At 42.1% G+C, this 1057510-nt stretch overlaps 4 protein-coding genes and 1 pseudogene across 9 annotated transcripts; 2 read left to right on the plus strand and 3 right to left on the minus strand.

The window, feature by feature from the left end:
* Positions 1-81893: 81893 nt before the first annotated feature.
* Positions 81894-973583, plus strand: LOC132378989 (glutamate receptor ionotropic, delta-1-like). Of its 6 annotated transcripts, XM_059946407.1 has the most exons (16): positions 81894-82073; positions 84141-84296; positions 471802-472086; positions 615749-615954; positions 808346-808399; positions 832968-833141; positions 837413-837574; positions 847953-848072; positions 906273-906374; positions 907951-908148; positions 914563-914893; positions 920003-920141; positions 957672-957867; positions 963673-963839; positions 969953-970193; positions 972948-973583. In XM_059946407.1, the coding sequence occupies exons 1-16, from the start codon at positions 81986-81988 to the stop codon at positions 973374-973376; spliced, it is 3048 nt and encodes a 1015-aa protein (XP_059802390.1). In that variant the 5' UTR covers positions 81894-81985; the 3' UTR covers positions 973377-973583. The 6 variants fall into 6 exon arrangements, with proteins under 6 accessions (XP_059802390.1, XP_059802393.1, XP_059802394.1 ...); XM_059946410.1 differs by lacking the exons at positions 81894-82073; positions 84141-84296 and adding an exon at positions 225461-225584; XM_059946411.1 differs by lacking the exons at positions 81894-82073; positions 84141-84296 and adding an exon at positions 226605-226638.
* On the minus strand, positions 205298-206785 carry LOC132379203 (uncharacterized; the record flags this gene model as incomplete). The annotated part of the gene is made up of 2 exons (XM_059946878.1): positions 205298-205585; positions 206162-206785. Coding segments are annotated over 2 exons (912 nt in total), but the record flags the coding sequence as incomplete, so codon positions are not given.
* On the minus strand, positions 208034-209017 carry LOC132379230 (uncharacterized; the record flags this gene model as incomplete). The annotated part of the gene is made up of 1 exon (XM_059946939.1): positions 208034-209017. A coding segment is annotated over one exon (984 nt), but the record flags the coding sequence as incomplete, so codon positions are not given.
* On the minus strand, positions 214137-215000 carry LOC132379231 (uncharacterized; the record flags this gene model as incomplete). Its single annotated transcript, XM_059946941.1, has 1 exon — positions 214137-215000. A coding segment is annotated over one exon (864 nt), but the record flags the coding sequence as incomplete, so codon positions are not given.
* Positions 513273-513373, plus strand: LOC132379283 (U6 spliceosomal RNA; annotated as a pseudogene).
* Positions 973584-1057510: the final 83927 nt, after the last annotated feature.

The following is a 1057510-nucleotide window of genomic DNA, read 5'->3' on the forward strand; positions in this document are numbered from 1 at the left end:
CCACGTCCGCTGGACTAGGTGTGTAAATGTAGGAAGGGACTATGTTGAAAAATAAATGTGCTTGATTTTCTAAAATTGTCTCCTATCTTAGGCCACGAACTTCCCTCGTACTTCGATCTTCCGATTGCTGGTGCAGTTAAGTGCTGCACTAATGCCACAGTATTGTGTCAATCAGGGTTCTGGCATGGTGTCTGTAATGGCGTGTGCATACGGTCTAACGCTCCCTACAGTATGAAGGAGAGTACAAGCGGGCAGCATGATAGCATGGTGGCTAGCACAACACTTCACAGTAGCAGCAACCCTCGTTCAATTCCCGCCGCTGCCTGTAAGGAGTTTGTATGTTCTCCTGTGACTGTAACATGAAAGCAGGTCATGGTTTGCTGAGTCAGGCAGATAACACTGGCTACAGATAAACATATTAATTCTTTCATTTAGAAGCTGTACAAGATTAAACCAAACATTTAAGTCCCCCCAGTTACACAAACTACAAAACTAATAATTCAGCAAACAGATACTTAGCTAAGAGTGCACACGGGCCTTCTAAGTCTGGAACATTCCTTCCCAATGGCTCTTCACAACGGGCCATGACCTCAATGTGAAGTGTGCCCAGGGAACAAAAGGAGAGAGACCAAGTCTCCCACATGTGCTGTTCTTATAGCATTGAGATGCCTGAAACAGGAAGCTGGCACCTTAGCACACAAGGCAACCAATGAAAAAGAGCTGCCACTTACTACAAATGGGCTAATGGACAACCGGCACAACGGAAGCCGCTTTTGACTGACGGGCTCATTTCCCTCCACTACCTGTAAGTAGTTTGTACGTTCTCCCCGTGACCACGTGGGTTTCCTCCAGGCGATCCGGCTTCCTCGCACGGTCCAAAGACGTACAGTAGGGGTTGGTAGGTTAATTAACCATTGTCAATTGTCCTGTGATTGGGCTAGGCTTAAATCGGGGGGTTGGTGGGCAGCATGACTCCGAAGGCCAGAAGGGCCTATTCCTGCTCTATCTCAATAATAATAATAAAATAAATTTAACAGAAACAAGCCCTTCAGCCTTTACTGGTCTGCGTTTACCAATTTGGCTGATTTGCTTCTGTTTGGACAATATCCCTCTAAACATTTCTGATCCAAGTATCTGTACAGGTGACTTTTCAATGGAAAACAAGCCCTTTTACCCAACAACAAAGTGTTAGACGTCTCAGGATGCCTTGCACTCTTGGAGAGCCTAGATGCATATTCCAGTTCAATCCCTGAGAAATTTGAAGATTTCTTTAAAAGGTGCAGGGGGTCCTGCTGTTAAATGGCAGGTTTACCTCCCCAGAGTCAGGCTGTGGAGTGGAGCACTCTGCTGTGTGCCAGGTCTGGTCTGGTCAGTGGTGAATGTGGGTCGATGGTACCATTCTACGTGATTCCACCACGCACAGGTGGCATGCTTGGTCATTGAGTGTGTCCTTGACCACAACGTTGTGTCAAATGTACTTTATAGTGGCATTGATCTGGGATGAAGTGTTGTTTTATGAGGAAAGATTTATTGGATTGGGCATTTACTGTCCTCAGCGGATTTAAAAAGACAGAGATGAAATTGACACATTAAAGTTTCTGGCTTAACGGGGTGGATGCTGAGAGTACATTTCCTCTCATGGGTGATATACAGCTAGGACATAAAGTTTCAGAAAGAGGATTTGTCTATTTGAAACAATGAGATGGAATCTCTCCTCTGTGTCCTGAATCTTTGGAACACAATTCCAAAGATTTGTTCATTCTCCACAGAGCTATGGAGAATGAATCATTTGATTTCCTCAATGCAGAAAAAGACACGCTATTGATTCTTCACAGTGGCTCCTCATGAGAACTATCTTTTCATAAAACAATTTCAAGAGTTACAGAAAACAGATGGAGCCAAGGCCCAAGTACTATGATCCCATTAAGTGCTGGAGAAGGCTTGAAGTCAAATGCCCATTCCTGATCCTATGTATTAATTGAGGGAAATGTTGACAACGATACTGATAGAATTCCATGTTTTGTTTTGATCTCTAACTTTCAGCGTAGAGGTCAGAAGGAGGCTCTGTCCAACAATGCCTCACTCCTTTGTAAGGGAGTGTAATGGCTTCTTTGTAACGTCTCACTGCTAAGGCTAATGTAATGGCTTCTCTGTAATGTTCCCTGCTGAGGTAACGGTTTCTCCGTAGCAGCAATGTTTGGGTTATTGCTGGAGATAACAGCACTGTGGTATGCAGGTTAGCCAACTGGAGATTGTTGCTTTGCTTTGTTGATGTAGTTTTCACAGTCTTTTGTCGAGGAGAGATGATGAGGGAAGACGTGGGTGGAGAGAGCTGGTAGACCACCGGATGGAGTGGACTGGGATCTGAGGGTCCGAAGGTCAGCGACGCTCGGAGGAGACCAATGGTGGAAGAATGACTACTGAGTGAGCTCCAACGTAAACTTTCAGCTTGAAATGGGCCCTTTTAAAAATTTTCATTACTAATCCTATATTCAGATTAAGAGACATAAAGTTCGATCATTTAATTGCATATGGTGTACTGCCTGATATTTTGCATTGTGGGTTTGTAACTGGGGATACGTTACACAGCATCCACACAAACGTAATTTCCCAGTTTGGCAGGGCCGAAGGCTGAATCCCCAGATGAACACAAACTGGGTGAGCCTGAGGGTTACAGGAGTTAAGGCCTAGCATTGGCCTTGAACTTACCATCTTCAGACTTTTGAGTGCTTCCATTTGAGCCAACCTCAACTTGAGCATGACTGAAAGGGGCAGTGATTCATTAAATTAGGTGCATGGACCTTGTGTGATTCAGATCCCTTCAAAGCTATGACCATGGGGACTCATTTAAACCAAATTCTCTGACAAATGACTAATACCAAACAAACCCCTCAATAATAGGAAAGTATCACCTGATTAAATAATAATCACAAAATATTTTGCATAGCAGTGGAAAAATCACTTCTCGATTTCCATCTGAGAAAAGCCTTCAACCAAACACTATCTTTGTTTTTGGTGCTGGTCAAAAACAAAGAATAAACACCACAGAGGTCAGGCCTCTCAGCCCAGCCCATACTTGCCCACTATGAAATATCCAGACATATTAATTCCATATAACAACACTTGGTCTTTAAGCTTTCTATGCTTTGGTGATTTAAGTGCACATCAAGAGACTCCTAATTGTGAGAGTATCTGCCTCCAGCAAACTCCCAGGCAATACATTGCACAATAAAATCACTATCTGGGTGAAAAAAAACGCAATTCTCAGATCTCCTCCAATGTTTTTCCTCACCTTAAAATTATAGTCAGCAACAATTTATTCGGTACCTCACTGAGTATCTTCTGCTGCTGTAGACCAACCACTTCAAGGATTGATGCATTGTGCATTCAGAGGTGCTCTTCTGCACACCACTGTTCTGCACACCACACACGCGTGGTTATTTGAGTTGCTGTCACCAGTCTGAACCAGTCTGGCCATTCTCCTCTGACCTCTCTCATTAACAAGGTGTTTTCACCAATAAAACTACTGCCCACTGGATGATTATTTTGTTTTTCACACCGTTCTCTGTAAACTCTAGAGGTTGCTGTGCGTGAAAATCACAGGCGATCAGCAGTTTCTGAGATACTCAAATCACCCCATCTGGCACCAGCAATCATTCCACGTTTAAAAACACTTAGATCGCATTTCATCCCCATTCTGATATTTGACATGAGTTGTTGCCACATGATTGGCTGATAAGGTAATTGCATTAATAAGCAGGTGTACCTAATAAAGTAGCCTGTGAATGTATGCCCTTTGGGTTTTGACGTATCAGTCACAGAGGAGTAGTTTTTCACTATTTATCTTATCTGTGCTCCTTATACATTTGTATGCCTCTGCCTGTTTCTCCCTCTGTCTCCCCCACTCCAAGGAAAACAAAAAGGCTTATGTAGTCCTTCTTCATCATGGAAATTTTCCATTCCAACCAATATCCTGATGCATCTCCTCTGCAACCTCTTCAGTGCATTCATGCACTTCCCACAGGATGCGCACAATATTCCAGCTGTGGCCTAACCAGAATTTATGAGGTTGCACCATGCCCTTCCATTCTGTGTTACAGCTAATGAAGGTCAGCATCCCATATACCCGTATCTTACTTGCTCCCTCATCTACCTGTGCTGCTATCTTTAGTATTATTATTGGTCATAAAAGGATAATTGTTGTTTTAGTGCTGCTACTTCTGTGAATATTGTGTCAGGTGAATGACTACTCTGGATTGTGGCATTGTTTGTATCAGACTACTAAATCAATCCAGAGGAACAATTTGAATAAATAGTCTTATTTGTTCAACTCACAAACAAGATAAAATCTACAGATGCTGGAAATCCAAGCAACACACACAAAATGCTGGCGGAACTCAGCAGGCCTGGCAGCATCTAGGAAAAGAGTACAGTCGACAATTTGGGCTGAGACCCTTCGGCAGGACTGGAGAAAAAAAGCTGAGGAATAGATTTTAAAGTGGGGGGATGGGAGAGAGAAACACAAGGTGATAGGTGAAACCAGGAGGGGGAGGGATGAAGTAAAGAGCTGGGAAGTTGATTGGTGAAAGGGACAGAAGCCCATGGAAGACAGAAAAGGGAAGAGGTGTACCAGGGGGAGGTGTTGGGTGGGAAACTTCGTGTTGAAGGAATGATACCTTATATTCTGTTTGGGTAGCTCCAACCTGATGGCATGACCATCAATTTCTCAACCTTCTGGGAATGGCCTCCACCCCCCTCCCTTCAACATATCCCATCCCCTTTTCCCTCTCTCACCTTATCTCCTTGCTCGCCCATCGCCTCGCTCTCGTGCTCCTCCTCCCTTTTCTTTCTTCCATAGCCTTCTGTCTCTTTCATCCATCAACTTCCTAACTCTTTAGTTTGTTCCTCCCCCTCCAGATTTCACCTATCGCCTTGTCCTTCTCTCTACCCTCCCCCCCCCCACCTTTTAAATCTACTCCTCAGCTTCTTTCTCCAGCCCTGTTGAAGCATTTCGGCCCGAAGCGTTGACTGTACTCCTTTCTTAATCTTTGTTCAGCCCCCGAGTCATTTATTCAGCACTTCTCACAATGCTCAGTAAAGGCCAGATGCTCCAGCCCTTTAATAAACTGAGCCAAATATGCTAACAGGTTTAACAGAGTTTTTAGTCATTTGAACCAGTAAACCAAGCTGGATTCTGCAGAGTCTCGTAATGTAGAAGGCACAAGACGAAGTGGTGGTGCTACAGTCTGTAGCAAATGAGAGATGGAAAATTGTTTGTAGCAAACTGCAAGGGACATGCAGTAGATCCCAATAAAATTCCACGCCGTGGAACAATTTGGAAATGTCTTGCTTACATCGTATGCAGTCGTGGCTGAGTAATGAGATTCATGTAGGTGCAGCTTTCACTCGGATGCATATAGGTCAAGGGGAGAGTACAGTTATTTCTGTTCTGAAGGGTTTTAGCTGTGATTATTTTTCACTTTTAAGATATGATATTTGATAGGGAGGAGGGAGAATTAAATGGTCTGTGGATTGCCAAAAGGTAGAAAGTCAATAAACACTTCTCATGCTTTGTTCAAGTGCAAATGGATTGAGTCATTTTTAATATTGTTCCATTTTCAAAATAAAGCATCAGTTTTTGGTTTGGATCACTAAAACTCCATTCGAGGCATTGAATTCATCTAACTTCAGACGGCCAGGAGTAATGAAAGCCTGTTGCCAATACCACTGAGATTTCAAAGCTCAATCTATTATAAGATTATGTATCTATCACCACATACTGCCCTGAGATTCATCTTCTTGCAGGCATTCACAGTAGAAAGAAGAAGTACAATAGTATCAATGAAAATCTATGCACAAATACAGAAGGCAAACAGCCAATGTGCAAAAGAAGGCAAACTGTGCAAATATAAAAAATAACTAATAATAATAATAATAAAACAAAGCCATTAAAAAGAATAAAAAGCGATACCCTTTTGCTTTAGAAATGGAGAGCTGCTTAAGGAATAGGGTGATACGGCTGCTGCCTGGGGTTTGCCAGGACATGCCTGGGGTGAGCACTGGGCATGACAGTAAGTGAACCATTAGTGGTGCCAATCTGGACAGGCAGACAGGAAACCCAAAAGAGATACAGCCAGCATTCAAAGTAGCCCACCAACACCACAGACTGTGACTGCTGCAGGTGTTGCTTAGAGGGAGCAGTCCACTTACAAATGGGACCACGCAAGCAGTTAAAAGAAGAAAGACATGCATGAAATGGTCACTAGAAGTGTATATTATTGAGTAATGGAACTGGAGACTGACATGACAGCATTCAGGGCCAAACTTCATTAACAGCTTATAGCACAATAGCCCTTCCTGCAAGCCAATGCACAAAGAATAGCAGATCAACATGGAGTGATAATAAAAAATAACTTAATCCCCATAGAGATGTTAAACCAAATAAAACATGAAGTTGTACAAGAGCTAGAAAGAAACCAACCTAAAGACCACACAGCACTATACAAGAAAATAATGAAGATACCAACGCTCGAAGCATTGATGAAAATAGAATTACTTCAACAACAGCTCCACAACCTGACAGTAATGACAGCACATAGATGTAGAGCCTCACAGAATGTGGATGATGAAGCTGAACTTTCAAAGTTATCCTAACATTTAACAGAATATGTGGGCATACCAACACAAAACAGATCATTAAAATTTGCAAAAAATATTAATACTCTCAACAATATTATATTACCACTATATTGAGGAAAACTTGAAACATCTGAAGAACTACACACAATACCATACTGTACGGCATTAACAGCAGTGCAGTGCAATGGCTCCATAATAGAGGCAATCATTAATAGAAACCCAAAACTGACTAATGAAATAAGAACATCAATGAGGGAAAAGAGATTAAGAAACAAAATTGAAACCTTAAGAGCAGAAATAGCCCACCTAATGGAGTATAAGATGAATAACTGGAGCAAGGAAGTTAAGAGAAAAGCTAAGGAAATATGAGCTCCATGCACACTAACAGAAGCACTGTAGAATTTATGGAGTACATACATTAAAACAAAACATTGGTGCATACAAATCCAGATTAAATAGATACCTGAAATGCACCAGACAAAGGAAACGGAATTATCAGTTCAGGAACAATGAAAAAAGTTTATACAGGACATTGATAGTAAATTTGACTACCAAAATATCACCAACCCTATAAGACCATAAGTTATAGGAGCAGAAGTAGGCTATTCGGCCCATTGAATCTGCTCCGCCATTCAATCATGGGCTGATCTAATTCTTCCAGATCTAAATCCTCTGCTTTTACCCCATATCCTTTGATGCCCTGGCTAATCTAGAACTTACCTATCTCTGCCTTAGATACACCCAATGACTTGGCCTCCACAGCCCTCATGGCAACAAATTCCACAGATTTACCATCCTCTGACTAAAGTAATTTCTCTGCATCTCAGTTGTAAATGGACATCCTTCAATCCTGAAGTCATGCCCTCTTGTCCTAGAATCCCCTACCATGGGATTACTAAGAAACACTGAGATAATGAACCTTTGGTCTAATATTTGGTAAAAAAATAGTGACACTCAATCAAGAAGTAAGTTATACGTACAACACGCTGGAGGAACTCAGCAGGTTGGGCAGCATCCATGGAAACGAGCAGTCAATGTTTCGGGCCAAGACCCTTTGTCAGGACCCTTCTTGTGTTTACAAGAAGCAAGTTAGATTGTGGAGGAAAAAGAATGCACTTAGGAAATTGAAGACATGCAAATACCTGAAGTTGTAATGGATATTAAAAATACCCACGACTGGAGAACTACTTGCAGTGATAATATTCATAATTATTGGTATAAAAATTTACTTGTCTTCAGCCACACCTATTAATATATATAATGCCCTGGTTCACATCTTTACTGTTATGCTGTAGGTATTTCATTTAGCAGCTCTATAAGAGTTGCTGTTCTGCTGTCAGCCTGTTGGGGTTACTGTTGAAGATAAGGGATGAAATGGAATGTGTGTCATCCAATTAGCGGGAGGTGTTTTTGGTGAGGGACAATAAGGTTGGGCTTGGAGGTTTTGGTTCAAGACGAGATGAAGAGAGAAGATGCTGGGGAGAATCAGCTGTAGCATAAGATCCAGTGGGAGACCTGTTTGTTTGAGATGGATTGAGAGCGATGTTCGGAAGGTGGTGTGGGCTTTCACATTGACCGAGGGCCCTGTGTGTGAGTGACAGAGAAGTTCAAAATGAGCTCCAACATTTGACTGCTTAATCTGAATGGGCCCTATTCATTTGTTATTCTTTACTAACCCTTCAGTTAAGATTCATAAATATAATGCCTTTAATCATATGCAGTGTACTGTCTGTTATTTTGTGACATTAATTTGTAACAGAGTAACAAATGATACAACATACACACAAACTGAGGTTTGGGGTGGGATCAAGCCTGCATCAATCTCAAAAGTTTGGCAGGGCCACAGATTGTTTTCCCTAGACTTACACAGCCAAGGAAACCAGGGTGGTTTTATACATATCAACAAGTTTCTTAAAAATCCTGAAAAATTGCCTGAATTTTTGACAGAGGCTAAAACATGCCTCCTGCCTGAAGGGGAAATTACAAATGGCCCATCAAAATATTATCCCATTGCTTGTTTACAAGCAATATATAAAATCATAACAACATGCATCTTGTAACTAATCACCACTCACTCAGATAACCACAATATAATTACAGAAGAGCAGAAGGGATGCCGTAAGGGTATGAAAGGATGTAAAGGACAACTGATAATAGATTCCGTAATTCTAAATCAAGTCTAGAGGAAAGGTAGAAACCTTTCAGCTTGTTGTATTGACTACCAAAAACATTTAATTCTGTCTCACACTCATGGTTAATAGAAGTTCTTATTATATATAAACTACACCCAGTACTTGTGAAGTTCCTTCAAGATCTGATGAAGCATTAGCATGCTATAATCACCCTACCTATGAACAACCAAAAAAGAACAACCACCGTTCTCAAAATAAACTGAAGCATTTACCAGGTCGACTTCTTAAGTCCACTATGGTGTAGTCTAGTTTTAAACCTGCTCTTTAATTTACTGAATTGGATGAAAATAGGGTATCAAATCAGAAACAACCAAATGAATTATACCTTGATGTACCTTCTATATATGGATGATTTGAAATTATATGCTCCTTCATCAGTAAAGCTAAAGCAATTTGTTCAATAGTCCTGTTGAAGGGTCTTGGCTGAAATGTTGACTGTACTTTTTCCCATAGAAGCTGCCTGGCCTGCTGAGTTCCTCCAGCATTTTGCGTGTGCTGTTTTTACAGCATCTGCAAAATTTCTCTTGTTTGTAATTCAATAGTAGAAATATTTAAAAAGTTATAAATATGAAGTTTGGACTAGGTAAATGCAGAACATTAAACATAAAGAAAGGTGCAATAGATCTAATAGAGTATAAAACAGAGCAGCAGGCTACAATACAACCGACGGATGAATATGAAGCATGAAACATCAAGAAGCAAGAAAGTAGATCATACTGTGATAAAAGGAAAACTTCCAACAGAATTTACTTCAAGGCTTAAGAAAGTCTGCCAAACAGGTTCAATTGTAAAAATATAACAGACTATAAACTCTTTCAATATACCTACATTATCATGTTCTTTTGGCAGGATATCTTGTTCTGAAACTGGTATGGGAAATTAACATCAAAAAATAAGAATTGAAATGACAAATTTTAGAAAACATTATGTACACTTGAGTGTAATTAGATTAACTCCAGCTAGCACAGAAGAAGGAAGAGGAATACCAGACAGGAAAAATTTACAGAACAGTCAGATAAAACTTCTCAGGATATACTTTCATCAATGAAAACAGGATTCAATACATCTTGTGAGGACATGTAATTCTGATAAGAAGTACACACCACTAAATTTAAATGAAAGCACAAACCAGAAAAAAAGAAGAAATTATCACTATAGAAGAAAAAGTTAACTGACAGAAGAGCTTGCACCCTCCATGGAAGACATCCCCACCATCTGAGCAGACTAGATTCTGACAAGGAACCGTCGAACACCTGGCTCAGAGTTGGAGGCCTCTTTCCAGAAACAGAGGGGTCCCTTGTGGCAATACAAAATCAGGTGGTTAACATAAAATATTACCTAAGATACACAATAACAGAACAACAATTTTAAGATGATAAATGCAGAAAATGCCAAGAGAAAACTGAATCAATCCAAGACATTACAGGATCCTGTAGCAGTTTAACTCAATCTGATTAATTACACAGGCACAATCAAGTGTCAATCATCACTCACCAAAATCTTGCTTTGAAATACAAACTCACAAATGACACCATATCTGTCTATAAATACAAGCATGTTAGAGTCCGATAAATTATACTACAACTGATCCATTATTACAGATAGGACAATCCATAATAACCAGTCGGATATGATATTATAGAATAAACATGCAAGAATATACTTAATAGGTATAGCTCTTCCAAACACACGTAACGTAGAACTATCAATAAGTTCAAAACACCAGAAATATGCTGAATTAAAAGAGGAAATTGATAGACTTTGGAACATAAACAGGGTATACATTGTCCCAATAGTAATATATACAACTGGTTTCAGTCCAAAGTCACTACGCGATAGCATTAAACAATTTGGCCTATACAGCAATATTTATGTAAAGCCACAATATTAAACACTATTAGAATAGTCCAGAAGTTCCCCTCAATTGAGAAATGAGTGTGCTTGGCTATGCCTGTACCTCAGGATTTTACCAGCTTGAGCTGAGAAAAATAATTAGAATAAAAAAGTAAATAAATAAAATTGAGAACCCGAATTGTTGAATCCTTGAAAGTGAGTCCGTAGGTTGTGGAATTAGTTCAGTGTTGAGGTGAAATGAAGTTGTCCACAATGGATCACGAGCCTGAAGGTCAAAGGAAATAACTGCTCCTGTACCTGGTAGTGAGACCCAAGGCTATGTACCACTTTCCCAATGGCACAGTGAGCAGAGAGCATGGCATGGATGGTGGGCGTCTTTGATTTATGGATGCCGCTTTCTTGTGGCTGTGCTTCTTGCAGATGTGCTCAGTGGTGGCTAAACTTAGCGAATTTGGTCATTCGCTATCACCCTTCACCCTCTCCTCTGCAGCTTTTGGCTCTAACTCCACCTTTCCCTATCCCACTTGACTCCATCTGCCAATCACCTCCTCATCACCTGGATCCACTGATGATTTGCCGGCTCTTGCCTCACCCTTTCCTCCCCTTTATATTTTTAAGTTTAGATGAAGGGTTTTGACCTAACATGTCAACTGTCTAGTTCCCACCTTAATCCTAAATTGGACGCCTGGCCTGATGGATTAATCTAGCAGTTCGTTTTTTTTTTTCGCTCCCGATTCCAGTGTCTGCAGTTTCTTGTGTCTCCATACAGGAAGAGGAAGCGGGCAGTGAGCACATTGCCTCCCGAGTCACTTTCCAGATTATTGACATGGTTGATCCAATACTGCAGTTACTTCCCTGCCCTGATCCCCAATCCTACTCTCACACTATTATTTTTAAAAGTACCATTGTTCTTAAATTCTAAGAGGAGCTCAGAATCTTTTAGTGTGGGCAGTCATTTGGCTCCTAGTTCTGTTTTTATTCATTTCTTTGGGATCTTGGGAATAATACTTTCCATCCACCCCTTGGAATTGCGGCTCCTTGCTGCTGAAACGACCTCCACATTGTGGTTGGGAAGGGTTTTCCAGGATTTACCCCTGGTGAGGATGAAGAACCAGCAGGACATTTCCAACTTGGAGGAACAGATATTCCCATACGTCTCATACATGGCATGCTGGAGGAACTCAGCAGGTCAGGCAGCATCTGTGGATAGTCAGCGTTTTGGGCTGAGATCCTTGGAGTATTGCGTGCAGTTCTGGTCACCTACCTAAAGGAAAGATATCAATATGTTTCAGAGCAAATCTACAAGGATATTGCTCGGACTTGATGATCTGAGTTATAGGTGGTAGGTTGAATTGTTCAGGATTTTATTCCCTGGAGCATAGAAGAATGAGGGAAGATCTGATGGTGGAATACAAGATTGAGGGGTATATATAGGGTATATGAAAGAAGACTTTTCCCAATGAGGTAAGCTGGGAGTAGAACAAAAGGCAGTGGAAGTGAAGGATGCAGGTTCAATTTCAACATTTAAGAGAAGTTTGGATAATTACATGGATGGGAGAGGTATGAAGGGCTATCATCTAAGTGCAGGTCAATGCAAAAGGGCAGAATTATAGTTTGGCATGGACTAAATTGGACAAAGAGTCACTAAGACTTTGACTCCATCTGGACTAGAAAGGAATAGAGCAGAAGTCTGTTCATTTCCCTCCATAGATGCTGCTTGACCTGTTGAGTTCCTCCATCAATCTCCATCAAGATTTCCAGCATCTGCAGACTCTTGGCTCCCATGTGCCTATTGTCCCTGTTTATTCTGGTGTTCTGGGGGGTGTTGGAATAGCCTGGGCAAGGAACTACAAACTAATGGCTCACACTGCAGACACTGCAGCAGTGATGGAAATAATACTTAGGGTGGAAGGGGAAACCAATCATGCAGGATGCTTTGTCCTAGAGAGTGCTGATGACTTTGAGAGTTGCTGCGGCTGTATTTATTCAGTACTCCATCATGCCCCCTCCTTGTAGATGATAGAAAGGCTCTGGGGTGACAGGAGATAAGACAAGTGAGTTTCTGGTCAATGATGACTCAAAGGACTTCCCTGTGCTGGACCCTGAACAAATAAAAACCTCCCCACCTCTTTCTTCTTTCTCAATCACCCTTTTAATATTAGTGTTATATTTGCCTTCAGCTCTCATTTGAAAGCTCTTGTTGAATTTGCCCAATATCTTTTCAGATAGTACCTCGCAGAACAGCTCACATTGTAAAACAAAAATGCCCTCTTCTCTTATAAGGTGACTTGATAGAGGTGTACTAGATGAGAAAAGACATAGATGGAGTGAACAGCCAGGGTGGAAATGGCTAATATGAGGGTAATAATTTTAAGATGATTCAAGGAAAGTATCAGGGAGATGTCAGAGCTATGTTTTTTACACAGAGAGTGGTGGGTGTGGAATGACCTGTCAAAGGCAGTGGTAAAGCCAGATACATTAGGGTCATTTAAGAATCTCTCAGATAGGCACATGGATGATAGAACAATGGAGGGATATGTAGGAGGGAATGGTTAGATGAACATAGAGTAGGTTAACAAGTTGGCACAACATCGTGGGCTGAAGGACTTGTACTGTGGTGTTCTATATAATCAAAGATACCTTTAATCACAAATAGACTATTCAGCCAATTGATTATCCACCATTAAAAACCACCATCACCCAGGAATGCCTCTTCTCATTGCTACTATAAAAGAGGAGGTACAGGAGCCTGACAACACACACTCAGTGTTTCAGGAACAGCTTCTTCCCCTCTGCCATCAGATTTCTAAACAGACAATGAACCTCACTGTTTTTGCTCTCCTTTTCCAGTGCTTATTTTATATATATACTGTGTATTTCTCATTGGAATTTGATTTTTTTTTATGTATTGCAATGTACTGCTGCCCCAAAACAACAATCTCACAACATAAAACCAGTGATATTAAACCCGATTCTGATCTGGATTCTCAGTTCCTGAGGGTTCTTTATTCATTTTGTGTCCATGTTCTTCTCCCTTTTTTCCTGTAAGTTCAATGTCAACCTGATTCTCCTTTGATAGTATTTTTGATGATGTTTCCCCCAACATTACAGGCAATGATTTTTATCATCAGCCCCTGTAATTTTCCTTTCATTTCCACTCTATTGTTTTATTCTTTGTTTTAAATCTATGTCCCAGCTGAGTATAGGAAACAGCTTCTCTTTATTAATCTTGTCTAAACTCATTATGATCTTGTTCACCTTTATCAAGCACCATCCAATTTTTTTCTTATTTGCTTCTTTTATCTTAAATCTGCACTGAACTGATGCTTGACCCTAATGTCAGAGAGAATGGTTTAGTCTCATATAACTAAGGCTATTAGAAACTTTGAACAAGTCCATCAGGTTTTCCCTTAACTGTTTCTGCCTTAATGAGAACAAGCTCAATCTCTTAACTCTTTCCATCTTACTAACGACCAGCAGTCCCAATATTATTCTGGTAAATCTTTCCAAGGTCTAGGCATCCTTCCGAAAATATGGTTCTCTGATTTAGACAGAATTCTCCATTGGGGTTATCTCTTTGGTGGTTGATTTAAAAAAAAACTTAGTTTCTATACTTTTATATTTTAGGCATTATTTATAAACTCAAAGAGCCCTAATACATTTGCAGGAGTCTTACCAACTTGGGTTGTCTCCTTCACAGGCTATGTATTACTTCCAGAACTCACTGCTCCTGCACTATCTCAAAATTGTATGATTCATATTTTATTCTTCCTATTCTCCCTTCCAAAGTATATTGCTCCACAATTCTCTGCATTCAGTTTCATCTATCAGGAGTCTTTCAATTGCACTTTTTCATTTCACGTACATCTTATGTCTTCCTAATGCCATCCCCTTGAGAACAGCATTACGTGTATCTCTCCAGTCTGAAAATATTCATTTTCCCACTACTGTTTGCTCTCTATTCCTTAGTTAATTTCAAATTCTTGCTGCCACTGCCCCTTTAACCCCAAACACTTCAATTTTGATAACTAACGCTTTATGCTGTGCTTCGTCAAATAACATTTTAATATCTCGCTGTGCATCAATTCACATTATTGCTCCATCAAAAACTTAATCAAATTTATTAGATCTTATTTTCCTTTAACAAATCCCTGCTGCTTCTCCTTTATTAACCCTGGTCTTGATAACTTGATAGAGGTGTATTTGACGAGAAGAGGCCCTGATAGAGTGGACAGCCAGCGCCACTTTTGCAGAGTGGCAGTGCCAATACACTGGGGGCGGTGGGGGGGGAGCCAGTGGTAGGTTTTTTACAGAGACTGTAAATACATGGAACACACTAATAGGGGTGGTGGTAGAGTTAAATATGCTCGGGGACATTTAAAAGACTCTTGAATAGGCACATGGATGAAAGAAAAATGGTGTGCTGCGTGGGAGGGGCAGGGATATGTGGGAGTAGGTTAAAAAGTTAACACAACATTATGGGCTAAAGAGACTGCAATTTTCTATGTTCAAGCCAAGTGACATTTCACTTTGTCATAGTGTCAAAGACAAGTACAGCACAGAAGCAGTCCCTTTGGCCCATCTAGTCAGTGTTGAGCCATTTAACTTGCATACTTCCATCAGGGACCATAGCCCTCCATACTGCTACCATTCATGCACTTATCCAAACTTTTCTTAAACACTGAAATCAAGCTTGCATGTTCCACTTGTGCGGGAAGCTCATTCCATACTCTCACCACCCTCTGAGTGGAGGAGTTTCCCCTCGTGTTCCCCTTAAACTTTTCACCTCTCATCCTTAACCCATGACCTCTAGTTGTAGTCCCACCCAACCCCAGCAGAAAAACCCTGCTTGCATCAACCCTGTCTATACCTCTCAAATGCCTCTATCAAATACCTCTATCAAATCTCCCCTCAATCTTCTCTTCTCTGTCCCAGTGTATTGTTTCAAAAGGTCTCCCGTGACCAAAACTATGCTGGCTAACCCCGCTCTCCCTTTATATTCAGGCACACAATGTCCACATTTACCAGGGCACAGCTTACTGAACCTAGCAACTTTTCTATTGAGAAGATTATTACTCTTTTAAATACTGCACTTCAATTGAGTTGAAACCTATAGAATCTTTCTACAATCTCATTTATGGCAGTTTGGAGCATGGTATTATTTTCAAAGTACTCTCCCAGCAACTACTATTTGCTGTTGGAAATCTCTCTTTTGGCACCTGATTAAAGTTCTGACCTGTCCATGAACCCATAAACACAACCTCACTATTTTGCTCTCTTTTCGCATAATTGATTTACTTATTTATCTACCTATTTATTATTGTAGCTCATAGTAATTTTTTAGGTATTGTACTGCACTGCTGTGTAAAGCAGCACATTTCATGACTTATGTCAGTTGTAATAAACCTGTTTCTGATTCTTCTCATCCTCTGAGTATTGTTCTGCTGCTCTCATGCTTGTAAAATGACTTTGTTTCTTTTTCACCTGGAGTAACCTTACAGTCTCAGTGAGATTATTTAGCCCACATTAAAAATGTCCACCGTTCTTCGAGGAACAGAGTCTCAAAGACTTCCCATCATCTGTCCCAAATGGGTGACTCCTTATGTTAAACAGTGAACCTCAACTTTCCCACAAGCAGAAATGTCCTCTCCACATCAATCCTATCAAGGACCCTCAGGATTTTACAGTATTTTTATGTTGTTCATTAACCTTTTATGCCAGGATTCCCCAAAGCATTCCTAAATAAATTCCAAGTCAGTACTTGAAACTTCACATGATTCCAAGGTGAACCAAAGTAACGAACAAGCGATGCAATAACTAATAATTAGAAATGGCTGAAGCACATTGGTACTTCATGGTATGACGATGACCTGAAGGACCTGGTTTCTTTCAGCTGGTGAATGAACGCGCATGTAAAATATTGTCAGACTTCATGAATTACTGTGAAGCACAGTGACTTTTGTTGCACATTAGCTAGGTATTTGCAATGTTCTCTTTCATTTTGGATTTCCAGCCTCCCACACTTCCACTGCATCCCTTTATTCTTTCCCCTCACTAATTCACCTGCAGACCCTCCCCAGGTTATGCATTGGCTTCTGTTCCCTCTGAATTGTTCCTAACCCGGGCAGTTTGCAAGTCAGAAACACGGCCATGAACTGAGGTCTCACAGATCAGAGGATGCCCGATTACCCATAGCAGCTGGTAAATCTATCCTGCTGGTCTCAAAAACAGTTATTTGTACATACAAGCTATATGGACATAGGTCAGGTGTTTGTAAGCTAAGGAGGGTTGGTACTAACTATGTAGAAGGACATCCCTTTAGAACAGTGATTAGGAGAAATTTATTTAAACAGATGGTAGTGAGTCTGTGGAATTCATTGGCATAGGCAGCTGTTGAGGCCATGTCATTGGAAACATTGAAGTGGAGCTTCGTAGGTTCTTGATTAATAATGGTGTCAAAGGTTATGGGAAGAAAGCAGGAGAATGGGGTTGAGAGGGAAAGTAAATCAGTCATGGAGAAGACTCAGTTGGTTGAATGCCCTAATTCTGCTCCTATGTCTTATGGAAACTGGATAACCATGAAACCTGGGTGAACTTGGTCTCCATCCTGACAGAGACCTTCTTACCCCACCTCATCTGAAGCTTAACACTGTTTCACTGCAGATGCTACCTGATGTGCTGAGTATTTAAAGCACTTCCTGATTTTATTTTTCATATTACTTTTGTGACTAAGGAGGCTATTGGGACCACCAAATCTACATCATCTCTCCTAGCCATCCCGTCCATCTTATTTCCCCACCTATTTCCCAGTGGCTTATTCTGTTCCACAATTCCATTAACTCATGGATTCCACTTCTTCTCACCTGCATTTGAAGCAATTTACAATGGGCAATTAACCCCCACAACTTTGAAATGTGGGAGATAACTAGAGCACTTGAGAAAAAACTACGGGCTCACAGGGAGAAAGCGCACACTCCATATAGAGCACCGAAGCTCAGGATCGAACCTGGGTCATTGAAGATGTGAGGCTGCAACACTACCTGCTGCACCACCGCACCATTCATAGTTTCAACGTTCCACTATCCCCAACTTTCTCTTTGCTTGACTTTCACACCCTGGTTTTGCAAGAATTCCAGACCAGATCCAGATCTCAGTACTTGGAATGAGGATTGAATTCAAAATACTGAATCAAACCACTAAACTAAACTGATACTTCAGAATTAAATTAATTCCTGTTTTTTTGACAATTTTAACCAGTTAAGACTTGTAAAGTAATTTCTTCTATGTTAAAATTAATTTACATAACTTCTGCTCAAGTTACAATGCCAATGACTGAGGCTGATTCAGGATTCCTCCTGTTTTAGTGACAATTAGTGATGACACTATTAATTCAAATCTACAAATTAAATTTGCTTTAAATGTTTAAAAATATGCTCTGGCTCATCATAGCATCCATGTAATTGGCTTTGTTAAATACCTACTAGATGAAAAATGTTTTATTCAGACCTCAATGTCTTTGGCTGAAAGCTCAGATTCTTTTAGTTACTTTCTTTTATAAGAGATTTTATCTTTAATTAAACATTGATTTTAAAACTGAAGAACTCCAGTGTGTGTGATTATGGATACTAACCAATCACCATTGGGTGATACTGGCGTGTGTCTTCTTGAATAATATACCTGATTTGCGGAGAAGGCAGGCTGGGATTTCACTGATAAATGTTCATACAAATACACTGCTGAATGGTTTCTCAGTGTCGGCAAATTGATTATTTGAAATTGTAGTGTATTTTTATAAGCTTTCTGATTTCTCTCCAACACCCAACTGAAAATGTTACTGCTTGGGTGATAGAATTAAGTGATAGATTAATAAGCAAATTATTATAAATATTGCACTACAAAACTATATTAATTATGGGAGACACACAAAAAGCTAGTGGAACACAGCAGGCCAGGCAGCATCTATAAAGAGAAGCACCGTCAAAGTTTCTGGCCGAGACCCTTCGTCAGGACTAACCGAAAGGAAAGATAGTAAGAGCTACTTTCAAATCTCTTACTATCTTTGACAGTGCTTCTCCTTATAGATGCTGCCTGGCCTGCTGTGTTCCACCAGCATTTTGTGTGTGTTGTTGTTTGGATTTCCAGAATCTGCAGATTTCCTTGTGTTTGTTAATTATGGGAGCTTGCTTTTTGAGCAAGCTCCCATATACTGATACTTGAAGTGGCTACTGAGTGCATGCGTGTGCTCTTCTGATGCTGTAGTCCATCCACTTCAATATTCGATTGTTGTGTGTACAGAGATGCTCTTCTACACACTACTGTTGTAACGTGTAATTATCTGAGTTACTGTTGCCTTGCTCCAGTCCTCTGATTTTGCTCAAGAATAAGGCATTTTCGCCCACAGATCTACTGCTCATTGGATTTTTTGTTTTGCTTTTTGCACTGTTCTCTGTAAACTTTAGAGACTGTTATGTGTGAAAATCCCAGGTGATTAGCAGTTGCTGAAATACTCAAACCATCCCGTCTGGCACCAACGGTCATTCCACAGTCAAAGTTGCTTAGATCACAGTTCTCCCCCATTCTGATGTTTGGTCTGAACAACAAATGAACCTCTTGACCATGTCTGCGTGCTTTTATGCATTCAGTTGCTGCCACTTTATTGTCTGATTAGATAATTGTCATCATGAGCAGATGTACCTAATAAGATGGCCATTAAGTGTATATTGCATTCTGAAATATATGTTCAACCTCTAATCTTTTTTTTTGGAACTATAGTGATTATGAGTTGAAAGCTTTGTATGTGCTGATGACTTGTGCTATTTGTTATTGAAGTACTAACCAGTAGGTCACAGAACAAGGGGCTATTATTAACAGCCACTGTCTCTGTAATGGCATTCAGACTGCCGAATATGGCTAAGGCCTGTACTACCAGAGCCAATCTCTGGAATTCTTACGGCCTCTAATGATTTGTCCGTCATCTGTCTCACACCACCAGAGTATTTGACAGAATCAGTTTTATGCCCACAAGTCTTGCTGTGGTATGTTCCTCTGAGTTTCCTGTTGGATGCTTTCTTGCTGTGCTGGAACGGAGGGCTCATCTTCCAATTCATTCTGTTCCCTCGGGAGTTTCCCGTTCTGCCTCTGCCCATGGCCATATCAGAGGCTTCCACTCATCATTGCTTCTGACACATTACTGATGACTGCACTGCATAAACACTTACAAAATGTAGGCTCCCTATTCTGTGATGGCCGAGGCACGTCATGTGTACTCTAAACATCTCACTGGTTCTGCGCTTCCCACATCACAACGTGTATTTCCACTGTCACAAATGACAAAAGAAGATAACGGACTCCAGCAAAATTTAGCGACTCCTTAACTTTTAGTAAACAGCACCGATAGTTCATATTTCAACTTATTGCAACAACTTGAAGACACAGAACTTTTCAAGCAGAAAGCGAGGATCAATAAGTGAGAGTAATTAGTGACACGATGGATTGGAGCCTCAAGTAGTCTTGATGTGTAAACATATCCTTAATGATGCAAGGTGTTCATCTGAACATTAGTGCTGCTTCTTCAACGGACAGTGCCAACAGGAGTTTGAACATCCTACAGAGGACAATATAAAGGAGTGGAACAACAGAAAGCAGAACTTTGTAGATATGACTTTATATGCCAAGGTCTCTCTCATTCTATACTTAATGCAAGCCATGCATATTGTTCCCTTCTCACTCCTTCCAATTAGATTAACTTAATTTGACCATTAAAAGATGCGACAATACCAAAGCCAGAGCTACACATCTCCATCATCTGCAAACTGCCAGTGTGTCATGGAGAATAAAGTATTTTGATAACTTGGCTCATTGTCATAGTGGGATTAAAAGTATCACAAATTAGAATTACATTCGTAAACACACACATCTTGCAATTTAATTGAGACCTCTTAACGTGGCCTATTTTTTCCCCCTCTGCCAATGTTTAATTATTTCACAGTTTGCCAATTGTGGCCTGATTCTGTTGTTAATTACTAAGGAGAAGGGGAAATTTCCAAACAACGGAGAGCTGGTTTGGAAATTACAGACAGCTGATAACCTTTTCATTATCTTTTTCTATACTACAAATTTTGAATAGCTGAGTATCACCTAGGGGGAGTGAAAATCTTACACACAATTTGAGTGCAGCAGAAGGATTGAATAAGAGGAGGTGAACATCACAAAGCATCCTGCAAGGTAGTGTTAGTGCACAACAATAATGCAAGGAATAACACAATGGAAACATTACAGTAAAGTAGTCAAGATACATCAAATAGTAATTATGCAAACAAAAGCATAATAAAACATGTACAAATATATACTAATGCTAGCATTGCAGGCTATTAATCTCGTGAAAGGAGACTAATCATTTCACCATGACAAACAATGCTGAGACCCCTACCATCAGCTTCTGAGGTTTCACCATTAATGAGGAACTTTAACTGGACTGGCCATGTCAATACTGTCATGTAATAACAGGTCAAAGAATGGTATTTTCTGGTGAGACCCACTCCGTGACTTACCAGCCATTCCCTGTCTGTAAGATATAAGCTGGCAGTGCAGTGGAATACACTCAGGGCTACTTTCTTATGTTCAGGAGGGGGCTAATAAAGAGGCTACATTGGATTTCTGTATGTTCAAGGTCTTTTGCTACTGGAGCCCTGCCACTTCAAGGTTCAACATGCTACACATTCAGAGATGCTCTTCTGCACACCACTGTTGTAGCACGCGGTGACTTGAGTTAATGTCGCCTTCCGGTCAGCTTGAACCAGTCTGACCATTCCCCTCTGACCTTTCTCATTACAAGGCAATTTCACTACTCACTAGATGTTTTTGTTTGCACCATTCTTTGTAAACTCTAGAGACTTGTGTGTAAACATTCTGGGAGATGAGCTGTTTATGATATACTCAAACCGCCCTGTCTGGCACCAAAAATCATTCCATGGTCAAAGTCACTTAGAATACATTTCTTTCCAATTCTGATGTTTGGTCTGTTCAGTTCTTGGGTCAACAACTGAAGCTCTTGACCATGCCTGCATGCTTTTACGCATTGAGTTGTTGCCACATGATTGGCTGATTAGATATTTGCATTAGTAAGCAGCTGAACAGGTGTACCTAATAAAATGACCACTGAGCGTTCATCTACTTGAAAATGTAAAAAAAACTGCAGATAGAAATCTAGAATAAAAACAGAAATTGCTGGAAATCTTCAGAAGCTGAGACTGCACTTGTGGATAGATAATCAGATCAAATGTTTTAGGTTGAGGCACAAAAAATGCAACAACAACAAAAATATTAAAATAAATTAAAGCTAGGTTAGCAATTGCTAAGGGTAAATAAATAATCATTTCAAGCAGTATTGGAGTTAGATTATACATGGAGCCATACAGCAGAGGAATGTGACCCAACATATCTACATTGTGCATATGCTCTAATCCAATTTAACACATCTGGTCTGTAGCCTTTGCGAGTCTTGGTGACTGAAGTGTTGTCTAGATACTTTGCCTTGATTCTTAGGAAGGTATCAGGAAGGGCCCTGCAAGGTCCAAGTAACTCTAATCCTGTTTTACACTGGCATCAGTGGAGGAACAAGATCACAAAACCATGGTTTAAAAAAGAACAAGAAAAGTCACTAGCTTAAGGTGTGATTTTCAATGCAGGCCAGAAACTCACCTCATATCTCTAATCAGGTAAACAGTTTATGTCATAGACAACAGCTCTTGAGGTTGCATTGCAGTGAAGGTGATGGAAAGCGACATGTTCAGGTTTTTGAAGAGCAACCAGTTGCTCAGGTGGAGGAGGAAAGGGCGTGGGGTTCATCTAGGAAACAGCTGGGTGCTTCAGATGTACTTCTGCTGAGGTTAGTTTACTGAAACATTTCAAGAAGATGGCTGAAGTATTGTATGCACCTTCCAGTCCTAATGAGGATGAATAACCTGCTGTAAGTGTATTCAGAAAAACAATTAATGCCTTTAATATGATTGTCTGTCACAAAGTGAATATGTCATCAGATGTGATTAATGTACCACTTTGGGTAGGATAATAATTCACTTACAATAAGAGACACATGTGAACTATGCAGTCAGCACTATGAGTGGAATGTAAATCAGACAGTATAGCTGCCCTTAACATATCCTTTATTTTTCCTGATCTCTGCAGATTTGCTTACTTTCACCAAGCACCAGATAGAGATAGATTGTAAACCAAATCACGAACTGATGGTTTTTAGTGTAATGGCGATTTTTTTTTTACTTTAAGATGTTTTAACCACTGTATAATTGTGATATGTGCCCTAATTAATTGTGAAAATAAAATTAATCTACTACATACCATGCAAGGTTTTGATCTATTTCTGGCCGGGCTAAATATCACTGCTTTTCACATTCTGGCTTTAGGCAGATGTTAGTTGGGTCCTTTGGCATGGAAGTAAAGTCGGGGCGCTACTGTGGTGCAGTGGTTAGTGTGACAGCTCAGGGCATTCCGCAGTTCGGGATTCAATTCTGGCACCGTTCTGTATGTTCTCCCTGTGGAATGTGTGGGTTTTCCCTGGATGCTCCGGTTTCCTCCCACAGTCCAAACACCTACCGGGCAGGTTAATTGGTCATTGTAAATAGTCCCGTGATTAAGTTAGAGTTAATCAGGTTTGTTGGGGGGCAGCATGGTTCGAAGGGCCAGAAGGGCCTTCTCCACACTGTGTCGCTAAAATAAAATATGTGTTCTCTTTCCAATCACCCATATCAGTGAACTTACTTCACACCAGCAGCTCATTCTTGCCATTGTTCTGCAGGATGACGTCAATCAAGTACAGAAATGGACCACAGCTCAACCTGTTATTGCGTCAAAATTATGTTTGCTCTCTGTTAATGCAATTAAATAAGGCCTGAAAATAAATATAAAAAGTGATGTTTGTGTGCCATTCCAGTCAGCCCTTATAGGACGGTTGTGGAGTCTTTGGAAAAGGTGCAGAGAGTCCAATCAAGAAGCTGCTGGATTGGAGGGAATGAGGTATCAAGAGAGGTTGGACAAACTGGGATGTTTTTTTTTGAACTGCTGAGGCTGAGTGAAGACCTGATCAAGGAAGTTTATAAAATTATTAGATTCAGAGAGAGGGTAGGGAGTCAGAATCTTTTATCGCAGGATAGGAATGTCAAATATTAGAGGACTTGCATTTAAGATGAGAAGGAGAAAGTTTAAAGAGGATGCATGGGCATGTTTTTATAACAAGAGAGTGGCAGGTGCCTTGAATGGGCAGCCAGGGGTAGTGGTAGAAGCAGATGTAATAGTGACATTCGAGAAGTTTTTAGGTAGATACACAAATATGTAGGGAATGGCGGAATATAGATCATGAGCAAACCCCCCCACCCCACCACCATCCAGGCTGTGCTCTCTTCTCACTGCTGCCATTGGGAAGGAAGTACAAGAGCCCTATTTCTCACACCACCAAGTTCAGAAACAGTGATCATTCTACAACCATCAGGCTTCTAAGCCAGCGTGGATAACTTCACTTGCTTCAACTCTGAACTGATTCCACAGCTGATGGAGTCAATTTAAGGACTCAACAACTCATATTTACAGCATTTATTTATTTTCATTTGCACAATTTGCCTTCCTTTGTATAAAAGCTGTTTGTTAGTCTTTTTGTATGTAGTTTTTCATTGATTCTATTGTATTTTGATATTTTCCTGTGAATGATTGCAAGAAAATGAATCTCAAGGTAGTATATGGAAATATATGTACACTTTGATAATAAATTTATCTTGAACTTTGGGAATAGAGCTAGTTTAATTTGACATTGACTTCTGTGGTGCGAATGGCCATTTCTTGTGCTGTACGGTTCTGCGCTCTTTGCTTAATGTTCCATGTGGACCGCAGGATGAGTGGAGCTAAAGATGACGCCAGGGGGTGATTTCTCTCAGCTCCTTGGCTAAACAGTTAATTTTTTCCTATTCTAACGTCTCTATTTCCCTTTTCAGGGTGGCCGGGGTCCTGTTGGGATCTTTGATCTACAGCGGCACTCAAAACTGCAGTCCTGTACACAGCATGTTCCTGTTCTTGGAGCTTGCCCATTGGCCGCATTTTGGTACGTCCAGGTTCAGCCTGAAGTCAGTGCCTCTGGGGCCTTGCGCAGCCCCTGTGGACTCAAGTTCTCTCCGGTGTCCCAAACTGAAGCGCAGTGGGAGCTGGAACATCAAAGACAGCATGAGTGGCTGTTGTTTGGCTCTTCACTCAGTAATCGATCTCTCTCCCTCTTGATGATGAGGGAGAGTTTGCTGCCAGTCCTCGAGTTGGGAAACCTGAAATAAAAAGCAATGCCTCAGTCTAAGTGTTTTATCGAAATGGCGACTGTTGTCTCCCCTCTTGCTGTGGAAGGAGCGATATCTGTCTCTCCCTTGTTAGTGAGAGAGAGAACCAGTCAAAAACGTTGCAGTGAACAGTTAGTTTTTGATGGACTGTAGACCATGGTCCCTCTTTGGGGGCTTTGCTGTTGCTTGCATGATGGGTGTTGGGAATGCTGATGCTTTAAGCTGGAATAAGCTAGGGGGAGGGTTGATGCTGTTTGTGTGTGGGAGGGGGCAAGGGTGCCTTCGAGGTGCTTACGTTTTCTCTGTCATTCAACTTTTGGGATTTTCCTCTGTTTCAAGCATCTCAGGTGAGTGACAATTTTAGGTTGAATATTGTATATGTTTTCTGATATTAAATGCAACTATTGAATTGGAAGTCTGAAATAAAAATAGAAAATTCCGGAAACCCTTAGCACTTCAGGTAGCATCTGTGGAAAGAGAAGCAGACAGCACTTTGAGTTAGCCAACTTTTAGCAAAACAGGAGATACTATTATTGTTAATAAGGCCTAAATAGTTTTCAGTTACAACCATATAGTTAATTTCTCTGACCGTGCAGTATGGTCCTGACGATGATGTAAGTTGGAATAAAGCTATCCCCTTTGATGATGACTCAGATGGTTTGAATACATCAAAGGAATTAAAGCAACTGGGGACACAGGTGATGTGGTCATATTGCTGAAATAGTCTATCCAAATCTTTCAATAATTGCTGAGTTTTCTGTCCAAACTATCTTGTGCGATTTCTAATGGTTCCAAGCACAACCTGAATCTCCTGCAGGGAATGCTGGCAGCTCCATGTGGGACTGTAAGCAGAGTTTTGATACTCCCATATGAACGTGAAACTCTTGAGCATCTGCGGAATTGATCTGTGGGGTTTTGCTGATTCTGATGAACCGCTGGTCCAGCAGGAGTATACAAATTTACACTCATTTCCCTGTATCTGTCTGCAGGGACAAGGAACACTTCATCTGGCTCCAGCAAATACATACAAATTACACAAATTATCTGAGAAACTCACTAGGCCAGCATGCACTCAGTGGCCACTTTATTAGGTACACCTGTACACCTGCTCGTGAATGCAGATATCTAATCAGCCAATCATGTTGCAGCAATTTCATAAATAAAAGCATGCAGACATGGTCAAGAGGTTCAGTTATTGTTCAGACCAAACATCAGAATCTGATGAAGAGGAAATGTGATCCAAGTGACTTTGATCGTGGACTAATTGTTGGTGCCTGATGGGGTGACTTCAGTATCTCAGAAACTGCTGATCTCCTGGGATTTTCATGCACAACAGTCTCCAGAGTTTAATGGTGTGAGAAACAAAATAAAAATCCACTGAGCAGCAATTCTGTGGGTGAAAATGCCAGAGGAGAATGAGGCCAGAGGAGAATGACCAGACTGGTTCAAGCTGACACGAAGACGATAGTAACTCAGACAACCATGTTTCAACAGTGGTGTGCAGAAGACCATCTCTGAACACACAACATGTCGAACGTTGAAGTGGATGGACTACCTGATGCTCAAAGAGTTGAGGCTCAGGGAGTAGTTCCTACTTGGGGTTTTGCCCAGGTTGCATCAAATTTAGCAATGGATGAGATGTCATTTAGGAACAGTTGAGACAGGTGGCTTGTTGAACAAGAGAGGGGAAGAATCAAAACTGAATCTGACTAATTAGGATTAAAATCGAGACACATTTTCTGCATTCAAAGGCTAAATGAAACAGATGTTGCAGATGCTGGAAATCCAGAGCAACACATAAAATGCTGCTGGAACTCAAAAGGTCAGGCAGCTTCTACGGAAGCATATAAACAGTTGACTTCTCCGGCCATGAGAGCCTGATGAAGGTTCTTGGCCAGAAACATCAGCTGTTTATTCCCCTCCGTAGACGCTGCCTGCCCTGTTGAGTTCCTCCAGATTGTGTATGACACATTAGGCTCCTTCTCTCCAAAGGTGCTTAGTCTCCATTGACTCGGAGCTGAGAAGACTTTGGTCTAATAAAGGAATGGGAAGCAAGGAATAGAAATGGGAGAGCAATGCACACCAGCCTGATCTGAGTGAATGGCAAGACAGGCACGAACAGTTAAATGTCAATCCTCTCCCTGTCAAACTAATCACTCAGAATAGAATTTCCTTCCTATTTTTAGCCAAAATGCATCATAAAATAGCACTCACATACTGCAGATCAAGATATCCTGGGTTTTAAGGGGTTGTAAAAACTGGGAACTGTGACATATGAAACACGCGAGTGACAGATTTCTCTTCTTATATCATCTTTGTGTGCTGTCAATGTTCCAAAACATTTCTTTTTGAGAAGTCTATGTACAGAAACATTACATGCAGCATCTTAAAAGAAACAAGACGAATGGCCAGTTCATTTGCTTTGGAGAATCTAATGTGTGGGGTCTCCAGCAGCAGAGACTACTAAGGCAAGGTTAGGCCACCTGGTTCCCTTGCGTTTGCTCTACCATGCCATTATCCCACATAAGTTCCATATATCCCTCAAGATCTCTTAATCTGTTGACCTCTGTTCTGAAAATACTCACTAACCGAGCCCCCATAATTCAAGTTCAGGTTAGTTTATTGTCATATGCTTCAGAGTGTGATGAGATTCCTTGCTCATGTATCGCTGACAGAGTGAACCATCTTGGTGAAGAAACATTTCCTCATCTCTGTCCTGAGCGCCCAGCTACTTCTTTGGAGTCTGTAACCTTTGGTTTTCTACTGGAGAGAAAAAAGCATCCCTGCATCTGCCTTGCCAATACCTGTAAGAACTTAAAAAAATTTTGCATCAAGTTTGTTGTTGGTGCATTGGGGCCTTCACTATATCCGGCGCCCTTAGCCAACACTTGACATAATGGAGGGTGAATGGAATTGAACAGATGGCTTCTGTGATAGTGGGGCTCTCAGGGGAAGGCTGAGGTATCATCCACTCTGGCTGAAGATGGCCAGAAACGCTTGAGCTTTGACTTTGGCAATCACATGCTGCGTTCTGTGATCATTTAGGATGAGGAGGTGCTTGGAGCCTTCTCTTCTGATTAGCTGTTTAATTGTCCATGACTATTCATGACTGGATTTGGCAGGGACTGCTGTGCCTAGACCTCCGACACTGCTTCTGGAATGACTTAGTTCTGTTTATTTCTGTGCTGCATAATCTTCCAGTTGCAACATAATCCTGTTGCAGCACACTTGACTTGCTGGTTGACTTCAGTTAGTTTTGTGTCCACTTATGAAATATTTCCATCCCCATAAAGCTCGGTCGGTATTTCCAGCTCTGTCTCTTGTTGCAGTTTGACTAATGTTGATCCTCCTGGCCTTCCAATTTATGGCGGATAGATACCATCTCAGATACGTGGGTGGCATGGTAGCGCAGTGGTTAGCACAGCGCTTTGCAGTACCAGTGCCCTGGGTTCAATTCCCGCCGCAGTCTGTAAGGAGTTAGTACGTTCTCCCTGTGACTGCGTGGGTTTCCTCTGGGTGGTCTGGTTTCCTCCTATAGTCCAAAAACGTACCAGTTAGTAGGTTAATTGGTCATTATAAATTCTCCAGTGATTAGACTAGGGTTAAATATGTCTCAAAGGGCTAGAAGAGCCAGGAAGGCCTATTCTGCACTGTATCACAATAAGTAAATAAATAAATAGATCAACTTTCTCATCGATGTGTCATTTCTCCATTTCTGTCGCACTTGCCATTGTTCTCAACTTTTGTTCTCACTTTTTTATTTTGCCGGAATCTCTTTGCCTTTTCCAATCACCATCTCTCTAGTCTCTCTTTCAGTCTAAGCTGTACCAATCTCAAGTAGATTCAAACTTTACATTGGATGAGCTACTCTACATCTGCGGTAGAATGGTGAATTTTTTTTCTTAAGCCCATCCTACTGTTGACAGCAGCTTGTCAGAGTCCTCTGTCCGGGGCCAGTCATTCGAGCTGTCCCCATCTGAGCGAAGATCCTTCCTCTCGCAGGGATGGGGTCTTTGGAGCTTCTGGTGGCATTTCTGTAGCTCTGGGCTTTTACAGGATGGATTTTCTGGGCCCATGTCCAACCCTCCTCCTTTTGCAGCCAGGCTTGGGACTGTGGAGTTGGAATGGTAAATGGTGTTTCATTCAAACAGGAGTTTAGCATTCAGTGATATGTTGTCAAACTGAAACAACCTTGGACAACTTGTTTTGTTATTTATTGATCAATTGAATGAATGAGATGGCATGGTAGCAGGCCCTTCTGGGCCAGTGAGCCCACATCACACGCTAATACCAAAGACATATAGATTAGTACGTTAATTGAAGTGATCAATTAACCTGTACGTCTTTGGAATGTGGGAGAAATCCGGAGCATCCAGAGGAAACTCATCCAGTCGTGCGGAGGCCTCGTAGAAACTCCTTAGAGGCAGCAGTGGGATTTGAACCTGGATCAAGTGTTACAGTACTGTGCCACCCTAAGGCTAGTTTTTCAAGGTTTTCTTCAGAATGCTTACAAACTCCTCAGCTGGAGAGATGCTGAAGAACGAATAACCCTTTGCATCATGAATTATTACATCTCATGGAAGTCAAATAGATATTTTGTTTATTCATTAAAGTGATTTAGGCTTTGCAAGTTGAGCCAGCATTTAATTGTCCATCCTAAATTGCCCTTGAGGAGGTGGTGGTGACTTGCCTTCTTGAACCATTCCAGTCCTTCACTCTGCACTGGAGGGTAGAGAATCTAACTGCATTGATGATAAAGAATTGGGAGTAGACCATCACATCAAAAAAAAACCTCAATGGCCTTTAGAATCAATCCCAGGAGTGAAAAGAAATTGATGTTACTGCTGGCTTAAGATGAATAGACATGAAATCCTCAGAATAGCAGTCCGAGTCCCACACTGCCCGGAGTCAGTGTGCAGGGAATATTCCATAAGGATTGCATAGAAGTGGGGCCCAACATCACAGCAAGTGGCCAGCATAATCCCAATAAATCAAACACAGAAGTGTGTGTGTGTGTGTGTGTGTGTGTGTGTGTGCGAGAAAGATCCTGGTCAGGGATCTATTGAAAAGACAGCCGGATAGATACATGGACAGGAAAGTCTGAGAAAGTTATGCACGAAACACTGGCAAATGGGACTCACTTGAATAGGACATGTTGGTCAGCATGGATTGGCTCTGCCAAAGGACCTGTTTCCATGCTGTATGACTATGATATCAGGTTTGAATATTTTTGTCCTGGAATGAAAAGCCTCATATACTGGTTAAAACTGGTTTATACTGGTAAAAACTGCTTTATACTGGTTAAAACTGGTGAAAACTGGTTAAAAGCCGTTAAAACAAAACTGGTTAAAACTGATTTATATTGATTAAAAACTGGTTAAAACTGGTAAAAACTGGTTTGGTTTAAACCGGTTGATACTGGTTAAAACCAGCTACAACCGGTTTATACTGGTTAAAACTGGTTACAACCGGTTTATACTGGTTAAATCCTGTTTAAACCAGTTTAAACTGGTTGATACTGGATAAAACAAAACAAAACTGGTGAAAACGGTTTATACAGGTTAAAACTGGTTACGTTTATACTGGTTAAAACTGGTTTAAACTGGTTGCTACTGGTTAAAACTGGTTACAACCGGTTTATACTGGTTAAAACTGGTTTAAACTGGTTGCTACTGGTTAAAACTGGTTACAACCGGTTTATACTGTTTAAAACCAGTTTAAACTGGTTGATACTGGATAAAACCAGTTAAAACAAAACTGGTTAAAAGGTTTATACAGGTTGGTTACAACAGGTTTATACTGGTTAAAACCGGTTTAAACTGGTTGCTACTGGTTAAAACTGGTTACCTGGTTTATACTGGTTACAACCAGTTTAAATTGGTTGCTACTGGTTAAAACTGGTTACAACCGGTTTATACGTTTAAACTGGTTGATACTGGATAAAACCAGTTAAAACAAAACTGGTTAAAATGGTTTATACAGGTTAAAACTGGTTACAACAGGTTTATACTGGTTAAAACCAGTTTAAACTGGTTGCTACTGGTTAAAACTGGTTACAACTGGTTTATACTGGTTATAACCAGTTTAAACTGGTTGCTACTGGTTAAAACTGGTTACAACCGGTTTATACTGGTTAAAACTGGTTACAACCGGTTTATACTTGTTTAAACTGGTTACAACAGGTTTATACTGGTTAAATCCTGTTTAAACCAGTTTAAACTGGTTGATACTGGAAAAGTGAAAACGGTTTATACAGGTTAAAACTGGTTACAACGTTTATACTGGTTAAAACTGGTTTAAACTGGTTGCTACTGGTTAAAACTGGTTACAACCGGTTTATACTGGTTAAAACTGGTTTAAACTGGTTGCTACTGGTTAAAACTGGTTACAACTGGTTTATACTTGTTTATACTGTTTAAAACCAGTTTAAACTGGTTTATACTGGTTACAACCAGTTTATACTGGTTAAAACTGGTTTAAACCAGTTGAGGTTGGTTATAACTGGTTGAAACTTAAAACTGGTTTTATACTGGTTAAAACTAGTAAAAACTGGTTTCTACTGGTAAAAATTGGTTTTACATGAGGATATCTGCAGATGCTGGAAATTCAAGCAACACACACAAAATGCTGGAGGAACTCAGCAGGCCAGGCAGCTTCTATGTAAAAGAGTACAGTCAGTGTTTTAGGTCGAGAAGGTGAGAACAGAGATATATTAGTATTTCCTAGGTAAGCATGGGTCTGACACTGAAAAAAATACATTGATTCAGTACAGGTAGGTACAGAGGTGGAATGCTAGTAGGCATTCCTTAGTCACTCAATGACACAGGGTTCAGTGCAGGTAGGTACTGGGCTATTACTGAGGTGGAATACTGGTAGGCATTCCTTAGTCACTCTATGACACAGGGGTTCAGTACAGGTGGGCACAGGTCTGACTCTGAAAAACATGAGGTACGATAATGGTACAAAGCTGTTTCTGAATAATATTGGGACACAATACTGGTTGGTACAGGTCAGTCCTGTAAAGCACTGGGGTACATTTGGTCTGTCACTGTGAAACATAGGTACAGTGCTGGTGGGAGCAGGTCTGTCACTGTGAAACACTGGGCTACAGTAGGTGACTGTCACTGGGAGCAAATTAGTGGGCTCAAGCCTGTCAGGTAGATCACTGAGATAGAGTACAGGTTAGTACAGATCAGTCACTATAGAACACTGGGACAGTATATTTGGTGGCACAGGTGGGATGGAGCAGTGAGGGAGATTGAGTGAGGCAGTGAGGGACGCTGAGTGGGATAGTGAAGGATACTTAGTGGAGTAGTGAGGGATTTTGAGTGAGTCAGTGAGTGGGTAGTTATCAGTGGTAATGCTGTCGGGAGGAAAGGTCATGGAGTTCATTGGACTGATTGCAACAATAAAGGGAGAATGATGGAATGTGCATTTTGAAACATGACCAAAAATGTCGTTACCTGTCGATGTACAGTTAGAACGGGCAGTTAAGGAAAATGTGCGTGTTTTTGTGAGTGACTCTCAGAAGAGACTTGGACTGAAATCTGAATCTCTGCAAACATGGTTACCACCCCTGGTCCTCCTTACGCAGATGTTAGGTACGCGTAGCCTTTTGCTGTCGTCTCACCAGGCGGGCACCTCCTTTGCAGGTTCACTAGACATGCTCTTCATGGTGAATATATGCCATTCATTGGGATGAATATAGTTCTGCCACTCATGGTGCTTCCTGAACTGGTAGACTGTCAGAATTTGCCTCGTCTAGAATAAAAGTTCTGCTATATAACATGGTGGAGATGTCTTTGATATGACGACAGAACTTTGTCTCTACAAAGTTGTGTGGTGGTTACTCTTAGATACTCTCTATGGTTACTCTCAGACTAGCAGCAACATCTCCTCCATAGTCACCATCAGCAGCACAGGTGCACCACAAGGCTGTGTGCTTAGCTCTACTCCACCTACTTTATATTTATGACTGTGAGGCCAAGCACAATTCCAATGCCATATTTATGCTTGCTGACAATACCATTGTTGTTGGTGAATCGCAGACGGTGACAGCATGTAGAAGGGAGATAGGAAATCTGGCTGAGTGGTGCCACAACAACAACCTTTCACTCAATGTCAGCAAGACCAAAGAGCTGATTATTGACTATAAGAGGCGGAAACCAGTTCTCATCATCAGAGGATCAGAAGTGGAGAGGGTCAGCGACTTTAAATTCCTCAGTGCTATCATTTCAGAGGATCTGTCCTGGCCCCAGCGCGTAAGTGCCATTACAAAGAAAGCACAGCAGTGCCTCCACTTAGAAGTGTGCAAAGATTCAACATGTCATCTGAAACTCTGACAAACTTATATCGATGCACAGTGGAGAATATATTGACTGTTTGCATTGCATCCCAGCCATGCTCTCTTCTGAATGCTGCCATCGGGAAGGAGGTACAGGAACCTCAAGACCCACATGACCAGGTTCAGGAAGAGTTATTATCCCTCAACAATCAGAGGGGATAAATTCACTCAGCTTCACGCACCTCATCACTAAGCGACCTATGGACTCACTTTCAAAGTCTCTTCATCTCATATTCTCAATATTAATTGCTTATTTATTATGCACTATTATTTGTTTGCTTTTTTTCTTTCTGTATTTGCACAGTTTATTGTGTTTTGCACACTGGTTGTTTGCCCATCTTGTTGTGAGCAGTTTTTCATTGATTCAGTTGTGTTTACTTGTATTTTCTGTAAATTCAAGCAAGAGAATGCATTTCAAGGTTGCATATGGTAATACACATGTACTTTGATAATGAATTTACGTTGAAGTTTGAACCCTTTGCCTTAATGTTTGCCTAAGTTTGCCTTAATGGATGAAATGGATAATCCCTACTGAAAAAAATAGGTGGAAGGGCATGCTGTGATGTGACACTGTGATTCTGCAAAGGGATTATAGTTGTAATAAAGGGATTGCACTGAGTGATTGGGCAAATATCTGACAAATGTAACTTAATATATGGAAGTGTGAACTCATGCAGTTTTGTAAGAGGAATCACAATCTGGATTGTTCTCTAAATAATCTCGGCCATGTTCTGCATTCGAGTCCAGTGATGAAGGACATCCATAGAAAGCGGGCTGTCTTTGGTTTCCAGGATTCGATGTCCTTGTGAGCAGGAGGCATGAAGGCCAGACAGTTGGCAAGCCTGGACATCAGGGTCCCGTCATCAGCCAGTCCGGGGATTGATAGTGACGATCGGAACTGAAAGATCAATCAGAAGTCCAGAAGTCAAAGATTACTGGTTGAAGCCTGGAGACCTGGAGTCTGGAAACCTGTCCTGGAGTTGGCCTATGCCTGTTTGAAAAGGAGCTTGTTTTGCTTGTTCAATTCTGTGTTGCTCTGCTGAGCAATATTGGTGCCAGAATATGCGATAACACTCGCAGACTGCCCCCAACACATCCTTACGTTGTGCTGGTTGCCAACGCAAATGACACATATCACTGCATGTTTTAATGCATCTGAGTCTGAGTTAGAACCTGGAGAGGGACTAAAAAGGAGTGAAGTTCGGAGAGAGCTGAGTTGTTCCAACGCATGAATCACAAAAAGGTTCAACAAGTAGTTAAGAATGCAAACACCATTTTGTGAAGAGTGTAGGAGTATAAGAGGCCGCACCTAGAGTTTTAGACCCTTTACTCAAGAAAGGATATAATATTATTGGGGTTGTTTAAAAATTCACCAGGCTAATTCCTGGGATTTCAGGGTTGTCCAATTAAGAATGGCATGACAGTTTGGATCTGTATTCAGCAATACATACAAAATGCCGGAGGAACTCAGCAGGTCAGACAGCAACTCTGGAGGGAAATAAAGAGTCATTGTTCAGAGCTGTGACACTCACTCCATCCGTGCAACACCAGGATCTCCCGGTGGCCACCCATCTCAATTCCACATCCCATTCCCACACCGACATCTCTGTTCACTGCCATGATGAAACCAGACACTGTCTGGAGGAGCAAAACCTCATGTTTCATCTTGGTAGTCTCCAGCTTGATGGCATGAACATTGACTTCACTAACTTCCAGTTGCTCCACCCCTCTGTTCCCCCTCCTCACTCTGTTTTCACTCATTCTTGTGGCCTTCTCACAATTTCTCTTCCCCTTCCCCATCATGTGGCCTTCCCATCATGTCCCTCTGGTTCCCACCTCTCATCTTTCACCTTCTCCCTCTCCCTCACCTGGTCGCACCTATCACGTGCAGCTTATACTCCTCCCCCTCAACTCACTTTCTCATTCTGGCTTCGGCCCCCTTCCTTTCCAGTCCTGATGAAGGGTCTCTGCCCAAAATATCGACTGTTCATTTCCATCCATAGATGCTGCTTGACCTTTTGAGTTCCTTCAGCATTTTGTGTGTGTTGCTCACTATTTCCAGCATCTGCAGAATAACTTCTGATATTCTGCCACTTGACGTAACAGGTAAAAATATGAGATAGAGTTAGAAGGTGCAACCAAACTTTTACTGTCATGGTCCCTGCTGGCGATCGCCCACCTGGTTATTTTCCTCAGGAATTGGACCTCAATCATCTCGTTTAGTTCCAAGCATTCTCAGGTTCCACTAATTACAACCACCTGCTTTCCATCAGCAAATGCAGGATAAAAACCTCGTGACCACAGCAAGGAGCTGCCAGTTTGGTTGGATGAAACTTGTTCATAGTTCTTAGGACTATCAGTGCCAAGTCTAGCATTGTTCCTGAATTCTCTACTGAGACCAAGACTCCAGGTAAAGACTCCCTTGCTCACTTCCACGCTCGCTATGACCGTAAAACCTCCCGACTCAGCCTCTGCGCCTGTGTTCAGCACTTGTGTTCATTTCACCACCAAATCCTTGCAACATTTACTTGCTTGAGCTGTTTCCACTATTAGTAGATGTTAGCTGTATCTAGGCAAAGGAAAACATTCCTCAACACACCTAGTAAAGGCTTACCACATGCTCTAAGAAAGCCCCCAGTTAATTTCAAATTCTCATGTGGCTCCTCTTGACATTGTACGGAGAAGATTATTAGCCACTTGGCTGGTGGAATGTGACAATGATGATTCATTAATAGAGTCTTTCTAAAAAGCTTCCTTTGAAGTCAGTGGCCTGGGCAGTAGAGTCCAGTGTTAAGGAATCACCTTATTTAATTGGCACTGGCAGATAGTGGCATTTTGATGGATGGAAGTTCATAGAGGGAGTATCCATGTGATGAATGGATGATGAAATGGCCCTCAAAATAATCAAAGAAAGGAAGTTTGCAATGTCCAGACCTGATAATGTTATGCCAGTATTCAGCTCAGTGACAGTAATACAGATCAATCATTGACATTAATTACATTAATATAGTTTCTTCAGACTGTAACTGAACTTCCTCAATGTCAGAAAATGACATCATTATCATTAAATGTATAAACTCTGCCAAATATTCATTATAGAATAATGAATGATCAAAGATCAGGTGAGGACCATGGTGCTAGTTTGGTTTTGATTCTCCCAAACTTAACCTCAGATGTCATTTGCAGTGAGCTATTGAAACAGTCAGTGAAGTAGATACCAACGGAGAGTGTTACACCAGAGGACTGTAAGACATAGGAGTAAAATTAGGCCATTTGGCCCAGCAAGTCTTCTCTGCAATTCCATTAGGGCTGAACTATTATCCCTCTCAATCCCATTCTCTTCCCTCCTCCTTGTAACCTTTGATGCCCTTATTAATTAAAAACCTATCAGTCACTTTAAATATATCCAGTGACTTTGCCTACTCAGCCATCTGTGGCAATGGATTCCACAGATTCACCACCCTCTGCCTAAAGAAATTCCTCCTAAACCTCTTCTCTAAAGGGATGACCCTCTATTCTGAAGCTGTATCATCTGATCCTAGACTCCTTTTCTATAGGTAACATCCCCTCCACGTCCATGTCTAGGCTTTTCAATATTATAGGTTTCTATGAGCTCTCCCCTTCATTCTTCTAAACTCCAGTGAGTACAGGTCTGGAGCCCTCAACCACTCCTCATAATTTAACCCTTTTCATTCCCAGAATCATTTTTGTGAACTTCCTCTGTACCTTTTCCAATGTCAACATACCTTTTTCTGAGATAAGGGGCCCAAAACTGCTCACAATGTAACCAATGACTCATCAAGCCTCTGCATTTCATCCTTGCCTTTATATTCTACTGATGAGGGTTTGTGTATTGCACATAGTTACATGAATGCTCCTTCTTCCAGTTCGTAAGGAAATTAAGAAGAAATATCTTGTTTCACAATGCAGAAATCAAAATACAGTTATCCTTGCTGAGAAATAGGTAATTTATCTTGAATGATCTGAGTAAGTGGCTGCTAAAAAGGATCCTACAATCCTGCATAAATGCTGAGTGTTAAATATCTGGCAAATAATCAGTCTTCAGTAATAGTTCAAATTAATTGAACTATTTCTTGCCTTTAAATCATACGTTTGAAACCTTTTGAATCTTTCCTTTACAGCTGGAGCCTGTTTCCAAAAATGGTCAGGCTGAATTCAATACCTAATATAGAAAATTAAGCATACAGTGAACAAATTAATCATGGAAAGAGACAATAAGAGGGTCTATTAATTATTCTAGTCAGTGGACTATGGATAAAATGGTTTTGTTTTCTCTCTTTGTGATGTTTAAAGTGAAGACTTGTGTCGAAGAGAATGTTAGCCAGCTGGCTTATTGAAGTCAATAGTTAAAGTAAATAGTTGATTCCCATTAACTTTCTGATAGCAACGATGCTTTAATTAACCATTTATCCATTAAGGTTAAAAAGTTATCTTTGCAAAGATATAGGTGTGTAAAATTCAGACAATACCAACAGGTGTGTGAGGACTGTAAAAGAACTACCCTTTAGTGGAAATTAAGCAGGTAGCCTTTCATTGTACACCTCTTGTTTTTCCTTTGGCTTATTCATAGAATTATCATTTATAACACAAATCAGATACTTGTCTGGGCCACACTGAAGAGTTTGCCAGGGTCTGTGAATAACAGATAATAGTTTAGTAGATATTCCTGGTTTATAGCCATTGCTTTTTTCTTGGAATGACATTACTGCTAATAGTAACTCACAAATTTTTTCACTGTGCTCTTCTTGGCACTTTTATTGCACTCCCCAGGGCATCCATTTTAAAATTCAAATTGAAATCTTTGCATGGTCAAAGAGAGATCAGACAAAAAGCAAAGTGGAATGAACAGGGGGCTGTGATACTGGTCTTCCCGTGAACCAGTGATGTCAGTGCCAGGTTTCAGAGACAGCTTTGTTTCCTCTTGTTGTTAAACCTTTGCAATGAGGATTTAGTCACCATCTGGATTTTATAATCTTTCTCACCTGATAATACTGCACTGCAGTTGACTCTGCTGGCTGACTTAGCAGCGCAAATCCCTTGAAAACCAAAATCATTCTGAGAGAGGAACATAAAACTTTACAGATCTGTACAGGCCCTTCAGACCATGATCTGGTACCAGCCTTAAGGACTATCCTGCTTGCTCTACACATCCCATCACATGCACTCAATTCTCTGCCAACCTCAATGGTGCATGGTCAGTCTTAGCCTTAGTGTGGACATGAGACTGCAGCTGCTGGAATCTGGAGCAACACAGAAAGTCTGGAGAAACTCAGCAGGTCAGGCAGCATCTATGGAGGAAATGGAGAGTTTCCGGTCACAATCCTTCAGCTGGACCCAAAACATCAGCTACTCATTTCCTTCCACAGATGCTCCCTGGTCCACTGGGTTCCTGCAGCTCTTTGTGTGCTGCTCACCTTAAGATAAAACTGCCCAAGAGCTGTTGACACAAAGGGTCTCCATTAAGGTTTTGGTCTTTTTTTTGAGGGAATGTCCTTGTGTTGCATTAGCAAAGTCTTGCCGTTTTTTGTGGGAGCATCTTCAAAATGAGTGGGTTGGCTGTGATAACAGGAAGATCTGTCTGAGACAAAAGTGTATTTAGAATGTGTTTTAAATAACTCACTGACTAATTTAATGCCTTAGTCTGGGAGTAAATCGTTTATTATCAGCTTTGCTCTGGTAAAATGTGATGTGGGTTGAATAAATCAGTCAGTGTTATGCCATAACAAAGCGAGGCTCAATGCTATTTTCCCATTAACTATTTAACATGTGGATTCAATGCAGTGTAAATGTATGAAGAGCAAAAAAAAAAGATCCTGGGGGTTCAATGATCCCATGTACAAGGCATTCTCTTACCCCTCTCAAGGCCACTGATTGCAAGGAGCTAAAACTACAGAGGAAAGCAAACTGACAGACTAGCTTCCTCTATCATGCTTTAACTCTCATGTCAGAGCTAGTGGAGAATCAGAAACAAAATCAGGTTTCATATCACTGGCACAAGTTGTGACATTCGTCAATTTTGCGGCAGCTGTACAATGCATAATAATGACAATAAAATTGTGAATTACAGCAAATATACACACACACACAATAGTTAAATTAAGTAGTGCAAACATGGAAATAAAAAAAAAACGTAGTGAGGTAGTGTTCAAAGGTTCAATGTCCATTCAGAAATCAGATGGCAGAGGGGAAGAAGCTGAATCGTTGAGTGTGTGCCTTCAGGTTTCTGTACCTCCTTCCTGATGGTAACAGTGAGAACAAGACATGACCTGGGTGAGGGGGGTCCTTAATGATGAATGCCACCTTTTTGAGGTAGTGCTGATTGGCAGTGCCAGACATTCTAGTTCAATCCTGATCTTGGATGCTGTCTGCGTGGAGTCTGCGTGTTCCTCCTGTGATTACATGGATTCCCTCCAAGTGATCTTGTTTCCTCCCACACCTTAAAGACATGCAGTTTGATAGGTTAATTTGCTTCTGTAAATTGTACCTTGGAGTGCAGGAATGTGTGTGGGGGGGGGAAGGGTGTAGTTAATGAAAATGTGGGGAGAGTAAAAAAATAAGATTAATATAGGGGTTAGTGTCAAATGGTAGTTGATGGTTAGTATTGACTTGATGGGCTGAAGGGCATGTTTCCAAGCTATTGCTCTCAATGACTTTATCAAATTGTATAAGAAGGTCTGTAAAATCAATAGGGCCATAGATAAGATGAACACACTCAGTCCTATTCAGTGAAAGGGAATAAAAAATTAGGTGGGGTAGATTTAAGGTGAGAGGGGAAAGATTTAAAAGAGACCTGGGAGGCAACTTCTTGACACAGAGGGTAATATATGGAATGAGCTACCATTGGGTTAGTTGAGGTAGATAAAATAACAGCACTGAAAAGGTGTGATTAAACTGGAGAGAGTACAAAAAAAAGATTTGCAAAGATGTTTGCAAGGCTCAGGAGACTGAATTATAGGGAGACTGGTTTCTCATTGTTGTCATAATCAGGGGGATTAGTGGGGACAAGCTCCCACTATCTGATAAAATGCTCCCAGCAATGTGCATCTCAAATAGTCTTTGATGACCAAGTCCAGCTCTTGGCCTTTGCATGTGGCTTAGCTATTAAGGCTGGTAGAACCATTTCTACTAACAGGAGAGAAGGGGCAAAGGCAGATAACTGGCGCCATACAACCAGTTGTAATGATACAACTGTACCAACTGTAGTGATACAGTTGTCATGGGGGATTTCAACATGCAGGTAGACTGGGAGAATCAGAATGGTGCTGGACCCTAAGAAAGGGAGTTTGTGGAGTGCCTCTGAGATGGATTCTTAGAACAGCTTGTACTGGAGCCTACCAGGGAGAAGGCAATTCTAGATTTAGTGTTGTGCAATGAACCAGACCTCGAGGTAAAGGAGCTATTAGGGGGTAGTGACCATAATATGATATGTTTTAACCCACAATTTGGGAAGGAGAAGAGAAAATTGGATGTGTCAGTATTACAGTTGAACAAAGGGAACTATGGAGCTATGAGGGAGGAGCTGGCCATTGTTCAATGGAGCTTGTTCAATGGAACAATACCCTAGCAGGGAAGACAGAGGAACAACAATGGCAGGTATTTCTGGGAATAATGCAGAAGGTGCAGGATCGGTTCATTCCAAAGAGGAAGAAAGATCCTAAGGGGAGTACGGGGTGGCCGTGGCTGACGAGGGAAGTAAAGGGCAGTATAAAAATAAAAGAGAAGAAGTATAACATAGCAAAGATGAGCGGGAAACCAGAGGACTGGGAAGCTTTTAAAGAGCAATAGCAGATAACAAAAAAGGCAACACGCCAAGAAAAAATGAGGTACGGAGGTAAACTAGCCAAGAATATAAAGGAGGATAGTAAAAACTTCTTTAGGTATGTGAATAGCAAAAAAATAGATAAGACCAAAATTGGGCCATTGAAGACAGAAACGGGTGAATTTATTATGGGGAACAAGGAAATGGCACATGAATTGAACAGGTACTTTGGATCTGTCTTCACTAGGGAAGACACAAACAATCTCCCAGATGTAATAGTGGCCAAAGGAACTAGGGTAAAGGATGAACTGAAGGAAATTTATATCTATATTAGGCAAGAAACAGTGTTGGATAGACTGTTGAGTCTGAAGGCTGATAAGTCCCCAGGACCTGATGGTCTGCATCCCAGGGTACTTAAAGAGGTGGCTCTAGAAATCGTGGATGCATTGGTAATCATTTTCCAATGTTCTATAGATTCAGGAACAGTTCCTGCTGATTGGAGGATGGCTAATGTTGTCCCACTTTTCAAGAAAGGAGGGAGAGAGAAAACGGAATTATAGACCGGTTAGCCTGATGTCAGTAGTGGGAAAGATACTGGAGTCAATTATAAAAGAGGAAATTACAACACATTTGGATAGCTGTAGAAGGATCAGTCTGAGTCAGCATGGATTTATGAAGGGAAAATCATGCTTGACTAATCTTCTGGAGTTTTTTGAGGATGTAACTATGAAAATGGACAAGGGAGAGCCAGTGATGTAGTGTACCTGGACTTCCAGAAAGCTCTTGATAAAGTCCCACATAGGAGATTAGTGGGCAAAATGAGGGCACATGGTATTGGGGGCAGAGTCCTGACATGGATTGAAAATTGGCTGGCTGACAGGAAACAGAGTAGCGATTAATGGGTCCCTTTCGGAATGGCAGGCTATTACCAGTGGCTATTACCAGCTGGAACCGCAGCTGTTTACGATATACATTAATGATTTAAATGAAGGGATTAAAAGTAACATTAGCAAATTTGCTGATGACACAAAGCTGGGTGGCAGTGTGAAATATCAGGAGAATGTTATGAGAATGCAGGGTGACTTGGACAGGTTGGGTGAGTGGGCAAATGTATGGCAGATGCAGTTTAATGTGGATAAATGTGAGGTTATCCACTTTGGTGGCAAGAACAGGAAGGCAGATTACTATCTAAATGGAGACAAGTTAGGAAAAGGGGAAGTACAACTAGATCTAGGTGTACATCAGTCAATGAAAGCAAGCATGCAGATACAGCAGGCAGTGAAGAAAGCTAATGGCATGCTGACCTTTATAACAAGAGGAATTGAGTATAGGAGTAAAGAGGTCCTTCTGCAGCTGTACAGGGCCCTGGTGAGACCCCCCCTGGAGTATTGTGTGCAGTTTTGGTCTCCAAATTTGAGGAAGGACATTCTTGCTATTGAGGGAGTGCAGCATAGGTTCACAAGGTTAATTCCTGGAATGGCGGGACTGTCATATGTTGAAAGATTGGAGTGACTGGGCTTGTATACACTGGAATTTAGAAAGATGAGAGGGGATCTGATTGAAACATACAAGATTATTAAAGGATTGGACACACTGGAGGCAGGAGGCATGTTCCCGCTGCTGGGTGAGTCCAGAACTAGAGGCCACAGTTTAAGAATAAGGGGTAGGCCATTTAGAACAGAGATGTGGAAAAACTTTTTTCACCCAGAGAGTGGTGGATATGTGGAATGCTCTGCCCCAGAAGGCAGTGGAGGCCAAGTCTCTGGATGCATTCAAGAGAGTTAGATAGAGCTCTTATAGATAGCGGGGTCAAGGGATATGGGGAGAGGGCAGGAACGGGGTACTGATTGTGTATGATCAGCCATGATCACAGTGAATGGCGGTGCTGCCTAGAAGGGCCAAATGGCCTACTCCTGCACCTACTGTCTATTGTCAGTTGCTTTGGACAGATGGAGTTCATCAGCTAGGGTTGGCAGCTCATCTAGGAGAAGGAAAACTGTGATTTCAAACCTCCATTGTTACAACCACTGATGGGGAAGGTTTTGGGAGTAAACCCTGAGGAAAAATCCAGAGCTATACTGTAGTCCCATGTTGAGTTCAGTGCTGACTGGCACTTCCTGCAATGTTGCTGGTGCCAAACTGTATCAGTCTCTGCTGTTATTTTAGATTCATCAGATGTATAGATTGGGGGAGCCTGCTACCTGTGCAACAGCTTGTTCTCCATGTCATACTGCCCTGGCTTGCATAGACAGTTAGGGTGCAACATCCATGGTTGACCCTGATCAATGAAGGCCTACTAGACAGGCTGGACCTCTACTCCTTTTATACAGTGGGTTGTAGATACATGAAACTAGGTGCCATAGGAAGCAGTTAAGGCCGATATATTGGATACATTTAAGAAGTCTGTGGACACACACTTGGATGTTAGGAGATTAGATGGATACGGGCCAAGACAGGAATGGGATTGGCTTGAATACACATAAGTTAATATGGACAAGTATGGGCCAAAGAGCCTTTTTCCAATGTTATACAGCTCAATATTCTATGACTAAAAGGTGTTTGGACAAGTACATGGAGAGGGAAGGTTTAGAGGGATATAGCCAAATGTAAGCAAAAGTAACCAGCTTGGATGGACATCTTTGCATGGATGAGTTGGATCGTAGGACATATTACCATGTTGTGTTTCTCTACTCTATAGAATACCCTGGTGACCTTCACCATTTTAGAACAGTTATCTGGAGCATCTTTCTTCAGGATTGAGATCTGTAAGTTGCCCTTCAGTTGAATTTTGTGGCCTGTTTTTGTGGGTGTGGTGTTCCACTACCCCACCCAGAAGAAATATAAGATGCTGAAGGCTTCCCAGTCTTGAACACACCTGCGTCATTTGAAACGGCAATGTGGGGGCAGTGGACCCCATTATTAGGCACTTCCGTGTTGCAGTTGCTGATGTTCACAGCACCGCCCTTCGATTAAAGTGATTCAGATGATAGTGCTGCGCAGTTAAATGCCAATTCCTGTCACTGTTGTGGCAACTTTATTCATGAATTAGATGAATCACTTGGAAGCTCTATTAATTACAGACTGTACACAAACGATTATTCATGGGTGCTCCTAGCTTCTTTGACGGGAAAGGAAAGATGGGGGAGGGGGGGGGGATTGTGGAAGTTCTCTAGAGCGAAGATGTTAGAACAACTGTACGGATCTTTTAGCATCATTTGGATTCAGGCATAAGAGGGGTAAGGAATTAAACAGCCACATTCCACTGACAGCAAAACCATTCCCCTCAGAATCGAGTATTCCTCTTTGGACACTACTGAGGGGATGACCCTTCAGATCACAGTAGCAGTATCCAGGCTGGTGCACCGTGGCATGTCAGAGGCTCAACAGAGAAGGGTAAAATCAGGAAGTGTGGTAGTTACAGAGGACTAGATAGTCAGGGGGACAGAAAGGAGATTCTGTGGCTGCAAAAGAGACACCAGGATCATGTGTTGCCTCCTGGGTGCTAGGGTCCATGATGTACAGGATCTTCTTGAGGGGGATGAAGGAGCAGCCAGAGGTCATGGTGCATTTTGGCACCAATGACATAGGCAGAAAGGGGGAAAATATCCTACACAGTGAGAGTATGTAGAGAGGAAAGAGATTGAAATGAAGGACCCCCAAGGTTGTAATCTTTGGACTACTCTCTGCGCCATGGGCTGGTGCCGGTGGGAATGGGGTGATAGCACGGAAGAATGAGTGGCTGCGGAGATAGTGCAGGGGACAGGGTTTCAAGTTCTAGGATCATTAGATCCTTTTCTGGGGAAGGGGTGACCTGGTTAATAGGGATGGGTTGCACCTGAACTGGAAGGAAGCCAATGTCCTGGCTGGGAAGTTTGCTGTTGCTACTCGGAAGAGTTTAAGTTAGCTTTGCAGGGGGCTGAGACCCAGAGCCCCAGGTCACTAAGGGAAGAACTTCTTCAAAAGATAGATGTTAGGAAAAGTATTGCAAGGCAAAATCAAAATAACAGGTATGATGGATTGGATAGTTTCAAGATTGTATATTTTAATGTTGGGAGCATTATGGGTAAGGGTGATGAACTTAGAGCATGGATCAGTAAATGGAACTACGATATAGTAGCCATTAATACAACTTGGTTGCGAGAGGGGCTGGATTGGGTGATTAATGTACAGGGGTTTTGAAGCTTTAAAAAAGATAGAGGAAGAGGTAAAGGGGTGGAGTTGCACCTCTAATCAGGGACAATATCACAGCTGCACTCAGGGGAGGGATAATGGTCAGACACTGTCCATTTGGTCAAATTCAGGAATAGGAAGGGTGCCATCACACTGAAGGGATTGTACTACAGATCCCCCAGTAGCCACCGGGACATTGAGAACAGATACGTGATCAGATTTGGGAAATGTGTAGAAATAATAGGGCTGTTGTTGTGGGGGATTTCAACTTCCCAAATATGAACTGGGATCTTCTTAGTGTAACAGGTTTGAATGATGCAGAGTTACGTGTATCCAGGAATTTTCTTAAATCACTATGTGGACGGTCCACTTAGAGGAGGGGCTGTACTTGACCTGGAGTTGGGTAATGAACCTGGCCAGGTGACTGACCTTTCAGTGGATGAACACTTAAAGAACAGTGATCACAACCCTTTAACTTTCAGGATAGCTGTAGATAAGGATAGGTATGGTCCTCGAGGGAAAGCTTTAAATTAGAGTAGGGCAAATTATGAGGGCATTAGACAGGAATTAAGAAGTGTTAATTGGGAGCACCTTTTTTTCTGGCAAGTCCACATCAGGCAATTGCACAGAGCACGGGAAACGCATGTCCTTGTTAGAAGGAAGGATGGGGATGGAAAGATAAGAGAACCTTGGAAGTCCAGAGAGGTGATGAATTTAGTGAAGAAGTAAAAGGGAAAGTATGTAAGATTTTAGAAGATAAGATCAAATGAAGCACATGAGAAGTATAAAGAAGCCAGAAAAGAACTGAAGAAGGGTATTAGGAAAGCATGAGAAGTCTTTGGCAAGTAGGATTAAGGTGAATCCCAAGGCATTCTAGTCATACATCAAGATAACTAGAGAGAAGGTGGGACCACTCAAGGATTAAGGGGAAACATTTGCTGGATACAGAGAATGCAAGTGGGGTACTTACTTAGTATTGCTTCAGTATTTACTAAGGAAAAGGATATGGCGGTCCTGGAGATCAGTGCAGGGTGCATAAATACATTAGTCATTTAGAGGTCAAGGAGGAGGAAGTGTTGGGCATCCAAATGGCTATTAAGGTGGATAAATCCCCAGGTATTAATGGGATTTATTGAAGGAGGCAAGAGACGAGATTGTTGGGCCCTTGACCAGTATCTTTGTGTCGTCACTAGCCACAGGTGAGGTCATGGAGGACTGGCAAGTGGCTAATGTTGTACCTCTACTTAAGAAGGGAACAGGAGAAAATCCTGGGAACTATAGACTGGAGAGTCTCGCATCCATTGTAGGAAAGTTGCTGGAGAAAACTCTTAGGAATAGGATAGATGAGCATTTGGAAGTTCCATGGAATAATTAGGGAGAGCCAGCATGGCTTTGTGGTTGAAGGATTTATTTGAGCTGGAGGTCTGTAATTAGTGGAATTCTGCTGGGATCTGTGCTGGGATCTCTGCTGTTTGTGAAGTATATAGAAACATAGAAAACCTACAGTACAATACAGGCCCTTCAGCCCATGATGCTGTGCCGAACATGTACTTACTTTAGAAATTACCTAGGGTTACCCATAGCTATCTACTTTTCTGTGTACCTATCTGGGAGCCTTTTAAAAGACCCTATTGTATCCACTTCCACCTACATCTGAGGGTCTTCTCCATCAATTTACCAAACACTGAAGTAAGACTCACTGGTCTATACTATCCTACGCTATCTCTAAACCCTTTCTTGAATAAGGGAACAACATCTGCAACCCTCCAATCCTCTAGAACCTCTCTTGTTCCCATTGATGATGCAAAGATCATTGTCAGAGGATCAGCAATCTCCTCCCTGGCCTCCCACAGTAGCCTGGGGTATATCTCATCCAATCCAGGTAACTTAACCAACCTGATGCTTTCCAAAAGCTCCAGCACCTCCTCTTTCTTAACTTTCATATGCTCAAGCTTTTCAGTCCACTGTATCTCATCCCTACAATTGCCAAGATCCTTTTCCATAGTGAATACTTAAGTCCTATTCTCTCACGCCTTATCCTCTTGCTCTTCACATACTTGTAGAATGTCTTGGGATTTTCCTTAATCCTGGTTACCAAGGCCTTCTCATGGCCCCTTTTGGCTCTCCTAATTTCATTCTTAAGCTCCTTCCTGCTAGCTTTATAATTTTCTAGATCTCTATCATTACCCAGTTTTTTGAACCTTTCGTAACCTTTCTTCTTGACTAGATTTTCAACAGCTTTTGTACACCATAGTTCCTGTACCCTACCAACCTTTCCCCATCTCATTGGACTGTACCTAAGCAGAACTCCACGCAAATATCCCCTGAACATTTGTCACATTTCTGCCTTACATTTCTCTGAGAACATCTGTTCCCAAATTATGCTTCCAAATTCCTGCCTGATAGCGTCATATTTTCTCTTACTCCAAATAAATGCTTTCCTAACTTGTCTGTTCCTATCCCTCTCCAATGCTATGGTAAAAGAGATAGAATTGTGATCGCTATCTCCAAAATGCTCTCCCACCGAGAGACCTGACACCTGACACCTGACCAGGTTCATTTCCCAAGTACAGCCTCTCCTCTTGTAGGCTTATCTACATATTGTGTCAAGAAACCTTTCTAAACACACCTAACAAACTCCACCCCCTCCAAACCTCTTGCTCTAGAAAGATGCCAATCAATATTGTAGAAATTAATACCTGCCACCATGACGACCCTATTATTATTACACCTTTCCAGAATCTTTCTCCCTATCTGCTCCTCAATGTCCCTGTTACTATTGGGTAGTGTATAAAAAAACACTCAGTAAAGTTATTGATCCCTTCCTGTTCCTCCTTCCACCCACAGAGACTCAGTAGACAATCTCTCCATGACTTCCTCCTTTTCTACAGCTGTGACACTATCTCTGATCAGCAGTGCCATGCCCCCACCTCTTTTGCCTCCCTACTTGTCCTTTCTGAAACATCTAAAGCCTGTCACTCTAAGTAACCATTCCTGCATTTGAGCCACCCATGTCTCTGTAATGGCTGCAACATCATAGCTCCAAGTACTGATCTATGCTCTGAGCTCATCATCTTTGATCATGATATGAGTGACCTGGATGAAAATGTAGATGGGTGGGTTAGTAGACTTGTGAATGATACCGAGATTGGTGGAATTGTGAATAGTGTAGAAGATTGGCAAAGAGTTCAGCAGGATATAGATCAGTTGCAGATATGGGCTGAGAAATGGCAGATGGAGTTTAACTCAGATATGTGTGTGGGAAATGTAAGGTGACAGTACACTGTTAAGAGCAAGACCTTTAACAGTGTTGCTGAGCAGGGTGGTCTTGGGATCCAAGCTCATACCTCCTTGAAAGTGGCTACATAGGTCGATAAGGTGGTTAAGAAAGTTTATGGAATGCTTGCTTTTACTAGTCAAGGCATTGATTTCAAAGGTCAGGAGGTTATGTTGCAATTTTATAAAACTCTGGTTTGGCCACCTTTGGAGTAATGTGTATGGTTCTGGTCATCCCACTACAGGAAAGATGTAGAGGCTCTGGAGAGGGTGCCGAACAGGTTTCCCTCTGTTGGTTTCAAGAGCATGTGCTATCATGAAAGGATGGATAAACTTGGGTTGTTTTCTCCAATACGCCAGTGGCTGAGAAGAGATCTGATTGAGGTTGACAAAGTTATGAGAGGCATAGATAGAGTAGACAAAGTGTATCTGTTTCTCGAGGTAGAAATGTCTAACAGCAGAGGGCATGCATTGAAGGTGACAGGGGGTGGGTTTAAGGGGAATGTGAGGGGTAAGTTTTTTATTCAGAGATTCATGGATGCCTGGAATGTGCTGCCTGGTATGGGGGTAGGGGCAAATACATTGAAGGTTTTTAATAGACATTTGGATAGACACATGGATGTAAGAAAGATGGAGGGATATGGTGTAGGTAGGAGGGATCAGTGTCTGGGTGTTTTTTATTTGCTTTTTAGCTGGTTCGGTATAACATTGTGGGCTGAATGGCCTGTGCCTGTTCTGAACTGGTCTATATTCTATTTGAGTTGTCTGGAGGAATTTCTTTAGCCAGAGGGTGGCAAATCTGTGGAATTAATTGCCATGGGTGGCTGTGGAGGCTGAGTCATCGGATATCTTTAAAGCAGAGATTGATAGGTTCTTGATTAGTAAAGGTGTCAAATGCTATGGGAAGAAGGCAGGAGAATGGAGTTGATGGGACAATAAACCAGCCATGATAAAATAACGGAGCAGACTCGATGGGCTGAATGGCTTAATTCTGCTGCTTGGTCATATGGTCCCTTCAGACTGAGAGCCTGTGTGATTTAATGCTTCTTATTGGAACGAAGGGCTCATTTAACATGTATACAGCTTATTGCCAATCAAATGTTTTACATATTTGACCTGCCAAGCATTAATTCCGCTTATTTCAATCACATGTTATTTAGTTACATGGATAATTCAAAAGGGAAGGTTTTTTATATTATTTATCATTTACTCTTCCTGGATCAGACCATGAATAAAATGTTTATGTTAAGTAATAAGCAGCCTTATCATTATTCACAGAACAACTGACAACATAGAATATCTTTCCAGGAGTTCATTAAAGTAGGAAGATCCTTAAGCGAGATGAAATCTCTCAATTGTCTCCCACAATCACAAACTTACAGTCCAACTCAAAATGTGCTAGAATATTACATAAGGAGTTCTGGTACTATAGATAGCTTTTGATATGATGAGGTCACCATACAGTTATTTAAAAAAATAGAATCAATGTGATTAAGACTTACAACACAGGATTGCATTTATCCCATCAGACCCGTGTTTACCAATAACTTAAGTTGCTCAAAGCCCCCTTGAGTTCTTGCTCCATGTCATTGTAGGTTATAGCTCTGTAGGGAATTGATGTTGCAAGATTTATGTTATATTTATGCTTAGCTTTCCAATGGCATATTTCAACTATCATGACTTCCTGTTTATTAGACCATAAAGCTGTGGAAAGTTAATATAAGCATTGAGTCAATGCTCCCCAAAGTATTCACTCCAAATTGGCTTAGTATACTAATTGTGCCACTTTCTGTATTCTAATACTGAATACTTCCCACAGATCTGTCTTTTGCTCAGCTCCTAACTAATCTGCAATCACTGATTTATTTCTCTGAGAACTGATCCTTAATATGACGAGACTTTCAGTCAATGTTCAATATCACAGATAAACCCCTTCAGGTTTTCACCTGGCAAAATTGTATTGCTCTTCCTGGTTCTCTGACATTATTTTTGGCTATTTACTTGTATCTTTCTGAATGTGATGGCAGTAAGTTACCCCAGGAGCCTGTTCAAATGGCTAACATTCATATGTGAGTCTAAACAGTGAGTCTTGACATTTGGCTTTAGTTAGATCATTTTCACACTGCTCTTAATTAAAGTACACCAATAACTAAGTCGTGCAGATGTTATCTGTGAAAGGTTGTACTAGCATTGGAACTGATCCAGAGCAGGTTCATGAGATAGATCTTGGGAATGGAAGGGTTAACACATGAGGAGCATCTGATGCCTCTGTTTCTCTGCCCACTGGAGTTTTGAAGTTCGGGGGTGGGGGGGATCTCATTGAAACTTGTTGAATATTGAAAGGCTTAAATAGAGTTAATGTGGAGAGGATGTTTTTTTGTCCGGTGGGGAGTCTAGAACCAGAGGGCACAGCCTCAGAATAAAATGATGTCACTTTAGAACAGAAATGAGGAAGAATTTCTTTAGCTGGAGGGCGGTGGATTTGTGGAATTCATTGTCACAGACAATGCACATTGGTTGCATCATAGATGCTGTGAGAGGATATAACTCCCCCACCCCATTTGGCAGAGCTCTTCAGATCCCAACCAAGCTTTGGGTGAAGAAAAGTTTTTCTTATGTCTCCTTTAATCCCTTTACCTCTTTAATTTATTCCCACCCTATCAATGCTCCCATAATTTTGCTTACTTCAATCAGGATTCTCCCAGCTTCCAGCCTATCTAGGCATAACTGAAATGTTTCATCCATGGCAACTTCCTAGTGAATCTCTTCTGCGCTCTCTCTAGTGCAATCATACCCTTCCTGGGGTCTGGTGACCAGAACTGCACACAGTACTCCAGCTGTGGCCTAATTAAAGATTTATACGTTTGTACCATAACCTTCCCTGTTCTTATATTCCATGTCATGGATAGTGAAGAATATTATCCTGTACGACTCATTCACCAATTTACACACCTGTGCTGACAGCTTCAGGGATGCATGGATTTGAATAGCAAGGTCTCCCAGTTCATCAACACTCTGTAGGACCCTACCGTTCCCTGAATATGCATTTCTCTTGTTGGCCCTCTCAAAATGCATCAACTTGCATTTATCGGGATTAAATTCTATTTGTCCTTGATCTGTCATTTCAGCTCTGATGCAGGGTCTGGACCCAAAGCATCAACAATTCCTTTCCCCCCACAGATGCTGCTCAACTTGCTGAGTTCCTCCAGCAGATTGTGTGTCGTTCCAGATCCCAGGACCTGCGCTCTCCTCTCTGTCGATTTTATTAACTGAAAAATATCATCCTCTAATCCATTAATTTATTACCAAACCCACTTTTGATCCAATTTAATAACTTGCCCTAGTTCCCAGGGCTGTAATCATTCAGTTTTTCATGTAGACTCTTGTTACAGATCCTACTGAATTTTATGTGGGCTTCATTACCTGCACTGTCCTCATCAAGACACTTCATTATCTCTTCAGAAAATACTATTAAATTCATTATACCTCTTGATTAATTCCTGCCTTTCCAAACATAGATTTTATCCCCACAAATTCCTACTATTGATAGTCCCCTTAGCTTATAATTACCTGGCTTAACCTTGCTGGCATTTGCTGTCCTCCATTCATGTGGCATCTCAGCTATGACCAACAAAGATTTTAAAATATCTTACAGTGCCCCAGCAATCTTCTCCTTAACTCTCCTAGCAGCCTTGGGTAATCTCATCAAGCCTGGGCATCTATCCATCTTTAAGCTAACGATGTCTTCTTACTTGTAAGGGAAAAGTCCTAGGACTTCACCAACCCCTCACTAAATTCTCCAAGGTTATATCCCCATTTTTGGTGGGATTTTAGTTTACCCTCTAGCATTTCTGCCAGTGTCAAAGTCCCCCTGATAATATCTACTATAATGCAACGTGCATTTATCTGATTTGAAAACAAACAATAGTTCTTATTTGTAGAATATCCATACTTTAATAACCTCTTTCCCCAAAGCTACTAGTTAAAGAGCCAATTCTCAAACATCCTCAATCAGATCCAGGAATCTCAAATACAACCTTGCATCACTCCCTGCATCACATGCCACAGTAGGTCAGGATCAATATTACACTCATCTTCTCACATCTGCCCCAATCCCTTCTAGCTCTTCCTTCTGCATTAGAAAGGTCACCCAAACTCCAAACTCGGGGAAGCAGACAGTGGACAGACAGCTGTAAGATCAGGGTTCAATTCCTGCCACTGTCTGTAAGGAGCTTGTACATTCTCCCCGTGACTGTATGAGTTTCTTCCTGGTGCTGCGGTTTCCTCCCACCTTCCAAGGCCAGATAAGTTAGGGTTAGTGAGTTGAGACCATGCGCGAGTTGAGGTGAAACATAGTGACACCCGTGGTCTCCTCCCAGCACCTCTTGGACTGTGTTAGACATTGAAACAAACAGCACGTATCACTGTATGTTTCAATGTACCTGTGACAATTGAAGCCAATCTCTTTGAATCCCTTTAAAAGATCTCCCCTGAATTAAACCGTCATAACAATAAACAAAACAATAAAACCAGAATGGCTTTAATTAACCCTTGCCATTCTATGAGTAGATGCATTCTCTCAGAATGTTTTTAGCAACAAGCAAACAGAATGAACATATCACAAGCTTCACAAAGTGCGGGCACTAAAACACTGATACAATTGTCCTTACTTTTATTTCTCTCTCTCTCCACATCCAGCACGCTGCTCCCTGGACAACCTAGCTGTAGCTGTGGAAGATCCCATGTTTCTATCAAAAAGAATATGTCTTCCATAGGAACCTTCGAGGTCCTTCCAACCCTTTGGGAGCACTCTCCCATCAAACTCCCCCATTCCCAACTTTGCACCATCAAGACTGTCAGTAGCAGCACTTTCCAGCAGCTGGGAGAGTGTTGTTTGAATGTTATGTCTTTATAAGACTGAACTGCATCTGTTGTGTTACATGCTTGTAAAGGGAGCTTGCAACACATAGATATAGAACACTGAACTAAAACTAAATTTGTAGTGTCAAATTCAGCGCAACATTACACAAAAAGTGACAAATGTCAGTCAGTGTGTTGAGCAACAGCTGTGGGAGGGAAGGGATGGTCAATATTTCTGCATTGGGACCTGTTAATTTTGTTCTGTGAACCTCACAATTGCAGCTCTTGCTCTTTGTTATTTTCACAAACAACAGTAGGCTGACCAACAACGCTGAAAGACATACGAATCATGGAACAATTTCTCGATTTTTGCCTTTGCTCAGCATGCACCCGGGAAAAACTGATGATGTAAAATAGTCCAACACTTGCTACTAGTTTCCATCTAATAAGGTGAATTCTACTCAAGTAGTGACTGGACACATCTTCACTTCTGTTTGAAGCTGAAATTCTTTGGAATGGGCTAATAAGCTTCCTCATTAAAGCCCAGTTCTTAAATCTGTTATTGATGTCAATTGACTGCCAGCTGTCCTTCATAAATTCCCTCCTCTGTTTGAGAAGGGAAGCTAAATCTGGCAGGAATCCTGTCAGGACTTCCACAGATGGCTTAATTCCTTGGGTGGATGGATTGTTCAGTGCGGATTTTCTTTCTTCAGCACTGAACTTGAATTTCTGAAAATCTTAAAACTTAATAGTTATTTAAAAAGATGTTGAGTATAGTTAAATGGTGCCCAGACAAGCATTTTACAGGAACAAGCTGTGGTATTCTAGCAATGAACTATTGGTAGGTGATTGACTTTTTCAATTGTCTCCAGAGCAACTGAAATAACCTTTTGCACATAAGAAATAGGTGTAAGAATTTGCTCCTCAACTCCACTTACAATATCATTGCTGATCTCAACACCATTTTTCAGCCTTGGCGCAGTAGCACAACGGTTAGCACAATCGCTTTACAGCCCCAGTGATCATCGTTCAGGGTTTGATTCCAGCTGCCATCAGTAAGGAGTTTATACATTCTCCTTACAGACAGCGGCTGCATAAATTTATCCCCTTTAGCAAGTATAGCCTATACTTGCAAGTCATTGTATTCTGGTTAGAAGACTAAAATTGCACACTACACTGCAGGTGGGATCTCATTAAGGCCCTATATACGTGTAGAAAGGTATACTTACTCTTGTATTCAAATCCTCCATCAACAAAAGTCAACATGCCATTCACCTTCCTGTCTGCTCCATCAGTATGTTAGCTTTCATTACAGGCCCCTTTGAATCAATACTTCCCCATCTCTCACCACTTTAAAAGTACTCACTATTTCTGTTTTTCTACTGAAATGCATAACCTCACATTTTTCCATATTGCATTTCATCTTTGCTCACTCATCCATATCCTCTTGAAGCTTCTGCAACCTGATCAGTGAGATTAATACTTGACAGTGAAATAAGTGTTTTACAAACAGCACAGGACCATAAGACATAGGGGCAGAATTAAGCCATTCAGTCTATCAAATCTGCTGGGCCATTCTATCATGGCAGATTTATTATCCCTCTCAATCCCATTCTCCTGCTCTCTCCTCATAATCCCTGTTTTTGTTACCTAATCAAGAACCTGTCAACTTCTGTGTTAAATCTACCCAATGACTTGACTTCCACAGACATCTGTAGCAATGATTTCCACACATTCAGCATCCTCTGGCTAGGAATTCCTCCTCATCTCAGTTCTAAAGGGATGTCCTTGTATTATGAGCCTATCCAGACCTTTCAATATTCAATAGGGGTCAGTGTAACTTTACCATCAATTTATGCTCACAACTTTGATTTTGTCACATCTATCAAACCTCTTATAGCTATTAAAGATCTTAGATATTGCAAAGAGCCATTGTCCTTAAAATGTTTGTGTGGCTCACTTAGTTCTTGTGTGGCTCTGATTAGTTAGCAGTTAGACTTCAAACTTCGTCTCACTTCTTGAGGCCACATAATTTAAGCCAAGAGGGCCATGCGATATTGAGATGAAAGAGATGGCATGCTTCAGAAGTAATTTCTTCCCAAGTGAATGGAGTAATTCTATCATGCAGCATGAAAAAGAAAAATAGAGTTCTGAAGGATACCTCCTTAACTAAAGACTAATTGGTCCTATATTGCATTGCCATTTGTGAGATTTTGATGTGTGCATTATATTTTAAAGTGACCTAAAAATGAACAGGAATTTCTGTCTAGTCATTCAATTTACCAGTTTTATTTTAGCGACACAAAAAGATAATATTATCATTACAGATGTTATTTTTGTTGTTGTTAAGCCACTTTGGCCTGAATCCCTTGTGGCATTTCCTTCTTTGATTGAAAATAGATTTCACTCCTCAGACATACTGTACCAATTAGTTAAAAGATTTGTATCCATGTCGGCAATTCTTTGCTTAATGTAATGGGAGAAATCCAGGCAGTAGCAGCATTCAGTACACTGCTGCCAGATTGATTGTAGTGTATATTTGTTCTGAACAGGCAGGTCAACAACTACTTGGTAACATCAGCTCTTGGCCCAGTATCAAATTAGGAAATCTTCATGTGATGAACAGAAATATCTTATTGTTTTCTTAGTTCCTAAGACTTGATACAACACTGAAGAATGTTTAGCCCATTGTCTACACTGGATCCTTGTAAAACAATTCAGTCATCTCCATTGTCCCAGTTCTTTGATCTTAAGTACTTAAAGGTAAAAGAGACATTTATCTCCTTCTAAGGACCCACCTGATTTACAACGATGTAGGAAGTGAGGATCCACAACATCAGGCCTCAACATCAATGGTTCAATTGGTCTGACTGGTTCCTGCTTCTAGGGTTTATGCCTTCACTTCAGTCACTCCCTGTGCTTGTTGTCCTCTCACCCAACCTCAGACCCCATCTAACCCAATTTTTCTCTAGATCTAATAAAACAATCCAATTAGCTTTCCAGAATGGAGCAGCAAAATGAAGTTCACAGAGGGACAAGCATTTTGGAAAAAACAAAAAGCTGTTCAGGTACACTACAGACATGATTTAATAATGTGATTCAAATTGTTTTTGTAAAGTTATAAAAATTACTAAGGGATGTGAAACTGCTTTTCTTCCCCCCCTCCAGAAACGAATATGCCCACTGACTTCTGAAAATGACCACAAATTAATATAAATAAGTATTAGTTGTTCAGCAGTATTGTGTTTTGTCTTCTGTATATCCATTTTTTGTTGGAATATAGCCAGTCGAATTTGTACCCTTAACACATCAAGTCAATTATTACCAGATATAATGCTTCAGTGTGTAGTTTATCCTCACTTCAGCCCTGAATCTTTTGTAGACTGCTTTAAATCTGTGTCCTTTAATCCTAGACCTCTCCATTAATGGGAATTGCTTCTCACCTAAACCATTCATGATCTTTCATGCCTCTGTTATTTCTTCTTTCAACCTTGTCTGCTCCAAAAAGAAGAACCCTAGCTTTTCTAATCAGTCCTTGAATTGAAATCGTTTATTCCTGGAACCATTTCAGTAAACCTTTTCTGCACCCTCTCCAATGTTTTCATATCTCCTATGAGTCCAGTGACCAGAATCCAACACTAGGCTCTAGTTCCAGACACTCACAACTGCTCTACCATTCATCAAGATAGCAGCTGATTTCCCAACTCAGCATTATTTTCCTGAACTATCTCTTGATTAGTTTAAAGTCCAGAATGGACGATTTAGATCAGGCTTCCCAATCTGGTGCCCATAGACTCCCTTGGTTAATGGTAAGAGTCCATGACATAAAAAAGGTTGGGAACCCCTGCTTTAGATGAATTCAAAGATTATGCATTTACAGTCTTCTGGTGTAGAGAATTCCAAAGGTACACAACCCTTTGAATAAAGGAAGTTCTTCCCCTCTCAGCACTAAATGGCCAATAACCCCCCCCCCCCCCACTCCCTACCACCCTTCCAGCTAGTGTAGTCTTGGGAAAATAAAATTGAAGACCTCAGAGCTACACTGCAATACCAGACTGCTACATATTTTGCTTCACAGAGACATGGCTCGCCCTACGAACATCCCGGAAAAAGCACTTCCGCTTCCACACATGGACTGGACATCTATATCAGGTAAAGAGAAGGGTAGCAATGTTTGCTTTCATGATCGACTCATGGCCCACAGAAGTGGTGGTTTTATATCAGTCCTGCTTCCCCAATCTGGAACATTCAGCAGTTGAGCATTGTACTTGCTGAGGGAGTTTTGCATTGCCATACTGTTTGCATTCCGACCCTGGCAAACATCAGGTTGACACTGGAGGGGTTGAGCACTATAGTCAGCAATCAGGAGACAACATACCTTGATGGTTTCCCAATCATTGTAGGGGAATTCCTCTGGTAACCTACTGCCAACATATCTCATGTGGAATCATAGGAGCCAACATGCTTGACCACTGTTACACCACCATCAAGAATGCTTTTCATGCCATCCCATACCTGCACTTTAGCAAGTCTGACCACCTGGCTCTTCTACTCCCAGCATCCAGGCAGAGACTGAGGACCACAGCAGCAGTGGTGAGGGTCACACAGGTATGGTGAATAGAAGTGGAGAAACTCTTACAGGACTGCTTTGAATCAGTGGCTGGACAATATTCGAGGATTCATCTTAGGATCTGAATGAATGTGCCCCAGTTGTCACCAACTTTGTCAGGACCTGTGTGGATGAGAGTGTGCCCTTGAGAGCATCTCGAACATATCCAAACCAGAAGTCATCAGAGGGCTAGATCTGTGGTATTCAAGACCAGAGATCCAGTACTCCACAAGAAGTCCAGTTATGACCAATGGAAGGCTATCTAGAGAGCGAAAAGCAATTCTGGATGAAGTTAGAGACAGAATTGGTTGCATGCCAGCTGTGCTAGGATTTGCAGTCTATTGTTTCCTATGGGGTGAAACATAACATTATGAATGGCTGTGATGCTTCACTCCCATAAGCTGAATAGACTGTATGTTCACTTTGAAAGGAAGAATAAGATTATACTTGAGCTGATCTCTGCAGCAACTGGCAACCCTGTGATATCTGTCTCAGAAGCTGATGAAAGAATGTCTTTCAAGAGGGTGAACTTCTGCAAAGCATCAGGTCCTAGTGGTGTACCTGACAGGGCACTGTAAACCTGTGCCAACTGATTGGCTGAATGTTCAAGGACATCGTTAATCTCTCAATGCTGTAGAGGGTGGTTCCCCCCCGCTTCAAAAGGGCATTAATCAAACCGATGCCAAAGAAGAGCAGGGCAAACTGCCTTAATGACTGTCACTCAATAGCACTCTCATCTACTGTGATGAATTACTTTGTGAGATTGGCCAAGGTTAGAATTAACTCCTGCCAAAGCAAAAAACTGGTCCCACTTCAATCTGTCTATTGCTGTAATTGATCTACAATGAGTGTGATCTCACTGGCACTCCACTCAGCCTGGACCACCTGGAAAACAGCATTACCTACATCTGACTGTTGTTTATTGATTCACCTCCACGTTCAACACTAACCTTCCCCTCAGTACTAATGAACAAGCTTCAAAACCTGGGCCTCTGTAACTGGACCTCCCTGTGCAACTGGATCATCTGGAGACTACAGTCCGGCAAGATCGGAAATAGTATCTTCTCCTCACTGACAGTCAATACAGGTACACCCCAAGGATGGGTGCTCAGCTCACTACTCTGCTCTCTCTCTACACTCATGACAGTGTGGCTGGGCCAAGTTCAAGTTTAGTTATGATTCAGCCATACATGAATACAGCCAAGTCAAACAACATTCCTCTAAGGCCAAGGTGCAAAACACATTGCCAACAGCACACAGCACACTGCATATTGCACATTTGGCATATATGGTTATGACTCTAGGAAAACATACAAAGAAAGAAAAATATATAGCCCAAGTGTCTGAATAGCAGAACTGTAGATTGATGGTAAATTTTCCTGAAGAAGGGTCTCGGCCTGAAACATCAACTGTTTGATCATTTCCATCAATGCTGCTTGACCTGTTGAGTTCCTTCAACATTTTGTGTGCATTGCTTTGGACTTCCAGCATCTGCAGAATTTCTTGTGTTTATAAGTTGTCCTAGTCCAGATTGTTTCTTTCACCAAGCGAACACCAGAGGGCAGCACCTACAGGAAAGGCTAGCCTCTGACCCAATTTGGATTCCAGCACACTCAGAGAGGCCTCTGTTCTCCCTCACGCATCCTCCGGCATCTCCTCCCCTGGGTGATTGCAACAGATGACCCTGCGGTGAGGGTCACAACCAAGGCATCGCAGCTCCCCCGCTGTTGATCTTGCCAGTGAACCAGACTTGCAGTGTACATTACCGATGTCCAGCAGGGTCTTGCAATCACTATAGAAATGTCTGAGACAATCACTTGCACCAGGGACGATCTCAACACAGTGAGTCCAGGTGATTACATAAGAACAGTGTGCAAAAAGTCCAAATCCATCACTATTGAGCAACCTGCTGATGGGATAGTTCTACAGCACTTGACGTGCTTAGCATCCAGCAGTGACTTGGGATCATAAAAAAATGTGAAGGACAAATAAATACTCCTTTGATTGGACCCAGGGTGGATGCTGCATCTAAACAGGCCACCATCTTGCACTCACAGATTTGTAGTCAAACGTCATCTATAAATTTGCTGATGATACAACTGTTGTTAGTAGAACCTCAGATAGTAATGAGGAGGCGTACAGGAGTGAAATAGATAGGTTGGTTGAGTGGTGTAGCAACACCGACCTTGTACTCAACATCAGTGAGACCAAGGGACTGATTGTGGACTTCAGGAAGGAGAAGTTGAGGGAACACACATCAGTCCTCATTGAGGGTCAGTAGTGGAAAGGGTGAGCAGCTTCAAGTTCTTGGTGTCAACACCTCTGAGGGTCTATCCTGGGCCTAACGTATTGATGCAGTTACAAAGAAGACATGGCAGTGGCTACATTTCATTTGAAGTTTGAGGAGATTTGGTATGTTCCAAAGACTCTAGAAAATTTCTACAGATGTACCCTGGAGTGCATTCTGATTGCTTGCATCTCTGTCTAGTATGGAGGGACCAACGCACAGGATCAGAAAAGGCTGAAGGGGGTTGTAAACTCAGCCAGCTCCATCATGAGCACAAACCCTCCCCACCAGCAAGGACATCTTCAATAGTTAATGCCTCAAGAAGGTAGCATGCATCATTAAGGACCTTCAGGACATGCCCTCTTCTCATAACTACCATCAGGGGGGAAATGGAGCCTGAGGACACTCAGTGCTTTAGGAACAGTATTTTTCTGTCCGTGCTCTGATTTCTGAATGGTCCATGAATCCATGAACAATGCCTCACTTTTGAAATATTTTTGATATTTCTTAATATCACATAGTATATTTTTCATGCATTGCTCTGTGCTGCTCCTGAAAATAACACATTTAACAATATACAGTACTGTGATAAAGACTTGGAGATAATTGTAGGTAGGGTGCATAAGAGTTTTGGACAGTATGTAAATGATAACAGGACAGACTCTGATTCTGGTTCTGAGGTTCCTCAGACAGGAGAAACATATTTTTTGCATTCAGCCAGACAAGGCCTTTAATCATTTTGCAAGTTTCAATGCAATATCCCTTTGCTCTTCTGAACGATCACTGATTTATCAAGAAATATATACTCAGTGGCTACTTTATTAGGTGCTTCCTGTATGCGTATTTTCATAGCCTTCAGCTGCTGTAGCCCATGCACATCAAGTTTTGATATATTGTGCATTCAGAGATGCTTTCCTGCACACTGCTGTTGTAATGTGTGGTTATTTGAGTTGCTATCACCTTCTTGTCCGCTTGAACCAGTCTGGTCATTCTCCTCAGATCTCTCTCATTAACAAGGTGTTTTCACCCACAGAACTGCCGCTCACTAGCTGTTGTTTGTTTCTCACACTGTTCTCTGTAAACACTAAAGGCCGTTGTGTATGAAAATCCCAGGAGATCCGCGATTTTCGAGATACTCATATCTCCCCGTCTGGCATTAACTATCATTTCATGGTCAAAGTCACTTAGATCACCTTTCTTCCATTTTCTGGTGTTTGGTCTGAACAACAGCTGAACTTCTTGACCAAGTTGTCATGCTTCTATTCACTGAGTTGCTGACACATGATTGGCTGATTAGATATTTGCAGGTGTACAGGTGTACCTAATAAAGAGACCAATGAGCGTATGTGTGAGTATGTGTATATATCATTTGTTCCTTATTGCTGTGTCGCATGATGCAGGTGATCAGGTCTTTCCGTGACCATAATCATGGCAAACTTTTCTATAGAACTGATTTGCTATAACCTTCTCCTGGGCAATGTTTTTACAAGATGGGTGACCCCAGCCGTTATCTATGCTCTTCAGAAATTGTTCCCCTAGTATCAGTGGTTGTATAACCAGGACTTGTGATCTGCATCAGCTGCTCATATGACCATCCACCACCTGCTCCCATGGCTTCTCGTGACCCTGACTGGGGGCACTAAGCAGGTGCTACAAGTTGCCCAAGGTTATGTCCAGGGTAGCAGAGGGAAGGAGCACCTTACACCTCCTTTGGTAGAGATGTATGTATACATAACAAATAGTTGAATTGCTTAACCTTGAGGAGTATCATTACTTTCTTATTTTCTTTCTTTTATTTAGAACAGCAAATCTTTAGCATTGTTTTTTGCTGTTATACCTTCTTATCCGCAGTCCACTGGTCCTCTTGAGTCCATGGATTTCAGTTTTCATAACCGGCTTTCTAAATCAGACATAATCAAATACTTCCCAAAATTTTACGTCCATTTTATTACCATTATCAATCCTCACCAAAAAGCCAATCAATATATTCAGCAAGATTTGCCTTTAATGGGTCTATGTTCCTTTAATTATTCAGCATTCTCTCATGAGAACTATTCATTTTCCTGCTGATTGTTTCGAAAAGCTGCCCTCACCTTGCCCTCAGATTCCATGTACTGGTTACCTTTTGATCTCCCGGTCTCACTTCCCTTACTGCTGTCTCATTATTTAAATGCTGACAGATGACTTTTATATTCCCTGATACCTTATCAAAATCTTTTCCCATATTCTCTTGTTACCTTTGGTAGCTTCATTTATTAACTTACTTTTATTTAGAGATGCAACACTGTAGTAGGCACTTCCAGCCCAAAAATACTACACTGTGACCAATTACCCCATACAGTTTTAGATTATTGAAGGAACCTGGAGTACTTGGCGGTCAAGGGGAGAATGTTGAAACTCCTTACAGACAGCAGTGGGATTTTTCTCTACCCTTTGCTCCTCCCTGATCTTCCTGACTGGTTTTCAATCTCCTTCCTCCACTCGGTCCTATTCATATAGCATTTCATTACTGCCCTTTGTTATCCCATTGTTGTCTACTACGGGATGACGTTAAGTGATTATCCATTTCCTCCCATAGATGCTCTCTGGCCTGCTGAGTTCTGCTAGCATTTTGTGTTTTCATTATAATATAGTTTTGATAATTATCAGTTAGGGCCTTTCTCTAAATAAGAAGTTCTCCTTTCAGGGCCTGTTCCTTGCCTGAAGAATGCCTTGACTGATAATCATTCCAATCAATCCACGAGATTTATGGAGATTCATCACCATTTTGTGCTGTGGACTCTTCTGTTCTGATTCATGACCATGACTGTTATGGGCAAATTTTTCCACAAGAAGTGGCTTGCCATTGCCTTCTTCCGGGTAGTGTCTTTACAAGACAGGTGACCTTAGCCATGATCAATACTCTTCAGAGTACTGAGAGATTGTCGCATAACGAGGACTTGTGATTTGCACCAGTTGCTCGTACAACCAGCCACCACCTGTTCCCATGGCTTCACGTGACCCTGATTCCCTTACAGAAGGTAAAGGCAGGATTAAGGGAAAAAGAATAGTCTTGGGATGATAATGTCTGATGGCATCGTATTACTCTCCTCGATGACTCTCCCGAGAGTTTGGGTGAATACTTGTAGCTCTTTAGACTAAAATACATAGGAGCAGAATAAGGCCATTCAGACCATCAAATCTGCTCCCCTTTCCAATATGGCTCATTTATTATCCCTCTCAATCTCATTCTCTTTTACATACTATCAACCTCCACCTTAAATATACCCAATGCCCTCATCTCCAAAGCCATCTGTGGCAATGGATTCCACAGATTCACCGCCCTCTGGCTAAAGTCATTCCTCCAAACATCTCTTCTGAAGGGGCATCCTTGTATTCTGAGGCTTTGCCTTCTGGTCCTAGGCTCCCCCACTGCAGGAAACATACTCCCCATATCCACTCTAAATATTTGATAGGTTTCAATGAGATCCCCACTTTTTGTTCTGAACTACAGAAAGTTCAGGCCCAGAGCTATCAAACGCTCTGCATACATTAACCCATTTCATTCTGGGATCATTCTCATGAACCCTCCTCTGGATTGTCTCCAGTGCCAGCATCTTCTTTATACCGTACACGTTATTTTTTTTGGAGGGGCAGAGGAGCTCACAATGAGGTTATGATGATGCCGGTCAATGCTAGACAAGAGAGTTAAATAGAATGTAAAGCTTAATTGCTTTGTTTCAACCTCAGGACCACACCCATTGTAGAGCTCTGCCAGTCCTTCTGATTGTCTCATACCAGCCATCCACAGGGCTGTCTGGGTGACTAATGTTGGTGATTAGTGGGAAACAGTAAGGTAGTTTGTGCTGGAGAACTACACTGGCTTAAAAAAAAACAGATGGAAACTCTGTAAGTACACTTCATATAGAACCCTTCCAGACCGGAGACTGGGGGCTCTCAGCCCTTTTGGGTGTAGGCATGTCAAACTGCAGACAAAATGTTTAAGAAAAAAAGATTAGCTTTATTTGTCAAATATATATCAAAATACAAAATGTGTTGTTTTGTGTCAAATCAAATCGGAGAGGATTGTGTTGGGCAGTCCGTAGATGTTCGCCACAGTTCTGGCACCAACATAGCATGCCCTCAACCACCTCAACATCTCCGTTCCTTGGGCACCTCCTCTGCGCTCAGTTACCCCCCCCCCCACCCCCCACTTTCCCGTCCATTTTTAAGATCCATTATGATGCAATGATTAAGTTGCAGATGCACCGGTCATGGGTCTCAGCAATGCAATCACTGTTGTGTCTCAAACTACTCTTAACACTTAACATTTGTAAACCACTCAAAAGCTTGCAAAGAGTACATTCTTCTCAGCGATAGAAAGGATGGGAAGAACAACTGAACGCAGCTCAGCATTTAGTGCCTTTGAGATTGGACACTTTTTTGGGTTTGTCTGAAATTGGAAAGGAAGCACTCTTCTCAATAGTCTGGCAGGCATAGTTTCTAAGATTTTTTCTGGGTATTGATGAATGGACCTCATTGGAGGTCAATGTTGGGGAATACTGTCCCTTTTCTGTGGATCTATGCACTGTGTGAGATAACTCAAAATGTATGAACTTTAGTGCAGAGGAATAGCAAAGAAACAGCAATAGACAGAATAGGGAGAATGGCGGGGCTAGGTTAAACATGGACCGAGGACAAAGGATGCAATAATTTGCTTTGTAAATGGTTGTTTGGCCCTATTGAATTGCCAGCAGATTACTGGAGTGGAGGGGCTGATCTTTCATATAGATAATTATGTTAAAATCCTAGTACCAAACAAGCAATTTGCAAATATATTTTTACTACTTAACCTCACCTTTTTTGTATTCTGCTTCTTGGATTACTTTGGCTCATTTTTCTGTTTAATAAATGTGTTCTTCCACTAATTATCCTAAATCTAGTTGCTTGAAGTTCTGTACATTGTTTCAATGGATGGCAACAATGCGATCTCAAAGTCCTAACTACTTTTAACATTTGTAAACCATTCAAGAGCTTGCAAAACTGCTTACTTTAATGAATCTGTCATCCTAGTTATAATAAGTGCCATTAATGTCCTTGGAGAAAATTCTGATGATCAATTATTCTGACTCCATTGAGTATCAATTAGATTGTTGAAAACATACACTATGCTTAGAAATTAATCTTTGGTTTTGCTCTGAGTAGAGCTTTCCTATCTGGCAAGTTAAATTTGAGATTGCTTAATATTAGCTGTTGGCATGGTAAAATGAAGGCTTCCTCAATCACAGTGAGTTTAACCAGACTGCAGACGTAAATATCCCAGAATCATTCTCTAGTCTGAACTGAAATAATATGGAGAGAATAATATACTTTCTTTATTCGCTTTTAACTGTTGTGGCAAGGCCAGCGTTCATTGCCCGCCTCTAATGGCTTTTTGAGGAGAGGTTTGGTTTATCAGTTACTGTCACATGTGCTGAGATACGTACAGTGAAAAGCTTTTGTTTGTGTTGTGACTAGAATCAGTCACAGGCCAGACACTGAAGTTGGTGGATACAGAAGTCTTCATTCAGCAGAACAAGCAGGCTTTGTAGGAGACACCCATGGTAGAGGTATCCCTGACCCAATACTGCACCACCTTTTTATATGCTAAAGGTCAAAGCAAATGGCAGGACAATTCTATAGTGACAATGTACCTGCAATGCTTCCTTTGAATTGCATATAGTTTTCACACACTTAGATCTTCACACCCCCACTCCTGACACCCAATATGAATGTTTGTTACCAATGACTCTGGGCTGCACTCATACAGATGCAGACATCTCAGGTCAATTGGAGTGTTTTTTGGTTTGCAATCAACCCCAGTCTGCTTCTCCAAGATGCCGTTGTTCTGAGCTGTGTTTTAAAACTAATCTACAATTCACATTTGGGTCTGAAAACTGGTTGCTGTTGAAATTAATATTTGCTATGTACCATAAATCCTACTATATACCATATATTCATACACCCTAACAGCACGTCATCCAGACAGATTGTTTTATACATAAATACATTGAGGTAGTAAAAAGGAAAAACAAAATGCAGTGTATGATAATTATAGATACAGGAAAAAGTGCAGTACAAGTAGACAAAGAAATTGCAAAGGCCATTACAATGTAGATTTTGAAATTAGTATGCAAGAAGTCCATTCATGTGTTGGATAACAGCAGGATAGAAGCTATCTTCAAGCCAGGTGGTAAGTTCTTTCAAATAAGTGTTGAGTTATGTTCTTAAGGGGCTATACACCTGGTAAAGGTACCTTGGGTAGTTGATTCCAAGGTTAAGACGATGAAAATGAATCAAAATGGTGCGTGTCTTCAGGGGAAACTTGGGTGTTCCCTTGTAGTTTAAAAAAAAATCAAAATAAACATTATTCTTAATAAAATAATTATTTATAAAAATAAAGAGTGTAATGCCTTTTCATTCTTACATTCACAGCCAATGCTTTAAGTAGTGTGGGAAGTGTGACTCCAGAGAGTAAGATGATTATCTCACTTCATTCCCACGACCATTGCGATGTGACACTCCGTTAAATTCTGTCAATGTCAAAGGCTGTAGTTCTCATCTCTGCTCGCATTTCATCCCTTTTGAGAAAGTCTGAAACAAGACAAAGATGAAATCTGGAGTCGAGCAAACTCTGTAAAATCCAAATGGTGCCATCAGTGAGTAAATTATTGGGCAGGCGGTTTTCCTGATGACACCGTCAGTAACATTTTCCATCACTTTGCTAATGATTGAAGGAAGACTGCAGGGGACAGCAATTAGCAGCACTGGATTTGTCTGTGTACCTGGGAAGTATTCCACATTGTCAGGTACATGCCACTGTTGTAACTATATTGCAACAGTTTGTCTAGTGGCCTATTGACTCTGCTGAAAATTTCACGTGTGTGGTGCAGATGTTGTCTACTCTCATATTCAGCAATTCCTGCCATTGTGATGGTAGGTTCTTCATGAGGGAGATGTAATTGACCAGCTAAAGTGGGTTACAGATGTTTTTGGCTTAGTCTTCTACACTCACCCTCTGGGCCCTATCATCAGCAAATTGGAGAGTCTTTCCAAAGCTGTCTGCGGATTGTAGGACTGCAGTTGTTGAATTATTTCTGTGGGTTCATTTAGTCCTGTTATATGTTACTTCTGCTGTTGAGCAAGCATGTGGCACTGTGTTACAGATTTGTAAATTAGCATCTCAATTTTAGGCATGCCAGTTGCAGCCCTGAGCATGTTCTACCAGGGTGTGCCATCGTCTTCTCCCAATTCCTCTGTCTTCGCTGCATCTGCTCTCAGGATGAAACTTTTTGTTCCAGAGCTAATGAGATGTCGTCCTTCTTCAAAGAAACGGGCTTCCCTTCCTCCACCATCTATGCTGCCCTCACCTGCATCTCTTCCATTTCACACATGTCTGCCCTCACCCCATCCACCCACCACCCTACCAGGGATAGGGTTCCTCTTGTCCTCACCTACCACCCCACCAGCCTCCACATCCAGCAAATATTTCTTTGGAATCTCAACACCGAACACATCTCCCCCTCCCCCTCCCCCCCCCCCCCCCACCATTTTCAGTTTTCTGCAGGGATCGCTCCCTACATGACTTCCTGGTCCATTCATCTCTCCCTCCTGACAGCTTCCCTTGCAAACTGAACAAGTGCCATACCTGCCCCTGCACCTCCTCCCTCACTACCATTCAGGACCCCAAACAGTCCTTCTAGGGGAAATGACACTTTACCTGAGAGTCTGTTGGAGTCATCTACTATGTTTGGTGCTCCTGGTGTGGCCTCCTGTAAATTGGTGAGACCCGATGTAGATTGGGAGACCGCTTCACCAAGCACCTATGCCCCGTCCACTAAAACAAGTAGGTTCTCCCAGCGGTCACCCATTTCAATTCTACTTCCTGTTCCCATTCTGATGTTTCAGTCTATAGTCTCCTCTACTGCCGTGATGAGGCCACACTCAGGTCAGATGGATAACACCTGGACAGCCTCCAACCTGATGGTATGAATATCAATTTCTTGAACTTCTGGTAATTGACCCCCCCCCCCTTCATCATTCTCCATACCCATTCCTCTCTCACACCTTATCTCCTTACCTGCCTATCACCTCCCACTGGTGCTCCTCTCCCTTCCCTTTTTTCCATGGCCTTCTCTCCTCTCCTGTCAGATACCCTTTCTCTAGATCTCTTTCACCAATTGACTGCCCAGCTCTTTACTTCACCACTTCCCTCTCTCCCAGATTGACCAATCACCTACAACCTTGTAGTTCTTCCTAACCTCCACCCCCACACCTTCTTACTCTGATTTTTGATCTCCTTTCTCCAGTCCTGAAGAAAGGTCTCGGCGTGAAACGTCGACTGTTTACTCTTTTCCATAGATGCTGTGTTCCTCCAGCATTTTGTGTGCGGTACTTCCATTTCTAGCATCTGCAGATGTTCTCTTGTATGTTAAACCAAAGTTTGTTCTGTGCATCAGTGGACAGACTGAACAGTTAATGTACAAATGTTGTAACTCATTCTGCCTTCCTGGATACCCATTTTTGAGATACTAATTCATTCCATTTAGTTCCTTGATCCAATGATCCATTTTATTCCAATGAAACCTCTTATTCAGAAATGTAAAACAACAGTAAATGGGAAAATACAGGCAATTAACATAACATCTCATATATGAAACTGTTAGAAGTTATTATCAAAGATGTTGTATCAAAGCAATTAGCATATCTCAAGGAAATCATGCAGAGTCAACATGATTTTGTGAATAGAAAATTGTGTTTGATTTTAAAACAGATCTTGTACACTTAGAATTTTATAAACGATAGATACATAGTGAAAAACTTTTTGCTGTAATGAAGGTGTAGGATATGGGAAAGAAGTTCAGAGGGGATTGGAGAAAGTTTTTTTTTACTTAGAGGGTGGCTAGAATCTGAATGGGTGGAAGGTACTCTCAGAACACAAGAGATATCTAGATTAGCAGTCATATTATGAAGATGATAGACTGGGTGCAGGTTAATGGGATAGGTAAATAAAGATTGACAAGGAGTTAATAGGCCAAGAGGCCCATTCGGTGCTGTGTGACTCTGACACCAATTTATTGAATTCTTTGAATAAGTAACATCTGCAGTGGAACTGGTAGATATACTATATTTACACTTCCCGAAGGTATTTGATAAGATGCCACATCAAGGAATATTGCAGAAAATAAAAACTCATGGTGTAGGAGGCAACATATGAGCATGGATGGAAGGATGCTAAGAAAGTGTAGATGAGTCTTTTTCAGGTTGACAATATACATGAAGTTACATACATAGAGGTGGGTGCTGGTATTGACTGGGATAAAGATACTAAAGACATACTTGCAAAATTTGCTGATAACACAAAGTAAGTTGTAAAGAAGATGAAATGAGGTTATAAAAGGATAAATTGAGTTTAAATGAAAATGCAAATTACTGGCATGTAAGTGAGGAAAAAAAACATTGATTTTGGCAGGAAAAATAAAAAAGTCAAATCTGTGGGTCGCAGAAAGATCTGGATGTCCTAGTTCAAGGACTGAGGCTCAGGAGGAGCATGCAACGAGGAAAGCTAACAGTTTACAAAGGGAATTGAGCAGTTAGACAGATCATTGGTGAAACCCTGCTGTTTATAATATGCTTATTTAAGGAAAGATGTTAACTCATTGGAAGCAGCCCAGATAAATCTGAAAGGGGCATGTTATTTTACGAGGAAATATTGGGCAGGCTGGGCTTGTATTAGTTGGAGTCAGAGTGAGAGGGAGCTTACCTAGAGTGTATAACACCTGAGGGGGATTGTGCAGAGACTGTTTCCTCTTGCGGGAGAAGCCAAACCTATGGGTCAGGTTAAAAGCAAAGGGTCATCCAATTAAGGCAGAGTTTAGGTAGTTTCTTTCTCCCTTCAGAGGATTGTGAGTTTTTGCAACTTTTCATCCCAGCCTAGGGGAAGCTGAGCCTTTTTAATTGTTTGGAGGCAGAAGTTGATACGTATTTGATCAGCAAAGAGGTGAAGGGTAATAAGGGCAGAAGGCAATGCGAAGCTGATATTGCAGAGATCTTACTAAATGGAAGAGCAGGTCACAATGACTGACAGTCTACTCCTTCACCTAAACATAAGAGATTCTATGGTTGTTGGAAATCCAGAGCAACACAGGAGCTCAGCAGCTCTGACAGCGTCAATGGAGGGATATGAATAGTCAACGTTTCAGGTTGAGACCCTTCATCATGCCTGGAAAGGAAGGGGGAGAAAGCCAGAATAAGAAGGTGGGGGAGCGGAAGGCGAAGTGGCTAGCAGATCAGAGGTGAACCAGTTGAGGGAAAGTGAGTTGGCGGGGGAAGGGGGTCAAAGCGAGAAGCTGGGAGGTGACAGGTAGAAAAGGTAAAGGGCAGAAGAAGGAGAGCGGACTATAGAAGAAAGGGATGGAGGAGAGGCACCAGAGAGTGGTGATAGGCAGATGAGGAGAAGACAGGGTAAGAGGGTAGCCAGGATGCAGAGTGGATAAAGAGAGTAGTGAGAGGGGGGAAAAGTTACCGGATGTTAGATAAACTCACTTGCATGCTGGCAGGTTGGAGGCTACCCAAGCAGAATATGCTGTGAGTGGCCTCATCACGGTTGCAGAGGAAGCAATGGATTAACATGTCAGAAGGGGAATGAGAAAAATTAAAATGAATGGCCACTGGGAAATCCCACCTGTTGTGGTGGATGAAGCAAAGGTGCTCGACAAAGCAATTCCCCCAACCTGCGTCGGGTCTCACCGATATACCTGATGGAGACCATACTGAGAGCACCAGGTGCACTAGATGACCCCGGCAGACTTGCAGGTGAAGTGTTGCCTCGCCTGGAAGGACTGTTTGGAGACCTGGGAGGTGGTGAGGGAGGAGGTGAAGGAGCAGGTGTAGCACTTGTCCCACTTGCAGAGTTAAGTGCCAGGAAGAAGATAAGTGGGGAAAGAAAAGTGGACAAGGGAGTCACATGGAGAATTATCCTTGTGGAAAGCAGAGATTGGAAGGCAGAGGGAAGGTGTGTTTAGTGGCAGGATCTAGTTGAAGTTGGTGGAGGTTATGAAAAATGATGTGCTGGATGTGGAGTCTTGTGCAGTGATTGGTAAGAACAAGGAGAACACTATCGCTATTATGGCGGTGGGAAGAAGGGGTCAGAGCAGATGTCCAGGAAATGGAGAAGATATGGGTGAGGGTGGCTTTGTTGGTACTAGATGGAAAACATTGTTCTTTGAAGAAGGACTTCTCAGATGTTTTGGAATGAAAAGTCTCAATAGAAAAGATGCAGTGGAGACAGGGGGACTGAATACCATTTTTACAACTATTCGGGTGGGAGTGGTAGTAGTAGTAGGCCTCCGTTAGGATTGATAGACCACGGATTTGCATTTTGGAAAGTTTCCAGTGCGCAAGCCTGGGCAAGGTTTTTTTTAATGGAAAACCAGCAGTTGCCCAAGCTGCAAGTCTCTCAAGGGAAGGGCATTAGGACCCATACAGCTTGGCACCAGTGTCGTCGCACAGCAATGCGTGGTTAAGTGCCTTGCTCAAGGACACACACACAAGCCTCAGCCAAGGCTCAAACTAGCGACTTTCAGATAACTAGACGAATGCCTTAACCATTTGGCCACACACCAACACTAGGGTGGGAAGAGGTATAGTCACAAAAGGAATTTACAAACGTATATTAAAAGTCTAAGATACCTAACTGATGGGCACAGTTCTGCTGCATTTAATACTTAAATATTGTATATTGAAGTCCAAATTCTTTCTCTACCACCATTTTCAATGACTGAACCCTACCTCTCACTGTTCCAACATTCACACACAGCTGAAGGCCCAGTCTGTGTCAAGAGTGATAATTAAATACTCTGCAATAGATATTCAGGACTAAATAGTGGTCCTGAAAAAAAAAGCAGAGCTGCTTCCAAGGTCAGTACGGTCATCAAAGATATCTTAATGCGTTTAAATAAACTATTACTGCTTAAACATGACAGAAACAACACTGATTGTGGTCAGAAGCACTCACGTAGGAGTAGACTGTATATTGTTAAGTATACTGTTATTTATTTATTGTTCTTATTTTTTTTTCTCTTCTATATTATGTATTGCATTGAACTGCTGCTGCTAAGTTAACAAATTTCTTGTCATGTGCCGGTGATAATAAACCTGATTCTGATTCATGGGACATGAAGATTTTTTGGTGTAAGAGCACTTTTGTGAACCAAAAGCCCAAGAATTTTGATTCTAAACACAGAATAGTGAGGTAATGTTGCTTGCAGCTCTATAAAACTCTGGCTGCTTGGAGTATTGGGTTCAGTTCTGGTCACCTCGTCACAGGAAGGGTGTGGACGCTTTAAAGAGGATTCTGAGGAGATTCATGTTGCTTGGATCTGAGAGCATGTCTATTGAGGATAGGTTCAGAAAGCATGAGCCTTTCTATTGGAGCCAAGGAGGATGAGAGATGCAAGTGTATTAGATGATCCTAGACATCTGTTGGTAGGACCAAGTTACAAGCCAGGAAGTCATCAATGGAGCAGAGACGACGAGCATCGAGGCCCTGATACTGAAAGCCCAGCTTTGATGTGCAGGTTTTGTCATGCGCATGGCAGACTCCAGAATCCCCAGCCAGCTACTGTGTGGCGACCTACCTTTGGGCAAAAGGAATCAAGGCGGGCTTCGCAAGAGGTTGAAAGGTTGTGTGAAATCTAACATGGCATATGCCGGACTTAATCCAAAGCAGCTGGAACAGTGCACATGAGGCAGGACTGGATGGTGTACCATGGTGGGACTTGCCCACGACATCTTTGAGGAGAGGTGTCACACAGACCAGCTGGGCTGCCTGAGAGCGATGGAAAGCAGCAGCAGCAATTCCTCCAGTTGACTCAGGTCAGTTCATCTGCCCTCTCGGCGAGCCAGTTTGCCGTGCAAGACTTGGACTCCACAGCCACCTTCAATCCATAACTGATGAGCTGCACAAGGACAACCACTATCATTGGGCACGATGGACAGCCATCATAAAATGATGAAAGATGTAGATAGAGTGAACAACAGGGACCTTTTCTCAGGGTGGAAACTGCTAATATGAGAGGACATAACTTTAGGGTGATTGAAGGAAAGTATAGGAAAGGGAATGGCCGAGGCTGGGTTTTTACATAAAATGTGATTGTTCTTGGAATAGGTTGAAAGGTTGGCACAACACAGTGGGCCGGAAGGCCTGAGTTCTATGTTTTAAAATATAATTAACATTTGGTCTCAAAGGGTGCAGTCCAAATGCCAATTGCAAAGTAAGTTTCACTTTCTAATGTGCAGGTAACCAAACTAGAATTCTTCAAGTCTGCCAGTGAATTCTCTAACCCAAGAGTTGATGCCAGGAGGAGAGGACACTCCCACCATTCCAGCAAACTTCTGCTGACTAGCATGGTTGGAAACTTCAGCTGGAATATTGGGAATAACTCCCCATTTTAAAAAAAAAAGTATCTAGTGCTTTCCCAGCATATATGACTATAAAACTCTTCTCAATACAGATATTGATTATAATCGATGTTTTGATTGCAGGGTTTGTCATTGAAACTTTGTTATGACTCCCCACTAAGTTCAGAGGGTGAGGTGAGGAACCTGATGTATGGGTAGATAGACAGCTGGAGGGGTCTCTCACCTGATATCTAACAGACAACGCTATCCGCCTTGATATCTCGTAACCTATAAAGAAAGTAAGTACGTCACTGCCAGTCCCTGGATGGAGATACTCTTGCTTCAGGTCTTCGGATTGATAGTCCTGTAATTAAACATTTCTCATTATCCTCACAGTAGTGCAGAATCTGCTTTTATTTTTTTCTGTCTTATCCCTTGCTTTGACCTCCACTATCCTCCCCACCTCCCCAAGCCCTCCCCTGGCCTCTCTCTACTAATGGAGATGAAGCCTGAAAATAGACACTCAGAACTCATCTTTTTCTGTGGTTACCTGGATATCACTTATAAAAAGCCATATATCTTTCAATTAAAGTGCTGTTTCATACACTGCAGAGAAAGGACAAAACTTTATTTTAATTGAACAAAAATCTGGAGAAAATGTTATGAAACTTACTTTTATATAACACTTCACTAGCTGTCTAACAGTATCAGAAAAAATTCTACCTTGAGCAGGTAAATGGTTCTCATAGGGATAGCCAAAAACACAAAAACAATCCTATTTCAAGATGAAGCAATCTATCAAGTAAGAGAGTGGAGGATATGGAAATTATATTTCATTTTTCATCCAACTCATCCTATACCTGCCCTGAGAGTATTTAATGCAACAGTATTGAGAAGGGTCTCAGCCCGCCTGTTCTCTTTTCCACAGTTGTTACCTGGCCTGCTGAGTTCCTCCAGCACTTTCTGTGTGTTGCTTGGATTTCCTGCATCTGCAGATTTTCTCTTGTTTGCGATTGGAATACTTTCATTTGCTAATAATGAAAAGATAAAATATTGGAAATACTCAGCAGGCCAGACAGCACAGGTGGGGACAGAAACAGTTAACGTTCATCAGAACTGGGATGGAAACAAAAGAAGCTTGTTAACCCTCAGGGAGGGTAATGGAGGTGAATGTGTCTGACAGAATAAAACTGAGGTGACCATGAAGTAGAAAGGAAACAAAGGTATCCAGTCAGTAAGTTAGAGAGCAGAAATATAGACGAAGGAATCCAGACCAAAGAATGTAGGAGCTGTAGAATGCAGAGGAGGAAGACGTGCCTGGCAGGTCGGAGGTTAACCATTACCTGACCCATCCTGTACCTACCCTAGAGTGTTGGTGGGACAGAGCAGATGGAACTTTTCTCTTTTAAGGCCAGTTTTGCCCTGAAAGTGTTCGATGGACCAAAGCAGAGGGAGATTTGCTGGGCATTTAATCCATGATATTCCTGACTTTGGAGTAATTAATCAGATTGCAGCGAAAGAGTATTTCCTTTAGATTACTCTCACTTTACAAGCACACTTAATGATGTCACTTGTTTCCCTCGTTCTGGCTGGTAGAAAATTCACAATGAAGACAAGGTGAACGTTTCAAAAAGGGACAACTAGAGAGTTAAGTATGTAGATGGAATTTAATGAAATAATTAGTAATTTATCTCCATACATTACTTCGTTAAGTGAATAATAAAATAATGGGACAAAATCCGATTCAATGACAAAATGGCCCTGATACAGCTTTAATTGGTTTTGCAGAGCTGAGCTGAAGTACTGTGTTTATAAAAAAAAAATGAATATGAATCCTCCCACATGTCTCTGGAATCTGACAATATGCTTGGTACCTCGATGAATAAATATTATTTCCTGATAGCTGGCCCTGGCAAGTTCTGTATCCAACAGCTAGATTAAGATTTTTAACTTACAGAAGAAGTGTGTTGTGCAGTTGAAGAAAACTAATTGCTTTCTGTTGCGGTGCCTCAAGAAATGTGAATGCTATGTATTTATGTAGCCCTCTTCATCACATCGCAAAGCACTTCACAAAAATGATTGTTGGAACCATTGAAAGAAAAATGATGTGATTTTATATATATATATATATATATATACACATACACAGGGACAGAGGCTGGTGTGTCTGCTTCTGCTCAGTTTGCTCAAAGAGAACACAGTCAAGACTTGCCCCCTCTTTATTCAATGAGAGTCAAACTTTCTATATAATAATACATGGCACCTGGAAAAGGCATTTAGAGCAATTTCTGCTTCTCTACTGGAGTATTTACTGAAGTGTTCATCATTTATTTGACAGCTGGAGTTGGGATTGAACCGGTAACTTTTAAGATGAGCAATGAGGTGTTAACAATTCAACATTTTAATTTTTTTACATGCTGCTGTGAGCTAACTGAAGTAACGACTTCTTCTGCTGTCTAACTAGGTCTCAATTGATTATTCCACCGGATGGAAGCTTGATGATATTGCCCTTCAATGAATGTTTTAGGATTTCTCTGCATACACACTCAAGGGCTGTCTTATTAGGTATTTCCTGTATATAATAAAGTGGTCCGTGGTCTTCTGCCGCTGTAGCACATCCACTTCAAGGTTTAATGTGTTGTGGATTCAGAGATGTTCATCTGCGCACCACTGTTACAATGCATGGTTATTTGAGTTACTGTCACCTTCCTGTCGGCTTGAACCAGTCTGGCCACTTTCCTCTGATGTCCTTCCTCAACAAGGCATTTTCACATACAGAACTCTCTGCTCACTGGATGTTTTTTTGTTTTTTTGCACCATTCTCTGAAAACTCTAGAGACTGTTGTGAATGAAAATCCCAGGAGATCAGTAGTTTCTGAGGACATGAACCATTCTGACTGGCATCAACAATCATTCCATGGCCAAAGTCATTTAGATCACATTTCTTCCCCACTCTGATATTTGGTCTGAACAACAACTGAGCTCATTGACCATGTCTGCATGCATTAAGTTGCTGCCACATGATTGGCTGATTAGATATCTGCATTTATGAGCCGGTGTACAGGTATAGCTAATAAAGAGGCCACTGAACGTACCATGTCATTGTAATGTCATATGTCCCCACACATCTGAAACACCATTACTTGAAAATCCAGGACTATATCATAACACAATCACAGTAAGATGTAACTTCAACTAGTTTTACTTAGTGAATGCCTTAAAAGAATATTTATGGCTGTTAATTTTGCTTTCTAGTTGAACATGTGTTACAGAAGAATCACTATGCAACGAATGCAAAGGCAGGATGCCTGAGGCAGGATACTGTTCTTCTTAAGCTGCCGAGGCTTACTTGTGCCAGAAATGTATCTTTAGACAGGTCTGGCTAGATCTGTGGTTATAAACGTCCTTAGGGATCAGTGTTTGGATTTATCTTTTTATTGTATTTTCTTTATAAATCTTTAAAAATCTCTATCCAAAATCCAAGGAAGCCCACAAATATGTTCACATAGATTTACATTGCAGCTGGAGGGTTTAAGAGCAATGCACGTAGTTGTGTTCCTATTTACACTGTTTAACAGTTGACTGAGCTGTCTGGGTGTTTTTGTAGAGCTCTCCTAGGCAAGTATCTGCAGAGCTGTGACTTGAGAGATCAGACATCTTGGGGAATGTGAACTGTGAGATCCATCCACGAGAGCATTGCGATTTATATTAACAGTTACTAACGTGAAAAGTTAATCGTTTTTTTCTCTCTCCACCGATGCTCGCTGACCTGTTGCATGTTTCTGGTATTCTCTGCTTTTATTTCATGTTTCAAACACGTTCAGTCTTTCAAGCAACAAACAACCTGCTGGAGGAAATCAGCAGGCCTATCAGCTACTGTCGGAGGAAAGGAACTGCCAAAATTTCACGCCAAAACCATGCTTCAGGGTTTCATCCTAATTCTGCGTTTCGACCTTCAATGTTGACAATTACTTCCTTCCCACAGCTGTTGCTCGACCTGCTGATTTCTTCCACCTGATCATTCGTTGTTCCAGGTTCCAGCCATCTGCAGTCTCCTATGTTTCTATATGCAGTGTTCACTTTGGGGACTCACAACCTTGTTAGAGTCTAGAGGACTTCACTAAGTAGTTTGTAAACCAGGTGTAGCATTACATTAGCATCAGATCTACATGGAGTTTCACTGTGGTTTTCTCAGAATTATATTCAACTCTTGTTTGCTGCTTGTTTAATAAAGTTTTAAGTGACTTTATTATCAAAGAATGTAAATATCATCATTTGCTACCTTGAGATTCATTTTCCTGCAGTGAACTGATTCTCTTCACTAAACTGATTCAATTGAAATGTCATACAGGGACAACCAGAGCAAAGGGTCCAAAGGCACGAATAAGCTAGGAAGGGATGGAAAATTAAATAAATACTGTACATTAATTCCCTGGCTTCCTTTGTTCCTAGACCAAGTGGAGAAGTGGTTGAAGGTCTGAGGGTGATCTCTGGTTTCTCTCCCAACAGTTGTTCCATCTCTGTGATGACTTGAACAAGTAGCTGAGATAATCACAGCTGGCCAAATTCTCTCCCTTCCAGCAGAGGTTGTTGGATATGTTAGGAGCAGACACTTTCATTTCCATTTCTCTGAAAAGACCCACAATTTTTACAGGGAAGAACATACCTAGAGCACAAAAAGAAAAAGTCTGTTGTATTGTAAGTTGATTAAAGTCGTTATGGTGTTGCTATACTAAGGCAGCGATCAGGGTTTTGCCAGTTGGTCCAAAAACCTAATGTTTGAGGGGGAAACCTGGTGCTGTGAGACTTCAGGCTTCAGTATCTCGTGCCCAGATCAAATCAAGACAAGTTTATTGTTATTTAACTATATCCCTGTATATAACATATATAACCATATAATGTATAAAGAAATTAGACATTTCTTTGAACTATGGTGTAAATCACAATATTACATATAACACATGATTTACATAGCACATGATGACTTATGAAGGTAAGAATAAAAATCTATAGACGAATCACACATAAATAACAAATTAAAGTGTATTAGTATTAAATATTTTAAGGTACGGATCAGATTAACCAGTGACACTTCGAATACAATGTCACAGGGAGTTCAGAAGCCTCATGGCTTGGGGGAAGAAACTGTTTCTCACCTGACTGTTCTTGTTTTTATGGATCGTAGTCTCCTGCTTGATGGTAGAAAGTCAAAGAGGGTGCTGGATGGATAGGTGGAATCGTTAATAATACTAAGGGCCCTGTGTACGCAGTGCTCAGAAGGTCCTGATAAATGCTGATAGCAGCAAGATGGCATGGCTCAGAAAGTGGGGATCTTTGGCTAAATAGGCCAAGTACCTGGCAAAAGGGAACCATTGTCTATGTATCTGCTGGACTGCCAGCATTAAAGACATAAGAAACTGTAGATGCTGAAATCTGGAGAAATAAAAATCAAGCTGCTGGAGGAAACTATTGGATCAAGAAGTACTTGAGGATATTGAGTGAGGGCAAGCACCTGATCGCTCCTTTCTGTCTTCTGAACCTTTGGAGCAATCAAGAGTTTCTGCTCCACTCCATGAGTTCCCTTGATCAAAGTTCAAAAAGTTCAAAGTGACATTTATTATCAGAGTACATATATGCCACCAGGTACAACCCTGAAATTCCTTTTCCTGTGGGCATACTCAATAGATCTATAGAATAGTAACTCTAACCAGGATCAAGAGCATACAAGACTACAGGCAGTGCAAATGCAAATATAAATAAATAAATAGCAATAAACAAGGAGAGCATGAAATAACAAGATAAAGAGCCCTTAAAATGAGATAATTGGTTGTGGGATCATTTCAACAGATGAGTAATTATCCTCTATTGTTCAGGAGCCTGATGGTTGAGGGCTGGTAACTGTTCTTGAACCTGGTGAAGCAAGTCCTGTGGCACTTGTACCTTCTATCTGATGGCAGCAGTGGGATGTTGCTTTCCTGGCCATTCATGTAGATGTGTTCAATGATTGGGAGGGCTTTACCCCTGACGTAGCTGGCCGAATCCACTACTTTTTGTTGGATTTTCCGTTCAAAGGCATTGGTGTTTCCATACAGGGTCGACTTGCAGCCAGTCAATACACTTTGCACCACACATCTATGGAAGTTTCTCAAGGTTTTTGAATTATCCGGTCCACCCTGGTACTGAAGCAGTCTCCTGCAGCCAGTGGCGAAATGAAAGCGCACTCGGCGTTCACACTGTTCGCAAGCATTTTTTTCTGGATTGATTCCTAAACTAATTGAGAGCTGAATGGTTATGAACCACTCAGCCGGACGGTTCATAGCCTCAGTACTGTGTGCTCTCCTCATATAATATCCGTAGCATCAAAAGATAGCGATCTTTTGCCTTTGCCCGCATCGAACCCTCTCCAATGTCCACGCATCCTGTGCAATGTTGAGTCCCATTAGTTTGTGGGGATAAACCTCCCCTTCTCTGATGATCCGCCGCACATGTTTCAATATTTCTCAATCATTTTCAGCCCCTCTCCAACTCGCTCCTTTCTTAAAGCTTTTTCCCCTCGATTTCTTTTAATTGGCCATGGTCCGGACGGACTGCTTCACCCGAAGCTTCTCTGGCACCTTGGAATGGTTCTTTGACTCTGGCCCCGTTTATTTTCCCTTGTTAACTCCTCTTATTCTCCTTTTTCAAGCATAAAAAACGACTGGCTTTTGAGAGCACCGGACTTATTTGCAGTGTGGGCTTTCAATTAACCCACGCGCGACCTCACTCTCTCAGTCTACCCCCAGCACACAGCAGGAATTTGACATTATTAGTACAGAAGTTTCTACGACATTTCCCAATGTTCCGACGGCGGTGAAGTATTCGGGAGACAATGTCTGATTCACAACAGACTTTCAAACCCGCTATCAATCATCAGCCGGACGTCTGGACCTTCTATTTACAAACATTTTTACCGGCATTAAACAAACCCGACTGCCCGGCTTTTTGTCTCAAGATTATGGCTTGCACCTTAAGTTCTACCGGAGACCCTCCTATCCTGGCGCGATGAGTGCCGGGTCCCACACATCTTCCACTGTCAGAAACAAATCTTAAAATCCTGCCATTCTGTTAATTTGTGGTATTCTCTTTCTCTCTCTCTCTCTCTCTCTCTCTCTCTCTCTCTCTCTCTCACACACACACACACACACACACACACACACACACACACACACACACACACACACACACACACACACACACACACACACACACACACACACACACACACACACACACACACACGTACCAGGGAATATACGCTGTCTTCCCCGACGCGCTCTCTGTCTTACACACACACACACACTGGTGGCGGCGGTTACACGGTCACATCCGCCCTTCAATCTATTCCTCAGACATCCCCCCCACCCCCACGTAAATCAAACTTACAGCGCTCCCCCCCCCCCCCCCAGCTGCTGTTTCACATCTTTCCCAGCTCTCCACAGGTTAATTGGGGTCACGGGACAAAAGGCACCCCCCAACCCCCTCCCAAAGTCCCAACGCCCATTCGTCCCGTCACCTTTAACACTTTAAGCCCCAAATCTCCTCCCGCAAACCCTTGAGGTTTTCTCCCGGAGAAACCTTGCAAGGTCCTAGATCGGACCCCCATGGAGAACGGTTGAACCCTCCCAGCATCTCCCTTCGCCCCCTAGTTTCCTCATCTCTCTCTCTCTCTCTCTCCCCCCCTCTCTCTCTCTCTCCCCCCCTCTCTCTCTCTCCCCCCCTCTCTCTCTCTCCCCCCCCTCTCTCTCGCTTTTTCTCTGCTAGTATACGGCGCGCTCCTTTTTAATCTGACTCCATCTCTCCGCGCAGTTCCATGTAGATACACACACGCACACACACACACACACATACACACGCATACTTACAGACATACATAGACACACACACACACACACACACACACACACACACACACACACACACACACACACACACACACACTGCAATCACGTGGCGCAGAGACACCTCCGCAATTTGGATGTTATGTCCGGGAGCTGGTTGCGAGAAGAGCCGGCTCCGCGCACTTTGCGTTTTCTCCTTGCCCCCCTCTCGCCCAGCCCGCGTTCACCCCCCCCCCCCGATTATTAATTGTCGCGGCCGTATATAGTGTGTATGTGTGTGTGCGCGCTTCCCTGCGGTGGGGGTTGTATTAGGATCTGCCCCGAACCGACTGATGCGCCAAGGAAAAAATGGAAGTTCTACCCCTGTGCCTCTTAGCCGCCTTGTCTTGGATTTTTGGCAGCGATTTAGTGCGAGCAGATTCCATCATCCACATCGGTAAGAAGCCGGCGACGACAAGCAGTGCCTGTATTGTGAATGGGTCGGTGAATGTCGAGGGTTAGGGGAGGTGGGGGAATGTTTGAGGAGGGTGGGCGGGAAGGCAACCGAAGTTGGGGCGGCTGCCTTCTCCTCTTCTATCTCCAACCAGACTCGGAGGGAACAGGAAAGGTGTGGGATTCCGTCTGGACCGACACCGGGGTGAGCTGTGAGCCGGAGCTCAGTGTTGGAATGTAGAACCGTGTTCTGCCCATCTCTCTCCCTTCCAACCCAAACCTCCAAACTCCACAGCACCAAAACCCTCGCGACCCAGCACTCAGAACCCAACAAACTTTCTGCCCTGAGCCTCTCTCCGTGCCTTCAGATTCGTGTCTAAATGAACCGCCGCTTTTCCTGACAACCGTCACATAAAAGTTTAAGGAGATCTCCCCTACCCTTATTTTCACTCCGATCTGTTTCCACTACCTTTTCTCATTCCCAGCTTTCCTGTCCCGATCTTCATTCCCTCGTCCCAATTGTTCGAACTCAACCACATTATCGCAACCGCCCTGAATACCTCTGCTCCCGACACAGAACCAGCTCCCTTCCCCTATCCCCGCCACCCTGCGAGGGACTGGGGCCTCTCGCCTCGGTTCATAATTGAAATGAAAGCGTGAACCCACGAAGGGCTCGACCGGAGCTCGGTTCAACGACCTGTAGCCTTGCACTTTACAGTCTCGTTTTGTCGATTTAAGGAATGCCAATTGCAATGGGAAGAATAGGGGGCAAGATAATTCAGCGGCCAGTAATCCGACAAAGAATGGGGCGAAGGGGAATGGGGGGGGGGTCAGGGTGCGCTCCCCAGAGGCGGCAGTGCTGCAGTTGCTCCTCGGTCTCTGCTGTGCATCGGGGTATACGGACACCTGTACACCATAAGGCTTCGGGCTTCGGACGCCAAGATCTGTCCCGCTTATACCATTTTATGCAGCTGTAGCTGGCCATAAAGCGGCCTAAGCGGTTTATTGCGAAGAGAGTACCAATCGAATTGCTATCATTTTGCGTCGTGAGAGTTTCTTAACTGTTTACAGTGATAACCCGTATACACACACACACACACACACACATGGATTCAGATTCGGGAAGGGTATACAGTATTAGTAACATGATGCACTTGTAATTAAAGACACCGAGATTAGATGTGTCCAAACAAACATTGCGGACACAGGGACCTGCCGTTTTGGGATCCAGCCCACCTTTTAATTCCAGTCCACGGAGAGAGAATGAAGACTCTCAAATTACACACAAACACAGAATCCTAACCTTAGCTTCAACCAACTTTTGCTATGATGCTGATATTTTCTCTAGTCAAGAGTTAGAAGTAAGGCGTCGTTGTTTTTACATCTTTCCTATGAACCTACTCTGTATGGGGCCCTGGAATATTGTGGAGGTCTGCGCAGGATTTTGATACTTGTGTTGCAGAACTCTGTTACACAGGTCTGGACTGTACAGGATGTCTATAAACAACCATACACTTTACAGGATACATGGAGTTGTACTATCCGAGTTTGACTATAACCAGTCACTGTGGACAGTAATTATTTTTATTTTAATGAGAAGTTAATCAGTCAGGCAACAAATTTATTCGTTTATTAATTACTTTATCACGCATTACTGACATTTTTCCTAGATGACAATTATTCCTTGGATTACTCCGCTGCATGAAGCTCCTGGGAGCGGGCCTTTAATGTAACCTCATAGACCAGTAAATAATGCCTTTTCAACAATAGTGTACCTATGGGACCAATGCATTCCGAGAGACTTGTTTTTGTGTTTATCAAGCGACACCAGTCTACACATTAACCAGTTGTTGCGTTATTGTTGGTCTTTAATTATTTTTATGCTTTTTGTTTGAAATTTCTGAATGAGGAAATGAATGGGAACTGGCTGTCAGACCTTTTATCACCAGCCCGGGTGGACAGTTCCCTAGTGCTGAAATGATTCTTAGGAACACTAGGAAAGACAGTTCAGGCAAACTTAGGAAATGATTGTAGTCAGACATCTTCTTAGCATGTTCCTTTCCCCTGACAGGTGCAATTTTTGAAGAGAGTGCGGCGAAGGATGACGAGGTTTTTCAGCTGGCCGTCTCCGACCTCAGTCTCAATGACGACATTTTACAAAGCGAGAAAATAACCTATTCCATCAAATTCGTCGAGGCGAACAATCCCTTTCAGACAGTGCAGGAAGGTAGGTGCATTAGAAAATAATGCAATCAAATCCTTCCCAATAACATGCTCGGCCTCTGAAGCAGAACCAAAAACCCAATTCCGAGTTTCTCAAATGTTTACTCCTCTCTCGTTGCATCATCGACGGAAACCAATCTGATAATACCCCCAAACAAACAACCGAGTGGTGCGTGAGGGGATCTCTACACGGCGGCCTCAGCCGGTGGTGGGCGCTGTTCGCTAAGGAATGAAGGAGTATTGTCACAGTTTTCCATTGATTGATGGTGGGGTAGGGATGATGGTGGGACTCGCTTATGACCTTAGCTATTTCCAGTAATGACACAGTCTCCCGATTTGGCTCCAGGGGCTTCCTGCGGGAAAACTCCCCCGGAGATAGCTGCTAACCAGCAAGTACCGAGTGCGAGGTTTCACTCAGTAATCACGGGGTCCAAATGCATCTGACGCTTTCAGTTGCAAATCCGTTCACGGGCGGATGGATTATTGCGCAATTCAGACCCTGTTTGCTTCCGCTGGTTTTGTCGGAGAGAGATTGCTGCATTGCATTCAAACTAATAATCCTGAAGAAAGGATTAAAAAAAAAACACATCTGCACGGGTTTAATGTAACTGTGCAGTATCCAGCTTTGCAGCTTCCTACTCAGAGGCGAGCCGCTGGAAACCCTGAGGGAGCAGCTGACAGAGGTTTCAATATTTGGATCTTCCCTACTCCCCCCTTCCCTGTTTGTGGGGGATAGAATACAGCACGGGCTCAGTACTTACCCGAGGGTACTGAGCCACGGGCATTAAGAGGATCTGCATCCCTGCGCTTAACATATGATGGATCTTAAGCAATGGATTATTGTTACGTAACTCAATACGGGTATTATTCACTGTACAGTTATGTGCTGTGAGGGCAGTTACCTTTGGTACGGGTTAAGTATTGCAGTGTGAGGGAATACTGCAACTTCATTATGCCAAGCACATTTGTTCGTCGTGTTGTTCCGGAAGAGCAGTCCTATCAGACTTTGAGTTAGCAGAACCCACATTGCGGACTTCTGCTACACAGTATTAAAAAAGTGTGGTGTAAAAGTGGTGTGGGGCGTTTGCGAGCTCACATTAGATGGGGACGAATATTTTTCATGTGCTTTATGGTAGTTGCTTTTGAGAGCTAACAGGCAAGAACGGCCATATCATCTGTTCTTCGTTTTGGCGGAAGGAATCCAACCAAGTTTAAATTAAATTACAAGTTACAATTACAATCTTTGAAAAGTTGTTTCACATAATATTTCTGGAAGGAGGTTATTTGGCCCATCTGCCACTTCATTCATAAGAACCTACAACTGTAAAACCTATCTCTAGGCGTTTTGCCTCCAATAATCTTCCCGTAATCCAATGTGCAGAAATGATCCGTGACATCAGATTTTACCGGATTGACCTTTGATCTTATTATGTTATATTATGTTATATTCCAATTGCACCCTTAACACTATTGACAATCAGTTTTGAATTGTCCAACGTTCATATCGGATTGAGTCAGAAATGGCAATAGATCTCTATGACAAGAAAGTATCTCCACAGCAATCATTGGGAAGCCTGCACTTCATAGTCATACTTCTGTTCAAATGTTAATTTCATTGATTTTTCTCCTACCAGTGAGTACATTGACCTCTGCTGTGCCCTTAGTTCCTGAGAATACATTTGCTCTGATCTATACCTTACTATTTTAGTCTTGCACAAACTTCCATTGTACACATATTTACAAGATACTTTAATTTTTAGAAAATTTATATCTTTTTTTGTGACAGATTTATAGTGCCCTCCATGTGTCAAATCAATAATTTGGAACAACAGAGAATATTGATTATGTTGATTTGAAGATAACTTTTATTTATTAACAAACAATAATATGCACAATTGGTGTTTGGTGGAAAATGTCAGATCTAGAATCACTTTATTTAAGACTTAGAGCCAGACTTTCTGTCTTGGCTAAGATGGTTTCTAGCAAAGGTTTCGACTTTCTTGCAGATATGAGAGTATTATATCATGAAACCTTGCTTTCCTACTTGCTGCCCATTATGCCACTGGTGCTTAGGGCAACAATGAATGTCCTCCATCTCTTTCCTTGGTCATCTTCTCTATTGTGCCCCACACGTGGTTGAGGGTTGTCATTTCTGCTTGTATGTTGTGGTGTTATGATCCCAGCCCCCTCCTTTGTGAGAATCGCAAGAGCACCCGTTGAGGGGGGGGGGGGGGGTCAGTAGACCCAGGAAGTGAGAGAGAGAGAGAAACGTGAAAAATTGCACGTCCCACCAGGGATACAGAATAAGATGCCAGCTACTATTGTCTCATGGAGACCACGTGAAAAGCCCTCGGGCAAGGTGGGCTGGTTGAGAGAGAGATTGCATCATCCCAACCTGATTGACACCTGCGACCCCGTGAGGAAGTATAAAGGAGAGTCTCAGGGGGACAGCCCCTTAGACGCACCAAGAAGACACGAGAGTGTCCCGCAGTAGCGGGAAGCCATTCTGAAGGAAGCCACGTGTGTTAGATTCCGGGATTGGAATCTGTGGCTGGAATCACAGGAAACCGCTTTAACTAACATCGGGGAGAGAAAACCAACTCTCCCCTGATTTCACGGAAGATTCATCAAGACTTGGCAAGTTCTTTCTCTTCTCCCCCCAATCTCTCTCTCTCGGTCGCCCCACGCAAAACGCAGCGATTTTCAAAGCGCTGAGGCCCGCAGACTTTCAGAGTGACTTTTATATTTCCAACGGACAATCTATTAACCCCTAGACACCAGCAGAGCTCACTTAATGGTGATGATTAATATATCCGCGCGTTAGATTGAGTGTTGACAATGTGCCCTATCTGAATGTATGTATTAACCCTACTTTTGTGTCCCTTTACGAATAAAACGTTTGAAAATAGTGACAACAGACTTCAACAGGCCTCTCTATCTTTGCTGGTAAGTTATCCAGTTACGGGATACGTAACAGTGATACCAGGTTGTCTTTGGTCTTCCACATTTCCTCCAACTTTCAAGGGTCCAGTGAAATGCTATCTTGATGATGGAATTGCCCTTCTCATCATATGCCCAATCCATCTCCAACATTCCTCATGATGATTGTGGCCTTGCCCTATTGATGATTCTGAATGAGTAGGGCATAGTTGGATATCTTTCTTGACCAGAAAATAAGGGGAAATCTTCTGAGGCTCGTGGTGTGGGATGATGACAGCTTGACAAAGTTGCTCTTAGTCATGCGCCAGCATTCTGACTCACAGAAGAGCGTGGACAGAACACTGTTCTGGTACAGCTTCACCTTGGTGTGGACACTGTATCTGGTTGATCTCCATATGTTCCTCATGGACCTGAAGACATTTCTAGCTTTTAGGGATAATCCACTTACAGATACATAGGATTGTGCTTCCGGAAATCCATGAAAATCAGCACAGTGATAGGGTTTCCCCAGAAGTTCTGAATTCCACCTGCACTCCCCCAGAGCTTATTAATAGTATAATTTGAGCATGTATTTTTTGATACTCATCATTGTAATTTTATAAATAATTTACTTTCGATATTTTAATTTAAGAACTGGAAGAAGTAACTTCTTTACTGGAATGAGTAAAACACAGCTACAGAGGGAGGTGGATGCTTTTCATGAAGGGATGGGGTCCTTGGGCAAATACTGATTAACAAGTTCCTGTGTTTGATGTGATACCTTAAGGGCGACTGTTCTGAAGTATATCTTATTTCCCTGTTGCACATTTATCCAAATAAACTCCTTTCATACATAAGTAATTATTTTCCAACCATTCAGATCACTTACTCACGTTCTGCACATTGTCTCCAATAATAAATTTGCATTGATCTTTTAATTTAGGATTTTGCTGGTGTTAAAATATAGGTTGTTTCTGATCAATAATGTCCTCAAGAAATTTTACTGCTTGGAAATTTTTTGAAGTAGACTGATAATGCCTTTCAGTGTCATTTTTGTATGTGTGGTAGTAAGGAATGATTGGTGCCAGTTTTGTATCCAATTTGACAGCACATCAGCTGAAGTGAAGATACTAATGAGGTTGAACAGTGTTTGTTCCTGCATCATGAGATGAGTGTGAAATGCAAATAGAGCACAGTACTCCTGTCTGCTGCATTTTAACATGGCAACCCTGGTTAGCTGGAAGTTTATGCCCTTGATTCTCTGAGCTCTGAATGTTCACTTTATTACGAGTGGTGGATTGGGCTCATTTGCTGCTCCACAGGGTAGGACAGAAAGTCAGTTAAGTCCTTCCAGATCTACTGCCAAAACTGTACAGTGGCTGGTTTAATGGAATGGTTGCTGTAGATTCTGTCTGTGTGCTTTGTTAGCACTTTGGGCATGCGGATAATTTTATTTTATAAGTGGGTGGAAATTTTTATTCAGTGGTGATTGCAGAAGGTCTCATGTATCTCCAGATAGAATTCATTTAGGTAGTCAAGAAAGCTCAGGTCATTTAGGCATGAACTGGAGATAATTCAAATGCAGGAAGTGCTGTGGTAGTGTCCAGTTAGGATGGAAACAGATGAAAGTATATCTATCTGCAGCTATTTGGTAGGGGCATTGGACAGGATATTTCACTATTAGTAATTCATCTGTTGCCCAGAGGCCACCTGAAAGAAGGCAAATGGATCCTCGATAAGGGTCAATGTCTTTGAAGCTCAAGCAAATTGCAAATTCAGTCCCAGCTAAAGTAGCAAAACTTTTGACCAGGGTTCACTAGTTTGGAATAATTTACCGTTTTTATGTATATGTGTTCACAGCAAAAAAAAAGTCCAAAGTTGAATCATAATCACAAGCTTTCATTGTGATACCCAATGTGAGAAATGAAGCATTGCATGTGCACAGTTAAAGTTGATGTGTGTGTTTAGACTACATGGCATAGGACCAGAATTAGGCCATTCAGACCACCGAGTCTGTCTATTCCATTCCAGTCCAGCACTCCTTCATGGCTAATTTATTATCCTTCTGAATCCCATTCTACTGTCTTCTCCCTGTAACTTTTGATACCCTGACTTATCAAACCTCTACTTTAAATATACCAAATGACTTGGCTTCCACAGCTATCTGTGGCAATGAATTTCACAGGTTTACCACCCTCTGGCTAAAGAAAAACCTCCTCATCTGTTCTAAAGGGATGTCCTTCTAATCTGAGTCTGTGTCTTTTGGTCCTAGATCCCCCCACCATAGGAAACATCCTCTCCACATCCATAGTTTTCCTAGTTCCCATCCTTTCTCTGACAAAAGAGGGAAACTGTTTTGATAGTGGATGACATGATTGGAAAAGCACCGTATTCTCCATATTGACTCTGTTCAAAGGTTCATATCTGAACCTTTGATATTACATTCAAATTTAATGTTAGAGAAATGTATACGATACATCCCGAAATGCTTTTTCTTCGCACCCATCCGTGAAAACTGAGGAGTACCCTAAGAACGAATGACAGTTAAATATTAGAACCCCAAAGTCCCCCCCAGTTCCCCTCCCTCCCACACGTAGGTGGCAGCGAGCAACAATCCTCCCTCCCTCACTGGCAAAAATGAAGCGCACCCGCTACTAGAACTCAAACGTGAGCAAAGCAATAGCAAAGACACAGACTTGCAGTTACCCCAAAGACTACATTGTTCAGCCGGTAATTTGACATGCTGCAGGCTCTCTGTCTCTCCTAATAAGGGAGAAAGAGGTGACTCCATTTTTCAATGAGTGGGGAGACATAACAAACAAGTCACTGGTTTATGATGTTAAAAGTTCTTTACATCACTTTTTTTGAGCTCTGTGCCTGAAGATCGCAAGGATCCCGGGTCCCGACACCCCCAAAAACACACGGGTCTCTTGTGGTGACACCAACCCTTGATCTGCCCATCACTAGTTCCTTGAGGTCCCAGGCTTCTGAATCCGTGCCGAAATCTTAGACCAAACCTTTGGTGTGCCAAATAGCGGCCGATTGTGGAACCCGAGAGCGTAGAACACAAAGAACCGTAGTCAGTGTGTAACACCAGGTCAGGGTCCTCAAAAGAACCCTGAAAGGGAAAAATAGAGATATTAAAGATGGAAATAGAACTGTTTTCGAAGATACAAACAAAGGAGTCGCCGTTGGGTGCCTTAACTACTTAGCTCCGCCTCCTCAGATAAAGGAAGAATATTTTTCAATCTAGGATATAATTACTAGACAAAGAAAGTGAATTGTATTTGTAAATTTGCATATTAAACTTGGAACCTTGTTGTGCTGTTTAACTCAAACCACGAACTGATACGTTGCCAATATTATTTGTTTGCATCCTTAGAGTATAATCTGTTTATGCCCTTGCCTCACCCACAACTTGAACAGTCTTTGTGCACCTCCAAGCTTAATCTCCCTATTAGTCTCACCACTACAGCACCATTTAATGCATTACCCTGCTACCATACCTTATAGATCCATTACTATAGTCCTTCACTGGCTTTTGATCTATCGTCAGACATTCTATCCAGGAATTTATTTTATCCCCATTTCAATCTGAAATGATCTAAGTATTTTAAATGTAAACAAATACATCATCATTATTAAAAGAAAGAGTGGGAAAGAAGATTTGTTATCAGCTCTTAGGAAGTTCTGTGCATGTGTTAATCAGAATGTGGTGACAGGTATTCAGAAAATAATAACCCTCTGCAACCTCATTATAACACAGCCCATCAAATCATGATCTAGGGTACCGTCTGTGTATTATTGTCTTGTCACAAGATGAAAATTAAATAAATGTTAATTTCACTTGTAAAGTGAGTAACCAGCGTAACTCGGGTGTCAAAGTTGTCCCCTGATAACTGAGTTATATTGAGTTTGCATTGTATCATTCGGTAGAGCCGCCACTGATTTAAGAGAATACAGACCTAATGAGGGCAAATGGGATTAATGTAAATGGGCAAAACAGCAGAATGGATGTGGTGGGTCAAAAGGCCTGTTTCTTGGCTGTATTCTATAAAATGTGGCAGATTAGAGGAAATCATTGCTTTTTAACAAGCTTTCACATAGAATTTGTTATTTTATATGTAAGTATTTTGAAAATCTGCGTACTCTACATCTACTGGTTCCCTTCACCTGCCTTTGTGCTTTCATCTTCAAAGGACCTCCTGTACACTGACTCGCACTCTTGACCTCACAGTCTACCTCATTCTGGCCCTTACACCTTATAGTCTGTCTGTACTACACTTCCTCTCTAATTACGACATGTAATTCTGCACTCTGTTATTGTTTTACCCTCGTCCTACCTCAATGTACTGAAGTGATAAAATAATCTCCATGGACGGCATGCAAATCAAAGTTTTTCACTGTACTTTGTTGCATGTGACAGTAATGAACCAATTTACCCATTATATTTGACAAATACAATTTCTCATAGAAGGTTTTCCTAAAATTGGATTGGGAGTAATGGATTAGGGATAGGGAGGATTTATTAAAGGACAGGGTATGGAGAGTAGAATCAGAATTGGACTCAGGTTTAATATCTCTGATATGTGTTGTGAAGTTTGTTGTTTTGCAGAGTAGCTTTCATGACTTTCATACGGATTGGTAGTTAATTGCTCCAATGATCAGCACTGACGCCTGAATTGTTCACAACTTACATGAAATACTCAGCTGAAAAGATAGACCATCCAAGTTTGCCTATAGTACAAAGCGATCTGAACATAAGGTCATAGGGAACTAGGAGCAGTAGAAGGCCACTCAGCCCTTCAAACCTCCTCTAGCACTCAGTATGATGTACCCGGAGTTCAAAATGGAAACAAACTTATTCGTTAGGAAGAATAAGAATAAAGAATATTCTTTGAAATGGTGAATAAGAAATGCTTGTTGGTGTGCTGAAGGATCTTAGTGTGCTTGCTTCTGAAACACTGAGAGCCGGCAAACAGATGGAGCAAGCAATTCAAATGGCAAATGCTGCATTCAGCTTTATTACTGGTAAGAGTGAAGTACTAGGGAAACTTTCTATATCTGTGCTGGGCTTCCATTTGGGCTCTGTACTTAAAGCTTAACTGCATTGGGTAGCTGTAGCATTGCGTTGCTCGATTGGTTTTTGGAAATGGTGTGATCTTATGCGGAAATAGTCACTAAGATTTTTCCTCAATCACTGCGATTATGCAGGCTGAGGAATCATCATATGGTAATAAATAATATACATAAAAAGGGCTTATCTACTGTGGCTGAAGAATTTAGAGGTAGGGTGTGTAGTCTCTGCAAGACCAGATGAGTATGTAGGGTCAAGAAATTTCTTAAGAACTCACTAATCTTTGGAATTCATTTTCCCAAAGGACTTTGGATTCACACTGGTTGATTATGTTCAAGACAAGAATACTGTACATTTTTTAAAAGAATGCTAATCAAGTGTCATGGGAATTGGGCAGAAAAGTGAACAAGACAGATCATTGGATGTAATCTATTAAATGACGGAGTAGATTCATAAGGTTTACCTGTTATGTTTCCATAAATCTTTTTCTGCCCTGTCCTAACTCAGATTTTTTAACCTCTGGAGTTCTACCCTTAATTCACTCACTCTTTCCAACATTGGCAACAAGAATGCAGTTATCATATCTTCCCTTTTCTCAATTTTTCACCAATCCCTTTTCTGGTTTTTTTTCACCCCTGAATGGTTATCCTTTAATCTTCTTACATTCATAGTCTTCTCTCTGGATGGAAGAAACTGCCTGCCACCCTGAACTGTAAACTAAACCTTCCAGAGTAACATCTAGAACTAAGCTTAGCATCCTATTAAGAAGTTCAGCGGCAGTTCCGATACTTTCCCCCATTCCTGTTAACCATTCCTATTCAAACAGTTGATTTTATCTGTAAGATTATGCAGCTTCATGTAGCTGGATAGAGCATGAAATAATTTTGATTGGCTTGGATCTGTACCTAATGATGTATTTCCTTTGAAAAATAAGCCAGATAACAAATCTAACTTATCTGCTGAATTTACTGTTACTTGTGCTCATTGCTGTCTACTCTTCCTGTAATCCACCGTGGGGTGTTTTGTTTTGTGCAGAGAGATGTATAAATGTAAGGTGTTGTTGTCAACTGTGTTCTAACAATAGCTTCTTATGAAGTGCCTTGGATTTCATTGTACCTCTCCTTGTTTGCTGAGTTGTAATGATTACAATATTATTTTCATTGCATAATATTGGTTTGACATAATGGATTCTGTTGAAGTCAGACAATATTTCTGCAGGATTCTTATTGCATTGTGGATGCTGCATTATTTAATGTCACATAAAAGAAACCATTAAGCAGCTGTTGAAAATCACTTGCGTTGGCTGCTTGGACATGCCTATACCAGGCAGGCAATCATTAAGCTTTTACATTCACTGATACTTGTCTCTTGCAAGAAAACTGTAGGCGATAACCTTAATATATCCAGCACAACACAAAGAGAGTGACATTGTCTACCTACAGAGATAATAGAACACCGAATAAATCTTTTTTAAAATTCAGATGTTCTGTGTTTTTGATATTGTGCAGATTGTTGCTATCACATTAATGTGTAAAGCAACTAATCAGGTAGTAAATTGCTGTTTCAGAAATTGATATTTCACCTACATTATTAAAACTGTTTCTTTCTCCAGTATGCAAAGTTAAACGTACCTTACTCTATCTTTGCTACATATCCCATGATACTTTACACATCTGTCAGTCTCCCTCCTGATACTGTTAACTATCCCTGAATCCATGTGCGTGTGGAAGCAAGAAATAATGTTTTCCATTACCATTCATACAGAAACTGCTTCCTAATGTTGCTTCAACATAGCTTGTACTTGGCTTGTCGAGCACCTCCACATCCTCCACCTTTAGCGGGACTTTCCAGTGCCCAAACATTTTAATTCCAATTCCCATTCCCATTCCTTTGTATCAGCCCATGGTTCCCTCTTGTGCTGAGATGGGGCCACCCTCGGGGTAGAGGAGCAACACCTTATATTCTGTCTTGGTACCCTCCAACCTGATGGCATTAATATCGATTTCTCTTTCTGGTAAGGGAATTCCCCGCTCCCCTTCCTTGATTCCCCACTCTGACCTTTTCATTCTTCTCACCTCAAGCAAGAGATGCTGGAAACCCGAGCAACACACACAAAATGCTGGAGGAACTCAGCAGGCCAGGCAGCATCTATGGAAAAAAGTACAGTCAATGCCGTGGGCCGGGACCTTTCGGCAGGACTGGAAGGATGTTGTATTTTTGTCTATAGATGCTGCCTAACTTGCTGAAATCTTCCAGAACTTTGTGTGAGTTACTTCTTCTCACCTGCCCATTACTTCCCCTGGGTCCACTCCTCCTGTTTCTCCTATGGTCAACACCTCTCCTATCAGATTCCTTCTTCTCCAGCCCTTGACCTTTTCCACTCACTTGGCTTCACCTATCACCTTCCAGCTAGTCTCTTTTCCCTCCCCAACTTTTTTATTTTGGCATCTTCCCCTTTCCTTCTCGGTTCTCGGCCTGAAACATCAACCCGTTACTCTTTTTCCATAGATGCTGCCTGGCCTGCAGCGTTTTGTGTGTGTTGCTTTATATTCAATTGCTCTTGATTCCTATATCTGAAGCATATAATTTCCATTTGTAAAACCACTTTGCCACCTTAAATACATTAATTAGATAACTCCTCAACGAATACACAAGCTAAGATTGTCTAATGATTTACCCCCTTCAGCAATGGTAGCAGGTGAATCAGTCCTGCAACCCTTTCATAGCCTCCCTGGTGAACAAAGTTGTCAGAACTGACCATGGAGAACGAAGAGGCTGTAGATGCTGGAAAACTGGAGCAACATACAAAGGATTTGGAGGAACTCAGCAGGTCAGGTAGCATCTATGGAGGGAAGTGGACAGTTCAACATTTCCCTCTATAGTTGCAGCCTGGCTCATTGAGTTCTTCCAGATCCATTGTGAGGAACTGAATAACTTCCCATACAAGTTGTAGGCTTGTGTTCTGATGTCTTCCCCTATTCTGGTCAGACTTGTGGCTGCCACAATGCCCAAGATCAGATAGAGCATGAGAATATCTTGACTGGCTTGGATTGGCATCACCTACTGCATTATCTTAATGAAATAATCCATCAGGCATATCAGACTTCCAAAGGAAACTTAATGATAAAGAAAAAGGTGACGCCTAAAGTAAACAAAAGCTCTATAATTTCTGGAAGACTAGAGCATAAAGTGCTGGAAATGTTCGGCAGGTCAAACGTCAGCTGTGGAGAAACAAGCACAAGAATTAACATTTTACGAAGGACCATGGCCTTTTGTTAGTACTGGAAAATCGGAAATGTTCATGATTTGTCAGTCATGGCCTCAGGAACAATTTCTTGGTCATTTTAATTTTAAAAATGTATTCATTATATTTCTGTATGTACAATAAGTGTAATTGTTACATGTCTTTCTCTTTATACATTGTACCATTAATTCACTATCTCCTCTTACAATGTGCTAATGCAGTTCCCTCCTTAAACAAAGGGAGAAATCAGGATAGGTACATGGATGGTGGGGATATGGTCCTGGTGCAGGTGTTGGGAGTAGGCAGCTTAAATGGTTCTGTGTGGACTAGACGGGCCAAATGGCATGTTCCCAAGCTGGACTTTTCTATGACTCTGACCCTTTTGCTCGGGTGGCTGATATTTTTCTGACAGGTTGGTTTCAGAAGCTAATGTCAGCCAGTTTTCATTTATGTGTCTCCTCAAAGTTGAGGTGCAAAGCTGATAATTTAATTTGAAACAGAGAATTTGATTCTCTTATAAAAACAAAAGCCCACATTGAATGAAATAGGTTGACAAATGATTTATAGAAAATCTCCTTTACTTGTGCTGTATGGCAGTGGGCTCTGCTGCAACACAGATAATAATTGGAGTGGTGTGGTTTTCTGTTTGGCAGGAAAGCCGATATCGTCATGCACCGTATGAAGCTCCAGCCTCTCCTCCTCACATCTTCCCTCTGATTCCAGACAACTGAACACTTTTCTTTGTAGGTCAGCAGTGCTGTGTCTCTCCAGGCATTGTATCCACTACACTGACTCCTCTTCGGTCCCCCCAGCTGCCAGAGTTTGACAAATCGAGGCGGGAAGAGTGAATGTACAAATAGTGAGGATTTACAGCCACAATTGGCTCTCCATCTTCTGCCGTTTAAAAGGGCTCAGGATGACCTTACAATCCAGAGAGCAGTACTGTTTCATCTTAAAAGACAGCTCTGATCCAACAAAACTACAATATTAACCCAGTTAAAAATTTACAGTTCAATAACACTGTAATGGCATTTAAATAAATAATTGACTTGCTTAATAACCCTGAAAAGCTGGTGTAACCAATTATGATAATGAATTAATAATACTACAGCATTGCTGTAAATACAGAACTTTAAGAAACAAAATGCACATTTGTCAATGTTGAATACTGAACTAAATATGGATCCAATGAAGGGATATTTTATAATAGGATAATTCAAATTTTAAACAACCCAAATCCTTGTTGGGTTCTTGAGCACCCCTCTCCATTCTCATCACGGTGCTGGCACTCACTGAACTCGGAAGTTGTTGATGGCATTCTGTTGGTGTGAGAGTCACTCTAAATGGACTAACTACTATCAAAATCACTGCACCCAGATGGCAAGCTTAGGAAGCAAGTGGGTGTGTGTCATTGGAATCCAATGGGCATTAGAATAACAGGTATTCATGTTGACCAGAATATTAACTGGTCACATAAATATTGTAGCTGCAAGTGCAGGGCATAGTCTGGCTACCTTGTGGTGTGACCTATGAGACTGCTCTCCATTTGGAAAGTCAAGAATTTTATAATGCCTGCATAAGTGCCAGCTCAACAGTAGAAACTCAGCACACCAAGGGCAAAGCAGCCCGCCTGTTGCTCGGTCACCCACCATCACACTCCTCACACTGGGACGCTATGGCTCTTCTGTGTTCTATCTACAAGCTGCACTGCAGTATCTCACCAAGGGTTCAATAGCACCTTCACCAACAAGAAGGGCAAAGGTAGCAGACAGAGATGCCACAGACTCTCCGAATCTTAGTAAGTCTTCCAGGTATTGAAAATATATTATCTTTCCTTCATGGTTACTGGAACTCGCTACTCAATAACAATGGAGGAGATTCCAGTGGAAATGAAGGATGTTGCTATGTTCTGGATGTGGAGATCCCTTCCTCTAAGCAGTAGCATGGTGCAGTAACCAGAGAGCCTCTCTATTTGTACACGACCAGGGGCCATTGGGAACAGCCAAGACTGTCTATTGGCATGCTTATCTCTGCTGTTATCAATGGTGGTACCTATTATTGTGGCAAGGGAACACACTAAACCTTGAATGTGCATCTATCGAGACACTATATAACTCCCCCTACCCAACTCTTCAGATCAGTTCAGCTGGACGTTGACCATCTTTTCCATGTAAGCGACGTCCTCTACAGGAGATGTGGCCTATTCATCATCTCCAATATCATGAGGCTGCAGCCAGTGGCAATGACAGTGGAAGATCTGCACTGTAGAATAGAAAGTGGAACAGCTGTGTGTAAGGGCCATCCGAATATCATGCTCCAAATTGACGCGAGCATCAGATTTCTTTCTTTGTAGACATTTCCCCTGTGGTAAATTGGTTTCTGTCAAGTGAGCAGATAGGCAAAGAGCAATCATGCAGAATATATAGACAGAAGAAGGCTTTCTTCCATACTTGCTTGGCAGTTTTTAATACCCTGTGGAATCTCCTTCATCTATTACATCTCACCATTCAGGAGATATTTCACACCTTCTCTCACGTTCCTATTTCCTTTTCAAAGCAGGTATGCTCTTTGTCCCATGCAAGTGATTATTGTCATGTGTTGAGTGCCCCACACACAACAGTTTATCTAAAACCTGACCAAGGTCGTGTGCAGTTTTGATATAATTTCACTACTTTGAGGTACTAACCAGTAGAAATAAATTCCATTTGCATTTTTATTGCTTTGATAACCTTTGATGTTGCTGATAATAATTTGTTTACATATGTCCCAGCATCCTTTTGCCCAGATGTAGAATTGAGTTTATTAGTTCCTATTGTTTCGATTTTCTTGTTTATGTTTACATCTCAGTGCACAAGTTCTCTGACTCTTGAACTGGATGGAGGGCGATCTATATATATATATATATATATATATATATATATATACATACAGGTCTGGAAGGTATCACTGCAGTTCATTCATTTCTTGGTCACCTCAGTCATTTAAATTTGCTCAGATATACTCAGCTTTCCACGGAAATTATCAGTAGTTTTTACCCTTACTCTCTCTTACCCTCCTCCCTCTACCTGTAGTTAAACTATAATTCCCTTGATACTGCCTATAACAATATTGTAAACTGTAAATAGTTCTCTAAATTTGTTTTCTGCAACAAACAGTGGATTTCTTAATTTTTCATTATTATTTTGTTCTCTGTCTTATCTGGCAGTACTTACTGTGAAATCTTCAAACATCAGTCGCTGGCAGCAGGGATTGCTCAAGTCACTCATTAACAGAGAACCCATTGAAATTGTGTTTCTACAGCACACCACCCAATAATAATAAGCTTTTTCATGGATAAACATTTATAGAGAGAGTCTGTTTCCCTTTGGTATGTCCTTGCACTACAGTGGCCAGAACTAGGAGCAATTTTCTCCCAGTACCTTCATGCTCACAATGAGTTATTCAGTCTTGGCATCTTGGTATTCAAGCCATCGCTTCTCTCATATGGGTGTGATTGGGTATCTCAGTGACTGGAAGTTGAGTGCTTTTGACATTGCTTCAGGTAATAGATGGTTTGACTTGAGGTCAATATTTCCGCTGGTGCCAGAATTAGCATTGTTATTCTGGGAGGGTTAGATTACAAATTAAAAATCATCAATGTAAGTACGTAAAAAGGGTTCTTCACAGAAAATTCTGTTTGATCATTAGAAATTCTTCTGAATTCAGAAATACCTGTAGAACAAAGGAATGCTGATATGGTTTGGCCAACTATGACTTCTCCCAGAGGTACCAAACAACCTAAAATTTACATTGTATAAATAAATCTGTTTGAATATGTGAAGACAGTGGTGTAGGTTTGCAAGGCTTCTGTCTATGTTTTGAATTTTGCTTTTGGAAAAGGGCCAACTTAGACTAACTTCCCTTCAGAGGATCCACTGAAAACTTTCTGAGAATTGAATGAACCACAGGCGTCTGTTTTTTTTTCTACTATTGATCAATAGAAGGCTTTGTGTTCCATTTTTCTCCCCTCCGCTCCAGTAAGCAGTGACTAATCTGGCTCATGGAACTATAGGGGTCAGTAAGTCCATCACACATTGACCATGAGAGCACAGAGATGAAGTGCACTTTTATGTTATTCAGCTCCAGACAGTTGGAAATGTCATCCTTGGACTTTGTATTGAAGTGTATAAAGCGCATTGAGAGTTACAGGTAAACTCAGCTGTGATTGCATCATAGAGTCAGGGTTGCTGTTTTAGATCAACTTCCTACACAGTAGAAATTGTGCAGGGTATTTTGTCCAGTAGGAGGTGAAAGGTAATTATGTTCCTATTAGTAACCCTCACAATCATCATCGCCAACAATAAAAACTACTAACCGATCACCAGTCATCAGCAATCCAACCAGTTGCCAAATACCACTTCCTATCACCACACCACCACCCATCATCCAGAAACCAGAACCAATCACCAACCTCCACCATCAGCAAACATACCTAATTCAGAACTTCACTGAAGTTACAATGATTTTGAAGACTGACAGATGGGGTTGAATTCGGTGGATACGTTTACCTGTGATCAGCACCCTCAATTCTCTGACTGGATGCAAAATAGAAAGGCAGAGAAGGCTTAGTGTAGTAAAGCATAATTTTTTGCAACAGAAGTTAATAAAAATTTCGATAAGCACTGAGAATTCCATTAATAAATTCAACCTGGATTTTCCATCTTTATCCCGAACCTTAACTTGGATAGATGTGGCTTTACATTTCTTAAATCAGAACCTTTCAGCTGTGTTGGTTGTTTCTTCTCTCTTTGAGGAAATTTGAAGGCCCTTTTTGTAATATTGGAGTGTAGACTTCAGGCAGCATGTACCCCTGTGTTCTCTGAAGGCATCATTGTCTGTGAAATGGGCAGAACAGGATCGATCTGAACTCAGTCAAGTCCATGTGAAATCCAAATATGGCACATGACTTCAGTCTGATATGGTCTATTGTGCGCCACACAGGGGAGATAACACATAAACCCACCTTAAGTTCAAGTTTAAGTTTATTTTCATTTGACTGTACATATATAGAAACAAACAATATTCCTCTGGACCATAGTGCACCATAATAAATACGTCACACACAGCACAGTAAACAAGATATTACCACAAATAAGTTAATAAAATATTATTCAAAATGCATGTGAAGTGCGCAGCACAGGTAAACAGTATTTAAACAATAAACAGCTTGCTGTCCCAGTGACGAGACCTCGGCGGTGGCAGGGTATTCATTAGTCTGGAAGAAGCTGTTACTCAGTCTGGCTGTCCTAGAGCTGATGATCCTGTACTTCCTTCCTGATGGTAGTGGCTGAAGGAGATTGTGGGGTGGGTGCTTGGGATCCTCAACAATGCTTCAGGTACTTTGTATACAATACTCCCAGTAAATGCCACAGATGGGGGGCAGGGAGCCTTGCAAACTTAATCTCTTCGGAAAGTGTAGATGCTGCTGTGCGTTCTTGAGTAATGAGGAGGTGTTGTGGGTCCAGGTCAGATCATCCATTAGATGTACACCAAGGAACATTGTGCACTTCACTCTCTCCATAGAAGAGCTGTTGAAGAAGAAAGTCTTTGCTACATCAATCTGACCATCCAGATTAAGTGTACAATTCTGTCATTGCACTATTGGTTGGTGCATTACCTTGCACCAATACCCCACCCATAATCACGAGTGCCACAGTGTATGTTGTTATCTTCCCTTTTCTCATAACACAATGATCTCTGTTAACTGAATATTCATTGTAAGCATGTGATAACTACAAATACCTTGGTGGTGCTTAATCTATTATCCAGCAATGAGAAAATTATCAATAAATTATGATGGAGAATGTGTTGGGCCAGGGTAAAGTAAGTATCTGTTATGGTTAAAACTTTAATGTTATCTTGAAACACCAGGAGATCATCTTATCAATCATGATGAGTATCACTCATAGTTGAGGAAAGTCTCCTCCATGGCCTAGGGTGGTAGGTAACTTATAGGTGGCTAAAGAAGTTTTATCGTTATGCCTCTAGTAGGCAGCATGAATGGAGGTAGATGGGAAGGTCAGACAACTGGTATCTAGGCCTTATTTCCTTCCTTCCTTTTCTTCTGTTTCTCCAAACCCAGGATGACACGGTTCTCAATAATAATGGGGAATGCCACAAATAATAATGATTGTGAATCTGTCACTTTTTCCTGTCACTCTATTTCTGGTGTCTAAAACGCACTTCTTAATTTTTCCTTGGGATATCATCAATATTTTCTCTAGGTTCTTGAGTCTTCGCTCTTCCACAAAGTTAGGAGTATTGCAATTGGGTAGGCACACGGTGTTTTCCTAATTCAGCAGTGTATCATTCCTGGTGGTGATATCATCACAGGCGTGTGCGCACTAAGTCTCTCAGGTTGCAAGAAGGACCTTCTGCAGATCGCGCTAGTGGAGGTGTTTGGGTTGACCAGGTGTTTTTTATTGGTGGTTCAGGTTTCACAACCATCAGAAAGTTTATGCAAGTTCAAGGCCAAGTTTATAATTTATTTATCATATGTATGTCGAAACATACGGTGAAATGCTGGTGGTGGCATCCATCGGTCTCGAGAGACCATGGATCTGCACCTGGAGTTTCCAGGGCGCAGGCCTGGGCAGGGTTGTATGGGAGACCGGCAATTGCCCAAGCTGCAGGCCTTCCCCTCTCCACGCCACCGATGTTGTCCAAGGGAAGGGCACTAGTACCCATGCAGCTTGGCACCGGTGACGTCGCAGAGCAACGTGTTGTTAAGTGCCTTGCTCAAGGACACAAACACGCTGCCTCAGCTGAGGCTCAAACCAGTGACCTTCAGGTTACTAGTCTGATGCCTTGCCCACTAGGCCACGCGCCAACACGCATCACGCAACACGGTGAAATGCATCATTTGTATAAACAACCAACCCACTGAGGGTGTGCTGGGGCGGCCTGCAAGTGTTGCCACGCATGCTGGCGCCAACATTACATCATACCCACAATTCTCGGCAGGACAACACAGAACACGACAAGCAACAACAGGTGAACAAGCCCTGATCCTCCCTCCCACCCAGCAACTGAGAGAAAGAAAAGTCCTGGTGTTGTGGATGCTGAAAACTTAATGGTGGGACTTTGAAAAGCAAAGCTCACACATTCAGGATCACCTGTGGGAATGTTTAATAATGCATTCTTTTATGACAGGATAGTTTTTCACAGGGGAAATTTTTCACACAGAGGATGGTGGTTATCTGGGAAGCTGCTAGTGGAGGTGATAGAAGCAGATACAATGTTTAAAAGGCATTAAGACAGGTACTTAGATAGAAAAGGCATTGAGAGATAATGGCCCACTGCCAGCAAATGTGATTAGCATAGGTAGGTCTCTCAGTTGTCATGAACCAGGTGGGCTGAAAGGGCCAGCTTCTGTGCTATATAATTCTGTGTATTTTTTATGCCATTGAACTTCCCAAGCAAGCAGAAAGCTGAATTCAATAAACACTGGGTAAAGCAAAACAGATTGTAATTGCAATTCGTAATGAGTTAGAATGAAAGCCTTTTTTTAACATTTTAAAGTGTGATTTGGCAACCTCCCTTAACTTTGAGTAAAAGGTCAAACAAATCTTCAAGTAAAACAGGACTAGAAAGTGGGGATATTTAAGACACCATTACTAAGTTATGAGTTTTTTCCTTATCCTTATTCAAAGATTCAAAGTACACATTTATTATCAAAGAATATATAAAATATACAACGTTGAGATTTGTCTGCTTAAAGGCAGCCACAAAGCAAGAAACCTGAAAGAACCCAATTAAACAAAAGAAGACCTACACACAGTGTGCAGAGAAAGAGCAAAAAAAACCCCACAAATCATGCAAACAATAGAAGTGAGCACAGCATTGTAAACCAAACTGAGTCCTTAGATCCGAATGCTCGGAGTAGGCCATTGACTCAGTTAATCAAATCTGCAGCGCAAATCAGCGTGAAGCTTGCAGAAATGAAGCACAGCACCTGGGGCAGTTAAAATATTCAATAGTACTTTAATATTATTCAAATTTAGCATCTAAACATGGACTCATGGAAGCAGAAGGTAGGCTGTTTGAGGCAACTTTCTCTGCAGTGCAGAGCTGGAGGACAGAAACCGACATGTAACAGCAACCTGTCGAATGTCAATGTGACTCTCAGGTTCCCGGTATAAAACCATAAGATACAGGAGCAGGATTAGGCCATTTGACCCATTGAGTCATTTCATTGTGGCTGATATAATTTTTCTCTCAATGTGTAAATGTGGAAGTCCCCAAAATTCACCAGGAAATTCTGGCATGACAGTAAATAAATCACAACAATTAGATTAAAGAATTTCATGCACAAGGTCCTTGTGCTTGAATGCTATCTTCAGTAAGTGTAAGATTGTGGAATTTTGTCATGGGAAGTATTATGTTAAAAAAAAAGCCATGTTTGGTATGTTCCCTTTGAGATAACAAGCACCAAAACATGAGCAGCAATTCAAGGTGCAAGAAGATTATGTCAGCTTAGCGATTATGTAGATGCTGGAGGTCTGGAGGAACTCACACAAAATCCTATATGAACTGAGCAAGTCTAGCAGCATCAATGGAGGGAAATAAACAATGTTTTGGGTCAAGACCTTTCATCAGGACTGGAAAGGAAGGGGGAAGAGCCCAGAATGTGAGTTTAATTGCTGTGTGAGGGCAAGGGAAATTAGTAGCTGATATAAATTCTCAAGTGTGGATCAGAGTAGTCTGGCATAAGCGGTGATTTTCAGCTTACTTTGCTACTTGGAATTCAATTTTATAAAGTCCATTGGAGCTTTGAAGCTTTCTGATGAAAAGACAGATAGAAGAGATATAGGTAAGCACAGAAAAAGACAGGTGTTGAGAGAGACATAGATTCAAAGGAAAGAACAGGAATCTGAAAAAAGGCAGAAGATGCTGCTAACAAATGGATTTTTTTTTTAAAAAAGCATGGATGTTGGAAATCTGAAATAAAAGCACAAGCAAATTGGAAGCACTCATCAGGTGAGGCGGCATTAAATACTGTCAAAAGGTCCCAGATTTGAAATGTTAATGTTTCTCTTTCCACGGATGCTACCTGACTTGTGTGGTTACAGCATTTTTCAGTTTTCATTTAAAATGGTACTAATGCAATTTGAAAAAGTCGTGCTAACGTCTGGGTGGAAAACACATTCTTTAAATCAATGCTGAATATGTTAACGCGACAGGAAACAGGCAAGCTATTGTACAATTCACAATTAAAATGTACCCGTTGCCTGGGGTGTCTGTTTTTGGTTTTGTTAATTAAAAAGTAATAGTTCTGTAGATGAAAAAGTAAACACTGTTTGAATTGCAAGAATGTGATTGGATTTAATGTGTGTTGAAAACAGCATTAAAGCCACTCTGCTGAGTCACTAACAGATGAGGCCATGTGTAGGAGAAGAACATTAGCAGCAATTTAATTGTAGAGCAGGAGGACCAGCCTCTTCCATAATTGTGTGTTACATTGTATTTCCCAACTAAATTAACTTGTGCTTTGATGAACTGAGTTTCGAAATGCAGCAATTTGAGAAGCAATCAATAGTCTTTTTATGGTAACAATAGAGATAAGAAGAAGAGATCATGCATTTGTAAATGAGGGGCAGTACATCGTAATTATTTAGTGGCTAAATTGGAACCCCAAGCTTTCTCTGTCAAGTACGGAGTGCCAGTCAATAATATGTTTGTGTGCTTAGACAAAATATCCATATAATTAATGGCACAGTTGTGCTGGGGAATCTTGCTGCTATTGACACAATGGGTAAGGGTCACTTTTGGCTTGGTGCTGAGTTCTCACCCCTCAGTCAGCAAGCTGTGGGTCCAAGATTTCAAGCAGGGACTTGAGAGTAGGTGGGCTGAGTTACTGAGGTAGATTGAAGCTTATTCACTCGGTGAGTGGTCTTTCTGATGGGCCCCTGCGGATGAAGGGGTGAGGGTGGGTGGTTGTCGTTTACCTCCCTCCCCTGATTTAGGGTTACTTTGTCATGACGTTCAGGTTGACACAAGAGACTGCAGATGCATAGACCAGGAGCAAAAATTGAGCTACTGTAAAGAACTCAAACTGGGGTCAGTTGGTAACTGAGGAGAGAAATGGACAGTCACTGTTCTCAACCCCAAAACAACAACTTTCTATTTCTGTTCACTGATGCTGACTGACCCACTGAGTTCTTCCAGTAACTCATATCTTGCTCATGAAGATCATGCTTTGTGCACACAGCTCAGCACCAGCATGGATTTACCACAGCAAAATTTAGACTGCTCCACATCAACTCCCCTTTGATCAGTGCCTGCTTGCACTTTGTCTTCACCTTGTTACTCTTTGGGGTGATTTTCTGTTGTGATTATAATTATCTTCTATTACATAAGTGGTAATTGTGTGAATGTGAATTGTAACCTCAATATTCTACAATGCAGCATTGTTTTGTGGTATCACAGTTGTAACTGAACAAGCACAAAGAATTTGATCGTGGAAAGGATTTCTTTCCTTAGGGTTGAATAAAAAAGAAATAGTTACAAACCTTTGATGACATCAAATGCTTAATTAAGGAAAATGGGACATGCCCTTAATAATTTACTTTCCTTCAATTAACTAAATATTCTTATATTTAAAACAATTTGCCCAGCTGACATTCACTCTCTTTCAATAGTTCATCTTTCTTTTTGAAATGAAAATTGCTGGACAAAATCTAAATCTCAGAAACTACTTAGTGAATAATGAGTGAAGAGTTATTTTCACTGGTCCATGAATCAGACTCAAGGGCAAATCAACTCAAGATTACTACTGAGAAGATACAGCCAGGGTTAGGTGGGTAATTTTTTTTACGCAAGAACATTAGAAAGTGAAATCCATTCCCCTGAATCTTTGTTGATGCCACGTCAACCCAACCCATTTAAAAAGGGACTTAAATGCATAAAAACAATTCAGAAGTTCAAAATTCAAAGTCAATTTATTATCAAAGTACATGTGTGTCAACATACACAATCCAGAGATTCATTTTCTTGTGAGCATTCATAGTAAGTACAAATAAAGACAATCGAATCAATGAAAAACTGCCCCCAGCAAGCCGAACAAACAGCCTATGTGTAAAAGACAACAAATTACACAAATACAAAAAGAAATGAAATAGGTGAAATAATAATAATGAATAAATAAGCTATAAATATGGAGACCATGAGCTGAAGAGTCTTTTAACGTGGGAACATGGACTATGGGAACAGTCAGTGTTGGGATGTATAAAGTTATCCCCTCTGGTTCAAGAGCCTGATGGTTGAGGGGTAAATACTGTTTCTGATCCTGGTTGTATGGGTGTTGACTGTTGTGTACCTGCTTCCCAATGGCAGCAGCAAGTAAAGAGCATGGCCTGGGTGGTGGGAGTCCTTGATGATGAATGCCGCTCTACTGTTACAGTGCTCCTTGTGGTTGTGCTCAATGGTGGGGAGTGCTTTACTCATGATGGATGGGGGCTATGTCCACTACCTTTTGTAGGCTTTTCTGTTCAAGTGCATTGGTGTTCCCATACCAGGCCATGATGCAACCAATCAGTATACTCTCCACTACACATCTATAGAATTTTGTCAGAGTTTTAGATTTCATGCCAAATTTTCCCAAACTTCTATTGAAGTAGAGCTGCTGCCATGCGTTCCTTGCAATTGCAAGAACATTGAGTAAGCCATTAAGACAATAGGCCCACAATGGATTTGATCTAGTGTAGAATCCAAGTTTATTTACCACTATGTTATAAATCAAGTTGCTCGCTGCATCTACTTTAATGTCATTAGTTAGCAAAGAATATTAATAAGACCATAAAAACACAAGATATAGGAGCAGAATTAGGCCATTTGGCCCATCAAGTCTGCTCTGCCATTTCATCATGGCTGATCCAATTTTGTTAATTTCCTCCTATTAAGCTGCCAATATACGAATGAAGCCAACTTGGTTCCTCTTGTGTTGTGTAGATTCATGAAGCCAATGTAGCGCTCACAAATTTCTCCACCGAAGATGCTTGTCAGGATAGGTTTACAGGTAATTTACAGGTACAACGTTTCCACAGCTAACACTGGGTTTGCTGTGCTCCCCATGAATAGGCTTGAGATTCTCCATTTTAATCTGATTGCTTCTTCTCTGTGGATCATTGGTCAGGGGTTTCCACAAGGTCTTGGGGATGTTACACTTTATCAAAGGCAGCGAGAACATCTTTCTACTGTCTGCCTGGTATTCTCTTCCCATGACTGAGCTCAGAGTATAGTTTCTACCACTGAAGTTTGGAGTCAGAGAGTTATTGAGTTATACAGCATGGAAACTAACCCTTCAGCCTGATTCATCCATCTGACCAAGGTGTCTTCCAGAGCTAGCAGCTGGTCCATATCCCTCTGAACCTTTTCTATACATGAACCTCTCTAAGTGTTTTTTAAACAACACACATACCTCTATCTCTTAAATATTGTCGTGTACTGTCTCAACCACTTTTCCGGCAGTTCATTCTGTATACCACTTTCAATCTTTGTGTGAAAACTTGACCCTCATGTCCCCTTTAGATCTTTTCCTTCCCTCCTTAAACCTATGCCCTCTAGTCGCCTATACCAAGACCATCCATCTTATCTGTGTTCCTCAAAACAATATGAACTGCTATAAGGTCACACTTTAGCCTCCTTCACTCCAGGGGAAACATTCCTAGTCTATCTAGTTTCTCCTGATAACTCAAGACCTCCAGACTAGCAAACTCTTGTGAACCATTTCTTCACCCTTCTTCACCTTCTCTAGATTAAATACATCTTTCCTATAGAACGGTCACCAGTGCCGCACACAGTATTCCAGGTGTACCCAGAGAGTGGTGGATATGTGGAATGCTGTGCCCCAGAAGGCAGTGGAGGCCAAGTCTCTGGATGCATTCAAGAGAGAGTTAGATAGAGCTCTTATAGATAGCGGGGTCAAGGGATATGGGGAGAGGGCAGGAACAGGGTACTGATTGTGGATGATCAGCCATGATCACAGTGAATGGCGGTGCTGGCTAGAAGGGCCAAATGGCCTACTCCTGCACCTACTGTCTATTATTATCTATTGTGTAGTCTCACCGGCATCTTATACAAATGTAACCTGATATCCCAACTCTTATATTCAGTACCCTTTTATATGAAGGCAACCACCTTTTACACGACCTTGTTTTCTGTTTCACCACTTTTAGGACACTATGTACTTGTACCTCTAGGTCTCTTTCTTGAACAAAACTCACCAGAGTTGTCTACCTTTCTTTATCTTTCTAAAGTGCATCAATTCACACTTGTTCATGCTATATTCCATCTGCCATTCCTTTGTCTATTTTGCTAGTTGATCTAGATATCACCTTAGACAATCTTCTTCACTATCCACCACACCATCAATGTTGATGCTATCTGCATGGTCACGCATCAGACCAGCAGAATTCCCAACCAGGTAAATGACAACAAACAGGAGGCGCAGAATCGGTCTCCATGGCACACTAATGGGCAAAGTCTCTAATCCGAAAAACAGCCCTCCACCACTGCCCTCTGGCTCTTTCCACCAAGCTTACATGAAAATAACCAGTGAACCTCTGGCTGTCTTCAAGTAAGGGACAAATGCATCCCTTCCTAGATCTGGGAGATGAAGCTGTAGATTTGTGACTGTAGTTCCTCACTGGCCAAATTTTAGAACTTCAGAGATAAATTCCACAGATTTACCACCCTCTGACTAAAGTAATTTCTCCACATCTCAGTTCTAAATGGACTTCCTGTGGAATTTGGTGCCACAAGCAGCTGTGGAGTCCAAGTCACTGGGTGCATTTAAGACAGAGATAGATAGGTTCTTGATTAGCCAGGGTATCAAAGGGTGAAGGCAGGGGAGTGAGGATGACTGGAAGAATTGAATCAACCCATAATTGAATGGTGGAGCAGACTTGATGGGCTGAATGGCATACTTCTGCTCCTATATCTTATGGTCTTATTTCCTTAGGAGTCTGCAGAGATTTGGCATAATATCTAAAACTCTGATATGCTTCTATGGATGTGTAGTGTAGCTTGGTATGGCAACATCAATGCATTTGAACAGAAGATCTTACAAAAGTTGGTGGATTCGGCCCAGTACCTCATGGGTAAAGCTCTCCCAACCATCGAGCACATCTACATGAAAAGGCGTTATAGGAGAACAACACGTAGAAAGTACATGCACCACCAGGTTCAAGAGCGATTACTACCCCTCAACCATCAGTCTCGTGAATAGAAGGGGATAACAACACATGGTTGTATGTTCCCTTAACCATAGATCTCACTTTATGGACTTTTCATCTCATTATCTCATGTACTCATTATTTATTGCTATTTACTTATATTTTCATTCGCACAGTCTGTCTTCTGCACTCTGGTTAATCTTTCATTGATACCGTTATAGATTTGCTGAGTATGCCCACAGGAAAATTAATCTCAGGGTTGTATATGGTGACGTATATGTACTTTGATAATAAAACTTACGTTAAACTTTGAACTTCAAACATGGCCTTTTGATTTCAGGTCCATTGACAGTAGCAGTGAGGCTGGGCCAGATAGCTTTCTGTGCCGAAGTTAGGCCAAATATACACTTGATAATATCTCTGTATCATTCTGTTGATTCTGGGGTACGGGCACCACTTTACCCGAATTTTCCATTATACTTAGATTTGATTACTATTTATTTTTGTGACTTGGGCACATGGGCCCCTAATTTATCTTCTTTGGCCTCTGCTGTTCTTATTTTTTTTTAATTATTGAAATAATACATACTGCATTTTAGTACAAAGTGGATGTCATCACACTCACCAAATGTGAAATCTATTTCAATAGGTTTCAAAGGTACATTTAATGTCAGAGAAATGCGTACAATATACATCCTGAAATGCTTTTTCTTTGCAAACATCCATGAAAACAGAGGAGTGCCCCAAAGAATGAACAACAGTTAAATGTGAGAACCCCAAAGACCCCCAGCTCCCCCTCCCACGCACAAGCAGCAGCAAGTCAACGACACCCCCCTCCAGCAAAAACGCATTGACACCCCCCACTAAGCACTCAAGCGTGTAGCAAAGCAACAATAAAGACACAGACTTGTAGTATCCCAAAGACTACTCGTTCACCCGGTAATTCCACATACCACAGGGTCACTGTCTCCCTAATAAGGGAAAAGGAAGAGTCCCTGTTTCACAGCTTTGCCACAGTTTTACTAGTTCAGTTATTGTATAAATTATTTATTAATGTCTCGGTAATCTTATGTTCTTATCTGCATAGTGTCATTAGCAAGACATGAAATTCTGGATTTCTGTTGTTTTATGTAAATTATTAATGGAATAAATGTTAACACTCCGTGTGGGACATCCGTCTATTGAAATTCAAGCCTTGTAGTTGTTATATTTATTTGAGGTGGTAAGTGTCTTATAGGGAGCTTTATCAAATGACTTCTGGTAGTCTAAATTGGGTAGTAGAGAGGGAAGTGTCTGTGAATCAATTAGGTTTGTCATACGTCACCTGTCCTTTATAAATGCAAGTCATAATCTCTAATCAGCATAAAAATCCCTAAATAAAATGTACAAAACGCGGGAGGAACTCAGCAGGTCAAGCAGCATCTCTGGAAATTAACAGTTAATATTTCAGCCTTCTTCAGGACTGAAATGGAAGGGGGAAGATGCCACAATAAAAAGGTGGGGGAGGGGGAAGGAGGATTACTAAAAAATGATAGGTGAAGCCAGGTGGGTGGGGAAGGTAAAGAGCTGGAGAGAGAAGAATCTGATAGGAGAGGAAGGTGGACCATGGGAGAAAAGGAAGGAGGAGAGGACACAAGGGGAGGTGACAGGCCAGTGAGAAGAGGTAAGAGGCCAGAATGGGGAATAGAAGAACAGGGGAGGGGGAAGGAATTTTTTTTTAACCAAAAGGAGAAATTGATATTCATGCCATCAGGTTGGAGGCTGCCCAGCTGTCGCTCCTTCACCCTGAGAGTGGCCTCATCATGGCACACGAGGAGGCAATGGACTGACCATATTGGAACACGAATAGGAATTGGATTTTAAATGTCTGGTCACCGGGAAATGCCACTTTTGACATTTGGAGCAGAGGTACTCGATGAAGCAGTCCCCCAATTCAGTCCCTAACTCAAACTGCGGCATTTGTCTCCAGTTACAGATTCAGATAACTTTACTACAGCTATACCTATAGTTATAGTTTCCTGATTTCTTTATCTCACCTTTCCTATGTAATGGAGTTATAGTTAACATAACTAAGGCAACAATTCTTGGAAGATTATGTCAGAAGCATCTGCAATTCCTCGCTAGATTCTGTTAACTCCATTGTATGGAAATTAAATCCTGGGGATCTTTCAGTGTTTAGTGCTATTAGTCATTATAATACAGTTTACACTCTTACCTTAAATTTATTGAGTTTCAGTCCTTGATTCATTAATAATGTCCCTAAAAATAAGAACCATAATTCTCTTTCTTCTCTGTGAAGAATGCAAGTGTAGAGAAATTCAATTTGTGGGACACAGAATCAAAAATGCCTGGAAACTGGCTGGTGGCCATAAAGGCTTGTTAGTTGGTTGGTCTGCAGCAGGTCAATACATGATTTATTTGGAGACATGTGTCTGGGGTTTCCAGGTCTAAGGCACTGTAAGTCACTAATTTGGAGCAAGGAAAGCAATTCCTTTATGGTCTGGGGCATGGGCTAACTCCAGTGAGTTGTGGGTGGAGAGAGAGGCATACAGATAGACAATAAATATGGGGGAATCGGTGACAATGGGCTAGTAGAAGAGCCAGGGTGAGAGCTGGACGAGGGTTAGCTGTGGAGTTGTGTGATTGCTAATGTACAGGGTATAGGGGGAGGCATACACACTGTTGATAGAATGAAACAAAGGTATCAATTAAAAACATTTTTCATGATAAGCTTGCATTAATTAATTTTCCATTAAAACATTCACTGAAGAATGGAGGGAGCAGGTCTTCCAGTTATGTTAATAGGAAACATGCCAGCAAGAATAAGAATGGTTCACTCCTGATGCTACTCTAACTATCACCTGTTTTCATTCATATTTCTTTTTTGTTTTGGTTGATTATTGTCCCAATTGTGTAGGTGTGAACCTTCTTCAGAAGGTTGGTGGTTGAGGTAGGTCATCGGTTTGAAGGGTATGGGGTCCAGTCCAGGAAGTGGGAGGAAGAGTCGGAGAAGATCTGCCTGAGTCAGAGTTCCGGCAGCTAACTGCTACCAGTTTAAGCAGCACTCCGCTGAGTAATAATGAAGCACGTCCTACCTGAATGCCCTGTGTATACACATACCCCTCAGAACCAAACAGCTTGATAATATACAACTTCTGGCTGAGATCTCATTGGAACAAAGAAATAACAGAACTCTGCCAGGTATTGAACACGCAGATTGTCAAGAGGACAAACACATGAACACCATCTCAGTAATGTACCTAATTCAGCAAAGTCATGTTGTGCTTGAACATACCCTTGCCCTGTCACCATCTGCCTCACTAACCCCGCAAATCTACCGTGACCTCATCCTCACCCACACTAAGCCCCAAACGCCAATATTCCACTTCACTGGCCCAAACTTCCACCACCTCCACTCTCACCCCAACCTCACCACCACTCTGTTCAGATAGCTAGCATTCATGGCCAGGAATTGTAGATTCAGCTATGACAGATTCACCTCTGGGCACCAGTGAGTGTAATCTAGATGTACACTCAAGTGTTAGATCAGAGAGGATCAAAAAGAAAATCTTGGACTTTAGGATCTATGCAGAGAGAACTTGATTTTCAAATATGATTACCCAAATGATGGTATACCTGAATGAGTTTCTAGACTAATATTTACCGTACAAAAACCAGACCCATGCTGTCTATCAGGCAATATTATGGCTTCCTCCCACCTTCTTTGGTCTGCACAGACCCTCAACTATTATCTTTCTCCCTGGGTACTTACATTTTTTGGTTCTTTGCGGTACCGAGTTCCACATACACATTACTCACTTCATGAAGGGTCTCTAAGGTTTAATTTAATAGGGTCTAACTTGTAATTAGAGCCACCATTCTGGTTTCATGTGCTAATGGATATATACCTCTCCATTGACCTCATCCAAGACTTCCTTCACCTGAGAGACCACCTGGTTCATCACTTATCTTCAACTCTCTAGGACAGAAGTTTGTCCAATTATTTCTTATTATAATTTCTCAGTTGTGTTACAATTCTTGAAATTTTTATTACACTTTCTCCTATACATTTAATTCCTTTTATAATGGGCTCAGAACTATTTTCAGATCCAAGATTTGATACAAATTAAATGTGACTTATCTACTTTACAGTTCTGTCCTTCTAGAAATGAACTTCAGTGATTTGATAAATTATAATTATGGATTTCTTTAATATATACCTACTATTAGTATATTGTGAATCGATGCCTCTGAATTCTGTTGATCTTTCTTCTTGACATAATATGCAATCTTGCAGTTATCTCTGTGGAAGTTCACGTGCCAATTCTACACCCATCCTGAAGATATTCTATCATATTCTTCACTAGTTGTAACGATACATCCCCGTTCCCCACCCCTCCCCCGACTCTGGTGTCCAAGGCAAAGTTTGAATTTCTTTTTGAACTCACAAGTTCAAAATGATTTATACAAATGCTGAACAGCAATGCTCTAGTACATATCCCTGTGGAATGTCACTTCTAACCCTCTTTCTATCTTAGTAACTATGCTCTTCATTTTCTATCTTGTAGCTGGCTTACTGCCAACTTTAAGCCTTGCTGAATCTACAGTTCCTGGCCATGAATGCTAGCTATCTGAACAGAGTGGTGGTGAGGTTGGGGTGAGAGTGGAGGTGGTGGAAGTTTGGGCCAGTGAGGTGGAATATTGGCGTTTGGGGCTTAGTGTGGGTGAGGATGAGCTCACAGTCGATTTGCGGGGTTAGTGAGGCAGGTGGTGACAGGGCAAGGGTATGTTCAAGCACAACATGACTTTGCTGAATTAGGTACATTACTGAGATGGTGTTCATGTGTTTGTCCTCTTGACAACCTGCGTGTTCAATAGCTGGCAGAGTTCTGTTGTTTCTGTGTTCCAATGAGATCTCAGCCAGAAGCTGCGTATTATCAAGCTGTTTAATTTCAGGGGTATATATCAGCTCTGTAATCACTCAGGCACACCGTGAGCAGACAGGACTGCCTTTTGAATGGAGCAGAAATGCTCTAATGATTTCGGAAATTTGATAATAACGCTGGAGCAACTCCCCTGATCCTTGCAGGACTCTGGCTTTTCCAACTACTGACTGATACGTAAAAACACAAGAAGACAAGGAAGTAGCAGCAGGAATGAGCCACCACCCCCCTCAAGCTTGCCCGGGGTTCAATATGATTATGGCTGATCTATGCAGGATTCAGCTACCAGTACTTGTAGCCCTCAGATTCTCAATCAATCAAAAATCTATCTGTCTCTGCCTTAAGGACATCTGATGATCTCGTCCCCAACACACTTGTGAGCAGAGAACTCTCTCTTGTGCAAAACTCATCAAGCTATTGGTGAACCAAATGAAAAGGTCGGTGTTCTTCCTGTCCAGCTGAAGGATCTTGACCCAATGCACCAACCTGCGGAGTTCCTCCAGCTGCTTCTTGTATCTGCATGGATATTGCCTAGCATTATCTGCCTCATAATGAGCCCAGTATTATTTTTATTAAGAAGTATCCAATATGAATGCAAGTGCTTATGTTCTGAAATAATTTGAATTGTCTAGAGCTGTTGTTCCTTATATTCTTTTGTTTTTCGGATTCATGGGGAAATTATCATTGCAATCAGACGGATAGCTACTGTACTCAGTCCCAAATATTCTGTTTATGATAATCTCATTCTTTATTGTATTTAATCTAGTACTTATTAATTCCCCAATGTTAAGACACTTTATAGTATATTGGTTTTAAATGTTTTCAATGGCCTGGTAAAGCAAAGAATGATCCCAACATCTTTTAACAGCCAGATTAATCTTTCTACTGTTGCCGGGAGCCTGCATTCTGCCTGTTGCTGGGTTACTCTTGCTGCCCGTTGCTTAGTTACTATTCTGCTGCTCCCTAAGGATGCAATAGCCCAGAAGGTGATGCTGACTATTTTGATTGTCTTGATAGATCGCTTTAGCCTACAGAGTAGTGTTAATAGACTGATACAAAATATCAATTAACAAAGATTTTTCTTGATATATTTTAACCACATTGCTTCAATTAGTTTGCTGTTGAAACATACACTGAAGAATTGAGTGAGTAGGTCTTCCGAATATATTGACAGAAAACTAGCTGGCTAGAATGTGAAAGTTTCAGAAGGATAATCTGCTACTATATTATCACCTATTTTTATTTAAATCTATTTTTGGGTAGTAGTTTATTATTGATTTTTTATTGTCACATGAACTAATGTACAATGAAAATCTTGTCTTGCGTACTGCGCATACAGATGTTTTGAAGTAAAACAATATCAAAGCAGAAGTGTAGCAACTACAGAGGAAGTGCAGTGCAAGATCATAATGAGGTAGATCGTGAGGTCAAGACTTCTATTATCTGTAACGTGGTGTTACTGACAAGGACACCATGTAATGCTCCACCCTGAGCGCTCTTGAACAGGTATTGGTGAACAACCTTCTCGTGGCGAAGGTTCTCTCTGCTTCCTGAATTTGTGGTTGGAAGACACAGTTCGGACACCATACACTTGACACGAAACATGGAGACCAATTCAGCACATCTGATTAATTCCAACTCAATAGTCTAACTTTACCATCCCCCTGTCCATGTGGTGGAAACTGCTGGATGATTAAGTGAGATATTGGTGGAGTGAATGGTGAGCAGAAATGGGGGGAAGATTTCAAAGCGGAGAATGGAGTGTTCATGAATTTGCGATGGACTAGTAAGGGACGAAGAGATATGGTAAATGTCAGACTCTTGAGAAGCCCAGAGGTACTGAGTGGTCTGAACTGAGGAGGGCAAGAGGCACACACAGGATGCTTTCCATTAATGGCCAAGACACAGAATTGATTAGCAAAGAGACTGGCCATTTTGGAACTCTACAAAACATTAGCTATGGTCCAAGGTAACGCTTTAAGAGAATCATGTCACAATATGAGGCGTTCAAAGAATATTTACCCAAATGGAAGCTTAGCTGTGAGGAAAGATTCACTCAGCTGATATTTTCCATGGACCAGAGGGGAGATTTTGTATTGATATTGCTATTGCTTCATTATTATCACATATACCAAATGTTGGATTAGGGTGTAGAATTGCTATTCTTTTAGTATTTTCCTTGTATTTTAACTTTCCTATGCTTTTTTTTGTATTTTTATATAATCACCGATATATGTAATTGTTCAATAAGTTTTCCAGTAATTGCTGTCTAGCTGATTCTGTATTCTTCCAGAAGCTTCTCCGATTTTCTGCAGCAGGTGTCTCTCACACTTGAATCTGACTATGTTATCGGCTAATTGCTACCACTCGAATTTTGTTCATCTCTAGTTTGAGTATGGAATGACTAAACTCCTTTTACTTTGTCTTTTCTTGTTATTGTAACACAATAAAACAGTTGTAACCACCGAGTGCATTGCTTCATTCATGACTCCTGAAAGACCTCAGATCAATACCACCAAATCCAACAAAGATCATACAGATCAGATCATACACATTGTATTGATCTAGATAGAATATAGTAAAACAGTAACAGTGCAGACTGAAGTGTAAAAGCTGCCAAAAAGTGCAGTGCAGGCAAATGATAAAGTGCTAGGTCATAAGGAGGTAGGTCGTGAGGTCAAGAGTCCATCTTATCATAGAAGAGATCCATTCAAATGTCTGATAATATTGAGGTAGTTGTGGTTCATAGCATTAAGGGACTGCCAGATAAGGTGGTGTGGCCAAGTGGTTAAGGCATCGGTCTAGTGATCTGAAGGTTGCTAGTTCGAGCCTTGGCTGAGGCTGCGTGTGTGTCCTTGAGCAAAGCACTTAACCACACATCGCTCTGCGATGACACCGGTGCCAAGCTGTATGGGTCCTAATGCCCTTCCCTTGGACAACATTGGTGACGTGGAGAGGGGAGACTTGCAGGATGGGCCTTCCATGCAACCCTGCCCAGGCCTCAATCATAATCGAAAATTGATGGACAGCCGAAGAAGAAGAGCCAGATAAGGTGAATAGGAAGAGAACCAAACAGCAGGGAATGGATTTAAGATACACAGTGCATAATAGTTTGGTTTAGGTAGAAGACCTCATCCCATTTAAAGTATATAGCTGCACCCTTGTTGAGCTCGAAGTTACAGAATCTGGGATAAAGATGTAAGATGGGAATAGTTGCAAAGTTCAAAGTACATTTACTATCACAGTATGCACACTATATACAACCTTGAGACTTGTCTCCTTACAGGCAGCCGCAAGACAAAAAACCCAATAGAACTCTTCAAAAAACAGACCATCATATACCCAATTGTGCAGGGAAAAAACCAAACCATGCGAACAATGAGATAAGCAGGTAACATTTAGAATTGAAGGTCATGAAAGTGAGTTCACAGCCATGAAACCTGTCATCACTGCTGCCAATTTGGGAGCCCATTAATTGCAGGCCACAGCCTCAGTTCAATGCAGAGATGGGTAAATCTTGTGGAGCAGTAGGATGACCCAGCCTGCCCCTCGGCTCCAGCCCCGACACCCTGATCCTTTCAATCTGGACTGGCACTTAAATCATCGAAACCTCAGGTCATTCCTCAGTTTTGGACCTGGGCTTTGTTGCCTGAATTTGGCCCATACTTGACCTTTCCAATTCGGCCCAGTGTTTAAATCAACGAAACCCCGGGTTTTTCCTCACTCTTGGGCCTGGGCCTGGTCCTGCCACCTCGACTCTGCCTTACCTCCGCTTGGCTTGCCTCGGTTCTACGGCATCGAATCGCCTCCAAGTCTAATCCAGCAATGGCTAAACATTGGCTTATTTCCTGCTCTGAGGCCTAGACCCTGCTGCCTTAATTCGGCCCGTACACTCCACGCTGCAACCGTCCTGACCTGCACCTTCAAGTGTTCACTTTACACTGCGAAAATGCCAGGCCGTACAGGCACTTCAAAAGCTCGGCTCCAAAAGGAAAGTGATTGTTAGTGAGATGTGTGATTAATACAGTAACTTATAGTTTTGAGTGTTTCCTTTGTTACCAGCAAGTCCATCGCTGTGCTTCACCAGTGCCATCTTAACCAGGAAACCTAGTAGCCATTTTTCAGATAAATCGCCTCAGCTGGGCTCTATCAATGGCAAGCAAAAGACTGTTCATTGCCTCATCCACAGGTTAGATTCTCAGATGGTGCAGTATCCTTATGGTGGAGTAACTGCCTATATTATGCATTCAGGCTCTGTGGTGGGGCCCCTTCACACAGACTTTACACCAACACTGGCCAAATCTGACTCTAAAATAATATAGGTTCTGTCTGGTCTGACTGATGTGCTATTTTTGCAGAGGGTAGGCTGTAGATCAGGATAGGTTTGTGTTTGCATATAAAACTCCAGGCTGCTTTTACGCTCTGGTCATTTATCATCCTATTTTATTGAATATTTTCTATTTATTAATCTTAAGCACGTAGTTTATTAATTATTGTCAATGACAAGCAGCTTGCATATATGCTCGTGTGTGTACCTCTGTATGTGTGCCTGTGTGTGTGTGTGTGCATGCGTCTGTGTGTGTGCGCGCTTGTGTGTGTGTGTGTGTGCATGCGTCTGTGTGTGTGCGCGCTTTTGTGTGCCTGTGTGTGTGCCTGTGTGAGTCTGTGCGTGTGCGTGTGTGTGTGTGCAAGCGTCTGTGTATGTGCGCGCTTGTGTGTGCCTGTGTGTGTGTGTGTGTGCCTGTGTGAGTCTGCGCGTGCCTGTGTGTGTGTGTGTATGTGCGTGCGTGTGCGTGTGTGTGTGTGTGAGTGTGAGAAACAGAGGGTGACTGGAAGGACTGTGTGGAAATATGTAAATATACCGGAGAGTCTATGCAACTGAATACCGGTGAAGATGTGTGTACAAGAGTGTAGCGGTGAGCCTGTGCGGCAGTTTAATTCTGTACTCTGTAGTTTGGCTTACAAGATATTTCTGGGAATTTTTGAAAACACTGGTCATCTGGTAAAGTGAATCTACTGTGCTGACTCTGAGAGAGATAATTGATTGCAAATAGTGAACACATAGGATCTGCAGACTCTCATAGGATGCTTAAAATAAAATTGACATGATGCATCAGTGGTCTGGTGTGTACAATGATTGAAATTTGCCAAGGGACCAAGAGGCAGAGGACAAAGGCGATTGATTGGAGCTGTCAGCTCCCACAATGCTAACAATAATGTTATTGTACAAATGCTTAATAGGAACTAACAACTTTCATCTCTCCATTCTTTTCAAAGAGATATTAACCTCGAGCAGTGAATGGGCCTGAAATTGAGTGCTAAGCCACCAGCTTCTTGATTTAACCAAAGTGCATTTTGTGAATGTGAATCATCATTCATTGTGTACACCCCTCATGGAACATGGCTGGAGATTGTCTTTAAAACCCCCATCCTAACCCTACCCCTCCACTAACCCTGATCCCTTCACTTGCCCATGTATCCACGTTTGCTCCCAATGACCAGAACTGGGCTGTGGAAATGGGGGGATCACACCAAAGTCAGGATGAGGTGAATATTCAGGACTTCATGGTAGCATAGCGGTTCGTGTGACGCTATTACACCTCAAAGTGTCGGAGTTCGAAGTTCAGTTCCAACCCCGTCTGTAAGGAGTTTGTATGTTTTCCCTGTGACTGCATGGGTTTCCTCTGGGTGCTCCAGTTTCTTCGCACAGTGCAAAGACATTGTGGTTGGTAAGTTAGTTGCTCATTGTAAATTCTCCTCTTGTTAGGCTGGACTGGGCAGCTAGTTGGGCCAGAGGCCTTGTTCCATACTGTGGCTCTAAGTAAGTGTTCATAAATAAAGGAATTTAGAGCTGGAGAATGACCTTTGCCCTTGCTCTGTCATTGATGAGGTCTGTGACTCCCCTACCTCAGCATTATTCTTGCCTGGTCCACCCCACATCCTTTCATTCCCTTAATATCCACAAACGCTGTGAACGAACCTCAACCCACCAACATCATCAATTCCATCAGCTTTAATTCCATTAGCTTTAAAACGGATTGTGAATGTGATTTAAAGGGTAATTTACTGCAGTGAGTTACCAGCCACTTACGCTTCCATAAACAGCTTCAGACTAAAGTAAGAAGTAAGATTGTTGCTATATTAATTGCTTATAGTGAGGGATCATTTTGAGTTTAGTGATTTTGCATTTGGAAAACTAAATGGAGAAAATATGCTTAGATTGATTGCTCAGAGTACAAACTGAAGCTACACACTCAGCATTTTAGGAACAGCTTCTTCCCCTCAGCCATCAGATTTCTGAACGGACAATGAACCACCTCACTTTTTTGCTCTCGTTTTGCACTACCTATTTAATTTGTTTTTCTATATATTTCTTATTATACATTATAGTATTTTTGATGTATTTCATTACACTGCTGCCACAAAACAACACATTTCATGGCATTTGATAATGGTATTAAACCTGATTCTGGAATTTGTACATTTTGAGGGGACAGTGAGTGTTGAGGGAGGCTTGTTATGCAAACTTGGTAGAAATGAAACACATGCACTTTTTTGAGAGTTCGAATGAGTAAAAATGTCTCACTCAGAACAATAGGAGCTTCAGACTCCGATGATTCTTTTTAGCAATTGTCTGCCAATGACCACTGGCTTTCAGATTATACCTGAGCCAGTTTTCCTGGCACTCATATCCATGCCAACTATCCTGGCCTTGCTCTCTTCTTGCAACTACCTTCAAGAAGGAGATACAGGAGCCTTAGGTCCTACACCTCCATATTCAGGAGCAGTTATTAACCTTCAACCATCAGGCTCCTGCACCAGCGTGGACATCTTCACTCACCACAACGCTGAACTCAACCTATGGGCTCATTTTCAAGGGCTTTACAACTCATGTCCTCAGTATTATTTATTTATTTATTATTATCACAATTGGGTTTCTGTAATGATGACTAATCAACTGATTGATAAGTGTATAAAGACCAAGCAGTCGGAGGAACAGCACACTGATGATGTCTCCTCATATGGTGAAGAAGCATTTGCAAATGGATTGCCAAGATCGGAGAACAACTCAACCCAACCCAATCAATTATTATTATTATTTTTTTTTGGTATTTGCAGAGTTTGCCTTCTTTTGCACATTGTGTAATTTTTGATTGATTTTGTTGTACCACTGTGAAGTTAGCAGGCAAGTGAATCTCAGGGTAGTATTTGGTGATGTAAACGTACTTTGGTAATAAACTTGTTTGAACTTTGAAGTTTGATTGCGGTTCCATACTTGAGTGCATCAGCATCATCTGAAAGGTGTGGGGACTGGGCTGCTGATGTACACTGCTTTGTGGCTTGTCTTTTACAGGCTATGCTAAAAGGTTGCTATTTAGGGACAATGCCATTACCTACCAGAGTGGGGATGATTGAATAATTTTCCTTACTATCCAGCTAGATGGGATCTCTGCTATAAGTGGATGGGATTTATTGTATAGTACGGGATTTGTGTGTAGGTAGCATCACTCACCGCATTGTCTTTTTTAAAGAAATCCCCCCACATTTGTTGGAATAACTTACAGTAGGTTCTACCTTTTCTACACAGACAGATTGCTGAGTATATTGACTTTGCTTTTCTACACTTCTGTATGTTACATATTGCCTGTTGGTCAATAAAAAACTCTGACATTAAAATAGACTAGGTACAATTTATTTCAAATGTGGAATATGTGCATTTAATCAAAAACACTTAAATTGTTATTCTTGCTACATCAGCCATTGTGCTTAGAACAAGTAACTTATGACTCAGCTTTTTAATACCAACCAGTGAAATTTTCAGTAAAAATTAACTACTTGAAATTAGCAGCCATGTAAAGATTTTCTCTTTGCAGCGGAGAAGATAAGAGGTGTGTAAGAGATACTCAATGAGGACCTGATGCAATTTCCAGTGGGAGACTTTGCTCAATAAAGAGTCTAGAATAAATATCAAAACAGTAACTGAAAATTTCCATGAAATGTTACTTAAACCAGTCGTAAATGACAGTTGTACATGGTCCCACTGTCTATAAGTCGATGCATGTGCACAGTGAATACTAATAAGGAATGTGCTTGAATTAAAAATAACAGCCAATCATTGGATCCTCTGATGAGTGCCCCAGGGTCAGTTTTGATGAAGCAGATTAGAAATATATTAGCTCTTCTGTGAAACATTGGCATTTTACTGATGCACTCAAGCCCAAAAGAAGCTGTCTCAGGAATAATATGCCATTCATCACAGAAATGTATCTATATCCAGCAAGGCCTGAAATGCAGTTTCTGTGAAATAAATGTAGATTTGCATCAACGGTGTGTCTCTAATGGTGTGTGTGTGTGTGTGTGTGTGAGAGAGAGAGAAAGAGGAGAGACTTCTTTCCTTCCTGAGTAGGTGTCTTGTCAACCATTCCTCAAACAGTAGTTTTTAATGCTTGTTGTGATGAGGATGTGGGCAGCTTTGATCAAGTTGGTTATGTCATTGGATGACTAAATCAAAGGCTTGGATTAATGGTTTCAAGGAAATTCAGATTCAATTAATTAAATATATTTGGAATAAAAATCTTTTGTCAGTATCAATAAACAAGACATTGCTGGATTGTTAAACAAATCCAGGTGGTTCTCTATTATGTTCTGGGAAGGAACTGCACTGATCAGTTCTTCACTGCAGAAATCACACTGACACTTAACTGCTCAGTGAAGTGGCCGATTAGTCCATTATCCACAGTACATGTCAGTGTTTTATTTGTGAGCTCAACCCCAGGCTGTACTTCAGGTTTTGTTTGCTGGAAATGCCAAAAGTTACCAGTGCCTGTGAAGTCAGTCTGGAGAATGGGACAGCTCTATGGCCAGATCCAGAGGACTTATATCAAACACAAAGTCCTTTCACCAATCTGGATAAGAAGCAAACATTAAACACACTGCAAGATGTCCCCGCTTTTAGATGGTGCCTGCTCTAACAATTCTGATTTTTCCTTTATTTATTTGTTTTTTGGAATGTCGATGCAACTGTCCTTCCCTAGTTGTCTTTGAGAAGTGAGCCATCTTCCTGAACCGCTGCAGCAGTCCTGGTGAAGGTACTTCTCTGGTGCTTTTGGGTAGGGAGTTCTCTACTCTTGACCTAAGCTTTGTCAGCACACTTGTCCTATTTAGAACCATCCTAGGACCAGTTTTAGTTCTCAACTCATCTGCCTCTCATCATCAGTCCTTTTATCATTTGATCTTACCTGTCTCCTAGTTTATCAAAACCCTTGCTTTTCATTGGTTGCCTCCTTTAACGCATTGGCACTATCAGTTACTTTAGTACTTCCTGAGAATTGTAATGATTTAGTTATAACTGGTCTCCAATGGACAGATTGTATCAACATCAGGTTAAGAGGAGAAAAAATAAACTACTGAAAAGACTCAGCAGGTTAAGCAGCATCGACAGAGACAAAGGGACAGTCAACACTTCAAGATTATCGCTTTTCCTCCACATTGGCTCAATGAGTTCTTTCACAGTTTATTTTTTGCTGGGGGTTCCAGCATCAGCTTGAAATGTTAACTTCCTGCCATCAAACACAATGCCCCTGGAACATTTTCAACACAGCTTGGTTACCCTGTTGCCCAAGGTTAATTGGCTTACTGTATTTGTGCTGGCTTTTTCCAGTTATCTGCACTCCATTTGCTTGTTGCCCAGAACAATGCCAAATCCTCCCTTTTGTACGTTATTAGTGAGGTTGTCTTAGCAAATGGCATAAGCTGTGCATTTCTTATCTTACCATTTGGTTGCATTAAAAAGTAAGTGGAATACCTTGGGAATGGATTATCCTGTCCATATAACAGTGAATTGTAGAAGCAAATGAAAAGCTGAAACATTATACAAAAATATGGAGCAATCAAATAGAGATGATTAAAACTGTGTACAGTTAACATATTATTATAGTGCCACTTGTAAGATCTAGGTTTAACTCTCTTAACTGGAGTTTGTATGTTCTTTCTGTAATTGCATGGGTTTCCTCCTGGTGCTCCAGTTTCCTCCTATATTCTAAAGATGTATAGTTAGGGTTAGTAAGTTGTGGGCATACTATGTTGGCACCTGGATGTGTAGCGACACTTGCACAATCCTTGCTGATTTGATTTGACATAAACAACACACTTCGATATATCTTTCGATGTAACTGTGACAAATAAAACTAATCTTATTTTACAATTTTATAAACATTAATTCCGAGGGGAATCCTGGAAAATTACATATTGAATATATATATTGCAGACATACAAACCAATTGATTCCATACAATTGGTTTATTGATCATTACAGATTTCTATCTGATGCTTCCTGCCCCTCCACTCCGCCTTCCCCCTTTTCCAACTATGATTCCCCTCTCCCTTCTTCTTTTCACAATGATGATTCCTCTCTCCCTGCCCCCTACCCATTTTCAGTCCACAACTGAGACCCTTATTAGAATCAGGTTTATCATCCCTCACATTTGCCATGATTTTCTCTTCCGTGGCAGCAGTACAGTGCAATGTATACAATTAATACAGTACAGTAAGTGGTTAGTTTCAACAGCAGGAAAAGCCATTTTTTACAGGGTTGTGAAATGAGGAGTCCATTACAATTAGTTGTCGAGAAAGAGATTGTATCAATATTAGGATTAAGTGTAGGGAAAAAAATAAACTGCTGAAAAGACTTGGTGGGTCAAGCTGCCTCTATAGAGGCAAAGGGATGGTCAACACTTTAGGATTTTCCCTTTGCTTCCACAGATGTTGCTTAACCGGCTGAGTCCTTCCAGCAGTTAATTTTTCACTCTAGATTTCAGCATCTGCAGTCTCTGTGATTCGTCATAGGGATAAGTGAGATAGGTGACTAAAGGAAAGCGAAGTGCAGGAATGTAGGAGCAGGAAGAGAACATAGGGTTAAGATAGCCATGGATACTGCAGATGAAACATGATCAATGTGGGCTGTCATCATCTTTCAGGAGTGTTTTGAGTACAACTGCTGTAATTACATCACAGTCATTAGCTGACATACTGGGTTGTGTGAATATGCCATCACAATAACCATTTTCTAAACTTGAGCAGAGTGTCGCCTGCTTGTCGTCACTCTCAAACATGCACTGCTCTCCAGATAATTTGGTGTTAATGAAATTGAAAAGTTGAAGCTCATTTAGGAACACTTGTCTGAAGTGGCAGCAAGAAAAAACATCAACTTTTATGATGCATTATATCGGGTATAATGCAATGAAATAGGATTTAAAGTCACATGGAGACTCAAGGTTATAGATGCTGGAATGTGGAGTAACAAGATGCTGGAGGAACTCAATGGTTCAGGCAGCATTTGTGGAGGGAAATGAACAGCCGATGTTTTATCCTTACTGAAGAATCAGCATTTCAGATGAAGGGTGTCTCCCCAAAATGTTGACTATCCATTTTCCTCCTAACCAGCGGAGTTCCTCCAACTTCTTGTTTGAAGTCACACATGAGAGTGTGACTGAATGGACAAATTAAATTTACTTACTGTCTCACTATATGCTTTGCTAATGGACGAAGCCTTGCAGAGTCATTTGATATTAAAACATGGTGTATGACATCAATAGCTTAAGACCGCATACTATTCACACATACAGTATTATGACTGTGCTTGGAGCATCGTCAAGTTGAAGTCAGGTTGTATAGTGATAGAGTACAACAGCACAGAGGCTATTTGGCCCATCTAGTCCATGCTGACCAAATCAGCCTATCCCATCTCCCTGCACCCAGCCCATATACAGTACCTCTAAACCCCTCCCATCCACGTATCAATCCAAACTTCTCTTAAACGCTACAACTGAACCTGCATCTGTCACTTCTGTTGGCAGTTCGTTCCACACTTGCACCACCCGCTGAATGAAGGAGATCCCCCTCAGATTCCCCTTGAATATTTCAGCTTTCATCCTAAGCCTATGACCTCTAGTCCTAGTCTCACCCAACCTGAGGAGAATTAGCCTGCATCCATTCACCCTGTCTGTAATTTTGTGTACAAAAGCCATGAGGTTTAACAAGGGCAGATTCCTGATAGCTGGGTTAAACTGCAGCTGAAATGGATCAAACAATAATGATGGAGTCTGCCTGGAGTAAGTGAGGGAATTGAAGCAGCGGACTTGCAGGCGGCTGACTCAGGTTCTCATCCCTCCTCTCCACCTGCCTAATTTCTGCTGATGTGTAGACAATCCATTCTTGCTTCTACAAGAGTCTCTGCTGTACTGAATCCCAGCCTTTAGTCTGAAGTGAGCAATTTGAACCAAGCCCCAACGTCACTTAGGGAGAACTAGTTAACGACCATAGACAGTGATGGACAGATCCCCAAGCTTCACCGCACTCATTAAAGCTGAACCGTGTCTCAGCAACTGGGAGTGAATGTGCACTGGTTAAGGCTGAGTTTTCTCAAAAATTGAAAATATCAGGCAACTGGTTTGAATCATTTTACCCTGACTCTGTGGCAGGTAGTCCTGGAGGAGCTGTTGAACACGTGTTACGTGATACAGGCACTTGGTGTTATTGGTCCATAAAACTGATGTGGTTTGATGTTCAGACATTTTCCCACTCTTCCCTCAGATTTTACGGCTCTAGTTGATGTCGAGTTTTGCTTGTATGAGTCCTGTCTGTCTTCTTGGACTTCATGGCGGAGACTTGTCTACTATTTTCAGTTCAATTCCTTTCTTTTTCATCTAATATTCCCACTCATGTGGTTTCCATTGTTGTCTTCTCAATAAACATGATGGCAAGCTGACACTCCTCCCAAAGTGAGAAGAGGACTAATCCAAAATAGATTTATCTCCAAGCTACTCTTAATGCTGTTGTGCCATGGACCTTTCTCAGCCATTCCCACTTTTAATAGGGTGGTGTCAGCGATGCACAGCATTGTGGGCGTCCAATGTGACTATTCACTGATGAGGGGCAATGAAGAAATCAAATACTCACACCCAACCTACACTGAAAGCCTCATGACCTAGTATAGCAACTCAAATGCACAGGAATATAAGAAGACACACAGAACATAGGAGTCGACCCAATACATCCCTCCCCACCATCGGTAGTATCTACAGGAGGTAACATCTTTCAACATATATCCTCACCATGCTATTTTCTTGCAGCTACCATTGGGTAGGAGGTTCAGAAGCCTGAAGTCCCACACCACCAAGTTCAAGAACAGCTACTTTCTTTTAACCTTTGGATTCTTGAACCAACCAGCATAACCCTAATCACTGCAGTTTAGCACCACCGGGACCACTTTGACCACTCTGCACTAAAATGGACTTCTTTTTTTTTCTCTAATTGTGTTCCTTCTTGTAAAATGATTTATAATTTATGTTTTTCTTGCAAATGTAGACTGCATAATGCTATGTGCCAGTGGTGCTACAGCAAGTTTTTCATTGCATCTGCGCATACTTGTACTTGTGAATATGACAATAAACTCAACTTTCAAATTTGACTTCAATATTAGGAGGCGATGGAACCTTTCCACACTCACCATTCTCAGAGGTGAAGTCCAGATGTTCTGAAACTCAGATCACAGTCTGGTACAGCATCTCCAATGCACGGGATCGAAACGGACTGCTGGAGGTTGTAGACTCAGGCAGCTCCATCACGCGCACAAGCTTCCCCACCAGGCATATCTTCAAAAGCTGGTGCCTTAGGAAGGTGACATCCACCAGTAAGGACCCTTGCCATCCGGGATATGCCCTCTTCTCATTACCTCCATCAGGGAGGAGGTACAGGAGCTTGAAGACCCACACTCAATGTTTTAAGGACAGCTTCTTCCCCTCTGTCACCAGATCTCTGAAATGTCAGTGAACCCACAAACATTATCTCACTATTCCTCTTTTGCAGCGCTTATTTATTTTATTTTTTATTGCGGCTTGGAGTAATATCTTATGTCTTGCACTGTACTGCTGCCATGAAACAACAAATTTCATAATGTGATAATTATCTGATTCATATTCAGATTCTAATCATAGAGTCATAGAATTAGTCAGCATGGGAACAGAGGATCCACTACATTTGACCCGACCATCAAATTCCCATCTAACTTTAACCCTATCACTAACCACTATGACTTCATTCCCTCTCACATCCCCAGTTTCCCAGTTAACTTACGGCAGCCAATTCACCTACCAACTTGCACGTTTTTGAGATGCAGGAGGAAACCAGGGTACCCGCAGGAAATCCACAGGGTCGTAGGGAGAATGTGTACGGCAGGTCAAGACTGAACCTGAGTCAGAGGAGCTGTGAGGCATCGGCTCCCCTAATTGCACCACAGTGCCATCCTGTTGATTCTGATTGCACAGTACTTCTATTTTTTTTTAAGTTTTTCATTTTTTTCCCGATGTCAAACACACTCAGCCTTTGACATAATGTGGCTGGAAACTCACTGGGTGTCAAAAACACATCCTGGAAACATTTGCCTCTCCCGGGCCTCTCTGTGAGGGGGAGAGGCAGCCTCCGAGTGGTAGACTGTCCTGAGACCACAATGGCTGAAACATTGATTCCAACGGTAGGAAATAGACAGTTCAGCAATGGATGGACGATTGAGTACTCAATGATCATTATCATAAAAATTTCAAATGTTAAAGTAAATTTATTATTAAAATATGTGTATGTCTCCATATTCTACCCGTGAAAGAAATACAATAGAATCAATGAAAAATCACATTCAAACCAAGAATGACAAACAATAAATGTGCGAAAGACAATCTATGCTAATACAAACATAATAATGATGATAATAATAATAATTTTAACATTGTGCTAGGTTACTGCAGAACATTAAACATAAGGAAAGGTGCAATGGAGTTAATAGAATATGGAAAAGAGGAGCAGGATACAATATAACTGATTGATGAATGTGAAACATGTAAGTATTTGGGATATCAGCAAGTAAAGAAAATCGATCATAGTGCGATAAACGTAAAATTTTTAACGCCATTTATTTCATGGCTTAGGAAAATATGCCAAACAGAACACAATAGTAAAACTATAAAAAAGGCATAAACACTTATGTTATGCTCATATTAGCATATTCTTTTGGCATAAGGTCTTGGTCTGAAACTAATCTGGAAAATTTACAAAACAAAATAAGAACTGAAATGACAAATTATAGAAAACATTATGTACTACACTCGAGCGCAATTAGATTAACACTAATCTAGGACGGGGACGAAGAGGAATAACAGACATAAAAAATTTACTCACCAGCCAGATGAAACTTATTATTTTCCTCAAGGAAAACAGAATTTAGCGCTCCATGTGAGCATATGCAATCTGATAAGATGTACACACCACTAAACTTAAATGAATACACAACCCATAAAAATTAAGAATTTATCATATAGAAGAAAAGGTTAACTAATGGAAGAACATGACCCTCCATGAAAGACATCCCCATGATCTGGATGTTGACAAGGAAACATCGAATGCCTAGCTTAGAGTTTGAAGCCTTTTTCTAATGGCGACTCCTTTGCTTGTATCTTCGGAAACAGCTCTATTTCCATCTTCAATATCTCTATTTTTCCTTTTCAGGGTTCTTTTGAAGACCCTGACCTGGAGTTACTCGCTGACTACGGTTCTTTGTGGGAATGGGACCCGCTCTTGGGCTTTCATGGATGTCCATTATTTGGCACGCCAAGGGCGCAGCCTAAGAGCTTCGCTTGCCTTCAGAGGACCACGGTTCCGTGGCTCTGGAGATGGGGAGCTTGGAGCTTGGAGATCGGTGTCCAGGAGATCAGTGTGTCATGAGAGATGGAAGATCTAAGGCTGTGTACCCAGAGACCTGAGATCTTTGGGCACAGAGCTCAGAAAAAGCACCAGTCTTAAACCAGCGAGTTGTTTGTTATGTCTCAGTTGTCACCTCTTTTTCCCTTATTAGGAAGAGAGAGAGCCTGTGGTATGTTGAATACTGGGTGAACGAGTAGTCTCTGGGGTACCGCAAGTCTGTGTCTTTGCTGTTGCTTTGCGGCACATTTGAGCGCTTGTTGGCAGGTAATGATGCTTATTTTTGCCGGTTACATGTGGGAAGAGGGGAGCTAGTAGGGACTTTGGGGTTCTAACATTTATCTGTCATTCATTCTTTGGAGGCACTCCTCTGTTTATCGTGGATGGTTGTGAAGAAAAAGAAAAAGCATCTCAGGATGTATATTGTATACATTTCTCTGACATGTACCTTTGAAACCTTTGAGAAAGAGGGGTTCATAATGGCAATACAGGACCAAGTGGTTAACACAAGCATTACCAAATATACGTAATAAAAGAGCCACAAATTCAAGATGATAAATGCAGAAAGTGCCAAGAGAAACCAGAAACCATCCAGCATGTTACAGGATACTGAAGCAGTTTAACTCAATCTGACTATTTTTGCAGGCACAGTCAAGAGTCAAACATCATTCACAAAATCTTGCTTTAAAATACAAACTCATAAAAGACTCCATACCTGACTATAAATACAAGTCTAATCCAATTTTAGAGAGTTGACTCCTACAAATTATATTACAACTGATCCATTATTACAGATATAGCAATCCATAATAACCATCTGGATATAATATTACAGGATAAACTAGCAAGAACAGCTTATTTAACAGATATAGCCAGTACAAACACATGTAACATCCAGAAATCAGTAAGTGAAAATCACCAGGAATATGCTGAATTAAAAGAGCAAAATTGAAAGACTATGGAACAGGAACAGGGTATACGTTGTCCTAATGGCAATATCTACAAGTGGTATCATCCCAAAGTTGTTACACAACAGCATTAGACAATTAGGCCTACACAGCAATATCTATGTAAATCTTCAGAAAGCCATAATATTAAACACCACTAGAATAATCTGAAAGTTTCTGGCAATTGACAAATGAGCATGTTTGGCTATGCCTGTACCTCAGGTTTGACCAGGAGTGGAGAAAAAATAAAAATACAATAAAAATACTACTGCTACAAATAATAAGTAGGAAATAAATAATACGGAGTCCATGAATTTTAGAGTCTTTGAAAGTGAGTCCATCCGCCGTAGAATCAGTTCAGTGTCGAGGTGAGTGAAGTTATCCACACTGGGCCAGCAACCTGATGGTTGAAGGGTAATAACTGTTCCTGACTGTGCTGGTCTGGGATCTTAAGCTCCTGTACCCTTGACCGATGGTAGTAGCCAGAAGAGAGCATAGCCTGTATATTGGGGTTGGTGTTGATGGATGTTGATTCCTTGTGGTAATGCTCCTTGGAGATGTACTCAATGGTGGGGAGAGCTTTGCCTGTGATGTACTGGGCTGTCCCCATTATTTTTTGTAGGCTGTTTTATGTTCCTAGGTATTGGTGTTTCCATACCCGGCTATAATGCAACCAGTCAGGCTACTCCCCACTGTACATCTATAGATATTTGTCCAAGTTTTAACGACACATCAAATCTGTGCTAACTTCTTTGTGATGACAATTACGTGCTGGTCCCAGAACGGAATATCCGATAAGATAATGCCAAGGAATTTAAAGTTACCTACTCGCTCCACTTCTGATCCCCCAATGAGGACTGGTTTTTGGACCCCCAATTTCTTCCTCCATTAGTCAATAATCATCTCCTTGGTTTTACTGTCGTTGAGTGAGAGGTTGTTGAACAATATATGTAATTTCATTCTCTAACAGGTAAACAGATTTTCAATCTCCCTCCTATATTATTCTCCAGATTCTCCTCTTTATTCTTGCTTTCACTTCCCCATCTGAGATAACAAAACGGAATCTGCCTGCAATAAGCAAATGGCTTATCAATATCTGAAGGAGAATGTTAATATTTCAGCCGTAGAGGCAGAATCAGAACTTTGCTCTGTTGAAGGGACGCATATTGAACAATTGTCCTGGCATTCATTTCTTCAGCTGCCAAAGGCCATAGAAGATTGATTGAAGACAAATTTCCATTTATTGACTTGCTTAGAAATTATTTGTTAATACAAGTCTTTGGGATTAAATGCATGTTGCAAGATTGGCTAAAAGATGGAAACTTGAAACTGCTGATGAATGATGTTTTTTTCAGGCTGGAGGGAAGGATTGGTATTAGAACTATTGAGATATTTATGGGGCATCATTTCACAATTTGCTAATGACATGAAATCAGAAATGTAATGAACTGCGAGCAAGTATTAACTGACTTACGGAGATAAAGACAGTGAAGAAGGAGTTGATAGCTGAGATCGGCTACGAAATTATACAAGACATGATTTCTTTTCCTAATCTTTTTCACATCCAACCTGACCTATCCATTGCCATGAATAGAACAATTTGAGTCATGCCATTTACCTGTTAGGGAATAAAATGATACACAATGATCAGGAACAGTGGAATATACCAACAAAGTCATCCTGGCCTCCGATAAATTTCTGAGCCAGGCTGGCACACCTCAACCCAAATGTCCTTCAGCCCCAATTGAAAGCTGATTCATTCAGTTAAGTTCAAGGGTGTGTGTCTGAGAGCCAGGCTCTCCATGGCAGATGAGATTTCTGAGGCCTCAGTTGATTAGGGTTAACTATGGATGTTGCATTCTAACTGTCCCAATACGCAAGCCAGGGCAGTACGATATGGAGCACAAGCTGTTGCCTGTGTAGCAAGCTTCTCCATTCCACTCAGCTGATAAACCCAAAGGAATGGCAGAGATGTAGAGAATTATAAAGGATGCAGTTTATTCAGAAGGATGAGCAGGAAGCAGTGAGGATGAAGTTTATTTTTCGGCTTTATTGTTGAAGACTACTGTTGTGTTTAGCCAATTGTAGGTGCAGCCAACCCTCTCTCTCCAGGCCCAGTCATGGGTTCTGTTGAAGTCAGATGTAAGGAGAGCCATGTGAGTAGATGGAAGTACAGTTTTTATTTTGTACTTGAGCAGATTTATTTACTTATTACAGTTTAGGCCATTCAGCCCATCAGCAGCTCAGAGGAGCAAGCCCATCAGTCTCATTCCCCATGTCCTTATTTCTTCGTAATCCCCCAACCCACCCTCTATTACACATGCCTGCCAACTTCCCTTCATCTCTATTGGCCATTTACTTTCACTGAGAGGTAATTCAAAGTGGCCAATCAAACTATCAGCACGGATTTGAGATATGGGAGGAAACCTGAGCAAAATGGAAAGTGCAAATGTCACGTAGACAGTATCCAGCATCCAAGGTCAGGATCAAACGCAAGTCTCCGAAGCGACAAGACAGCAGTTAACATTTGCACTGCTATGCCGTCCTAAATGTCAAAGAGAGAGTTAAAGAATATCTGGGAGCCTTGTAATAGAATACAGAAATATGGCCATTAAGCTAAATCTTTATGCATCACTGGCTAGGTCTCAGCTGGCATCAAGCTATAGAAAGTTGTCATCACCTTAAGAGGGGGATGCAGGAAAGATTTACTAGCATGGTGCATGGGACTTCGAATCCATTTAAGTGCAGAGATTGGAGAAACTGTTCTCCTTCCTTGGAGTCAGGAAGGTGAAATAGAATGCTCAATAACATCAGTTTATTAATGGACTTTAAAAAAAAATCTCCCATGGCAGGAACATTGATAACCAGAGTTCAATCAAGCTAATTAGGAAAGAAGGAAGATAAGCCAATGATCTTTTCATCTGATGAGTTGTTATGATCCTGAATGTGCTGCCTTAAAGGACATTGAAAGCAAATTACTTCAAAAGAGAATTGGGTAAATAGCTGAAGAGGGTGGTTTATGGTCTGTGAGGACAGAGCAGCAGGGTATATGAGCATCAGAGGTTTGTTAATAAATCGCAATGTACAGACCCAGAGATGTAAATTCAAGTTGGTTATGGTAGCTGTGGAATTTAAATTCAGATAAATAAATACAATAATAAATCTTGTGATTGTAATGGTGGCTGTGTACTAACTTGATTGTAGCTAAAATCCTTTCTGGAATTTTTAGGGAAGAAAATGTGCTTTCTTTGCCTGATTTAGTCTACATGCTGACTGCATTTAATATTCTCTTGGATTTATTTAAATTGCTCTCTCGGATATAAAGATTGTAGAATATAGGACTGATCAGCACAGGGTTTGACCCTCCGTGTTTGAGCCGACTATGACAGTGATCTAAACTAATGCCGTCTGCTTGTTTATGCGTCTTTCTGAATGCCTCTTTAACGTTGCTGTTGTATTTGCTTCTCCAACTTCCCCGGCAATGCCATCCGGGCACATACTACGTTCAGCTTTTAAAAAACTTGCCTCACACCTCTCCTTTAAACTGGCTGCTCTCACCTTAAACCTATGCCCTCTGGTATTTGACCGTGGGGAAAAGGTGCTGACTGCCTGTTCTTTCTGTACCTCCCATGGCTTTTGCTGCTTCTATCAGGTTGCTGCTCAGTCCCTGATGCTCCAGAGAAAGCAGTCCGAATCTGACCAGCCTCTTGCTGTAGTTAATTGCCTCCAAACCAGGTTACACCCTGGCAAACCTCTTCTGCAGCTTCTCCAAAGCCTCCACATCTTCTTATAATGTACCAATCGTGTGGGGGTGTGTGCTTATTGATAAATACTCTGTGCTGCTCTGATATGGCGGTTTTGTTGAACTTGTGTTCCTCCAGTTTTGAACACCAAGTGATCAAATGCCGCCTGTTCGATTTACCAAGAGGGCTCTCCTCTGTGATCCTGGCTGCAGTTCACATACCACCAGTGGCTGGCTAGTATCAAGTGCTTGATATACTGCATGAAGACATCACCAAACAAGAAAGAGTCCATCCTTACATATTTCATGTCATAATCAAGGATTTCAATAGGCTTGTTTGAAGAAATCAGCATATAACCTGTAGCACCAGAGGTCCAAACGCACTAGACCCTGCTATCTCAGGATAAGGAATGCCCACTGTTTCATGCCTGCACCGCATTTCAGGAAATCTGATCATCTGGCTGTCCTTCTAAAACCTGCGTACAGACAAAGGCTAAAGAGCAAGGCTGCAGAGATTAGGAAAACAAAGAGGTGGTTGCGGGAGGCAGAGGAACAGCTACGGGATTGCTTCATGTCAGTATATGGGGCCATGTTCAAGGAGTCATCTATGGATCTGAATGAATACTTCGCGGTTCTCACAGACTTCATAAAAACAGTCGTAGACAAATGCGTCCCCACAAAATCACTCGGCGTCTTCCCCAACCAGAAGACCTGGATGAACCATGAGATCTGCAATCTGCTGAGGGCCAGGTAAGAGGCATCCAGGTCTGGATACCAAGAAAGTTACATGATGGCCAGGTACAATCTCTAGAAAACCATCCCTCAGGCAAAGTGGCTATTCGGGACTAAACTTGAATTAGTGAAGGATACTGGACTGCTGTGGCAGGGCTCAAATGCTATCACTTCTTACAAAGTGAAATCAAATGACATAGGCGACAAAAGGGCTTCACTTCCAATGCCTCCTATTCTGAATTTGACTGTCAAAAGATGGAGGAACCATCAGATGACCACAGCCCCAACTGACCCTGTGATTACAGTCTCTGAAGCAGACAAAAGAGCATTCTTCAGGAGGGTGAATCCACTGAAAGCAGACAGACAGACATACTTTATTGATCCCGAGGGAAATTGGGTTTCGTTACAGTTGCATTCAGCCCAGATGGGGTACTTGTCTGAATACTAAATACCTGTGCTCATTAACTGGCTGTAGTGTACACTGAGATATTTTAACCTCTTGCTTCAGCAGTCTGAGGTACCCACCTACTTCAAGCAGGCTTCAATAATATCAGGCCCCAGAGAACGTGGTAACCTGTCTCAATAACTATCGTCCAGAAGCGCTTACCTCCATAGTAATGAAATGTTTTGAGAGCTCAGTATTCAGTATTATCATCCCCTCAGAACTAATCAATAAGCTACAAGACCTTGGTCTCAATACCTCCTTGTGGAATTGGGTCCTTGATTTCCTCACTTGTAGGCTGCAGTAGATTTGGATTGTGGAGATCCTCAACAATCTCCATCAATACAGCTGCACCACAAGGCTGTGTGCTTGGCCCCCTGCTCTTCACTGTACACTGTGTGGCTAAGCACAGCTCCAATGCCATATTTAGGGTTGCTAATGACACCACTGTTGTAGGCCATATCAAAGATGGTAAAGAATCAGCATACAGTATAGGAGGGAGATTGAAAATCCAGCTGAGTGGTGCCACAACAACAACTTCTCACTCAATATCACCAAGACCAAGGAGCTGATTATTGATTTAAGGAGAAGGACACCAGAGGTCCTTGAGCCAGAGGTGGAGAGGGTCAGCAACTTTAAGCTTCTTGGAGATATCATTCCAGAGGACCTGTCCTGGGCCCAGCATGTAAGTGCAATTATGAAGAAAGCACGGCAGCGCCTCCACTTCCTTAGGAGTTTGCAAAGTTTTGGCATGTCATCTAAAACTTTGACAAACTTCTATAGATGTGTGGTGGAGAGTATATTGACTGGCTACATCACAGCCTGGTATGGAAACACCAATGCCCTTGAATGTAAAATCCTGCAAAAACTAATGGATATGGCCCAGACTATCATGGGTAAAGCCCTCCTCACAATTGAGCACATCTATACAGAGCGTAGTATCTGGAAGGCAGCATCCATCATCAGGGACACCCATCACCCAGGTCATGCTCTCTTCCCTCGGCTGCCATCAATAAGAAGGTCCAAGAGCCTTAGGACTCACACCATCAGGTTCAGGAGCAGTTATTATCCCTCAACTATCAGGGTCTTGAGCCAGAGGGGGTAACTTTACTCAACTTCATGTCCCATCACTGAATTATTCCCACAATCAATGGACTCACTTTCAAGGGCTCTTAATCTCATTGTCTCAATATTTATTGCTTATTTATTTATTATTATTTTTATTTATTTTTTTCTCCACACAAGCTGGTAAAACCTGAAGTATGGAGCACAGCCAAGCAGACTCGTTTGTCAATTGCTAGGAACTTCCAAACTATTCTAGTGGTGTTTACTATTGTGGCTTTCTGATGATTTACATAGGTATTACCGTGTAGCCCTAATTGTTTAATGCTGCTGTGTAGTGACTTTGGATGATACCAGTTGTAGATATTACCATTAGGACAATGTCTACCCTGATCATGTTCCACAGTCTGTCAATTTCCTCCTTTATTTCAGTATATATCTGGTGATTTTCACTTATTGGTTTTTGTAAGTTATGTGTGTTTGGAATATATATTTTTATTATTATTTCTTCTTTTTCTTTCTTTTTGTATTTACACAGTTTGTTATCTTTTGTAAACCGGTTGTCTGCTCCGCTGGTGTGGTCATTCATTGATTCTAATATGGTTATTGGATTTATGGAGTACGTTAACAAGAAAATGAATCTCAGGGTTGTATATGGTGACATATCTGTATTTTACTAATAAAGTTACTTTGAACTTTGAACTCCATGGTATATTCCAAATGTGGCCTAAGTTTTCTACGGCTGCAATATGATTTGTTGACTTTATACTCAGTGTCCTACATCTTCTAGCACTATTTCAATTTATTTTGCCAATTTCAGGGAGTCATGCATTTGCACCTCAAGATCCCTCTGTATATCAAAGCTCCTGAGGCTATGTATTCTCCTCTTTGGCCTTCCAAAATGCAACACATCACAGTTGTCCAGATTGAACTCTATACGCCATTTCTCTACCCAAATTTCCAATTGATCTATATCCTGATCTATCCTTTTACAATTTTCCTCATGATAATTAACTCCAGTTTCAGTGTTCTTCAAAAACTTACTCAATACAGCACCTACGCTTTCATCCAAATTATTAATGGATATTATATGCAATGGCCTTAGCATTTTAAATCTTGCCATGATCTGACTGCATATCTGTTAGTCTATCTCCTGTTGGCTATAGTATAACCCCATCATAGTTTCAAAGGTTTCAAAGGTACATTTAATGTCAGAAAAATGTATACAATATACATCCTGAAATGCTTTTTCTTTGCAACCATCCATGAAAACAGAGGAGTGCCCCAAAGAATGAATGACAGTTAAATGTTAGAACCCCAAACCCCCCCAGCTCCCCCCTCCCACACACAAGCAGCAGCAAAGCAACGACCCCCCCCCCTCACCAGCAAAAAAGCATTTGCAACCCAACCAAGCACTCGAGCGTGCAGCAAAGCATCAGTAAAGATCAATAGAGTACTTGCAGTACCCCAAAGACTACTCGTTCACCCAGTAATTCGACATACCACAGGCTCTCTCTCTCCCTAATAATGGAAAAAGAGGTGTCCTTGTTTCACAGCGAGAGGGGAGACATAACAAACAACTCGCTGATTTACGATGTTAAATGTCTGTTGCGTCGCTTTTTCTGAGCTCTGTGCCCAAAGACCCCGCGTCTCTGGGCACGCAGCCAGCAGCAGCTCGCTGCTTTCATTCCTCCGTGTACTCCCACGATACACTAGATTCCTGCGGAGTCACTGACCTCGAGTCTGCTCACCTCCACAGCCACGAAATCCTGAAGGTACGTTATTCTTCTGAGCTACGTCTTTGGTAAATTGAATAGCGGCCAGTCATGAGACCCCGAGAGCGGGTCCCATTCCTGCAAAGAACTGGTCAGCATGTAACTCCAGGTCAGGGTCTTCAAAAGAACCCTGGAAGGGAAAAATAGAGATATTAGAGATAGAAATGGAGCTATTCTGAAGATGCAAGCAAAGGAGTTGCTGTTAGTTGCTATCGTCTCCTAAACTCCACCCTAAGTTCCATTGATCTCATAGTGATTGTACCTTTGGTGTGCAGCTGGTTAATATACCCCTACTCCTATTCAATGCCAAAGTCAAAGTTAAGTTTATTGTCACATAGCCAAGTATTTGTATACACAGTTGCACAGAAAACCACTTGCAGAATTATCCCAGGCACCTAGCTGCTGCTACGACTGTTTTCCAATGCAACTGTTCCATAAACATAAATTGATCACAAATTATACACAATCTTTTACAGGAAAGTATACATTAGAACAAAATAAAAACTCGCTATTTTAGCAAAAAGTGATCAAAGTCATCATAGTGTTGCTAAACTGTAATGATTAGGGCTTTTGGTGCTTTGTTGAAGAACTGAGTTGTTGAAGGGAAGTAGCTGTTCTTGAAACTGGTGATGTGGGGCTTTAGGTTTCTGAATCTCCTGCCTGATGGTAGCTGTGTAAAAATGGCCTGGACAGCGGGGATCTCTGATGAATGATGTTGCCTTCTTAAAGCTGCAGCTCATGTACTAGTGATGGGGAAGGATGCGCCTTGATATATCAGGCAAAGTCTGCTGTTCTCTGCATTCGAATTGCTGTACCAGACCAAGATGCAATCAGTCAGGATACTGTCAACAAAGTATCTGTAGAAATACATAAACAGGATATTCTGCAGATGCTGAAAACCCAAAGCAACTCATACAAAATGCTGGACAAAACTCAGCAAGTCAGGCAGCATCTACGTGTAGTTTCTGCCTGACCTGCTGAGTTCCTCCAGCATTTTATGTGTGTTGACCTGTCGAAATTTATTAAGAATATTTGGTGACAAACTGAAACCCCTTAACCTTCTAAGTAAAGACAGTGATTCATTTTTTTATGACAACATCTATGCACTAGGCTCAGGATAGGTTAATTCAAAGCTGCTGACGACCTCCAGCAACAATCCCCCAAAGTAGACTGGAGTATGTTCACCCTTCTTTCTCTTCCTGAAGTTAACAATTACCCATTTAGTTTTGCTGACACTGAGTGAGTGATATGCTACAGGTATTATTTACCAGTTACCACTCAACCAGGTGACCGATCTGGTTCCGGTAAACTGACTCGTTGCCACCTGTGGTTCGTCCAATAGCAGTGGTGTTATTGGCAAATTTGAAGATGGCTTTGGAGCTGGACTTAGCCACACTGCATGTGGGTGCAGAGCGAAGAGCAGCGGGCTCAGTACGTGGCTTTGATGGTCATCAAGGAGATGACTGAGGTCTGCTGATGAGGAAGTTGAGTATCCAGTTGCAACATTGTGCGTATTTGTTAGTGCTTTTGCCCGGCTCATATTTCATTGTCCTAACTGCAGTAACTTCGGGCAGCTTATCAGAGGTGTTGAGTCCATAGCGTATATCATAAAAGCGTAGAGGAGATGAAGAAAGAAACACTCACTTGGTTCATGGGCGAATGCTTTGATACTGAGATGAAGGCACAGCGTACAACAGTGTAGGAGTGTTAATCTATTAATTCATGTGGTGTAAGCATAGAAGGCCTGAAGCATTTGGTGTTGATGTGGTATGGGGACATGTTTAATTCCTTGTCTCTCACTTTGACAAACACACAATACTCTTTTGTCAGGGGGAGTTACGAGGAAATTAAGCAGCTGAAGACAGGGTCAATCCCGATCCTTGATTATATCGCCCTCCTACAGATACATTATGCACTGTACTTTCATAGCTATAATTTTTCCGCCGATTAATGTTAATTAAGATGTAATATTTATGGAAGCAGTAATTTGCTGTTGCATTTTATAAACAGAGCTTGTTGGCTGAGTGCAGTTTGAACTGTGCAGGAATTAGTTGAAGATGATTATTGGGAAGAATTGCATGATCTGTTATATTTGGTCCACCATTTTCACCATTTAGTGCTCAGGCGCTGATTAATTGCTGATGTTGCTCATTTAAGAGCTCATGTCTAGTTTTGGGATATCTTGCACAAAGAGGCTTTGGCAAGAAGAGGCTCAGGAGTGGGGTCTTTTGAGCGAGAGTGGGAGAATTGAACAGAGCTTTTAAGCCACGGCAGGGGAGCTCGGCTTTGTTTCCTGCTCCTCCTGTGCGATGTGGGAACTCAGGGTTCCTGATGACTACGTGGGCAGGGAGTGTGCACAGCTGCAGCTCCTGCCAGACCACATGATGGCCCAGGAGCTGGCATGGATTCACATAGGAGTATCTGTAAGGCTGAGAATGCTGTGGATGACACGTTTACTGAGTTGGTCACATGCCAGCTGAAGGGCCTAGGGAAATATTGGGTACGGTTGATCATCAGGCAGAGTAACAGCAGGTAGGTGGTGCAGGAGGACCCCCGTGGTCATCTCCCTCCAAAACCTCTTCAGATACCTTTGGGGGAGATGGCTCATCAGGAGAAGGCAGTCGTAGCCAGGATCTGCTGCATGGGAGTACAGAGAAAAGAATAGAAAAGCTACTGTGGTAGAGGGTTCAATGGAAAGGGGAGGAGCATTTGTGGTCCCAAGTGGGACTTCCAGTTGGTTTGTTGCCTCACAGGAGCAAATATCAGGGATGAATCGGAGTAGCTGCACAGAAATCTGAAAGGGGAGGGTGAACATTAAGTTGTTTCGCTGCACGTAGGTGCCAATAATACAGGAAAGGAGTGGCAGGAGGTCCTAAAAATCGAACTTAGGGAACTAAGAGATAAATTTAAAAGTATGACCTTAAAGGTAATAATCTCAGGATGCCATATGCTGGTCAGAGTTGGAGTAGCAGCATAGTTTGGATGAATATGTGGCTTGAGCAGTGGTGTAGGAGGGAGGGCTTTGGATTCTTGGGGCACTGGAACGAGTTCTGCAGGAGGAGGGATGGTCTACGCCCTGTCAGGGTCAGGATCAGCGTCCTAGTTTGCTGGTTCTGTTGGGGAGCACTTAAACTACCATAGCAGGGAGGTGGGAATCCAGGCAGAATGACAGAGAGAAGCAATGCAGAGACTAAAGCAAAAAGTAGAAAAGAGAAAAGTCAGACTGGAGTACAAAAATGTGGAATGCAAAGGACATAAAGGTTATTAGATACTAGAAGGATAATGAGTGTAAAGTCACTTTATCTGAACGCCTGCAGTATTCAAAACAAGATCAATAAGGTAGTGGCACAAGTCAGTAGAAAGGGGTATGATTTAGTGGTCATTACAGATACATGATTGCACTGTGGAGATGATTGGGAATTAAATATCCAAGGGTATCAGGTGAGATACATGAAGCACATGAGATTCTGCAGGTGCCAGAAATCCAAAGCAACACACAAAAGTGCTGGAATAACTCAGCAGGTCAGTCAATATCGATGGAAATGAACAAACGGTAGACATTTCGGGCTGAGAACCTTCACCTGTACTGGCTAATACAAAAGGATTGGCAGGAAGGTACAGGACGGGGGTTTGTGCTTTTAATTGAGGATGAGGTCAGGGTGATGGTGAGGGATGATGTAAGATCTCAGGAGCAGAATGTTGAGTCCATCTGGACAGAGAGTAGGAATCATAAAAGGAAAACAAACTCACCGTTGGGAGTTGTTTAATGAGTACCGAAAAATAATGATACAGTAGCACGGGCAATAAACTAAGAAATAGCAGATGCATGTATGATTAGAATTGCAGCTGTCATGGGGGACTTCAACTTGCTCATAGATTGGGCAAAACAAGTTTGTCAAGGCCGTCTTGAGGAGGAGTTTTTAGAATGCATCCACATTAGCTTTCTTGAATAACATGTAAGTAAACCTACAAGGGAAATTGTTATCTTTGATCTGGTCCTATGCAATGCGACAGATAAAATTAGCCACCTCGTGGTTAGGGATCCTCTTGTAAAGAGTGATCACAGTACGATCGAATATCTCATACAAATGGAGGGTGCAATATTTTGAGCTAAAACCAGAGGAATAAGGAAGACTACAACAGGATGAAGGAGGAGCTTGCTAATGTAGATTGGGAACACAGACTACATGGTGGGATATTTGAGGAACAGCTGAAGACTTTGGAAGAGGATATTCATGGTGCCCAACAAAAGTTCATTCCATTTTAAAGCAAGGACACTAAGGGTGGGGGTGCCAGCTTAGGATGACTAAGAAAATAAAAGACGGCATCAAAGCAAAAGATCACGCATACAAAGTCACCAAGTGTAACGGGAAACTGAAAGATTAGGAAAACTTTAAAAAGCAACAAAGACCCATTAACCAAGCAATAAGAGAAGTTAGATTATGAATGTAAACTAGCACAAAGTATAAAAACATATAATAAAATATTTTGTAATAATATAAAGTGGAAAAGTATATTTTGAAAATATAAAATGAATGTAGGTATGTTGGAAGATGAGACCACCACCCATCATCACTCCATACATATCACCCAACATCACTTTATGTACACACACTTAGTCTATGTTTACAACAGTTCCCTGTACATTGTGTTTGATAGGCTTGTTTTTATATTTATATTTATTGCAATTCTTTACTGTTTCTTTTTTGTGTTCTTTTTATTCTGCATTGGATCCAGAGTTACATCATTTTGTTCCCTTTACAATGGTGTACTGAAGAATGGCAAAAATACTTTAAGTTTCTAGAGTAGAATCAGATTTCTTTTTTGAAGGGAAATATCTATGAAACTTGATGCGTTTCATGATATTGTTACTTTCTGCCAGAAAAAACTCTGGATGTGAGTGAATAATTCAAAGTCTCAGGTCATGGACTCTTTGTTAGAACTGGGAAAGTGAGAAGTGTGTTTTAAGTTGCAGGGAGGCGGAGAGGTAGAGAGAGGAAAGGAATATATGTGATTGGGTGTAGATCAAGGTTATCAAAAAAACATCAAGGAAATTGAAATTGTGCAGCTGTATCTGCAGAGAAGAAGGGAAAACAACAGGGGTTCCTGAAATTGTTGAATTGAAAGTTCAAACTCCAAAGTAAATTTATTATCAAAGTGTAGCGGTGTGCTACACGCAGCGCTGAAATAACGACAGATAGTCGGTGAGCTGCAGTTGGAAAAGAGGTTTATTCAAACTTCGCGGCCTCACTTTAAAGCCTTCCTGTTCCCGTCCTCCCCGGGCGGGAATGCTGTAGGGGGTGCGTATTCACAGTCCCGTCCCGTGCGCGGGCTTCTCCCCTTGCTGGTGAAGCAGGCTTGGCGCCCTCTTTGGGACCGGCCTCAATGCCGGCGTGCACCACGTTGTGAGCTGGTTCGAGTGTGCTGGGAAGTGGGTCACCACATAACCCCCACCCACCCCCCCCAGAAACGGCGACCCCCCCCCCCCCCCCAATGTTCTCAGTCTGGGTCGGACTCTGTTTGGGAGGTCTGCCTCTACATCGCGGTGCCTGAATCTCTACTGGCTGCGCCAAGTCCACATGGGCCGGTTTGAGTCGGTGCACTGTGAAAACCTCCTCTTTCCCCCCAATGTCCAGCACGAATGTGGACCCACTGTTTCTGATCACTGTAAACGGCCCCTCGTAGGGCCATTGTAGCGGTGCCCGATGTCCACCCCCTCATACAAAAACAAACTTAGAGTTTTGCAGGTCTTTGGGTATGCAGGTCGGGCTCTGTTCATGCTGTGAAGTGGGTATGGGGGGGCCAGGTTACCGAGCCTCTCGCCTAGTCTGCCCAGGACTGCTGCGGGTTCTTCCTCTTGCCCCCTTGGGGCTGTTATGAACTCTCCTGGGACGACCAGGGGTGCGCTGTACATCAACTCGGCCGACGAGGCGTGCAGATCCTCTTTGGGCACCATACGGTTTCCGAGCAGGACCCAGGGAAGCTCATCCACCCAGTTAGGCCCTTTGAAGTGGGCCGTGAGAGCCGACTTCAGGTGACGGTGGAAACGCTCCACTAGCCCGTTCGACTGTGGGTGGTAGGCAGTTGTGTGGTGCAGCTATGTCCCCAAAAGGCTGGCCATAGCTGACCACAGGCTGGAGGTGAACTGGGCGCCTCTGTCGGAGGTAATGTGGGCCAGTACACTAAAGCGACATACCCAGGTTGCAATCAGTGCTCGGGTGCAAGATTCGGAGGTGGTGTCGGTGAGCGGGACCGCCTCCGGCCATCTGGTGAACCGGTCCACGATAGTGAGGAGGTGCCGTGCTCCGCGCGACACTGGCAGGGGGCCCACGATATCCACATGAATGTGGTCGAAACGCCAGTGGGTGGGGTGGAAATGCTGCGGCAGAGCTTTGGTGTGCCGCTGCACCTTGGCTGTCTGGCAGTGCATGCACGTTTTGGCCCATTTACTGACCTGCTCGTGGAGTCCGTGCCAAACGAACCTGTTAGGAACCATCTGGACGGTTGACCTGATGGAGGGGTGCGCTAAGTTGTGAATGGAATCGAAAACGCGCCGCTGCCAGTCTGCCGAGACAACGGGGCGGGGTTGGCTGGTGGTGACGTCACAGAGTAGGGTCCTCTCACCTGGGCCTATGGGGAGGTTCTGGAGCTACAAACCGGAGACTGTGGTTCTGTAACTAGGAGTCTCCTCATCTGCCTGCTACACCTCTGCCAGCGCTTCATAGTCTACCCCCTGGGAAAGGGCTTGGATGTTAGGTCTGGAGAGAGCGTCCGCCATGACATTGTCCTTTCCCGAGACATGCCGGACATCTGTCGTGTATTTGGAGATGTAGGACAGATGTTACTGCTGGCGGGACGACCAGGGGTTGGGTGCTTTTGTGAACACAAAGGTAAGAGGTTTGTGGTCCGTGAACGCGGTGAAGGGCCTACCTTCTAAGAAGTACCTGAAATGCCGGATTACCAGGTATAGCACCAACAGTTCCTGGTCGAAAGCACCATATTTGAGCTCGAGTGGCCGCAGGTGTTTGCTGAAAAATGCCAGGGGTTGCCAGCGACCCTTGCTGAGTTGTTCCAGCACTCCACCGACTGCTGTGTTAGATGCGTCCACTGTGAGGGCGGTAGGGACGTCCGTTCTGGGATGCACTAGCATTGCGGCGTTTGCCAAGGCTTCTTTGGTTTTAATGAAAGCGGCGGCTGACTCCTCGTCCCAGGTAACGTCCTTGCCCTTAACCAACATCAGGGCGAACAGGGGGCGCATGATCCGGGCAGCTGAAGGGAGGAAGCGGTGGTAGAAATTCACCATACCCACGAATTCCTGAAGGCCTTTGATTGTGTTGGGTCGGGGGAAATGGCGGACCGCGTCTACCTTGGCGGGCAGAGGGGTTGCCATGTCTTTAGTAATCCTGTGGCCCAGGAAGTCAATGGTGTCGAGCCCGAACTGGCATTTGGCCGGGTTGATTGTCAGGCTGTATTCACTCAGTTGGGCGCAGAGTTGACGGAGGTGGGACAGATGCTCCTGACGACTGCTGCTAGCTATGAGGATGTCATCCAAATAGATGAAAGCGAAGCCCAGGTCGCGTCCCACCACGTCCATTAACCGCTGAAACGTCTGTGTGGCATCCTTCAGGCCGAACGGCATGCGGAGGAACTCAAAAAGGCCAAATGGGGTGATGAGTGCCGTTTTGGGGACGAAGTCCGCCTTGGAGAAGATCCATGCGACATGCAGGTTTGCTGCAAAGTCCTGAATGTGCGGCATAGAGTAGCGGTCCGGTGTTGTAGCCTCGTTCAGCCTGCGGTAGTCACCACATGGTTTTCAGCCCCCTGTTGCTTTGGGCACCATGTGCAGGGGGGAGGCCCTTGGGCTGTCGGACCTCCGTATGATCCCCAATTCCTCCATCCTCTTGAACTCCTCCTTCGCCAGTTGGAGCTTGTCCGGGGGAAGCCGCCAAGCGCGGGTGTGGAGGGGTGGTCCTTGTGTGGGGATGAGGTGCTGTACGCCTTGTCTGGGCATGGCTGCTGTGAACTGTGGCTCCAGAACCAATGGGAAATCCGTCAGGACTCTGGTGAAGTCGTTGTCGGACATAATGATGGAGTCTAGGTGTGGGGCCAGCAACTGGGCTTCACCCAAGGAGAACATTTGAAAGGTCCCGGCGTGTACCAGTCTCTTTCTGGGCAGGTTGACCAGTAGGCTGTGAGCTCACAAAAAATCCACCCCCAGGAGCGGTTGGGCTACGGCGGCCAGTGTAAAATCCCACGTGAACCGGCTGGAGCCGAACTGTAGCCGCACCGTACGGGTGCCGTAGGTCCTTATTGCGCTGCCGTTCGTGACTCTCAGGGTGGGACCCGGTTCTCTGATGCGGGTGTCGTAACTCGTCGGAGGTAAGGCGCTGATCTCGGCTCTGGTGTCGACCAAAAAACGGCGTCCCGACTGCTTGTTCCAGACATACAGGAGGCTTTCCCAATGGCCAGCTGCCGTAGCCATCAGTGACGGCTGGCCCTGGCGTTTTCCGGGAACTTGCAGGGCGGGCGACAACAGCGGGCTTCTGCTCCCCACTGCTGGTCGTAGAAGCACCATTGTTCGTTGGTCTCCTCACCCCTGCCTCTGGGGTTAGTGGGCTCTGTGGCCGGGCCTGGTCTGGTTTGCTGCAGGGAGCGTGGCCTGGTGATGTGTGCGACGGACGCCCCATTCTCCTTCTTGGCTTTCCACAGCACGTCTGCCTGAGCCACCACCTTCTGGGGGTCGCTGAAATCCGCATCGGACAGCAGCAGGCGTATGTCCTCGGGCAGCTGCTCCAGGAATGCCGGCTCAAACATGAGGCAGGGCTTGTGACCTCCGGCCAGAGACAGCATCTCGTTCATCAAAGCCGACGGCCTGTCCCCCAAACCATCCAGGTGCAGTAAGCGGGCAGCTCGCTCGCGCCGTGAGAGTCCGAAAGTCCTTATGAGCAGGGCTTTGAATTCTGTGTATTTGCCGTCTTCCAGGGGCGACTGTATGAACTCCTCAACCCGAGCGGCTGTCTCCTAGTCGAGGGAGCTCACCACGTAGTAGTAACGTGTGGCATCTGAGGTTATCTGCCGAATGTGGAATTGGGCTTCTGCTTGCTGGAACCATAGGTGAGGTTGCAGCATCCAGAAGCTTGGCAGTTTTAACGAAACTGCATGAACAGATGCGGCGTCGTTCATCTCCGGTCCAAATATTGTCTGGGCTGTCGGGGTCACCGATTGTAGCGGTGTGCTACACGCAGCACTGAAATAACGACATGTAATCGGTGAGCTGCAGTTGCAAAAGAGGTTTATTCAAACTTCGCAGCCTCGCTTTAAAGCCTTCCTGTTCCCGCCCTCCCCGGGCGGGAATTCTGTAGGGAGCACGTATTCACAGTCCCGTCCCACGCGTGGGCTTCTCCCCTTGCTGGTGAAGCAGGCTTGCCGCCCTCTTTGGGACCGGCCTCAATGCCGGCGCGCACCACTTTGTGAGCCGGTTCGAGTGCGCTGGGAAGTGGGTCACCACAAAAGTACATATATGACACCATATAGTACACTGAGATTCATTTTCTTGAAGGCATTCATAGTGGAACAGAGAAATATAATAGAAGCAATGAAAAACTACACACAAAGACTGACAAAACAACTAAGCAGTAAAAGACAAACTGTAAATACAAAACAAAAATGCCAAAAAATATAAAAATAAGTAGATAAATAAATTGGAGAACTTGAGCTGAAGTGTCCTTGAAAGTGAGTCCTAAAGGCTGCAGCATGCCCAGATGGACGATGGGCATCTCTTTCTGGAGTTTACATTAGGCATGTTGGAGCAATTCCAGTGGCCCAATACTGAGAGGTCAGAATGGGAGTGGATGTAGATTTAAAGTGGCAGGAGGAAGAAGCATCACCATATATATTTGCAAGAAAAGGATTGTAGGCATTTGTTCTCTCAAAGGATGGTGAACCTTTTGAAATCTCTAGTGTAGTGGATTCCGGAATCTAAGTGATTAGAGGTATTTAAGCCCGCTTCTTCTTAAGCTGGGTTGATAGGAGGTTGATCAGTCCCACGGCTTCTGCTTTCACCAGACGACCATACGTCTTCAAGGCAAAGATCCTTCCTCTCCCAGGGATGGGGTCTTTGGAACTTCTGCTCTGTGTTTTTACGGGGTGGGATTGCTGGCCTCGTGGCCAGCCCTTCTCCCTTCATAGCCAGGCTTGGGACTGTCTGTGGTGGAGTTAGGCACTTAAAGAGGAGGTGAATAAATTCTTGAAAATATGGAGAATTAAGGGCAATGCAGAAATGAAGAAGAAGGAGCTGAGATTTGGAGTAGATTAGCCATGATCAAATTGAATGACAAAGCAGTCTTCAGGGCCTGGTAGTCTACCATTTGCTTGTGTTCTTGTAAATGAATGGAGCTTTACTCTAAAACAGTCAACCAATTTGTGCTGGGAGCAGACTACCATTCTCCTTACACCGAAACTTAAAACACTTTTCCAGTTCCGATGAAGGGTCCTTGTCCCAAAACTTTGGCTCTGTTTCTCCCTGCTCAGATGTTGTCTGACCTGCTGTGCATTTCCAACATTATCTACTTAGGTTCAATAGTTCAACATCAACAGTATTTTTATTCCGGTAGGAAAATAATTGTTTGGTAACACTTTGAGTGAAGAGAAGCTTTAGCTGAATTTCTCCATGATCTTCATTCCTTTGACGTCATTGAATGGGAATCACTTTAAACACACACACACACACACACACAGTAGCCAGTTTGTCCCTGTACCTAATAAAGTGGCCGCGTTTGTAGTCATCTGCTGCTGTAGCCCGTCCACTTCAAGGCTTGACATGTGCATTCAGAGATGCTTTTCTGCACATTGCTGTTGTAACATTTGAGTTACTACTGTCTTCCTGTCGGCTTGAATCAGACTTGTCATTCTCCTCTGACACTTCCCATTAGCAAGGCATTTCCAACCAGAGAACTGCCACTCACTGGTTGTTTGGTTTTGCACACCATTCTCTGTAAATTCCAGAGATTGTTGTGCATGAAAATCCTGGCAATCAGCAGTCCCTGAAATACTCAAACCACCAATGATCATTCCATGGACAAAATCATTCCTCCCCATTCTGATGTTTGGTCTGAACAACAACTGAACCCGTTGACCATCTCTGCATGCGTTTATGCATTGAGTTGCTGCCACATGACTGGCTGATTAGATATTTGCAATAACCAGCAGATGTACAGGTGTACAGTACCTAATAAACTGAACACTGAGTGTATATAGTGAAGTATAATTAGTACAGTTTGCTGTAACATGGAATTAAATAGTCATCATAGGTAGCTGACACATCTGTTGTCATGCTGTAATTTACATTTCAATTGCCAGCTTAGTTCAACAGTAGTGCCATCATTACTGGGTCAAAACACCGTAAGTTCAGTCCAGCCCCAGAGCGGGTCTCAGTGCACATTTGCACTGTCCTTTTAATGGAATGTAAGTCAGGACAGGGCTAAGTAAGTAGGTTTGCCTGTTCCTGTTTTCCTCTGGATGTTAACGACTCCTGAAGCTATTAAACAATGAGAACTGGATTGTCCCAGGGTCCAGACTATTGGACAATCTTCCTTAAAGGACTGAAAAATCTCACAGCAGAGGAGGAAGCAAGTCAGCCCATGATATCGAGGCCGGCACTTTGAAAGAGCTGTCAACGCATTTTTTTTGGTATTAATTCTCTTCAGATCAGCAATTTTTGTCTGTTTCGAATGCATAACTAATTTCTTTCTAAAAGTTAGTATAGAATCAGCTTTTGTGGGTCTGAAGATGCTGCTTGCGGGGGTTTTCATTGCATGCTCGGTTGCTGTGGTGATTACATGGCAATAGCCACTGCAGATGAAAGTAATTCATCATTCCACATGTATTCTGAATCTGGTGTAAAAATGTGGGCTTTAATGAATTTACAGTCATCCCACCATGACTCTAGCATGCTTACCTGAGCTCCAGTATTTCTCTGATTTTAACAACTTTCTGCTCACCATATAAATGCCTCCTAATTAATTCCTGAATTTCTTCTCCGTCAGTAGAGTTAATCTTTAGTGATGAGTAGAACATTTTTTAAAAAATTGCATTTAATCAGGTTTTAATTCTTATGCATGCACTTGCCATTTGATTATATTTCTTTGAATATACTAACCAGCTTTGGGCATTAATTATCACTCTTTCTTCATCTCTAGAACCCTTGGACAGTGCTGTAGGAGTACTCTCACCGCCACTCGGCCCCTTAATCTTGCCCTGTTACTAATCTGCCCTAGGCCTCACTTCCTCTTTTGTGCCAGTTCCTCCTCATCCTCAATTCTCTGATCTTTCAGAATATCTTTCTACTTCCTCTTGAAGTGCCTCTACTGATCCAATGTTCTTAACCCTCTCGGGCAAAGCTTTCCAGAGATTCACCAATTAACCACCTTGTTTGAGAAGTTCCTCGGACTCAGATTCACTTATTTATCACATTTCCATCCAAGCATATGGGGAACTGTGCTGCGTGCATTCACAGCCAACACGGCCTAAGGCTGTACTGGGGGCAGCCCGTAAGTGTCACCACACATTCCGGCGCCAACAGCGCTCGGCAGAACAACACAGAACACAACAAGCAACAACAGAAAAACAATCCGGATGCATTTTAGATTAGCCCCTCCCTCAATCTGGTAACTAACCCTAGTGTTCTAAATTCTCCCACCAGTGGAGCCATCTTGTTGCTTCCGTGATGCAACCCAAGGTACTGATATATTTTAATAACCTCCCCTCCCACAACTCCATTCCTCTAAACTCAAGACTAGCTTGTCCTTGCCTTCTCAAGGGATAATTAGAGCAACAATAAATGCTATTCTTTCCAGCATCATGGGATCCTGGATCAGCTGGAGTATAGAACACCAGGGCTCTGAGCTTTGTGTCATGTTAAATGGACTGACTGATGTAAGTCATGTTGTCAGCAGACTGCAATGGATTTGTGACTTCTCTACAACTATTTCTGCGTCTCGCCTTTGATCAATTGTAATCTGCTTCTGATTAGTTCCACTCCCTCACTATTACACTGCCCTCCGTCAGACTGATTAAACTGGCATCATTAGCAGTAACTAAAGCTCTCAAGGGGGAGCCCAGATTTCTAAAGCAGAAGCCAAGCAGCTGACAATGCTGGGCAGATCCTTTAATGGCCATATCTGGCTCATTCGCTGTTCTATTGTGGTGGTGATGAGACTGCACTCTCTCTAAGTGGGTCTTTCAGAAGTAAGGTAATCAGGGCAGAGTATGGGCCCTTTTGCCTTGTTGTGTCAACTGGGCTGTGAAACAGGAGTTGTCCAATGAAATTTGGTTGTGATTGAAAGGAATAGTGCCAAGGTTAATCCTCTCTGAGTATGGGTTGTAGGTTGACACCTGAAAATTGGTATGTTCAGAAGTAAGTTTTTTTGTAGTAAGATAGAAAGTTTAGAGAGTATATAATTTCTCACATGTTTCACTCTGAAAAATGATTCGCTTTCACATTGTCAAATTTCAGCAGTATTGTAGCGGTCAGCGCGACACTAATACAGCGCGGGGTGTTGGAGGGTTAGAGTTCAATCCCAATCCCAGCATCATTTGTAAGGAGCCCGTGGAATGCGAGGGTTTTCTCCAGTTTCCTCCCACCGTCCAAAGATAAACTGGGTAGGCTAATTGCATAATTGTTCATTTCAAATTGTCCTGGGATTAGGTCAGTGTTAAATTGGCATTGTTGGGGGTTTCTGGGGCGATGCTGCCGGAATAAAATAAAAACAAATAAAGTACTAGCATTACTGGGTGAATGAGTAGTCTTTGGGGTACTGCAAGTCTGTGTCTTTTTTGATGCTTTGCTGCGCACTTGAGTGCTTGGTGGGGGGGCCACACTGATGCTTTTTTTCTGCTGGCTGGTGGGGGGTCGTTGCTTTGCTGCTGCTTACACATGGAAGGGGGAGCTGGGGAGGGGCTTTGGGGTTTTAACATTTAACTGTTTCATTCTTTGGGGCACTCCTCTGTTTTCATGGATGGTTGCAAAGAAAAACAAATTTCAGGATGTATATTGTATACATTTCACTGACATTAAATGTACCTTTGAAACCTTTGAAACTAAATAAAAATCTTACTAAGAATTATTTTAGTCATTCATTCAGAGGGTGAAGGGCCACTGAAAAGTTTTTGAATCCAATGTCAGCTCCTAACTGCCCTTTGAACAGGAAGGTTGCTATTTTAGAGTGCATTTACTCTCACTGGTGGGAGGATCTACATAAAATCCTCCAGATTTACTGAGAAGTGAACAACATCTCTGTCCGCTATCAACGCTGAGCTCCTAATTAGTGGGCAGGCCATGCTGTTTGCAGCCCCAAGGTCAACAACTGACTCTATTCTGAACTCATTTATGGGATAACATTACCAAGCAGGCAGATGAAAAGCTTTAAAAATGTACTCAAAAAATCCTCGAAGAAATGCAGAATCCCCTCTCACTCCCGAGCATTTGTGCCTCCATTCAAATGGAGAAGGCACAACCAGTTTGATATTGACATACTTTGGAGACACTCAAAGCCCTGCATAAGTGGTGGTAGGAGAGGACCTCCTCACAAACTATCCACCCACCTACCCAGTCATCTGCTTCCTGCCTTACCTATTGAAGAGCCTGGTTTCCACGCTGAAACTCATAGGTCATCATTGAAGAAAAGGTGGGTCTGGAGTCACATGGGCCTGCTGTAAAGAGGCAGAAATCTTCCTTCCCAAGAATGGAAACATTTCATATCAATATTACTAATATACTTATTACAGATATTATCTACCTACAGAATTTAAACTCAAGTGGAACGTGCATAAATGCTGGAGGAATTCAGCATGTCAGGCAGCATCTATGGAGTGTAATAAACAGCTGCCATTTTGGGCTAGCATCCCAAATTCGGCTGGGATTTGGTTCTGGACTGAAGCCCAGGCTTCCTATTTTACATCCAGTGATGTCACTGTAATTCAACTATAACTCTGAGGAAATGAGGGAAGTGGGCGGGAAAGGATCAAACGTTTTCTAAGGCAGCTCAGATGAATTCATGTTTTTCATGTAGATTTGTGTAGAAGCTGAGCTACATTCATGAGTTAGTGGAGTGCAGCAGGATTGACGTGGTCGACCATGCCAGCTGTCTACATGATAAGCAAGTCAGTACGCAAGCCTGGGCAGTACAATACGCAGAGCAAGATGTTACCCATGTAGCAGGCTCCCTCTCTCCGTTCAGCTGATGAATGGCAGAGACTGATACAGTTTAGAACAGGGACGTTGCGGGAATTGCCTGGCAGCATTGAACTCGATATAGGGCTGCTTTAAAGGCTCCAACTCCAGATCTTTCCTTGGAGTTCACTCCTGAGGGCTTCTCCATGAGTGGATATAGCCTCAAGGCAGTGGAGGTTTAGATCGGAGTTTTCCTTCTCCTACATGAGCTGCCAAACACGGCTGAAGAGCCCCAGTTGCCCAAAGCAACTGGTTTTAAGGCACCGGTAACCCACATTTGCCCTTTTTTTCTGTCAGTAGAAACGGTTCTGCTGGGCTTAGTGGCCAAGCCGCACATGAAAGTCAGGAACTATTTGAGAAGCACGCAATTGGGAGCATTTAATCGTTGGTGGGAGCTTATTCCCACCACACTGTACAACCCCCCACCACTGACTATAACAACCGTAAGGAATCCGTTGCGTAGCTAAAACATGTAAAATGGCCACAAGAAATTTTGGTAAAGAGACAGATAAAGGTCAATTCAATGATTGGGTCTGCAACAACGCTTTGTTAGATCCTACCTTTCCCCCAAAGTATCGTATCAGTCCCAAACTAACCACCTTGCCTCAATCCATTGTCTGAAATCTGTACCAGTTCCAAACTGACCCCACTCTACCCTCCAAAATCTGTACCGGTCCCAAACTGTTCCAATGGTCTAGTGTGTTTTCTGAGCTCTGTACCAGACCCAAACTAATCCCACTGCCGACTCTTATCTTCAGAGCTGTGCATCAGTCCTAAACTCTTACAGTGGCCCACTCTCTCCCTAAGTCCTTTGTGTTACTGTTTCTACACAGCAGCACACCAGCAGAAGAAATAACAAATTTAAATGAAAAAAGAGGAAACTGGTGAACAGAAAACTAAGGATGCAAATTTGTTTCAGTATTTTCCAAAATAATTTGATCACATACTGAGAGTCAGGTGATTTTCCCTTCAAATGCAAGTAGAAGCTATTAATTTAGTAACAGCACCAGTCCCAATACTGTCACTTTCTATCCTTAGTACTGCTAAATATTAAATACCTACCTCCAACTAGTCAAGACTTGCAGGTCATTTGCAATGAATTCTTGTCTGTGAAGTAGGCAGAATTATAGTGTGGAGAAGTCAATTTTTAATAATGTGTTCAGGCCATTTCAGAGAGCATACATTTACACCTCCATGAATTCACCCAGCTTCACCACTTCATCTGCTGTTAAAACTCCCAGTGGTACCTCTAGTCCAATTCCTTGCTGACGGTCCTCCATAAACTTCCGAAGAAATTACTGGGAAAACACAATGACTCAGGCAGCATCTGTGGAGAGAGAAATGGTCACTGTTTTGGGTCCACGGCCCTTGGTCATCTTCATAAACTTGAAGACATTTAAAACTTTCTTCCTATTATTGCAACCAAACACTGTTCCTCCAGTCATCCCAGGTTTGGAGAGCCTACTGGGGCCATGATCTACTTACACTCCGCGGCCTCTTTAATACGTGCCTCCTGTACCTAATAAAGTGGACACCAAGTGTATTTCTGAATGCTCATGGTCTTCTGCTGCTGTAGCCCATCCACTTCAAGGTTTGGCGTGTTGTGTGCTCGGAGATCTCTTCTGTTGTAATTCATGGTCATCAGAGTTGCTGTCACATTCCTGCCAACCTGAACCAGTCTGGCCAATCTCCTCTGACCTCTCTTACTAACACTATGCTTACTGGATAGTTCTTATTTCTCACAACATTTTCTGTGAACTCTGGAGACTGTTGTGAGTGAAAATCCCAGGGGAACAACAGTTTTTGAGATACTTATACCACCCTACTGGCACAAACAATCACAGCCAAAGTTACTTGAGTCAGATTTCTTCTCCAGTCTGTGTTTAGTCTGAACAACACCTGAACCTCTTGACCATGTCTGAATGCTCTTATGCATTGAGTTGCTGCCACATGGTTGTCAGATTTGATATTTGCATTAATAAGCATGTGCACAGGTGTATTGAATGAAGTGGCCACTGAGTGCATCTCTAGTCTCCAGCTTTGGAACACTCATATATCAGTTCCTCTCCAGTCTCGTCCCTTTGCTTGTTGCTCCATTATCAATAGCTGCATCCTGATCTGCGGAAGTCCCAAACTCTATGCGATATGCAGCGCATGCAAGACATACAAGCTTTTCCCATGTCAGGGCACTATCTGTGTTGTAATAATTACTCCTGAGCATTAAAACACTTATACACACCACGGTGAACGCACCTGTAACCTCAGCCTCATTTGAGCACATATCTGTTGTAAGTAAGAGTTTCATCTTGTTGGTTTTTTAGCGAGATGCAGCTGAAACATAGCAGGAGTGCTCATTAGTGTAATAGGCAATCTTTAAGGAAACTATTTACTGCTATGCATGGTCACACATTTCCAGACGACCATTGATCAGTGCCTCAAAATCCTCCCATGGGTGCCATCTCCTGTGGTAAGGCTGCAAGGAACCTGGTTTAAGTGATTAGAGGTTGAAGTGATTGTACGGAGCTTGCACAGATTCTGTTTAACCTTATGAGAGGGGATTTGCATCCTTGCACCCCAGTGAAAGAAAACATCAGAGGACACCTGTTAAAATAACAGCGAGGTTCTAAACACAGAGCGAATGCTGAGTTAACGACTTGCAAACATGAAGAGCAGATTAAGAGTATGGTTGAAGGAACAATGAAACTGTGGTGTAACTAACTTGAGACTTAAAAAATAATTTGGCCTTGTGGTGTGGTGACATAGGTAAGACTAGAATCAATGCGGCATAGGATGAGGTCACCTGGTTCATCAAGTTCATGCCTCATCTATGAATGTGCCCCATTTACCTTCCCTCACTCATCCACCGCAACCTTATGCTTCAGTTCCGTTGGATTTTTCCCAGCACCTTGATCATGAGGATAATGTGTGAGCTGAAATTTGGAGAGTCCCTTCCTTCTTAGTTCCAGGCCTTGTGGAATTCTGGGAAGTGAATAGGTGGGAGATGATGTACCTGACATTTGATGCATGACTTTAATGGTTCAGGAAGGCAGTGCAAGAAAGTTCCCAAAGGAAAATTGCAGATAGTTTGCAAGACGTCAATTTGGCCATGTGTAAAATGCATTTAATTTCAATTATGCTGGGTGGATTATCAACCAAACCTTCACTAACAATTGCACTCATTACAACCAAGCTCTCTTATGTAGTCGCACAAGTCACTTCCACTGACCTCTCTATGGCTGCCTTGGAATGACAGGGTCTCTCTTTGAACTGCAGCAGGTTATGAGGTGCTTGGGCACCAATGGAGTATGTAGATGAATATGAGACCAGTGCCCAGTGGTGCTGAAGGAACGGCGAGATATGACTGATTCATAATAGCATGTAAGTTGTCGAGGAGATTGGAGGCAAAAGGATAACTCTTCAGTCAACATGATTGTGTGTGGCTAAACATAGAAGAAAGAAAATACAATGTTAGCATTCATTTTGTGAGGACACAAATATAAAAGCAAGGATGTAATGCTGAGAATTTATTGTCAGACCACATTGGGTGTGTTGTGAATAGCTTTGGGCCCCAATGTCTAGGAAAGGTTGTGCTGGCATTGGAGAGGGTCCTGGGGAGGTTTGTGAGGAATATTTGATGGCTCTGGGGCTGTACTGACTGGAGTTCAGAAGAAAGAGAGTGGTTCTCTTTGAAACCCATCAAATACTGGAAGGCCTTCATAAAGTGGATGTGGAAAGGATGTTTCAAATAACGGTAGAGCCTTTGACTAGAGGTCATAGCCTCAGAGTAGAATGATGTCCCTTTAGAATAGGGATGAAGAGGGACTTCTTTAGCCAGGGAGTGGTGAGTCTATGAAATTCATTGTCACAGATGGCTGTGGAAGCCAGGCCAGTGAGTATATTTATTGTGGAGAGTGCTGAGTTCTTGATTAGGAAGTGCATCGACGGTTATTGGGTAAAGTCAGGAGAATAGGGTTGAGAGGGAAAATAAATCAGCCATGATCAAATGGCAGAGCAAACTTAAATTACTAAAAGGCCTAATTCTTTTCCTTGTCCATGTTTTATATTGTAATTGCAAAGGAAAGTTAACAAGCTACTTGATTAATGAAAAGCACACTGAGGCAGCTAGTATGACCACTCCCTCAGTGTTGGAGACCAAGGTCCAATCATGACCATGGGTGTTGTATGAATGAATCTTAGATGTTCTCTCTGTGACCATTTGGGTTTGCCCAGCTGCTCTAGTTTCTTCCCACTTCCCAAGGATGTGTGGGTAGGTACGTTATTGGCTTTTGTAAATGTCACCTAGTATCTGATTGGGTGGTAGAACCTAAGAATGTTGGGAGAATTTTAAAACATGGGATTAGGTTAGGAATAGTGTCCATAGCGATCGATGGCCTGAAGGATCAGATTCAATGCTATATCTCTCTATCACCTTATCCAGCATTTGTTTCTCTGTGAGAACGTCTGAAATGAGTCATCTATTATATATCCCACACAGTTGGTTGTGCCCAACTAGCAACATACACTCAATAGAAACTTTATTAGGTATAGGGCTGTACCTAATAAAATGGCCACAGGAGTGGAATCCGGTGTGCTCTTCTGCTGCTGTAGTCCTTCCATTTCAAGGTTTGATCAGTTCAGAGGTGATCTTCTGCACACCACTGTTGTAATGCCTGCCTTTGAACACAAACCAGTCTGGCTGTGGTGCTTTGCCTATCTCATTAACAAGGCATCTTCACCCACAGAAATGCTGCTCACTGGATGGTATTTTTTATTTCTTTTATGCATTGAGTTGCTTCCACATGATTGGCTGATTAGATATTTACATTAGCAAGCAGGTGCACGGATGTACCTAATAAAGTGGCCACGGGGTGCATTCCTATTCGTTGCACTGCCCACGTTTGTTTTGCCTCCTCCTCACGTCACCGATTTAGATCTTTAAAAACAAGAGAAATAGGGAAGGCTTTGAGTGAGCTACAACACATTTAAAAACCATCAGTGTTTTGTGTGAGAGAGCTCTGCTTTTGTCCTATTGCAGATAAGATATTTATGATACACATCTCCTGCTTTCAGGGAGTAGAGGTGATACAGAATGTGTAGAGATTTAGAAAGCACCAACTGATTTCACTCCTGATAAATATAATGGATGAAGCAATCATATTTCAATAGATGGCACAAGCAGCAAATGATCCCTGAGAGGCTGCTTGCAAATTTTATATCAAACAGCAGCAAAATGTAATTCCACTGATGGATATAGTAAAATCAAAACCTGGATTATGAAGGATGGTGGTCTAAAATGAGGCCCGGAGAAAGATCACACAACAGATGCACTATGTAGGCTGGGAGAATACATAATCAAACTAAATGAATGGTATGTGGTAGATGTGAAACTAAATAAGAGATTTCTACCTTATCTCTAGAATATAAACTCCAAATTTAGTCTACTGAAATGTACCTTAGCTTGTTCAAGCCTGTATTTTATTTCTTATTGTTGTGGAAGGTCCCTTCACAGCAGCTTGACTAATCGACCTTCACTCGTTGAAGGGGGTAATTTTAATCTGAGGGAAGCAGTGGCTTTATTCTGCACATGTGGTGTGGATAGGCTCAGTTTCCTCTCTCTTGACAGATCCCAGTGCATCTCTGTAGAGGTCCTGACCTCTGGGGTTGTCTGCGTGGGATCGTACGTTTTCCTTGTGACCGAGCAGGCCTTTTCCCACATCCCAGAGACATCTGGGTTAGTAGGTTAATGAGCCACTCTAAGGAGTCCTAGAGGATGAGTGAGTGGCAGAACCTGAGGGCGGGTTGATTAGAATGTGGATGGCAAAAAAAAACTGGGGTTGTTGTAAATGGATGCTTGATGGTTAGCATGGACTGAAGCGATGGAGGGTCAAAGGGGATTTTCCAAGCTAAATGACTCTATAACTTTCAGAGACCATTGCATCAGGAGTCTGGGGAAATCACATCAGATGTCTAGGGTCTCCCTTGATCTTTTGTTTGCTAGATTCTGTTGATGTTTGTCCAAATGATTTGACCCTCAACTTCTTCTCTTTAAAATCATGCCAGAGAGGCGAGGACAGACCCAAATCAAAGCCTAGTTGGCAGATGCTGTACATTTCTCTGTGAATGGTAGGATTTTATGCTCTGACTGACTTCCTGTTGGTATGGGAAATGATAGAATGTATTTGTGACACTCAACAAGCCCCCATAGGAAGCCGGAGTACTTGTAGTCAGACAGAACCATGTTTTATTAATACACACAGCTGATCTTCCTTCAGTGGTAGCTGTTTCTCTGCATATGCACAAGGTATCAAAAAACCACCATGGCTGTTTTGTCCTGTGGCAGTTCACCCTCATTAAAGTCTATTCCGGGCAGACTTCGTGGACAAAGGTTGCATGCTGAAGCATTTTGCTTTACTGCATCCTGTGTTCTGATAACTGTGAGGTTCATGAAGCACCCATCGGCAGCCACAATCCACATCCACGCCTCTTTTCCTAGTCCCCACGCACCTTCACAAATCCATTCCACGTCAATTCATACATGGGCTTTACCAAGTCCTCTCTCTTGCATGATACTTCGACGAGATGTGGCTTATATTGGCTAGTTGCTTCTTTGGCTTCTTACCAGGTGCGATTGAACATAATTGCCTGATTTAACACATTCTGTTGTACAGTCCAAATAGCATTTGCTTCTCTGTAGTCAATAGCAGTAGGTGTTAATGTAAGGAAGCACATCAGCAATGACCATTTGTAAGTGATAACATAGGGAGTATACCGTATGCTTCAGATAGACAGGATATTGGAGAGACCACAATGTGTACACAAGACTTGTACACAACACACTGGGATCAATTTGGAGAAAGATTACTAAACTGATAGTTGGAATGGCTGGGTCGTCTCATGAGGAAAGTCCGGCAAAATTACACTTGTGTTTGGTTGAGTTTAGAAGAGTGAGAGGGGATGGTTGAAATTTGATGATGGATGTGCAGAGGATGTTTCATCTTGTGGGGGAATCAAGAACCAATGGACACTGTTTCTCAATAAGGGTTTGATCATTTGACACAGAGAGGAATAATTTTTCTCTCTTAGTCAGCCAAGAGTTTCCACAAGGACTGAGGAAACTGAGATTCAACATCATTAAGGCACAGGTGGATAGTTATCAGACATTACCAAGGGATAAGGAGAATTTTGAGTTGAGGTTACAGTCAAGTCGACAGTGATCTTACTGCATGGTAGACTAGGCTAGAGGGCTGAGTGGCCAACTCCAGCTCCCAATTCAAATGCTCATAACCGGAGCTGTTGTTTTCCTCCTGTCCTTTGTGATTATAATTCCTGTCATTGCCTCTTCAAACCTACAAAGCAACTTCTCCCAGCAGGACAGCAGGAAGGATGGCTCAGAATGCATGTTAAATAGCATGAGGCTTGCTGTGGCTGTCACCAGTTTAACAGCACGTGAATGGAACAAAGATGTGCTCGGTGAACGGAGTGATAATTGTCGAGTTAAATGTACATTTTCGGCAGTAGTTGACCTGCACAGATTTGATTTCATTAGATTGAGTATGAGAATTTCTTGCCTTCCCAGCTGCTGTGGGAGTGGGTGAGGGGATGGAGGGAGTGGGGGCGGGGTGCAGGTTAAATAGTAGGTTGATTCAGTTACTGAACCAGCTGCAAGAAATCCTGCAGCCCAAATCAAAAACCAGCCGCAAAAGCTCATTTTGGGTTTTATGCCCATAACACAAAATGTTCAGACTGACAGAGACTGTATTCTCAGATCTGCCAGTATAAACTGTGACTAGTATCCCATGTATTCATTAATTATACAGATTCGTTATTGAATAAGATAAGTAATGATTTTATTGGCATGCGCAGAAGTTTACATAGTCTTTTAAGGAAATGCATAATATAGCACTCCAAATAATATATTGCTACTAATAAAGCATTATAATAACAAACCTGACTACTGGAGAAAATACTTGACTATGAAGAAAATCTGGAAATTTTTTTGTTCACCTGGAGTGTAAGTGCTAAGTTCTTACAGTCTGGCTGAATGTTTTGTCTTTACATTCATCTACCATCAACCACAATGAAGCGTAATGCTTCATGGCAGCAGCTGTAAAATCAGGGTCCAATTCCGGTCACTGTCTGTGAGGAGTTCGCATGTTTGCCCCATGGCAACATGGGTTTCCTCTGGGTGTTTTGGTTTCTTTCCACATTACAAAGACATATGAGTTAGGGTTAGTAAGTTGTGGGCATGCTATGTTGGCTGCCTCCAGCACATCTTGGACTGTGTTGGTCATTTGAATGTATGTTTTGTAGTTTTAATATACAGGTGACGAATAAAACTAATCTCTATCTTTTATCTTAAACTTTCTTTCTCTTTATTAGAGGAGTCAACCTCAGTACAGAGCTCCCCAGCTCACCAGCACCCCACTCATTTGCAGTCTGTGCACATGTACAAGCGTTTGGGAGATTATGGGAGCTAGGGCTTTACTCTCTGGAGAGAAAGAGGATGAGAGGAGACATGATAGAGGTATACAAGATATTAAGAGGAATACATAGAGTGGACAGCCAGCGCCTCTTCCCCAGGGCACCACTGCTCAATACAGGAGGACATGGCTTTAGGGTAAGGAGAGGGAAGTTCAAGTGGGATATTAGAGGAAGGTTTTTCACTCAGAGAGTGGTTGGTGTGTGGAATGCACTGCCTGAGTCAGTGGTGGAGGCAGATACACTAGTGAAATTTAAGAGACTACTAGACAGGTATATGGAGGAATTTAAGGTGGAGGGATACATGGGAGGCAGGGTTTAAGGGTTGGCACAACATTGTGGGCCAAAAGGCCTGTACTGTGCTGTATTGTTCTTTGTTCTTTGTTTGGTGGGGTGGATTTGCCGGCTACTGTGGGACTGTGGGCATCTTATGATAGAGAGATGTATAAGATTATAAGAGGCATAGGCGTAGCTGACAGTAAGTGCCTTTCTCCAGGCTGCCGATGGCTAATGTAAGAGGACATTATTTTAAGGTGGTTGGAGGAAAGTATAGGGGAGAAAATCAGAGGTAGGTTTTTTAACTGAGAGTGGCAAGCACATTGCTGAGGGTGGTGGTAAATACATTAAAGGCACTTAATAGATTCTTAGACAGGGACATAGATGAAAGAAAAATGAAGGATTATGAAGGACAGGATTAGATTGTTCTTGGAGTAGTTTAAGGGGTCAGCACAACTTTGGGGGCTGAAGGGCCTCTACTAGTCTGTAATGTTTTCTCTTCTCTCTGCTGCCAGGTGGGAACTTGGTTAGTGGCTGCACTTCCAATTTGCAAACTCCATGGATTACGATCAGTTCTCAGGAACAGAACCCTGCAGTAACCTGGGGCTCGTTCTTGCCTTTAGAATTTATTACAGACAAAATCAATTGAAATTATTATTAACCTGTTTGAATCCATTTATCTTAATTGCTGTGAAATGGTACCTATAAACTCTTCGACAGCAGGATTGGGAGGAGAGGAGTGAGCTTTCAAGGGGGTGTCAGATATGGAAATGGTGTCTCTGTGAAAAAGGATTGTGCACCCACCTTATCTGAGTTACCATGGTAACAGCTGTTGAAGTTGGAAATGATTTGGGATTTTTTTGGGAATGTGAAGAAACATCCGCTGTAGAAAATAGAATAATCTGTTTGAATCTTCAAGGTAAGATGTTGCTCTGAAGTTCAGAGTTTGAACTAGTTGAAGATTGAGGTTAATTTGTCATTGAAATTTGGTAGATTTTTGTAACTGGACAGTCCTTCTGTAGATGAGAATACAATCAATTTTGTATTAAAAAAAATTGATGGCTCAATTTCAGAATAGCTGGCTTGAAGGACAAGACTATGCTTAAGTGTCTCATTTGGACAGGAACAAGGCTACAAAATTTCATGAAAATGAAGCCCATAAGTTACGTAGTCATTGTTTGATAAAAACGTTTTGGGTGAGAGTTAACCCCCGCTCCCCTGCCACTATGGAACAGTTGAGTGTCCTGGTTGTGACAGAAAAGGTGAAAGAATGAATGATTTACACTGCGGTTGTCTGTGTAATGGAAAGATTAAAGTCGGACAGAATGGTATTGGAAACCACAAAGAGCAAAGCTACTGAAATTACAGAAAATATAAATTTGCATTATTACAGGCAATAAATGAATTCCAGGATTGCCCCAAAATTCTAAGTATTGTAGAAAATGGGCCTGTGCAAGAAGCAGCTTCTTTGGAAGGACACAAGTAGAATGTAGGAATGGATGAAGAATTGAAGACACTGATCGTAATAAGGGGTTTAATCCTGCGATGAATGAATTAGTTGCACAGTCTTTAAATTTTTACCAATTTTCACAAATTAGTAAACTCTTACCAATTTTTATCGAAGTGCCGTAGAAAGCATTTTGTTTGAATGCATAATGGCTTGCTATGGCAAATGCTCTGCACGTGACCGCAAGAAAATGCAGCAAGTTGTGGACACAGCTCAGAATGACGTCTCGCTGTCTCAGTAAAAGAGCCAGCTTAGTGAATAGACTGAACCTTCCCCTGGACGTTCTCTCCTCTCCCCTCTCCCGGCGGCAGACGATACACAAGCCTGGAAGCACATACCATTAGGCTCAAGCAGACTCTTGAGCAGAACTCTTGTACAATAAGATGTACTCTTAGCCTTATGTTCTGCCTTGTTATGATCTTGCACTTTATCGTTTATCTGCGCTGCACTTTCTTTGACATTTTATTCTGCCTTTTTATTGTTTTACCCTATTCTAGCTCAATGATTAAATCTGTATGAACAAGACAAGCTTTTCACTTAGTACATATGACAATCATAATAAACCAATACCAACAATAATAAATTCTGCAGGTACTTAAGCTTTATGCTTAGACTTCTTGTGTTGTGGAAAGACCAGTATTCATTGTCCATCGCTGTTTCCCTTGAGGTATTATTTGAGTCACCTTTACGCACTATTACAGATTGTGTGCACTTCCAAAGGTGTACAGGCAAAGAAGTTGCAGAACTCTGCCTGGAGCAGAAGTAACACTGAAAGATTTTCAAGGCAACTAGTGTGTGACCTGGAGACGGATGGTTGTATTCCCAGGCCCCTGCTTTGTGATAGACATAGCAAATTTGGAAGCAGTTGTCAATGTGGCTTTAGGGATGCTTTGCATGTTGGAGGTGCTCGACACTGTAGCTGCAGATTGCTGGTGATGGAGGAAATGAATATTTGACTTTGTGGGTGGTGTACAGGATGCTTTGCCCTGAGGTTGCCGGAATGTTGTTGGAATTGCTCTCACAAAGGTAAGTGGAAACTATTCTATTAGACTCCATAGAAAGTGAGAAGGATTTGGAGAGTCAGTTGCCATGGGATATCCAGCCTGTTGCCCAGCTATTGTTATTGTGATTCCACACCACTAGTATTAGTGATCCCACTACCATAGTAATTGTAGCTGCCTGAGTATGTGGTAAGTGTTGACCCCCTAGGTGTTGATGTTATGTGACTCAGGGGTGGGAATGAGGTGGACTGTTAAGAAGGGTTAGTCTCTTCTTGAAGATGAGCACTGCCTTACACCTGTATGACAGGAATATCACTTACCCCCACTTTTTGGCCAACTAGAGGGTGGTGTTCTGGCTTTGCAGTTTCGTGATCAAAGGATTCGAGAATTCAACTGATCATCACAATTTTGACCTTATGATGGAAGAGTTGGTGACAATGCAAGTGGACATGAATGGGCCAAGAATCTCAGCCTGAGGAATTCATCCTGTGATGCTCTGGTGTTGAGATGATTTCTTTCCAAAAACCACAACCATCTTCGTTTGTATGAGATCTGTTCTCGGCCACTCTAGAATTTCCCCTTCTGCTTCCCAGGCCTCTTGATGCTTTGTTTGGTCAAATGTTGCCTTGATATGGAGAGTAGTCACTCTCAGCCTGCCTGGAATTTATCACTTTGGACCATGTTTCAACCAAGGCTCTGATGAGGTGTGGAGCAACATGGTCCTGGCAGAGCTTGTTTATGGGTCAGTGAGGAGATTAAAGGTGTGGGTACCAATTGGCAGCATTATTGATGACACCTTCCATCTGATGGTGATGACTGAGAGTGTACTGGGTGGTAATTAACTGGATTGAATTTATCTTGCTTTGTATGGAATGACAAATGTGAGCAATTTCCACATTACTGGGTGCATGCCAAGTGTTGTAATTATACCCAAACATCTTGTTTCCTGAATTCCAGATTATTTGAATAACTGAATGTAAACTGGTGGGGTCTGAATTTGTGTCTCTTTCCTTTAGTCAAGTCCTCTGGATTTCTGTGCCCTGAACTACATTCTGGTGACTTAACCAATACACAGTCATTCCTTTAGTAATTTGACCACTATACCACTGCTACCTATGAGGTACCTACACCAGCTCATCTCCTCTCTCACCTGCACTCAGGGCCCCAAGCAGCCCTTCCAGGTGAGGCAACACTTCACCAGCAAATCTGCTGGGGTCATCTATTGTGTCCGGTGCTCCCAATGCGGCCTCCTCTACATTGGTGATACCCGTCGTAAATTGGGGGAACCACTTTGATGAGCACCTCCACTCCATCCACCAATAGTGGACGTTCTGGTGGCCAAGCATTTTAATTCCCATTCCCATTCCTGTGCTAACATGTCGATCCATGGTCTCCTCTTGTGCCAAGATGAGGCCACCTTCAGGATAGAGGAGCAACACCTTATATTCCATCTGGGTAGCCTCCAGCCTGATGGTATGAATATTGATTTCTCCTTTCAGTAACATTTTCCCCTGCCCCTCCCCTCTTATTCTATTCCCTACTCTGTCCTCTAACCTCTTCTCACCTATCAGTCACCTCCTGTGTCCTCTCCTCCTTCCCTTTCTGCTATGGTCGACTCTCCTCCTATCAGGTTCGTTCCTCCTCCTTTACCTTTACCTTTCCTACCCGCCTGGCTTCATCTATCACCTCCTAGCTATCCTCCTTCCCCTCCCCACAACTTTTTATTCTGGCATCTTCCCACTTCCACTCCAGTCCTGAAGAAGGGTCTTGGCCTGAAATGGCGACTGCTTATTCATTTCCATGGATGCTGCCTGACCTGCTCCAGCATTCTGTGTGTGTTACCTATGAGATAGATGTGTAAGATTATTATTTTAATTTATAAAACAATGACGATTAACATAAGGGTAAAGAATAAAACTAAGGTCCACGCTACTATTTGCAATTGCTCACCCAATGTAATAAGACCAGAATAACATTCAGGTATGAGTGGGATGTGGCATGCGCACCTCAGTATGTCTGATTCCCTACCCTTGACTTCCAATGTCATCACCGTCACAGAGTTCCCCACCATCAGCATCCTGGGGGTGAACGCTGACATGAACTTTGTGGACCATCCTCACATACCACTGCAACAAAAGCAGATGAAAGTGTTAGTGCTCTCAGTGGTACAGGATTCCTCTCACTATCTACAAGGCAGAACTGAGAAGGATGACTAAAGCTCCAAAAACTCCCAGAAAGCTTAAGACCATTTGACCAAAATGGCCCCATCCACCTCCCAAAATATTCATGCATTGTGACTGCAGGGTGCGTCATCAACACATTTCACCAGCATCACTCAACTAGGGTACTCCAACAGCATCTCCTAAACCCACAGCCTCTACCAGCAGATTGGACTAGTGCAGTAGGAACACAACTGCTTACTGGTCCTCCTCCACAGTGTCTTGGAAATACTTTGCCTTTCCTTTATCATTGCTGGAAATAAATCCTAGAACTCTGTCCCAAATGCACAGTTTACGCAGTAGAACATCAGGAATAATAGAATGAAGAAAAGAATGTTTTTAGCCTGTATTTTATCAACCTGGTCATGAAATTTAGTAGCTCCACATACTGTAGTAAGGGGAAAGAGATCACTATGACTCAGTTGTGGAGAACTGGACAGAGATTGGGCATGGTGTGACAGCAAAACAATTGACCAAGAACAGAAGTAAATTTGCTCACGAGAGGTTCAGAGTTATGTGCAAGGATATCAGTATCACTGCCATTAATTCAGTGGCTGAGAGCCCATTTAGTAATTGGCTTTGTGATAGGCTTCATGCTATGATTGATGACATGTTGTGTAAAATTTTGGCTGATCGTCTGAGTACTTATTGCCAACTTCCTAAAAACATTCTCCAGAAATAGTTGGAGGCAAAAGTCTTTACCATGTGGTCTGTGAATGCAAAACCAGATTGCCTTCTGTTCACTTTTACAGTGCTGTTACACTAAAATTAATATTGTTTCCAAATGATTTACATGCAGTTAGACAAGGCTGAGGTACTAGAAATCAAGGAATGTATTAAAGCATCATAATAGACCACATGAGACAGAATCCAATTCAGGAGATTAGGAATATTGTATTGAAAAAGAGAACCTTATAGGAAAAGGGATAATAAATCAGCCATGATGGAATGGCAAAGCAGATTTGATGGGTTGAATGGCCGAGTTCTGCTCCTATGTCTGATAGAAAGACCTGGGTAACAGATTGCAATGGTAAGGTAATACTTGCTAATGTTTAAACTCAAAGATTAAATTGCTAAATTTGTGACTGTGAGTCGATAGATGAAAATGAGTGCACATGACTCAAATGTTCAGTTTTTATGAGGATTAGATGAGGTATTTAAAGGATTTGGTGCAAGATGAGAGATGTAGGAGATCAAGGAAAGGGTCAAAGTCAATAATTTAAACAGAGTGGGGACGTGATTGGAGTATTATGAGGAATGGGCAATGGATAGGGAGGTGTGACGACTTTGCATGCAGGTTTAAATATTGGTTCAAGTTCAAGAGGTCTACTGCACACTGCATCTCAATAAATAAATAAATAATGTTACTCGGTTAAACGGTAGTTTGTCTATTTCCACAAAACTATGACGAATTGGGGCAGATGTTTAAGTGGGCCAAAATGTGTCCCAATTAACCAGAATCCACAGTATTTGAATAGACAGGGACTAATTGCAGCCAGTTAACATGGCTTTGTGTATGATAATTCGTGTCTGATCAATCTTACAGTTTTTTGAGTACATTACCAGGAAAGTTGATGAAGGAAATGCAGTAGAAATTGTCTACATGGACTTTGACAAGGTGTCACATGGGAGGTTAGTCAAGAGGGTTCAGTACATGGCATAAAAGCTGAGGTTATAAATTGAATTAGACATTGGCTTCCCAGGAGAAACTAGAGAGTGGTAGTATATGGTTGCCTCTCTGACTAGACACCTGTAATTAATGATGTGTCCCAGAAATCGGTGCTGGCTCCATTGTAGTTTGTCATCTATATCAACAATCTTGGTGATAATGTGGTAAACTGGATCACCAAATTGGTGGATGACACCAAGAATGGGGGTGTAGTGGACACCAAGGAAAACTACAAAAGCTTGCAGTAAGGTCTGGACCAACTGGAAAAAAATTGGCCGGAAAATGGCAGATGGAATTTCGTGCAAACAAGTGTGAAGTGTCGCACTTTGTGAGGCAAGCCAGGGTAAGACTTAAATATTGAGCAGTAGGACACCTAGGAACATGGTAGAACCAAGGGATCTGGGAATACAGACTCAGAATTCCTTGAAAGTGGCTTCATGGTAGACAGGTTTGTAAAGAAAGGTTTTGGCACATTGACTTTTAAAGTACTGAGTACAGGAGTTGGGATGTTTTGTTGAAGGTGTATAAGATGTTGGTGAGGCCGAATTTGGAATACTGTACTGTGTTCGGTTCTGGTGGGCTACCTGCAGAAAATATGTGAATAAGATTGAAAGAGTGCAGGGAAATTTTTCAGGGATGCTGCCAGGACATGAGAATCTGATTTACAGGGAAAAGTTGAATAGGTTAGGACTTAATTCTCTGGTGTAGAAGAACAAGGGGAGATTTGGTCGAGGGAAAAAAAAATTATGAAGGGTACAGATAGGGTAAATGTAAGCAGGTTTTTTTCTACTGAGGTCGGGTGAGACTAGAACTGGAGGTCATGGGTTAAAGGTGAAAGGTGGAATGTTTAAGGGGAAGTTCTTCACTCTGAGGGTGGTAAGAGTATGGAATGAGCTGCCAGTGGAGGTGGTAGATGCAGGTTTAGTTTAACATTTAGGAGAAATTTAGATAGATACATAGATGGGAGGGTTATGGACGGCCATGGTCTGGATGCAGGGTAATGGGAGTAGGCAGATAAATAGTTCAGCATGGACTAGAGAGGCCGAAGTTTATGTTTCTGTGCTGTAGCATTCTATGACTCAGTGTTGGCCAGGAGCATGATCCATGGATGGCTAGAGGGGATAAAAAGGTAGAAAGTAAGAAAACAAAGATGAGATATTGATGTCTAAGCTACTGTACCTTCTTCCTCATGGTGATTAGAAATCCTTGAGTGGAGATCACAGGGTACGTCACTTGGAATTATGGTTACTAACAAGTCTTGGACTTTGGAATGTATAAAGATGAACTTGAGTAGGGAGCCTGGGGTAAGGAAGTGAACCTGTGTGACAAAAGTATTTGTGTGGCCTTTATCACTGCTAGAAAATCAAGATTCTTTTCAACTCTTGAGAACATGATCATGGAAGTGGAGGTCTGCTGATATAAAGGTTATGTTTGAATATAGATCTGTGCTGGGTTAGGGATGGCTCGTGCAGGCCGGCTCTCCTGTGGGTGCTGCTCTCTCGTGTTCGCTCAGCGTGAGACTAACTGGATTGCCTCCATCTGCGACTGGCCCAGCGCTAGCTGAGGAGCTGCTGTTTGCTTCTCTTACAGAATAACATGCCGTACACTATTGATACTTCAGGGCATACCACTCAAAGACTTGTGCTGTTACGAGTTTGTGACTGTATATGCTATCATAGCTGTGTGCGACTGTATGTACTATATTTTGCACCTTGAGGAATGCTATAATGTTGTTTTTGTTTAGCTGTTTACATGTGTGCGGTTAAATGACAACAAATGAACTTGAACTAGTTTTCAGGAGAAAGTCTTTCTGAAACTTACAAAATCATCAGATAGGTGCATTTGGCAGATTGAAATCTATTAGTAAATGAAATGTCTCTGGTATAACTAATTAGACCATCCTATTTCAAGTCCCACTGCTAAATTGGTTAACTGTGTTAATCCATTTTGAGAAGGTTAAGTGAAATGTGAAGGAATAGAGTAATTGCAAAGCTTGGTTAGATAGTCGAATGGGATGTACTTTCAGACTAATCCAGATTTAAGTATCAATATTCCCAAATTAAGTTCCTCAATTGAGCAGCCAAAAGTTGATTGCCTTTTAAGGGCAAGTAAAACATTTACACAAATTAACTATAGATGAATTTGCACTTCAGTTCTCATCTTTTGCTGACCCATAGAAAATGGAGCTCATTCTCCTTAGTGAAGGTAATCTTTCTGATGGCTGTTCCAGTGCTTTAAAACAGGGAAAATTATCAGAAACACTCAACAGGTCAGGCAGCATCTGCAGAAAGAGTAACATTTAATACTTCAGATCAGGAACACTTCATCAGAACTAGTATGTCATGATTTCCCCTGGATTCTGTCATTTGTGTACATATTAAGGTTGATTTGGAGTGGCTGGTTAATTTTCTTCATGTATATTTTGGGATGTTGGAGGAAACTAGAGTTCTTCAAATACACAAGAAAATGTGATAAGGGGCTCCTACCACTATCAATCTTTGAGATGGTGGCTTTCAGATACCTGTATTCCACTTAATCCCCTAGTCAAAATCTTTTCTTCACCTCTTATCTGTCTATCATACTTTAAATCTGCAGCCCATATTTTTGATCGCTTTGCTAAGGGATTTTTCATTCTTCCTATTCCATCAAGTTTCCCATAACCTTTTGAGTAAGTCTCACCACCTCCTCTGTTCCCAAGAGGGCATTGTTAGCTTCTGGGCAAAGTTTTCCATTTCTAAGGTCAAAGTACTTTGAAGTAAATTTATTATCAAGGTGCCTATATGAAACCTTGAGATTCATTTCCTTGCAGGCACTTACCGACAAATAAATGAATACAATAGAATTTATAAAATCAGCCAATGTTCAAAAGAAGATAATTTGTGCAAACAAACAAACAAACAAACAAATATATAAATAAATAATACAGTGAATATGAGTTGTAGAATGCTTGAAAGTGAGTCCATAGGTTGTGGAATCATTTCAGTGTTGAGGTGAGTGAAGCTATCCATGCTGGTTCAGGGTGGTAGAAGGGTAATAACTGTTCTGAACCTGGTGTGTTGGGACCTAGGGCTCCTGTATCTCCTGCCTGATGGTAGTGGAAGGAAGATGGTATGGCCTGAATGCTGCTGTTTTGGGAGAGTGTTCATTGTAAGTGTACAATGTACTGTGTATGTTAATCAAAATGGCTTCTTTGTTTTGTTAAGAGTAGGAATGCTTCTTTGTATGGTAAGTGCTTTCTCTCGCAGTTGTTTAGCTTTAGACTTGCTGATATCGGGATTGTATTCATTTGTTGACCAATGGGGAATGTTATTTTGTCTTGTGAGGCTGGGAGCTTGGGGGTTTTCGCGGTCTTTTCAGGGAGGTCGGGAAGAAGATGCCGAGGAAGGTGGATGTGCGCTGCACTGCTCGGTCGACCACTGGGGTCTTCCCAGGTGCAAGGACGTGGAGGTCGGAGGAAAGCGACGAGGGGTCGAATGGTTTGATGCTTGAGCTCCAATGATGTACACTAGACTGACTGAACTTTGATAAGTTGGCGCCTTTTACTTTATTTTCTTTTCCTTCATATATATTGTATTGCATAGTACTCTTTTAGTTTTAGTAAAATCTTTAAAGTGTATTCCATAACGGTATTTGTGAGCTTGATATGGTGTGTGCGCGCGCGGCATAAACTTGATTCTCACAGCACCTGCGTGTACGGGAGGTGGGGTTGGTGAGTGGCTGGATCTCCTTTTCCCCTAGACACATACCGGCCTGTTGGGTGAGTGTTATATAAGTGAGCACAGTGGTGGGGACGGCTTTGCCTGTGTCGGACTGGCCTGTGCCCACCACTTCTATAGGCTTTTCCATTCCTGGCCATTGAGTTTCCATACTTTTATACAGTAAATCTCCTCAGTACAGTTACATCCTTTCCATAAAGTGGCAGCTGGTACTTCACATAGAATCAGAATCAGTTTTAATATCATTGGCATATGTTGTGAAATTTGTTGTTTTTGTGTCAGCAGTACATAATAATAAAAATTATTGTATATATAAAGAAAAGCCATGAGGCAGTGTTCATGGTTTCAATGTACATTCAGAAATCAGATGGCAGAGGGGGAAAAGTTCATCCTGAATCGTTGAGTGTGTGCCTTCAGGCTCCTGCGCCTCCTCCCTGTTGGTATCAATGAGAAGAGGGGATGTCCAGGGTGATGATGGTCCTTAATGATGGATGCTGCCTCTTTGAGGCACTGCTCCTTGAAAGTGACCTGGATGCCACAGAGGTTAGAGCCCACGATGGAGCTGACTGAATTCACAACTTTCTGCAGCTTCTTTCAATCCGGCGCAGTAGCGCCCCCCCCCCCCCCCCACTCCCATAACAGATGGTGATGCACCTCATTAGATTGCTCTCCGAGATACATCTGTAGAAACGTGTGACTATCTTTGGTGACATACCAAATCTCCTCAAACTTGTAATAAAATATATACCACTATGTTATAGTGGGATAGAATTCAAATCGTGCCCTAACTAATCTTATCTATATTTCCAGCACAACACTCCCTGACTTTGTATTCTATGTCCTGGTTTAAAAATGAAATCCTGTATGTTCTTATTAGCCTGTCTAGCTGTCTGTAAGGATCTATAAATGTAACACCTGAGACACAGGAAGGAAACAGAGGAACATTTGTGGCAGGGTAGATTGAACTGAAATGCCAGACAAAGCAGGCTTCAGGGACTTTGCTTCCCTCTGACAAGACCAAGTTGTAAAAGACTGATGCAGAATTGAAAAACACTCTCTCCACAAAAGAAACTATTGATCAGGAGAAGGCAGAGTTCAGCTAGTTTCTGCGATCACAATCTGTGCAACGCACAGATTCTTTCAGGATCTTTATCTTTAAAGAATTAAATCCATGGATACACTGAAGGGGCAGGGTATTTGATATGAAGCTGTTGGTTCTGAATCCTTCTGTGTCAAAGCTGTGAGTTCTTCAGTATTTAAAGGAAATTAATAAACATTCAATTTGTGCACAAGGAAAAAAAATGTAAACCAATTCCTCTCTATTACCTTTCCTTAACAAATGCATTGTTAAATTTGTCTTTATCAATGGAGCTATGGACTAGATTCCAAGCTCCCAGTTTCTTACTTCTACTCCTACCTGGCTTCACCTACCACTTTCCAGCTTGTCTTTCTTCCCCTCCTTCTACTTCTTATTCTGGCATCTTCACCCGACCTTCCCGGTTCTGATGAAGGGCTGCGGCATGAAACGTTGACTGCTGGTTCATTTCCCTCAGTGCTGCCTGACCTACTGGTTTATTCAAGCACTTTGTGTGCATTGGTTTGGATTTCCAGCCTCTGAAGAATCCTGGGTTTATTATTATCAATAATCCTATTCTCTCTCCAGATTTTTCTGCAATATTATGTTTCTATTTTATCCTTCTTTCTGGAATATTCCAAGTTGATCTGTTCCTAGTACATTAGTGGGATATGGGCCAAAAGCAGAAAACTAGGACTGTCTCAGAAAGACATGCTCAGAATGGGTGAACTGAGCTGAAGGTCCTGCTCCCAGACTGTACAACTCTACCATTCTATTTCAGTTGATGTCTGTCTTCATTTCAGAGGTGAAGTACCCCTGCCGGCCTCTGTCCGTTTCAATGGAACTCCTATGCATTACAGGTTCAATATGATGTCAATTAATTGACGTTGGTCAAGTACCGTAGAATTTCACAGCTCAATATCATGAAGCACAATGTAGCATTTTGTGAACTTGTTTTGCAACACTCTTCTGTATCAAAGGAGAGTATTTGTTAGCTGTGATGCTGCTTCCTTCAGAAGAAGGGCAACTGTGATCTGTGCAAAAGCAGAAGCCTACCAATAATTAAAACTACGCCCATCGTACAGGAGGAACTGTGATCTGAGCACAGGGCTTGCAAAGCCCACCATAGGTTTCATTATTACTGATTTCTGCTGTGTGACTCTTATTAAGGTAAATGTTTTATGATTTTGTTAAGAGTAGCATCCACTGACAGTGGAATGCTCCCTCCGAGGTTCATGTAGTCAGCTAGAGTGGCAATGTCAAAGTCAAGTTTACTGTTGTTTGCACAAGTACATACTGTACATGTACAGGTGCAATGAAAACCTTACTTGTAGCAGTATCACAGGTATATAACATCAAGTACTCAACTTTCACAAAAAAAGTCTAAACGTAAATTTTACAAAAATTATACAAGAAGCAGAATTAGAACAAAAAAAATACAAAGTCCATTGTAGTGCAAAGTGGTCATAGTGGTCACAGTGTTGTTACATGGAGGCAGTGATTGGCATTGTGCAGATTGGGTCACAAACTGAATGGCTGAAGGGAAGTATTTGCTCTTGAGCCTGGGTGGGTGGGACTTCAGATAGTAGCTGCAAGAGGATGGCGTGACCTTAATGGTGGAAATCTTGAGGCATTGTCTCATGTAGATACTACTGATGATGGGGAGGGTTGTTCCAGTGAAGTATTGAACATAGAACAGTACAACACAGTACAGGCCCTTCGGCCCACAATGTTGTGCCAATCCTTAAACCCTGCCTCCCATATAACCCTCACCTTAAATTCCTCCTAATAGTCCTGTTAGACCTGTGTCTCTTAAATTTCACTAGTGTATCTGCCTCCACAACTGACTCAGGCAGTGCATTCCATGCACCAACCACTCTCTGGATAAAAAAACCTTCCTCTAATATCCCCCTTGAAATTCCCACCCCTTACCTTAAAGCCATGTCCTCTTGTATTGAATTTATTATGTATTGGGTTGAGTGCAAGTATTTTTTTCTGATAGATGTGTGGATATTTGTGAATGAATTCCTTTATTGTGTTGTGATGTGTGGCAGGTCTTCATGGATACCAATGAGAGAGCACTGAGCAGCTGTCCATAATAAAACTCAAATTGGTAGATGGATCTGGTTGCCGAATGGGGATCAGACGTAGCAATGTTCGATGTGCTTTTCACTGCCAACACAACTGGAAGCTATGACCATTCAACAGATCGTTCCCATTCTCTGAATGTGTCTCATCTGCTTCTGCGTCAGTAGTCAGCAACGTGAACTGGAATTCCTCTAGTAAATATTTGTATGGCCAACTCAAAGATTAAGAGAAAGCAAATTGCAAAAAGGAAACATATATGTAAATTCAGCAGTCTAAATTACCTCGACAAACAGAAAGAATTTGAATTGCTCTGCAGGGTATTTGCATGCCAGCTAGTTAATCTGAGAGCAAATGAAACTGAGGCAATAAGTATTAAATTACTAAACATGACAGGAACTATGGCAGATGTTGTTTCTTTTAAGACTTGATTATTTTTGAAGATCAGTTTTATTCGTATCAGTCTCCACCAGCTCACACACTGTAATAATGAAAAACAATATATAGGAAACATCTGTTGCAGAGTAAATTGATCAAATTGGTTTAAAAATGTAAATGTTTTATCATCCCCTTGTAGTTCAATCCATGCAGGCATCTTACTCTTCAATTGACTTTTAAATGTCAATAAAATTAACAAGTGGTTAATTGAAGGTGTTGTCTTTGAAAATGGATTGTAAATTTGGGTCATCCTCTTGCAATCTGTATTACACAGGGTGTGGTGATGCCAGTTTCAACCATCAGTATCATTATAAAGTACTGTACTTTACACTTCCCGTTTTATCCCAAGCAGCCAGGAGACTTCCCCAATGTCTTCCTTTATTGCCAATATCACCCTTCCATCATTCTTTCTTTCTCCCCTTTTCTCCTCCATTTCTCACTCATCACCCTTCTCCCCACTCCGAGACACTCCCTCCTTTCTCTTTTTTCTTTCTTTACTCCTGTCAGTGCCCATTGGATGTGGAAGCACAGAAATCATATTATTGGGCATCCAGAGTTTTTGATCATTGATTCAGGGGCATGAGTTCAAATCCCACCATAGCAGCAGGGGAATTTGTATTCATCCTACATTAAAACTGGAAATTAAATAAAGTTAGCCTTACTTTCATTATTGATGAAAATACTAAATTGTTGTTAAACACCACTGGATTCATGAATGCCCTTCAGGCAAGTATATATATCATCCTTAGGCAGTCTGACACACATGTTATCTCAGTCTCACCAACATGATTGACAGTCAATACAGGGAATTGGGGATGGGCAATAATTGCTGCTATTGCCAGTGGCAACCTGTGAATGAATGCAAATAAGATATTTAATTATCCTTTGTACTGAGGATAAGTTATTTTTACCCAGAGAAAACTGATGCATTTATATGGGATTTATCATTTAAGAATTGCTGTCCTTGGGCTGAGGGCACTTCTGGTGACAGGATGCAAGTTAGACCTGTTTCTAAACTTTCTATTCTGAATACTGATCTCATAGATAGTGGAGTATTAGAGGTATTCTAGGGTTAAATATTTGAATGTTGAGAGAATGGCTGATTGATTTTATAACCTTCAGCCTATTTGAAAATACATTTGGGAATATTGCTGAAACTTGGCATTTTAACCAAATCCCATTGTGCTTGGTGGACCTTATTGGCTTTACTGTGACCGCGAGGGTGAAGTGGAAAACGAAATGGGCGATGAACTAGCCAAATTATCCACAGAATGAACAGAACTATCCACAAATTGTAAACAGAAATGATTAGAAGTAGTTCCTCATGCCTAATGAAAATTCCCCAAAAAAAGATTGAGAATGGATAAGAAACTCTTCGTCAGTCGCTTCACACTGAGTGATAAATGTTCGAAGGCTATTACATGGGATAACACATAGGTTAATGACTGATTTTGTAAAAGACAATTCAACTCCGCCAAACTTAACAGAACTGAAATGTTGGAAATTTTTCTGAAGAACATGGAATGAATGTATGTGCAAATTATTGAAGGGGTTTGATTTGATACATTATTGATAAAGTTAAGGTTTATTTAGTGACATGTGACAGCATGTAAAGGATGAAGGCTAAAGACCAAGCAAAGTTAATTTGTAGAGGCATGTAAGCAGCAGGGACTCCAGAACCTGCTGAATTCAATAAACTTTGTTTTTATTTGTCTTAGACCAGAAACACAAGGCAACCCAAAATAATTTACTATCAGAGTTGGACACTATTTAAATTCTTGGAAATGTTCAGATTGTCAGGCAATTAACAAGGTTCATATCAATGAAAATCAGAATGAAAACTGTAGATCCAAAAATTCCAAAGCAAAAACATTTCAGCTCAAAAATCATTAAATCTGAAACATAAACACAGCTTCTCTATCGGCAGATGCTGCATGTCCTGGCAAGGGTTTCCAGCAATTTGTGTATTTATTGTTATAGTGTTTCAGTCAATGAACCTGCAAGAGGTGACAGTAACCATCAAACGGAAGCATTTACTCTGCTTTTTCTCTCTATAGACACTGATTGACAAGTGGAGTGCTTCCACTGTTTTCTGTTTTCATTTCATGCAGCTTAAAATGGACAAGTAGATGTAAGGTGATACTTAATGCCTGGAAATGCAGGATGACATTATTTTTGTCAGTAATAATTCACAGTGATGAATTGCTGTTTCAGTTTAATTAGTAATGATTCCATGAGGCTGGAGATTCTGTGAATGTCTCCTTTCTGAATGCATTCCACAATGCCAGCACCTCAGTTTGATTACACTTGATAATACTTAGTCGCACAGAGGGATCAGAAATGGAAAGAGTGAGCAGTTTCAAGTTCCTGGCTGCCAACATCTCTGAGGATCTATCTTGGGCCCAACATATCGATGCAGTTACAAAGAAGGCTATATTTCATTAGGAGTTTGAGGAAATTTGGTATGTCAGCAAAAAACACTCAACAATTTCTACGGATGTTCGGTGGGTTCTAACTGGTTGCACCACTGTCTGGTATTGGGGAGGGGGCACTGCACAGGATTGAAATAAGCTGCAGAATATTGTAAACTCACTCAGATCCATCATTGGCACTAGCCTTGCCAGCATCCTGTACATCTTCAAGGAGCAATGTGTCAAAATGTTGGCATCGTTCATTAAGGAACCCCATCACCCAGGACATGCCCTCTTCTCATTGCTGCCATTAGGAAGGAGGTCCAAGAACCTGAAGGCACACACTCGGCAATTCAGGAACAGCTTCTTCCCATTTGCCATCAGATTTCTGAATGGGCATTGAATCCATGAACACTACCTCACTACTTTCTAGCACTACCGATTTAATTAAAAGTATAACATATACTTACTGTAAATCACAGTTTTTATTATTATGTATTGCAAAGCACTGCTGCCGCATAGCAACGAATTTTATGACGTTTGCTGAATTCCTCCAGCATTTTGTGTGTGTTGTTCAAGACTTCCATTACCTGCAGAATCTCTTGCGCGTAGGTTATACGTAGAAGTGCTCCTGGTAAGGATCACCCCTCAGGGAAGAGGACAAGAGGAGACCCAAACAAAATGCTTCTCATTGAGTAGGCTATAATTGCATCAATTCACTTGTACTTGAAATGAGAGGTATCAGCATTATTAGATGGTATCTGTAAAGTAGGTAATTCATTATACATGAAAAACAACTGCAGATGCCAGAAATCTGAAATTTAAAAAAAATGCTGGAAGCTCTCAGAAGGGCAGGCCACATTTGTGGAAAGAAGATCATCGACATCTTGGTTCTGTGGCCCTTCATTAGAACTGGGAAAGAGTGACATGGGTAGTTTTCAGAAGGACAGAAGGTGGGGAGGCATGTGTAGAATGCAAGGATTCTCTATGGCATGGAGGGTGGTGACAGTTTACTGTTGGCAGTTACATGTATATTAAACTTCTTGGTCTGTGCAATGAGTTGTTATTGATAAGGCTAGACTTATGCAAGTTGGTTAAGAAAAGTTGAGCTGTTCTACAAGTCAATTATAGTTTATTGTCAAGTACGGTGAGGTACAGGTACAATGAGAAACTCACAGCGGCATCACAGGCATGTAGATTCAGACAATGCACAAAACATATATTCTATCAGACAGTGAAGGGAATTCAAGACAGGGCAAAACAAGACATTTGTGTAAAAAACACAATCAGAGCCAAGTTCACAGTAATGCATGAGCTAATCAGTGGATCTCCTTTGCTGAGGTAGGGTTAGGTGGTGCAGATCAGTTCAAGAACCTGAAGGTAGTAGGAAAGTAGCTGTTTCTAAACTAGGTGATGTGGGACCTCTGAATTCTGTACCTCCTGGCTGACAGCAACAGCGAAAAGAGAGCATGGGCGAGATGCTATGGATCCTTGATAATACATTCAACCTTCTTGAGCCTGTGCCCCATGTAGGTGATTTAAGTAGTGTGGAGGGTATGCCTCCTGTAGATGCTTTCAGCGGTGCGGAGGGCTGTGTCTATGATGGGTAGGCTGTGTCCAGTGCTGTCTGTAGCCTTATGGTTTCCTGTCCACTGGAAATGCCAAATGAAGCCATGATGACAACAGTCAGAATACTTTCAACAGTGCTTCTGTATATGCCGAAATGAGTATTTGGTGATATGCTGCATCTCCTTAATCTAGTCTTCATTCTGTCATCCAGAGCAATATATATAAGGAGACCTTTGTACCTTTATGTTAATCTTCACCATTCTTGATGCCAAAGGGCAGAGACAACCTACAGCAGGAGGTGTCTATCCTAAATACTGAGGACATAAACTCTATGTGAGACAGTGAGGCCAGACTCTTTAGTGCAACACAGCAACACTGAGGTCATCTGATTTACACAATGAATCTGTAATGGATGATCAGCTGGACCTGAAACACTCAGCTGTTTGAAAACTGACAGCTGTTTTAATTCTGATTATAGAAACCCAGTGCCCTTGAGGCTGCCTCACGCCATCTGTGCAATTATGAACAGTACACTCCTTCACCCTGCCTGCAGTATTATGGATAAATATATCGACAGCTATAAATGCAAATCCTTAATGCAATAATATTTTCCAAGGCACCTCTCCAAAGCCTTATGAGGTTCAATGCCACTGTCCCATTCTAAGAGCTCTAAGGTATAGTGACATAAAGCTGGGTGAAAGGTTTTGAAGGAAGCCCTCAAGGAAGTGACCTCAGTGGTGAAGTTAGGGAGAAAAGATTACATGTTTGAAATCTGGAAAGCTGTATCTGAGGTAGGGTGTGTACACTACAAGTAACCCTCCACAAATTCTACAAACAATTTTTTTGTTATTATTTATTACTAGAGCGTACCAGTACCGGTAACATTGGACTGTCAGCACTTATTCCAGTAACTACAGCTTTCCTCGTCAGAATTCCAGGAAAAGTGTGATCATCCTGGAGATGGGGCAGAGAAAGTTTATGAGGATTTTGTCAGGACTGGAAAATAGTAGCAATGAGGAAAGATTGTGTAAGTTGGGGTTGTGTTCATGCAAGCAAGAGTGTCTTTGAGGAGACTTGATTGATGTGTGTCAAATTTTTTTGGGAATGGAGAGAGTGAACAGGAAAGAATGTTTCCCTTACATAGAGTGGTCAAGGAGAGAGATAGATCTAAAGCGGGGGTCGGCAACCCGCGGCTCCGGAGCCACATGTGGCTCTTTTACGTCTGTGCTGCGGCTCCCTGTTGCTTTGGGAAATAATTGGTTGTGGCGACCCTTTTCCTGGCACATCCGAACCGACTCACAATTAGATAGCCTACGGGGGTTTGCGAGCACAGAGCTTTGGAGCCTCTGCGCCATGGGGGGCAGGTTGAGGGAGGCTTAAAAATGAGGCTGAAGATTTCGAATAAAGTTTTTTCCTTCGACTGCAGTTACCGACTCCGTGTCGTAATTTTAGCGCTGCGTGTAGCACACCGCTACATGGTCAGTATTTAATTAAAATGTATTTTATGTTAGTTTGTTAGTTTTTGAAATGTAAATCTAAATTTGAAGATTATGGCGATCTTGTACAATCTAAATAAGACGTTGTGGCGACCCATTTCCTGACACATCCGAACCGGCTCACAATTAGCCAGCGTCAGGCTAAGGGAGATAGCCTACGGGGGTTTGTGAGTACGTGTCTTTTGCAGCATCCGCGCCCATGGGGGGCGGGTTGAGGGAGGCTTAAAAGCAAGGCTGTTTAGTTTGAATAAAGCTCTCTTTGACTGCAGTTTACTGACTGCGTGTAGCACACCGCTACAACGTGTTTTTATCGCTGGCTGTCCAGAGGGGAGGTGCTGAAACGCTTTGTCGCGTGTCTGGAAGAAGTGAAAACTTTCCTGGGCAGCAAAGGGCTCAACTTTCCTGAGCTGGAACAGCCAGAGTGGCTGGAAAAGCTACACTTCATGGTAGACATGACAGCGCACCTGAACACGCTGAACACAGCTCTTCAATGGGGTAAGGACGTACAGCCCTGCACATGTTGGAGGATGTTTTGGCATTCGAGCGCAAGTTGACGTTGCTTGCCAGAGATTTACAGAAAGGCACATTGTCTCACTTCCCCAATTTGAGAGAGTTCAAACAAGGTCACGACATGATAAATTCGGAGTATTTACATTCTGCAATCATCGTAATGCAAACATCGTTTGGGAAACGCTTCTGTGAGTTCAGAGAGGGAAAAAACACATTATCCTTCCCGGTCACTCCCCTAAGCATCGATCCATCCCTACTGAATACGACTGCATTGTCAGGTGTGAGTCAACTTGAACAAGTATGATAAATATTTTAATTGCCTATTATTTTATGTATATTCATATGTTTTCATTGTTCAGTGAAATAGTCCTTTTATTTTTCAGGTTGACAGCCGGCTGACGTTATTTTTGGTTTGCTGCTGGCGGCAAATTTAAGTTTGACGTTTTTCATAAATACAAGAAGGACTCAAATAGACGTTGAGTATTTTACTTAAAAGTAACCTTCAACCCAACGTCTTTTTTTCGGAGTTCAAAATGTTTTTGTTGCATGCAGAAATGTAATTTCGTTTTCTCTGCAGGAGTTCATCAATTTCATAAATGCAACACATTATAGTTTGTTTATACATAGCATAAAGGCAAAACAAAACGTTGTATGCAGTGTTATTTCATTTTAAATGTCAAACGGGTTTTGTGGCTCCCAGTGTTTTTTTTTCTGTGGGAAATGGGTCCAAGTGGCTCTTTCAGTGGTAAAGGTTGCTGACCCCTGATCTAAACTAATTGGTGGAAAATTTAAAGAAGAATCGAGGAAAATGCTTTCAAACTAGAGGGAAGTAGGAGTGCAAACCTGACAAGCAAGGTAGTAGAGGCTGATTGTTCCGAGGTGTGACTGGAGAAACTTTGATTTGTGAGATACAGACGAAATGCAGGAAGGTGGCATTAGACTGTGTAGCTCAAGCTTTTCAAAGCTAACATCATTTCAGACTTCCAAAGTATATCCCAGATTCAGTAGGTATTTCATTTAATCATATCAAAGGTCATAGTTAAAATATGTCGATGTTATTCCATACTGCTTCTTATTGACATTCATGTGGGTAGGATCTGATCATTGTCAAGGCCATTTAGGGGTCAAGTCTTATGAGTTCCATAATGGTCAGACAGAATTGTAATCTAAATATTGGAGGATTATAAAGTTCCAGTATTATTTTGGGATCTAGAACTAGTTAATATGTTTGCTAATCCTTACTCTTGGTGCTAAGAATATGAAGTGTAAGGACATAGGAAGTTGGATTAGGAGAACTCAATACTTCCATTACAGTTTGGTATTTAAAAAGGTCGTGAATGATCCATTTTTTCAATCATGCCTTCCTCCCATCTAATCCCCAAGCCCTTTGCTTCTCCTCATATCAAAAACCTACTGGTCATCATCTTAGAAACACAATATAGCAAGATTCACAACTCTCCAGGCAGAAGATCCAGAAACATAAAAGAGCTTGCATTGAGACTTATTCCGTTTGATCAGGAGGAAAGAGATCTATTCTTTCCACCTGTCTCACCATTTTATATTTAATTTTAAACTCTGAAATCACCAAAATGAATCAAAAGTCACAACAGAGAGTCACCTTAAATAGTTTTCTTTGTTTAGAGATCAAGGCCTATCTATCCTCTATCCTTGTGGGAGAAATGTTTCGTTCAGAAAATTATTGATCTAGTAAAGCTATGTTGTATTATGACCATGGCATGGATATCCTTTTTTCTCTCCATGTCCTATTGTTAGAAAGTTAAGTAATATCCAAGGCACATGCTGAACCTATCTGTACATTCGGTTATGGCCCAAGTGCCGAAAAAGAAAGAGAGACTGAAGCAGGTCAAGAGTTCCCAGACTTTAATGCAAACAGAGTTAGAAGGAAAGGAGAACAATAAATGCTAGGCCAAACAGGGCTGTTAAATATTACTCTCAAATGGAAAATGAGGACATCACTGCAGCTAAAAGGAATAACTAAACATTCAATGAATACCGCTAGTCTTCAGAGTCAGTTGACTCGACAGTCCAATTTCTCAGGCAAAGCCAAATGCAAGCAGGCAGCGAAATGTTGCCTTGCTTTGCTCAAGTCCTGTCAAGCGCTACGACGAAAAGAATGGAGTTAAATACCATCACAAAGAAATAATAATTAGCTGACACATGCAAATTCACAGGCACAATTGCCATCTCTGCTGCACTGTTGAATCCGTATTGTGACAGAACCACTTCACAATTCTTCCCAAAAGGTGAGTAACTAGGGGTTGAGTGAGAATCAGAGGACGGGAACCATTGTTCAATCAAGGCAGTTGAGAACTTGGCAACTGAGAACATTAGGGCACTGTTGGGTTAGGTGATGGGATTGCTGTGTAATTGAGGCTGTTAAGGGTTGAGAAGTCTGAGCATCAGGCCACTGTTGGGTAAATCACTGGATCATCAAGCCTCAGGATGTCAGTAGGTAAAGTAATTAGAGCTCCTGAAGGGATAACTGATGAGTATTCTAATCGCTGGATCCGAAGTTAATGCCATTTAGGAGTTAGGTTAAATTTGGATCAGGTGCATTTGGATGAGATTGGTTGATGGGGTAATGTGAGGAGGGAACTGATAAGAGAGTAGATATACAACTCTCCTGGGGTGCTAATTGGTGCTGAACTGTGAAAACACAGTAGTCCTGGGAATGACTGTTGCTCCCAGGATAAATTGGACTAATTTCCTAAGCAAAGTTCCCAAAAAGACATTGTATGTGGATTAGCTAATTCTGAAAAATCTTCAAATGTACAAGTTTGTCAAATTTGCAGAGTGATACAAAATGTCATGGAAATGGTCAGTCTTGCATTTCACTCTCCATGGTAATTTTCAAGAATGAGATGCAGAAGTAAGCAATGCTACATGATAGAATTTCTAGGCCTTTGTCTTTCGACTAAACGGATTTGTCAGCAAACATAGATAACTGACACTTGGCAAACACGAGGAAATCTGCAGATGCTGGAAATTCGAGCAACACACACAAAATGCTGGTGGAAAGCAGCAGGCCAGGCAGCATCTATAGGGAGAAGCGCTGTCGACATTTCAGGCCGAGACCCTTCGTCAGGACTAACTGAAAGGAAAGATAGTAAGAGATTTGAAAGTAGGAGGGGGAAGGGAAAATGCGAAATGATAGGAAAAGACCAGAGGAGTGGGGTGAAGCTGAGAGCCAGACAGGCAATTGGCAAAAGAGATACAGAGCTAGAGAAGGGAAAGGATCATGGGACAGGAGGCCTAGGGAGAAAGAAAGGGGGAGGGGAGTGCCAGAGCGTGATGGGTAACAGGCAGAGTGATGGGCAGAGAGAGAAAAAAAAATCTAAATATATCAGGGATGGGGTAAGAAGGGGAGGGGCATTAACGGAAGTTAGAGAAGTCAATGTTCATGCCATCATGTTGGAGGCTACCCAGCCGGTATATAAGGTGTTGTTCCTCCAACCTGAGTGTGGCTTCATTTTGACAGTAGAGGAGGCCATGGATAGACATATCAGGATGGGAATGGGACGTGGAATTAAAATGTGTGGCCACTGGGACATTGTGGCCACTGCTTTCTCTGGCGGACAGAGTGTAGGTGTTCAGTGAAATGGTCTCCCAGTCAGCATCGGGTCTCACCAATATATAAAAGGCCACACCAGGAGCACCGGACGCAGTATATCACACCAGCTGACTCACAGGTGAAGTGTCGCCTCACCTGGAAGGACTGCCTGGCGCCCTGAATGGTGGTGAGAGAGGAAGTGTAAGGGCAGGTGTAGCACTTGTTCTGCTTACAAGGATAAGTGCCAGGAGGGAGATCGGTGGGAAAGGATGGGGGGGGGGGGAATGAATGGACAAGGGAGTCGCGTAGGGAGCGATCCCTGCGGAAAGCAGAAAGAGTGGGAGTGGGATCCCGTTGGAGGTGGCGGAAATTATGGAGAATTATACGTTGGATACCTCACACTTGATCCATTCATCGAGTTATTACTTGGGTGATTATTAACTGAGCCTCCAGTGTCGTTCTTTGTGGCACCTTGCCAGATTGTAAATGATCCTTTCATTCATTCATTCATGCTCTCCAATTTTTTGTCTTTTATTTAATGGCCTGTCTACTCTAACACATTACCACTCTGAGCTTCTATTTTTGCAATGTTTTTGCACTATTCTATTGAATACTTTTTGAAAATACATATTTACTACATTCACTGATGCTCCAATGCTAACTTCAAGCTGAAATTTTCTAAATGTCTTGTAAATAATAGACTCCACCAACTTTCTGACAACTGAATTCAAACTGACTGGCTTGAAGTTCTTTATTTGCTCTTCCTTCAGTCTTCAGTAATAGTGTTAAAACTTGCTGCCTTCCAATTTGAAAGTACTAATTCCAGGCAGTTCTGGAAGATCGCGATTAATGAATTCACAATTTCTGCAGCCAACCCTCTTTCAGAACCCTAGGGTATTGGTCATAAAGTCCAAGGGATGTGTCAGAGTTTTCAGTTCAATATGTTCTCTGGCAATTAATTTCATTAAACATTTGGATGTCACTAGCTCACGTATGTTTGTTGTTTCATCAACAGTGTGAATAGAAAAAAGGTGTTTCATTTAACCTTAGCTAGTTCCGCCTTCCATATTTTAATTTCTTCCATCTCTGCCTCTGAAGGATACTTGAATTTTTTACATTTGAACACATGTGAAAGCTCTTGAAATCTTTAGTTATTTCTTGATAGTTTCACAATTTATTTTCTTCCTTTTCAGTTTTTCATCAATCTTTGTAGGCTAAACTGTCTTAATCCTTATTCCTTTAAGCAAAACTACAAATTTCCTTCTATCTTATACATTCATAACATTTTAGTTAGTATAGCTGCCCTACTCTTGCATTGAGATGTTATGTAATTTACACTCAGTGGCCACTTTTTAGGCACACCTGTACACCTGCTCATTAGTGCAAATATCTAATCAGCCAATCAGGTGGCAGCAAGACAATGCCTAAAAGCATGCAGACAACCCCAAGAGATTCGGTTGTTGTTCAGAACAAACATCTGTTCTGAGTACTTCAGTAACAGCCGATCTCTTGGGACTTCCACGCACAACAGTAGACTTCACAGAGAATGGTGCGAGAAACAATAAACATCCAGTGAGTGGCACATCTGTGGGCAAAGTTGCCTTGCTAATGGGAGAAGTCAGAGGAGAGTAGTTCAAGCTGACGGGAAGGCAGTAGTAACTCAGTAACATTAGGTACCTAATAAAGTGGCCACTGAATTTATATATGTTGAAAATTATTCAATATTCATAAAATATTTGTCATTGATCATCCACTACCTTAACTCTTAATCTGATTTTCTAATCTGCTTTATACAAGCTGTCACCAATTATATTGGGGACATTGATTTCATCTTTAATTGTGTGTCATTCTTGAATCCAATTTAAATTTCATCATAATAGACCATTTTCCTAGAGGCTTCTGTGGTATGACATTAATAATTAATCCCATCCCATTATACAAAAAAAGGCTTAAAATAGTCTTTTGATTCCACGGTGTAGAACTCAAAGATTCCAAACACATTCTAGGAACTAGTCGTCCAAACAACATTTGTATTTATAATTTGCTATGATATTACTTCACTTTATTATTGGAATTTCTTATTGTTGGATCAATATTTTGTTACTATTATTGTCATTTTTAGGGATCCTATAAACAAATCCACATTTTTTTTTGCTTCTTGTTATCTTTTATCTACACTTGTTCTATTTCCCAGTCTTCTAAATCAAGCTCGCTCCCCATAAATGCCTCTTTGATGTCCTCTATTATAAGGACTACACTCTGCCAGCACCAAGTACCACACAGTTCTCCTCTATGTTTGCAAAAGAATGATTAGTTCTCATTCTTGGTCCCCACGAAATTATAGATCTGTATCAAACTATTGACATTCTCCTTTAGTTTTAACTTTTCAACCTGCTTTCCTTGATCTGACCACATTCATGATTCAATCTTAGTGCTCGTCTGACTGGTCTGAAAATCAGAAACATGTTCATCTGTGGCTGCATGGTGCACCAAAGAATCTCTTGGTTATATGCTGGCAGAATTCCAATATAAACAGGGACATAACATAGGCCTGCAACTTTCTTCAGGTGCTGAGTCAGTGCATAGACTGTGCCGGATAAAGGGAACTGGGATGATCTGTGATCTCTGACCTTTTGTTCGAGGGAGGGATATAAAGCAGGGAGAGTAGTGAAAGATATGCGGGGGTGGGGGGGAGGGGGGAAAGAGATGTGTTTGTTGGCTATTTGCTACCAGCAATGGGGATGTTGTGGTGCGTAATTGCTGGATCAGGCGATCTGAATTGGGGATAAAAGCGGGCCTTCAGGATTGCTGTTGAGTCAGGAAGTAAGTGGCATTTTATGGAGGGTAGGATTTCATCTCAATTAGACACTAGTGCTATAGAGATACAAATGTTATTTTTAATATTTCTTAATATTAGCCCTTTCTCCCCATGTATGCCTTGTCGTAACCACAGCAAAGCACACCGATGCTCTTCTATTCTCCTCTTTGTCTTAATATCCAACAGAGGGAGGATTATTGGCTGATCATACCAATCAATCTCAATCTATTACATGCCCAGACCGAGCTGAGGTAAACATTATGATGGAGGGTTTCAGGAAGCATGTTTAAAGTTTCTATTTTTTCTGTATACGCTGCAGTGAACACATGTCATTTCTCAAGTTACCCTCGCAGGCTCCCGCGATGCTAGTTTCTAAGAAAAATCCATATAATTTCTATTTAAATGAATTAACACTTTCACCTTCTGCTGTCTCTCATTAATGCATCAATCTATGCCAGATGCACAGATTGATCACACTCTGAGATATCGTTTCTGTGGATTATTTAAAACCTTTTCCCCTTTCAAGTACAAACCTAGTAATCTAGTTCGACTGCTCTGGACAAGTGGAAAGAGTTTTGTATGATTGATGTTGCCTAGTTCCTTGAGAATCTTAAGGACAGCAACCATTTCATTTCTCAATCTCTTTGGTTTTGATAGGTAATTGTCCACTGTAAATTGTCCACCTAGTAAGCAGGTGGATTTTAGAATCCTGGGGGTGTTGATGTGAATGTGTTGAGAACAGATGATAGGAAAATTAGTGGGAATGTGAGCTGGCATAGATTTGAGAGTGAAATGGCTTCTTTCTTTGTTGTAAGGAGTTATGAAGTAGGGAGATAAGAATATTAGTTGTTCACCAGAATCCTGTTTTCCCAGTCCTCAGTCACTCTAGCTGAGCTCTTTTCAAAGCCTCCATCATCTCCCTGGTATTGTGGAGATTCAAAATTGCGCATTGCAGGTCTATTTGTGGCAATGATTTATAGAGCAAGAAGATTACCTCCCTATTTTGTCTCAGTGCTGACCTTTAACTGAATTCCAGTGACTGATTGACTTCACCCAGTGCCACTGAGTGTTGTTGTAATGGCTTCAATTTGCTGTCAAGCAGCAGTATTAGGTCCCTCATTTTCCACACACAATGGACCAAATCTGCTGGGAAATGCTGACAGTCCCACATGGAACTCCACATGGAATCCGTTGACAGACCCAGGTTTGGTGTGGTATTGGCCATCGATCCCAAAATATTTTCAGTGACTTGGGCAAGTGTTTGGGGCAATGTGTCTGTGCAATGGTAATCTAGGTAATCTCTCTGAACTGTGCAAATATCTAGTTGTTTATGATCTGGCTATTTGTCGTAGATGGTCTGCCACAGTATTGAGGAGCATAATAGGAAACAATCACAATGGGCATTGATTGCCAATAAAGACCTGATTAGGATTATAACCATCTTGTAAGCTGGTGATTGTCTGCGGTCAGGAGTGTTCGCAAACATGTCGTTCAGTAGCCTGGCACAAAGTGAACGACTGGTTTGATGAACCCCACCCCCCAAGTTAAATCATTACTGTCTGTCAGCTAATGATCTGAGCAGCACTGTTCTCTCACTTCAGAGCTTCAACTTCCCATGTCCCTTGGTCATGAAATCAAACTTGGAAACTTTTATTCACTACTTATAACTACAAGGATTTGAGACCAACTTTCAAGTAAGCTTGTAATCAGAGTATGCCTATGCCACTATTTATTACACTGAGATTCATTCTCTTGCAGGCATTTACACTAGAATTAATGAAAGACTACACACAGATACTGACAGCAACCAATGTGCAAAAGATAATCTGTGCAAAATTTAAAAAAAAACTAAATAAGTAAATAATACCAAGAACATGAGCTGTGGAGTCTTGGAAGTGTGTCCATAGGTTTTGTTCAGTGATGTACTCAATATTGAGGTTTGTGAAGTTATCCACGCTGGTTCAGAAGCCTCTTATACCATGTCAGATCTGTATGTCGATGTCCTATAGCAGTTAGGGACCCTGGCCATTTATTATGCAGGCAGGCAGAAGAATACTTCAAAAGGCCTTTCTGTTAATTGCCAGTATGCTTCTTGGCAAATCCGTGGTCCAACGCCTTAAACCCCTTGTAGTGATTCTCACACAGTATTGGACTCCTCTAAAATAGAAACAGGCCCTTTGGCTCACTAAATCATCACTGACTATCAACCACCTTTTTAACACTAACCCTATACTGATCCTATCTTTGATTCTCCCCACATTCTCATCAGCTCTCTCCAGGTCTCCCAACCTAGGGTCCATGGACCCCTTGCTTAATGGTATTGATCCACACCATAAAAAAGCTTGGGAGCTACTGCTCTGGTTTCTGCGACTCACCTGACCAGAGGCCAGTCAACCTGCAAGTCTGCACATTTTTGGAGTATGTAAGAAAACTGGAGCACTCAGGACAAATCCACATGGTCACAAGGAGAACATACGAGCTCCACACAGACAGCACCTGAGGTCAGCATTGAATTCAGGTCTCTCGCACGGTTGAGGGCAACACTTCTCATGAAGTACTCTACCCTTTTGCAGAGAATAATTCTAACCCATGCCCAATCTGTATTTGGTCTTAGACGTAATATCAAAGATATCAGCCTTTTTAAAAAAAAAATTGATTATGGGTTGTAGCTACACTGAAATTTACTTTAATCCACATCTGCAGGAATTGTTTGCAGGATTTGAGTTTGACCTTTCAGAGAGTTCACACTGAGATGAAGAACTGCCTTTACAAATAAACTCAGAAGAAAATCTGGGAAAATTCTTTTAGCTGAGAAATTTTGGGTATGGCACACTAACCATTGCTTTGTGAGTACGGTGATGCTTCATTTAACTGATGGATTTTCTTCAGGTTGAATGAAATGCAGTAGATTAGAAACAGAATAATTTGAATCTCTAATTGTAAACCTCCCAAAGTGTTGCCTCAGTGTAAATCAGCAGTATTAAAAATGTTTGCTTTGACAAATATGATGAATAGGTTTCCATGTCAGACTGGCGTGATGGTGTATTAGAACTCTTCAATATTATGGGTTCATAGGAGCAAAGCTCTGTGTGTGTTGAGACGTTAATGTAATATCTGCTTTGTTAATAAAATTGCGAAGTTAACTCATTTACCCTGTTCTTATTTCATTAAACATTGAATATAGTCAGTACAGTACAGGAGGAGGCTATTCAGCCCATGATGTCTGTGTCAAATTAAACTAATTCTCTTTTGCCCCTACATGTCCCCTATACTATATCTCCATTTCCTGTGCATTCATTAGTCTTTCTAACTACCTCTTAAACTCCACCATTATACATACTTCCACCATTCCCCCTTGCATTAGGATGAAATGCCAGGCACCTATCACTCCCTGTGTAAAAATAAAAATTTCTCCCACATGTTGCCTTTAAACTTTCTGCCTTTCACCTTAAATTCATTGTTCTAGAACAGGGGTTCCCAATCTGGGATCCACAGACCCTTCAGTGAATGATAATGATCCATGGCATTAAAAAAAGGCTGGGAACACCTGCTCTAGAAACCCTGAGGGGAAAAATTCTGACTGTCTACCTATCCTTCCCATAATCTTATAAACTTCTATCAAGTCTTCCTTCAGCTGCTGATGGACACCAGGAAACAATCACTGTGAATTAATAGCCCTTGCCCTGTAATCTAGGCAATATCATGGTAAATGTCATCTGCTCCCTGTCCAACACCCCCCCCCCCCCCAACACATCCTTCCTGTAATCAGGTGACCAGCTTTATACACAAATGCATAGCCTAACCAAAGTTTGAAGAGTTGCAACGTTACTTTCCAGAGACATTCACTCCCTTTATCTCTTCTCTCGTCTTTATCTGATCCCTTCTGAAAGACTGCTGCTGCCCAGAATTTTCACACTTGTCACTCACTGGAAAGAACAGGACCTATTCAAGCTTTATCGTCAAAGTCCTGCTTAGTACAGAGCCCGACGATTATCGCATGGCAGACAGAAATTTACACCACCGCCCAAAATACCGAAAAGACCGGTGTCTGACTGAGTTACCACACGTTGGCTGCCTTCAACCAGCCAAATGTTTAGGACACTTTAACTGGTTTAAATTTAAAGTGGAAAAAGATTAAACTAATAAAAAGGAAATTAAAGTGCTTCATTTTATGATTTCTGCTTTTATGATTTTATGACTTCTCTCAACACAATTGTGAGACATTGTAAGTATATAAATAAATTCAGTTCTTGTGTGTAGGTGAGTGTCAGAATCTGGGGGAATTGAGGGAAATTGTAAATTAAATATCTGATACTTTTGCCTGGTTTCCAGGCACCGTTCCTCTCTAATGAAATGACTTGAATCACTTTTACTGTACGAGGTTAGAGTCAGTGACGGTGAAGCATTCTGATTCCTCAGCGAGGGCACTGGCATAAGTCAAATTCAGGTTTATTGTTGTCATAGACATACATACACAGGATATAAATGCCATGAAAACAGACATTTTGCAGCTGCAGCGTAGTACATTGTAAGACAAGGACAAATGCAAGTTAACATCAATTATACATAACTTCAATGTGTGCAAAAATAAATAAGAAGAAACACGAACGCAAGATTGAGAGAGAGAAAGAATATACAGTTTGAGGTAATGTTAGAGTTTTTCAGGTCAGTTCAAGAACTTGATGGCAATAGGGAAGAAGCTGTTCTTGAACACTGAAGTGGATTTTCTGCCTAGACCCCGCCTGATGGCGGCAATAAGAAGAGGCCGTGAAGCGCGACCTCTGTCCATTGAAGAATCCAGAGGCAGACTGTAATCAGGAAGCAAATGGCATCAGAAAGTTCTGGAATCTGTGTGTTTTGGAGTCCCAAACCTCCTAAAGATACTGGGGCAAAATGGCTACATTCCCTAGTTTCCATCATCCTTCAAGAAAATCCACAGCAGTTAAATCTTCTTCCAACTTAGCATCATGGGGTTATTGGTGTAGATCCTTCAGTGCATTAAACACCTATTTACATTAACTTATACTAATCCATTTTATTTTGCACACATTCCCATCAGCTCCCCCAGATTCCATCACTCACCTACACACCAGGAGCAATTTATGGCAACCAACCAACATATCATCTTTTTAAAAGAGGGGAGAAACTGGAAACTCTTGGGGTCACAGACAGGACATGCAAACTCCACACAGCCAAGAATGGTGGTCAGAATTAAAACTGTTTTGCTGGAAATGTAAGGCGGCAGCTCTAACTGCTGTGCATGCTGCTTTTCATGGCAGGGGAATTTCTGAAGCAATTCCTTTTGCACGTGTATCCCAGATCACAGCTGCCCCTCATCTCCTGGTTCTGTTGTCAGTAATCTTCAACATAGTGTCTCAGATTGCTAACTCATTCCCAGTGCACAAGGTTTCCCTTTCATGCTCTTGCAAAACACTTCATGACATTGGATGAATTCTCAATTTCTTGAATTTGTCATCCCAGTAATCATTCCAAGAGCTTGACAGTCATCTCTAAGTTTGAGGTAACAAACTAGATTCAGCAGAAACCTAAACTAAGTTTCATAAAAGATTTCAGTAATTTTCTTGCTTTTCTTCTCTGCTTCTACTTTAAAAAAATCCTCTCTGCTTTTAATGATTTTTTGAGCTTTGTTACCATCTCATGCTTCTGTTCCTTTTCATTGCAATATTTAGTTTAATTCCCCGTGTTTCTTCTTTCAAAATTCATCACATCATCCATCTCAGAATTAATGTTCAGCTAACGGATATTTGCTCATTTTATGTCTATATCCCTCTGTTTATATAAAGATGACATTTATGAATGCATCACGAAAGGCAAACAATGGAAAACCTCGTTCTCACAGGTTGCAGAAAACTACTTGCTGTTTCTCAAATAATTTTCAAAGTTCGAAGTAAATTTTATTATTGAAATACATACTGTATATGCCACCATACACAACCCTGAGATTCATTTTCTTGTGGGCATACTCAGAAAATCTATAGAATAGTAACTATAACAGGATCAATGAAAGATCAACCAGAGTGCAAACAACAGCAAACTTTGCAAATACAAATAGAAGTAAATAGCAATAAATAGCAAGAACATGAGATAAAATGTCCTTGTCCACGAGCAAATTTGAGGGAATATTACAATGATACGGCAAATTAAGTTGAATGAAGTTATCCCCTTTTATTCAAGAGCCAGATGGTTGAGGGGTAGTAACTGTTCTTAAATCTGCTAGCGTGAGTCCTGAGGCTCTCATGATGGCAGCAGCACGAAGAGAGGATGTCCTGGGTGGTGGGATCTCTGATGATTGATGGTCCTTTCCTACATCAGCATTTCATGTAGCTGTGCTCACTGGTTGGGAAGGCATTATCCGTGATGTTCTGGGCAGAATCCACTACTTTTTGTAGGATTTTCCATTCAAAGGCATTGGTGTTTCCATACCAGTCTGTGACGTGGCCGGTCAATATACTCTCTACTGCACATCTATAGAATTTTGTCAAAGTTTTAGATGTTGGGCCAAACTCTGCAAACTCCTAAGGAAGTAGAGTTGCTGCTGTGCTTTCTTTGTAATTGCACTTACATGCTGGGCCCAGGACAGGTCCTCTGAAATAGCAGCCCCCAGGAATTTAAAGTTGTTAACCCTCTCTGCCTCTGATCCTCTGATGAGGGCTTGCTCATGGACCTTAATTTTCCTTGTTCTGACGTCTACAATCAATTCTTTGGTCTTGCTGACGTTGAGTGAGAAGTTGCTGCTATGGCACCACTCAGCCAGATTTTCAATCTACCTCCTATATGCTGATTAATCACCACCCTTGATTGACCACAAAAGTTGTGAAATTGGCAAGCTTGAATATGGCATTAGAGCTGTGGGTTAGCCACATTGTGACACTATTATAATATTTTAGTTTACCAAATGGCACAATGATTATTACTGTTGCCACACAGAGCCAGATGTCTCATGCTCTCTGTGTGGAGTTTGCATGTTCTCTCTGTGACTTCACATTCTCTGTAAACTCTAGAGACTGTTGTGTTCAAAATCCAAAATGATCAGCAGATCCTGAGATACTCAAACCCCCCCATCTGGCACCAATGATCACTCCACGATCAAAGTCACTTAGATAATATTTCTCCCCCATTCTGATGTTTGTGTCTGAACAACAACTGAATCTTTTCAACCATGACTGGATCCTTTATGCATTGAGTTGAGTTGCTGCCACATGATTGGCTGATCAGATATTAGCATTTATGAGCAGGTGTACAGGTGTACCTAATAAAGTGGCCACAAAGTGTATATGCTTTAGAAAATGTGAAAGGAGGTTAAATTAAACAGCATATTAATGATTTTATGTAGCCATGGGAACTGAATCGTAAGTGGTCATAGATTGTTACCCAGGCTGAGGAGATTGGTAAGAACAATTCTTTATACACAGACATGTATGGAAGGAAAGCTTTGTCACATCACTCTTGACCCTGTATTTATTACATTTCGATTTTTTTAATCTCACTTCTGACTGCATCCAAGTCAGAATCAATGTACATCAGAAACACAGAGATCAGTCCTGAATTCTTAGCACAAAGAGCCACACAGCCCTCCATTTTGATGAGTAACTGTTCTCTGCTTTTTGACCACCAAGTAATTTTATTCTATCCTGCTATTGAGCTGTCTTTTCAAAAGAACATAATCAAGTTTGTCAGACAGTTTGATTTGTCTTTACTAAATCCCTATGTAACACCAATGTACTGTATGTAAAAGGTCCCATTCTCTAAGTGAGAAGTTTAGTCAAGAAAGAAAAAGGAGATATGAGAGGAAATGAATTATGCCTCTGAGCTGTTTGATAGAGAGTCCATTCAGTAACCTATAGATTTCTCTATTGCCAGGATCAAGGATCTTTTTTTAGTGCCTCTGCTTTATATTAGGTTGGGGAGACTGGCAGTAAGTTAAACTTGGCCAAATTTGGCTCCTTCATCCTAGTGATGGAATGTAGGATTTATGGATCCATAATTCCAGTAAAACTGGATTTAGTAGCAAAAACCATCTCTCATACTTTTAAAAAAAACCTTCCATTCTCGTAGCTCAACTCCTCTGATTCTAAGCTGTATACCATTGTGTTAAAAGCAATTTTGGAGAGTTCAGCTTTTCCTTTGCTCTTCGGCACTATTCTGTGGTGATTCAAACAAGCCCATTACATGCCCATGAATCTCATTTGGACAAAGGAGCATAATTGAAACTCAAGAAACTGCAAATGCTGAAAATCTGAAATAAAAGTGAAAATTCAGGACACATTCAAAAACTGATCTGCTGCATTTTGTACCTTAACCATTCCTTTGTCCGTATTCCCTCACTCAGAATGTTGTAACTAGTAGAACTGATGCCCCACAGAATTAGAGAAGTGGGTTCAATCCTGACCTGAGGCGCTGCTTGTGTAGGATTTGTGCGTTCTCTCTGTGACTATTTGGCTTTCCCAAGGTACTCCAGTTTCTACCCACAGTCCAAACAAACGCAGGTTGCTGGTTTAATTAGCCACTGTTAGTGGCTGCAACTGTACAGATGGTGGTAGAACCTGACGGGAGTTGATGAAAAGTGGGAGATTAAAAACGCATTTAATGTAGGTGGATTAGTGTAAGTGGGCTGTTGATGGGCTGAAGGACCTGTTTCACTGCCGTATCTCTCTGTGACTCTAACTGGCCTTTCATCTAGCTCCGTCTGGTACTGGGAGACAGTGCACAGGATCAGAAAAAGCTGAAGAGGATCATAAACTCAATCAGTGCCACAGTGGGCATTAGCTTCCCCAGCATTGAGAACATCTTCAAAAGGAGATGCCTCAAAAAGAGATCCCTTCCTTACTTTTGCTGCACTTAAAAAACTAGTGTGTTTTTCCTTTTCCCAGTTCGATGAAGGGTCTTTGACTGGAAACATTATTGCTGTTTCCCTTTGCACAAATGCTGCCTGACCCACTGAATATTTCCAACATTTCCTCTTTTAATTGCAGCAGGATTGTATCGGTCAGGCGGTAGTTGCCTAGCACTGAGCTGGGGGAAGTTCTGATGAAGGGTCTCAGCCAGAGATGTTGACCGTTTATTTCTCCACACAGATGCTGCCTGACTTGCAAAGTCCCTCCAGCACTTTATGTGTGTTGCTCAAGATTTCTAGCATCTGCAGAATCTCTTGTGTTTGACTTTGATCTGCAGCACTTTCTTTGTATTTACTGTTTGTGAAAGTTGTATAAAAACGAATACCTTAGGTTGGCACAATTTCTGAAGCACAACTGTTGTGAGGCTTGCAATCTGCTCTTAAAGGGACATGCCATGCTTTTCACGCTTAGCGGAATTCTGCCGCAGAATGAATTGGTGATGCAGTGATTTGGATGGCGAGTGTAAGTGGGTTACAGGAGACTGTTTGCAGTGACAGAGTCAAATAACTTATACAGGCTGAGAGAGAGCGGTGATCAATGCCGGCAGATTCTTTGTGAAAGGGGGTCATGGTCATCACCAGATACTCCAGGCAGGAATCCCTAAGTACAGTCTGCAGACACTGAACAACTTCCATTTGGGGAAACCAGGCAAATAATGGTGCCCACTTTGTTTGCACCTGTGGCTGAAGGAAAAGCAGCTGAAGCCACTCAGCGTGGAGGAACAACACCTTATATTCTGTCAAAGTGGCCTCCAAACTTGTGGCATGAAATTCGATTTCTCCATCTGGTAAAAAAAAAATTCCCCTACCCTTCCCCTCTTCCTCCATTTCCTACTCTGGTCTTTTACCTCTTCTCACCTGCCTATCACTTCCCCCTGAGTCCCCTTCTCCTTCCCTTTCTCCAGTGGTCCACTCTCCTCTCCTATCAGCTTCCTTTTTCTCTAGCCCTTTAACTTTCCCACCAATCTGGCTTTCCCCATCACCTTTTAGCTAGCTTCCTTACACTTTCAACACCTTTTTATTGTGGTATCTTTCTTTCCAGTCCTGAAGAAGGGTCTTGGCTCAAAATACCGACTGCTTATTCATTCCCTTAATGTTGCCTGAGCTGCTGAGTTCCTCCACCATTTTGTGCATGTTGCTGAAACTTTCACTGCTTGGACTGTGGAATCAGATGACTTACCCAACCCAACACTGTGAAGCATGGCAAAGGGGTCAGGAGCAATTGCTTGTCTAGAAGTAACCGTGAGCCCCGGAAGCTGAAGGTGGCCCTGACTTCCAAGGACGTGTGAGGTTGTAGTTGAGGTCACAGATCGCAGTGAAGACAATGAATGCTATCTGAGCCCTAACCCTTGACATATAATCTTTTTAGTGGAACCACAGTCTGTAAAACCTGGAGACACAAGAGTGTCTGGGCTGCACAGTAAGGTCACAGTTAGGGCATCACTTTACAGCACCAGCGATTACTGAATAGGGTTCAATTCCCACCCCTGTTTGTAAGCAGCTTGTACGTTCTCCTCACGACTGAGTAGTTATCCTCTGGGTGCTCCAGTTTCCACCCACACTCTGAAGAGGTACAGGTTCTGGTTAGCAAGCTGTGGGCATGCTATATTGAAATAAGAAGCGTGACAATACTTGTGGGCTGCCCAGCACAATCCTCGCTGATTTGATTTGATGTGAAAATGACACATTTCACCGTATGTTTTGATGTACATATAACAAATAAAACTAATCTTTATAAAACATTGTAAAACCAGGTTGTCTGTGAGTAATGCCAGAGCAGAAGTTGTGGTATGTGATGCCCATGCCCATTGCACATGAAATTATTTTAGTGCCTAAGTTAAAGAATCATAGAGCCATATGCCATGGAAACAGTCCCTTCAGCCCACCATGACAATACTATCAATAGCCAATCTACACTAAATCCCATTTTCCACTGCTTACTCCATGGTGACCTACTGTGGTGAACTACATATACCTGTTTGGACACGCCCCCCCCCGCCCCCGCTGACTGCTATACCGGGCGTCTCGCACACGCATATACCAGGCGCCTCGCACATGCATGAGGGATCACTGACGCCTAATGGGCTGACACCTCCAGTTAGGCCGGAACCAGCACAACCACCGTCTCTGGTGCAATCACCACCGGCACCTGTGTAATCACAGCCGGTGCTACGTAGATCGCAGCGACAGATTCGACCACCTGATAGACTTAACCTGTAAATATACTTGTAAGAAACTTCGCCCCATGGGGACTCTCTTTTAAAACAAAGGGGGGGGGGTGAATGTGGTGAACTACATATACCTGTCCGGACACGCCCCCCCCCCCCCCTGCTGACTGCTCCTGTGGCTCCTCCCACTGACCGTGGCTCCTCCCACAGACCCCGGTATAAAGGCGATTGGAGCCTGAGCCCTGCCCTCAGTCTCCAGGATGCAGTGTGGAGGTCAATTGCTGTTTGTTCTTTCTTCCAGCCAATAAAAGCCTTTATCTCGCCTCACATCTCCGAGAGTTATTGATGGTGCATCACCTACCTTATGTGCTTGTCTTGAGTATGAAACCATTTCCAGTTGAATTCAGGGGATCAGACTGGACACCTTTGTTACCAATCCTCAACAAGAAGTGATTTTCCCCACGTTGTTAACGCAGGTGATGGCGTTCTCACCAACACTACAACCAGCATATTAAGAGCAGAGGTTAGAACAGCAAAATAGACCAACCATTTTTATGAGCATTTAGACAATAGTAATAGATTTTAAATGGTTGTCAAGATATAGACAGTGTTATACAGGGAGGACAGTAATGGGGCTTGTAACATTGTGAACCAAGAAAATAAATCTGCAATCTCCCTTTTGAGATAACATTGCAAAGAAGACCAGGTTAGATTGATCTACCTTGACATTTGTCTTTGCAGTTCTCGATACAATTATAACACAATGAATTTCTCTGAAGTGCAGTAATGGTTGATATGTGGGGAAGTATAACAGTAATCCAGTCCACAGTGACATTTGAGAAACATCAATGAAATTTGTGGCCGGTTAAGTTATTGCTGGTGTTGCTTGAGGGAAGGCTGTTGCCTCGGGAAATGAGAGAAGTCTTTTGCGCTTTGAACAGTCCTTTGGGATCCTTCCTAATCTTAGGCATTCTCCTGGTACTGGATGATGAATTGCTTCCTCTCCAGCTGTGGGGATTCTGAGAAGACCATTGAAACCTGTTTTGGAGCCACGGATTCTTTGCAGATGGTAGCTAACCAGATGGTGTGTGTCCGTACCTTCCTCTGTTTATCCACAGCTGCTGTGTGCTCCTGATACGTGGGCCTGAGATTATCTTGCACTTTGAATAGTCATGGGTCAGAGATTTCCAGTCTGTGAGGATGTTGTGGTTTATCAAGGAGGCTTTGCATACATCCCTGAACCTGGCCCACTCATCCCTCCCCACCCACAACACCCTGTCCCTGCACTTTCCCCTGCGATTGTGGGAGGTCTTCGTGTATCTATGGAAGCCACTGCATCAGAACTCTGTTACTTGCTCTCTCAGAGATGTCTGTGTCATCCAAGAGCAGGGAGATGAGACCCCCGAACAGATATCAACAAAGTAGGTTGCAGATGTTCGAATCTGGAGCAACAAACAATCTGCTGGAGGAACTCAGCAGCATCTGTCTGCTGTTGCCCCAAACAGACGTTCTACAAAAATAGAGATATCACCTGGAAACCAGTTGGTCTCTGTCAGGAGCAGAATTAAATCAAACAAGAGCAGAACATGGATATGTGGGAGAATACTGATGAACTCAAGCAGGTATGACACAGGATGTTGTCAGAGCATATGGCACAGGACATGGTGTTGGAAGTGACTTGGTTCTTGGCAGATTTGGCCTTTGCCCACCTGACCCCTTGAGAGCTTCATTAGAAATGGAGAATGCGAAAAGGAGTCAGTCTTTTCCTTCTCAGAGTGAACCACTTGCTTTTCCTCCATAGCCCATTCCTCCAAGTGCCATTCAGATTCCATGAGGAAAGAGCTTATCGTGGATGGAAGGGTTCATGTATGAGGAGCGTTTGATAGCTCTGAACCTGTGCTCACTGGAGTTTAGAAAAATGGGAAGGTATCTTATTGAAACCTATTGGGTACTGAAAGACTTTAATAGAGTGGACATAGAGAGGATGTTTCCTTTTGTGGGGGAGTCTAGGACCAGAGGGCACAGCCTCAGAATAGGAGGACGTCCCTTTAGAACAGAGATGAGCAAGAATTTATTCACCCAGAGGGTTGTGAATCTGTAGAATCCATTGCCAGAAGATCATTCAGAATCTGAATCAGAATCAGGCTTATTATCACCGGCATGTGATGTGAAACTTGTTAACTTAGTAGCAGCAGTTCAATGCAATACATAATCTAGCAGAGAGGGGAAAATAATAATAATAATAATTAAAATAAAACATAATAATAAATAAACAAGTAAATCAATTAGGTATATTGAATAGATTTTTAAAAAATGTGCAAAAACAGAAATACTGTTAGAAATACACGTAGCGTTCAAAGCTTCAATGTCCATTTAGGAATCGGATGGCAGAGGTGAAGAAGCTGTTCCTGAATCGCTGGGTGTGTTCCTTCAGGCTTCTGTACCTCCTACCTGATGGTAACAATGAGAAAAGGGAATGCCCTGGGTGCTGGAGGTCCTTAATAATGGATGCTGTTTCTCTGAGAATTTTTAAAGCAGATGTTGATAGTATCTTGATTATTAAGGGCGATAAAGGTTACAGGGAAAAGGCTGGTGAATGGAGTTGAGAGGGAAAATAAATCAACTATAATGGAATTATGGAGCAGATTTGAGGGGCTAAATGGCCTATTTTTGCTCCAATGTCTTATGGTCTAATATCTATCTTGACCACCTGATAGCTGTGAAGTGAAAGGGAGCAGCTCAGATACAACCAGGGGAGAGCTCGCTGATTCAGAGCAGGAGGCCCATCACTTCATTGAAAAGAATAATCCAATATGACAGTGCCGATTCAGTAATTTTAGTTTACAATTTCAAGTGTCTATTGGGGGTAGCATGCATTGTGTAACTTAACCTCCCTCCCAAGTGTTGATACAATCCATAGAACTGCATAGAAATTTAATCATTGCGAATGTTAAAAGACATTCGATGAATGGAGATGTCAACTCAGTTTATATACTCAGTATAGCGAATGCCATTTATTATGTCACCATCAAAATGCTGGAGGAACTCGGCAGGCCAGGCAGCATCTAAGGAAAAGAATAAGCAGTTGCCGTTTCAGTCCGAGATTCTTCATGAGTCCCGATGAAGGGTCTTGGCAGAAGCGTCGACTGTTTACACTTTTCCATAGATGCTGCCTGGCCTGCTGAGTTCCTCAGGCATTTTGTGAATGTTGCTCGGATTTCCAGCAAATGCGGATTTTCTCTTGTTTATTATGTCACTATCAACAGGTTAATTCCTCTCATGTCATAATAAATAAATTGAATTTAATTTAATTTAATTGACTTATTACGTCCTTCACATACAAGGATTAAAATCTTTATGTTACGTTTCTGTCTGAATGTTCAACGTGCAATTTATAGTAATTTTTAATAAATAGTATGCACATCAGAATAGTCAATATAACATAGAAGTACAATTGTATCAGCGTGAGTTAATCAGTCTGTCCCTGAGCCTGTTGGTCCTGGGCTTTATGCTGTGGTGCTGTTTCCCAGATGGTAGCAGCAGGAACTGTTTGCAGTTGTGGTGACTTGGGTCACCAGTGATTCTTCGGGCCCTTTTTAAATGCCCAGACCGGTGGAAAGTCCACATACACAGATGCACTGGGCTGCCTGCACCACCCTCTGCAAAGTCCATCGATTGAGGGAAATGCAGTTCCCATACCAGGCAGTGATGCAGACAGTCAGGATGCTCTCAGTTGGGCCCCTGCACAAAGTCCTAAGGATTTGGGGACTCATGTCGAACTTTTTCAACTGTCTGAGGTGAAACAGGTGCTGTTGTCCTTTTTTCACCACACAGCCGGTACATTTCAGACCACGTGAGTTCCTAGGTGATGTGTATGCCAAGGAACTTAAAACGGTTCACCCTCTCAACCCCAGATCCATTGATGTCAGTAGGGGTTATCCTGCCTCCATTCCTCCTGCAGTCCAGAACCAGCTCCTTTGTTTTTGAGACATCGAGGGAGAGGTTGGTTTTGTGACATCACTGTGTCAGGGTGATAACTTCTTCTGAGTAAGTTCTGTGGCCTGCACAGTGAAAATCTCGCCCAGTCGAAACCTTGGGAGTCGAAACTTGGAATCCAAAGGTGCACTGCAGCTTTAACTGCAGTCCCACTCACCAGAGAGACGCCTGCACAGACTGCAGTCCCACTCACAAGAGAGACGCCTGCAAAGACTGCAGTCCCACTCACCAGAGAGGAGCCTGCACAGACGGCAGTCCCACTCACCAGAGAGACGCCTGCAGAGACTGCAGTCCCACTCACCAGAGAGGAGCCTGCACAGACCGCAGTCCCACTCACCAGAGAGACGCCTGCAGAGAGTGCAGTCCCACTCACCAGAGAGGAGCCTGCACAGACGGCAGTCCCACTCACCAGAGAGACACCTGCAGAGACTGCAGTCCCACTCACCAGAGAGGAGCCTGCACAGACCGCAGTCCCACTCACCAGAGAGACGCCTGCACAGACTGCAGTCCCACTCACCAGAGAGACGCCTGCACAGACTGCAGTCCCACTCACCAGAGAGGAGCCTGCACAGACCGCAGTCCCACTCACCAGAGAGACGCCTGCACAGACCGCAGTCCCAATCACCAGAGAGACGCCTGCACAGACTGCAGTCCCACTCACCAGAGAGGAGCCTGCACAGACCGCAGTCCCACTCACCAGAGAGACGCCTGCACAGACTGCAGTCCCACTCACCAGAGAGACGCCTGCAGAGAGTGCAGTCCCACTCACGAGAGAGGCGCCTGCACAGACCGCAGTCCCACTCACCAGAGAGACGCCTGCACAGACTGCAGTCCCACTCACCAGAGAGACGCCTGCACAGACCGCAGTCCCACTCACCAGAGAGACGCCTGCACAGACTGCAGTCCCACTCACCAGAGACGCCTGCACAGACTGCAGTCCCACTCACCAGAGAGATGCCTGCACAGACCGCAGTCCCACTCACCAGAGAGACGCCTGCACAGACCGCAGTCCCACTCACCAGAGAGGAGCCTGCACAGACTGCAGTCCCACTCACCAGAGAGGAACCTGCACAGACCGCAGTCCCACTCACCAGAGAGACGCCTGCACAGACCGCAGTCCCACTCACCAGAGAGGAGCCTGCACAGACTGCAGTCCCACTCACCAGAGAGACGCCTGCAGAGACTGCAGTCCCACTCACCAGAGAGGCGCCTGCACTGTCCGCAGTCCCACTCACCAGAGAGACGCCTGCACAGACTGCAGTCCCACTCACCAGAGAGACGCCTGCACAGACTGCAGTCCCACTCACCAGAGAGACGCCTGCACAGACCACAGTCCCACTCACCAGAGAGGCGCCTGCACTGTCCGCAGTCCCACTCACCAGAGAGACGCCTGCACAGACTGCAGTCCCACTCACCAGAGAGACGCCTGCACAGACTGCAGTCCCACTCACCAGAGAGACACCTGCAGAGACTGCAGTCCCACTCACCAGAGAGGAGCCTGCACAGACCGCAGTCCCACTCACCAGAGAGACGCCTGCACAGACCGCAGTCCCAATCACCAGAGAGACGCCTGCACAGACTGCAGTCCCACTCACCAGAGAGGAGCCTGCACAGACCGCAGTCCCACTCACCAGAGAGACGCCTGCACAGACTGCAGTCCCACTCACCAGAGAGACGCCTGCAGAGAGTGCAGTCCCACTCACGAGAGAGGCGCCTGCACAGACCGCAGTCCCACTCACCAGAGAGACGCCTGCACAGACTGCAGTCCCACTCACCAGAGAGACGCCTGCACAGACCGCAGTCCCACTCACCAGAGAGACGCCTGCACAGACTGCAGTCCCACTCACCAGAGAGATGCCTGCACAGACCGCAGTCCCACTCACCAGAGAGACGCCTGCACAGACCGCAGTCCCACTCACCAGAGAGGAGCCTGCACAGACTGCAGTCCCACTCACCAGAGAGGAACCTGCACAGACCGCAGTCCCACTCACCAGAGAGACGCCTGCACAGACCGCAGTCCCACTCACCAGAGAGGAGCCTGCACAGACTGCAGTCCCACTCACCAGAGAGACGCCTGCAGAGACTGCAGTCCCACTCACCAGAGAGGCGCCTGCACTGTCCGCAGTCCCACTCACCAGAGAGACGCCTGCACAGACTGCAGTCCCACTCACCAGAGAGACGCCTGCACAGACCGCAGTCCCACTCACCAGAGAGGAGCCTGCACAGACTGCAGTCCCACTCACCAGAGAGACGCCTGCACAGACCGCAGTCCCACTCACCAGAGAGACGCCTGCACAGACCGCAGTCCCACTCACCAGAGAGGAGCCTGCACAGACCGCAGTCCCACTCACCAGAGAGACGCCTGCACAGACCACAGTCCCACTCACCAGAGAGACGCCTGCACAGACTGCAGTCCCACTCACCAGAGAGACGCCTGCACAGACCGCAGTCCCACTCACCAGAGAGGAGCCTGCACAGACTGCAGTCCCACTCACCAGAGAGGAGCCTGCACAGACTGCAGTCCCACTCATCAGAGAGACGCCTGCACAGACCGCAGTCCCACTCACCAGAGAGACGCCTGCACAGACTGCAGTCCCACTCATCAGAGAGGAGCCTGCACAGACTGCAGTCCCACTCATCAGAGAGACGCCTGCACAGACCGCAGTCCCACTCACCAGAGAGGAACCTGCACAGACCGCAGTCCCACTCACCAGAGAGACGCCTGCACAGACCGCAGTCCCACTCACCAGAGAGACGCCTGCACAGACTGCAGTCCCACTCATCAGAGAGACGCCTGCACAGACCGCAGTCCCACTCACCAGAGAGACGCCTGCACAGACCGCAGTCCCACTCACCAGAGAGATGCCTGCACAGACTGCAGTCCCACTCATCAGAGAGACGCCTGCACAGACTGCAGTCCCACTCACCAGAGAGGAACCTGCACAGACCGCAGTCCCACTCACCAGAGAGACGCCTGCACAGACCGCAGTCCCACTCACCAGAGAGACGCCTGCACAGACTGCAGTCCCACTCACCAGAGAGACGCCTGCACAGACCGCAGTCCCACTCACCAGAGAGGAGCCTGCACAGACTGCAGTCCCACTCATCAGAGAGGCGCCTGCACAGACCGCAGTCCCACTAACCAGAGAGGAACCTGCACAGACCGCAGTCCCACTCACCAGAGAGACGCCTGCACAGACCGCAGTCCCACTCACCAGAGAGACGCCTGCACAGACCGCAGTCCCACTCACCAGAGAGGAGCCTGCACAGACCGCAGTCCCACTCACCAGAGAGACGCCTGCACAGACCGCAGTCCCACTCACCAGAGAGACGCCTGCACAGACTGCAGTCCCACTCACCAGAGAGGAGCCTGCACAGACCGCAGTCCCACTCACCAGAGAGGAGCCTGCACAGACCGCAGTCCCACTCACCAGAGAGACGCCTGCACAGACCGCAGTCCCACTCACCAGAGAGACGCCTGCACAGACTGCAGTCCCACTCACCAGAGAGGAGCCTGCACAGACCGCAGTCCCACTCACCAGAGAGACGCCTGCACAGACCGCAGTCCCACTCACCAGAGAGGAGCCTGCACAGACTGCAGTCCCACTCATCAGAGAGACGCCTGCACAGACCGCAGTCCCACTCACCAGAGAGGAACCTGCACAGACCGCAGTCCCACTCACCAGAGAGACGCCTGCACAGACTGCAGTCCCACTCACCAGAGAGACGCCTGCACAGACTGCAGTCCCACTCATCAGAGAGACGCCTGCACAGACCGCAGTCCCACTCACCAGAGAGGAACCTGCACAGACCGCAGTCCCACTCACCAGAGAGACGCCTGCACAGACCGCAGTCCCACTCACCAGAGAGACGCCTGCACAGACTGCAGTCCCACTCACCAGAGAGACGCCTGCACAGACCGCAGTCCCACTCACCAGAGAGGAGCCTGCACAGACTGCAGTCCCACTCATCAGAGAGGCGCCTGCACAGACCGCAGTCCCACTCACCAGAGAGGAACCTGCACAGACCGCAGTCCCACTCACCAGAGAGACGCCTGCACAGACCGCAGTCCCACTCACCAGAGAGACGCCTGCACAGACCGCAGTCCCACTCACCAGAGAGGAGCCTGCACAGACTGCAGTCCCACTCACCAGAGAGACGCCTGCACAGACCGCAGTCCCACTCACCAGAGAGGAGCCTGCACAGAACGCAGTCCCACTCACCAGAGAGACGCCTGCACAGACCGCAGTCCCACTCACCAGAGAGGAGCCTGCACAGACTGCAGTCCCACTCACCAGAAGGGAACCTGCACAGACTGCAGTCCCACTCACCAGAGAGACGCCTGCACAGACTGCAGTCCCACTCACCAGAGAGATGCCTGCACAGACCGCAGTCCCACTCACCAGAGAGACGACTGCACAGACTGCAGTCCCACTCACCAGAGAGGAGCCTGCACAGACCGCAGTCCCACTCACCAGAGAGACGCCTGCACAGACCGCAGTCCCACTCACCAGAGAGACGCCTGCACAGACTGCAGTCCCACTCACCAGAGAGGAGCCTGCACAGACCGCAGTCCCACTCACCAGAGAGACGCCTGCACAGACTGCAGTCCCACTCACCAGAGAGACGCCTGCAGAGAGTGCAGTCCCACTCACGAGAGAGGCGCCTGCACAGACCGCAGTCCCACTCACGAGAGAGGCGCCTGCACAGACCGCAGTCCCACTCACCAGAGAGACGCCTGCACAGACTGCAGTCCCACTCACCAGAGACACGCCTGCACAGACCGCAGTCCCACTCACCAGAGAGACGCCTGCACAGACTGCAGTCCCACTCACCAGAGACGCCTGCACAGACTGCAGTCCCACTCACCAGAGAGATGCCTGCACAGACCGCAGTCCCACTCACCAGAGAGACGCCTGCACAGACTGCAGTCCCACTCACCAGAGAGGAGCCTGCACAGACTGCAGTCCCACTCACCAGAGAGACGCCTGCACAGACCGCAGTCCCACTCACCAGAGAGGAGCCTGCACAGACCGCAGTCCCACTCACCAGAGAGACGCTTGCACAGACCGCAGTCCCACTCACCAGAGAGACGCCTGCACAGACCGCAGTCCCACTCACCAGAGAGGAGCCTGCACAGACCGCAGTCCCACTCAACAGAGAGTCGCCTGCACAGACCGCAGTCCCACTCACCAGAGAGACGCCTGCACAGACTGCAGTCCCACTCACCAGAGAGGAGCCTGCACAGACTGCAGTCCCACTCACCAGAGAGACGCCTGCACAGACCGCAGTCCCACTCACCAGAGAGGAGCCTGCACAGACTGCAGTCCCACTCACCAGAGAGACGCCTGCACAGACCGCAGTCCCACTCACCAGAGAGGAACCTGCACAGACCGCAGTCCCACTCACCAGAGAGACGCCTGCACAGACCGCAGTCCCACTCACCAGAGAGACGCCTGCACAGACCGCAGTCCCACTCACCAGAGAGGAGCCTGCACAGACTGCAGTCCCACTCACCAGAGAGACGCCTGCACAGACCGCAGTCCCACTCACCAGAGAGACGCCTGCACAGACCGCAGTCCCACTCACCAGAGAGACGCCTGCACAGACCGCAGTCCCACTCACCAGAGAGATGCCTGCACAGACTGCAGTCCCACTCACCAGAGAGACGCCTGCACAGACTGCAGTCCCACTCACCAGAGAGACGCCTGCACAGACCGCAGTCCCACTCACCAGAGAGACGCCTGCACAGACCGCAGTCCCACTCACCAGAGAGATGCCTGCACAGACTGCAGTCCCACTCACCAGAGAGACGCCTGCAAAGACTGCAGTCCCACTCACCAGAGAGACGCCTGCACAGACTGCAGTCCCACTCACCAGAGAGGAGCCTGCACAGACTGCAGTCCCACTCACCAGAGAGGAGCCTGCACAGACTGCAGTCCCACTCACCAGAGAGACGCCTGCACAGACTGCAGTCCCACTCACCAGTGAGGAGCCTGCACAGACTGCAGTCCCACTCACCAGAGAGACGCCTGCACAGACCGCAGTCCCACTCACCAGAGAGACGCCTGCACAGACCGCAGTCCCACTCACCAGAGAGACGCCTGCACAGACCGCAGTCCCACTCACCAGAGAGATGCCTGCACAGACTGCAGTCCCACTCACCAGAGAGACGCCTGCAGAGACTGCAGTCCCACTCACCAGAGAGACGCCTGCACAGACCGCAGTCCCACTCACCAGAGAGACGCCTGCACAGACCGCAGTCCCACTCACCAGAGAGACGCCTGCACAGACTGCAGTCCCACTCACCAGAGAGACGCCTGCAGAGACTGCAGTCCCACTCACCAGAGAGACGCCTGCAGAGACTGCAGTCCCACTCACCAGAGAGACGCCTGCACAGACTGCAGTCCCACTCACCAGAGAGACGCCTGCACAGACTGCAGTCCCACTCACCAGAGAGACGCCTGCACAGACTGCAGTCCCACTCACCAGTGAGGAGCCTGCACAGACTGCAGTCCCACTCACCAGAGAGACGCCTGCACAGACCGCAGTCCCACTCACCAGAGAGGAGCCTGCACAGACTGCAGTCCCACTCACCAGAGAGACGCCTGCACAGACCGCAGTCCCACTCACCAGAGAGGAGCCTGCACAGACTGCAGTCCCACTCACCAGAGAGACGCCTGCAGAGACTGCAGTCCCACTCACCAGAGAGACGCCTGCACAGACCGCAGTCCCACTCACCAGAGAGACGCCTGCACAGACTGCAGTCCCACTCACCAGAGAGACGCCTGCACAGTCTGCAGTCCCACTCACCAGATAGAAGCCTGCACAGACTGCAGTCCCACTCACCAGAGAGACGCCTGCACAGTCCCACTCACCAGATAGAAGCCTGCACAGACCGCAGTCCCACTCACCAGAGAGACGCCTGCACAGTCTGCAGTCCCACTCACCAGAGAGACGCCTGCACAGACCGCAGTCCCACTCACCAGAGAGACGCCTGCACAGACCGCAGTCCCACTCACCAGAGAGACGCCTGCACAGACTGCAGTCCCACTCACCAGAGAGACGCCTGCAGAGACTGCAGTCCCACTCACCAGAGAGGCGCCTGCACTGTCCGCAGTCCCACTCACCAGAGAGACGCCTGCACAGACTGCAGTCCCACTCACCAGAGAGACGCCTGCAGAGACTGCAGTCCCACTCACCAGAGAGACGCCTGCACAGACTGCAGTCCCACTCACCAGAGAGACGCCTGCACAGACTGCAGTCCCACTCACCAGAGAGACGCCTGCACAGACCGCAGTCCCACTCACCAGAGAGACGCCTGCACAGACTGCAGTCCCACTCACCAGAGAGACGCCTGCAGAGACTGCAGTCCCACTCACCAGAGAGGCGCCTGCACTGTCCGCAGTCCCACTCACCAGAGAGACGCCTGCACAGACTGCAGTCCCACTCATCAGAGAGACGCCTGCAGAGACTGCAGTCCCACTCACCAGAGAGACGCCTGCACAGACTGCAGTCCCACTCACCAGAGAGACGCCTGCACAGACCGCAGTCCCACTCACCAGAGAGACGCCTGCACAGACTGCAGTCCCACTCACCAGAGAGACGCCTGCAGAGACTGCAGTCCCACTCACCAGAGAGGCGCCTGCACTGTCCGCAGTCCCACTCACCAGAGAGACGCCTGCACAGACTGCAGTCCCACTCACCAGAGAGACGTCTGCAGAGACTGCAGTCCCACTCACCAGAGAGACGCCTGCACAGACTGCAGTCCCACTCACCAGAGAGACGCCTGCACAGACTGCAGTCCCACTCACCAGAGAGACGCCTGCACAGACTGCAGTCCCACTCACCAGAGAGACGCCTGCAGAGACTGCAGTCCCACTCACCAGAGAGACGCCTGCAGAGACTGCAGTCCCACTCACCAGAGAGACGCCTGCACAGACTGCAGTCCCACTCACCAGAGAGACGCCTGCACTGTCCGCAGTCCCACTCACCAGAGAGACGCCTGCACAGACTGCAGTCCCACTCACCAGAGAGACGCCTGCAGAGACTGCAGTCCCACTCACCAGAGAGACGCCTGCACAGACTGCAGTCCCACTCACCAGAGAGACGCCTGCACAGACCGCAGTCCCACTCACCAGAGAGACGCCTGCACAGACTGCAGTCCCACTCACCAGAGAGACGCCTGCAGAGACTGCAGTCCCACTCACCAGAGAGACGCCTGCAGAGACTGCAGTCCCACTCACCAGAGAGACGCCTGCAGAGACTGCAGTCCCACTCACCAGAGAGACGCCTGCAGAGACTGCAGTCCCACTCACCAGAGAGACGCCTGCACAGACCGCAGTCCCACTCACCAGAGAGACGCCTGCACAGACTGCAGTCCCACTCACCAGAGAGACGCCTACACAGTCTGCAGTCCCACTCACCAGATAGAAGCCTGCACAGACTGCAGTCCCACTCACCAGAGAGACGCCTGCACAGACCGCAGTCCCACTCACCAGAGAGATGCCTGCACAGACTGCAGTCCCACTCACCAGAGAGACGCCTGCACAGACCGCAGTCCCACTCACGAGAGAGACGCCTGCACAGACCGCAGTCCCACTCACCAGAGAGACGCCTGCACAGACTGCAGTCCCACTCACCAGAGAGATGCCTGCACAGACCGCAGTCCCACTCACCAGAGAGACGCCTGCACAGACTGCAGTCCCACTCACCAGAGAGGCGCCTGCACAGACCGCAGTCCCACTCACCAGAGAGACGCCTGCAGAGACTGCAGTCCCACTCACCAGAGAGGCGCCTGCACAGACTGCAGTCCCACTCACCAGAGAGACGCCTGCACTGTCCGCAGTCCCACTCACCAGAGAGACGCCTGCACAGACTGCAGTCCCACTCACCAGAGAGATGCCTGCAGAGACTGCAGTCCCACTCACCAGAGAGACGCCTGCACAGACTGCAGTCCCAATCACCAGAGAGGCGCCTGCACAGACTGCAGTCCCACTCACCAGAGAGACGCCTGCAGAGACTGCAGTCCCACTCACGAGAGAGACGCCTGCACAGACTGCAGTCCCACTCACCAGAGAGGCGCCTGCAGAGACCGCAGACCAATCACCAGAGAGTCGCCTGCACAGACCGCAGTCCCACTCACCAGAGAGACGCCTGCACAGACGGCAGTCCCACTCACCAGAGAGGAGCCTGCACAGACCGCAGTCCCACTCACCAGAGAGACGCCTGCACAGACTGCAGTCCCACTCACCAGAGAGACGCCTGCACAGACTGCAGTCCCACTCACCAGTGAGGAGCCTGCACAGACTGCAGTCCCACTCACCAGAGAGACGCCTGCACAGACCGCAGTCCCACTCACCAGAGAGGAGCCTGCACAGACTGCAGTCCCACTCACCAGAGAGACGCCTGCACAGACCGCAGTCCCACTCACCAGAGAGGAGCCTGCACAGACTGCAGTCCCACTCACCAGAGAGACGCCTGCAGAGACTGCAGTCCCACTCACCAGAGAGACGCCTGCACAGACTGCAGTCCCACTCACCAGAGAGACGCCTGCACAGACTGCAGACCCACTCACCAGAGAGACGCCTGCACAGTCTGCAGTCCCACTCACCAGATAGAAGCCTGCACAGACTGCAGTCCCACTCACCAGAGAGACGCCTGCACAGTCCCACTCACCAGATAGAAGCCTGCACAGACCGCAGTCCCACTCACCAGAGAGACGCCTGCACAGTCTGCAGTCCCACTCACCAGAGAGACGCCTGCACAGACCGCAGTCCCACTCACCAGAGAGACGCCTGCACAGACCGCAGTCCCACTCACCAGAGAGACGCCTGCACAGACTGCAGTCCCACTCACCAGAGAGACGCCTGCAGAGACTGCAGTCCCACTCACCAGAGAGGCGCCTGCACTGTCCGCAGTCCCACTCACCAGAGAGACGCCTGCACAGACTGCAGTCCCACTCACCAGAGAGACACCTGCAGAGACTGCAGTCCCACTCACCAGAGAGACGCCTGCACAGACTGCAGTCCCACTCACCAGAGAGACGCCTGCACAGACTGCAGTCCCACTCACCAGAGAGACGCCTGCACAGACCGCAGTCCCACTCACCAGAGAGACGCCTGCACAGACTGCAGTCCCACTCACCAGAGAGACGCCTGCAGAGACTGCAGTCCCACTCACCAGAGAGGCGCCTGCACTGTCCGCAGTCCCACTCACCAGAGAGACGCCTGCACAGACTGCAGTCCCACTCATCAGAGAGACGCCTGCAGAGACTGCAGTCCCACTCACCAGAGAGACGCCTGCACAGACTGCAGTCCCACTCACCAGAGAGACGCCTGCACAGACCGCAGTCCCACTCACCAGAGAGACGCCTGCACAGACTGCAGTCCCACTCACCAGAGAGACGCCTGCAGAGACTGCAGTCCCACTCACCAGAGAGGCGCCTGCACTGTCCGCAGTCCCACTCAGCAGAGAGACGCCTGCACAGACTGCAGTCCCACTCACCAGAGAGACGTCTGCAGAGACTGCAGTCCCACTCACCAGAGAGACGCCTGCACAGACTGCAGTCCCACTCACCAGAGAGACGCCTGCACAGACTGCAGTCCCACTCACCAGAGAGACGCCTGCACAGACTGCAGTCCCACTCACCAGAGAGACGCCTGCAGAGACTGCAGTCCCACTCACCAGAGAGGCGCCTGCACTGTCCGCAGTCCCACTCACCAGAGAGACGCCTGCACAGACTGCAGTCCCACTCACCAGAGAGACGCCTGCAGAGACTGCAGTCCCACTCACCAGAGAGACGCCTGCACAGACTGCAGTCCCACTCACCAGAGAGACGCCTGCACAGACCGCAGTCCCACTCACCAGAGAGACGCCTGCACAGACTGCAGTCCCACTCACCAGAGAGACGCCTGCAGAGACTGCAGTCCCACTCACCAGAGAGGCGCCTGCACTGTCCGCAGTCCCACTCACCAGAGAGACGCCTGCACAGACTGCAGTCCCACTCACCAGAGAGACGCCTGCAGAGACTGCAGTCCCACTCACCAGAGAGACGCCTGCACAGACTGCAGTCCCACTCACCAGAGAGACGCCTGCACAGACTGCAGTCCCACTCACCAGAGAGACGCCTGCACAGACCGCAGTCCCACTCACCAGAGAGACGCCTGCACAGACTGCTGTCCCACTCAGCAGAGAGGAGCCTGCACAGACCGCAGTCCCAGTCACCAGAGAGGAGCCTGCACAAACTGCTGCCATTCTCAAAGCCTAATAAGAGCTATTTATTAGTCTTGCTGTAACAAGGAAAGCTTCTTGCTGTAAATTGTCAGAATCAGCATTATTTTGCCCTTTTTTTTCACCTGGCTTTTCATTCACAGTAGCCCCAAAGGGAGCCGCAGAGTGAGGCCAATGATGGGAGTGGTACACTCAAGAAGTGATCCATTTCCCACTTATCTTTGCATAATTTTGCACTCCACTTGATTGGTCTGAAAGTCATTTTCTCCTGAGATTTTTCTTTGTCCTGGATCACATTGCTTTCTGCTGATATTATGTGGATCGGATACTGCAGGTGAATCTTGTAGCCATTCTTACCATGAAAAACTGTGATAGTTGCGTGCTGCAGGATGGCATCTTGCAGAGCTGAAGACTTGTGGGATGGCCTTCCGATAATTGGCAGTTTCATCAGAGGCATAAGAATGTGACCGAGGGTCGGGAATGCATGAATACTGGTCCTTCCAGCAATGTAACTAACAGTTCATTTACCTCCCCCTTTTGATCAGATATATTTGAGGAGAATATTAGCCTTGTCATCTTTACTTTGACTCTTGCTGCATTGAAGCGTTTCTGTATTGTGTTACTGGACAAATAATTTCACAGCAATGTACACTTCATAAAGTCTTGTGTGAAGTTAGGTGATCCTGACAGTTCTCAAGCTATTAGATTGTCCCTGAAAATACATCTAAAGATGCTTCTTTCTGAATCGTTATTGCATAACCTAAAAAAATATGCATTGTCTGACACCATTCATCTCCCCTCCTCCCCTGACGCTGACACTTCCCCCAGCTGTGGCGTCTCAGACAAGGGGTGAGCACAAGTCTTGTATGACGCAGCTGTGACAATTAATGTGAAGCTGTTTGGACTGTATTTTGGGTGGCTTTATCCATTCTTGTGTCCAGGATGGACACGTACTGTAGCATCCGTGAAGGCAGCAGCAGAAGGAGATGGGAAGGTGAAGGAGACCCCTTTTCCTACCTGTGGGAACCTTGCCTCCTTTAGATGGGGCATCAAAATGAACAGTACTGTGCAAAAATCTTAGGCACACGTACGTAGTTAGGGTCCCTGAGATTTTTGCACAGTACTGGAGTAATTCTCTGTATCGTGCTGTACTGCTGCCATGAAAAACAAATTTCATGACACTTGAGTCTTGAGAAATCTGATTCAAATAGAGGTCTCTATTGTGGACTGAGAGTGGGGGCAGGGAGAAGGGAATCATGGTTGGGAAGAGGGGAAGGGAGAGGGGAGGGAGTGGGAAGCACCAGAGAGGCATTCTGTAAAGATCAATAAACCGACTGTTTAGAATCAAATTACTCTGACTGACATCTTATGGTCTCAGCGCTGGGTGTATCTGTACCCGCACCAACCCCTGCCCCGGCACTCCTTCTCTGCCACCTGTCCCATACCCCCTCCCCGGGGCACTCTACCCTCACTATTCCCAATATCCTTTGTTCCACCACATTTACAGACTCGCTTTCTGCTCCACGTTGACAACTACAGTACTGTGCAAAAGTCTGAGGCATCTTAGCTATAAATATGTTCCTAAGAGTTTTGCACAGTGCTGTATAGTGGTATAAAAAGTATTCACCACCCCTGGAAGTTTTCATGTTTTATTGTTTTACAACATTGAATCACAATGGATTTAATTTGGCTTTTTTTGACACTATTCAACAAAAAATACACTTCCATCTACAAAGTGATCTAAATTAATTACAAATATAAAACATAAAATAATTAATTGCATAAGTAGTCACCCGCTTCAAGTCAGTGTTTGGTAGATGCATCTTTGGCAGCAATTACAGCTTTAAGTCTGTGTGGATTGGTCTCTATCAGCTTTGCACATCTGATAGAGACACTTCAATTTTTCCCCATTCCTGTAAACAAAATGCTCAAACTCTATCAGATTGCATGGGGATCATGACTGACCAGCCCTTTTGAAGTCCAGCCACAAATTCTCATATCCTCTGAACTCTGACTTGGCCACTCCAGGACATTAACTTTGCTGTTTTTAAGCCATTCCTGTGTAGCTTTGGCTTTTGTTTGGGGTCATTGTCTTGCTGGGAAACAAATCTTCCAAGTCACATGTGCAGAAGCCCAGGGCCTACTGCATTGAAGCAGCCCCAGTGTATGATGCAACCGCCACCATGCTTCGGGGTAGGATGGTATGTGCAGTGTTTCATCTGACGGCCATAAAGCTCAATTTTGGTTTCATCAGACCATAGAACTTTGTTCCAGCTGACTATAGTCTCCAACATGCCTTTTGGCAAACTCCAGCTGAGCTTTCATGTGAGTTTTTTTAATGGTAGCTTTCTCTTTGTCACTTTCCCATAAAGCTGTGACTGGTGAAGCATCCAGGCAACAGTTGTTTGTTCTCAACTGCTGAAGTTGTAACTCCCCCGGAGTTGTCATAGGTCTCTTGGTGGCCTCCCTCAATAATCCCCTTTTTGCATGGTCACTCAGTTTTTGAGGACAGCCCACTCCAGGCAGATTTACAGCTGTGCCATGTTCTTTCCACTTCTTGATGAATGACTTAACTGTACACCAAGAGATATTCAGTGAGTTGGAATTTTTCTTGTATTCACCTCCTGACTTGTGCTTTTCAATAACTTTTTCGCAGAGTTGCTTGGAATGTTCTTTTGTATCCATGGTGTAGGCTTACCAGGATGCTGACTAACCAGCAGTTGGACCTTCCAGATACAGGTGTATTTTTACTACAATGAATTGAAACACCTTGACTGCACCAGGTCTTCGAAATCAGATCTGCATTTAACTAGTTCTGGGACTTCTGAAACCCGTTGGTTGTACCAGTGATGATTTGGTGCATCATATTAAAGGGAGCGGGGTAAATACATATGCAATCAATTATTTTTTGTTTTATATTTAGATCACTTTGGAGAGATATGTTTTCACTTTGATACAAATGAGTCTGTGGATCAGTGTTAAAAAAGCTAAATTAAATCCACTGTGGTTCAATGTTGTAAAACAATAAAACATGAAAACTTCCAAGGTGGGGGATACTTTTCATAAGGACTTATTCATCCTTCAAATTGTTTTAGATATTTACAGATTTCTGCTCCATCGAAAGCTTCCTTGGGGCTGCACCTTAGCACCAGAGACCTGGGTTCAGTTCCCATCACTGTCTGTAAGGAGCTTGTATGTTCTTCCCCTGACCATGTAGGTTTCCTCTGGGTGCTTCAGTTTCCTCCCACATTCCAAAGATATATGGATTAGTAGGTTAATTGGTTATGGGTATAATTTGGCAGCATAGTCTCATTGGACTTGAATGGCTTGATACCATTCTGTAACTCTAAGTGTGTGGCATCTGTTAGTCTCATGAGACCATGGATCTGTGCCCGGAAAGTCTTGGAGTGTTCTCTCCAGGGCGCAGGCCTGGGCAAGGTTGTATGGAAGACCGGTAGTTGGCCATGCTGCAAGTCCCCCACACCCCCCCTCCACGCCACTGATGTTGTCCAAGGGAAGGGCAAGGATTGACACAGCTTGGCACCAGTGTCATCGCAGGAGTTGCCAGAGCGAGGTCGGACTGCCTGAGGGACTCCAGCTCCGGATTTGTCCTCAGGGTTTACTCCCGAAGCCTTTCCCATGAGTGGGTATGGCCACAAGGCAGCGGAAGTTTGAAATCAGAATTTTCCCTCTCTTAGATGGACTGCCTTCGCAGGCTGACGACCTCCATCTACCCGGACTCCATCTAACTCTAAATATATAAAAATATAATAGCCATTGTAGGTTGTATGCTGAGAGAAATATGAAGCTAAAAGTGCTAAGGACTGATACATAATTCCAAAACATCTGCAAAAAACAAAAAAAATGTATTCTTACAATACAAGAGGAAACTAATTTACAAGTTGGCAAGTATATGATACGTCTGTGTATGAAAATGGTGATGGTATTGGGTTTGTTGTCCATGAAGTTAAGAACTCAAAGCCCTGTCCAATGTAAATAGCTATAGATCCCCTCACTGGTTATACTGTAGCTACCTCCTCTTTAAAGGCTGGATCACTTCCCTATGTATCCTCCATGGCTAGTTTAGCTGCCAACACCCACTGTTTGAGTAGTGGGCCCCCTCCCTACCAAAGAGCACATACTTCCAGCTAACAAAGTAGCTTAAGCACAGTTCAGTTATTTTTAGTGATACTCAGTTAAATTTCGATAAAACTCACAGGTGAAGTCTATCTTATAAAAGGTTTTCAAATTCCAAGCAAACAATTACTAAAACACCAAGGATTTCCCAGTCACAGGTACAACTCCTATAAGCTAAAAAGACATACCAACAAGTTGCTGTTGATTGAGTCAGCCATCGCAGAAATCAAAGGCAGAAGAATGGTTTTGAGTCGCCCCATCTTTCTGTCATTCATCTTGACTTTTTCTGACAAGCCTGAGTGCTCGCTTACATTTATACTTTTTTTTGCTATCTGGTGACTTCCCAGCAACATAACTTTGCTGGGAAATCCACACATATGGTCTAAAAACAGAGATCCAAGAACCTGTGGCGACCCATTTCCTAGCGTATCCGAACCGACTCACAATTAGATAGCCTACGGGAGTTTGCGAGCACAGAACTTTGGAGCCTCTGCACCATGGGGGGCCGGTTGACAGAGGCTTAAAAGTGAGGCTGAAGTTTTCGAATAAAGTTTTTTCCTTCGACTGCAGTTACCGACTCCGTGTCGTAATTTTAGCGCTGCGTGTAGCACACCGCTACAATTGGTGACCCCGACGGTCCAAACGATTTTTGGACCAGAAATGACCGACGCCGCCTCTGTTCATGCGGTTTCGTTGAAACTGCCAGGTTTCTGGACACAGCGCCCGGACCTATGGTTCCAGCAAGCCGAAGCCCAATTCCACGTTCGCCAGATCACCTCAGAAGACACCCGCTACTACTACGTGGTGAGCTCCCTCGACCAGGACACAGCGGCCCAGGTCGCGGAGTTCGTACAGTCGCCCCCGGCAGACGGCAAGTACACGGAATTCAAAGCCCTGCTCCTCAGGACTTTCGGACTCTCACGGTGCGAGCGGGCTGCCCGTTTACTGCATCTGGATGGCTTGGGCGACAGACCTCCATCGGCTTTAATGAATGAGATGTTGTCTCTCGCCGACGAACACACACCCTGCCTCATGATTGAGCAGGCATTCCTGGAGCAGCTGCCCGAGGACATCCGCCTGCTGCTGACCGACGCGGAAGGTGGAAGGTGGCAGCCCGGGCGGACTTGCTGTGGAACGCCAAAAAGGTGAGCGGGGCGTCCATCGCACGGATCTCCCAGCCCCGCTCCCAGCAGCGAACCAGTCCAGGCCCGGCCGCAGAGCCCGCCAACCCCCGGCCCAATGAACGCTGGTGCTTCTACCACCAGCGGTGGGGTGCAGAAGCCTGCCACTGTAGCCCACCCTGCAAGTTCCCGGGAAACGCCAGGGCCAGCCGCCGCTGATGGCTACGGCGGCTGGCCATCGGGATAGCCTCCTGTATGTGTGGGATAGAAGGTCGGGACGCCGGTTTTTGGTCGATACTGGGGCTGAGATCAGCGTTTTACCTCCGACGAGTTACGACACCCGCAGCAGGGCACCGGGTCCCCCCTGAGGGCCGTGAATGGCAGCACAGTAAGGACCTATGGCACCTGCCAGGTGCAGCTACTGTTCGGCTCCAGCCAGTTCACGTGGGACTTCACACTGGCCGCCGTAGCCCAACCGCTTCTGGGTGCGGATTTTTTGCAGGCTCACAGCCTGCTGGTCGACCTGCCCAGGAAGAGACTGGTACACGCCGAGACCTTTCAGACGTTCTCGCTGGGTGCAGCCCAGTTGCCGGCCCCTCACCTCGGCTCCATCACGCTGTCCGACAACGACTTCACCAGGGTCCTGGCGGAGTTCCCATCGGTTCTGGCACCGCAGTTCACAGTAGCCATGCCCAGGCACGGCGTACAGCACCACATCCCGACCCAGGGACCACCCCTCCATGCCCGTGCTCGGCGGCTTCCCCCGGACAAGCTCCGACTGGCGAAGGAGGAGTTCCAGAGGATGGAGGAATTGGGGATCATCCGGCGGTCCGACAGCCCATGGGCTTCCCCCCTGCACATGGTGCCCAAAGCGACGGGGGGCTGGAGACCGTGCGGCGACTACCGCAGGCTGAACGAGGCTACCTCACCGGACCGCTACCCTGTGCCGCACATTCAGGACTTTGCGGCAAACCTGCACGGCGCACGGATCTTCTCCAAGGTAGATCTCGTCCGGGGATACCATCAAATCCCGATGCATCCTGACGACGTCCCCAAAACGGCTCTCATCACCCCATTCGGCCTTTTCGAGTTCCTCCGCATGCCGTTCGGCCTGAAGAATGCCGCACAGACGTTCCAGCGGTTAATGGACGCGGTGGGACGGGACCTGGACTTCGCGTTCATCTATTTGGATGACATCCTCATAGCCAGCGGCAGTCGTCAGGAGCATCTGTTCCACCTCCGTCAACTCTGCGCCCGACTGAGTGAGTACGGTCTTACAATCAACCCTGCCAAATGCCAGTTCGGACTTGATACCATTGACTTCCTGGGCCACAGAATTACTAAAGACGGGGCAACCCCTCTGCCCGCTAAGGTAGATGCGGTCCGCCACTTCCCCCGACCCACCACGATCAAAGGCCTTCAGGAATTCGTAGGTATGGTCAATTTCTACCGCCGCTTCCTCCCTTCAGCTGCCCGGATCATGCGCCCCCTGTTCGCCCTGATGTCGGGTCCGAGCAAGGACATTACCTGGGACGAGGAGTCCGCCGCCGCTTTCGTTCAAACGAAGGAAGCTTTGGCTGACGCCGCAATGCTAGTACATCCCAGAATGGACACCCCTACCGCCCTCACAGTGGACGCATCCAACACGGCAGTCGGTGGGGTGCTGGAGCAACTCATCGCAGGTCGCTGGCAACCCCTGGCGTTTTTCAGCGAACACCTGCGACCACCCAAGCTTAAGTACAGTGCTTTCGACCGGGAACTGTTGGCGCTCTACCTGGCAATCCGGCATTTCAGGTACTTCCTAGAAGGTCGGCCCTTCACCGCGTTCACGGACCACAAACCGCTTACCTTTGCGTTTACGAAAGCATCCGACCCCTGGTCATCCCGCCAGCAACGCCACCTGTCCTACATCTCTGAATACACGACGGATGTCCGGCACGTCTCGGGTAAGGACAATGTCGTGGCGGATGCGCTCTCTCGCCCTACCGTTCATGCCCTTTCCCAAGGGGTAGACTTTGAGGCGCTGGCAGAGGCACAGCAGGCGGATGAGGAGATTCCGAGTTACAGGACCGCAGTCTCCGGTCTGCAGCTCCAGGACCTCCCCGTGGGCCCGGGTGAGAGGACCCTACTCTGTGACGTCGCCACCGGCCAGCCCCAACTGTCCGGATGGTTTCCAGCAGGTTCGTTTGGCACGGACTCCGCAAACAGGTCAGTGAATGGGCCAGAACGTGCATGCACTGCCAGACGGCCAAGGTGCAGCGGCACACCAAAGCCCCACCGCAGCAGTTCCATCCCGCCCACCGGCGTTTCGACCACATTCATGTGGATATCGTGGGCCCCCTGCCAGTGTCGCGCGGAGCGCGGCACCTCCTGACTATCGTGGACCGGTTCACAAGATGGCCAGAGGCGGTCCCGCTCACCGACACCACCTCCGAATCTTGCGCCCGAGCCCTGATCGCCACCTGGATATCTCGCTTTGGTGTACCAGCCCACATTACCTCCGACAGAGGCGCCCAGTTCACCTCCAGCCTGTGGTCAGCTATGGCCAGCCTTTTGGGGACTCAGCTGCACCACACAATTGCCTACCACCCACAGTCGAACGGGCTAGTGGAGCGTTTCCACCGTCACCTGAAGTCGGCCCTCATGGCCCGCCTGCGAGGAGCCAACTGGGCGGACGAGCTTCCCTGGGTCCTACTCGGCATCCGCACAGCGCCCAAGGACGACCTGCACGCCTCGTCGGCCGAGTTGGTCATCCCTGGGGAGTTCCTACCAGCCCCAAGGGGGCAAGAGGAAGAACCCGCAGCAGTCCTGGGCAGACTTCGCGAGAAGCTCGGTAACTTGGCCCCCATACCCACTTCACAGCATGGGCGGCACCCGACCTGCGTACCCAAAGACCTACAGAACTGTAAGTTTGTGTTTGTACGAAGGGGCGGGCATTGGCCACCGCTGCAGCGGCCATACGAGGGGCCGTTTATGGTGCTCCGGAACAACAGGTCCACGTTCGTGCTGGACGTTGGGGGGAAGGAGGAGGTTTTCACGGTGGACCGCCTCAAGCCGGCCCATGTGGACCTGGCGCAACCGGCCGAGTTTCCGGCGCCTCGGCGCAGAGGCCGACCTCCCAAGCAGGTTTTGGCCCAGACTGTGGACATTGGGGGGTGTATCGCCGGTTCTGGGGGGGGGGTTATGTGGCGACCCATTTCCTAGCGTATCCGAACCGACTCACAATTAGATAGCCTACGGGGGTTTGCGAGCACAGAGCTTTGGAGCCTCTGCGCCATGGGGGGCCGGTTGACAGAGGCTTAAAAGTGAGGCTGAAGTTTTCGAATAAAGTTTTTTCCTTCGACTGCAGTTACCGACTCCGTGTCGTAATTTTAGCGCTGCGTGTAGCACACCGCTACAAACCCAAAATTAATGTTGTGAGAGCTGATACTCCTGAGTACACAAGTCTCCAACTATTGATAGATCAGCTGTTTGATATGCTAAGAGATAGTATCAATCTGGTTTGCAAGCTTCCTTGAACTAAATAATTTAGCCAGCGTTGTCTCGTTTGATGCAGGCCCAATTAGCATTATCCCATTGTCTTACACTGCATCTTTTCAGCAGTCAGCCCCGTGCTGTAGGCCATCAGTCTGTGCTCTATAGATAGTGCTGTTTGTTTGCAAAGCTGTCCTTTTAACTTCAAACTGATTATTGTTTGCCATTAACATTAAGAACTGAAGACTGGTTCTTGCTTGTGACAAGAAGATGCAGAAGGAATATTGGTTCGAAGTTTAACTTACTCAGAAACAACTCTTTGACCCCCCTGGAAGAGTCAGCTGCTGTGCTAGAAAGCTGAGCTTGGCAAAAAGCCGCTTGGATCCTGGAAAGTGAACATCCATCTCAGAGACACTGGGGCATAGAGAGGTGACATCAGTTAACGTGCTAATGTTAATATATATAGAAAGAACAAACTACCCAACCAAACAGTTCGTCACAAGGGCAGCCCTCTAAATTCAGAGAATTGGACTTGTATGACTTATGCAGTATGTTTCACTGAGCATTAGTTCAAGTCTCAGATCAGATGTAGCCATGACTTAGCTGAAAGAGGTGGAATATCAATGTAGACTGGCTTGTTGTGATTAAATCTCTTTAGTTAATCTCCCTGTATAATCAAGTTTAAACCTCTGCAAAAATTGTCAGCAAGCCTGAATATTTTTATTTTTAAATTTGAGTTATTGTTTGAATTTCATGCTCATTCAAATTAACTGGTATTCTTCAGTGCAACAATTTACATCACAATAAATTGACAGATTTTGTGTAGAATGTTGGTTGCAACTCCCTCATGTTCGCCTCAGGAAACAAATCCAATGTGAAAATCCGTCTTCCATACATCTATTAGCTAACGCCACCATTGCTTTCGAGACAACACATTTAACATCAACAGGGTTGAATTATGAGTCATTTCATGCTTTAAATGGGATTAACTATTCTAATGTGGTTGGAATGTAAACCCATTTTGCACCTGTCTGGGCCTATGCATGAACATGTTTGACTACACAATAACCTGTGCAAATTAGTAGCCGCCAGGGTATTGGGCCTGGATCGTAAGAAGCACAGCGGCTTACATTGGGAGCCTGCTGAGGCTCAAAGTGGCACAGGAAGAGACCTTAATTCACAATGCTCCCTTGGAAAATAACATTCTCAGAAGTGAGTTGCTTCAGCCAGAATATGATTAACAGCCCATTCATCTAAAATGCTGCAAGACATGGTTCCGTGAAGAAGCTGCAATCATTTGACCCGAGGAAGGGATGGTAGCCATAGCAACGTAATAAAGGTAGTTACTCTTCTTCCTTCATTTGTTTTCATGTGTCATGAAAAGAATTGCACATCATTCTATTTGTGCTGCAGTAGAAATAAATTCTCATCTTGTAGAAGTGCCTTCTGTCATCTGGATAATGGTCATGACTGCAGTGTCAGTCAATTACTGGAATAGTATGGAACAAGCTGGTGAGGTGCTATTCTGCTTTACATCTTTAAAAGCACAGTCTGCAGTGCACACCTATCATTGTTCTCTCCATATAGATTGGCTGATATTCTACTTCAGACTATAATTCTCAGAACTGTGCAGGATGGTGCATTGTTCCTCCACACTGAGACATGTTTTGGTTTCCTGTCTATTGAAGACTGACTCAAATTTCCCAGTACTCTCCAGTCCTCTTCAAAATTAATGGGCCATCTGTCAAACATTGAGAGGCTTTCAGAACAGTTCAGATTTTGAAAACCTATTATCCTTTTTAGGAAATTGATTGGTGTGAGATTTTGATAGAATTCTTTGCTACATCCAACTTCAAAGATTGATTTTCATGGTTAGAGAGTTGAGAGGAAGATATAAAAAAGATCATATTTGTCCGCTTTTCAGAAGGTTTCTTGACTAACTCAGGGTCAAGTTCTTGCCATTCTTGGATCACAGCCTTGGGAGTAATGCTCCTCATTTGAAAAGAAAGCTGGAGTTAGTAATATGATCATAAATCTACCAGAAAACTCAGGTTAGTGGGTGGAGGTGTCGATCAGCCTTACCGCTTGGGGAAAGTGACTGATTTTGAATCTGGTCCTCCTGACATGAGTGCTATGCAGCCCTCCTCTCTAACGGGAGCAGCTCAAACAGTCCACAAGTGGGGTTAAGTTTGGTGCAATAACATGGTGAGATATATGTACATTTACTTTGAACTTTGAACGATTTTGCCCTTACTTGGACTGGATCCAAAGTCTTAACTCTCCACTGATGTGGCTTAGTAATCCATTCAGTTATATTAAAAATTGAGGAATGCGGCACCTCGGGGATGGTCGATAAAATTGTTGCCTTGCAGGTGATGCCCACATCTTGTAAAGTGAGTAATCATAATGAGCCACATAAAAACTATTTTAGAAGTCAAGCATTTATGAAATAAATAGTTCTGGTAAATAACCACTAGTTAATGGGAAATGAAAAAAAAATGTGATCCATTTTTCTGTGAATTCAGTAACACTGCAGAGGACTGATATCCAGTATCCAGTGGTGAGATGTACAGTACCTTTGACTCCCTCCTTCAAATACTCCTCAAAAGCAGCAACTAGAGATATAAAGGGAACTGGATCCTTATTATTGGTGTTTTAAATTGCTGAATCAATGGTGTGATGATTTAGAGTATTTCTTCTATAAATAGAAAGTAGTAGAAATCCAAAATTTATTCAAAAGTCGTCCAAATTTAACAAATAACTGTGCCAATGTTATGCAAACCAATGTAAGTGTTGTAGCACAAAATGTCAAACTGCACATGCCTAGGGAGCTGTGATGAACTTGGAAAGTATTTTCTCAAATCTGTTACAAGTGATGGGGAGAAAATTGTCCCCTTTATCAATTGTGAATCTGGTTCTATAAGTGTGCATTGATCCTGACTGACTAGATACCCTCCCATAAGTGATTATTTTTTAGCAGTTTGTACAGTGATTCTACCCCTCGCTCCTCAGAACCTCGACCAACACAACAGGATTGTAATTGGTGATGTAGGCTCTGCACTTTTTCACCGTCACAAATTGATTGGTTACCTGCAGGTGAACATGAGGCTCATGCTTTCATTGCCTGAAGTAACCTATTAGTTAATGCATTAATCAGCTGTAATTCTAACATATTCGGGCCCCAGAAAAGTCTTTATCTCATTCCTAAGGCATGCATTGTTTTTTCAATGAGTCACTTGGCAACTCAGAAGAACAGTGCTGTGAAATGTAAACTCAAAATTTCCCAGATAAGTTATGAGGTGAATCTCAGAGAATTCAAGCATTCCAAATCAGCTTGCATTGCCGCATGTCTGATAGCCAGTCTGTAGAAGTAGCCTGGACTTGGCAATTGGGCATTGCCAGGGGAAACTTGTGTCACATTTTTTTCCATTTTACTCTAATCGGTGGTAATTTACCAGGATGATGTTTTTATAGCGCTCATTTCCCTTGGTCAAAGTAATTTAAAGAGCCTCACAGATAATTGTCAGCAAGCTTCAGTTTGCTCTATAGGAACTGAGTGATGGTGCAGAGGGCTCTTGTAATTGATTGTATTGCCTTTGTCCTGACATTTCCCCACATACCATAAATATCATGGACTGGTCCTGTTGGATGATCTGCTGGAGTTGAGAGGACAGGACAGATGAAGGAGGCAGGATGGGCGTGTCTGGTTAGAGTTTACCACTGTAGATACTATTTTCTTTCTTTTCTGGATGAACAGAAATGCCTTCCTTTCTGAACTGTGGCTTCCCTTCAACCACAGTGCATGGAGCCCTTGACTACTTGGAGGATAGAGTTCAACCCAGGTAAGTGTGAGGTGGTTCATAGTGGTAGGTCAAATATGATGTCAGAATATAGTACTAATGGTAAGACTCTTGGCAGTGTGGAGGATCAGAGGGATCTTGGGGTCCGAGTTCACAGGACGCTTAAAGCAGCTGCACAGGTTGACGCTGTGGTTAAGGAGGCATACAGTGTATTGGCCTTCATCAATCATGGGATTGAGTTTAGGAGCCAAGAGACAATGTTGCAGCTATGTAGGACCCTGGTCAGACCCCACTTGGAGTACTGTGCTCAGTTCTGGTCACAGGAAGGATGTGGAAACCAGAGGAGATTTACAAGGATGTTGCCTGGATTGGGGAGCAAGCCTTATAGGTTGTGTGAACTCGGCCTTTTTAGCTCGGAGCGACGGAGGATGAGAGGTGACCTGACAGAGGTGTACAAGATGACGAGATGCATTGATCGTGTGGATAGTCAGAGGCTTTTTCCCAGGGCTGAAATGGCTAGCATGAGAGGGCATAGTTTTAAGGTGCTTGGAAGTGGGTACAGAGGAGACGTCTTTTTACGCAGAGAATGGTGAATGCATGGAATGGGCTGCCCGTGGCGGAGGTGGAGGCAGAAACGATAGGGTCTTTTAAGAGACTCCTGGATGGGTACATGGAGCTTAGAAAAATAGAGGGCTATGGGTAAGCCTAGGTAGTTCTAATAGAGGGCTATGGGTAAGCCTAGGTAGTTCTAATAGAGGGCTATGGGTAAGCCTAGGTAGTTCTAAGATAAGGACATGTTCGGCACAGTTGTGGGCCAAAGGATCTGTATCGTGCTGTAGGTTTTCTATGTTCCTATGTTTCTATGTTTACAGCTCAGCTGTTATTTACCCCTCAGAACTTACTCCTTCTCCCCTTGGATAGAACAAGAACAAAATTTCCCTTGTCCTCACCTTCAACCCACCAGCCTCCACATTCAATAGCTCCGTTCATAGCGTGACATAGCAGTTTAGGCTAAACTCATCCATGACAACCAAGATCTCTAAAGAAGCTGCTCCCATTTGCTTGTATTTCATCCCTATCCCCTGATCCTTTCCTATCCATGTACCCATCAACAGTGGAATTTTACCCACCTCCACCTCCATCAGGAAGATTGTTCCATTTACCCACCACCTTCTGTGTGAAATGATTGCCTCCCAGGTCTTTTTTATGTCTTTCTCCCCTCAGGCTTAAATCTATGCTCTTTAGTTTCAGACTTCTATGAAAAGACTGTGACTGTTCACTTTATCTCTGCCTCCATGCTCTGATATTCCTCTATAAACTCATCCCAAGGTACCCTTTGCTCAAAGGAAAGAAGTCTCAGCATGTCCAGTCTCCCATAGTCACTGAGATCCTCCTGTCTTAGTCATGTCCTTATGAATCTTTTCTGCCCCATTTCCAGTTAAATGATATCCTTGTGAGAGCTAGTGTCAGTACCTCCAGTTGAACTCTCTCTTTTTGTGTGTTCCCCCTAGCTGTCAGCCTGTGGTTTTGTATTGCCATGTGCTCCTGCTCTGCTCTGGCCCCTGCATCACTGAGTACTCTGTCTCTCATCTGTTTCTCATTATTACCCGTATTGCTGCCATCTGTGTCTCATTGTGCTCCACCTATCATCTGCCTGTCTGTTTATTACTCAGTGTATTTCAGTCCTGTGTTTTCACCTGTTTTTTGATGGATTCTGCCAGTGAATTTTCCTGAGCCTCTCCAGCATTCGTATCTGTACTCCGTCCGTCTGACTATCGACTCTGCCTGTTTCCTGATTCTGGTTTGTGGATTTCTCTGGATGTTTTGATCTCTGTCTGAACTTTGATGCTGACTTTGTTTGCACCTTGAGATTTGTTACTCAATTAATATCACTGTGTGCGCAGTACTGGGTCTGTGACTGGATCCCTGCTCCAGTGTCCTGACAGCTCAGTTCAAGTTTGAGTTCATTGATATAAGCATATATACTATGGGTATAAATGCTGTGAAAATTAAATTTGCAGTAATAACACAATGCATTAAAAGATGAGAACGAGTGATTATTGTAAAGGCTGCTTATCTGCTGCGTCTGCACTGCTGCTGCAAGTATGTATTCATTGTGTACTGTACAGGTACTTGTGTATAGGACAATAAACTCAACTTTACATTTTGACTTAAATTAACAGAAATTATACATTAACTTGTGGGGCAGAGATATGCCCCTACCAAAGGAGGTGCAAGGTGCTCCTTCCCTCTGCTAGGCTTAGCTCCCAAATCAGGGTCATGGAAAGCTGTGAGAACTGGTGGTGGATGGTCGTATGAGCAGTCACAAATCCTGGTTATGCGACCACTGATGCCAAGCAGACAACCTCTTTAGAGTATTGACTGTGGCTGGGGTCACTTCTCTTGTAAAGACCCTGCTCAGGAGAAGGTACTTATGGATAACTCATACTTATGAACCGAGGAAGGAGAATGCTGTCTGCCATTTTAAGTCAGATCGTGATGCCATCCGCCATTGTTGTTGCTGTTGACACTGTGTTGAGTATGTAACTTTATATTTGGCTTAAATTTTTCTTAGCAAGATTCACCTTGACCCGGCCCCCTCTTCCCGTTAGCTGGTGGCGGAGTGAGATCAGCGCCGGGCTCGAGAATGAAGGTTCCCGAGTTCGATCCAGTGACAGACTGCTCCCGTCCCGGGTTGATGTCGATCCACTGACTCCCATACCATCCATGCTGGGTTGATGTCGAGCTTGCAACTCAACCTCGTAAAAAAAAACAGCTGCCACTTCCAGTTTAAATTCCCAATATTGTGGAGGATCAAATACCCAAACCCAGCACAGCCCCCACTTGTCCCATTTAACCTGTCTCAGTGCAGTGGACTTTGGGCGATGGTCCTTAAGACCTGGCAGAGCTCGGGAGCCGGCGATGGTTGGGACCCGCTGCCGACAGTGTTTCTGTTCCATTGATGGGAAGCGATCGCAATTGAAAATAAAGTGGAAATAATAAAGCATTTGGAAAGAGGCCATTGGTCATTGGAAAAGCGTTAGGCTACAGTCGGTCAACAATGGGAACAATTTTAAAGGATAAAGTGAGAATAATGGAGCACGTGAAAGGCCCTGCCTGGATGATAGCTACAATTATTACTGTGAAACGCAGTGATTTAATTATTGGAATACATACATTTCTTAAGTACTTTATATACATAGAAAGGTAAAATATATACTATATACTAAGACAAACGTTTGACTAACTGATGATAAATAATACTAGATGTACTTGTTCCGACTTGTGTACAATTCTGACTTAAAGAGGGACTCGGGAATGGAACTCATTCATGACCCGGGGACTACCTGTAATGGCAAACCACTTCTGAAGAAAAACAGTTGCCAAGAGCAATCATGATCAAAGACCACCTTTGCCCATGTCATTTGACATGGCACATAATGATGATGATGATGATATTATACATATTGGACACCCAGAACTGCACGCTATACATCAAGCAGGGTCTGACCAATGGCTTATCTTTCACAATTTCTGCCAGCTCCAACATGATTCTCCATTAAACATATTTTCCCCTCCTCTTTCATCATTTCAAAGGGATGACTCCGTGGTCTGCTCTTTCATTCCTACCTGCTATTTACTCCCCATGATGTGGCATTTTTCCACGTAAGTATGGGATGTGCAATACCCATCCTGTCAACTATTTCCTTTCTTCCATCCAACAACTTTGGTTCCAAGTGAAGCAATGATTTACTTGCCCCCACTTCCAGTCTAGTGTACTGTGTTTGTTGTTCACAAGGTGGCATTGGAGAAACCAAACACAAGCTGGAGAATCCCTTTGCAGAGCACTGTCACTCCATTTGCAGGAGTGACCGTGAGCTTCTGGGTGCCTGCCTGCGATTTAACTTTGCTCCTTGTGCTTACTCTGGCCAGTGTGTGGCCTCTGGCTCTGTCACAACAAGGCCTGTCGTAAACTCGAGTAGCAACACCACGATTTTTGTCTAGGTGTGTTGCAGCCATCGGCACTCAACACTGAATTCTCCAGCTTTAGTAAACTTGCTTTTTCTTTATTTGCATTGAGACTAGCCATCTGTTCTTGCTAATCCTTACCCTTTTAGTTTTCTTTCATTTGTATGTACGTACTGGCTTGCTCAGCACAACCCAGTAGGGCAGACGATCCAACATCTTGCAGATTTCACAATATCAGTAACACACCGTACAGACAAAGGAGCTCCGCTGTCCATTGAATTACTACATCATAATTTCACCTTATTATTGACATTACCTTTGTTACATCCACTCCCTTTGTTGCACCTCCCACACTTTCACTGGCAGTTGACTTAACTTGCTCTCTCCTAGTTCTGCTAAAGGACCTTCAGCCTGAAATATTAATTGTTTCTCTTTCCTCAGATAATACACGACCTGCTGACCTTTTCCAGCATTGCTATTTCTTTTCTCCTGATCTATTCGAGGAGCAGTGTTTCTTGTGATGGAAGTTAGTGGAGACAGGAGCCTTCTGTGGGCAGATCTGTGGCCATACGCCAACCCCTGGACCATTTTGTTTCATATAATTGTCCAAAGTCACTATATAGCTGAACTTCTTGGTCTCTGGGCAGCCTCATTCCAGGCAGCAAATTTGCTCTGTCCTGCATTTCAGTAGCGATATTGGTACTCCTTACTTGAAGATGAAAGTCTTCAATTATCCTTCAGTCTAAAGAAAATCAAAGTTCAAAGTAAATGTATTATCAAAGTACATGTATGTCACTATATACAACTCTGGGATTCATTTTCATGTGGGCATACTTAATGTCTATAATATAATAATGACCATAATAGAATCAATGTAAGATCACTACAACTTGGGCATTCAACCAATGTGCAAAAGGCAACAAACTGTGCAAATATAAAAAGAAAGAAATAATAAATAAACAATAATCATAAATAAATAGGCAGTAAATATCGAGAACATGGAGAGTCCTTGAAAGTGAGTCCCCAACTTTGGGAACATTTCAAAGACAGGACAGGTGAAGTTAGATGAAGTTATCCCTTTGGTTCAAGAGCCTGATAGTTCCTGAACCTGGTGGTGTGAGCCCTAAGGCTCCTGTACCACCTTCCTGATGGCAACAGCAAGAAGAGTGTATAACCTGGAGTACAACATTGGGAGTGGGTGTATGGACTTCGAAGCTTCACATTAGAATCTTCACAATTTACTCTCATTTATGGTCAGGCATGAGGCAACAAGTCCAGGGTTGATACCATGCCTCAGGAGACTTATCCTTCATACTTCAATAGCTGCATTGCTGGAAGGTTAGGTGTGTTAGATGTGAACCATGAGGGTGGTTCTGAAAGCAGTCTTGGAGGAGACAAGTCCTCACCTTGACATACCTCATGAGGTTTTGGAACTTCTGTTTTCATTACAGAGACACTAGAGGCTACAGATGCTTGAATCTGGACCAACTAATAACCTGCTGGAAGAACTCAGCAATTCATGCAGCATCTGTGGGAGGAAAGAAATCTAATGTTGATGCTTTGAGCTGAGGCATTGTCAACACCTGTCCTACCAGAGATGTTGCTTGCCCCACTGACTTCATCCAGAAGATTGTTTGTCTTTTCTTCATTACTCCTGGTGAATCTTTGTGGAAGAATTACTTGTGCAACACCTCTTTGTTTCTGCCCTCCATGGACCAGTGACACATTGGATCTCCCTCCTCCACTTCTCTGAACCACAAGGTTAGTAAGATTGTGGCCTGCGAAACTGAGACATATCACAACCTCGCAGTTTGCCTTGAAAATACGTCAGTTGGCACCTCTGAAGCAGAATACTGTTGAAGGAAGCTTTGAGCAGTCCAAATAGATGTTTTTATGAAGGTCACAATCTCAAACGGTACTTAATATGCACAAGCAAGAAACAGCACAAATAAATATCACTGAGCTGGATTAGTTGCTTGGAGTTAGGAGCAGTCCATTTACTAGGCTCACATCTCAGCCTCCAGCAGGGTGTCAGAGTTAGTGCTACTAGGCTGGAGAATTGCCCGAGAGATTAACCTGCTGTGATTAGACCTTGGATACGGGTGCCAAGAACATTTTAAAAATGGGCAATTTTTTCATTTCCTGTGATTCACTGAGTTTATTTACAAAAAAGGCATTAGAAATGGAAAAAAAAATTAATGCAACATATTCTGCAGCACTTGTTTTAATTTATTGATTCTGAGTTTAAATAGGCTACATATAGAAATCATTGGGTTCCGCAAATGTTACTTTTCAATCTCACTTGTTTCTTTGTCTGAAATTTTAGTCCAGAATGGTGAGAATTTAGCTAAGTATTGTCTTTGCAAAGAAGTGAAAAGTCAATACTCTATCAAATTTTTCAGGCTATCTTAAAGGGATTTGATTGTTCTCAGACTTGAAGCTTGGAATTTAGCACGGCAAATCTTTAGGAAGAAAAATATATGTTGGTCAAGAATGTAAAAGAAGGGAACATCTTGTTAAAACTCTGTAATGTATTTGTGAAGCCATAAGCACAACATTGCAGTTTTGATCTCCTTTAAAGGAGGGATGTACTTCTCTGAATGCTGTTCGGAGAAGGTTCACCAGGATAATTCTTATGGTGAATAGGGCTGTTGTATGAGGAGTGATTGAGCAGGTTGGACTTAGACTCATTGGAGATAAGAATGATAGGCGATCGTGCTGAACAATTATGAGGGTATTGAGAACCACAATAAAAGATCACTTAATTGAGATGGAGATGATGTAAAAAATGTACTTTACAATGCTGTGAATTTCGGAACTGCTCTACAGCAGGGATCTCTGGAGTCAGAGTTGTCAAATATGTTGAAAGTGGCAATAAAAAATATTTGTGTTGAAGAGGAGAACCCAGGTTTATGAGGGTCAGGCACAAAAGTGGTATTAAGGCCAAGATCAGAACAGCCCGATGGTCTTATTTACTGATGATATGGCCTCCTTCAGCACTTACCCTTAACGTTCGTAGAGGGAGTTAAAAAATAACCAGTGATACTATAAGAAAAAGTATGGAAAGCTTTTCAAAGTCCCCTCAAGATTATTTGGACATTATCACACTGCTGTTATGGAACATTGCTACGTGAAAATCGGATCCCACATTTTGTATATTACATCAGTGTCTGTACTTCACAAGTGTTTTATTGGCTGCAGAGAGTTTTATGATGTCCCAAGGTCATGAAGGTTAGTTTGGCCACACATGGACATTGCTTTCAATTCTGGTTGCTTCACAAAGAATGTGGACACTTTGGAGAAGTTGTAGAAGGGGTTCATCGTGTTGTCTGGTTTTGCAGGTTTTCAACAGCCCCTTTATTTTGTGATGTCCTCAGATTATGGAGCATTCTGTGCAGTATATACGTAAGCTATTATTATTAAAAAAGACACAGTTATAATTAAATACTCCCATGATAGTACGTGATCCTGTTAAAGCTCTATAAAACTGAATGATTTTCCCTTATTGATGATGGAGAAGCAAGCAGCGACTTTTCCCTTAACCTGTCAGACAGCATGGCTATTGACTTCAGCTAGTATTCCATTCATGAGATTGCATTAGACATTTAAAATGGTTGTTAGGACTGTGAATGGTGAAGCACAACAGCCTCATTGTAACCATGTCATCGAATGAAACACTTGTCTCTCTGTTCTTGGCTATTTCATTGAAACTGATCATCACTGGATAAAATTTGTCAATTATTGCCAAACTGAATAGTGCAATAGACAAATTGCTGTCACTATACATTGATCATTGCCTCCTTTCCATTGTCCAATTGATTCCCCTGACTTCTCTACTGCTAGAAACCTCACAAAAGAATTACTGGGTGTGATTCCACAAACAATATCTCTGTCTGTCTCTGTCTTCCTCTCTCTGTCTCTCTTTCCGTCTGTCTCTCTCTTTTTTTCCTTTGTCTCTCTACCTCTCTGTCGCTCTTTGTCTCTTTTTCTGTCTCTCTTTCTCTTAACCCTTTCCCCTCCCTCCTTCCCCCTCTCCCCTTCTCGCTTCTCCTCTCTGCACTCCCCTCTCCACTCCTCTCACACCCTACCCCTCTTCTCCTCCCCCTCTATCCCTTCTCCCTCTCCCTTCTCACTCTCTCTCACTCTCTTGCCTTTCCACCTCTTCCCTCTCTTCACCCCTCCACCTATTTACCTTCCTCCCTCTTCCATCTCTCCCCTTCTGTCTCCCTCTCCCTCCCACTCCTTCTCTCTTCTCCTCTCTCCCTCTCTCTTCCCCCCCCCCCACCCCCATCAGTCAGCAGCCGAGCTGTACCTTGGCAAACCTCTAGGCAATAAATTAACCATCACTTTATAAAGAAGCTTTTCAAATTATTCGAAAAGAATTGCAGCCCTCCTCCAGCTGATAGGGGTCCTGGCACTTAACTATACACCTGTGTCAGCCCCTCCTTCTTAGACAGTCCCTCAAGACTGAGGGTGGCTTGACCTCGCTCTGAGTCAGGGACTGATGAGAGTCAGTGGGGGCCCCACAGAGGGAGCTGACAGTCTGGGCGGACAGAAAATTTTAGTGGTGTCCCCCTTCTGCCACTAAGAGGAGCTTTCCACTGAATGGGCTCAAGGCTCCCAATACTCATCACTTTGAGTAGTCGTAGGCCAGCGATTGCAAAGGGTCAGTGTGACTGCTGCATTTTCTTTCAAGGAAGCTTCAAGCACGTGTTTGAACCCTTACCCGCTGCCCACCTGGTCATCTCATTCTAGATGTCTGCTTCTGGAGACTGGTATTAGAATCCGATTCGGCTTTATTATCACTGACGTATGATTCTGCATGCCGATGTGTTAGTACCATTATCCTCACTAACAGTGATGCGCAAGGACCAGTGCAAACCAGGTCCCAAGTTATGTTGCAAAAAATCCTAACGTTGTTCTGTTCCCTGAGATTAATGGAGTGTCATCCCTCTCCCTTCCAGAAATGTTGCCCAAAGTCTGGGACTCAAGAACTTTGACTGCTGCACTCAAGTAAGATATGATGGGCTCTTGACCTTAAAATCTACCTCATTATGACCTTACACCTTATTGTCTATCAGCAACTGTACTTCCTCTGCAACTGTTACACTTTATTCTGTATTCTGTTATTGTTTTACCTCATACTGTCTCATGCACTGTATGGTGATCTGTTCTGTATGAACGATATACAAGACAGGTTTTTCTCTGTACCCTGGTGGGCGTGTGACAATAACAAACCAATACCAGTACCATTTCTGAGGCCTGTTTTCCTCATAAATGTTCTTAAGGGTTAGAAATGAATTGTCTTTCACTCACTCGACACACCTTCTGTAAGTCCCTGGGAGAAAGTGAACTGTGAGTAACTTGTAGCTGATTCTCTGTGTGTCATTGGTGCCTCTGCTCATTTTTACATAACGTGATATGTGGATAGATCAACAAGAAGCTGAGTTAATTTGCAGCAGGGAAAGGATATCCAGTTGCTTACCATCTTCAAGAGGGTGAGGACTTAACTAAATATTTTCACATCTTCCAAAAATTCTAAAGGGAGGAGCAGCTTGCGTCCATACATCTAGATGAGATGAAAATTAAAAAAAAGTTCTTAGAAGCTGTAAATCTGGTGTTTGTATATATAAAAAAAAAACCCAGAAAATGTGGAAGACTCTCAGCAGGTCAGCCAGAATCTGTAGACAGAGAGACAAAGTTTAAGCTTCTGACATTGAAAGTTAACTCTGCTTTTCATCCTCAGATCCTGACCAACCTGATGAGAAATTTGTATTTAATCTTCTGAATTTTTCAGCCTGTTGTAACTACTCAGAGAGTGGACCATTTTGCTTCGAACCGGTGGTTGTTGTTCACATGAAAATAGATTTAAACCATAGTATTATTAATTCCACATCTCTCGTATGAATTGCAAGATATAATTTCACTAGAACTTCTGTGCTATAACCTCTGGGGAAAATGCATGAAAACATCTCGCGTCTTTGTTTTCAAGTTCAAGTTCAAATTTATTGTCATTCAACCGTACACATGTATACAGCTAAATGAAACAATGTTCCTTTGCAACCAAGGTGCAAAACACCACACATACTATAATTTTCAAACAATAGTATTAACAGATAATACAGAATCGGCAGGTGTACAAGTTGACATAAAGCACATTTACAATATATAGCTAAATATAAAACAGTATATTGCTGCTGGCGCTGTCATAAACAATGTATGCTGGGTGATAGCAGAGTGCTCAGAAGTCTCTTAGCCTGAGGGAAGAAGCTGTTATCTAGCCTAACTGTCCTTGTTCTTACACTGTGGTACCTTCTTCCTGACGGTAGAATGTCAAAGAGATTGCGGAACCGATGGGAAGGGTCATTGACAAAGCTTAGGGCTGTCAAATGCAGCACTTCTGGTATATGTCCTGGATGGGGGGCAGTGGAGGGGGTGAGAGAAAGTATTCCCAATGGTTCTCTCAGCAGTCTTCATAACACGTTGCAGGTTCTTACAATTTTTGCTGTTCTTCGGAGCGCTATGGCTGAAGGGAGAAAGCCAGTGATGGATTTAACCCAATGTCCTGATGATAAATCTGTATCAAGATGATGTTGATTGAGATTAAATGTAGACGATTGAAGAGCAAAGAGAGAGCACATTCTTAATACATAGCATTAGTGGTGCATAGATAGACATATTACAGGGGTTTCAAAGCCGATTACAATTAGTAATTATTACACCATTTAGAAGGGAAATAGACTGTATTTGAAAAGAAAGAATATAGGACAGTGGAAATCGGAAGACAAGTTGAAATGTGCGAAATTTACATTGCTGTAAGGACTACAGTACACGTTAGCAAACATTCTGAATTTTCTGGTTTAATTGTAGTACAGTTCCTGGAGGCTGCACCATGAGCCGTTCCATCATGTGTAATTGACAGAAAATTGAGGCATTCTTCACACTCCAGTTTTATTCTTTGATTTAAGCGTTTTTCATCTCCTCCCCCTGTAAGGACCTTTCATGTCATAAGGTTATTAAGAAAAGCACAGAGAAAGAATTCAAGTGAGACTGACTGAGTACAGACTGAGTTGTCAGATGTCATTTTATCAATCGATTCGCTTTAATCACCCAGAGTGCATTCCTTTCATTGCAGACTGGAAGGTAATGGAATTACTATCGAGTTTATAGAAACTTCCTTGTTCCACCTGTCTGATGCAATAGATGTACATAATTAAAGGAGGAAGTTACACAACAGATTTGTTCTGAATAATAATAGCAAGGACTGACTTCAGTCTTGTGAACAAGCAACTTCTGATGGATCTCTGAATTCTGTGTAAAACATTGCAAGCTGGATGCTGCTTGGGGCTGTATTGGGTAGGTTATCTAGTGGGTACCTTTCCCCCAGTAGCTAAGGACTAACCTTTAGAAAAGGATGTCCTGTTTATTTAATTATTTACTTTATATTTTTGAGATCCAGTCCAGAACAGGCCTTTCTGGCTCTTTGAGCCATGCCACCCAGTAATCCCCCAATTTAATCCTAGACCAATCACAGGACAATTACAATGACTAATTAGCCAACCAACTGGTATGTCTTTGGACTGTGGGAGGGAACTGGAGAAGTGGGAAGAAATCCATGCAGTCTCAGGGAGAATGTACAAGCTCCTTACAGGCAGCGGCGGGAATTGAACCCGAGTGGCTGATACCATAAAGCGTTGTGCTAACCACTTCGCTACCATGCTGCCCCACGTGCTCCTAACTTATTCCAACAAGCCACGTTGGTTTCTACCCTTCATGTCCTGGAAGGACCTTGAACAACTTGGACAAAAGTGCATTGCTCACAGTCTTCTGCTTGGGTAAAGTTGTTTGTAGTACCAGATCTTGGAAAAACCTGACCTGGTAATGAATATTGTACCCAGCTGGTGACTTCCTCATCCATATTTTTATATATATTTTGAGATTGCTGATAGGGCCTCCAAAAACAGAAGCTGCCTGAAGGCCGTGAGGGTAGTCTGAGTTGGGACTCAGGATCTGTCATTTGAGGCCTAATTTCCCATCAAAGATTGCTCCACCTTGCAAGATAGCTGGAGAAGTGGGACCTGGAGGGTTTTGGGAGTGATGTAACCCAGATCACATGTGTGGCTGTAGGACTAGTACCTCCAAAACTCTAATTGCCCCCAGTTTCTAATGAGAACAAACTCCAGTTTTGGACTTCTCAGGGGTAACCAGTTTCATGAACAGCTGAGCTCTACCATTTGATGACATCTGTTCCTCTTTCATAACTCCTCTTCCCGAGGCGCGGTAATGCAGTGGTTAGTGTGACAGTTTGATTTTTCTCCACATGACCAGGCTCCAGTTTCTTCCCCATTACAAAGGTTAGGGTTAGTAAGTTGTTGGCACACTATGCTGCCACCGGAAACACGTGACACTCGCAGGCTGCCCCTGACACATCCTCAAACCTTGTTGGTCATTGACACAAATGACGTGTTTCATTGTATGTTTCAACGTACATGACAAATTAAGCTAATCTTTAACCTTCCTTGCACCTATCCTATTTATTACCCTGCACAGTCTGGTTTGATTGAATGCATAGGCACTCTCAAGCAGGTTTTGTGCTTTTACTTAAGTGGTGGTAGAAGTCCAAGGTGATGAACCAAACATATTGTCTGTGACAAAAATGATATCATCATCTCTGATCCAGGCTGCACCTTTCCAAAAATACCTCCATCCTTCCTGTAATGGAATGACCAGCTCTGCATAAAATAATAATCTCACCTTGTACGTGTGTCCAGATGGGGCTAATTGCAGTTTTGACTTTTGTCCTGGAGTTGTTTTATTTATGGAACTCTGCCAAGGTCCATAGCTTTACCATTTCTTACTTATATTTGTTAAATCACTTCAATAAAAAAGATTTATGAGGAGCTTACTATTGTTAACACACACCGGTCTTCATCCAGTGATCAGAAGGAGAAAGGCTGAGCAGTTTCAAGTTCCTCAGGATCTATCCTGGGCCAAATATATCGAGGCAATTACAAAGAAGGTAGAAGAGCAGCTATATTTCATTAAGAGTTTGAGGAGATTGGTATGTCACCAAAGACACTCGCAAATTTCTGAAGCTGTACTATGGAGAGCATTCTGATTGGTTGCATCGTCATCTGATATGAAGAGAGTTGTAAACTCGGCCAGCTCCAGCATGAGCACTGGTCTCCTCAGCAACCAGAACACCTTCAGAAGGCAATCCCTCTGGAAGGTGGTTCCCATCATTAAGGAACCCTATCACCCAGGACATTCCCCCTTTTCATTTCTACCAACAGAGAAGAGGTACAGGAGCATGAAGACCCACATTTATTGTTTCAGGAACAGCTTCTTCCCTCTGCCATCCCTGTGAACCCTTCCTCTGAATTTTTCCCTTTCTTTTTGCTTTACTTATTTATTACTTTTTATATACTGTGCAAAAAATCTTGGGCACATATAGATAGCTAGGGTGTCTGAGACTTTTGCACAATACTGAATTGTCAACCTAGAGTGGAGAGCAAGTTTGTATGTCTGATGGGAGCAGAGGATGGTGGGAATAGCGAGGGCAGAGTACCACGGGAGGGGTGTGGGACAGTTGCAGAGAAGGAGTGCCAGGAGTGGGGTGTGGCGTGGGTGCCCAGTCCTGAGACACCTGGCAAGGTTATTTGCCTCCAAACAGTTGGTTTATTTATCATTGCAGAATGCCCCTCCGGTGCTTCCTGCTCCTCCCCTCTTGCTGCCCCCTTCCCACTCTCAGTCCACACTAGAGACGCATATCAGAATCGGGTTTATGATCATACACATATGTCATGAAATTTGTTTTTTTTTTCTGTGGCAGCAGTTTAAAGCAATACATACAATCACTACAGTACTGTGCACAAGGCTTGGGCACTCTATCTGTATATATTGAGCCTAGGATGTTTGTATGGTATTGTACTTATTGTTGTAATTTATAGTTTTTGTTATTAAGCATTGCAATGTTTTTTGCTGCTCCAGAACAACAAATTTCACAACACGTGCTGATGATATTAAACCTGATTCTGATTCTGTTTCTGAATCTGATTATTCCATTCTCTTCGCCAGGCACAGATGACAGAATCCAATTCCATTATTTTTATCACATCACTTAGCTGGGTTGATGGTAAATTAACTAGGCATTCACACTGAGCTTTACCACTGCTGTGGATTCTGATTAAAAAATGCTTGAAAAGTTACTGTTTTAACAATGTGTTTTTCCATTAAAGCCCAGTGCAGTAAATGCAGAACCTTGCCTTTCGTGTTCACGGTTGGATGTTTCAACTCCTTCCACCTTGAGGAAATTCCAGTATATTTAGTAACTCAAATCCCTGAAAATGTGCACCTTGACCTTCATGCTCTGCACAGGAATGCTGGCTTTAGTCCACTTACTTGAATTTCAGGGAAAAAAACACATTATGATAAAGAAGGCATTTGGCATGCCTGCATTTTTAGTCAAGGCACTGAGTCCAAAAATCAAAGTTAAGTGACAGGTTTATAAAACTCTGCTTAGGCCACATTTGGAATCTTGCATTCAATTCTGGTTGCCCCATTATGTGTGGTTGCAGAGGCTTTGGAGAAGGTGTGTAAGAGGTTTACCAGGATGCTGCCTGGATTAGAGGGTGTCTGCTAGAAAGAGAAGTTGGATGGACTTGTGTTGTTTGCTCTGGACCAGCACAGGCTGAGGGGAGACCTGATGGAAGTTTGTTAATTTATGACAATCATAGCCAGTATCTTTTTCCCAAGATTAAAATGGCTAATACTAGAGGGCATGAGGGGGGAAAGTTCAACGGACATTTTTTTTTAATGCCCAGGGAATGGTGGGTGCCTGGAAAGGGCTGCCCAGTGTTTGTGGAAGCAGATACCATAGAAGGTGTTTAAGAGGCTCTTAGGTACATGAATAGAAGGCTATGGATCATGTTAAGGCAGAAGGAATTAGCTGTAATTAGTTTAATTAATTTGGCACAACTTGTGGCTGAAGGGCCTCTTCCTGTGTGTTCTGATGATGCTTTTTCTATGATATTTCCATATGTAATGCTAAACCAACACTCTGTGACAGAGCCAATCATCATCTGTAATAGGTAGTGACACTTTGGAGCACTTTATAGCACTTTACTCTTTTTCCAGTTCTCGTTGACATGAAGAGGAGAGTTGTAGACATCACTTTATAAGTAGTTAGATTGTAATAAGAGCTGCTTTTTTGTTGGTATTATTGGAAATGTCCTGAAGTTTCATCTAAAGCATCTGCCACTCATCAGAAGCAATGAATAAGGCAAAGAGCACTAAGAGATTAAATGCAATCTAGTGCCATGTTATTCAGTGTTACACATACAAATTGGATTAGTGTCACGGACAAAGAAATTTATTTGGCACCCTGGTTTCATTACTACATTCACCTCTACAAGGCAGCTTCGCCCACTGTGAATTTAGCCTCAATGTAGAGGACGTTTGTTCCTTCTTGTTAATAGTTTAAAAAAAACATCTTCTGCATACATACCCAAAATTGTAAAAAATCAATTTACCTATTTGGGTGTAACAATTACCAAGAATTATAAACACCTATCCAATGAAAATTTTCTTACCTTACTGAATTTTGTAAAATTTTGTAAAAAACTGGTCACCTTTTTGTTTTCCTTGATTGGCCGAATCAACTCTATTAAAATGAACATTTTACCTAAATTTATCTACCTCTTTCAGGCATTACCAGTTTTTATTCCTGAATTATTTTTTTTGATTCCCTCGATTCTATTATATCTTCTTGTATATGGAAAAACATTCTCGACTAAATAAAGTTCATCTTCAAAAATCTAAGAAGAATGGAGGTTTAGCTTTACCAAATTTTAAGTTTTAGTATTGGGCAGTCAATATACGTAATCTTACGTTTTGGACATATTATATTCACCGTGAAGACTGTCTGAAATGAGTTTCTATAGAAGCTAACTCTGTTAATAAATTTTCTATTATTTCTCTTCTCAGATCCTCACTCCCTTTATCTTTTAGTAAACTAACTGAAAATGTGGTAGTGTGGCGACCCACTTTCTGCGCAGGCGAACCGACTCACAAATAGCCAGCGCGTGGGGGGAGACTTTGGTAATGCACCTCTGACTTCATTTCTGCCTGGAGAGGGCGGGCGCTAGGGATTAAATACCAACACCGTGAAGTTTGAATAAACTAGTCTTGAAATGACTTACCGACTGCATGTCGTCTCCAGCTCTGTATGTAGTACATCGCTAGAGTAGTTAAACATACTTTGAGGATCTGGGTACAATTTAGGAAATTCCTTGGTCTATTGAGATTTTCTTTCTCTAGTCCCATTTATTTTAACTCTTTTTTAAACCTTTGATGACCAATTCAGTTTTTAAAGAATGGGATAGATTGGGTATTAAATGCTTCCAGGATTTGTTTGTTGGAGGAAGTCTTCTTTCATTTGAGCAAATGTCAGCTAAATATAGTTTACCTAAAACTCATTTTTTTCGTTATTTCCAAATTAGAAACTTTCTGCGTTCTCAACTATATACATTTCCTTTAAGTTCCAATAAGGACTTATTAGATGTAATTTTTAATTTGAAACCTTTTTATAATGGTTCAATATCCAGTACTTATGGTATGTTGCTAAGAATGGGAAGTGTTCCTATAGACAAAATTAAAAATCTTTGGGAACAAGATTTACAGACTTCAGTTTCTAAGGAAACTTAGAATGAATTTTTTAAATTGGTGAACACTTCATCGTTATGTGCCCATCATTCCCTTTTACAATTTAAAGTGGGTCACAGGGCTCACATGTCTAAAGGTAAGCTATCTCGTTTTTATTCAGCTATATCTCCTTTCTGTGATATATATAATAGTGGAGAAGCTTCATTAATTCACATGTTTTGGACATGTCTGAGCCTTGAAAGATACTGGAAGGAAGTATTCCAAACTTTCTTGGTACTTTTCAAGGTAAATTTTAGGCCTAACTCTTTGACTGCATTATTTGGTATTGTTGGAGGAAAAGACTTTATTTTGGAGACACCTGATTTGCATATCTTGGCTTTTACTTCTCTTGTATCTAGCATTTTTGAGTTATTTTCAACACCTTTGGTTGTAAAAGTACAGATGGTGGCTAGTAATATATTTTATTATATGATGAGGGTTCCCCCCTTTTTCTTGCTTTTCCTAACAGCTCTGACTTGGGTAGTGCGTTTAGATATTTTTCTGTATAATAACATTATTCTATTTCAATATTATGATTTAATTTTTATGAATACAGGATTTTGTGATTGTGACTGTATTTTAATACAATTAATTTGGTACTATCTCTTTTTTCTTTTGACTTATATATCTTGTACTCTATATTCCTTTATGGAGAAACTAATAAAAATATTGAAAAAGAAAAGCATACATACACAGCAGAAATGTTAATATATTTTTCCTGCATCTTTTCTCTGCATAATGTTTCATGAATCCATTTGGTGGAAGAATTTCCTGAAGATATTGAAGAATTGCAAAGGAGTTACATCATGGAAGGAGGCCATTCGGTCCTTTGAGGCTGTATCAGCTTTATGCAAGTTCTGTCTAGTTAGTCCTTCTCTCCCTCATCTAGCAAAGACATTTCATTTTATCCACACTCCTTTGAACATGACGATGATATCTACTTTCAGTCTTATTCCTGGCAACTTGTTTCAAACACTGATGTCTTAGTATGCTGTTAAATAAAAAATGTCCCTGGATGTTTTTTTTTGCCAGTCACCTTTCTTCATTATGTTCTGATTCTTGATCACCCCACCAAAAGAGCCATTTTTCTCTGTCCAATCTGCCTATTATCTTCCTGGTTTTAAATACCTATGAAATGATGCCCTCTTGCCCTTCTCTTTGGAGAACAGAACTATGTTGTTCTAAAGCTACAGAACTAAAATGAACCTTATAATCAAACCATGGTATTGCAGAAATTATTTTGTAGATTTATGATATTTCTTCTCTACTGTTTTAAAAACCTTTCTTCCGTCCTGAACTTTCCAAAACTGGCCACAGTAATCCAATAGTGGGTGGAAATGTATTTGGTAAAGGTATGTTTTAATGTCTTTGCCCCAGTGGTCTCTTCATTCACAAAACCCAAGATTCTGTATGGATTTTAACTAGTTCTTCCATGCCTTGTCACTTTAAACAAATGATGCACTTGCACCCCCAGATCTCTCTGTTCATGTGCCCCACCCTCATTAGAGTTATGCTTTTTGGTTTTCATTCATTTCATTTATTCTTCTTACCAAAATGTAACTATTGCATTTGTATTTTCAGTATTAATTGTAATCTGCCTACCTCTTTTTCCTTGAAGTCTTTTGCTATCCTGACAACACATTATACCATGTTCGGAGCCATCTGCAGGTCTTGCCTCGTGCCTGTTTACTTTACACTTAGAAAATCAGTGGTCCTACCATCTCTGGGGAACTGGCAGCTACTCATTTTCCTGTTGCTTCATCGATATTCTGCTCAACAAACCTTTTTATTTCATGCTCCAGTCCTGTGACAGACCTATGATATGACGTTTTACCAAAAACCTGTAGGAAGCTTAAACTGGATATGTTACATCAACTAAATTTCTCTCATTGATCCTCTCTGTTAGTTAAGACATTTGTATCAAAATGTTACTTGCCTCAAGCAAATCCAGAGTGGCTTTCTCTAATAATTCATATTTGTAGAAATAACTAATACTTCTGTCACTGATCATTCTGAGATTGCTTCTAAGTCTGTCCCCACCAGGATTTTCTTCCATTCAGAAGGGTGTGTGACTTATTCCTTCCCCTTTTTCTTATATGAGGGTCTTTGTTTTAAATCTTGTAGTGAAACTAAGGGTATATTGTATGTAGTCCAAGTCTGTCAGTTCTTGCAAACTGAATGATTTTAGGTGAAGGGCTCAATTGAGCTGGTGATGGTCTGCAATTTTGAAGAGAACTGTGTTATTTGACAAGTCCCACTCAAATACAGATTTCCTGGACATGTTCAGTCTCTCCTGAAGAGCTGGATTTGCTGAATGACTGAGAGATTCCTGGAATTTTCAAGAGCAGAGCTGGGGAATCCGTTCATTCCTATCATTTACACAGGAATTTCTGATCAGGAGAGTAGGTTGAAACAAGATAAACTTCATCTTTACATTTTTGTTTTGCTTATTTAATATTTAACTGTTTTTGAAAGATTTTTTTTCGTTAATAGTTTCAATGTTTTAAATTATTCAATTATTTCTTTAATTATAGTTTAAGTTAACAATTTTCTGAAAACAGAATACAGAGAGTTAGGAAGGAAGCTGAGAAACAGGACCTTAAGGTAGTAATCTCAGGATTGCTGCCTGTGCCACATGACAGTGAGGATAGGAATAGAACGAGTGGCTGAAGAATTGGAGCAAGGCGAACGATTCGGATTTCTAGATCATTGGGACCACTTCTGGAGCAGGTGTGACCTATGCAAAAGGGAGAGGTTGCATTAGAATCCGAGTGGGTACAATTTCCTTACAGCCAGGTTTGCTAGAGCTGTTGGGAGTAGTTTCAACTAATATGACAGGAGAATGTATTATTGTAGAGTTGAAGACGAGCCAGCAGGTTTACAAGTAGATGATGTAATATGTAATATGAATGTAAGGAAGGACTATCTAACCCTGTTGTTAAACATACACTACGAATTTGGTTTCAATTTCGCAAATTCTTTAATCTGAAAAACTTTGCTCTGGACAGCCCTATTTTATGTAATTTTTTTTTCAAACCTTCATTGACAGATCAAGCTTTTAGTATATGGAAAAGGAAAGGTATAAAATGTTTTCGTGATCTTTTTTTTGAAGGTACTTTGATGTCTTTTGATCAACTATCCAACAAATTTGAATTACCTAAATCTAATTTTTTTAGATACTTACAAATTAGAAATTTCTTACATAAAATTCTTCCATCTTTTCCTAATTCAACTCCATCGGATTTTTCAGATTTGATTTTTACTTTTAATCCTTGTCAGAAGGGATTAGTAGCTTTTATTTATAACATGATTATGAAGATACAGCCAGAAATATCGGATAGAATTAGACAAGAATGGGAAAAAGAACTTCGATGTAATATATCAACAGATAAATGGGAAAAAATTTTACAAATGGTTAATTCCTCCTCTATTTGTGCTAAACATGCTTTAATACAATTTAAAATTGTACATAGAGCTTATATGTCTAAAGATAAACTTGCCCGATTTTATTCGCATATTAATCCTCAATGTGACAGATGTCACTTAGAAGTGGCTTCATTGACTCACATGTTTTGGACATGTCCCACTTTACATAATTATTGGAAGGACATTTTTGATGTCATTTCCTCAGTATGGAATATCGATTTACAACCCCATTTTATTACTGCAATTTTCGGTATACCAAATGAAGATGGCAATCAGCTTTCCCCTTCAATCAGACGAATGATTGCTTTTGTAACATTAATTGCCAGAAGGTCTATATTACAAAACTGGAAAGAAGTAAATCCTCCTACTACATTTCAGTGGTTCTCCCAAACTATTTCTTATCTGAGTTTGGAAAAAATCAGAAGCACTATCTTTGATTCTTCAATTAAATTTGAAGAAACCTGGGGACCATTTATTCGACACTTTCATATGAATTAATTTGGCTTATTTCAGATCCTTTTCTCTACTTATACTTGTTCAGGTATGGAGTTCTGGAGTTTTTCTTGACACCTTTATATATTTATAAAGTGCTATTATTGCCCATGTTAGTTTTAGTTTAGTATTTTTGTTCATTATATATTTTCTCTCATATATAATTTCAATTTTTTTTTCTTTTTTCGACGATTATTTTTGTTTTTCATATATATTTATATAGACTTGATTGATTTATGTACCTTTTGTTGATGGATGTTTTAATAGGATATTATTATCCTATTACTAATGTAATCTCAAGTCTATTGAATCTGTAATCTATTCATTATTTTGTGTTGTTTTTTTTTATATATGAAATTTAATAAAAAGATTGAAAAAGAAAAAGAAAGGAAGGACAAGCCAATGATTGGGTACAACTGTAGCCAGAGCAAATAATTAAGTTGTACCACAGAGGCAAAATTCAAAAGGGCAAAGAATACAGGACTGAAGGTGCTGCATTTAAATGTGCGTAGCATTCAGAATTAAGTGGATGAACTCATGGCATAATTAGAGATTGGTCAGTATGATGCTGTGGGCATTACTGAGTCATGGCTGAAAGAAGGTCATAGTTGAGAGTTTAACATCAAAGGATACACTTTGTATCAAAAGGACAAACAGGAAGGCATAGGCAGTGCTGTGCCTCTATTGGTAAGAGATGGAATTACATCTTTAGAAAGAGGTGACATCGGTGACAATGTTGAATCTTTGTGGGTGATTAAGAAACTGCAAGGGTAAAAACCCATTATGGGAATCATATATAGGCCTCCAAATAGTAGCCAAGATGTGGGGTTCAGATTGCAAAGGGAGCTGGAAAAGGCATCTAATAATAATGTTACAATTGTAATGGGGGACTTCAATATGCAAGGGCATTGGGAAAATCAGGTTGGTGTAGGATCAGAAGAGAGGGAATTTGTTGAATGCCTATGTGTTGGCTTTTTAGAGCAGTTTGTGCTCGAGCCTACTAGAGGAAAGGCTATGTTAGATTGGGTGTTGTGTAATTATTAGTCAGCTTAATGTAAAGGAACCGGTAGTGATCATAATATGATTGAATTCATATTGCAACTTGAATGGAAGAAGCATTTGTCACATGTATCAGTATCGCAATGGAATAAAGGGAATTACAGAGGCATGAGAGAGGAGCTTGCCCAGGTGGATTGGAGGAGGATACTGGCAGGAATGATGGCAGAACCGAGATGGCTGAAGTTTCTGGGAATAGTTCACACGGAGCGGGATAGATATGTCCCACAGAAAAGTAGTTCTCAAATGACAGCTAGGCAACCATGGCTGACAATGGAAGTTAAACCAAGGAAGGGTAGCAAAAGTGAGGTAGGAAATTGGATGATTTGGAAGCCTTTAAAATCTAATAAAAGGCAACTAAAAAGTTATAAGAATGGAAAAAATGAAATATGAGTGCAAACTAACCAGTAATATAAAGCAGGACACTAGAAGTTTCTCAGTTAGGTGAGAGTTGATATTGGGCCACTGGAAAATGATGCTGGTGAGACAGTAATGGTGGACAAAGAAATGGCAGATGAGCCTAGTAAGTACTTCACTTCATTCTTCTCTGTGAAAGACACTAGCAGTGTGCCAGAGGTCCTTGAGCATCAGGGAGCAGGAGTGAGTGCCATTGCTATTACAAAAGAAAAAGTGCTAGGCAAACTCAAAGGTCTTAAGGTGGATAAGCCACCTGGGCCAGATGGACTACATCCCAGAGTCCTGAGAGAGGTTGCAGAAGAGATAACGGATGCATTGGTCATGATCTTTCAAGAATCACTTGATTCTGGCATGGTCCTGGAGGACTAGAAAATTGCGTATGTCACTTCACTCTTTAAGAAGGGAGGAAGACAATTGAGAGGAAGTTATACGCCAGTTAGCTTTTCCTCAGTGGTTGGCAAAGTGTTGGAGTCCATTATTAAGGATGAGGTTTCAGAGTACCTGGAGACTACTGATAAAATAAGTTGAAGTCAGCATGGTTACTGTAAAGAAAAACCTTGCTTGAGAATCTGTTAGAATTCATTGAGGAGGAACCAAGCAGGATGGACAAAGAAGAAGCAGTGGATGTCACTTACTTAGATTTTTAGAAGGCATTTCTTAAGATGCCTCACAAGAGGCTGCTTACCAAGATAAAGTCCTATGGTGTTACAGGAAAGATACTGGCATGGATACAGGAATGGCTGACAGGTAAGAGGCAGTGAGTGGGAATAAAGGGGTCTTTTCTGGTTGGCTGCCAGTGACTAGTGGTGTTTCTCAGCAGTCAGTGTCGGGACCTCTACTTCTCACATTGTTTGTCAGTGATTTAGAATTGATGGCTTTGTGGCAAAGTTTGTGGATGATATGAAGATACTGTAGGTGGAGGGGTAGGTAGTGCTGAGGAAGCAATTTGATTGCAGCAGGACTTAGGCAAATTGGAAGCAAGGGCAAAGAAGTAGCCCAGATGGAATACAGTGTTGAGAAATGTATGATAATGCATTTTTAGTAAAAGGGACAATAGTGCAGACTATTATCTAAATGGGGAAAAAACTCAAACATCAGAGGTGCAGAGGGACTTGAGGGTCCTCAAGCGAGAATCCCAGAATGTTAATTCACCAGTTGAGTTTGTGGTAAAGAAGACAAATGCAATGTTGGCATTCATTTTAAGGGGAATAGAATATAAAAAAACAAGGAGATAATGCTGAAGCTTTATAAGACACTCATCAGGCTGCACTTGGAGTATTGTCAACAGTTTTGGGTCCCTTATCTCAGAAAGGATGTGTTTTCATTGTCGAGAGTCCGGAGGAGGTTCACAAGGATGATTCTGGGAATGAAGGAGTTAACATTTGAGGAGTGTTTGGCAGCTTTGGGGCTGTACTCACTGGAATTTAGAAGAGTGCATGGTGATCTCATTGAAACCTACCAAATGTTGAAAGGATTAGATAAAGTGGAGGTGGGGAAGAAGTTTCCTCTGGTGAAGGTATCCAGGACTTGAGGCCTCAAAATTGAGGGGTGACCTCTTAGAACAGAAGTAAGGAGAATTTTTTTTAGCCAGAGAGTAGCAAATCTGTGGAATGCTCTGCCACAGACTGTGGTGGAGGCCAAATCCATGGGTATATTTAAAGCAGAAGTTGATAGATTCCTGATTGGTCAGGGCATCAAGGGATATGGAGAGAGGGCAGGTGAATGGCATTGAATGGGATCTGGGATCAGCCATGATGAAATGGTGGAGCGGACTTGATTGGCTGAATGTCCTAATTCTCCTATGTCTAGTGGTCTGATGGTCTTACGGTCTAATTATGGTCTTATCGCCTTATTTCCTGAGGAGCATCAAGAAATCTCACCTCTGTCTCTGTCCCAGGATACTGAGGGACTTTTACCGCTGTACCATTGACAGCATACTCACCAAGTGCATCTCTGTGTGGTATGGCAATTGTCCCATATCGGATCACAAAGCACTCCAGCGGGTGGTGAAAACTGTCCAGTGGATTATCGGCACCCAGTTGCCCACCATTGAGAACATCTACCATAAACACTACCTGGGCAGGGTGAAAAGCATTATCAAGGATGTAACTCACACTAACCATGGACTTTTTTACTGTCCTCACATCCAGTAGGTGCTATAGGAGCCTCCCCTCCTGCACCAGCAGACTCAGCTTCCTCCTTGAGGCTGTGACCCTGCTGAACCTCACATCACAACGCTAAGCAGTATTGCACCCATATTGTACTGTCTCAGTACTTCTATATCTGTATGCTGTAGCACTTACTTTTTATTCACAGTTATTTTGTAAATAACACTATCCTTTTGCACTTCTGGTTAGATGCTAACTGCATTTCATTGGCTTTGTATCTGTACTCGGCACAATGACAATAAAGTTGAATCTAATCTAATTTATTTCAGCCATGCTTTTATCTATCAGAAACATTTAAAGTCTGTAAAACTTTTCAGAGGCATTGATAGAAGATCAAGCTCTGTTTTCAGCTTTGCCTGTAGTAGACTCTCCGGGTATTTGGAGGATGAGGTCTCAGCATGATCCAGCTGAGGCGTATTTTTTGCGTAGACCTTGCAACACCCTGTTAGATGTCTCCCAGTGCAGGCAGCATGATTAGTGGCCAAATGAATGGTGGGCATCAATGTGACTTGTACTGTATTCGCCGGAAGTTATTGGCATTCTGATTTGTGTATTAACTTATCCTGAATTGCCAGCATTTCCTTTCCTTTTCCTGATGGACACAATAAATCAGAGCATTGAATATAGGAGTTGGGATGTAATGATAAAATTGTACAAGGCATTGGTAAGGCCGAATTTGGAGTATTGTGTACAGTTCTGGTCACTGAATTATAGGAAAGATGTCAACAAAATAAAGAGTACAGAGAAAATTTACTGGAATGTTACCTGGGTTTTAGCACCTAAGTTACAGGGAAAGGTTGAACAAGTTAGGTCTTTATTCTTTGGAGCGTAGAAGGTTGAGGGGGGACTTGATAGAGGTATTTAAAATTATAAGGGGGATAGATAGAGTTGCCTTGGTTAGGCTTTTTTCATTAAGAGTAGGGGAGATTCATGAGTTGAGAGTTAGAGGGAAAAAGTTTAAGGGTAACACGAGGGGGAATTTCTTTACTCAGAGTGGTAGGTGTGTGGAACGAGCTTCCAGTAGAAGTGGTAGAGGCAGGTTTGGTATTGTCATTTAAAGTAAAATTGGATAGGTATATGGACAGGAAAGGAATGGAGGGTTATGGGCTGAGTGTGGGTCAGTGGGACTAGGTGAGAGTAAGCGTCTGGCATAGACTAGAAGGGCCGAGATGGCTTGTTTCCATGCTGTAATTGTTAAATGGTTGTATCTACTTGTACTTCAGAGTGTCATACAACATATGACAACATTCCACATGGTAGGCTCGTCTGGAAGGTTAGATTATATGGGATCCAGGAAGAGATAGCTAATTGGAGTAGTAACTCAATAGTAGGAAGCAGAGGGAGATGGTTGAAGATTATTTCGTGGACTGGAGGTCCGTGATTAAGTGGTGTCCCACAGTGGTCAATACTGGGACCCTTGTGTCCATTGTTTATGGATGTACATGTACTGTTTAAAAATAAAGATCAGCTTTATATGTTAACACAAAGCACACTGCAGATGCCGGGGTCAAAGCAACACGTACAACACACTGGATGAACTCAGCAGGTCGGGCAGCATCCGTGGAAATGAACAGTCAACGTTTCAGGCTGAGACCCTTCGTCAGGACTGAAGAAGGAGGGGCAGGGGCCCCATAAAGAAGGTGGGGGAGGGTGGGAAGGAGAAGGCTGGTAGGTGCCAGGTGAAAAACCAATCAGAGGAAAGAGCAAGGGGTGGGGGAGGGAAAGCAGGGAGGGGATAGGCAGGAAAGGTGAAGAAGGAATGTAAGGGGAAAGCACTAGGGGTAGCAGAAGAAGGCGGAATCATGAGAGAGGTGATAGGCAGCTGGAAGAGGAGGCAGAGTGAAAGTGGAATGGGGGAGGGAATTACCCAAAGCTGGAGAATTCGATGTTCATACCAAGGGGCTGGAGACTAACATCGAATTCTCCAACTTCTGTAATACCCTCCCCCTCCCTTCCCCATCCTACTTTCACTCTGCCTTCTCTTCCAGCTGCATATCAACTCTCTCATGATTCCGTCTTCTTCTACTACCCACAGTGCTTTCCCCTTACATTCCTTCTTCACCTCTCCTGCCTATCCCCTCCCTGCTTCCCCTCCTCCACCCCTTGATCTTTCCTCTGATTGGTTTTTCACCTGCCACCTACCTGCCTTCTCCTTCTCACCCTCCCCCACCTTCTTTATGGGGCCCCTGCCCCCTCCTTCAGTCCTGACGAAGGGTCTCGGCCTGAAGCTTTATATGTTATGTGCACATCAAAGCATTCAGCAAAGTGCATCATTTGTGTCAATGACCAACATAGTCTGAGGTTGTGCTGGGGGCAGCTAGTCAATATCACTATGCTTCCTAGCATTCCCACAACTTACTAATCTGTACAGCTTTTGAACGTGGAGAAAATAGTATGTTCAGTAAGTTTGTGGATGACACTAAACTGGGTGATAGTGTAGATGGGGAAGGAGGTTATCATAAATTACCGGGGGAATGTTGATTAGCTAGCTAAGTTGGTTAAGGATTGGCAAAAGGCTTTCAGTTCAGTTAAGTGCCAAGTATTGCATTTTGGGAAGTGAGACCAGATAGGACTTGTCCAATCAGTGGTATGGCTTCAGGGAGTGTTGTGGAACAGAGGGGCCAAAGGCTATAAGTACATCGAAGGCAGCATCACTGGTAGACAGAGTGGCGAAGTAGGCATTTTTAACATGGTCAGGGCATTCACTATAGGAATTAGGATGTTATGTTGCGATTGTATGACACACTGGGGGGGCTGTGCTTGGAGTATTGTGTACAGTTTTGTTTGCCCTGTAATAGGAAAGACATAGTCTAGAAAGGATGCAGAGAAGATGTACAAGGCTGTTAACAGGACTCAGGGGCCTGAGTTACAGGGAGATGTTTGGCAGGCCAGGACTTTATTCCTTGAAACATAGGAGATTAGGGGTGACCTTATAGATGTGCATAAAATCATGAAGCTCATAGATAGGGTGAATTTGCAGCTTTCCCTCCTCCAAGGAAGTGGAACTAAAAACTAGAGGGCATAAGTTAAGGTGATTGATGAAACATTTAAAACGGACTTGTGGACAACTTCTTAATGCAGAAGGTGCTGCATTTATAGAATGAACTGCCAGAGAAAGTACATTTAAGAGATATTTGGATATACATGGATAGGAAAGGACTAGAGCAGGGGTTCCTAGCCTTTTTCTTACATGGATCAACACCGTTAAGCAAGGGGACAATGGACCCCAGGTTGGGAACCTCAGGTTTAGAGGGATATGGACAAAACATGGATGTATGGGACAAACTTAGATGACTTGAGCTAAAGGTGCTGCTACCATGCTCTGTTAGTCAACAGGGAAAGAACAGGGAACTATTCCATACTCAAGTCAGGCAAGTTGTGATTGGTTTATTCAACAAGTTTTGTTGTTTCCAATAATAGATCTAAGGTTGATTATTTCAATCAGAAGGTCTGAGCTATAGATTTTTGAAACATCTACTGTATCTTTGTTGAATATAATTACGTTGTCTCAAACGTTCAGTTCTACAGTACCTATAGCCTGAGCCACGTGCTACAATGATTTCTGTGATTGAAATAAAATACTGGCTTTTAGTGTTGGTAAAGAAAGAAATTTAAATCCGTATCTATTACATTCTCAAAATACAATTAAATATTTCTTGAGGAATGGGCATTATTGCGATAGAGACAAATGAGAAAGCTAGTCTATCTATAGCAAAGTCCCAAAATAAGAAATGAATTTCCAGACATTCCATGTTTTCCATGTTTGTTGGGATAGGATGTTGACCAGGAGATCAGGACATCACTTTTACATCTTTCAATGGAGACATATATTGTTTTTTAATCTGTGCAGCAGGCTGTCTCTGAGGTTTAATGGGGATTTCTTAACCCTTTCCTGTTGGAAGTTCAGAGTGAGGCGGTGGGGGACTGTGAGGTGTGTGTTAAGTTTACAATAAATAGTTGATGATAACCTGACATGAATGCCTAGAATTTAATGGAACCCAAGTGTAATTCTCAGATTAGAAAATACTGTGGGGAAAGTAGAATGGATGTAATCATTCAATATCCAAATTTGTCTCCAATTTTGGTGTTAAACCCATGTTGCATGTGTGTCCTAAACTCATGAAATCTGGCTGATAAAACTGAAGATAGCTGAGTCTTTTTTAACAGGAGATGATCGGTCATCTCCAGGGGAAACCCCCTCTCTCCTAGTGCATGGGGAGGTGTAACAATACCCCTCAGTATGGGCACATCACCTCCTCTACATTGGCAGTTGCCTAAAACAGGTGTTCCCAAACTTTTTTCATACCGTGAAGCCTTACCGTTAAACAAGGGGTCCATGGACCTCCAGTTGTGAACCCCTGATATAAAAGCTGATCAGCTCAGGACTTAAATGATCTGTACACACATTCAGCACTGAGCCATAGTGACACTCAGTCAAGTTCACAGTAGTAGTCACTGTTAAGGCTTGCAGCTACTGTATTTTACTGTTGCTTAGTATCACCTGTCTGTCTTAAATGCTTCAAATGGTGAACGTGTCACAATTCGTGCACAGTCCTTGGCATTTCTTGATACATCCAGACTGACATATATTAAAATAATCATTATACTTGATAATAAAATCAATCAAAATCTGCTTTGGATGTCAGATTGACAGATGCAGCAATAAGACTGTGGAATTTTGCCTAAGAAGTATTTGAAAATGTTCTTCCTGACAATATTTCCAATACAGTGAACCCATTGCAGTAGGTATAGCAGTGGGTTATCAAAATAGCAACTGCTTATGGTATAAAACAGCACAAGTACAAGCCCTTTGGCCCATGATGTCATACTAAACTAATTAAAATAGTAATTAATACCTAAACTAGTCCTTTCTGCTCACATGAAGTCCACATCCTTCCATTATCCGTATATCTATGTATCTGTCTAAGAGTCTCCACCTCTATGATATCTGCCTCCATATCTGGGGAACATTCCAAGCACCCTCCATGTAAGAAAAAACACTAGTCCCTTTGAATTTACCCACTCTCACCTTAAGTGCATGTCCTCTAGTATGAGTCATTTTGGTGTCCATTTACTTTCCACATCCTCTGCTTCCTTAGATGTGTTCCTCATTGGTACGAAGTGTTCGATTTTCATTGGCCTCATATTTGCTTGCCATTCTTCAGATTAATAATCCACACGTTAATTTCAGGACCTGTGTAAATGAAATTGCGTTTGCTTCAGGATGATATTACATTTAGAAGCATTCTTTCAGTAGCCTGTTCCTTTCGGACATGCTCATCAGAAGTGAAAAGTTTGAAATTTGAGCGCAGTCAGCATCACCTCAGTCTGCGGATAAGCAGAAGCAAAGATCTCCTGTGGCTCATGTAAATCATTCCACCATTCCTTCGATCTTCTGTGTCAGTGCTCTGGAGGAATGAGAAATATTCCTGGGCTCTGTAACTCTGTAGAACCATGTCTATGTACTTTGACATACATCCAGTGACCACTTCATTAGAGCTGCTTGATAACACAAATATCTAATCAGTCAATCTTGTGGCAGAAATTCAGTACATAAAAGCATGCGGACATGGTCACGAGGTTCACTTGTTCAGACCGAACATCGAAATGGGGAAGAAATGTGATCCAAGTGACTTTGACTGTGGAATGATATTTGGTGCCAGATGGGACAATTTGAATGTTTCAAGGACTGCTGACCTCCTGGGATTCAACTGACTTGAGTTTAAAGGAAATGGTGTGAAAATCAATGAACATCCAGTGCAGAACAGTTCTGTAGCCAAAACTGCCCTGATAATGAGAGAGATCAGAGGGGACTGTCCTGAATGCCCAAGCTGACAGGAAAACAAATAACCACACATTACAACAGTGATGTGCAGAAGAGCACACATTGAACATAAGAAATAGGAACAGGATGAGGCCATTTGGCCCATCAAGCCCGCTCTGCCGTTCAATAGGATCATGGCTGATCTGGCCATGGACTGGTACCTTTTCCCAATAACCCTTAAATCCCCTCCTATGCAAAAATCTATCCAATCTTGTCTGAAGTATATTTACTAACCTTGAAGTGGATGGGTCACAGCAGCAGAAGACACAAACATACACATTAGGTAGAGGAGGTACCTAATAAATTGGCCACCAGATGTATATCAAGTGGCAGAGTTTGTGATGATTTAATGGGTGGAGTGAGTTACAAAGGGGCAGTGCAGTTCTGGATGAGCTGGCATTTAGAGAAAGTGAGGTGGGAGGGGGGGGGGGTTGGGGTAGGCCATCAGAGTGTTAAAGCATTCCAATCTGATAATTTTAAATGCACAACTATGGCTCTGAGCAACAGACTGCCCCTCCGTGTATCCAACCACCATCAGCTCTGTAGAGCAGCCCGCCTCTTCCACTAGGCAGAGCAATGACACAGAGAATTTAATCCCGACATGGGTTGGAGATACTCAGTGAATGGGAAGGCGCAAAGGACTATTGCAGAATAGAATCCAAAATCCCTGAAGGTCCCAGTACAGATAGGTAACGTCCTAGGGAAGGCAAAAGGGATGCTTGTTTCATTAACTGAGGCATGGAATAAGAGCAAAGAAGTTAGAGTACATCTTTCTAAACATAGGTGAGGTCATCTGGAATATTGTGTGTAGTTGTTATCAACATGATATGGAAAGCACAATTGCTCTGTAGATGGTTCCGAGGGGATTCACTAAGATGTTGCCTAGGATGGTATATTACAATTACGAAGACAATAGACAGTAGTTGCAGAAGTAGACCATTCGGCCCTTCGAGCCTGCACTGCCATTCTGAGATCATGGCTGATCATTTACTATCAATACCCAGTTCCTGCCTTGTCCCCATATCCCTTGATTCCCCTATCCATAAGATACCTATCTAGCTCCTTCTTGAAAGCATCCAGAGAATTGGCCTCCACTGCCTTCCGAGGCAGTGCATTCCAGACCCCCACAACTTTCTGGGAGAAGTAGTTTTTCCTTAACTCTGTCCTAAATGACCTACCCCTTATTCTCAAACCATGCCCTCTGGTACTGGACTCTCTCAGCATCTGGAACATATTTCCTGCCTCTATCTTGTCCAATCCCTTATATGTTGCAATCAGATCCCCTCTCAATCTCCTTAATTCCAGCGTGTACAAGCCCAGTCTCTCTAACCTCTCTGCGTAAGACAGTCTGGACGTCCCAGGAATTAACCTTGTGAATCTACGCTGCACTTCCTCTACAACCAGGATGTCCTTCCTTAACCCTGGAGACCAAAACTGTACACAATACTCCAGGTGTGGTCTCACCAGGGCCCTGTACAAATGCAAAAGTGTTTCCTTGCTCTTGTACTCAATTCCCTTTGTAATAAAGGCCAACATTATATTGCTCTGTATAAGGAATCAAAATAAGGAATCATTTTGTCACCCAGAAGACGATTAAAGACAGACTGAATAGGCCGGGTTTGTCTTCCTCGCTGTGGGGAATGCTTAGAGAGGAGCTGACAGAGATGTACAAAGTCATAAGGGACGGAGACTGAGTAGACAGTGGTAAACCTTTCCTCATATCAGAGGTCTCTAAACCAGACAGAATAGCTTAAATGTAAGGAGTAGAGCAGATAGAACATAGCATATAGAACAGTCCAGCACAGGAACAGGCCCCTCAGCCCACAATGTTATGCCAAACCAGCTAAAATGTAAATTTAAAAAACCCTAAAAACAAATCCCTCATATCTGTATAAGGTCCATATCCCTTTATCTTCCTTATATCCATACGCCTATCTAAATGACTCATAAAAGTCTCTAATGTGTTTGCCTCTACCACCATACCAGGCATCCATCACTCTGAGTAAAAATCTTACCCCTGACATTCCCTTTGAACCTACCCCCTCTCACCTTCAATGCATGCCCTCTGGTATTAGACATTACTACCACAGGAAAAGATACTCCCTATATATCGGCCTCTCATAATCTTGTAAACCTCTATCAGATCTCCCCTCAGCCTCTGCCGCTACAAAGAAAACAACCCAAGTTTGTCCAGCCTTTCATGATAGCAATGCCCTCTAAACCAGGCAGCATCCTGGTAAACCTCCTCTTCACCCTCTCCAAAGCCTCAACTCCCTTTCTATAGTAGGGCAACCAGAACTTTAAATAATATTTCAGATATGGCCTAACTAGAGTTTTATAAAGTTGTAAAATAACCTCTTGACTTTTGAACTTAAAGCCTCGACTAATAAAAGCAAGCATTCCATAAGCCGCCTTAAGCATCCTGTTGACCTGTGTTGCCACTTTCAAGGAGCTCTGAACTTGGGCCCCAAGATCTCTCTGCTCAGCAACACTGTTAAGGGCCTTGCCCTTAACAACATACTGTTTCCTTGCATATGCCCCAGCAAGGTGCAAAATCTCACATTTATCTGGGTTAAACTTCATCTGCCATTTCTCTGCCCATATCTGCAAATGATTTATATTGCTCTGTGCAAGGAATCAAGATAAGGATTCATTTTGTCACCCAGAAGACGATTGAAGTTTGTAATGCACTGCCTGAGAAACTGGTGGAGGCAGAGATTCTCACTATATTTAAGAAGTTTGTAGATGAACACTTCAGTTACCAAGGCGTTGAAGTCAATTGATGAAGTGCAGATAAATGGAATTAGTACAGATTGGTACTTGGAGGTCAGTCTGGAGAGGGTGGGCTGAAGGGCCTGTTTCTGTGCTGTATGACTCCATGAGTCTGTGATGTGTGATCTGCGGATCTGAAGGTAGGGTAATCAAACAGAATTAGTTGCCTAAATCCCAGGAGCAGACAGAGTGTGCACAATTCTGTGGGGTTGTGCTTGTGAAGGAGTCAGTACAAAGAGACACTTGAGTCAGCAGCTGTGAAAGGTTCCTTCACACAGACACCTGACCACGAGTGACATCTCTGTGAGACAAGTCTTTACCCTCTGGATGGCATCCAGAGAACACAATTCAATTAGGTGGAAGTGTTTTTTTAAATTAATTAGAAGATAATAGAAAGCTTGTTCCCATTGTGCACTTAAGCATTTTAATTATGAGAACTACAGTGAGAACTGTAACAATGTTATGTACATTATTACAATATTCTTCTTCACATACTTGGCCAAGTCCTACCTTTAATTCTTCCAGACTTTAGGGAAGGGACTAGAAATATTCCTCAGGCAGTGAGTGGGCTGGGATATCACAAAAACATTATTGTGTCTTCAAACTGCTTTTGATTCAGTCAAGGTCAGAGTGTTCTGTGTACTCTAGTCACAGAGTACTACTTGCTTCTGCTGCCAATGTGTCTCTGTTGTCTCTTCACTGCTCTGCCAGGGAGGTCACCCAGGATTTCTGCTGCAGAAGGGCTGAGTTCATAAGCTTAACTCTTCGAGGAGAGCCACAGGTTCTCTTCAAAGGGGCAGGTCACAGGGCTTTGTTAGGCCTGGGGCGTTCCCAGTTGACTTCAGAATCCACTGGACACAGTATACATATGCATGCTGGCAACATCATCAAAAATCTCCTCCCATCAGCTTATGGCCAAGTATTTCCTGTCCTGCACATGGTACTGAAACACTCAGATTCTATTACTCATTTTGGGGGAAACTGGAGTAAGGGCCAAGAGGATGTTTAACAATATTTTTAAAAGTCTGTTTGGACTTTTGGCCCTTGAGTTATTAGCTGACATATCTCAATGTTACCTTCTTGTGCCATTGCTAATTTCCTTGATTACTTTAATCTCTGAAAACGTATCAAGTTTTGTTTTTGAATGGTTTAAGGCAGCGCCTCCACATCCTATTGGGGCGAAGAGTTGAGAATCTACAGAATTCTAAGTGGAAAAAAAAGTAGTCTACCCGTCATTCTGATCTGGCGATCTAGAGGTGGAGGTTTATTTAGAAGGGAAGTAGGATGGGGAATTGGCACTGGCTTTGCCAGGCTATGAAGCTGCATTATCTTGGAGCATTCCCTCACACTCCTGACTCCAACAGCACCTCTGAAAGCTGTGACATCTGTCACCATCAGGTTAGCTGTGATCACACTGCTCAGGAATCTGGCATCTGGCTTGACATTTCATCTTGCCAAGTTGCTAGCAATTGCAGGGTGCCCTGGGGGGGGGGGGGGGGTCAATAATTATGTGTTAGTAATTGTAGAGGGTCCTGGGAGTGTATCAATAATTGTAGAGGCTCCCTCAGTGGTTTCCTTAAATTTCCTTAAGGTTCTCATGGGCAGGTGTAGGGAGGGTAGTAGTGGGGATAAGCTCCCATTGCCTATTAAATACTCCCAATGGCATGCATCTCAAATAGCTTCTGACAACCAAGTCCAGCTCCTGGCCTTCATGTGTGGCTTAGCTACTAAGTTTGGTGGAACTATTTCAAATGCTAGGAAAAGGGGTAAAGGTGGGTTACTGGTGCCTTCAAACCAGTTGCTTGGGTAGATGGGGCTCCTCATCTGTGGTTGGCAGCTCATCTAGGAGAAAGGAAAGCTCTGATCTCAAAGCTCAGCTGCCTTGTGGCTCTACCCACTCATGGGGAAAAGCTTCGGGAGTAAACATGGAGGGAAAAACTGGAACTGAAGTTCCTAAGATAGTTCTACGATGAGTAGTGCAACATTGACCGGGAACTCCTGCAACACCGCTGATGCCAAACTGAATCAGTCTCTGCTGTTCCTTTGGAGTCATCAGCTGTGTGGAGAGGGGGAGCCTGAAGCTTGCTCTACGTATCACATTGCCTTGGCTTGAGTATTGACAATTAAGTCATAACATTATTAATCGACCCCAGCTAATGGAAGGCCTCCCTCAATGGGTCAGCAATAATAAAGGGTTCCTGGGAGTATGCCTGTAATTGTAGAGGGCTTCTTGGTAGTTCGGTAATTGCAGGGCATCCCTCGGTGGGTCAGTAAATGGAGAAGGTCCCTTGCTGGGTTAGTAATTGTACAGGATCCTTCAGTGAGTCAGTGATTGGAAGGGGTTCCAAAGTGTGTCACTAATTGCAGCGCCATCCTCAATGGGCCAGTAATTGTAGAGGGTCCCTCAGTGGGTCTGTATGTGGAGAAGATCCCTCAGTAGGTCAGTAATTGAAGAGGAACCCTGTATTGGTCAGTAAATCTAGAGGGACCTTCATTGGGTCGGTAACTATAGAGGATCCTGTGGAGGGGGGTCACTTGGTGGGTGAATAATAGGAGAGAGTCCCTATGCTGGTCAGTAATAGGAGAGGGTCCCTATGCTGGTCAGTAATAGGAGAGGGTCCCTATGCTGGTCAATAATAGGAGAGGGTCCCTATGCTGGTCAATAATAGGAGAGGGTCCCTATGCTGGTCAATAATATGAGAGGGTCCCTATGCTGGTCAATAATAGGAGAGGGTCCCTATGCTGGTCAGTAATAGGAGAGGGTCCCTATGCTGGTCAATAATAGGAGAGGGTCCCTATGCTGGTCAATAATAGGAGAGGGTCCCTATGCTGGTCAATAATAGGAGAGGGTCCCTATGCTGGTCAATAATAGGAGAGGGTCCCTATGCTGGTCAATAATAGGAGAGGGTCCCTATGCTGGTCAATAATAGGAGAGGGTCCCTATGCTGGTCAATAATAGGAGAGGGTCCCTATGCTGGTCAGTAATAGGAGAGGGTCCCTATGCTGGTCAGTAATAGGAGAGGGTCCCTATGCTGGTCAATAATAGGAGAGGGTCCCTATGCTGGTCAGTAATAGGAGAGGGTCCCTATGCTGGTCAATAATAGGAGAGGGTCCCTATGCTGGTCAATAATAGGAGAGGGTCCCTATGCTGGTCAGTAATAGGAGAGGGTCCCTGTGTTGGTCAGTAATAGGAGAGGGTCCCTGTGTTGGTCAGTAATAGGAGAGGGTCCCTGTGTTGGTCAGTAATAGGAGAGGGTCCCAGCGTTGGTCAGTAATAGGAGAGGGTCCCAGCGTTGGTCAGTAATAGGAGAGGGTCCCAGCGTTGGTCAGTAATAGGAGAGGGTCCCAGCGTTGGTCAGTAATAGGAGGGGGTCCCAGCATTGGTCAGTAATTGTAGAGGGTTCCTCAGTGGGTCAGTAATTGTAGAAGGTCCCTGTGTTGGTCAGTAATAGGAGAGGGTCCCAGCGTTGGTCTGTAATTGTAGAGGGTCCCCGGCTGGGTCAGTAATTATAAAGGGTCCTGAGTGTGTCTGTAGTTGGGCAGCTACCAGTGATGAGTAATCAAGGACCTTTCCCCAAGCCTGTTCTGTGCCTCTGTGATAATTATTGTACTCTGCGAGTCTGTCACAAAGTTTACAAATACTTTAATACCTGTAATCACAGCAATCACTGCTGAGCAGTTTTCACATTCCGTGGTTTGTTCTCACAGCTTTCCCACCTACACACAGCGATTACATCATTGTTCCGAACATTGTTTAGCTGTTTCAAAGTTGCGCCTTGAGATAATTCATTGTGTTTTTTTAATGCGAAGAGTTAAAACTTTGCACAGTTATAATAATACAAAACTAAAATTACAACTGGCAATTTGACAAGCAAAGTTTCCATTTTGATTCAATTGATTATTCAGATTACTCAGTTCACAGGATGCTGGAACAATACTTTTGGCACTGACTAGTGGAGCGGAGTGAAGTCATTAGAGAGACCTGGTGGTCTGCCTAATGTGGTCATTGTAGTCTAAGTGAAGTCATGATAAAGGACTCTTGCTATAGGGGGGGGGGCGGTGGTTGTGGTTCTTACGTTTTAACTGTCATTCATTCTTTGTGGCACTCCTCTGTTTCGTGGACGGCTGTGAAGAAGAAGAATTTCATGTTGTATATTGTATGCATTTCTCTGACATTAAATACACCTATTGAACTGTTCAATTTAACTGTAGAAGTTGGTTGAAGTTCCAGGGGTTACTTGTTCAGCAATATTGCTGAATAAATTAATATTTCACAAAATGATGCAGGGTGAAAACAGGTATATTGGGCTGGAATGTCAAGCCTCTGGGTTGTGCATAGCCAGGAACAGTGGAACAGAGAGAAAGCAAAGCCTTTATTTCATTCCATTGCTGAACCCAAATACTCATAATCTTTCGCTTCATTGAGTAATCATGCACATCCTTTAACCTCAGAGAAATTTTAGCATCTTGTAAATCTGAAGATAGAGTAATATAACACTGAAACAGTCCATCTGATCCAATCCTGTTTGCCAACAATTGACCCATGTCTCTCTAAACCTTTCCGGTCTACTTATCTGTCCAAATGCCTGGTTAAATATTGTTAATGTGCCTGCCTCATACACCTCGCCTGGCACTCACTGTATATACAGACTATTCTCTGCACGAAAAAGTTGTCCCTCACATTCCTTTTATATCTGTCTCCACTCAGCTTAAAGAAAAAGTTCTTGCCTTCTGGTTCTTGATTCTCGAACCTGGGAAAAAGACAGTATACACATTTACTCTGTGATGCCCCTCATGATTCTACAAGCCTAACTGACTAAACCTTTCTCAGTAGCTTAGTGTACTGAGCCCTGGCGACATCCTTGAGAATTTCCTTTGCACGTCCTCCAGCTTATTTCCAGATATTTGCTGAAACACTCAGGTTTCATTATTCATTGTGGAGGAAGCTTGAGCAAGAGACAAAGAGGATACTTAACAACATAAAAATAAAAGTCAGGTCAATTATTTGGTCCTCTTGGGATCATGGTTGAACTATCTCAACATTACATTACATGAGATCCAGGGCTACGAAGACGGTCACGACACCAAGCGTTTCTACGACGCTTTGAAGGCTATGTATGGGCCTCAGTCCTCTGGCTCCTCCCCCCTCCTCATTGCAGATGGGACTTGGCTGCTGACGGAGAAAAAGCAGATTTTGGAGAGATGGGCTGAACACTTCAACCAGGTCCTCAACCGCCCTGCTGAAATCAATGATGAGGCCATTGCTCACCTACCTCAGGTGGAGATCAACCTGGACCTTGACAACCTCCCCACAGAAGAAGAAGTCAGAAAAGCCATCAGCCAACTTTCTTGTAGCAAAGCACCAGGATCCGATGCAATCCCTGCTGAAGTCTACAAAGCAGGAGGCTCATTCATGATGCAGAAGCTGACTGAGCTCTTCCTGTCTAAGTGGAACGAAGGAAAGGTCCCACAACAGTTGAAAGATGCCAGCATAGTCCACATCTACAAGAGGAAAGGCAACCACCAGTCTTGTGACAATCACAGAGGCATCTCCGTCCTGTCCATAGCTGGGAAGATCTTGGCTCGCGTCCTGCTTAATCGCCTTCTCCAACACCTTGAGCAGGGTCTCCCCCAGAAAGCCAGTGTGGCTTCCGTGCTGAGTGTGAAACTGTCGACATGATATTTGCTGCACGCCAACTCCAGGAAAAATGTCAAGAGCAGCACATCGACCTCTTTATGACCTTCGTCGATCTGACCAAGGCATTTGATATGGTCTGCAGAGATGGCTTATGGAAGATAATGGAGAAGTTTGGCTACCCTAGCAGGTTCATCACAATTGTTCGGCAGTTCCACGATGGCATGATGGTGACGAGTCAGAAGCCTTCCCAGTGACGAACGGTGTGAAGCAAGGATGCGTTCTTGCCCCTACACTCTTTAGCATGGTCTTCTCTGTTATGCCGAATGATGCCTTCTGCGATTGTCAGGATGGTATACACGTCAGATACAGGACTGGTGTTGGGCTATTCAACCTCCGGCGTCTACAGGCTGTTACAAAGGTAAAGGAGACCGTCGTCAGAGACCTCTTATTTGCTGATGATTGCGCCCTCAACGCCAGCACAGAGCAGAATATGCAGCGAGAAATGGACTGCCTCTCACGAGCCTGTGACAACTTCGGACTTACAATCAGCACCAGAAAGACCCAAGTTATGTACCAGCCTGCACCCTGAAACCCCTACCAGGAACCACACATCACAGTAAAGGGGCAGAAGCTACTGGCAGTCGACAGCTTTACTTATCTGGGCAGTACTCTATCACGAGCGGTGAACATAGATGCAGAGATCAGCAACAGAATTGCCAAAGCCAGTGCCGCCTTTGGGAGACTCCGTGAGAATGTATGGGAGCGGAGAGGACTCAGCCTTACCACCAAGCTGAAGGTCTATCGAGCAGTGGTTCTCACCACCCTCCTCTATGCCAGTGAGACCTGGACTGTCTACAGCAGACACGCAAAACAGCTCAACCACTTCCACTTGAGCTGCCTCCGCAGACTTCTCCACATACGATGGCAGGACAAAGTCCCAGACACGGAGGTCCCGGAGTGGGCTAGCACCCACAGCGTCTACACCTTCCTACAGAAAGCCCAAGCCAGATGGGCTGGCCATGTCGTCAGGATGTCTGACAGTTGACTACCAAAACAGCTGCTGTATGGAGAGCTGAGCCAGGGCAAGTGCTCAGTTGAAGGGCAGAAGAAACGTTTCAAAGACTGCCTCAAAATGTCCCTCAAAGACCTCAACACCAATCCCAGTAACTGGGAATCGCTTGCTCTAGACTGCCCAACCTGGTGGAGCAGGACCACCAAAGGAGTGTATGCAGCAGAAATCAGACGTATTGCAGAGGCTCAGAGGAAACGCACTGCGTGCAAGGCTCGAACTACCTCCACTTCCACTGCAGCACCTACCCTCATGTGTCCCACACGTGGGCAAGCTTTCAGAGCCCGGATTGGCCTCACCAGTCACCTCCGGACCCACAGTCACAAACCCTCCACCTGACAGAAGTCGTGGTCGTCTTCGACTCCAAAGGACGAACAACAACAACAACATTCATGTCCTATTCCCAAATCCCTTGGTTACTTTAATATAAAAAAAACCTATCTATCTCTGTTTTTGAATTCAAATAATAACAGTGCCCTCACAATTTTGGTGGGCAGAGTTTTTCATTGATTCACCACTTTGAGTGAGAAAACAATCTCCCTAATCGGTCCTTAATAACTTACCCCTTATTCTAATACAGTGATTCTTCATTAACCAGGAGAGGTGCACTTCATACCTATCCTTGAAGAATTTTGTATGTTTTAGTGAGGTAATCTCTCACTCATTTTAAATTTAAATAATAAAAGACCCTGACTACTCAATCTCATTGCAGATCTGCTGTCCCACTCTGGTGACCTTCTCTATGGCACAAGTTTAAAAAGTTATCAGAAAGACCCTAATGGCACCATACATGGTGAGACCATGAAGTTCAGTAGTCTCACGGCCTAAGGGAAGCAGCTGACTCCCATCCCAATAGTCTGTGTCCTATTACTACAGTACCTCCTGCCTGATGGTAGGAGGTCAAAGAAATTGTTCGGAGGGGGGTGGATGGGAGGGATCATTAACAATGCTAAGGGTCCTGCGTACGTAGCACTCCTGACAACTATCTCCATGGGTGGAAGAGAGACCCCAATGATCCTCTCAGCTGTCCTTGCAATCCTTTGTAGGGTCATATGGTCAGATGCCTTGTAACTCCCATACCAGACAGTGATGCATCTGGTAAGGACAGTCTCAATAGTGTTCCTGCAAAAATTGGTTATTAGAATCAAAGGGGAGGGCAAGAGTTAGTGGGGGGCAACCTCACCTGCCTTACTCTCCTCAGGAATTGGAGACCCTGCTGCATTTTCTTGACTAAAGAGATGGTGTTGAGGAGCCAGGTGAGGTAATCCATTATGTGCACTCCCAGAAACTTGATGCGCTCCTAACTCTCTCCAAGGAGGAGCCATTTATGTGCAGTGAGGAGTGATCTGCCTGCACCTTCCTAAAGCCTGCAATCATCTCTTTAGCTTTGTCCACGTTGACACTCATGGCATGTGCTCACACCATTCAACCTGCTGCTCTGCCTCTTCTCTGTGCGCCGTCTCATTGTTGTTGATGATAAGGCCAACCACTGTTCTGTCATCAGCAAACTGGATGATTTGTGCTAAGCTGGATCTAGCAGTGCAATCATGCATCAGCAAAGGGCTGAGCACACAGCCATGGAGGGCACTGGTGCTCAGCATGACAGAGCTGGAGACTGACTGTGCTCTTTCTGTCAAGAAGCCTAAGATCCAGTTACAGAGAGAGTTGTTGAGACCCAACAATGACAGTTTACCCACCATCTTCTGAGGGATGGTTAACTTAAACAACAAGCTTGTACATAGTCAAAAGAGGGTGCCTATCTTGTGTCTGTATCTCTGTTTGAGTAAACTGTCTTCCTGGGGCCCCTTGCAGTTATAGGAGATTGCAGATGCTGGAGTGTGGAGTAACACACAAGATGTTGGATTTGGTCAGCCTCTGTGGAGGGAACTGGACAGTTAACATTTGGTTGAGATCCTTCATTTGGATTGATAGCTGCGAGATTGCCAGTATGAAATGTGGAGCAAGAGCTGGAAGATAATTGGCAGATCTAGGTGAGGAGGGGTAAAATTCATATGGGGGAGGTGAGAGTGGAAGTGGTGATAGAAATTGGGAGGTGACCAGTGGAGGCAACAAAGGCTGAGGTAAATGGAATCTGTAAAATCTTCTAGCCATGAATGCCATCATACCCAATTGCTGAAAGTAAGTGTGCCTTCCATAAATTGTGTATAAGCACACCCAGGGCATCCCTTTGAAAATCAACATTGCCCACTTTCTCACTACTCAATTTTTTCTACTGTACATATGCAGATAAACTCACATTCATGTACTTGTATTTATGTAGCTTCTTGTTTTGAGTTTGTGATGTCTCGCAGTGCTTCACAGCCAGTGAAGTGGTGTTATAGTTGTACTAAATCCTGCAGTAAATTTGCATACAGTAAGATCCCAGAACAGCAATCTGCTAATGAGCTAATAATCATTTTAAACGTTGATTGAGGGATAAGTGTTATTAGACACAACACCAGGAGGAATTCTTATACTGCCCTTCAGAATAATGATATTTTATCTGAAACAGGGATGGTAGGCAGGGTTAAAACCAATGATGTTGGAAACACTCAGCAGTTCAGGCAGCATCTGTGGAAAGGGAAACAAGTTTCAGGCTCTGACCTGAAGCATCAACTCTTGTTTCTCATTCCAAAGATGCTGAATGTCTGCAGTATTTATTTCAATATCTAGAGATTTCATCATCTCAGATAAAAGATCTCAGATCAATGTTTCAGCTAAGACAGCATTTCCTATAGCACAACACTCTTTGGTACAGCCATACAGGTTCAAGCCTTGAATCCACAACTTTGTCACTCAAGGGTGCTGTTAACTGAGCTGGGCATTTTAAGGTTCTCCAAAAGGATTTGCAATATACCCTAAATACAATAAAGGAACATCTGGGATTTCTTCAGTTCCTCTTAGAATCCAAACTTGTTATTTTTCACATCACTGAACTCACTCGCCCTTCCCTTAAGGTTCACCATTGATCCCTTTTACAAAGGAGACAGCCTCCCTCTGATCTTACTAAGCTGCCACGTTGGTCTCCCTGTGAGAAATGAGGTTTTCTTCCTTGTTTCTTTTAATGCAACATGAGCGCCAATCATGCATTTATCAATTGTAATATAGGGTGTGTATGTGTATATATCAAATTCTGCTCTGCTCTTCAGAATAATATAATTGGATCCTTTATCACAAACAGAGATAGTAGATTGGACGAGAAACAGAAAATGTCATTTTGGTGCCTCTCCAGGGCGTAGTAGCTTCAGTGTATCAGGGAAAATTGAAACATTGCTCCCAGCATGTGACACTAGTATCCAGATTGTTGCCAATGTAGGATGCTCATATGTCTCATATACACAAATGAAGATTGTCAACTTGGTGAAAGAGAAACAAGTTAATGTTTCAGGTTCTAGTAAAGGTCACAGACCTGAAACTCAACTCTTGTTTCTCTTCCTGTGGAGGCTGCCTGACTTCCTGAATATCTCCAGTATTTATTTCATTATCTACAGAATCTGTGATTTCCATTCAGGGCAGAGGGATCTTGGGTCAGTGTTCAAAACTTGGTTTTCCAGTGCAGTATATGAATTCACTGCCCGCACGTTCCAATTGGCAGGAGTAAGCCCTGAGATTTGGTGAGAAAGGTGCAAAGGTTTCTACAGAAGTCCAGGGCCTTTCCACCACCAGACATGGACAGGCTGAGTCAGGTGGGGAAGCTCATCAAACAGTGAAAAGGTGGATCACCCAGGGGACTACATGAGTGTCAATGATGCTACGGTTTTTAAAAAATGCTCCTTTGAACTGCATACTGCTAGTAAGCCTTGTGCATTTACTGGGCCAAGTTGCAGCATTATAATATTCAAATATATATTGATAAGAGCCAAGAACGATCTTATGCTCTGTATTTAGTAATTGCTTATATCAGTCACATTGTTTCTTTTCAGTGTTATTAGAACTGGTTACAGAGGCAGAGCTTTTAAATTAATTTTGGTTCCACTGACTATGTCTGATAAAAGCCTTGTAGAGTGCATTGGGAGAAATTTAATAGGCAAAAAGAAGATCAACAATGCAGAAAATTATCTGACTATCCTTGAGGAACAAAATAAATAATTTGCTTGTAATATTAAACCCAGAAAATAACACAAGTGTTTTCTCAAGCAGTGAGTGTATGCCTCTTCTGTTCCCCCCTGGTCTTTCACATTTTGGCCAGAGTTTGGTTCTGTTAAAACATTGCATAGGTATTGACTATTGATTTTTAATATCTAAATCTGCACCTGCATCGTGTTTGATGTGGATTAAGTAAAATTGTGGAGGAACTGGCGGTAAGGCTTGCCTGCACGTTAACAAGCTGAAACAGTAGCTGCCAGTACACTTACACACAGCTGCTTCTACACTGTGGCCTGTTTGGCCCAGATCTGGTGAGAGTCACATCAGAGATGATACAAGAAGCAAAATATTCTAAATGTTTTTGAATATCTCTGACCCTGTAGGGAGCCCAAGGGTGGGATACAACTGGGAAATGAGTGCTGGAGTTTGGCCAATAAGCTTCAAACTTTTAAATCCTTTGACTACTTTCATTAAGAGGTGCCAGTAGTTCTCTTCACTTAGCAAAATCTAAGTTTCAATATTTTAAACACAATGAAGTGGAGGCAGAGATGCTCAATGTGCACAAAGCCAAAAACACAATTGTTACTTCTGCTATCTTTGAGCTGCATACAACGCAAGCTCACATTGTTGAGAAGGCTCTTGATCCAGTAATTACATTTTCAATTGCATCTGCTGTGCAAGAAATTCTTGATAAAGCAGTATCAACCATCAATGTCATTGTATTATTTTAGACTTCACTATGGTTACCTACCTTTTAACGATCAGTAAACATTTGGACACTCATTTAGTTTTGCTTTGGCCACTACTTAGCCTTTGTCCATTAATATTTACCTTGTGTACTCTGATGTTACTGACAATCAGATCTCCCATTGTGCTGTGAGATGGACAAAATGAGGGTAATGTAGCCTCTGTGTGACAGGATGGAAAGGGTCAGTAAGCCAGCAGACACTTCACTTTAATCCCATTCTTTGCTTCTCATTGGCTGAACCCATGAACAAACTTGCCATCATCCATTTTATAAGATCGAACAAGGTTAGCATCCACTCCAATTTGTATAACGGCATCAGAGCAAGATGAGTAACTCTGTACTATTCTGCTGCTAATTTGGAGTTTGCTGCAACCAGCTTAGTGCTTTAAAGTACAGCAAATACCGGCAAATTTTAAAGGCCTAGATAGAGTAGATATGGAGAAAGTCAAAATCAGGTTTAATATCATTGGCATATGTTGTGAAATTTGTTGACTTTATGGCAGCAGTACTATGCAATTCATAATAATGAAAACAACTGAATTACAGTTAGAATAATAATAATAAATACTTCATTGATCCCAAGTGGGAAATTCATTCCTTATAGCAACAATATTTGAAATCACATTTAGCAATGTTTATTTTTATTACTATTAACTGATAATAAAATACAGAATAATAATATACTCAATAATAATTTACCAATGTGCAATAATAATATACAAAATAATAATAGAGACGATTGTACTATGATGTGTGTTCTGTCGGACAGAGATGAACTGTTGTATATGTGTATTGCATTTGCTAGGAGAGGTTTTCCATAACAATCTTGGTGACAGCGGAGCTAAGTGAGTCTGTTTGAAAGGGTGCTCCGCTGCTTATTTAGTAGCTCCTGGAGAGGTTGTGCCAGATTGCCCATTATGGGTAACAGTTTGTTTCGTGACCTCCTCTCCAATACTAACTCAAAGGAGTTCGGGTTGTGTCCAGTGATGGATTCAGCCTTTTTGATGAGTTTGTTTAGTCTTTTTGCATCACTGGCACCGATGCTGCTCCCCCAGTGTAAAGCCGCAAAGAAGACTGCACATGCTACTACAGACTGGTAAAAGATCTTCAACATCCTGCTGCACAGATTGAAGGATCTCGGCTTCCTTAGAAAATAGTCTGTTAATCCTCTTCTTGTAAAGAATATATATGTTATTTTTTTAAAAAATCATTGAATTAAGTATGTAGTGTAACAATAGAAATAAAAAAAATCAGTGAGGTAGTATTCATGGGTTCAATGTCCATTCAGAAAATGGATGGCAGAGGGGAGGAAGAGGTTGCTGAATCATCATAGATGTTTCCCATAGTGAGGGGAGCCTAGGACTTGAGGACATAGCTTCAGAATGGAGGGACACCTGGTTGGAACAGAGATGAGGAGGAACTTCTTTAGACAGAGGGTGGTGAAACTGTGGAATCCATTGCCACAGACATCAGGGAAGGCTAAATTATTGGGTGTACAGTATTTAAAATGGAGGTAGATAGGTTCTTAAGTAGTCAGGATGTCAAAGGGTACAGAGAGAAAGCAGGAGAATAGGGTTGAAAGGGCTGATAAATCAGCCATGGTGGAATGGCAGAGCAGACTAGATGGGCCAAATGGCCTAATTCTGCCTCTATGTCTTATAGTCGTATGGTCTAAGCAGTTCTTGAAATGTTGAATGCATGTCTTCAGGCTCTTGTACCTCTTTGATGGTAGCAATGAGAAGTGGGCATGGTCTGGATGAGGGGGTCCTCAATGATGGATTCCATGGACTCATGGTTTCCTTTAATTAGCTTATATTTTCTCAGTGAATCTTTGATTCAATGAAAGGTTTTATTTAATCAACACAAAAGGCACTGGAGGAATTTATAAAGTCAGGCAGCATTTATGAAAGGAAATGGACAATCAGTATTTGGGATCAAGATCCTCCGTTGGATCCAAATGAAACCAGATGAAGGGTCTCGACCCAAAGCATTGACTGTCCATTTCCATTTTTAGATGCTGCCTGACCTGCTGTATCCCTCCAATGCCTTTTGTGTTGATTGAGATTCCAGCATCTCTTGTGTCTGCATTTTATTTAATTGTGGTTTTGGCTTCGCCAGGTTTTGCTCCCTGCAACAATGGGTAGGAATACAACTAACCTCTTGCAATGAGGCTTCGCCCAAATAAACTGTCTGGGAAAGGTGCCCTCACCAGTCAACAGAATGAGAATGGTGGCCACAAGTGCAATGATATCGGGCAGCGAGCAGCCCGGTGGGGAAGTTTCATTTGTGTAATAATGTTGCAGCTCAGCCTGGTAATGAGCCCTTCAGTACAAATCATTCATGCCAATCAACTTGCCTGCCTGAGCACAGGGAGCAACCCTGGATGGCAACACAGCCAGTTCCCTCTCTGACAAATGGGTTGATGATCAGGAGGAGAGCTGCTCCAAAACTTGTACACCGGCATGGGTAAGTGGGGCATCTGGTCTCCTTCTTTTCCTTTGCCACCACCTCCTTGGCATCAGATACCAAACCAAATAACTTCATTAGGAAATAATCAAAAGGAACCTCCAATTTAACAGCTTTTCATATAACAGAGGTTTATTTGAGAGCATAACACTTTTGTTAATGAAGGGAGACCTATTGCTTGAGACCTGGTAATGATTAGATGCTATTGGCAATTTGCAAATCTATCGGTGCTTGAAGCTGGGTCAAGCTAAAATTCAGTGACTGGATCCTTTTGAAGTCTGGAGGCGTAAGGAGTGTGATGTAAAATAGTTACATGTTTTATCAATATGTAATCTATATTTTCCTAAATCTTCCACAGTGACTGATGTTTTCTCCTCATCTACCATCACTAACTTCCACCAACATCATATTCAAAAAGTTATGCAGCACAGAAACAGGCCCATTGATTGAACTTATCTACGTCAACCAAGTTACCAAACTGAACTTGTCCCATATGCCAGTATTTGACCTATATCCCTCTAAACCTTTCCTATCCATGTAATTTTACCTTTTAAATGTCATAATAATCCATGCCTCTGCCACTTCCTCTGATAGTCCATTCCATATGCTCGCTACCATTTGTGTGGTGAAATTTGCCCCTTGAGTCACTATTGAATCTTTTTCCCCTCAGCCTGTCAGACACACTTTTAGCTTCATCTCACGTCTTAGGATCTCTTCTTCAGTCATGGGTCCCTCATTTGCTTGGATTCACAGAAATTTTGTCATCAAAGTCAGTGTAAGATTTCACCTGCCATTAAATTTTCTATGCTTGATCCCACACTGTTGTTAATACGATTAGAGCTAATTTTTTTTGTCATCCTACATCCTTGATAAAAGTGTTTCCCAGGTTATTATCGCCATTGGCCTATGGCAAATCCTACTCTATGGGCCAATACCACTTACATCCACTGCAGTGAAGTGTTCTGAGATGTTGGTGATGAAACACATCATCTCCTCCCTGAGAAGCGACTTGGATCCACTCCAATTTGTCTATCATCACAACAGGTCCACAACAGCTGCCATTTCATTGGCTCTTCACTCAACATCTGGATAATGAAGATGAATACATCAGGGTGCTTTTTGTCAACTACAGATTGGCATTCAATGTTCTCATCCTCACCACACAAATCAATAAGCTTCAAGACCTTGTCCTCATTATATCCTTGTGCAAATTGGATCCTCAATTTCTTCACTTGCAGATTCCAATCAGTTTTGATTGTTAACTCCTCCACAATCTCCATCAGCACAGGTGCACCACAAGGAGGGAGACTGAAATCATGGTTGAGTGGTGCCACAAAATCAACCTCTCATTCAATGCCAAGAAGCTGATTATTGACTTCAGGAGGAGCAAACTGGAGGTCCACGAGCAGGTTCTCATCAGGGATTACAGGTGGAGAGGGTCAGTAACTTTAAATTCCTTGGTATTATAACCTGAGAGGACCTGTCCTGGGCTAAAGACCTAAGTGCCATTATGAAGAAAGTACGGCAATGCTTCTACTTCCTTAGAAGTTTGTGAAGATTTGGTATGACAAACTTTTGTAGATGTGCAGCAGAGGGTATGTTGACTAGTTATGTCACAGCCTGTTAAGGAAACACCAATGCAATTGAACAGAAAATCCTACAAAAAGTAGTGAATACAGATAAAGCCCTCCCCTCCAATGAGCACAACTATATGGAGTGCATTCAACATCAATGACCCCCACCATCCGGGCAATGCTCTCTTCTCACTGCTGCCATCAAAACGAAGGTACAGGAGCCTCATGATCAACACCACCAGGTTGAGGAACAGTTATTACCCCTCGGCTATCAGGCTCTTGAACCAGTAGGGATAACTTCATTTGACTTCACTTGTCCCAGCACTCAACTGTTCCCACAACCTATAGATTCACTTTCAATGACAGTTCACCACATGTTCTGGATAATATTGTTTATTTAGTTATTATTATTATTATTTTTTCTTTTGCGCATTGATTGTTTCTCTGTCCAGTTGGGTCAGTCTTTCAATGTTTCTATTATGGTTCTTGGATTTACTGACTATGCCCACAAGAAAACGAATCTCAGGGTTTTATATCAATTACTTTGAACTTTGGTAGTTTGTACCAAGCCCTATCTTGCACTGGTCAGCTTGATGATCCTTTTAAAGAGTCAGCCCTCTCTCAGATTCTTGACAGATAGCAAACTGAAGCTAAGAGAATTAAAGGTCTTGCATTTATTTTTTGTTTGGATTTGTATGTAAGCCCAGACACATTGAATTTTAAAGTGGAATCTTAAATCCATTTGAGATGCCAATGATACTCAAGCTTTGATGTCTTACAAGTCACAAGAGTCTTCATTTTATTGCTTGCTGGATCCTTTGTGTGCTATATATATGTATATGTGTATGTATATATATGTATGTGTATATGTACGTGTATGTGTATGTGTGTGTGTGTATATGTATATGTGTATAAAGTGTATGTGTATATATAGTAAGCACAAAAGTTCCTGCAGATGCTGCAAATCCAAAGTAACACACACAAAATTCTGGAGCAACTCAGCAGGCCAGGCAGCATGTGTGGAGGGAAATAAAAAGTTGTGTTTCAGGCTGAGACCCTTCATCAGGACTGGAAAGGAAGGGGGAAGAAACCAAAGTAGGAAGGTGGAGGGAGGGGAAGGAGCACAAGCTGGAAGATGACACGTGATACCATACAGGTAAAGTATTAAGCCAAGAAGGGGGACAACTAGAAATTTGCAATGAGGGAGCAAAGGGCTAAGAGAAAGGACCTGGAATCTGTAGGAGAGAAATTCATGTTATGGCCTGAGGAAGGAGGCAGAGTGTCTGGGAGGTAAGTGAAGGATTGGTAGCCAAATAGTTGAGATTGGATCTGAATATTTGTAATTTGAGAAGGGGAATCGGGAGGTAGAGACTGATAGCTGGCAGAATGGATACACCGCTGCCTCACAGGTCCAGAAACTGGGGTTCAATCCCAGATGAAGTCCAAGTAGAATTTGTACCTTCTCTTGATGACCATGGGACCTCCAGTTTCTTGCCACATTCCAAAAACAAGAGTTTGAGTGGCAACTGTGAATTGTCCCCTGTGTTGGTGAGCAGAAAATTTGGCGGAGTCGATAGGAGCGTGGGGAGAACAAGAAAAGAAGGATTAGTGCAAATGGGTGTTCATTGGTCAGCATGGTCAATGGGCTGAAGGGCCTGTTAGCAGGTTTTCCTGATGCTAAAATGTGAGCTATTCAGGTGATTGGTAAATTGGTTAATTACTCCCGCATATGCTGAGGCACAGTGAGAAACTATTTTTTGCACACCATCGATGAGGATCTTTTCATCACATGAGGTAATGTAAGGGAAAAACTTTAACAAAATGCAAAATAAAGTACATGTATTATAGCTAGAGAGGAAGTGTAGCAGGTAGATGCAAGGCTATGGTGAGGGACTTTGTGAAGTTAAGAGGAGATCTTTTTGTAAAAAGGTACCATTCAATAGTCTTGTAAAAGTGGGATAGAATCTGTCCTGGAGCCTGGTGGCACATGCTTTCAGGTTTTTTTTAAATCTTCTGCCCGACAGGAGGGAGGATAAGACAGAATGTCATGGGTGGGTGGCATCTTTGTGCTGGCTGTTTTATTGAGGCAGTAAGAACTACGGCCAGGATCCATGGGGAACACGCGGATTTTCATGATGTGCTGATATGTGTCCACAACACTCTGCATGTTCCTGCGGTCTCAGGCAGAGCAGTTGCCTTACCAAGCTGTGGATGCACCCGGACAGAATGCTTTTTATGGTGCATTGACAGCGGAGGAGGAAAATGAAAAAGTCTTGCAAGTGAGAGTGGTAGAGGAGATTGGGAATTTGCATGATGGCATCTGCCTGAAGTTGAATAATTGGAATTAATTTGAAAGCTCCATTTGGTTGTTTGCAAGGAGGCAACTCCCCAATGACTGTATGAACAAGCTGACATTATGCAGAAAGAGTACTTTGACAGCACTGCCCAAAGCACATGGAGTAAATCAAAAAGAGATAACAATTCTGTGTATCAGTTGCAGCTTCAGGCAAGAAAGCCACCTGAGAGAAAGCTTTCTCCTATCCTCGATTACCAAAGGGAATTTGTGATTTACTGAGTTTCTAATTAGGGTGCGGGAAACGAGTCCCTCTTTCTGGTTGCTGTATAGTGAGACTTGCATTATAGCAAACACCCCATTCACTGGAGATTTCAAGGATATCAATACCCTGGGGATACCTTTCCATATCATTAGCCACCCAACATTAACTGAGAACACAGATCTTCTGGAGGAAAAACTCACACTTGAAGCCAGGATTGGGCAGTAATAAGAGTAGAATTTAATGGAATTGCTGAATTTCCAATTACTTCAACACCTTTCAATAAGATGGAAGTCAGTGCTTTCAGTCCACTGCCAGATCCGATTGTGATGTTGATAGTTCTTTGTCAGAAGTGACAAATTAAAATGAAATTAGCCTGAGGCATGATTACACCAAACTTTAGGTTAATGAAGGTTCGGTGGCTGTGTTGGTTTAGGCCCTGAGCAATAATCAGTGAAGTCTTACATTGCAACGGAGACTAAATAATATTATACTTATTAGTTTTAGCTATGTTGGCTATTTACTATTCCTCACTTCATAAAAGTGCCTAAATCCAACTCTGATGATAATAATATAAGAACATAAGAATCAGGAGCTGGAGTCAGCCATCTGGCTCATCAAGCCTGCTCTGTCATTTAGTAAGATCATGGCTGATCTGGCCGTGGACTCAGCTTCGCCTACCTGCTTTTTCCCCATAAACCTTATTTCCCCTGCTATTCAAGAACCTACTATAACTTTCTGTGTTGTAAATGTATTAAATGAAGTATCCCTTACTGCTTCCCTGGGCAGAGAATTCTACAGATTTACTACTCTCTTGGAAAAGCAGTTTCTCCTCATCTCCTTCCAAAATCACATCTCCAGAATCTTGAGGCTATGTTGTCTGTTTCTAGTGTCACTCACCAGTGGAAATAACTTTCCTGCCTCTGCCTTGTCTATCCCTTTTATGATTTTACATGCTTGTATAAGATTCACTCTCATTCTTTTAAATTTCAATGAGTATCGTCCTCATGGATTAACCACCTCATCTCCAAAAACAACCTGGTGAGCCATCTCTGCACTGCCCCCAAAGCCAGTATCTCTCTCTTCAAGTAAGGAGACCAGAACTGCAAACAGTGCTCCAGATGTGGCCACGTCAGTACCATGTACAGTTGTGGAATAACCCTGCTGTTAAATTCAATCCTTTTAGCAATGAGTGGCGACACTGTATTTGCCTTCTTGATACCCTGTTGTCCCTGAAATTAACTTTTAGCAATTCATACACAAGCACTCCTATGTCCCTTAGCACATCAGGATGATGGAGTCTTTCCCCATTTAGCCCAATGGACTCCCACCACCCAGGACGTGTCCTTTTCTCAATGCTACCATCAGGAAGGAGGTACAGAAGCCTGAAGGTGTACACTCAGCAACTCAGGAATAATTTCTTCCCCATTGCCATCTGATTTCTGAATGGACAATGAAACCATGAAAAATACTTTTTTAACTTCTATTTTGGCATCACAGTTTTTTACTCTTATTATGTATTGTATTGTACTGCTGCTGCAAAGTTAACAAGTTTCACGATTTATGCCAATGGAGGTTGGTAGGTTCTTGATTAATAAAGGTGTCAAAGGTTGCAGGGAGAAGGCAGGAGAATGGGGTTGAGAGGGATAATAAATCAGCCATGGTGAAATGGCAGAGCACACTCAATGGGCTAAATAGCCTAATTCTGCTCCAATGTCTTATGGATGATATTAAACCTGATTCTGATTCAGATTAAATAATAATCTAATCTATTTTTTCTTTCCAAAGTTGATGACCTCACATTTACCAACATTGTATTCCATCTTCCAGATCCTCATTTACTCACTTAACATAACTCTCTGCAGACTCTCCTCATCCTCTGCACAATTTGTGTTTCTACTTTGTTTAGTGACATCAGCATACTTTGATACGCAACACTTGGTCCCCTTTTCCAAATCATTAATATATATCATGAACAGATGTGGGCCTAGCACAAACCACTCTGGTACTCTGCTCACCACGACTGCCAAACAGAGAAATACGCATTTATTCCAACACTTTGCCTTGATTAACCAATCTATCCATCCTAATATATTACACCCAACTCCATGCGTTCTTAATCTAAATCTACAACATCCACCTTTTCCTTTTAACCACTACCTTCATTATATCCTCAAAGAACTCCATTAAATATGTCAAATAGGACATGCCCTTCATGAATTAATGCTGTGTCTGTCTGATGGAACCACTTCTATCTGTTAATCGCTATTTCTTCCTTAACATAACTTCAGGCATTTTCTCAAGCTTATTGTTACCCACCTTTTACTTGCGTACTTTTCTAAGTGGCGGTGTGAAATTTGTTGTCCTTCAGTCTGCCAGGACCTTCCAGAGAATTTTGGTAAGCAAGCACATCTACTATAATTTTGCCATTTCTTTCGCTACTCTGGGATGCATCCTATCAGGACTCGGAGTCTTGTCTAACATTGTCATACCTGTTACTACCTCTTTAGTGACAGCAATTGCATCGAGGTTCTCACCTTGCATCTCATCTATAGAATCTCTGTGACAGGATAAACACTGTGAAGTCGAAAACAAAATAGTCATTCATGACCTTGACCATTCCCATATTAGCTGATATTAATTTCCACTTTTCATCATCCAGTGAATCTACATTCAGTTTAGTCACCGTTTTCCAGTATGAAAGCTTTTACTGTCTGTTTTTATATTTGGTGCTAGTTTCCTTTCATAATCTGTCTTCCCTTTCTCTAATTGCTTAATGGTTCTTTGTTGCTTTTTAATGTTTTCGCAATCTTCCAGTTTCCCTTTACTCTTGGTGACTTTGTATGCATAGGCTTTTAGTTTGATGCCATCTTTTATTTCCTTAATTATCCAAGTCTGACTTTCCCCATCCTCACTGTCCCTGATTTTAACTGGCATATATTTTTGTTGAGTGCCATGAAAATCACTGAACGCCTTCCAATGTCCCACAACTGACCCATTATATTGCCAGTGTTCCTTATCCAGGCTAGTCAGTTTTTCCCTCATCCTGTTGTATTCTCCCTTGTTTAAGCATAATACGCTCATTTTAGATCAGACTGTTGCACTCTCCATTTGTGTGAGAAATTCAATCATTGTAATAAGCTGTTAGGCCCATTCGGTGCCCCGCAGATAATTGACTTATTATTGTTTACCAACAGTTGCTAGTCGTTTAGAGTTCCTTGTGTTTTTCTTTGACCTGCTCTTTGTAAAGTCATCGACTGGTACTCTCTGTTCAGGCTTGTTAACATTATTTTGATTGGCTCAGGGATTCCATGTTAATTGAGTTATTTCAGCAGACGCCCAGTTATTGCTAATTGCAAGGTTCTAGTTTTGAGAATGTTACTTCCAGTGATGTCACTTGGTGAGCCACCAATATTCTTTTGAAATTATTTGGAATAATTGAGTATGCCCACAAGAAAATGAATCTTGGGGTTGTATATGTGACATATATGTACTTTGATAATCAATTTACTTTATACTTTGTAATTTGAATAAACACTCGTTGCTCTCTCAATATTGGAGTCTGTCACTCCTTTGCACTTGGGTCTCGAAATTGCCAGTGCACTTCGTGACAGTCATACTGAGATCACTCTTTCCAAGAGGATCCCTAATTACAGGACTCTTAATTTTATCTGTCCCATTGCACAGGATCCAATCTAAGGTATCAATAGTCTTCATAAGCTATCTAACGTGCTGTTCACTCTATGAAGTCCTCTTCGAGAATGCCGCAACCAACTTGATTTGCCCAATCTATGTGCAAGTTGAAGTCCCCAAGTTAACAGCCATTCTGTTCTTGCATTCATCAGATATTTCTGTTTCTTTTGCCACTATGATGTTAGCATTTGGTGGCCTATAGAACTCATGAATGATTTTCTTTCCTTTTTCTGTTCCTGATCTTTATCCAGATGGACTCAACTTTCTGCTCCTTAGATATTATACTATCTCAATCACTCTGATCCCTTCCTTACCCCACTTCCCTTACTTTCCTTCCCGTCCTTCCTCATTATCTGATACCCTCGGATATTTAATTCCCAGTCATCTCCACCCTGTAACCACATTTCTGTAACAGCTGCTAAATCATACTACCTTGTACTGATTTGTGCCGCAGGTTCATTGACTTTGTTTTGAATGCTATGGGCAGTCAGATAAAGTGCCTTACACTCAAGCCAAATAGAAACTCTGAAAACCGAGAAGCCTTCTGTTTAAGTTAATCAGCAACTTCCAATGTATTTGTAAAGTGCATGGGTGGCACACATGGGCTGGTAGTAAAGTTGCTGCCTCACAGCAGAGATCTGGGTTCAATCTTGACTTCCAGTGCTGTTCGTATGAAGCTTGCCCATTGCCTTGCGATTGAATGGGTTGTCCTCTGGGCGTTCTGGTTTCCCACAGGTTAATTGACCGCTGTAAATTATCCCTGTGTAGATGATTGGTAGGGTCTAGGATTGTTGGTGAGAATGGGGAGAATGAGTAAAGTGAGCTTGGGCAAAATGAGCATAAAAGGAAGCTGGGTGTTTAGTGTGGACTCAGTGGGCCAAACGGCCTGCACTGTAGCTCTCTGTTGCTGTGTATCACTGATCACATCCTAAATAATCCATTGTTACTTCATCCCAAAACAGCCAAAATGAGAGCTGTCCTGCCTGAAACATCCAAGAGCTCAATGTCCATTTTTAAACTCTGCTTTTGAGGATTTTTGCAGCTTTAAAGGTGCACTGGTTATTAGTTACTTAACTTGAAACAAAGCAGTCCTGCCAGTGATGAGATACAACCTTTACTGCTGCTGAGGGTCAGCTTCTGTGGTTTCACTTGTTGTTACATCCCACATACAGAGGAAATGGACTCAAAGGTCTTTGGATTTCCTTTACCATTCCATGTATCATATTAATCACTGAGCGTAATTTCAAACAAACTGGCAATCACAACTATTTAAGTAACTACTCTCAAAGTATTTTCCATTAAGAACTGACTTAAAATTTTGGGTGTTAATAGGACCTAACCACTAGAAAACTGAGAAAACTGTATTTTACCAAGTATAACACCTATCATGAACTTACTATTTGCAACATAATGTGTGATGTGTTGGTGCCCCTCCAGGATGTTGTATCTCAGCCTCAATATAGCAGGAACACGCCAGCAGTTGGCTGCTGGAACCCAGATCATTGCCAGTGTAGGATGGTCATTCTGTGGGCACTTCAGAGCTACATACTGCCAGCAAACCTTGCTGCAGTCCTTAGGCCAATTTGTCTGGAAAGGGATAACTATTTACAAACAAAATACAGGGTTAAAGGCTAATAGTTGGCTTTTAAAGGCTAAATGTGTTTGCTGGAAGCAAGTGCCCCTGCTGAGATGATGTTGGAAGAGGTGTGTGTGTGTGTGTGTGTGTGTGTGTGTGTGTGTGTGTGTGTGTGTGTGTGTGTGTGTGTAATACTGAAGGTTTAACGTGTTTCTATTAAATCCTCACATTGTAAGGGAGATTGCACTTTGTAAGAATTCTGAGATGTTCTGAAGCTATGAAAGCAATTACAGGATTGTTGGTATCAACTTCTTTCACATGTCGTCAGTTCTGAGTCTCAATCCAATTCAAATGAATTCAAACCATGGAATTTCACTGGGATTCCTCGTGATTTCCATCCCTGTTACCTTGGCTTACCTGAGTGATAGCAGTTTTGGATTTGGACCAGTGCAGGGCAGCTATATTGGAAAGTACAGTAGAATGGTGGTTGCTGCTACACTGGTCCAGAGCCTTGGTTATTGGTCCAAAGACAGGAGCTTCAAGCCCATATGGCAGCCTGGGGATTTAAATTCTGTTGATCAATTAAACTGGGATAAACCAACATCATTAAAGGTGGCCACAAATACATATATCATTCTGTTTCACTAATATCCTGTAAGTAGGGGATGTGCTGCCTTTATCACTGACTATCTGGGCAGGTTGAAGTGCTCAGCTGTTATGATATAAAGAATAGAGCCCATACTACCTTTTAGTGTTCTGATGAACAGCCCATCTGTTTAGGGAGTCGCATGCTATCCTTACATTGTCTAGCCCATATTACTGATTATTTGGCCCTGTATGCATTCCTTTGAACTGCTGGGGTTAATTACCAAAACGTTTCCCTCGGAGTTCCTTCAAGCGTAATGTGAACACTTATGAACGGGACCTTTTCAGAATGGCAGGCAGTGACTAGTGGGGTACTGCAAGGCTCAGTGCTGGGACCCCAGTTGTTTACAATATATATTAATGATTTAGACGAGGGAATTAAATGCAGCATCTCCAAGTTTGCAGATGACACAAAGCTGGGCGGCGGTGTTAGCTGTGAGGAGGATGCTAAGAGGATGCAGAGTGACTTGGATAGGTTAGGTGAGTGGGCAAATTCATGGCAGATGCAATTTAATGTGGATAAATGTGAGGTTATCCACTTTGGTTGCAAGAACAGGAAAACAGATTATTTCTGAACGGTGGCCGATTAGGAAAAGGGGAGATGCAATGAGACCTGGGTGTCATTGTACACCAGTCATTGAAAGTGGGCATGCAGGTACAGCAGGCGGTGAAAAAGGCAAATGGTATGTTGGCATTCATAGCAAGAGGATTCGAGTACAGGAGCAGTGAGGCTCTACTGCAGTTGTACAAGGCCTTGGTGAGACCGCATCTAGAATATTGTGTGCAGTTTTGGTCCCCTAATCTGAGGAAAGACATTCTTGCCATAGAGGGAGTACAGAGAAGGTTCACCAGATTGATTCCTGGGATGGCAGGACTTTCATATGAAGAAAGACTGGATCGACTAGGCTTATACTCACTGGAATTTAGAAGATTGAGGGGGGATATTATTGAAGTGTATAAAATTCTAAAGCGATTGGACAGGCTAGATGCAGGAAGATTGTTTCTGATGTTGGGGAAGTCCAGAATGAGGGGTCACAGTTTAAGGATAAAGGGGAAGCCTTTTAGGACCGAGATGAGGAAAAACTTCTTCACAGAGAGTGGTGAATCTGTGGAATTCTCTGCCACAGGAAACAGTTGAGGCCGGATCATTGGCTATATTTAAGAGGAAGTTAGATATGGCCCTTGTGGCTAAAGGGATCAGGGGGTATGGAGAGAAAGCAGGTACAGGGTTCTGAGTTGGATGATCAGCCATGATCATACTGAATTGCGGTGCAGGCTCGAAGGTCCGAATGGCCTACTCCTGCACCTATCTTTGATGTTTCTATGTTCCTATGAATAGAGATGAGTTGGCTTTGCTATTGATGCCACAATGCCAGTGATTAAAAAAAGAATCACAAGTTTTTCTTGGCTAGGAAGACAGGATGTAGTCTTTATTCTGGTACTTCCATTAGATCCTCTTGTATTAAAAGCTGCTTTTTTTTTGCATTTCAGTTAACTTGTTCTCTGCAAGCTTGTCTGCATCTTCATATGTTACTCCAGGGTATATTACTCCAGGTGCTCATTCAGTCAATGGTAAGATTCTGAGCAGCTGGGTTCCCAGCACCGATCTTTATGGCACTGCATTGGTCACAGCCTCCTCTACCCTGAAAATGGCCCTGTTACTCTCTCTCTTGGCTTTCTCTCCAACGCCCAATTGTCAATGAATGACAGTCTATTACTCCCAACTCTAATACTCTAATGGGGTACATTATTGAAGGCCATCTAATTCAAATATCCAGCAGCTGAAACCATTTGCCCCCTTTTCCTTTATCCTTATCTGTCTCCATCTTTTCTATCACCCAACAGCCACTGTCTCCACCCCTTCCTTACCTGTTTCCATTTATGGTCTACCACCCTCACCTCTTTATGCTGGCAGTCTCCCTTGATACATTCAGCCTTGATGCAGGAACTTGACCCACATTATTAACCATTCCATTGTCTTCATAGATGCTGTTTAACCCAAAGAGTTCTCCCAGCAGTTTACTTTGTTGCTTCACGTTCCAGCAATCATTTCTGTCTCCATGGGCTGCTTTGTTATTATTCATTATGTTGACTACCACTGCCTGAACCTTGAATAGATTTATGAAACATGATTTCCCTTTCATAACCCTACATTGATGTTGCCCAGTCCTTTTCTTATTGTCTATGCACCTTGTTATTGTTGCTTTAATCTTAGATTGTGCAATTGCCCTGCCACTGTTGTTAGGCCAACTCGTCTATAGGTTTTGGTTTTCTCTCTCCCTCCTTTCTTTCTTGATTTATTGAAGACAGTTTTGCTCTCTCCAACATAGTGATGCAGTTATAAAGAAGGCAAGGCAGGGACTATATTTTATTAGGAGTTTGAAGAGATTTGGTTTGTCAACAAATACTCTCAAAAACTTCTATTGATGTACCGTGGAGAGCATTCTGACAGGCTGCATCACTGTCTGGTGGGGGGGGGGGGGTGCTACTTATAGAGGACTGAAAGAAGCTGCAGAGGGTTGTAAATTTAGTTAGCTCCATCCTGGGTACTAGCCTACAAAGTACCCAGGACATCGTCAAGGAGTGGAGATTCAGAAGGGCAGCGTCCATTATTAAGGACCTCCAGCACCCAGGACATGCCCTTTTCTCAGTGTTACCATCAGGTAGGAGATACAGAAGCTTGCAGGCACACACTCAGCGATTCAGGAACAGCTTCTTCCCCTCTGCCATCCAATTCCTAAATGGACATTGAACCCTTGGATACTACTTCACTTTTTTAAATGTATGGCATTACTGTTTTTGCATGATTTTAATCTATTTGATATATGTATACTGCAGTTGATTTGTTTATTTATTATTTTATCTTTTTTTTTCTTCTCTATTATGTATTGCATTGAACTGCTGCAGCTAAGTTTCACATCATATGCTGGTGATAATGTACCTGATTCTGATTCATCTGCATCTTTTGGCTAACAGTCATGCTGTTCATTGGCAACAAAGACAATGCAAGAAGAACTCAATTATTGAGGGAGCTTCTGTGGAGAGAAATCATCAGTTGATATTTTGTGTTGAGATCCCTCATCTGGACTGGGGCATGACCCTTTATTGAGCTATCTTGCTAGCTGTGTAGTGATGGCCCATTTTGGTTTGATCTAATGTATCCACGGGACTTCTTTGAGTCTGACATGTTCAGCCTGTTGTTTGTTCAATGAACATCTTGAATTCCTTTCAAGTCTTCCACATTTGGAGTTCCGTTGGTCTCTAGGAGGTGGAAAAGATTTTCGAGTAGATCAGTATGCTGGGATGTGAACAGAACAACAATTACTTCTTGTGGGTTGGCTACTATCGTGAGCAAGTCCTGATTCCTTTAATAGAATCTTTTTCATTATAGACAATCCCTCCGGATTGGGAACAACTTGCTTCCTTTCTGGTTTTGTAGATTCCGAAGTGGTCAAAGTGGCCCATAGACTTCCACTTACAGGCAGGTGGTGCCTGATAGGGTGGATGTGAGTGTGTTTCTGAGTTGTTACTCTTCTGCTGTCTTCAAGTGCTCCAGATGCATTTTCTTGAAGTTCTAAAGACCATATTAAGAGTCCTGTCTCCATTTTGAGTGTTCCTGGGTGCCAGATTCCCATGAGGTATACTGTAGGTGGTGTTGCATTGTTTCATGGCAGATTTGAGAAGATCCTTGAATCAATTCCTCTGTTCATCTGGTAATCTCTTCCATTCAGTGTTCCATGAGTCTCAGGTGTGTCCTGTGATTAACAACAAGCAAGCAAGATTTATTAGTGAAACTTGCTGCCTATTATGTTGATAGCATTAGCCTTTGTATAACTAGAGTATACTGTTAGTATGAAGTTTTATCTCCAGGTTTAGAGAAGTGGTTATAGTGGAGAGGCTCATGGACTGCTTCCCTTGAAATGACCAATGAAAGCATAGCAGAGTGGAGACTCGAGGAAAGACTGATGTGGACACAAGCTGCTCGCAGCCTGAATGGAAGGAATCCAATATGACTCCTTCATTTACTGAAAGGTGTTTGTAGAATGGAAGTGGGGAGGATGTTTCTTTTAGTAGAGGAGCAAAGGATCTGAGGTTGTCGCTTCAGAAATTAGATGAGGAAGAATTTCTTCAGCCAGAGGGTGGTGAATCTGTGGAATTCATTGCCTCAGAGGGCTTCGGAGGTGGGTGTATTTAAGGCAGAAGTTGATGGATTGTTGATTGGAAAGGTGGTTAAGGGTTACATGGAGAATGCAGGAGAATGAGGTTGAGATGGCAGAGCAGACTCAATGGGCTGAATTGACAAATTCTTATACCTTACGTTCTAATTGTGGGTTAGGGTGCCTTGGAATTCTACTAGAATAAAAATATCCCACACCAAGGTTTGAAAGTGAATGATCTTTGCTACTTAATATCTGATGTTCAATTTACCCCCAGTTCTCATACTTTCCAGATGCACTGACATTTATTGCAGATATAAACTTTCACCAAATATGAAGTCAGCAAATCTTACTGAATAAATCTCAGCTCACACAGGCCGGAAAAGGCTGGCTTCATTTATCAAACTTTCCCTGTCCCGTGGGTAGTTCTTCACAACAAACATTGCTTTTGCAATCCACTCATCATTGACAGCATGCAGGAAGCCCCTGTGCTGTGGGGCACAACCTTCCTTCAGTTGGCCAGTTCTGGTGTATCCACAACTCCATTGTCCAAGAGAGCAGTGAGAAAAAGATGGTAAAGTTTGTACTGGAACCATGCTTCACGAAGGACCTTTACTATCTAGGACATGCTCATCTCTCATTACTACCATCAAAGAGGAGATACGGGAGTCAGTAGATGCCCATTCAACGTTTTGGGAACAACTTCTACTCCTCCACCATCAAATATGTGAACATTCCAAGAACCCATGAACACTACCTCAGTATTTTGCTTTCTTCCTGCACTATTTAGATTATAAGACATAGGAGATTTAGGCCATTCAGCCCATCAAATATGCTTCATCATGGCTGATCTCAGATCCCACTCAACTCCATACACCTGCCTTCTCCCCATATCTTTTGATGCCATGATCGATCAAGAAACTATCAATTTCCCTTTAAATATACTCATGGGCTTGGCCTCCACCGCAGTCTGTGGCAGAGCATCCCACAGATTCACTCATCTCAGTCAAAGAAAAATCCTCCTTACCTCTGTTCTAAGAGGTCACCCCTCAATTTTGAGACTGTGTCCTCTAGTTCTGGACACCCCCACCACAGGAAACACCCTCTCCACATCCACCCTATCTAGTTCTTTCAACATGCAGTAAGTTTCAATGAGGTTCCCCCTGCTTTCTTCTAAATTCCAGTGAATACAGGCCCAAAGTTGCAAATGCTCCTCATATGTTAACCCTTTCATTCCCAGAATAATCTTCATGAACTTCCTCTGGATTCTCTCCAGTGCCAATACATCTTGAGATATAGGGCACAAAACGGTTGACAATACTTCAAGTGCTGCCTGACTAGTGTCTCATAAAAGCTCAGCATGATCTCCTTGCTTTTGTATTCTATTCCCCTTGAAATAAATGCCAACATTGCATTTACCTTCTTTATCCGTAAACTCAACCTGTGGATTAATCTTCAGGGAGTCTTGCACGAGAATTCCTAAGATCCTTTACACCTCTTGTGTTTGAATTTTCTCCCCATTTAGATAACAGCACTATTGTTTCTTTTACCAAAATGCACTATCATATATTTCCTAACACTGTATTCCATTTGCTACTTTTTTGCCCATTCTTCCAATTTGTCTAAGTCCTGCTACAATCACATTGCTTACTCAGCACTACCTACTCATCTTCATATCATCCTCAAACTTTGTCACTAAGCCATCAATTCAATTATCTAAATCAATGACAAACAACATGAGAAGTAACAGTCCCAACACCCCTGAGGAACACCACTAGTCACTGGCAGCCAACCAAAAAGGCCCCTTTTACCCCCATTTGCTATCTCCTGCCTGTCAGCCATTCCTCTATCCATGCCAGTATCTTTCCTGGAATGTCAGAGGATTTTATCTTATTAAGGAGCCTTATGTGTGGCGCCTTATTTATATTTATTTCTACACTTCTTGTGTAACTTATAGTAATTTGTTTTGTATTGCTCTGTACAGCAGCCAGAGAACAATAAATTTCACGATACGCGTCAGTGATAATAAACCTGATTCTGATTTTATTTCTGCTATCAGTAGCAAAGCAGCAATTTATTGGGATTAATATTCAGCATATAATAGATTAGTGGATGTGGACAAGAACATGATTGAATCAGTCCACACATCACCAGAAATGCTGTATTTATGTATGAAACCTTCTCTTTCTCTTCTCTTGGGGCATTCCTTAAATCCTCACAGGTATGAAACATTATAGAAATATAGTCACTAAGTAGACAGGAGCCATTTTTTTTACAACAAAGTACCAAAGCATCAAATATGTATGATGATCAGTTCACCATTTGTATTTTAAGAAATGTTATTTTGTTGATTAATATTGTCGATGCTACAAACTGCATCATCATCTGAAGATAGATGAAATAGCGAGGTCCATATCAAAAGAAAAGGAGGTTTTGTAAGGGTTTTTACTGCAGAGCAATGTGAACCTCCTCCAGTGAAAGGGAAAGATGTCTGGATCAGTTCAGAAACTGAGAAATTACCCACTGCAACCTGAATTTGTAAAAAAACACAAACTGATTTATTTCAGAGCTTTCATTAAAATAGCAGCCGAGAAATGTTTGCATGAAGACAGTCAACATTCCCTCACTGATACAGGCAACATTAATTCCAAGCTCATGTCTCAAGGTGAGTGACCGTAGAGCACCAAGATTATTTCTTTGCTACATCACCTTAATACAAGCATTTGCCTCCCAGGCCAGTTTAATCCAGTAAAAGATAGGATGTACGTGAATCACTTATTGAAGAACAAGCTTGAGAAGGATGTATTTAAGGACACAAAACATTCACAATTGTATATCTAATAGCTGCTTAGGGATTTTATAATAAAATACATCAGAGAAAGATATGGCAGAGGAGGCAGCCATTGAACACTGTGTACCTAATGTAGCTCTTTTTACTGCCAATTAGTGGCACTCTCTGTTCCTTCCTCATAGCTTTGCAATTTTTTCTTCCTTTATAGACATATCTTCATGGATGTTATTAAATCTCTGTCTATTGCCCTTGCAGGCAACATATATTCTAGACATAGCAACATTTGTGAGCAACAGATCCTTCTCTGGTATTTTTCCCAGTTACAGTATTTGAAATTGAAACCCCAATTTCCGGTCTTTTTACCTGTGATAAAAGCAATTCTTCCTGATCCGTTTCTCATAATTTAAATGTTCCATCATACTTTTTCTTTAGCCTCTTACATGTAAGGTTCAAAATGTAATTCATTGTAATTCCTCAGCAACCCCAAGGTCTTGGCATTCTTTCTAAAGTGTATGAAGAGAAAGTTTTCCTCAAGAAAATAAAATTATATGGCAGGTTAAAATCTGCATAATATTGCTATTCATTTGTAAACAAGGATACCTGATACCTGGTGTTGGCACAGTATCTTGGTGGGTGTGTGTGTGTGTGCGTGTGTGTGTGTGTGTGTGAGATATACGCTGGTAATCGGAGTATGTTATTATTGAGGGTGTGCGCCAGTAACGGGGGGGGGGGGGGGGTATTCAGGGACTCTGTTCTTTCTGCTTCTCCTGTAGTTTGATATCTGAGTCAGGAAATCCGCCCATGGTCACCCTATTTATGCAGAATGCTCAAAGACTAGGAAATTTATAGCAAACCCTAGCAATCTGATGATGATGATCTTTAAATAAACTGTGGACTTTCCTTAACTCTCACTTTCTTAATATTCCTCTCCCCACTCCTGTGTAGGTGCATTCATAATCCACGTTTCATTTTTACTTGTGACTGGGAGGCAATGTTTACTCACCAAGTAAATGCTGCCAATTGAATCCGTCAAAGCAGTACCAAGCAGGCAGGATGCAGCTGCATCACCGAGCCTATGCAAAGGTTAAATGTCTTTGTAATAGTTCAGCAGCACCTTGTGTGTCCTTCACGGCACCTTATGCCGTGTACAGCACAGGTGATTAATGATGGAGAGAGAGCCAGGGAAATGTCACAAGCGCACTGTATGCCGTCAGTTCGAAACAGGATCTTTGTGACCATTCTTTAACAATTCTGTGTTAAATACTCAATGAAACATGGCTAAAAGACATCACAAGTTTAAAAAAAAGTAATCTTATTTTATTTTAATCGTCGTGCGATCATTCGAGTTAAGTATTATCCTCTCCTAAGGAGTTGTGTTTTAGGGTAGATTCCCTTAGTGAAGAATGCCTGTGCGTGACTTGGTTTAACATGGGCAGCCATCACAGGGTCCTTAATAGATCAAGGTCAAGTCCTGTGGCACTGAGTACAGGAAGACTGGGGACCCTTCTCAGCTGCACTCTCCCTCCGCCTTCACTGCCTTGTTTTTTTTTCAATTTAATAATGCAGATTGGAAAGCTAAGCTGAGACTTTTAAATCTTAATAATAGGTTAATAAATTGAAAATAGTGCAGAGGTGTAATCAACCATACAGGAATTTAATTAACTCGCAGTCCAGCACAATAACTAGTATTAGTTACTCAGTCCAGGGGATATGTCTTGACCTGAAATGTTGACTTTTGTTTTCTCTCCAAAGATATTGCCTGACCTGCTGAGTTCCTTGGGCATTTTGTTTATTGTAACTAGTAAGTTCACTGTTTCCTAGGCTCTTGATGGAGCACCTATGGTAACCTTTCTTCTCTTACTCTGACCCCCTGCTGACTGATGCTCGAAGGGTTGCCATGTAGTCTTGCTTTGCTCAGTTGATTGCCCTTCCTCTCTGAATTATCAACCACTTCCAATGGTGCTTTGATAACAGTGGATTTAGAAACAGCATCTACTCAGTAATCTTCAACCTTCTGATTTTCTGTGAAATAACTATCTAGGCATCTTCTCTCAGCACTTACTCCCTAGCCTATCTATCCTTCATTGTAAAATAAAAATGCAAATGCAAAGGCTTAAAACAAAAGAGAAAAAAGATTCTATATATTAGAATTGATTTTGTTAATGCTGAAATTATGCAGCAGACACTGGGCGAGTGTAACACAGTTAAGCTGTCCTGACATGTTCATTGAGTTTCTTGTCTTGTTTCTGCTTTAGGATTTATTAGTAAGGAAGGAAGAAAATTTGGGAGAACAGAGCCCGAGCTATCTGCGCATATCATTTAAAATACTGCCTGTAGAAACAAGAAATTTGTCTTTAGTCACTTGCACTAATTGAGTATGAGAGTATTAGCCCCCAGTTGCCCTCAACAGGATGGATTGTGCAGGGATGAGAATAGTCGGCAACTGATAGTCCAACTTTCACTCAGCCCTAAGCAGATGTATTCCTCCCTCGTCTGCTGGCTCGGTACTGGCAATTCAATGACCTGCTTGACTCTGCTGTTTCCAGGGAGAGGAGCTATTGCAAAGCCTGTGACCATTATTACAATGAGTTTTGGAGACAATAAGCTTGCAATTCCATTTACTCTCACCTTATCTGATCTTGTTGCTGGGTATTTTTTCTGCCAATCATGCTTTGGAGTTTTCAACCAACCGAGCTTATATTTATCCTTCATACTTCTGCGCAAAAGGAGCTTGAGGAGATTTGGTGCATCGTCAAAGACACTCGCAAATTTCTACAGATGTCCCAAGGAGAGCATTCTAACTGGCTGCATCTCCCTCTGGAATGGGTGGTGCTACCGCACAGGATCGTAGCGAGCTGCAGAGAGATGTGAAGTTGGTCCACGCCATCATGAGCATTAGTCGTTGCAGTATCCAGGACATCTTCAAGGAGTGATACCTGAAAAAGGTGGCACCCATCATTGGGGATCCCCATCGCTTTGTTCTCATTCCTGCCATCAGGGAGGAGGTACAGGAGCCTGAAGGCACACACTCAGCAATTCAGGATGAGCTTCTTCCCCTCTGCCATCTGATTTCTGAATGGACAATGAACCCACATACACTAACTCACAGTTTTTTCATTTCTATTTTTGCATGACTTATTTAATTTAATGGTTTAATATAAATACTGTATATACTTTCTGTAATTCACACTTTTTGTCTATTATTATGTACTGCATTTTACTACTGGTGTAAAGTCAACAAATTTCACAACACATGCAGGTGATGATAAACCTGATTCTAACGTGCTGGAGTGTGAACTGAAGGTTTATACTCATGCAGGGTGACTGTCTGATCCACCTGAGCACCTGAACTCATTAACAGCAACCTACATTTATATAGCACCTCTAACAGTTGAAGGTTCGTTCGTTGTATTATTAGGTAATGCCTGAATGACCCGCGTATGGAGGCAAGGATTCCCAACCTTTTTTATGCCGTGGACCAATATGATTAAGCAAGGGGTCATGGACCCCAGGTGGGGAACCCTGGGTTTAAGCTAAATAACTCAAAGTTTGGTGAAAACAGAATATGCTGAAAAAGGTCAAATGAAGGCAGCACCTGTGGAGAGAAAGATGAAGAGTTAATGTTTCAGGTTGAAGCCCTTCCATCAGAATAGGAACATTTTAGGCAGAAAAAAAGTGGAGCAGGAATGGAGGGTTAGGGATTGCGCCTAAAAGGAATGGGGCTGTCAATGATGAGCAAGTTGGGGATGATCAAGGGGCCATTGTGTGGGAGGGCTGGAATAGATCACAGGGATTGGAAAGGCTATGAAGTGGTTTATACTCAAGATCAAGGTCAGCTGGTGAGCCAGTGTGCTCTGTGGTGATGGGCGAACAGGATCATGGGAGCTGCAAACTGGGCAGCAGAGCATGAGAAGTTACTGGCAGATTTGTAATTAGAGGTTTGTCAGGACTATAGTAAAGCATTCCCTAAAAGGGACAAAGGTGTGAGTGAAAGTGTCAGCAATAGGTGAACCAAATTATTGGCCCATTAGAGGATAACAACGTATGTTATTTATTCTAGTCCTGATGAAGAGTCTCGGCCCAAAACGTCGACATCGCTTCTCCCTATAGATGCTGCCTAGCCTGCTGTGTTCTACCAGCATTTTGTGTGTGTTGTTGTTTGAATTTCCAGCATCTGCAGATTTCCTTGTGTTTGTGCGTTATTTATTCTGTTTTGCATTTGTAATTTTACACACAAATTTTTTTTAAAAGTTGAAATACATATGCTCTTTAACATAAATCCTCTTTCACTTAGCTTGTCACAGAGTGCATAACAACATGTGGCAAAGGAAGGTCACTTGGCTCCTTGGGTGGCGTCTATTATTGAGATTGAATTTGTATAATGTGTATTGTTGATCAGAAGCCATAACAAGATCAGAGGGAGAACGAAATGTGGGAGCAAAAGATATTTAGGAGCTGGTTGGATTGAGAGATCTTAGAAAATTGAGGCAAACTGGCAATTAAATGACATTTTTATTGGTTAACTAGCCGAGAAAGAAAATATTTATATCTCTCGGTTGATTGGCCCATTAAGGGAATATTACAGGGATCCTATACAGTTATCAAGTATTAGAGATTAGCATTCTGACTTGCTGCTCTAAAATGAAATCAGCAAGGTCTTATATGCATCTGCTTATGATGCTGGTGACAACTCTCGAACCATTGCAAGGAAAGGCTGGGCTTGTGAGTTGGATAGACAGTGCAGAGCAAATTACAATTGTACAGAGGAACTGGAGCTCAGAGCCTCTGACATTTGCTTTGTCATGGCTGATCTTCTGTCTCATTTTCCTGCTCAAATGAGGACCCCAGGATTACAGGAATGAGCAAGAGATTACTCAATTATTTTGGAATAATGAATGTCTGTAACCTATTCATGACATCCTTTGGAAGATTTGTGCTAGGTTGTCCAAGCTCCTCATGGGGCACATCATTGGATAAATTTGGTTGTAAGGCCACTTAGTTGCTGACTTTGGTCCCATTGGATGCCAGTCCAGATGAACTGTGTATCAGGGTAAATCGTGCATTGCTTCCAAGCAAAATGTTTCTATTTTACAGGAATTCAGTTTCTATAACTTACACCATTGCTCTCTAGCTGTTGCTTTTGACATACAGATCAACTTCTCTAGTCCCTGATGACTAGTTCAGTGGTCAAGCATGAAATTACATTCTGGGGCTGCTTATAAAACCACATAGATCCACAATCTGCTGCTTATAACTGGGCAGTTATACAGGTCATCCTGTTCGCTTTGAATATATGTGTGAGATAAGTTTTTCTGAATAACATCATCTTCTCCATTGAACACATTAAATGCCATGGTTCCACAGGCAATTCCTCATACAATAAGCACCGCCCCCAGCTTGAGTCTACATGATGAATATTTGCATTTGTGACATCTTCATCTCGCCATGCATCCAAGTGCATCCATTTTGTAGAAGAAGTCATTAAATACCAGGCAGGAATGGAAAGATCTTTAGCAGGATTTCTCAGAGAGGTTTGAGGTCTCAGATGTTGACCACTGCTGAAAGTTACAGGAACTACCTGGGATGGAAATGTCCTTTTGTCCACACCTTCCCTGAAATGTAGATGGAAAAGTTTGATTCCTTGATACTTTGGTTACTGTGTTAAAGGTACCTGAGGGTATTTGATTGGGTGCTCTGTTGTACTAATGAAATGGTTTCAGCCCAGACACAGTAAGAAAATTCTAGTAAATGTAAGGAACAACTTCCAGGGCACAATCAACAGTACAAGCCTGCATATTTTTGGGATCTCGTAGGAAACCCACACAGAGAATATGCAAACTCATCATAGACAGCACCAGAGGTCCGGATTGAAGCGAGGTCTCTGGAGCTGAGAGATAGCAACTCTTTGTGGAGTTCCCAGATTACAGAGTGAGCGTGTGGCAGCTCTTCATGAATTAGCAACCAATGCCACATGGAGCATCCATCTCTGTTACTCTACTTGCCTCCGTTGCTGAATTCCAGCACAAACTACAGAAGTTACACATTTATCTTCTAATCCTCTGGATAAGGATTACTCTCCTTGTTCAAAAATTTGTATTTCACTTCAGAAGTAATCATTTCAAGCAACCTTGTTACTGGAAGTTTTAAGTTGAATAATCCCAAAGGAATTTGCAAGAAATAGATACATTAGAATTAAAGACGTGTATAATGCGGATTTCAAAGAAAGAGATTAACCTTGTTGCCATTTTATGAATTTTATGATGAGCCATATTTCCCAAGCCATTGGAGCATCCATTAAACTTCCATATTTTATGATGATTTATTCATCCTTAATCTGCAATAAATACCTTTTCTGCAGGTATTTTCTCAGTGGGTTTAGTGATAGACATTATGTGTGGATGCTTGTGTCTGCGTGTGTGTAGGTGCGATTTAAAAAAAAATTTTGCTGTTGCAATGTTGAAGCAGGTTCACGGGTTTGGTAGGTGAGGCAGGAAACACTGACTACAAATAAACATATTAATCATTATTTACAAACAATAAAAAATTTGACCAAATATTTAAATTCCCTCAAGCTGCATAACTAGAGAACTAAATATTCGACACACAGATACTTAGCTAAGAGCGCGCACAGAACATACCTTCCCAATGCCTCTGTGCCCTGTGCACAAAGCAAAAGAGAGCAAACTTCTTGCACGTGTTACTCCTTATACCCGAGTGTTTGAAATCAGACACCAGAATTGTGGTACACAAGGCAACCAATGGGAAGAGCTGCCACAGCTTTAAACTGACCAATCAACAACCGACATGGTAGGAAGTGGCTTTCGACTGGCAAATAAGCCACACTCCCACAATACAGTTGGTTGCAATTGAACTTTGCACTTCAAAAAAGTAACATTAATTTGTAAGCACAGGGGATTCTACAGATGCTGGAAATCCCAAATAACACATACAAAATGATGGAGAAACTCAGCAGGTCAGGCAGCATCCATGGAAAAGAATAAACAGTTTCTTTCCATTGATGCTGCCTGACCTGCTGAGTTCCTCCTGCGTTTTGTATGTGTTACTTTTGACTTGTAAGCGTATGCTGGTGCAGCCACTGTGCCCGAAGTCCGTGTGAGTATTGTTGATCCCCTGTCAAAGAATTCAGTGATTAACTGCAGGAAACCGCAATGGGAAATGACTATAAACTGGTCTTGTGGTACTTCAGTGCAGCACACACATGTCTGCTGTTTCAGGGTGTTCCCTACGGGTAGAGACAGTAGAATTCCAATGCACCACCAAGCTGAAAACGAGTCTCCTGATACCCGTAAATAGTGCTTCTCTGGAGCACAGCACAGCAGTGGGAGGCTGGTACAGTAACTGAGACAGCACTGTCAAGTGGGAACAGGGCAATTGCCCCAGCAAGATTATCATTCGTGGACATTGAATTAAAGCTCAAAGAATTGAAACCAGTTCTTAGGTTAAAGAATGCTCTTAAAACCTTGCAAGGAAAAAAATTGCAATATCCTCATGACTGCCTGGAATCTGTATATCATAATCACTCAAAGTGGGAAAAAAGAGCTTGCAATGGCACTGGGAACCTTGTATCCATGTGCTGGACACACACTGAAGCTCTGCCAAATAAGCACACCCCGCCACTAACTACTTACTCACCCACTTTGTCAGGCACCTCTTGTGGTTATTCTGAGAATGAACAGAATCAAGTCACCCTCAATGCTGAAAGACCGTCAATGAAAGAAAGAGACGGAAGATTATCCATGAGTACAGAATGTTCAGTACATTCATTATAAATGATTGACTAGGTAAACAATTCTGGTCTTTCTTAGCATAAATATTGATTCTTCATTTCCTTCAAGTAAGTGTAATACGAGAAGCCTCTGTGAGAGATTTTTATAAGTCCCATCGGGTTCAATCAGCCTATTAGAGCATCAGATTGCTGGAAATCTTGCTCCGATAGTGAATACAATTGGATATAACACACTGTTATTATGGGTTTGTTTACCTGCATACACAACTGGACAAATGAGGCAACATTGATATTCTAAACTTATCGTAGAATTCAAAGCTTTGCAGTATTTTGAACTGCAGGAAAAAAATTGAAATGCTAAATGTATCTAAATCCAAGAAAATATGACACAGTCGGAGGCTATTCAGTCCATCTTGCCCAAGGGAGGCAAAAATAGGATTATTTGGAATATGTTCACTTCTGCTGCATTGTAGATTCTGGCTCTTCAAGAGCTTGATGTGTTGAGGGAATTTGTCTCCTCTACTATTTCAAACCGGAAACAATTTTTGAGTGCCACTACAGTTTTCCTCAAACTTTCTATCAATTAGTAATTACCTGTTGTCTTGGCATAATCCCTTCAACCCTGTCACCCTCAACATATCTTCTTTAGTCTCCTTTGCAATGCAGGTAGTCAGACCAGCCTCATTAGACTTGCCTCTTAACTACAATTCCTGTTGTGTACTGTCCAGGACGCATGACACTCTAGCTGCATTTATGAATTTCAAGCATGTTATACTCTTTACATTGGCTAGTTAAAGCAAATATCACTTAGCTACCTTATCTGTCTGCCCTGTCACCTTGGGAGCTCTAAGGCCACAATTCAAGATCTCTCTGATCTACACTTCATGTTCTACCAATAACTGTGTAGTCCCTGTCTTGTGCAATACCCCATCGCTCTCTTCACTTACTTCCACTTGCCTCTCTTGGCACAGTTAGTATTTGTACACACCCGGGGAACTCCTGCTAATATTTATATACAACTCAAGCAACCTCTTGCTAATATTTAATGCACATAAGGAAATCTGGGTAATTATGCATACCTGGGGACGTGACCGTTAATATTTATACATAGCTTAGGAGCGGTGTGTTCATATTTACACACACCTGTCATACTCTAGGTAATATTTATATACATCTGGGAAACTCCATTAAAGATACACAGCTGGGGAGCCCCAGTTAATGCACAGCTGCAGAGCCCCAAGTTAATAGTTTTTTTTCACATCTGGGGAATCCTTTGCTAATATTTACAGACTCTTGGGGAACCATGGGTAATGCTTACTGATCCCTGGGAAACCACAGGTTATATTTTCACACACCTCATGAAATCTTGAGTAATACATTTACAATTATGTAATACATCTACAATTATGTACTGTGTTCAGTTCTGGTCACCTAGCGATAGGAAGGATATCATTAAGCAGAAAAGATTCACCAGATGTTACCGGAGGTGGAGGACTTATGTTATAAGAACAGACTGGATAGGCTGGGGTTATTTTCCCCAAAGCATAAGAGGCCAAAAGGTGGCCTTTTTGAGGTATATAAATCATGAAGGGAGAAGATAATGTCAATGGTCATGTATATTTTGTCTCCACAGTAGGAGAGTCTGAAATTGAAGAGCATAGTTCTAAGGTCAGAAGGGAAATATTTAAAAGAAATCTGAGGGGCAATGTTTCATTCAGAGGCTGGTGGATGTACGGAACAAACTGCCAGAGGAAATTGTAGAGATTGATACAATTACAATGTTTAAGAGACATATGGCAGATAAATGAATAGAAATGTTTTTGGGGGATATGGACAAAACACAGGCAAATGTAATGAGCTTTGGGTGGAGTTCTTGGTGAGTATGGATCAGCTGGGCCGAAGGGCCCATTTCTATACTATATAACTCTGTGATTCTAAAACTGAGGAACACCAATTAATAATTATTAATAAAAGTACTCACCTGTCTAGCCACAGCGAGTACATAGTTATATTTATCTGGAGAACCCCAATTATTCTTTTGAAAATCTGGGACAGTTCTGCAATTTGTAAGTGTGATAAATTACTTTAATATTGTTTCTCTTTTGAGGAACTCCTGTTTCTCAACATACCTGAAGACCCTGTCATGTAAATGATTCCTGGCATCTGGTGGATCTTGCAAATCCTTGTGGAACTTCTGTAGATTTGGACACACTTCTGGAGTAACTCCTGTAAACACAGACCCATTCCTGAAACACCCAGACAAATCCAAATACTTGTAGCTGCCAGTAAGGTCAAGGGCGACAGTGGTTCCCATGGAGATGCGAGCTACATCTGGAAATAAATGAGTTACTGTTTCTGGCGATACTTGGCAAAGAATGAATGAAGGCAGACAGCTCGTGATTTACACTGAGCCTGACAAGAGGATTATTTAAACAACAAACTAATTGAAAAACATAATAAAAAACTAATCAGTGAGTATTTATCTGGGAATAGATGGTTTAGGTTCCCAGCTCTTAGCAGTAGTTCTCATTTAATGAAGCATATTTTATTATATGATGAATAAATTCAAATGAGTTCAGGGAGCAGTAATGTGAATTGACGGTTGCCCTCAGGAAGCTGTCTGATCTCTGGGATTTGTTGGAATTTTGGGTTCAGCTGCAGCATTGCCAATGTCTGCTTGACAATCGCTGGCACAGAATCCAATTCCTGTCCTTTGCTTTCAGCTTCTTTGTCGTCCTTGACAGACTCTTTTGAGTTGCTTGGCAGTCGGAGGAGATTTGGCACGGAGTTTGGTCACATGTCATTACCCTTTCAATGCTACGCGAATGGTGATTCTCGTCAACTGGAGTGATTGTGTGGTCTACCAGGTCAAACAGCGAAAACTCCACCAGGCACCACCAGTCACCTGTTACACATGTACATGGATGTCTGCACCCAATAACCACACAATGATGTCACTCCTAGTGCAGTGCTTGTTTAGAACAGGGGCCTCTAGTGTATTACCCAGACAGCAAACTCTTAGCAAGTGATTTTTCCTTTTGTGTTCCTCAGTTTAACCAGTAATGTTCTCATCTTTCTGGAATTTATCTGTCTCGATTTATCCTTAGCCAATGTTGCCACATCCCTCTTTTGTGCTCTCCCTTCCTCCTGGAAACCCCTTGACTAGGGATGTTGAATACCCTCCTACTGCAGCATATCCCTATGATTAGCCCACCAACTTATAAGGCTAGTTTCAGTGGCCATGATGTCCTCTCTCACATGCCTACCTCTACCCTCTGCTCCTCACCTTAATTTCCCAGACTCCTTTCATGCCTGGTAATGTACCCCAGGGTACTGGGGTGGCACAGCACCAAGGTTTGCGTAATGCTGTCACAGTGCCAATGACCCAAGTTCAATTGCACCGCTGTTGATGCATTCTCCCTGCGACCACAGGGATTGTTCTCTGGGTGTTCCTGTTTCCTCCCGTGCTTCAAAGGTGCATGGGTTAGTTTCAAAGATGTACTGTGTTAGCAGGTTAATTGGCCGGATGGGTGTAATTGGGTGGCACAGACTCATTGGACTGAAAGGGCCTTTTACTGTACTGTGTCTCTGAACGGAATGAATATATATGATCCCTGGAAGCCAATAATAGTGCACTGACACCACTATATGGCATACTTGGGAAGAGATCGGCTTACGCACATTGACAAAACAAGCTAAGAAACAGAGAAGAGCTTGAACCAATAAGAACCAGAGTTGTGGTAACCAATGAATCTTTGGATCCGATGGAGGGACGTGGACTCATTGTGTCAGGCAGCACAGGTAAATGCACTTTGGCCCATTGATACTAAGGTTAAGCATCCGTTTGCACTAATCCTGCTTTATTCTACCCACACTGTCATTGGCTCTTCTCAGATTCTGCCATTTGGTAAATTAACATTGACCAAATAACTTACCACCCTGCACAGCTGGGAACTGGAATGCTCTGAAGAAACTCACGTGGTCACAGGGGGACATTGCAAAACTCCACACAGACAACACCAGAGGTCTAGATTGAACCTGAGACACTAGAATGCTGAGGCAGTTGCTGTGCCAGCCACAGCTACCTCCTCTGTGCTACATTCTGTGTCACCCAGTCTCCTGGGATCAATAAATACAATTGTCCTCTGTTTGTAGACCAGTACCTTCACATTTAAGGTGACACCATAATCCAAAGTAAGCCAAGAAAGAAAGGCGTAGCCCTGGATCCTGACCCAAGGTCAGAGAGGATCTCCAAGGAACTGGATATCTACTTGAAATCTTCCAACATAAACCCAGTCTATGGTGGACAATAGCAAGTCAATTTGGACAAGTGGTGATGATGAAACCAAATCAACGTGTTTGTTGCCAGCAAGTCTCAGAAGATGAGAAAAACTGGTACAAACTTTAACCCAGACTAGTGTAACTCCTTTCCAATAGGAGTAGCAAACTAACCCACAAAAATATAACAAGCAGATTGAGCTATGGAAAGTGGTATACTGGCTTTTATTGCAAGAGCTTTCTTCAATATTTCTAAAATAAACTTTATTCATAATAAAAGATGCATACCAAGGAAGAAACAGCACAATATTTTGATCTTCATGGTCAACAAATTCAGTAGAGTTAATAATTTTTTAAACCATTGCGCCATTGCCACCGATGTCACCAAGAATTAGGAAGTTTTTCTGCAATTGTACAGACCTGGGTTGTACCACAGCACAAGTTTGGATCTCTGCCATAGAGACAACAAGAAGAGTTGGTTATGCAGACAGGGGTTCCCAACCTTTTTTTAATGCCATGGAACCTCCCCCCACCGCCCCAGGTTGGGAACCCCTGTTAGAGGGGAAGGTTGGTTTAGATTAATCTGTACTGTAATTCCTTGACTTATGAAAGGAATGTATTCCTGGAAAAGGTTTCATTCATTGATTTTTTCTGATTTGTAATGGCCGAACAAAATGCATTGCGATTAATTTGGTATGATGTTTTCTGATGGGTGGCGAATGATGTTACATTGTTATAATGACAAATAGATTGGCATATTGAGGCTAGAAAACCAGGTGGCATTCTCAGCTATTCCAGATCCATGAAGAGGAGCTTCTTCCCAAATGTAATATAAACTTCTGGATTTCTCTGTTCCATAATCTTTGGAAGCTTGATCATTGTGGTTTTAAGGCAGAGATCAGTAAACTGCAAATCAAAAAGACTGCTGATTCTGGAAATCTAAAATAAAAGCAGAAAATGCTGGAAATACTCAACATCAAGCCACATCCATGGAAATAGAAACAAACTTTGTTTCAGGCTGAAGATTCTTCAGCAGAAATGGGAAGAAGAGAAAAGAAGCTCCTTGTTCTCTTTAATTCTCGCTCTCTCTGCCTCTGAGCCCTCATAACCTTCCTTTATAATCTCCTTTTCTCTCCCTCCCTATGATCCTTTGATCTCTTCCTGTCTCTAGTCTTTCCTTCCTCTTGTCTCCAATCCGTCCCTCCAGTTTGCCCTCTCTCCAGACCATCATACTACACGCACCACAACAGCTTTCCCACTTTGACGATAATATTAGTAAATACCTTTCCCAAACATGATCAGTCTTTAGAGGTTCAGACCGTTGACTGAATTCCACAGTCAACTTGATCTTCTTCCTTGCGTGCTTGTCCCCATTCCTGAAAGTGGTGCTGCTCTGAGTTTCTAGAATTGTTATGACCAATAGATATCAGAAATAGTTTATTATACATGTTGTATGGCCGTACAAAGTTAATATTGTGGTGGTAATATGCAGTCGGCTCTGTAATTATAATGAGAAACTTATTCCCTGTGTGCTGACGTAGCATTAAAGTCTACACTTTTTGTTGTCTTGTGCTTTGTTTCATCTGTGGTAAAATAACAACACATCAGGTAGTGCTGCTGCCTGCCACTCCAGTGACCTGGGATTGTTCCTTAACTGTGTGGAATTTCTCTCTCCCTGTCATCCCAGGGGCTTTCTCTGAGTGTCCTGGTTTCCTCCCAGATCCCAATGTCATGCTGGCTGGGAGATTAATTGGCCCCTGTGAGTGTGCCTCACCCCATGTTCTGGGCAGTTGGAGAATAGGCGTGGAGTAGGTGGGCTGGTGAAAGATATTAGGTTACAGGGGAAAAAGTGGAGCACTAGGATTGCCATGATACCTGGTCTGGATTTGATGGACTGAATGGCCTTTTTTGTTGCCAGAAACTATAAATCTGAGAAATCTCTGTCTTTCTAATGCACATAGCATTTGGATACTTTGCAATTATTATTGCGTGGAGAACAACAGGTCATAGTACATCTTTATCAGAGACCATCACTTACACCACACATGCTGACCCAGTTTCTGCACAGGTGGTCCTTGTGGCTGACACAGAATGGAATTCCCTTGTGTCCTTGGGTGCCATCTTCATGGAAGACACAACCCCACAATAAAGCCATCCGAGCCAATCACTTCCGCTGTTTTCTGGATCACACACTGGCTCTGGTGCCTTCTTGCCTGTGTGCATGACACGGGCTGCAACACGGTGCAGAACAAGGTCTAAAAGCAACTCACTAGTGGGGTAGACCTGCCCTGTCTGATGTTCTAAATATCCAGCAATATCACTGACGATGAAAAACAGCTCCATCTTCTCCACCCTGGGCATGAGCAACTCACACACCTTGTTCCATACTCCCCAGGCTGTTGGTGAAACCTACCTCCTTCAGCTGCCATGGCCTCCATCACTGCTACAATGAGGTTGGAAGAGCAACTCCTCATATTCTGTCCAGGTAGCCTCCATGAATATCAATTTCTCTAACTTCTGGTAATCTGTTCCCCTCCTTTCTTTCCTATTCTCCATTCTCATTACCCTCTTACCCTTCTCTTTCTCCTCACCTGTCCATTATCTCCCTTTAGTTCTCCTCCACCTTCACTTTACTTGGCCCTCTCTCTTCTCCTATTAGATTCTTTCTTCCTCATCCTTTTCCTTTTCCACCTATCACCTCCCAGCTTTTTACATCATTGCCCCTCCTCTGCCCTCCCACCTTCCCCCTCACCAGATATCATTTCCTTCCTCCACCTTCTAATTCTGACTCTGCCCCCTTTCTTTCCATCTTGATGAAGTGCTTTAGCTTGAAATCTCAACTGTTTATTCACCTCCATTGATGCTGCCTGACCTATTGAGTTCCTCCAGCATTGCTTGTTATTCTGGATTTCCAACATCTTCAGAAAATCTTCTGCGAAAGCTGCCATTTTCTTTCTTTTCCTGCCACAGAACTGCTGCAGTACTCAAGCCTCCTCTGTGCTTGCTCTTTTATTCCCTGCTTATTCGAGTACTAGCAGATGCATGTGCCCTTGTTTGCTTTAATTCAACTTTACATGCTGACTGGGCTGTTGAAAGGCTGACCACCATTATCTGGTGAACATAAGCAGACTCCTCCTGGCTCCCTCACTTTGGACCCTTGGCACCCTTGCAGCATGAATCTACACAGCCGGCAGTTCAGGAAATCCAACTTTCGTGGTCTATTTTCTGCTGTTGCTTACTGAAATCCTCACAGCCCCGAGCTTGCATTGTGCCCAGAAGGTGAAAACACTGTCCTTAAAGCACAATGAAAATTATTTCCTTCTGATTATTTTTGTATCCCAGTTGCCAGTTGTAATTTATCCTAAACTGGAGCTTGGATACTGTTGGAGGAATAACTGCAGACACAGGAACTTTGTACTTATTCCAAGGGCAAGTGATTTTCTTTACACATGGTGCTTGCTTCTTATATGCAGCACATGCAATGATCTTCCAGCATACTAAAACTGCATGGCTTATCCTCACAGCTACAAACAAGTATAGTACCCTTCCTGCTGTCGGCATTGGTGATACTGGAGGTTCTTTGGAAGTCAAGAATGAGGTGTAATCTACAGTAGTAATTATTCTTAGCTGTTTTATTAGGTGTTCATAATAAAAAATATTCATGGTAATCAACTCACTCTACTGTGTGTGTGTGTGTGTGTGTGAGAGAGAGAAAGCAAAGGAGAACAAAAAGAGTTACAAAAGAAGTTTCTTATATAAAAAACTAGAGAGTAAAGCACATTCCAGCGATAAGAGGTAACCTATGAGATTGTCAGGTACAGTGGTGTGACACAGGCTGCAGAGAAACTTCTAGAAAAATACAGGATCAGCTTCAGCAAATAGGGGATTATATGAAATTATAAACAGGCATAGGAAATTTAAACTACAAGAAAAATTTAAAAAATTCACCTCAAATCAAGTACCATCCTTGATCACCCACTTCTTCATGGCCTCCAATCCCCTGGTCTTCCAGAGACACCAGCCACCCCCAAAGCACAGCAGTGCTCTGGTGATCACCACGAGACCTTGCCATCAGCTTCCTGAACTGGCCTGCATAATTATAATTCTTCCTCAGTGACAGAACACTACAGACTAACTCTTGTCTTTGTGTCATTTTTTTTTTTGCATTGTCTTGCTTCTGCACAGTCTTTCTTTCACAGTAAGGTATACAATAATCCATTTATAATTTTTCCTCTGTATTACCTGTATTTATGTGCCTCTGATGCTCTGCAAGCAAGTTGTATTGTACCTCACCATCATTATGCACATGCAATAAATCTAACTTAGATTTAACTCATTACTTCCCAATCAATGCGGAAGGTTGTTGCCTTTTTCCAATCTCTCCCAGTACACACAGACACATGTACAAACACACATGTGTATGCAGACTTGCACACAAGTGGTTTGAAAGGGATGGAAAGGCAATCATGCTGGGTATTATGTTTCAAACTGGCACACTTGAGTGAGCTTCGCAAATGGGGAACACGAACAATAGCTTTATTACATTTCCCAGTGTAAGTAAAATTCATTTAGAAGTTCATCCGTTAAAATTAAAATTGATATCAACACCTTGAGTTTTGAAAATAAATTGATAAAACCCTCATGAGACTATATGGCTGTAAAGTTTGGTAGGATACAATTTGAGGTAATTAATTGCCTTATTAATTAATAATAAATTTGTGAACAAACACAATAGGGTCTTGTAATCTGTTGAATCTCATTTTCAAAGAATACAAAACTCACCTTTGACCGCCCCATGTCGTCTGTTGCAAACTTCCAAAAACCAGCAGATGATGGACAGCCTGCTCAAATACAGCCCTATACATAAACCATCAGACTCGATGCAGAAATGTATTGTCTCTGAGAGATTCAGTTGCATACATAATGTTACGTACTTAATGGCATAACTGTCATCCTCACAAGGATGCAAAATAAGAAAATCCAAAACTCTTAAATTGAATATATCTCAGAAGGGCAAGAACTTCTGGATAATTTATCACAGGTGTTAAAAACATTGTCATGAATTGATGAATGCCAAACAACATAAAAAAGAATCATTATTATATTTATGATCAATCTCTGATTGTAATTTTTTATAACTTTCCTGCTTCATTCTATTAAATCTATAAATCTTTGATGGCTCTATCACTAGGTGCTGGGCTCTGTTGAGTTCTTGTCAATTCAGTCAAGATGGAAACACAGATACTCTGGTGCTATGTGATGCAAGTGACACTCAATCTCTTCTCTCCCATACTTATTGTCTGTATTCTCCCTCAGTGGATTCCATCTCTGTGCAGTGGGTCCTATAATGCTCATTGACTCTGTACCCACTCCACTGCCTGTTCTGCAACCTGGGGAGCGTGCAGCAAAGATGTACTTGATGCACATGCAGCATAAACACAACACCATCACCTGTCACTCTCACACCCAACACGAAGTTCAAAGTAAAATGTATCATAAGAGTACATACATGTCACCACATATACCCCTGAGATTGTTTTCCTGTGGGCATACTTAGCAAATCTATAGAACAATGACTGTAAGTAGGATCTGTAAACTGTAGGCATCAGGTACTGTAAACTGTAAACAAGCTGTGCGAATGCAGATAATAAATAATGAGCATGAAGATAAAGAGTCCTTAAGTCAGTGTAGTTAGCCCCTATTGTTTAGATGGTTGAGGGGTAGTAACTATTCTTGAACCTGGTGGGGTGAGTCCTGATGCACCTGTGCAAGCAGTGAGAAACGAGCATGGCCTGGGTGGTGAGGATCTTTGAGGATGGATGCTGCTTTTCTATGGCAATGTTTCATGTAGATGTGCTCAATATTTGAGAAGGTTTTACACATGATGTACTGGGCCAAATTCATTACCTTTAATAGGATTTTCCACTTGAAGGTATTCGTGTTTCCAGACCAGGCCGTAATGCAGCCAGTAAGCACATTTTCCTCCACACAGAAGTTTGCCAAGGTTTTCGGTGACATGCCGAACCTCCGCAGAAGTAGAGGCGCTGTTCTGCTTTCTCACAATTATATTTATATGATGGGTCCAGGACAGGTCCTCTGAGATAATGACACCCAGGAATTTAATGTTCCTGACCTTCTCCGCCTCTAAACCTCCAATGATTACTGACTTATGGATCTCTGGTTTTCCTCTCCTGAAGTCTACTATCATTTCCCTCGTCTTATTGATTTTGAGTGAGTGGCTGTTGTTATTACACCACTCAGCCAAATTTTTAATCTCCCTCCTGTATGCTGATTCATCACCACTTTTGAAACACCCCACAGCAATGGTGTCATCAGCAAACTTGAATATGGTGTTGGAGCTGTCCTTAGCCACACAGACATAGGTGTAAAGTGAGTAGAGCAGGTGGCTAAATACACATCCCTGAGGTCGTGAAGGAGATGTTCTTGCCAATCCAAACTGACTGGGGTCCTCAAGTGAGGAACTCCAGGATCTAGTTACACGAGGGGGATCTCCACATGCCTTGCACAAATTCACAATGGACACAACATACTCATGTACTTATGCGAAGAATTACATAGCCAAACATAACAGCTTTGAACTACATCAGATGATTTCAATTCTACAAGCAAAACTTACCACTTTCAAAGTCCTAAATCAGCTTTGTGGCCCTATCCCGGACTCCCATACGTCTCAAGTGTGTCTCCTGAATCCCATCATGACACTGTTAGATATGCTGCCACTTCCAGCCCCCAGGCCCAATGTTTGCTAAATGACTGAGAATCCAACTTTCCTTTCCGGTGGATAGTTGTCAGAGGAATTTACTACCACCATTAGACTTAATCAAAGACACAGACCCTGGTATTTGGTTTAATTCCTTTATTATGTGACCACAGAAAGCCCACTGAGGGACTCTGCTAAAGGAAGAACAAGCATGGTCTTTTATACCTTAAAATACATGCAGTTCAACAGTTTTCAGTGGTCAAAAGTTCCTGCTTAGACCTTATTGACAACGTTCAGGATGCTTCCATACCTTACACAAAATTAGACTCAGGGTCCTCGCATACATAATCAGTTCCCCATTAATTATAAGAAACTAAACCATTAGTCCAGTAGTCTGAAGGGCTAACGGTTCCTCCTTATACACAACATACATGCTTATCAGTTCTTCATTACAAACAGGACTTACTGCTAATTAATACAAGTAGACAGACAGACCCCCTTTGCTTCTCACCCAGCTATCATCATGATTTTGTTAACCCTTAATTTTCTTTTACAGTGGTTCTATAACCTCAGTGCTCTGCCCCATTTTCCTGAAGTTGCTGTTACCATTCCATATCTGAAGAATCCAAACCTTAAGTTTTGCAAATTTCTATAGAGGGAGAGGGCATCCTGACTAACTGCATCACACCCAGGCACGGAGGCTCCAAATGCACAAGACTGCAATAGGCCGCATGAGGTTGTAGACTCAGCCAGTTGCATCATGGGCAAAAGGCTCCCCACTATTGAGGACATCTTCAAGAGCTTGTTCTCAACAAGGTGGTATCCATCATTAAAGACCCTCTCCATCAGGAACATGCCATCTTCTCATTAATACATTCAGGGAGGAGGTACAGGAGCTTGAAGATCCACACTCAATGTTTCAGAAATAATGTCTTCCCCCCCCCACCCCGCAATCAGATTTCTCAACTGTTTATAAACCCATGAATACTACCTGATTATTTTTGCACTATTTATTTATTTCACAATTTATAGTAATTATGCTTCTTTACATTGAACTGCTATCACAAAAAGTCAAATTCCACATCATATAAGACTGTGATAATAAACCTGATTCTGATTTTGAATCTAATTCCCAACTCCAGCTTCCCCTTCCTTCACAGCCTCCCAGACCATTCAAGTCGTGGCTGGAACTGTTTGGTTGAAAATTTCCATGTCATTAGCAACCCTCATCATGATTATGGCCAGTCTTTATTTATCCCTTCTCTTTCCCAGCCTGCCTGCAGTTGACCAGCTGACCACACCATGACACTCCAGCACACCTGCAGTATTAGCTTTCTATGAATTCATTTACCTGGGTCAAAGACAGAGAATTTCCAAAAATACTTTCCTTTCACTCACGCTCTGGTGTCAATGCAGGACTTATCCTCGACTCACAGTTATACCGCACTATCTATGCCTTTACTTGAATAGGCCTGTAAATTGTCCAAATATTTCTCCAACATAGAAAACCTAAATTTCTTACAATTTTAAAATCTTGACTGCTTCGTTAGACCTCACCGTAAGTATTTAATTCCTCAACTTCTGACACACAGTGGCTTCTGTGCATGTGCTGGGTTTCATTCCCCTGACTAAGTCTCAATCTCGGAGGTCCCAGCCCATCTGGGTTGTGGGAGCACCTTCTTCATAAGGACTGCAGTGCTTCACAAAGGTGGCTCATCACCACTTTGTAAACAACCTCTCCCAAACTGGTGAATGTCACCAGCGAGAAGTGCAAGAGCACAATTTCACATGGTAACACCAGCTGCCAAGCAATGCAACATCCTAGCTTAGAAATATAATACTATCCAGAAGATACACCTTGAACCCTGGGTTGCTTCAAGGCTCAAAACTGTTGGATAAACCTCTGATTTGTAACCTGAAACTTGCCAGCTCACTTCACTCTGGCAAACTCCTTGAGCAAATCACACCCAAGTCCATGATTTTCAAGAAAGCATTCTGCTTTGAATGGAGTAACACACACAAAATGCGGGAGGAACTCAGCAGGTTAGGCAGCATCTATGGAAAGGCACACAGTGTTGACATTTTGGGCTGAGACCTTGCATCACAACTTTTCTTTCCCATAGATGATGTCTGACCTGTTGAGTTCCTTCCTCCAGCACTTTGTGCATGATAATTTCTCGTGTTTCTGTTTTGAAAGGACATGGATAAGAAAGGTACAGCGGGACATGGGCCAAATGTATGAAAGTTAGAGTAGCTCAGGAAAGGCACCTTGGTTAGGATGGATGAGTTGGGCCGAAGGGCCTGTATTCATGCTGCATAACTCCATTTTTCTATAAACCAGTTAGTGTAGAATATGTGGTAGAATTATCCTTTCTTTATAACAAAAAAACTCATCCAAGAATGAGAAAAAGCAAAATTTTCAAGAGGTATTTGTAGCCTAGAAATTTTTAACTGTGGTCCTTTAATCCCTCAGAGTTGTGCAATAGAAAATCAGTTTATTCCAGAGTGGGGCCAGTTGTCCTCCATTAGTTTCAAGAGGATTTTTTGTGTCTATTTCTGTACTTGACTAATTCCACCTTCTTTAGCCTCTGAATGTTATCATTCTGCCATTGATGTCATGTTTGCCCAGGACCTGATGACTTTTATCCCAGGAGTTTGAAGTGTTTATGGCAGGTGTTCCTGACCTTTAATATGCCCTGAATCCCTACCATTAATTGAGGGGTCCATGGACCCCAGTTTGGGAACCCCTGGTTTATGGTTATGTAAATAGTGGATGCATTGGTGTCATTTTCCAGAATTCAGAAGATTCTAGAAATGGTTATATAGTGTAGAAATTTGTAAATATAACCACAATGTTTTAAGAGAAAGAAGGCAGGGGACTATTGACCAGTTAGCCTGACATCAACCCATGAAAAATTATGCAGAAAATGGTAGAAGGGCATTACAAACATAACAATGAGGTTATAGAGAGTGTGCATGGATTTATAAAAGAAAGTCATATTGACAAATCTGGATATTTTGGTTTGTGCCCATAAAATATGAGAGTTGATTGATAAGTTCATGGCCTAAGGTAGAAGGAGTCAATTTTAGAAAACCTAGCACATTTATTTTTCCTACATTTACACACTTACTCCAGCGGTCATGGAGCATATGGATACCTTCTTTGTAGAAGTCGGCGTCTTGGACCTCCAGAAGTTGCCCGGAGCATGGGGTGATTGATAAGTTCGTGGCCTAAAGGTAGCAGGAGATGAGTTATTAACTTCAAACTTTCTGCATTTTCACTCACAGTTGAACTGCACATACATGTAACGAGAACTGTATAACTCACCTCCTTCTACCTTAGGCCACAAACATCAATCACCCCTGCTGTGGACCACCTGGAGGTCCAAGATGCTCTTGTTACATGCACGTGCAGTTCAACTCTTTGAGTGAGAAAGTTTGAAATTAATAACTCATCTCCTTCTACCCTAGGCCGTGAACTTATCAATTACCCCTGCTGTGGACCACTTCTACAAAGAAGGGATCTGTAAACTCCACGACCGCTGGACTAAATGTGTATGTGTAGAAGGGGACTAAGGAAAGTACTTTTAAGAAAAGTAAATGTGCTAGGTTTTCTAAAACTGACTCCTTCTACCTTAGGCCACAAACTTACCAATCACCCCTCATAAACAAGCCATGTGATGTGACAGATACAGATTGTCAGAATGGCTTTGACAAAAAGCTGCATTAATTATTGTAACCACATGTATGCAGTCTTGTGAGTTAGCATACCGGAATGAATTAAGGATCAGTTAACCAATATGAGGAATAAATGGGTCATTCAAACAACACACACAAAATGCTCGTGGAATGCAGCAGGCCAGTCAGCATCTATAGGGAGAAGCGCTGTCGATGTTTCGGGCCGAGACCCTTCGTCAGGATGGGTCATTTTCAGGTTGGAAGGCTGCGGCCAGTGAGGTGTGGTAGGGATTGGCGTTGGTGCCCCAGCTGTTCACGATCCACATTTGGATGAGATCAAGTATAATGCACCCAAGTTTGCAGATGAAACAACACTGTGCATTATTTTCTGCTGTGAAGGAGAGAAGGAGAAACTTCGGGGGAGACGGTCAGGCAAACAGCATGAATAAAGTTAAGGCAGAAGGAACATATCTGGAAAAATATAGGGTTTGATAGAGAACTTTGAGAGAAAATAATTTAAGAAGTATCTTTATGTGATGAGCAACTGAAAGTGGTTGTGTTTAGAGGAATATGGATGCTGTTTTGGTGGGAAATTAACATACTGATTATAATGATGATAATGATTATAATGAGAGACATCAAATTCTTGTGAGATTATGTATGGAAACCTCAGTTTCCATACTCTTAGTGGTCATCCCACTAAGAAAAGATGGACATATGATAGATGGAGTGAAGTAAGGATTGAGGAAATTGATTCCTCGGCCTCTAGCTTTGTCACAAGAGATTGGGTAAGTCCATGCTTTCTGGTGTTTTGAAGACCTCCAGGCAAACTCATTGAAACAGACTAAAATCTTAAGGAATTCTTCACATCAAAAAAAAAATCACATGAAAAAAGATTTCCAGCATCTGCAGAATCTCTTGTGTCTCAGATTCTTAAGGAACTTGACAGATGCCTCCTCAGTTGATATTTCCCCTGCCTGTTGAATCCAGTAGCAGAGATGAAAAACTCACAATAAGGGGTCAGCCTCTTAGGAACAAGCAGAGGAGAAATTTATTCACCCGGGCAGTGGTGAATTTTTGGAATTCATTATTTCAGAGGTTATGCTCAGTTGCAGAGTATGTTTAGCTATTAAGACCAGCACAGATATAGGGATGGTTAAGACGAATGTTGTAAAGGTAAAAGATATAACTAGATTTTACTGAATGGTGAAACCAAAATGAGGGATATAATTCTAGTCCTTATGCTCCTGTTCCAGACATTTGACTTAGTTGTGTGTCATGCCGGTGCTGATGATGTGATGTCTGGCTCATATATGCACAAAAGGAAACAGATCATGCAGTTCTTGGGCGTACTTTCCACTGAGCACGTTCAGAAAAATCATGCTTAATGTATACAACATACACAAAATGCTGGTGGAACGCAGCAGGCCAGGCAGCGTCTATAGGAAGAAGCACTGTCGATGTTTCGGGCCCAGGCCCTTTGTCAGGAAGGGTCTCAGAAGGGTCCTATTGAAGGGTCTCGGCCCGAAACGTCGTCAGTGCTTCTTCCTATAGATGTTGCCTGGCCTGCTGTGTTCCACCAGCATTTTATGTGTGTTGTTTTAATTTCCAACATCTGCAGATTTCCTCGTATTTCCTTAATGTATACTGGTTCTTAAGGTGGGAACCAGTTTTAGAGACTTTGCAGATTTTCCTATTCTTTCTGGTCTTTTCCTAACCCTTTCCCAAATTTCTGCACATGCTACTGTGCTGAACTGTCCACTGATGTCATCCCAGCTTCCCTCATTGTCCCTGGCTCTGATCATGAGCCTCTGAATAAGCCTTCTCACCAAAGGTCTCAGCAGTTCCCAGCCTCTTGACTCCTTAAGGTGAGGCCCTGAAATGACTCCCATTCCCCATGACTCAGCACACAACATCTAAACACCAGCTCCATGAGCCCGTGCTTCCCCTCACTCCAGTTTGTAACCAGGCTGGATTGATTTGATATTTTCCCTGATGTGTCCTGCAGTAGCACAGTCCATGAAGGGAAGCATGTAAACTGGATCCATCATAGCAGGTTACCATGGCATCTGGGAACTGCTGACTTGTGTTGCAATGCCTCAAAAAGCCATTGTATTTGGATTTGCAATGGCCATCTAACTCACTGCTGGGATGCCAAGGAATTTCCATGTCCCTAGTTTCAAATTGGCATTCATCGTGTGATATGGTAAAGCAAACAGATTCACTTAAACATCTAAAGAGGAACTTGGAACTTGAAGCAGGGGCTTGTAGAGATACAGGTGACGGGAGTGGGGTGTGGGTTTTTGTGGACCATCTGGATTGCACAACTCCAATGGGCAGAACGTCCACACATGCTGTTCTGCAGTTTGTTCCTGATGTGTTCAAAGCAAAGGGAATTTTCAGGCTGTGATTTTATCCCAAAAGCACATCTGAAAGAGGTAATCACTATGCCTAGGCTGAGATATCAGACTTGAGCATTGTTCTTTTTCTGTTTGAAGCATTTATTTGATGTGTGCATAACCATGACACCTGATTTCCTCTCTGCTTATGTAAGACATCAAAGCTTGTGTCTTCGAAGAAAAAGGGAAGAAATTGGGGCACAAGAGGTTAATTAGCTTCCAGTTTGATATGGTGAATTCTGCTTTAATTATTTTCTTTGGTATTGTAGAGAGACGGTATAATTAATCTTTTTTTTATTCACTCTACTCTCTCCATGCACTCTTGTTGGTCACCTTCTGCCCTGTTGCAGCAGACAGACAACATCCTCAAAGCAAGGAAGTACACACAAAGGAGTAGAATCCTGTTTCTGCTGTGAGTACACAGAGGCAATGCACACAGGTGATGTTTCGCTTTTGCTAATGGGCCTTTGATGTCCCGGCTATTGAATAAATTGTCACATTCTAATTAGGATCAATCATTAATATGAATAAGTCCTCTTGGCCAATAGGCAGCTTCTTTTGTTATGCAACACGTTGCCTCTTGTCAAGTGAAATTTAAGTATGAATACTTGACAATGCCTCTTAGACAGGGGTGATAAATCATTATGACAGGTAGTACATTCTCCATAAACCATGTATGATATAGAAACAGTGCACATTGAACGCCACATTGCAATGAAATCTGACTTCACGTTCCTGACTGCTATATAACTGTCCAAAGTTCTGAAACAGATCCCGAAGGTTGACGTAGTTAGAATTGCTCTCATTAATAGTAAAGACAGATGTAAGTTTACATCCAAAGTTCAAAGTAAACTTATTATCTAAGTACATATCACTGCCGGAGAAGGAGACTGTGAGTGACCTTCTGCTGTGTGGCTCACTGTGGCAGGCCGGTAGGCCTCTCTGCTTCGCGTAATATCCCCCTCTTTTGATGAATGTCAGTGATATCATAGGTTGGTATCGTGGTTCTGTGTTTATGTTTGGACTACTATTGTGTTTATGGGCTGTGGACATTTTCAGACTTATGGTTTTTATATTCTGTGTTTTTTTATCACCCGTTCCTTTTCTGTTTCGTTGTGCGAGGTGAGGGGGCTTGTGTGTTGATGTCCTGTTAGTGTTCTGTTAGTTTTTTCTGTGCAGGGGTTGGGTTGTTTAATGGCGTCAACATTCTGTTCTGTTTTGTGCAGTGAGGGGTGCGGTGTGGGTTTGATGTTTCTCTCTGAATGACTTTTGTGTTCCTTCTTTGATTCGTGGCTATCTGGAGAATACAAATTTCAGAGTTGCATATGGCTTCATGCTTTAATAATAAATGAACCTTTGCTCCACCGTATACTATTCTGAGATTAATTTTCTTGTGGGCATTCATGGTAAATAGACAGAAACACAATAGAATTAAAGAAAAACATGCACACAGCAGAGACAGTAAACCAACGCACAAAGGACAACAAACTGTACAAGTACAAAAGCAAAATAATTAAAAAGTAATAATAATAAATATATAAACAATACAGATTGAGAATGTGTATCAAGATGTGGTGTCTAAACTGTTGACAGTACATAGGGGTAAACTAATCAGAACTCCCTTAAGCCGCATCACCCCCTCCCCATAATGCAGTCCATTAGATTTATAGACTTGTCTATGATGCCTATGGTGCCAGAAAAAGGCCAGCAAAATCAGGAAGGCTCCCACCCACCCTGCTTAAGGACTGTTTGTTCCACTCCCATCAGGGGAGAGGTTATGCAGCATCCACGTCAAGACCATTAGACTCAGGAACAGTTACTTCCCCCAAGCTGTCAGGCTGATCAACACCTCCACCACCCTACCACCTCACCACTACTACATACCAACACATCAACTGGCATCACTTTTTGTATATCCAATCAGTCTATCTTTATTGTGTTTTATAGAATCATTTCTATACATTTATATGTTTTATGTGTCTTTATGCTTCTTATGATTTTTTGGTGCTGCATTGGAGTATATACAAAGTTACTATCATTTCATTCTCCTTTACACTTACGTACTGAAGAATGACAATAAACATTCTTGAAACTTGAATCTTTACTGAAAATATGTACCTGAATCTGCAAATCTCCTTTCACATCTGAACTCAGAATATGTGTTAAACCATCTCAATTTACATTCATCTTGATCCGGTTAACATTTTTTTTTCTAACTCACAGAATTCTATGTGCTTGTTTTCTTTTGATTTCAGGAACAAGTTCAATGATTTGCACCCTTCCTTATTTCCCTTTGATGGTCTGCATCTTATTTTCCGGTTATCACCAAGCTGGGTCTATGTGTTCACATGGGAGGACATCTCAGAGGTCTGCGTGAGGGACAATAAGCAGGAGACAGCAGAGGCCTGGGATCCCCAAAAGACAAGAAAAGAAGCAGATTAAAATTATTTTAAAGGCAGGGAGTGGTATGGTGATCAGTAGTTCAAAAGTGTACAGGTTGTAAAATCAGTAATGCACCTTAGTAACATTTTAACCTTGGCAGATTGGCCGTCTGATCAAGTGTGCCAAATAAACAATTTGGGCACTTGCATACAAGACAGCAGGTAGTATCCAAGGCTTTTCCATAATTTCCACATGACCCCAGTATGTACACCTTAAACAGCATGTTGGAATTCTTGCTGAAATAAACTGAGTCTCTTTCAATTAAATATCTGGTCTTAGTGGATGTCAGTGACATCATGAAACTTCAATGACATTTTCATTTCTTTAGATTTATCATTGTGCTTCAAAATTTCTAAAATATTGTATATACTCTAGATATTTACCTAGACACTCAATTTTATCCTGATAGGATCATCTATTATTCAACAGAATACTCCTACAATAAATTCCAATGATCACACATTAATTTTTTAGAGGGAGGGTCAAGGTGCAGTGCATGTATCAAATTTCTTGCGGGCTTGCTTCATTGGCAGTGAGGCATTTATTGATCAGCTTGGTTGACCTGTGAATCTTATGTATTTCATGTCTATCAGGGTAAGAACTGTAGCTGAGAACCAGTTATGTGCAGTGTATGTAATATATCAAAACAGAAGAGGCTACATTTTGAAGAGGAATTTACTGTCCAAAAATGAGTTTACAGCTCAATCTTTGTCAAGTAGGATAAAATGTTTACTTTGGAGAGAGATGTTGGTCATTTAGTCTTTGTTTCTGGGCTGTGCTGTTCCCTAGGACAGATGTAACGAGTTCTTGGTATTGTCATTTGAATAAGGTCATAAACATGCCGCCAGAGTGTTTGCCTAAAAAATGACCGTTGATTCAATGTAAATGTTAGATGGTGTGTGGCTGAACAATAAATATTTAGTTCATGCCCATCTCGAGAGTCAAAGCAGTATGTTCAAGTGTTTTCCTTCACTCATTTCGCCAAGTCAGAGCATGTAATAGAAATCTGGAAAATTTGGGTGGGGGTCAAGGTGATGTCAGATACAACGTCTCAGGGGCTCAGGGTAGAAGCCAGGTTGACTGATTATTTGATAGAGGGGTTGGGGCAAGCAGCAGCAGCTGGAGAACAGTGCAGATGTTGTTTGTCAGAGAGGGTAGATATCTTAGATTTTGCAGTTTTCGCTAGTAGGCAATAATTTGGGGATGTGATGGGCAATCAGGGTAATCTTAGGAATCAGATGGTGTACGGTCAGAGTCGAGGTCAGATTGTTAACAAGGTGACTCAAGCACAGTGTGGGCTGCGAAAAGTGATTGGTTGGGTTGGGGAGAGGTGACAATGAGCAATGGAACTGGTCACAGTTGCAGGGTAGAGCTAGGTGTGTGCTGCAAGATATTGGTGGGAGGGATATATTCAGTAACATGGATGAGTAGTTAGGGGGTATTAGCCTCAATGGAGAGCTGGTGATTGACCCTTAACTGGGTATAAACTGCGCAGGCCTAGAAGCACTTGCTGTAAACTGGATGGTGCATGGGATATTATAACTTTGGGAGCTACACCATGAATCACATGAAATCCTAATATTCAAATTTTATTTTATTTTATTGGGATTCAGCACTGAAAAGGCCCTTCCAGTCCTTTAGGTGACACCACCAAGCAACCCTCTGATTTAATCCTAGCCTAATCATGAGACAATTTACAATAATCAATTAACCTACCAACTAGCACATCTTTGAACTGTGGGAGGAAAGTGGACTACCCAACGAAAACCCATGAGTTCACAGGGAGAATGTACAAACTCCTCACAGGCACCTGCGGGAATTGAACACAGGTCGCCTATACTGTAAAGTGTTGTGCTGACCACTTGATATCTTGTTTTTTTTGATTTCTTGAGTGCCTTCAATAAAATACAGCCTTCATTGCTAGGGAGAAATCTGCATTCAATGCAGGTTGACACTTCCATTGCATCCTGGATAATGGACTACCTGGCTGGCAGACTGCAGTTTGTGCAGCTTCAATACTGTGTGTCAGACATGGCTATAAGCAGCACTGGGGCCCCACAGGGGACTGTATTGGCTCCGAGTTAGTATTAGCCTCTATATCTTGGACTTTAGATACAACACTTCATCATGTCATCTGCAGAAATTCTCTGAAGACTCAGCAATAGTTGAGTGTTCAAAGGGAGGACAGGAGAAAGAATCAGGGCCTGGTGGAGGACTTTGTCAAATGGTGCAAGCTGAATCATCTGCAGCTCACCATCAGTAAGACAAAGGAGATGGTGATGGACTTTAGGAAGACTAAGCCTGCACTGCTCCCTGTTACTATTGATGGTGAGGACGTGGATGTGGTGAGGACCTACAGGTACCTGGGGATGCACCTGGATGGCAGAGCAGTAACACAGAGGCTGTGTACAAGAAGGACCAGAGTTACCTCTGCTTCCTGAGGAGACTGAGCCTCTCCTTCACATGTTCTACAAGTCCATTGTTGCTAGTACAATCTACTATGCAGTGGTGTGCTGAGCCAATGGCATCAACATGGGTGATGCCAACAGGCTAAGTAAACTAAGTAGAAAGGCTGGCTCTGTTGTCGAAGTCGAACTGGACACACTGGAGTCTGTGGTAGAACAAAGGGCCTGACAGAAAATCCTGGCAATTCGGAACAATGTTTCTCAATCTCTGCATACCACCTTGGCTGAACAGAGGAGCACTTTTAGTAATAAACTAAGTCAACTATGCTGCTCCAAATAGCGCTATATGAAGTCATTGTTACCTTCGGCAACTAGTCTCTATAATGAGTCAACCTATAGCCGGGGAAGTGATGACCCCCCCCCCACCCCCCGTCAAACTGTTTGAGGTAACCTATTTTTTATTCTTTCATACTTCTCTTCTAATATTTGTCTATTTGGATATTTGTGCACTTGTAATGCTACTGTCATACTGCAATTTCCTTTGGGATCAATAAAGCATCTATCCATCTATCTATCTAGGCTGCCATGTCGGTAGCACTCAAAAATTGTGGTATTGTATTATACAAGTTCTAGCTGTTTGAGTTTATTTTCTAGCATGCCAGTTTGGATTTACCGCAATGCTCTGCCTGACATTTCAGCATTAATCAGATAGGAATGTCTAGATTTTGATTTCCACATATATTTCCACTATTTCTTGTGACATAGGAGATCATTCGGCCCATCAGACCTTTGGCAACTCTCAGAGCAATCCCATTCCCCACTGCTGTGGTAATTTCACATGGTAAGTGCATCGACCATAATGGGATCAATATAAAAATATCTACAATGGGCACAGATGCTTTATAAAAGAAAACAGAAAATGGCAGGAACACTCAGCACATCTGGCTGCATCACTAGTTAAAGAAAGAGGCAAGGCATCACCATGAAGAATTGGATTGGACATATGCTGCTCCTCATTGGAGCTCATGGCAGCAAAGTGTACACTGCTAGGGCAGTGCAATATGAATAGCTACCTTGTCTTGTCACCTCCGCTGTCCGGACTTGAATCAAAAAAAGTCAGTGGATGAAAGGTCTTTGTATAGTCAATGTGCTCAAATATTTTGAGTCCTCATGCTTGGTCATTTTTTTTTTGCTCAGTTTATGACTGACATATAGTTGGAATCAAACTGGGAGACGATGACAGGTTGGAAACGAGATCATCTATGTGGCCTTTTGATCTAGGGCTGAAGCTGGCAAATTTTATCAGAGCTGCGTGGAGTGTTTTACCTGACAGTTACATCAAGCCTGTCATTGGTACGTCTTAGTTAACTGCCTGGCACTCTCTCTCTCCTGAAGTTAAGTTTCCTTCAAGCGCCTCTTGAAGGAGGCATAAGTTACAATGACATGATTTACTATGACATTCAGTAGGGAAATTCAGTATGTTAAATAAAAGAGTGAAAACAAAGTCAATAGGTTAATGCACTTGGCTTTGAAAGCACCTCAAAATATAAAACATTCACCATCTCTGAGGGAAAGTCGTTAGGAGTTCGGGAAATTTTTTAATTGGGCATATTGCAAGGAAAAGAAATGAAAGCTTTTCAGTTTATTGTCAGAAGTGTGTTTTAATTATGATATATTATCTCTTAACCAATGTCAAATTTGTTAAGCATCCAGAAGCTCAGTTTCCCGTACCCTAAAGCTGCTACACTTCCTTTCTGCACACCCCCTCCCCCAACTCGGTTACACCACTCACTTGCTTCACAGTTTCTTTCTCCTGAGTTCTCCTGTGTATTTTCCTGGAAGACATGAATCTAGTGCTTAGCCAAACGAAGATACCATGGCGGAACAACTACTGTTCTCTCTTCTCCAGAAAACCCACCTCAGCCCTCGCTTTTCACTCAATGAAAAACAGTTGGCTGAATGAGGGCCCATTTTTCTTGAGTAGTCACATGATTCTCACTCTGATTGTTCAACTTATTTTGTTCAGCTAGTATGTTTTCATGCTTCACAATTCATTTTGGGGTTAGTCCTTTTATTCCTAACGTCAATTAAGAACAAGTGTGGACCATATGCACCCTCAAACCTGCTCAGCCACTTAACAAATTGATGGTTCCTTTGAAGATAACCTAAAACCTGTATTCCCACATCACAGGACGCAGAACAGTACAGCACTGGGAAAAGGCCCTTTGGCCCACAATGATGTACTGAGCTAATTAAGCTAATGATGCCAATTCCCTTCAGTCTGCACATGGTCCATTTCTCTCTATTATTTGTACATCCATGTGCTTATTTCAGAACCCTCTCCTGGAGAAAGGGCTGAAGTGGGTTTTTGGGATCTAATACCGGTTGCTCTGAGAAAATGGAGCTCAACCATTCTTGGCAGCTCATCGAGGAGAAGGAATGCTCTGATGGGAGGAAAGAAAATATCCAAGGTGCGGTCTTTAATTATGCTGGCTACTTCACCGAAGCATTGAGAAATGCACTGTAGATTGATTCCATGGAGTGGAAGCTGGTTTTTATGATGTGTTGGGTTGAGTCCACAACTCTCTGCAGTTTCTTACAGTCTTGGGCAGAGCAGTTACCATACCAAGCCATGGTGCACCTGCTTAGTATCCACATCATTTGTCTGAAGACCTTTTGGGATCTTTCTGTTTTAATCCAATCCCCTTTCCTTTCTCTAAATTCCACTTACAAAAGACAATGGGCTGCTTTTGCTGGAAAGGACAATGTGATTTTGTATTTGGCAGCAAACATCTGTCAATACACAATCACTTCCAATTCAGAGAGGTAGCTGGATATTCGATGGTTGAGTACGACAGCTTTCTCAAAAGGAATTGAAATTTAAGGTGAACGTTTCATCATCTATAGTTATGAAAAGACAGTTTTAAATTGGAGCTATTCCAGGCAGAGGAGTTTAAAAGCTTCACTCAGTCTTTTGCCAGAACCTGCTTCATTTCAAGAGCAGACTCTGTTAATCAATTTTAAATTTGGGGAGCAGCCATGGCTTCATTGTGCTGTTGGCACATGAAGATGCCACACTGCAGTTTCTCTGTTTCTTCTGATTACACCTCTCGCTCTCTTCACAGCTTACCTCCAGGATTTTCCTGAAGGGCACGAATCAGTCTGTGTCCCTTATGTTTAGCCAACACTGCCTCATACTAATTCCAACATTAACCTTTTGACTGAAATGACCTGCAGATATAACAATGACATGGTGCTTGCTCCATGCTGCCTCAGCACTAAGACTGAACACTCGCAGTTTGTCCTGTTGTCAGGTGCCATTTGTAACAGTGGCTTTAATTACAGGGTTTTGCATTTATTGAGATTCAGTGTTTATTGCTTCATGTGGGGTTTGTTAGGAAGTTCAATCAGTAGCAAAGAGATTAGTAGAGCTTCAGAAGATGTGGGGGTGAATTTCAGCTGAAAATATCCTGCTTCTCTGGCATAATTTGTTGTTAGACTCACAGTTTATGCTGTTTTCCAATGGACTGATGGTTGCACTATCAAAGTTATTGCACAAAAGGCAGAAGGATGGCAAATATGTGCTTCCATAGATTATATTTGTCATTTATTTTACTAAATGGTATGCAATTGCCAAACAAAGGACAGAGGGAGTATGTGTGAGTTGATAAACTAAATGCCCTCTGTAAATTGCCCTGAGTGTGTGTGTGTGTGTGCCAAAATCCAGGGATAGCTGATGAGAATGTGAGAAAAATAACATCCAATGAGTGCAGGATTTGTGTAAATGAGTGCTTGATGGTGGGTGTGAATTTGGTGGGTGGGATGCCTCTTCTGTAAAACTTCTCTGCAATATATTACACACATCAAAAAGTCAAAGCTACACTAATATTGCTGAATACCAGAGCAGAGCAATGTCCAAACGGGACAATTTAGAATCAGCTCTTTACTTCATCCCTCCCTCTCCCTGTTGCACCTATCACCCTGTGTTTCTCTCCTCCCACCTTTCAAATCTACTCCTCAGCTTTTCTCTCCAGTCTTTCCAAAGGGTCTCAGCCCAAAACATCGACGGTACTTTTTTCCAAAGATGCTGCCTGGCCTGTTGAGCTCCTCCAGCATTGTGTGTGTGTTCCTGTTTGTGACTGTTTGATGTACCTGCTTTCAGAGGCACTATCTCATGGCTATTAAAGATCCTGTATCTTTGCTCAGTTTCAGTAAATGACTAAATAGCAGGTTATTTTAACAATTGGTGGGATCTTGTTGTATAAGTTACAAATATGACTAAAGTTTGGAGGTGCTTCACTAACTGAAGCATTTTGCACTAGCTAAAAAGATGTGAAAATGCCTCTTCAAACTTAAAAAAACTTTCATGCTTCCAGTTAATTTACAAAAAGTCATATTCCATATACTTCTGTTGCAACTACTTCTAGATATTGGTAACCCAGGAATGATATTGAGCTGTGTGCGTCTTCATTATTTTCAGGTTTCACTCTTTTCCTGCGCTGACTGTCAATGACCTCTTGCTCACAGCAGAAGACTCCAATGCCTCTGGCATGTTATGGATGGCTCATGCTTGCTGTTCCCTTTGTGTCTCCTTGCACCTTGTTAACTTTAGTATTTAGATACTGTCACACTTGTCCAGGAGATTTATTAGTAGCTATCACACCTATTTCTGTCTTTGTATTTTGCTTTGCTGTTAGGGTAGTTTCCCAAATTCTATTCTTCACAAGAGAAGCCCCAAATCAAGCCATTGATAAAGTAATTTAAACGTTTCAGAATGTTGCAATGATCTAATGCTGAATGTTTCCCGCATTGGCATTTCATGCAAGATACATATTGAAACTTGCATTTTCTGCTGCCAATGCACTTAATAATTACTTTTCGTATTAAGAGAATGTTATGTTAAGATAAAGCCTATTGATCTTGAACAGACACTTGAAATAACTCCAGCATCATCTCATTAATGTTTAATCTCTTGGCTCCTTTCATGGGATAATGGCCTCTTTTCCTTTTTATCATATACATAGAGCAAAGAACAGTACAGCACAGGAACAGAACTTTCAGCCCATGTTGTTGTGCTGAACTAATTAACATAGTATTACCTAAAGCATAGCCTTATTGTTATTAACATGTGTTGTTTGTGGGAATTTGGTGTATGCAGTTAGTGATTGCACTTCCCACCTCTCAACAGCGAATCCTCTTTTTACAGAGCTGCAAAACTCTTGGTTTGTGCTCTGGCTATGAAAACTGCTACAGAGATACAAATCTCCCTCTGTTTTTTCCTTCCTGGATGACAAGCTAAGCCCACTTCTTAGCTCTTCAGCCTTCCAGTTAACATCACCATTCCTTAGGTTCTTAAAATAGAGTGCTTCAGATGCACCCCAAAAGGGAGGTGTGTGTGTGTGTGTGCGCGCGCTGTATGCAAACACTTGCACATGCAGACACACACACAAACTATGTGGACTGGTTGCTGCTACAACATGTGTAACAGCTTTATTATATTCCACTAACTGTGTACATGTTTTTGTCATGTACAGCAGTCAGAACTCATTGAACTTTGACACAGCTGTAGAGTATCTAATATTTCAGTGATATTTGAGTAATATTGTAAATGTATTGTTTGATTAACATTCTCTGATTGTCTAAATAATTAATTTTGGGTTTTATATATATAAACACGTGAATGGTATACGTCATTACGCTACCACATCACATGTGCACATCTCACTGATGTAAAAACAAAATTAAGGTAAGTTCTTCTGGGCTCCCAACTAGTTTCATGTTTTAGAGTTAAAAAACATAACAGTGTTGACGAGAAGTATTAAAGCAAATCTGAAATGGCTACCTATCTGTTGAAATGCAGTGAGACGTTTGTGTTTTAAAAAGAAGCAGAGATCCTATGTTCCCAGGAGGAGAAAATGGTCGAGTTACAAAAAAGGCAGAAAACAGATGAAATTCACAGGTTTATAAACAGTAAGTACTGGGTGATAATAATTAAAACATTTTAAAAAGCGAAATAGCTGGCTGCATTGGAAAGATAGGCACATTTGATTGTGCAAAAGATAATTTGAAATACTGGAGGATCTCAGCAGGTCAGGCAGCATCTATGGAAATTAACAAACATTCAGCATTTTGGGCGAGAGCCTTCTTCAGGACTGGAAGGGAAGGGGGAAGATAGGGGGAGGGGACAGAGAATAGGTAGAAGATGATAGGTGAAGCCAAGTGGGTGGTAAAGGGCTGGAGAGGAAGGAATCTGAGAGCAGTGGAGAGTGGACCATAGGAAAAAGGAAGGAGGAGGGAACAGGGGGAGGTGATAGGCAGGGGAGAAGGGGTAAGAGACCAAGTGGAGAAAAGAAGAAAGGGAGGGGTGGTTATTTTTACTGGTATTTTTTCGCCGGTAGGAGACATTGACATTCATACCATCAGGTTGGAGGCTATCTGGACAGAATATAAGGTGTTTCTCCTGCACCCTGTTAATAACCCTCAGAATGGGAATCAGAGATGGAAGGAGAGTCCAAGAGCTTCTCACCATTTCCATAATTGGCTGCTGTATACAGAATGAATTGAGTAGTTTTTAAAAAAATTTATTGACATACAATATGAAAGTGGATGTGGTAAAACAGGAGGACCAGCATTGTGTTCAAAGTTCAATGTTCAAGGTATATTTATTATCAAAGTATGTATATTATATCTAACCTTTGAGATATGTTTCCTTGCTGGCAGCCACAAAAAAGAGAAACCTAAAAGAACGCATTAAAAAAGAAGACAGTTAAACACCCAGCATGAAAATTAAAAGAACAAATTGTACAAACAACATAAAGTAATCAGATAACATTCAGAACTACAGTTCTTGAAAGTGAGTTCATAGCCACAAAGCCATTCACTGCCGGTCCAGTTGCAGGTCACAGCCTCATTTCAGCGTAGAGGCGAGTAAAGCTCACCGAACAGTGAGCTGAACACCGGCCCATCCCTCACCTCTATTGTTGTGAGGTCGTGACTGGCAGAGACAAATACAACTTGAATGGAGATCCATCACCCATTCGCATGACACATCCCTGCAACAGAGTCAACTGGAAGTGAATTAAGAATGGTACTGGATGATGCCACAACAGTATTCAAGGATGACACAGGAAAACTCAAACATATCAATGGTTAAAAAAAGTGTTAAATGAAAATGCCACACCCAAGTTTTCAAAAGCCCATCTGGTTTATTATACCATTGATGATAAAGTAGCCCATGAGCCAGAGGTCCCGGCAGTCATGAAGAATGCTATAATAGGTTTAAACACAAAATACTCTGCAGATGCTGGGATCAAAGCAACATGCACAATGCACTGGAGGAACTCAGAAAGTTGGACAGCATCCGTGGAAACGAACAGTCAACATTTGGGCCGAGAAAAAGGGTCCTGACGAAGGGTCTCGGCCTGAAACATTGACTGTTCGTTTCCACGGATGCTGCCTGGCCTGCTGAGTTCCTCCAGTGTGTTGTGCGTGTTGCTATAATAGGCTTATTTTTGGAGTAGCATCTACTCCTGCACTCTGGCTGAAAGCCATGGACCAGGTGCTGTAAGGTTGTCTATGCACTCAGTGTTACCTGGCTGACATCATTGTTCCCAGTAAGATCCTCCAAATTCTCAAGACAGTGTTAAAAATATTAGAAGATGTTGGGCTAAGAGCATGACACAACAAATGTGAATTCTTTAAACCAGGCATCACTTACTGTGGTCACATCATTGACACACAAGAATTACACAAGTGTGCTAAGAAAATTCAAGCAGAGGTGGATGCCCCAGGGCCAAAGGATGTGTTACAGTTGCAGTCTTTTTAGCATTCATCAATTAGTATAATAGGTTCCTGCCAAGCCTGGCTACTGTGCTCTACTCTTTGAACTTATTACTACAGATCGGGAAGAAATGGCAATGGACAAAGCAGTGTGAGGTGGCTTTCAAAAAGGTAAAGGAAATGTTGACATCAGACACTGTGCTCACACATTATAATCCCCACCATCCAGTGGAACTTCCTGTGATGCCGGGCCTTATGGTACAGGTGCAATCATGACACATGTTATGAGTGATGGAAGTGAACGCCCCATAGCCTTTGTGTCATGTTCCCTTACCGCTTTGGGGAAAAGTTGTGCACAGGTTAACAGACAGGCCTTGAGTGTAAAGCATTTCAACTGATATTTATATGGGAGAGAGTTTACCCTCATTACTGATCATCAACCACTACTCTCTATTTTCAATCCACAGAAGAGAGTTTCACTTTTTTTTTGACAATGATTCTACCAGACCTACTGAGCTTCCAGCATTTTCTTTTTTTATTTTGAGCTTCAGAACCTTATTTCCAACTTGGGCTGAGTAGTTTAGAACTTATGACTTCCCAATAACAACAATAAAACTGCAACTGTTTTCACACAACTTACACTAACTCCTGAAAAAAATTAACTGACTCTCTGTGCAGCTATGTGTGGCAGGTTTGTGTGATCCCCCCCTCAATTAATCTTGAGCGCTACAAAAGTAGGAGAGGAGGGGGAGTGATGAAGTGAAAACAGTGAGCGGTTTGGTATTATTTATTTACTTAGAGAAACAGCATGAACGGGCCCTTCCAGCTGCACTACCCAGCAACCCACCAATTTAACCATAGCCTAATCACAGGAAATTTACACTAACCTTCCGGCCAGTGCCTCTTTGGAAGGTGGGAGGAAACCAGAGCACTTGGAGGAAACCCATGCGATTCATGGGAAAAACGTCAAAACTCTTTACGGTCAGCACTGTAATTGAACTCCGAATCCAGTAATGCCCCGATCTGTAATAGCATTGCACTAACCACTACCCTACAGTGGCTGGGACAGAGCTTCCACCTGAATGACAAAGCGTCTGAATTTGCCATATCATCCTATAAGAGAAATGACAGCACGTTTCTAAGAGTCATAAAGCACAGAGACAGACCTCTAAGCCCATTAAGTTGATGCTGTCTACTTTACATTAATCCTATCTTGGATCAATGTAAACATTAACATTTTGATCTCCCCACATTTCTCTTCTTCCAAATTCTACCATTTGGAATTCTACATGCAAGGGCAATCACTGTGCCTGGTCAACCTACCAATCTGCACTTTATTTTTGTGGGAGCATATGGAAAGGCCCACACAGTCACAGGGAGAACATGCAAACTTCCTGATGCCAGGATTGAAACCGTGTCTCTGAAGCTGCAAGGCAGAGACTCCATGAGCTGTATCGCTGCGTTGCCCCAGTTTCACTTGTCCCAGGTCCCACAGTCCGGGTGCGTTGTTCTGGGAGTTTAGAATGACCAGGGAGCTTTTCGTATTTGCTGCATATTTCCAGAATCGGGTGGAATATCATTGGAACCAAAGGAGTGAAGAAATGGGAAAGAACAAACCTTTTAGACTTGAAATGAGATTTTATAAAGGTTAAATTGAAAATGATATGGTAGAAAAAGTGGAATAACTAGAGATATTCTCTTCATGTTGATACAAGAGGTTATGGATGCCAAAATAATGAAGCAAGGGTCAGCACCTAGTTTCCAGAAAAGGATTGTATTAGATGAGATAGGGAAATGACTGATCACGGAGATGAGAGCAGATGAGAGAATACAATGTGGCGAATTATGAGTTTATTTATTTATTGATACAGTGGGGAGTCAGCACTTTCAGACCTTCGTGTTGCGCTGCCGCGGCCACCCCACAACACCGATTAACCCTAACCTGATCACAGGATCATTTAACAATGATTAATTAACCTACCCACCACATCTTTGGCTGTGGGAGGAAACGCAAGCATCCTCAGGGGAGGATGTACAGAGACTCGTTTCAGAACAGTACCGGAATTGAACTCCAAACTCTGGAACACTCAGAGCTGTAATCGAGTCACACTAACCGTTATGCTACTGTGCACCATGACGAGCATATTACCAGGACACAGTTGTCATAATACTATTAAAATAGTCTGAGGCTGGACTTGAGAGATAAGGAAACAGTTACTGCACGTCTCTGTTTTCCAGTGTAGAGTGAGCAGGGAAGGCTATTTACTCTACCTAGCCCCAGATAGGATTTTCTGGAAAAACAAAATGGAAAACAACTGTTCTGATGTAAATATATTGGTGTTCTAAATATATTTGGGCGTATTTAAAACAGAACCTAACAGAATATTAGGGTTATTGTGTTTGTACCCTTGAGATTTCAAGGTACTGAATTTCTTTGCAATATTTTATGCAGATTAACACAGACAGCCCACTCCTCAAAACAGAGTTAATTTAAGTTATCTGTTAATTTATATTGAATTATTCAACAAAATCTCCCTGGGCTCTGTTCAATTCACCAGATAATTTGATTTTTTTTAAGTAAAATTGCCTTTTAATTTATAAGAGGAGATTGTATTATCCAAACATGGGGATGAAGCATGCATAGAAACAGTAGGTTTAGCATCAGTTGGAGCAGCTATCTTTGAAATGATCTTGAGTGATCCAGGGAATAAGCACTTGGAGGAGAATAATTTGTTAAGGGAAACAGAGATGTTTATTGGAAAAGTTAATGAGCTGGATTTCAGAAAGATTTTGATAAGGTTCTGAGGTAATGATGTGCATTGCCAGTGTTGAATAGGGAATTGTCAGATAATGGTAAAGTGGTGCTAGAAATGAATGGGATCTTCTGTTGGTTCTCAGTGATGGGTCCTGCTTCTGCAATGTGTTTTCCAGTACATCTAGGGCAAAGTTATCAGAAGCCATATCTATTTTTGACATGATCCCAGTAGCCAGTGCAAATAATAAGGATCCAAGAAACGATACTGAGGAAGATTAAGATTCTTCAGGTAATTGAACCAATAGGGGGCAGTTATAGTTCAGAATGGTTAGCTGTGAAGTTTTTAACAGAACAGCAAAGAAGCAAAAGAAGGAAACACAAAAATACAACTGCAGATGCTGTGGATCAAAGAATACGTACACAGTGCTGGAAGAACCCAGCAGGCCTGGCAGCATCCGTGAGAAAAGAGTAGCCAATGTTTTGGGTCGAAAGGGCCTCGGCCCGAAACGTTGGCTACTCTTTTCTCACGGGTGCTGCCAGGCCTGCTGAGTTCTTCCAGCATTGTGAACGTATTCAAAAGAAGGAAGTTGTTTTCTGGTGAGCTGTTGGCACTCCCAACAACAACTTTTAATGGAGTAAACTCCCATGCATGTATTTATCCAAACTTCTCTTAAATGTTGCAATCAAACCCACATCTACAATTTATGCAGTCTCTTCATTCCACATTTACACCATCATCTGAGTAAAGAAGTTCCCTTTCAGGTTGCCCTTAAGTATTTCACCTTTTTCCCTTTACCTATGATCTCTAGTACTAGTCTCACCCAAGCTCAATCGAAAAAGCCTGCTTCTATTTACCCTATCTATAATCCTCATAATTTTCTATACCTCTATCAAATCTCACTTCATTTTCCTACGCTTCAGAGAATGAGGCCTTAATCTGTTTAACCTTTCCCTATAATTTAGGTCCTCAAGTCAGGGCAACATTCTTGCAAATTTTCTCTGTACTCTTTCAATCTTATTGATATCTTTCCTATAGGTAGGTCATTCGGTGTATTTAAGCCAGAGGTTGAGAGATTCTTAATTAGTTAGGGTGTGAAAGGGAGAAGACAGGTGAATGGGGGTAAGAGGGAAAATGGATCAGCCATGATGAAATGGCAGATAAGACCTGATAGGCCAAACATCCTAATTCTGCTCCTATCTCTTATGTAACTGAACTCCAAGGTCACTCTATTCTGCAATACTCCCCAGAACCCTACCATTTGCTGTGAGACTTTCCAAAATATCACACTTGGCATTTGTGTGATTCAAATGTCATCTGCCATTCCTTGACCCATTTATCCAACTGGTCAAGATTCTACTGTAATTCTTGATAACTACCTTCACTGTGATGCCATCATTTTAGTGTCATCTGCAAAAGAATGTATTTTCTTTTTGGGACAATGTTAGTAATGTTGAAGAGTGATACAGTTTGCTGACTGAAATCTGGAGCATAATGCCAATATAACTAAAGGCACAGGGATTGTCACCGGGAGGAACAAAGGGTAGTCTGGTTATAGGAAGTCACAGAGATCAGAAGTGTAAGGTGATGGGTCAGCACTTTTCATGCGAGGTAACAGTGGTGTTAGAGCCAATGTACATGAACCTTATATATGCAGTACAGTTTCACATAAGCAGAACTTTTAGTAAGTGGACAGTTAGCATGACACCAAACAGTTCAGAGTTCAATTCTGGCACCATTCTCTAAGGAGCCTCTCTAAGTCCTCTCCGTGGAATACCTGTGTTTTCTCTGAGTGCTCCGTTTTCCTCCCACAGTCCAGAGATCAACCAGGTAGGTTAATTAGTCATTGTAAATTGTCCTGTGATTAGGTTAGGGTGAATCGGGGTTTTGGAGCTTCTGGGGTGGCATGACTCAAAGGGCCTGCAGGGACTACTCCGTGCTATCTCACTAAATAAAGTGGAAGGTAAGACATTATATAGGACAATATTGGAATAAATAAGCCAACCAGCAATCTTGAGGATTAGTCATGGTGGTTAGCACAAGTGTGTTACCGAGGTAGATGCAGACTGTGTTTGTAATGGAGAGGGACTGGATGTTAGAATTTGGACCCATGAAAGTTGAGTTGGTCAGGTTGTTCTGAGATCATTAAGTTAATGTGTGTGATTGCCTCCAAGCTGCTGAACAGTATACTGCTATTGACCACAAAAATACCAGGGGTCAAAGAATTAATGGTTGTTGAACCCACTCCCCAGGAGGAACACACAGTTTATTGGTAAGGTTGTTGCATCATTTAGTCTTCATGCTTTTGATATCTGCCCATTCTCAGTTTTGATTTTTTTTGTTCACATTTAATCTAATTTATTCAGGTACCTAGTTACCATGGTATTAACGTGGTGAAAATGGAATGGACAAGAGACAGCTGAGTCTATGCCTGAAGCAGCCAGCCAGCTTTTGCCCCATCATCATTCAAGGTCCACTGCAAGGTCTCAGCCACAACAGGACTGAATTGGTGGTTAAGCATTGGTCTCAGAATTCAGCAGATCTGGGGACTCATGACACTGCAGGTGGTCAGAGCAAAGCACACAAAAAGCTGGAGGAACTCAGTAGATCAGGCAGCATCTATGCAAATTAATAAACAGTTGACATTTTGGGATGAGACCCTTCATCAGGACATCTCTTCTGTTTCTGAGACATGCAGATGCTGGAATCTGGAGAGACTCACTGGGTCGAGCAGCATCTGCAGGAGGAACGGAATAGTCAATACTTCAGGTCAAAATCCTGCATTTGACAATCTGGGACTCAAACATATTAGAAACTAAAATGTTAAACGGGGAGGGACAGTAAGGAAAGAAGCTGTATAAGTAAATACTAAAATGATATTTTGTTCTCAAGTCACTTTCAGTGATAAAAAAAATGAGGACATGGTCCCACCTGTCATATGGAATTCAATAGAAGGGAGTTGTTCTTTGTAACTTTGGGTGACACATGTCTGTCGAAGTTTTAATCGTAAGAAGGCTTTGGAAAGTCCAAGGTTGCTTTGTTTTAGAGGAGGGATAGAAGAGATCTGAATGATATTTAGATTACAAAGCCCAGATAGAGTGCTCCTCCTTCCCTTAACCAAGACCTCAATCACAGGATTACAGCAGAGGAGATGACAGTTTTCCATCTGGGGGTTGTGATGAGGGGATGCTGGTGTAAAACCCACTGCCTGAATAGCTCACAGCCGCTGCTCAGGCTCCGGAATAAGTGTGATGTGCTGTAGAACTCACCCAGGGGTCTGAAAAGTGTATTCGCTGAATTTTTGACTGGAATGGTCTTGGTGTCGGCACAGATCCTGGGCTAGAAATGTGTATCATTCTTAGAATTTCTGTGGCTTCTAACCAATGGATGTGGAGCTTTAAGCCTGTTTACATAAAATGTTTTGCTCAGTTATTCTATCAGCTTCGGCTGAAGGAACTGCCGAACACAAATCCCTTTCCACTCGCACAGATCGGCTTCCCTCCTGGGCAACTTCCTCCATGACTGAAGCGAGCTTATGAATTATCCTGATAGCTCTGGGACTCAAAATTTGTTCATGAAAACATTTACCTTATTTAGTCTTTACAACAATGGGGTGTTAAAAAAGCAATGGGCTAACCAGCAGTAAAATATAAACCAAATATGTGATTCATTATACCAACCTGCTAAGATATAGTACGGCTTCCCACCTAGAAACCCTCTGCAAATGGAATAAGTGAATAAAATGCTAGGGATAAGCTCAGCAGAGGTAATGAGCCAGCCTGTTCAAGATACGTTAGCGGATCCTTTATACCGAGTCAATGGCCTCCCCTTGTTTCCTATTCAGCCCCTGAAGGCCTGCTTTGTTTATTAATGTGCAATAAGCGTGATAAAATAGAGCATTAAAAAAACCATTATGGCAGGATACAGTTGCCTTCACTTATGTGTATCCCAAAAAGGAGAAAAATACTAAGTGATGCTATTGGACTGAAGAGGTCCGTTCTGTGAATTAAAAGGCTAAAGATTCCAGTGGGTTTCCCATGTGGTGAGACTGCACTTGGTTAATGTGTGTGTCGAAGGGTCGTGCCCTGACCTCTGGGTCAAAGTTTCAGTCTGAGCCCTGTCTGCCATGAGTCTGACCGATTAGATTGACAGCACTGCCACTCAGTCCTGGAGATGGCATGCAGCTCGGATTCATGCCAATAGCGACAGCCAGCAAGAAGGGCTGCTAAATTTTCCCGCTATAATTTTATTAGTTATGGTATTTCTGGTTAAATTTAGATATAACAATATAAAAAGTGTTTTGAGGAAGGAAGGATATTAATAATTCACACCAGCTCTTAATATCAGATTGGGGAGACTGTTGGATGCTGCAGAAGTTCAAGCAGTGGCCTCTGAAGGTCAGGAGCCAAGCGGATTTACAGATACAGCCATTTGGTTATAAAGCAAGGAAAAGGGCTCTTCAGTCCATTAGGTACACACAAACCATAAAGCACCTATTTACATTAAATCTACACTAATCCCATTTATACTCAAATCCAACACACACAGATCGCCTGAGGAACTCAACAGGGCAGCTACATCTTTGGAGGGAGATAAGCAGTTGACGTTTTTGAGCCAAGACCCTTCATCAGGACTGGAACGGAAAGAGGCAGAAGGCAGAACAAGAAGGTGGGGAGAGGGGGAGTAGTGAGGCTAGCAGGTGATATCTGAGACCAGGGTGAGTGGGTGGGTGGGATGGTCAAAGGGAATGATGTAAGAAGCTGGGAGGTGATTGGTGGAAGAGGTAAAGGGCTGAAGAAGAAGAAATCTGATAAGAAAGGACAGTGGACAGCAACTGCAAAATCTCTTGTGTGTTCCCTTCAACTCCTCCCATTGACACACTATTGGCAATTTATGGTGGCTAATTAACACACCAATCTGCATATTTTTGGAATGTGGAGGGAAACCACATCACTAAAAATCAGGATTGAACACAGGTCGCTGAATCTCTATGATGCACCATCAATAACTCTCGGAGACGTGAGGCGAGAGGCGAGATAGGCTTTTATTAGCAGGAAGAGAGCAGTCAGCAGCAAGAGACCATCACACAACATCCTGGAGACTGAGGGAGGAGCAGTGCCTCCAATCGCCTTTATACCGGGGTCTGTGGGAGGAGTCACAGGAGCAGTCAGTAGAGGGGCATGTCCAGACAGGTATATGTAGTTCACCACACTCTACTAGCTGTGCCCAGGTACTGACCTGTGTCGTTTTCGTGGATGTGTCTCAGTTTGCAGTGGGCAACAGATGCTTCTCGCTTTCCCATGATCAGCAGACGTTTCTCAGTCTGCAGTGATTAGCAGACGTTTCTCAGTCTGCGGTGATCAACAGATGCTTCCTGGTTTGCAGTGGGCAGGCGTTTCTCACTGTGCAGTGAGCAGATGTTTCTCAGTTTTTAAAGGGCAGCAGATATTTCTTGGTTTGCAGTGAGCGGCAGATGTTCCTTGTGCCTTTTTCAATGGTCTGCAGAGGGAACCAGTGTTGAAATAGCCTTCTAATAATATTGCCCATCATTTTGTAGGTAATTTTTCTTACATCATTTACTCTGCGGGTTGAATTGGTTTTGATAGCTCCTAGCTTCTTATTACTACTCAATTTCAAACCCATAACTCAAAGAATCAACTACTGACTCTTGAAAACCAATTGTAGCTCTTTTGTGATTCAGGAGGACAATTGGAATGGTGAAATTGTTTTCCTTGTCTCAAACATCAGTTATTGATTGCACCTTCATTCTATTATGCTTTTTATCCCACTCTCTAAGTTTTCTGCCTTTTGTCCTCACCTTACTGTAGCTCCCCAATGGACAACTCTTTTAATTTACAACTCGTATATTTTACTGGCCGGCATGCATTTCGGGAAAGAGTAGAGTGTACTTTAGGAGTCAAAAAATGACATACTCTTTTAAGAAAAATTGCAGCTGTGAGGAAAATTGAACAAAGGAAGAGGAAAGGAGTCCTCTGTGATAGCAACATGCTTCTCCGCAATCAAACATTATCCTATTTCCTTAACCTGGAGGAAAACTGAGCCATTATTAGGGGATTGTGGAGAAGTTATAATGTAAAGGAAGCAATTGATTGAAGGCTTCTGTGAACTATTTGAGGTCCTTTATCACTTGTGAATGTCTGTAACTTCATTTCTTACTTGCCTTGGGTGGAGAAGATGGGAAAGGAGAGGAACAGAACATGGTGCTTTACTTGAGGGAAGATACCTGAGTGCACTGGGAACTGTGTGGCAGATTCATTCCTCAACTGTCAGCCAGTGCTCCTTGCAATTTAAAATGATGTGAGCCATTTCTTCAAGATTTCATCGGCTCTTTACCCATGTCACTTCCTTTTTGTGTCTCTGTTATGACTAGGCCTAGGGCAGGGGTCAGCAACCTTTACCACTGAAAGAGCCACTTGGACCCGTTTCCCACAGAAAAGAAAACACTGGGAGCCGCAAAACCCGTTTGACATTTAAAATGAAATAACACTGCATACAACATTTTGTTTTGCCTTTATGCTATGTATAAACAAACTATAATGTGTTGCATTTATGAAATTGATGAACTCCTGCAGAGAAAACGAAATTACATTTCTGCATGCAACAAAAACATTTTGAACTCCGAAAAAAAGACGTTGGGTTGAAGGTTACTTTTAAGTAAAATACTCAACGTCTATTTGAGTCCTTCTTGTATTTATGAAAAATGCCAAACTTAAATTTGCCGCCAGCAGCAAACCAAAAATAACGTCAGCCAGCTGTCAACCTGAAAAATAAAAGGACTATTTCACTGAACAATGAAAACATATGAATATACGTAAAATAATAGGCAATTAAAATATTTATCATACTTGTTCAGGTTGACTCACACCTGACAATGCAGTCGTATTCAGTAGGGATGGATCGATGCTTAGGGGAGTGACCGGGAAGGATAATGTGTTTTTTTCCTCTCTGAACTCACAGAAGCGTTTCCCAAACGATGTTTGCATTGCGATGATTGCAGAATGTAAATACCCCGAATTTATCATGTCGTGACCTTGTTTGAACTCTCTCAAATTGGGGAAGTGAGACAATGTGCCTTTCTGTAAATCTCTGGCAAGCAACGTCAACTTGCGCTCGAATGCCAAAACATCCTCCAACATGTGCAGGGCTGTACGTCCTTACCCCGTTGAAGAGCTGTGTTTAGCGTGTTCAGGTGCGCTGTCATGTCTACCATGAAGTGTAGCTTTTCCAGCCACTCTGGCTGTTCCAGCTCAGGAAAGTTGAGCCCTTTGCTGCCCAGGAAAGTTTTCACTTCTTCCAGACACGCGACAAAGCGTTTCAGCACCTCCCCTCTGGACAGCCAGCGATAAAAACACGTTGTAGCGGTGTGCTACACGCAGTCAGTAAACTGCAGTCAAAGATAGCTTTATTCGAACTAAACAGCCTTGCTTTTAAGCCTCCCTCAACCCGCCCCCCATGGGCGCGGATGCTGCAAAAGACACGTACTCACAAACCCCCGTAGGCTATCTCCCTTAGCCTGAACGCTGGCTAATTGTGGAACTAAGCTGGGTTTTTCCTGGAGTTCCACCATTTTGTTCTTTGTTTCGGGAAGGAGTCAATCCATAAATTGTCTCTGGCAGAAAGGTCCTATTTGTTGCTTGCTTCTAATATATGTCACACCAACTGGCAAGAAGTACCTGACATTGGCTTCCCACCAGGTTTCACCCAGCATCTTTCCCCCAAAACCCCTTTTCCCTGCAAGCTCCAATTAGCCCTCTGTTGCTGCAGTTGCTGCTATAATCTACTGTAATCACAGGGCCTGAATCCAGAATATTTCTTTGCTATCAGTTCGTCAGCACTGTCCTAAAGGAACAAAGTGAACGGCTGCAGAATACTAATTTTTGCAACTCAATGGTTGTCAAAATCTGCAGCTTGACTGGAATAAGTTCAGTTCGAGAGTTTCAGGAAATTTTATGTATGATTTATTCGATTCAGCAAAATGAGAAGAAAAGCAATGCTGTGTGTGTTTGAGCGTTTTATCCCGTCTTCTCCCGCTGCTCATGAGTGGTGGCTGTCTCTTCTGATAGGTGTGAGCATGTAATGCAGCTGAAGCCAGCTTGGCTCCCTTTCCTGCCTTGAAATGGAGTGCACTGTCTGACTGAAGAAAGAGAGAGGACAAAGTGGTTGGCCCCTTCCCCAATCTGTATTCAACTCACCAGGAACATAACAAGTAACAGAATTACATCATTCCTCTGTTCTGGGCTCCACTTCTTCATCCGCCCAGAGAATTCTTTCGGTGGAGTCTTGTAAATTCCTGCACACACTGTCCCTGATGGTGTTCACATCCACACAGTACAAGGTGTGAGGGGCCTGGAGGGTGAGTGGGGATAGGATCAATGTGTTTGCTCAGTCCCAAAATAATACAGCACTCTGCAGTCAAACATAGATTTACCTTGGGGTGGAGCAAAGATGAGGCTATTTCTTGGCCTCAGTCCTTTCCATCAGGAAACCCATACCCTGACGTTTTGGGAAAGTCTTTATTAATTCCAGAAACTCATAACTTCCTGCATATCACCATCCTCAAATAATGCAAAGTCTAAATTTGTCCTCCGTGTGCTGTTTAACTTCACTCATATAAAAATTAGCATTGCCTCACAAAAGACCAATCCTTTTATTTTTTGTCTTTAACCTTTTATTCGCTAGGTTGCTGGCATATAAACAGTTGAAAGTTAGACACCACCAATGATTGACATTCACTGGTACTTCAGCTCCCAGAGAAGATGAATTGAAGACTTCACAGTGACAGCTGAAGTTGTGTTATAAGCCCAGGCTTCTCCAGCCACAGTCTTCATGCAGGACCTACTGTGTCATATTCCAATGGCCCTCCTCTTCAACTTGGTCTTCCCACAGAGGGAGCAGGTGTACTATGCATGTTGGCTGATCTCGATCTCAGAAACAGAATCAGAATCAGGTTTATTATCACCAGCAGGTGTCATGAAATTTAACTTAGCAGCAGCAGTTCAATGCAATACATAATACAGAAAAAACATAAATCAGTAAGTCAATCAATTACAGTATATGTATATTGAATAGATTAAAAATCATGCAAAAATAGAAATAATATATATTAAAAAAGTGGGAAGGGAGTTTCAAGATGGCGACGTAGACATCTGCCTTTTAGGCGCTCTTCATTTTTTAAACTATAATCACCCTTTAATCAAATCTTTTCATACTTAATTACATGGGTTGATATTTACGATTTACTTCTTTTCTAAAATAATACTTGATTTAATCTTTTCAAACTTAAAATGTCTGTATCTAAGAAATCGTCTAAAGACCCTCCATCTCTTGAGGCAATCTCCAGTCTTCTGGACACTAAACTGGATACTAAACTTGCAAGTCTGGAAAATAAGCTTACTGCGAAAATGTCTGAGCTTGAAGAAGTCGTTAGATCGTTTGATACCAAGCTTCAATCGCAGGCAGCAGATATTGAACGGCATGAAGAAAAGTTTGCGGCTCTTGACAAGTTAATTTGTGAAAAAATACGTACTATTGAAACTTTGGAGAAGAAGGTACGGTCGACCGCTAAAATAGTGGAGCAGAATAAGTTTAAAATCACCGATCTTGAAAACCGATCTCGCAGACAGAACTTGCGAATTATTGTATTTCCTGAAAATGTTGAGTCTGGTGACTTAACTGAATATTTCTCTAACTTATTGTGGGAAACTTTTGGCGAGGACGCTTTGCGGGCTAAACCTACTATTGATCGTGCCCACAGAGTTTCGAGATTTTCGATCTTGAGAGACAAGCCACGAGCTGTGATTGTTCGCCTCCATTATCCTTGGGAGAAAGAGCTTTTAATCCGATTAGCTCGTCAGAAAGGTATGATTTCTCACAGAAACAACAAGTTTCGTATTGTTGAAGATTATTCATTTGAAGTGATGAAAGCGAGAATCGCTTTTAAACCAGTGTTGGCAGAGATTCATTCGATTGGACTTAAACAAGCTTTAAGATACCCAGCGAATCTCAGAATTACATTGAGTGACGACAGTCAGCGCTTCTTTAATACTCCGGAAGAAGCGAAAAAATTCGTCGAAGAATATCGGTCTTCTAGTACAAGTTGAACTATGTTATGTTGAAGAATTTTTGGAGAGAAGATGCCATTTCGTTTTGGGCTTTAACTTATGAAGCTGCGGTATAGCTTTTTACTTTGGTCTGTAGACCTGGTTTTTTTTTATTATCATGGTTTACAGATGCTCTTTTAATTTTACTATAATGTCTTTTTTCTTAATTTTTTTCCTCTGAATTGGATATACACGTTAATACTCTGTAATAATGATTTATTTTTTAAGATGTTGTTTCTTCTTCCCATAAGACTTTGCTTTCCGTAAGCATTTATTTGCTTGTACTTGAAAATGGGATGAATGTTTTGGATTTTTGGACCATTTTTTATATATTGTAGTGATTATTGAATCCTTTTTTAATCCTGTTTTGATGACCTTTAATAGATTGGTGAATTTACATTTATATTCGGTAATATGGTTTTTTCAAAATGTCGTTTCTTCTTCCCATAAGTCTCTGTTTTTGAAACATCATTTTCTTGTATTTGAATATGGAATCTTTTTTTAAAGGCATATTACACTATTTTAAACTTTAATGTTTATCCTCTTTTATTAATGATCTTTTGCTTTATTATATTATTTTTTTCATTTTGATTGATATATATTCTTTCTTTTTACAACCCTGTATTTATATCTGGGTGTTATATAGAATCTTTTTTCTTTCTTTTCATGGAGTTGCCATCTTGAAAATGGGGGTAATATTAGTATTAGTTTGTGCGCCTGCCGCTTGGCTTTTTTTCGTGGGGTTGGGGGAGGGGGTAGGGATCTTTTTTCACGCTTTTGCTTTTTATTTTTTTGCTTTTAGTTTATGGGCCGACTTTAAATTATTAATATTGTTGAGGTGTCATGTTCTCCGGTTGCTCCTGAATCATTTTTCCTTCTTCCTGAATTATGGGTTATGTGTCTTTTTAACCTTTTATGATACACACAATTAATATTGGCATGATGGATAAGTCTATTAACTTTATCTCTTGGAATACTAATGATTTAAATCATCCGATTAAACGTAAAAATTTAAAGTATTCCATAGACTAAATGCTAATATTATTTTTGCACAGGAGACCCATATTAGGAGGGAGGATAATCAACGCTTTTTTAGGTTCTGGTAGGGTCAACAATTTCACTCGAATTGTACCGCCAAAATTAGGGGTGTGTCTATTTTTATAGACCCCTCGATTTCGTTTACACATCATGAAATTATTTCTGATCCACAGGGCAGATTTTTGTTGATAACTGGCTCACTTTTTAATCGAAAAGTGGCTCTAGTTAATATTTATGCTCCAAACTTTGACTGCCCTGAATTTTTTAAACGTTTATTTACTTCCCTCCCTAATCTAAATGAATATATGTTGATAATGGGTGGAGATTTCAACTGTTGTCTGAATCCTTTGATGGATAGATCTAAACCTATTCGAATTCTTCCGAATAGATCAGCCTTACTTATTAATTCATTTATGGTTGATTCGGGAATTACTGAAATATGGCGGTTTTTGAACCCTAAAGATAAAGATTTTTTGTTTTTTTCACATGTATATCACAGTTATTCTAGAATTGATTATTTCCTTATTGATCATCGTTTATTAACAGATGTTACTGATTGTAAATATGATCCTATTGCCATTTCGGATCATGCACCTTTGATGTTATCTATCAAGATTTTGGACTCTTTCAATAATACTAGATCTTGGAGACTTAACACTACTTTGCTTCAAGATCCAGAATTTATCACCTTCATAAAACAGCAAATTGACTTGTTTTTTTCAACAAACTATACCGAAGAGATTGACAGAGGAATACTTTGTGACTCTTTTAAGGCTTTTATCTGTGGACAAATTATCTCATATTCCGTCGGTAAAAGAAAACAAAGATATTTAGATATTGCTTTATTAGTGGATAAAATTAAAGAAATTGATAAGATTTATTCCATGACTCCTACCAAAGAACTCTATAAGAAGAGAGTTGAGCTTCAAATGGAACATAGCTTATTATTATCTTCTTCAATTGAGAATCAATTAATTAAGACCAGGGCTCAATTTTATATTCATAGTGATCGAACTGGTAAATTGTTAGCTAACCAATTAAAAGCTATTTTGACTAAGCGACAAATTAAAATTCGTAAACAAGACAGTAATCTGACTACTGATCATAAAGAAATTAATAATACTTTCCAAGATTTTTATAAATCTTTATATCAATCAGAATTTGATGGTGATCTGTCCATGATGGATAATTTTTTTAAAAATTTGAATATTCCTAAACTGACAGATGAAGATCAGAGCTTGTTCGATGCTCCTATTTCTATGGCCGAAATAGGAGAGGCTATCTCATCAATGAACTCAGGGAAAGCTCCTGGCCCTGATGGTTATATTATAGAATTTTTTAAAACTTCTTCTTCTTTGCTTTCCCCTTGGTTATGTGAAATCTTTAATGATGCATTTACTAAGAGGAGATTACCCCAGTCTCTTTATGAAGCTACTATCTCTCTAATTCCTAAAAAAGATAAGGATCCTACTCTATGTGCATCTTATCGCCCTATATCGTTATTAAATGTAGACTCTAAGATTGTTACAAAAATTTTAGCTATTAGATTAGAAAAGTTACTATCACAAATTATTTCAGAAGACCAAACTAGTTTTATTAGGAACCGGTATTCCTTTTTTAATGTTAGAAAATTGATTAATATAATTTATACTTCTTCACCCACAACCTCAGAATGTGTTATTTCATTAGATGCTGAAAAAGCTTTTGATAGAGTTGAATGCCTTGAGAAATTTTAATTTTAGTCCTAATTTCATATCATGGATTAAATTAATATATTATAAACCTGTTGCTTCTGCTCTTACAAATAATTACAGATCCTCTTTTTTTCAATTATCTCGTGGTACGAGACAAGGTTGTCCCTTAAGTCCTTTATTATTTAATATCGCATTAGAACCTCTAGCCATTGCTATTCGTGAATACCCTAATATTTTTGGTATTACCCGTAATGAGAAGTTATACAAGTTATCACTTTATGCTGATGACTTGTTGTTATATATTTCTGATCCTGACAGGTCTATTCCCGCTATTTTATCCTTGTTGGTTCAATTTGGTAGTTTTTCTGGTTATAAACTAAACTTGGATAAGAGTGAATTATTCCCTTTAAATGCGCAAACTTTATTGAATGACAGGATACCATTTAAAGTTGTTACTGATAACTTTATTTATTTAGGTATAAATATTACCAAGAAATATAAAGATTTATTCAGACTGAATTTTTTACCTATGCTGCATCAAATTCAACAACTTACTACAAGATGGTCTCCTTTATCCTTATCATTAGTTGGTCGGATTAATGCTATTAAAATGATGATTTTACTGAAATTTTTATATCTATTTCAAGCCTTACCAATTTTTATTTCTAAATCTTTTTTTGATAACAATGATTCAAAAATTTCCTCATTTGTGTGGCAAAATAAAAACCCCAGGCTAAGTAAAAGGCAGTTACAAAAATCTAAAAAAGATGGTGGTTTAGCTTTACCTAACTTTAGATTTTACTATTGGGCGAATAATATTCGAAACTTAATATATTGGAAATTAGATTTGGATTCACCATTGTGCCCACAGTGGGTAAATTTAGAATGCAATGATGCACAGGGATATTCTCTATTCTCCGTTCTTGGTTCTTCTCTTCCTGCTGATTTAGTTAAATTCAATAAACAGATATCCAACCCTATTGTCAAACACACATTACGAATTTGGTTTCAATTTCGTAAGCTTTTTACTCTGAAAAACTTTGTTCTTGATAGCCCTATCTTACTTAATTTCTTTTTTAAACCTTCTTTGACAGATCAAGCTTTTAGCATATGGAAAAGGAAAGGTATAATATGTTTTCGTGATCTTTTTTTTGAAGGTAGTTTGATGTCTTTCGACCAACTTTCCAACAAATTTAAGTTACCTAAATCTAATTTTTTTAGATATTTACAAATCAGAAATTTTTTACATAAAGTTCTACCATCCTTCCCCAATTCAACTTTGATAGATTTTTCAGATTTGATTTTTACCTTGAATCCTTGTCAGAAGGGATTAGTGGTTTTTATTTATAATATGATTATGAAGATACAACCAGAAATATCAGGTAGAATTAAACAAGAATGGGAAAAAGAACTTCAATATAATATATCAACAGAAAAATGGGAAAATTTTACAAATGGTTAATTCTTCTATATGTGCTAAACATGCTTTAATACAATTTCAGGTTGTACATAGAGCCCATATGCCTAAAGATAAGCTTGCTCGATTCTATTCTCATATTAACCATCAATGTGACAGATGTCATTTAGATATGGCCTCATTGACCCACATGTTTTGGTCATGTCCCACTTTACATAACTATTGGAAGGACATATTTGCTATCATTTCCTCAATTTGGAATATCGATTTACAACCTCATTTTATTACTGCAATTTTTGGTATACCAAATGAGGATGATAATCAGTTTTCCCCTTCAATTAGACGAATGATTGCCTTTGTAACATTAATGGCCAGAAGGTCTATATTACAAAATTGGAAAGAAGTAAATCCTCCTACCACATTTCAGTGGTTCTCTCAAACTATTTCTTATTTGAGCTTAGAAAAAATTAGAAGCACTATTTTTGACTCATCAATTAAATTTGAAGAAACTTGGGGACCGTTCATTCGACACTTTCATATGAATTAATTTGGCCTCTTCCAGACCTTCTCTCTGTTTATTCTTGTTCTGGTATGGAGTTCCGGAGTTTTTGACACTATCATATACATATAAACTGTCATTATTGCTCATGTTAGTTTAGTTTAGGTTTAATTTTTTTTCAATATATATTTTTTTCTTGTATTTTTTAAATTTTTTTCTTTTGATGATTATTCTTACTCTTTTTCATGTATAATTAATATAGGTTTGATCGATTAATGTACTATTTTTTTGCTGATATTTTAATAAGATATTGTTATCTTATTACTAATTCAACTTCAAGTCTAGTGCACTTATAACCTATTCAATATTATGATATGTTTTTTTATATATGAAATTTAATAAAAAGATTGAAAAAGAAAAAGAAAAAAGTGAGGTAGTGTCCATTTACAAATCAGATGGCAGAGGGGAAGAAGCTGTTCCTGGATCGTTGAGTTTGTGCCTTCAGGCTTCTGTATCTCCTACCTAATGGTAACAGTAAGAAAAGAACATGCCCTGGGTGCTGGAGGTCCTTAATAATGGATGCTGCCTTTCTGAGTCACCGCTCCTTGAAGGTGCCCTGGGTACTTTGTAGGCTAAATTTATGACCCTCTGCAGCTTCTTTTGGTCCTGTGCAGAAGCACCCTGCATACCAGACAGCGATGCAGCCTGTCAGAATGCTCTTTTTCACTATTTTACGGAGTGTTGCTCCATACCTGGTGTTTACTCGCCATGCTTCTCCTGAAACCACTTTGCTTTATGAGCCGATATTGGGCTCACTGAGATCGGGGACCGTCTGTGACCAGAATCATGCTCACATACAGGCTTTCCCTGTGGAGCTCGAAGTTAGTCACTCTGAACGTGGTAATCTCAGGATCAGTCAGCCTGTTGGAGCTGATCTCCGCCACATCTCATAGTGTGTTGTTGATTGTCCACTCAGTACTGCTGGGCTTTCTACTGAAGTGTAGACAGGGCAGCAATGGGATTTTTTCTGCATTTCAGGATTCCCCCGAGCACACCGATTCAGACACTGCACTCATTACATGCAACCCTTACACTAGGACACAGTGAGGTGTGTCGCGAGAGAACGGTCTGCGTTGCAGTTTTCCATAATGTGAAGCTGAGCCATCTGTACGTGTGTCATAAAATGTGAGTCAAATAACTGCTCTTATTTATTTAGTTACTTTCACATGAATTGTGTGAGAGTCAATTTTATTCCATATCTCAAATTTCTAGATAGTGATTTGTGAATTTTTTAAGGATACATTTTCATTTCCTGAGTTCCATGACACGGGGTTTCGAAGTTCCAAGTTTAAAGTAAAATTAATTATCAAATCATACATGTATCCACATACAGTTCTGAGATTCTTTTCCCTGTGGACATACTCAGCAAATCTATCGAACAGTGACTGTACAAATACAAATATAAATATAAGTAATATAATTACATTGCAAAACCAGCCTGTAGTATTCTCCTTTTCAGAAGCTCTTCCAGCCTCCCTCCTTCCAAGTGTCAATGACAGTGTTCCTGGTCACCGTAGCTTCCATGCACAAAGAAGATCCATCATGTGTGTAATCTTCTCTGTTATTTCTGGGCCCCACTGATTCCCCTGGGAGCATCCTCTTTCCCCAGTGATCGCTGCAATGATGCTCTTGAAGCATCAGCACTCTACAGTAGCTGGAAGAGAGCTGTTCTAATGTGCTTATGTCTCTAGGGTTATAGTTGTGAGACCAGGTGCCAGCATCTACTAGATGTTATGGCTCAGTGGCGTGGGCAGCATTGGACATTGCAGATGATGTTGATATCTCTGAGCTTCAGCGACCTGGTTCAATTCTGATCTTTGTAGAATTTGCATGTTCTCCTTCAGACCTTGCATTTTCACTCGGGTGCTGTGGTCTCATCCCATACCCCTAATTCTTGCGGGTTCCACTGCAAATCACCCATAGTGTAGGTAGGAGTGTCAGCCTGGAATTAATGGACATTTGAGAGAGAATAGATTTCAGAGAAATGTGTGGGGAATGGGATTGATGGGGGGTGGGTTACTTTGAGAACAAATATTGGTTTGATGAGCAGAATGGTCTATAAAATAAAGAATTGAAAATAGCAAAGCACAGAAATTGAAATAGCGCAAGATAATGCAGGGAAATTCAGCAATCTTGCTCTGCAAATCCCTCATGGAAAATCATAACCTTTATGGGACTGAACATTAGGATGTTACACTACACTGTTAAAAGTAGTCAAGCAATTCCTTCATTAAGAAGCCTTAGAAACAGTACTGTGAGAAGCATCTTTAGTGGTGATTATAGGCCATGAAATAGGACCATTTCACCTTACAACAAAAAATTATTTTACAGATCATTTGTCAATATTAACTATCTGTTGCCTCTTTTTGTTCACCAGCTATTTAATTATTTTCTTGTAGAGGCAGTAGTTAATATCAAGAATGGACACAACAACAGTGATTTTCTTTGAAAAGTTATTTATTGCTTCTAAGAATACTTTAAAGTCCTTGTCTTTCCCTCACTCCCTCCCCCACTTCATTTCCATCCTCCCTTTCACAGAACAAGTTGAAAAACTGGTTAATTAGGACTAATATTTGTTGTTGTTCCTTCCCACGTTGCTCTGTGAAGATTAAAGATGATCTTTTATTTGTAGCATACACGTTAAAGCATCAAAACGTACACAGTAAAATGTGTCATTTGCATCAATGATCAATAAAGCCCAAATATGTGCCAGAGTCAGCCTGCAAGTTTCACCAGAGTTCTGGCACCATTATGACCTGACCACAACCTACTAAGCTTTACTAATCTGTACATCTTTGAAATGTGGGAGAAATCCAGGGAACCCTGGAGAAAAGCCACATGGCCAGTGGTAGAATGTACAAACACCTTATAGACAGCGGCTGGAATTGAACGTTGATTATGTTAACCATGGCTAGGACCAGGACTTCTGATGAAAACTCTTGTTCTTTTAAGCCCATCGCCCCTTCTGGGGCATCGGCCACTTACAGCAGCTTGCCCGAGTCGTCTGTCCTGGGACAGTCTTTCAAGTTGTCCCTAGGTGTATCCCATCTTTGAAGATTCTTCCTCTCCCAGGAAGAGGTTTCTGGAGCTTTTTTCTGCCATTTTTGTTGCTCTGGGCTTTTATGGGATGGGATTACAACCCTCCTCCTTCCATAGCTGGGCTTGGGACCATCCATGGTGGAATCAATGAAGACCCTGCCCAATGAGTTTAGCTGCTCTCAAAATGTAACCTTCTTAGCCTCCACTCTCTATGGATTCCCTGGAGTGCTGATGAAATCACTACTGTGTTGTGATGGTGACTTTGCTTTGCATTGGCAAACCTGAAGTAACTAATTCAATGCATCTTCTCATGAAAGACTTATGTATATTTTGCAGTCAGTCCCCAAAAACTGTAGCTATGTAATGTATCTGAATGTAATGTGGAGAACATTGAGCAGATTTTGGGCAAAATCAATCAAAGGTCCCAAAGACCGCAGTCCGAAGTAAGAGACAGGCAGCCAGATCTCTAGACACTCACATCTTCCTATTCTGCTTCAGAACCAAGGTGGTCAGTAATGGTGATAATTGATGCAAAAACTTCACTGCTAACAGACAGTGAACCTATCTGTGCAAACAAGCTCAGAAAACATCTCTGAGGATCAGTAACTATGGCAACAGCACCTTTGTAATGGAGCTGAGTGTACTCTGTTGTAGATGGGAGCTGCACAATAAGATATACACCTTGAAGACAAGGGGTGGATTTTTTTACCTTCACTTCTAGGTAATGGCTGATGGAGTGGATTAACTGTAGGCTATTAGAACGCATCAAAGGTTATAGAACCCAAGATATTGGGTTTTGCTGGTTAGTGACCCCCAGCAACATGATAAAAGACTCTCTACAAAATGACTAGCAATTTTAAAGCCACTTTGTAGACAGATTGCCTGAAAGGACCTGAACCTTATCACTTGAAGTGTCAGCGACTGAGGCAAGTTGTTCCTTGGTGTTCAACAGATTTCTTTTGTTTTAATGGGTTCTGTTGGGTTTCTCTGTTTTGTGGCTGTCTGTAAGGAGACGGATCTCAAGGTTGTATAAAGAATAAATACTTCGATAATAAATGTACGATGAACCTTGAACTTTTGCAGAGCTAAACTCAAAGATTTTAGAAGAATTTCTTTCCCCGCCATCAGGTTTTCTGAATGGTCCATGAACCCACAAACACATCATTATTCATTTTTGGCACTGTTTATTTATTTAGTTTTATTGTCACATTGATTTTTTAAAATGTTTTGCACTGTGCTGCTGTCACAAAGTTTCATAACATGTGTCAGTGGTAATAGATCTGATTCTGATTCTGATCTGAGATTGAACGAATAGACAATCTCTTTCCCAGAGAAAATCAGCCAAATTTGGAGGGTATTAGTTTAAGGAAAGAGGGGAAAGAAAGACTAAAAGGGAATTGAGATGTGAATTCTACATACGGATGGTGGTGTGTATGTGGAGCAAGCTGCCATAGAATGTTATGCCAGTAACTGCAAAAACAGCATTTAAAATATATTTGGATCAGTATTGTCCATGAATAAGAAATGTTTAGGGCGATATGAGTCAAATATAAGCAAATGGACTAGCTGAGGTGGGAAACTTGGTCAGCATGGGTAAGTTGGGCTGAAAGGCCTGTTTTTTGGGCTGTGTAACTCTACTGCATGACTCTGTAAGAAAGGATCAATGGTTACCATGGATCCTCTCTCCTATAACTCTGCCACATATTCTTATTCCCTGTATGGTATAAATTGTGTTGTCATTGTCATGCTGGAGAGGGCACAGAAGAGATTTGTGAGGATGCTGCCTGGACTGCAAGACCTGAGCTATAGGGAGAGATTGGACACATTGAATCATTATTTCTTGGAATGTAGCAGAATGTGATGTAACCTCATGAGAGTTTATGAAGTCATGAGGGGTATGAATAAGGTGGATGGTCAAACAAAGAAGACATCACGGAGGCTGCAGGATTGCTTCATGTTGATAGACACGGCTATGTTCAAGATCTCATAAGAGAATCTGAATGAACACGCATGGTTGTCACAGATTTTATAAAAGCATTTGTAGATGTGTGTGTCCCCACAAAATCATTCAGTTTTCCCTAACCAGAAGCCTTGGATGAACCATGAAATCTGCAATCTGCTGAGGGTCCGATCAGTAGCATTCAGGTCTGGAGATCAAGTTAAATACAAGAGATCCAGGTACGACCTCCAGAAAACCATCTCACATGAGAAGGTGGACCAAGCTTGAATTACGGAAGATATTTGACAGCTGTGGCAGGGCTTGAGTGCTATCACCTCCTACAAAATGAAACCAAGAGACATATGTGATAACATGGCTTCACTCCCGGATGAACTCGATGCCTTTTATGTGCGCTGTGACCATCAAAACACGGAGGCACCCTCACAAATTCCCACAGCTACTGATGACCCTTTGATTTTGGTTTCTGAGGGTGAGGCCATGGAAAGCATCAGCCCAGATGGACATCTGGCCTTACCTGGCTGAGTACTAAAGACCTTTGCTGATCAACTGGCTGGAGTGTCACCAATATCTTTAACACTCTGAGGTATCCACCTGCTTCGAGTAAGATTCAACTATACTGGTGCCTAAGAAGGATTTGGTAACCTGCCTCAATGACTTCCATCCACAGTGATGGAGTGTCTTGAGAGGTTGACGATGAAACATATCAACTCCTGCCTGTGAAGAAACTTGGATCTACTCCATTTTGCCTACCAGCACACCAGGTCAACAGCAGATGCCATTTCATTGGCTCGTCACTGAATTCTGGAAAGCCCGGATAGCAAAGGTGCTTACATCAGGTTGCTCTTTATCAACTACAGCTCAGCATTCAATACTATCATTCCCTCAAAACTAATCAATAAGCTCCAAGTCCTAGACTTCAATAACTCCTTGTGTAACTCGATCCTCGATTTCCCCACTTGCAGATCCCAGTCAATTAAGACTGGCAACAACATTTCCTCCACAATCTCCATCAAATGGTGCACCACAAGACTGTGAGGCTAAGCACAGCGCAAAAGCCGTATTTGAGTTTGCCAAAAACACCACTGTTGATGGCCATATCAAAGATGGTGATGAATCAGCATATAGAAGGGTGATTGAAATCTGGTAACAACCTCTCACTCATTGTCAACAAGACCAAGGAGATGATTATTGACCTCAGGAGGAGGAAACCAGAGGTCCATGTGTCAGTCTTCCTTTGGGAATGAAAGGTGGAAAGGGTCAGCAACTTTAAATTCCTCAATGTTATCATTTCAAAGGATCTATCCTGGGTCCAGCATGTTAGTACCATTATAAAGAAAGCACAGCAGTCCCTCTACTTTCATAGAAGTTTGCAAGCATTTGGAATGTCATCTAAAAGACTGACAAACTTCTATAGATGTGTAGTGGAGAGTATATTGACATGCCCTAGTATGGAAACACCAGTGCTCTTGTATGGAAAAGCCTATAAAAAGTAGTGGATACAGCCCGTAAATCCCAGGGTAATATCCTGCTCACCCATTGAGTACATGTACACAGAGCACTGTCACAGGAAAGCAGCATCCAACATCAAGGACCTCCACTATCCAGGCCATGCTCACTGCTGCCATCAGGATGAAGGTATAGGAGTCTCATTACCCACACCACCAGATTTAGGAACAATTATTACTTCTCATCTACTCAACTACTTGCTCTTGAATCAATGGGCATAAGATAACTTCCCTCAACTTCACTTGCCTCATCACTGAACTGTTCTCACAACCTATGTACTCAATTTGAAGAACTCTTCATCTCATGTCCTCAATATTTATTGCTGATTGATTGATTGTAGCTTTTTTCTTTCTTTCTTTCTGTATTTACATCGCTTGTTTTTTTGCACATTGATTGTTGTCTGACCCATCGGGTGCAGTTTTCATTGATTCTATTCTGTTTCTTGTGTTTGCCATGAATTCCCAAAAGAAAATGAATCTCAGGGAAGCATATGTGTACAGATATGTATTTTTATAATAAATTTATAAAAAATAAAGTATAAATAAATTTACTTTGAGCTTGTGTTTTCCCCAGGATTGGGGAGTCCAAAGCTAGAAGGCACAGGTATAAGATAAAAGGAGAGAGATTTAGAAGAGTCTTGTGCAATAGTTTCATTACAAAGAGAGTAGAGAGTACCTGGAATGAGCTACCAGAGGAAGTGGTCAAGGCGGTAACAATTCTAATATTCAAGCAGCATTTCGTTAGATACATGGAGGTTATGCACTGAATGTGGGCAACTGGGAAATGCAGGGAGGATGCTATGGTTGGCATAGTACTGTTGAGTTTACATACTGTATTACACTTTGACTCAAAGAGTCTATTACCCTGCCCATTATAATACTTGCCCAATGTAGTCTCTTGCCTAAAAATGAACTTACCCAATTTGACATGTACCTGATATAAATCTTGCATGAAATCACCTGGAGTAGATTATGCCCATCATTGATGCTATCTTTTATGGCATTGGGATGATAGATCCTTGCAGATTCTGTTTATTTTACAAATCATGTCTTTTCTCTCCACATATGAAGACACCTCATCCCCAATACATAATTTTTTTTTGATTTTCACTCTGTTAGTTTGAGAGAAGAATATAGCAGATAGCTTCTGAAAAAAACTGCTAATCTGCTCCAATGGATTACTGCTCCCAGTGTCTGAGGAATGGAAATAGAAAATAATCCTGGCCTTTGAAAAAAAGGAGTGTGGTAGAAGCTAGGATGGTGGAGTTAAATCAGACACACAAGTCTTAAGCAGAATACCATAATGTTCAGATAAGCATCACCAAGTTTATAAGTAGCATCTACATTTTAGAGAAAAAATACCATGTCTCACATCTGATAGAATTCCATCAGGAATGTGATTAACTACTGGTTCAGGATTATTGTGCAAATCATTTACTTGAAAGTTCTATGTTTTCATATGTGAGACTGTTTAAACAAGGTGGGGAATGATGATGCAGGTATGGGGAACAGCTAAGGGAAGTGGCTCTGGGACAGGCAGAGGGGGAAGTGGGAAGGCAGGTATCCAGCTGAATCCTCTGGGGTTCTCTGGCTGTGGGTGCTATGGGTTAGGTGATGTTGCCATTAGGGGAATGGTGGAATGTAATTCCTAACAATTTGCATTAATTGATAAAAAAGGGAAACTCCTTTTTACAACTAACCAGTCACTTTACCTAATTTCTTTTGGGCTGGACCAAAGAAATCGATATGAGTGGGGGGGGGGGGGGTGGGGTGGTTGTGTTTGTTTTTATCCTATTCTTCTGCTAAAATGCATTTCCATTATATACTGAAGATAATCAGCTGGAGGAATGGAACAGGTAAAGCACCATATATATTATAGCAGAAGCTGCTTGACCTGCTGAGTTCCACTGGTGGGCTGTTGTTGCTCCAGATTCCAGCATTGGCGAGCTCTTGTACAGTCAGTGGCCACTGTACTAGTTACCTCCTGTACATAATAAAGTGGCCACTGAGTGTGTGTTTATGGCCTTCTGTTGCTGTAGCCCATCCACTTCAAGGTTCGACATGTTATACTTTCAGAGATGCTCATCTGCACACCACTGTTATAACACGCGGTTATTTGAGTTACTGTCACCTTCCCATCAGCCTGAACCAGTCAAGCCATTCTCCTCTGACCTCTCTCATTATCAAGGCATTTTGACCCACAGGACTGCCGCTCCGCTGGCTGGATGTTTTTCTCTGTAAGTTCTAGAGGCTGTTGTATGAGGGGTGATTGATAAGTTTGTGGCCTAAAGTAGAAGGAGATGAGTTACTAACTTCAAACTTTCTGCATAATCAATCAGAGTTGAACTGCATGTGCATGTAACGAGAGCTGTATAACTCATCTCCTTCTACCTTAAGCCACGAACTTATCAACCACCCATCTGTGGACACTTTCTGGAGGTCCAAGATCCATATGCTCCACGACCGCTGGACTAAGTGTGTAAATGTAGGGGACTATGTTAAAAAAATAAATGTGCTAGGTTTTCTAAAATTGACTCCTTCTACCTTAGGCCAAGAACTTATTAATCACCCCTCGTATGTGAAAATGCCTGGAGATCGGCAGTTTCTGAGGTACTCCAACAGTCATTCCATGGTCAAAGTCGCCTCGTTCACATTTCTTCCCCTTTCTGATATTTGGTCCGAACAACAACTGAACCTCTTGACCATGTCTGCATGCTTTTAGGTATTGAGTTGCTGCCACATGATTGGCTGATTAGACACTTGCATTAATGAGCAGGAGTACAGGTATCCCTAATAAACTTCATGAAGAGCGTAGTTCCACTGTAAGCCAAGTAGAAGACAATTCTTGTGCTAATCAAAAGAACCCAGCAGATGCTGGAAACTGAAAATGAAGGCTAAAATAGGACTAGCATTTCTAGTTCTGATGAAGGGTCTCAGTCCCAAAGTATTGACACCGTTTCTCTTTTTGTAGACTCTGTGTAGCCTACTAAGTACAGTATTTTTTGCTTTAGATCTAATATAATACATTTAATCATTTCTGTGTCCTGAAGAGTTTCACACAGATACTAGATGATTGCTAACAATGGAGTGTTGTAACATCAACCAGCACAGCAGCCAGTTTACATGTAGCCTCATCCCAGATAAATGATAAGCTCATCTTTTGGGGCATTGTTGGATTCTTGAATACAGAATCCAAATAGTGGTTAAGGTGTGGACAGCAGAGTGGTGCAGTTAGTAGAGTCACTGCCTCACTGCTCCAAGGACCTAGGTTCAATCCTGACCTTGGCTACTCTCTGTGTGGAGTTTGCATGTGTTTCCATGAGCCGTCCCACTTTCCTCCCACCTCTCAAGTGTGTGCAAATCAGATTAATTAGCAAGTTCCCCCTAGTGTGCTGGTGAGGGACTGAATTGGAGAGAGTTGAGGAGAATCAAGTGGGAATGGTATAAGTACATACTTGATAGTTCAGCATGGGTACATGGGCCTATTTCTGTACTGTCACTCGCTTTGAATGAATCTTCCTCTTTCTATCAAGCCTGTGCCATTTAGATCAGCACAATTAGTTCCGAGCTTGGGATCTTTCTCTTCAACCCCGTGAATGTCTATCAAGGCATGATCCAATTCCTCCTCAAAGCCATGGCTTAATCTGATTTTACCATGTGTCGTCTGTGAATCCCAGCTCACAACTACTTGTCATGTAAAAACAATTTTTGCTCATTTCTTCTTTACCCTTCAGCTTATGATCTTTTCACCAATTCATTACTTACTTGAATTGCTTTGTTTTGAACACTTCTATCAAATTATTATTAGCCAGAACCTATGAGTCATGGGCTGTTTGCTTTCCACGTAACAGTGATGCAGGATGAGAGATCTGAAAGATTGCTGCTCCAAGTGGGAGTTTTCACTCTGTATTGATATTCCAGTCATAGTGCCAGGCTATGGACTTGCGTTCAATGCTGTTGCTCAAACCAGTCAAAGTTTCAACTCAAAGGTGGCAGCAAGCTTAGCGATTTGGAACTAACTTGGATTAACTCAGACAGGCTGATTCAACCAGGCCAAGAGAATGGGATATTAACAGAGAAAAATGTAACACAGGAAATAACAAAAAACATAAAAGTAAGATCTTTCTTATATAGAAGCTTGAATTAAAATTCAACCTGAGGCCCCAGCGATGTACATGTTGGACTGGGTCTGGATTACAGCAACCACACCCTTGCTCATGCTCACAACTCTGAGACAGGCACGTTGCTAAAGTGGGCAAAAGAAACCAGGGAATAACTTGGAGTGTGGTTCTGAGCATGTGCAGTGAACTTATTCCAAAATACAAAATCCTCAGGAGAGTTGACAGAGTAGACATCGAGATGCTTCTACGTGCGGGACAATCACAACCACAGGATCATAGATATGAACTGGGGAGGGCTGGTCATTTAAAACTTCAGGAGAAAATCCTTCTCTCAGAAGGTAGAGAGTCTCTGGAATTCCTTGCGGCTGAAGGCATTGGAAGCCAGACCATTCAATGTGTTTGAGACAGAGAAAGATGAATTGACAGTTATGAATTCTGACACAAAAGAAGGATTGAGGTTAACAGAGATCGAGCATGATCATGTTGAATGGTGGGGTAGGTCTGAGGGATCGAGTGGCCGACTCCAGCTCCGATTTTCTTGTGTTGTGAAATTCGCAAAAAATCCAAATTATTTAATCCTGCCATAATTAGTATTTCTGGGTGTCAATAGAATATTTCTATTTCTAAAGCTGGTTTGGTTTTTCTAAAGTGTGGTATTTGCACCATAGAGGCTAACAAAACATACAACGTTTACAAAAAATCCATGGTGTTTGAGGCATAATTTTGCAAACTTATTATACTAATGAGCAGCAAGACCTTTAAATCAGTAAGCTTAATGTCAACTGTTCCTCTGTGGTGTGAACAGAATTAATTATAGGCCAGGACCAACGTTCTTCGTCGATCTCTGCTACTTGAGAGAGTTAACTCATTCACTGATGTTCACCCAGTCCCACAGTATGGGCATTAAAAGACCACCTGTACAGAGAGAGACCACCTAGCGGATCCTGCAGAATGGATATCAAAAGAGCACCTCTGCAAAGAATCCAGAGAAGGAGTGAGCCAATCTTTGGAAATTCAGCAATGATGTCTGAGACACAAGAGATCCTGCAGATGCTGGAAATCTTAACAACAAAGTGATGGAAGAACTCAGCAGGTCGGGCAGCTTCTGTGGAAGGAAATGAACAGTAGACTTTTCAGGCCACGGCCCTTCATCAGAACTGAAAAGGAAAAGGGGTCATTCTCTTTCATCACTCTTCGCCCACCCACCTTCTTTCCCCCTCACCTGGATTTAGCTATTTCCTGCCAGCTTCTTCTCCTCCTCCCCCTTCCTCTTCATTCTGGCTCCTGCACATTTCCATTCCAGTCCAGTCCTGAAGTCTTGGCCCAAAACATTGACTGTTCATTTCCCTCCATAGATGCTGCCTGTCCTGAGTTCCTTGAGCATTTTGTTTGATGTTTGTGAGTTGGGATGACTGACCCCTAACAAACACTGCCTTTGTGCAGCTACTCATAGTGATGTTTTTCCCTCATGGCCATTCACTTTTCCTTGATGCCACACTAGGTCATGCGAGGGCAGTTACTCTCAATCCACCTATCAAATGGAGCTCTTTGGTCCATTTGCGAAATAAGAATGTTTAGCCAATCAGTTCTGGCTCCAAGTGGTCCAGACGCAACTTGGCCAGTATTGTGGACAGATTATTATTGAGCAATTGCTGCATTATGATGCTGTGGATGACATGAAGTCGAAGTAAGTGTAAAACCTGGCAGCTGGTTTTCCTTGTGGCTCAGACATTCAGTCCCTTCGTCTGATCTTCAAAATCTAGTTGACATATGTCTATTCTGGTCAGCATTCTGGGAAGTGATTAGAGTGGCACTCAGTTCAGCACTGAGCGAGAACTTTAAAAATTGGTAACGGGTTCATTATCATTACATGTACTGTGATGCAATGATAAACTTTGTCTGCTTGCCACCCTATGCAGGTCATTTCACCACATCGGTACACTGGTTTGTGCAAAGTAAAAGCAATAACAGAATTATGGTTTTATGTTTGCAGAGAAAGTGCAGTAGCAAAGCTACATTTCAAAAAAAAGTTCAGAACAGTTTTACAAATATGCAGTGATGTGATGCTGCTGCAGGCAAGTGTTTCAATGTACCCCTGCCTCCCATACTTGTGCTCATAACAATAAACTCCACATAAGCTCGTCTCTTACGTTTACTATTACTGCACTAATTTCATATTGATGAAATTCATGCCCTGATTTTGAATTTGCACCCAAGTTTGCTTATTTACCATCTATTCATTTCCATGAGAAGGTTCAAATAGACAACCGTGCAAGGTCTGTTTGAGCACTAGTAACGCGAGGAGTGGCTTGCGAGATGGTTTCAGTAACACATGAACCATGCCAGCAAGATCTGGTACTTGGATGTTGTAACTTCTGAGATGTTCTTCTCTGCCACCTTCACCCTGGGGACTGATGGTTTTTCTCTGTGAAAGAAATCAAGCTATGTATGGTCAAGGTAGGAAGCTGCTGTTTCAGGAGGTTGTCTCACTTAATGGTAGAACAGGCATGAGGGGGTGAAAGATCTCCCCCTGCTTTTATTTCTTTTGTGCACGTTCCAACTCTTTCAGTATCCCATGGTCAGTTCTTCTCCAATGTATTTGATGTAATAATCATGCCCTTTTCTGTGCTGTAATATGTGTTTCATCTGGGGCATTGTCTTAATTATTTAATGCTGAATTCAAAGCCTGTACCTACAGCTGTGATTGAGAACTGGATGGAAGAACTGAGTCTGCTTGAAATTCCAAGCAATATCCCAGTGTGAAACTCAGTGAGACATCTAATTCCGCCCTCTTGTTTAAGCTGCCTGGAGATGGAAGTTGTGAAGGCATGGCCCAAAGTGTTGCGGATCCCACTCACACCAATGATGTGTTTCTTGTGTCAGGTACACTCATAGTGACGTCAAGTAGTTTGCAAGAGCTCGTTTTGAATGTTGGGCAAACAATAAACAAGTGCTCAGCAGATCAGGCAGCCTCCCTGTGGGAGGTATCAGGTTGAGACCCCTGGCTTCATTTTGAGTGCTCACTGGAGAAATATGTCCATGTGATTTTGAGGAATGCCTGTCACTGGACACCCTCAGTGCAAATGGCTTGTAACACTGCTGCTTTCCTTTCCTGAAAGAAAAGGGGGCTTCTCTGAGCAGGGCTCAGCCCAGTGCTGGAAACCCAAGGCTGGTGACTTCCCTCAAATGTATCTGCTTACCTGCTTTCCCATTGTTTGGTCAGTCTGTTATGGGAACAACACGATTCAACTGCGAAGAGTACAGAACCGATTCACAGCAATGCTGCCAGGACCAGAGGGTCTGAGTTACAGGGAGCATTTACCCAGGCTATGTCTTTGTTCATTTGAATGTAGGAGAACAAAGGGCAGTCTCATAGAAATGTATGAAGTTTTTCAAGCCATGGATAAGGTTTTGGGTAACAATCTTTTCCCCACTGTGGCAGAGGCAGCAGTTTAGGATGAGAGGGGAAAGTCTTAAAAGGAGCCTGAGGGTCAACATTTTTACACAGAGGGTCATGAGTACAAGCTGCCAGAGGAAATGGTTGAGGCAGGTACAGTAATATCATTTAACAAGCACTTCGTTAGGTAAATGCAGGGGCGAAGCTTAGGGAACATGAGCCAAACACAAGAAATTGGGACCATATTCACGGGCACAAAGATGGTGCTGGCAAATATACAGTGACATTTTCTGGGCAGCTGACAAAACTACTGGTTATTCTACTAAATATGCTCCTTCAGGACGATGAGCGCTGCAATCCGCAGTCTGTCATTGTCTTTTTGAACTGTCTGAACGATCTGGTGTCTTGTGGTCTCCTGAAGGATCCAGCAAACTGGGCTCTCAAGAATGCAGGCATTCAGTAGCCATTGCTGGGGCAGAAAGCTTGAGACCCCCCCCCCACCCCCACCCAGACTGGAGTGACAGGGCCTGAGAAAGAGAAATGAACGGATGTTCAGCCGATCTAAGCACCGAGCCAGATTAAAAAGATTAAGACATGAGGACGGGGATCGAACTGGTGTTCAGCTCACTTCCCTGTGTCAGCCATGGTTCCCCCAACCTAAGCCTGCATTGTTTGCCTGGATTTGACCGGTCTGTCTCTCTTCTCTCTGCTTCCATCGGGAGGGTGGTGCAGGGATCTTAGGCCCGTTGCCAGGTTTGGAAGTAGTTGTTGCCCTGCATCTGTCGGGCTCCAGGATCAGCTTCGCTAGTCTCAGCGCTGAACTTGATCCGAGACAGTGGACTCACTTTCCAGGACTCTGTCATTCATGCTCTGTGTTAACTTTTTTTATTGTTTGCATGATCTGTTCTTTTTTTGACGTTGGATGTTTGTTGGTTTTTGTGGTGTGATGTTTTTCATGGATTCTCTTGAGCTTCTTTGTTTTATGCTGCCTCAAGGTTGTACATAGTATACACACTTTGATGATGTATTTACTTTGAACTTTGAACTATGGTCAGCATAGACTGCTTGGGCCGAAGGGCCTGCATCCGTGGGGTATTGCGCGATTGACTCTATTCCTCAATTTCTTAACCTCTTCCTTCACCACCTTGCTCATCACTCTCACCTGATCCTCTCACTGACTGCCTGAGGGCCCAAACTCGCAGGCATCCAACCGGTTCAGCATCCTCACTCAACAGTACACCAACCACAGTCAGACCCAGGACCCCGACTCACAAACATGGCTCAACAACATTCATCTGAATCAACCACTACCACTCCTAACACCACTGGAAATCCTCAACTCCGCCTCCTCCCACCAACAATCACCCAACGCAACCACCAATGCCTCATCCAGCTAGGGGACATAGCCTCAAGGAATAGATTTAGGATGGAAATGAGGAAAAACTTCTTTTCCAAGAGAATAATGAATCTGTGGAATTTTCTGCCCAGGGAAGTAGTAGAGCCTACCTCATTAAATACTTATATTTAAGACACAGTGAGATAGATTTTTGTGTGGCAGGGGAATTAAAGATTATGGAGAAATGGCAGTTAGGTGGAGTTGAGCCCACAGCCAAGCATCACAATCTCATTGAGTGGTGGAGAAGGCTTGATGGACTAGAGAGCCTTCTGCTTCTCAATTTCTTGTTTCTTATGTTCCTATCCCTTTAGCCTAACTCCTCTGTGCTTGTGGGCTCGGGCTCTCTGTTCCCTGCAGTGGCAGGGCAGGTGAAAGGTGGTCCCTTATCCCATGTAAGGTGGACACAGGAGCGGTTTAGCTTTCAGTCAGTCAGTGTCCGGAATGCTTTCTGTCTATCCGAGCAGCATAGACTCCTGCACTGCTCCAGGTGCAGTTTCTTTTCAGTGGTGCGTGGGCTGCCGTTGTGTATTTACTGCGGGTTTTTGTGATTGTTTGTTACTTTATCAGCCATTGTTGGTATTCAGGGACTGTACGAGCCTGGGTGCATCTGCCTAAATATTTATGGAAGACGGCAGTGGACAGACTGGAGAGGGCGGTAAATGAAATCAGTGATTTACACAGCAAGGCTCCAGCTCTCAGCATGCAGCCCACGCAGAGTTTGGCGTTCAACTGGGAGACAGCCTTTCCTTCTTTCTGTTTGTGAATCTTCTAAAGGCGAGCAGCCTTGTTATTTTAACCCTTCTTCCTCTTCCTTCTGTTCCCTGATCCTCATCGACACTGGCAGATACACCTTGGAGCTGAGTTGTCTCCTTCATGTTGCTGAGCCTCTGTTGATGCTGAGAGAGCTGATTCCTGTGGCTGGAATAACAGGCTTTGTCTCTCTCTGCCTCTGGCTGTGTACTTGAATTGCCTTGTGTGTTATTCATGATGTTGGATAATTAGCCAGAACCATATTATCTGAACAAAATGTCAGTCCTCTCTATCCCCCCTGCAATTCCTCAACTGCACGACCCCCCCCATCACTGCCTCCCTCTTTAGCTACTGATGAGACCCATTCATAGCATGAATATTGTGAAGAATAATTAAACATGTGATGTTGCCATGGTAATGTGCCTTGCAAGGATGTGTGTTTACACTCAGGTGAGAGATAGTCTGCAACATCGGTCTTGGTAATGGTTTTGTTTTGAATTCTTAAATATATATCACCTCCACCCTTTCTCTTGTGCAAAGTGCTTCATGCAGTGCAGATGAATCAGTGCAGAATCTGCCTTTTTTCATATCTCCTATTGGAGAAGATAAATGCATTCTCCATATGCTTAATAGAAAAATCATATTATATGCAGGGTGAAAGTACCCTCCAACCCAACCTCTCTGTTGCTGAAACAAGCTTGATCACCCAGTTAGCATTTCAGTGGCGTGGCATTAAAGGAACAGCCAGCACAAAAGCATTGGCAATGTGAGCAGGCGAGTTGCTGACTCTCATGCTCCTCCTACGCATGGTATAACAGAATGAACAGATAGGCGGCAGATCTCAAGAAAGAGGCTCCTATCCAATGGTGTGCTTTGCTCTGGTGGGGTGGAGATAACGTTTCTACCAAAAGAGGTGTAAGGTGCTCCTTCCCTCTGCAAGTCCTGTGGGTCACCCTTGGGCAAGGTGTAGCCCATGCATAGCCCCCCCCCCCCCCCCCGCCACTGATCAAGGTCTCGTGAAGCCACTGGAGCAATGGCTGGTGCAAGTCTCAAGTCCTGGTTAGGTGACCACTGATGCCAGGCAGACAATCTCTGAAGTGTATTGATAATGGCTGGGGTCACTGTGGTGAACTATGTGCCTGTCTGGACACGCCCCCTGCTGACTGCTCCTATGGCTCCTCCCACAGGCCCCTGTATAAAGGCGATCTGAGGCCTGACACTCGGCCTCAGTCTCCAGGTCATAGTATGATGGACACTCACTCCTGGTTCCTTCTTCCAGTCAATAAAAGCCGATATCTCGCCTTACGTCTCAGTGTGAGTTATTGATGGTGCATCAGTCACCCATCTTGTAAAGGCACTGTCCAGAAGAAGGCAATGGCAAACCATTTGTGCGTAAAATTATGCCAAAAACAAACAGGGTCAAAGACCTTGATCACCGACATCATAAGACATGGCACATAATGATGATGCTTTTCTCTGAAGATCAAGCAATAATAAGATTTCCAAATGAAGAGTCTCAACCCAAAACATCGACTGCCTATTTCCCCACAGATGCTGCCACTGGGTTCCACCAGTTTGTTACAATAGATTCCAGCTTCTGCAGTCTCTTGTGTTTTGGCAATAAGAATTGAAGGGTGTAATGGAAAAGGCTACAAAAATGTGGTGGATACAGCCCAGTCCATCACAGGCAAAACCCTCCCCACTAACGAGCATATTTACATGGAGGGCTGCCACAAGAAAGCAGCATCCATCATCAAAGACTCCCACCATCCCTGCCTTCTTCTCACTACTGTACTCAGGCAGGAGGTACAGAATTCTTAGACACCACACCACCAGGTTCAGAAACATTTATTACCCTACAGACATCAGGCTCCTGAAATGGTGTGGATAACTTCAGTCACTACCACTCTGAACTGATTCTATGATCTAGACTTGCTTTCAAGGACTCTTTACAGCTAATATTTTCAGTAATATTTTTTATTTACAGTTTGTCATCTTTTGCACATTAGTTGTTTGTGTCGCTTTATGTGTAATTTTTTGTGTAAATTCTATTGTATATCTTTTATTCCCTGCAAGAAAAGGAACCTCAGGGTCATAAATGATAACACATAGAATATGTACTTGAGTAATACATTTATTTTGAACTTTGAATTTTTGGGAGATTATGCACACAAAATGCTGGAGGATGTCAGCAGGCCAGGCAGCATCTGTAGGATGCCTCCTACTAGGAAGAAGTTCAAATCGTTGATGTCCAGCAACTGCAGATTTTCTCTTGTTTTTGGGAAGTTAGCTGGCCACTGTAAATTGCCCCTAATGAGCAGGTGAGCAGCAGAATCTGTGGATGAAAATATGGGGAGAATAAAATATGTGACTAAATTCATATTAGAGTATCTTGGCAATTATATTCAGCATGGACTTGGTGCGCCACAAGGCCTGTTATAGTGCTGTATCACTCTTTGATTCTAAAGTCCAGTTGGCTGTCATATGTACAAGTGCAAGTATGCACAGGTGTAATGGAAATTTTACTTGCAGCTGCATCACAAGCATATGGCATCAGATACTCTAGGAAAATATAAAAATAAATTACACATTTTTTACAAGAAAGAACACAATTAAAACAGAAATCCAAGATCCATTTTTGTGTAACGTGATCAAATTGGTCAGAGTGTTCCTTAATTGCAGTTATAAAGGTTGTGCCAGTTAGTAGAAGAACTGGATGGTTGAAAGGAAGTATTGTTCTTGAACCTGGTGGTGTAGGACTTCAGGCTGTTGTGTTTCCTGCCCAATGGTAGTTTTGAGAAGATGGTGAGGCCTGGAAGGTAGAACTAATACTTAAGACAGACTATTTTGGGTTGTTATGATCCCCAGTGGGATAAGGACTTGGCCTTGTTTGATATAGTTTACTAAATTTAAAGAAATATTGGTGAATTTCTATTCTATCAAAAGATAGAATTTTCAGTTCTCTGAATTTGGGAGTTGTCTGTAAAGTGATTATGCACTTGTAATGCTCAATCAGGATTGTGGGTCTGGCAAATGATATTGAAAGCATTCTCTGCGAATAGGTCTATTAATCATTTATTTATAAGCAGTTAAAATTCGAGCAAACAGTCATGTCCCCAACTTACAGATGCTACAAATCTGAATACTCAACAAACATACTTAGCTAAAACTGCATGAAGAGCATACCTTCCCAGTAGTCATATCTTAAACAAAGGACAAGATAGCAAGCCCCTTCCACGAGCTATTTTGTATACCCAGGATATTTGAAACTGGACACCAGGCAGTATCCAATGGGAAAAGCAGCTGCAACTTTGAAATTAACCAATCACAACAGAAGCAATTTTCGACAATCAGAGTAAGGCATGCCCCCACTGGACACCATTCTGTTGTATGTGGTGAACTACATATACCTGTCTGGACACCCCCCCCCCCCCCGCTGACTGCTCCTGTGGCTCCTCTCGCTGACCGTAGCTCCGGTTTAAAGGCGATTGGGGACACCGCACCTGGTCTCAGTCTCCAGGATGCAGTGTGGTGGTCAATTGCTGCTTGTTCTTCCTTCCAGCCAATAAAAGCCTATATCTCGCCTCACGTCTCCAAGAGTTATTGATGGTGCATCATTGTAATACAAGGTCAACTTTAGCTAAAAGTAATGGAGGGGGCCTTTTCTTGTGGTCAGAGTTCAGCAACGTATCACTTAATCAGATATATGATTTTCCAGTGATTCCTTGGATCAGAGTGGAGAAGAATTTTAGGGCTCTCAATGTGGCCAGCTGGACAGGCTACTCCGTCAATCCAGTATACCACCACATAGAGGAGAATCCTAATCAGCTCTATTATCACCGACATACTGTATGTCATGAAATTTGTTACAGTGCAAGGCATAAAATATTGCTATGTTACAATAATAAATAAGATAAATAAATATTGCAAAGAGAAATAGTTAGATAGTGTTTATGGCTTCATGGACCATTCAGATATATGATGGCAGAGGGGAAGTCAATTGCTTGGGTTACTTTTACTAATTGATGTTTGGATGCGAATCCATAGCACTGTGTCTTTGTAGTAACCTGCCTCCTTTATCACCAAGAGCCAGCCCAGATTGATTGAATGAGATAGTAGGAAGCAATTTTAAATAACTCATTGCAGCCTCAACACAACACTATTACAGCTATTGCAGCAACATGGGTTCAGTCCCACCGCTACCTGCGAGGAGTCTGCATGCTCTCCCTGTGATGGCACAGGATTCCTCCCAGTGCCACGGTTTCCTCCCACATCCGAGCTAGTCGGTTCATGGGTCACGGGGCTGTAACTGGGTAGTGCAGGCTTGTTGGGCCAGGAAAGCCTGTTATCATGCTGTATCTCTAAATAAATGAAATAAAATAAAAATAATTGAAACAGACACGCATTTCCACATTCCTTACAGGGTCACATTAATCAAAATGTGACCCAGTCAATCATGGCAGCATTTTAAAAGCAGGGTCTTAAGGAAATGATTCACAAAGCAACCTTAATCAGAGATTAAGATACTTGCGCATGGAGAAGCTTCTCGATATTTCAGCTACCAGCTTGTTCTTTGCCCCTTGCTGGTGACAGTGGGTCATTAATAAATGATGATTTACATAGTCTGCAGCTGTGAATACTGATCCCCAATTCAGCAGCAAAGGGAAAGGCAGACGGACTGTAGGTGAAGTCTACTGTAATTGGCTAGATGTGATCCACTAGTCCTCAGCCCTAATCAACGGGCTACATCCACAGCAACTAAGGAATCTATAATTATTGTTCACTTATCTGGATTTCTTGATTCATGCTTTATATGCTATCTAACCCATGGACAATATTGATGTAAGTTCTAAGCTGTTCTTCAATGCCCTTAAGTAGTCAGGTTATGAAAACCTACAGAGTCCCAAATTGCCAGCATTCTTGAAATTACCTTTTCACCTTCATCTTTCCCTTCTATACTGCTCTTTCTGATCCATACTGCTTTTTCTGGACACATCATTCTGACTTCCTCCGGAGCTATGATCCCTCGCCTTCATCGTCAGCACTTCACTCTTCCAATTCAGAATCTACAACTATACATCCAGCTTGCTTGCTTGTGAATGTGTTTATATGAACATAATGATGTTTCCAGCCCCAGAAGTGCTGTCCAGATGCTCTACATCTTTGAACTTGGTTCTAACTATCCAATTATCATGATCTTGAGGATTTGGCACTGATCCAAGTTGGGTTGTAAGAATAGTTAGTTGGCACTTCCATCAATGATCTCCTTGTACACTTAAGTTATAACACTTCCTATCCATGATGACATTTCTAAAGTTTCTGACTGAGGCTCACAATCTGATTGGGTGCACCAATTATTAACCTTTCTTGACAAGCAGGAAGCAAGATAGTTGAAGTTCTGGGTTGAAAATCTCCATCTAGACTGCAGATGAAGGAACTCAATCTGAAGTGTTGATTGTCAATTTCTCTTCAAAGATGTTGCCTGCCCATCACCTTGCTTGTTGTTGCTCTGGATTTCAGCATCTCCAATCTTTTGAACCTCAAACCCTTTGTTCTCATGTTGAAGCTTCCCACCATTTTATTTTAAATCCTATCCATGTTTGACATGCTAAATTAGTCCATGAAAATGAAGTGGTGGTCATTCTCAGCTGGTTCACCACTTTTCACAGTGCCCTCTACACCACTCCAGCCTTATTCTTCCCTGGCATAACAACACTTTGATGGAACTTCAAACTGACATTGTGACTGGTGTTTGGGGGTGTGCTTAAACCAGACCAACAAATAATGCTGTAGAATATTTAATACCTGAATGGTTTATATTTTTTTGATATGTTGGCCTAATTCAAGAGATGGTGGAACAGGTTAGAACCATAGAACATTACAGCACAGAAACAGGCCTTTTGGCCCTTCTTGGCTGTGCTGAACCATTTCTCTGCCCAGTCCCACTGACCTGCACCTGGACCATATCCCTCCATGCATCTCTCATCCATGTACTTGTCCAAGTTTTTCTTAAATGTTAAAAGTGAGCCCACATTTTCCACTTCATCTGGCAGCTCATTCCACACTCCCACCACCATCTGTGTGAAGAAGCACCCCCCCCCCATGTTCCCTTTAAACTTTTCCCCCTTCACCCTTAACCCATGTCCTCTGGTTTTTTTCTCCCCTGGCCTCAGTGGAAAAAGCCTGCTTGCATTCACTCTATCTATACCCATCATAATTTTATATACCTCGATCAAGTCTCCCCTCATTCTTCTACTCTCCACGGAATAAAGTCCTAACCTTTCTCTGTAACTCAGTTTCTCAAGTTCTGGCAACATCCTTGTAAACCTTCTCTGCACTCTTTCACCCTTATTAATATCCTTCCAGTAATTCGATGACCAAAACTGCACACAATACTCCAAATTCAGTCTCACCAATGCCTTATACAACCTCACCATTACATTCCAACTCTTATACTCAATACTTTGATTTATAAAGACCAATGTACCAAAAGCTCTCTTTTCTACCCTATCTACCTGTGATGCCACTTTTAGGGAATTTTGTATCTGTATTCCCAGATCCCTCTGTTCTACTGCACTCCTCAGTGCCCTACCATTTACCTTGTATGTTCTACCTTGGTTTTTCCTTCCAAAGTGCAATACCTCACACTTGTCTGCATAAACTCCACCTGCCATTTTTCAGCCCATTTTTCCAGCTGGTCCAGATCCCTTTGCAAGCTTTGAAAAACTTCCTCACTGTCCACTACACCTCCAATCTTTGTATCATCAGCAAATTTGTTGATCCAATTTACCACATTATCATCCAGATCATTGCTTTTGATGACAAATAACAATGGACCCAGCACGGATCCCTGTGGCACACCACTAGTCACAGGCCTCCACTCAGAGAAGCGATCCTCCACTACCATTCTCTGGCTTCTCCCATTGAGCCAATGTCTAATTCAATTTGCAACCTCACCATGTATACCTAGCGACGGAATCTTCCTAACTAACCTCCCATGCGGGACCTTATCAAAGGCCTTACTGAAGTCCATGTAGACAACATCCCCCACCTTCTCTTCATCCACTTTCCTTGTAACTTCCTCGAAAAACTCTAAAGATCTGTTAAATGTGACCTACCACTCACAAAGCCGTATTGACTCTCCCCAATAAATCCCTGTCTATCTAAATACTTGTAGATCCTATCTCTTAGTACTCCTTCCAATAATTTACCTACTACCGACGTCAAACTTATCGGCCTATAATTTCCCGGATTACTTTTAGAGCCTTTTTTAAACAACGGAACAGCATGAGCTATCCTCCAACCCTCCGGCACCTCACCCATAGAGACCGACATTTTAAATATATCTGCCAGGGCCCCTGCAATTTCAAAACTAGTCTCGTTCAAGGTCCGAGGGAATACCCTGTCAGGTCCTGGGGATTTATCTACTCTGATTTGCCTCAAGATAGCAAGCACCTCCTCCTCTTCAATCTGTATAGGTTCCATGACCACACTACTTGTTTGCCTTATTTCCATTGACTCCATGCCAGTATCCTTAATAAATACAGATGCAAAAAGCTCATTTAAGATCTCCCCCATTTCTTTTGGTTCTTAATAAAATGTGTGAGCAACCGTAAAGGAGTCACAAGCAATAAGTTGTTTAATTGTGTCTGAGGGCAATTTTTCATTTCTTTCATCACTTTTAAGAACTGTACAACTCATGTTCTCAGTATTAGTTATTTACTTATTTTTATTAGCACATTTACACCATTTGACAGTCTTTATGTGCAGAATCTTCATTGATTCTATTGTTTCTCTTTGTTCTATTGTGAATGTCTAAAAATTTTAATCTCAAGGTAGTATCTGATGACGTATACATACAGTCTTTGATAATACCTTTTCTTTGAACTTTGACCTTTGTAGTTCAAATCATTCTAAGGCGTTTGCCTCTCAATAATGAGTCAGGATTTCTCAAAACACTTCACTGTTTGTGCAGTCTGTTGCTGTCAGGCACTTTTGCGATTTAGGAAACACAGCAGCCAGTCTGCACAGGAATCTGCCACAAACAAGATATTGCAATTAGTACCTCCTCCTCCCCCCCATACCACTTTTCAAATCTATTCCTCAGCTTTTCTTCTCCAGTCCCGCTGAAGGGTTGTGACCTGAAATGTCGACTGTTTACTCTTTCTCCACAGATGCTGCCGGCCCTGCTGAGTTCCTCCAGCATTTTGTTGTGTGTTTCTCAGATTTCCAGCATCTGCAGATTTTCTCTTGTTTGTGTGTTGTAAATAATGTCCACAAAGGACAAATCCTGACAGCATTGAGAACTTCCTCTCTTGAATCAGTGTTTCAAACTTGCTAATTTCTCCTGACCTTATAAACTACCTCGTTATGATCTTGTGCATTACTGTTTACCTGCACTGCCCTTCCTCTGTAGCCTCTGCATTGTTATTGTTTTACCCTGTTACACCTCAATGCACTGTGTAATGATCTGATCAGTTTGAACAATATGGTAGACAATTTTTTTTCACTGCATCTCAGTACATATAACAGTCATAAGCCAATTCCAATTCTTGAAACATTCATCCGATCATTTACAGTCCTGTTATATTGTTGGATCTGAATGAGGTGATATCACTTGCTAAATTGGTCCATAATTAATCTCATTCTAATATGCGGTCTCAGACAGATTGTTACAGTTCCGACAGTCTAGTTTCAAAAACTGCGATAGGTTGCAGCTTACATCAAAAAGTTTAAGTGATTTAGATGTATCCTTTTGACCATTGCTTGACGTAATCCCCTGTGAAGCGTTTACTAGTTTGTTAATAATGAGGTGTGTGTTTGCGCCATGTTCTCATTAATTTCTGCCTTTGAACTCAGCTGCTTGTGTTGCGAGACAGTCTCCGATTAATTCTGCTTATTCTCTTTTGAGCTTGCTACTTCCTGATAACTCTTATTGTAATAATCAGTACATCTCTCACGTCTTCACCACTCAAGGGTCAACTATGCTCCTAGGGAGACATAAAGAAAAGTGCAAGACCAGTTGAGTAAGGAAGCACTGAATTCTCAGAACAAAATTACTCGGGGGAAGAAATGAAGAATAAATAACATGAAAACACCACTCTAATAACAAAATTATGTTAGTGATACCTACACAAAATGCCAGGGGAACTCAGCAGGTCAGGCAGCATCTATAGAAAGGAATAAAGAATTGATTTTTTGGGATGAGACCCTTCATCAGGACTGCCTGACCTGCTGAGTTCCTCCAGCATTTTGTGTGTATTACTCTGGATTTCTTAAGCAGAATCTCTTGTGTTAGTGAAAATTTTACAAGAAGCATTGTTTATAACTTTACATTTGTCCTTTGAATGTGGTCCATCAGTACTTCTGGAAAAGTCAGTATATACTATCCTTCTTCAGAAGACAGTGGTGGTGAGTCGACTTCATGAACCAATGTAGTCCAGTGGTGAAGTCACTCCTAATAGTGCTGTGGGGATGGACTTCTGCAATTTCGATCAGGTGATATTGAAGAGATGGTGATTAGTTTCTTAATCAGGGCAGTGGGCATCCTAGAGAAAAAGCTGCAGGCAGTGGTGTCTTGGGTATCTGTTACCCTCTTAGTCTGCTCGAGGTTCTACCCAACCCATTCTGTAATCACACTGAGTATATTTACTGGGATAGTGCAGAGGCGACTTTACCCAGTATTTAAGCCATGCTGGGTACTCTGAACTGTACTCTCTTCATCAATAGTGACGGGTTCTCTTGGTCAATCACGTCAAATCAAAAGTAAAGCAGAAAATGGTGGAAATAATAAGCAGATTAATCAACATTGGTGGGAAAAGGAACAGAGATAACCCTTCATTAGAAATGGGAAAGTTGAGGTTAACACAAATTACACTAGCAAGGTGACACAGCAGGTAGTGCTGCTGCCTCTCTGCTCCAGTGGCATAGATCAGCCCTGACTTCAGGCACTATCTGTGCCAGTTTGTATGCTTGGTCCTCGGGCACATGAGCTTCAAATAGGCACTCTGTCCCTCACATCCCATAGGTGTGATGGTGAGTGTAATTGTTACTGCAAATTAGTGTCTGGTGTGGACGGGTGCCCAAAAAGTTAAAGGAGAGTTGATGGCCACTTTAATGTATAGATCTATTTCTTTTACAGCAATGACCTCCCTCCCAGCACTACACATTGATCTGTTGTCTGTGCATGTGCTATTGTCTACATTGTTTTCTCTCTCTCTCTCTCTCTCTCTCTCTCTCTCGCTGCAATATGAATACATCAGTTAAGGCCATCTCCCACGTGCTTGCTTTTATTTAATTGATATGTAGTTGTGCAGAGACACAACAAATTGGCGATGAGTACGAACCTGAATTTCAATGAATATCACCAAATGTACCAACAGTTACAGGATGAACCAACAAGAGCTAGACAGCATGAGAAGGCCATCAGAGATACTGGCAAACGTTTGAGTACAGTACATGGTACCAGTGAGAGACACGCTGAATTTAAAGTGAAAGCAACATGGTGATGGCTTGAGTGGGGAAAGTTGACAAATTTGATAGTGCTAATGAAGGTTGGGAGTCATATATCAAGAGAGTTGAACTGTATTGTAATATGAGTAACGTGGACGAGTGAAAGAAAGCTGCTACGCTTCTTAGCTTAATGGGTGACTTACAGTCTCTTAAAAAACTTAGTAACCCCTGCAAAGCCAGCAAGCAAGGCATTTGACAAAACTGTTACAATTTTACTTAATCTCTTGAGCCCTAAACCTCTGGCAATAGCTGAGAGATTTAGATTTTACAAATAGAGCCAGTCAAAAGCTGAAAGCATTTCTGAATACATTGCAGAACTGCATGAACTTTCCCACTACTTTGACTTTAGAGATGGACTCTCTGGTGCATTAAAGGACAGGCTCGTATGTGGAATGCATAATTGAAGCACTCAATAGAGGCTACTGTCCGAAAGAGACCTAACCTAGAACGGGCAATACTGCAGCAAAGGATGCAGGAAAGGTTAGACTGTGAAATAAACAAAATACCCCTGAATGGTGCAAAAAGCCAAAAATGTTATTGATGTGGCAAATCCTCCCATGATGCAAATGACTGTCGGCTCAAAGAAAAGGTCTGCAGAGAGTGTCACAGATTAGGTCACTGAGAAAGAAAGAGTGCAAGGCGAACAGAAAGCACAAGACCGAGTGAAAAGTCTCAAACACAAAACTAAGCAAATGCATAAAACGTAAAACAGAATTGGACAACATAAAGTCTGACAAAGGTGAATTGTCATGCCTAGAATTGCTTAGAATAACTGAAGCAGATCAGAAAACCATCTGGATCATTATAGATGTGCCCAGTGTAAAACTGAAAACGGGGTCAGCTTTGTCTATAATTCCAGAGGCTGACTACATTAGACAGGTTTTAAGATACCATTAGAGAAGACCTCAGTGATGCTAAAGACTTACACAGGTGAAAAAGTGCCTCCCAAGGCAAACTGAAAGTATGGAGGCCAAACAGAATAGTTAGAGCTTTATGTATTGAAAAGTGGAGGGGCAGCACTTTTCAGAAATGAATGGTTGAGAAGAATCCAACTAGACTCTCACTCAATCAAAGCTGTTGGGGTGGCATCAGCAGGCAACTGCAGTTCAAATGGTAGCACTAACCAGAGGCTGCCACAGCTGCTTAATACTAATCAGAAGGGAATACATAGATAAACAGATCAAAGACTTGGCCAAAAACTGTTTCAGATGCCAAAACATTCAAAATGCAACCACACAGGTACCGTTACACCGGTGGGAATGGCTGTCATCACCATAGCAAAGAGTGAATATTGACTTTGCTGGACCATTCATGAACTCCCATGTTTCTGATTGCTGTGTATACTCATTTGAAGTGGCCGGAGGTTATACCAATGGAGTCAACCACTTCAGCAAAAAGCTGTCTCTACTGTGAGGACTATATTCACCAGAAACAGCATACAAGAACAAATTGTGAGTGACAATGAACCACATTACTTGTCTGAAGAATTCCAAATGTTGAATAAAAATATCATCAGACTTTTCAAGTCAGCTCCTTACCACCCAGCAAAGAATGGGTCCAAACTTTCAAGATGTCCATTAAAGCGATAGACAAGGAGGACATTTCTCTACATCACAAGGTGGACAGCTTCCTTTTGGTGTATCAGAAACCTGTTTATTTGACGAGAAGTCAGACACATACACCTTTGTCAGACAAGACACCTGCCAAACCTGATGCCACTCCACAGGTCCAGTGGCACAATCCTGAAAGAAACAGAGGCCACCCAGAAGACTGAACCTTTAGAACAGTGAAGTTAGTTATAGGCTGTTATGGTGAAAGCATGTCTATTTGGAATATGGGTTTCTGAATGGGAAATTGAAAGTTTTGTACCTATACAGTTTAAGTTACATTAATCTAAAGAGGGAGGATATGTAATGTATGGATCTATTTCTTTTCGAGCAAAGACACTGCCCCACTTTTAGCATTACTGAATATACTGATCTGTTGTCTGTGCACATGCGTATTTTTTTCTCTCTCTTGCTCTCACAATGTGAATACACCAGTTAAAGTCATCTCCATCTCCTTCATTTCCCTTAATGTATCAAGATTTACCTCATCGCTGCCTTGCGTAGAGATCCCCCAGACATTCACTTTCTTTGAATGAAGGAAGTTAGCGGATCAAAGAGTTATATGGCACAGAAACAATACCTTTGGCCCACCAACTATCATGCATTCATTTACACCAGCAATTCCAAGCCTTTCTTATGCTATGGGCCCCTGGAAGTCTGTGCATCCCGGGTTCAGAGCCTTTGATTTACACAAACCTACCCTGATCCCATATTATTCAAAGTTCAAAGTAAATTTATTATCTAAGTGCATATGTATCATCATATACTACCCTGAGATTTATTTTCTTGAGCCATACTCAATAATTCACAATAGAACAATGACCATAATACAGTCAATGAAAGACTTCACTAACCTGGGCATTCAATGAGTGTGCAAAAGACAACAAACTGTCCAAATGCAAAAAGAAAGAACTAGTCATAATGAATAAATAAGCAATAAATATTGAGAACATGAGATCAAGAGTTCTTGAAAGTGAGTCCATAGGCTGTGGGAATATTTCAGTGATGGGACAAGTGAAGTTGAGGGAAGTTATCCCCTTTGGTTCAGGAGCTGATGGTTGAGGGGTAGTAACTATTCCGATACCTGGTGGTGTGAGTCCTGAGGCACCTGTAGCTTCTTCTCAGTGAGAAGAGAGCATGATTTGGGTGATGGGGTCTCTGATGGTGGATGCTGCTTTCCTGCAACTATGATTCTCATGGATGTGTTCAATGGTGTGAGGAGCTTTCCTGTGATGGACTGGGCTGTAACCACTACTTTTTGTAGGATTTTCCATTTGAAAGCATTGGTATTTCTATACCAGAGTATGATGCAGCCAGTCAATATACTCTCCACCATACATCTATAAAAGTTTGCCAACGTTTAGATGTCATGCGAAACCTTTGCAAACTCCTAAGAAAGAAGAGCCACTGCCATGCTTTCTTCATAATTGCACTTAAGTGCTGAGCCCAGGACAGGACTTCCAAAATGATAACACCAAGGAATTTAAAATTGCTGACCCTTTCCACCTCTGATCCTCCAATGAGGACTGGCTCATGAATGGCTGGCTTCTTTCTCCTGGTATTCTTCCCACCTTCCCAGATTTCACCACTCTCCTATGTTCCATGGGCAATTTACACCAGCCATTAAACTGACCAACCTTAATGTCTTTGGGAGGAAACTCACCTGGTCACGTACAGTGCAGAGGTTAGCATCAAACCTGAACCTCCCAGACATGAGAGGCAGCAGTTCTACATGCTGAATCACTCTCCTGATCAAATTCTTCTCAGTCCAGCCCTGAATATTCGATCCTTTACTTAGAGACTGTGATCACTGATAGTAGACATCTCCACCAGGGGAATAGTCATTCCCTATATCTACCCCAGTCAACCTAAAGTTATGGTGTGGGCCAGGGTGAGGTTTAATAATCAATCTTCAGTTTTAAAGAGCACGGTAAAGTATAGTTTTCACATTGCCTCCTCATTCACTGAAGGCTCAGGTATATTTAAGCTGAAAATAACAAGTCTATTTTTGGAATCAAGAGACAACGATTATTCACTATGACTGTTCATCCATGAGAGGGTGTGGTATATAAAGTGCTTTCTCCTTTCAGTCAACTGCCATCATCTCTCAGCAGATACAGTGTCCTTCAAGCAAGCAAGGTCCCTGTCAATATCACCCAACTCTTCTCCACTGCCTTTGCTCTCCTTTCTCTCTCCCCTCCTCCTCACCCACCCTTCTCCATCCTTCTTATTCTCTCTCTCCACCCTTCTCCCACTTCCTCTCTCCTTACCCACTCTCTCTATTCTCTCCCTCTTCTTCCTTCTCTTTCCCTTTCTCCCTCTCCCTCATTCTTCTCCTCTCTTTCCTCTCTCCCTTTTTGTCTCTTTCTTCCTTTCCCTTTCCCCGGAAACTCCCTTTTTCCTCTGTTTTGTTTTCTCTCTCTCCCTTCCCCTACCACTCTCTCCCCATCTCTCTTTCCACTTCTCCCTCCCCTTCCCCTTCCCCTTCCAGTATCCCTCAAGTAAACATTCTGCATCTTCTACATTCTGGAAGATCAGGTGTGTGGAGATGATTCTGTCAAGCCACTTGTCCTCTTGATTTGAAATGAAGCGAGCAATCCCTCATCAGCCCTGGGCCCGAGTAACAGGAAGACTGTGAAAGTACCTCCACCCCGTGAATTGCATTAGTTCAAGAGAGTTGCTCACCACTGTCTTTTGTGGACGTTAGCAAAGAATGTTAAATTTATCCTTGCCAGCCACATATTGAACATAACTTGCAAATAAATTTTAAAATGAGGTGCCTCAATGTCGAGCACTAAGTCAGCCGCAGCCTCAATTCGCTGAACAGAATCGGCCATTTTTCTGTTTTATGCATCAGCCATCTTTCTCTGAATGAAACTGCCAGCGTAGATCCAATTATTCCTCCGCTTAAAGAAATGTAACCTTGTGGAAGAGAATTAAAAGCATTCCAATTCACATTCAAAGGACACTTAAGTCTGCATTTGAAGAGCTGCACAGTGATAAAAGGAGACTAATCACATCTGTCTAGGCTGAATTTGAATCATATCCGTTGGGTTTCTAATACATTAACTCATCCAGTCTCCATTCCCCTGAAAGCAAAATTAAATTAATGGGCCATTTAAATATTATTGTGTGTTCTTTAATTGTAACTGTGATAATATTATGGAAACAGTTTAGAACACAAAGGTCCAAAAGTCACATATGCTTTTGCCCCTCAAGTTCTAGCTGTTTGAGTATATAAATGAAAGGAAGTCTTCTTTTGCCAGATCCCAATAGACTGTCATTGTTCAGTGACAAGGATTAAGGTAATGGCACAAGTATCATCCTCTCTCCTCCTTGTCCTCCACTATTCTGTTAGAGGTTCAACAATTCATGTACCTGATTGCTTTTCATACTATATTGCATTTTCTGAATGAATCTGGACCTGCCCAGCTCAGCTGTACATCTGTTAATGGTTAGACAAAAGGCTATCATCCATCTATAGTGTTGGTCAACTGTGTTGGTCACATTGATGCATGTGGCTATGTAACAATCTTAGGTCTTGGGGCCTCCTCTGTGGTGGTTGTAGGAGTTGACTCTGGGACAGCAGGGAATAGATCTGACAGCTCAGGCACCTTCCTTCTTCTTTTCTATTTCTTCTTCAAGATGCTCTTGGCGTCTTTTGGATGGGTCGGCATCCTGAACAGTGCATAGCAAGCTGCTCAATCTGTTCCAGGCCCCAATTCGATGCTTAGTCATCCACAATCTCTTCCATGATGAGTCATTCTCTGAAATTTGATCTTTTAATTGTGCTCTCCAAGAAAGAGAATCCACGTATGTTTCTTGGAGAACACTCTCTTCCAGGGTGCAGGTGCAGGCACTACTCCAAAAATAAGCTTATTATAGCAATAAAGCCCTCTGTGAGTAATTATTGTGAGAAGCACTTTGAACTCTTTTTTCCATCTCCATCTGTATGTAGGCCTCAGTTTAGTTCACTTTGCTAAAGGGCTTCCCTCCAGAAATTTTTGCGAAGATGTCCTTTATCCTGGGCAGAGGGTTCTGGGTAGAAGATGACCTTTAAATCAACACAGATCCTGACAGACCCCATCCTTCTTTGCAATGTGATCATTGGCATTGTCCACTCAACCTTGGAAAGAGTTCCTTTATGCTCCATGTGATCTGTCTAACTAGCTACGTTATCAGGAACCGGATGGGCTTTGTTAATCTTGGGTGTGTCATTTTAGTTTTAAACTATTTTATCCTTGATATGTTTGTGTTTTCCAATGCCATCCTTGAACATTGTTATGGCATCATCCAGTACCTTCCTTAAGTCACTTTTGGTTGACTCTTTTGCAGGTGATGGGACATGCAAATTGTAGCGACACATGCAAAATGTTGGAGGAATTCAGAATGTTCCTCCTGCATGCAACTGGTAGATGGATTTCAAATCACGTTGTAGTCTTCTCAGCCAATCATGACTTCCACAATGCTGACCCCTCCTGTTTTTACCACATACATGTCCAATGTAGCTTGTCAATTGTTGTATTCTACTGTTATGAAAGTCATTCACACAGGAGTTAACTTTTCGCCAGTATAAGTTCTTAGTTGGATATATGCAGGCTTCCATTTAGTATCATTGAATTGCTGTTCAAAATCATTTTGTCAAATGACTGAAACAGTCCAGCCAGTGTCCAATTCCATTTCAAATAATTTGCCATTCGCTTCTGGTGTAAGCCATATTCTTTGTTTCCTGTTAATCTGCACATTGCAAATCTCAAGGCTGCTTAGTCCTTCCATTCTCATTATTGTCAGATTTTTTAAAATCAGCACCATGCAGATTAATGCTCTTTTTATCTTTCTCTCTTCCCTGCGCAGTCCATTTATTTTATGTATGCCCAACATGCCCCTTGTGTGTGTTCTACTTTGTCGCATTTTCTGCAAATTTTGCCTTTAAATGTGCATTGATCTGGTGTAAGTGAACCCCCACCACAAAGGTAACTCAATTTGTTGAGCTAGGCCATCTTCTGTTTAGATTTGCAATTTTATTCGTGCTTACTTTCATTCCTGACTTCAACGCAATTGTGTCTCTGGCTTTCATTTCCATTGATACAGTGGTTTCAAATGTTCTTTTAAAAATGTGTTGTGCTTCAGTTAGGAGCCATTTTTGAATGCTTTCTTGTAGGATTCCACAAATTAAACAATCCTTCAGTATCATTAAGCCCAGTGCTGTATTGACAATGCTCAGACAATCACTTCAATTCAGTCATGTACGCTGAAGTGGACTCCCCTTCCTTTTGATTCCACTTATGAAGCCTGCAGCAATGGTTTTGGTCCTAAATGTTCCTGCATTGCTTTCATGATATCAGCAAAGCTTATTTCAGCTGGTTTCATTGGAGCACTTAAATTTCTAAGCAAACTGTATGTTTTTCCCCAAATGCGCTCAACATAACTCACTCTCTTTTCATTGGCTCTTTCCTTTGCTTCAAAATACTGCTCAATTCACTCAGTATACAATATCCAGTTATATTTTTTCTCCAATTAAACATATCTATCTTTCTGACATATCTTTCTGCTTGCTTTTTAAAATTATTTCTATTATGCCAGTACTCATTGTTTATGAACCAGTGAATTGTGTCTGATTTCTTCCTTTTTTTTAAAAACTCAACCATTCTTTCCCTTCCCAAAAAAAGCATGTGCTGCACTGTTTTTAATTTAAATGTCTTGCTGAGCTTTAACAGGTATGTGGTTGTCTTGGTTTTGTCTACAACTTACTCATTGCCACTGTCGTGTGCTGTTACTCCAAAACCTATTTGAATGAGATAACAGAGCCATGAGATGTGTGTGCCTACTTCACTTTTATTTTAGTGAGGCACACAGCTATGACACAGTCGCATAATGACTTGTTGCCATTCACATACTTTTACATATAATTTGTAATGAACTAAAACAACAAAGAATGTTTAATTAAGCAATATACTGTACAATCTCTTTCCCATACATGCATCTCTCACACACACACAATCTCTCTCTCTCTCTCACATGCACACATATGTAAACATACAATATCTGATTCTTATTCACATGCACACATTTATACATCTTTCTCACATACATTCTCTCTCACACATCTACACTCATATACATACAATGACTATCTCATACACAAATAACTTCTTCCTCTCACACAAATGCACACACACATTTGTTTCTCTCATGCACAGATACCTACATACAGTAATGTCTCTGTGTGCACATATACAGTGCCTGTCTCTCTCACATACACACAACTTCTCTCTTTCTCTCTGTATCTCAGTCTCTGTCTGTCTGTCTCTCTCTCTCCCCGCTCCCCCCTTTCACACAGAAAGAACTTGAAATCTTTTTCACACCATTGAGGATGTTAAGGAACACAGTTGTCTCAGTTTATTTGTTGGCTGCTGGCAAATTAGAGATCTACGTGTAGTACAGGGTACACTTTATTTCAACTGGGAACATGATTTAAGAGTCTTTAACTGTAAAAATATATATTATATTTTCCATATAAATAAAAGTTTCAAAAGGACCTGCATAGAGTAATGATACACAGATATACAGATGGTTGATGCACAGATTAAGGTTGTTGGTACACACAATGAGGAGGTTCACACATGGACTAGGTGTTGATACAGTGAGGTAGCTGCTTTGATGGCAGCTCAGCAGTTAATCTCCTGGATTTTTAAATTGGAGGCCCAGTCTAACAATACAGAGACCTGACACCTATCACCATGGAAGAGGTGGTATTTAAACTGTTTTAATAGCCTAGTCATTAGTAATGATGCCCGCGTAACTGCTGCATTGAAAGTATTTAGCCACTAATTCCCTTCAGGAGAAGAAATGTCCCATTCTTGCCTGTGTGTGACTGCAAGCTACAAATGTCATTGATTCTTTCTGGCCTAACAAGCCATTCAGCTCTATCATTGCCAATTATAAAGAAATTTTAAAAAAGCATGGAGAGTTTCACTGATGCACATTTTAGCACCTTTGCTGTCTTGCCTTTTAAAATTTGTAAATTAAATCAGCTTGAAGCGTTTCATCCACATTGAGTTTAATTAGCTCATTCAATGCATCCTCTTCTCTTTTCAAAAAACTATCCTTTCATTATTTATCTTTACGTACTGTACTGTATCTCCCTAGTAAATAGTAATAAGATGATATAAGGCTTCTGCCATCTCTGCATTACTGTAATAACATCATTAATGGACTCTGGTACGTCCGGCCGATTGTGTCTGTGGCAGCCACTGGTTGTTGGATTTTGTACATCAGCAGTAAATTCCCATAGTCCTGCCCTCTTCCCATCCAATGCTGATGTATATTTTTCAGATGAATGGTAAAAGTGTATTAGTATTTTGATTTTTTTGGTATCACTAATTAATTTTACTTCCCCAATTGCATTTTTTAAATATCTCTTACTTCTGTACTGTGCTGTGCTATTATGGAGTGGGATGATTAACATATACAGCGAGATGATAGTGATGCAGAATAAACTAGTGTGAATAAGACCATAAGATATAAGAGCAGAATTAGGCCATTTGGCCCATCAAGTCTGCTCCACCATTTCATCATGGCTGATCCATTTCTCCTCCAACCCGAATCTCCTGCCATCTCCCCCTATCCCTTTATGTCCTGACCAATCGAGAATCTGTCAACCTCTGTCTTAAATACACCCATTGACTTGGCCTCCGCAGCCGCCTGGGGCAATAAGTTCCACAGATTCACCTTTCTCTGGTGAAAGAAATTCCTCTTCATCTCCACCCTAAAAGGATGCCTCTCCATTCTGAAGCAGTGTCCTCTGATCTTAGACTCCCCCCACCATAGGAAACATCCTCTCCACATCCACTCTATCAAGACTTTTTAACGTTCAATAGGTTTCAATGAGGTCACCCCTCATTCTTCTGAATACCAGTGAGAAGAGGCCCAGAGCCATCAAACACTACTGAAATGAAAAGCCTTTCAATCCTGGATTTTTTTTTCATAAGAATATATGAGGAATGGCAAATAAACGTGAGGTTGAGAAGTTGATGCAGGGGGCAGGGCTTCAGATACTTGGATTATTTGGATCTCTTCTGGGGAAGGATAGGTTTCACCTGTATCTAAGGAAGATCACCTGTATCTAATATTCGTGGGTAGGTTTGTTCAAGCTGTTGGAGAGGGTTTAAGGTAATTTGGCAGGAGGATAGTAACCAGAGTGAAAGGATAGGATGGATGGTGAAAAAGCAAAGACAGTGTGCAGTCAGACTGTCAGGAAGGGCAGGCAGATGATAGGACAAAATTGCAGCCAGCATGGTATCAGTACATTAGTCAAGTCAAGTCAACTTTTCTTGTCATTTCAACCATAATTGCTGGTATAGTGCATAGTAAGAATGAGACAATGTTTTTCAGGACCATGGTTTACATGACACAGTACAAAAACTAGACTGAACTATGTAATAAAAAAAACAGAGTTAGCTATACTAGACTACAGACCTACACTGGACTGCATAAAGTGCACAAAAACAGTACCGGCATTACAATAAATAATAAACAGGACAGTAGGGCAAGGTGTCAGTCCAGGCTTCAGATATTGAGGACTCTGATAGCTTAGGGAAAGAAACTGTTATATAGTCTGGTCGTAAGAGCCCGAATGCTTCGGAGCCTTTTCCCAGACGGCAGGTGGGAGAAGAGTTTGTATGAGGGATGCATGGGTCCTTCATAATGCTGTTTCCTTTGCGGATGCAGCGTGTAGTGTAAGTGTCCGTGATGGCGGGAAGAGAGACCCCGATGATCTTCTCAGTTGACCTCACTATCCACTGCAGGGTCTTGCGATCCGAGATTGTACAATTTCTGAACCAGGCAGTGATGCAGTTGCTCAGGATGCTCTCAATACAACCCCTGTAGAATGTGATGAAGATGGTGGGGGGAGGGGGGGGGGGAGAGATGGACTTTCCTCACCCTTCGCAAAAAGTAGAGACGCTACTGGGCTTTCTTTGCTATGGAGCTGGTGTTGAGGGACCAGGTGAGATTCTCCGTCAGGTGAACTCCAAGAAGTTAGGGATGCAGAATCAAAAAAGGTAACAAATAGAGTATTCGAAGTGTTATATTTCAACTCATAGAGTATAAAAAATAAGGTGGATGATCTTGTCGCATTATTACAGATTGTCAAGTATGATGTTGTGGCCATCACTGAATCATTGCTGAAGGATGGTTATAGTTGGGAGCTAAATGTACAAGGTTACACATTGTATCACAGGGGTAGGAAGGTAGGCAGAGGGGGTAGTGTGGCTCTGCTGGTAAAGAATGGCATCAAAGCATTAGAAAAATGAAACATAGGATTAGAAGATGTTGAATCCTTTTGGGTTGAGTTAAACTGCAAGGGTAAAAGGATGCTAATTGCAATTATATACAGGCCTTCACACAGTAGCAAGGATGTGGACTAAAGATTACAATGGGAAGTAGAAAAGGCGTGTCAAAAGGGCTATGTTATGATAGTCATGGGAGATTTTAACATGCAGGTAGATTGGGAAAATTGGGTTGGTAATAGATCTCACGAGATTGAATTTGTTGAATGCCTATCAGGTGGCTTTTTAAAGCAGGTTGCCGTTGAATTTACTAGGGGATCAGTTATGCTGGATTGGGTGTTAAGTAATGAACTGGGGCCGATTAGGGAGATTAAGGTAAATGAGCCCTAAGGAGGCAGTGATCTCAGTATGATTGAAATGTGACAGGGTGAAAGTGAAGTCTGATGTAGCTGTATTTCAGTAGAGCAAAGGAAGTTACAATAGTATGAGAAAGGAATTGGCCAAAGTAACTTGGAAGGAGATGCTGGCAGGGATGACAGCAGAGCAGCAAGAGCTTGAGTTTTTTGGGAAAAAATGAGGAAGATGCAGAATAGATGTATTCCAAAAACAAACAAATGCTCAAATGGCAAAATGGTACAACCATGTCTGACAAGGGAAATCAAAGCTAAAGAAAAAGCCAAAGAGAGGGCATACTATAAAGCAAAAATTAGTAGGAAGATTGAGGATTGGGAAACTTTTAAAAAGCAACAGAAAGCAACTAAAAGAAATCATTAGGAGAGAAAAGATGAAATATGAAAGCAGGCTGGCAAACAACATCAAGATGGATAGAAAAAGCTTTTTCAAGTATATAACAAATAAAGGAGAGATGAGAGTGGATATAGGGCTGCTAGAAAAGGAGGCTAAAGAAATTATAATGGGGCACAAGGAGATAGCAGATGAATTAAATGAGTATTTTGCACCAGTCTTCATTGTGGAGTCCACCAGCAGAATGCCAAATGTTGGAGGGTGTGAGGGAAGACAAGTGAATGCTGTTATTATTACAAGGGAGAAGGTTCTTAAAAAGCTGAAAGACTTAAAGGTACATTAGTTACCTGGACCAGATGAACTGCACCCTAGGGTTCTGAAAGAGACCATAAAACCATAAAACAAAGGAGCAGAAGTCAGCCATTTGGCCCATCAAGTTTGCTCTGCTATTTTATCATGAGCTGATCCATTCTCTGATTTAGTCCCACTCCCCCGCCTTCTCACCATAACCTTTATGCCCTGGCTACTCAGATACCTATCAATATCTGCCTTAAGTACACCCAATGACTTGACCTACACAGCTGCCTGTGGCAACAAATTCCACAGATTCACCACCCTCTGGCTAAAAAAAAATTTCTTCGCATCTCTGTTCTGAATGGGCGCCCTGCAATCCTTAAGTCATGCCCTCTCGTACAAGGCTCCCCCACCATGGGAAACAAATTTGCCGCATCCACTCTGTCCATGCCTTTCAACATTCGAAGTGTTTCTGCGAGGTCCCCCCTCATTCTTCTAAACTGTAAGGAGTACAGTCCAAGAGAGGTCAAACGTTCCTCATATGTTAACCCTGTCATTCCCAGAATCATTCTAGTGAATCTTCTCTGAACCCTCTCCAACATCAGCACATCCTTTCTTAAATAAGCAGCCCAAAACTGCACACAGTACTCCAAGTGAGGTTTTAACACTGCTTTATAGAGCCTCAACATCACATCCCTGCTCCTATGCTCTATTCCTCTAGAAATGAATGCCAACATTGCATTCGCCTTCTTCACTGACTCATCCTGGAGGTTAACCTTAAGGGTATCCTGCATGAGGACTCCCAAGTCCCATTGCATCTCAGAACTTTGAATTTTCCCCCCATTTAAATAATAGTCTTCCCGTTTATTTCTTCTACCAAAGTGCATAACCATACACTTTTCAACATTATATTTCATTTGCCACTTCTTTGCCCATTCCCCCAATCTGTCCAAATCTCTCTGCAGACTCTCTGTTTCCTCAGCACTACCAGCCTCTCCACCTGTCTTTGTATCATCAGCAAACTTAGCCACAAAGCCATCTATTCCATAATCCAAATCGTTGATATACAATGTAGAAAGAAGCGGCCCCAACACGGACCCCTGTGGAACACCACTGGTAACCGGCAGCCAACCAGAATGGGATCCCTTTATTCCCACTCTCTGTTTCCTGCCAATCACCCAACACTCTATCCACGTATGTAAATTTCCTGTAATTCCATGGGATCTTATCTTGTTTAGCAGTCTTATGTGTGGCACCTTGTCAAAGGCCTTCTGAAAATCCAAATACACAACATCCATTGCATCTCCCTTGTCTAGCCTACTTGTAATTTCCTCAAAAAATAGCAATAGGTTTATCAGGCAGGATTTTCCTTTAAGGAAACCATGCTGAGTTCTGCCTATCTTGTCATTGGCCTCCAGGTACTCAGTAACCTCATCCTTGACAATCAACTCCAACAACTTCTCAACCACCGATGTCAAGCGAGCAGGTCTATAATTTCCTTTTTGCTTTCTTGCCCCCTTCTTAAATAGCAGAGTGACATTTGCAATCTTCCAGTCTTCCGGAACAATGCCAGAATCTATTGACTTTTGAAAGATCATTGCTAATGCTTCCGCAATCTCCACTGCTACTTCCTTCAGAACACGAGGGTGCATTCCATCTGGTCCTGGAGATTTACCTACCCTAAGACTATTCAGCTTCCTGAGTACTTTCGCTGTCGTAATTGTGATTGCGGACACTTTTCTTCCCTGACATCCTTGAGTGTCCGCTATACCGCTGATGTCTTCCTCAGTGAAGACTGATGCAAAATACTCATTCAATTCCTCCACCATCTCCTTATCTCCCACTACAATTTCTCCAGCATCATCTTCTATCAGTCCTATATCTACTCTCAGCTGTCTTTTAATGTTTATTTACTTAAAAAAGCTTTTAGTATCCTTTTTGCAAGCTTATTTGCAAGCTTCCTTTCATAGTTCATCTTTTCCCTCTTAATGACCTTCTTAGTTTCCTTTTGTAAGCTTTTAAAAACTTCCAACCCTCTGTCTTACCACTAACTTTTGCTTCCTTGTATGCCCTCTCCTTTGCTTTTACTTTGGCTTTGACTTCTCTCGTCAGCTACGGTTGCATCCTTTTTCCAACCGAAAATTTCTTCTTTTTTGGAACATATCTGTCTTGCACCTTCCTTACATAAACTCCAGCCGCTGCTGCTCTACCATCCTTCCCACTAGTGTCCCTTTCCAGTCAACTTTGGTCAGTTCCTCTCTCATGCCACTGTAATTTCCTTTACTCCACTGAAATACTGACACATCGGATTTTGGCTTCTCGTTCTCAAATTTCACAGTGAACTCAATCATGTTACGATCACTGTCTCCTAAGGGTTCCTTCACCTCAATCTCTCTAATCACCTCTGGTTCATTACACAATACCCGATCCAGTACAGCCGATCCCCTAGTGGGCTCAACAATAAGCTGCTCTAAAAAGCCATCTCGTAGACATTCTACAAATTCTCTCTCTTGAGATCCAGTGTCGACCTGATTTTCCCAATCCACTCGCATGTTAAAATCCCCCACAATTATCATAACACTGCCCGTCTGGCAAGCCTTTTGTATTTCCTGTTGTAATTTGTACTCCACATCATTGCAGATGTTAGGAGGCCGGTAGATAACTGCCATCAGGGTCTTTTTGCCCCTGGGATTTCTTAGCTCAACGCATAAGATGTAGTGTTAGAAATTCTGGCAGTATTAATAATGATCTTTCAAAAATCATTGGACTCTGGTATATTCCAGAGGGCTGGAAAATTGCAAATGTCACTCCACTCTTTAAGAAAGGAGGAAGGCAGCAGAAAGGAAATTATAGACCAGTTAGCCTGACCTCAGTGATTGGGAAGATGTTGGAGTCATTTGTTAAAGATGAGGTTATGAAGTACTTGGTGACACAGGACAAGATAGGACAAGGTCAGCATGGTTTCCTTCAGGGAAAATCTTGCCTGATGAACCTATTGAAATACTTCGAGGAGATTACAAGTAGGATAGATAAAGGGGATAAAGTGGATGTTGTATATTTGAATTTTGAGAAGGCCTTTCACAAGGTACCACACATGAGGTTGCTTATCAAGAGCCCATGACATTACAACAAATTTACTAGCTTGCATTGGCTGAAGGTAGGAGGCAATGGGTCTAAATAAAACAATCCTTTTCTTGTTGACTGCCAGTGACTAGTGGTGTTCCGCAGAGGTTGGTATTGGGACCACTTTTTTTATGCTGTATATAAATGATTTAGATGATGGAATAGATGGGCTTGTTGCCAAGTTTTCAGATGATATAAAGATTGGAGAAGAGGCAAGTAGTGTTGAGAAAACAGGAAGGCTGTGGAAGGACTTAGACAGATTAGGAGAATGGGCAAGGAAGTGGCAAATGAAATACGATGTTGGAAAATACATGGTCATGTACTTTGGTAGTAAAAATAAATGTGAAGATTATTTTCTAAATTGGGAGAAAATCCAAAAATCTGAGATGCAAAAGGACTTGGGAGTCCTTGTACAGAACATCCTAAATGTTAACTTGCAGGTTGAGTCAGTGGTGCAGAAGGCAAATGCAATGTTAGCATTCATTTCAAGAGATCTATAATATAAGAGCAGAGATGTGATGCTGAGGCTTTATAAGGCACCGGGGAGGCCTCATCTTGAGTATTGTGAACAGTTTGGGGTTTCTAGCTCAGAAAAAAAATGTACTGGCATTGGAGAGGGTTCGAAGAAAGTTCATAAGAACGATTATAAGTTCATAAGCACCAAATTTCATGGTGTTTACCTGGTGGAGAATCTCACCTTGTCCTCCAACACCAGCTCCATAGCAAAGAAAGCCCAGCAGCATCTCTACTTTCTGCGAAGGCTGAGGAAAGTCTATCTCCCAACCCCATCCTCACTACATCCTACAGGGGTTGTATTGAGAGCATCCTGAGCAGCTGCATCGCTGTCTGGTTCAGAATTTGCACCATCTCGGATCGCAAGACCCTGCAGCGGATAGTGAGGTCAGCTGAGAAGATCATCGGGATCTCCCTTCCCGCCATCACGGACATTTACACTACACGCTGCATCTGCAAAGCAAACGACATTATGAAGGACCCCATGCACCCCTCATAAATCTCTTCTCCCTCCTGCTGTCTGGGAAAAAGGCTCCAAAGCATTCGGGCTCTCACGACCAGACTATGTAACAGTTTCTTCCCCCAAGCTATCAGACTCCTCAATACCCAGAGCCTGGACTGACACCTTGCCCTATTGTCCTGTATATTATTTATTGTAATGCCTGCACTGTTTTGTGCACTTTATGCAGTCCTGGGTAGGTCTGTAGTCTGGTGTAGTTGTTGTGTGTTTTTTTTTCTCTTGCGTTGTTTTTTTACATAGTTCAGTCCAGTTTTTGTACTGTCATGTGACACCATGGTCCTGAAAAACATTGTCTCATTTTTATTATGTACTGTACCAGCAGTTATGGTTGAAATGACAATAAAAGTGACTTGACTTGACTTGATTCTGGGAATGAAAGGGTTATCTTATGAGGAATGTTTGAATGTTCTGGGCCTGTATTCATTGGAATTTAGAACGATGAGTGGGGTCTCATTTAAAGCTTTCAAATATTGAAAGGCCTAGACAGAGTAGATGTGGAAAGGATGTTTTCCGTGGATGGGAGTCTAGGACAAGAAGACATGGCCTTAGGATAGAGGGGCATCCATTTGTGAGCTGAGGAGAAATGTCTTTAGTCAGAGGGTGGTGAATTTTTGGAAAAAGGATCAGCCATGATTGAATGGCAGAGCAGACTTGACCGGCCAAATGGTCTAATTCTACTCCTATGTCTTATGATCCAATGAGATATATCTTGTGAGATAACTTTGGCAGTACATATAAGGTGTGAGATATATCCAGTAAGATTATTGATGACTGGTACGTGGTGAGTGTTAAGATGGTTGATATTCCCAGTGAGTTGTAAGCATATGGAATGACATGAGAGGTGTAGGGAATGAGGTGGAATGAATATAGTGTAAGGTACAGTATATCTAGTAAGAGAGGTGGCATTTGGGAGAATGGTAAGGTGATTAACTAATGCTTGAGGTGGTTTCTACATCCACAAAACTGTTAATTACACGTTCAAGCTAATATATTGAGTGGGTTATTGGTGCATTCTTTGAGTTGTTTATGATATGCACTGGGATTGTAGTTATGCCCCAGACAGTAATAGGTGCAAGAAATGAGACTTCTGTTGAACAAATCAACATGCCAGGCATATAGAATGAGTAGATATAACCTGGAGAAAAGCATTATGAAGTTATTTGGTGGGTACATGAAGTGAGCTGGCAGCTACTCAAACAATTTGTGTCAAACTAAAAGTATTTATTGTGGATGTGTGTGTGTGTTCAATCTGTAGAACAGAATGTAGCAATGATATTGTTGTAGGGGAAGATCTTACATTGCTAATGAAAAGGAGAAAGATTCATTGTCTCTTTAGACTCTGTCTAATTCACCCTCCAAAAAAGTCAATGTTATTGGTTAGAGATGACCTAACTTACCCAAACCTTTGCTAATTTGTCCTGAACTTGCTTAACATTTAATTGTCCCAGTTCAGACAGGTCATTGTGCTGAAATATTAACTGTTTCTCCCTCCATTGATGCTGCCTGAATTGCTGAGTATTTCTCTTTTATCTCAGAATGTCACCATCTGTAATATTTTGTACTATGTTTAGACAATGGGATGAGACCTAGTCACTCTATCCCAGTTACTTTGTTCATGAACTTAAATTGTTTCTGTTTGATATGGATCTAGAGTTACCCGATGGAAAGTGCCCTAAATGATAACAAATGGAGTAGAATCAGTGCAGTCACATAAAGCAGAGCCACTAATCCTGTACCATATACTTAAAGCCAAATGCCAGTCCTCTTTGGATCTGCCCTCTCCACACTGGCATCACTTTAACCACCAGATATTCTGTCAAAGTATTTGCACTTCCAGCAAATGTTCAAGATTGATGCCAACGGAATGCAATAGAAAGGAAACAAATCGATTCCAATTAAATGCTGTGTGTATTTCTTCAGTTGCTTTGCTTTCTCTGGTAAATGCCAGAATATGATGAATTAGTTAGCCAACTGGAGAACCGTTACAATTTTTGCATCATAACTCAAGCAATTGCCAGTCACAGGGTAGTTTATAAGTCATCATGTTAACCTTTCTAATTGATTACTGTCATAAACCTATTATTATAAAGGCCATTGGAGGAATGAAATAGCACAGTAAAACTGCAAACCTGACATCCATCTGAAACCTTTTATAAGTATATTGTAAGCACAAGGGTAGCTTAAGAAGGACCAGGCCCACTCAGGGATCAAAATTTCATCTACATGTATACTCAGGGGAGATGAGAATGATCCTAAATGAATACTGCTTATCAGTATTCAACTGGGAGAAGAATAAGCTGGAGAGTTAAGGGAGAGGTTGCTGATACTATGGAGCATGTCTGCAAGAGTAAGGGGAGAGGGGCATGCTAAAAACTACCGGAGCATATGAGGATAAATAAATTCCCAGGACCTGATGAAATCACTGTCAGGATACAAAGGGAAGCTAAGGTGGAGATCTCTGCATCTTCAATGGCCTTGGGAGAGGTACCAGAAGATGGGAGGATAGCTGGTGTTGGCCCTCATTCAAAAAAGGAAATAGGGTAAGCCTGGAAACTACAGGCCAGTGAGCCATACAGTGATGGTGGGGAAGTTATTGGAGAAGGTGCTGAGTGGCAGGATTTATGTCCACTTGCAAAGGCAGGGACAGATCAGGTGAAATCAAAAATTTTTTTTAGATGCAGGGAAGATGATTTTTTACAAATCTGACTGAGTTTATTGGGGAGATAACAGAGTAAATTAATGAAGACAGGGTGGTAGACAAGATTTGCAAAGACTTTGGTGAGACTTTTGACAAGGTCTCACATGGTAGATTGGTCTAGAAGGTTAAGTCACAAGGCATCTGAGGTGTGTTGGTAAACTGGCTACAAAATTGGCTTTTTGAAAGGAGGCAAAGGCTAATGGTGGATGGGTGTTGCTCTGACTAGAAGTCTGTAACGTGGTGTACCAGCAGAGTTAGTACTGGGACTATTGCTGTTTGTAATATGACTTGGATGAGGGTCTAGAGTCATATAGCATAGAAATAGGCCCTTCAGCCCAAATCATCCATGCTGACTGAGCTACCTACCTGAGTTGGTTCAATTTCCAGCATTTGGCCTAAAGCCCTCTGAACCTTTCCTATCTATATATGTGTTTAAATGTCTTTTAAAGTTTGAAATTGAACCTGTCTTTACAACTTCCTTTTATTCCATTTATTCACCGCCATCTATGTGAAAAAGATGTTCCTCCTACGCTCCGTTATTCCAGTTTCTTCTTACAGCTCAAGTCTTGCATTCCTAGTAACATCATTGTATAGTCAAGTAACTTTTTATTGTCCTTTTGACCATAGCTGCTGGTACAGTACACAGTAAAAATAAGACAACGTTTTTCAGGACCATGATGTTACATGAAACAGTACAAAAATTACACTAGACTACAGACCTACCCAGAACTTCATAAAGTGAACAAAACGGTGCAGGCATTACAATAAATAATAAACAAGACAATAGGGCAGTAAGGTGTCAGTCCAGGCTCTGGCTATTGAGGAATCTGGGGGAAGAAACTGTGAATCTTTTCAGCATGCCCTCCAGCTTAACGACATCTTTCCTATCCCTAGATGACCAGACCTGTACACAGTACTCCAAGTGTGATCTCCCTACGTCGTGCACAGTTGTAACAAGACACCTGAGTCTGGTACAGTGTCCTAACTGTTGAAGGCAAGCATGCCAAACCTTTTCCTCACCATCCTGTCTACCCACATCTCCTCTTTTAGGCAACTATGCTCCTGTACCTCTTAGTATCTTTGTTCCACAAGACTCTCTAGAGCCAACCATTCACAGTGTGATACCTGCCCTGGTCTAATGTTCAAAGTGGAGCCCCTTGCACTTATCTGAAATAAATTCCACTGGCTAATCTTAATGGGTGATCTAAGGTTACAATGGAATGTGGATCCCCAGTGGATCTCCTATTGTCAATTTAGATAACTCTCTGCATTGTTCATTTTATCACCAATTTTAGTGTCATGTTTGCATACAACATGTAAACTGATGGAATCACAGATAGTTAGATAGAAGGTTGTCTGAGAGCTTAGGTCAACTGGAAAGCTGGGTGAAGCAGTAGCAGATTGGAACTTAATCCAGACAAGTGTGAGGTAGTGCATTTTGAGAAGTTAAATTCTGCTAGAATGCATAGACCTAAATACCTGTTTCAGTTTCATCTGCAAACTTACTGATCAGGCCTTGTATATTTTGTTTGAGAACATTGGTAAGGGTAAGAAGTAGCAATAGGCCCAGCACTTAGCCTTAGGGAACACAACTAGCCATGGACCTCCAGTTCAAAATAAAAACAACCTTCCTCCCTCACCCTCTTCTTCCTACCATCAAACAAATTCTCTATCCAGATACTCTGTGTGCTGAAAACAAATAGAAACTGCTAATGCTGAAAATCTTAAATAAAACCAGAAAGTGCTGGAGGCACTCAGCAGGCCAGGAAAGAAAAACTGAATTAATATTTCATGATGAAAACCCTTGGTAGGAACTGTGAAAAGGGGAAAACAAGTTCGTTCTATGTTGGAGAGGAGGTGGGGAGAAGGGTGGGTGGACAGAGGGTGATGTCAGGGTTGCCATAGGTTACAGAGAGTGGCAGTTCAACTGGTTAACAAACAAGAGAAAATTTGCAGATGCTGGAAATCTGAGCAACACACACAAAAGCTGGAGAAACTCAGCAGGCCAGGCAGCATCTGGGAAAAGAGTACAGTCGACATTTCGGGCCGAGACCATTTGACAGTCCTGCTGAAGGGCTTTGGCCTGAAACATCGACTGTACTCTTTTCCTGGATGCTGCCTGGCCTGCTGAGTTCCTCCAGTATTATATGTAAGTTGTTCAACTGGTTAATGTAAGTAGTTGTAAAGAGAAAACCAGAAATCAAACAAAGAATGTAAAAATAGTGAAATCGGGGCTGAAGGACATGTCCAGCTGTCAGCCTGTGCCAAAGAAGGGAGAGAACTGTTTCAATACCAGAGAGACAACTGGTAGCAGGGATGGGCATTTCTGATATACAAAAGTGATTGACCCAAAATTGTCTAGTTCATAATATGTTTAGAAGGCTGCAACTTTCCTGACAGGAGATGTGGTGTTGTTCCTTAAGCTTATGTTGGATCTCATTGCCACGCTACAAGAGGCCACAGATGGATAGATCAGAGAGAGATTGGGATAGAGAATTGAAGTGACAAACAATGGACAGCTCTGTGGCACGCTGCAGGCTGACCGCAGACGCTGAACAAAGCAATCACCTAATCAAGTGTTGTTTTCTGCAAAGCGGAGATGTAGACTGTGAACATTGAATGCAGTATGTGAAATTGGAAGGGAAAGGTGATGTTCTCTTTATTCACTAATCACCTGGTGTTGATGCCAAATTGAACAAAGTAGACAAATAAGATGATGAATGTTTGTGCTCCCAGTCTATAAGGGTAGCTGGAAAATGAACTGGATCTTTGAAGAGCCGAGTCAATACAAGAGCTGCTTTCCAATGTGGCAGTCTTCAATAGGGTATAAGAGGATGACAGGCCAATGAAAGGAGAACAGATGGGTTCTCTGCCGAGGAAGTAACTAAAATTCTTGTCTGTTTGAGTTAAGTGGAAGGGTTGGCAGGAGCAGAATGTTTGTACACTGTGTGGGAAATTAGAAATTCTTCTACCACGCAATCAGTTGGGAATAATCTATATTGTGTGAACTGGATTAGCTACAACATTTAGATCAACCAAAGCGGACAGAATCCTATTAATATTCCAGAGAGACTACTTGTAACAGCTAAGCAGGGAGAAATATCAGCTGTTTCTTAAATGTGAGCTACTTTAAAGGGGTGTAACTTTAGCATTAAATCTAGATTTAGGAGATATGATGTCAGAAAGAACTGCATCACTTCCTGCAAGATTTTGGAAAATCTGTAACTCTTTGCTCTAAGAGCTACTGAGGTTGGAAGGGATTGGGGGAGCTGCTGCTAACTGAACACCTGATATTGAGGCAAGGAGAGAAGATAAAGTTAAGGCACCGACAGCCATGGTGGCGACGGAACAAATTGGAAATCGAAAAGCACTGAGGAGGGTTTTATGGCTAGAACCAACGGAGAGGAGGAAAACTGTAATGTGAATTATTTTATATTGACAGCGAGAAGTCCATTTAGCCCTTTGCATCCATGTCAGCTCCTAGGGAGGCCGATTTCCCCAGATTTATGACCTTCCAGGCTCTCATGTTAACTCCTTTTTCACCACTTCCCCACTCTCCTACCTTCCCCTCCACTTAGATTTTCCTATTTCCTGCTAGCTTGTGCTCCACCCCTTCCCCTACTTTTATTCTGGCTTCTGCCCTCTTCCTTTACAGTCTCAGCCCAAAATCTCTGAATGAACTGTTCATTTTCTTCTATAGATGCTGACTGACCTGCTGAGTTCCTCCAGCATTTTGTGTGTTCTCCAGATTTCTAGCATCTGCAGTCTCTATAGTGCTGTGTCTTTGTTCACTACAATCCTGTAAGTTTAATAAGATCTGATTTAATAAATTAATAAGTTTAATAGGAGCAAATTGGGCCATTCGGCCCATTGAGTCTGCTCTGCTATTTCATCATGGATGATCTGTTTCTCTCTCAGCCTCAATCTCCTACCTTCACCCCATATTCCTTCATGCCCTGACTACTAAAGCATCTGTCACCCTCTGCCTTAAATGCACCCAATGATTTGATCCCCCACAGCTGCTTGTGGCAATGAATTCCACTGATTTACTACCCTCTAGCTAAAGAAATTCCTCCTCATCTCCGTTCTATATGGACTTCCCTCTACTCTGAGGCTGTATCCTCTAGTCTTAGATTCCGCCACCTTAGGAAATATTCTTTCCAGATCTACTCGATTGAGGTCCTTCAACATTCAATAGGTTTCAATGAGATCGCCCCTCATTCTTCTGAAGTCCAGTGAGTAGAGGCCCAGTGCTATCAAATGCTCCTCATATGATAAGCCTTTCAATCCTGAAATAATTATCACAAACTTCCTTTGAACCCTTTCCAATGTCAGCTCATCCTTTCTTAGATTAGGGGCCCAAAACTGCTCACATGTCTCCAAATGAGGCTACACCAGTGTTTTATAAAGCCTTAACATTACATCCTTGCTTTCATATTCTAATGCTCTTGAAATGTGTACAAATGTTGCATTTGCCTTCTTCACCATGGATTCAACTTGCAAATGAACCTTTGCATGTTCACATTAACTCCCTCCTTCGATTCATTCTGCTATGAACAATTACCAGCAAACTTTTGTGATCTGGGAGGAAACTAGATCGCCCAGAGGAAATTCTGCAGTCATGGGAAAAGTACACAAGCTTCACACAGACTGTACCAGCTTCTGCACCAATATGTCACCCACAAATATCAGATAAAAGTAATTAAGGGGTAGAATCTATTCATTGAATTCAAAGAGGCTAGCAGCAAAAACAAATTAGTTTTAACAGAGAGCAATACTTCAAACAATTTGACAAAAGAAGAGGCAGGGTGAATGTGATTTTTCTGGAGCAATGTGTTCTAGAAGTAATAGGACAGCTGAGAGTGGATTTAGCAGTGATTAATGAACCAGACAGTTAATGGTAAAGATGCATTTATCTAATAATAAAGATAATATCAAAGTCAATATTAATTTTGGGAAGGAGAAACCTAACAAAGTTATGAAGATTCTAGATTTAATTATGGGATCAGGCAGAGAAAAACTAAAGCAAACTGGTCAGATTTTTATCACGTAAGCTTACAGATGAATAGTGCAAGATGTTCAGAGTGAATTTAGCTTAATACAGTTAAAGATATCCCCTAGGGTATAGAGGTTTATGATAAATAAAACAGTGTGGTCAATCGACGAATTGAGAGATAATATGAAAATAAAGAAAATAGTACTGAAAAGTGCAAGGATTTTTATTATTATCTGTGACTGACAAAGTGAAGATAAAAATGATAACAAGCTACAAGGAAGATGAAATGAAGTTTGTAAAGGAGAGAAAGACTTTAAAAAATACCTGTAATTTCATTCAAAGAAATGAAATAGTCTACTAATGGGAATTTTTCAAACCAGGTTTCTATTACAAATAGAATAGGTTGGTTTGCATAATAAGTTTATACCAGTCATTACAGAAGAGCTGGAAGTGAATCTTGGCAACCCTGGGCAATTTTGTAAACAGAAAAGATTCCTCACCAAAGACTAATATCCCTAGGAAATGACGGATGTTGCTCCAATGATTGATTTTAAAGGAGGTGAGGAAATTGCATGTACCTTCATAATAATCTTCCAAAGCTCTCTCAATTCAATAATTTTCCCTGTAGATTGGAAAGTTACAAGTGCAACAATTACTTAAAGTGACAAAGTGGTAAAGATAAAAAAGGAAATTATAGACATGTTAGTATAGAACCTGTTGTGAGGAAATTACTGGAATCTATAATTAAAGATTGAAGACTAAGAGCAACTTTGATTAAGAGTGTGGATTTGTAAAGTGTTTTTGAAGTCTGAATTATTTAACAAAGTAAGTAACATAGTGGTCACAAGAATAAATGTAGAAGTAATTTATATGGATTTCTAGGAGATATTTAATCAGATAACACTTTTAGAAGCTGTTAGCTAAAATTAAAACTCATGGAAATGAACTATTCAGGAAAATGGTAAGGCAATAAAAGTCAGAATACAGATATACTGTGTTCATATTTGAACTGTAAGGAACTAACTGGTGATGCCTTGAAATGATCTGTATTGGGGTCTCAGCAATTCACTTTATTTTTTTAATCATATACAACATAATAGAGACACGGAGATCCAAGATTACTGGTGCAGCACAGAACAGTAATATTGTAAATACTGTAGACAGGAGCATAATATTTCCAGCAGACAATGATAAATTAAGTCAGAAGACAAATTGTGTTAGATGCATTTTAATAGGAAAATGCGACTTTCCACTGGAACAGGAGATTGATCAGATTTTAAATTAGATGGTGAAAATCTCAGCATTATGGAGGTCCAAAGAGATTTTGGGTCAATGAATATAAATCACTAAAATATTCATTTAGTTATAAAAATAATCAAAAGGGCTAGTAGAAAGTTAGCTTTCAAAACTAGAATGCTAGAACAAAGGGGGAAAGGGAGTTTGCTATACAAAGGAGACACAAGAGACTGCAGAATCTGGAACCTGATCAAACTATCTGCTTGAGGAACTCAGTGGGGTGAGCCCATTCTGTCTAGGGAAAGGAATTGCTGATATTTTGGGTCAAAGCCCTTCATTAGAAATGTTGTACAATGCCTTGGTTGGATCATAACTGGAATATTGCATATATTTCTGGACACCCTATCTTTGAAAGGAGAGATTAATCTCTCACCAGGATATTCCCAGGATGTCAAGGTTTAGATGAGATACTACATCAACCAAGCTTGTAAACACAAGGACATAAAATTAAGGTGCAATTATATTGTTTTGGGATGTTTTGTGAAAACATAAGGCAATTGGGTGTAAGTATTTTCTTCTGATGGAGAGATTTGCCATGAAGTATCAACCATAAAAATTGAATGAAGTTAGAAAACACTTTCTTACACAGAAGGTGGTAGAAATTTGAAATACCCTCTTACAAGAGCTGTGGATGAAAGATCAATCAATCATTTGATTAGTGGGTGTTCTGCTAGTCCAGGACTTAAATCTCTCAGTCTCTCACTGCTGAGGTCAGAGGTTCTCACCTGCCTCAAAAGGGTGACAATCATACCAGTGCCGGGAGAAGAGCTGTGTAAGCTGAATCAATGACCATTGCCCAGTGGCACTCACATCTACTGTGATATACTGCTTTTGGACAGGTTTGTCATGGCTAGAGTCAATTTCTCCCTGAGCAAGGACTGGATCTGCTACAATTTGTCTATCACTACAATAGGTCTACCGCAGATGCAATCTCACTGGCGCTCCACATGGCCTAAGGTCACAAGGACGATAGTAGTACTTATATTAGACTGCTATTTATAGCTCAATGTTCAACACAATCATACCCTCAGTTCTAATGACAAAGCTCCAAAAACTTGGCCTCTTTACCTCCCTCTGCAATTGGATCCTTGACTTCCTCACTGGGAGACCACAGTTTGTGTGAATCGAAAATAACATCTCCTCCTCATTGACTTTCAACACTGGCACACCTCAAGGATGTGTGCTTATCCCACTGCTCTACTTTCTCTGCACCCATGACTGTGTAGCTAGGCACAGCTCAAACACCATCTATAAATTTGCCGATGGCACAACAATAGTTGGCAGAATTTCAGATGGCGATGAGAGGCATACAGGTTAAGATCACTTGGTTAAGTGGTATTACAGCAACATCCTTGCACTTGAGATGAAGGAATTGATTGTGGAATTCAGAAAGGATAAATAGAGGGAACACACACCAGTCCTGATTGAGGGATCAGAGGTGGAAAAGGTGAGCAGTTTCAAGTTCCTGGATGTCAACATCTCTAAAGATCTATCCTGGGCCCAACATATTGATGCAATTACAAAGAAAGCGAGACAGTGGATATATTTCATTAGGAGTTTGAGGAGAATTAATATGTCATTGAAGGCACTCGCAAATTCCTACAGGTGTTCTGTGGAGAGCGTTCTGTCTGGCTGCATCACTGTCTGGTATGGAAGAACTAATGCACAGGATCAAAAAAGCTGCAGAAAGTTGTAAACTCAACCTGTTCCATCATGGCACGAGTCTCCCCGGCATCCTGGACACCTTCAAAAGGCAATGTCTTAAAAAGGTGGTGTCCATTGTTAATGGACCCCCATCACCCAGGACATGCTCTCTTCTCAATGCTACCATCAATGAGGACGTACAGGAGTCTGATGACACACACTTAACATTTCAGGAACAGCTTCTTCCTCTCCACCATCAGATTTCTGAATGGTCCATGAAGCCACAAGCACTTCCTCAGTATTTTCCCTCTCTTTTTGCACAACTTTTTAAATTTATATATATTTATTGTAATTTATAGTTTTTATCACTATATATTGCAATGTACTGCTCCCACAAAACAACAAATATCATGACATATGCCAGTGATACTAAACATGATTCTGATAAATCAATAAGAAGGCAAGAGGTCTGTACACAGACACAGGTCATTGCTGCTCCTATTAAATGGTGAGATAGTCTTGTGGGACAGATTGGCCTCTTCCTGTTAAGGTATTTCTATGAGTGTAAACAAGTTATAAGAGAATGTAATCTGATGTGTAATAAAGACTGTAACAAACAATCCATTTTAGTTCCTATTCCCATTCCAACATGTGAGCCCGTGGCCTCCTCTACTGTCGTGATGAGGCCACGTTCAGGTTGGAAGAGCAACATTTTATATTCCATCTGCTTAGCCTCCAAACTGATGGCATGAACATCGATTTCTCGAACTTACAGTAATGCCCCTCCTCTTCCTTCACCATTCCCCACTCTCATTTCCCTCTCTCACTTTATCTCCTTACCCGCCTATCACTTCCCTCTGACGCTCCTCCCCTCTATTCTTTGATCCACGGTGTTCTGTCCTCTCCTATCAGATTCCCCCCTTCTCCAGCCTTGTATCTCTTTCGCCCATCAACTTCCCAGCTCTTTACTTCACCCCTCCACTCCCCTTGATCTCACTTATCACCTTGTGTTTCTTCCTCCCCTCCCCCCCACCTTCTTACTCTGACTCCTCATTTTGTTTTTCTCCAGTTCTGTTGAAGGGTCTCAGCCTGAAATGTCAGCTGTGCTTTTTTCCGTAGATGCTGCCTGGCCTGCTGAGTTCCTCCAGCATTTTGTGTGTGTTGCTTGGATTTCCAGCATCTGCAGATTTTTTTCTTGTTTGCAGTAAACTATCTACTGGGTCCACAGTGGGAATATATAACTGTCCTCTCCTTGTGCCTCTCACCTCAGCACTGAGTCCAGAGTTAGTCCCACAGGGTAGTGAAATGAGGGTCCTGAAGCATTCCTAATCTGATCCTGGAGTTGATATGCTGTGGTTAGCACATTTACCTGAAAGGAGCCACCAAAACTACATTGAAAGTGATGATGTCTGGCTTAAGAACGTAAGAACATGCTTGAGTCTGCACCATGGTTCAATAAGATCACGTGGATCCAGCCGTGCTCTCCATTCCACTTTTCCATTCTCTCCCTAAACCCTGGTTCATTCCCTTATACTTCAAATGCATGTCAGTTCATGGCAATCCATAATTATTATTTTATTTAAACTGGCATTTGGTTGGAGGGAACACAAATGCAATGTTAGCATTTAGTGCAAGAGGACTTAAATAAATAAGCAAGGATGTAATGCTGAGGCTTTTTCAGGCATTGGTCAGACTGCATTTGGAGGTTGCTGAGCAGTTTGGGCCACTTATCTAGGAAAGAATGTGCAAAGGTCCAGAGGAGATTCATGAGAGTTATCCCAGGAGTGAAAGGGTTAATGTATCAGGAGTATTTGATGGCTCTGGGCCTGTAGTCACTAGAGATTAGAGAAAAGGGGGGAGGGGGATCTCATTGAAACCTATCAAATTTTGAAAAGCTTAGGTAGAGTAGAGTTGATGTTTCCTATGGTGAGTGAGTCTATGATCAGAGGGCACAGCCTCAGAATAGAGGGGCATCCCTTTAGAATAGGAATGAGGAGGAATTTCTTTAGCCAGAGGGTGGTGAATCTATGGAATTCATTGCCGCTGATGGCTGTGAAGGCCAAGTCATTGGGTATATTTAAAGCAGAGGTTGATAGGTTCTTAATTAGTAAGGCTGTGAAAGGTTATGGGGAGAAGGCAGGAGAATGTGGCTGAAAGGGATAATAAATTGGCCATGATGGAAGGATGGAACAGACTTGATGGGCTGAATGGCCTAATTCTGCTCCTATGTTGTATGGTCTATCATTAATGTTTTTGTTAATTTCAAGATTTTTGCAAAGTTGAAATGTTTTTCAATTGGAAGCAGTGGGAAAGGACTTCTCTACACACGGTTATAGGTGCATTAGGGCAATCGTGCAGCTTCTGCTGCATGTGACCATCATCGTTTGTGGCCTGCTCCTGATCACGGCTCAGGGGTACTATTGCTAGTGTGGAGACAGGATTCCTTCAGGAAGCACCAGCTCAAGTGTGATCCAAGAGCAATTACTGCATCTAATGCCAACGCTATTGTTTAACGAAGACAGATATCACACAAATCACTGAATGTTGACATTTTATTTCAATAAAAACCCAAAAATTATTGTAAACTAAGACATAAGATAAAATATCTGAATTGGTGCAATGCCAGCATCAGGTTTATTATCATCATTTAATACAACATGAAATTTGTTGTTTGTGGCAACAGTACAGTGCAAAGACATAAAATTACAATAAATTACCAAATAAAAATTGCAGAAAAAATGTATTATGGGGTAGTTTTCATGAGTTCTGTTCAGAAATCTAATGGTGCAGGTGAAGAAGCTATTCCTGAATCATTGGGTATGGGTCCTCAGGGTCCTGTGTCTCCTTGCCGATGGTAGTAATGAAAAGAGGGCATATTATAGAAGGTGATGTTTCCTATTGAAAGATACCACCTTTCTGATGCACCAGTTCTTGAAGATGTCTTTGATAGTGGTGAGGCTTATGTCTGTGATGATGCAGCCTGAGCTGACAACCCTGTGTTTCTGTGATTTGGAGCCTTTACAGTGGTGCTGGAATCTTTACCAACCCTGTAGAATTTTCTCTATTACTGCATAAATCTGACTTAAAATGTGATCTGATCTTCACGTAGGTCCTAAACCTTAGATAAAGAGAACCCAATTAAATAAATAACACAACAAACATTATACTTGTTCATTTATTTATTGAGAAAAATGAACCAATATTACATGTATTTGTTGGGAGAAGTATGTTAACTGTTCTTTCCGTAACTGGTGTGACACCGCTTGTACAGCAATAATTTCAACCAAGTGTTTCCGGTAATTGTTGATCAGTCCTGCACATCAGCTTGGGGGAATTTTACGTCATTCCTCCATACAAAACTGCTTCAACTCTTGGATGTTGGTGGATTTCCTTGCAGGAACTGCTCTCTTCAGGTCCTTCCACAACAGTTCTGTAGAATTAAGGTCTGGTCTTCGACTCGGCCATTCCAAAACATGAATGTTCTCCTTTTTAAACCATGATGTTGTTGATTTACTCCTATCTTTCGGATCATTGTCTTGTTGCATAATCCAAATTCTATTAAGCCTCAGGTGATGGACTGCCACCCTGACATTCTCCCATGAAATGTCGATACATTGTTCCCGCAATGATTGCAAGCTGTTCAGGCCATGAGGCAGCAAAGCAGCCCCAAATCATGATGTTCCTTTCGTCATGGTTCACAGTTGGGATGAGGTTTTGGCGTTGGTATGCGGTGCTCTTTTTCTTCCAAACAAAGCAACATACATTTCTTCAAAAAAGTTCAAATTTTGTCTCATTTTTCTACAGAACAATGTTCTGTAGAACATCTGGGTGGTCTTTTGCAAACTTGAGACATGCAGCAGCGTTTTTTTCGTGGAGAGCAGTGGTTTCCTGTGTGGTTCCCTGAACACCATTCATGTTCAGTGTTTTTCAGTGGAAACATGAACAGAGACTTCAGCAAGTTCTGGAGATTTTTGTAGGTCTGTTGCTCCCCTTGGGTTGTTTTTCACCTCCTTCAGCATTGCACTTTGTGCTCTTTTGTGTGATCTTTGCAGGATGCCCACTCCTAGGGAGAGTAGTAACAGTGCTGAGTTTCCTCCATTTGAAGACAATTCCTCTTTCTGTGGACTGATGAACATTCAGGTCTTTAGAAATGCTTTTGTAGCCTTTTCTAGACTCATGCATCCCTACAATTCTTTTAAGGTCCTCTGAAAGTTATTTCAATCAAGGCATGTGCACATAAACAGAGCTTTCTTGTGAACAGCCGGCTCCGCCAGGGACCTGACTTTGGGTATCTTTTTTTATAGGGCAGGACTACTGGCATGCGATCCCCAAATTTGCATCTCTGTGTTAGGCCTGGGACACAGCCTTCTAGGCAAACCCAGGAACTTAGAGCTGCTCACCCTTTCCACTGTTAACAGGTGCATGAGGACTTCTACCTGTTCTCCTGACTTCCCCTTCCTGGAGCCCACAATCATTTCATTGGCCTTAATGATATTGAGTGTTTTTCTGACACTACCTAACCAACTATATCCCATCTTGGGGTAAGTTGCCTGAGTTGAACGGAACTAGTCACATTTGCAAACACTTGGCCCGTATTGCTCTATACCTTTCATATCCATGTACTTGTCCGAATGACTGCTAAACATTGTATTTGTACTTGCCTCATCCTCTTTCTCCGGCAGCTCATTTGATGCACCAGCCACCCCCTGTGTGTTAACCTTCCCCCCAGGGTTCCTTTTAAGTCTTTCCCCTCTCACCTTAAACCCATGCCTGTTAGTTATAGACTCACCTACCTTGGGACAATATGTAATAATTAACCTCATGATTTTATAAACCTCTGTAAGGTCATCCTTCACTTCCTTCACTCCAGGCAATATAAGCTCTGGCCCAGGGATTCTCAACTTTTTAATGTCATGGATCCCTGTCATTGACTGAGGTGCCCATGAGCCCCATGTTCGGAACCCCTGTCCGAGCCTATATAGACATTCTTTATAACTCAAACCCTCCTGTCCCAGTAAGATCCTTGTAAATCTTCTTTTTAGCATCCTTTCCAGTTTAGTGACACTCTTTCTATAGCAGGACATGGAAAACTGCATTCAGTACTCATTGCGTGGCCTTATAAAGCTTCTGTAACACAGCAGCAAAATATCCTCCTGCCAGTCCTTCTTTTATGCTATCAACAACTCGTCTGTTTTAAATAAAGATTTAACTTCCTCTAACATATATCAGTGCACTTCTCTTCGATTATTTCCATATGATAGTGACTTCCACAGTCTATTGATTCTCTTGGTGAAGCAGTTTCTCCTGCATCCCTCTTGGATCCATAAATCACTGTTATATTAATTGTTCCTTGCTCTGACCTTCCACATTACCAAAGGCCTATTCTCAAAAGCCTCTATTCGATGACCCAACAATGTATATTATTCTACAGAAGAGTGCTCCAATCTTGTCAGCTGAGCCGCCTCTCACTTTTGAAATCATTCTAGTAAATCTTTTATTATTTGAACTACAGATACACTCAATGCTTATTTTATTAGGTCTACCTGCTCGTTAATGCAAATATCTAATCAGCCCCAATATTATGTCAGCAACTTAGTGCATAACAGCATGCAGGCATAGTCAAGAGGTCCAGTTGCTGCTCAGACCAAATATCTGAAATGGAAAAAATGTGATCCAAGTGACTTGCTCTGTGGAATACTTGAATGATAGAGTGGTTTGTGTATCTCAGAAACTGCTGATCTCCTGGGATTTTCACACACAAGAGCTTATAGGGAATGGTCCAGTGAGCAACAATTCTGTGGACAAAAATGCCTTGTATTGAGAATGATCAGAGGAGAATGGCCAGACTGGTTCAGGCTGACAGGAAGACAAGAGTAACTCAAATGACTTCAACAGTGGTCTGCTGAAGAGCATCTTTGAACACACAACATGTTGAACATTGAGGTGGATGGGCTACAGTAGCAGAAGACCACAATGTCCCAGTGTCCACTTAGTTTGGTATAGGAGATACTGAATAAAGTGGCGACTGAGTGTATGCTGCTTACACATTTTTATGTTTTATGTGTACTTTGGAATCTGGCCATCGCAGACAAGGCCAACACTCACTGCCCTTCTCTGAAAGCTATGAACTGATGGTTAAACATGTCTGGAGCCACCTCCTTCCAGAGTGGACATGGATGGCAGACTTCTTTTCCTTAAGGATAAAGTGAACTGCAAGGCCTTTTACTATCATCCAGTGGCTTTGTAGCTGTCAGGGTCAATGAATTGGTTTGTTTTGTTTCAATTTCTATTTAAATATGATTTGAACATGAACCTGTAAGTTATTAGTCCTGGAATTTAACTGCTGTATAACCATTGTGGCGTAAAACGCTGTTCCGTCTTCTCCAAAGATAGGCTGAGCTGAGTGGTATGTAGATTTAATGTAACTTATATTTTATCCTCCCAGAAATTGCTTGCAGTTTTCAGTGGATTCATTAACCTGGGCCATTAGTTTAAGTGCTTTGTGTGTTTGTATCACTAAATCCCTTTGCCCATCTATGTCTTTTAATTATTATTTTCCAAGGACTATTTGGTCTCCTTATTCTTCCCTAGTTATAAAAACTAATTATACTACTAGATATAACAAGTAACGAGGGAGTCTCTCATAATCAACAAGAAGTGGGGAACAATAATGAGATAATTGCCCAGTTAAGCTGTTTTTGAGCTGTTGTTTAGGGGAGGAATGTGGTTGAGGAGACCTGCAGAATTCACTTCACTTCAGTAGCAGTGCCACATGTTCACTTATAGAGGACATTTATGGCCCAAACCTCATCTTTATCTGTTATCTTATTAATGAAAATGCACAAAATAGTTGAAGTTCACATTGGTTCCATTTCTATCTCCAGATCTGACCTTGAATCTATAATCCAGATTGAAACTGTGCTCTGGCAGTGAATGGTGCTGTGTTATCAGAAATACTATGAACATCAATCACTTTGTACATATGGGGCAGCACAGTAAAGTCACAGTTAGCATAATCGTTTTATAACCATGTAACCATATAACAATTACAGCACGGAAACAGGCCATCTTGGCCCTTCTAGTCCGTGCTGAACGCTTACCCTCACCTAGTCCCACCTACCTGCATCATAACTCAGCCCATAACCCTCCATTCCTTTCCTGTCCATATACCTGTCCAATTATTTTTTTTACAGTGCCACTGATTGCCGATTGCAGTTCAATCCCCACTGCTGTCTGTACATTTTCCCCCACCCCCAGATCAAGTAGGTTTCCTCTGGGTGTTCCGGTGTCCTCCCACATTCCAAAGATGCATGGTTAGGATTGGTCAGTCATGTGCATGCTATGTCAGTGCCGGAAGTGTGGCGATACATGTGGGTTGCCTCAAAGCACGATCGTCACTGATTTGACACAAATGACACATTTCATTGTATGTTGTGATGATTCGATATACATGAGACAGATGAAGCTAATCCAAAAAAAAAAATCCAATAATACGATAGGGCAGAGCAGAAGATGAGAATTTCAGGTTCCTACCTGTAATTGAAAACTTTACAAATTTGAATGATTGTAGTTTTAATTTCTTCCAGGGAATGAGGTAGTGCAGTAATAAGCTAAGTGCAATAGAATACAATGTAATTTTAGTTAAAATTGTTATTGTACTGAACTTTGTGTCTTTCAGTAGATGTCAAATGGTAATGCAGGTAGTTTTCTAATCAACATCAGATGAGGAGGAGGGAGAAGAGAACTGTGTCTAAAGCAGAGCACAATTTGGTGATTGGCAAATGCATGACAAAGTTTAGGTTGGATTGCTACGCAAATGGACATAATTGAATTTCTTATGTGTAGAGCAGAATTGGAGGTCATTTGCAAGCATTATCCCATTTTTCTATAGAACAGGGGGTGGCACGTGAAGAAGAAAGATCTTAACTATACAGCTCAAGCTATTTGCCCTTGTATCCTCCTCTTCCATTGGTACACCTTTGCTCTAGTAACTTCTTACTAACACTATTCCTTGCTGATTGTAAGGGTCTTCCGTGGATGTGGAAGCTCGAGCTATTCTCTACAACAAAGAGTTAGTGGTTTTTAAGCAAATGTCAAACTTTCCAGTGTTGCTGCAGAAGGACTACCTTGTCACTTAAGCTTCAGGTGAAATGTTTACTCCCTGATGTAGCTGCTGCTTTGATTAGATTGAGAAATTCTCTCCAGTGTACTTGCAAGCGTTTATCACTCAACAGTTCCAACAAGAACACTCCTTAAAGAAAGAGTTGAGTTTCAATTCCCTGAGATCAGAGCCTGAAGACAATTGCATAAATTGAAATGACTGTAATTATACTGTTTCTAATTGAGTGTCTGATGCTCTGTCTCGTTAGAATGAGGGCTGGGCTGCTATTGATCAAGTCTAATGAGAACGTAGAATCCTTTTAGGTATTAAAGCAGATATACATAGTGTCAGTGTCCAGCAGGTTATTGCTATGAAATGGATGCTTCTTTGTGTGTACCTTTTGATTAGATTTCAGGGACTGAAACTTGAGTTAGTGAGGTTACCAGTGGATGCTTAGACAGCAAATATATTCACAAAACAGGCATGGCAGAGATTTTTGGACACTGAAATAATCTAGGGACACAGGGATTGCAAGAAACAAGCCAACTCAGTAAGGAAAGCCACTGGAGTGTGGTGCTCTGTAAGTACAATTGTTCTAAAAGGGTGCAGTGATGGATGGCTATGTGAATTCTGGAAGTAGATTTCTCAGGCTACTTCATGAAGTAGTGTAGCATAGAAATGACAAAATTACATGCCAAGCTGGTGTGAAAATAGCATTATTGACATGACCATGAAGGAAAACTGAAGTGCCAGGTCAAACATTTGGGAAATCAGCACAATTGTGTTTTGATCTAGAAGTAGTGATTCTCATGCATGTCAGAACAAGAATCAGAATCAGGTTTCATATCACCTGCATAAGTTGTGAAATATTTTAACTTTGTGGCGGCAGTATAATGCAATGCATGATAAATAAACAAAAAACTGAATTACAGTAGGTGTATTAACTAGTTAAGGTAAGTAGTGCAAACACAGAAATTAAAAAAATGTTGTGAGTTAGTGTTCATGGATTCAATATGCATTTAGAAATTGGATGGGAGATGGGAAGAAGCTGTTCCTGAAGCACTGAGAGTGTGCCTTCAGGCTTCTGTACCTCCTTCCTGACAGTAACAATGAGAATGTGGGGGTCCTTGATGATGGAAGTCACTTTTCGGAGGCATCGCTCCTTGAAGATGTCTTGGATACTGCGGAGGCTAGTACCCATGATAGAGCTGACTAATTTTACAACTCTTTGCAGCTCACTATGATCCTGTGCAGTAGTTGCCCTCCCACCATACCAGGCAGTGATGCAGCCAGTCAGAATGCATGTAGTCTTATTAAAAGCACTATGTGTATGAATTTCTTGTAATACACTGAAATGGAATCAAAATTGGCTATCAGGCAAGAAGCAAAGAATGGGAGTAAATGATTGTTCTCAGAATGGCAAGCTGTAACATCTTGGGTACTGCAGGGATGGGTATTTGAGCCCCAACTATTCATGATCCTCATCAATGAGTTGGTTGAAGGGAGCAGGTGTCATGTTTCCAAGTTTATTGAGGATACTAAAGTTGGTGGGATTATGAATACAGAGAAAGACACAAAGAAGCTTCAAAGGCAGATAAATAATCCACATGAGTGCTTGAGAACTTGGTAGATGGAATTATTTGTGGAAAATGTGTGGTGATCCATTTTGGTGTAAATAACTGAATATCAGAAATAATGAATGGCCGGATAATTTAAATGTTGAGATGGAGTTGTGTACCTGTACAGAAGTTACTAATAGCTAATATTCAGGTGTGACAAACAATTAGGAAGGCAAATTGTTTGTTAGTCATTATTATGAGAGGACTTTTAATGTGGGGTGAAGAAATACTGAATGCATTGATGAGACAGCACCTGGAGCTGTCCCAAAACAGGACTTATTTGTCCTTGAGGGATTACAGTTAAGTTTCATTAGACTTCTTGTAGAGGTGTTGGGTTTTCTGCATAAGGGGCATTAAGGAAACTGGGATTGTACTTCCTAGAGTTTAGAGAATGGCCCTCACAGGACAAATGCAGGGATCATGTTCCTCCTGGTTGAGGAAACTAGAACCAGGGCTGGTGATAGTTTCAGAACAAGAGTTTGTCCATTTAGGACTGGGATGAGGAAGAGATGAACTTCCAGAATTCCCTACCCTGATCCCAAAATAGAAGCAAATAAATTTCTGGACATCAACGGAAATCAAGGGATAGGGGTTTAAAGTTGTAAGATGGTGTTGCGGTAGATTAGTCATGGTCATGATGTATGATTGGCGGGTTGAATGGACTAATCACTCTCTTTCTTCTGTTCTGATGTTCTCAGATCTGTGGATTTAACATGACATCTTTCAGAGGGTCTTGTGAAGTGAACGTACAGAATACTTTTTGAATACTAAATGCATTGCAATGCTCTTGTGATAAATTCAAGGTGATTTCATTGTGCTAATTTGAGGTTATTTATGCAACAACTTTCTTGGCCAGTCACGTTGCATTCCCTCAACACTGTGTCGGAAGTACCTCCAAAAATGCAGCATGTTCCCCAGTACCACATTGTCAATAGCTTTGACCATGCACCATCCCCTTGTTACTGCACTGGAATTACCTCATCCAAAGCTGCACTCAATCTGCTCTGACAGTAATAGATAAAGAAAAGATTACAGGACCAGAAAGCTTCAAGTTGTAGTTCTGAACATGTGCTCCATTGGTGGCTATGTCTCCAGCCAAGCCTTCAGCCAGGCTGTTTGATATAGTTACAATACTGGCATCTACCCGACCATGTGGAAAATTGCAAAGGTATGTTCTGCTCTCAAACAGCAGAACAAATACTATCAGGCAGTTTACTGCCCGAATAGACTGCTCTCAATTGTCAGCAAAATGACTGAAACTGCTATCAATAGTGCTACAATTCAACAGTTAACAGTTCAACAACAGCTACTCAGTTCTTAAACTAAGCTACTCAACCCTAACCCTCTTCACTACCTCAGTATAGACCACTTTGACTCCTTTGCACTACAATGGACTGTTCTAATTGTGTTCTTTACCACATAATTTTATAAAATTAAAGTTATATTTCTCTTGCTAATGTTGTCTTTCTGATGCTGTATATATGCCTGATGCTAGATGCTGCTGCAAGTAAGTTTGCATTGCACCTGTGAATATATGTACTTGGGCATATATCAATAAACATAACTGTGACTTTATCAAACTAGGGATCTATTTGCTGACCAAATGACTCACCATTGATCCCTCGTTTGGGTTTTGTTGAAAAGATCACACATCTCAATGCCATATCACAGCCTGGGTTCAAACATTGACCAAAGATCTGAATTTCTGAGTTGAGCTGGGTGTGGCTGCCCTTGACATCAAGGCAGAGTTTGGTCAAGTAGTATCAAGGTGCCTTGATGTTTGGCATCTCACTCCGAGCATCCATGTCCACCAGCATTCAGTGACCATCATATTCTCACCCAGCCTACTCTGACACTGATGTGATCAAATGCTCTGTATGGATGGTATGCAGAACAATGCTTTTCATTGTGCATATAATAATAATAATCAATTAATTTACCAATTTTACCTCCCCTCAAATTCATAACTTGTACTACCAAGAGAAACAAAGGATGAAATTGCCTATCCTGGCTTGGATGCTTGCTGCCAGTCCATAAGACCATAAGGTGTAGGAGCAAAATTAATCCATTCGGCCTACTTCTCAGCCAGAGCTAAATCCTAGGATTCCCAGCCTTACCATGGAAGTGCCTTTGACAGAGGTACTGCATTGGTTGCAGAAAGCAGCTCACCAGCATCTTCTTAAGGGTAGTTAGGGATGGGCAATAAATGCTGGCTTTGCCAATATTGTCTGGATCTTGGTAAGTAATTTGAGGTGTTTCCTACAAAGCTGCACTCACTCTGAGCATTGCTTAACCTCATTGCTATTTGTTGCTATATTTAACCACAGAGTGTGCAGTCAGTTCTGCAGGGAAGATACATCCAACATGTGGCATTCCCTGAGCATTGCATATATATGTAAGACTCAGTTATGTCAATCAGTAGATACAGATAAACCTTGAATGCAGGCATCCATTGAAATCTATAGTTAGAGGACCACTGTGAAGCTGTGATGGGAGGACTCTGACTGGGTACCCCTTCCTGCATTGCTCTTTATTGGAATTGGCAAAACTGATAAGATTTCACCGGTTGTATGGGGTAAGGACACATGTGAAACAAATGGAAATATCCTCCAAGGGGAGAGTGGGTCCTTCTCTGTCTCAGTAGAGTTGTGGTCAGTGACCTTCAGTAATATTTTGAGGATGATCGTCGTATAGATCTTCAGTGAAGTGGTTTCGGGAATTAATGGAATTGCACAGTTATCTCTGTGCTTTAGGCTTAATTTCACAAACAGATTTCTGATGTGCGATAAAAGCAGCCTCTGAAATCTACTACAAGCAGGTTTCGATTGATAGCCAGAGGGCTTCACATTGAAACTACTGTGAAAGATAGGAATTTCCAAGTCTCTTTGTTGTGTGATGCGAACCCAGTCCCCTCACACCAAGTGTCTTGGTGTTGAATGTGGTGCAGTCAAGATGAAAGCCTTGTTACAAGTTGGGTGTAGGTGAAAATATGATACTTCTCAGAATAACCGGCAAGCCAGCATAGCAGCCTCCAGCTGAGACAGATGTCCAGTACTTACCCACCTTTGAGAGCTCGGCAACAGCTCTTCAGTTAATATAAAGAAATCCCTCCTAACATTCGTTGTGAGTTTGCCACTTGTTGCTTTTATACTGCAGTATATGTACACAAGAACCACAGTATGTTTGTTTCTGATGAAGGGCTACAGACTGAGACATCTGCAGAAATATGTATAAACGTGCATCTGCAGATGCACGCAGACACAGACAGAACACAATGAATGTTGTTTGAAAACAGGAAGCAGCTCAAGAGCTCTAGAAATTACGCACATTGCGCAGAGATGGAAGAAATCAATCTTGAATGTTAAACAGATCAAGTCTGACTCAAGTTACTCTCATCGTCTGGCCGGTATTAAAGTGGACTGCTTCTTTCAAGGGGAATTTAAACATTGTCCTCGGTAACTATTCCACTTGTATGTTGAAACAAAACCTTGTACAAAATATGTAATCCCTGCCACCCAATATCAATTGTCACCAAGTACAGAAGAGGTAATAAAAGCAGAAAGAGCAGGTAACAGATTAGGGAGTAACTGCGGAAAGAGGAACACTGATAATAGCTTGTAGCCCCTTCATCGGAATCAGCATTTGCAGTTTGATTAATATTCATTTGCTGAAGAAAATATTAACCCACCAACACATCAACAATGCAGGGCAATCTCAGCAGGCCAGGCATCTATAGAAATGTGATACACATAAAATTCTGGATGATCTCAGCAGATCAGGCAGCATCCATGGAAAAGTGTAAGCAGTTGGCATTTCAGGCTGAACCCTTCATCAGTTCCAAAACATCAACTATTTAAACTTTTCCATAGATGCTGCCTGGCCTGCTGAGTTCCTCCAGCATTTTGTGTGTTGCCTGGATTTCCAGCATCTGCAGAATTTCTCTTGTTAGTGATTATCCTGCTTACACCTGGTTGAGATATCATACCAGGTTTGAAGTCATGCTTGCTTGTATTGTAACTGTATGTAAGTGTTCATATGTCAAAGTGGCATGCATGTGTACAGAACCATGATTTATATTGTGTTGTGTGTTTGTGTGTCTGCACATTGTAGATGATCTCACATTTACCTGTCTGTCTGGTGCACACTTGCTGCTGTGCCCCAGTGCATCAACACATCCGGAGCTAGTGCAGGTTAAAGTTCATCTCACACGTTGGTAACAGCAAAATCCTATATTTTGCATTGAATTTAAATTCACATTGATTAATGAGTGGATCTCACCAAAAGTCACCATGAAGCTTAAAGTGTTGTAACTAATGACCTTTAGGGACAATCCTACTGTCCTTAGTACACATGTGACTCCAGACCAGCTTAGGGCTCTGCAAGCAGATTATTGTAGAGTGGGATTTTGAGCAAACTAGTCTTGGCACTTCAAAGCTACTGCACTTATTGAGCAGACATGAGGAATACCAAAGGCTTGACCCCACTCTCTGATGATGGCTTGATGCAGGGAACCCCTCTCTGATCCCATTTTGATCATTGTCCAAGCCTATCACAGGATTGACATCTGAATTGCACAAGCTGCCACTACCTCTCTCAGGCATACACTCGGTGATCTGACATTCCTTGAGATGGATACGGATAGACTATAAAACCATGAGATACAGGAGCAGAGTTAGGTCATTTTGACCATTGAATCTACTGTTGCTTTTTCAACACCATGTCCCCACCCTGTCCCCACAACTTTCTATAGTAACACACCCTAGATGCTAGAGGAGCTCAGCAGGTCAGGCAGCATCTAAGGAGAGGGATTAGCAGGGAACGTTTCAGGCCGGGAGCCTTCATCAGGACTAGAAGGGAAGTGGGGAGGCCAGAATAAGAAGATGGGGGAGGAGGGTGAGTACAAGATAGAAAGTGAAGCCAGCTGAGGGGGATGGTGGATGGGTGGGAGAGAGCAAGATGAAGTGAGAAGTTCAGAGGCGATAGGTGGAAAAAGTAAAGGGCTAATGAGGAAGGAGTCTGATGGGAGAGGAGAGTGGTCCTCAGGAGAAAGGGACAGATAAAGACCACCAGAGTGAGGTAATAGATAGGTGAGGAGGAAAGAAAGGGAAAGAGAAGAGCCAGAATGGGAATGGATAAAGAGAGAAGGGGGAGGGAAGAGAAATGGCTCTTCATGCCATCAGATTGGAGGCTAGCCAGATACAATGTGAGGTGTTGCTCCTCCAACCTGAGGGGGGCGTTATCATGTCAGAATGGGAATGGCGAGTGGAATTCAAATGGTTGGCCTCCAGGAAACCCTGCCTGTTGTGGATGGAGCAAAGGTGCTATCAATCAAACTCTGCCATAATTACACCCAATGCCACAGCAGCTTCCACAGCTCTCCATGGCAACAAACTCCATCACAGTTTCTACTCTCTTGCTGAAGAAATTCTCAATTTTACAGCGACTTCCCTTTCTTCTGAGGCTATGCCTTAGACCCTAGACTCTCCTACTAATGGAAGCATCCTCTATCTCCACTCTTTCCTGGTCTTTCAGTATCCGGTAGATTTCAGTAAGATCCCCCCTTTTCTTTATGATCTCCATCGTGTACCAGTCAGGTTGTATTCTTAAAGTCAATGCAGCTCCATCATGTTTTCCTCAGGGAGAGTTGGCCAAATCTGGTCATTGATTTACCAGACATTGTTGTAAGGAAGAGAACAGTTAAATATTCCATATGACCAAAGCACAAGCTCTGAAAACTCAAATCCCCCACCCTCATCCACCCTAAGTCCTCTCCCTCTGATCCATTTGGAGCTTCAGAGTTTGTATAGTAATTAAACATTTTCAATTTAATTATTTCAATAACTTCACTATCACCAGCATCAGGACGAGATTTACCACAGTAGACTCAAGGAAATGATGTATCATATGATTTAAGGGCATGCCAAGTTCTGAAATTACAGGGAGAAAGAAAATAGCATTTCATAAGATTGTTTCAAACTAACTTTTCTGCTGAATTCAAACGAAATTAAGAGCTGGTGAAAATGATGAAATCTTGCAGTGTTTGTTAACTGATACTGAAGAGAAAGCGAGAGGTCATAATTCACTCTGTCTTGGAGATAATTTCAATTTATACTCTGTCTGTGCATGGAATAACAGAACGAATGAAATGCTTTACAGAGTGTGAAGTATTGACATTGTGGGAAAAAATAAGAAACGGAGCAAGATCCCAAGAATAGCATCAGTATAATGATTAGATAAAATGTTTTAATGACAGTTATTGAAGGTTAAGTATTTTTGAGGTGTGTAAGATTTATCAGTCTCTTAGGTTAAACTTATTGTCATTTAACTTTACGCATGTATAGAGCTAAATGAAAAAATGCTTCTCCGGGACTAAGGTGCAAAACACAGTATATATGTCACATACAGCAAGGAAAATAATATTAGCACAATAATATTAACAGATAAATAAGTATTCTATAGATGTAGAAGTTGACATAAAGTGCATATATGACATAGTTAAATATATAACACCATTATTGCCACTGGCACTGTTATACCTGTAAATTATATGTACTGGGTGCTGGCAGGGCATTCAGAAGTCTCATAGCCTGGGGAAAGAGGCTGTTCCCCAGCCTAACTGTCCTGGTTTCTATACTACAGCACCTTCTGCCTGATGGTAGGAGGTCAAAGAGATTGTGGAATGGATGGGAGGGGTTCTTGACAATGCTAAGGGTTCCATGAATGCAGTGCTTCTGTTTTATGTTCTGGATGGGGAGGATGGGGGGGGGGGCAGTGGAGAAAGACACCGATGGTTCTCTCAGCAGTCCTCAGAATCTATTGCAGCCAACTGCCTTGACATTCTCATACCAGATGGTGATACAGCTGGCCAGGGACAACCTCAATGGAGCTCCGGTAGAGTGTGGTTAGAATGAGGTGAGGAGCTTCACTCGCCTCAGTCTCCTCAGGAAGTGCTTTCTTGACTAAAGAGGTGGTGTTGGGGGACCAGGTGAGATCATCTGTGAGAAGCAAGAGAAAATCTGCAGATGCTGGAAATCCAAATAATCTACACAAAATGCTGGAGGAACTCAGCAGGCCAGAGAGCATCTATGGAACAGAATACAGTCAACATTTTGGGCCGAGACTCGTCATCAGGACTGGGGATAAAAAGATGAGGAGGCAGAGTAAGAAGGTGGGGAGGGGGAGGAAGAAACGCAAGGTGAAACATATCTGTGATGTGCACTCCAAGAAAATTGGTGCTCCTGACTATCCACAAAGTTGATGTACAGCAGGAAGTGATCAGTCTGCACCTTCCTGAAGTCCACATCATCTCTTTAGTCTTGTCCATGTTGAGGGTCAAAGAGTTGTGTTTGCACTAGAGTGACGATGGTGGATCTCTTTCCCTTAGCATCACAAACATGGGGAGAGAATAATTAATGGAAGGGTTATAAGGGATTGGCAGGGAAAAATCATTTCATTCAGAGACTGGCAGCCTGAAACTCAGTGTTTGAAATGGTGGTGCAGGAAAAAGTCCTTACACATTTAAATTTTTCTTGGATACATGTTTGTGACTTGAAGATTTATGGACCAGATGCTGGAAGGTGGCAATTGGTTAGATAGTGTTTACTTCAACTGACATAGCCTTGATGGGCCGAATGGCTTCTCCTGTGTGGTACACTTTCTACGATTGACCCCTACGTCCCTGATCTTCTTTAAAACAAGGACGGTGATTCTTTACTTCAAAGAGCATCTGGAGCCTTTATTGAATGATTCATTCAAAAGCTAGCACTTCTCCCAGAGCAGCACTCTGTAGCTAGCAATCTTGTTTAATGAGATAGACCCAAAATTCCTTCTCTGAGGTGGGATGTTATCCACTGATTTTATGCTACAGATGTTAAAGGGGCAGGATGAATGGAAAAGACATATGTTGAAAAAAATTCGCTTGAAGGAACTGCCGTTGAACTGGAGTTCCTGAGTGACTACCATCTATTTTCAGTAACGTATTGGAGTTCGTATTGGGTATATGATGTGATAAAAACCACACAGTTGTTAATTAATGCCATTGGAGATCTTTGGCCGACTGAGTATGCATATTAAAGACAATCTATTCAGTCCTTTTTATTGGGATGCCCATAATTTGCCATTATGCATCCATCTAATTCCTTTGTAAAGTCAAATTTGAGTATTGCCATATGCATATACATGTTGGAATATGTCTGAATGTTGAAAGGACTAGATTGGGTGGAGGTATCCAGAATTCCTATGGTGGGGGTATCCAGAACTAGAGGGCACAGCCTCAAAATTGAGGGGTGACCCTTTAGAACAGAGGTAAGGAGGAATATTGTTAGCCAGAGAGTAGTAAATCTGTGGAATGATCTGCCACGGACTGTGGTGGAGACCAAGTCCATGTGCATACTTAAAGTGGAATTAGATAGTTTCCTGATCGGTCAGGGGATCAAAGGATGTGGTGAGAAGGCAGGTATATGGGGTTGAATGGGATCTGGGATCAGCCATGATGGAAAGGCAGAGCAGACACGATGGGCTGAATGGCCTAATCCTGCTCTTATGTCTTATGGTAACATGTGAGTACCAGTGCAATGAAAAGCTTACTTGCAGCAGCATCACATACATAGCATTCACACGAAAAATGTAAATGATACTACTTTTTTACAAGAAGGAGCACAATTAGAACTAAAAAAGTCTACTTTAGTGCAAATGGTGTTTCTATGCTGAGGTAGTGATTAGGGTTGTGCAGATTGGTTCAAGAACTGAATGGTTGAAGGGAAGTAGCTGTTCCTGAACCTGCTGCCAGGGTACTTGGGGCTTCTGTACCTCCTGCCTGATGACTTTTGTGAAAAGATGGCATGGCCTGGATGGTGGGGATCTTTGATGATGGATGCTGCCTCTTGAGACAGCTCCTTAAGTAGATACTATCAAGGGTTGGGATGGATTTCCCATTATGTATTGGGTTGACTCCATTACGCTAACAAGCCTGGTAAGAATTCTATATGTTTCAATGAAGTTGCCTCCCATTCTACTTCTCAGTCATTGGTTCCACATTACTTTGGCCAGATCCCCTTTCATCTTAATGAAGTTATCCCTCCTCCAGTTAAGAAGTTCAACTTTAGCTTCCTTTTTTTGTTCCCAAAAGCTATCTCCCAAATGTTTGCAGTCCTCCCCTTGATTCCTCCATGTCTAAGAATAAGACCATAAGACAGAATTAGGCCACTTGCCTCATTAAATCTGCTTCATCATTCCATCATGGCTGAGTTATTATCCCTCTCAATCCCATTCTCCTACCTTCTCCTCATAACCTTTGATCAAGAACCTATCAACCACCACCTTAAATATACTCAATGAATTGGCCTCCAAGCATCTGCCGCAATAAATTCTACAGATTCACTATCCTTTGGCTAAAATAAATTTTCCTCATTTCTGTTCTAAAGGGACTTCCTTCTATTAAGAGGCTGTGCCCTCTGGTCCTAGATTCCCTTGCTACAGGAAATATCTTCACATTGTCCACTCTATCCAGGCCTTTCAATATTCAGTGGGTTTCACTGAGAACCCCCTCATTCTTCTAAACACCATTAAGATCCCGCAACATTCTCTTCCTCATTCAGTTAGTGACACAATAACCAAAAACATTTTGGTGAACACGGTTTGAAATCCCATCCTTCTTGTATTTCACTGGGGTGGAAGGGTGGGAGTGGTACTTAAAGGAGTTACATTTTAGAAAGATTAAAGAATTGAGGACTATGAAGATAGTACCATTGAGGAGATGATGCTTGGGAACAGATCAGCCATCATCGTTGAAGGTGGGCGGTCTTCAGGGGTCGAATGACCTATTCTTACTTGCATTTTCTTGTGTTCCTATGCTCCATTGATGTGATCGCAATAACCGCAGGGGTAATTTACTTTGAATTCAATAGAGTAAATATTGTATAAGCTTAAAAAAATGTTTGCTCCTTAATGATGCTGAACCATTAGTACCAGTTGGTGCCCTGTGCAGTGTAGGGCAATGTTAAGCACACAATATCGCAGAGTCCACTGCGGTTCGTGTTCTATTTCATAGGCTGAAAACATTCATGATCTCCCTTCTGCCTTCTCTTTGATGATCTGCAGTAGAAAGTCTTCTGGTTTCTAAATGTAACATTTGCCCAACAGGCTGGTATATGTCTAGGGGAAAAGGAGATCCAGCCACTCACCAACCCCACCTCCCGTACACGCAGGTGCTGTGAGAATCAAGTTTATGCCGCGCGTACACACACCATATCAAACTCACACTGTTATGGAATACACTTTAAAGATTTTACTAAAACTAAAAGAGTACTACGCAATACAGTATATATGAAGGAAAATAAAATAAAGCAAAAGGTGCCAACTTATCAAAGTTCAGTCAGTTTAGTGCACATCGTTGGAGCTCAACCATCGAACCATTCGACCCCTCGTCACTTTCCTCCGACCCCCACGTCCTTGCACCTGGGACCACCCCTGGTGGTCGACCAGGCAGTGCAGCGCACGTCCACCTTCCTCGGCGTCTCCTTCCCGCCTCCCCTGAAAAGACCACAAAATCCCCAAGCTCCTAGCTTCACAAGACAAAATAACATTCCCCATTGGTTAAAAAATGAATACAATCCCCATATCAGCAAGTCCAAAGCTAAACAACTGCGAGAGAAAACACTTATCAAACATAAAAGCATTCCTACTCTAGCAAACCAAAGAAGCCATTTTGATTAACCTACACAGTACATTGTACATAAAGATAAAAAACAAATCATTCCTTTGACGATGAGGATTGAATATTATCAAAGCAAGAATATTATTTTGATGTGAGAAAAAAATGCAGGCTCTCTTAATATTTCAGGCTGAAGTGAGACTTTCTAAACACACTGGTGCTTTATAACTCTCCAGCAGCATTGAGTTGTAGGCTGGAATGAAGTTTAAAAACTTATCATCTTCTTCTCCAGTTGAAGCATAGAAACATAGAAAACCTACATCACAATACAGGCCCTTCGGTCCGCAAAGTTGTGCCGAACATGTCCCTACCTTAGAAATTACTAGGGTTACCCATAGCCCTCTATTTTTCTAAGCTCCATGTACCTATCTAAAAGTTTCTTAAAAGACCCTATCATATCTGCCTCCACCACTGTTGCTGGCAGCCCATTCCACGCACTCACTACTCTCTGTGTTAACAACTTACCCCTGACATCTCCTCTGTACCTACTCCCAAGCACCTTAAACCTTTGCCCTCTTGTGGCAGCCACTTCAGCCCTGGGAAAAAGCCTCTGACTATCCACACGGTCAATGCCTCCCCTCATCTTATACACCGTATTGGAGTAAATTCAGATTTGGATTCAAATTTATTTATCACATGTACATTATAACATACAGTGAGATGTGTCGTTTGTGTTAAAAACCCAAGGATGTGCTGGGGGCAGCTCACAAATTAGTTCTTTACTAATGGAGTCACAAGTAGGCTATTTCTGGAGTGATACACTGGTCCTGTCACGGTATGCAGGCTTTCCTGCATGGACCATTCTATCTCAGCTACCTCTGGTGAAGCAAAACACATTGCCCTCATTGGGCCATTGCAGTTACCTGATGGTCTCAGACAATGCCTAACTATTCTACAGTAAAAATCAGAGCTATGTCCACTTACCCATCCTTCTACCGTATTTGTTGTACGATATAAGTACTGCCTGATTCACATGGTTGGCCCAAAGGCATTGTAACACAAAACTCTGACATTCCAATGACTATATAGCAGTGCACTTCTGTTTCCATTAGATTCACTCCAAATTTCATTCAGCTGTCACGCTTACCATTCTTTGTTTGCGGGGCACTTCGGGGCACACACTCCCCCAAACAACTGCAAGCACTACTGCCGCTGAACAGCATAGCACAAAACACAAGGGAAGTGGAGGTGACTGCTGTTCATAGAGAGATCTTGGTGGAGGGTATATGTGTTAGAATGGTTGTGTCACAGCAGATTCTAACCCCACTACTTGCTAGGATCACTGAGAGGCCCACTAGGTTAGAGGAGTCTGACATTCTGTGCCCCTCACAATGAAAGCATTTGTCCCTCGGGTAACATGTCTATCAGTGTCCCGCAGCTGTCTATCCCACTCTCCAGATTCAGTTAGCTCAGACAACAGCCTCAAGTAGAGCAAAGATCCCCCCATGTGCCTCTTCTGAGCTGAATGCTTTTACTTGATTTTTGGTATCTAACTTGTTAACATTATTTATGGTGCTACAGTTAAGGAGCAGTCCATTCAACAGCACAAACCAAAAGAAAAGTTGAGAAGGAGGCTTCTTACATCATCCCCTCCTATCCGCCCATCTTCTCCATCACCTGGTCACACTTGTCACCTGCCAGCTTGTACTCCCCCTCAACCCCACCTTCATATTCTGGCTTTTATCCCCTTCCTTTCCAGTCCTGATGAGAAGTCTTGGCCTGAAACATTGATGTTTATTTCCCTCTGTAGACACTGCCTGACCTGCTGAGTTCATCCAGCATTTTATGTGTGTTGCTCAACGCTTCCAGCATCTGCAGAATCTCTTATGACTAGAAATTCAGCCTGGCTGTTTTAAAGTTGTGAAGGAGACAATGCCCTGTTGAGTCCATGCCAACACGTGTCACCAAGAGATGATTTAACTCCCAGTTTATGGAGAATGGGTTTTCATACCAGCATTCCATCACTGCCGAGGGCAAATTAAGCCATTGACTTCCAAGACTGTCAATCGTGTAGAGTGGTGGCACTGCTTGATACGTTTTCATCATTCAGTGACTTGAATGCAGTTGCGTCCATAAGCTGGCAGTTCAGGAAAGATTGAGAGTAACTGTCAAGAGACCCTTTTAAAGATTAAGTGATTATCGTTTGGCCATAGATAAGAATGCTTGAGTTAACACACTTTTCGCAGCAAACATGCTGACGTACAAGTGAATCCTCTGCACTTCAGTTAGTTGTCAGAGAGTCATGAGGAGATAGGATTTAGAAACAGGCCCTTCAGCCCACAGGGCATATGCTGACCATAAAGTGCCCATGTACACTAATCCTACAGCCATTCCATTTTATTCTCTGCATGTTACCTTCACTTCATCACAAATTCTACCAATAAAGGTAGAATTGGGATGTGAAAGAAATTGGAGCACCTTGGGAAAACCCGTTTATTCTCAGGGAGAATTTGCAAATTCTACACCGACTGCTCCTGGGTTAGGATGGAGCCCAGGTTCTAGAGTTAGGGGGCTGCAACTCCACGATGTTTTGCTCCGGGGCCGCTACTGCCACCCACAATCCCTCAAAGCATTCTCCTCTGCAGACTCAGCTCCTCAGAGATTTGACACTGCTCATCTGAACAAGTGTGAACAAAGCTTGAGAGCCAGTTGTCCATCTCCTCATTGCCTCGTTGGGTGAGTTATATTCATCCCTGTGTGGTCCTCCACCTCTGAAACTCTAGAAAAAGCTTTAAAGCATCAACAATGAATCTTTGACACAGGGATCGTTAGTGAGTATTGATATCTGATTGGTATGAAGCAAAGGGGAGTAAGGGCATATCTGTGTATTTGCAAATTCTCCAACATTATTTTTGTGTCTTAGGAAACTTGAACCTGTGAGAAGTTTGTTCAGGGAGGTTAAGATAGATCCTTTGTATCAGAAAACTCTCTTGTGGATGTGGTCTTTGTATGTGTGCATCCTTATATCTACCCCTCCCCCAGAGCCTGTGGTGTCCAGCCAACAAATACCATGCACACAGAGGTACCAGTAATTTAATTAATCAGTAGATGATCAGTTCAAATAGGTGTCGGTTTATCAACCATTGAACACTTTGAAGAAGTTCCAGTAAGGTTTGGAGCTGCCCTCTGAAATTTTCTGTTTTTTAGGTGAATATCCCTTAAAATGGTGTTGGAAAGCAGACTTTAGAACTACATTTCTTATTGCTACTACCACAAGGAGTTTCAAGTTCCAAGGAATAAACATCAACAGCAGTCTGTCCTCCTGTGCCATTTACATCCATAGGTATCATGCCAAGAAAGTGCATCAGTGCCTCTACTTCCTCAGAAAGCTAAAGAAATTTGGTATGTCCCGTTGACCCACTCTACTTTTTTATCAATGCACCATAGAAAACATTCTATCTGGGCACATCACGCTTTGTTCTAGCAGCTGCTTTGCATTAGACTGACACAAAACTGTAGAGAGTTGTGGACACAACTCAGCATATCACAAAAACCAGTCTGCCCTTCATGGAAACTGCCTGCATGTCTTGCAGTCAGTAAAGCAGTCACCATAACCAAAGACCAGCTCCAATATTCTCTTTTCTCCCCTTCTCCCATTGGGCAGAGGACACAAATGCCTGAAAGCGTGGACACTAGACTCCTGAAGAGAATGGTCCCAATAGATTGCCAGTGGAGAGGGAAGGAAGAGATGTCTCCAGTAATAGGAAATTACAAGTTCCATACCACTGTTATAAGATTATTGAACAGACCTCTTGTATGATAAGATGGACCCTTTGACCTTACAATTGATCTCATCAGGGGCTTGCACACCATTGTCTACCTGCACTGCACTTTCTCTGCAACTATAGACTATATTCTGTTGTAGACTATAGACTGTTATTACTGATGTGTGGGAATGATTTGCAAAGTGAAGGCTTTCATTGTACCTCAGTACATGTGACAATGATAAACCAATTTACCAACTTACATAGTTGGAGAACTGCAATACACACTGATTAATGTAATTAGATACTCAAGCGGTATGAGGAGACATCAGGCATGGGTTTGGATTCCAACTGGAAGTGGCTGGTCAGATTTCACAGATTGCACAGTTTCACCCAGGAATTGTTGCAACTTAATACTAATGACAGCTTAAAGCAATTATCAATCACATAACATTGACAAAGAATCAGAGCAATGCGATCCAAGTCCTTGGCATAAATGTTTACTCTCTGCTCATCCAGGAAAGGCCATCCCAACTTTACACATCCTCTTCCCAGGCTCTGCAACAAAGGCACATATTCTGGCAGTTCTATAAATGATCAGATGGCTTCCCAACTGTCACATGTTATTAAGGATTCACGCCACCAGAATTCAGTAAAGCAGAGAGTATGGCCAGTAGAGTCCCTAGTTTAACTGTTCACAGGAGCACAATGAATGAAATTGTATTCCAGATTAGAAGCAGTACAAGTGAAATGTTGGATTATGTGAATGAACTATTTCTTTCAATTTCAGTAATATCTTATTATGGAGATATCTCCTCCTTGCCTCCTATTGGCAATCCACTGGGACCATTCTCTTCAAGAGACTGTGAGTCCACACCATGTCCACCAACTATTCGCCCTTTCATGACACATTTCCAAGCAAATAAAAGAAGTGTAAAACCAATCCTATTAGCCTCCCTTTCCCACCATCCAGGCAAAACATGGACTTACTCACACTCAAAAGGACCTGGACCTGTGTAATACACCTATCACCACAATATAGATCTATAGAGGATGGAATCTCCATTTGACCTTGGATTAAAGTTCAAATTAAATTTATTCTCAATGTACATGCATGTCACCATATACAACCCCGAGATTCATTTTCTTGCAGGCATACTCAATAATCTATAATAAAATAACAGCCATAATAGAATCAATAAAAGACCGCACCAACTTGGGCATTCAACCAGCATGCAAAAAACACCAAACAGCGCAAATACAAAAAGAAAGAAATAATATTAATAAATAAACAGGCAATAAATATGGAGAACATGACGTGGAGAGTTATTGAAAGTGAGTCCATAAGTTAATGAGGCAAATGAAGTTGAGTGAAGTTATCCCCTTTGGTTCAAGTGGTAATTGTTCCTGAACCTAGTGACATGAGTCCAAAGGGTCCTGCACCTTTTTCCTGATGGCAAGAGTGAGAAGAGAACATGTCCAGGGTGGTGGTTGGGGTGGGGGGGGGGGGGGGTCACTGATGATGGAAGCTGCTTTCCTGTGACAACACTTCGTGTAGATGTGCTCAATGGTGGGGAGGGCTTTATCCATGATGGACTGGTCTGTATCCACTACTTTTTGTAGAACTTTCCGTTCAAGGGTATTAGTGATACCAGTCTGTGATGCAGCCAGTCAATATATAATTCATCACACATCTACAGAAGTTTGTGAAATCTTTGTGAAGTTTGCCAAATCTTTGCAAACTCCTAAGGAAGTAGAGGCACTGCCACGTTTTCTTCATAATTGCGCTTACATGCTGGGCCCAGGACAGGACCTCTAGAATGATATCACTGAGGAATTTAAAGTTGCTGACCCTCTCCACCTCTGATGAGGACAGACTCATGGACCTCTGGTTTCCTCTTCCTGAGGTCAATAAGCAGCTCCTTGGTCTTGCTGACATTGAGGAAGAGGTTGTTGCTGTGGTACCATTCAGCCAGATTTTCATTCTCCTTCCTATCTGCTGATTTGTCACCGTCTTTGATATGGCCTATGACAGTGGTGTCATTAGCAAACTTGAAAATGACGTGGGAGCTGTGCTTAGCCTCACATTCATAAGTGTAAAGTGAAGAGCAGTGGGTGAAGCACACAGTTTTTTAGCGCACCAGTACTGATGGATATTTTGTTGCCAATCCGAACTGACTGGGGTCTGAGGAAATGGAGGATCCAATTGCACAAAGAGGTATAGGGGCCAAGGTCTTGAAACTTAATGATTAGTTTTGAGGGGTTAATTGGTATTGAATGTTGAGATTTATTCGATAAAGAACATCTTGATGTCTGCATGTTTGCTGTCCAGATATTCCAGGGTTGAGTGAAGAGCCAATAAGATGTATCTACTGTGGACCTGTTCCAGTAGGCTATTTGGATTGGATCCAAGTCACTTCTCAAGCAGGAGTTGGTATGTTTCATCACCAGCTTCTCAAAATGCTTCATCACTGTGGACATAAGCACTACTGGACAATAGTCAATGAGGCAGGTCACCAAATCTTCTCAAGCACCAGTATATGCAAAGTCTGCTTGAATTAGGTGGGTACCCCAGACTGCTCAAAGCAAGACTGGAGTGAAAGTTATGTAAACACTGCCCATACACAACTATTGGTCAGCAAGATCGTACTCTGCATAAAATTATAAAGAAAGTATATTTATCAATTTCAGCTTTATCAGACAGTTATTATGAAAAAGAAAAGAATAGAAAAGAAATGGGTCCATTACAGTTAAACCAGTCCAATATGCACATAACTGTTGGAACTAATACTGGAGTATTTGGGGGTGTATCTCTTACTCATACACTGGACCCACGTTCTGCTTGAAAACACTTGCCGCCTTTTCAAACTCCCCTCAAAGACCACCTGGAGCAAACTGGCTGTCTACCTCAGGAGTATTTCCCTTCCTCCTTGGAGCCACTCATCGGCACAAAGCCCTTCTTTCAATGGGGACTCTCCTTCTAACGGCATTCTGCAGTATCTTCCCTTCTGTCCCACTCCTCAGTTCCCTCAAAAGACCCCAAACCAGGCTATTGTCCTTCAGATAGCTCACTAGAACCTTGTCTCACATCCCACAATCCTGATGGCTGACTCATATTCCTAAGTTAGACAACATGGGTCCTTATCTTAGCCAGAGCCAAAACAGGATGCACTTTCCAGCATGGTACACTGCTTTTACAGAAAACAGCTAGTGCAAACTACTTCACAGCATTGCAGTTTAACCTGATTCTGATTTTGATTCTTTGAACTTTTAACTTCCTCCAGAATAACGTACTGCATTTGATACTGACAATGCGGTCTCCCCAGCAATGGAGAAATTGAATGCATATGTTATGATTGCTTTATGAAGCACCTGTGTTCCATCCATGGAGATGACCTTGAGCTTCAGGTTCATTGCCATGGTAATTCTCCATCTCACACCTGCTTCAACCTACCTACCTGTGGTGTCCCACAATATTACAACAAAGCCCAGAGTAAGAAAGGAACCCAGTCACATCTTCCATTCAGGCAAATTGCAGCCTTCTAGGCTCAGTAAGATCTTGAATACCTTCAGGTCACTCTGCTTTTCTGTTTGTGTCAGAAATGGCCAATTCTGCTGTAGATCATTGATCTGAAACATTGGCTCAGCTTTATTTTCCCGTCAGTTAGCAAGATCCAAGGTGCTGGATATCTCTTAAAACTCTGTGTTTCACAGCTTTTATGTTCCTTTGTCTGTGTCCTGTGCCTCTAACTGTAGCCTATCAACCACACAACCTCAACAGCCTCACCTGGCCTCACCTTATCCTCCTTTGCTGTTTCTGTTCTTCATGTACTAACTCTGCAGCTTTGAACTAATTTGTTTACTCACATATTACCAGTCCTGTTGCAGGGTTCTCAATCTGAAACGTTAAAGCTCTTTCTCCTTCCACAGATGCTGCCTCATCTACAGAGTGTTTCCAGCGTTTTCTCTTTTTCATTTCAGAATTCCAATATACACATTTCTTAAAATTTCCTTTTAGGCTTGCAACCTTTCCCTGAAGTCCATTCCACTGATTTTATCACATTTTCTGTGCTATAAATAGAAATGAATTGCCAAGCAGTGATTAGATACAGTACAATAGTGCAACAGTATTACACCTTGAGGCGGAATTCAATTCTGACGTTGTTTGTAAGAAGTTTACACATACTTCCCATGAACAGTGGCTTTTCTCTGCATGCTCCACTTTTCTCCCACATTCTAAACATGTGCCGGTTAGTAAATTAGTTAGCTATTGTAAATTGTCCTGTAATTCGGATGAATAATTGGGCTGCTGGGTGGTGCAGCTTGTTGGGTTAGAAGAGCCTGCTCCGTGCTGTATCTCAAAATTAAAAAATTAAATTTATAAACACAAGAGGTTTGCACATGCTGGAAATCCATAGAATTGCTCAGAAAATGCCGGAGGAACTCAGCAAGTCAGGCGCAGGTGAAGGGTCACGGCCTGAAACTGATTGTTTATTCCTTTCCATATATGCTGCCTCACCTGCTGAATTCTTCCAGCATTTTTTGTGTATTAATCTAAATGGTATTTCTTTAGTTGGGATATGTACACACTGGGAATCTCTTTGGGACTGTATTCATTTAATGAAGTCAAAAGCACTTTAAATGCAACAAACCTTGGAGAACTAGAATGTGGATCCACTGTGAGATTCAGGCACTTGTCATATCCATTTAGCTAGAAATTATCCCTGAGCTCTCATCCTTTTTTTCCTGTAAGATCTAACTATACAGCCAGATGGAGAGCTTATCCTTTCTGGCAGTTCTGCAGGGCACAGCAGGAAGTCAAATCCACCTTCTAGTGGAGAACACTTAACCTCCATCTGCTTCCAGATCCCTGGGGCAAGAATGGTTAGTAAATGGCTCCATTAGCAACCTGTCATTTTTCTTAAGTGCCACACTGACCTGTAACTTCTTTTTGCCTTAAGATACCAAATGAAAGTAGTATGCTCTACTTTTTCCAAAGTACTCATTAGAGAGGTGAGCTAGCAACACAGGGGATATATTTTAAACCCAAAAATACTTCACCAAAATGCAATCTTCTATGTATTTGCCTTAGTTATTCCTCACAATCTAAGCACCGTGGATTTGAACTCAACACCTTAGAATAATTCAATCCAAATAATAATTGGAGTACAGTGAGCATTTGGTTATTTTAATTCACAAATTGTGCATGAAATTATTTTGGCACTTACACTAAAGCAACCATGTTTATTGCCTGTTGAAACCCTGCCCAGAGGGAAGTTGGACTGGGAGTGATTTGCTCTTCGTAGCTATCTTTCTTCCTTCATCACTGATTTGTCTAAATCCCAAAACCTTCCACACAACCTTCTGGATTTACAATACTTCAGATATGCTGAAGTTTCAGACAAGAAAAGGGCACTGGACTTGATAAAAAGTCTCCTATGTAGATGGAAGATCATGAACCCCTTGCACCTATAATTGCCAAAGGCGATTCTGGCACCTAATATCCAGCAGCTTTGCAGGGGGGCTAGAGTGATGCATTGAAACAATTCAGGTGTAGTTGAATCAAAATCAGAATCAGATTTATTATCACTGATCTATGAGGTGAATTTTGATGTTTCGTTGCAACAATTGAGTGAAAAGACATAAAAATCAATGCATCACAGAAGTAAATAAATAGCAAAAATGTTCAAAAAAATTGCAAAAAATTCATGCATGACGAATTTTTGCAATGTCATGGGCTCAAAGAACCATATAGCCCGAAAGTAGGCTCTTTTGTTCATGGTAGCTATCAAAGTACGAGTCTTATTTTCCTCTACCATGGACAGTTGGGGCCTTGGTAATTCAAGTACTCATCTGGTACTACTCGAATGCTGTGGCTCCACCATCCATTTCCAACCTTTGGGTTAAGAAAGTGTTATCAGTTCCTTCCAAACCTTCTACCATTTATGTTAAACTGAAGCTCTCTGGTTACTACTTGATACCACTGCAGTGCAGGAAAATATGTTGCTACCTCCACAATGAAATCCCCTGATAGATTTCAGTCAGCTCCTCCTCATGCTCTACTGCTTCAAGGAAAACCTTAAGAGCATAAGGCATAGGAGCAGAATTTAAGCTATTCAGCTCATCAGGTCTGTTCTGCCATTAGATCATGGTTGATTTGTTGTCCCTCTCAATCCCATTTTCCTGCCTTCTCCCTGTAACCTGTGATGCCCTAAATAATCAAGAACACATTAGCCTCCACTTCAAGTATACTACATGTCTTGGCCTCCACAAACATTTGTGGCAATGAATTCCACAGATTTGCCACCTCTAGCCAAAGATATTCCTTCTCATTTCTGTTCTAAAGGGATGTCCTTCTATTCTGAAGCTTTGGCCTCAGGTTCTAGACCTTACCTCTATTGGAAAAATCTTCTCCATCTCCTCTCTATCCAGACATTTTACTATTCAGTAGATTTCAATGAGATTCCCCCGCATTCTTATCAACTCCAGCAAGTAGGGGCCCAGAGCCATCAAATGTTCCTCACACATGAATCCTTTCATTCTCAGAATCATTCTCCTAACCCTTCTCTGGGCCCTCTCCAATGTCAGCTCATCCTTTCTTAGATATGTGGCCCTAAACTGCTCACAGTAACAAATTGCTCCCAAAAACAAACCAAGTCTCTCCTCATAACTGAACCGATCCATTCCAGGGCAATATTCTGGTGAATTCCTTTTGAAATTTCTTCAATGAAATTATGTCCTGACTTTAGTGTGGTGACCAGAAATACCCACAGTACTCGAGCACTGGCCTAACCAATGATTCAAAGAGATGTACTGTATCATAATCCTGTTCCTATTATGTACCAATCCCTGGCAAAGAAGACTGCAATCCTATCGGGATTCCTGACCACTTTATCTAGCTAAACTGACTCCTTCAAGGAACCTTGGACTTGTATACCAAAGTCCTTTAGTTCCTATTACTCTCTGGGGACCCTACCATTCAATGTGCAGCTCTTAGCCTTATTAGACCTCGCAACATTTATCACCTCATGATTATTAAGATTAAATTCCATCTGTTTACTCTGTGCATCTCACTAATTCAACAGAAATTGTTCTCTGGCCCAAGACTACACTCTCACTATTAACACCACCACCACCAGTTTTAGTCATCTGTGAATTTAGTAATCAGATTTCCTGTGTTCATATACAAATTGCGATTGTACATAACAAACAATAAAGTTCCAAGTAGCCATGCCTATGTTAATCACAAAAAGAATGAGCCTCCTTTGTCATCCCACGCCTTCGATTACCAGCCCAGTTCTGGATCAAATTTGCTAATATGACCTGGATTGCAAACTCTCTAATCTTATTGCCCCGTGTCCCAGTTGGAACCTTATGAAAGCTCTTACTGAGTCCATGTAGACTACATAAACCACTGTTACCTCCAGAAAACTCAGATTAGTCAGACCGGATCACTCCCTAACAAAGCCATTCTAACTTTCTTTGATCGACCCCTTGCCTTTACAAGCATAGACTAATCCTATCTCTCAGGTATTTTTCCAGTATTTGCCCAAAAACTGGTGTTACACTCATCTGCTATATCCTTGTTGCCCTTCTTGAATGGTTTCTGTCCTGTAGTCATTGGGCACCTCGCCTATGGCCAGGAAGGAAATGCTTAGAAATCTCTGTGAGGCTGCCCACAATCTCTCCCCTCTCCTCCGATTCACCTAGGGTTCATCTCATCAGGCCTGGGAATTTAGCTACCTTTAGACCCTCTAGGAATATAATACCTCCTCCTTTTGAAGTATGGCAATGAAAAGAGTTCTCATGTGTATTGGAATCATCTTTGGTGGGTCCCACAACACCTTCAGAGAATCCTGAAAATAAAACAAAGCCCCTTTAACCTGCTATTGTATTTAGCTTAAATTATTCTGCTTGTTCTACCTCTGTAACCTTAAACTGCATTGCGATGTTTTAACAGCTTGCAATTGATAATGTATCCTACTTCAAGCCTTCTGTCTAGTGGTAATAAAAAGAAAATAGGAAATATATGAAGAAACACTTCAAAATGAGTGGAGAGATATAAAAATGGGAATAGTAACAGTATTTTTTTCTATTTATCGCAATTCAAGCAGTTGCGTTTGAGATGTGTTTCTTGCTTCAAGGGGTCATGTATGAAGCTAATAACAGCTGTTAAGTTTAGTCTCTGTAGGTCTTATTCGAAAGATCCAAGCCAATCTACTTCAAGCATCCACAAAATTTCATTAAGAATACTTTGCTCAAGCTTCAATATATGTTCAGTTCTGCTTGTCAATTCTAAATGGATTTGTTTTTAATTCGTGAAGCACATAAGATGTTTGTCGATGAGAATTGGATTTTTTTTTTGTTTCTGGTTTTTTTTATTGTAATTTGATTGTTGTAATTACTACTTTCACTCAATTTCCCTCCTTGTTCAAGGGATTTTTGTACTGATGCCATGAATTAAAGCAATTTCGCTGCAATCTTCCTATAATTGCAAAAGGTTGTTGGTTCAAGTTCTGGCAGGGTACAATCATTTGTCTGAGATAGAATGCAGGAGATTAAAGAGGAAAGAATTGTATTTATGCTGCACATTAGAATGTCTTTCAGGATGTGTCGCATTCAATGTATTACTTATCTGTTTGGTTTTGAAAGCAGATAAAACTCGCAAAGTAACGAGAAGAACAATTTTTTAAAAAATCTATTTTTAGTTAGAGAGGGCACTTATCCACCTATTAGGGCAGCTCAATTATCTTTTTCGAAGGCACTTCCTTATGTCCACCTGTAGACCCACCTGGTGTAAAGAATGAAACCTCTTTTTGGAGTGTTGCTTAATGAAAGAGTTTAAACTGTGGTATGATACCATACCACAATTGTTGAGCTAGCAACTGGCTTCTGGACTTTCAATCTGGGGACAACTTTAAATCCCACAATGGAAGCTGGAGAAGTTAAATTGAAAGAATTTAATAAGTTTGGAATCTATTTGATAAGATCTAATAGAGACACGAGGCAGCAGATGCTGAAATGTGGAGCAGCATCCAATCTATTGGGGAACTCAGCAGTTCGAGCAGCTTCTGTGGGAGGAAAGGACTTGTCGACATTTATATTTGCATGGTAACAAAAATCTATTTTATGATAAAATAAGAAACATAAGAAAGGAATTTCCTGATGCAGGATTTTGACTTGAAATGGCACAATTCCTTTCCTCTCAGAGATGCTGCTTAACCCACTGTATTCCTGCAGTGGATTGTTCGTTGTTGTAATAGCTATCTACCATGATGGTGAGCATAAAACTATTGCAATGTTGTAAAAACCTATTTTTACTCATTGTCCTTCAAGCATTGAAATTGACTGTTCTAACACAGTTTAGTCTCTTGTAACTCTAGACCAATATGGTTGATTCTCAGTTTGGACAATATTAGGGAAGACTAATTGCCAACATCAGTTACGTTCTGTGGATAATCAGTGTGTAAAAAGTTGTGGAGTGTGGCTTATCCAATTACATGTGTATTTATAGTCAATTGACAGGTGACTTGGAAGAAGGGCAGGTGTGCCATGGTGGTGAATTATTCTTAATCAGTACCTGTAGTGTTCTAAAAAGAGGATGCTGTCCAAGTTGCATGCCATCTTGGACAATGACTCCCATCCACTCCATAATGTACTGGTTAGGCACAGGAGTACATTCAGCCAGAGACTCAGTCCACCGAGATGTAACACTGAGCGTCATAGGAAGTCATTCCTACCTGTGGCCATCAAACTTTACAACTCCTCTCTCGGAGTGCCAGACACCCTGAGCCAATAGGCTGGTCCTGGACTTATTTCCACTTGGCATGATTAACATTATTATTTAATTATTTATGGTTTTATATTGCTATATTTCTTCACTATTCTTGGTTGGTGCGGCTGTAACGAAACCCAATTTCCCTCGGGATCAATAAAGTATGTCTGTCTGTCAGATATAAGGCAGGCGTTTTGCTTCTATCTCCAAAGAGGCACATTGGCTCCTTGCCAGATCCAAGACATTGCCCCTTTCCAACACCCTAATGTCTTCCTTGTCAATGCATCCCCAAATTCTTCCTCCTTTACTTTCCCAATCATTTCTGAACACCATATCCAAAGTCAATAAGTGCCCAATCCTCACTATTTTAAGTTCCATTTTCATTATTGCCATGACATATATTTTCATGTGTCTATTAGTGTTTGCCCCTCTCCAGCTGTATTCATTACACTTTGATTGTTTGCATGCATACATTGTAAACATGGCTTTGGATTCCTACTTATCATCTTAGTATCCCAATATCTAGTAGATGCTACTTCCTTCTCAGAGTCTACCCAACACTCTCACTTTGTCATGCACTTTGAACATCCATATTGCTAATGCCTATCAATCATTTTAATGTGGAATGTCCCCAGGAGTGAGCCTTCACACATTAATCACAGTCAGACTGAGGTGTAAACTGAATTAAAATCAGAATCAAGTTTAATATCACTATCTAATATGACTTGAGATTTGTTGTTTTAAATCAGCAGCACAGTGCAATGACATAAAATTACTATAAATTACAAAATAAATAATTAAATACTGCCCAAAAAAGGATTAATAAGGCATACCAAATCTCCTCCAACTCCTTATGAAGCAGAACCATTAGCATGTCTTCTTCATGATTGCATCAATGTCTTGCTTCCAGGATAAATCCTCTGAGATGTTGACACCCAGGACTTTAACACTGCTCACCTTTCCCACTGCTGTCCCCTCATTGAGGACTGGTGTATGTTCTCCCAAATTCCTCTTCCTTCAGTCCACAATCAGTCCTTTAGTCTTGCCGACCTTGCCATCTGCGACTTCGCCAACAACAATAGCGTCATCTGCAAATTTATAGATGGTTTTTGAGGTAATCCTAGCCACACAGTCATGAGTGTAGAGAGGTTGAGCAGTGCATCCTAAGAACATTGACTGTGCTGTCCTGCATCTGCACTTTGACAAGCTGTATCGTTTCAATAGGTCCCACCTGTCCCAGACTTAGTCTCAACCCTTCTACACTCTGAAGCCCTCCTTCTTGCACCATGCATCTCAGATTCAGATTCTGATTCAGATTCAATGTATTGTCATTTAGAAACCACAAATGCAATGCAGTTAAAAAATGAGACAACGTTCCTCCAGAATTATATCACAAAAGCATATGACAAAACAGACTACACCAGAAAATCCACATAATGTTTGGCAATCCCCAATCCAGAGTCTGGAGTGTCTCCAGACCTCAAGCCTCCTAATAGTATTCTCAAGGATGGAAGTCATTGGGAATCCTCCATAGACAATTACCTTCAACTTCCTACTTATAAGTTTTATCACCAATTTTGTAACCTTGGCTGCAGGACCAGAACGCCTGTCATATTCCCGTGTCAGGATGGTGAGGAGTGATGATGAGGCAGCTGGCTAGGGTAGAGATCACTCTATTCATTGAAATGTTGGAAGCATAGGTCATTTGAATGGTTGAGTTTGGTAACCTGTAGGGGCTAATGAGTGACAGCAGGTATGAGACATGCCAGATATCTGGTGCCAAACCCACATTGCATCAGTAAACTTAGTTGTCTCAGAAGTAACCAATGAAGGAGAGTTCCAGGACAACATAGTCCAAGTTCTTCTTTAGTGATGCACAGAAATGATTACTACTACACATGTGAGGCAGGTGCTTGCATAGATTTTGGGAGTAATGTTATATTTTACTTATAGTGAAGTCAATCTTTAATCCAACAACACTGAAAACCCAATGTAATGCAATTGACTTTTTAGTCCTCCGCATTGCCTCATAGACTGTAGTTTATCTCTGAGTTCGGATGATGTTCATTAACTGTCTGACCTTCCTTTTCTCAGGTTTGATATTATCTGAGTTCTTGATGTGTTCTGGCCATTGAAGTGTCCTCCTAAGTACTTGCTATCTTATGAAGTGTCTGGCTGTACCTTGAGGTGGTGCTGGAAACGTAGATTGAGTATCTGGTAGCAGTGTACTGTTTATTTAAGTACAGAGGTTGCATACCAATACTCAGTGGGCTTTTTGATCTGATAGCAGCAATGTTCTGCTTTATTTACTCGCTACTGAGTGAGTACACGTAATGAAAATGGTCCGGGAGCCTGATTGTTACAGTGGTGCAGCTATGAGAGCTGCAAGCTGACAGCTCCAGCAACCCCGATTCAGTCCTGTCCTTGGATGCTATCTGCTTGGAATTTGAATGCTCTCTCTGTGACCACTCAGGTTCTCCCTGGGTGCTTTGGTTTTCTCCCACATCTCAAAGGTGCTCAGGTTGATAGTTGAACAGTGTTTAAATGACATTGTGTGGGTTAATACACATTCAGCACAGTGTCACAGCCAACTCAGCTTCAGAGACCCCGGGTTCAATCCTGACCTTGAGTGCTGTCTGAAGCAACACACACAAAGCGCTGGAGGAACTCGGCATGCCAGGCAGCATTTATGGAAAAGCGTAAACAGTCGAGGTTTCGGCCCGCGATCTGAGCTCCTCCAGCACTTTCAGTATGTTTCTCTGGACTCCCAGCATCTGCAGATTTTCTTATGTTGACTACCGTCTGTATGGTTCTGCCTGTGAATGCATGTGTACTCCAGTCTCCTTACATATCCTACAAGCATTCAGAGTGCTGGGTTAGTTCACCACTCTAAGTTGTCCCTATGTGTAAGTGAATCTGAGATGAATTGATGGAAGAATAAAAGAGGATTACTGAAAATGTGTGTTTGATGGTCGACACAGAGCCAGTGGGCTGGAGTGTTTTAATACTGCAGAATTGTAGAATAAAGGCCTGGCAAGGGCTCCTATGGCTAACAGTATAAAATTCAGTTTAGTTTTTATTTGGATGAATGGAGGAGGAGATGGGATGCTTTCCATGGTTTTCCCAATACCTTCAATCACTTAAATCACCACTACTCTGAACTGTTTCTATGACCTACAGATTTACTTTCAAGGAATCTTTACAACTTGTTCTCAGTATTTTTTTTACTTGCGCATTCTGTCTTCTTCAGCTGTTTGTCAATCTTTGTTCAAATATTATGTACAGTTTTTCGGAAATTCCATTGTATTTCTTCTCTTATTGTAAGCAACTGCAACAAACGGAATCTCAAGGCAGTATATGGTAACATATACATGCATTGGCATTAAATTTACTTTGAACACTGAGAGTTTCACAGAATACTGTGGGGTGGCAGCAGCTTTACTGTCCCAGCTGTAAGATCAGAGTTTGTTGCTCGCTGCTGTCTGTAAGGAGTTTGCATGTTCTCCCAGTGACAGCACAGGTACTCCAGTCTCTGACCACATTCCAAAGATTAGTGAATCGTGGGCATGGTATGTTGGTGCTGGAAGCATGGTGGCACTTGTGGGCTGCCCAGCACATTCCTTGCTGATTTGATGCAAATACATTTCATTGTGTTTGACATACATGTGACAAATAAGGTTAATCTTTCGTAGTTTTTCTTTAAATCCTGCAGCCACAGTGTGGTAAAGAGCCCAACGTGAGCAATGAGCTGATAGTGCTCCCTTCCCTTGGAACAGTCACTCACTGGGGATCCAATTCTCAGCAGAATTGTGAGATCCAGCATAGTATGGTGCCTTTCCGTGCATAACTGGATAACTGGCAGGCACCACTTCTAACTCTTTCACCTGCAGCTATGTGTTGTGAACGCACACCATTATATGTTATTATATATATATATATATATATACACACACAGAAACAGGCCGTTCAGTCCAATGCCCACATTAATTTGGCACTCGAGATGCCTTCCATCCAAATCTAACAGTACAAATTGCAGCTGCCTTCTCAATCTTACAATTGCAAGGTCTAGTTTCTCACTGTACTTTCTGTTAAGATATGTCTTTCAAGTTCCTCAGAGGATTTGTAGCACTTTGGATAAGAAGAATAACAAGAGTTAGTTCCAAGTGTTCCAGAACCTCACCATTTACAACCATAATACAGACAATTAAACTTAATGCACAGATAATTGCCCCCATCAGCCCCTTTATACTCACCCCATCAGAGGTATTTCATTTGTTCTGACTACCAACTTCCACCTTCTCTCCTGCTGAAAATTAACTCACTTTTCTCTCTTTCCTAGTCCTGAAATGATAACTGTTTCTCTTCCTGTAGATACAGCCTGGACTGCTGAGTGTTTGCTGAGTCTTTATTTTTCATCAGCTAATGCCTTAGGGTTCCATACCCAAAGCAGGGAACGGACAATGGTATGTGTGCGTGTGTGCGTGCGTGCATGTGCATGCGTGTGTGCGTGTGTGTGTGTGTGTGTGTGTATGTGTGTGGAACAACACCATGTGATTGATGTTTAATTTGATCAGGCAGTCATACTTCAACGTCCTATGAGTGGGAGCAAACACAATTTATATGAATCTAACAATACATTGGCTTCCCACCTGTTATCTACACTAATATCTTGAGGCTGAATACAACATTGTCATATAAATCTACGTACCCACAATGAGCTTCACCTTTAGTTTGACAAAAACTTAATGCCTTTCTGAAAGATGCAACAATTTTATGATTGTCTATTGCAAAGGCTCTGATGAGCTTGAGGTATACACATTTGTAAAGCTTCTTATCAGATTGATTGAATCAGTAAGATTAAAGTCGTACAATCCTTGAATCAGGTCTGATTTACAGTTCCCCATTCTCTATGAATTCCCACCAGAAAGATTTTGAATCCAGGAGTACTTGGAGGCTGAAGTGCGGTGTTTTTTTTTCTCTTTACTGATCTCTAACATGTCTTTCTAATAAATCTACTTCTTTCCCTTCTTCTGAAAGACCTTGCCAATTTTATCCATTTCATAGCCATCCCCAGCAATCCTATGGTTTGGAGAGAATGGAGTGAAAATAATCTTCTGACAAGCCCAATTCTCACTCCAAACTCTTACATGGACACGGCTATGTCTTCGAACAGGCACCTCTGGTTAATCTCCTTTCCGTCTTACGAAGCCAGGATGTTGACGTCCATTGTAGTTCTCATACTGTGGATTCAGGTGGAAATAGTTAACTCGGCATCAGCAGCACTGTCTGGTTAGTAACATGTCTGGGGGTTAATTTGAGATCAAAGAACTGCCTGATGAAGCAAATCATCAAAAATTAAACATAAGAGTTTCTGCAGATGCTGGAAATCCAGAGTAGCATACACCAAATGCTGGAGGAGCTCAGTAGGTCAGGCAGCAAATCATGAAAGATACTTTTGTTTAGGACATCTGGGGTTCTGTCAATATTATCCACTGGGTTTATTGCTAGTGGCACAGCAGTGTAGTTCTTGTGTCTGGGTACCTACTTAACATAAGCCAGGTCTGGGTAGCTTTTCTTTGTTTTTTTTCCTTGTATAAAATTCCTGTGACTGGTTCTTTTGTCTCCAAGCAAAGTGGGAAGTCAATGTTGCAGCTGGATAGCCTTTGTCTGCCTTCATGCTCTGTTTCTTTTTCCGAAAGCAAGCACAAATCCAGAGAAAGTGAGGAAGTGCTCTTCCGATTTACGTGCTTATTTCATTTTCAGAGTACAGTATCGCTAGTCCATCCTTGGGATTTTTGTAGTGAACAGGCTTGTTGAGCCTCCCTCTGAAGGTGCTTCCATGGTGCTGTTGGGTCAGGGGTTCTGGGATTCAATGCAGTGAAAAATGAAGGACTGACAATGTATTTCCAAGTCAGAAGGGAAGGTGATTTGTAAAGAAACTTGTACATAGTAGTCCACCGATTCATTGACTGCCTTTGGCTTTTAGGTAGCAGAGTTTGTAGGTTTGGGATGTGCTATCACTGTAGTAGATACAGTGAACTTTGCAGATGGTATACACTATAACTGAGCTGCCAGTCAAGTGGGAAGCTCAGTTCTGAAAGGTGCTGAGTATATTCACTTCTACTAAAAGAGTATACCTGAAGGCTAGTGGAGAGTACTCCTTTATAATCTTCATGAACTGTGTGGATGGTTGAAAGGCTCTGGGTGTGAAGGGGATAAATCACTTGTTGCGGGATGTTCTTGCAATATTTAGGTCAGTGGTAAACCCCTGGAGATTATTGTAGGTGATTCTGTTGTGTGATGTTATTGAGTGCCAGTGGAATGAGGGTAGGCTTTTTCCTGTTGAAGATAAGCATTGCTAAACTCTGGTGTGATGCAAGTGTTATTGGTGTCCTGCCCATGCCTGAATATTGTCCAGGCTTTGCATTATGAGCGGCCACTGGGTGCTTGTGTCTGACAGTAGAATGTACTGAAGTTTGAAGAGGATTAGAGTTGATCACTACAGGAGAACTGCAAGGGATGCTGTGTATGGTAGACTTTACCATCTGAGGACTTACTACTTCTCGCCTTATGAGGGGGTACCTCTGAGAAAACATCTGAGCTGTAGCTAGGGTACTATTCTGAGGGACTCCTGGACCATTATGTTAGACTGAGATGGTTGATCTCTGCAACCATCTTCCTTGATGCTTAGTATGTTTCAAGTTTAATTATCATTCAATCATACATGAATATGGCCAAACAAAACAGTGTTCCTCCAGGACCAAAGTGTGCAATACACTTGACCAACAGCACCCAGCACGCTACACATAGCACTTTGGGCAAATACTGTATATGGTTACAATTTCAGAAAAACAGACAGTCATAAGGAGAACAAAAAATAGCCCAAGTCGCTGAGTTGTCCTGGTCCAGCTTGTTCTTCCACCAAGGGAACACTGAGGGGCAGCACCAGCGGGCAGGGTGTGCAACCCTCAACCCAGTATGAAATCCAGAGTCACACAGCCAGCTCTGGTGTTTCCTTCACCGGCATCCACTACTGGTGACTCCGAGGCATGAGGCCCTTGTCTGCGCAACAACTGAAGCAATGCAGTCGGCCTCTGGTCAATGAACAGGTGAACTGGACATACATTACTCTACATTACCAATGTCCAACAGTGTCTTGTGATCACAATAAAAATGTCCGAGACAAGTACTCGCACCTCTTTTATTGAATTGCACACCATCTTGGCACAATGCGACGCAACAAGTACAGGCGACAACACAACAACGTATGTAGTAAGTCCAGCTCCATCAATATCGAGCAACTCATTGATGAGCTCCAAACAAGAGAAAATCTGCAGATGCTGGAAATCAAAGTAATACACACAAAATGCTGGAGGAACTCAGCAGGCCAGACGGCATCTATAGAAAAGAGTAAACAGCCAACATTTTGGACCGAGACCCTTCATCAGGACTGGGTCTCTTTTATCCAGTCCTGATGAAGGATCTCAGTCCGGAACATCAATTGTTTACTCTTTTCTATGGATGCTGCCTGGCCTGCTGAGATCCTCCTGCATTTTGTGTGTATCTCATTAATGAGCTGATGAGATGGTCCTGCAGTAATTGATATTCTTCATATCCACCAGTGACTTGATATTGTGAAAAAGATTCACAGGACAAAAAATACATCTTTGATTAGTCCTGGAATGGCTGCCACATCTGAGTGCACCACCATTCTACCAGAAGGTGTACCGGGACTCTCCAGCCAGTGGAGAGTTTTCCTCTTGGTTCCCGTTGACTTAGATTTTACCAGGATTTCATGATGCCATTCAAATGACATTGTGATGTCAAAGACACTCCAAGATTGCAGTGAAGATTAAATGCAATCAATCTTGAAGATTGAAGATCTGTGATGATTGAAGATTAAAGATTTCAATCTTTTAGGTAATATCTTTTTTTTTGAGGCATTGTAAGTGTTGTTGCTTCAATGTACCTGTGTTATTTTTGAATAATAAAAATAAAAAGATTTGAAAAATTTGCAGTGAAGAGGAGCACCCAATAGTTCTGACTAAACCTAGCAAGAACAATGGTAAGCAGATTATTGGTGAGAATGTGCCACTTAATACTGGTATTGCTGACCGAGGGCAGTAGAACCATAGAACACTACAGCACAGAAAACAGGCCATTCAGCCCTTCTAGTCTGTGCCAAAATGTTATTCTGCTAGTAATTAGCTTAACCGGAGTTGTGCAAAGTGCATGGGAAATGGAGGGAAATAAACAGTTGATGTTTCAAGCTGAGGCCCTTCATTAGGACTGAAATGGAAGAGAACAGAAATCAGAGTAAGAAGTTGGGTGGAGCAGGAGGAATCAAAGCTGGCAGGTGATTGATTAGACACCCTCACCGAAATGCTGCCTGAGCTCCCCCAGAATTTTGTGTGTTCCTTAAGATTCCCAGCAGCTGCAAAATCCCTTGTGTCTTTGGATGGGAAATTGGATACTGTTGTAGTAGTCTAGGAACAGCATTGTTAAAGTCGTCAAGTCAAGTCAAGTCTCTTTTATTGTCATTTCAACCATAACTGCTGGTACAGTACATAGTAAAAATGAGACAAATTTTCAGGACCATGGTGCTACATGACACAGTACAAAAACTAGACTGAACTACTTAAAAAAAAACGCAGAGAAAGCTACACTAGACTACAGACCTACACAGGACTACGTAAAGTGCACAAAAACAGTTCAGGCATTATAATAAATAATAAACAGGGCAATAGGGCAAGGTGTCAGTCCAGGCTCTGGGTATTGAGGGGTCTGATAACCTGGGGGAAGAAACTGTTACATAGTCTGGTCGTGAAAGCCCGAATGTTTCAGAACCTTTTCCCAGACAGCAGGAGGGAGATGAGATTGTATGAGGGGTGCATGGGGTCCTTCATAATGCTGTTTCCTTTGCGGATGTAGCGTGTAGTATAAATATCCGTGATGGCGGGAAGAGAGACCCTGATGATCTTCTCAGCTGACCTCACTATCCACTGCAGGGTCTTGCAATCCGAGATGGTGCAATTTCCAAATCAGGAAGTGATGCAACTGCTCAGGATGCTCTCAATACAACCCCTGTAGAATGTGATGAGGATGGGGGGTGGGAGATGGACTTCCCTCAGCCTTCACAGAAAGTAGAGACACTGCTGGGCTTTCTTTGCTATGGAGCTGGTGTTGAGGGACCAGGTGAGATTCTCCGCCAGGTGAACACCAAGAAATTTGCTGCTCTTAACGATCTCTACCGAGGAGCCGTCAATGTTCAGCGGGGAGCGGTCGCTCTGTGCCCTCCTGAAGTCAACAACCATCTATTTTGTTTTGTTCACATTAAGAGACAGGTTGTTGGCTCTGCACCAGTCTGTTAGCCGCTGCACCTCCTCTCTGTAAGCTGAGACTCCTCTCTGTAAGAAGGGGCTAGATCTGGTTACTCACCGTCAGACATTCAGCTAGCATGTTGTCTATTCCAACGGCCCTTTAAACCTACTGTTTATTGATGTGACAATGTCCTGGAGTGAAATGTAATTTGTTCAAGATCAGCTTTTGTGTCAGAACCCTCAGAAAGAGACAACATGGATCGTGCAGTTGACTTTTCCTATTGAACTCAGTGACTATTACATCAGCTTTATCCTTGACTGATGCTAAGAGGCGTAGATAGAGTGGACGTCTGCTGGCTTTCTCCAAGGTGGCAATGGCTAGTAGGAGAGGACATAATTTTGAGGTGTTTGAAGGTATGTATAAGAGGGATGTCAGAGGTACAGAATAGATTTTTTACGCATACAGTGTTAAGTGCATGGAATGCACTTCTGGGGATGGTGGCAGAGACAGATACACCAGAGTCATTTAAGAGACTCGGGCTCATGGATGAAAGTAAAATTGAGGTCTACATGTGGGGGAGAGGTTTGATTGATTTTGGAGTAGGTTAAAGGTTCTGGACTATGCTGGACTGTTCTGTGTTCTAATTTCTATGTTCCACGTGCTCGCTTTTCACCATTGCTGATGATAAGGATGTACTTGGGGCTTCCCCCTTCTCTTCATGTTTAATGGCCCACCTTCATTCATGACAAAATGTGACAAGACTGTGTAGCTTTTATCTGAGACACTGTGAGAAGGATTACTCAACTTTGCATTTTGCACCTTGTTACAATCATTTAGGACCATGTGGTCTCAGTTTCACTAGTTTGCACCCCACCTTGATGCCTGGCAATGACTTGGTCTCTTCACTTGCTGATAATGTAGAGAGAGGAATATTGTAGACTGTGAGGTGACATATTGTGGTGAAATAGAATTCTTCTCACAGTGCTTCATATACATACCGCTTTGAGCTGGAATATTTCAAAATCATTCAGGAAGTACAAATGGGACAATTTACTTGTGCAATAAAGGATATGGATATCATTCTTCCTTCATTAAGTCCCAGCTTGAGTGAAACAGGCTTGGTGGAGGGTCAGTGATAGAGGACTCTGATAGCTCAACTGCCGTACTCTGCACCACTTGGAGGTCTCCTGCTGTGATCAGGATTGAACCTCCTCTAACTTCGCTACCTTCCATTATCAAATCCAAAAAGGAAGTGGCACTTCATAATCACCATTCTCTCTTCAATATTACTTCTGAAGTAAGAACATTTGCATCACCTAAGAGGGTTAGTAGATGACTGTCCCTGTCAATGGGTATCCTGTGTTCTGTCATCTGTTCCTGATGAGTTCTGTGCTATGTTAATTAAATATTTAAAGTTACAATGAGGGGCAACAATGTGGAATGTTTTAATCTAAACAACATAAATGACTTTCTCATGAGGAATCGCCATTAGATTTGCGCATTTACATTTTTAAGCAATGGTTTCACTGCACACTTAAGTGACAATAGTTGTTCAACTGAAAGTGATTATGCTTTATTCTTAGTTGATACGTATCTGAGTACTTCTTTCCATGTAGGCTTATAGATCCTACCATCGTGTTGCTGGGCATTTCCAGTAGTTGTTGCCTGTAGTGAGTAGCTGTCTGTTTTTAATGTGGGCAATGGATGAGCATAATGGCTGCTGAGATGAGAGTGTTGTCTGGTCCGAGTGACTGCAGTGTGCTTTGGGACACATATTGCCGGAGTGCCGGGCCCACGTGCTGAATACTGAAGGAGGACTGCAGTTTTAATCTCGCCAGTGCCTCTGAGACGCTCATGGTTCTGGACAAATGATCAGAAGGCAGGTCCACTCTGAGCCACGTTACTCTGCTGCTGCTGTTGACATCTCAAAACCTATGCCAGCTCCTGCAACTGCATCGTACAAAGCAGCTGTCTGCTTCCTAAAGACAATGGTGAGCTCCAGGCAATCGGCTTTCTCTTTGTGGAGAAGCGCCACCTGTTTCCAATGGAGACGGACCTGTTTCCGGTGATTCTCCTGTTCCTGAAGAACTTCTCTGTCATTTACCATGACAGCAATCTTTTCCTAGCCATTGGCTGAACTCTGATGGTACCTCCATATAGACACAAGGCTTTGAGGGTCCTCTGGCCGTGCTTACACAGAATCTAAACTGTAATCCATCGGTTGCCATTGTGATTAAGCACTGACATTAGTCAGAGTAGAGGCTGCAGAAGAACCACCTAAACGAGCAGTTCCCGCTGGTTTTCTGAGCCATCTTGTTAATTTTGCCTGACTGACTTGATAATGCACCATATATTTCACTGTGGGCCTACCAGCCTTGCTCTGGAAGAACTGGACCCCACCCTTCAGTGGTAGCATCAGCATGGTCTTATTGCCTGAATAAAAATGAGAGAAGGATGTTTGCTTCCACCAGCCCCTGCCTGAGCACCTCCATTGTGCTGGATGGTTGCTATGCGCTTCCTCTTGTTAGAACATAGAACATAGAACATAGAAATCTGCAGCACATCACAGGCCCTTCAGCCCACAATGTTGTGCCAACCATGTATCCTACTCTAGAAACTGCCTAGAATTTCCCTAGCGCATAGCCCTCTATTTTCCTAAGCTCCATGTACCTATCTAAGAGGCTCTTAAAAGACCCTATTATATCTGTTTCCATCACCGCTGCCAGCAGTGCATTCCCCACTCCTTCACTCTCCGTGTGGAAAACCTTTCCCTGACATCCCCTCGGTACCTATTTCCAAGCACCTTAAAACTGTGCCCCCTCATGCTAGCCATTTCAGCCCCGGGGGAAAAGCCTCTGGCTATCCACACGATCAATACCCCCTCATCATCTTATACACCTCAATCATGTCACCTCTCATCCTCTGTCACTCCAAGGCCAAGTTCACTCAACCTATTCTCATAAGGTACACCCTCCAATCCAGGCAACATCCTTGTGAATCTCTTCTGCGCTCTCTCTATAGTATCCACATCCTTTCTGTAGTGAGGTGACCAGAACTGGGCACAGTACTCCAAGTGGGGTCTGACCAAGGGCTTAACTAGTTGTATCATTGTTGAATGATAAAGGAAACCTATTATACCAAGGAAGTTCATGCCTCACTTCGCCTATGTCTGGTTTGTTCAGGGGTACGACTGCTGACACTCGGTACGGATTGCAGGCTTGTCAGACCGCGTGTGAGTGTGTGTGTGTGTGTACTAACCCATTTGTTAACGGGGTGAGTGCTATGTTGAGGATTTTCCCAGCACACAGTTGTGTATATCATACAGGAGACTATTTTGCTGTGATGAGGATGAGGGTGCTTAGTGATGTGAAATGATTTAAGAACAACAAACAGTGATTGAAAGTGTTAGCAACTACTCCTTGGGCATATCTTGTGAGTTCATGACACTTCCGTTGTTGTTTCTCAGTTTGGCGCTCTTAGTAGAATCTTCATCACCTGCTCCATGTTACTGTTACCCTCCAATGCTTCCTGGCATAAGTAATTTCTGTTTCAGTTAACATTTCATCCACTATACACTTAGGTCCCAGTTATCAATGCTGGGGCAATGATTCCAAGCCTCTCCAAACACTCTCTTCACCATCTTCTCTGCCATTGGAGTGTGATATTGGGAGTGCCCCTTTAAGATGTGAGACCCACTGTGTAGCTTGTAGATCTGGTGGTAATGACTGTGAGCACTGCTTCCCTTGTTGGAAGTGTTGCCCCATGGAAACACACATTTGGATTGTTTTTGCAATCCTTTTTGCATCATCATGCATCAGTGCAGGCAAACCATAAAACAAAAGTTTTATTATTCACATTAGTAAGGTGACCAATCAAGGCTAATCTTTCAATAAACTCCTTGCAAAACAATGTATTGTTCACAAATGAGGCCATTATTTTGTGGCAGATGATATATAGTGTCGGAAGGTGTATGGCCATGCACTTTGGTAGAAGAAATTAAAGGATTATCTATTTTCTAAATGAAGAGAAAACATAAAAAACTGATGTGCAATGGGATTTAGGAGTCCTTGTGCAGGATTCCCTAAAGGTTAATTTGCTGGTTGAGTCTGTGTTGAGGAAGGCAAATGTGACGTTAGCATTCATTTCAAGAGGACTAGAATGTAAAAGCAAGGATGTATTGTTGAGACTTTATAAAGCACTGACGAGGCCTCACTTCGAGAATTGTGAGCAGCTTTGGGCCCTTTATCTTAGACAGGATGTGCTGAAACTGGAGAGGGTTCAAAGGAGGTTCATGAAAATTATTCCAGGATTGAATGGCTTGCCATTTGAAGAGCGTTTGATGGCTCTGGGCCTGTTATTCACTGGAATTCAGAAGAATAAGGGTTGACCTAATTGAAACCTATTGAATGGTGAAAGGCTTTGATAGAGTGGAGTGAAGAGGTTGATTCCTATGGTCGGAGAGTTTAAGACCAGAGGACGTAACCTCAGAATAGAGAGGTGCTCTTTTAGAATGGAGATTTAGGAGGAATTTCTTTAGCAGTGAACCTGTGGAATTCTTTATCACAGGCAGCTGTGGAAGCCAAATCCTTATGTATATTTAAGGCAGAGGTGGAGAGATTCTTGATTTGTCAAGGCAGGAAGGGATACATGGAAAAGTAGGAGATTGGGGCTGAGAGGAAAAATGGGTCAACCGTAATGAAATGGTGGAGCAAACGATGACCAAATGGCCGAATTCTGCTCTTACATCTTGTGGTCTGATTTTCTCCCCACACACAATACCAATCATCTCTTTGTCTGTTGTTTGATGCTATCTTTTTGTCCTTATATCCTGCTTTATTTTGAGGTAATATTTATGAATTACTTCATCAAAGCCTTTCAAGATTTTGCAAACTAGTGAGGATTGAGTAGTGGAGCCTTTGGAACCTTACCTTATTTTTGCTATCATTCAGTATTGAAACTCTTTGAAGACTGGAATGTGCTGTTGCATTGAAAATGGATGCTGTCAATAAAGATTGATTTTTGCATATCTTTTTAGTGCATATATGTCAGGCACCATTCTGAAGGCAAAGCCAATTTATTTCATAATGCTTCAAAGATCTTTCTTCAAACTATACTGTCCTGTTGGAAATCGAATTAGTGAGATAGAAGATCAATTTCTTTATTTTTAATTGGGGAAAGTGCTGGTGATCAGGTCAATTTAACGGAAGTTATTAAAGGAGCCTGTTTAGGTGACTTGTGGAGAGAAGCTACCTCTGTCTTGACCGTGTGCATAGCAACAATGTAGTTTGTTTACTTTAGCACGATGATCAGATTCATGTCATGCAATTCAGCACTGTGTTCTTTGCTATTATGCAAACTGCTTTCATTACAATCATTTAACAACTGTTCAATGGAAAATCTTAATCCATTTCTGCTTGATGGTACACCTTCAATTAAACTACCCTAGAGCGAGACATGAATGGCAATCCAAGACAAGTTTCTGCAGGTATGTAAACCCTCGCGATGCCAAACAATGAAATAAGAAGCCACAGGCTCCAGAGAGGATCAGATTGCCAGGGTAATAATTTGGCTCTATCATTCTAGCCTGACATTGAGCCCACAAGATTGGCTTTTTGTTAATGTGACAAGGAACCTGGAGCAAGGCTGAGTGAATGCAACTAGTGTTTGGTACAGCCACAATGTGCTCAATAGATGGAATGGGCTTCTTCTGCCATGTCCCATCCTCATCGGGGCAGTGCTGGCATTGTGCTGGGACTGCAAGGTGGAATTGCTTCAATGGAAGTGGGAGGAAGGGAAGCGGTGCTGGAGATTTAGTGTTTTGTTCAAAAGTCTCACAGATGTCTAACTGTTCATTACTTCATGCGGTATGTGTCTAGCTAACAGATAATGATACACACTTGGTGTCTGGCTTCACAGATTTGAAGATAGTCTTGTTCTGTTCTGAATGGAGCTTACAAATCAGGCACTCGTTTGGGACGGCAATTGAGTATGTGTTTCATTTAGTCCTGTATTCATACCACACTAGAGCTGTTATCTCTACTCCGTACTCACTATCAGCTCCTACTCTTTCCCATCAGATTTTGCCACATTGTTACTGGTTTGCCTTCACTATTTTTATTTCATTTTTGCCTTTTTCAACTTTCTTCACAGCACAGTCTTTTAAATTCACCTTTCAGAATCAGAATTAGCTTTATTATCAGCAGTATGTGTTGTGAAATTTGTTAACTTAGCAGAAGCAGTTCAATGCAATAAATAATATAGAAGAGAAAATAATAAAATAATAATAATAAATAGATACATAAATAAATTATAGTATATTGTACATTATAGTACAATATAGTACATTATAGTATATATACTGTATATTGAATAGATTAGGCTCCTGAAATTATGCTGTGCAAATACACAATTCTGCACACTTAAAGTTCAGGGATCTGGCATGTTAAAGGAGATTCTTTTAAATGAATTACAATGATTAGCAGAATATGGTGAGACAAGTATTATTTGGTCTGTGGGCTCTGTTCATGTGCCTGCGCTTGATGCTAATCCACTGTTGCCCAAGCTATGTGTTGTTGGACCTCTGAAAAGCAGTTTAAGTTTAATTAATTAATTAAGCGATAGAGCACAGAGTAGGCCCTTTGAGCCACATTGACTCAGCAACCTCCAACAAACTTGATCAACTCTACCTTAGTCACAGGACAATTTACAATGACCAACTAACCTACCCTTTGGACTGTGGGGTGGGGGGTGGAACTGGAGGACCTAGAGAAAACCTACGCATATGATGGGAAAGACTAACCGAGACTCCTTACAAAATGTTGCCAGAGTTGAACTCCTAACTCTGGAATGCCCCGAGCAAACTGCTATGCTACCATGGTGCGAAGGATGAGAAAAAACGCAGGTGCTATAAACCTGAAATAAAAATAGATCAGATCTAAGGCAGAGTCTTGACTCTGACATTTAACTCTGTTTATCCAACCATAGGTGTCCTGCTAAATGTTTCCAGCATTTTCTGTTTTTATTTAATATTTCTTGTGAGAACAAAAACTGTTAATATTCATATTAATATTTCTTCAGCGATTCTTGAAACATAACTGCAGAATACTAATCCCTACAGACCGTGATTCATTCATTGTACCTTCATTAATTATATTTTCATTGAAAGCTGTAATCTCTTCAATTCATAAATTGCTTCCAAGGTTGTAAGATGAAAGAAGGTATTCTGGCACTCTATAACAAGACTGCAAGAAATAGTATTCATTAACATTAAGACCGATCGATTGTGGCCTGAACTTCTTTTGTCTACCTAATCCCCATTATCGTTGTTTCTTTTATACCAATTTGGGGTAATGATCATCATTATGTGCCATGTCATGTGACATGGGGGATCTTGGTCTTCCATTCCATGACCATAATTATTCCTGGCAAATTTTTCTACAGAATTGGTTTGCTTTTGCCTTCTTCTGGGCAATGTCTTTACAAGACAGATGATCCCATCCATCATCAATACTCTTCAGAGGCTGTCTGTCTGGTGTCAGAAGTTGCATAACCGTGACTGGTGATATGCTCATAAGGTCATCCACCACGTGCTTTCATGGCTTCATGTGACCCTGATTTGGGACTAACCATGTGCTACACCCTGCCCAAGGGAGACTTGCAGGCTAACGGAGGGAAGGAGTGTCTTACACCTCCTTTGGTAGAGACTTATCTCCACTCTGACACCCAATTTTAGATTTTTGATTGATTTCAGTGTGTTTGACTTAGCATGGGTTTGGCTCAGATGGTAGATGATGTCATTTTTGGGATGGTTTCATTTCTGCAAAGGTAGTTTGCAGGTCTTGCATGACTGTGTGTGACTAGTAAAGTGAAACTATCTTCAGTACACCAGCTCAGACTTTGTTCAGTTGATGGAACGTGTGTTTGAAGATCAAGATCTCAGGTCCAGCACAAAACTCATGGCCAATCAAGCAGCAGTGATCCCTGTCTTTGTACATACTTCTAAAACCAGTTCAACCTACAGCAAGCATCTCAAGCGTCAAATCAATAACTCCGTTTGGCAGCCAGTTTGCTTGCTTGACTGACATACTTCTCAAACAGACACTCTATTCCATGTTCTGTCAAAGGAAGGGAATGAATTCAAAGTTTCCTTGAAACGATGTAGTAACCCTACTTATTCTCGAGGACCCCAAGGCCATACATGATGAAAGTACATAAGGAGCATCCGAGATGGACGTGAGATCATGAGTCCATGTACAGGCAGCATACAAAGAGCCTTCACAAATGGCACATGGAGTAGACCTTCTGGCCAACCTGCCAGGCGCCTGCCTTTTGTCTACAAAAGAGTCTGCTGTCCCTATATTGGTTTCCTCAGTCACTTTAGAGTGAGTGGAAATGAGTCATCCTCACTCCTAAGGGATAAGAAAATTCAACAAGTTGTTCAAATGAGCTGTAATTACAAAGAGCACAATGGCATAGCTGGGCCTTATTGTCCTCCTTTTGTGTCATTACCTTTCTCTTCAGTGTGCTGCCAAAGTCCAGAAAACCAAGGTAACACAGGCAGAGATTGATAATGGGCCCTGTAAACCAGATCTTCTTTCTCGTTTCTTAGAGAAACCATCAAATCCTTGCCAATAAGTTTTTGAAACTACCTAACTGGTTATCCATGGAACATATTATATAAACAGAAGGAAATGTTAATTTTCAGATTCATTCAGGGGAAGGTTAATCTGATTTGACCTTTATAGGATGAGACTTCTTTAATCATCTTAACACTCACAGTCATGCCTTCAATTCTGGAAGTCTTTCCTTGAGGTCTTTTCTCTCTGTTTCTCTTTCCTCCTGTTAGACCCTCCTTCCACTTTATGTTTTTGACCGCACTGTTATCTCCATTATATGGCTGAGAGTTGTGTTCTGTTAGCTAACATTCCTGTCTATGGCTTCTTGCATTGTTACAATGAGGACCAATTCCAGCTTGAGCAACAATGTCTGGTCATGTTAAAGCTTTCTAGACTCAGCATTGAATATTGTAACTTTACATAACTCACTCTTTCTTTCTCTCTGTATCAGCCCTGGCCATTCCTGACAGTCTCGCCTCTGTGATTTTGACTCAGTTTCTCCTGTCTCTATTACTGTAGTCTGAGCACACCCCACAGCCCTGCTGGATGCACACAGACAAAGAAGCAAAGTATGCTTCTAGCTGTTGTCTCACTTTGCAACTGATGGCGTTAGAGGTCTCCCCTCTCGTCACAGGAGTGAAATTGCTCTCGCACTCACTAGTGAGAAAGAGAACCTGTCTGAGATGTCATGGCCTCTTTGGGGAGCTTCGCAATTGCTTGCATGATGAGTGGTGGGTGGGGATTAAAGGTGGCTAGTTGGGGGTTGGAGCAAGTGGGGGAGAGGAGGGGGTTTGATGCTTTTGCTGCTGCTTGTGTGTATGAGGGGAGGCTTTGGGGGTTCTAACATTTTCTGTCATTCATTCTTTGAAGTTTTTTCTGTTTTGTGGATGTCCATGAAGAGTAAAAATTTCAGGCTGTCTATTGTATACATTTCTGACGTTAAATCAAACCATTAAACCATTGAAAACTAACTTGTCATCTCCTTTTCCCGCTCTGACAAATGCTTTGCGCATTTTTGATTTTCGCCAATGCAGGACTGGGCTGGATTGAGTCCCATCTAAAGCTAATTCCGTTCCTTTAATTGCTGACAGTTCTCTTCTACACAGCACTAACCAATCTCACTCTCATCTTCATAAGGCCTAGGTCCTGATGTCCTGACTCTGCAATCCCACATTCCTATCATCTAAGGCCATGACATCACTCCACCAGTTATAGAAACATAGCACATTACAGGCTGTTCGGCCACAACAATGTGCCAGCCATGCAACCTATTCTAGTTATATTTTGTCCAGTTGATTAACCCGCTGTCTCAATCCAGCAATTCCCTCAAAGCCTCTTGATGGACTTCCAATCTTCATTCTACAACTCCAGCTCTGTGCCCCTTGTCCTGCCCTCTACCCTTTAAACTCTGCTCATCATCCTTTATAGGTCACACTATCCTTGACCCCTGACCTTGCTCCCAGCCTTTGCATCCCTCTGACTTACGGAAATCCCTACACACCCTCCACTGCTGAAAAGAGAAACACTTTTTAATACTGTTCGAGAATTTTTAGACCAGATTACTTAACATGACTAAGTTACACCGCTGAAAGGTAAAACAAAATTGGCAGGGGCCTTTGGGGGTCCAAACATTTTTACTATCATTCATTCTTTGGGGTACTCTTCTGTGTTCATGGGTGTCCGGGAAGAATAAGAATTTTAGGAAGTATATTGCATATATTTGTTTGATATTAAGTGGAAGTCTTGGCCTATTGTTGCATTTGTATTATTTCCTTCTTTCTTTTTCATTACCTGTTAATTTAGTCATGCACCAAAACTTGTTTTGTCTGAAGAATTTGGTGCAGAGGTCACCAAACGCTAAGGCCTGGTCATTGATTGGTGGAGGAAGGTCCACTTGGTCAGCTTGGGAAGAGCAAGAGGTCTGTGCCAAAGGGATTGCCAGTAAAGGAAGACAGTTCCAGGTTAGCAACAAATTTAAAAGAGCACACAAACAATGAAGCTAAATAAAGGCAGTGAGATTTTTCTATATGTGATGGTTTAGTTGACTGGGCAAACAACCAATCAGAATGGCTAAATTCCAACCTACCACAAGAATGAATCAATCAAGAAGAACCAGTCTGAAGTCAGTAACTATTGAACTGTTACAAATGGTTGATAGGTTCCCAATGAGGATGAACGTATTTGTATTCTGCTCAGTATTTTCAATGACTCAATTAAAAGTGGTTGAAGACTCAGAATTCTAGTGGTTTAGATGCTTACAGTGCACGAATTTCTGCCACTAGAGTTACTGAGTCTGAGAGAAATGCATCATGGACACAGGTTCTTTGTCCTGCTGAGTCCATGTTGACCATCAATCACTCACTTACGCTGGTCCTACATTGATTTTAGGTTCCGTAAGGTTGTCAGAGCCAGGGGTGGTAATGGGAACAAGCTCCCACTGCCTATTAAATGGTCCCAATGGCATGCACCTCAAATAGCCTCTGACAATCAAGTCCAGCTCCTGACCTTCATGTGTGGCTTAGCTACGGAGCCTGTTGGGGCTGTTTCTACTGACAGGAGAAGGGGCAAAGGCAGTTTACTGACACCTTAAAACCAGCTGCTTTGAGACCGATAGGGCTCTGATAGGACTCTGATCTCAAACTTCCGCTGCCTTGTGGCTATACACACTCATAGGGAAGGCTTTGGGAGTAAACCCTGAGGGAAAAATATAGAGTTGGAGTCCCTAAAGCAGTCCTACATCAAGTTCAATGCAGACTGACAACTCCTGTAATGCTGCTGGTGGCAAACTGTTTCAGCCTCTACCGTTCCTTTGGTTTCATCAGATGCGTGGAGTTCCACATGGGCAACAGCTTCTCTCCATACTGTACCTCCCAGGCTTGTGTATCTAGACAGACAGAATACAGCATCCACGGTCGATGGAGGCCCCAGGTCAGGACTTGATCCCATATTTTGTTCTCCTCCCCATTCTCTTCATCTCACCCAAGACTCTGCTACTCATCTACACAATTAGCCTACCAACCCTCATGCCTTTGAGATGTGGGAGAAAACTGGGGCACTCAGAGGAAATCCACACAATATTTAGTTTTCTGGAACATTGCCTGTGTTTCAGAAATTTGCTGACGATGTTTTAGGAAGCATATACTTGTCTTTGAGATTTTCTGCTGAAGTCACATCCCTGCCTCAATTCTGTCTGATGAGTCTTCAGCAGGCAACCCTTTCACCTTAACAGAAATAGAAAATGCCAGAAACACTAAATAGATCAGGCTGCATTTGTAGGGAGAGAAACAGAGATGATGTTTTCAGTTAAGAGCCCTTCGTCAGAACTGGAAAAATTAGAAGACAGCTGTATTTTAAGCTGCAGAGAGAAGGGTGGAGAGGACAGAGGGATTGTCAGTGATAGGGTATAGCCTTCATCTTTCATTGTCAGGTTTCTGTGCTTCTTACACAGCCTGATTGCTCTTGGCATCAACAAAGCAGGGGTTCTGCTTAATACACCGACAAAACTAATCAGGGAGGAGATAGGTAAAATTAATGAGTGCCAGTGACAACAGTAAACTATTCCATTCCCTCGCCCATATGTCGCACCACTGCTCATCTCCTTTGTAAAATGTTCTCAGATGCACTACTCTGTTAAATCATTGTTTGTCTGGTGTACACGGGGCCTCGGTTCCCACGAGAATGAGTTGAAAGTGAAGGAAGGTTCGGCATGGCTCTGCCGAAGATACTTGTGTATGTTGGGAACGTGGAGAGGTTAAGATTCTTCAATGTAATGTGCAGTTGACAATACTGAGGCTATATTTCTACAGGTGCAAATGCATTAACATCCCTGAGTTTTGTTTATACAAGGCCAGAAGAGGCAGGAGATTTATTATTACTAAAGACTGGTGTGTGTGTGTGTGAGAGAGAGAGAGAGAGAGAGAGAGAGAGAAGAGAGAGAGCAGGCTAAGCAGTGTGTATGAGTAAGGCCAGAAATGCTCCCTGAGGAATGGTATTGTTGTATTTGGAAATTCAAAAATGACAGGTAGCTCAGGTACCAGAGAGATAATGCTTAGCTGCAATTGAAAATACATAGCTAATATGGTTAGCAGAGATTCTCTGTACGCCTAGGGAATGGTTGTCATTTGAAGCAGTAACGAAGAGTAGGAGGGAAAACTGAACCCATGAATGCTTAATCAGGAACAAAAGCAGGAGTGAGGGACGTGCCTCTCGAGTTTGTTCCACAATTCATTGCTGATCTGACTGCTGGCCATAATTCCATGCCATGTGATCCCTGTGAACCACAATTTCATAACAGTCCAAAAATCCATGTGCCTTCACACTGAATAAACAATAATTCTCTGGGTGCAGAACGCCAACGATTCACAACCTGCTGGAATGCATCAAAAGTCCTCAGCCGTCTTAAATAATATTTCTTTATCCTAAGACTGGGTTCCCTGGTTTCACACTCTCGCAGCAGGGGAAGCATTTCCACAGCATCTACCTGTCAATATTTTGCAGTTCAATTTCTACTTCTCATCCTTCCAAACTCCTGAGAGAGGAGCCTCATTCTACTTACTATTTCCAAACAAGACAATGCTTTCTTCCCAACCAGATCAATCTTTTCTGCGCTGCCTCCGAGGGAAGATCGCTCTTCCTTAGTTGGGGGGGAGAAAATCTGTCCTCAGTCCTGCAGGTGTGGTGTCTGCCAAACCCTTGTGAACATTCACGGTTAGTGCAACAATTTATAGTGCCAGCAATAGCGTTTCACTTCCCGCTGCAGTCTGTAATGAGTTTGTACTTTCTCTCTATGACTGTGTGCTCCGGTTTCCTCCCACATTCCAAAGGCAAATAGGTTAGGATTAGTAAATTGCGGACGTGCTCTGTTGGTGCTGGAAATATGGCGTCCCTTGCAGACTGCCTTCAGCCCATCCTCAGACGCTTCGGTCATTGATGCAAATGGTGCATCTATTTTGATTTTCAAAGAAAGCTAATCTTTTAAAAGGTTTGAGTTTGCAGTAAGAACACTTTACTCTTGTATTCCACCACCTTGATAATAGAAACAATCATTTGCCGCATCTTTCTGCTACCTTTTCATCTTTCTCGCACTTAGACAGCCAAGTCTTTCTGACCACCAGCATTCATGAGCAACAGACGATTTAAGCAATATTTTACTTTTCTGTTCCTCCTATCAATATGGGTGACCTCTGGTGGGTGATTAGGGTTTGCAGTGTCCTTGCCATTTTTAAGGAGACTTTTCACTATGGAAGAAGTTTTGGTATTTAAAGTTGCAGTAGCAGGTTCATAATAATTGGAATATATTCAAATATATAAGTTAGGACCAGGATTAGCTCCTCATAGATAATCTGATTACAGCAACAACTCTACATTCCCAACTACCTATGGCGAACTTTCCACCCCCTTTCTTATCAAGACTCTCTACACTTCTGCCTTAAAAATATTCCAAAATTCTATTTATATTGTCTTTCAGAAAGAGAATTCCAAAGATTAACAACCCTCTGAGAGAGAAAACTAAATCAATTATCTCATCTTTGCCTTAAATGGGTGACTCTTTATTTCTAAAACATGACCACTAGTTCGGGAATACTCCACCATAGAAAACATCCTCTCCACATCCAGGACCCCTGGGGATCTTGCATGTTTTAATCAAAACTTCTACCACTTGGCAGCTGAGTCTAGGCTGACTCCTTGTACATTAGTTAGATCACTCCTAATGTGGTGCCTGCTATCCCATCCCCAGGCTCATTGGCTGCTGAAGCTGTCAACAAAGTTTAAAACTTAAGAATGCCTTTGAACTTATTCAACAACAAGTTGAGCTTTGGACCTCATCTCTATGTCAATACTAAGTATTTCTGCCAACATAACATGACCCATCTCAACTCATTTGCAGCTGGAATATGCATCCAAGCCTTTGCTGCTTTTTGACTCAATGTATTCCAGTAAATTTCTGACCGATCTCCTTCATTCTCTGCTGGCAATGAGCACAATGAAAACAAACATTGATCCCCTCTCTGAAGCAGCACCACAAGCAGTCACATCACCCAGACTGGCTGTGTTCTCCACCCAATCGTTGGCATTCTCTTGGGTCTCTCCATGCCTCTTGCTCTCTGCAACTTAGAACAGATCTTTTTTTTCAAGTTAATGAAGCATTGTCTTTCTTCTCCCTGTGCAGATGCTATGTACCTCACACATTTTCACAACTTATTTCAGATTTCCAGCAACTGCAGTTTCTATCAACCACTGTAGCCCTGTGGCTTATGTCCAAATGTACAGTTAATAAAGGCAGATTCACTGGTTTAAGGGAAAAAGTTGACTAAAAGTAAATAAACAGTTGGAGGCATTCTCAATAAATCATAATCTACAGGAAGATAGGAACTTCAGGGGAAATTGATCGATTCACCTGTAGTTAGCCAAAGAGATTTGGATGGTATTTTGAAAGTAAAAACATAACGGAGCTCCTTATTTCCAAATGATATAGAAGGAGGCACTTGACCCATCTAATCTATAATGGTTCACAGAGCAAAGCCATCCTCTCTGCCTATTTTTTCTATGATCCATTCTCCCCACATTCGCATCAATGCTACCACTCAGTGCACACAAACGGCAATTTACAGTGACCAATCCACACACCTCATTTGTAGGGGCAAATTGGAGCAGCGGGGAGAAACACGTATCGTCACAGGGAGAGCATGCACCAGAAATCGGGATCAAACCCACGTCACCAGAGCTGAGGCAGCTACTCTGCATTCCCTGCAGTTGCAAAGAATAGTAACGGGCATAATAAATTGGGAGAATGTCAGGAATAAATGGTGAATGACAAAGAGAAAGAAAAGAAAATAGTAAGTGTTAATTATCATGAAATGTAAAAACAGACTATGAAGCTACTGCAAGAACATAAAGAGGAAGGGAAGATCAGCTGGTCTTTTAGAAGCTGAGAGAGGATAATTAATAAAATGAAATACAGAAATGGCAGAGAAGTTAAACAAATATTTTGAAACTGTCTTCGCAGTATGGATATTTAAAGTCCACAGAAGTCCTATTAACTGTGGAGCAAAAAATAGGGAGGAACTTAAATCAATTAATGTAATTAAAACAAAGAGAATATACGAGGTAAACTTATGTGTCTGATGGGTGATAAATACCCTGAACCTTGTTGTGTCCTAGGAATCTAAACTAGAAGACTCCAGCGACTCAATGCATCAATTGTCATTGTTTATCATTGCATAGAATTTGGAAACGACAAATGTAGTATCACTAAAATGAGGGAGTGTGCAAATAGAGAACGATAGCCTAATTAGCTGACATCAGTTGACATGAAAAAGCTGGAATCCATTATTAAGGAAGTGATAACAGAGCACTTAGACACGCATAATACAATTAGGAAGAGTCAACATGATTTTATGAAAGGAAAATCATATTTAAAAATTGATGAGAGTTCTTTGGGTTTTAATTAGCATAATAGATAAGGGATTGTCGGTTAATGTGGTGTATTTGGATTTGCTAAAGGCCCTTGAAAATGCCATACTTAAACATTACTGTATGATGTAAGGGATCATTGTATTAAAGGTAATATTTACTGTCCCCAAATTATGATTACCTGCATTATGAGATCCCATAGGTATGAATAAACTCCTATAATATTATTAAAATCAAAAATCTTGTGTACATATGTACATTTGTTCCAATGATTTCTGGTAAACAATTATCGCAACCAATAGCCTGTAACTTCCCTTTGAAGTTAGAGGCAATTCAATGCAGCTGGGCTAAGGCAAGGCTAGGCGGCTGGGCCATCAGTGAGAGTGAGGAAGACCCGGGGTCTAATTGATTTAAGTGCCAGGCTGAATTGGAAATGGTGCATAAAGGCTGGATTGAGACGGCAGGCTCCAGGCCCCAGAGCACATTGAAGCAACTGAACCCGATGTTTGGATGATGATTTAAGTGCCACACCAGATTGAAAAGGTCAGGATGTCGGGGCCTGTGGCAGGAGATGGGCCAGTTCATCTCACTGTTCCATGACAATTACTTGTCTCTGTGCTGAACTAAGGTCTGTGGACTGGACTCTCTTTGTGGACTTCAGTTCAGAACTCTATTTGCTTTTGTTGATTGTTTGGGTGATTTGCCTTTTTTCGCTCTGCACGTTGGGTGTTTGAAGGTCTTTTTTCTCTAATGGGTTCTTTTTGAGTTTCTTTGTTTTTTGGCTGCCTGAAAGGAAATGAATCTCAAGGTTGAATAATGTAAACATACTTTGATAATAAATATACTTTGAACTTTGATTAGCAGAAATAGTTTCCTCTCTCTCTCCCCCCAGCCCTGCACTTTTAGTAATTGTTCTTTCTGATGTGCTTTGATGCCATTAATTACTGTGCAGTGTGGGTGTGGTTGGCATACCAAATACATCTTTCAGACTTGTGAACAGAATTTAACATGGCCGCCTGTGAAAATGGAACCCATTCCTTACACAGGGGTAGCCTGTATGTTGCTTTGGAAAGAAGACTGGTTAGCAGATAGAAAGGAAAGCATTGGTGAAGATCAGCCTTTTCAAGCTGGGATTTCTCAGAGGTTAATGCTGAGTATCATTTATTTGCAATCTATATGAGTATCTTTGATGAAGAAATGAAGTAACCAAGTTCACTGATGATATAAAGGCATTTTGGAAAATAAAGAGTGAGGGATTTAATTGGGTTAGGTGAGTTAGGGGTAGCAGCTAATGGGTGTATTGAGTAAAAATGTGAGGTTGTGCACTTTGGTAGATGAATAGAAGAAAAGCACATCATTCAGAAGTTGTTAGACTATTAAATACTATGTTCAAAGATGTCTGACCATTTTCTACAAGTTTCATTTCAGGTTGGCATACAGATACAGCAAGAAATGCAGAGGCAAATGGGCAGGAGTACAAAAGTGAGAGTCAAACACAAGAGGGTACAGATTTAAGATCAGAAAAGGGACAGAAAAAGTTATCAGTGATCCAGGATCCTGAACTGAAACATTTTTTATCTAATGGATTTCTAACTTCATTTCTGTCACTCTTCACAGATACTACCTAACCTACTGAATATTTCCATGTTTTTCTGTTTTTTATTTTGGTATCTAGTCCAATGTTTAGTTATCAATCAACATCAGTGAAAACAGATTATCTGGACATTTATCCTCTTATTTGTGGGTCTCATTGGCCAAACCTGTACGGCTACAGTGATTATGGAACGATCAGTCTTGGATGTTGAAACCCTTGTGTAACTGTAACTGTGTTTTATAGAAGACATGTGGTTGGGTTAAATGGAGAAAAACTGAAGTGTGCTTTGACCTCTGATTGAAACACATAAGATTATTAAGGGATTGGACACGCTGGAGGCAGGAAGCATGTTCCCGCTGATGGGTGAGTCCAGAACTAGAGGCCACAGTTTAAGAATAAGGGGTAGGCCATTTAGAACAGAGATGCGGAAGAACTTTTTCACCCAGAGAGTGGTGGATATGTGGAATGCTCTGCCCCAGAAGGCAGTGGAGGCCAAGTCTCTGGATGCATTCAAGAGAGAGTTAGATAGAGCTCTTATAGATAGCGGGGTCAAGGGATATGGGAGAGGGCAGTAACGGGATACTGATTGTGTGTGATCAGCCATGATCACAGTGAATGGCGGTGCTGGTTAGAAGGGCCAAATGGCCTACTCCTGCACCTACTGTTTATTGTCTATTGACCATTCTACATAGACTGGCTACAATGACATGTTTAATTTGTTTTCTATTTTTCCCCATATATGGAGTGTCCCACTGAACCTTTCCCTTGAGTCAAATGTAGTGATGGTTTATTGCTAGGGGCATTATGTTGGCGGTTCCAGATCTGGTGAGGAAGCATTGCAGTAGCCCTTCAGTTAGGGTGAATGGCCCTGCTGTGGTCTATCGTCAAGGCCAGAGGGTGGGGAGGTCCTGCTATCATGGTGACCTTGATGATATCCTTCAGAGTGTTTGGTGGATTGTGCATTCACCACTTAGGGGAGTGTGCTGCCTCAGTAATTCTGAATTCTGTCAAGGGAGATGCTTCATAAATCTGTCCATCAGAAGTTAGAACTGAAGCAATTCAATTATGGTGCTTTCATTAGTGAATGGACAATAGGCAGTGTTCAGGTTACGTAAGGGTTCTGTTAATGAGAACTGTCCGTATGCCAATTTTTCTAAGGGAAAAATGTTATTTCTTTATCACCATCTGTGTCATATTGCACCAAATCACTACATCTGTATTAATGCAGGGTTTCTACTGCAAATGGCCACAATTTCTTTCCCCACAACCCCCACCCACAGGTACTGCTCGACCCACTCAGCTGCTCTCACAGATTGCTTGTTGCTCTAGATTCCAGCATTTGCAGTTTCGTGTCTCAGTGTCATATAGCTCTACGTACAATTCCTCAATTTCACCCCACTGCTACCCAGAATTAAACTAGTGGACCATATACTGTATCTAGTCATTAGTAAATAGCGTGAACATTTTATTATTAATGCAGGCTTGATACAAATGTTTTAAGAATGGATGGGAGAATTTGCATAAAATTGGATTTTGGTAAGTCAGGTCACATGTAACCCAGGGAGCCCCTATAAATTTGAGGTTATTATTATGTTTATTATTAGCATCAAAATGCTAGAGGAACTCAGCAGGACAGACAGCATCTATGGAAAGAAATAAACAGCTGACATTTCAGACCAAGACCCTTCAAGAAGATTCATTATTAGTATTAGCCTGGTTGTAAACTGTGCAGTTAATTGAAAATGCAATGATAGTTCATAGTGGGTTGCTCCCGTCCTTCTCCACGTTTCTTTGAAAAGTATGTGTTGCAATTCAAGGACATGCTCCTACAGTTTTATGATTTCCCCCTTAAAAGGCCAAGGGACTCGTTATAATTTATTATTTTAATTTAATGTGTAGCATTATTTCATTTTAATGCTGCTGTTTCACTGCCCTGGTCACCTCATACATATCCAGCTCTGATAATGCAGAGGAAGTTAATTGTATCAGTTGAGTCTGTCATTGTTAGATGATGTCAGGGGAAGCACTATTCCCAGTTTAGGTCAAGGACTAAAATTCTTCCATCTTGAAAGCTAAGCTCCAAAAAGTTTAAATTTTAATCTGCAGGTCTCTGCTGTAAAGTCAGCGGCTTTATTATTACATAATTATTCCAGCAGACAAGTGGAAAAATTTGAGAATTGCAATATAAGATGTTTATTCTTTAGATAATCAATGATTTCAAAAAGCCAGTTAGTCATTCTGCACGAGCAGTATGAAACCCAGAGTGATTTATAATCATGAGAGATTAAAAAAAACAACCCTGGTTGATTTGTCTGCTGTCCCACACAGAAGAGCTATGGTGACCCTGGAGAATGGGCTGAAAGGCCTGTTTCTGTGCTGTGTGACTCCACGACCTTGGCTTGTGCAAATGGAGCAATGGCTCCTTTAGTAAAATGCAGATTGTTGTGTGAGTTGAGATGTGAGCCTATGCTATTTGCTTTCTGATTGGTAACTCTGAGCATGTGCTGTGTTAACACAGAAAAGAAGTCATGTTGGAACAACCTCCTTCATTTTTTATTGGAGTTAATTAAACATTATTCTAATATCAAACAGTTAATTGTTTCTCACGAATGCATCGGTCAGAACAAGCTGCTGTAAAAGAGCAGAGCATTTGATGCTTAGCTCCTTGAGTTTGCTCCACTGTTCAGTAAAATCAAGGTTAATCAGTGAGCTCACTGCACATGCTTACCTTTGCCTCTTACCTTTTGGTTAACCAAAGAAATACCAGTTTCACTGTAAAAAATGACATTGTACAGTCATCTATTGCCCCGTGCTGTAGTTTCAGCATACACTCTACTTGGTGTGACTGTACCTTGGGTTGTCGTCGTGAAATCTCCAAACATATTATTCACACTTGGAGTGGCTGAGCCTTGGATTGTAGTTGGTGATCTCTGCTCTCTTGTCTCGGGTTCTGATTATTATAAAATAATAAGGGGATTCCTGGCAGTGTGGGTGGTTGATGATGTTGCTGTATTAGAGAATGATCTGAGCTGTAGCATTCTCACCTGCCAGAGAAAGGCACAGTGGAAAGTGTGTGGCTCAATTTTCTTTCTGGTGGTTTTCCCATGGGTTATGAATGGATGGTCCATCAATGACTCTGCTATGAATTGATTAGATCCTTTGAATCAATGCTTGATTGATAGTTCATCATACTTGATGGCGATTGGATTATTTCAGTTCTTTTAGTGTGCATTCAAAGGCTGCTGCTGAGTCCAAGTTGTGAGGGACATGGCGTCCACAATAAGGACATGGTAACTATCCAGGGCCTGGTAGTGGAGCCACTGCTAAGGCTTCTTTGAGAATTGCATGAAGAAACCTGTGTGGGAGAGCTTTTAAAATGGAAAAGCTGTTGTACTATGGCAATTCCACTCTTCCAACCTCAGAATCTGAATGGTTTGAGTAGTCATCTCAACTGGGGTTTTCCTTGCTTGCAGTGAATAACCATGACTTGTCATACCCTTCTCTCCCATAAAAGCATTGCAAAACAACCCTTCCAGCTGTTGAATGTCATTGTTGATCTCATCCACCCAGTCCACCTAGACTTGGCATGCTAGGACAGGCATGTCTCTAACTCACCAAGGTATGAGGTCCTCTGGCTCCCCTCAGCTCATTTAGCCCACCTGTCAAAACAGTATATTGGGGTGTGTTCATTGTTGCATGCAAGTAGCTGCACGGAGCCACAGGTGAGAGCTGAGTGTCCAAAAGAGAGTAAGCTGCCCTGCAGTGGACACAGAAAGCTCCTTCACCAGCGTTGCTACCCCTCCCTGGACTCCCAAGACAGCTCATGTACCCCAGCACTCCATATACCCCTCTGAAGCATTAAGCTATTTTTGTGGCTGCTGATGGTCTGATAGGGGTGCAGAGGACCAATTGGAGGACCTAATAAACACATCCAACACATCTCTTTTTCATATAATTGATTTCATGGTGTTAGTGTACCTGACCAATCATTGTCCAGGCAATGCAGGTGAACAATTATCCCACCATCTTTATTGTAGGACTAATATTGAGCCAGTTCTGCTTTGGATGATCTTGGGACCTGCACAACACAAACTGACAGAACAGGTAGGCATTGCTAGGTTGAATCGAGAGTCCGGATGAATTGACTGTCCATACCCCTCCACAGATGCCACCTGACCCACTGAGTTGCTCTGGCAACTTGTTAGTTGCTCCTGATTTCAGCATCAGTTGCCTCCTATGTCTCCAGGTTTCCTGGTCTCCTCTGACCAAGGTAGTTCCCTATTTCTTTCAGTAAGCTCTGGACCTGAGCCTAGTTCTAGACTCACATTAAGGAAAATATACAGTTGTCAATTAATAGGGCTGAAAATGGAGCAAACAGCATAGAAACCACAGATAAAACACTGGCCTGCTGCCTTTGAACTGAGGATGCATCTCTTGGAAGACACATTGACTTCTAAGCTACTTTTATTTCTGTTCTAACTCAATAGCCATTGATGAAACAGAATTTTTGTACTCTGTACACAAATGAGTTGAAGATCTTTAGCTCTCCATTTGTGTTGAATGATTTTTCATTGATATTTCTGCTGGCACTTTACCCTGGTACGTGTAGTAGTTATGAAAGACCAAAGATGATTAAAAAGGAATCAACCCATGGGAAATGGAACTTGTTCTATAAGACGATCTCGCAAATAAATCTTGAATCAATTCCCATTTAAATTAATAAAGTGAAGTATCCTTGCCTCATCTATAATTGGAAAAAGAGCAAATTCTCATCTCTTGGTTTGGACAGTGTCATTTCAGGGCTGCTTATACACAAATAGAGCTGACAGGAAATACCCTTCTTTCTGCTCACTTCAATTGTAGGTACAATTTAAAAACTCATTGGGACTTCGTCAACCAGATTCCTGCTGAGTACAGATGATACATGCCAGGCTAAACGTAGACAAGAAATTCTGCCAATAAACTGGCAGTATTACTCAAATAGGTCCATGGGTTATAGAGAAGATGACACTAGGATTGAGGATCAGCAGTACTTCTGATTGAATTTCCCCTCTCTTTTCCCTTTATCCCTCTTTTTTCCATTACGCATTACCTTATTGTCTTAACTCTGCCTCAAACACTTGGAAAGAAAATTCCATCGCCCTACTGCTTGCTGTAAAATCAGCCTTTTTCACTCTGTTCCAGACCTCCTCCATTTAATCGTACTTTCAGCCGCCATAGGATAGCACACTGTTCCTATATCCCTCAAACGTTCATGGTTTAAGTAGTTATATATACATATCATTGTAAGGTGGCCTTCATAAAACTTCGGCTAGTCACAATTTTTTGTAAGAAGACATTTGCCCCAAAAACAACCCATTATCACACCAAATAATGCCATAGCCCATTCCTGGAATCCAGGCTTGAATATGGCTTCAAATGAAGCTGGGTTAGAAAGTGGCAGATGTCCTGCTATAAACTCAGATCCATTATATTACATTATATTAATATTTATATTTAATGTAATGGGATGTTGGAAGGAGCAACACATACAAAGTGCTTGAGGAACTCAGCAGGCCGGCAGCAATGGAAAAGAGTACAGTCGATGTTTCGGGCCGAGACCCTTCAGCAGAAGGGTTGGAATCCTGCTGAAGGGTCTTGCCCGAAACGTTGACTGTACTCTTTTCCATCGATGCTGTCTGGGCTGCTGAGTTCCTCCTGCATTTTGTGTGTGTTTGCTTAGATTTCCTGCATCTACAGATTTTCTCTTGTGTGCGTTTGAATGTTGGAAGAGCCTGTTTCTTTCTTTGAATATGTATGAGTTTTGGAACAGAGCTGTATCACAGCCTCATCACTGATGGAACAAGCAACTTCACTGCGTTGTTCACAAAGGCAATGTCCAATATGGGCAGAGTATTCATTCGATAGTGGAGTTGAGTCCAGAGGCAGGATCCATGATCACATGATGCACATATTGCTATTAAGAAGAGGTATCATATAAATGCCTTTATTAAGGGGATACAGTGAGTTAGTGGGGATGAGTTAAAGGAGTGTGAGTGAGTGTGTGTGTGTATATATATATATATATTGAATGTGCAATGGAAATGACAAACTGAATCAATCTGTTGTGGTATTGAGAGATGTATCCAGATTAAAAACTATGCTGTATGAATGTTCTAATTCTTATGATATTCACATGCAGATCTTGTGCCCATTGTTTTAACAAGCATTAACCAGTGAATGTAAAACCTCCTCCAACACCTTAATAAGCAAGAAGTTATACCTGACGTAGTAAATATTACTAACTGCAATGCATAACTTCATGGCCTTGATTTTTGATATAAAACGCCCATCTTTCACTCACAGCTTCCCCTTGAGGACTAAGATCTTGTGAATCATCTTCTTCAACATACAGCTTGTACTTATTTAATTACCAGGTTTCCAAAGAGTTTGAGAGCTTCGGAAATTACCTGCTTGATAATTTATTCTAAACCCTTTCTGTCGATGAGGCACTTTTGTTTCAGGCTCTGGGTAGTATGATTGAAAGTAAAGAGCACAATAAATTAATTACTCTTTTAATTACGGTTAAATATGACTCCTGTGGTAGAAAGAGCAGCTTGTGGACAACTTCACTCCTCCTAATGAGCTCTGTGCTCCTTTATATCACCACTCGTTGCACGTGGCCCACATATTGTAAAGGACTAATACTTAGAATGCATAGCATCTTGTTAAGGGAGAGAACCAAGCATGACATTTAAATAATATGATCTACAGCAACAACATCAGCCTTGGGAAGGAACTCTTAGGGGCACTACGGTAGCATAACAGTTAATGCTCCAGAGTTAGGAGTTCGATTCCAGCGCTGCCTGTAACGAGTTTGTACATTCTCCCCATGAACAGCGTGGGTTTCATCTGGGTGCTCTGGTTTCCTCCCACTGTCCAAAGATATACTGGGTAGCAGGTAAATTGTGATGAGGCTAGTGTTGATAGGTGGGGTCAATGGGTTTGAAGGACCTGTTCCACACTGGATGGATGGCATCCATTTGTCTCTTGAGACCAAGGATCTGTGCCTGGAAAGCCTTGCGAGTGTCCTCTCCAGGGTGCAGGCCTGGGCAAGGTTTTATGGGAGATCAGCAGTTGCCCATGCAGCAAGTCTCCCCTCTCCACGACACCGATGTTGTCCAAGGGCCGATACAGCTTGGCACCAGTGACATTGCAGGAGTTGCCAGAGTGAGGCTGACGACAACGTCGACTGCCTTAGGAACTCCAGCTCTGGATTTGTCCTCAGGGTTTACTCCCGAAGCCTTTCCCATGAGTGGGTATGGCCACAAGGCAGCGGAGGTTTGACATCAGAGTTTTCCCTCTCTTAGATGGACTGCCTTCCCAGGCTGACGAGCTCCATCTACCCGAAGCACTGGTTTTAAGGTGCCAGGACCCACCTTCGCCTCTTCTCCTGTCAGTAGAAACAGTTCCGCCGGGCTTAGAGGCTGAGTCACATGAGAAGGCCAGGAGTTGGACTTGGTTGTCAGAGGCTATTTGAGGCGCATGCTGTGAGGAGCACTTTTAGGTAGTGGGAGCTTGACCCCACCACCACTCATCAGCTTAACAACCTATAGCTCTCAATAAATAAACACAAAGGGTGTCAAAGCCATGGTGAGAGTGCTGACTTGCTCACCCTGTATAGAGAAGAGAATGGGGAAACAAAATGCAGTCTTGCAAGATTAAGCACACATAAACTATTGTATTTCCTCTGGCAAATCAGTCTGTTAATAGAGATCATAGATTTGAAATAGTTTACTAAAGAACTGGGAGGAATGGAAAAATGGGGATGGGGGTGGGCTTCTTTATGAATGGATAACTATCTAGAATGTTACCATCAGCTAGGTGTTGAAATCAACTCCAGAGAACACTTGAGAGGCAATTCAACATGTTCATGCAAATGAAACAAAGCAGTTTTGAGAAAAAAAATGAGTTCCGGCACTAAATTAGGAAGTTATTTCAAAGAAGCAGCATAAGCACCACAGGTGAAAGAAATCAACTGCTGTGATATTTATATAATGGTTAAGGTAGGACTTTGCAGAGATCAGAATAAAATAGGAGACGGTGGTAGTAGGATAAATGTGGAACTCCACTTTGAACCAGCATGTGATGAGACAGTGAAACAGTGCTTCAAAGGATGGACACAGGAGATGCTGATGCTAGGAAGTCCTCCCAGTCTGGTGTAATTTAGGACCAGCAGTAATTGTCCATCCCAATTGCTCCTGAGCTGTGGCAATTAAGAATTGATTGCACTGGATGGTCTGGGGTTACATATGGGCCAGAATGGGTAGAGTGGCGGATCTTATTTAAATTCCAGATTTACTTAATCAGTTGAACTTAAATTTCCCGAGAGTCCTGGTGGGATTTGAAATTGATGGTGTAAGTCTCAGGGAATCATTTATTTATTTGAAAGAGGATTTAATGCTTTCACTGCATATATGACAAATAAACTCTTCTCTGGCTTCTAGCCAAGTACAGGTATTGATTTTAACTGACATTTTGATGACAAACTCTGCCATCTGCATCAAGGATGATGCCGAGGCAGGTCTAGTCTGGTTGAGGACAAACCAATCAGGAGTGACGGTCCCGTTGCCCATCCCTTATGATTGGTTAGTCCTCAACCAATCAGATTTCCCCAGTACCACCTTGTTTACAATTGGACTAACCCTTCAGGAGGGACGGACAATGGGAGTTGAATATACAAATACCACCAGATTAGACGTCCCTGATGAAGATGGTGGATTTGTCATCCAAATGTTGGTTAAAATCAACAGCTGTAGCTGGCTGGAAGCCCAGGAAGAGTTTATCTATTTATTTAACCACACAGTGCAGTGACAGGCCCTTCCAGCCCAGTAACCCTATGCCACCCCATTACCACCATGTGACTAGTAACATATTAACCCAGACATCTTGGGAATGTGGGAGGAAACCAGAGAACCCGGAGGAAACCCACGCAGTCATGGGGAGAATATAATAAGTCCTTACAAGAAGCAGTGGAAATTGAACCTGGGTTGCTGGCACTAAAATAGGGTTATGCTAACTGCTACACTACCACGCACCCCACTCAGTAACTGAACCCCTGTCCAAGCAAAGCAAAGGAGTTGTTCCACATGATCTTGGCCAATATTTATCCCTTCGTCAGCATGATTTAACTTTTGTTTGAATTGGTTGCCACTTTGCACTGCATTTACCTGCACTTCAGAATGACCTCAATGACTGTAATGAACTTTGAACTCATCAGTTTCAAAGATATATTTATTGTCTGTTGTCTACAGCTCTGAGATTCATCTTTTCCAGACAGTCACGAAACAAAGAAAACCGTGGAAGCTGTTCAAAGTAAAACAAAAAACCCTCCATGCATTTTAAAAAAATACATCATGCAAAACAGCAGCACAAACACCAAACCCCAAACCCCCTACCCCTCACAAAAAAAAACTAACAAATCACAAAGTTGGCAAAAACAAAGAATGGGCGAAAACACAGAATATAAAAAACATAAAACTGAAAGAATCCAACTTGATCCACAGTCCTCAGTCCAATCCATAATCATCTCATAACATGAGCAGATTCTTTATAGGGGTTTCTACAGCCCTTTTACCCGAAAGCTGCCTCTTTTTGCAAGTGCATTTTCAATTTCAATCAAACACTGCTTGTTTAGCTTCAGTACAGATTTCAAACAAAATAATGCACGAGGTCTTTTGTTTTTGTTTCAATGAAAAGGAATTAGGTAGTTGAAGGCATAGTTTAAGGAGAGGGGAAAATTTTAAGAAGTTCCTGAGGGGCAATGCTTTAATGCCGACGGTGCCTTGTATATGGAAAAAGGTGCCAGATATAGTTGAGGAGGGTACAATAACAAACATGACTAGCTTGGTCAACATGGATGAGTTGGGCTGAAAGGCCTGTTTCTGTGCTTCAATACTCGAACACTCCATGGACTTCCATATACATTGTCTAATAAAATTATCCCAGCGCAGATAAGGTGTAGGAGAGGAAAGCTCTTTCCCTATGTCCTGTCAGACACTCCCAGGGTAGTTTTTATGTAGGTTACCTACAGAGAAAAATCTCCTTTGACACTATCTGGCCATGCATTCTCCCGGCAGGTTCAGCATGGTAAGATGCAAGATGAAACCCCCTCTGCAACAGGGGTTCCCAACCTGGGATCGACAGACACCTTGGTTAATGGTAGGGGTCCAAGGGGTCCATGACATAAAAAAGATGGGAACCCCTGCTCTACAATGTCTGAACAAGCTCATATAGGGCAGGTACACCTTTGGTTTGGTTATGGAATAAACCTCCTTGTAGATTACAGCAGTATTCACTCTGCAGTAATGGTTTTAGCCCAGTCCTAAACTTGCCTCTATTAGCGTGACACCTTTATTACTCACTGCAGTCATTTGCTGTGCTCCCTGAGTTTTCTGGAGTGATAGATCCACCTGTCTATGTTTCACCAGGGAGTTTTACAGGCATCGGAGTTTTACAGGCATCAGAGTTTAATTTGGGCTGGTGAATGGGAAAAGGACAATTCAGGGGAGTAATCTGTATGTACACATGCCAGTGGAGAGCTGACAGCTGTGCTTTCTGATGCAACTTGGGTGTTAATCCCTTCTTCTCCTCTCTGTCGGCAGCATGCGACCTGATGACCCAAGGCATCCTGGCCCTGGTGTCCTCCACCGGCTGTGCTTCAGCCAGCGCTCTCCAGTCGCTCACGGACACCATGCACATCCCGCATATCTTCGTGCAGCGCAGCAACGAGGGCTCTCCGCGCACCGCCTGCCAGCTCACGCGCAACCCCAGCCTCGAGGAGTACACGCTGCCCGCCAGGCCCCTGATCCGGATCGGCGACGTCATGCTCAGACTGGTCAACGAACTGAGATGGCAGAAGTTCATCATCTTCTATGACAGCAACTACGGTGAGTAACCCCCAGCCCGTCATACACGGGACTTCCACGGCTGGTCTTTGCACCAGTCTGCCGTATTGTACTTGCTGTTCTGTTTATTATTACCGAGCGTAACATTTACCTTCTGAGCTTCAAGCAAACAAGGAATTTCATTAAAGATGAGCTTTATTTGTCACCCATGCATCAAAACATACAGTGAAGGTCATGTTTATCCCAATAATCAGCACTGTCTGATTTGTACTGAGGGCAGCCCACATGCATCACCACACTTCCGGTGCTGACATCATATGCCCACGACTTACTGACCCTGACTCAAACATTTTTGGAATGTGAGACGAAACCCGAGCACCAGGAGAAAACCCATGTGGTCACTGGGAGAGCATACAAACTCCTAGCAGACAGCAGAAGGAAGTGAACCTCAGTCTTAGAGCTGGTGCTGTAAAGCAGTACGCTAACCAATACACTACTGTGTCGCCCTAGTTTGTATGGCAATAAAGTAATTTCTACTCCTTTCTCACCACTCTTTATTTCCTCTTTATACTGGCCATCGCATCTCTCTACTGTTATTCGTGGTGCAAGGTTTTGACCCAAAACATCAACAATTCTTTGTTCAGTTATTTGTTCAGGAGTCCTGATGAAGGGTCTCGGTCCGAAAGGTTGACTGCTCATTTCAACGGATGCTGCCCGACCTGCTGAGTTCATCCAGCTTTTGTATGTGTTCAACAATTCTTTTCCTCCCACAGATGACAGAAACACAGAAAACTACAGAACATTACAAGCCCTTCGGCCCACAATGTTGTGCTGACGATGTAACCTACTTTAGAAACTGCCTAGAATTTCCCTACCTCATAGCTCTCTACTTTTCTAAGCTCCATGTACCTATCTAAGAGTCTCTTAAAAGACCCTATTATACCCATCTCTACCACCTTCAAGGGCAGTGCATTCCACACACCCACCACTCTCTGTGTGAAAAATTTACCTCTGACTCCTGCCTTGTACTTACTTCCAAGCACCAGCTATGCCCCCTCGTGTTAGCCACTTCCGTCCTGGGAAAAAGCCTCTGGCTATCCACACAATGATGTTCGACCTGCTGAATCCCTCCAGCACATTGAGTGATGCTGCACCTTCCGACGGCTGTAGTCTCTCTGTGTCTCTCTCGAGAATGAGAAGTCAGGCCTTTCTCCATGGAATAGCAGCACCTTTAATCAGATACCCCAGCTCATACATCAAATTCTCCTCCAGCTGTTAAATTTCAAAACCTAAATTTGCAGCTGTGGTCAAACCAATTCAGCATCACGTAAGATATTAAAAAAAAATTGGAGCATTTGGACTCTGATGCAAGACTGTTCTTGCAAGAATTCTCAGCTAAAGATACGAGTCAGTTGCAGAGCTTGCTCAGAACCCAAATCTTAATGGATGCCATCCATGGTATATGCACATGTATGGTAAGTGTAGTGGTTAGCACAGCATTTTACAGTACAAGTGCCTCAGGTTCAATTCCCACTGTTGCCTATAAGGAGTTTGTATGTTCTCCACGTGACCATATGAGTTTCCTCCAGGTCCTCCTACTGTCCAATAACTGCTGGGAGGCTAACTGGTCATTGTAAGTTGTCCCATAATTAGAGTCCAATTAAATCGAGGGATTGTTCAGCAGCATGGCTCAAATAACTGGAGAGGCCTATTCTGCACTGTTTCTCAATAAATAAATAAACATATATTTGGGCATTGTTTTGCACAGGTTGGCAAATAGGTTTTTAACCAAATTGATAGCATGAACATCAATTCCTCTAACTTCCATCCTCACTCTGCCTCCATTTTTCCATTCCCCAATCCGGCTTCCCTCTTACACTTTCTGCTCTACTGGCCATCACCTCCCCTTGTTGCCCCTTCTCTTCCCTTTCTCCCATGGCTCTTTCCTCTCCTATCCAGTTCCCTCTTCTTCAGCCCTTTACCTCTTCCTCCTATCACATCCCAGCTTCACCCTCACCCACTTGCCTTCCCCCTCACCTGGTCTCACCTATCACCTACCAGCTTGTATTTCTTCCCTTCCCCCCCCCCACCCCCATTTCTTTTTCTGGCTTCTTCACTCTTCTTCTCCAGTCCTGAAGAAGGGGCCTTGGCCCAAAATGTTGACTGGTTTTTCCTCTTCGTGGATGCTGAGTTTCTCCAGTTGCTGTGTGTACTGAACACTTGCTGGAGATGGGTGGTGAAATCAGTCAGACTTGGAGTGTCATATGGAGCTCAAAGCTCCAGTTACAGCTTCTCATTGCTGACCATGCGTTCAACCATTCTGCCAGTACTGCTTGAAGGGCCAACCACTGCTGCAGTTTTGTTACTCTTTGCCTTCTTGTTGTAGTTGTGATTTTACAAGACTCTGGGGATTTTTTCTTCACGTTCCATAAACTGTAGCATGCCAAGTGCTGTAGTGTTAGCTGAGAGGGATGCTCTCTGTGTACCTGGTCCAAGAACAACTGCGAGTGATTGTCTTGGTCATTCTTATTGTGATCTCCAGACCCTGTTGGACATTGATAGTGTAGAATACTGCAAGTTCAGTTCACTGGTTCATTGGCGAGACCGATGGTGGAAAGCAACAGTTGCCTTGTTTGCTGTGTGGGCAAGGCCCTCATGCCTCGGAGATGCTTGTTGTGGTCGTTGGCAAAGGAGACAACAGAGCTGGCTGTGTGCCACTCGCTTTCATACCTCGTTGGTGCCGTCCTTCAGTCAGTATTCATTCAATGCTGCTCTCCAGTGCTCGTTCAGCTTTGTCTTCCAGAATTCGCTTGGTGCTCCTCCAGTGTTTGTCCAGTGCTGTGCTCCGGTGTTTGTCCAGTGCTGTGCTCCGGCGTTCGCCCGGTGCTGGCTCCGGCGTTCGCCCGGTGCTGGCTCCGGCGTTCGCCCGGTGCTGGCTCCGGCGTTCGCCCGGTGCTGGCTCCAGCGTTTGTTCAGAGCTGTGCTCCAGTGTTAGTTTGGTGGAAGAACAAGCTGGACCAAGACAGCTCAGGGACTTGGTTTACATTATTTTTTTTCTTTCTGACTATATGTTTTTCTGAATTTTTTAACTATATGTGCTATTTGTGCTATGTGCAATGTGCAGGGTGCTGTGTGGGGGTACTGGGTGGTTTGCATCTTGGCACTAAGGAACGCCATTTTGCTTGGCTATATTGATGTATGGTTGAATGATATATAAACTTAAATTTGAACTTGAACTATATAACTCCCGTGTCCTCTCATCCTTCCCACATCTCCCTCCTGGCACTTATTCCTGCCAGCTCTTACTCCATTTCCCTTTCTGGTTAATCTGTCCCCTCTTCAAGTCTCCTCACTTGCCCATGACTTCCATCTAGTATCCTTCCTCCTTCCCTTTTTTTCAATGTCTAGTATCCTCTCTTATTAGATTTCTTCTTTGTCAGCTCTTTACCTCGTCCTCCTACCACCTCCCAGCTTCAACCCCACCCTCTCACATGTCCCCTCACCTGGTCTCACTTATCACCTGCCAGCTTGTATGCTCCCCCACCTCCCCCCACTTCTTATACTGGTTTGTGCCCCATTTGTTTCCAGTCTTGTTTAAGGGTCTCAGCTTGAAAAGATAACTCTTTGCTGAGTTCCTCTGGCATTTTGTGTGTGTTGCTCAAGATTTGCAGCAGAATCTCTAGTGGTCACGCTTTTTCTGACTTCAAGGACTTTTTACTCTTCCTTCCAGACAGAGATACTGGCCTTGAAGTATAGGGTAAATAGGGCTGTGAGCAGAGGACAGCCAGAGCAGCACAGGGTATTGGAAGAGAAAGAGGAAGCTTCCAACAGGAAGACCATATTTTCAAGAGGTATTTAGGGAGCAACTGACCTATCAAACAGTTTAAAACTCTCTGAGACTTTTGTGTACATCTGAAGATATTCAACCCAATATCTGGCCTTCCGGTAGCCACAAATGTAACCCCAGAGAGGTTGCATTGCCAGTACAGTGAAAAAAGATGAGGCAAATAATTTTTCCATATCTGGCTCTATCAATTAGGAGGGGAGATACCTGCAACATCTTGAAGTTTGCATCTGGCATTCAAGACTAGTTTACGAACAAGTGTTACTAGGTACAAAGTTCAAGGAGAACCGTTTATCTTTTATTCAAAGTAAGTTGGCGGCATTGCAGATTTCCTTGTGGCACAGGGTGTCATTGGTTATTTGTATATCATCCTCCTTGTTCTGGGTTAAAAATGGATTGCACTCCACAGCCTGAAGTTGGTGTGTGACCACAGGTTAATGCTCAGTATCCTGGCTACAATCAGGGTGTCCTCTTCCTGCAGCAGCTACTGTATCATGACAGTGTTAAATCAGAAGGTACTCTATTGACAACATAGGTGATGACTGTGGTGCGCTCTTTAAGGGCACCACTTATGGATACAATGAAATCTATGCTGACGCTTGAAACCTGATGGAGTGAAGTCCTGAAGGAAGGTCTCATCTCAAAGTAGCAACTGTTTACATTTTCCTATAGATGCTGCCTGACCTGTTGAGTTCCTCCAGCATTTTGTGTGCGAGAGCAAAGTACTGGTGTGCTGAAACAGCTTGGTTGTAAATCACATTGCCTCTGGAAGGATGATCATCAAACTTCCCATCCTGATGCAGGGAGACGTCAGCAATTCCTTTTCCCCGACAGATGCTGCTTGATGCTCTGAGTTCTTTCACCAGATTTGTTTGTTGCTCCAGGTTCCACCGTCCCCAGTCTCTCGTATGTTTTTTCTTAAAGTTTGGTTCAATTTGGAACATGGATGATAGAAAAATGCTCTATGTAGAATGGATGAGTTAGATTGATCTTGGAGTAGGCAACATTGAGAGCCAAAGGGCCTGTACTGTGCAGAAACATTCTATATTTGAGCTTTTATGCTCTATTGATTTGAGTTAAATGGAAAGAAAGTGAAAAAAGTGGAATTTTACAGTATTAAACTATGTGGTTGAGATTGAGGAAGAAAGCAGTATGCTGCAAGAAGATATCAACAGGCTCATTAGATGGGGAGGTAAGTGACAGATTGATTTCAGGCCATACATGGTGAAGCAAACAAATGACAGGGATAATGCAGCAAAAATAGAGGAAGCCAGGGAAGATCTCCAAATTCCTTTGAGAGCATTGGCAGCAAGGAGATAAGGTAATTTGGAAGGCACGCAGGTAACATTTATTGCTTGACCAAGGCACTGGTATATTAGAGCAGACTGGTCAGATGGAATAATGTGGGCAGATTTTGTTACTACGTTGGAAAGTACAGCGTAAGTGAATCAATGAATTTTGGAGGATGACAGAAGTCCTGGGGAAGGTTAGACTGAGGGAAAGCTGACTAAGTCAAAGGAGAGTGAGATGATCTTTAATGAAAGCATTTTATAAAAGCATTTATAAACAAATTATTCTTGTCGAGAGATTCGTGATAAGCAAAGGGTTGAATAGCAAGTAACTGATTTCCTTAACAGAGGCATGTCTTTAAAGTGATGCAGGATAATTAGCAGAGAGCTGGCAACAGCCTTTCTTGCCCACAGCATACTTGGAGTCGGGCACACTGCTTGAAAGCTGGTGACGCGATAAACCCTCTTACCAGGAAGGGCACGGTGCAGCATTATGGGAAATGGCCTGGACTGGATAGTGGGATTAGTCTGATGGGCTCTTAGGTCAGTTGAAACACAATGGGCCAAGTAGCTGCTTGCCATGAGAAATAGAAGTGGAAGTAGACCATTCACCCCCTTATGCTATTTCTGCCACTCAGTAAGATCACAGATGACCTTTCACCTCAGTGTCACTACTTGCCCTCAATTTTCTGACCATCTATTGATTTCTTGTAAAAATATTATTGACTCTCCATAATTTCAGTGAATTTTTAAAAGTGTCTCAGGAATATTTAATTACTAAAATGAGAGATAGGAAGTATTGGACATAAGATCATAATTAGACCACTTTGACCGTTGAGTCTGCTCTGCTATTTGATCATGACGGCTGATTTATTTTCCCTCTCAACCCCATTCCCTGCTTTCTCCCTGGTAACCTTGATGCCTTTGCAAAATCAGGAATCTATCAACCTCCTTTTTAAATATACCCAAAGTCTCAGCCACTCTGGGAATGAATTCCACAGATTCACCATTCTCTGGCTGAATAAATTCCTCCTCATCTCTGTTCTAAGTTGACATTTTCTGTTCTGAACCAGTGCACTCTGGTCCTAGATTCTCCCATTATTGGAAACATCTCTCCATATCCACTTGATCCACTCAATCAAGGCCTCACAAGATTCAATAGTTTTAAATGAGATCTCCCCTCATTCTTTTAAACTGCAGTGAATAAAGCTCTGAGCCATCAAACGCTCTTCATAACCCATTTATTCCCATTTAAGATCATTCCCCAAACTTCCTTTAAACTCGCTCCAATAGCAGCACATCCTTTCATAGCTATAATGTGCTGTGGTAGCATTGCTGTCAATGATAATTCTATTACAGCTTGGGCATTGGAGTTTGGAGTTCAATTCTGGCACCCTCTGTAAGGAGTTGGTGCATCTTCCTCGTGAACACATAGGTTTCTTCTGGGTTCTCCTGCTTCCTCCCACACTCCACAGTTGTATCGGTTAGTAGATTAGTTGGTCATTGTCCTATGATTAGGCTAGGGTTAAATAGATGGACTGGAAGGGCCAGCTCCTTGCTGTATCTCTAAATAAATAAATCTGCTCAATATAGTCCGAATGTGGTCTGACCAATGCCTAATACCGCCTTAGCATTACATCCTTGCTTTTATATTCTAGCCCTCTCAAAATGAATACCAACATTGGATTTGCCTTCCATACTACTGACTCAACTTGCAAGTTAAATTTTAAGGAATCCTGCACTAGGACCTCAGTTACGCGAGTGCACGGCCACGCAGTAACCAAAATGCTTCCACGCATATGGCCTTTGTTGCTGTGCAGCTGGAATTGGACACAGTTAGAAAAAGTTTACTAAATTTCAAAGACTTTCTTTGTTGTACTGCTTCTCATTATGTCTTTCAATTAATAAACAAAATCACAAGTATGTGATTTTCAATTTTCATTTTTAATATTCAGGATTTAGGATGCCACACATTTTTCAGGCTGTGTAAAAAAATATTTCCTGCTCAGAGTAATGGCTAGTCCATACAGCCATAAAAAAAAGAGGAAACATTGACTAGGACCCCCAAGACCCCCAAGACATCTGATTTTTGAATTACTCCCTGTTTAGAAAACAGACTACACCTTTACTCCTTCTGCCAAATTACATGATCATGCACTTCACTGCAGTGTATTATATCTGCCATTTCTTTGCCCATTCTCTCTAATCTGTCCAAATCCTTCTGCAGGCTCCCTGCTTCCTCAACACTACTTACCCCCGCACCTACCTCTGTTTCAGTTGTGAACTTGGCCACAGGGCATCAATTCAGCCATCCAGATTACTTATGAAGTTAAAATCTGTATTCAAGTTTCTCAAGACCGTTTGAACAAGGGGGAGAGGTCTGGAAACATTCTGTGATTGATGACAACCAGCAGCGTTAGAACAAAGGTAAAAATGCCGAGCTCAGTCCTCGACCCCAATCTTTATAATGTCACTATGTGCTCAGATCGTTAAACCCTAAAGTTGGGGTGAAAGGATTAGGTAGTTCATGAACCCTGCGTTGCATTGGATGGTTTTTCCTTATCCCAGAATTGTATTTTTGGCTATATTTCTTTTCATCCAATGTGGCATGCACTTTAATCTCCTCACACAATACCCCCTGAGGTTCAGAGTGAAATTATCATGTGCTACAATCTTTCTGTCGCTACATTTTAAAGTCTATCCTAGTCTTGTGTATGTAATTTCATTAAATTAAGTGATTATTCAGAAAACATCAAATAGGTTTTGGTGAGACTTTCCAGGCACAGATCTCTGCTTCTGTGTTTGTGGCCTAGTAGTGTAGAGAATTATCAGCTGCACATGTTACTTAAAGAGTTCCAAATCACTTGGCTGTGTACTTGAAAGGGTATCTTTTGAAGGAGTGTAGACCAGTGTAGGATAGCAGTATCAGGCTGGCTTTCCCTTTTAAGACTGGCATGGACACAATGGGCTGAATAGCCTTCTCTTGAGTCATAAATTTTCTACAAGGGATTACGCTTGCTAAGTAGGCAATAGAACTCTGGGGGTCGAACAGTGCACAGCTGGTAGAGCTGCTACCTCACAGTTGAAGAGCTTGGCTTCATTTCCAATCTCCTGTGCTCTCTGTGTAAGTCTTGTGCACTCTCACTGTGACTGTATGAGCCTCCTCTGAGTGACCCACTTCCCTCACAGGTTAATTGGCTGCTGTAAATTCCACCTAGTGTTGTAATCTTGGGGTGTTGATGGGAATGTGAAGGGAATTTAAAAAGTGGGATTTGTGTGGAATTAGTTTAAGTTGACGCTTGCTGTTCAAGGTGGATGCACCTGTTCTCAGGGCCTGTTTCAGTGCCATGTGACTGCTTGATTCTGTTTACAAATAAAAGGTTCCTGCTTGAATAACTCACAATTTGTGGATCCTTCAGGTGTAGGACTCGGTATTATCCATATAGATTGACAAAGGACAGGCGCAAGTTCAGAATGTCTGTGTTATACTTGTATATGTGTTTTACACAGTGAGTACCCTGAGGACTTTATTTTTAGATTAGATATGACAGAAATTCTTGACTGGAGGACGGTTCATTTATTTGAGTTCTGTTGACTGATATTTTTTTTCCTCGACCAAACTAGTTACAATGTGAGCCCAGAGGGCTTAAATCTGAAAAGATGTTTTTACCTTCTTACCCAATTTAACAGGAATTATTAATGTGCAGCATCAGCTAGTTATCCCTGTGTTAGACATTTACAGAAAGTTGCTAAAGTAACCCGCTACCTAGAACTATTGTCTTGTGATTAGTGTTAACGGGCTAATTAAACCAGTGGATCTCTGAAGATTCGTCAATTTAAATAATTCAAGAGCGTGCACATTTATAAATCTGGAAATGGAAAAGTGTAAATGATAGTAACAAAATCTAAAGCACGGAATCCAGTGCTAAATGCAGCTGGTATTTGTAAAGGCATGCATAAATTTGATTAAGAATTATCTGCTTGTTTTTGATAGCATTGCTTTTAAATGACAGAAAATTCACCGCGATTTAATCTGTTCCATATTGAGAGAGTGCTGAATTTTTGAAGACATTACGTTTTAGAAAATATAGAAATATGCTTACAGTATGACCCTGAACGATCTCTATCGATTAAGATTGATATCGAATATTCACTTCACTGCATCTTCACACACTCTCTACAACAGTATGTCACATCTCATAGATAACATGCATGACTAGCTATTCAACATGAGGGGCATAATGTCCAAATACATCGCATGACCTTCACTGACTCACTTTCCTCACTCTTGGACATCAAATGGAGCATCAGAAGAAATAGCAGGAGCTGACTGCAGAGATATGTGTCTTCTGCCCATTATCAGGCACCTATCTTTTACACTAATCCTCCCCTAACACATTTTATTCTCCCCACATTCCACCAATACCCCCAAAATTCTAGGACTCACTTGCAATTTACAGTACCCAATTAACCTACTGACCCACCACCTTTGGAGGGAGAAGAAAATGGAGTTCACACGGTCACAGGGTGTGAGTGTTCCATACACATAGCCCAAAGTCAGGATTGAACCCGGCTCATTAGAACTCTGAGTCAGCTTTCTCTCAGAATCAGATTATTATCACTAATGTATGTCGTAAAATATATTGTTTTGTGACAGCAATACAAGAGCAATGCATAAAAAAATACTGTAAGTACTGCAAAAAGAGAGCAAGATAGTGAGGTAATCTTTGTTGGTTCAGAAATCTGATGCTGGAGGGAAAAGCTGTTCCTAAAACATTAAGTCTTCAGGCTCCTGTGCTTCATCCCTGATGTTAGCAATGAGAAGATCTTGTCCGGGATGGTGGGATTCTTAAAGGTGGATATCGCAGCAGCCTCTCCGGACTCTGGATTTGGGATTGCCAAACATTATGTGGATTTTTGGGTGTAGTCTGTTTTGTCGTGTGCTTTTGTGGTATCATTCTGAAGGAACGTTGTTTCATTTTTTTAACTGCATTGCAGTTGTGGCTTCTAAATGACAATGAACTGAAATTCAATTCAATTCAATTCAATTCAATTGTTGCTTGAAGATTTCCCCAGTGGTGGGGTGGCTAGTGTGCATGATAGAGCGGCCTGAGATTACAGCCCTCTGCAGCTTTTCTGATCTTGTGCATTGGCAACTCCATTCCAGATGGTTAGAATGCTCTCCGTGTTACATCTGTAGAAATTTGTGAGAGATCTTGGTGACATACCAAAATGCAGCTACAGTGGTGAAAGAGGACAACAATCATGGGGGGTGAGGCAATGAGAGGCAGATGGACAATGAGAACTGAAGTAAATAGCTTGTTTACACATAGACCTCCTTCATCACACTGCCCCATCCATTGTTTTAGGATTTACAAGCCCCAGACAGTCTTGCTGCTCCACACCACGACTGTGCACTTGTGGCACTTTTGTTTCTGATACTGAGAACTACAACCAGACTGCACCGTACGGGAACACCAGTAGACAGTGCTCATTATAAACTTGTTGCTCGGTTTTTTCATTCACAGCCACCAGCTCAGATACTAAGGCAGGCTGTATAATTTAGGGCTGAGCCTCGAGGTGAGACCTGCTTGTTTTTCACCAGACCTGTGGCCTGTAGCCTGCACAGGCAGATAGGAGAGTGCAGGTGTCAGCCCCCGGAGAGCGAGGATGCACATGAATCTTGTTGCTAATGACTCAGACGAGCACTTTAATAGAACAGACTGCAGAGCGGGGCTGACGGATTTGCATGTGAAGAGCTCGGTGCACTGGGAAGTTTGCCAGGAAGCTTGTTTAATGCCAAGGAGCACAGAGGGACCTAGCCCCAACACGGCATGGGGGTTTTCACAGGTGTGGAGTCCATTGTGTCTGGTTGCAGCAGATTACTGGGATTTCTGTGACACTGTCTGGGGTCAGTACCTGGGGTTTTCAGGAACCAACCCCTTGCCTGTCTCAGAAAATGTACGTTGACCAGCTTCCATCTCTGAGATCCTTCCATCTCAGTCTGATGCGGCAACATTGTACTGACAAGTTCTGGGCAATGGAGGAAACAACATATATCTTGTCAATCTTCATTCATAAATATGTTGTACATGTACAAATGTACACCTCATTCTTCTAAACCTCCCTGAGTGAAGGCCCATCATGCTGTGTGATAAACACCTCCAGTCTAGTAGTCTGTCCACTCCTTGCAGATGTTATCAAGGTGCACAGGACCCCAGGTACGATGTAAACCCTGCACCACTGCAGCCAGGATTACAGTCTGTCTTTGAATCTGCTTGTAGTTTTGAAAAAGGAGTCGTTACTTCCTTTTATTCTGCCCTACCAGTATCAGTCTGGCATCTCCCAGCTGAAGTCCCCAAAGTCCAGCATACCCGAAGCTGGCAGTGACATCTTCCACTAGCTGGATGGTGTTGCTATCTGCAACTACTGGTAGATTTTCCAATAAAACAGGGTGGGCCTCAATGGACGTCCCAACTCTCAGGCTGATTAATCTGCCTATTACCAGGCCCAGCACCCATTAAAATCAATGCCACAAAGCAACAGTCAGTTTTAAGTGTGTAAATATTATAAAAATAATAATCACAAAACATTAAAACTTTTGATCTAAATTCTTTTGACTTAAATTATTTTTACATTTATGATTAATGTTTAACATCTTACAATTTATTTTAATAGTTTTTAAGATCATTTTTTATTTTTTGATTAAAGAAATTCACAATAATTGAATTTCAGTGACATCTTTGACAACTGGTGAACAAGAGATGGGATTTATTCACTGTTAAAGCCACTAGATCATGAGACATAGGAGCAGATCAGGCCAATTGACCCATTGAGTCTGCTCCACCATTTTATTATTCCACTCAACTTCATTCTCCCAGTTTTTCCCTGTAACCTTTGATGCCCTTACTAATCAAGAACCTATCAGCCTCCATTTTAATATACCCAATGACTTGGCCCCCACAGCTGTCTGTGGTAATGAATTCCATAAATTTATAACAGAATTAAGAGTTACAGCTATAGAGAAAGTGCAGTGCAGGCAGACGGTGGGTGCAAGATCATAACGAGGTAAATTGTGAGGACAAGGATCTATCTTGTCGTACTAGGGGATGTTTCAGTAGTCTTATAACAGTGGGATAGAAGCCATCCTTTAGCCTTGTGGCACATTCCTTTAGGCTTTGGTAACTTCTGCTCAGTGGAAGTAGGGAGAAGAAAGAACGTCTGGGGTGAGTGTGTCTTTCATTATGTTGGATGCAAGAAGTGTAGACAGAGCTGTGTGCACAACTCTGCAGTTTCTTGCAGTTACAGGCTACAAACAAACACGTTAGAAGCAGGCCAAATTAGCATGTACAAAAAAGCTGGATGAACTCAGCAGGTCAGACAGCATCCGTTGAAATGAGCAGACAACGTTTCAGGCAGAGTCCCTTTGTCAGGACTGAAGAAGGAGTGGGGCAAGGACGCTATAAAGAAGGTGGACAGATGTAGCACTTACGCTTGCAGGGATAAATACCAGGTGGGAGATCTGTGGGGAGTGACGTGTGGACCAGGTAGTCACGGAGGGAACGATCCCTTCAAAAAGCAGAGAGGGGTAGAGAGGGAAAGGTGTACCTGGTACTTATCCCTGCAAGCGTAAGTGCTACACCTGTCCCTACACCTCCTCTCTTACCACCATTCAGGGCCTCAAACAGTCCTTCCAGGTGAGGCAACACTTCACTTCTGTGTCTTTTGGGGTAATCTATCGCATCCGGTGCTCACAGAGTGTCCTCCTCTACATCGGCGAGACCCGACGCAGATTGAGGGACTACTTCGTCGAGCACCTCCGCTCCATCGGCCACAACAGACAGGATCTCCCGGTTGCCACCCACTTCAATTCTGCTTCACATTCCCATTCAGATATGTCCATACATGGCCTCCTCTACTGCCATAATGAGGCGAAACTCAGGTTGGAAGAGCAACACCTCATATACCGTCTGGGTAGTCTCCAACCCCTTGGTATGAACATCGAATTCTCCAGCTTCTGGTAATTCCCTCCCCCTCCCTTCCCCCATCCCACTTACATTCTGCCTCCTCTTCCAGTTGCCTATCACCTCTCTCATGATTCCGCCTTCTTCTACTACCCACAGTGCTTTCCCCTTACATTCCTTCTTCACCTTTCCTGCCTATCCCCTCCCTACTTCCCCTTCTCCACCCCTTGATCTTTCCTCTGATTGGTTTTCCACCTGGCACCTTCCACCCTCCCCCCACCTTCTTGATAGGGCCCCTGCCTCCTCCTCCTTCAGTCCTGATGAAGGGTCTTGGCCCGAAACATAGACTGCTCATTTCAACGGATGCTGTCTGACCTGCTGAGTTCATCCAGCTTGTTTGTACGTGTTGATTTGACCACAGCTTCTGCAGTGTACTTTGTGTTTACATTAGAAGCAGAAGTAGATACCTCCATCTCTCAAATCAGCTTCACCTTTCATATCTGACCTAACTGCACCTGAAGTCTGCAATTGTCCTCACCATATCAAGAGTCGATCTGTGTCTGACATAAGAATCTGCTGTTTGGGGAAGACAGTTCCAAATCCTTATTACCCTCTGAGAGAAATTAATTCTCCTCTTTCCTGTTTTAAGTGGACTATCATTTATTTGTGAACGTAGGTACCAAGTTTCAATTCTCCCATAAAGGAAACATCTTCTCCACTTTTGCCTTGTCACAGTCCCTCCGGGCTGTTCAATCAGATGACCTCTCACTCTTTTAAACTTCAGTGGTGGAAGCTTATTCTGTCCAGCTTTTCTTCATAACATAGCCCATTCATACCGGTTATTAATATAGGAAACACTCTTTTAAATTGCCATCTGACTGTGTATATGTGTGCGTGTGTGTGTGTGTGTGTGTGTGCGTGCGTGCGTGTGTGTGTGTGTGTGTGTGTGTGTGTGTGTATGTATATGGTGATGACCCACTTTCTGCGCAGGCGAACCGGCTCACAAATAGCCAGCGTGCGGGGGGAGACTTTGGTAATGCACCTCTGATGTCATTTCCACCCGGAGAGGGTGGGCGCTAGGGATCAAATGCCAGCACCACGAAGTTTGAATAAACTAGTCTCGAAACGACTTAATGACTGCGTGTCGTTGTCTCTAGCTCAGTATGTAGTACATCGCTACATTGGTGACCCCAACGGTCCAAACGGGACTTGGACTAAAGATGACCGACTCTCCATCTGTTCACGCAGTTTCACTAAAACTGCCGACTTTCTGGATGCTGCGACCACGCGTGTGGTTTAGCCAAGCAGAAGCCCAGTTCCAGATTCGGCAGATAACCTCTGATTCCACATGTTACTATCACGTGGTGAGCGCCCTTGACCAGGAGACGGCCACCCAGGTTGCAGATTTCATACAGTTGCCCCTGGAAGAAGGCGAATATGAAGCATTCAAAGTGCTGATCATTGGGACCTTTGGCCTCTCACAGCGTGAGCGGGGTGCCCGCCTGCTTCACCTGGACGGTTTGGGAGACAGACTGCCGTCAGCATTGATGAACGAGATGCTGGCCCTGGCCGACGGACACAAGCCCTGTCTCATGTTTGAGCAAGTGTTCCTAGAGCAACTGCCCGAGAACATACATCTGCTGCTGGCTGATGCAGATTTCAGCGACCCCTGGAAGGTGGCGGCCCGGGCAGACATGCTGTGGAAAGCCAAGAGAGAGAGCATGGCATCTGTCGGTCAGATTACCAGGCCACGCGCCCAACAGTGGACCAGACCAGGCCCAGCGGGGGGGGGGCACACACAACACAGAGGCAGGAGTGAGGAGGCCAGTGAACAGTGGTGTTTCTACCACCAGCAGTGGGGCACAAAAGCCCGCTGTTGTCACCTGCCCTGCAAGGGCCAGTGCCAGTTTCCTCTAATGACTATGGTGGCTGGCCACCAGGACAGCTTCTTGTATGCCTGGGACAAACAGTCGGGACGCCGCTTCTTGCTCGACACCGGAGTGGAAATCAGCGCCTTGCCCCCCCCCCAGGACCCACCCTGAGGGTCACAAACAGCAGCACGATAAGGACCTACAGCACCCGCATAGTGCAGCTGCAGTTCGGCGCCAGCCGGTTCACGTGGGACTTCACACTGGCTGCAGTGGCCCAACCACTCCTGGGGGCGGACTGCTTGCGAGCTCACAGCCTGTTGGTCGACTTGCAAGGGAAAAGACTGGTACATGCCGAGACTATCCAGACATTCTCCCTGGGTGAAGCCAAGTTGCCGGCCCCACATCTGGACTCCATCATGCTGTCGGACAACGAATTCACCAGAATCCTGGCGGACTTTCCATCGATTCTGGCACCGCAGTTCACGGCAGCCTTGCCCGGACACAGGGTTCAGCACCACATCCCGACCCAGGGACCACCCCTCCACGCCCGCGCACAAAGGCTCCCCCTGGAAAAGCTCTGCCTGGCAAAGGAGGAGTTCAAGAGGATGGAGGAATTGGAGATCGTACAGCGGTCCGACAGCCCATGGGCCTTCCCCCTGCACATGGTGCCCAAAGCAGCTGGAGTTTGGAGACCATGTGGTGACTACCGCAGACTGAACGAGGCTACAACTCCAGACCGCTACCCCATGCCGCACATACAGGACTTTGCAGTAACCTGTACGGGGCAGGAATATTTTCCAAAGTAGACCTCGTCCGAGGATACCATCAAATCCTGGTGCACCCTGAAGACATCCCCTAAACAGCACTCATCACCCCGTTCGGCCTGTTCGAGTTCCTCTGAATGTCGTTCGGCCTGAAGAATGCCGCTAATGGATGCAGTGGGACGCGACCTGGACTTTGCGTTCATCTATTTGGAAGACAGCCTTATAGCCAGCGGTAGTCGCCAGGAGCATCTGTCCCACCTCCGCCAGCTCTACTCCCGCCTGAGTGATTTCGGCCTCACGATCAACCCGGCCAAATGCCAGTTCGGTCTCGATATCATTGACTTCCTGGGCCACAGGATTACCAAAGATGGGGCAACACCTCTGCCCGCCAAGGTAGACGTGATCCGCTACATTGCCCGGCCCAACACGGTCAAAGGCCTACAGGAGTTTGTTGGTATGGTGAACTTCTACCACCGTTTTTGAATCGGGAGCAAGTTACAGCTTGTGATTCAGCTGGGAGCTCAGAGAATTCGACCGTGTAGGTAGGATTTAAGCCTACCTGGTCAATACCTGTGGAGGAGGGGGAACTGCGCAGGCGCGAGTGACGTCAGCGTCGAGCGCGCACTTTAAAAGGCAGGACTTCTTGTCAGAGCGGGCAGCGGAGTCCGTGGAAGCAGAGTCCTGGGCTTTGGCTAAGTGGGCTTCGGTAAGCCTGTGTGATTGCTCGCTGAGGGGAAGAAGGTAAGGTCGCTAGGTGCTTTTTAGACTTATTCTATTAATCCAGTTCAGGCATGGGGGAGACAGTCAGAGCAGTGGTGTGCTCCGTATGCAGTATGTGGGAGGTCAGGGTCAACACAGTTGTCCCTGATGACCACACCTGCAAAAGGTGCGTCCAGCTGCAGCTCCTATCAGACCGAGTTAGGGAGTTGGAGCAGGAGCTGGATGAATTACGGATCATTCGGGAGGGGGAGGCAGAGATAGATAGGAGTTATCAGGAGGTAGTCACACCAAAAAACCAAGAAGTAGGCAGATGGGTGACGGTCCAGAGAGGCAGGGGGAGCAGGCAGAGAGAGCAGAGCACCCCTGCGGCCATTCCCATTAACAACAAGTATACCGTACTGGATACTGTTGATGGGGATGACCTACCAGGAATGAGTTGTAGTGGTCCTGCCTCTGGCACAGAGGTTGAACCCTCAACTAGAAAGGGGAGGAGGGAAGAGAAGAGAGCGATAGTTTTAGGGGACTCTATAGTTAGGGGGGCAGATAGGAGATTTTGTGGGGCAGATCGGGAGTCTCGGATGGTATGTTGCCTCCCTGATGCCAGGGTCCGGGACATCTCAGATCGGGTGCAGGCTATTCTTGAGAGTGAGGGCATGAACCCAGATGTAGTGGTCCATGTAGGGACCAATGATGTAGGTAAGGTGAGTGAGGGGGTCCTGCTTAGAGAGTTCAGGGAGTTAGGAGTGAAGCTGAAAGGCAGGACCTCCAGGGTGACAATCTCGGGATTGCTACCTGTGCCACGTGCGAGTGAGGCGAAGAAAAGAATGATTATGCACATTAATACGAGGCTGAGAGCATGGTGCAGGAAGGAAGGGTTCAGGTTTTTGGATAATTGGTCTTTGTTCCAGGGACATTGGTATCTGTTTCGAAGGGATGGTCTACATCTGAACTGGAGGGGTACTAACATTCTTGCAGGAGTATTTGCCAGTGCTGCTCGGGGGGGTTTAAACTAGATGTGCAGGGGGCAGGGATCCAGATCCAGAGGGTTGGTCAGAAGGTGCATGGGGTTAAATGTGTACAAGGTTTGGGTGATCTTGAGAAGGTCATCAAAATTCAGGGTGCAATTTGCCCGATGGAAGTTCAAGGAGCTGGGTTAGGTACAGTAGACAGTGTTTTAAGCAAAGAGAGGAGGAATGGGCTAAGAATTCTATACTTGAATGCGCGTAGTGTCAGAAATAAGACAGATGAGCTTGAAGCTCAGATGAAAATGGGGAACTACGATATTGTTGGGATAACGGAGACATGGCTGCAAGGGGATCAGGCCTGGGAATTGAGTGTACCAGGGTATACGTGCTGTCGTAGAGACAGAAATATGGGAAGAGGGGGTGGGGTGGCCCTGTTGGTGAGGAATGAGATTCAGTCCTTAGCAAGAGGTGACTTGGGAACAGGGGAAGTAGAGTCTGTGTGGATTGAGCTGAGGAACAGTAAGGGTAAAAAGACCCTAATGGGTGTTGTGTACAGGCCCCCAAACAGTAGCGTGGATATTGGGTACAAGTTGATTAGGGAGTTAACATTGGCACGTGCTAAAGGTAATGCAGTCGTTATGGGAGATTTCAACATGCAGATGGACTGGGAGAATCAGGTAGGTGCTGGACCCCAGGATAGGGAGTTTGTGGAGTGTCTAAGGGATGTATTTTTGGAACAGCTTGTGCTTGAGCCAACCAGGAACGAGGCTATTTTGGACTTGGTGATGTGTAATGCACAGGAATTGATAAGTGATCTTGCAGTAAAGGAGCCATTAGGAAGTAGTGATCATAACATGATAAGTTTTTATCTACAACTTGAGAGGGATAAGGGCAGATCAGAGGTGTCAGTGTTGCAATTAAATAAAGGAGACTACGGAGCCATGAGGGAAGAGCTGGCCAAAGTTAAATGGGCGGATGCCCTGGCAGGAAAGACAGTGGATCAGCAGTGGCAGATATTCTTGGGCATAATACAAAAGATGCAAATGCAGTTCATTCCAATGAGAAGGAAGGATTCAAAGAGGGGGAAGGGGCCACAGTGGTTGACAAAGGAAGTCAGAGATTGTATAGCATTAAAGAAAAAGAAGTATGACAGGGCTAAGATGAGTGGGAATACAGATGATTGGGAAAGTTTTAAGGAACAGCAGATCTTAACTAAAAAAGCAATACGGAGAGAAAAAATCAGGTATGAGCTCAGTCTAGCCAGGAATATAAAAGGGGATAGCAAAAGCTTTTTTAGCTATGTGAAGAGAAAGAAGATAGTTAAGAACAATGTTGGCCCCTTGAAGAATGAATTGGGAGAAATTGTTATGGGAAACAGGGAAATGGCAACAGAATTTAATGCATACTTTAGATCTGTCTTCACCAGGGAGGACACAAGCAATCTCCCAGATGTATGGATGGGCCAGGGTCATAAGATATCAGAGGAATTGAGACAGATTGACATTAGGAAAGAAACTGTGATGAGTAGACTGGTAGGACTGAAGGCTAATAAATCCCCGGGTCCAGATGGTCTGCATCCGAGGGTTCTAAAAGAGTTGGCTCAGGAAATTGAGCATGCATTGGTAATCATTTTCCAATGTTCCTTAGATTCAGGATCAGTTCCTGAAGATTGGAGAGTGGCTAATGTTGTCCCACTTTTCAAGAAGGGAGGGAAGGAGAAAACGGAGAACTATCGCCCTGTTAGCCTAACGTCAGTCATGGGGAAGATGCTTGAGTCCATTATTAAGGACGAAATAGTGGCACATCTAGATGGCAGAAATAGGATTAGGCCGAGCCAGCATGGATTTACCAAGGGCAAATCATGCTTGACTAATCTGTTGGAGTTTTTTGAGGGTGTAACAAGGATGTTAGACGAGGGTAAGCCAGTAGATGTTGTGTACCTAGATTTTCAGAAGGCATTCGATAAGGTGCCACATAGGAGATTGGTGAGTAAAATCAGAGCTCATGGCATTGGGGGCAGGGTTTCAACATGGATAGAAAACTGGTTGGCAGATAGAAAGCAAAGGGTAGCAGTGAATGGGTGTTTCTCAGACTGGCTGGAGGTGACTAGTGGGGTACCACAGGGCTCTGTATTGGGACCACAGCTCTTTACGATTTATGTCAATGATTTAGATGAGGGCATTGAAAACTATATCAGCAAGTTTGCTGACGATACTAAACTGGGTGGCAGTGTGACATGCGAAGAGGACGTTAGGAGAATACAGGGAGACTTGGATAGGCTGAGTGAGTGGGCAGATACTTGGCAGATGTCATTCAATGTGAATAAATGTGAAGTTATCCACTTTGGAAGCTGGAACAAGAGGGCAGAGTATTGTCTGAACGGTGTCGAGTTAGGTAAGGGAGAAATGCAAAGAGACCTAGGAGTCCTAGTTCACCAGTCAATGAAGGTGAATGAGCAAGTGCAACAGACAATGAAGAGGGCAAATGGAATGTTGGCCTTTGTTACAAGGGGAATTGAATACAAGAGCAAAGATGTTCTTTTGCATTTGTACAGGGCCCTGGTGAGACCACACCTGGAATATTGTGTACAGTTTTGGTCTCCAGGTTTAAGGAAGGACATTCTGGCAATTGAGGAAGTGCAGCGTAGATTCACTAGGTTGATTCCTGGGATGGCAGGGCTGTCTTACGCAGAGAGATTGGAGAGATTGGGCTTGTACACGCTGGAATTGAGGAGATTGAGAGGGGATCTGATTGAAACGTTTAAGATAAGTAAAGGATTTGATAGGATTGAGGCAGGAAATATGTTCCAGATGTTGGGAGAGTCCAGTACCAGAGGGCATGGATTGAGAATAAGAGGTCAGTTATTTAAAACAGAGTTGAGGAAGAGCTTCTTCTTCCAGAGAGTTGTGGAGGTGTGGAATGCACTGCCTCGGAAGACGGTGGAGGCCAATTCTCTGGATGCTTTCAAGAAGGAGCTGGATAGATATCTGATGGATGGGGGAATCAAGGGATATGGGGACAAGGCAGGGACTGGGTATTGATAGTGAATGATCAGCCATGATCTCAGAATGGCGGTGCAGACTCGAGGGGCCGAATGGTCTACTTCTGCACCTATTGTCTATTGTTTCCTCCCCTCAGCAGCCCGTATCATGCGCCCTTTGTTCACCCTGATGTCGGGTAAAGGCAAGGACATTACTTGGGATGAGGAGGCTGCGGCCGCTCTTGTTAAAGCCAAGTTGATGCTGGTGCACCCCAGAACGGACGTTCCGACCGCCCTCACGGTGGACACATGCGACACAGCAGTCGGCGGGGTGCTGGAGCAACTCATTGAGGGGCGCTGGCAACCCCTGGTCTTCAGCAAGCACCTACGACCACCCGAACTCAAGTACAGTGCTTTCAACCGGGAGCTGTTGGCACTATCTGGCAATCCGGCATTTCAGGTACTTCTTAGAAGGCAGGCCGTTCGTCACGTTCACGGACCACAAACTGTTGACCTTCGCGTTCACGAAGGTGTCCGATTCCTGGTCAGCTCGCCAGCAGCGACATCTGTCCTGTATCTCCGAGTACACGACGGACATCCAGCATATCTCGGGAAAGGACAACGTCCTGGCGGACGCACTCCCCAGACCAGCTGTCCAGGCCCTGTCCCTGGGGGTGGACTGTGCAGCACTGGCGGAGGCGCAGCAGGCAGACAACGAGATGCCCAGCTACAGGACTGCAGTCTCAAATTTGCAGCTGCAGGACTTTCTCGTAGGCCCAGGTGATAGGACCCTCCTGTGCGACGTGGCTGCCAGCCAACCTCGCCCCATCGTCCCGGCAGCCTGGAGGCGACGAGTTTTCGACTCCATACACGGTTTGGCGCACCCATCTATCAGGACAACCGTCCGGCTGGTCTCCAGCAAGTTTGCGTGGCACGGACTTCGCAAGCAGGTCAGTGAATGGGCCAGAACATGCGCGCAGTGCCAAACAGCCAAGGTGCAGCAGCACACTAAAGCCCTGCCGCAGCAGTTCGAACCCACCCACTGGAGGTTCAACCACATTCATGTGGATATTGTGGGCCCCCTACCAGTGTCCTGAGGTGCGTGGTACCTCCTAACTATGGTAGACTGGTTCACGAGGCGGCCAGAGTGGGTCCTGCTCACCGACACATCTGCCGATTCCTGCACCCGAGCACTGATTGCAACCTGGATAGCACGTTTCGGGGTACCGGCCCACATTACCTCCGACAGAGGCGCCCAATTCACTTCCAACCTGTGGTCGGCTGTGGCCAGCCTGTTGGGAACACAGCTACACCACACTATTGCCTACCACCCACAGTCGAATGGACTGGTGGAACGCTTCCACCGTCATTTGAAGTCGGCTCTCATGGCCCGCCCGAGAGGACCTAACTGGGTGGACGAGCTTCCCTGGGTCCTGCTTGGAATTCGCACAGCGCCCAAAGAGGATCTGCATGCCTCGTCGGCCAAGTTGGTGTACGGCGCACCCCTGGCTGTCCCAGGAGAGTTCATACCAGCCCCAAGGGGGCAAGAGGAAGAACCAGCAGTACATGACAGACTACATGAAAGGCTCGGCAATCTGGCCCCCGTGCCGACTTCACAGCATGGACAGACCCCGACCCATGTACCCAAAGACCTACAGGACTGTAAGTTTGTGTTTGTATGAAGGGGCGGACACTGGGCACCGCTACAGTAGCCGTACGAGGGGCCGTTCAAGATGATCAACAACAATGGGTCCACGTACGTTCTGGACATTGGGGAGAGAGAGGAGGTTTTCACGGTGGACCGACTCAAACCAGCCCATTTGGACTTGGCACAGCCGGTCGAGGTTCAGGCACCGTGGCGCAGGGGCAGACCTCCCAAACAGAGGCTGATCCAGTCTGTGAACATTGGGGGAGTGTATCGCCGGTTCTGTGGGGGAGGGGTTATGTGGTGACCCACTTTCTGCGCAGGCGAACCGGCTCACAAATAGCCAGCACGTGGGAGGAGACTTTGGTAATGCACCTCCGATGTCATTTCTGCCCGGAGAGGGCGGGCGCTAGGGATTAAATGCCAGCGCCGCGGTTTGAACAAACTAGTCTCGAAATGACTTACCGACTGCGTGTCGTCTCTAGCTCTGTATGTAGTACATCGCTACTGTGTGTGTGTGAGAGAGAGAGAGAAACCAAATGAAACTATGTTCATCTGAACCAAAGCGCATTAACAGAACATATATCACATGCAGGATATTAACCAACATATTATGTTATAAATAAGTTAATAAAGTATAATTTAAAATGCATGTAGTAAAGCGCAGCACAGGTAAACAGCCTGTCTTTGTGATGAGACCTCACTGGTGGCAGGCTATTAGTCTCACAGCCTGTGAGAAGAAGCTGTTGACCAGCCTTACAGTCTTAGTTCTGATGTTTGTGTACCCTCTTCCTGACGGTAATGGGTCAGAGAGATTGTGGGATGGGTGGTGAGAATCCTCAACAATGCTTTGGGCCCTTTGTGCTCTTCACTCTCTCCATTGCATAATGAAGAGTGGTTGACCTGTGCATTTACTGAAGTCCACAATCATCTCTTTCACCTTGTCCATGTTGAGACTCAGACTGTTGCTCTCACACTGTTTGACAGGCCACCCGACCTCCTCACTGCGTGCTGAATCATCGTTGTTGCTGATGAACCCAGCCACTGTGGTTTCAGCAGCAAACCTGATGGTGTAGTTTGCGCTAACTCTTGAGTCAGCAGTGGGCGGAACCCCCAGCAATGGGGGACACCGGTGCTCAGCGTGATGGAGCTCGAAATGTTGCTGCCAACTGGGACTGATAGGGCTCCTTCTGTCACGGAGTTCAAGATTCAGTTGCAGAAAGGGGTGTGAGTCTTAATGGGGACAGTTTACCCACCAGCCTCATGTTAAACACCAAGCTGCAGTCGATGAACATGATCCTGGTGTACAGCACATCGTCTTCTAGGTGAGATAAACCAGAGTGGATGTCTGAGGCTCCGGCATCATTAGTGGACTGGTTGGAGTAGTAGGCAAACTAGAAAGGGTCCAATGTAACCGGAAAGTAGGATTTTATATAATTCTTTAACAGCTGCTCAAAGCACTGCATAATTATTGAAATCAGTGCCACTCTGCAGTAATCATTTGGGTCAGTTACTGTTGCTCTCTTGGCCATCGGAATGATGGTGGCTTCCTTGAAGCCTGCAGGAAAAGTGGATCATTTCAGAAAAATATTAAAGATGTCTGATAAGACATCCGTGAGCTGGACTTCACAATCCCTCAGCACCTGACTAGGTATGTTGTCCGGCCTTGCAACTTTGCGTTGATTTTCCCTGGCTAGGGTCCACCTCACCTTGACTGCGGCCAGAAAGAGAGAGAGGGAGTTTCCTCGATGCCACATCATTCAACTGATCAAATCATGCAGAGAAAGCATTTAGCCAATGAGGAAGGGAGGTGCTATTGTCATTGACACACAGGGTGGGCTTGAAATGCTTCTAAATCATTGGCATCTTCGCATGGGAATAATTGGTTTGTACGGAAGCCTGAAGTTCCTCAGCTGTTGGTGCATCACTCTCCAAAAACTGTTATGACTCGAAACAAGTATAAACAGCCTCAATTCTGGCAGAGTCGGCAACAGGAGCAAACAACAAATGAATGCTTGAAATAACACAGGCAGGGGGTGCCCTTCCTGTTGAGCCATCCGTGATCACCCATGCAGTGTCGAAGATAGAGAATTAACAACAGCGCTTGAATTTTGATATGCTGTTATTTCTGACAAACAAAAATGCCCTGAGCAATATTGAATATTATGAGCTGCTTACTCTGCAATGTCCCAGTGGGTGCTACACACCAGCGCCCTAAGCGTATGATGTCTGGCAGGGCTCGGGTTCCAAGAGTGTGCACACACCATAGACCACAGTACAGTTCTCAAATGGCACCCGTCACATTCATCAATTTGATGACTGTTGCTGATGCCTGTAGCTGGCAGTGGTGCACTCCTTGCACTGATATTACTCACATCTACTGAATGGACATTATCTTCTCTGTCCTTCATACGAAGCCGGAATTCTGGCAATTGTTCAGCTAACTGCAGATAATACCCTGGAGTCATTGATATTCACAGCATGCCAACTGAATCTCTTCAGTGCTGGAAACAGTCCAGAAAAATGTCCATAATAACCCAGACATAGACTCAAGGGAGTGAGGTGTTGTTTCAATATGTGGAGGGGTACACAAGATGGAAATTGACCAGACTGGGTCATACATTGTGCCTGCTACAAACTTCACATACGTTTTGTAACTACTTGCTATAGTTCGGTAACATTTCATACATTTTCCTATTAAACATTTATCAATGTCAGTGCTAAAAATTCTAAATGGTGCTTTCAGTCATCAGCAGAGTGATGTAGGTGTCACTGACAGTGCAATTCAGCAGAACTTGCTCACCCATAGCGTGCTCGCAAATGCCTGATATGCTTCATCAGAACATCTTGGGCCCAGCCCTCATCACGGTTTTGGTCTATGTATGGACCGAAGAGCTAAATTTCAGAGGTGAGGTGAGAGTGACAGCCATTAACATTAAGGCAGAGTGATGTCAGTAGGCAACAAGGAGAAACACTGTTGGGGTCATACCTCGCACACAGTAAGACGGCTGTTGGAGGTTATCCCAGCACTAGGATGTCGCAGTAGCTGCACCTTAGGATAGTGTCCCAGGTCAAGTCACTTTCTTCCAGTGTATAACCTTCTATCACAAGCTCAGATGTAGATGTTCACTGATGTCTGAAATGTTTTAATTATATTTAACTCTAGGTACATGGATGGGAAGGGCTTAGAGAGATAAAGGCCGTACGTCGGAAATTATGACCTAGCTGGGTGGGCATTTTAGTCAGCATGGACTCGTTGGGCTGAGGGTCCTGCATCCATGTTGTATTGCTCTATGATGCCCATGACTCCCTTGGCAGTTCTTTAGAGAAGAGAGTAATCCATGTTTGCATGGAGCAAGACCAAGACCCATTCAGGACTGTTCTAAAGTCGTGGGCACAAGTACATGCAGGCACAGGGGCGATGAGAAACTTGCAGCAGCATCACAGGCATGTAACATCATGAAAAGCAACATTCAGAAAAAAATCATGTTAAATAAGAATTAAGCTTATATTTTTTTAGAAGAAAACAAAATTCTTACAAAAATTCCGCTTTGGTTCAAAGTGGTCATTGTGTTGCTGTACTGAGGCAGTGATTGGAGTTGTATCAGATCGTCCAAGAACTAAATGATTGAAGGGAAGTAGCTGTTCTTGAATCTGGTGATGAGGGACTGCCCAATAGTAACTGCAGGAAGATAGTTTGCCCGGACAGTGGGGATCATTGAAGATTGATCTTGCCATCTTCAGGCAGCCACTCCTCTAGGTACCACCAGTGGTGGGGAGGGTTCTACTCATGATGAATGGGCAACTTCTTACCTTTCTGCACAACTGAATGCTGTACCAGACCATAATGCGAACAGGATGCTTTCAACAGTACATCCATAGAAGTTTGTTACAGTGTTAACCCCGTAAGAAAGTAAAGATGCTGATGTGCTTTCCTTGTGATTGCATCTATATGCAGGGGTCAGGATAGGTCATCCAGTACGGTCCTTTACTTATTTAGTGATAAGGCACAGAGTATCCCCTTCCAATCCTTCCAGCTGTGCTGCCCAGCAAACCTTGGCAACCCCAATTTAACCCAAACCAAATCACAGCACAAGTTACAATGATCAATTAGCCTACATGGCATGTCTTTGTTCTGTGGGAGGAAACTGGAGCACCAAGGGAAAACCCATGCATTCAACGGGGAGGATATACAGAGACTCCTTAGGGAGAACATCAGAATTGAACTCTGAACTCTGTTGCCCTGAGCTGTAATAGTATTGTGCAAACCACTATGCTACCATGATGCCCAGTGTTAATGTCCAGAGGTTTAAAGCTGCAAACTCTCTTCATGGCAGATCCCCCCGTGTAGGTGGTACGTGTTCACCCGTCTTTCCCCTTCTGAAGTCAGCAATTTGCTGTGTAGTGTTACTCATGCTGAGAGAGGCTGTTGTTGTGGTGCCACCTGGCCAGGAATCCTATCTCTCTTTGGTAAACTGAGTCATTACCACCAGTGATTCGACCCACATCAGTGGTATTGTTGGTGAATTTGTTGTGGCATTGGAGCTCTGCTGAGCCACACAGTGATATGTGGATAGACAGAAGAGCAGGGGAGAATGTACACAGCCTTGAAGTCATCGATGTTGATGGCCAGTGAGAAAAAGTTATCTTTAACAATCCTCTCTGTTTGAGGTCTACTCGTGAGGAAGTTGAGTATCTACTTCAAAATTCAAAGTAAATTTATTATCAAAGTGCATATATGTCACCTAGAGACTCAATTTCTTGTGGGCATTTACAGTAAGTACAAAGGAACAAAATAATAATAATAAATAAGCAGTAAATATCAGGAACATGAGATAAAGAATCCTTGAAAGTGAGTCTATCGGTTGTAGGATCAGTTCAGTGTTGAGGTGAATGAAGTTGATTGAAGAAGGATCTATTCAAGAGCCTGATGGTTGAGGGCTTATACCTGTTCCTGAGCCTGGTGGTGTAGGTCCTGAGGCTCCTGTAGCTCCAGAGAGAGGAGAGCATGGCCTAGGTGTTGGGGGTCCTTTGTGATGGATGCAGCTTTCCAGCATCATTGCTCCAAGTAGATGTGCTCAATGGTGGGGATGCCTTTCCTTGGGATGGACTGGGCTGTATCCACTACTGATTGTAGGCTTTCCATTCAAGTGTGTTGGTATTTCCATAGCAGGCCGTAATGCAACCAGCCAATGGACTCTTCAGTACAGATCTATGGAAGATGCACAGGGAGATATTGAGGCTGAGATCTTGAAGCTTGATGATTAGTCTGGATGGGATAATGATGTTGAATATTGAGCTGCAGTCGATGAAAGGCAGTCTGATGTATGAGTTTGTATTGTGCAGGTGGTCCTGAGCAGAGTGCAGAAACAAAGACCTTGCATTTGCTGTAGACCTATTGTGGTGGTAGTCAAATTGAAGCGAATCCAGGTCACCTTTGAGGCCAGAATTGATTCACACCATAACCAACCTCTCAAAGCACTTCATTACATCTGATGTACAGTGAAGGTGCGTATGGGCTACGCTGCAGCCTGCACCGTAGCCCTGATTTTCACTTCTGCGTTGCTCTACGCCATAGCGAGCATGCGTTGGTGTGCGCCAAACACTAGTTGGCGGTGGGGTTTCTATGCCACTGTGTTGAGTTTCTTCGTGAGAGACTTGGATGAGGAAATGCATTTCAAACATTTTCGCATGTCAGCAGGTGGATTTGATGATTTGGTTCATCTATTTATCATCGGTGTACAGACATGGCGGAGAAGAAGCGACCGGAAATGCATAGGAGGAAATGCAATGCTACTGAGTGGACCAATCACAGTTGTCGCGGTCTGTGTCACCGCGATGCGTAACTTTTCTGCTGAGGTGCACGTCACCCTACCGTGTGGGGTATGGCGTAGGGTTCGTGGTACCTACGGCGTAGATGCAACGCACAAGTATAAATCAGCTTTAAGAGCTACCATATGGTAGGCATTGAGGCAGACCGACACACCGGTACAATAGATCCTTAATTAGGTGATAATAGATAAATGGCAACTATCATACACACCACAATTTGGCAGTCAATGAACATCTTGAAAAGGAGATTCCAGTCACCAACCTGTGTTATTTGATGATATTGCTATTATTAGGTTTCCCACCAGTAAAATCCTGTAGGTCACCATTGACCAGAAACTCATCTGGCTGAACATTATTTGGAGAACTTGGTACGTTATGTAGCAGTTGCACAAGATGTCATTGAGGCTGCACTTGAATTATTGTGTTCAATTTTGCCGTAGGAAAGATGCCATTAAGCTGGAAAGGGTATCAAAAGAATTACAAGCATGTTGCCAGAACAGAGGGGACTGAGCTATAGAGGCTGAGCAAGTTAGGACAGAATTCATTGCAGATGAGGGTTGATCTTATAAATGTGTACAAAGTCATGAGGAAAATAGAAAGGGTAAATAAGCAGTCTTTTTCCCAGGGTTGGGAAATCGAGAATTAGAAGGCAAAGGTTGAAGGTGAAAGGTGAGAGATTTAATGGGACCTAAGGGGGATCTTTTTCACCCAGAGGGTCACACATATACAGAATAAGCTTCCTGAGAAGGTGGTTGAGGCATGCACATTAACAACATTTGGAGAAGTAAATTGACAGGAAGGGTAAAGAAGAACATAGGCCAAACAAAGGCAAATCAGACTAGCTTCAATGGGTATCTTGGTCAGCACGAACCAACTGGGCTTGAGAGTGTTTCCATGCTCAATGACACTATAGCTCTATAGGCCAATCATGCAAATAACCGTAATTCCAGGAGCAGATGAGACATTGGGTATCCTGCAGTGCGTGGCTCACCTGCTGAAATTCAGGAGTGAATTCCACTTGTCTGGTTGAGTGCAACTCTCAAGAAAGTTGACATGTTCCAGGAAAAGATGGATTCATTTGATCGATGCCCTATTTACACCTTTAACACTCACACCTTCCACTACCAGCTCACCTTGGCTAAAGATAGGAAGTATCATTTGAAACAATATTGGGCACATTGAACCATCTTCTAAAACTTGCTGCATAATCAGTGTAAAAGGTATAATCTAGAGCCTCTGATGGTTGTTTACCTCAACTAAACATTCAAGGGAACAAAACAAAGATGACCTCAGCATCTTCAGGAGCTCTGGACTGCTTCCATTTCTGAAATAATCTATGTTGACAATGTATCTTAGAGAAATGGCAGCCGTAGTCTGACAAGGGTCAGCCTCCTGTTATTCTTAAATGCTTAATCTCCACTTTTAAGAAAGATTTTTACGATTCTGTATTAATAGTACCACATTGTTTTATGTTCTTGTCTATAGGGCATAACCATGCCATTATGAGATGTCACCATAGCAACACCATCTCTCTGGAGTTCTTTTTATTTAGCTGATTACTTACACAAACCACAAAGCCGTCTGTGTAATTTGTTTTGCATTCCTTGAATGTGAGATTTTATTGAACTCTTTCCTTGTTCTAAGCAGTTCAGTCACTGCTGATCGACATCACCAGCACTGGAGGCCACACTCAATACCACACCTCTGATTTCCAGAGAATAAGTTGAAGGAGGAACCCAAAAATTCTTGCACTGAGTTCCTGACAGTCAGTTTAGGAGAATCCCTCAGTCAGTGGAGCATACAAGGGGTGATTGGTAAGTTCGTGGCCTTGAGGTAGAAGGAGTCAATTTTAGAAAACCTAGCACATTTATTTTTTAACGTACTCCCCTCCTACATTTACACACTCAGTCCAGCGGTCGTGGAGCATACTGATCTCCAGAAAGTCCAAAGCAGGGGTGATTGATAAGTTTGTGGCCTAAGATAGAGGGAGTCAATTTTAGAAAACCTAGCATATTTATCTTTCAACATAGTCCCCTCCTACATTTAGACACTTAGTCCAGCGGTTGTGGAACATACGGATGGACCTCCAGAAAGTGTCCACAGCAGGGATGATTGATAAGTTGGTGGCCTAAGATAGAAGGCCTAAGTTATACAGCTCTCGTTACATGCACGTGCAGTTCAACTCTGAGTGACTATGGAGGAAGTTTGAAGTTATTAACTCATCTCCTTCTACCTTGGGCCATGAACTTATCAATCACCCCTCGTAAACTCAGCCATCCAATGGCACACCACTTCTTTGCTTTAAAAGGGCAAGTGTTGTCTGTACTCTTGGTTGTTTTGATATTGAGAACACTTTACTAAACTAGAAAGAGTGCAATAATTTACCAGGCTGTTGCCTGGATTTGGAGGTTTCAGTTACAAGGAGAGGTTGTGTAGACTAGGAATTTATTCCCTGTAATGTAGGAGATCAATGGGTGATCTAATAGACGTATATAATTTGTAAGAGTGATCATATATAAATAAGATCATGAGGGGCATAGATCGGGAGAAAGCACATACTTTTTTCCCCAGTGAGGGATGCCACAATAAGAGTGGTATAGTAGTGTGACAGTTAGTTCAACGCATTTTAGAGCCAGCTGTAAAATTGATCGGGGTTCAATTTCTGCTGCTCTCTGTAAGGACCAGGTGGGTTCCAGTTTCCTCCCACATTCCAGAAACATACAGGTTAGGGTTAGTAAGTTATGGTGCATATTTGGAATGCACTGCCAGAAATAGTCACATTAGTAATATTTGAATGTCATCCAGATAAGTACAAACGTACATGGTAGGAGAGGTTTCAAGGGCCGAATGTGGGCAGATAAGACGATGTGCGTGGATGAAAAGGCCTGTTTCTGTGCTGTGTGACTCGATGTCTTAAGTTACTATGCGTGGTGAGGTGTTTCTGATTGTAACTTTGAAGAGTGAGGATCTCAGAAAAATAAGTGATCTGGAGGATCTGACCCAAGCAATGCTCAGTGACAAGAAGACTTAATTTGTCATTTTAATTCTCAACACAATGTTTTCAACTACACCTTGCTTCTTCTTTGACAGTCCCTGAAGATTAAGGATGACTTTCTTCCACACTGGCTCTGTGGGCCCTTTTCGTTGAAGAGGTCAAAATAGGAAGTACAGACTTTTGCATTGATGGAGCAGGGGGTGCCTGCTGAGTGAGGTGGTGATCTACTTCTGTTAAAGCCTCTGTGTACTCCTGACATGAGAACTTGTGATTCTCAGTGGCATCCTGAATGCTCCTTCTCCATTTCGAGCACTCAGAAGTCAGTGAGGATGTTTCATTATTTTCAAGGTATATTTGAGATCACCGATGAATCATTTCTTCTGTCCACTGGGTAACCTTTCCCCGTGACAGTATTTGGAAGAAAGAAACCTCTTACGCATACAAAAACCTGGCTGCCCAAACAGAGCCAGCAATGTTGTTGATGTATTTTCAGTGCTTGAGATGCTTGATGTAGGTTGTGCAGGTGACAGAAGTACGGCTGAGGTCAGTGATTACTGCTGCCTGATCGAGCATGAGTTTTGTGCCAGGACTGAGATCTTGAATTTTAAACACCCATTCCCTCAGTTGAACAATGTCTAGTGCTAGTGCACTGAAGATGTTTGCTTCCTTGTCCTCCTCGTCAATAATGAGAGGTAAAGCCAAATCTATCTGAAGCATCTGCTATAGGTAACAAATCAGGCCTGGTGTGGATTGTATTGGCCTGCTTCTGTACAGATCCTGTACTGCCACAGGCTAATAAATGACTCTGGTTGTGCAAGTGGCTCCCAGCATACATGTGGGCATACCCTTGTTTTCTAGAAGCGATTTCTGGGCATCACCACATGGACTATTTGATGACTGGAATGGCACACTGTGTGTTATTCTTTGAACACAATAGTACAGAATTCTCTAGCCCAGGGACATAAGGTATTGCATACCAAAAAACAGGCCATCAACTTACTGTGGAGAAAGGCTGTTCAAAGCAGAACATAAGGGAAGTACTGCAGTTCACGTTTCTGTTTGACAAGCTTTTCATTGAAATATTGTTCATAGTGCATGCAAACATGAATTCTGCAGAAGAATTTCAAAGCCATTTTTTTTATTGTGATCTTTGATCATTATTGCTGGTTCTAAAATTTCTGTCTGAAGAGAGGAGATAAAGGCAGTTCAAGTTGAAATTGAGGGGAAAAATCGAAAAAGTTGGCATTGCAAGTAGAAATGTTTCTACGCTGAGGTTATGCGAGGTGATTCTGCGTTTATGGCTCCTCGTTGCTGCTTCTACTTGTTGATCTGAGTCCAAGGCCAAGTCATTGTGCGCTGTTGCCTCTGGTGGAATGTCCAGGGATAGCCGTGCCCTGACAAGTGCGGCCTTGGAGGCGCTCCTGGCTCACTTTTCACACCACTTAGCCAAGCTGGGCTGCCTTGAGATTGGCCAAAGTCCATGAACACCAAACAAAAGTCCCCTTGTGCTGTACAGACAACTGGGCCTTTGCAGGCTCGTTCAACAGGACTCCGCCGTTCATTCAGATCACACCTGGGCTGATTCCATTGGCAATGGTAATTGTTTCATTATTGGCACATGTACAGTGAAAATCATTGTTTTGCATGCCATCCATACTGAACATTCCAATTATTAGTGCAAGGGGAAAGAATGTAGAGTTACAGTAACAGAAAAAGTGCAGTGTGGGTAGACAAACAAGGTGCAAGGGCTATAACGAGGTAGATTGAGAGGTCAAGAATTCATCTTCATCATACAATAGCGTCTTATAACAGCAAGATAGAAGCTGTCCTTGAGCCTGGCGGTGAATGCAGGATAGAATTACAGTTACAGAGAATATGCTTTGAAGGTAGACCAAAATATGCAAGGCCACAAAGAGGTAGTTTGTGAGGTACAAGATCCATTTGTCATAGAAGAAGTCTATTTATTAGTCTTACAACAGCGGGATAAAAACTATCATTGAGCCTGGTGGTATGTCCTTTCATGATTTTGTTTCTTCTGCCTGGTGGGAGGGGGCAGAGGAGAATGGCTGAAATCTTTGATTATGTTGGCTGCTTTCCCGAGGCAGTGAGAAGTGTTAGGCAGAACAGAGGCTAGCTCCACCCCACCCCATGGAAATCTGGAAGCTGTAATGTATTTTACAGTTAAACCAGTTTGAGTGAGACGGTGTTAGGGCTTTGTGTGTGGTAACCTGGTAATACACTTGGGTGTTCTAATACATTGGCTTGCCACACTGTGTACCTTCAGTACTATCATCTCAGTCAGAATGGGGGAGCACAACTTGTTTATGGGGGGGAGAGATCCACTCAGAGTCAAGTCAAGTCATTTTTTATTGTCATTTCGACCATAACCACAGGAGCAGTCAGCAGGGGGCATGGCCAGACAGGTATATGTAGTTCACCACAGCAGTACAATGTAAAAACAAGACAATGTTTTTCAGGACCATGGTGCTACATGAAACAGTACAAAAACTAGCCTGAACTATATAAAAACAACACAGAGAAAAACTACACAAGACTACAGACCTACCTAGGGATTGCATAAAGTGCACAAAACAAAGCAGGCATTACAATAAATAATAAACAAGACAATAGGCACAGTAGAGGGCAATAAGGGTGTCAGCACAGGCTCTGGGTATTGAGGAGTCTGATGGCTTGGGGGAAGAAACTGTTACATATTCTGGTCGTGAAAGCCCGAATGCTTTGGTGCCTTTTCCCAGACAGCAGGAGGGAGAAGAGTTTGTATGAGGGATGCGTGGGGTCCTTCATAATGTTGTTTGCTTTGCCGATGCAGCGTGTAGTGTAAATGTCTGTAATGGCGGGAAGAGAGACCCTGATGATCTTCTCAGCTGACCTCACTATCCGTTGCAGGGTCTTGTGATCCGAGATGGTGCAATTTCCGAACCAGGCAGCTGCTCAGGACACTCTTAATACAACCCCTGTAGAATGTGATAAGGTTGGGGGGTGGGGGGGGGGTGGGAGATGGACTTTCCTCAGCTTTTGCAGAAAGTAGAGACGCTGCTGGGCTTTCTTTGCTACGGAGCTGGTGTTGAGGGACCGGGTGAGATTCTCTGAGTATGGGCTGCCCCAGCCAAGTTTGATTCCTGTGAGAGTGAATCTGCCAGTTAATGGCTTTAATAGAGTGTTGATTTATTATTGTTACATTAACTGAGGTACAGTGAAGAACTTTTCATGACATCCATACAAATCATTTCCCCACAAGAGCATATTGAGGGAAAACAGAAAATAGTGCATAAGTCCTTTACTTTTCCCACCCACCTGGCTTCACTGATCACCTTCCAGCTAACCTCCTCCTCCCCCCGACCCTTTTGTTCTACCATTTTCCCCCTTCCTTTCCAGTCCTGAAGAAGTCCAAAGCGTTGGCTGGTTATTCACTTCCATTGATGCTGCCAGACCGTCTAAGTTCTTCTTTGTGTATATTGTTTTGGATGCCAGCACCAGCAGAATTTCTCTTGTTTATGATATAGTGTTACAGAATCACAAAAAGTGAAGAGCAGGCTCATTGAATGTGAAGACAGTAAGATACGAGTAGCTTTACTTGTCACATGTCCATCAAAACATACGGCTAAAGGCGTTGCTTGCTTCGAATCAAATCAGCAAAGATTGTGACAGACAGCCGCACAACCACTGCCATGCTTCTGGGACCAACATAGTATGCTCGTAACTCATTAATCCTAGCCATGCGTCTTTGAAGTGTGGGAGGAAAATGGAGCTTTTGGAAGAAAGCCACACGGTCATGGGGAGAACGTATAAACTCCTTACAGGCAGTGGTGGGAATCGAACCCCGGCCTTACAGCTCGCTCTGTAATAGTGTGATGGTAACTGCCACAGTAAGGGTATAAGTTGACAGAGACATTAAGTGGTCTGTTCTATAGCCTTATAATAGTGGGATAGAAGCAGCTTATCTGCAGATGAATGGATGGGGAGTTCTTCAGCCAAGCACTGTGTATCTTGGCTGGGACAGCCTTTCAGCTTTCTCGTAGTTAAAATCTTTGCCTTGCCAAGCACAGATTTCACCTTGATGAAGGTGAAGGCCAATGGTACTGCAGCGTAAGTGAGTTCTGTAAGAAAAACCATAATGGTATCTAGAGACCAAAACGGATGCAAAGCTATTGGATTTTAATTAAGACTTTCCATGGTCTGTCAATCACCCTGCCTGTCACCCAGATATCATCACCTGCAGAGTGTACACAGCTGTAAATGGTCCACTGTTGGGCTCCAGTTGTAATCTGTTAATTATTCTCCAGAGGCTCAGACCAGTTATAACAAGCTGTCAGTGGGAATTGCAGTTTCAGAGCAGGACCTGTGGGATGGTGCCGAATCCAAAACCAGCTGGAAAAAATACCCTCCTTCCTTACATTATGCCCATTGATCTTTCTCACCTCCCCCTTTCTCAAGGGCTTTTCCTTGGTGTCTGCGATAACTTGCTTCTACTCCAGTGCTGAGGAGTGGGAGACGCCTGTGGATGGACATTTTTAACATGGGTATCGTGCACACGAGACACCACGCAGTCCTTAGATAGCGAAATACATTCACACATGAACACACACACACACACACACACACACACACACACACACACCACGGTAGCTTTGTGTTACTATGTGCCAGTGACCTGAGTTCAATAACCGTAACAGTCTGTGAGGAGTTTGCCTGTTCTTCCCATGATAGGTTTCCTCTGGGTGCTCTGGTTTGCTCCTGGATTCCAGAGACATAGAGGTTAATAGGTCACATGGGTGCAACTGGGCAACACGGGCTCATTAGACCAGAAGGGCCTGTTACCATGATGTATCTCTAAATAAAACACCCACATCACACACACGCACATGCACACACGCACTCTTTCATTGTCATATGTTCACTTTTTACCTTGGTTCTTCCTCTCCCTCACGTCCTCCAAACCTATTTCATTCTCTCCATCAGTCTACACTCTCAGTGTTCTTTACACCCTACCTCAATACCACCAACCCCTTCATTCACCTACCCTCTCACCATTCCTCTGTTTTCCCTTTCTCTCTGTCTCTATTCTGAAGCCTCTCCCAGCTTCCATGGCTTCCCTCGCCAGACTCCCTAGTGTGTGGCAAAGTGATGGAATCTGTGTTGGGGGGGGGGGGGGGCGACATGGAATTGATGGGAATGTGGGAGAATAAAATTGTATTGACTTTATTTCTTACATCCTTCACATACATGAGGAGTAAAAATCTGTCTCTATTCTGAAGCCTCTCCCAGCTTCCATGGCTTCCCTTGCCAAGCTGAAGCTGCCCTTTGCAGTGCTGCTCCTATATGGCCAAGGGTCCTTCTGACCCTCATGACCAAAACCCTCTTCATAATCAGCTCTTCCAGACCCTCTCCATAGCTGCATCACTTCAAAGCCTCTAGTCTAGTCCGGAATCCCCAGACCTTTCCTGGAAACCTCTGGGAAGCCTTCACCTGGAGATGCCAATGCTGGCAGGTAAATGGGTGGGTCCCAGGGCTTGGCTTCCTGTTGGAATGGAGCCAGCTTTACTCACACCGCTTAATCTTCACTGCTGAGAGGAAAATATTTATATATCCTCGTATCTCACCTTTAAGCAGCTTCTTTTCTTTTGAAGCACGAGTTTTGACATGCAGTGTGAATCAGCGGATAATGGCCTGGTGGAAGAAGCTGTCCCCGGAGCCTGTTGGTCCTGGCTTTTATGCTGCGGTACTGTTTTCCGGATGATAGCAGCTGGAATAGATTGTGGTTGGGGTGACTTGGCTCTCCAATGATCCTTCTGGTCCTTTTTTCACACCTGTTTTTGTAAATGTCCTGAATCATGGGAAGTTCACAACTACAGATGCGCTGCGCTGTCCGCACCACTCCCTACAAAGTCCTGCAATTAAGGGAGGTACAGTTCCCATACCAGGCAGTGATGCAGCCAGTCAGGATGCTCTCAATTGTGCCCCTGTAGGAAGTTCTTAGGATAGTGTAATGGGATTAGTGCCATGAATATGGCTTGTTGGCAAGGCAGACATCCCCCCCCCCCGCAAAAACTCATTTCAGGGAGGTAGCACAAGCATCCCTGCCCCCCCCACAACCCCATATGCGACCCCCCCCCCCCCCGCCAGATGACCTCCAAGGGTGTATGTATATAGGACATCTGATTATGAAAGAACACCAACAATTCATTTGATCACATATTGAAACTATTTACACACACAGACAGGATTCCCCCACTATCTGAAAGTACAGCGTTCCTATGAAATCTTTTGTAAGCCGAAATGGCGTAAAGCAAAGAAGCAATTACCATTAATTTATATGGGAAAAACTTTTGAGCGTTCCCAGATCCAAAAATTAACCTAAATCATACCAAGTAGTGCATAAAACCTAAAATAACACTAACATATAGTGAAAGCAGGAATGATATGATAAATACATAGCCTATATAAAGTAGAAATAATGTATGTACAGTGTAGTTTCACTTAACAGAGTTAGAAAGACTTAGCCAAAACCGATTTGTAGAAAAAAATCGGCATGTACACACCTGCCCGTGCAAGGCTTCATGATCATGCTAGTCTTTCTCGGGGTAAACACAAGTTTAAAGCGGGCACCATTTTTCGTAAAAGTGAAAATCCTCTTTGGATTTCTTTCGATTAGTGAAAACAGGTACTAATGTAGGTCTTTCATAAAAGCGAAGTGGCATAAAGCGAACTTCTGTAAAAGTGGGGGACACCTATATTTGTGTTACTTGTTGAGTATTTTGTTGGCAGTCTCAATGCTAATAACTAAATGCTAATACAAATAGCTTTTCTTTTGCAAACTTTCCTTGTACTGTGACATGGCTTGCTTGGAAGATTTGAGCATTTTGCCGGAAGTCTCAACCTCATAGCAGTCTGTGTCAATGAATTTGTTAATTTTGCAAGACATCAGATTCACAAGCCTTATGCAGAAAATGTGACATTAAAATATGTACTTATATATCATGGAGTCATTTTTATTATTCTATTACAAGCTTAAGCAAGTCTACAGGGAGTTTGGCCTCATTACGTAGGACATCAATACAGTAGCTCCTTAGCAGCTAGCCAGCTAGTTTAAATAACGTTAGCCATGCTAATGAACAAATGACACCAGTTAAACTCACCTCAACATGTCTTTTACATTTTAACCATCCATGGGCAATAGAAAAGTCACTGTTGCAAACAGTGCAGCGAGCAACACTGTCATTATTTTTGACCCCTATTAGGCAGCAGTACACTTTAGTGTAGTCGGGGGTGAAGTACGTTTTATATTTTCTTTTTTTGGAATACTCTAACATGGCACTACAGGACACTAAACTGAACTGATGGACAATGAAATAGAGAGAGAGGTCGACTCCAAAGCCCGCCCACAGAGAAAACTGATAGGCTACTTAGCACAAAGAGAGACCAATCAGGATACTCTCTCTGTCACTCTGTCTCTCTCTCTCTCATTCTCAAAAAAGTCAGTTTCCAGAATATCGTATAATATTTGCAGCCGTCAGGGAGCCGTTATCAATATGCGGGAGACTTCCGGAACTTCCGGGAGAGGTGGGATGTCTGGCAAGGACTCCGAGGGCCAAATGCCTTCATCTTTTGTGCAGCATCAGTGACTTCGTAAAGCTAATGACAAATTCTGTTACAAAGCAGTCAAAAGCCTTGATTTTCTCAGAAATTTCCTCATTTTCAAGGACTCTGTGAATCATATCTTGATATTTATTGCTTATATATTATTATTATTTTTGTGTTTGAACAATTTTTTGTCTTCTGTACTTTGGTTGTCCATCTTTGTTTTGTGTGTTTTTTCTTTGATTCGATTGTGTTTCTTTGCGTTTACTGTGAATGGCTGCAAGAATATGAATCTCAGGGCAGCATATGGTGACATACACCATCATTATTATTATGCAGTTTCGTATGATGTAGATGGTCATGGTCTCATGACTCATGATTGTTCTTGGCAAAATTTTTCTACAGAATGGTTTGCCATTGCTTTCTTCTGGGCAGTGTCTTTACAAGATGGTAACCTTAGCCATTATCAATACCATTATCAGAGATTGTCTGCCTGGTGTCAGTAGTCACATAACCAGGACTTATAAAATGCACCAGTTACTCATATGACCATCCACCACCTGCTCCCATATCTTCATGTGACCCTGATTGGGTGAGCTAAGCAGGAGCTACACTTTACCCAAGAGTGACCTGCAGGCTAGCGTAGGGAAGGAGTGCCTTACACCTCCTTTGGCAGAGACTTATCCCCACCTGCCACACACTTCGATAAGTTTACTTTGAAATTTGAACTTTGAATGAGGGCATGATCAGTTAGATCAAGTTGAGATTCTCCTTCACTTCTTCCTTCTCTTTAGAATTTCAACCTATCCTAGTTGTATTTTTCTTCAATTTGTTTTATTTTCCGGTTGAGAATATTTTTTTCTTTTAGTTAGTTCACAGGCAAGCAGGCAATGCAATCATTTAATGCCCATCCCTAATTTCTGCTCAACTAAGCAATCATTGTATTTTATTATTATTGTCCAATGTATCAAGATAGAGTGGAAAACTTGTCTTGCATAGCATTCATACAAATCAATTCATTAAAACAATGCGTTGAGGCAGCACAAGGAAAAGCAGTAACAGAATGCAGAATAAAATGTTACAGGGAAAGTGCAGTTCAAGTCCATGATGAGCTAGGTTGTGGGGTTGTCTGTCTATTGTCATACTAGGGGACCATTCAGTAGACAACTGATGGAATTTGTCCTTGAGCCTAGTGGTACATGTGTTCAGGCTTTTGTCTCTTTTGGCTTATGGGAGGGGGTAGCTGGGGTAGTTGGGGGTCTTTGAGAACGTTGGCTGCTTTAACAGTGAGAGGTATAGGAGAGTCCATGGAGTCCAGTCACATTTCAACCAGACCTGGTAAGGATGACAATAGTTTTCTCCCCTGTTACTGAACTAGATGGATGTTGAGCATCGTTCCAGTAGTTTTCTGTCTTTGTGCACCGAGATTGGTATTATTTTAGATTCCAGATTTTATTTAATTGTTTAAATTTAACTTCCCCAACTGTTGTAGGATTTTAACTTGAGTCACCAAGTCAATGATCCATTACTCCTGCTGTTTATCCAGTAACCTAACTACTATAACAAGGTGCCCTGCTTCTACATAGTTATTGATCCAAGTGCAGTGGCTACAGAAGAAGCCTCTTTGCTTTTATAGATCTGTGTGCAGCTTTGGATTGGTCTGCCATTGTTTAGGGTGGCTTTTGTATCTGGTTGCTGATTAGATTGTACTTGAAAATATTTCTGTTTGCGTGTAAATCCAAAGCGAATGTATAGATGTGGATTGTACCATGCTCGTTTGGAGCCTTTTTATGTTTTATTGGCACTAAGAGATCTTCTGGAGGAACTCAGCTGGTTGAGCAGCATCTATAGAGGTGGGAAGGGGGAAGAATTGTCGATGTTTCCGATCAAAACTCTGAAACACAGTTGCCCCAATATAGTTTGCATCAACTTCTCCGGAGTCCCCATTTTTGAATATTTTTTGCAATTTAGTACCTCAGTTTACTGCAAAGCCCATGTAACATCTGGACAATTTATTTCATGACATCAACAATTCTTTCCCCCTGACAGATGTTCCTCAACCCCGCTGAGTTCCTTCAGAAGACTGTTTGTTGCTCTAGATTCCAGCAGCTCCAGTCCCTTACAATTCCTTTTTAGATCCTTATTTTGTTTGTTGTCCACATTCAAACTGAGGATAGGGAGACTTCCTAGGAAATGGAATGTCATAGACTCTTAAAGCATTGAGGCAAGACCTTCGGGCTCTGAGTCCATTACCAATAGCTGTTGTGAGACATTCTGTACTGGAGGCAGTCGAGGATTTTAGAGCCATACATAGGATTATTCAGCATGAAAACAGGCCTTTCAGCCCAACTGGTCCATGCTAACCAAGATGCCCTATCCAAACTAGTCCCATTTGACAATGTTTGGCCCATAATCTTCTAAATCTTTCCAATCCATGTACTTTTCCTATTGTCTTTAAAAGTTGTTACTGTATCTCAGCAACTTCCTCTAGCAACACATTCCACATAAATTTCTCCAACCCTGGAAGAAAGAGGGTGCATTCACCCTATCTATACCCCTTGTGATTTCATTTACCTCAATAAGATCACCCCCCATTCTCCTACACTCCAAGAAATAAAGTCTGAGCCTGTCCAACCTCTCCCTACAGCTTGGCCCTTCAAGTCCTGGTGACATACTTATAAATCTTTTCTGCCCTCATTCCGGATGAAGAGCATCTTTCCTGTAGCAGGGATGTGATTTCAGTACAAAACTCAGACAATAGTGCTTGCAGTGCATATACTGAAATAGAAAGGATTCATGGAAGTTTAACATGATCCCTGGACAAGGATGACATGAAAATTCGTAAAGCATTCTATTTTTAAAGGAAAAAAAAGGCCGGTGAAATTTCTGATCATCATAGTGAGCCAAACAAAATGTCCCATTCAAGCACTCTAATATTCATCAGCCTCACCTGAACCCCCACCTTTGATCATAAGAGATTCTGCTGGTGCCAGAAACCCTGAGCAGTGCACAGAAAATGCTGGAGGAATTCAGCAGATCATGTAGCACCAATGGAGACGAATGAACAGTCGATGTTTCAGGCTGGGACCCTCATCAGGGACTGGAAAGGGGGTAAGAAGCTAGAATATTAAGGTGAAGAGAGGAGAAGGAGTACAAATTGGAAGGTGATAGGTAAAGCCAAGTGAGGGGGAATTTAGGTGGGGGGGAGTAATGAAGTGGTAAGATGGGAGGTGACAAGTGGAAAAGGTAAAGGGCAGAAAAAGATAGGAGAAGAAAGTGGCCCTTGGGAGAAAGGAGAGGAGGAAGGACATCTATGGGAGGTGATAGGCAGGTGAGGAAAAGAGAAGGGGTGAATGGGGAGCTAGTTTGGGGAGTAGAAAAAGAGAAGGAGGATGGGCAGAGAAATTACCAGATTAGAGAAATCAATGTTAGCTAGATAGATATCTGATGGACAGGGGAATCAAGGGATATGGGGACAAGGCAGGGACTGGGTATTGATAGTGAATGATCAGCCATGATCTCAGAATGGTGGTGCAGACTCGAGGGGCCGAATGGTCTACTTCTGCACCTATTGTCTATTGTCTATTAATGTTCATACCATCAAATCGGCAGTTACTGAGATGCAATAATGTGTTGCTCCTCTGATCTGAGAATGTCCTCTTCATAGCAGTAGAGGAGGCCATGGATCAACATGCTGGATAAGAATGGGAAATAGAATTAAAACGGATGGCCACTGGGAAAATCCACTTTCTTTGGCAGACAGAGCCAAGGTACTTGATGGAACATTTTGCCCAGTCTGTATCAGGACTCTTCAGTTGAGGCCACAGCAAGAGCACTGGATGCTTGGTGGATATTCTCCCCCCTTGAATACTTCTGCAATTTTTTATTATAGGTTATTGCTGAGTCTCTGTAACAAATTGTACAGTAATGTGTTGGAGTTAGAATAGGTTGGAGATGTCAGTCATCACCATAGTGAAAATTTTAATGGCACCATTATCTCTGTTGCCCCCATGACAACAGTGTTAAAGAGATTGAACAAGGCCAGTCCTGAGACTCCATAGTAGATCCAGGATCAGGGACAACCTAATTAACTGGAAATAAGCAGAGGCGTCAGGAACACTATGGAAAGAAAATGGTTTGTTTAGTGTTAATCTTCCTGAGTTAATTGGGCAATTAAAAGGACTGGAAATGCAAATTGATGGTGTGAACCTCACAGAGCATGTATGCCGGATTGAGAAGGAGCTAACAGATGGGATTGTCTCTGCTTCATGCAGAGGCTGTATTCAAACGCAGGGACTGGAGTAAATATTGGAGTTTAAAAAACGATGGTGAAGGAGAAAAATTCAGTAATTATTGTGATGAAAACTGCCATTATCAGATATTCTCCTGTTGTGAAAATGCTTGGCATTTCTGGAGGTGGATTTCATGTAATTTCGAGTCAGAAATAGCCTAGGTCTCTGATATAATAAATGTTATGTCATACATAATGTTCTATAATCTAGAATATCTCAGTTCCTGGCTTTTACATCAGATATTTCATATCAATTAACCATACTTATGGAATAAAAATAAATTGCTCTCAATGCCAAATAATCGACATATGCTTGGCATGTAAAGTAGTCCAAGAACAAAATACTGTAGTTACTGAAGATCTGAGAAAAAGCACAGGAAGTGCTCATGTGGTGAACTATGTGCCTGTCTGGACACGCCCCCTGCTGACTGCTCCTGTGGCTCCTCCCACAGGCCCCTGTATAAAGGCGATCTGAGGCCTGACGCTCGGCCTCAGTCTCCAGGACATTGTATGATAGACACTCACTCCTGGTTCCTTCTTCCAGTCAATAAAAGCCGATATCTCGCCTTACGTCTCAGTGTGAGTTATTGATGGTGCATCAGCTCATCAGGAAAGCCATCATCTGTGGAGAGAGGGAGAGAGAGAGAGAGAGAGAGAAACAAAGCTAATATTTTATGGTCAAAATCAATCATCAGAACTATCAGAATGTTCTCATCACGAGTCATCAGCCTGAAATATTGACTCTTTTGCTGTCTCCAAAGATGTTGCCAGACCTGTTGAGTATTTCTAATATTTTCTGTTTGTGGATGATCTGAAGACATTTTGAGAGCAATGATCTGCTTTGCTAGAAATGATCAGTTATGCTTGGATCTGCCAAGCACAACAGCTTAACTGGGCTACTTTAACAATGCTCCTGATTGGGGCTCCTGCGTGCAGGCAGAGATCCAATTTCCTGCTCAGTTATTCCCTGATCCCAGACTCTTGAACTCTACTGTTGGATTTTTCAGCGAGTCCAATGTGGGGGCAGGCAGTTCCACAGGTAACACCAGGCCTGGCCAAGGAAGCCTATCTGATCAGGATGGCACCGTTCCAATATTTCATTGGGAGACTAGTGAGAGAAAAGATGAATTCAAATTGATTTTTCTGCTGCTTTATTTAATTAAGATGATGTAAATCAAATCTTCACTCTTTTTGCCTGTGTTCCAGTGTTTTATTTAGAATAGGTATTGCACTATTTTTTTCCACAAAGGTCACCTGTGTAGCTGTAAAAGGTATTGGAATGCAGGTATCAAACACCAATGATGGAGAAAGAACAACAAAAAAACTGTCTCAGATAGATGATCCATGGCTCTTCTGATATAGACAAATGCTGCCGGACTTCCTGAATATTACAGTATTCCCTGAAATCAGTCATCTGTTTAATTGTCTATTAGTAAAACTGTACTGAGCAGATGTTATGGGAGGTCAGAGACACCAGTCCTCTTCAGGAGTGTTCTCCTGTTTTAGATTATGGTTGGTTCCATTATCCTATCTCTCACTGTCAGGAGCTTCAAAACCACCCTGATTCCTTGGCTTTCACCCAGATCATCACCTCATACATCTACGCCCCAGACATCTCCATGAAATTCTTCCCTTGTTGACTCCTTATCACCTGTTTGACACCATCATGATCTCCCACCTTCTCCCCTCCAACATCTCAATCTTTTTTTATGACCAATGATAGTTGATCAAATCCACCTACAGCATTGCCTGTCCTGTCCCTCATTATCTTCATAGACGTAGTAAATGCAAGAAGGGAGATTCACTACATCTGTGTGATTCTTCATCTCCACAGTGTTCTCCCCCATTGATCCATTGCTCCTTTCTTATCCTCTGAAAGCTCTTCTTCCCTCTTTAAGCTCATGGATGAGGGACCAGAGTGAGAGGTTTACTGTACAAGACCTATTGTTGCCCAAGTGGATGTGAGGGCATCATTGTGGGTGGACCTGGCATGAATTTTACTGTAGTCCTTCATTCAGTGACACTCAGGTTAGAAATTTCTGCAGTCTTCACCAATCGACCTCTGTTTTACTTTCTGCTCAGTTAAGCTGTGCTAGGTTTCCTTTTTATCACCTTGCCCTTTGGCACTCCACTGCCCTTTACAATTTATGTTGAACTTCTGTAGTGTTGCTCTCTCTTCTGCTAATTATTCAACTTCAATGTCAAGGGTGTTTTTTGTGTAGGAAAGATATACAAATCTAGAAATATTTTGAAGAATTCCCCACTTTGACTATGTTACTGATGTCAGGACAGGCATCAACTCTTTTTCCCACTGATGCCGCCTAACCTGCTGAATATTTTCAGCTTTTTGGCAGAGCTGATGCACATTGGGCTTGTTCACTGATATGACGGACTCAAATTACCTAAATATTAAAGGCTCTGTGCCAAGTGCAGGTATATGAGATTTATACAGATGAGTACAGATGGTCAACATAAACATGGTGGGCCAAATGGCCTATTTCCATGCTGTATGACTCGCTCTCTTTGACAAAAAGCAAAATGTGAGAAAGCACTAGTTTACATTGAAAACCAACATAGAGTCATAAAGTCTTACAGTGTGGAAACAGGTCCTTTGGCCCAACCAGTCCATGACAACCATGATTTCCTCTAAGCTAGTCCATTTGCCTATATTAGGCATATATCCCTCAAAAATAGCAGATGCAGTTTAATGCAGACAAGTGTGAGGTGTTGCACTTGGGAAGACAAACTAGGGGAGGACTTACACAGTGTAAGGTAGGGCACAAAGGAGTGTAGTAGAACAGAAGGATATGGGAATACAAAATTCTTTGGGAGAGATGTCACAGGTAGATAGGGTGGTAAAGAGAACTTTTGGCACATTGGCTATCATAAAACAAAATATTGAGTATGGGAGTAGGGATATTGAATTTATACAAGACATTGTAAGGCCTCATTTGAAGTATTGGGTGCATTCCTAGTCACCTACCTTCAGGAAAGATATCAATAAGATTGAAAGAGTACAGAAAAAATTGACAAGAACGTTGCTGGAACTTGAGGACCTGGATTAGAGGGAAAGTTTAAATAGGCTAGGACTTTATTCCCTGGTGCATAAGAGAATGAGGGGAGATTAATAGAAGTATAATGTATAGAAGTATAGTTGGTATTTAACACCATCATACCTCAGAAACTGGACGAGAAACTATCCTCCCTGTCTCTCAACACTTTCCTCTGTAACTGGATCCAGGACTTCTTAACAGTAAGGCCACAGCCAGTCTGCATAGGCAGCAACATCTCTAGTCCTGTTGCACTGAGCACTGGTGCTCTCCAAGGCTGTGTGCCCAGCCCACTGCTGTTCACACTGCTGACTCATGACTGCACAGCAGGATTCAGCTCAAGCCATGTCACCAAGTTTGCAGATGACGAAACAGTGGTTGGCCTCATCAAGAATGGTGGTGAGATGGAGTATCGAGAGGAAGTGGAGTGGCTGGTGCACTGGTGCGAAAAGAACACACCTTAATGTGGAGAAGGCAAAGCAAATCATTGTGAGCTTCAGGAAGGGGCAAATGCACCATCCCCCTCTGCGAATATATGGCTCCTCCATAGAGAGAATTAAGAGCACTAAGTTCCTGGGAATTCACATCATGGATGACCTCACCTGGTCCCTTAATATCACCTCCCTGAACAAGAGGGCACAGCAGTGCTTCCACTTCCTAAGAAGATTGAGGCAAGCAAGGCTCCCTCCCATTTCTTAACTGGGTTTTACCGGATCAGTACTGAGAGTGCCCTGACAAGTTGCTTCCGTCTTGTATGGGAGTAGAATCAGAATCAGAATAGGTTTAATATCACCAGCATATATTGTGCAAGCGTTTAACTTCGTGGTGTTACGCCTGCAGCCCCCTCCTTTTTGAGAATCGCAGGATCGCTATTGATTTGGGTCAGGAGACTCAGGAAATGAGAGAGAGAGACGTGCGGAATGTCTTGACCCCCCCGGCGATATAAAAGCTACGGGAAACGGCCATTGTCTCTTGGAGACGGACTTGTGTATTACAATACTGTGCTACGTGGAAGCCCACAGGCAAAGTGGGCTGGTTGAGGGAGGGATTGCATCACCCCCAACCTGATTGACATCTGCGACCCTGTGAGTCAGGATAAAAGAGGGTTTGTGGGAACAGCCCCTCAGACGCACCAGAAGAAACGCTAGCGATCCCGTAATAGCGGAAGCCGATGGGAGGAGGCCACGTGCTTTCGGTTCCATTTGCCCCAGAACCGGTGGCTTTTACCACGGAAGAACGGCTTTTAGCTAACAATGGGGAAACCAACTCCCAATGACTCTCAAAGGGTTGACATCATAAAAGGGACTGGGCAAGTTTTAACCCGTCTTTCTCTCCAACCAAAACGCTGCAGCTTGAACGAACTAACAGTGACTTTTATATTTCCATCAGATGATACATTATCCCCAGACAACGATAGAGCTATTTCTTATTGGTTATTATTATACCCGCGCTTTTAGATTTAGTATTGATGACGTATATTATCTGTATGTTTGCAATGATGTTATTTTGTGTATTTTTATCAATAAATACTGTTAAAAATAGTACCATCAGACTTCAACGGACCTCTCTATCTTTGCTGGTAAGTGACCCAGTTACGGGGTTCGTAACAGTGGCAGCAGTACAATGCAATACAAGATAAATACAGAATAAATAAATAAATTACAGAAAATATATACTGTATATGTATATTAAATAGTTAAATTATAAACACTGCAAAAAAACAGAAATATTTTTTTAAAAGAGAGAGGTAGTGTTCATAGGTTCACTGTCCATTTAGGAATCGGATGGTAGAGGGGAAAGAAGCTGTTCCTGAATCTCAGAGTGTGTGCCTTCAGGCTTCTGTACCTCCTTCTTGACAGTAACAATGAGAAGAGGGCATGTCCTGGACAGCTCCTTGAAGGTGTCTTGGATACTATGGAGACTAGAAATTCTCCTCATGGAGCAGTCAAGCATCAGACTGGAAGTCCCTACAAAGGATTGTGAGAACAGCTGGGAGGATCATAGGGGTCTCCCCACCATCCATCCGGGACACTTATCAGGAGCACCGCGTACACAGAGCCCTTGGTATTATTAAGGACCCCAGCCATCCATCCAGCATCCTCTTTGACTTCCTACCATCAGGCAGGAGACCCTGTTGCATAAAAACAAGAACGGTCAGGGTGAGAAACAGTTTGCTCCCCCATGCCATTAGGCTTCTGCATCGTATTCGAAGTGTCACTGGTTAATCTGTTCCATACATTACAATATTTAATATTAATGCACTTTAGTTTGCTATTTATGCATGATTCACCTGTACATTTTATTCTTATCTTCATAAGTTGTCATGTGTAATGTGTGTTATGTGTACTACTGTGCTTTACACTCTGGTTTGGAGAAACATCTCATTTCTATTTACATTATATGGTTATATATGTTATGTACAATACATGTAATATAGTTAAATGACAATAAACTTGAGTTGAAGTACACAAAATTATGAGAGGTGTAGATAGGGTAATTGCAAACAGACTTTTTCCACTGATGTCGGCTGAGATTAGAAATAGAGGCCAGGGGTTAAGAGTGAAAGGTGAAATGTTAAAGGGGAACATGAGGGTAATCTTCTTCACTCGGGCAGGTGCGAGTGTGCAACAAGCTGCCAGGGGAAGTGTTGAATGTGGATTTGATTTCAACATTTAAGAGAAGTTTTGATAAGTAAATGAATGGGATGGGTATGGAGTGCTATGGTATGGCTGCAGGTCGATGGGACTGGGCAAGGTAATAGTTTGGCATGGACTCGAGGGGCCGAAGGACGGTTTTCTGTGCTGTAGTTTTCTATAATTATAACTCTGACTATGGCTGTGCAGACTCCTGTCTTTCCTTGATGGAAAGTTGGATCATCAACTCTGGTTTCTCTCTTACAGATGCTGCCTGACCTGCTAACTATTTCTGCCATTTTCTTCTTTTATTTAACATAAATGACTAGGGAATATTGGGGTTGGGATTTATTTTGCATTTTATAGGGAATCAAAATTCACCCTAAAAAGATCAATTTAACTGAATTTTAAGAGCAATATGAAACAGAGGAACTGCAAAATGTAAAATGTTTCAGAGGTAATATTCAGCTGTAATTAATAATGCATGACTTTTTATATCAAACATTTATAATCTTCCTACACTTCTACATTTACGGAGTTGTTGAAATATTGCTAATTAGTAGCAGCAATAGATTCTTATTAAATTCCTATTAATTATTAACAGTTTTACCATAAAATGCTCTAGTATAGTATAGTGGGATTTCAAGAACTATCACGTGCCTTTTGGTGATGAGTACGATATGATCAACAAAGTTGAAAAGCTCTCATTGAGAAGCAGGCCATTCAGTCCATCAAACCCACGTTCACCAAGCACCCATTTATATCAAAGTATGTATACATTATATAACCCTGAGATTCATCTCCTCACAGGCAGCCACAAAACACAGAGGCCCAAAAGAATCCATATAAAAAAAGACTGTTGAACATCCAATGTGCAGAGCAAATAAAACAAGTCATGCAAGCAACAATGAACTGAAATCTACATAGAGAGTTAATCCACAGACCATTAGTTCATTGCAGAGCCGAGCAGTGAACTGAACTGGTCTGTCTCTCACCTCAGAGATCAACACACTGACCTTTTCAATCTGGCCAGGTGCCTAAGCTGTCATCCAAATATGGGTCTCGTTGCTTCAATATATTCTGGGGCCTGGGCCCTGCCACCTCGATTCAGCCTGTACCCACCCTTTCCGATTTGACCCGGTGTTTGAATCGTGGTTCAAACATTGGGTTCAGTCGCTCTGGGCCCTGGACCCTGCCGTCTCGACTTGCCCTGTCCCCAACTTTTCTAGTTTAGTTTGGTAGTCTTCCTCACTCTTAGCGTCAGGCCAACTGCCTCACCTCAGCTCGGTTCTGCCAAATCGAATTGCCTCTAGGCTGACTGGGAAGTTAAAGGTTGTCGTTTGCAATGATCGTTTACCAGAAAGATTGACTAACAAAGTACTTTGCTACATCCTTCTGAATGCTCGGCTGTCCACTCCCTCCGCACTAATCCTAACTTTACCATCAAAACCTGCAGATAAGGGAGGTGTTGTAGTAGTCTGACTTCTACCTTGCTGAGGCCCAGCGCCAACCCTCAGACACCTCCTCTTACTTACCCCTTGAACAGGACCCGCTAAGGAACACCAGTCTATCATCTCCCACACCATCACCAACCGTACTGACTCTGGGGATCTCCCATCCACTGCCACCAACCTTATAGTTCCTGCACCCCGCACCTCCCGTTTCTAATTCCAACCCAAGATCCTCAAACCTGCTTGTTCAGGTAGACCCATTGTTTCAGCTTGTTCTTGCCCCACTGTACTCATATTGGCATACCTCAACTCTGTTTTATCCCCTCAGTTCAGTCCCTTCCCGCCTACATCTGCAACAGCTCACACACTCTTGATCTTTTCAAGGATTTCACGTTCCCTGACCACATTATCTTATTTTTATTGTGGAGGTCCAGTCCCTATACTCCATCCCCCACCAGGGAACCCTTTCTTTTTTTGTTTCTTTCTGGACAACAGACCCAATCAGTTCCCCTCCACAACCACTCTTCTCTGCCTGGTGGAACTTGCCCTCGCTCTAAATAATTGCTCCTGTATTTCGTCCCATTTCCTTCAAACAGAACGGGTAGCCATGGGCACTCGCATGGCTCCCAGCTGTACCTGCCTGTTTGTCAATTACATGGAACAATCTATGTTGCAAGCCTACACTGGTGACCATCCTGCATGTTTCCTATGCTACATCAATGAGTACATTGGTTCTGCTTCCTGCACCCATGCTGAACTTACAGACTTTATCCACTTTGCCTCCAACTTCCACCCAGCCCTCAAATCCAACTGGTTAATTTCTGACATTTCCCTACCCTTTTCCGAGCTCACTGTCTCTATCTCTGGACAGCTTATTTACCGATGGCTATTGTAAACCAATGGACTCTCACAGTTGCCTGGACTATACCTTATCCCACCCTGCTGCTTATAAAAATGCAATTCCTCCATCTCTGCTGCATCTGCTCTCAGGGTGAGGCTTTTCATTGCAGAAGGAGATGTACTCATTTATCAAAAAAAGGGGTTTCCCTTCCAACACCATCATAAGGCCATAAGATACAGGAGCAGAATCAGAATCAGAATCAGGTTTATTATCACTGGCATGTGACGTGAAATTTCTTAACTTAGCAGCAGCAGTTCAATGCAATACATAATCTAGCAGAGAAAGAAAAAAATAATATTAATAAATAAGTACATCAATACATATACGTATATTGAATAGATTAAAAAACCGGCAAAAACAGAAATATTGTATACTAAAAAAAGTGAGGTAGTGTCCAAAGATTCAACGTCCATTTAGGAATCAGATGGCAGATGTGAAGAAGCTGTTCCTGAATCGCTGAGTGTGTGCCTTCAGGCTTCTGTATCTCCTTCCTGATGGTAACAGTGAGAAAAGGGCATGTCCTGGGTGCTGGAGGTCCTTAATAATGGAAGCTGCATTTCTGAGACATCGCTCCTTGACGATGTCCTGGGTACTTTGTAGGCTGGTACCCAAGATGGAGCTGACTAGATTTCCAACCTTCTGCAGCTTCTTTCGGTCCTGTGAAGTAGCTCCTCCATACCAGACAGTGATGCAGCCTGTCAGAATGCTCTCCATGGTACAACTATAGAAGTTTTTGAGTGTATTTGTTAACATGCCAAATCTCTTCAAACTCCTAATAAAGTATGGCTGCTGTCTTGCCTTCTTTATAACTACATCGATATGTTGGGACCAGGCTAGATCTTCAGAGATCTTGATACCCATGAACTTGAAACTGCTCACTCTCTCCACTTCTGATCCCTCTATGAGGATTGGTATGTGTTCCTTCAGCTTAACTTCTTGAAGTCTACAATCAGCTCTTTCGTCTTACTGATGTTGAGTGCCAGGTTGTTGCTGTGGCACCACTCCACTAGTTGGCATATCTCACTCCTGTACACCCTCCTGCCACCACCTGAGATTCTACCAACAATGGTTGTATCATCAGCAGATTTATAGATGGTATTTGAGTTATGCCTAGCCACACAGCCATCTGTACACCATTTGGCCCATTGAGTCTGCTCCGCCATTCAATCATAGGCTGATCCAATTCTTCCCATACCCTTTCATGCCCTGGCTAATACAGAACCTATCTATCTCTGCCTTAAATACACCCAATGACTTGGCCTCCACAGCCATTGGTGACAACAAATTCCACAGATTTACCAACCTCTGACTGAAGTAATTTCTCTGCATCTCTGTTCTAAATGGACATCCTTCAATCCTGAAGTGGTGCCCTCTTGTCCTAGATTCCTCTACCATGGGAAATAGCTTTGCCATATCTAATCTGTTCAGGCCTTTTAACATTTGGAATGTTTCTATGAGATCCCCCCCACCTCATTCTCCTGAACGCCAGGGAATACAGCCCAAGAGCTGCTAGATGTTCCTCATAAGCTAACCCTTTCATTCCTAGAATCATTCTTGTGAATCTTCTCTGAACCCTCTCCAATGTCAGGATATCCTTTCTAAAATAAGGAGCCCAAAACTGTGCACATCACTCCAAGTGTGGTCTCATGAGTGTCTTATAGAGCCTCAGCATCACATCCCTGCTCTTATACTCTATACCTCTAGAAATGAATGTCAACATTGTGTTCACCTTCTTCACCACCGACTCAACCAGGAGGTTAACCTTTAGGGTATCCTGCACAAGGACTCCCAAGTCCCTATGTATTTCTGCATCTTGAATCCTCTCCCCATCTACATAATAGTCAGCCCGTTTATTTCTTCCACCAAAGTGCATGACCATACACTTCCCAAGGCACATCAAGACCCTCACTGGACCCCCTGCAGTTTGCGTACTGTTCCAACCATTCAACAGATGATGATATTGCCATCACCCTCCACCTGGCCCTAACCCACTTGGACGAAAAAGACACGTACGTTCAAATGCTGTTCATAGACTTCAGTTCAGCATTCAACACAATCATCACTCAGAAACTGATTGGAAAGCTGAGCCTACTGGGCATGAACACCTCCCTCTGCAACTGGATCCTAGACTTCCTGACTGGGAGACCTCAGTCAGTCTGGATCGGGAGCAGCATCTCCAACACCATCACACTGAGCACGGGGGCCCCCCAGGGCTGTGTGCTCAGTCCACTGCTGTTCACTCTGCTGACCCACGACTGTGCTGTAACACCCAGCTCGAACCACATCATCAAGTTCACCGATGACACGACCGTGGTGGGTCTCATCAGCAAGAACGACGAGTCAGCTTACAGAGAGGAGGTGCAGCAGCTAACGGACTGGTACAGAGGCAACAACCTGTCTCTGAATGTGAACAAAACAAAAGAGATTGTTGTTGACTTCAGGAGGGCACAGAGCGACCACGCCCCGCTGAACATTGATGGCTCCTTGGTAGAGGTTATTAAGAGTACCAAATTTTTTGGTGTTCACCTGGGGGAGAATCTCACCTGGTCCCTCAACACCAGCTCCATAGCAAAGAAAGCCCAGCAGTGTCTCTACTTTCTGCAAAGGCTGAGGAAAGTCCATCTCCCACCCCCTATCCTCACCACAGTCTACTGGGGTTGTATTGAGAGCATCCTGAGCAGCTGAGCATCCTGAGCAGCTGCATCTCTGTCTGGTTCGGAAATTGCACCATCTTGGATCGCAAGACGACCCTGCAGCTGATAGTGAGGTCAGCTGAGATCATCGGGGTCTCTCTTCCCACCATTACAGACATTTACACTACACGCTGCATCAGCAAAGCAAAAAGCATCATGAAGGTCCCCACACATCCTTCATACAATCTCTTCTCCCTCCTACCATCTGGGAAAAGGCATTGAAACATTCGGGATCGCACAACCAGACTGTGTAACAGTTTCTTCCCCCAAGCTATCAGACTCCTCAATACCCAGAGTCTGGACTGACACCAACCTACTGCTCTCTACTGTGCCTATTGTCTTGTTTATTATTTATTGTAATTCCTGCTCTGTTTTGTGCACTTTATGCAGACCTGGGTAGGTCTGTTCTCTTGTGTAGCTTTTTTCTGTGTTGTTTTTACGTAGTTCAGTGTAGTTTTTGTTTTGTTTCATGTAGCACCATGGTCCTGAAAAACATTGTCTCATTTTTACTGTGTACTGTACCAGCAGTTATGGTCGAAGTGACAATAAAAAGTGACTTGACTTGACATTGTAATCCATATGCCACTTCTTTGTCCATTCCCCTAAACTATCTTAAGTCTCTCTGCAGGCTCTCTATTTTCTATCATCTGAAAATTTATCTACAAATCCATTAGTCCTATATTCCAAATCATTAACATACATTGTAAAAAGCAGTGGTCCCAACACTGACCCCTGTGGAACTCCACTGGTAACCAGCATCCAGCTAGAATAGGATCCCTTTATTCCCACTCTGTTTTCTGCTGATGCTCCATCCATGCTAGTAACTTCCCTATAATTCCATAGGGTCTTATCTTGCTAAGCAGCCTCATGTCGGCACCTTGTTAAAAGCCCTCTGAAAATCCAAGCACCACATCTACTGCATCTCCTTTGTCTATCCTGCTTGTAATTTCCTCAAAGGAATGCAGGAGATTTGTCTGGCAGGATTTTCTTTTCAGGAAACCATGCTGGCTTTGGCCTATCTGGTCATGTGCGTCCACGTACTCTGTAATCTCATCCCTAACAATTGATTCCAACAACTTCCCAGCCACTGATGTCAGGCTAACAGGTCTATAGTTTCCTTTCTGCTGCCTCCCACCCTTCTTAAATAGTGGTGTAACATTTGCAATTTTCCATTCATCTGGTACAATGCCAGAATCTGTCGATTCTTGAAAGATCATTGCTAATGCATCCACAATCTCTCCAGCTACTTCCTTCAGAACCGAGGATGCATTCCATTAGGTCCAGGAGATTTATTCACCCTCAAACTAATAAGCTTCCTGAGCACCTTTTCGGTCGTAATTTTCACTGCACTTACTTCACTTCCCTGACATGCTTGAATGTCTGATATGCTGCAGACGTCTTCCACTGTGAAGACTGATGCAAAATACACATTCAGTTCTTCTCCCATCTCTGCATCTCTCATTACAATATCTGCAGCATCATTTTCTATTGGTCCTATATCTACCCTCAACTCTCTTTTACTCTTTATATATTTAAAAAAATATTTTAGTATCTTCTTTGATATTAGTCACCAGCTTCCTTTCATAATTCGTCTTTTCCTTCCTAATGACCTTCTTAGTTTCCTTCTCCAAGTTTATAAAATCTTCCCAATCCTTTATAGTCCCACTAGCTTTGGCTTCCTTGTATGCCCTTTCTTTTGCTTTTACTTTGGCTTTGACTTCACTTGTCAGCCATGGAAATATCCTTCTTCCATTCAAAAATTTTTTCTTATTTGGAATATATCTGTCTTGCACTCCCCTCATTTGTCGCAGAAATTCCAGTCATTACTGCTCTGTTGTCTTTCCTCCTAATGTCCATTTCCAGTCATCTTTGGCCAGTTCCCTTCTCATGCCATTGTAATTTCCTTTATTCTACTGAAATACTGACACTTGGAATTTAGTTTCTCTTTCTCAAATTTCAAAGTGAACTTGATCATATTGTGATCACTGTTCCCTAAGGGTTCCTTAACCTTTAGCTCTCTTATCACCACCAGATCATTGCACAATACCCAGTCCAGCACAGCCGATTCCCTAGTGGGCTCAACAACAAGCTGTTCTAAAAAACCATCCCATAGACATTCTACAAATTTTCTCTCATGAGGTCCAGTTTTTCCCAATCCACTTTCATGTTAAAATCCCCAATGATTATCATAACATTGCCCTTCTGCCTTTTCTATCTCCTGCTGTAATTTGTAATCCACATCCCGGCTGCTGCTTGGAGGCCTGTATACAACTTACATTAGGGTCCTTTTACCCTGGCCATTTCTTAACTCAACCCATTGAGACTCTACACCTTCTGATCCTTTGTCATCCCTTTCTAATGATTTAATTTTCTTTCTTATACACAGGGCCACACCACCCCCTCTGCCTGCTAACCTATCTTTTCGATACACCGTATATCCTGGGCTGTTCAGCCTCCAATGGCAGCCATCCTTTATTCAAGTTTCAGAGATGGCCACAACGCCATACTTGCCAATCTGCAGCTGAATTTCAAGATTGTCTATTTTATTTCTTATGCTGCGTGCATTGAAGTACAACACTTTCAGTCCAGTATTAGCTGCTTTCTGTTTTAACTGCACCATGCCTCTATTGTACCGTAGATCATCCCACTGGCTGTGATTATGTCTTATCTCTTGCTTCTCCTATCATCTCTGTTGCATGCTATCTTTGATTTATTTCTGTTTCCCTTTCCTCAGCCCTATCACTCTGTTTCCCATCCCCCTGCCAAATTAGTCTAAACCCTCCATAGCAGCTCTATTAAACCTGCCTGCTAGAATATTGGACTCCTTTGGGTTCAAGTGTAACCCATCTCCTTTGTACAGGTCGTATCCCCCCCCCCCAAGAAAATGCCCCATTGATCCAGGAACCCGAAGCCCTGCCCCCTACACCAGTCTCTCAGCCACACATTAATAAGCCTTATCATGCTATTCTTGCACTCATTAGCACATGGCACAGGCAGCAATCCTGACATTATGACCCTGGAGGTCCTGCTTTTCAGCTTCCTACCTAACTCCCTGAGTTCTTTCTTCAAGACCTCCTCCATTTTCCTACCTATGTCATTGGTACCAATGTGTACCAAGACTTCTGGGTGTTTACCCTCTCTCTTCAGAATACACTGCACCTGATCCGAGACAGCTCGTACCTTGGCACCTGGAAGGCAACACACCATGCGGGTATCTCTACCAGGCTGACAGAACCTCCTGTCTGTTCCCCTCACTGTGGAATCCCCTATGACTACCACATTCCTCATCTTCCTCTCTCCCTTCTGCACCACAGAACCGGGCTCAGTGCCAGAGACCTGATTGCCGTGGTTGTCCTCTTTCAGGTCACAACATAATCCAAAACGAGATAACTGTCACTGAGGGGGATGGCCACAGGGGTGCTCAGTACTCTCTGATCTCTTCCCTTCTCCTCCCTGACAGTCACCCACTTATCTAACTTCTGTAGCCTCGGGCGACGAACTCCCTGTAGCTCCTATCTATTTCCTGCTCACTTTCCCTCATAAGCTGTAGGTCATTGAGCTGCAGCTCCAGATCCCTAACACGGTCTCTCAGGAGCTACATCTCAGTGTACCTGGCACAGATGGGAAACTAGAAGAGTTCCAGGATTCCGACATCTGACACCCAGAGCAAAGTACAAACCCTAAAGACATGCTCTCTAATCTTCAAAAAATGCAGGGAAGAAACAAAGCCCACTTACTCACTTACCTTGCTGAAGCTTGAATGAGCCAAGGCCCTACTACTCTGACTCAGAGTGCTCTGTCGATGACTGCTCCTTTGATGACCACTCTGCTAGGTAGGGTCTTCCTGTTATGCCTGAACCTTCTCTGCTCTCCAACGCACGGCTGGTGCTCTGGTTATAGCCGAGTTTTCACGAATCTTTCCCCTTTTAAACTTCACTCCCGGACCTATGCACCGCCTCCTCACTCAGAGTTCTCCAACTCACGATTGGTGTGCCGTTTATCAACACTACCCTCAACCGTATCTCTTCCATTTCACATACGTCTGCTATTACCCCATTCTCCCGTCACACTACCAAAGATAGAGTTCCTCTTGCCCTCACCAACCACCCCACCAGCCTCCGCATCTGGCACACAATTCTCCAAAACTTTCGCCACCGCCAACTGGATCCCACCACCAAATACATCTTTCACTGCCCACTTTCTGCTTTCCACAGGGATCGCTCCCTACGACTCCGTTGTCCAATCATTCCTCTCCACTGATCTCCCTCCTGGCACTTATCCTTGTAAGCAGAGAAAGCGCTTCATCTGCCTTAACACCTCTCCCCTCGCCACCATTCAGGGCCCCAAACAGTCCTTCCAGGTGAGGCGACTTCACCTGTGAGTCTGTTGGGGCCATCTACTGCATTTGGTGCTTCTGGTGTGGTCTCTTGTATATCGGTGAGACCTGACATAGATTGGGAGACCACTTCACCGAGCATCTATGCTCCATCCACCAGAATAAGCGGGATCTCCCAGTGGCCACCCATTTCAATTCCACTTCCCATTCCCATTCCAATATGTCCATCCATGGCCACCTCCACTGTCATGTTGAAGCCACACTTAGGTTGGAGGAACAACATCTTATATTCTGTTTGGGTAGCTTCCAACCTGACAGCATGAACATCGATTTCTCAAACTTCCAGAAATGCCTCCACACCCCCCACCCCTTTACCATTTCCCAATCACTCATCTCTCTCTCAAGTTATCTCCTTACCCACCCATCGCCTCTCTCTGGTGCTCCTCCGCATCACCCCCACTCTCCTGCCTTTCTTCTTTCTGCCATGGGCTTCTGTCTCTTTCACCAATCAACTTCTTAGCTCATTGCATCATCCCTCCCTCTCCAAGTTTCACCTAGTGCCTGGTGGTTCTCTTTCCCCTCTTCCCACCTTTTAAATCTACTCCTCAGCTTTTTTGCTCCAGTCCTGATGAAGGGTCTTGGCCTGAAACGTCAACTGTACTTTTTTTCCATAGATGCTGCCTGGCCTGCTGAGTTCCTCTAGCATTTTGTGTGTGTTGTTCGGATTTCCAGCACCTGCAGATTTTCTCTTGTTTGTAACAAACACACACAAGATAATTAGGTGTTTTCTTTATTTCATCAGCCACCAGTCAGCAGTCACTGTGATTTACCAGCACCATCATAAACTGGAATTCAATGATAAGACTGGATCCAGTGATGTGATATGAATCTAATTTTTTTCTACCCACATTTCCATTAATTTCCCGCTGATTCAACACCTACAAGCTGAGGGCAATTAATATATTAACCCAGATATCTTTGAAATGTAGGAAGAAAGTGGAGGAAATTGCCATGATTATTGGAGAGCATGCAAGTTCCACACAGACCACACTGAGGAGGTCAGGATTGAGCCGGATTTTCTAAAGATGCAAGGAAGCAGCTTAACCAGCTGTGCCTCTGTGCTGGCTAAGGCTTGTTTGAAAAAAATTATATTCCCTGGGCATTCAGGCTCCATAATGGTGAACAGTTGACTGTATGGCCAGATTTCCTATTTAAGTAAATATATGCAAGAAACTGGCAGATAACCGTACCACACAGCTACAGGCCCTCCTGTGAAAGTTCAAAGTTCACTGTTCAAAGTAAATTTATTATCAATGTACACATCACCATTTCCAAACCTAAGATTCGTTTTCCTGCAGACATACTCAATAAATCCAGAATCGAATATTAACAATAGTAGAAACAAAGAAAGACTGCACTAACATGGGCATTCAATCAGTGTGCAAAACTGGTTGAAAACAATGCCAATCATGAAACTAATTTAAACAAATTCCATTTGCTTGCACATTGTCTATACTACTCTGTTTCCTTACCTGATCATGTACCTGTCTGAATGCCTCTTAAATGTAAAATGTCTTCGGAGGACCTGTCTTGGGTCCTGCACCTAAGTATTAATTACAACAGCGCCTCAACTTCCTTAGGAGTTTGCGGAGATTCAACATGACATCTAAGACTTTGACAAACTTCTGTGGATGTGTGGTGGAGAGTATATTGACTGGCTGCATCACAGCCTTGTATGGAAACACCAATGCTCTTGAATGTAAAAACTTGCAAAAAGTAGTGGATATGGCCCAGTCCATCATGGGCAAAACCCTCCCCACCGCTGAGCACATCTACATGAAACATTGTCACAGGAAAGCAGGATCCCTCATCAGTGATGCCCACTACCTAGGACATACTTACTTTTCACTGCTGCCATCAGGGCAAAAGTACAGGAGCCTCAGGAGTCATGCCATCAGGTTCAGTAACAGTTATTACCCCTCACCAATCAGGCTCTTGAACTAAAGGCGGTAACTACTCCATTTCACTTGTCCCATCACTGAGATGTTCCCACAAACTATTAACTCACTTTCAAGAGCTCTTAATCTCATGTTCTCAATATTTGTTCATTATTATTACTTATTTATTTTTGTCTCTCATTGATTCTATTACAGTTATTATTCTATTATGGATTTATTGGTTATCCCTGCAAGAAAATTAATCTCAGGGTTGTATTATGGTGACATGTATGCACTTCGGTAATTACTTTGATCTTTGAATTAATTGGGCGGTCTGTGGGTCCGGAGAAAAAGCGGGAGTCCCAGATTACTGGAAGCTGGCGGCTGTTCCTGTAACCGTGATGAGGCATGCACTTCCTCTGATTTCCCTGCACTGGGAATACTCTACCTGCTTACTGAGCCACACCAGGTTCACCTGGCGCAGGTCCAACACACCAATTAATTTCACTTGTAAAAATCCTGCAGAGGAAACTTAGGAACAAGGTGATTAACTTTTTTTTTTCTCATTTAATTAAGTTGCCTGAAATGTATTTAATTGATTTTAATTATTTTCAAGTTTTAATTGTTTTTGTGCTCAATTACATTCTTTTCAAATTAATTTTAATATTTATTTGTTAAAGACGTTCAGTGTCCTTGACAATCTGACATCTGGGAAACCTGAAGCGTTTTTGAGAGCTGAGCCCCTCACGATCGGTAATAACTTGAGACCATACGGGGGATGCTTCTGAACAAGGTGCTGCCAGTCAACAGGAATTCCAGGCGTCTGACAAGATGTAGTTCTTTCATTTCTTCTTGAGTTGTCCTGCCATCAATGAATATTCACAGAACTCCCTCTCTGTCTTCTGCCCCCTCCTCCTCTCTCCCTACTGCTCCGTCTTCCCTTCCCCCGTTCACCTCACCACCTCCCTTCCCCTCTGTCTCGCGTGCGCGCGCGCGCGCACACACACACACACACACACACACACACACACACACACACACACACACACACACACACACACACACACACACACACACACACACATTCCCATCCACTCCTGTGTCACAGAACATAGAACTGTACCCCACAGGAGCTGGCCCTTTGGTCCATAATGCTGTGTGAACTGATTTAATTAGTAATTCAATATGTAACTAAATTAATCTGCCTACGCCTATTCTGCCTACACAATATCCATATCCGTCCATTCTCTGATGTGCCACTCTAACAGCCTTTTTAAACACCCTATCATATTTGCCTCCACTACAACCCTGAGCGGTACATTCCAAGCCCTACCTCATGTATGAAAAAAATACTTTGCACATCTCCTTTGAACTTACGTGGCCTCTTGTGTTAGACATTTTGACCCTGCGAGTAAATATAGCCACTGTCTAATCTATCTATGTCTCTCATAACCTAATAAACTTGTATCCAGTCTCCCTCCAGCCTCCACCCCTCCAGAGAAGACAACCCAGGTTTGTCCAGCTGCTCCTTCTTGCACAAGCTCTCTTGTCCTGCTTGCAGCCTGGTGATCCTCTCCAAAGCTTTCACATTCATCTTATAATTGGCTGACCAGATTGAATGCAGTGCTCCAGATGCAGTCTAACAAAAGTTCTATAATTCTGCAATGAAATTTCCTAACTCTTGAACTCAAAGCCTCAACAAATAAGAGCAGGCATGCCATTCACCTTGTTTATCACCCTATCAACTTGTGCGGCCACTTTGAGAGAGCAAGATTTGTTTTTTGTTCAGTCATGGACATCACTGGCAAGTTATCGTCCATCGCCAATTTCCCTGGAACGAGGAGATAGTTAAGAGGTAGATTGGGCCAGACTGGGTAAGGATGGCAGATTTGCTTCCCAAAAAGACATTAGTGAACCAGACGGGTTTTTTCAAAAAAACAAACCATCTGGTGATTTCCTGGCTTCTGTTTCTGATACTGGCCTCATTTTTAGTTAAATTCCAGATTTTTTTTATTTACTTGAATTTAAATTCCCTGGCTGCCATGGTGGGATTTGAATTCATTTCTCTGGATCAATGAGCCAGAATGCTGGATGTTAGCCCAGTAACTCCCCTACTTTCTCCCATTGTTATGCAACAGGAATTGTCTATTGGCTGGTTGGTTTAAATACCTTTATTAGGTACCTCCTGTACCATTCAGTACATGTTCATGATCTTCTGCTGCTGTAGTGCATCCACTTCAAGGTTTGGTGTGTTGTGCATTCAGAGATGCTCTTCTGCACACCATTGTTGCGAAGCATTGTTATTTGTGTTACGGTCACCTTCCTATCAGATTGAACCAGTCTGGCCATTCTCCTCTGGCCTCTCTCATTAACAATACACTTTTACCCACAGAAAGGCCATTCACTGGATTTTTTTTGTTTCTCGCACCATTCTCTGTAAATTCTAGAGACAGTTGTGCATGGAAATCCGAGATGAGCAGTTTCTGAGATACGCAAACCACCCTGTCAGGCACCAACAATCATTCTATGGTTAAAGTCACTTAGATCACATTTCTTCCTTGGTCTGATGTTTCATCTGAGCAATAACTGATCCTCTTGACCTATGTTCCCTCTCAGTTGTGCGTGTGCGTGTGTACACATGTTTTTCAACTAGCACACAAAGGAAAGTAATGTGCGCGCTAAAGGTTAGTTACCTAAAATAATGTAGTAGTTAATAATTATACTTATTGAAAATAATCTTTTAGCTAAATGTTTCTGTTAACTAGTTCATCAGTTTTTCAAATACCACAATGCACGTCACTAATTTATAAGTCACCTCACCTTTCCTGTTCCGGTTTGTACAGCTGCATCACAGTGGCAGTCATCTTTGGCGGACAGTGTTCATATCGTAAAGTTTACAAAGATCTGTTCCAAATCCTGTAGATAGCTTACTAAATTTTTACCGAAAAAAATGTTGATTCACTATATCGAATTCAAAAGAAGCGAGGGGTGTGAAGTGCAAAAGAACTGCAAATTTGTTTAAAGTTGAATGGCTTAACAAAGTACTAGAAACTGCTACACCGAAAGCTCATGAGGTCATGAACGTTCAGCTACGAGAAATATTTATGTATGATTTGGAAAGTGGACTTACTGTCGTGATACAAAAAGAATTTGCTAGTGGAAAGAAGTGGGATGATATTTGGAAACTTGACTTCTTGAAGCATCTTTTGGCAATTAAATTGACTTCAAAATGAACAGTTTTGCGACCTTGCACAGTCGATGGACGTTGGGGGAACCTTTCTTGCGTCTAGTGCGGACTGTGCACGAGGTTTTAGCAGAAGGCATTTGATAAGGTCCCACATAGGAGATTGGTGGGTAAAATCAAAGCTCAGGGCATTGGGGACAGGACATTGACATGGATAGAAAACTGATTGGCAGATAGAAAGCAAAGGGTAGCGGTGAATGGGTGTTTCTCGGAATGGCAGGTGGTGACTAGTGGGATGCCACAGGGCTCGGTATTGGGACCACAGCTGTTTATGATTTACGTCATTGAGACTAACATCAGCAAATTTGCTGGGTGGCAGTGTGACATGTGATGAGGATGTTAGGAGAATTCAGGGTGACTTGGATAGGCTGGGTGAGTGGGCAGATACTTGGCAGATGACGTTTAATGTGAATAAATGTGAGGTTATCCACTTTGGGAGTAAGAACAGGAATGCAGATTATTATTTGAACTGTGTAGAGTTAGGTAAGGGAGAAATACAAAGAGATCTCGGAGTCCTTGTTCATCAGTCACTGAAGGTGAATGAGCAGGTGCAGCAGGCAGTGAAGAAGGCTAATGGAATGTTGGCCTTTTGTACTCAATTCTTTTTGTAATAGAGCAAGGAAGTCCTCTTGCATTTGTACAGAGCCCTGGTGAGACCACACCTGGAGTATTGTGTACAGTTTTGGTCTCCAGGGTTAAGGAAGGACATCCTGGCTGTAGAGCAAGTGCAGTGTAGATTCACGAGGTTAATTCCTGGGATGTCTGGACTGTCTTACGCAGAGAGGTTAGAGAGACTGGGCTTGTACACGCTGGAATTAAGGAGATTGAGAGGGGATCTGATTGAAACATATAAGATTATTAAGGGATTGGACAAGATAGAGGCAGGAAATATGTTCCAGATGCTGGGAGAGTCCAGTACCAGAGGGCATGGTTTGAGAATAAGGGGTAGGTCATTTAGGACAGAGTTAAGGAAAAACTACTTCTCCCAGAGAGTTGTGGGGGTCTGGAATGCACTGCCTCGGAAGGCAGTGGAGGCCAGTTCTTGGATGCTTTCAAGAAGGAGCCAGATCGGTTTCTTATGGATAGGGGATTCAAGGGATATGGGGACAAGGCAGGAACCGGGTATTGATAGTAGATGATCAGCCATAATCTTAAACTGGTGGTGCAGGCTCGAAGGGCTGAATGGTCTACTTCTGCACCTATTGTCTATTGTCTAATGAATCAACTCAAAAACAAGCTGAGAAACTGTTTCGGTGAATGTTATTTGGATATGTTAATGAGCATCAAAAGCTATCAATTGGATGGAAGTCCCATAGAGTTTACAAAGAATAGGTAAATACCAAAGACAGGAGAGAGAAAAAAATAACAGAATGACTTAAATATGTGTGTTATTTCATTGTTCTTCTGTGCAGTTTTATGTCAAATATTTTATAAACCTACATAACCTGTGCTATGTGTGCATTCAGTGCACACATACTTTTGTCACAGGAAAAAAATTGCACAACGCAATATTTTTGCACACACTGACTACTAAACTTAGAGGGAACCTTGCACTTGACCATGTCTCCCTGCTTTCATGAAGTGAGTTGCTGCCACGTGATTAACGAGCAGGTGTACAGGTGTACCTAATTAAGTGGCCACTGAGTGTAGAAGAACATCCTGATGTTAGTGAATGCTCATTCACAAAGATGACAGGAGACAAATCAAACCACAAGAGGTTGTGAACATGATGGTTGCATCACCAGCAATTATTTCTGTCATATGTCCTACACGAGTCGTGGCTGACTGGTAAAGGTGATGGAGCAGAAATCCATTCTGTAGGTTCAAATCTCTTTTTTTATTGAGGGAGCATGGTAGCATAACAGCATAATGTTAGGGAAAGGGGAAGTACAATGAGATCTAGGTGTTCTTGTGCATCCAGTCACTGAAAGTAAGCATGCAGGTACAGCAGGCAGTGAAGAAAGCTAATGGCATGCTGACCTTCATATCAAGGGGAGTTGAGTATAAGAGCAAAGAGGTCCTTCTGCAGGTGTACAGGGCCCTGGTGAGACCACACCTGGAGTATTGTGTTCAGTTTTGGTCTCCAAATTTGAGAAAGGACATTTTTGCTATTGAGGGAGCGCAGCGTAGGTCCACGAGGTTAATTCCCGGGATGGCAGGACTGTCATGTTTTGAAAGATTGGAGCGACTGGGCTTGTAAGCACTGGAATTTAGAAGAATGAGAGGGGATCTGATTGAAACATATAAGATTATTAAGGGATTGGACACGCTAGAGGCAGGAAACAGAGCTTGAGCAGTTTTGTTTAGAGGAATGGGGAAAAATTGCAGTGTCTCTATCAGATGTGCAAAGCTGATAGAGACCTATCCACACAGACTCAAGGATGTAATTGCTGCCAAATGTGCATCTGCTAAATACTGACTTGTAGGGGGTGAATACTTATGAAATTAATTATTTTGTGATTTATATTTGCAATTAATTTAAATCAGTTTCCAGAGATCTGTGTTTACTTTGACACAAAAGAGTCTTTTTCAGTTGATCAGTGTCAAAAAAAGCCAAAATAAACCTTCTACTGTGATTCAATGTTGTAAAACAATAAAAACATGAGAAGTTCCAAAGGGGACTTTTTATAGGCACTGTACTTCCTCAAAGACTTATCTACCTTCAGATCTTTCAGATTCCCAATCACCTTCCACTTAGTAATAGCAACTACACTTCTGCATTACTGGCATACTGCTAGTGCCTTCCATGGGGAAGAGATGAAGCAATGTACATAATAAGTTCATCTGCCATTCCGTGGTGCCCCGCTACTACTATTCTAGTGTTCTTCTCTAGCTGTCCAAAATCAACTCTTACATTTTTATTCTTCATATATTTGAAAAAACTTTGGTTATCCTCTTTGACATAGTTGGCTAGCTCACTTTCATAGTTCATCTTTTCTTTCCTTATGTTTTTAGTTGCCCAATGTTAGTTTTTAAAAACATCCCAATCCTCCAACTTTCCATTATTTTTTGCTATATTATATGTCCGCTCTTTTGTTTTTATATTGTCTTTGACTTCTTTTGTCAGCCATGGTGCCTCAACCTCCCTTTAGAATACTTCTTCATTAGAATGTATCTATCCTGCACCTTTCAAATTGTCCCCAGAAACTCTAGCCATTGATTTTCTGCTGTTGTTCCTGCTAGTGCCCCCTACCAATCAACTTGCCCAGCTCCTCTCTCATGCCTCTATAATTCCCTTTACTCTACTGTAGTACTGACATGTCTGACTTTATCATCTCCAACTCAAACTGCAGGGTGAATTCTATATATAATCACTGCCTCCTAAGAGTTCCATTAATTGAATTGACTTTATTCCTTACATCCTTTATAAACACGAGGAGTAAAAATCTTTACATTCTGTTTCCATTCAAATGTGCAATCTGCAATTATAGTAATTTATAATTAATATTATGTACAACAGGACAGTCAATACAACATAGAAATACAGTTGCGTCAGCAAGAATTAAGCAGTGGCCTGGTGGAAGAAGCTTTGGTCCTGGCTTTTAAGCTGCGGTACCATTTCCTGGATGGTAGTAGCCGGAACAGTTTGTGGTTGGGGTGAATCGGGTTTCCAATGATCCTTTGGGGCCTGTCTTCGTAAATGTCCTGAATAGTGGGAAGTTCACATCTACACATGCGCTGGGCTGTCCACACCACTCTTTGCAGAGTCCTGTGATTGAGGGAAGTACAGTACTCATACAAGGCAGTGATGCAGCCAGTCAGGATGCTTTCAATTGTGCCCCTTTAGAAAGTTCTTAGGATTGGGGGGCCCATACCAAACTTCTTCAACCGTCTGAGGTGAAAGATGTGCTGTTGTGTCTTTTTCACTACACAGCCAGTATGTACAGATCACGTGAGATCCTTGGTGATGTGTATGCCAAGGAACTTAAAGCTGTTCACCCTCTCAACCCCAGATCCATTGTGACTATAGGGGTTAGCCTGTCTCCATTGCTCCTGTAGTCCACAATCAGTTCCTTTGTTTTTACGATGTTGAGGGAGAGGTTGTTTTCTTGACACCACTGTGTCAGGGTGATGACTTTCTCTCTGTTGGCTGCCTCATTTTTATTTGAAATTAGACCAATTAGAGTGGTGTCATCAGCAAATTGGAGCTGTGGGTGGCGACACTGTCATGGGTATACAGACAGTAAAGGAGGGCTCCCTTTAGGCCCCCTTATCAAACCTAGTTCATTGCACAACACCCAATCCAGAACTTCCTTTCCCCTGTTGGGCTGAACAGCAAGCCTCTTGTAGGTGTCCTACAAATTGCCTCTCTTAGGATCCAGCACCAACCTGGTTTTCCCAATCTATTGATACCCACCATGACTGTCATAACATTACCCACATTGCATGCTTTTTCTACTTTCCATTGGAATTTATATCCCACATCCTGGCTACTATTCAGAGGCCTGTATATAACTCACATCAGGGTCTTTGCACACTTGCAGTTTCTTAACTCTACCCACAAGGATTCTACATCTTTTGATGTCATCTCTTGCTACGAATTTGATTTCATTCTTTACCAACGGGGCTAATGCATCCCCTCTACCTGCCTGCCTGTACTTTTGATGCCAGGTGTTTCCTTGGATGTTAAGCTCCCAACTGTGACCTTCGATCAGCCAAGACTCAGTGAAGCCCTCTTACCTGTCAATCTCAAACTGTGCTACAGGAACATCTACCTTTCTCTGTGTACTGCGTCCATTCAGATATACTGTAAAGCCTTCGGTCTGTGTTCATCACCATTTTCAATTTGCCCCCCATTAAGCTTTAACTCATACCACTGACTTCAATTTTGCCCTGCCATTTGCCTGTCCTTCCTCACAGACTGAAATACACAATGCATTGACTAGTATACTAATTGCCCCAACTCTCCGGTTCCCGTCCCCCTGCCAAATTAATTTAAACTCTCCCCAAAAACTGGCAACCTGCCCACAAGGATATTAGTCCCCCTCATGTTCAGGTGTAACCCATCATTTTTATAAAGGCTGTACCTTTCCCAAAAGAAAAAAGTGCATCGGCGATGCAGAAGTCATTCCTGAAGGAGAAACCAGTCATATCCCCAAACTGCCTCTCAAACCATTTCTATCACATTTAATCAGTTTTTATTGTCACAAAGCTAAAGCAAACAGCCATACTAAATTGAATCTTCGGGCCTGTATGTTTGCAGCACCAATGAGAATGAGATTATAAAAATGTGGTCAAAACAATCTAATTGCTCGAAGGGCAAACATATTAAGTTGGGCTAAAAATTAGTTTATTTCAAGGTGGAATTTTAGCATAAATTTTTGGAACAAACACAACTCTCCCTTTAGGATTTCACAGGTAAAAGGTGAGACCTAGCAAGAAGCAGAACAGGTACATTTAAAGCACTCAGTCCTGATACATAAACACAAGAGATTCTGGAAATCCAGGGTAATGTGTACTAAACACTGGAGGAAATCAGCAGGTCGGGCAGCATCTATGGAAAGGAATAAACAGTCAACATTTCAGGCCAAGACCAGTTCTGATACAAGTTCTTAATGTGTATAGTCTCTGACCAGTACAAGACTGGGTGGTATCAGTCCATATATGGTTCAGATTAGTGTTGCTTTCTCATACCAATTCCTTCATTCCTTTCTTGTCCAAAACTCTATCAGTTTCTGTCCTGACTATACACCTGCTGAGTCTCCAGCACTCTTAGGTAGAGCATTCCACAGTTATTACCTTCTCCCAAAAGAAATTCTTATTTCAGTCCTAACTATTCTGGAATTGTGACCTCTGCTTCAAGCAGCCCAACCAGGGCAAACTCTATCCCTGCATTGCTGCCAAGATCTGAGAATTTGTATCTTTAAATGAGATTGTTTGCCATTCTTGCAAACGCAAAAAAGCATGAAGTTCTGCAGATACTGGAAACTTTACACCACACACACACACACACACACACACCACCCCACCCCCACCCCAACACGTCAGGCCATGAAAGGAAATCAGCAGTCAACGCTTTGGGCCAAGACCCTTCATCAGGACTGGAAAGGAAGGGGGTAGAAGCCTGATTAAGAAGATGGGGAGCAGGGATGGTGTGGAGGAAGTCAGGCTGGCAGGTGATAGGTGAGCCCTCTGCTTTAGAAACTGTAAACCCTCCATCTATGAGTCTGTGGTGGCCAGTGCTATCATGTTTGCTGTTGTGTGCTGGGGCAGCAGGCTGAGGGTAGCAAACACCAACAGAATCAACAAACTCATTTGTAAGGCCAGTGATGTTGTGGGGGTGGAACTGGACTCTCTGACGGTCTGAAAAGAGGATGCTGTCCAAGTTGCATGCCATCTTGGACAATGTCTCCCATCCACTCCATAATGTACTGGTTAGGCACAGGAGTGCATTCAGCCAGAGACTCATTCCACTGAGATGCAACACTGAGCGTCATAGGAAGTCATTCCTACCTGTGGCCATCAAACTTTACAACTCCTCCCTTGGAGTGTCAGACGCTCTGAGCCAATAGGCTGGTCCTGGACTTATTTCCACTTGGCATAATTTCCTTATTATCATTTAATTATTTCTGGTTTTATTTTGCTATATTTCCACTCTATTTTTGGTTGGTGCAACTGTAACGAAACCCAGTTTTCCTCAGGATCAATAAAGTATGTCTGTCTGTCTGTCTACTTCAATTCTAAGGAAGGATTGCTGACCAGAAATGTTGATTAGTTTCTTTTCCTTTGGATGCTGCTTAACTGGCTGAGTTATTCGTGAATTTCGGTTTTCATTTCAGGTTCTGGCATCTACAGTTTTATTTCATTTCTGCCCATTGTTTATGGTTTTGCTATTACCTTAGATGAAGGCACAAGCTGATAGTTTTCTAGTCCAGCATTCTGGCATCCAGCAACTCCCATGGCCTGGCATGCTTTGCATCTGTAGTACAGACTTCTAATTACTAACTGTATTGCACACCGAGTTTCAGAGTCTCATGCACAAGCCCAGCCACCCCCCACCCGAACACCAACACATTTCACTCCCTCAATTTTCAAAATATTTTACCTTTCTACTTTTCTATCGCAACAGGATGACTTCCCATTTTTCCACATTATATTCAATCTGTGCTGTCTTCTCTCATTCATTTAGCCTGTCTGCATCTCACTGAAGCCTCTCTGCATCCGGCTGTCGCTGTTCATAAGCCTCTTGGGTAGAGAATTTCAGATATTCTAAAGAAAGTAGTTTCTTTCTCATCTCTGAGATGGTTGTGTTCATCCAGCAGATTGTTTGTTGCTCGGAATGCAACATCCCTTGGGTCTCTCCAACAGCAAATATCTTATTTTGTGACTGAAACCACATTCATTTTTAAACCTATCCCATCAAATCCCACAAGAATTTTGCATTTCCGATGAAATTGCTTCTTATTCTTCCAAAAGTACGGGGGTTTGAAGCTGCTTCAACTCTTTTCATAGGCCAAAGACAATCTATATGGATAAATAAAATCAGTGCTCTTAACCATGTTGGGATCGAATTGCATTATGATTGTTTACTCCCACAATAAACCAGTTGAATGAAAGACTTAAAGTACTCAGCGATCAGGCACCATAGGCGGATAGAGACACAAATGATGTTTCAGTTCATTAGAACAGATCTGGTGCTCACTGAACTGTTGAGAATTTCCACCATTTCTCTTTTTCTTTATTTCTGATGCCAGAACCTGCAGTTTTCTGTACTTCATTCCTTGATCTGGCTAAGAAATGGTTAAGGCTGTGAACAGCTGGAAGGACCAGGCTCTTGTGGTAGCAACAGAGCAGGACTAGAGCAGGAAGAGGTCAGGAGAAATGCAGCAATGTGATAAGGACAGTTCAGAGCAGTAAAGGGACAGGACCACCGAAGGAACCCTGCAGGGTGAGTGCAGGCGCACTGCAGAAGCAACGCAGTAGCACCATGGTACAGAGCAGGAGTCTGATCTCCTGGGTGGTGTGTAACCATGGACAGTCTTTGCCTAATTCTTTGCTATTTAAATATTATCAAACAAATTATCCATGGGGAAGTATTGGGTGCACATGTGAACAGATAATCCAGGAGCTCTTTAACAGAGCTGGAGGATTTACAGCTCAACAGGGAAATCAAGGTGCTGCATTCTGCAGAATGAAGCAAATCACAGATTGGTTCTCGGTCTATGTACCTGTATCGGTAGCTCTGTCAATGTTGTGAGTTTGACATTCATTGGAAGTGTGCGGTACTTGTGCAACCTGATTAAATACATGCAAAACGTTATTGTGGCATTCTCACCACCAAGGGCCCTTCTAATCCTCATTCTTAGTCCTTCATCCTCCTGATCTGGGAGTGTCTGTTGCCCCTCTATTGGGGGGGGGGAGTATAATTATTGCTGCTTTTTACCTCAGCTTATGTCAGCCGTTACCCAAAGGCTTGACCCCCATTCCTCACTGATGAGCTACTCAATTTCCACTGGCTGCCGGAATTGGTTGTCATCAGGACTGGGTACCCAGCTGCCCCTCTCCTGCGGTTGGCTGCCAAAGACAAAGGCCACGAGCAGCAGAGGGTCTCTCCGGACTGAAGTGGCTGGCTTCACCAAGAGGTTAAACGAACAAGATGCTGGAGGCACGCAGTGGGTCAGGCGTTATCTGTGGAGAGAGATGGACTGTTGATGTTCTGGGTGGAGAACTGTCAGCTTTCGTCTGAACTGTCCAGATTGTGCTGGGAGATTTAGGGCAAGTCTGTTATTCTGTTTTGTCCAGAGATGATTAGAAGTGTGAAGGTGTTTTACTGACATGCAATGCAGCAGCAGTAAAAGTCACTGCGTATTCCTCCATGCTGCTGGTGTAGCAGTGTTCACAGTAAGACATTGTGAAGCCTGGGGGCAGTGTTCACAGCAAGGCAATGTGAGGTCAGTGCTTCATCTTAAACCATGGTCAAAAGTGGGGTCTCAGTATGACTGTTGTGAGATCCTTAGGCTGTCCTTGCACAGCTTAGTTGAATAACAGAAGCAGCTTTCAGTGTAGTGTTGGCTTGTGCCCCCAACCACAACTCCAATACTTAGGGCCAGAGTTATAAGCATAAACACAGAGAAGATAGAGCCTCCCCAACTACATGTATGATTGACACAGCTGCACAGAAAAGCTCTCTCTCTTTCTCTCTCACACATACACCACACGCACACCACACACACACACACACACACACACACCAGACACACAACACACACACACACGCACAACACACACATGTGCACGCACACACAACACACATGAACACCACACACACACACACACACTGGATAAGAACCAATGAGCAGATTGAGACTCATGACAATCTCTATCAATCTAAACCTTTCTCACTAATAAATTTTGATCAGAACATTTAATTCATTTGTGCAGTAACCTCACCAAACATCATTTCAACTCATTAGTGCCAACTACTTCATTAGTTAATTAAACAAGTGACGGTCAGAATCAGAACAAAGTGGTTTATTTGATGGGAAGATTAAGGAGGCTCCCTCCTGCGTGAACATTGAGTCTAAATTGGGCAGAGGAGCAAAGTAACCCAGGGTTATGGATCTCACCCCATTAAAAATATCAGAACAGGTTAATGAGGCCTTAAAATACAAACTAAGCTTCAAGGATCACTCATAGAATAGAATTAAAAAGCGAAGAGGTTACATGTTACACGTTAGCCCAAACAGCCCATGCTGAGACCACATTTCACATACCATGGACAGGTCTTAACTACATTTTGCATACTGACAATGCAGAAGGAGTAAAAATAGATTCACAAGATGAGACCAGAACCGAGAAATTATATTCATCACAAAAACATCCACAATTTGGGATTCTGCTCTCTGGGAAACTAGACCGACACCTTTTAAAAATTCAAAGTGCTGATCTAGGGGAGGTGAAGCTGTTTCCATTTGGGGGGATTGAAAACCGGAAATGACAAACAGAAATACTTACTAATAAACCCAACAGGGAATAAAGAGCATAGATTAAATCAGGAGTGGGCTGATGTGCACGCATGTAGGAGACAGCTCTTTACCAAGTGAGTAATTAGATTAGGGAAAACACTGCCACAATGAGTAGTTATGCCAAATAACATTGACATGAGGGGGAAGCAAAGTCTTTGACTATTTTACTTAAAGCAGAGCTAGATAGTTTTTTAATAAACAACTGTTAGCGTGGGTAGCAGAGAAAGTGAGACAGAATGGTAGCATAGCACTTAACGCAACAGTAATACAGCGTTCTCCCCACAAACATTTAAGTTTCCTCCCACATTCCAAAGATGTATGTACGGTTAGGGTTATTAAGTTGTGGGCATACTGTTTTGGTGCTGATTTGATTGGACGCAAACGATGTGTTTCTCTGCGTGTTTCGATGTACATGTAACAAATAAAGCTAATCTTTAAAGTGGAATTGACAGTCATCAGTCATTTATTAAATGGCAGAGCAGGGTGGCCTTCCCGATCTGCATGTCCATTGGTAAGCTCTCAAAAAGAGGCCAGAAAAGTTCATTAAAGGAGGAAGGATTGGGTAGATACATTGATGGGGTTTGATTAAGGAGTTGTTAAGTTGGAGCATAAACCAAAGCTTTGACCAGTGGATTCTGTGCACTCTTGTTAGCTTTATCTTTCTCCCCAGGCAAACCCCAACTCCAGTCTCATATGTCCAACAGACACTATTCACTGATCCTAACTCAGACCAACCAGCCTCCTCACCCCCAGTCCTTCATCACCTCTGATCTCTGGCCAATCCACAGAATTTGGATTCATTACCTACTCTTGACGTTGACCCAGTCCTTCAACCTAACACTCGCCAGTGCTCCCCAGCCTGAACATGCTCACTCTGCAAATGGTGAGAAAAGCTCGGGGCCCACTTTATCAGGTACAATGCCTCAGCACTTAGACATGATATAATTATGTCACTGGAATGCATCAGGTGGAGGAGGTGCTATCCCCTGTACAACCCAATTCTATATGCCTCTTTAGTTACTGTGCAAACTCCAGACCATCTTCTTCTTCAGTTGACCATCAGAATCCGATGACGACATCTATCCACTCCTTTAACGGTGAGATCTTTGATGACTATACAGTCCTATCCTGGACCCACAAGCTCTATTGCAGGTGGGACATGTATATGTGGTAGTGGTGGTGGTAGTGATGGCAACCATGGCTGCATTTCTCCTGACTCTATTCTGGTTGTTCTTTCCATCTCTAGAATACGAACCCCATCCCTACACAGCTGTTGCCAAGTGATATGGTCAGCAGCAACATCCTCCAGGTCCTCATGTCTAATCTTGCACTTCCTTAAAGCATTCTTCATCTGATCCTTATAACGCTTCTTCAACCTTCCAGCTGAGTGTCGACCATGATGTAGCTGGCCGTATAACACTCTGCGGGGTAGCCGACATGGGGGCATCCTTATCATGTGCTCCAGCCATTGCAACTGACGCTGGGTGATCACGGCCTCAATACTTCTGCAGTTGGTCTTTACAAGTATTTCAGTGTGAGGCACCCGCTCATGCCAGGGAATTCCCAAGATGCGCTGAAGGCAGCTTTACAAGTACCAGCAACCCGGGGATCAATTTTCTGTAAGGAGTTTGTGCATTCTCCCCGTGACAGTGTAGGTTTTCTTTGGGTGCTCCAGTTCCCTCTCGCAGTCCAAAGGTATACAGGCTGGTAGGCTAATTGGTCATTGTAAATTGTTCCGTGATATAGGCTAGGCGGTTAAATTGGGGGATTACTGGGCAGTGTGGTTCAAAAGGCTGGAAGGGCCTATTTCATGCTGATTCTCAATAAAATAAAATAAATTTTAAAAATTTGAATCAGTAATGTGCCACATAAGTACAAGATATAAGTGATCCAATCACATATTTCTTTATTTAAATGTTCCCATGATATAGACCTTTCTGTCAGCACCTATGTGTATTATCTATTACAACTGCCCTGAAAAGAGAAGACAGTGAAGTCCAGTATCTCCAGTTTGTCTTGGCTTTTCTGCTTTTATTTAAAAATCCATCACATAGTTGGATCGACTCAAACATAGGCCTTGCTGGTTAAGGATGGGCAAGTCTTCTTCTCTAATGGACATTAGTGATCAGTTTGGTTCTTCAACAATCTAAAAGTTTCATAGTTACCATTACTGAAACTAGTTTTAAGATACTGTATATTTACTTCTTGATTATGAATTTCCCTGCTGTTGTGGGATCCAGGCTTATGTCTCTAGATCAATGGTCCAAAACACTGGCTGTTTATCCTGTAATTTAATCACTGCTTGTCATGCAAATTTGATATATACTGTAAATAGTAAAACTGTATGCAATATGCCAATCATACAAGTTGTCATATGCCACCACAACAATATATGAATAACACAGAGATACATGATACACAGTATATGAATCATGCAATATATGAGTAACAAAAAAAAACAGCCTCAACCACAAACCAATACATCAGACAGACAGACTAACAAACATTCTGCATTCTGTTCTCAAACTGCCTGGAGTATTTCTTCCTCTCTTTAAACCAGGGTTGGTAAGATCAAATGTAGTTTCTGTAGGTGTGTCTTGCATTGCCCTGAGCATTCACTGACCAATCACATGCTGGGTAGTGAGTCCAAAAGTTAGCCAAGCTTGTCTGCAATGGGAACTGGTGCTCTCCATCTAGAATCAATTCCCACTGTTAGCTGAGATCAGCTCAGGCCAGCAGTTTAAGCTGAGCCTCCCAAGAGCTGGGAGCTGGGAGCTATCTTTCTGCACCAGATTTACTCTTACACCATCAATGTAATAGAGAAAGAGACCAGATAGATAGCTCTGTCAGTGAGACGTCTCACTCAATTAACTTGCTGCCGAACTTTAAATTGACACTATCTGCCAAATTTAGGAATCCATTTCTTTGTGTTTGAAGAACTTTTCAGTCACATTTTGTTCCACTGGATGCTTGCCCATTCTTTGCAAAATCCAAAAGACAAAACCAGTTGAAATTTTAACAATTACAATGGGAATCTGGGTCACCAGCAGAGAGACCTCCATCACGAGTCCTTGAATATACAAGCACCATTACTAATACATGAAAATGAATGTGCACACTGTGCAGGCCTTTTGGCCAATCTTGTGCCAATCTTGATGCCAATTTATACTAAATGTCTTCCTGTGTATCATTCTTAATCCTCTATTCTCTTCAGCCCTTCATATTCATGTGTCTATCTAAAAGCCTCTTAAACTCCACCAAATTCCTTGCTTCCATTACTACCCTTAGCAATCCATTCCAAGCACCTACAAGTCTGTGTGTATAAAATGTTCCCCCCACATTGCCTTTGAACAACCACCTTTGAGAAAAGTTCTATTTGTCTACCATATCTAAGACTCTCATAATTTGTATATCCTCTTTCAGTTTCCCTCAATTTCTCATAGTCTGGAGAGAATAACCCAATTTTGTCCAATCTTTCCTTATAGCTCATGATCTCTAATCCAGGCAGCATCCTGGTAAACCTCTTCTGCATCCTTTCCACAGTCTCCACTACCTTTCTATAACAAGGATGGCAGAACTGCACAAAATACCACTGGTCATGGACTGCCAGCCAGAGAAACAATTTTCTAATCCTACCCTCATTCTCTCTTCTATGAGCAAGACAGTTCTGAATTCAAGGTTGCAATTTATCCTGGATTTCATTCATTTTATCTTCTGAATAAAGCTACCATGAAGGACCTTATCAAATACCTTATTAAGGTCCATATAGATGATGTCCACTGCCTTACCCTCGTCAAGCACTTTTGTAAACCCTCAACAAGTTGATCCAGATTATAATACATGACTTGCTGTGCACAAAGCCATGCTGACTGGCCATAAGTAAGCCATATCTTTCCAAATGCATGTCAATCCTATCCCTCAGGATCCTCTCCAACTGCTTCCCAACAACTGATGTGGGATTCACTAGCCTATAATTACCTAGATTTCCTATTTCCTTCCATGAAAAACAGTACAATATTTGTTACTCTCTACTCTTTTGGGAACTTGCCTGTTGCTCGTGAATCCACAAAGATCCTTATCCAAGCACCAGCGATCTCCTCACTTGATTCTTCCACTATTCTGGAATACCATACATGTTATCAAGTTCTGGGAACTTTTCTATCTTAACATTTTACAGAAGACACAGCTCTACAACCTACTTTAGCTCAAAATATCCCAGCACATTAGCATGCCCCACTCTGCTTTCACTATCATCTAGTTCCTTCTTCTCAGTAAGTACCAAAACAAATTGTTAACTTAGTACCTCAGCCACTTGCTCTGACTCCAAGCAGAAATTTATCTCCTTTATCCTTGAGTGGTCCTACCTTCTTCTTAGTTATCCTCTTCTTCTTAATATAAAATACTTTGGGATTCTCCTTGATCCTGTATCTTCATATTCTGCAAGGGCCCAACCTGATTTTAGCTTCCTAAGTATCATGAATGCATTCTTTTTCTTCCTGACTGAATTTTGGATCTTTTGATTATCCAAGATTATCCTTGCCAAGCTATCCTTGTCTTTACTCCTCGCTGAAACATGTAGATCCTGAACTTCAAACATCTTCCACATGTCAGAAACACAATAATTGCTGCAGAAGCTGGAAATCTAGAGCAACACACACAAAATGCTGGAGGAATAAACTTTCAACATTTTCAGCTGAGAACTTTCATCAGGAAGGTTTTCCCCTCACCCTTCCAGTCAGCAATTCCTTTATCTCTACAGATGCTGCTCGACCTGCACAGTTCCTCCAGCAGGTAGCTTGATACAGTATAGTCACTCATTCATTATGTGCCGTGTCATGGTCTTTCCATCACCATGATTGTTCTTGGCAAATTTTCTACAGAAGTGGTTCGTCATTGCTACCTTCTGGGCGGTGTCTTTGCCAGACAGGTGACCCCAGGCATTATCAATACTCTTCAAAGACTGTCTGCCTGGGGTCAATGGTCGCAAAACCACAACATAATATGCACCAGTTGCTCATACGACCATCCAGCACCTGCCCCCATGGCTTCACGTGACCCTGATCAAGGGGCTAAGCAGATGCTACACCTTGCCCAAGGGTGATCTGCAGGCTAGCAGAGGGAAGGAGCACCTTACACCTCCTTCGGTAGAGATGTATCTCCACCTCACCACCCAACAATATAATCAAAGTATCATAAAAACCATAACATCTATACCTTTTACATCGATTCCCTATGATCATATTATTAACCAGACTCAGAATGATTGTCTGTGCGTTTGAGGGACATTTAAGGAAATTTCCAGTTACAGTTTGTCCCACTGGATGTTTTTCCATTCTCTGCAGTCAATGTCCAAAAGAGAACTGGCTCAAAATGCAAACCAAATGACTGTGGCCACCTTGCTCTCATTTTCACTTACTGTAGAATATTTGATAGTCTGTCACTGAGTCACAAATATAGGAATAATGGCATCCAAACAGATGGCAGTTTATTCGGAACCTCTAGAGCTTGTGTGGTATGTGGGCACAAATGACCTTACTACACAGTGAGAAAACTTCCATTCTGTGAAAGGCAAGATAATGCTGTCAGCTTTATTTTGTAATTTGTAGTTATTTTATGGCCTTGCCCTGCAGTGCTGCCAAGGAACAACAAATGTCATGTCATATAAATCAGTGACAATAAACCAGATTCTGATTTGACACACATACGATGTTCCTGAAATGGAAGCTCTACCACTATGTCCATATTGTGTCCTGGATTATGCCTGGCAACAGTTAGAACAGAGGCTTTCCCCTCCTGTTCTTTGCTTCTCCTGATTCATTGTTTGGGACAGGTGGACCACACTGTGAGATCACACAAATTGGTCTGAGTTAGAACATAGAACATTGCAGTAGAGTATAGGCCCTTAGCCCATCAAGTTGTGCCGACATTTTAATCTACTCCAAGATCAATCTATCCCATGTCTTCTACAGAACCCTTACATTTTCTATCACCCATGTCATCTATTTCTCAACATCTCTATGCGGAAATCCTGCATTTAACTCTGGAGCAGGGTCTTGCCTCGCCAGTCATCACTAGGCTCTAGTTACATGGGAACTGTTGATGGTGTTAGATTACTGTGGGGCTAAAGATATTGATCTACTTAGACAATGACATAGTCTGTGTCCCTGTGAAACAAGACATGAGCGACATTTAAAAATGGATTAATAACTGGCAAGTAATTTTCACAACTTGCAGGGACTTGTCAGTGAGATGTCCAGCAAGGGAGAAATGTTGATTTCTACCTGATGCTTTAAAAGGATTCCTGCTATCCTGCCCCTTACCAACAGCATCCTGAGGCTTACTCTGCAGCTCAAAAATTGATCACAGTGTGGATTTTCACAAAGTGTACTAACTTCCAAAAACCAATCAACACTTTCTAAGATATGTCAGGAGTTTTATGGAATACCTTGGATTAACCTAGAAGTGTGCAGCCTCAAAACATTCGGACTACTTGGCAAATGCAGGACACTACTGATCTCTGTGGTTTTAATAAGTAATAGTCATATAATAGTAAGATTCAAAGTACATTTGCTATCAAGGTATGTATGCAGTATACAGCCTGGAGATTTGTCTCCCCCACAGACAGTCATGAAACAAAGAAAAACATGGAACCTGTACAAAGAAAATCAGCAACCCTCCCCCCCAAGCGCAACAAAATTGCACAAACAGCAACAAAAAAAGGAGCGAAAAACACAAAATCAAAAGAATCCAGACATGTATCTCAACTTGTGTGCTACCTCTTTTGTTTTCTTTCTTTTCCCCCCTGTCTTTGGCAGTGGAGTAGATGCTTGGCCTGATCTCATGGGTTTGTTCTCCTCCTTTGCATCTCACAAATCCTATATTCTTTTACCTATTTTCTTGCTCTCTAATTTCTCACAGTATCCATTCACCAGATTGCTTTGCCTACAGCTTATCCACATCCTGTGTTTTACCCTGGTTTACCCTGTGTTTTACCCTGGCCATCCTGGTTTTACCCTGTCAGAGACATACACTTCCACTACCCTCCCTACTGCAAGTTCAATGTTCAAGGTAAATTTATTGTCAAATTATGCATATGTCACCATATACTACCCCGAGTTCATTTTCTTGGAGGGACATACTGTAGAATGATAGAATAAAATCAATGAAAAACTACGCAGAAAGACTGACAAGCAGCCAATGTGCAAAAGAAGACGAACTGTTCAAATGCAATATTAGAAACATAGAAAACCTACGGCACAATACAGCCCCGTCGGCCCACAAAGTTTTGTCGAACATGTCCCTACCTTAGAAATTACTAGGCTTACCCGTAGCCCTCTATTTTTCTAAGCTCCATGTACCTATCCAAAAGTCTTTTAAAAGACCCTATCGTATCCTCCTCCACCACCGTTGCTGGCAGCCCATTCCACAGACTCACCACTCTCTGAGTAAAAATTTTACCCCTGACATCTCCTTTGTACCTACTCCCCAGCACCTTAAACCTGTGTCCTCTTGTGGCAACCATTTCAGCCCTGGGAAAAAGCCTCTGACTATCCACATGATCAATGCCTTTCAGCATCTTATACATCTCTATCATGTCACCTCTCATCCTACTATATATTTATAGTAAGGTGTGATTTCATTTATGAGTTAGTATTTTAAGGTAAGATTTTGATGAATGATTATTATCGTTATTATTATTATAAATATAAGCCTGATCCAGTTTTAGAGTCAGAATGCCTCAGAAAGCAAAGGGTAGCAGTGAATGGGTGTTTCTTGGACTGGCTGGAGGTGACCAGTGGGGTACCACAGGGCTCTGTATTGGGACCACAGCTCTTTACGATTTATGTCAATGATTTAGATGAGGGCATTGAAAACTATATCAGCAAGTTTGCTGACGATACTAAACTGAGTGGCAGTGTGACATGCGAAGAGGACGTTAGGAGAATACAGGGAGACTTAGATAGGCTGGGTGAGTGGGCAGATACTTGGCAGATGTCATTCAATGTGAATAAATGTGAAGTTATCCACTTTGGAAGCAGGAACAAGAGGGCAGAGTATTGTCTGAACGGTGTAGAGTTAGGTAAGGGAGAAATGCAAAGAGATCTAGGAGTCCGAGTTCATCAGTCAATGAAGGTGAATGAGCAAGTGCAACAGGCAGTGAAGAGGGCAAATGGAATGTTGGCCTTTATTACAAGGGGAATTGAGTACAAGAGCAGGGATGTCCTTGTGCATTTGTACAGGGCCCTGGTGAGACCACACCTGGAATATTGTGTACAGTTTTGGTCTCCAGGTTTAAGGAAGGACATTCTGGCAATTAAGGAAGTGCAGCGTAGATTCACTAGATTGATTCCTGGGATGGCAGGGCTGTCTTACGCAGAGAGATTGGAGAGATTGGGCTTGTACACACTGGAATTGAGGAGATTGAGAGGGGATCTGATTGAAACATTTAAGATAATTAAAGGATTTGATAGGATTGAGGCAGGAAATATGTTCCAGATGTTGGGAGAGTCCAGTACCAGAGGGCATGGATTGAGAATAAGAGGTCAGTTATTTAAAACAGAGTTGAGGAAGAGCTTCTTCTCCCAGAGAGTTGTGGAGGTGTGGAATGCACTGCCTCGGAAGACGGTGGAGGCCAATTCTCTGGATGCTTTCAAGAAGGAGCTAGATAGATATCTGATGGATAGGGGAATCAAGGGATATGGGGACAAGGCAGGGACTGGGTATTGATAGTGAATGATCAGCCATGATCTCAGAATGGCGGTGCAGACTCGAGGGGCCGAATGGTCTACTTCTGCACCTGTTGTCTATTGTCTATTATATTATGACCAATCAGTTATTACAGATAGGACAATCCATTATAACTGTCCAGATATAATAATATAAGATAAACAACCAAGAATAGCTTATATAATAGATGTAGCCATTCGAAACACACATAATATACAGAAATCAATGAGTGAAAATCACCAGAAATATGTTGACTTTAAAGAGGAAATTGAAAGACTGTGGAACATGATCAAGGTAGATATTGTCCCAATAGTAATATCTACAACTGGTATCATCCCAAATAGCACTAAACAATTAGGACTACATAGCAGTATCTGTGTAAATCTTCAAAAAGCCACAATACTAAACACCACTAGAATTGCCTGAAAGTTCCTAGCAATTGACAAATGAGTGTGCTTGGCTATGCCCATACCTCAGGTTTTACCAGCTTGAGCTGAGAAAAAATAAATAATAATAAAAGTAAGTAAATAAATAAATAATACTGACGATTTGAGTTCCAGAGTCCTTGAGAGTGAGTCTATAGGTTGTGGAAGCAGTTCAGCATTGAGATTGAGTGAAATTATCCAGAACTTTCTTTTAATCAGAAGAAGTTAATGAACTTCTTTTCTCCCCTTTTCATTAGGTCTCCAAACTACAATATTGTATCAATTTCTCTTGAAAATACAGCCTAACTGCTGAGTACTTCTAACATTTTCTGTTTTGTCCTGATTTATTTTCATTGTGTTTAGTTCTAGAGACCACATTATTGGAAGGATGTGGTAAACTATTGATTTGTGTCTAATGATTGTCAAGTTAAACATGCCCCTTTCCCCTTCTTTACATTTGCTCAGTTAGGACAGAAGAGGTGCCAGGCAGGATAGTGGAATGGTCCTCTTGCATGATGTGGGTAGACAGGGAGCCCTGCAGTGTCCCTGACAGCTGTATCTGCGAAAAGTGCATCCAGCTGCTGCTTCTAGCACTCTGTGCTAGGGTATTAGAGCTGGAACTGGATGAACTCTGGATCTTTCAGTGAGCTGCTGGGGTGATAAATAGGACATATAGAGAGGTAGTTCCATCCAAGGTACAGGACACAGGAAACTGGGTGACGGTCAGGACGGGGAAAGGGATTAAAGAGCCAGCGCAGAGTACCCATGTGTCTATCCCCTTCAACAGCAGGTATATCACTTTGGATACTGTTGTGGGGGGGTGAGGGAATGACACAGTGGTTGGGTCACTGGCACTGAGTCTGGCTCTGTGACTCAGAAGGGAGTGGGGGAGAAGAGGTGAGCTGTGGCAATAGAGGATTCGTTAGGGGAACAGAATAAAGGTTCTGTGGGTGAGAATGAGTTCCCGGATGGTATGTTGCCTCCCAGGTGCCAGGGTCTGGGACATCTCGGATCGAGTCCTCAGCATTCATTAGTGGGAGGGTGAACAGCCAGAGGTCATTGTCCATATAGGTACTGATGACATGGGTAGGAAGAGTGACAAGGTTCTGCAAAGAGAGTTCAGGGAGTTAGTTGCTAAGTTAAAGGGCAGGACTTCTAGATTGTGATCACAGGATTGTCACTTGTGCTGAGTGCTAGTGAGGACAGAAATAGGAAGATTATACAGTTTAACGTGTAACTAAGTTGGTGTAGGAGGGAGGGCATAAGATTTTTGAATTATTGGTCTCTCTTCCATGGAAGGTAGGACCTGTACAGAAGAGACAATTTGTACCTGAATTGGAAGGGGATTTAAACTAAAGTTGCAGGGGGATGGGAACCAGAGTGGCAGAACAGTTAGTAGAGAAGTTGTGAAGACAGATGTTAAGACCTCAGACAAATTCAGGAACCGAAAGGTTGAGCATGGTGCAACTAATGTCCTGAGCTGTGAGTATTTCAATGCAAGGTTTCAGTAGGACCAAGAGGCACTTGCACTCAAGAGGCACTCAAAAAATTGCAGTAGGTTTGTCAGGCAGGATTGTCAGACCAAGACCAACTTAGTCTTAAACAGTGAACCGAGGAGTGTGGTAGAACAAAGAGATCTGGGAACATATAATTCATTGAAAGTGGTGTCACAGGAAGATAGGGTCATAAAGAAAGCTTTTGCCAGATTGGCCTTCCTAAATCAAAGTATTGAGTACAGAAGATGGGATGTAATATTAAAACTGTCTAAGATTTTGATGAGGACTAATTTGGAGTATTGTGTGCAGTTTTGGTCACCTGCCTACAGGAAATGCCAATAACGTTGAGAGAGTACAGCGAAAATTTTCGTTGATGTTGCTGGGTCTGGAGGATCTGAGTTATAAGGAAAGATTGAATAGGTTTGGACTTGAATAGGTAGAACATTGAGAGGAGATTTGACAGAGGTAAACAAAATTATGAAGAGTATTGATATAGTTAATGCAAGCAGACTTTTTCCACAGAGGTTGGGAGCGACTACAACCAGAGGTCATGTGTTAAGGGTGAAAGGTGAAAAATTTAAGGGGGACATAATGGGAAACATTTTCACTCAGAGGGTTCTGAGAGCATGGAATGAGGTGCCAGCACAAGTGGTGCATGCGAGCTCGATTTCAACATTTAAGCAAAGTATGGATCAGCGCATGGATGGTAGGGGTGTGGAGGACTAAATGCCCAGTGCAGGTCATAAGACCATGAGACCATACGAAATAGAAGCAAAAGTAGGCCATTCGGCCCATTGAGTCTGCTGCACAAATCAATCATGGGCTGATCCAACTCATTCAGTCATCCTCACTCCCCTGCTTTCACCCTTTGATGCCCTCATATGGTAACCCTTTCATTTCTGGAATAATTTTTGTGAATCTTCTCTGAAACCTCTACAATGTCAGTATATCCTTTCTAAAATAAGGAGGCTAAAACTGCACACAGTACTCCAAATGTGGCCTCACGAGTGCCTTATAGAACCTCAACATCACATCCCTTCTCTTATATTCTATACCTCTAGAAATGAATGGCAACATTACATTCGGTTTCTTCACAAGTGACTCAATCTGAAGGTTAACCTTTAGGGTATCTTGCACAAGGACTCCCAAGCCCCTCTGCATCTCTGCATTTTGAATTCTCTCCCCATCTAAATAATAGTCTGCCTGTTTATTTCTTCCATCAAAGTAGATGACCATACACTTCCTAACATTGTATTTCATTTGCCACTTCTTTGCCCATTCCCCTAAACTATTTAAGTCTTTCTACAGGCTTTCTATTTCCTCAACACTACCTGCTCCACCATCTATCTTTGTATCATTGGCAAATTTAGCCACAAATCCATTAATACCATAGTCCAAATCATTGACATACATCATAAAAAGCAGCGGTCCCAACACGACCCCTGTGGAACTCCACTGGTAACAGGCAGCCAGCCAGAATAGGATCCCCTTATTCCCACTCTCCATTTCCTGCTGACCAGCCAATGCCCCACCCACACTAGTAACTTCCCTGTAATTCCATGGGCTTTTATCTTGTGTTATACTTTGTCAAAGGCCTTCTGAAAGTCCAATTACACTACATCTACTACATCTCCTTTGTCTACCCTGCTTGTAATTTCCTGAAAAAATTGCAGTAGGTTTGTCAGGCAGGATTTTCCTTTCAGGAAACCATGCTGGGTTTGGCCTACCTTGTCATGTGCCTCCAGGTACTCTGTAATCTCCTCCCTAACAATCGATTCCGACAACTTCCCAGCCACTGATGTCAGGCTAACAGGTCTATAGTTTCCTTTCTGCTGCATCCCACCCTTCTTAAATAGCAGAGTAACATTGATTCTTAAAAGATCATCGGTAATGCCTCCGCAATCTCTCCAGCTACTTCCTTCAGAACCTGAGGGTACATTCCATTAGGTCCAGGAAATTTATCCACCCTTAAACCATCAAACTTCCAGAGCACCTTCTCAGTTGTAATTTTCACTGCACAAACTTCACTTCCCTGACACACCTGAATGTCCAGTATACTGCAGATGTCTTCCACTGTGAAAACTGAAGCAAAATACGCATTCAGTTCCTCGTCCATCTCTGCATCTCTCATTACAATATCTCTAGCATCATTTTGTATTGATCCTATATCTACCCTCGACTCTCTTTTACCCTTTATTCACTTTTTTTTTTGTTGCTGAGGGTATGCCCTCTCTTTTGCTTTTACTTTGGCTCTGACTTCACTTGTCAGCCATGGTAGTGTTCTTCTTCGTTTTGAAAATGTCTTCTTAGTTGGAATATATCTGTCTTGCACTTCCCTTATTTTTTGCAGAAACTCCAGTCATTGCTGCTCGGCTGCCTTTCCTGCAGATGCCCCTTTCCAGTCAACTTCGGCCAGTTCCTCTCTCATGCCATTGTAATTTCTTTTATTCCACTGAAATACTGACACATTGGATTTTATTTTTTCCCTCTCAAATTTCAATGTGAACTTGATCATATTGTGATTATTGTTCCCTAAAGGTTCCTTAACCTTCAGCTCTCTTATCATTTCCGGATTATTGGATAACACTCAGTTCAGCACAGTTGAGCCCCCAGTGGGCTCAACAACAAGCTTTTCTAAAAAGCCATCCCTTCGACATTCTACGTATTCTCTCCCTTGAGGTCCAGTACTGACCTGGTTTTCCCAAGCCACTTTCATGTTAAAATCCCCGATGATTATCATGACTTTGCCTTTCTGACATGCCTTTTCTACCTCCTGCTGTAATTTGCAATCCCTATCCTGGCTGCTGTTTGGAGGCCACTAGGGTCCTTTTACCCTTGCCATTTCTTCACTCAACCCATAGAGACTCTACACCTTCCAATCCTATATCATCTCTTTCAATGATTTAATATTATTTCTTATACACAGAGCCACACCACCCCCTCTGCCTACTAACCTATCTTTCCAATATACCATGTATCCTTGGGCGTTCATCTCCCAATGGCAGACATCCTTTAGCCAAGTTCCAGAGATGGCCACAACATCATATTTGCCAATCTGTAGCTGAATTGCAAAATTGTCCATTTTATTCCTCATACTGCATGCATTCAAATACAACACTCCAGTATTTGTTGCTTTCTGTTTTAACTGCACCACGCCTCTATTGCCCTGTAACTCATGCCACTGGCTTTGATTAAGTATCATACCTGCCTATTCTTTCTATCATCTCTATTGCACACTATCTTTGATTTATTTCTGTTTTCCCCTTCCTCAGCCCTATCACTCCTGTTCCCACCCCCCCCCCCCGCCAAATTAGTTTAAACCCTCCTTAACAGCTCTATTAAATGTGCCCACTAGGATATTGGACCCCTTTGGGTTCAGGTGTAACCCTGTCCTTTTTGTACAGGTCGTACCTCCCCCAGAAGAGGCCCCAGTGATCCAGGAATCTGAGGCCCTGCCCCCTACACCAGTTTCTCAGCCACACATTAATACACCTGATCATGCTATTCTTGTATATTCAGGTCGATGGGAGTAGGCAGTTTCAATGGTGTTGGCATGGGCTAGATGGGCTGAAGATCCTGTTTCAGTGCTGTACTGTTTTGTGACTCTATGAATGTATGCTTAGGGGGGCCATGGTAACACAGCAGTTAGCGCAATGACATCACAACTTGGGGCATCAATCCCAGCATCCTCTTCTAGGAGTTTGTACGTCTTACCTGTGGAATGTGTGGTTTCCTCAGATTAAATTCCAAACTGGAAATATACAGCGTGTACACTGGCATTAGATAAAGAAAATGGTTCAGGTTTAGTAAGGTTGAGAAATCTAATAAGGGAAAATTAGATTTAGATGGGAAATCCTAAACCACATACAGTATGCGCCCAATTCTGGCATATCCACTGGCTTCAGTGAGAAGAAGCTACTCTACAATATAAGTGCATGTTAATTTTCATTTGATTTGATTTGGTTGAGTTGATTAATATCTATTTATTTGTTTTTAATTGTGTTGTTGTGCTAATAAGTTCTTTAATTAAGTTTTAATTTGGGTTATAAAATCTTAAATATTTTTCAGTTTCTTGAATATTGTTTTTGTTGAGGAAGATGACAGGCATTCAATTTTAGCTCTTCACTTTCGGCAGTCCCTTGGAACTGGGACTGATGAGGCTAATGAGGGCACGACAGATCTCCTGCGTAATAGAGCAGGAAGTGCCTGATGGGGTGGGCTTATGGATCGTTTTGAGGTATTACGTCCCTTCTGCAGCTCACACAAGCTGTGTGCTCCTGTTACATGGTCTCAAGTTCCTCCACGTCACTTTGAATGCTCCCTCTCCATTTCCTGTGGTCCTGCGCCAGAGGTTTCCAATCAAAGTTTATTATCATATGCACCGGTGCAATGAAAAACCTACCTGCAACAGCATTACAGGCATGTAGCATCATATAAGCCATGTTCATAAGAAAAAACAGGGAATAAACAAATTTCACATGAAAGAACACAACTTTAGTGCAAAATGATCAAAGTGTTCGTAGTGTTGCTAGCATGTAGTCATTAGAGTTTTCTTGCCTGTTCTGGAACAGAATGGTTAACAGGAAGTAGCTGCTCTTGAACCTAATGGTGTAGGATTTCAGGGGTCTGTACCTCCCAGCTGATGGAGTTGAAGATGTTAGAGAGATCCCAAGACTCAATTGTGCCCTGAGGTAAATAGAATCTATAGTGCGATTCGCAAAGGAGCTGATCAGTGGAATCACTTCAGATGCATGCTGGCAGTAATGTTCCCCATAGTAAATGGTGGGAGACTTCTCTGTAATTCCCACACTCAGTTGTCTCCTTTCTGGAAAATTACCATATTGTAGTATCTCAGGATATACCCTCCTCTTCTCTGATCTGGGATTTGTGAATGACGTTCTTCACAGTTGATTTTTCGGTTATGGCATTCCTGACTTCTTGTCATTCAGGAGTGGCAGCAAGAAGGAGCTGAATAGGCCGCTGTGGGATAGGGTCAAAGCTGCTTGTCAAGGCCTACTGTGAGGTATTGACTGCATCTCTCCCGTTGCTGAGTTATCCCCTAATCTTGGGTGTTCATATTCTCAGTACTTTTTACAATACGGAGCCTCCTGCACTCTCCATCCACCATCAGCTCCTTAGGTTGTGGGAGACTTGCCACTGTGGGTTGTTGAGTTGGAATACACTTAGTTACCTTTCCTTACTCTCTCTTTGCTATCCACACATTGCCAGAGGGATGGAGTACTGCCTTCTTGTTCGTTGAAGTCACTTAGGATATTCACAAACAAGAGAAAATCTACAGATCCTGGAAATCCAAGCACACACACAAAATGCTGGAGGAACTCAGCAGGCCAGGGAGAATCTATGGAAAAGAGTACTGTCAATGTTTCAGGCTGAACCCCTTCATTAAGACTGATGAAAGATCTGGCCTGAAATATTGACTGTTTACTGTTTTCCATGGATGCTGCCTGGCGAGGTGTGTGTGTGTGTGTGTGTGTGTGTGTGTGTGCACATTTCCAGCATCTGCAGATTTTCTCTTGTTTGTGTTACCTGAGTTATAAGGATAAGTTGAATAGTTTAGGAACTTATTCTCAAGAGCATTGAAGAATGAGGGAAGAAGTGATAGAGGTATACAAAATTATGAGTATATAGATAGGGTAAATGCAAGCAAGCTTTATTCCACTGAGATTGTGTGAGATTAGAACTAGCGGTCAGGAGTTAAAGATGAAAAGCAAAATATTTAAGCGGAACATGAGGGAGAAATTCTGCCCTCGGAGGTAGTGAGATTTGAATGAGCTGTCAGAAGAAGTAGTGAATGTGGGTTTGATTTCAACAGTTAAGAAAAATTTGGGAGGACTATGGTTGACTATGGTCTAGGTCAGGGGTCGGCAACGTTTACCACTGAAAGAGCCAACATGGACCCATTTCCCACAGAAAAGAAAACACTGGGAGCCACGAAACCCGTTTGACATTTAAAATGAAATAACACTGCATACAACGTTTTTTTTGCCTTTATGCTATGTATAAACAAACTATAATGTGTTGCATTTATGAAATTGATGAACTCCTGCAGAGAAAACGAAATTACATTTCTGCATGCAACAAAAACATTTTGAACTCCGAAAAAAAGACGTTGGGTTGAAGGTTACTCCATAGTTAGCCTACCTTGGATCGAAGAATTAAAAGAAAGCGCGCACTGGCGGGTGTCAGGCATTGGCAGTGGTGATGTATATTAATAGCGATAAAAAAACACGTTGTAGCGGTGTGCTACACGCAGCGCTAAAATAACGACACTGCAGTCAAATATAACTTTATTCGAACTAAACAGCCTTGCTTTAAAGTCTCCCTCAGCCCGTCTCCATGGGCGCGGATGCTCCAAAAGACACATACTCACAAATCCCCGCAGGCTATCTCCCTTAGCTGGAACGGTGGCTAATTGTGAGCCGGTTCAGATGTGCCAGGAAATGGGGTCTCCACAACGTTTTATTTAGATTGTACAAGATCACCGTAATCTTCAAATTTCGAATTACATTTCAAAAACTAACAAACCACGGGGAGCCGCAGCACAGAGATGAAAGAGCTGCGGCATGCCGACCCCTGGTCTAGGTGCAGGTCATGGGACTCAGTTGAGTAATAGTTTGCACAGACTAAATAGGCAAAGGGCCTGTTTCTGTGCTGTCGTGTTCTATGACTCTATTAAACAAAAGGAACCACAGTATCCATGAACTGACCAACTTTTAGAGCATCAAGCCAGGGCCATCAGATTGTTTAGAGTGGAGAGACAGTTCCTACATAACTAACACTCAGTCTGATGGAAACAAAGATTAACACTATATGGAAAGTGTGTAGGATTAATGTAAATGGCCGTCTGCTGATCAGTATGGATTAGTGGGCTGAAGGGCTCATTTCTGACATATATAACACTGCGGCTCGGTTGAAACTTGGTACAACTAACCTCAAGTTAGTAGGTGAAATTACAATGTTGGACTAGGATTCATATTATGACACCGCTTGTATTTATTTGACTTGCTTGTGTGAGTTACTGAAAGCAGGACCATGTTTGCTATGAAAGCAAAATGAATTCATCAATCTCCTGTTGAGGAAGTAAGTAAATGGTAGAGGTCAGAGAACAACCTCTCAAAAGCAGAGGATGGAAAACTACAAACACAGGAGGTAGGTGTTTCTGACAGGGCTGCTAGCTTTCGGCCTGAGCAAACCTTATCCTTGAACAGCTGCAGTGTGTGTGGTGAAGAATGAAGTGAACTGTGAAATGTTCCAAAAGCCATGTAAATGTCAAGCAAAACAAAGTGCAAAAACACAAAGGAGCTTCTACAGAACAGCATGCCAACTACAAACCTAGACAATAGTGAACCAGGCAAGTACATTGGGAGAGCATTGCATGTAACAAAATTTATTCAATATAATAATACTAATATAAGTAAACACACTGATTTATTCCACAGATGATAAGGTAATATTCTCTCATTATTTAACTGTCATATGTTGAAAGTAAAATTCTCTGCATCACAAACCCCCTCTAGGGACAATTGCTATAAGTTAATTTGGTTTGATGCATCTCAAGTAGGCATGATCAGACTATGCCTGTGGGTCAAATAGTCTGCACTGACTCTTGCCTTGACCCTCAAAAGGGAAATTCTTGTTGCGAAAAGGGGTAGGATAAGTTACAAAGCATGAGGCCGTTGTATATGTTGTGTAGGCTCTTCCCCCTCAATCTTCGTGAGTGCAAATTGTGGAAAGGTTAAAGTTGAGTTTACTGTCTCATACACAAATACATACTGTGTATGCATATATAGGCATCTGTTAGTCTTGAGAGACCATGGATTTGTGCCTTGGAAAGTTTCCAGGGTGCAGGGTTGGATGGGAGACCGGCAGTTGCCCATGCTGCAAGTCTCCCCTCTCCACACCACCGATGTTATCCAAGGGAAGCGAAGGGCCGATACAACTTGGCACTGGTGTCGTCACAGAGCAAAGTGTGGTTAAGTGCCTTGCACAAGGACACAACACGTTACCTTAGCTGAGGCTTGAACTAGTGACCTTCAGATCACTAGGCCAACGCCTTAACCACTTGGCCACACACCAACACTGTGTAGGTGTCATAAAAAACCTTTTTGCAGCAGCATCACAAGCATATAAAGGGGATGAGGGTCAGGCTCGGTGTGATGTGAGATTGACGAGAGGACCATGTGTCAAGAAGGTGAAGAGAAGACGTGGGATTAAAGTGTGAGAGTGAATGGTCATGAATGGATTGGACAGAATGTTGAGGTGGGTGACTGGATTTGATGAGAGAGCCAACAACATCAGCAGGAAAGTTAAGGAAGACACTGACAGGAGGAAGCTGGATGCTGCAGATCCCCTTGTGGTGGCCCAGATGGAGTTTGAGCCTTTTAACAAATTTTAAAATAAAATTCAAGCTTCCCATCAAAACCTGTTTCAGGTTCCATGCAGGGCTTCAATGCACAACAGAATTTGGTAAGGACAATGCCAAATAAATGTTTAATCTTACCCAAGGTATCTGCAGTCCCCAGTTTTTAAAGCACTTCTTTGAGAATAAATATTTGGATCCCATGATCTTTATGGATGTCATGTAAATCTTTTTCTATCCAATGAAGAGTGGATGAAATGTTTACTGTATTTTTTTTTTGTGATCAGCTCAATGTTAAGTTACATTTTAACCCAGAGACTGAGTAGTAGGACTGGCTGCAAGGACTACAGGTTGGAATGATCTGAATTCTCCCTAGCAAGACTGTTATTGCAATATGGTTTCAAAATGCATGGAGGGTTAACTGAGTAATTACATGCCAGGTACTTTTAAAAGACAATGTAAAACATCATTTTGAAAAGCTAAGCTTAATCAAGGACTTGTATAAGTGCAATTGTATGAAATTTTTGAGGAGGTAAGAAGAAGGATTGAAGAGGACAGTTACACTTGATGCTGGCTGCATGGATTTTTAACAAGGCTTTCATTTGACAAGATCTGATGTGGCAGGAAAGCCAAATTGTTAAAAGCCCGTGGAATTCAAATAAGAGGGTAAACTTTGATAGGAAGGAACAGAAATCGTTGATCGATGACCTACTAAATGCAAGGCTGTTTGCAATGGGTTTCATGGGACTCTATATATGGTACGTCGCATTTACATTAGTATGAATTTAAGATTTAAATTTAAATAGGGGATATAAATTGACCTGTGACAGTGAAGCTTGAAACTCCAGTAGGATATATGTGGTCTGATCAGCTGGGTGGGGAAAAAAGGCCAATAAAATTCAGACCATGGAAATAGGAGGTGAAACACCGAGTTAAGGATGATACATTAAATGGAGACACAAAAGAAAATATTTATTGTGTGTCTACAATTCATTATAGATAGCAGCATACATAGATAAGGTGTTCAAAAAGGAAAACAAGTATGTTGCTTTTTCATTATTGATGCATAGAATATAAAGCAAGAAGGATAGACTGGATACACCTCTGGTTAGCTCACTCTTGAAGACAAAAGAGACTGCAGATGCTGGAATTTTTAACAAAAACAGAACCCTGAGAGAAAGCAATGAATCAATCAGCATCTGTGGAGGCAAGAGGTGTATATCGGTGTTTTGGGTTGAGACTCAGTATCAGGACTGGAGTGAAGAGGGAAGATTGCTAGTGTAAGGGAGGGACAGGACAAGGACTGGTAGCTGATAGGTCTAATAAAATCCAGTTGTGGCAGGATAATTCTGAGTTTGGCATTCAGTTCGATCAAAAAATTACAGGAAAGATGTGATTGTACTAAAGAGGGCACAGAGGTGACTTACAAAAATGTTGCCTCTAGCTTTTGGGAGAAATCAAAGAGATTGAAGGGATTTTCTGAGGAGCGGGAACAGAAGAGCCTGACGTGTGAATAAGGTGAATAAGGTCTAAGGTTATGAGGGTCCCAACTGAAGTAAATAGCAAGAGCAGAACGGTGGTGTGGTCCACAGACCCTTTGAGAATTTTCCAGAGGCTGCCTTCAGCACCAGAGACGAAGGTTCAATCCTGACCTTGAAAGCTATCTGCACAGAGTTTTCATGTTCTCCTTATGACCTTGTGACTTTCCTGTGATCCATTTTTTTTAGTTTCCTTGCACATTCTAAACACACATTAGTTGATCACAATGCAAACAAAATGCAGGAGGAACTTATCTACGGAGGGAGATGAACAGTGGACATTTTGGGCCAAGACCCTTCATCAGGATAGGGTCATTTGATCACTGTAAAGTTGTCCAAATGTGTAAGTGATTTGTCAAATTTTGAGAGAGTTAAGGAGAATCAAAATGGAATTAATGCATGATTAGAGCAAATGGGTAGTTAATAGCTGATGTGAGTGATGGGTTTTTCCTGGCTGCATCTCTCTGTGACTCTAGGTTCTGTTTTCATTCACGCTAGAGTCAAAGGCCAGGACCCTGGATTTATGATCATTGGTAGGAGGAGAAGAGGGAGGAAAACTTAATCACCCAGAGAGCTCGGGGGTCCACAACTCACTACATGAAAGGATGCTAGAGGCTAAATTCACACTACAGAGAGCACATTGGGCTGATTGGTGTTCTTCTGTGCTCATAGGCTTTTATGAATCTATGATAGATAGCAGTTCATTTACAGACAGACAGACAGACAGACAGACAGACAGACATACTTTATTGATCCCGAGGGAAATTGGGTTTCCTTACAGCCGCACCAAGAATAGTGAAGGAATACAGCAATATAAAACCATAAATATTAAATAATAATGTTAATTATGCCAAGTGGAAATAAGCACAGGACCAGCCTATTGGCTCGGGGTGTCTGACACTCTGAGAGAGGAGTTGTAAAGTTTGATGGCCACAGGCAGGAATGACTTCCTATGACACTCAGTGTTACATCTCGGTGGAATGAGTCTCTGGCTGAATGTACTCCTGTGCCTAACCAGTACATTATGGAGTGGATGGGAGTCATTGTCCAAGATGGTATGCAACTTAGGACAGCATCCTCTTTTCAGACACCACCGTCAGAGAGTCCAGTTCCACCCCCACAACATCACTGGCCTTATGAATAAGTTTGTTGATTCTGTTGGTGTCTGCTACCCTCAGCCTGCTGCCCCAGCACACAACAGCAAACATGATAGCACTGGCCACCACAGACTCGTAGAACATCCTCAGCATCATCCGGCAGATGTTAAAGGACCTCAGTCTCCTCAGGAAATAGAGACGGCTCTGCCCCTTCTTGTAGACAGCCTCAGTGTTCTTTGACCAGTCCAGTTTATTGTCAATTCGTATCCCCAGGAATTTGTAATCCTCCACCATGTCCACACTGACCCCTTGGATGGAAACAGGAGTCACCGGTGCCTTAGCCCTCCTCAGGTCCACCACCAGCTCCTTAGTCTTTTTCACATTAAGCTGCAGATGATTCTGCTCGCACCATGTATCAAAGTTTCCCACCATAGCCCTGTACTCAGCCTCACCTCCCTTGCTGATGCATCCATCTATGGCAGAGTCATCAGAAAACTTTAAACATAGGTGAAAGAGAAAGCTGGACCAAGACTTTTGTGGGTCACATCAGGCTCGGGACAGTTAAAAGATCCGCTCTAGAAAAAGCCTCTGATAACTAAGTATATACCAGCTTCCTAATGCCAGCTCCTTTTGAATCATCTTTAATATGTTACTTTTGAAAATTTCCCATATACTTTCAAAACATCCAGCTGTCTTGCATTTTGCATCTCCACCTCAGTATTCTGAATTCCATCACTCTTCTGTAATATTCCTTTAAGGGTCATCTTATCTCATTTTGGTTCCAGAGCCACAAGCACCCCAAGGCTTTTTTCTTCAATTTTTATCATAATTTACCGATATCTGAATGCAATATACAGTATTTTATTTTCTCCCATCCTGCTGCCTTCATCTTCTTCCCTTATCTGAGCTAGAAGTATGAGTGTCAGATTGAAACCCTTGTTAGGGCAGAGTAGGAAGAGGGGAGATAGAAACCCCAGAAGTGGAAAACATCTTCAATGTCTGAGATGTGAGGAATGGAGGCTAAGAGATGTCATTTGGAATTAACAGTGGATATAAGTAAACAGGTTAACAATGCCCTTGTGATGTCCCGAATTAATGAAAACTTCAACACCGATTACTATAAGTTAATTTATAGAAATGGAAGCATAGGCAAGCTCTTTTGTCAATAGTTAATCAGCTTCCCATAACTATCAAGATGTTTAATTTTAGAAAAGATCCTTATCAATATCTGCCAGTGTTGCTGTTAAATGTACTTCAATCCAAAATTCAATGGACAAGCTCTGGCAAGATGCTTTATAGAAACTGAAGCTAAACTGCTTTATATATAACAAAAGTTATAAACCTTAATAATCTAACCTTAGAGAGCAATACGCTTAAAACTTTACAATTGTAAAGTGCCTCAGGGGAAGGGGTTCTCTGTCTGCTTGTGGTGTTTAATAGATATTTGATTTCACCAATGTAGTCATGGAGACATAAAAGCACAAATACCACAATTGTCGCATTACAAAGCAATAGAAATGTGAAAGAGGCAGAATTGCTCAGACTGCACAGATCTATAAGTTATTCTCATGAAATAAGAAAAAAATCTATTTAAGAGATTTTTAAGAAAAATATGAACAGTACTCAGAGAAACTCACAGCTCTGTGAAATTTGGCAGTTAAATAGCATTAGGTTTGGCCAACTGGATCTGCTTGTCGTTTGAAAAAAGCTTCTTGACTTAATGGAGCAGTAACACTGTGGCACAGCTAATTGAGCTGATGCTTTTCAGAGTCAGAGACCTAGGTTCAGTCCTGATCTCTGGTGCTGTTCGTGTTGAGTTGTCATGTTCATCCTGTGATCGCATTTCTCCTACATTCCAAAGATGAGCTGGTTGTGGGAGGCACAATACGCTGTTTAGACAGTTTAAACGTCGGCCCATATCGGAGCTGAGAGCTCATTTTGCTCACTCTCTGCAATGGTCACTCCTCTCTCCATGGCAGTGAGGCTATGAAGGCTGCCCCGGTTATTGTTGTCTGTGCTTGCTAATATGATGAACTGATAAGTGAGGCTTTGGGCCTACTCTGGGCTGCTCCAGGGATCGCATCTGAGGACTCAATTTTTTTTTTGGAATGTTGTTGTTTGCTTCAATTGTTTGCATGATTTGAGTTGTCTTTTTCCTTTCTCTTGCACATCGGGTGTTGGTCTGTTATTTATTTATTTTTCTTTTATTGACTTCTTTCAGGTTTCTTGATTTGTGGCTCCCTATAAACAAACAAATCTCAAGGTTGTATAATTTTGTACATTCTTTGATAATAAATATACTTTGAATGTTCATAGAATGTGGAGAGAATAAAAAATGGGATTATTAATAGATTTGTGTAGAAGCGTGTTTGATGGTTGTCTCAAACGCAGTGAGCTGAACACCTGTTTCCGTGCTGTATTTCTCCATGATTCTGTAACCATACCAATGTTGATGCACAGGGGTGAGACGATGGCTATTGAGGTGAGGATGAAGGGTTGAATGGTATTTTGACCACATGAGCAAATTGTTTTCTTCTCCATTATTGGTGGTCATATCTTTAGCCAGGTGGTGTAGTGGCATCCACACCGGGCTTCAAGGCAAGTGATCCCATGTTCGAATCCAGCCAGCTCCTTGCACGCTTTCCATTTGTGCTCAGTTGAGTGTCGAGCTAGCAATTCAGCCTTGTAAAAAATAGATAAATGCTAAAGAAATTGCAAGATTGCCTCCAGATGCGCCACAAGGCGCAGAAAGGAACAACTGCAACAATATCTTCCACTGTCTCAGACATGCTTAGAGCCTGAATCTTCCCACACCTCACCCTCCCTTTTCAGTAACCTTTCTAACAGGGATTGTCCAAACATATCCTCATATTCCTCAGTCTAAAATAAGGTTTGTTAAAGAACATGGAGATATTTTGCATTAAAGTAATTTCACAAATATAATTTGGCATTATTGAATATATTTTTGAATTCCATTCTGAGCACAGAAACTTGTCCACAAGAGACTGTGAGGCAGAATGCATCAATAAATCATCTTCTTTGCACCAACAACTGAATTTCACACGTTTAATAGATCAATAAGCACACTGGTTGCTGGGACCTGAGTTTCTAACCTTTGAAGTGTAGCAGACAGACTGTTTTTCATCTGTTGCCAGTATATAAAGTGAAAGGCCCCGAATATATGAATGTGATCTCTATGAGAACCATCCTTCTTAATCCTCAAGAGAGCATCAGTACAAAATTCTTCACATTGTTCTTTAGAGTAATGGAACATTACATAACAGAGCTTGCTTGTACACACGGTTTAGGAAGGATATTTCTTATTTTTATTTAATTGGAGGTACAGCACAGGAACAGGCCCTTCTTTTCTTTTTCAATCTTTTTATTGAATTTAATATATAAAAAAAACATAGCATAATAATGAATAGGTTATAAGTGCACTAGACTTGAGATTGAATTAATAATAAGATAACAATATCCTATTAAAATATCAATAAAAAATAGTACATTAATCAATCAAGCCTATAATAATTATACGTGAAAAAAAGTAAGAATAATCATCAAAAGAAGAAAAAAAAAATTTTAAAGATACAAGAGAAAAAAATATATATGAAAAAAAACCTAAACTAAACTAACACGGGCAATAATAACAGTTTATATGTATATGATAGTGTCAAAAACTCCGGAACTCCAAGCCAGAACAAGAATAAACAGAGAGAAGGTCTGGAAGAGGCCAAATTAATTCATATGAAAGTGTCGAATGAACGGTCCCCAAGTTTCTTCAAATTTAATTGATGAGTCAAAAATAGTGCTTCTAATTTTTTCTAAGCTCAGATAAGAAATAGTTTGAGAGAACCACTGAAATGTGGTAGGAGGATTTACTTCTTTCCAATTTTGTAATATAGACCTTCTGGCCATTAATGTTACAAAGGCAATCATTCGTCTAATTGAAGGGGAAAACCAATTACCATCCTCATTTGGTATACCAAAAATTGCAGTAATAAACTGAGGTTGTAAATCGATATTCCAAATTGAGGAAATGGTAGCAAATATGTCCTTCCAATAGTTATATAAGGTGGGACATGACCAAAACATGTGGGTCAATGAAGCCACATCTGAATGACATCTGTCACATTGAGGGTTAATATGAGAATAGAATCGAGCAAGCTTATCTTTAGACATATGAGATCTATGTACAACTTTAAATTGTATTAAAGCATATTTAGCACATATAGAAGAAGAATTAACCATTTGTAAAAATTTTTCCCATTTTTCTATTGATATATTATATTGAAGTTCTTTTTCCCATTCTTGTTTAATTCTACCTGATATTTCTGGTTGTATCTTCATAATCATATTATAAATAAAAGCCACTAATCCCTTCTGACAAGGATTTAAGGTAAAAATCAAATCTGAAAAATCTATCAAAGTTGAATTGGGGAAGGATGGTAGAATTTTATGTAAAAAATTTCTGATTTGTAGATATCTAAAAAAATTAGATTTAGGTAACTTAAATTTGTTGGAAAGTTGGTCGAAAGACATCAAACTACCTTCAAAAAAAAGATCACGAAAACATTTTATACCTTTCCTTTTCCATATGCTAAAAGCTTGATCTGTCAAAGAAGGTTTGAAAAAGAAGTTAAGTAAGATAGGGTTATCAAGAACAAAGTTTTTCAGAGTAAAAAACTTACGAAATTGAAACCAAATTCGGAATGTATGTTTGACAATAGGGTTGGATATCTGTTTATTGAATTTAACTAAATCAGCAGGAAGAGAAGAACCCAGAACGGAGAATAAAGAATATCCCTGTGCATCATTGCATTCTAAATTTACCCACTGTGGGCACAATGGTGAATCCAAATCTAATTTCCAATATATTAAGTTACGAATATTATTCGCCCAATAGTAAAATCTAAAGTTAGGTAAAGCTAAACCACCATCTTTTTTAGATTTTTGTAATAGCCTTTTACTTAACCTGGGGTTTTTATTTTGCCACACAAATGGGGAAATTTTTGAATCAATGTTATCAAAAAAAGATTTTGGAATAAAAATTGGTAAGGTTTGAAATAAATATCAAAATTTTGGTAAATTCATCATTTTAATAGCATTAATCCGACCAACTAATGATAAGGATAAGGGAGACCATCTTGTAGTAAGTTGTTGAATTTGATGAAGCATAGGTAAAAAATTCAGTCTAAATAAATCTTTATATTTCTTGGTAATTTTTATACCTAAATAGATAAAGTTATCCGTAACAACTTTAAATGGTATCCTGTCATTCAATAAAGTTTGCGCATTTAAAGGGAATAATTCACTCTTATCCAAGTTTAGTTTATAACCAGAAAAACTACCAAATTGAGCCAACAAGGATAAAATAGCAGGAATAGACCTGTCAGGATCAGAAATATATAACAACAAGTCATCAGCATAAAGTGATAACTTGTATAACTTCTCATTACGGGTAATACCAAAAATATTAGGAGATTCATGAATAACAATGGCTAAAGGTTCTAATGCGATATTAAATAATAAAGGACTTAAGGGACAACCTTGTCTCGTACCATGAGATAATTGAAAAAAGAGGATCTGTAATTATTTGTAATAGAAGCAACAGGTTTATAATATATTAATTTAATCCATGATATAAAATTAGGACTAAAATTAAAATTTCTCAAAGCATTAAATAAGTATGTCCATTCAACTCTATCAAAAGCTTTTTCAGCATCTAATGAAATAACACATTCTGGGGTTGTGGGTGATGAAGTATAAATTATATTAATCAATTGTCTAACATTAAAAAAGGAATACCGATTCCTAATAAAACCAGTTTGGTCTTCTGAAATAATCTGTGATAGTAACTTTTCTAACCTAATAGCTAAAATTTTTGTAAGAATCTTAGAGTCTACATTTAATAACGATATAGGGCGATAAGATGCACATAGAGTAGGATCCTTATCTTTTTTAAGAATTAGAGAGATAGTAACTTCATAAAGAGACTGGGGTAATCTCTTCTTAGCAAATGCATCATTAAAGATTTCACATAACCAAGGGGAAAGCAAAGAAGAAAAAGTTTTTAAAAATTCTATAATATAACCATCAGGACCAGGAGCTTTCCCTGAGTTCATTGATGAGACAGCCTCACCTATTTCAGCCATAGAAATAGGAGCATCGAACAAGCTACAATCTTCATCTGTCAGTTTGGGAATATTCAAATTGTTAAAAAAATTATCCATCATGGACAGATCGCCATCAAATTCTGATTGATATAAAGATTTATAAAAATCTTGGGAAGTGTTATTGATTTCTTTATGATCAGTAGTCAGATTACCGTCTTGTTTACGAATTTTAATAATTTGTCGCTTAGTTGAAATAGCTTTTAATTGGTTAGCTAACAATTTACCAGTTCGATCACTATGAATATAAAATTGAGCCCTGGTCCTAATTAATTGATTCTCAATTGAAGAAGATAATAATAAGCTATGCTCCATTTGAAGCTCAACTCTCTTCTTATAAAATTCTTTGGTAGGAGTCACGGAATAAATCTTATCAATTTCTTTAATTTTATCCACTAATAAAGCAATATCTAAATATCTTTGTTTTCTTTTACCAACGGAATGTGAGATAATTTGTCCACGGATAAAAGCCTTAAAAGAGTCCCAAAGTATTCCTCTGTCAATCTCTTCAGTATAGTTTGTTGAGAAAAACAAGTCAATTTGCTGTTTTATGAAGGTGATAAATTCTGGATCTTGAAGCAAAGTAGCGTTAAGTCTCCAAGATCTAGTATTACTGGAAAAGTCCGAAATCTTGATAGATAACTTCAAAGGTGCATGATCCGAAATGGCAATAGAATCATATTTACAATCAGTAACATCTGTTAATAAACGATGATCAATAAGGAAATAATCAATTCTAGAATAACTCTGATATACATGTGAAAAAAACAAAAATTCTTTATCTTTAGGGTTCAAAAACCGCCATATTTCAGTAATTCCCGAATCAACCATAAAGGAATTAATAAGTAAGGCTGATCTATTCGGAAGAATTCGAATAGGTTTAGATCTATCCATCAAAGGATTCAGACAACAATTGAAATCTCCACCCATTATCAACATGTATTCATTTAGATTAGGAAGGGAAGTAAATAGACGTTTAAAAAATTCAGGGCAGTCAAAGTTTGGAACATAAATATTAACTAGAACCACTTTTCGATTAAAAAGTGAACCAGTTATCAACAAAAATCTGCCCTGTGGATCAGAAATAATTTCATGATGTGTAAACGAAATTGAGGGGTCTATAAAAATAGACACACCCCTAATTTTGGTGGTACAATTCGAGTGAAATTGTTGACCTTTCCAGAACCTAAAAAAGCGTTGATTATCCTCCCTCCTAATATGGGTCTCCTGTGCAAAGATAATATTAGCATTTAGTCTATGGAATACTTTAAATATTTTTTTACGTTTAATCGGATGATTTAAACCATTAGTATTCCAAGAGATAAAGTTAATAGACTTATCCATCATGCCAATATTAATTGTATATATCATAAAAGGTTAAAAAGACACATAACCCATAATTCAGGAAGAAGGAAAAATGATTCAGGAGCAACCGGAGAACATGACACCTCAACAATATTAATAATTTAAAGTCAGCCCATAAACTAAAAGCAAAAAAATAAAAAGCAAAAGCGTGAAAAAAGATCCCTACCCCCTCCCCCAACCCCACGAAAAAAAGCCAAGCGGCAGGCGCACAAACTAATGCTAATATTACCCCCATTTTCAAGATGGCAACTCCATGAAAAGAAAAAAAAGACTATATAACACCCAGATATAAAAACAGGGTTGTAAAAAGAAAGAATATATATCAATCAAAATGAAAAAAATAATATAAAAAAGCAAAAGATCATTAATAAAAAAAGGATAACCATTGAAGTTTAAAATAGTGTAATATGCCTTTAAAAAAAGATTCCATATTCAAATACAAGAAAATGACGTTTCAAAAACAGCGACTCATGGGAAGAAGAAACGACATTTTGAAAAGACCATATTACAGAATATAAATGTAAATTCACCAATCTGTTAAAAAAATTTTTTTTTTAAAATAGGTCATCAAAATAGGATTAAAAAAGGATTCAATAACCACGACAATATATAAAAAAAAGGTCCAAAAATTCAAAACATTCGTCCCATTCTCAAATACAAGCAAATAAACGCTTACGGAAAGCAAAGTCTTATGGGAAGAAGAAACGACATCTTAAAAAATAAATCATTATTACAAAGTCTTAACGTGTATATCCAATCCAGAGGGAAAAAAATTAAGAAAAAAGACATTATAGTAAAATTAAAAGAGCATCTGTAAATCATGATAATAAAAAAAAAACCAGGTCTACAGACCAAAGTAAAAAGCCATACCACAGCTTCATTAGTTAAAGCCCAAAACGAAATGGCATCTTCTCTCCAAAAATTCTTCAACATAACACATAGTTCAAATTGTACTAGAAGACCGATATTCTTCAATGAATTTCTTCGCTTCTTCCGGAGTATTAAAGAAGCGCTGACTGTCATCACTCAACGTAATTCTGAGATTCGCTGGGTATCTTAAAGCTTGTTTAAGTCCAATCGAATGAATCTCTGCCAACACTGGTTTAAAAGCGATTCTCGCCCTCATCACCTCGAATGAATAATCTTCAACAATACGAAACTTGTTGCTTCTGTGAGAAATCATACCTTTCTGACGAGCTAATCGGATTAAAAGCTCTTTCTCCTGAGGATAATGGGGACGGACAATCACAGCTCGTGGCTTGTCCCTCGCAGCCGAAAATCTCGAAACTCTGTGGGCATGATCAATGATAGGTTTAGCCCACAAAGCGTCCTCGCCAAAAATTTCCCACAATAAGTTAGAGAAATACTCAGTTAAGTCACCAGACTCAAGATTTTCGGGAAATCCGATAATACGCAAGTTCTGTCTGCAAGATCGGTGATTTTAAACTTATTCTGATCCACTATTTTAGCAGTCGACCGTACCTTCTCCTCCAATGTTTCAATTGTACGTATTTTTTCACAAATTAACTTGTCAAGAGTCGCAAACTTTTCTTCATGCCGTTCAATATCTGCTGCCTGCCATTGAAGCTTGGTATCAAACGATCTAACGACTTCTTCAAGCTCAGACATTTTCGCAGTAAGTTTATTTTCCAGACTTGCAAGTTTAGTGTCCAGTTTAGTGTCCAGAAGACTAGAGATTGCATCGAGAGATAGAGGGTCTTTAGACGATTTCTTAGATACAGACATTTTAAGTTTGAAAAAATTAAATCAAGTATTATTTTAAAAAAGTAAATCGTAAATATCAACCCATGTAATTAAGTACGAAAAGATTTGATTAAAGTGTGATTATAGTTTAAAAAATGAAGAGCGCCTAAAAGGCAGATGTCTACGTCGCCATCTTGAAACTCCGCCCGGAACAGGCCCTTCTGGCACAATGAGGCCACTTTGGCCATGTGACCAATTAAACTACTAACCCGTATGTTTTTGAATGAGGGATGAAATCGGAGTATGTGGAAGAAATCCATGTGATCACGGACAGAATGTATAATCTCCTTACAGACAGTGGTGGGAATTGAACCCAGGCCGATGGTGGGAATTGAACCCAGGTCGATGGTGGGAATTGAACCCAGGTCGATGGTGGGAATTGAACCCAGGTCGATGGTGAGAATTGAACCCAGGCCGATGGTGGGAATTGAACCCAGGTGCTGTAATGATATTACCTAACTATTACACTACAATGCTGCTTCTTTATCTTTATCTTCATCTCAGGTCTGAGGGAGCTGCGAGTACCCAGTTCTGAGTGATCAGTTTTCATGGGCCTCATTCGCTCTACCTTGTGTTATGCAACACGGCCCAATGAGTCCCTCTAGCAGATTTTCTGAGGACATATTTCCAGCTGGCTTATAACATAGAGGGAGGCCACTCAGACCATTAAGTATAAGCTGGCTCCTGTTGATCCCACCCTGTCACTTATTTCATGGAAACCTTTCCACCCACATCACCTCTATGATTCTTCAATCACAACCTACACCCAAAACCATTTATAGTGGCCAATTAACGTACCAAGGAAATATGGTCTGCCTCAGGAATTGCTGCCGCAGTTCTATACTGCAATCATTGAGTCTGTCCTGTGCACCTCCATCACTGTGTGGTTTGGAGCCGCCACCAAGCAGGATAGAACCAGACTACAGCGCAAAGAGAGGACTGCCGAGCGCATCATTGGAGTCTCCCTGCCCTCTATTGTGGACCTGTACTCTTCCAGGTTGAAGAAGAGGGCGGGGAACATCATAAAGGACTCCTCCCATCCTGCGCACGGACTGTTTGAACTGCTTCCGTCTGGTAGACGCTTCAGATCCCTCCAGACTAAGACTAATAGGCACTGGAGAAGCTTTTTCCCTACTGCGGTCACTTTGCTGAACAGTTAACTGCCAGTTAACTGTCGGCTAACTATTACTTGTATTGCACTACTTGTATGTATAATCTATATTTTCATTTATATTTATCATTATTATTGTTATGAGCAGAGAGACAAAATCTGCCGGAAGTAAATTCCTTGTATGTGTACAGGTACTTGGCGATTAAAGTCTGATTCTGATACTAATTCAAGTGCCATGTCTTTGGGAAGTGGGAGAAAAACAGTCTACCCAAAGGAAACCTACCTGGAATAATGTGCAAACACCACACAAACAGTACCCGAGGCCAGTATTAAACCCCAGGCACAGGAGCTGTGAGATAGCAACACTACTGTTGCACAACTGTGACACCGACATTGTCACATTACTGCTGGTGGCATCTTGCTGTTCACCAAAACATGCCGCCAAAGTTTCTTCAACACTGCAAAACAATGCTGTTGCCAATGAAGCATTGTATCATTGCAGGAAGTTCTGATAGAAATCTGAATAACCTGATGCAAATATTCAGAATGACCTCTGTGCCTAAACCCTCATCTATGTCCTTGTTGTATTTTTGACTTGATTATCTCAGTGCAAAGTCGACCAACCATTTAATATCCTCATAGACCTGAATTCATCCACACCTCTTGCTCCCGTGCCTTCACTCATGCATCCCCTGTCTTTGCTGACTCACGAAAGCTCCTTTCACAAACTAGTCTTAAACAGTGGAAGGTTGTAAATCCAAAAGAAAATCTGAAGATGCTTGAAGTTTGAAATAAAATCAGAAAATTCTGGAAGCACTAGCAGGTTAGGCAGTACTTATGGGGAGAGAAATAGTTAATGTTTCAGGACAAGGGTGTTAAGTCAAAGTGAAATTTAGACATATTAGGTACACGTATGCAGAGGTGCAATGAAACTTCCTTGCAGCAGCACCACAGGTGCATGGCATCAGATACACAGTAAAAACATAAATTGTATACAACTTGTACAAGGAAGAACGCAATTCGAGCAAAGAAAACTCAAGGTACAGAAGCCTGAAGGCACACACTCAGCAATTCAGGAATAGCTTCTTCCCCTCTGCCATCCAATTCCTAAGTGGACATTGAACCCATGAACACTACCTCACTTTTTTTAATATATATTATTTCTGATTTTTGTATGTTTTTTAATCTATTCAATATATGCATAATGTAATCGATGCATTTATTTAATTATTTTTTTTTCCTTCTTTGTTATGTATTGCCATTGAACTGTTGTTGCTAAGTTAAGAAATTTCACGACACATACTGTGATAATAAATCTGATTCTGCTTATAATAGTGCTAAGTGCTTATGGTGGCGCTATACAGAGATAGAGATTGGGTTTGTAGTGGTTGGTTCAAGGGAAGTAATTATTCTTGATTGGTGACTGGTGTGTGACCCTCACGCTTCTGTACCTCCTGTGCAATGGTAGTTGTGAAAAGCTGGCATGGCCTAGATGGTGGTTATGTTTGATGACACGTGACCAGGGAAGAGTTCTTGAATTGAAACATGAACTCTGTTTCTCTTTCCATAAATATTGCTTGATCCGTGTCCTAGTGTTTTTCCTAAATAATTCAAGTGTAATTGATATTAAAACAGAAACTACTGCAAACACTCAACAAGTCAGAGCAGCATCAGCGGTGGTAGGAAATATGGTTAATATTTCAAGTCAATAACCTTTTTTTAGGACACTAGTGATAGATTTTTCACCATAAACATTAATTCTGAGCACAAATATTTCTTGCAATCTGTTTTTAGTTTCAGATTTCCAGCAGTTTCAGCTTTATTCTTTTTGAATCTTCACCAGGCTCATGAATGTTGGCTGGCTAAGGCTTCATTGGTATGTGTTCAGTGTGCTCCTGGGTTCTGTAACATCTTGGCTACAAGTCTCAGGAAAGGAAGTAAAGAGTTATAATTCTGCAGTGCCTTTCACAAGCTCTGCGTTCCTATTACAGGCCAATAAAGTGAAGCCTAGTTAACATTTGTAGAGTGTAAAAGTACACAGGAAAAATCCATATTTCTGAGAAATCATCTTCTCGTTAATTAATGTATCAAGTAGCCCTTTTTATTGGGAGATCAGCAAAAATAGTGTAACGGTTAGCGCAATGCTTTACAGTGCAAGCGATCATTGATCAGGGTTCTGTCCCCATCGCTATCTGTAAGGAGTTCGACCATTCTCCCCATGACCTCGTTGATGTCCTGTGGGTGCTCTAGTTTCCTGCCACATTGCAAAATCATACGGTTAGAGTTAGTAAGTTGTGGTCATGCTATGTTGCCACTAGAAGTGTGGTAACAATAGCAGGTTACCCAGCACAATCTTCACTGATACAATTTGATGCAAACAGTGCATTTCAAAGTATGTTTTGATGTACATGTGACAAATAAAGCTAATCTTTAATCTTTAAAAAATCTTTAAAAAAAATCTTGCTAATCCCCGTGAGCTGATGTAGTGGAAAAGGAAAAGGAAGTATTTTCCCTGGTCAGGTAATTTCTCTGAGCAGTATTAGGCTCAGTAGTTTGCATTCAAGGCATACTCTTCCATAGCTAGCAAGGCCATAATCTGCAAGAGGTACAATGGATCAATAGTGAGTCTTGCAGATTTCAGTTCTAGTCATCCCAGAGGCAAGAGAAACAGAACAGGATTGAACTTGATGAACTGAGGAAAGAGATACTATTAGTGATTGGGGTTCAGTGCAGGTTCTCCAGAAGTAATTGTAAAATCCTGAGGATAATTTGCAAAGTCAGGGCTTGTATTATTTTGAGTTTGAAAGGTGGAAGTCATAGAATTGAGGTCTTTAAAACAATAGTATCTATTAAGGTAGATAAGGAGAGATAAGATAAATTTCCATTATAGTTTGACAAACAAATGCTACTGCATAGATGCATAGAATGGCAAACAGCAAGTTTGCCTTCTGTTCTTGGTGTCTCAAGAAATTCAATTCCTAACCGGGGGCAGGTGGGTAGTCATTTGTCCCAGAATTTTCTTTCCTGCAAACATCACCCCTAGATGACAACAGCAGTAGTGAAACAAGAAATTTCCCAGTGAAATTTTCAATCTCACAGGTCTAAAACTGGTGGTTGATATTAACCTGCCAGGTTACCTGTCCCTTCCCCTCTTAAGCGGTGCTCTTCAAAGGGGGCAGCATTATGTTTGTTCTCACTGAGGTTTGTAGTCATGGTGGTCGCTGACCGGACTGGATCCAGGTATTGGAGAAATGGCAGACTCTGTCAGTGACTTCTGGCAACGACTCGGCCCAGGAGTAGAGGAACAGCAGACTCACCGTGAAGGGATGGAAACAAGAGGTTATACATAGTAATACCAACAGAGCATCAGAGTGATACTGTGAGTCAAAAATCATTCTCTACAAACACAATGAAAGTTCCTTTTAAATAATCATAGAGTGTGGGAAACCCATGCCAATCACAATTAACGACAAGATTAAACTGAAAGCACAGGGGCTTAACAACTCAAGTTAACACTACAATTAGTAAAGATGGGAGCTAGAGAATTCTAGAAGCCCAATGTTCCATGCCATGCCGCAGAGCCCGGCATACCATTCGTGGCCTCATACAATTTCAAATGCATTCTCACGTGAGCTTGGATTATTCTATCTGCAGATTGAAGGTCAGAGACATTTCTGCCTGCCTACCAGACCAGCCAATCTTTGCCATGTCTCACAGTTTGTCCTTCAGTGCTGCAATATTAATGTGTCCCCAATTCCAGACTCAAGGAATGCAGACTTAATCCACTTCTCTTCAATATACAGAAGCAGTTAGAATAGATAAAGTGATTTCCATCTCTCCAAAGCACAGGTATTAACAGATATGTATTTTACTTTACACTGGCTTTGCTGGTCATCTCCTGTCAGGAGGTCTTGGCTGTGACCCTGGAATAAAACATGACTCCTTACAAAAGAACATGCATGCTTTAGAGATTATTTTTTCATCCATTTTTCCAGAGATCTTTGCCTACCATTACACCATCCATGTGCTAAATAGCAACACTCACCAGTAGCTGGAAGAGTGCAGCCCATATTGTGGTAAACCCTACAGGAGTTAAGTGCAAGGATCTCTCTGGATGGAAGCTCTCACAGATCCTAATACTTCAGTTGAGAACATTGTGCTGAAGCTGATGTAATGTGGCATTACACAGGGAGAACTAACATTGCTCAGTGAATGTGTAATGTTGATTAATTTTATGAGAGTTTCTCAACGTGCATTAGAATTACGCACAATGAATTTTAATGCCATTCAAAAATAATAATGCCATTTTGAAGCTACTATCACACAGGAGGATAGAGTTCAGAATGTGAAAGCTTAAAATGCTGATCACAAACATTAACTATTTCATGCTCCGCAGATGCTGCCTGACCTGCAGAGCGCTTCCAGATTTTCCGTATTTTTTTAAACTTAAAATTAGAACTAGTCTGTTTATGGATGATGTCAAGAAACACATTTCACAAGGGGGAGTGAAACTTTAGCACACTCGGCCATAAGAAACTCTGATAATTTCAAAACCGAGATCAGAATCATAATCAGGTTTAATATCACCGGCATATGTTGTGAAATTTGTTGACTTTGTGGCACCGGTATGATACATAATAGTAGAGAGAAAAAAGGCTGTGAACTACAGTAAGTATATATATATAAAATAGTTAAATTAAATATGTAGTACAAATATGAGAAATATAAAAGTAATGAGATAGAATTCATGGGTTCAATATCCATTCAGAAATCAGAAGACAGAACAGAAAAAGCTGTTCCTGAATCATGGAGAGTGTGCCTTCGGTCTAATGAACCTCCTTCCTGATGGTAGCACTGAGAAGAGAGTACGTTCTGGGTAGTGCGTGTCCTTAATGATAGACACTGCCTTTTTGAGGAACCACTCCTTGAAGATACCTTATGGAGGTTAGTGCACATGATGGGGCTGACTAATTTTACAACCCTCTGCAGCTTACTTCCATCCTGGGCAGTAGCACCCCCATGCCAAATGGTGTTGCAGCCAGTTAGAGCTCTCTATGGTATATTGTAGAAATTTGTGAGTGCTTTTGGTGATATACCAAATGTCCTCAGACTCCGAATGATATGTAGCCATTGTCTTGCCTTCATTACGGCTGCTTTGATGTGTTGGGTCCAGGTTAGGTCCTCAGAGATATTGATACCTAAGAACTTAAAATTGCTCACTCTTCCACAAACAGTTCTTTGGTCTTACTGACATTCAGTACAAGGATGTTGCTGCAACACTACTCAAGTAGTTGGTATATCTCACTGCTGTATGTTCTCTCATCACCATCTGAGATTCTGCCAACAATGTTCTATCATCAGCAATATTTCCTGAGGAGACTGAGGTCCTTTAACATCTGCCGGACGATGCTGAGGATGTTCTATGAGTCTGTGGTGGCCAGTGCTATCATGTTTGCTGTTGTGTGCTGGGGCAGCAGGCTGAGGGTAGCAGACACCAACAGAATCAACAAACTCATTCGTAAGGCCAGTGATGTTGTGGGGGTGGAACTGGACTCTCTGACGGTGGTGTCTGAAAGGAGGATGCTGTCCAAGTTGCATACCATCTTGGACAATGACTCCCATCCACTCCATAACGTACTGGTTAGGCACAGGAGTACATTCAGCCAGAAACTCATTCCAGCAAGATGTAACACTGAGCGTCATAGGAAGTCATTCCTGCCTGTGGCCATCAAACTTTACAACTCCTCCCTTGGAGTGTCAGACACCCTGAGCCAATAGGCTGGTACTGAACTTATTTCCACTTGGCATAATTAACTTATTATTATTTAATATTCATGGTTTTATATTGCTATATTTCTTTGCTATTCTTGGTTGGTGCAGCTGTAAGGAAACCCAATTTCCCTCGGGATCAATAAAGTATGTCTGTCTGTCTGTAAATTTATTTTTGGCATTTGCGCTGTGCCTAGCCACACAGTCATGGGTGTAGAGAGAGTAGAGCAGTGGGCTAAGCACACATCCCTGAGGTGGAAGTATTATTTCAAATCCACACAGTTTGTGGTCTTGCAGTCAGGAAGTTCAGAATCCAGTTGCAGAGAGAGGTACAGAAGCCCAGGTTCTGTAGATTTTCGATCAGAACTGTAGGAATGATGGTGTTAAATGCTCAGCTGTAGTCAGTAAACTGCATCCTGACATAATTATTTGTATTGACCACGTGATCCAAGGCCACAAAGAGATTGCGTCCACCGTGGACCTATCGTGCCAACAGGAAAATTGCAATGGGTCCAAGTCCCTGCTGAGGCAGGAATTGACTCTAGCCATAACCAAAGCACTTCATCACTGTAGATGTGAGTGCTACTGGATAACAGTCATTAAGACTGATCACCCAGCTCTTCTTGTGCACTAGTATAATTGTTGCCCTTCTGAAGCAGGAAGGAACTTCCAAATGTAGCAATGAGAGATTGAAACTGTCTTTGGAAGATTGAAACTGTCTTCAGGGCCTTACCAGGTACTCCATCGGGGCGTGTCACCTTGTGGGGCTTCAACTTCTTGAAGGACACCCTGACGTTGGCCTCTGAGACAGAGGTCACAGGGTCACCAGGTGCTGAAAGAATCCTCATGGCTTCCTTTCAGAGCAAGCAGAAATGAAAGGGTACAACAGTGGGCTAAGCACACATCCCTGAAATATGTCAGTGTTGATTATCAGTGATGTGGAGATGTTATTTCCAATCCGCACAGTTTGTCCTCTTTTGGTTAGGAAGTCAAGGATCCAGTTGCAGAAGGAGTTATTGAGGCTCAGATTCTGGAGCTCTTCAATCAGAACTGTATGAATGATGGTGTAAAACACTAAGCTGTAGATGCTTAGCCCACTGCTCTACTCTCTCTACACCCAAATTAATGTTGTATAGGGTATTAATGGTTCTAGAACCAAGACAAGAAAATGGACATGAAGTATAGACTTATCATAATCTTATTGTTTGGCAGCAAAGTTTCAAAGGACCAAATAATCTTTTCTTTCTAGGTTGCTGTGCATGAGATGGCCACACTGTTAGAAGGAGTTGGACAGACTAGGGTTGCTTTCAATGGAGTGTCAGAAGCTGAGGGAAGACGACAGAAGTTTATAAGTCTATGAAGGCATAAATAAGGTAGATAGCAGAATCCGTAACCCAGGCTAGAAACATTAGTATCTACTGTGCTTTAAGATTAAATGTGGAAGTGTTAAGGGAAATGTCAGGACAAGTTGTTTTACACAGAGAGTGGTAGTTGGCTGGAAAAGGCTGTCAGTGTTGGTAGTGAAGCCAGATACGATAGTCACGTACAAGAGACTTCCAGGTGGGAACATGAATATGCAGGGAATGGAGACATTGGTTATTTAAAACTTCGGCAAACTTCTTTAGATACACAGTGGAAAGTATCCTGACTAGCTGCATCATGGCCTGGTATGGAAATACCAATGGAAAAAGCTATAAAAAGTAGTAGAGTCCAGTCCATCACAGGAAAAGCCATCTCCACCAGTGAGCACATCTACAAGGAGCGCTGCCACAAGAAAGCAGCATCCAGAATCGAGGACCCCCACCATCCCGGCCATGCTGTCTTCTCACTCCAGCATCAGGAAGGAGGTTTGGGAGTCTTAGGTCCCACGCCACCAGTTTCAGGATCAGTTATTACCCTTCAACCATCAGGCTCCTGAATCAGCGTGGATAACTTTGCTCACTTCAGCACTGAACTGATCATTGATCACAACTTTCGAGGACTCTACAACTCATATTGTCCGTATTATTTCTTTATTATTAGATTTTGTTTTTGCAGTTTGCCTTCTTTTGCTCATCTGCCTTTGTGTGTAGTTTTGCAATGATTTAGTTGAATTTCTTTGTTCCACTGTGAATGCCTGCAAGAAAAATGAATCTCAGGGCAGTATATGGTGACATTTACATACTTTGATAATAAATTTACTTCAAACTTTTAATGTGTAAGCAGAAAGGATTAGGTTAATTTGGCTCAGCACATTCATCATGGGAAGAAAGGCCGAACTATTCTATGTTCGATGATAGAGTGAACCCTATTTTAGTTCGGTGCAGTTACAGAATTTGCTAGAATTGTGAGCTCATGTGCTTTAGTAAGGTATTTGATTGGATACCATTGTGTTTAGTCCATTGGTTGAACTATAGATTATTCTGGCCTCATATTGGTTTATTATTGTCACATGTACCAAGATACAGTGGAAAGCTTGTCTTGTATAATATTTATGCAGATCAAATCATTTCATGGTGCATTGAGCATAAGGTAAAACAATAACAATGCAGAGTAAAGTGTAAAAGATATAGAAGAAGTGTAGGTAAATGATAAAGTGCAAAGATAATAATGGGGTAGATTCTGAAGTCAGGAGTCCATCTCATCACGCAAAGAGGTCTGTTTAAGGGTCTGATAACTTAAGCCTGGTGGTATATACTTTTAGGCTTTTCTATCTTTTGCCCAATGACAGGGAGGTGGGAAGAAGAGAGAATAAATTTTCGAAAATAATGAAGGGGAATATTTTGCAATGCCGGTATGGTTTAGCCTTTGCCCTCAATTCAATGTGCTATTTTTCACTCCCCGATGAAGGCTTTTAATCTGTCTTCAAGTAGCTGTATACAATCCCTGCTTTAATCAAAATTTATTCTACCAGTTAGAGTGTTAACATTTCTGCTTCACTTCTGTCAAAGTTCAGTCTTATTTTTGTAGAATGCAACACAGAGGTCAAATGGGTTACTGCTGCTTCTGTCCTCAAAGCTAAGTAGGAAGCTCTTTATAAAGCTATAGAATCCAATTTAAAAAATATTAGACCAGGGCACATCCACCAAACTTGAAGCCTGGAGAAGAGAGTGCATAGTCAGCTGGTCAGGGAGAATGTGGAATGCATCGCACATAGTTTTGTTAATTCCCTAAAGTGGATGAGAACTTAACAGGCACAGGAGTTGGGCCAGCTGATGAGTCAGGGATGTAATTGATGGAGGATTTTGACACCATCAATGGATGCTCAAGAAAACTAAATATTAGGATTTAGCTGTGGAATCCTAGTCTGGAGTGGCATTTTTAAAGCTCAATGCTCAATGATGCCCATTTCTTTGAATACCTAATTGCAACACAGGGGTGACATGATTAGTTGTGCATTTGAAGTGCAAATTGTGTCAGATTCCCATGTGTGATTCAGAAACAAAAGTGGACCAGAGTGGTGCGATTTCATCTAGAAATAGTTACAGTTACTTTCCACTCTAAGACAGGTCAATCATTGGACACACGATCTGGAGCATTACGTACCCAAATTTCTCAGTCCTGATTTTATTTATAATCCTGTAGGAATCCTAGTCAAGTTCACTGAGATTGAGAGGAGTATTAGTGCTTTGTGTGTGTAAGATTAGGGTGCAGAATGAATACAGTTAAAGATGTAGAATGGCGCAGGGCAAAGATATGCAAGCACGTCTACTTTAGATTCTATTTCAGAAGCAAGCTGTTATTAGTGTAGGTGCTGTGTGGAAATTCATTTGTCTTATTCAGAGGTGCATCTGCCCTTATGCACTAGGTTTAAAACCCTTGCTCTGGGCTGAGTCCTCATTTCTTCAATCCCTTTACTCAGCGCTTCTAATTTGCACTCTTCACCACACTGTCAGTTAAACAAAACAATCATTTACACCTGTACGTCCCCCTGTACTGATTCCCTGCTGATTCTGCAATGCCTTGGGTTACAGTTAAAGAGAAGCAAGTTGGTTGGAAGTCAATGATCAACACACTCGGTGAAGTCTGAGGTTGACTGTAAGTTTCTGTGTGTCAATTACTGCTGTTCATTTATGCTCTGAAGCCACTTGTTCTCCAGTGTTCATGTTCTTTAGTTCTTCAACTCTTGATCTAAGTTTCTATTTGCGTTATTTTTGGGCTCCAAACATTGCAAACTTGTTTTAGTGTTTTGCTGACGAAAGAACAAATGGTAAATTTACTCCAATGAATTAGACTAATCCTAAAGTCAGGGGCCAACGTAGTGGCAGGGGTTATCAGTAGTTGCGTGAATTGGCTATCAGAACTGTTGGGATGTGTAGTGGCAGACACCTTCACCAACATCATCTGTTGTATGAACTTGGTCAGAGGGAAGAAACAGGCCTTGCAAGCCATAAGCCTTTGCAGATCAGATGAGGGCACAGCTTTGAGTATGTTTATTTCTGTTTACTCACAGTATTTCCCGCCACGTAGGACAGGCTTCAAAGGCAAGCTACTGTAGAACTTGAACAGTTCACTACACTTGGATTCTGTTGAAAAGGCACCAATGATCTGAATTTATTTACTCTCTACTTCAGCTGCTTGACCATTTAACGACTTCTAGCAACTTAACAGTATTTCGGTACTTTGCATCAATGAAAAGACCTCTTTTCCAATTTTGTTGATGTTTTTCAGGGGATGAATGTTGTCCAGACAAGATTGGAGCTCCTTTGTTCATCTTTGAATTGTGTTAGGGGAATCCTTTGAATTTCTCAGCCAAAGAAGTCTCTGATAGAGTGGTGCTCTATCAGTACTCCACCTCTGAATAGCAAATTTAGTACGTGCCTTTTCCCAAGGAGTGATGACAATGTGGAACTCAGCTGCGTACAGAGTGGCTGAATTGTATAATACAGATACGTTTGTGCAGAGAGTGGCAAGAACATAAGGGACAAGTGAATGATTAGCACATGCTGATAGATTCAGATGTGAAAATACATTGGGAGGACTGATCAGGTGTTAATGCCAGTATGAACTGGTTAGACAAAATAATATGGTCCTGGTTGTACATCCTTCATACTTAAACTGCAAGCAATGATATTTGGCAGAGGTGAGAATTCTATCAATTGAACCAAAAAAATTACTTCTCCAAATCTAATTACTTTTCTACCTATTAAAATTCTTCTAGCCCTACCAGGGATAGTTGAATCTCTGCTAATTGGGGTATCTATAATTGGTTATCAGTTTCTGTGGCTGATGGATGATTTGGTGCTAATTGTGAGCATGTGGGGTATACCCCAAATTATACAAAAAGAAGAAAAAGAAGTGAAACGCCTGAGCCAAAATTAAGTTATTGCGTGTTCCAGCCTACAGGACACAATGTTGAATCCTCAAACTTTAAGTAGCTCACTCTTTCTTCAGTTTGTAATAAAAGTTGTCTTTTTAACCTGCTGATTACAGACAAAGTGCTGATAAATGGAATCTTCAGACTTTGTTTTTAAACAGTGAACCTGGTTCAATGAGAAGAAATATCCTCTCCACTCTGCTGAGACCCCTCGTATTTTCATGTTTCAAAGAAGTTATCTCTCACTCTTCGAAGTTCTAGTGGATGCTAGCCTGACCTGTCCTGTTCCCAATGTTGACTGTGTGAAGTTGGTTGGCTGGCAGTGCAGATCCGATCTGCCTTGCTGGGTGGCTGACAGACTTTGCAAATCCTAGCCATTTTAAAATTTCTTCCCCCAGGCAGTTAATCTGATGAACTAATTTAGTTCACCCACCCACTCGTCCCTCTATCTATTTGTAATTTAAACTACTTTTTATAATGCTGTTTACGTTGTAAATACATGCTACTATTTATGTATTTATGCACATTTTGTTCCAGATCTGTACTTTTGACTTTGTTTTTTTATGTAATTCTTTATTCTGTATAATTGTTGAATATTGTCACTTTCCCTAAAAGTCACTCCAATACGCCAGAGCAATTTTTTAGTGCATGTAAATGTATATGGTGAATCAAGTTAATCCTTGAAAGGATAACATAGAACCATAGAACATTACAGCACAGAAATGGGCTTTTTGGCCCTTCTTGGCTATGCCAAACCATTTTTCTGCCTAGTCCCACTGACCTGCACCTGGGTCATATCCCTCCATACACCTCTCATCCATGTACCTGTCCAAGCTTTTCTTAAATGTTAAAAGTGAGCCTGCTTTTACCAATTCATCTAGCAGCTCATTCCACACTCCCACCACACTCTGTGTGAAGAAGCCCCCCCCAATGTTCCCTTTAATCTTTTCCCCCTTCACCGTTAAACCATGTCCTCTGGTTTTTCTCTCCCCTAGCCTCAGTGGAAAAAGCCTGCTTGCATTCACTTTGTCTGTACCCATCATAATTTTATATACCTCTTTCAAATCTCCCCTCATTCTTTTGCACTCCAGGGAAAAAGTCCGAACCTATTCAACTTTTCTCTGTAACTCAGTTTCTCAAGCCCCAGCAACATCCTTGTAAACCTTCTCTGCACTCTTTCAACCTTATTAATATCTTTCCTGTAATTTGGTGACCAAAACTGCACACAATACTCCAAATTCAGCCTCACCAATGCCCTATACAACCTCACCATAACATTCCAACTCTGATACTCAATACTTTGATTTATAAAGGCCAATGTACCAAAAGCTCTCTTTATGACCCTATCTACCTGTGACGCCACTTTAAGGGAATTTTGTATCTGTATTCCCAGATCCCTCTTGTATGTTCTACCTTGGTTTGTCCTTCCAAAGAGAAGTACCTCACACTTGTCTGTATTAAACTCTATCTGTCATTTTTCAGCCCATTTTTCCAGCTGGTCCAAATCCCTCTGCAAGCTTTGAAAACCTTCCTCACTGTCCACTACACCTCCAATCTTTGTATCATCAGCAAATTTGCTGATCCAATTTACCACATTATCATCCAGATCATTGCTATTGATGACAAATAACAATGGACCCAGCACTGATCCCTGTGGCACACCATTAGTCACAGGCCTCCACTCAGAGAGGCAATCCTCCACTACCGCTCTCTGGGTTCTCCCATTGAGCCAATGTCTAATCCAATTTGCAACCTCATCATGTATACCTAGCAACTGAATCTTCCTAACTAACCTCCCATGCGGGACCTTATCAAAGGCCTTACTGAAGTCCATGCAGACAACATCCACTGCCTTCCCTTCATCCACTTTCCTTGTAACCTCCTTGAAAAACTCTCATAAATTTGTTAAACATGACCTACCATGCACAAAGCCATGTTGACTCTCCCTAATAAGTCCCTGTTTATCAAAATACTTGTAGATCCTATCTCTTAGTACTCCTTCCAATAATTTACCTGCTACTGACGTCAAATTTACCAGCCTATAATTTCCCAGATTACTTTTAGAGCTCTTTTTAAACAACGGAACAACATGAGCTATCTCCAGTCCTCTGGCACCTCACACGGAGATGCCGATATTTTAAATATATTTGCCAGGGCCCCGCAATTTCAACACTAGTCTCCTTCAAGGTCCGAGGGAATACCCTGTCAGGTCCTGGGGATTAATCTACTCTGATTTGCCTCAAGATAGCAAGCACCTCCTCCATCTGTATAGGTTTCATGACCTCACTACCAGTTTGCCTTATTTCCATTGACTCTATGCCAGTTTCCTTAGTAAATACAGACGCAAAAAACCCATTTAAGATCTCCCCCATTTCCTTTGGTTCCATACATAGCCAACCACTCTGATCTTCAAGAGGACCAATTTTATCCCTTACTATCCTTTTGCTCTTAATATACCTGTAGAAGCTCTTTGAATTATCCTTCACCTTGACTGCCAAAGCAACTTCATGTCTTCTTTTAGCCCTCCTGATTTCTTTCTTATGTAATTTTTTGCACTTTTTATACTCCTCAAGCACCTTATTTCCTCCCTGTTTCCTACACATGTCATACATCTCTCTTCTTCTTTATCAGAGATCCAATATTCCTCGAGAACCAAGGTCCCTTATTCTTATTCACTTTGCCTTTAATCCTGACAGGAACTTACAACCTCTGCACTCTCAAAATTTCTTCTTTGAAGGCCTCCCACTTACCAATCACATCCTTGCCAGAGAACAACCTGTCCCAATCCACGCTTTTTAGATCCTTTCTCATTTCTTCAAAATTGGCCTTTTTCCAGTTTAGAACCTCAACCCTGGGACCAGATCTATCCTTATCCATGATCAAGTTGAAACTAATGGTGTTATGATCACTGGAACCAAAGTGGTCCCCTACACAGACTTGTGTCACCTGTCCTAACTCGTTTCCTAATATGAGATCTAATATTGCATCCTGTCTAGTGGGTACCTCTATATATTGATTTAGAAAACTTTCCTGAACACATTTTATAAACTCCAACCTGTCTAGACCTTTAACAGTATGGGAGTCCCAATCAATATGTGGAAAATTAAAATCCCCTGCTATCACAACTTTATGTTTCCTGCAGTTGTCTGCTAACTCTCTGCAGACTTGCTCCTCCAAATCTCGTTGACTATTGGGTGGTCTATAATACAACCCCATTAATGTGGTCATACCTTTCCTGTTTCTCAGCTCCTCGGTAGAGAAGTCCTCTAATCTGTCCTGCCTGAGCACTGCTGTAACGTTTTCCCTGACTAGCAATGCCACCCCGTCCACCCTTCATCCCTCTGCCTCTGTCACATCTGAAACATTGGAACCCTGGAACATTAAGCTGCCAGTCCTACCCCTCCTGTACCCAAATTTCACTAATAGCTATATGTTGTAATTCCATGTGTCAATCCACGCCCTCGGCTCGTCAGTCTTCCCCACCATACTCACATTGAAATAGACACACCTCAGAAGATTATTAACACCACACACAACCCTTCTATTTGTGACTTTGCATGAACTTTTAACATAATTTATTTTCACCGCCACTCCACTATCTGCTCTGGCACTGGTTCCCATCCCCCTACAAATCTACAGTTTGTAGTTTAAACCCTCCCCAATGGCACTAACAAACCTCCGTGCAAGGGTATTGGTCCCCTTGTAGTTCAGGTGTAACCTGTCTCTCTTGTACAGGTCCCACCTGCCCCAGAAGAGGTCCCAATGATCCTGAAATCTGAAACCCTGCCCCCTACACCAGTTCCTCAGCCACGTGTTCATCCTCCAGAGCATCCTATTCTTACCCTCAATGGCACAGGGCACAGGTAGCAATCCTGAGATTACCACCCTCAAGGTCCTGCTTCTTAACTTCCTACCAAGCTCTCTATACTCACTCTTCAGGACCTCCTCACTCCTTCTTCCTACGTCAGTGGTACCGATGTGTACCATGACATCTGGCTGATCACCTTCTCACCTCAGAATGCTATGCACACGATCAGAGACATTCCTGACCCTAGCACCTGGGAGGCAACAAACCATCCGGGAGTCTCTGTCATGACCACAGAACCTTCTGTCGGGTACTTATAACTATCGAGCCCCCTATCACTACCGCTCTCCTTCCACCCTCCCTTCTGCACTGCAGAACCAGACTCAGTGCCAGAGATCCGGCTGCCGCAGCTTGTCCCAGGTAAGTCATTCCCCCCAACAGTATCCAAATCGGTATACCTATTGTTGAGGGAAATGGCCACAGGGGAACCCTGCTCTGCCTGCCCTTTCCCCTTCCCTCGCCTGATGGTAACCCAATTACCTGTGCGCTGCTCCTTTGGCGTAACTGCCTCCCTGTAGCTACTATCTACAAACTCCTCATTCTTCCAAAAGATCCGGAGGTCATCCAGTTCCCTAACATGGTTTGTTAGGAGCTGCAGCTGGATGCACCTTGCAGGTGTCATTGTCAGGGACACCAGAGGTCTCCCTAGCAGGGACCATGAATGATGAGATAGAGGTATTAGGCCAATTCCAAGATGTTTCTCCTTCATACAGCCCAAATAGGTAAAGAGAGTGGTTCTGATTGTGGTGACAGAGGACTTGAAAACAGGAGTAATTATATCAGGTTTTGATGAGACCTCACCTGGGCTATTGTGTACAGATTGGTCTCTTTACTTTTAATTGAAGGGTGTAGCAACAATTCATCTGACTTGCCCCTGGGATGGTGGGTTTGCTGTGGGAGAAGAGAATGAGTAGACCACCCTTTGAATTTCACAGATATTCAGGAAATGAGAGGTGATCTCATTGAAACATGTAAAATTCTTACAAATGAAAGCAAGGAGAATATTTCTCCTTGTCTGAGAGATGAGAACTGGGTTTTCAGACTCAGAACAAAAGATTATTAATTTAGGATTGGAGTGAAGAGAAATTATTTATTTAGAAGGTGGTGAATCTCTGGAATTCTCTACCTTGGGCTGAGGCGGTTCTATCATTAGTGAACAATCAAGAGGTTTCTAAACATTACAGGAAACAAGGAACATGATGGTAATACGGGAGAATGGCACAGAGGTGGAAGATCAGTCCACAGGCTTACTCCTGCTCCTAATTCAGAGTCATAGCGTTGTTCAGCATGGAAACAGGCCCTGCTGGCCAGCTTTTTCATGCTGACCAAGGTGTCGTTCTTGGCTCATCCCATTTGCTTGCATTTGGACCATTCCTCTCTAAATCTGTCCTGTCCATGTCCAAACCTGTCCAAATGTTTTTATAAACATTGTTTATTGTATCCACTTTTACCATTTCCGAACTTGCTCCATATTCCCACCAGTGACAAACTTGCCTCTCAGATCCTCTTTAAATCTTCCCACTATCAGCTAAAACCTCTAATATTTCTCCTTTTACTTTATGTTTATATGAATAAAGAAATTGCAAAAACTTAAAGATTGGGAAGAGTTTGAATGACGATGCTATCAATTATTCCCAATTTGATGACCAGAGGGCACAAAGTTATGATAGTCACTAAATGAATTAAGGAGGAAGTTTTAAAATAATTGAGATTGCTTGAATGTGAAATTCCCTTAACAGTCATTGTTAAAACAGAGCTCATTAATTCAGCCAAATTAAATGGCTGCTTGTCAAAAAGTAATAATAAGGGATTGAGGTTCTAAGCCTAAGAACCATATTAGATTTGGAGGTCCAAGTGGAGGAAAGCCTCAGCATGGGACCTTTAGACTCATAGAATTATGCGGATATAAAGCAGACCCTTTAGTACACATCTGCCTGATCATCAGCCACCTTAATTTTTAATTAATTCCATATTCTATTCTTGAAAATTAGTTTATCCTAGTGTTGTGATATTAGTCTGGAAATTGGTTCATGATATGGATTATCCAAATACGTATTTGAACATCTTATTAAAACTAAGATCTTTTGTTGCGAGCTTCTCCAAACAAGCTTCCCAGCGTAACACTGTACTGGTTAGCCTCAGTATAACGCTACTCGTTTGATTTTTAGCACATTCTTGTCACTGCCATAATTTGGCCATGATCTCAGAACAACGCTCTGAAAGGAAAACACCACAGTGCAAGTTGCACTTTTCCACCTTCAGGGAAGAGTTGCTACTTAATGAATGCAGTAGAGTGAGGGGAAGAAGGAGGGTGCTCTCAGGATTTAGAGGGACCTGGACATGTTGGCATGCACCCAAAAGGGGCCAGAAAGTTTGGTGTTGAACCAGGACACTGGAGGCTTGAGCCTGTCAATGCATTTACAACATCACTGCTCTGTCCCAGGTAACTGAACTACTCAAGTCCCACAATGGTAGCGAGATCAGGATTTAGACTCGGTGACTTTAAGAACAACAATATGTTCCCAATTCAAGCTGGTGTATGACTGGGAAGGAAACCTGCAGATGATGATATTCCCTACCATCTTGGTAGTGGAAGTCTGGAGTTTGTGAATTGTTGGCAGTGCAGTCATCAAGCAAGCAAACATAATGAGGAGCCTCTGTTCTTCAATTGTTCTCACATTTCATCACAATAAAGTCATGGTTGCTAACACACCAGCTATTTGACTGTACCTGAGTCTTCACACCTTTGGGAAAGTTTAATTAGTTTAGATGCTGATTGAACTTCTGAGTACTTCCAACACCATTTGTCTTTCATTTCACATTTCCAGTATCCATCAAATTTGCTTCTATTTTTCTGACATAACATTATTGATACCTGAATTGACATCCTATTAATTTATTGTTACTATCATCAAAGCAAAGGCACTGATTGACGATCTCTTGGAGAACAATACAAGCTGCAGCATTAACAACAGCAATTTTATTTTGCTTCAGATCTTTCTTAGAACAGGAGTCATGATGAAAAGCAGAAGTCACGATGCTGAGTGCAAAGAATGCAAAATGACATTTGTTTGGAAAGATTAATTATAACATGAAAAAGACAGGTTTCCATTTTTTTAAATCTGTCAGTTTTTCGCTAGTGAAAAGAATGGGGACTGTGTGAGTAACTAGTGAAAAAAGGGATTAAAGTGCATCAAAGAATTGAACCTGTAGAGAGCTGAACAAAGGAGAGACTATTTTTCTCTTGCACTTTAAAACTATGATGAAGAATTTTAAAAGACTCTGTGAAGGGAATGGCATTAATGATTATTTTCTATTTGGTGAATATACAGTCAAGGATCTATTTATATACTATATAAAAGGGATAAGTGGAGCGGCCATTGTGGCAAGAGAAGAAGTGACAGGCTCAAAGGAGGCTTTGGCTCAGAAGAGACGTCGGCTCTGTGTAAAGTTTCTGTTAAGGTTTCCTGTTTGGTTATTTTCCCTCTCTTACCGTACCATTTAAATGGCTGTGGTGGGCTCTTCATGCCGGATGTTGGAGAACTGGGAGACCCAGTGTCTGCTGGGGAACTACATCTGCGTGAAGTGCATCCGGCTGCAGCTCCTTGAAGACCGTGTTAGGGATCTGGAGCAGCAACTGGATGACCTTTGGCTTGTACGGGAGAACGAGGATATAATTGATCAAAGTTACAGGGAAGTAGTCATCCCAAAGTTGCAGGAGGCGAGTAGATGGGTGACCATCAGGAGAAATGGAAATGGACAGGTAGAGTAGAGCCCCCTGTGGCCATTCCCCTCATAAACAAGCATACCGCTTTGAATACTTTTGTGGGAGATGACCTCCCAGGAGAATGCCATGGCAACCGGGTTACTGGCACTGAGCATGTGTCTGTGGTGCAGAAGGGAAAGAGAGAGAAGAAGGGAACAGTAGTGATGAGGGACTTGATATTGAGGAGAACAGACAGGAGATTCTGTCAACGTGAATGGGACACCAGAATGGTATGTTGTCTCCCAGGTGCCAGGGTCAGGGATGTCTCAGATCATGTCCACAACATCTTGGAGAGGGAGGGGGAGCAGCCAGATGTCTTGGTACATATTGGTACCAATGATATAGGAAGGAAAAGCAATGAGGTCCTGAAAAGCGAATTTAGAGTGCAAGGTAGAAAGCTGAGAAGCAGGACCTTCCGGGTAGCAACTTCTGGATTGCTGCCTGTGCCACGTGCAGTGAGGGTAGAAACAGGATGATTTGGCAGATAAATGCGTGGTGCAAGGAGCAGGGCTTCAGGTTCTTGGATAATTGGGATCTCTTCTGGGGGAGTTATGACCTGATTAAAAGTGACAGTTACACCTGAACCCGAGAGGGACCTATACTCACACGGGCAAGTTTGTTACAGCTGTTGGGAAGGGTTTAAACTAACTAGGTAGGGGGGGTAGGAACCTGAGTGAAGGGACTTGGGATATGACAGATGGTAAAAAAGTAAAGATAGGGTGCAGTCAGATTGTCAGGAAGGGCAGGCAGGTGATGGGAATGCATGTAGTATAAAAGATAAGGTGGATAATCTTGTTGCAATATTCCTGATTGCCAGGTCACTGAATTGTGGCTGAAGGATGGTTGTAGTTGGGAACTGAATGTCCAGGGTTACATGTTATATCGGAGGGATAGGAAAGTAGACAGAGGGGGTGGTGTGGATCTACTGGTAAAGAATGGCATCAAATCAGTAGAAAAATGTGACATAGGATCAGAACATGTTGAATCTTTGTGGGTTGACTTAGAAACTGCAAGGGTAAAAGGATATTGATGGCAGTTATATACAGGCCTCCCAACAGTGTCTGGGAGGTGAACCACAGGTTACAACAGGAAACAGAAAAGGTGAGTCAAAAGAGCAATGTTATGATAGTCATGGGAGATTTTAACATGCATGTCGATTGGGAAAATCAGGTTGGTAGTGGATCTCAAGAGAGTGAGTTTGTTGAATGCCTACAAGATAACTTTTTTAGAGCAGTTTGTCATTGAGCCTACTAGGGGATCAGCTATACTGGATTGGGTGTTAGGTAATGAACCGGAGGAGATTAGGGAGCTTAACATAAAAGAACCCTTAGGAACCAGTGACTACAATATGATTGTGTTCAATTTGAAATTTGATAGGGAGAAAGTAAAGTCTGATACAGCAGTATTTCAGTGGAGTGAGAGAATTTACAGTGGTTTGAGAGAGGAGTTGGCCAAAGTAAATTGGAAGGAGCTGCTGGCATGGTTGTCAGCAGAGCAGCAATGGTGTGTGCTTCTGGGAGAAATGAGGAAGGTGCAGGATATGTGTATTACAAAAATGAAGAAATACTCAAATGGTAAAATAGTACAACTGTGGCTGACAAGGAAACTCAAAGCTATTGTAAAAGCAAAAGAAAGGCCGTACAACATAGCAAAAATTAATGGGAAAATAGAGGATTGGGAAGTTTTTAAAAAGAGCAACCAAAAAATCATTAGAAGGGAAAAGATTAAATATTAACACAAGCTAGCAAATAATATCAAAGTGATAGCAGAAGTTTTTTCAAGTATGTTAAAAATAAAAGAAATGAAAGTGGATATAAGACCGCTAGGAAATGAGGCAGGAGAAATAATAACGGGACAAGGAGATGGCTGATGAATTAAATGAGTATTTTGCATCAGTCTTCACTGTGGAAGACCCTCGCAGTGTGCCTGATGTTATATTGTGTGAAGGAAGAGAAGTGGGTGCAGTTACTGTTATATGAGAGAAGGTGCTTAAAAAGCTGAAAGCCCTAAAGATACATAAGTCACCTGGACCAGAGGAACTGCACCCTAGGGTTCTGAAAGAGGTAGCATTAGAGATTGTGGTAGCATTAGAAAAGATGTTTCAAAAATCATTGCACTCTGGCACGGGGTCAGAGGACTGAAAAATTGCAAATGTTACTCCACTCTTTAAGAAAGGAGGGAGGCAGCAGAAAGGAAATTATAGACCAGCTAGCCTGACTTCAGTGGTTGGGCAGATGTTAGAGTCAATTATCAAGTATGAGGTGATGGAGTGCTTGGTGAGAAAGGACAAGATCGTACAAAGTCAGCATGGTTTTCTTCAGGGAAAATCCTGCCTGACGCACCTGTTGGAATTCTTTGAGATTACAAGTAGGATAGATAAAGGCGATGCAGTGGATGTTGGATATTGTTATAGTGGAGGAGAGAGTAGTGTTGAGGAAACAGAGAGCCTGCTGAGAGACTTTGACAGTTTAAGAGAATGGGCAAAAAAGTGGCAAATGAAATACAATGTTGGAAAGTGTATGGTCATGGACTCTGGTGGAAGAAATAAACGGGCAGACTATTATTTAGGTGGGGAGAGAATTCAAAATGCAGAGGTGCAAAGGGACTTGGGACTCCTTGTGCAGGATGTCCTAAAAGTTAACCTCCAGATTGAGTCAATGGTGAAGAAGGCGAATGCAAATTTGAATATAAGATCAGAGATATGATGTTGAGGCTCCATAAGGCACTTGTGAGACCACACTTGGAATATTGTGTGCAGTTTTAGGCTCCTTATTTTAGAAAGGATATACTGATATTGGAGAAGGTTCAGAGAAGACTCGCAAGAATGATTCCAGGAATGAAAGGGTTACCATATGAAGAACCTCTGGCAGCTCTTGGGCTGTATTCCCTGGAGTTCTGAAGAATGAGGGGGATCTCATAGAAACATTCCAAATGTTAAAAGGCCTGAACAGATTAGATATGGCAAAGTCATTTCCCATGGTAGGAGTTATGACAAGAGGGTTCAACTTCATTTAGAACAGAGGCAAAGAAATGCAGATGCAGAGAAGTTACTTTAGTCAGTGTGTGGTAAATCTGTGGAATTTGTTCCCAAGATTGGCCGTGGAGGCCAAGGCATTGGGTGCATTTAAGGCAGAGATAGATAGGTAGGTTCTTGATTAGCCAGAGCATCAAAGAGTATGGGGAGAAGGTAGGGGAGTTGGGATGATTGGAAGAATTGGATCAGCCCATGATTGAATGGTGGAGCAGACTTGATGGGTCGAATGGTCTACTTCTGCTCCTATATCTTATGGTCCTATCTATATCAGGTAGGATAGATAAAGGGGTTGCAGTGGATGTTCCTATACCTGTATCAAGTAGGATAGATAAAGGGGATACAGTGAATGTTGTAAATTTGGACTTTGAGAAGGTACCACACATAAGGCTGCTTACCAAGGTTTAACAGGAAGGTTGCTAACATGGTTAGAGAAATGGCTGATTGATAGGAGGCAGTGAGTGGGAATAAAAGGATAATTTTCTGGTTGGCTGCCGTATCTAGTGGTGTTCCACAGGGGTCGGTGTAGGGACTGCGTCTTTTTATGCTGTATATAAATGATTCAGATGATGGAATAGGTGGCTTTGTTGCCAAGTTTGCAGATGATACGAAGATTGGTGGAGAAGCTGATAGTGTTGAGGAAACAGGTAGGCTGCAGAAGTTCTTGGACAGATTAGGAGAATGGACAAGAAAGTAGCAAATGAAATACAATGTTGGAAAATGCATGGTCATGCACTTTGGTCATAGAAATAAATGTGCAGACTATTTTCCAAAGATTATTTTCCAAACAAATCCAGCAATCTGAGACGCAGAGGACTTGGGAGTCCTTGTGCAGAACACCCTGAAGGTTAACTTGCAGGTTGGGTCGGTGGTGAGGGAGGCAAATGCAATGTTAGCATTGATTTCAAGAGGTCTAGAATACAAGAGTAAGGATGTGATGTTGCAGCTTTATAAGACACTGGTGAGGCCTCACCTTGAGTATTGTGAACAGTTTTGGGTCTCTCATCTTAGAAAGGATGTACTGGCATTGGAGAGGGTCCAGAGGAGATTCACAAGGATGGTTCCAGGAATGAAAGGGTTATCATATGAGGAATGTTTGATAGCTCTGGGTCTTAGAAGGATGAGAGGGGATCTCACTGAAACCTTTCAAATGTTGAAAAGCCTAAAAAGAGTAGATGTGTAAAGGATGTTTCCCTTGGAGAGATAATCTAGCACAAGAGGGCACAGCTGCAGGATAGAGGGGCACCCTTTCAAAACAAAGATGCAGAGAAATTTCTTTAGCCAGAAGGTGATGAATTTGTGGAATTTGTTGCCATGTGCAGCTGTGGAGGCCAAGTCGTTGGGTGTATTTAAGGCAGAGATTGATAGGTTCTTGATTGGACATGGCATCAAAGATTACGGGGAGAAGGCCGTGAACTGGCGTTGAGGAGGAGGTAAAAAAAAAGAATCAACCATGATTGAATGGTGGAGGGGACTCCACTGGCCAGATGGACTAATTCTGCTCCTGTGTCTTATGGTCTTATGGAATCCTCCACATTACATTGGAGTCTCTGTTTCTTTCTCACTCCCTCTCTATGTTTCTGTCTCTCCTTGTCCATGTCTCTCTTTCTCTTCATCTCTCTCTATGTTTCTGTCTCTCCTTGTCCATGTCTCTCTTTCTCTTCATCTCTCTCTATGTTTCTGTCTCTCCTTGTCCATGTCTCTCTTTCTCTTCATCTCTCTCTTTAGTCTCTCTGTGTCTCTATCTTATAAATATTTGCTCATTCTCTCTATGTGTTAAATTCCTCTATTGAAGTAGGCAGCTGTTTTGCTGTCATTCTCATCAATGGTGTTGAGGGGCAAGTTGGCCACAAGAAGTCACTACAAACTTAAGATGCGAGGGGATAGATTTAATAGAAACCTGTGGTGCAACTTTCACCGTTGAGGGTATTACATATACGAAACAAGCAGCCAGTAGAATCAGTTGAAGGATGTATCACTGTATTTAAAAGCTATTTGGAAAGGTACACAAATCAGAAATGTTTACACAAATATGGGTCACACACACGCAAATGAGACCAGCTTGGTCAGTACAGACAAAATGGCTGATGTGCTGTTTCTGCGCCTCAGGTGGACTGTGTCCTCTGCAGGGTGCAAGCCTGGGTGGGAAGATTTGAAGAACCGGCTGTTGCCTATGCAGTGGGTTCTCCCTCTCCACGTCACTGATGTAGTCCAAGGGAAGGCAAGCACTGACACAGCTCGGCACCAGTGTCATCGAAGAGGCTGTCAGAGTGAAGTTGTAAACAACATCAAATTACCTTAGGGACCCTGGCTCTGGATTTCTTCCTCGGGGTTTACTCCCGAACATTTCCCGTGGGTGTGTATGTCCGCAAGGTAGCGAAGGTTTAAAATCAGAGATTTCCTTCTCCTAGACGGCTGCCGTCCAAGGCTGACAAGTCCCACCTACCCAAAGCATCTGGTTTTGAGGTGCCAGTGGTCCCCCTTTGCCCTTTCTCTTGTCGGTAGAAAAAGTTCTGCCGGGCCTAGTAGCTAAGCCACACATTAAGGCCTAGAGTTGGACTTGGTTGTCAGAGGCTGCTAGAGATGCACGCCATTTGGAGCCCTTTATAGGTAGTGAGAGCTTTATCTGCACTACCACCCCCGGCTTTTCACAACCTTAGGAACCACTCGATGACAATAACTCTAAGAAAGAAAGCAATGGGATAAGGACAAATAGGTTAACAGAAGTGGGTGAAAGAGGTATATTAGAAAACAGGGCAAGAAAAAAAGCAATTTTAAAACAATTCAGTATCAGGTCATCCATGGATTTGGTACAGTATCACTTTATATCCTGCAATACTCCAAACCTGATATTTTTCAACACTGACTTCATTGGGGACTAATAATGAGTAATCCTGCACTGGAACTAATCCTTCTGGCTTGTTGATGGGTAAGTGAAGTTAGAATTGCCCACAGATAGACAGAATCAGAGAGCTGGAGAGATAGAGTTGGGACTGATGCTAACAAAGAGTTTGGAGATGAAGAATGACAGTGGTGGCATTGTTGACTTGGCAACAGAGAATTATCGACTGTGCTTTGTGTTGCATGCTTGGAATAATCCTGCAACAAATTGAGAGTTTTAATCATACTTGAGATTTTAACCAGTGCCATGAGCAATTTACATGTTTTATTTTCTATGTTTCTATTACCTTTATAAGCTGTTCACTGATTCCATATTATTTTCTGTCGTTATTTCCCCTCGAGCTGTTGTTATTCCACTCTCTGACAAACATGAAAAGGTGAATTGTATTCTGCACCAATGCACCCAAACCTTGGAGCAGACCTCAACATCCCTGAAATATCAGTTAGTGACCAGGCAGTGACGTCACAAAGCACAGAAACAGGACCTTCAGACCAACTGGTTTACACAGACCAAGGTTCCCATTTATTCACATTTGGGCCACATCCCTCTAAACCATTCCTTTCCATGCATCCGTCCTGGTGCCTTTTAAATGTCATTAGTGCACTTGCCTCAGCTACTTTCTCTGGCAGTTTCTTCCATATACTGACCACCCTGCAGGTGAAAAAGTTGCCTCTCGTCTTATAAAATCTTACCCTTCCCTTAAATCTATGCCCTCTAGTTCTTGATTCCCTAACCCTGGGAAAAAAGACTGTACTCTTTAACTCTGTCTATGCCACTCAGATTTTGTACACCCCTGTAAGATCCCCTTTCATTACCCTAGACTTCAATGAAAACAGTCTCAACTTGCTCAACCACTCTCTCTCACTTGAAAGCAGCATCTCTTACAGTCTGGCCCCCTTTCTTGTCAGTCACAGCTACAGAATGCCACTCAGGACTGAGCTGTGAATTCTTCACCTGAAATCTAGTGGAGCCGCAGTCAATGAATGTATGCAAAAGAGCGATTGTTAGATTTTGGATGTTATGGGTATGAAGGGACAGTTAGAGCAGGAAAATGGGAAGTGCGAGTAGTCAAATGACCTTCAGCTTCTCTTCTCCAGTTCTTTATTACTGGAGGCTTCCAGAAAACTGGAAAATGGCAAATGCTGTCAACGTGGATTGAGAAAGCAGATAAAGAAACTTTGTGACCTTGGGCTTCATAACTGAAGTTCTGAGTGCAAAAGCTTGAATCTATCAAATTCTATCAAAGTTTAGGCTATAAAATGATCCAGTTCAGATACTACACTACAGAAAATATGTGATGGTCATCGAGAATGAATGGCTCAGTGATGCATCAGTTAGTGCTGCTACCTTGCTGTCCAGTGACTGAGGCTTAGTCTTGACGTTGGATGTTGTCTGTATGGAATTAGCCCATTCTCCTGTGACGCTAAGAATTTCATCCATGAACATCAATTTCCTCCACAACCCAACGTCATTCAACTGGTTTAGTTGGCCTCTGTTGTTGATTGTCCCTTAATGTAGGAAAGTGGATGAAAGAATCAAAGGAAAGTTGGTGGGCACATGAGGGAAAGTTAGTTGTGAGTCCACAGGGAAGAAAGGAAAGGGAAGCAGTGATGATGGGGTTGCTCTGCCAGTAGCCAGCATGTCTCCTTTAGTGCTGCAGGAAATATGCTCATGACCTACTGAAGTGGTTCCAGGATGAGATCTTTTAGCTCTGATGTAGACTGGAGATTAGGGTTGTTCTTCTTGAAGATGGAGAGAAGATCTGACTGAAGCACATGGGGCTACGAGAGGTTGAGTTGGAGGAAGTGAAGAGGAAGTGATAAAGCAGCAGAATGCACAGAGGGCAACATGGTTGTCACTTCTTTTTACAGCACCAGCTGTAAGAGCAGGGTTTAAATCTGCCCCTGTCTGGAAGGAGTTTGTACTTCTCCCCATGACTGTGTGTGTTTCTTCCGGGTTCCTCGCACTTTCCAATGATGTACAGTTCTGATTAATGAGTTGTGGACATGCTATATTGGTACTGGAAGCATGGCGACTCTTGTGGGCTGCCCAGCACAAACCTTACTGATTTGATTTGATGCGAATGATGCATTGTACTGTATGTTTCAATGTACATATTACAAATAAAGCTATTCTTGGCTTTTTGATATAAGGTGATAGACTAATTCATGGGTATGTGAAAAGAAATAGTGAAGGTTGTGGTATTTGTTGTAGCAGATGAAGATTTAATTACAAGTTATGAACAGAAATTCAATAAATATTTGAAGGTAAAAGGAATTTGCAGGACTGTGAGGAGAGAGCTGGGAAATGAGTTTGACTGTATTACTAGGTAGACATAGTTCTTATGGGCTGAATTTCCTCTTTCTATGCTGTAACATTGTGATAGTTTGTTGGAAAGGGTGAATTGATTAGTTTGATAACCAGTAGGTGTGGTCACTTGGATTTCAGTGAGGCTTTTGACTAAATCCTAAGGAGGGCCGTGCGAAAAACAAAACAAGCATTAAGTGAGTGGCAGATCTGTTGGTGAAAATGCCCTGTTAATGAGAAAATTCAAAGGAGATTGGGCATATTGGTTCAAGCTTACAGAAAATCGACAGTAACGCAAATAACCATGTGTTACAATGAAGAGCATCTGAACGCACAGCACGTGAAATGTTGATACCACAAGCATACACTAAGTGGCCTCTTTATTCAGTACAGGAGGTAGCTAATAAGGTAGGTATCTCACACCCGCCCCTTTGAAATATGGAAATGCTGCATCATGAGGAGGCCATGTGCTCCACATTGCTGATCTGTGTTTGCATACATCAGCTGACTAATCCTAATTTCTAACCTCCTTCTGTTCTCTTTACCAGGAATTTGGTAATACATTCTCCTCTGCTGGAGTGCTGTGATCTCACTCAGCTGGGAATGTGATTGTGCAACATAAGGTGAAATGCCGGTCCTGATTTTATCTCTGCAGCAGCCTCTTGTGCACTATTTTAATTTTTAGAGATACAGCGAAGTAGCAGGCCCTTCTGGTCTAATGACCCCAAGCTGCCCAATTGCACCCATGTGACCAATTTACCTACTGACCTGTACGCCTTTAGAACGTGGGCAGCACCCAGAGGAAACCCGCACTGTAACATGGAGAACATACAAACTCCTTCCAGTCAGCAGTGGAGTTAAACCCAAGTTGCTACCATGCAGCCCCATTGGCAATTCATGTCACAAGTTCAACATCAGAGCTCAGTGCTATTAAAATTTTGAGCCTTATTTAAAGTGCCATTTTTTTTAGTTGTAGAATACACCTTCTTGTGCTTCTTGGACATATCTTTAGTGATGAACCCGGGGTCATAGGATGTTTCTGGTCTTTAATCATCAGACACCCTCGCCTGGGCCACGCTGCCAGGGGTGATCAGCCCCCGACTTGTGTCCAAGTGGTGCACTAATCTGCGGATCCCCCCCCCCCCCCGGATCCACAGCCACCGCGAGGCCTTTTCAACAGTCTCCAGAATGTTCTTGGTGGCTTTTCTACACTGCGGTCCTTTAACTCCAAAGAGTTTAAGAGTCCGCTGTAATGAATGGCCAGCAAAGCCCTAGTGCCCAACTTCGACTGGCTCACAGCGAGCTCTCCAGCCATCGCTCCAGCATTCTGCAACAAGGTCTGTGTATTTAGCCCTCTTGTGCTCGTTGGCCTCTTCAATCCGGTCTTCTCAGAGGACAGTAAGTTCCAGCAGGACCACTTGCTTTGTAGACTTCGATATTAACACCATGTCCAGGCGGAGCGGAGTAGCTGTGATAATCTCTGGGAACTTGAGCTGCCTCCCTAGGTCGACTTTGATCTGCCAGTCTCGTGCAGTGGCAAGAAGCCCTCCTGAGGAGCTAGGCCGATGTTGAGCCTTCTCCCCTGCTCTAATAAAGGTGATGGACTGTTTGGGAGTGTGCTGATTTTTGCTGTCTTGAATCGCTCTGCTGATTGTGTCCGCCATAGACCTTAGGACTTGGTCATGGCGCCAGCAGTATCTCCCTTCCCCCAACGCCTTCGGGCAGCAACTGAGGTTATGCTCCAAAGTGCCCCTCTTCTGGCACAGTTGGCATGCTGGAGTTTTTGCCATGCCCCACCTGGGCAGGTTGGCTGGGCTTGGGAGAACATCATAGACTGATTGGATGAGAAATTTGATGCACAATGGTCTGGCTCTCCAGAGCTCTGACCAGGTGAACTTGCGAGGTTAAACATATACTCTAATGTTCCAATGGGTAATGTCAGAAATTCACAGACTGTCCAGGGAATGTGATGAGTTCATGTTGAAAAATCTAAGAATTTGTGATGGCAACTGAAAGGAACTCCAGTCCTTTAGAATCCTGATTCTGACCTTTCTCTGCTGGGTTTGGCTGATTGGATATTTGTCAGGTCTCTGAGTTATAATTACAGTCAACTCATGCATGACAGCAGGACTTGGGGTTACGTGTGAGGATGGATTACATAGAAAACATAGAAACACAGAAAACCTGCAGCACAGTACAGGCCCTTCGGCCCACAATGCTGTGTCAAACATGTACTTACTTTAGAAATTACCTAGGGCTACCCATAGCCCTCTATTTTTCTAAGCTCCATGTACCTATCCAGGAGTCTCTTAAAAGACCCTATCGTATCCACCTCCACCACCGTTGCTGGATTGTGTTGGCTTTGGATGGGAATTGCACGTGCATTCTGGGAAGAACAAATGGTCATCAGAACTTGTTAGTTCCCAGAAGCAGACACAATATTAATGCAGACCAGCAAATTTCCACTGGCAGGGTAGGATTACAGACATGTAATTCTCATTCCTTCAAAGCAGTTGCATGAGGCTGCAATTTTGACAAAAGGCTATTGGTGTTGGTTAATTAGTATTGGTCTATTGGCAATTGGTTTATTGCCAAGATGTAGTGAAAAGCTTGTCTTGCATACTGTTCATGTAACTCAAATCTTTGCATAAATAAGCTTGAATTGCTTTGAGCATGGCATGTATCAACTCCAGTTTTCCAGCCAACCTCAACCCAATGCAATTTGCTTATCACAGAAGTAGCTTTACTATAAATGCAGTCTCCTCGGCCCTACACTCAGCTCTGGAGTGTCTGTGTGGTAAAGACACCTATATCAGATTATTATTTATTAACTACAGTTATTCCTTCAATAATGTATTCCAAGTAAACAGCTGCAGACTGTGGACCCTGGGAGTTAAAGCCTCTCTTTGCAACTGGATCCTTGACTTTCTGGTCAACAGACCACACTCAGTAAGGATAGTTAGTAGCACCTCCTGATGAAAACACACTAAAAGAGAGGAATTATCTCATGGGCAAAAACAAAAGATCCTAGGATCTTTTACGAAGGAAATCTGAGGCCCTCTACTATCCTGGCCATCATTCCTTCCTCCATTGACACATAATCTCATTAATTTTCTAACCCAAATGGAGTAATATAGTGCAATGAGTGCCTTGTATCTCCTAATCTTTACTCTCACTATAAAAAGTTTGTTGCAAGTGGATTAATGTTGTGCTCTGGGAATAGTATCTCTTATTTCCTACAAATGCCAGAAAATAAGGTGCTCTGATGCAGATTTTAAAACTAAACTCTGGAAAACGAATGCAGATGAAGGGTCTCAATACCTTGACTGTTCACTTCCCTCTACAAATGTTGCCGGACCTGCTGATCTCATCCAGCAGCTTGCCTTTAATGTGTGTGCCAGATTCTAGCAGCTGCTGTCTCTCTGTCTCCACTGGAACAACCAGAGTTGGCTGAAGTTCCATCTCCAGTGGCAGAAGCGAATAGCTGGGAAACAAGGTTAGAGTTTATAGAGAAAATTTAGTCATGGAACAGTTATAAGGCAGTGACAAAATCGGTTCTTTGAGAATTGGAGACTAGCAAACGCAATAACACAATGAGCCAACAGCTAAAGAAGCAGAGGATGAATTAGAATTTGTACCAGGTCAGATCTACAATAGTGAAAGTCGAATGTATTGTCACATACATAAGTGCATGTATGCCCAGGTATAATAAAAAACCTTACCTTAGCTTCATAGGAACACTGCATCATACAAGCAGCATTCAGAAGAAAAATATAGATTAAACATCAACACAATTTTTACAAGGAAAAAAAAGTCCATTACAGTGCAAAGTGATGAAAGTGGTTGTAGTGTTGCTAAACTGTATTGAATGGTTATCTGAATGATTGAAAGGAAGTAGCTGTTCTTGAACCTGAAAAGTCAAAGGCAACAATGATGTTAATACTGGTTTCTGGAATTAGAAGGGAGTAAGAAGGGAAAGGACGTGGAATTTTCTTTGCTGGAAATGTGAGAGGAATATAGTTCCATGGATTCTGTTTGACTTTTCAATATGCTGCTTATTGCACATAAATTACTTTCCCAGAATCCAATTTAAAGGCTAGTTTACATCTAATAATGTCAGAATTCTTATTGTGGTGATAGAGCCTGATTCAGACATGCTTCCGTCCAATATCAGTAAATGAAAATTCATCTGCAGCCTAAAATGTTCCTCATTATCGTTATCATAACAGCAGACCTTGGCGAGGATTTATCCTCTCTTACAGTAGTTTGACTTATATTTCAACACATTATTGTTAAAAAAATGTAAACGTTTTTCCCCTATCTAATCCCTTTCTTATTCCAAGCTGAGTTCTTGTTCTCCAAGTACAGTGAAATAACACATGTTAGATCTGCTGTCCTCGGAAATGCTTCTTGGGCTCTCCTCCTGCCATGGATGCATGTAATTGCTTCATACTGTTAGGTCCCAAATAAAAAACTGGTCCTGTCTCACTGTCGGAGTATAGAGCGATGATACTCTAACCACAGGTATACAGCGATACAGCTGTACTCTCCTTAACTGCTTGGCAACACAGCATAGTTCCATGCAAGCCAAAATCATTCTTATCAGGGAAAGCAAATTGGCAATCCAGTCCTTCTAACTGCTTTCAAGTCTCCTGCGGTGACAGAAAAAGAATTTCACACAAACCTGGTGAAAGCCCTTCTGACCACTGCCTTGCTGCTGGGAACAGGGTTCTGGTATGAGCTGACTGCAGGTCTCTTCTGTTATTGAGATCAGTTTGTTGAGTTTAAGAATGGTGTGTGTTTAAGAGGAGAATTTCCAACAAGTTTGATTATATCAAGCTTATACTGTACGTTTAAGTGGCCTTGCATCTTTGTAATGTCTTGCCGGAGCTGAACCTTTCGTTGGTTCAAATTTTGCTCCTCTCTTTTTTTTCTCTTTTGCTCTCCTTTTGTCTCCTCATCTCTTTCTTTTCTCACAAAGCCTTTGCTTGTACGTCAGTGAAGACTGATTCTATTCCTTAGGTACCCCGTCTTCTCACTATGCCGGCACAATGCTCCCAAAAGGCATCATAACTGAATTTAGTCTTCATGGAATCATGCAGCACAAAACCAGACCCCTTGCAGCCCACCTAGTCCGTTACCAACTCTGATGCCTATCTAGACACACCTGTCCTCCCTTTAGATCCATGTCTGTAGGAGGAGTCACACTGGGTGACGATGCAGAATGAGAATCATGGAAATATCTCCACTTCCAGTGTGGACCGCTGCCAGCAACCATCAGCTAACTGAAGGGAGGTCAGGCCTAGAGTGGACTATCACCTTTCTACCTTTAAAGAAGGGCTCCCTCTTGGTGTAAGAAGGGCCCCTTTAAAACTCAGGTGAGGAGTAATTTCTTCAGCCAGATGGTGGTGAATCATTGTCACGGAGGGCTATGGAGGCCAAGTCACTGAGTGTATCTATCTTGGACCTGGTAATTGGTTGAAGGATGAATGCGTGAACTTCTTTGCCTGCAGTGTGGTACAAAATTCCATATGATACCATCTCAATATCTCCTCATTGTGCATGGCTGTGATCAGGAACACAACAAGCAGCTGTGGAAATGTATCTGTATATCCTAATTAATCAGTGCCTAGGTCAGTGAGATGTTGGTTAAATCTGTGGAAATCATTGCCATAGAGAGCTGTGGAGGCCATGTCATTGAGTGTATTTAAGGGGGAGATTGATAGGTTCTTGATTGATTAGGGGGTGGGTGTGAAGGAAATTGATGGGAGAATGAAGTTGGAAAAAAATCAGCCATGATTGAGGTTGCAGAGCAGACTCAATCGGCTGAATGCCCTAATTCGTTCCTATACATTATGGCCTTTTAGAGTGCTCCATGCATCAGGAAATGGTCTAGGAATTATTGAACTATGTCTTGTGTAACCCTGGTCAATTTGTTTTAGAATAAATTTGTCCAATTTATTTAATGCTTCAGTGACATGTTCTGAATAGTTCAAACTGAAGTCAGAGTAAATTTATTATCAAAGAACGTATGTATATTTTTGATATAGTACCTTGAGACTAATTACTGTCTCACCAGCTACAATGGCTCGACCAGATGATCCTTCCCTATCCATCATTACTCCTCTTTATATATAATTTTCACACCTGACTGTCCACATAGTTCTGATCTTTCACTTTGCTCCTTACCTTCAGCTAAGTTTCTTCTTACCATACATTATTCATATGATTGAATTCTTCTTTGCATATCTCTCTTGGGTAACTATATTTTCCTTGTAAAATTGGAAGTAATCATTATTTAGAAATAATATAATAATTATTGCTTAAACAAAAAAGAGCATTAATGGTGGGAAAGTTCATATGGATAGGTCCATTGAAAGCTTCCACATACAATACACTCAGTGGCCACTTTATTAGGTAGCCCCTGTATGTTTGCGGTCTTTTGCTGCTTTATCCATTTCAAGACTCAACATGTTGTGCATTCAGAGATGCTATTCTGCACGCCACTATAGTAATGTATGGTTGTTCGAATTATTGTAGCCTTCCTGTCAGTGTGGCCATTCTCCTCTGACCTCTCTCATTAACAAGACATTTTCACTCACAGAACTGCCACTCGCTGAATGTTATTTTTTTATTTTTCAAATCATTCTCTGTACACTCTAAAATGTGAAAATCCCAGTAGATCAGCAGTTTCTGAGATACTCAAACCACCCCATCTGGCACCAACAATCATCCCACAGTTAAGTCATTGAGATCACATTTCTTCACCATTCTGATGTTTGGTCTGAACAACAATCTGAACCTCTTAAACATGTGTGTACATTTTTATGTAATGAGCTGATTTATGATTTGCATTTATGAGCAGCTGTACAGGTGAACTTAATAAAGTGCTCACCGAGCCATGACATTCAAAGCTGTTGAACTGTCTCTATGTTGGTTATGTTTCTGTAGAACTTTCAGTGTATGTGAAGATCTTTCATGTCAAATCAGCAACATCTAAGGCAGCTGATCAGTTTTCTGGTGGATGGTTTGCTCTGAGGAGGAGGGAGAGAAAGAGAAAGAGGAAATAAGCAAATGTAATAAGATGAAATAAAGTCAGGGAGAATTTATTTGAACTCATGGGATTCAAGCATAATCTCATAACTAGTGAACTCATCTTCTCCCTTAGCTGCCAGTAGGTACAGGTACTTTGAACATTTCCTATTCTTTTATATATTCGTCCTCATGTTGGAGTTTTTAAGTCTCTCCATGCTAAAACACCACTGTCCTAAATGTCTACTAAGACTGTGTTTCTGCTGGCCTTTGAGGAAGAGATTTCCAAAACGTCAAAACCCTCAGAGGGAAAATTTTACTTCATCTCGGCATGACCCCTTATTGTTGAACATTGACTGTTCATTCTAGATTCTCCCATATCTACTCTGTCAAGACCCCCCAGGATCAGCTTCAATATTTCAATCAAGTTCAACTACGTCAGTTTTGGTCACTGTACTGTGTTAGTAAACTGGAAAGAATGCAGAAACGATTTAAAAGGTTCTTGCCAGGACTTGAGGGCCTTAGTTATGGGGGGGGGGGGGGGTGTTGGGCAGGCTGGGAGTTTATTCCTTGGAGTGCAGAGGACTGAGCTGCATAAAATCACACGGGGCATAGGTGGGCTGAAAGCTCTCAGTCTTTTCCCCAGGCTGTGGAATCAAGAACTAATGGGCATTGATTTAAGATGAGAGAGGAAATATCCTATAGGAACTTGGGGAAGGGGGGAAAGGAACATCTTCTTTACACAAAGGTCGAATGCATGTAGGAAAAGCTGACTGAGGATCTGGTTGAGGCAGGTTCAAGAGCAACATTTGTAAGATATTTGGACAGTTATGTACCTAAGAGAGGTTTAGAAGGTTATGGGTCTTGCCTGAATAGGCAGTTTTGTCAAACCTGGCCCTTCCTCACAAGACAACCTGCCCATTCCAGGTGTTAACCTTGTGAACCTTCTCTGAACTTGTCGGTGGTAAGTGTGTCAGGCTAAAACTTCACGTGTGGCTGATTAAAGGATGATCTTGTGTCTCTGAAGAGATTGGAACCGTATTGAAAAGCATCAGTAGGTTGCAAACGTCAAACCCCTGTCGATCATTGCCCATTGATAGAAAGCAAGCCAAGCTGAGCTACAGATGTCCTCCAAGAGTTTGGATGAATTGTTTGGTCATCAGGATGAAAGGCCTGAGCATTGGGATATTTTTCTTCAGCAACAGAAGCACCTTAAACCCTTGATGGTGGGATCTTACTTAATCTGGCGTGTAAAGGGCTCAGGAATGATTCCCTAAGCTGCTCTCACTCTGTGCTGGCTACCTCCTTTGTTTATCTTGTACAACCAGAGAACAGGTCACTGGAAGGATCAGTCAAACCTCTAACTCTGACACCCTTACTAAAATCTAACTATCTTGTTAATTTAGTTTTTTCCAGTAAGGATAGGATGCACTTTGCTTTGATTAATGGAAGACATATTTCTCATATGTTTTGATACTCTGAACAAAGTGATTACAGATGAAAACTGTACAAGGGAAGGAATGGTTGCTTCATGAGCTGATTACTGCACAGAGTGTATATAATAAACTCTGAACACTTAGATCATCTTAAGCTAAACCACTCTCCTATCAACTTTGTACAGCCCAGTGGGTGTCGAGTGCTGTGACTCAATATTCCTGAATATGTATGAATGAACTCCTTCTAGTGCATTCAGAAAATGGACCATTTTAAAAGCATCTCTGAATAGTACTAATGGTGCTTTATATTCATGGAAAGACGAGACGCTCAAAAAGAATCTTTCCATTACCAGAGTTCACCCACGATGCTCTCTCGCTACTTTCCTGCCTAAGTTGTTAGGCCTGAAGCTATTTCAAGTTAATTTAAGAATAAAGTTTGACCCTTGGAGACACAATCCTCCAAGACAGATAAATGAAAGTGTTAAGATGCTCAGATGTCAATCCCAAACTCCTGACAGAATCTTAGTACACTTTCTGATTCAGTAGCACAGGGGCCATCGTATGAAATAATTAAACCACCACAGGGAAGCTGAAAGTGATAGAAATCCGTGCTTGCTGTTGGGAAGAAATAACATTTTGGGAATGTGTCCGATCATTTTGTTAGCCATGAAGATTGTTTAAAACTAATTAGTCTTTGATTTAATATTTATTCACTTTGGACCTCATGTCCTTATCTGTTTTTGTTTGTGTTGCATTGGATTTGGGCATTATTGTTCCTCCACAAGCTGCTTTCTCTAATTCACTTCAGAGAACCATTTTTTAAAAAAAGCTCGCTTGTCCTTTATAAATTAGTGATGAATGTTTCAGACACTCACTGCTGGCAAGTCACAGGGGAGCTCAGTCTGCACTGATGGGAGGGTTTCATTCTAATAATGATGCCACATCATTGAAGGGCCCATTTGAAATGAATCATTTTGAAGGAAGGCTATGTTTGAAACATGCTGGTCCCTTTTAACAGAAGCTGCTCACTGGTCAAGTACTGCAGCCTAAGATGGTATTTTATGCTCAGCAGGAAGCAGTGATGAAAGGACAAAGGAAAAATAAAAAAAATGAAAGTTCAAGAACTTTGGGGAAGGACAGATATGTCTGGCATATATTAATAATCTGGCAGTCTTAATTATTGCCATTAGTTAAATAACTGCTGAATAATTCAATTCCAATAAAAAATCCATTTTTAACTGTCCATAAACTTTAACCCATCTTTATCTGTCATATCTCTCTCTCTCCCCCTCTCCTTTATGTCATGTTGCCTCAACTTCTGCCTCTGAAATCCCCAAGGTTTCTCTTTCCCTGTGACATTCTTTAATCTTTCTCTCCCTTTTCTTCCATGTCTTTCTGACTCTCTCTATGTCTTTCTTGCTCTTTTTGCACACATCTGCACATCCAATACCCATGTATTTTTACCATCTTATCTTCTGCCTTGCTCTCTCTTTCACCATCCTCAGTCACTGTGAATTCAAATTATTCACAGTGGCAAGTAACTCAGGAAATAATTTTAAAAATCGCGTACTGAGGTACAGTGAAAATCATTGTTTTGTATGCCGTCCATACAGATTATTTCATCACATCACAGTCTTTCATCAATTCCATTATGGTTATTGGAAACAAAATCTCAGGGTTGTATATATATGTACTTTGATAATAAATTTACTTTGATCATCAGTACATTGAGGTAGATTAATACCAGAATGCAGAATAAAGTGTTACAGTTAATTAGGATATAAAATTAAGAATGATTGGGAAAGGGAACTTAAGTTTACTATTCCTATTGAGAAATGGGATAAAATTCTTCAACTAGTTAATTCATCCTCTATATGCTCCAAACATTCGTTGATACATTTTAAAGTTGTGCACAGGGCTCATATGTCCAAGGATAAATTAGCTCATTTTTATTCCCACATAAATCCTATATGTGACAGATGTCATTCTGAGACAGCCTCACTAACTCATATGTTTTGGTCATGTCCATCTTTGAAAAAATATTGGAAAGATATTTTTGATATTATTTCTATGGTATTGAGTATTGATTTACAACCTCATCCTATTACTGCAATCATTGGTTTACCAATGACAGAATCAATTCATTTATCTCCTTCTGATGATCGGATGATTGCATTTCTTACATTTATGGCTAAAAGCTCTATTTTGTTGAATTGGAAAGAGATTAATCCCCCTACCACATTTCATTAGTTTTCTCAAACTATGTTATGTTTAAATTTGGAAAAAATTAGAAGTGTCATATATGATCCTCCTATTAAATTTGAAAAGACAGAGGCCATTTATTCAATATTTTCATAGGATGTAATTTGACCCTTTTTCCAATCCTATTTTTTTTCTGTTTCTGATTTTATATATATGTAGAGAGGATTGGAATTGATAACACTGATGATTTTTTGTCTTTTCTTAGATATAAACAGCCCATGTTTCTTTTCTTTTTCTTTTTTTTAGTGAGTGGTTAGTTTGTTAGATTAGTCCTTGTTATTTGGGGTAAATTTTTTTCCTGCTTTTTTTTCATATTGTATACCCAGTTTGTTTTTTTTTCTTGTTCATATTATACTTGTATCATGTATGATTCTGGGAGACTTAACTTTATTGTACTTATTGTTTATGTATCCTTTTATGTTCATTTTAATTTTGTAATCCCAATAATTATGTATCAATTTTTGTTATCTCAAGATGTTGATATTAATGAAAAGATTGAAAAAGAAAGTTATAGTGGAAAAACCATGCAGGCAGACAATAAAGTGTAAAGCCGTATCGAGGTAGATTGTGAGGTTATTACATCATCGTGTTAGGTAAAATTTCAATAGTCTTACAACATTAGTAAAGAGTCTGTCATTGAGGCTGGTGGTATGTTGTTTCAGGGTTTTGATTCTTCTGTTCGATAAGAGAAGAGAGAAGAGTGCATGTCCTGGGTGGCTGGGAGGCTCTTCATTATGTTGGTTGCTTTACAGAAGCAGTGAAATGCTCTCTTTACATTCTACAAAGGATCTTTAATCACCAAGTAAAATGGAAGGTTATTGAAATATAAGTCTTGTGAATAAGATTGACAGCTTCACAGCCAAAGGTTATGACGAGGATCAAAGGATATGATTACCCGTTGAGATGCTGGACATTGCTGGCCTCATCTTTGCTTGTTCTTCTTGTGTATGACACTTGTGTTGCTGACAAATTCTCTTGTGGTTGTGTTGCCAGATATTCGAGGGCTGCAAGGGTTCCTGGATCAAGCTTCCCGCCAAGGGTTAGACGTGTCTCTGCAGAGAATTGACCAGAACATCAGTCGGATCTTTGCTAGTCTCTTCACCACAATGAAGACTGAGGAGCTGAACCGTTACCGGGACACCCTACGTCGGGCCATCCTGCTGTTGAGCCCACGAGGAGCTCAGACCTTCATAAACGAGGTTAGTAGCCAACACATCTCAAAGACGGCTCCATGGAGGTGTTGAAGTCCTAACTCAGAAGTATGTATTTCCCGATTTTAAATGGGCTTTCCACTTTGTGCTCCAAATCTCTCCTGGTTCTGCGAGTTAAGAGGTTGTCAAGTTTGCAAATCTAAAAGCAAATACATCAGCCTTCCTACTAGTAGTGCTCCAGTTCAGCTCAGGAACTGGAGATCAAGCCTATGTTGTGAATTTCAATTTCAAGAAGTGACAATTCCTGGAGTGTTTTATATTTAACAGTATTGTATTTCTCACCAGATGTAGAACTGGTTTTCATTTTTTTCTGTCTTTGATTTTAATTGCACATGAAAAGAGTAAAGGGACATCCAGCTCTGAACAGTGTACATGGAGCATTGTTTCCAGGTAATGCCATTGAAGTGAACAATGTAATTGAGAAGCGGGCTAGCCCAAGGAGTAGGACTGGGAAAAGGAGTCATTTCTGCTTACAATGTCTAGAGAGATAAGAGTGGGACCAGTGAGATGCCAGCCAGCAGGGCACTGCTGGAGAAATGGATTTTTTATCGTCGCCTGTACCAAGCTAATGTACAGTGAGAAACTTGTCTTGAACACTGTCAATACAAGTCAATTCATTGCAACAGTGCATTGAGATAGTATGAGGTAAAACAATAACAGAGTTCAAAACAAAGTGTCAGAGTACAGAAAGCAAGAAGAACAGGTACAGTAAGGTGTCACAATGAGATAGATTTTAAGGTCAACAGTCCACCTTGGCATTCTATTTAATAGTCTTATAACAGTGGGATAAAAGTTCTCCTTAAGCCTGGTGGTACATGCTTTCAGACTTGATTATTTTCTATCTAATGGAAGAAAGGAGAAGGGAAAAGGTCCAGTGTGGGTGGAGTCTTATGTTGGCTTTTACTGAGGCAGTGAGAAGTGTAGACAGAGTCCATGGAGGAGAGGCTGGTTTCTGTGAAGTGCTGAGCTGTGTCCACAACTCTGTATTTTCTTGTGGTCACAGGCAGAGCAGTTACCATACCAAGCCATGATGTATCCAGTTGGGATGCTTTCTGTGGTGCGCCGATAAAAATTGGTGAGGGTCAAAGGAAATGTACCAATTTCCTTTAGCCTCCCGAAGAAGTGTTGGACAATCTGTGCCAGCTGAAAAAATAGGAGAAGACGAGGAGAAATGATTTAGCTTGGTCACTGGTCAAAGTAGACCATTTGTCTCAGCAGATGGAGTACAGTAGGGACAAACATTTGAAGGAAGAGGTTTCAAAATGTGGGAAATGTAATCCATCATCATGGAAGCTGTCACACACTGGAGACGTTTGTAAAAGAAAAAGGTAATGGAGTAAAGTCAGAATCACATTTAGATGTTAATTGAGCATCATTGGGAAAATGAGCACTCATTGCATATCCCTCATTACATTTGTCCCTCTGATGAGTGGCAGTTGAATGTGAATGGTGAATCTGCTCCCACCATGTTGCTAATGAGATAGCACTTGGATTTTAACCCATGACAGTAAAGGATTTCCGAATCAGGATGTCTGTGATTGAGGGGAAATTGGAACAATATCTCAAAATCACACTTATATAGTATGAAAATAAATGCTTCAGCCCAACTCATCAGTGCTGACCAAGGTGTCTTCATGAGCTCTTTCAATTTGTCCCATATCTCTCTCAACCCTTCCTTTCCATATAGTTCACTAGATGTCTTTTAAATGTAATTGTACCCACCTCTACCAGCTCCTCTGGCAGCTCGTTCCATATTTCCACCACCATTGTGTGGAAAAACTTGCCCCTTGGAATCACTTTGTATTTTACCCCTCTCACAAACCTATGCCCTCCAGTTTCAGACTCCCCTAGCCTGGGAAATTCTATGCCAATCCCATTATCCCCGCCTCTTGCACTGTCACGGTGAGGCCTACAACAAGCACCTCATCAAACTGTCTGGGCACATTGCTGTCTTCCAAACCCAGTATCAAATTTTACAACTTCAGCTACCTTGGTTTCTCTATCAGACCTATCATCTGTATGTGATCTTAACAGATTGTTTTTACCCTTCCCCCCACCTTTCTTTCTTTCTTTTTATGGATCTGCTTTCCTTGACCTTTTTAAGACACCATGGTCAGAACAGGGGTGCAGTTGAAGAAGTTTTGGTGAGCTGCTGGAGTGCACCCCTAGCATAACACTTTTCATTACCTGTGACTGGAAGATTGGGTTTCAATCCTGCCACAGTCTGTAATGAGTTTGTATGTTCTTCCTGTGATGCTCCTGTTTTCTCCCACATTCCAAAGGTGCATGGGTTATGAATAGTTAGCTGTGAGCATGCTAAATGCAGTGACACTTGTGAGCTGCCCCCAGCCCTTCCTCATTGACACAAATGATACATTTCACTGCATGTGACCAGTAAGGTAAATGGTGTGTAATTCTAGGGATGGTAGATTTGTTCTTCTCGGTGGAGTATTCACAATAGGTATTGCTAAATAATGGGTAATTAATTCAGGACACACACACACCTATACATATATATATATGTGTGTGTGTGTGTATACATATATATATATATGTGTGTGTGTGTGTGTGTGTGTGTGTGTGTGTGTGTGTGTGTGTGTGTGTGTGTGTGTGTGTGTGTGTGTGTGTAGATATATATATATATATATACATACACATAAGGGAATAAGGGAGAGATGGACACTCAGGAGCTAAGTGTATGCAAGTCAGAAATCCAGTAAGATTGGATTTGAATGGAATGACGCAGATGTGTGACATGAGGACAAGGAAACCACAATCACATTGAATGGTAAGGCATCTGACAGGAGCCAATATCTAACTGCTGCCTCAACCTCTTCCCCTCCTAAAGTATGCGTAAAATAGGAACATTATTTGTTTAAATATTTACCGAGTGGAAGAATGTTACTAAAAAACAAATATTTCTTCATTCTCTTAATTTGCTTTGAATGTGGAGGAAATGCTTCGGAGTGCTAGAAGGAAAGAAACTCAATAGAATATCTAGCTGCAGAAGAATTTACTCTGATTTACTGTAAAAGAGTTTCATCGCCAATCACTATGAGAGACTTTACTCTGTTAGGGAACAAAGACCCCAGTATATGGTTAACCCTTTTATTAAATGATCACGGGGAGGAGTTGTCTTACAACTCCGACAATATCAAGTTGCATCTTAGATTTATACAGTAAATTCTGGGCAATAGCCAACAGCTAAACATACCTGGTCAGCGATTTCCAAAGCACTTGTTACATATCAGCAAGTTTACTAACATTCCCATGTGAGGCACAAGATCAGAGATACAGTACATGTCTACAGTTAGTTCCTCGATTTGATACTTGCTAGCCAATCTTGGAAAAAGTTAAAAAAAACCTCACTTCAGGCATGATCAATGTCTGGCCATTGTTAGCTGGCACAAGCAAGGCAGCACCTGTCTCTTATCCCATCACCCTCATGACCCAGGTCTTGAGCAATATTTAGCTAGTCAAGCTTGACAACAATGTTTAATTCAAAATTAATCTTAACTTTATAATTTTCTTCCACAGACCCCTCCTTTTTGATCATTTGATCAACCTCATTCCTCACCTCCGAATACTTGCTCTTCTACCAAATAGAGTATGTCGTACCCACACACACAAAACCTGTGTTGGTGGACCAGCTAAATTCCAGTGGTAATCTCCAAGCTGGTGACAGTGGGAAACTAGACAATTCTATTGAAAACTGTGGGAGAGAAAGGTGACATCTTTGGTGTTGGAAGTGGTCTTATTAACCAAGCCTGAATGGAGTCCAAATGTTGCTGAAAACACACAAGTACTGCTTTATATTTGAAAATCAAATTGAATGCTGTGCCATTATCAATGGATATTCATATATCTGGCCTGATGATGAAGCAATTGAAGAGGTTGGGTCTAGCACACTGTCCTAAGCAACTCTAAGACCAAAGTCCCAGAACAAAATTCTTGTCCGCCAGCAATACTTAGTGAGTTAGTGCTTCAGATAGTTCAGAGCTTTTTCCTGATGCCCAATTTTCAGGACATCTTAATGCCGCATTTGACAAATGGTGCTTTGGAATCAAGGACAGCCACTCTAACCCCTTCTCTGAAATTCAGCAGTTTGCTCAGTGTTTGACCCAAGGCTGCAGTGAGGTCTGGATCAGAGTCAGAATCTGAATCAGCTTTAATTTAGCCGGTATATGCCATGAAATTTGTTAACTTAACGGCAGAAGTACAATGCAATACATGATAGATATTAAAAAACTGTGAATTACAGGAAGTATATATGTGTATATACAATAATTAAATTAAATAAGTAGTGCAAAAACAAATTTTAAAAAGTAGTGAGGTAGTGTTCGTGGTTCAATGTCCATTTAGAAATTGGATGGTAGAGGGGAAGAAGCTGTTCCTGAATCGCTGAGTGTGGGCCTTCAGGCTTCTGTACCTCCAACCTGATGGTAACAATGAGAAACCGGTACATCCTGGGTGGTGAGAGTCCTTAAAGATGGACGTAGCCTTTTTGAGGCACTGCCTCTTGAAGATGTTTTGGATATGACAGAGGCTTTTGCCCATGATGGAGATGACTAATTTTACAACTCTCTGCAGTTTGCTTCGATCCTATTGCAGGAGATTCCCCCACCCCAATACCAGACAGTGATGCAGCCAGTCAAAATGCTCTTCACAGTACTTTTGTAGAAATTTTCGAGTTACCAAATCTCCTCGAACTCCTAATGAAGTATAGCTGCTGTCTTGCCTTTTTTACAGCTGCATCGATATGCTGGAACCAAGCTAGGACCTCGGGGTTAGGTCAAGCTGGTCCTGATGAAATCTAAACCAAACATCAAAAAGAACAACAGCTTGCTTTATCACAGCACGTTTCACTGCACTCTCAGTATATCCCAAATCATGTTGACATTAATCAAGTATTTTTGTAGTGTTCCTGTATTTAAAATGGGGGAAGTGCGGCAGATGACTTTCACACAGTAAGTTTGCACATAATGATTGGGTAAACTGAATTAGCGAGGTAATTTATGGGGTTAATGGGTGCTGTGTGTAAAATAATAAAAAGAAAGCTTTTCTATCCATGTGACAGAAGGCCTTGGTTTAATATCTCATCTGAAAGACAATGCAATGCTGAAGTGTCCGTCTGGATTTTACAATCAATTCACACTCCAGAGTGCTCCAACTCCTGGCAAGTGCACTACCAGCTGAGGCACAGCTGACACTTAAGTGGTAAGGACTGCTTGATAGTGCTGTTGCTGACACCGTCTACCTCTTTGCCAATGATTGAGAGCTGGCTGATGAGGAGGTAATTGGAAGGGTTGGATCCTGCCTCAGCCAGAAGATTGCTTCACTCAGATAGGTGTCCCCTGTTTCCCGGACTGTCAACAGATTGTTTTCTTCAGTATTTCGTGTTTCCAGGCAGTCGGATGAATGGATTCTCTCTGGAAAATGATATTGATTCCCTTGTCTTTCACCACAGTCAGATAACTTTGTTTGTACAATCAGATTGATTCTTGCATCTGTCAGTGTGACTTGGACTGATTGTCATATCTTAGTATAGTCAGAGGTGTTGCTGTGCCAGTAAAGTTAAAGACCGAGCTGTCTATCAAATCAGTTTGATTGTCTCTTGAAACAGTTATTATTCATGACTGTGGGTCTCAACTCAGTTGGGTTGATGTTGTCCATTCAGGCTGAATAGCTTGTCACTGTCATAGAACCACAGACTCATACAGCACAAAGCAGACCCTTGGGCCTAACATATCCACACTGACCTTCAAGCATCCGTCTATAATAATGGGCAGCACGGGAGCACTTTACAGCACCAATTCCCACCTCGGTCGGAAAGGAATTTGTAGCTTCTCCCCGTCAGCATGTGGCTTTTCCCTGATTGCTCCTGTTTCCACCCACATTCCAAAGACATGCAAGTTAGGGTTAGTAAGTTGTGGGCAAGCTACGTTAGTGCTGGAAGCATAGTGGCACTTGTGGGCTGCACCCTTCGCCCCCCAGTATGTTTCAGACAGTGCTGATCATTGACACCAAACAACTCATTTCACTGTATGTTTTGATGTACATGTGACAAATAAAGCTAATCTTTATAAAGATAATCTTTCCTTATCTTTATCAATTTACCTGTACTTGGCCATTCAAGTGTTCGTCTACATACTTCTTAAATGTTTTGGAAGTCTCTGCTTCGATCACCTATTCAGCATAGTGGACCCTCTTGAATTCTCAAATCCTGAGACTGGGAACGTGTAAAAAGGAAACAGATTTTTCTTTTTGAAAGACGAGGAAATTGAGGGCTATGAAGATCTGGTACAGATGAGAAGAAGAGGCTGTGATCATGTTGAATGGGCAGAATAAACGACTTCAGTTCCTATATTTTTTAGTTCGTATGAACTCTAGGTGGAAAGAACAATTCCTCAGGTCCAATCTAAACATCTGACCTCTCACCCCAACCCTATGTTTTCTAGTTTTGGACACGTCACTGCATCCATGTTGGTTAGGGTGTACAAGTTCCATTGGACAGCTTTACTGATCATTCACTGACCATTGTACAATATTCTACTGTAAGTTCAGATGTGGATGTTTACTGATGGTTATGAAATGTTGTAATTCTATTTAATGTACTGTAGATATATGGAGGGGCAATGCTCAGAGGGATATGGGATATACATAGGGAAATGGTGATCGTTTATTTTATCACTAAACACAAATACATATTCCATTTCCACCCACAATCTGCAATGTCTTTGGAAGCAATTACTTGGTGGGAGTAATGGATTGGCATATGGTCAGCACAACAGCCCAAACAAGAGAATGACTGGATAGTGAAGAGGATTAGCTCAGATTACCCCAGGATCTAGATGAAATGACAGAGGAGGCCAAGAAATGGGAGATGGAATTTAACCCAGCCCAATGCAAAGTGTTGCATTTTGTGAAACCAGGGCAAGACTTACACAGTAATGGGCAAGGTCCTAGAGAATGCAGTAGAACAGAAGACCTACGGGGTGCAGAAAAGCAACACAGGTGGTTAAGAAGGTGAGACCACGTGGAGTATTGTGTACAGATCTGTTCACCCAGCTGCAGGAAGAATGTCATTAATCTGGAAAGGGTGTAAAAAAGATCATGAGGATGTTGCTGGAACTAGAGCATTTGGGTTACAAGGAGAGGCTGGATTGGTTGGGACTTTTTTCCACACAGTGTAGGTAGCTGAGGGATCACCTTATGGATACTTATAAAATCATAAGGGGTGTAGATAATGTGGATGGTCAAAATCTTTTTTCCAGTATAAGGGAATGTAGAACTGGAGGGCATAGGTTTAACGTGTGGGGAGAGATTTTAAAGACATCTAAGGGGCATGTTTTTCAGACAGGGAGTGGTGGCTATATGAAACAAATTGCCAGTGAAAGTGGTTGAGGTGGATATTATTACAATACTTTAAAAAAATTGAACAGATAAAATAATAAAATAAAAGTTTCAGAGGGATGTGGATCAAACACAAGATACCAGGTTGAGCTCAGACAGATATCTTGTTCAGCATGGATGATTTGGACTAAAGGGCCTATTTCAAGGTTGTATAACTCTCATGAATCTAAAAAAGATGACAATGAACCTTGGCCTGATTGGAAATAGGCCCTCGTGGACATTGGCAGTTTCTCATGGAGGAGGACAGGCTGGGATGGGAATGAGCGGAGCTCAGGGGACAGAAGGAAGAGGATGTCAGTGAGACAGGCTTGTGATGAACAGCCTGCTTGATATGCAGCAATGCAATTTCCCCTTATGTTCCACATTAAGGTGGACAGATATGCAATGATATGCAATGCAATCAGGAGAATTCCTTCTCCCTTGTATTCCATGTTGAAGTGGACAGATAGTGCAAATAGAATTGCTCTTGTCTCTGACAGAGTAACATGTGGATGGAGAGTAGCGCATAGGCAACGTAGTCAGACTCAGCAAGTGTCTGCTTTATTCAAACATTTTCTCAATGACACGTGATCTAGTTCATCTCATTCATTTTCTTATATATTGTACTGTTTCCATTTTTGGAAGGAATGGATGGAAGTATTCTGATAACACTGGAATATTTGCAAGTTTAAACAATTGGTTTCAAACTCAGGAAATCATGTATTGTCACAATCTCTCTGATAAATGTACTTTATTCATACTGTCCACCTGCTTATCACAGAGTACTGCATGATGTTTCCTTTAGGTGCAGCTGCAGCTTGCAGCTTTCCTCTCAATCTAAATAGTCTGTGCATCAGCAGTTCTACTGGTGTTTATTCCGTCATGGTCTGCAGCTTAGAGAAAAATAAATCTGTGGGCTGATGCTTTACAGCAAGACCTAATCCTTCTTGAATAACTTTCAAAATTTCCCACTTCTTTCACTGTACGTATTGGTCTCCATTTTGGAGATGGAGAGTGAGATATTTGAAGTGATATTTGATCCCATTTTCTATCACAAGCTGTGCAGAGTGAAATGACCAGGACTCTGCAACATTGTCCAATACAATCTCCTTGCAAAGTTCACATGTCATGAAAATTATGTGAGTTCTTCTGTTGTATACTCAGTCTATACATTTGGGGTGGTGCTCTCAGCAGCTGCGATCAGTGTGTTATCTGGTCAGCTTTTCCAAATCCTTGCTTGTCCCAGGTAAGTAATCTAAAGATTTCAGAAATCTACAGATGCTTCCAGAGATGTTTCACTATTCTGCTTTGTAATACTTTGGTAGAAATTGATGCACTGATGATTTCTGGATAGATTGTAACCTCTGTGATAGAAAGGCTCTATATTCTCATCCAAGCATGTCAAAATCGATCCAGACTTGCTTTAATACTGTGTCATTTTTACTATCTACCTAGATATTACAGGAGATCATTCTCTACAGCCAGTAGCACAAGTATTGCACCCTCTATTATCCATTTGTGATTGTATGCAGTAATTTAGATGCCACAACTACTGCATCTTTCTGTTTGGATGTTCAGATTTGAATATCAGCACAGCAGAATGGACCACCACTGCTTTCTCAAGCTGCCATTGTTGGAATTGTGGATCAATGAATGTTGTGGTCATTGACCAATATAAGGGTCTTCCTAATAAGACATGGAGGCACTTTGTGATCCGAGATATAATTCCCAATGTCTCGTTTTCCACCTGTCTATATTTCCTCCAACTGTTCATTAGTGTCCAAAGCCAATGGGCTTCTCACAGCTATTTTCTGTAAAGTGGCTTACACTTGGCACAAATGCACAACTGATGACACCATAAATTAATTTTAACATTGTGGGGTGTTTGTAGTGGGCTATAAGAGTTTCACTAAGGCTTGTTTGCAGAAATTGTATACTTTCTTTGGTTCCTTTCCTGATCACTAAACATGTGTCCTTCAACAGCTGTGGAGTTGCTACTGTGTCAAGGTCCAGTGGGAGCACGGAATAATATAGGCTCTTGCCTGGGAAGTTTTGGTGAAATTTTCAGATTTTCTGGGACCCACATTATCTCATGAATCCCTCTGAAACTTCTTCAGGTAGTTGGATATATTCCTTCTCTGTGTTCAAAGCTAAAAGTTCAAAGTAAATTTATTATCAAATTACATATATGTCATCATGTACTGTACAATCCTGAGATTAATTTTCTTATGGGCACATTCAATAAATCGGTAATAGAACAATAACCATAACAAAATCAGTGAAAGACCACACCATTTTGTGTGTTCAACCAGTGTGCAAAATACAACAAACTGCGCAAATATGAAAAGAAATAAATAATAGAAATAAATAAATAATAAATATCAAGAACATAAAAGTTCTTGAAAGTGAGTCTATAGGTTGTAGGAACATTACAATGATGGGGTAAGTGGTTGGTTCAAGAGCCTGATGGTTGAAGGGTAATAACTGATCCTGAATCTGGTGGTGAGAGTCCTGTGGCTCCTGATGGCAGCTGTAGGAAGAGAGCTTTGGTGGTGGGGGAGTCTGAAGATGGATGCTGCTTTCCTGCATCAATGCTCCGTGTAGATGAGCTCCATGGTGGGTGACAGGGGCTCCTAACATTTCTTATGCCATGGACCAATGCCATTAAGCAAGGGGTCCGTGGATCCCAGGTTGGGAACCCCTGGTGGGGAGGACTTTACCCCTGATGGACTGGGTCATATCCACTAATTTTGTAGAATTTCCCATTTGCAGTTCTGTTTTAAAAAAAAACATCTTGTTGCATTGACTGTTTGGAATCAGTTTGGCATCTTATCCATGGTAGCCTGAAATATTGTGGTTGATGACTTCACACTGTAATGTAGCTAGTTGTAATAGAACAGTCAGCAGCTGTATTGATGTTCCTATCAACATACTAATCATTAAATTCCACTTTCATTTTAAAGTAGTTACAATTTTTATTACCGCTATGTGTTGCTTAACCTTTACTCGCCAAATTGTGCATCAACATCAGTGTTGTCCGTGCCTTAGCTGTGTGTTGTTTGAATTGAGAATCTCCATGCTGACATTATCCTGACTTGCAATCCTCTTACCCTAAGAATTTATGCCTATTTTTTTTTCACTTGAAATATTTCACTGCTCTAACCTGGTCGACTCATGATGGATGGTCTTCATTACATTGAGAGCAGCTTTTCCATCTATCCCACCTTTCTTACCAAATTTATTCACATGACTCAGGTTTGCTGTTGGAGCTCCTTCTCCTGCCTGTACGTGGCAATGATAATGATACTACTTACTGTACGTACTTGCAAAAGTTCTTCAGTATTTTTCAAAAGCTATTTCTATTGTAGATGAAAGGTCGAATATTTCAGCATGTATGTTATAATTCAGGTTAAATTTTCTCATTGTTAAATTACAAATAAATTTGGCCCAAGATGCTTGGTTTTAAAGGCACCAAAATGAACATAACCTCACTGTTCCTTTTTTGCACTATTTATTTTAGTTTATTTTTCATTTTTTATTGCACCTTGTCTTGCATTGTACCACTGCCACAAAGCAACAAGTTTCGCAGCATGTGTCAGTGGGTCTGATTCTGATGACAGATTAGTAAAATCCCAGCAACCCAGCAACCACTTGTTCAGAAATCCTGATGGTCCAGCATCTGTCTCGCTCATTAATCCAGAATGAGTAGCAAAGGTTCAAATGCAGTTAGATGTGGACCAACAGGATGGGTGAAGCCAGGGTTGAAGTCCAGAAAACTAGAAAACTAGAAGGACAGGAACCTGGATTGACTTACAACCAGAGTCAGGATTCGGGGTGTTCATACATCTCCCACTCCCTTTAAACTAGACAACTAATTTCAGAGTAACATCTGAAAAAGTGAAATAAGTGTATGTTTTAATATCCAGTGGTTCAGAAAATTTGCTCAACCAGTCCTGTCAATGTTCCCAGTGTCAGATCATTGGAGTTCTAGTGTCAGCAGTTACAATCTCAACTGACCTTTGGTTTCTGATTCTCCATGTGTGGGTTTTTGCAACCTAGCTTGGTCTTGGATCTCTCTACTTAGTGAATAATATCATACTTAGTCAATCTTGAATGTGATTAGACCGAACAACAACCTCTTCAGTTCAGGAGCCAGCAGAGATGGAGAACAAATACTGATGTTGCCAGTGATATCCAGAACCCATGAATCAATAAATAAAAATAATACTTCATTTTGATTTTTGACTTGCATGTCACCAGGAGGCACATAGATCTGAGTCATTCCCTTTTGCTAAGATTGCTTTTTTATGCCCTCCTATGACTTCATTTTGTGTGGGAACAATTTCACGCACGCCCTCAACTTTAACAGTGCAGCTTGCCCTGAAGAAGATTTAATCCATTCTACATAAGAATCGAATTACTTTTTCAGAAAAAAAAACTTTATCATAAACTGCAAAGTTCCACACAGTGCAATCTGCATCTTGCACCATGTGGTCTTCAGCAGTTACAGGGTCTTTCATTCATTAGAAAAAAAACATACAAGTACAAATCACAGTTGTGGCTCTTTACATCTGTAGTGTTATTCCGTCATGCATTTGCAGTGTTCTATGCAGTAGAAGTATTAGCATATTTTGTGTGGATAGCACCAATACCATTCATATGGCCTCCCAGTGTTTGAGAAGCTTCTACACTGAACTTAGCACCTCAGTGTTGAGAGGCAAAGGGATCCTAGACTACATTTCTTCCCTACAAAGTCTCTGTGTTTAAATGTGTTCTTCAGCACATTGTCCTGCTGCTTGGTCCTGTGTCAGATGGCCACACTCCCTTCCACTCATCTCATTTACTGGAAGATGAAGACATTTTGGGAAGATTCTACAGTGTCTTTCACCTTGTTGGTGATCTTCCGGCAGCACTTGTCTTTCTTGATATGCATTCCTGGGCCGTACGTCAGAGTCCGCTGCTAATAACTGCTTGTGACCCTTTCATCCTCCTCCAGATCTTCCTTGCAAATGCACAGTCTGTGGACAGCTGGCTGACCATCTTAACCTCATTGCAGATGTACAGAAGGACGTATTTGTTAGGAGTGAGATTCCAAATGTAAGGATCTGGGAGGATCTGATGGGGAGTGCCCCTCTCACTGCCATCCGGGCTTGTTGGTGAGTTCCAGTGGTGAGACTTTCTGAGAGGTGGTTTAGAAAGTTTCCTCAGAGAATAGGCTTCTGCATACATTGTGTCTTTGACTCACAGTCCCTACAGGATATTCTATGCTGACCACTCCCTGATGGTCATGGTCCAAGCTGTTGTCTGAGAAGAACTTTTCCATGAAGGGTAAATAGTGTAGCAAAGTCCAATGGACAAGTCTACTCTCTGCAGCAATGAGGACAGGTAGATCCTCTGTACATAGCAGCATTTGGTGACTAGGTACTTCAAAGCACAGCCTGATGCAGCCACACAGGTAGTCATGTCCCCTTACACAATACCTTACTTCTCTTGTGCTCATCAAAGAGCTTTAAGTCTCAACATCGAAGTAAGGGTAACTAATCCCATACTTCTGCACTTACCCTACCACAACTATACAAGCAATTTATTTGACCACTTGGTTACTTTTTACAGCTTCAATTATTTTCTATTCAAGCCTTTTCACTTATAGACTCTTGTACATTCCCAGTTTACAATGGAAGTTACATGCAGTGTAACATGTGGGAAACATTGTGAAGAGTGTTTGGCTTATTTTAGGCTTTCTTCAGATCGCTCTGCGATACACACATGATCAATAGCATCATGCAGTGATATCTCACTTATGTACATGACACTCTCATTGTTGTTGGCTTATGGCAATCCTTTTAAAAACTGCAGGTTAGATGACTGTAGAGCTGGAATAATTAGTGGGAACTTTTGTTGCAGTTATGCTGCTAAGTCTTTCTAGATTTCAAATAGGTTTTCTTAAAAGAGCATTCAGATGCTGGCATGAGCAGCCAGTGGAGTTATTTAAGTAGCTCTGAAACAACAAGATATAACTACGAGTCTTACTCAACTGTGCCAGTTTAGACATTAACCGCTGGAGTATGGATAGCTGGCGCGGAACGTAAGGGTTCAGGATCATCCCGCTAATTGGCAATCATGTTTTGGTGCCAAGAATTCAGTATTGAGGGAACACCTGAGTGAAGCCTCACTGTTTGATTGGAAGCTCAGCTACAGATATCGCCTAGCGCTTCGCGCTCTGCTCAGTTTTCTTCTCGTTCCTGTTTCATGCTGTGTCTCGATCCTTGTCTCAGATTCTCCAGCATTTGGGTCCTGACCATCCTCGTCAACATCTCTCATCACAACTATGGGATGCGTTCTAGGGTCGTGGGATTTAAAGGAGACTGGATGTCCTGGGCTCTTCATCAGCCTCAGAAATGGGCAAACTGTAAAATCGTGTTTTTTTTTTAACTTCTGCCACAGCACAGTTGTTCTATAGATGTAGTGGAGCCACTGCTGTGCAATGCCAGAGACCGAGTTCAATACTGATCTTTGGTGCCCTCTCTGTGGAGGCCGCATGTTCTCCCTGTGACCATCTTCTCCAGGTACCCATGCCTCCCCCAACATCCCAAAAATGTGGTGGTGAAATACTTGGCCACTGTAATTTGCTCTGAGAGTGCAGGTAAAATGTAGAATCTGTGGGGAGTTGATGAGAATTTTAAAAAGAGATCAAGCTAAGTGAGTGGTTGATTGTTGGCAGAGACCTGGTGGGCCCAAGGGGCTGTTTCTGTGCTATACCTTTCTCTGACTCTAACACAGTGACTTTTATCATGTTCTTGAAATGAGATTCATTGAGATGAGTAACCATGTGAGGGGCTGAGAATTGTCTGATTGCAACAATTAGAGCACTGGCATATTTATTATTGTAATCATATTGAAATTATGAGGAGCAGGCTGTAACTCTTCCGGATAATGTGAATTTGTGCGCCAGTGTGGAGAAATGGAAATGGTTTTTGAGGGTAATATAAGACCATGCAATTACAATCAAAACATAGCCAATACTTGCTTTAACATTGAGTCCTCCTGATGCCATCTCTCCCTCTTCCCTGAAAGGGAGTCTAGAACTCAGCAGCTAGAGTGGAAGCTCAGCCTAAGTGCTCCATTTAGATGATACCCATTCAAACTCATCTCTTTCAATTGCCTGAGTTCTTAGTTGCAGCTCTTTGTTCCTCAGCCACTTACAGGTAGCTCTGGATTTCGTCAATGGGTTTAATTCCCATTACCAATGCTGTAACGGCCAATGATTCATCTTGACATAAAGGAAAATCCAGTGACTAAGTTTTCAGTATGTTGGGACTGAGAAGCCTCACTCTAATTTACCAACAAGCAGTGGGAAGCGGGAGAGGAGGTAGAGAGAGGGGGAAATGAGGCAGCACTGTGTCCCAAGCATTAACTGTTACACTATCACAGGTGTCCTTGCTAGGTTCCTGGTGCCCAGAGTTTTATGCTCCTTAATGTTGGACTCCTGCCCTAGCATCTGTGTTTCCTTGGTTGGAGCCCTCAGAGTTACCCTTTGCTGGTTCCGTTGCTCTCTGACTTCACCAGCTTCACTGCAGAATACTAGAGAAGACTTATCACTGCTGTTGGATCCGATGATTTTGCACTCTCGAGGTCCTTCAGAAATCATGAAAGGGGCATAAAATTTAGTGGTTATGGGCATCAATTAAGTGCAATAAGGAATCAATACTTAATATTCAGTCACTAATTGAAGGACCTGCCAGGTGCTCACGAGCACCTATTCTAGCCATAGTATCACTACCTGTGAGGTCAGGCCTTGCTAGTTCTCTGAATCTGGATATAACTCTAGTTTAAGGACAGCTTGGCAACCTTCTTATGGTTCCTTGTTCTGGGGAGATGTTTGGCACAATTGTAATATTGATGCAGAGCGAGAGAAAGAGAAGCAAAGCAGAGTCTTTGAATTGCGTGTTGTGTTTCCTTCATTTCTGATCTTCACCATTTCTCCTTCAGCAATATTTCAGTCTCATTCTGGTTCTGGCACCGACCACAATGGCATCACACTGTGCTGCACCTAGATATTACAAATCATTATCATTTCCCAGTCCTCTTGGATGACTTGAAAAGAGCTAATGTGCTGTCATTGTTCATACAAGTGGGATGGAATAGACTGAGTAGTTACAAGTCAGACGGAATGGCATTATGTGAACAGGTGATTGGAGAGAATAAACTAATATATAGACTGGCACAAGTTAATCAATGAATCTCAGTATGAATTCATTGAGGGAATGCTATGTATGAATAACAATTGAATTTTTGGTATGGTAATAAGGAGATTTGATGAGAGTAATGCATTGAATTATGTTGATATATATTTTAGCAAGGCATTACATGGCTCAACTAGGTAGTTTAACAGGAAACTCAAAACCCTCAAGGGTAGTAACATTGGTTTCTGAATTGGCCCCATTGGGGGAAAGCAAAGGGAATGATCACCGGGAGGATACGAAACCAAGTCCCTTGCTTTTTTGATATATTTTAACGACCCAGACTGAAGAGTCATAATTAAGAAGTTTCCTGATGATGCCAAAGTTGACAGTGTTGCTAGTGGTTAGGAAGTAAGTCATAAGCTATAAAGAGATGTCGATGAATTAGTTAATTGGACACAAAAGTGGCCAAGGGCAAGTGGTTTTCAATCCAGGGGTAATGTGTTTGCAGTGGTAAGTGGTTGGATATTAAGAAATCTTGAACTGAGATGCTATAGAGTGCATATCCTCAGATCTGCAATAATTGTCTTCACTGGTTTAGGCATGGAGTAAAAGAGAAGACTGAGCAGTAAAGTAGGAGCAACTCAAAGAGATATAGGTTAGGCTAGCATGAAGACAATAGGCCAAATGTCCTGCTCCTTTTGTTCTTCAGTGCTGCAAATTCCTGTCATTAAAGAAGTGTGATTGAAACTGAGCGGAAATCATGAGCATAATAACATACGCATGCTAGTGATATAGAAAGTAATTACTTTGTTTTTTTTACCATTAATAAACATTCCTTAAAATAGTTAAACGTACGCCACAGTTTAATTTCTACAACTAAAAGTGGATTTATCATCAAGTAATTTGTGTCCAGACATCCATCGGAATAACCTGATTCTAAATCACTGAAGCATTTAAGTCAGGAAATTATTAGCTCATTTCAAAAGGTCTTTTTGAACTAACTAAGGAACTTGGGGAACTAAATATCCAACCTAGCTAATCTAATTTAGTAATCCTTTTCTGTGCCCAATCTAGGAACCAGAACCCAATATCCTGCACTTACCAGTATTTTAAATTCTGAGTTAGTGTTGTATGTGACTGAGTCAGGATATTTGCATAACTGTGTCTCCTAATGTTTGCATGCATGTTTGGATATACAGTGTATATAAATGTTGTATGAAAGTGTGCATAGGCATGTGCATGCATGTAAGAGAGAGAATATGTGTGTAGACGCTTAAAATGCTTAATAGTCCGTTTTAGGCCAGGATGTTACTGAGTAATAATCAGAAGACAAGATTTGATATATGATTCAGAGAAAACATGTGTGTGTGTGTGTGTGTGTGTGTGGTGTGTGATTATGGCTCTGAATGTGAATGTCATTGAATGCAGACGATAATGACAATCGGAGACAGTAGTATCGTCATTATATTATAGCTGCCATAACATGACAGCTAATTCAAATATTATATTGAGAGCTACTGTAGCCTTGTATAATTAGTTCCCCTGACTGCTCCAATACCACTACAGATTTCCTTTATGCTACCAGAATTCTTGTATTTCATTCCAGGTAGCCTCATTAAGGCTTTTGTCAGCATCAGATGTTAAATGTTTCACCTGTCCAATGACTATAACTCAATATAAGCAAAATTTGTCAGCCTGAGTTCAATCACAAAGCCCTGGAAGTGTTAACTGAAGGTTTGAGATCAACACTGGAGTTGTTTTATCAATTCATAGGGTAGCAAAGGAAGTGAAGCTGCCAAAATTGTAGCTGTATGTTTTTTACCCTTTAAGATTGAAGGGGAAGAATCCAGTGCATTGTGAGCCCTTTCATTAAACACCCTTTAATTTCAAGACTAAACACCTTCTTGGCTTCATTTGTCGATAAGTAGACAGACACATAGAGATATGATGGGTCACTGACAGACTACTAAATAGTGGAGAACGTTGATGTTTGAGGAAAACATAAATTTGCTTTGGAGATGAAAACTGACATTGATTCGAGTGCGATTTGTTCAGACCCTTTTGATGCTGGGGTTGTCACTGTTAAAGCAACACCTGTTTCCTGACTGGGGCAGCAACGGTAGCATAGCGGTTAGCGTAACACTTTATAGTGCCAGCGATCACTGATCAGGGTTTAATAACCTCCTGTGTCTGTGAGGAGTTTGTATGTTCTTGCCGTGACTGTGTGTTTCCTCAGGGTGCTCCAGTTTCCACTCAAATCCAAAGATGTATGGTTAGGGTAGGTTTAATGACTTGTGAGCATGCTAAGTTGGCACTGGAAGCATTGAAACACCTACAGGCTGCCCCAGAACAATCCTCAGACTGTGTTGGGCATTGACACAAATGACGTATTTCAATGTATGTTATTTTTTTATCTGCATGTGACAAATAAAGCTGATCATTAAATCTTTACCTAGAGAATTATCTCCCTTTAGTTGATGACTCCTTTTAGCCCACCTGGAGCTACAGTCAACCATTGACGTAGAAATCTATGTGAATGGTTTGAGACTGTCTATCACTGAGTAAACGGGTTCTCACCAAACCAATGGGTGGGACAGGTGAGTTGATGCCTTGATTCTTAAGCATGAGAATTTCAGCAGGGCTGCAATAATATTGTTACCATTTTACACTATGCTCTTCAATAACTACCATTCCCAGCCATAAACAATAACTGTGGACTAGAATGTGGGAAGTGATAATCTTGATAGTCCAGCTTTGGTTGGCATGGACACAGCCGGCTGAACGGCTGTGCTCTGCACTGCAGTTTTTCCCCAAGTGCCTGATCTTAAGGCTTCAGGTCAAGTTTATTGTCAAATGCACAAGTATGGTGAAGTACAGAGCATGGTGGGTAATTAATTAATTAGCGATATGGCGTGGAAGAGCCCCTTCCGGCCACTCGAGCCACACCGCCCACCAGCTCCCGAATAATCCGGTTTAATACTAAACTAATCACGGGACAATTTACAATGACCAATTAACCTACCCAGCTCATCTTTGGACAGTGGGAGGAAATCGGAAGACCCGAAGAAAACCCATATGTTGCATTGGGAGGGTCACACTAGCGGCTACACTACCATGGTGCCCACGGTTCAGACAACTCTGAGAAAATAAATTATAAGAGATAATGAAGGGGAAAAAAACTGCAAAACAAGACTTTGGTGCAAAGCAAAAGCAACTAGAATGATTCCATGGTAGTGCAGGGGGTTGTCAGTAGTGTTCTACTGCTGTGGTAGGGTGACAGTCGTGTAGGTTATTTCAAGAATCTGATGGTTGCAGGAAAGTAGCTGATCCTGAAACTGTGGTGTGAGTCCCTCAGGCTTCTGTAGCTCCTGCCTAATGGTAGCAGAGGGAAGAAGGTATTACCTGGATTGTGGCAATTCTTGATGATAAATGCTGTAATTTTTGAGGCAGCACCTCATGTAGAGTCTTTCAGTGATGGGAAGACTGTGCATATGACACATTGGAATGTGTCCACTATACTCTGCAGCTCCTGTGCATCAAAAATGTTGTAGCATGATATAGCCAGTCTCGTACAACAATTTCAAAAACATCTTTACAAATCTGGCCTTGCTGTTTCTCATTAGTTGTCAATTATTTCCTGAAAATTAAGGCACGTTTTCACGAATTTGAACTTACAACCCATGTATTTAAACAATAAGAATACTCTCATAACAATCATTCCTCCTATCATCAGATATATCTACCAGTAAAATTTCTTCTAGGTATTTTTTACAACCAGCCATCACTTTAACCAGCATACAGTATCTTCATCTACAGTTATTTTTCATGAATTCATAACTCTAATAATATAAAAGGTGTTGATTAATTGTTCATGAATTGTCAGCTGCAGGTGACATTTTACCTCAGAAGAGGGATAGTAGTAACTGTTTCCTCAGGAGATTGAAAGATTTTTTTTATTACAGAATGGACTGAAGCCAAAGTGGGACTTAAGTTAGTATATTGGAATCTGTTAGAATTCAGGATGGATCCGGCTACATATTTTAGAGTTGCAATGCATCTTTAACACCATTCATAATGTGAGTTTTATGGTATTTAGATTCTGCTGGCATTCAATTTTGCTGGCTATGTAATAATTTGTGTGTTTTACAGCCTCCTCCCGCATACGTGCTTATAAATTGCAACACACACAAAATGCTGGAGGAACTCAGCAGGTCAGGCAGCATCTATGGAGGGGAGTAAACAGTCAACGTTTTAAGTCAAGACCCTTTATTAGGACTCGAAAGGAAGGCGACAGAAGCCAGTATATGAAGGTGGGAGAGTGGGAAGTACAAGCTAGCAAGAGTTGGGTGAGGCAAAGTGAGAGGGAAGGTGGATGCGTGGGGGAGGAGGGGATGAAGTGGAACAGGTAAAGGGCTGAAGATGTAGGAATCCGATAGGAGAGAACAGTGGGGAGAAAGAGGAAGGAGGAGGGGCACCAGAGGGAGGTGATTGGTAGCTGAGGACAAGAGAACAGGTAAGATGGAGCCAGAATGAAGAATTGAAAAAGTGAAAATAGTGAAGGAGGGCTGGAATGACTGGAAGTTAGGGAAATCAGTGTCCATCCCATCTGATGAGATGTTAGTCAGACAGAATATGAGGTTTTGCTCCTCCAACCTGAGAGTGGCCTCATGACAGAAGATGAGACCATGGACTGGCATGTAGGGATGGGAAGTCACATAGAGGGTGACTCACCCATCCACTCTCTGCTTACTGCGGGATTGCTCTCTACATCTACTCATCCCTCCACACTAATCACCCTCCTGGTATCTATCCCTGAAAGTGGGACAACAGCTACACATGCCCCTACCTGTTCTCCCTCACCACCTTTCAGGACCCAGGTGGGGTGCCATTTCACCTGCATGTCCATTGGGATCCTCTTCAGTATCCGATACTCCCAGTGCGTCTTCCTCTACATTGATGAAACCCAATTTAGCACCTTCACCCCATCCACCAGCAAAGGTGAGATTTCTCAATGGCCACCTATCTCAATTTGACTTCCCATTGTCATTCCGACATGTCATTCCATGACCTTTGCTTCTGTCGCAATGTGGCCACTCTCAAATTGGAGGAGCAATACCTCATGTTCTGTCTGGGTCACCTCCAACCTAATAGCACGAATATCGTTTTCTTTAACTTATGGTAATTATTTCTTCCTTCCTCTTTCCTAATTTTTCCATTCCCTTTTCTACTCCTCCCCTTCCCTTTCTCCCATAGTCTATTCTCCTCTCGTATTAGATTCTTTCTTCTTCAGCCCCTGACCTTTTCCTTCTATCACCTCCCATCTTCTCATTCCATCATCCTTCCCAGACCCACCCACCTTCCCCCTCACCTGGTTTCACCTATCACCTATTTCCTCCTCCCCTCGCACCTTTTTATTCTGCCTTCTTCCCCTTCCTTTCCAGTCTTGATGAAAGGTCTCATCTTGAGACGTCAACCATTTATTCCTCACTATGGATGCTGCCTGACCTGCTGACTTCCTCCAGTATTTCTTATGTGTTGCTCTGGATTTCCAGCATCTACAGATTCTCATGCTTGTACATCTTTATACACCCTACACAAAATGGGAGACTGAATTTTATTACAAATTTCATCAGCCTAATCCCCATTGAATTTTTAAATTACAGCTCACTGGCTGAGCCTGGAGACTATGGACAATTAATTGGGTTCCTAATAAAGCTGACAGGAGAGCTTGCTCTCAGATTGTGCTGAGATCATTTGCTTTCTGCAGAAATAAATCCTAGGGTCAACTCTTCCTTTCACAGGAGAGTTTCAATAACAGTGCATAGTTATTGAGCTGAGTTCTTCAACTAATGTTTATTTGAAGGCAAATGTACCTTTAAGACCTAGGTAATTCACCGGTGAGCCGCAGTATGAGTTGTAAATGGACTGCCTTTCCATAGGGAACATTGAACAGTACAGCCCAAGGACAGTCCCTTTGGTTCATGTTGTCTGCGACAAAATTGATGCTGAACTTAACTTCATCTCTTCTGCTTGTGCCGTAAATGATCAATATCCCTCCATTCCTTGGATAGTCATGTGTCTAACAGCCTGTTAAGTACCACTGTTGTATCAGTTTCCTTCACCATCCTTGGTAGTCCATCCCAGGCACCTAGCACTCTCTGTACAGTAAAGTTCCCCTTCACATCTCCTTTAAACTTTCCCTCTCTCACCTAAAACACATTTGTTACGTTTCAAGTATTTTTATATTTACGTACAGGGAAGCCCATGGGCTCATTGGGTCAATGCTAGCTCTTAGAACAATCCCATCACTGCCATTCTCTCACTTATTTTTTTCTACCTATTTTCTTTCAAATGCTCAGACACCTCCACCATCATTTTCTGCCCTTCCACCTACACAATGGTCAGCTTGCAATAACTAATACAGAGACCTGTTTCATGCTTTTGGGATGAGGGAGAACACCAGAGGAGATCCATATCATCACAGGAAGAACATGGTAGTACAGGAGGTCAGGACTGAAACCACTTCACTTGAGTTTTGAGTTAATAGCTCCATAATAAAAGTGTTTTGTAATTTACTGGAACCAACACCAGTAATGAAGAGCATGCCGACATGGCATCAACAATATTTGCTATGGTGCAACTTGAGGAGCCGCGGGTTCTCAGTATTATAGTTTTTCATAAATTCATTTGTACTTTTTCCTGTAAATGCCAGCAAGAAAAATTAATCTCAAGGTAGTTCATGGTAACATATATGTACTTTGATAATAAACTCACCTTGAACTTGAAGTTTGGATTCACCTACATAGGAAGGGCAATTTACAATGGCTCAAGCCATAAATGCTTCGGATGTGGGAGGAACCAGGCACACCCAGTGCAAACTTACAGGGTAAAAGAGAAAAGGTCAGGACTTAACCTGGATCTCTGGAGCCACTGTGATGCCCAGCGGTACTCTTGGAATGCTGTACACACTCTAGAGATGGGCAATGTGGAGCCAGAAATGGGGATGTTGAATGGCACTCTTTAAATACTTAGGAAGACATTTATCAATGATTCATAATTGAACAAGATGCATTCACATTGATGATGAGCCATTGCCTGTCATAGATAAACTTTCATAATGCCTTAACCTCTTTCCATGGATTTAGAACACTGGCGTTTAACAGCTGTGCCAGAGGTGCTCTCTGGGTTATGGAGAATGCGGTTAACTGTTGTGATACAAGTGGAGATGGATGGGTCCAGTTGCCCATTGTTGTTAGAGGTCAGGAGCACACACTATTGATCATGGGCATAGATTGGATTCCATCACTCAGGCTGAAGGAGTGTGTGATGAGACAATTATGGCAGCAGGTATTGATGAGATTGACCCAAACAAAATATTGATCAGGTAGACTTCAATGGCACGCTCAACTCATGAACGCCAGCTAAACAGGGTCATAGGCGAAAGCTCCAATGAAATAATCATGGAAAATTATCGCTGACTGTCATACCTGTGAGAGGTGGTGTAACAACAGTTAGTGCTTCCTTCTGGGCGATGCAATAAGTGCGGGGAATGCACTAGCACTAGTGAAGGTAGAATTTGATAGTAGATAACACAAAACAGAAAGTGAATCCTGGTTTCTAAGGCCCATTAGTGAGCACTGAAAACAATTCAGAGAGGGAAGGTCAGGTCAGGAGACGTTGTGACCTCAAACAAGGCCTGGTGTCAACAGGAAAATCGGAGTGCAAGTCAGTGATGTGAGACAAAGTTAATACAAAGACATGGAGGACGAGACCTGCAGAGACGGAAAGATGCAGAGCTTTAAAGGACAACTAAAGATATCATGAGCTTAGCTGAATTTGTTTCAGCTGAGTTCATGGTATCAAATGAAGATCTTAAAAATTAGCATATATTATATAGCGTATTGTGGATGTAACTCCCAAAAAAAACCTGCAGGTGCTGAAAATCTGCAATTAAAACAGAAAATACGACAGACAGTCAGCAGGTCAGGCAGCATCTGTAGAAAGAGAAACAGAGTCAGGGTTTCAAGCTGGAGACCTTCATCAGAACCATAGTAGTTACTGTAATAATTATCAGGTGTTATTCAGCTGTATGCATTTACTAAGGAGAGAAAGATATCTTTTAAAGAGAAAGGAATGTGAGGGGTTGTGTACCTTTAAGCTGTAAGTACCTTATTTAATATGGCTTTCAATATAAGTGATTGCTGTTAATTGGGAGTTGACTGTCATCAATGAAGGATGCTTGTTAGAACACTTTGGTTACTTGCCTTTATAGGCAGCGGCATCACTGAGCATCTCTAAACAGCCTAGTAATTAGGTTGTGCAGCACTATTTATTTCAGTTCCACACAACTAAAAGTATACTTAGCTGCTCTAGAAACTAGGCTGGACGTGCCCCAGCATAGGCCTCACTCGTGCGTCAGATTCAGCTTCTCCGTCAGACCAGCATCGATTTGGATTCCAATTGTTTTTGCTGCACCAGACTGCATTTTGCCGAATCATGAGTCACCACAAATATCACTACGTTAGGACATCTTTGCCTTTTTTGTTGTTCAGTAACTCGCAGTACCAATTCGAGTGTTCATCTACAGATGGCAGCATCTTCCTGAGCTGGTGAATACCGTGCCACTTGCTGGGAAAGAGGTGTCTGAGGTAAAGGGCTGCACATTGTGCCAAGGGAACATGGGAAGAATGGGGTTGTGTAAAAATGAGGAGGACGAGGGCAAACAGTACTCCGGGGTCCTAACAGAGACCACAGCGTGGATAACTTCACTCATCTGAACTGAGAACTGATTCCACAACCTATGAACTCACTTTCAAGGACTCTACAACACATGTTGTCAGTATCTATCTAATCGATTATGTCTGCACAGATTGTTTTCTTTTGTCCACTGTTTGTCAGTGTTTGTGTGCAGTTTTTCACTGATTCTATTGTATTTCTTTGTTCTGTTATGAATGCCTGCATGAAAACTATCTCAAGGTGACATACATGTGAGTACTTTGATAATAAATCTTCTGAACTTTGAATGACAGGTGATGGAGCAGGAAAATCAAACCAAATGGCCCCAAATTGCTGCAGACGATGGGATTATTGCGACTGCAGATCGGCAGCACCTCGCAGCGAGGTGCAGAGTGAAGAAGCGATGCGATCTGGCTCATTCGCTGCCGTTCAGCAAGTAGACATGTTAGTGCTTATGGAACCCATGCCCTAAGCAGGGACTCTGTAATTCACACCTGGTTCCTGGCACTGTGTGGTTTGAGAGGGGAGACTGCAGATGCCGGAAATCTGGAGCAACCCACATAGAGTGCTGGAGGAACTCAGCTGGTCAGGCAGCACCTATGGAGGGAAATGAAGAGTTGATATTTTGAGCTGAGACCCTCCAGCAGAATTGCTTCTTGTTTTACAGTGCGTGAAAACCCAATACGATAGGTGCTTGGTCATGTCGCATTGATCCAGTTTCTATCAGAATGGTAGCAATGGGTGTAACATACGTTGATAATATCACCACATGCACCCTTGCTAGATGAATCTCAGCAAGAACTGCTTGGCTTAATTTCTTGATTAAAGGAACTTCAGCAGAAAGTGGACTCGATCTTGGCAGTGTGGAGGATCAGAGGGATCTTGGGTTCCGAGTCCATAGGACACTCAAAGCTGCTCCGCAGGACAACTCTATGGTTAAGGAGGAATATGGTGCATTGGCCTTCATCAATCATGAGTGTAGGAGCCGAGAGGTCATGTTGCAGCTGTATAGGACCCTGGTCAGACTCCACTTGAAGTACTGTGCTCAGTTCTGGATGCCTCACTACAGGAAGGATGTGGAAACCACAGAAAGGGTGCAGAGGAGATTTAAAAGGATGTTGCCTGGATTGGGGAGCATGTTTTATGAGAATAGGTTGAGTGAACTCGGCCTTTTCTCCTTGGAGTGATGGAGGATGAGAGGTGACCTGATAGAGGAGTATAAGATGATGAGAGGTATTGATCGTGTGGATAGTCAGAGGCTTTTTCCCAGAGCTGAAATGGCTAACCTGAGAAGGCACAGTTTTAAGGTGCTTGGAAGTAGGTACAAGGGAGATGTCAGGGGTAAGTTGTTTACGCAGAAAGTGGTGAGTGCGTGGAATGGGCTGCCGGTGAGAGTGGTGGAGGCAGATACAACAGGGTCTTTTAAGAGACTCCTGGATAGGTACATGGAGCCTAGAAAAATAGAGGGCTATGGGTATCCCTAGGTAAATTCTATAGCAAGGGCATGTTTGGCACAGCTTTGTGGGCTGAAGGGTCTGTATTGTGTTGTAGGCTTTCTATGTTCTCTGTTCTAATCACTTTAAAATATATGCACCATTAATTTTTTAATGCATGGCTATTACCAACAACAGGTACAAACACATCTAGCTTCCAGACCTTTACTTCCAACAGATGACTTGTGGGTGCAATTAGATCATATTGTCCCAAGAATAATTATAGTTGGGATCTCCAGAGCAACTACCCTGTTGTATAATAACACCACTCTGAAGATGACTCATGTAACCACTGAACTTATTTTCCATCCTTGAGATCCATCCCTTCCCCAGAATGTACTGAAACAGAGCAACAAACTTTCTGCTGGACGAATTCAATAGGTTGAACAGCTTCCGTGGTGGGAAAAGAAACTGAGGACATTTCAGGATGAAACTCTGAATACTGAAAGTCTTAGTATTTCAATTCACTGCATCAGGTAGAAAATTTGGATATTGCTGCCAACACCTTGAGAGAGATCAAGCTGAGAGTTAGCAACAGTATTTACTTTCCACCCAACTTTTGTTCCAATTGCATCTGCAAGTCCTGCTACAGTTGCGATTAATATTGTATTGAGTTTCATGTTCAATTTCAAGTATTATTGTCAGTCAATAAAGATGAATATCCATGAACACCCATGAATGCAGCTAATTGAAACAGCATTGCTCGGGGCCAAGGTGCAAAACGCAGTATCAACAGTCAAACACACTATCAACAGTCATACACAGCATAAGGCGCACGTAACACAAAATAAAAAAGCTGTAAAATACAGACATAAAAAATATTGTTCAAGTCCCTGAGTCCATGAACGTTTCAGCAGTCAGCAGTCAAAAATAACACATCTTGTCTTCTTCTGAACAACACTAGAGGGCGGTACTAACTCTAGCTCCCTTGCCGTCTGTCCTCATCATTCAACAACAAACCAGTGAACTAAACTTGCAGCAATCCACACTAACAATGTCCAGCAGGATCTTACGATCACAAGAAAAGTGACTGAGACCATCACTCGCTGTTAGACTATGCATCTCCTTCGCACACCCACTCCGACGCCCCTCCAGCTCAGGCAGCAAAATGATTCCAGATCCTTCAGTTTCTTCACCAACGAGCAACTTGCTGATGAGGTAGACTTGTTGTATTTTAAGTTCTTAATGCCCAGCAGTATCTATCTTTCTTTTTCAATCTTTTTATTAAATTTCATATATAAAAAAAAATAACACAAAATAATGAATAGATTACAGATTCAATAGACTTGAGATTACATTAGTAATAGGATAATAATATCCTATTAAAACATCCATCAACAAAAGGTACATAAATCAATCAAGTCTATATAAATATATATGAAAAACAAAAATAATCGTCGAAAGAAGAAAAAAAAATTAAAATTATATATAAGAAAAAATATATAATGAAAAAAAATACTAAACTAAAACTAACATGGGCAATAATAGCACTTTATAAATATATAAAGGTGTCAAGAAAAACTCCAGAACTCCATACCTGAACAAGTATAAGTAGAGAAAAGGATCTGAAATAAGCCAAATTAATTCATATGAAAGTGTCGAATAAATGGTCCCCAGGTTTCTTCAAATTTAATTGAAGAATCAAAGATAGTGCTTCTGATTTTTTCCAAACTCAGATAAGAAATAGTTTGGGAGAACCACTGAAATGTAGTAGGAGGATTTACTTCTTTCCAGTTTTGTAATATAGACCTTCTGGCAATTAATGTTACAAAAGCAATCATTCGTCTGATTGAAGGGGAAAGCTGATTGCCATCTTCATTTGGTATACCGAAAATTGCAGTAATAAAATGGGGTTGTAAATCGATATTCCATACTGAGGAAATGACATCAAAAATGTCCTTCCAATAATTATGTAAAGTGGGACATGTCCAAAACATGTGAGTCAATGAAGCCACTTCTAAGTGACATCTGTCACATTGAGGATTAATATGCGAATAAAATCGGGCAAGTTTATCTTTAGACATATAAGCTCTATGTACAATTTTAAATTGTATTAAAGCATGTTTAGCACAAATAGAGGAGGAATTAACCATTTGTAAAATTTTTTCCCATTTATCTGTTGATATATTACATCGAAGTTCTTTTTCCCATTCTTGTCTAATTCTATCCGATATTTCTGGCTGTATCTTCATAATCATGTTATAAATAAAAGCTACTAATCCCTTCTGACAAGGATTAAAAGTAAAAATCAAATCTGAAAAATCCGATGGAGTTGAATTAGGAAAAGATGGAAGAGTTTTATGTAAGAAATTTCTAATTTGTAAGTATCTAAAAAAATTAGATTTAGGTAATTCAAATTTGTTGGATAGTTGATCAAAAGACATCAAAGTACCTTCAAAAAAAAGATCACGAAAACATTTTATACCTTTCCTTTTCCATATACTAAAAGCTTGATCTGTCTCCCAGCAGTATCTATGATAATAAAAAAACACATTTAAAAAGGACAGGTTGGATCTGCAGAAGCCGCCGCATACAAAAGTGTCACAATCTTACCAGAAGTCTCCCATTCACCTTCATTCAGCAGTACAGGAAGCAGACGTGGCAAATTGGTGAAGTGTATGATGTATCGTGTTCAGATATCCTGTGATGAGCTTGACAACATTGGTCGATGAAAAGCTTCATCTGAGAACATGGCCCTAATCCTTATCTGTAAACAGTGAAGAACTTACCTTCCAGTGTTTGTTGAGAGCAATTCATCATATTTAATTCTCTGCATTTTTGTCTGCTGAAGTGTTTTTGCAGAATTATTTTCCTGTCTGCAGTCAATTCCCCAACGTAAAATTCTGACAGGTCCCGGTGAAAGAGTAATCAAGGAACAACTGGTTTCGAAGCTAATGTCTCTCTTTTGATAACCATTTCTCTTGACATCTTCTCCCAGGTAATGAGCTTAGATTCTGTATTTCCCACATGCCATGTATGATTCCTTCCTCTGACTGTCCATTGCAGTTAATCAATCTTTGGTAGTTTTTAATGTACAAGCATGGCAAGTCTGCATTCTTGCTTCTACTTATTTTTAAATCATAGGTTCAGATATTTGGGTAAGATTGTGAATACTACTAATCCATATGTGTACTGTGTACCCTGTGCAGGAGGCTCTGTAGCCCAGCGAGTATGTGCCAGTCTACAGTGGTGTCACTTCCCAGCGACACTCAGTGGCCACTTTATTAGGTACACCTGCACACTTGCTCGTTAATGCAACTACCTAATCAGCCAATTATACAGCAGCAATTCAATGCATAAATGCATACAGACGTGATCAAGGGGTTCAGCTGATGTTCAGACCAAACATCAGAGTGGGCAAGAAATGTGATCTAAGTGACCTTGTCTGTGGAATGATTGTTGCTCCCAGATGGAGTGGTTTGCGTATCTCAGAAACTCCGATCCCTTAGGATTTTCATGTCTCCAGATACAGCGAATGGTTTAAAAAAACAAACAAATAAATAAATAAATCCAGTGAGAAGCTGTTCTGTGGGCAAATGTGCCACGTTGATGAGAGAGCTCAGAGGAGAATGGCCAGACTGGTTCAAGCTGACAGGAAGGCAACAGTAACCATGTGTTACAACGGTGGTATACAAAAGGGTATCTCTGAAAGCACAGCATATGGAACCTTGAAGAGGATGAAGTGTAGTAGTAGTAATCATGAACATACACTCAGTGGGCACTTTATTAGGTATGGGAGGTACCTGATGAAGTGGCCACCGAGTGTAATTTTCGCAGTTGCATATTCTCCCCATATCCCCAGCAACTCTTCCCAGATTCTAACATTCACCTACACACTAGGGGCAATTTGCTGTGGCCAATTAACCTGCCATTGGGGTTTGGTAAGGTATTTGTGCACCTGAAAGAAACCAATGCAGTTACAAGAAGAACATGCAAACTCCATACAGACAACGTTTTCGGTCACAATTGAACCCAATTCCATTAGCTGCATCACTGTGCAGTTCTAGACTTGAAATTCTGCCTTTGTTGGAAACCATTTCTAAGTGTGTGTCTGGAGGCAGAAATGGCTGGGAGTAGCTTGGTTTACTGGGTGGCTTAAGGAAACAATTGACAATTTAATTAAAATCAGAGGATCATAATCGAGTCCTCATCAGGGTATCAGAGGTGGAGATGGTTAGTAACATTAACTTCCTTGGTGTTATAATTTCAAAGGAATGAAACCAGCATGTGACTGCCATTACAAAGAAAACATGGCAATGCCACTACTTTCTTAGAAGTTTGCACAGATTTGGCATGTCACCTAAAACTTTGACAAACTTCTATAGATGTACAGTGGAGAGTATCCTGACTGGTTGCATCACGGCTTGATACAGAACACCAATGCCCTGGAACAGAAAAAGCCAACAGAAAGTAGTGGATACAGCCCAGTTCATCACAAGTAAACCCCTCCTCACCATTGAGCACATCTTACAGGAGGGTTGTCACTAGAAAGCTGCATACAACATCAAGGACCTCTACTATCGAGGCCATTCTCTCTCCTTACTCCTGCTATAAGAGGGAGGTACAGGAGCTTTAGATCCTACACCTACCACATTCAGGATCAGTTACTGTATTACCCTTGAACCAACAGGCTCCTGAACCAGTATGGATGGACAACTTTACTCACCTCAGAACTGAACTGATTCCACAACCAATGGATTTATTTTCTGGAACTCTGCAATTCATGTTCTCAATTTTGTTTATTACTTATTTAGTTATTATTATTTTTTGCATTTGCAGCTTGTCTGCTTTTGCTCATTGTTTGTCCATCTGTGTGTAGTTTTTCATTGATTCCATTGTATTTCTTTGTATCTTCTGAGAATGCCCACAAGAAAATGAATCCCATGGTAGTGCTGTACATATTTTGATAATAAATTTACTTTGAACTATGTCTGCTAACCACTAGGCCACCTGTGATCACTCTGTTACCTACCTCAATAAGGAAACTAGTGGCAGAGTATTAGAATGAGGTTAGAGCCACGGTCCTAGGTAGAATCTGAGTCAGGCATCTTAAAGAGGAGATACAGTAGCTATTGCAACCAGGATAGAGTTTGGAATCAAACAAAGCTTAGACAGGACAACATCAAAGTCCTGACTTTCCATCTATTTACCCTTGAGTACATTGTTAATTACTATTCCATTCATCATTCGCCCCCCCCCACCTAAAACAATCTCATGTACTGATATAGGCATAAGGAACATGAATACAGTTCTTTTTTAAAAGATTACATCACTCAAAATTACTTTTTTCATCTTTGAAGAATAAATCACTCTCAACTGTAGAGCGCTGTAAGCTTTGCAATGTGCTCTCTGCTCCATAGCATATTCTGCTCACGATGAGGCCCCACGAATCATTCACACCACAGACTAATTCCATAATTGCAAGCACTTCTGTTGATGCAGCTCTGCGTTCTCTTGGTGGCTTGAGACTACATGGATTAGCCTTCACCCTTATCTCTCAGTAGGCAGAGATTAGAACGAATCTAACTGTGAAGTGGTTTCTCTGGCCCAAGTTCCTTTTCAGGCAGAATCCCACCCTCTGCTTGGTTTTCTTTATGGGCACATCAACAGAGATGTGGTGCGGTTCTGTTTAAACTCAAAGGTTGATACCCAGGGGCCTGGACTATTGATTTGGGGCCTGACGTTGAATTCAATCACAGCAGGTGAGAAATGTGAATTCAAGTAATTAAATAGGTTTAGAATCTCAAAAAATACTGGGGTAAGGAATGATAAGCATTAACCTAGGGTGGTAGTAAAAGTCTGTACAATTATTAATCTTCTCAGTGTCCTTGCCTTTTCTGGCAATGTGCATGATTCACCGCCATAACAACGTGCTGAACACAGCTATCTTCTGAAATAGTTGAGGAGCCTCTCAATTCCAGGGCAATTAGGAAATGGACTGCTAATGTGTCCTTGTTGAAGATATCTATGTCCTGTGAAGAAATTAAAAATAATACACAATGCTGATGTCACCAATTATAATAACCTAGAGTCCACTGAACTGTGTTTTATTTTGCAGCCTCTCTCTGCCAACTGTAAATTATTTATATGATGCTTTCAAGATCTTGTCATTTTAATTGTAGCTTGAGTTTTAATCAGGTTGTGGTTGTGGGTGAGTGGTGGTATGTCAGCAGAATATACTTCATTGGTGTTTTCTCACCCCACTAAAAAGCACTGTAATCTTCTGCAAGGAAACTCGAGTTTTAATGATGACACGTGGAGCAGAAATTAATTTTCTTTTTAAAGATTAATTGCATTCAAATGATCTTTGATCAGTCCTGCTGCTGTGTTCTAACTAGCATCTACTGCTGTGTCACAGAAAGGTCGCTGGTGTGGCCCAATGTCACAATAAGTTGATTTTGTTCTGCACTCTGGTGAGTTGAACCCTCACATTCCAGCCGTGTGCTCAGGTACATAATTAAAATGGCTCAGTTAAAACCCAGCACAAGCCCAAATATTTGAACCTCTCTTCCTGTTCCAGCTTGACCATGACATTGAGTCCGATTGACATCCACTCTCAAGCAAGGCTCTAAGTCTGGATTAAGTCCTTTGTTCACTCTCAGGAGTAGATGTCATCACCTGGCTGTGGCGTTAGGACCACCGTAAAAGCAGTTCTCTATTGTGAACAGTATTCTCCATTCACTTCCTACCTAGGTAACTCAATCTGGTAATGATTTGAAACTGAGATCCAAGGTCACCCTCCCATTGAACACCTCTTCCATTCACAAAATGTTGGTGGAACGCAGCAGGCCAGACAGCATCTATAGGAAGAAGCACTGTCGACGTTTCGGGCCGAGATGTCGACAATGCTTCTTCCTATAGATTCTGCCTGGCCTGCTGCATTCCACCAGCATTTTGTGTGTGCTGCTTGAATTTCCAGCATCTGCAGATTTCCTCATGTTTACCTCTTCCATTCTCCTGATTAACTATCTGTCTCAAACAGCCACCACCTGCTGCCACTGTCAGACTGAGTGAGAACAATATGGCCCAGCCCAACATACCCTAGGCAAAGTGTTTCTTGCAGAACATAGATGAGTCCTGACAAGGCTGTCAGGTTCCAGCAGGTTGGTCAAGTGGGCAGGATCAGAGGGTCTGACCCTTGCTGACTGAATTCTTGAATTGCTCTTTGAGAAGGAAGACTGATGGATTTGAAGTGATGGATGAGGATTGAAGAGTCACTTAATAAAAAAACTGTTTCATTCTTTTATCCAACTCAATGAAGAGAAACAGTGGATGCAGCTCACAAAGAAGCTCCACTGACCTAGATTCAATCCCCCCCCCCCCCCGGCGCTGTCTGTGTGGAGTTTGCACACTCTCCCTGTGACTGGGTGGGTTTTCTCTGGTTTGTTAGGTGTGTGAACTGTTAGGTTAATTTGACCATTGTAAGTTGCTCATAATGTGTAGATTAGTAATAGAACCTGGGGATGGAAGGAGAATAAAATGAATTAGAGTAGGATGTGTGTAAAATTGATCCATGATATTGGTGGAAGGGTTTATTTCTGTGTTGTGTCTCTCTGTCTCTGCACTATACAATTCCAGATGTCTCTCACTCTTACTGAGATATGCCAAGAGTTGGATGGCGTACAACATAGGTAATTCTGTGGAAGAAAAAACTAGGTGGTCAGATTATTATTCAAATGGTGAAAGATGGCAGCGTTCTGCTGTTCAGAGGGACTTGAGAGTGCTTATGCATGAATCACAGTAGAATGGTGTGCAGGGGTAACATATTATCAATAAGGCAGATGGAAAGATAGCCTTCATTGCTGGAGGGAGCAGGTCGGTTATGTTGTAATTGTACAGGATACTGGAGAGGCCACACCTGGAGAACTGTGTGCAGTTCAGGTCTCCTTACTTGAGCAAAGGTATACTGGCTGTGGAGGTGGTGCAAAGGAGCTTGGCTGGGTTGATTCTGCAGATGAAGGGGTTTTGTCTATGAGGTGAGATTGAGTCACCTGTGACTGTACTCACTGGAATTCAAAAGAATGAGAGGAGATTTTAGAATACATATAAAATTATGAGGAGGGTAGTTAAGATAGAGGCAGGAAAGTTGTTTCCTCTGGTAGGTGAGACTAGAACTAGGAGACATACACAAGATTCAGAAGAGCAGATTTAGGACAGAGATGAGGAAAGACTGTTTTTTCTAGAGAGGAGTGAATCTGTGGAACTCTGTGCTCAGACAAGCAATGGAGGCTGTCTCATTAAACATAGTTAAGACAGCTGGATAGATTTTTGAATACCAAGAGCTATGGGGAAAAGATTAGGTGGAGCTGAGTCTATGGCTAGATTGGTCATGATCTTATTGGATGATAGAGCAGGCTCAACAGGCCAGATTTCCTACTGTTGCTCCTATTTCTTATGCACTTACGTGCTGAAAACTTTTTTTTTGTTTGTGCTATAAGACCAGTCGGGCTGACTCAGGCGGTTACAAATTCCTTAGTAAATGTAAAGATGTTAATTTGGCTCAGTGCAGTTTCTGTTACATAAATTGGAATTTATAGATGAGAAGTACTAGACAACTCGGAGGAAGGTGGTGAAATTCACTCAAGTAGTGAGTACGGTGATGCCTGTTGTACAATATTTGGAGGCACAGTGAAAGTTTAGTTTTGGAGAGCGTGTTACTGGTTCCAAAAGGGAAGAAATGTACTGACCTCCGAAACTTGTGAAGTGAAAGAATATTTTAGTTCAAAGAAAGCTTGATTAGCTTGTTCGAGTGAAAGCACAAATCCATCTCTACCTCCTGTGTTATAGGTGGGAGATTTTAAAAACCCAAGAATTTAGCACTTTCTACTGACACATCAATCTCTACATTATACACAAGACTGAATGCTAAATACTGTTTCATGGGCCCCAATATTATAAGGATTATTGTTAATACTGACTTCTGAGCCCTTGCAGTAATTGTATTACAGTTTTTACTTACCTTCTGAGTCCTTTGGTATTAGAAGGGTTGAAGTTAATATTGACCCCTGAGCCTGACTTTTAGAAGGATTATCATTAATACTCGGCTTTAGAAGGCTGGTGTTAGAAGGGTTCCAGCTAACACTGACCCTTTGAGACCTTGTACCAGAAGAGTTACAGTTTATAATGACCCCCTAGAGCCCCAGTATTAGGAAAGTTACAGTTAATACTGTTTCTAGTGATAAAACTTCTAATTGTCAGTGTAAATAATTTGTCATTAACGATTTGCACCAACACTTTGATTTAACATTAAAATTTGAAGCTATAACAAATTTCTTAATTTAAAAATGACAAACCAAATCCGTGTAATTAAAGCTTCATGCATTAACAAATTGCAGTACTTAATAAGCTGAAACATTTCCAGGTATTTTAATGTCTATCAAAGGACAAATTCCCAGAGAACAATAGACAGTGGAGAATACATCCGTAACCTTGCCGAGTGGATCAAGCAGTTTGATAACATACACGTTGTGTACTTTGTTGATGGCAAGACTGAGTCCAAGTGTGATTGTAGTTGAGTGTTAATGACAACTGTAGATCCTCAGGATTCTATCTGTGCAGTTATCCTACTGTCTTACTCAAAGATAGAGCATGACGGAAACACTCAAATAGTCACGTAGCACCTGTGGAGATTAACAAAGTCAGTGCTTCAGGATAAAGTCCTTCCATTACAACTAGGAAAGAGAGAAAAACAGGTATGTTTTAAGTTGCAGAGAAGGTGGAAGGAGGTCTGGATAGGACAAAAGGAGCCATAGTGATATATCACCATAGCGATCTGGTGAGGACATCAAATGGGTTAATGGGGGCAATTAGGTGGTGACTCCATTCCATAGTTTATGATGTTTTTATGTGCTGTTACTCTTTTCCCACAGAAGTGTTCCGTACACAGCACAATGTTTCAAAGTGCCACTGGTATAGTCACTGTGAAGTGTCCACTATGTGTTCATCAACAGCACAGAGGAAACATGTGCATGGATCTCCTGCATTTAACTGTTCTGGCACTCTTCACATGAGAAATATCAGTTACACGACAGTGATATCCAATTATACCATGCTTTAAAGAACTGAGCATATCTGGATGGTTCCTAAGCCTGCTTGTTTTCAGAATCACTTAATGAACAGTACCCCATGAAACTCACAAGTACCAGGAATCCATAGAAATTGGACCCATCGTCACACATGAGATCCAATTAATACTTACTTCTGGTTCAGTTAGTGGCCTTAGTGAAATTAGTAAGGATACAAGTCAATGTAGCAGAGCTGATGTTCCAGTCACACAGTGAGGTTATCTCAGGATTATTACTTTGCCCCCTTTCTGCTCCAATAGCATCTACTGTAACCCTTTTCCACGCCAGCGGCATCCATCATTATCTCAATCATGGTAGTATCACCCTGTTTTACTACCCATCTACCCATACTACCCATCACCCATCCACACCATTGAATAACAAGGGGGTAACCACTCGTGGAGTGGCTGTTTTGGAGCAACCTCTGTTGGAAGTGGTTGTGTTTGAGTCCCAAGTGTGAGTAGGCACCGAAGCTAAGGCTTCAGAGGCTTTTTCAAGAAATGAAAATCAGAGTAAGAATCAAGTTTAATATCATCAGTGTAAGTCATGAAGTTGGTTGTCTTTGCAGCTGTAGTAGAATGCAATACATAATAATTGAGAAAAAACAGTGAATTACAGTAAATGTGTATATGTATATTAGTTAAATTAAATAAGTGATGCAAAAATAGAAATAAAAAAGTAGTGAGGTGGTGTTCATGGGTTCAATGTCCATTCAGAAGTTGGATGGCAGAGGGGAAGAAGCATGTCCTCAATTGTTGAGTGTGTGTCTTCAGGCTCCAGTACTTCTGTCTTGATGGTAGTCGTGAGAACAAGGCATTAACTAGGTGATAGGAGTCCTTAATGATGGATGCCACCTTTCTGAGGCACAACTCCTTGAAGATGTCCTGGATACTATGGAGGCTAGTGTGAATGATGGAGCTGACTAAGTTTACAGCTCTCTGCAACTTATTTTGATCCTGTTCAGTTGCCTTCCCATACCAGGCAATGATGCAGCCAGTCAGAATGCTCTCCATAGTACAACTGTAGAGATTTGCGAGTGTTTTGGTGACATTACCAAATCTTCTCAAACTCCTAATGAAATATAGCCACTGTTGTGCTTCTTTGTAGCTATAACAATATATTGGGTCCAGGTTAGATCCTCAGGAGGCACAGATAAGAACGGTAAGATCTTTGGTTGTTTGTCAGTCTTTATTATTTATAGTTTTTCATAAATTCTATTATAATCCTTTATTTTCCTTTAAATGCCTGCAAAAAATGAATCACAAGGACATATGCTGTACATAGTTTGATAATAAATTTACTTTGACTTTACTTGAAGTTTTTTCATCACTGTCTTTGGACTTAGTGTCATGAGGACGGTAGTGACATAATCTCCCTGTAGGATCAAGGAAATTTCCAGTGTCCCAGATGGATATACCTGTGGGAAATGCACCTAGTTCTGTTCCCGGCTGACCACATCAAAGAAATGGAGCTGGAACTGGATGCACAGATGATTCAGGTTGCAGAGACCATTATGAAAACATGAGCTTTAATAGTTAATTGTGGTCTGTAGGTAGTTGAGTGACCACCAGGAAAGCCAGATAGTACAAGGTTTCTCTGTGAACATTCCCCTCATCAATGGTTGTATCCATTGTTCCCCCTAAGTGTTGGCATGGACGTGTCTTTTGCTACTAGCACACAAAGGAATTTAGACTGCGCATGAAAGGTTGTTACCCTCTACCTCGTTGGCATGTTAAGTATATTTACAATCATATTTCCCTTTCTGGTTTCTGACGCAGATGGTATTGATAATGTGGAGTTTACGATGATTTGTTGGCAGATTTTAGAATGGGCTTATTTATACTGTTTTAATGAAGAAATTATTGATTCACTATGTTGAATTCCAAAGCAGCAAAGGACATAAAGCGTAAAAGAACTGCTAGTTCATTTAAAGTGGAATGGTTTATTATCGTTAGAATCACGCCAGGTTTACTTCCATTTAAAAATTCAGTGCACACATGTTGTTTCACTGGGCAGAAAAAAAGCACAAGATCTTTGCACACAGTGGTCATTACAAGTTACAGGGAACATTGGCTGTATTTCCCTGGATTCTGTTTGGAGAATAACCATTCAGCAAGTAGAAGCAACAGGTAGGTAAGTGGTATAGTGACTAGCTCTGAGCCTGAGTAGGAAAGGGTGAAGCCAGGCAGAGCAATAGTGATAAGGGACTCAATGACTTGGATGACAAACAGGTCATATGCAAAATTCCAGGATTTCCCAACTATACCCTCTATCTCCAATTTTCTCATTTTTAGAATATTCCAATGAAGAATTAAAGTACTATTTTTACTTTATACCTTGTATTCATCATCAAACTTAAATGTTTGCTCATCAGCAGTGTGTGCATTTATGAATTAGAAAGCAAAAAAATTAAATTCTGCTTTTGTGTTCTATTAGTAAACTCACCAATATTAATTAGAGGAGTGGTTTGAGTGGTTGGTATTGAAGCGACATCAATAATCTCACCAGCATCTTCCCAAGGGTGAGCAGGGATGGCCAAGAATTGCCAGCTTTGCTAGTAACACACAGGTCCCAGAAAATGAATGAATAAAGAAATAAATTTTAGAGGCTGAAAAGCAGTAAAAACCCAAAGAGGTGCGGCTATTGAAATTATTAAAGTAACACTAACAAGATTAGAAAATAAGGTTAACAGAGCCCTTATATTGAGAGGCATAGGGAAAAGACGATTAAGATTTTGCTGTACTTATACAAAATCTGATTAGATCATACCTAAAGCAGTTTGAGTAGTTCAGGCAGAAAATGAAGTAAATATTGATCTCACAAAGAAGATATTGGAGAAGCCACTGGATCCTGCAGTATCTATGGATGTTTTGGGCTGAACCCCTCATCTATACTGATGGAGTTCTGACTAAGACTCTCAACTGGAAATGTTGACTTCCCATTTCCCTCCATAGATACTGCCTGACTCATTAAATTCATCCAGTATCTTGTTTATCGTTCCATGTTCCAGTGTCTGGAGAGTCTTGTGTTGGCCTTAGAGGGACAAATTCATAGATTTCCTACAATCATCTTAATCTCCAAACTAGGGTGTCTTCTTTGGAAATTGGAAGCTTAAGACTATTAATCCAAGAACTACAAATATTTCAGTTATTTGAGATGTCCAGAAGTTGAGAAACACACAAAAATGCTTGAGTAACTCATCAGGTCAGGTAGCATCTCTAAAAGGAAATAATCAATATTTCAGACTGAGATCTTCAATGTCAACAGTTTATTTCCCTCTATAGACGCTGCCTGACCTGCTGAGTTCCTCCAGCATCTTGTGTGTGTTGCTTGTGACTTGCAGCATCTGCAGAATCTGTTGTACAGCCTGAAAGTCAGAGCACTGCTCCTTATGACATTCCTTTTCTGGTGCCTTAATGACTCGTTTACACATGCGAATTGCTTGACATAACCGAGTACCATGACAATTGCAGTTTATGATTAGAAAGTGTGGGAGGTGCAAACATGAGAATGGTTGACCCAAAACAATATTGTTAGCAGCTGGGTAACAATAAAGGTAGATTGACTCAGAGCAGAGAGCATAATTACTATGCCAAGGACAACATTAATCCTTGGTTTAGAGGCCAAGGGGAGTCAGGCAGAGAAGTTTTACAGCACTGGAAAGTGAAACCATTCAATCAATGCTACAGGCTGTTTCAGTAATTGCTTCTAGCTATTTCCCTCATAATACCAAAACTTATTAAATGTAAAATATCTCTAAGATAAAACGATCAACTACTTTTGAAACATTCAAAGACATTAATGCCAATTTGCTGCAGCTTCTCATTATAATATCTCTTATCATATGTCTGCTTGTTCTGGTAAATTGAATCCTTTCGCTTTCAACCAAATGTGATTTTCTGTCACATTTATAACAGTGTCATCCATCTGATACTAGTGGCTGCCACAAAGCTCCATAGTGTCTGTATTGATAATCTAGATTCCTGTCAAACCTGTTATCTTGTGGTCTCATTAGAATACTTTGAAGAGGAAAGTGCTCATATAATCTCTGAAGCATTCGATGTTGATGAGGGAAAAGATTGCTTTAATTATTATTGTAGTGTCCATGTAAACAAGATTGATATCTAGATGTCAACTCACTTCATCTTCCTATTAAAAGCAGAATCAATTATTTATAATACAATGGTCATCATTGGTTAATTTTACAACACTTTCCGAAATGCATTTCAGTATTTTATACTACAGAGCTTGCTGTCCTGGGCAGCAGTTAAAACCAAGTGACACATCAAAGAGAAGTCAGATAAACACTTGAAGCAAGGTCTAAAGCAAAGGTTCCATGGACCTCTTGCTTAATGGTATTGGTCCATGGCATAAAAAAGATTGGGAACCGCTGGTCTATTGGAAAGTTTTAATGGAGACATACTGTAATAATGATTCACAAAATCGGGAGGGGCACAGATGCAGAGAGTGGTGAACTTTGACCTGCAGCAGAAGTATCTGTAAGCAGAGGGCATGGGTCTAAGATAAAGAGCAAAATGTTTAGATATTACAGGGTGGTTAGAATTTGAAATGCAGTACCTGAGACAATGGTGAAAGGTGAGACTGTCCCAATATCTAATAAGTATCTAAATTAGGACTTGAATCAGCAGGGCATAGGAAGGTACCAGAGGATGAGGACAGCTGTGGAAGCCAAGTCACTGGGAATATTTAAAGCGGAAGTCAATATGTTCTTGATTATTCAGGGCATCAAAGTTTACAGAGAGAAGGCAGGAGAATGGGGTTGTGAGGGATAATAAATCAACCATGAAAGAATGCCAGAGCAGACTCGAGGGGCAAATGGCTTGATTCTTCTCCTATACCCTATGGTCTTATGGTCTAAGGCTACAGACCAAGTGCTGGATAATGAGATTAGCATAGTTCAGGAGTTTCCAGCCTGTGGTATAGTTCAAGGGTTCCCCTTGCATAATAGTATTGGTCCATGGCGTAAAATAGGATAATAGGATACAATAGAGTCTTTTAAGAGACTCATGGATAGGTACATGGAGCTTAGAAAAACAGAGGGCTATGGGTAGCCCAGGTTAATTTCTGAAGTACTGCATGTTTGGCACAGCATTGTGGGCTGAAGAGTCTGTATCATGTAGGTTTCCTATGTTTCTAAAAAAAGGGTTGGGAACTCCTGGTATAGGTGGATATGCTGGTCAGCATGAATATGAAGGGCTAAGGGAGCTGATAAGTTGCTATTTGACTCTGTGACTCTGAGGTTGGAGAGCAGAAACAAAAATACGGATCACCATGCCTGCTCTAATACTGCATAATGGAGCCAAAACACTCAACAGATACTGTGTACTTTTTCTGAAATTCAATATCACAGGACATGGGAGCTTCACTTTATACCATAGGCCAGGGTCTGAGAATTCCTAGCTGCTTTAGATGACAGCAATCGTACTGATGCCCAAGAAGAGCAGGTTCAGCTTTCTCAGTGACTATTGCCCAGTAACACTAGCGGGTACCGTGAAGACGTGTTTTGAAAGGTTGGTCGTGGCTGGAATTAACTCTTGTTTGAGCAAGGACCTAATAAACTTGATTCTGATTCTGGTAGTTTCACAGAGTAATATCACAGAGACAGTGGTATTCACCCAAATTAAGTTACTAAACTAGCATCAGGCATGAAATTTGATCTGTAGATGCCTGTTCAATATCTATCAAGGTAACTGAGCATTTAAATTTGAATAATTATGCCCATAATAAAACTTAAGTGTCAGTCATGGTGATTCTGAAGCCACTTGATTAACATTAACATCCATTAAGTGAGTAATAACCTTCAGAAAGCAAAAAATCTGCCCATCTTGCCTGTTCAGATATATTTATGACTGTTGAACCTAAACAATGTACTTGATGCTTAAATATCCTTTGAAGGGTTCCACTGTTTCCTTTTTACAGTTCAATTAGAAATGATCAATAAATGCTGGCATGGCCAAAGGCATCACAAGTTCAAAAATAGGAAACCTTTGATTGACTATTTAATCTAAAGGTGAATCTTCAGATTGTGCAGGAACCACTCATAGACAGATGAAACTTTACAATGAATGAAAAGGATATAACGCTGAGGCTTTATAAGGCATTGGTCAAAGAGCACTTGGAGTATTGTGAGCATTTTAGACCCCTTTATGTAAGCAAAGATGCGCTGGCATTAGAGAGGGTCCAGAGAAGGCTCATGAGAATGATCCCAGGAATAACAGGACTAACATATGAAGAGCATTTGATGGCACTGGGCTTGTTCTCACTGAAGTTTAGATGAATGAGGAGTGTTCTCATTGGCCTAGATACAGTGGACATGGAGAGGAGGAGTCTAGGGCCATGGGGTGCAGACTCAGAATGAAAGGATGTTCCTTTAGAACAGAGATGAGGTGGAATTTCTTTAGCCAGGGGGTGGTGCGTCTGTGGAATTAATCGCCATAGTTGGCTGTGGAGGACAAGTCATTGAGTATATTTAAAGCAGAGGTCAGTAGCCTCTTGCTTAATCAAAGATTACAGGAAGAAAGCAGGAGTATATGGTTGAAAAGGGTAATAAAGCAGCCATGATGGAATGGTGGAGCAGACACAATGGACTGAAAGGCCTAACGCTGCTCCTTTGTATTATAGTCTGACTATTCAGATTGTGGTCAAGATTTCACACAGTCACCATACTGTCACCAAGCAGCATGTGCTTTTGCAAAAACAATGCGGCCTTTGGTATTCCCTGGAACAAAGTCAATACTTTTAAGTCGTAAAATGCCAAAAATATTAGATAGACAACCCCAATTTGATGATGTATAGTCAGAACTAATGTTAGACATAACAGGCCCAATTCTTTAATCTAATTGGCTTGTCAGAACCTACTTAACACTGGGTAACAAGATTGAGGGTTTGAGGCATGCCCCATGATGAGGGAGTGCTACACTTGTGTAGGAGCAGTCTCAGTGGAATGCTCCGTTGGAATAAATCCCAGCAACATTCCCCTGCTCTGGGATACCAAAAAAAGCCTGTGCTTCATTTGACTGTGAGCTCTTGCTGTGTGCAAACTGAGTGCTACGTTTACTGCTATAATAACCATGGTAGAAATTGAAAATTCCTCAAAGACATTCCTGAGAACACTGAATCATAAATGAAAATTATTTGTTCCTTAGTATAAAACTGCCAACTATTTATACTCCTGAATAATTTCAGATTGTGATCTGATCAAAGGGATGTCGAAAGTTTGTTTTGGTGATGTGCTTTATTGACTCAAATAGCCAATACCAATCTGCAGTCATCTTACTGAAACTTCTGTTTGTGGTATAATAGTATCACTAGCAAGATCACACCTCTGACCATCCTAATTGTCATTTACTGAACTACCTGACCACCTCGGATGATTATTACCCATATTGATGGACCTGGGCATGGGTTGGGTAACTTCATATAGCCCACAAATCCCTGAGAGTCTGCTGGGGAAGTCAAAGGCCCAACTTCTGCAAATCCTCGAGCCTGCTGGAGGCTAGAAACCAAAGGTGACCTATCTTGGGCTTAAAGGACGACAGATGTTCATGGACGCTTGGGAGCGGGAAAGGAGGCTTGTATTGTTGCTGTTGCTTTGTCACTTGGTGTGCTCTGTTATCTTGTGTTCTGTATTGTTTTGCCAAGCATGCTGAGCATGCTATGTTGCACTGGAATGTGCGGGTGTGCTGGTGTTAACACAAACAATGCATTTCACTGTAGGTTTCCATATACATGTGATAACTAAATCTAAATCTGAATTTGAACCACACAACATAGAAGGGAGGGGCTGTTGATCTACTGAACTGATGCTGACTTTCAGAACAAACCCATCCATCAGTTTTCCTCTCCACTTACTTCCCTGTGGCCCAGTCCATGACTCTATGTGTCAATGATTCTTCAACTCTGATCCCTCTCACACATCCACCAGCATCCTCCCAGTTTATATATGGCGCTCAGCATTTAATAATTTTAACCCAGTTTCCACAGTATTACCAGATAAATAAACTCTACAGTGTTTCAGACCAATTCTTTGCACATGTTTTTTTCTTTAATTTTAATCCATGGTTATGAATTCAAAAGCAGCAACAAAATATCGTTCAACCATTTCATTGTGAACTGTCAGTGCACAGGTATAATTGCATGAAGCTTTGCAATGCATTATGAAACTATTAAGCTGAGCTAATATATGACAGCTATTATATCCTTAAGACCTGGTGGTAATGCTTCCAGTATGCTGTTACACCAGTCACTGATATTAGTTATGTATTGATTTGATTGTAGTACTAGTTTATTATTGTCACATACACCAAGCTACAGGAAACATTTCTGTGTGCCTCCAGACAGATCATGCCACACGTAATTACATTGAGATAACAAACAATAACACAGAATAAAGTGTTCCAGTTACGGAGAAGGTGTATTTAAGGTAGACAAATAATGTTCAAAGGCCACAGAGAGGGAGATTGAGGTCAGGAGTTTCAGGAGTTCATCTATAACGTTCTGAAAGATCCATTGAAGGGTTGGACAAAAACGTCCTTGTTGACACATTCTCTTAAATTTTTGTATCTTCTGCCCGTTGGGAGACGGGAGTAGAGAGAATGATTGGAGTGGGAGGGCGTCCAGAAGTATATAGGCCGTTTTCCCCGAGAAGTGTAGACGGAGTCAGTGGAGAAGAGATGGTTTCATATTTTCTTATGGCAGAGAGTAAAGCCGTTGTGCCTGTGCAACTATATATCAATTAAATCAAAGCACACATGTGAGAGATGAGCTATAACTGGTGTATTCACAAGAGAGAGAGAGAGAGAGAGAGAGAGAGAGAGAGCGAGAGAGAGAGAGAGAAGATCAATACGCATGTGTAGACAACAGTTCTATGTGCATAGGTAAGATATCAGTCCATACCAGTTCTAAGGAGAGTCATTGCTCGAAAAGAAATAGATCCATACATTACACTTCCTCCCTCTTTGGATTAATACAACATAAAACATTCAATTTCCCTTTCACAAACCATATTCCAAATAACCATGCTTTCACAAAAAAGGGCCATAACTAACTTCACTAGATTCAGTCTTCTGGGTGGCCTCTGTTTCGTTCAGGATAGGATCTCTGGACCTGTGGAGTGGCATCAGGTTTGGCAGGTGTCTTGTTAGGGACAATGTTCCCGTCGCACTGCTGGACCTGTGGAGTGGCATCAGGTTTGGCAGGTGTCTTGTTAGGGACAGTGTTCCCGTCGCACCGCTGGACCTGTGGAGTGGCATCAGGTTTGGCAGGTGTCTTGTTAGGGACAGTGTTCCCGTCGCACCGCTGGACCTGTGGAGTGGCATCAGGTTTGGCAGGTGTCTTGTTAGGGACAGTGTTCCCGTCGCACCGCTGGACCTGTGGAGTGGCATCAGGTTTGGCAGGTGTCTTGTTAGGGACAATGTTCCCGTCGCACCGCTGGACCTGTGGAGTGGCATCAGGTTTGGCAGGTGTCTTGTCAAAGACAACATTCTCAGTTGCTGGTGTCATGTTGCTGTCTGTGACATGATCATCACTGAGAGGTAGGACTGGTGGTTGTAAAATGTCCATCTTGTTGGATGCAGTCGACTCAGGTGTGTTCTTTAGTTGAGCATTCAGTATCTCGTCCATATGAACTCTATGCCTGATCTCCAATTTTCACTGTGTTCATCAGTGGTCCAGTTTTTGTAGCTATCCTACCAGATGTCTATTTGTTTTCTCAATAATCACACATTAGGACTTCTTGTCCAATCTCGAAGCTCCTTGCTCAATTGGCAACTGGCCAAACTGTTTATTCTGCACTTGCCTCCATAGGTCTGGTTTCAGGAGGTCTATGCGAGATTTCAGATTCATGCTCTTGAACAGCACTGCAGGTGTTTGATTTGTTGTCACATGAACAGAGTTCCGATACACCTCAGGGACTGCAGCAGTTCAAGAAGGCAGCTCATCACCATCTTCTCAAGGGCAAGTAAAATGAGCAATAAATGCCGTTTCACACTCTCTCTCTCTCTCTCTCTCTCTCTGTGCAATGTGAATATGCAAGTTAAAGCTCATCTCCCACGGTGTGCTTTTATTTAATTGATATGTAGTTGCACAGACACAACAAATTGGTGTCGAGGATGGGATGATCTTTAACTGGTGTATTCACATTGCAGAGAGAGAGAGAGAGAGAAAGGAGAGATAGCAGATCAATACGCATGCGTGGACAACAGATCAATGTGCATAGGTAAGGTATCAGTCTATATGTAGTGTTAAGGGGAGTTGTTGCTCTAAAAGAAATAGATCCATAGATTACAAACACACAAAATGCTGGCAGAATTCAGCTTGCCAGACAGCATCTATGGGAACTCCCATAGATGCAGTCTGGTCTGCTGAGTTCTGCCAACATTTTGTGTTTTTATTTATTTCCAGCATCTGCAGATTCACTCGTGTTGCCATAGATTACAAAGACCACTTGGACATTGAGTCTATGTCAGCTCTCAGTGCAATCCCATTCCCTCACTTGTTCTTGCCGTGACCTATTCTCTCTCTCATGCCTTGAACACCCTCCTACAATAGGGGCACTTTACAGTGGCCAATTAACCAGCCAAATAGCTGATCTTTTGGATGTGGGAGGAATTTGGAGCATATGAGTCTCAAGAAGCACATGCAAACTCCAATCAGATAGCACCTGATCTCCAGTTCGAAGCCAGTGGTGAGACAGAAACAGCACCTGCTGTGCCATTCGGCTAGATTTCCATCCTTGACGAACCTGAAGCACTGATTCTGATGGTTTTATGCCACAAACTCTGGTCATCCAGTCCAGGGATCCTCCTGTTTTGGTATCTATCCCACTTCAGAATGAGACCCAAGGTCCCAGAGAGTGTGACCACAAACAGGGTGTGTGACTGGGGCTATGGTTCCCAACACCAGCGATCAGGAACATGGGCAAATTTGCAGCCATAGTTAGTTCCAGAGAGCCTGTGTATCTCCCTTTAAACTCAGAGCTTCACTGGAAAACTTGTACAATGATGGGGTCAAATGGGTGGAGGAGATTGAACCTGGGTGATGTTTGCATCGCAGATTCATTGGGGGAGGTTTTAGGAAACAAAGGAGAGGGAAAGGAATACAGGGAGAGAGTTACCTGAGAAGTTAAAATTAACTTCAAAATGCCTCAGGCTGTAGACTATCCATTACCTCCTCCTTACCTGCCGCCCCATCACCCACCAAGCCTTGGCTCAGAGTAAGATTTAGGTTCAGATTTACTTATCACTTGTACATCAAAGTATACAGTGAAATGTGCCATTTGCATTAACAACCAACACACCCGAGGTTGTGCTGAGGGAAACTCATAAATGTTGCCACAATTTCTGGTGCCAACATAGCATGCCTAGTGTGTTCAGCAGATCAACACAGAACGTAACAAAACAGAGCATAACACACATCAAAACAACACCAGTGAAGCAAGCCCCATTCCCCACTGGGCCTCAACTTCCCCAGCAGGCTTGGACTTGGGCTCACAGATTGGGCCCCAACTTCCCCAAAGACTCACAGAAATTCACAGATTTGGGACTCAGGCAATTGACCTCTGGACTTCCGATTGACATTTGGGCTTTGATCTGGACTTCTAATTAGCCTTCTAGCTTTGTTCTGGACCTTCCCTCTCACCTCCTTACACAGGCTTTCTCCTCTCTATAGCCTCAGTCCTAATCCTCGGTGCTGACCCATAACCATAACTTCCCTTTTGATTTCCTCCAGAGATTTACAGTGAAGTGCTCACATACAATTAATTTAATCAACTGAATCAATTAATTTGCATGGACACCATAATTCCGACCAATGAAGATATGAAAAGCAAGATGACAAATTCAACTGGACTGTGGAATAGCAATAGATGTCTGAATGATCCCTCTGTAGATATTAAAGAGAGACCACATTTTGCAGTCAATGGAAAACCATGGGTACAAATCAGAGACTAGGACTGATGTTGCCCTCCAGGAGGCTGAACTACAAACGTTGTTAACCTCCTTCTTTTTGCTGAGCTCGTGTCTTTTATCTGACCTACAGTGAGTTACTGTTTTTATCTTTTTTTTGTCACTGATATTTGGCAAGGTAATTCAATACCAGGAAGTATTATACATGTAATGAATAATTTTGAGTCCAAATAACATTTAGAAACGTAGTGAATTTATGGTATGGAGGAAGGCCAATCTGTAATGGTCAAAGACAAGATGTTTGTCCTAGTCTGATTGCTCAAGATTCCAGCATCTGCAAAATCTCTTGTGTTTATGATTCGCTGCTCCCCGTCCTAATCCTGCCTTCTGTCACTGGGTCCATGATATGAGTATTCAAATCCTATTTAAATATGACAGGAGTTCTGCCTCTACCATCTTTTGAAGCAGTGAGTTCCAGATCATCACCACCCACTTCCTTGAAATTTGACTGATTACCATAAATCTTTGTCTTCTGCTAATGGCTCCTCTATTGAGGGTAATTGATCCTCCTCATTCACTTCATTTAGGCCCTCATAACTGTAACACTTTGGTCTAATATGTTCTTAAGAAAATATGCCTACCTTGTCTAATCTTTCCTCACAGCTAAGATTTCCCAATCCTGCAAGTATATTCAGAAATCATCTGTTCGTCCTCTTCAGAACAAAGGCATCTTTACTGCAGTGAGCCAGAACTGAATGCAGTATTCATATAACACACACAAGATGCTGGTGGAACACAGCAGGCCAGGCAGCATCTATAGGGAGAAGCATTGTCGACGTTTCGGGCCAAGACCCTTCGTCAGGACTAACTGAAAGGAAAGATAGTAAGAGATTTGAAAGTAGAAGGGGGGGGGGGAATGCAAAATGATAGGAGAAGACCGGAGGGGGTGGGGTGAAGCTGAGAGCCAGAAAGGTGATTGGCAAAAGGGATACAGAGCTAGAGAAGGGAAAGGATCATAGGACAGGAGGCCTAGGGAGACAGAAAGGGGGAGGGGAGCACCGGAGGGAGATGGAGAACAGGCATAGTGATGGGCAGAAAGAGAGAGGAAAAAAAGAGGGGGGGGAGAAAGCTAAATATATCAGGGATGGGGTAAGAAGGGGAGGAGGGGGCATTAGCAGGAGTTAGAAAAGTCAATGTTCATGCCATCAGGTTAGAGGCTACCCAGCCGGTATATAAGGTGTTGTTCCTCCAACCTGAATGTTGCTTCATCTTGATAGTAGAGGAGGCCACGGATAGACATATCAGAATGGGACTGGGATGTGGAATTAAAATGTGTGGCCACTGGGAGATCCTGCTTTCTCTGGCGGACAGAGCAGAGGTGTTCAGCGAAACGGTCTCCCAGTCTGCGTCAGGTGTCACCAATATATAAAAGGCCACACCAGACACAATATACCACACCAGCCGACTCACAGGTGAAGTGTCGCCTCAACTGGAAGGACCGTCTGGGGCCCTGAATGGTGGTGAGGGAGGAAGTGTAAGGGCAGGTGTAGCACTTGTTCTACTTTGCAAGCATAAGTGTCGGGGGGAGATCGGTGGGAAGGGATGGGGGGGATGAATGGACAAGGGAGTCACGTAGGGAGCGATCCCTGCGGAAAGCAGAAAGAGGGGGGGAGGAAAAGATGGTAGTGGGATCACACCCACTGGGTGAAGCCACACTCAAGTTAGAGGAACAACACCTTATATACCGGCTGGGTAGCCTCCAACCTGATGGCATGAACATTGACTTCTCTAACTTCTGTTAATGCCCCTCCTCCACTTCTTACCCCATCCCTTATATATTTAGCTTTTATTCCCCCCTCTTTTTTTCTCTCTCTCTTTCTGCCCATCACTCTGCCTGTTCTCCATCTCCCTCTGGTGTTCCGCTCCCCCTTTCCTTCTCCCTAGGCCTCCTGTCCAACGATCCTTTCCCTTCCCTAGCTCTGTATCCCTTTTGCCACTCAGCTTTCTGGCTCTCAGCTTCACCCCACCACCCCCCCTCTGGTCTTCTCCTATCATTTTGCATTTTCCCCTCCCCCTCCTACTTTCAAATCTCTTACTATCTTTCCCTTCAGTTAGTCCTGACGAAGGGTCTCGGCCCGAAACATCGACAGTGCTTCTCCCTATAGATGCTGCCTGACCTGCTGTGTTCCACCAGCATTTTGGGTGTGTTGCTTGAATTTCCAGCATCTGCAGATTTCCTCGTGTTGGGCAGTATTCATATAATGCTCTGACTACTTGGTATATGTGTAGGAAAGTTTTAGAGCAGAGGGGTTCCCAACATTTTTATTACATGGACCACACCATTTAGGAAGGGGTCCGTGGACCCCAGGTTTGGAACACCTGGTTTAGAGGGATATGTGCCAAACACAGTAAAAGTGGGACTGGCTTAGTTGGGAATCTTGGTCAGCATAGTCCAATTGGGCTGAAGGGCCTGTTTCCCTGCTGTATGATCTATGTTTCATAGAGTTGCTGCATAGGCTCCCTTGTCTGTTATGCTGTGCTTTGGCTAACAGAGAGAGGACAACCTCCATGTGTTTGTTTAGCTACCTTGATGGCCAGTCCTACTGACTGTAAAGATCCAGAGGGATCCAAGGATGAATTTTTTTCACCCAGAGGGTGGTTGGAATCCAGAATCGGGAATGGGTGGTGAACGCAAGTACTCTTAGAACGCAGGGAAAAAAGTGATCAGGCATATAGAGTCAGAGAGTCATACAGCAAGACATCAGGCCTTTTGGCCCAGTAGATCCATGCTAACCGTAGGATCCTCCTTGCTGGTCTCAGTCGACAGCATTCATCCCATAACCCTCTAAACCCTTCCCCTATATGTACTTATCCGAATGGCTCATAACTCTTGCAGTTGTGCCTGCATCGACCATTTCTTCTGGCAGATTATTCCACGTGCTCACTACCCTGTGTGTAATGAAATTACTTCTGAGGTCTCTTTTAAATCTCTCCCCCCTTATTTTGTATCTGTGCCCTACAGTTTTGGACTCCGCAGGCTTGGGGGAAAGTACTTGAATCACTGACACATAAACTAGGTGTTGATAAATTGGGTCAGTTTGATAAGTACCTGATGATTGACATGAACACAGAGAAGCCAAAGGACCTGGTTCTTGGCTGCATGACTCAGAGTCTATCACACTCTCAGATCTGTCATTTCCGACTTTCAGAACACACATCAGCCACATCAAAAAGGTCAAACAACAAAATGCTGGAGATCTCAGTGGGTCGGGCAGCATCTGTGGAAATTGGACCGTCACAGAGTCAAGAGCCTTCACTGGACAGAAATAGAGGGGAGATAGGTCGGCTGGTGGTGCAGTAACATCAGCACCGGACTCTGGAACAGAGGTACCAGGGTTTGAATCCAGTCGGGCCATTCCTGAGTATGCTTTCCATTTGTGCTGGGTTGAGTGTTGAGCTCGCAACTCAACCTTGTAAAATAAAGAAAAAATACTGCGAAATGTCTGTGTGAGGAGTGGCGCGTCACACAGTCTCTCATTCCGTGCCTTGTAAGGCATGAAAATGCCCAACGCTGGCCTCTCAGGCCTGAGTCCATGTCATCATCATCGACCAGAAAAGAGGTGAAAGAAAGGAGTAGAACAAGAGCTGGCAAGCAAGGGGTGCATCCAAGTGAGGAGGGGCGATAGGCAGATGTTGGAGGGGAAGAGTGGAGGGGTAAATCAAATGAGGAGCAGGGGTGTGGCACTCTAATACCTACTGACCCCTCTTCGTCTTATGCCATCTACTGTGGAAGAGAGTGTGGTATTGTTTCTATCTCTAGATATACAGCTGCTCAGATCTCCTCATTTTTATCTCTTTAAACACGATCATCCTTAACCCTGCAACTATCAAACCATTCGGAATCAAAATAAAAAAAAGATGGAAATTAGATGTGTTTTTCCCCCATTTCATATCTATAAAAATTGAGGTGATTTACTTTTTGATTCCAGTGTGAATGGTGGAGGTGGATGGAATGAGTCATCCCATGAATCTGTCACTTGTCCCATCACTGACGTTATTTATAGTATATGACTGTGCACATAAAATCATTTCAAAATGTTAGCTTGTACACCATGACAAACTGCACAGACCAAAAGCACCATGAGGCTCAACTTACTGTATTACTGGGAAGATTTGAGTGGTTGAATTGTCTTGCAATCTCTTAGGGAGCAGGGTAGGGTACCTGTCGGTTAGGTGGGTGGCCACTGTTTTGGAATTAGTTGGAAACTGGCCACAAAATCAAGTCTGAGATGAAAAAGTTCTTTTATTTTTAAAGATATAAATAAAAGGAAGGGAGTACTAGGGGTTGGATTTTTATGGAAATTTGTTCACGTACAACAAATTTAATTAATAGATAAAATTGTTTAATATGCTGAAGGCATGACATAAATAGTCAATCCACCAATTAGGAGAATGAATGTGGATTTCTGAATAACATGTATCCAAAGAAAGCAACAACATCCGTTTAAAATCTCCCCCATAGGTGATTACATAGGGCTCCGTCAGTGCATATTTATAGATGTTAGATCTTGATGGGTCATGACAGCCTGGATGTGGAGAGAACATTTCCTCCTCTGCAAGAAGTTAGAACTAGAGGTCACTGCCTTTGAATAAGGGTCCCCTTTAAGATTTAGAAGTAGTATTAGACCATTTGGCCCATTGAGTCTGCTCCACCATTCAAACATGGCTGGTTTTACTCAACCCCATTCTTACATATTCTCCTCATAATCCTTAACCCTGTTACTCATGAAGAACCTATCATTCTCTGTCTTCAATACATCCAGTGAGTTCATCATCACTGCCCTCAGTGACCACAAGTTCCACCAATTCACTACCCTCTGGCTGAAGATATTCTCCTCGTTTCAGTTCCAAAGGGTGCCCCTTTAATCTGAGACTGTGCCCTCAGACCCCCGAATATGTCCTAAAAATGGGAAAAACCTCTCCACATCCACTCTACCCAGGCCTTTCAATATCCATTAGTTTCAATGAGATTCCCCTCTTTATGTAGGTGAAGATCACATGTCTTTGGAACTCTCATCCTCAAAGGGTAGCGAAGCAGAGTCTTTGAATACATTTAAAGCAGAAAAGTAATGGGATGAAAGTAGGAAAAATGTGAAGTTGGGGTTCAATCCAGTCAGCAAAGTGGAGCTGAGAGGCTGAGTCCTGCTGATTTGTACGTTTGAACAAACTCAGGAATAGGGTTCAAAATTCAGTATTGTTTTAGCCCAGAGAGCAGAGATTTACTTGATAAATCATGCCAATAGTGATTTAGGTCAATTTGCTAACACTGTAGTTTTTGTTCTGAGACTGTGGCCTGTAATTTAAAAGCAGATGATAGTGTATAAGGTTGTAGTAAGGCCAAGTTTCAAATGGCATGTAGAAATGCCACAAATGTATTTAATCCAATGTTCTACAATATACAGTTTGATAAGTCCACGGGTGTCTGCTCTTGTAATGGAGGTCATTTGTCCACTAATCTTTGAACAATATTTTTAAACCATTGGGAGATTAGAGATGTCCTGAGAGGGATTGTAAGCAAGAGTTCAGCCAATGCCAGTGGGCCTTGACAGGAAGCTGGAGCTATTTCACAAAAATCTGCTGATGTGTGTTGACATTTACTCTGAATGATTAAGAGCTCTGATGCGCCAATGCAAGTTAATCCAAACATAACCTATAGCCAGTTTCTGGGGAATTCCAATTCCAGCATTTATAACAATATAAGGATGAACTATCACTCTGCATTCTGTCTGCCTGTTTAGATGGGTAACCTGCATCCATTGGCACTGATTGACGAGAAGCCTGTCATATCTAAAATCATTCCCCAAATCCACATCACCACTTTAAAACCAGAGCAGCTCTGGATAGAGTAATATAAACATTCAGCTTGGACTTCCATTAGAAATGAGAGGTTTTAGAGATGAGCAACCGTTCAATAAATACATAGGCTTTAAATGGAGAATTAGGCAAAGAACACTGAGGCACAAAAGCAGAAAATGTGGGAAATACTTAGAATAACAGAGAGTACATAAAATGCTGGAGGAACTCAGTGGGTCAGACAGCATCTGTGCAGAGGAATAAACAGTCAGCATTTTGGACGAAGAACTTTCCTGACCTGCTGACTTCCTCCAGCATTTTTTGTGTTGCTCTAGGTCTCCAGTATCTGGAGAATCTCTCATGATTATGCAGAACAGACAGCATCTGTGGAAAAAGGCACAGAGTTAATGTTTCAAGTGAGAGTTTTCAAGTAACTGTTTTACTTTTCTTTCCATGGGTGGTATCTGACCATCTGTGGAAAGGAAAGAAAATGTTTCCAGCATTCTCCGTTTCTGGTTCAGATTTCCAATACTTTGATGGTGAGGAACAATAGAAAGGATGGTGGGGGTCCTTGATGATGGATGCTGCTTTTTTGTGGCAGCACTCCTTGTAGATATGCAAAATGGCAATGAGGGCTTTTCTTGTGATGAACTGGGATCTATCCACCACTTTTTGTAGGCTTTCCCATTCTTGGGCATTGGTGTCTTCATATCAAGCCTTGATGCACAGTCAGGATACATACCACTGTTCATCTTTTGAAGTCAGAGGTATTAAATGACAAAAGTAATGATCATGCAAGTCAAGAAAATATGTCTCATGCCAAAACTAAAGAAGATCCAGATAGACAATAGAACAGAAGAATGGGACAGAAGCTGGAATAGCTGCCAAAAGCCAAATTGAATGATCCTTTATCACTTATTCAGTTTGACTGAGCAGGTATATTCTTGCTGAGATGGTGTTGCCTGAAAATCTATGCAATTACCCAAATGAAATGCAAGCTTTTAAGAATCTCAAGCCATGAATCTTTCTTTTTGCTTGTCTTGTCATTTTTCGCTGTTTAAAGTTCTCAGTGCTATCTCATCACAACACAATTCAAATCGTAGATATTTTTCATATTGCCTTTGGAATTTGAAATGCTAGAGCAAAATTCCCTGGGGCCCAGCAGATCTTAACACTGATGAACTCTCTGCCAAATTGAAACTATACCCAGTGTCCAAAATGTGACCGTCATGGTTTTATTCCATCTCTCCCTATGCACACTGATAGGCAAGACATTGACCCTTGTTCATTTAACCTAACCCTACCTTGCAAATTTACAGGTTTGTGTGATACAGAAGCATGAACACACAGGAGAGGAGTCCATAATCTCTGGGTGATCTGAGCAACAAGGTCCTCTGCAAAGGCACCCTAGCAGTCCTGCGGTCATGAGACTAAGCATGGAATCTCAATGTCATCATATTGTGCTAATTTATTGTCACTTATCAAAATGGCCTCTCAGTCTGAAATTTATTCTGAAGGCAACATGGAAAGCCAGTTCAATGAGAAAGCAATAGGGTTTGTTGAACAGGTTATAAATTATTTTGGAAGTTTAATTTAAACATGCTTGTACAGTGTCTTTAATTAAAGGACTTTAAGTTCACTGATAAATTTTTACTGAACATTTTATGCACCATAGAGCACTTTCCTTTAATCTTTGCATTCATTACAGAATGGAAATATTTGGCTGAAAATTGAGTAGAGATATTGTGTTGAGATAAACTAATGCATTGTGCAGTACAGGCTCAGTGTAATCTAAAGAATTAAAATACGACTTAAAGCATTGGTGTCATCAAAATAATAGTGAAGGTACCTCGAGGGTGGCACTGAGGCCAGTATCTGTAAAAAGGTAATTGCCTCAAAGGAAATGCAACTTACTTCCGTTGAGACAACCCGGACTCTGTCTGTAATGACCCCAGAGATTTCCAACAGGAATGGCTTCTTACAGCCAGAACAGTAACCACTGAATGTATGACTGCAAATGAGATAAGGCACACATCTTATTAAAAAAGCAAGTTAGATTTTGGATTGATGATTATAGAGATAAAATCAATGCCATTCCATTTCATATTCCATTCATTTAGCTCATTTGATTGATACAATATGGTTATACAAGATGCAAAGGTCAGAATTAATGGCACATGATTCACCAAAATACTTCAACCTCAGTGCAGTCCCATTATTATGACTTCTCTTTAGAGAAAGGTCAGATACTCAGATGTCACTGTTGACAAGGCTTTTCAGAGATTATATTTAAACACATCATTGATGGGTATAAAATCATTTCAGTTTTACCCCAGCAATCACACAGCGTATGTATCTTCGTCTCTGCCTCTGGGGAGTAAGTATTCAAATCAAAATGCTGAAAGAAGGGTTAGATTTTCATGAATTTTCAGGATCTGGTGTTTCTCTTTGAGCTAGCTGATTCAATTTATTTAGTCCAGTTTTAATGGGAGTCATCAGTTTTCCATATTACCTCAGCATGGACTTAATCATGGTGAAAATGCCATCGTATTGCATCTCATTGGGTGCCAGTTTTCACTTGCAGGTTAGATCATGGACAACAGATCATTTAATATAGTTGACAGCAAGGCTCCTTAAGAATCTCATTGGATCAATATATGCAAGGCTGATTGATGAAGGAGCTATCTGTCAAGGAGCAGTTGATACTGTCTGGAGATTAATTATCTTAACAGATAACATGGAAGAACCAGGCTGCTGTGAATGTAGCCTCTCATTGTAACTGGCCATCACAGAGGTGGTCATCATTGGTTAAGATCACAAACAGGCAAATAGTATATTCAGGATTTTAGACTCGTTGTAGCCCAGTTTCCCTTCACCAACCTCTACTTTGTCGTCGTCGTCTTCTTTTTCTTTATCTGCATCTTCTTTGTCATCTTGTCATCACCAACATCCTTTTCTTCATTATCCTCTTCATTATCTTCTTATTCATCTTCTTTGCAATCTTCTTCTTCTTCTTCTTCTTTCCCAACCTTCGTCCCAATGAGGGCCTGTGGCAAGTGTTCTGCCATTTCCTTTCCACAATGTGCAGAAAGCTGCAGATGACTGCAGAAGCCAAGGGCTTGTTAAGTTTGGAGCTGCTGGGGTTGGGCAGGCAGCAAAATTTCATTTTGGTGTCACCCAGTTCCATGTGCTTCAGCTCAGCTATGCTGGTTAGAACGCCTGCTGTTAAAATGGCATTGCATGAGGATTGAAATCACTTTGTGTGTAATGGCACTGAAGTCAAGACAAATCAAGTTTTTATTGCTACGTGCACAAATACAGAGAGGTACCAGCCAAATAACAAACCTGCTTGCAGCAGCTTTGTGATATGTAGGTACAGAAACGATCAGATTCTAAATTATACAAAAATTATATTAGAAAATGATGTGATTAAATGTGCTGATGTTTTGTTTTGCATAAAACACACATAGTGCATAGTGCCAGAGATGGTCCATAGTGTTCCATTTCTGAGGTAGGGTTAAGGTGGTGCAGGGGTTCAAGAATTTGATGCCAGTAATTGTTCCTGAACCTGACAGCATGGCACTTTACCAATGCGAGAGCATCTAGTTTCAGGAATTCTTGGTCAAATTTTTGAAGTGATGCTGAGCTCATCAGAAATCATGGCCATTCCATTTCACCAGGGGGAGGTTCCCAATTCAATCTCATTTCCAGATTAAAATTTAAAGAAGTAGAATTATCATTTCATCCACTAGAATTCCACACATCAGGAGCGCCACAGAGGGGAATGATGCTTTGGACTACATATTGGGATTGATAGAGGGAAGGATAGAACATTGGAATTCTCAACATTGAAAGTGATGAAGAATGGGGTGATGTATTGAAGTACATTCTGGAAAGAGAAATGGGGGAATGATGAACTTGAATTCTACATGTTGGGTGTGAGAGAGATCGAGGGATCATAATCCTTGCTGGAATCATAATCTTTTATTTTTGTCTGGGTTTAATTTTCACAGCTCCCTTCTTCTGAATGGTTGGCTGGAACCTTTGGCCTTAATCTTGTGATTCTTTAAACTGTTAAATTGTTGAATTTGATGCAGCCACAAGTCATCAAAGTGTCCAGTCCAGGTATCTTGTACAATTTCCTGCTTTGATTCCTGGTCTTCCCCTTCAAAACTCCCAGAGAGAGCTGGACTCCGATTGACAGGAAATTGTCAAAACAACCAAGAGGCAGAAATAGTAACAGCTTCTGATTTTCAGGTTTATGTTGATCATGCCACAGAAACCCTGGAGGACAAGAGCCTTTTTTATGTAAAGGAGAGCATAATGGATTTTTACGTGGGTTGCTGTCAAGTAAGTACTTCTGAGTCATTTCTGGCAAGCAATTTTTTCCCTAAAGAACATTTCAGTTGTCTTGACCTTGTCAGAAAGTTCCAGAAAAGCTTAATGTTATGGAGATATGAATAAGCCCATTTTAAAATCAATCTTCAATTACAGGCGAGGTTAAAAATAAATTAATGGAAAGATATAGGTATTGGCAAAAAATCAGCTACTGCATGTTTCCCTCAGTCTTTGTTCTTTATGCCAGAGCTGTGCTGAACTGAAACTCGAGATAATAACCAGAAAGAGCTATTTGCACAAAAACATTTTTTTCCTTTTTAAATTGTGGATACATCTAATGAATTTTGGATAACAATAAGTGGGTGGGACATACCAACTGCTGAAACCCTAAATGTCAACCAATATAAGTAGGCTGTGATGGGACAATTCCTCTCCAGAGCTCCCGTCCTAATCCCACTTGCCTGTACCTTGCACCCTGGATGCAAAACAGCTTTGCCCAAGAACATAGGGGATTGCAGAGAATTTGTGAGTCCATCATGCAAACCAGCCTCCCCTCCAGGAGCTCTGTCTGTCCTTTCCACTGCCTCAGGAAAGCAGCCAGTGTAATCAAGGACCCCTCCCTCCCTGGTCATTCTCTCTTCTCCTCCCTCCCACCAGACAAAAGCTTGAGAACACTTACCACCAGGCTCAAGGGACAGCTTAGGCCCTGCCCTTGTCAGACTCTAGAACGGACCGCTTGCATGCTCATAATGAACTTCTGAATTCTCAGACTATCTTTTACATGACTCTTGCACTTTGTCTACCTGAAATCCACTTTCCCTGTACTGGAACACTACATTTCACAATCTGTTTTTGTTTTTCTTTGTACTTAAGTCCGGACTGATCCTTATGCATGGCATGCAACCAAAACCTTTCCACTTTATGTTGGTATATGTGACAATAATAAACCAGTTACCAGTGATCATATTCAGGTTCAAGTTGAGAAGGAACGTTATTGGGTGCAAAAGCCCTCCCTTCCTATCCTAAACTAATGCCGGGAGTTTTATTTCACTCTTTCACCCCCAGCGCCTCCTATGTGGAGTTTGCATATGTTTCTTGTGACTGTGTAGTTTCCAGTGCATCTGTTAGTTTACTCCTGTGCCCCAAAGGTACACAGATAGGTTAACTGGCCATTGTAAATTTCCTGTAGTGTAGGTAGGCAGTGAAAGAATCCAAGGGGGTTGTTAAGCAAGAGAAGAGAATAGGATGCAGGGGTAGAGGGAAATCAGGAGAGCAGGACTGGGAATGGTGGGATTGCTCTGACCATGGTCCTGTGGAGAAGGAATGGAATAGAGCATTGCAGTACAGAAACAGTCCCTTCAGCCCATCTAGTTCGTGTTGCACTGTTACTCTGCTAGTCCCATTGACCTGCGCCTGGACCATAGTCTTCCATATCCCTCAATCCATGTATTTATCCAAGCTTTTCTTAAATGTTGCAATCAAATCTGCATTCACCTCTCCTGATAGCAGTCTATACATGCACCATCCTCTGAGTGAAGAATTCCCCCTCAGGCTCCCCTTAAATATTTCACCTTTCACCCTTATCCTTTGACTTCTACTTCTAGTCTCACTCAAACTTTCTGGAAAAAGCCTGCTTGCATTCACCATATCTGTACTTATCTATATTTTTATCTGGATGGGCCCATTAGTGACAGAAGACCTGTATAATTTCCATTGAATGCTCTTTTCAACGTCATCTCAAGCCTCACAGTTAAAATGTAGAAAATGCATTATATAGCATATAATTTTGTTGAAGTTTCATAAGGATGGGGATTTTCAATTGGGTCACTCCCAGGTCAAGACAGAGGGTTTTCCTTGTGTGAGGGAGTGCTGGCATTGTCTGTTGCTCTATTACAGTTTCTTGTACCTGTCAACATTGAGCCTCATCTGCAGTCAGCTCTTAAAGGGACATATTACATGGTAAGAAAGATTCTTCCAGGTTCACTGTACAAATGGATGATGTAATGGCACTGAGCGGTACTAAAGTAAATCCAAGGGATCCAGCTAGGCAGGTGAAGAATAGTTCCTTTAAAACGCATGCTTCTTGTGCAAGTGGGTCAGAGATATCATAAAGGTGTATAGTCATTAGGGAATAAAGTGGCTGAAATCCAGGCGTTTTGTATCTTTGTAAATCTGTCAGTTCCTTTGAGCTGCAGCAGGTGATCTTGTCTCTTTAATTATGGACTTCAGGTGACTTTCTGAAGGGAGCAGCAACATTGGGATGGGGCACAGAGTAGCAGAGGAAGTATAGAATGAACTTGGGGCCAAGGAGATGGGTTGACCATTGTCTTGACCTCATGGGGCAAGGCAGTTACCGTATTTTTCAGAACAATGATGTTAAATAATGGGTGGTGTCAAATTTTTTGCATCTTACTATTATTGACATAACTTGGGGGCATTTTATGTCAGCAAAAGAGATTAGGTTAAATGAAGATCCTGCTTAAAAGGGCAGGGAAAATAATGGTGGGTGCAAAGTCAATCAGAAATTGGTGTGCTATTGCTTTACATATGGTTAAGCTTATTGTACAGCACAGTACCCTGGATTTCTTGGAAATATATGAAGAAACGTAAAAACTAAGATGTATTTTGTTTGACCATTCAAAATAATTGTTTTTTTATAATTCAATAATGCGATTCAAAATCATGATTAATTCCTTTACTCACGTGAAAGCCCCAATGGCAAGTCCCTGCACAGCTACCAGGCAATCTAACAAAAGAAAGTTCAGTCATTGACATGCTATAACCAAATAAACCATATAACAATTACAGCATGGAAATAGGTCATCTCGACCCTTCTAGTCCGTGCCAAACGCTTACTCTCACCTAGTCCCACTGACCCGCACTCAGCCCATAACCCTCCATTTCTTTCCTGTCCATATACCTATCCAATTTTACTTCAAATGACAATACCGAACCTGCCTCTACCACTTCTACTGGAAGCTCGTTCCACACAGCTACCACTCTCTGAGTAAAGAAATTCCCCCCGTGTTACCCTTAAACTTTTGCCCCCTAACTCTCAACTCATGTCCTCTTGTTTGAATCTCCCCTACTCTCAATGGAAAAAGCTTATCCACGTCAACTCTATCTATCCCCCTCATAATTTTAAATACCTCTATCAAGTCCCCCCTCAACCTTCTACACTCCAAAGAGTAAAGACCTAACTTGTTCAACCTTTTCCTGTAACTTAGATGCTGAAACCCAGGTAACATTCTAGTAAATCTTCTCTGTACTCTCTCTATTTTGTTGACATCTTTCCTATAATTCGGTGACCAGAACTGCACACAATACTCCAAATTCGGCCTTACCAATGGCTTGTACAATTTTAACATTACATCCCAACTCCTATACTCAATGCTCTGATTTATAAAGGCCAACATACCAAAAGCTTTCTTCACCAACCTATCCACATGAGATTCCACCTTCAGGGATACATCATTATTGTTAGATCACTCTGTTCTACAGAGACACTACCATCACCAAGTTCCCCACAACAAAATCCTGGGGGTGGGGGAGGGTCACCTTTCACAAAAAATTTGACCAGCTGCAGTAGATAATTACTCAAAAGCAGATCTGTGGCTGGTATGCTTCACTGAGTGATTTACCCCCAAGTCCTCAAATCCTAAAGGCAGAAATCAATAATGCAACAAAATACCCTCTCCTTGCCTAGGCGAGAGCAGTTCCAACAACACTCAAGAACTATCCAAGTCAAAGAATCCCATTTCAATCTCATCCACCGTCTTTAACATGAATCCCTTTCTTCAATTGTTACGGATTCAAGCAACAATAAATATATGAGTGAGGCAGGGGTTTTTATAACAAATAGAACATTTATTAAACACTGAAAAACAAACCCCCAAGAAGTAAACAAACCACTCACGTAACCGGAAATCAGCTGCTGTGCGGCAGCTTAAACAGTTCTTAAAGCAAGGAAGCTTAAACAGTTCTTAAAGCCATGTTGCAAAAACTGTTCTTCAAAGTAGTATTGCAAAAGTTCTAAATGCTTACAGTCCATTTAAGGGAGAGACTTTTTAAGACAATTTAAATTCTCTTTCACGTTGTGTTGCTTCGGTTCCCAAATCGAACTTTTCCCACGAAGAATTTACGGGGATGGACAAATGAAACAGCTTAAAGACACTGACCTTTCCTTTACAGAACTGTTCCCAATCCTTTCTGCTATTTCACAGGGATTAACATGAGAACAGTCAACGAATTCCTTCCGAATGAGGATCAAACAAGGTCGAACCTGTTTCACCGTCGAAATCGATTCTCCTCGATATTTTAACTCCCAAACTCCAATTTTCACTCTCCACTGATTTTCAACTAGCAGTATTATAAAGAAACTGCTGGCAATGACCTTTTAAACTTTAGGCATTAAATAAAACTTCATCCTTCAACTAAACTGCGTCATAACATTAAATCAGGCAGTAGCATGAAGTCAACATGGCAAATCCAGCCACGAACTGCCCCTCCTCACAGGGAAGGGTCCTCCTTTTATACCCTGTAAAAAAAACCTGTCACATGACCTCTACTGGCGGGAAAATGACGTGACTCCACCATCACAAGACCATTACCTCAAGTCCAGTATAGCTTCAACCCCAGTCACGTGGCAAGGGTACCACTCACGTGTCATGGGTACAAAACACAATGATGCATTAGCCAGCAATGTGTTGCATTTACAAAATGCGCTGCTGTTACTTAGATAATCTACTCCAACAATATCTCCCTGAGTTTTGAGCTCTACCACCTACATCAGTGGTTCCAAAGTGGGTGATATCACCCGCTTGGGGTGGTGATAATTTCTAAGGGGGCAATAATGATAAAGGGGGCAATCAGTAGCAAAGGGAGCAGCTGAGGAATTACAGGCTTAATTTAAGAAATTATCATAAGCATTCGATCCTCTGTGCCTCACAATTGATTACAATGATCACTTAATCACCTCATCTCTTTCTAAGCCTGTGTTCTCTTGGACATTGCTTGAAGCATGTTGTAGTTGTTGAAAAGCAATATGACACTTTTTGTCTTTGGCATATCTTGGTAAATCTGGACTGAAGAAACCATGTGATTTCCGGGCCTGGCCTGTGCATTATTGCCATTCACTACTGTAGTACAGTGTTAGCTAGAACAATTTCCATCCTCTAATCACACAGTGACACAATTCTTGTGAATCAGGGTATGGCATTCAATGGAGAAAAATTCAGAATTTGCCCTTTTGAATGATCTTGACCCCATTTCTCTTGTCCACGGCCCAACTAAGTGATTGCTGCCCCACTTTATGTACCTTCAGGCAGAGAGTCAGTATTTACCTGAGCTCCCCTTTATTAATCACAACAGTTGAGGTTGGACTTAAACAATAGGTGATTGACCGTGGTTGTTAATCCATAACAAAAATGCCAGAAATAGAACAGATGAAAACAAAGTATAGACAGTGTAGTGTTAAGTATCTGAAATATGCCAGCACCAAGCAACCAAAAGTCTTTTGTGAATTTTTTTTTTCAAATGAGGCAATGAAACTGTCCAGGCTCCTCGAGCATTTGGAGAGTATACACTCTGATAAAGCAAACAAGAACTTGGCTTATTTTCAGTTACTTTGTGAAAACTTTCAGAAAAGCAAAACACTTCAAATCATGTTTTCCAGCACTTCACAACAAAACAGTGTGATGCTTTGTTTGCTTCATACAAACTTTTGTTGTTCATTGCTAAATTGGGAAAGCTCCATACTATTAGAAAAGAACCGATTTCTGCCAGTAATAAGGGAATTTCTGAGTATATCACCAGACCAATTAAAGCGATTCGAACTCTGTTCAATGACAAACAGATGAAATGTCTGAGAATGTGGAAGACAAATTGCGCAACATACCTAGGACAACAGAATCTGCAATTGGATGAGTCAGCTTTGCCAGGCAAAGAACCTTTACATCTGGGTTATTTTTTCTTCATAAGAGATGAAAGTATGCTTGAAAGGTTGTTATTTGCAAGGGTATTAGAAGCAGAAACAAAGGGGGAGTCAATATTTCAGGATGCTGAGCAATTTTTGAAAGAGAAGGACATTCTGATCACCAACATTCTTGCTTATGCACTGAGGGGTTATTGCTTTCTTGAAAAAAACTGTATCTAACATATTTACCATTCACTGTGTAATTCACAGACAACACCTTGTCACAATAAAAAACCCAGGTGATCAGCTGCACAAATCATTAAATATCGTTATCACAGCATTTAATAGAATCAAATCCCATGGTCTCAATTCTCAACTATTTTGAGAGCTTTTTTTTGAGAATGACAAATAATTTGAACACGTTGTTGCATACAAAAGTCAGATGGTTCTCAATAGGAAACTGCCTGAGATGGTTTTATGCACTTTTAGAAATTATGACAAAATTCTTTGAAGACTCAAGTTCTTCGTTGAGTAATCAAATCAATTTTCAATTGCAGGGAAATGATTGAATCTTATCAAAGTCAAATCAGTCGCCCTTACATTTCTGTCCGTTTACCCTATTTAAGTGCAATATTGGCTGTTGTGACCTTTTCCAATTTACAAGCTTCTTCATGTTAGAAGAGAAAGAAAGAATGCCAGGTGTTCATCTTCAAGTATATTGTGTCCACTTCAGTAAGCAGCGTAAAGACATATCAGAGAGGTTTCAGGATCTTTTCTCAATCCAAGTTCCAGATTGTGTAATAAATCTATTCCTTTTTCAATATTTTTATTAATTTTCACATAGAAGAATACAGAGTATATGAGGATATATATTATGAATCAAAAAAAGATAGAATAGTACCAAATGCATTATATTTAAATCACACTTGCAATCGCAGTACCCTATATTCATAGTCAAATTGTACATTAATTAAATTGTAATTTGAATTGTATTAACTTTATTTTAAAAGAAGTATCTAAACCCACTACCAACATCAAAGCTGTTTGGTAAAGGAAGAAAGACGGGGAAAAAAATCCTTATCACGTAGTGATTTATGTTATTAGCCAACATCTGTACTTTAACACCAAATCAAAGGCTTTGAAAGTAGTTCAAAAATGATCCCCACAATGTTTGGAAGTCTTGGTTAGAAACAGTAATTGAAGAATGGACCTTTTCTAAATTTAAGCATGACATAACATCACGTAACCATTGAGCGTGAGTAGGCGGAGCAACATCCTTCCATTTAAGCAACACCACCCTCCTAGCTATAAGAGAAATAAAAGCCAATATATGCAAATCAGATGTCATTCTATTCCTGAACATTTGAAATGAGGAATTAACAGGAAGGATGGAGGAAGAACTGATCTTGCTACAAAATGACTTGGAGCTGAAGCCAATGATCAAAAAAATCATATCAAAACTTTTAGTTGCAGAAAGAAACCTCTGAACACTACCCTGCACTGTGGAAAAAGGTCAAAGTGTTCTTTATTGCCTGTCCAACATCATATTTATTGAAGCGTGGTTTCAGTGCAGTTGCCCAACTTCTTTCAAGGCGAATTACAGAACGTGGGGAACTGAGACTCCTTCTGAGTGACATTCAGCCTGATGTAGAAAAGCTGAGATCACTGCACCATCCCATCCATCTCACTGAAAGGCAAAAAGCAGTGAATTACTAAATAGTTGGACTACTAATGCACACTCTAAAATTGTTGATGAAAATTATTTTTACTGTAAGTAAATAAAGAAATAATTTTAATTGTAGTTTTAAATAAATTTGAATTTTTTTTAATTAATTGTCACTGCTTTGAATTTACAGTTCCTATTTCTTTCATTGCGCATCATAAATCAAAATTCTTTATTGTTTTAATGGCGGGAAAGGGAGAGGGGGGCACTAGAGCTGTGGTCTTGGAGCCAAAAGGACAGTAACCAAAAAATAGTTTTTTAACTACTGACCTACATGGACAAGGGCAGCAGATGCATAAACCTCCCTCCTGGACATCAAGTAGCATTTTGCCCTTGATGATGGGGCACTAAGTGGTTGATACAGCGGAGCCTGCATATCCTGCTCTGCTTCTGAAATTTTGTTCTAGATTTTGGACGTGGGATGCAGCCATTACTCTATCATGAATCTGGTGCTTTCCATTGAGAAAAATGACACAAAAAGGAAACAAAAATTACTAATTACATACTAGTTACATGGAACTCTCACTCTGCAGATGCAGGATGCAATAAATTTAAAGTTCAAATTAAATTTACTATCACAGTACACATATATTAGCATATATTGCTTTGAGATTCATTTTGTTGCAGACATGTACAGGAAAAAAATACAATAGAATTTTATGAGAAACTGCACATAAGCAAAAACTGACAAACAACCAATGTGTAAAAGAAGACAAACTGTTCAAATAAAAATAATACTGAGGACTTGAACTGTACTGAGTGCTTGAAAATGAGTCGATAGGTCATAGAATCAGTTCAGAGTAGCGATGAATGAAGTTATCCATGCTGGTTCAGGAGACTGATGGCTGAACTGTTTCTCGACCTGGTAGTGTAGGACCTAAGGCTTCTATAGCTCCTACCTGATGGCCAGAGCAAGAGGCCATGGCAAGAGGCCATGGCCAAGATGTCAGGGATTTTTGATGGACGCAGCTTTCTTGTGACGGCACTCCATGTAAATCAGCTTTGCTTGTCACATATACATCAAAACGTTTTGAAATACTGTGAAAATACAATGTCTATATCAATTATCAACACAGTCCGAGGATGTGCTGGAGACAACCCACAAGTGTTGCCATGCTTGCTGCACCAACGTACCACGCCCACAACTTACCAACCCTAGCCCTTGCGTCTTTTAGAATGTGGGAGGAAACTGGCACTCCTGGAACAAACACTTGCGGTCACAGGGAGAAAACCCTTTTAGGCTGCGGTGGGAATTGAACCATGTAAATATTGTGCTTTGTGGCTGATGACTCCAAAAAGAGCATTCAAGTAAATGGCCAAGTAAATGAGTGCCAAAATCCTGCAAAGGCCACACCCTCCTATTAAATATGTGTGGCATTATGGAGACCAACTGCAGATATCTGCCCCTCTGTTGGTAGACTCCATAATGGATCCTGCTTACATTAAAGAATTCACCAGTTCAGTCCTAGGCCAGTCAGACCTGGGTAGAAGCCAAATCCTTGTTCAAGTAGCTGCAGATTTCAGCTACTATATATGGCATACGTGGGAGAAGTAGGGTAAATATATATTATTCCAATTCACTGCTTTAATGTAATTTGCCAATTTTACATGTTTTTTCAATATCATGACTTTTGTTTAATTATGTAAAGCTTTAATGATTTCAAGTTCCCTAAATATTAGAATTTGAGATTATTGCAAGTTCATGGCAGCCTTTGAGAGAAGACTTGGCTCCCTTGTCCCACCCAACCACCACCAGTCCCTAACCTTGCCTTCCAGCAATGGCTTTCAGGCTAGCCCAGGTGCTGATCGCCAGCATGCTACACCGAAAATGGGGTAATGTCAGCATGTTTCAGGAAACTTACTTACTATAGATGTCTTACGGATGCACGGGCAGGGAGGAAGGTTACAATTGGGAAATAAATTTCATGTTCAATCCTGCCTTGATTTGCCCAACAAGCATGGATTCATCATAGGCCCAAGGGAAACTACAATCTCAACTTTGTTCCTGTTCACACAGTGCCAGGCATCCTCAGTTTGTTTGTTGACCACCCTCCCTGCCTCTCAATTTCTCAATTCCTCCAGTTTTCCAGGTCTGTTTGCTTCCTAAGTATCGATTTTAAGACCAATCAATGTTTTTGCAGAGAAAAAAAATCTGTGTGTTTGAAAATAGGTTTAACTGGAGAACAGTGATATTGCCACCAGTGCTGGGTGTTAGTGCCTGAAATGTATCTGTTCTGTGATTGTTAAACTTCTATATACTGGAAAGTGACAGTTCTTATTTGCTCACAGAATAGCCTTTTCTAACAAAAGCAGAAAATGTCTATCAACTCAGACAGCATCAGAGGTAAACAAAACCTAGTTAATATTCAAGTCAAAGACACATGCTCAGAATTGAAATGTTAACTCTGTTTCTCACCCCATAGATGCAGCCTGACCTGCTAAGCATTTTCAACATCTTCTGGTTTTATTCTGTAACACCCTGGGTCGCCTCAGGTTCGCTCAGCTCGTTCTTGTCTAGGGGGAGCAGCCTTCGGCCCCGCCAAACTGGGTAATCAGCTGGTGTGGATGCTGTGTGATGTCCCCGCCTCGCCCACAAACAGACAGTACACCATATGCGATTAAATGAGTACAATTTATAAAGGTTACTATAACTAAGTGATTAATAACGATACAATATATATGAAGAGAAAATTAAAGAAAAGGCGCCAAACTTATCAAAGTCCAAACCACTTCGTGCACAACCGTTGGAGCTCAATTTCTGAAGTCTTCTGGCCACCATTCGATCCCCTCCGAACTCCTCGACTCTCCAAACAGCTCAGGACCCTCCGAGTGGTCAACCAAGCACATCTAGCTTCATCCCCCCCCCCTTGGAGAATCTCCCGGCCTTGGACCCCCCTTTGGGGTCCGATCCTCGCCCAGCTTAGAGCATTGCGTCCTCTCTCTCGACCCCCTCGCGCCGATCTGCCCAAAAGCCCGTCAACAAAAGCTTACAGACTCAGAAGAAAGAACATTAATCCCCATTTGGTTTACAAAGGAATACCATTCTCGTTATCAGTAAATTAGCATTCCTGCTAGTTAACAAAAAGAAACCCTTTCCCAACAGTAACAAAGAAAAAAGAAGAAACCCCCTTTACAATTCTATATTTCCAGCATCTGCAGATTTTGGTGATTTTCTCTTGCAGCTTGTTCTCACCCTCCAACCGTGTTAGTTACGAGCCAACGCCAAGGCAGTATTCTTTATCCTCAGACTCATGACCCCTGTACTTCAATCCAATTCTCTGTGTGTCGAGACGTGGAGGTTAGAGTCACAGCCACTCTGAGCTTTGTGGCTTCACAATCATTCCAAGCTGCAACCACAGATCTCTGCCACAGTATGCTGCTCTCTGTTTCGTTAGGGAGGTAACCAAGTTCCTTGCTCGTGAAAAGGAGACTTCAACTACTTAGAAGGCAGTGCAGGCATAGTATATTGCAGCTTCCTTCTGTATACAGGCATTGACTCCCCACAGGAACCTTTCTGGCTGCAGATCGAGAGGGCCACCTTGACCCTTGCAGTAAGAACATACCTGCTGCATGTACTGTGGTCCACCAGTCTGCCCAGGTTTCCCTGACTCCCTGCGTGTACCCTCCCATTCCTACTCACATCATTGGCCATAGCAAATAGTTCAACAGGGAAAGATGCATGAAAGTGGCACACTGCAATGTTATACAGGGAATAAACTGACCTCTGAACCTTGATGGGACACCACTGTGACAAGGTAGCGCAATATTATTACAGCACAGGGCATCGGAGTTTGCAGTTCAATTCCAAAACCATTTGTAAGGAGTCTCTACATTCTCACCATGATCGTGTGGGTTTCCTGTAGGTGCTGTGATTTCCTCCTACTGTCCAAAGATGTCCTGATCAGTAGACTAATTGGTCATTGTAAACTATCCTATGATTAGGCTAGTGTTAAATAGGTGGGCTGCTGAGCAGGGCACCAGTTCCATGGTGTGTCTCTAAAAACCACGCACCGGAGAGATGCTCAGAGCTCTTTGGCACTATTTCAAAGTTCAAAGTACATGTATTATCAAAGTGTGTATACTATATACAACCTTGAGATTAATCTTGCATACAGCCACAAAACGAAGAAACACAATAGAGTCCGCGAAAAACCCCACACAGCAAAGGTTGTCAAACATCCAATGTGCAAAATAAGAGCAAATCGTGCAGACAGTGAGAAATGTAAACAAATAACACAGAGAACAAGACTGCAGAGTTCCCAAAAATGAGGTCAGAGCCACAGAGCCAGATCAGCTGGTCCAGGAGCCCAATGGCTGCCGGTCACATTTGCAGATTCACTTCAGGGCTGAAGAGAGTAAAGTCTTATAGAGTAATCGGAACTCCAGTCTGTCCTTCACCCTTGGCCTCAATGCTTAATCTTTTTGATCTGCACAGCACCTAAATCAACTGGACATTGGTTATCCTTTGCTCTCAGGCCCAGACCCCACTGCTTCAATCGGCCCTAAGTCTGCTCCAGCATTGGCTGCCACGACTGTACCTGCATTCTCAAGAGTCCAGTTCCCGCAATCCTTCAGGATTCTGCAAAAATGCCAGGTCATACAGACAGTTCAGGAGCACAACTCACAAAGCGAAATTACAGACGGCAACCAAAAAAACATGTAAAAGTAGTCCAGAACAAGTATAATTAGTAGAATAGTTAGTAGTTAAGTTAGCTGCCTGCAAGACATCGTATGTCTCGCCAGCGCCATTTTAGAGCTCCATTTAACTGTAATGAGATAGTTTCCTGACTTAAATCTGGCGTTTTCCAGGAACATTTCCTGAGACCTTCTGAGGAATCTTATATTTTACTTAAATGCAAACTTGAATGCATAGTGATTGCATTATAAATCCTGTTTTGCTGACTGCTGACTTTGGCGCGTAGATTCACCCAGGGCAATTTCATTTTGGCCTTTCCCTTCACAATGCTGTTGATGGAAACAAAAATCAAACAGGATGTAAAAACAGAGCCAGTGGACTAATCACCAAGGTGAATTATACCCCTTTGTTATACAACAGTGTGGATTCAATCTATCTGCTGCTTCCTGATTTGATGTGACAGTCTGTACTCATTATTTGTGCTTGCAAGGGTTAGAAATGTGCGATCACTATGACAACAGCACTATACATAACTCAGGTTGTTTGACTCCACTTTGCTACTTGTTTTAGTGTCTCAATCATCCTTATAAAGTAGTGACAGCGGGTCCATGGAGAGAGCAGGGAAGATATTTGCTGAGAATATAATAGAAGTGAGAGACTTTAAATGAAGAAAGGCTATAGAAAATGTATCTTATTTTCAATAGTTTTTGAAAGAGAGATAAGATACAAAAAACACATTTCTACATGAATTGAAATGGAAATAAATATATATATCAAAGATTATCAAAGAAGAGGATACTTCCAAAGTTTTTTGTCAGCTAAAACAGTACCCTAGGAAGGGAAATAGATAAATAATTCTAAAATGTAAAATTTAAGATTGTAATAGAAGGGAAATAGGCTAATTGAATGTTTTATTGTTCAAGGTCAGCTCTATAGACTGAGGGTTATTTTTAAGGGAACATAGACAGTACAGACCAGGAAAAGGCTCTTCAGCCCATGATATTGTGCCAGACTAATTAAGCTTGTGATGTCTAATTAATCCCTTCTGCCTGCACGTGTCCACATCCCTCTCACGCACCCAAGCCCACTCCCTCTCTGTATATCCAAGAGCCTCTTGAACACTTTCATCACATCTGTCCACCCCCATCAATTATGGCAGCACATTCCAGACACTCGTGTGCTAAAATACAACCTGCCCTGCACATCTCCTTTGACCTTTACTTCTTTCACCTCTGGTATTAGACATTTTGACCTTCAGTAATGTATCGGCAACTATTCTTTCTATGCTTCTCATTAAACTCTATCTGATCTCCCATCAGCCTCCGCTGCTCCAGAGAAAACTACTTAGCTTGTCCAACCTTTTACTGTTCTATGAAAATTTTAATAATATTTGCAAGTTCACTTATATTGCTAGGACAAGTTTTGTTGCATTGACTTTATTGAGTAGTAGAGCTTTGAATAGACTCCATTAGGTAAAGCGGTAGGTCTTTTCCCGCGTGTTAATGCAGAGATGCATCCTATAATGCACTGGGACACACCATAAATGATGCACCTGGATTCATCGGGTGTTTTGGGTCTTTCATCTTCAAACACTCTCACCCAGGTGACCCAGCCAGGGTTGATCAGGTCCTGGCTCACGGCCCTGCGAATTGGTCCATGGGTCACACCTCTTGATCCATAACCATCCGGAATCTTCTCAGCAGCCTCTGTGACGGTCCTGATGGCTCTTTGAGTATAATTAGCATTTCAATAGTGCAATTGAGAAAGAATGGCGATTCAGTGTTCTGTCCAGTATTGTTTGTTCCATATCATATCAAATAGACTAAACTGGTGTTCATCAATTTGTTTGTAGGAGCTTTTGTGTACTGATTAGCTCTTCTGTTTTCTCAGGGCAGAAAAACAGCCATTAGTCCTCAAAAGAATTCATTATATATGAAATGGTTACGAGATGCTTCTGATCCTGTCAGAAAATTTAGTATCAGGGTTTCCACTCTTTTCTATTAATTTATAATTCATTTTCTGGAACTTCAGTGGAGGTTGAAATACTCTGCAAGTGCGTTTGTGTTGGGAAAAATGTAGTTTAGAGGCACCCTTTGTGACTTCATATTTTTCAAATGCCCTACTATAATTTTTATCAATGATCTTTTCTTTCATGCAAGGGTTTTTGGGTGTTTTGTTTTCCCTTGTCCATTGTCTCTTTCCGTTCCATCTTCCCTTGTCATCTCCTTTGCCTTATTCTCTTTCAGTGTCTTTGACCAGGATGCTTTTATTGTGCCATACACCTGTCAGTTCTACTCAGCATAAGGAAAGAAATTAGGGAATACACCCAGCCACCACTTTATTAGGTATGCCTGTACACCTGCCCGTTAATGCAAACATCTACCTAGTCAATTATGTGGCGGCAACTCAATGCATAAAGACATGCAGGCGTGGTCAAGAGGTTCAGGTTGTGTTCAAACCAAGCATTAGAATGGGGAAGAAATGTGACCTACGTGACTTTGACTGTGGAATGATTGTTGGTGCCAGACAGGGTGGTTTGAGTATCTTTGAAACTGCTGATCTCCTGGGACTTTCACACACAGCATCTCTGGAGTTTACGAAGAATGGTATGAAAAGCAAAAAGCATCCAGTGAGCAGCATTGCTGTGGGTCAAAAAGTCTTGTTAATGAAAGGGCTCAGAGGAGAATGGGCAGACTGGTTCAAGCTGACAGGAAAGCAACATAACTCAAATAGTCACACATTACAGCAGTAAAGTGCAGAAGAACATCTCTGTATGCGCAAGACATCAGACCTTGAAGTGGATGGGCTACAGCAGCAAAAGACCATGAACAGACACTCAGTGGCCACTTTATTAGTTAAAGAGGTAACTAATAAAGTGGCCATTCAATGTAATAGTAGAGAAAGGACCAGCTTACAGTGAGCAGGAGGATGAATCGGGATTATTGTTACACCTTAAACACTATTTACATTTCTTATTCATAGATTATGTTCAAGGAACGTAGTAAACCAATGATCCATATAATGCTTCATTATTTTGTATTCTGTACCCATATTTATATATTAAAATGTTTCTGGGTTTCTGCTTATAGATATCTCGGTCTGTACTTTCATTCTCTGAGTGCACTGACGTTGCTGTCTCAGGCATGACAGGATCAGATGCAAACATTTGCCTAATCCCCTGTAGGAACATCTGAATCCCAGTGTAATTTACCAGCTTTCATATCATTTCTTCCCCCCTCTCTGACTATGCTGTTTGCTGGCAGGTACTGCTGCTATCATGTCACTGATGTCCTTGCCAGCTCTGCAATCATCCAAATGTCAGGACGGGTCAAATTAAACTCAATGCTTTTTTTCCAGCTGAGCATGACATCTGTAAGTAACTATAAAACGTAAGATGTAAGAGAAAAACAAAGCCATTCAGCCCGTTGAGTCTACTCCACCATTCGATTTATTTTCCCTCTCAACCCCATTCTCTTGCCTTCTCCCCGTAACCTTTGATTCCCTTTCTAATCAGGAACCTATTAACCTCTGCTTTAAGTTTACCCAATGACTTGAACTCCCTTGGCAGCGAATTCCACAGATTCACCACCCTCTCGCTGAAGAAATTCCTCCTCATCTCTGTTCTAAAGGGAACTTGATTTAGTATATTGATATGCTGTATTAAGAGAAGGATGATTGTGTTGCCCTTAAGGCATTCGTTTAGTTTATTATATTTTGGCTTTAGTAATTCATTTGTAATTGTTTTCTAAAGTTAATGTTGTTGAAAGTAAATTCGTTGTCTGTGATACATCGCGGCATGCGATGGCATCACACCCAGTTTCACTGCGCCCTCTGGGAAAATACCGGTTCAGAGAAACGGGAAGGAGGGGGCTTGTGTGCGCAGGATCAGCACGAGAAAAGTTTTCTTTTATATGCACTAGAAACATCATAGAAGCAACGCCTTTTCACCATGCATTAATGTGGAAGAGTGAACAGTAAACGGTTAATTTTACTGGGATCGCGCCTCATTGACTCCGGTTTATACTTCGTGTTTAGTTCAGAGTTTTTACACCTGTGCGAGAACACTACAGTGAAAAGGCGGCATTACCAGGCGCTTCAAGTGCTACAATGGCATCACGATTCAGCGTCAAGTCATTGCCATCCAGCGCCAGGAGCAGTAGGGCATCAACAAATAAGACTGCCCACACAAGAGCTAAAGCAAAAACCGCTAAGGTGCGAGCATCATACCCTGAACAGGTAGCAAAACTGAAAATGGAAAAGGCTGCCAGAGAAGCCAAAAACCAAAAGGAAGCGGCTGCCAGAGGAGCCGAAAACCAGTTGGAAAGGGTAAGGATAGAAGCAGAGTTAGAAGTACTGATGCTACACCGAGAAGCCAAAGCTGCCAGGGTGGAAGCAGAGATATTACAAAATGCTGTTCTGGAAGAAGTAAAATCTACTTCAGAAAGGACCAGATTGGAACGCACTAGCAACTATGTCCAATCTCAAATGGTCTTGAAGAGTCGTTCTTCCTCTCCATACTTATTTGTTAACGTCCCATTTCATGAGAAGTCAAAGAGAAGTCCAATTGCATCACATCCATCTGAGGAAGACAATTTACCCTTGCAACTTTGCAACAAATTCAAGAATGAAAGGGCTGACGACAAATACTTAACACCAAACTTACCAGATTTGGCGAGAGGAGAGGCAAAGGCTGAATTCAGAACAGCAAATCCCATAACAAATGTACACCCTCAGTCATATACCCACCGACATATTCCCCCAGCCAGCATGCCACTTGCAGTTGAACCCATGGCACAGCATTTAGCACGACGAGATCTCGTCACTTCAGGACTATACCAGTTTGATGATAAACCTGAAAATTACCGTGCATGGTACTCCTCATTCACCAACACTATCCACAGAGTCCAGCTCAGAGCAACCCAAGAGTTGGATCTTATGACAAAATGGCTGGGAAAAGAATCGTGCCAACAGGTGAGACGCATACGTTCAGTGTACATCAACAACCCCAAACTAGCCTTACACAAAGCATGGGAGAGACTTCGGAAGTGCTATGCAGTCCCTGAGATTATTGAAACGGCACTATTTCAACGCCTGTAAAATTTTCCTAAGGTGTCAGCCAAAGACCACACTAAGCTAAGAGAGCTCGGAGATCTACTCATGGAGATTGAAGGTGCTAAAGAAGATGGCTATTTAACTGACCTGTCATATTTAGATACTTCATACAGAATTAGACCAATCGTGGACAAACTTCCATTTGGGCTGCAGGAAAGGTGGGTGTCTGTTGGCTCAGAGTACAAGGAAAAGAACGATGGTCGATTTCCTTCCTTTGAGTATTTCACTAGGTTTATGTACAAGGAGGCGAAGAATCGAAATGACCCTAGCTTCATGAGTCAAGGTAGCAGTACAATTCACGCCAAGCCAGTCAAATCCACTTTGAATAATTTTAACATCAATAAACCTCTCAGTGCGTAAAACTGGTCTCCACAACTAACAATGACCCTAGCAAGAATTGTCCATTGCACAAAAAACCCCACCCCCTCAAAAAATGCAGAACATTTAGAAAAAAACCCTTTGATGAGAGGATGGCCCTTCTCAAGGAGGAAAAAATGTTTTAAATGCTGTTACTCTACCTCTCACCTCGCTAGAGAGTGTACGATCCCCGTGGGGTGCTCGGAATGTGATAGCACTAATCACGATGGGGTCATGCACTCCGGTCCGTTACTGCAAATTGACAAAGACAAAGCTCCTTCACCCTCAATCCCAATCCCAATCCCGATGCCAAGCACTGTGCGACACCAGCTGCATCTCCACCACATCACCAAGCACATCCCAGAACTGGACCCAAAAGTAGAAATACTCCTGCTACTAGGAAGAGATGTTCTCCAGGTGCACAAGGTCAGGCAGCAGGTCATTGGACCACACGACGCCCCCTTTGCCCAACGCCTGGATCTGGGCTGGGTGGTGATAGGAGAGGTGTGCCTTGGCAATGTACACAAACCGACAGTTAACACATTCAAGACCAATGTGCTAGAGAGTGGCCGCCATTCAATTTTTCAACCCTGCACAAGCTTCATGTGTATCAAGGAAGCATGACAGGACTTTAACAAATGTACTAAAGAAACTGACAAGACACTGGTACAGTCAGTCTTCGCTCAAACTGAGCATGATAATAAACTTGCTCCATCAGCACAAGATGCCATCTTCTTAAAAATAATGGACACCAAGGTTTTCAGAGACGAAGCAAATAACTGGGTCGCCCCACTACCTTTCAGAGAACCACGCCAGCGCTTGCCAAACAACAAAGAGTAGGCAGTCAAGGGGTTCACATCTTTGCAAAAAACTCTGAAAAGGAAACCTGAGATGCAGCAACAATACGTAGCATTCATGGAGAAGATCTTCGCTAATTGACATACTGAAGTAGCACTGCCACTGAGAGAAGGTGAGGAGTGCTGGTACCTCCCAACATTTGGGGTTTACCACCCACAAAAGCCCAATCAGATCAGGGTGGTCTTTGACTCCAGTGCTCAGTGCGCTGGTATCTCCCTTAATGATGTGCTCCTCACAGGCCCGGACCTCAACAATACCCTTCTTGGGGTCCTGCTGCACTTCCGGAAGGAGAAGGTCGCAATCCTAGCGGACATCCAGCAGATGTTCCATTGCTTCTTAGTACAGGAAGACCAAAACAATTTCCTCCGTTTCTTATGGCACAAGGACAATGACATTAACAAGGAAGTCATTGAGTACCGGATGAATGTCCATGTTTTCGGCAATAGTCCATCACCGGCCGTGGCCATTTATGGGCTGCACAGGAGCATAGTGATGACACCATTAAGTTTGTAGAAAGGCACTTCTATGTCGATGACAAGTTGATATCGCTACAGAAAGAAGATGAAGCAATCAATTTGCTCCGACGTACACAAGCCTCACTTGCTGAGTCAAACCTCCATGTCAGAAACACACTGAGTCTCAGCAATTTGCAGAACGGTAAACTTTATTTTTCGAGTCTGCAGAGTCGGACCCAACCAGCTCCTGCTAGATTGAGTGCCGAATTACACTTTGCACAGTTTTTTATACCCTACTTGTTTACAATTTTGTGAGTTGCACCCATGTGAGGTGCAGACATTCTTCCTTAATCTCATTACAAAATTACAAATGTGACTACCCTTTGGCCCACTTATCAGCCTCAGCGCATTAACACCGTTATTGTTCAATCGTTAAGCATGTCTTCCCGTTACCTGTATCGCTTCTTTAATCAGCAAGCTATTGTTTCATCCTGATTTTGCAAATTGGTTTATACGTTGCCCTGCAAGTTGCTTTGCACGTTCTTTCTGTGTCAGCACATTCTAAATGGACTCCTTAAGAATCATTTCTCTCAATCCACCCTTTTTCTTTTTAGAATGTGCTATCAGTTGGGCTTTTGCCACGGGTTTACATAGGCTTCTTCCTCTAGCTCTATTTCCCTTTGTAGGAGTACCTGAACAGGATCAGCTGGGGCCCCTGGTTGCATGACTTGTCTTGCCACCCGAGCTACTAGCTCCCGCAAGCAGGGAATCAGACATGGTAGCAGAAGGAGGACCATCAATCCCCTCCTATAACCCCTAAAGCGGTTCGCCACCAGCCTCCTTTCAACCATCCGTCCAGCCAGTCCCAATACCCCAGCGGCTTCCAGGTCTGTACCGGCACGTGGGCCAGTTTCCTTATTTTATCTGATATTTTTTGAACCACCTTTCCGTTGTCATCTATCTTTAAGCAGCAGTTGGTTAGATTAAACTTTCCACATACTCCTCCTTTTTGTTGTAGTCATAACATTTCTCGTTTACATGCGAGTGTGATACAAAGGACCCTGGAAAAACCGTCATGCCCACCCTTACCATCGTCCTGCACTTATCACATCCCCCTTCAGCGCTTCTCAACAATAGCAGTATATACATTACAGTCCCAAAGTTCATTCTGTCCGTCTTTTGAGCTTTAGCACCATCGGGTCTTCTCCCTGGACGCAAGTCCATTCTGCACCTTCTTCGGGCTTTACGGGTCCCTTGATTCTTGCGGCGTGGGTCCACCCTTTTTCTTTTGTCCTTACTGCGGCTTCGGTGGTCAGTAGCACCTGGAATGGGCCTTCCCACTGCGGCTGTAACTTCTCTGGCTTCCAAGTCTTAATCAGGACCCAGTCACCGGGCTGAGTTCGGTGGAGTGCGAAGTCCAGAGGTGGGGTTTGTGCGAGTAACCCCTTCCTGCGCAATTCTGCAAAAGAACGAGACAGTGCCTGTAAATAGTCCCTTACAAAGACATCTCCCCCTTGCAGGGAAGGATAGCCCTCCACCTTGTTCCAATATGGAAGGCCAAACAACATTTCATAAGGGGATACTCCTATATCTTTTCGAGGAGCCGTCGAAATATAGTTCCTCGCCTTCAATTAGGGGAACTTCTTGTAGATCTTCCCTACTTTTTGTCTGAAGGTCTGTTAGCTCCACGCAGTTATGCTCGGTTTCCTCCTCTGTTGATTCCCCGTATAAGAACTGTGCCGGGTTACAACTATTGTTCTTTTCAAAGCTTAAATCATCCCCGACCATCAGAATGGTTTCGTATTTCAGTATGCGAGAGTCCGTCAACCACCGCTGAGCTTTTGGGGCTAAGAGGGTGCTAACGGAGTGCGGGGTATACACCGTCATTCTTCCCCCAAAGGTTAATTTCCGTGCTTCTTCTACTAGTACGGCTGCTGCCGCTACGGCTTGTATGCACGTCGGCCATCCCCGGGATACCGGGTCTAACATTTTTGATAAAAAGGCCACAGGTTGCCGCTTTCCCCCTTTTTCTTGGGTTAGTACTCCTAACGCAGTTCCTTCATTGTTTGTTGCATACAGCTGAAAGGGCTTTTCCAGTGCTGGCAGTGTTAATACCGGGGCCTGAATTAGTTGCCCTTTTATTTTCCTGAACTTCTGTTCTTCTTCTTCGGTCCAGCTGATTATTCCCCGGTCTTCCTTTGCCAATTTGTCGTACATAAACTTCACCAGGGAGGCATAATTCTCTATCCAAATCCGGCAATAGCCCACTAAGCCCAGAAACTGTCTTACTTCCTTCTTTGTCCTGGGAAGCGGTATTTTAGTTATTCCCGCTGTTCTTTCTGGGGTTATTTGGCGGTGCCCTTTACTGACTCTGTGTCCGAGATGTGTTATTTCCTTCTCGACAAATTGCAGTTTCTTCTTGGACACCCGCAATCCTTTTTCTCCTAGGTAATTCAGGAGTCTTATAGTATCGTCTCGCACTACCTCCTCTGCTGGTCCCGATAGTAGTAGGTCATCGACATACTGTAATAGTTGGTTCTTTTCGGTACAATGGAATCCAGCCAATACTTGCTCCAGTACCTGTTCGAATAGGTTTGGGGACTCCGTGAACCCTTGGGGCAAGACGGTCCTACCGGAGTTGCTTCTTCCGCCCAGTGAAGGGATTTTCCCATTCAAATGCGAACATATCTCGGCTACCTTCCTCCAACGGGCAACTCCAAAAGGCATCTTTTAGATCTATCACACTGAACCATTCATGTTCAGGAGGTATTTTGCTCATTAATGTATAGGGGTTAGGCACTACCGGGTATCGTGTTTGGACTACCGCATTTAAGCCTCTCAGATCTTGAACCATTCGATACGTGCCGTCGGGCTTTCGGACCGGTAGGATGGGGGTATTAAAGGGTGACATACATTCTTCCAGGAGTCCATCTGATACTAATGTCTCAATTACAGGTTGTAATCCCCTCCTCCCTTCCATGGCAATGGGATATTGCCGTCTTCTCTCTTCTGCTTGTTTGTCCCACTGTGGGTCGTTTACTGGAAATTTCTGGTCCCCCGGTAACTCATTCGGCTGTTCCCTTCCCCAAATTGATATTGCAGCTTGTCGTATCATTTGCCTCTCTTGTGCAGAAAATAGCGTTCCCATAATCGCATGCATTTCTTCCCAAGTGTAAACATTAGGTCCTAAGAATTGATCCAACTGTTCTGCCAGTCCCATTGGATCTTCTAATAAAGTTTTCATATCTTTCTTAAATCCTCGTACTTCGGTACTTGTCAGAGGGACGTTTACAAATCCTGTCCCTCCTCGTGCTCCTCCCATTGGAACCTCTCGAAGGGGATACATCGATACCTCTTCCTTTTTTAATTCGTCTTTCTTTTTCTTATCTGCTCCTGTCACACTCCTTGTTTCGATCATTGCTTTTGCTTTTTCCCTAACATCCCTCTCTTCCCTCTCCGGGTCTATTTCTTCTGTTTTTTCACTTTCTTCACGTTCTCCCTCTGCTCCCGCAAGGGGCGCAGAAGGCTGGACATAGGGAGGGGGTAAATGATCGAGTGGGTCCCACTTCCGCTCCCCTTTAATGCCCAATTTAAAACTCTTTGTTGTTACTCCTGGCCAGGGAGCCCAACAAAAAGCATAAGCAATTTCTTTCGGTTTTACATTTGGTTTTGAATTAACGTAAATGTTTAAGGCTTGTCGTACCCAATCCTCCTCAGACCCAAGCCGCGGCCACCAGACCGCAGGTTTTTCTATCGGTTGTTTCGACCAAATTAAACAGTACTGTATCATTTTTTTTCTTTTGTTTCCCTTTTAGTCTTCCACATCCCCAATTCTCAAACATTCTACCGAGGGGGCTATCAGGAGGAACCCCCGGGTATGGTCCCGGTCTCTCCGTTTCCTCTTTCTATTTAGAGCCACCCCCTCCCATCTTATTCCGCTCTTACTTAATCAGGAGGACCCCCGGGTAGCGATCCCGGTCTTCTCCGTCCTTACTTATTCCCGCACCTTTCTACTATAATAGTAGGCACTTACCCGGTGCGTCCTGGGGACTTCCAGTACCAGGTACTGTCCCCTTCTCCCCGTTTACCGCTCTGCGCTGTCCGGATATCACTCGCTCAAGCCGCGTTGGAGCGACGAGCAAGGAGTCAGGGACCGCCAAACTCGGCGGGGTGCACCGTCTCCGATGTCCTTCCTCGTGTCCACCGCGGCCGGAGTGTGGATCCTGGACGAGCCCCCACGTTGTCAGAAACACACTGAGTCTCAGCAATTTGCAGAACGGTAAACTTTATTTTTCGAGTCTGCAGAGTCGGACCCAACCAGCTCCTGCTAGATTGAGTGCCGAATTACACTTTGCACAGTTTTTTATACCCTACTTGTTTACAATTTTGTGAGTTGCACCCATGTGAGGTGCAGACATTCTTCCTTAATCTCATTACAAAATTACAAATGTGACTACCCTTTGGCCCACTTATCAGCCTCAGCGCATTAACACCGTTATTGTTCAATCGTTAAGCATGTCTTCCCGTTACCTGTATCGCTTCTTTAATCAGCAAGCTATTGTTTCATCCTGATTTTGCAAATTGGTTTATACGTTGCCCTGCAAGTTGCTTTGCACGTTCTTTCTGTGTCAGCACATTCTAAATGGACTCCTTAAGAATCATTTCTCTCACTCCACTTGCACAAGTTCACATCAAACTGTCAGGCAGTAATGGAGGTCTTTCCACACGACGACTGTGCTCCGGCAATCAAAGACCTAGATCTAGATGGAGAAACCGTACCCACACAAAGGAGCTTGGGTCTCCTTTGGGAGACTACAACTGACACATTCACGTTCTCCGTGCCGACCGTGATCAAGCCATTCACCCGCCGTGGAGTTCTCTCCACTGTCAACAGTGTTTTTGATCCTTTGGGTCTACTGGCATCAGTTATAATCCAGGTTAGAGTCCTTCTCAGTCCTTCTCGGAGTCCTTCTGCAACACACCCGACTGACCCACGAAGTACTGTGTACACTAATGGCACGGCCATTATAAATGCACGACCACTCCTATCTGTCTCTTCTGACACGGAAAACCCCTTCATATTCTCGCCATTAATGCTCCTTATGCAGAAAACAGGATCTCCCCCTCCACCTGGGGACTTCTCAGATAAGGATTTGTACACAAAGCAATGGAGACAGGTTCAGGCTCTTGCAAATCGGTTCTGGTCCGTTTGGAGACATGAATATCTACCTTTGTTGCAACACAGACAAAAGTGGTCAGAACCTCGCAGGAATCTTCAAGTTGGAGATTTAGTCCTGCTCAAGGATAAGCAGGTCACCCGCAACTGCTGGCGAATGGCCAGAATCACTGCCACATTCCCTGGTAGGGATGGACATGTCAGGAAGGTTGAGTTGAAAACTTCTGACCGAGGTGATGTGAAAACTTACCAAAGGCCAGTTACAGAAGTCATTCTACTTCTACCTAAGGACTGATTTAGAGACTGAAGTTTTGTACTATGCTCATAGTGACCTTACAAAGGTCAGGCGGGGAGTGTGTTGCCTTTAAGGCATTTGTTTAGTTTATTATATTTTCACTTTAGTAATTCATTTGTAATCGTTTTCTAGTTAAAGTTAAGGTTGTTTAAAGTAAATTCGTTGTCTGTGATATATCGCGCATGCGATGACGTCACACCCGGTTTTGCTGCGTCCTGTGGGAAAATACTAATTTGGAGAAGCGGGAAGGAGGGGGCTTGTGTGTGCAGGATCAGCATGAGAAAAATTTTCTTTCTACGCACTAGAAACATCATAGAAGCAAAGCCTTTTCACCATACGTTAATGTGGAAGAGTGAACAGTAAACGGTTAATCTTACTGGGATCGCGCCTCATTGACTCCGGTTTATACTTCGTGTTTAGTTCAGAGTTTTTACACCTGTGCGAGGACACTACAATGATAGATTGCAAGCTTTCTTTCTGGTTTGTCTTGACTTGGACATCCTCTTACATCTCCTCTCCCTGGACAGGCTTGTTCCTTTTAGAAGCCCACTAGTGACTAGCAGTGGGGAATGGATGAAGGAGTCCAAAAGTCAGATTACCCACTGGGTTCATCACCTTGCTACTTGTAGCATTGTTTCTGGTCAAGACAATGTGACTGGGATCAACTATTCAAAATATGAGTGAAGGGGAGGGAGTACGTCAGGATTCCACTCTCCCCCCAACTCCAGCTCTGCTGTCACATCTCCTAGTTCTGAATATTAATGTTTCTTTAATGCTCACTTTCCTCTTCTCAGAGATTATTTAATTGCTTGAATGTAAGAAATCTCTATCATAACTGATGGGCAGAACTAATCAGCCACCCACTGTGGAACGAGGCCTACTTGAAATTCATCAGATTGGGAGAGGAGTTTTCAGTGGACAGATAATTGGTAAATGGTAATTTATTTTCACATGAACCAAGAAATGGGGAAAAGCTTTGCTTTGTATGACACCCAGACAGATTATTCCAAACATAAGAACACCAAGGTTATGGAAAAAATGACTTAGTTATAGTATTAAATATAGTGTTATAGACAGAGCGCAGTGCAGGTAGACAAATAAAGTACAAGGACCACGATGCTATCCTTGAACCTGGTGGAGCATATTTTCAAGCTGTTGTATCTTCTGCCAGTGGAAGGGGGACCAGACGGAATGACCAGAATAGGAAGGGCCTTGGATTATGTTGGCTACTTTCCCAAGGCCAAGGGCTGTGTTGACAGAGTCAATGGAGAGGAGGTTGTATTTTGTGATAGACTGGGCTGAGTACACAGCTGTAATTTCTTGGCGGTCTTGGACAGAGCTATGGCTACTGTGTGTGTTTGTGTTTCACAGATGATTACAGACTGCGTACTCAGTAGATGAAGGTGTGCTTGAGCAGGCAGGGACAGACCATGTTCTTAACAAATGCACGCAGAGATTTTATGGTGGGTCAGGCAACATATATGGAGAGAAATGGATCATTGACGTTTTGGGTCAGGACCCTTCATTTGGTCTTAAATGAAAAGGGAAATTGTAAAAAGGTAGAGGGAAAACATGGTGTAAGTTCTGACAGATGATAGATTTAGATGAGAGGGTGATAGGCAGATGAGGGCAGGGTTGATGATAGAAGCTGGGAGGTGATTGGCAGAAATGACAACAGGTGAAAGGTAATGGAATAAGAGAGTAAATTGGACCATGAAATAAAGGGAGAGAAGTGATGAGGGAACCTCTGGTAGGTATATGTAAGTGATGTGCAGAGAGAGAGGATATGGGTGGGGAAAAACACAGGATAATAGGGCAAGGGAAAATGAGTACAGCGTGTCTCATCAGTGGACAAGTCCTGGGCTTGTTCTCAAGCAACATGCTCTTGGTGTGTGCTCAGTGGATGGGTGCCAAATGTGTGCTTAATGGATGGGTGTTGAGTGCATTCTCAATGGATGGGTGCTGGGCATGTGCTGTGTCTGTTCTCAGTAGATGGACACTGGATATGTTCTCAGTAGATGGACGCCGGATATGTTCTCAGCAGATGGACACTGGGTATGTTCTCAGTAGATGGGCTCTGGACATGTTCTCAGTAGATGGAGGTTGGGCATGTTCTCAGTAGATGGACGCCGGATATGTTCTCAGCAGATGGACACTGGGTATGTTCTCAGTAGATGGAGGTTGGGCATGTTCTCAGTAGATGGACACCGGGTACGTTCTCAGTAGATGGAGGTTGGGCATGTTCTTAGTAGATGAACACCGGATACGTTCTCAGTAGATGGAGGTTGGGCATGTTCTTAGTAGATGGACACTGGGTATGTTCTCAGTAGATGGGCTCTGGACATGTTCTCAGTAGATGGAGGTTGGGCATGTTCTCAGTAGATGGACACTGGATATGTTCTCAGTAGATGGGCTCTGGACATGTTCTCAGTAGATGGAGGTTGGGCATGTTCTCAGTAGATGGACGCCGGATATGTTCTCAGCAGATGGACACTGGGTATGTTCTCAGTAGATGGAGGTTGGGTATGTTCTCAGTAGATGGGCTCTGGACATGTTCTCAGTAGATGGAGGTTGGGCATGTTCTCAGTAGATGGACACTGGGTATGTTCTCAGTAGATGGGCTCTGGACATGTTCTCAGTAGATGGAGGTTGGGCATGTTCTCAGTAGATAGACACTGGATATGTTCTCAGTAGATAGACACTCGATACGTTCTCAGTAGATGGACACTGGGTATGTTCTCAGTAGATGGGCTCTGGACATGTTCTCAGTAGATGGAGGTTGGGCATGTTCTCAGTAGATGGACACTGGGTATGTTCTCAGTAGATAGACACTGGATATGTTCTCAGTAGATAGACACTCGATATGTTCTCAGTAGATGGACACTGGGTATGTTCTTGGTGGATGGGCACTGGGTACGTTCTTGGTAGATGGACGCTGGATATGTTCTCAGTAGATGGACACTGGCTATGTTCTCAGTAGATGGACACTGGGTGTGTTCTTGGTGGATGGACGCTCAGTATATTCTCATTGAAATGACATCCGATGTGTTCTTAGTGAGTTGCACTTTGGATAGAAGATGAAGCTGGAAATGACTCCCACCAACATCTTGAGTCTCCACAAAATGACTTGCACAAAATTACAGAACGTTGTATCATTCCTAGCTCAGGTGGAGGTACATAGCTTTAGACATCACTACAGGCAGCACAATGGTGCAGTTATTAGAACCAGCTCAGAGTGCTGGATTCATTCCTGACCTCAGTTGCTGTCAATGTGGAATTTCACATTCCCTCTACAACTGCGTGGGTTTCTTCCAGGTTTTCTGATTTTGTTCCTCATCCCAAAGAGAACCGCAGAGTCATAGAAACATGGAATGAAAAAAAATGGGATTAATGTAGAATTAGTGTAAATGGGTTTTTGATACTCTTCATGGATTTGGTGGGCTGAAAGGGTCCTTCCATGTTGTATGACTATGAATGAATATCAACGGTCTTCATTATTATGTCGTGGGTTTAGTTAGCTTATGATATGTTTTGCTATGGATTATGAAATATTGTTTTAATAGTCACTTAGGTAAGGGATTAGAAGAGGTGCAATGCCTTTAAACGTTTCTTGGCAGAAACGTTGTCTCAGACAGGTAAAAAAAGTGCTGAAAATTCATTCTGATTCAATTATGTTTCTTCCTCCTCAGGCGCTGCCTGACCTCTGAGTATTTTCTGTTTTAATTTCAGAGATCCGTCATCAGTAAAGCTATGCTCTTGTATTGTGTTTTTAGTTGTGTTTGGAGCAGGTGCCTGTGATAACATGGCTTACATGAAGGTTGGGCAAAATTTAATCGTCCTTTTATTCTTCCTGAGATTGTCTGGAGAATCAAATATAAAATCCATTTTCTGAAAGTTTCATAAAAATCAATGATTTATAAAGGACAACTGCAAAAATGCATTCAATACCTTGTGGAATCTATGAATTTAAAATTTGTCTGTCTTCAAAGGAAATACAGTTAAAATATACTATATATTTCAACAAATCACACATTTTATTTATATTTAAATCAAATTGTTTTTTTACAGACTTGTCATTAAATAAAACTGCTTAGTTATAAAACAGATACTGCACTTATTTTCTGTGAGAGGTCTGCATTTGATCTGTTACAAACCTTAACATGATTAAAAAGGGCAATACTATTCCCATTTCTCAGCCAAATTTGTGTTCTTTGTCTTACAGATTTGCATGTCCCGGCTATTCATATAAACATTAAAGGATAAGTGTTTTTCTAGAGATGAAGACTGATATAGTTTACTCTCTGAAACAAATAGCAGCTAAAGATTAAATGGTCATCCACTGTTGATGGGAATAGGTACTGTATTTTGCCCATATAGCAAAAGTTATTATGCATGTAAAGAAATTCACTCTGTGTGAAGTATTTTGATTATGTGACAAGTTGATACATGATAGATTGATGCTTTCTATATCTAAAAATCTTTCAAGAGAGAAAAGGCCAAGGAAGGTCTAAGGTTTGAGGCTTGAGGGAGTTTGGAATGCATTTAGTCTTGCAAGTAATTATTAAAGAACAAAGTGTTTGCGCATTTCTTAACATAGCCTCAGGCTTGTAACACTCTAATGAGTCCATGTGCCAATAATTAACACAATCTCCACTCTATTGGGATTCCATGAGTCCTCACGCCCCATAAATTCTAATTATAGGCAGAGAAATCTCCATAAAATGACAAATGCAAGGCTAAATTATTAAACACTCAAGTGTTTGTGAAGACTGTTGTTTTCGTATTTTACTCGAAGATATTTATTGAGGTAATGTTTGCTTCTGTAACCATTATCAATGATACCTTACAACAGTTGATGGGTTACCACACCGAGCTTCAATCTTGCTGTAAGAAGGAAAATGTGACACAACAAACACTGAGAATGTGTGTGGAATGAAAGACAACCCTAACATTTGGAATGTTAACCAGAGCATGGCATTCCTAACTTTGGTTGTTTTCAGTTTTCATTTGTGTGTAGTCTTTCATTGATTCTGCTGTATTTCTCAGTTCTACTGTGAATGCCTGCAAGAAAATGAATCACATGGTGGTATATGGTGACATATACATATTTTGATAATAAATTTACCTTGAACTTTGTGGAATGCAGATCTGAGGAAGAGTCTTACAAGACTTAATGCAGAAGAGGGTCTTTTGGCAAGGTTTATCTCCCCTGATTAATAGAGAACTCTCTATTCTAATTCTACCTTCTGACACTGGGTGTGCAGCCCTGTTGGTCACAGGTCCACAGATATGCTACCACGAGAAGTTTAAGTGTGATAAGGGGTTCTGCTTTTATTATTCTTTTATACAATTACTTCCACTCATCACCGTCATATGGAAGGAACAAGAAGTTCATCACCCCCCCCCCCGATCCTTCTTTCAATTCTTTCAGCTGTTTTTGTCCCCCAAGTTTAAGGAGAGAGTCCCCCAAGTTTAAGGAGAGAAGATCTTGAATATTCTATTTAGATCCGGCAAAGCTTTGTACATCTTAGTTAAGTCTCCCTCTGTCCTTGTATTCCAAAGAAGACGGCCCTGTGCTATCCATTATTTCCTCAAAGCTGCAATTTTATATTCAAGGCAACATTTTCATTATTTTCCTCTGCACCCTCTCTAAGGTAATCACATCATTCCTGTAAAGTAGTGACCAGAAGTTACATGCAGTGCTCAAACTGGTGCCAGTTACTCAATATGGAAAGAGGTAATGACTAACTCTGGGAAGTGGATCAAGCTCAGAGAGAGATAGTACAAATGGTGGAAGTTTTCTCTAATTGACTGTACCCTCCTCTTTCCTGTTTGTCTAGAAACCTCCCCCTCTCTCTCTCTCCCCCTCTCTCTTCCCCTCTTTCTCTCCCCCTCTCTCTCTCCATCTCCCTCCCCCTCCCTCTCTCCTCCCTTCTCCCTCTCTCCCTCCATCTGATTGTCATTATGCAATCAAAAAATTTGACATCAGCAGCCTACAATTTTTTTTACTGTTTTGTGGCATAATGACCAACATATGCACCAAATCATTGCTTAGAAATTGTATCAAGTAACGCTATTTTCTTTGATGTAATGCAACCAATATTAATTTAATCCTGAGCAACTGTATTTGCAACCATTTCTAGACCAAATGATCCCTATACGTGAGATCTGTTTAGGCAATTCCAGTTAGGTTGCAGGCTAATATACCTCACATTTCTGCAGAATCAGGTGATCACATTAATGTTACACAATTTAATTTTTCAATGTGACCAACGTAACTTCTATAGTCTACTACTTTTGTGTTGGAGGCATAGAGACTGAAATTGCTGGAATCTGCAAAAATGCAGACAGTGCTGGAGGAACTCAGTAGGTCAGGCAGCATCTATGGATGGAAATGCACGGTCAATGTTTTGTATTGGGTCACTTCATCTGGTCACAGAGGACAATAGTTGAACATCCACTGCAGTGGGAGCTAAGATGCAGGTAGAAGACTAGAGAGCACGATTGGCCTTAAGAAGTGAGATTCCATCAATCTGAACAGCAGGGAATGCATCAAACAGGCGTGTAGTGTTTGCAGTGATTCCCTGCATGTTTCACATCCCTGCTACTAAAAGGGCAGAATCCAGTCCGGAGTTCAGCCAGCAGATGAGCACCCAAAGGAGCAGAAGCCACAAAATGATGACCCACTGTAGCAGAAGGAGGACGTGTTTGAGTACAAAGCTGAGGCACTGCATTGTATGCTACGGCATATCTGCCGTTAATCATCAGAATCCAGCAGAATCATTGATTTGATTTTCCTTCACAATACATTTCACGTGACGTGACAAGGTAATACTGAGTAAGCCATCTGACTCCTGCCATATAGGCAAACAAATAGTTCTGTTGCACCCTTGCTGGGAATAAGTGACTTTTCCTAGAATTTGAGTCATTATGACATGACACACACAACATTGTGTTACTGCTCCGAAATTAGAGTCAATAAGGTTCTAGACAAATTTTGTAAGGAAATGGAACAACTCTACAGATGCACAGGGAGCAATGATGTGTGAGGAGTTACCTGTCACATGACATTCTTAATATACAACAAGCACAACATGCTGATGAATATGCGAGTGTGTGTCGGGTTTGTGCATGTGTGTGATTTTTTACTTTGAAGTATGTTGTTTATTCTTCCTTTATATTGGTTTTATATAGTTCCTTAAATAGGAATCATTTATTTCCATTTAACCTTTCCGCCCTGTGGTGCTGTATGGTAGCACAGCAGTTAGCGCAATTGCTTTACGACATTAGCAATCACCAATCAGTGTTTGATTCACGCCGCTGTCTGTAAGGAGCTTGCACGTTCTCCCTGTGACTCCAGGTGCTCTGGTTTCCTCTCATATTCCAAAGATGCAGAGATGTACGGGTCAGTGTTAGTAAGTTGTACGCATGGTATGTTGGCATCAGAAACATAGTGACACTTAAGGCAGCCCCAATACAATCCTCAGATTGTGTTGGGTATTGACACAAATTGACACATTTCGCTTATGCTTTGATGTCTAAATAAAGCTAAACTTTAAACGTTAACAGTCAGCCAACTGTTGTCCTAAGTGTCAGTGTCTTGGTATTCACTTCTCACTGTCAGTTCATGACACCAAATCCATATGAAGATTTTACATATTGTTGAACCAAACACGCAGACATTTTGTGTGTGTTTAGCTGTGAGTGATGACCTTTTAAAATAGAACCCTTCCCAAGAAGGCTAAGGGGAGAGTGGTGTATTTGATCTGTTTTGATTGATACCACCTTTATTTATACAGGTTTATTGTTGGTTGGACAGTTGGCAAGGGAAATTCTGAATTTAGCCCTTCACATCCACTAAAAACAGGAGATGGGAATTTAAATCAGGTCAGCTTCCTCCATCTTCACAAGACACTAATTTACAGCAATATTAACATTGGATTTCAGCAGTAAATTAAAATCAAAAACAAAAATGCACATGGTGGAAATCTAAAATATAAACAAGAAGTGCTGAAAACACCCAGCTGGGAAGTCAGCATCTGTGGAGAGAGAAACAGAGTTAAACTTTCAGGTTGATTACTCTTCATGAGATCAGGTGAAGTAATGATGGGTATTTTTTTAGAGATACAACTCTTCTGATCCAACAAACCTGTAGTACCCAATTATATGCATGTGATGTATGAGACATAAACATCGACTGTACTCTTTTCCATAGATGCTGTCTGGCCTGCTAAGTGCTTCCAGTATTTTGTGTGCTTTGCTTGGATTTCCAGTATCTGTAGATTTTCTCCTGCATGTGACAAATGAACTCCCATGTCTTTGGAATGTGGGAGGAAACTGGCGAACCCAGAGGAAACCCACCAGATCATGGAGAAAACGTATGAACTCCTTACAGACAGCAGCGGGAATCGAATCCAGGTGGCTGGCACTGTAATTCCATTATGCTAACTGCTGTGAAAAGAAGCAACTTTTTTCTCTCCATAGAGGCTGCCTGACTGTTGACTGTCTCTAGCACTTACAGTTCTTATTACTGGGCTTCAGAACATTTTGAAACTGAGCGTGAGGTGTAATAGCAATCAGACACCACAGCAGTTTTAACTACTTGTCACAGAGGAGACCTCCAAAGCTGGAGATAAGTCAGAAGAGAAACCTTTCTCAACTCATGATTATCACGGTTAAATAAGGCCTTGCATTTCTCCAGAATCCTTCATGACCGCAGGACCCTGTGACTGATCTAGAGTTATTGAGGTATTTCTGAAGCACAGTTGTTTTGTAACATATGAAATGGAGTAATAAGATTGCACACAGGAGAACGATCATATTATCTGTTATTCTTTAATTGTAATAACAGAAAGATTAATACTGGTTAGGATATCAGGAATAATTCTCTGACTTTTTGAAATAGTGAGATAGGATTTTATCATTCACACTAAAGAGGGCATATTGGCTCTGTGTTTCATCCAATAGTATTGACTTTGTATCCACAGTATTTATGTGGCTGGTCCAGTTAAGTCAATGGAGACCACAGCCCCCTCACACTGAAATGTGGGAAGCAGGGAATTGTACAACCTTTGGATGTGAAGAGCACATGGTTAGATACAGCTGCTGCAAGACAGTGAAATATTAGCCACTCTCTTGTCAAAATTAACCGAGGTCTGATGCATGAACTCCGTGTATGTTGTCTAACTTCTGTCTCTGGCCTGATGTGTGCCATCTTCGACATCCAGATCATGTTGCAACTTTGAAATGGCAACAGATGCGCTTGCCAAAAATAAAACTGAAACACTGGTTTAGAGTCTTACTTGACATCCTGTTTGTGACAGGAAGATTCCATTTTGAAATATAGATTTCAGAGTTTGCCTGTACCCGAAGGTGATATCTGGCTCCCAGCATGCAGTGAGAGGCCCAGAATGTGAAAGGGCAAAATGATTGACAGCTGTCAGCAACATCCTTGCCAGTTTACTCCACTACAGCCCCAGACTCAATTGTCTATTTGTATCAGCAGGTATGAGTGGGCACAACAGTACCTAAGAAAACTGCAGCACACGCTGAGATCCACAATTAATATGTTTCCCGAATGATTTGATATTTGATATAGAGGCACTTCCATACAAACACCAACAAAAACAATAATATTCTGAGCCTTTACACTTGGATATTGATCTTAATAGCATTTTTGAATTAATAAACATAGCTGCCGCAATCAGTCAGCTGCTCAGCATTCAGCTGCGATCACTTCACACAGAGTTTCATGAGCTCATTTAATTGTACCCAGGAAAAAAGTCAGGACATTTTTGGCAAGGACAGGCTCAGTCATGCAAAGTCTGTGCAAATCTTTTATGCAAATTTGATTTCTGTTGCATGGAACACTGGAGTGAACAGCAGCTAATAGTAGGTGAGATAGTACTGGTTGAGCAGCCATCAAAGCAACAAGGCTACCCTTGTACATTGGAACCTGCTGGCATCTTTTTCAGTAGTGGGAGAGGCTGATACGATAGAGAGACTTGACAGCCTCTGAGATAGGCACATGGAGGGTTTTGGGCCGTGTAGAAGAGAAGGGATTGTGGATTCGATTGGTCGTGGAGTAGTTTTATACTGTATATATCATTGCAACATCATGGGCCAAAGGGCCAGTACCGTCTATGTTCTATGTTAACATTGCAAGCACCACATCATGTTCTGTGTTCTATAATATTAACTTAAAGGAACTTTAACTGTAGTTCATAAGATGCCAAATGGTATTAGCGAATAAACATGGTGCTGTTGGTTCACTTGCCTGTGACCAATGGATTCTTGGCTGTAACATGGATTCTGCAACATACAGGAATTTGCAATCTTGATGGTCCTACCTTGTTTTGTGATGGGCAGATCGTCAGGTTACTGAATAGTAGAGAATGAGTGGGACTAAAACAAAAGATAGCCTCAAAAAATTATGCTTAGCTCCAAGTAAGTGCACATTTCAGTTCTACAGTGGCGAAAACTTGCGAGAGATAAAAAGGATATGTTTCTCTTCAATCAGCATTCTATCATTTATGACCTTTCTATCCCAAGCTATCCTTTACTACCCGTACTCCATTCAACTCTTTGGATGATTTAAATCAGTATAGATAACTAGACAGCAACCATGAATGGAATGAGACTGAACTTGCCCAATTCGATGGTTTTCATGTGTACAATTTGATCCATTAGACCAGCCATGAAGGTTACTTATCCTCCTAAAGGACTGTTCACCACTCACAAATACACTGATCATTTCATATGAAAGAGCCGGACTGTTCCAGCAGCTGCTTTCTTTCGCCCTGCTTTGAGTAGCTCAGCAGAGAGCTCTGAGTCCATTCTCAATGTTCAGACAGTAAGTCATGATGGGAAACATTGCTAAATCTTAGATCTGTGATAAAAATATTTCTAATGTAATGTAAAAATCTTTAAAACATAAACCTTGATGTAATTTCTTTTTGACCAGTTAATGTTTGTGACAGATTCTTTCTTTAGAAGTGGTGAGTTCTTTTCAATGTATGGGATTTCCAATGGATTTTTCCATTAGAATAAATCAGAGTAGATAGGGCTCGGAGCATAGAGCTGACAGGGCAGGTCACCCAAGCATAGAAAAGGTTGCAAATGCAGAGTTCTGTGCTCTTTTTCTACAATAGCATGAACTGCCAACAACTCAAGCAGGAAAAAACAATCATAAAGAGAAACCTGACCTTTTCACGGGAGTCTGAAGATCTGGTTTATGGAACAAGGAGCAAAAGCTGAATTAGCTAAGCCTTGAAGTCTATAGGCCAAATACTGGAAGACCGGATTAATATGGATGGGTGCCCATTGGTCAGTCTGGCAGTGGTAAGTCAAATTAATGTATGACTCAATGACTCTAATTCATGATGGACAGTCTGAAGGAAGCTATAATTAGGACTTGTGAGTACTGCAATGAGCTTTTGACGACTTCTTTTCCCTTGGATGTGCTTCCACCTTTGCTGTGACCCAGCTCCCCTCCAGTGGAGATGTCAACTAGCCTTTCTTCACTATAGCTTGCCTTTCTCCTGAAGAGCTGAAAACACTAACAGAGCATAATGTCCAGGCAAACGTGTCATGAATATGAGTCTAACTCACCATGTTGATGCCAGATCTGTCCACCCATCGACTCCTCCTTTCCAAAGGGCCTTATCCAGATGGTACTATCATGAACTCTTGTCATAATTTACTTCAGCACTTCAAGGCTCAATCAAAAGTATCCTGATTGCCCAACAGTTTCACTCCTGACCAGTTCCATTATATCAAAGAAATATGTCAACCCAAAACTTGTAAAATAACTGTGTACAATGGTAGAGATTGAGTCATGATGCAGGGTCTTGGCCTGACTTGTTGATTGTTTATTTCTTTCAATAGATTCTGCCTGACCTGCTGAGTTCCTCCAGCATTTTATGTGTCAGAATCTCTTGTATTTAGAGATTGTTAAATACGGTGATAAATGTAACAATTCCTAAATGCCCGGGTGAAGAAGGTGGAGGTCAAAAGGTATCATCTCCACTCGATGTAAGAGTGGAATGTTAAGTTGGTTAAGCTTCATTGTGTTAATCGCAGAGTGGGAGAGCTTACTGAGTGTGGGCCTCCATTCTCAGGCGGAGTGAATGGCTCCGAGTGGGTTGTGCATGGAATGTGTCAATGGCTTGAATCAGTGAGATCCAGCAGGTTGATAGCCTGAGGCATGATGGTAGCAACACCTAGGACCCTTCGATCAACAGACCATGCCATAGATTGTGGAGGGATAGCTGCAATTTATGTCATTGATAGAAGTTGATTCTCACTGGTGAAACCCAAAGAGAGAAGTTCATGGAGTTTGGCTAAAGCTGTAGAGATAACAGTCATTCAGAATTATAAAAACAAAGAACGGGCAAATTCACTGTAATACTGAAGAATGCACACTGTGACTTGAATCAAAAAGACAACAGTAATTGGTATCCTGAGGACCAATGGCTGTTCAGAGTTTAGTGAATGATGAAGACCAACGGGTGTTCAGGTTCAGCAATAAAAGGTAGAGTGGATGTGGAGTAGGTTGGGAGTTGGAATGAGACCATGGCCAGAATGGAGGTGTGTGGTGCAGGATAGGGAAAGGAAGATGAATGAATTGCTATTAAGACAGAAGCAGAATGATTAGATAGTGAGATAGCTCTGTAGCCAGTATCGGGTCGAAGGAATTGAGAGGAAAATGGACTGGAATAAAGTAGAACAGATGGACTGGGGAGAGGACACATGCAATGGGCTGGCATTGGGGTTGAGGGTGAGAATATAATGGATAGCCAAGAGGTGCAATTGAGGGAGGTGGGAAGGTCTGGGTAATATATAGTTCCCTGGAAGGTACGTCTCATGTCTTATTTCATGTCTCATGTCTTCTTTCCTTTGCTGACTCTTGAAATTAGCCTGGCTTATGAACTTCCATGCTGACACTTATCCTGATTTTACTTTGTATTTTTTGGAATGTCTTTTGTTATTGGCTGACTAGCAGAAGGCAAAGAGTGGGAATAAAGGGTGCCTTTCTTCATTGGCTGCTGGCGACTGGTGGCATTCTCCAGGTGTTGGTGTTGGGACCACTACTTCTCACGTTTAATGTTAATGATCTGTATGATGGAATTGATAGCTTTGTGGCTATGTTTGCAGGTGAAACAAAGATAGGTGGAGGAGCAGAGAGTGTTGAAGAACCAGGGAGTCTGCAGAAAGATTTGGCTAGTTTGAAAAAATGGGCAAAGAAGTGACAGATGGAATACAGTGTAGGGAAGTGTATGGCCGTGCACTTTGGTGGAAGGAATAAATGAGTAGACTATTTTCTAAATGGAGAGAGAATTCAGAAATTGCAAAGGGAATTGGAAGTACTAGCTCAGGATTCCCTAAAGGTTATCAGAATCAGAATCTGGTTTAATATCACTGACATATGTCATAAAATTTGTTTTGTAGCAGCAGTACCATGCAATACATAAATATATACTATAAATTACAATAAGATGTATAAAACAAATTAATTAAGTAGTGCAAAAATGGTGAGTTTGTGTTAATGGGTTCATTCATTGTGCATTTGGAAATCTGTTGCAAGGGAGGAAGAAGCAGTTTCTTAAAATGTTGAGTGTGGTTATAGGCTCCTGTACCTCCTCTCTGATGGTAGCAATAAGAAGAGAGCACATCCTGGGTGATGAAGGTCCTTAATGATGGGTGACTCCTTTTTGAGCCATCACTTTTTGACGATGTCCATGACGCTGGGGAGGCTAGGCCTATAATAGAGCTGGCTGAGTTTGCAACCCTCTGCAATCTTTTCTGGTCTTGTGTGATGGCTTCTCCATACTAGAAGGTGATGCAATGAGTTAGAATGCTCTTCACAGTACATCTTAAGAAATTTGCTAGTCGTTGGCGGCATACCAAATCACCTTGAAATCCTAATGAAATGTAGCTGTTGGATTGCCTTCTTCGTAATTGCCTCAATATGTTAGGCTCAGGATAGATCTTGCAGATAGATCTAGTCAAACTGCAGGTTAACTTGAAGTTGTGTAGGAAATGAGGAGGGAAAATGTAAGTTTAGCATTCCTTCCAAGAGTGCTCAGATATAAACCAAGGATGTCATGCTGAGTATTTATCAGTGTTTGTCAGACCACATTTTCAATATTGTGAGGAGTTTTGGTCTCCATACCTTATGAAAGATTTGCAGGAATTGGAGAGTGTCCAGAGGTGGTTTAGGAGAATGATCCTGAGGATGAAAGAATTAACGCATCAGGGGGATTTGGTGGTGCTCAACCTGTACTTGCTGGAGTTTATGGTGGGGGGGGGGGAGTCTCATTATAACCTACTGAATATAGAAAGGCCTGGATTAAATGGAGGTGGAGAGGGTGTATCCAATAGTGGGAGAGTCAGAGTAGGAAACCAGAGAGAACAGCTTCAGAACATCCCTTTAGAACAGAGATGAGGAGGAATCTCTTTGGTCATTGGGTGGTGTATCTGTGGAATTTATTGCCACAGATCATTGGGTATATTTAAAGCAAATGTTGACATGTTTATTGACTAGTAAAGGTGACAAAGGTTATGGGGAAAAGGCAGAAGAATGAGTTTGAGAGGGAATAGTAAATCAGTCATGCTTGAATGGCAAAACAGACTCAATAGGCCAAATGGCCCAGTTCTGCTTCAATGTCTTATGGTCTAAGCTAGAACTTCTGTCAACTCCTATTGCTAAGAGGTCAAGTAACAAAAGCATTTGAATCAATTGCCCAACCCTCCTTTACTAATGTCATGTTTAACAAAAACCCTCTGTAACTTCCTTTAAAAGGGTAGGGAGAGGAACAATTACAGGTGCCTAAAATTAGTAATCATGATTTTCTTCCTTCAGGTTCAATGGAAAATAACTTATAGACTGAAAATGGCACAAGCTGTTGGAAACACATATCTGGAGCATCCAGAGTCTGTGAGGATGGAGACAGTTTATCAGTTCTTTGTGAGAATTCAGTAAAGGGGGTTTGCCTAGCAGCACTGTGGAACTGTGGGTACTGTAGCTATCTCACTGCTCCAACGTCCTGAGTTCTGATCTGTGGTGTTATCTGTATGCAGATTGTGGAGTTTCTCTGTGATTGGCTGGGTTTCCCTGAGTGTTCTGATTCCTCTCGGAATCCAAAGAGGTGGGGCTTAGTTTTGTAAGTGACGACAATAAGCTACCCTTGGTGTTGGTGGGTGGTAGGACAATCAGGAGGTGTAAATAGCAATGTAAGGAAACAGATTACAGTGAAGTGGAGAGGGTGTGATGGGATTGATGGGGACACTCTGAAAGCCAGCATATTCTCAATGGGTCAAATGGCCTCTCTCACTTCATAAGGGATGTGAATATATAAACATCAACTTTTCCTTTCTGACTGAGAAGTCTTTCAGTTTTGTTTTCATTTCAGGGTTCCAGCATCTTTAGCTTCTCATAATTTAACATCGGTTCACATGATTAATATTAATTGTAAGACCAGAATGGATATTACAAAGTGTTTCTATTTTTCCTCATTTAGAACCGATGCCATAAGACATTAAAACATAGTGTTGTGTTGTACATTGCGTTCTTTTGTTCAGCACTAAGAGGTTTGTAGTGTAAACAAGCACTGTCACACCCCCACAGGGATTTAATCTTCTAAATCTTTGAAGGAGACTAACTCTGAAAGTTGGTTCAATAAATGTCATCCTGGCATTGACTTATATAAATGCCGTGATAACAAAAACCTTTCCAACAAAGAAATTAGATCATTTAGATAGGAGGCTCCAAAGCTGCTCATTGCTACAATAATAATGTGGCAGTTTACAGATGCAGCAGCTCTTTTCCCCCAGCAAATGGAAAGCAAGAGCAAATTGACATCTCTATTTTTCTTTGTCCTTCTGCATGAAAGCATCTAATGGGGAAACTGAACATAAACACCAAAATACCGTGCAACTCTCTTATTGTTAAAGCGGGGCTAGACACTGGGAGAACTGCACCCAGACGAGATGCACAGCTGTGCTGGGCCAGTTTATAGTAGCTGAGAGAATGAGAGCTTTTTACTCATTTGGGCAATGCCATATTTTTGCTCCTGAGATGAACTGCAGAGGTGTGATGCCAGAAAGGGCAATCCAAACTATAAAATATTTTTGAAAATGTAGTGATGGATTGAAAATAATTAAAAGACTTACATTTGTATGATAAAGGTCAGGTCAGTCAAGTCAGATATTATCTGTGAAAATAGATGTTAATTTTTCATGTTGGAAACCTTCATCTTTTTATTTTCCTTTTGTAAAATACCCTTCACTAGCTCGTCTAGCTAATTGTGTCTAAACCGGGGGTCGGCAACCCGCGGCTCCGGAGCCACATGTGGCTCTTTTACGTCTGTGCTGCGGCTCCCTGTTGCTTTGGGAAATAATTGGTTGTGGCGACCCTTTTCCTGGCACATCCGAACCGACTCACAATTAGATAGCCTACGGGGGTTTGCGAGCACAGAGCTTTGGAGCCTCTGCGCCATGGGGGGCAGGTTGAGGGAGGCTTAAAAGTGAGGCTGAAGATTTCGAATAATGTTTTTTCCTTCGACTGCAGTTACCAACTCCGTGTCGTAATTTTAGCGCTGCGTGTAGCACACTGCTACATGGTCAGTATTTAATTAAAATGTATTTTATGTTAGTTTGTTAGTTTTTGAAATGTAATTCTAAATTTGAAGATTATGGTGATCTTGTACAATCTAAATAAGACGTTGTGGTGACAAATTTCCAGACACATCCGAACCGGCTCACAATTAGCCAGCGTTCAGGCTAAAGGAGATAGCCTACGGGGGTTTGTGAGTACGTGTCTTTTGCAGCATCCACGCCCATGGGGGGCGGGTTGAGGGAGGCTTAAAAGCAAGGCTGTTTCGTTCGAATAAAGCTATCTTTGACTGCAGTTTACTGACTGCATGTAGCACACCGCTACAACGTGTTTTTATCGCTGGCTGTCCAGAGGGAAGGTGCTGAAACGCTTTGTCGCGTGTCTGGAAGAAGTGAAATCTTTCCTGGGCAGCAAAGGGCCCACCTTTCCTGAGCTGGAACAGCCAGAGTGGCTGAAAAAGCTACACTTCATGGTAGACATGACAGCGCACCTGAACACGCTGAACACAGCTCTTCAGGGGTAAGGACGTACAGCCCTGCACATGTTGGAGGATGTTTTGGCATTCGAGCGCAAGTTGACGTTGCTTGCCAGAGATTTACAGAAAGGCACATTGTCTCACTTCCCCAATTTGAGAGAGTTCAAAGAAGGTCACGACATGATAAATTCGGAGTATTTACATTCTGCAATCATCGCAATGCAAACATCGTTTGGGAAACGCTTCTGTGAGTTCACAGAGGAAAAAAACACATTATCCTTCCCGGTCACTCCCCTAAGCATCGATCCATCCCTACTGAATACGACTGCATTGGCAGGTGTGAGTCAACCTGAACAAGTATGATAAATATTTTAATTGCCTATTATTTTATGTATATTCATATTTTTTCATTGTTCAGTGAAATAGTCCTTTCATTTTTCAGGTTGACAGCTGGCTGACATTATTTTTGGTTTGCTGCTGGCGGCAAATTTAAGTTTGGCGTTTTTCATAAATACAAGAAGGACTCAAATAGACGTTGAGTATTTTACTTAAAAGTAACCTTCAACCCAACGTCTTTTTTTCGGAGTTCAAAATGTTTTTGTTGCATGCAGAAATGTAATTTCGTTTTCTCTGCAGGAGTTCATCAATTTCATAAATGCAACACATTATAGTTTGTTTATACATAGCATAAAGGCAAAACAAAACGTTGTATGCAGTGTTATTTCATTTTAAATGTCAAACGGGTTTTGCGGCTCCCAGTGTTTTCTTTTCTGTGGGAAACGGGTCCAAGTGGCTCTTTCAGTGGTAAAGGTTGCTGACCCCTGGTCTAAACCATGATTCAAGCCCTGCTCTGCAGCCTAGAATCTTTTTTGACCCTCTGGTGCTACTTGAGGGAAAGTTTCATTACCCATTTGCCACCTTTCAGGTAAACCAACCGGGAGTTGAAGATTGGGCAATATTAATCTATCAATCAACATCGCTATAACTCAGATTGTCTGTCCATAATTATATTACAATTTTTGGAACTTGATATGTATAATTCTACTGCCAGTTGTCCTACAATTCAATGTGAATGCTTTGGGATTTCAGAATCAGGTTTATTATCACAGTATGTGTTGTGGAATTTGTTAACTTAGCAGCAACAGTTCAATGCAATGCATAATATAGAAGAAAAAAAATAACTAATTATTAATATTATTAATAATTAATAATATATCAATCAATTACAGTATAGGTATATTGAATCGATTAAAAATTGTGCAAAAACAATAATAAGAAATAATTTTAAAAGGTGAGGTTTCAATGTCTTTTTAGGAATCAGACGCCATTTCGGATTTTGGAACCTGAATTGCGGAGTGTGTGCCTTCAGGCAAATCAAATTTAGGAACCTGAATCGCTGAGTGTGTGCCTTCAGGTTTCTGTACCTCCTACCTGATGGTAACAGTGAGAAAAGGGCATGTCCTGGGTGCTGGGGATACTTAATAATGGACGTTACCTTTCTGAGACACTGCTCCTTGAAGATGTCCTGGGTACTTTGTAGGCTAGTACCCAAGATAGAGCCGACTAAATTTACTACCCTCTGCAGCTTCTTTCAGTCCTGTGCATTAGCCTCTCCATACCAAACAGTGACGCAGCCTGTCAGAATGCTCTCCACAGTACATCTATAGCCTAAGTAAGTTGAAAAGTTATAATGGAAGTAAAGGTCTATTTTCAATTCATCTAAATGTTTGCAACACCCAAATGGAACTATATTTCAAAAAGTCGCCTTGGTAACGTAAGAAAGCATTACATGGACATAGATGTAAAATAATAGCCAAACAAAGTGACTTCCTCCATCAGGCTATTCAGCTCATCAAGCCTCTGCCAGCTCACAAACAGTCCCATTCCCCACTAAATTTCCCGGTAACTTATTCTTTTCATAGTCCTGTGAATTTTGCCGGATTCTAGCAGTGTCTTACACATTAGGGGCAAATCACAATGGTCAATTGGCATACTAACCTGCATGCCTTTGTGATGTAGAAGGGACACAGAGCACCTAGAGAAAACCCATTGGTCATAAACTCCACACTGATAGCATCCAAGGGTAGGATTTAACCCACGTCACTGGAGTTGAGAAATAGTGACTGTACTAACTGCGCTACTGTGCCTGCAACAGATCCATCTGAAGTTTTGCAACTGATTGCACTGATCTTTGATTTTAGCAACTTTACTTTTGACTAATTGGCTTTTGGTAAATTAGTCCACCTTGAGTATGAGCTTTGCTTTTAATTGTTCAATAATCATTGTGGGTTCGATGTGTTAATTTGGATGACTTGCTGTCGGTGAATGAATGGAACAATCGAGTTGGTGAGGAGATGAACTGCCTGGCTTTTCATGTGACAACTGGTCTGTTATGAAACTTAAGAGATTAAATTTGAGCTGTCTGGTAAAATTTGATTCCATGAAATATCAGGCTTGTGTTATGCTTGGTAAGAGTGATACAAATTATAGCGTGTCAAATTAATAATGTATTACATTTGATTATTCAGACTTTTGAAAGAAAAGAGTTTGGCTTGGATTGGGGATGAGCTAAAGATTGTGATTATGGTGTTTTTATGGTATTGGAGATGTTCTCAACAGTGGACCATGTTTAAGAACAGTTTGGAACAACTTATAGTTTCTATGTGCAAGGAGCAGCTGAAAAGATTCTGCCTTGCAGAGTCTCCTGACTGTGTGTTCCAGAGGTGATGGGTGAAAGAGGCGACACAAACCCTCTGAGAGTGTTGAGTTCACAAGACCAATGGAACTTGGCTTTGTCACACAAAACTAAACTGTGGCTTATCAAAGGGAATGATTGCAGCGTAGGAACTGATGGAAATTACTCCACAACTCATAGTGATGGATGGTTCTGCAACTCTAAGTGCCAGTTTCTAACGATTTAAAGATAGTTTGATGGGGAGATGGCCAGAAGTCGTGGTTTATGATGGGAGTCAGAGACATAGGAGGGAACTGGGGTAATTCCCTTCACTTCTAGATTCCCCATTTTGGAGAGTGATGAAAGAGTGCCCACAGCAGGGTAGAAATCTACCATTCCTTATCTATAAGGAATTATTCTTATTAATTTTCAGGATGTGACAATGTTAGCAACACTGTCCAAAGCTATTTAATGGTGAGTCATCTCTTTGAAGCAACGTTGTTTATGCCATAAATGTAGTCATAGAATTAGGTCGCATATTGTAAATTGAAGCCATTTCTGCCTAGCACGATCCTTTGATAAAGCATTACAATTTATTTTGCTCTTCTATTCCATCCTATCACTATTATACCTTTCTTCTTCTTAAGCCCATCATCTCTACTGATGCACAGACCACCGGGAGCAGCTCGCCAGAATCCTCTGTCCTGGGCCCAGAGTTGATCGGCCGTGTGGCTTCTTTTCCACCACACAACTTCATACTTCTTCTAGGCGAAGATCCTTCCTCTCCCAGGGATGAAGTCTTTGGAGCTTCTGTTGGCTTTTCTGTAGCTCTGGGCTTTTACAGGATGGATTTGCTAGCTCCATGCCCGCCTCTCCTCCTTTCTCAGCCAGGCCTCGATCCATTCCTGGCAGAGTTTGTACCTTTCTCCCAGTGTATATGTACAACTATCTATTGAAACATTATTATATTTGCTTATTAAATATGTTCATGAATTCCACTCCCAAGTGTATCAGCTCAATATATTTTTTTAAAAGGCTCCCTCCTTCCTATTTTTATTCCAAATCTATCTTCCGTAGTTATTCAATCTTAGGCCAGTGCAACCAGTTTCACGCCGTCAAATGCCCTTGTGATCTTGAACACCTAACTGAAATCACCATTAACTTTGAATGAAAGAGAACAACACCATTTTCTTCAGTATTTCTGGATTTGGGTGTCAGTCACACAATACCGGTAATCAAGAAGAACAGAATAGATTGAAGAACTAAAGTAGCCTTTTCCTGCTCTGATGTTCCAGTCAAGATAACTGGACCTCCTCACTCCTAAGACTTTTATGGTGAACCTCCTTGTACTTTCTCCATCCAAGGGTAACAACAGTAGTAAGGAAATTGCTAGAGAAAAAAAATTCTGAGAAGCAGATTAATGATCATCTGGAAATGCCAATTCTAATCAGAGATAGCCAAAAAGGGCAGCTCTTGTCTGACCAATCAGATTAAAATTTCAAAGTGCATTGGTGAAGGCACTGCAGAAGGTGTGATTTACATGGACTTACTGAAGACTTTTGACAATGTCCTAAGGGAGACTGATTTAAAATGGAAGAGCCATTCACAAATGGCACAGTAAAGGGAATAGGAAGATCAAAGATGATTGAAGGGTAAGAGATGTAAGGAGAGATTGCGCAAACTTGGGCTGATCCTTCTGGAGTGCTGGAGGCTGAGGGAAACATGAAAGAAGTTACGAAATTATGAGAGAAGTTGATGGGAAGATAGCCAGTATCACTTTGCGGGAGTAGAAATGGCAAATACTAACAAATGTGCATTTAAGATGTGAGGGAATGCAGTTAAGGGCTCCATTAACTACAGTATGAAAGAAGCCACGTTTCATGAAAAAGAGGGCCTTAGATGTCCAGGAGGTGAAGACCTCATTTCGAGCACAGATACAATGGAGTCAGAGAAACTGAGAGAAAGGGATGGCATTCTTACAGGTTGGGAGAAGGCATAGTCTGGGTAGCAATGGGAGTGCTGTGGGTTTATAGTAAACATCAGTAAATGTTGAGATGGAGACAGAGAGATCAAGAGAGTTGCTGGAAATAGTCCAAGTGAATCTGAGGGCAGGGAGAACGTTAGCAAAGTTAGCATGATTATACTTTGCACCACTCCATTGTTTTGTGGTTGATTGCTGTATTTATTATTACCATTTACGTTGTTTGTTCTATGAGCATCACATGTGCAAGGGATTTCAATGCACCCTGCTGGGATCTGACAATATACTATGTGTTTTGAATCTGAATCAATAAGTTCAGCATGTTTTCAGGAGGCAACATCAATTTTGCAAAGGAAGATCTGGGGCATCATGGTGTAATAGGTGTTCCAAGCAGCCATCAAAATGGAGGGTATGCCTTAGGCATATCTGAGTACCCATGACTACACCTCTGATTTGTAGAAAGTGAGAGAAATCAAAAGAAAAGCTGTTCAGGGAAAGAAAAATACTGGAGGTGAATATGAAGCTGGTAGCAATGTTTTCTCCTTTCTGCCTGTTCCCCACAGAGGGTCAACAACTAGTTACAAATTCTCATTAGAAACAAGTGCCCTCAGCACTGCTGTGTTCTACTGGTTGTGACATTATCTCCCTCAGTGAGTTGCTGGTGAATGCTTTATTCATTTTTATCAATTTATTACCTCTTCTGTACTCAAAATGCTACATCACTGTGAAATGTGTTGAACTCAAAGCCTGCATGTACCTGGTGTTGCTTCTGCAACCAGCTGAATCCAAAGGGAGACTTGTGGAACCAGGAGAAAGTTGCAAAAATCGAACAAAGTACAGTATCTATTTTCCTTGAGTTTTATCTAAATATCGTGCACTACTTTTTTAAAATCTGTTTAAAGGATTGCCGATTTTCCCAGATGGTATTAAATAATAGTGAGTTTTGTGATAGAATCATGCTCTTGAGCTTTGGGACACACATATCAGTGATATTTGAAAATTTACAATTATTGACCTGTGACTGGAAAATATATTCATATAGGATTCCATTTTTGATTTAATAAGGGTTAACCAATCATAGTGAAACATTTACTTACAAGAAATCTCAATGTTTGCGTTAGCTATTGTGCTTTTATTTACCAATCAGTTAACTTTAGTTTTAGCCATACAAATTATAAGGGGTATTAATAGGGTAAATACATGCGGGCATTTTCCCCCTCTGTTGGATGAGACTAGAACTAGAGATTATAGGTTTAGGGTGAAATGTGAAACATCTTTCTGAGGCAGAACTTCTTCTCCCAAAAGGGTGGTGGGGATGTGTTGTAAGTAGTCTGTGTGCGTTCAATTGCAACATTGAAGAGAAGTTTAGATTGGAGGCAACTGGAGAGCTGTGGTCTGGATGTAGATAGATAGGACTAGGCCGAAAAACAGGCCAACACAGATTAGATGGGCTAAAGGGCATGATTCTATATTGTAGTGCTGTATGACTCCATTTCCAAATAAGCTAGTTCACTGTAATGATTTTCAGTTTCAATGATCATGTAATCTTTGGAAACCTCAGCTGCTTTCTCTCTGTGCTGAAAGAATGAATGTCCTCTCTTTTTACAAAGGAGCTTGGGAGATCTACAAGATGTAGCCTCTAGATTAAAGTCTCAAGTCTCAAATACATTGGGAAATACCTATGAAATCCTCATATTGAAATAATCATTTTAGTACAAAATCCGTCTTTGGCCAATGTTTTGATCTGTGAGAAAACCTCATTAGTGATTTATTCTGTTTACCAAGACCCTGGCAGTGCATTGTGGGAAAGGAGCCAAACACACACGATCTGTAAAACTAGCAACTGTTATCAACAGTGACTGATGTTACTAATTTTCTGCAATGGACTAGAACAAATTTACGTAGCGATTTCCCAGATCAGAGAGGGAAATGTGTTTTCCAGCTGACACTCTGTTAAATCAAGATATGTGTCTTTGACCATCAATTTATCTACTTTAAACAATAATTTCCTCTATTCAGTTAATACAAATACTTTAAAGATAAACATTCATTGTGAGTTTGGCTTGATAAATATTGGTCTCCGTTCTTTATACACAGTCAGTAAGTCAAACATTTATCCTCTGTCTACAATATTCTATGTGATTTAATGCCAGATTCCTTTGTTAATTTACAGATTAAAGGAGTTGTTCTCTGGAGTCCTGTAACTATTGGGTCTTTAGGATCAAGGAATCTCAATCTACCATTTTCTGACCATCTCGAGAATACCTTTAGCTGTGTTTGTTTTTTCCTTTAAGCCGTAACAAAAGAGGTTCAAACACCATTTTTGAACTATCTGGTCTCAGCAATACCATCTCCCTTTCCTTGCTATGGTTGCATTTGTGATTCCTGGCTCTCCACTGTTTTTGACCATGCTCATCTTCCAGCTCTTCTCTCATGCCCATCCACAATAGATGCCTCTCTCTTATAGAATATATAACAATTCATCAACCCAAGATGCCTGTGCAGAACACTATGCCAAATCAAGCTAAATCTCTTCTGCCTGTGCATGATCTATATCCCTCCCTTCTCTACATATTCATATATCTATCTAAAAGCCTCTCAAATGTCAATATCATACCTGCTCCCACCACTACTCCATCAGCCCCCTTCCACGACCTACAATACTGTGTGAAAGTAACTTCCCACCCCACATCTCCTTAATATTTTACCCCTCATATCTTAAATGCACGTTCGCTAGTATTTACCATTTCTACTCCGGCAAAGTGATTCTGACTGTCTTCCTATCAACATATCTCATAATTTTGTAACTTCTTTCGTGTTTCCCTCCGCCTCCAGCGCTTCAGAAGGATCATCCCCAGTTTACACAATCTCTCCTTACATCTCTTACCCTTCAATCATCTTTGATCTTCCTGTTCCCCCATTTGGGAGCTGCTCTTCCAACATAATCTGAGCATGTCTTTATCATTTTGTCAGAGCATGGCTTTATCATGGCTACTTACTCATTAACTTTCTTGGTTGCTCACACCATTTCTCTGATGTGAATATTCCTCAATACATCCATCATCAGCATCCCACAGTTTGTCAGGGAATTCCAATCACTTCCATATTTCTTCACAGGACATGCCTTTGCTTTCTACAGTGACATCGACTGTACACACCAAGTAAGCAATATCTGTTGTTGGTATCGAATTCCAGTTTCTGCTGGATTTACTTTTCTCTCCATTGGAAGCTCCTTTTCTTTCAGCCACTGTGGGCTGTAGACAGTGTTTCACGCGGCTTCATGCTGCTGATGGTATGATGTGGCAGAGCAAATGCGTGTGGCCCAGTGATAGTGTATGACTGCTGGTGGTGAAAGACATCCTAGTTCTGCAGCAACTTGCATGAAAGGTAATCTCATATTTCTGGAGAGGTATTGATCATCGAGGAAGAGAGAGCTCGGGATATCCTCTGGGAAGATTACTGTAGAAGGAGAAGGGATACAATAGTGGAGATGAACCTGGAGTCTGTGATTCAAAGCAGTGAATGTTCTGTCTCGGATTGCTTTGTTAAACAGTCAAAGCAACGTATCTTGTCCCTGTTCCAATGACCCTTTTTTCATTTGGACTAGAGCAAAGCCTCCTGATCATTAATAAAGGGTGGGCAAGCTTGCTAAGAGCATCTTATCAAAAATGACCAGGGAGATTGTCTTACACCCAGCTTATATTTCAAATAGTCAGATAATTCATTGAAGCTGATTTTATTTTAAATCAAACAACTTCTTCTGATCCTTTTAGTTGAGTGTTCTGTGGAATGATCGACATGCAGATAGCAAAATGAATTAGCAACCTTGTCATTTTCATGAATATTACAACAGAACATGTATTTATATACTGTCTTTGATAGCTGCAGGATGTCCCAATGCTTTTTATGGCTAACAGACCACTTTTGAAGTGTAATCACTTTTGAAGTGTAGAAATACTGAGAGGCAATTTGTACACAGCAAGTACCGATGGAGAGTGATGCTCATAATGACCAGATAATTTGTTGTAAATAATGATGCTGATTGAAGGATAAATATTTACTTAGACAGCAGTGATAACCTCTTCTCTCTTTTGCAAAGTAATGATTGATTTTTAACTTCCACCTGAGAACTGAGAAAAGGCATCAGTTTACGATCACTTCAGAATTGTAGCAATGCAACTTCATGTCTTTAACTATAGGTTTATTGGAAAAATTCCAAAAATGTATAGCTCAGGTGGTTGATGGTTGGGTTGAGTTATTCTCTGATCTTGGCAATTTACTTGTAAACATTTTATCACCGGACGAGGAGACATCATCAGTGCACTGTTAATTGTGGTGTGTCCCCCTAATGCATTCGGAAGATACACCACAATTAACAGCACATTGATAAGGTCTCCTTATATGGTGATGAAATGTTTGCAAGTAAATTGTTAAGACTGTAGGTTTTTGGCCATAGGAGTGTCTCACGCAAGCTATAAATGCCATGATTTTTTTTTGCAGTGGCAGTACGGTATATTTGCAAACATGACAACTTAATTTAAAATAATATGTGCATAAGTGACACAACAACATAAATATAATGACATTAGTGCAAGCTGAAAGAGAAGGACTTTTGGAAAAAAGCATTCTGGGCATTTACCACTTTCTGCTGAAAAACAAGTATTAAGAAAAAGATATAGTCAGGTCAGTGCCAGAATCTGAGAACAGTGGGGAAGAAGCAGTCATTAAACCTTGAGGTGTAGGTCTTCCGGCTCCTATACCTCCAGTCAGGAAGAGGGCATGGCCAGTATGACAGTGCTCCTTAATTATGGACATTGCCTTCCTGAGACATCACCTCTTGTAGATTTTCCTCAAGGAGGGGAGAGTTGCACTTGTGGTGGAACCAGCTGAGTCCACAGTTCTGTTCAGTGTGCCCTTAATTATGCCCTTGGAATGGGACTTGAACCTGCAACCTTCAGCTGAAAAGGTACTACCCTAAAAGCCAGACCAGGCACTATTATACAAAGCAAAAGGTTCTAGTCAATGATTTTCTCCTCTGCAGCTACAAATTCTTCCATCAACTTTGACAAGAAGTCTGTCGGTTTAGCTTGAAATGCTGTGCCTCATGTAGAGAACATTATGTTGGTGTGTGAATAGAGGTACATGTTCAAGCACTTGGTGACATCAGAGGCAAACGTTCTACAGTCAAAGTCAAAACTCCCAGTTGAGTTTATTGTCTTATGCACCAGTTTTGAAGGGAACACACAAGTGCAATGAAAATCTTACTTGTAGTATCACCAGACATAAGCAACATTCATAAAAAAAAGAAACATAATTTTTAAAAGAAGGAACATAAAAAATACACTATCTATTTAGAACATGGAACATAGAAATCTACAGCACATCACAGGCCCTTCGGTCCACAATGTTGTGCTGACCATGTAACCTACTCTAGAAACTGCCTAGAATTTCCCTAGCGCATAGCCCTCTATTTTTCTAAGCTCCATGTACCTATCTAAATGATCCTTTTGTATCCGCATTCCATGCACCCACTACTCTGTGTGAAAAACCTACCCTGACATCCCCTCTGTACCTATTTCAAAGCACCTTAAAACTATACCCCCTCATGTTAGCCATTTCAGCCCTGAGAAAAAGACTCTGGCTCTCCACACGATTAATGCCCCTCATCATCATATACATCTCTATCAGGTCACCTCTCATCCTCCATCGCTCCAAGGAGAAAAGGCCAAGTACACTCAACCTATTCTCATAAGGTACGCCCTCCAATCCAGGCAACATCCTTGTATATCTCCACTGCACTCTCTCTATAGTATCCACATCCTTCCTGTAGTGAGGTGACCAGAACTGAACTCAGTACTCCAAGTGGGGTCTAACCAAGGTCTTGTATAACCTAACATTACCTCATGGTTCTTGAACTCAGTCCCACGGTTGATTAATACCAACATGCCAGATCTCTCAGATCCTCCATACTGCCTAGAGTCTTAACATTTATATTATATTCTGTCTTCAAATTGGACCTACCACAATGAACCACTTATTTTAGTGCAAAGTGGGGTCATAGTGTCGCTAAACTGTAGTGATTAGGGTTGTGCTGGTTGATTCAAGAACTGAATGGTTCTAATAAAGTAAGCAATCAAATTGCAGTAGGTATGGGTGGCAGTGGGTCAGGCAGAAGCTGCATATGACCATTCAGGAAATGCAGAAAAGAAAGCAAGACATGACTGATTGAGACCAGCAAATTCCGGGGCAAATATTCCAAGCCCACCTGCAGCATTAACGCACATTTGTATCTCAAGCATAGACATTAACATAACACTGTGTGTCTCCCCACAAGTGTGGCATTTAATCTGGAAAGCTACTTTACCTTTCAAAGCATACTGTACATTGAGTCATAGATTAATACAGTGTGGAAACAGGCACTTCGGCCCAACTTGTCCATGCCAGCAATGGTCCCAACCACTGTACGCATGACACTAACTCCTTTGAAGAAAGTACAGATGGTATTAAAGTATTCAGGAGATATATCCCGCAGTCCATTCTTGACTGAAATCCATGGATCCTACATTATTGTGCAAAAGTCAGGCCCATATCTATAGCTAGAGTGCCATAGACTTTTGCACAGTACTATATCTACTAAGTGTTTACCAATTTAAGTCTCACAGATACTAAAGGGTAAATAAAGTGAGGATGGAGATGGATGTCTTTCCACCATGTGCTTCAAGTCAAATCAAAATTAACCCACACGGCAAATTATATAAAGCAGCTTGGAGTAGGGTGTAACAGCCTTAGACACCCCAACTCTATGTGCCTCAGATTTTTGCACAGTATTGTATTTTCCTTCTGCTCCTTATTAATATTACACCATGGAGAGAGACATTTTGAGCAAAACAGATGAAACTCCTGTTGTAATCATATATAATTTTCTTCTTTTTTTCTGAGATTCCACCCTGCTCTGTGCTTAAGCTGATTATTTTCACATTTATATATTTTTAATTGGCCTTTGAGACCAAAATCTGTGCAAGTGTTCACTCTTTCAAATTTTTGCCCAGAATAAATGGAGGCGCATTGCACCACAGTTATTTTTCATTTTTAAGTTAGTTTGGATAATTTGCAAAGTTATATATCTTCATTTGATAAAAAAGTAAAGGAAGGAGATCCCAGAACAACAGTGCTATAAAACAAAAAATAAGTTAAACATGAGAGATTCTGCAGATGCTAGGGATCCAGAGAAATGCAAATAATGTTGCATTGTGTGTTGAAAACCCTCCAAGAGGACCCTAACCTCGTTGTAGGGTTTGCAGGCTTGTGTATCTCAATGACCCAGTGGACTATGTTGGTTGGAGTCAGGCCCTTGTTCTTTGGCTCTTGTTTGCGTCACCCATACCAAATAGGTCAAAGGGTAGAGACCAGACTAAAAGTGGTCCTTTGGTCCTCCAGGTTTGGAGGTTCTGCTCAGGGCCAACAACCCTGGCTGGTCAAAAAAAATTGTTATGGAAATCTCAATGAAAAACCTTCATTACTGCCCTGAATGCCAGTGGTGTAACAGGCAGTAAAGCGTGTCGAACAGAAGTTCTCAAAATTAATGGCAAGACAATGATTAATCACTCCTAGCTTTAAATAAACCCAGGTTTCATTGAGTTCATTCTGTAAGGGTAAGTGGTACGTATGCACCTGGTTACAAACAACTCACCTACTTTCAACTAATAGATGACAGATATCTTCTGCAGAAACTTTAAAAGCTGTATCAGTTCACTCTCAAGATGCTTGATGTAGCCCTGTAATCCACACAGCTCCCTGAATAAATCTGTTACACCTCATTAATTGGATTGCTGGCTCTCACATCTACAAGAAAATTATTAAATATACCATAGAACTTCAAAGCTAATTGGACCCACCACGTTAGAGATTTTTTTTAAAGTAAGTTTCTTGCTATGAGGTTTCATGAGAGATTTGTCTGAACTGATGTTATTTTTATTGTAAACCAGGATGGTTGCTGTTCACTTAATGTTGTTACAATTGACAGTTTGTAAAACCATAAATGAAACTCAATTGTCTTAGTTCAGTAAAGTGCTTTGCATTGATTCTATAAACCGATGACTGAGTTATGATGCAAAATCGAAGTAACATTAGTTTTTTTCTCATTTGGTATGTGAAAGGCAAAACCAGACAAGTTTTAGGGTCTAAGGCAACATGATAAGGGCCTATAGAGCAAGGAAAACTGGGGTTGTTGCCAGGAAGACCAACTTCACACAAAGGAGAAATGACTCCAGAAGTAAATTAACTGGCTAGAGAGTATTGGTTTTACCTGAGGCAGAGTTTGGGAGCCGACTGTTGAGTGCCTCTCAATTGTTTGTGATGGGCTACATTATCCTGGTATTTTTGATGTAAGTGCATTATCAAGCCTTTCTCTGTTCCTCTACATACTGTGCTGTGAAAACCTTTTGCCCAGTGTAAAGTCCAGAAATCAGCGAATTGAGAGAACTTTATTTTTATGAACTCCTCATGCAGGATATACTGAATAGTATGTTATGAGTTGTGTTTTAATAGATAATAGGTAATAATCACTGCTTAGCTACATCTTTATCAATAAAAACTTAAATATTTAAAACATATTTAAAAACTGTTCTATTAAGATTTTATCTAGATAATTATTTCAAAATTGAATAGGTCTAACAAGAATTTTTAAACACACAAGAAATTCTGCAGATGCTGGAAATCCAAAGGAAAGCATACAAAATGCTGGAGGAACTCAGCAGGTCAGGCAGCATCCATGCAAATAAATAAACAATAGATGTTTCGGGCTAAGACCCTTCTTCAGGGCTGGAAAGGAAAGAGAATTTTTTTAAAGTTTTTTTTAAGATTTAAGATGTTGATATTTTTTCAGTTCTACCTTAATCATACATTTAAATTTTTATCTCATGCTTTGTAACATATTTAAAATATTGCTTAAAATAATGTAGTTTTTCTTTTGCTTTGCTCTCTGTGAGAATTCTTTAGTCTGATTGGCTGCTGACAGAGTGTGATGACATCACTCTCGTTGGACTTGAGTGCTAATTTTGAATTGTGCCTGACAGCAGCCGTCATCAAGAACATGGAAGAACACATTATAAAGGTCAGTAGGCCTTTGCAAACAGCTTTCCTTAAGGTCATTCATCATCAACTGCAATGGCTCTGACCACAGGTTTATCAGTTATTAAACAGTAACCTTTTTTTTCAATTTAGTGGAGAAGGGTAGTGGTGAGTAGCTACAAACTGGTATCAGAAGTGGACAGCCCTGGGAAATATTGGCGTTTTTTTTTAGGATTGTTTGGTAATTTTGCCATTTTGAGCATTCGCACTATTCCATCCTTGCTTCTTTCCCTCTCTCTGTATCAAGTCCTACGGGTAAATAGGTTGATATTTCTCCTGTTACTGTGACCATGCACCATTAGAGTAGTAGAGTGCACTACAGTTCTCACCACCCATGGGAACTGAGAATGCTTCTTGTTTGCAACACTTAAATCATGTCTTTTAAACAGCTTCTTCAGAGTTTATTTAATGCTATCACTGCAGAGTTGGACTTGCATGTAATTAGCATAATGTCACTAGTCAGTAAAGTTCCGAAACCCCTCACTGAAAGATTATTTTGAACTGCAGTTATATATACAGGCAGAACAGCCCCACAACTAATTGGGTGTTGAATGGACAGCTTATTAACTATTTTCATGGTATTAGTTAGGGAGAATTAGTGGCCTGGACTCCAGAAGTAATCTATATTGTTTGGATTATGCCATGGGATTTCATATAGTCAGTTTGACAGATGCTGATTTAACCAGAAAATGTCTTTTTAAGGTGAGTGGAGGAAAGTTTGGGGATTACGCAGAGAGTGGTGGGTGTCTGGAATACACTGCCAGGGTTGGGATAGAGGTTGACACAGTTACGAGACTCTCAGAAAGTCAAGTGGATGGAAGAACAGTGGAGGGCTATGGGCTATGTAGGAGGAAAGTGTCGTGGAGTAGATTTAGAGGTTGGCTCACACGATGAGCTGAGACGACTGTACTGTTCTATGCTCTATGTTAATATTGCAAGCACTTCAGCACTGCAGCCCTCTTTGCAGATAGCACTGTAGTGCCGGCCAAGGTCATATCCTCATCTCAGAGTGAGTCTTAACCCAACAACGCCGAGAGGTGAGAGCGCCCATCAACTTGCAGATGTGTCGGTCTCGGTAAGGGTCACAAAGAAGACAACTGACAGCAATTTCATCTGAGCCTGCATGTAGGACAGTTCCTGTAACTTCCTTTCATCCACATCTTCCCCGACAGCTCCACTCACACTTACAGCAAATACGTAAATTGATGTCAGGGTTGATTTCCTCCCCCCCCCCCCCCCCACCCCCGCAGGTGTTTTTTTTTAACACAAATGTCTCTGTTAAAGGTTCTTAATTAAAGATTATCTAGCAGCTGCAGTGCCTGTACAGGTCCATGTGAATTTCATTCCAGTGCAGGATATACCCAGCACACTGTTGTTGCCCAGACTGAGGCAGCATCGTACCAGCTTCCAGAAACTGAGGTGCTTGCAAAGGAATTTTATTACTATATCATGTTTGGGAAGCTAGCAAGACCAGTATTTACTACTCCGAAAAAAAAACAATGGCTGGTAAGCTGTCCCTTTGCATCAGTGTGGTGAATGTTCTCCTAGTAAGGAGTTCCTAGATCTGGACTCAGTACAGTGTACGAATAGTACAAGCCAAATGGAATGTGACTTGGAGGGGAACCTGTTGGTGGCAATGCAACTGATGCACTTCAGTTTCCTAGTGATAGAGGTTTTATATGTAGAAGATATTGTCAAAGATACCTTGGCAAATTGCTGCACATAGCAAATAGCTGGTATGAAATGCAGGCACAGTTCACCGTGGTGAAGGAAGTGAATGTTCAGGTGGGGGACATGGTGTCAAACGAGCTACTTCATCAAGTCTTTGAGGCTCCGCTCATCAGGCAGCTGAAGAATATCCATCAAACTCCTGCCTTGCGCCTTTTAGGTGACAGAAAGGGTTTGGGAAAATGGGAGGTAAATCAAACACCGCAGGATGCCCAGAACTGGCAACCTGATGCTGTCACATAATGCCTGTGGTTCACTGAGATGAATTTCCATTACTGGAAATCATGAAGATATTGATGATTAGTACTCCATGGCTTTTATACTGTTTATAGCTTATCTAGGTTTCTGGACTTCCTTCTTGAAAATGAGCATGGTGTGGAAGTCATTTATACTACATATCCCATGCATTTATGATGTCCAAGTCTTGCAGTATGTAAGTATGAACACATCACTGTTTGAAGGTTGTGGCTGAAACTAAATGCTTCACAAGCATTCCTCTTTTTGATCTTGTGAAGGAAAGGCCTTTGATGAGGGAAGCTAGTTTTAAAGCATGGGAAATTAGAAAATGTGGTTTCGAACTAAGGTGGAGGTCTGGCAGAACCTGGGAATTTGCAAGTGGAAGGGAGAATCTTAATGTTGGATTGTCCGCCGGATATAGTTAGGATATGTTGGACAGAAAAATGAGGTTGGAAAAGATGCGCTAATGAGATTCCTGCTGAGATGGTACAAAGTAGAGGCAGCTATTGTCCAGGGGATTTATACTGTGTGTGAGAGAAAACTCAGGATGTGACTGAGGGGAGTTAGAAAACTGGATCGATGTAGGTGTTCACATGATAAAGATAGGAGGATAAATATCAAGAGATGTTAGGCAGTGAAATGACAATCGAAATAAGTGTGAGAACATAGGGCATGACAACAGATCAAATAAATGGAATAATCAATAAATAAAATCGGTAATGAGTGGAAAATCTAATAAAATGCAATGTGATGTAATTCAGGATGTCATGGTTCAGCAGAATAAATGCAATATGGTTCACTGCTCTTTCTCAGTGATGAATTTCACCGGTGCTGACCAGCTGACATAGAATGAAATGGGTGCAACTGGCATCTCACTGGGTGCTGTTCCTTCTGCCTGAATTATCCTGGGACGGTCAGGGTCATCCTGCAACATGTCACATTACTGGTGAGCATGTCTGTTCACCAGTTCCCTGGCTCAAGACGCTGTTGGTAAAGAGCTACTGACTGTGAAATGGCAATGTTAGAAAGTGAAAATGACTTGGTTCTTTAATGACCCACCAAACTTCCATGTATGTGGTACAAATCAGGATTCTGGGGTAGTCACTGAGTTTGTCCTCAAGATACCTACCATTCTCTAAATATACATGCAGAAAACTTGGTAAGCAACAAAACTCCAAAGTACGCTGTTGAAATGCCTAAGAGTTTCTGAGTGGTACTTGAATTATTTGAACAGGCCATTTTGGGAAGAGGAGACTACATAAATGGTATTTTGGAAAATATAAAAAACTACATACCAGTAGACTTGTGGGCAGACCTGTCATGAATGCTGTGAAAGTAGTATTGCTTCTCCCAGGTGAGAGTATGCAATTCGTCTATCTGCACTTGTATTGCATCAGATCTCAGTCATATCTCGTTTGCTATAAATTACTCCTTCAAATTGACAAATGGGTGGAAAGGTGCAATTTAGCAGATGCAGTCAGAATCTACAGGCATTTTACCATGTGAATAATTTGTTGTGAGATTTTGTTTTAATGGAGATTAAGACCAAAGCATAACCGCTGGCAAATTCTTGAGGCAAAATGAATTATGAATCATGTCAATGCTAAAGGAATCATTATTTCTTTGTGGTACAGATGAAAATCTTTTTGACAAAAGATAATAACTGTTTCCACAGTCACGGATCAGTTTGGCCAGCCGCAGTTTTGAACAATATTAGGTGTCGTCATGTGTAGCTTATTTTAAGCAGGAACGGTTCTCCAGGATTTTGGGGAACTGTTTAATTGGATAGTTTCTTCACAAAGCCAGAAAGGGCGGAGTGGTCATGCATAGCACATTCTGCTTTCGCAATATTCAAAATTGGAAGCTGTAATACTCATAAAGATTTTCTTAATTTATTGGCACCAAGATAACAAGTGTCGCTGTGTGTGTGTTTGTATAAATGAAGACTCAAGTGTATGTGCATATGTATGTGGCAAATGTCCATACTTTTTAAGTCCATACCCAATGCTTCAGATTAAGTAGAAGTCAAATACTTCAGACCAACAGAGGGAGCTGGGCTCAGGATGTCAAGGGAAATCATATCAATAAATGGACTGCGATTTATCCAATCCATGGGTGCTACTTGGAACCTGGACCAGATAGCTGGAGGGGTAGGTAGTGCAGAGGAAGCAATGTGATTGCTCCATGACTTAGACAAATTAGAATAATGGGTAAAAAAAGTGGCAAATGGAATACAGTGTTGGGAAATGTATGATAATGCATTTTGGTAAAAGGAACAATAGCACGGATATTACCTAAATGGAGAGGTTCAAATATGAGAGGTGCAAGACTCCCAGTAGGTTAATTTATGGGTTGAATCTGTGGTAAAGAAGGCAAATGCAATGCTGGCATTTATTTAAAGGGAATAGACTATAAAAGCAAAGGGATAATTCTGAGCCCTTATAAGACTTTAGTCAAGCCTCACTTGAAATATTGTCAACAATATTTTGGGCCCAATATCTCAGAAGGATGTGTTGCAAAGAGTCCAAAGGAGGTTCATGAAGATGATTCTGGGAATGATTTGGGTTAAGATACAAGGAGTATTTGGCAGCTTTGGGCCTGTACTCACTAGAATTTAGAAGAATGCTGGGGAATTTCATTGAAACCTACCGAATGTTGAAAGGACTAGATAGGGTAGATGTGGAGAAGATGTTTCCTGTGGTGGGTGTGTCCAGAACTAGAGGGCACAGCCTCAAAATTGAGGAGTGACCCTTTAGAACAGAAGTAAGGAGGAATTTTTTTAGCCAGAATAGTAAATCTGTGAAATGCTGTGCCACAGATTGCAGTGGAGGCCAAGTCTGTGTGCATACTTAAGGCAGAAATTGTTCATTTCCTGATCAGTCAGGACATCAAAGGATATGACAAGAAGGCAGGTGTAAGGGGTTCAGTGTAATCTGGGATCAGCAGCAGACTCGGTGGGCTGAATGGCCTAATTCTGCTCATATGCCTTGTGGTCTTATATGTAATATTTTGTCAGTGTCGAATAGTCTTCCAAGTGTTCTTCCATTTTTTCAGAAGCATGGTTGCAATTCAGCATTCCCAATCATATCTTGATGAAAATGTGGGGAATGTACCATGTGTTTCCCGTTTATGAAGAAGTAAGTATAATATCTTCACTTTCATATTCAACCACTATCCACACATATTGTGCTCAGGAGGTCAAGCAATCTGCATTTGGAAAAGCTGTTCAATTTTTAGCCTGATTTTCAGTGATTCCTTGAAAATCTATGCAACAGAGAACACAGATCCCTCCTTAGTGACATAATTTATTGAAAAACAAGATCAAAAACATATGGTTAAACATTCTCCTGATATAACCAGGGCACCTGACCATAATTTGTCAAAGCCCCCTTCTTTTCATTTATAATTGAAAGGTGTTCATACTTATGAGTGAGATTAGCTTGATCCTCTTTGGATAAGGGTCAATTCAAATTAAATTATCCAGACTATAGCTTTTGGCGTGGATTGAGGACTTGATAGCGGACAAAACAGTGAGTAGGGACAAATGGGTAATTTTCAGATTAAGAGGTTAAGACCAGTGGGTGCTGCAGAGATTGATACTGAAACCCCAGCTTTCATCATCTATATCAATGCTTTGGATATCACCATGAAATGTAATCTATCTTAATTTTGCTCATCATACTTATTTAGTTGGCAGGGTGCATTGTGAAGAAAATTCAGAGAAGCTTCTGAAGTCCTAGAGAAGTTTAGTAAATAGGTGAAGAATATCTTCTGGTACATTAATAACATTTACAAAACACCAAAAATATGAGGCAGCAGATCCTGGAATTGAGGACCCACACCACCAGACTCATGAACGGTTATTACCCCACAACCATCAGGCTCTTGAATCAGAGGGGATAACCTGACTCGACTTCACTCACCTCTGCACTAAACTGTTTCCACAACCTATGAGCTCACTTTCAAGGACTCATCTCATGTTGTTGATATTTATTGCTTATTTATTATTATCATTATATTTGTTTGTTACTTTCTACTTACTGTGAATGCCCGCAGGAAAATGAATCTCAGGGTTGTATATAGTGATGTATATGTACATTGATAATAAATTTATTTTGAACTTTGATAAACAGAAAATGCTGAAAGTATTCTGGAAAGTCAGCATCTGTGGAGGGAAATACAGTTGATATTTCAGACAGATTATACTTTCATCAGAACATTCATTTGCTTAAGGGATGAAAGGGGAGGAGATGGGGTAAGATTGGTAAAGTGAGAAAAATACACTTCTGGCTGTCAGGTGGTCACTATGAACATTAGACGATATATGGCAAAATAATTCAGCACAAAATGGAGGAGGCTGTTTAGAAGCTGCGGCAAATATATACAACAAACACCATCCATCCCTCCAGTGAAATTCATGCATTCAACTGCTGTTGATTCCCTGATGCCCAATCTTTGCTGTTAATTTGATTGCTAGCTGTGAATTAGTCATTTTTTCACATTTTACTTTGTGTTTGAAATAATTAAAACAAGCATAGTCTACTGTGCCTGAGCAATTATACACACAGGGCCTAATTGTAGTATGGGTCACACTCCTTTTGTGGAGGAATTTGCATGCAAGCAATTGGGAATTGAAGCCTGTAATCAGAGAACAAAACATTTTAATCACTCTTAAATTAAAGCTTAAATGTGAAAACTGTCAAATTATGAAAATGTTGTGACAACCTATTAAGCAAAACAATATCAGATCTTTATGTATAACAAAAGCTAGGAAAAATAGACCAATAACCCTTTTCAGACACTGCTATTTGCTTCATACCAAATGAACTCTTGGATAAAGTAATTATCAGCTTCAACAACGGTTTGTGGGGCTCAGTCAGTGGGCCAGGGAGTTCAGTCATTGCACCAGCAAGATCCAGTGCACAACCCTTGATCTCTAACTGATTGAACACTTGCTTACAGCACACTTAGGTTGGAACAGGGTCCCCAGGGCATGCCAGTATTCGCCGGGACCGTGCCAGTATGTACAGGCGGATCCTTGAACTACACCAATGTATGCAGGGAATCTTTAGAAAGTGGGCCGTGGTTCACAGGAGATGAAAAGGAACATGCTTTTAATTACAGGGACTTGTCAGTGTTCCTGGTCACATTTTAGCATCAAATTTTCCTGTAAGATTACTTAGAACCATCTTAGCAGATGTATTCCTTTATGCCTAAGTCCAGTTTACAAAGATGTTTAGAAGACCCTGAATTCCCTTTTCTAGTTTGGGGTTAGATGTTGCCATCAACGTTCTGGAGAGAATGGGCTTTTCTTTGCGTTACCTACTGATATTGTCATGTATTCCAAAGAAAAATTGCATTTTTTTCTTTACTTTGTCATATGTTGACTTTGTCATAGGTTGAACAAGTTAGGTCTTTATTCTTTGGAGCATAGAAGGTTGAGGGGGGACTTTACAGAGGTATTTAAAATTATGAGGGGGATAGATAGAGTTGATGTGGATAGGCTTTTTCCATTGAGAGTAGGGGAGATTCAAACAAGAGGGCATGAGTTGAGAGTTAAGGGGCAAAAATTTAAGGGTAACACGAGGGGGAATTTCTTTACTCAGAGAGTGGTAGCTGTGTGGAACGAGCTTCCAGTAGAAGTGGTAGAGGCAGGTTCAATTTTGTCATTTAAAAAAAATTGGATAAGTATATGGACAGGAAAGGAATGGTGGGTAATGGGCTGAGTGCAGGTAGGTGGGACTGCGTGAGAGTAAGCGTTCAGCATGGACTAGAGGGGCCGAGATGGCCTGTTTCCGTGCTGTAATTGTTATAGGGTTATATGGTTATATGATTTCGTTCGTCATTTGAGTGTCCTTCCAATAGCTTGTTATTAGGCTCCCATTTGATGGAGGGTTAATGGAGATGAAGGGCACAAACTGATCTTTCAACGTACTTGTTGCTGTGAAACCCCTAATTGTTAAATAAGGAAAATGCAAGAATTCCATTCACTGATTTGTGAAACTTTATCAAAGTTCAAAGTACATTTATTATCAAAGAATGTATACTATGTTAAACCTTTGAGTTTCCTCCAGCAGCCACAAGACAAACAACAGAACACATTAAAAAAATAAGACTGGCAAACACCCAATGTGCAGGGGAAAAAATAACAAATTATACAAACAATAAAGGTAAATAACTTTCAGAAATGAAGTTCATGAAAGTTAGTCCACAGCCACAAAGCCAGTCTCAGCCGATCGAAGGAGCCTGTTTGTTGCAGGCCACAGCCTCGGTTCAGCGCAGTGATGAGTAAACCTCACCGAGCAGTGAACTAAACACAGTGTCGTCCCTATTAATGCACCTTAATGCCTCCAATATAGGCAGTCTCATGACAGCTTTATAAAAGAGAATAATAATATTAAGGACTTTATTGATCCCAAGTGAGAAATTCTTTTGCTACAGCAGCAAAATTTAAAAACACACTTAGCCGTGTGCAGAATAACTAATACTAAAGTACAGAATAATAATATACATAATAATAATTTACCAATGTGCAATAATAAAGTACAAAATAATAAATAGTCTCTTAGACGATTGTAATATGAGACTATTGGACTATTGTAATATGTGAGTTATAAAGGAATGATCTGTTTCCCAGTTTATATTCTGCTGCCTTTCACAGTTTGCTGCTCACAGTTGCATTACAGAAGTCATCCACACTCCATACTCAAGGAGAAAAATGTGACACTACTTTTCCTTCAGTTCAGAGGAGCAAGGAGAATGGATCGAGTGATTTGCCTGCATTGCAAGCGTCACTAAAGTGCAGACATTCAGAGAGGTTACTCAGAGAGACTGCAGTGCAAACTTCATACTTGGAGATCTTGGTTGATAGGCTGTATCTTATGAGCTCCCTTGCACAAAGGACATGCCTCCTGCAGGATTTGATCTTCAGCTGCCTGTACAGATTTCTCTGTGCTAGCCTTGGATATCCCTGCCCCTCTTATCATGGAGTCTCCATTCATTTAATAGCAATACCACAACACTCCCCACCCCCCGTAGCTGAGAGGTATAGAAAATAATGCAGAAAATATGGAGAAGTGTGACTGGATCAGACAAAGAATGTATGGATCTACAAAAGGGAAATCATGTCTGATAAATTTGTGTGTGTGTGTTTTTTTGAGGGCATAAGTGGATGAAGAAGAACTAATGAGTGTGATGTATTTGGACTTTAAAGAGGATTATGATAAGGTTCCGTATAACAGATTAATGTGCAGAACTAAAGCACGTGATTAAGGGTAATGTACTGAACTGGAGAGAGAAATGTTTGGCAGACATAAAACAGAGAAGAGGAGTAAAGCATTTCTCCTCTATGTGGCCAGCAATGCCTGGTGATGTGCCACAGGGTTCAGTGCTTGGATTACAACTGTTTATAATATGTGTTAATGATTTAGATTAGGATATTAAGGGTACAGGTAAGGCAGATTTAGAGAGGTTCCCATGGGATTTGCGTAAAATGGGAAAAAGTGCAAATATATGGTTATTGAGGTTATTCACTGTGGTGGCAAAAAGAGAAAGGCAATTTATTACTGAAGGTAATTACTTGAGTAGGAGATACAATGAGATTCAGGTATTCTATACACCTGTTGATGAGACTAAGCATGCAGTTACAGCAGGTAATGAAGACGACAAGTGGTATGTTAGCCTTCATAGTACGAGGGTTTGAGTACAGGAACCAGGATGTCATTTTGCAAATGTACAAGGCATTGTTAAGATCACTAACTTGAGTATCAGGTTTTCTTATCTGAGGGAGGATGTTCAAGCTATGGAGGAGGTACAGCAGAGGATCACCTGAGAAGGTAGGATGGAATACGGGGTTCATGTTTACCAAAGTTCTGAAGAATGAGAAAGGGCCTCATTGAAATTTACACAACTATGATGGAACTGGACAAACTAGATTCTGGAAGAATGTTCCATTTGTAGGGGAAATCCAGATACAAGGATCACAGTGTAGGGACATGGAATATCCATTTTAAGACTGAAGAAACTTCTCTATGCCCATAGAGTGGAGAACCATGGAAAGCAATGTCAAAAACATTGGATGAGTTAATTATGGTTTTCCAGACTAAAACAATCAAGGAATGAGATGAGAAACCCAGAACTAAATTGACTGAATCCAGACTAAACCTGGATGAGCTGCCAGTCTGCTGTAACCAAGTGTTGAGTGGTGGAGCACTTTGGAGCAGCTAACGAGTCTGTCTTTTCACCTATTTTCTTTGTTCCTGGAGAAGTGTTACTTCCTTGAAGAGACATCTACAGAAATTACCCCCACTGTGTTGTCTGCTGGGAGTTATAAAAATTTGTTAAACATCCTTAGGGGAAGTCACACAGAAAATAGTAGTGGCAGTTTCATACAAAGAAACACTTTGACAACTGACAACAATGCTGTGTGGGCCTCATAAATTATGTTCTCACTATTTATGAGATGTTCATGAAGAACTTTCAGAGAATCTACTATGTTGTTCTAAAGCAAAATTAAAGTCAACTAACAGTTTCTGGTCCACCATCTTTATACAGTATCTCGGTGGGATGGTCTATTTTGTATGTTGACTCTTTTTTTTGTTGAAGCCTCTCTTTCTATATAACACATCTGTAATCATTTAAACAAATGATTAGGCAGCTGATGACATCAGAACATTTCCTTTTTTCCTACCCTGTGCAAACAAATGAAGCAAATCCGATAAGACTTAAGAACATGAGACTTTTTGAAGTAGAAGCAGGAGGACACCAAATGGTCAATTGAAACAACTCCGCCTCTCAATAGTTTAAAGTTGGTTGACTCCACCCAATTCTATTTTTCTGACCTTGATTTGTTTGGAGCAGAAGATTCCCAAGATTTTCTGGTATCTGCATAAAAATGTTCATACACCTCACTCCTAAATGGCTGATCTCATGTTCTCACTTGAGCGAGCACCTGCCCTATCAATCTCTGGGAATTAGCAATCAATGAGGTAATCTGTCTTATGTTCAAACTCGTTTACTACTGGGAAACCTGAATTACTGGTCAAGGGACGAGCATATTGAATCTTCACCGAAGCAAAAATATTTTTCCATTCTTTTTCCCGGAGACCAAGTACAGACACAGCTCCAGATGTGGTTTTTCTAAAGAAGAAAGACTTACAAAGCTGTGAAATATTCTCCCCCTGCCCCTCCAATTTCACTACCTGTTTGATCAAACATTGGTCTTTAAACTTAATTGCTCCTAATTTATGTTAAGATTTGCTGAGTTTCACTCCTGAACAGTACCTTATAATATTTTTACTATGTTAATTTCATTGTAGAAATGAAAGCTATTAACATAACTTATTATACTAATTCTGTAGAATAATCACCTTTTAATGGTCATTGCTCCTTCCTTTTTACTTTATTTACTTCTTTCAGGATCTGGAAATTGCTGATAAGGACAGCATTTATCGCTCATTGATAATTGCCCTTAAGAAGGTGATGGAGTGCTGCCTTCTTGAGCCATTACATCCTTCATGTAAAAATGCTCCCACAAGGGCTGACAGGTTGCTGGGTTAGTAAGGTGGGGTGTAGTTACTTTCAACATATATAACCATACTGTTAAAAGGAATGGAAATATACTTCTAAACCAGAATGGTGTGCGATGCAGAGGGCAGCATGCAGGTAAAGTTTGTAGAGGGGCAGGTAGTGTTGATGAAATGGGTAAACTGCAAAAGGACTTAGGAGAATAGACAAGAAAGTGGCAAATGAAATACAATGTTGGAAATGCATGTCATGCACTTTCGCAGAAGAAATAAATGTGCACACTATTTTCTAAATGGGGAGAGAATCCAAAAATTTGAGATGCAAAGGGACTTGGGAGTCCTTGTGCAGAACAACCTAAAAGTTAATTTTCAGATAGAGTCAGTGGTGAGGAAGGTAAATCCAATGGTGGTATTCATTTTAAGATGTCTAGAATATAAAAGCAGGGACATGAAGTTGAGGATTTATATGGCACAGGTGAAGCCTCATCTTGAGTATTGTGAACAGTTTGGGCTCCTCATCTAAGAAAAGATGTGCTGGCATTGGAAAGGGTTCAGAGGAGGTTCACAAGGATGATTCCAAGAATGAAAGGGTTATTATACGAGGAATGTTTGATGACTCTGGGTCTGTACTTGCTGAAATTTAGAAGGATGAGGGGTGATCTCATTGAAATCCTTAGAAAGAGGAAATGCCTAGACAAATTAGATGTGTTAAGGATGTTTCCCATGGGGGATTCTAGGCCAAGGAGGCCTCAAGATACAGGGGTGTCCATTTAAAACAGATGCAGAGAAATTTCTTTATCCACTGGGTGGTGAATTTGTGAAACTTATTACCACAGGCAGCTGTGCTGTTGGGTGTATTTAAGGCAGAGCTTGATAGGTTCTCGATTGGACATAACATCAAACTTTACGGGGAGAAGGCCTGGGAGTGGGGCTGAGGAGGGGGAGAAAAAGGATTAGCCATGATTGAATGGTGGAGTAGACTCAATGGTCTGAATGGCCATCTATCATGCTTGATTTATTATCCTTCTCAATCCCATTCTCTTGCTTTCCTGAATTAGAGGACAGGCCAGAGTCCCAAGTCTCCACTCCACGTTCAAAGGATAGCAATACGGATATGGGGACATCTGTAGGCCAAGCCGGGAAGTCCAACTGGATATCGGAGCAGCAGACCAGTGCAGACAAAAGCTGATGTCTCTCCATGGTCAGCAAGTTGTCAGTGGGTTCCGGAGTTAGAGTTCCCTGCAGGCAGCTGCCGGTGAGAGGCAGTTTTATCACCTTAACCACCTATGATAATTATTGTAATCAGTAAATTTCAAAGTATGTTATTACTTGAATTGTGTTGTGATATTTTCACAATTGGTGATAATATTCTGGCATGGAATTAAAATTTGCCAATGGACAAAAAGTAGGGACAGGAGCAACAGGCAAGATGCCAGAGGAATGTGACTGATCAGGTAGCATCACAGTTGACTTTGGGTGATGATATCATCGTGATAGGTTATTAAAGAACTGCACATATTGTCTTTGAAAATCCCTTACAATTTATAGAAGACATGTGAAGGAGTTTATCACTTGCTGTGAACATAGATTTTGTACATCAACTGCAGACTTTTATGTAATAAGTTCAAATTGGTTACTAAAATATACTCACAAGGGCTCAGACAATAGTTCCATGATTAAAAGTGTCTCCATCATGTATTTGTATTTAGCAATTCCATCTTTCTCCTTCAGAGGTTTTGGTGAGAAATGAATTCAGGAGGTGTATGATTATACATTACTTTGTAAAAGGTCAAGCTAAACCTAAATGCCACTTTAAAACTATTACCTCTACATTCACTTTAATTATTGAATTTCACAACCTGTTTCTCTCATTGCATCTGCAGTTTTGACTAAAGGATACTGACATGAATCACCAGTTTGAATTGAGGGATGAATTGAATACAAGACCTTTTTCATAAGGAGCATCAATTTCTTCACCACCTTATCAACCTGCACTGGCACCTTCAGGAATCCTTGAAATTGTATACCAGGATTTTTTTCCTTTTCAATACTTCCTACAGCTGAGCATTCATTGCAATTCCTGAGCATCCTACTGTTATTTGTCTTCCTGAAGCATTTTACCTCATGATGCGCTTTATGAAGCCCTAATGAAGGGTCTCAGCCTGAAATTTTAGCTATTTATTCTAATGATGCTGCCTGACTTGCTCAGTTCCTCCAGCATTTTGTGTGTGTTGCTTTAGATTTCCAGCATCTGCAGATTTTCTCTTGTATTTACCTCATATCTATCAGGATAAAATTCTATTTTATCAATTATCAATATCAACTGTTCTCTTAAGACTATTGTTCTCTCTGTCAACAATGCTACCACTTTTTATGATTAAGGGTAATATTCTGGCCCAGATTGAAGATTGACCTGTGGATGAAGTGTAGAGCTAAAAGCAGCACAGGAACTCAATGTGTCTGGGAGCACTGGTGCAGCAAGACAGTTGTTGATAAGAATCATTTTCAGGTTGAAGAGATGTTACATCAGTGCTGGAGCCTTAGCTGTTCACAATATGCTTTGATGATTGAAATGAGAGAAAAAGTATAGCATATCTAAATTTACAAACAGTACAGTGCTAGGTGGACGTTTGGGCTCTGAGTAGAATGTGGGGAACTCTGGAACAGTTAAGTGGATGAGAAGGAGATAGAAAATTTAATTTAATATGGAAACTTTATGTCAACTACTGTCAGAGAAAAGAAATTGGAAGATGGAGTATTTTCAAATGATGAGACATTGGAAAGTATTGGTATTCAGAGGCTTGTGTATGCAAGGTGACATGTTGGTATAGCAAGCAATCAAGAAGGAAAATGCCACAATGGCCTCTGATGCAAGAGGATAATGGTATGAGGCGCTTGGCTTCCATTACACAGAGCCCTGGTGAGACTGCATTCTGCACTATCACATACAGACCTGGTCACTCTACTAAATGAATAAGAATTATTTTTCCAGACCAGTGAGATTGAAAATTGCATTGGAGACAACATTTTGGGCACTGGACCACTTGATTGATGCTACTTGGGGAGTTTTATGTTGGAAAAAGGTATTAGCGGAAAAGAAAACCCTATTGAAAAGTCAGGAGTCAAATTTCTGACAGGTGCTAAGAGATCCCTAAATAGTTTCAATTTTTACTAATGATAGAGACACCTTTTTTTTATTTGGACAATGCCATTTAGTTTCGTGGCTGTGTGGCAGAATTTCTGCATCTTAATAGTTTCCTACAATTTTGAGACCAGAGTGAGCTGACTTTAGCACTTGGTCATTAACTCTCAGCAGAGGTGATGTGAAGTAACATCAGTCCTGATAATTGGTCTTGCTCCAAAGCATCAACTGCTTATTTCCTTCCATTGCTGCGGTCTGACTTTCTGAGCTCTATCAGCATTTTGTGTGCATTGCCCAAGAATCTCATCACCAAGTTCCCCAGTAGAAATAATGCATCCTCCATCCATAGATGAGCAGCTGGTGCATATGGTTTATGACCACTGACTCCAGGCAGGCAATCTCTGAAGAGTACTGATAATGACTGAGGTCACCCATCTTGTAAAGACACTTGCCCTAAAGAAAGCAATGGCAAATGACTTCTGTGGAAAAGGTTGCCCAGAACAATCATGGTCAAGGAAAGACCATGATGGCCCATCTCTTACAACATGGCACATAACAACCGAATGATCCACAGATTTTCTGACTATAGGTTAATGAACACGTCATTGGGTTTAGGCCAGTCCTTTGAGCAGAGATGAGACTTTGAGCCAGGCATTGAAAGCTTTCTTCAGTTACTGTATGAACAGAGGACAGTGCCTTTACAGAGGCAACGGGCAAATTGTAGAAGGGAGTCAGTACAGAGCTGGAGGTGTAGACAGCGAAGCAGTTTAAACCTCACCATGGCAGCAAGGGAAACAGAAAGTAAAACAGATCCTTCCCTTCATTCCTGCCCTTCCCAATATGTTGAATTGCCTTCTGCATGACAATTAGGGCCAATCTCTCCAACTAGATCCCCATCAGGCACAAATTAATGGCAGTCCCAATTATTGTTACTGTATTTCTTTGAGTTTGTTTTGGCACCCTTGAAGCAAGGCTGAAGTGGCACAAGGGAGAGACACCACTCACTTGGAATAGTTCTGCCTCACTAACAATGCATGTTTATTTCGGTACCAACCCAAAAGAAACAATTGTGTGTATCTAAAGTAGCAACCACTGTGCTTTATTCCTCCTGTCATTTCTGTTTTTCATTATTATGAATTAGCCAAGTTTCAGCAATGCATCAATACACTGTATTTGCTCATGGACTTCCTAAGTTATCTAACCAGCTATTACCATTGAGTTTGCAGTGTGGACCTTTAAGTATTCATTGTGTCTGTTCATTGGGCAAAGTACCCAGAGTGCCAGCCAGCCTGGACATGAGTGTGCACCTGTCCAGATGCAGTGCCCAAGTGTGCCCACCTGCCTCAGAGAACCTTCCCCAAACTTGCCCTTTGTACCCTTTGCTGTCAAAGGGTATTACCATAAATACTTAGAGCAATACGGCATTTACACGAATCCAATACTAATCCCATTTCATTCTCTGCACATTTCCATCACCTTTTGCCAGCTCCTACTCCACACCTGAAACTGGAACACTCTGTGGAAGTCCACACAGCTGTTGGCAGAACATGCAAAATCTCCACCGACAGGACCTGAGATCAGGATTGAACATGGACCTCAGAGGTTGTGAGGCTGCCTGAATGCATAATAAACCCAAGCAATTTCATTTAAACACTGTTCACATAAACTTAAATAATTGAAAAGATAACACCAAAAGTCAACTTAAAATAAAAACAACTCAGTAGAGCGATAATAATGTGATTAGGGAATCTAACAAAAGGTTTTACTTATTATTGAGGGTTTGTTATTCTGTAACTGCATATGTCATTGGTGAGACTGCAACTGGAAAATTCTCTGTATTGTTGGTCTCCTTTTGTAGATGTATTGAAAGAAGTTCAGAGAAGATTTATTGAACTAATACCTGGAATATATGGATTGCCTTGGACAGATTGGTTAAGACTAAGGCCGAATATGCCAGAGTTTAAAAGCATGAGAAGGCACATATAGGACACCAAAAGGATTTGATAAATGCACAAAAATGTCAGCGTTGTTTCAATTCTGCTCACCAGACCTGGAATATTTAGCAGTAGAGTACTGTCCTTTTTAACTACCCCAGGAATTATCTGGGGTCATTTTGGTAGCAGTTTACATTCCACCTCAGGCCAATGTCAAGTAGGGATTAGATGATCTAAGCAATGGGATCAACATGCACAAAACATCACACCCTAAAGCCTTCACCATCGTTTTGGGAGATTTTAAACATGCCATTCTGAAAAAAACACTAGGCCACTCCCATCAACAGTTCACTTGCACTACCAGAGAAAACAACACACTGGGCCATTGCTACACCACCATTAAGAATGCCTACTTTCTGAGTATAGGCAGAGACTGAAGACTGCAGCACCAGTGGTGAGGACAAGAAGGTAAGGACAATGTTTTCATGCCAAATCTCCCAAACTCCTAATAAAGTATAGCTGCTGTCTTGTCTTCTTTATAACTACATTGAGATGTTGGGACCAGGTTAGATTCCCAGAGATCTTAACACCCAGGAACTTGATGCTGCTCACTCTCTCCACTTCTGATCCCTCTTTGAGGATTGGTATGTGTTCGTTCATCTTACCCTTCCTGAAGTCCACAATCAGCTCTTTCGTCTTACTGACATTAAGTGTCAGTTTGTTGTTGCGGCACCATTCCACTAGTTGGCATATCTCACTCCTGTACGCCCTCTTGTCACCACCTGAGATTCTACCTACAATGGTTGTATCATCAGCAAATGGTATTTGAGCTATGCCTAGCCACACAGTCATGTGTATATAGAGAGTAGAGCAAAGGGCTAAGCACACACCCCTGAGGTGTGCCAGTGTTGATCGTCAGCGAGGAGGATACGTTATCACCAATTCACACGGACTGTGGTCTTCTGGTTAAGAAGTCGAGGATACAATTGCAGAGGGAGGTACAGAGGCCCAGGTTCTGCAAGTTCTCAATCAAGATTGTGGGAATGGTGGTATTAAATGCTGACTTATAGTCGACGAACAGCATCCTGACGTAAGCATTTGTGTTGTCTAGGTGACATATCCCAATAGTGGAGTGGTGCTGCAGAAACAACCTGGTACTCAATGCCAGTGAGATGAAAGAGCTGATTGTGGACTTCAGGAAGGGTAAGACAAAGGAACACGTACCAATCCTCAGAGGGATCAGAAGTGGAGAGAGTGAGCAGTTTCAAGTTCCTGGGTGTCAAGATCTGAGGATCTAGCCTGGTCCCAACATATTGATGCAGCTGTAAAAAAGGCAAGACAATGGCTATACTTTATTAGGAGTTTGAAGAAATTTGGCATATCAACAAATACACTCAAAAACTTATATAGTTGTGCTGTGGAGAGCATTGATAGGCTGCATCACTGTCTGGTATGGAGGGGCGACTGCACAGGACTGAAAGAAGCTGCAGAAGGTTGTAAATCTAGTCAGCCCATCTTGGGTACTAGCCTACAAAGTACCCAGGATGTCTTCAGGAAGCAGAGTCTCAGAAAGTCAGCTTCCATTATTAAGGACATTCAGCGCCAGGGGCATGCCCTTTTCTCACTTTTACCATCAGATAGGAGGCACAGAAGCATGAAGGCACACACTCAGTGATTCAGGAACAGCTCCTTCCCCTCTGCCATCCGATTCCTAAATGGATATTGAACGCTTGGACATTTCCTCACTTTTTTAATATACAGTATTTCTGGTTTTACACATTTTTAAAATCTATTCAATATATGTATACTGTAATTCATTTACTTATTATTATTTAATTTATTATTATTATTTAAGTTATTATTATATTAATTATTATTATTTTCTCTGCTAGATTATGTATTGCATTGAACTGTTGCTGCTAAGTTCACAAATTTCACATCACAAACCGGTGATAATAAACCTGATTCTGAATGGGCATGGTGTGCATGTTCTTTCTTGTGGGAGAAACTACAATCTTCTTAGACAGGACCTTTAAATCCATGACCACTTAATGCCCAGAAGGACAAAAACAGCCAAAGCGTGGGTATGCCCCAACTGAGAAGTTTTCTCCAAGCCACATAACATCCTGACCATGAACTACAGTATATTACTGTTCCTTCACCATGGCTGGATCAGAATCTTGCAAGTCTCTTCTGAACAGTATGGTGGGGATACCCACACCTCAAGCACTGCAGCAGTTCAGAAAGGCAGCTCACCATCACCTTCTCAAGGAGAATTAGGGATGGGCAGCTAAATCACAGCACAGCCAGCAAAGCCCATGTCCCTTGAATGAATGCTTCCTTGAAAATTAAAACTGAATAAAATATGCACCATATCTGTACATGTGATGTTTCTCACTGCTGGGTGTCTGTTGTTCTGTGCAAACATATGTCACTCAGCACATCCAATAGATGTTGAAATGTCTGCAGATGTTGGATTAACCAAGTATTTTAATTAATTAAAGTATTGCAAATGCTTGGATTTGATTTGCTTTTGTTAAATGACATTAAAATGTAATAACGCTCCATATTTAGTACTAAATCAAATCACTCCTACAAGTTACTAATGACAGCTTATTTACCTTATCAATTAATGTTAACTTTATTGGGAATCTTGATGGAATAAGGGCATTTCCTCTTGTGAAAGATCTAGAATGTGGGATTACTGTTTCAAATAAGGGATCTCCCTTTAAAGGTGAATGAGTCAAACTCTCTTCCCCAAGAGACATTGGAAGCAGTTGCTATGACTGCTCTTAAGATAGAGATAGATAAATTCTTCATTAATGGTTGTCTTTTGAGGAAGGGTTGGATAAGGCTAAGCTTGTATCTACTGGAGTGTAGAACATGAAGAGTTACTAAGGGGAGGCTGGAGCATGGATTTGAGAGTGTGATCAGATCAGCCATGATCTTGTTGAATGACAGAACAGGTTTGAGGGGCTGAGGGGTATACTTTTGATTTGTATATCTATTCGTAACATAATTAAATAACCAAGAAACTCATCTTGGACTTCCAGCCAGGTACAGGTATTGATTTTAGCCCGCGTTTTGATGACAAACTCTGCCATCTTCATCAGGGATGATGCCTTGGCTCATCTCATCTGGTAGAATATATGTCCCTGTTGTCCATCCCTCCTTATTGGTTTGTCCTCATCCAATCAGGTTTGCACTGTCCCACCTTGTTTACAGTCGAATTCCAGTTAGAGCGAGACCTCATCTTTGTTAAAATTTGTTAAGACCTGCATCAAGGAGCACAGGTGGTGAAGTGGTCATTAGCAGAACATTGCATTTGCTATGGCCATAGGATTGATTTCAACAGCACAAAACCACAGTGCCATGCCAATGGCTTTTAGGACCGTCAGGTGAAGGAAGCCATTGAAATAAAACTAGAGAAAAATAATTTTAACAAAGATGAAAGTCGTGCTCTAAGTAAGAACTGGAATTCGATTGTTAACAAGGTGGGACAGCAGAAACCTGATTGGATAAGAAACATCTAATCAGGATGGATGAATGATGGGGGTATAAAAACCACCAGGCAAGATTTGCCTAGGCATGAGACCTGATGAATATGGCAGAGTTTGTCATTAAAACATTGGTTCAAATTGTTACCTGTACCCGGTTGGAAGCCTGAGAAGAGTTTATTCATCATATACGCCAGGAGAGCACTAGATCCATAATTAACTGACTTGCACGGAGAACCCGCAGAATCCTGGTGATTCTACAGAAGTGAACAGGGTTACCAGAGGAGCCAAGTACAAAATGAATCAAGCCCCTTTCCTTCACACGTTGCTCCACACTTAACTCATTGGTGAGGGCAAAGGCGGAGCGAGAGGTCAGCTGTACCGGCAGCCAGACCTCCAGGTCACTTCAGATCTCCTCATCTGTGTATGAGAGCTGGGAACAAGCTGATCTGGCAGCTCCTGTCAGTCAGAGCACACCATGGAATTGTACTCTGTCAATCAGCTTAATTTAGTGCATGGGGTCACTGTGAGGAGTGCCACTGGTTGGCAGTTTGATCCTGTGCTGCTGTCACCTACAGTAATAGACATTTGTAAATCAGTAGTGTATTTATGTGGTTCTCTGTGTTAGACTGCTATTCAGGGAATGTAGGCCACCACTTTGTATGAATGAGCTAGTTTTACATCACTCCACACACTTAATAGTATCGTTCCCAGGGCAAAGCTCATTTAGATGATCAGCTGGAGAAATGAGCTCACCTTGATCCAAGGTGTATTTGCTCTTGGGCATTCACATTCTCTGTTCAGTGGTGGCCTAAATGTGAGGAGAACATCCTGGGCAGGTCCCAGCCCGGCATCAGGAAACCCACTTGGGCCGGTCTCCCATGAGCCCCCACTCAGGCTCTACCCCCAGAACCAACCCTCATTTCACGCCCTAACCCTCAACTCCAAGTCCTCATTAGGAGATTGGCGGTTCAGAGTCAGTAACTTTGAATTCCTTGGCATTACCATCTCAGAGGAGCCACCTGAATGCCGTCACTAAGACAGCACCTCTACTTCCTTAGAAGTTTTATACACTGGAATTTATAAGGATGAGAGGGGATCTGATTGAAACATACAAGATTATTAAGAGATTGGACACGCTAGAGGCAGGAAACATGTTCCCAATGTTGGGGGAGTCCAGAACCAGAGGCCACAGTTTAAGAATAAGGGGTAGGCCATTTAGAACGGAGTTCAGGGAAAACTTTTTCACCCAGAGGGTTGTGGATCTACGGAATGCTCTGCCTCAGAAGGCAGTGGAGGCCAATTCTCTGGATGCGTTCAAGAAAGAGTTAGATAGAGCTCTTAAAGATAGCAGAGTGAAGGGATATGGGGAGAAGGCAGGAACAGGGTGATTGTGGATGATCAGCTACGATCACATTGAATGGCAGTGCTGACTCGAAGGACCGAATGGCCTACTCCTGCACCTATTATCTGTAAGGTTGGGCAGATTCAACATGTCATCCAAAACTTAGAAAAAAATTCTATAGATGCACATTGGATTATATTACAATCTGATATGGAAACACCCATGCCCAGAAATAGAAAATCTACAAAAAGTGCAGAGTGTAGTCCTCTCTGTCCTTGAGCAGAATTTACACAGAGCATTGCACAAGAAAACAGCAACTATCATCAAGGACTCACATCATCCAGACCACGCTCTCTTCTCAGTACTACCATCTGGCAGGTGATATAGGAGCTGTAGGTCCCATACCACCAGGTTCAGGAACAGTTATTACCCTATAATCAACAGGCTCCTGAACCAGTGAGGATAACTTCACTCACCTCATCACTGAACAGATTCTAGAACCTAGCGACTCACTTTCAAGGACTCTACAACTCAGTATTATTTATTTACTATTTTTATTTATTATATACATAATTTGTCCTCTTTTGCACATTGGATGTCTTTGTTAGGTATAGTTTTTCATAAATTCTACTGTATTTCTTTATTTTCCTGTAAATGCCAACAAGAAAACAAATCTCAGTGTAGATTATGGTGACATTAATGTGCTTTGATAATAAGTTTACTTTGAACTTTAAATTCTGTGGTTCATATCCGTAAACAATACTCCCCAAGTTCACCAGTTCTATAAGATTTGAGCTCGCAGCCCAATCCATCCACCAAACCAACTCCCAAATCACTAACACTCCCACCCCCCCAAAGGACAACCACATATCCTACTGCTAGTCTTCAGCAGTTGGTACTAAGTCCAAACCCCACTTCTAATATCCATCTCTCCCCATCTCACCTAACTCAAATCCTTCCCCTTCCCTCGCGTGACCCACCCACTCCAGACACTTAAATTACTGTGCAGTGCAGCACAAAAAAGAGAGGCCTTTCACCAGTGTGAGGCCAGGTCAGTGGTATTTGACACTTGGGCTTCAGTTACTGACCTATAGTCAACATATTCTTTGCCTCATAATGCAGGGGCTGAGGAGAAGACCCATGGAAGTGCTCCGGGATTTCTTAAAAGTGCAGAGTGTAAGCTTTGCTTTCATGCTTCCCAAGGTGAATTCCAGTAGGGATTCCATTGTCCTTCTGCCCGCAAATCCTGAGTTAGACATTCACACAAAATAAAGCTCATCCTGACCTAGCTCCCACATGCAGTTACCTTCGTAACTGATCAAACATTTCACACGCAGGGATGATCACTTTGTAAAGTGTGGATAACTTGGTTCAATGTTCAACCCTCATCCACTGATTTTATGTCATGAGCAAGCAGCGAGCTAACCTGAATGTAATAATTGAAGCCATTTTGCCGCCTGTAAAGTGCAGAGAGCTGTCAAAACTAGTAGGTGCACTACAGGAACACCCTGAGGCATTCTACTGCCAATGAAGGCAAGAAGAGATTAACACGGCTGTTCTTTTGTGAATTCTCTATCTCCTTCATCAGAACAGACCTATGTTTGTCAGACAGGGAACTGCCATTCCCTTTTCTGGAAGTGGCTCCTGCTTTTCAAGATTGGAAAGCCAATAAACTTTAATGTTTGGCAAATTTATGACTCTTTTTCAGCGCCAGGGTAATTAAGGGTTGACACAGCTCAACAAGATAAATCACGACAGTAAAAAAATACATTCTATGTAACTTAAAATGATAGATTTTGATGCTACTTGAATAATCTGGCCCATGACAAATTGGTTGCAGTGCTTACCTGCTTTGATGAACTAACCCTTAAAGATCCAAAGCTGAACGCAGCATTGGAGTCCAAATATTTTAATTGTTAATGCTTGTAGGTTGGTGAGATCATTTGGAGATCAGTGTGCTGCTTACACTGGTGCAGTGTAGATCAGGATTTCTCCCTGATGCTTCAGTTAGAAAGTCCAAATGTTATATTTGCAATTAAAAAAGCAAGTAAGCGTGTCTGAGAGACAGACCCAGCGGGCCTCTGACACCACGCCAATGATTGTCCACCATTTCACAGTTATCCTAACACATTTTATTCTTCCCTCCCACCCCCATTCCCATCAACTAGCCCAGATTCTACAGAGCCAATTAGCCCACCGATCTGAATGTCTTCTCCAAGTATCATCTACCTTGTTGTGGTGGAAAAACTTGTGTGTTCCTGAGATCGTCTGGAGCTTAGCCATCTGGTGCTTAGCTCCTGGTAAGGCCACCCCTGGTGGTAAGGTCAAGGGGGAAGGTTCCAGACAAATAGCGATTCAACCAAGACTTCAGTGATGGAGCTGGCAGAAGACAATGACATGTCACAATGGCAATAAAGGTAGAGAGAGGCTGCAGCAGTCAAGGGTTTCCCAGTTGCCTTGCATTCTATGCACTAGATCCTGACCCTGATCTGTCAGGGACTATGTAGTGACTGCCCATGCATCAGCCTCCCCATGTTAAACAATGTCACGCAAAGGCATTCTCCATTAAAGGAATCTGCCCTATGTGGATCTTGGATTGTCCCCTCCAACTACCAGAGGATCCACGTCCCGCCAACCCCTTAGGAGAAGATTATGCTCAACTCAAGTGATCGCACTACCGTATGTCTTATTGGGATGTGAGAAGAAACCAAAGCACCCTTTCAATCACTGGGAATAAGTAAGCTCCACACGGAAAACACCAGAAGTGAGAATTGAACCTGGGTTGCTGGAGCTGAGAGGCAGTGGCTTTATTAGCTGCCCATCTGTATCATTGTGTCCTCTGTGGCATTGCTCCTTTGTTAGGTGGTACAATGTTTATATGGGAAAAGAGCAGGGAGTCTTGAACAATGTGTTGTGATCCTGTTAAGTGATGCTGATTTGCTTTAAGGCCAGAAGATGTCAAATGTGATATCATGCATTGGGCAAAAGAATAGGCTCTATTTATTTATTTACTCATCTTGTTTAACAATACAGTGCCGAGTAGGCCCACCCAGCAAATCTGACAAACCTGATTAACCCTAACCTACCTCTGGACAAAGTATAATGGCCAATTAACTCACCTGGCACGTCTTTGGATTGTGGGAGGAAACCAGAGTGCCTGAGGAGAAAAGCACACACATTCCTCGGAGAGGACATGAAGAAACTCCTTACAGAATGGCATCGTAATTGGGCTCCAAACTCCGAATGCCAGAGGTGTAACAGCATCGATTGGTGGTCTGTAATATGCAGGGGATCTTATTCAGTTTCACTTCAGTTAGTGGAGCAAAGAATTATGGGTGGATCACCTGATACTCCCCATTTAAAGCTGCCACCTGGGGCACCCCAAAATATTGAAGCTGTTGGAATGTAGAGCAAATAATTTGCTGGAGGAACTCAATGGGTTGAGAACCTTCCATGGGAGAAAAGGAATTGTCAATGTTTAGGTGGAAAACCTGCATCAAAATAGGCCCTCTAGTGCTGGGTTCCTCTAGTACTTAGTTCGATGTTTAAAGTTTTGCTGTGCAGCTCAGTTTAGCAGGGGACAGATTTACAGAGCATGGGCAAGCTATGCTTAAAATAGCTTTGGGTAGTTGGTGTAAGTAATTGCAAAGGATCTTACTGGGTAATTGGATGGGACTGTTAACAGTTCAGTGTGATTATGATTTTGTATGCACAAGAAAATACCATTGGTTTAAAAATGGTATAAATCCTGGAAGCATAAAAAAAATGGAATGCATTAATAAAAGCAGCAATGCGTCTTCCAGAATAAAAGGGCAGATCATTATAAGATGACGTCATGCAATGTACAGAAGCACTCTGGTTAATATTCTGAATGATTGCTTCCTCCCAGTATTCACAGGAGATTATGTTGTGTCCACACACATTCATAGCTCAGGTAAAATTAATGAATTTCATATAAATGAGATGCCAGATTGCTGATAGGGTTTAAGCAAATATATTTTCAGAAAGAGCTAGCATTTATCCCCAAGTATGAAAGACTTGTAAGAAGATTTGTGAGGCTGTGACAATATTATAATGGAGTTACCAGTTGTTGGAATAGATCAGTAGATAACAAACTGTTCATAATGATGATCATTATCAAATAAGCAACAAACCGAGCACCGGCAACTATAGACACATTAGTTTTATTTCAATCCCATATAATTTTCAGGGCAATTATCAGGAATGAGCAATAAAGAAAATTTGACAATTATTGCCTAATGTTTGACAGTTAACAATGAAAGTCAATAAAAGGGAGAAAAAATGACAAATCCAATGAACATAAAGTCCAACATCCAAACCTCTATTTTCAGAGCCCAATTGATTAACTTTCAAAACTTTTAATCTCAAAGCTGCAGGACTCTAGTAAAATTGGTGAAAGTCCAGTTGGGTACAAAAGGATTGAGATTTTAGAGGAGTTATATTTTGACATAGACTTAGCTTTAAGCAACAGATCAGAAAATAATAATGTGACATTCATGCACTGAAGTGGGAACACAGAGACTATAGTGAATATACACATAGCAGTTTATTGTTTATCTCCGGTACCTGATAAAGTGGCCGCTGAGTGGATGTTCATGGTCTTCTGCTGTTGTAGCCCATCTACATCAAGGTTCAATGTGCTGAGCATATAGAGATGTTCTTCTGCACATCATGGTTGTAAAACATGGTTATTTGAGTTACAGTCTCCTCCTTGTCAGCTTGAACCAATCTAGCCATTCTCTTTTGACCTTTCTCATTAACAAGGCATTTTCACCCACAGAACTGCTGCTCACTGGATATATCTTGTTTCTTGCACAATTTTCCGTAAACTCCAGACAATGTTGTGCATGAAAATCCCAAGAGATCTGCTGTTTCTGAGGTACTCAAACGACCACATCTGGCATCAACAATCATTCCACAGAGAAGGTAATTTAGATGACATTTCTTCCCCACACTGATGTTCAGTCAAGCAACAACTGAACTTCTTGATTAGGTCTGCATGCTTTTATGCATTGAGCTGCTGCCACATGATTGGCTGGTGAGATATTTGCAGTCAATGGTTTGACTGTCATTGTTGGTGATGTCACAATTTACATTGAAATAAAATTGTGATATAGCCACCTGGCTTCAGAGGTTGGCTCCACAGGGCCATGGTGGCTTCCTGCCACACCTTCCCTCTACCCGCTTCCCTGTGTCATGTCAAGAATTCCCCATTAATCACACTTTATTTTTGGGGTGCGCACCTTGCCAGAAAAGCCAGTAACTTGTTGTCTGTCTCTGATTATGTTGAGAAGGAGGTGGCCAATGTGTGAATGTTTTTATGTGCCTATAGGCCTTGCCATTCTCAGTGGCAGAAGAGGTTGATCAGGAGGAACAGTTCATGGAGCCATGGTGTTCTGGTGGTGGAGGGAATGATTGTTTAGTGAGATGGATAACATTGAGATTCTTTGGGTTGTTGAAGCTGCAGGTGGAAACAAGCAGACAGCATTCTATCTCATGTGCCTTGTAGATCGTAGAAAGGTGATGGAGGGTCAGGAGGTGAGTCGCCTTTCAAAGGATGCTTAGCCTCTGACCTGCTCTTATGACCACAATATGGCTGATCCAGATGAATTCCTGGTCAGTGGTGACCCCAGCATGTTGGCACACGTGGCAATAGTAATTCACTGAATATCATGGACAACTGATTTGATCTTCCCTTGTAACAGTTCATCATTGTCTAGGACTTGTTAAATGGTAATATTACTTACCACAGACTGAATGTTGACCCCATGCTGTTTCATGCATGCATCGACTGCTTCACTTGAAGAGGTGCTCAGACATCAGTGAATATTCCGACTTCAATCTCATTATGCATGGCGCTCTGTGATGAACTACTTCATTGATATCCTGGGGCTGGGCTGATTAACCTCCAACAGCCACAGCTATCTCCCATTGTGTGAGGTTTGACCAGCCTTTGGAGTGATTTCCTCTGGATGCCCATTGACGTCAGTTTCATCCGGCCCTTCCTTTCCCTGATGTCACGCCCACCCCATTACTTGATTTCAGCTCTTTAAATCTCCCTCTGCAACTATATCCTTGACTTTTTGACTGCAATCAATAAGGATGTGTAGCAACACTTCCTCCACACTGACGCCCCACAAGGTTGCATCCTCAGCTCCCTACTCCACGCCCTGTATACTCATGACCGCATGGCCAGACTCTAGATCCATCTGCAAGTTTGCAGATGAGCCAACCATTTTGGGCCGTATCTCAAATAAAAATGAGTCAGAGCACAGGAAGTAATGAGAGAGTTTAGTGACGTACTGTCATGACAACAACAGTTCCCTCAATGTCAGCAGAACAAAGAGCTGATTATTGACTTTCAGGAAGGGAGGCTGTGTACGTGTTCTTGTCCTCACCAGTGATGCTGAGGTTGAAAGGGTTGACAGCTTCAAGCTTTTTTAGTGAAAATTACCAATAACATGTCCTGGTCCAAACATTTAGACACAATGACTAACACTTCTGCTTTCTCAGGACGCTAAAAAATTTGGTATGCCCCTGTCCAACCTTCAAAATGTTTATCAAAGCATCATAGAAAGCATCATATCTGGATGCATCACAGCTTGGTATGGTAACTGCTCTGCCATGACTCCAAGAAATTGCAGTTGTGGACATTGGGGAAACCAGTCACCCCTCCATGGAATCTATCTATATTTCTCAATGCCTCAGTAACGCGGCCGCTATTATGAAAGACACCACCCACTCTGAACATTGTTCCCGCTCTCCTCTCAGGCAGTAGATACAAAAGCCAAAAAGCTGATATCACCAGGGTCTAAGACAGCTTCTACACTGCTGTTAAAAGAACTATTGTTTGGAAAATCATGAGGGGTATAGATAGGTTAAATACATGAAGGCTTTTTCCCCTGAGGTTAGTGAGACTAGAGCTAAAAGGCATAGTTTCGGATGAAAGGTGAAATATTCAAGGAGAACCTAAGGGGGAGCTTTTTCACTCAGACAGTACTGTGTGTGGAAAAAAATCTGCCAATAGAAATGGTAGATGTGGGCTCAATTGCAATATTTAAAAGAAGTCCAGATAGGTACATGGATGGGAGGAGTATGTAGGGCAATGGTCTGAGTGCAGGTAAATGGGACTAGGCAGTGAAACAGATCAGATGGACTAGATGTGATGAAGAGCGTGTTTGTTTCTGCACTGTAGTGCTCCATAATTCCATTGAACAGTTCCCTAGAACAATAAAATAGACTGTCCACCTCATAATCTACCTCATTATGATCTTGCACCTTATTGGCTACTGGCACTGCACTTTCTCTGTAGCTGTTGTGTTTTATTCTGCAGTTCACTATTGTTTTACCTTGTTTTATCTCAATGCTCTGTGTAATTCTGTATCAATAGTATACAACACAAGCTTTTCACTGTACCTCAGTACATAGGACAATAATAAACCAATCTGAATTCCAATTCTGACATATGATGTAGTCTAGAACTAAGTGGACACTAACTGAAGGTTATTTTCTTTCTAAACCAATATTAATATAAGCAAAAAACAACATAGTTCCACCACCCCAGACAGTGACTCCAGCTACCAACCACTCTGTGGAAATAAACAAATTTGTCCCTCACATCTTCTCTCACCTAAATGTATTAGACATTTCAACCCCCAGGAAAAACATACCGTCTGTCGACTCTATCTATTCCTCTTGTAATCTTATAAATGTCCATCCAGTCTCACCCCAGCCTGCACTGGTCTGGAGAAAACAACACAAGTTTTCCCAGCCTCTCATTATAGCTCATGCCTTCTAATCCAGGCAATATCCTGGTAAACCTCTTCTGTGCCCTCTCCAAAGCCCCAACATCCTTCCGAGAATGGGGGCAACCAGAGGAAGTATAATGATTTTCCAGTAACTTAATTTCCATTCAATATATCTCTTTGTTTAATCACCTTACATTTCAACTTGACACAATATTTCAACTATTTGCATTTAAAATGTCACTGCTTTATTAATTAATTTGGATGGTATAAAGAATGTATAATCTATAGCACAAAATCAGTCTGAGTCTGTTTTTACTACAAAAAGAAGACCACAACTTAAAAAAAAACTGGAAAGTAAGTTTTCAACAGAAAGACTAGCAGAGACAAGGAACACCAAAAATAATTTGACAGTTGGCTTAATTTATTCTGTGATCACAGCTACCAGTGTGGGGTGTTCAATATGTCAGAAGGACTGGAAAGTAAACTCAACAATCTAGGAACACTGTACAACACTGTATATTAAAGAGTTTGTGACATTATCCTTAATTTTTGTGTTGATTTAAGTGTCATTCTCATGTTCTTTCCATGACACTATTTAATTCCGTTCTGGATGAGGTTATGAATGGTGCCACTCTTTTTGTTCCATTTTCTGGAGCTTCAGGGATCACATTCTACTTCCTTCCTTCATTGTCATACCCTGCTTGCCAATTTCCCTTCCTGGATTTCTTGGAAGGGCAATACCATTCCTCCAGCTTAGTCCATCGCTCTCCCTACATCACAAAGCTTCATATCCTGACAAACCGTAGTTCCAGCAACCTCAGCCTCATAGCCTGTGGCCCTGGCATTATGTACACAAGAAAAGGCATCACAGGAGGCCAGCCAGCCCTTCAACTCTGCCCTTCCAAAAAGATCATAGCTGACTAGAGCCAGCTCTCAACCTTCCATAGCCTGCCGTTCTCCAATTTTTCAGATCTCTTCTGTAAATACCTGCATCATCATGTGGGAGTAGGAAATTCCAGAGATCCTCTCGTCTCTCTGAGAAGGTGAGGAGACAGTTGGCGGGGGGGGGGGGGGGGGTCGTGCTGTGAACAATGAGTTCTAATGGACTGAGAGAATCTATCATCTGCACACAGTTGTCTCACAAGTGCAACTTCAAATGTGTGAAGGGAAAATGTTTAAGCACCAGATTCAGCACAGTGAGATGATGGGTAATATTGGCAGCATTCTTCTGTTGATTGTTTCATTTTCTATCCCCAGTCCTCCTGGAACTTCTCTGACAAGGCATTTCTGCACTCCTCTCCTATGAATACAATACTTGGATTGGGCATTCAGGCATTGATTTCAGAGTCAGATTTGAATTAATCAAAGTTCTCATTCACAGTCTCATGACGTGAACTATTTGGTTAACTCAATTGTGAAAATATTTATCATATCCGATTCATTACCCTGTGTGGTTGAGTAATGTGCTGATAGATTACATTTTGACAGTAATAATGAATGTGTATTTACTTCTCCCTCTGTATCATTGGATAAAAAGACACCCTCATTCCCTTGGGTCCTATACAGAACTATGATGAAGGTTTGGACTTTTTCAACTAACGTATTTAATATTTATGCAAATAAATACAGAAGCGTAACAAGGATAGAGGGACTACCCTATGAGGAATGTTTTGCAAAGTAGCTCCCATAACCTCATAACACATGGATATATACAAATGTGCAGGTTATTGATCAATCACAAAATTACTTGACGTATTGCAGGAGGTGGGGCGAACACTGAACAACCTATCACAGTGATTGCTCTATAATGGGTTAGCTGATTTTAACAGAGTTCTCATTATTGCCAATATGAGACTGAGCAGGACATTACTTCCTCATAATGAGATGTGGGAAGGAATGAAATAACCAATCTGAATATGGAACAATCTTGCTTTCTAAGTCTTAATTCTATATCAGAAAATTCCGGAGAATCACCTTCCTCATGAAGACACCCAGAGGCTGAACATCAGCACTGGCATGTGCTTCTCTGATCTGTAAATGTCACGCTCTGACCAGTGAGCATAACTCCCTGACCTGTGATCAGTGCTCACTCTTTCACCAATGCCCATTCATCTCTGACCAGCAGTGGTCACCCTAACTGTTAATCAATGCTGATTGATTATCAATAGTTAACCTCAGAACAGTACTCATCAATCTGATTGGTGAACAGTGCTCTACAGTCAGCATTTCTTCAATGAAGTAAGCTACTTACAGATGAGGCATGGCATTGAAATGCCTACCATTGTGATCATGTAACTGAAATTTCCCTTGAATTCCACTTTAGCCAGCTATTCTTTTTACATCTTAACATCTTATCTGAGTACTTTTAAAATATTGATGATAATTTTGCAAAGTAAAATGTTTGAGAATCATAATAGATTTATGTCAAGAGTCTTTCATGCAGCTTGTTGGCAGAGACATCATGAACAATATTTCAATAATTGTCCTTCATTGATGGAAATGAAATTTTAAATGGTGCCAAATAATTTATGCTTCAGTTTACTGCGCTCCCATGACACACAATGTGTCATAAGGGTACAGTAAATTTATTATATATACAATTTGATCACCATTTTACTACTCAAGGAGAGATAACATCAAATGTCAATGTCATGGCAAGAGGCGTGAGAATGTTGGCAAATGTTACCAGGTTAAACATGCAATTTGTTCTCATTTTAAAATAATGCACTGGTTAATTTTCAGAATTTGGCAATGAACTGCAAACTCTCTTTGTCTTTATATTCAGCTACTCAGGATTGAGGATGACCTGCTTCCCCTCTAATCCTGTAGGTAGCTGATTATGAGGCCAATGTGGTAACTATAGGTTCTTCCACAGATGAGGCAGGAGATGGCTGATAGGATAAGGTGGGAGGTTTGAGAGGAGCTGTACACTTTCAGCTGAACTAATGAACATTCCTGATGCATATCCTCGAAACTAGAATAGAGTGTCCATTTCAGGAGTTTAATGTTCAGTATGCAAGTAATGTGGCTTCAACAGCATAACCAGCTGAGTGCAGCTGTGGTCTCCATGTTGGAGGTGTTGGCTTTGGAAGAAACAATCACATTGATTCACTTACTCTTTCAGTGAAGTTGAGAATTTTGGAAACCCAGCTCTGGTGAAAATTGGCACTGATCTCAGATACTGTAAATCATTCTGGAAGTCATAATTCTGAAGATAATACATAATAATCAGAGCCACAGGATAACCTGATTGTTCTGTTTTAATTTGGTCTATGAACTTTGGCTTTCCAACCACAAAGAAAGTAATTGCAGATGCTGGAGATCAGAAATAAGGAAGAATAATGCAGGAAAAGCTCAGCAGGTTGGACAACATCCAAGGTAAGAGGAACAAAGTTAATGTTTTGCCAATAATTCTTCATCAGAGCTAGGGTCTGATGGAAGGTCTTCGGACTGAAAGGTTAAGTCTATCCATCTGTCCACAGATATCTCCTGACCTGCCAAATATATCCAACATTTTCTTACTGTCTTTGCCTGTCTGTATTGAATTTCCTGTCATTAAAATGCTGTGGATTGTCATGGACCAGAAAGGTACATGGACCAGTCACGCAGTTCCTGGAGTAGATCAGGGCTGTGTGACTGGGGTTTTGATATTTTTCTAGCATTTCCATCTATGAGGTGTGCTGAGAGTAGGATAGAATATTCTGCACTTGTGTTAAACAGATGAGCTGGAATGACACTCCCAAATCTCTCCAATGATAGGACAGAGAATTTGCTTGACTGGCAGCCTACCCATTGCTTGAAACATCTGCTTACTTTACCGCCAGTGTACTATGTCTGCAATATACCTACTGCATGCACTTCAGAAGTCACCAACTCTTCTGATGCTGCAATTCCTATCCTTTGGCTTCTATAACTGGAAAGGTAAACATGACTTGAGAGTATAGTCACATTAGTACAGTGTGGGCAATGTCCACCATTCATGGTGTGTCAATCAATGACTCTTCTGTTTGTTACTTCTATGTTTGCATTGAAGTCGTACATTCAGTGGCCACTTTATTAGGTAACTACTTTGCCTAAAAAAGTGCCCACTAAGTGTATGTTCATGGTCTTCTGCTGCTGTAGTCCATCCATATCAAGGTTCGACGTGTTGTGTATTCAGAAATGTTCTTCTGCATATCTTTGTTGTAGCACACGGTTATTTGAGTTACTGTTGCTTTCCTGTCAGCTTGAGACAGAACGGACATACTTCTCTGACCTCTCTCATTAACCTATAGACCTGCCACTCACTGGATGTTTTCTGTTTCCTGCACCATTCTCTGAAAACTCTAGAGACAGTTGTGCATGACAATCCCAGGAGATCAGCAGTTTCTGAGATACTCAATCCATCTGGCACCCAACAAACATTCCATGGTCAAAGTCCTTTAGATCACATTTCTTCTCCAGTCTAATGTTTGTCTGAACAACAACTGAACCTCTTGACCATGTCTCCCTCCTTTTATGCGTTGAGTTGCTGCTACATGATTGGCTGATGAGATATTTACATTAACGAGCAAATGTACAGGCGTATTTACTAAAGAGGCCTCTGAGTATATATCATACTGGCAAAGAAATATAAGATCCTTTTCCCTCATCACTGGGTTAAAATCCTGAAACTCCTTATCTAACAAGAACCTTCACTATATTGACTGTATCACTTCAATAAGGCACCGCCTTTTACAAGGTAGAAAGAGCAGGGTTCTAAATGTTGGCCTTTCCATTGAATAAAACAAAATATTGATTTGAATCTCACTAATCTCAATTAATTTGGACTTACTGATAAAGCAAGTTAATGATATTGAGACCACTGTGTGCATACAATTTTCAATTGGCCATGAATTCTCACCACAAAAATAATTTGGATAGAATTGTGAATCAGTTAAGGGTCCTGGAAATCAGGACACTGTAGCAGGTGAGGTGGGTCTCTCTTTCTGAAACGCAATTATTAGACAAGCTTAAAATATCCTAATTTTGAAAAGTAGTTTGTAACTTGAACTAATATTTGCTCTTTCTGTAGCGTGCAAGATATTGCATACAGTTTGTCTCTTTTCTCTTCTTCTTTTCCCCTTAATTTATTCTCTCTCACTCTCTCCCCCTCCCCTCTCCCTCTCCCCTTTTCCTCTCCTTCTCCCTCTCCCTCACCCTCTCTCCCTCTCACTCTCTCCCCCTCCCGCTCCCCCTCTCTCTCCTCCTCCTGCTCCCCCTCTCAGTCTCTCCCCCTCCTGGTCTCCCTCTCACTCGCTCCCTCTCACTCTGTCCCACTCCCACACCCCCTCTCATTTTCTCCCTCACTCTCTCCCCTCCCCCTCTCTCTCGCCACTCTTTCCTCTTTCAGCTGTGTATTGTGCAGTTCCTGTCTGTTCCACTGTCCTTGAGTCCTGTTCTCTCCCACTGGTCATTCTGAGTAGCCCACAAATACTTTGTGTGCTTGGCATTACCAACCTTGAAACTACAAGAGTCCACACACCTCCCAGCACACATTTTGAGTTCACTTCAATCCACACTTAAGCAATTTTGGCCAAAATGGATGCTTGAAATAATCATACATCTGTTGTCCAGATTTGTTTAAAATGCATTAAGACTGTTTCTGTTTTATTTTCATTTGATCTGACTGCGTTTTCTCCTAGCATTGCAGCAACAATATTTTGATGATTATGTGAGAAACACTTTTTCATTCCAAATCTATTTATGGACTTCTCATATAATGGAAAGGCAATAATAGGTACATTTATACAATAAAGTTTAAAGAATGAACATGGATAAAGAAAAAGAAATAGAGAATTGGAATTAGTCAGAATACACAGATTGTAAGATCAAGGGAGTATGTGTGGAATGTGTTTGTGAATTGAAACTAGCCTGGGCCAAAGTGAATAATTTATCAGCATCATTTGTGGTCTAGATTTGTGTAGAAATCAGTACTGAAACACGAACAGACCACAAAATGCTGCTTCCTGCTGTACCTTGCCATTTCTAGTCAGAGAGTGAGGTGATGGATTTGTTTCCTTGCAACAACATTCTGATAAACATAAAAATTAGAAGCAAGAATAGGCCATTCAGCCCCCTGACACCTGCTCTGTCATTTAATAACATGATGTTCGATCCTTTATCACAGTGACTCTTTCCTTCACCAACCCTATATTCCTACATACCTTCTTACAAACAGCCATTGAGTATGTGAACTGACCTGCACAACTCTGACTCTACCTCAGCAACAGAACACTGCAGAACACATCTTGCTCTACCATGGGCTTGTCTTTGATTGTGTCTCTTACTTCCAGTAGGGTCTTGTATTTTTTCCCCTCTCATTTCACTGTTTTGTATGGTTTATGTATTATTTATGAACTATAAGACCATAAAACATAGGAGCAGAATTAAGCCATTTGGCCTATTGTCTGCTCCTCAATTCAATCATAGCTTTTTTCTCCTTCTCAGCCCCACTCCCCAGCCTTCTCCCCATAACCTTTGATGTTGTGTCCAATCAAGAACCGATCAAGCTCTGCCTTAAATATACCCAACGACCTGGCCCCCACAACTGCCTATGGTAATAAATTCCACAAACTCACTACCCTTTGGCTCTGTGTGTTGTCCATACCCTTGTGCCTGTGTTGCTGTTGTAAGCTTTTCATTGTACCTGTACTTCATGTACTTGTGCACATGGCAATAGATTTGACTTTTAATACCTTGATATCTAAACACCTCTCAGCAAGTTTTGAATATCATCAGTGACTGAGCCTCTATATCCATTTTTGACAGAGAATTCCAAAATCTAAGCTCCGGTTGAAGCAATTTCGTCTCATCTCTGCCTGGCATGGCTCACCCCTTGCGACTATCATCTCCCAGTTTTACAGAGAGCAGTCAATCCAAACATTGGACCTGAAAACGTCCTGTCAGGACCTGTTTTTGAATACTTCAAAGAGATTGCCCTCACTTTCTAAATGAACATATATATCCAGCTTGCTTTATCATATGACAAACCCACCTTAGAATCAATGAGATGATTCCCTATATCACAAATATTATCCTTCTTTGGCTAGGGAGACCTTCCACAATATTTCAGTCAACAGTCGCAGACAGATTCTATACTATAACTGATACAAGATGTCTTTACTCATTTGTCCAAACCTTGCAATGAACCTACTATTTGTTTCCTAGCTGCTCACTGTATCTGTTAACTCTCCCTGATTCTTTTTTTGATTAAGGAGGGTTGCTATAGTAATAAGCTGCTGATGAAGCCTCCTGACTGATTGGTTACATATTGGATTCCTACTGATGAGAGAAGTTGGTGCCTTTGTGCAAGATGTTACCATGCCAGTATAGGAAGACAAATGTGTGTGTGTGTGTGTGTGTGTGTGTTGGGTGGATTGCAAGAGTATAGAAATTTTATAATTTGATTCAAACTTCAAACAAATTTGGTGTCACCACAGTTTGAGAATACTCAAGGAGGAAGGATGAAAATACTTGGAGGCAGTGTACATTTGTGACTGATGTGCCACGTATGTGTAACAAAATGTAATGAGATACATTAATGTACATATGATAGCAAGAAACTGAGAGACTCACCACAGGAACCAGCCTCCCCGCCATGGACTCTGTCCATACTTCTCACTGCCTCAGTAAAGCTGCCAGCATAATAAAAGACCTCACCCACCCCGAATATTCTCTCTTCTCCATCTGCCATCCAGTAGAATATACCAAAACCTGAAAGCACATGCCACCAGTCTCGAGGACAGCTTCTATGCCACTGTCATCAACCTCTTGAAAAGAGCCCTTATACAAAAAGATAGATATTGGCCTCACAATCTATAGCATTATGATATTGCACTTTATCGCTTCCCTGCACTGGACTTTTTTGATAGCTTTTACTCTTTACTATACATTGTTATTGTTTTACCTTATTCTACCTCAGTGCACTGTGTAATGATTTAATCTGTACAAACAGTATGCAAGACAAGCTTTTCACTGCATCTTGGTGCACGTGACAATAATAAACCAGTAATTATCTACTTCCACTTTACTGTATGCAAGCCTGTGGGGCTTAGTGTGACTATTGCCCCACATCAAAGATTGCAGTTCAACCCATTATAATGTACTTACTACAATATCCACAAAGAAGAAATTGCACAGAATGTTTATAAATTAACCATTAGAGGGAGGCAAACAATACAGGGAAAATTAAATTCAGGGAAGAGATAGCCAAAGTTCGGCTTTTTCAGAATATGTTTGATCAAGTTTCAATTAAGTTTCAAAGAAGTTGGCTGTGGTGCACTGAACCTCGGTGTGGGTGTGGAAGGTAAAAGGGACCATAATTATGGTCTCCTGTGGAAGTGTAGGACAATGATTGCATGTCCTGTGGAGAGGGTAATGTAATGACAGAGCATCCTATGTGGATGGTGGGACAGGGATAATGGTGTTCTGTGTGGAAGGTGGTTGTCTGTGGGAAGAGGGAAAGTGATTGGGGTTTTCTGCTTGGGGAATACAGCAGCAACTTTGTCGACCTGCCAGCTGTCACTGTCTGCATTCATTGCCCCATTGCCATTTGCTGTTGACGTGATGGTGCAAAGTTTCCCAGAAAGTAATGGAATCCCAGATTGTGCACTGGTGTGTGATATAATGCTGACTTGCTGTGGATTTTTTTGGTGATACACCTCTCTAATATGTGTAGTTCTCAGAATCATTTGGTGAATTTGACTTCAGAGATATCACCCTCTTTCATAGTGACAAGCAGAGGGGGGAGGAGATGTTGCTGGTGTGCATCTCTCTGCGGGTCTCAGGAGTCTATGAAAAGATAACTACTAATAATTTCCATATCAAATCATAGACTTATAGAGTTGGACAGCAAGGAAAGGGGCACTTTGATCTACAACAGTCCATGGATTCCAAGTATATTTAAGCTCATCTTATTTCTCAAAGTGGCCCATATGCTTTACCCTCATCATCCATATACCTGTCCACATACTTCTTAAATGAATCAAATTTACCTGCTTCAACCACTTCCTCTGGAAACTGGTTCCATATACGTACCAAACACTGTGTAAAAAAAAAGTTGTCCCTAGGTTCTTCTCGAATCTTTTGCCTCTAACCTTGAAACTATGTCCTCTAGTCTTCAATTCCTGGGGAAAAACAATTTATGATTTTATGAGTATGAAATTGAAGATTTTATTTTTATGACTCTGTAAATAGTTGCTAATTTTATTGTTTGAATTAACAGCCCAGCAATGTAGATTAAAATTACAGATATCCTTGTTCCGTGGTAAGTCTAGCTTAATGGCTCCCCTTGCCCACTTAGCTGAAAGAAACCACATTAATTATAAAGCTTAATTTTATTGATCAATCAATTGAAAAGAAATGTTGTTGCAGCACAACTGGCTCCAAACCAATCATGTAGAAATGTTTTGAACATGCAAAATTGGATCCAAAGTATGGATTTTGTGCTAATGCTGCAGGACCACATGACTCTGGCTGGAAGATTGGCAAATGTTGTACTAGGAAAGGAAGGTGAGGTGAGACTCTCAGATGGACCAAAGAAACTTTGGTAGATAAGGATGTCAAGGATTGTAACTTAGAGCACTCCCTGATCTTTTAATGTACCAACACCCTAACTAAAGATATATTTTTAATCAATTAAGGAAGAGATTTGGTTTGTTCATTCCATATTTAAGACATCCCAAAATGTTTCACTCTAAATTATTCTTTCTTGTATTAATATTAACATCTCCAACTTCAGGTAACGCATTTTTTATTATTGTACGTTCTGCTTTGTACAGCACATTATGCAGACAAAGCAGTTCAGTCAGATCGGAACTGCCCTTTGATTTCCATATTAAATAATCTGTAATATATGGTGCATGTGGCTGGGTACTGAAAACTTTGCCAATTGACTGGCCGGAATGTTTAAGGGCTTCTATAACTGCTGCTGTCCGAGGTTCCCACAAGGTTCTAAAGGGCAGCAATCATATGTGTCCAAAAAAAGCAGTGTGAGATGAATCAAGAAATATCGACTGCTAGCACTTACATCTACCATTATGAAGTATTTTGAGAGGTTGGCTGCGGCTAGAATTAGCTCCTGCCTAAGCAAGGACCTGGATCTATTACAGTTCTCCTACTGCCATAAATAATAATCCCGCTGGCCCTCTGCTCAGCTTCGGAGCAACTAGACAACAGCAAAATATACACTCAGTGGCTACTTAAGTCAATACCTCCTGTACCTAATAAAGTGGCCACTGAGCGTGTATCAAGCTGCTATTGATCATTTATAGATCGACATTAAATACCCTCATACCCTCAGTATTAATCACCAAGCTTCTAACCATGGGCTTCAGTGATAACATCCTCTCCTCACTGACAGTCAATGTAGGTGCACCTGAAGGATGCATGTTTAGCTCACTTCTCTTCTCTCTACACTCATGACCGTGAGGCGCAGAATAGCTCAGATATTGTCTATAAATTTGCAGATGACACCATTGTTGTTGGTGTCATCACAAGAAGGCAAAGAGGAGTGAGATAGATTGGCTGGTTGAGGGGTGTTGCAACAACGACCTCACACTGAACATCAGACAGGTGAAGGAATTGATTGTGGGCTTCAGGGAGGTGAAGCTGGCAGAAGAGGCACCAGTCGTATTGAAGGGTTAGTGGTGGAAAGGGGAAGCAATTTTAAGTTCCTGGATGGCATCATCTTTGAAGAACTCTCCTGGGCCCAAACATTGATGCAATCACAAAAATGCACATTTTTATAGGTGTGTGGTGGAGAGCATTCTGATTAGCTACATCTCACACTGATATGGGAGCTTCAACGTACAGGATCATTAGAAGTTGCAAAGAGTTGTGGAGCCAGGTAGCTTCATCATGGGCACAACCTTCCCCACCGTCAAAAATATCTTAAAGAAGCAGTGCCTTAAGAAGTCAGCATCCATCACTAAAGACCCTCACCATCCAAGTATGCCCTCTTTTTGTTACTATCATCAGAGAGGAGGTCAGTACACACAACACACAATGATTCAATGATTCTGAAGCAACTTCCTCCCTTCCACCATAAGGTTTCTGAATGTTCATAGAAAAATAGAAAACCTACAGCACAATACAGATTCTTCGGCCCACAAAGCTGTGCCGAATATGTCCTTACCTTAGAAATTACCGGGAGTTACCCATAGCCCTCTATTTTTCTAAGCTCCATGTACCTATCCAGGAGTCTCTTAAAAGACCCATGAACTCATATTTCCCGTTTCTGCATTATTTATTTATTTTATAATTTATAGCAATGTTATGCCCTTGCACTGTACTGATGCTGCAAAACAACACATTTCATGTCATATAAGATACTAACAATAAACCTATTTCTGATTCTGGTCTCTTCCAAACAGAGATATTTCCTTTGTTACACCCTTCTTCCAAATCCCCACCTTTATACAACCTAGAATTAATTTGTATTCTCTCCTGCTGAATTCTGATGTAAAGTCCAAGATCTAAAATATTTCGCTGTCCACAGATGTTGTCTGACCTCTTAAGAGTTTCCAGCACTTCACGTTCTTATTTCTGTTTTCCAGCGTCTCTAGGTTTTTAAAATTTCCGACATTTTACTATACTCTTGACGTCCTGTGCACAGTCAGCCAATGAGTACAACCACCTATTGATTCTTTATTTAATGGTCCTGGTTGAGACCAGAGTTTTCAAAGTTCAAAGTAAATTTATGATCAAAGTACATATATATCACTATATACAAACCTGAGATACATTTTTTTTGCTGGCTTTCATTGTAAGTACAAAGGAACACAATAGAATCAAAGGAAGACCACACGCAGCAGGATGGGCAACAACCAGTGTGCAAATGACAACTTTACAAATACAAAATGAAAAAAATAGTAATAATAAATAAATAAGCAATAAATAGTAAGAACTTGAGATGAAGAGCCCTTGAAACTGAGTCCATAGGTTGTGGTAACAGTTCAGTGTTGGGGTGAGTGAAGATGAGTGAAGTTATCCCCTCTTGTTGAGGAGCCTGATTGTCAACTGTTACTGAACCTGGTAGTGTGGGTCCTGAGGCTCTTGTACCTCCTTCCGGAGAACAGCAGTGAGAAGAGAGCACAGCCTTAATTGTGGGGGGTCGTTGATGATGGATGCTACTTTCTTGTGACAGTGCTCCATGTTGATGTGCTCAACAGTGGGGAGGGCTTTACCTATGATGGAGAGCTGGATCCACTACTTCTTGTAAGAGTTTCCATTCAAGGACATTGGTATTTCCATAGCAGGCTGTGATTCAACCAGTCAATATACTCTCCAACTCACATCTACAGAAGTTTGTCAGAATTTTAGTTGACATGCTGAATCTACACAAACTCCTAAGAAGATTGGTGCTACCTTGCTTTAATAATAATGCCACTTGCATGCTGGATCCAGGACAGATCCCATGAAATGATAATACAGAGGAATTTAAAGTTGCTGAACCCCTTCCACCTGATCTCCCAATGAGGTCTATCTCATGGACCTCTGGTTTCCTCCTCCAGTAGACAATAATCAGCTTCTTTGTCTCACTGACATTGCGTGAGAGTTAATTATTGAGACACTACTCAGCCAGATATTTAATCGCCCTCCTGTATGCTGATTCATCACCACCTTTGATTTAGCCAACCTTTGATATTTGATATTTTCCAAATATCAAACAATCAATATCCACTCTTGGCATTGGCTCTTTGAATTTTGTTGTAGAATCCCTTAAGTTTACCTTACCAAGTATATTTTACCAAGTCACCTCAGTTCTCCACAATCATAAAGTTACCCAAGATGGCATGTTTAACATTCTGTCTTGGTTTTGAATATGTGACCTCTTGAGAATGGATATGAATAGTGCCAATTGTACCAGGTTGAATGATAATACAGAGATCAAGTTCACACTAAACCTGTCAGGACTTTACAAGCAGGCACCACCTGGTCTCCACCCGGCTAACAGGAATCGCCTTCTACAGGTTTGTCAGAAAATGTAGAGGAGGCTTAATCCAACTGCAGACCCCCAGTGGAGATGATTTTGGGCTGAGCAATCACTTTAATAATAAACTGCCAAATAACAAGGCACAAGGAGGCACAAAACAAGAGAGCGGAGATATTTAACATGACAAGGCAACAAGGTAACTGAAGACTAGGAGCAGCTAGTTGAGACTGACTGGTTTGTATGGTGAACAAGGATTGTGGATGAGAGTTGGGTTAAAGTAGGCTGCAGGCGGTAAGTGAGAAATGAGTGCAAGGTGCCTCATGTTAGCTGGGGTGGGTGGGTCCAGTGGAACTCATCAATGATAATGGATCCAGATGAAACTGAGCAATGCCTAAGACCTCTTCCTCGGGCTGTGCCCTTCCCAGTCGACCAGGTATTGCACTGCAATGACGTGAATCCATCAAATAGCGAACCATGTACACTGGACCACCTTCCACCTTCTTGGGTTCTGGAGATACAAGCCCAGTAGGGTTGAGAGGACCATGGACAATGGGCTTGAAGCAGGAATGTGGAAGGTAGGTGTGATCCTAATGGATGGTGACAGCTGGAGTTGGTAGGTGTCTCAACCCAACTGAGTCTGCACTTCCAGAACCCAGGATGGTGGAAGGTTGATTTGGAAGGGTATGGCCCAGAGGAGAGCTGTTAAGTATCTGATCTCTCTCGTGTTGTGGCCCCTTGTGCCTTGTTACTTGGCAGTCTATTATTAAAGTGATCATTCACCGGTAAATCATCCCCATTGCTCTGCCTTTGGGTCAAACCTCCTCTACATTTCCTGACAAAATCAACTTAACTCTGATTCAGAATGATCGATGGTACTGGACTGAGCCAAATTTATCTTGAAAGAATAATTGATGAGATATGGAAAGATTCAGTTTGGAGATGATTTGAGACTATTTAAACCCAACTATTTATTAGGAGTTTTGTAACTGATGTTTCCAGGAGCTTTCATTGACTTAAACTAATCATATGGTCTCTCCAGTTTCAGTAGTAAAGGTGGCATTTGAAATGGTCGCAACAAATTAGATTAGTTAATAGAATGAGGGAGGAAGGAACAGCAGCAAACAGCCTTTTACTGAATAAAACCCACCTCAGCCCCATCCTAGACCCAACAGATTGGTGCAATCATGAAAAAGGCACTTTACCAGCTTTATTTCATTAAGTGTTTGAGATCTGATATGTCAACAGATACACTTGCAAATTTCTACAGCAGTAGAGTGGAGAGCATTCTGCCAATGCACAGGATTGAAAGCATTTGCTGAGGGTTGTAGACTTTCCACTCCCCCACCACCACTGAGGACATTTTCAAGAGGCAATGTCACAAGAAGGAGATCACACCATCTGTAAAACGCACTGTTGTCATTATTACTATTGGGAAGGAGATCCACATTCAATAATAAGAAGACCTTCTTTCCCTCCTCTATCAGATTTCTGAGTGGTCCATTAACCCACAAACCCTCATTATCCTTCTTTTGCACTGGGCTGTAACCTGTAGTAAATTTCTTAAGTCTTGCATTGTTCTGCTGTTTCAGAACAACAACTTTCATTGACATATATCAGTGATAATAGATGTGATTCTGATCCTGCCATCTCACACTGTCTGCATGGTCACTCCATAACAGTTTGCACGTTGCTGGAAAGGTTGTGTGTGACGGAGCAATGCTGCCTTTGGTGGTTGTGTCTTTGGTGACACAATTAACTCCTGAATCTCATGGTGTTAAAGACTAACATTATCTGGCATTGTCATGGCCTTTCATGGTTTTAATGGTTGTCAGGACCTAATGCAACATTTAACTTGACTTTCTTATATTATTTATCACCACCCCACCATGACTGATAAACAGTCCTTAAGGTTTGCTATAACTGGGGGTGATAGTGGGGATGAACTCCCACTATCTGTTAAATGCTCCAAATGGCATGTGTCCCAAATAACCTCCGAGAACTAAGTCCGCCTCCTGGGTTTCACTTGTGGCTGAACTACTAAGCCCAACAGCACTGTTTCTTCTGACAGGTGAAGGTGCAAAGCTGGATTACTATTGCCTTAAACCCAGTCACTTTGGGCAGATGGGGCTCATCAGCCGCCACTGGCAGCTCATCATGGAGAAGGAAAACTCTGATCTCAGTCTTCCACTTGGGGCTAAACCCAGTCATGTGGAAGGCTTCAGGAGTAAACCCCAAGGGAAAAATGAAGAGCTGGAGGCCTTTACATCAGTCCTATGCTGAGTTCAACGCTGTCTGGCAACTCCCGCGACACCGCTGGTGCCAAGCCGTATCACCCTTTGCCATTCGATTCATCACCTGCATGGAGACGGGGAGCCTGCTACATGGGCTCTCAATATTATACTGTCCTGGCTTACATAATGAGTTGCTTATCATATAGACAGCTGGGATGCAACATACAATTGTTGATCTCACCTAGTGGAGGGCCTCATCAAGACTGACAGGCATTGACTTTTCTAGTTAGAGCAGCCCTGTGGTGGGGGTGGGGAAATGGACATGGATCTCGCTGAGGCATATAATAATCTTACAGGGTAGATGCATGGAGAATGTTCCCACTGGCTGAGGAATAAAGAACAAGATGATTATAGGCATAGATCAAGAGGATAGCCAGAAGCCTTTTCCCAGGATGGAACTGATTAAAGCAAGGGGGTATAATTTTTATGTGATTGGAGGAAAGCATAGGGGGAAATTAGAGGTAAGTTTTTTTTTTGCACAGAGAGTGATGTGTTTGAAGAATGCTCTGCCGGAGTGGTGTGACGACAGATATATTTTGGGCATTAAAGAAACTCTTAGATGACAGAAAAATGTAGCAAGGAAGGGTTAGATTGATCTTAGAGTAGGTTAGAAGGTTGACACAATATTGTGGTCTGAATGGCCTGGGTTGTGCTGTAACATACAATGTTCTATGCTCTAAGGGTCAGAATTTCTTCATTCAGCACGTGGTCAGTGTTTGGACTTCTCACAACCCAGGGGGCTGTGAAAGCTCACGTGTTGATATTACGTTTATTTGAAACAAAGATGGATTTCTGGATGTTAAAGAATTGGGAAGATAAGGGGATAGGTCATGGTGAATGGAGGAGCAGCTCAAAGGATCACGGCACCTACCTTTGTTTCTATTTCTTGCGTTCTGCTGTTCTCATTAACCACGCTTACAGATTCAAGAGACGAAGAGAGAAAGATGTGCACAACAAGATTCTGAAACCTCTGACATGTTTAGCTACTGTCAACAGTAAGGCTGCTGTTCAGTGCAATCTGTGTCTTTGAGCCTTACTAGTGAATATACTGTCCACACAGGTCTTCATCCATTGACTTCTTCTTGTCTGTTTCCTTTTCCCTTTGCAATATGTTACCTAGCTCAGGTCACCATAAACTCTGATTTTGTCCCTTCATAACAGATGGTCAGCACAGACTGTGTTGGCTGAAGGGTTTGTTTCTTTGCTGGATGACTCTTCTGCTCTATAAATCTATGACACATAATTCCTGAAAGCAGAATTGAGTAAAGGCTGAGGAAATTGTAACTGTTTGGAGGAGGGATGTTGACAGAGATTGGAAACTGGTTATTGGTTTATTATTGTCAAATGCACCAAGATACTGTGACAGTTTTGTATGTTTTACAGATAGATTGTTCCAAGCACAAGTACATTGAGGTGGCACAAACAGAAAAGGAAAATAGCAGAATTAAAACTGCAGAATACAGACTGTAGTATAACATACAGAATAAGACCATAAGACTTAGGAGCAGAATTAGGCCATTTGGTCCATTGAGTCTGCTCTGCCATTCAATCATAGTTGATCCTTTTTTTCCCCTCGTCAGCTCCACTCCCCAGCCTTCTCCCAGTAACTTTTGATGCTGTGGCCAATCAAGAGCCTATTGATCTCCACCTTAAGTACATCCAATGACCTCCACAGCTGCCTATGGTTATAAATTCCACAAATTCACCACCCTCTGGCTAAAGAAATTCCTCCACAGCTCTGTTTTAAATGGACGCTTCTCTATCCTGAGGCTGTGCCCTCTTGACCTAGACACCCCCACCATGGGAAACATCCTTTCTGCATCTACTCTGTCTAGGCCCCTCAACATTCAAAAGGTTTCAATGAGATCCCCCCCCCCCCCATCCTTCTAAATTCCGGCAAGTATCGACCCAGAGGCGTCAAACGTTTATTGTGTGATAACCTTTCATTCACAAAATCATCTGCAAACTTGGCAACAAAGCCATCTACAGTTTACCATTATCTAAATCATTCATATACAGCATAAAAAGAAGCAGTCCCAACATTGATCCCTGCGGAACACCACAAGTCGCTGGCAGCTAACCAGAAAAGGATCCTTTTATTCCTACTTGCTGCCTCCTACCAATCAGTCAATGCTGTAACCATGCCAGTAACTTTCCAGTAATACCATGGGCTCTTATCTTGAAGTTGGTTGAAGGCCTTCTGAAAGTCCAAATTTGCAACATCCGCTGCATCCCCTTTATCTATCCTACAGGTTTGTCAGGCAAGATTTCCCCTTAATGAAACCATGCTGACTTTGTCCTATTTTGTCCTGTGTCACCAAATACTCCATCACCACATCCTTAACAATTGACACCAATATCTTCCCAACCACTGAGGTCAGGCTAACCAGTCTATAATTTCCTTTCTGTTGCCTCCCTCCTTTCTGAAAGAGTGGAGTGATATTTGCAATTTTTCAGTCCTCCAAAACCATGCCAGAGTCCAACAATTCTTGAAAGATCATTACGAATGCCTCCACTATCTCCAGTGCTACCTCTTTCAGACTTCTAGTATGCAGTTCATCTCATCTGCGTAATTTATGCACCTTCAGGCTTTCAGATTTTTGAACATCCTTGTAACAATAACAGTACTCATGCCTTTTCTATTTCCCATTGTAATGTGTAATCCACATCCCAGCTACTGTTGGGAGGCCTGTATATATCTGCAGTCAGGGTCTTTTTACCCTTGCAGCTTCTTAACTTGACCCACATGGATTCTGTACCTTCTGATCCTATGTGACATATTTCTAATGATTTGATGCCATTCTTTACCAGCTGGTTATCACTCTGGTTCCCACCCCCTGTCAAATTCATTTAAACCCTCCCCAACAGTTCTAACAAACCTGCCCGTGAGAATATTGGTCCCCCTTGGGTTCATGTGCAACCCATCACTTTTGTACTTCCCCCCCAGAAGAGATCCCAATGACCCAAGAACCTGAAGCTCTGTCCCCTGCACCAGCTTCTCAGCCACACTTTTATCTGTCACCTCTACCCTCACTGCTGTGTGGCACAGGTAGCAATCCAAAAATTGCTACCCTGGAGGTCCTGTTTTAAGCTTTCTGCCTAGCTCTCTAAATTCACTCTTCAGGACTTCTTTGCTTTTCCTTCCTATGTTATTGGTACCAGTATGTACCTCTTCACATTGGTACCAGTATGTACCTGGCACCTGGGAGGCAACATACCATCTGGGTGTCCGATTCACATCTGCAGAAACTCCTGTCTGTTCCTTTGACTATTCGATCCCCTATCGCTACTGCTCCCCTCTTCTCCCTCTTTCCCTTCTGCTCCTTCTCCCAACAGTCACGCAGCTACGACTTCCCTGTAACTCTGATCAATTATCTCCTCACTCTCCTGTACAAGCTGAAGGTCATCCAGCTGCTGCTCCAGATCCCTAACACAGTCTTCAAGGAGCTGGAGGTGGATGCATTTCATGCAGAAATAGTTCCCTGAGAATCTCCCAGAACTCCAAAATCCGACACAAAGAACACACAATGACCATTTAATCTACTCTAATTACCCCTGACACTGTACAAAAGAAGGGCAGCTTAACAGAAGCTTACTTGGAGCCAATGCCTCTTCCGAGCCAAAGCCTAATAGTCCACTCTCACCACTGGCCCACTCCCAACAATGGCTACTCCACTTGTCCCTTCTGTACTTTAATTTAATGCTCTCAGCACTGCCCCGCCACTGATCGGGCCACTAGAATGATACCAAACGCCCGCGAAGCTCTCCTTTTAAACGAGCCCCAGTGACCTGCAAGAAACCTTCCCACTGTGCACTGCTCCTGCCACTGATCGGGCCACCAGAATGACACCAAACGCCCGTGAAGCTCTCCTTTTAAACGAGCACTGTCAACCTGCGAGTATATGATTGAAGTTGTTTATGTTAATGACTGAAACCATAAGACCATAAGACATAGGAGCAGAAATAGGCCTCTCAGCCCATCAAGATGCCCTGCCCTTCCATCATTGCTGATTCATCCCTCTCATCTCCATCCTTCTGCCTTCTCTCCGAAACCTTTGACACTCTGACTAACGAACAACATATCAATCTCTGCTTTAAATATACTCAGTGACCTGACCTGCCAAAGAAATCTTTCTCATCACTGTTCTAAATGGACATCCCTCTATTCTAAGGTTGTGCCTTCTGATCCTAGACTTACCCATTAGAGTAAACATCTTCTCCACATCCACTCTGTTTGCTGGTTGTCCATTGTGTCCAACAATAACAGGAAACCTATGCAGGTGAGATCTTAAAGAGGAAAAGCCATTGCACAGGGACAGTTCCATTCTCTCGACCTCAGAAGTCTGGGTCCAGTGGCACAAACAAGCATCACAAACTTGGTTATAGTGGATGACCATGACGTCTTCTGTGCCATGTCATGCCCTTTGTTCCCCAGAGAGCTTTGCAGTACCACCTTCCTGGCCATTGGATCTCATGTAGATCTCATCCACCCAGTTTGCTGGAGTTAACTTTGCATGCTAGAACAGCTATGTCCCTATCTCTCTGGGGTATGAGGTTGCCATCTCCTCTCACTTGGTTTAACTTGCCTGTCGAAGTAGTTTACCGGCCTACTGTCACATACAAACTGCTACTTGGAGCCGCAGATGAGAGCCGAGTATCCAGTAGGGACACAAGTTGCCGTAGAATGGAAACTACAAGTCCCTTCACCAGAGGTGCTACCCCTCCCTGGACATGCCATACTCCCCTCCACTCTGTCTAGGACCTTCAATATTCAATAGGTTTCAATGAGATTCCCCCTCAATCTTCTAAACTCCAAACGTGTACAGCCCCAGACCCACCAAAAGCTCCTCCTACATTAACTCTTTAATTCCCAGAATCATTCTGGTCGACCTTCTCTGGAGCCAGCACATTTTGTCTTAGAGAAGAGGCCCAGAACTGATTACAATACTCCAAGCGTGGGATGACCATTGACTTATAAAGCCTCAAAGTCACATCCTTATTCTTATAGTCCAGTCTTTGCGAAGTGAATGCTAAATTGGATTTGCTTTCCTTACCACTATCTCAACGTGCCTTTGGGGAATCCTGCACAAGGAGTCCCAACTCCCTTATCACCTCTGATTTTTGAATTTTCTCCCCATTTCAAAAATAGTCCATACTTTTATTCCTTCTCCCAAATTTCATGACCTTACACTTCCTGGCCACTTCTTTGCCCATTCTCCCAGTCTGCCCAAGCTCTTCTGCAGATTCCCTGCTTCCTCAATACTACATGCCCCTCACTTTGTATTGTCCACAAAGATGGCCACAAAACCATCAATTCTGTCATCCAAATCACTGACCTATAACATGAAAAGAAGGGGTCTCAATACTGACCACTGTAGTCACTGGCAGCCAACCTGAAGAGGTCCCCTTTATTCTGATCCATTGCCTCCTGCCAATCAGCCAATCTTTTATCTGTGTTTGTTAATTTGCCCATGTGGCAAAGGGTTCCAGCCTCAGAAAACACAGATTAACAACACTGCGATGATGCAGGGTGCCAATTCGAACAACTTGACTAATAGGGCATTAAGGTTATAGGATGAAAGCAGGAGACTATTATGAAGTGTGCACAGTATATGCAGGTTTACCGGGATGGCACAGAGTGCAGGAAATATTCCGAGTTGAGATACCGGATATTTCAGTTGGACGATAGAGTGTGAACTGACATTTCATGAACTATTTTAAAATTCCAAAGGCTTTTGGTAAATAAAGTGGGTTTTTTTTTCCCTCTGGTTATAAACTTAGTGATGGACAGCAACCAACTTCAAAATGTCACCATGAGTGAAGAAAGGTTAAAAGGAATTTCCATACACAGGGAACAGTTTAGCCAGAAGCAATTGCAGACTTGAAGGAAAATTTTATCACCATCTAACTGATGCTAATGGAGAGTTTAGCTCAGTGCTCTTCAGGACAACAAGCAAGCTTCCTTGGAGAGTCAGACAGAGGTTGCTCTTTCTAACTCAATCTGATGGAGAGTCAAAGTTAGCAACATAGCAGGAGATATGAGGTGGAGCAGGTGTACATTTTTGAGCACCTTTTCACTTTATTGCAAAAGAGATATCAGCATTGATTCCAAGAAAACCTGTTCATCAAATTAACAAATAAAAACCATTTCCTGAAATAAGCAGAATACACTGGACAACAAATTTTTCTAAGTGTTGCTTCCTCAGAATTTATTTTTGTTTATGATAGGACGTCAGCCAGGTAGAAGAGCAAGAACAGTTTAAAGGGAATTGGTTACTACTTCAGCGGTTTGATCAGGGCACAACTGCGCAAGTGTGTGGATGTCAGCCAGTGAGAACTGCGAGAGAGTTTAAAAGGAGACAGCTTTAAAGAGTGGGTGACAAAGGAGAGGGCGATGGAGAAGAGGGAGACAGGGTAAGAAGGCTTTGGCTCAATGGGGCTTCGGCATTAACGGGTCGAGGCGAGGTAGGTTATCTGTGTAGAATACAGACAGGAAGTATGTGTGTGAGGCCGGTGTTCTGTACTCAGTGTCAGTTGTGGGAAGTCCTGGAGACTCCCAGCCTCTTGGACGGTCACATCTGCACCAGCTGTGTCGAGCTGCAGCTCCTTAGGGACCATGTTAGGGAACTGAAGATGCAGCTCGTTGTTCTTCATCTGGTCAAGAAGAGTGAGGAGGTGTTAGAGAGGAGCTATAGGCAGGTAGTCACACCAGGGCCTCGGGAGACAGGTGAGTGGGTAACAGTCAAGACAGGGAAGGGCAGGAGTCAGATACTAGACAGTACCCCTGTGGCTGTCCCCCTTAACAGTAAGTACCCCGCTTGAGTACTGTTGAGAGGGGAATGGCCTACCTGGGGGAAGCAACAGAGACTGGCCCTGTGGCTCAGAAGGGTAGGGAAAGGAAGAGAAAGGCAGTAGTGATAGTGGACTCTATAGTTAGGGGATCAGACAGGTGAGTCTGTGGGCGCAGGAAAGAAACGCGGATGGTAGTTTGCCACGCAAGTGCCAGGGTCTGGGATGTTTCTGATCACGTCCACGATATCTTGAAGTGGAAAGAAGGACAGCCAGGGGTCATGGTACATATTGGTATCAGCGACATAGGTAGGAAAAGGGAGGAGGTCCTGAAAACAGACTACAGGGAGTTGAGAAGCAGGACCACAACGGTAGTAATCTCGGGATTACTGCCTGTGCCACATGATAGTAAGTATAGGAATAAAATGAGGTGGAGAGTAAGTGTGTAGCTGAGGGATTGGAGCGGGGGCGGGGATTCAGATTTCTGGATCATTGGGACCTCTTTTGGGGCAGCTGCCACCTGTACAAAAAGGACGGGTTGCACTTGAATCCCAGGGGGACCAATATCCTGGCAGAGAGGTTTGCAAAGGCTATTGGGGAGAGTTTAACCTCGAATTGCTGGGGGATAGGAACCGAACTGAAGAGATGGAGGAAGAGGTGGTTGGCTCACAAATAGAGAAAACTGGGAGACAGTGCGAAAGGGAGGATAGGCAGTTGATGGAGTAGGGACGCGCTCAAGCCGATGGTTTGAGATGTGTCTATTTTAATGCGAGGAGCATTATGAACAAAGTGGAGAGGTTAGAGCGTGGATCAGTACGGAGCTATGATGTTGTGGCCATTACAGAGAATTGGATGGCTCAGGGGCAGGAATGGTTACCTCGAGTGCCAGGCTTTAGACGTTTCAGAAAGGAGAGGGAGTGAGGCAAAAGAGGTGGGGGTGTGGCACTGTTGATCAGCGATAGTGTCACAGCTGCTGAAAAGGAGGAAGTCATGGAGGGATTGTCTACGGAGTCTCTGTGGGTGGAAGTAGGAACAGGAAGGGGTCAATAACTCTACTGGGTGTTTTTTCATAGACCACCCGAGAGTAACAGGGACATCAAGGAGCAGATAGTGAGACAGATGCTGGAAAGGTGTAATTATAACAGGGTTGTTGCGTGGGAGATTTTAATTTCCCAAATATCGATTGGCATCTCACTAGAGCAAGGGTTTAGATGGGGTGGAGTTTGTTAGGTGGGTTCAGGAAGGTTTCCCGACACAATATGTAGATAAGCCTACAAGAGGAGAGGCTGTACTTGATCTGGTATTGGGAAATGAACCTGGTCAGGTGTCAGATCTCTCGGTGGGAGAGCATTTTGGAGTCAGTGATCACAATTCTATCTCCTTTACCATAACTTTGGAGAGGGATAGGAAGAGACAAGCTAAGAAAGCATTTAATTGGAGTAAGGAGAAATATGAGGCTACCAGGCAGGAACTTTGAAGCATAAATTGGAAAAAGATGTTCTCAGGGAAAAGTATGGAAGAAATGTGGCAAATGCTCAGGGGATATTTGCATGGAGTTCCGCATAGGTACATTCCAATGAGATAGGGAAAGGAAGGTAGGGTATAGGAACCCTGATGTACAAAGGCTGCTGTAAATCTAGTCAAGAAGAAAAGAAGAGCTTACAAAAGGTTCGAAAACTAGGTAATGATAGAGATCTAGTGGATTATATGGGTAGCAGGAAGAAGCTTAAGAATGAAATTAGGAGAGCCAGAAGGGGCCATGAGAAGGCTTTGGTGGACAGGATTAATGAAAACCTAAGGCATTCCTCAAGTATGTGAAGAGCAAGAAGATAAGATGTGAGAGAATAGGACCAAGCAAGTGTGACAGTGGAAAAGTGTGTATGGAACCGGAGGAGATAGCAGAGGTATTTAATGAATACTTTGCTTCAATATTCACTATGGAAAAGGATCTTGGTGATTGTAAGGATGAATTTCAGTGGACTGAAAAGCTTGAGCATGTAGATATTAAGAAAGAGGATGTGCTGGAGCTTTTGGAAAGCATTAAGTTGAATAAGTCACCGGAATCAGACGAGATGTACCCCAGGTTGCTGTGGGAGGCAAGGAAGGAGACTGCTGAGCCTCCGGCGATGATTTTTCCATCATCAATGGGGGTAGGTGAGGTTCAGGAGGATTGGAGGGTTGCGGATGTTGTTCCCTTATTCAAGAAAGGGAGTAGAGATAGCCCAGGAAACCATAGGCCAGTAAGTCTTACTTCAGTGGTTGGTAAGTTGATGGAGAAGATCCTGAGAGATAGGATTTATGAATATTTGGAGAGGCAACATGATTAGAAATAGTCAGCATGGCTTTGTCAAAGCCAGGTTGTGCCTTACGGGCCTGATTGAATTTTCTGAGGATGCGACTGAACACATTGAAGAAAGTAGAACAGTAGATGTAGTGTATATGGATTTTAGCAAGGCTTTTGATAAGGTACCCCATGCAAGACTTATTGAGAAAGTAAGGAGACATGGGATCCAAGGGGAAATTGCTTTGTGGATCCAGAACTGGCTTGCTCACAGAAGGCAAAGAGTGGTTGTAGACAGGTCATACTCTGCCTGGAAGTCAGTCACCGGTGGAGTGCCTCAGGGTTCTGTTCTGGGACCCTTACTCTTCGTGATTTTTATAAATGACCTGGATGAGGAAGTGGAGGGATGGGTTAGTAAATTTGCTGATGACACAAAGGTTGGTGGCGTTGTGAATAGTGTGGAGCGCTGTCAGAGGTTACAGCGGGACATTGATAGGATGCAAAACTGGGCTGAGGAGTTCAACCCAGATAAGTGTGAGATGATTCATTTTGTTAGGTCACATATGATGGCAGAATATAGTATTAATGGTAAGACTCTTGGCAGTGTGGAGGATCAGAGGCATCTTGACACTCAAAGCTGATCCGCAGGTTGACTCTGTGGTTAAGAAGGCATACGGTGCATTGGCCTTCATCATGGGACTGTGTTTAGGAGCCTAGAGGTAATATTGTGGCTATATGGGATCCTGGTCAGACCCCACTTGGACTACTGTGCTCAGTTCTGGTTGCCTCACTACAGAAAGGATGTGGAAACCATAGAAAGGGTGCAGAGGAGATTGACAGGGATGTTTCCTGGATTGGGGAGCATGCCTTATGAGAATAGGTTGAGTGAACTCGGTCTTTTCTCCTTGGAGTGACGGAGGATGAGACGTGACCTCATAGAAGTGTACAAGATGATGAGAGGCATTGGTCGTGTGGATAGTCAGAGGCTTTTTCCAGGGCTGAAGTGGCTAGCACGAGAGGACACAGTTTTAAGGTGCTTGGAAGTAGATACAGAGGAGATGTCAGGGGTAAGTTTTTTTTACATAGAGAGTCGTGAGTGCATGGAATGGGCTGCTAGCGACAGTGGTGGAGGCAGATCCAATAGGGTTTTTTAAGAGACTCCTGGATAGGTACATGGAGCTTAGAAAAATAGAGGGATATGGGTAACCCTAGGTAATTTCTAAGGTAAGGATATGTTCGGCACAGCTTTGTGGGCCAAAGGGCCTGTATTGTGCTGTAGATTTTCTATGTTTCTATGTTCCTAGAACACTCGAAGCTAAACACAGATATATTTTCAGATTATTGTATCAAGTAGGAATTTGCAGAAACAAGAAGTTATCTTTTATTGAATATAATGCATTTAATTGCATAACAGTGCTGTTGTTTTGCAATAGTTCAACGAAGCTAAAATGTTTTGTTGATAATTTTCATTTATACTCAGTGTCTGAAGCTTCTCACTTAAGTGTCCAACAATAATCAGCCTGCATTGATGGATTCCAGTTGCCCTGATATCATTTCTCCATAATCATAATGTTTTGATGAAGCCTTTCATCATGCTCGTTACCGGCAGCGCCAAACTTGCAGGGTAAAATCTAAATGGGAATACAGAAAATGAATCTTTCATAGGCATGTTGCATTTCATGGTTTTGAATCTTGAAGCTTACTGTCAACCAGCTGTACATAGTTGGGGGCTCTGTAGTTGCCAAGAAAATTTTCAACAACATCTTTGAATGCCTTTCATGCAATTTTCTCCTGTCCCATTAGAAGTTCTTCAAATTGCCTGTTGCTAATTATCTGCTTAATTTGTGGACCAACAAAAATGCCTTGGTATTGGTTATTCTGGGAAACATCTGTCTCAAATAGCGAAATCCTTCTCAGAAATTTATAGCCTTTCTAGAACTTGGTTTACCACGCAGCATCTGCCCTGCCTAAGCATGTCTGGACAAGATAGAACACTTTTCAACTTACTTTGTGGGCAATATATTAATTGACTTGAATTATGAATTGAAGTAACAAATATAGATAATTTTAAATAAATGATGTGTGATAGGGAAATTTCATGGTGATCTTCATGATCAGCATCCCAAAATCCATAATATACACCCAAAAGTATTCAGGAAGCAAAATCTTTGTCATCCAATGATACTAACATGAGGAGGGGATGGCTGGGATGATACTTTGTTGGAATGCACTGTGCAAAATTAATGGGTTTTCTAGCTTTGTTACAGAATGGCATGCCAAATTGAAGTCGTACTGACTGGAGTTTGAATTCTCAATGAATTCTCTACATAATATGTCATAATTTATAGAAAACCTCCAAGCAGTGTATCATTTGTTGCTGTGAGAGATAAGTTTTAAAACAGCAAAAATTAATTAATTCCCAAATGGCTAATAAAATTTTTCAATAAAGTTGAGCAAAGGTGCCTTCCATTTTATATTAAATATTGCTCTGGTCTTGTTCATTGGTATATTAGGAAGTGCACCAAATTACATGTCAAGAATCAAAATTCCCTGTGGTGTCTTGAAAATAAATCTTGTTCCTTCATAATTTGTACCTCTTCTTACTTTCATCTATTATAAACAAGGACATAAAGTTATAAAGTCGCTTCCCTCTGTTGTTTTCTTTTCAGTTTATGACTTTTGATTTTAAGTTGTTGCTCATTTTCTGCTTTAGGCAACTAGAAGCTTATTCTCATTCCCTTACTAAGCTGAACATCAACTATCTCTTCAGAGCTAGTTGCCTAGATATCGCTAGATATCAATAGATAGCGCTACTAAAAAGCAAAATAACATTGCAGATCCTGAAAACTGTGATATGAAGAAGAAATGCTGTGCTTGCTCAACAGTCAGGCAGCTGCTGGAAGGAAAGATGTGGGTCCTGATGAAGGGTCTCAGCCCGAAATGTCAACCGTTCATTCCTCTCCATAGATGTTGTCTAACCTGCTGAGTTCCTCCAGAATTTTGAGTGTGTTTGCTCTTTGCTCATATTTTTATGGCATACTGTTACAATGGAATTATTTGTATCCCAAGCTGCCTCTGAAATTTCCCTTCTTTCTCACCCATTGGGGTTCAAAGTATCTTTTTGCTTGAATTCTGATGCAAGATAATGGAAGGTTGCAGGGACATCTTAATGATCTGAACACTCCTAAATTCTCAGGGAGAGGATTATTTCCAGTTGGTAGATCAGTCATATATTACATGTTTGCATCAGCCACACAAAGGAGAGGGTCAAAGGCACTTTCTTGTGCAGAAGCTTTTTATAATATGGAACTCATTACCAAGGGGACACATTAACGCCATCAACCACAGCATAGTTTAATGTGAAGTAGATAAACATTTGATGGAATATATTGAAGAGTAAAGGGAGAGGGCAGAGAAATATAATTAGATAAAAGAGGTCCAGTGGGAGAAACCAGTCTAAACATTGTAGGCTTAGAAGGCATTCTTTAATGGTGTTGCTTTAACTATATCATCCAATTGCCATTGTAGCAACATTCTGGGACAATTGTGGTTCATCCTACTACTGCCTTAAGTAGAGGGTGTTGCTTAAATTACTTAACTTCTGTTTTATACATATAGTTGGGACATAGGGCTATATTGTGTTAGTATACAGGTACTGGGGCTGTTGCTACTACTGCCTCTGAGCTCCAGCAACCTCAGATACTTTCTCCTCACATATGTGTGTGTTTCCTTGGGACGCTCCGATTTCCTAAGGAGGTACTGTTTGATGGGTTTATTGAGCTAGTTAGCTATTATTTACTATAATTCAATGTCACCAAGTCAAAGGAGGTGGTTATCGACGTCAGGAAAACCTGCATCACTCACACCCCTCTTCACATTAATGTCACAGCACTGGAAACGACAAGCAGTTCCAAACTCCTGGGACTGCACATCTCACACAACTACTCATGGTCTGAAAATGCATCCTCCTCAATCAAGGTAGCTCAGTAATGCCTCCACTTTTTAAGGAGAGCTGGTCTATGAACACCTCTGCTCACTACCTTATACAGACGTGTGGTGGAGAGCATTCTAACACGTTGCCTCAGTATGGAAGCTGCACTGCAGCCAGCAGGCGAGCTCTACAAAAGGTAGTCAAAATTGTCCAACGCCTCACCATAACCAGCCTATCCACCATCAAGGACATATGTCCAGAGAGCTGCTGGAGATAGGCTAGTAATATTATCAGGGATCCACCCACTCTGCTTATGGCCTCTTTGTCCCATTCTCATCAGGGAAGAGGCTACGCAGCATCCACACCAGGACCACCAGACCCAAAAACAGTTACTTACCCCGAGTCGTCAGCCTGATCATCATCTCCACTAATTAAACCACCCCACCTCCAAAGCTACATGCATATCTACCAGCATGTACACTTTATGTACAGTACATACAATCAGTTTATGTGGTGGTATACGTTAGTCTGGCAAGACCATGGATCTACACCTGGAATGGTTTCCAGGGCACAGGACTGGGCAGGGTTGTCTGGAAGACCAGCAGTTGCCCATGCAGCAAGTCTCCCCTCTCCATGGCATCGATGTTGTCCAAGGGAAGGGCAAGGGCCGATACAGCTTGGTACCAGTGATGTCACAGGAGTTGCCAGAACGAGGTTGAAGGCAACGTCAGACTGCCTTAGGGACTCCAGCTCCGGATTTGTCCTCAGGGTTTACTCCCAAAGCCTTTCCCATGAGTGGGTATGGCCGCAAGGCAGCGGAGTATGTATATAATGGTTATTTATACATAGTGGTTTTTAGGATTACTTTTATATTTCTATTTATTGTGTTTTTTTAAGCTGCATCAGATCCAGAGTAACAATCGATCACATGTGTGCTGAAGAATAGCAGTGGACTAACTTGAATATATTGAACCTTGTAAAAGTGAGCCGTGGGAATATCTGAGTAGTACATGCAACAGAGCATAAATTACTGGGATTTAAGTGGAGGAAAGGGATTGATGGGATCGCTTTGAGAGCCAGCATAGGCAATAGCCTCGTGACTCAAATGGAAATATAAAATAATATGGAACTGGTAAGGTTAAATTGTCCAAATGTTCAGCAAACGGTGGTCCCACTCGTGATTCTGTACAGACTGATTTACACTAATGTGCGAGTGAAACCACAACATTGTAACTCAGCACTTCACCAAAAGCAGAGCAGTAAAAGCATAGATAGGGCAGGAAGTAAGAAGCCTTTCCACAAAAGTGAGGTTTCTGAAACGGAATAATGTATTTTAAGGTAAGGAGTAAGAAGTTTTGAGAAGAACTGAGGAAGTTTTCTTTCCATCCAAGGGGTGGTTGGAATGTGAAGTGTGCTGCCTAAATTGGTGATAGAAGCAAGTACTAAAGCAACATTTAAGAAGTTCCTCGACAAGCGCTCTAATCGACAAGGCATGGAAGGCAACAGACCAGGATTACATAAGTGGTTACTCCATAGTTGTCATGATCATAGGTGGCCAACAGGCCAGCTTCTGCGCTGAATAATTCTAAGACTTGATGATAATTGGAACACAGGAAGCAGCTTGCCCTTCTGTATCAAACATAAGCATCTCACTTATACTCAAGCCCACTGTGAAATGAAGTGTGATCAGAGGAAGATCTTACTGGTTTGGATCTAGAGGAAATGCAATACGCTCACCCAATCCCAAATCTTAAGTTGTGGCTCCGACATCCAGCAGGGAATGTACTCATGCTAGGATCAGCTTATGTCAAGTCACCAGAGGGCAGCACTCAAAAGACTCATTAAAAATCTCCAGACTCCTACAAGAAGTCCACTTCATCCTGCCTACCAGGTAAATATGTATTTTGCATAAATGAGGCACTTTACTGGTGTAGTAAATTAATCTGAGTTGATTAAGAAGATAGATCACAGTAATGTCAGATAATAGCTATCAAAGCAATGATAGCAAATTGAATGGTGGGTTATTGGGCTATTTCCTAATTATCGGCAGGCAGAAGCAGCTTGTTATCCGACGCCCTGTATACAGTTCAATTGCATGCCGTGAATACTCAAAGAGTTCTAGTAATTGCTGGGTTGCATCCTGATTATCAGCTGCTGAGTGGAGCTTTATAATTACAGTGGATAAAAGAAGTCCAATAAAACATTTTGAAGGCCATGCTACCCACACTTTCCACTATAACCATGCCATTGTTTAATTAAAAAGATGCTATTCGAGATTGACTATTGTTAAAGATGTGTCTCGCATCAACAAAAAGAACAGTAATGCTAGGTTTGTGTTAAAGCTGTTTTAAATCCTTTTTGTCCAGCTCGGAAAAAAAGGCTTAAAGATGGCAAAAATATTATCCCTGAGGAACTCACTGTAAGAGTATGAAGTAACTGTGAAATCCATCATCCAGAAAATACAGTTGGTAACATCCAGTGCAAAGATACTCAGCAATTTTATTTCACTTTATTCCTTGTCACGGTGGGTTTTTGTCAATGTGAAACAGGCTTCAAGAATCATTTCTGCAACCTCAGTCCCCCTGGAGTATTCTGTGAGCCCAAAGGGGAGGGCAGAGTCTGAACCCATTTGGGAATATTTTTCCTCATCAGATGATCAACCCCACCGGCAGATTTTCTGGCTGCAGCAGCGTACCATAGGGTCTGAGGATATAGCCTGGAGAGGATTGAGGATGATGCTCTGTGTGGTCATTCAAACATGCTCAGATCCTCAGCATCACCTCAAACTGCCCAGAAGGCTCCAGGGGTTAGGGCTACCTTTTTGCTAGAACACACCTTTACACAGGTGTGGAATTCAATTGATTTGAATTGACTTTATTACTTTCATCCTTCAAATATATGAGGAGTAAGAATCTTTATGTTACGTCTCCAATCAAATGTAATTTATAATAAATATTGTGTACAACAAGATAGTCAACATAACATAGAAGCACAGTAGCGTCAGCATGAATTAATCAGCCTGATGGCCTGGTGGAAGAAGCTGTCCTGGCTTTTATGCTCTGGTACTGTTTCCTGGATGGTAGCAGCTGGAACAGTTTGTGGTTGGGGTGACTCAGGTCTTCAATGATCCTTCAGGCCCTTTTTACACACCTGTCTTTGTCAATGTCCTGAATAGTGGGGAGTTCACAACTACAGATGCTGCTTGTCTGCACCACTCTCTCCAGAGTCCTGTGATTGAGGGAAGTACAGTTCCCATACCAGGCAGTGATGCAGCCAGTCAGGATCCTCTCAATTGTGCCCCTTTAGAAAGTTCTTAGAATTGGGGTGGGGGAACGCATACCAAATTTCTTCAGCCGTCTGAGGTGAAAGAGGTACTGTTGTGCACTTGTATGTACAGACCATGTAAGATCTTTGGTGATATGTATGCCAAGGAACTTAAAGCTGTTCACCCACTCAACCCCAGATCCATTGATGTCTATGGGGGTTAACCTGTCTCCATTCCTCCTGTAGTCCACAACCAGCACCTTTGTTTTTGCAATGTTGAGGGTGAGGTTGCTTTTTTGACATCACTATGTCAGGGTGATGACTTCCTGTCTGTTGGCTGCCTCATTTTTATTTGAGATTAGGCCAATTAGTCAGCAAATTTAATTAGCAGATTGGAGCTGTAGGTAGAGATACAGTCATGGGTATACAGAGAGTAAAGGAGGGGGCTTAGTACACAGCCCTGAGGGGCTCCTGCATTGAGGGTCAGAGGGGCAGAGGTGAGGGAGCCCACTTTTATGATGACTAACATTTTGGAGGAAATCATTATATACTAAGTAAGATCCACAAGGTAACCATCAAAAACAAGGCAGAAGATGGCTGAAGGTCGAGGAATGACATACCCCAGACATGAGGAAATGCCAGGACCTTACAAGATACTTCACCTTCACAGTAATATGTTGGTAAAGTTATTAAACATCACTGATTGAGAGATCCAACTTCAATTCCCATCACGACAAATGGGAGATTTAAAATTGAATAATTAAATAAATCTGCAATTTGACAAAACACCATCCCCTGTAACAGTAACCATGAAACTACTGGATTGTCCAAAAAGAAATTAATATCTTCAGTGAAGGAAAGCTGGAATTCTTACCCAGTCTAACATAAATGTGACTCCTGACCTACCAATATCATTGATTCTTAGTTACTTCCTGTGCTCAGAGCAGTTAGGATAGACAGTGGGTGCTGTTATAGCCAGTGACATTGACATCACATGAATAAAGTTGAAAATAATTATTTTTTTTAGCCGAAGTGTATGCAGAAAGAATTGGCTGCTTTAAATGTGTGCAGGAGAAGATATTGTGACGATCATTGACTCAGAGGTGGGTTTCCATGATTTAACTGTGTTTTCTGGAATCCATCCAGATCTCCTTCACTTCATGACCTCCAGTGAGATTGTTAGATACTTTGTCATCCCTCATTTGTGAGGGTGCAGCTAGAACGCATTTACCTCCATGTCTGTAGATCGAGAAATATTAGCCTGTCTATTCCCAAGCATTTCTACGAAAAGAAGAGCTTGCTTTGAACTCTTACCTTCTTTGCCCCTCCTAAAAAACTGTTTTAGATCTAATTTGTTTCAGATCTGATGCAAACTCATCAGCCTGAGGTGTCAATGTCCTTCTGGCTGACCATCTGCAATCCAAATCCCGGCTGTGATTATCTGAACTTGCACCCATTGATCGACCCTTCAATCAAGTGCTTGATGACTGACTCACCTGTTCCACCCCCCCCCCCAGTTTCTGCTATTTCTGTGATGCTCAGACACACCAGCACTCCTCCAATTCTTGTAATCCTTAATCTCTCTGCCGCTGAGAATTGTGCCTTCATCTTCAAACGTCCTCAGTTCTGGAATTCCATCCCTATGTCTCAAAGCATCTCAAATTCCTTTTCTTTAAAGCTCTCTTCCAACCTTTCTTTTTGGCTAATTTTTTGCTCAGCTGCAGTAATATCTTAGTATCATAAATGAAGTCTTGCAGTTCCTTCAGATTCTTCAGTTAATCAAGTCCACACTGTCCATCAAGCACCCACTTATAGTAATCCTAACCAAATCCAGTTTTATTCTCCCCACATTCCCATCAACTCTCAGCAGATTCTACCACTCACCTGCGCTTTACAAGCGATTTACAGTGGCTGATCAACCTACCTACCTGCCTGCTTTCAGAATGTTTGAGGAAACTGAAATACAAAGGGGAAGGTGGTGACTAGTACTGACTTGACTCATATTATTCTGGCGGGATCTGTCTTTGTGATTTTCATAACTGACATAGATGACGAAGTGGAAGGGTGGTTTAACAAATCTGCCGATGACATAAAGGTGTTGGCGATGATGTAGAAGGTTCTATAGGTTATGAAGTAATATTGAAAGCATGCATATCTAAGCTGAGATGTTGCAGATGGAGTTCAATCGAGAAAGTTGTGAAGGGATAAACTTTGGAAGGTTGACTTTGAAGGTAGGGTACAAGGTTAATGCCAGGATTCTCAACAGTGTGGAGGAACGGAGGGATCTTTGAGGTCCATGCTTATATATCAATCAAAGTTGTCACGCAGATTGATAGGGTGGTTAAGAAAGTATATGATGTGTTGGCCTTCATGAGTCAGGGAATTGAGTTCAAGAGCTGCGAGGTAATGTTGCAGCTCTATAAAACTCTGGTTAGATCTCACATGGAGTATTATTTCACTCCAGCTGTTTCTTTATAAGAAGGAAATGGAAGCTTTAGAGGGGGTGCAGAGGAGATTTACTAGGCTGTCATCTGGATTAGAGAGCATGGCTTATGTGGATAGTTTCAGCAGAAAAGGGCTTTTCTCTTTGGAGTGAAGAAGGATGAGAGGTGACTTGATAGAGGTGTGTAAGGTGAATAGATACATAGATAGAGTGGACAGCCACTATCCTTTTTCCAAGGGTGGCAATAGCTAATACAAAAGGATGTAATTTTAAGGTTATTGGAGGAACATATGGGGGGATGTCAGAGGCAGGATTTTTACACAGAGAGTCATGGATGTGTGGACTGTACTGCCAGAGGTAGTGGCAGATTCATTAGGGACATTTAAAGGACTCTTAAGTAGGCACGTGGATGAAAGAAAAATGGAGAGATATGTGGGAAAGAAGGTTTGGATTGATCTTGGAGTAGGTTAAAAGGCTGGCACATCATAGGCCAAAGGGTCTGTACTATGCCATTGTATTGTTCTGTGAAACTCACATAGACCCAGGGAGAACATGCAAACTCCACACAGACAGCACCGGAGATCAGGAGTGAACCCAGAGCCGTAACACAGTAACTCAATTAGCCTTGCCACTGTGTCGCATTCTAAGGAGTTCCTCATTTGATAATGCTCTCACGGGACGTGAATTTGAAACAGAATGTTGTTATGTTACATAGTGATTGATACTGCGTTTCTCCTTTTCAAAGGAATCACTGTTACAAGACAGTTCCGTGTGGTGCTCAACTGATCTGTTTCTGTCAGTTTAACAAGGCTGCCTTTCTCTTCAAGATTAATAAAACAAAAATCAGAGAAATTCTGATGGTTCAAAATGCTTTTTTTAATGCAGCTTTTCCTAATTCTGATAGGCTGAATGCAGCCTGCACACCCCAAATTCTCTTGTGCTTCCACTGAGACACCCATCGGATGTTTGCCGTATTGCAGGTTTTAAAGTCATGTTGGATCGCATACAGATGCCTGGTGATATTATCAACTGGCATTTTTGTGTCATTGTTTTCCTCGTATCAGGTTCTTTGTATTTTTCTAATAGCCACGGATTACTGATGCGATGATACTAAGCATTATTCTGTACCTCTGGAATTTCACCAATGTACTTTTATCAGTCTGATGACTGTGACATCTAGCGATGATTTTTCAAACAATTCTTTCTTCACTCCTGAATATGATCAAAGGTAATTTTAACTTCATGAACATTTCTCTACAAATGTTTCTTCTATGAATATTGGGGCTGCTTTGGTTTCAAAACCCTTTCGAGATAAGTTTACATTTATTCTCTGCAGAGCTGAAGATGTGCTGTAAATATACTCCCTTAAAATGAATACAAGTCAAAAATAATTTTCTTCAGCAAAGCTGTAGCTTTGACTTTTCATACAGATCTGGACAGAGCTGCTGACGAATCAATTGATTTTCAAATATGTTAGCTATACACAAATGAACAACCTATTGTTCTATTTATAAACATAAACATAATGTTTTAATAGATCTTTGCTCTTCAATTTACAATAGCAATAGGATTTACTCATTTGATATTTGAAATTAGACCAAAAATTGCAATGTTTAAATTATGGGAAAATTAATCTATCCAGCCAATTTCTCCTTCATGGTGCATGTAGAGTTGAAATTGGAAGATATTCTCAACAGCATGGCAATTTAGTACCCTTAACCTATTTTTTAAAAAAATGACTTTGAAATGTTGAAAAAATATTGTGTTGGTAGATATTGCTCTTGGTACAAAAAAATTGTCAGCCTTAGTCTAGAAGAATCCTGGTCAGTCAGAAAAGAGGCAGATACCAGAGATTATTCAGTTCAGGGATTTAATTATACAATCCTAGTTGATGTTATGCTCAGTCTGAGGGAACTCTGCTCTGTTTGGGGGTGAGGCATTTTTATTCTGTTGAGATATTAAACCAAGTCATCATCTTCTCTCCCACATGAAGGGGTGGCACTGTAGTGTAGTGGTTAGCGTAACACTTAACAGTACCAGTGACACAGCTTCAATTCCTGCCACTGCCTGTACATTCTCCCTGTGGCCATGTGGTTTCCTCCAGGTGCTCTGGTTTCCTCCCACAGTCCAAAGGTGGTTGGATAATTGGTCATTGTAAATTGTTCCGTGATTAAGCTAAGATTAAATTGGGGAATCTGGGATTAAATCCCGGAAGGGATTGTTCTGCACTGTATCTCAATAAATAAAATGCATAAATACGGCCACTCCAAGGCAGTGCACTGAACAACAGTGATTGTAGGTGTAAGAGGGACAATAGGGTTCCACCCCAACAGTAAATAAGACAGAACTGTTTATAAAATACAGAGCACAAAATCCTTCATAATGTATCTCACCAGTCCAGGAAAAGATTGGGTCAATCTAGGCAGTACTGGAGAATGAACTGAAGCAGTCTGAAAGTTGTCACTGGGAGAGCATCATGACAATTGTCTTTAGTTCAGTTAACACACAGGATTTGTGTGTGTTGCTTGGATTTCCAGCATCTGCAGATTCTCTCTTGCTTCTGTTTTTGGTTCAGTTAAATTTAGATACCATGGAAAAGGATAATGCTATTGAATCAAAGTTTTCCAATAGAAATATGACAAAATCAAAAGAATAAGATGCAACTTATAAAAGAAGTAGACTGGAAATATACGTAAAGACAAGAGGCCTTCGACAAAGAGATGGTGAAGGTTCAGAGCCAACATGCCCTTCTCAAAAATAGAGGATTTACAAATCCAGACAATATCCTCCCTCCACCTACAGTCAAAAACAGGCAAAGCTGCTGCAAGCTCATTGGCGCAGGAGAAATAGAGGAGAATAAAAAGGGAACTCGGAATCTATGGAAAAGAGTACAGTCAACGTTTCGCGCCGAGACCCTTCACCAGGAAGCCCTCTAGCATATTGTGGGTTGCTGGTGACAGCATAATCCTCAACAGGTTCTGATTATATTTAGAATTTTGTGAATGATGTATATTTTGGGGTAAAAAGCAACATTCTACAGTGCTGGAAAATGCCACAAATATACATTTCTAACATAATACTATCAACCAGTGTTAAACCTAGAAATCTCTCTACATGTACCTCTGACCATTTCCCATTTTAATTTCACATTTATTGGACACCCATCACAAGCTCAGGTGGTCCAAATCACTTTATAATGAAGTCCATTTGAAGTACGTGGGGAAACAGGAACCACAAACAGCCCCAGCAGCTTGTGGTGACCAGCCATGTCTCTGCTTGGCTCTATCTGCACTCCCTGTTAGTGCCACCTGATGTCTCGTCAGGACTCACAGACTACTCCGTCTTACAGAATGGTCAGGAAGGCAGGTCTCGACGACATTAAGAGCCGTGTGACAGGCAAAGGTGTCTTCAGCTATAGTTGTGGGGTGGATCTAGGAGGACATTCTGAAGCTTTCAAATATACGGGCCCACGTGGTAGTGTAATAGTGTGACACCATTACAGGACCAGGAATGCTGGTTTGATTCCGGCACACTCAATTTAGGAGTTTGTATGATCTCCCCATGGCTTTCCTCCGAGTGCTCTGGTTTCCTCTCACTACAAAGATGTGTGGGATAGTAGGTCAATTGGTCACATGGGTGTAATCAGGTTGGGCCAAGAGGTCCTGTTACTGTGCTGTACCTCTACATAAATAAAAACTAACTCACAAACCAGGAACAAGCATAAGCCACTGGGTTTCTTAAGCCTGATCTGACATTCAGCATAATCATCGCTATGTAACTGCATCCTTAATGTTGCATTCCTACCTACCCATGGTAGCCCTTCACCTCTTGCTGACCAACTGTCTACCTCCCTCCCTTTAAAGATGTTCAGAGACTCTGCTTCCAGTACCCTTTGATTTCTGACTTCAGTAGCAATGGCCTATACTTTAACAACCAACCTTTGTTCTGGATTTTCCCATAAGGTAAAAAATTCAAAGTTCAAAATTTCAAAGTAAATTTATTATCAAAGTACCTTTATGTTACCATATGCTAGCTTGAGATTCATTTTCTTGCAGGGATTGACAGCAAAAAAAGAAATACAGTTCTTTCCATACCCAAACTCAAGACTTTATATGTCACCTCTTGCTCTTCTGAAGCACAAAGGAGTTCATCCAGTCTTCAAATGACCTGTACAATTAATCCCATTATGCTGCTCCTTCCCCACGCATCTGATGAGAACCATGAAAGGTTTTCACTCTCCAAGTATTAATTCTATTCCCTTTTGAAAAGTCCTATTACATTTAATTCTGCCACCTTTTCGAGCAATGCATTTTAGATTAAAATGACTCAGTCTATGAAATAATTCCTCCTCATCTTGTTCATGGGATTTGTTTGATTTATCTGGAAAGGTTTCGACACCTCAACATCATTTGCTGCATGTTAAAAATGGTTTGAGTTAGAGCCAAGTACAAAAATTACACTAGAGTTGGCTTGGTGCAGCGCTCCAAGACTTGCTTATGACGCTGCGGCAGAAAATAGCCTGAGCATGCCTCTCCATCTCAGTCGTCAGTTATCAGCAATGGTTTCTGGTAAATGACTATAGTGGTCCATGCACTGATAAAGTGATGCTCGATATTATAAACTGAGCTTTTCCTACTGTATGAGGGGTGATTGATAAGTTCGTGGCCTGAGGTAGAAGGAGTCAATTTTAGAAAACCTAGCACATATATTTTTCAATGTAGTCCCCTCCTACATTTACACATTTAGTCCAGCCATCATGGAGCATACGGATCTTGGACCTCCAGAAAGTATACACAGCAGGGGTGATTAATAAGTTTGTGGCCTAAGGTAGAAGGAGGTGAATTATACAGCTGTCATTACATGCACATGCAGTTCAACTCTTTGAATGATTATGCAGGAAGTTTGAAGTTAATAACTCATTAGTTAATAACTCATCAGGGGTGTTTGATAAGTTCATGACCTAAGGTAGAAGGAGATGAGTTATTAACTTCAAACTTTCCGCGTAATCTAAAATTGATTCCTTCCACCTTAGGCCACAAACTTATCAATCAACCCTCGTATGTGGAGTTGCCATATTTGAATGCATTTCTCTTAGACTATCATCAAACACAAACAAGGCACCTTTAGAATAGAAGACTTAGACACCTGAGAGAAATGCAAAACTGCTGCCTCTGGTTCAAATATGAAATGTAAACAGTATTTGCTGGAAACACTCAGCAGATCAGGCAGAAACCATGGAAAGAAAAAGAGTTACTGATTCAGGTTGCAAGATCTTCAACCTGAAACATTAACTTTGTTTCTCCTTCTATTGATGCAGCCTGATCTGCTGAGTGATTCCAGAAATTCCTGATTTTCTTTTCAGAATTCCAGCATTTCTTCTTTTTAGATTTTCAAATCAAATATCTTGCTTCGATAGAGGTTAAGGAATGTCTGGAAGGATGTCTTCCAAAAACTCCTAATACACAATCGGAAATATTGTTTGGAGGCAAATTTCTATTTGAGATTCTTCAGACAATTGCCAAATTTTCTTCTTGGCAGCTTTGAACATGGCTCAGCTTTAGATCTTTCTTGTCAGGCAACTTCACTCTCTAAGTAAATTTTCCTCACTCTGTAGTCAGATATCTTGACAAGACTTCAATCCCGGCCTTGCATTAAAAAATAATTGAATGGGGCTGAACTGTGTTGGCGAATTAAATATTTCTCAATTATCAACATGCATTTAAGGGTAAACACCCTCATGGAAGATGGATCCTTTATTGCAGTTTCTCTAGATACAAACAACTTGCGAGACCAAAACAGAGAGAGAAAGACAGAGAAATTTCGGGTGGCACAGTAGTGCAGTGGTCAGCACAACACTTTACAGTACAGGCAACCCAGGGTCAATTCCTGCCACTGCCTGGAAGAAGCTTTTATGTTCTCCCTGAGACCATGTGGGTTTCCTCCGGGTACTCCAGTTTCCTTCTACAGCCCAATGAAGTACCGGTTGGTAGGTTATTGGTCATTGTAAGCTTTTCCATGATCGATCGGGGATTAAATCAATGATTGTTGGGCGGCGTGTCTTAAAGGCCAGAAGATGGCATATTGCATGCCGTATCTCAATAAAAATAAAATTGTCTTTTGTACATTTAAAGATGTAAAAGATGTCATTCAAGACTTCCAGTCAGTTTTATGATTGTTCTCAGGTTGTGAATAAGGCTGCATTAATTATTCATCCTAACTTTTCTGTACTGCAATTACTTTTACAGCCTCTTTGAAAGGCTTTAAGAGTCAGTCAGGTGCTGTAGAGTAGGACTCACATAGATTTTCTTGGGCTTGATTATCCAACCCATTAACTACTAGATTTATCAAGCTGACTTTCACAGTTTGCCTTGAGGTCCTGCACCTTCTAACAATTGAGAATCAGGAGTTCCTACACAACCTGGAATGGTGTAATTGAACCCAAGCACCCCAGTCAAAAGGCATGGCGGTCTTACAGATAAACAAAAGCACTGACAACTCAGAACAATGGAATCACTGACCAGATATTCAGTTATTCTCCCAATCTCCCTCTGTCCATTCAAGGAAACATACGACATTGGTATGAGAAGCATGATCATGTCTAAAAATGTGGATAATGAAAGGAATGCATTTGTAAATGTTGTAGAATTGGAATAAGGAAAAAGGAAGAACTGTAAAAGATTTCCCCCCAGTAGTTACACTTCTGGGTCTTACATGTTACTTTTTATTGTTTTTGATATCCAGATACAAGTAGCAAACATTTGTTTTTCTACCTGGAGGTACCAAAGTACAATGAGAATGAAAGTCAGTGAAAGAATTTCAAATCCCATTCATTTTCAGTGAAGCTGATATATCTTTGCTTGGGTTCCCATCTATGAATGTGACTAGTCAAAGGTTAGTGTTATTACCAACTTACTTCCGCAGTTCATGTAGATCAGACATACACCTTGTTAATATCTGTGGATAAACATGCTGAGAACCCAGGGGCATTCTCTTTCATCAAGCTTTATTACTTTATAGAAAGGACAGTTAGATTACACTTAGCATTCCATTAAGGAAAATAAGGAATTAATCTGAAGAGCAGTGTGTTCTTTGATGTGCTTTGCTTTAATATTTTCCCATTTTTTGAAGGCAGGACTAAAGGAGCTTTCGATTAGATATGGCCCCTGTTCAGTATGTGGACTTGTTCTGGTTTGATTTCCATTTCTTCTCTTTTGTCATGTAACCCTTTGAGAAATAGAGTGCAGTTATTTTGAAAATTTTTTTTTGCCTGAAATTATTGCACAAAGATGCACTGATACTCACTTTCATCGAATGGTAGATGTTAGAGTGTTACAGTTGCTTTTAGAAAGGGCAGGTGTCTGATGTTTTGACCAGAACGACAAATGTCCTTTCCACAGAGTGAACATTTCTTTTGTGTTACTAAATGGCAGGTCTTGTACTGGGGAAAGCCTTTACTTGCATGAAGCCTGTTTGTATGGGGAGTAGTATGGCAGATAATTTTGAAGGATTACAGGAAAGAGACTTGGGGTAGACTTTAAAGGTCAGGCCAGGGAGGCAGTTACATTATTAAGTGGAGGAATAAGAGTCAGGAGTTGACAGCAAAGATGGTGGGGAAGATGGTTAGAGGAGAGCAAGGTCTTTGTTACCAAAGATTCTGGGATGGGATGGGGGGACTTTGATAATTGTAGGGACCCATTGGGCAGATTGAAATGTAGTCAGGTCATCTGTGAGGAGAGGTCGTTGGACAAGATTCATGAGCTTAGGAGAGTTAGCATTACTATCGGATTGATGTGGTCACGGAGCAAGGAGGTTGGAGTGGGTGGTTGATGATGGGAAAGCACAAAGAGCCATGTATAACCTATCGTTACCTATCTGCTGTGGACGTCCAAAGCCTGACTCCTTAGGTTAAATTGATGTAGGCGGCAAAAGCACTGTAAAGCTCTGCCACTGTGAGATAAATATTGGGCATCAGAGTGCATGTCCGTGCCGCTCACACATTAGCTTGTTGGATGCTCCTAGAATAAATACTGCAAGCTATCAACTCACAGGAAACACACAAATTACATTATGTTTTATTTGTCTTTGCATATAATTTATGCAGTGCCCAGATGGCACTCTTTATTATAACTTCAAGACACATCCACTAGGGCATCATACAGTGCGGAAAATGGCTCTCGGCCCACCATGTTCACGTTGGCATCAATTGTCCAACTACACGTATCTCATCTTTCAGCCTTAGGTCTGTAGCCCACTATGCCTTGGCAACTCTAATGTTGTGAGAGTATTCACTTCCAATCCCTCATAATTTTGAGTCCATCAATCAGATTTCCCTCCTTGATCTCTTCCATTTCAACCCTATCTAATTTCCCCTCATACCAAATTACTTCATCACATACAACATCCTGGTGAAAATAAGTATATCAGAAGTTGCCAAAATGGTGGAGGGCTTCCATCCTCCTGGTGAATCACCTTCACAGGTTCTCCAATGCAAACACAACCTTCCTGTAGTATGGCAACCAGAACTACCTGTGGCCTAAGGACTATATTAAAGGACTTACTACAACATCCCTACTCCTATATCCTGCTCCTCAGATATTGAAGGATAGCATCTCATTTACCCTCTTCACTTCCTTACCTACCTGTGCAACCACCTGTTACCCCGTACCCCTTTGGGTCCTACAGTTGTCCAAGTACTACTTGTAATACTTTGGGCCTTGGGCATAGCAGTTAGCATTCTGCTCTTACAGCACCATTGACCTGGGTTCAATTCTGCCACCATCTGTAAGGAATTTGGACGTTCTCACCGTGACTGCGTGCGTTTCTTCTAGGTGTGCTAGTTACCTCTTACATTCTGAAGTTGTAATGACTAGGGTTAGTAAGTTGTGGGCATTTTGGCATCAGAAGCATGGCGAAACTTGCAGGTACATCTACCAAATGTGTTGGTCACTGATGCAAATGTTTCGATGTACTGTATGTACATGTGACAAATAAAGCAAATCTTTCATTTTTGTTCAATGTGCATATCAAGCCTTTGTGGTTTCTCCAAAAGTGCATCACCTCACATTAATTATAATTAAATTCCATGTTCCATTGCCCTCCCCATCTTACCAACTATGACCTTGGGTCATCCTTGCCATCAATGACATCACCTTCTTTCGTGTCATTGTTGGAGGTATGATTTGTACCTCTGGCATTAAGATCTTCTTTGTTAATATATATAAAGGGCAATAGGTATCTCGGCAATGAGCCTACAGTGGTGAGTGGGTGCGTTAAGTACATTTCAAAGGCCGCTTCAGTTGCTGGAAACGTCAGGCTCCGCGTTGACCGCTGTGCAAACTTTTGCAATGATTGTGTTAAATGAAAGTGCTGTAAGTTGGCTGGTCAGCTGTGAAAAGTGAAGTGATGATACAAATGCCTTGGATCCCACACCACCAGGAACAGTTATCCTGAGCCAGTGCGGATAACGTTACTGATCTCAACATTGGACTGATTGCTCAAGCTGTGGACTCAGTTTCAAGAACTCCACAACTCATGTTTTCAGTATTGTTTATTTATTGTATTTGCACAGATTGCCTTCTTTTGCTCATATGTTGCTTGCCAATCTTTGTGAGTAGTTTTTCATTGATTATACCATATTTCTTCATTCAACTGTAAATGCCTGCAAGAAAATGAATCTTTGGGTTGTACATAGTGACATATATGTACTTTGAGAATAAATTTACATTGAACTTTGAACTTTTGTATTTTTCCCCATGATGTGACTTGATTTGCTCCTTTTAAAGTGTGTAGAAGGTTTATTTGTGGGCTGCTAATGGTCCTGCCAATACAGAATCTGAGATTTGGTGGAAACATAAGTGACCTAAATACATTGGAGCAGATCCGAGAATTAAAATGGACAGCTGGGTACAGCAGGAGGTAAATGAGCAAAAGGTTGAGGCTGATGGCAAAGGGTACCGTAACTCAGATTTCCAAATAGTGGCAGAATAGAAATGGTCCAAATGTAGAATAAACAGCCAAAATTCTGATCAGCATAAAGACAGTGAATGGTCAGGCACAGAAACAGGAACTGATCCCAAGGGGTATGACGTTCTGAATATAAAGGTATTATCTGTATAATAGGCAGTATTAAAAAGATAATGAGTTACTTAGTCATTTGGGAGCACATTATTTTTCTTTATATAAAACTTTAATGCTTTCAGATTGAAGAAATTCAATGTAATCAAGTGTGTAATAAATATACTGCATTAATTATTGTGCTGATACTTTTTATCAGCAGATTCGTATAAAATTTTAAAATCTGTAGAAGTACAATGCTTGAAAACTGTTTCCTTTTTTATTATCTTTTCATCATCCCCATTCCTAACTTCTGAGTCACAGCTTTTTTAATAGAATCAAGATAATCTTTATTTGTAGTAAAAATATTTACAAGAATAAACTGTGCAATGAATTTTCATTCTGAACATCCTAGTCAATGCTTTCCATTCTGTTTTATTACATTGCTACACATCAGTAGCACTGTTGCCACTCATGTGGCTGTCTGATGTGGTATTCTCCTACAATAATTGAGGAGTTTCCTCACCCAACGCAGCCCCTCTCTCTCCCATCAGCAAAGAACCCTTCGCTGTGGTTCTGAGTCACACGTATCACTAAGAGAGTGCAGGTATGTAAAAGACAAAGAGAAACAGGAGTAGGCAATTCACCTCTCATGACTGCTCTGCCAGCCTATCAGATCATGCGTGATCTTTTACTAAATACCACTAATTTCCTCACACTTGCTGACACAACTAATTCTAAAAAATCTGTCGAACTCTGTCATGAATGTACTCAAACCTCCACTTGGGTTGAGAATTTTAAAGCTTCACCATCCTCTGGCTGAATATGTCTATTTTATCTTTGTCCAGATTGGCCAAATGATATATTTTGAGATCTTAATCCTTGGTTCTAAACACTACAGGCAAAAGGAACATTATCTCTGCATTTATCCTGTTAGAGCTTTGCATGTCTCTAATTTTTATTCTTCTAAACTGAAAATGTACAGACCCATTCTTCTTAAATTTTGTTCATACACTGAACCCACCATCTCTGTCATCAATCTGTTGAACCTTACACTTGCAAGTATATCTTTCCTTAGTAGGGAGGTCAGATGAGTTCACTATATTATAGGTGCATTTTCACAGGATATAATTGGAGAAAGAAGTCTCCATTTTGTATTTAAAATTGCTTTGCAATAAAGGCCAATGTGGCATCTGCTTTCTTAATTACTTACAGATTCTGCTTGTTAAATTTCAACATTTCTTTCTCTCTGAGCACTAACATAATTCAAAGTCTTCATTTAAAATGCCTTTATATTCTTCTTACTCTTCAAAGTGGTTGATCTCAATCATATTTCCATACAATATTCCATCTGCTATGTCTTTGCCATTCACTTAGCATCTCTACATCATCCTGAAGCCTCTCTGTACCCTCCTGACAACACATTCTGCAGCCTTAGTTTGTTCCATTAGAAAAAATTAGATGTATTACATTTGACCTCCTCATTCATGTCATTGAAATCATCATTTGCTGTGCTAGGCCACTGGTCACGGCCTTGTCACCTGCAAATGGCTAGTTATTCCAAGCGTGTCCGTCCATTATCAATCTTCAATTCACACCAGTATCTTGCCTTGAGCACCATGCATTCCAGTTCTGCCAATTAAAACCTTAAATTATTTCCGACAGGTATGTCCATCCACCAAAGGTCCAGGCTGACTTTGCCCAAACTTGATATTATTTCATGTGCCCCATTACCAAGTCCTCAGTGAGACATTGCAGTGTTTTTCCTGCCACTGATCTCTGTTTTCTATCTAATCCATTCCTTAAATAGTGGGGTTACATTTGCTCCCTTTCAATTCTTCAGAGCAGTTCTAGAATCTATGGTCTTTCAGAAGTTGGTGATCAGTCTAGTCCTCTAACTCCATAGCCACTCCTTTTAAAATCTGAGATGTTGCCTTTCAGTCCACTTATTTCTCCATATCAATTTTTTTACTGATTCTAATTTCCTGAGTTCCTATTGCCCTTTACTATGATTTTTTTCTATGCCTTCTTCCAAGAAAACAAAGGCAAACTACTTTCCTTATCATTTCCAAAAAATTGAATTCATTTCATTTCTATATCATTTCTACTGTCTCAGCCAGTAAGTATCCCACATTAAAATTTGCTAATCAATTTTCTTCTCTCCCTGAGGTGAGCAACAGGTTATATACATCCTCTGACAGGGTAGATGCAGTAGATCTAAGTTAGATGCAGTGCTGATTGCACCTCCCTCCCACAGAAATTCACCTGCTTTGACTGAGTTGTCAGGGTCCATTAAAGGGAACAACTAATCCCAGTTATGAACAATTGAATATTTAGCTAAAAAAACAGTTGAACTACAATGGAATATTTGATTTATTTTGTAAATACAGCATGGATTCTCCAAGAGATTTGGAATTCCATGTTGAAATGTGTCAACTTTTAAATGAATTTTTCCAGAGAAAATAAACTATTGCATGTATAATTTTCTTTGTGATTTTGTCTCTGGGCCATAAAGCTGAATCTTTCAATTCTCATATTTTCTTAAGATATAGAAAGAAGGCATTTGGCCAATGAATATATGCTGGCTCTTAGAGGAATATTATTGCCCTGCTTATTTCCCTGTAACCTATTCACTCTTGCATGCTCAATCCGACTCACTTTATAGACTTCACAAAACTGAAGAAGTTCTGTCCATTCCAAATGCCAGCAGCAGAACTGAGGGAGCCCATACTGTTGGAGAAGCAGTGCAAAGGATCATTGCACTGTCAGAGGGCCAGTGAAAGAGGGTGGTGTAGTTGGAGCTAGGGTGCTCAGCAGCTTGCATTAGTGGAGGGGTAGAACTGATGGAGGGGTGTCCCATTAAAGATGCCGCTTTTTGTGGACCATTTATAAGTTATATCTAAGGAACATGAAAGAAAAATAGCAAAAAGGGAGCTGCTGGATGAACTCAGTGGGTCAGCAAGCGTCTGAGGAGGGAAATGGATGGTCAATATTTTGTGTTGAGACTCTTCATCTCCTAGTCTAGATTCACAGAGTAATGCAGCATGGAGGTAGGCACTTCAGCCCAACTTGTCCATGCTGTCTAAGGTGCCCACCTAAACTAGTCCTATTTGCTCACATTTGGTCCCTACACCTCTAAACCTTTTGTATCCATATACTTATCCAAATGTATTTTAGATGTCATTATTGTGCCCACCTCAACTACTTTCTCTGAAAACATTGAACGTACATGCAGACATACACGTCACTCCCTGTGTAAAGTTGCCCCTCAAGTCCCTTTTAAATTTTTCTCCTCTGACCTTAAAGCTATGCCCTCTTGTTTTTGGTTCCTTTTTCTCAAGAGCAAAGTTGACATGTATAGTCCATAGGTTTTGACCTGAAGCATTGACTATGCCTTTCCCTTGACCCACAGAGTTCCTCCAGGATCTTTTTTTTTCTGTCCCTGACTCCAGTATCTGTAGTCTCTTGTGTCATTAAAGAAGCACAGGGTGTTCTCAAGTCCTGACTCATCATTCTTCACTCAGCAAACCCACAAAAAGACAATTCAGCCTGACAGGTCTTCAACGGGCTTTGTCTGGATACGTCACATGAAACAGATGAGCTCACAACTGATAATGGATAGTCCTGGTAGGAAGCCAGAACTCATGATGTTAGTTCCTCAAAATATCATGAAAATCGGGAGAAGAAAACTAACAAACTAAATGTGAGCAACTGGTGAACTTGGTAAATTGGTTTATTATTGCCACATTTAATACAGTAAAAAAATTGTCTTCATACAGATCATTTAATTGCAACAGTGGATTGAGTTGGTACTAAAGCAGTAATAGAATGCAGAATGAAGTGTGACAGTTACAGAGAAGGTGCAGTGAAAGTGGAGGATAAGGTGGAATTGGAATCAGCACATTATTCTCACGTATACTGAGGTACAGTGAAAAGGTTCACACACATCAATTCACCACACAGTGCTTTGAGATAGTGCAAGGTGAAACTATAACAAAATGCAGAAAGTGCAATACAGGTAGACAAGAAGGTGCAAGGTTATAACAAAGTACATTGTGAGGTCAAGTGTCCATCTATTGTATTAGGGGTTCATTAATTGAATTGGCGTTACTTCTTACATCCTTCACCTGCATGAGGAGTAAAAACTTTAGTTTCGTCTCCATCTGAATGTGCAATGTGCAAATTGTAGTACTTTATATTAAATAGTATGTATTATAAGATTTACAACAGAACAGTCAATATAGCCTAGAAATACAATTGTGTCAATGTGAATTAATCAGTCTGATGACCTGCTGAAAGAAGCTGCTCCTGTTGATCCTGGCTTTAATGCTACAGTACCTTTTCCCAGATGGTAGCAGCTGGAACTGTTTGTGGTTGGGGTGACTTGGGTTCCCAGTGATCCTTCAGGCCCTTTTTATGCACCTATCACCATAAATGTTCTGAATAGTGGGAAGTTCGCATCTACAGATGTACTGGGCTGTCCTGCGATTGAGGGATGTACATTTCCCATACCAGGCAGTGATACAGCCAATTGGGACGCTCTCAATTGTCCCTCTGTAGAGAGTCCTTAGGATCTGGGGACTCAGGCCAAACTTCTTCAACCACCTGAGGTAAAAGAGGCATGCTCTTTTTGACTACAGAGCTGTTATGTACAGACCAAGTGAGGTCCTTGGCGATGTTTATACCAAGGAACTTAAAGCTGTTCACCCTCTCAACCCCAGATCCACTGATGTCAATAGGGGTTAGCCTGTCTCCATCCTCCTGTAGTCCACAACCAGCCCCTTCATTTTTGCAACGTTGAGCGAGAGTTTGTTTTCTTGACACCACTGTGTCAGGGTGATGACTTCTTCACTGTAGGCTGCCTCATTGTTATTTGAGTTTGGGCCAATCAAGGTAGTATTGTCAGTAAATTTAATTAGCAGATTGGAGCTGTGGGTGACGACACAGTCATGGGTATATAGAATAAAGGAGGGGGTTTAGGACACAGCCCTGAGGGTCACCTGTGTTGAGGGGCAGAGGTGAGGGAATCTGACAGGAAGTGCAGGATCCAGCTGCGTAACGCAGGGTAAAGGCCAAGGTCTCTGATCTTCTTATCGAGCCTGGAGGGAATTATGATGTTGAATGCTGAACTATAGTCCAAGAACAGCTTTCTCACATAAGCATCTCTCTGCTCCAGGTGTGTAAGGACAGCGTGTAGAGCTGTGACTATTGCGTCATCTGTCGATCAGTTGTGTCGGCAGGCAAACTGCAGAGGGCCCAATGCAGGTGGCAGCATGCTGGAGCTGTGGTCCTTGACCAGCCTCTCAAAACATTTGCTTTTTATTGAGGTGACGGTGACAGGTTGCCAGTCATTCAGATATATTACATTGGTCTTTTTAGGTACAGGGACAATGGGGGATGTTTTGAAGCAGGGGGGCACTCTAAACTGGGAGAGGAAGAGACCAAAAATGTCTGCAAACACACCTGCCAGTTGTGCCGTGCACATCCTGAGTACCCGCCCAAAGTAGTCTTAAGACAGTTTGGTTGTGATGTGGTTATGTGGTAGGGAAAAATGGCATAGGCAGTAAATGATTTCATGCTAACATCAACCAGAACAGAAGGAATTAGAAAATAACTTCTTTAAAAGTAAACAATTACACAATAAATATTAGTTATCAGCAGGACAATATAAAACGTGAAGTGATTCTCAAGATCTTTAATTATTTTAGAAATACTTTAAATATTACGCAATCTTTGGTGGTTTCTAACTCTTGGGCAAACCTATAACCATCTGCTTTATTTATAACATTCTGCTTCCTGTGTTTTTTTTTCAGGCAGTGGAAACAAACTTGGCCTCAAAGGACAGCCACTGGGTCTTTGTAAATGAGGTAGGTTCAATGCCACAGTTTTCAGTTCTAGAACATCAGGGCTTTATAGTCTGTAAGCTCACACACAGCTGATGGTGCATGTTATGGCATATGACTTCTGCCTCTTCAACAGAAGGGGCAGGAATTGAAATCAGTGTTTTTTTCCCTTTGAGGACTTCCGGTACATTTATTGAAACTGTCTGGTGGTTAGGAACATTGCCTTACAAACTCATGGATGGCATGTTCACTGCACTAGGAAGACAGATACTTTTGCCAAACCTTTAAGCTGTTTGGAGCATGGGATAGACTGAAAAGTGAATGTCCACAGGAACCGGCTGCCAATTTAGAGATACTAAGGGCACTTGCCTTAGACAATTCATGGGCTGAGGCAAATAGAAACCAGAATCAAAAAAAAAATGGAAACACTCAACATGTTAGGGGACAACTGTGGAAAAACTGTTTTAAGTTCAAAGACCTTTGGTTGAAACATTATCTTCACCCTATTTCTGTTTAAATCTTCTCAGATACTGCCCGACCTGCTAAATGCTGGCAATATTTTCAGATGTTGTTTCAGATTTCGAGCATTTTCATTCCTATACACCCAGGCTTTCAAATTCCCCTGCGTCTTCACTCAGACAGTTTGACCATATCTGAACCCACGTCCCCTGTGCAATCTAATGCCTGATACAGTTAGTTATTTTGTTATTTATTATCAAGTTAACATCTTTCAGAGAGAATTTGACAAACCGCAATGCTGCAACTCAGTCTAATGCTCTCCCTAATTTTGGAGTTGCAGCTGAGAAGCCAAGGCCCAATACTGAGGAATCCAGTATTACTGGGAGTGTGGTCATGCATTTGGATGAATGGCTCTTTCTGCCATTTTAATGGCTTTGTTATCCATTGTAAACAAATGGACTAAAACGTTCATTAAAAGAAAAAGCTTGGGATTTTTTTGCAGAGCTCTTTAAATATTCATCACTAAAAATTCATAGTGCTGTTTAAACTGTAGAGACGATGCAGTAACCGTGTTCTGTACATGGTTCTTGTTCATTATTTCAAACTGTGATTTGGTATTTATCACATATGCTGGTGACACCTAGCGACATCCGACTGGTGGTGTGCCAACTGTTGCATGGGTGAAATTACAGGACTAATTACCAGACTAATTGAAGGGATGAGGGACTGAGAAATGCTAAGATAAGTACAAAACAAATAATAAATGGACCAAATGGAATAATTCAACAGATGCATTATTTTTTTCTTTTCAGAGGCAAAAATAATGATCCACAATGCAATTTTATTATTCCTTTTAAGTGGTTTGATTTCAACGAGCATCAAATATGCAAGTGTTAAGTTGCATTAATGAACATTGTCTGATTGCAATATCTATTCACAGAAGCAGATTATTCATCTCTCCCTCTATTATAAACAGTTCTGCAGAAAATCTGAGTTCCAATCAGATTATAATTATAATTTGAGGAATCATATATTAGAAGAGCTTTATTTTCAAACATCGATCTTTGCATTGTATAGTTCCTTTTCTTTTTGTATTAGATATATTAAATTCACTGGTTTGATGATAGGAAAAATGATTTGCTTATCTGGATATCAGAACAACAAAGCACTAAAGACTGTCTGAGTCCAACACCATATCTAACCATAGTGCTGTGGTGCAGCATGTAAAATTGCTGCTTAGCTCCAGTGATCCGGGTTTGAACTGAACCTAGGGTGCTGTCATTGTCGTGTCTACATATTATTCATGTGAGCGTGTGCATTTCCCTAGTGTCTCAGTTTCCTCTCACATCCCAAGGTGCGCTGGTAGATTAATTGGGCACTGTAAGTTTCCCTGTTAGAAGTAGTTTGCAGTACAATTGGATATTGGTAAATTGATAAATTGATTTATTTTTGTTACGAGTACAGGGGTACAGTGACAAGCTTTGATTTGTATGCCACCCACACATATTACTTTATTTCAGCAGTAGTTTGAGAGGATACAAGGGAAAGCAATAAAAGAATGCAAAATAAAGCGTTACAGTTACAGGAAAGTGCAGTGGAGGCAGACAATAATGTGCAAGGGCATAACGAGGTAGATGATGAGGTCAAGAGTAGTACTAGAGGACTATTCAACAGTCTTACACAGTCCTTGAGCCTAGTGATATGTGTTTTCAGGCTTTTGTAATTTCTGCTCAATAGTGGGGGGGGGGTGGTGGGTGAGGCAGATAGAGAAGAGAGAACAGCAGTGGTAGGTAAGGTTTTTGATTATGTTGGTTGCTTTTCCAAGACACCAAAAAGAGACCATGGGAGGCTGGTTTTCACCATGTGTTGAGTAGCGTCCACAACTCTTTGCAGTTTCGTGCGATCACAAGCAGAGCAGTTGCAAACTGAGTTGTGGGGTATCCAGAAGGAGTGCTTTCTGTAGTGCACCCTAAAAGTTGATGAGGGTCACTTCAGCCTCCTAAGGAAGTGAAGGCACTAGTGAGTTCTCTTGGCCATGATGTCTACATGGTTGGACCAGGACATGCAATTGATGATGGTCACTCCTAATAACTTGCAACTTTCAGCCCTCTCAGGCTCTGTTGATGCAAATAGGAGCAATGTGTACTGCTCCCTTCCTGAAGTTACTGACCAGCTCTTGTGTTTTGCTGACATTGAGGAAATGGCTGTTGCCATGACAATATGCATTAGGTTCTCTGCCTCTTTCCTGTGCTCAAACACATCATTATTTGAGACTCATCCCACTACAGTGATGTCACCCGCAAACTTGTGGATGTGCTTAGAGCAGAATCTGGCCATTCAGATGTGAGTATAGAGAGTAGGGGGCTGAGGACAAAACCTTGTGGAGAAACTGGGTTGAGAGAATAATTGTGTCGAAGGTGTTGCTGCCTATCCCTACAGATTGTAGTCTATGGGTCAAGTCAAGATCCAGGTGTAAAGGAATGTGGATGTTACAGGGAAGTAAGTCAGGGAGCCATAGACACTGCCATGGTTAGGGTGCTTTCCCAGGCGGGCAGCTGAAAGAAGACAACAACCACACACATTCCAGCCAGCTAGTGTTTCCTCGAAATTGTATTTAACTCTCTTCCTTCTGCTTCAGTCTTGTCAAGCCTTGATTGAAGCACAGCGATGACAACGCTCCCTTCTTACCCTAGTCTACATTGCAGGATAGATGATTAGCGACTTCGATCACCCCTGTTGAAGGAGCTTTATGAATTTAGTTCATGGTTACTGTTTCATGCCACGGTATTGGCATGAGTTTTTAGTTAGTTAGGGAGTTTTTAGTTAGCAGTCCTAGCGTTGACCTAGCATTTATTTTCTTTGTTCTGTACAGTCCTTATCAAAACTCAGTGAACTGTGCAGTCCTTGTCTGTGTCTCTTCCTCTGCACTTGGGCCATCACTGAACTTGGATCAGCAAGACTTGATCTCTGTGCTCAGCCCACACTGGAAAGCAGTGATGATCTCTCGTTCCATCCCGTCTCAACCGCAAGAGGGTCGAACCTTACCACATAAAATTTTACTGGCCCTTGGTGCAGTCCAGGAGTCGGTAAGCAGCCTCCTGACCACGTACTGAAAGGTCAAATACACTCTTGAACTCGACTACAAATTGCTGGAAACTCTGGGTTTCAGGAGAACTTTGTTCTTGTAGGGTGTTGAATAGGTTGAGTGGGGTCCGACTAAGACATTCACCATGTAAGCCAGCCTATCTGCATCACCAGTGAACTGTCCTGGCTGGGCTTGGAAAGTCAGCTCCCACTGGGTAATAAAGCTTTAACTGCCACTGGGGTCATCGGAGTATCTCCCAATCTACCTCAGGTCTCACAGATGGTAGAATGCTTGGTTCAGGTTCGGAAGCAGCCAACGTAACCGAGGCATTAGTGGCTGAGGCTGATGAGACTGTAATAAAGGAGGATGGGGGAGGTGCTGGTGTGGGAAGTGTGTCTGCCCTGGCAGAGAGTTTCTGAATAGCGGCAGCGAGAGCAGTCCAATCACAAGCACGAGAGGATCTGCAGGTGCTGGAAATCCAGAGCAACCCACACAAAATGCTGGAGGAGCTCAGCAGGCCAGGCAGCATCTATGGAGAAGAGTTACAGCCGATGTTTCAGGCCAACGCCCTTCAGCAGGTTGGAGAAAACTGATAAGGAGTAGATTTAAAAGGTGGGGGAGAGGTGAGAGAAACGTAAGGTGATAGGTGAAACCGGGAGGGGGAGGGATGAAGTAAAGAGCTGGGAAATTGATTGGTGAAAGAGATACAGGACTGGAGAAGGGGGAGTCTGAAAGAAGAGGGAGAGGGCGGTGGGTTGGGGGGGGACATTACTGGAATTTCGAGAAATCCATGTTCATGCCACCAGGTTGAACGCTGCCCAGACAGAATATAAGGTGTTGTTCCTCCAACTGGAGTGCGGCCTCATCACAACAGTAGAGGAGGCCATGGATGGACATATCAGAATGGGCTTGGGAGGTGGAATTAAAATGGTTGACCTCTGGGAGACATTACTTCTTCTGGCACATGGAAAGTAGGTGCTCGGTGATGCAGTCTCCCAATCTACGTCAGGTCTCACAGATATACAGGAGGCCACAACGGGAGACCAAATGCAGTAGGTGACCTCCCCCACCCCCCCCCCCCCCCCCAACTGACTCACAGGTGAAGTGTCACCTCACCTGGAAGGACTGTTTAGGGCCCTGGATGGTGGTGAGGGAGGAGATGTAGGGGCAGGTGTAGCACTTGTTCCACTTGCAAGGTTAAGTACCAGGAGGGAGATCAATGGGGAGGAATGAATGGACAAGAGAATCGCATAGGGAGTAATCCCTACAGAAAGCAGACAGTGGAGGTAGGGCGAGGGAAAGATGGGATCGTTTTAGAGATGGTGGAAATGGCTGTGACCTGATTCCGGCTGGCTGTTATGAACTGCTGAACTCTTGTTGCAAGTGCTGACATGAGTTCAGTGATGGTCCAAGTGCAGATGAAGAGGCACAGACACAGACTCTGTTCATTGTGTTTTAATCAGAACTGCAGACCAACAGGGCTGCAAGCTAAAAACTGTCAAATTAACTCTAACACTGTCACTGCAGCTCAAAAGCAATAACCTAAAACTAAATTAATACTGCTGCTTTAACGGGAGTTATCTAAATCACTCATTTCTATCCCGAATGTGGACTTAGGTAAACAGGGACACAGCAATTGCTGTGCTTCAATCAAGACTTGACAAGACTGAAACAAAAGGGAGAGAGTTAAGCACAATTACAAAGAAACCATAATTGGCTTGAACGTGTGCATCCTCACGTGTATGATTATAGTCTTCTTTCAGCTGTCTGCCTGTGTGAGTGCCCAGCAGAATCGGCACCGAAACGGAGAGTGAGCACAATGTGCTACAGGAAGGACGTAATTTCACTGGAGAGGGTGCGAGGAGATTCACCAGGGTGCTGCTTGGGATGAAGCATTTCGCTTATGAGCAGGGAACTGGGCTGGGTTTGATTTGCTTGGAGCAGAATCAAGCAGAATGGTGTGGGGAGGGGTGCTATTCCTGATGCAGGTACATAAAATTATAAGGGTCAAAGCTATGGTGGTTTATGAAAAACTTTTCCCTGAATGGAAGGGAATGTGAGTAACACAAGTTTTAAGATAAGGAATAATGAGGTTGGTGGGAATCTGAGGGGCAATTATTCCAGAGCATGGTTGCAATGCACTGAAGGTGGTAGAGGTAGGTATTCTCATACTTAAATAATATCTGGATGAGTATTTGAATCACCAAGGCAGAAAAGGCCATGGAACAAGTACTTGTAAATGGGGTTAGTATAAATGCATACTTGATGGTTGGCATGGACACAGTAGGCTGAAGTGTCCGTTTCTCTGTTCAGTGACTCCTATGTAGGGAAGGCCTGGACAGCCAGCATAGACTTGATGGACTGAATGGCCTGTGCCATTCAGTGAAATTATGAAATAGGGCATAAATTCAGGTCACCCACTCAAAAAGGCCCATGTCACGTGTAGATTACTTTCTCTGCCTATTTTTTGCTCGTTCTCATGCCTGGACCCACGGTGTGCTGTAACAGCGAAGTGCACGCCATTACAGCAGAAGGAGTTTGTCAGCAGTTTCTGAAGAGCAACAAGCCCAGTTAAGCACAGGCATTCAGAAGTTCCTGACACTGTTCCTGGTTCCTCGATTAGTGGTCTACTTACAGGTCCCCTGGACTGAAATTTCTTCAGGCAGAGAGTGGTGAACCTGTGGAATTCATTGCCACAGGCAGCTGTGGGGGCCAAGTCATTGGGTATATCTAACACACAGGCTGATAGATTCTTATTAGTCAGGGTGTAGGAGAATGGGAGTTGGGGGAAAATAATCAGCCGTGATTGAAAGGCAGAGCAGACTCGGTAGGCAGAATGGCCTCACTCTTCTCTTAGGTCTTACGGTCTTATAAGATGACCAGGCGATTCTGTGGACGCAGCAAAGAAAGTCGGACGGTAGTTTGGCTCCCAAGTGCCAGGATCCGGGAAGTTTTGGATCGCATCCAAGATATCCTGCGGTGAGAGGGAGAACAGCCAGAGGTCATGGTACTTATTGGTACCAATGACATAGGTAGGAAAAGGGAAGAGGTCCTGAAAAAAGACTACAGGGAGTTAGGAAGGAAGTTAAGAAGCAGGTCCACAAAGGTAGTAATCTCGGGATTACTGCCTGTGCCACGCAACAGTGAGAACAGAAATAGGATGAGGTGGAGGATACATGCGTGGCTGAGGGATTGAAGCAGGGAGCAGGGATTCAGATTTCTGGATCACTGGGTCCTCTTTTGGGGCAGGTGCATTTGAATCTTGGAGGGGACGTTTGCTAAGGCTACTGGGGAGAGTTTAAACGAGAATTGTGGGGGATGTGAACCGAACTGAAGAGACTGGGGAAGAGGAGGATGGCTCACAAATAGAGAAAGCTTGTAGACAGTGCAAGAGGGAGGATAAGCAGGTGATAGAGAAGGCACAAGCTCAGACCAAAGGTTGGAGATGGGTCTATTTTAACGTAAGGAGTGTTGCGAACAAAGCAGATGAGCTTAGAGCGTGGATCAGTACTTGGAGATATGATGTGGTGGCCATTACAGAGACTTGGATGGCTCAGGGACAGGAATGGTTACTTCAAGTGCCAGGTTTTAGATGTTTCAGAAATGACAGGGAGGGAGGCAAAAGAGGTGGGGGCGTGGCACTGTTGATCAGAGAAAGTGTCACACCTGCAGGAAAGGAGGATGTCATGGAGGGATTGTCTACGGAGTCTCTGTGGGTGGAGGTTAGGAATAGGAAGGGGTCAATAACTTACCTGGGTGTTTTTTTATAGGCCACCCAATAGTAACAGGGATATCGAGGAGCAGATCGGGGAAACAGATCCTGGAAAGGTACAATAATAACAGTAAGCACGAAGTACACTGCAGATGTACATGTACAAAAGCTGGATGAACTCAGCAGGTTTAGCAGTATCCGTTGAAATGAGTAGTAAACGTTTCGGGCCGAGACCCTTCGTCAGGACATAACAGAGTTGTCGTGATGGGAGATTTAAATTTCCCAAATATCGATTGGCGTCTCCCTAGCGCAAGGGGTTTAGATGGGGTAGAATTTGTTAGGTGTGTTCAGGAAGGTTTCTTGATACAGTATGTAGATAAGCCTACAAGAGGAGAGGCTGTACTTGATTGGGTATTGGGAAATGAACCTGGTCAGGTGTCAGCTCTCTCAGTGGGAGAGCATTTTGGAGACAGTGATCATAATTCTATCTCCTTTACAATAGCATTGGACAGAGATAGGAACAGACAAGTTAGAAAAGCGTTTAATTGGAGTAAGGGGAATTATGAGGCTATGAGGCAGGAAATTGGAAGCTTAAATTGGAAACAGATGTTCTCAGGGAAAAGTATGGAAGAAATGTTGCAAATATTCAGGGGATTTTTGTGTGGAGTTCTCTATAGGTACGTTCCAATGAGACAGGGAAGTTACAGTAGGGTACAGGAACCGTGGTGTACAAAGGCTGTAATAAGTCTAGTCAAGAAGAAAAGAAAAGCTTACAAAAGTTTCAGAGAGCTAGGTAATGTTAGAAATCTAGAAGATTATAAGGCTAATAGGAAGGAGCTTAAGAAGGAAATTAGGAGAGCCAGAAGGGGCCATGAGAAAGCCTTGGTGAGCAGAATTAAGGAAAACCCCAGGGCATTCTACATGTATGTGAAGAGCAAGAGGATAAGACGTAAAAGAATAGAACCTATCAAGTGTGACAGTGGGGAAGTGTGTATGGAACCAGAGGAAATAGCAGAGGTTCTTAATGAATACTTCAATATTCACGATGGAAGAGGATCTAGTGATTGTAGTGACGACTTGCAGCAGAATGAAAAGCTTGAGTATGTAGATATTAAGAAAGAGGATGTGCTGGAGCTTTTGGAAAGCATCAAGTTGGATAAGTCACCAGGACCGGATGAGATCCACGCCAGGCTACTGTGGGAGGCGAGGGAGGAGATTGCTGAGCCTCTGGCAAACATCTTTGCATCATCAATGGGGACAGGAGAGGTTCCGGAGGATTGGAGGGTTGTGAATGTTGTTCCTTTATTCAAGAAAGGGAGTAGAGAGAGCCCAGGAAATTATAGACCAGTGAGTCTTACCTCAGTGGTTGGTAAGATGATGGCGAAGATCCTGAGAGGCAAGATTTATGAACATTTGGAGAGGTATAATATGATTAGGAGTAGTCAGCATCGCTTTGTCAAGGGCAGGTTGTGTCTTCCGAGCCTGATTGAATTTTTTGAGGATGTGACTAAATGCATTGATGAAGGAAGAGCAGTAGATGTAGTGTATATGGATTTCAGCAAGGCATTTGATAAGGTACCCCATGTAAGGCTTATTCAGAAAGTAAAGAGGTATGGGATCCAAGGGGACATTGCTTTGTGGATCCAGAACTGGCTTGCCCACAGAAAGCAAAGAGTGGTTGTAGACGGGTCATATTCTGCATGGAGGTTGGTCACCAGTGGAGTGCCTCAGGGATCTGTTCTGGGACCCTTACTCTTCGTGATTTTTATAAATGACCTGGATGAAGAAGTGGAGGGATTGGTTAGTAAGTTTACTGATGACACAAAGGTTGGAGGTCTTGTGGATAGTGTGGAGGGCTGTCAGAGGTTACAGTGGGACATTGATAGGATGCAAAACTGGGCTGAGAAGTGGCAGATGGAGTTCAACCCAGATAAGTGTGAAGTGGTTTATTTTGGTAGGTCAAATATGATTGCAGAATATAGTATTAATGGTAAGACTCTTGGCAGTGTGGAGGATCAGAGGGATCTTGGGTTCTGAATCCATAGGACGCTCAAAGCAGCTGCGCAGGTTGACTCTGTGGTTAAGAAGGCATATGGTGTATTGGCCTTCATCAATCATGGAATTTATTTAGGAGCCGAGAGGTAATATTGCAGCTATATAGGACCCTGGTCAGAACCCACTTGGACAACTGTGCTCAGTTCTGGTTGCTTCATTACAGGAAGGATGTGGAAGCCATAGAAAGGGTGCAGAGGAGATTTACAAGGATGTTGCCTGGATTGGGGAGCATGCCTTATGAGAATAGGTTGAGGTACTTGGCCTTTTCTCCTTGGAACGACGGAAGATGAGAGGTGACCTGATAGAGGTGTATAAGATGATGAGAGGCATTGATGGTGTGGATAGTCAGAGGCTTTTTCTCAGGGCTGAAATGGTTGCCACAAGAGGACACAGGTTTAAGGTGCTGGGGAGTAGGTACAGAGGAGATGTCAGGGCTAAGGTTTTTACTCAGAGAGTGGTGAGTGCTTGGAATGGGCTGCTGGCAACGGTGGTGGAGGCGGATCCGATAGGGTCTTTTAAGAGACTTTTAGATAGGTACATAGAGCTTAGTAAAATAGAGGGCTATGGGTAAGCCTAGTCATTTCTAAGGTAGGGACATGTTTGGCACAACTTTGTGGGCCGAAGTTTCTGTATTATGCCGTAGGTTTTCTATGTTTCTATGATACCTTGACTTCTGCTTTGTTATGACTTTGCACCATATTGTCTACCTCACTTTGTGTATAGCTGTTACTCTTTATTCTGAATTCTGTTATTGTTTTAACCTGAACCACCTCAATGCACTATGTGATAAATTGATCTGTACATGGAGCATGGTCATACTTCATTTTCCAGTTCAATCATCAGAAATAGGTGAACCGGGGTACTTCTAAACTATTTCAGTTATGGAAACACTGAAATTGTGATGTAACGATAAATAAGAAATAAGAGATTTTTTAATGGTGCACTAACTCTATTTTATATGTATGAGAAGTTATTTGGTGAAATGATCGCTTAAAAATCTCATTGGCTTTGTTTTTATTATTAAAAGAGCCATAGTGTTTTCAGTTGTTTACTTTATTCGGCTTCTACAAATCCAATTTTTGATTTCATTCTCATTAAATGTTGAGTAAGTAAATTAGAAATTTAAGCAGACTCTTTCCTGTTTGCAGTCAGAGGAAATTCTTCTGTGTGACTGGTGACCCATCAGCTTATGACATCACTGTAGCCTGCAAAGAAACTCCTTTAAACTGTTGCCTGTCAGTAAAGGGAAGGCCACCCCGCAGAGATCGTTTGAACCTTTATGGCAGCTTTTTTAAAGGTCAACACTGAGCTCTGTCACTTCGTGCACTGTAAATTACTAGCCATTGCATCCAATCCTGGACATGTTATTTAATAAAGATATGCACGGCTTGGAAAAAGAACAAGTTATCAAGAATACAGGAAATCTGTTAAATCGAAACTTAGGAGCATCGTCCTGCAGCACAGTAATACTTATAGAGAAGTATGGTGGAAGTTTTTGAAAGCTTGGTGGAATAGCTCCAGAGGATCTGTCCGTGTTGCCAGAGAGGACAGTAGGATGATGGTTACCGCAATGCTTTAGAGCAGCAGCTGTAAAACTCAGGTTTGATTCCCACCGCTGTCCATATTGTGTTTCTCCGTTCTCTCCTGACCTTGTGGGTTCCAGGTTTGATTCCCACCGCGGTCTGTAATATGCTTGTACATTCTCCCTATGACCTTATGCGTCTCTTCCAGGTGCTCTGGTTTCTTCTCACATTTCAAAGGCATGTAGTAAGGGTTACTGAATTGTGTGCATGCTATGTTGATGCCGAACGTGTGCGAACACTTGCTGGGTCTCAACTGTCCATCATGGCCTAGAATCTTGTTCCAAAGGTTTCAAAGGTGCATTTAATGTCAGAGAAATGTACACAATATACATCCTGAAATTCTTTTTCTTCACAACCAACCACAAAAACAGAGGAGTGCCCCAAAGAATGAATAACAGTTAAATGTTAGAACCCCAAAGCCCCACCAGCAAAAAAGCATCGGCGCCCCCCCCCCCCCACCGTCCGAGCACTCAAGGGTGCAGCAAAGCATCAGTAAAGACACAGATCGGCAGTACCTCAAAGACTACTCATTCACCTGGTAATTCAACATTCCACAGGCTCTCTCTCTCCCTAATAAGGGAAAAAGAGTTGTCTCCGTTTCACAGCGAGAGGGGAGTCATAACAAACTGATTTACAATGTTAAAAGTCCATTGTGTCACCTTTTTCAAGCTCTTTGTCCAAAGAACTCAGGTCTCTGGGCACACAACCAGAGATCTGCGGTCTCCCACGACACACCGATTTCCTGCAGAGACATCGACTTCAAGTCCGCCCGCCTCCAAGGCCATGAATCCCGAAACTCTGAAGGTGAGCTAATCTTCTAGGCCGTGTCCTTGGTATATCGAATAACGGCCCATCGTGAGACCACAAAAGCAGGTCCTATTCCCGCAAAGAACCAAAGTCAGCGTGTAACTCCAGATCAGGGTCTTCAAAAGAAGCCTGAAAGGGAAAAAAAGAGATATTAGAGATAGAAATAGAGCTGTTCCGAAGATGCAAGTAAAGGAGTTGCCATTAGGCTCCATTATCTCCTAAGTTCCACCTACATGTGATAGGCAGGTGAGGAGAAAAGATAAGAAACCAGAGTGGAAAGTTGAAGAAGAGGAAAGAGGGAGGGGGAAAAATTACCGGAAGCTGGAGAAATCGATGTTTGTGTCATCAGGTTGGAGGCTATCTAGACAGAATGGGAAGTGTTGCTCTTCCAGTCTGACAGTGCCTGTGGCAGAAGAGGAGGCCATAGATTGACGTGTCAGAACAGGGATGGGGATAAGAACTGAAATGGTTGACCAGCAGGAAATTCTGCTTTCTGTGGTTGGAGCTGAGCAGCTTGATGAAGCGTTCCCCCACTCTATGTCAGGTCTCACAATTGTAGAGGAGGCTGCACCTGGACCACCGGACACACGAGTTGACCCCAACAGATTTGCATGTGAAACGTTGCCTCAGCTGGAAGGGCTCTCTGGGGCCTTAAGTGGAGGTGAGAGAGGAGGTGAATGGGCAGGTGTAGCACTTCTGCTACTCACAGGGAGAAATGCAAGGAGGCAGAGTAGCGGAAGGACGAATGGACAAAGGAACCACAGAGAGAGTGTTCCCTGTGCTACCCCCTCCCCCACCCACTTGGCTTCACCTATCACATTCCAGCCTGTCTTCCTCCCCATCAGCCACTGGCATCCTCCCCCTTCCTGATGAAGAATCTCAGGCTAAAACGTCGACTGTTTATTCATTTCCATAGATGCTGCCCGACCTGCTGAGTTCCTCCAGCATTTTGTGTGTGTTGTACGAATGATCTATTACATCTCAACCTGGTTTAGCTCTGCCTAACTTGGTCTTACTAAAGATTTAGTAAATAGCTTTCTGGATATACTTAGCCAGCTGATGTCTTTGTAATTACTACACCGAGTCTTGTCTCCAGTTTGAAAAATGGTGCTATTGTAGCGATGTGCTACTCACAGCGCTGAAATAACGACACGCAGTCGGTAAGTCGTTTCAAGACTAGTTCATTCAAACTTCGCGGCGCTGGCATTTAATCCCTAGCGCCCGCCCTCTCTGGGCGGAAATGACGTCAGAAGTGCACTACCAAAGTCTCCCCCCGCGCTGGCTATTTGTAGCCAGTTCGCCTGCGCAGAAAGTGGGTCGCCACATAAATCTCCCCCCCCACCCCGAACCAGCGATATACCCCCCAATGTCCACAGTCTGGATCAGCCTCTGTTTGGGAGGTCTGCCTCTGCGCTGCGGTGCCTGAACCTCGACCGGCTGCGCCAAGTTCACATGGGCTGGTTTGAGTCGGTCCACCATGAAAACCTCCTCTTTCCCACAATGTCCAGAACGTACGTGGACCCGTTGTTGTTGATCACCTTGAACGGCCCCTCGTATGGCCGCTGTAGCGGTGCCCGGTGTCCAAACCTTCGTGCAAACACAAACTTACAGTTCTGCAGGTCTTTGGGTACTGTGAAGTCGGTATGGGGACCAGGTTGCCGAGCCTCTCGCATATTCTGTCCAGGACTGCTGCTTGTTCTTCCTCTTTCCCCCTTGGGGCTGGTATGAACTCTCCTGGGACGGCCAGGGGTGCGCCGTACACCAACTCGGCCGACGAGGCATGCAGATCCTCTGGGCGCTGTGCGAATTCCAAGCAGGACCCAGGGAAGCTCGTCCACCCAGTTAGGTCCTCTCGGGCGGGCCATGAGAGCCGACTTCAAATGACGGTGGAAGCGTTCCACTAGTATGTTCGACTGTGGGTGGTAGGCAGTAGTGTGGTGTAGCTGCGTTCCCAACAGGCTGGAGGTGAACTGGGCACCTCTGTTGGAGGTAATGTGGGCCGGTACCCCGAAGCATGCTACCCAGGTTGCAATCAGTGCTCGGGCGCGGGAATCAGCAGATGTGTCGGTGAGCGGGACCGCTTCTGGCCACCTCGTGAACCGGTATACCATAGTTAGGAGGTACCACGCTCCTCGGGACACTGGTAGGGGGCCCACAATATCCACATGAATGTGGTCGAACCTCCAGTGGGTGGGTTCGAACTGCTGCGGCGGGGCTTTAGTGTGCCGTTGCATTTTGGCTGTTTGGCACTGCGCGCACGTTCTGGCCCATTCACTGATCTGCTTGTGAAGTCCGTGCCACGCGAACTTGCTGGTGACCAGCTGGATGGTTGTCCTGATAGATGGGTGCGCCAAACCATGTATGGAGTCGAAAACTCACCGCCTTCAGGCTGCCGGGACGATAGGGCCTGCTGCGCCTCCGCCAGTGCTGCATAGTCCACCCCCAGGGACAGGGCCTGGATAGCTGGTCTGGAGAGTGCATCCGCCACAATGTTGTCCTTTCCCGAGACATGCTGGATGTCCGTCGTGTACTCTGAGACGTAGGACAGATGTCGCTGCTGGCGAGCCGACCAGGGAACGCGAAGGTCAACGGTTTGTGGTCCGTGAATGCGGTGAACGGCCTGCCCTCTAAGAGGTACTTGAAATGCCGGATTGCCAGATACAGTGCCAACAGCTCCCGGTCGAAAGCACTGTACTTGAGTTCGGGTGGTCTAGGTGCTTGCTGAAGAATGCCAAGGGTTGCCAGTGCCCCTCAATGAGCTGCTCCAGCACCCCACCGACAGCTGTGTCAGATGCGTCCACCATGAGTGCGGTCGGAATGTCCATTCTGGGGTGCACCAGCATCGCAGCATCTGCCCAGTCTTCCTTGGCTTTAACGAAAGCGGCCGCAGCCTCCTCGTCCCAAGTAATGTCCTTGCCTTTACCCGAAATCAGGGTGTACAAAGGGTGCATGATATGGGCTGCTGAAGGGAGCAAATGGTGGTAGAAGTTCACCATACCAACGAACTCCTGTAGGCCTTTGACTGTGTTGGGCTGAGCAAAATGGCGGATCGCGTCTACCTTGGCGGGCAGAGGTGTTGCCCCATCTTTGGTAATCCTGTGGCCCAGGAAGTCGATGGTATCGAGACCGAACTGGCATTTGGCCGGGTTTATCGTGAGGCCGAAATCACTCAGGTGGGAGTAGAGCTGGCGGAGGTGGGACAGATGCTCCTGGCTACTACTGCTGGCTATAAGGATGTCGTCCAAATGGATGAACGCAAAGTCCAGGTCATGTCCCACCACATCCATTAGCCGCTGGAACGTCTGTGCGGCATTCTTCAGGCCGAACGGCATTCAGAGGAACTCAAACAGGCCGAATGGGGTGATAAGTGCCGTTTTGTGGATGTCTTCAGGGTGCACCGGGATTTGATGGTATCCCCAGATGAGGTCTACCTTGGAAAAGATTCTTGCCCTGTGCAGGTTTCCTGCAAAGTCCTGTATGTGCGGTACGGGGTAGCGGTCTAGAGTTGTAGCCTCATTCAGTCTGCGGGAGTTGCTGCATGGTCTCCAACCCCCAGCTGCTTCGGGCACCATGCCATGCCGTGGGCTGTCAGACCTCCGTACAATCCCAATTCCTCCATCCTCTTGAACTCCTCCTTCGCCAGGCGGAGCTTTTCCGTGGGGAGCCTTCGTGCGCGGGCGTGGAGGGGTGGTCCCTGGGTCGGGATGTGGTGCTGTACCCCGTGTCTGGGCATGGCTGCCATGAACTGCGGTGCCAGAATCAATGGAAAGTCTGCCAGGATTCTGGTGAATTCGTTGTCCGACAGCGCCATGGAGTTGCCGGCAACTTGGCTTCACCCAGGGAGAACGTCTGGAAAGTCTCGGCATGTACCAGTCTTTCCCCTTGCAAGTCGACTAGCAGGCTGTGAGCTCGCAAGAAGTCCACCCCCAGGAGTGGTTGGGCCACCGCGGCCAGTGTGAAGTCCCACGTGAACTGGCTGGCGCCGAACTGCAGCTGCACTGTGAGGGTGCCATAGGTCCGTATCGTGCTAACAGGGTGGGTCCTGGCTTCCTGTTGCGGGTGTCGTACCCCGTCGGAGGCAAGACGCTGATTTCTGCTCCGGTGTTGAGCAAGAAGCGGCGTCCAGACTGTTTGTCCCAGGCATACAAGAGGCTGTCCTGGTGGCCAGCCGTCATAGTCATTAGTGGCAGCTGGCCCTGGCCCTGGCCCTTGCAGGGCGGGCGACAACGGCAGGCTTTTGTGCCCCACTGCTGGTGGTAGAAACACCACTGTTCACCGTCCTCCTCGCTCCTGCCTCTGTGTTGTGTGCGTCCCCCTGCCGGGCCTGGTCTGGTCCGCTGTTGGTCTCGTGGCCTGGTAACCTGACCGACGGACACCACGCTCTCCCTCTTGGCTTTCCACAGCACGTCTGCCCGGGCCGCCACCTTCCGGGGGTCACTGAAATCTGCATCGGCCAGCAGCAGATGTATGTCCTCGGGCAGTTGGTTTAGGAACACTTGCTCGAACATGAGGCAGGGCTTGTGTCCGTCAGCCAGGACCAGCATCTCGTTCATCAATGCTGACGGCAGTCTGTCTCCCAAGCCGTCCAGGTGAAGCAGGCGGGCACTTCGCTCACACCGTGAGAGGCCAAAGGTCCCAATGAGCAGCGCTTTGAATGCTTCATATTCGCCTTCTTCCGGGGGTGACTGTATGAAATCCGCAACCTGGGCGGCCGTCTGCTGGTCAAGGGCGCTCACCATGTGATAGTAACGCATGGAATCAGAGGATATCTGCCGAATCTGGAACTGGGCTTCTGCTTGGCTAAACCACACGCGTGGTTGCAGCATCCAGAAAGTCAGCAGTTTTAGTGAAATTGTGTGAACAGATGAAGAGTCGGTCATCTTTGGTCCAAATCCTGTTTGGACCGTCGGGGTCACCAATGTAGTGATGTACTACATACAGAGCTAGAGACGACACGTAGTCGGTAAGTCATTTTGAGACTAGTTTATTCAAACTTCGCGGTGCTGGCATTTAATCCCTAGAGCCTGCCCTCTCTGGGCGGAAATGACGTCAGAGGTGCATTACCAAAGTCTCCCCCTGCGTGCCGGCTATTTGTGAGCCGGTTCACCTGCGCAGAAAGTGAGTCGCCACACTGTCATTTTACCCAGTCTTCAGGTACTTGCTGTTCTTTGTGAAGTTTGTTAAATTGCCATTGGGTCGTTTTCATCGCTCATTTCCTTCTCACTGGCAAAACTCTGAGTTATGTTATCAAAACCCAGACTTTTAAAATTAGGATTTGAGTTCTTTAAGAAAAGGTTAAGTTCTAGAAATACTCAGCAGAACAGACAGTAGCTGTACTGAGGAAAAGGGAACTGAATTCTTTACATGGGACTACAGATGCTGGAATCTGGTGCAACAAATTATCTGCTGGATGAACAGTAGTTCAAATAGCATCCGTGGAGGAAAAGGAACCACCTGCATTTCAGGTCGGACCTCTGCATTCAGTTTTGATACTAGCCAGTCAAGTTATTGTTTGCAGTCTGTCAAAAAGGACAAGGGTAGAGACATTGGAAAGCTGACATACAAACTGAAAATAAAACATCGAGCAGTACAGCACAGGAACAGACCCTTCAGGCCAAGATGTCTCTGCTAACCGTGATGCCAAGTGGAACTGTTCCTGTTTGCCTTTGCTTGATCCATATCCCGCCATTCACTCCATACTCATGAATAGTATCTGCCTAAGTGCCTCTTAAATGTTGTTACCATGTCTGCTTCCACTAGGAACCAGAACACAATGTTCCAGGCAGCTATCGATCCCTGAGTAAAAGCATTCACCTCGCACGTCTCCCTTAAATTTTCCTCCTCTCACTTTAAAGTTTTGCCCTCTAGTATTAGACACTTCTACGTTGAGAAACAGACTTTGACTCTCTATTCTATCTACACCTCTCAGAATTCTATTAAGCTTCTATTAACTTAATTAACTTCTATTAAGTCTCCCTTTAGCCTCTGGTATTCCAAAGAAAGCAGTCCAAGTCTATCCAACTTCTCCTTATAGTTCATACTCCCTAATCCATGCAGCAACTTGGTAGATCTACTCTGCATCCTCTCCAAGGCCTCCACATTCTTCCTGAAATGGAGCAACCTAAACTGCACAGACAGTACTCCAAGTGTGACCTAACTAAAGTTTTCTCCAACTGAAGCATAACTTCCTGACTCGTACACTCCTTCCTCAACACCTGAAGGCAATCATAACGTTCATCTTCTTTACCACTGTATGTAAAGTGGGTTCTAATGGATCCATTTTCTGGGTTGATATCATTATTCATCTTCACAATCTACCAACAACTTAGAGAAAGCAGAAAAGAGACAGAATTGCATTTATCAACTTTTTATCACATCTCTCCAAGATATTTAGAAGTGTTTCATGCACTGTGAATTACTTTTAAGTGTCACAAGGGAAATGATTTATTTTTAATTCTTTATGTGTTCATGACCTGCTTCTTCTTTCATTTTCACACCAGCCTTCATTCCAGTTTCACTTGCAATGTTTTTCCTTCAGATTTTCATTCTATTTCACTTCATTTTTTCAATTAATTTTTGTAGAATGCGGTTGTTGCTGCTAGGCTGGTATGAGGAGACGGTGATCTCGGTAGGAAGCTACATTAGTGCAGGGGCCACTCCGATATCAAGTATCTTGTACTTAGATTTTCTATGGAAATAGTATCACTGCTGTTGTAATTTATATAGTTCATCAGATCAAATCACTCAGGCTAGTCTTGTCAGTAAAACTAGATGAGGTGGTGTAATATAAACGGTCTGTTGTGTGTGGTGTTCATAGCCACATGGGTTCCCAGTCCCAGAAACATAACAGCAGCCTTTGTTCTGCTTCATATATGGCTCTCGATGTATTGGTATAAAAGGAAAATAATACTGGGACAATGAATAGGACTACCAGCAATAACTGAGTCAATTGGTCGTTTTATCTGATCCCAGCTGCATATTACAGCAGGGGTAATCTATTTCACTGCCAAAGACTTGGCCTTAATACCACCAAATGAACATCACATCTACTGAATTCCGATTAATCCCAAATTGTACAGGAGGCTACCAGATCAATTCTAATTGTTTAATTTCTTCAACAGTTTAATATCTCATGTTCTAATTAATTTGCTGATTATAATTGTAATCAATAATGTATTTAAAGTAAATTTGATCTGTTTCATGAGGGCAGGACCTTAAACACCTAACCACTTCCAATAATGTTGTTATAGCAAGCCAGCAGCTGGTTCTTTCAGGAGTATTTTTATTTAAGAAAAAAAAAGCAAGACAAGCATGTAATTGACTGAACAGAATAGCAAGCGAAGTAGAAAGACATCTCTTGCCCTCTGTCAATTCATTTATGTAGTATGTAGGAAAGTTTTGCACATTAAAGAGATGTGTTACCATTGGACTCATTCAAGCACCAGTATCAGACCTGTACGCTAGAGCTTTACAGCCATTCACTGAAGAATATGTTTCAATCAGCCCAAGCGTTTTAGATTCTAATAAAATAATTCTGAAGATTCCCTTTTATCCTCGTGGCCTCCTCTTTCAGTGCAGAGTTGTTCCTGCCGCGAACGTTAGCAATAGGTCTTCACGCACAACTAGCTGGGTCTTAAGCAACACACACAACATGCTGGCGGAATGCTGCGTTCCTGCAGCATTTTGTGTGTGTTGCTTGAATTTCCAGCACCTGCAAGGTTTCCTCCTAGTTGGGTCTTAGCCCGCTTCCATACCTACTTGCATTTTTCATTTGAACACGCATTTATATGATCAGATTTGCCCCAGGCTGTTGTTGTTTCAATAGCCTGCCCTATAAAAATCATTGTGTTCTTATTTCTAGTGATACTTAGGTACGAGCAACGGACATTGAACAGTACAGCACAAGAATGGGCCCTTTGGACTTCAATGCTATGAATTACTAATCAAATGTGCAACTAAGCTAATACATCCTGACTACACTATACCCATCGCCTTCATTTCCTGCACATTCATGTGCCTATCTAAGAGTATCTTGAACTAATATGCAACACAGACAAAATGCTGGTGGAACGCAGCAGGCCAGGCAGCATCAATAGGGAGAAGTACAGTTGACGTTTCGGGGCGAGACACTTCGTCAGGACAAAGGGTCTCAGCCCGAAATGTCGACAGCGCTTCTCCCTATAGATGCTGCCTGGCCTGCTGTGCTCCACCAGCATTTTGTGTGTGTTGCTTGAATTTTCAGCATCTGCAGATTTCCTCGAGTTTGCGCTTGAACTATCGTACTTGGTTTCACTATCACCCCAGGCATCCACCAATCCCTGTGTAAAACTACATCCCATTTGAACTTAATCCTTCTCACCCTCTGGTATTAGACAATCAACCCTGGAGAAAAGATACTAGCTACCTCAGATAAAATCTTGGGTTTCCAGTCATATTGAGGTACAAGTCCATGTGAGTGGGTTTCCAATAGACTCCATGTCCGAGGCTACCTCCTAGTTTCCATCATGTTAGAATGTCCAGGAACAGGAAGCAACCATTCTTCTCTATCTCCAGTGTAAATTGAATGTTTGGATGTAGGATGTTCAGATGGTCGTGGAACTGTTGGAGTGCCTGGAGTCCATGACGCCACACTACGGAGGTGTCATCGACGTATCTGAAAAGGTATTTGGGGAGTAATGCCAATAAACTCAGAGCCCTCTCCTCAAAGTCCTCCATGTAGAAATTAGCAACAGCCGGCGACAAGGGTGACCCCATGGCCACTTCATCTGTTTGTTCATAGTAGTTCCCCTTATTGAGGGAGTACGTCAATGTAAGGGTGTGTTCAAAAAGGTCAGTGGTACCCTTATCAAAACTTGACCACAAGAGGACCAAGCTGTCCTTAATGGGGACTCGTGAACAGGGTCACCATGTCAAAACTCACCATTTTGTCCTCTGGGATTAGCTAGATGTTGGTTATCATTTTACAAAGTCCGTCAAATTTGGCTGGAAGCCTGAGAAGAGTTTATTCATCATATATGCTGAGAAAGCGCTAGATCCTCTTTCATATCTGCCATCTACTCATTTCATGCCTTTCATAATAAAAAAATCACTATCAGATCTCCTACCCCTGCCTCCATTGCTCCTCTCCTTTCACTCTCTAATCCAGGCAGCATCCTAGTGAACCTCATCTGTACCCTCTCCAAAGCCTCAATATCCTTCCTACCACGAGGTGACCAGAGCTGAATGTAATAGTCCAGATGCAGTCAAACCAGAGCATTATATAGCTGAACTAGAGAAGTGTGAAGATTGTTATGGTTACAGAATATGTTACAGAATTGTAGAGATGTAGTAATTCAGTGACATTGATTAGTAATGCAGAGGAGATCAATTTAAACTACAATATTGAAGTTTCAAAAAATAATTGTAACGGTAATATAAATTTGCAAACTTAATGTAAATAAATTTAATTCTTTGTAAGTTTGAATATATAATAAGAAGTCAGAAATATCTGGTATTGGTGTAGGTGTCCCTGATGTTGGATTGCAAAAGAAAGCCCACGATCTCTGATTTAAGTAAAGAAACAATTTATCCCTGTCTGACCTAGGCAGCACATGAGCCTGGACTCTCAACCCTCTAACAGGTAGCAGATCAGATAGGCTCATTAGATTAGACCACAGCTTCAGTGCTCTCTGAAGAAGGCCCACAAGCATTTTCTCATAGAAACTAACAAGAAGCAGCAAGTGGCAACTTTGAAGCGATACTCACATCTCAGGCTATTAATAAGAGTAACGAGGAGAGATTTGGAGTAATTAAATCGAAGTGGTAATGCCATTGAGTTGACTCAGGGTACTTCAGAAACAGCTGACTGAAGCTTCAACACAACATTCCAGTAGCCCAGCAGAGAGGAAAACCGAATGTTTTCCCTCACACTGAATCACTCTGAAGTTTTAACTCCAGTAGCTTCCATTGAAGTGGCTCTGGGCCCTTTGCCTCAACTAAAGCCTCTTGTATTCCGAGACAAGGAGCAAACCAAACTCCTGTGTCTCCTTCCTGGTAAACAAATAGTCACCTTGAATGCACTTCCTTATTTTATTAACAAAAGAATTCACAAAATTTACAGAGAATATTTCAGACTATCATTTTTATTAAAATATTGGAGAAATACTTAGCATTTTAGCATGATCCAGCAATCAGATAAATAACATGCATATCTTCAAAACATCCATCAATAATGTGATCATTGAAAGAAGCCCCTTTGAACTTTGGATCAAAGGATGGCATCTACTTTTCAATAATAAGTGTGCCTATTGGTATTTAAAATTCACAGCAGGCGCCTCAATGGATGGGTTTAGCTTTATATTCTTAAAAGCTATAGGATGTCTGAGACGCTATTCTCTAGTCACTGGAGTGTTAGCAAAAACCAGGAATTAAGTTGCTCCAAGGTACAGCCGTAATTGCAGTGAGCTAATTCAGGGACACTTAGACTCTGGGCTCTGATAGACACATACAACCCTGTGCTCAGGCATAGAGAGGTCAAATGTCATAATCTCCAGGTCTTAGCAGTGAAATACGACTGCTCACTCAAGCATCCAGACAGAGTTCCCATTCCCTAGAACCAGTTGTTATAGTCAGCATGTGAAATGACACAATGGTGTAACTATTGTTACAAAAAACTTTGTTCTTTAATAATATTAGAAAATAAACAAAGGATGTAACGCACAGAAAATGCCGGAGGAGCTCAGCAGGTCAGGCAACTTCTATGGAGAGGATTAAAGAGCCTAAGTTTCAGCCAAAGCATTGGCTCTTTATTCCTCTCTATAGGTGCGGCCTGGCCTGCTGAGTTCCTCCAGCATTTTGTGTGTGTTATTCTGGATTTCCATGATTTGCAGAATTTGTTGTGTTAAAATAGGTGTTATAGGCAAGATTGTCATTCCAAGGGCAACAGATAGATAAGCACTCTCACTGAGAGTTCTCAGCGTTACCTGTTATATTACTGGCTTCAACTCATCCAGATGAGCTCAAAACTTTCACTGAATTCCAAACTCAGGGTTCTCTCTCTTGTGCGTTGATCCGACGTTCGTGTTTATACACCAGCCAGAGTCACCTGTTTATTTGGAGAACAGATGAGACTATAGATGCCGGAATCAAAGCACAAACTGCTGGGGGAGCTCAGTGAGTCAACCGGACAGAAACATGCAGAACTGGCTTTGGGGTCAACACCCATATCTTGATAAGGGCCACAGTGTTAATGTTTAAGATGGGCTGATGAAACGCAATCGGCCTGAAACATTGACTCTGTTTAACTGTCCAGAAGCCGACTGAATGTTTTCTGCATTTATTCCAGGTTTTCAGAATCTGCAGGCTCACTGCATTTGAGCTGCTCTTTGACACTTGTATTCCAGCCTATGTAAATAACATGTGGCATTCCCTATAGTTCCCACAGTCATATGATTAATTGAAGGGGAGAGTCTAAAACACCTGGCTTCTGGATTAACAGATGTATAAAGAACTATATCTCATCTCTCAAAAAATCTGCTTTTCTTAGAGGCTGGTGGAATGGATTCACCAAGCTGGCAAAAGTTTCCTTGGGCAGAAAAAGTGGACTAGACTTGGATTCTCTAGATTTTAGGAGAATGTGAAGAGATCTCACTGAATCTTACAAAATTCTTATAGGATTCCTTGGGGTAAATGCAGGGAAAAATCTTTTCTGACTGAGGAGTCTAATATTTGGATCATTTTCTCAAAGTAAGGAGCAGGCCATATAAGACTGAGATAAGAAATTGCTTCATTCAGAGGGTAGTGGGGGTTCAGTCATTGAAAACAAAACAAACTGTGCATGTTGGGAAAAAAAGCAAAACATGCTGGAGATGCTCAACAGATTAGACAACAGAAGAGTGAAAATTGTGTAAATGTTTTCACTCAGTCACCCTTCAGCATAAGCAGAGGAGTGAGGAACTAATTTGCTTTCAGCTGCAGAGATTGAGTGGGGACAAAGCAAAGAGATCTTCTGAGATTGAGTGAAGATCAGGGTTGTCCACTCTTCATCACAGAACATGGAGCAGATTCTTTTGAATATCAAGCCTGTTTCAGCAGTAAAACTCCCAATGCACTGTCCCAAACTAATCTCATTCAAGTACTTCATTAACACCACAGCAGTGTAGTGGTTAGCGTGACACTATTACAGCTCGGGGCATTGGAGTTGGGAGTTCATTTCAGGTGTCCTCTGTAAGGAGTTTGTACATCCTTCCAGAGAGCATGTGTGTTTCTCCCAGTGCTTGGGTTTCCCCCCCAGTGCTCAGGTTTCCTCCAACAATCCAAAGACGTAGCAGTTAGTGGGTTAATTGGCCATTGTACATTGCCCTGTGATTAGGCTAGGGTTAAATAGATGGGTTGCTGGGTGGGGCATCACAATGGGCAGGAAGGGCCTGGTCAGGGCTGTATTCCTAAATAAAATCCCCCCCCCCCCCCCCAAATTCTAAACATGAGATTCTGCAGATGCTGGATATTGTGAGCAACTCACACAAAATGCTGGGGTAATTCCACAAGTCAGGTGGCATCTATGGAGGGGAATGAACACTCGAGGTTTTGGGCCGAGACCCTTTATCAGGATTGGTGAACTGTCTCAGCCTGAAACGTTGACAATTTTGCCCCTCCGTAGACACGGCCTGCCTCGCGAAGCTCCTCCAGTGTTTTGAGTGAGTTGCTCAGGTGCAATCCAAGGCACCAGTGAAAACAGAGCTCAATGTATTTCCAAATGTTAATGTGAGCATGGAACACGGGTGGTGCAGCAAAGGGTGATTGGTGCAGAAAGTTAGTCTCGGGTTTGATGAATGGTGGAGAGAACTTGAAAGAGTAGATGGTCTTCTGCTCCTGATTTTTACATTCTCATTTACTGCAATTTGTACTGAACAGGAAATCAGTGACTCGGAGATTCTGGAGCTCGTTCACAGCGCGCTGGGCCGTATGACAGTGGTGAGGCAGACCTTCCCCACCTCCAAGGACCCAAACCGCAGGTGTATGAGAAACAATCATCGGATCTCCTCTCTGCTGTGCGACCCACAGGAAGGCTACCTGCAGACACTACAGGTGTGTATGCGACACAGGTGAAAGACACTGTCAGTGGAGCCTCTGTTGTTATTTATTTCAAAGGCTGTGAAGCAATTCTCCATTCAAACCGTTCAAAATTAATGAAGCTCCTCATTCCCGATCTATTGGACTGAGGTACCCGTGAATAATATCAGCTGCTCTGTCACCATGTGAAACGTGGAGATACTTTGAGCAGTTTGAGAGAGGTGCTAGTGACTGTTGTGTGAGGGGGTGGATGACAAAGAGTTGACACTGTCTGTCAGATGGGAAAGTGACAGCATCTAACAGGTGAAATGGAAACAGTCCCTGTCATCAGAGGAGGTGACAGCATCTGTCACATAGATTGGTGACTGATATCTTTAAATGGGGATATTACTAATCTGGGCAAAAGTATTAACAACCAGAATGGGATTAAAAGAAACTTTTTAAATGCTAAATCATAATTTCTTCCATTATTCAACAGGAATTTTATTAATACTGTTATGAAATATGCTTTCAAGTCAGCCAAGTTTTCTCCATCTTGAATGGTGGAAAGCTGGTGGTCTTAACACCCCTCACCCCAAGCTCTCTGTCTGATTGTGAAGTGGACCCCTGGTTATAGGGAGCCTGATCTTCCTCCTGTGTGATTCTGGATACAGTAGCTTTGTACAGATGGAGTGAAGGTTACTGGGAAGTAATAGAGAGATGACGTTTTTAAGGGGACAGGCAGTCCTAGTCAATCTAAAATTAAATATTTGGAATGGCATAATGCATGCATTATCACACTCACCCTCACAAATGCCTGCACACACAAATTTACACTAGTGGGTCAACACACATACAAATTACACATGCATGCATGCACACACAATCATCGAAATACGTATGAATATTCTCAGCTTCACTAATAAATATAGGAATGTACACAAACACACACTACAAGTTTTCACTCATACTAATGTGCATTCACATTCTCACAAGATTAGATGAGATTCACTTTATCTGTCACACATACATCAAAGCATGCAGTGAAATGCTTTGTTTGCCACAAATCAAATGAGTGAGAATTGTTCCCACAAGTGTCGCCACGCTTCTGGTACCAACATAACATGCCCGCAACTCGCTAACCCTAACCGTAGTTCATTGGAATGTGAAGGGAAACCGGAGCACTGAGAGAAAACCCATGTGGTCACGGGGAGAACGTACAAACTCCTTACAGGCAGTGGCAGGAATTGAACCTGTGTCAGTGATCGCTGAAGCTGTAATAGCATTAAGCCAACCATAAGACCACTGTGTTGCCCTTTTCAAATCCACGTCATCTGTCTAACATGCAGTCACTCACACACACACAAACGTGTGTGTGCACTGTCTCATCCACACAGATTTCAGGCTCTCTTGCACACGCACCTTCCGTTCCAGAGAAATTGAATAAAGACTGCATAGTAGTTGCAGCCAAAATGAAGTCCATGCCCAGAATTCCTTTGGTTCCTCAAGGGTGAGCAAAAAAAAAGATATCAATACACGATGGACTAACAAACCTTTTAATCAATGATTTACATGCACCTGAAGCCTATTGTGGATTGAATTCAATGTATGAGATATCAGATGGTCTGATCATTATGAAGGTTGATGGTCATTTGTTTGGGAGAGTTAAAGGTCCGTGAGTGAGAGGAATGGGTGATTGAGGAATACCTGCAGTTTAGTTATCAATGGATGGGAAGGTTTCAATGTTGATCAATGGGTGGGGTAGGATGTTCTAGCTATCAATGAGTTTGTGAGTGTCGGTGTAGGTGAGAGGTTTGGATGGTCAAGGGGTTGGCCAGCCTGGTGAAGGGCATGAGCTACGGTGTAGGCCCTTCCTGCTGATGGGGAAAAGTGCCTGCAGGAGATAAGGTGGGTAAATAATATAACAAGACTTCCTGGGTTGAGGGAAGTCAGGAAGTCTTCCTGTAAATTGGACAGCCACACAGTAAGTCTGTGGCTGGCATCAGATCTGTTTTAGATCATCATGACATGATTTCACCTGGCAGCAGTCCTGACTGACATTTCACCAGGGATAGCATCACTGCATGAGCATCTGAGGCAGAAATTGGCAAAAACAGTCCCTGATGTGAAAGGCCTGGTGGATTTTCCAGAAAGACATGATTTAAATTAGTACTTGGTCAACTCTTTTCACAGTTACGGAGTTACAATTAAAAACTTCTGCTTGCATGCCATTGAGACAGATCATTCCATACCTATGTACCTACGAAAAGGGGAAAAAGATTTTACAGTTACAGAGAAAGTGCGGTGCAGGTCTACAAATAGAGTGCAAGGGCCATATTGGGATAGACTGAGAGATGAAGAGTTCATTTTTATAATACAAGATTATACAGGAGTTTTATAGCAGTGAGACATAAGATTGAACTGGGCAGAATCTGAATCTGAATCAGATTTAAAATCACTTAAAATGCTGTATATCAGATACTTCTTGTTTTGTGGCAGCCGTACAGCACAATTCAAAAGAATTACTATAAATTACAAAAAGATTAAATTAGATAAGTAATACAAAAAGAGAGTAAAAATAGCAAGGTAATGTTCATGGGTCTGTTCATGGTCTGTTTTGAAATCGAGTGGAGGAGGGGAAGAAGCTGTTCCGAAAACATTGAGTGTGTATCTTCAGGCCCCGTTCCTCCCCTCTGATGGTAGTAATTAGAAGGGAGCATGTTCTGGGCAATGAGGTGACGGTATGTGGTTCTCAAGCCTGAAGAACTGTGTGACCCTATGGTACCTTGGCACACGTTGATTTTCCTCTCTGTAGCTCTATAATAGGCAGGGCTGCACAACCCAATATCTCAGTAGCTCCATCTTTAAAAATGCTCTAGAAGTGTGATTTGCTCATCCTCAATAAGTATCTGATGCACCATTCCCGTCAACATTTAAATACAGATAACACCTGTTGTTGCATCCTCTTTCATTTGAACAACAGGATGCTGTGTCCTTTGAAAAAAGGTAAGCATGTACTTGCACCGGATGAGTTCAATGAACCCGTCGACAGGTTGGTGATAGGCATCTCATTTCTTTGTCACCTAATGTCAGTCAACATCGCTGGTTCATCTATTTACGGATGAGGTTAACGGAAGCTTCTCACTGAGACATTCCTTTCCCAACCATTTCACCTCATCCCTCAGACAACTTTTTTAAAAATTTTCATGCAAATAAATCTTCCCCTGTATCTTGCAGAATGGTAATCCTCTTTGATGTGACCAGGATGATCCAGTCCATGCTAATTCACTCAGATCTAACTGCTCTCAAAAACTTTGAACAGCTTCCTAACTGGAGTCATTGTTTTGGAACTGTTTTACAATTTTTTTGTGCTGTGATCCAAACTGATGACATTGCTTGCCAGTGATACCAAGGGTAAAACTGCATTCACATTTCTGGAGAATAGAATAGAATCTGTTACCAGCAAACACGCCTGGAAGTTTGGCATTACACCTGTACGTGCATGTTCTTTTACATATGACAATAAACTCAAAGTTAACTTTTGACTTCACAAAGATAGTCTGATTTCCATCCCACTTTCCCCATGAATAATGCACATGGAATCCACCGACTCCAAAGTTACAGGAAGAACTGTTACTTATTCCTATAATCTCCAATTACAAGTGTGACCCCAGATGATTGATGTAAGGGTGTCAATCGTCAGTCATCTTTCCATTGAAGATTTATAAGAGCTTGTAAGCTCAGAATTTAATTCCTTTTTGGGAAGCCCAAGAAAATTCCCATATCTGAAGGAAGGTAACACAATTACAGCTCGATGATTATAAATAGTCACGAGGTTAAAGTGGGTTGGAAGGAAGGTTATTTTGATCCATTACTGTAAATTGCATGTGGACCTAAGTATTGATCCATAATCAGAGTTTTCTCATTCATTATCAATACCTAATTGTATAATTAATGGGGAACTGAGCAGAATTTATTCTGCTGCCTCAATTGAGAGGCAGCACTCATTGAGCAGTACACCTTTGACACCCAGTCAATAGATTAGACTTGGTCTGCAGAATGTCACCTGACTCAAAAGATGTTGACTCAGGAAGATGAGAAAATGAATGGACAAAATAAAAACTGAATCAAAGTGTTTGTGTGTGAAGAGCAGAAACCTCTGATTAACAAACCTCAAGACAGACGGACAGACAGACATACTTTATTGATCCCGAGGGAAATTGGGTAAAACCGGGTGCATTTAGGATAAGGAGTGGTTGAAATCAGATGCTTCTGAGTAATTGTAGTTGTGTCCCTTTGTGCTGCAGATATCCAACCTTTACCTGTATGATAGTGTCCTGTTATTGGCTGGAGCCTTCCACAGAAAACTAGAGGACCGGAAATGGCACAGCATGGCAAGTCTGAACTGCATGAGGAAGTCCACCAAGTCCTGGAATGGAGGAAGATCCATGCTGGACACTATTCGGAACGTAAGAGAAGCTGAGTATATGTGAGAGTGTTGGAAAAGCATAGCAGGTAGCAGGGACCTAGCTATTGGGAATTTGTGATTATCAATAATAATAATAATAATAATAATAATAACAACAATAATAATAATAATAAAATTTGCAACATGAACAGGGTATACATTGTCCCGATAGTAATGTCTACAACTCATCCCAAAGACACTAAACAATTACATTAAACAATTAGGCCTACACAGTAATATCTGTGTAAATCTTCAGAAAGCACCACTAGAATAGTCTGTAAGTTCCTATCAATTGAGAAATGAGCGAGCTTTGCTATACCTGCACCTCAGGTTTTACCAGTTTGAGCTGAGAAAAAATTATCTCTAAGTCCTCTATGGTTCTGTCCAGCTTTAAACTTGCTCTCTAATTTACTGAATCAGATGGAAATTGGGGATCAAAACAGAAAAAAATCCAGCAGCTGCAGATTTCCTCGTGTTTGCTTTTTAAAATCAGAATCAGAATCAGGTTTATTATCACCAGTACATGTTGTGAAATTTGTTAACTTAGCAGCAGCAGTTCAATGCAATACACAGTATAGAATAACAATAATAATAAATACGTAAACCGATTGTAGTATACGTATATTGAATAGATTAAAAATCATGCCAAAAAAACCAGAAATAATATATATTAAAAAAGTGAGGTAGTGTTCACGGGAAATGACCTATACCTTAATATACCTTCTATACATGAATGATTTGAAATTATATGCGGCTTCATCAGTAAAGCTAAAGCAATTAATTCAAATAGCAGAGCTATTTTTGAAAGATATAAATATGAACTTTGGACTGGATAAGTGCAGAACATTAAACACAAAGAAAGGAGCAATAGAGCTGATAGAATACAAAACAGAGGAGCAGGATACAATACAACCGACAGATGAATATGAAACATGTAAGTATTTGGGATCTCAACAAGGAAATAAAACAGATCATAGTGCAATAAAGGAAAAACTTTTGATGGAATTTACTGCAAGGCTTAAGAAAATCTGCCAAACAAAGCTCAACAGTAAAAATATAACAAAGGCAATAAACACTTTGGCTATACCTATATTAATGCATTCTTTTGACATAATATCTTGGTCCGAAACCAGTCTAGAAAATTTACAAAGAGAAATAACTGAAATGACAAATTTCAGAAAACATTATGTGCATTCGAATATGCTTAGATTAATACTACCCAAGACAGAAAGGGGAGGAGGAATAACAGACATTACAAATCTATGCAAAAGCCAGATAAAACTTCTAAGAATATAATTTCGTCACCAAAAACAGCAATCCACACTCCATGCAAGCATACGCAATTCTGATAAGTATATACCACTAAACTTAAATGAGAGCACAATGAAGAACTTATCACTATTGAAGAAAAAGTTAGCCAATAGAAGAGCACGACCCTCCGTGGAAGCCATTGCCACGATCTGAGCAGAATAGATGTCAACAAGGAAGCGTCAAATGCCTGGCTCAGAGTTGGAGACCACTTCTCAGAGACAGAGAGGTCCCTTGTGGCAACACAGGACCATGTGCTTAACACAAAATTATCATAAATACATAATAAAAAAACAACAAATGCAGAAAGTGCCAAGAGGAACCAGAAACAATCCAACACATTGCAGGATCCCGAAGCAGTTTAACACAATCTGATTACTTACAGAGGCACAATCAAGTGGCAAGCATCATTCATTAAAATCTTGCTTTAAAATACAAACTCATAAAAGAAATCACACCTCGCTATAAATACAAGCCAGATCCAGTGTTAGAATCAGAATGCCACAGGTTACTTTATGACCAATCCGTTATTACAGTTAGGACAATCCATAATAACTGTCTGGATGTAATATTACAGGATAAACAATAAAGAACAACTTATTTAATAGATATAGCCAGTACAAACACACAAAATTTACAGAGATCAATAAGTGAATAACATCTTGAATTAAAGACACCTGAGGAAATTGTAAGAGTTTGGAACATGAGCAGGGTATAAATTGTCCCAATAGTAATATCTACAAGTGGTATCATCCCAAAGTCACTACACAATAGCACTAAACAATTAGCAGGTCGGACAGCATCTGTGGAAACGTTGGAGTCCTGACAAAGTGTCTCAGCCCAAAACGTTGACTGCTCGTTTCCACGGAGGCTGTTCGACCTGCTGAGTTCCTCCAGCTTGTTGTACATGTTGCTTTGACCACAGCATCTGCAGTCCACTTTGTGATTAAACAATTAGGCCTACACAGCAATATTTATGTATATCTTCAGAAAGCCACACTAGTAAACACCATTAGAAAAGTCCAAAAGTTCCTAGCAATTGAGAAATGAGCATACTTGGCTATGCCCGTACCTCAGATTTTGCCAGCTTCAGCTGAGAAAAAATAAAAATAATAATAACTTTATTCATATAGCACCTTTCATGCATTAAGGTGCAAACTCAAAGTGTTTTACATAGATTGTGATGATGAATCAATATAGTTATAAAAATATGAGACAAAACTAAAAATCATAAGTAAAGACAAACATTATATAAAATAAAATGTAATTGAATAGACCAAATTATATAAATGTAATCAACATCAAAAGTCATTAAGTAGTCCTATAAGTAGGCCAAATTTTAAAAAGTAGGTTTTAAATTTTAATGAATAGTTTAATTTTGTGAATTATCAGAGTCCCACTCCTTCAATATCCTTTCTCTTTATTAATCACCAGAAAGTGGATGAATGACGCACTAAGCTCTTTCCATCCATGATCCTCTACTCGTTCTATTTATACCCACATCACTTTCATTTGTCCCCCACCCCCTCTGCATCAGAATCTTCCTCCGTTTGTACTCCTGCTCTGAACCTTCCCTGAGGTATTAAATACAATGAAGAGGTAGAGCATCCAGCCAAATCCCATTGTTACTCTGTGCCCCTTGTTAATGATAAAAAGTAGTTTGCTTTTCGTGCTCAGAAAACTTGTTAAAGAGGAAATGAAATCATAGAATCTCATCATTATTTGGAGAACTAGACTGCTGAATGCACTTCGGACAGAGAATAGATAATTTCACTTCTTGTTAGTTCTGTGATAATCTGGTTAAAGTCTCAACAATAATATGAGTCACTCTGCTGTGAAGGAGACTTGTCATTTCTGAAATTAGATGATGTTTTTCCAGTGCATCTGGAGGATACCTATGCGCATAGGGAAGGACATACAAACTTCATGACAACGGACACCGGAATTGAACTCTAAACTCCGACACCCTGGAGTGTAATAGCAATGTGCTAACCACTCCACTACCGTGACACCTTGAACAGGTTTCTTATCAAGGGGAAGTAACTATTCTTCTGCCTCATGTTCCTCGTTTTTATCAAATCAAGTATAATAGAGAGATTTCATGCTTCTTCATAGAATTGCAAGCCTTTGTTTTCACAGAGGTCAAATGCAAGAGGCAGCCAAATGGTCCATTAAAATGCCAACTCCTGGAAGAACATCTTTCTTGTCCTGTTTTGTGTTACCTCTGTTTTCATGTCCTTATTTTTGGGACTATGAAATAAAGTCATTTTACAATCCCCTTTCCCACTTTCTTTTAATTATTGTACTTCAACTAATGCTGAGGTACTACTACTGTAGTTCAACCACTGAATTTACATGTAAATAAACTTAACTGAAGAGTAATCAATATCCTGGCTAGGATGGTCACTAATCTTATGCGGGAGGGCTTAAATTAGTTTGGCAGTAGGGTGGGAACCATCAGGAATTGGAGGGATTGAGGGGAAAGTAGATAGTATGACCAATAAGAACAGGCAGGAGCAAGGTGATAGCTACAATGGGATTGAAGTGTTTTAATACCAGGAATATTGTGTTAAGGGTCATGAATGTAGAGGATCCATTGGTAGGTGGAATTATGATATTGTGGCCATAACCAAGACTTGGTTGAGAGAGGGGCAGGAATGGATGCCTAACTTTGCCAGGTTTAGATGGAGAAAGTAGTAAAGGCATGATGGGGTGGAGGAGGGGTTGATGTGGAGTTGCACCATTAATCTGCGCTCAAGGGAGACACAGTGGAGCGCTCATCCACTGAGTCTAAATGGTTCTCAAAAATATGAAAGATGCAGTCACCCTCAAGGGACTATATGACAGACCTCTTCCTTCCTCCCTCACTCCCCCCCCCCCACCCCAAATAATCACTGGGACATTGGGAGGTCAAACTTCAAGAGACAGTACTCTGTTAACAGTGTTGATGTGCAGGGTGATCTAAGAGTCCAAACCCGTAGCTCCTTGAAAGTGGTTATACGGGCTGACAGCTTGGTAAATGAAATGCTTGTCTGTATTCATCGGGGAATTGAGTTCAAGAGTTGGGAAATCTGGTTGCAGCTTTATAAACCTCTAGTTAGGCCACATCTAGAGCATTACATTCAGTTCTGGTTGCCCCATTATAAGAAATATGTTGAGATGTTAGAGGAGGCCCAGAAGAGGTTTAGCATGCTGCCTGCATTAGGGAGTATTAACTGTAAAGAGAGTGTGGACAAGCTTGGAATGTTTTGTCTAGTGCATGGGATGTCTGATAGAAGTTTATAAGATTATGAAAGGCATGGGCAGAGTAGACAGCTAATATCTTTCTTGCAGGGTTGAAATGTCAAATTTCAAATAGCATGCACTTAATGTGAGGGGAGGTAAGTCCAGGGAGATGTGCAGGGCAAGTTTATTTATGGTGGGTGGTGGATGCCCTTAATGTACTGATTGGAATTATGATGCCGACAAATACAACAGAGGTGTTCAAGAGTCTTTTAGATAGGCACATGAACTTGCGGGAAATGGAAGGATACAGATACTGTGTAGCTCTAAGGTAATAGTCAAGTTGGGCATTTGATGATTATTTTAATTAGCTTGGCTACATTGAGAGCCAAAGGGCCTGTTCCATTCTGTACTGCTCTGTACTCTGTTTGAAATCCGATTCTAAACCATGATTATGATTAGTTTTTAAGGCATAAATGTGATCGACCTATAGGATTCTTTGACAAAGGATCCTTTGCCAGCTTCCAAATGTTCTAATAAGAATCTAAAATGGTCCAATAGTGGAATTTTTTGCTGATCTTTTTCCTACATCTGTGAATCCTACAAATGAATCCTACATTTGTGTGTTTATAAAGCAATAGTTTGTTAACTTTGATCTACTCCACCAAAATACTAATCTAAATTATGCACTAATAAACCAAGGCCATGAAGGGTTGGGAGGGGAGTAAGACAAAGGAACATCTGAGAATGCTTCCCAGAGGAAAATTAGATTAGCGAGCTCCAATGATTGGATCCTGACGTCCAAGGTTACAGCGACAAACAAAGAGAGGTTTTTCACCTCTTGTAATGTGTGTGCTTATTTACTTGCCCTCTTTCAGAAATACAACAGCTTTTGGAAGACAAATCAGACTGTAAGTGACAGATTTTATGTGTAATCACAGATGGTTGGATAGCAGGCCATGTAAGCACATTGGTGCTCTTATTACCAACGTGTCCTCATAATTATGCAATTACCAACCCGTGCCAATTACTGCTCCAGCCACGAATGGATCAGAATTTATTGTTTGCTTGTGAAAGCCAGCTTGCAGAAATTCCAATATTTTAGTGCACCTCTCATTTTGTGACTAACCACGTCCCAGAGTCCTATCTGCAAGTAGCAATGTCATCATCTCATTCAGTTTTGAACACAGAATCCTGATGCACAAAAAACAGTTCCAATTTATTCTCATTATACAGGAAATTGTAGGGTAATGTGAGGGGTGGAAATATATACAGAATTCAGAATCACCCACATCAGAATCAGAATAAGGTTTATTATTACCAGCATGTGACGTGAAATTTGTTAACTTAGCAGCAGCAGTTCAATGCAGTACATAATCTAGCAGAGAAAACAAATAATAATCAATAAAATAATAATAAATAAAAATAAAATAATTGTAATAAATAAACAAGTAAATCAATTATGTATATTGAACAGATTTTTTTAAAATGTGGAAAAACAGAAATACTGTATATTTTAAGAAAGTGAAGTAGTATCCAAAGATTCAATGTTCATTTAGGAATCAGATGGCAGAGGGGAAGAAGATGTTTCTGAATCACTGAGTGTGTGTTTTCAGGCTTCTATATCTCCTATCTGATGGTAACAGTGAGAAAAGGGCATGCCCTGGGTGCTGGACGTCCTTAATAATGGACGCTGCCTTTCTGAGACACCGCTCCCTAAAAATGTCCTGGGTACTTTGTAGGCTAGTACCCAAGATGGAGCTGACTAGATTTACAACATTCTGCAGCTTCTTGCATTCCTCTGCAGTAGCCCTTCCATATCAGAAAGTGATGTAGCCTGTCAGAATGCTCTCCACAGTACAACCATAGAAGTTTTTGAGTGTATTTGTTGACATGCCAAATCTCTTCAACCTCCTAATAAAGTATAACCACTGTCTTGCCTTCTTTATAACTACATCAATATGTTGGGACCAGGTTAGATCTTCAGAGATCTTGACACCTAGGAACTTGAAGCTGCTCACTCTCCCCATTTCTGATCCTTCTATGGGGATTGGTATGTGTTCTTTCATCTTACCCTTCCTGAAGACCACAACCAGCTCTTTCGTCTTACTGATGTTGAGTGCCAGGTTGTTGCTGCGGCACCATTCCACTAGTTGGCATATCTCACTCCTGTACACCCTCTCATCACCACCTGAGATTCTACCTACAATGGTTGTATCGTCAGCAAATATATAAATTGTATTTGAGCTGTGCCTAGACACAGACATGTGTATATAAAGAGTAGAGCAGTGGGCTAAGCACACACCCTTGGGGTGCACCAATGTTGATCGTCAGCGAGGAGGAGATGTTGTCACAAATCCACACAGATTGTAGTCTTCCGGTTAGGAAGTTAAGGATTCAGTTGCAGAGGGAGGTACAGAGGCCCAGATTCTGCAAATTCTCAATTAGGATTTTGGGAATGATGTATTAAATTAGATTTTGGGATGGTATTAAATGCTGAGCTATAGACATGGAAACATAGAAAACCTACAGCACAATACAGGCCCTTCGGCCCACAAAGTTGTGCCGAACTCATCCCTACCTTAGAAATGACTAGGCTTACCTATAGCCCTCTATTTTTCTAAACTCCATGTACCTATCCAAAAGTCTCTTAAAAGACCCTATCATAGCTGCCTCCACCACCGTTGCTGGCAGCCCATTCCACGCACTCACCAGTCTCTGAGTAAAAAACTTACCCCTGACATCTCCTCTGTACCTACACCCCAGCACCTTAAACCTGTGTCCTCTTGTGGCAACCATTTCAGCCCTGGGGAAAAATCTTTGACTATCCACACGATCAATACCTCTCATCATCTTATACACCTCTATCAGGTCGCCTCTCATCCCCAGTCACTCCAACTTCAACCTAGTCTCCTAAGGCATACTCTCCAATCCAGGCAACATCCTTGTAAATCTCTTCTATATCCTTTCTAAGGTTTCCACATCCTTCCTGTATCCTCCAACACAAACACCTACGACAGTTGATGATCAGTATCCTGTTTGTGTTGTTCAGGTGGTCTAAAGCTGTGTGGAGAGCCATTGAGATTGCATCTGGAGTTGATTTATTGTGGCAATAGGCAAATAGCAATGGGTCCAGGACTTTGCTGAGGCAGGAGTTCAGTCTAGCCATGACCAACCTCTCAAAGCATTTCATCACTGTCGATGTGAGTGCTACTGGGTGATCGTCATTAAGGCAAACCCACATTATTCTTCTTAGGCATTTCTGCCTGAAGCAGTGAGAGGTTGAAAATGTCTTTGAGTACTCACACGTTGGCTGGCCCAGGTTTTCAGAGCCTTACCACATACTCCATCGGGACCTTCCACCTTCTGAGGGTTCACTCACTTTAAAGACAGCCTTATATTGGCCATCAGGCGCAGCAGGGATCTTCACAGCTGTGGTTGTGCATAGAAGGCATTGAGTTCATCTGGTAGTGAAGCATCACTGCCATTCATGCTATTGGGTTCTGCTTTGTAGGAAGTAAAGTCTTGCAGACCCCGTCTGGGTCCCTGAGTTGGGGTTCACTTTAAGAGGTTGGTCTGACATGATGACGTAACAATGTGAAGTTTTTTTTACTACACTTTTTGTTCTGTACTTGGTTGACAATAAAGGAATTGTTATTTTCCCTTGAATGTAAAACGCCTCTGCCATATCATTTATGAAAAGTTAAAATATAATATTAAAATAAATACCTATGTTCACTGTAACAATGATTACGGGAATACAGGAGTGAGATATGCCAACTAGTGGAGTGGTGCCACAGCCACAACCTGGCACTCAACATCAGTAAGACAAAAGAGCTGATTGTGGACTTCAGGAAGGGTAAGATGAAGGAGCACATGCTAATCCTCCTAGAGTGATTGGAAGTGGAGAGAGTGAGCACCTTCAGGTTCCTGGGTGTCAAGATCTCTGAGGATCTAACCTAGTCCCAATATATCGATGTAGTTATAAAGAAGGCAAGACACCGGCTATACTTTATTAGAAGTTTGAAGAGATTTGGCATGTCAACAAATACATTTGAAAACTTCTATAGTTGTACCGTGGAGAGCATTCTGACAGGCTGCATCAGTGCCTGGTCTGGAGCGACTACTGCACAGGACCGAAAGAAGCTGCAGAAGGTTGTAAATCTAGTCAGCCCATCTTGGGCACTAGCCTACAAAGTGCTCTTTAGGGAGCAGTGTCTCAGAAAGGCAGCGTCCATTATTAAGGACGTCCAGCACCCAGGACATGCCCTTTTCTCACTGTTACCATCAGGTAGGAGATACAGATGCCTGAAGGCACACACTCAGCGATTCAGGAACAGCTTCTTCCCCTCTGCCATCCGATTCCCAAATGGACATTGAAGCTTTGGACACTACCTCACTTTTTTAACATACAGCATTACTGTTTTTGCACATTTGTTATATCTATTCAATATTCGCAATTGATTTATTTGTTTTTTTTGCTCTCTCTCTCTGCTAGATTATGTATTGCATTGAACTGCTGCTGTTAAGTTAACAAATTTCACGTCACATACCGGTGATAATAAACCTGATTCTGATTCTGAGTTGTACTTAATCTGTGATTAATATAGTTTAATGATAGTATATCTCTGAATTTTCAAAATTGCAAGTAGCTTGATTTCAAGAGAAATTTTGAGGAACAGCAGTATTTGGTTCTCTGAAAATGTGTGTGTTTGATTCCCTTACAAGAACATTATTCCAGTGTAACCAATATGTCTCTCGAAATACATAGAAAACAAGTCACATAAATGAGAATGAACCATACCTGATGATACAAGACTGATGATATAGACAGAAAAAATCCTTGAAATACTCAGTAAGTCAGTCAGCATCTAGGAAAAGGGAAAAACAGAGTTCATGTTTCAGGCAAATGAACTTGCATTTGATCTGGATCATTTAAGATTTGCTATGATGGCAGCGAAAGAGAACTGGTAAAATGCATCTATTTATTTATAGGCCATTTTTCATGGACACTGTATGTCCTTACACAATTTACAACCAATAAAGTATAGCCATTATTATAACTCTTGTGAATGTATGCACAGTCAGGACCCCGGTGATACAGGTAAATTACCAGATAATCTATTTTGGTGTTATAGGTTAAGAGAGAAAATGCTGCCTAAGATGCATTATATTGTTTAGAAGGATGGCTTACTGGAACTGATTTCACTCATTACAGTTCATATAATAGCAACTGAGTGGATCTATCTGAATTCTTTTTAATCAGTTAAAAAATCAAATTGAAACCTAAACTAAAGGCTTAGTGTGTGGAGAAGGGATTTTTGACTAGTCTATGCTAGCTCTTTACTAGAACAATCCTGTACTAATCCCATCTCATTTCTCTCTCTCCGTGGATGCAAATGGATGGATTTGATTCAATCAATTGGATTATATGTTGTAATGTTAGAAAATTATTTTGTTGAGATTCTGCACGCAAGGACTTATTATAAAATAATTTTGATTGAGTGCAGTTATAAGATTCAGAGCAGCCTGTTGAAGTTGTCATTTTCATCATCTTCTTCAGGCTCAGAATTATTCAAGAATAATAAATTGTATAAAGCATTGATGATCAGTGCATCAAATGAGGGACTTTTGGGTAGAGTGGCAGCTATATGAAGTTGGCCATATTCCATCATAAATATGATGTCCTGATGCAGGGTCCTGACCTGAAATGTTGACCACCCCTCTGCCTGCACCGATGCTGCCTGACCCACCGAGTACCAGAGCAATTTGTGTTTTTTATTTACTGCTGATCATAGTATCTGCCATCTCCTATGTCTCGACCTATTGTGTCTTCTGCTTCCCTTTAGGGCCAAATTACAGGTCTAACTGGAACCATGGCTTTTGCTGATGGAGTATCTAACATCAATATTAATTTTGAGATCCTTGGCACCAGTTACAGTGAAACATTTGGAAAAGACGTTCGAAGGGTAAGTACATATTTTTGTTTCTCTTCTTCTGTTTGCACAACATGGTTTGGAATGGTGTATGAGCAAATAAAGTATAAACCTCACAAACTAGATTCTAGTCTGATAGGTGTCAGCCAATGCTATTTCTTCTGCTTAGAAAATGTTGTCTCTCTCTGCTGGTTTTAATGAGTCATGCTATTTTCAAGATCTGCTTGTAATAATCTCCCCTAATACTTGTTAAGATTTGAGGTTTTTTTTGCATGTTACCATCTGGAAGCTCTATTGCACCACTCATCTGTGGAATAAATGCTATTCTAAGCGAAACAACTTACTGACCCACAGAACATGTGGAGAAAATGATTGACAGTGAAACTGCTAAAGAATTTGCAACCTGAGAGATTAAAGGAAGAAAGCACAAACTTGTAATGGTGCAGCATCTTTATGTCCCGCTGGTGTACTCAAGCTACTTCATTATCTCTGTAGCATAGTCAGTGGTGTTATACAGACATACAGCAGGCAGCCTGAATATAGCAAACTCCCTGAAAATGCTGTGAAATAAATAAGCAATGAGCCATTTTGAATGAAGAATAATTGCGTTGAGAACACCAACCTGGTAATTTAATATAAATTTTCTGACTGTTTGTAGACTCATGTTCACCTTCAGTTATGGTATGTTGGCCCCTGAACATTTTAACCCTTAATTAGTTTCTCTGCAAAGCCAACATTCTAGATCGGGGGTTCTTAACCTGGGATACAAGGGGTCCATGGATAGATTCCAGGGGGCCCATAAACTTAGATGGGGAAAAAAATTACATCTTTATTTTCACTAATATCTAACTGAAATTTAGCATTTCCTTCAATTATGAATGTAGACACAAGCCACAGTAGTATTAGCAGTATCTGTGACTTTGTCACCAATAAAATCACAAAGAAGTACATATATCACTTTATCACAAATTTGTTTTGTTTAACATTTTGATAACTACATTTCAATATAATTGGTTGATTTTGTAGTCCTAAGTATTTTACTTTCTATACTTAAATATATTATTCTGAGAAGGTGTCCATAGGGTTCACCGGACTGCCAAAGAGGTCTGTGACTAAAAAACGGTTAAGAACCCCAGCTCTAGATACTGCCTGACAGGTTTCATTGCATTAGTTGATGCTGAGTATGGCACATTTTAGTCAGACTTTTGGGGCAGATTTATGGGCAGATAGGGAGCATTTTTTATGTTAGATGCTATATAAGCACATTTTGAGAAACTGGAAGGCCCTCTGTGGTCTCATCGTAATAACTGGGATTAAGAAGTAATTTTGTCAGGTTCAAAGTCATAGGCTTGAGCTGATCCTGTAGAAAAGTGAGGTCGCCCTGGCTTTAGCTGACAGCATGTCCATCACTGAAAACATTACTGATCAAATGCAACCAGTTATGCAGTGCAACTCTTTTCTTGAATCTGTCAGCCCTAGCAGTGCGATAATTACAGATGAGACCATTCACCTCACGTTCACCTACTGACTCAAAATCTTCTTGCCTAACATCAACTGATTTCATAAGTGACAAAAGGTTGGTCTCTAAGATTTGATTTATTCCACTCACTGACCTCTCTTGTAAAAATGTTCCTATCTGTCATAAGTGATTCTCTCTCCAGTGTGATGTTGTGACTCTTTGCTCACCAATTTCACCAGAAGCTACACTGAACTTTTACCTTCTCCAAGCCATTCACTCACCTGAGACTCAGTCCCTGTTGTTTATTCCAAGGTTGAACAGCCCGACTTTCTCCTGTTTATCTTTTATCCACAACTTTGTCCTCTGCTGCTGGTCGTCAGGAACTGGGCGTGTCTCACTGCTTTCAGAGACCATGTGTAATCAAAACCCAGACTTAACACAGCAGCCTCCCTTGATCTGGCAATGCAGTTCACGAATGCAGTATATTTGCTTCATAAACCGCTGTTTTTCAGAAACTACAAAGTCCATTTTTACCAGAGTCCGATTATCAATTACGTATGTTGAGAAATGTGTTGTTATGTGGCAGCAGTACAATGCAATTCATAAAATACACTATAAATTATAAAATATTATTATAACAAAAATATATATACACTGTATGTATATGTAATTATAATTTGTAGTAAATGCACACACCACCTTTTTCTAATGCATAGTTGTTTGAATTACTGTCACCTTTCTGTTAGCTTGAACTAATCTGGCCTTTCTCCTCTGACCTCTCAAATCAACAAGGAGTTTTTCACAAACAGAACTGCTATTCACTGGATGTTTTTTGTTTATATATATATTTCCTCACCCCTTGTGGGTGGTGTGTATGTGTATTTTTCCCTCAATCTCGGGTCTTCTACCAGAGAGGCCTGGGAGCCTGAGGGTTCGGCGTAGTATCCTTGCTGTTCCTAGTGGTGTGTTCTTCTGGACCGAGATCTCATATTGTTCCCAGGATTTGTTGGAGCCACTTTCCCAGTCCAGGTGTCACAGCTCTAAGTGCTCCTATCACCACTGGCTTTAACCTTCCACATCCTTCTTTCAAGCCCAGGTATTTCTCCAACTTCTCTTATTCTTTCTTCCTAACGTTACTGTCATTCAGGATTTCCAAATCAACTACTATTGCTTTATTCTGTTCCTTGTCTAGTAAACATTGTCAACGAAGGATTGATATATGTATATATGTATGTGTGTGTCACTTTTTGCGATTAACATTACTTCAGTTTTTTTCTTTCTAAACTCTAAAGCACTGTATTGCACAGGGAGATACAAAGGTCCATTTAGGCAGTGTGCTGTCGTTCTTTTACATTCATTTTGTTGGTTCTTTAATTCCCCTTACTCTATTGATCTCACAACTGCTTGCAAATGCTTGCTCTATGTGTTGAAGAGTAACAGCTGTGATGTTCATCCTTTGAGTCTTTATTACTGTTTCTCTGCACTTCCCGTCATGTCCACCTAAAGCAACAGTTTCCTGCTCTGCGGATAGTTTCTGAGCTACTTACAAATCCTATTTCACTTTTAGCTTATGAAGCAGTATTAGATATGGAATGTTCAAATGGTCTCATAAAGTCACAGTGTCCAAGTCATCAGACAAGAGTGCCCAGGGTATTAATTGTTTGGGAACGGTAACACGTTGGTTGTGCCATCCTCTGATTCCAAACTGCTTGTGATTATCTTCTCTCAGAGATTAACACTCACGTAATCATAGGATCTTTCTCTGGATAATTGCACAGTTTGACCCAGTATTGTGCGTAACATTAAGCTGAAAAAGAAATATACAGCAAGAAAGATTCTGATAAATGGCTATTGAACTGGAATATACTTTTTATTCTCTGCTGATGCTGCCTAATGTCTTTTTTTATTATATCAGATTTCTGGGATTTGCAATATTTTGCTTTTGGATTAAGTCTGCCTCTATTTCTTTACTATTTAGTTATAGCATCAACTTCATACCAAATTGCAAAATCTCTCAGCAGTCTTTGGCTCTGTAAAATTGGTGCAATTATTAAGAGATTTTTAACTTGAAGGCCTTTCAGTCTTTCTTGCCTTCCCCTTCACTGGTTTCATGTTGGAGCACTTACAGTATCAGTACATGTGCTTATGTCTGTGTTCCATATGTCTGCAGCTCTTCCCATTTACTTCTGTTAGCAGAGAGAAAGCCTTCATACTACAGGTTTGTCCTAGATTCAGACTCAGACAGAACAGTGAGATAGTTAAAATTTCAAGGAGGTTTCAAGTGCCCAAGTGAATAGTTCGATATGAAATTACTGACTGATTTCTATGACAGCCTCACGATTCGAGGGAATCAATTAAGAACAGAGATGAGGGGAAGCTGCCTTTCCCAGGGAGTAGTGAATCAGTGCAATTCTCTGTCCAGGAAAGCAGAAGAGGCTACACCATTAAATATACTTAAGAAACAGTAATATAGATTTTGCATAGCAGGGGAATGTGGAGAAAAGGAAGGTAGTTGGGAATGTCTCCACAGTCAAATCAGCCATGATCTTATTGAATGATGGAACAGGATTCACCAGCCAAATGGCCTGTACTTGCTCCATGTTCTTATGTTAATGTAATAAAATATATTGTCAGCTAATAGACAGTAGCAGCTCTGTGTTTGATCTTTTGAATACCCCTTGACTTTGTAGGGATGATTGCTGTGCCGAGAATCACCTATGTTGCTGGAGAAATCAAAACTAGGTTTAAGAGCATTTAGTGTTTATCTGTTAGATTCTTAATTGCTGGTGTTAGCATTTTGCTTTAATAGCCCTTTGCTGCTAATTATAGTCCTGGTCTGGAGGGCTTTGAGGTGCAAAGTGTACAAATGGCCAATAGATACAGACTAAGCAAAATAACTAATGGGATGTTATTGATGCCTGGTTAAAGTGTGGTGAAGAATTGCTTTTATTACTGATAGTAGAAAGCATCATCAAAACATCAATATATTGAATGGTGTTACTCCTGAATGTAATTGTCACTACACCTGCTGCTCTCTGTTGCTCTCTCTGTCTATAGTCAATGTCACATTAAAATAAACAAATTTGAAGGGAAGTCATCTAACTCAGCCTGCTTCTGTCACTAATGAAGGGCAATTTGTAAAAGTCAAAGATCTTTTTACAAGGTATTGTGCACAAAATAACTGGTAGACCAATAAGAATGGATAACTATAGGATATTGAGTGTTGTCATTCATTCCAAAAGATGCCATATGAAATACATCATTAAACACATTTAAAAGGCAATTATTTAAAATTACCTAGCAATTATGTGTTGTAAAGCTGTTTTAACCTTTAAATTGGCAATTTGGGGAGGAAGACAAATGAAATGAAAATAATTCAGTTCTCAAATATTTCCAGCATTAAAATGTAAATAAAACTACTTCTGGAACTTCTTCCTGCAGTTGGCACAGGCTTCCAAGGTGTCATTGAATAAAATGGGTGCTCAAAATCTCAATTAGATACCCTGCCAAAGCTGTGGAGCTGTGCTCTGTGCCTTTGGAATAAAAAAAAACTGTGGTCGCACAGGTTAATACGGCAAAAGTCATTAATAATATATTCCAAAATAATATATAATGCATTCTTAGCACCTAGCTTCAACCAATAATCATGCGAGTTAATTTGTCGTGGTACCTTGAATTTTATTATAGCATCAAAACTAATTTTAGGAGTTAAAATTGACACATGATATTCAGCCTTATGCTTACAGTATGAATAGAGGCTTAATGGGTTCATATGATGCTCCTCTTTTTAATGTCAGAATTAATCTATCTCTGTTTAAGTGCTATAATGCCTTTCCTAGATTGCAGAAAGAAAAGATCATGTAAGCGCATTAAACATTTCTCCATTAAAGTCTGCTGCTTTGACTGTTAGCAGGATATTTGACCCTATCTTCTCAAATCCACCTTCTAACATTGTTCATTCAGCACTGCCTGCAAGGCAGCTTTTGCTTCTTATCCACTGTTAGGAGCTGTATAGATTTCCACCTCACAAACAAGTTGTGGGTTAAAGCATCTGTGCTCTCTGCTGTCTGCCTCGCATTTCAGTGAGAAGGACTCCACTTGAAATGAAAGTAACAACACTTCAGGAAGAGTCTCAAGATATTGTGGAGCAGATTTGCCCCAGGGATAATGGATCATGGTGGAGAGAGTGTAGAAGCTGGGTTTGGTCTCCTTGCAGCAGAGAAATTTAAGGCAAGGTAAACTCAAAGGGTTATACAGTACTTTGCAAATGTCTTAGGCATGTATATGTAGCTGGGGCACCTAAGACTTTTGTACTGTACTTTATTTGTCAAAGTGGAGCGGAGAGCAAATTTGAAAATCTGGCGGCAGCAAAAGATTGTTGGGAATGGTGAGGGTTGAGCACCATGGGAGGAGTGTCGGGCAGGTGGCAGAGACGGAGTGGCAGGGTTGGTGCGGTTGTAGCCCTGAGACACCAGCGAAGGTCATTTGATTTCAAACAATTGGTTTATTGATCATTATAGAATCTCTCTCTCCCTGTTCCTCCACTCTCCCTTCCCCTTTTCCCACCCATGATTCGCTTCTCCCTGACCCCTTTCTCACTCTCAGTCCACAGTAGAAACCCAGATCAGAATCAGGTTTATTATCTCTCACAAGGGTTTTTTTTTGCAACAGTACAGAGCAATACATAAAATTGCTACAGTGCTGTGCAGAGGTATTAGACACCCTAGCAGTATATATATATATGCCGAGAACTTTTGCACCATAACATGGAGTAGTACAGCATGGAAATAGGTCCTTCATCCCAACCCATCCACCCTGACCAAGGTGCATATCTAAGCAAGCCCCATTTTCCCAATTTTGGCTCATATCCCTCTAAACCTTCCCATGAGGGGAAAATTCTTCACTCAGAGGGTCATGAGGATGTCGATTGTACTGCTAGTGCAAGTGGTGCATGTGAGCTTGATTTCAATGTTTCAGGGAAGTTTGGATAGCTACGTGGATGGCAGGGATATGGAGGGCTATAGTCCTGGTGCACGTCAATGGAATTAAGCAGGTTAAATGGTTCAGCACGGACTAGATAGGCAGAATGCCCTGTTTCTGTGCTGTACTTTTCTATGACTCTATGAGTAATCCTTGCACCTGCCCAAATAAATTTTAAGTGTGTTGTGATTGTGTCAATGAGATTTAATGGATGATTCAAAATTATTTTGATTAAGTATATTCGGAGGAATACTTGCAGCTGGTTAGTAACATGAGGAGAAGTAATGAGAATTTGATGTGCAAACAGAGGGGTTGGGATGTATAAGGTGGGGGCAGAGTTTAGTACTAATTTTCAAAAGTTTGTTGAATACATCCTTGAAAAGGAAATTGCTGGCATACGGAGAAAGAAGAGGAGACAGGGACGAACTTGAGAGTTCATTTGAGGGGCTACACAAGCAAGATGGGCTGAAAATGTTCCTGTGCTGCCACATTCTGCAATTGCAACTGTATTCTCATTTTGTGCATGGCTGTTCTCCTCTCTGTCAAATATTTCTGTCTGTTAAGTGAGATTACCGTATACTATTGTTATTCAGGATTATGTTAGAAGAATACCTATTCAATTCTTAAAACTGGTATCGGATCTAATGGGATTGATTGTACCCCATCACCTCTCCTGTTATCACTGCCCATCATGTAGCCTGCCTATCTGACAGCAATCATTTATAAACCATGTTCACTTTACGTCCATTCCATTGTATCACTCTATCCAGTTTATATCCCATTTATCACCTTGACTACTATGTACCCTCCCTTTACTCAGCCCATCGTATCTCCCACCCAAACATTAGCTGTTATATGCACATCCACTCTCCATCCTCCCCTTGAAATGTTCTGCCCATTCGTATACCCCCACTCTTTACATATCTACTATTCATAAACCCAGCACCCACCTGCCCATTGCACATTCACTGTTACACAAACTGTTGACTTCACCCAGACAGGTTAGACAGACAACCCTTTACTTTTGCTCTGTATTTGCCCATCTGCTTTACGCACTGCTACTTTTCTTTCTTGGTGAGTTTTGTTAATAGGCATCCTAGACTATTTTTCATCCTGCTGAACTGAAGGTCTTGATCTTGGATTATAAACTTACTTTACAAAACTTTATCCCTCCACCTCCAGGTTTCACCTATCACCTGGTGATTTTCTCTCTCCACATCTCCTACCTTTTAAAACTACTTCTCAGCTTTTTTTCTCCAGTCCTGCCAAAGGGATTTGGCCCGAAACTTGACTGCACTTTTCTCCACAGATGCTGCCAGGCCTGCTGAGTTCCTCCAGCATTTTGTGTGTGTTGCTCAGATTTCCAGCAACTGCAGATTTTCTCTTTGTGATTATATTATAAAACTGCCAATAACTTATCCCAGATTAGGAGCCATATTTTCAGTCCTATTTAGGGAATGGCTAATGCATAAAACAGGATGTTTCATTTTGACAGTGACAGGTGTTTTTATGAGTTTAGAGATAATATTACTGGTGCAGTATGAGAAACCTCTCCCAATCATTCTCTAACCTTTTTGACTATCTATTTGTAGAGTTCTCAGAGGTGGGATTACACATAATTCCGCAATTCAGGCTTTTGAAAGTGTACAATTACATTTGAAAAATCATTAGATTATTCAGCCACTATTTATTAACTAGTTAATAGGCTTGAGCCACAAAGCTCCCCCATTTAATGGCTGCTATTAAAAGATCGACTGACCTATTTCAATGCTAAATCCGAATTCCTTTATTCTCAGCGAGTGCACCAGACTAATTCCCCTCAGTCCCAAAATGAGACATCATCAACCTCTTTGAATTCATATTAAGCCCCAAAGGCCTCTTGAGATGCCCCAGCGCTGGAAGGATTACCAACAAAAGTGAGCAGTGCACTCAGCACTGCCCTTTGACTCCAGCAAATACTAGAGAAGATTAAAAAAAGTTGCTGTCATGCTTTATTGATTTTTTTCCACTTAAAGCGCAATTTCAAATCCATTTATTGATGCAGTTCAGATATGAACATTTTACGATGCACTCCTGATAGAGACTAGTCTACATTTTAATTGTTCCAGTTTATTTGTACTTGGGCTGAAATTGAAAGAGATGAGTCATGCTTTAATGGGTAAGGAAATAGAAGAGCTGCATTATTAGATCGGAACGATTTCTAATTTACTCTGACTGTTATGAATAATAAAACTTCAAATGTTTATCCCTTTTGACTCCCAGCTACGTTTTTATTATGCTTAGCTTTAATTCTGTTTAATGGTTTTCTGTGTTCCCTAGTACTGAGGCATTCTGTTGGAACGTCTGTGGTGACTGATCTAAGGAGAACCTACCTGAGTTAGCAGCAGTGAAGCTAGGCCCTATGCTCTTGAGAAGAATATTACATAATTGAGTCTTAGCCTGTCAAATGTTCTCCTTCACTGGAGTGTGGGAAAATGAGGGGAGGTCATATCCATGTATGTAGAATTATGAGGGTGGGTGCTTGCAAGCTTTTTCTCCTCAAGCTGGGTGAGACTAGAACTGAAAGTTATAGATTTAGGGTGAACAATGAAACATTTAAGGGAATCTGAGGAGGGGCTTCTTCTCTCTGAGGGTGGTGCAAGTGTGAAACGAGCTGCTTGCAGAAGTGGTAGATGCAAATTCAATTTTAACATTAAAAGGTATGGATGGATACAGTGTGGGGGTAGTTAGATGGGTCTAGGCCAGGGGTCGGCAACGTTTACCACTAAAAGAGCCAATATGGACCCATTTCCCACAGAAAAGAAAACACTGGGAGCCACAAAATGAAATAACACTGCATACAACGGGTTTTTTTTGCCTTTATGCTATGTATAAACAAACTATAATGTGTTGCATTTTTGAAATTGATGAACTCCTGCAGAGAAAACGAAATTACATTTCTGCATGCAACAAAAACATTTTGAACTCCGAAAAAAAGACGTTGGGTTGAAGGTTACTACATAGGTAGCCTACCTTGGATCGAAGAATTAAAAGAAAGCGCGCACTGGCGGGTGTCAGGCATTGGCTGTGGTGATGTATATTAATAGCGATAAAAAACACGTTGTAGCGGTGTAGCGCTACACGCAGCGCTAAAATAAAGACTGCAGTCAAAGGTAACTTTATTCGAACTAAACAGCCTTGCTTTTAAGCCTCCCTCAACCAGCCCCCATGGACGCAGATGCTGCAAAAGACGCGTACTCACAAACCCCCGTAGGCTATCTCCCTTAGCCGGAATGCTGGCTAATTGTGAGGAAATGTGTCGCCACACTTAGATTGTACAAGATCACCATAATCTTCAAATTTAGAATTACATTTCAAAAGCTAACAAACTAACATAAAATACATTTTAATTAAATACTGACCAATTATTTCCCAAAGCCACAGGGAGCCGCAGCACAGAGGTGAAAGAGCCACAAATGGCTCGGGAGCCGCAGGTTGCCGACCCCCGGTCTAGGCAGTAGACCAGGCCAGTGTGGACTTGCTGAGCCTGTGCGCCCTAGTGTTTTATAGCTATGACTCTTAAAAAGAACTGCAGAATATGTACATGTCATTGGCGTGACCAGTTGTCTGCTATCAATTCCTCAAGTAATACACAGACTGTTGGAGGAATTCAGCAGGTCATTCAAGCAGGGAAATGGTTACTCAACGTTTCAGATCATGACCCTTCATCTGGAATTAAAAGTCACAACAGATATAGATGAAGGATACTAATCCAAACCATCAATGATCTTTTTCCCTTCATAGATGCTGTCTGACCCATAAAGTTTCTCCAGCATTTTGTGTCTTGCTCCAGATTCCAACACCTGCAGTATATGTCTCACCGTATAATGTGCTTCTGGTAAACATTGTGCAGGACAATTAAGTCCAGCTATCCTGAATTATTCATGTGGAACACAGGCCTGGGTTCTTACAAACCACCTAAACGAGGTGGGACTCCTTAACTGGAATGATGACTGGAATCACATGAGCAGCATGATTTTGAGAGTCCGGAATGAAATACCTTCACTGCACGCTGAAAGTAAGCAGGTCCAGGCTGATGCAGCCAGCTGCACGTACTCAGTATCTTATGCATTTCATGCCTCTCCACCTGCCATTTGTGGTTCTGCCATGCCAGTTCAAGGCCTGGTAGACAGAGTCAGCTAGAGTGGGCCACAAGAGGAAATGGTCTCCGATGTAGAACCTGAGATCCCACCCCTATCACTTCCAAATGGCCCTGTCACATCTCTTTGTTATTTTTGTATGATATGCAGTAAAGTAAAATTATAAATTTAATTCAAACCACCCCACATTTCAATGCCTAGAAATTAGATTTCTCCTTATTTTGACATGCTAAATGTGCTATTGATGCCCAGTTGTTTACCACTAAAATTTCTGAAATTGGAAGCATGGGTTAAAGCAGCAGTTTGGTACTTTATGCCACTGAGTCAAATTCCTTGGCACCAACATATCAGAGATCTATCCTAGGACAAGCAAGTAAGTGTCATCTCAAAGAAGGCACAACAGCACTTCTACTTTCTTAGAGGTCTGCATAGATTCGGCATGTCACCAAAAACTTCAACAAACTTATACTGATGCACAGGTGAGAGTATCCTGGCTGGTTGCATCACGGCCTGGCACAGGATTGCCAACATCCAGGAACAGAAAAGGCTATGGAAAATGGTTAATACAGCACAGTCCGTCACAGATGAAGCCCTCCCCATCCTTGAGTACACTTACATGGAGCACTGTCACAAGAAAGCAGCACGCACCATCTGAGATCTGCACCATCCAGACCATGTCCTCTTCTCACCACTATCATCAGGAAGGAAGTACAGAAGCCTCAGGTCCCACTCCACCGGATACAGGAACGATTATTACCCTTCAACCGTCAGGTTCCTGAACCAACCTGGATAATTTAAATCACCACAACTCTGATCTGTTTGTAAGGCCTACAGACTCACTTTCAATGATTTTCTTTCACAACTTAAGTTCTCAGAATTATTTTTATTTGCAGTTTGTCTTCTTCGGCCTGTTGGCATTCTTCAGTCTTTGTTTCTGTATAGTTTTTCATAAAAATTCATTGTTCCTCTGTTTTTCCTATAAATTACTGCAAGAAAATGAATCTCAAGGTAGTATGTCAAAGTTTAAAGTAAATTTATTAACAAAGTACATGCAGTATATACAACACAGAGATTAATTTTCTTGTGGGTCTTCATAGTAAATAGAAAATGCCCAATGAAATCAATGAAAAACTGCACACAGCAGAGATGGACAAACAACCAATGTGCAAAAGGCAACAAAATGTGCAAATATAAAAAGAAAAGCTTAATAATAATAATAATATATAAGCAATAAAAATTGAGAACATGAGATGTGGTGCCTTTAACAGTAAGTTCTCAGGTGTATACTCAGTTCAGTATTGGTGTGAGTGAACTTGCCCCCTTTGGTTCAAGAACTTGAAGGTTGAGGGGTAATAGCTCTTCCTGAACCTGGGTGTGGAACTTGAGGCTCCTGTATCTCCTTCCTGATGGCAGCATTGAGAAGAGAGCCTGGATAGTGGGGGTCCCTGATGATGGATGTTGCTTTCCTGCGACAGCATTCCTAGTAAATGCGCTCAGTTGTAGGGTGGGCTTTACCTGTGATGGACTGGTAACATAGATGTACTTTGATAATACATTTACTGTTACCTTTGAGAATCAGGCACTGAAACACAATGAGAGCGCGAACAAAATGCTGGAGGAACTTAGCAACACAGGCTGCATTTATGAATGGAAATAAACCATCAGCATTCTGGGTATGGACCCTTCATCAGGACTGGAAAGCAAGAGGCCAGAATAAGGAGGCTGGGGGGAGGGAAAAGGAATACAAGCTGGAAGGTGACAGGTGAGACCAGGTGAAGGGGAAGATGGAAAATGTGCCTCTGGATTTCCAGCATCTGCAGAATCTTGTGGTTTTGAAACACATTTGTGCAGTTTATGTGTGCAGAGATCACATTTGGTGAGCTGGTCTTTTGGAAGTGCAACAAATGCTACAAAGCCAAGGACAGAAGTTTGCCTTTGCAGAGACAGAGGGCATGGGGCTAAGTGCAAATCGTGCCATCCTTTTTATCTGATCATTCACTTCACAGCAAGATGACCCACTCAGCTGCTGTGCTAAAAGTGGCTTTTGGTCACACTGCTGTGTTGGCTGTTCACAGAAGAAGCAAATGGAGAATTCAACTGAAATATCACTTGTACAGAAAGGTTGCAAATTATGAAGGACTGCAAACAAAGCAGCTTCTGTTTTCCTATTAAAAACTGAGGCTGGCAGATGCAGTCTGAGAGACATCAATGTCGGGAAGTAAACCCTTTAATTGCAGTCTCATTACCTGTCTCGCCGTGATGTGCTCTCAGTTTTCTTGTGACTATTTAATGAAGGTCGTAGGTTGCACTTGAAAGTTGCAGCGTGCAGGAGCAGTGAAGGAAAGTTGATATGCAGGTCCTGCGAAGTCATTAGGTTTTTGATTGATGGTAGGAAAGTATTATTGGTGAACCATTCTTGAAAAACCCAGACTAATTTCCCTATGAGTGTGATCTCGTCCCATTAGTGGATCTGGCCAGGCAGTGCTGTACAGGAATAGCATCAGCAAGTGTTTGCAATTCCTAGGCTTCATCTATTAAATAGAAATAGCAACATTTGAAAAAGTAAGAAATAAACAAATAATTTGCCAGTGCTCAGCTCAGGGCAAATAACCTCATTAAATGAGACTGAAAACGTAAGAAGTCCGAAAATACCTGTATCTGACCTCCAATTCTTATTTGGCTTCTTTGTTGCAATGTGTGGGTGCTGAAGTCTGACTTGTTTGTCCCATGAACTAGATGTCGCTGGCAATTCTCTGTGGAGCTAGAGGCCACAGACACACATGGCCCAGACCATTAGTCCGGATCTTTCACTGACTGCCAAGCAGAGCTGTTGGCTTTCCAGATAAAGATCAGTGCCTTTGGGTTGACTATCCCCCTTTTTGTTTCAGTTTCTCTCATGCCTAGTAATCTGTGTGCATTTCCAGTAGTGGGAATAAAAGAAAATTCTAGTGTGAGCTGAATAAATGAAACCCCTCACAGAGCTGGCATCTTATTAGCTCAGAAACCTACACGAGCCTTTGTGCTCTCTGGTCAGTCCCGCGGAGCAATTATTACAGCAACCAGCAGTGTAAAGCAACATTGCTGAGTGCTGCCAGGCATCAGTTAATAACTTGCTTGACTCGCAGTGAACTCAATGGCAATGAATGAGATTAAGCTCATGTTTCTACTCCACAACCGATCAGCAAAGGGAATATATATTTCCTATGAAGTGAAAACACTTAGAAAACAAACTCTCCCTGAGTGTTCACACAGCTTAGAATTGTTTATATATCACTGATTACTTTTGCTGGTGAAGCAGATTTTGCGACGCAACCGAAGGAAGCTACAGATTCTGTGTCCGGGTGAGCTCAAAGTAATAAAAGGATTGGATACATACAATGAATTGAGATGGTAACGTGGGTAATTGGTGTTAAACAGAAGAGTATGAATGTGGTATCATGCAAAAGGTGAATATAATTTAAAATCTATTACAACGAGGGTTAGTGGCATCAAATGAAGTGTGATAATGGAAGAAGTTCTGTGGTTTTCTTTGCTGTATTTTCAGCCTGACAACCTCAGAAATCCAAGTTTCCTTAATTCTTCCAGTAAGCTTCACAGAGCCAGAAGGAGAACATTGAACATTACAGCACAGAAACAAGCCCTTTGGGCATAATGCCAAGTTAAATTAAATCTCTTTTGGCTTCACTTAGAGTCTTTGAGTCATACCACATGGAAACAGACCCATTGGTGCTACTGGTCCATGCCAACCTAGATTCCCATCTGACTGCACTTTGTCCATATCCCTCTAAGTCCTTCTTAATCATGTACCCTTTTAAGTGTAGTTATTGTCGCCAATTCCACATCCCTCTGTTCCCTGCATATCTATGTGTCTATCTGAATGCCACTGTAGTATCTGCTTCCAAAACTACCCTGGAGCCAGCCAGTTACAATTGTCTGTGCAAAAAAGTTGTCCTAGACCTTTCCCTTGAACTATCCTTTATTTCCTTTATTTGTTGACGTTTCTACCCTGGGAATAAAGATTCTGACTGTGTACCTTACCTATGCCTCACATAATTTTATAAACTAAAAGACCTTCTCCCAGCCTTTGACTTTCCAGAGAAACAAGTCTGTCCAACCTCTCTTTATAGCTCAAATCCACTAATCTAGGAAGCATCCTGGTAAGCATCTTCTGTCCCCATTCCAAAGATTCACATCTTGAACTAGTCCCAAAAGGAATAAAAGCACAAAGGGAAGACACAGTTGGCCCTCCTTATCGCAGGGGATTGGTACCGAGACCCCCCCCCCCCCAACGGATGCTTGTTGGTGGACCTTAAGACCCGGCGGAGCTCCGGACCTTATTTAACCTGGCTCAGCATGGTGGACTTTAGGACCTGGCGGAGCTCTGGACTTGCTGCCCACAGTGTTTCTGTTCTGTTGACGGAAAACAATCACGATTGAAAGTAAATTGGAAATAATAAAGTGATCGGAAAGAGGTGCAACACCATCGGTCATTGGAAAAGTGTTAGGCTAGAGTTGGTCAATGATTGGAACAATTTTAAAGGATAAATTGAGAATAATGGAGCATGTAAAGGCACTGTCCAGATGAAAACTACTATTATTACTAAGCAACACAGTAGTTTAATTACTGAAATACATACATTTCTTAAGTGTTTTATATGTACAGAAAGGTAAAATATATACTATATACTAAGACAAACATTTGACTAACTGACGCTAAATAATACCGGATGTACCTGTTCCAACTTAAAGAACTTCTGTTTTTTTTTTCGATTCCCAATCTGCGGTAACCTATGCACATTCTACGTATACTTTAAATCATCTCTAGATTACTTATAATACCTAATACAATGTAAATGCTATGTAAATAGTTGTTATACTGTATTATTTAGGGAATAATGACAAGGAAAAAAAGTCTGTACATGCTCAAAGAATGAGTGCTGGAAAGAGAGCTTCTGGGTTTTCCCAATCCGCTGTTGGTTGAATCCGCACATGCGGAACCCATGGATGAGGCAGGCAGACTATAGTCCAAAAGATAGTTGCATGATAAAATTTGCTACATGGTGAAGTATCTGAGATTGGATTTTGCAAAGGGATGGTGAGTGGACGCATTTCACCTCCAGACTGTAGATACTTTAAGCAATGACTTCCATCAACGTGTCTGTTCCCTTCAGCAGGGGAGAATTTGAGATTCAGCTTGGTTTTAAAGGTAGTGGGTGAGCCTACCGCAGGTGACCTGGATTCAAACTTCCCAGACTACTTCAGGTTTAGAAACTCTTCCCTTTGATTCCAAATATGCACTGCTGCTTAAGAAAGTTGAGAAGGGGAGACCAGAGAATTATGGACCATTTGGACTAACTTCTACTGTCAAACAATTACTAGAGCCTATGATTAAGTATAGAATGACTGAACCCTTTGAAAGCTTTCACTCCACCAGAAAGATCAATATAAATTTGCGAGTGCTAGGTCACATCTGGAAAGCGTGATTGAAATTTTGGAGGAGGCAGAAATCATGGCCAGGGGAATGGCTCTGAACATAATTTATATGTGTTTCTAAAGACAATTGTAAAAGTCCTTCTGAAGAGAATGCTAATTAAGGTTATAGCTATGAAATGCAAGGCAATTTATTGGCCTAGTGGAAGAATTGAATGGCAGCAGCAGAGAGTTGACATAACCAGCAAGCATTAAAACAGACCCGTGTTTTCTCACCTAAAGAACAGTAAATATTCACTTCACTTATAACCTGATAATAGCTTAGAAAACCATACAGAATGTTAAAGCATGGAAGGAGGCCCAGCAGATCAGAGCCCATGCTGATTCTCTGTGAGATTGAATTAGTCAGCCCAGTCAGCCCCATTCTTCCACATAGGTTTCCCCCATAGCTCTGCAGTGTTTTTCTCTTTCCTGTCTATCAAATCTTTTTGAAAAACAGCTGCTTTGACCAGGCTTCTAGGCATGAATTCTAACTCATGACTAGTCACTACATGAGGAAACATTTCCCCTTGTCACCTCTCCTGTTTTATCAGTCACTTTAATTCTAATTTCTCTGCTGCCCCTGACCGCTCTGCCAATTGAAGCAATTTCTTTTCACTCACAATGTCTAGACTCTTCAGGCTTTCAACCTTCTCTAAGGAAAACAACCTAATCAATCTGTCCATGTAACTGAAAGCTTCACCCCCAGGACCTATCTAATGAATCTTTTTTGCACTTTTACTCAGGGCCTTCATTTTTGATTGAGCTGAGGCAAGAATTGGATGCAAAATGGTCGTTACTGTTTGATATTGGTTCAGTGTAGCTGTAACGGCAAGACTGAGATGAGGAGGAGCCATTTCACTAGACAGTTTGTGATGTCTTAATTCTCTGACAACTGAACAATGGAAGCTAGATCCTTAGAGAAATTTCCGTTCTATAGGGGAATCAAGGGTTTTTGGTGATCTGGCTGGAAAACAGAACTGCATAATATTTCAGCCGGCTGTAGCCTCAGTGAATTATGGAGTAGGCTCAGTGACTCCCTTTGTAGTCCTGTAATGGTCAACATGGAGTGGAGAACGGGTTTGTATATTTGGGGGGAGCAAAGGATGTTGGGAATGGTGAAGATGATCTGCCCCGCAGGAAGGGTGTGGGGCAGGTGGCAGAGAAGGAGGGCCACGGCTGGTGGGGGCGGAGGGCACAGCTGCTGCCCTGAGTCAACAGACAAAGTAATTTGATTCCTAAGAATGAGTTTATTAGTTATTACAGAATGTCCTTCTGGTGCTTCCTGCTCCCTCCTCTGATTCCTAACCATGATTCTCCTCTCCCTTCTCTCTTCCCTTCCCAGTATCAGTCAACAATAGAGACCCATATCAGAATCAGGTTTATCATCACTGACAAATGTCATGAATTTTTTTTTGTGGCAGAAGTACAATAATATAAAAAATACTACAGTACAGTGCAAATGTCTTAGGCACCCTAGCTATATACTGTGTAGGTGCCTAGGACTTTTGCACAGTGCTGTATGATCATTTTGTACTCTTAGAGTTAGGAATAATTTGCCTTTAAAAAAACGGACTTTCTCCCCTTTATTATTCTGTGTTTTTCAGTTTGCCCTTGGCATTAATTGTGTCAAATGAAGAGGGAAAACAGGCAAATAGATTTCAGCAGAGGGTAATTTGGCTCTGTTTACTTGGAACTAAAAAGTTTGGAATAGAGGACTGTCATTCTTGCTTCCCACATTGTTACTAAGTAGCAGTACAGAGAAGAAATGAGGGAGTCTATAGCCCAGAAGAGAACTTCAACTCCTCAGAATGATATCTAGAATCCAAGGGAAAACAAAGTGGGGAGATTCCAGGTTAAGGAATGTATTCCTTGGAATTTAGAAGGAAAAGATTTGATTTATTTGATGCTTTTAAGTCATTAAAAGGAACTGATGAAAGGGAGAATTAATCTCCACTGGTTGGAGAGATTAGGATTAGTAAACAACATCTAAAAATTAGAGACTGCCCTCCACATCAAGATGGTGATAAAACTGTGGAACTCTCTTCCAGAAATTATTATTCACATTATAAATCACTAACTTTAAACCTGGCAGTTATAGATTTTCATTAGCCAAAGGTATTTAAGAATATAGAATGGATTCACTGGGTAGCCATATTCTAACTTAATGTCACTACATTTTTGGGGAGTAGGGAATGGCTTGTTCCCTGTGTCCTTCTGTACCATGGTTTAGTTAGCTCCTGGCCAATATATTCTTCCTCTAACAAAAAGGGTCTAGTTGTTACTATGGTAACCATGATCATAAGGAGTACCACCTATTGCACTAGAGTATGGTAGAGGAATTAAATTTATGCACAGGCACATTTCACCTTGTTGGAGACAAAAAGGCAGATCAGATGTGTGTGAACGTTTAAAGAAACCATTCTAGTTTTTTTTTAATGCATTTTAAAACTCAGTCTGTACAGCAGTGATCAGCATATGAAATACCAGAAATAACACTTTATTAAGTTTTGGGCTTTAGAAAGTTTATGGGAGATTATTTAGAATTATTCCATGATCAAGGAATTATAGTTACATTAAAAGAATAGAAAAACAGTTTGTTTTCTTGGAAACAAAAGAAGCTTGGAAGAGATTTTATACATGTTTGGATCCAGTCAATGAAGTAATTACTTTGTGGCTAAAGACCAAATAACCAGATGACATTTGGTCACTGAGCCAAGGTTATCAGCAAAATAACCAGAGGCAACATGAGGACTAGTCTGGGATATGGAATCTATATCTTAATAGGGAACAGACAGAGATTCACCAGATACCTTCAAGTGAGACAAGTTCTTGAAAAAGATTTCACTGGGGATGTGTGCAATGTAAGGAAATGCCAGATAGCAGTCTACTATTGAACATTAAGGATCTCCCCTGTTAGCTCCTTCCTTTTACTTCTGTGCTTCATATGGTGAGCATTCCAGCTGGACCCACAGATTATAGATGCTCAGCTGGCTGTGTGCATTTAATTCAAATTACCATTATTTTAGTACAACCACAGACTCTGCCACAGGGTCTGCACACACTCACAGGCAGGATGTGGAACAGGTTCAGAAATATGCACAATCCAGCCAATTATCCTTTCATTGTGATAGTATTTAACTCTCTTCCTCTCGTTCCAGTCTTGTCAAGACTGCACCAAAAGCACAGCACCATCTGTGTTCCTTGTTCCTTTGTCCTTGTTCTGTGAAAGAAGGCTACCAATTAGATCAGCCTTTCACAAACTTTTTTCCCTGGAGGAACCCTTGAAATAATTTTCAGGTCTTAGGGAAAACCTGCATAAAAATTATGATATCAACAGCTCATGGAACATTAGTGTGATCAGTAAGTTGTAGATGTTACAATCCAAAAATAATTGCCAATGCTCTTTTGAGTAGAGAATGAATTTTTAGCCAACCTTTCTTGAAAAAAAAACAGATAGTTAAACTCAGCTTATCGTTCTCGAAACTAATCTCTTTCTTTCCCTTTAATAAATTTTAAAAACTCATAAGGAAAATATAATAAATTTCTCAATTCTCGGTTGAACTTGAGATAAGCAGACATGGAGTTCACCTTAAACTGAAATAAGCCGATTTCTATCCTTGCTCCCGATGTTTGTTAAACAAGAAGAAGCTTGCTCACACATTTATGAAGTTGAAAACTGCAACAAAATGTTCATTGTTTTCCTAAGAATGGCAGGATACTCTTCTTTCACAGAAATCCAGAACTTGTACAGAGGCAAGCAGAGCAGAAGCAGAATCAGGTTTAATATCACCCATATGTGACATGAATTTGTTAACTAAGCAGCAACAGGAGTTGAAAACAATATATACTATAGAGGAGAAAAAATAATTAATAATATAAAAAATAATAATACATAAATAAATCAATTACAGTATACATGTATTAAATGATTAAAAACATGCAAAAATCAGTAAATCTCATCTTGTGTGCATGATCAAAGTGCATCTTACAAAGTCCTTCCTCTACTCTCAAAATGAAGTTCTTAGGCTGAGAAGCAGAGTCAGAGAAAATGTTCCTCACCCAGTCCTACATTTGCGTTGAAAGGGAGGAAAAATACAGTTCAGTTTTGATCAGCAGTTCTTCCAGCTGGTTTTCAATAAGAATTGAGACTTTCTGATATCCTTCCTCCTCTCAAACCCAAGCAGCAGGGGAAACATTTCAAGATTTCCTATTGCAAAATAATTTTTTGAAAGATTCAGTTTCGTTTTAAATCCAAGAACCTTTTCACTTGAAGTTCAGGGCTTTGCAGATCCTTGTTCAACAGGTTCATATAATGAAAAATGTTTGTTAAGTAGGCTAGTTTCTGCAGCCATTCTTCATCTTCAAAGCAATTAGCAAAATCTGGCCTACTGTTTTTCTTGAAAGTACTCCTGCAGTTCATCTTTCAACTCAAGCATCCTGATGGGAACTCTTTCTCTGCTAAGCCTCCAGTTTCTATATGTAGCAGGAGATTGGTGTGCTCTTTGTCCAGGTTTTTACACAATTTTTCAAACATTCTTGAGTGAGCTACTAAATAACTTGCTTCCTGAATACTTTTACTGACTGTGACTTTATATTCAAAAACTTTACTCTGTTTGTTTTGAGATTCCAATAATCATTTAAAGCAAACAGCACTTTTATGTGTCAAATGGCTGTGAGTTGTAGTTAAATGTATTTTCAATTTTATGGAGCCATTGCTGCATTTCTAAGTTGTTTGGCACAGACTAGGCACAATGGAATAGGACAACTTGGATCACCAGTCCATATAAAACACATTGTTAAGTAGCTTTCGTTGGAAAGATGGACTTTTTTTGTGGCCACTGTTGCACTAGTGTGGTGAAATGACTCAGATTATTTTAATTCTCCATCATTAACCTCATCAAAATTGTCCGTAGGCCTAGGCCTGGAATCTTCCTCTTCCATCTCACACCTCCTCTTCAAAAATCACCACATTGAACTATCTTTAGCATGAAAATTTCACTCCAATCTTCTACTACACTGGAAGTTTGTTCACTCCCATAAGTCAGTCAATGGCACCTAAGGGGAAGATGGACGAGGTATTTCAGGAGGAAGAGGCTGACATCACCGCCCAAGTTGGGCAAGTCCACTTAATGCTCAGAAAATGCAGTTCAAGCTCCTCAACAGCCTACCATCCTTCCCTCCATGCAATATAATGTTCATAAATTATCAGCCTACCATCCTCCCCTCCATGCAATATAGCGCTCACCAGTTATCAACAACCTCACGTCAAAAACTGAGAATGGACTCAATTGAATAAACACAGTCCTACTGCGCACTGCCACACTGGGCTGAGAGACCTCCAACGAGATTGCCAGTGGGGATCCTCGGTCACTGCCCACCATTGCGAGTGCTAGCCTCACACATTGAGCTAAGTTCAAAAAACAACATTTAGTTTTTTTAATCATGACCTCTAGCAGAACCCTGGTGACCTCTCTTGGAACCCCAGTTGAGAAACCCTGATTTAGGTTGACTTGTAAAGGAGTGGTCTTCACTCAATATTACGTTACTGTATCCTAGTCGCACTGTCAGCATTAGCTTTTGGTTTGAGAGTTTTAGTTAATGGCCCTGTTGGCCTGGCATTTATTGCTCTTCCTTTAATTCTGCACAGTTCTTATTAAAAGCCAGTGAACTGTTCATCTACTTAAGAGTGTCTCCCACTGCACTTGGGCCATAATCACACACTTGTGTCAGCAAGTCTTTAGCAGCACTAAATTTTGTTGGACAGTTACGAGAGAGGCTAAAGTGAGTAGAGACTGGTTTGACTGATGTGACTTGAATGATATGACATCTACTCAGAGCAGCAAGCCCTGTCCAAGCTGAAGTTTGTTGGTCAGATAGAGAAGTTAAAGTCAATGGAGTCTGGGATGACTGAAATGGCTTGCATAAAGCAACAATTGCTTTCAGAACAGCAAGACTTTGCAGCGACTGTTCATCAAGCTCTCCAGACAACCAGAATCAGATGGCAGCCATCACTGCCCTCGCTGCCGCAATTCAACAGCAGCAGCCTTCAGCCAGGACAGACCCACTCCCAGAATTGCCAACATCTTCCTGCGTAACAGTCTCTTCAGCCTCAGCCACTAATGCCCTGATTCTCTTCAGAATTTCCGGAGCTGAGCTGAGTATTCCTCCACCAGGCAGATACTGTGGTGATCCCAATAGCTGCAGAATTTTATTACCCTGTGTGAGCAGACTTTCCAAGTCCAGCCAGGTCAGTTTAGTGGTGATACACTTAAACTGGCCTCCATGGTGACTCTCTTGGCCAGATCACCAGCCTGTTCAATGCTCCAGGTTTCCCTGTGGTTCAACAGTTCATGGTTGAATTCAAGGGAGTGTTTCATCTTCCAATACAGGGTCAGTAGGCAGCCCACCGACTCTGGACCTGCCGCAAGGGAGAGGGACAGTGAGGGACTACACAGTAAAATTCCACACTCTTGCAGTTGAGGTGGGGTGGAATGAGAGATCTTTCATCACTGCTTTCCAGCTGTGGCAATCCAGGACACTTCCAGGCATCATGTCCCAAGTACCCAGAAGAAGAGGACATCTACCAGCACGAATGGGAATTCTGATGTTCTATTTATGACTTTGGTGATAATGCAGTTGACTCTTCTGGCTTTCTTAATGTCAGTAATAAAATAAATCTTTGCTGCTGTCTGTAAGGAGTTTGTATATTCTCCCTGTGACTGGGTGGTCTTACTCCAGATGCTCTGGCATGCTCAGACCCCAGGGTTAGAGTAAGTGAGTTGCGTGCACTTTGTTGGTAGCAGAAGCATGGCAATGTTCGCAGTCTGCCTCCAGAACAATCCTTGGACTGGATGTTTCAGTGTTCAGTGCATATGTAACAAATAAATCAAATCTTTCATCTTTAGATCTTTATGGAAATAACTCAGAAAATGTGTAGCTTGTGTGGTTGGACACTTGGTTGAATTGTTTTCTGATCTTGCCAATCCATTTGCAGATGATTAGTCACAATATGAGGAGACATCATCAGTGCGCTGTTCACTTAGGTACTTATCTTTAGACAACTGAAACGCTAACAAAAATCACAATCAAATCAACATGACCGCCTAAGAGAGGGGGCACAGAGAGGGTAAGTGGATGAAGTGACCGGATGGAGAGTGGGGCAGGGAGGAGCATGCAGTGCTGAGGGAGATGATGAAAGTGGTGAAGGGGGAGGAGAATGAGAAACAGGAGGAGAAAGGGAGTAGTGGGGAAGTTGAGGGAGATGCAAAGTGGGTTGCGACATTGGTGGAAAGAGTTGAGGAGAGTCATGGAGGTAGGAGTAAGAAAGAGAGGGGTAAATATGGTAGGAGTTGAGAGTAATAGGAGAAGGGATAAGAAGGGGAGGAGTAAATGTGGTGGAAGCTGGAATACTAATGGGAAGGAAAATGGTGGGGAGGCATGCTGAGAGTGATGGATGAAGTGGCAGATGATAGAGAGAGTAGTGGAGCAAGAGTAATGGGATAAGAAACGAGAGAAGAGTGGAGGCCGGCAGTGTGCTGGGGAAGCAGGAAGATTAGTGGGTGGAATGGGAGGTGAGGAGAGACTTGTGGGAGGAAGAATGGTGGGTATGTGTGATGCTGAATTGGGAAAAGGGAGGAGAGGGGAATAGAGAGGATCACAGCAGGATTGGAAAGTGATAGAGGTGGCAAGACCTGGGAAAGCATGGCATGGCTGGTGAGAGCAGGAGTAGATGAGAAAAGGGAGAGGGGGGAGAGGGAGTTTGTCTGCAATGCTACCGTGCTGTAATCATAGAGACTGGCCTTTTCCACTTGAAAAGGGAGGGTAGGCAGCCAGAAGTACATATTGATACCAACAATACAAGTAGAAAAAGGAAGGAGATCCTGAAAAAAGCATACAGGGAGTTAGGAATAATCTGAGAAGCAGGACCTCAAGGGCAGTAATCTCAGGATTGCTGCCTATGCCAAGTGACAGTGAGGATAGAAATAGAATTTAGAGGGCTATGGGTAACCCTGGGTAATTTCTAAGGTAAGGACATGTTCGGCACAGCTTTGTGGGCCGAAGGGCCTGTATTGTGCTGTAGGTTTTCTATGTTTCTACGTCTAGAATGTGGTGGAAGATAAATGTATGGCTGAAGAATTGAAGCAAGGGGCAGGGATTCAGATTTCTGCATAGTTGGGACCTCTTCTGGGGCAGTGGAACCTATACAAAAGGGATGTGTTGCACTTGAATCCAAGGGAAACCAAAAATTTACTAGAGATGTTGGGAGTGGTTTAAACTAATACGGCAGGGGGATGGGAACCAGTATGATAGAGCTGAGGATGATTCAGCTGGTTTACCAGTAGATGATGGACGTAAAGGAAAAAGTGCTAGGCAAATTCAAAGGTCTTATGGTGGATAAGTCAACTGGATCAGATGGATTAAATCCTAGAGCTTGTCCTCAGAGAGGTTGCCAAAGAGATAATGGATACATTGGTCATGATCTTTCAAGAATCACTTGATTCTGGCATAGTCCTGGAGGACTGGAAGATTGCAAATGTCACTCCACTATTTAAGAAGGGAGGAAGGCAAAAAAAAGTAACTTATAGGCCAGTTAGCATAACCTCAATGGTTGAGTCTATTTTTAAGGTTGAGGTTTTGGACTTCTTGGAGACTAATGATAAAATATGTCAAAGTCAGCATGGTTTCTGCAAAGGGAAATCTTGCTGACGAATCTGTCAGAATTCCTTGAGGAAGTGACAAGAGAAGGATGGACAAAGGAAAGGCAGTGAACGTCATTTACTTGGATTTTGAGAAGGTGTTTGATAAGGTGCCACACATGAGACTGCTTAACAAGATAAAATCTGATGGCATTACAGGAAAGATACTGGCAGAGATAGTGGAATGGCTGATAGGCAGGAGGGAGTGAGTGGGAATAAAGCAGACCTTTTCTGGCTGGCTTCCAGTGACTAGTGGTGTTCCTCAGGAATCAGATTTGGGACTGCTACTTTTCACATTGTTTGTCAGTAACTTGGATAATGGAATTGATGGCTTTGTGGCAAAGTTTGCAGATGATATGAAGATAGATGGAGGGGTAGGTAGCGCTGAGGAAGCAATGCGATTGCAGCACGACTTAGACAAGTTGGAAAAATGGGCAAAAACGTGGCAGATGGACGAGTGGTGGGCAATATATGATAATTCATTTTGGTAAAAGGAACAATAGTGCAAACTATTGTCTAGATAGGGAGAAGGTTCAAATATCAGAGGTGCAGAGGGACTTAGGAGTCCTCATGCAAGAGTCCCAGAAGGTTAATTTACAGGTTGAGTCTGTGGTAAAGAAGGCAAATACAATGTTGGCATTTATTTCAAGAGGAATAAAATATAAAAGCAAGGAGATATTGCTGAGGGTTTAAAAGGTACTAGTCAGGACGCAGTTGGAATACTGCAAATGGTTTGGGCCCCATATCTCAGAAAACATGTGTTGTCATTGGAGAGTCAAGGATGAAACCGGGAATGAAGGGGTTAACATATGAGGAGCGTTTGGCAGCTGTGGGTCTGTACTCACAGGAATTTTGAAAAATGCGAGGGGTTCTCATTGAAACCTACTGAACATGGATTGGGTGGATGTGCAGAGGGTGTTTGCTATGGTGGGAGTATCCAGAACTAGAGGGCACAGGCTCAAAATTGAGGGGCGCCATTTTAGAACAGAGGTAGGGAGGTATTCTTTTAGCTGGGGAGTAGAGAATCAGTGGAATGCTCTGCCACAGACTGCACTGGAGGCCAAGTTCACAGGTATATTTGAGGTGGAAGTTGATAAGGCATCAAAGGACGTGACGAGAAGGCAGGTATATGGGGTTGACTGAGATCAGCCATGATGGAATGGTAGAGCAGACTTAGTGGGCTGAATGGCCTAATTCTGCTCCTATGTCTTAGGGTCTTATGGTCTGAGGTGACATTATGAATGTTTTAATATCTTATTCTAAGATTCTATTATTAATAAGAAATATTTTATGAATGTATTGTTAGGTGCATTTGACTTTCAGTTTTGGACTCTGGAACTCATCCAGAGTTTTATAGTGAAACTAATGGGAAGCATATTTACAGTTTACATATGTTCTTATTAAAGAACTTTTTCTCGGATTGTAATTGCTTCATAAATCGAGGAAAGCCTGTAAAGGCTTGTAAAGACAACTTATGTTGCTTGCCATTTCATTCTAAGCTCCAACTGAACAATTGGGAACAGGCCTGGAAATGTCCAGATTCCGTCCTTAACAAACAGTGACGCTCAAATATTTATAACACTTATTGTGCTGCAGCATACTGAAGTTTAATTTTGGTGTGTGTCTAGAAAACATCTGCTGTTTAAGCTCTGTTAATGGCCAATGTTCAAGGGAAGAATCGAAGCATGCATCGAAGGTTTATGTCAAAGCACTATAAGATAAGCGGTAAAGGAAAGCAAATCAAAAGCTCCAGTTACTTTGTGAATTTGCTGAGTCCCTTACATTTACAGATGATGCTTTACCATCCATTTCAAATTGGTTATTAATTCAGAGTCACTTGAAATTACCTTTTACTTTGCTACATGAGATTTTTGTAAACAGTTTGCTGTGCATTCTCAATTCACTTAGGTACATTTGACAAAGAAATTACCTTCTGCAGAAGGAATGTGTTTGTGAAGTCCCAATGGTACAGGATAATAATGAAATCCCTGTATTGGAAGTGAACAGAACATCTTGATTTATTGCCAAAGACCGCAAGTGAGTTGAGACAGAGATGGAGAAAGTTATAGGAGTAAATGTGGAAAAACAGATCTCACTACAGAGAGAAAGCAAGTGTTTAACAGCCCGTGTCTCCAAGTACAGAAATCTGCCATCTTACTGATCATCAAGATGACTCGAGGTAGCTGTTATTCTTTACAGGCATGTCATTGTCTGTCTTGTCCAACTCAAACTGCAGTATTACAATTGGAAGTTGTGTCAGGAATTCAAATTTGTCTTGATGATGTACTGAAGAAATTGAGAGGTGACTGGAAGGAAAATATAATGAGCTGGCTCTCCTATTTATTGGGATGATAAATAGAGAAAAACTGACTTTTTTTTTCACTTAAATATAATTCCCTGTCCTAATAACATAATTTGATAATTAGGTTGTCTTAAAACCACTGATGCATCATTCCAAGGAAAAATCAAGACAGTTATGTTATTATTAAGAGTTGAGGAGTGCAGGTAGTTCAATCTCTACCTCACACCTCTAGCAACCTAAAGTGCTGTCTCTGTACATTCCCCTTGTGATGGTCTGTGCTTTCTCCAGGTTCTCTGGCTCTCCCCACGTCCCAAAGATTTGCAGGTTGATAGGTTAATTTGCCACTGTAAGTTGCCTCTTGTCTGTTAGTGTGTGGTAGAATCTGAGGGCAGCTGATGAGAATATAGAGAAAATAAAATAAATGTCAGTGGTTGACGCATGGTGTGGACTCAGTCAGCTGAAGAACTTGGTTCCCTGCTGTATCTCTCTATTACACCATGGCCACATGCTAGGTTGCTGATGTTAGTTCCAGCACAATGAATCTTCGGAAATGGCTTGTTTGGCTGAAGTACTATTAGACTTGTTGTTTTCTCAGCTGCAGAGGAAGGCTGTTTGGCCCATTGAATCTATGCCAGCTTCAAGGACAGCGAAGCCATCAGTCCCTTTCAGATGCCCATTTTGCTGCAGCCTATTCATGTACCCAGCAATTCTCATCTGAGTTTTATTTTGTTCAAGTAGTTTACAAATGTTGAATTTATTTTATCTTTTAGCTTTTACAGAGCACTACTACAGCACAGAAATAGGCCCTTTGTACTATTTAGTTCATGCCAGTCTGGTCTGCCTTGTATCATTTACCTCTTCCTAGCTATAGCCTTCCATGCCCCTCTCTTCCATGCACAGTTTCAAATTTTGCTTAAATGTTACAATTGAGCCTGCATCTACCACTTTTGCTGTTGGCTCTTTCTAAACTTGCACCCCGCCTCTGAGTGAAACAGTGCCCCCTCAAATTTCCCCTTCGTGTTCTGAGTAGAGTTTCAAACAACAAAGGTCAGCAGGAAGAGTCAGTCATAACCCCTTCAGTCAGTCCAAACATAACCCCTTCGAACAGCCAGGTGATCATGATGGGTTTATAATACTCTGCACTTGAATCACTAAATTGTGGCTAGTATAAAGGATCAGGAGGAGCCGTCCTTGAATTCCAAACAATGAATTAACATGCAGGTAACACTCCTCCTTGGTTGTCAAAAGAGTGGTGGGTAATTCATTGAGAAGTAATCTCCCCATTAACAGAGGACCAAGAAGCACAGAGATAGATTGCAGGCCCAATGGGAAATGGTGATGCACTCAAAGTTCAAAGTAAATTTATTATCAAAGTGCGTGTATGTTACCATATACAACCCAGAGATTCATTTTCTTGCATGCATTCTCAATAGAAAAGAATCAATGAAAATCTACACACAAGCAAAGACTGACAAAACACACAGCAAATCAGGTGGCATCTGAGGAAAGTGAAACAGTAATATTTCTGGTTGAGGACTTCATTTATATCTCAGTTTTCTAGCACTGTAGTGTTTTTGACTTTTCATTGGATTGGAGGGTGATGGAAAAGGCAACTGTGCGTGATATCAGTAAAAATATTTTATATATACAAGTGATTAGGATAGGCAGTGTACTGCTGGGTGGGTAGTGGAGGGAGGGCAGATTCAATTCCTCCTTTCAGAGGGAGGTGGATAAGTGCAAGAAAGGTAAGGAACCTACAGGACAGTCAGGAAAAGGCAGGAAGAGCAGAATAAGCCAGACTGAGTACAGAGTCAATGGGCCAAATGCCTCTTTCCATCCTGCACCTTTTCTTTGATTCTGGGAAGCTCATGAAATCTTGATGAGCTGTTGGCATGGCAACAAATTAACACTGCCCTACAGTATTTTGGAATTATTGCCATGAAAATTGAATGAATAGATTAAAATAGTTTAAATTAACTAAGAACAACAGAAGAATAGCTTGATAGTACAAGCTGACAAAAAGATATTGGAATTTATTTGAGTGGGTGTGATTGGAAGGTGAATCACAGCCTTCATATTAATTTTAAATGCTTTGTAGAGAGAAGCAAAAGGATGAAAATACTATTCTGTCCTATTTTTATATTTTGTTTATCATTTGTAACCAATGCATTTGTCATTTCCCCCAATGCTGTACAGATAACAGAACTTCTCAGGAGCAAGATGAAGAAAATAGCGAGAGAGGAGGTACTGGGAGACAAAGAGTTTGGCAGTTTGGAGGACAGGGAGAAGGTTGAGGCAAGAGGACAATGGATTACCACAGGCAAGACCTTCAGAGAGTGACTGCAAGAGAATGCTTAGGGTCTTGAAATGTTAAGTAGATAAAGCAAATGGAACAATCAGTAAACCTGAGGCAGGAGAAAGGAAGGTGTGATTTGAATTGTAACTCTGTGAAGTTGTAACAGGTACATTCACAAAGAGAGCCAATAACCTTGATTTTAATGAAGGGTGCCTTAAACCTAGTTTTGTTATAGTTTGGAACAGTCAATGGTAGTGACCCACACACTTGAGTAACTGAGTTGGTAGCACAGAACCTGTGAACTTTGAAAGCTTCCCAACTCAACGCAGAGTCAGGTCAAATTCACTCACAACCATGGAGCCCTCATGTGAGTCTCTCATTATATTTTAAAATAAATTACCTGAGGCTGATGTATTATGAATTGTCTTAACACATTTGATGTTGCTAAAGAGAATCCAATGTCTCTTTAGTTATCCTCAGGGTTTTGCACTCTGGGTGGTTGTGTACTTCCAATAAGCAAGCACCAACTTTACAGGGAAATGTTTCGGATGGAGTCAGGAACCTACTAGTTTCCAACGGATTCATAACCCTTTTCATTCATTCTTTCTACACACGTTGTAATGGATCCATGCACAGAAAAGAAAATCAAAAGAACAGCAGATGCCAGATATCTGAAATTTAAAAAAAAACAGGCAAAATGTTGGTAAAACTCAGCAGGGCAGGTGGATTCTGTGGAAAGAGAGATAGTTCATAGCTAGGACCCTCATCAGATCTGAGGACATCCTTACAGACTACCAAAGCCCGCAGTCCATAGGACCTCATCAGTAATTCCATTTCAAAACACACAAAATGCTGGAGGAACTCAGCAGGTCAGGCAATGTCGATGGAAATCAATAAAGAGTCGACATTTTGAGCCGAGATCCTTCATCAGTAATTCCATTTGTTGACAAGTTCTCACCTAGCAGATAATATTCTTCAGCTGAGGTCTGTTCTTTTAATAATAATTTTTGTGGTCATTATCACAGAGCTATTTATGGGATCATGCTTATTAGCAATCATATTTCATATGTTGGAATGGCACTCCAGGCAGCTCTATAGAGCTTTGGAACAGTCTGAGACTACAGGAATAGTTTATTGTTTCTTAGTCAAACCCTGTTGGTGTTTCCTATTTCTTTCCAATATGCTGGGTCAGTAATATCTTCCGCAGACTATGTATCCTTTCAGTAAAACACTTCTCTTGCAGATTCACTTGTTTGTTGCTGTTGTCCTTAATTTATGAAAAGGGACTCTTGAATTTAGATTTTGTTCACAGTATCTAGTATCTGTCCAAAGCTTTCAAGAACACTTCAGTGTAGACCTTTAGCTCTTCAGCAGAAGTGTGAGCCAGTGTTGTGAATGGACTGCCAGCTATAGGATCAACACAGCTGGCATTTATTAAGATTGCAGTGGGAAGGGAAGCTTCAGCAAGCTGCCATTCTAACTCAGAGGGGCATAGTGGAGGAGCTAGTAGAGGCACTGCCTCACAGGTTCAGAGATGCTGATCTGAGGTACTGTTTGTGAGGATTTTGCACATGCTTCCTCTAACTGTATGTTTTCCCACTGGATGCACTGGTTCTCTCAAATATCCCAAAGATGTGTGGAATGAAAAGTTAATTGAAAACTGTAAGTTGCCCTTAATACATTGATGATCGAGGATCAACGTGTTTACTATACGCCATCAGGATAGATCTATAGAGTCTCTCAAAAGCGGGGTGGAGGAGCATGCCTCATGATCAACTCTTCTTGGTGCACAAATATATCAGTGCTGTCCCAATTCTGCTCACCGGACCTAGAATATCTAGCAGTAAAGTGTCATCCATTTTACTTAGCACGGGAATTCACTGGGGAATTGACCTCAGGCCAATGTCAAGCAGGCTTTAGATGACCTGAGCAATGGGGTCAACATGCACGAAGCAGTGTACCCTAATGCCTTCACCATCGTTTTGGGAGATTTTAACAAGGCTAGTCTGAAAAAAATAACTAAGCAATTACCATCAACATATCACTTGCAATACCAGAGGAAGCAACACACTGGACCATTGTTACACCACCATCAAGAATGCCTACCGTGCTATTCCACACCCTCACTTTGGGAAGTCTGATCACCTGGCTGTACTTCTACTCCCTGAGTATAGGCAGAGACTGAAGACTGCAGCACCAGCAGTGAGGACCAAGAAGGCTTGGACAAGGGAAGCACAGGAGTGCCTACAGGATGGCTTTGAATCAGTGGACTGGACTGTATTCAGGGATTCATCTTCGAACCTGAATGAGTATGCTGCAGTTGTTACTGACTTCATTAAAACCTGTGTGGTTGAGTGTGTGCCTACAAAGGCTTACTGTACATTCCCAAACCAAAAGCTGCGGATGAACCAGGAGGTATGTCGTCTGCTGAAGGCTAGATCTGTGGCATTCAAGTCTGGCAACCCAGGTCTGTACCAGAAAGCCAGGTATGTATGCAGAGGGCTATTTCAAGGGTGAAGGGACAATTTCGAACAAGGTTGGAGGTGACATCAGATGCACGGCAACTCTGGCAGGGTTTGCAAGACATTACTTCCTACACAGTGAAACCCAATAGTATGAATGACAGCAATGCTTCACTACAGATGAACTCAACACCTTCTATGCACGCTTTGAAAGGGAGAACACAACTACAACTGTGAAGATCCCTGCTGTACCCAGTGACCCTGTGACCTCTGTCTCTAAGGCCGATGTTAGGCTGTCTTTAAATAGAGTGAACCCTCGCAAAGCAAAAGGTCCCGATGGAGTACCTGGTAAGGCTCTGAAAACCCATGCCAACCAGCTAGTGGGAGTATTTAAGGACATTTTCAACCTCTCACTGCTATGGGCAGAAGTTCCCACTTGCTTCAAAAAGGCAACAATTATACCAGTGCCTAAGAAGAATAATGTGGGCTGCCTTGACGACTATTGCCTGGTAGCACTCACATCAACAGTAATGAAATGCTTCAACAGATTGGTTATGACTAGACTAAACTCCTGCCTCGGCAAGGACCTGGACCCATTGCAATTTGCCTATTGCCACAATAAGTCAACAGCAGACGCAATCTCAATGGCTCTCCACAAGACTTTAGACCACTCAAACAACACAAACACCAATGTCAGGATGCTGTTCATTGACTATAGCTCAGCATTTAATACCATCATTCCCACAACCTTGATTAAGAAGTTGCAGAACCTGGGCCTCTGTACCTATCTCTGCCATTGGATCCATGACTTCCTAACTGGAAGACCACAGTCTGTGCGGATTGGTGATAACATATCCTCCTAGTTGATGATCAACACTGGCACACCTCAGGGGTGTGTGCTTAGCCCACTGCTCTACTCTCTGTATACACATGATTGTGTGGCTAGGCATAGCTCAAATACCATCTACAAATTTGCTGACGATACAACCATTGTCGGTAGAATCTCAGGTGGTGACAAGAGGGTGTAGAGGAGTGAGATATGCCAACTAGTGGAATAGAGCGCAGCAACAACCTGGCACTCAATGTCAGTAAGATGAAAGAGCTGATTGTGGACTTCAGGACGGGTAAGACAAAGGAGTACATACCAATCCTCTCAGAGGGATCAGAAGTGGAGAGAGTGAGCAGCTTCAAGTTCCTCAGTGTCAAGATCACAGAGGATCTAACCTGGTCCCAACATATCAAAATAGTCTAAAAGAAGGCAAGATAGCAGCTATACTTTATAAGGAATTTGAAGAGATTTGGCATGTCAACAAATACAGTCAAAAACTTCTATAGTTGTACCGCAGAGAGCATTCTGACAGGCTGCACAGGACTGAAAGAAGCTGCAGAGGGTTGTAACTTTAGTCAACTCCATCTTGAGCACTAGCCTACTAAGTACCCAGGACATCTTTAGGGAGCAGTGTCTCAGAAAAGCAGTGTCCATTATTAAGGACCTCCAGCACCCAGGACATGCCCTTTTCTCACTATTAGTATCAGGTAGGAGATACAGAAGCCTGAAGGCACACACTCAGCGATTCAGGAACAGCTTCTTCCCTTCTGCCATCCGATTCCTAAATGGACATTGAAGCTTTGGACACTAACTCTCTTGTTTCATTTTTTTTTAGTATTTCTGTTTTTTGCACATTTTTAAATAATCTATTCAATGCACATAATAGATTTACTTGTTTATTTATTATTATTTTTTCTCTCTCTGCTACATTATGTATTGCAATGAACTGTTGCTGCTAAGCTAACAAATTTCTCGTCACATGCCAGTGATATTAAATCTGATTCTGATTCTGAAAATAAAAGAAATGAGATTGGTGTTGGATAAGTGGGATGAGTTTGATAGCATGGACTCGCAGAAGAAAAATCACTATTTCATGCTGCTCTTTATCGCAGTGGAAGACTATATTAACGGGAGTTGAAGTAAGGCGATCACATACGGGTGAGTGTTGTGGGGTATGCATGTAGGGTGCCAATCACTCTTTGATGTCACAGTTAGACCAGACCACACCACTTTTGAAAAGAAAATCAAAAAAATCTACAGATGTTGGAAATACGAAAGGAGGACTACAAACGCTCAAAAACACTCACCAAGTCAGGCAGCACCTGTGGATAGAGAAACAGAAATAATAATTGGATCCAGCCCTTCCACACTCTCTCTCTCTCTCAACCTGGAAAGTACTTGTTTTCTCTCTTTCCCAGTTTTGGCGAAGGACCCTTAGCCTGAAACCTTAATCCTGTTTCTCTTTCTACAGATCTTTCCTGACCCGCTGAGTGTTTTGGCACATTCAGTCTTTGGAAGTTTTCTGGCAGTGACCATCTTCCTCTCCCACTCCCCCTCCTTCTGTCAAACTTGGCAGAGAGTTTGTGAGCAGTTGAAGCCTGCAGTTGTGAGGCAGGTGAAAATAGAGGCTGGGAGGTCTGGTACCTGAGGGCAAGGTCCAGTGATCCGGGAAACGTTGATGCCAACAGAGCAACCATCTCTCTCACCCCCCCCCCCAACAAAAAACACACAGCATCCATCTCACACTTGGATGCACCAGAAATCATGGATGGATTACACCCATGATTAGAATTCCTACCTAATGAGACCCATGCTGAGGATGAAGGCTCACAAAATACCCTAAACTTCAACTTATTTTCCATCAGACAAGATAAAGTTAGCAAGGAAGCTGGAATCATCTGTTCGGTAGTTCGGCTGCAGGAAGTCTAAAAACCAACTCCAGCCTCAGGCTGAATGATTGTTCAAGCACTCACCAAGCCCGTCTCATTAAGAGATGTCAGATTCTTGCTGCCAAAGACTTGAAGGAGATTGCCTGAAGACTCCTGACTTTAAAGTTTTCCTATTCAAAAGCTCTCTTTGTCTCTGGAGATGAAATAACTTTACAATCGGGTAATTAGAACTGAACAAAGCAGAGGCAAAGCAATTAATACACCATAATTAAAGTAAAGGAAAACACTAAGATGTGGGCCAGAGTCTCCTGAGTTAGTTTCAACAAAAAAACAAGTATCAGAGAAGAATTCGAGAAGTTTTTTTTAACTCAATAAATTTAGCGCACCATGCCTAACTGTTCCAGCTTGCTTAGATTAATTGCTTAAGTTGAAACTAAAGTGTACATTGTCACTACTACTCTTGCTCATTCACATAAGTTTGTTTACAAGTTGTGCAGTCTCTTCATACCTCAGTTAAAGATTCCACTCCCAAAGTGGCATACCCGTTTATTCAGAAATTTTATACCTAATTTACACAAGAAAATATGAATAGGAATAGGTCACTTAGCTCTACTATTCAATATCATCATGGCTGATTTGCCTCAGCCCTCAACTTGTCTTCTGCAGCAGCTCCCTATTCAAGGCGATAGGGACCACACTCTTCCCCCTATAATATGAGCTAAGTAATTCAGCAAAGTCCGTTTTTCAAGAATTCAACTTTGTTTTCATGCCCTTTGTACATACGAAAGAATAAATAATACTCTGCAAGTCATATTCTGATGTGGAATGTGAACTTGCTGGCAAGAACATCATTTACTGCCCACTTCTAATTTCCCTTGAGAAAACATTGGTGAGCCACTCTCTTGACCTGATGCACTTGGTGTGATGAAGATGAAATTCGGTCATTTGCAATAAGAATGATATGTTCTGAAGGCAGGATTGAATATGATCTTGAGGGAAGGTTGCATATTCTGCTCTTGTTCTTCTGTTGCCCGATGGAAACAAATTCAAACATGAGAATCAGAAGGGTGTTCCATCCATGTATTGCTGTGCCTCTGAATGTCACCACGGTGTAGAAGCAAGAGAAGGGTAGCAACAACAAACCTATTTGACATCATCTTCTTTTATTGGCCCCATTGGTGATATCGCAGATCTAATGTGCTCAAAATCCCTCACTGTTCTACCTTCCTATTCATGCCAATACTCAGGCAACTCCCACTTCAAAGGGCAGTTGTAGTCATAGTTCCTACTTGCTTTATCTGTAGCTCTTTCTAATGTATACACTGGAATTCTTTGAGCGACACTGAACCCCAGTTGGTCTTTTGAAGCTTCCTTCACCTGTGGTTCCTTTAGGTAATGCAGAGTGACAACTTCTCCTAAGTAGCAAAAATTTAAGAAATAAAGGCAAACCATTCAGTCCTTTGGGTAAGCTCCATCTATCCAATAAGACTATTACTCATCCTTCACCTCAATACCATCTTCCTGCACTAACCCCATTACCCTTGATTCCCTCAATATCCAGAATTCTATTAGTTACTCTGGGCTGCTGCCATGCACTAATGATAAAGTCCAGCAGTATCATGCAATTAGACTAATCCTGTTCCTGCCAGACTTCACTGTCCAACAGAAGACAAGTCAAAAAAGCAAACTTTGATTCATTTTCCTCATTTAAGCTCAGGACTAGATTTGGATGAGCAACTTGACAGGGACCAGTTGGGCCAAAGGGCCTGTTTCTTTTCTCTATCACTATGATTTTCTGAGGTCATTCCTCCAGCCTCTACAAATACTCTCTCTCAACAGATGAAATCTGTGAGCTTGTGGGTTATGTTCTACATTACAATGCTGAGCATCACACCACACACTCTCAGATTAGTAACCGTAGATGTGGATTATTTTTAAGCCGTTAAATTGTGTTTGGGTAAGATAATGCTGCCAATTCCCCACTGACTCAAGACAAACAAAGAGCAGATAATAGTAAATTAATACATTTAACAGGAGTAAATAATTCAACACTGACATAAACAATTTATTCCAATACAAACTGACCAGTTGTTCACAAACAGCTATAGCAGTTACTGACAAACACCCTGGACTGTAATCAGTTTAAGAAAAACAGTATTTACTCTCTCTGCACAGGAATAAAAACCATTAAAAGCTGCCGACAATCAAGAAAATCTCTGCTCCAATAGGACAAAAAGATCACTACATTTCAGATGTGAAATTACTTTTTCTAATGGCCATAATTTTCTGCTGTGTCAAAACTTTATTTTCAGCTTCCAAGAAACTGCTTGCCACTCAAATAATGAACCTTCAGGAATGATTCATTCTTTCTAGACACAGGAGTTTTATATTAATCTATTTTCAGGATGTGGGTGTTCCTGGTGATCCATTAATTGCCCTTGAGAAGGTAGTGAGCCATCTTATCAACTGCCGCAAACCCTCTGGTTAAGATACTCCCACGGTGCTGTTGGGATTGGAAGTTTAAAATTAGTAACAGTGAAGGAATTATGATGTATTTTCAAGTTAGTAAATCTTGTGTGGCTCTGGATTTTGAGTCCAGAAGAATAACGGGGTATCTCATTGAAGCCTATCAAATATTGAAAGGCCTAGATACGGTGGATGTAGTGGATGTTTCCTATAGTGGTGGTGCCTAGAACCAGAGGGCACAGCTTCAGAATAGAGGGACATCCATTTAGAACAGAGTTAAGTAGGAATTTCTTTGGCCAGATGGTAGTGAATCCGTGGAATTCATTGCCACAGATGGGTGTGGAGGTTAAGTCATAGGGTTATTTAAAGCGGAGTTTAATAGGTTCTTGATTAGTCAGGGAGAAGGCAGGAGAATAGGGCTGAGAAGAATACTAAATCAGCTGTGATGGAATGGTATAGCAGACTCAATGTCCTGATTCTGCTCCTACATCTTATGGTAATATTGTCATATTTAAATTTGAGGCTGTACGGTTCTACTCTAGTAGTGGTCACAGTGCACCTGTTACGCCAGCATGTGCCATTCCAGAGGGCCTACCTCTGTGGGTTTGGAGTTGCATATATTCTACATCAGACTGAGTGGATCTGGGCACAAAACAAGATTTTATTGTAAGTTTGAGACCATCAAACTGAACTTATAATTCCAAAGCTGCAACGGTGAGATTTCAGTGCAGAGCTCTGCATGTTTGGTTTGTATATCAGTTGCCTAGACAGGCTACTAATCAGCTTAGTGAACCACTGCACACTACAGAGCCAGCAACAACACACTGTTCTGCATAAATGATTAAAAGGTTCACTGAGAGTTGTAAGCTCAAACCACATTCCAGGGCTATATTCTATGGTCAAGCCTAGCACTCAGATGCAGCACAAAGAGATCACATGCTGCTGAAAGAAGGAATGCTTATCTGTGGAGGAGATGGTAGTGAGGGAGTGCTGCTCTCTGGAGTGGAGGATATTGAGGGAGTGGTGGATTGTAGCAGAGACAGGAAAGAGAATGTGTTGAACTGCATGAAGGACAGTACTGAAGGAAATTACCTTCAGTAATGATTTGGCCTCCACAGCCATCTGTGACAATGAATTCCACACATTCCCCACACATTCTCTTCATCTCTGTTCTAAAGGGATGTCCCTCCATTCTGAAGCTGTGCCCTCTGGTCCCAGACTCCCCCATTAATAGAAACATCCTCTCTACATCCATGAAATAAGCACTTTTAGAGGGATAATAACAGGGATTCATTCAATGTCCAAGGGAAAATACTGAAGTAGTGTGGTTTTTTTGAAGAGGCAGTAGAGTTGAAGTGCTTCATTGTAGGAAGGTCAGGACTGAGGGCATACTGTAAGTGATTAAAGTCCTGGAATATAGCTCGATTCCCAACAGAGCAGGTTTGGAGTTATAACTTGACTTAAATCTCAAATTTAAAATCAAAATTAGTCTTAGTTGTGGCGACTAGACCAAGAAGATCAACCACTTTGTCTGGTCTGGAATATATGCCTTGTGGAAGGAGTGGTACCAGGTCATTTTAAGAGGGCAGTACTGAGGAATATTGCATTGTTGGAAGGGCAGTACTGAGAGACTGCTGCGCTGTCCGAGGGGCGGCACCGGGGGAGAGCTCCTTCCCTCTGCTAGCCGATAGGTCACCCTTGGGCAGTGTCACACCCCTCCCCACCCCCTATCAGGGTCACATGACGCCATGGGAGCAGCTGGTGATGCAACCATTGGTACCAGGCAACCAACCTCTGAAGAGTATTAATATCGGCTGGGTCACCCGTCTTGTTAAGACGCTGCCCAGGAGAAGGCAAACCACTTCTGCAGAGAAATTTGCCGAGAACAAACATGACTATGGATAGAGAAAAGAATAAAATGGACAAACAAAAGACCATGATTGCCCATGTTGTACAGCACGGCACATGATGACGATGTTGATGGAAATGTGCTTAGGGGGCTATAGTGCAAATTTGGAAAAATGGGGTTATTGAATGGTTGACTAGGGTATACAGATGGTAGGTATTCAAAATATGCAGGACATGGAATGGGCTTCTGATAACAGTATGACAGCCTCTCACTAGTATCAAGCCCTGTGGGCCTTGCTTGGAGAAGGACTGTTTCATTCGATATTAGATCATGACACCAACCCCACGAGCACTCATTCTTATTATTGCTATTCCAGAATCAAACTAATGCTTAATCACTCATTACCCAGTTCTAAATGGCAACCCATTTAATCAGTTGGCTAACTATCAGCTGAGTAATTAGCAGCTTAATCACTTTTTGCAAAGAATTTCTTTCTCAACCAGAACCCGACTTCCTGTGTAGTAGCTTCATTCGCCGTTGTCTGTTTATGTTATCAGTCTTCCCTTCAGGCTCCACAGCGTGGGGTCGCATTGGACAGTGTAGTGTACAGATCCTGACTCTGTTAGAGCAGGAATGAGGTGGAAGTGAACCTGCCCTGTGTTGAGCCTGTAGGAGATATTCAATATGATCAGCCCCCACATCTCCCCTTCTCAACTCTGTTGCTCTCGCTCTCACATACTGAGGAAGAAATGTCTTGACGGTGGATCCACTTCATGCGTCTTTACAGGGTTTTCACACACAGGCGCAAGCAAGTTTGGGTCAACAACACTTACAACAGGATGTTACAATAAAATGGTGCAATTATACACAGCTGTTCAAACTAGGAGCAAAGTACCAAGTCACAAGAATGTCAAAATCTGAACATTTTCATCTCCACCAAAAAAGAAATGGTGAATTATCATCCAAAATGTATGTTTTTAAATAATCATTTGTTTCAGGCTGGTTAGCTCACTTCAGAAGGTTGACCCTGCAATCAATGGTTAATTCAATCCCTGCCCATTTCTGAGAGAACTCTTGGCAATCTGGGAGTAGAAATCAGTTTTACTGAACTTCATTGTGGAGGAATAAAATCAGGCTGGCTCCTTGCTCTTAGAAAGATGCCCAATGACATCTACTGGATGCACAGGCTAGTCATAAACTGTGTCAGCTCTCACTTTGAGGATTGTAAGTAAGGATAGAGCCATGAAACAGTGGTGGAGGACCTATGCAATGCATGGTGCTCTGCAGAACTGAATGGAATAAAGCATGGACAAGAAACTGCTCATTGCCATTTTATCCTAAACAGACCTCAGATATTTTTTCTATTATTGACACTGTCCTCTCTTGCTGTTGTCCACAAATTCCTTTCCAAGTAGACCACTATAATTATGATGAAGCACAACAATAAACCTGAGACATTGTTCCTTTAAGGTACCAAACCTAATAGAACCAAGAATGCAGCCTAATTTCTTGTGCTAAAGAGAACATGCATAAGGTCAATGTGCCCAGTTGTTAACTTTTCAATCAGTCATATAGCTAAGTGCTGCCACTTACAGAAAGCCTAGTGGTGTTGTAGACAGAAACACAAAACTACAAAAAGACATTGATTGATTCATTGAGTGAGTGAGAAAGGCTGTAGCAAATGGATTTAACATGGGTGTGTTTGAGTTCATTCATTTTGAAGTAAAATAGTTTTGATCTGAGTATTACTGAAAAGAAGGGAAAGAGGTTTGGAGGGTTTTTGAGCACAAACAAAATACAGCAGTTAAATGTAGAAAGCAATTTTTTTAAAAAGCTAATGGATTTTATCCCTTATAAAATGATGTTCGATCTCACCTGAAGTACTGTGCAGGTTCCTCAGAATGCTATTGGCTCCTAGGATGAAATTATGAGAGAAACTAGGCTTGTATTCTCAGGAATATTGAAGGTTGAAGAGGTGACTACATTGGGGGTTTCAGAATTTTGTAAAGAATATACAGATGGAGAAAGAGAAACATTTTCTGCAAGTGTGTGGGAGTCAGGGGCAGGGGCAAATGATCCTGAGATCTGACTGAGCCACTGGAGAGCAATGCATGTAGAGAAAAAATAGAATATATTTCATTTCAAATAAGTATCTTTAGTTGCAAAGGTTCTGTGAACTCTATATGGTGTATTAAGAAATTGTATTACATCACTACATTCTTACCAATCTCTTTTTGCCCCCAAGTCTATGTATTTTCATGAATTATGTTCTTAATCTTTCTTTATCTTTCTGTTGGTCACTCTCTAGCTTTCTTTCTCTATCCTTTCTTCATTTTCTCCATCTTTTCCATTCTTTCAATTCTGTTTATTTGCATCTTTATGCCTTGTTCCATCGTTTATTCCCATTTCCCCTTCTCTCTTTTCCTTCCATCATACTCCCTTTCTCATTGCTCTTCTATCTATTTCTCTACTCCTCCTCATTCTTGTTCCTTTATCTGACTGTGTCTCCACTTAGTCTTCCTTTCAGTATTTGTCTCTATCAGTTGCCAAACCCAAGCGCATTGACCTGCCTATGATTGACGTGGCAGTTTGAACAGTGTGTGCTTCTTGCTTAAATAGGACTTAGATATACAGTGTGGGTCTTGTATCAATGCTTTGGAGCTCAGATGGTTTTTGCTCAGACATGGAAGTTGGATCTTGTATAGCTTGCATTCTCCAGTAAAAGCTTTGATATATGAATGCTTATGATGTGGGAGCTGCATAAGGTCTCTCAGCCCTTGAGCCTTCTCTGCCAGGCAGCAATATCATGACTTATCTACCTCAGCACTGTCTCCATATCCCTCAATCCTATCACTTCCAGAAATCTATCCTCTTATTGAATAAACTTAGGAATTGAGCCTCCAGAACCTTCTGACATGGAAAATTCTGCCTTATGGGTGAAGATTGCTTTCATCATCTCAGTCCTACATGCTCTACCCCTTTTTCCCAAATTATGCACCCAGTCCCAAGCTCTTCAGGAAGAGGAAGCATACTCGCAGCATCTCCTCCCAAGATAGAGTCATGACAAATTTTTAATTTAAGTAAATTTCAATGATTGTAAGGATCAGTTAGGAGGAATCAGAGTGGCTCATGAATTTTCTATTCTACTTTGATAATAGTTGTTAACCCAGAGGAAATTGGTACAGGTGCAAAAAGTGTTTGTGTGAGAATAGCAGACAGCTTTATACTAACATTATGCTAAGTAATATAGAGTGAAGCTTTAAGTATATCTCATTCCCCTGTGTCAGAACAGTAAGTATGAGCTAGGCAGACGAGGGTAGGAGTGTTTTTTGCACTGACACCTCTTCTGATTTGTTATTTGTATTTCTGAGCTGATTGACAATCTTCGAAAAAAGATTAAGGTTTTGCTGAGAGGCACTATTCACAATTCCGTCTGAAAAGCAACTCGTGCTTTACCAATATTTGCTCAAGATTTGAAACCCCAAATTTCCACATAAACAAGAAAATTCTTCAAATCAATAATGATGGGCAGTCATACGCACTCTTCGATAAAGCAAAAATGGAAAAATCATAAAAATAACCCTAAAATTCGTGAACAATGTGATCTAAATTTAGTGGCCACTTTATTAGGTACCTCTTCACTGAGTCCATTCTGTATCCTATCCATTTCAAGGTTCGATGTGTTTTATGTTCAGAGATGTTTTTCTGCACACAACTGTTGTAACCCGTGTTTATTTGAGTTACTGTTGCCTTCCTGTCAGCTCGAACCAGTCCAGCCATTCTCCTCTGACCTCTTTCATATACATGCCGGTCATCTCGTTATGGTTGAAATGAAAGCGTTGGCTCAAAGTTTTGTCTGGTGACCTAGGATAGACCAGCTGATCGAGCAGCTTGCCGGGCACTGTTCAGGGTGCCAACACATGTAGAAGATGCCAAGAGCAGTGCCTCTCCATCCCTGGGGATGGACTGCATTGACCTTGTAGATGATTTATGTGAATTTTGCTGGACCATTCATGGGCTCTAATTACTTGGTAGTAGTAGATTTAACTACAAAGTCACCGGTAGTTTTCCTATAGCCTCCACTACAGCCTTGCACACTATTGATGTTGTGAGAAGTCTCTTCTCAAGGACTAATATTCCAGAACACATAGTCAGAGACAATGGACCACAATTTTACTGTGGAAATTTCCATCGTTCTTGAAAATAAATGGTATAGACATATTACATCTGCACCATAGCACACAGCTACAAATGGCTTTACAGAAAGGCTTGTCCTTAGTCTAAAGAACACTGCAAGCAAAGTCAGCAGAATGCACTGCACTGACACTGAATTGGAAGTTCACCAATTTCCTCCTTGTATATCACAATGCAACACACTCCACAACCAACAACTCACCTGCTATGCTGTTCCTGGGTCATCCCTTGAATCCACACTTGGATTTCCTCAAATCCAGTCTCAGAATGAGTATGCAGGATAAACTGCCACTCAAACAAATTCCTGGTTCCATGTTTCATTTTGATTTGCTTTTAGGTTTTGGAGCTACAAAGCATAATAATTCAAATCACCCCATCTGTCACCAATAATCATTCCACAGTCAAAGTCACTTAGGTCACATTTCTTCCCCATTCTGATGTTTGATCTGAACTACAACTGAACCTCTTGACCATGTCTGCATGCTTTTATGCATTGAGTTGCTGCCACAAGATTGGCTGATTAGATATTTGCATTAACGGGCAGGTGTACAGGTGCACCTAATAAAGTGTCACTGAATGTATGTGAATATGTCCCTTGGCAGCTCCCAGTGGATAAGATTTTAGTTTTATGGTTAAAATAATAATAAGAAATAAATCATAAATAAATAATACTGAAGACATGAGTTCTAGTGTCTGTGAAAGCGAGTCAATAGGTTGTGGAATCAGTTTAGTGTTGAGGTGAGTGAAGTTATCCACTCTGGTTCAGAAGCCTGATGGTTGAATGGTGGTTTTCTTTCTGAGCTTGGAGGTGTGGGACCTCAGCTTCTTGTATCTTCTCCCTGATGGCAACAGCGAGAAGGGAGCAAAGCCTGGATGGTGGAGATCTTTAATGATGGATGCTGCTTTCCTGTGGCAGTGCTCTTCAAAATCGACAGCCCTGTGTAGTCTTCAAGCAACATTCCACTGTGCCTCATACTTCCTCTACTTCAACAGCAGGATTTATAACAAGTCAACTAACTTAGATCCTTTGATTCTTTGTATTACTTCCAGACCAACCCTCATTACAGCTTCCTTCAAACATGGTCCCAGCCATCTGCCTTCAACTAACATCGTCATTAAAACAGATTATCCAGTCCTTATCGCAAAGTTGTATGTGGGAGCTTGTGTCCAAATTAGATGTTGTGCTTTGTGCATCAGAACATTTTAATACCTGTTGATCACATAGCTGTTGCTGTTGATCACATAGCACTGCAGGATGTCTTGGAAGAAACTTTTTAAGTTCAAAGAGTTTTTAAAATAATTTCAACTTGCCAAGAGCTTGCTAACCAGTACTAATGCATTTATTCAAGAATCTGTCACTTCAACTAGTCAATTAGAGATGGTTACATGGCTCACATTAGTTTTCTGATGGATTGGATTGATGAACTGTTCAGATATTAACAGAAATATATCACAAAGGTTTATCTGACAGGGGTGGCCAAACTTACTTAATGTAAGAGCCACATATGATTAACTTCAGATGTTTGAGAGCCGCAAGACATGAACACGTTTTTATTGTTACATACACATTTTGTTACAAAAATTTTATATAAATGTTAAGAAATACATGTACACAATAATATTTATTCATGCATGTAGTTTTTTTAAACTGTTAATTTGTATTAGTTTCAGTAATCATAATGTACATATATACCAAATGTTTTCAAAATCTTGACTGATGGTTGTTTTAACTGTATTGAGCGTATTTAATACAGTAATGAATTAATGAAAAACACCTAAGAAAAATATGCAAATTTGCATTTCAGAACATAAGATTAGACTGCCAAAAATAAAAATAAAAGGGAAAAAGACGGAGATATTTTTAATGATATTTATTTGTCTAAGTAAATATCTGGTCAAAACATGGAGGAAAATATGTAAAAAAAAGCAAACCAATAAAATTAGAGATATTTTAATCAGATACCACCTTACAAAATTACAGACTTAACATAATATTTAGATAATATTTGGCTATTTAGAGATGATTTTAACACAGTTAGTTTGTTAGTTTGTTTTTCCATAATTCGGATTTACGTGAATAATCAGCCAAAAAGTTTTTGTGATTTGTTTCATAGTGGCGTTTCAAATTACTGGCTTTGTAATGACTGAGTGACACATTGCATAAGACACAAAGGTTTACCTCCTTTAACGGTGAATGCAAAATCTTCCTCCCACTGTGGCTTAAAATGTCTGTTTTCATCTTCATATTTTCATTTCTTACAATTTGATGACACCATCTTCCTTCACAAAATTTTCACAGACACTTGTAAACAAAACTTGTATCCGCAGTGTTCCAACTAGGTCTGCACAATTCATCGTTGTGTGTTACACTGCGTTAATGTACATGACGTGAGTGAGGTTGGGCCTAGACTCAGTAACACGTTGAGCGCCCAACGACGTAGATCTACGTCGTGTATTTTGAAACTCAAGCCTCTGTCTTCAGCTCCACGTAGCGATTCTCACCAACTCTTGAGCAATGGAATTAAGTCTCAAGGGATTACCTGTGGTCTATTTATCACCAAAATGCTTTCCCATTCATTTCTATGCAATGGCAGCACATGGTAAAAAGGAGGTCAACCAACGTATTTCCATGAATGCCGAAGAGTCGCATGTGGCTCGCGAGCTGCCGTTTGGCCACTGCTGGTTTATCATAAAGTTTTTTCCAGTAATGTTTATTGCTAACAACTGTGTATCCAGACTAATATTGTATTTTAAGAGAGGTGGGTTTATGTCAGTGAGAGAGGGAGCCGAATAAAGAAGTCTTTGCCAGATTAATTGTGAAAGGTGCCATTCAAGTACTGCTAATGCTGGAATGTGGAGTAACAAACAATCTGCTGGAGGAACTTAGCAAGTGAGGCAACATCTGTGGGAGGAAAAAAATTGTTGATGCTTTGTGTCAAAACCCTGCATCAGGACTGTAGAAGATTTAGTGTGAGAATGATTATAACTCTAATATGGGAGGGGGGGTGAGATACACTTAAGCTCAGTCTATATTATTTAGCATAATATGAGTGTAAAGATGACAATGTCTGCCTTCTCAGATAAAACTGCAAAAGTTTTTTTTAACTCTGAGAGTTATCTGGTCATAATTTCTACTCTTAGAAATAACCAAGTGGCTTTTCCTGCTTCTCTGAAGTGTTAGGTATATCTGAATATATTTTAATTGTAGGTGGATGTAACAAAGGCTAGAAAGGAGCTGCACATAGCAGGACTGAAACTTTTCATAAACAAACTGGTGTTGATGCGTTAGGCTCAGAGATCATCTAACAGTGTCTCAGGATCCAGTTCGGAAAGGGGCACAGCAGCATCTGTCTGAGAGGACAGAATCCAGAAGTCCTGCATCTTTTCTGTGAGATGTTCTGTTTTCAAATTCCAATCAAGCATGCCAATGGTGTATATCAAGGACAAGATTAATTTACCTTTGCACTAAAGTCATCACTCACGCTACTGACAAAATGTCACCTTCAATCTTGGAGAAATAAAGAGGAAGAGAATGGTTCAAAGCTCCACCATGTCTCCTTCTTCAAAAACGTCCTCTTTCTTCAAAGAAAGGGGCTTCCCTTCCTCCACCAATAACACTGCCCTCAACTACATCTCTTCCATTTCGCGCACGTCTGCCCTCACCCTATCCTCCTACCACCCCACCAGGGATAAGGTTCCTCTTGTCCTCACCTACCACCCCACCAGCCCCCGTGACCCCCACATAATTTTCTGTAATTTCCATCATCTCCAATGGGATTCCACCACCAAACACATCTTTCCTTCCCACCTACTTCCGCTTTCTGCAAAGATCACTCCCAATGCAACTCCCTTGTCCATTTGTCCCTCCCCACTGGACTTATCCTTGTAAGCAAGTGCTACTCCTTCCCCTACATCTCCTCCCTCGTAAACCATTCAGGGCCCCAAACAGTCCTTCCAGGTGAAGTGACACTTCACCTGTGTGTCTGTTGGGGTCATCTACTGTATCCAGTGCTACTGTTGTGGCCTCCTGTATATCAGTGAGACTCCACGTAGAATGGGAGACTGCATCACCGAGTGCCTATGCTCCGTCTGCCAGAAAAAGCGGGATCTCCCAGTGGTCACTCATTTTAATTCCACTCCCCATTCCAACACTCCCCATTCCATGGCCTTCTCTACTGCTGCGATGAAGCCACACTCAGGTTGGATGAACAACACCTTATATTTCATCTGGGCAGCCTCCAACCTGATGACATGAATATCAATTTCTCAAACTTCCGGTAGTGCCCCCTTCCCACCTTCACCATTTCCCATTCCCAACTCCCCCCTCTCCTTATCTTCTTTCGTTCCCTTCATCTCGCTCTTCCCTTTCTTCCATGGCCTTCTGTCTTCACCTATCAGATTCCCCCTTCTCCAGTCCTTAATCTTTTCACCAATGGACTTCCCAGCTCTTTACTTCACCCCTCGCCCCCCTCCCGGTTTCACCTATCACATTGTGTTTCTTCTTCCCCACCCTCACCTTCTTACTCTGATTTCTCATCTTCTTCCTCCAGTCCAAATGAAGGGTCTCGGCCCGAACCGTCAACTGTTTTCCCTTTTCCATAGATGCTGCCTGGCCTGCTGAGTTCATCTGGTATTTTGTATGTGTTGCTTCCAAATCTCCTCATATGGTTTTATAGACAATAGACAGTCAGTGCAGGAGTAGGCCATTCGGCCCTTCTAGCCAGTACCACCTTTCACTGTGATCATGGCTGATCACACACAATCAGTACCACGTTCCTGCCCTCTCCCCATATCCCTTGACCCCACTATCTACAAGAGCTCTATCTAACTCTCTCTTGAATGCATCCAGAGACTTGGCCTCCACTGCCTTCTGGGGCAGAGCATTCCACAAATCCACCACTCTCTGGGTGAAAAAAAACCACATCTCTGTTCTAAATGGCCTGCCCCTTATTCTTAAACTGTGGCCTCTAGTTCTGGACTCACCCATCAGCGGGAACATGCTTCCTGCCTCCAGTGTGTCCAATCCCTTAATAATCTTATATGTTTCAATCAGATCCCCTCTCATCCTTCCAAATTCTAGTGTATACAAGCCCAGTCACTCCAATCTTTCAACATAAGACAGTCCCGCCATTCCGGGAATTAACCTTGTGAACCTACGCTGCACTCCCTCAATAGCAAGAATGTCCTTCCTCAAATTTGGAGACCAAAACTGCACACAATACTCCAGGTGGGGTCTCACCAGGGCCCTGTACAACTGCAGAAGAACCTCTTTACTCCTATACTCAATTCCTCTTGTTATAAAAGCCAGCATGCCATTAGCTTTTGGATGCCACTTACTCTTACCTTGGTCTACAACACTCCCTTCCCGTCAGCATATTGAAATTAAAATCTCTCACACTGTATGTATCCCTGTATAGTGTAGCTCCTCCTAGCTTGCTCTTATTTACAAATGAAATACTGTTTATTTTTCACTGTATCTCGGCTCTCTTGGAGGTCTCTCTCCCAATAGCTACTCCAAGAATGGAGATGATCTCAGGTGGCTTATTGCATCCTTTTTAGGCATGGGAGATGACAGTCGTAGCCTTTAAAACCAAGACTCTTCACTTTCAGCTCAAAGTTCAAAGTAAATTTATTGCCGAAGTACATCTATGTCACCATATAGATAGATAGAGATAGATAGATACTTTATTCATCCCCAAGGGGAAATTCAACATTTTTCCAGTGTCCCATACACTTATTGTAGCAAAACTAATTACATACAGTATTTAACTCAGTATAAATATGATATGCATCTAAAACCACCCTCCCAAAAAGCATTAATAAATAGCTTTTAAAAAGTTCTTAAATAGTTTACTAAAGTGCATTGAGTGGTAACTTAAGCTCAGTCCTAACCCCGGCACTTTAACATGTCTTGCCCCTGATGGTTGAATTGTAGAGCCGAATGGCGTTGGGGAGTAATGTTCTCTTCATCCTGTCTGAGGAGCATTGCATTGACAGCAACCTGCCGCTGAAGCTGCTTCTCCGTCTCTGGATGGTGCTGTGCAGAGGATGTTCAGGGTTTTCCATGATTGACCGTAGCCTACTCAGCGCCGTCCGCTCTGCCACCGATGTCATACTCTCCAGTTCTGTGCTCACGACAGAGCCCACCTTCCTTACCAGCTTATTAAGACGTGAGGCGTCCCTCTTCTTAATGCTGCCTCCCCAGCACGCCACCACAAAGAAGAGGGCGCTCTCCACAACTGACCGATAGAACATCTTCAGCAATTCACTACAAACATTGAATGACGCCAGCCTTCTGAGGAAGTACAGTCGACTCTGTGATTTCCTGTACAGGGCATCTGTGCTGGCAGTCCAGTCTAGCTTCTTGTCTAACTGCACTCCCAGATACTTGTAGGTCTGATATAGTGTCCTGAGATTCATTTTCTTGCAGACATTCACAGTAGATGTAAAGAAACTGTCATGGTCCCTTCTGGCAATCCCCCACCTTGCTATTTACCTCAGGGATTGGGCCTCAATCCCCTCAATTAGTTTCCAATCATTCCCAGGTTCCACTAACTACACACACCTGCTTCCATCAGTAAATGCAGGATAAAGACCCTGTGAACACAGCAAGGAGCTGCCATTGGTCAGCTCTGGTGTGAGTAACCTTGTTTCATGGTTTTTAGGACTGCCAGTTCCAACTTTAGCTTTGCTCCTGGTTACCGATTCTATGTTCGCTACGTCAATAATTCCTCCTGACTCTGCATCCATGCACGTGTTCTGCACTTGGGTTCGTCCACTGCCATGCTTGTGTAACAGAAAGAGTAGAATCTATGAAAAACTGCACACAAAGATGGACAGGCAACCAATGTGCAGAAGTTGAGAAACTGTGCAAATACAAAAAGAAAACCAAAATAATAAATAAATATTGAGAACATGAGTTGTAGAATCCTTGAAAGTGGATCCATTGGTTGTGGAACCAGTTTGGTATTGGGGTGAGTAAATTTAACCACTCTGCTTCAGGCACATGTTGGCTGAGGAGTAATAGTTATTCCTGAAGCTGGTGGTGTGGGACCTAAGGCTCCTCTAACTGCTTCCCAAAGGCAGCAGTGAGAAGAGAGCATGGCCTGGATGGTAGCAGTCCTTGATGATAGTTACTGCCCTGATGTTAGATACTGCTTATAGATGTGCTCAGCAGTGTGGAAGGCTTTACCTGTGATTGACTGGGCTGTATCCATGACTTTTTGTAGGCATTTCCGTTCAAGGGCTTTGGTGTTTCCTCACAAAGCCATGATGCAACTGGTTAATATATTCTGCACTCTGCATCAAGAGAAATTTGTCAAAGTTTTAGATGAAATGCCAATTCTTTGCAAAATTCTAAGGAAGTAGAGACTCTTTAATGCTGGACCCAGGACAGATCTTCTGGAATGACAATGCCAAGAATTTAAAGTTAGTGCTCTTCTCCACCTCTGATCCCCTAATGTGCACTGGCTCCTGGACCTCCAGTTTCCTCTTTCTATAGTCAATCCTCATCTCTTAGGTTTTGCTGACATTGTGTAAGAGGTTCTTGTTATAGCACCATTAAGCCAGATTTTCAGTCCCCACCTTTCATTCGACCAACAACAATGGTGTCATCAGCAAACTCAAAAATGGCATTATACTTATGGCTGCCTACCCTCACAGTCATAAGTATAAAACGAGTAGAAATGGGGGCTAAGCACACTGTCCTGTGGTGTACCTGTGCTGATGATGATTTTAGAGGAGATGCTGTTGCCAGCCTGAGCACATTGGGGTCTGCAAGTGAGGAAATCGAGGATCCAGTTCTACACGGAGATATTAAGGCCTAGGTTTAGGAGCTTATTGATTAGTTTTGAGGGGATGATATTGTTGAAATCAGAAGTGTAATCAATGACAAACATCCTAATGTAGGCAGCTTCGCTATCCAGATGTAGTTGGGCTGAGTGAAGAGCCAATGAAATGCTGTTGGCCTGTTGCGATGATTGGCAAATTGGATTGGATCCAAGTCACTTCGCAGACAGGAGTTGATAAGTTTCGTGACCAACCTCTCAAACCACTTCATCTCATTGGATGTAAGTGCTACCAGATAGTCATTGAGGCAGATTACCATGTACTTCTTGGGCACTGGTATGATCGAAGCCTCCTTGAAGAAGGTAGGTACCTCAGAATGCTGAAGCGAGAGGTTAAATGTATCAGTAAATATTCTAGCCAGTTGCTTAGCAGAGGTCTTCAGTATGCGGCCAGGTACATCACCTAGGCCAAATGCTTTCTGTGGATTCACCCTCCAAAAGGATGCTATAATCAATGCTAGAGCATTGTCTACCCTGAATTTATCGGTCACTATCTGGATACTGATGCTGAACATGACCACTGACCACTGGCTGTAGTCACTGTCCACTGGTTATTTATCCAGCTTCCGTATATTGATCCTGATCGTAACCACTGGTTACAGGCTCAGACAATGACCCTTCTCACTGGACTTCGTTGGACATTGATCCTGAACAGTACCTGGTCATTGGACTAATCCTTTACGGTTTTTCAGTCCTAGGTCCAGTGATGTTGGACATGTTCTGATATTTGTAAATCATATGTAACTTTTTATCATATTCATTCAAGGGATTTGGGCTTCTCAGACTGAGCCAACATGTCTGGTTGCGGTTGAGAAGGTGCTGATCATAAGCTGCCTTCTTGAACTGCTGCAGTCTTTAAGGTGTGGGTATACCCACAATGTTGTTAGGGACAGAGTTCTAGGAGTTTAATCCAGCAGCAGTGAAGGAACAACAATATACTTCCAGGTCAGGATGTGTGTGGCCTGAAGAGCATCTTCCACATGCTGGCAAATAACATCTAATCTTTCTACATGAATATGAGAATTTGGAAGATTGCAGAACTTCAGATGATGAGAACTGGCAGCACTGTTCATTTTCCTTGGACCTTAAGGCTCCTTAAAGTTCAAGAAAATTAAATTTATTTTACAAATGAGTTATGTCAATGCTGAGTGATCTATATCCCAAAGCCACCATGCTGTGATGTTGACACTTGAAGGAATTACAATGCCACCACCTTACAAAGCTTGACATTTACCTGCTTCATAGTTAAAGTACAAGAACGTACGCCCAAATCTCTCCAGTCCACACCCCTTTGGTAAGTTCAATCATCTTGAAGAACTTGCTGTATGATCTCACGTTAACTCACATTTGTACTTGCCTTCTACCAATCCTTGCTAAATTCACCTTCTATGTAAATTCTGTTCAGATGTTTTGCTCCATCTAAGGGACTGTTTGTTTAACTCTAGGTTGTAATTGCTGCTCAGTATGCACCACTGTTGCTCTCCACACTAATTCAGCCATCATTAGACAAACCTTTGCCGAAAGCGAACATTTCAGTCATAAGGTTCATTGAGTTTCCTAAATGCCTGTGAAAAAAAGACTGTTAAAACTTCCTTTCCCAATTTCATAGTCTCTTCCTTTAAACCCCTGGAGGTGCCTGGTGTTCTGCTCCGAGATACTGATCTAAAGACCATGATTAGACCTCCTCGAATTGATGAGTGAATATTAGTTAGGCAGAAGAATAAATGAGGATTGTCAGGAGTGGAAGTCCAAAGTTATTTTTATACCAGTAATTCAGATTCATTTGTTTATTACATATACAAGACCTTCTACAAGGGCACCATTGAGAGCATTCTGACTGGCTATATCACCAACTAGTATGGGAACTGCACCAACCTTGATAGTTGGGCACTGCAGAGAGTGGTACGGACAGCCCAGCTCATCTGTGGATATTAACTTCTCTCCACTGAGGTGCAGAAAGAAGGAAGATCATCGGGGCACCTGTCACCCCAACCATAAACCGCTTCAGCAGCTTCCGTCAGCTTCTTGCCACTACTGCAACATTAAAGCCAGGACCATCAGGCTACAGGATAGTTTCATTCAAGCCATTAGACTTATCAATTCACATGCCTGCACATTGCAACAGAGTCATAACACAAAGATTTTTACTCCCTCATGTTGTGGGATAGATTTTTAAAAATTCTAAATTCTACATCAAAACAGTGAAACACATCATTTGTGCCAACAGCCACCACAGCCTATGGATGAGTATGGGGCAAATGTCACTGCACATTGTAGTGCCAACATAGCATACCACACTATTCAGCAGAACAACATAAGCAACAACAACAATAACAGCATGTCATAGAAGCACATCCAGTTGCTGAGATGCAATTAAAAAAAGAGACTGGCCAAGGAGCAAAGATTCTGTGGTGCAGAAAGTTTTTGGCTGAGGTTTTCTGGGTTTCCCAGCGGTGGTAGAAGTGAGCTTGGGACAGTGTGCTGCATGTGCCCAACCATCGGACGATGCACTATCAGCTCACTGAAGAGCATCCAATCACGTTCACGTGGATCACTATCCATCTGTGACTGTCTAGGGGGACATAATTCAGGAATAAAGTAACTAACTCTAAGCTTGACTTAAATTACTAATTTAGTTTCTTTCCTTCAGTAATCAGTTTAAATCAGGCAGTCAACAGATTGTTTCGGCGACTGTTGGCTTTAGTGAAGCCCAGAGAGACAGTTGCATCAGATAATGTGCATATAGTATACCCAGAAATTGCCTCTTTCAGATTTTAGTGAGATTTCTGCATGATGGCTGGGCTATGACACAAATATAGTTCATACAAAAATATATCTTCTTTCACAGACTCAGGATAATCATAGTCATTGTCTATATTCTTCAAAAGACAAAGTCAAGTTTATTGCTGCACACACAAGTGTACTGGAAGGCTTACGTGCAGCAGCATCACAATCACATAGCTTTAGAGATTCAACGTTCACAGGAAATTTATAAATTGAACATAAATTATACCAAAAAGAACACAATAAAAACAAAAGTAAAACAAAGTCCAAAGTGGTCTAAGTGGCCGAAGTGTTGCTGTACAGAGGTAGTCAGTAGGATTGGACAGGTTTGTTCAAGAAACAAATGGTTGAAGGGAAGTAGCTGCTCTTGAACTGGGTGGCATGGGATTTCAGGATTCTGTACCTTCTGCCCAGTTGTAGCTGCAAGAATTTGATGTGGCCTTGATGATGTGGATCTTTAATATCAATGTTGTCTTCATGACAAAGCAGCTACTTCATGTAGATAAGTTTGAAAGCAGAGAGGAATGCACACCAGGCTGTGTATACTGCTCGCTGTAGCTTCTTGCCACGGTTCCTAATTGCCCCATCCTTTTTATGTTCCAACAGCCTTTCATCCTCAGACCCACTCTCTGAGATTGAATTGGTCACATCCTATTATGTCTTAAGGAGAGCAGTGGTTTATAAGGCAAGGTTTATGTAGAAAATGGAACTCCATTAATCTGCCATTCCCGAATACCTGTCATAATGTGAGCTGGCAATGTCAAAACCCAAGTACAGAGGAAAGACAAACTCCCATGTAGAGACTGTGAGTGGAGTTTATTCATAAGAATTCCAACAGAACATTGCTAGCCTGGCAAGCAACATTGCGAGACATTAACATTCTCAAAACTAGGACTCTGCGATTAGCGCTAATCCAGCGTCCATTTAAATTATACAAATAACACAAAACCCCCGTGCCTATCAAATGAACTTAACAAGCACATTACAAACAGCAGGTCACCCAAGAAAAACACGAGGAATTCAAAACGATTAGCAACCCCTGTTAAACAATTGACCAATTCTCAGCCTGAAGAGCTAGTTACAGTGTTAACCCTCCCTATGGCCAAGGGAGACCTGCAGAACCTCAAGAGAGAACCTGAGGAACCCTGAGAGAGAACTAGAGAACCTCGAGTGAAACCTGGGGAATTTTAATGACATTGAGGAACAGGGACACTTAGACCCAGAAAAAGCCTTGGCATAGACTAGAGAAGCTTGGAACAAGGACAAGGAAAGTTCAGAACGTGTACTTGATAAACCCAGAATGTAATCTAGAGGCTCTTAAAACATTGTCTTGAGAAACTTAGAACATAAACTAGAGACACTTGAATGTAGACTTGGAGTGTGGACTTGAGAATAGATAGCATTCTCACCTAAACCTGACTGATGTCAAAACGTTATGATTCAACCTCCGCTGGGTCCATTACTTGGCAGAGTCGTTCTATCTCAATGAGTGCTGGCAATGTCATAATCCAAATGCAGTGGAAAAACAGACTCAATTGTAGAGGCAGTAACCAAAGTTTATTCATAAGAAATGCAACAGAATATCAGTGGCTCAGCCAAGTGACATCTCATTCTCAAAACTAAGGCATAGCATTCTCAAAACTAAGACCCTGTGATAATCACTAATTAAGTATCTACTTAAATAATGCAAGTAACACAGAATTGTGAAGACTATCAAAATAAACTTAACAAGTTTAAACACAGCACCAAGAGCGAGTCACTCAAGAAAAACATAAGGAAATCTAAACAATTAGCAATTCTCCTTAATCAACAACTGACCCAATTCTTATGCTCTAAAAACCATGCCACACAATGCTCTCCAGCTCCCCACACAGGCTGGAAGAGCTCATTGCAGCACCTGGCACCTGAAGCATTCATTAATCCAGAAGGGAGAAATGGATCCAAAATACACTTGGGATATGCAGCTACTGTCAGTGACCTAGAATGCAGCCAGGGCTGGGGCCCTGACTGTGGACCAGCTGTACAACTGGAGCTAAGCTTGGTCCAGAAAACCAGGATTATGAATGTGAGCAGGTTTCCATCCACAGCCGGGAGTACTTGTATATTTTCCACATCCTGGGAATGCATTATACTATTTGGATAAGTACATGGATAGGTGGCATTTAGAGGAATATGGGGCAGACATGATTGTATACCTGAGCTGAAGGGCCTGTTTCCACATAATATTCTTTTATAACTCTGTAACTCCATTGTGTAACATTAAAGAAGTGAAATGAACGTGTTTGGATATTAGTATGGAGTAACATCCAATAGTCTGGAAAGTCTGTTCTTCCAGCACCATCACCACTAAGGATGCTAGATTATTGGAGTGTTACTCTGAACATCCTAATGGATTTCATTGAAGAAGAATCAGAGGCAATGGAGTTCAAGGTGGAAATATTAGGAGGTGTCTAATAACGATTGAAGAGGTGGGTTTTAAGCGAAGAAAATTGAGGAAGGGTTATACTTGTAGACAACACTGGAAGGGCTGCAAGTGCTACAAGAGTATTCTGAAAGGTAGGAGTTTCATGATGTGATTGTATGCGTTATTTTTGTGAATCTCTGTGAAGGATTTTTGTGGCGTAAAATGTATTTGTGTCACATCCTAGCATTCATGCAGTAATTTCACTAAAATCTGAAATAGGCAGTTTATAGACTGACAGCACCCTTCAAGTGCACAGTACTTACCTCATACTGACATCATTACTTTAAATAGTTACATAATTACATTATATAGCTTGGAAAAGAGAACTACAAAGGCAAAGAAATTTGACAGCGAATTTGCAAGAGTGAGCCTCTGTTGGCTGAAGACACTGTGGACAAAAGCACAAAGAAATAAGGGTAAATGTGGGAAGGAAAAGTATTGCGATTGTACGCCTGGATAAAGGTACAGAGACAGTTGATAATATTAATCAAAAACCCTCTCTCCAAGACTTGCATACAGACTTGGCTCATTAGCTAACTCTGCTAACAGCAACGTGACTCAATGGTGAGGAGGCCACCTTTCATAAGCAATAGATGCCCAGGGTCAGTATGATATGGGGTTCAACCAAACAGGAACATTGTGACGTTCTGATTAAAGGAACCTTGATTTGAGTGAATGCTGTGTAAATGCTGCCATACACTAGACCAGAAATGACAGATCGTACACCAACATAAGATAGTAAAGTATATTTACTAAATTTTCAACTTTAACAAACAGTTACAGAAAAAGAAAAGTAAGTAAAAGAGCCCATTATGTAACATTGGAACTCATACTGGAGTAGTCCGGAGTATGTCTCTTTACTCACAAGTTGACCTCACAGTCTGCATGAAAGCACCTGCCACATTCAGTGGAATTCTTAACCAGGGCATTACGTAATCAGAAACCCAGGTATCAGCATAGATCATTGAGCACTGACATGGTGAATATGTTGTGGTTTAGGGAATAATCAGCAGAGTTTACCACAAGCTAGGTCACAGATAATAGACTCTATGCACAGGTGCAATGGAACAGATATGGCTGAGTTATTTCCAGTAGATGAGTTTATGAATGAGTAGGGAAGAAAATTCTCAATGAGACAGGTGGAGCAAGACAATCTTCTGGTGCAAATGTGAGTCTCAATTCAAGGTCAGAAACATAAATACTGTAAATGTTTGCTCCGTCCTGTTAAACCTGAGGGAGCGACCACATAGGAGAATGGAACAGTGGTAGAGAATGCAAGAGTTGATATACAGAAATGATGTGGTGGGCTGGGGTATGATCAGGGTTTAACATGAGATACTCATTCTACCAGGCTAGTGGGCATGTCCATGTGTCTGGTGAGGAAACGAGTGTGCATACTACGAACATTAAACCAGCTCGCAAGGCACTAACTACCTGAAAGGCAAAAACTTGCCTACTTCCATCAGGGTACAGCTCAAGACCAATCATGAACAACAATTTCAATGGCATTAAGCTGGCTCACTCTGAAGAAGTCTCATAAACTGTAAATTAGAAGGATGAAAAAATATTTTTAAACTAATATTCTCAACTTTTAGATTATGTAATTCATTAAGTAGAAGCTGAAATACCATAATGAAAATCTTTCAAAGAAATGTTTGATATCATAATTTTTATGTGAGAGTATTAGGGTCCACATACACAGTTTGAGGTATCTTGAAGTAATAAAATAACCTATAGAAATTCAAGATTTTTCCTTTAATACCGATGCTTTATATAACTATTTCTATTCAGCTGGCAGATCACAACTGAAGAACAATAAGGTCCATAGATGTTGGAAATACATTGGCTCATGTGTCAATCAAGTTACGAAACATCTTTCTCTGTGTGGTTCCTTGCTTTGAGTTTGCACTGAGAATCAATGGCACTGATGCATTTGAGTCTGACACAGCTTAGACTCACAATCTTTATTGAGGATCGGTGTCAATCATTCACTTGTCTTACTGAAGCAAATCCGGTACAAGAGGATCTTATAAATGATTTGACATTTCTGCACTGCCTTGCTCTCAGAAAAGTGGGACTAAATGATTTATTGATCTCCTCCACAGCTGGCTGTATGGGATCCAGTGATGGGCTTGAATGGGAGTCTCCAGGAGCGACGCTTGGAAAATGACATGCAAGGAGTTGTCCTGAAAGTGGTCACCATTCTGGTAAACAGCCACCTCTGTATTAGTGTGGTGAACAGCTGAGAGAATTCCAGGCCAGGTCCACATCTCGCAGAGTCTGTCACTCCCATCAATCCTACCCAACAGTGAGGCACAACATTCTATCACTCCCATTATTCCCATCACTCCCTTTGCTTCAATTCATCATCCCTATTGCTCATGTTCTTTTCAAGTTCCAGTGACCTGATAAGTCTCCTCTCTAAGTCCTTTCCAATACTCTATTTACCTCAATTCTTTGCAATGTTAGTATAAAAAGCAGTGGCGGAACTCCAAGTGTCAGGTAACAGTAGGAAGGAAATGGGCACTTGACATTTCAAGTTTAAGCTCTTCATCTGCAGTAATAAAAAATAGTGGATCTGATAAAAATGACAGCCTCTGCACAAGAGCATTAAGCAGCACCAATACGTTTGACAATACAGCAGAGAAAATGATGGAGAGCAGTGCCAGTGTAGGTTTGGAACATGGATTGCTCCACATTGACAGCATAAAAGGTCACAACCCAAAATGTCAGCTGTCTATTTCCCTCCATGGATGCCACCTGGACCCCTGAGTTCCTCCTTTGTGTGTTGCTTCATGTTCCTGCATCTGCCGTCTCTTGTGTCTCCTCTTTGCAATGTCAGTTTGCCCATTTCCTTTTCCTTCATGCTGATCTTTTGATTCCATCCTTCTCCACTAAACCCACCTCCACTTCCATCTTGTGGCTTTCAAAGGCCTGTTAAAAAACCTCCTTAGCTTCCTTTGTTATCTTTAATTTGCTGGTTCTCGGTATACACCGCTTCCCGTGAGGAGTTTAATAGAAATGTCGGTTCTTGACTTGTATCAGTCACTGTTGATAAGGTTTCCGTTAGGTCTAGCATATTGGGATATCTCTGAGTGAACTATAGAGGGGAAAGACATTCTTGATTTGCCTTTATCTGTTCCTTCCTGCAGTAATTCTTCAAAACCATTTTGGGTATTGATTTATGTCAACAAAGAATGAGACGTAGGATATGAATATTCATGAAAATCAAACAAAATAGCAGATGTTGGAAATCAAAAATAAAACAAAAGATGGTTGCTGGAAATACTCAGCAGGTTGCTTTGCATCTGTGGGAGAAATTGAAGGGTCTTCACCCTGAAACATCAGTTCTCTCTTCCCACCAAATGAACCTGCCCTGGGTTTTTCCAACAATTTTTCATTTGTTATATTAATATTCACCCTCACCAATGGGGTTTCTCTTTACACCTCAAAGGATGTTAACTCATTGACACAATACAAGTTTTCCAAATATAATTCAATTAAAATATTAAGGCATAAACAACATGTAAATAAAGTGTCTTAGTATTGGCCTGACTCATGCTGTGAGGGTAATTACACCTCTCTGCTTCTTTTGAAAGGATGTTTCTAATGAAGCATCATCAATTGGTGGGTTGTGACCTTGATGTAGCTTTTCCCTAATTTGAAGGTGTTAATATTTAGTGTTGCCTGAATGCTCCTCAACCCTGTGTGTGTGTGTGTGTGTGTGTGTGTGTGTGCACGTGCGTGTGTGTGTTGTTTGCATTTGTGTGTGTGTATCCACAGGAGGAACCCTTTGTCATGGTTGCTGAAAACATCCTGGGACAACCAAAGCGCTACAAAGGGTTTTCCATTGACGTCCTGGATGCTCTCGCCAAAAATCTTGGATTTAAGTATGAAATCTATCAAGCCACGGACCATAAATATGGTAGTCAACTTCCTAATGGCTCCTGGAATGGAATGATTGGAGAACTCATTAACAAGGTGAGCACTCCTTTATTAACTCAACTCAAATTTAATATTAGAATGATGCTGTTCATTATCATTTTAGTTGATGAATGTGATGGACAAGCATAGGTTGCTGATTTGAGAAAATGATCTAGACTGGGACTGCTGATGGAGTACTGAATGACTGGACAGAGAATGCTGAAAAAGGACTGCACAGAGGCAGATGGAATGCTACAATGTTTAACAGTGCTTTACTGTTGAAAGCCTTGCATTGTCAGAGGAAGAGTACTCAATCTCGAGGAACTACTGAGGGCGTTCTACTCAGCTAGAAGCCCAGTAACAAGGAAATGCTGCCGCCTAGGGTACCGACCCTCAGATAAGAACATTCTATTAGATCTTCTGTCATGTGTTGTTAGAAGAGCAGAAAGAGCATAAATGGATATTTGTCTGTAGCCATCCTACATACCAGGTGATATCCATGTGAGGGACCGAATCGCCTTCACACAATATAGAAGAAGGCAGTTCTATCCTTTAACCTTGCATGGTCTTGTCTGAGACACTAAACAAAAGATCTAAATCAGGCATATAGCAATCCCAGGAGAGTTAGACAATTTCTTTACAAGTAATTAACCAGAGAACACTTTGTGGTGAAGACCTTCTCAAAAAGGACTGACAGATATTTAGTAGAAAAGATAAATAATTTATGATAGAACAATAATCTCTATCTCTGTGATTTGTAGACATTTAGTGATGGGAAGAAAAACAAGTTATATTTAACAACATGGAATCATGGAAGAAGATTCTGGGAGGTCTTGACTCATTAGAATCAGGTGCTGGGACTATATTTAGAACATAGAACAGTCCAGCACAGAGAAAGGCCTTTCAGCCCAGGACATGAAAGCTTTCTAACACCTTGTTCCTACTAAAGAATTAGCAGGGATAGTAAGTAGGGGCCATTGCTGTTAGTATTTATCAATATAAAGGTCAATGTCAAAGAAACCAGGCAACAGATTTCAATCAAGAAAAACAATTGTTCACAAATCTTCATGTATTTTCCTTTCTCTTACTTTGAAAATGGATTTGCATCTCCCTTTGTTCCTCTTTTCTGTACATTGTATTACTGCTAACTTCAGACATAGAATGTTGACAGAATACCTACTGTTATCTCCCAGTAACCCAAGAACTGATATGGTCCAAGAATTCCATTCTATTCAGATGGAGTAGTCAGGATCCTTAACTCAAGCAGCAAAGACACAGAAAGATTATTAGCCAAAAGCTTCCCTGTTGACAGAGAAATTGATGTTGCCCTGCAGGATGCATAGTGACCAAACTTGGACGTGAGAAACTGGAATCACCATGGCAACTGTCATATGTCACTCCAAAATCTGTGTGTTGATTAATTATCATTAAATAATTACTGTTAAATGAACAGGAGGAAGGCTTTCATATTAACGTGTTAGGCATTCATACACTAATGTCTCACAGCTTAAATCAAAGGCTACAGTCTATTATAACAAGATTTTCTTCATCAAATTACTTGAAACCAAGTTGTTTATATTCACGGCCAGCCTCTAATCATCAGCTCTCTGGAGCTTCTGGTGTCATAGTTAATGAACCAATCAAATGAGTTTCTTACAAAGGAGAATATTTCAGGCAACTGAGAACACATTGTGAAGTATGAACTAAAAGGAATGAAATGCATCTATGACAAATCCTTCTCATGATGGAGTCATGGAATAAAGCTATGTAGGTAAACCTGATCATTACAATAGCCTCAATTTATCAGTAACTTTAATGTAGGAACGTGCCCTAAGGCATTTTGCAGAGCATTATCAGATGCAACAACTTTGAACCACATGAAGAAATATCAGGATTCACAATGATGATCTTGGTCAAGAAATAGTATTATAGGTATTTCAGAAAGTAAGAAGACATGGCTGCCAACCATGTTGTAATTCCTTCTGAGGATAATCCAGAAAGTAGCTTCAGTCCAGATGAAGAGTTTCAACCAAGAATGTCAACTGTACATTTCCCTCCATAGATGCTGCCTGACCCACTGAGTTCCTCCAGTGCCTTGCTCCAGATTCTAGCGTCTACAGTCTTTGTTGTGTCTCCATAATCCAGAAAGCAGTCATTCAGTAAATTAGAAAACAAAGAGCTTGAAGGATTGAAGAGAGAGGGAAGACATGAGAGCATGGATGGAGCTGAAAACTAGGGGGTGAATTTTGGCCCAGCTATTTTTTTCAGAATTTCCAGTTTTAAGGTGACAAAAGTATAATTTCAAAGAGGATTTATGGTTTCATTATCTGACTGAAAAGCCATAATCTCACTAATAGTCTCAGGTGATGTTTAATTCACAGCTACAAAGCTGGAATGCATTCCAATCACTTTATTAAAATGACTGGTTTTATATCCCTTCCTTGCATCTATTTATTTAGTCTAATTCTTTTAATTGCATGTTTTTATATGACAGACAGTCTTATTGAAATTTCATTTGCTTCTCTCACTGGCACTATCATTAGCGTCTATTCCAGTCATTCCCTTATTCTCAGAATCCTCTTCACAGAGGATGCTTTATCTTTTCCCTTCCTTGATGGAAAAAGCTCTAGGTTTGGAGGTTAGTTTCACAGATTATCAGGGTAATTAGCACAGGTCAATGAATGTTCCAGACTATTAATGGAACCTGTTCAAGGAAATGATCCAGGAACAGTGGGACAGTGAGTCAAGATGGTACCGAGCTGCGGTCTCCATCAGGATCGTGGCTCAGACACTGTTGTTTTTTAAATTCATGGATATGGTTTTGGGGGTAGAGGGGTCAGGTTAGGGTTTATGGACAATAATGTGGGGAAGTTAGATGTCAGAATTTGGTTTAGGCTAAGGTATATGGAGGAGTTCAAAGTTCAAAAACTTCAAAATAAATTTATTATTGAAGTACATATATATATCACTATATACAATCCTGAGATTCATTTTCTTGCAGGCATTTGCAGTAAACCCAAAGAAGCACAACAGAATCAATTAAAAACAACACATAACAAGGCAAACAAAAAATGTGCTAAAGGCAACAAAGTGCACAAATACAAAAAGAAAAAGAATGATGAATAAATATCAAGAACATGAAATGAAGAGTCCTTGAAAGTGAGTCCATAGGTTAAGGGATCAGTTCTGTGCTGGAATGACTGAAGTTGAGTGAAGTTATCCCCTCTGGTTCAAGATGGTCAAGGGGTAATAACTGTTTCTGAACCTGCTAGTGTAGGTCCTGAAGCTCCTATACTTCCTTCTTGATGGCAGAAGTGAAAAGTTAGCATGGCCTGGATAGTCCATGCCATTGATGATGGATGCCGCTTTCCTGTGACAGCACTCCATGTAGATCTGCTCAATAGTGGGAAGGGCTTTACCCGTGATGGACTGGGCTGTATCCATTAATTTATTGTAAGCTTTTCTGCCCAAGGACATTGACGTTTCCATATCAGACTGTGATGCAACCAATCAATATACTCTTCACTGCTCATCTATAGAAGTTTGACAAAATTTTAGAAGACATGCTAAATCTTTACAAACTTCTAAGAAAGTAGAGTCACTGCTGTGTTTTCTTTGTAATGGCACTTGAGTGCTAGACCCTAATCAGATCCTTGGAAATGATAATACTGAGGGATTTGAAATTGCTGACCCTCTCTACCTCTGATTCCCAATGAGGGCTGGATCATGGACCTCCAGTTTCCTTCTCCTAAAGTCTATAATCATTTCCTTGATCTTGCTGACATTGAGTGAGAGGTTATTGTTGTGGCACCACTCAGCCAGATTTTCAATCTCTCTCTTATATGGTGATTCATTCCTCCACCCCACCCCCACCTTTGGTTCAAGAAATGACAGTGGTGTCATCAGCAAACTTGAATCTGGCATTGGAGCTGTGCTTAGCCTCATAGTCATAAGTGTAAAGTGAGTAGAGCAGGGGGCTGAGCACACAGCCTTGTGATATACCTCTGCTGATGGTAATTGTGGAGGAGTTTTTGTTGCCAATCTGAACTAATTGGGGTCTGCCTAGTTCTTGGAGCTTTTTGATTAGTTTTGAGGGGATGACAGTAATGAATGCTGAGCATTCATTACTTTGTAGTTAATGAAGAACATCCTGATGCATACATCTTCACTGTCCAGATGTTCACGGGCTGGGTGGAGAGCCAATGAAATGGTAGCTAGTGTTGATTTGGGGTGATGGTATGCAAATTGGACTGGATCTAAGTTGCTTTCAAGCAGAAGTTCACAGGAGTTGATGTGTTTCATCACAATCCACTCAAAGCTCTTCACCATAGTAGAAGTAAATACTACTGGACGATAGTCATTAAGGCAGGTTGTTGCGTTCTTCTTAGACACTGGATAATTGAAGCATATTTGAAGCACCTCTTTACCACAGACTGCTGAAGCAGGAGGATAAAGATGTCTGTGAACTCTCCAGTCAATTGATCAGCGCAGGTGTTTATAACTCAGCGAGGTGTTCTGTCTGGACTAGATGCTTTCCGTGGGTTCACCCTCCTGAAGGATTCTCTCAAGTCATTCTCAGAGATTGAAATCACAGGGTCGTTATGGGCTGTAGGAGTTCATGAATGTGCCTCCGTGTTTTGATGGTCAAAATGAGCACAAAAGTCACTGATTTCATCTGGGAGCGAAACCTTGTTGCTACCTATGTTGCTTGGTTTCACTTTGTAGGAGGTGATAGCAAGCCCTGCCATTGCTATCGAGCATCCTTTAATGATTCAATTTTGGTCAAGAATTGTCACTTTGCATGTGAGATGGATTCCTAGTGGCCATATCTGAACCTCTTGTCCCTAGACCTGAACACCACTGATCTGGCCCTCAGAAGATTGCAGATCTCTTACTTCATCAAGGGCTTCTAGTTGTGGAAGACTCTGAATGATTTTGTGGGGACACACTCATCTACAACTGACTTTATAAGGTCTGTGACATCTGTGGCATATTCATTCAGATACTCTGATGAGTCCTTGATCATGGATCAGTCCATCGACTCGAAGCAAATCCCAAAGCCGCAACCACCTCTTTGTTGTCCTTATCTCTGGAGTCTTGCTCTTTATCCTCTGCCCGCATGCAGGTATAAAGAGGACAGCCAGATGGTCAGATAAGGTGTCAGGCCACCGCCACACATTTGCACTTGAAGGTCTACAAAGTGGATATGAGGATAAAGGACAGCTGGAGTCCAGGCTTCCACTCCACGCTTGAAGGCCGGTGACATGAATGGGTGACAAAGGACATCCGTACATGGTGGAGTGTCAACAAGCCTGGGATCAGATGAGGATTCTACATGAGGAGGCATGAGGGTCAATCAGTCGACATGTCCAGAGTTCGAGCCTGGAGTTCAAGATCCTGTCCTCAGTTAGTCTGGGGGTCGATAATGAAGATTAAAACCCAAAGTTCAATTGGAAATCCAGAAGTTGAAGCCCAGCTGAAGACTGGAGACCTGTCTTGGAGTTGTTGGACTGCCCGTTTGTGTAGTTGGGTGGGAGGGAGGAAAGGGGTTTGTTTTGTTGATGTTGATTTGTTGCTTGTTGTGTTCCATGTTGTTCTGCTGAGCGTTTTTGGTATGCAATGTTGGCACCAGGTTGTGTAGCAACACTTGCAGAGTGTCCCCAGAACATCCCTAGGTGTATGGGTTGTTAATGTATGTGACGCATTTCACTGTATGTTTCCATGTACGTTTAATAAATGAATCTACATCTGAATCTTCAGGAGCGACTATTATTCCTTCATGTGTCTCAGTCATCTAAAGGTTAATAACACATGAAAACATTAATGAGATTACTGCTTTGCAATTACTTGAAATCAAATTGCAAACCAGGTTTGGAATTATGCTTCTATTAACTTAAAAGGAAAATAGTGAAGAGAGTAGCTACTCATTCAATCATTATTATAAGGTGAAATGTCAAGTGTCCAGAACTTGCCACAATATTGCCACCCAGATTATGTGGTAAAACCCAAGAGTCGAGTTTGAACTGCAAACTTCAGATGTGAGGTAAATGAATTCTGTCTGTTGTCTGATATGAAGTGTAAGGAATTATCAGATGAGTAGGTTGATAAGGTAACAAAGGAAAGGCTTTTCCTACAGAAATCCAATACATCAATGAACTTGATCAAGCCAGCTCTTTCCGAGAAATATTCTGATGTAGAGGAATTATGATAATGTAGGAGCAGATGATAGGTAAATTATCCAAATGATAATAGGTAGTTCATCAGTGGGTGTCAAGAATAGAATTAAGTGCTCTGGAAGAGAGAGTATATTAGGGATATATAGCAAGAAAGGGCAAGTAGAGTTAAGGAACCAAGCTACAATGGCCATTTGAATGCCAGTGCAGGTCACCAAGCCTAACTGCAATACGTGGGCCTCTGCTGCTTAAATCCTGACAGTTCAATGCTAATTTTTGCTTATCCTTTCCTTTACAGAAAGCAGACATAGCAGTGTCAGCAATAACCATCACCCCTGAGAGAGAGAGTGTCGTGGACTTCAGCAAGCGCTATATGGATTATTCAATTGGAATCCTCCTGAAAAAGCCGGAAGAAAAAATTAACATCTTCTCAGTTTTTGCTCCCTTTGACCTTGCAGTGTGGGCCTGCATTGCTGCTGCCATCCCACTGGTGGGGGTCCTGATCTTTGTGCTTAATCGGGTGCAGCTGGTCCGAGCACAGACTCCAACCCACCCTCAGAGTCCTCCCTCCACCTCCAGCACTCTGCACACTGCCATTTGGCTTGTCTATGGAGCATTTGTTCAGCAAGGTAACCAACATATTTCTGGTCACACTTTGAATGGAGAATGGAGCATGAATGGCCAGGTTGTGTGTGCAATGAAGAATTAAGAATTGCAGGATGCGTGTAAGAGGGAGGGGCCCAGAAGGAAGGAAGGCAAGTGGGAATCTATGCAACTCCTCTACCTTTGAGTTTTTAGGCATATTTGGCATATACAGGAACAGTGCAAGGAGTAATCCTGGTCTTATAGATTGGAGGGACCAAATACTTTCATCCAGCTCCTGTTTCTTATAGAACCATAGAACATTACAGCACGGAGACAGGCCTTTTGGCCCTTCTTGGCTGTGCTGAACCATTTTTCTGCTTAGTCCCACTGACCTGCACCTGGCCCATATCCCTCCATACACCTCTCATCCATGTACCTGTCCAAGATTTTCTTAAATGTTAAAAATTAGCCCGCATTCACCACTTCATCTGGCAGCTCATTCCACACTCCCCCCACTCTCTGTGTGAAGAAGCCCCCCCCCCCCAATGTTCCCTTTAAACTTTTCCCCCTTCACCCTTAACCCATGTCCTCTGGTTTTTTCTCCCCTAGCCACAGTGGAAAAAGCCTGCTTGCATTCACTCTATCTATACCCATCATAATTTTATATTCCTCTATCAAGTCTCCCCTCATTCTTCTACGCTCCAGGGAATAAAGTCCTGTATGTTCTAATGCATAGGAACATGGAGAGGGAAATGTTTTTAAAGAAATTGGATTTTGATTCACTGTGATGGAGCAACATGTCTTCATTAATTTAACATAAGTAGTAAAGATATTCCAAGACCAACTTGGAGAATACCTTAATGAAGATTTATGCCTAGACCTCGAAATTGAGCAAAGACCTTCACAGTGAAGACATATCAGATGCCACAGAAGGATATTTCGAACAAAGAAGTTTGTGTGTGTTTCAGGGATGAGAATTGTCCTCCTGTATGTAATCCAAGTAATCTCCTGTTCCTAGTGACATCAGTATTAAGTGGCAAGCACCAATATTGGCAGGAGGCCATTGCAGAGCACAAAGTTCATATCGGGTGTTTACCAAGCAATACAGAGGTTTCCCGGGGCAGCAAATATTCTGCAGCCTCCACTCTCGAGTCTTGATTAATTTATGGAGAATACATGGTATGAATTTGAAACTGTTACCTTCGAATCTTGCTCCCACAAAGCAGATCTTTTATTTACGACTTTTCAAACAGCACAAAACACTTTTTTTTTTGAGATTTGAGAGCCGTGCCCTAAGAATTTGAATCCTGGCCCTACCCGCTGGGCTCCCCCAGTGGGCAGAGTGAAGTTAAAGAGCCAAGTACAGAGGCACAAAGTGTCTCCGTGCTGTCTGCAGCAACATTAAGAAACTCTATGCCAGAGCAATCCCAGCTCACACCCTTTAACATTGGCCTTTACACTTTATTGGAATTCACACAGATAGAAATGGTGCAGTGGGATGCTAATCACCAAGAAGCCACTTAAACATTTCTGTCGTGCTGCTGACTTACACCAGGCCAGTTAGGTTGACCTTTGAAGCCTCTATTGATGAATGTTTTGATGGGGTCTTGATTTCAAATAAAGGAAAGCTGCTCCCTCTGGGAAGTATCAGACACTTAAAATCATTGACCAATGGATTAGAAAGGAGTTCAGGAAAACTCTTTCCACTGAGGAGGTTGCCGAGATCTGAAATGCTCTCCCTGAAAGAGTGACTCTATCAGTAGTTGGGTAGACACTAGAGGATGAGAGGCTCACAAGAGTAGGTGGGGTGGAGTGCTGTGGAACCAAACACGAGTTGTCTCTCTGAAAGCACATTCAGGAGCAGGGGCTGAATGGTCTCTTCTCTTGGCTACCAGTGTGAAGTGAATGGCTATGGTCATTCTCATTTTTTGTTAAGTAAGGCAGCATAGCTTAGTCTTAAGGACATCAAAGGTCCAAGATAGGTTTCAGTTTGCTTTCACTGATCAATAATATCACACTGAAGTGTCCTGTGGCACAATGCATTCAGGATATTTCTGTTAAACATCTCTTCGAAACAGTGATGAAACGTCTAATCAAAGTCACCAAAAAACATTTTCATGGGTAACAGGACCTCCTCCTGCAAACCCTGTGCTATAAGTGCATTTTTCCAAACTTTTTTTTCTTTGCAATCTAAATTTAATTGTAGGCACAAAGTTAATCTGCAGTGGAATGAATTCTAGGTTTTTCAATTACTCTTTGTGGAAGGTCTCATTGATCAGAGTAAGTAGAGTACTGAGAACTGTTTAAATTCACAATCCCAAGGCAGTTTCATAAAGAATCCAACACCACTTTTCATTCATGCATCTTATTAGCATAGTAGAAGTCATTTTTGCAAAGACAGATCTGCTAGATTTTTAAGTTGTAGAATAAGTCTATTTTGTAATTATCTTAATTGGTAGATGTAAATTAGTGATAATGTTACTAATGTATTTAATTTGTGTATTGTGAATGTAGCTAACGTTTTCACAGAGGCAAAGAATTATATCTTTAAGTTATTCAGAAGACTTGAATCTGCATCTAATTTTCATTGCATAATCTCTCAGTTTAATGATAGTTCTCCAAGTTCCACAATTAATTAAAGTGAAATAGAATAACTGCAGGTGTGCAGCAAGGCAGCAAACTGCAGACTCATTATAGTGTACTTACTGTAAGAGTGTGATAGTTATGTATGCTGTTCATGCACCTTGTTCATGCACGGAACAGACGCGCCCTGGTACTGGTACACACTGATGTTACACTACTACTTCGTGCTGTTAAAGTTCATCAAAGTTCAAAAGTAAATTTATTTTGAAAGCACGTATATGTCACTATGAGCTACCCTGAGATTCATTTCCTTGCAGGCATTCACTGTAGAAAAAAAGGAATACAATAGGATTGATTAAAAACTGCACAAGAAGTTAGACAAACAACCAAAGTGCAAAGGAAGACAAACAAAACAAATAATTATAATAAATAAATAATATTGAGAACATGAGTTTCACAAGTGCACATTATTGGAACAATATTTTGGTTCATACTACTGCAACACAATACCAATGCACATGGCTGCTGAGCACAATACCAGTAGTGCCCATAGGTGCACTACTCTGCTACGTGATGCTGAAGCTCACTTCTAGCATCATTAACAACATTGCTACACACTGATGGTACATATACTGGTTCAAACTGCTGCAAACTTTCTAAAACAATTTGCTCTATAAATAGTAGATATACAGTATTCCTAATAATCTTATAAAATTGTCAGCAAGACACAGAATCATACAACATGGGACCATCATATTGTAGTAGCGCAGATGGTTGGTGCAAGATTAATACTGTTAGTGCATATTATTGGAGCAAGATTCAGCTGTCCACTGCTGTTCACTTAATAGTGTATGCAGTTGGAATATAGTGTACTAGTAACACTGCTAGGATACAGTACTTGTTCACATTGCTGGATCACAATGCCGGTACTTCATACAGGAGCAAGCTGCTAGTGTACAGTACTGGAACACAAAGCTAGTGTGTAACACACTTGATGCAGCATAATATTGTTAAAACATGTTGGTGCACATAATAATGAACCCTTGACTATTCAGTGTTGCTAGAGCACATGACCTTTGCACACACAGCTGGAACACGTGACTTGCAAGCTACCAGGCACAGCACAATACTACCCAGTACTGGCACACATCAATTGTGTATATTGATTCGAACAATCGCAGACAAAGGGTGAATTTTGATTATTTTCCTTCTGAGCAGCAGTATATCAGCGATAAAGTTATTAATATATTTCATGAATGTCACTAACCAACACATCCCCTTTCCAACAGCAATCATGCAGAGAAAGGTCACATTTCAACAGTTATAGAACATGCTTAAAAAGGAGTTAGTGAGGGAGATATTAAAGGGAATCTGAAATTCTGCAGAGGTAAAATTAATAAATAATTCCTTCTTTAAATTCCTGTTATTTCTCACAGTTGCTTAGCAGTCTAAAGCATATGTAATCTTTATAAAGGCAGAAATAATGATGAACTTAACATCTAATGACTACATGAAACCTTAAGGTAAGTGAAGTCGCTAAAAAGAAAATAAAAAAACTATATAAAATTAATGGATTAAAAGCTTATAAAGCCTATAAACCAAAATTAACCTGCACTGCAAGTTCTAAAACAGGTGGCACTTGAAGTAATGAATACATAAGTGATCATCATTTCTGTTTTGGGACATTCTAATTCCACTGGAGCAGGCATTATAAAATTGTTATTTGAGTGTTGTGGGGACTACAGACAAGCTTGCCTGATGGTGGCTGGTTTCAAACTGCTGGAATTCATGAGCTGTTGTAACAGAGGAGTTATCAAATCATAGTAGGATTTTTGAGAGTCAACGTGGTTTTATGAATGAAACCAAATTTGCCAGATATAGCAGCCATATGAGGATGTTGCTGACAGGGTCAATAAGGAGGAGCAGAAGATGCAGATTTTTATAAGGCACTTTTGAAGATTTTTCATGAAAATGAATTACATAAAAGAAGGGCTCACAGAGTTGGGGGAAATGCAGTGCATAAGTAAAGGATTAATTAAGAGATAAACTTGGAGAGTGGGAATAAACTTCTTTTATCAGAGGTACATGCTGTTACTACAGGAGTGCCACAAAGAATGGTACCAGGTCCTCAGTCAGACTAATGAACCAGCTGAGGAGGATGTGATGCCTCCTCCAATGATGGTAGGAGACAGATATGAAAGTGAGCTGTGGGGATAATATAGAGGTTGGAAGTTGTGAGTCAGATCAGCAGCTGAATATAGTGTGGGAAAAAAATAAGAAAGTAATAAAGGTCAAGATGAGAAAACATTTCTTTACTGAGAGGTTTAAAGCCTTTGGAATTTTCTACCTCAGACTGAGTGGGGACGTTCCATCAGTATCTGTATTCGAGGCTGGGATTGAAAGGTTTTTAGAAGCTGAGAGAATCAGGGAATAATGTGTTTAAATGGTAAATCACAGGATGGACCATGATTTTATTGGCTCAGGGGCTGGCTCATGAGAACATGCATCCCATTCACTTCTTTTTGACACGTTCCTGTGATGTCGGGTTTCATTTGATGTTTTGGTTGCAGGTGGAGATTCGCCATTGAACTCATTTGCCATGCGGATTGTGATGGGCAGCTGGTGGCTCTTCACTCTCATCGTGTGTTCTTCATACACTGCCAATCTGGCTGCATTCCTGACCGTATCCAGAATGGATAACTCCATCCAGTAAGTGATGTCAACGGAAACTTTGAGACAGAAAGGGACAAAGTGTTCCATTGTTTCCATTTCAGAAATGGTCTTGCTCATCTGACACAGTGGAAGCTGTTCTTTCACTTTGCAGTGTTTAATGCATGTTAAGTAATCTGACCTATCAGTAAAGGAAGATTATTACAGTCTCGGGTTTAACATCTGCAGCCTTGTTGTTTACCCATCATCAGTGATCGCCATCTTCAGCAAAAGACCACCATTCGGGATTTAGCTTTTCAACTGCACCCCTCTCTTTGCAACTGACTCGAATCAAAACTACTTTTTCATTCAAATATGTTAACAACATTGCTCCGAGAAAGACTTTGAAAAGATCTGTAGCACATGTAAGGTTTGAAAACGTTAAACATCCTTTCCCTTCTCAGATTGGTAGGAGAAGGGACTCTCAGAAGCCCAGCCTCCCCAGGGCACCAAGACCTGGAGTAGAAAGAGCTGAGCCAGTGAAAGGCAGAACACAAAACAGCATGGATACAGGCCCTTTGACAGATCCCGCGAGAGAAAGTTGCCTCTCAGGACCCTTTTAACTCTTTCCCCTTTCACCCTAAACCTATGCTCCCAATTTTTCAAATCTCCTACCCTGGAGAAAAGACTTACCATCTGCCTTATGTATGCCTCTTCTGATTTTAAACATTTGTTCCAAGAAATCAAGACCTAGACTAGCCAGCTCACCCCGTATCTCAAGCCCTCCAGTTCTGGCAAAATTCTTTTTTTCAACATATGGAAGCAATATCTCAGAGAACCTTTTCAGTGAATTCAAATCTGGTTCCAGATTCTATGAATCATAGATAAACTTACCAATGTCAGAATTGAGTGCACAATAGTCACCTGATTTACTGGCATGCCAGGGAGATGTCTGTTCTGGCAGGCTATTGGAATGTGATATATTATGCCTTTGGGAATGCACAATGTGAAGTCTAACTCACTCAAATAACCCTTCTACATTCCAGATGCTGTGACATTTAAAAGATGGGGAAAGCACTTTACTGCAAAGAAATAACCTCTAGTTTTGTGATAAACTACCTGTCTATGGAACATTACATCCTGGGTCTTTAGTAACAGATAAATAATTCATACATTTCTACCTTCTGTGGAAGCAGCTTTACTGTTTTTCAACTGCTTACTGAGTAATGAAAAGTTAATATGTTGGAATATGTTGTTGGGCTGTTGCAGCTTGGTCATTCAATAACGTCTTGGATGAGCTGATAGGTAGCCTCTGCTCCACTCTTCCACCTCACTCACATCACCACCGACAACACCCCCCCCCCAACCCGAACTCTTAACTTCCCTGTATTCCAAAAATCTTTTTACTTCAACCGTGAAGGCTCTGGTTCCCTGCTCAAACCCAGTCACCAGCAATGAGAGCTCAAGTGGAATCAGTGGTAAAAGGGATTATTGTGGCATGACATGTTATGTACCTGTAGACAGAGATGTGTTATTGACAGTACAGGCAGTATGCCAATATCAAAATGGACAGTTCACTTCCATGAGGCAGTGAACGCCTTCCATATCTTCAGTTACGATATCCGCCATCAGTGTGAGGGTTACCGGTAATAGAGGTCAAGTGTAAGAGGGAAAATTAATTCAAAACTTTTAAACCTCTCTTTTTACATACATGAGAAGGGAGAGATTCTGAAACCATAGAACCGTAGAACACTACAGCACAGTATAGGCCCTTCAGCCCTCCATGCTGTGCTGACCCATATAATCCTTTTGAAAAAGCACTAAACCCACACTACCCCATAACCCTCCATTTTTCTTTCATCCATGTGCCTGTCCAAGAGGCTCTTAAATACCCCTAATGTTTCAGCCTCCACCACCATCCCTGGCAAGTCATTCCAGGCACTCACAACCCTCTGTGTAAAAAACTTACCCCTGATGTCTCCCCTAAACTTCCCTCCCTTAATTTTGTACATATGCTCTCTGGAGTTTGCTATTGGTGCCCTGGGAAACAGGTACTGACTATCCACCCTATCTATGCCTCTCTTAATCTTGTAGACCTCAATCAAGTCTCCTCTCATTCTTCTACGCTCCAAGAGAAAAGTCCCAGCTCTCCTAACCTTGCTTGATATGATTTGTTCTCCAATCCAGGCAACATCCTGGTAAATCTCCTCTGCACCCTCTCCATAGCTTCCACCCTTCCTATAATGAGGTGACCAGAATTGAACAGAAACCTGTCCAGTGTTGGTGGATACACTTGTCTGAAAGCCAGCTTCCTCTCAAACTTCACATGACGCAAGATGTGCAGGTCGGTAGGCAAAGTGACCACTGTAAATTGCCCCTAGTGTGTAGATGGGTGTTAGAATCTGGGAAAGTTGATCAGAATGTGGGGAAAAATATTAACAATGGGATTAAGGTATAAATTAGTGGTCACCAACCTTTTTAAGCCCAAGATCCCCTACCTCGGCCTTAGTGAGACAAGATCGACCCCAAATCGATTAGTTACACACATGCACACTGGGCAGAAAATACCGGAAGTAAAACCCCACAACCCGGAAGTAGAAATAATGTATGTACACCAGGGGTCACCTCCTTTTTTTGCACCCCGGACTGGTTTAATATTGACAATATTCTTGCAGACTGGCCAGTGGTGGGGGGGTGGGGTGGTTTAAACACAACCAGAATACAGCGATACTTGAAGCAAGTTCCTTATATCCAGTCTATTCCGCAATTTAGTTTACGTGGCTCTCAGCACATAGCTTCTGTCCCGCTTGCTCACGTTTTTTCCACTGAAAAAACTCAGCGGGTTTGTCTTTAAGTGCAGGGTGCTTGCACTCAAGGTACTGAAGCAGTTTTGAGTGCCTCATTAGATAGCCTTCGGGTCCGAACTTGAGCTTCCCGCCCGCCTGCTGCCAGGCGCCTTGGCCAGGTGCGGCTGGTCATGGGTGGGCCAGAGGTCACCGTGCTGGGGCCTCGGCGGTCGCAGTCCAGAGAGAGCGACCGACCAAGCGAACGAGATGAGCGACAGGGCGCATGCCCGACCCCCTTGTAGGATCTATCGGCCAATAAAAGTTCGTTTCAGTAGATCGCAACGAGGTAGCTGCTCTGCTACTTACGAAACCCTGAGCCCGAATTAGGTCGTCTGCGAATATTTTAGCACTGGGTTCCCCACAGACATTCGGTGTGCTAAACTGGTTTAGAGACGGCACCCATCTGTCCACGTTCCAGGCCAGTAGCAACAGCACTTCTCGCCGGCCGCGCAAGGCCAACCAGTGGTCCCTGGTGCGAGGGTATAACTGGGTTTAGGTGAACGATGACCTTGCGTGCATTCAAGTTCAACAGTAGGCGTGACAGGGAATCAGGAAAGGTGCAGCAGACGAATATAATTTCATATCGCCAAATCGTATCGTTTCCTCATGGCCCAGTGGTTGGGGACCACTGAAGTACACTGTAGTGCATGGCAGGGGAGCTACACACATGCGCACTAGGCAGAAAGAACGGAACTAAAACCCCGCAACCTGGAAACAATCCCTCAACAGTATTTGTGTATTTCTTTTTCTTTTTTTTTCGGGATCTACTGGGAAAGTCTCAAAGATCGATGGGTTGGCGACCACTAGTATAAATGATTGCTAGAAAATCAGCATGGACGATGGGCCAAAGAGCCAATTTGAATGTCCGGATGATTTTGTGACAGTACTTCTGTACAAACCCTGCCCACCCCAGTGCTGTAACAGGAACCTAGAAGAGGGCTCATCCTTCCACTGACACTCTTGCAACTATGAAATGGTCAAAATATCATCACTGCATGGCTTGAGGTTCAGTGAGCCACTGAGGCATGAGCAGAGAGTGTTTAGCAGGCTGGGGGACTTTGTATTTCCATGCATGACTCCAGGCTGCATCCTGACCAGCACTTTGAGTGTGGGATATGAATGGGGACCGACAGTATCTGCTCCATGTCACGATAGCCTGCCTGGAACTTTTGTGTCTCCATCACTTCCTGTTGGATGTTTTGGAAGGTAATGTCTCTCCCTCTATTTGATACAAAGTTCTCTCCAGCCTGAAGACCTGTCCATGGTAATAAACCATGTTTAGTGACTATCAATTGACAATAGTTTTCAGGTTTAAAGGGTTGGACTCTGGGATCCTACATGGACCCATTGGCCAAATTGACCTCCTTCTGCTATGCTATTAAGTTTCTATGGACCATCAGTAGTTCCATCAATGCTCTGTAAAGTTGTGGCAAAAGACCCCTAAGTGTCCACCCTATCTCTCTGGCAATAAAAAATATCATTCAGTTTACTTTCTTCATTATTTACCATTTCTTATTACTTAAGTAAGCAATTATTACTATTACTTACTTAACTCCAGTATTTATTGTATGAGATATCAGGACTTCTTTGTACTTCATGTCATTATATTCTTCCAGTCAAGGTGGATAATCTCACTTTTTCTACATTATTTTCTGTTTTCTAACTTCTGGCCCAATCATTTACCTCTCACTATACCCAAGGAAATTTCAGTCTTCAGTTCTTTAAGTTTACTTAACACTTCTCTCGAGTAAAATTGATTGTATTAAGTTCCTCTCTTCATTTTGCCCTCTATTTTCTACCACTTTCAGCATCCTATTAATGTTTCCTCAGAGAAAGCAGGTGCAATATATTTGTTTAACATCTCTGACATTTTCTTCTCCCATAGTTACTAATTCCTATATCAGCTTCTGAAGAACCAATGTTTTGCTACTTTCTTCAGCTTTACTTCCATGTAGAATATCTTGCTAGTTGATTCACATATTTTATTTTCACCCCTTTATCATTTTCTTTTAGCTTGCCTTTGTCTGTGTGAAAAAACCTTTCAATATTCAATTGTGATACAAGTTTTTGACCTGAAGCATCAACAATTCCCTCCCTCCTACAAACTGAGGTCCCCCAGTAAACTGTTTGTTGTAGAATTCACAATGCTTCTACATTCCTCATGAACATACAGTTTATCTTGTGGTCTAATGTCATCTTTAACTTTGTCCAATTCAAAACTTTCGGTCTGAATCACACTATGATCACTTTTGCCTAGAAGTCTATTTATTAAATTGGTTAATTAGTTTAATATTGTCTTATCAGACATAGAAGCTTAATTACACCCTTCAGCCCATCAAGTCTGCTTCACCATTCCATCAGGGCTGATCCCAGATCCCACTCAAACCCATACACCTGCCTTCTCGCCATATTCTTCCATGCCCTGACCAATCAGAAAACAATTAATTTCTGTCTTAAATATTCCCACAGATTTTGCCCCCACTGAGGTCTATGGCAGAGCATTCCACAGGTTCACTACTCTCTAGCTAAAAAATTCCTCCTTACCTCTATTCTAAAAGGTCACCCCTCAATTTTGAGGCTCTGCCCTCTAGTTCTGGATACCCCTGCCAAAGGCAACATCCTCTCCACACCCACCCTGTCTAGTCCTTTCAATATTCGGTAGGTGTGGAGGAAAGGTGAAAAACTTCGTCTTACATATCATCCATAAAGATCACTCCATTACAACAGTGTACTGGGGTTGTACAAGGGAAAACAATAGACAATAGGTGCAGAAGTAGACCATTCGGCCCCTTGAGTCTGCAGTAACAGAAGGCAGAATAAAGTGTAGATTTAAAGGAATGATTTCAATAGAAGTAATTAGCAAATGTGCAGAGGGAACCTTGCAATGAGTTGCCACGTTCCTGCACAACTTGATCAAGAATAGGCTGATCTTAGACTGGGTCCAGGTGTTCTGTGATCTATACTTGGTGGCCACTTCATTAGATACACCTGTACGCCTGCTCATTCAATCATGCGGCAGCAACTCAATGTGAAAAAGCATGCAGACATGGTCAAGATGGTCAGCTGTTGTTCAGACCAAGCATCGGAATGGGGAAGAGATGTGATCTAAGTGACTTTGATCATGGAATAATTGTTGGTGCCAGACAGGGTGCTTTGAGCATCTCAGAAACTGCTCATCTCCTGGGATTTTCACACACAACAGTCTCTTTGAGTTCAGAGAGAATGGTGCGAGAAACAGAAATCATCCAGTGAGGGCGAAAATGCCTTGTTAATGAGAGGAGTCAGAGAACGGCCAGACTGGTTCAAGCTGACAGTAACTCAAATAGCCACGTTACAACAGTGGTGTGCAGAAGAGCATTTCTGAATGCACAACACAGTAAAGTGGATATGCTACAGCCGCAAAGCCCGAGATTGTGCACTCAGTGGCCACTTTATTAGGTACAAGAGCTACTGAATAAAACGGCCACTGAGTCCATATGGAAGGTATTGCATGGATTCATCTGCAAAGCAACCTTACCAATTTGACTTGTGCAGTCTATGTGAAGATTAACGTTACCCATATTTGGTGCATTAGCTTTGGTACAAACCCCAGTTTTTAATGATGCTTTGCCCAGAAGTATAGCCATTGACAGGGACCTGCAAACTGCTCTTTCTACTGATTCTTGTGCCATTCCTTATCCAAAGTGATTCTATTTCCAGATATTCTTGTCTCACCATAGTCCTGCGCTTATAGTGTTGGTCCAGCAGTTTTTCTCACTCCATGGCATCTATATTCTCACCATTTACCTCTGTGCTATTCAATCGTTTGTCATGTTTGAATACTTCATGCATTCAGGCAAAGAGCCTTTAATTTTGATTAAAAGTACATATCCCTGCAAGTGCCAGAAATGCTTCACTTGCCCATTTACCTCCTCCCTTACCTGCATTCCAAGTCCCAAACAGTCCTTCCAGGTGAGATAACTCTTGACCTGTGAATTGGTTGGGGTCATGTATTGTACCTGGTGCTCTCGATGCAGCCTCTTTACATTGGTGAGACCCGACGTAAACTGGAGGACCGCTTTGTCAAGCATTTTGCTCCGTACACAAAAAGCAGATTTTCCCAGTGGCCAGTCCTATCCCCATTTCCATTCCGATATGTTGGTCCATGGTCTGCTCTTTTGCCATGATGAGGCCACTCTCAAGGTGGATGGTCAATGCCTCACATTCTTTCCAGGTAGCCTCCAACCTGATGGCATGATCATCGAGTTTTCCTTCTGTTAAAAAAAAATCCCTATGCCTTCTCTTTTCTTCTATTCCCTACTCTGGCTTCTTACCTCTTCTCTTCACCAGACAATCACCTCCCCCTGGTGTGCCTCCTTCTTCCCTTTCCCCCATGGTCCACTCTCAGTCCTTCGTCAGATTCCTTCTTCTCCAGCCCTTTACCTTTTCCACCCACCTGCCTTCACCTATCACCTTCTAGCTAGTTCTCCTTCCTCTCCCCCTACCTTTTTATTTTGGGTTCTTCCTGCCTCCTTTCCAGTCCTGAAGAAAGGTCTCAGCCCAAAACATTGTCTGTTTATTTATTTCCATAGATGTTGCCTGACCTGTTCAGTTCCGTCATCATTTTGTGTTTGTTGCTTTAGTTTAGATTTTTAACCATTTCCCTTCCATTGACCTTATTTGCTACCACATTATTTTGACATTACTGTGTCTATTGTACTCCTACTCATTAACCATAGGGCTATTCTGTTCTACAATCTTGTCTTGTTGCTTTATCATCCCAAATTTCTCCATATCTCAACACTCCCAACTATTATTTAAACTTTATAGTTATTCAATTCACCAAAATCCTGGTCCCAGTCCATATCAAGTAAAGCCTGTCTGAATGGCTCTGATGTTAAAGTGTCAAGTATCATTGATTTATTTGGGCTAGTGTTGGCATTTTGCCTGAATTAGGTTATTCATCTGAAGGAAGCATAATTGGCCCAGCGCCATATTTTAATTTAAGTGCTGCTTCAAATCATTTGGCAATAGTGTCCTGCATAGGTACTGGCATATTACCTTAATGACAACCTTCAATTTGAAATACACCCACCCTGCTCAAAGATGGTTTGCCCATTCCATTCAGGGAAGAGCTTATGTAGCATCTATGCCAGGACCACCAGACTCAAAAATTGCTACGTTTCTCTAACAGGAAGGCTGATCAACACGTTCATTCACTAACCCAGCTTTCCACACCCCCATCACCACTACTTTATCATTTCCTGCCAGAGTCACCTTATTTGCAGACACTCTTGTGCCTATCCTCACTTTATGGACATACTATTAATCTATCTTATGAGCTATCTTATGTATTTAGATTTATTATGTTTTTTTAAATTATTACTGTGTTTTTATCGTATTGCGTTCATTGTGTGCTGCATCAGATCTGAAATAACAATTATTTTGTTCTCCTTTAAACTTGTGTACTGGAAATGACATTAAACAATCTTGAATCTTAAGGTTTGTTGGTGGAATGTTGATCTTCAAACAGATAGTGTTCCTGTAGGAATTACTGAAAGTTAGCCTGAAGTCACAGGAACCAGTGAGGAAACCAAATAGTGTCTTCCCTTTTGAGGAAAGAGGTTTGTTTATTAAACTCAGTTGCTGATATGTAAATAAAACTTTGGTTAGGCACACTTGGAGTATTGAGTACAGTTCTAGTTTTTCCATTACAGGAAGGATGGGGAGGATTTGGAGAGAATGTAGGAGAGATTTACCAGAATACAGAGACTATTAGCTTTAAAGAGATGTTATATAAAGTTATGAGAGGCATTGACAGAGTAGACAGAATCATTTTCCAGGATAGACATATCAAATACTAAAGGGCATAGCTTTACAGAGAGAGGGGAAAGTATAAAGGACTAAATTTTTGCACATAGAGTGATGGGTACCTGGAATGTGGTGCCAATAGTGGAAGTGGAGGCAGATACAATAAAGATGTTTAATAGGCTCGTAGATGGACACACCAATGCATAGGGAATGGAGGAATGTGGACTATGTACAGCAAGAAAGGATTAATTTAATTTGTCATCATATTTGGCATGGACGTTGGGCTGAAGGCCCATACCTTTGCTGTACTGTTCCATGCTCTACTTTCAATGATCTATAGAAGTTTAAGTTTCCTTGCCCAAGGAAGGTTATGCTTGTCTTAAATGGAATGGAGCAGAGGCTTTACTGGGCAGATTGCTGGGTTGAGAGGGCTTCCCTTTGAGAAAAGCTGAGTGGGGCATGCCAATATTGGTTGGAATTTGGAAGTATGGGAGGCAGTCTTATTGAGCTATTGAAAATACTTAGAGGATCTTATGATGCATTGTGAAGTGAAGCTTAGATACTATTGGAGTGCTACTAACTTCTATTTAAGTAACGGACAGGATACACAAGCTTTGGCCAAGGATGTATCTTCTAACAGCAAAGAGCACATAACAGGTCATGCTTATGTCACATACATAAATGCTTATCTTAACATATAAGGAGTGTTTAATGCCTTTGAGTCTACTGTATAGACATCAGAAGAATGAGGGGAGGTGTGGAGAAGTTAACCCCAGGAGTAGAAGAGTCTGGGATCCGAGAGCACAGTCTCAAAATAAATAGACACTCCCTTAGAACTGAGCTGAGCAGGAATTTCTTCAGCCCAAGGGTGGTGAATCTGTGGAATTCGTTACCACAGAAGGCTGTGGAGACAAGTTATTTGGTGTATTGTGTGTAAGGCAAAGAATTGATAGGTTCTTAATTGGTAAAAGGGTTAAGGATTGTAGGAACAAAACAAGAGAATGGGATTGAAAAATAATCAACCATGATTGAATAATGGTGCAGGCTTGATGTGCCAAATAGTCTTAAGGTGTTTGTGGATTCCACTCTATCCTCTAATCAGACCGCTTAGTTACTTAACTTTTGCCCAGCGTACTCAGCCTCTGATGGTCCAATGGATTCTAGAGTCAGTTTGATCTACTTTCTTGTGTACTGATTCCACTCCTGTATCTGGACTGTCCAACCTCACAGTTTGACTCAACAGGCTTCTGTGACTTTCTAATTGTACTTAGCTTTTATTGAGGTCAGGAATAGGTTCACCATCATGCTTTGCTTCATTGTCTTTAGGCACATTCTCGCTGTCTCTACTTCATCTAAATGGATATTTCTGACATAATTTCTGATATGAACTAAGTACCTTCTCAGACTACTGATTTGGTCGACTTCATCAAATTCTACCCCTCAGTTTCATTCTTGATCACTGATCTGAGGATTCATCCTTTCCTTGAAACATTACCTTTTGCTTCAGTTGCTGCCTTTTTTAGCTCTCTTCTCTGAGTTCAAGCATAGCAAACTCAATCAGGTGTGAAGACAATGATGCATTAACAACTCCACCGGAATAAATCCACTCATGAAGTTTTACCTAACTTAAGTATGTTGATCAATTATTCAATCTTAGAACATTTGCTTTTTCCAGGCTTCTTTAAAAGCTCATCCAGATTTCTCTAATGGCCCATTGGAAGGAAATTCTATGTAGGAAACGCTCAAGTGCAAAGTCATTTGTGGTCAGACACTAAGTTAAACCAGGATTCCATGCATAACGAAGATCAGTCTCAACTCTTCAATGGTATTTTCCATGTCATACGAGTACATGACTGACTTTAGTTCACTTTGAGTGTGTGTCAATGAGCACAAGGAAAAAATCGTTCTCCTTAAGAAAACTTCTCCTTTGAGAAATTGATATAGGCTCAATGGAACAGTAATGTCACACATTTCCATAGTCATAATAACTTACGCGGTGTTCCTACTTTCCCCAAATCTGTCTTTTGCCCAATATCCCAAAATATCAGACTAGAGTATTAACAGAAGTCAGAAAATAACCTTATAATTTCACTTCCTCTCAGATGATTGACATGGAATCTCTGGTGACATTGGTCAGTTGTGTCCTTTCTCTGTGCGGAAACTGAGTCTGAAGACATATCCCACCATGGGCTGAGAACTGTTGCCAACAGTTTCCATGTTAGTCAGGAAGTGACATCAATGGTCATGTGGCCTCATGCAAATAGATGGTTGGTGAGTGGCGCAAATCCCATGCTAGGTTTGGTCTGTTAGACTTAATTGAGCCTTCAATAAGGTAACTAATGATTTCCCAGCACAGAATGTTGGGGTCTGAACTTCAAGAAAAGAGGAAGGTGGATGCTAGGTTGGTGGCCCATCCCATTATCTTCTTCTTTTCTCCTTCCTGTCCACTGATCTGAAGCAGCTTCATGAAAATAGGTGGCTGCACATCAAGGTCCCTAGATTTGATACTATGCATCTCTTGTAATTGACCCCACTGAACACACACTGACTAAATATCAGATTAAGATTCTGCTTTATTTGTCACATGTACATTGAACCATACAGTGAAATGCATTGTTTGTGTTAACAACCAGCATTCCCCAGGTTGTGCTGGGGCTAGACCACAAGTATCGCCACACATTTCAGCACCAACACACTGTGTCCACCATGTTCTGCAGAACAACACAAGCAACACCGAAATGAAACAAGACAACAACTGTAAAACAAGCCCCTTTCCCATCCCACATACACACACAAAATCAGGTTCCCAACCCCGGGACAGACTGCCTCTGGACCTCCAGTCGTTGGCCCCAGATTCACACACTCACAGACGTTGGACAACCAATTACAGACTTTCAGATTTATTATTTTTTTCATTTCAAAAATATACTTTATTCATAACATATACACAGTAAACGCAATAAGTATATGCGTCTCTCTAACCTTCATTGTAGCACATGAATGTCACTGACACATTCTATTAGAGACATTCATGTTTTTCCCTAAGGCAATACATCCATGATGTAATTGAGAGGCCAGTCTCCCTGTGGTGGCAGGACCCTAGAATGTGGTCCCTCAGTCCAGAGCTCTTGCTGTAACTGGTGTGAGTATGTCCCCTTGGGCTTACTCCTACACTTAGGAATGTGCCAGTCGCTTACACTTACATTTCAGACATCTCCGTACAGCAATGTAAACGATGAGTCAAGAGATCCATGTTAAATGACTGAAGATCCTCTTTCACAGGGCGAAGGCGGATGGACCACCCTGTCACGCAGTACTGTGGTCTCAGTCAGAACATTACTAGGTACAGATCAAAGCCCACAGATTTCCGTGGCTTTGTAAGGCATTGGTTCCTGCAGTCAGAGCTCTCAGTTTCATTCTGTTACAAGGTGAATTGAACTAAGGACAAAAGTGGAACTTTGAGATTAATGTTTGCAAATGTTGCCAATACTTAAAGAATCCCTCTCTCCCTTGGAGGAGTGGTTAAAATCCGGGTAGCACAAAGCCAGAATCCAAAGCTTGCAAAGACTGTGGAACCATGAATCATTATAAATATACAGAGGTGCCAAGCTAGAGGTGGGGGTGTATTAAAACTAATTGTTTCAGATTTCCCTAAGGTTTCTCTCAGTCAATTTCTACTAGAGCACTTTCTCCCTAACTTTTCAGCTAACTGCAATAGAGGAGTTATTGTAAGGAATGTTAAGGCCCATTGAGATTTACTTTCAAAGTCTTACACCATTTCAAAAAAGAATGAAGATAACCTTTGAAATTACAGCTCCAAACTCATTGATTGCTTGCATGCATCATCAACAGACTTTTCTTGGCATTCCCTCACCTCCTCTGCCTCTCATGAGCCATGGGCCTGCTGTGAAGTAGTGTTTAAGGACCACAGCCCTCGCTTTTTATGAAAGGCAAGTCACTTGGGGATTCACAAACATAAGAAAATCTGCAGATGCTGGAAATCCAAAGCAACACACACAAAATGCTGGAGGAACTTAACAGGCCAGGCAGCATCTATGGAAAAGAGTAAACTCCTGACTCCTGAAGAAGGGTCTCAGCCTGAAACATTGACTACTCACTCCTGGCCTGCTGAGTTCCTCCAGCAGTTTTGCAAATACTGCTTGTTGACAAGGCCTTTATTACATATATATTATCCTTTGTTCTTTTTCCTTCTGCTGCACATACCCATTGCACATCTCAACTTTAGCATACACCACTGCTTCCAGTCTAATGATATTCCCTTCATGCTGATACAATGTTAGTTATTCCATTCTCCAGAAGTGGAATCTCAATTATACCCTCGTCGGTTGTCTTGTTCAGTCATCGCTGAATCTGCCCTGTGCTCCAGATTTCTAGCTGCCAGAGGGACTTAATTTGCTTTTGGAAGGAAATGTACATACTTCAGACCTCCCCAGGACACTGAGAGAATTGATCCATTAGATTATAAACACTAAAAAAAGTGAAGCCAAGCCCTGCAGCACTGGACAGAACGGTATCAGAACTTGTCAGAACTCACTGGGCTGAGACAAAAAGAACAAACATAATTGCTTGGACACTTGAAGTTTTATTTTTAATTTTCCAGGTCATTAAGATTCCAATTGCCCCTTTTCTTTTTAATTTCCTCATGTTGTTATGCCCTCATAACCAGAATAAGAGAGCTCCAGTGGGGTTCATGAACTTATCAAAATCATGGGCTTCCCTGTCCAATATTATGCATCCTCAGGAAGGGGACAGCGACTTTCAATTATCTGTCCAGCCAACGTGGAAACTAAATTTTTCCAGGAAATCACAGACAATAGCAACATGCAAAAACGTAATATTTTTAACATAGTAAAGAGCTTCACAGGAATGATTGTCAGATGACCAACCAGAAGCTTGGTCAGAGGTAGGTTGAAAAGAATACCTTGAAGGCAGAGAGAGAGAGAATAAAGCAGCAAAAGTGCTTGGGGAGGATGTTCAGATATCAGGGCCTCAGGAGCTGATTTGGGGCTGAAATCAAGGTCAGATCTGGGGGTTGTGGGAAGACAGAGATCTCAGAAAGTTACAGGGTTGGAAAATGGTATAGCGATGGGCAAGGGTGAGACGATAGAGAAGTTTGAAAAGAAGGATGAGAATCTTACAACAGAAGCTCCTAAATCAAAAAAAAATCTTAATGAATGAAATAATCTGGAGACATTAGATGAGGGTGCATGAGTTATGAATATTGAAAGCTATTCCATTTACCCAATAGCTTTGAAGTTTAACCTGAAGGCTTCAGATTTTGTCATTGGACAATAATCTTGTTTTACTGTCATCTGATTTCACTCATTGTTGATTTTCAGAAAAGATCTACCTATCTTTCTGGATATTGAAGTGAGTTCAAATCAAGGCATCTCCAGGCTATTGTTTAATGTCAATCTCCTGATCAGAGGCATATGGCTGAAGACAGCAGTCATTCACCCAAGGACAGCAGAAGCCCAGGCCAGCGTCACTCTAGACCCTCAGTTTCATTCTAGCAAATGCCCACCTGCATCCTGTTCGAGCCAACATCGACCTCTCCAGTGTCATTCAGAATGTGGCCAACATCCACCCCAGTCCATCTATCAGGATTGCTCCTCTCCCCAATATATAACAAGTTCCACTGATCATAATGCCAGCTGTAGATAGACATTGCAATGTCCCAGTAAAATGAAGGTTTTGCTCAAAAGTTCTCCACTCCACTGAATAGCAATGCAGTTTTCCAAGATGGAAGTAGAACCCGTCAACACTGAGGGATAGTGTGGGATATGGGATGAATGACTGAAAGGGAATGCTAACAGTCATGGCCAAAAGGAATGACCACTGTTTGTGTAACAGAGAGGTGTACAGATGGACAAGGGCTGGGAGGAAGGGCCACAGCCAGAAATTGCCCTAGGTCTGAGACAGCCAGAGAGTTCAGATGTTGGGATGTCTTGACCCAAAACATGATCAGTCCACGTTCCTCTACAGATGCTTCCTGACTCTGAGTTCCTCCAGCTGCCTTTGGCTTGGTTTATTTATGTTGCAGTAAAGGGTTCTGTGTTGTTCTTTAATTTTCCACAGTACATTCATTTGTTAATGATGTGGGAGTGAAAACTTGTTCTGGCTCATTTTAGGGGAATATCTCCAGGCAGAATCATCAAAGCTGGAGATGATTTGTTTTGTTTGTTTTTAATTTTTGCTGGGACTGTCACTTCATTCCTTCTTTTACACGCTTACCTGTGAGCCTAGTCAAATCCTGGATCAATAATAGGTCAGGCAGTAATCTTGGATATGACAGTATGATTGGAGCTGGAATAAGATGTCTGTGATCATACAATCCCCAAATAAAGTATAGCCAGCCCAGAAAGCATTGTCAGTCAACCATTAGTTCTTCAGGCAGAATCCGTGTCTGCATTCAAAATTAGTTTGGAGGGAGGTAAAGACAAATGGGAACAAGAGCTATGGCAACAGAGTCTGCATATGTGAAGTGAGCTCTAAGAGATTATGAAAATTAAACACCAGCATTCTATACTTTTATATTATCTTTTATTTTTGTGCCCTTATCTATCATGTGCACTAGAAGCTAAGAAGTCATTGTGTAGTTTTGCGAAGCGCATTGCTGCATTTGGTTATAGAAACCCCACTGCTTCAAATGAAAATGATTCTGCAGCATAATGGCTGTTATTATACTCACTGTTTGCAATTGCAATGAACTGATGTAGAGCTTGGATAACCCATCATGTGAGATGAGAAAAATGCTCAACTTTGATCTCGGCAGATCTAAACCAGTGGCCTTATTCTCTCCAAGCTTGGATGCTTAAAGAATACTGAAAAATTAGCTTGCTTGTATATTCAGAGTGTTTGCTTCCTCCTCTAAGAGCATTGCTGAGCATTCAACACACTTCATGCACTAATTGTGTATTTTCAAACAATTATGCACCTGTTCATTACCCACCTCATCTATTTTATCTCATTGACTCCATCCGAAATCCCAATATCCAAACTAGGACTTTTGCAAAATACAAATTGCTGGGAGTACTGATGGATATTTTCTGTCAGGCCCTTTCCTTTATGTCAAGTCCACCTGTCTCACAATAAACAAAAGATTCCAGGGGCTTAGAACCTTTGTCAAATTGCCCTAGGTTTATTTTAGCAATGAAGCTCAGCTACTAGAAGCTGATTGAAATCAATCTAAGTACAATTCTCACAGAGAGGTCAGAATAAAGAACAAGCTCAAAAATAAATTAACTGTACACTTGCTCAATTACGTATTAGAGTATGGAATAGGTCAAAGATAAAATTCTTCTGCTTGAATACAAAAGAAGATAACATTGTAACTTACTGTTTAAAAAAACTGTAGACATTCAATATTCTGTTTAAATGAATAGAATATTGAAAAGCCATTGTGTTAAAGCCATCCATCTCATCTATTTTCCAGCTTCCATTAAAGGAAGCTAAAAGAACTGTGATGGCATAGGCATTTGAGCCTGCAGCAAAATGAGTAAGCCATCCCTTGGGAGGATGCATTGAATGAAATAATGATTTGTGGTATTAGCCCACTGCCCAGCCAACAGCAGCGTAACCACAGGTGGCCTCAGTTCAAGTTCCGTTTCTCTACTGAGATGATTCTTCCAAGTGTTAAGCAAATAGTTATCTGTAACCTATTGTCTCCTTCGGCCTGGACCTGCAGATAGAAGCTGGACATTTTATTTGCTCTTTGTCTTCTTTTTGTACATTGGTGCTTGTCAATCATTGCCTGTTAATTGTATAGTTTTTCATAGAATTGGTCTGCAAGAAAATGAATCTCTCGGTAGTGTATGGCAACATAAACTTACCTTGAAATTTAGACAGTAGGAAATTTTAAACAAGGCCCAGAACACTGAAGGTATTGAACAGGTATCTGTGGACAGAGAAAGAGTTAATGTTTCTGGTTATCAGAATTCAGGGCCATGTGCCAGACTTTACTTTACAGGAATGATAGATATGGAGAGTCAGATACAGAAGCAAGCCCTTCAGCCCAACACATTCATGCCAACCAAGGTGCCTATCTACACCAATCCCATTTTCTTCCATTAGGCCCCTTTTCCTTTTCTATCCAGTTCAAGCAATTTTTAAGTGCTGTGATTGTACCTGGCTCAACCACCTCCTCTGACAGCTTGTTCGATATACCCATCACCCTCTATGTGAAAATCTTGGCCATGAGACATCCTTTAAATACTTTCCTCTCAGTTTAAACCTATACCTTTTGTTTTTCCCTTTGAGAAAGATTGTGGCTATCTGCCCTATCATGCCCCTCATAATTTCATAAACCTCCATCAGATCACCCCTCAGCCTCTTGCAAATCAAGTGAAAACAATTCCAGCCTATCCAATCTCTCCTTGCAACTAAACTCTCCAATCCAGGCAACATCCTAATGAATCTCTTCTGCACCCCATCCACTGTGTGGTGACCAGGACGGCACGCAACATTTTTAAGAGTAGTGTGCTGACCATGGCCAATAGTCCATGAAGCCAAATTCCAAAGCTGTCTCACAATCTGGAATCTCCACAGACCCAGCTGAAGCCTAAAATATAAACTTTAATCCCACCATGTTTCTTCTAAACTTCCAATATATTTATAGCCACAGCTCATTGGCCTTGGCTTGAACTGAATTTTGGAAGCTCTCTGCAATGATCAGCCTCTGTTATATAAGGATATTAAATATCAGAGAGAGAAGAACCACCCATCAATGCTACTCAATCAGCAAGAAATTGCAATTATTTTCTCTTGAATTATTATCAACCCTGTGCTACACACTTGCAATATATATGCACACACACACACACTTGTGCATTTACTCACACATGCACCCACCCACACACTCATACACACACATACGCTCTCACATATATACCCAAAGACAAACACACATACTTTTTGTTTTGCTTTAAGGATTATGCATATTTATAAAACCCTTCCCCCTTTGAGTGTGATGACTATTCCAGTTTACATAAGAATATACCGCAGTCAACCATTGGGCCAGTCAGGCACAGAGATGCAAGGGGCTGCCTGTATTTAGTTTCTCTAATCCTGTTATTTCTATTTATGAATTAATCAGTCTCAAGTCCAAGAGGATTAAAGGCAATGGTTGGTGAGTCATGTTATCAGTGCAATACTTCCCATGAGAGCCTCCAGTTAATGGAAAAGGTTCAAAAGAAAGAGTTTGGGGAATTGGGAGTTTACAGGATTCTCCTGGGAGAACAGACGGGTCCTCAGCTTAAAGTCTGATTCAAAATTCAACATCTCTGACATTGGAGCCACCCTCTGTCCTGCAGAGTATTTGCAGCCTGGAGACAGTATGTGATGTTATGGGCCAAGTACAGCGAGGGAGAGAGATACTGAAGTTGATCAACAGTTCACGGGAAACTGTGCAAAAAATAAGGGGGAAGAAAACAATAAATGCTAGACCAACAGGCACATAACTAGAACTGTCAAACTAAACCTAACACCAATACAGTGGCTCTGCCATACGAGCATAATACTAAAGAAATTGTGCTCCTTTAGCAGTGTCAGACTAAATGGTAGTCGTCTTTCCTGCACCTGCCGGAAGCCCTGAATGAAAGACATGCCCAGGATATCATTAGCTGGAACCCGAGATCATTCCTCTGGCCCATACCCTGCCCAATCCACATGATACTGGACCCTGTCCCACACACAGTGAGATACCAGTAGATGCCACACAGAATAGACCAGGGTACCATCCACAAAGCATGGAGGGTTGAGCTGGGAAACATGGAACAACAGGTGATTCTTCACTGATGATGGTAGGCTCAATCTATATGAGACCCTTTTGAAGGCCTTCTCCTCTACAAATGGTCCCACATAGTGTGGAGCCAACTTGCAGCTCTGAACTTTCAAGAGAAGATCCCTAGATGCCAGCCAGATTTTCTCTCCTGGTATGAAAAGCCTTTCAGCCTGACATATGGGTTGTTTCTGAGCTCACAGCAGGGAAGCCCTGGCTTAGGGGTTGATAATCAATGCACGGACAGAGCTTGTGCTCAGAAAAAAAAGAAGCCAGCCCTGCTGGTGAGCTCGACGGATGGATAAACCCTGAGGCCAATGCCTCCTTTATGTACTCTTCCATGACCACTCTTTCAAGACAAGAGACAGAAAAGAGCTGGCCCTGGAGAGGACTAGTACTGGGTCAGAGGTCAATGGTGCAAACATATGGCCGGTGTGGAGGTAGAAAGATGGCTTTATATTTACTGAAGGCCTGAAGAAAGTCAATACATTCAGCTAGAATGCCAGACAGGCCCACACTAGCAGTTGATATAGGAGGGGACTAGCGGACAGGAGTTTGAGCTGGGCCCAGACAGGTAGATAGACATGCCGGTCCCTACTCTTGGAGTGCCTCAAGGAAAAATCAATCCATGGATTGTAATCAAGGTAACCAAGGAAGGCCGAGAACCAGCGAAGTGGCAGATCAAGCGAATCAACAAGTTAGAAGGAGAGCTGTTCATTATGGTTGATTTATAGTACAAGTCAGAGCGGCTTTGTGAAATGGTGAAATGTGCTGGTGCATACAGGCTGACAATCCAGGGCCATGACTCCAATATTTTCACTCAATTGCTGAGACAGAAATCTCCATTTTTGAACCAGACATATACCCATGAGATTCCTGTTCCACACTGTCACCACCACAAGCGAGTGGAACTTTACTATATTGTCCCTCACTATGTCTCTACCTTGGTGCAGGTCTAGGAGTCAGTGGGCAGCCTCCAGAACCCATACTGGAAGGTCAAAACTCTCTTAAACTTGACAATAAATTGACAGGATGACTGGTCAAAGGGAGAACCTTGTACCTGTAAAGCTTTGTAGAGAGTACCTGCTGAGTGGGGTTCATCTAAGAGATGTATGGCAGTTCATGCAGGTCATCACTGAATCGAGCAGGCTAGCCTTGGAAAGTCAGCTCATACCGGGCAGTAAAATCCCTGCAGGCGTCGTAGCCACCAGAGTACCTGCCCGGAGGAGGAATACTCGGTTTCGGTCTGGACACGGTTACAGGATCCGGAGTATTAGCGGCCGAAGTTGAAGAGGCTGTTGGAGAAGAGAATCTGGAAGATGCTGGGAGTAGGACAGACATAGCTAAAGGCCGCTTAATTGAATTTGCAAGAGTGGTAGTGGCTGTACATGATTCTGGCTTTCAGAAGTAAGCTGCTGAACTGCAGCAGTGAGTGCAGTAATCACTGCCGCCTAATTCTACGTGTCTGCAGTGAGTAGCTGAATTGTCAGTCTAAGGGCTGACACCTGTCCTTCCTGACGGGACTGGGCTTGCTGCTCTGAAAGTAGCTGTCACACTCCGTGTTAGACATCAGACAATCCAGCTTCTACTGATTTTAGTTTCTTCTCCACAAACTTCAATTTGGATTGGGCTTGTCAATCTGAGAGTATCTGTCGCACTGCAACAGCTACTTCTCCCAATGCAGCTTCAACTGACTGTAATTTATCTTCTATCTAGTCCATGAATGTCAGGGCCGAGGTCAGCTGTTCTCTTTTTACTGGTCCATTTTATGTCATTGAGGCTTGTAGACAGGCTATGTGGTTATGGCCCAAATGCAGACAGAGAGACTGAGGTTGATCAACAGTTCACTTACTTTAATGGAAGTTGTGCAGAAAATAAGAGAAAAAAAACAATAAATGCTAGGCCAACAGGGCTGTTAATTAGAACTGTCAAACTAAAGACAATGACGATACAGTGGTATGGCCATAGTATCTTAATGCTAAATAAATACCATTCCTTAATCGCATCAGTCTAAACTGTAGTTTTTCTTCCCAGAACCAGCACAAAGGTAAGCAAGGAGCACTGACATTGCCCTGCTTTTGGTCAAGTCTCAACAAGAATGGAACAAGAGGAAGGAAGTAAAATACCACCACAGTGAAACACTAATTGACTGGAATGTACACACTCATGAATGTGTTTGCCAAACCCTTTCCACAGCCTGCCTGACAGAATGCACAGACCCCATGGCAGAGTCAATGGTTGTGCACCTAGGTTTTTAAAAATCTATATATTTTAAGCTTTCCATGTTATAAAGTGATCTTTGATGCAGTCTCTGGTTGTGGAATGAGATGACTATGTTAATGGATGGTTTTCCAGACTCTGGGCCCAGTTCTCCAGTCTGTCTCTCCTTAGGCAACACAATATGAGCAGCAACCAAGAGTTGTGTAAGATATCATGTTTATTAAGAACAGAACTTCACAAAACTTCATGCCATAGTTGATGAGTAGCTTGCTGCACTTTGTCTGTAGAGTCTCTGGGGCTCAGGTGATGGATGTTCTTCTCTTTCCTATCCTCCCAACAATTTGTGAAATTCACTATCACCCTCTAAGGCATAGTTCACCATTTTAGTAATTGAGGAAAAGGGAAACTGTAAATCAAAATTTCAAACCCAGTAAAAACTAATGGTCTAGTGTGTAGCAGTGTTCTCTGCCATCCTAAATATTTCGGAACCTGGACTACATAGAGCAGGCACTCCAAGACACTGAGAAGATAACCTCCAATAATATCTCCACAGAGTCCTCCAACTGACATCAGGGTCTTCTCCTAGGCTAACATCGCAGCATTACACTCAATCAACTCTAAAGTATAGCCCATGTTATTTGCATGCCCAACTACAGACCCCCAAAATCAACACTCTAATACAAAGATTATTGGGTGAAGAGATTCAAGGATATGCTCAAAGCAACATACCTACTGACTCCAATGAATCTCTGCCCATTGACAAACAAAAATGAAGCAGAAGCACTCAGGATAGTATTAAGAAGCTCAAAACCATGTATTGGGAGCATGTACAAAGCCTGGTAAATGGCAAAAGGGGCTGCACACCACCCAGCTGTTGTATCAGTTATCTATTGCCCCATCTGTGGAAGAGATTGTGGCTAAGCCAGAGTGGAAGCAAATCATCCTCAATTTCCAGGATTCACCAAATAAGAGTAAGCCTACATTTCTCTTCCATCTGGATATTGAGCTTCATCCCTCAATCTCAAGACAAAGACCACTCAATCAAAGTTCAATGGTATTCCAAAAGACCACACCTGATTTAATCGATTTTATGGTCAAGCTGACACAGTCATAAAGACCATAGGTGATCTTTTCACTCTGCCTTGATTCTGCAGAGGTCCAGTGGCTGATTTCCCCTTGTCTTTGCTACCTGAATGATCACACTGGCTTAGGCTAGCTTTACTTTGTTACCCCTTCCACAAGCATCCAATCCCTCCACCATCGACAAACAGTGGCAGCAGTGTGTACTATCTACAAGATGCACTGCAACAGCACACCAAAGTTCCGAAGGCAGCACCTTCCAGACCACTACCACCTAGAAGGACAAGAACAGGAGATACCTGGGAACACCACCCCCCAAGTCACTCACCATCCTGACTTGGAAACATATAGCCATTCCTTCATTGCCGCTTGGTCAAAGTCATGGAATTCCCTCCCTAATAGCACTGTGGGTGTACCTACACCTCAGGAGCTGTGGTAGTTCAAGAAGGCAACTCATCACCACCTTCTCAAGGGCAACTAGGGATGAGCAATAAATGCTGGCTTAGCTGGCGACTCCCATATCCCTTAAATGAATAAATGCTAAAAAAGAATTCTAAGTAACATGCAACTGAAATACTCATAGTTACTGCACAGAAAAAGCTACAACAAGGAACAATATTTGCATCTCGTATCAGTTCTGCAGTCTCTCCCCAGGTAATTACAAAACTAAAGAGCCTTATCATAGTCAACAAAAGCAACAGCACATGAATGGCTTCTACATTAGCTACAAACTACCTAAACCCTTAATTTAGCTAAGCTACTCAATATGCCCTTTTTATTTATTCAAGAGTTAAGGTCTTCAGGAGCTAAACAAGCATTTAGTTGGCTATTCCTAATTGCTGTTGAGAAGGTTGTAGCGAGCTGCCTTCTTGAATTGCTGCAGTCCCTGAGGTGTGGATGTACCCATGATACCATTAAGGAGAAAGCCCCAGGCTGTTGAGCCAGATGATAAAGTAGTGGTGTTCTGTTTCCAAGTCAGGGTAGAGTGTAGCTTTGAGAGTAACTTCCAGGAGATGGTGCTCAGCTTTTGCTGTCCTTGTCACAACTGATAGAAATAATGGATTTGGAAGGTGCTGTCTGAGGTCTTGATGAGTTCTCACAGGACATCCTGTAGAAATTTAGTAGGGTCTTTGCAATAGAAGGAGATTTGGTATGTCATGACAGGTTCGAGCAAATTTCTACAGATATACAAGCAAGAGAAAATCTGCTGATGCTGGAAATCAAAGCAACACTCCCAGAAACTCAGCAGGCCAGGCAGCATGTATGAAATATCCTGATGAAGGGTTTCAGCCCAAAACATTAACTGTTTACTCTTTTCCATAGATGATGCCTGGCCTACTGAGTTCCTCCAGCATTTTGTGTGTGTTACTTTCACAGATGTACCGTGGAGAGCATTCTGACTGGCTGCACCATCCCCTGGTATGGAGGCACCAGTGCGCAGGATCAGAAAAAGCTGCAGGGGGTTGTAGAATCAGCCAGCTCAATCATGGGCACTACCCTCCCCACATTGAGGACATCTTCAAAAGTCATCTTCAAGAAGTTGGCTTCCATCATTAAGAATCCTCACCATCCAGGACATGACCTCCTCACATTACTGCCATCAGGGAGGAGATACAGGAGCCTGTTGAAGAACACTCAACATTTTAGGAACAGATTCTTACCTTCTGCCATCAGATTTCTGAATAGACAATGAACCCATGAACACTAAAGCACTCTTGGCTCTCTGTTTGTACTATTTATTTAAGTTTAGCTACTTATTTTAACTTATAATCACTTTCTTAAGTATTACTGCTGCAAAGCAACAGATGTCACAGTGATAGTAAACCTGATTCTGCAGATAGCTCAAAGTGCTGTTACTGTACATCAGTTGTGGATTGAGTGAATGGGCGTGGATGGGGTCCCTATCAAGTGAGCTGCTTTGTGCAGTATGACGCCAAGCTGCTTGAATGTTGTTGAAGCTACTCTCACCAGGGCAAGTGGAGAGTTTTCTACCACACGCCAGGCTTCAGCTTTGTAGCTGGTGGACAGCTTTGGGGGTTAGGAAGTGGGTTACTCACTGGAGGATTCCTAGCCACTGACCTGTTCTTGTAGCCACATTGTTTCTGGGGCTACTCCAGTTTCTGGTGAATGACAACCCCCAGGATGTTGATCGTGGGCGAGTCAGTGATGGGAATAATATTGAATGTCAGAGGGTGATAGGTCAAATTTTTGCAGATCCATCATTGCCTGTTATGTGTGTGATGCAAATGTTACTTGCCAATATCAGCCCAGGCTTGAATATTGTCCGGGTCTTGCTGCACTTTTTTGTGAACCATGTCATTAGCTGAGGAATCATGTAGGATGCAATCATCAGCAAACATCCATTATGATTGAAGGAAAGTCAATGATAAAGTAGCTAAAGACGGTTGGGGTAAGGGCACAACCCTGAGAAACTCTCACAAAGATGACTAGTCTAGCACTACCATCTTCCTTTGTGCAAGGCATGATCGGCACTCATACAAATGGTGCCTCTATCTTAGGGGTAGTTAATTGCACTTCACCTCTGGAATTTAGGTCTTTTGGTCCATGTTTGGGCCATGGCTGTAATGAGGTCAGGATCCGAGTGACTTTGGTGGAACACAAGCTGATTCTTTGAGCAGGTTGTTGCTGTCTAAGGAATGGCTGTGTACATGCGTGGGAAGGATATGAAGGGTATAGTCCAGGTGCAGATCAATGGCACTAGGGAATTTAAATGATTCAGTGTGGATTAGATGGGCTGAAGGACCTGTTTCTGTATTGTATTTTTCTCTGACTGTATGACTCTAAGTGTCCATTGATAGCATTATTGATGGTCCCTTTTATCACATCACTGTAGACTAATGGGGTGATGACTCGCCAGGTTGCTTCTAATGAATATAGCTTACAACTATTCACAAAAAAGTTAAAATGGGGTTTGTCTGAGACACCTGTCCTTTGTCCTGTGCCCATACCCGGTTGCTAATCCATTGATGGATACCTATTATCAGGTCAGACTGCTCCCCAGAGTCAAACTCCTGTCTGCAGAAGCAGACATGAAACCCCAGACACAGAGCTCAGCAGATCAATTCCCAGATCCAGACCCCTGTGCCATCACCCAGCCTCAGGCCTAGTCCTAGTTCCAGACCTCTGACCCAAAAACCAGACACAAACCCCTGTCCAAAAACAAATGCCTCCATGCCATAACAAATCCCTATCCCTAAACATCCGTCCCAACCGAGACATACCTTCTTACCTCAGGTCTATTAGCTAGACCCAAGACCCCTTTCTCCACATTCATTTCCATTTCCAGCTCCCTGCCTTAGTCAGGCTCAGAATCTTTTCTCATATAGATACATAGATGCAGAAAGGAAAGCAAATATGTGCAAATTAAAAATAAATCCACGAATATAGTCCTGATTACTACCTGAGTCACATACAATTTGATACAGGATCATCAAATCTCGGGAGCAGGATCAAAGATCAGTGTCAGAGAAACGGGTTTCAGTTTGTGGGACACTGGCACAAGGGCAATGCTCAGTTGGACTTCATTTTAATCAATCTGGAACTAATGCCCTAAATTAGGGGTGAAGATAAAACCATATCGGTTGCGGTTTTAGGCAGAAAGGATGGGGACATTACTGATGATTAGACATTTGGAAAGTTAAAGAGGATGGACAAGAGATAATGTATGGGTGCAAAATGGTTATTGTATGCCTTCAGTTAAAGTCAGAACCAGGATATATGATAAAAAAAACAAAATAGATGATTCTTTATATAAAATGTAACACACACTAAATTCTGAAGCAACTCAACAGGTCAAGCAGTATCTATGAAGAGGAATAAAGAGAATAAGAGAAATTATTCCTCTATCTAGATGCTGTCTGGTCTGCTGAGTTCCAACTGTATTTTGTGTATGTTATTTTGGATTTCCAGTATATGGACAATCTCCTGTGTTCATGATTCTTTATATTATTGCATATAGCATTCATGACAAAATTGATGAATTAATGATTCCAATAGAAAAGAAACGATCTAATAACCATTACGGAGACATGGTTGCAATTAGATGAAGGTTGCATATTCCAGGACACTTAATACTTAGACAAAATGGGAAATGGAAAAGGAAGAGAAGTGGCTTTGATAACAAAGAATCAGATAAAGGCAGCAGAGAGAACTGATCATTGCTTGGAAAACCCAAGTATGATTTGTATATAGGCTTCCAAGCAATCATGATAATGCAATATAAGTCAGGAAATAGGAGGAAAATGGTAATGCAATAGTCATAGGGGACCTTAAATTACATTTACACTAGGAAAATTAAATTAGCCATATTAATAAGTAGGAAAAATTTATGGAATTGGTATGAGATAGTTTTCTAGATTATTATTTTCAGTAAATGATAAGGGAACAGATGATTTTAATGTAGTACAGTAAACTGGGATTAACTAATAATTGACTTGTTAAAGACCCATTAGGAATAAGTGATCAAAATACACTAAATTTCTTTATAAAGATTGAAATTAATATCACTGAATGAGAAACTAAGGTCTTAGAGGAATGAGAAATGAATTGGCTATGGTAGACTAGGAAACTACATTAAATGATATGACTGTTATGGGAATAATTCAGTGAACTTTTAATGAGTTAATATATAGCCTACAAGTTACACAATGGAAGGTTATGAAGAATTAGTGCATAGTTTACAAGTCAAATTGGTAGGTACAGATGTAATAAACAAGAAGGAGGGAGGGAAGAGAGAGAATGAAAGAAAGAAAGAGGAAGGAAGGAAGGAAGGAAGGAAGGAAGGAAGGAAGGAAGGAAGGAAGGAAGGAAGGAAGGAAGGGAGGGAAGGGAGGGAGGGAGGGAGGGGAGGGAGGAAGGAAGGGACAGGGAAACAGAGTCCAGCCAATCTGACATCTGTAGTAGGAACATGTTTGAATCTACTATTAAAAAAGGGATAGCAAACACTAAGAGAATAACAATAGAATTAGACAGTATCACTGTAACCTTACGTAAGAAGATAAATAGTTACCCAAAGCTTTTTTACAATGTAACTAGCAGTAATGATAATAGATGTGATGTGCTTCGACCTCTAAAAACCCATTGCTTTGCTATATATTATGTGCTCTGTTTTCATTAACTAAAATCAGAGCACAAACAATTATGAGTAATGGGTTGGAGTGAGGTTTGATGAATTGAAAGAAGCTTAAAAATCTGAATAAACTAAGTAATGCACACAAACTGCTGGAGGAACTCAACGGGTCAGAGAGCATCTATGGAAAGGAATAAAGAGTCAACTTCTCAGCCCATCATAGATGCTGCTGACCTACAGAGTTCCTCTAGCATTTTGTTCGTTTTACTCCAGATTTCCACATCTGCAGAATTCTTGTGCCTGAATAAACTGGCTATTTTTGCCTTGCAATGCTGTAAAATAGTGGTTACCAGGGGGAATGGTGCTAGGATCTCTGCTGTTCACAGTTTTGATGAATTATATGCACAAGGGGACATATTCAAGTCTGTTAATGATACAGACTAGGTGGTAATGTTGATTATGAGGAAGGGCGAGAGGGGTTGTGAATGGATCAGGGCATAACAAGTGAAACGTAGCATGGAAAGATATATCCACTTTGGTGGATAAATTAGAAGATGCATATTTTTACAATGATATGAGATTTGTTGAGGAAACAGGTAGGTTGCAAAAAGACTTAGATTAGGAGAATAGGCAAGAAAGTGGCAAATAAAATACAATGTTGGGAAATGCATGGTCATGCACCTTGATAGTAGAAATAAATGTGCAGACTATTTTCTAAACGGAGAAAATCTAAAATCTGAGATGTCAAGGGACTTGGGAATCCTTGTACAGAACATCCTAAAGGTTAACTTGCACGTTGAGTCAGTGCTGAGGAAGGCATATGCGATGTTAGCAGTCATTTCAAGAGGTCCAGAATACAAGAGCAGGGATGTGATGCTGAGGCTTTATAAGGCCTAGCCTCGCCTTGTGTATTGTCAACAGTTTTGGGCCCCTCATCTAGGAAAAGACGTGCTGGCATTGGAGGGGGTCCAGAGGCGGTTCATAGGGATGACTCTGGGAATGATAGCTCCGGGTCTGTACTCGCTGGAATTTAGAAAGATGTTGAGGGATCTCATTTAAACCTTTCAAATGTTGAAAGGCCTAGACATAGTAGATGTGGAAAGGATGTTTCCCATGTTGGGGGAGTCTAGGACAAGAGGGCACAGCCTCAGGATAGCAGGTTGTCCATTTAAAACAGAGATGTGGAGAAATTTCTTTGGCCAGGGCATGGTGAATTTGTGGAATTTGTTCCCATTGGCAGCTGTGGAGGCCAGATTGTTGGGTGTATTTAAGGCAGAACTTGATAGGTTCTTGATTGGACACGACATCAAGGGTTATGGGGAGAAGACTGGGAAATAGAGTTGAGGAGGAGAAAAAAAGGATCAGACATGATTAATGAGCCAAATGACCTGATTCTGTTCCTATGTCTTATGGTCTTATGGAAAAGTGTTGGCGTTCAGCTGACCTGGGTGATCTTTTGCATCAGTCACAAATTATTAGCATGCAGGAATAGTAAGCCATCAGGAAGCCAAATTGTTTGGAATGCTGCATATGATCCTGATCTCCCTAACCAAGAAAGAATATGCTTGTGTTTAAAATCATGCAATGAAGTTTCACCATACTGATTCTGGCACGGAGAAGACTAGTCAAATGTGGAGAGGTTGAGCAGTTAAGGTTTATAATTACTATATCATTAACTTTTTATTTGATCTGGTCATTACTGCAAGAAGGCCATTATTTGCCCTAGAGAAGGTGTTTTGTTTTTTTTATATCATAAGTCCCTTCTTGAATTGTTGCCATCCTTTTGATGCAGGTAAAACTAACACTTTGGTTGTGTAGGGAACACCAAGGGACCCATCCTCAGATCCAGTACCCTGTCCCTAGAACAAGATCTCTTTAAACAGTCATCGATTTAAGATTAGGACCAGTATTCCAAAACTCTGATAGCTGTCCCGCAGGTGCAGACCCTTGACCACTGACTCAATATGAATCTGAAGATCTAAACCCCTCTTGCCACTCCCAGGTCCCAATCCTGAGATCCATAACATTTTTAGCAAAAGGTTCCTTTCTTGAGATCCCAGTCCTCAGCTCTGAATCCCTGTCTACTCCCCTGACCCTAATGTTTCTATCATTTGTTCCCTGTCTCTAAGACAAGTGTAAAAAGCCTGACCATTGGTTGATCCCAAGAATACACTCATAGTTATTTCCCAGAAACCCTGAGAGCTGATTGGATGAAGTATAAGACATGTGATTATCTGACATGCACCTGAATCTGCTGATTGATGAGCTGACTGTGTTGCTGGAATTTACACTAAAACCCAACGTTCCCCAATGAGCTTGCTGCCTCTTTAGCTGTTTAGGTTAAATCAATCTATTGTTTCCTTTGCAAACAGAGCAAATTAAAATAAAAATAATTTGTGAAAATGCATTAAAATAGCAAGATGGCAAAGTCAGCTTATTCCACCTTAAGCACACAGAAAAACCACAAAACGTTTATATTTCCCTGTCCGTCAGAAATTGCTTTTCATTTTTGTGAAACAGCAGCGATATTTCTGTCTGTTTCTCTGAGCAGCTTTCTGCACTCTCACACTTTCATCTCTAATTGTCTCATTCTGCCTGCATATTGATTAACTTCTCTTTCACTTCATCCACTGCCCTGTTCCCACTCCACACGGACCCCCTGCACCGCTCTCCCCGCCCCCACCAATCTTGCCTGCAATGCAGCTGACTCCTGTTCAGCACCTCCATCACTCACAGATCCCTGTGAGATCCAGTTTGTACTTTACACATCACGCTGATAGAATGTTCCCTTTTGCATTTGTTGAAAGCATAGTAATTAGTGAGACAATGATGAACAGAATAAACCCTGCCCATTGTTTGGAGGTGTAGCAAACATGCCGGTAATAAATTCCCACAGACATATCCTATTCCATCAAACATTACAACAGATGTTCGCAAGTGAATATGTAGGACTTGCATTTCGGGGCACATTATTAAAGCGTCTTTTTCTGAGGCAGGAGGAAAGACATTCACTATAGATAGATAAAGCCTGAAGTGGAGGTGGAATGAGGTGGTCGAGTTGGGGAAATTGTGACGGAATGACAAAGTACAAAGTGATGGGGGATTACACGCCAGAGTGTGGGACAATGGAGAGTTACTAATGCACCAAATGAGGAAAGAAGCGACAAAGCTTAGGGTAGTGGGAGTGAGCTAATTAATTGTGAGGTAGTAGGGAATGACTGCATGTCTGATTGTGCCAGATTAGAGAGTGATCTCCAGGTGATGGCAAAGGAGAGTGAAGCAACAGTGAAGATCAATGGGGATAAATGTTCGAGTGAAGCCAGTGGGAGTAAACATCAGAGTGAGGTGTACTGGGGCTGGAACATCATAGTGAGCTGTACTGGGGAGTGAACAACAGAGTGAGCCGTACTGGGGAGTGAACATCAGAGTGAGCTGTACTAGGGAGTGAACATCAGAGTGAGCTGTACTGGGGAGTGAACAACAGAGTGAGCCGTACTGGGGAGTGAACATCAGAGTGAGCTGTACTAGGGAGTGAACATCAGAGTGAGCTGTACTGGGGAGTGAATATCAGAGTGAGCTGTACTAGGGAGTGAACATCAGAGTGAGCTGTACTGGGGAGTGAATATCAGAGTGAGTTGTACTGGGGAGTGAATATCAGAGTGAGTTGTACTGGGGAGTGAACATCAGAGTGAGCTGTACTGGGGAGTGAACATCAGAGTGAGCTGTACTGGGGAGTGAACATCAGAGTGAGGTGTACTGGGGAGTGAATATCAGAGTGAGGTGTACTGGGGAGTGAACAACAGAGTGAGCTGTACTGGGGAGTGAATATCAGAGTGAGCTGTACTGGGGAGTGAACATCAGAGTGAGGTGTACTGGGGAGTGAACAACAGAGTGAGCTGTACTGGGGAGTGAATATCAGAGTGAGCTGTACTGGGGAGTGAACATCAGAGTGAGCTGTACTGGGGAGTGAACATCAGAGTGAGCTGTACTGGGGAGTGAACATCAGAGTGAGGTGTACTGGGGAGTGAATATCAGAGTGAGTTGTACTGGGGAGTGAACATCAGAGTGAGCTGTACTGGGGAGTGAACATCAGAGTGAGCTGTACTGGGGAGTGAACATCAGAGTGAGCTGTACTGGGGAGTGAACATCAGAGTAAGGTGTATTGGGGAGTGAACATCAGAGTGAGCTGTACTGGGGAGTGAACATCAGAGTGAGCTGTACTGGGGAGTGAACATCAGAGTGAGCTGTACTGGGGAGTGAACATCAGAGTGAGCTGTACTGGGGAGTGAACATCAGAGTGAGCTGTACTGGGGAGTGAACATCAGAGTAAGGTGTACTGGGGAGTGAACATCAGAGTGAGCTGTACTGGGGAGTGAACATCAGAGTGAGCTGTACTGGGGAGTGAACATCAGAGTGAGCTGTACTGGGGAGTGAACATCAGAGTGAGCTGTACTGGGGAGTGAACATCAGAGTAAGGTGTACTGGGGAGTGAACATCAGAGTGAGCTGTACTGGGGTGTGAGTGAATGCTAGTCTGTGTGGTAATGGAGAATTAGCCAGTAGCCTGCAGGACATTGAGAGTGAAGGAACAGGGTGTGAATCAATGGGGGATTAATGAAAGGAATAGGCAACTAAACAGAAGATACTTGAATGACAGATGATCTCATGGAGAGATTTTTAGATAGGTACATGGATGCAAGAAGGTTATGTGGAACAGATGGGTCGGATTGCTCTTGGAACAGGTTAAAGGTCAGTATGATATTGTGGAGCAAAAGTTCAGTACTGTGCAGTACTATTCTCTTTTCTATAGAGGAATTGAACAGGTCAATCAGAATCTATGAAGGGAAGGAAACTATTGACATTTTGAGATAAAGTCCCTTCTGTGGTCCCTTGTGTCTCCAGAAATGGCTGGAAACACATAGCAGATCAAGCAGCATCAGTTCAGGGGCCCCTCACAAAAACTGGTAATGAGAAATACAGGTTAGTTTTCAGTTGGAGAGAATGTGGCAGAGGCAGGTGTAGAGTAAAGGAACTATTTCTGCTAGTGTGAATCCAGATGGTTTAGGGGAACATTTTCCAGCACAGAATTTGCTTGTCTAATGTGAAGCTGATGGTGAGGTTGTGGGACATGTTCACCAGGCCAGACCCAAGAAGAAGAAAGACTGAACAGACTGGATGAGAGGCAAAAGTACATGTCCGTGGTCTTCTGCTGCTATAGCCCAATCACTTCAAGGTTCGATTGATGTGTTTTGCATTCAAAGATGTTCTTAGCCAAATCTCTGATGAAACGTGTGATTATTTGATTTACTGTTGCCTTCCTGTCAGCTTGAAGCAGTCTGGCTATTCTCCTGTGACCTCTCTCATTAGCAGGGAATTTTTGCCCAGAAAGTGCCACTCACATTATGTTTGTTTTTGTTTTACACACAATTCTCTGTAAACTCTAGAGACTATTGTGCATGAAAATGCCAAGAGAGCAACAGTTTCTGAGATACTCAAACCACCCCGTCTGGTACAAATAATCATTCCACAGTCAAAATCACTTAGATCATATTTTCCCTATTCTAATGTTTGGTCTGAACAATAACTGAAGCTCTTGACCACATCTGCATATTTTTGTGCTTTGAGTTGCTGCCGCATGATTGGCTGATTAGATGTTTGCTTTAACGAGCAGATGCACAAGTGGCTGCTGAGTGAAGCCTTTTCTGATCTCATCAGAAGGAGTTAACTAAAACTGAAGGATTTGATACTGTGGCCAGGAGGCTGCAGCGTGCTTATGCGGAAGGTGAGGGGTGTGGCTCTCAGGCTTGCAGTGGACCAGCGCTCAAGGCTGCAGCCAGGAAGGGCAGAGTGGGACTGGGGTGCTGAGCAAACCCAGACAACCAGCTTCCATGCTGCACTTGGAGCGAGTGTGGTTTCTCTGAACACGCCATGAATGCTTTGCCGAACACAAGTAGCCTTTCCACAACTGCAGTGTATTTAATATTTCTGTAATATTTAAGCAATATTGTAAATATATTGCTCGATTAGCTGTTCTTTGTTTACATAATTCATTATGGGTTTTAATTCTTTGGACAGCACAGTAGTATAATGGTTAGCACAATGCCTTACAGTACCAGCGACCTGGGTTCAATTCCTGCCGCTGTCTGTTAGGAGTTTGTACATTCTCCCTGAGACAAGTGTACACAAGTATTCTGGGCTCCTGTGTTTTTCCTTCAAGTAGCTTTTGGAGTTACAAAACAAAGCAATGATCATCCTGATCTCCTGGTAGCTCCCTTCCCGAATATCACACCGTTTTCCATAGTTTCCTCCAATTCCAGGGAAAAGCTGGACACAAACTAAAAAAACAAAGCTTCATATTGCACCTTGTGCACCTTGACAGTCTACAACCCATCCAATCCACACAGGTCCTCTTATTGCTTCTTTCTTTCTAAACTGCCAGCTCTAACCCTTTGTTACCCAGGTTCTTTCCCCTCCACCTAGTTGGTTCCATCAGCTTCATCCTCGCTCCACTCACTTGACCCCCTATCCAATCCTATTCTCTACCCTGTATGTTCCCATCCATCCCTAATCTGGTCTCACTCATCACCTTTTCCTATCTGATTCCACAATTTCATCCCTTTGCTGTCTAAAACTACCAGCCTCTGTTACTACCTCCAGACTTCCTCCCCACCTGGCTCCATCTGCCCATTGATCCCTGCTCATCTAGATCCACTGGTCGCCTGTCAGCCGCTACCTCTCAACTATTTGTAGGTCTATCTCCCCCTTACACGCTCAGTCCCCATGCTGAGTCTTTGCCACCACAACTGCTGCCTCTCGTTGTGAGTTATTGCAGGTTCCAACAGTTTCTTGTGTCAACATTGTGATCTCCAAATGCAGTATTCTTAGATTAGTAGCAGCGCTTCATTTGAACTGCTGGTTCATGTGGAAGCACTGTTTGGATTCACTGTTCCGACAATGGGAAGGGAAAATGCGAACCAACCAGGAATGAAGCCACTATGAGCAAATTAGCAATAGATTGCATGGGCAATGGGAATCGGGACCAGGATTCTTTTGGTGCTTCTATGGGCTTCCAGATCCGATCTTTAAGTGAGAAGGGATTCCAACTGTAATGATGAAGAGGGAATCAGCTCATTAGATTGGTATGCAGGTGGGAGAGTGAGCTTCTAGACTGGAAAAGCTTAGGTTCTAGATTGGATCATTGGGTGGTGATGCCAAGCCTGGAGGAATGAACAATATGTTTCAGTCCCTTGCCAAGACCTCCTGCGTCTATGATCAGGCTACTAGGTGATTCCTCGGCCTATTTTTCAAGTGTTGTCACCACAATGTTGGTTGCCTCATGTTTTTTTGAAGGTGTACTGGGTTTATTTATTTTATTTAGCGATACAGTGTGGAGTAAGCCCTTCCAGCCCTTTAAGCCCCGGCAACCACCAACAAACCTGATTTATCCTAACCTAATCATGAGGTAATTTACAATGACTAATTAATTGACCAGGAATGTCTTTGGACTGTGGGAAGAAACCAGGGGACCCAAAGAAAACCTACACATTCCATATGCAGACTGTACAGACACTCCTTAAAAACGACACAGGTATTGAGCTCTGCAGTCTGGGACGCCCTGAGCTGTAATAGTGCAACACTAACCATGATGCCGTGGATGCTGGGGATGATAGACCTGGCTGACTTTACAAATTTCTGCAGCATTTTCTAATCTTGTGCAATGGCCCTTCCATACCAGACAGTGATGCAACCAGTTAGGGTGCTCTCTGCAGTAATTTGTGTCTTTGGTGACATTCCAATTTTTCTCAAACTCCTAATAAAGTATAGCAGCTGCCATGACTTCTTTCTAACTGCATCAATACACTGGGGCCAGGATAGATCCTTAGAGATATTGACGCCCAGGAACTTGAAACCACACGCCCTTTCCACTTCTGACTTCTCGATGATGATTATTGTATGTTGCCTCGACTTCCCCTTCCTGAAGTCCATAATCAGTTCCTTGGTCTTACAGATGTTGAGGGAAAGGTTTTTGCTGTGATACTACTTAACCAGCTGACCTATCCCGTTCCTGTACGTCTCCTCATCACCATCTGTAATTCTGCCAGCAATAGTTGGGTCATTGGCAAATTTATAGATGGTGTTTGAGCTGTGCCCATCCACACAGTCGTGGGTGTAGAGCGAGCTGGACAATGGGCAATACACACATCCTTGAGGTGCTCCAACATTGATCGTCACTGAGGAGCAGATGTTATTTCTGATCACACAGACTGTGGTTTCCCAGTGAGGAAATCAAGATTCAGTTGTAGAGGGAGCTACAGTTGCCCAGGTTTTGAAGCTTATTGGTTAGAACTGATGGTATGATCACATTGAACACTAAACTGTAGTCAATAAACAGCAGCCTAACGTAGGTATTACTAATGTCCAGGTGATCCAAGGCCGAGTGGAAAGCATCCACTGTAGACCTATTGTGGCGATAAGCAAACTGCAGCAGGTCGTGGTCCTTGTTTAGACAGGCATTAATTCTAGCCAAGACCAACCTCTCAAATCACATCATCATAGTAAGTGCGAGTACCACGAGGCGATAGTTGTTGAGACAGCTCACCCTCCTCTCCTTGGGCAGTAGTACGAGTGCCATCCTTTTGAAGCAGATGGGAACCTTCAACTGCAGCAGTGAATGATTGAATATGTCCCTGAACACTCCCACCAGCTGGTTGGCACTGGGTTCTAGAGCCCCAGCAGGTACACCACCAGAGCCTGATGCCTCAAAAGGATTCAACCTCTTGAAACCTGTTCTGACATCGGCCTACAATTCAGAAATCACAGGTTCACCGGATGCTACAGAAATTTGTGCAGGTGTAGTTTTATTTTCCCTTTCAAAGTGAGCTCATCTGGGAGTGAAGCATCACAGCCATTCATGACGTTAGGTTTTGCCTTGTTGAAAGTAATGGCCTGCAAACCCTGCCACAGCTGATGTACATCTGATTCCATCTCTAACTTCAAATGGAATTGTTCTTTTGCCTTCCGTAGGTCGTACCTGGACTTCCTGTATAGTTCTGGATCAGTCTTGAATGCCCCAGATCTGGCCCTCAGCAAATTTCTAATCGCTTGGTTCACCCATGGCCTTTGGTTTGAGTATGTCCAGTGTGTTCTCGTCCACACTTACCCTCACAGGTTGTATTGAAGTTGGTGACAACTGTGGCGTGTTCATTCAGACTTGAAGATGAATCACTAAATATTGTCCAGTCCACCGACTCAAAGCAGTCCTGTAAGTGCTCCTCGACCTCCCTTGGTCATACCTTCTTGATCCTCCCTACTGGTGCTGCAGTCCTTAGTCTCTGCCTATACACTGGGAGTAGAAGTACAGCCAGATGAATTACTTATAAATTAATTATAATTCATACAGCACTTGCCACACTCGCTGCAACTTCAGGTGCAGTTTGTATAATATTCACTCAGATGTTAGCCTCAAAGAAATTGGAAGATTAGTGTGCATTGCTGACTAGTTCAGTTTATCTTTTTCATAATTCCTCGACAAGTAGACACGCAATGAATATATACAAACATAAAAATAAGAAAAGGAATTACCAATTCAAATGGACCAGATGAAGCTGGGGAACAGAAGTCTTTGACAGTTAAATATTCACTGATGTCAGCTGGAATCGAGATAATCTTCTGAAGAGTGTGTACTGAGCACTGGCCTCCATTTCAGCCAATCTCACCTGATGTCAGGTCTTTGACTTCATTCTTATACAATGAAAACCTATTTGAAAAGCAGAACAATTGTTTTTGGTGTTACAAGAAACAGTAATCAACTGATAACAAGCAAAAGAGAGGCAAACGAATGACAGGGTTAATTGAAAACGTCAAGCACAGCAAACGTATGTGGAATGTTCTGCTTTGATTGGCATATGGTTAGGATTCAGGGGATAGCAAAGAGGAAGTTTATTAAACATTATTCAAATCCATATTTACTGTGAGACAGAACAGCTTTTAAAGCAGTTACAGAGGACTCAGGAAAAAGAGGATTTAGCCAACATTAAGAGGCCTTTAACTTCTATAAACAGCTGAAAATATCGCCATAAAAGGAATCCTATATGGATGCATAATGATTTGGGATTAGCTAGGATTAAATCGGGGTTGCTGTGCGGTTTTGGAAGAGTCTATTCTGGGCTGTATCTCAATAAATGAAATAAATGAATAATCGAAGACCCCACTCTGCTCCTCCTTCCCATCCGGCAGAAGATACAAAGGTCTGAAAGTACATACCACCAGGATCAAGGGGACCTTCTATCCTGCTGTTATAAGACTATTGGATGGTCCGCTGGTTCATTAAAGGAACTCTTGACATCACAAATGACCTTGCATCTTATTATCAGCCTGTACTGTGCATTCTTTGTAACTGTAACAATCTCTTCTGCGTTCTGCTATTGTTTTTTCCTTGTACTACCTCAATGCACTGTTGTAATGAGATAATATGTATAGATGACATGCAAAGCGAAGTCTTTCACTGCACCTCAGTACATGTGACAATAATAAATTAATTTACCAATTTTAGTTCACATGGGCAATACCCCGCTGTTATGGATGGGGGTGTAAGGTGAAGGAAGAATTGGAGTCTCTTTGTCTCAGTAAACTTAATTTCTCCTCAGTTATGTGTTCTGGTGTCAAACAAAGAGCATTGTCAGATTATTGGCCTGCTCGAGTGAGAGACACTCAATTAGTTCACATCCCTTCAGATCAAGGTCTCAGCCTCCTTTCTTTCACCAACAGCTCCTTCCAAGACCTGGCGAAGCAGTCCGATTTGTCCTATGGCACAGTGAAGGACTCCTCGGTCTATGAGTACTTTCAGGCAAAGGGCACCAATCCATTGGAGCAGGACAGTACTTACGCTGAACTCTGGAGGACTATCAGTAAAAACAACGGAGCAGAAAACTGTGTGGCAAGTGCCCATGAGGGCATCGGAAAGGTAACATCTATACAAGTTTTCTGAAAGTCAACAGGGTCTTCATCTGTACTGTACCTCTCATCTGAATAAATATCCCTACCTCAAATCCAACATAGATTCATCTTGGCACACTACAGCTCCCTGGGGGAATGACTATTCACTTACTTTACCAGCAGTTGCCTTGACAAGCTAATTATAATTGTATCAGACACAAAATGCTGGAGGGACTGCAGATTCTCTTGTGCTTACAATTGCATCAGGGTGTCAGGGACGTGTTAAATGGAGAGGCTGAAGGTAGGATGTAGCCCTTAAAGTAAAGAGTGTCTTGATTGAGCTCCACATAATCTGAAAGGGTTTAATGGAATAAGCAAGGAAAAATGCTTTACAATGAGTGAAGTAACCGTAGGAATGATAGAGGATAATTACAAAAGATCAAGAGGTGAGTTGAGAAAAGTTTCTTTCCCCCCAAGTGTTGATGTGATCTTGGATTGCTCTGTTGGGAAGAGAATTAGGAGTTGATTCAGTGAGAATTTTCAACCAGGAACAGTAGGGAAAAGAATGGGTAGTCCAATGAGAAAAAGAATGCGTTAGTGAGATAATTGAGTAGCAAGGTAATGAGTGCCACAAAGACAGTGGACTGATTGGCCACTTTTTGTCCCTGTTAGTTATAATGATTCCCAATGTTCAATATTTTAGAATGTTAGTGCTTATTTTAAATATGTCTTTGTTAGCATGATCCTAGGAAAAGAAGAACATATTCACTTTAAACTAAATTAACATAGAACGTAGAATAGTACAGCACAGTACAGGCCCTTCGCCCCACAATGTTGTGCCGACCCTCAAACCCTGCCTCCCATATAACCCCCCACCTTAAATTCCTCCATATACCTGTCTAGTAGTCTCTTAAACTTCACTAGTGTATCTGCCTCCACCATTGACTCAGGCAGTGCATTCCACGCACTAACCACTCTCTGTGAAAAACCTTCCTCTAATTTCCCCCCTGAACTTCCCTCCCCTTACCTTAAAGTCATGTCCTCTTGTACTGTGCCCTGGGGAAGAGGCATTGGCTGTCCACTCTGTCTATTCCTCTTAATATCTTGTACACCTCTATCATGTCTCCTCTCATCCTCCTTCTCTCCAAAGAGTAAAGCCCTAGCTCCCTTAATCTCTGATCATAATCCATACTCTCTAAACCAGGCAGCATCCTGGTACATCTCCTCTGTACCCTTTCCAATGCTTCCACATCCTTCCTATATTGAGGCAACCAGAACTGGACACAGTACTCCAAGTGTGGCCTAACTAGAGTTTTATAGAGCTGCATCATTACATCGCATCTCTTAAACTCTATCCCTCGACTTATGAAAGCTAACACCCCATAAGCTTTCTTAACTACCCTATCTACCTGTGAGGCAACTTTCACAGATCTGTGGACATGTACCCCCAGATCCCTCTGCTCCTCCACACTACCAAGTATCCTGCGATTTACTTTGTACTCTGCCTTGGAGTTTGTCCTTCCAAAGTGTACCACCTCACATTTCTCCAGATTGAACTCCATCTGCCACTTCTCAGCCCACTTCTGCATCCTATCAATGTCTCTCTGCAATCTTCCACAATCCTCTACACTATCTACAATACCACCAACCTTTGTGTCATCTGCAAACTTGCCAACCTACCCTTCTACTCCCACATCCAGGTTGTTAATAAAAATCACGAAAAGTAGAGGTCCTAGAACAGATCCTTGTGGGGCACCACTAGTCACAGCCCTCCAATCTGAATGTACTCCCTCCACCACAACCCTCTGCCTTCTGCAGGCAAGCCAATTCTGAATCCACCTGGCCAAACTTCCCTGGATCCAATGCCTTCTGACTTTCTGAATAAGCCTATCAAGTGGAACCTTGTCAAATGCCTTACTAAGATCCATGTAGATCACATCCACTGCACTACCCTCATCTATATGCCTGGTCACCTCCTCAAAGAACTCTATCAGGCTTGTTAGGCACGATCTGCCCTTCACAAAGCCATGCTGACTGTCCCTGATCAGACCATGATTCTCTATATGCCCATAGATCCTATCTCTAAGAATCTTTTCCAACAGCTTTCCCACCCCAGATGTAAGGCTCACTGGTCTATAATCACCTGGACTATCCCTGCTACCTTTTTTGGAATTAAAAAATTCTCTGTCTTACCAGTTGCATGAGAGAGGTCTAGGCACATCATTTAGTAAATATAGACTATGGTCAGAGCCAAATGTATCCACTTTTGCTAAGTTCCATCCAGCATTTGCTGAAACGTTCCTCCCAGCAGCACCAGTGGAAACCATGAAGGTGTTAAATTGAACCAGCTCATTGATCCAGTTGGGAAGAGACGTTCTGCTGATTGCAGCATTAACTTAGCGGATAGTGCTATGATTTAATTGCCACTTGACTGCCAAGTTTATGGCCACTGTTGATGTCCACTGCTGATACATCGAGAAGTACAAGATACTGGTGTGTATGGGGGAGAGAAGCTCGGAGCACCACTTGATTCCTAGATGATAGACCTGGAATATCCCCTGAATATTTCACACTGAACATAGATACAGCTTAATAACAATGTAAGAATTATTACTTCAATAATTACTAATCAACTGTTAACCCCTCCTATTTGTACTTAAATATGGTTTATTAAAATTTTAATTGTTATCCTAATTAACTTGCTTGCATAATGTACAATATAAAGCAGGATAGAGAATTAAGAGTGACATGAGTAAAAACATGCTGTGTTGTTGGAATCTGCAATGCACTGCTACCTCAATATATACCGTACAGTGGCCACTTTATTAGGCACACCTGTACACCTGCTCATTAATCTAATCAGCCAATCATGTAGCAGCAACTCAAGGCATAAAAGCATGCAGACATAATAATAATAAGTACTTTATTGATCCCAAGTTGGAAATTATTTCGTTACAACAGCAACATATAAAACATGCTTAGCAATAACAATAAATATAATAACTATAATAATAATAATATTAACAAACAATAAAGTACATAATAGTAATTTACCAATGTGCAATGATAATGTATTAAATAATAAAACAGAGACTATTATACTGTGATCCTTGGTTTTGGCCACACAGAGATGAACTGTTGTATATGCTTATTTCATCTGGTAGGAAAGATTTTCTGTAACAATCCTTGTGACAGCAGAGCTGAATGAATCTGTTCGAAAGGGTGTTCCGCTGCTTATTCAGTAGCTCATTGACAAGATGTGCCTGGTTGTTCATAATGGAGAACAGTTTGGTTAATGACGTCTTCCCCAACACTAGCTTAAAAGAGTCTGGGTTGTAGCCAAGGATGGATCTAGCCTTTTTGATGAGCTTAATAAGACTTTTTGCAACACCAGCACTGATGCTGCTCCCCCAACATAAAGCCACAAAGAAGACTGCACTTGCTATAACAGACTGGTAAAAGATCTCCAACATCTTGCTGCACACATTGAAGGAACTCAGCTTCCTTAGAAAATAGAGTCTGCTCATCCCCTTCTTGCGAACAGCCTTGGTGGTGGTCTTCCAGTCAAGTCTGTTGTTGAGGTGAACACCCAAGTATTTGTACTCCTCCACCACCGCAACTTCTTCTCCCAGAATGTATACGGGGCTCATAATAGTCCTCTTCCTCCTGAAATCAGTCATCATCTCCCTGGTTTTGACTACATTTAAGAGCAGGTGATTCCTCCTGCATCAATCCACAAACTTGCCCACCAGTCCTCTGTACTCCGACTGCTGCCCATCTCTGATACACCCAGGTCACCAGAGAACTTCTGCAAGTGACAAGACTCAGATTTGTACTGAAAGTCTGAGTTGTACAGTGTGAACAGAAACGAAGACAGGAGTTGATCAAAAGGTTCAGTTGTTGTTCAGAGCAAGCAGCAGAATGGGGAAGGAATGTAATATAAGTGACTGACCATGGAATGATTGTTGGTGTCAGATGGGGTGGGTTGAGTATCTCAGAAACTGCTGATCTCCTGGATGTGAGGAAAAAAAACATCCAGTGAGGAGCAGCTCTCTGGGCAAAAACACCTTGTTAATGAGAGAGGTCAGAGGAGAATGGTCAGACTCAAATAACCATGTTACAACAGTGTTGTGCTGAAGAGCATCTCTGAATGCACTACATTTACAGGAGGTAGCCAATGAAGTGGTGGGCCACAGCAGCAGAAGACCATGAATATACACTCAGTGGCTACTATATTAGGTACAGGAAGTACTGAGTGTATCTACCATTAAGCCTCCTACTGTGCTGCAGCCATTCTAAAAATTAGTCAGAAGATTAGTTTCAAAATGACAACCATCTGTCACTTGTTCTGTGGTCTTTCTGTTCTTGAACAATCTTATTTATGGTACATCACTGGACAAGGATCAAATTCAAATCCTGAGGATTAGCTCAGTAAATAAAGACAATGTCTGACGGTGGTGTCTGAAAAGAGGATGCTGTCCAAGTTGCATGCCATTTTGGACAATGTCTTCCATCCACCCCATAATGTACTGGTTAGGCACAGGAGTACGTTCAGCCAGAGACTCATTCCACCGAAATGCAACACTGAGTGTCATAGGAAGTAAATCCTACCTGTGGCCATCAAACTTTACAACTCCTCCCTTGGAGTGTCAGACACCCTGAACCAATAGGCTGGTCCTGGACTTATTTCCAGTTAGAATAATTTACTTATTATTATTTAATTATTCAGGATTTTATATTGCTATATTTCTACACTATTCTTGGCTGGTGTGACTGTAACGAAACCCAGTTTCCCTCGGGATCAATAAAGTATGCCTGTCTGTCTGTCTGTCTGTCTGAGAGATGATCAAAGGGTTTGGTAAGCATAATCTGCAGCCTCAGAACCAAGAACAAGAGTAGAAAAGATTCTACTTCTCCACAAAACAGTAAAATAAATGCTCAAATGTTGGTTCTTGACTTGTGACTAAATGAGAATAGGCTGGCACTGTTGTGGGAAATAAAAATAATTAATGCAGTGCCTGATTTGTTTCCAGGCAAACCTTAAACTAGTGTTGGCTTCAGAGTCAATATGAAGGAAATTATATGAATGGATTGGGGTTAATCGTAAGGCACAACAAAGTTCCTTCTCATGAGCTTCTAGGAAGTGCCAAGGTTCAGTAGTTAAATTATTCTGTTTCACAAGAGTATAGAAAACATCTGTGACCATTTTACAGGTTATTCTTTCTGAAGGGAACTGACACACGAGGATCTGGGAGTGGATAGACAATAGAATTGTTGCCGAGACCTTTCCTTTCCCCTTTCTGGTCTGTGGGGAGAACTGCACGGGCTGTCTGTGACATCAATCTGCCACTCTGTTCTCCCCAAAACTGTATCCAATGCCTCCAACACAGACGGCAAATTGCATTGCTAGTGTCTGTTGTTCTCTGCAACTGAAGTGCGCGTAAAATAAGAAATTTCCCCTTTAGCAATCCTGTGTGGGTATTAATTCTTTAATACTTAAATAATAGACTTCAGGACTGTAGTATGATCTAATTAAATGCAGCAAATCTCTGTTGAGGCTCTCATGTTCAAATGAATTGCATTAGTCCCTCTGAATGACAGTAATTTATAAATAACAGCCTCTCAGATCAGCAACCACCTACAGCCCAAGACACAAAACAGGTTCATTTGAGGATAGAATAATCTTTCTGCATTTTGTGTTTAATTTCCCCTGATAGATTGTCCTTAATCCTGACCTCTTGCTCTCTGGCATAGCTGTGATAATGATACAGGGTATAAACATTCTGTCCCAGAATGATCAGTAACTATTATTAAATGATTTCTCTGTCAACAGATAAAGTCAGGAACATATGCATTCCTGTGGGATATGGCCGTGGTGGAATACACAGCACTGACTGACGATGACTGCTCCCTGACGGTGGTTGGGAACAGTGTAAGCAGCAAAGGATATGGGATTGCACTCCAACATGGAAGTCCCTACAGAGATCTCTTCTCCCAGAGGTAAGGAAATCACCATATCTATTTAAGATCATAAGACACAGGAGCAGAATTCAGCCCATAGCCCACTCTGCCATTCCATCATAGCTGATTTATCAACCCCATTCTCCTGCCTTCTCCCTGTAACCTTTGACACCCTCACTAATCAAGAACCTGTCAACCTCTGTTTTAACTATACCCAATGACTTGGCCTCCCCAGCAGTTTAGGTCAATGAATTCCACAGATTCACCACCCTCTGGCTAAACAATTTCCTCCTCATCTCTGTTCAAAAGGGACATCCTTGTATTTTAAGCTGCGCCTTCTGGTCCTAGACATCCCTCACTATAGGAAACACCTCTCCACATCCACACTTTCTAGACCTTTCAATACTCCATAGGTTTCAATGAGATCCCTCTTCATTCTTTAAAACTCCACTGAGTACAGGCTAAGGAACTGTAGTTGTCTGCCATTGTATACGTGAGCGTATATTTCCTCACAGAATCAACTAAAACAGTCTACCTCTCCCTTCCCATCCTGCTACTTTTGGCAAGTGATTCTGCACCTACCCATTCTGCATTCCAGCTTACTCGAGACCTGTATTAAAATCAGAATCAGAATTCTGATTTCAAGCGATACAGCTCGGTAACAGGCCCTTTTGGCACAATGAACCCACAGCTCCCAAGTACACCCATATGACCAATTAACCTATTCACCCTCTGTCTTGGAAATGCAGGAGGGAACTGGAGCTCACAGAGAAACCCACACAATCACAGCAAGAATGTACAACCGCCTTACATACAGCAACAGGAATTAAACTCGAGTCGCTAGCACAGTAAAGCGCTATGCTAGCATGTCACCCATGAAATTTGTAGACTAATTAATGAAATTTATTGGGTTTTTTGCAGCAGTACAGTACTGGCACAACAAATTACTATAACTAATACTAGGTAGAATAAAATTATTAGGCAGAATAACTTTTCAACATATACTAGATGGGATAAATAGCTAGTTTCTGTGCTGTAGTATTCAATGACTCTATGATTAAGTTACAATAAAAATATAAATCAACAGTGCAAAAGGGCAATACCGAAGTATTGTTCATAGGTTCATGGTCTGTTCAGAAATTTGCTGGCAGAGTGGGAGAAACTGTTCCTGATCCATTAGTCAGGTTCCTGTACATCCGCCCTGATGGTAGAAATGAGAAGAGGTGTATATCTCAAATGGTGAGGGTCCTTAGTAATGGATGCGTTCTTGAGTCACTTTCTTTTAAAGATGTCCTCAATGGTAGGGAGGCTCGTGCTGTGATGGAGATGGCTGAGCCACTGCAGCCTCTTGGACTGGCGTTGCATTGGCACCCCCACACCAGCTGGTGATGTAACCAGTCAGTATGCTCCCGACAGTGCATCTGTGGGAACTTCTAGAGTCTGTAGTGACACACGGAACCCAGAACCCCCCACCCCCCACCAACATATTCCTTTAATTGATGCAGTTCTCCACCATGTGTACACAGAGTGCTGGGATTGGGAAGTTAGAACATCGCCACCCACCTGCAGGGCACCCAGCCGTCATTCAGCAGGTTAAGGGTACTCCTGTGGGCAGATTGTATGTAGAGTGTACTTTGAATAAGCTCCTAAAGCCACTGTCAAGTTTCAACGCGAAACCTTTCTCTTGGATCTCAGCAAGAGTACAATCATTTTAAGAGTTAATGCTAGTTTGATTTGTTGAAGAGTATAAACAGAATAGATTGTATCGCTGTAACAGTTATTTAAACAATACATTCATCTCATGAGGAATAATGGGTAGCCTGGAATTATTAGTCATCCATTCATTCACTTTCAGGGATTTATTCCACCAGATCCACAGACTGCACTGTCTTGTGCCTGGAATCAATTGCTATTTGCATTGTACCTTTCATAAAATATGTTCAATGACTGTTTTCTATTGATAGAGAAGATATAATGTACGTAACACACACAAAATGCTGGTGGAACGCAGCAGGCCAGGCAGCATCTATAGGGAGAAGTACAGTCGACGTTTCGGGTCGAGACCCTTCATCAGGACTAACTGAAAGAAGAGATAGTAAGAGATTTGAAAGTGGGAGGGGGAGGGGGATATCCGAAATGATAGCAGGAAACAGGAGGGGGAGGGATGAAGCTAAAAGCTGGAAAGTTGATTGGCAAATGGGATACAGAGCTAGAGAAGGGAAAGGATCATGGGACGGGAGGCCTAGGGAGAAAGAAAGGGGGAGGGGAGCACCAGTGGGAGATGGAGTGCAGGCAAGGAGTGATTGTGAGAGGGACAGAGAGAGAAAAAAGAGAAAAGAAAAAAAAGAAGGGAAAAAATAAAAAATAAATAAGGGATGGGGTAAGAAGGGGAGGGGGCATTAACGGAAGTTAGAGAAATCAGTGTTCATGCCATCAGGTTGGAGGCTACCTAGATGGAATATAAGGTGTTGTTCCTCCAACCTCAGTGTGGCTTCATCTTGACAGTAGAGGAGGCCATGGATAGACATATCAGAATAGGAATGGGACAATGTACGTGATGGTCTTGATTTAGGAATTGCTGTAATCCATGATTAGGCAAAGAATTAGTATCATTTTGATCCAAGCAGTTCAAACTCTGCATGAACCCTCCACACAGCGATTTCTTATCCTTGTACTGATTAATGGTATAAAAGTAAAGAGACTTGGAGTGGGGCCTCCACATGTATAGATAATTAAATTGTCCAAGACAGGTTCAGAAAATAATAAGTCATCAGCCAAATTCTCGCAAATTGTGGCCAACCTTCACATCATCAGTTCGACCCTCCAGTCGTCAGACCAACCTCCAAATCATATGCTTAACCCCAAATCAGCCAGCCAATCCACAACTCATCAGGCCACTGCCAAATGAGTGCAAAGGGTGAGAAGAGGGCTTGAAAGAATGGATTGAACAGAGAGTCAGATAGTCACTGTGCAGGTAAAGAAAAGGACTGCAAACGCTAAGAGTTGTGGTGTTGGTGTGAGGATTAGTAAGGATGATTGGCCTGATGATATGCAGAGTTTGTGGTTTGATGATTTTGGGGAAGGAAAGTAGGTTGATAAATGAATTTCCCCAGTAAGTTAGAGTAGGATTTCCCAACCTGTGGTGCATGGACCCCTTGGTTAATGGTAAGACTCTATGGCATAAAAAAGGTTGGGACCGCCTGATTTAGAGGAATAACAGCATTTTGACTTTGGGGGTGAGCAGGGTTGTAAGTTGGAATGGCAATTTTGGAGGTCAGAGCTGAATAATTTGAGGGTTTCATTTGTGGCATTCAAGAAATAATTTGTGGGCTTGAGCAAGTGATTTTTTTGGGGAGTGTACAGATGATTTGTGATTTTCAGGAGATAATTAAGAGGCATGTCCAATGAAATGGGGCTGAGCCAATGACCTGAGACGACTTGAGCTGATGATTTGGTCATTGGGCATGATTTGGAGGAATTTGATCATTTAGAAGTTCGAACTTGTCTTCTGGATTTGACTAATGATTCAGGATATGAACTGATGACTTGAGGCAATTGAGCTGATGATTTGGCATGTGAACTGATGATCACGGATGTGAACTAATGACGGGGAGTGGTATTGAAATGATGATTTTGAAGGGTTGGGCTTATGTTTTATAACTTGGGTATTGGCGCAGATTTGGGGTCTGAATTGATGAATTGAGACTTTTGAACTGATGATTTGGTGGCAGGTCTGATATTTGAAAGGAATGTCAGGAAAAAGTTTGAGGGAATGAGTGGATAAAATGAGGTGATAAAACTTCTGACTGGTGTGGAGCCAAGCAAATGACTGAGGCAAACATCGGGCAGGAACCTGGGGGTATCATGAAGATGTTTACAGAGAGGTTCAGGCAGGTGAGAGGAAGGAGTCAAGCATATGTTAGAAGGTGCTGGGAAAACAATGAGTATATGGGCTGTATGATATTGCTGTATATTGCTTAGCAATGCCCCAGGATGACAGTTGTGTTGTAAAGTTACAAAACTTGGTCAAATCATGTGCCAGTGCCAAGGAGCACTTCCAACACCAGCTCTTCAAAAAGGATTGTTGGCCTTAGAAGGAATGTGGTGCAGATTTATCAGTGCAAACTGGACTGGAAGGGTTATATTGTGAGAAAGGAATGGTGACCTGCATTTCTGAAATATTAATAGGGGCAATTTGATTGAAGATTTCAAGATATTAAGGACAGCTACCAGCATAGTAGGATCAACACGTACAAAGGAACTCAAAAGAAGTATGTGTTGATTTGACCACAGCATCTGCAGTGTTCTTTGTGTTTAACATAGTAGGATGGAGACTAGGACTAACAATTTAATCTAAAGATTAGGGCAGCTTTCCATAAATGAAGTTCTAAAGCACTTCTATGTTTGAGAGTGGGGTAAATTTGGAACTCTTCGGAAAATGGCAATTCACTTCAGCCAACTGTGAATGTCAACTTAATAAGAGTTTTTTTACACAAAAATGTTAAGGAATATGTTTAAAAAGACAGATACATGGAATAAGATCACAGATCAACTGTGAATGGGAAAACAATGGGGGATACAACGGCTTGCTGTGCTTTAATGCCTCTATGATTGACTCTTGGCTAATGTTGTACACAGGGAGAAATTTGTAAAGCTATAAAATGAAGACTGACTATGGTCAAATGAAAAGCTAGAGAGGTCAGTGAGTACGCTAGAGTAAGGAGGAGCTGACTTAATTCCTTGTGAACTGGCACCATTTTGTATTTTTCCTGGTTCACCTCTATAAGGTCATTAAGATTTTGTCCTGTGGAAGTTCACACCTTATTGTTCCCAAGTGATGGAACAGTTCTATATAACTTTCACAGCCCCTGGGTTCCCAGGTACTTCACAGCCACTGATTGAAAGTAATAGTGTAGCAGAGCCAGAAGCCAACTTGCAGGAATTAAGTTCCCACAGGCAGCAAAGTGATAATGAGCAGATAACCTGTTCTTAATGAAATCTATTAAATGATACATCATGATCAGGCCCTCTATTTTTCAAGAAAATACCATGGGATCTTGTATGTTCACCTTAGACAGCTAATCTCAAATTGGACATCAATTCTTCCAAGAGAAAGTACCTCTGACACTGCTCTTTGTGTTGTACTACAGTGTTGCCCTTGGAGGAAAAACCCAGACACTTCTGATTCTAATGAAAGCATGCACTACGTTGGTATTGGGTTCTTTTTGTCACACATACTGAGATACGATGAAAAGCTTGCCTTGCATATTGTTCATATAGATCAAATCATTGCACAGTGCATTGAGGTAGAACAAGGTAAAGCAGTAACAATGCAGAATAAAGTGTAACAGCTACAGAGGAAGAACAGTGCAAGTGCACAAAAAAGCGCAACGTAGATTGAGAGGTGTAGAGTCCACCATATCATACTAAGGAATCATCTAATAGTCTTCTAATCATCTAATAGTCTTTTGGAGTAGACTTGATGGACCAAACAGCCTACTTCTGCTCCAATGTCTTATGGTCTTCTAGGCATTTGGTTAATTAGATTGGTGGAGTCATACAGTAAGCTTTACTTCAAAAATGAGATGATATAATGTTTTGAAGGAATAGCTTTAGCCATATAACTATATAACAATTACAGCACAGAAACAGGCCATCTCGGCCCTTCTAGTCCATGTTGAATGCTTACTCCTACCTAGTCCCACCGACCTGCACTCAGCCCATAACCCTCCAGTCCTTTCCTGTCCATATACCTATCCAATTTTACTTTAAATGACAATATCGAACCTGCCTCTACCACTTCTACTGGAAGCTCGTTCCACACAGCTACCACTCTCTGAGTAAAGAAATTCCCCCTCGTGTTACCCCTAAACTTTTTTCTTCAACTCTCAAATTTAGGCAACTTCTTTTTGGTATGACAGATTCCAGTAGCAAAAGGATCGGTATTTTAAAATAATATGTGAAATCAGTGGGAATTTGATTCTGTTTAGCATAGAGTAAGGTCCTATGAATGTAATTATGAATAGCTTCACAATACTCTTTGGTCATTTATAACTGAGAGGGAGTACCAATGGTAAAAATTGTGGCACTCTGTTTGTGAACAATGGGAATATGACTGTCTCTCTAACCAGCCTTGCTTCTACTGTGTCCAGGATTCTGGAGCTGCAAGACAGTGGGGATTTGGATGTGTTCAAGCAGAAATGGTGGCCAAAGATGGGTCGGTGTAATCTGAAGAGTCTCTCCGGTGGGCTGCCGGACGGACAGGCCCTGAAGCTGCAGAGCTTTGCTGGTGTTTTCTGTATCTTGGCTGCAGGACTTCTCCTAGCCTGCCTTGTGGCAGCTTTAGAAATCTGGTGGAACAGCAATCGATGCCATCAGCAAACTCCCAAGGAGGTAAATCTCACTGGCCAGGTGTGCAGGGAGCAGTGAGTCATGAACATCAGAAACAGGATCAGGAGTGAATCAGTCAACGCCTTGAACGTGCCATACCATGGCTGACCCACTCTTGACCTTGTCACTGCTTTCCCGCTCTCTCCCCATCCGTTTAGTCCCCTTGCAGCTTAAATGTTTGTCGGTTTCAGATTTGAATCCATCTCTGCACCTCCCTGCAGTGAAGAGTTCCAAAACTTCACAACTTTCAGAGAAAATTCTTCCATATTTTTGTCTGAAATGGGCAACCCTCATTCCCAAACTGTGCTCCATATTTCTGGAGGAAATGTTCCCTAAACCAAACTGTCAACCCCTTCAGAGCCTTACATGTATGTTCATATTCCATTTTTCTATACTCCAATGATTATAAGCCCAAACTGATTGACTTTTATTAATCCACCAACCCCTTTCATGCTAGGCATCAAACAAGTACTGTATCTTCGCCATATTGCCTGCAAAACAGGTATAGCCTTCCTTAAATTTGAAGATCAAATCAGTGACTATTCTCCAGGTGTCATCTCACCTTTGTCCTGAAAAATTGCTTTAGGATTCCCTACTTTTTAATCCACACCCTTTACAATTACGATCAATATTCCTAATTATTTGCAAGCTATTTATTTTTTGTTTCACCTACTATGGCCAACATGTACCTTTGTATGCAACATTTTATATCAATTTAAATTTAACTCAGTTTAAATAATAATTAACTTTTTATTCTCCCTTCCATAGTGTATAATCTTTCATTATACTACATATGCCAGCTTCTTGCTGCTCACTAACTTATCTATTACCTTTGCAGGCTCTTGGATTCTCTTCTCAACCTACAAATCCACATATCTTTGTGTTATCTGCAAATCTGGCTACAATACATCCAGTGCCTTCTCTAAGTCATCAATATACTGTAGATTGTAAATAGTTAACCCCAGTACTGATTCATGAGGCACCTTAGGTGTTACTGATACTAATGCAAAAATGGCCTATATATCTCACCTCACTTGTTTCTATTAGTTGACCCTTCCCCTATCTGCCCATGACCTTGTGCACTGTTGTGCAGTCACTAATTTAAAATGGTTTCTGAAAATCTAAATACATTACATCTATTGGTTCCTCTTAACTATCTGCTCATCAAAGAACTCTAGTATATATTTTTACATTTGTTTAGAGATACAGTTTGATAACAGGCCCCTCTGGCCCAGCAAGTCCATGCTGCCCACTTTCACCCATGTGACCAATATTCCAACTAGTTGTACATCTTTGGAATGTGAGAGGAAAATCGGGGATCGGGAGGGAACTCAAACAATCACAGAAAGATTAAACAAACTGTTTATAGAGGTTGGCGGAATTGTACCTGGGTGACTAGTGCTGTAATTATGTTACGCTAACAGCTACACTACTGTGATATTTGTCAACCATGACTTGTCTGTCCATGTTGAATCTGTTTGATTCTCCTTTGATTTTCTAAATGTCCTGCTATTACCTACTCATTATTGGATTTCAGTAATTTCGCAATAGTAGATGTTTGGCTAACTATCCTGTAAATCCCTATTATTTGTCTCCCTCCTTTCTTCAATAGTGATACTTATCATTTTCCAGTTTTCTGGGACTTTTCCAGAATCCAAGGATTAACAATCAACATATCCACAGCCACTTCATTTAAAACATCAAGCCCAGTTTTTAGCCCTATTTCTTTGCCCTGTATTTTTCTTCCAGTGATATAAATTGTTTTGACTTCTTCACTCCTTGTAGTGCTCCTTGTACTCTTTAACCAATAACCTGAATAAGTTATTACTGGAATGATTTTAGTGTCTTATACTGTGAAGACTGATCCAATATAATTACTTCGAATCTCTGCCATCTCTCTGTTTCTCATTATTAATTCCCTGGTCTCATCTTTCGAGAGACCAATGTTTATTTTTGTTGCTATTTATATAAACGTAGAAGCTCTTACTGTCTGTTTTTATATTTTTTGCTAGTTTGCTAAATTGCAGTGTTATTGAGCTACAAAAAGGATTGAGTTTACAGTGAATCTCAGGTACATTGGATCCAAAACCATGAGCCTCAAGGTCAAGTCAGTCTATGCTTCTCTCCCTTGGTCATCAGGGAAGCCATTTGGAAACTTCATAGTCTGTTGGAATTTCTAGGTCATTTATACCAGGACAATACAACCCTCACACCTGAGAGTGTTTCTTCTGTGTTTGCAGCTTAGAAGGGTTCTCAAAATGGGCAAACTATACCCCCAACAACAGGGTGAATAGCAAAGGATCCCTTCAGTATCCCTGTCAAACTGTTTTCTTTCTCACCCTCTATCTCTCTGTCATCTCTCTTGTTCTCACTCTTCTCCGCACTCTCCCCATTCCCTGTTTCTATTTTTGTCCAACTTTCTCTTTGTGTTCTCCACCCCTGCCTCAGAATTCTCTCTATCCCCTTGGCTCTTTCCCTTTTCCTTCTCTCCGCTCTCCTTTACTTTCTTGTTCTGTCTTTTAACTTTCACTCTCCCACCTACCGTTCACTTCTCTCTCCCTCTCCCACCTTTATGTCTCACTCTTCATCTGTCTTTACTTCTGTCACCCTACCCATTCCTATCCCCCTCCCTATCTCCTCCCAATCTCCTTATTTCCATTCTCCTCCCTCACCTTCTTTTCAGCTCTATCCTTCCACCACCCCCCACCCAACCCATTCTCACCCTCCTCTCAGTCTAATGAAACGTTTCTTGTTCAGGATAAAGAAGTGAACCTGGAACAGGTGCACCAACGCATGGACAGTCTCATGGATGATGACATGGCCCACAAGCAGATCTCGGCTGCCTCCATTGAGATCTCGGCACTGGAAATTGGCAGCATGCAGACCAGCCAGGGCTTGGAGCCCATTCGAGATTACCAGAACACCCAAATCTCAGTCAGCACTTTTTTACCAGAACAGTCTCACGCTACAAGTAGGAAGCTTTCCTCCCTTGCCAGCACCAACCTGTCTCTGCCTCTCAGCAGTTCGGCCACACTGCCGTCTATACAGTGCAAGCATCGATCACCCAACGGAGGACTATTCCGCCAAAGTCCAGTCAAAGCACCAATCCCCATGTCATTCCAGTCTGTGTCAGGCCCTGGGGGGCTCCCTGAAGCTATGGAACCCTCCCATGGGACCTCCATATAACTTCAAACGCCGCATGGCACCATTTTTAATATAAACATTTACAGAAAAATCTAGCATTTTCATGTAAATAATTGTAAATAATTCAAGAATGAAGTGGGGTAAAGTGTATTTTGAATATTCTCAATTTTTGAAGTCAGTAGATCATGTATGAATGGCTTTGTAAATTTTGTTCTATACAAATAAAAAGCAGATTACTTGTGATGGTTATTGGGGGTGTGAAAGGGTTTTTCTTGTTCCATAGGGATGGCCTTTCCTGTTTAATTATGTTGTTCACTTTTCTGATTCCCAGTTGCTTAAGGTTTGGATTACAGACGATTGCCTGTGTTCCAGTGCTAAGCAATGAAAAATCCGACTCCGGCACTCAAGACTTTCATGGGACTTAGTTGATTTGGATCTATATTAGTGTGCCTCATGTCAAGTGTGCATCTAATGGTATTAGGCCTTTTCCACAATGTAAATTGGAGCTCTTATGTCAAGGAAATAAGGATTCATGTCTGACACTCAATATATCTCCCATTTAAGTAAGGTACTCCCACATCTATGAGATACATCCATGGCTCTTTGGGAATATTTTCATAAACTTCATCATCAACATTGATCATTCTATTCAGTTTTATTTAAATATTGAGAATTGCTAATTGCTCAGGAAGGTGGGGAGGTGGGTGGGATGGTGATTGCAGTTATACTATTGGCAGAGCACTCTGAGTGGGATATCACATGTCCAAGGGGCCATGGGGCAGGAGGCACACATACACTCACATCAGAGACCCTATTGTGTAGCTTTTAGAGGGTCACGCGCTTCTATCCCGAAGAAACCAGAGCACCCAGAGAAAAGCCGTGTATTTGCATTGAGAGCATGCAACCTCCACACAGACAATGTCTGAGGCCAGGACTGAACTCGGATAGTTTGAGCTGAGAGGCAGGAGCTTTACCGGCTGTGTCACTCCGTTCCACATAGTCTGCTCCCTAATGACTCATGCCACAACGCTCCTCAAATGCAGATTGCCCCAAGATTTACCGCGAGTACCAGGGAGCTTCATTAGTTAAATGGGTTCGTTGAAGGGCACACGATAATTGACCACGACAGTGGTATGTTATTTGTTTAGAGATACAGCTCAGAGTAGAACCTTTCAGTCCTCTCAGGCTCGCTACGTAACCCCTGACAAACCCAATTAACTGTAACCTAATCATGGGGCAAATTAACCGACCCAATTCATCTTTGGACAGTGAGAGGAAACCTGAGCACCAGGGAAAACCCACATATTCCATGGGGAGGACGCACGGACCACTGGAAGTGAACTCCAAACTCCAGAACACTCCAAGCTGTAATAACATCATGCTAACCACTACACTACCAAGGCGCCCAATCAATGTTCGCTTAGAGCCATGCAAGCCTTCTTCTGCTTTACAGGCAAGTGATCACCTCTTACAATCAGTGACCACTTGCATGTGAAGCAGAAGAAACAGCCTTTTCTTTTGATTATCTGACTATCGGTACCATATATTCTGGAAGCTTGTGTGACTCTTTCACTCTCAGGGATTCTTAGAGAGTAGCACTGCCCCAAGTGGATAATCTGGGCAGTGCAGGCCACCCAGTATTCCCGTAGCCTCTAATACTTACAGACATTCCACTCCCGCTGAAGATCACTACAACGAAAGTTACAACACAAACAGGAATAATGGAAAATCCCATCGGGATTCTGCTACCTCCACCATTTTGTGGACATATAACACATTCATGCCAGGGCCTCAGCTCATACCTGTATGAGTACCAGAGAGCTTCATTAGTTAAATGGCTTGGCTGAAGGGCACACAATAATTGATTCACAACAGTGGTATGTTATCTGCTTAATGATACAGCACACAGTAGACCCTTCCAGCCCTTTCAAACCTCGTTGTGTAACCCCCGACAAACTCGATTAACCCTAACCTAATCAGGGGACAATTTACAATGACCAATTAACATATCCAGTAAGTCTTTAGAGCGTGGGAGGAAACTGGAGCACTTGGGGAAAATCCATGCATTCCACGGGAAGGACATACAAACTCCTTACAGAATGCCACCGGAATTGAACTCCAAACTCCAATAGGGTTGTGCTAACCTGAGGCAATACAGTCAGGAGAGGAGGCACAACACCATGAGTTGGAGTAGGAGAAGGTCTAGGATGGCTCAGAGGGAGGGAAGGACAGCATTGGCATCGGAAAATTTGGTGCACTCTGGTCATGTGAATTTATCTGGCGGAGAGGGGGGAGGGGTAGGGGAGGAAAGGTCTTTCCATGCTATAAGAGGCAGTTTAATAAGCTGAAGATTCACCTGGACACAGCACACAACAATTAGCTACTGCTTTTGAAAGAAGTTCTCTGCACATACAAACTTATATTCTTCAATGTTCATATATCAAATATCAGTAAATCTACACAGAGAAATTATTCCTTATGGAAGGAAAGAGATGAGGAGTTCTCCCTTGTACACAAGAAAGGGATCCTAATGTACAAAATGCATTACTTGACTGTCACCAGTATTGCACTTATGCTTGGAGCTATCTCTACCCACGAGCTGCCTGAATCACAGTCTATTGTGTCTGCATGAGTATTTATGGGCACTAAAGGACATCACTAGTTAAACACTTTGGCTGAATGAGTTGTTAACAAAATCCACAAAGGGCACAAAACAGTTGACCCGCAACAGCTCTAATCAATGTACACTTAAATCCATGGGTGACCTTCACCTCACAGGGATAAGCGATTGCTATGTGTGTAGGTATTTACTACGTCCGTCAACACAACTGCCCATGCCTTAAAACACCCTCACAGAGATCAAATGTTGGATTGTAAATCTTTATCACAGTTTTCTCAGAAGTCATATGATCCCCTTAATTGTTATCAGCTAACAGCATCATAGTCACCTATTGATTTAAGTTCAGATTCAACAATTAATAGATTAATTCTACCAGTCCAGTGGACCTCTGGGCTGAGCGTGCCTCTCTGAGAAAATTATTCCCTCTTGACTCTTCCCTTCATATTGGTAAGATCAACTCTGAATAACATTATGTCTGGGCCACAACCTTGTGTTACAGCCGGAGCAGGTAAGGAATAGATATTGCTCATGAAGCATTTTTACTGCCCTTAGCCTCCAACAAGAGTTTTATTGGCCATCTCATGATAACCTTATTCCGAAGTAAACCAGCTAGAGAGAAGACCGGCTGCAGCAACTTATCATCCAATGCTGCTTCTCAGGTCAATGTCATCCACCACCTCTCAAAAATCACATCTTCAGAAAGGGTTACCAGTGCAAGGCAAGAGCTCTGCTCTGAAGATTACTGAGGTTTGTAAAGCTCCAGATTCTGCAGGACAATAATCAAGTGCCAACAAATATCAGACCCATTCAATGACAAATCTTTTGGTCATACTTACCCCAAGAGGAGGCAAAAACTGTCACAAGAAGTTGGTTTTAACTAATGGAAATTCTTCTTTATAATCTGGGGTGTTTCCTGGGCTTCATAAAATGTTGGATGTATTCAAAATCTCACCCTGCCAAAGATTTGCCTGTCATTTAACACAAGAGGTTCTGCAGGTATTGGAAATCCAGAACAACAAACACACATAAATGTTGGAAGAACTCAGCAGGTTAGGCAAACTCTATGGAGAGGAATAAACCAAAATGGCCCCGATGAAGGGTCTTGGCCTGAAATGTCAACTGTTTATTCCTCTCCAGTGATGCTGTCTAGCCCACTGAGATATTCCAGCATTTTATGTGTTCTGCCTATCACTTAATCCTTTTGCAATTTTCTGTTATTACTGAGTCGGTGCTTTCCAAGTTCCATACTTGCAGTTTTTTTCTTTTCTTGAGTATTTTTGGGAAATTGCCATATCATCCTATGAACACCCCATCGCTCCACTATTTCAATTACATCTTATCTATTAATTTTGTTAAAAATTAAGAAATAGTTCCCTCAAACAAGCGGAAACTTTTTAGGTAGAACCTGAAAATCAAAAGCATTTGATTTCACCCGCCTCAACTCTTAAAGAAGTCTATTTTTCTTCTAGCAATGCAAACCTTTGGAGGAACACAGCAGGTCATTAAGCACCTATGGAAGAAAATAAGCAGCTAACATTTTGGGTCAAGACCCTTCATCAGAACTAGAAAGGAAAGGGACAGGAGCCCAAATAAAAAGATGGGAGGAGAGGGAGGAGGAGAAGTACAAGCTGGTGGGTGACAGGCGACAGCAGGCGAGTTTCTTCTCCAACACTCACACTCACTCACATTTGCTCTGTCACTCCCACAGGTGTCCTCTATCATCGTCCTCTCCCTTTCATACATTATCACACTGTTTTAGACTAGATCATTTTAGATTAATTAAAATTAGATTAGATTTCATTTGAGTAGATTAGAGTTATTAGTCACATGTGTATTGAAACATGAAGTGTGAGGTTTGCATTAACAACCAACCCACTGAGGATGTGCTGGGGACAGCCCACAAGATTTCTGTACCAGTATAGCATGCCTACAACATTTAGCAGAACAACTCTCAGCAACATACAATAAGGCAGACGCAACAACATCAAAACAAATTCCTTCCTACCACCATTCACCGACCCTTGTCCTCAAGGCCTGCCACCAATGGTCTTTGACCTCAGGGATTACAGGTCTTCATCCGCAGAGCCTGCTGACCCAACTTCTGTCCTCAAAATCACTAGAGTCCGGAACTACCAAATGACCTCCAACCTCAAGACTGGCAAAAACCTCAGAAGCCACTAGCCCGCATCGCCTGGACTTGCCGATTCCAGTCTTTAACCACAGAGATTGATGGATTTCATCCTCAGTGCCTGCTGACCCAACATGAAACCTTGGGGATTGCTGGAGTCAACATCTGAACCAGATCACTGACCTCAGGCCTTCAAACCCAGCTTTATGGACTACTAGCCCTGGGGCAACTGACATTGGGGGGGTCAGCAGTCCTTATCCTCTATGCCTGCCAAATTCAGTCCTTGACTTCTAGTATCGCAGGTCTTTATCCTCAGGATCTGCCAACACAACCTCTGTTCTCAGTGATCACTCTGATCGGAACTCCTACCTCCTGCTCCTGCCCCTAACTCTTCACTTCCTACCCCTGAACTCATCCCTGTAACTTAATGCTAACCTGACCCCAAAGCTATCCACACAAACCTAAAAAGCAGTTAAGTCTGAGCCACAACCTCAGTGGTAATCGCAGTTCAATGCCATCTTGACTGGAAAGACTTGCTCTGCTTTTTTAAAAATGTTAATTCAACACAATAAAAAGTTGCATTTTCTAATCCAACTTCACTATAATACTTTAAATAAATTTACAGCTCCAGCCTTTGCTCTTCCCACCCTCCTTAAATTAAAATTTTCACAATTAATTATTAATATTGCATTTGTAAAGATATTTAATTTGTATTGAACCAATAACTCCTTGTCACCAGGTCAGGCAAAAAAATTACTAATGCTGTCTTTAAAGTATTGTGCTCAGTTCTAGTCACCTTTTTATGGGAGGGATAGATGTAGATGCTTCAGGCAGGGTGCAGAGGCGATTCACCAGAATGTTGTCTGGATCAGAGAGCATGTCATATGAGGAAAGGAAAGAGAAAGGGGGCTTTTCTCTTTGGAGCAAAGGAGGGTGAGAGGTGTATAAGATTATAAGAGACCAAAACAGAATGGATAGCCAGCATCTGCTTCCCAGGATGACAATGGATAACATGAAGGGGCGAACTTTAAGGTGATTGGAGGAAAGTACAGGGGGAATGTCAGAGGGTGATGTTTTACACAGAGAGTGATGGATGCGTGGAATGCGCTGCCAGGGGTAGTAATAGAGGAAGATACATAAGGGGCTTTACAGAGACTCTTAGTAGGCTCATGGATGATGGAATAATTGAGGGTTATGGGGGAAGAGAGGGATTAGATTGATCTTGGAGTAGGTTAAAATGTCAGCATAACATCATGGGCCAAAGGGCCTATACTGTGCTGTACTATCCTATAATCCAAGAGCCTTCAAATGAATCAGGAAAGGGCCTTAGACCTGAAACACTAACAGTTTCTCTTTCCAACGATGCTGCCTGTCCTGCTGAAGGACTCAATCATCCTCCACTTTCATTTCAGGTTTCCTTTATCTGCAATGTTTCAGACTTTCACTTAAATTACCACTCTCTTTATTACTAGCATGGAAAATCACCCCACCTTTTTAAGGTCCCTGGAACCTTGTGAATCATTTTTACTTCCCACAGCTCCATAATGTGAAATCCCAATGATATTGCTTATAGCTTTGAAAGAAGTCACTGCTAAATATTGGTTCCAGTACAAGATTACAATAGTGCCATAGGTACCTTTTGAAAAATCCTGTGGAGGTGACAGGTGAAACAGCAAGTCTTCCTTGCTGTTGGAATATGTATGGAACCAGTTAAAAATCCCCTCCATAGGAGTTACCATAGAGTCATAAACACAGAAAGAGGCCTTTCAGCCCACCTTGCCCATGCTGACCAAGATTCCCATCTGAGATAGTCCCACTTGCCTCTCAACTCAGTTTTTTCCCCAACGCATTCAAGATTCTGTCACAATGCCATTCACATTTAATTTACTCAGTGGTGTAATTCTATCAAATGAGATGTACTAGATCCCTGTTTCTAAAACACTGGATACTAATTTCACCCATCTCAGACCGAGGAAACTGATAGGAAGGATCACCAACAAATAATACCAGGCTGGCAACTCTGTTACAGCTAATCCTTCATCGAAATGTCTTTCTCCAAAATACACAAAATAATTTGCATACTACAGTGAGGTAGTATGTCTGCAGGAATTGGATCTTTATGGTTGCAGAGGTGTCATAACAGTAAACAACGGAACTCAAAAAAGGATCTAGTTCAGAACTTCAAAGATCAAACTACATGTATGTCACCTGAGGTTCATTTTCATGTGGGCATTCACAGTATAACAAAGAAATGTGTGTGTAGGCCTCCGTTAGGATTAATAGACCATGTATTTGCATCTTGGAAAGTTCTTTTGTGTCTGGGCAAGGTTTTTTTTAACGGAAGACCGGCAGTTGCCCAAGCTGCAATTCTCCCCTCTCCACGCCACCGATGTTGCCCAAGGGAAGGGCATTAGGACTCATACAGCTTGGCACCGGTGTCATCGCAGAGCAATGTGTGGTTAAGTGCCTTGCTCAAGAACACACATGCAGCCTCAGCCAAGGCTCGAACTAGCAACCTTCAGATTACTAGACGAACGCCTTAACTACTTGACCACGTGCCAACACTAACAAAGAAATACAATAGAATCAATGAAAAGCTACACACAAAGACTGAAAAACAATATGTAAGACACACTGTGCAATATATCAAAAAGGAAATCACTTAATTAATTAATTAGATAGATAAGTAAGTACATAGATAAGCAGATAAATACATAAATAAACAAATAAACAGACAAAAAAAGCTAAGAAGCTGAGAATAAGATTTGCAGAATCCATAGGTTGTGGAATCAGTTCAGCGTTGAGGTGAGTGAAGTTATCCTCGTTGGTTCAAGTGCCTGATGGTCGAAGAGTAATCATTGTTCGTGAACCTGGTAGTGTGGGACCTAAGGCTCCTGTACCTCATTCCCAATGGCAGCTTGTGTGGATATCCGATTGGATCCTAATATAACAATATTTTACAGTCATCAAATCCTTTTCAAGGAACCTGGAGCAAAAACAAATAAACCTATTGGTCTTGTGTTAGGCAAATGTGTCTGAACCTTCAACAACTATTCACTCTGTAATTGCCCAGTTACTTCAAGTCTCACTTGAGCTGTAACAATTCTAATAGTAATTGTTCAGATTTTCCTAGCTTTATTCAGTTAGTCCCTGTCGACGTTAGAAGAGTATTCTAGGAAAGTGATATCTCTATTAAAGGCCAAAACTGGAATGGATATTTGGGAATTAATAAATCCCTCCTGTCCCCGAAAATAAAACATATTTTCTTTACTAATGAACTAGGGGCTGGGAGAATGTTTCAGCAGCTCAGTTCTCAGAGCCAGAATTACCATGCAAGCCCCTAAATAAATGTATGGGGAAAGCATGATTAGTGACGGTGTATTTCACAGTTAGAGCAAAGCATTCCCATTCTCAAAAAAATTGTAACAAAATTCAGGAAACTTCTGCCTCTGAAAACCTTAGAAACTGGAGGTCTATTAGAAAATTCAAAACAAAGATTAAACATTTTCATTAGGTAGGAAACTAGGATATAGATAACCAAGGTGTGTAAATAGAATTAGCTCACTGATCAGCTGTGATCTCACACCAGCTGCTAAATTGTCTGTTCCAATGTTCCTGCCATTGACATCTGGTGAGTGGCAAAAATTAAGTAAGATTTTATGCTGTATAATTAAATGACAGAGGAAAAGAAAACAGGGAAGGCTTAAATAGGAGATGTGGCTTCAGAAATACTGTGGATTAAATATCTCTTTGGACCTCGTTCAGATAACTTCAAGCTCCCAAACCTCTCAGTACTGCATTGTCATCCATCTCATATCTGACAGTGATAGGTTACTGCAATTGGTTTTGAAAGATCAAGATTAATCAATAATCAAGTTAAATTACTGCAGTATGAAGTGTGATTAAAATAAATTACTCAGCTTTTTTGCTGCTGCACTTGAAGTTCCTGTCACAGATATACCGCAGAGTTGTACAAGCTTAACTGATTGGTATATTCCAAGGAGCTTTCTCTGATTGCTGACTTACATTTGGGAAGCTACTGTAAATTTGGGCCATCACTCTGCCTCCACAAATGCTTCTCGTCCTGCTGTGTTCTTCCAGGAGTTTGTTTTTTTTTGCTCAAAGCTACTATAAATACAGACTTCCTTTAGTATTGGCTTCCAAGAATTTACTGTAAATGAGGACACAAGAGGATCTTCAGATGTTGGAACACCACAGAATGCTGGAGGAACTCAAGAGGCCAGGCAGCATTTACAGGGGGAAATAAACAATCGATGTTTTGGGCTGAGACCTCTGAGGATCTAACCAGGTCCCAACAAATCGATGCAGCTATAAAGAAGGCAAAACTGGGCTATATTTCAGTAGGAGTTTGAGGAGCTTTGGTTTGTCACCTAAGACATTCGAAAACTTCTACAGATGTACTATGGAGTGCAATCTGACTGGCTGCATCACTGTCTGGTATGGGGGTGGGGAGTTGGGGGGCTACTGCACAGGATGGAAAGAAGCTACAGAAAGTTGTAAAATCAATCAGCTTCACCTTGGGTACTAGCCTCTGTATTATCCAAGACATCTTCAAGGAGCGGTGCCTCAGAAGGGCGGTATTCATCATTAAGGACCCCCAGGACATGCCCTCTTCTCATTGTTACTATCAGGTAGGAGATACAGAAGCTTGAAGACACACACTCAGTGATTCAGGAACAGTTTCTTCCCCTCTGCCATCTGATTCCTAAATGGACATTAAACCCATAAACACCACCTCACTTTTGTAATTCTGTTTTTGCATTGTTTTTAATTTAACTATTTAATATACATATATATACTTACTGAGATTGATTTACTTTTTTTTCTATATTATTATCATCTGCCAGTGATATTAAACTTGATTCTGATTCAGATAAGGACTGGAAAGGAAGGGGCCAGAATAAAAATGTAGGGGGGGGGGAAAAGTAATACAAGCTGGCAGGCGGTAGGTAAGGCCAAGTAAGAGGGGAGGGTGTGTAGGTGAGGGTGTGGTGACCAAGTAAGAAACTGGGAGGTGATATGATAAAGATAAAAGGCTAAAGAAGAAGGAATGTAATAGGAGAGAACAGTAGCCAAGGAGAAAGGGAACCAAAAGGAGGTAAACACAGATTTTTCTCATCTCCATTAATTATACCTCCACCCCATCCTCTTTTTCCATTCCCCATTCTGATTAATTTTTCACCCCTTCTCATCTTCTTACTTGTGCATCACCTTCCTCTGGTATGTGCAGGTTCTATATAAATGCTGATAAGCTGCGCTGAGTTCCCTTGCCAATGCTAATAAATTTCACAAAATCTACTAAAGAAACTGATACAATTCCTTTGAACTACCAATCCTATCTAGTGTCAGCTATACATCAGAGAGCAATCTCATAACCAGGAGTTCCCAACCTTTTTATGCCATGGACCCCCATCATTAACTGAGGGGTCCATGGACCCCAGGTTGGGAACCCCTGTCATAAACAGTCATGCAGCACAGAATAAATACGAAAAGCATAGGGGGCACACCATGGAACTCAATGGGTCAGACAGCATTTTTAGATGGAAATGGACAATTGAAGCTTCAGGTTAAGACCTTTCATTAATGTCGACTGTCTGTTTCCCTCCACAGATGCTGCCTGACTCAGGGGGTTCTTCCAGCATCTTTTGTGTTGCTCCAGATCCCTGCATCTGCTGTCTTTAGTGTCTCTGCAGTATAGAAACAGGTCTTTTGACCCACTAAGGGCTCACTTGAACGAACAAGTTTAATTCTCACCTCAATCCCATCAACTACCCCACCCCCCACCCAGATTCTACCTCTTATCTACACACTAGCGGCAATTTACTCTGGCTAAATAACCTTCTGACCCGCACATCTTTGGGACTTGAGAGGGAACCTGAGCATTCAGAGGAAACTGATGTGGTCACAGGGAGAACATGTAAACTCCACACAGGCTGCACCAGAGGTCAGGCTTGAACAAGCAGCTCTTTAAGAACTTATTGTGAATGACACTTACTGGTGATCATACACTCAGAGGCCACTTTATCAGATACACTTCCACAATTGCTTGTTAATCCAAATGTCTAATCAGCCATTCATGTAACAGCAACTCAATGCACAAAAGCATACAGACATGGTCAAGAGGTTCTGTTGTGGTCCAGGCCAAAATCAAAATGGGGAGGAAATGTGATCTAATTGACTTTCACTGTAAAATGATTGTTGGTGCCAGACAGGGTGGTTTGAGTAGCTCAGAAACTGCTGATCTCCTGGGATTATCATGCACACTGGACTCTAGAGTTTGCAGAGAATGGTGTGGAAAACAAGAAAGCAACCAGTGAGCAGCAGTTTGGTAGGCAAAAATACCTTGTTAATGGAAGTATAGCCAGACTGGTTGAAGCTGACAGGAAGGCACCAATAATGCAAATAACCACACGTTGCAACAGAGCTGTTCAGAAGTGCCTCTCTGAATGCACTACACATCAAACATCGAAATACATGGACTACAGCAGCTGAAGACCACAAACATACACTCAGTGGTCACTTTATTAGGTATAGGAGGTACCTTATAAAGTGGTCACTCTGTGTATATTGACAAGTATGCTAATAAATGGACTATTTTGGAGTATTGTTTGCAGTTTTGGTCACCTACCTACAGGAAAGATGTAAATAAGGTTGAAAGATTACAGAGAAAATTTACAAGTATGTTTCCAGTTCTGGAGGACCTGAGTTATATTGGAAGATTGAATAGTTTAGGACTTTATTTCTTGGACCATAGAAGGTTGAGAGGAGATTTGTTAGAGGTATACAAAATTATGAGTGGTAAAGATACGGTAAATGCAAGCAAGCTTTTTCCACTGAGGTTGGGTGGGACTACAACCAGTAGTCATGGGTTAAGGGTGAAAGGTGAAATGTTTAAGGGGAACATGAGGGAAAACTTCTTCACTCAGAGTGTCGTAAGAGTGTGGAACGAGCTGCCTGAACAAGTGGTGCATGTAAGTTTGATTTCAACATTTAAGCAATGCATGGATAGGTACATGGATGGTAGGGGTGTGGAGGACTATGAACCTGGTGCAAGTCGATGGGAGTAGTCAATTTAAATGACTCAGCATGGACTAGATGGGTACTTTTCTATGACTCTAAGTCTCTAAAAGTGAACAGGAGTAAAGTATTGTTCATTTGTTGCAGGAAACAGGATTAGTTTTGACGTCCTGTCCAGATTAGACTAAACTGGGAGGATATTCAAAGCAACTGAGAGTTTAAAATCATAGATTGACAGATCACTTGTTTATGACGTTCTTCCAAAGTTCCAGATTTGACCCTTGAGAACTTTCCCATAGATCCTTTCGTTTTTCAGTCAAAAGAGTAAATTATGTTGTCATTTAATATTTTCTTTAATAAAATTTGATCAATAAATCACAAGAAGGATGCAAAATGTTGGCAGATCCGGATGATGATCGAATAACCTACAAGCTGCTGCCCTTTCCTTTGAGCACATCATTGCCAAAGGTTTCCAATCGAACAATAACCAGGGAAGAAGTATGAAAATATTTTGCACAAGATGGTATCCCAGATGCCAGCCCTTGCCCTTGGTGTTGCGTCTTCAAATAATCTTTCATTGTAACACGATGGCAATCATCTACTTTTAATTCCAAATGCTCTTTATGATCCAGAGATGTCCAGTATTATGAGGGTCCTGCTAACTCCAGCAAGGTTTCCTTGTATTCATTGAGTGAATATTCTAGTACAAAGGAGACATTGGAATGGAATAAATAGAATTGACAATACGCAAGTGTCATAAAGATTATTGGAAGCCTACTCTACATAGTGATTTCTAAGTGGTGTGAGACAATATTTTTACCAGGATTTGGGGAAAATATTCAAGCAGGTTTCAGGGCGATCCCACCCACAACTGGGATTTCATTAACTGTTGTTCTTTTGCTTCTGGAATATTGTTACAACAAAACATACGTCCATCTGGAAAGATCCTTTTATCACGTTGATCTGGAGACCATTCCTGCACAGGGCAATTCAGCTGAAGAATGGAAAGATCATTCACAATGGATGAGCCAATATCTTCTTATGATGCAAAGCACTCAAAATGACAGGAGTCCATTTTGTTCATAGATATTGATTAGCTAATAGTGTGCTAAGATCTTCTGTCTGATTTATTCTTGTGCCTGTTTTATAATCTGCAGAGAGCAGCACTCTAGCTTCTGATTCAAGAAGTTATGGGTTCAAATCCCACTGCAGAGTCTGAGCACATAATCTTGGCCAATACTTCATTGCCCTGTTGTTAAAGTGCTGAACTTGCAGAAGTGACACCTGTAATAAAGACTATATTTATCCTCGTGGGTGGATGAAAAATAGCTCAGTTATTCATTAATCTCTCTGTTGTTTGTGAGACTTGTATGTGTTGTGTTTTTCTGTGCTCTGCTTAAGGTTATGAATCTTCGGACATTCTCGGACAATGGTAGTCAAGAGAGAAATGGTGTCTGCCTGCGAATCAGATGTGGTGTTAGGATAGTGCATGTTTCCAAAGAGCACAGTTGTTCAAGGGAAAATAAAGCAATTCTGATATTATGTTTTTGGTTTGCACAATCAGACTTAAACTGATTAAGCTCCAAAAGTATAACTGTTACTAAAGGTTGCAGTGCTGGGAAACTTTGCAGTTCTCAGTTGCATCTTTGACTGTGAGATATCCATCAATAATTTAAACCATCTGAAATCCTGAATACAAACACTGGGTGGAACAAAGACAATTCTCCCCATTGTTTAATATTTCACCACCTTCCAAGTTCTCCTTTCAATTCCTACATCCTGGAATATTTTGTTAATTAATCAACAATCAGGTCCACATGGCCATCTAAATTGGCCATTACTCATGCTGTAGTATGAACAATTTCAGCTGTTCAGCATTTCCTCAGCTGAAAACCTTGTTTTTACTGAGGAGTGAACCTGAAATTTTCTCCATAATCTACCTACTGAACACTTGTTTTCTATACTGTGTTCTTCAGTGTTCCTGAAGCTAATGGGATTCACTGCCGGCTGGCAGTGGTGTTTGAACAGTAGCTCAGTTATGTCAGGTTCAGCAAAGTTTATTGATGACATTTCATTTTGGGATTTAATTTCTCTCACTGAGATGCAAGGACAGTTGAAATTGATGAATGAGAATATGTCTCTGACAACTAATTATTTCCTTCCATTTGACTGTTTACACAAACTAGATGTTATTGAAATTCATAACCCTGATTTTCAGCAATCTATTCAATAGTATTTGAATATCCTCCCACACAATCACTAAGGATAACACAGCCAACACACACTCAACATGCTCTCTCAGCCTCCTGGATTCAGTACTAACCACATTTTGTTTTTCTATAAAACCATAAAATGTAGGAGCCGAATTAGGCCATTCAGCTAATCAATTCTGCTCCTTCATTCAATTTGTTGTTCCCTCTCAACCCCACTCTTCTGCCTTCTCCCCATAGCCTTGGACACCCTTACTAAACAAGAATCTATCAACCTCCACTTTAAAAATACCCAAACATTTGGCCTCCACTGCCACCCATGGAAATGGTTTCCACAGATTCACCACCCTCTGGTCAAGGAAATTACTTCTGATCTCTATTCTAAAGGGATGCCCCTTTATTCTGAGGCTGTGCTCTCTGGTCCCAGATTCAAAGTTCAAAGTTGAAAGTTCGAAGTGCATTTATTATTACAGTATCTATACACTATTCAACTTCAAAATTTGTCTCCTCACTGGCAACCACAAAACAAAGAATCTGAAAATAACCGATTAAAAAAAGAGAACTGTCAAACACCCAATGTGAGAGAGAGAAAAAAAAACAAATTGAGTAAACAATAAAAGTTAGCAAATAACATTCACAAAAAAAGTGACTCACAGATATGAAGCCCAGAGTAGCCAGAGCAGGCCTCAGTTCAGCACAGAGTCTAGAAATGTTGCAAGGCCCTTACTCGCAGGGCCCAGAGCAGACAAAGCAGGCCACAGCCACAACCTCAGCCTCAATTCAACACAGAGCCGAGTAAATGTCGTGAAACCTTTAGACATGGAGCCCACAGTAGCTGGAGCTGGAGCAACATGCAGAACCTACCTGATCCTCGCCTCCTGTCCCAACACCCTGCCTTTTCAATCCATCTGGTCCAGTGTTTAAATCGTCCAAATATTGGATCATTCCTCCCATTAGGACACGAGCCCTGTCACTTGGATACATTTTGGGCCTGGACCTCACTGCCACGTTTCGCCCCATACCCAACCTTTCCATATCAACCTTGCGCTTAGATTGATCAAACCTCACACTTGGTTTAGGTGGACGGGACTCAATCTGCCTCTCCTCCACTCCATTTGCCCCAAATTTGCCTCGACCTCACCTAACTTTATCTCAAACATGCCTCAATCTCACCTCACACTGCATGCTTCAAAACTTGACTGAGTTGCTCACCTTTCCATTGTTTGCGGTGATCGTTTACCATAAATTTTTACAAGACAAAGTGTTAATAACAAAGTATTTAGTTGTATTCTTTGTTTTGTTTGCTGCTAGTAAGTAATCACTGGGCTACACCAATGCTACCTTATACCAGAGGTTTCTCCCCCAACTGGAAACATCCCCTCCATGTCCACTCTGTCCATGCTTTCCAATATTTGGTAGGTTTTAATGAAATTGTCCCCTCATCCTTCTGGTCTTGTCCCCTCATCCTTCTGGTCTTCAGTGAATATAAACCAAGACTCTCCAAACAGTCTTCATATATTAATCCCTTCACCCCTGGATCTTTCTCACAAATCTCCTCTGGATCCTTTCCAGTATCAGCGTATCCTACCTTAGATATGAGCCCAAGCAATTCTCTGTGATCCTGGCATCATTTCCAAAAATTATCCTTGTAATCCCAATATCGTCCCCAAAATTTCTCTGAATTCTGGTACTATTGCAGGTCAACTTTCATGTAATTCTGACTCTCGTCCCTGCCATATCTCTCTGATCCTGATATTATTCCCAAACACATATTTCCAGTAGAATCTCTATGATCCTGATGTAATTTCCAGGCAATATTTCCAACAATGGTTCTGACATTCTTGTGAGAAAGACTGGATTTAAGGTGAGGTGGGCAGATCTGGAGATGTTGTGAGATGAACAGTGAGATAAGCAGTGTTAAATGGAAGAGAGAGGGAAGCACCATTGGTGAAGAGACTGAGATGGGTGAGTTTGGAGGTGCAGAGCTAATTTCATGGAAGAGTTGAGATAAGCAGCGGTAGACATGTATTAATTTAGTGAAGGTTCAATGATGTTATAGATAAGAGTTGATTTTAAAAATGTGACACATTTAAGGCTTAGAATGGCTGAAGAGTGGACTCTAAGGATGATTTTCCAAATTTCCTACCTCATCCAGGTATGTCCAGAAACCAAACAGGGTGGGTATTAGTACTTTGATAATATTTGATTAAAGTAATGGGATAAAACAATCATTGCTGTTTGAAAACTGAACTGTACTGCCTGGATCTCCATTCTACCAGGGTTTGAAACTTGCCTTTGCCTTCTATAAAGAGAATTAAATCCAGCCTTTGGTGATCCCTTGCTCAGAGCACAGAGGCCAGAGTTCAAGCCACACCCAGGGCTGATCATCATCACATGATCTGCTTTACCATTCTGAGGATCAGTGTTGAGGGAGCACTGGGCTTGAATACCTGAGGAACCACCCTTTGTGTGAAGAAACAGAGTGAGGTCCTACAGGATGAAAATCAAACCAAAGAAGTCCTGTTGGGTGGCATATAGTTTATGCCCCATTCAGAGATAACGTAGGTCATCTTAGGGAGCATTTAACTTTAAATCTCTGCAATGAAAAATCAGTTTAGTTTTCCACTTTGAAATTTGTGGATTCTTTTGTGTATTTTCCCCAAACTGTATCAGTGACTGAACTACAAAAGTACTTCCTTGGCTGAAGATTGTGCATACTTCTCTTCCACTTCATAATCAGCTCCAGGTACCAGGACTGCTGGCAGACCACAGGCTAAGTTTTGATTATGTAAATCTCTACAAAACTTTTATTTTCTAAGTACACTTCAATGCCTTTGTGACTTCAAGGCTCAGTGCTTAAGTCCGAAGATCACTTCCTGAGCATTGGCAACAAACACAACACACCAGTAAATTACTGGAATAGGGATGAAATCTTTTTGTCATCTGGATGGGTAGATAGCCAGATGTTGGAAATGACAGCCAGATGTTTAGATCAACAGAGGCATTATTTGCTTCTAGCCAGCAGGCTTAATTATGCTATTTTTGTTTGGAGTCACATCCAAACTTCAGTCAATGTAATACATATACTTCCATGGGTCTCACATTTCTCAAGGTATGTCCAATATCAGTGTTACATTACCCAGCATTGAGGGCTGTTTATCCACTGTAACAACAGGTGATTTACTAAAATATACAGATAGGGATTTTGGACTAACTGGCTGAATGTAGCAAACATGAGAACAAAAATAGATATTAGTATATGGAGAGTATAGGAACTGGTCGGTTGGGACTTATGAACATCTGATGTGAAAACTCTTCCTCCATTTTGCTGAAAATATTAACCTTTTATTTTGAAGAGGTTAATGCCTCTGGCAGTAAGCAACAACGCAGTACGCAAACAACTTTCAGCTGTACAGTAGGGAATTGGTTTCTTTAACAAACAATCCAAAATTCATATATACTAATCTGACTCATCTCAACAACTTCCCCTAGATTTCACTCCTCTCTCACACACCAGAGGTAATTTTCAATGGCTTTTTCTCCAACTAACCTGCACACAGGAGAAAACCAGAACAGACAGGGAAAAACCACACAATCACAGGCAGAACATACAAACTCCAAGCTGAGAGCATCAGAGGCATGACCGAATCTGGAAATGTAGGGCAACAGCTCTATTAACTGCTCCACATTGTCATCGTATATTATATATGTAATATATGTATTTATATATATATATATACACACACACACACATATATATATTCTTTCTATTCTACTGTGAAATTTTTATTGAGAAGTTATTCAATCAACAATTTGTTAAAACCTAAGAACAAAGCTTATCTATTAATTTTATTTACCAATCCCACAGGTCTGACATTGTTCCTGTCAAATTTTAATGATTTATTTTTATTTCTGTGATAATCTTGAACAAATTAAGGTCCAATAGGTGAGGGTAAGACTGAGAGATAGTGCCCAGGGAAGAAGGCAAACACAGTGTTATTGAGCGTGTGAAGGGTAGAGAGCGAGACTAGGTTGTGAGCGTGAATGGATTAGATGGTGGTGATTGGGGCTGTATTTGTCTGATTTTGAATAAATATCAGAAAATTGTTGGGAATCTGAAGATCTAGGAGCATCTTCGGGAAGTTAATCCAATAGATCATGCTCTTCTTCCATTGATGGTTCTGCCACCTATGGTCCTTCCACTTGAAAAGCATGTCTTATTTTCTTTGAAAAGGAAAGAGAAAGAAAACATTTTAGATTTCTTAACCTTTTTAACTTTTAAGTACTTTAAATTATTTTAAAGATTTCCAATAAAAAAATTAAGAATATTTTTCTCTTTATTTAATTAGCTCTGAAATTTTTTAAATATCTCTATTTTACAGATATACTTTAAAACAATACAAAGGCCCTTGAGAGCAATGAGCTGGAAAAGGCCAGCAGAGCATTCTGGGTCTGTCACCTGAGGCCTGTTCAAAGCAAGTCATTGACCTCAATTGGCCCTGCTGGGCTGCAAATGGTAAGTACGTGGGATGTAGGTTAGAACTGGTAAAAACTGGCCCCAAGTTTCATAAGTACAGAAAATCAGGGCTGCAATATACTGTATGACATGAGTAACAAGAAATCTGCTGAAGTGCTGAGTGGTTTGAATAGCATCTATGGGAGAAAAGGAATTGCTTCTCACCTCTCCACGAGGTAGCGTTTTAACCAAAACATTGACAATTCCTTTCCTCCCACAGATGCTGCTCCACTTGCTGATTTCCTCCTGCAGATTGATTTTTGCTACAAATTCCAGCATCTGCAGTTTCTTGCAACTGCACTGTATGTCATGAAGCAGGGTTCGATAACGAACCTGCCTTGAAACACCTCTGCCTCATAACAGAGGAGCTTCACATAGCAGCTTATGTATGATCTGTTCTTGGCTTCAGGTCCATGTTCCCATCTGCTCCTCATTACCTTCAATCCACCTACAGAGAGAACATTTACCTCACTCTTTAACACATACAGTAATTCAGCCTCTACAGTTCCGTGACATGGTAAATTCCAATAGTCCATGACCTTCTGAAAGAACAATCCCTCCTCACTTGTTATGTTTTGTAACTAATCAAAAGAAAAACAGCAGCTGGGTTACTTGTCTGCTTCGCTTTTTTCTTTTTTTATAGTGAGGTGCTCACATGACTTGGTGGCATAATGACGTAAGGCTTTCATGCATTTCTTACATATTACCCATAATGAATTATGTATACAAACAAAGAATACTTCATCAAACACTGTTGTTGAGTGCCAGTGAGTCGCCATTGACACAATCTCCACTGTGTAGCAGAGTGGTCTAGTTTAATCTTTTCAAGTACTCACTTTTGATCGCCTCTGTGTCCCTCGTCAGCGTTGCTTGTCTAGGAGGGAAACATCAAACATACTTGTTTGAGGAGCCCTCAATTTCTCTTAGCTGTTTGTCCTGAATACTCCTAAGATTGGGTTTGAGGAAATCCAAGCATGAGCATTAACGTGCTGAAGGAGCTACATGTTGGTCACCTAGGTGTGGTCAAAAAGAAAGCATTGGCTAAAAGCTTTGTCTGGTGGCCTAGGGTAGGTCAGTAGATCGAGCAGCTTGCCATGCACTGTCCAAACTGTCCAGAACCTTAGATGGTACAACAACTCTCATTCCCCAATTCCCCATCAATGAGAAGTTCATCCCAGTGCTGGTAAATAACAGGGGATCTGGAATTTCTGCTGCACATTCCCGTCATTATGGGTTGCCATGTTTACTTGAGATATGAAGAATTTCCTGGTTCTCCTTTGGTTCTTTCAGGAGAATACTTTGCATTAAGAGGAGTGTCCTCTTTTGTACATTTTTCAGGTATTTCCTTTTCCAAGGGCAAACAAGACAATCCATCTGTATTTCCATGATTAGCTGTCCTCTTGAATTCGATCTTTGTTATTGTGTCCTCTGGGAAACAGAGCCCATCTTTGCATTTCTGCTGCTGTTAGTGGAGCACCCTTCTGTGGATTGAACATGGACACAAGTGGTTGTTGATCGGTAATGCGGGTAAAATCTCTCCCGTACAGGTACTGGTTGAAATGTTTTATGCACCAAACCAGACTCAAGGCCTCTCTGTCAATCTGTGCATAATTTTTCTCTGCACAGTAAGGGAATATGATGCGAAAGCTCTTGGGCATTAACTTCCATTGCTCATGGCATGTGATATGACTGCGCTTATACATAAGGTGAGCCATCACCGGCTAGCTTCACTGGGTGATACTTCATAATGTGAGAGTATGGTGTTTGTTGTTACCATTTCCTTTGCCTTTTGGAAAGTCAGTTCACGCTGCTTTGTCCATTGTCATTTCTTCCCAATCTGTAGTGATAAATTCAAAGATTAGGCACAGTAGCTAGGTTTGGCAGGAGCTTGTAAAGTAATTGATAAATCCTAAAAGGGACCACAACTGTGATGTTCCTTTGGTCTTGGAGCATCTACCACTGCTTGAATTTTCTCAGCACACACACGTAATCCTTATATGTCAATAGCAAGACCACAGTAGGGGATGCTTGGTTTAAAAAATTCACACATCATGTTGTGCTCTGAGCCCATAATCTTCTAATCTTCTTAACATTGTCTAGAGATTTTGGAGGTGCTTCGTGTTATCCTCACCAGTAACAATGACATCATCCAGATAACACTGAGTGCCTGGGCAGGCTTGCAGCACCTAGTCCATAGCTTTCTGCCAGAGTGCAAGTGCAGATACTTCTCCAAAATATAACTTTTGTGAGTGTTTATGATGAGAAAGAATTTGGATGTTTCTTCTAGCTCCATCTGTAGGTAGGCCTCAGCTAAGTCCACATTGCTGAAGAAAGGTTTGCGAAGATATCCTTTATCCTGGGCAGAGCATTTTGGCTTGATAATGACCTTAAAATCACCACAGACCCTAAAAGACCCACTCTTCTTGGCTACTGGGAGCACAGGCATGGGCTTCACTTAACTTTAGAAAAAAATCCTTCAGCTTCCATGTGATCTTGCTCACTGGCTACCTTATCATGGACGATATAAGAAACTGGATAGACTTTGTAAAACTAGGGTGTGGCATTTTCTGTCACAATGGTACAACAATTAGTTTGGATGGGCCAGTTTCTGTTTAGATGCTGCAATTTTGCTTTTGCTCACTTCCATTCCTGAATGCAAAATTGCATTTTCAACTGTTGTTTCTATTGACACAGCAATTTAAACTTCTGTTATAAATGTGAATTGTTCTTCAGTTATGAGCCATTTTTGAAAGTTATCTTGTAAGATTCCACAAGCTAAACACTCTCTTAGTGCATCATTAACCCCTTTACCAAACTAGCAATGCTCAGAAAATATCCTCAATTCAAGCATGTAAGCTGAAATAGACTCCCCTTTTTTTTGATTCTGCCTATGAGACCTAAAACATTCTTCAATCAACAGTGGTTTTGGTTCTAAATGTTCCTGCAATGCATTCACATTATCAGCAAAACTCATTTTGGCTGTTTTGGTTGGAGCAGTTAAACTTCTAAACAAACTGTATGCTTTCCATGTTATGGTCCGGTCCGGAGCCCGCATTCCGGGTCCTGATCCGGTCCGCAGACTCCAGGTCTTGTAGCAGTCCCTCCTTTCACCCTTGAGCCCAAACAGGATCATCTTGGCTTAAGGAGGTGCACCTGATGCCTATCAGCTGGCAGGTGGATATAAGGGGCTCTGGGACTGTATCCAGTTGGGGGTTGCTCTGTCTATCCTGGTTGCCCTGGTCACCCTGTTCTGACCTCTGTGTCATGTTTGTCCTGCTTGTGTTGTTTGCTTGGTTTTGTTCTGTTTGTCCTGGCTTGGAGCACCCACTGTTAATCAACTAGTTCTGTAAGTCAGTTCTCATAGTCATCCTGGACCAAGCTCCCTTCTGATCTCTTGCCTCTGTTGGGTAAGTTGGCTGGTCTGCTGTTGCCTGGTGGGGGACTCTGACTCTTTCTTACCCCTCTTCTGATGGGTTGTGTCCTGCACCTGCCCAGGTGCCCTGTGACCTGCCCAGGCCCCTGTGTTCCTGCCTGGGAGTCTGGGCCCTGCCTAGGAGTTAATGTGGCCCACCCAGGGGGCTATCCTCCCAGCAATCCTTGTCCCATAGACCCATCCTCTAGCCTAGCCAGGGTCTTGCCTTGCCATGAACTATCTCTGAACCCCAGGATCACCTTTGAATCCCATGGTCTCCCCATCTTATTTTATCCTTTAGTTGTTCCTGTCCTGCCCCTAGTACTTCAGTGCCTGCGTCCTGCATTTGGGTCCAGTCTCCATGTCCCCTTGAGACATTCCATCCTTTGCACTCAGCAGCATTGGCACTTGTTTTTCAACTTTTTCATTTGTATCAAAATACTCCTCAATTTATTCAGTATACATCATCCAGTTATCTGTCGTGCAATCAAACACATCTATCTTTCCAATGTAGCCAAACTTTTCTACTTTTATTAATTATTATTACTTCATAAATGAAGTCATCAGAGAAAAGTGCTGAAAGATATGAAGCAGCTTCTTTATTTGAATGAACAAGGTACAGCAGGCACCATATGGAGATGCTTTTGGTCGAAAGGTCTGGCTGGCCCAACATGGGGTTTGATATTTTATGTACTAAACATTAAAGGACAATTTCATCTTTACAAAGCATCCACAATGCTATCTTTGAAACTATTCACAAACTTCACACCTGCCCCCATTCTCACCTACACAACTTACATCCAAATCAATTTTAATCAGCATTGCTTGGTCTGGAATTCACAGCTTTCAGGAAACCAGCTGCAGAATTTCCTGGCCTTGGAATTCCCCACCACCCTCCCAGTTACTTTATGTGCATCTACATCTAACCTATCATCCCTAATTGCTGTTTACAAAATGCTAAGCAGAGAGATTGCTCCAGAAATTTGAACAACATTCATTCAAACTTTGTCTTCATTCATATGCCTGTTGGCTCCTCTCCTGCTGACTGATTGCAGCTTAACACATTCCTCGTCTTCACCCCTTCATTCTCTGGTAGCTAAAACACTCTCTTTCCAGAGGCACCTGCAAGATAAATGCATCAGACTCACAGGCACTCTTGTCAATGTACAGGAAGGGGCTGGGGTGATCTGTATTTGAACATCTGCTAGGATCTCTCTCCAGTGTCACCCCTTGCGAACTGTCCAGTTGATTGCTGTTCTCCTTTAATTTAAATCCCTCCCCATCTATTTCTCCAATATCTTTTCTATTCCATGCTGTTCAACTAATCATCTAACTTCAAAGACCAGCATTCATTAGAGTTCCGTCACCATCCCAGTTCAACATGCTACTCATAGGTTTCTCTCATGGTCTCAGCATCTTCTGCCTTCGCATTTCCTGTGGGTATGTTTCATCAACCATGGTCAGGTCAGCTGAGGATGGCTAGTGCTCATCTCTTGGGTTCTCTGTAATTACACAGTTGCACGGTTACTGGGCCCCTTGCTCTGTCTGTGGGAACAACAAGCAGTTCAGTCGAACGGTTTAACCGGAGGCCACTGGCTGCCTCGTGGAGTCTGTGCACGGAGACAAGTGTCACTTGTTGGAAGTACCATCTGTGGTCCTATCCATCTGGGAGCAAACCCTGCCGTTTCAAGCAGCATCCTCACCACAGCTTGGTCATTGGGCTGTGGGAGGACTATCTCCTCCCCCCGCATCCCTCACCCCATCAGCTATGTGCTGCTGTTGTTTTGCGCAGCCTTCAACTCAAGTTGGTTACTAAAGTCTTTCACATCCTGTGTCATTTTACCCCTGTAAGTCCCATGCTCTCCGCAACCCATACTTACCCCATAAGGGAGTTGCATTGCTCACCCCATCGATAATTCATAGGGGCTGAGATCCAGCCTGTGGTGTGGTTCAGGGTTGCGTGTATTCCTGGTAATATATCAACCCATGTCTTTCCCACCTCTGCTACAGCATTGGCTAAGGCATTTTTGGTTGGTCAGTCCACCCTTCTACCATTCCTGAACTCTGAGGGTGGTAGAGTACACTTCCTTCATCATATTCCCCGTGAAATGTGCTCCCTGCTCCGAGTCCACCTGAACTGAGGTTCCCCACCTCAGGAGGATTTCCTGAACTGGGATCAATGCAATGGTGAAGGAGGTGCAGTCCCTTGTTGGGAAAGCCTTTACTCACCAGGTGAAGTGATCCATAATTAATAGACAGTAGCTTTTCCCTCTACATTTTGGCAGGGGCCCTGTGAAGTCCACCTGGATGTTTTCCAGCTGTAGCTTTGTGCCCTTACCAGGTTACGCTGGGCACAAATGATACACAGCGACAGAATTCCTCAACATTCCCACCCCTCCCTGGCCATCCCCAGTCCAGTCGGAGGGTCATGATCATGCTCTGCCTTCACTGATGTATCACCCCATGATATAAGTTCAGTAGTGTCTGCCTAATAAATGGTGGGGCCACCGGCACTCATTCCTCCCCCCGTGGGTCCAGCTCCTGTCTGATCCATCTTTTGCTCCCTTTCTTCACTATTTCTCCTTCTGCTTCCACCTCTTCTTGCGATTTTACTGGCTTGCGTTGTTTCTTCCTACATGCTTGCAATTTCAATTGCGTTTTGTTCCTCAGCTGCCTTCCTCGCAGTGATGTCAGGCTACTCATTTCCTTTCTGATCCTTACTCTCCCCTTTCAGTGGAGATTTAACTACTGCCACCTCTGCTGGCAGACTCACTGCTTCCAACAGTTGTTGTATTAGGTGCCCGTGCTGAATACCTGCCCCTGTTAAAGTTGCAAATCCTCATGCACATGCCATCAGATAATCATAACACCACCTCAAATACTTATCGGCTGTCTGAATATACAGTATATTTACTCGTCTGCCTTTACTGTCGTGCAGTGCTTCTACCAGTTCCACTAGCTAGGCTGAGCAACCCCCTGGCAGTGCTCCTGAAGCTAATTCTTCACCTGTTTCCTTCCACACGGCCCACCCAGTTCATGATTTCCCATCTATGTACCTCTGAGACCCATCTATTAAAAAATTGTTCTACTTCCTCTTCCAGAGGTGTTTCCTTCACCTATCTTCTTCCTGCTCTATTTCCACTTGGAACACGTGTGCCTCCCCCTGATAGGATGGCGTTCGCGGGATTCATTCCAGCATCCCTAACTATCGTACTGACTTGTGTTTGGGGATGAGAACTGCCTCCCAAGCTGTCCTGCTGTCATTGATTGCTCTCAGCCTCCGCATATTCAGGAGCTCTACAATGGTATGGGCTGTGTGTGATACGAGTTGCTCCGTCATTACAACCGGTTCACTTACTCGCACTGCCCACCCGGCACAGTCTAAAGCTGCTACACAGCGGGGAACTCCTGCTGCAACAGAGGTCTGTTTCGTTGAATAATATGCCACTGGCCTTCTTGTGCGCCCATGATCTACACTGTAGTACCTCCACCCCCTTCATTGCTGCAGTATAGGTGAAAGGGATGAGCCTTATCCTGTCATCCTAGCATTGGTGTAGAGACCAGGGCTTTCTTCACATCTAGAAAGGCCTTTTCCTCATCTTGCCCTATCTTACTTCCACCAAGGGGGCTTCCCTCCTTTAATCAAGGTCTGTATTGGGGTTACTAGTGCTGAGAACCCTGGTATGAAACTTGAGCAGTAATTGAACAGACCCATTACCTTTCCCACTCACCTTACCTTTACTGGGCGGGGCATGAAGCTGATTGCCGAATGCCTGTCATCTGACATGTCCTTCCTCCCCAGGGAATGCTGTAGCCTGGGTTCTGTATAGTTTTCTTTCCCATCTGAGCCTTGTGTGGACTGACTTTAAACCCCTCAACTTGCAGTGTCCCTCAAACATGAGCTATCGCCCCTACATGAACTGTTACATTTTGCAGTCATCTACATATTGTAAGATGGTCGACCGGTAGGATATTAGATTGAGCTTTTCCAAAGTCTGTGCAATGATCTTATTAAAAATAGCTAGGCTGTTGTGGAATCCCTGGGGGCGTCTGGTCTGTGTATGCTGCTGCCCACCCAGGGCGAAGGCAAATCCGTCTTGGGTCTCAAGTGCTAAGGGAAGCTCCCAAATTCTATCAGCAATACCCAGGACTGAGAAAAAACTTTATGTTCTGGAGCCAGGCTCGCCACAACGGATCAATCTGGGCGCTTTCTTATTAATGGTGGTATAGTCTATTGTTAGTGAATATGATCCATCGGGCTTATGAATATAGGCAAGTTAGTAGTTGCCGCAATCTCTCTGAGTATCCCCTGATGTTTTAGTTCCTTCACTATACCCTGAACAGCTGTCATTTCATCAGTTTTTATAAGGTACTGCTTACGGGGTTTATGCAGCCACCCCCTTCTATTTTATCTGGGTTTATCTTTACTCGCCGGCTGGTGGCGTAGTGGCATCAGTGCCAGACTTCGGAGCAAAGGCTCCCGAGTTCAAATCCAGCCGGCTCCCTTGCACGCTTTCCATCCGTGCTGGGTTGCGCATCGAGCTACCAAATCAGCCTCATAAAAACAAGAAAGCCTGCTAAAAAAAATGCCATCATGACAGCGTCCCAATGAGTCCACTCGGAGTTAAGGGCTTTTTTCTTCTTCTTCTTTACCTTTACTCGACCACGCTCGACACTGCGACACTGCCAACACTGCAGGGAACTCTGACAAAGTAACCCATAGACACCATCCTGGGTCCAGCCTCTGATGATCGGGCAAGCCGTGACTATGCTAGCCAGGTTGCACATTCTATTGGTTCTATGTGTTTACTGCCCTTGACTTGTTTATATTATTTCTCCCTTTCCCGAATCAATAACGGCCCCTGCTTCCCTTGGGATATATATTCCCAAGGATAGTGCCTTCATTGTTTGGACATACCCAGAAATACACTGGAAGCTGCACTCCGCCAATTTCAAGTATTTGCGAGTCACTTCTTTCTGCTTTCACCGTTTTCCCTCCTACACCCCGAATATAAATAGCCCATATAGTTGCTGGCAGGGGTAGATCATTTATCAATACCGATGCCTGTGTCCGCTAACATATTACACTGCCGGCCCCTAACAATGCTGTTGTGTGCATCCACAGGTTACCAGCACTGTAAGTTAGGACCATCGCCAGTTATTTTTCTGACCTAGAAGCCGGCTTCACCAGCTCTATGACCTGATCGGCAGTCAGATTGGACAGACTGGGCGCTGACGGGGAGAGCGATTGCATGTCTGTCGTGATTTACGTCTGTTTCTTTCCTCTTCTTTTGGACACTGCTTCCAACCAAGTCCTGATGGGCCACACCTGAGGCATATCAACTCCTTTACTGTTTTATGCCTCGTCCTTTGCTAGATGCACATAAAGCAAACTCTGTGACGTCACAGCTGTTGCATCCACTATAGACTCCTATAATTTCTCTTGCACTTTTTTTTTGGTCTATCTCACTGTCCTACGAAACTATCGCAGGGTAGGTCGACCCCACTGCTATCTCTAAATCTAAAACTTCCTGCTGGGCTGAGCTCAGGCCTTCCTTCGGCATTTTCAGGAAAACTGGGTTATCCCTCCCTGGATTATCCAACCCTGAATATTCCTCATACGTTCTGCATAATCCACGACTGTCTCATCAGACCTTTGCATCTCTACTATTATCTTTTCCCTCTCACTTCCTCACATCCCCTTGAAAAGAGCGAAATCTTTCGTCATTGTTGGCATTCCCGGAAGTTGCCCACATACCATCCCGCACGCCCTAGGCCATACTCTCCCACATATTCCTCGGGCACTTTGCTTTTACTAACACACGTATAACATCAGATGAATTTCAACCATTCCCTCAAGCTTGCGCCAGAATTCCGAATTTCCACATGCGACTTTAAGTGAGGGCAATTCTGACAAGATGTTCAGTTCTTTCTGGGGGTGAAGGGCTTATAACTGGTCATAATCAGAGTCAAGGACTGGCTCGGATCATCAGGGTACTCAACCTGAAGTTGCCTGACACCAATAGGTGCCATCCTTACAGATATATCTGTATAAAACCTCTCCCTGAAATATCTCCACACTAATTCCCATGCTGCACAAAATATAATTGACAGATACCAGTTAAACAGCACATATTTCAAACAGCTGAGTATGTACTCCACAATCTGCCACTTTTGAGCACCTGAACGCATGATGCCTGCTGCCTTCCAAATTAATTCCACAATTTATACTCAAACCCAAAGGCTGGTGGCCAAAGTCATTTGCTAATTAAATGTACTAAACCCAAAAAAAAAATCACTCTAGCAATTATTATCATTCGGTACTCACCTGTGACCATACTCGTTGCTTGTTAATTTTAATCGTTTTCTGTCCTATTTTTACTCTAAATTCTCTCTCCCTTTCTAAAGAAAAACGTATTGCGCTTCAACTGGTAGATAGCCATCTTGGGGTTGTTTTAAAATTTCCTTGTCACCACTGTTACATTTTGTAACTTCTGAAACTAACTGAAAGAAAAACATAGGAGCCAGGATACCTATCTACTTAGCTTTTCTTTTAGTGAGGTGCTCTCAAGGTTGCTTAAAGACAATATGTGAATTATGTAAAAAATGCTGAATCAAACAATATGTTCATAATATTACTGAAATATTAACTGCACTGCAACTTCCAGCATTATTCTGAAATTGTTTCCATTAGTTTTAGACTTCCCTATGAGGGGTAATATTTTCTCATTGCCAATTTTGGGTCAATGAACTTTCAAAAGGTATGGAAAATATAAGAAGTAAAACAAGCTTTTGGAAGCAAGGGAGGGAAGGAAAGCACAAAGGACAAGACCTTTGGTTTGGGGGAAGACAAGAGATGAAATAACAAATGGGATAGAGAAGGAATAAATAGACATGGAATAAATGTGCTTAATCACAAAGATTATGTCACGATAGATGCTATTACATCTTGGGGCGTCGGAATTCGGAGTTCAATCCATCGTCCTCTGTAAAATGTAGAGGTGCCACTTTTTGCATGACACCTGCTGCACGCCACATTAATTCCACAATTTATACTCAGACCCAAAGACCAATAGCCAAAGTCATTTGCGAAATGCAAATGTGCTAAACCCAAAAATCACTCTAGCAATTAATATCACCCGGTACTCACCTGTGACCATGAAATGAAGGAGTTTTCTCTGGGTGCTCCAGTTTCATACCACAGTCCAAAGACATCTCTGGTGGGTTAAGTGGTCATTGCAGATTGTCCCGTGATTGAGTTAGCGTTAAATTAGGGTTGTTGGGGCTTGCTGAGTGGTGTGGCTCAAAGGGACAGAAAAAATTAAATAGATTAACAGTAAACTTCCAGGAGAAAAATACAGAAGCAATTAAAAAGTTGGAGTGTTTTAATTGTAACAGTGTACTAGTTGTCTAAATATTGGTTGGGCTATGGAGGAGGGAGGGTTATGTGCTGAAATATACAGGAATATGCCAATCAAAGGAAGCACCCAACTAACAAATATCTTCTGCAGCACCTGCCTGCACCTCATTACAGAGATCGAAGCAGAATGCAGTTCCTAGGAGTGACATGGGATTTATATCCACACAGGCTGATTCAATGTTCACAAAAAAAAACTTGTAGGTTGATATATTTTTCTGCTCCTTTTCACACCATGACACAACCTTATATTTCATGGAATGAGAGGATTTAGAGCGGGAGCTCAAAGAGATTAGATCCATGAGCCAGATACATTTTTGTGCAACCTCAAGTGTTTTCCTTAAAGTGATGGTCATCAAATGCATCAGTGCATTTACAAATATGTGATATGCCAAACATGCGGCAGCAACACAATGCATAAAAGCATGCAGACTTGGTCAAGAGATTCAGTTGTTCTTCAGACCAAGTATCAGAAAGGGGAAGAAAGGTGAGCTAAGTGACTTTGACCGTGGAATGATTGTTGGTGCCAGACAGGGTGGTTTGCGTATCTCCCCTTTTCCTAATCGGCCATTTCTCTGGTTTACAGAGAACGGTGTGGAGAACAAGTGAGTGGCAATAAGTATTCACTCAGTGGCCCCACTTCAGAGATAAAGTAGTTATGTAATCCTGTCCAACTCATGGTCCATTCCAAATCTGCTTAGCTCATTCTTTCCACCAACACCCCTCCACCCTTCCGAAACACAACAATACCTGCACCATTCCTTTATCTTCTTCTCCTTCTCCTTCTCCTTCTTCTTCTCCTTCTCCTTCTCCTTCTCCTTCTCCTTCTCCTTCTCCTTCTCCTTCTCCTTCTTCTCCTTCTCCTTCTCCTTCTCCTTCTCCTTCTCCTTCTCCTTCTCCTTCTCCTTCTCCTCCTCCTCCTTCTTCTTCTTCTTCTTCTTCTTCTTCTTCTTCTTCTTCTTCTTCTTCTTCTTCTTCTTCTTCTTCTTCTAGTCTGCCCATCTCGCTCACAGCACCAACACAGCCCCCTTTCTCTTCTTATTCTGCCTATCTCCTCAATACTGCACTTCTCACGTCCTCCTACCTGTCCGAAAATACACACTTTCCCACTCCAACTCTACACACCTGCCCTCTCCCACCCACTGCCTATCTCCCACTTCCCATTTGTACCTAACTATCACAGTCCAATTCTCCCATTCACCCCCTTGCTCTACACCGGCCATCTTGCTAAATATTTCACTCCTCAACTCCTTCTCCAGCTTTGCTTACCACAGCCCAGTGGTGCAGCTGGTACAGCAACGACCTCACAGCTATTACATTTTTAAATCCACTCCATCTATATTCCATCCCCCTCCCACACCAGATCTATACATTTTACACCTACCAGTGCAGGACAGCCGTTGATGTCTCCTGTGACCCTTGTTTGGTCCTGACCTCCAGTGATGCTCCATGTAGGGAGTTGCTTGTGTGGGTTTCCTCTAGGTGATCAGATTTCCTTCCACTTCCTAAAGACATGTGAGTTGGTAAGTTAATGCTCACTGTAAGTTGTACCAAGATGGGGGGGGTGGAATTTGATAGAAATGTATGAAGAATAAAGTGGGATTGTATAGAATCAATATAACAGAATGTGAGATGGTCAGCATATGCCTAGCAAGCCCAGGGAACGGTAATTGTGCTTTATAACTCCAGTGTGGATACCAGAGGTGACATTTTAACTGTGATGATGATCTCTGAATATAAATCAGAAGTGGAACAGTATTGCCCAGCACTGAGTGAAGCAGTTTTATGAAACATAAATCTAATGCAACCATTGACGTTTATGTCAGTTCAAACAAGTTAATAATAATATCACAGGTATCTGAGGAAGTGACCACACACAGACAGGGAAGACCCTGGTCCCTGCAGGCACCAATTATCCAGCATGGCTTGAAGGTTCTCTGAACGTCCAACCAACTGCCTTCCCCTTAATTTTTGATTCCCTCTTACATTCAGGTTTATGATGTGTCGTAGTTTTAGTTCAAGCTCTGGATGATCTTTCTTTTTTGTTGCTACTTTTTGACAATTTTTGGAATCGAGACAGCCTGCAAATAATGAACTCTGCTGAACTGAACCGAAATACGGCTTTCAATTTTGCATTTTATATTCTGTGTTTTCACTTTTTTTTGCTGCCGTTTGCGCGTTACTTTTTGTATGGGGGGGGGAGGGAGGTTTGATGTTCGATGTTTTTCTGAATGTCTTAGTTCCATTGTTCTTCACATTGTGGCTGTCTGTGAGGAAGATGAATTTCAGGGTTCTACACAGCATACATACTGTGATAATAAATCTGCTTTGAATCTTGAATTGTTGAATCTTTGAATGAGTAATTGTAGGCCTAGACTTGTCACTCAGACTTCATTAGAGAAGGAAAACGCAAGAAGGAATGACGGTCTTAAAAAGTTTCCCAAATCTAATAGTTAGTCTCATATCTCTGGATCAATTTTTGGTTCAGTATTTGGTAACCAAATAGATGAAGCCCTACTGGCTCCACCATCTGCACCGTGATACAGGGTCTGTTCAGAATGTCCCGAGGAAGAGGTCAGACAGATGGAATGATCGGAACACTAAAAGATTAATCATTTTGCACAGTTTGAAATATTTTAAATGAAAATGATACTGCTCTTGGGCTCTGTTTCAAGTCCAGGTTCATCAGTATGATGCACAAAAATGACAACTGTTGATTTCAAAGCAAGGATGGGTGGTGGGAGAATGAATGAGCCACATATCCATGATTGTACAGACATGAAAAATGATAAAACTTGGATTTTGGTCTCAAGATGTCCCAAAGCAATTTACTGCCAATGAAGGAATGTTCTCGATGTTATAGCTTCTCCCCCACCACCATCAGCTTGCTGAACAGTGTAGACTACCTCACTATTTTGCTCTCTTTTTGCACTGTTTATTTAATATATATTATTCTTATTATTATGTATAGTCAGTTTAATGTATTGTACTGTACTGCTGCTGTAAAACAACAAATTTCATGAAACAGGTCAGTGATAATAAATCTGATTCTGTCACATGGGAAACACAGCAGCCAACTTGCATATAGCAAGTTCCAACAAACAGCAATGCAATGTCATGCAAATAATCTGCTTCTCTGACAGAATAATTGTAACCCTAGAGCATCCTACTGCTGTGAAAAAATAACACCTTGGTATCCTGTCCCGTAATCCAGCTGGGAAGACGGAACTGAGGGATGCCCCGACAGTGGATGTCAGTACTGAGGGAAACACTGCACTGCCGGTCACTAGTTCTGAGGAGGCATTGCACTGCCAGAGAAACCATGCTGAGATAGCATGGCCTTGGCAGATGGTGGTATTGAATGAGCTTTGCTGGGATGGAGGCAGATATAAGGGAGTCTTACAATCAGAAGGAGCTGGACAGTCAAAGGAGCCATACTGAGCCAGAACTATGTGGTATATTTGTGTATAAGCATGTAAATAAATCATGCATACCCGTGATATAATGGCATCATAATTTGTGTGATGTGAGCACGTTAGTTATGGGCAGTTTGTAATCAAGTGTGCACTCATCTGGCAGTTCCTGCAGCCTCCCAGAAATGATGTCAGATAATAATTAATGGGTCTACATAAAGCCCCATTCTCAGTGAGGCGAGTCAAAACAACTGATGCACATCAGCTTCTGAAGAGTAAACAGTGATTTGAAGTAACTTACTTAAGCACCTAATAACTCACTGACTTATCGAAGTGACTCGGTAACGTAGCAGTTAGCATAATTGATTTACACTGCCAGCAATCACCAGTTCAATTCACACCACTGTCAATAAGGAGCATACACATTCTTCCCATGACTGTGGGTTTTCTCCAGCTTCCACCCATTTTCCAAAGATGTAAGGTGAGGGTTAGAGAGCTGTGGGCATGCTATGTTGGCACTGGAAGTGTAGTGACATTTGCAGGCCTTCCCTATAATTCCCAGACTGTGTCGGCCATTGATGCAAAACAATGCACTTCTTAAGACCACAAGACCGTATGACAAAGGGGTAGAACTAGGCCTTTTGGCTCATCAAATCTGTTCCACAATTCAATCCTGGCTGATTTATTACTCCTCTCAATCTCAATCTATGCCTTTAACATAATCAAGAACCTAGCAACCTCTGTTTTAAACATATCCAATGACTTGGCCTCCACAGCTGTCTGTGGCAATAATTCCACAGATTCACCACCCTTTGACGAAAGAATTTCCTCCTCACCTCTGTTCTAAATGTCCCTCTATTCTGAGGATGGGCCCTCTGGCCCTAGACTCCACCAATACAGGAAACATCCTCTCCACATCCAACCTATCTCAGCAATTGAGTACTTGATAGGTTTTTTTTTAACTCTGGCAAGTACAAGTCCAGTGCCATCCACTGCTCCTCATAAACTGACCTTTTCATTCCCAGGATTATTTGTGTGAACTAACTCTGGGACTCTCTCTGATGCTAGCATATCCTTTCTTACTATACGTTTTGATGTGCACATGACAAATAAAGCTAATCTTTATATTTTATCTTTTCCACCAGCTGGATACAACTGATCCAATACCAGAATAACAGTAGAGCAAATGACTCAGTTGTCAAACTTCGCTTGGGTGCATTCTGGGCCAGTAAATATCCATAGGCAACAGAAATTGAGATGGAGGAAACAGAGGCAGAAACAGTGAAGGGGAACAATTAGCACACAGGGGTGAGCTTAGAGGAGAGAAGCCCTTGAGTACAGTTGCATCATCATTAAGAAAGGATGCAGAACAAGATATCTGCCCGTCCATATTGTCTATGTAAGCAAATAGGGTGTATTTTGATTTGAGTATATGAGTCTTTCACAGCATAAATGGAAAAGATGGAAATGTTCTTCATGGCTAATTTTCTTCATGGAGAATCACATTGGCAATGAGCAGACTCTGAATACTAATTTGAGACTGCAGGGAGGTTATTTTGCTGATGAAGTATGGCTCTGAGACCAATCTGGTAAACCTACAGAAAGTCAAAGATGTTCCATTCACAGAATAAATTGGAAGATGATTTCAATCCAGTGCCGTTTGAAATAGAGAGTTATAAGTTCAACATTACCAATCAATAAGCAGAAGTTACAGTCAGCACTATATTGTTTCATTAAAGGATTTGTCAAGACTTTGCAAGTTCGGCAAATACTTAAACCATGTGCTGAATGATAGATTTGTGTAGGCTTAAGTGATGTCTGGATTTAGTCCAAACTGTTCAGCACATAGAGTCCTACATTTGATCTGTGTTGCAAAATGGCACTCCTGGTGGAAACAGCACAAGAAAAAAAGAGTCAAAGAATTCATTCATGACAAGGCACAAACATGATTAGATTGTAGCAGTGTAATCCCAATGACTGAAAGAATGTCAACTACACAGGAGAGCAAGTGGCACAAATTCATAATAACTCTCACAAAATGCTGGAGGAACTCAGCAGGTCATGCAGTATCTACGGAGAGGAATAAACAGTCGACATTTCGGGCTGAGAACTTTCATCAGAACTGACAAAAATTCTTGCTAGATATGCCATGGCAGCCAATCACTACACATACATTTCAGATGTCAATGCTATATCAGTGAGAAGGAGAAGAATATAATGATAGTATGTTGGCCTAACCCAGAGTAATTAACCAAAATGTTCATCTGTGTAAATTTTGCCAGCAGAAAAATACAGTGAACCTGTATAATATTGAATGTGATTTATCTAGAGCAGAACTAGGCTTGCAGCAACTCATGGAACTGATGGGGAGCAGGAAAGTTTCAAGATAAATGTCGAAGAAGTGCCCAGACTCTGGTCATGAAAGGTAATACAGCAAGGATTCAACCATCACAGCTAAAGATTCTTATCACAGGAAGGAGAGTTGGTCATTTAGAAATTAATCCTAAAATCCATCAGCTTTGTTCTGTAAATGTAGTAGAACTCTTATAATTTTATATTCAATTATTCAGAAACCTTGATGGTTTGGTATTTGTCTCACCAGGTGTTGTTTCCTGCACTCCTTTTAAGCTCATTAGGACCTTGTTTCAAGCACTTACTTTAAGCACATTCCTTTTTAAAAACAAAACTGAGCTGTATTTCCCAGGTTCCCTTTAAACCAGGGGTTCCCAATCTTTTCTTTTGCCATGGACCCATATCATTAACCAAGGGGTCTGTAGGCCCCAGGTTGGGAACCCCTCCTTCAAACATACTTGAGCCCCATTTGCTGAGCTCTCTTTGAACACCCTCTCAATTTGTTTCTATGCTTCCTTTAAGCCCACCAGATTCACAGGACAATGTATTATGCTACTATATAATAACTCAAAAAAGCAAATTAGAAGTGTTGTGGTGTATTAAAAATCCAGTTGACAAGAAAATTTGCCAGTGTAGTACAACCAAACACCTGAGGATGTTGGATAATTGGAGTTTTACTATAACAACATTCCCAGTAGAAACAAGAAAATGTTCTTCATTTAAGCAATGATGGCAAGCACCTCCTTGTTCACTCGCACATAATTCCATTCACTTATGCTTATTTTATGAGATGCAAAAACCATTAATTTTTAATGATCATGACAGAAAATTCCATAATTTGAGGCATTACATGATAACCTCATTGTCCTCATTGTACATCAATGAATCAATAAGCACTTATTGTTTGAACTGCCTGCATTAGTTTTCTTCTCTTTGTTGATCATCATTTTTTATCTCCATTCTTCATTCTTGTTAAGTATCCAATGCAGGAGTGCAAGAAGTATTACTAAGTCTGATTAATATTTGGAGTAATATTGAACCAAGCCCTAAAGAGATCTGTGCTCTGAAATACCTTTTGTTTGGTTTGTCATTTTAATTAAGCTCATCTTTTTCCTTGTCAGCTTGCAATCCATCTTTCGACTAAGGTAGATGACATCTGTTTGAGCAAAAGTGTCTTTAATTTATTTATGTTTCACTTTATGGTGAGGTACTGTAGACATTTGGGAAACTTTTCTAAGATATTAAGATGATATTCCTCAGTGGAAGTAGCAAGAAGAAGGAAAGTGTCCTGGTCACGTAATCAATCGTCTGTACTTCGTGGCTTCTGTTTATTGTCTTGTTAACTGATAAGATTATTTCCTTTCAAGGATCTCCCATTTTATCTTGTGATAAAATAAAATAAAACATAATCATAGTTTTAAAAAGCAAGTAAATCAATTACATATATTGAATAGATTTTTTTTTAAATGTGCAGAAACAGAAATACTGTATATTAAAAAACCTGAGCTAGTGTCCAAAGCTTCAATGGCCATTTAGAAGTTGGATGGCAAAGAGGAAGAAGCTGTTCCTGAATCGCTGAGTGTGTGCCTTCAGGCTTCTGTATCTCCTTCCTGATGGTAACAGTAAGAAAAGGGCATGCCCTGGGTGCTGGAGGTCTTTAATAATGGACGCTGCCTTTCTGAGACACATCTCCCTAAAGATGTCCTGGGTACTTTGTAGGCTAGTGCCCAAGATGGAGCTGACTAGATTTATAACCTTCTGCAGCTTCTTCCAGTCCTGTGCAGTCACCCCTCCATACCAGACAGTAATGCAGCCTGTTAGAAAGCTCTCCACAGTACAACTATAGAAGTTTTTTTGAGTGTATTTGTTGACATGTCATCTCTTCAAACTCCTAATGAATTATAGCCACTATCTTGCCTTCTTTATAACTACATTGATATGTTGGGACCAGGTTAGATGCTCAGAGATCTTGACACCCAGGAACTTGAAGCTGCTCACTCTCTCCACTTCTGATCCCTCTTTGAGGATTGGTATGTGCTCCTTCATCTTACCCTTCCTGAAGTCCACAATTAACTCTTTCATCTTACTGACATTGAGTGCCAGGTTGTTGCTGCAGCACCACTCCACTAGTTGGCATATTTCACTCCTGTACACCCTCTCGTCACCACCTGAAATTCTACCAACAATGGTTGTATCATCAACAAATTTGTAGCTGGTATTTGAGCTATGCCTTGCCATACAGTCGTGCGTATACAGAGAGTAGAGCAGTGGGCTAAGCACACACCCCTGAGGTGTGCCAGTGTTAATCATCAGCAAGGAGGATATGTTATCACCAATCCGCACAGTCTTTTGGTTAGGAAGTCGAGGATCCAATTGCAGAGGGAGGTACAGAGGCCCAGGTTCTGCAATTTCTTGATCAGGATTCTGGGAATTATGGTATTAAATGCCGAGCTATAATCAATGAACAGCATCCTGACATAGGTGTTTGTGATGTCTAGGTGGTCTAAAGCCATGTGGCGAGCCATTGAGATTGCGTCTGCCATTGACCTATTGTGGCGGTAGACAAATTGCAATGGGCGAGGTCCCTGCTGAGGCAGGAGTTCAGTCTAGTCACAACCAACACCTCAAAGCATTCCAGCACTGTCAATGTGAGCACTACCGGCCGATAGTCATCAAGGCAGCCCACATTATAATTCTTAGGCACTGGTATAATTGTTGCTTTTTTGAAGCAAGTGGGAACTTCTGCCAGTAGCAGTACTACTACTACTATGTCGACTCGGGCCTAGACTGCCAGCATCAGGCACAATGACAAACTCACCACTCCTCCCTCTCCCTCATCAGTGTGTTCAGTTCATCTACATTAGCTGTGCCACTATCTTCTAGGAGCATGTTGACCATAGTCTTGGGAGGGCACCCAGGGTTCATCCTCCCATGCTTGGGCTCCCATGTGATAACTAGGCTGGCAGGTAGCTTAGGGTGGCGTAGAGAGTGCCCCGCTAGTTGCAGTCTTCTCTCCTCGATTTTAGTGGTGAGCATCGGTAGGTTGTCATAGAGCTCGACATTCGTCATGTGCTGTTGCCAACTCACGTCAAGAGCCATCCGGAGCATTCATGTATAGCAACCATCTAGTGACTTTCTCATGGTCTTGGTGAGTGTCCATGTCTCATATCCATACGTGAGAATGGACTCTATGACTGCTATGAAGATCCTCTTTTTGAGCCCTCTGGTCAGGTTCGACCCCTAGATTTCCTTCATGTCGTTCATAGCCCTCCACGCCGGCGCCTTCCGTATCTTTATGTCCTTCTTCGAACTCATCACTCTTGACCCGAGGTACTTTTAGGGTCAGGTCAAGGCCTTGCCTTGCTACTGGTACCACTTAGCCCAGTGCTACCTGTCTCGGGTCGGGTTGTCGGTATCTCAACCAGCACACCCTCTGGTGCACTTTGGTTAACCAGGGAGGAGGGTGTGCAGGCACCCAGCAGGATTAAACACAAAACCTGTCAAAGGGCTGATGAACTCCTTGAGAATCAATGGCCACCTACCATCTGTGTGTGGAGTGGCGCGCCACACAGTCTTTCGTTTCGCGCCTTGTAAGGCATTATGATGACAGACAACCTGTAGCAGTGAGAGGTTGAAAATGTCCTTAAATACTCCCACTAGTTAGTTGGCACAGGTTTTCAGAGCCTTACCAGGTACTCCATTTTGCCTTGCGAGGGTTCACTCTATTTAAAGACAGCCTAACACCACAGAGGTCACAGGGTCACCGGGTACAGCAGGGATCTTCACAGCTGTAGTTGTGTTCTCCCTTTCAAAGCGTGCATAGAAGACGTTGAGTTCATCTGGTAGTGAAGCATCGGTGCCATTCATACTACTGGTTTTGCTTTGTAGTAAGTAATATCTTGCAGACCCTACCACAGATGCCATGCACTTGATATCACCTCCAACCTCATTCAAAATTGTATCTTCACACTTGAAATAGCCCTCTGAAAATCATACCTGGTTTTCTGGTACAGGCCTGGGTTGTCAGACTTGAGTGCCACAGACCTAGCCTTCAGCAGACGACGTACCTCCTGATTCATCCACAACTTTTGGTTTGGGAATGTACAGTAAATCTTTGTAGGCACACACTCATCCACACAGGTTTTAATGAAGTCGGTAACAACTGCAGCATACTCATCCAGGTTCAAAGATGAATCCCTGAATACAGTCCAGACCAGCAATTCAAAACAGTCCTGGAGGGGCTCCTGTGCTTCCCCAAACCTTCTTGGCCCTTACTGCTGGTGCTGCAGTCTTCAGTCTCTGCCTATACTCAGGGAGTAGAAGTACAGCCAGGTGATCAGACTTCCCAAAGTGAGGGTGTGGAATAGCACGGTAGGCATTCTTGATGGTGGTGTAGCAATGGTCCAGTGTGTTGTTTCCTCTGGTATTGCAAGTGATCTGTTGATGGTAATTGCTTAGTGATTTTTTTCAGTCTAGCCTTGTTAAAATCTCCCAAGATGATGGTGAAGGCATTAGAGTGACAATAAATAAACTTGGGAAAAGGAAAGGAAAATCTACCAATAGCGATTGGTCTTCTCTCACTCAAGCCTTTGCTGAAACCTCGAAGCTCTACAGCCTCAAATAGCCACTCTAACACTGTATTTTGATTTTGATCACTGATTGGCTGCTGGTCTGTGATTGCTCATTATGCCATCACCCTGTTGTTATGAATGTTTTCAGCTGTATTGACAGCCACAGGGTCAATCTTTTAATCTACCATCCACGGATTGCATAATCATATCAATTACATTCAAAAACATTGTCTTTCACCAAGGCCTTTTGATTATTCATTGTTTATATACTTTGCAATTCATAATAGTTCAACTGCCTACATTTACAAATATATTTTTCAGTGTTAGTCATACAGTGATCAAATGTGGTAAGTTGCCAGAAGTTATGCAAGATATTTTTCAAAGTTGCCTTCTTTAAGCACTTGTGCCTATGCAACTGATGGTGAGCTGCTTGTTGGCTGTATTATCTCACCAGCAGGTGAACAGGATTCTCTCAAGGCTCTGTAATAGTCCATTAGTGCTGGTTATTTTTGGTTTCATCTCTTGGATCAGGGATGGTGAGGCCAGGATATGCAGCAAAATCGTCAATGAACTGGTAGTGAAATCTGCCAATATAAACTGACACAAAGGATCAGTAAGGAAGAGGCTGAAGCTACGTGTGCGATGCAAACATATTGATAAGAAATTTAAGTTGTGTTCATCCTTGCAACAAACTTTTATCCAAGACACATTGAATTTCAGCTTTCCTTATTAAAACAAAAAATGCTTTCTCCTTGTCCACAATGTTTTTTCATTATCATCACTTGCTTAGTGGGTATCTTAATAAAGTCAGAATAAAAAAAGTTAGTGAATATTGAGCAAGCACCAATTATTCAACTTCATAATGACAGCACATGGAAGTAAACTTTGAAAGTCATTTGTCCTACGTAGGCCTGCACGGGAGATGTTTCATTGTGTTCAATGGTTCTAATGTGAGTGCTTTATGACAAGCATTGTAACATATTCTGTGCTGTATAATGCAAATAACTTATTTCAAATAATGATGAGTCAGAGTGCAGGAAAGAGATAGAAAGCTTAATAACACTCTTTACCTCGATGTCAGCAAAAAAAAGAGTTGATCATTGACTTCCGGAAGGTAGGAGTTGCACATGCTTTTGTGCACATCCACAGTGCTGCGGCTGAGAGAGTTGAGAGCTTCAGGTTCCTAGGGGTGAACACCAACAATAGCCTGTCTTGGTCCAACCACATAGACGTCACAGCCAAGAAAGCTCAACAATGTCCCCAGTTACTCAAGAGGCCAAGTAAACTTGGCATGTCCTTACCAATTTTTTTTATCAATGCACCATAGAAAACATCCTATCTGGATGCACGATGGCTAAGTCAAGCAACTTTTCTGCACGTCATGTCAAGAAACCACAGGGAGTTGTGAACACAATTCAGCATACCATAGAAACCATCCTCCCTCTTCAACTGGTATCAGGCTCAAGGGCAACCTCTACCTACCCCACTATTATAAGATGATTAAATAGTTCCCTAGCATGGTAAGTTTGGATCTTGACTTCACAATCTACCTCTTTATGATCTTGGACCTTATCACTTACCTGCACTGCACTTCCTTTGTCGCTGTTACACTTTTTCTACATTGTTATTGTTTTACCTTGTTCTACACCACTACATTGTGAAATGATTTGACCTGTATGAACAGTATGCAAGACAAACTTTTCATGGTATCTCAGTGCATGTGACAATAAAAAAATCAATTCTGATTTCAATTCCGAAACAATACCATCCAGGACAAAGTAGCCTGCTTGACTGTCGTTTTATCATCCACCTTATTTCTCTACAACCAGTGCATCATGACCCCAGTACATCCTGCAGATACTCATCCAGACTACTCCCACAGCAATTCTCAAGCCTGTGTTCTCAACCACCAAGGACAGCAGACCCATGGAGCACCACCATCTGCCAGTTCCCTTCCAAGTTGCATGTCATTATGAGTCAGAGGATGAGAGGTGACCTGATAGAGGTGTATAAGATGATGAGACTATCCTGTGGATAGTCAGAGGCTTTTTCCCAGGGCTGCTATAGCTAATATAAGAGGGCACAGTTTTAAGATGCTTGGAAGTAGGTGCGGAGGAGATGTCAGGGAAAGTTTTTTATTCAGAGAGTGGTGAGAGCATGGAATGGGCTGCCAGTGACGGTGGTGGAGGCGAATACAAAAGGGTCTTTTAGGAAACTCTTGGATGGGTACATGGAGCTTAGAAAAGTACAGGGCTATGGGTAACACTAGGTAGTCTAAAGTAAGTACGTGTTCAGCACAGCATTGTGGGCTGAAGGGCCTGTATTGTGCTGTATTGTGTATGTTTCTATGGAAGTATATAATGGATTCTTTATCATCACTAGTTTCAAGTCCCGGATAGTCTTATATCAATGCAGTGTGAGCAGCTTCACTAGAAGGGACTGCAGTGGCTGAAAGAAGACACTCATCACCAAGAGAGCAATTGGGATTGGACAATAAGTGCTAGTCATGATCCAGATCCTAGATCCTAGATCAGGGTCTTAGATCTAGAAGAAAATGAACTAAAGAAGAAGTGAAATTATGAATGATGGAGAAGCTGCTGATGATGAAGTGTGGCTGTTACGTGAGGTGGTGTACAGGAGCGACATGATGTTTGCGAGGGATTTTTGGGATGAGTGAGATCGATAATGGCTCAGAATTTTTTTGGAATGGTGATATTTCTAGTTTCACTGTTGCAAAGTTAACTGGAATACTCAAACACAAGCATTGTAGTGCAGCTAATGTCAGAATCATACAGGGCACCAGGAAGTTACCATATCAGTTATCCTTCAACAGATTGGGAGCTGAATAATCATTGGGCTGGGATTTACAAATAGAGGCAAAGTCATTTTGACAATGAACTTAACAAATTCTGTGGCATAGTCTTCCCTTTCACTAATGTCTGCCATTGTCAGGTGTCAATTCCTAGTATCTGGTAGCTCTGATGTGACAGTCACAGAAATGTTCAGAATTTTATATTAAACAACGTTCATGTTGAAATTTGTGAAGTTGCAGTTGTTTTCACAGTGTTTCATTGAACTGAATATTTTGGCCACTTTACTGTGGTAATTTATAATTACCACAGTAAATAATATATAATATATATATAGTTATTACTTATTTGCCTCCAGGACAGCAGATATCATAGTACTTTCAGAAGCTTATATTGAGTCACTGTTTGATCTTTGACAGGTGCCATTTTGGTTGATCTCTGAGAAGGTCGACCGGCTTAAAGAAAATAAATAAAATTCTTAAATATAAGTTCCCATAAGCTCTATGATCCCTGCTATATTAGCGGAGAACTACATAAATTATACATTATGACAGTAAGGCGACCAAACTTCCTCAAGAGCAACGCTCAGTCTACAACTTTTTTGTTGAGGAAGGCCAAAGAAAAAGTCCTCCTCAAAAAAAGAACTGGTCCAAGGAAGGATGTAAAGTCTAAAAACTATCTGCTTTAAAAAAAGAATAATAGTGAAAGAAAAATGCCCACAATAGCCTTACTATCAGCATTTGATGCTGACTGGAAAGGGACATTGCAAAATATTGTTGCATTGCTTTGTTGTTAAATGACATTAATGATGAATATAAACTGAGGTTAGTGCAGTTGGAAACACTATGTACAGGTTAATGAAAAATCTCTTGGTCCAGAAAAGCCCAATAATAAAAATCTAAAGAATTAATAGAGTCATCGAAGAATCACTATCATTCAAATCCAAATAAGATAACAGCAAGGTTTATGTTTGCATTTTAGGAAAACATAGCAGTAGCCAAGCATCTATTGACTGAAAGAATTTATCACAAGAGTAATTATAGGAATGCAGGCAAACGCTGAAGGACAGGTTAGTGAGCAGAATCAATGATGACCGGAGTCAGAGGCGATTGCAATCAGAATCTGACCTTCGAGAATTTACAAAAAATTGCTCAAGCAGAGAAATCAGCAGGTTGAAAACAACACAAGCAAGTTCAGCTGCTCTATGTATCAGCATGCATGGCGAGCAAGTGGCAAAACCCAGTATTCTGAAGCAGTCCGAATATCATTTGAAGAAGCTAAACAATGCTACTCCCACTGCGGAGACAAACATTTGCCACACGGACGCTGCTTCAAGCAATAAAAGTTGCTTATGTGGTATGATAGGCTGCATCACCAAAGCTTACAGAAATCCACAGAAAGATGAGCAGACAAAACAGAAGTTAAAAAATAACGTACCTAATATTTTCACCAATCTCCCCACGGACAGGAAGCAAGTGAAGTGCAGAGGGACTGTTTGCAATGTTTACTGAAAAAGGGGCTGAGTTAGTTAATGTCAAATCAATGATTATTGGCATGAAAGCGAAGGGCATTGATGTAACATTTAAGCTTGATTTTGAGTGTATTGTTACACTGAAGTACCAGTCTGAAGAAGCAAATGGCTGGTCCAAAAACACTACACCTGAACTTAAATGTGAACATTTATTCTGATTAAAGAATTGAAACTGAAGCTGTTGGAGAAGTGACAGTGGTTGTAGGTAGCTATGACAGGTTACCTACAACCTCACCTCAAGCTGCAGTTATTGGCCAAACCTACTGGGAAACTGCTGGCTGAAGAAAATTCTCCTGGATTGGAGGTACATTCTTCACATTATGTTGGATGTGGCAGGAACATTACAGAGATGTGTCAACGTTAAGGTCAAGCTAAAATTTATTATCAAAATACTTATATGTTACATAATGGTTGTTGTGATGTGTCTAGTGTGCTAGTGTAGTGGGTAGTGCTTGCCACTCCCACTTTCAGCTTCCACTGCTGGCTAGCAGTTTTGTGAAAAGGAGAGCTGAATGTGTAAGTGTCTTCCTGCCAGCACACAGCCTCTCCAACATCCAGCTTCGTGTAGTGGCTCATCACTGGCGACATATGCAACTGAACTCCTTTTGGACTCAGGCTGAACTACAGTGGACAGGGAGGAGTTCAAGTCCCTGCACACGTAGCACACAGACCACTGGCATGTGGACATGCCCTGGTGTTCGTGAACCAGATCCCCAGCTATGGGTAAATAGCCCCACTGCCTTGGGGGCAACCTCGGGAGAGGCAAAGATTACGGGAGTAAACCCAGACAGCAAATCCGGAGCGGAGCCCCTAAGGCAGCTGGACATCATTGAACATCCTTCTGGCAGCTTCTGCAGCCAAGGTGGTGCCAAACGTATGGCTTCATAAGCTCTCCTTTAGACTACACTGGTGAGGCCAAGAGGGGGATATTGACAACCGGGCATCTCAGGATCTCCATTCCTTCGGCCCAGGTTTGTGATGATCATCATCACCCATTGTCCTTCAAGACAGATGGACGCCAACCACCAATCGCCTATATGTACTACCTTGATATTCATTTTCTTGGCATTTACAAGAAGATAAATAAACAAAATAACATTTATGAAAAACTATACATAAACAAAGGCTGACAAATGACCAATGTGCAAAAGAAAACAAATAGTGCAAATTAAAAAAATACTGAGATCATGAGTTGCAAGAAATCTTTGAGAGTGAGTCTGTAGGTTGAGTTGTGTTGCATTGAGGTGAGCCAGATTATCCATGCCTGATGGTTGTAGGGTAATGACTGTTCCTGAGCCTGGTGCTGTGGGACCTAAGACTCCTGTACCTGCTGCAAAGTGTGGGGGACACAAGAAGATATTGGACTATGAGCTTGAGGCATTGAAGGGTAACTAAGCCAATGTTCATGTTGATCTTAACGCTTCACCAGATCTTCAAGATAAGGAGAGTGCTTTATCTTGAAACCACTGAAGCCAAAACTGGGAGCAAAGATCGACAGTCTTCTCAGGGAGAATATAATTGAACTTCAAAGGTTCAAAGGTCCAATTTAATGTCAGAGAAACGTTTACAATATGAATCCTGAAATCTTTTTCTTTGCAAACATCCACATAAACAGAGAAGTGCCCCAAAGAATGAACAACAGTTAAACGTTGTTCAATTGTTGTCCCCAAAGATCCCCACCAGCTCCCTTCCCCCCGTGCTTAAGCAGCAGCAAATAACAATTCCCCCCTCCCCCCACCAGCATAAAAAAGCAAGCATCGGCACTGTCAGTATGAGCAAAGCAATAGCAAAGACACAGGCTTGCATTTACCCCCAAAGAGTTCACATTTCACCTGGCATTCAACATCCCACAGGTTCTCTCTCTCCCTAATAAAGGAGAATTTTCCCAGGAAGCTGAGAGACATAGCAAACAACTCGTTGGCTTACGATGTTAAAAGTACGTAACATTGCCTTTTTCGAGCTCTGTGCCTGAAGATGGCAAAGATCCCGGGTCTTCGGGCCCACAGCAGTTGATTATCCCATTCCCCGGACAACACACGGGTCCCCTGCCGTGACATCGATCCTCAATCCGCTCATCTCCAGAGCCCTGAGATCCTAGGCTTCCAAATCCAAGCCAGACTCTCAGGCCGAACTCTTTGCATGACGAACAACAGCCAGTCCTGAAACCCTGAGAATGGGTACCATTCCCGCAAAGAACTGAAGTCAGCATGTAACTCCAGGTCAGGGTCTTCAAAAGAACCCTGAAAGGGAAAAATAAAGGTAATAGAGATGGAAATAGATCTGTTTCCAAAGATGCAAGCAAAGGAGTCACCGTTTAGCGCCATCTTAACTTTGCTCCGTCTCCAAATCTTTATAAGTATCCTGAATAAACAGCACCCAATACACCTGGCTTTGTGAAGATTATGAGCTCCCTATTAATTAAATCTCTTTGCTGGAAGAATATACCATTCCTCGAATAGATGACATTTGCAATTTTGTCTAGGAGTGAGAAGTTCACTAAATTCAACATATATGTGTATCAGTAGATAATATTAAAGGGTCAATCTTATATACTTTAAATGGTTAACAAACACAAAGATTTGTTCACGTATAACTGACTACCCTTTGCATTATATTCTTTCAGTAACCCCATGGCATGACTGCAGGGCCTTCCCAGGATTGCTCCATGCTTGGATGATAATTTGGTTCTAGGAGGTGAACTGCTGTCAAGTCTGGAAGAAGTATAGAAGATTAGAACAAGAGATTCTGCAGATGTTGGAACTCCAGAGCAAAACACAGGGACTGCTGAAGGAACTGCGCATGTCACCCTGAAGCAATGAGTGAATGACATTTCATGCCAAGTCCCTGAGGAAGGGTCTTGGCCTGAAATGTCAACTGTTTATTCCTCTCCATAAGATGCTGCCTGATCTGCTGAGTTCCTCCAGCATTTTGTGTGTATTGCTTTGAAGTATACGAGGGGTGATTGAAAAGTTTGTGGCCTAAGGTGGAAAGAGATGAGTTATACAGCTCTCATTACACACACGTGCAGTTCAACTCTTTTAATGAAAATGCAGAAAGTTTGAAGTTAATAACTCATCTCCATCTACCTTAGGCCACGAACTTATCAATCACTCCTTGTAGGACTGGAAAAAGTAAGCCCGAATATAAAGAGATGTAAGTTTACATCTTACATCTTGACATGTGAGGGGATAAAAAGGTTTATTCCCAGCTCAAGAGAAGGTAAGACCCATCACCAATATTCCAGCACAACTATCTAAATTGAACTGAAGAGTATTTGGATTGTTAAATTGGTATAATAAATTATTTACAAACTCAGTACTTTTAGTTGCATTGTGCAAATTGCCATGGATGGATATGGTAGGTGTGGAATGAGGTGTAAGAAGAGTATTTTTTTTCTGAATTTCTACAATCTGCTGATGTGCACATCCACTGATCAAAAGTCAAAGTCATCCCTATCTTGTGATACAACACCATACAGTTTTGGTGCCGTTCTGTGGACGGAGAGTCAATGGAGTTTACATTGAGTTCTGCAGAGTAATTACTCACAACTGGGCACTTTTTAACAACTGTGTTTTGGGGGGGCAGAGAATCCAATAAGTATGTTTGTGTGTATCACTTCATTCAATGCATATCCCAGATTCGCTTGCTCCATGAAGCCAATTTCCCCATGAATTCAGAGGCTTTGGCCATGAGAGCATATGACTATGCTATTGTTTCAAAGCAGAGAACTACTGTGGAAACGATTCAGTTATGTTTGGGTGCTGATGAAGTAATACATTGCCAAGCACTGATGATAGATGTCTAGATGCATTGGTTATGAAAACTGTCCAAATCAGACAGTGGACAATAAAAGATCCTGCACTGCTATAAGTGGAGATCAAATATTCTACCATAGAAAGGACATCTCAAGGCTATTTGATTTTCTTAAATAACATAGGTGTGAGGTAGTATAGTATAATTTTTGTTTTCTTTAATTCCTGTTGGGATTATGGTGCTTTTGGGAATTACTGTTGAATTGTTGGCTGATACCATTTTGATTTATCTCAATGAAGGCTGTGTTTACACATAGTCCAATCAAGTCACTTTTATTGTCATTTCAACCATAACTGCTGGTACAGTACAAAGTAAAAATGAGACAATGTTTTGTCAGGACCATGGTGTTACATGACACAGTACAAAAACTAGACTGAAATATGTAAAAAACAACACAGAAAAAGGCTACACTGGACGACAGCCCTACCCAGGACTGCATAAAGTGCACAAAACAGTGCAGGCATTACAATAAATAATAAACTAGACAATAGGGCAGTAAGGTGTCAATCCAGGCTCTGGGTATTGAGGAGTCTGATAGCTTGAGGGAAGAAACTGTTACATAGTCTGGTCATGAGAGCCCGAATGCTTCGGTGCCTTTTCCCAGACGGCAGGAGGGAGAAGAGATTGTATGAGGGGTGCATGGGTCCTTCATAATGCTGTTTGCTCTGCGGATGTGTGTAAATGTCCGCAATGGCGGGAAGAGAGACCCCAATGATCTTCTCAGCTTACCTCGCTATCCGCTGCAGGGTCTTGCAATCTGAGATAGTGCAATTTCCAAACCAGGCAGTGATGCAGTTGCTCAGGATATTCTCAATACAACCCTGTAGAATGTGATGAAGATGGAGGGGGTGGGAGATGGAAATTCCTCAGCCTTCACAGAAAGTAGAGACGCTGCTGGGCTTTCTTTGCTGTGGAGCTGGTGTTGAGGGACCAGGTGAGATTCTCCACCAGGTGAACACCAAGAAATCTGGTGCTCTTAACAATCTCTACCGAGGAGCTGTCGATGTTCAGCGGGGAGCGGTCGCTCCATGCCCTCCTGAAGTCAACAACCATCTCTTTTGTTTTGTTCACATTCAGAGACAGGTTGTTGCCATTAGACACTGCACCTCCTCTCTGTAAGCTGACTCGTCGTTCTTGCTGATGAGTCCCACCACGGTCGTGTCATCAGCAGACTTGATGATGTGGTTCGAGCTGTGTGTTGCAGCACAGTCGTGGGTCAGCAGAGTGAACAGCAGTGGACTGAGCACACAGCCCTGGGGAGCCCCCGTACTCAGTGTGATGGTGTTGGAAATGCTGCTCCCGATCCGGACTTACTGAGGTCTCCCAGTCAGGAAATCTAGTATCCAGTTGCAAAGGGAGGTGTTCAGACCCGGTAGGCTCAGCTTTCCAATCAGTTTCTGAGGGATGATTGTGTTGAATGCTGAACTGAAGTCTATGAACAGCATTCGAAAGTATGTGTCTTTTTTGTCCAGGTGGGTTAGGGCCAGGTGGAGGGTGATGGCAATGGTGTCCTCTGTTGAGAGGTTGGCACAATTTGTAGGCTGAAAGAAACTTCCTAAAGGTTGAAATTCAGCCACCTTTTGTTTTGTATTTAAGCTATATCTTATAATCTACATACTCACGTTCAAAGACTTACAATTCATATTCTTAATATTTTTTTATTTACACAGTTTGTCTTCCTTTGTACATTGGTTGTTTATTAGCCTTTGACTATTTATATAATAATTTCTCGTAACTTTTAGTGTCTTTCTTTTTTCCCTGTAAATGCCTGGAAGAAAATGAATCTCAAAGTAGTTTCTAGCAACAGAAACGCATTTTGGTAATAAATTTACTTTGAACTTTGCAATGCATCACGAAATCCAAGTCAATCTGAACTACAAATAGAAATTGCAGAAGCCACCCAGTAGGTTAGCAGCATATATGGGGAGAGATTTCAGGCCCAGGAGCCTTCATCAGAAGAAGTAAAAACAACTTAGTCTAGATTGCAGAGGTGGGCGAAGGCAAAGGATGGAGCAAAGCGAGTACCTCTATTATAGTGAAATAATACAGCCATTAAACTCCTTTGACTTTGTAATACATTATGAGTGTTGCTAGCTAATGTGCAGCTGATCAGAAAGAAAAAGATATTATATATTCTATCTTTATTCAAGATTTTATTACATTTCTAAACTATTCTGATTGTTTTATTAAAATGAATAGGCATCTGAGGGGTAAACTTTTTAATTAAATTATAAGTTCAAGGTTTCACAAAGCATGTAAAAATGTTTGTTAATCGCAGACAGAAATTTCAGAGGAGCTCTCTGAATGAAATCCATTCTTTTCTATCTGTATTTGTTTTATCCTCAATAAGTATGGTAATTTCAGTAGCTTTGTTGGATGTCTTGTTCCTAGTCAACAATAAACAGATTAGTCTATGTGGGATATGCTGGAAATTATTGATAAATGACCAGAATTTACAATTCCAGTGCAGAGAGAGCTGCCTAACTCACAACCCTTAGTATTTTCATTAAAACACACAAGCACAATAATCAGATAGTTGGAATATTTGTTAAAAACATCTGATTTTGTTTCATTCCTATGATGCAAGCAGTCTAGGTTGGCTCTGTGTCATTTGACATGTACCAGCCTAAAGCCATGTTTTAACCTTTTTTGTTGCATCACAATGCAATATAAAGAATAATGATCAATTCACCGAACAATGAAATTCCTTTGTCAATCCTGCCCAATGTTATTGGAGGCAAACTGCTATTAGGTACTTGAAATCACCAACTCGGGCAACCGTCAAGTCTGCAACAATGAGCTTTTATCATCACCCTTGAATTCACAAACACTGAAGGTTTTAATCTGATGAAGTTCTGTTTGTTGTTGGTTCAGTCTGTAGAGAGAATTAGATCCAGAGGGACTGATATTCCGGATATTTACACTGTATGGAAAATATTGAACTAGAATTAGACATCTCAGTCTCATCTAACCATTCACAGTGAATGAGAGGCAGAGTCCAAGACCAAAGAAAGATGGGGGTCAGAAGAAAGTTCGGGGTGGGTGAAGCCAGAGCAATGATGTATTAGAGTGACGATGGGTGATGGGTGTAGTGAGAGGAATGATGGAGGCAGAGAGGACCATGGGATCAGAGTATCACATGAAATTCATGGGCAAAAAGTGAGCAGAAGTTCATATTTTAAGACTGTATTTCTTACTCTCGTACATACCAATAGCAAAATGTAAGTGAAAAATACAACTCAACAACAAGAGAGATTACATTGGGGAGCAGCTTCATTGAGGTTTGCAGTTTTCCCCATATCAGCAATATGGCTTTTGCCAAAGCTCCCAGACTAGAGATGATTTGTTTCCCAGTGCATTTTTGCAAACCTATATTAGCTCATCCTTTCTGTGAGTGATTACCAACAGCACCATGTTAAATCAGCAGCTGTGTTCTTGGACCATTAACTTCACTTCTTGGCGACGCAGAATTAACCCCTTCTCCCCTGTTTTGGCAATTTTCTCCATTAAGAATAAGCAAATGGGAAGAGTTTGTATGATCTTTAAAACATGCTATTGAATGATATACTAATGAATTTGTTCAGTAGCGATAATTCTATGCATTACCAGGGCCTTATATTCATCAGATGACCCACGTGTGTTGCAGAAATTAGGTTAATCTTAACAACATTGTGGAGTGCTTGTATGATGCATAAGGAATAACCATGAGGGTAGGCTGTTCAATCTCTTAGGTTATTCCACCACTCCATAAGATCATTGCCAATCTTCTACTTAAACACTATTTTCCTGTCTTGTTCCCATATCTGTTCATTCTTCTAATAACCGGAAATCTATCAATCTCAGTTTTGTACGAATCAAATATTTAACTTAAGCAGTCCTTCTAGGTAGAGAAATCCAATGATTCCTCATCCTTTGAGTGGAGAGTTATCTCCTCATTTCAATCTTAAGTGCCTATCTGTTTTGAAACTGTGACTTATAATTCCCATTGGAGAGATGCCTGCCCATTGGACTTCAATGTTTAGCCATTCGTCTACACGAAAAGAAACAGAGCTAATGATTCAGGTCAATGACCCTTCATCAGTCTGCAGACAACTAAAGGTTTTCTGTGGAACTGCTGGCTGAACATAAGCTGGATTCAGGTTAATGTTTACTTGTCTGGTCCAGTTAAATTCTGGTCAATGACGACTCCAGACTATTGTCAGAGAAGGACCCAGCAAAGCCGATGTCATTCAAGGTCAAGGGCAAATAGAGTTGAACTTTCTTATTGGTGATGGTCCTCAAGTGGAACTTAACCAATGCAAATATTTCTTGCTAAGTTATCCATTGTTAAATATGTTCCAGGTTTTAGGGTATCTCGTTATCTGGCTGCTTCTGAAACCTTCAATCATCAGTGAGCCCCTTTGATAGAGTGAAGATCATTTGATGAAATACTAAGCCCACAGGAGTCACAGTATCGAATATTTACTGCAGCAATGTCTTGACATTAAAGTTCAGCAACCATAACTATGTTTTTTGTGCAAGATTTGACTCTGGGCAGTAGGGAGTTTCCTTAAATAAAAATTAGGAAGTGCTGGATAGGTTAGAATGTTCCTCTTGAAAGAGAAATAGAGCTAAAACTGTAGGTCAATGGCCCTTCATCTGAACTATTGTGACAAAGAGTTAGTGACTTAAAGTATTGACTCTTGTTTCTCTTTTTAAAATTCTATTTCAGATTTTCAGCTTTTGGTATTTGTGAATTTTCTATGACAGAAGCAGTGTCGACCTGGAATAAGCTGCCAGAGGACATAGAAACATAGAAAATAGGTGCAGGAGTAGGCCATTCGACTCTTCGAGCCTGCACCGCCATTCAGTATGATCATGGCTGATCATCCCACTCAGAACCCTGTACCTGCTTTCTCTCCACACCCCTGATTCCTTTAGCCACAAGGGCCATATCCAACCTCCTCTTAAATATAGCCAATGAACCGGCCTCAACTGTTTCCTGTGGCAGAGAATTCCACAGATTCACCACTCTCTGTGTGAAGAAGTTTTTCCTCATCTTGGTCCTAAAAGACTTCCCCTGTATCCTTAAACTGTGACCCCTCATTCTGGACTTCCCCAACATTGGAAACAATCTTCCTGCATCTAGCCTGTCCAATCCCTTTAGAATTTTATACGTTTCAATAAGATCCCCCCTCAATCTTCTAAATTCCAGTGAGTATAAGCCTAGTCGATCCAGTCTTTCTTCATATGAAAATCCTGCCATCCCAGGAATCAATCTGGTGAATCTTCTTTGTACTCCCTCTATGGCAAAAATGTCTTTCCTCAGATTAGGGGACCAAAGCTGCACACAATATTCTAGGTGCGGTCTCACCAAGGCCTTGTACAACTGCAGTAGAACCTCCCTGCTCCTGTACTCAAATCCTTTTGCTATGAATGCAAACATACCATTTGCCTTTTTCACCGCCTGCTGTACCTGCATGCCCACCTTCAATGACTGGTGTACAATGACACCCAGGTCTCGTTGCATCTCCCCTTTTCCTAATTGGCCACCGTTCAGATAATAATCTGTTCTCCTGTTCTTGCAACCAAAGTGGATAACCTCACATTTTTCCACATTAAATTACATCTGCCATGAATTTGCCCACTCACCTAACCTATCCAAGTCACCCTGCATCCTCTTAGCATCCTCCTCACTGCTAACACCGCCGCCCAGCTTCATATCATCCGCAAACTAGGAGATGCTGCATTTAATTCCCTCGTCTAAATCATTAATATATATTGTAAACAACTGGGTTGAGGCAAGTACAATTGAAGAAGGTACGTGGAGCAGAGAGTTATGAGCCAAACAGGAAGAATGCTTTATAGTTATCATTTGTATAAACACAAGATATTCTGCAGATGCTGGAAATCCAGAGTAACACACACAAAATGCTAGATGAACTCAGCAGGCCAGGCAGTACCTGAAGAGTCTGGTCAAGACAAACCTCGATTTTTTATTCCTATCCATAGATGCTGACTGACCTGCTGAGTTCCTCACACATTTTGTTTTAGTTGCTCTGGCCTTAGTTTAACTTCTACAATCAGTGAGTACCAGACTGTAGCAACTCTCTGAGCAAAAGTACTTTATTCTCACAACTCCCTTCTACTCTGCTAAATGTTAAATTCTATTCCCCTTGGTTCCTGAGGCAATACTAATGGGAACAGTTTTCCACTATTTACTTGAGCTAGACCTCACAGTAACCTTTATCAAATGTCTTCTCAGCATGTTTTGTTTCAAGGGAAACATCTCCAGATTTCCCAGTTTAAATCCCCCTTCCCAGAAACCCAAGTAGATCTTTTCTGCATGCACGTTGGGATCGTAAATCCTTGCTAAAATTGGACAGGATGCTCCCATAGTGGTCCAACCAGAGTTTAGTCCAGGTTCAACATAAGCTCTGTTTTTGTGCTAGACAATTTTTTTCCTGAATTCCAGGATCACTTTCTCAGAGTGCTTTTCCACTCTTAAGTTATATACATACATATAAACCTACAAGCTGTGGGAATATTTCAGTAATGGGGCAGAAGGAGTTGAGTGAAGCAACAATAAATATCTTGAGCTCCAGCATCTTGCTTGTGGCTCCAGAGTCCAGCAGCTGTAGTTTCTTGTGTCTCCATTTTGCTAAGCCACACTGGCAGTTAAGCCAGTGCAACTGCCTATATGTTGCAAGCCCCAGATCAATGACATGTGAGATTAAACAGTAGGGGCAAACACCTTAGATACTACAGACGTATGAGTGAATGAAAAGCGAATACGCTGGCAGTGAGTATTAGCCGTGAATAAATCAGAAAGCACTTTGCCTTGGCTCCCAACAATGTACACATCCAATAGAGAGCTGGATCAGTGCATCCAACCCCTTGAGAGGAGAAAAGAGCACTGTGGAGCTTCAGACACATTCCACTTGAATGTCTGCTCTCCGCTATGCCCTTCAATGTCTTTGTCCATACATTCTGTAGCTCATATCACATAACAGCCTCAGTTTTATATTTAAACTTCAAAGACACTAAATTCTATTAGGATTTTCCACCCACTCTGAGCGTGTTTATCTTTTTCGCATAATTTAGGGCACTTAAACTCTCAAGTGCAGGCTTTTGGAGAGCAAGTCCCACTTAATACTTTGAAATTTGAAGCACTTCACATTATACAACACTTCAGTAAAATGCATTGTAAATTTGCAAATTCCCAAAGGTAAGTATTACGAAGACTTAATGCTAAAGAATTAACTGTTATGTAATCTGGCTCCTTAAATATTTCACAAGAGACATGGCAGCCAATCAGCAGATAGCAAAAGACAACAAAGGGTAATATGTTTAATAAGTTCATGACATGTTTTGGGAATTGGTATATTAACCAGGATTCTGGGATAAACTTTTCCTCAAGATGGTGGTATGGAAGACTCAACATCTACCTGATTTTGCAGACAGAGCTTTAGTTTAACGTCTGAGCAGTGCAGAAGCCTCCATTTGGCACAGATGGCATTGCAGTCAGTCTGGATTGTATGGTTAATGAAACACACACAAAATGCTGGAGGGATGCAGCAGGCCAGGCAGCATCTAGGAAAAGAGTACAGTTGACATTTCAGGCTGAGATCCTTTAGCAGGCCCGATGAAGGGTCTCGGCCCCAAACATCGACTGTTTATTCTTTTCCATCGATGCCGCCTGGCCTGCTGAGCTCCTCCAGCATTTTGTTGTGTTTCATTGGGCTGAAGGATGAGTTTCCAGATCTGACTGTAGAACTCCAGAGCCTCCTGAATCCATGATCTTTCCACTCAGATATGAATCAAAATATTCCGCTTGTTGTACCTGACAACTGTTGTGCTGTTGATTAAGCTCTGTCCTCACTCATGTGAATGTTCTCATTCACTGGATTGGGATGAATCCTGAGACCAGTATTTATTATGATTGTTTCAAACAGATAGAACTGTTCAGTTGCCAAGCCGTGGACCTGCAAACAGTGCTCAGTTTGTATTACAAATCCATTAAGTTCTAAACATGTAAATTACATCCAGGAATTTCAAAGGCCTCCCTCTCCCCACCCAATGCAACATTTAAAACTGCTTATTCACAGTACTCAAGATATTAATACAGTGGCTCCCTCACTGCTCCACCAAACAGAAGTTTAGTTCTGACAGAGCTCTGGCACTGTTAGGTGGAGTGTGCATGCTTTTCTGTGTTTGTGCCATTGCTGGTTTCTTTCTTAAATCATGTGGGTTGTGTTGTGTATTTAATATTTCAGTAGTATTTGAGTAATATTACATATATTTTGTTTGATTAAGCATTCTTGCTCATTTAAATAATTCATTATCAGCTATTGCAGAAATACATGAATTGCATACATCATCACCCTACCACATGATACGTGCTCGTCTCGCTTAAAGTAACCCCAAGATAGACTCACAGTCCCAGACTTCCATGTCTTCCTTTAAACTAGTTTAATGTTTTGAAGTTACAAAACAACAGGCTGGTAAGCTAATGGGCCATTATGTTATGTTATATTACATTACACCCCTAGTGAACAGATGAATGGTAGAAACTGGAGGGAGTTAAAAAGTATCAAGGGAGAATAAGTTGCAATCAGTATAAGGTTAGTGTAAGTATGTGCTTGCTGATTAGTATAGCTTTGATTGGCCAAAGGGCCCATTTCTATGCTGTCTAACTCTGTGACTCTATAGTATTTTGCATTGTATCAAATTGAAACAGTAAGGGACCATATCATGAAAGATTCTGCACTGTTGGAGATGTAACGGAGCGGGGACAATTTTACATTCATCATTGAAATCAGTGTATTGTAACAAATTAAAGCCGATAATCTGAGAGCGGATGAAACTCCGTCTGCTAAAGTTAAGTATCTGATGCTGGAGGAGTTTCAACTCTCAGCTCCCTGAGTAAAATGTCAAGTCAGTTTCTTGCAACGCCAATCATGGCATGCAGTCACTTAGAAACTCAGTAAATCAGAAAAGGTGAACAAAATTATTCATGATAGTGAATATTCTGATTATGAATGAAATACCATTCACTGTTAATGAACTTAAAAATTGGCATGTTCATTTTCTTCAAGTATCGTGGTAATGTTACATATGCATTATGACATCATTGCATTTTGCCATAATATAATCGACTTTTAATCATAGCATTATCATACTACCATTATGACATCTTCAGTGTTGCACTGAATCACCATGTTTGCACTGTGACACCATCCCACCTGCCCTATAAATTCATAATGTATCAATAGGCAGGTCAGTGGCACCCTGTCTAGCTCTGAGGCAAAAATGGGAAAGGTAAAGTTAGACAGCTTAAGGTTCATCATCGCCAGACCTCACCAACGGGCACCAAGACCTCGCCTGGCAGGCGGTGAGAGGGGCCCTCCCAATCAGATCCTTCCTGTATGCCCAGAACGTCATCTCCACACCCTGCTGCCCATGGAAGGGCTGCGATGAGATGGAGTCAATGACTCATCTCTTTGCACACTATGGGTTCGCAAAAAAAGTTTGGGGGAGGATGGAAGGGATGGTGTCAAGATTCATGCCCAGCAGCTGCGTAACTGAGGACTCCCTGATTTACGGGCTGTTCCTGGGAACGCACACGGAGACAAACATCCAAATCAACTCGGATCATCAACTCGGTGAAGGACGCTCTTTGGTCAGCCCGTAACTTGGTGGTCTACCAGCACACGGAGATGCCCGTGGCTGAGTGCTGCTGGCTGGCACATTCTCGCCTGCAGGAATACGTGCTGAGGGATGCTCTCAGGCTTGGTGCAACCACCGCAAAGGCCCGTTGGGGAAGGACCACAGTTTAAGGTTCATCACCCGCGGGAGCGGGAGGGGTCGGGTGGGGAGGAGAATACCCCTCATCAGCAGTGTGGATAAATGAGTCAACATGGTGCCCCAGGAGTGGCTGGAAATGTATAGACTGTAAAGGAACTTCAATAAGGATTGAGAGTCAACGCCTGGATGTTTATCATTAATAATTTTATTTTATTGTAAATAAGTCTTTAATCTTTGACTAAAGTTTGAGAGTCAGTAAATGTTTTATTGTAAACATCTTTAATTTGAATAGGAACAGAGAGTCTATGCATAATTTATTGTAAATAACTTTATTTATTGTATAAGGACTCAGATTTAACTAATGTTTTTTTCTATGTAAATAGCTTTATTTTGTAATATTTCTGAATAAAGTATTTTTGGGAAAAAATAGGGATAGGAGCACAGACAGATATTTCTATGGCAGCAATCAAGACTCCAGGCTGATGTGTTGCCTCCCAGGTGCCAGACTCAAAGGTATGTCTGGCAGCATGTACAGGATATTCTGAGAGGAGAGGGGAAACAGCCAGAGGCCATGATCCCTATAGATACCAATGACATTGGCAGGAGCGAGGAAGAGGTCCTACAAAATGATTAAAGAGAACTGGGAAGAGAGCTAAAAAGCAGGACGTCTAAGGTTATAATCTCAGCATTACTTACCCTTGCCATTTGCTTATGAAGTAAGAAGTAAATGTGGCTAAAGAACAGATGATGAAAGGAGGGGGTTCAGATTTATGAATCATTGGGCACTCTTCCAGGGCAGGTGGACCTGTAAGACAAAATTATTTTCAGCTGGACTGGAGGGGACCAATAACCTCATTGTGGGCTTTGCTGGTGCTACTTTGGAATGTTGAAACCACACTGGCAGTGGGGCAACAGAGGTGGTAGGGTTCAGAGCACGAAAGCTGACAAACAAGTCTGAAAGGAAGGACAGGAAGGGGTGGAACATAAAATGGTGGGACAGATGGGCTGAAATGTATTCATTTCAAAGCTAGGAGTATTATGGGTGAGAGGGATGAACTTAGAGCCTGGAATTACAGTATTGTTGCTATTAAAGAAATCTGGTTGTGGGTGACACAGGACTGGTAGTTCAATGTTCCTGGGTTTTGTTGTTTCTGACAAGCTAGGAGGGGGTGTAAAAGACGCAGAGGCATTGTATTACTGATAAGGGAGAATGTCACAAGAGTACTCATTGAGGGCATACCAGAGAGTTCATCCACTGAGGCAATTTGGATGGAGCTTTGAAACAGGACAGGTGTAATTGCACTAATGGATTAGACTATAGTTCCCCCGAAAGTCACCGAGCGGTGGAGGAACAGATATGTAGACAAATTATGGAAAGGTGCAGAATCAATAGGATTGTCACAATGGACAACTGTAGCTTTCCCACTATTGATTCGAATTTCCCTAATACAAGTAGCTTAGGAGGGGTGCGATTTCTTCGGTGCATCTATGAAGGGTCTTGAAGCAGAATGTAGAAAGTCCAACATATGCAGGGAATATACTGGAAATGAGTCAGGCCAGGTGACAGATCTGATAGCGTCAGCCAGTCACTCATTATTTTTTAAGATAGTTACTGTATAAGTAAGGATAAAATTGGATCTTGCGGGAAGTTATTGAATTTGGGGGACTTATTGGATCCAGCTGCAATTGGACAAGTTCATGCCTGAGATGCAGGAGATGTTTAAAGACTTGCTGATCAGACTAAGGATTGGCATGTTCCAGTAAGGAGTAAAGACAAGGGTGGTAAAGGAAATTTGGATGAGTTGGGTTCCAAAATTTAGTCAGGAGAGGAAAAGGCATCATATGTCAGGTCTTGGAAGGTAAAATTAAATTAAGCTTTTCTGGAATATAAAGCAGTAAAATGCTCAAGCAGGCAATTAGGAGGCCAGAATGCACTATGAAGTGTCCTTGGTGTGCAGGATCAACGAGAATCCCAAGGCATTCTATAACTATTTTAAGGAAAAAGGAGGTAAGTCCCCTCAAGGATAAAGGAGGGAATTTATCCTTGGAGTCAGGACAAGTGGCTTGAGATCTAAGTGAGTATTTTGTGTCAGCATTTACTGAGGAGAAGGATTCAGAAAATAGTGAAAGCAGAGTGGGGCTTGCTAATGTGTTGGTACACTTTGAGATTAAGGAAGAGGTAGAGCTGGGTCTTTTGAAAAGTATTATAATGGTAAATCATTGGTAAATCAAAGAAGCAAGTGAGGATATTGTTGAAGCTTTGATAGAGATTTTTGTGTATTCAATAGCAATAGATGAGATCCCTGAAGGACTGACAAATAGCAAAATAGGGCTAATCCAGGTAATTATAGGCCCATGAGCCTGACATCAGTGGTAGTGAAGGTATTCAAGAGGATACTGAGGGATAGGATTTACACATATATTTAGAAAGGCATGGCTTGCTTAGGGACAGTAAGCATGACTTTGTGCAGAGCAGATTAGACTTTACACACTTGAATGAGCTTTTCTGAGGAGGGGAGAAAGGTGGCTATTGAGAATAAACCACCTGGTCATTATCTACATGGATTTTATTTAGTAAGTTATTTGATAAGGCCCTCATGGTAAGACTAATTAAGAAGATAAAGATGCAAGTGTTCAAAGGTGAATTGCAAGTTTGGATTCTGAACTGGCTTACCTATCAAAAGCAAAGATTAGGGTTGGAAAGTTATTCTTCTGGGTGGAAGTCTGTGATCAGTGGTGTTCTGCAATTATCAAGAACTGTAAGAAAATGTAGATAGGTGGGTTAATATGTTTGCAATTGGCAAACTGTGGACAGTGTAAAGGGCTATTAAAGAACATAGCGGGACATAGGTCGGTTACAGATAGAATTTAATCCTGGCAAAGCTGAGGAGGCCAAAGGAAAGGAGAAAGTATATAATTTATTGGCATTGAGGTACAAAGAGCTCTTGGCATACAGTTCCATTATTCATTGAAAGTGGCTACACAAGTGAATAGGACAGTAAAGTTAGTGTAAAGCATGCTTGCCTTCATTGGCAATAATAGCAGCAAAGATGGTACACAAGATGGGGACATTTAGTAAAAATTGGCATCAAGATCTGCACAATGGGCTGAATGGCCTGTCCTGTGCTGTACTCTTTTATGCTCTGATACTAAGATTATCAACTAATTTTAGCAAAGGCAGTGATGGTTTTTATTTCCAGTAAGTCGCTCGGAGAGCAAGATCTGAAGTAACTTTGATGACTGGGGCATGTAACACACTAGTATTTGGTTTGCTTTGAACTTCTATGTTTTGAACTATTTTCCTTAAAATCAAAGGCTTTATGATGAATGCCTTAACCTGATACCTCTGCAGTGTGGATATCAAAGATACCAGCTGAGTGCTGATTGAGAACTGTGCAGCAGAACCATTGCTCAGCATCTCTGGATGGCAGAGAGTGCAGGGGATGTCCTTACCTTCTCCCAGCAAGCTGATTCCTAATACCAGGTCAATGGGCACAGTGAGTGGAGGTTAATTTAGTTGTGAACAAACACGTGTCTACAGAAGAGCAAAACTGCTGAGAATGGTAGTTGTTGGCTGCTCACTTATTCGCCTACAATAACTTTCACCAAGATCCGTCAAAAGGGCAATCACACCCTTTGCAAGCCCACCCTCAGCCCCACGACATGATTCAATGCTAGGTTTTAAACAGTGGGATATTTGGAAAAGCAGCTGGATTTCATCTGCAGAGCAACATCTTGCAAAGCACAGAATGATGGGTTAATCTGTGTCTTTGCTGGTCTCCGGTAACCAGGAGATCTGGAGAACCTGTTGCTCTTGGAGTGGTGCCCAGGCAAGAATGTAATGCCTTTGCATACAACCAGACGAGAATTGACATCCTATTCTTAATTCTCAGGTCTCCTCCAAAATCTCCCATAAACAATTTGCACTTGAGCCTCCTTGACACAAGAGTATAGATAAATATAATTGTTAAAGTCTGTAAATTAGTCAGCAGCTACATGAAATAATTTGGTGCTTTAAGCAACCAAGTGATAATAGAGGAGTATTTTTTTTATCCCACTGGGGTATAGATAAAGAAAGCGAGCATGTGGTAAAAATGCTGCTAGTGGGAGCAGCTCAGATAAACAGCATGGAGGTGGTGCTGGAGCTGAGAACAGCTGACACTCCTGCAGCGTTTCTGACCCATTGCTTTACCCAGGCCTGTTTGCTCAGCATGTGCCCAGTTCATCCATCTGTGCCTCTGAAAGTGGAAAGAACATTAAGTTCCATTAACTCTCCTACCACCACATCAGATGCAAGGCACTTGTCTAATCCATGCTGCTCAATGTAACATAGAAACATAGAAAACCTACAGCACAATACAGGCTCTTCGGCCCACAAAGTTCTGCCGAACATGTCCCTACCTTAAAAATTACTAGGATTACCCATAGCCCTCTATTTTACTAAGCTCCATGTATCTATCCAAAAGTCTCTTAAGAGACCCTATCATATCCACCTCCACCACCATTGCCAGCAGGCCATTTCACACACTCACCACTCTCTGAGTAAAAATCTTAACCCTGACATCTCCTTTGTACCTACTGCCAAGCACCTTAAACCTGAGCCCTCTTGTGGCAGCCATTTAAGCCCTGGGAAAAAGCCTCTGACTATCCACACAATCACTATTACTCATCATCTTGTACACCTCTATCAGGTCATCCTCCGTCGCTCCAAGGAGAAAAGGCCAAGTTCACTCAACCTGTTTTCATGAGGAATGCTCCCCAATCCAGGCAACATCCTTGTAAATCTCCTCTGCACCCTTTCTATGGCTTCCACATCCTTCCTGTAGTGAGGCGACCAGAATTGAGCACAGTACTTCAAGTGGGGTCTGACCAGGTTCCTATATAGCTTCAACATTACCCCTTGGCTCCTAAATTCAATTCCACGATTGATGAAGGCCAATACACAGTATGCCTTCCTAACCACTGAGTCAACCTGCGCAGCTGCTTTGAGTGTACTATGGACTCGGACCCCAAGATCCCTCTGATCCTCCACACTGCCAAGAGTCTTACCACTAATTGCATATTCTGCCATTTTTGACCTACCAAAATGAACCACTTTACACTTATCCAGGTTGAACTCCATCTACCACTTCTTAGCCCAGTTTTGCATCCTATCTCTATCCACAACACCCCCAACCTTTGTGTCATCAGCAGACTTACTACTCATCCCTCTTCTTCCTCATCCAGGTCATTTATAAAAATCATGAAGAGTAAGGGTCCCAGAACAGATCCCTGAGGCACACCACTGGTCACCGATCTCCATGCAGAATATGACCCGTCTACAACCACTCTTCGCCTTCTGTGGGCAAGCCAGTTCTGGATCTTCAAAGCAATGTCCCCTTGGATCCCATGCCTCCTTTTCTCAATAAGCCTTGCATGGGGTACCTTATCAAATGCCTTGCTGAAATCCATATACACTACATCTACTGCTCTTCCTTCATCAATGTGTTTAGTCTATGCTCAAACAATTCAATTGGGCTCTTAAGGCACGACCTGCCCTTGACAGGGTTTTTCGCATTTTGGCATTCCTAAATCAATGTACTGAGTACAGGAGTTGGGATGGTGTGTTGAGATTGTATAGGCCACAAGTGAGGCCTGATTTGGAATAGTGAGTCACCTACCTACAGGAAAGATGTAAATAAGATTGAAGGGGCACAGAGAAAATTTACAAGAATGTTGCCAGGACCTGAGGACCTGAGTTATTGAGAAAAGTTGAATAGTTAAGGACATTATTTCACTGAACTTAGAAGGTTGAGGGAAGATTTGATAGAGGTATACAAAATTATGAAGGTGTTGATAGGGTAAATGCAAGCAGGCTTTTTCCATTGAGTTTGTGTAAGTCTACAATTAGAGGTCATGGCTAAGTGTGAAAGGTAAAGTGTTTAAGGGGAACATGAGGGTTATGAGTGTGCAATGTGCTGCCAGTGCAAGTGATGGATACAAGTTCAATTTCAATATTTAAAAGAAATTTGGATAGGTACATGGATAGGGGTGGTATAAAGTGCTATGGTCCAGGTGTGGCTAGATGAAACTAGGCAGATTAATGGGTTGGCATGTACTAGATGTATAAAAGGCTGTTTCTGAGTTGTATTGTTCTATGAATCAGAATCAAATCAGAATGAGGTTTATTATCACCAGCACGTGTTGTGAAATTTGTTAACCTAACAGAAACAGACAGTGCAATACATGGTAATACAGAAAGAAAAAAAATAAATAATTAAGTAAATCAATTACAGTAAGTACATACATATATATTAACTGGATTAAAAACAGTGCAAAAACAGAATATATATTAAATAAAAAGTCAGGTAGTGTTCATGGGTACAATGTCCATTTAGGAATTGTATAGCACAGGGGAAGAAGCTGTTCCTGAATCACTGAGTGTGTGCCTTCAAGCTTCTGTACTTCCTTTTTGATGGTAACAATGAAAAGAGGGCATACCCTGGCTGATGGAGTCCTTAGTAATGGACATCACCTTTCTGGCGCACTGCTCCTTGAAGACGTCTTGGATATTACAAAGGCTAGTACCCACGATGGAGCTGACTAAATTTACAACTTTCTGGAGCTTCGGAGCAAGAAAGCTGCGAGTGAACTGCTGATTTTTCAGAGCGAAGGGACTTTTTTACTACTCGAGTTAAAGAGAGGCAAGACTGCGCAGGCATGTGACGTCAGCCAGTCAAGCGCAAATGTTTAAAAAGAAGACCGCTGTATCCAGCAGGCAGCGCGGAGCGGGCAGAGGAGTGAGAGGCAGTAGAGTGGTAGGGCTTTGGCTCAACGGGTTTAGGCGAGGTAGAAAGTACGTGTGTGAGGCCAGTTTTCTGGGCTCGGTGTCAGATGTAGGGGGTCCTAGAGTCTTCTAGCCTCCCAGATGGCCATATCTGCACCAGGTGTGTTGAGCTGCAGCTCCTAAGGGACCAATGGCTCAGGGACAGGAATGGTTACTTCAAATGCCAGGCTTTAGATGTTTCAGAAATGATAGGGAGGGAGGCAAAAGAGGTGGGGGCATGGCACTGTTGATCAGAAATAGTGTCATGGCTGCAGAAAAGGTGGACGCCATGGAGGGATTGTCTACGGAGTCTCTGTACGTGGAGGTTAGGAACAGGAAGGGGTCACTAACTTTACTGGGTGTTTTTTATAGGCTGCCCAATAGTAACAGGGATATCGAGGAGCAGATAGGGAAACAGATCCTGGAAAGATGTAATAATAACAGTAAACACAAAGTACACTGCAGATGCTGTGGGCAAATCAACATGTACAAAAGCTGGATGTACTCAGCAGGTCGGGCAGCATCTGTTGAAATGAGTAGTAAATGTTTTGGGGTGAAACCCTTCGTCAGGACATAACAAAGTTGCCATGATGGGAGATTTTAATTTCCCAAATATCGATTGGCATCTCCCTAGCGCAAGGGATTTAGATGGGGTGGAGTTTGCTAGGTGTGTTCAGGAAGGTTTCTTGACACAGTATGTAGATAAGCCTACAAGAGGAGAGGTTGTCCTTGATTTGGTATTGGGAAATGAACCTGGTCAGGTGTCAGCTCTCTCAGTGGGAGAGCATTTTGGAGATAGTGATCATAATTCTATCTCCTTTACAATAGCATTGGAGAGAGATAGGAACAGATAAGTTAGAAAAGCGTTTAATTGGAGTAAGGGGAATTATGAAGCTATGAGGCAGGAAATTGGAAGCTTAAATTGGAAACAGATGTTCTCAGGAAAAGTATGGAAATATTCAGGGGATATTTGTGTGGAGTTCTCTATAGGTACGTTCCAATGAGACAGGGAAGTTACGGTAGGGTACAGGAATCGTGGTGTACAAAGGCTGTAATAAGTCTAGTCAAGAAGAAAAGAAAAGTTTACAAAAGGTTCAGAGAGCTAGGTAATGTTAGAAATCTAGAAGATTATAAAGCTACTAGGAAGGAGCTTAAGAAGGAAATTAGGAGAGCCAGAAGAGGCCAGGAGAAAGCCTTGGTGGACAGAATTAAGGAAAACCCCAAGGCATTCTGCAAATATGTGAACAGCAAGGGGATAAGACATGAAAGAATAGGACCTATCAAGTGTGACAGTGGGAAAGTGGGTATGGAACTTTAGGAAATAGCAGAGGTACTTAATGAATACTTCAATATTCACTATAGAAGAGGATCTTAGTGATTGTAGTGATGACTTGCAGCAGACTGAAAAGCAGACTGAAAAGCTTGAGCATGTAGATATTAAGAAAGAGGATGTGCTGGAGCTTTTGGAAAGCATCAAGTTGGGTAAGTCGCTGGGACCGGATGAAAAGTACCCCAGGCTACTGTAGGAGGTGAGGGAGGAGATTGCTGAGCCTCTGGCAATGATCTTTGCCTCATCAATGGGGACGGGAGAGGTTCCAGAGGATTGGAGGGTTGTGGATGTTGTTACTTTGTTCAAGAAAGGGAGTAGAGATAGCCCAGGAAGTTATAAACCAGTGAGTCTTACTTCAGTGGTTGGTATGTTGATCAAGCATATCCTGAGAAGCAGGATTTGTGAACATTTGGAGATGTATAATATGATTAGGGGTAGTCAGCATGGCTTTGTCAAGGCAGATCATGCCTTACGAGCCTGGTTGAATTTTTTTGAGGATGTGACTAAACATATTGATGAAGGAAGAGCAGTAGATATAATGTATATGGATTTCAGCAAGGCATTTGATAAGGTACTCCATGCAAGGCTTATTGAGAAAGTGAGGAGGTATGGGATCAAAGGGGACATTGCTTTGTGGATCCAGAACTGGCTTGCCCACAAAAGGCAAAGAGTGGTTGTAGACAGGTCATATTCTTCATGGAGGTCGGTCATCAGTCGTGTGCCTCGGGGATCTGTTCTGGGACCCTTCCTCTTTGTGATTTTTATAAATGACCTGGCTGAGCAAGTGGAAGGATTAGTTAGTAAGTTTACTGATGACACAAAGGTTGGAGGTGTTGTGGATAGCCTGGAGGGCTGTCAGAGGTTACAGCGGGACATTGATAGGATGCAAAACTGGGCTGAGAAATGACAGATGGAGTTCAACACAGATAAGTGTGAAGTGGATCATTTTGGTAGGTCAAATACAATGACAGAATATAGTATTAATGGTAAGACTCTTGGCAATGTGGAGTATTGGAGGGATCTTGGGGTCCGAGTCCATAGGACACTCAAAGCAGCTGCGTAGGTTGACTCTGTGGTTAAGAAGGCGTATGGTGTATTGGCCTTCATCAATCATGGAATTTAATTTAGGAGCCAAGAGGTAATGTTGCAGCTATATAGGACCCTGGTCAGACCCCACTTGGAGTATTATGCTCAGTTCTGCTCGCCTCACTACAGGAAGGATGTGGAAACCATAGAAAGGGTGCAGAGGAGATCTACAAGGATGTAGCCTGGATTGGGGAGCATGTCTTATGAGAATAGGTTGACTGAACTCAGCCTTTTCTCCTTGGATCGAAGGAGAATGAGAGGTGACCTGATAGAGGTGTACAAGATGATGAGAGGCATTGATCATGTGGATAGTCAGAGACTTTTTCCTAGGCTGAAACGTTTGCCACAAGAGGACACAGGTTTAAGGTGCTGGGGAGTAGGAACAGAGGAAATGTCAGGGGTAAGTCTTTTACTCAGAGAGTGGAGACTGCGTAGAATGGGCTGCTGGCAACTGTGGTGGAGGTGGATACGATAGGATCTTTTAAGAGGCTTTTAGATAGGTACATGGAGCTTAGTGAAATAGGGGACTATAGGTAAGCCTAGTAATTTCTGATGTAGGGACATGTTTGGCACAAGTTTATGGGCCGAAGAGCCTGTATTGTGCTGTAGGTTTTCTATGTTTTCTTTCAGTTCTGAGCAGTAGTCCCATACCAGACAGTAATGCAGCTTGGCAGGGTTCTCTCCACTGTACATCTATAGAAACTTTCGAGTGTCTTAGGTGACAAACCAGATCTCTTCAAACTCTTAATGAAATATAGTTGCTGTCTTATCTTCTTTACAGCAGGTTAGATCCTCAGAGATCTTGACACCCAGGAATTTGAAATTGTTCATTCTCTCTGCCTCTGACCCCTTATAAGGATTGGTTCGTGTTCCCTTGTCTGACCTTTCCAGAAGTCTACAATCAGTGATTTGGTCTTACTGATGTTCAGTGCAAAGTTGTTGCTGCAACACCACTCAACTGGCTGATATACCAGTAGCCCTCTCATCTCCATCTGAGATTCTACCTGCAAATTTATAAATGGTATTTGAGCTATACCTAGCCACACAGTCATGAATATAGAGAGAGCAGAGCAGTGGGCTAAGCACATACACCTGAGGTGCACCAGTATTGATCGTCAGTGAGGAGGAGATATTATCACCAATCCACACAGATTGTGGTCTTCCGGTTAGGAATTTGAGGATCCAATTACAGAGGAAATACAGAGGCCCAGGTTCTGCAGCTTATTAATCAGGACAGTAGGAATGATGATATTAAATGCTGAGCTTTAGTCAACAAACAGCACCCTGAACTAGGTGTTTGTATTGTCCAGGTGACCCAAGGCTGTGTGAAGAGCCATTGAGATTGTGGCAACAGGCAAATTGCAATGGGGACATGTTCTTGCTGAGGCAGGAGTTTATTCTAGCCATGACCAACATCTCAAAGCACTTTATCACTGTAGATGTGAGTGCTACTAATGATAGTCATTAAGGCAATTCACACTACTCTTCTTAGATAAGGCAGCTCACTCATCTCTTCTTAGGCACTGGTATAGTTGTTGCCTTTTTCAAGCAGATGGGAACTTCCGACTGTAACAATGAGAGGTTAAAAATGTCCTTGAATACTCTCGCCAAATGGTTGGCACACGTTTTGAGAGCCTTACCAGGTTCTCCATCATGGCCTGCCTCTTGCAAGGGTTCACTCTCTTTAAAGACAGCCTAATGTCGATTCCGAGATAGGGATCATAGGGTCACTAGGTGCAGCAGGGATCCTCACAAATGCAGGCATGCTCTCCCTTTCAAAGTGGACATAGAAGGCATTGAGCTCAATTGATAGAGAGACAGCACTGCCATTCATGTTATTGGCATTCACTTTGTAGGAAGTAATGTCCTGCAAACACTGTCAGCGTTGACGTGCAACTGATGTCGCCTCCAACTTTGCTTGGAATTGTTTTTTTGCTCTTGAAATAGCCCCCACATGTCATATCTGTTTTTTTTATACAGACCTAGGTAACCAGATTTAAATGCCACAGATCTAGCCCTCAACAGACAATGAACCTCCTGGTTCATCCACCACCTTTGGTTTGGGAAAGTGCTGCAAGTTTTCGTAGGCACGCACTCATCCACACGGGTTTTGATGAAGTCAGTAACAACTGCGGCACGTTCATCAAGATTTGAAGATGAATCCCTGAATACAATCCAGTCAACTGATTCAAAGCAGCCCTGTAAGCACTCCTGTGCTTCCTTTGTCCATACCTTCTTGGTCCTCAATATGGTGCTGCAGTCTTCCGTCTCTGCCTATACTCAGGAAGTAAAAGTACAGCCAGGTGAACAGACTTTCCGAAGTGTAGGCATGGGACAGCATTCTTGATGGTGGTGTAACAGTGTTCCAGTGTGTTCTATGATTCTAGGAAACTCCCTTTCTTTCCAGTCCTGATGAAGGGTCTCTGCCCAAAACATCAACTGTTTATACTTATCTATAGATGCTGCCTGACTTGCTGAGCTTCTTCAGCACTTTTGTGCATTGCTGAAGATTTCCAGCATGTGCATAAGCTCTTGTGATGAAGACCAGCACACAGTGTTGCCCGGCAAAGTACATGCCTGTATAATAAGACTCAGCATATTACAGCATCATTCAAACCAGCGCAGAAGAGTACAGCATGACCTTGTCCCGAGTATAGCAGGACATAGCTCAGCCCATTGCAGTCCAGTGCAAATTGACACGGCCCAGCCCTGAATGGGACAACACCGCATAGCCCAGCTCAAGTTGGTCCAGAGTAGCACAATAGCAAAGAGATTAGGAATGCAGAATGCCTACACTTCTTTCACAAAATGCAGTGATTTGCCTTCCACATCACTATGCAAACTTATCCCCTATTTGGGTGAGGTGCCTACCTGTGTCATCACCACCTTAGGGTCAACAAGCAGCCTGTGTGTATGGCCTCTCAGGAGAACTCTGTCCTCAGTTCCACTAGCTGTCTGAACCATACTCGGGACGCTCTGAAGACCCAGCTCTCTGCCTTCTAAGTTCAGGATGGGTGAGTGAATGGGCAGGCTGCTCAATCCTTCTCCTGCGACCACCAAGTTACATTCCAGAGACAAAGGAGATAAGGAAGGGTGGCGAATCTGTGGAAATCATTACCACGGACCGTTGTGGAGGCCAAGTAATTGGGAGCTTGATAGGGTCTTGATTAGTAAGGGCATCAAAAGTTATGTGGAGAAGTCAGAAGCATAGGGTTGAGAGGGATAACGAATCAGCCATGAATGGTGAAGCAGACCTAATGGGCCAAATGGGTCTATTCTGCTCCATTGCCTTATGGTTTTATGGTTTAACAGCACAAAAGCCAGAGGATCTGACAAAAAAAATACAATGGGCTCCCTGTGCAGCTCTCTTTACTGTGTGCCTTTATAAAGCCATCACAATTTCAACCCATGTATACACTTCGAGCTACAGAGCTTCATCACAAGGGTGTCAGCACGTGAAATATTGTGGTTAATGATTTTCTGCTGGAGAACCATCTAAAACCCAAAGGTTTCTCTTGAATTAGAATGTTATGAATGTTTACTAATGCCAGGTATTTAACCTGGATCGTTAATTCTGTTTGTCTGCCCACAGCACTGCCAGGCCTGCTGAGCTTTTCCTTTCTTTTAACCTCAAATCCCTGTACTCTTCCTCTGCTGTTTAAGACGTGACAGATGCCAAACTATGCGGCTTCCCGCGGCCAAGTGATGCTCCCATTCAGGAGTTTGGCATTTTCACTGCTTCTGGCATCTAGTTCTGTCAAGAAAGCACAGCACAAGTTGAAAGCACATCAAAACAGGGAGTCGGATCCAAAATAGTTTCCTGCCAATACACTTGCCTTTCACTACCTGAGGTGCAGTGTGAGACACCAGACAATATTGTGGAATGCATTGATTTTGCTGATGCAACTTTCTCTGCAGGTGCTCTCTTGCTACTGTCTAGTCTGCATGAAAACAACTGTTAACCCTCTCTCCTCAAACACCCATCTGACTTCCTTCTCTACAGTTCTTGAACAACTTGCAACCTCTCAAATCCATGTCCACTTTGCCCAGCGCTCCCTGTGTGAATCATAGTCATAGAACACTCTGGCACAGAAATATGGCCATCGGCCCACCTAGTTCAATCCAAACGATTAATCTGCCTAGCTCCATCAACCTGCAGCCGGACCATAGCTCTCCATACCCCTCCAATCCATGTACCTATCCAAATTTCTCTTAAATGTTGAAATCTGGAAGAAGGTGGCACCAGGGAACAATGCGACCAAGGGCGACATCCTCTGGGTGGTTCACGAAACTATTTCTTCCACTTCTTTTATATCTTCCTTTTCTTTCAAAAGTGGTTCTGTTGCAGTTGGAGCCTACGATCTACTTTTTGGTGGTGTGTTTTTGGGGTAACTGAGTGATCTGGCGCTTTGCTGTCTTTGAGGATATTCCATGGGGTTTTGAAAGAAGTGTGTGGCCTCAAGACCAAGAAACCTGGAGATGGGGAACGTCCATTTCTCACCAATCTAGCCAATTAAAGTGCCGAGGAAGATTGAAATCATTGATGTGAGAGCGCAACATTCAGCGCCATCTACCAGCTTCTCACTTGGTGTTGCCAGAGGAGGGTATCTGTGTGTGATTATCTGTCTCTCCCTACTGCTCACTGCTCTGGGAGAAAGGTCCCTTCTTTCAAATGGTCCCTGTCTCCCTTGATGGTGCCGGAGTCCTGGGTCCTGGAAAGGTTTTACTCACCGCAGTTGTGGATTGGACTCTGTAGTTCACATTAGATGTGTTTCTTGTTTCTGGTCACTCCTTTTCTCATTGCAATATTGTGTGATTTTGATTGGGGCAGCCTACAGATAATGAATGATGCATCGCTAGATTGACTGTACTGAGCTGAAACTGAATATGCCTGGACTCTTTCGATTACTTTTGTGGGTTGGTGTTCTATGTTCTGTGTTTCTCGCTTGTTTGTATTTGCCCTTGCACATTTTTTTTTTGCACATGGGGTGAAGTCCGAAGTTTTTCTTTGAATGGGTTCCATGGTTTTCTTTGTTTGTGTCTGTCTGCGGGGAAGACGAATCTCAGGGTTGTAGACTGCATACATACTCTGATAATAAATGTACTTTGAACCTTGAACTTGAAATGTAACCCATATCCACTATGTGTGCTGGCAGTTTATTCCATACTCTCTGAAATCTCTGAGTGAAATTTCCCCTTCAACATTTCACCTCTCACTCTCAGCTCATGACCTGTAGTTCTAATCTCACCCAACCTCAGTTGAAAAAGTCTGTTTGAATTTATGCTATCTGTACCCAACATAATTTTGTATACTTCATCAAATCTTCCCTCATTCTTCTGGGGCATAAAGTCCTAATCTATTCAACCTTTCCCTATAACTCAGATCCTCAAGGCCCAGTAACATCATTGTAAATGTTCTCCGTATTTCAATTTTACTGATATCTTTCCTTGAGGTAGATGACCAGAACTGGACATAATACTCCAAATTAGACTTCACCAACATCTTATACAACTTCCAACAACATCCCCAACCCCTGTACTCAGTACACTGAATTATGAAGACCAATGTGCCAAAAGTTCTCTCTACAATCCTATCTACCCATGAGGCAATTTTCAAGGAACAATGCATCTGTATTCCCAGATTCTACCTTAGTGTGTAAGACCTACCTTGATTTGTCCTCCCAAAGTGCAACACCTCAAATTTGTCTGCAGTGAATTTCATCTGCCATTTTCAGCCCATTTTTCCAGCTGCTCCAGATCCCATTGCAAGCTTTGATAGCCTTCCTTGTTCCTTGCCATTGGAATATGATTTTACTCTATTAAGTGCTTGTGGTCGCAGGTGTGCAAAAGCCACTCTATCTTAAAAGAACTTGCACAGGCACCTCCGATCTTCCAGAACTGGAATGGAAGCAAGTCATCCTCAGCTATAGGGGTTCCTCTGAGTGAACAAGGTGATCCAAAGTTCTTTGTAATTTTCTTTGCCTAAAAGGGATCTGATAAATGCATGTTGGTGCCGTCAACTAATTCTTCAAGCTGGAACTACTCAGCAAGTCAGGCACCACCTGTGAAGGAAGAAACAGAGTTAACATTTCAAGTTGATGATCTTTCATCAGAGCTGCCAGAATCTGAAGTCTTTTCCTTCTGGAGTTTTTCAGGCTGGTTTCCCTTGTGTAATTTGGCAGTAGAACATTGTCGCAATTAGCATGTTTACCAGCAGTCACTTTTTTTTCATTGCTGCCAGAACACTCTTCAATGTGCATCTACTCATTTTTCAGCTACATTTTTCTTGCCTTCAGCATACTTGGACAAGATTCAAGATCAAGATTAAGATCAAGATATAAGTTCATTACTTTATATGACATGTACAGTGAAATATGCAGCAAAAAGCAACACTTGCATTAACAACCAACACTGCGCTGAGGCAGTCTGCAGGTGTCGCCACACATTCCGGTACCAGCAAAGCATGCCCACAGTGCTCGGCAGAATAACGCAGAACACAAGAAAACAATATGACAAGCAACAAAACAGCAACAGCAAATCAAGCCCTATTCCTACACACAGTCCTCTAACCCCACGCCGGGCCATCCTCTCCGGCCTCCAGCCCCCAGCCAACTTGGACTGGAACTCTGGTTTGCAGACAGTGGGCTTCAACTTCCTCAGCATTTGCGTCAACTGGGGGCTGCCTGCAAGTGTTGCCATGCTCCCAGTGCCAAAATAGCATGTCCACCATTTCTTGGAGGAAACCCACGTGGTCACAGGAAGAGCATTCAGACTCCTTGCAGACAGGGTTGGGAATTGAACTCTATACATTAGTGCTAGAAAACTTTACGCTGATCACTATGCTACATGCCATCCTTTTCTCCAACTTCCAGTAATTTCTCTCCCCTTCCCCCTTGTTCCACTCCCATTCTGGCTCCTCTCTTCCATGTTCTCTCCTACTCAAATGCCCATCTCCTCTTTCTGGTCTCCTCCTCCTTCTCCTCTTCCTCCAAATCAGACAAAACAAGCTGACGCGATATTTACAAAGCCATTCCATGCCATCATCTCACTACATCTCCATAATGTTAATCCCAGCATACTGACCACTGCTGGAAATAGAGAAACCAGTCAAGAGGACTGTATGACCTAATGTGGCAATCTCTATGCTTCAGGACTGTTTTGAAAAGAACAAACTGGCAGATGTTAAAGGAGGCCACTACAGGAAAGACATAGACCTCAAGGAATATCCCTCATCTGTCATTGGCTAGATCAGTAAATGTGCAGACAACATTGGTACCTCAAGAATGGGTATCTCAAAGCCCAACCAGTAACCCTGGGTAAACTCAGAGGTGTGCTCACTACTAAAAGCCTAGGACACTGTCTTCAAATCCAGTGGCAGAATAGCTCACAGAATTGCCAGTAAACCTCATCTTGAACATCAAGTTAACACAGAGCCACCTATGCACAAAATAATTCAGGAACACCTGTCTGATAATGACCCTTAGCATATGTGGCTGGGCATCAAGGGCATTACTGACTACAGAAGGAAAAACAATGTTGACTGAACCAGTGACACTTTCCTCCCTGATGCTCTAAATAACTTTTATGCATGCTTTGAGACATACAACACAGCGTCGGCCACTAACATCAACCCCCTCCCAAGTGGGCAGCCATTGTCTGTAACAGCAGCAGACTTAAGAAGGGCTCTGAAGAGAGTCAAGCCCCTTAAGGCAGCCGAGCCAGACAACATTCAGCCCTAGTACTTAAGGAGTGTTCACACCAGCTCACTGACGTCTTCAAGGACATCTTAAATGCCTTATTCATTCAGGCTGCTCTCCTCCACATGCTTTAAAGCAGCCACCATCATCCTTGTACCAAAGAACTCTACTCCTTCAGAACTAAACAACCACCCGGTGGCATTGACACCAATCATCAGGAAGTGCCTCGAACAGCTGGTATGGCATGCACAAAAGCTCCGTTTCCGCCACATTGGACACTCACCGATAGAACTGTCATAGCATCTGTTATGCAAGTGGCCTTGAAACACTTCAGAAACAAGGACGCTTATTTCAGAATGCTGGTTCTGGATTTCAGTTTGGCATTCCACACTATGGTCCCACAGATTCCTACTCCTCGGTGTAAATGCACCACCATGCAACTGGGTACTGGATTTCATAAACATTAGATCTCAGATGGTCAGGATGCACTGTCACTCCTCCCTCTGCAACATCTTCAATATGGATGCCTCCCAGGACTGTGTGCTGAGTCCATTGCTATACATTCTGTTCACACATGACTGCATGGCCAGACAGTAGAGTAATCACATTGTCAAGTTTGCCGATGATATGACAGTGGTGGGGCTCATCACCAACAAAGATGAGACGGCCTACAGAGAGGAAATGGAAGAGCCCCAGGTTTGGTGCCAAGCAAATAATCTCTTTGTCAATGTCAGCAAGACAAAGGAGATGGTTATCCACTTCAGAAGAACTCATACCACCTACACTCCTCTTTTCATCAGCAGCACAACCTTCAGGTGAATGGTCCTGGGTTCGAATCTGGCCTGCTCCTTGCATGCTTTCCTTTCAGGCTGGGCTGAACATCGAGCTTGTAACTTTGTCTCATAAAAAACAGAAAAATACTAAAGAAATGGCAAAGGTTGCTGCCACAAAGTGCGGAGAGGAACTAGTTAACTAAAAGGCTACATCAGTGCATGGTACAGAAACTGCACGGCAACAGACAGGAAAGCTCTCCAATGCATGGTCAAACCTGCTCAATTCATCACTGGCATTAGCCTATCTGTCATCAAGGACATTTATACAAAAGGGGCCAGAAAATGGCCAGTAACATCATGAAAGATCCCACCCACCCTGCTCATGGACTGTTTGACCCACTCCCATCAGGAAGGAGGATACATAGCACCATGCCAGGACCACCAGACTCAAAAACAGTTACTTTCTCCAAGCTACTTGTCAGTCACCTTACTTACAGACACTCCTGTGCCTAGCATCACTTTATGGACATGCAATCAATTTATGTATATCAGCTATATTATGTATTTATATTTATTGCGTTTTTTATTATTCTGTTCTTTATTTTATTGATTTTTTTTGTGCTGCATCAGATCTGGACTAACAATTATTCTCCTTTACACTTATGAACTTGAAATGACATTAAACAATCGTGAATCCTCTGTTTTACTTCTGTCCATAGTTGGGATAGACAATCTGCTTTGCTCTCCTCAGAAGAGAACACCAGATTAGGATGGAGCCAGAAAGAACACTGGAAGGAAAAGGAGAGAGGGATAACAAGGATTAAGAACACATTGGTATCCCACAACACCACCTTGGAGACTGGCACCACAAATTGAAACCAGAATTGTATGCAGGCAGATGCCACCAGTATTGGGCACTACAACAAGGAGCTTCAGGGCAGGGACTCATTGCAGAGAAGGTCTGTGTATCCAAACTGTCCGAGGAGACACAGATGAGGATTATGATAAGGAAGTTGTCATTGTTACATATGCATGGAACAAGAATGACAATGGAGTAGTAGAAGTAAAAAAGTAGTTTCCACTCTTTAAGAAAGGAGGAAGGGAGCAGAAAGGAAATTACAGATCAGTTAGCCTGACCTCAGTGGGTGGGGAGTCAATTGTTAAGGATGAAGTTATGGAGTACTTGGTGACGCAGGACAAGATAGGATAAAGTCAGCATAGTTTCCTTAAGGGAATTCTTTGAGGAGATTACACGAAGGATTGATAAAGGGGATGTGGATGTTGTATATTTGGATTTTCAGAAGGCCTTTGACAAGGTGCCACATGAGTCTGTTTACCAAGTTAAGAGCTCATGGTAATACAGAAAAGTTACTGGCATGGTTAGAGCATTGACTGATTGGTAGGAGGCAGCGAGTGGGAATAAAACAATCATTTTTTGGTTGGCTGCCAGTGAGTAGTGGTGTTCCACAAGGGTTGGTGTTGGGACTGCTTCTTTTTATGCTGTATATCAATGATTTAGAAGATGGAATTTGAGGCTTTTTGCCAAGTTTGCAGATGATACGAAGATTGGTGGAGGAGCAGGTAGTGTTGAGGAAACAGGTAGGCTGTAGAAGGACTTAGAAAGATTAGGAAAATGGGCTAGACAGAGGCAAATGAAATACAACATTGAAAAATGCATGGTCATGCACTTTGCTAGTAGATAGAAATGTGCAAACTATTTTCTAAACAAGGAGAAAATCCAAAGGGATATGCAAAGGGACTTGGGAGTCCTTGTGCAGAACAACCTCAAGGTTAACTTGCAGGTAGAGTCGGTAGTGAGGAAGGCAAATGCAATGTTAGCATTCATTTCAAGAGGTTTAGAATACAAGAGCAGGGATGTGATGCCGAGGCTTTAACAGCACAGGTGAAGCCTCATCTTGAGTATTGTGAACAGTTTTGGGCTCCTCATCTAAGAAAAGATGTGCTGGCATTGGAAAGGGTTCAGAGGAGGTTCACAAGGATGATCCTGAGAATTAAAGGGTTACAGTATATGGGGAACATTTGATAAGTCTGGGTCTGTACTCACTGGAAGTTAGAAGGATGAGGGGGGATCTCATTGAAACCTTTTGAATGTTGAAAGGCCTAAACAGAGTAAATGAAGAAAGGATGTTTCCTATGGTGGGCAGTGTCTATGACAAGAGGGCACAGCCACAGGATAGAGGGGCATCCATTTAAAACAGAGGTGTGGAGAAATTTCTTTAGTTTAACCAGAGGGTGTTAAATTTGTGCAATTTACTACTACAGGCAGCTGTGGAGGCCAGGTCATTGGGTATATTTAAGGCTGAATTTGATAGGCTCTTGGTTGGACATGGCAGCAAATATGGGGAAAAGGCCAGGGAGTGGGGCTGAGGAGGAGAGGAAAGGATCAGCCATGATTGAGTGGCAGAGCAGACTCGATGGGCGAAATGACCTAATTCTGTTCCTATGTCTTATGGTCTTATGGTCTAAATGCTTTTACTGAATCATGTTAGTCATGGCATACACTGGGCAACTTGTAGTGCAGGAGCAATGAACTGGACTCACCGAGATGAAACATGTGCACTTGAAAGCCCATAAAAAAAGAGAGTGGCTCCCATGTGTACAAGTCCTATTGACTTTCTCACAATTGATCCAATACGGTTCAGTTATTTCAAGGCTCATGCTGATGCACTGATGATCTGGCCTGCCTCTGAAATGAGAAGAAGGTTGAGTGAGCCAGAAAGTCACTCTGGTGAACGTGAGCTCTTCTTTGTTGTGGATTGGAACAATCCTGTTGCACAGGGCCCACTGCTTTAGTTGCTGTGACTTGATGGGACAGAAGCCACACACAGTGCACCTGCTTCCTTTCACTCTCACGCAAATCCAGCCAAAGGCCTGGGCCTTCTCATACCAGCACCGTTTGATGCTCTGAAGAAGCAACGAGGAGCCACAAGGAGGGAGCAGCTTGTCATTCAGCAGCTATGAGCTAATAACCCTCACAAATCTAGTGGTGTCATCCAGGGGCAGCTCATAATCCTCCAGGAGTGAAGAACTGCTACCCCGAGAAGTTGACTGTCTGGCCATGGACAGAGACCACCACAGGCAAGGCCATTGTCACCTGTGGGAGCAGAGACACTGTGCACAAGAATTCATCTCTCTTCTGCAGGAGCAACCTCATCACATACCCATCACCACACCAATCCCTTTCCACAGAATCCTTTTCAAGTTGCACTGCCTCCAAGTAGAATATTGGAGACATCAGGAACCAGGTTCTTGTGATTCAGGAAGAAAAGGAAAATACTGTAAACACTCAGCAAGTCAGTCAGGATCTACAGTAGAAGAAAAAGAGTTAATGTCAGGTCCAAGAGTCTTCATCAGAACTGGGAAAGAGAGAATAAAATGTTGAAGGCTTGCATTTTCTGTCTTTTCCACGTCTGATGAAAGATTTTCAAGCTGAGACATTAACTGATTCATTTTCCACAAATGCTGCCTGACATTTTGGGTGCTTCCAAAGTTTTCTGTTTCAGATTTCTGATTTCATGCAGTTTTCTTTACTTTCATTTCCCGTGATTTGGAATCAGTTAGCAGCTCAACCAGGCTGAAACAATGGTGGAGCATTCAACCACCAACAGCTTATTCGTTGCTTTGTCTATTGAAGCAACAGGTAGAGATCCAACCTAGAGATCCAGTCTTTCGTACTGTCCATTACCTCCCAGCGCAGCTGCTTGCCTCATCCTTGCATTTGTCCCATGGCTTGCTAGACTGCTCCTTCAGTAACTAACTTCAACCCCATTCTCTATTTCACTTGAGCCATTTCTGACACTTTTTTCCCTTTTCTAGCTCTCCTTGTGTCCATCTCAGGAAACAAACTATCCACTGGTAATTACTGTAAGCTCACTGACTCACACAGCTATCTAGATTGTGTTTCTTCCCGCACAAGGCTGCCATTGCTTTCTCCCAGCTTCTCACTCTCTACCACATTAGCTCTCAAAATGAGGCCTTCCAGTCCAGGACATCTGAAATGGCCTCTCTTGCTCAGGACACATGGCTTCCCTTCTGCTGTGTTCGGTGGTGTTCTCTCTCACATTTCCTTTGTTCCTCAGATGTCCTCCTTCACCTGACCAATCTCCACATCAGGCATATTTCCACCAGATGTAACAAGATGCTTCTACCAGCCATGTTTTCTGCTCTCCACTCCTTTCTACATTCCACAGCGACCACCCCTCCATGACTCCCTAGTGTGTTCATCCCTCCTCAACACCTGTCACTTTTTTCTGCAGTCACAGGTGTCTTTTGCGCTATTTTTGTTTATAATGTAATAATATTTCTGCTTTGCACTGTACCACTGCTACCGCAAAAATAAAACAAATGTCTTGATCTACGTCAGTGATTACAGGTGCTACACCTGTCCCTACACCTCCTTCTTCACTACCATTCAAGGCTCCCAACAGTCCTTCCAGGTGAGGCGACACTTCACCTGCGAGTCTGTTGGGGTCATTTATTGTATCCGGTGCTTCCAGTGTGGCCTCCTGTATATCGGTCAGAGCCGATGCAGATTGGGATTCGGAAAACCTTCGCTCCATCCACCACAAAAAATGGGAATTCCCTGAATCCACCCATTTCAATACTACTTCCCATTCCAATTCCAACATTCCATGGCCTCTTCTACTGCCACAATAAGGCCACACTCAGGTTGGAGGAGCAATTCCTTATATTCCGTCTGGGTAGCTTCCAATATGATGGCATGAACATTGAGTTCTACGGCAAGAAATTACCCCCCCCAACAATTCCCCATTCCCACCTCCCTTCCCCACCTTATCTCCTTATCTACACATCAGCACCCTCTGGTGTTTCTCCCCCATTCACGTTCTTCCAACCCCTTCTCCAGCCTTTTATCTCTTCCGCCAATCAACTTCCCAACTTCTTCCCTTCTCCCAGATTCACCCATCATCTCCCACCTTTTTCGTCTTCCTCCCCTCCCCTCACCTTCTTATTCTGGCATCTTCCCCCTTCCTTTCCAGTCCTGGTGAAGGGTCTCGGCCCAAAATGTCAACTGTTTACTCGCATCCATAGGTGCTGCCTCACCTGCTGATCTACGCCAGCACGTTGTGTGTATTGTTCTAGATTTCCAGCATCTGCAGTACCTCTTGTGTCAGTGATAATAAACCAGATTCTGGTTCATAACACCTTCCTAACTTAACTACCTTCCTAACTACCATCAAATGATCAAAATAGCTCATTCCGGGGGGGGGGGGGGGGGGAGGCGGGGCAGGGATTCATGTGCACCTCATCCGGCCTCATTTCCTACCTTCGGTGCTCCTGATGTTAGCTCTTCTACATTGGCAAGGCAAAGTGTAGACGAGGCAACCGGTTCACTGACTACATGCATTCAGTCTGCAGTAGCAATCTCAAACTCATGCGATTTCAGATCTCTTTCCCATCTCCGCACTGACAGACCATCTTCGGCATTCTCAATTGCCAGCAAGGACAATGCCTCATATTTCACAGGATTAACATTGGATTTTCTAATTTCAGTAAACCCTTGCATTTTGATCCCCCTCAACTCCCCCTTCACCCTCATTGTTTCACTCCTCCTATCCTCCTCCAGTTACCCATTTGTGTCCACATTCCTATTCACCCTTTCCAGCTCCTGTCACCCACTTTCATCACCTTTCCACTCCTGGTCCCATCCCCTACTACCCACATATCTCAGTCACCAATTCTCTCCCCCTTCCTTTGTATGTTCTGTGGTTCCTCCTGCTTTTCACCCCTTCCCTACTGGTTCCCATTCTCATCTCCTGACTTATCAGATTCCAGCACTAGTAGCACTTTACGTTTGTGCCTATGCACCAACACTCCCCCACCCAGCAGCTGTCCCCACCTTCAATCTCATCTTCCCCATCCTGTCTCGATCTTCCTCATTTTCTCCTTGTCTGACTCCACCTATCATCTCCTGCCTCTGTCTCCCAACTCCAGCTATTCTCCTCCGCTGTCTGTCCAATCCACCCATGACTGTTCACTCCCGACACCCCAACAACCCACTTGATTCACCAGACAACTCAGGCACCCCTCTCTCATCACAATCATTCTGTTTATTTCAGCCTCTTCCCTTCTCCACTCTGTCACATGCTTCCAAACCAAGTGCTCACAAGTCCACCCCCACCTTCACACTCCAGATGCTGCCTGACCTGCTGAATTCCTTCCCCATTGTGTTTATTGCTCCTTCATTTGGGCCTGAAGGTGGTCTACCTACCACAGGGCTTCGCAAGGTTCATCAAGGACATCAGTGTGGATTCAGAATGAAAGGGAACAGCTTTTCAAAAATGAAGCTGCAGTTATTGTAATGTAGTGGAGGCACATCCAGACAGACATAAAAGGGGATTGTTCACAATTGATGCAATTTCTAGGCTTTTAATTCTCTTTCTGGAACATATTCAAATGTAAATGGTTTCAATCAGAATGTTAGCAGGGTTAAGATAAGTGAGATCCTAGTTAATTGAATTTACTCCACATTTCAGTAAAACTGATTAAATAACCTGTGTCTAACTAATTACTCCTATGTTTATAGATTACTATTGCAGAAGGAGAAGTTAGAACTTAAAAATTGCTACTCCAGCCCATGACATGAAGGTTGTTGGGTTAATTAGCTATTTAATATTGCTTTGAGAGTGTAGAATTTGGAGAGAGTGGAAGAGAGTCTGGGAGAATAATATGGAATAAGTGTAAATGATTGCTTGTTGGTCAGCACAGACATGATGGGCAGAAGGGACTCCTCGCTAACATGAAGGGTGCTAGTCAAGACACCCTACTTCTCTTCAGATGATCTAATTTGCTCCTGTTCAGGCCAATGGAATGCTAGTGGAAATAGCAGGATTATTTAAACTGCACTTCCCTTTGCATCCACCTCTCTGTCACCTCAAAAGCCCACCCTTAATTTACAACCAATACTCTCGTGAGGTTGCTTGATATCATGTAGAAATGCAGGTTCTGATTGGAAGTTTTATCAAACAACTCAGAGTTGATCACAAACTCACCTGACGATTCCTTTGTTGTTTGACAAACTGCTATAGATGAACAGTGGAGAGAATCCTGACGAGTTGCATCACAGCCTGGCACCAATGCCCAGCTATGGAAAAGCCTAGAAAAGTTGGTGGATACAGCCCAGTCCATCACAGGCAAAGCCACCTCCCCCCACTATTCAGCTCATCAACAGGGAGCGCTACCACAGGAAAGCAGCAGTCATCAATAAGGACCCCCACCATCCATTCTCTCTTCTCACTGCTGACATCAGGAAGGAGGTACAGGAGCCTTAAGTCCCACACTACCAGGTGCGGGAACAGTTAGTATCCTACAATCATTAGCCTCTTGAACCAGTGTCGATAACTTCACCTACCCCAACCCTGAACTGATTCCACAACCTATGGACTCACTATCAAGGACTCTACAACTCATGTACTCAGTATTATTTGCTAACTTATTTATTTAATATTATAAAGATTATCATTTGTATTTACACAAATTGTTTTCTTTTGCACATTAATTGTCCGTCTGTGTGTCGTTTCTCATTGACTTTGTTGTATTTCTTTGTTCTGTGAATCTCAGGGCAGTACGTGGAGATTTATAAATACTTTGATGATAAAGTTAATTTGAACTTTGAATTCTGAATTTTAATTTTAATTAACTTGTGCCTGTTCTTCCCCAGACCAGTGCCAGTGCTGCTGTTGAAGCAGCTCCAGGGGTATCAGACGTTCAAAAGAAGCTTACACTGAAAACCTAGAGAAAAGGGTGAGTGTTTCCACCACTGAGCTGAGACATCATCAGCTGCCTCATAAAGGTGTCATCATTGGTTATTTCCAGAAAGGCGCAGACAGGCTGTACAAAATCCATGCTTACAATTCCAATCTTCATAGATATTCTGATATTCCTATACATTTACCCAGGTGGTGAAAATGAGAGGGGTGAGAGACAACTCACAAGCACAAAGATCCTTGACAACTGAATCAGCTTTTCTATATTGCCTGCTTTCCTGGAGTGATGTGCAATGTGAAAGAGGATGGAAGAAATAATGATTCATTTTAGACATTTAAACTGAATAAAACAGACATGCAAACTGTTTTCCTACCCTCTAGCATTGATTCACAAAGGTAAATACTCTATAATTTAATCTAGCAGATACTGTACGTACATCCAATAAGCAGATTGCAATATACATTCTAATTGCATCCAATTAGTTTCAAATGAAATTCTATCAAAGGATGGAAAAGGAAGAAAACAATTTGGTTTAAATTGTGTTTGCAATTAAAATTACTTTTAATATATTGGGTATACTGTCATACATCATTTGAATAGAGTAGTAGCAAGCTCATGCTACAATCTACAGCTACATTAACTATTAATAAAAGCAATAAATAGATGGTAATAGATGGCTGAAAATGAATTACAAGCTAGTAATGTAAGCAAAGGGTTGCGATGGCATGTTTCATGAATAATGGGTACCTGTGAGTGATTGCAAGGTTAGAATCTGATTCAGAGCAGGAGGTATTTAAAATAGAATCATCCAGCTGGGAGTGAAAGCAAAGGCTCACTGAGTTCGATGCGATGTGTGCACTGTTAACAGTAATCAGCAGAACATCGACGAGGTTCATCACTGGATGCCTATTTCCCTTTAAACAATTCTCTTCAGTTTAAGTTGGAGGATGGTTCATTGACTCAGAGCACCTTGTATGGCTCCACGATCATCCTCACAACCACACCGCATGCTGGAGTGTGGTCAAGAGGAAGTGCTAAGCCACTTCCTGATCCACAGGAACCATTTCCAGCTCCTTCCTGTGAGCCCGGATGAAGGAAGAAGCATTAGTTTGGAAAGAAGCT

The sequence above is a fragment of the Hypanus sabinus genome, chromosome 21 (genome assembly GCF_030144855.1).
Source record: "Hypanus sabinus isolate sHypSab1 chromosome 21, sHypSab1.hap1, whole genome shotgun sequence".
Taxonomy (NCBI): domain Eukaryota; kingdom Metazoa; phylum Chordata; class Chondrichthyes; order Myliobatiformes; family Dasyatidae; genus Hypanus; species Hypanus sabinus.

Excerpts from the sequence above, each read along its gene's own strand:
- LOC132378989 (XM_059946407.1), top strand. The coding sequence starts at position 81,986 with ATGGAAGTTCTACCCCTGTGCCTCTTAGCCGCCTTGTCTTGGATTTTT. Across the intron at positions 837,575-847,952 it reads TGCTGGACACTATTCGGAAC|GGCCAAATTACAGGTCTAAC; the intron begins GTAAGAGAAGCT and ends GCTTCCCTTTAG. Across the intron at positions 848,073-906,272 it reads TTGGAAAAGACGTTCGAAGG|CTGGCTGTATGGGATCCAGT; the intron begins GTAAGTACATAT and ends TCTCCTCCACAG.